The sequence below is a fragment of the Heterodontus francisci genome, chromosome 9 (assembly GCF_036365525.1).
Source record: "Heterodontus francisci isolate sHetFra1 chromosome 9, sHetFra1.hap1, whole genome shotgun sequence".
Lineage (NCBI taxonomy): Eukaryota > Metazoa > Chordata > Chondrichthyes > Heterodontiformes > Heterodontidae > Heterodontus > Heterodontus francisci.
The window spans coordinates 86,296,208-87,373,608 of record NC_090379.1 but is presented as its reverse complement, the minus strand read 5'-3'; the positions used below and the strand labels follow the sequence as shown (position 1 = coordinate 87,373,608).

Genomic DNA, 1,077,401 nt, shown 5'->3' with positions numbered 1-1,077,401 from the left:
CCCTCACAGTTTCTCTGCCCTCTTGAGTTCCTTTGACTCTGCAGGTGCGTGTAAATGCTGTTAGCAGCTTGCTGGGGTGCTTCTAGTGTCTGCGTTTATATAGGAGGATGTGGGGTCTAAGTTTTTAAACATTTTGGGGTTGGCTGACCGGACAGTAGGGGTTTTCACCGGGCATTCTTTCTGGACTTACTTTAACCTGCCCTCCTGGTCCTTTTCCCCCGTTCCTTTCTAACCTGTTGCCAGCCTTGTGCCTGCCTGTCCCCTTTTGTTCTCGGCAGGGGTCCCTTACAGTTCGCCAGCTCTCTGTTGGAGGGTCCTCCAAACACCAATACAAGACTTAGGGGTGACGATTCACTGTAGGTTGGTGTTGGTTAGATGGTTTCACAGGTCGGCGCAACATCGAGGGCCGAAGGGCCTGTACTGCGCTGTAATGTTCTATGTTCTATGTTCTATATGCGCACTTTGGCACAGCCTGATGACGTCAGTGGCCGGCTGCGTTGTCAGGAATCACTTTGTTTCTAAAATGTAACTATAACCTCCTGTCTGTGGTGGCGCTGTAGCCCATGTGTTATTTGGTCTCCCAACTCTCAGGCTGTCCTGCGGAGAAACTCTTGTTCTTCAGTCAACTCGACTTCTCTGCTTCCCAAATTGTCATATGTTTTGCTGTCTAACCATAAATAATATAGCATGCTTATCCGAGAGTGACCCTTCGATAAAGTGGTGAGCAGAAATTGAAAGAGTGACACTGAAGTGATGTCAGTGGCACCACAGAGTCAAAACTTAGGGAAAATCAAAGTAACATCACTGTGAGCGTGGAGGAAGAACTCTGAGAGTGAGTAAATCAGGTGAGTAAACGGTAAGTAATTTTTTTTAAACAAAAGCTGTCTACCTGATTTTAGTTCAGGCCATGAATTAACAAGTAAATAAAAAAGACTTTAAAGAGTACCATAGAGAGTAGTCAACAGTAATGCATGAGATGTAATATATAAGGATTTCCAAAAGGTCTTTGATAAGGTACCACATAATATACTAACGAATAAGGTCAGAGTCAGGGACAATTAGCAGAATGGATAGCTAGCTAGCTGAAAGACAGAAAGCAGAGTGTGGGATTAAAGGGTAGTTATTCAGATTGGCAGAAGGTGGAAAGTAGGATTCCACAGGCATCAGTGCTGGGACCATTGTTGTTCACAATTTATATTAATGATTTAGGTTTGGGAATCAAAAGCACAGGGCTGAATTGTACCAGCTTGCTGTCGATCTCAGCACCAAGCTTCAAAGATGGCAGCGCGCATGAGAGGGATATACTCTGTGGAGCCGCCGCAAGATTAAATGCGGTGGCTCATTTACATGGCTGGGGCAGACCACCTCCACCACCTCCCCCCCCCACCGATGGAGGGGGTGTGCGCTCCGTCCCCGGCAACGGCGTCCAGCGCCACTGTGTAGCTGCTGGCGCCATTTTTAAAGGGCTTCTAGCCCTTACACTGAATTAAAATTTTTAAAGGAATAGAGACATACTTTATTGAAAAAAAATGTAATAAACGTTTCAAGCCCCCTCCCACCACCCCCCCAAGACCAAACACTTAATACTTTGCCCTGCCCCCCAAAATACCTATCTTGTGCACCTGACCTTCCAACCACAAAAGTTCACAAATTTTAATTTTTATCCCTTCACACCAACCCCTAGATCAATGAAAATAGTTTGGCCCCACTCCCGCCCCCGTCCCGCACTGAGGAACGTACCTGCTCCCCCCTCCACACCTGTGTTCCGCCATATATCACTGTTTGGAGATCGGAGAGTGCAGGAGTGCCGGCTGCCGACTGCAATATTGGAGCGGGACGGCTGGCGGGACTAGGTAAGTCATTAATGTGTTCATTTACATTAATTAACATATTAAAATGGTGGTCTCGTCGCTGAGCGGCGGGCGGGCGGTTGGGGGGCTGCCACGAGGCCTCGCTGCCACCGGCAATATGGAGCTGGGTCTTCCCAGTGTTGAGGCCCATGATGGGCCTCTCCCAGAGGCATTTTGTGCCCCCCCCCCCCACCTGACACGACCCCCAACGTCGGGGGCTCGGTAAAATTCCGCCCACAATTTCTAAATTTTCAGCTGACACCAAATTGGGAGGGATAGCCAACACTGAAGAGTACTGCAACAAATTTATCAGAAGACAGTAATAAACTTGATGAATGGATGTATAATTGGGAAACGAATTTCAACATAGATGAGTGTGAAGTATTACATTTTGGTAAGAAAAGTAAGAAGGTTGCATGTTACTTCGAAAATAGGAATCTAAATGGGGTAGAAGAGCAAAGGGATTTAGATTAGATTAGAGATACAGCACTGAAACAGGCCCTTCGGCCCACCGAGTCTGTGCCGAACATCAACCACCCATTTATACTAATCCTACACTAATCCCATATTCCTACCAAACATCCCCACCTGTCCCTATATTTCCCTACCACCTACCTATACTAGTGACAATTTATAATGGCCAATTTACCTATCAACCTGCAAGTCTTTTGGCTTGTGGGAGGAAACTGGAGCACCCGGAGAAAACCCACGCAGACACAGGGAGAACTTGCAAACTCCACACAGGCAGTACCCGGAATCGAACCCGGGTCCCTGGAGCTGTGAGGCTGCGGTGCTAACCACTGCGCCACTGTGCCGCCCACTGGGATTAATTCAAATCACTAAGGGTCTCCAGTTGATGCGATGCATCAAGTGTGTTAGGGTAGTGGGTGGTGCATAGTGGTTAGTCTGCTTGTCACCTCTTGCTATCAACTCTCACCACTGGCTAGCAGTACAAGTACAAGTATTGCAAAAAAGAGAGCTGAATGTGTAAGCCTCTCCCTGCCAGTACATAGCCACTTCAACAGCAAGCCCTATGTAGTGCCTCCTCATGCCGACATACATAAACTATGTACCCCGCGGTCCCAAGCTAAACTACAGGGGACTCGGAGGAGGCCTGCCCCCAGATGCGTGACGTGCAGGCCCACCGGTGTGTGCCCATGAACCAGGCCTTCAGCTGTGGGTAAATAGCCTCATTGCCTTGTTGGTTTCTCAGGAGAGAGGAAGGTAAAGGGAGAAAACCCTGACAGAAAATCCAGAGTGGAGTTCTGCAGGCAGAGCTGGTACCAAACAGTACTGTTATTTTCCTTTCCTTTAGACAATACTAGCGATGCCAAGAAGGGGGGTGTCCTGATGCTTCGGCAACTCAGGGTCTCTATACTATTTGCCCAGGCCTGCACCCTGAAGAAGACACTCCAGCTTCATGTTGCCACTCAGGAGTTGGCCTCTACAGCCACAACGGACGATGTCCAATCCAGAATTGACATACACCCAGGCACAGTACAGCATCTCCTGAGGTGGACGGGTGCCATCATCATTAAAAGTTGCAATGCAGGTCAATAAGGACATAACAAAAGCAAACCAAGCACTAGGATTTATTTTCAGTGGGACAGAATTAAAAGGTAGAAAAATTACGCTTAACTTGTATCGAACCTTGGTTAGACCACAGGTGTATTCTATGTAAAAAAGATATAGAGGCACTGGAGAGGGTGCAAAAAATATTTACAAGGATGATACTGGAACTGCAAGGTTATACCTATAAGGAAAGGGTGAACAGGTTGGCTGTCTTTTCTCTTGAAAAGGGAAGCCTGGAGGTAACCTAACAGAGGTCTTTAAAAATTATACAAAGTTTTGTACAAAGTCACAGAGAGAGTGGTTCCACTTGTGAGAAAGAGCAAAGCCAGATGCCATCAATGTGAGATAGTCACCAAGAAATCAAACAGGGAATTCAGAAGAAACTTCTTTCCCCAAAGAGCGGTGAGAATGTGAAACTTACTACCACAGGGAGTGGTTGAGGCGAATAGTAATGATGTGTTTAAGGGGAAGCTGTTTAAGCGTATGAAGAAGGGAGTTGACATTTCCTGCCAACACTCTCCATGCCTGTTGACTGATTTGTCTTGGCATTGCCACCCATTGGAGAGGGAGCCGACCTCCTACCTGCTTCTCATTGAATCATTTAGCACATGTACTGCTGCACCAGAGAATCTGGGGTCCTTGTCAAAGTCATCTTGCTGTCCACTATCCACCATTATACAAAGCACCCCCCCCCGCCCCCCACCTTTATGGCGGTGCAGGATGTCTTTAAGCAGAAGGCGGATTGTCAGATTTCTTGCCCTCCCAATTGGTGAGCTGTCTATGGGGAGTGCGTTTTATGCTGGCTGCTTGTCAATTTGATTTATGTGCCATTTTCTACACAGATTAGGCTCGTGTGGAGCATAAAGACTGGCATAGACCAGTTGGGCCGAATGGCCTGTTTTTCAGTGCTGTAGTCTCTATTCCTTTGGGTAGATACAGCATACACCCTGCTCACGGACCACCAGATATGTGCTCATAATGAATATCAACCCCTTGCTCTTGACTCCTCGTCTGCAACGCCACAGGAAGTCAAGTAGTATATTATGAAAATAGTGAAATAACAAAGACATAGGAGTCGTTTTGAAACTATAATTTCAGGTTTCTGCTGGTAGTTCTGAAACTAATCAGACTTTACCGTCATTGTTTATAAGACTATGAAAGTCCAGGATGAAAAAGGCCATCATGAGCTTTTATACTCCAGTTGTCTATTTATAATATTCCAAGTCTTTTTGAATATCCCAATGTTTTGCCTCTATTACCTGACTAAGCAGGTTGTTCCAAAAGGAATGTAGTTTTTGAGTGAATAAACTCTTCTTAATATCTGTTTGAAATTATTCATTGGTTTAAATTAATGTTTTCTGTTCCTGCTTTCCTTACTTATTTTAAACGCTCCCCCGCAGGAGTGGTATGGTGGCCAAGGGTTCGTAAAATTGAGTGGGAAGCGGGATGTGCCATTCCTGACATCTTCGCACCCCCGCTGAAAATTTATGAGAGGCAGTGGGGTCGAGAAATGGCCCGCCCGCCCCAAGCCAATCAAAGTCCTTAGGTGGCCAATTAACTGCCACTTAAAGGCCTCCTCCCACCACCGCTGGTATTTTACCAGCAGCTGGTGGGCAGCCGATGTCCCCGAACACACTGCCATGTAAAACCTGGCGGCCTCCTTACGGGCTTGGGAGGAGCGCTCCTGATTGGGCACCCTATGCCCCATAGTGGGCACCCCCCATGGCCCAACCGCCCTCATTACACACTCCCACATAACCTTGCCAACCGACCCACCCTGCCTCACTGGGGCCCAGCCGATTGTTCCCAGTGAGACCCCACTAACCTACCTCTTTTCCGGGGCCAGCATCCCTCTTGCTGCTGAGGCTGGGAGCAGTCCCAGCAGTGGCCACCGCTTCCGGTGACGTTGCTGGGACTGAAAGCTACTGGCCCGCTGACTGGTCGGCAGCTCTTAGAGGCAGGACGTCCTGCCTCAGAGGGGCGGAGGTCCTGCCCAAGGCCAATTAAGGGCCTGGGGAATGTAAAATCTGGCGGAGGTGGACTCGCCCCGACTTTTTGGCTGGTGGGCGGGGCCTCCCACCCAATGTAAAATTCTGGCCGTAATATTCAGAGTTTATATTGGTAACCTAAATTTCATGAGTCCAGCCAAGGGTGAGATAATTTGCTCACAGCCTTTCTTCGAAATCCTACTTTGAAGAAGAGCAGGGTCATTCTCCTGGTGTCCTGGCAATGTTTATCTCAATTAATATCACTAAAATCGATTATCTAGTCATTATCTCATTGTTGTATGTGGGATCTTGCTGTGTTCAACATGGCTGCCAAGTTTCCTATTTAACGACAGTGACCACTTTGTCATGCTGGGCTCCACTGCCAAGAATGAGGCATATTAATTTCGCCATATGGATATTAAATTGCAAATTGTTGCTGGGAAGAAGAGAAGGCCTGTTACAAGGGCTGCCAGACACTTGGCTGGCATACGTTTGCATACCAACAGGGACAAGAGAGGTTACTTCCCTTTATCCACCTATCCTAAAATGGACTTTGATTACCAGGTATTGTGTGTAAGAGGAGACATTCAAAGGTCTGCTAGGACAAGAGAATCCACAAACACAGAAGTGGTTGCACCAGTTGGTCACATGACTAACCTGCTGGCCAACTTGGGGAGTTTTTTGAATTGAACAGACAGTTTGAACTGAGAGCGACTGTTTGCTACTGGACTGAGAAGATCTCTCCTGTCTGCTCCCATCTCTTTCTCACAAGCCTCTGGATCCACTGAAGACACGTGAACTTCAAGAGAGAAAAGCCTCCTGCATCGAACAAGGTTTAAGAAGAATACGGGGATCCAAGGAAAAGTAAGACCTATCTACAATCAAGGACTCTACAACAAGCTCGAAGAACAGTAACCAAAACCATCTTCAGATATTGCCTCAAATGTTTCCACTTTATTTCTTCTGCTCTTTTCTGTCTTTATCTGCATGTGTGTATCACGTATGCATGCTAGCGTGGGTCTGTCATGTTTCCGTAGGTGTTAATCGAATTAGAGTTTAAGTTTAATAAAGTTCAACGTTTCTTCTTTAAACCTAAGAAAGCCTGTTTGTGCTGGTTTCTTTGCCTTACAATTGTAAAACAGTGAACAAGGATTCACCAAGGGAAAGCTAAAAACACAGTGTGTTTAAAAATAAAACGCTGTTACAGTAAGACCAGGTGAAGGCTGAGAGGGCCCCCTAGACCCCTTTCTCACCTGGTCGTAACAACTTCAGTAAAGTACCTCATAGTTTTGGGATGTTATGAGGTTGTGAAAGGCACTATATAAATGCCTGTTCCTTCTTTCTTTAACCAGCAAATATCATTGAAGTCAATGGATGGAAAATCAATATGGGCTGGTGGCAGATTAAGTACTTCATTGCTGGGCCAGACTCTGCAAATTTACCTCTAAATCTATGCAATTTAACATCTCAGTGAGATTTTCTCTTAACATTCCCTCCAAATTAAGATACTTTAATCTTTTCTCATAGCTCTTCTGCTTTGCACCCAGCATCAGGCTTCTGCTGTTCTCTCCAGTGCTTGCGTCTGTTCCTGTAGCACAGTCACAAGAACTATATACAGTGTGAATGTAGTCTGACCAGTGCATTGTAAATGAGGTAAAATTACAGTGTTGCCTGACCACTCTCAGTCACATTACTGCCTTGTAAACTCTCTTGGATTTTCATTATTCTTGGTTCTTTTATTTGATGTTAATCAGAAAGAAAAAATAATGAATATTTCTTCAGGTTTTTTTGCAGCTGAATAACAGTTAGCTTAAGCTGCATTGTGCTGTTGCTTTGCCATTCTGAAATTTCCCATAAAGATTAACTGAAATGGGAGACTGAATAATTACCCGAGCACTCACTACATTGCTCGCTTTTCAACAGGAACAGGCAGACTGGCCATATGAAAAGTCAGGAGATTTTCTGAGTGCTTCTCTGAATGGTTCTTTAGAACTGTATAGTTGATGCCCCCTACTTCCATGAGAATCCTGCATCCTTTCTGGGGAGTTAATCCACTCCAGATTTTCAACCATGCAAGTGCCCGTCATTCTATTCTGACAGCCACAGTTCTGATTGATGGAGTTCTGTAAGTAGAGTGCATGTAAACAGCCACAAATTTCTCCACTGAAAGGCAAAATCACCTAGAAACCCGCACAATTGTTAGCTATCACAGAGCAGCACAGATGGTGGTCCTTGAGGAGTTCCCTGCCTTTTCTTCCCCTTGAAGAAGAATGGGTGATACAAGGACGCAATAACAAATATGGTCAAATGGCTTCTCCATAAAGATTAACGATTTTGACTCCATTGTTGTATGAGCCTTTGCATACAGAATTTGTTCTACTGTTTCCACAATAACTGCTTTCCTTCTTTCTTGTTTGTTTGCCCTTGTTTGAAAGTAAAGAAAGATTTGCATTTATATAGCATCTTTCACAACCACCAGATCTTTCAAATTGCTTTTACAGCCTATGAAGTACTTGTGAAATGTAATCACTGTTGTAATGTAGGAAAGGTGGCAGCTAATTTGCACACAAGCTCCTACAAGCAGCAATGGGATAATGACCAAGTATTCTGTTTTTGTAATGTTTATTGAGTCATAAACATTGACCAGGACACTGGAGGTAACTGCCCTGCTTTTCTTCGAAATAGGACCATGCGATCTTTTACACCCATCTGAGTTGGTTTAGTGTCTCAGCCAAAAGACGGCACTTCCAACAGTGCAGCACTCCCTCAGTACGGCACTGGAGTGTCAACCTAGATTCTTGTGCTCAACTCTCTGGAGTGGAACTTGAACCTACACCTTTGTGACTTAGAAGCAAGAGTGCTACCAACTGAACAAGAGCTGACACTTACAAAAATAAGAAAATTAACAATGGGTGACACAACTCCCTTAGCAAATAGTGTGTCTGTCTTCACTCCAGAAAGAATGAACAAATGTGTGTTTTAATATTATTTTGATCACATCATTTAGGAGATCCCGAAGTGTTTCACATTCACTGAATTTTCTTAAGGTACAGTCATAGTTGCTTTGTTGGAGAATGTGGAGATTGTGTGCACAGTGTTACGAGGGGTCACAAGGCTCCCCTCTTGTCCTTCCTCTTATCTGACTGCAACAGGGTTTATTCCTTTTCAAACAGTGGATATGCGTACTTCAGTGAGTGTTTTACCTTTGTTGTGATCATAAAAGAACCAATTGGACAGGCTTTCTTGAGTTTAAACAAGAAAGAGGTGAGTTTATTATACTTAAAAATCTAAACCCGATCTAAATAAGATAATAAAATTACTCAATAGAGCAAGCCGTTGTTTTGATTACAGGATCATCAGGCATGTGTCTCTTCTTTGAGGCCTTGGAATGTGTCAGTTGTTCAAATGCAAATTGTGGTGGCCATCTTGACTGCCAGCTCTTTTAAAAAGTTAACTGTGCAATTCCAGCTCTTGTGGTTCATTACAAGTTTAATGTAGGTTTCCAATCGATGAATTAAAAAATCCTCCTTTGGCATAGCAGGTTTTTCTTGATAACAAGAGTCCACAAACAGAAAGTGAGATGCACAGCCAGCTAATCTGTTTATGCTGGTGGCGAATGAGGGACAACTGTTAACCTGCAGAACTGGAGATGCTGCCAGACCTGCTGAGTATTTCCAGCATTTCTTGTTTTTGTTACACCAGCAGAACTCCCCATTCTTCTTCAAATTGCACTGTGGAATCTTTAGCAACTTCCAGGTGACTTAATTTTAACATCTATCCCATTTACAGACCTCTGACAGTGCAGCACTCCCTCCATACTACACTGAAGTATCAGCCTAAATTATGCACATATACTGAATGGGATTTGAACCCATAAACTTCCAACCCCGAAGTGGGAATGCCATCAATGGAGTCAAGCTGACATTATAGCCTACAATTTGCAAAGTCATTGCAGCTTCAGATTTATTCCATCTGTGTAGTGAGCTTAATGTTGTAAAGTCACCCAAAGCACAAAAGCAAAAGATGTGGAACCATCTTGAGACCTTCGTCTCATGGTGCTTTGCATGAGGTTTACACCCACATAGTTATAGGCTAGTGGGAGCTTTAAATTTTAAAAGTTCACAGGTGCTACCTTTTGAACTGCATTTTAATGTTAGCTGAAAGTCCTGTTGTCACATAAAAATGTAACTACAGTGAGCAGGGTTCTGCATGTTCGTGAACATACATGTAGACAGCATCAAGGTTCTTGGGCACAGAATAATAAGCGTGAAGGAATCAGGCCATTATAAGGAGTTATAAGGTTAAAATTGTTATTTTCCTCTGAATTGGGGATTCAAAAATTAAAAGCAGGATGTTTCTGTCTGGAAGGTTATAAAAAGTTTCATAAGCATGCCTGTAACATGTCCCTGTAGTCAAGGACTCTAACACCCTGTGCTCAAGGATGCAGCATAATTGGCTCTTTCTAAGAACACAATGGCAGGTTCTGAAAAACAGGAACTCGCTTCTGAAAGGCAGACACATATTTACTTCAGAAAAGTACTGACAATACAAGTCTTATAAATAATCATTGAAACTTAGAAACATATAAAATAGGAGCAGGAGTAGGCCATTCGGCCCTTCAAGCCTGCTGCGCCATTCATTATGATCAGGGCTGATCATCCAACTCAGTAACCTGTTCCCGCTTTCGCCCCAGACCCTTTGATCCCTTTAGATTAGAGATACAGCACTGAAACAGGCCCTTCGGCCCACCGAGTCTGTGCCGAACATCAACCACCCATTTATACTAATCCTACACTAATCCCATATTCCTACCAAACATCCCCACCTGTCCCTATATTTCCCTACCACCTACCTATACTAGTGACAATTTATAATAGCCAATTTCCCTATCAACCTGCAAGTCTTTTGGCTTGTGGGAGGAAACCGGAGCACCCGGAGAAAACCCACGCAGACACAGGGAGAACTTGCAAACTCCACACAGGCAGTACCTGGAATCGAACCCGGGTCCCTGGAGCTGTGAGGCTGCGGTGCTAACCACTGCGCCACTGTGCCCAAGAGATATATCTAACTCCTTGAAAACAAACAATGTTTTGGCCTCAACTGCTATGCCACCAGCCTATCAATAGATGACATTATTTTCTATGGACGCAGTTAACTTACCTGTCAAATGAATCCGGGAAACTGAGTTATAATCTGAAACACTATAGTGTGGTTAGGAAACGCATCAGTAAGGGCAACCTTCACTATCCTGTCAACTTTAGAGACCAACATCATAAATAATGCAGATTTCAACTGGAAATTGACAGTTATACAGCCTTATTTGGGATATAGAAGGGGACGAACCTCCTTGCAAGAGAAGTAACACACTCATATGTAAAACAAAACTCGTTATGCAGCTTAGAAATATTATAAATATTGGAACCACAGAGCGGATCTTTAGAATCGTTGGATTCATTCCAGCCTTTCTCACAGTAAAAGTACGAGCTACCTGGTGCAGCAACGATCGTTCTCCCTTTAATTGGGATAGAGGTATCTCGTTAAACTCTGCAGCTTTCTACTCAGGGATTTAAAGTAAATGCTTCTTTAAATATTATTGGATATCTTAAATATTTTACTGTAACATTATTTAGACTTAAAACTTAGATTCTCTACTAGGAACAAGATTATCTTTCTTTTCCTAAAACTATTAATGTTGCAATTGTTTTACCCATCAAAGTGTGAATTGCATGTTTGGTTCTTTAATAAATTTTTATATAATTTAGAAAATATATTGTCTCAGATAGTCTTCTGTATCTTAACTCAAGAACCCATCTCTGTACACTCCTTAGTGGAGGGATTTTCTTTGAGGAGAGATTCCCAGACCTTTATAATAGCTGGGTTGTTATAATCTGACTAAAACTTGTTAAAAAGGCTATCTGGAGGACAGTAATATTCTCAGCTGCTTCCTTTCCTTCAGGGAGAGTTATATCAGTCCTTCAGACCCATTCAAGTGTCTGTGAGATCTGTCTTTCTCAGCCTTAAGTCAGAGTGAACATCTGGGGAGTACACCTGACCTGGGATGGTTCAAAAAAGGGGCTTCATAAGAACATAAGAAATAGGAGCCGAAGCAGACCCTCGAGACTGCTCTGTCATTTCATGTGATCATGGGTGATCTTCTACCTCAACTGCACTTCCCTGCTCGCTCCCCATATCCCTTGATTCTCTGAGAGATCAGGAATCTATCAATCTCAGTCTTGAATATAGTCAACGATGGAGCATCCACAACCCTCTAGGGTAGACAATTCCAAAGATTCCCAACCCTCTGAGTGAATAAATTTCTCCTCATCTCAGTCCTAAATGATCGACCCTCAACTTGAGGCTGTGCCCCCACGTTCTAGATTCCCCAGCCAGGAGAAACAATCTCTCAGTGTCTACCCTGTCAAGCCGCTTCAGAATCTTTTAAGTTTCAATGAGATCACCTCTCATTCTTCTGAACTCCAGAGAATATCGACCCAATTTACTCAGTCTCTCATCATTGGACAACCCTCTCATCCCATGAACCCAATCTAGCAGCCAGAAGTACTGCACAAAGAACAGCTAGGCGTTGCGCAAACGACTACTGGCAACACCTATGCAGTCATATTCAGCTGGCCTCAGACACCGGAAACATCAGAGGAATGTATGATGGCATGAAGAGAGCTCTTGGGCCAACCATCAAGAAGATCACCCCCCTCAAATCTAAATCGGGGGACATAATCACTGACCAACGCAAACAGATGGACCGCTGGGTTGAGCACTACCTAGAACTGTACTCCAGGGAGAATGCTGTCACTGAGACTGCCCTCAATGCAGCCCAGCCTTTACCAGTCATGGATGAGCTGGACATACAGCCAACCAAATCGGAACTCAGTGATGCCATTGATTCCCTAGCCAGCGGAAAAGCCCCTGGGAAGGACAGCATTACCCCTGAAATAATCAAGAGTGCCAAGCCTGCTATACTCTCAGCACTACATGAACTGCTATGCCTGTGCTGGGACGAGGGAGCAGTACCCCAGGACATGCGCGATGCCAATATCATCACCCTCTATAAAAACAAAGGTGACCGCGGTGACTGCAACAACTACCGTGGAATCTCCCTGATCAGCATAGTGGGGAAAGTCTTTGCTCGAGTCGCTCTTAACAGGCTCCAGAAGCTGGCCGAGCGCATCTACCCTGAGGCACAGTGTGGCTTTCGTGCAGAGAGATCGACCATTGACATGCTGTTCTCCCTTCATCAGATACAGGAGAAATGCCGTGAACAACAGATGCCCCTCTACATTGCTTTCATTGATCTCACCAAAGCCTTTGACCTCGTCAGCAGACGTGGTCTCTTCAGACTACTAGAAAAGATCGGATGTCCACCAAAGCTACTAAGTATCATCACCTCATTCCATGACAATATGAAAGGCACAATTCAACATGGTGGCTCCTCATCAGAGCCCTTTCCTATCCTGAGTGGTGTGAAACAGGGCTGTGTTCTCGCACCCACACTTTTTGGGATTTTCTTCTCCCTGCTGCTTTCACATGCGTTCAAATCCTCTGAAGAAGGAATTTTCTTCCACACAAGATCAGGGGGCAGGTTGTTGAACCTTGCCCGTCTAAGAGCGAAGTCCAAAGTACGGAAAGTCCTCATCAGAGAACTCCTCTTTGCTGACGATGCTGCTTTAACATCTCACACTGAAGAGTGCCTGCAGAGTCTCATCGACAGGTTTGCGGCTGCCTACAATGAACTTGGCCTCACCATCAGCCTCAAGAAAACGAACATCATGGGGCAGGACGTCAGAAATGCTCCATCCATCAATATTGGCGACCATGCTCTGGAAGTGGTTCAAGAGTTCACCTACCTAGGCTCAACTATCACCAGTAACCTGTCTCTAGATGCAGAAGTCAACAAGCGCATGGGTAAGGCTTCCACTGCTATGTCCAGACTGGCCAAGAGAGTGTGGGAAAATGGCGCACTGACACGGAACACAAAAGTCCGAGTGTATCAGGCCTGTGTCCTCAGTACCTTGCTCTATGGCAGCGAGGCCTGGACAACGTATGCCAGCCAAGAGCGACGTCTCAATTCATTCCATCTTCGCTGCCTTCGGAGAATACTTGGCATCAGGTGGCAGGACTATATCTCCAACACAGAAGTCCTTGAAGCGGCCAACACCCCCAGCTTATACACACTACTGAGTCAGCGGCGCTTGAGATGGCTTGGCCATGTGAGCCGCATGGAAGATGGCAGGATCCCCAAAGACACATTGTACAGCGAGCTCGCCACTGGTATCAGACCCACCGGCCGTCCATGTCTCCGCTATAAAGACGTCTGCAAACGCGACATGAAATCGTGTGACATTGATCACAAGTCGTGGGAGTCAGTTGCCAGCATTCGCCAGAGCTGGCGGGCAGCCATAAAGACAGGGCTAAATTGTGGCGAGTCGAAGAGACTTAGTAGTTGGCAGGAAAAAAGACAGAGGCGCAAGGGGAGAGCCAACTGTGCAACAGCCCCGACAAACAAATTTCTCTGCAGCACCTGTGGAAGAGCCTGTCACTCCAGAATTGGCCTTTCTAGCCACTCCAGGCGCTGCTTCACAAACAAACCACTGACCACCTCCAGGCGCGTATCCATTGTCTCTCGAGATAAGGAGGCCCAAAAGAAAAAGAAAAAAAAAAAAGAATCTAGTGAACCTCCGCTGTACCACCTGCAAGGCAAGTATATCGTACCTTAGATACAGAGACCAAAACTGCACACAATACTCCAGGTGTCGTCTCATCAAAGCCTGATACATTTGCAGCAAGACTCCAATCTCGTTGCAATAACGGCCCACATGCTGTTTGCCTTCCTAATTGCTTGCTGTATCTGCATGCTAACTTTCTGTGTTCCTTGTACTAAGACACCCAAGTCTCTCTGAACATCAGCATTTATTAAAGAATATTCTGCTTGTCTATTCTTACTACCAAAGTGAATAACCTCACACCATCCCACATTATATTCCACCTGCCACCTTGTTGTCCACTAAATCTCTTTGCAGCTTCTTTGGGTCCTCCTCACAGCTTATATTCATTCCCACCTATCTTTGCATTGTCAGTTCAGCAAACTTAGATACATTACTCTCAGTCTCCTTGTTTAAGTCATTAATATAGATATAAAAAAGACTTGCATTTATATAGCATTTTTCATGACCGCCAGATATCGCAAATTGCTTTACAGACAATGAAATACTTTTGAAGTGCAGTCACTGGGCTTGATAATCTACATCCCAGAGTTTGCATCTTTTAGAGAGGTGCAGGATCAGAATGTTGTGACCAAAAGTGTATAGAGTAAGGGGAACCCAGTTGAGATGGACAGCGATGGTGTACAGAAACTGATCTCAGTCAAAACGCATAATGCACTTGCTAGCTGTGAGGCTAAGAATGAAGACTTTTGGAAGGATGGCCAGATTGCTGTCCATAGTAGCTAGGAGCAGGAGGCTGTTCAAGATGGGGTGAGGAGTAGGGGAAGCGTATTGTGGTAGTTGTAGGGAATTCAGTAATAATTAGGGGAACAGAAACATCCTTTGTAAACAGGATTGAGAGTCCCGCATGGTATGTTGCCTACCTAGTGTCAGAGTGAAGGACATCTTGAACCAGCTTGAAAGGAAATTGGAGGCATGGTGATCCAGTCATTGGTTCCAACATGGATTACAACACTCTAGGAAAGAGTAGACAAAAAGTCTTGTTGGCGAGTACCAGCAGCTGGGAATTGAATTCCCAAGAATACTATCTCACGGATTATAGTATGTGAATTATTACCTCAGCCACAAGCAAATTGGAATACATATAAACAGATTAAGGAAGTGAACATGTGGTTGTGGGCAAGAGAGGTTCCATTTCATGGGACACTGGCACCAGTTTTGGGACAGGAAGAAATTCTACCTTTGGTATGGTCTCCACCTGAACCGGGCTGGAACCAGGGTTCTAGCAGAAAGAATTAAATAGGGTGGTCACAAGGACTTTAAACTGGTAAATGGCATGGGCGGGAGAATACTCAAGTGGAAAGGGTAGTATAAGTAATGGTTCTAAAACAGGTGAAAGGGAAGAGAGTAGAGTCAGAGTCAGAAATTATGCTTTAGGCACTACAGGTAAAAGGAAAACCGAAGGATGCAAAGTAATTAAACCAGGAGAGAAAGATGAGAAATTTGTGAGTAAAGGTTAGAGCAGGAGGACTGGGAGGGTCTGTGGCCCAAATAAGTGTTATTTATACAATACATGGCATATAGGGAACAAATTGAGTTGCAAGTGCAAATTCAACTTGAATTGTATGACATGGTAGCCATTACTGAGTCGTGGCTGCAAGATGGTCAGTGCTGGGTGCTATATATACCAGGCTACAGGAAAGATGGGAGAATGGGACATAGCTTCAAGTTGAGGGGTGATAGATATAGGACAGATGTGAGAGGTAGTTTCTTTACTCAGAGAGTAGTAAGGGCGTGGAATGCCCTGCCTGCAGCAGTAGTAGATTCGCCAACTTTAAGGGCATTTAAGTGGACATTGGATAGACACATGGATGAAAATGGAATAGTGTAGGTCAGATGGTTTCACAGCTCGGCGCAACATCGAGGGCCGAAGGGCCTGTACTGCGCTGTAATATTCTAATTCTAATTCTAAAAAAAGTACTTAAGGAAGTGGCCCTTGAAATAGTAGATGCATTGCTGGTCATTTTTCAAAATTCTATAGACTCTGGAACAGTTCCAACGGATTGGAGGGTAGCTAATGTAACCCCACTATTTAAAAAAGGAGGCAGAGAGAAAACAGGGAATTATAGACCAGTTAACCTGACATCAGTAGTGGGGAAAATGCTAGAGTCCATCATAAAAGATGTAATGGCAGAGCACTTGGAAAACAATGACATGATCCAACAAAGTCAACATGGATTTACGAAAGGGAAATCATGCTTGACAAATCTATTGGAATTTTTTGAGGATGTAACTCGTAGAATAGATAAGGGAGAACCAGTGGATGTGGTGTGTTTGGACTTTCAGAAGGCTTTCGATAAGTTCCCACATAAGAGATTAGCGTGCAAAATTAAAGCATATGGGATTGGGGGAAAGGTACTGACATGGATAGAGAACTGGTTGGCAGACAGGAAACAAAGAGTAGGAATAAACGGGTCTTTTTCCGAGTGGCAGGCAATGACTAGTGGGGTACCGCAGGGATCAGTGCTAGGACCCCAGCTATTCACAATATATATTAATGATATAAATGAGGGAATTAAATGTAATATATCCAAGTTTGCAGATGACACAAAGCTGGGTGGGAGTGTGAGCTGTGAGGAGGATGCGGAGAAACTCCAATGTGATTTGGACAGGTTGGGTGAGTGGGCAAATACATAGCAGATGCAGTATAATGTGGATAAATGTGAGGTTATCCACTTTGGTGGCAAAAACAGAAAGGCAGATTATTATCTGAACGGCGATAGATTGGGAAAGGGGGGAGGTGCAGCGAGACCTGGGTGTCATGGTGCACCAGTCTGAAAGTAAGCATGCAGGTGCAGCAGGCAGTTAAGAAGGTAAATGGTATGTTAGCCTTCATAGCGAGAGGATTCGAGTACAGGAGCAAGGATGTCTTGCTGCAATTATACAAGGCCTTGGTGAGACCCCATCTGGAGTATTGTGTGCAGTTTTGGTCTCCTTATCTGAGGAAAGATGTTCTTGCTATTGAGGGAGTGCAGCGAAGGTTCACCAGACTGATTCCTGGGATGGCAGGACTGACGTATGAAGAGAGATTGGGTTGATTAGGCTTGTATTCGCTGGAGTTAAGAAGAAAGAGGGGATCTCATAGAAACCTACAAAATTCTAACAGGACTGGACAGACTAGATGCAGGAAGGATGTTCCCAATGGCAGGGGAGTCCAGGACCAGGGCTCACAGTCTAAGGATAAGGGGTAAGCCATTTAGGACTGAGATGAGGAGGGATTTCTTCATCCAGAGAGTGGAATTCTCTACCACAGAAAGCAGTTGAGGCCAAATCATTAAATATATTCAAGAAAGATTTAGATATAGTTCTTAGGGCCAAAGGAATCAAGGGATATGGGGAGAAAGCGGGAACAGGGTACTGAGTTTGGACGATCAGTCACGATTGTATTGAATGGCGGTGCAGGCTCGAAGGGCCGAATGGCCTACTCCTGCTCCTATTTTCTATATTTCTATGTTGTAGTTTAGGAAACACAGCAGGCAATTTGTGCACAGCAACCTCCCACAAACAGTAATGTGATAATGAACAGATAAACTGGTTTTGTGATGTTGATTGAGGGATAAATATTGGCCAGGACCCCGGCGATAACTCTCCAGCTCTTCTTCGAAATAGTACCATGGGACCTTTTACACCCACTTGAGAGAGCAAATGGGGCCTCAGTTTAACATTTCATCTGAAAAATGCCACCTCTAACAGTGCAGCACTGCCTCAATACTGCACTGGAGGGTCAGACTTGATTTTTGTGCTTAAATCCTGGAGTGGGACTTGAACAGGAACCTTGTGACTTAGAGGTGAGAGTGATACCAACTAAACCACATTGAACCAATGTAACATAGATTGTAAATAGCTGAGGCCCAGCACTGATCTTTGTGGCATTCCACTAGTTACAGCCTGCCAACTTGAAAATGCCCTGTTTACCCCTACTTTCTGCTTCCTGTCCATGGACCAATCCTCTATCCATGCTAATATATTACCCCCAACTCCATGAACCCTTGTTTTGTGTATTTATTATTATTACACCTTTTGTGTGGCATCTTATCAAATACCTTTTGAAAATTCAAGTGTACATCTACTCTACCTTTATCTACCCTATCAGTTACATCCTCAAAAAACTCTAATAAATTAGTCAAAAACTATTTCCCTTTCGTAAAACCATGTTGACTCTGTCTGATCATACTATGATATTGTATGTGCATTGATAAGACTTCCTTCATAATAGATTCCAGCATTTTCCCGATGACTGATGTCAGGCTAATTAACTGGCCTGTAGTTTCCTGTTTTCTTTCTCCCTCCTTTCTTGAGTAGTGGTGTTACGTTTGTTAACTCCCAATCCGCTGGACTGTTCTAGAATCTAGGGAATTTTGGAAAATCATAACCAGTGCATCTACTATCTCTGCAGCTAACTTTTTTAGAACCCTTAGGTCATTAGGTCCTGGGGATTTGTTGGATTTTAGTCCTTTAAGTTTCTCCAATACTTTTTCTCTGCGATATTAATTACCTTAAGTTCCTCACTCTTATTAGCTCCTTGGTTACCTGCTATTTCTGATCTGCAATTTGTGTCTTCTACTGTGATGAACCAGGAAATATAACTCTAGCTTGCTGGCTCTGCCTCACTATAAAGCAGTGTCATGCTGGAAACCATGGTTGGAATAACTATTTTATTAACAGGATTGTGACAGGATTTCTTACAGTAAGCAGGATTTGTTCTTTGGCATTGAATGTATGTCTATTTGTTTTCATGTCCACAACTGTTTGATTTGAAACAATTGCAGTACTTTAATCCTACAGCTGCTCACAACATTGTTGCTCCTCTTTATCAGGAGGCTAATATCAGGTTCTGCGTTTTCTTTGAAAGCGGCAAACAAAGCAACTCAAACTAGGCCGCTCCCACAGTTAAATTAAGCAACATTATTTTATTTATAAACTGTAATCAAATCCAAGAGGTTCAATATTGCTTGAAGAGCAGCCGTTTTGGCCCACGCAATTACATAATCAGCACAGGAGTCCTTTGATGAATTCTAATTATTGTTTGCTAGTGCTTGAAGGAAATGTCAATGATGAATTTATCCTTTGCCTTTGTGGAGTGACGCTTACCACTGTGCTATAGAGTGGTCCACAATTATTTATTCTGAAGGAGAATCGGTCACACAAAGATATCATGCCAAATGTTTCTTGCTTTGAGTGTTTCAGCTTTTAGCAATTGGAGAAATGCTTTCGGCATCATTACTTATTGCAATTGTTATTAAGAGACAGGCTGCAAGTTGGGCTCTGTAGCATCGGCCCCAAACTGGAAAAAGTCACTCAGGATGCTTCGGGCCACTTCTGGTGTGGCCCACATGGTGTGCCTTGACTGTCAGGACACTAGTGCAGACGTACCATGCGTGTGCTGGAAGCATGCAGAGTGAAAGGATCATGACATTGAACAGTCTCTAATGCTGATTTGATGTGCAGTCTGCCATTTTGGACCGTGAAGGTCCAGTTAACATCCTCTCTTAATCAAACAATGGACCCCCCACTAGCACTATTTAAAGGTGTAACCATTCAGTTTCCAGGTGAGGTACTTTTGACTTACTTTTACTATGCAGAGTTAGTGTAGGTACTGTGTTGTGTTATCGGAGGAGTTTTGCTAACTTTTTGGATTTACAAGGGAAGAATGCTGGATCTTGACGAGGAAGTCAGAGGAGTTGATTGGCTTGTCAGAAGAAAGCCTGCTTCAGTAATGAGGGCTATATTTGCAGTTCCTCGTGGGCTGCAGCATGACTTGGAGATGGAGCACAGGCAGCAGAGAGGAGAAGCAGTGTGCCGAGGGAAGAGAAGGGAGAAGGGCTCTCTGTGAAAGGCCCTACCCACCAAGGGTCTCTAGGAATCACTTTCCCTACCTCCACCAGCCCCTTCTCAAGGGCATTTAGGGATGGGCAATAAATGCTGGTCTAGCCAGTGACGCCCACATCCCACGAACAAATAAAATAAAACCTAAGCCAGGAGTAGTGTCTGAGGTGCCTGCATTTCACCAGGGATTGACTGCATGTGTTGTGGCCTATGGGCCCCACATTTTAACGGGGACGTGATATGTAACAGCAAGGGCTATCACCCGATCAGTGTCCTGCTGGTGTGCGACCATGACCAGAGATCCTCTCTGTGAATGTTCACTATCCTGGCAGCAACTACAACGCCTTCATCATGTGACAGTCAGCCGTACCCGCCACAAAGAACCGGAGGCGACTGCTGGGTGACGAGCAATACCTGCTATATGCCTGGATCATGAGTCGCCTTAACTACCTGACTGCATTAGGACGATGCACTTATAATGAGAGCCATGCAGCAACAAGGAACGCCATGGAGCAGACCATTGGCGTCCTGAATCAACGGTTCCACTGCCTGGAATACTCGGGAGGGTTGGGGGTGGGGCAGCCTCCAGTACTCACCAGGGTGAGGGTGAGTGTCCAAGTTCGTCAAGGTCCACAACCTCGCTATCATGAGGGTGCAGCCCCTGCCACCAGGCATTCGGAAACCACCTCGGGAGGAGGATGCGCAAGAATAGGAGCAAGAGGCAGGGAGGAGGCATCTGGGAAACTATCACTAATGGACAGGTTGTCTGTGAATGGCTAATCAGACTCTGTTTCCCCAGAAAACATCCCCGCATCACCATTGGTCCACAATGCCACACCTGCAGTGGCTGGCCAAGTGGCAGTTCTTGGGTATCTGAAAGCAGAAATGCAGAAGTGGTGAGTTGGGGTTAGGGTTAGGGTGAAAAGCAAGAGGTTCATGCTCACATCATCTGCAGCTTGCACTTTGTGTCAATGAGCAGGATCGGGATGAGGTGGAATTTAGAAGGGGCATAATGCAGGGACATAGCGATATCCTGAATGTTATTGGCAACACTGGATACTATGGGCTGTGTCACAGCTGACTCCATGATGTGGAGCACCCTCTCCAGAGGACTCAGCTGATGCTGGTGCTCCTGTCCCTCTCCTGTTATGGGCCCCTCCTGTCCTGCAAGACAGAGGGAAGAATGCCAGTGAGTGTGTTGCAAATTATTTTATGTGATGCCTCTGCCATAGCTGAATAGCTTGAGACACATGAAAGCAGTGAGAGGTGGGTGTGAGACTGGTAGCATTGGTAGGCGTGTGAGGGTGGGGTGGAGTATCTGAATGTTAGGTGTGAGTCCTGATTGCTACAGATTGCTGATGGGGCTGTGGTGCATTGAGCAGCATGAGAAGCTGGGGGTCCGGTGGATATGAGATGTCATGTGAAGATTCATTCACTGACCTTGATCATCCTTGGGAGATCATTGAACTTCTTCCGGCACTGCTGCCAGGTCCTCGGGGCCAGACTCCGGGCATTGCTCTCACTGGCCACTTGTTACCATTCCCTTTTCAGGGTGTGCTTTGAAGGCCACCGGGCCCCCTGCGGAAACATTGCGTCGCTCCTCCTTTCAACCTCCTGTACTAATGCCATCAGCGCCGCATTGGAAACCTTGCAGCCCTCTCTCTTGCCTGTTGCTCAATTTTCTGTGCTTTTGCTTCTCTCCAAGCCTTCCACAGACAGTCTACAGCAACTTCTATACAATGAGTGCAGCTCCCCTTTAAGAGGTGTAGGCTAGACATGCATCATGCTAGCCATACTCTGCTGGGGACCCTTTAGAGCATGCAGCTAGTCAGCAGCGCATTACATGCTGGGCTGCACGCTGAAACCATTTGGATGAGGAGTTTGAGTGCTGTGTGCCTCGGCAGGACCAGGCGTGGGTGATTGTGCATTGTGACCCCCAGCCAGAAAACGGGCCGAAACAAGGTTTTCCCCCATGTTATCCAACATTTTCCAAATCTGAAGCTCTTTACTCCAAATGCTTAGCAGGCAAAAGCTACTGAATCGTCACAGATTTTCATGGTTGAAATACTGTCATTTCCAGGTGGGGACCTGTGTTCCAGCAGAAGTATCCTTTTTTATTGAGGCCCATTGGTTAGGCCACAATTAGAGTGTTTATCTTTGGACACCATGCTAGAGAAAAGTACTGTAGCCATAGAAAAGGTTTGATGCCAATTCACTGGGATGATACCGGGTTTAGAGAATTTAGCAGATAACACTTGAAGAATCTGGGACAGTACTTACTGGAGCAGAGAAGGTTAAAGGAGAATCTAATTGGGAGCATTCAGAATTATAAAAGGTTTAAAGATTATTTCCACTGATCGGTGAACCAGTAATAAGGATGTAAGTATTCAGGATTAGTACTTGACACAAAGGGGAAGGTTAGAAGAAAACTTCATGCGAAGTTATTAGAGCAGGAATGCATTAACGCAAGTGGTTATTGAAGTTGGGCCAATTACAACCATTCAATAGAGATTGGATAAATACTTGAAGAGGAACATAATTTAGAAGATACAGGGAATGAGTACAGATTGGGATTACAGTTACATTGCTGTGATGTGGAGTACACACCAAAATGGTCACAATGGGCTGAAATTGCTATGATTCCAAATTGTATTTTTTGTGAGTAATTTTGAGTTTTTTCCTGCTGTTCAGAATTCAAAAATAACAAAACAAAAAAGATGCATTGATATTTAAAAACAAACTAGTAGATCCATTATTCACAGGTAGTCTGATGGCTGGAATGCAAATTCTCTTTCTTACAGCAGCCTAAAGACAATGGCATATACCCATCGCTTGTAATGCAGCAAATCTACTGAAGTAATTTATCATGATTGGCATGAGATTAAAACATTGCACACATTACCACTACTAAATTATGCAGGTCTTATGCAAAATATATTTGTGATCCTATGTACTTACTGCTTTAGAAAAGGTGCATGAGATCAAAGTAACTGATTCACAGTTTGAACAAAGAAATGAGTTATATGGTATTAGATAGTAACATAGTATTTACAGCACAGAAACAAGGCATTTAGCCTAACAGCTCTGTCCTGGTGTTTATCCTCCACATGAACCTCCTTCCTCCTCACTTCATCGTATATCAACATATCCTTCTATTCCTTTCTCCCTCATGTACATTACTTAGCTTCCCCTTAGATCTATCTATCCAAGTCACCTCAAATACTCCCTGTGGTAGCAAGTTCCACATTCACATCCCTCTCTGGCTAAAGGAGTTTGTCCCGAATTCATTATTGAATTTATTGGTGACTACCTTTTATTTATGGCTCCTAGTTTTGGAATTCCTGACAAATGGAAACATCTTTTCCATACCTACCCTACTTAACCCCTTCATAATTTTAAAGACCTCTTTCAAGTCACCTCTCAACCTTCTGTTTTCTAGAGAAAAAAGCCCCAGCCTGTTCAGTCTCTCCTGAAAGTTATGACGTCTCAGTTTTTATATCACCCTTGTTAATCTTTTTGTACCTCTCCAATGCCTCTATATGCTTTTTGTAATATGGAGACACAATACTCTAAATGTGTTTTAACTAATGTTCTATATAAGTTTAACATAATTTCTCTGCTTTTGAATTCTATAAAAGTAGGGTTGTCAGAATTGCTTACAATGCCATCTTTTTAGTCTGTCGTCCAATCCTCCTTCAAATTTCATCCCAGAAAACTCCTTTGTGTTCATATGCATGGTGCATGAGGAATTCTATTGCAACAATTCCTTCAGATTGTAGAGCTTTGTTAGAAAATTTCTTACATGATTTTCAATCTACCTTACTTTTAAAAAATGTTTTGCTTCCATCACTTAGGTGTTTGGAGCCGTATCCTTTCCATCACCAGGACTGCTGGCTTCCACCTCTGTAATATCACGAATCTCCAACCCTGTCTCATCCCATCGGCTGCTGTGGCTCTCATCCATGCCTTTGTTACCTCCAGATTTGACCATTCCAATACTTTCTTGACCAATCTCCCACCTTGCATCCTGCGGAAACATCCAAAACCCTACTGTCTGTATCCTAACTCACATCGAGTCCTTTTCACCCATCATCCTGTGCTCGCTAACCTAATTATTTCCTGGTTGGCAATGCCTCAATTTTAAAGTTTTCATCTTTGTCTTCAAATCCTTCACTCCTCCTCCAGCTACACAATCCTCTGAGATCTCTGCATTCCTCCAATCCTGTGTATCCCCGATTTCAATTGCCCCACACATTGGTGGCAGTTCTTTCAGCTGCCAAGGCCCTAAGCTCTGGAATTTCCTCCCTAAAACTCTCCATCTCACACCTCTCTTCATTTAGGACATTTCTAAAAGCCTACTTCTGTGACCAGCTTTTGGCCACCTGTCGTAATATGTCCTTATGTGGCTTGGTATCAAATTCTGTGTGATAACGCTCCAGGAAAATGCCTTGGTACATTTATACTACCTTAAAGGCGCTATATAAATGCAGGTTGTTCTTGTTGAGCCTTTGTGGCAATTTTGGTTCAGCCATTTCTTCTCAATAGATACAATAGTGCCACAATGGATGCCCCATGGTAATTCCCCAGTTCTGTTTTCTGGAGAGTGAAGTGGAGGATAAATAGAGCAATGCAAGATAGATGAGACAGCACCAGATCAGTGGTACCCTCAAACCCATGTTTACAGGCTGAGATCCACATTCTGTTGAAAGAGCAACACTTCTGCAGGCTGTGATTCACACAAAGGAGGCTTTGAAAAAGTTGTAGCGCTTGCAGCCAAACAAATCCACAAATAAAGCACTTACTGTGGCTGTGAAGATCACAGCAGCATTTAACTGCTACACCTTTGGGTAATTCCAAGGTGGAATGAACCACATTAGTCAACCCATGGTACATAGATTTATGAAGTGTGTGATAGATGCCATGTTTGATTAAACAACCTATTTATTTTCTTCTCTTTGGACAACTGGCAGTTGCATGAAAAGCATTTGGAATTGTACCGAATGGCAGATTTTCCAAAGATCTGGCAATTATAGATTGTTCCAGTATTGCCCTACTTGCTCTATTGCATAATGACGCTACCAACATGAACTAGACAGGATTTCACACTGAATGTTCAACTCGTTTCTAATCACCATCACTGCATTATGCACATCATGGCTTCATTTCCTGGCAGTGAGCACCATGCCTTCAAATATTTGACCCACAAAGGCAAGTCAGGGTTGGTTTTCGATGATTAAGGACATCATCTAGAGCCATGGCTCATGTGATCTGGGTGGTATCTCAGAATATTAACTGAACAAAGGTATAGTGAGGTTCTGGCATCTACTTGAGCAGTTATTGAATGCAACTTTGGCATTTTGAAGCAATGCTTCAGTTGCGTGGATAGTTCTGAGTGTCTTGCAATACAGCCTGGCTTAGATTTCAATGGTCAATGTAGTGTGCTACAAGCTGCAGAACGTCACCATACAAAAAGGCATCATCAAGGAGGAAGACCTCCAAAAAGAGCTGGGTGGTGAGGTGGCAGCAGCAAGGCAAGCAGAAGACCTGGTGCCACCTGTGTGAATCATTCAGCAAGCTCTCCCACAGGGCACCTTCTCTTATCTTTGTAATGTGCCACTGCATTAATAGTCCTATCTGGAATTTCCCTTGCCCCTCATAACTGTGCCTTTGCCTCCCCTGCTTTAAGTCACCACATATTCCACAAACATAGTGTGCCTGCCATCTGATGAAACTTGTTTGTAAACTTTAGAAGAAATGTTTGCACACACACAACTTAGAATCATACAGCAGAGATGGAGGCCATTTGGCACATCATGCCTTTTTTAAAGAAAGACTTATACAGCGCATTTCATGGCCACCGGCCACAGCCAATTAAGTACTTTTGAAGTGTAGTCACTGTTGTAATATAGAAAACGCAGCAGCTAATTTGCACACCGCAAACTCCCACAAACAGCAATGTAATAATGATCACATAATCTGTTTTTATGATGTTGACTGAGGGCTAAAATATTGGCCAAGATACCAGGGATAACTCACCTGCTCTTTTTCAAAACAGTGCCATGAGATCTTTTATATCCACTCAAGCAGGCAGCTGGGGCCTTGGTTTAACATTTCATCCGAAAGATGACACCTCTGACAGTGCAGCATTCCCTCACTATCAAGGGTCAGCCTTGATTTTTGTGTTCAAGCCCTGGCGTGGGACTTAAACCCAGAACGTTGTGACTCAGAGATGAGAGTGCTGAGCCATGGCTGCCACCTGAGGAGCTTTTTTGAGTGAATTGGGAGAAACTGAAAGAGTTATCTAGTTAGTCCCACTTCCCCACTCTTTCCCCATATCCCAGCAATTTTTCCCCTTCAAATATTGGTCCAATTTCCTTTTGTAAGTCACTATTGAATATTAAGTCACTTGCAAGGCCAGCATTTATTGCCCAACCCTAATTACCCTTGAGAATATGGTGGTAAATCACCTTCTTGAACCCCTGTAGTCCACGTGATATAGATACACCTAGTGTGCTGTTGGGGAGGGAGTTCCAGGATTTTTACACAGTGGCAATGAAGGAGTGGTGATATATTTCCAAATCATGATGATGTGTAAGTTGGAGAGGATCCTGTTCCCATGTGTCTACTGCCCTTGTTCTTCTAGGTGGTAGAGGTCGCAGGTTTGGGAGGCACTTTTGACAAAGCCTTGGCAAGTTGCTGCAGTGCAGGAGGGAGTGAATGTTTAAGGAATTGGATGGGGTGCCAATCAAATGGGTTCTTTGTCCTGGATAGTGTCGAGCTTCTTGAGTGTTGTTGGAACTGTATTCATCCAGGCAAGTGGAGCGTATTGCATCACACTCCTGACTTGTGCCCTTTAGATGATGGACAGGCTTTGGGGAGTCAGAATGTGAGTTACTCATTGGCCTCACCTTCCCAAGTAGCCACAGTATTTATGTGGCTGGCCCAGTTATGTTTCTGATCAATGGTGATACCCACCTTCGGATGTTAATAGTGGGGGATTCAGTGATGGTAATGCCATTGAATGTCAAGGGGAGATGGTTAGATTCTCTCTTGTTGGAGATGATCATTGCCTGGTACTTGTGTGGCGTGAACGTTACTTATCACTTATCAGCCCAAGCTTGAATGTTGTCCAGGTCTTGCTGCATAAGAGTATGGACTGCTGTTTTATCTGAGGAGTTATGAATGGTACTGAAAATTGTGCAGTCATCAGCAAACATCCGCACTTCTGATCTTCTGATGGAGGGAAGGTCATTGAGGAAGCGGCTGAAGATGATTGGGCCTAGGGTGCTGCCCTGAGGAACTCCTGCAGTGATGTCCTGGGCCTGAGATTATTGGCAGATGAAATGCAATGCAGAGATGTGTGAAGTGTTCCATTTTGGTAGGAAGAATGAAGAGAGGCAATTTAAAATAAAGGGTACAATTCTAAAAATGGGTGCAGGAAAAGAGAGATATGGGGGTGTATGCGCACAAATCATTGAAGGTGGCGGGTTGAGAAAGTGGTTAAAAAGACATATAGGTTCCTGGATTTTATAAATGGAAGTGTATGGAATACAAAAGCAAGGAAGTTATGATAAACCTTTATAAAACACTAGTTCGACCTCAACTGGAGTTTTGTAACCAGTTCTGGGCACTACCACTATAGGAAGGCTTTAGAGATGGTGCAGAAATGATGTACGAGAATGGATCCAGGGATAAGGGACTTCAGTTACGTGGATAGATTGGAGAAGCTGGGGTTGTTCTCCTTAGAGCAGAGAAGGTCAAGAGGAGATTTGATAGAGGTGTTCAAAATTATGAGGGATCGAGACAGAGTAGATAGAGACAAACTGTTCCCATTGGCGAAAGGGTCTAGAACCAGAGATCACTGATTTGAGGTGAATGGCAAAATAACCATTGGTGACAGGAGAAAAAACTTTTGTAAGCAGCGACTTGTTAGGCTCTGGAATGCACTGCCTGAGAGTATGGTGGAGGTAGATACAATTGCGACTTTCAGAAGGGAATTAGATAAGCACCTGAAGAAAAAAGATTTGCAGGGCTACAGGGAAAGGGCTGGGAAGTGGAACGAGCTGAATTACTCTTGCAGAGAGCCTGCATTGACACGACAGGCTGAATGGCCTCTTTCTGTGCTGTAACCATTCTATAATTCTATGATAAAGTGCTTCAGTATATGATTTTTTGCCAGTTAATGAATGATAAAATTAGAGTGAAAGAAGAGGGCAATAGAAAGTATTTAGCACAATACTTGGGCTACTCTCCTACTTCCCTTCTTTCAATGCTGTCTATCTCCAGCAACTGCCGGGCTTTTTCCTCTTGTCAGATGATCGCTAGGGTATCCACCTCCTGTGTGTATTCTTTCTTTGTTGTTATGAATTGTCTTCTGCGAGCACAGCAGAAGTGACCAGCTGCAATTGTCTTGATGGCAGTGATACCCAAATGTCGGCATGTAACCCACAGTGGGTGTGATGTCATTTACCTGCATCATGCAGCTACATTAAAAGGGACTATTAGTTCAGCCTGAATGTCTGCAATGACGCGTGATGGGACATTTCTAGGAAAAGGCTGCTAATTGCACACTGTGCCTAATGGGCATTCACAGCAAGCATTGAAAGTAATTTAAGACAGTGTGAGGGAAGATAATTGTAAGTGTTGTTGGTGCTCAGAATGCTGAATTAATGGAGTATGTCAGGCAAGCCCCCCACCTGCCAAGACTGAGGGACACATTATTTCACCACATGAGCATTAAAACTTAAAATTGTGGCTGGGAAGAAAAGAGGGCCTATCACAAGCAATTGCCAGACCCCTGACTGCATGCTAGCAGACAGTGTTGGAACAAGGGACCCAGTACTTGCTTCCCCAAGACACAGAAGAAGTGGACAGACCAGTTTAGTCACATGGCTGGCTGTTGGTTCTTTGAATTTGAACTGGCCGCAGAATTTTGAACTCAGAAAGCTGTTTTGCTCCCGGACTGAGAATACCTCTCTCCTGTCTGCTCCCATCTCTTTCTCACGGAATGGAAGACCCATTGAAGACATGTGAACTCAAAAAGAGAAAAGTCTCCTACATGAACAAGGTTTAAGAAGAATACTGGACCCCAACGAAAAGTAAGAGCTGTCTACAATCAAAGACTCTACAGTGAGCTGGAAACACAGAAACAGTAACAAGAAACCCCCTTCAGAGACTGCCTCAAATCTCTCGCATGTGTGTATCGCGTGTGCATGCTGGCATGGGCGCGTCATATATCTGAATTAGAGTTTAAGTAAGTTTAATAAATTTCACTTTTCTTCTTTAAACCTAAGAAAGCCTGTTTATGCTAATTTCTTTGCCTTATAATTGGCAAGTGGTGAACAAGGGTTCACCAAGGGAGAGCTCAAAACACAGTGGGCTGAATTTTACTGGCCCCTCGATGCCGCGGGTCGTGACGCAGGGTCCGGTAAAATGCTGCGGGGACAGGCCTGCCACGACCTGCAACGTTGAGAAGGGCCCGCCGCATATTACCGGTGGCGGCGGGACATGGGTGCGGCCCCCCCGCCGCATGGCGGCAGCACCACAATTAGCATATGGTAAAGAGTACTTACCTTTGCTGATTATGCAGCCCACTACCTCTCCACTGACACTTCCGGATTTTCCGCTGAACGGGCGGCTGTTACGTGCCGTCCCGTTCACAATTTGAAAAGCCGGCGGGTCCTCAGAGGCAGAAGTTGTCGCCAGCAAAGATAAGTTCTGTTATTCAGGGGTCTCACTCTGCATTATGGAAGGAAGGAGGGAGGGGGGGATATTCAGGGGTCTCATTCTGCATTACGGAAGTAAGGAGGGAGGGGGGGATATTCAGGGGTCTAACTCTGCATTCTTAAAGGGAGGAGGGGGGGGAATACACAGGGTCTCACTCTGCATGCTGAAAGGGAGGGGGTCTGGGATCACTGGAGGGAAAGCTGTGCTGGCATGAAGGGAGGTACTGTGTACCAAGCCTCCGTTAGCAGTGTACACTCTGTGTTTGTGAGGGGACAATGGCACACTAGGCACTCTTTGTGTGGGGAGGGTGCCAGAAAGGGCAGGAAAATTAAGGTTATATGCATGGTGGGGGCAATCGATTCGGCTGGTAGGATCTTGATGCGGTCATGCTGTGCCACTCTGAGTGTTGGCCAAGATGGGCAGTGCCATGGCACGCCACATAGTTGATCCAGGAAAGCAGTTGATGTACCCGTCAACACCAATCCCTGCCCTGTTAGAAACCTTCGAATACATGCAGGGTTCAACTTTATCTATCACATAGAAATAGGTATGGCTCATCGTACATTATATGATCCTCTGCGTGTGAGGATACATGTACGCCAGAGGCAATATCAACAGGCAGGTGTGATCCACGTAGAGAACCCTGGTCGTGAGCAGCATCCCCCAAGGGGAGCTCGCCAGTACATTTGCCATGCATCTAGAGGCCCCACATGACATGTCAGAGCTCCAGTATCAGAGGAGATTGCACATATAGAGATGGTGGTGACACGTCTCTGTGCCCTGCTCATGGATAACCTGCAGCCCATGGGATCCGGTGGACATCTCATGCCTTTGTTCCTCATAGTGGTAGCAGTTTTCAAGCCTGATGCCTCTGCATCCTTTTAGGGGCCCACCAGAGACCTTTCTGGGGTCACACAGTCAGCAGTACACTGGGAGGTCACCAATGCCCTGCACTGGAGGGCCAGTGAGGATGTCCATTTCAGGATAGACTCTCACAGCCAGGCCCAGAGGGCCATTGTTTCTGGCACCATTGCCGGAGAACCATAGGTTGTAATGTTCATAGACTGCACTCCTGTGGCCATCAGGCCTCCCGCCAGGCTACCACCTGCAGACATCACCATTAAAGCAACCCTCTGGTGTGGTGAAGCTGGTATGTGATCACCACAGATGCTTGCTGCGAATGTGTGACCGCTTCTCAGGCAGCTGCCATGACACCTGGGTCTTGCGCCAGTCCCGGCTGCCACCGCTATTCACTGACCTGGCTCAAATGGAGGGATGGCTTCTTGGAGATAAGGGCTATCCTTTGCAGACATGGCTCCTGACACCAGTGAGAGACCCCACCACTGCTGCAGAGGAGAGATAGAACGCCAGTCACTGAGCTACATGAGCCACCATTGAGCAGGAGATCGGCATGCTGAAAGAGCACCTCCAATGCCTGTATGGATAGGGTGATGCCCTGTACTACGGGCTGAAAAGGCCAGCTCCTTTCTTTGCTGCTGTGCACAACTACGCACCCAATAGAGGCCTGGCCTGGCATGATAAGGAGAGACGTCAACAGGATTCCTCCTTGGACTATGAGGACGCTGAGGACCTACAACATGAAAGACTCATGGGAGGGCACATGGCACCCAAGCTCTGCTCGCAGGGCTAGCAGTGAGCTGGGAATGTACTGAAGTGGCATTTCAGACAAAGGCTGCCTGCTCCATAGGAACTGACATGAGCTCTGCAAGCCACACATCACCCTCGCTCACCTGCTGTGCACCAGTCCACATCTGCAGCATCCCTGTGTAAACCATCAGAGGCAGCAGCTGACTGAGCCAATGTCCATGTCACTGCATCCGTGGAAACGCTCATGAGTAATGGTGGCAAAGCAATGAATTAATATCGCGGGGGCTCAGCGGCGGCCGGCGAATGCGAGCACGCTGCCAAGTTCAAAGGGCAGTGCTGCAGAACGCGGCGCCCCAATAAAATTCAGCCCAGTGTGTTTAAAAATCAAACCCTGTTACAATAAGACCAAGTGAAGACAGTAAAAGACCCCTAGATATATTTCTCATCTGGTCGTAACAAGTGGAATTAAGTTCTCTTATTTGGCTGTCCTGGTAAAGTAATTAAACTTCTCCCTGCATTGCATACAGATGTACAGATCTCCCTAGAGACTTGTGCCTTGAAGATAGTGGAGAGGCATTGGGGAGACAGGAGGTGAGTTACTCACTGCAGAATTCCTAACCTCTGACCTGCTCTTGTAGCCACAGTATTTATGTGGCTGGTCCAGTTCAGTTTCTGATCAATGGTAACCCCCAGGATGTTGATAGTGGGGGATTCAGCGATGGTAATGCCATTGAACATCAAGGGGAGATGGTTAGATTCTCTCTTGCTTGAGATAGTCATTGCCTGGCACTTGTGTTACATGAATGTTATTTGCCACTTATCAGCACAAGACTGAATGTTGTCCAGGTCTTGCTACATATGGACACGGGCTTCTTCAGTATCTGAAGAGTCGCGAATGATGCTGAACATTGTGCAATCATTAGCGAACATCCCCACTTCTGATCTTATGATTGAAGCAACGTCATTGATGAAGCAGCTGAAAATCATTGGGCCCAGGACACTACCCTGAGGAACTCCTGCAGTGATGTCCTGGGACTGAGATGATTGACCTCCAAGAAGCACAACTATCTTCCTTTGTGCTATGACTCCAACCAGTGGAGAGTTTTCACCCTGATTCCCATTGACTCCAGTTTTGCTGGGGCTCCTTGATGCTATATTCAGTCAAATGCTGCCTTAATGACAAGGACAGCCACTCTCACGTCAACTCTGGAGTTCAGCTCTTTTGTCCATGTTTGGACCAAGTCTGTAATGAGATCAGGAGCTGAGTGGCCCTGGCAGAACCCAAACTGAGCATCAGTGGGCAGGTTATTGCTGAGCTTGGTGGACTTTTTAAAAATTCATTCATGGGATGTGGGCGTCGCTGGCCAAGCCAGCATTTATTGCCCATCCCTAATTGCCCTTGAGAAGGTGGTGGTGAGCTGTCTTCTTGAACCCCTGCAGTCCATCTGGGGTAGGTACACCCACAGTGCTGTTAGGAAGGGAGTTCCAGGATTTTGACCCAGCGACAGTGAAGGAACGGCGATATAGTTCCAAGTCAGGATGGTGTGTGACTTGGAGGGGAACTTGCAGATGGTGGTGTTCCCATTTATGTGCTGCCCTTGTCCTTCTAGTTGGTAGAGGTCGCGGGTTTGAAAGGTGCTGTCTAAGGAACCTTGGTGCATTGCTGCAATGCATCTTGCAGATGGTACACATTGCTGCCACTGTGCGTCGGTGGTGGAGGGAGTGAATGTTTGTAGATGGGGTGCCAATCAAGTGGGCTTCTTTGTCCTGGATGGTGTCGAGCTTCTTGAGTGTTGTTGGAGCTGCACCCATCCAAGCAAGTGGAGAGTATTCCATCACACTCCTGACTTGTGCCTTGTAGATGGTGGACAGGCTTTGGGGAGTCAGGAGGTGAGTTACTCGCCGCAGGATTCCTAGCTTCTGACCTGCTCTTGTAGCCATGGTATTTATATGGCTACTCCAGTTCAGTTTCTGATCAATGGTAGCCCCTAGGATGTTGATAGTGGGCGATTCAGCGATGGTAATGCCATTGAATGTCAAGGGGAGATGGTTAGATTCTCTCTTGTTGGAGATGGTCATTGCCTGGCACTTGTGTGGCGCGAATGTTACTTGCCACATATCAGCCCAAGACTGGATATTGTCCAGGTCTTGCTGCATTTCTACACTGACTGCTTCAGTATCTGAGGAGTCGCGAATGGTGCTGAACATTGTGCAATCATCAGCGAACATCCCCACTTCTGACCTTATGATTGAAGGAAGGTCATTGATGAAGCAGCTGAAGATGGTTGGGCCTAGGACACTACCCTGAGGAACTCCTGCAGTGATGTCCTGGAGCTCAGGTGATTGACCAGCAACAACCACAACCATCTTCCTTTGCGCTCGGTATGCCTCCAGCCAGTGGAGGGTTTTCCCCCTGATTCCCATTGACCTCAGTTTTGCTGGGGCTCCTTGATGCCATACTCGATCAAATGCTGCCTTGATGTCAAGGGCAGTCATTCTCACCTCACCTCTTAAGTTCAGCTCTTTTGTCCATGTTTGAACCAAGGCTGTAATGAGGTCAGGAGCTGAGTGGCCCTGGCGGAACCCAAACTGAGCGTCACTGAGCAGGTTATTGCTAAGCAAGTGCCGCGTGATGGCACTATCAATGACACCTTCCATCACTTTACTGATGATTGAGAGTAGGCTGATGGGGCGGTAGATGGCCAGGTTGGACTTGTCCTGCTTTTTGTGTACAGGACATACCTGGGCAATTTTCCACATTGCAGGGTAGATGCCAGTGTTGTAGCTGTACTGGAACAGCTTGGCTAGGGGCGCGGCAAGTTCTGGAGCACAGGTCTTCAGTACTGTTGCCGGAATATTGTCAGGGCCCATAGCTTTTGCAGTATCCAGTGCCTTCAGTCGTTTCTTGATATCACGCGGAGTGAATCGAATTGGCTGAAGTCTGGCATCTGTGATGCTGGGGACTTCAGGACGAGGCCGAAATGGATCATCAACTCGGCACTTCTGGCTGAAGATTGTTGCAAATGCTTCAGCTTTATCTTTCTTAAGATTGCTTAAAAGGAAACTATGTTTAAAAGGTCGACATTGTAACGCAAGTATCCTTTTGGTTTGTCGATACAAAAGGGGTGACGCATACACCGATCTTATGAGCCCCAATTTTAACCAAGCATGCCTGCTGCAGGAACTTAAAATGGCAGTGCTGACTTGTTCCCTCCCACTGCCATTTTAACCAAGGATATTTCAGGTATCGGAGAGTCAAAGCACAAGGCGGGCAGAGGCTGGCTTAACATGCTGAAATCACAAGCTGATGATGTCATCAGCACTGCAACAAGAGTTTTACTTATAATTGCAGGAGGCCTGCTCGTGCCACACCTATTGGTGAAACGTGGTGGGAGGAAGTGGCCAGAAGAGGCCATGGTAAGAATCCTTCAAAAAAACATATTGTGATGATTCCTTGTGAAAGGAATACTTGGGCCTCCCCAGCCTTGGCCTTTCCGCTGCCTCACGTCAACAGCAACACTTTGGAGATTCTCCTCCTAGCACTGACCTTCTCCCTGTTCCCTTGGACTATGGAGCTTGTAACAGGAATTCACACATGATTTTAAAAATAAACAAGTCCTCAGGATATGGGCCTCATTGGCAAGCCCAATATTTGTTGCTCACTCCTGGTTCAGTATGATACAACTAGGCCATTTCAGAGGACAGCTGAGACAACTGCACTGGTGTGGGACTAGAGTCACATAGAGGCCAGACCAGGTGAAGATAGCAGGTTTCCCTTCCTTAAAAGACATTAGTGAACCAGTTGGGATTTTATGACAATCTGATAGTTTATGGTCAAATTTACTGATACCAGCTTGTTTTATTTCCAGCTTTTTGAAACTGAATTGAAATTCTTAAATGTGCCATGGTGGGATTTGAAATCACGTTCGCTGGATTCTCAGTTTCGTCCTCTGCATTACTAGTCCAGTAGGATGTCCACTACAGTACCATATCCCACGATAGGGTGCAACCTGCTTGCTTTTACCTTTTGAGTTAAAAAGGTATGGGTGGAAGGCATCTGTTTTTCAATAGTTAATTTGTGGATGCTGGCTGACACATATGGACAAGCCCCGGAGGCCTTTCCATTGCTTCTATATCAGGGAGGGTCTTGAGAACGATAACTGGAAGCTCGGCACAAAGTAACCAGCAATTTATGTTGGGAGGTTGCTGGAAAATGCTGTGGCTGCTGCTGCTGCTTCTCTTAATGATGCTTTGGTTTGTGGCCTGTATGTGAGTAATCACATCAATGGCACATGTCAGAAGGTGAAGCAGCATCTGCAGAGCAACATGGCTGTTCATTCAGTGCAGAGACTCGGGGCAGACCTTTGTCCCATTGCCTTCAACAGCTGCTGAGAAGAGTGCATCCGCAATTCTTATGCAATGATACTTGGTAAAACGTCTGTGACATAATAATTTAGCTGGAGGAAAAGAACTGACAGGTGCATTCCCTTAAATCATACAGGCTAATTGCCTTCAAATAACTCGTTCCATTTTTGACCCCTTTAGTAAATCTGCAAATGCTGTTCAGATTAGAAGCACGTTTGTTATTTTGTGGGGAATCATAGAATCGTGGAATGGTTACAGCACCGAACGAGGCCTATCGGCCCGCTGTGTCTATGCCGGCTTTTTGCACTCCCCCACCCTTTCCCCATAGCGAACGAATGTTTTCTCTTCAGGCGCTTATTCAATTCCCTTTTGAAAGTCATGATTGTATCTGCCTTCACCATTCTCAGGCAGTACATTCCAGATCCTAAGCACTCACTGCGTATAAAACGGTTTTTCCTCATGGTTCTTTTGTCAACCACCTTAAATCGGTATCCTCTGGTTCTAGGTCCTTACCCCAGAGGGAACAGTCTCTCTCTATTATAATATAAAAACAAGAAATGCTGGAAATACTCAGCAGGTCTGGCAGCATCTGTGGAGAGAGAAGCAGAGTTGCACAGATGCTGCCCGGGCCTGCTGAGTATTTCCAGCATTTCTAGTTTTGATTTCAGATTTCCAGCATCTGCAGTATTTTGCTTTTATTTTTAGTTTCTTCCTATTGATTCTGTCTAGATTTTGAACACCTCTCTCAAATCTCCCCTCAGGTTTCTCTAAGGAGCAAAAAAATAAATTTGGTAAACTTGTTTTATTCATTGTATTCTAGATACTGCAGCCAACTCTATGTTTGCTGAAAGTAAAGGCCTGCTACCCGACGGGACCCGACGACGTGTCAGGTTCGGGTCGGGTCGCTCTTCCGGGTCCGGATTTCGGGGCCGGGTCGGGTTGGACACACACAGTAAAAATTGCATTTTACTCTGCTGGTAAGTGTCAAAAGTTGAAAAGCCTACCTGAGCTGGGAGTCTGGGACGTCAAGGAGGGAAACTCTGAGTCTGTGCAGTGAGCGAGTGAGCGTCTCTATGACGCCATCATGCTCATGCTGCAGACTCGGGATGGGAAGGTAGGTAAAGTGAACATTCCGGTGATCGGGGCGGGCTCGGGTCGGGTCGGGCGCGGGAAACAATGGAGGGACTTGGGCCGGGTCAGGCTCGGGTCCGATGTGGTTCTGTCAGATTCGGGTCGGGTTTTTTTTTTGTGACCTGAGCAAGCCTTTATCAGGCCCATCATGTATCCAACTCCTGTATTATAGCAGCAACTTGTAGCACATCATAAATCTTTAAAAAAAAAATAGTTTTGTATAATCCAGATCTTCGGTTAGAGCCAAGTAGTAACTTGTTTTTGCACAATTAAGTCATGCTGTATTCTAAAGCTACAAGTTTGCTTTCTTTGTTATCTCCATGCGCTAATTATCTTTCAACTGTTTTTGAAAACAGTTTGGATTTTGAAATAAAGCAATAAACACAATGGAGACCATGAGATACGCATTAGATGGTGGGTTATTATTTTTGGAAGGAGGCTTATCCACTTCCTAGAGGTCAGATAGAGGCCAAAACTTACAAAGGTGATCTTGTCTTCCAGGAATGCTGAATTTATCCTTAAGTATTTGATAAGTGAAATCAGGAATGTTCTTTAGTTTACTATATTGGCTTAGAAAGGGGAAAAAAAGCCTTTCCAAAACACTGAAAGAAATTTATCTCAAATCAAGCAAAATGTTTGAATCTTCACATGCTTAGCTGCTGGAAATCCAAAGGAAAATTAAACTGATAAATCACATATTGTTTAGAAAGATTAGTGTACAATTAAACCACTGGGGGACATGGGCACAATCTCCTCTGCATAATGAGTGTAATCAGGGTGTGTGAACCAGAAATTGGAGTTTTGGTGCCTGGTTATGACTCCCTGACCTTAACCGAGTAATCATTGCCTCCCTTCCTTCACATTTCACTCCACTGTGAATGATTCTTTTAAGGAAGCCGACCTATTGAAAACAAGCCAATTATTCAAATATTTTATAAACCCCTCAGGCCCACTTTTATAGAGAATTACAGACAATTTACAGCACAGAATCATGCCATTCGGCCCAACAGGTCTTTTTTTTAGAATTAGAATTAGAACATTACAGCGCAGTACAGGCCCTTCAGCCCTCGATGTTGCGCCGACCTGTGAAACCATCTGACCTACACTATTCCATTTTCATCCATATGTCTATCCAATGACCACTTAAATGCCCTTAAAGTTGGCGAGTCTACTACTGCTGCAGGCAGGGCGTTCCACACCCCTACTACTCTCTGAGTAAAGAAACTACCTCTGACATCTGTCCTATATCTATCACCCCTCAACTTAAAGCTATGTCCCCTCGTGTTTGCCATCACCATCCGAGGAAAAAGACTCTCACTATCCACCCTATCTAACCCTCTGATTATCTTATATGTCTCTATTAAGTCACCTCCTCCTCCTTCTCTCCAACGAAAACAACCTCAAGTCCCTCAGCCTTTCCTCGTAAGACCTTCCCTCCATACCAGGCAACATCCTAGTAAACCTCCTCTGCACCCTTTCCAAAGCTTCCACATCCTTCCTATAATGCGGTGACCAGAACTGCACGCAATACTCCAGGTGCGGTCTCACCAGAGTTTTGTACAGCTGCAGCATGACCTCATGGCTCCGAAACTCGATCCCCCTACTAATAAAAGCTAACACACCATATGCCTTCTTAACAGCCCTATTAACCTGGGTAGCAACATTAGAACATTACAGCGCAGTACAGGCCCTTCGGCCCTCGATGTTGCGCCGACCATCTGACCTACACTATTCCATTTTCATCCATATGTCTATCCAATGACCACTTAAATGCCCTTAAAGTTGGCGAGTCTACTACTGTTGCAGGCAGGGCGTTCCACGCCCCTACTACTCTCTGAGTAAAGAAACTACCTCTGACATCTGTCCTATATCTTTCACCCCTCAACTTAAAGCTATGTCCCCTCGTGTTTGCCATCATCATCTGAGGAAAAAGACTCTCACTATCCACCCTATCTAACCCTCTGATTATCTTGTATGTCTCTATTAAGTCACCTCTTCTCCTCCTTCTCTCTAACGAAAACAACCCCAAGTCCCTCAGCCTTTCCTCGTAAGACCTTCCCTCCATACCAGGCAACATCCTAGTAAATCTCCTCTGCACCCTTTCCAAAGCTTCCACATCCTTCCTATAATGCGGTGACCAGAACTGCACGCAACCTTCAGGGATTTATGTACCTGTACACCAAGATCTCTCTGTTCATCTACACTACCAAGAATCTTCCCATTAGCTCAGTACTCTGCATTGCTGTTACTCCTTCCAAAGTGAATCACCTCGCACTTTTCCGCATTAAACTCCATTTGCCATCTCTCAGCCCAGCTCTGCAGCCTATCTATGTTCCTCTGTACCCTACAACATCCTTCGGCACTATCCACAACTCTACCGACCTTAGTATCATCCGCAAATTTACTAACCCACCCTTCTACACCCTCTTCCAGGTCATTTATAAAAATGACAAACTTTTTTAAGGTCTATGCTGGTGTTCCAGTTGCATCTGAGCCTCCTTACACCTTACTTCATTTAACCCTATGAATATATCCGTCTTTTTCTTTATCCCTCATGTGCTTATCTAGTTTCCTTAAATGCATCTATAGTATTCACCTCAACCACTCCATGTGGTAGCTGGCTCCGCATTCCCTCCTCTCTTTGTTATGGCTTGCAGTGATACTCCACCTGTGACACCTCAACCCGCCCTGCCCCCCCCCCCCCTCCCCACCTGAGGTGGGCGCCTTAACTGCATCATAAATATATTTAAATGTCCATGACGTAGAAAGAGGGGCAGCGCCGGGGCACAAGTATTGGACAGATGGAAGCTCAACACTGCTGTACTTCTGGTGGGGAGTGGGGCTAGAACTAATTAGGGTAGTGATTTTTATACAATGTTTTAAAGTTGAGGTACTAACCTTAAATGTGTTTCAAATTATGGATTCTGCTGCCTTTGGTGAGAATTCTACTGAGGTCCAACAAGAAGTGCAGATAGGATTGTCAAACAGTATTTTTTTATAGAGATGCCTTAGAAAGAGAATTTGTCTCGTACATGCTAGTTTCTTATTTGGACCCTCACTTAAGTGATGATGACCAGTAAAGAACTATTTGAAACGTATTTGCTGTTCTTCGATCCATGTGCAATTTTTTCTATATTTTATTTGTCCACTCATGGTAAGCCAGAGGACAATCTACTTTGAATACACTGGAGTGTTATATAATGTTGTTCAGGGGCAACTGTATGTAACCGGCCTCTCCCTTTAAGACCAAAGTATCTAATTGCTGTATCCTGAGGCTAATTGCTTTTGATAACATCTGAAGTTAGTTAGAAGGTACTTTCTGTTGCTGAGGAAATTTCTCCATAGACTGGAATAATTGGCTTTGTTTAACAGTTGTGCCTTGAAACTTATATGTGATTCTCCATTTTTAGTTACACATAGAGAATGAAAACCTGCACTGACTTAGAGGGCTGAATCTTATCTCCCAAAAATAGGTGGGTTGGGGTTGTGTCAGGTGTTAAAACACAAAAAAATCTGGAATAGGAACTGAACATGCCTCAAACCTCTCTACTTGTGGTTGTAACAGAGGTGGGATGAGGGGAAGACAACCATTCCTTGTGAAAAGGAAGAACTGAAAGAAATTAGTATTAATAGAGAGGTAGTATTTGAAAAATTGACTGGAGTGAAGGTTGATAAATCCCCTGGACCAGATGAACTACATCCCAGAGTGTTGAAGGAGATGCCTATAGAGATAGTGGATGCATTTTTGGTTATCTTTCAAAATTCTATAGATTCTAGAAAGGTTCCTGCAGACTGGAAAGTAGCAAATGTAACCCCACTATTTAAGAAAGGAAGGAGAGAGAAAACAGGGAACTACAGACATGTCAGCAGTAGGGAAAATGTTAGAATCTAAGGTAAAGGATGTGATAGCTAGACACTTAGAAAATAATGATATGATTTGGCAGAATCAACATGGATTTATAGAAGGGAAATCATATTTGACAAACCTGTTGGAGTTTTTTGAGGATGTTACTTATAGCATAGGTAAAGGAGTCCCAATGGATGTGGTTTATTTGTACTTTCAGAAGGCTTTTGCTAAGGTCCCATACGGGAGGTTAGTAAACAAAATTAGAGCACATGGGATTGGGGGGTAATATACTGCAATGCATTGAGAATTGGTTAACAGATAGAAAACAGAGAGTAGGAATAAATGGGTCATTCTCAGGATGGCAGGCTGTTACGAGTGGAGCACCGTAAGGATCAGTGCTGGGGCCACAGCTGTTCACAATCTATATAAATGATTTGGATATGGGGACCAATTGTAATATTTCCAAATTTGCCGAAGACACAATATGAGGTGGGAATGTAAGTTGTGAGGAGGATGCAAAGAGGCTTCAAGGGGACCTGAACAGGCTAAGTGAATGGGCAAGTATATGGTAGATGGAATACAATGTGAATAAGTGTGAAGTTATCCACTTTAGTAGGAAAAACAGGAAGACGGAGCTATTTCTTAAATGGTGAGAGGTTGGGAAATGTTGATGTTCAAAGGGACCTGGATGTCCTTGTTCATGAATCACTAAAAGCTAGCATGCAGGTGCGGCAAACAATTAAAACAAATGGTATGTTGACCTTCATTGCAAGGGTTTTGTGTTTTTTAAATTCATTCAGGGATGTGGGCGTCGCTAGCTAGGCCAGCATTTATTGCCTATCCTTAATTGCCCTTGAGAAAGTGGTGGTGGTGAGCTGCCTACTTGAACTGATGTAGTCCATGTGGGTTAGGTACGTCCACAGTGCTGTTAGGAAGGGAGTTCCAGGATTTTGACCCAGCCACAGTGAAGGAACGGCAATATAGTTCCAAATCAGGATGGTGTGTGGCTTGGAGGGGAACTTGCAGGTGGTGTTGTTCCCATGCATCTGTTGCCTTTGTCCTTCTAGGTGGTAGAGGTTATGGGTTTGGATGGTGCTGTCTAAGGAGCCTTGGTGCGTGTACAGGAGTAACGAAGTCTTGCTGCAATTGGATAGAGCCTTGGTGAGATAGTACCTGGAGTATTGTGTACAGTTTTGGTCTCTTTATCTAAGGAATGATATACTTGCCATAGAGGGAGTGCAAAGGAGGTTCACCAGACTAATCCCTGGGATGGTGAGATTGTCTTTTGAGGAGAGGTTGAGGAAACTGGGCCTGTATTCTCTAGAGTTTCGAAGAATGAGAGGTGATCTCATTGAAACATACAAAATTCTTTCAGGGTGTGATAGGGTGGATGTTGATAGGATGTTTCTCCTGGCTGGTGAGTCTAGAATCAGGGGACATAATCTCAGAATAAGGGGTAGGTCATTTAGGACTGCGATGAGGAGGAATTTCTTCACTCAGAGGGTGGTGAATCTTTGGAATTCTCTACCCCAGAGGGCTGTGGAAGCTCAATTATTGAGCATGTTAAAGACAAAAATCGCTATATATCTGGGTACTAATGACATCAAGGGATATGGGGGATAGCGCGGGAAAGTGGCGTTGAGGTAGATGATCAGCCATGATCTAATTGAATGGCGGAGCAGGCTCGACGGGCTGAATGGCCTACTCCTGCTCCTATGTTCCTAATCCACCTGCAGGAAGTGGGTTGGTTATTTAAATATTACAATGACCCTGCCTGCTTTTATTTTAACAGTCATTCTATTTTTAACCACAGGTGACCAGGTTTCCTATCCTTGGGAACCTCATCAATTTAAAGGAGGTAAGTGCATTTACAGCACTGCTTATTGGCCAGGAAGTGCAGAAGTGCTTAATCCAGGCTCAACAAGCTACCCAGTAAAGCACCAGTGTGATCCGTCTGCTCTCCCCACCCACCATCAGATCCACCAACCACCATTGGACCCCCAGACCACCATCGGACCCCACACTCCACTGTTCCCATTGGCGGTAGGATCGAGAACTAGAGGACACAGATTTAAAGTGATTGGCAAAAAGAACAAAGGTGATATGAGGAAAAACTTTTTTACTCAGCAAGTGGTTAACAATCTGGAATGCACTACCTGAAAAGCTGGTGGAGGCAGGTTTAGTCGTCACTTTCAAAAGGGAATTGGATAAGCACCTGAAGGGAAAAAAATTGCAGGGCTACGGGGAAAGGGCTAGGAGTGGGACTAGCTCAATTGTTCTTGCAGAGAGCCGGTATGGTTTTAATGGGCAGAATGGCCTCCTGTGCTGTAACCATTCTATGATTCTATATTGGCCTTGGTTAGAGTGCAGTGCAGATTCACCAGAATGTTACCAGTGTTCCAAGTGTTAGATTATGAGGAGGGATTACATAAACTAGGCTTGTATTCTCAAGGACAGTTAGGGATGGACAATGAATGCTGGCCTTGCCAGTGCCGTTCACATCCCATGAACAAAGTTTTAAAAATTGCCTGCGCTATAGAGGGTTGGGGGAGGGGGTGATTAGATTGAAGTTTTTGAGATTTTGAAAGGAATTGATAGGGTAGATAGAGAGGATTTCTTTCTGCTGGTGGGATAGTCTTGACCAAGGGAACATAGCCTTAAAATCAGAGCCAGGCCATTTAGGAGAGTAGTTAGGAAACACTTCTTTATGCAAAGGGTGTGCGAAGTGTCGAACACTCTCTGACGAAAAGTGGTGAATGCTAGCTCATTAATAATATCACATCTGAGGTTGCTAGATTTTTGCTAAATAAGAGTATAAAAGGAGATGGAGTCAAGACAGCTGGATGTAAAGATACCGATCTGCCACAATCTCATTGAATGGAGGAACAGGTTTGAGGGGCTGAATGACCCATTCCTGTTCCATGCATGTGAGTCATGTAACAAATAATTTCTCAAACTTTCAGCCAATGAGTTCAAAGACCAGGTTCAATTGTTTATTTTCACATAGAACACAATTTTCAGATATTATTTTACCTGAAAGAGATCAACTTGTTGGGCGGGATTTCAATTCTGGGGTGAGAACCCTGACGTCGCAATGACTTCCAAGTCCTGACCCGACATTGCTGCAGCAATGGACATGTGTTGCAAGTTTAATTTGCAAATTACTTAATTAGCCCAGAGTCCCATTCATTGCCCAATTAGTGGCAGTGGGCGTGGGAAGGAAGCCGGACTCAGGCAACAGTGAGTCCGATTTAAAGCACAGGCAGCAACCATTACTGACGTTGCTGTTTGTCCAAAAAAATGGAAGGAGGAGTTGAGCAGAGGGCAGTAGGTAAGTAGGGCCTCCATGCCAGGGTAGCATGCCCCCCGACAGTTTTTCTGAAACCTCACTGGAGATGCTGCTGGAGGTGCTGACTGAATGCCATAACCCTCTTCCTTGCCAGTTGGAACAGAAAGCCTGCAAGGCTCACCAAGAGAGCCTGGATGGAGGTGGCTCACGAGGTCAGCAGCAGAGGTGTGGTGAGGAGGAACTGGGTGCAGTGCAGGAAATGTTTCAATTACCTTTTCAGGTCTGGAAATGTGAGGCCAAAGATAGACCCAGGTGGCATGCCTCCTGGTCAGCAGTCACCAGTGTGCAAAAGAGAGGGGCATCCTGAGCATGCATAGAGCTCTTTTGAGCATGGGAGAGATGCGTGCTCGGCATCATTGATGACCCATAACCATAGGTCAGAACCCTCGTGCTGTTGGACAGGAGGCTGTACTGTAGACTGCAGCAGCAGATGTGAATGGAAAGTTGCAACAGGTGAGGGACAGAGGCATGGTACTAACAGCATTATTCTTCATCTTGCAGGCCAAATGGGAGTTGAACACCAGCGGGAACGAGAGGACACACCTGGATGGCAGGGTGCCACAGCTCGTGTCACTGACGCACTTTGAGCAGCTGGTTCTTGATGTGGCCGGAAGAGTCCGCCATAGACAGGGTGAAAACATCTCAACATCTTCAGGTCCAGGGGATACAATGCAATGTTCCCAGTGCAACGGGCTGTCAATGCATAAGAGGTCATCTCATTTTAAGCAGCAGAAGCATCTGTTGACTGTCCTGATCTCTCTTCACCATCTCCTCCTATGTCTTCCACAGGACCAGCTGCAGAGGTGCAGGAGTCCACACTAAGAAAACAAGTTCACCAGGAGTCAGAGGAGAAAGACCCTTAGGAGCTGTACTGTCATATTTCACTTGCACACCCTCCACCAGTGCAGATACTCGCACCTCAGTGGGTCCTTGCTTCTTATTAGAGTGGGTGGCACAGAGTGAAGTGCACCTCATGTCAGAGCTGGAGAACTCGGGGGAGGCAGAGTTGGCTGTGGCCAGTCCCTCTCAGAGGATGGAGAATAGGTTCAGCCAGGCTCAGCAGGGGAGAGATGCAGAGCCTAGGAAGTCACGAAGCAGGCAGCTCTACCTGGAGAATTAGTGTGAGATGTGTGCCCACGTCAGAGTTACTTGAGGCACTGTGGAGCCATGGGGTGAGAGTGGAGGAGTCCATTCATCTCATGTGCTCCACAATGTCTCAGTGCTTTAAGTGCGTGAGCTCCTCCATTGAGAGAGTGGTCAACCTCATGGAGAGCCCTATGTAGCATCACTCAGAGTGAATGCAGGTACAGCGCTCTGATTTGCACAGGTTGCATGCCAGACTCAGCAGCACAGGCCAGTCAGTGGCACAAATGGAGCAGACATCGAGTGGATGCCAGTTCTGCTCCAGCTGGCCGTCTCCTCCAGTGATCTAGGGTGCCATAAAAGGGCTGAGGAGATGTCAGATGGTGATGAGGGGCCAACCCCGAAGGGGCTCCGTCACCATCATCCATTCCCATTGCCCCACCGACGGACAAAGCATCTGTAGAATCACACCCTGCGACAGAGGCTGTCCCCGCAACGTTGGCAGTGCAGCAGCCTTTGGAGCTTCCCCCGGCCATCTCCAGGCCACGGCCAACTGCCACGGGCATCTCAGTCCCAGGAAGGCACGAGAGAATAGTCTGACTCCAACTCATCCTCAGCCACAGGGGGAGCACCTCGTAGTAGTGGCCGTCAAAGGAGTCCATCAGATTGGCAATGTCACTTTGTGGGTCACTTAGGTGTTTCTGATGCGAATAATAGTGAAATGTTAAAGCACTGGGACAGTTGTTGCACTAAGACTGACTTGTGTGTTTCCATTTCATATTGGTGAAACGCAGGAGAAAGGGAAGTGAGGGTTGGCAGAGTGATGGAGTGTGCTGGTGAAGATTATGACTCACAAGATCTTGTTTTGCACAAATCTTCAGGCATTATCTCATCTTTGGCAAGCATTAGCCGTTTAGCCACCTGGACAGAAGTCCAGGTTTGTTTACAATAACCGCTGTTCGTTCCCCTATATCTGTTGCTCGTTTATCTAATGTTGTTCAACAGTCTAGTCTGATGGTCACATATCTCAAACCACAAGCTTCGACATGTCTGTTAGATTACTTCAGCAGGTTCTGCGCTTATCTTTAGCTGCCTTAGAACATGCTTCGTATAAAGCGTTACTTGACCAACCTTTTAGGGCCTACAGTTCCCCTTTGATCCTTATATATTTTCTAATTTATCATGGATCACATTAGTCATTCTTCTAAATTGCGCCCTTGCACAGTCATAATTTCATTTCTAAAGGAAAAGCATACATAACGCAATGTTAAAGAAAGTACAATTTCAGCATCACTATCACATAAACAATCACTTGTGCCAACATAATACAAGTATCCACTCATAGGTTATACAATTATGCTTGTGTTACATAATCAATTGTCTACCTTTTTATAGAGCAAGTTCGAGTACTGATTGCCTTTAAGGTAGCTGTCCAACCTGTGTTCACACATCCTCTCACATTCCTTAATTGATTTTTTAAGTTTCCAAATTAAGTGTGTCACATATAACACCAGGATACCCAAAAACACTACCAGGACATGGGAGATAATTCTAAACCAGGGGTGTTGCTGCTCATTTGACCCCCAGTTCCATAAGTCCTCCCACCAAGTATAATCGTTTATCTCATCAATCTCATCTTGTAGCTTCTTCGACTGTTGTTCCATTTTTTAGTACACTTCACCAATGGCTTTTAGCTGCTGTCTCTCTTTACCCAAGCACGTGGGCAATGGCTGAAATGTATATTTGTATTCCCGGAGGTAATGTATCAAGTCCTCCTTAATACGTTCTGTCACAGTTATTGTTTCTGTCTTCCGTTTATGTATGCCTACTAACTCCATCTTCCCTACTCTAGTTGGTATTTGTGGGTTGAAACAAAATGTACTGTTGCTCACTGGGCAAGTTTGGTTATGTCCATACTGGTATTCCTTCGCCGTGGTGGTTAAGCAATATCTCCCCTTTCCCATATAGGCCACGTGGGTTAGCCCTGACAGTACTTTCCTCATCTCTATGGTGCAATTTACAGTGGCATTAAATCCACATTTTGACTCTGCTGTTTTGTATATAGGATGAGGACATATGACCACCTGGTATTCCAGACTACACTTAGACAATGTTGTCCCAATTATCTCTCTCCCAATTTCCACAGCAAAGGGTAATATATCATAGTATTTTATGTAATTTCTTTCCCTTATATTTTCTACTTCGTATAATTGCATCCCTAACTTATCCCTGGGAATTGCAGGTATTCCCAATACTGCTCCAATACTCATAGATCCTGTATTTACACACTCCTGACCTTTCCATACATTAACAAGTTTTCTGAGTTGGCACCTGGTAATTTTATTCTTTGTGTGACTAGCTAAGTACTCCAACTGGGTGTCATTTATCCAAACTGGCACCTGTCCCACACCAATTTGCCTCAGATTTTCCCAAGTTTGTTCTAACATCCATGAACCATGTGTACTACAAACGCTTTCATTATTTGAAATGTCATGGCCCTCCTTCACCTTTTCTATTATATCATTAATAGTATGAGCACTCTCACCAGTCCTGTCACTGTGTTTGTCAGATCCTGTCCTATTTTAGCTACACCACTCTGTCCCTTTTGTTCCTTCTTCAAAATATCCTTTACTAGCTGGCTGAGAGTTCTAACTTTCTGGTCCACACTTTCCAAATCTATGGTATTGACAATTGAAGTTCCTGTATTAAAGATCGTAGCTGCATCATTCACTAAACTACGTTTACGTCTCTTTTTCTTTATTATTCCCTCATCACTGAATTCCTGTTCCAACATTTGTTATATTAATACCCTATACAACCCTCGTGTCTTCTCAGGGCACCAGTCAGGTAGCTGGATATCTGAGATATTCCATATTACTGGTACCAACTTATGCTGCACGTCATATACAATTTTATTAGTTTTTATGATCGCAAGTCAGTTTCCTGGTCCTGCAGTTAAGGAAGGGCAAGGGAGATCAGCCACTTGTGGCTGCTAGGTTGATGATTCGGATGTGGGGGTAACCTGGGTGGTTGATGCTTCTTGCCCCAGACACCCACAGTACAGAGCCAAGGGGCATCAACGTCATCTTTTGCAACACAATAGAGCTAAGAGCCCCCAATGTTGAGTGGTTCACACATGTTGACCGGTTTCTACAGTCTTTATCATTGCACTGCCATACGGGGAACGCAGGGCCCCAATCTTTGCCAACTCATCGGCCCTCCTATCTCCTTCAGGGGTCTCGGTTAAACTGTTTCACACGTACATACTGTCAGAATATATATATCAACCGGTGGGGGAAACGCGTGGTTGTGTCACCACAAAAACGACCGCAGCTAATTCTGTACCCTGCACATTTAGACTCGCAGGTAGCTGTAAGGCAAGGTCTTTAATAGATTTTCCACGATGATCCTGTACATGTAATCCACACCCTGTCTCTCTAATCCTATTCTCCACTGTAGAGGAACCGTCGACAAAATTTTTAGTGCTGGTTTGATTGCTGGCTCCTTCCCTTGTACACACCCCCTAATGATTTTGACACAAGAGGTCCCTTGAGGGCCTTTGCTGTCAAAACCAGACACTCATGGGGTTCGCCCTGGTAGATTAAATTGTCCACCAAGCACGTAGTAGTTCTTTTTCAGGAAATCATATAAAGGGGCTGCCTTTAAGGCAAATCCATCAATATGGTTCCTGCAATACTCAACAAAGCCTAAAATGATCTCATAGCCTTAATATCTTGCAGTAGGGGGAGTTCGAGGATTATCTGTACTCGCATTTTCTCTATATCATGTTTTCACCGTGTTATTACTATTCCCAAATAGGAAACCTTTTCTTTCAGTGTCTGTTCCTTTTTAGGGTTAACTTTCACTCCGACCTCCCAGAGGAGTCGAAGGAGCTCCTCCTTACTCTGTGCCAACCGCTGGTGGAATGTCTACAGACTATTATGAAATCCTTGGGGGAGACACGTCCAGGTGTATTGTTGTCCCTGGAATGTAAATGCAAATTTATATTGACACTCTTGTGTCAGTGGTATGGACCAGAAGCCATTGCTAATGTCCAACACAGTAAAACACTTAGACTGTTATTTTTGTGCTTTCTAAAACTTTGTCCTCTTAAATGTCAGATAGATTTCCCTTTGAGTGCTTTAAATAACCACTCATATCAGTTAAATTTAGTTTATCAGTTGCAATTTCATATGCCCAGACTTGGTGGTACTGCATTTTTTTTACATTAAAGACAGAAGTGCTTGCAACGATCTCTCCTTCTCCAGCACTTTGTCTCAGAGATAACAGATGCTGTGACATCAGAATCCATTGTGGCTCTGCCCCAAGGTCCAATGGGTTAATTTTACTCTCAGCAATGCAAAAATTGTGTGGTGGATTAAATGGAAAAACAATAGCTGCAGTGGGGTTAATTTTTTTTGCTTGTCTCCAAGGGGGTGGAGCAAAAGATTCTCAGCTGGGTCACTTTACGCAACCTTTTTTTCTGATCAAAAAGAACTACACTCCATTTTAAACTGCATTTTTCAATTATTTTTGTATCCTTAAGGTTTGAAAACAACAAAATCATTAGTAACATTATCAACTTCAAAGGAAAGCATCTCCATCAGGAAAGACAGCATTTTAGATTCAAGTCCAATTGTTACCAAACTTTTAACATCTTTTGTAAAAGGTTTCTAATCCAAGGATTTTTTTTTTATAAAACAAAGATAATTCCAAATTCCAATTCATGGCAATAAACAATTAAAAATCAAAACTGTCAAAGTTATATGAGCGAATCTGGAATTAAAAACTCCCCCAAAACTTGATATAATAAACTTGAAAGTTCATTGTGGCCACAAATGAAATTTCCAGTTTTCTCAACTTAACAGGTCAGTTAACCTTAATAGTATAAACATAACTCAGACTCATTAACTACACACAGAACAGAATAGCAGGTGCTTATTTTTAAAGATAGGTAAATTACGTCATTTTTCTTGTTCTTCCTTCAGGCGCCTTTTCAAATGACTGTAATAAAACCAAAGACTAAAGAAAAATTCATTTAACATTCTTAAAACAGAAGATTTAACACCAGCTTCTTAAACAAACTTTAAATAGACAGAATCTTTCCCATATCTCCTTTGTTTATCCTTCTCTTCCTTGAACCAATATCCAATTCCTGACATTTGCTACTTATAACAGTCAGTAAAGCATGTCTTTAATTTAAACTCCAAAAATAAAACAAGAACAGATTTTAAACTGGAACTCCAATTAAAGCAGTGTTTTAAACTTCAAAGTGGATTTCTGCCAGACATCTTCAGACCTTCAAGGCTGAAGCTTATCTCTTAGAAAATTGTTCATTGTATTTTCACAGTTGCAAAACCAACTTTTAAAATAAAAATAAAAACTTTAATTTAAAATATAATTCAATTTTATACCCCGCTCCTGGGTGCACAATCTTAAATTGAAATGGACACACTCAATGCTCACTTTTCACACTCATTTAATTCCAGACAACTTAGAAAATTGATTCCGTAATGATGAATTCAAAGTACCAAAATCTGTGTCAAATTCCCTGTCCGGATTGAAATGAACACACGCAAGTTCAACGAGCTCACAACCAAAATATGTCTCAAGGTTCCCATAAAATAAACACGTGTAAAAATAGAACAAGTAACAGACTCATGCTTTCATCGTTAAGACCAGACAACAAAGAGTTAACGACTGTCAGTTCGACAGAACAGAAGCTGCACATTCCAAGGACGTTCATTGCATTCATGGAAGCTTCCAACATTCACACATTCGACTCAAAGGACGCAGTAACTTGTTTTTACTTACTGAAAGTTTCACTAAAACATAGTCTTTTTATGTTACTCTGCCATAAACTTTGTCATAGAGCCCTCTGGCCCATGAGGATTCCCTGAATCCTTAACTAACAGTCTCTATCTCTCTTTCACATAATTCGCTCATGCAACTAGCTATTGCAGTGGCCACTTGACGTTCAGATACGCACTTTACCTGGCTTAGCTGGGCATCTTCCCAATGTTTCTGTCCAAAGGGTCCCAGACCCTCTAACGCCCTCTCGGCATATGCGACCCATTCGGGCCACTTAGGGTTCAAGTACGCTCTGAGCACTGTTTCCCATTCCGGCCGGTTATTTGTCATTTCCTACTCTCACAATTTAGTCAAAAGGCACGGGAGGTGACCGGGATTGGGGTCTGGCGGTGGCGCTCTACGGAAGGGAGGTGAATTATTGCCTCTTAAACCTTCCGTGGCGGTCTGTTGCTCACTAAATTTCCGTCTGGTCCCTCCGTGTCAAGGCTCAGGAGGTATGCGGAACACCCCTCAAGGCTGATCTTCAGAGTTTACCCTTGCCTATCAACTGGTTAACTTTAACTCCCTACTGTTATGATTTTGTCCGTAACGTCTGTGATTCGTACACGGTGTGAATTTAAAGCAATCACTTAACCATGCCCACTCAGGGAGGCCAAAATGTTGACCCTTTTTCTCTGTAGGGTATCAACTGACGTAACAGACAAAGATGCACTAAAACCAAAGTCTCGCATAACTTCACTTTATTAATACTAAAATCACTTAAAGCATACAAATGCTTACAACAGTTTTATTTAGACACCAAATAAGTACAAGTCTCACTTCTTGTACAAGATACTACCCGTCAACACAGAGGTGATCAGTCTCTTGTCATGGTTGATCACTGAGCCTCCAGACTCAGGGTCCTGCCTTCAAAAGTTGTTCCCGGGTTCTTGCCAAGAATACCCTCCAGTGCTAACCTTTATATATTCTTTGAAAGCTCCTCGCTCAACCCATGACTCACATGATCTTGTTTTGCACAAATCTTCAAGCATTATCTCATCTTTGGCAAGCGTTAGCTGTTTAGCCACCTGGACAGAAGTCCAGGCTTGTTTACAATAACCACTGTTCGTTCCCCTATATCTGTTCCTCTTTTATCTATTGTTGTTCAACAGTCTAGTCTAATGGTCACATATCCCTAACCACAAGCTTTGACATGTCTGTTAGCTTACTTCAGGAAGTTCTGCGCTTTAGCTGTCTTAGAGCATGCTGGGTATAAAGCATTACTTGACCAACCTTTCAGAGCCTACAGGTTCCATTCACAAGAACACAAGAAATAGGAGCAGGAGTAGACCATATGGCCCATTGAGCCTACTCCGCCATTCAATACGATCATGGCTGATCTTAGTATTCAACTCCACTTTCCCACCTGCTTGCAATGCCACTTGATTCCTTGAGAGACCAAAAATCTGTCTATCCCAGCCTTAAATGTATTCAATGATGTGCATCCACAATCCTGTGGAGTAGAGAATTCCAAAGATTCACAACAAGTAATTTTTCCTCAACTCAGTCCTAAATGATCGACCCCTTATCCTGAGATTGTGCCCCCGTGTTTTAGATTCCCCAAACAGTGGAAATAATCTCTCAGTGTCTACCCTATCCAGCCATTTTAGAATATTATATGTTTCAATGAGATCACCTCTCATTCTTCTAAACTCCAGAGAATACAGGCCCAAGTTACTTAGTCTCTCATCATAAGATAACCCTCTCATTCCAGGGACCAATCTAGTGAACCTTCACTGCACTGCCTCCAATGCAAGTATATCCTTTCTCAAATGTGGAGACCAAAACTGCACACACTGTTCCAGATGTGGTCTCACCAAAACCCTGCACAATTGTAGCAATACTTCCTTATTCCTGTACTCCAATCCTCTTGCAACAAAGGCCAACATGCCATTTGCCTTCCTAATTGCATGTTGTACCTGCATGTTAACTTTATGCGTTCCTTGTACAAACACACCCAAGTCTCCTTGAACATCGACACTTGCAAGTTGCACACCTTTGAAAAAATATTCTGCTTTTCTATTCTTATGACCAAAGTGTATAACTTCACACTTCCCTACATTATACTCCATCTGCCCTCTTGTTGCCCACTCACTTAACCTGTCTATATTTCTTTGCAGCCTCTCGGTGTCCTCCCCACAGCATACCTTTCCACCTACCTTTGTATCATCAGCAAACTTAGATACATTACTCTCTGTCTCTTCATCTAAGTCATTAATATAGATTGTAAATAGCTGAGGCCCCAGCACTGATCCTTGCGGCACTCCACTATTTACTGCCTGCCAACTTGAAAATGCCCTGTTTATGCCCACTCCTTGCTTCTTGTCTGTTAACCAATCATCTCTCCATGCTAATATATTACCCCTAACTCCATGAGTTCTTATTGTGCCAATTAACCTATGTGCCTTTTGGAAATCCAGGTATACTACATCTACTGATTCCCCTTTATCTACCCTACTAGTTACATCCTCAAAAACTCTAATAAATTTGTCAAACAGGATTTCCCTTTTGGAAAATCATGTTGACTTGTTCTAATCATACTGTGCTTTTCTAAGTGCATTGTTAAGACTTCCTTAATAATAGATTCCAGCATTTTCCCAACAACTTATGTTAGGCTAACTGGCCTGTAGTTCCCTGTTTTCTGTCTCCCTCCTGTCTTGAAAAGTGGTGTAACATTTGCAAAATTCCAATCTGATGGGACCATTCCAAAATCTAACGAATTTTGGAAAACCATAGCTAGCGCATCCACTATCTCTGCAGCTATCTCTTTTAGAACCCTAGGATGTAAGCCTTCAGTTCCTGGATATTTGTCAGATTTTAGTCCCTTAAATTTCTCTAATACTTTTTCTCTGCTGAAATGAATTTACTTAATTTCCTTACTCTTTTTAGCCCCTAGGTTACTGTCTATTTCTGGTATGGAACTTGTGTCTTCCACTGTGAAGACCTACACAAAATATTTGTTCAATACCTCTGCCATTTCCTCATTCCCATGATAATTCCTCCTGTCTCTGCTTCAAAGGGACTAATGCTTACTTTAGCTACTCTCTTCCTTTTGATATACCAATAAAAGCTCTTATAATCTGTTTTTATGTTACTGGCTACTTTACTCTCATTCTATTTTTTCTTTTTTTATTAACTTTTTGGTGGCCCTTTGCTGGTTTCTAAAACACTCCCAATCCTCAGACTTGTTACTCTTTTTTGCAACATTGTAAGCCTTTTCTTTTAATCTAATACCATCCTTATCTTCTTGAGTGAGCCATGGATGGGTCTTTCTGGCTGAGTTTTTGTTTTTCAAAGGAATGTATTTTTGTTGAACATTTTGAATCGTTTCTTTAAAGGTTTCCCATTGTTCATTTATTGCCATTCCTTTTAGTCTATTCACCCATTTATCTTAGCCAGTTCTCCCCTCATGCCTATGTAGTTGGCTTTGTTTAAGTTTAAGATTCTTACTTGTGATTGGAGCATGTCACTTTTAAACTTAACATGGAATTCAATGGTATTATGATCACTGTTTCCCAGTGGATCTTTTACTATGACATTGTTTATTAATCCTGCTTCATTACACAATTCTGTTCTGTCAAAAAACCAAGAACTGACAGATGTGATTTGGAGAGCCAGCTTGCGACTAAATCATATGGCACAAATCAGCCAATTAGAACTTATAACATAGTGCAGCACCACGGAGCTCAGAGCTGGAAGGATTCAATCACAGCTCAGTGTAATAAATAGAAAAAATATCAAGGTAAATAGTATATAGTATGATGGAAAATCATGATATAGGAACTGTTACAAGAAGTAAATTTTAACATTCAAGAAATGCTACAGGCTTCTGAAGTGTGGCAAGACTTTTATTGTGCATAGATATGAAGAGAGCGAGGGAGAGAGATTTGTGCATTCATTGATTGTTTTTTCTAATTACAGGTATTACTCTGTCTTGTATCCTTTAGAAAGGAAGATCTCTGATACAAAATCCAGGGACTTGGTGATCTACATCTGGATTCATGCAATTTTAGCAAGCGTTCCAGTTTTCGCAGTGACCAATGTTTCAGACGTCTATGCCATGTCTACCTGCAGTAGTTCATGGAGCTATTCTTTTGGACACTTGGCTTATGTAATTGCATACAACATCACCACAGTGATTTTGCCTATTGCCGTGGTATTTTTGTTCATGATTCTGATCCGTAGAGCTCTCAGTGCCAGCCAGAAGAAGAAAGTAATCATTGCTGCATTACGAACTCCACAGAACACAATTTCTATTCCATATGTTTCCCAGCGGGAAGCTGAACTGCATGCCATGCTACTGTCCATGGTGCTGATCTTTATTGTTTGTAGTGTTCCTTATATGGTTTTTGTGATTTATCGAACCATTCTTAACATCACAGACATCTCTGTCTTTTTAATACTGACGGCAATTTGGTTGCCTAAGGTTTCTCTGCTCACTAACCCATTACTTTTTCTGACTGTTAACAAGTCTATTCGGAAATGTTTGGTGGGGACCGTAGTTCAGCTCCATCGCAGGTACAGTAGACGCAACATCGTAAGCTCTGGTGGTCTTGCTGATGCCACACTTGAGCCTGGGGTCCGTTCAGGTAGTCAGTTACTTGAAATGTTTCACATCGGACAGCAGCAGATTTTCAAACCCTCCGAGGAGGAGGAGGATGAAAATGAAATTAAGTCTTTTGCATCTAATGAGTGCCGGCAGAAGGAAATAGCCACCACCAGCTTAGAAGTGGAGCAGACTTTAGTGGAAAAATTGACTGCACATACTAACAATGACTCTTCTGTAGTGCCAGGAGCAGCAGCAGCAGCACTTCCAGATTCAGATGCAATCTCTGACAAGTATGCAATGCAGTTTGGCTTTGGCCCATTCGAACTGCCTCCGCAGTGGCTTTCTGAGACGCGCAATAGCAAGAAAAGACTGTTGCCTCCCTTGGGCAACACACCAGAAGAACTGATTCAAACTACTGAAAAGCAACCAAAGTTCAAAACAGAGCGGAAGATAAGTAGGAACAATAAAGTCAGCATCTTTCCTAAAGTGGACTCTTAGTTCTTGGGATTAGTCTAACAAGAGTGGATTGTATTTTGGAAACACAGCCCCATGGATCTTTATAGCACAGCATGACATAGCACTGCTTGTATTGTGATGTGTCAAACTATTTATAAAACAAATGAAGTACAAACTACCTAGCAGATGCTTCTTTGAATAGAAAATTGTATTCCTGTAAGTTCTGATCAGAAGGTTTGGCATCCAAGGCTGTTGTTCACCTTCAACTGAAGAACGCTTTTCACCGTATCTTCAGAATTGTGCACACAGTTCATATTTTTTGATGTAAAAGAATGAGTGGGCGGTACTTTTGTTAAAACGGTTAAATTTCAAAAGTGTACGACCTACGAACTGTTTGAAAATTATTTATTTTCTTATACAATTTATATAGGATTGCTTAAACATTTTTTTAAACTGGTATTTGGTCTTGTTTATTGTGACAGTGAGGGGGAAAATAGCAACTTTTCTGGATGCTGTATAATTTGCATGTGAAACTTACTTTGTTAGCTGCCCTATCCCTTTCCTGTTAACTTCATAATGTGGTCTTAAACTCACTCACAATTGCACAGAAGACCCAGTTTATAATCATTTAAAATAGATATTAAAAGTTCATAGTAGGGCAATAGTTGTGATTCTTCCAACAGTTTGTCAATCCTTCACAACAGTTTTTAACATTTATTCTTTGAAGGTGGGCATTGCTGGCACTTATTCCCAAGAAGATGGTGATGGACATTCTTCTTGAGAGTTTTGCTACAGCTGAATGGCTTGCTGGGACACATCAGAGGACAGTTCAGAGTCAATCATGTTGGTGTGGGACTGGAATCTCATATAGGTCTGACTGGGATGGCAGTTTTCCTTCCTGAAAAGACATTAGTGAACTTGTTAGGATTTTTTGACAATCCAACAGCTTCATAATCACTTTTACTGACACCACTTCTTTATTTCTAGCTTTTTTTGAAACTGAATTCAAATTTTTAAATTGCCATGGTGGGTTTTGAACTCAGTACAAGCTACATTATTAGACCAGGCCTCTGGATTTCTGGTCCAGTAACGCAACGAATACACTACTGTACCACATTTTTTTCCTTCAATTAGTAGTCTCATTGGTGCACTGTGAAAGCAACAACCTCCTATTTTCTGACACCATTTCTGGAAGCTCAACCTGACCATAAAATGGGCTGTAAAGTGAGATTTCAGTCTGGTATGTGATCTTTTATGAAACCAAAGAAAGGATACATGTTGAATTGTCTTGACCAGCTGAATTCTTTCAATCATTTTTCAACACTATTAATACTGAAGAGATATGTTTTTAGTGTGTTACATATTTGGTATGACTGACTCCACAATGTATAAACACTGCCATTATGTTATGTGGCCAGTACTTATTACAAAATAATGTAAAACAAAAATTTGTTCTCTACATTTGAAGTTGTTAGTAGTTTTATTGTGTTTCTAATGTAGAGGCATTTTATTCTTTTTTTATTGGCCTGAAACAGTTGACCTGCACAGTTTTAACTGGTTTATAAGCAGCTTGAATGTGTATGTTTATGACCTTTTGTGTATTTACATTCAGCATTGCCATTACAGGCGCACTGCCCTCACTGAAAGCCTCGTGGACGTATTGAAATAAATTATTGACCTGATGTTGTATCTGTTTGAGTTGCACCTCCCAATCAAATCAATGAACATTATTTTATGTTAAAACCATTTTATAGTTTGAATTTTAGAGCATTATTAAGGTTTGTGGATAGTTTCAGAGGATAATGAAAAATGACCAAAAGCAGTGCAGCCAAGCAACCACAGTGGATACATGTACTGTTTAATTGCCGGTCCTGGCTCTAGCTCATACCTTGCACCAAGTCCCCATTCACACATCACTCCTGTGCTCACTGAATTCTCATCCTTGTGTTCAATATCGGGGTAGGAGGAAAGGAATTGGAAGGGGAGAGTTCCTTTGTGAACTGGAGCTGGAGATGGATAACTGAAATGTCTCTATGGGCTGTGGGGAAATTGCAGTGGGAAGGGGCTTGAGGAAAAGAACACCAACTGTTAGGGGAAAATGACGATTGAGGTGCTTTTTAGGGAATGCTTAATGTGGAAAAAAACTTAAATATTACTTTAAATAGTATGTATAATTAACCAGCATACCTTTATTGTAAAAATTCAATATCTTCCAGGAAAATTTTACAGACCTCCCTAGAAATGAACCACTAATGGCTGTGGGAAGGTGGAGGGGCAACATTTGGCAAGCACAATTTAAAATTTGTTTGTTAAATCACTGTCCACAAGAAATTCTTTTGAATTTTAATGCAACACTTGTCTGTTGCAGTTTGTCCTTCAAATATTCCTTGTGTGACAGTTGGCATTGATGACAAGAATATCCCACCTATGTTCCAATTAAATATAGTGTGCTTAGGTGAAACTATGTTTATTTCTGTTAAAGTAGATCTGTTTAAAGAGGTTTGACTTCTGTTAATAGGAATTTATCACTACAATGTCACATTTTCAAATTGTTTTATTGTGGAGCAAGGTGTTTTTTGATTCTTATTCAGTATGCAGCAAGTCACAACAAGGTCAAAGATTAGTGTCTCAAAAGAATGGGTGCAAATAACTGAAGTCAAGGCAAATATTAACAAAAGTTTCAAGAACAAAAACTGCTTGTAAATAAAATGGAGTCCTATCAAAGAAACTGGTTGGCATTTTAGACTGGACCTATCATTTTGGGTTTCAACTTTGTCGCTTTAAGATCATGTCATAGAGTCATTACGGCACAGAAGGAGGTAATTTGGCCCATCGAGTCAATGCCTCTGTACAGCAATCCAGTCAGTTCCATGCCCCCTCGCTATTCCCATAGCCCTGCATGTTCATTTCCTTCAAGTGCCCATCCAATTTCCTTTTGAAATCATTTATCATCTCTGCTTCCAGCACTCTTGTAGGCAGCGAGTTCCGGGTCATTGCTACACGCTGCATAAAAAAAGTTATTCTTCACATTCCCCCTCTGTCTCTTGTCCAAAACCTTAAATTTGTGTCCCCTAGTCCTTGTACCATCAGCTAATGGCAACGCCTTTTCTTTGTCTACCTTATCTACACCTGTCATAATCTTGTACACCTCTTTCAAATCTCCCCTCAATCTCCTTTGCTCCAAGGAGAATAACCCCAGCTTCTCCAACCTAAACGTGTATCTAATATTCCTCATCACTGGAGACATTTTGGTAAATCTCCTCTGCACCTCTCAAAGGCCCTCCCATCCCTTCCTAAAGTGTGGTAACCAGAAACAATAGTCTAGTTGTGGCCTAACCAGGGCTTTATAAAGATTCAGCATAGCTTCCCTGCTTTTGTACTCAATTCCTCTATTTATGAAGCCCAAGATGTCTTTGATGTCCAAGGAGCTTAACTACTCTCTCAATGTGTCCTGCCACCTTCCAAGAGCTATGCACATGAATCCCCAGGTCCCTCTGTTCCTGTGCCAATTAGTCTATTTGCCTCTCCCTATCCCTTCTGCCAAAATGCATCACCTCACATTTCTCGGCGTCAAGTTCCATCTGCCACTTACATGCCCATTCTGCTATCCTATCTATGTCCTGTTGCAGTTGATTGGTATCATCCTCACTGTGTGCCACACCTCCAAGTTCAACAGCAAATTTTGAAATTTTATTCTGTTTTCCAATATCCAAGTCATTTATATATATCAAACAAGCAGTGATCGTAGCACTGAACGTTGGGGAACACCACTATCTACCCTCCTCCAGTCTGAAAAACAACCATTTACCATGACTATAATAAAAGCAAAATACTGCGGATGCTGGAAATCTGAAACAAAAACAAGAAATGCTGGATTCACTCAGCAGGTCTGGCAGCATCTGTGGAAAGAGAAGCAGAGTTAACGTTTCGGGTCAGTGGCCCTTCTTCCGAAGAAGGGTCACTGACCCGAAACGTTAACTCTGCTTCTCTTTCCACAGATGCTGCCAGACCTGCTGAGTGAATCCAGCATTTCTTGTTTTTGTTTCATTTACCATGACTGTTTGTTTTCTGTCTTTAAGCCAATTTTTTATCCAAGCTGCCACTGACCCTCCTATTCCATGAGCTCAGTTTTGTTTACCGGTCTTTTATGTGGTACTTTGTCAAAGGCTTTCTTAAAATCCATATAGACAACATCCATTGCTTTCCCTTCATCAACCTTCTCTATTACATCATCAAAAAATTCAATTCCATTAGTCAAACACCATCTGCCTTTTACTGCTAAGATTTATGTTTAAAGTCCCATTCATGTTCACATCTGTGTTTTTTAAAGCAGTTTGTTTTCTTACCTGATTGATTTTTTATTGGAGTCATTATTTTTTGACAAAGAATAAACTAATCTCATTATATTTAGTAGCAATTGTAGAAGATCAGAATGATGGGCAATGTATCCTGAGTCTTTTCCTAGTAGGATATTTGTGTTTTAATACGAGCTTGTGAAACGTATTGTTACAAATCAGTGTGTCATAAAAAAGTGACAGACTGGCTTACTGAACCTCCCAGATACAAATAGTTTTCATTAATATTTATTATGAGTAATTTATTTTCTGAAACATGTGTTACTGTTATTTATCTGGAGTGTTACACTGGAGTATAAAAGTGAAAGTGTAGTCCACCTAAAGCTGCAACTGATCAGACCTTTATGCAGTTATCTGCAAGTTATATTTTGGAGAAAGTTTAGAAAGTGATACCTTTGTATTTTCACTCAGATGATGCACATATTGCCAAACTTTTTATATGCTTATGAACATGTAGCAGATTTACTTCTTGTAAATAAAGTATTCACAAGAACAGTGAATATGTTGCTCTGCCAGAATATCTTGATCTCTCTCTTTTCATGTCATGAAGTCAGCAGGCACAAAGATAGCAGTTCATGACTGCGTGCAGCTTGATACAGAGTGTGAGCTTGGGAATTTGGTAAGTGTGGGAATTTAAAGGGTTAATTTGTAAGGGTTAATCTCTTTCTAAAAGCTAGTCAAGTTTGCATTTAGCATTTAACTACAATTTGCTGATAAGTTTCTTTCAGTCTTAGTCAGGGATAAACAAGCTCCCTGCTGGAGAGGCAACTACAGTTAGTTAATTATATAACTACTTACAACTGGTTTCTCTAGCCAGCTGTACATGACTCAACTCTCTAGAGTTTCAGCTAGTATAAATATAGGTGCTCTTTATAAGTGCACAAAGTAAGCCGGCACAAAGGTCGCAGCTTGTGACTGAGTGCAGCTTGAGACATAGTGTGAGCTTGGGAGTTTGATAGGTGTGGGAATTCGGTGTGATGAGGGAGGAGCTGCTGTTCTGACCTTTTACACAAAAGGAGTGCTCTGAGAAAGAGAGCCGAAGACCAGCAGCAAGATATGAGAGCTGACGCCCGGAAGCATTAATTAGGTGAGTGGTTGGTGAGTTTTAAGCTTCTTTTCTGTAAATGGGGGCAGTAGTTTAACTGGTACTGGGAAGATATACGTATTGCATTAAATTTATAGTTTAACTAGTTAAACCAATTGATATAAGTACGGATAATCGTTGAATGATATTTCTAACCCCAATTTGTTAAATAAAACACAGTAAAAATGGCAGGGCAAATGATGTGTTGCAGCTGTAGCATGTGAGAGCTGGCAGACACCAGTGTGATCCACAGCAACCACATCTGCAGTAAGTGTCTGCAGCTCGAGGAACTTCAGCTCAGAGCTGATGAGCTGGAGCCTGAGCTTCGGACATTGTGATGCATCAGGGAGGGGCAAGTTACCTGGATGCATAGTTCTAGGAGGCAATCACACCCCTTAGGCTAGGTACCTCAGATTTGGTCTGCGGTCAGGGACAGGATGATGTGACAACAAGAGAGGCAGGTATGGGGATCCAGAAGGTAGCACTGGAGGAGCCTCAGCCCTTTCATTTGTCCAACAGGTTTGATGTTCTTGCAGCTTGTATGGATGAGAGCAGAACTGCAGGGAGGATGAGCAAACTGACCACGACACCATGATAAAGAAGGCTATTCAAGTGGGTGGAGTTAAAAGTAATGTAGGGGACAGTATAGTTAAGGGGATATATACGGTTCTCTGCAGCCGAGAGCATGAGTCGCGAAGGCTATGTTGTCTGCCCAGTGCCAAGGTTGAGGAAATCTCCTTGGCACTGGAGAGGAACTTGGAGTGGGAGGGGAAGGATCCAGTTGTCATGGTCCACGTGGGTACCAATGACATAGGTAGGATGAAGAAAGAGGTTCTGCTGAGGGAGTACGAGCAGCTAGGGGCTAAATTCAAAAGCAGAACCACAAAGGTAATAATATCTAGATTAATCTCTAGATCTGACTGCCTGAGCCACAAGCAAATTGGCATAGGGTAAATATGATCAGACAGTTGAATGAATGGCTCAAAGATTGGTGTGGGAGAAGTAGGAATTGGAGAGAGTACGGAAAAGATTCACAAGAATGGTTCCAGAAATGAGGAACTTTAGTTATGAAGATAGATTGGAGAAGTTAGGACTGTTTTTCTTAAAGAGAAGGCCGAGAGGTCATTTGACAGAGGTATCCAAAGTCATCAGGGATCAGGACAGAATAGGTAGGATAACATGTTCCCAATTGTGAAAGGATCGAGAACGAGAGGGCACAGGTTTAAACTAATGGCAAAAGAAGCTAAAGCGAATGAGGAAAATCTTTTTCATGCAGCGAATGGTTAAGGTCTGGAATGCACTGTCTGAAAGTGTGCTGCAGGCAAGTTCAATGGAGACATTAAAAAGGTAATTAGACTGTTATCTGAAATTGAAGAATGTGCAGGGTTTCAGGGAGAAGGCAGGGAAATAGCACTAGGTGAATTGCTCATTCAGTGAGCCAGTGCAGACATGATGGGCTGAAAGGACTCCCTCTGTGCTGTAAAAATTCTGAAATTCTGTGAAGTGGCTTTTGATTCATTGGGCACTGGCACCAATGCTGGGGAAAGAGGAAGATGTACCGTTGGGATGACCTTCACCAGAACTGCGCTGTAAACAGTGTCCTGGCGAATCATATAACTAGGGTGATAGAGAAGACTTTAAACTAAATAGTGGTTGGGGGTGGGGGGGGGGGGGGGGGAGTGGGTGGTGTGGGTGCGGGGGTTAGTGTTCACATGAGAGGAGATTTGGAAAGTTGAAAAGAATGGACAAGTAAACAGTGCAAGGTAATGATACCAGTTATGAGAGCCAGAGTATGACAGGAAGAGACAGAGCATACAAACATAAGAGTGCACCAGCAATTAATGTCAGAGTAGGGAAAAATGGTAAGAAGACAGATTTAAAGGCTCTTTAACTGAATGCTCCCTGTATTGATAACAAGATGGATGAATTGATAGCACAAATAGAAATAAATGAGTATATGATAGCCATTATAGAGACATGGTTGCAAGGTGACCAAGGCTGGGACCTGAATATTCAAGGGTATTTGACATTTTGAAAGGAAAGGAGGAAAGGAAGAGGTTAATAATGGATGAGATCAGTACAATAATGAGAAATGATCTTGGTTCAGAAGATCAAGATGTAGAATCATTATGGGTGGAGATAAGAAATAACAAAGGAAATAAGTCATTGGTGGGAGTAGTTTGTAGGCCCCCTAACAGTAGCTACAAAGTAGGACAGAGTATACATCAAGAAATAATGGGGCCTTGCAAGAAAGGTACTGCAATAACCATGGATAATTTTAATCTGCACATCTATTTTGGATCTGCTAATGTGTAATGGGACAGGATTAATTAAAGACCATCCTCTCTGCATGAGTGATCATAACATGATAGAATTCAGTTTGAAGGTGAGAAATATGGGTCCGTAACTAGTGTCTTAAACTCAAATAAAGGCAATTATAAGTGTTTGAAAACTGAGTTGGCTAAAGTGGACTGGGAAAATAGGTTAAAAGATAAGAGGTAGCGAGACAGTGGCAGACATTTAAGGGGATATTTCATAGCTCTCAACAAAGACATACTCCATTGAGGAAGAAAGACTCTACCAGATGGGTGCATCATCCATGGCTAATTAAGGAAGTTAAGGGTGGTATCAAATTGAAAGAAATGCTGCAAAGATTAGTGGTAGGCCAGAAGATTGGGAAAATTGTGGAAACCAGCAAAGGATGACTAAAAAAATTAAAGAGGGAGAAATTGGAGTATGAGAGAAAACTAGCAAGAACTATAAAAAAAACATTAAAAGCTTCTAGAAATATATAAAAAGGAAAAGAGTAGCTAAAGTGAGCATTGGTCTCTTAGTGGGTTAGACTGGGGAATTAATAAAAGGTAACGAGGAAATGGCAGAGGCTTTGAACAAGTATTTTGTATCTGGTACAGTAGAATACATGAAAAGCATCCCAAGAATAGTGGAAAAGGGGAGAGGAACTTAAAGCAATCACTATCACGCAAGAAAAAGTAATGGGAATATCATTCGGACTAAAGGCTGACAAGTCCCCTGGACCTGATGACCTGCATCCGTGGGTCTTAAAGGAAGTGGCTGCAGAGATAGTGGATGCATTGGTTGTAAACTTCCAAAATTCCCTAGGTTCTGGAAAGGTCCCAGCAGATTGGAAAACCACAAATGTAACACCTCTGTTCAGGAATGGAGGGAGACAGAAAAAAGGAAACTATGGGTCAGTTAGCCTAACGTCTATTATTGGGAAAATGCTAGAATCCATTATTAAAGAGGTAGAGCAGGACATCTAGAAAATCACAATACAATCAGGCAGAGTCAACACAGTTTTTTGAAAGGGAAGTCGTGTTTGACAAATTTATTAGAGTTCTTTGAGGATGTAACGAGCAGGGTGGATGAAGGAGAACCAGTAGGTGTAGTGTATTTGGATTTCCAAGAGGCATTCGATAGAGTGCCACATAAAAGGTTACTACACAAGATAGGAGCTCATGGTGTTGGGGTAATATATTAGCATGGATAGAGAATTGGCTAGCTAACAGGAATCAGAGAGTCAGGATAAATGCTCTTTTTCAGGATGACAAACTGTAAAAGGGATTAGTGCGGCAGCCTCAAATATTTCCAATCTATATTAATGATTTGGATGAAGGGACCGGCTGTGTTGTAGCCAAATTTGCTGACGATATGAAGTAAGGTAGGAAAGCAAGTTGTGAGGAGGATACAAAGAGTCTGCAAAGGTATATAGAGAGGTTAAGTGAGTGCACAAAAATTTGGCAGATGGAGTATAATGTGGGAAAATGTGAGGTTATCCACTTTGGCAGGAAGAATAGAAAAGCAGAATATTATTTAAATGGAGAAAGATTGCAGAATGCTATGGTACAGAGGGACCCAGGTGGCCTTGTACATGAATCACAAAAAGTCATCATGCAGGTACAGCAAGTAATTGGGAAGGCAAATGGAATGTTGGCATTTACTGCAAGGGGAATGGAGTATAAAAGTAGGGACGTCTTGCTACAACTGTACAGGGCATTTGTGAGCCCATACCTGGAGTACTGTGTACAGTTTTGATCACCTTATTTAAGGAGAGACACACTTGCATTAGAAGCAGTTCAGAGACAGTTCACTAGGCTGATTCCTGGGATGAGGGTTTGTCTTATGAGGAAAGGTTGAGCAGGTTGGGCCTACACTCACTGGAGTTTAGAAGAATGAGAGGTGATCTTATTGAAACATAAAGGAGTCTGAGGGGGCTTGACAGGTTAGATGCTGAGAGGATGTTTCCCCTCATGGGGGAATCTGGAACTAGGGGACACAGTTTCAAATTAAGGGGTCTTCTATTTAAGATGGAGATGAGAAGGAATTTCTTCTCTCAGAGGGTTGTTAGTGTTCAGAATTCTCTTCCCCAGTGAGCAGTGGAGGCTGGGTCATTGAATAAATTCAACGGTAAGTTAGACAGATTTTTGATTTACAAGGGAATCAATGGTTATAGGGGGCAGGCAGGAAAGTGGAATTAAGGCCACAATCAGATCAGCCATGATCTTATTGAATGGCGGAGCAGGCTGCAGGGGCCAAATGAACTACTCATTCTCCTATTTCTTATGTTCTTATTAGTTTATATAAATTGCAAAATCCTATTTAAGCTTTTGAAGTTGTACTGAAGGCCCTTTCCTTTATGTTGTGCTGCATTTTGGAAACTTTTTTAAACTTATGATGTCTTTCTCTGATTATGTTATATTGGGTTTATTATATATGCAGCTGGACTTCAAGAAAGACAACTCTAATTAAAACATTTTTTATTCAAAAAAAATACAATGCGTTTTTATGTCATAAAAACATCCACACTTGTTAATTATGTTTGTGAAATTTTTGGTTTTATTATTGCACAAAAGCTACTGGATTGTGTAAATCTAAAAACTTCACGGAGAACCAATGGGTCTGTTTTTCATTGTCTTTAGCCTCAGGAATCACAGAGGAAAAAAATGCTTGAGGGAAATGAAGAGACTTATCAACATCTGCAGTATAGGAAAATTTCTACTTCTGTTATTGTTTCCTAGCCCTTTAGTAGCATCTACAGTGCACTCCATATTTCTGATCAAGGTGACTATTGGAGATACTGGAGCATCGCTGGAGAGACCCAGTGAGTATAAAAGCAGGGCTCATGAAACTGGGCAGGGAGAGAATGGAGTGGGAGAGACCCAATGAGTATAAAAGGAAAACAACAATATAAAGGACAAGGAGGGGATGGAATTCCTGAACTTACAAGAGAACTTTATTCATCAGTGTGTTTCCAGTTCAATGAGGAAGGAAACCGTGCTGGATCTAGTTCCAGGGAATGGAGTGGGACCAGTGGAGCACGTTTCAATGAGAGAGCACTTGAAAAACGGTGGTCAAAAAATCATTATGTTTAGAGTAGTTAATGGAAAGGGGAGAAGAGCAATAAAAGTTGAAGATGCTCACCTGGAAGAGGGCTAATTTCAGTGAGTTGCAAAGGGATCTGCCCCCGATGGATAGTTAAAGGATTGATGAAGGTCGTGCAGATAATTTTGTGTAGATGGTCGTTAAGAAGATGTTTGACAAATTGTCATATAATAGACTTGTAAGCTAAATTAAACCCCAGGGGATTAAAGGGACAGTGGCACCTTGGATACAAAATTGTTTCAAGGGCAGAAAGCAGACTGTAATGGTGAATGGCTGTTTTTCAGACTGGAGGGAAGTGTACAGTGGTGTTCCCAGGGCCAGTATTGGGACCACTGCACTTTTTGTTATATATTAAAGATCTGGACTTGTGCAAGATTTCAAAGTTTGCAGATTACACAAAACCTGGAAAAGTAATGAATAGTGAGTAACAGACTTCAGAAGGATATCAACAGGAGAAATGGACAAACACATGGCAGATGAAACTTAATGCAGAGAAGTGTGAAGTGATTCATTTTGGCAGGAAGAATGCAAAGAGGCAATATAAACAAAATGGTACAATTTTAAACTGAGTGCTGGAGAAAAAGAAACCTCGGGATGAATTTATTCAGCCCTCTAGGGATGGACAGAATGGTGGGTGTAGTATAATGTACATAAGCTGGTGCTGGTTAGATTATGTACATCAATCTTAAGCATTATCACATGATGTGATGTTATGAGTCTGAACCTCGTGCTGCTCAATGTTCATGTAGATACCTTAGAGATAAGACCCCTGTAAATAAACTCCTGTTACTTTGACCCACAGTCTACTATCCTCATTCAATACTAGCAGCACACTGACAATATAGTACATGGTGGCAGCGGTAAAAATGACTTTTGTAACGTAAAAAATGAAAGAGATCGAAAACTTCTAAGATAAACATGGAAAAGTCGGTACCTTTTCCAGAGAGCTTTGAGTGAGCAGCAGGTCCCAACCAGGCCGAAGCGTGGCCGAGATGGATTTGAAGATTCGACAGGTACCGTTCTGCATTGGGTTTAAGGCACGCAAGACAGAGAACAGGTCAGTGGTTTGCTTTATGCCATTGGAGACAGTGCAGACGACATTTTGACTACCCTGGGGATCAATGAAAAAAAAAACTCTTATGGCAAAGTATTTAAAGTGGAGGGATACTTTCAGATCAGAAAGAATGTAATCATGGAAAGGGCTAAGTTCAACAAACGCACCCAAAAAGTTGGAGAAAGTATGGATTCATTTATTAATGATCTGTATGAAGTAGCTGAGGATTGTGGCTATTGGAGTTTGTGAGAGGAATAGGTTTGGGACTGAATAGTAGTCAGGGTTATAGACAAAGTGCTGCCAGACCAGCTTCAGTCAAAAGAGGACTTGACTTTGAAAAAAGTGTCATGCTAGGTCCCCAACTGCCAAGAATGAGGCACATTAATTTGTCATGAACATTGATTTTAAACTGTTACTGGAGTGAAGAAAGGACTTGTTAAACAGATCAGCCGTGGCTGGAAAATATATTTGCATATTAACAGACAGAAGGACAAAGGACCATTCCCTGACACATGCAACCCACAATGGACCTTGATCACCAGGTATTGTGTGTAAGAGGAGCATTCCAGAAACTGCTAAGGTGATACAATCCAAGACATGGTCAGACCAGTTAGTCACATGACTAACCTGCTTGGCAACCTGGGTTTTTCTGAATTGTATAAACAGTTTGAACTCAAAAGTGTCTGTTTGCTCCTGGACTGAGAAGATCTCTTCTGTCTGCTCCCACCTCCTTCTCACAAGCCTCTGAGTCCACTGATGACACCTGAACCCCAAGAGAGAAAAGTCTCCTACAGCGAAAAAGGTTTAAGAAGAATACTGGGCCCCAACGAAAAGCAAGATCTACCTACAATCAAGGACTCTACAGTGAGCTTGAAGAGCCGTAACAAAAACTCTGCAGATGTTGCCTCAAACCTTTCCACTGTATTTTTCTTCTACCCTTTTCTGTCTCTATTTGCAAGTGTGTATCGCGTATGCATGCCAGAGTGGGCGCGTCGTGTATCTGTAGGTGTTAATTGAATTAGAGTTTAAGTTTTATAAATTTCAACTTTTCTTCTTTAAACCTAAGAAAACCTGTTTGTTCTGGTTTCTTTGCCTTATAATTGAAAAGCGGTGAACAAGGATTCACCAAGGGGGAGCTAAAATACAGTGTGTTTAAAAATAAAACCCTGTTACGGTAAGACCAGGTGAAGGCTGAAAGGGAACCCTAGACCTCTTTCTCACCTGCTCGTAACAAATGCCGTTCTATTGAGCAGGTAGGCAGAAGTCCGAAAACGTAGTCGACTACAGTTTGGGGGCGCCGGGGGTGTCCAGCCTCGAAAATTCTGGATTCAGTTGAGCCTGTTGAGAAGACAGAGAATAATGGCACCAGAAAACTCGAGAGACGGGAAAGACACCTACAGGCAGCAACACTGAATTGCAGTAGGTGTGGCTGAGAGCAGCACCAATGGGAAAATTGCCCAACCCAGAAAGCTGAATGTTTCGGGTGCAAGAAACGAGGACACTTTTAGCAGGTCTGTTGCAGCAGAAAACAAATGCTGCAGACTAGTAAAAAGATAAAGGAAATAAAAGAAGAACAAATAATCAATACTCCCTTTCTTGGGGAATTGCAAGAGTAAAACAAAGATTGCAGGGAAGCAGAAATCCTAGTGGGAGACGATAAAACCAATTTCAAGTTAGGTAGAGCAGCACCAGTTCCTATCCTGTCTGACCAAACCCCTTGGCTGAGGAAGGAAAGGCTTAGGAAAACCAATAAAAAATTATACACGGCAGGAGGGATTCAGTTGAAGGTAATAGGAGAACCGCAGACAACTTTAACATACTGAAATAACACCATTCCAGAAACCCAAGCCTGTTCACAACTCAGTAAGAAAACTCGTTTAGCCTTATAGCTGTTATGCAGGATGGAAGAGATCAACAGACAGGAGAAACAGCTCAGCGATTTTAGAGCTGAATTCCCCAAATTATTTGCAGGTTTAAAGAAATTAAAAACGGATTGTCATATTACTCTCAACAAAGAGGCAGAACCAGTATGTTTGTTTATACCGAGAAAGGCCCTACACCCTCTCCTAGAAAAGGTGAAGAAGGAAATTGATGCCATGCTTATCCAAGGAGTTATATCTGCAGTGACTAACCCCACTAGGTGGTGCTCTGGGATAGGTCCAGTAAGGAAACCAAAGGGATCTATTAGGATTTATGTGGACCTTACTCAGCTCAATAAAGCAGTAGAGAGAGAAATTCACCCTCTGGTGTCAGTTGACAACAGCATTGCCAAATTGGGAAAAAGCTGCATATTCACCAAGTTGGATGCAAATAGTGGCTTCTGGCAGTTGCCTTTAGATGAGGAGTCTAAATTGTTAACCACCTTTATCACACCCTTCGGCACATTCTGCTTCAACAGGTTGCCATTCAGTATTGCGTCAGCACCAGAGATATTCCAGGGGACAATGTCAACAATCCGAGACTGCTTGGAGGGAATCATCTGTCACTTGGATGATGTTCTGATTCATGGAGCAAACCAAGAAGAGCACGACACAAGGGTAAGAGCAGTATTACACAGATTACAAGAGGCAGGGCTCACATCAAATGACAAGTGTGTTGACAGTGAGGTTCCTTGGCCACCTAATTGATGGATCTGGAATCATGATAGATCCACAGAAGACAAAGGCAATAAAAGATTTCCAAGAGCCATGGAATATAACAGATCTACAGCGATTCATGGGTATGGTTAACCGGGTAGGGAAACTCCTACCAAATCTAGCAACTATTAACGAGACTCTATTACAACTGCTAAAGAACAGCAATGCCTGGTGCTGGGGAGATTGCCAGAAAAAATCTTTTGAGAAGATCAAGGAAATGTTGACTGCACTAGACATTTTGGCACATTATGATCCAGAAATAGTGACCATTATTGCAGCAGACGCATCGTCAACAGGATTCGGTGCAGTCCTGTCCCAGATTCAAAAAGATGGACGATGCAGGTCGGTGTACTTTGCCTCTCGTTTGCTGTCAGAGACAGAACGAAGGTGCACAGTGATTGAAAAGAAAGCATTAGCAGCAACATGGGCCTACAAAAAAATTTTGGACTACGTACTGGGCCTCAAAGTCAAGATCGAAACTGACCACAAGCCACTAGTAATGTTGCTTAATTCCAATGACCCAGTTGTTAGGAATGTACAACTTGAAAAGGTGGTAGAAGCTGATTCAATAGTAACCTTCAAAAGGGAATTGGGACTTGAAAATTAGAAATTTGCAGAACTGTGAAGGAAGAGCAGGGGAGTGGGACTGATTGGAAGCTCTTTCACAATAGTGGCACAGACATGATGGACCAACTGACCTCCTGTTGTGCAGTATGATTCTATGATTAACCCAAGATCAGGAGAAATAGAAATTTGAGGGCAGTGGTCCAACATGGCTGTCTGGAGGTAGTAGGAAATGAAAGTTGAGAAGGAAGCAATGCTGCTCTTTAGGTACAAGGTGACTGAAAATGAGCTTGCAGCATATGGCACAGTTTTGCAACTGGCTCTGTGCTGATCCAGAATCTGCAGAGCCATTTCCTGATGGCCATTCCCAGTTAGTATAATGGTGAGCAATCTGACTCTGGTGCTCACTGATTTCCCTGTGTTATGATCCTCCTGGAGAACACTAACAATCAAAAAGAATCAAATCCACTGACTGACTCCAATTTAGGAAACCAAACAGACAAGATTTCACTTTTATAAATTTAAATTTTACAGTAACACTCAAACCAAAAGCAACATAAATTAAAAATAAATTAATTGTTAAATATCAGTTGATATATAGATATATATATATAAAATATATAGATATGTTTCATGTTAATTAGTAGATACAACAAAGATGGATATTATGGGTCTTCAGAATAGTCTTATCAGCAAGGTGGTGCTGAACAGTCCCACAGTACAACAAAATCAGGAACTTCTTCCTCAGGTAGTTCTACAGGTTCTATCCTCCATAATGTAAATAAGGAAGTAGTAAGGTCCCGTTGATAGTGAATGATGCAATCTTCCCTTTAATGGTGTGGTCTTACCACCTTGGCCTTGCCCACTACTGTCCTGATGGCATGGTATTACTGATAACCTTTCAGTCACCAAAGACAACTGCCATAAGTCATTTAAGCAAAATACTGCAGATGCTGGAAATCCGAAATAAAAACAAGAAATGCTGGAAATACTCAGCAGGTCTGGCAGTATCTGTGGAGAGATGAAGGGTCATTGACCTGAAACATTAACTCTGCTTCTTTCTCCACAGATACTGCCAGACCTGCTGAGTATTTCCAGCATTTCTTGTTTTTATGCCATAAGTCATTCACCAATGGTTAGCCCTCAGTCCAGGCTTCTTTGCTGGCAGCCAAACTGTTTCAACCAGCTGCTTTGTAGTCTTGTTCTCTAGAAGCCCAGAAACTTGCAGCTCTCAGCCTGTCTCCTGAAAACAATCTGACTGATTTCCCATCCACTGCAGAGTCCTTCTCAACTCTTCAAAAGTCTTATGTGTACAAAACACAAAGCAGCCTTGCAGCTGTCCTCCACCTTTTCAAAAAACTTCTGGTCAAACAACACACCCAGCTCTTCTTTTAGCTGATTTAACACACGGTAGAGTGTTCTTGACAACCTGAAGTTAAAACCTCCAGTCACATATCCTTGGTAAAAAAAAAACCTGCTCGTTTGTTCTCTATAACAGAACTGTTTGTTTTTCTAACCTGGACTTGACTCCCCAGAACTTGGAATTTTTGCTTTAATTATTTGTTCATGGGATGTAGGTGTCGCTGGCTAGGCCAGCATTTATTGCCCATCTCTAATTGCCCTTGAGAAGGTGGTGGTGAGCTGCCTTCTTAAACTGCTGCGGTCCATGTGTGGTAGGTACACCCACAGTGCTTTTAGGAAGGGAGTTCCAGGATTTTGATGCAGTGACAGTGAAGGAACGGCGATATAGTTCCAAGTCAGGATGGTGTGTGGCTTGAAGGGGAACTTGTAGGTGGTGGTGTTCCCATGCATCTGCTGCCCTTGTCCTTGGTAGAGGTCGTGGAGTTACAATTTCAATGAGGGACTGTCTCAAGAAAACAAACACAAGCTGTACTGCATCAGACCTGACAGGCCTTCTTTCATTTTAAGCTATGCCAGCCATTAAAATCCTGTAATTGGAGTGTAAAAGAGTAAAACTCAAACCTTTTAACAAAATTGGTGACAACTTCTCAATAAAAATTCAATCAGCATTGAATAACAGAAGCCTGAACTAAAAATGTGTTGCAAAACACTAAGAATGGCTAAAAAGCCTCCGACGCATTGGGGTGAATTTTCAGAGGTGAGGAAGCTAGACCGGATATGGACGTGCCTCTTTAATGTTCTAATGTTCCCCCCTCCCCCCACCCCCACAGCTGCGATTGCCACAGCTGTGGCCACAGGCCATCCTGTAAATAGGCTCCCCTTCCACAATGATGGTCTGGCAGCTGTGGCCATATTTCATTTTTAAATATTGAAAAGTCTTCAGAGGGTGCCTCAATCTTGGCGTCCTCACTGTCGCCCACCTACTTCAGTACTGCCGATCTTCCAGTGCTGGACGACCTCCTGTGGATCATCCAGATTCGGGAGCCTGCCCACCATCCTTACTTGGATGGGGATCCCAGAGGCAGCCTCCTCCAAAATCTCCCTCTGTGTCCTGCCGCTGACATTGTGGATTCACGACCCGCATTTTGTTCTGGCGGAGGGATCAGGACCCAGGAAGAAAAATCCTGCCACTCCCCTCAGGCCTGTTCCAAATAGGCACAGTGATCACGAAGCAAAATTGGCTTTACTTCAAAGAATATTAACATTTAAATAAAACTATAGCTCATTTTGATAGGAAAATGGCACAGCTTCAGATTTTTGAGTATCTTTCAGCCTGTTCTGTTCCTGTGCCACTGGTCTTAACGCCAAAAAATCTACCCTTGCAGCACTTTCCTGATCAGTGCTAAAACTAATTGAAATTTTTTTTAAAATCTGTATATAAATAAAATGATGGTTTTTATCATCAGTGTCAGTAGACATTGTCATTCATTATTTGAAGCATTTGTTTTTTTTCGCACTCAATATTGATATAAATGACCAAATCTGCATTGCATGAGTATTCATCTTTTCCTTCTGTTTATCTGCATTGAAGCTTTTACCAAAATATATAGATCCTTTTGTTTCTCTGCAAATGCAGATGCCATAGGAATAAAAGAAGTGCAATGACAAGAGATCATTTGGCACAACAAACCCATTGATTTCCACATACCATGTATAAACACCATGTTATAGACTCTACCAAACATTTATTTGTCTTCGGTAAAGGTTCTGCAAAGTTTCAATCTGGAAATCAGTCAAAATGCCAGACTATCCAATCTAATATTCTATCTTGTCCATTCTTGACCTATTGTCTTCCTTAGCATACAGATAGTTCAGACAGCATCATGTTCTACACTGCATGTACTTGTATCTTTTCTTATAAATCTCAATCTTGTTCCTAACCAGATATTTGTCCAGTTTTCTGGTGTCAATATTCAGGTAATTACCTGCTTTAACAGGGTAACATATCCCAGCACTCTGTGGGAGGGAAATTTTTTACTAAACCCCAAATCTTGCTCAATGTTTATTAATTTTGTGCTTCTGTCTTTTAATCCATAGTTTGCGTCCAAAGTGATTAACCTGCTTGATCTGTATTATTCATTTCACTTAGCATTTTAAAGAACCTGGATCTGCACCACAAACTGCAATGAAATGCAATTCAACAAAATAAATTGAGGAATAAATATTCCAATGAACCCGAAATTACACCCCTGCAACCCCCTTTCGATCAAATGGATTGGATGGTGTTGAGCTTCTTGAGTGTTATTGCAGCTGAACCCATTCAGGCAAGTGGAGAGTACTCCAACACACTTCTGGCTTGTGCCTTGTAAGTGGTGACTTTTAAGACTGCCAAAAAACTCTCATACTTTGTGCCGCCACCTATGATTCTGACTAGTGCCAAAGATAATAGAATTCACAGGAGTCACAAAATTCCAAGTTATTTTTCAATGGATTCTGTCTCAAGCCCACCATCTTAAGTTTTGGCATTGCTGAAATTACCCTTTTGCCTATTTTAGCACTGTATCAAGCAATCCTTCTTTATCTTCCTGATGAAAGGATTTTTGCTTGGTCCAATGCCAAATTACCCTTTCCATCATATCTGTAATGTATGTGACAAGACCAAAAATGTTTCATTAGAATTTATAGTCCCTTTTGACTTGCCTATCATTTTCAAACCTAACTTGAAATCCTGGGGATTTTTCTTTCATTTAATGGGGATCCCTTGGGCGATGAAAATTCTCAGCTCCTATTTCTTTAATCAGATACTCTCAATCCAGAAACCATTTGTTTTCGAACAAAACTCCAAGCAATTTCAGCAGTATGTAAGATGGAATATCTGGGGACTAATTAATAAAGTACATTAACTGAATGGATATTTAGCTGAATGAAAACTCCAAATTTCTCTTTCATTAATAATGAAAGAAAGGAAATCACAGTCATTGGAATCAAAAAATACTTTTCATTTCATAGCTCATGAAATCTCCCATGTTGTGCTTATAATAGCAACTGATTAATAACCTGCCAGTGTGTTTTAATGTAATATCAACTGAGTAATTTTCTAAAATGATATTGAAGTCAATTAGGGTTAATTTAATCTAGAAACATTTTGTATAAGTAATTCTGTTTTTAATGTGTACCTTCAATGCTATTTACTAAAAGACAAAGCTGTCCCACTATTTATTAGATGCAAAATGAATACCTAAGCATGCAGTATGGCAGGCGGCATGTATTTACTCATTCTGCACTACACGCCATATTGGATCATGCTGCTCAACAGGCATTCAAGTTGCACAGTGGAAGTATGTTAAACAATGATTAAAACATTTAAATAAGGACTGTATGCTTATTGTAGGACCCTTTTCTGATATTGACACCCCAGAACCTCACTTGCCATCTGATAAACTCATTCAACAACTCGTGGTACTAATGGCAGGAAGGACCCTTCAGCAGTGATATTTAAAGGGCTTATCCACTACATACAAGTCAGTTGCAGGATTAGGAGACAGAGAGTAGGGATAATAGGTATGTACTCCAAATGGCAGAATGTGATTAGTGGTGTCCCCCAGTGGTTTGTACTTGAGCCACAGCTTTTCACTATATATATAAATGACTAAAGACAGGGCTAAATTGTGGCGAGTCGAAGAGACTTAGTAGTTGGCAGGAAAAAAGACAGAGGCGCAAGGGGAGAGCCAACTGTGCAACAGCCCCAACAAACAAATTTCTCTGCAGCACCTGTGGAAGAGCCTGTCACTCCAGAATTGGCCTTTATAGCCACTCCAGGCGCTGCTTCACAAACCACTGACCACCTCCAGGCGCGTATCCATTGTCTCTCGAGATAAGGAGGCCCAAAAGAATAAATGACTTAGATGAAGGAATAGTGATGACACTACGTTAGGTGGTACAGGAAATATTGTAGATGAGGGCATAAGGTTGCAAAGGGACATTGGGAGATTAAGTGAATGGACAAATCAGTGGCTGATGAAATTCAATGTGAAAAGTGTGAGGCCATTCAATTGGGACCGAAGAAAGATAGATCAGAGTATTTTTCAAATGACGAGAAGCTAGGAACTGTAGATGAGTAGAGAGATTTAGGGATCCAAGTACAGAAATCATTAAAAGCTGGTGGACAGGTACAAAATAAATTAAAAATGCTCATGAAATGTTGGCCTTTATTTCAAGAGGTCTGGAATACAAAGGGTTGGAAGCTATGTTACAGATGTACAGGGCTCTGGTTAGACCCCATCTGGAATGTTGCATTCAGTTTTGGACACCACACCTCAGGAAGCATATATGAGTCTCAGAGGGTGTGCACCGCAGAATCACTAGAATGATACCGGAGCTAAGGGTGTTAAATTATGAAGACAGGTTACATAGACTAGCCTTGTATTCCTTTGAATACAGAAGATTAGATGGAAACAAAAACAAGAAATGCTGGATTCACTCAGCAGGTCTGGCAGCATCTGTGGAAAGAGAAGCAGAGTTAACGTTTCGGGTCAGTGACCCTTCTTCGGATTTCCAGCATCCGCAGTATTTTGCTTTTAGATTAGATGGAAATCTGATTGAGATGTGTAAGTTGATTTGAGGATTTGATAGGGTAGGTAGGGAGAAACTACTTCCTCCCGTGTAAAAGTCCAGAATAAAGGGCCATAATCTCAAAATTAGAGCTAGGCTGTTCAGGAGAAATGTCAGAAAATACTTCTTCATACAAAAGGTAGTGAAAACCTGGAACTCTCTCCTCCAAAATGCTGTTGGGGCTACATCAATTGAAAATTTCAAAACGGATTGATGGATTTTGCACAGCAAGGGAATCAAGGGTTATGGAACCAAGCCGGGTAGATGGAGTTAAGATACCAATCATCCATGATTTAATTGACTAGCAGATCAGGGTCGAGGAGCCGAATGGTTTAATCCTGTTCCTATTATACAACGAGTTACCTAGGTTTTTCAAGTTTGTATGATTTATATGTTGGTCGAAGACTTAAATTAAAAATAATTTCCTGTTCTCACATACCCTTCCTATCTCTTCCTGGAATAAATTGTCTTCCTTGTTATGTTGTCTTGGTGGTTGATAGCATGCCCTGCTGTTAGCTTGTATTGTTCACATTATAAATTGTCAATCAAAGTGCTTCAGTTCGCAGCATTCTACCTCGCTTAGGATGAACATCTTTTAATGTCACAATACCCCTGTCATATACAGACACCATCTTACTTTTTGTCCACCCTATTTCTTCTGAACCTGTCCGATCCTGGGAGATTCTTCACTTTGTAGGAACACTGATTTTAATTTTTTATAAAAGCTGTTTTTAACCACATGTTTTGCAACCCTAATTATTTGACAGAATGCAGGACCAGAAAAATGGTGAAAGAAAGCACCCTGCCATAAATGTGTGTTTTTCAGAACAACGGCTAATAAAGGCTTGTTTCATTGTCCATCCATCAGTCCTGCACATTTATCATTGTGGTCATTATCCTGTGATCATGATCCCGTTACTTTCCCAGAATAAACTGCATACAAAATTAAAATAATTTAGAATTGTGCATTGATTATTTTTGCTTCCCTCAGCAAACTACATCTATTGCCAAATAATCAGGGATTTGAAATAATAAGCAAATAAGGAAGGGCTTAGAAACTGCAGAATTTTATTTCTGATGGAAAAATGGGGAGAGTCCTGTTAAAATGGAAGGATTAACAGGATATGCCTGAAAACAATATAACTGTTTTACATGTGAAATTAAGTTCATAATAACAGTGCAGCAAAGTACCTAGCACTTGATTGTTCTGTGTAAATAGCACCCTGATTATAGGTGCATTGTTAGCAACCCAGTGATTACAGGATTAAAATGTCAAGCAAAAATGTCTATTAGTATACATGCATGCATTTCAATCTATGCTACAATGTTCTGAGAAACTTATTTAACTGCTATAAACTGCCAAATGATAATTTGTAAAAAGTAAAATTAAAATGGCAGATTCAATGCAGTGGTGATAAACATTTTCTTTCATTTGATGCACAATATTTTGGTGAGAATATCTTGCATTCCCTGTCATGAAGGGAAACAATTTATTCTGAACAATTATTCCTTAAATCTTGTTTGTTTGAATAACCAGTTTCTGCTAGTTCTCGTGGTGTAGTGTTTTATCCAGTTGATTTACTGTGCTGTGGATAGGGTTGCCAACTCTGGTTGAATGCATCCCTGATCACATGACCTCCTGATTCCAACCATTCAGCCCACTTCCCTGTCATTGGTTACCCAGCATGCCCAACCTAACGGCACACCATCTTCCCACGCCAAATGGAAAGCGAACAGATTTCTTGTTAGCTGATTAACAATCATGAAGCATCCAATCAAATAACCTTTGCTTATCTCCAAAATTTCTCAAAGCATATGAAAATCAACTCAGTTATTTTAATGCCCCTGTTATTTTTCTTCCAGGTTGGTCACAGCTGTGTCCTGGAGATTATTTTTTAATTCCTGTAGAATCCTGGAGAGTTGGCAATCCTAACTATGGAGTACTAGAACATAGGCTTTTGCACCATGATTCCCCATTCAGAGGGTAAGGCACATTTGGGTGCATTTACACTACAAGTTTATCATCAGTGTGAAGTGGTTCAAATTGACACTAAACCTGCAGTGTAAATCAGTTAGTTGTATGATTTGGTTTGGGAGTCAAAAATTACCGAAAAAGTAGTGGGGGGGGGTGTAGAAGTAATAGGTGGTTTTCGAACATAAGAACTAGGAGCAGGAGTAGGCAATTCAGCCCCTTGAGCCTGATCTCATCTCGGCCTCAACTCCACTTTTCTGCTCGTTCTCCATAACGCTTCAACCCATTACTAATTAAAAATCTGTCTATCTGCTCCTTAAATTTACTCAATGTCCCGGCATCCACCGCACTCTGGGGTAGTGAATTCCACAGAGTCACGACACTTTGAGAGAAGTAATTTCTCCTCATCTCTGTTTTAAATCTGCTATCCATTGTCCTAAAACTATGACCTCTCGTTCTAGATTGCTCCACAAGAGGAAACATCCTCTCTACGTCTACTTTGTCAATCCCCTTAATCATCTTATATACCTCAATTAGATCTCCTCTCATTCTTCTAAAATCTTGAGAGTAAAGGCCTAAACTGATCAATCTCTCTTCATAAGACAAACCCCTCATCTCTGGAATCAGTCTTGTGAACCTCCTCTGAACTGCCTCCAATGCAACTACATCCCTCCTCAAGTAAGGGGACCAAAACTGTACGCAATACTCCAGGTGCGGTCTCACTAATGCCTTGTACAGTTGCAGCAACACTTCCCTACTTTTATACTCTATCCCTTTAGCAGTAAATGCCAAAATTCAATTTGCCTTCCTTATTACCTGCTGCAGCTGCATACTAGTTTCCTGTGATTCATGCACGAGGACAACCAGATCCCTCTGCACCGAAGCACTCTGAAGTTTCTCTCCATTTAGATAAAAATTTGCCTTTCTATTCTTCCGACCAAAATGGATAACCTCACACTTATCCACGTTAAACGCCATCTGCCAAATTTTGGCCCATTCATCTAACCTATCCATATCCATTTGTAAATTTTAAAGTAGTTTATTAAGAAGCAGCAATTTAAATATAATTATGCATAAGCTAAATAGAAGCAAAGACATATGACCGTAACAGGTTGAACAGTTTACCAATCCCAGATCGTATGACAGAATGGAGGTGGCAGTTTCCCCGATGGATGAGGCAAGCGAAGTGTTGATCTTTTTTTGGTCCTCAGCCTTCTTGAGCTAACCAAAGTGTTAGGCAGAAGCCAGCATAGGGTCCACTTCGGAAAACAAGAACAAAGAACAAAGAACAGTACAGCACAGGAACAGGCCATTCGGCTCTCCAAGCCTGCACCGATCTTGATGCCTGCCTAAACTAACAGCTTCTGCACTACTGGGGTCCATATCCCTCTATTCCCTTCCTATTCATGTATTTGTCAAGATGTCTCTTAAATGTCGCTATCGTATCTGCTTCCACCACCTGCTCTGGCAGCAAGTTCCAGGCACTCACCACCCTCTGTGTAAAGAACTTGCCTCGCACATCCCTCTAAACTTTGCCCCTCGCACCTTAAACCTATGTCCCCTAGTAACTGACTTTTCCACCCTGGGGAAAAAGCTTCTGACTATCCACTCTGTCCATGCCGCTCATAACTTTGTAAACCTCTATCATGTTGCCCCTCCACCTTCGTCATTCCAGTGAAAACAATCGAAGTTTTTCCAACCTCTCCTCATAGCTAATGCCCTCCAGACCAGGCAACATCCTGGTAAACCTCCTCTGTACCCTCTCCAAAGCCTCCATGTCCTTCTGGTAGTGTGGCAACCAGAATTGCATGCAATATTTTAAGTGTGGCCTAACTAAGGTTCTGTACAGCTGCAACATGACTTGCCAATTTTTATACTCTATGCCCTGACCGATGAAGGCAGGCATGCCGTATGCCTTCTTGACTACCTTATCCACCTGCGTTGCCACTTTCAGTGACTTCTCTCTGAAGAAGACAGAAAATTTCCCTCCCATGCACCTGGTTATATACTTTATTTCTAGGGGCTGGTGGATATCCCATGTCAATCACTTGTTTGATTCCAATTGCCCAATCACCAAGGGACAGTAAAACCCTCCTCTGCCCATCACCCTGCCCCTGAAGTCACCTTGTGCCTTATCGCTTGCGAGGTACTGTTCATAAACTTCTGCCAGACACTGTCTAGAGAGGGTACGAGGCTCCACCTTATCAGCTTTAAAAATATCTTGTTTCAGAGCCTGTGCTCGAGTCATCTCCTTGTCAGAAGTAAACAGGCCTACATTGTCCTGTGGCTGTCAGCCCGGCAGACTGCTATAGATCTTTCTTAATGAGAGAGAGAGCTATTTCTATAATATTCAATTAATTTTCTTCAGATTTGATAAGGTTATTAGACAGCCATTTCTTACATTGCTGACTTACTGAAATAAAGCAGAGTGAAAATGTATCATCCAGGTATTCTCACTGTTCTAATCCAGTTTTAAATGAAGCTTTCCATCCAGATTTATACTTTAACTGCATCATTGGTACAAAGTGAAACCACTTCATATTGACATTACAGTGAATGGATCCTGAATGAGCAGTGTGGCTACAGGAAGTGGCATGGAATAAGTCCTCTCTGTAATAATTTACAATAACAATGATCAAATTTAAGTTTAACATGGGAAGAAAAAAATATAAATGATGAGAGTTATTGCTGAGATGAAAGATTGAGTTATTGAATGGAACATGTTCCTCTTGCTGGTGCTCCCGCCATTATTTTCAATGGGGAATTCCAGGATATGGAGCCAGTGATAATGAAGTTTGGTGTGTGACTGGGAGTGATACCTGGAGCTGATGATGCTCTCATGATATTGCTGCGCTTGTCCAGATATCACAGGCTGGGAGATGTTTTTGAAATAAGCTTGATGAGTTATTGCAGGATGATGAGGAGAACTTTTTTCTCTCAGAGGGTTGTGCAACTTTGGAACTGTCTGTCTCAGAAGGTGGTGGAGGCGGGGACATTGAATATTTTTAAGGCGATGGCAGATAGATTCTTGTTAGGCAAGGGAGTCAAGGGTTATCGGGGGTAAATGGGAGTGTGGAATTTGAAACACAAACAGATCAGCCATGATCTTATTGAATGGCATAGCAGCCTCGAGGGGCCGAATGGCCTACTTCTGCTCCTAATTCGGATGTTCGTATGTATGTTTGTACATCCTGTAGATAATTACATACTGCAGCCACAGTATGCCTTTATTGGGTGGATATTGAATACAGTGACAGCATGATGCTGAGTTTCTTGAGTGCAAGTGGGTGAGTGAAAATATCCATCATACTCTTAAATTGAGTTGTTTTGATGGTGGTTTTGAAGATCAGGAGGTGAGCCACATGTTGCTGAGTACCCACTGTTCTATTTCAGAAAGCTACTTATTGAAGGATCATGCTGGAGCCAATCTTTATTCTTTTATTATACAGAGTAAGATTACAAACATGTAGCTCCTTACTCAAACCTCCATTCTTTTCAGTAAGTGTCTCCTTATATGTGCTCAAGTAAGACCCTCCACTTGCATATAATTAAACACAGTTTTTGTACGATTAACAGATTCCCTTCTTTCTCTTTAAATAAAACTTAGAATTTAACATGCACAAACATTTCAAAACAGATCAAAATAAAGTCCATATTCTGTACAAAGCCCATCCTCCATGACTCCTAACAATTTATTTCTATAAGCATTTCTATATTACCCAGTCACTCTTCAAAACACCTAGCAACTAGCCTTGCTTTAGCCTTACAAGTCCCATCTGCAAGGACTTTTTCAGTATAAATCCATCTATGTGACAAGGCTTGTTGCCTCCGACTTGGTAGCTCAGAATAAACTCAAAATTCTCTCTAACTATCAAATTCCTTTCATTTTGCCTCTCATTAGTACATCCTCAAGTTTATTGGGAGCCTCCAAAACTTCACGGTCATGAGGACTTCTACTTCCAGTTCTATTGTGAGACTGTTCTTTAGCTCTCATTTAATTGTGTTATCTATTTAAGCTATGGCCTCGACTTGCACTTTGATGTCTTTTGGGACTACTATTGTAAGATCTACCTCTCGTACTATTGGAGGCTCTTCCTCCAGTACGTGATCATTTCCTGATGCAACAGTCTGTTCCAGACCCAATATTAGAACATTCTTTCATCCCATTCTGCCAGTCCATGCACGTCGCTTTTTGGTCATCATCCTGAACATTCAACTAATATTTAAACATGCCAATACATTTTCCTGCACAGCACATATTGTCACATCCCTCCATTTATTAGGCCCCTATGGAATATATGTCACCCGAGTACTTACTTGGGGCAATTGGCCTTTGGATGCAATAGCTCTGTCCTTTGCATCATGATTGCTCACATTACCACTATCCAACCCTTGATCTACCGTACTCTGTTCCTCAGGACTGTCATCACAAAACACATGAGCATTTGAGGCAAGAGGTACTTTGTTTCCTTCTATCAGCTGCTCAGGTTCTGAGATTTTGTAAGCAATCCCAATTAATCATGAGGAATGAACCTTAGTAGTTCGGTAGCTACTGTCTTACTATCACGACCTATTACCTTACCAGGGTATTTCCATTCCATATGACCCTCCCTTTTATAATATACTAAATCTCTTGAACTAAATACTGTCTCGAATGGTCTTATACAATGCATCATGTTATGATCTGGTGAGGAGGTGTCACAAGGCACCCCTCTTGTCCTTCTCCTTGCTTGACTGCAGCAGGGTTTATTCCTTTTTAAACCTTGGATGTGCTTACCAATTCAGTGAGTGTTTAATCCTTTACTTTTGTTGTGATCATAAAGAAAACAATTGGTTTTCTGGAGTTTAAACAAGAAAGATGTTAGTTTATTGTATTTAAAATCTAAACCCAATCTAGATAAAATAATAAACTATGCTACACTTTCACTCACACACACGCATGAATCACACACACAAATAGATTACAGAGTGGAGAGGAATAGTTTGGGTTGGATTAGAGTCCAGAACAAATAAAAATAATACAATAAAAATAAAGATAATGGTGTCTGTTAATTCAGTTGTCTCCTGTCTGAGTCTGGAGTCCTGACATTCTTTTTTTTTAGGGAGATACAGCACTGAAACAGGCCCTTCGGCCCACCAAGCCTGTGCTGACCAACGACCACCCATTTATACTAATCCTACATTAATCCCATATTCCTTACCCCATCCCCAATCTTGGTTGGTCGATGTTCTTGGATACGATGGAGCAGGTAGTCTTCTTCCTGGGGGTCTTTGTCTTGGATCTTTTCCAGCCAGTAGTCAAGCTTTGAATGCCCAAGGTCACCTGGAGAGAGAGAGAGGGAGAGAGATATAGAGAGACACCCACTATTGGTTTTGCACCGTCAAAGTCTCAGGAGCTTGTCCTTTTGCAAAACCAGATGGGAAGGTGGTCACATGATTGTCCAGTGCCCTCGTTTGCAATTTAATTAGATTGAAGTCGAGGAATTCTCAATCTCTCTCAGGTTTCATTGTTTCAATGTTTACTCTCTGGAGGTACATCTCCACTAATGATGGCTTTTATGTCCCACTAATGAGGGCGATACTGGATAATCTACTCAGTTATCCAAGCCATTGGCCTGGATGGGAGCCTTGTTAGACATGTATCTCCAATTTGATGTCCCGGAATGTGAGGTATTTCAATGCAAACTGTGGTGGCCATCTTGGCTGCCAGCTTTTTAAAAGTTAAATGTAGGATCCCAGCTTTTCTTTTTAAAAGTTTAGTGTAGGTTTCCAACCAATTAAAAGTCCTCATTCAACATAGCATGTTTTCTTGACACTCAGTACTCTCTGAATTTTCTCCGAGACCTCAGCCTTGATGAAAGCTCATCTCCCTGCATGTAAAGCATTCAAATGTGCTGGAAAAATGGAACTAATTGGAGTACCTTCGAGAGTAGGAGGACTATTGCACAGCACAGAAGGCAGTTTGGGATTTCGCCCATAGACCAACTGATAGTGGCAATATCCCCCAATCATCTGAAGCAAATTCTTTGCATAAATTGCTCATGTTAGGGTGGTTGTCAACTTTCAGTTTGGTTGATAAGCTAAGATTTTATGTAGCTTTTCATCAATCACTGTGTGATTCCTTTCACAGAGCCCATTGCTGAAAGGAATTTCAGCTGAAGCATTCATGACCATAATGTTCATGTTGTCACACATGTCTCTGAACTCATCATTGGCAAATTCCCTCCAGTATCAGTCAGAAACTTAACTGGTGCCCCAAGTCCAGTCCCTATCCATTTCTCCATGATTTTATCCATAATCACCCTTTTGTTCCTGCTATGTATTATTGTAGAAAGACTAAATCTAGTTGCCAGGTCTATAAAATGTAGAATGAAAATATTTATGTCTCTGTCCCATACCTTTAGATCCATATCAACTACCTTGTTAAAGTCACGTGCCAATGGAAGGCTTACAATAGAATGTGACGGTGTCCTCCAGTACTTTTTACAGATTCCACACTCCTCATCAATCTCTTCTATTATCCTTGTATACTCTCTTCAGTCACACCTGCATCCTTCAGCAGGGTTTTTAACCTTTGACAGGGGTGATCAAATTAAGACAATTTGCTTTTTTTCTCTGAGTCTTATCATGTGATGCCATTAATACTTCTCTAACACTCCGACTAGAAGCATCAGGTTTTATTAAGGGGATACAATAATGCAAATCCACTGACTTTCCAAAAACATTGCCTTATCATGCTCCATATCAAGTTTCATTTGTGCCTTTTTCATAGAAATTTACTCAACGGTAAAGGTATCTCAGTGGACACTACACCAGTACTGATAAAGTGGCTTACACCAGCTATTTTACATGGAATTGCAACTCTCTTTAGTGATCTCAATGTATTGTCATAACCATACCTAAAGCAAATATTACCCTTATATTTCTTAACCTTGCATCGATCCGGCAATCATTGAGTCCTCCAAATTTTGTTTCATCGCAGAATGTCCTGTTTTTCTACCAAAGTGGCAGGAAATGATTGTTTCCCCAGGAATTTCTTGAAGGCAGCAGACATCTGATCCAACAGGGAGTCTTTTTCCAAAAACCAAACCCCAATTAGAACCAGGAGCCTGTCCTGGTTATCCAGGACATATGCGACACCCTAGCACAATCTAGCAGTATAATGCTAGCACTGAACCAAGGATCTCTAAATTGAACTTCCTCAATCTTCTATACAGTCTGTTAAAGTCCATGATATATTCCTCCATTGAATAACCATCTGTTTTCTGAAATCTATCAAAGTCTGACCATGACTCATAGGCATTTAATAGATCATCTTTCTTGTACGTTTCATCCAAGAATTCTAACAGAAGATCCAACCCTTCATCAGTATCCAACTGACGAGCATCCATCTCACAAAATACTTTACTTCTGATTGTACTTTTGGTAGGAAGTGACGATGCCAAGACCATACCTTGTTTCCTCTTTGGTAGAGATGTAATCCATGTCAACATGGATTTGGTACTGGGTAATGAACCCGGCCAGGTGTTCGATTTAGATGTAGGTGAGCACTTTGGCGATAGTGATCACAATTCGGTTAGGTTTACCTTAGCGATGGGCAGGGACAGGTATATACCGCAGGGCAAGAATTATAGCTGGGGGAAAGGAAATTATGACGTGATTAGGCAAGATTTAGGATGTGTAGGATGGGGAAGGAAACTGCAGGGGATGGGCACAAACGAAATGTGGAGCTTATTCAAGGAGCAGCTAATGCGTGTCCTTGATAAGTATGTACCTGTCAGGCAGGGAGAAAGTTGTCGAGCGAGGGAGCCGTGGTTTACTCAAGAAGTTGAAGCGCTTGTCAAGAGGAAGAGGGCGGCTTATGTTAGGATGAGACGTGAAGGCTCAGTTAGGGCGCTTGAGAGTTACAAGCTAGCCAGGAAGGATCTAAAGGGAGGGCGAAGAAGAGCAAGGAGAGGGCACGAGAAGTCATTGGCGGATAGGATCAAAGAAAACCCTAAGGCTTTCTATAGGTATATCAGGAATAAAAGAATGATAAGAGTTAGAACAGGGCCAATCAAGGATAGTAGTGGGAAGTTGTGTGCGGAATCAGAGGAGATAGGGGAAGCGTTAAATGAATATTTTTCGTCAGTATTTACAGTAGAGAAAGAAAATGTTGTCGAGGAGATTACTGAGATACAGCCTACTAGGCTAGATGGGATTGAGATTCACAAGGAGGAGGTGTTAGCAATTTTGGAAAGAGTGAAAATAGATAAGTCCCCTGGGCCAGATGGGATTTATCCTAGGATTCTCTGGGAAGCCAGGGAGGAGATTGCAGAGCCGTTGTTGTTGATCTTTATGTCGTTATTGTCGACAGGAGTAGTGCCGGAAGACTGGAGGATAGCAAATGTTGTCCCCTTGTTCAAGAAGGGGAGTAGAGACAGCCCTGGTAATTATAGACCTGTGAGCCTTATTTCGGTTGTGGGTAAAATGTTGGAGAAGGTTATAAGAGATAGGATTTATAATCATCTTGAAAAGAATAAGTTCATTTGCGATAGTCAGCACGGTTTTGTGAAAGGTAGGTCGTGCCTCACAAATCTTATTGAGTTTTTCGAGAAGGTGACCAAACAGGTGGACGAGGGTAAAGCCGTGGATGTGGTGTATATGGATTTCAGTAAGGCGTTTGATAAGGTTCCCCACGGTAGGCTATTGCAGAAAATACAGAAGTATGGGGTTGAAGGTGATTTAGAGCTTTGGATCAGAAATTGGCTAGCTGAAAGAAGACAGAGGGTGGTGGTTGATGGCAAATGTTCATCCTGGAGTTTAGTTACTAGTGGTGTACCGCAAGGTTCTGTTTTGGGGCCACTGCTGTTTGTCATTTTTATAAATGACCTGGATGAGGGTGTAGAAGGGTGGGTTAGTAAATTTGCGGATGACACGAAGGTCGGTGGAGTTGTGGATAGTGTTGAAGGGTGTTGTAGGGTACAGAGGGACATAGATAGGCTGCAGAGCTGGGCTGAGAGATGGCAAATGGAGTTTAATGCGGAGAAGTGTGAGGTGATTCACTTTGGAAGGAGTAACAGCAATGCAGAGTACTGGGCTAATGGGAAGATTCTTGGTAGTGTAGATGAGCAGAGAGATCTTGGTGTCCAGGTACATAAATCCCTGAAAGTTGCTACCCAGGTTAATAGGGCTGTTAAGAAGGCATATGGTGTGTTAGCTTTTATTAGTAGGGGGATCGAGTTTCGGAGCCACGAGGTCATGATGCAGCTATACAAAACTCTGGTGAGGCCGCACCTTGAGTATTGCGTGCAGTTCTGGTCACCACATTATAGGAAGGATGTGGAAGCTTTGGAAAGGGTGCAGAGGAGATTTACTAGGATGTTGCCTGGTATGGAGGGAAGGTCTTACGAGGAAAGGCTGAGGGACTTGGGGTTGTTTTCGTTAGAGAGAAGGAGGACGAGAGGTGACTTAATAGAGACATACAAGATAATCAGAGGGTTAGATAGGGTGGATAGTGAGAGTCTTTTTCCTCGGATGATGATGGCAAACACGAGGGGACATAGCTTTAGGTTGAGGGGTGAAAGATATAGGACAGATGTCAGAGGTAGTTTCTTTACGCAGAGAGTAGTAGGGGCGTGGAACGCCCTGCCTGCAACAGTAGTAGACTCGCCAACTTTAAGGGCATTTAAGTGGTCATTGGATAGACATATGGATGAAAATGGAATAGTTTAGGTCAGATGGTCGGCGCAACATCGAGGGCCGAAGGGCCTGTACTGCGCTGTAATGTTCTAGTTCTAATTCTAATTCTAATTCTAACATATCCACTTCATTCTCCCACTAGTCATATGGTTCAGACTCAGAGAACATCAGAGGGTAATCATACCCTGACAATTTACACATGCTTTCTGCCACTTTGCACAATAGCCACTGGGAAATTAGTTTTCCGTGTGTTTTTTTTCTTAGTTTCCAACCTTCCACTTTAGGCAACCATTCTCTGCTATCATGCTCTATTCCAGAAAGCTTGTTGTTGAAGGATGATGCTGGAGCCAATCTATACTGAGTCTTACATATAGTTTTAAAAAATGATACCAACATGTAGCTCCGTACTCAAATCGCCATTCTTTTCTGTAAGTGCCACTTTATATGTGCTCAAGTAAGACCCTAATTAACACCCTCCGTCTGCATATAATTAAACACAATTGACATACAATTAACACCCATTCTTTGCCTTGATCTTGTCGCCATATTGCTGATATTGCTGGTCCAATTCAGTTACTGGTCCATAGTGATGAACGTTGTTGCTGGGAGATTTTGTGATGGTGGTGCCATTGAGGAGCAGAGGAAGGTAGTTGGACATCTTGTTGGTACTTCAGTTACTGTCACTTGCCAGTCAAAACCCAGATGATGTCCGGGCCTCATGTAGGCTTGCATGAACTTCTCCACTTTCAAAGGTGCTATGAATGGAGCTCAACACTGTGAAGCCATCAGTGAAGAGCCCATTCCGATGGAGGAAACATTATTGATGAAGCAGATGAAGACGGTTGCCATGAGAAGTGTCTACAGTGGTGTCCCAGGGCTATGATAATTCACCTCTAACATCCATGACCAACTTTAGATATCTGTAATCAATATATACAATGCACAGATACCTCAATGCCAGAATAGTTGGTCATCCTGTTTATAGTGAGCAGATGTGTTTTCTTTGTTTACATTCTTGATGATGCTGAGTTCTCCATCAAGCGTTGCTGCAGCAGTTTCAGGAACAGGGTGGTGTGGTGAGTTAGTGATTGCATCTGTGTGACCTAGGTTTGAGTACAGATCAGATTGTTGGGATAGTCTCTTCTCTCTCTGATAGCTGCATGGGGTCTAAGTGAAATGAATGTAGACTACACCTCAGAGAGATGTAAAAACTCACTTGTATATGAAGTTGAAAAAGGGTGCGGTTTGGGATTAAGGTGAAATCCTGAGGTTAATTTGAATATTTATCTCAAGTTGCTGAAGCTCATGTATTTTGTCATTCTGAATTAACATTATCCATCGATGAGACAATACTGAATCCAGCCCTTTCCAAACCTCCAGGCTCACAAAATTCAAACAAGGATAAATCAGCCACTAAGAAATTCTGGCATTGCACATGGTAAGACCAGATGATGGGCCCTGTTCAGGTGAAGCAGAGTTGGAAGGTAGGGGATAATTAGACCTTGGCCAGTGTAATGCTGGAGGTGAGAGAGGGAAGGTAGAACATGGCAGGGAGGGAGGAGGAAAGTTGAGTGAGGGAGAAGCAAGTTGGAAAAGGTATAAGAGGGTTAGAAGCTGATAGCAATAGATTTTTATTCGATAAACATATTAAGAGAGATGGACCAAAGCAGGTAAATGGAGTTAATGTACAGATCAGCTACAATCTAATTGAATGGCAGAACAGGTGCGAGGGGCTGAATGTACTACTCCTGTTTCCAAGCTTCTAAATAACTTGCACAGAGACTCAATCGGTTATGTTGGGTTATGATTTTATGGGCCTGTTTGAGACAGCAACGGAGGCGGAGAGGGGGCATAAAATTGGGACGGAAGACGTCAGACCTCCTCGTGATGCCCCTGCCAGATTTTTCTGGTAGCGGCCGACATGGAGTACGGGCCTTACACATTCACGAGGCGAGAAGCCAATTAAGGTCATTAACAAGCCAACATGCAGAAATTCTCAGTTTTGAATTTTCCTCATGGTGCACAGGAACCATGGGGCTTCAGGGCCTCACCTGGTGCAAGGAGGTAGGAGTTCGGTGTTGGCTTCACTGAGATGCCATCGGTTGAGTTAGTGTCGCTTGGCAGGAAGGGTGGAGGAAGGGGAACATCAGGGAACACTGTCAGGAGTGGGTGTCGGCACTGCGGGGCACCCACACCAGGGTGGATGGGGACAGTGCCACCTCCTTGAAGGGAACAAGTTGGGTGTGGGGAGGGAGTGGGTGCGGTGTGGGAAGATCTTTTTGGATTGGAGGCCTTGCACTCAGGGAGAAGTAACCTCTCATGGGCCTCATTCACCCTGGTTTCGATCCCCCATGGAGGAGGAGGCACAGAGAGAGAGGATTTTCAGGGACGGGCAGGGGAGTGGCTGCATATTGGGGGCCCACATGAGGACCTCCAGGCACAGGCGGTTGGAGAAGGCTATAGAGAAACACAGCAACAATCCCCAGTGCACAGAAGAAGCTACCGTGCAGATAGCGTTTACCAGCCGCATCCTAGCTACCTGTAGATGTCCGGGCGGCAGTGCCTCCGAAGATTGCAACTCCCCAAGTGTTTGGGGCTTGCTACCAGCCCAAGGAGGCTGTCAAGATGCAGGATGAGCTGAGGCCCTTGGGACTTGGTGGACACCCAATGCCAGTGGCGTTGAAAGTCACCATGGCTCTGAACTTCTACGCCACTGGAACATTTCAGGGTTCCAATGGAGATATGTACGAAATCTCCCAGTCCACAGCACATTGCTGCATCAAGGAGGTCTCCAATGCAACTATGCACACAGTTGTACGCAGGCAACTATGTACACTTTCACACCAATTCAAACAGTCAAGCTGAGAGGTCTTTAGGATTCAGGACCGTTGCTAAATTCCCCCAAGTGCAGTGGATGATTGACTGCATGCATGTGGCCATCAAGGCACCCACGAACCAGCCTGCTGCCTTCATTAATGAGAAGGACGTTCACTCCCTCAATGTGCAGCTAGTCTGTGACCACTGCAAACAGATCTTACAGGTGTGTGCATGATTCCCGGGAAGTAACCATGACGCATACACACTAAGTCAGTCCCAGGTGCTTGACCTTTTCCGTGTCCCTGCGCGCCTTCAGGGATGGAAAGTGGGAGACAAGGGCTACCCCCTGAGGACATGGCTACTGACGCCTGTGAGGAACCCACACACAGAAGAAGAGGAGCGGTACAACACTTGCCATGGGTTAACCTGAGCAACCATCGAGCAGGCCATTGGTCTACTCAAGTTGAGATTTGGGTACCTAGATCGATCTGGTGGAGCCTTGCAGTATAACCCAGAGAGGGTTTCATGTATGGTGGTGGTCTGCTGTGCACTACACAACCTGCTGCTGACCAGTGAGGATATCGTGGAGTGAGATGCCTCCTCTGATAATGAGGATGTGGAGGAAGATGCTGCCCAGGCTGTGCCAGATGAAGGACCCCAGGCACAGCATGAGAAATGCCATGAGATAGGCACGAGATGCCTTCATACATGTACATTTCCTTTGAGCCTTATCACCTTCCAGAACTGCACAAATAAAGCCTTACCTTTGTTCAGCCCTGTTGTCGCATCCTAACTTCTGTACTGCAGCACCCAGGTGCAGATTGCAAATGGCAAATCTGAAGATTTGAGTGCTTGGGGCTTGCTAGCAGCCCCTTATGAGGAAGGTTTGCAACAAACTCTCAAAAGGAATGAACAACAGAAAGGAGACGTGGTGAGTAAACACTATAGTTTATTGACATGTTACAATCATCGCATCAACTTCCTTTTCTGCAGCATTATCACCTGTGTTCCAATATGTGCATCTATGTGCTTTTCTTAACTCCTTTGCGGGTGCTCCTACATGGTACTCCCCCTGTGCTGTCAGCTGATGCAGAGGCAGGCTCCTGACCTTGCTGCCCTCCCTGGCTTGGGATGATCTTGGCGACTGTTCTCTGCCTGCTTGAGGTCTAGTGTGCCCTGGAAAGCAGCAGAGACAGCCTCAGTGGGTGGGGATGATGAAGGCACTGGCGTCACTGGCAGAGGGGTTTTGGAGCCACTGTCTGCACCAGGAGCACCCTGAGAGGAATCCCCGATGCGGCAGCCAGCCAGTCCTCCCCCCCTCCTTTTAAGGCACACTTGTACCTCCCTGCTGACCTGTGAGGGACGTGGACCTGGTGGAGACTCCAGGTGCCTCGTCCCCCTCTCGCCTTGCCACTACTGCATGGAGCTCATAGACAAAGCGATGGAGTGTAAGTCTGTGCGCATCTCTGGCAGCCACTGATGTGTCTGCTGGATGTGGCTCTCCATGAGACTCGCTAGGAAGCCAGATATGCAATTGGCAAAGACAGTGCAGCACTCAAGGCCTGGATGGACTCCTCCATCATTCACACTTGGGTATGCAAAGCCTCTGGCATCTCTGCCAGATGATGCATGACCTCTCACTGCAGCTGCAGCATTTCCTGTGTTGATGCCGACACCAGAGGCACGTCATCAGCCTGGCTTGCCATAGTCCTCCGACTGTCAGTGGCTTCGGCTGTCGCAGCCTCCGTCGGCTGTTCTGGCATTTCTGTTCTGTGTTCACCAGATTGTATGCCCATCTCTAAATGTGTACCCACCAATGTGGGACTATCTGCACTGGTGGAGGGTGTAGGGGAATGATGTGACATGGACTCTCTGAGGCTGCCTCCTGCTCCTCAGAGGTTACAACTGTTCCCCCACCTCTAAATCTCATCTATCTTCTCGGTCACCTTGACCTGCATGAGAATTCATTTAAATAGAGGGCATACTGTCTGCACATCATCTCATTCATACCACCCCAAATGTACCACTTCATTGATGCCATGTAGAACATATGTGCTACATGGCACTTGGCCACTAGAAACACCCTTGTGCCCTGTGAGATGCTCACTCATTCTCTTGGGTGGGTGCCCCTGTTTCACCAGCTACTATGGCATGGCTGCCTTGTTACCCTGCCAGTTCCATAGCCTCTTCTTCCATTGGTGTTAACACATGCAAGTATGGGATGCCGCCTCCGGTCTTGAATCGCTCCCTCCTCTTATGGGCAGTCTTCTCCTGCAGACACAATGAGGGACAAGGTTAGTCTGCCAGTGGTGATAACTCACATGCCTCAGATAATGACAGCGCATTGAACCATGATGGGGTATACATATGCCTCCTGCATGCAGACATTCTCGAGGAACTATTTAGGGGAATGCATGGACAGACGGGCACCTATAATGGTGGTGTGGCCGTGCCTCATACCCTATTGGCAACTCAAATACCCCATTTCCATGGCTGGGTGATCCCTCCCTCCTCGACAAACTAAATGCCTCACTCCGACAGAAGCTGGATGCAAAGGATTTGAATGGAATGGAACATGCACATTGGCAGGCTGGATGAGGTCATTAACGCTTTTCCAGCACTGAATCCAGGTCCTTGTGGTGCTCCCATGGCTACTGACCTCCTCCGCAGTCTCCATCCAGGCTTGTTTGGTTAGGTGGGCAAGTCTCTTCCTCCCATCCCTTGTGTTAATTGTGTATCAATTGTTTAGTTATATCCAGGTGGATCCCTTCGTGCCTCGCCACCTTGACGTGGTGTAGAGGCTTGTGTGCTCCGACGATCCCTTGAGTGAGGCCGTTGGGAGCTCCTTGCTCCTGATGGGGCCACCCATGGCTGGCAAGGTTGGGGGAGGTGCCAGACAAAGTCCGGTCCAAAAAGTCATCAACAGCAGAACAGGTGAAGGAAGACTGTGCATTTCATCGGCTGCAAAGGCGGAAGAAGGCTGCAGCAGCAAGGTGGTTCCGGTCATTGTGGTTCGACACGTCACCAAAATCTGACCACTAATCCGTCAAGATTGTGTGAACAATGACGCCGCCCCAAGGTCACCATGTTAAACAAAGTCATGTGCAGGCATCTACCAGGGTCCATCTGCCAAGTCCTGTGGCAATGGAGGATTGGCGATGGGACAGGGCTGTGAACCTGGGAGTCCCTAGTCAAGAATCTGCACACAGGCGACAGATGCATGAAGGTTGTTGGACACCTGTGTTGGGACAGAGGTGTCTTTGGGCAGCAGCGTCTGTGACTGAGCAGTCCTCTCCAGGATACCCTCTGCTCAGCCCAAATGAGGAGGGGGCTAGAAAAGGTGATCTACAAATAGGCTGTCCCACATTCTCCTGCCTGGGGAACCGCACTCTGCGGGATCACCATTTTCAAGGTCAAAGTAAGAAAATTTTAAATTTGCAATCTTAATGTCAGAACACCCATGGGTAATCTCAAGATTGACTGTCCAGAAAGAAGAACTACAATCGTATCATGTGAGCTACCAAGACTCCAAATTGACATCCTCACTCACAGTGAGATCTGCCTTCCTGGGGAGGGGCAGCTGAAGGAACAAGCAGGGGGATACACCTTCTACTGGAAAGGAAAAGCTGATGGCAACTCTGCTGTTCACTGAGTTGGTTTTGCCATCTGAAATAGGATCTTGGATGCACTTCCAGAACTGCCCAACTGCATAAATGAAAGACTCATGATACTTCACCTACAGCTCAGCCGTAATCAATATGCCATCATCATCAGAGCTTATGCCCTGACCCTTGACTCCAATGGAGATGTTAAGGAAAAGTTCTATTTTGACCTCGATGAAGTCTTCACTGCCATCCCAAAAGGAGAGAAGATCATCCTTCTGGAGGACTTTAATGCCAGGGTTGGCCGTGACTCCGATGTCTGGAGAGGAGCCTTTGGAAAAATTGGGGTGGGAAAAGCCAATGCAAATAGTGTCCTCCTGCTGACAAAGTGCATTCAGCATGGCCTCATTATAACAAACACCCTCTTCCACCAGAAGGACAAATCAAAATCACATGGAGGCATCCTAGATCAAAGCACTGGCACCTCCTGTATTATTTCATTGTTTGAATCAAAGATCTGTATCTGATGTCTGTATCACTCGATCCATGCGGGGAACTGATGCCTACTAGACAGATCATCGATTTGATGATCATTCACCTAGCACCAAGGCATCGCAAGACTCAAAAGTCCAAGAGGAAGAAGATCAATGTCTCAACCCTAAAGCAGCCTGACCGAAGAGAGGAATTCCAAGGGCAGCTCACAACCAATCTAAAAAATCTTCACGCATCCAACTCAATTTCAGAACAGTGGGAACAAATAAAGTCAGCTGTACGAGACTCCTGTGTCCAGACCATTGGGTTCAAGCATTGTCGCCACCAGGACTTGTTTGGCGAAAATGATGCAGAAATATGTGACCTCCTGGAACAAAAATGAGCAGCCTTCATTGCCTGGCAGACCAGCCTAAGGTCACAAGTCAAGAAGGCAGCATACCAACAGCTCAAGGCTGACACCCAAAGACCAATCCAAAAGATAAAGGACAAATGGTGGGAAGAGAAAGCCAGAGAGATCTAACAATGTGCCAACCATCATGACATGCAAAACGCTTTTGAAGCCACCAGGGCCATCTATAGACCAAAATCAAATGGACAAAATCCCCTTTGCTCACAGGATGGTGTCTCTCTTCTTAAGGATGACAGTGGCATCTGTCAATGATGGAAAGAACATTTTCAACAATTCCTCAACTGTGAATGCACAGTGGCAGCTGATACTCTTCAGGCTATCCCCAGTGTCCTGCAAATGAATCCCAGGAATACACAAGGAACAGTTAATAGGTTTTTCAGGTGTGACTCAAAGTATCATTATAAAATGAACTGTCCAAAGTGGAGGGGCAGAGTTCTTGAAATAACGCAGAAGAGGAAGATACTGATGAATCTGAAAGAATTTTACTTGTCACAAGGAGTTTTAGTCCTGTGATGAATTATTCGTTCAACTGTGCTGTATTAGATAGTGCTTCACATTAACAGTATGCGGAACAGATTGGTTACAATGTTATCTAGATTCACCTTTGGGGCTGTCACATTATAATAGAGAGCATCTCATTATTTTCGCATGGTCATGTAACGTTGTGCTTACAGTGCCACCTCCTTGTGCACTAGTTTGGAATCTTGAGGCCAATCATAATTTTTAATCTGTTAAAGCTAATGTGTAAAAAAGACTGTGTTGCTTAGGTCATGTTGCCAGAGCATGTGGCCCACAAATGACTTTAGGGGAGCAAGTTAGACATAATTGAGCTAAAGTACATTCCTGAGGCATCTTTTAACTTATATTCATCTAGTTCCATATAGAAGAGTAACACCAACATCCACCAAGGACAAAAGATCAATGTTTCCATCTTCTAGTTTCAGAGTTGAGTTCAGGTTAATGTAGTTATGTGCTAAAATACATTTGTCACGAGCTTTAGTTAGAAGCAGAACAGCAACAACAATTTGTTTATATATAGTGCCTCTAATGTAAAAAAAAAATGCCTCAAGGCCCAAGAATAGATATAATGAAAGTGATGCTAGCCAGCAAGGGAGAAATTAAGAAGGGTGAGCAAAAGCTTGGTTGATAAGGTGTGTTTTGAGAAGGTAGTTGAAGGTGGAGAGGTTTGGAGAAGGAATTCCAGAAAAAGATGAGGCAACCAAAAGCTCTGCCAGCGATGGTGAGGTGAATGGAAGAGGAGATGCACTGAAGGCCAAAGTCAGAGGAATGGAGTGTTCAGGAGGGGTTATAAGTCTGGAGAATATTGTAGAGATTAGGTGGGCAAAGGCCCTGGATGAAGTTATAGAAGAGGAAGAGGATTGTATATTTGGTGCACTCTGGGACAGGGAGCCCATGCGAGTCACGGAGGATTAGGATGACAGGAGCTTTGTGTAGGACAGGATACATGTAACAAAGTTTCGGGCAAATTTTAATGTATGGATGATAGAGGTTGGGGGAGCCAATGAAGTGGATGTTAGAGTAATCAGTCTGGAAGTGACGAAGGTATGTCTAAGAGTCTCAGCAACTGTGAATGAGCTAGGAGCAGAGCCAGACAGTGTTGAGGAGGTAAATACAGGTTTGAATGAGTTTCTTATTAAATGACCTATTATTTAATATTTAAAAACATTTAAAATGTGCTTACTAGTGCCTTTACACCTAAAACACAAGCTTAATTTGAAGAGCCTCCTTGAACGGCTGTAAACAAGCACAATTGGCAGAAACTCACCATACTCATTATTTCAGTCTGGTGGCATGGCCAAACTTGTGGGTGGACCAGCTTTCAGGCAATGTTTTTTAAAGATTGCAGAAACCTGACATAAGTTGCCCTTAAAATTCCTTGAAATAAAAAACAGAAAGTGCTGGAAATACTCAGCAGGTCAGACAGCATGTATGGAGAGAGAAGCAGATTTAATCTAACCTTTGCCAGTTCTGATGAAAGGTCACAGACCTGAAATGTTAACTCTGCTTCTCTCTCCACAGATGCTGCCTGACCTGCTGAGTATTTCCAGCACTTTCTGTTTTTATTTCATATTTCCAGCATCTGCAACATTTTGCTTTTATTTTAAAATTCCTTGACTTTTTTAATGCTGTTCTGGTGGATTTCAGGTGAATTGCACTGGCTACTAGTAGAAACTCTAAGTCATGCACATTTGCTGATATAGGAATGAAGTTGCAAAGTTGGCGCAGCCTGAGAGAGTGCCAGGGTAGAAAGGGCTATCACCAGGGGGCATAATTTTAAGGTGATTGGAGGAAGGTTTCGGGGAGATGTCAGAGGTAGGTTCTTTACACAGAGAGTGGTGGGTGCGTGGAATGCGCTGCCAGCGGTGGTAGTAGAAGCAGATACATTAGGGGCATTTAAGCGACTCTTGGATTGGTACATGGATGATAGTAGAATGAAGGGTAGGTAGTTAGTTTGATCTTAGAGTAGGTTAAAGGTTCAGCACAACATCGTGGGCCGAAGGGCCTGTACTGTGCTGTACTGTTCTATGTTCTATGTTCAAACCAGAAAACAATGTCAGAATAGATTGGCAACACTAATTTATTTAAAAACTTTTCACCACTCAGTTCCTGACCTCATTACAGCATTGGTTCAAACATGGACAAAAGAGCTGAACTCAAGAGATGAAGTGAGAGTGACTGCCCTTTACATCAAGGCAGCATTTGACCGAGTATGGCATCAAGGAGCCCTAGCAAAACTGGAGTCAATGGGAATTGGGGAAAACTCTCCTCTGGTTGGAGTCACACCAAGCGCAAAGGAAGATAGTTGTGGTTGTTGGAGGTCAATCATCTCAGCTCCAGGACATCACTGCAGGAGTTCCTCAGGGTAGTGTCCTAGGCCCAACCATCTTCAGTTGCTTCATCAATGACCTTCCACCCAACATAAGGTGAGAAGTGGGGATGTTTGCTGATGATAGCACAATGTTCAGCATCATTCGCAACTCCTCAAATACTGAAGCAGTCCGTATGGAAATGCAGCAAGACCTGGACAATATCTAGGCTTGGGCTGCTAAGTGGCAAGTAACATTCATGCCACACAAGTGCCAGGCATTGACTATCTCAAACAAGAGAGAATCTAACCATCTCCCCTTAACATTCAAGGGCATTACGATCGCTGAATCCCCCACTATCAACATCCTGGGGATTACCATTGACCAGAAACTGAACTGGAGTAGCCATATAAATACCATGGCTACAAGAGCAGGTCAGAGGCTAGGAATCCTGCGGGAAGTAACTCACCTCCTAACTCCCCTAAGCCTGTCCACCATTTACAAGGCACAAGTCAGGAGTGTGATGGAATACTCTCCACTTGCCTGGATGGGTGCAGCTCCAACAGCACTCAAGAAGCTTGACACCATTCAGGACAAAGCAGCCCACTTGATTGGCACCCCATCTACAAACATTCACTCCCTCCACCACCAACGCACAGTGGCAGCAGTGTGCACCATCTACAAGATGCACTGCAGCAATGCACCAAGTCTCCTTCGACAGCACCTTCCAAACCCGCGACCTCTGCCAACTAGAGGGACAAGGGCAGCAGATGCATGGAAACACTACCACCTGCATGTTCCCCTCCAAGACACACACCATCCTGACTTGGAACTACATTGCCGTCCCTTCACTGTCACTGGGTCAAAATCCTGGAACTCCCTTCCTAACAGCATTGTGGGTGTACCTACCCCATATGGACAGCAGCAGTTCATGAAAGTGGCTCACCATCACCTTCTCAACGGCAATTAGGGATGGGCAATAAATGCTGGCCTAGCCAGCGACGCCCACATCCCATGAATGAATAAAAAAAAATGTACACCTGCAGGAAGGTAATTAATATATGTGTTACAATATGGTGATGAAAGCAGAATAGATTGTTGGTAAGCACAGCTTGTCTTGAATACTCAAGCTACAAACACAACTGCTTTTGCAGAACATGATTAAGGATTTTTAGGGGCAGTTGCCAAGTCTGCATCAGTGAAAGATTAGGCATCAAAGAAGATGATCTTTGACATATATGTCTCCTCAGAGATAAGGAATAACATCACAGACTTCCACTGCGTCAGAGCTATCTTCCAGCTTCGAGAATCACCAGCAGCATAAGCCTGCTCTTGGTTTACAAATAACTGTCCTGAATTAATTCAACATCATATTTACGGAACTCAACTTGGCCATACATTTTTGCCTCTATTGATGAGACTTAGTTTCTTCACAGTGTCATGAAAAACTACATGCCAAATGGGAAAATATTATTTTCATTGGTTGTAACCTTGCCTTAGACTTTTGCTGGAAATCCTTACAAATAACTTCTTTTAAAAAGAGTATCCTGGTAGCCAAGGTGGCCACGGCAATTTGCATATGAAACAGCTTGTCAAACCAAGTCGACAGACCACCACATCCAACAACTGGAGGGACAAGGACTCCTCTTCTGTCTTCTGGAGCCTGAGAAGAAAGCCCACACCGTGCATGTGGCCCTGCAAGGACTTCAGGACTACAATTTCAACTAAGGGCTCTGGGACTGATGAACTGTATTTAAATTCCATTTATTTCAGCCTCTACTCCAACCATCCAACTTTATTTTTCCCTCTGTAATCTATTTGTGTGTTTGTGTGACTCTCGTGTGATGTGGACATGGATGTGTAGCATATTTTAGGAATATTTAACCGATTTAGAGTGTTAAGAGTAATAACCTTACATCTTTCTTGTTTAAATTCAAGAAAACCTGTCTGATTGGCTCTTTGGCAATTATATTAGAGGAACAGGAGCAAGTGCTCACTGAGGTGGTAATTTCAATCACTGTGTTAAAAAAGGATAAATCCTGTTGCGGTCAAACCAGAGAAGGGGCGAAAGGGGTGCCTGAGACCCCCCTCCTCACCTGGCCATAATAACAGTCTATAAAACAGCATGAATTACATTGTCAGTCCTGCGCATGGGGTATAATTGATAAAAACATACTATTCAGTAGCCATGCTGCATCCTGCCATCTTTGTGGATTCATCCCTCCCAAGACTTAAAGACAATGCCTGTAACGAATGGATGTTCAGCTCCGATAGACTTGCTCCAAAGGAAAAGAATAGCTACAATACTCAAAAAGTATGGACAATTTTAGCCTTCTGTTACCCAAAAATAGGAAGATATGAAAATGAAAGTGAAGAAAAAAATGTTTTTGAAGCATGCACAACTATTGCAGCCATAATAACTGGCTCACAATGATCACACGCTGATTTAGCAGCTGGTGTACTGTATATATAAAAATAAACAATTGTTTAATGTAAAAAAAAATCACAGACCACATTAAAAGTCAGATCATCTTACAATCAGTCAGAATACTGTCGGCAGAAAAGATCATAGCAGCATTTTTAAGTCCTGTTGTCAGAGTCCAGGAAGAATTGCTACTTAAAAGCTTTCTATTCCAATGCTTTTTTCATTTTATCAGCAGGATCTTCCAATAAGGCACTAAAAACATGTTGTAGCACAGTATGTAGAAAATACTGCTGAAATAACAGAAGAACAATTTTCTACAGTGGCTTTTTTTTATTCATTCATGGGATGTGAGCATTGCTGACAATGCCAGCATTTATTGTTCATCTTTAATTGCCCTTGAGAGGGTGGTGGTGAAACTGAGTCCCATTAATAGAAGCAAAAATATTCTTGAACCACTGCAGACTATGCGCATGTGGGTACACCCAGAGTGCTGTTAGGTAGGGCGTTCCAGGATTTTCACCCAGTGACAGTTAAGGAATGGCGATGTAATTCCAAGTCAGGATGGTGTGTGGCTTGGAGGGGAACTTACAAGTACTGCTGCCCTTGTCAATCTGGGTGGTAGAGGTTGTGGGTTTGGAAGGTGCTGCCTAAGGAGGTGTGTGGTGAGTTGCTGCAGGACATCTTGTATATGGTACACACTGTTGCCACTGTGCACTGGTGGTGGAGAGAGTGAACGTTTAACATGGTGGGTGGGGTGCCGATCAAGGGGGCTGCTTTGTCATGGATGGTATTGAGCTTCTCGAGTGTTGTTGAAGCTGCACTCATCCAGGCAGGTGGAGAATATTCCATCACACTTCTGACTTGTGCTTTAGATGGTGGAGAGACTTTGAGGAGTCTGGAGGTGAGTTATTTGCCCCAGAATTTCCAGTCTGACCTGCTCTTGTAGTCACAGTATTTATATGGCTGGTCCAGTGAAGTTTCTGGTCAATGATAACCACCAGGATGTTGATGGTGGGGGATTCAGCCATGGTAATGCCATTGAATGTTAAGGAGAGATGGTTAGATTCTCTTTTATTTGAGATGGTCATTGCCTGGCACATGTGTGGCAGAATGTTACTTCCCACTTAGCAGCCCAAGCCTGGATGTTGTCCAGATCTTGCTGCATGTGGGTATGGACTGCTTCATTATGAGGAGTTGCAAATTGTACTGAACACTCTGCAATCATCAGTGAACATCCCTACTTCTGACCTTATGATGGGCAGAAGGTCATTGATGAAGCAGCTGAAGATGGTTGGGCCTAGGGCACTACATTGAGGAACGTCTTCAGTGATGTCCTGGGACTGAGATGATTGACCTCCAACAACCATAACCATTTTCCTTTGCCCATGGTATGATCCAACCAGCAAAGCGTTTTCCCTCTGATTTCCACTGACTTCAATTTTGCTCGGGCTCTTTGATGCCATACTCAGTCAAATGCTGCCTTGTTGTCAAGGCAGTCACTTTCACTTCATCAGTTATGCATATAAACATATAGTAACTGCACAAAAACAGACTGTCTCTGGGAATAATAACGAGAGGTTAAACTGAACCAACCCCTAGACGCTCCATAAGAAATAATTTAAAGGCAAAGTCAGAGTGCAAAATGCACTCTTATTTTATACATTATATATTAAACCTCTTACATTTTGACAAATTACAAAGCTCTACATTCAATTTTTTACGAAAAGTTATATTATTCCATTCAAATTAAAGGAAGGATAAAAATAAGTCATCTAATTGATACAATTGTTTGGGGAAAAGGGTAATTTTCCAAGTGCACACTGGTCCAGGATGCTGCCTCCACAATCCTCTGAAACGTGCTGCATGTTGGCAAGAATGCCCAGTGCAAGTGTGCTGTCAAAGTATTACTCCGTAGTGTGTGACGCTTGTGTTTTTTGTATGCCATTGTCCCAGTTGTAATTCTGATGTAAATCTAATATTACCAGTATTTCCTATATTACCAGTACAGCATAACATAACTTCATGACACCCAGCTCTACCTTTCCATCATATTTCTAAAGTTCTTGTGCTTGTCCGACATCACACCTCGGATAAATAATATCCTCTTGCAATATTGTAAAGATCAAAGGCATTGGGCTGAATCTTAATGCCCAAAAATGTATGAGTTGGGGTCAGGTGAGGTGTTAAAACGTGCAAAATCTCAAAGCCAACCCCAACCTGCCTCCAACCCGCCCATTTCCATGTTAAATGGAGCTGGGAAAGGGTGCGGGCAGCTAACCTGTTCCCATGAGGAGAGTTGGCCAATTAAATATTTTAGTGAGGCTGGCAGTCTCAGATTTAACCTGCTTTGCATGTTTAACCCTGGACAGTTGCGTTTCCCAGGCCGTGAGAAAGCCAGCAGCTGAAGAAAGGCGAGGACAGCTTCAGGGAGATGTAAGTGCCTTTACTTGTAGGCCAGGAGGAACAAGAGTGCTTCCCCCTTGCCCACAAAGCTTCCCCCAGCATCAACTCCCCCAATAAAGATGCCCCCTCTGAGGGTTTGGGACTGGACACCTGGGGTAGACATCAGACACCCCTGACGTTTGGGATCAGACTGCCAGTGATTCTATGCTCCTCCAGAGGGTGCACTGTTGATGTTCACCAAACCCCCCCCACCCCCCCTCCCCATAGTGTAATCCTTAAACTCGCGGTTGGAAAACCATGAAAAAGTTGCACCTTGTTGAATGAGGTGTAACTGAATTTTTAATGGTGTACTAAGTTCATAATTACTACCAAACGCTCTCACTAGCTCTGAAAAGCTAACTTTATATTTGTGGAATGGCAAATTTCTCCAGGATAAAAAAATTCACAACTTCAAAATAATTTTTTTAAAGTTGGTTTATGATATTTTAGCTTCTACCTTAATCCAATCATAATCATTTATTTTGCTACCTGAAAATTTAAGTTAAGATTCAAGAATAATCAATGCTTTTAACTTCCTGGTTTGCTATCGGTGAGAACATTTCATTGCAATTGGCTGGTTACTCTGCTCGCTGAAACCACTGCTAATGGATGCCTGGAGATCCCCTTGACTTGGCGCCAGATCTAAACTGCCATCAGGAAAGTGAAAGGCCACAACAGTGATCGCTAGATCTTTGTGGGCAACTTTCTTTTAGTTCAGTTGTTGCTTCGCCACTGACCACAAAATCCTGCCCATTTCTCCCACCATAAATTCCACTCCCTTTTTTTTGTTTCCATTTGCCTCTGTAGCCACGTATTCAGCTGCACTCGCTCCCTGTTTATAGCCTCACTAGCACATGGCACTGGTAACAATCCTGAGATTACTACTCTGCTCGTCCTTCCTTTCAGCTTCCAACCTAACTCCCTATATTCGCTTTTCAGGTCCTCACCCCTTTTCATAGCTATGTCATTGGTACCGATATGTACCACGACCTCTGGCTGCTCCCCCTCCCCCTTAAGAATCCTGTGGACTCGATCCGACACATCCCTGACCCTGGCACCCGGGAGGCAACATACCATCCGGGAGTCTCATTCGCGACCACAGAATTAGCAAAGAAATGCGAGGAACCAAATCTCCACATTGTCAGGGCTCCTAAAGAATCTAACTTAGGCCTGATTTACCACTTATCACTTCTTTCTATTAAAAAGACTCGGAAATAAAATACTAGATTTAATTTTTGATAATGTGTGCACAACCCCAAACAAAACTTGACTGACCAAGACGTAATTTAGGTCGACATGTTAACAGTTATGGTTAGAATAGACATTCCGTTAAGTTGTCTTTTGGAGTAGGGAATGGAGAGCTGAATAAAGCAACCGATTTCTTTAATCAGCTCAAAGCCCTCAGTCTAGTATCAAATATGTTGGAGTTTGCATTACAACTATTAGTTGGCAGGACAAAAGCAAACAGAACCTATGGGGCTTGTCTAAGAACTTGCATTGTATTGCTTCTGATCTGCGAGGAACATGGGCTTATCATTCATTGATACTCACTGCTTTAGTCAACCAGATCACTTTTATCTAATAATCTGTCTATTAATCCCTGGCACAGGTTTATGGAGAGAAAAGTAATCTTTTTTCCATTTACAAACAAAACCAGAACAGAAAAGTAACATCCAAAACAACAAAGTCAATGTTAATTACCAACACACAAATAGTGAGGCAAAATTGTTTGCCTAATATGCAAGTGTTGAAACCTGAATTATCCACTTATTGCTACAGAGAATGGCCCAGCAAATTCTCTTGCCTCACTGACTCCTCCATTCTCTTAACACCAACTATAATCATTCATTAACCTCTACTTAAAAATCAAATAACTTGCAAAATAACTGGACAACATGCTTCAATAAGCATATTCGTAACCACGTCAAAAACAAAGTCAACATCATTGATGAACGATTCACAAAAAAGTTATATTTCCTCAGCAAACTCTTTCAGATTTATTAGCAACAGCAAATTTGCATCTGATCTTTCAATGGACTCAAAGTCCCATTGATCTTAGATTTCCATTGGATCACAGAACTTCAGTGCTGACTAACAATGAGCCAAAGAAAACAAAATCAAAACTGAAGAGCCCTTCCCAACATAAATGAGTATCAAAAGTCTTTCCCAATCATCTACAAATAAGAGACTATGAAGTATATTTATGGTTTTACACCAGTTAAAAATAATCTGATTACTTTAAGACTATATAATGTGCAGGATTTCCTTTCTGAAATTAAGTTCCTAAAACATTTCCTAAAATTGTACAGAAAGCAAGTACCCTTATTTGTTCAAATAATTCCTCTTTTAAAAAACATATTGATATGTGGCTATGAAGTTTCATAAAGTATTAGCACATTAAAATACAGAAGGATTGCAGAACTGCATATCTAAATTAATAAGTATTATGATCCATTGGAATATGTCACCTTAAAAACTATTTTCCTTCGCAAACAGATCGAAGTTGGAACTAGTTTGCATTGATATTTCTAGAATTGCCTGACCTGTGCAAAGGTTTTCATCTTTTGAACTATCTGATAATTCCTTTCCAGACATTGATAGGAAAGAAACCCTCTGGAATGAAAATAAACACACCTACATAAGTGACTGGTGCCACTGAAGCCACGAAGGTAGATATGGCAGTGCTGAATTTGTCATAAACTTTCATATATAGCACAGTTGCAGTAGGTATATTGTATAAATGTGCATTGCTTCAAAATAGTGTGGAATATGAGGATTATCTCACAGTGAGTGTTCATGAGTTTCTATTGCTGTTTTGACTCATTTATCGAAGCTGGTGAGATACCTGTGACCAGTAGTTGGACATTTCACACCTTTCTTCAATTAACTTAGTGAATGAGATCTACCTCTAACTGCCTTAATTGGTGTTTCAATCAATGTCCACTATTAAAGCTAAATTTATTATGTGGACAATATGTGGGTTAATAAATGGACTAAATAAAAGTCAGAATGGCTTTGTTAAAGGCTAACAATGAGTTAAAGAAAAGAGAGTCAAAGCTGAAGAGCCTTTCCCAACATAAATGAGTATCAAAAAGGTGTATGACTAACTTGATTCAGTTCTTTGATGAAGTAACGGAGAGGGTGGATGAGGGTAGAGTGGTTAATGTTGTGCATGTGGACTTTCAAAAGGCATTTGCTAAAGTACCACTAAAGTGCAGTGGTGTTCCCCAGAGGTCGATATTGGGACCACTGCTCTTTTTGAAATCTATTAATGATTTGCACGTGGTTATACAGGGCATAATTTAAAAGGTTGCAGATTTACAAGGAGGTGACAGTATAGTAGTAATGTCACCGGTCCCGTAATCCAGAAGTTTATGCTTTGGAGACATGGGTTCAAATCCTGCGTCCGGGTTCCCCAACTAATCAGAAGGGTGGGTGGGATGATGCATTGAATCTGTTAAAGGAAGGATTTCTAATTAAAGGATCCCTGACATGGGTTACAAGGGCTGGCCAGCACTTGGACTTTTGAGGCTGCAGAAACCACAAGAATGGAGAGGAGACCTTGGAAGGCTGTTCCCCGGGTCTCTCACTCTTGTCTGGAGGTCCCGATGTAAAATCTGAGGACTGTGGTGAGGTAATCTTTCCCAACTCCAGGAAGATGAGGTCAGCTCTCCAACCAAGCAGGGGTGCATGGAAGTGGCTGAGGAAGTCCGCTGCAGATGTGTGGTGTCTCCAATCTTGAGACAGTGCTTTTATTTGTGTGAGCCTTGATGGTGAATGTCAGTGCGATAGTTGACCATGTGAATACCTCAATGGTGCTCAATCCTGTCCTCATTTGCTGCCCATACACTCTTTCTAGTAAAGTCAGTGCGTTATGATTAGGAGCAGAAACCCAGCTCAATCTTTTTTTCTTAACCATCCCTCTTACTTTAAGTTGGGGGCACTAAGGCCAATTGTTATGACCATTTTGCTGCCCTCAATAAGATCAACTCCCTCAACATGGACTGGTGATCAAATTCAATATCTTCTTGATTTATATGGCTCAGATACTGACTGGATCACCTGGCTGGGCCACTGCATGAGCTCACATTCTGTACATTAAACAGTTTCAGCACTTGCTAGTCTGCCCCTTCAAGTAGGACTCTAATTCGTATTATACTAATTGGCGTAGGTGGATGGGAGTTGCTAAAAGATTTTTGTTGCAATCCAAATATGTGACCACGAACAATGAATCAGGTGTGAATTGTTGTAGGCAACTCCACTGACTTGCAGTATATGAAATAGAATTCTATTTCGTTGGCACTACTATCACTTTTATTAATTATTATTTGATGAGAGACAACTTTAAGCGCAGAAGAATACATGGTGATTTGTTAAGACTAGGAGTGACCTGATTGCATAACTAGAAACCATGGAATAATTCATGGACATTGTTTTTGAAATGCAGCTCAGTTCTCAGAACTGGGAATTTTTCACCTTTCTATGCAAATAATGGGTAGAAAGTTAAATATACATTTTGATACCAATCTACTCTGCCTACTTAAAAGGTATTTACTGTTTGTTAGTAATAAGCATTTTATAATCAACATAATCTGCATGTATAATTTGGGCCTACTTAATTTAAATCATCCATATTCTGCTTCACAACAGAACAAATTAGCCTTCAAAATTTTATTTAAACTGAATGACTGTGGTTGAGTGATTGGAGGATATCAATTAAGATATTCATGGAAGCAATGCACATAAGGTAGCATAACTGAGTAATATATCAACTATTAATATAATAAATATTCAGTCCAAGTGTGGAGGACAATTCTGAGTCATCAAAGGGACTACTCTACGAAGGCTCACAGAAAGTCTAATTGTGAATCAAATCCTGAATCCAACCACATTGGTTTCTTGATTATACCTGTAAATGTGCAGCTATCAGTCTTTGAAATTAAAGTGTTTTTCCTCCCAACAGCTAAACTTCACTCCTAACCTGGTTTCCTTGCAATTAATTGTTGTAGTTGCATGGTTGGCTGGGTCAATATTTCAGATAAAATATGTATACAGTCAATCCCCAGATGAATGTCCCAATTAATCTGTTTTGGTGATGCTGGTTGAGAGATGAATGCTACGGTTCTGGAAGTGGGTCAAAGGGCAAACCTGAGGTTGAGAGGAACGAGGACTGTTTGCAGGAAATTGTGAAGATATTGATTACAGGAGTAAGCTTTTTCTCTGACTTTTTTTTGAAGAGTTTTCCCCATATTGTGCTTGAGTATAAAGGATTTTTTGGTGTACAGCAGGTACAGTAAAATTGGGTAGGAATGAAGGCACCTTAATTTTCACGCATTTATTCTAAGGCTGCATATAGTGACATCCCATATCCCGGTCAGAATGGAGATGCTTGGGCAATTGCCCTGTCAATCAATATTGTATGTGACAGGGATTGATTTTAGGCACATAATTTGCATTATGTAGCTTTCCTCCATTCTTTTAATTGTGCTAGAGAAATAATCCTGCTTATATCAGGAGACTTTGCTGTAATTGCAGTCATAAGTTCTGTTTGCTGTAGTTGTAGAGACTGTGTGTAAATAGACTGTTTGCTGAGTGCAACTTATTGACTGGTAAGTGCTGTCAATATTCACTGTGTTATTTTAAATAGATGGAAAAGTGGACAGGCTTCATTATGTGCATATCATCCTCCCTGCCTGAGTTAATTTCTGTGTGCTGTGCTCAGGCATTCCTTTCACCCCAGTGCAACAAAAAGAAAACCAGCCCCTTTATGTTTATTTTGTTATAAATTTTATTTTTGGTGATAATATACTGCTAAAATGGCTTGATGTTGGGGAAGGGGTAGAGGAATTTTTAAAGATTTAATTAGCAGCAGGCTTGCCATATTTCTTGCCTTCCAAAACTAATAAGTAATTTGGTTAACACTGGCACCTCATTCCCAGCATTCAAATGAGGTCCGACTATGAAATTTGATTAGACCTCCCACTGATGTCAATGGGTGGGTGGAGAGTAAGTCTGCCCCACCAGTTGCTTGACAGGAGATAAAATTGACCCTACTGTGTTTTATCACTTCAGATTTCATACTTGCTAATAAAACAACCCATCAGCATGCATTGTACTTTGGCTACATCAGACACTTTCCCATACCCTTCAGTTACAAATGTGCATATTTAAAAAAAAACTTATGTAGGTTTTTAGGAAGATTTTATTTTTAATGTTTTATTTCTTGAGATTTCCTGGGATTTTTCTGTTTTTTGTTTTCTCAGAGATATGCACTTATGTAGTGGTGAACTTACCATCTACCCTCTGCATTTGTTCCAGTTTTTTCAGCAAAAAGTGGCTGATGACGCTAGTGTGCAACGCATGTGCACATGCATAACATGCATACAATGAAAGCCATGCTGTCACACAAAAATAAGAATCACGGTGCGGGTAACAGCACTCACCGTTATAACTGAGTGAATTGGACATCAACTTCTGGTCTCTGCACATGCGCAATTAAAAGTGGAAATTCGGAAGTTGATGTCAGAGATAACCCACTCCTCCGCAGGGTATGATGTTACAGTCCTCACCGATAGACCCAGCATTGAAATGACTGCAACAGCGTGAACTCTGGGTACTTTCCCACTAGTTCTGCACTGAAAATAGCTGAAAAGATTTGGACTGGTGCATTCAGATAGATGTAAGTGGCTTGATAAGTCATAATTATAAGTTCTGATGAAAGGCTATCAACCTGAAACATTAACTCTGCTTCTCCACAGATGCTGCCAGACCCGCTAAGCACTTCCAGCATATTCTGTTTTTATTTCTGATTTTCAGCATCCACAGTATTTTGCTTTTGCTTCATCACTTCTGTCAGCCATGTGTCAAGTACACAGAATGAATTGCGTTGATAAACAGGCATTGTTGCCATGCTGGTGAATAAGGCAGCTACTTTGCATACAGCAATATTCCACACACCACAATGAGCAATTAAATAAACGACCGGTTGATCTGTTTTTGTTGGTGTTGATTGAATAAAGCATCTTGGCCTGGACAATAGGAGAATTCACTCTGCTGTTTGTCAGTTGTGCCATGGGATTTAATACCCATTTGAACAGATGGTGCCTTTGCATTACCTCTTCCCTGAAAGATGGCACCTCTGACAATGCAGCAATCCCTCAGTACTCTACTGGAATGTCAGCCTAAATACATGCTGAGTCCCAATTTAATATTAATAGTTTACACTGGAAGTAACTTAGAAATTACTACTATATTTAAATGTTATTATGTTTTGCTACTCTATAAGTATCTACATACTAAAAAAAATGCCCATGACATTACCCACTGTCAGTTGATGAATATGATTTTTTAAAATTGGAGTGTCATGCATGTGTGTAGGGCTAACACCAAGCAAGCAATATTATGATTACAGAATTAAATACTACTAAGTGGGAAAGTGAGCTAGGGCTTACAGTACATGTGTCTCAAAAGGCGCACAACAAATTCCATAGGCTATTCCACAGGCAAATAGAGCACTAGGATGTAAAGCAAGAACCATCCAGTATAAAAAAAGAACCATAGTACCCTAGTACCAGGCCCTGTTTCGGCCTCATTTGGAATACTGTTTTCAGTTTCTGCCCTCTCAGATGTTGGGTTAGAGGGCTGGATTTTGTGCTGGAGGCGGGGTTCCTGGTACCGGGCCGAAAAGCCAGATGAAAGCCCACCTCTGCCTTTTAAAAGCGGTGGCTACTGCCGGTACTGCAGAGGCCTTGGACTCAGGCCCAGCGCTGGAATCCTGGTCCTCAGGTAAGTGAGATAGAGTCGCCAGGACCAGTCCAGAAGGCCCCGGAGAGGGGGTAGTGGGGGGTGGTCATGCAGTCCAGGGGTAGGGATGTCCCGGGGTAAAGTGGTTCCCGGTGGGTGTCCTCCATGGACCACAGATTGCCCACAGAGGAGGGATCCCTTCCCCCCAAGCCTGCAGGGAATGCGCTTTGTGTTACAAGGCGCTCTCCCTGCGTGGCTGGGCCCCCGCCCGCTGCTGGTAAGATCCCAGCGGCGGCAGGAAGAGGCCCTTAATTGGCCGTTAATAGGCCACTTAAGGGCCACAATTGGACTCTGGGCGGGAAGGCTGTCATTGGCCTATCCTGGCCCCGGGAAGATTGCCTGGCCGCGGGCCCTCCGCCCCCATCGTGATACTCCATGCTCTTCGCACTTCTGACCCTGCCTCAGGGAGGCCCATAAAATCCCGGCCAGAGGTTCTGGCAAAGGTACAAAGAAGGGACACTTAGAATGCTGCCTAGTTTAAAAGGCCTTTAAACTTTAGGATTAGAGAGCAGTGTCTCTTTATACTCGAAAAGCACAGATGTCGGAGTGATTTAAAGTCTTTAGAATGATAATGAGCCTAAACTGTGTCTACATGGACAGAAATTTTGAACTAGGTAGGTTAGCGAAAGTGAATGGTCATGCACATAAGCTACATAAGCATAAAGCTAGGTTAGATGTCAGTTTTTTTATGCAGATAATTATTGACACTTGGAATAAGTTACCAGCTCATGTGGTGAGTGTATATTTGCTGCACCAGTTCAAATAGAAGCTGGATGAGTTCCTTGCTGTGGCAATATCACTGCGTATAAAAAGTAGGTGGGATGTTGGGTCTGATCAGGTAATCCATGCCCAGGCCTATGGCTCTGCTTTCCTATTCCAGCTTCTCTCATTATCAAGTATAATATTCAGCTAGAAGTCAATCTGCAACAATTTTTATATGTTGAATGTCTGATGTAAGATGGTGATGTTTATTGTAGGATCAAAATGATGTATAATATGCTTAATCTTCTCAATGTATCTCAGAATTAATGAAATTATTGTTAATCATTTGAGATCAATATTGTGGAACAATAACAATAATTTATATGGCATTTTTAAAGGTGTAAATGTCCCTTGGCACTTTACATAGGGACAAGAAAAAAGAAATTAAAAAGGTAAAGGACTAGGTGCTGAGATATGGTGGGAGAGTTAGAAATAGTGACAGAAAGGAATGGACCTCATGAGGCAAGTCCCACAGACCTCAACAATGCAGGAGAGGCAACAGGAGAAGATGATGCATTAGATACTATGGAGAGATTGAGGAGAACAAAGAGGATAACACATCACAGTCATAGTCCTGGATGCCATTTGTGCTTCTATCCAAGGCAGACTTGCTGCTGTGAACAGGAAAGAAGCTAGACAAAAGGAATTCAAGTCGGGAGTTTTGGGAGAAATAGGCACCTGACGGGTGACAATATTGTTATGACCAGGTGAGAAAGGGATCTGGGGTCCTTTTTAACCTTCACCTGGTCTTAATGTAACAGGGCTTAATTTTAAACACACCGTGTTTTAGCTCCCCCTTGGTGAATCCTTGTTCATCGCTTTCCAATTATAAGGCAAAGAAATGAGCACAAACAGGCTTTTTTAGGTTTAAAGAAGAAAAGTGAAATTTATTAAAGCTTAAACTGAAACTCTAATTTGGTTAACGCCTACGGATACACGCTGCGCCCTGCTAGCATGCATACGCGATACGTACATGCAAATAGAGACAGAAAAGAGCATAAGAAAAAATAGAGAGGTGTGAGGCAATCTCTGAAGAGGGGTTTGCGTTACTGTGCTTTGAGCTCGCTGTAGTCCTTGCTTGTAGGTAGATCTTGCTTTTCTTTGGGGCCCAGTATTCTTCTTAAACTTTGTTCACTGCAGGAGACTTTTCTCTCTTGAGGTTCATATGTCTTCAATGGTTTCCGAAGCTGGTGAGAGAGATGAGAGCAGACACGAAAGAGGTGACAGCAAGCCAGCCATGAGAGATCTTTTCCAGTCCAGGAGTAAACAGCTTTCTGCTAATTTAAAACTCTGTGGCAAGTTCAAAATTCAAAAAAACTCCAACAGCCGATTAGTCATGTGATGAAACTGGTCTCAGCACGTCTGTCTGTGTATTCAGCGATCTTAGCAGTTAGCCTGGAATGCGAGCTCCTCCGCCCTCAACGTCTGGTAATCAAAAGTCCATTGTGGCATAAATTGGAGCAGGGAGTGGCCCCTTTGTCCTTTTCAAGTACTGCCGGTTACTATGCAAATGTCTTTCCAGTCAAGGATCTGGTGCTTTTTTTCAAAAAAAACAAGATTTTTCTTTACTCCAGTAACAGTTTAAAAATCAGTATTCATGTGGCGAAATTAATGTGCCTCATTCTTGGTAGGTGGGGGCCTGCATGACAATATGTTTGTAGATAATAGAACAGGGAGGCCAGAGAAGGGTTGATAGTTGGAGAGGAAGGAATTACTTGAACATTGCAAGGTGGTATTCCTATGGCTCTGTTAATGAACTCTGGCAGAGTTATTTCCCAACCCACCTGTGTTTTTTCAGCTCAGCTTCCTAGTCCACTTTCCTTCTCAGCCCCGGCAGCCATTTTCTATCTTGCTTGCTCATGCTATTAAAGTTCCATCACAAGAGAGAGGACTCCCATCTCTCTTCTAAGCATAGGCTCCACCCCTTCACTTGGCCTTGCCTAACCGCCTAATTCCACTCCCCCGACGCTTTTGATAACCTGCCTTCCAGCCCCAGATCCCAGACCCTTGCTTACTCTCTCTCTTACCCATGCAAATCCACCCAGTATTGGTTGGGGTTGCAATTCTGAACCAAGTACAACGGACAGAAGTGCATCCCTGCCAATGCTTCCAACCCCAATGATCCTTGTTGAGACTCGAATGCTTGTTTCAATCTTGCTTCCTTTTTGTATTATGGGAAAGTTTGTGTCGGTTTGCCTTATTTGGAGGCACTCTTACCTCTGAACCACATGATTCAGCACCATGACAGAACCACAATACATAATTTGCGCTGGCATTTAGGGAGTATTGCATTGTCAGAGATGACGTCTTCCTATTAAAGTAGATGCTAAAAGCTGTAAAGGACCTTTACATCTGCAATGAGATCTTCATTGGCAATCGGAGGAAAAGCAGAGACTGAGAGATGTACAGATAGAGAAATATATAGAAACAAAGTGCACATGAGACGCATACATAGTATAGAGATAAAGAGGAGCTGGAGGGTAGGAGACAGTAACAGAAAGAGTGCGAGAGTAAGTGTATGAAAGCCAAACAGTGAAAGGAAAACAGGAAGAACAGAATACAATGGTAGACAGTTGCTGAAAGAAACATTTTTTAAGAATTGTGTTGTCATTATTTCTGTCACTGTCTGTTTCTAACCCTGAAAATTTGTTGCACATATCTGTCTCCGAATCTCTCTTTCTCATTCTGTTGCTTTGAAGCTCAATGCCCCTCTTTCTTCTGTCTGATCTGCAGCAGACAAATGGCTTACACTGCACGTCATTTACAACTCAGATCCTCCAACTGCATTGAGGGGTATTTGAGTGCCCTCTATTGGAGGATACTGAGTTTCTTTTTTTTTGAGGAGACCAGGATCTGAAAGCACTGGGAATTGGCCAACATTCAGAGCAGATGACTAAGTTGGTAGAAGAATGTAAACAACAACCTGGATTTTTAGAGCACCTTTAATGTAGCAAAATGTCCCAAGGCACCTGACAGGAGCACAATCAGACAAAAAAGTTGACACCAATCCAAAGAAGGACAAATTCGGACAAGTGACAAAAAACTTGGTCAAATAGTAAGGTTTTAAGGAGCATCTTAAAGGAGGAGGGAGGTAAAGAGGTGGAATAGAATGGCACTGGCAGCAAATGGTGGCTAATGTGACAGATGGTCCTGCTTCTCCAAAGAGAAGCTTTTCAAGCTTAAACAGATGACCAGCTACATGTGATAAACCAGGCAACCAACATCAGGAGGACACTAAGGAGCAGACTTCATCATTTCAATAGAAGTCTAATCAATGTTTCTAATGAGTGCAGGGTCCTGCCAGAAAAAAAAAACAAAACAAAATTGAAGAACTTAAAACCACTAATTGTCTAATAATTGAGAAAATCTTTGCGCAATTGTTCAGTCTTTGGCTGCACTACTTACTGGCTCGAGCCTGATAGGAGCAGATTACGATGTACAGTCCATAGTTAGACTGTTAGCTGTGCACCGCTGGGTTTCAGCAGTCGCTCAGCCAGTAGAATGCCACTCCTTGATGTTTGAACATTTAGATATGTTGCTTTAAATGTTAATGCTTCTATGAAGCAACTAGTTAAATCTAGACTGGAAAGATCAGTGCATTTGTAATCCAGCCATGAGATATTGCAAATAAAACTGTTTTTATCCTGAATAAATCTACTTCTTGTTTTCTTCTTCACTCATACTGGATTATTAGGAATCCAAAAATAACACATTGGAGCAACATTTATTAATTCTTGGGGTACGGGTGTTGTTAAGAAGGCCAGCAATTTATTGCTCATTCCTAGCTGCCCTTGAGAAGGTGATGGTGGTCTTTCTTCTTGAACCACTGCAGTCCAAGTGGTGAAGGTACTCCCACAAATCTAGGATTTTGACTCAGCGACGATGAAGAAACAATGATATATATCCAAGTGGGGATGTTGTATGACTTGGAGGGGAACTTGGACGTGATGGTGTTCCAAAGTGTCTGCTGCCCTTATCCTTCCAGATGATGGAGGGTGCGGGTTTGGGAGGTACTGTAAGCTGGGGTATTAAACATGAGATAAAAATTTGCATAGTTTGTATGAGAAGTGGAAGTCACCTCCACAGGTTTGTACTGAGCTAAATTGCTTTAAAACAGTGATGTTTATGTAAACTTTTCTCAATTAAAAAAAATGATTTAAGTGGACAACCCAATGGGTAAATGTAGCGAGGGGGGACATGATTGAGGTATACAAAATTATGAGGTGCATTGATAGGTCAGATAGGAAGAAACTTTTTCCCTTAGAGGAGGGGTCAATAGCGAGGTGGCGTAAATTTAAGGTAAGGGGCAGGAGGATTAGAGGAAAACAAATTTCACCCAGAGGGTGGTTGGAATCTGCCTGAAGAGGTGGTAGAGGCAGGAACCCTCACAACGTTTAAGAAGTATTGAGATGAGCACTTGAAACGTCATAGCATACAGGGCTATGGGCCAAGTGCTGGGAAATGGGATTCGAATAGTTAGGTGCTTGCTGGCTGGCACAGACACGATTGGCCGAAGGGCTTGTTTCTGTGCTGTATAACTCTATGACTCTGAATCTATGGAACAGCTACATAAATGCTTTTGCTACTAATGCAGGTCAGAGACTGGGTATTCTGCAGCGAGTAGCCGATTTGCTGATTACCTCAGTCTCTCCATTGTCAGCTTGCATTTATATGGCACCTTAATGTAGCAAAATGCCCCAAGGCACTTCACAAGAGTGTTATCAATAAAAAATGTTGATTGAGCCACAGAAGGTGACCAAAGGTTGGGTCAAATAGGTAGGTTTTAAGAAGCATCTTAAAGGAAGAGAGAGTGGTAGCGAGGTGAAATGGCTTAGGGAGGCAATTCCAGACCTTAGGGCCAAGGCAGTTGAAAGCAAGATCACCAATGGTGCAGTGATTAAAATCGAGGGCCAGAACTTTACGCCCACCCGTGGGATGGGGCCTAAGGCGAGGGGTGGGGGGGGGCGTAAAATTGTGTCAGAGGCAGGGGGATGCCGGTCCCAACGCCTTCCTGCCCCCACTACAATTTTATTAGCAGCAGGAGAGGTGACAAACAGCCCACCCGCTCCAGGCCAATTGAGGCTCTTAAGTGGCCAATTAGTTGCCAATTAAGTGCCTCCTCCCCCCCCGACATTGGTATTTTACCAGTGTTGGCCTGGAACTTCAGCACCTGCGGAGGCTGCCCGGTAAATCTTGGCGGCCTCCTTGCGGGGCCCGGGGGTGTGGGGGTGGGGGGGAGGTTTGGGTGGGGCCCCTCTTGATCAGGCACTCATTGCCCCACAGAGGGCCCACCCAGCAGCACAAGCTGCCCCTGTTGGAGCAGCTCCCACTGCCCTCCTGCCCTCACCAGGGCGCTGCCGATTATCCCCTACACCCCATTCACCTTTATGGAGACCTACGTCCACGGCCCTCTTCTGGCTGGGTGCAGTCACAGCAGTGGCCACCGCTCCCAGTGGTACTGCTGGGACTAAGGAGCTGCCAGCCTGCTGAATGGCCAGCAAGTCTTGGAGGCAGGACTTCTTGCCTCAGAGGGGCATGAGACTGCCCAGGGCTAATTAAGGGTCTGGGCCACGTAAAATTATGGCATGGCTACCAGGCCTGGCAGAGGTGGGCCCGCCCCCGAATTTTTGGCCAGTGGGCAGGGTCTTCACCCTGACGTAAAATTCCAGCCGGGGATGCACAGGATGTCAGAATTGGAGGAGCAAATGTCTTGTAGGGCAGGAGGAGGTTACAGAAATAGAGGAGCGAGGCCATTTGAAAACAAGGACGTGGGTTTAAAATTCAGGTGTTGTGAGACTGGGAGCCAGTGTAGGTCAGCAAGTGACCTCCAGCAGTTTGAAGAACAACTGAAGAATGTGCATGGGAACAGCATCGTCTACAGGTTTCCCTCTAAGTTATACACCATCCTAACTTTGACCGTTCTCGCTGTTACTAGTACAAGAGACAGCTTGTGGTCTTTCACTTCATTGAGCTACAACAACTAATATACACCATTAACACAGAAAATATCTAAAAAAAAAATTTACAGTCAGCCTGAGAAAGAATGCTTAGCTTTTGAAGGAAACATTAAGAGGGGTGTTCAAAAACTCGGTTGAAAAGTTGGATTTTGAGAAGTTTTTTCAAAAATGGAGAGATGGAGAGATCAAAGAATTTGGGAAGGGAATTCCCTGGAGTAGGGCCATGGAAGTTCTGCATCAATGTTCTGCCATCAATGGGAAAGCAAAGGAAAAGGCGATGGATAAAAGGTGGGGGACTGCAGGCTGCCAAAAGGGATATAAAAGTGTTAGAGATTGTAATGATAGGTTGGGGGAGGCATGTCTTTGTAAACATGCTATACAAGACAACATGGTTTATTGAGAACAGGAAATTTATGGAGAAAAAACGGAATTAGAATTTCAGCAGCTGGCAAGTTATTTTTAGTCAGTGATCAATATTGGGAACAGATTTGAGCGACATTGACCTCAAAAGAGGTTTATATTCAGAAACCCATTGAAAAGTGAAAGTCTGTTTATTCTTGACAGTCAAGTATATCAAAATCACAGGGATTTTTAAATCAGAAAGAAAGAAACGAGATGAACATGTTTAAAGGTGCAGCCAGTGACGATACTGACAGCAGTAGGCAGTGTTAAGCCCCCTCTGCACCAACACAAATAAAGTTGCCTTTGTTTTGAATAGCAACCACATCCGGGAGCTGAGCGTCGTTAGCAGCCAGGTTTCACTCCGACGCTGCGTGGCCGCACGGGACAGGATTTTGTTCAGAATCCGCCGGTGAGGTTGTGTCCGCCGCCATAAAGGTTTCAGATATTTGCAGATAAGGCTCCGTGTGCGAGTCAGCACCGGACCCTGACCCAACTGTCCCGGACCCCCTGACCCCGAACCCTGACCCAACTGTCCCGGACCCTGACCCTACTGTCCCTGATCCCCAGTGCCCCGAACCCTGATCCAACTGTGCCGGACCCCCTGACCCCCAGTGCCCCGAACCCTGACCCAACTGTCCCTGATCCCCAGTGCCCCGAACCCTGATCCAACTGTCCCGGACCCTGACCCTACTGTCCCGGACCCCGACCCCAGTGCCCCGAACCCTGACCCAACTGTCCCTGATCCCCAGTGCCCCGAACCCTGATCCAACTGTCCCAGACCCTGACCCTACTGTCCCGGACCCCCTGACCCCCAGTGCCCCGAACCCTGATCCAACTGTCCCGGACCCTGACCCTACTGTCCCGGACCCCCTGACCCCCAGTGCCCCGGACCCTGACCCTACTGTCCCGGACCCCCTGACCTCCAGTGCCCCGGACCCTGACCCCCACTGCCCCTTACCCCGACCCCCACTGCCACGAACCCTGACCCCACTGCCCTGAACCCTGACCCTACTGTCCCGGACTCCCTGACCCCCAGTGCCCCGGACCCTGACCCCCACTGCCCCGAACCACGGACCCCCGGATTCCGACCCCTACTGCCCCGGACCCCCGGATTCCGACCCCTACTGCCCCGGACCCCCGGATTCCGACCCCTACTGCCCCGAACCCCCGGATTCCGGCCCCTACTCCCCCGGACACTGACCCCCCCCGCTGCCCCGGACTCCCGGACACCCCACTGCCCGGACCCCGGGATGCTGACGCCCCCCACTGTCCCGGACCCCGAACCCCCCCCCCCCCCACTGTCCGAACCTCCCCCCCCACTGTCCGAACCCCCCCCCACTGTCCGAACCCCCCCCCCCACTGTCCGAACCCCCCCCACTGTCCGACCCCCCCCCACTGCCCAAACACCCCCCCACAGCCCGAACACCCCCCCCACTGCCCGAACACCCCCCCCCACTGCCCGAACACCCCCTCCACTGCCCGAACACCCCCTCCACTGCCCGAACACTCCCCCCCACTGCCCGAACACCCCCCCCCCACTGCCCGAACACCCCCCCCCCACTGCCCGAACACCCCCCCCCCACTGCCCGAACACCCCCCCCCCCACTGCCCGAACACCCCCCCCCCCACTGCCCGAACACCCCCCCCCCCACTGCCCGAACACCACCCCCCCCCACTGCCCGAACACCCCCCCCCCACTGTCCGAACACCCCCCTCCCCTCACTGTCCGAACCCCCCCCCCCAACTGCCCGGGACCCCCGACTCCCCAGACACCGAACCCCACCACCGCAGTCCCAGCAGCACCCGCCTCCCCAGGGGCTGTTGTCATGGGAGCACTGGCGGGTGTGAACTCTTGCTGTGGGCCATACTTAAACCGCATCAACTTATTTTGGTGTTCATATTAGATTTGAGAGCGAACCTGTCATTTTGATTCTCTTTACGCAGACCTAATAAGTGTTAATCTTTCGAGATTAATCAGTGGGCAGGTTTTAACATTCTGCCCAATTTTAGTAAGGATGAGGAAGCTAGTAGTGCATGGGGATGAAATTCCGTGAATCTTTCGGGGTGCCTTTGTTTTTCATTAGTTCATGGGATGTTGGCATTGCTGTCTATGCTGTCGAAGGAGGCTTAACCAGTTGTTACAGTGTATCTTGTACACGCTGTTACCAATGTGTGCTGGTGGTAGAGGGAGTGAAAGTTTAGGGTGGTGGATGGGATGAAAATCAAGTGGGCTGCTTTGACCTGAATGGTGTTGAGCTTTGTACTCATCCAGGCCTTGTAGCTGGTGGAAAGGCTTTGAGGAGTCAGGATGTGAGTTATGCGCTGTAGAATACTTAGTCTCTGACCTGCTCTTGTAGTCACTGGCTGAATTTTACACGGCCCCAGTGGGGCAGATGGTGGCGTGGGGTCGGAATAAAATTGAGCGGGAGGCCTACCCGCCTCGCTCCTGCCTCCGGTCAACTTTACAGCGGTTGGGGGTGGGGGGGAGGAAAACGACCTGCCCTCCCGAGGCCAATCAAAGCCCTTAAGTGGCCACATAAGGGCCCTTGCCCGTCTCCACGGGTATTTTACCTGTGGCAAGCAGGTGTGCTGGGGACATGAAAGGTCGCCCAGCAATAGCTGCCGGCCTTTCCGTGTGCGGGGTGGGGGCCAGTCGGGCACAGGGTGCCCGATTGAGGGCCTCCCCTGCCTCCCAACCCACTCCAGGGATGCAAGACACTCCCTCCCCCGCCAACGATCACCCTGGCCTCACCAGGGCATGACCGATCTCCCTGGTGAGGCATGCCCAACTTACCTTTCCTCCTGGCTCCATGTCGTCAGCTGGGCTGCAGTCCCAGTAGTGGTCACCGCTCCCGGTGGCGCTGCTGGGATTAAGAGCTGACGGCCCACTGATTGGCCAGCAGCTCAATGAGGCAGGACTTGCTCCCTCAAACGGGTGAAAGTCCTGCCTCGGGACAGTTAAAGCCCGGGGGCCCATAAAATGAGGGGCGAATCCCCGGGCTAGGCGGAAGCGGGTTCGTCACTGACTTTTACATCAGTGGCGAATTCCCGTCCACCTAAGGAAAAATCCAGCCCACTGTATTTATGTGGCTGCTCCAGTTAAATTTCTGCTCAATCGTGACGCCTCAAGATGTTGAAGGTGGGGGGGATTTCAACAAAGATAATACCATTGAATTTCATGGAGAGGTGGTTAGATTTTCTCTTGTTGCAGATGGTCACTGCCTGGCATTTGTGTGGCACGAATGTTACTTGCCACTTATTAGCCCAAGCATTGACGTTGTCCAGGTCTTGCTGCATAATGGGTACTGACTGCTTCATCACCATGTCAAAATTGCCATGATAATGTCACTTTTTTCACTAAGTTGTTGAACCATTTCAAGTAATTAGATTAACAATTGCAGAAAAAGCTTGCATTGATGTAGTCCCTTCAATGTAGAAACAAATGCTAAGGCATTTCATGGAGGTGTAAAGGAAAGAAAAACACAGCAATTTTATACGAATTTGCTAAGTTTGTGGGTGTGAAATTGAGTAACGTAGCACCACTTCTGGCAGTGTAACACAGGCCTACTGTAGGCTTCCATTTGGCGTGTGAGTGGCCCATGTGGCATTACTGAATTCAAGTGGTGCATGCCTTGGATTGACGCTACCAGGACTTAAGTGACCCCAACAGTCCGATGCAATTTCAGGAGCCCAAATTTGGTCAATGCATGTGCAGGCGGCATCTTTACTAATCACTCCTGAAACAACAAGTGATATGAAGCAAGATGGGCCCTGTTCAGGGCCTACTTAAAGGGCCACTCGACAGGTTTTAGGTGAAATGTGTTACGCAATGTGTTTTGTTGAAAATTTTCTTTGGTCCACTGATTGGAGATCTGACTTTATATTATTTTGAAGAAATTTAAAAAGAACATTTTTAAAAAGACAAGGTGCCAGATAAGTTATCCTTTCAGCCTAAGTTGATCACCTAGTTTGCAACACTATCCTACATTGCAAAGGACTGTGAGGAAAGAGACAAAATGTCTGCAATATCCAACCAAGACCCAGGAAGTTTAAAGGAACTACCTGTTCTCTCAGCAAGCAGAGAAATACTGCCAAATGCTATGTTTGAATGATTGAGTGACTGTCAAGTAAAGGCCTGCTACCCGACCCGAACTCAACGGGGCCTGATGACGTGTCGGGTTCGGGTCGGATCGCACTTCCGGGTCCGGCATTTGGGCTCGGGTCGGGCCAGATCAGACGCGCTCTATCACCACCTCAGGTAAGTGAATCTAATGTTAGTTTACTTTTTGGACTTTAAAGGTGGTTTTGTTACAGTTATTTTAAGCTTGTGCAGGTAAGGAACAAAGTGAAAAATTGAAGGTAAGTTAACTGGTGGTCGGGTCGGGCACAGGAAAAAATGGAAGGACTCAGGCTGGGTTGGGCGTGGGCTCAGATGGGGGTTCTGTCAGGTTCGGGTCTCATTTGCAGACCCGAGCAGGCCTTTACTGTCAAGAGACATGCCCCACCCCATCTGTGGTTTTAAGCTGGTATTTTCTCTGCAGCAGAGAGGAGCTTTTGGATTCTGACATGTGCAGATCCTGGGGGTCCCTTTCTCTCTCTCTCTCTGTATTCCAGCTTGAAAGCTTTCAAATCCTGCTTGTTGATTGACCACCATTGCATACTCCGGCTACAATCAGAAATCCTGTTGGAGGAAATCATCCACATCGCTATCTCCAAGAGACTCACTGGACCAGTCATCTACCTCTTCAAACTAAATGCCTCAGGACCACTGAATTCAACTAGAAGCCAGCTGAATCACCAAACTTCATAGACTGTATACCATTTTTATAGACTCTAACTCAACCAATCTACCTTTCCCCACTCTGTAAGCTATTTGTGTGAGAGTGTGAAAGTTGGCGCGTTGTTTATTGTTTTATTAGTTCAGTTTAGGTATAATAAAGTTAATCTCTTTCCTTGTTAACTCAAGAAAACCTGTCCGATTGGTTCTCGTGATGATCATAGCAAGTAAGTAATCAAACACGTACTGAATTGGCCAGTTTATTCACTTTAAGAACAAATTAAACCTGTTGTGGTCAAACAAGGAGAGGGAAAAGAAGAAAGCCCTTCAACCCCTCCTCACTTGACCGTAACAGAAATCTGGGGGCTTGTCTGGGATCAAACCCAAAGACAAATGGGGAATTGGAAGTGGGAAACCAAATTGATCCCTGGCAATAATTTAAAAGCTTCAATGCAAGTTTTCTTGTGATTGTCAGTGCTAGAGTACTAAAATGTCCACATTCGAGGCCAGTATTTTCCTAGAACAGAGTGAACTAACTTGGGCCAGGTTAAAAGCCCTATCTGTTGAAGAGTTGAGATATGTAGCTGGGCAGTTAGAGATTACTATCCGTCCAAAAACTAGGAAGACTGAAATCCTAAAGCTTGTGGCCAGCCATTTTAAAATTAACACTGAAGAACTAGAGATGGGCATAGAATTTGAAACAGACAAAGTAACATTAGCTAAGATACAAATAGAACAGAGGAGACGGGAATTAGAATTTCAGAAGGAGAAAGAGCAGAGAGTTCCAGGGAGGGGAGAAAGACATATTTTCAAAAGGAGAAGGAAGAAAGGGAGTTAAGGCAGCTCGAACCAACTAGGGGAAGACCCAATAAAACCAATGAAGGCACCACTAATGAGGGAGTTACCCCTAGCTCAGGACTGGGTGCTGAGCTTTTAAAGTTCTCCCAGTTGATACCAAAGTTCAATGAGGGGGATGCGGAAGCATTTTTCATCTGTTTTGAAAAGCTTGCAAAACAGTTGAAGTGGCCAGTAGGCAGCTGGACACTGTGATTGCAAAGCAGAGTAACAGGAAAAGCCCATGAGTTTTATTCACTATTGGCTGATGAGAGTTCATTAAATTATGAGATGAGTAAAAATGCTATCCTGAGTGCATATGAGCTAGTATTAGAGGCATACTGCCAAAAATTCCAAAGTTTCTGAAAGCAGCTGGATCAACATTGAATTCGAAAAGGTTAAGCAAGTTGCTTTTGACTGATGGATATGGGCACTTAAGATAGAATCCACCTATGAAAACCTTCGAAAGGTGATCCTCTTCGAGGAGTTCAAAAACTCACTTCCCCTTTCCATAAGAAACCACGTGAAAGAACAAAAGGTTTCAAGAGCCAGGCAGGCAGCAATCTTGGCTGATGATTATACACTTATTCACAAGCCCTTGCTCCAAGGGAAACCCTTCCCAAATCATCTGTAAAACCTGAAATGGATAGAAGGTGGGAGGGTGAGAAGAGGATGAACAGCTATGAGTGAGATGGGTGAGCTGGAAACACAAGGGGCCCTCCTCAGGCCAATAAGAAAAGTGTTAAGAACAGGAGTGACCCCCGAAAGCCTGTATGTTTCCATTGTAACAAGGCAGGTCATCTTCAAGCTGACTTCTGGAAGTTGAGGGGAAAACCCCATGGTTTAGTCAGGGTACACCAGACCATTGTAGGAAAAAGGGCCCTGATGGAAAGGGCAGAGGACCAGGCTGTGGCTTTAACTGCTGCAGTAAACCTACCAGTGAGAGTGCAGGAAAACTTAACAAAATCCCTGAGAGTTACCAGGATTTTGTGTTCAGAGGAAAAGTGACCCAAACCCCTTGAGTGAGGCGAGTAAGCCCATAGTCATACTTAGGGATACAGGGGCCACCCAATTCCTTCTGCTGGGAAAAGGCATAACCTTTCCCCCAGAGAGTGCATTGAATGCTAGAGTGCTAGTAAACGGGATTGGAGGAAAATATATGCCCATACCTTTATACCAGGTGCACCTGGAGTGCGACCCTTTTTCAGGACTGGTAACTGGGGATTTTCCCTAGTTTATCTGTGGACGGGGTTAACCTGCTCCTAGGTAATGATCTGGCAGGGGCAAAGGTGGTAGCTTCCCCAGTAGTTTTCGAAAGACTGAAAGAGGTCAGGGAGACAGAGCAGTTACAGGAAAAGGTCCGTGGCATTTTTCCTGACTGTGTGGTGACCTGGTCCATGGCCAAACAAGCTGTCAGAGGAGATTGTACTGACACTGCAGACAGATGATCCTACTGTCTGATTGTCTGAAACCATCTAAGTTAGAGGACCCAAAGAATGTGTTAAACAGGTCTTCCTTCATCGAGGCTCAGCAAGCCGTCCCAGGGTTAAAAAAGTTAACACAGGCTGCCCAAACTGTAGCTGAAGCAGAGGGCATTCCAGAGTGTTACTATTTAAAAGGATGAGGTGCTGATGAGGAAGTGGAGACCTCCTCACAGACCTGAGGATGAAGAGTGGACAGTGGTTCACCAGGTAGTGGTGCTGCCGAGGTACTGTAGGGAAATATTGAGAATAGCCCATGAAATCCCAATGGCTGGACATGTTGGTATCAGAAAAACCCCAGCCTGTATCAGACAGCAGTTTCATTGGTCACAACTCCACAAGGATGCAGTGGAGTTCTGTAAGACTTGCCACACTTGCCAGGTTGTGGGGAAGCCTCAACCTGCAATAAAACCTGCACCCCTAATTCCCATACCTACTTTTGGGGAACTGTTCAGCGGAGAGCTGGTCAATTGTGTGGGGCCCACCAGTATCTTCTCACCATTATGAATGTGGCTATTAGATTTCCAGAGGCTATCCCTCTAAGAACTATCTCTGCCAAGGTAGTGGTAGTGTGTTTAACTCAATTCTTCACCCAATATGGGCTGCCTAATGAAGTACAGTTGGATCAGGGCACAAATTTAATGTCCAGTATTTTTCAAAAGATCATGGGTAATCTGGGCATAACCCAGCTAAAGTCCTCAGCCTATCACCCACAGTCACAAGGGGCTTTGGAGCAGTACCCTAAAGACAATGATCAGGGCACACTGCTATGAGTACCCGCATGACTAGGTCAAAGGGCTGGGATTTCTTCTGTTTTTTTACCAGAGACTCACCTAATGAGTCCACTGGCTTTAGTCCTCTTGAATTAGTTTATGGACACGAGGTGAGAGATCTTCTAAACCTAATCGAGAGGTTTTTGGGACCCTGGGACAAGTCTTCCTTGTTAGACTACATATCCGTGTTCCGGGAAGGCTCACGGGAGCCTGTGCAGTGGCTCAGGGATGCCTTAAAACCTCCCAGACAGCTACGAAAAGGCAGGTGGATAAACATGCCAAGGCCAGAACATTTCAGCCTGGAGACGATGTGTTAGCGCTATTACCAATATAGGGAGAACCATTGAAAGCCTGGTTCAGTGGCCCGTGCAGAGTAGTAAAGAGAATTAGCAAGGTGAATTATATAATTGACACCCCAGATTGTAGGTAAAAGCAAAGGCTGTGCCACATCTATATGTTAGAACGGTATCACAGCCTGGAAGGGGACAAACAAGCACAAAGCTGTCAGGCAGTTAGGAAAGAAGAAGGCGCAAGGGACAGTGAGGACGAATTGGAGGAAGGCTGGGAGGATTCCCAAATTGAACCCCCTACCGTCCGGTTAGCTAACACTGAAATGTTAGGGAAATTAGACACTACTCTCCTACTTAAACCCAGAACAGAGAAGAGACCTAACAAGTCTGCTCACACCATTTAAAGGGATCTGCAGGGATAAATCAGGGTGCACAACCGTAACCCTACACTATGTGGATGTAGGAGAGACCCCTCCCATAAAACAAAATCCCTATCACCTAAGTGCCAGAAAACTGACCCAGGTTCGGGAGGAAATTCAGACTGAAGATCTAGAAGTTAAAGATTTAAATTCTGAAGGGAGACACAGAAAAGCTCATAAGCCAAAGGAAAACCCTAAGCCCAAAAAAGTTTTCATGCAAATTGGGAGAGTGGCGATGGTGGTGGTGACTGCAAGCCAGTTATCCTAACTGAGGAGGAATTGTGAAGCAGGCTGGATGAGCACAGAAAAAAAAATGTACAAAAAGCACGATGATTTTCACAAAGTTATGAACTTTGCAGGGCACCATCAACTGCATGCATTTGGCTCTGTGGGCACCCTATGTCAATGGGGAGCAATACAGGAGCTGCAACGATTACCACTTTCTCTGACTGTGCAGTTGGTGGGAGACCACACTTAGAAGTTCATTTTTGTGAATGTCTGCTACCCTGGCAGCACCCACAGTGCATTTATCCTACGCCGGTTTGGGTACACTATACCTAGCATCTTCGGGCCTCCAAGATGCACTGAAGGTTGGCTGCTCAGTGACAACAGAAACCCCCTCTACACGTGGCTGATAATCCCCTTCTGGCATTCCACCATACAAGGTTAGAGCACCTTTAATGAGAGCCATGGAGTGACTCACAATGCCTTGGAGAAAGTCGTCGTCCTCCTCGAGCAACAGTTTCGCTGGCTAGATCGCTCGGGGGGATCTCTCTAGTACTTGCCCAAGGATGTGTCCATATTTGTGGTGGTGTGATGCATCCTCCACAATCTCGCCAGGGGTCCAGCCACTACCTCCCGGGATCTGAAGGCCGCCTCAGTAGGAGGAGGCAATGGAGGGAGACCACATCCATCACGTGTAACTGGATGCAGCCAAATAGACTGTATTGTGAGAATTTGCTTCAGTTAAAGGGGACTTCCCACCCCAACATGGACTCACCATTTCCCAACTGTACATCCATATCAGACTCCCCATCACAAAGTTCCCTTGGTCAACATCAGTCAATGAATACCAACAGCAAAACCTTCCCTTAACAACTTTATGGAGTAACACACCTATAATATAGAACAAACAGAACTAATCACCCTTGTGAATTCCTTTGGTACCTGTCTTGTGGGTATCCTTGCCTGGCCTATTGCTCCTATACAATGCTACTCCTGTGGCTGTAGCATAGCTGGTGGATGGCTGCTGATTTAGACTAGGGGAGACTGCAGATGGCTTTGCAAGATGACCTTGAGCAGCTCTCGGCCTTCAGGGCTTGACTTTGGACTGCACCACCTTGGCATGGGTGGCAGCAGTCTGGGCTGGTTGGCTGAGAGGCAACAGCAAGGGCACTGATGGAGTGGCAATGGTGGGAGCACGAATGCAATTGTCCTGAGAGAGGACAGCAGGTTCTATTCAAGGGCACGGAGGGGTTGCATGCTTGCTGATTCTCTGCCAGTCCTCTGGAGTTCCCACCTGTTGTGCCACTTTCTCCTGCAAGAGAGGGGGCAGAATGTCAGTGACTGTATACCAACATGCTTGAGTGATGTGCCTGCCATAGCTAAATAGCTGTAGGTTTGGGGAGACCTGGAGAGGTGTGCATGGCTGGCATGATTGGAGGATATGTGTGGGTGCAGTGCAATATAAGGATGTTAGAGGTGAGTTCTTAGTGCCAGTGTGTGCTGCTGGGTGAAAGATGGGGCTATGGTGCATTGAGCAGTGAAGGACGTGATGATGTGATGTGCAGATGCTACTGGATACATCAAACGCTATGGGGCCTGATAACATCCCATATATAATACTGAAGACTTGTGCTCCAGAACTAGCCGTGCCCTGAGCCAAGCTGTTTCAGTACAGCTACAACACTGGCATCTACCCTCCAATGTAGAAAATTGCCCAGGTATATCCTGTCCACAAAAAGCTGTACAAATCCAATCTGGTCAATTACCAGCCATCAGATTATTCTCGATCATCAGCAAAGTACCATTGACAGTGCTATCAAGCAGCACTTACTGAGCAAAAACCTGCTCACTGATGTTCAGTTTGGGTTCTGCCAGGGGCATTCAGCCTCAGTCCTCATTACAGCCTTGGTCCAAACAGAGGTGAGCAACAAGGCAGCATTTGACCGAGTGTGGCATCAAGGAGCCCTGGCAAAGTTGAAGTCTCTGGGAATAGGGGGAAAACTCTCCACTGGTTGGAGTCATACCTAGCACAAAAGAAGATGGTTGTGGTTGTTGGAGACGGATCATCTCAGCTCCAGGACATCACTACAGGAATTCCTCAGGGTAGTGTCCGAGGCCCAACTATCTTCAGTTGCTTTATCAATGACCTTCCCTCCAACTTAAGGTCAGAAGTGGGGATGTTCGCTGATGATTGCACAATGTTCAATACTATTCGCATCTCTTCAGGTACTGAAGCAGTCCATGTCCATATGCAGCAAGACTTGGACAGCATTCAGGCTTGGGTTGATAAGTGGCAAGTAACATTTGCGCTATGCAAGTGCCAGACAATGACCTTCTCCAACAAGAGAGAATCTGACCATCTCCCCTTTAATGTTCAATGGCATTGCTGAATCCTCCACCATCAACATCCTGGGGCTTACCATTGACCAGAAACTTGACTGGATCAGCCATATAAATACTGTGGATGCAAGAGCAGGTCAGAGGCTTGGAATTCTGTGGCGAGTAACTCACGTCCTGACTCCCCAAAACCTGTCCACCATCTACAAGGCGCAAGTCAGAAGTGTGATGGAATACTCTCCACTTGTCTGGATGAGTGCAGCTCCAACAACACTCAAGAAGCTCAACACTGTCCAGGACAAAGCAACTCGCTTGATCGGTATCCCATCTGCTACCTTAAACATTCATTTCCTCCACCCCAGTGCAAAGTGACAGCAACGTGTACCATACACAAGATGCACTGCAGCAATTCGCCAAGCCTCCTTCGATAGCACCTTCCAAATCAGTCACCTCTATCACCTAGAAGGACAAGAGCAGCAGATGCATAGGAGCACCACCACCTGCAAGTTCCCCTCCAATCCACACACCATCCTGACTTGGACTATATTGCCATTCCTTTGCTGTGGCTGGGTCAAAAACCTGGAACTCCCTTCCTACAGTACATCGACTGGAGCGGTCTAAGAAGGTGGCTTACCACCACCTTCTCAGGGTAAATTAGGGATGGGCAACAAATGCTGGCCTAGCCAGCGATACATCAATTCAACAAAAAAAATTTTTAAAACTGCATACACTCACCTTGACCACCTGAGTGAGGCCATTCAACTTTTTCTGCATGGCTGCTGTCCTTGGAAGGGTGCTCTGGCATTAACCACCCTTGACACCTTCTCCCTTTCTCTTGTAAGGTTCTGCCTTGAAGGCTTCTTGCCCCCTGGCATAAACACTGGCCTTCATTTGTCTCATCAGTGCCTCCAGGGTGGCATCACTGAAGTGGGAGGCCTTTTCCCTGGTGTGGTGTGACATCCAGGTGTTCCAAGGTGATTATTCAGTAGCCTGCAGTGCATTGTTGCAACTTCCCTTTTATAGGGACTTTGTCTTTTAAAATGGGAGGCTGCCTGGAGCCCATGGTTTGTTCAAACGTTACCTGGCTCCCTCTGGTGCACAGAAGCCACCAGTAGCACTACCAGGAGGTGTGCAGTGCAGGATCTGCACAGGGCCCTGTTTCAATCATGGAAATGAGGTGGGTGCACTAACTTTACATGCTGCCCACCTTGCTCGGAAGCGGTGCGGGCACGCTGTGAATCACAATCCCTGCGCCCAAAAGCACACCAATTTTTAGCTTTATGTATTTATTAAATAGATTTGAAATCTATTTTGTTCTTGCAGGCCAAAATTTTAATTCCCAACATGGTTGGCGATTCTTTTGAATTCTGTATTGTCAGCTCTGTAAATATTGCATAATGTAATCGATTAGGGCTGCCAATTCTAGGTGGTTGGTGTTGCCAATCCCATTGTAAACTTATTAGAATTTTTTAAAGTCTCGAATCAAACAAACTGCAAGATCAATGCATTAAGTCTTAAATAAGTTATATTTAGTACAAATTTAGTGACAACGTGGTTCAGTGGCAGTGCTCTTGCCTCTTAAGTCAGAAGGTTGTGGGTTTAAATCCCATTCTAGAGACTTGAGCACAGAATACAGGATGGCGCTTCAGTGGAGTACTGAGGAATGCTGCACTGTCGGAGGTGCTGTCGTTCGGATGAGACGTTAAACTGAGGCCCCATTTGCCCTCTCATATGGACGTAAAAGATCCCATGGCACTATTTTGAAGAAGAGCAGGGGAGTTCACCCCAGTGCATGGCAAATATTTATCCCTCAACCAACATCTTAAACAGATTATCTTGTCATTATTGCTGTGTGCGTATTGGCTGCCACGTTTCTTACATTACAACAGTGACTACACTTAATGAAAACTAATTTAATTAAAACCTTGCCTTTTTTTAGATGATAATGGACATTGTCAGAGGTCAGCTTGACGGGATTTCACGCCCAGCATCTGGTTCTCGAACCCGCCCTGGGAGCCGGGTGGCAAGTGGTGGTTCATCAGACAGGCGAAGATTGAGTGTGAACTCATCAGGAGCTATGGTGGTTTTAACTCCTGAACCAATTTTACCCCAGGTGAAATGTATGCTGCTTGAAAATCAACTTATTTTTCCTCTTTCCGAATTGTTTTTTTCAGGCAATCTCATAATCTGAATTTGTAAACATTCAACGAATAGTTTGATCATTGCTTTGACTATTGTTTTCAAAAGTGGAATAGAAAGAGAATGTAGTGGCAATGGAGTGGGGGGGGTGGTGAGGGGTGGAGGAGCGAGCTCTCGTTCCAAGTTGGAAGGTCTGCTGGAGCTGCAAGACACCACCTTTGATTTACTAGGGTTTCTCAGGCCTCCTGGTAGTGAATTCAGCATTTTTCAAATATTGGGTGCATTTGTTTTTTTTTAAGAAGTAATTTAGCCTTCATAACTTCTCTAAGTATTTGCTGAAATTGTCGGTATATGTTTGGGTGTTAGACATACATGGATAAGCAGAATTTCTTTTATTAGAAAACTCTCATAGTAATAAACACTTCTCTTTGTCTTACTGTAAACTCAGACTTTAGTTCAATAAACTGATTAAACTATTTTAATAGCCCCTCGCAAGATTATAATAATGAAAGCTGACTCTATTTGGGTCCCAAGTTTGAAGTCCCATAATTTAAAAAAATCAAAATAAAATACATAATCACATGAGTAACAGTGGCTTGTTTGTTTTAAAAAAAAATGTTGAACAGAATTCAAAATTTTAACACTATTTGAACCGATGAAGATTTACATCAAGCAGTATTCTTGTCTGCTAGAAAACTGGTAAATGTTTTCTCTCTTGACAAACGTAAGATGCGAAAACACAGTTCACATCATGACAATATTATCCTATTTTGGAAATCATTGTATTTCTTGCCTGTGATGCTGTCAGGACAGTAATGATGCTCTTTACAAAGGAGTGGTGATTATCCCTTTATATCATTATAATAACTCACATTTTTATAGTATTTTCACATGCTGAACATGTTTTTAATCAGGAAAGGAATACTTGGCTCAGTGGTAGTACTCTCACCTTTGATTCAGAAGACTTGAGCACATAACTGAGGCTGACACTTTAGTGCAGTAGCTAGGGAGTACTACACTGTCAGAGGTCTTGTCTTTTGGATGAGATGTCAAAGCCGCCCCATTGGCTTAAAGGAGCGACAGAAGGGAAATTGCAGAGAGTAAAACGATTACTGGAGGGAGATGCAAGTTTGGAAAAAATGAAGGTCGCCACAATGTGGATGGCCTTGATTTTGGACACACAAAGTTCTGATGTTCCTCAATACAAAAGCAAAATACTACAAATGCTGGAAATCTGAAATAAAAACTGAAAATGCTTTAAATACTTAGCAGGTCTGACAGCATCTGTCGAGACAGAAACAGAGTTAATGCTTCAGGTTGACAATCTTCCATTTAAAAACGAGTCAGACTAATTTTTCTGAATGACTTTTCATTAACAACATCAGAACTTAATTCCGCCTTCTGCCCTGCCCTATTTTTTCCATTTTTCATATTTTAGACTAGGTCATTCTAAAAGTGATGAGTCTTGGATTCACAGATAAATTGAAATGATTCCCAGTGTATCACTTTGCTAATGAATGGCTTTGCAATTAAAGTATTACGTTTATGTGGCAGAATAGAAAAAAATCAATTTGGGTAAATCAAAGCCACTCATTTGAAGAAATGTGTTCTGATAGCATCTTTTTTTGAATGCAGGAAAGATCTGATCCTTTGGATAATCATATTAACTCAATGGGTTCTGCAACAAATTCTTGCTTTGAGAATTTGGACGGTGAACATGAAATCGTTAGTGAGCAAAATGGAGTGAACAAAATGGAGTATGAATCTCAAGTATCACCACAGGAACATATTGATTCCATTATACAGGAACTGCAGATTTCAGACAAATCAGGTATCATAACTACAATGCAGTGATATTTTAGAATTTTAACAATTTTTATTGATTTTTTTCTTACAACTGCAGTCTACTTTGTTTCCTTAATTTTAATGCAGGTAAGGATCAGGAAGAAATGTCAGAATTATTTTCACCTGTGGCTATTTGGCTCCCACGTGAATTGGTTATGGAGATTCCATGATTGTGCACATTGTATCTTGCAGATTGAGGGAACAAGCAATCTTTTTTCTTCAAACTTTCATATTTATTCTATATAATTGTACAAGATCAGTGAATTGGAGGATGCACTGCTTTATAGGTATACTGGTGTTCTATCATCTTCTAATACAGAAGGTACTATTTTATATTATGATATAGAGGGTGCTTATAGACCAATACATTAATATAGTCATTTCGTAGTACGGAACTTGAGTATTGCTGAAAATAGAGACATTGTCATTAAAGCTTTTCGTCTTGCACTCATCCGGACAATCGCAAGAATAACCAATGTAAGGGAAAATAACAACTTGTACTGCATGACAAGAGAGTGCTGATTGGTTGGCAAGTAAACTCAGATTGGTAGAGGTGTTGCTATGGCCAATGCGCCAGTTTATGGTGACTGACAGTTCACCAATTTGTTTAAAATTTAAACCAGGCAGCTTGACTCTGGTCAAGGCATTGCCCTGAGGAATGAATCAGCGAATGGCTGTCACTTATTTTGTTCAGGTGAAACAGGCGCAATGTTTGTACATATTCTTTCTGTCTGCAAAGAATAGGGCCCTGTGTATTAATATATGTAGCTTCCAGTACATGCAAATGTGCCACACTGCAAGCCCTACTGACCATCTCAAATTGGTTGTTAGCGTAATTCTTAGCACACTGTGATTATTTAGCAAATGTTGTCTAATTGCGGAATCACATCTAATGTTGGACACTGTTTTGAGTTTTGCAAGCACAGGATGGTTGGCTACGGCATGTACCATGCCTGTTGCGAACAGCAGAAGGGACATGTTTGATACGATCCGCCAGTCTTTGGGACGTACGGCCTGTGTACCTAGCGTCACGCTGGCATTGAAATTCATATATCACATTACTCATTTGTGTGATAGTCAGGACTTCCTTTGGCTTGATGGCAGCATCCTGTTAGTCGCGAACACCACACTTGTTGCTACTGCATAGTAGCAGCATGAAACAGCTATCTATACCTGTTGCTCAAATTTTTGGGATACATTACCCTTCCAGGGTAACTTGAGGTAGACTGGGCACTTTTCAGAGCCGAAAAAGACAGCCTCAGGCCCATTCATAAGTTTGCGCAACATACAGTGAGAAATGATCTGATCAGGGTAGCCATTGTCACGCAGGATGTCTTTGATTCGCCCTATTTCAGCATCAAGCTTGCATGGTGAGCAAATGGCTCGGGCCCTATTTATGAGGTTGCCGATAAGGCCAATCTTCTAGTGCGTGGAACTTTAAGAATCCCAACGCATGTATTGACCAGTGAAGGTAGGTTTGCGGTAGACCGTGGTAGAGAACTCCTTAATAGATTTCTCAACTAGTATGTCAAGGAAAGGGAGCTCATTTGACTGCTCCATTTCAAAGGTGAATTTGAGTGCAGGTTGGAGCCCATTAAGATGTGTAAGGAAATTATTGCATGCAGATGCGGATTCAAATATAGCAAACGTATCATCTACATATTGGAAACACGCAAGAGGTAGGAGGTTGGTGTCATTCCATCAAAGCCATGTTTCTCATGGAACCCAACCAAGATATTTGCGAGAGCTGGGCCTAGAGGGGATCCCATGGCAACACCATCTATTTGGGCATAAAACTGAAGTCAACTGTGTGAGTTGCCGAGTTCATAAGTTCAATGAATACTGATTCACGCAATGGTGGTGGGTCTAGATATTTGCAGTGCAGTGCAAATATCTAAGGCTTCCTTAAGTGGTACAGTGGTGAATAGGCTAGTAATGTCAAATGGGCACATGGACACGGCATTGCTATCGATATGCAAGTCCTGTATGGTCTTCACAAATGTGAAGGAATCCTTCACTGTGTATGTGGAGAACCTGCTCAAAACTGGTTGTAACAATTCGCCCAACCATTTGGCCAATTCATCTCATGCAGAACCAATCATAGATAAGATAGGGCGTAGAGGGATATCACTTTTGTGTGTCTTGGGCATCCCATGCATACATGGATGCAGGGAGCTGTGAGTACGAACCCTGTCATGTATATCACCAGGCAGCTTGATTTTCTTACACAGTCCAGCAAGTGTTTTTTTTAAGCATACTTTTGAGCAAGGCTGTCCGGTCATGTTGAGCAGCAGGTCCAATGGATACGAATTTGGACCCGTCATTAAGAATGGCGTGCATTTTGTTGATATTGTTGATTTTGTTGACATTTGTTAAGGATAACTATTCCCATCCCTTTGCTAGGTTTACTGATGTGTATGTCCGTGTTGGTCTTAAGGCCTTGCAACGCTGTCAAGACAGTCATGTTGCATGTGGAAATCAGACATGTCGTTTGGAATCCCACAATATGCATGCGCTAGATCAGCAAGGTGCGCTTTCAAGGATTCAGCGTCTTCCGTGGACGCTGGTTGGTGGCGGGAAATTTGGGAGAAGAGGAGTTCTAACTCAGCAAATACCTCTTCCCGTTTAATTTGCGATGAAGGCACACCAAAATTGAAACCATGCACAAGAACAAATTCCTCACTTTCTGAGAGTATGTGGTCAGAGAAATTTGTTACATGTTTAGTGGCGTTGTTAATTGCATTGCCAAACCGCTTCTGCTTAGCTGAGTTTACGGTGCGGGTGTGTTTCAAGCATGTACTGTATATGGTGCGGTCATCTATTGAAGCAATATAGCGGTATAAATGGATCAAATCGAAAAATGAAAGAAATTTGCGCACATCAGACCAAGGTACGGTGTAAATTAGTAACCCTATTACCAATCTGTTCAATCTCATCTCACATAAATGCTGGCTCAATTGTGGGACTGTGTCTCACTTTAGCATTATCGATACGTTTGGAAATGAAAACTGGCACGACCTTAGGTTTAATACACTCTTGGAGAGATTCGATAGACAGCTTACCTGTTCTTAACTTACCTGTAAGTTGAACTATGTTGTAATATCCCGAATTTGGTCTTTGTCTCAGATATACAAATAGTCGTTAGTAGTACAGAACTTGAGTATTGCTGAAAATAGAGACATGCTGGTGCATTCGCCATGGCAATGCCTCTACCAATCAGAGTTCACTTGCTAACCAATCAGCACTCTCTTCTCATGCAGTGTAAGTTGTTGTTTTCCCTTACATTGTTTATTCCTGCAATTGTCCTGATGAGTGCAAGGCGAAAAGCTTCGACAACATGTCTCTATTTTCAATAAATATATTATAAGTTGTTCTCTGATGGTATATATAGGTCACGGAGAGAAAGCATTCTCTCTTCTGCCTTAAATCACAGTTTCTTTTTCACTGTCCAATACTTTTCTGTTCCTCTTTCTGTTCCTTTTCTCTCTTTTCCTTGACTCTTCCTTTGTTTTATTTTACATTCCATTGTTTTTTCATCCTGTGCATAGCTCTTTCTATTTGTGGTGGCTATTTCTGTCTGTTTTATCCCATACTCTTTGAGCTGTAGTGTCTCTCTCTTTTCTGCCTACTTTCTCTTCTGAATGTCTCCCAATAACTTTGTATGATTTATTTACAGATGAACTGGATTTCTTTGTTTTGTTTTATTTGACTCTAAAAATGAGCTCCTGACCCCATATCCTCTCCACCATCAAGGCCACCTATTTCCATCTCTGTAACATTGCCTGTCTCCACCCATCTGCTGCTGAAACTCTCGTTTGTGCTTCATTGCCTTCAGAATTGACTTTCAATGCTGCTTTGGTCAGCCTGCCATCCTCCATGCTCTGTAAACTTCAGGCCTTCTGAAACTCTGCTGCCCAAGTCCTGCTCACCCATTAACCCTGCTCACTGATCTACATTTGCTCTCAGTCCCTCAATGCCTCAAGTTCAAAATTTTCATCCTTGTGTTTAATTGGCATCATGGCCTCACCCCTCACTATTGTTATAATCTCCTCCAACCTGGCGAGCCCCCTTTCAGAACTCTTTGTTCCTCTGACCTTTTGTATATCCCCCTCCCCTCCCCGCTCTGCTCCAAAACAGTGGATCTGGCTGCAACAATTGTTTTTCTTTTGATTCTCAGCTGGTTCAGAGCTCTTTGCTCTTCTATCCATGGTCTTCTGCAGGACAGCACAATTCTGTTTTGTCTCATCCCACATTTGTGGTAATGAAAGGTGACTTTTTAAATGCCAACTTTGGCCAGCTGTAACATGTTCTTCTACCTTTGATCTCAAGATTGGGATGCAGTTCAGATGATTGCTTTAGAATCCAGATCAAATGTTACAGCTTCTCATAGACTAAAAGTTAAGCAAAAATTTCAAGAGAATTATGGTAGAATTAGCGGAGAGGCTTTAGTGCAATTCATAGGAAAATATTGTTTATTGTGAGAGTCAGTTTCCCTGCCCAAGTATGTTCATGATGAAAAGTTACAAACACTTGATGAAACTGAAAAGGTGCTATCTTTCAAGCAAAATTCATGCTAATGTAACAAAAAGGGTAGGTACTCTCTGCTCAGACTTCAAAAGTCAGTGAAAAACACCAACGGCTTTTATTCAGCCAGAAATAATTTTATCCAACCAAGATGGTGAGCCACTCATTTTCTTTTGGTTTGTTCTCGTCAGGGTAAAGGATGTCAACATCAGTGAATTAAGTAATCTTTTATTTCATGTACTCCGTGTTGGCATTGAAGGCTAACATATCAAGCATAGTATGACTAGCTATAGCCAACAACTCTCTACTTAATTTTATTTATTTTTTATTTTATTTAGAGATACAGCACTGAAACAGGCCCTTCGGCCCACTGAGTCTGCCGACCATCAACCACCCATTTATACTAATCCTACACTAATCCCATATTCCTACCACATCCCCACCTGTCTCTATATTTCCCTACCACCTACCTATACTAGGGGCAATTTATAATAGCCAATTTACCTACCAACCTGCAAGTCTTTTGGCTGTGGGAGGAAACCGGAGCACCCGGAGAAAACCCACGCAGACACAGGGAGAACTTGCAAACTCCACACAGGCAGTACCCAGAATTGAACCCGGGTCGCTGGAGCTGTGAGGCTGCGGTGCTAACCACTGCGCCGCCCATTTTATAAGACTATCTTTCCCCTGCCGTACTGGTGTCAATTTTTCCCATTTTCCACCCAGCATCTTTTGAGGTCTCTGAGTGACAGAGACAATGTAATGCCGAGATAGTGCAATTTAGTGCTGTAAGCCCGCACCCAATCTAACCTGCCTACGAGATACGTCTCTTCACTCTGCTGTATGCAAAACCGTCAATGCCAATTAATTTCATATAGGTTTCATGCAGTCATGGACAGAGTGATCACAGCAGTTTGTGTTGGAATTCTTGAGATAAAAGGGTACAATGCTAAGCCAATGCTCAATCCAATCTCTAGAATATAATACAATGAAGTTCTTTCCTGACCCGAATAAAAGTTGTGTTATAGTTCCCACAGGAGCTTAGCTTCAGATACAGTGAACCCCTTGTTAAAAAGAAATACCTTGCTGGTTGCCATGACTTTGTAAAAGTTCAGTTAGACTGTAACTTGTATCTAAATAGTATTGTAGCCCAGAGTTTGAGTTCATAGACTGTGTGTCTGATTTGAGTTAGTGAAGATGACAGTTGTTAAGTGTCTGCCAGAAACTTTACAATGGAACTGTTTTGAAAGAATTTCAGAAGCTGTTTTGTTAAAAATATAATCTGCTTTATAGAAGTCACAAAATAAAATAAAAAAATTGACTTGGATTTCAATCGTATTACTGATTAAACTGAATGGACACTGTTACTTTAATCACAGCTAAGGCTGCTTAAAGTTGTGCAATGTCTTCATTCTTTGTTGGACAGCTTTTAAGGAAAATGTGTGTTTCTGGAAAATTGTCTTTTAAATGGAAGGGTAAGGAAAGCACTTGCAGTTATGTTGTGCCTTACTGTATCCTCAGGAAGTCTGAAAATATTTCATGTCCAATGAAATTTTTATTGAAGTGTAGTCAATGTTGTATTGGTAGCCAATTTGCATGCAGCAAGGTCCTACAAAGGGTAACTGAGATGAACGACCAGTTAAATTGTTTTAGTGGGATTGGTTGAACATTCATTGTTGGCTTGGACACTAGATGACCTCATTGCTTTCCTTTGAATAGTGCATGGAATCTTTTACATCCAACTGAACAGGCAAGCAGAGCCTCTGTATAATGTCTCTTGCGAAAAATTGCATTTCTGAAATGTAGCTGTACTGAAGTGTCAGCCGAAGTGATATGTTCAAGTCCTGGAGAACAACTGTGTAAATCAACTCCATGAAAATAGACATTACATAGCTTTAATAATTATACATGATGCTGCTTTCTCGAATCTTCTGAAAAAAAGTGAAATACGTGACTTTTCAATTGCACAAGAATGGGTGAACAATGTATCACATGAGAATGGGAGGGTTTCTCGTCTGAAAAACTTTGTGGTAACATGGGCAAAGTCCTTGCATGCAGTTCAGTTCAGTTTTTGGAACCTTTTGTTTATCTGATCTGCATCCTAAACTGCTATTGTGAAGAATATAGGACATATTGAAAGAGTGGTTAGCAAAAGAATATGGGATCTTGGGCTTCACAGAGTAATAATGTACAAAAGCATGAAAGTTATGCTGAACCTGCTCTGGTTAGGCCCCAACTAGAGTATTGAGTCCAGTTCTGGTCACCACACTTTAGGAAGGATGTGAGGGTCCTTGAGAGGCTGTGGAGGAGATTTACCAGAATGGTTCCAGGGATGGGGGATTTTAGTTCCAAGGTTAAGTTGGAAAAGCTGGGTTTGTTTGCCCTGGAGCAAAGGAGATTGAGGGGGGATATGATACAGGGGTACAAGATTATGACAGGCTTAGATAAGTTAGCCAAGGAAAAACTGTTTCCATTAACAAATGGTGCAAGGACTAGGGGACACAGATTGAAGGTTTTGGGCAAGAGATGCAGGGGGAATGTGAGGAAGAACTTTTTTTACACAGCGAGTGGTAATGACCTGGAACTCGCTGCCCACGAGGGTGGTGGAAGCAGAGGTAATCAATGATTTCAAAAGGAAATTGGATGGGCACATGAAGGAAATAAATTTGTAGGGTGACGGGGATTGAGTGGGGGAATGGGACCGACTGGATTGCTCTGCAGAGAATAGGCTGAATGGTCTCCTCCTACACTATAAATTACTCTATGACTATGACTTCATGTCATGGCAGTAGAGAATTGGAATTTTCACATTTTGGCCCTCTTTTTAGGACAGGGCTTTGCCTCATGCAAAAATAATCACTACTTGCTCAAACCCCACAATAATTCCACAGATTAATTTATAAATATGAATCAGTTTTCCCCTCCCTTACCTTCCCATAGATCTTTACATATTTGGAATGCAGGCAAGTGCTGTCTACATTGAGTCTGCCCCATGATTGGTAACAGTAGATTGGATTTTACCAGCTCTCTGGGATGGGCTGGAAGGCAGGGCGGTCTGTAAAATAGCGAGGGAAGGCCAGTGGCGGGGTAGGCGGCAGATGGCTCTCCCACCCAGAGGCCAATTGAGGCACTTAAGTGCCCAATTAAGGGCCTCTTCATGCCTTCGCTTGCATTTTACCAGCGTTGGTGGTGTAGGGGGTGGCGGAGGGAGGGCCCCTCTGCTGGGTTAACCTTGGTGGCCTCCCAGTGGGCTGCCCATGGAGGTGTCCCCGTGGCAATGGCACCACCTGCCTTCACCAACCTCCCACCCCCTTTCTGCCAACACCATTCCCAGACCCAATTATCTGGTTGGGAGGCACTGTCCTTTCATGGTATCCTCCTCTTCCAGGTGTAGTCCCAGCAGTGGTCACTGCTGCTGGTGGCACTGCTGAGCTGCCAGCCCTCCGATTGGCTGGCAGCTCCTGGGGGCGGGCAGCCATCCTTAATAGGGACTGCAGCCCCGATGACAACCAATCAGTTGCCTGCCCCCTTAAAATGCAGCTGCGGATCCTGCAGAATGCTGAAGTGGGGTTGCTCCACTCCACTATCATGTCTGTTGGCAGGACCCCTGCCATTAGAATGAAATTCCAGCCTCTTTGTGTGAGAGACTGACTATCTCTTTTTTATATGAAACAAAACACATTGTTACCGGTCAGCTTTTTAAATTGTCTATCTGATGCGGAATTAATAGTTTACTGTTGCAATCTGTGCGCTTATTTTCCTTAAATAGATGATTACCAGAAACACGGAAGCCATTGATGCTCAAAAATCTCTGCCATCATAATTTGTCCTCTGCCAGTTCTTGCAATTGTCTGCTCAATTCCTTGCTTCTACTCGGATCTTCCTATGCGCAGTCTTTACTGGGCTGAATTTTCCAGCCCCGTGATGGTGGACATAGAGGTGGGGTTGGGGGGTTGGTGGGGGGAACCAGGAAAATAGGGACAGCAACTTTGGGACACCCTGATGCATTCCCGCAGCTGGGGAAGCTTCCCATGGGCAGGCACGGACCCGGATTGGCTGCCCGCACCACAGAGGTGGGCAGCCACTTAAGATGATAATGGACTCAATTAGGTCTGAATTTACCGGCATGCCGGCATTTTGTCATTGGCGGAGCAGACCCCACCCCTGCCGCATGCGGAGGCCACCATCTCAATGGCGGCGTCTCCCTGCGGCAGGCTGGGAATCCATTGGAGCTCAAGCCTTCATACCCCAAAAAGGGGTGGTTGGCATCCTTCCATCTGCGAAAGATGTTGGACATGCAGCAAACAATCCATTTAGGTGGGGTGTCTTCTCTTGGTGCACCTTTACTGATGGCTGTGAAGGCCAATCGTTGAGAGGCAGGTTCTGCCACAAGTGCTGCACATGAAGTTGCCAATTGATGCTGTGGGTTGTTGTTTTTGACATTGGCACCTGTTGCCAAGCTGTGGTAGCAACTGTTTGTCTTGGTAGTGCACACCAGTCCACAGGATGTGTCACCATTTCCATCTTTCATCAGGTAGTGACTCCCAGTGCGCTAGCCCAAATGATGCACCTGGAGGAGTTTCTCCTCTGCTTCGAGCTTCTCCTCCGCTATTTTTCCCTAATAATTTTAAGTTGAGACACCCTTGTGGTTACCAGCCTGCCTCAGCAGTGCCCACCTCTCCTGGTGGGGCTGCAGAGGCTCCAGAGCTGCCAGCCCTCTGGGTAGCATCTTGAGCCTGCTGTGTGGGGAGGCGTCCAATTAGGAATCCGCCTCTGAAGGATTGTGTCGTTGGGTGCGCTGCCGGTAAGTGCGGAGTGCTGAGCCATTTGATTCCAACATTGGGATTCTGTAGCCCATTGGAAAATCCAGCCCACTGTCTCAGCTGTGACATTTCAGATGGTCTTATTGCTAGTTCTGTTACCATTTAACATATATGGGGTTAAAAAAATGTAATGCCTATGTTATGGTATTCTGCCACCTTCTGAAGAGGAGAAGGATCATGTTATTAAATCAGTAACTGAATTAAGCTCTGTTTATTCCTGAGCACACTGTGAACTTAATTGGACATCTAGGCAAGCTGAAACACTTTTCTTTTTCTGGGATCTGGGGAGCCAGCGCTCAACTGTAAGTGTAATCTGAAACATGGAATCCAAAAATATATCTCTTATAATTATCAGTACTGTGTTTTACAATAATAGAAGAAAATACAATTAAGATCCCCCACATTGCCTTTATGCCTCTTCTCTTTCTCCCAGGAATTCCTTCTACTTCAGATTGCGAAGAGGACTCAGAAAATCACTTGTCTGTTCCAGATCAGATCAAACCACTGAAGAGAGAGTCTGGTAGGAATATTTTTTTAACACTGGAAATTGAACATAATTTAATCCATTTACTGGTGTTTGACTCATTTTATCTATGTTGTAAAGAAACTTAATATAGGTTGATATCCACCCTGAGCTGCTAAAAATGTTCTGCATGAAATTACTTCAAGTAGTCTAAAATCAATTTGTGGGGCTGAATTTTATCAGCCCCCGACATTGGGGGTCGTGATGGGGCGGTTCGGGGGGAAGGGAGGGCCTGGAAAATACTTCTGGGAGAGGCCCGTCAGGGGCCTCGATGCTGGGAAGGCACAACCCCATGTTACAGGTGGCAGTAAGGCCTCGGGTGGCCCCCCCCGCCGCTTGGCAGTGGAGCCTTCATTTAAATAAATGTTAATCAATGCATAAAATCTTACCTTGTCCTAACGGCTTCCCATGCCGATATTCCGGCCGATGGCTGGAAATCCTGTGCCTTTGGATCTCCATTTGGATATCCAATGCGTGACACTGGCAGGGAGGGGGAGGGGGGAAGAAGTGAATTTTTCAGGGTGAATGGGGGGCGGGGGGTGGGGGACGGTGGTGGTGGTGGGGGGGAGCAGCAAAAACGAACGCGATTGGTTGAGGGGATGATGGGATTGGGTTGAAGGGTAAAGGAAAGAAAATTCGGTGCTGGGTGGAAGGTAGTGATCGAAAGCTTACTTCTTTTGGGGGTATAGGACAAATAAATGGATTATTCCTTTTGGTGGTGGGGGGGGGGTGGGAGAGGGGATTGAAAGTGTGAATAAAATTTTATTTTAATTTAATGGAAAACCTGTTACTTTAAAAAATTTAAATGTAACTGAAGACCTTGAAATCCTTTAAAAATAGCACCTGCATTATGACGCCGGATGCTGGTGCCAGGGATGAAGTGGCTGCCCCCTCTATGTAAATGAGCTGTCGCGCAAAATATCATGGCAGTGCACAAGTCGCGTGTGCGCGCGCCTTTTTTGAAGCTTGCCCTTTCAAAATTCAGGTCGTGGTGTATTTACAAAGCTTACACTTGACCTAGGTTTCTCCAAATAACTGGTAAGAAAATAGAGAAATTCACAGTGTGCATGCATGTGTCCAACTGAAGTTTCCAGTTATTTAGAGAGTGTGGCACTTCATGAAAAACTAAAGCTCCCACTGTGATCCTGTTAACATAGTAATAATACATAAATGTTTGCTTGACAATTGCAATGTGAAACTGCTCTATGTTACTATCAAAATCCACATAAAGTACCACAGATAGGAGCTTTTACATTGTGACCAGTTGCAGAACCTCAAAAAATATGAGGAAATAATTGCAAATACATCTGCTTATCCCCCATCCTCTCATTTGAAGTCTTCAGGCTTTTTATATTCAGAGAATTATAGTTCTAACAGTAGATCTGGGACCCACGATGAAATGTGCTATTAGAACTTGGTAAATCATAGATTATCGTCGGAAGCATGTTGGCAGTCTTTGGTACCACAGTAATGTAAAAGTGCCTCAAGTGTAAATCACATTTTTCACTAATTATATATTACATGAAAACATCTACAATTCTGGAACCAAAAGAATGGCTTCTGAACATCTATGTGATGATTATCTGAAGGAACGCATCAGGTTTCTGCACAGAGAGCATTATTAACGAGCTGAATAATCTTACTGCTAACAAATAAAAATGATTTGTTCTCTTCAGTGAAGTATTTCTAGCAAAACTTCAGCAGGCATAAAAATACATGAAACATGCTTATTAATTGCTTTTCTTGTGATCAGTAAACTTTGTCATGGATGTGAGTGGAACTGCAAAAACAGGCACTGTCTGTTTATGGTCCCTTGTGTTACATCAGCATTAAAACTTTATAGAAACCAATTTTTAAAATTGTGTTCAGATTGAATTTTTAATGTTTCAAATACAATGGCCTTGATATTAATTGCTCCTCCCACTCCCCCAACGACAGTTGGGAGGAGGTTAGGGGTGTGTGTTTAAATCCTAAAAAACATAACCCCAGCTTGCTGCATACACACCAGCCACAATTTTAAATGTGGTTGTTAGCATGGTGTGTGATTGCCCATCTTTAAGAGGCAGAATACTTTATTAACATGGAGTCATAGAGAGATACAGCACTGAAACAGGCCCTTCGGCCCACCGAGTCTGTGCCGACTAACAGCCACTCATTTATACTAATCCTACATTAATCCCATATTCTCTACTACATCCCCACCTTCCCTCAATTCTCCTACCTACACTAGGGGCAATTCACCATGGCCAATTTACCTATCAACCTGCAAGTCTTTGGCTGTGGGAGGAAACCAGAGCACCCGCCGGAAACTCACGCGGTCACAGGGAGAACTTGCAAACTCCGCACAGGCAGTACCCAGAACTGAACCCGGGTCGCTGGAGCTGTGAGGCTGCGGTGCTAACCATTGCGCCGCCCATATTTAAATCAGGCCCCCGAAGTGCAATTTAAAAGTGCATTTGCTGTTGCATGGTTTTCCCAGGATTCGGGAAACCCAGCAGCGAAATGGAGGCAGGAGCTGCAGGTTTGAGAACACAAGTGCCTTTTACAGTACTCCTTGTGGGCCAGGAGGAAAGCTTTTGGCCTTATTTCTGTGGATCGCGACTTCTGTCTAGCCACTGTTGTGATTGCCAACTCTACCCCACTCCCAGGCCTCGGTCTGCATAATGTAGAGAAGCAGAAAGCAAAATGACAAAACTCCCCCATGGATGTTAAACTCCAGAAAACTTGTTATGGAAGGATAATACTGGAGCCTATCTTTACTCAGTTTCACATTTATTGTACAGAGTAAAAGAATTACAAACATGTCGCTCCTCACTCAAAACCCTCCAACAGTCTCAGTAAGTGTTCAAGTGAGATGCTAATTAACACCTTCCACCTGCGTATAATCAAACAATTGATACACAATTAACAGATTAACAATGGAATGGGTATCCCCATTATGAACATTTGTTGTATGTTCCACAACTATGCACTTTCTATCTCTATTGACTTTGAAAGGGATTTTTATAGATTTAAAAAAAAATCCGACTTGATAATCTGGTGGTTTACTGATAGTAAATGGTGTACAATAAACTCTCTCTATAGACCTGATTACATTTTTTTTGTCTATACGATATGTTTATACCATACGCTTAAAGACTTTTGCTTTAATTGACAATTGTTATTAAAATAAATAGATGTTGCACTGAGAGTAGATAAGATTCCATTAACTTTAAGTCCTAAGAAATGATACTGTGACATAAAGATTATTCTTTAATAAATACTAGATAGTTATAAACAAGAAGATTTGGATCATAAAGCTGAAGACCCACAACTTGAAGAAGCAATAGTGAAAATGAAAAGACTGGATAAGATTTTGGTTATGAAGCAGGAAAAAGAAAGGCAAGTGAAGAAACAAGGAGAAGAGCTAAGGAAAAAGCTTTGGGAGGAACTTGAGGTAAAACAGCATCAAGAAATGCTTGTAAAATTTCTGGTCCTCTTTAACCTGTTCACTTAATGTCAAGTATTAAATAATGGGTGCAATATACTAATGCAATTTAAGTTTTGAATGGAGTGGTTTTTTAAAATTATGTAGTCGTCTTTGGTTGGTTGAATCCCTCAAACGGTTGCTTTGACAAATGAAAAGCAATTATTGCTGTCTCTTCTGTCATGGTAATTCTCACATATTTATTGCAAATCTCATTTTGTTAATTTTTAGCTGTTTGCTAACAGGCATACGCTGCATTGAAGCTACTATCTACATATTCATACTTTCTAGAGGGATTTCTAAATGTAACCATTTCTGAAGTTGAAAGAAAAGTGAACACTGGTCATTGAGATTAAAGTTCACAAAAGTTGCATACTGAAATTTCACGCTTAATGCCTTTGAATTCTGTGGTAGGTGCTGATGATTTTGTATGTGGAGTTGATGATGAAAACTAAGACTCGAGGATTAAAGCTTCCCTTAATTTCTAGATCATTAAATAATTAAGCAGTGGGTACTTTGTTTTTGGCTTTGAAGCAGTCATTTTAAGAACCAATAGCTATCCTGTGTGTTTACTGATTGCTAATTTCTTGTTCTTGGGATGTGGGCTATGATGACAAAGAGCATTTATTGTCCATCCTTGCTTGTCTTGAGAAAGTTGTGTTGGCTTTCTTGTTGAACTGCAGTAATCCTTGTAGTGCTGATGCTACTCTGATAGTGCTAGTTAGGGAATTGCAAGATTTTCACCCTGGGACAATGAAGGAATGGTTGCATATGTCTAAGTTGGAATGGCATGTGATTTGATGGTGATGGTGTTCCTATGATATTCTTTTTATTTGGTGTTAGATGGTTCTTGAAACTATTGTAGGTATTTCAGCAGAAGTAACAAAACCTAGGGGTCTCATTGTTTTAAAATAAGAATTGGGGCTGCAGTATTGTAGCTGTATCTTTTTAATCTATGGTGCTTTTGAGTGCTGTTTCCCCGCTGCAATTGTGTAACTGAAGCTCATGCTTTACTACCCAGATAGTAATGTCTTCACTCTATTTTTATAGATTGTAGACTCAGTTTTATCATTATTGCTCCATATTCCCCATGATCCAATCCCTACACTTTTTAATCTCTATTTCCCTTGTCTAAATTTGACCCCTCAATTATTGTGTGTGCCTATTCTCTCTATTGTGTTTACACCTAGGTTATAAGAATTTGCATTTTGAAATGGAAGTTAAGACAAAATCAGTGATTTTCCTCAATAGGAGAAATTGTTTGGTTGGTAAATTTGAGACAGCTGATGTGAGGTGATATTGAGAGTGAATAATGAGGGCATTGGAGAATTAAAAGGAAAGTTTCAACATAGATTTGGAAAATCTGGGCAATAACTTTATACAAGAAGGAAATGGGACTGAAAGGATAGAAAAATGTATTAAACAAGAAAAGTTATGAGATAAGCTTGGAAAAAGACAAGAACTGGCATATGAAACTGAAGTAACTGAGAAAAAAAATTGAAGTTGAATTGAGAAGAAACAAAAAGTAGAAATAAATGAGCAAAATTGAAACCAAGAAAAGGAAGAAATTAATAAGGGTATGGAAACTAAATGCAAATGTGAAAATTAAGGAACAAAATGTATCAAAGCCTTGGATAGTAATGAGGAGCAGTACACTAAATGAAAGAAATATAAATCAAGAAAATAAATTTTTGTCTTGACTACCTGGGCAGTAGTTTGCCAGATTGAATCATCTTCCTGTTGTATAACCTGCCCAATTTTCATTCCATTATGGGTTCTACAATGGGTGGGCAGTTTGCTCTGGCAGCCCATGTAGTAGAATTAAGGAAAAAAGTGATGATAAAACAATCAGAGAGGAAAAAGTGAAGAAAAATAGGAAAGCAGGAATATGTGAAGGAACTGAAAACCCCCCAAAGTAAATAGGAGTAAAGTCGGGATATGTTGGACTGCTATCTTGTTCAAATTTGTCTTGTTGTCTTAAACAGCAGATTGCACATATGTATGCAGTTGTAACAATGCATGTTCTGGTCTTTGAGAGACCATACTCATGATTCCCGTATGAGTGTTACCATAGTAATTCACTCATACTTATAGACCATCTTTACCTTTGATCATAACATTCTATGCACATTATAAATAAATCATAGTGAAGTAAAGGTACAAGCAGGTGACTGCAGAATAACAAAGATGGACCCAGCAAGATGACTTAGGCCTTCTTAATCTCTTCTGATAATCTTGTTACCATGTTTAAGTTGCTGTCTTGAATTCAGTCCCATTTCCCATAAGCACATGTATTCCAGATCATCACAGACATGGTTGAGTGACTTTCACACATTCCATCACCCTCCTTATCTGTAGAGAAACATTTGCCTTAAACCCCTTTGCACAATACATAGTTTACATTTCCATGCTCAGCAGAAAGCTGTTTTACCTCACCTTACGCTGATCCCACAGACTGCCAAAGACATTGAGGTACTCAGGTAGTGTGACTTCTCATTCCCACATGATAGATAGAATAAATTGTAGTGTAATGTGAAGTTTGTTCATTTAGTACAGATTATGAAAATGTATAGTACTCTTTTACTAAGCAATAAGTCCTGATCATTTGGTAGGAGAAGAGTGAAAAAGAAACTCAGAAGAAAGCAAGCAGCAGGAATGTGAACACTAGAATCTCTGTTGCCGAAAAAGTAAGTTCTGAGGAAATGATTTCATGTAAAGTTTTTATTGCTTTGCTAAATATATATAATGCACAATTATAAAGATAGGAAATATAGTATTATTTAAACTTTAATTCTTCACTTGTTCAACCTTGAGATACAAATAGGATATCATCATTATGCGTTGAAGATGGTAGGGTAAGGAAAGTGGCCTTTTAAGAAGGTTGTACCATGGTATTACAATCCTAATTAGTAGATCTTTCTTCCTTCTGTTGTATAAGAAAACTCATTCTGAACTGCACCTTAGACCATTTTTCTGCTGCCTTTGGTATTAGCTCTGCTATTCACCACATAGTCCAAATAAGTGTTAGGCCTTCTTTCCCCTTTGCTGTAAATCAGTGCTATTTTGTTCACAGTTCTAAAAATAGTCTTGTGATACTTTCTGAAAAATTAAGGAACTATTACCAAGTATTTTACTGTTGCTTTGTCATCAACACCATTTTCTTCAGCTGATAGATTTTGTGGCTGGGAATTGGCACATTGGGCTACCAAATAAAATTGCACATTTCATAATGAAATTTAATTGCAATTTGTAAGCTGATTTCTTCTCATAGTTACTGTTACATTATAGTGTTGGTAGTCCTTCAATAACGTTTGCATGATTTGGGCTGAGTGGTTTTTCACAACAAGCTTTAATATATTAACTAATTGTTCTTGTACAACTGTTCTCAAGGTGAGCAGGCGTGACATCTGTGAACTGCGTTCCAGCGCAAAATGGGCTGTTTTATATAGTGTCTGACCTCCATCTCGGTGTCTCAAGCTGTTATTGTTCTCTTGGAATGTGTAGGCTCTCCCTTTCTATGTATAGGCCTCCCTATAATTCTGACTTCCATAGCAACCTTCCAATGCTATCAGGTACTGTGGTATTTTGGTATCTGATCAACTGTACCCCTTATCTAGATGCCTGATTCTTATGGCCAAGTTTGTTTGGTTCACGCAGTGATTGCACTCCACCCCAGCCAGCATCTGCTCTCTTGCTAAAATACTTGGAGCTATAGAAGATGGGATACTTAATTATATTCCTAAAATATTCCTGGTTACCTTTCTGCCTTGCCTAATTCCAATAGTTGATCCAAATGAGACACGAGTTCTTCCTCTGATATAAACCATCAGCCTAAAAGAGCTCTGATGGAGAGTATGCTAGGAGTTAAATTTCATAGAATTATAGAGAAATAATAGAAGGTACAACAAAGAAACGGGTCATTCAGCTCAACCAGTCTGTGTTGACATTTACCTTGTAAGGAAATAGGTCCAATCACATTTACCCACCCTGTTTTCATTTGCCTTCAACTCCTTTTCCTTTATCCACTTATCCAATCTGATTTATTCTAACAGGAAAATTTTTCAAATCTATCGTCATATTTATATTTCCTCATATCAGATAGCATCTGTGAATCTGTGCTGTGCCCTCTAAATTCCCTCAACATTCTTAATAAAGTGTGGAGACTAAAACTGCACACACTACTACAGTTATGGCCTAAAAACGTTTTATGTAGATTTACCATTGCTTTTCAGTTTTTGTATCCTATACGTGTTGCTGTAAAACCCAGTGTTCCATTAGCCCTTTATAAGGTCTTGAAGTGTTGCTTTTAATGTCTTGTGAACTTGAACTCATGAATTAGAATGTGTTCTGCCATGAGAACACATTTTCAAAAAATAAGGTAGTTATAATCATCCTTTATGTCATATTCCTTGGGGTGATTTTTGAATATTGGGGCCGCAAAATTCGCCTCGATAGCTACGGGTGCCGTTTAGCCTCCAAAATGGAGTCTGGCATGCTAGCCACGCTGGATGGTATTTTGGTAAGGACGTTCGTGCACGTGCAGTGAACATCCGCCATATATATGCAGAGTTGGCAGATATGACATCAGTCAGCCAGTGGTGCCATTTTGGAGCTCAATGCTGCAACTAATGGCGCAGTGGTTAGCACTGCAGCCTCACAGCTCCAGGGGCCTGGGTTCGATTCTGGGTACTGCCTGTGCGGAGTTTGCAAGTTCTCCCTGTGACCGCGTGGGTTTTCGCCGGGTGTTCCTGTTTCCTCCCACAGCCAAAGACTTGCAGATTGATAGGTAAATTGGCCATTGTAAATTGCCCCTAGTGTAGGTAGGTGATAGGGAATATGGGATTACTGCAGGGTTAGTATAAATGGGTGGTTGTTGATCGTCACAGACTCGGTTGGCCGAAGGGCCTGTTTCAGTGCTGTATCTCTAAATAAAAAAAATAAAAATAAATAATGCCCTCTCTTAACCACCTACATCTAAACACATATTCAGCAGGAAGGACCCCCAACCAGCGCTGTTTAAAGGGATGATCATCCACTTTCATGTTAGTTGCTGATTGATTTCTACTGGCTCTTGCTGCGATTGTAGGAGTGGTGGTTTTCAGACTTATGCAAAGTTGAAGTCAACAGGACATGGTGTGGTAGGTGCTGATGAACTTCATCCTGACTTCAAGGATTCTGCACAAACCACTTGCTCCCAGACATGGGTGCAGTAGTGTGCATTCCCCTTGGACTACAGCACGACAGCGAGAATGAGCAGAGGGCACACAGGGCAGGACAAGCTGCTGGAAATAGGAGGACGAAGAGGGGGGAGAAGAATTCTCAGCAGAAAACCATATCTATTGAGTATTCAGGGAGCAATTCTCCTACCTGAACCTCAGTGAGGAAAAGTGTGTGAGACCTCTGTACTTCAGTAAGAATGTCCTAACTGAAATCCAGCACCTGCAGCAGCCACTCTGCAACCTCAGAGCTGGGCAAGGACCACATTGATTCGTGGCTGTGACGTTGACAGTGCTGGAGGTGGAGCAGGTGATATTTACAACATCTCCCAGTTTGCAATTCACTGTTGCATATTAGAGACACTGAGGCTCTCTATTCTAAGAGAGCTGAATACAATTCATTCTCTCTTTCCAGAGATGCAGGTGTAGTGAGCACATGGCTTTGTTTTCATTGCAGGCTTCTCAATGGTGCAGGGTACCATTGACTGCCCACGTGTGATTTTGGGGGTGCCGCATGTCAAATCTAAGATGTAGCTCAACATCCAGCTTGGTGTGTGACTACATGCAGTGTATCATGCAGGTCACTGCACTGTATCTTGGTAGCAGCTATGATGCCTTCATTCTGTCATAGTCTACTGTACAATTAGCATTTGCGTCACCACAGCAAACCAAAAGGTGGTACTGGATTACAAGGGCTATCTGCAGACAACATGGCTCATGACTCTGTACGCAACCCATGAACATGTGGCAAGCATACATTTAGTGAACACTATACTGCCATACGAAATGTGATCGAGCAGTCCATTGGGGTGCTTAAACAAAGCTTCCGCTGGCTGGACCACTCTGGAGGAGCCCTGTAGTAATCAGCAGAGCGGGTGTCATGATTTGCGGTGGTCTGCTGCATACAACACAACCTTGCCATCCTGAGGGCACAGCCCTTGCTACCAGCTATACGGCGAGCAGCTGAGGAGGGGGAGGAGGTGGCAGCTAATACAGCCCATTGTCATTGGGCTGTGCATGATTGACTCATCTGGCTGCTGTACCAGTCAATGCAACCCCAATTCCCCATTCACAGTCCCACACCTCACCTTCCCTCTGTCACTGACCGTCATAGTGTCCTCTTGGCCACAGTGCTAAAATAAATGCCACCACAAAACCAAAACTCCAAACCAAATTTATAAATCAAACCAGCCCATGTTGCATACACATGACAACTAATCACCCTTGTGTATTCCTTTAGTTGCCTGTATTTTGTGTGTCTTTGCCTGTCCTAGTCCTCCTCCTCAGTGCTATCCCAGTGGCTGCAGCATGATTAGTGCAAGACTGCTGGCTTTCAGTGGGGGAGACTGCAGGTGGCCTTGCAGGATGCCCTCGAACAGCTCTGGCCTTAGAAGGCAAACCTTTGGACTATACCACCTTGACATGGGTGGAAGCAGTCTCTGCTGGCAGGCTGACAGGCAACAAGGGCACGAGCAGTGACAGTGGTGGAAGGATGAATGCTGCCATCCTGAGAGAGAACAGCAGGTTCGAGCTCTATGGTGCCCCAGATGACACCTCAGCGATCCTAGCAATGTGTTGGAGGACAGATTGCTGGACTGTTGTGACATCCTCCAAGCCCCTTTAAACACTGTCTGCAGCTATGATGACAGCATGTATGAGCCATTGTGGCAGCAAGCTGAGCTTGCAAGACTTCAGCCTGAGCTTCCACCGCAACATCGAAACGGGTGGTTTCTGTTTGTGCTGCAGTGGAAGCTGAGACATTAACGATAAGATGCTGCATTGTTAATAGGTTAATTATGTTGTTAAAGATACACAGGTGAAGGCATTGTTTAATTAAGGACAGAGCAGATATAAAGAGGGCCTGCTGGGTCACGGGTGGAAAAGCAGGAGACAGGTATGTAATGGTGCATTCTATGAATAAGCCGACTATCAATAAATGGATCGGTGTCTAGCTTCATTCTTTGCTATTTGGCTTGGATCTGTTTAACATGCATCATGGATGAATCTGCAGGTGTTCTCATGGAATTGGCCTCAACTTCATTGCTGGAGAGGATGCATTCCAAGCTCTGTGCCAGGTCGGTACCGAACTCCTCCATGCTCCTTGACATTGACCACAGGCTTTCTGTCAGGCCTGCCTAAGGGACCTAATGCCCATCAGTGTTCATCTGTATGCTGCCACATCAAAGCTTTGATCTGAGTCCTTTGTAGCAGAACTTATGCATGACCTTGCCCTCTGGCGAGCTGGCACCCTGTGGTACCCTTATCCCCTGCCCTGGCTGCAGTCCGCTCATGCCTGGTGATTCACCATGTGCAGATCCCGCCAGTAATCTATCCTATAAAATATGAGCAGTGTCAGTATCTGAGCTGGTGGCTGTGAGTGTGAGAGCGAGTGATGGTCTTTCTTCTTCATCACAGTCTTCCTGCTCTTCCACCTCTTGCTGTTGCACCATGGTCTGGTCAGGTTGTAGTTCTTGGGTATCTGAAAGAAGAAAGGCACCAAAGTAAGATTGCAGGAAAGCAAGAGGTGCATGCTGATGCAATCTACAGCTCGTAAATTGGGATGTGAGAAGGAGGATTAGGTATGAGCATACCGTCATCTTCTGTGGTTTTAGCCCCACCGCTGGCCACGGTCTCCGTCATGTCCTTTCCAAAGATGGCGAGCACCATCTCATCCATGGGGGTAGGTTCATGCATCTGTGCCTGTGTCTGTGGTTAGGTGGTGTTGCTTGTTGTTAAGTGCCACCCTGTCCTGCAAGAGAGAGGACTGTGTCAGTGAGTGTGGTGCAATGTTTTTGGGTGGTGTGGCTGTCATGGTTGAATAGCTGCCAGTATGTGCAAGCTGAGAGATGTAGGAGTGAGGCTTGCAGCAGTGCTAAATGTGTAAGGGTGAGGGAAGGCCCTGAATGTTAGGTATGAGTTGTAATTGATAGAGATTATTGGTAGGTGAGTGATGGGGATGTGATGCATTGAGCACTGTGAAACTAGTGGTGCAATTGGTGGGATATGGCATTTAAAGATGCATTCACTGACTTGACTACTTGTGTAAGATTATTCAACATTTTGTGGCACTGCATCCAGGTAGTTTGTGTTGGACTCCTGGCATTGACCGCCATGACTATCTGGTCCTATTACCTTCTCAATGTTTATCTGGAGGGCTTCCTGACTCCCTGTGGATGGATGACATCTCGCCTGCCCTCCACCTCCTGCATCAAGGTCTTCAGTGCACTGTCGGAAAATTTTGGAGCACACGCTGTGCCATATTGTGCCATTTTTATGTCTTTCCCAGGTCAAACTCACTTTTACAATGACTTGTAGTACTTGCACCAGTCAAAATACACCTTCCCTTTAAGAGGTGCTGGCAGGCTTTGAGGGGAGATGGTAGCATAGTGGTAATGTAATTGAACTAGTAATCCAGAGGCCTAGGCTAATGCTAATGGCAGCTGGTAGAATTTAAATTCAATTAAATAGTAAAAATCTGGAATTGAAATCTCATCTCAGTAATAGTGTCATGAAACTATCATTGATTGTCATAAAAATCCATCTGCTTCAATAATGACCTTACCTAGTCTGGCCCACATGTAACTCCAGACCCACAGCAATCTGTCCCTCTGAAACAGCCTAGCAAGCCACTCAGTTGTCAAGGGCAATTAGGGATGGGCAACAAATGCTGGCCTTGCCAGCGATGCCTACATCCCATGAAATTTTTTTTTAAAGTGTAAGGTAGCTTCAACTCGTGCCAGTCTCTTTGATATAGCTCCTCTTGTTCAGGCATGCAGCCACTCAATGCTAAGTCTGTCTGCATTGGAAGCAAAGGGCAAGGCTTAACCATGCATTGTGATCCCCGTGGCCTGGAGCTGTTAATTTTAAATTAGTTAGAATAGTTACCTCAGTAGAAATGGTTGTGGGGTGTTTCAATATCAATTGTATGTGATAATTAAAATCATTCAAACTGTCTTTAAAATCCCTTAAACTCCATAAACCTCACCTTTTTGATCAAGCTTTTGGTTACACTTCTGAATATCTCCTCCTTTTGCTCAGTGTTCATTTTTGTCTGATGATGCCTCTGTAAAATGTCTTGGGACCTTTTTCCACATTGAAGGTCTTGTATGCATGCGAATTGTTGTTGTCAAACTTGGTGGTTCTTTCAATGCAGTATTATCAATGATGCCAGTATTGAAACAAGAATACTAGAGGTGATTATAGTCTTTGTAACTGTCTCTGATTTTGGAAGGGATACTCTTTGAGGATCTGTGATCAGAGGAGAAGAACAGTAGAATTTTGTTGAAAGAAATAAGAACCATGATTGATAAAACGGATATGAGAACACTTCACTTACATTTAGAATTGCATAATGTCTTGTTTAACAGTGAAATTGTATGTTAAAATCAGAATTCCAGTCGGTGAAAAATTAAGTATCATTTTCTTTGTTTCAGAGTGAGGAATTGGTGGAGTGCCCTGAGGTGGTAGAAAATACAAAAAGATTTCTAGCTTTAACACCAGCTGGAAATGGTGAGTGGGAAGAAAATCTGATGCTAGTTAATTGTATAAAATAATGTGAAGAAACTAATGGAATTATTGTAACTATGCTGCATTCTACCGCCAAGTCTTTGACATTAAAGCACGGGTTAAGTAGGGATGCCATACATTGGAAAATATTTGATGCTTTTTCATGTTTAGAACAACTTAGCATCTAATGACAAATTGACATAACCCTTACCCCCTGCCCTGGCTGCAGTCCACTCATGCCGGGGGTGGGGGGGGGTGGGTGGGCAGTAAGTTCAAAATGAATCTTCAGAAACCATATTTTCATTAGCGAGTGGTCAATCTATGGAACATGCTCTCTGGGGTGGAAGCAGTTAGTACTGATTTGAGCTCTTCCTCGCATCATGACTAGATTTGTTGTAGAGTAATTGTTGGAGATTGATTTCTATGATCAGTCAATAACTCCATTATCATTGTATCACGCAAGTACCAGGATGGTAGAAAGTGAATTAGATGGATTTTAATCATTTTTAATCTTTCAGTTCCTACATATGTTACATTCAACAAAAGCTGCTGGATGGTAATCATATGTTGGAACCCTGGCCTTTCTTCTCTCCATCCTTCTGCCATCTGCTTTCAATCAAAGGTATTGGAACCAACTGAAGCATCTCTATTGTTGCCCTGACTGATATCTGCTAATTCAACATAAAACAGTCATCAAAACTTGCTTCTCCATCGGGGATGAGATATTTTTAATTGTTTAACATAAATAAAGTTGAAACTGTAGTTTGAAGCAAACTTGTAATCTGAAAATCTTTACAGGAGTCACTGTAGCACAGTGAAACACTGTCCTTTAGTTCAGCAAATTGGGGTTGCCTGTGCTCATGAACTCACACATAGAAGAACACAAAAATACCATCCAGTCCATCTAGGCTTCCCAACCAAACATGGTACAGCCATGTACAAATTGACCATCCCTTAGCAATGCAATCTTCTGGGAGAGGGAAGAAACCTGAAGCCAGTTTTTGCAAAATTCTGGGAAATTCATGTCTGACTACCAGGCAGTTAAGCAAAACTCAAACTGCCAAAAAAATATATGGGAGCCCTGGCTTTATAATTAGAGGAATATATTACAAAAGCAAGGAAGTTATGCGAAATCTTTATAAATCACTGGTTAGACCTCCGATAGACTATTGCATCCAATTCTGGGCACCAGACTTTAGAAAGGACATCAAGCCCTTGGAGAATATACCGAGGAGATTTACTAGAGTGGTACTAGGAATGTGTGGTTTCAGTTATCTGGAAAGACTAGAGAAGATGGGATTTTTCTCCTTTAGAACAGAGATGATTAAGGGAAAAATTAATAGAGATATTTAAAATTATGAGGTATTTTGACAGAGTTCATGGGGAGAAACTGTTTCTATTGGCAGGAGGGTCAGTAACCAGAAGACACATTTAAAATAATTGGCAAAAAACCTTGGTGGGGGTGGGGGTGGAGAGAGATGAGAATTTTTTTCACTCAGTGAGTTGCTATGATTTGGAATGCATTCTCTGGAAGGTTGGTGAACACAGATTCAATAATAATTTTTAAAAGGAAATTGGATCTCTTATTGAAAAGAAAAATTTGCCTCACTATGGGGAAAGAGCAGCAGATTAGTACTAATTGGTAGCTCTTTCTGAGAGTTGGCACAGACTGTATGATTCTATGAATGATTTCCATTCTCTGTTCCTTCACTGTCATCTATATGCTGGTACTAGGTAATATCATCTGCAAGCCTCGGATCATTTCCGTATATATGCTGGTGATGTAGAACTCATATCCATGTGCGTTTATGGGAGAGAAGCAGCGGGAGAAGGGAGGATTTAAAAAGCACACAAAAAGCTTGGAGATTTGGAGAGAAGCAGTGGGAGAAGAGAGAATTTAAAAAGCGCACCACAACCTGGTGACTCGGAGAGAAGTAGCAGGCGAGGAGATGATTTAAAAAGTGTGCCCAAAGCTCAGATTTGGAGAGAAGAAGTGGGAGAGGAGAGGATTTAGAGTGTGACTTGAACAGAGTGCTGGGAGTTCAGGGAAGAAGCTAGCTGTTAAGTGAGTATCTGGTAAGTGGTTAAGGTCTATTCTATTCCTAAGGTTTAAAATAGTACAGGAACTGGTGGTAAGGTTAATTAAATATATTAAAAAGGAAAACAGATAATTAAATAAAATAATTAAGGTAGCAAATTAAAACACAAGGTTGGCAGGACAGGTGATTTGTCATGGCTGCAGCATGTGGGAGCTCCTGGATGCCAGTGTGATCCAGGGCGCATGCATTGCAGTAAGTGTTTGAGGCTCGCGGAGCTTCGGCTCAGAGTCATTGAGCTGGAGGCTAAGTTGCAGACATTGCGACACATCAGGAGGGGGGAAAGTTACCTGGATACTTTGTGCCAGGAGGTGGTCACATCCCTTAGGATCGGGTCATCTGATTTGATCAGAGAAAGGAGAGTGTGGCTGCAGCTGAGGCAGGTAAGGGGACCCAGAGGGCAGGAGTGCAGGAGCCTCAGCCTTTGTGATTGTCCAACAGGTTTGAGGTTTTGTCAGCTTGTTTGAGTGAGAGTGGTGGCTGTGGGATGGGTGAACTAACTGACCATAGCACTGTGGTACAGGAAGCCATTCAAGTGGAGGAAGCAAACAGGAATGTAATGGTAGTAGGGGACAGTATCATGAGGGGGATTGACACTGTTCTCTGCAGCAAAGAGCGAAAGTCAGAAGGCTGTGTTGCCTGCCCGGTGCCAGAGTTCGGGACATCGGCTCAGGGCTGGAGAGGAACTTACAGTGGAAGGGGGAGAATCCAATTGTCATAGTCCATGTAGGTACCAACAACATAGGCAGGACAAGGAAGGAGGTTCTGCATAGTCAGTGTGAGGAGCTAGGCACCAAATTAAGAAGCAGACCCTCAAAGGTAATAATTATTATCTGAGCCATGGGCAAATTGGCGTAGAGCAAATAAGATTATAGAAATTAATGCATGGCTCAAAGACTGGTGTGGTCGAAGTGGGTTTTAGTTCATGGGACACTGACAGCAGTACTGGGGAAAGTGGGGCTGTACCATTGGGATTGTCTACACCTGAACCGTGCTGGGGCTGGTGTTCTAGCAAGCCGCATAACTAGAGAAGTAGAGAGGATTTTAAACTAAGTAGTGGGGGCAAGGGATCAAATTTGGGAAGATGTGGTAAATCAAAGGGTAGAGACAAGGCAAGAGAGAAAGGTTTTAATGTAGGAAAAGATAAACAGATCATGACAGGAAGGGATAGAGAGTACAAATCTAAGAGTAAGTCAGCAGTCAAGGCTAGACATTACAAAAATAATGAAAGGACAAAACTAAAGGCACTGTATCTGAATGCACGTAGGATTCAAAATAAAACAGATGAACTGATAGCACAAATAGAAATAAATAAGTACGATCCGATAGCCATTACAGAAACATGGCTGCAGGATGACATAGATTGGGACCTGAATATTAAAGAGTACATGACATTTAGGAAGGACAGGAAGCTAGGAAAAGGTGGAGTGGTGGCTCTGTTAATTAATGATGGTATTAACACATTAGAGAGGGATGACCTAAATTCAGGAAACCAGGATGTAGAAGCAATTTGGGTAGAGATGAGAAATGATAAAGGCAAGAAGTCACTCGTGGGAGTGGTGTACAGGCCTCCTAATAGTAACCACACAGTAGGACAGAGTATCAAGGAAGAAATAATGGGAGCTTGTCAGAAAGGTACAGTGAGAATCATAGGGGATTTTAATCTACATATAGACTGGAAAAATCAGATGGGCAAAGGTAGCCTAGATCAGTTCACAATGTTTTTGGGATAGTTTCTTAGAACAGCAGGTTCTGGAGCCAACCAGAAAGCAGGATATATTAGACCTGTTATTGTGCAACAAGATAGAATTAATTGATGACCTCCTCGCGAAGATGCCCCGAGGTAGCAGCGATCATAATATGATTGAATTTTACATTTAGTTTGAGGGAGAGAAAAGTGGGTCTAAGACTAGTATTTTAAACTAAAATAGGGGCAATTATGAGGGCATGAAAGCAGAGCTAGCTAAAGTGAACTGGCAAATTAGGTTAAGGGATAGGTCGATAGAGATGCAGTGGCAGACATTTGAGGGGATATTTCAGAATATGCAGAATAGATACATTCCAACGAGAAAGAAAAATTCCATGGGAAGGACCCACTATCCGGGGTTAACTAAAAAAGTTAAAGGTAGTATCAAACTTAAAGAAAAAGCATATAATTGCACAAAGATGGGTGGAAGGTCAGATGATTGGACAGAATATAAATAATAGCAAAGAATGACTGAAAGATTGATCAGGATGGTAAAATTAGAGTACGAGAGAAAGCTAGCTAGAAATGTAAAAACAAATAGTAAGAGTTTCTATAGATATTTTTAAAAGAAAAGAGTTAACAAAGTGAGCATTGGTCGTTTTGAAAGTGAGTCTGGGGAATTAATAAGGAAAATAAAGAGATGGCAGATGAATTGAACAGGCATTTTGAAACGGTCTTCACAATAGAGGATACAAGTAACATTCCAGAAGTAGCTGTAAATCAGGAAGTGGAAGGGAGGGAGGAACTCAGGAAAATTACAATCATCAGGGATGTGCTATTGAACAAATTGTTGGAGCTGTGGGCTGACAAGTCCCTGGGTCCTAATGGACTTCATCCTCGGGTCCGAAAAGAGGTAGCTAGTGAGATAGTTGATGCGTTGGTTTTAATTTTCCAAAATTCCTTAGATTTGGGGAATGTTCCATTAGATTGCAAAATAACCAGTGTAACTCCTTTATTCAAAAAGGGAGGGAGACAGAAAGCAGGAAACTACAGGCCAGTTAACTTCGCATCTGTAATAGAGAAAATGTTAGAAGCTATTATTAAAGACATTGGCCGGAATTTTACGCTGCCCCAAGAAGCCGGATGGTGGCCGGGGGTGGGGTGTGCCATGAAATGGAGTGGGAGGTTCTGGGAGACTTTCACAACCTGCTCCCGCCTCCGCCCCCACCCCCCCTTTAAGTAGGGCGGTGGGGGGGGAATGGCCCGTCCACCCCAGGCCAGTCAAGGCCCTTAAGTGGCTACTTAAGGGCCTTCGCCCGCCTCCACGTGGATTTTACGCGTGACAAGCGGGTGTCCTGGAGCCGGGGAAAGCCACCTGGGAAAAGCAGGCGGCTTCCGATCGTCTTGGGGGTCGGGTCCTGCTTATCGGGCAGAGGGTGCCCGATATGGAGGGCTGCCCCTGCTACCCCAACCACCCCCAAGACCCAACATGTCCCCCTCCCCCCGCCCCCAAATTGCCACCCTTGCCTCGCTGGGACCTGACCAATTACCCCCGGCGAGGCAACCAAAACTGACCTGCCTTCCTGGCTCCCAGGCATCTTCTGTGCAGGCTGGGCTGCAGTCCCAGCAGTGGCCACCGCTCCCGGTGGCGCTGCTGGGACTAAGAGCTGCCAGCCTGCTGATTGGCTGGCAGCTCAATGAGGCGGGACTTCCTCCCTCAAGCAGGTGGAAGTCCCACCTCGGAACAATTAAAACCTGGGAACCAGAAAAAATATGGAACAGATCCCCAGGTGAGGTGGAAGAGGGTTCACCACCGACTTTTACATCAGAGGCCAGCTCCCGTCCGTCCACCATAAAATTCCGGCCATTATAGCAAGGCACTTAGAAAAATGCAAGGTAATCAGGCAGAGTCAGCATGGTTCTGTGAAAGGGAAATCATATCTAATCAATTTATTGGAGTTCTTTGAAGAAGTAACATGTGCTGTGAATAAAGGGGAACCGGTGGATGTACTGTACTTAGGTTTCCAGATAAGGATTAGAATGATAAGGTGCCACCTCAAAGGTTATTGTGGAAAATAAAAGCTCATAGTGAACAGAGTAACATATTGGCATGGAAAGAAGATTAGCTAGCTAACAGGAAACACAATAGGCATAAATGGGTCATTTTCAGGTTGGCAAGATGTAACGAGTGGTGTGCCGCTGGGCTCAGTGCTGGGCTCTCAACTAATTACAATTTATATAAGGCTGTGTTTGCTGACAACGCCACCACTAGGTGGCGCTGCAAAGGCACATGCACAAATGCAGCCTGTGCCACTAAAACGCCACAGTCTGCGACATCAGGCAGCTGCCAGGATTAAAGATGGCGCTGCTCAAATAATCACACGATGGCAACCTAAACACATGGCAGCACACACTGGCCGGAGGGGGGGGAGGGAGCGGGCAGGCTGGGGAGGGGAGGGAGCAAGCGGGAGGGGAGGGAGCGGGGAGGGAGGGGGCCCGGGAGGGGATGGAGTGGGATCCCACCCCCCCCTCTCCCCAGACCCCCTCTCTCCGCCTCCTCTCTCCGACTGGGATCTCCCCACCATCTGCCCGCGTTGCGATGACATCATCTGCACATGCGCCAACCCCATCTGCCCGCGTTACGCAATGACATCATCTGCGCATGCGCTGTGTTCTGCAGTGCCAGGACTGGTTGGCGCATGTGCAGAGGGTAGGAACCAATCTGTGCATGTGCACAGGTTGGCGCAGTTGGATGACTTAAGCTGCCAGCTGCGTTGTCAGTAATCACTTTGTTTATATCAATGACTTGGATGACTGGACCAGTTGCTAAATTTGCTGGTGAAACAAAGATTGTTCGGAAAGTAAGTTGTGAAGAGGACATAAGGAGGCTACAGAGGGATATAGATAGATTAAGTGAGTGGGCAAAGATCTGGCAAATTGAGTATAATGTGGGGAAATGTGAAATTCTCCATTTTGGCAGGAAGAATAAAAAAGAAGCATATTATCTAAATGGTGAGAGATTGCAGGGCTGTGAGATACAGAGGGATCTGGGTGCCCTCGTGTAAGAATTGCAAAAGGTTAGTATGCAGGTTCAGTAAGTAATTAGGAAAGCTAATAGAATGTTATTGTTTATTGTGAGGGGAATTGTAGGGAGGTTATGCTTCAGTTATGCAGGACATTGGTGATACCACATCTGGAGTACTGTGTGCAGTTTTGGTCTCCTGTTTAAGGAAGGATATAAATGCGCTGGAAGCAGTTCAGAAAAGGTTTATTGGACTAATATCTGGAATGAGCGGGTTGTCTTATGAGGAAAGTTAGACAGGCTAGGCTTGTATTCATTGGAGTTTAGGAGAGTAAGAGGCGACTTGATTGAGACATATAAGATCCTGAGGGGTCTTGACAGGTGTATGTGGAAAGGATGTTTCCCTTTGCATGAGAATCTAGAACTAGGGGTCACTATTTAAAAATAAGGAGTCTCCTGTTTAAGACAGAGATGAGGAGAATTTTTTTCTGTCAGAGGTTTGTGAGTCTTTGGAACTCTTCCTCAAAAGGCAGTGGAAGCAGAGTCTTTAAATATTTTTAAGGCAGAGGTAGATAGATTCTTGATGAGCAAGGAGGTGAAAGGTTACCAGTGGTGGGCGGGAATGTGGAGTCGAGGTTACAGTCAGATCAGCCATGACCTTACTGAATGGTGGAGCAGACTCGAGGGGCCGAGTGGCCTACTCTTGCTCCTAATTCGTATGTTTGTATATGCTGTCAGACTATTTATCTGACATCATTAAAAATGTGTCGCACCTTCCCACAACTGAACATCAATAAGATTTAATGCATCATTATTACCCTCAGCCACAAACTTCATTCTCTTGCTACTGACTCCAGTTGCTTTCCTGGTTAGTTGCTTAGGCTGTATCAGACCATGTGAAACATTGGTTTCTTGTTTACCTCAGAGCTAAGTTTCAAACAGTACATTCTGTTAATCAGTAAGACTCCTTATTTTCAATTCCAAGACATTCCCTTCCTCCAACTCTATCTCAGTCACCATGCCATTGAAGCTCTCATCTATCTGTCTACCTCTATCTACCTACATCTACATCTATTTACCTCTGCCTCTTACACTGTTACATCTACTCTCAATTATTGCCGTCCTTGCCAGCCTCCCTTTCTCTATTCTCCATAAACTCTAAATTTGCCTAAAACTCATTCATACCCTGTCCCACACTAAACCCTACTTGCCGATTAACCTGTCCTTGCTTGATCCAAAGTTCCCTGTGCATGAAATTTCAAGACCTCGTCTCCAACTCTCTCCATGGCCTGATCTTACACTTTCTTTGTAATCTCCTCCAGCCTTCTACCCCATTCTGCACCCATTGGTTCTCTGAAACTTTGAGGATTCGCCCTTCTTCCCACCAGTGATGGCAGAGCCTTAAGCAGCCTTGGTACTCTACACCGGAATTCTGCCTTTCCATTTCTTATTGTACGTTTTTAAAAAGACACTCAAAATCCATCTTTTTTTTGATCTCCTAATCTCTTCCTCTATAATCCGGCATCCATTTTCCCTAACCATCTTCATTGTGAAGTTCCATTGGCACTGTCTAAATACATAATGTTTTGTTCTTGTAATTCTCTAGTTTCTGATTTTGTTTCCAGATTTTTCTCTCTTTTTCCAGTTTATGATCATGAAGATTTTTTTGTACAAAAGCAAAATACTGTGGATCCTGGAAATCTGAAACAAAAGCAGAAAATGCTGGAAATGTTGTCACCTGAAACATTAACTCTGTTTTTCTCTCCTCAGATGCTGCCTGACCTGCTGAATATTTCAAGCATTTTCTGTTTCTGTTTTTGTAGTTTTCCTTTATACCTGATTTTAATTTCCTGGGGAAGGTGGCCATCTCCATAAATCTGAATAGTATTACTTTCCTGACCATAACGTGAAGGACAGGATACGTGCTGCTTTGATGGTTAGAAGCAGGCCTCGCTCAAGCTATAATCGCAGAGTTCTGATGGACCTGGACTCACCTTCCTCAGTCTTGGCCCATCTCTACTAAAGGAACAGAACTGGCATCAGAACCATAACACTGAGAACCGTTAAAAGAGCAGGGAGCCATCTCACCTGACAGTGGAGAGCCATGGAAGGGAGTGAATGGGAGAGTTGGAACAATCAGAATCTGACAACAGAGGGTGGAAAGGAATGGAGGCATTATTGTGCTCATGTCTTTGATCTGCTGCACGTACATTTTCCCTCGTGATGCTGAGCTGGAGTTGTCCTGGTATACAGAGCCATGAATTGGTCAACTAGCAGGGAAGGGTGTGCCTGGAGCAAGGCAATTGCCTTTGCATGAGTGTGGTGATTAGCAGAAGAGTTGGAAGCTGGGAAGTGGGAGTTTATGGATGAGTTAATTTTTTTCCCCCAGTTGCCAAAAGTAATGTGTGTTGATTCCGTGCTAGTTTGTATTTGGATATAAAGTGGGACAGGTGAGAAAATGTCGTAGCAGCTGTATGCCACAGCATTTTCTTAATGTAATATGATTGGTCCAGTCCAATCAGGCATGATGCTACAGTACTTGTTTAAATACAGGCACATTTCACCAAACATTTTACTTTAAACTTTACATTGCAGAAACGTTCCATTTGGCCCAACAGGTCCATGCCAGTGTTTATGCTACTTGTTCTTTGACAACATATAATTATGTTACAATTTTTGGGAACATGCAATTTGTGATAAGTGTTTGTTTTTCTTCAAATATTTCAGAATTTTTGATGGTGGTTTAAACATGATTAAAGCAGATCCATTGCATCTGTATTCTGCCAGAATGGATTAGTAGTTGGAAAGATTATGAACAGTGATCTTTTGGCTCATGATTGCTTTGTAGTTGAAATGCAGAACACAAAATGCAACCCGTAACAAAGTGAATCCACACTGGTGTATTACTATATAATTTCTAAAATTATATTCTAAAATATTCAGCTCCGACCATGCTCACCTGACCTTTCATTTTGCTTTACCTACATCAGGTGAAGATCTGGTGGTGACATCTATATTCCACACCCAGCTTCCTATGGAGGAATATGAAAGAAATAACAATGAAAGCGATCAAGGTAAGAATTTGGCAATTGTACAAAACCTTCTTATGATATGGGACCCTTTCAACATTAACTCTTATGTTCGATGACAAATGTGAATATAACCAAAATCTATCTGTGATTTTAATAAAGGTAAAAAAGCAACAACCTCAAGTTACCATAAATGGGTAGGCTTTTTATTGCTAATAACTTGCTCAATTTTTAGCAAAGAATATATTTATATTTTGATTATGTTTCAGCATCATTGAAATCTGGGTCCTTTTTGGTTTATCCCTGATCCATTTCTACTCTGCTGCTAAGCCTTCTCTCTCCTTGCCCACTTCATACACTCAGCTGCCATGCTTTCTCCAACTACACACCCACACTTCCAACCCTGGACTCCACTTTTGCTCAGTTCTCAGTTGGTAGCACTCTCTGCTTTGACTCAGGAAGTAGTTGGTTCAGAAGTGCATAAGTTCTCTTGGGGATACTACCATCTTCAAGACAGTAATGCAGCATTTTAAGATGCAAGCAGTCACTGCATCAGTGCAGTGGAGAATCAGAATTGCACAAGTTGAAGATAATGATGTATTGTTTTGATGCTGAAAAGATCAAGTCCACAACTTTTTCAGAAGTTTGAAAATGTGTAACCTTGTGAAGGCTTGTCACATTGGCAAGATAATGGGAGGACTTTTATGTTCTCTCCAGTGGTAACGTTGGAGGTAGGGAGAGCATATAATTGGGTGGGATGGGCCCCCACCACCCGCTAAGTGAAAAAAGTTTTCCTCATCTCCCCTTTAATCCTTCTACCAATCACTTTAAATCTATGCCCCCGAGTCACTGACACCTCTGCTAAGTGAAATAGGTCCTTCACATGCACTCTATTCAGGCCCCTCACAACCCTGTACACCTCAATCAAATCTCCCCTCAGCCTCCTCTGTTCCAAGGAAAACAACCCCAATCTTTCCTCATAGCTGCAATTTTCCAGTCTTGGCAATATCCTCGTCAATCTTTTCTGTACCCTCTCCAGTGCAATTACTTCCTTTCTGTAATGAGGTGACCAGAACTGCACGCAGTACTCAAGTTGTGGCCTAATGAGTGTTTTATATAGCTCCAGCATGACCTCCTTGCTCTTATATTCTATGCCTCAGCTAATAAAGGAAAATATTCCATATACCTCCTCAACCACCTTATCGACTTGTCCTGCTACCTTCAGGGATCTGTGGACATTTTTAAAAAATTCATTCATGGGATGTGGGCGTCGCTGGCTAGGCCAGCATTTATTGCCCATCCCTCATTGTCCTTGAGAAGGTGGTGGTGAGCTGCCTTCTTGAACCACTGCTGTCCATGTGAGGTAGGTACACCCACAGTACTGTTAGGAAGGGAGCTCCAGGATTTTGACCCAGCAATAGTGAAGGAACGGCGATATAGTTCCAAATCAGGATGGTGTGTGACTTGGAGGGGAACTTGCAGGTGGTGGTGATCCCATGCATTTGCTGCTCTTGTCCTTCTAGTTGGTAGAGGTCGTGGGTTTTGAAGTTGCTCTCTCAGGAGCCTTGGTACGTTGCTGCAGTGCAGCTTGTAGATGGTTCACACTGCTGCCACTGTGCGTCAGTGGTGGAGGGAGTGAATGTTTGTGAATGGGGTGACAATCAAGCTGGCTGCTTTGTCCTGGATGGTGTCGAGCTTCTTGAGTGGCTTGCTAGGCCATTTCAGAAGGCATGTAAGAGTCAACCACATTGTTGTGGTTCTGGAGTCACATGTAGGCCAGACCAGGTAAGGACAGCAGATTTCCTTCCCTAAAGGACATTAGTGAATCAGAAATAAAAACAAGAAATGCTGGAACAATCAGATGGGTTTTTACAATAATTGACATTGGTTTCATAGCCATCATTAGACTAGCTTTTAATTCCAGATTTATTAATTGAATTCAAATTCCACCTTCTGCTGTGGTGGGATTTGAACCCATGTCCCCAGAGCAGTACCCTGGGTCTCTGGGTTACTAGTCCAGTGACAATACCACTATGCCACTGCCTCCCCACATACACCTCAAGGTCCCTCATTTCCTCTCCACCTCTCGGTATCCTCCCATTTATTGTGAATTCCTTTGTCTTGTTTGACCTCCCCAAATGCATCACCGTGAACTTTTCTGGGTTGAATTCCATTTGCCACTTTCCTGACCAGTCCATTGATATCTTCCTGCAGTCTACAGCTTCCCTCCTCATTATCAACCACGCGACCAATTTTTGTGTCATTTGCAAACTTTTTGATCATTTCCCTACATTTAAGTCCAAAGCATTAATATATACCACAAAAAACAGGGGACCTAGCACTGAACCCTGCGGAACCCCACTGGAAACAGCCTTCCAGTCGCAAAAACACCCATCAACCATTACCCTTTGTTTCCTGTCACTGAGCCAATTTTGTATCCAGTTTGCTATATTCCCCCGGATCCTATCTGCTTTTATTTTTTTAACCAGTCTGCCACGTGTGATCTTGTGAAAAGCCTTGCTAAAATCTATGTAGACCACATCAACTGCACTACCCACATCAATTCCCCTGGTTACCTCCTCAGAAATCTCAATCAGGTTGGTCAGACACGCTCTTCCCTTAACAAATCCATGCTGACTGTCCTTGATTTTACTCTGTGCCTTTTTAAATGACAGTTTATCCTGTCTCTCAGGATTGATTCCAATAATTTACCCACTACTGGAGTTAGACTGATTGGCCTGTAATTAATTGGTCTATCCCCTGCTCCCTTTTTGAACAAAGGTACAGCTTTAGCAGACCTCCAATCCTCTGACACCACACCTGTATTCAGTGGGGATTGGAAAATGATGGTCAGAGCATCCGGTATTTCTTCCCTGGCTTCTTCTAATAGCCTGGGGTACATTTCGTCTGGCCCTGGTGATTTATCCACTTTCAAAGATGCTAATCCCCTTAATAGTTCCTCTCTCCCTATGTTTATCACATGCAATATTTCACACTCTTCCTCATTAACTATGATGCCTGCATCGTCCTCTTTTGTGAAGGTAGATACAATATTTATTTATTTTTATTTATTTAGAGATACAGCACTGAAACAGGCCCTTCGGCCCACCGAGTCTGTGCCGACCAACAACCACCCATTTATACTAACCCTACAGTAATCCCATATTCCCTATCACCTACCTACACTAGGGACAATTTACAACGGCCAATTTACCTATCACCTGCAAGTCTTTGGCTGTGGGAGGAAATCAGAGCACCCGGCGAAAACCCACGCGGTCACAGGGAGAACTTGCAAATTCCGCACAGGCAGTACCCAGAATCGAACCCGGGTCGCTGGAGCTGTGAGGCTGCGGTGCTAACCACTGCGCCACTGTGCATTCATTAAGAACCATATCCACATCTTCTGTCTCTACACATAGGTTTCCTTTTTGGTCTTTTATGGGCCCTGCTCTTTCCTTAGTTATCCTCTTACTCTTAATGTATTGATAAAACATCTTTGGGTTCTCCTTGGTTTTACTTGCCAATACTCTTTCATGCCCTTTCTTTGTTTTCCTAATTTCTTTTTTGATTTCACCCCTGCACTTTCTATAATCCTCTCTGCTTTCTGCAGTATTGAGTTCTCGATGTCTGACATAAGCTTTCCTTTTCTGCCTTGTCTCACCCTGTATGCTCCTTGACATCCAGAGGGCTCGGGATTTGGCCGTCCCACCCTTTATCTTTGTAGGAACATGTTTACTCTCAACCCCTTGAATCTCCCCTTTGAATGCTTCCCACTGCTTTAACACTGATTTACCTTCAAGTAGCTATTTCCAGTCCACTTTTGCTAAATCACTCCTCAGCTTAGTAAAATTGGCCTTACCCCAATTTAGAACTTTCACTTCCTATTCTATCTTTGTCCTTTTCCATAATTACTGTATTCATTCAGAACATTCAGTGTAGGTCTTGTATTGCTGCTTTGCGCATGAAAGTCTGGCTTTGTGCTTGCAATTTATGTCAAGTGCTGCAATCATAATGCTGCAACAGATTGATAGTCTTGACTCTCTGGGGTGCAATGAGCTGTACTAATGAGGTTCACTAGTCTGCACAACTTTTAGATAATAATGATTAAGGTCAAACAAATAATTTTTCCCTGTAGCTTAGAATAGAGGGATGATATTCTATATTGTGCACACATGTTCTGTATAGGATAGAAATAATACAAGAAATACTTTTTTCTAGTGCTTGTACTTTCAAAAAGTGGCGAATTCTATACACTGTAGATGTATTTCCCAGTTACTCCTTAAAGTCATATTGCCTATATCTTGAGACTTTTGCTTTTATTCTTCAGTAGCACAAGCCCATATAATCAGTACTTTCTTTATCTTTATCATGTTTGAGCTGCTCCTGTGATTTTTTTTTTTACTTTTCATTTTGTGGGATGTGAGCATCGCTGGTAAGGCATTTGTTCCCCATGCCTAATAGCATTGAGAAGGTGGTGGTGAGCCACCTCTTTGGACTGCTGTGGTCAGTGTGGTATAGGTACCCAGAGTGCTGTTGGTGAGGGAGTTCCAGATCTTTGATCCAGCAATAGTAAGGAATAGCGAAGTCAGGATGGGGTGTGGCTTGGAGGGGAACGTTTAGGTGGTGGTGTTCCCATGCATCTGCTGCCCTTGTCCTTCTAGGTGGTGGAGGTTGTGGGTTTGAAAGGTGTTGTCGAAGGAGGCTTGGCAAGTTACTGCAGTGCATCTTGTAGATGGTACACAGAGCTGCCATTGTGCGCTGGTGGTGGAGGGAGTGAATGTTTAAGGTTGTATCTGGGGTGCCAATCGAGCAGGCTGCTTTGTTCTGGATGGTGTCGAGCTTCTTGAGTGTTGTTAGAACTGCGCTTATCTAGGCAAATGGAGAGCATTCTATCAGAGCCCTGACTTGTGCTTTGTAGATGGTATACATGTTTTGGGGTGTCAGGAGGTGAGTTACTCACCACAATTCCCAGCTTCTGACCTGCTCTTGTAGCCACAGCAATTATATGGCTGGTCCAGTTAAGTTTCTGGTCAATGGTGACCGCCAGGACGTTGATGGTGGGAGATTTGGCAATAGTAATGCTGCTGAAAGTCATGGGGAGATGGTTGGATTCTCTCTTGTTTGAAATGGTCATTTCCTGGCACTAGTTTGGCGTGAATGTTACTTTCCACTTATCAGCCCAAGCCTAAATGTTGTTCAGCTCTTGCTGCATGTGGCCACGGACTGCTTCAGTATCTGAGGAGTTGCGAATGGAAATGAACACTGTGCAATCATCAGCGAACAGTCCCACTTCTGACCTTATGATGGCGGGAAGGTTATTGATGAAGCAGCTGAAGATGGTTGGGCCTAGGATGCTGCCCTGAGGAACTCCTGCAGCGATGTCCTAGGGCTGAGATGATTGGCCTGCAACAATCACAACCATCTTCCTTTGTACTAGGCATGACTCTAACCGGTGAAGAGTTTTCCGTCTGATTCCCATTGACTCCAGTTTTGTTAGGGCTCCTTGATGCCACACTCGGTCAAATACTGCCTTGATATCAACGGCAGTCACTCTCTCCTCGCCTCTTGAACTGACTCTTTTGCCCATATTTGGACCAAGACTGTAATGAGGTTTGGAGCTGAGTGTTCCTGGCAGAACCCAAATTAAGCATCGGTGAGCAGGTTATTGCTGAGTAAGTGCCGCTTGATAGTACTGTCACTGACATCTTCCATCACTTTGCTGATGTTTGAGAGTAGACTATTGAAGTGGCAATTGATCAGATTGTATTTGTCCTGCTTTTTGTGGACAGGTCATACCTGAGAAATTTTCCACACTCTTGGGTAGATGCCAGTGTTGTAACAGTACTGGTACAGCTTGGCAAAGGGCACAGCTAGTTCTGGAGCACAAGTCTTCAGTACTACAGCCAGGGTGTTCTAAAGGCCCATAGCCTTTGCTGTATCCAGTGCCTTCAACCATTTCTTGATATCACGTGAAGTCAATCAAATTGGCTGAAGACTGGCATCTGTGATGCTGGGGACCTCACACCTCCGGCTGAAGATGGTTGAGAAGGCTTCAGCCTTGTCTTTTTGCACTGATGTGCTGGGCTCTTCGTCATTGAGAATGGGGATGTTTGTGGAGCCTCCTCCTCCGGCGGGTTGTTTCATTGTCCACTACCATTCATCACTGGATTTGGCAAGACTGCAGAGTTTTGATCTGATCTGTTGGTTATGGGATTGCTTTGCTCTAACGCATGCTGCTCCCTCTGTTTAGCATGCATGTAGTCCTATTGGCACCTCATTTTTAGGTATGCCTGGTGCTGCTCCTGGCATGCTGTCCTGCACTCCTTATTGAACCAGCATTGACCCCTGGCTTGATGGTAATGATCGAGGAGGGATATACTGGGCCATGAGATTATACATTGTGGTTGAATACAATTCTGCTACTGCTGATGGTCCACAGCGCCTCGTGAATACCCAATTTTAAGCTGCTTGTTCTTTTCTGAATCTATCCCATTTAGCACGGCGGTAGTGCCATGCAACGCGATGGAGGGTATCGTCAGTGTGAAGACAGGACTTTGTCTCCACAAAGACTGTGTTGTGGTCATTCCCACCAATACTGTCTTGGACAGATGCAGCTGCGACAGGTACATTGGTGAAGTCGAGGTTAAGTAGGTTTTTCCCTCTTGTTGGTTCCCTCACCACCTGCCGCAGGTCCAGTCTAGCAGATACGTCCCCCAGGACTCGGCCAGCTCAGTCAGTAGTGGTGCTACCAAGCCAAGTGGGCAGAAAAGTGGCCAATGGAATTCAACCTGGAGAAGTGCAAGGTGATGCATTTGGTGAGGCCAAACAAGACAAAGGAATACGCAATAAATGGGTGGATACTGAGAGGTGTAGAGGAAGTGAAGGACCTTGGAGGGAATGTCCACAGATCCCTGTAGGTAGCAGAACAGGTCGATAAGGTGGTTAAGAAGGCATATGAAATCCTTTCCTTTATTAGCTGAGGCATAGAATATAAGAACTGGGAGTTTATGCTGGCACTATATAAAACATTAGTTCGGCCACAGCTTGAGTACTGTGTGCAGTTCTGGTCGCCTCATTACAGAAAGGATGTAATTACACTAGAAAGGGTATGGGAGATTTACGAGGATATTGCCAGGACTGGAAAATTGCAGCTACGAGGAAAGATTGGATAGACTGGGTTTTCCTTGGAACAGAGGAGGTTGAGGGGAGATTTGATTGAGATGTACAAACTTGTGGGGCCTGGATGGAGTGTCATAGAGTTATACAGCACAGGAACAGGCCCTTCGGCCCGTGTGTCTGTGCTGGCCGTCAAGCACCTATCTATTCTAATCCCTTTTTCCAGCACTTGGCCCGTAGCCTTGTATGCTATGGCGTTTCAAGTGCTCATCTAAATACTTCTTAAATGTTGTGAGGGTTCCTGCCTCTATCACCCTTTCAGGTAGTGTGTTCCAGATTCCAACCACCCTCTGGGTGAAAAGATTTTTTCCTCAAATCCCCTCTAAACTTCCTGCCTCTTACCTTAAATTTATGCCTCCTGGTTATTGATCCCTCCGCTAAGGGAAAAAGTTTCTTCCTATCTATACCCCTCATAATTTTGTATACCTCAATCAGGTCCCCCCTCAGCCTTCTCTGCTCTAAGGAAAACAACCCTAGCCTATCCAGTCTCTCTTCATAGCTGAAATGCTGCAGCCCAGATGGGAAGGGCCTATTTACCATAGCAGAGAGGTCAGTGACTGGGGGGCATTGATTTAAAGTGATTGGTATAAGGATTAGAGAGGAGATGAGGAATTTCTTTTTTCACCCAGATGATGGTGGGGGTCTGGAACTCACTGTCTGGTAGAGGCAGAAAACCTCATCTCATTTAAAAGGTGTCTGGATGTGCATCTGAAGTGCTGTAACCTACAGGACTATGGACCAGATGCTGGAAGGTGGCTCCTTTTTTAATTCAGCTGGTGCAGACACGATGGGCCAAGTGGCCTCTATCTGTGTCATAAACTTTCTATGATTCACTAGTCGCCATGCCCTGCCATTCAAAGTGATTGTGACCTTGAACTTCTTCACTTCTGGCCCTTTCAAGGATCAGCTGCAGACCTTGGTGGCATCTTGCAAACTGCTGCACACCACTGCATCTTGCAGGCCACTGTTGCCCTCTTTGCCAGAGCTGGAGAATGCATTCAATTCCAGAGAGACACGACAGAATACAACAATCACCAATCACTTCGCAGACACATAGGGCTGTGCGTTTTGTCACCATCGCTGGATTCCCCCAGGTGTAGGGCATCATTAATGGCACCCACTGACTGGCCAGTCAGGTTCATCAACAGAAGGGGCTGCACTCTCTCAATGTTCAGCTGGTCTGCGACCACAACGAGAGTTTCCTCCATGTGTGCACTTGCTTTCCTGGCAGCTGTCATGACTCCTTCATCCTCCGACAGTCCAGGATACTGCAGCTCTTCACTCCAAACCCCAAACTCAGTGGATGGATTCCAGGGGTTAGGGATATCGCTTGAAGACATGGCTATTTACCCTTCAGAGTCCCAAACAGAGACACGGAGGTGATACAATGAGAGCCATCTGCTCTCTAGGACCACTATTGAGCAGGCCATTGGGCTTTTAAAGAAGTGGTTCTGGTGCCTGGACTGGACAGGTGGCACCCTGCAATACACACCTTTACGGGGCTTGCTCATTGTGGTGGTCTGTTGTGCTCACCTCCAGAGAGGTGTGGACCTTGAGGATGGTGAGGCCCTAGAAGGGAACAGCTCATCAGAGGGAGAGGAGGAGTAGGACATGGAAGAGGAGGCGGAGGGGGAAGATGCAGATCACCGAGGTGCCCCAGTGGCACAGGGAAGTGGCCGGGCCCTGCACGGGGTTCGAAGGTCTCGTCAGTGTGAGGGATCATCTGATTCAGGAACGTTTCAACTGAGCCCCTCTGTTCCAGGAGGAATGGCATGGTCTGGAATTCACTCAGCTGACTGTGCTAACACTTCCATTGAAGACATAGCCTGGAACGTGTAAACTCTTACCATCAATGAAGGAGGCACATCTACCCAGAGGTTTCACCATCACTGTTGATGAGCCCTTGCCATTATCACATCATACCTCTTTTCCTGTACTGCCATTAATAAATGGAGGCTCACTTGTTTGTCTTATTATTTGCATTGTGCTCATAAAGGAAAACCATGCATAAGAGGACACCCCAGCAACCCACTCAGTGCTCTGTGCCTCTTCACGGTGGCCTCTTCAATGTGGTGCTCCCTTTGTGGCCTTGGAGGAGGTGGAGGCAACCTGCTAACTTGTCTCTGCCTATGGCTGAGATGCGTGTGGTGGTCGTCGTAGAGGTGCCGGTGGGAGCTTTCCAGAGGCTGCTGCACCTGAATCATTGTGAGGGCAGCCTCCATCGCTGGGCTTTACTGCACAGATGCTCCCTCTATCAGAGGGGCCAAGGAGGTCAAAGATGATGATGGTGCCCCATGAGTGGTGCCACCCTCATCCTCCTCGGTGATATCCTAGGTACTTGGCTGGATCTCTGGATGGCTGGAGGGGAGCAACTGCCATCCCCTCCTGATATCCCTGCATCATCAGTGCCACTGACCAGTCCATGCTATATAGTGCAGCATGCATCCTTTGAACATCAGTGCGCAGTTCCTGCATGCAGTCTGAGTGCTGCTGCATATGGTTCTCCATGAGTTGGCCACTCAATGGAGGAACTCATGAACTTAAAGCCCTGAGCCATGGTGGGGCACATGAGCTGGATGAACTCTTCCATTCTTTGCCCATGACCCCATACTTCCTCAGGAAGCTCTGATATGCTGCTCCTTTGCAGTGACTCTTGAGGCCCTGCCTATGTGCCCATCTGAGCAGGGCTGTGTCTTTCCTCCCTCCACTGAGGGGAACTGCTCACAGTTTTCTCTGCCTCTGGCACTTCCTCCTGCACACTAGTGCTGTGCTCCTCAACGAGTGCCACCCAATTTATCCGTGTGTGAGGGCCTATCAAGGTGATTGTATCTGCGCTGGAAAAGAGTGTTCTTGTAAGGTGTGACGGTGCTTCTTCGCAGCTTGGCTGCTGTTGCACTTGGCCTGATGACGGTGAGGGAGATCACCTCCTTGGTTTAACATCTGAACCTGTGGGATACGCAAGAATTCATGAGAACTAGCCTTAGAGAACAGAAGCCTCGCAGTGCTGATGCTTCCCAGTTCAACTGAGTTTTCGGTATGCTGTCAGTCAAGGTGGAATGAAAGGCTCCGTTTTAACAAGCGCATTGTCCACTATAATCACCATCTCTACCTTGAGTGTCTTGCCATGGCCAACTTCCTCATGGTCCACGATCCTGGCTATTTCCATGGCTCCCTTCTCCATGATTGTGATCAATTGAAGGTAGGGCACCCCTCCACCAGTCGAGGCCCTCTTCTATGCATTATGAGCCTGTTTCTCCTGCAAGGACAAAAGAGAGTGTAATAAGGCACTGCTGACCTCTTTTACCAGTGACAACTGCTCCTATTCTTTAGAAGCTGATTGTTTCTGTCCTCAGCAGCACTGTGGCTCTGAACCAATCTGAGGGGCGAGTAGGTGCCCTGGACACACACTCCTCCCATGTTCAGGAGCAGTATGTGCCTTGAGGCACCTCAGCTGGTGTGCCTGCTGGAGGGTGAATAACCAGAGGCCTGTCCTGAGGGTTGGGAGTTTCACTCAACTTGCTAGGGTGTATCAGGTCATTGAACCTCTTCCAACGCTGGATCCAACTTATGCACACCGCATTCCTTCTGCTGACTGTGTCAGCTGTCTCCATTCATGCCTGCTAATTCTGGGTGGATGGTCTTCTCCTGCCACCCTCCAGGGATATGACCTCCCTCCTCTCTCTGACAGCTTCCTAGAGGACCTCCAGATCTACATCAGACAATAGAGGGGCTGCCCTGCCCTGGTTTCCAGATCTCTGCCTCTCCTGAGACATTCTTGAATTCAAAGCATCTATGTTCTTCCAATCTGAAGTTACAGCAGTGAAATGGGGCCATAGTAAAGGCTGCTGATCTGTTTAAATCGGGGGTGCACTTGAGTGGTCCTGCCTCTGTTCCCACCCCGGCAGCTGCCATTTGGCTGCAGAACTCATCTCTATGGCAATTAAGGGACGCCCCCTCCAGTGAAACTCTGGGCTGGTGACTGCTTCCCCCGGCAGTAGGTTTGGGACCTGGAAGCAGTCCCAACTTCCGTTTCCTGCCCCCATAGCTAAAAATCCAGCCCCTGGAATTTCCTACTTGTCACCATTCTGGAAACATCATCATTAGCAAGGGTAACAAAAATGACCTAGCCAGCAATTACCACATTATATGAACAAATATAAATAAAATTTGATAACTCTTTGCTCTCCAGTAGGTTTATATTGTGTTTTATCTTAAAATGGTGTCATGAAGACCCCCCACCTGCCAAGAATAAGGCACATTAATTTCATCATATGAACATCAATTTTAAACTGTTGCTGGAGTAAAGAGTCACAGAGTTATACAGCACATAAACTGGCCCTTCGGCCCATCGTGTCTGTGCCAGCCATCAAGCACCGAACTATTCTATTCCCATATTCCTGCACTTGACCCGTAGCTTTGTACGCTATGGCGTTTCAAGTGCTCATCTAAATACTTCTTAAACGTTGTGAGGGTTCCTGCCTCCACCACCTCTTCAGGCAGTGTGTTCCAGATTCCAACCACTCGCTGGGTGAAAAGATTTTTCCTCAAATCCCCCCTAAACCTATTGCCCCTTACCTTAAATCTATGGTCCCTGGTTCTTGACCCTTCCGCTAAGGGATATAGTTTCTTCCTATCTAACCTATCAATGCCCCTCATAATCTTATACATCTCAATCATGTCCGCCCTCAGCCTTCTCTGCTCCAAGGAAAACAACCATGGCCTTTTCAGTCTCTCTTCGTAGCTGAAATGCTCTAGCCCAGGCAATATCCTGGTGAATCTCCTCTGCACCCTCTCCACATCCTTCCTATTGTGTGGTGACCAGAACTGTACACAGTATTCCAACTGTGGCCTAACTAGCGTTTTACACAGCTCCATCATAACCTCCCTTCTCTTATATTCTATGCCTCAGTTAATAAAGGCAAGTATCCCATATGCCTTCCTAAGCACCTTATCTACCTGTGCTGCTGCCCTCAGTGATCTATGGACAAGTACACCAAGGTCCCTCTGGCCTTCTGTACTTCCTCGGGACCTGCCATCCATTGTATATTCACTTGCCTTGTTAGTCCTCCCAAAATGCATCACCTCACACTTTTCAGGATTAAATTCCATTTGCCACTGCTCCACCCATCTTACCAGCCCATCTATATCTCGCTGTAATCTAAGGATTTCCTCCTCACTGTTTACAACACCATCAATTTTCATGTCATCTGAGAACTTACTGATCATACCTCCTATATTTATGTCTAAATCATTAATGTACACTACAAACAGCAAGGGTCCCAGCACCGATCCCTGTAGTACACCACTGGCCACAGGCTTCCAATTGCAAAAATAGCCCTCGACTATCACCCTCTGCCTCCTGCCACTAAGCCAATTCTGGATCCAATTTCCCATGTGGGACCTTATCAAAAGCCTTACTGAAATCCATGTAGACTACATCAACTGTTTTACCCTCATCGACACATCGAGTCACTTCCTCAAAAAATTGAATCAAGTCAATTAGACATGACCTCCCCCTGACAAAGCCATGCTGACTATCCCTGATTAATCCTTGCCTCTCCAAGTGGAGATTAATCCTGTCCCTCAGAATTTTTTCCAATATTTTCCCAACCACTGATGTTAGACTCACCGGCCCGTAATTACCTGGTTTATCCCTGCTACCCTTCTTGAATAATGGTACCACATTCAGAGGATTTGAAAATTTATGTCAAAGCCCCTGCTATCTCCTCCCTAGGATTAGGTCCAGTACTGCCTCTTGTAGGACGTTCTACGTACTGGCTCACAAAGCTCTCCTGTATGCATTTTAAGAATTCTGCCCCCTTTAAGCCTTTTGCATGAAGACTATCCCAGTTAATATAGGGGAAGTTGAAATCCCCTACTATTATTACTCTATTATTTTTGCACCTCTCTTGTTTAAAGAGATCAGTAGTGGCTGAAAGAACATTTGCATACTAAGAGACAATGCTTGGAGGGGCAAAAGAATTGCTCATTGATTTAATTAACAGAGATTGGTCTGGGCAATGGTGATCCACATCTTGTCGGTGTAAGAGAGTTTTGGAATCCACAAACGCAAGAGTTTGTTGAAAATATTTAGTCACATGACTAACCTGCTGGCCAACTTGGAGGTTTGAATTGTGCTCACAAGACAGTTTTGAACACAGACTGCAGATTGCAACTGAAATTGGAACAGGACAGCCTGTCTCCTGGCTGTCTCTCTCTCGCTTTCTCACAAGCCTCCGGACTCACTGAAGACACGTAAACCTCAAGAGAGAAAAAACTCCTACATCGAAACAAGTTAAAGCGTGCACTGGGCCCCAACGAACAGCAAGACTTACCGGCAACCAAAGACTCCACATTGAACACAAAGGACCATAAATAACTACTAGATATTGCCTCAAACTTTTCCCCTTTATTCTTTCTACTTTTTCCGTCTCTATCTGCACGTATGCATGCTAGTGTGGTCGTGTCGCATATTCATTGTCGTTATCGGAATTAGAGTCTAAGATTAATAAACTCCCACCTTTTTAAATCCAACAAAACCCGTTTCATTGATTTCTTTGCCTTACAATTAGAAAGCAGTGAACAAGGATTCACTCGGGGAGCTAAAACACTGTGTTTTTAGAATTAAACTCTGTTACGGTTAAACCAGGCAAAGGCTGAGTGGGAACCCTAAGACCCCTTCTCACCCGGTTGTAAGAATGCTGTAATCTATTTCTTCATTGCATCATGATATCTAGAATTGATCAAATAACAAGTGTTGTCTCAATCAAAGGAATGCTGTACCTTTTATCCTTAACAACAGATGGCAGTAGAGCACTGTTTTTCCCCTCCCTCGTTGTTTACTGGAAGAATTACTAATTGCTCCTTTCAAAATTCACTTTAGAAAGGTCTCATAATAAAGTTGTAAGTTGATATAATTAGTAATTATGCTAATTAACCTGGAATTGATATCAGAGGCCAAATCAAACCAAGTGACTTTTTTAAAAAGAAGTTTTCACTACTTTTGTTAGTTTGCAGAATTAGAAATTCTTTATTTCAGTAGTAGTGGAAAATTAAATTACAGAACGATTGAGCACTGTTTCTGTTTCTCCTAGACAAATCTTAATTTTCTTCAGATTACAGAATCACAGCATTGTTACATTGCAGAAGGAGGCCATTCGGCCCATCGTATCTGCACCGGCTGTCCGAAAGATAAATCCAAAAAGTAGTCATGATCATTGGACCAATACGTTAATTGTTCTTCGAGCACTGAAATTATGCATTAATTTACGAGATAAGGCAATTAGTTCTTAACTCCCAACCTGATGGACATAGATTCATATTCTTGTGTTGCCTATTACCCAGACTTGCCTTTGGTGAATTTTATTAATTTACTCAAATAGCATAATGGGAAGAAAAGGGAATTGGGGCAGTATCCATGATTGGAAAAACAGAAGTTAAATGTTTCATATTTTATATTTTTAATAATTCTAATTGGAATCATTGTTTAGCTTTTTTTTTATTCATTCATGGGAGGTGGGCGTCGCTGGCCAGGCCAGCATTTATTGCTCATCCCTAATTGCCCTTGAGAAGGTGGTGGTGAGCTGCCTTCTTGAACCGCTGCAGTCCATTTGGGGTAGGTATATCCACAGTGCTGTTAGGAAGGGAGTTCCAGGATTTTGACCCAGCAACAGTGAAGGAATGGCGATATAGTTCCAAGTCAGAATGGTGTGTGACTTGGAGGGGAACTTGCAGGTGGTGGTGTTCCCATGCATTTGCTGCCCTTGTCCTTCTAGTTGGTAGAGGTCGCGGGTTTGGAAGGTGCTGTCTAAGGAGCTTTGGTGCATTGCTGCAGTGCATCTTGTAGACGGTACACACTGCTGCCACTGTGCGTCGGTGGTGGAGGGAGTGAATGTTTGTAGATGGTGTGCCAAACAAGCGGGATGCTTTGTCCTGGATGGTGTTGAGCTTCTGAAGTGTTGTTGGAGCTGCACCCATCCAGGCAAGTGGAGAGTATTCCATCACACTCCTGACTTGTGCCTTGTAGATGGTGGACAGGCTTTGGGGAGTCAGGAGGTGAGTTTCTCACCTCAGGATTCCTAGTCTCTGACCTGTTCTTGTAGCCATGGTATTTATATGGCTACTCCAGTTCAGTTTCTGGTCAATGGTAGCCCCGAGGATGTTGATAGTGGGGGATTCAGCAATGGTAATGCCATTGAATGTCAAGGGGAGATGGTTAGATTCTCTCTTGTTGGAGATGGTCATTGCCTGGCACTTGTGTGGCGCGAATGTTACTTGCCACTTATCAGCCCAAGCCTGGATATTGTCCCGGTCTTGTTGCATTTCTACACGGACTGCTTCAGTATCTGAGGAGTCACGAATGGTGCTGAACATTGTGCAATCATCAGCGAACATCCCCACTTCTGACCTTATGATTAAAGGAAGGTCATTGATGAAGCAGCTGAAGATGGTTGGGCCTAGGAGGCTTAGGCCCTGAGGAACTCTTGCAGTGATGTCCTGGAGCTCAGATGATTGACCTCCAACAACCACAACCATCTTCCTTTGCGCTAGGTATGACTCCAGCCAGCGGAGGGTTTTCCCCCTGATTCCCATTGACCTCAGTTTTGCTAGGGCTCCTTGATGCCATACTCAGTCAAATGCTGCCTTGATGTCAAGGGCAGTCACTCTTGCCTCACCTCTTGAGTTCAGCTCTTTTGTCCATGTTTGAACCAAGGCTGTAATGACGTCAGGAGCTGAGTGGCCCTGGCGGGACCCAAACTGAGCAGATTATTGCTAAGTAAGTGCCGCTTGATGGCACTGTTAATGACACCTTCCATCACTTTACTGATGGTTGAGAGTAGGCTGATGGGGTGGTAATTGGCCAGGTTGCACTTGTCCTGCTTTTTGTGTACAGGACATACCTGGGCAATTTTCCACATTGCAGGGTAGATGCCAGTATTGTAGCTGTATTGGAACAGCTTGGCTAGGGGCGCAGCAAGTTCTGGAGCACAGGTCTTCAGTACTATTGCCGGAATATTGTCAGGGCCCATAGCCTTTGCAGTATCCAGTGCCTTCAGTCGTTTCTTGATATCACGCAGAGTGAATCTAATTGGCTGAAGTCTGGCATCTATGATGCTGGGGACTTCAGGAGGAGGCCGAGATGGATCATCAACTCGGCACTTCTGGCTGAAGATTGTTGCAAATGCTTCGGCCTGATCTTTCGCACTGATGTGCTGGGCTCCACCATCATTGAGGATGGGGATATTTGTGAAGCCACCTCCTCCAGTTAGTTGTCTAATTGTCCATCACCATTCATGGTTGGATGTGGCAGGACTGCAGAGCTTAGATCTGATCCGTTGTTTATGGGATCGCTTAGCTCTGTCTATCGCATGCTGCTTACGCAGTTTGGCACGCAGATAGTCCTGTGTTGTAGCTTCACCAGGTTGACACCTCATTTTGAGGTACCCCTGGTGCTGCTCCTGGCATGTCCTCCTGCACTCTTCATTGAACCAGGGTTGGTCTCCTAGCTTGATGGTAATGGTAGAGTGGGGTATATGCCGGGCCATGAGGTTACAGATTGTGGTTGGGTTCAATTCTGCTGCTGCTGATGGCCCACAGCGCCTCATGGATGCCCATTTTTGCATTGCTAGATCTAGAACATAGAACATAGAACAGTACAGCACAGTACAGGCCCTTCGGCTCACGATGTTGTGCCGACCCTTTAACCTACTCTAAGATCAAACTACCTACATACCCTTCATTCTACTATCATCCATGTACCTATCCAAGAGTCACTTAAATGTCCCTAATGTATCTGCTTCTACTACCACCGCTGGCAGTGCATTCCATGCACCCACCACTCTCTGTGTAAAGAACCTACCTCTGACATCTCCCCTAAACTTTCCTCCAATCACCTTAAAATTATGCTCCCTGGTGATAGCCCTATCCGCCCTGGGAAAAAGTCTCTGGCTATCCACTCTACCTATGCCTCTCATCATCTTGTACACCTCTAACAAGTCACCTCTCATCCTTCTTCGCTCCAATGAGAAAAGTCCTAGCTCCCTCAACCTTTCTTCATAAGACATGCCCTCCAGTCCAGGCAGCATCCTGGTAAATCTCCTCTGCATCCTCTCTAAAGCTTCCACATCCTTCCTATGATGAGGCGACCAGAACTGAACACAATATTCCAAGAGTGTTCTAACCAGGGCTTTATAGAGCTGCAGCATAACCTCGCGGCTCTTAAACTCAATCCCCCTGTTAATGAAATCAACACCCCATACCCCTTCTTAACAACCCTATCAACTTGGGTGGCAACTTTGAGGGATCTAAGGACGTGGACCCCAAGATCCCTCTGTTCCTCCACACTGCCAAGAATCCTGTCTTTAAGCCTGTATTCTGCATTCAAATTCGACCTTCCAAAATGAATCACTTCACACTTTTCCAGGTTGAACTCCATCTGCCACTTCTCAGCCCAGCTCTGCATCCTGTCAATGTCCCGTTGCAACCTACAACAGCCCTCCACACTATCCACAACTCCAGCAACCTTTGTGTCATCGGCAAATTTACTAACCCAGCCTTCCACTTCCTCATCCAAGTCATTTATAAAAATCACAAAGAGCAGAGGTCCCAGAACAGATCCCTACGGAACACCACTGGTCACCGAGCTCCAGGCTGAATACTTTCCATCTACTACCACCCTCTGTCTTCTATGGGCCATCCAATTCTGTATCCAGACAGCCAACTTTCCCTGTATCCCATGCCTCCTTACTTTCTGAATGAGCCTACCATGGGGAACCTTATCAAACGCCTTGCTAAAATCCATATACACCACATCCACTGCTCTTCCTTCATCAATGTGTTTTGTCACATCCTCAAAGAATTCAATAAGGCTTGTGAGGCATGACCTGCCCCTCACAAAGCCATGCTGACTATCTCTAATCAAACTATGCTTTTCCAAATAATCATAAATCCTGTCTCTCAGAATCCTCTCCAATAATTTGCCCACCACCGACGTAAGACTGACTGGTCTGTAATTCCCAGGGTTATCCCTATTCCCTTTCTTGAACAAGGGAATAACATTTGCCAACCTCCAATCATCTGGTACTACTCCAGTGGACAGTGAGGACGCAATGATCATCGCCAAAGGCGTGGCAATCTCTTCCCTCGCTTCCCGTAATATCCTTGGGTATATCCCGTCTGGCCCCGGGGACTTATCTATCCTCGTCTTTCAAAATTTCCAGCACATCCTCCTTCTTAACATAAACCTGTTGAAGCATATCAGCCTGTTTCACGCTGTCCTCACAAACGTCGAGGTCCCTCTCACTAGTGAATACTGAAGCAAAGTACTCATTAAGGACCTCCCCTACCTCCTCCGACTCCAGGCACAAGTTCCCTCCACTATCCCTGATCGGCCCTACCCTCACTCTGGCCATCCTCTTGTTCCTCACATAAGTGTAGAACGCCTTGGGATTTTCCTTAATCCTACCCGCCAAGACTTTTTCATGTCCCCTTCTAGCTCTCCTAAGTCCATTCTTCAGTTCTTTCCTGGCTACCTTGTAACCCTCTAGAGCCCTGTGTGATCCTTGCTTCCTCAACCTTAAGTAAGCTTCCTTCTTCCTCTTGACTAGCTGTTCCACATCTCTTGTCATCCAAGGTTCCTTCACCCTACCATCCCTTCCCTGCCTCATCGGGACAAACCTATCCAGCAGTCGCAGCAAGTGCTCCCTCAACAACCTCCACATTTCTGTCATGCATTTCCCTGAGAACATCTGTTCCCAATTTAAGCTCCCCAGTTCCTGCCTAATAGCATTGTAATTCCCCCTCCCCCAATTAAATATTTTCCCATCCCGTCTGCTCCTGTCCCTCTCCATAACTATAGTAAAGGTCAGGGAGTTGTGATCACTATCACCGAAATGCTCTCCCACAGAGAGATCTACCACCTGGCCTGGTTCGTTGCCAAGCACCAAATCCAATATAGCCTCCCCTGTAGTCGGCCTATCTACATATTGAGTCAGGAAACCTTCCTGGACACACCTGACAAAAACTGCTCCATCCAAACTATTTGCACTAAGGAGGTTCCAATCAATATTAGGGAAGTTGAAGTCACCCATGACAACAACCCTGTTACTTCTGCACCTTTCCAAAATCTGCCTCCCAATCTGTTCCTCCGTATCTCTGTTGCTATTGGGGAGTCTATAGAAAAGTACTAATAAAGTGACTGCTCCTTTCCTGTTTCTGACTTTCACCCATACTGACTCAGTAGACAAACCCTCCACGACGACCTCCCTTTCTGCAGCTGTGATACTATCCCTGATTAGCAATGCCACTCCCATACCTCTTTTACCTCCCTCCCTATTCCTTTTGAAACTTCTAAACCTCGGAACATCCAACATCCATTCCTGCCCCTGTGATATCCAAGTCTCCGTAATGGCCACAACATCGTAGCTCCAAGTACTGATCCATGCTCTACGTTCATCACCCTTATTCCTGACACTTCTTGCGTTAAAATAGACAAACTTCAACCCATCATACTGGCTGCAACGTTGCCCTGTCAACTGTCTAACCTTCCTCGCAGACTCTCTGCACTCTGTATCTGCCTGCTCAACAGCTACCCCATCCACTGATCCATAGCTCTGGTTCCCATCCCCCTGCCAAACTAGTTTAAACCCTCCTGAAGAGCTCTAGCAAACCTCCCGCCCAGGATATTGGTGCCCCTTCAGTTCAGATCCAGTTCTTGTACAGGTCCCACCTTCCCCAGAAGATATCCCAATGATCCACATATCTGAAGCCCTCCCTCCTACACCAGCTCTGTAGCCACGTATTCAGCTGCACTCGCTCTCTGTTTCTAGCCTCACTAGCACGTGGCACCGGTATCAATCCTGAGATTACTACTCTGCTCGTCCTGCCTTTTAGCTTCCAACCTAACTCCCTATATTCGCTTTTCAGGTCCTCATCCCTTTTCCTAGCTATGTCATTGGTACCAATGTGTATCACGACTTCTGGCTGCTTCCCCTCCCCCTTAAGAATCCCGTAGACTCGATCCGAGACATCCCTGAACCTGGCACCCGGGAGGCAACATACCATCCGGGAGTCTCGTTCGTGACCACAGAATCTCCTGTCTGTTCCTCTCACCATTGAATCTCCTATCACTATCGCTCTCCTATTCTCCTCCCTTCCCTTCTGAGCCACAGAGCCAGGCTCAGTGCCAGAGACCTGGCCGCTGTGGCTTTCCCCTGGTAGGTCCCCCCCCCCCCAACCGTATCCAAAACGGTATACTTATTATTGAGGGGAATGGCCACAGGGGATCCCTGCACTGTGTGCCTAATCCCTTTCCTTCCCCTGACGGTCACCCAGCTACCTTTATCCTGTAACTTTGGTGTCAGTACTTCCCTATAACTGCTCTCTATCACCTCCTCAGCCTCCTGAATGATCCGAAGTTCATCCAGCTCCAGTTCCCGAACGCGGTCTGTGAGGAGCTGGAGTTGGGTGCATTTCTCACAGGTGAAGTCAGCAGGGACACAAGTGGTGACCCTTACCTCCCACATCCTGCAAGAGGAGCATGCAACTGCTCTAGCTTCCATCCCCTCTGCACTAAATTGACAACAGAGAATAAAAAAAAAATAATGGAAAACCTTACCTTACCAAACCCTCCGCACAAGAGTCCTTTTTTTTTGGTTAGAGGAGGAGGAGGATGGGTGGGAAACACTACACGTGTAGTGTTTCGGGTTTAGCCACTGCCCGAATATGTAAGTTCGAAATCTATCCCATTTAGCACGGTGGTAGTGCCACACAACACAATGGAGGGTATCCTCAATGTGAAGGCGGGACTTCGTCTCCACAAGGACTGTGCGGTGGTCATTCGTACCAATACTATAATTGACAGATGCATCTGCGGCAGGCAGATTGGTGAGGACAAGGTCAAGTATGTTTTCCCCTCTTGTCGGTTCCCTCACCACCTGCCGCATACCCAGTCTAGCAGATATGATCTTTAGGACTCGGCCAGCTTGGTCAGTAGTGGTGCTACCAAGCCACTCTTGGTGATGGACATTGAAATCCCCCACCCAGAGTACATTTTGTGCCCTCGCCACCCTCTGCTTCCTCCCAAGTGCTGTTCAACATGGAGGAGTACTGACTCATCAGCTGAGGGAGGGCGGTAGGTGGTAATCAGCAGGAGGTTTCCTTGTCCATGTTTGATCTGATGCCATGAGACTTCATGGGGTCCAGCGTCGATGTTGAGGACTCCCAGGGCAACTCCCTCCCTATTGTATGCCACTGCCTCTGGTGGGTCTGTCCTGCCGGTGGGACAGGACACACCCGGGGATGGTGATGGCAGTGTCTGGGACATTGCCTGTAAGGCATGATTCCGTGAGTATGACTATGTCAGGCTGTTGCTTGACTAGTCTGTGGGACAGTTCTCCCAACTTTGGCACAAGCCCCCAGATGTAAGTAAGGAGGACTTTGCAGGGTCGACAGGGCTGGGTTTGCCATTGTCGTTTCCAGTACCTCGGTCGATGCCGGGTGGTCCGTCCGGTTTCATTCCTTTTTATTGACTTCGTAGCGGTTAGATACAACTGACTGGCTTGCTAGGCCATTTCAGAGGGCATGTAAGAGTCAGCCACATTGCTGTGGGTCTGGAGTCACATGTAGGCCAGACCAGGTAAGGACAGCAGATTTCCTTCCCTGAAGGACATTAGTGAATGGGTTTTTACAACAATCGACAGTGGTTTTATGGCCATCATTAGACTAGATTTATTAATTGAATTCAAATTCCACCTTCCGCTGTGGTGGGATTCGAATCCATGTCCCCAGAGCAATACCGTGGGTCTCTGGGTTACTAGTCCAGTGACAATACCACTACGCCACCGCCTCCCCTTATGAGCTCTTGGGGTGGAGATTAAGATGGTAGCTCTCAACAGTCTTCAGCAAGAGGGTTTGTTCGAGGATGTAACTAGTAAAGTTGATGAGGGGGAGCCAGTAGATGTGGTTTATTTGGACTTTCAGAAGGCTTTTGACAAAGTCCCACATAAGAGATTAGTGTGTAAAATTAAAGCACATGGGCTTGTGGGTAGTGTATTACGATGGATAGAAAATTGGTTGGCAGGCAGGAAACAAAGAGTAGGGCTAAATGGGTCTATTTCCGAATGGCAGGCAGGGATCGGTGCTTGGACCCCAGCTATTCACAATATATATTAATGATTTCGATGAGGGCACCAAATGTAATATCTCCAAATTTGCAGATGACACAAAACTGGGTGGGAGGGTAAGTTGTGAGGAGGATGCAGAGTGGCTTCAGGGTGATTTGGACAGGTTGAGTGATTGGGCAAATGCATGGCAGATGCAGTATAATGTGGATAAATGTGAGGTTATCCACTTTGGTAGCAAAAACAGGAAGGCAGATTATTATCTGAACAGGTATAAACTGAGAGTGGGGAATATACAACGAGACCTGGGTGTTCTCATACACCAGTTGCTGAAGGTAAGCATGCAGGTCCAACAGGCGATAAAAAAGGCAAATGGTATGTTGGCCTTCATAGCGAAAGGATTCAAGTGCAGGAGCAGGGATGCAATTGTACAAGGCCTTGGTGAGGCCACACTTGGAATATTGTGTGCAATTTTGGTCTCCTTATCTGAGGAAGGATGCTCTTGCTATAGAAGGAGTGCAGCGAAAGTTTACCAGACTGATTCCTGGGATGGTGGGACTGACGTATGAGGAGAGATTGAGTTGGTTAGGATTATATTCGCTGGATTTCAGAAGAGTGAGGGGGGGATCTCATAGAAACCTATAAAATTCTAACAGGACTTGACAGGGTAGATGCAGGAAGGATGTTCCCGATGGTGGGGGAGTCCAGAACCAGGGGTCATAGTCTCAGGATACGGGGTAAATTTTTCAGGACTGAGATGAGAAATTTCTTCACCCAGAGAGTGGTGAGCTTGTGGAATTAGCTACCACAGAAAGCAGTTGAGGCCAAAACATTGTATGTTTTCAAGAAGGAGTCAGTTATAGCTCTTGGGTTTAAAGGGATCAAAGAATATCGGGCAAAAGCGGGAACAGGTTACTGAGTTGGATGATCAGCCATGATCATAATGAATGGCAGAGCAGGCTCGAAGGGCCGAATGGCCCACTCCTGCTCCTATTTTTTATGTTTCTGTGATGAGGGTTGACTGCCCACTGAGTTGCTGATGGCATCGTGCTGATCTCTTCCTCTACTCTAAACACTGATGCAAATTAATTATTCAGCATGTCTGCCTTTTTGTTATTTTAATTGACAGTATCTCCATAATCAGTTTTCAAGGAGCTCACATTGCTCCTGACCCCCCCCCCCCCCCGCCCTTTTCCTTTACAATAAAATTGTAAATTCTTTTATGTTGAATTGATATCCCTTGCAAGTTTCCTTTCGTACTTTCTTTTACTAGCTCTTCACAGAATTGTTACAGCACAGAAGAAGGCCATTCGGCCCATCATGTTTACACTGGCTCTCCGAAAGAGCAATTTACCTCATGCCAGTCTCCCGCCTACTCCCCATAGCCCTGCATATTCTTCCTTTTCAGATAAAAATCCAATTCCCTCTTGAATGCCTCGATTGAACCTGCCTCCACCACACTCTTGCAGGTAGTGCATTCAGATTCTAACCACTCACTGTGTGAAAAAGCTTTTCCTCGTGTCGCCATTGCCTCTTTTGCCAGTTACCTTAAACCTGTGCCCTCATGTTCTCGATCCTTCCACTAATGGGAACAGTTTTTCACCATTTACTCTGTCCAGACCCCTCATGATTTTGAACACCTCTATCAAATCTCCTCTCAACCTTCTCTTCTCCAAGGACAACTGTACCAACTTCTGAAATCTATTCCCTTACCCGATGACGCTCTTTGCTGTTCTTTGTATCTTTTCCATTCTCCAGGATCTGTACTATTTCTTGCATTTATGTATGCTTTTTCTTTTAGTTTTATGTTGTTTCTTACCTCTTTTGTTGTCCATGGCTGTCTTTTTTAGCAAGTAGAGCTCTTGCTCTTTAGGGGTACAAACTGGTTCTGTATCGCATAACCTCTATTTTGAACACCTCCCAATGATCTGCTGCCATTTTACCCATTAACAGATTTGCTCAGTTTACTGTGGACTGTCTCTGTCTCATCCCATTGAAGTCAGCCTTAACTAAATCTAGAATCTTCATTGCTGTTTCACGTTTCTCCCTTTCAAACACTATGTTGAACTTGAATATATTATGATGCTATTAGATAAATGTTTATGCACCGTTAGTCTGTTAACTAAGTCTGGCTCATTACTCATTACTAAGCTCTACTCACCCATCATTCTTGTCTTTAGTTTCAGATCCCCCACTGTCCCATTATTATGTTTAAATCACTTCATGGTCTTGCCACTCCCTGTCTTTATAACCTTCTCCAGCTCCCCACCTTCTCCTCCAAACTCATTGTTCCTCTGATTCTGGCCTCCTTTGCAATCTCTCTCCCTTCGTTCATCCATTGGCAGTGTGCCTCCAGCTGTCTAGACTTCATACTCTGAAATTCCCTCCCTAAATCCTGCCACCTCTCTGCCCTCGCTTCTTTAAAGCCCTCCTTAATAGCCACCGCTTTGATCAAATTTTCAGTCACCAATATCTCCATCTTTGTCTGAGTCCTTTTCTTTCAAATTATACCTCTGTCAAATGCCTTGAGAAATTTTTCTACATTAAAGGCACTTCGTAACGTTGTTATTGTATTTAATGTAAGTAAGGAATTCCATTTACTAATATAGCAATCCACTTTGTATGGAGTTTCTGACCCAAATATTAAAAAAAAAAGGAAATATAAAATTTTGATCTGTTTTAAATGTAGTTATTTTTTTATTGATCATCAAAGACGTATGTTCTGTTCCCAAATTTCAGAGATTATTTTGCATTAATAAAGGCCAAATATAATTTGTATAAATTATGTTTGAAGTGACTTTTTTGTGAAGAAAGTCATTTTTTATTTTTAAGTGGCTTGTGGATCTGCTGTTTTCTTGCTGTTTATGGCAATCCTGATTCAGAACCTGAAATTTATTGGCTAAATGGTTCCAAATCTATCAGGGTTGGAGCAGGATGTGGTGTACTATTTTGTGCATTGTGTTGAAGCAGCTCATCATGTGACAGGAATTTGTCCAATAAATGGCAACATGCTGTTTGTTTTCTTGTCAGACTACCAAGACAGTGGTGAAGGAGTTAATTTGCCTTCAGAAGTCAGCTCTAAAAATGTCCAAATTAATGAGACAAGCAATCAAATGTACCCTCAAAATAAGATTAAAGTTAAAGATTTTGTTAAGAAGAACATTGAGGTATGTGAAATTATTTTAATCTCGCCACAATCTGACGTGGAATTGTTGTTGACTTCAACAGTACCTCATTGTCTGGATGTATATTGGTGTTGAATCAATTGTTGTTGGTCCATTGTATGTGTCCAATTTCACTTTCATTACACACACAGTTGTTTTTGGCTTACCTATTGTTTTTAAAACAGGTTGAAATTGATGGTGGATTTTTCTATCATGAACCTAAGTTGTTAATAACTAATTATTAATGTTTGCAGTTGGCAAAAGAAGCAAAGAACCCAGTGCTGCTGACTGATGATGAGAAAAAAAGACTAGCAGAACTATTGAAGAATGTTGATGTTGAGACATTGAACAATGAAGTAAGACCACCTGTTCAATGCATTGAGTTTTGTATTCCTCTATAGCAAAGATAATCTTGATTGCTTTTTGTGAAATGGTTCAGTAGGTGCGTTTTGTCTTCTGGTACCTCAACAAAATAATCATTCTTTATGTGTGAGCATCAACAATGATTTTTAGCTGGGTTCATAACCATTGGAGGGCATCATAGCCAAGTCCAATTCTGTCTTCACTGAAAACTTCCCACAGTATCGGTCTTTTTGATAGCAATCAGAAGTGGAAGCACATGCCAATTTTCACTTCTTCAATTCATGGGTGCTGAGGCTAATTGTAGTTCACTTAATGCTGCTGAGATCAGCTGAGTACAGACTGACATTTGAACCTGAGACATTCCAGGTCTCGGGTAGAAATTAGTGTGAGCCTGTTTTTGGGGCCCCGAATTGGCATAGTGCTGGCAGCACCCTCCTTTGGTCGGCTGCCAGCAGTAGCCCCACTGTTGGGGGCCCTGATGATATTTAAAAGGCAGCCTGCACCTCTTAAAGGGGTGGTGCATTTTGACTGCAGGTAATCAGAAGGCACTTCAGAATCTTGCATGCCGAGGAAATGTTTTTAGGATCTCAGATGCAACATTTGAAGTCCTGGTGGAGGAGTTCAGCAGGAGGAGGTGTGTCATAATTCCAGGAGGAAGGGGTCATGGAAGTGTCATTTTTTTTCTGTTCAAAACAGTGTGCCTTTAAGACTCTGGTTAAAAACAGTGTTTCTTTATAAACCAAGGGGGCACAATGTGCCAGCTGCACCTGTTTCCTAGGCCACAGCAAGAGAGAGAGGTCACATGGTATACTGTAACTTTTGACTGTGTGTAAAACTGGCTAAAACCAGTTTGAACAGGAGACAAGCAAAGCATGCTGTACACTGAAAAGAAGCTGTCTATATCTCAGCAGAGAAAATCTACTTTGAGCTCAGACTGTGTTTGCTTAAGGAGGAAAAAAACCCTGAAAAAGAACAATTTGCATTGTTGGAGGTAGTAAATTCTACTTTACTTCGAAACTCTAAGAAGTTTGTTACAGAAGTAACTCACTCTATTGCCTATTTGTGTTTGCTGGAATTCTCAGTAGAATCTTTTACCAAAAGACTGCCGATTTTAAAATCCAAGTAGACCTATTGCCATGCTTCTCTTTGAAAGAACTGTGTGATGCCTGCTGTAGCTGAAATTCTTTGAATGCCTATCTGTTAAAATCGGTGTTGCTGAATTCGCCTGGAGACATCGAGTGGCATCTGATTACTCTACTCTGGGATACCTCATCAACCAGGAACGTAACTCACCAGAACTTACAACCCAGCTACTTATTTTATTCCTAAGAAACCCCTTTTTTCTTTTTAGAACCGGTTAACCATTGTTAGTTTTTGATTGTATGTATCGGGGTGGGGGGCTTAGGATAAATAAGAAGTTATAAGGTCTTTAGATATAGGTTTATCTTAATAGTGTTAAGATTTAGTTTCTTAATAAATAGTTAATTTGTTGTTGTCTACAGATACCTGGTTTGGTGTATTTTATTCTGGGGATTAATAAAGTGCTAAATCTGGCTGATTTCCAGTTAGGTGGGAAAACTTTAATAATATGCTGCGACCTGTGGGGTATTGGGACTGAATTGACAGTGCATTGCATCCGCTTCGGTCGTAATAAAGGTATCCAGCTAAGCTGCTCCACAGCAGTATATACAGGTTGTGTCACAGCAAGAGCATCTCCCTTAGAACAGGGCTGCAATGCAGGTAGAGATTCAATGACCTTACCAGAGTTTCTAAGGTAAGAATCTTAACTGTTCTCTCACACACTCTCTGCATAATCTGGCACTACCTAAAGTCCCAGAATTCACAACCCTCCCTTTGAGTATCAGCACTCTCCATTTGTTGTACTATTCACACCCCTTCCTTCTGCTTCTAACACTACATTCTGCACCTTCAACTATCCTCACTATTACTGCCACCTCTGACCCCAGCTCCACACATCAGCATCATTATTCGACCTTGGCATGCACATCCTCAAAGCATCTCACTAATCTACCTTCAAACACTCTTGCTGGTAAAGCTGGAGAACTATAATAGAGAGGAGGCAAGGACAGGAATAGGAAGAACATCCATTCGGGTTCCCTCTCTTATCAAAGGAGAAGTGTTGCAGATCATGGGAATGGGTCAGGTCAGGAGCATGGTGAGACTGGAGGATGAATCCTGCATAGTTCTTGGCTATCTGAAAATTTCCTTTTCACACACTTTGCATGATAAAATATAGGTGCTTTCTGCAGCCACTTAACTGCCTGCTTGACCTTCAAACTAAATACTAATCCTTGTCTCCCTCATCCCTTTTAGGTAAAGAAAATAAAAAGTGTCCAGATGCTGAGGAGCTGGCAAAAAGCATCACCCAAAATGCTATGGTAGCACTTGACCTCACTTTAACAAGCAGCTGCTCAGACTCGCACAATATGTGTTGTAGAGGATAGGCTAGAGTGGTCTGCCCTGTGAGACTTACCAAGCACTAGTATGATGGTTTTTTGCCAGGGGGATAAGACGGCCCAGGCAGCTTCTCAAAGAGAGAACTTGCATCCTAGCTCTGGTACAGTAGATGCAAAGGAGGATCTCAAGGGCACAAATGAAGATCTCAGGCAGCCAAAAGGTTGGGGGTAAGCCCGCCTCCGCTGTGCCTGGGGAGCCATGCCGGGATTTTACACTCCCCTGGCCCTTAATTGGTCTTGGGCAGGTCGTCCACCTCCTTGATGCAGGAAGTCTCACCTAGTGGAGCTGCCGGCCAATGAGCGGGCTGACAGCTCTCAGTCCCAGCAGTGCCACCAGGGAGCGGTAGCAAGAGGGATGCTGGCCTGGAAAACAGGGGCCTTGCCGGGGACAATCGGCCAGATCCCAGTGAGGCAAGGGGGATCAGTTGGTGGGGGGGATCTTTCTTTCAATGGGGGCGAATGGGGATTCGGAGACAGCCTTTCATGGGGCACAGGGTGCCCCATCAGGAGGGCCCCCCACCTCCCAGCCCGCAAGCCTGGCAGCCTACTGGGGACCTGAGCCGCCTGCCTGCTGTTGGTAACATACCAGTGGCAGTGGGAGGAGGCCCTTAAGTGGCAGTTAATTGGCCACTTTAGGACCTTGATTGGCCTGGGGCAGGCGGGCCGTTTTTCACCATCACCGCCCCTTGTAAAATTGTAGCGGGGCAGGAAGATATCAGAAACGGCACCCCCCACCCACCCCTGCCTCCCACTCAAATTTATGGCCCCTCCGCCACCACCAGCCCGCTTCTGTGTGGGGGTGTAAAATTCCGGCCCAGGACGTTTTAAGTGCATTGGACAACTTGCCACAAGCTTCTGCATAATAATAGCGAGCGTGAACGATCCCAGCTCTAGCTCGTGTGGGATTGTCCAGTGGGGCATTGAAATGATATAGTCAACCATGGAACAAGTTGCCAGCTCTATGAACGCTGCAGTGGGCCCCACAATGTTGGAGCCTCTGGTAACAGCTCTGACAGCTTTGCTGGGAGCACAGACATCTGCCCTAATGGCTTTGGGGCCTAGCATTGCCTTGGATTGAAATGTGGAGAGCGTGAATAGGAGCTTGCCGAGCATCACTAAACTCCTATACTCAGTTCATATGCACATCAAAAGGAGTGTCAGTGCGTGGCCTCAAGGCCCAGTGGTGGAGCCTTAAAGTATAAAATGTGTGTCGTGTCGCCTATCCTATTATTCTGAAGTGAATGTGATGATGTATTATGAAATTGTTTAGTCTAGCAAGCAAATTATTGAAAATAAGTAAAAGTTAATCCTGCTTTTGTGCAACTCTAGAACCACAGATTTTTGATAAGGTATGACCCCTGGATCGTAGAGAGATGAGGCTTACTTATGGGGACTATTATTTGAAATTGCAACAGTGCTGCAAAACTGTACATTATAGAAATACAATGCATTAATTTTCTGGTCACAACAGATAAAAACATTTATGTGATGGATACCTTTCTGGTTGTTTGAAAATGAGAGAAAATATAGATGAAAGCTGACTTTGTTGTGAGATCTGTTGGGAGATCCTGATTGAAGTTTGTCCTTATCTGCATGTTTTCCCAGATTCTCTTCAAAAGCTTCTTCAACTTGGCTGTATGAGAGCTGATACCATTCTGATAAAGTAGTAGCTTTTGAAATAGGCAGCTGAAAAGACTCTTTTATGCATAATTATATTTTTATGTATAATCGAAATAATCTAGTTCGAAACTTTTCTCACTTAGAAATCCCCATACATTTTTACACAGCAAGTAATAATATTAAAGAAAGTGAATCCAAAGTTAGAACACCCTATATAGCTAAAGATATGGAGATTAAAATGAAATAGAAAAAGGAGCTTATGATAAATGTTGGGTTCATAATTCAGTAGAGAAGCAAGTTGCATTCAAAATGTATGAGGGAGAACTGAAAAAGGACATGAGGGGCAAAAAGAGTGTATGAGAATAGATTACATAAACGGGAATCCAAAAAATCTTTTATAAACATGTAAATAGTAAAAGGGTAGTCAAAGGAAAGGTAGGGCTAATTAAGGACTAAAAAGATCATCTTGTTGAGGCAAAGGGCATGGCTGAGGTACTAAATGAGGACTTTGCATCTTTCTTAACTAAAAGAGAGGATGCTACCAATATCACAGTAAACGACAAGGTAGTAGGGAAATTGGATAGGATTAAAAATAGATGAGATATGAAAAGGTTGGCAACGCTCGAAGTAGAAAAGCCACCTGGTCCAGATGAGATGCATTCGAGGTTGCTAAGGCTCTGGCCACAATCTTCCAATCGTCCTTGCATATGGGGATTACAAATGTTACATCTCTGTTCAAAAAAGAGGAGAGGGACAAACTCAGCAACTATAAGCCTATCTTTCTAATGCACACCTATATGAACCACTTTTTGTGGATGCACACCAGCTGCAGGCTGATGAAGGAATATCTCTTGTGCTTTATAAAAACTCCTGGTTGCTGTGGTGGTGCTTGGATTGCTGCTTGTGCGCATCTCCTGTGTGAGTCAAGCCAGAGAGGTGAATCAGAGTGCCTACTCATTCTAGTTATTGTCATCACAGGGTAGGTTTACATGACTACCAGCCCTGCCAAACAATCTATCCATCACCTGCCTTATGCATTTATGTTCAGCAAACTGTGAGATAGTCGAGATGTCTCCGTCATACCCCGGAAGGAACCAGAGGCAAAAAAATTGAGGGCTGGTGTGACTTTTGTAGCCACTGGTAATGCATGGCTGCCAGGTCCAGCAGGTAACAGGTCTTCTAGGAGGCTGCCAAAACCAGACATAACAACCTGTGAAGGCACTGCTTTTCTGAGAGGTCAAGGAAGCTGAGCCTCTGTTTACAAACCCTGTTAAGTGCGTGGTGTCTCCTGTGACCTTGGCGCCCCCTCCCCCCGTGTGCCTCCATGGCATGCCATTGCTGCCGTAGACGATGATGGTCTTCTCTTCAAACATATTCAACAGATAAATACTTGAAGTGGAAATATTGAGGAAAGAGCAGGAGAGTCAGACTGATTGGATATCTCTTTCAAAGAGGCGGCACAGGCACAATGGGCTGAATAGCCTCTTTTTGCGCTGTATCATTCTATAATTCTATGAGAATGTAAGATTGGAAAATAAATTGGATTATAAAAATAGGAAATGGAGAGGAGGCTATAGTATCAAACTAATGAAGATGCTTAGTGGTGTACTGCATGGATCATTTCTTGGGCTGTGTTTCTTATCTACATAAGTTACCTGAATGCAGCAACCATTTTTACACTTGTTAAATTTGTGGTTTATCTTAAGATAGGAAATTCAGCCAATACTGAAGATGCAGTCACAATTTTTTACAAGTATTTAGCTTTGTGATGGAACTGGTTAGGTAAATTGCAAATGGTACATAATAGCAACAAAGACACCATATTGCATATTGAAAAATTGATCAAAGTAGTTTCACAGTTAAGGGAATAGAATCAACTCAGGGAAACCTTTATGCAGCTTGACATCACAGGTCTCCTCATAACAAAAAATTGTTATATCCTTAAGTCATATCTAGGTTTTCCATTGGACTCACAGATCCAACTGCATTAAACGGCTTGATTTGACCAGATCCAGTGAAATTTTCTTCTTGCTTATTTCTTTAATAACAACTCATTTTATTATCCTAAAAGATGCAGAAAATGTCCCAAGGCATTACACATACAAAAATAGGGACATTGAATATTAGTGGGACAGTAAGGAGAAGTGATTGAAAACATGATTGAAAAGAAAGTTTTACTAAGGCTTTTAAAGGTGGGTAAGAAGTAGCAAGGCAGTGAAGTTGTATAGTGTAGGAGTGTGAGACATGGAGGGAGGAGGGGACGCGCAAGAGATCAGAATCAGAGGGCTGAAGGGCATGGCATGGGATCATTAAACTGACTAAGGTTAAACAGGTAAGTAGTCAATTCTAAGAATTGATTTATAGATGAAGAAACTTTTGAATTTCATGTGTTAAAAAACAGCGAGCCACTGGAGGTTGCAGGATGTTAGGGCACCGAATGTGGGCAGAGGGATTGTGAAGAAGTTGTTTTTTTGAAGGATTTTAATGGCAGTGGGGTGAAAGTAGGTAATGTTGTGAAGGTGAATGTATGTAGTCTTGGGGATGGATAAATTATGGGCTTTGGGTCAAATTTTCATTAGCCTGGGAAGGGGTTGGAATAGGTAGCGATGGTTAGGAATTATTGTGTACTGCTCCCACCCTACCTTGACTCAGGGTAAAAACCTACAATGTACAGAGATATAAATAGCATGAGTTGCAACTGGGAAATGACTATACATCACAACCATTCTGTTGTTAAAACATATAAGATCAAAGTATGTTGGTTTTATATATTTAACAAAAGGAGTAGCTTAAAAATGAAGCACGTAAAAATATCTTTCAACGTCACAGCAACATCAGTTTTTTCTGGCAATTTAACAAAAACGATATTTCATGTGAGTTATTTAGTTATCCTTATAAACTCTTTCCTGTATACCACTATTGTAACATTTCATAAAGAAAATGTGCAGGCTGGCTTATGGTGGGACAGAAGGTTAAATCCATTATTTTATCTAAAATATTATCCATCTAATGCTGATTTTGGTTCTTATCATCTAAGGCTTATGACTGCTGAGTATTAGTAAAAATTAGTAGGTCAAATTTTCCATTCTTTCTAAAATATGCCACAATAGGTTGGTAAGTTTTCAATTCTAAGTTAAATGGTATAGTGACAGCAACATGAGTGACAGTAACTTTTTGTTGGTTCACAGGCTGTCTTAATAGCAGGAATAATTTAAACTTGCACTGTGTTTGTGATGGTTCAGGCTTACTTGGGCATCACTGTGTTGCAGCAGGAAGGAAGTTGGCCTCCTGACTTCCTGGTGGTGCTCTCACTCCCTTGGAATGTGAACATTTGGAGAATTTCACTTTTACATTATTTAGTATTAATGAACACAGATTAGATTGTTATCTGACTTTCATTTCAAATTACATTATTTGTAATTCTATTAACACTGCAAAATACCCTTTAATGGAAATGGACAAGTGAAATTGGCTTACTTGGCAGCAGTGAAGAACCCATTGTGGTAAATGCCATATCTCAATGCATTGTGCCTGTTTACGCAGAACAAGTAATGGGTAATAGTGGGATTACCTGTATTTGTAGCAGAGAAATTATTCCACCACTGTTGAGTTCATGCCCATTTCTGTCCACTCCCGTTTGATCTCCTGCAGGACTGGCACTGGCATACGAAGGATGGTGCATTTCCTGCTGACTTGCAGCCTGCACATTTTCTTTATGAAATGTTTAATGATCTTGAACTGTTACAATAGTGGTATACAGGAAAGAGTTTATAAGGATAACTAAAGAACTCACATGAAATATCGTTTTTGTTAAATTGCCAGAACAAACTGATGTTGCTGTGACGTTGAAAGATATTTTTACGTACTTCATTTGTTGTTATATTTTTATATTTTAATATTTATTTTTAATTTCTGGACATAAATAAATGAGCAGCATTGTAAATTGTATGTATTCATTGTGCTTTAAAAGTCTGCAATGATAAAGATGTGCTTTAAACATATCTATTACTTGAAGGATTTACTGGCACTTTTGTTTCCAGATTTTGTGGTTCTTGTTCCTTTGAATATTGAATTTCCTTTCCGCTTTTCACACTAGCACATTTTCTTTAAGTTAAGAAATTTGACATTTGTTCATTTTGTTTGTCAGGGCATTAGTACTTAGTAGCAATCCAAAAGGTTAACACAGAATGCCAATGCCACCGTTTCTCCTACCCTTGAAACCCACTCTTGAGATATTGTCATTGATGCTCCCTGATTACTCTAGTCTTATTAATCTGTTGACTCCCCCATATGATTAATTACCATCTTACCAACTTTTATATGCTTCTGTATACCTTTTCCAATCCCATCTGCTTTCGTACTTTTTGTGTCAGATTTTGTAATATCATTGCTGCATAGAATAGATTTTATTGCCATCTGGTTGCTGCTTGTGCTCTGGTTTTCAGTTGTACAAATGAGTTTTCATCCTGCTCACAAGTTTACAATGAAGTTTTTTTTTTGTCTCTAGAACTCTTCAGTTCCTTGGGCATTATCTGTGGCAGAAAGAGATGGATATACTCCAGAACCCGTGGACCAACAACAGTTGGCTGAGATAGATGCCAAGCTGCAGGTTTTCATTTTGGCTGAGGATTTCCCTATGATTACGAGCTCGTGGTCCAGTATACAAACCCAGAATTATCAGGTAAGTGAGACCAGGCAATAAAAAAATAGATGATTGGTATTTATTTTGGAAAGTAGATAATTCACTTGTCTGGAAAAGAATATAAAAAAGGTTCTATAAAAATACAATAACTCAATTATAATGTATTTTTATCAGTGAAGTAATTATGAATTTAGTTGGCTAATAAAGGATCTTTATTGCAGTAGATAATAGAGCAAAAAGAAGCTTACATCACTCCAGCTGTAAAGGAGAATAAACTAGTTTCATATCATTTGTTAGGATTTTTTTCCTGCAGTGTGTTGGAGAAACTAACATTTACTTACAAAGGATTTGTTATTTCAGCTAACTGCAAAAATAATTATTAGCTTTTATCAATAAATGTGTACAATATTTGGTCTATGTAATGCTCTTAATTTAGTAAGTTTTGTGTTGATTTCGCATCGTTCTCAGTTGTGACCTTTCCAGTGAACCCTTTCGAAGGTGGTTGTCTTGCATTAGACTGGTCTGTTGGCTCCATGTACTGTGAGGCACTGATGTGATGCCCTTTAAGCATTGAATGTTGCAAGTTGTAATGTCATGGCACGCATCAATGACACTTAACAATTACTAGCACAAGTTCAACTGCTTGAATTAGGAGACAAACTGTTATTAAGAAAATGTAACTTCTGATCAGGTCGTACTCGATGTTCCAGCTTTTTGGAAACTTAAGAGTGCAAGTGTGCATATGCAGGCCAGTGTGCTCTATAGCAAGAAGAATTAGTCTACCATCAACACCTTTGGCGGCTACATTTGAAATCTGCACCACATCTATTGAAATGTCATTCTGTTTTCCAGTTCTGGTGGTCCTAACTTAAGAGTTCAATGCTGTATCTTTTTTGTCAATATCTCGTGTTCCATTCATGTTCACCCATTTTGCATCAGATGTGTCCATTACACAATTCCTAAAAATCTGCATTAATATCAATAACTCAACTGTGTGTACAATTCAATGAGAAGTGTTCCCTGCTAAGAATGTGTATTTATGCTGGAATTTTAGTTTCGTCGGACGGGAGCCGTCGACCGACTGAAAAGTCAGTGGCAATCCCGCTTCTGCCTGGGCTGGGGATCTGGACCACATTTTATGGTTCCCAGACCCTTAATTGATCTGAGGCGGGACTGCCACCTCATTGAGGCAGGAAGTCCCACCTAATGGAGATGCCAGCCAATCAGTGGGCTGGTAGCTCATAGTCTCAACAGCGCCACCGGGTGTGGTGGCTACCGCTGGGATTGCAACCCAGCTGAAGACTGAATAGGAAGGACGGCCCTCGGAGAAGCTAAGTTTTTGGTGCCTTGTCAGGGGTGATCAGTTGTGTCCCGGCGAGGCAAGGGTGGTTGATTGGGGGTACGGGACGGTGTGTTGGGGGTGGATGGGGGCTTACATCAGGCGGTTTTTCTCAGGCCTGGACAGCCCGACTGGACAAGGGTAAAATCCCCGTGGTGGTGGGTGGGGGGACCTTAATTGGCCACTCAAGGGCCTTGATTGGCCTGGGGCGGGTGGGCCAGTTTTTACTACTGCCGCCCCCAAACCTCCCACTCTATTTTGCGTTTGTCCCTCCGCCCTGGCCACCAACCTCTTTTGGGAGGGGTGGGGGGGGTGGGGGGAGGTGAAATTCTGTCCTTAGTGTTTTACAATGCATTTACACTATGTTATGAGAGTGTTTTCATTTTTTTATATTTTGTGAGATCGTGTGTTTTAAAATTGTGGAAATGGGTTCCTTTGGAGGATTGGAGAGATTACATAGATGCTAGAATTTTTTTTTAAAAAGGTCACTGGAAGGACTTTGGGACTTGGTTTAGAAACACATTTACTGGAAGTCACATATCTTCAGCTAAATAAACAACAGGAGCTTTGGTGACTAGGGGGAGTTGTTTACAGAGAAGTGACATTTCAAGATTTATGGTGGTCAAGAGTGGGTTTTGTTTTGGATTGTCTTGAGTCAGTTGGGATTGCAGCCTGCTGAGAGAACCACCCAGCTCATCCTTTCTCCACCTCTCTGAGAAACCTGAGAATCCAATCTATGATAGCTGAAACCCCTGATGCCACATTTCTCCTGGAAAGCCTGCCAGACTACCCCTTGAGTCGCCTGAGGAGAACTGCTCCAAAATGATCCCAGCAACAGCCATCTATGTGTATTTGGGACGCCAGAATAAAGGATATCATTCTGTATCTTCTCCTTTTCCTTCAAGAATTAACAAGAATTTGGCCAACGTATTTTTTGTCTTTTTTGTAAAGAGATCTCTGCAGAGAAAACTTCTTTATTTTTTCTTTAACTTGTGTGTGTGTGTGTGTGTCTGTCTGTGTTTTGGGCTAATTTAAGGGAGCTTTCATACTTCAATCTGTGTGTTCATACTTTGCATCTTTACTGAATAAGTCTTGTTTTATAATAAATTGATAATTTTGTTTAGTATTAAAAAAACCTGGTTGGTGGATTTTATTCTGAAATAAAACAAAGTATATAATTGGCCATTACCCAACTGGGTAAACATTTAAATATATGTTTTGACCCATGGAGAAGTGGAACTAGGGAAAGATAGTGCACTCTTCCCACCTCGGTCGTAACAACTACAAATGTACAATCCGTGCAAGAAGCACGGAGTTGCATTCTGCTGTGTTCTTGAGTCAGGTCAGGCCTTAAATCCAAATTTATGCTACACAGGTTTAGCATTGCTGTGAAGGAAAAAACTGCTTTGATGATACTGGGAGTACTGTGTACAGTTTTGGTTTCCTTAAATACTTGCCTTAGAGGAAATGCAACAAAGGTTCACTAGACTTATTCCTGGGATGAGGGGATTGTCCTATGAGGACAGATTGAGTAGATTAGACCTGTATTTCCTGGAGTTTAGAAGAATTCGATGTGAACTCATTGAAATGTATAAAACTCTTCATGGGCTTGACAGGGTAGATGCTGGGGAGTCTGTAATTAGGGGTCACAGTCTCAGAATAAGGGCTTGACCATTTAGGACTGGGAGGAGAAGTACTTTATTCACTCACAGGGTTGTGAATCTTTGGAATTCTCAACCCCAGAAGGCCACGGATGTTCAGTCGTCGAGTATATTCCAGATAGAGATTGACAGATTTTTGAATACTAAGGGATATGGAGATATGCAGGAAGGTGGAGTTGAGGTAGAAGATTGGCTATGATCTTATGGAATGTCCAAACAGGCTTGTAGGGGCAAATGGTCTCTTCCTGCTTCTAGTTGTTAAAGCATGTATTTTTAGACGCTTTATAAAACACTTTTTGCTCCACTCTGTTACGACTGAGGTGGGAGCAATGCACTGTCAATTCAGTCCCATTATTCCACAGAATAAAACAGACCAAACCAGGTATCTTTAAACAACAACAAATTAACTATTTATTAATAAACTAAATCTTAAACACTATTGAGATAAACCTATGTCTAAAAGACTTTATAACTTCTAATCTTCTAACCTTCATGCACACACACAGACATTCAAAACCAATGGTTAACCGGTTTCAATAAAATTAGAGTTGTTTCTTAGGAATAAATAAATCATTGGGTTGTAAGTCTTTGTTGGTTACGTTGCCGGTTCGGTGAGGTGTCCCAGAGCTGAACAGTCAGATGCCACTCAAAGTCTCCAGGCAAATTCGACCAACAGTCTTTAATGGATAGGCGTTCAAAGCACTTCAGTTACAGCAGGCGTCACACAATTCTTTCGACAAGGAGTATAGCAACAGGTCTATTTGCATTTTGAAATTGGTAGTCTTTCAGTAGAAACTTTATTGAGAATTCCAGCAAACACAAACAGTCAACAGGGAGTCAATCCTGAAGCAAAGACTTCTTAGAGTTTGGAAGGAAAAAAGGAATTTGCTACCTCCAACAATACAAATGTTCTTTTCCGGATTTTTTTTTCTTCTTAGGCAATAATGCAGCTTGTAGTTCAATGTAGTTTTTCTGCTAAGACAGGCAAAATTCTTCCTTCAGTGTAGAGCATGCTTTGTCGATCTCCAGTTCAAACTGGTTCTAGCCAGTCTCTACACACAGTCAAAAGTTACAATACAACATGTGACCTCCTTCGCTCTTGCTGTTGCCTAGGAAACAGGTGCAGCTGCTGGCACATCGTGCCCCTTCGTTTTTAAAGGCACACTGTTTTTAAACAGAGGAGAAAAAAGTGGTTCCATGACAACTCCTAAAGGCTTTGAATTTTTGCTGTGGTACAGAACCAGCACAAGCTGTCAATGTCTTATCCAACTGGCCATTCTGCTTGTCTGTTTGCTCAGGCAATGGGTATTGATGCAACAGTTGAGCATGATCTTGTGTTCGTCTGGCTATCCTTTGACTTCTTGCTGGAAAGTTTGCATATATTATCCATATATGTGCACTGTCCAGCAAGAAGTCAAAGGATAACATTAGTAACACAAACTCTAGCTGAATTTTCCCTTTCCTTCCTCCTCAGCATAGGTGTGCAGAGGCCATATGCAGCAGTCTAAAGCTGTCCAAGCTGAGATCAGCTATCTTAGCACAGACCTGGAGATTTGAACCTGAGACCATCTGATCTGTATATTTGAATATCATTATATGGTGTGTTTGTTCACTAAACCATGGAGGAGTTAGGTACTTAAAAAAAAAAAATTATATTGTTCAGCTGAAAAAGTATTCATGACTCATCACATTTGAGAAAAATAATTAACTGTTAGTAATTAATTGCAGCTTTCAGGCTATGAAGTAAACTATTATGATTAACATTATGGAATTGCTCAACAATTGTCTGATAATTTTAGTTGTATAAATACTCTTCTCAAGCAATTCAGTGGTTTATTGCAGTTCTGTGTTGTAATGGTCAGTATATTTTTAATGACCTGTAAGCTTTTACTTTCAAAATAATTGGTAAGCTCATATCATTGAACTGTTACAGTTGGAACATGGTATTCTTGTAGAGCTCAGATACCTTTATGTCTTTATTTCATATGTGTTTTAGTTTATTTTATTGAATAAAGATGAAATACCTTAACATATGAAGATTACAATCTAACTACAGCTTGCCCTACAAATATTAAGAGCTAGAAAATCCGAAAATTAGATGGAAATATGCCATGAATTTCAATGAAATGAAATGATTTGGCACTTAAAAATTAATCATAACTCAGTTATTAATTATTTAACTATATACAAACATTTGAAGTGCTTTCATGATTTTTGTCATGGGACCTCTTTATGGGAAAGTGGTTTGAACTGGCACATCTTGAGTTCAATTAGCGGCTAACCACTGTTGCCAGTTGAAGCCTGCTGGCTTCTCTCCTTGGTAGGAGGCTAAGTTATGAATGGGTTTGAAAAAAAAAGGAAATTAATGTGCTGAAGTTTTCTGGAAGAATGCGGCACATTAATGGGCAAATCATCCAACAAGCACAGGGAATTAAGAGATACACTGTGAGTTGCAAATCTCCTGAACTCGCTCCGCCGTTTGCTTCACACAAATGGCATCTCATCCTTAGCTTCCCTGTTATCTTTAAGAACTTGCTGGATTTGCACATACATTGCCCATTAAACTTGCAGCACAAAGTTAGGGCTGGTGATTAAGAGCCTACGTACCCTTTTAGCAACATGGTAATGTTATTGCAGTTCTAATCAAGCTCTCTGGTCGGCAAGGGAGCAATTTAAACTGCTCAACTCATTCCTACATGTCGTAAATTCTTCGTAGAGAGTTAAAAAAATTTCAAATTATAACTGTTTCAATTTTTTCTTACTTTTCCTTTCTGACTCTTAATCCAATCTTCCTTTCCCTCTCTTTATTTCTCTTTCTGTACCAGATTTGACTAATCTGCCCTTCTCTATTGTTCTCGTTCTCAATCCATAAATCTCATTGGTTAAGGAAATAGACTGGTTGATCCTGTCGTTCACCAAGGTCCCAGATACCCTGTTGCCCTGTAATGCCACTATCAGCCCCATCTCTATATACAGACAGGACCTCGGTTCAATGTCTCTTCTGAAGGACAATACTTTTCATGGTGCAGCAATCTCTCATTACTATACTGCCCTGTCAACTCAAATGAATCCACAACTTTCTATCTCAACCTTCTATCAATTGAGCCAAGCAGATGCAATGGAGTTAAAGCAAGCCAGTTAGTTTTGAGGCTTGACCAAAATTAGCCAACTGGTTGAGATTTGCTCGCACATTTATAATCTTAGGAAGACTTGCCGATTTCAACTCTGTGTTCACTGTTCATTAAGCTATATGGCCTAATGAAGTTTTAGCATCAGTTATACACTTAACTGATGCAATTTATTTAGTGAGTGAAGTCACTGATCTGATGGCACAAAAATAATCTACAAGTGTTTTGAGTGTCTTAAAGATTATCGTCTTCACAATTTTAAGTAGTAAACTTTAATTGCCATTTGGACATTCATGAGTAGAGCTCTGCACCTGGGCATGCTGTGCCGAGCTCCATTTGTCTAACCACATACTTTTAGTTATTTCATGAAGTGATTGTACATTTTGCTTATATGGTACTTGCAGGAGAAGTAAATCTGAACATGTCTTTTGATGCCCAAATGGTCCATCAAAGACTATTTTCACTGAGTTATATTTCATTTTGTGCTTTACACATCACAATTTGGTTGGATGAATCCAGCATGAGTCCTGTATTATTCTTCTGTATATATTTTAAAACTGAATTAGAAGAAAATCAGTACACTTGCAAAAATTAGCGCACAATGCTCAGAAGCATCTTTATCGCTTTTGACTGTTGTAGTCTTAAAAAAAATTAAAGGAAAAATTAGTTAAATTTTATATATTTTCCTACAATGGTTGAGCAGTATGTGAGTATGAACAAAGCTTCCTGCAAACAGTATATTGTATAACCAAGTTGGATATGACTTGTATTTATTTAATATTTGTTTATCAATACATTTTTCAAAATATTATTTTCCTGATGAAACCAAATGTTCTTCATTTGACAAATTTGACAGTTTGTGTGAAGGAGTGTGGAAAAATTCCTTTAAGTTCTGGAGTGTTAAACAATTACTTCAGATTGCTACAGGAACAGTTAGACTGCTTCAGGGGCACTGAAATTTAATAAATAGCGAAGTCTTTGTCAGTTGGGGTTATCCCTAAATGACAGGGCAAAACATTGGCTCCCCCAATGAAGGCAGGGACTACACCCCCAACATTGGGGGTGTGTGGTGGGGGCCCTCATGAGCAGGCACCCTGTGCCCGACGGAGGGCTGCCCCCGCTGCTCCAACCACCCCCAGCATCCAATGTGCCCCCCGTCCCCTCAATCGACCACCCTTGCCTTGACAGAGCTCAACCGATCACCCCTGGCGAGGCAGCAAAAACGTACCTTGGTTCTGGGCTCCCTGACAGCTTCTTTGTAGTAGCAGTTCCACCACTGGCCATCACTCTCAGTGGGGCTGCTGGGACAGAGAGCTGCCACCCCTCTGATTGGTCAGCAGCTCCATGAGGTGGGACTTGCCGCCTCAATGAGGTGGAAGTCCCGCCTCAGACCAATTGAAGACCTGGGGACAGCAAAATGCGGCGTGGATCCCCAGGCCAGGCGGAGGCATGTTTGTCACTAATTTTGCAGTTGGATGGCTCACGCTCACCAAGGGTAAAATTCCGGCCATTATCTCATTATTGCTTTATTCATATCACTAGCTAAAATAAAATAGTGCAAATATGTTTCATCGAATATGGTTTTCATTAAAGTCAATAAATTCATTTGTCTGTGAAGCTTTGAATGTTACTTGTTCAGAATGCAATGAGGTCAACTGCAGCAAGCACAAAATCTTTTCATAGGAGACATTAACAGTACTTTAAGAGATACATGGGTCTGTTCTTCTAGATCCCTTTGACATTTGAAGCATTTGTAACATTTTTGCAAACAGAAGGGACTAGTTAACCCTCCGAATGCACAATTTCTGCTGTACAACTTTGAATCTTCATGCCCTGTGAAGGTTCACAGAAAAAACATTTCTAAAAGGCTTTGCTGGAGAATAATAGAATTGAAGAAATTAATAGAATAATGGCAATTCATATTAACTGGGATCTGTAGCTATCTCTTCAAGGGGTTTCCCTTTACTCCTTGGATCCATCTGGACTGTCTGAGGATGAACGAGTCACTGCAGCTGCCAGGAAAGCGAGTGCGCACATGGAGGAAGCTCTTGTTGTGGTTGCAGCCCAGTTGGATGTTGAGGGAGTGGAAACCCCTCCTGTTGATGGATCTCACTGGTCGGTCACTGGGTGCCTTGATGATGATGCCCCATGCCCAGGGGAATCCAGCGATGGACGTGAAACCCAGTGCCCTCTATGCCTGTGCAGGCCCATCTGTTTCAAAGTGGGTGTAGTCCCTGCCTTCATGAAAAGGACATCAGTGACTTGCCTGACAGCTTAATGAGATGCTGACTATGAGATGCCATCTAGGTCCATAGCTGATCCCTGGAATGACCCAGTTGCATAGAGGTTCAGGGCGATGGAGACCTTGACGGCTGCAGGTAGGGGACTGACATGGGGGCCTCAAGGCCTCAGGTCATTGTCGATCAGAGCACACTGGTCCGTGACCATCTGCCTGGATAAGCACAGCCTCCTATGGCACTGGCTGATTCTTGGGCTGTGTACCCAATGTCGGGGGTAGTGCCTTTGTCCCCTTGAAGTCTCCTACTGTCCAGGAGGTTGCATCTGCTGAAGCTTATCCTGCTATTCTGTCCAATATCAGAGTATCCTGTTCCCATTTGAACTCCCTCAGCTGGGCTTTGTTTGTTCACCAGCCCTTCCCCGGCCAATCCCAGCTGCGGTGTGCTGCCAACGTCCTTTTAAAAATGACGTGCGTTCTGGAGGCGGCGGGTCCCAGTGCCGACCTCCAAGAATGCAATGTTCAAATTGCACTTGCCTTCGTTCCTGCACTTGGCGCGCTTTGAAAATCTGGAACTTGGTGTCACTGGAAATGAGCAAATCATCAGCCTAAAGGAAAGCTCAAGGCACTCAACTTGAGTCCAAAAACTTAAAAAAGAAAAAAAAACATCCTCGTAAAGCATGATTTCTTTGCATTTAGCACTTAGATTTTCCAGCAGTAAATATATTAAATTATCTTTGAAATAAAGGGCAGACAATGCCAGTCACGTCAACAGGAGTTTCAGACGTGCTGTGTGCAAGCAAATTTAAAGCACTGCAGTGAGATGTAAAGTTCCAATTGATTTAGAATCATAGAATGATACAGCACAGAAGGAGGCCATTCGGTCATCGTACCTGTGTTGGAGCTATCGCTTCCTGGCTCTTTCCCAATAGCTCTGCATATATTTTTCCTTCAAGCATTTATCCAATTTACATTTGACTGTCATTATCAAATCTGCTTCCACTACCATTTCAGGCAATGAATTCCAAATCACAACAACTTGCTGCGTAAAAAGAAATGTCTCCTCTCGTCACCTCTGGCTCTTTGGCCAATCACCTTAAATCTGTGTCCTCTGGTTACAGATCTTCCGCCACTGGAAAGGTTCTCATTTATTCTATCAAAACAGTTTTTGGTTCCATATCAACCCCCTCTTCCTTTGACTACTCTTACTATTTATGTGTTAAAAGAAGACTTTTGGATTCCCATTTCTGTAAACTGCTATCTATTTTCATACTCTCTCTTTGCCCCTGTTAGAACTATAGAACAATTACGGCACAGAAGGAGGCCATTGTGTCTGCACGACCGAAAAAAACTAGCTGCCCAATCTAATCCCACCTTCCAGCACCTGTTCCGTAGCTTTGCAGGTTACAGCGTTTCAGGTGCATGTCTAGGTACCTTTTAAATGAGTTGAGGATTTCTACCTCCACCATCATTCCTGGCAGTGAATTCCAGACACCCACCACCCTCTGGGTGAAAAAGTTTTTCCTCATATCCCCTGTAATCTTTCTACCGCTCAACTAAAATCTATGCCCCCTGGTAATTGACCTCTCCACGAGGGGAAACAGGTCCTTCTTGTCTACTCATTCTTGGCTCCTCATAATTTTTCATACCCTTATTCCCTTTTTAGATTGCCTTTATACTTTGGCTGGAATTTTTTACTTGTCAGACGGGAGCCACCAGCCGACTGAAAAGTCGGCGGCGATCTTGCCTCCACAGGGCCTGGGGATTCAGACTGGATTTTTACAGTTCACAGGCCCTTAATTGGTCTTAGGTGGGAGTTCCACCTCATTGAGGCAGGAAGTCCCATCTAATGGAGCTACCAGCCAATCAGCGGGCTAGCAGCTCTTAGTCCCAGCAGCGCCACTGGGAGCAGTGTCCACTGCTGGGACTACACCCAGCTTCAAGATGATGAGGAAGGATGGCCTGGGAAAGAGGTAGATTTTTGGGGCCTTGCTGGGGGTGATCTGTCGGGCCCTGGCGAGGCAAGAGGGGTCGATTGGGGTGGGGGGGGGGGGGCGTGTTGGGCATTAGGAGTGGTTGGGGTATCAGGAGCAGCCATCTGTCGGGCACAGGATGCCCGATCAGGAGGGCCCCCCCCCCCCCCCCCCCCCACAGGCCGTCAGAAGACCGCCTACATTTGTCAGGCGGTTTTTCTCTAAATGACAGGGCACAACATTGGCCGGAGTTTTACGCTCCCCCAAAGAGTGGGAAGGTGAGGGGGGTGGGGGGAGATGCACGTATAATGGAGCAGGAGGCTCGGGGGCCCTTCTCGACCTGCTCCCGCCTCCGTCGCCACTTTAGGCAGGGCGGCGGCAGCAAAGAATGGCTCACCCACCCCAGGCCAATCAAGGCCCTTAAGTGGCAACTTAATGGCCACTTAAGGGCCTCTGCCTCCCACCACGGGGATTTTACCCGTGGTCGGTTGGGTGGCCCAGGCTCAAGAGAAGCCGCCTGACTAAAGTAGACAGCTCTTTGACGGCTGGTTGGGGTGGGGGGGTGTGGTGGGGCCCTCATGTTCAAGAAAGTTCTCTTGTGGGGGCCCTCATGTTCAAGAAAGTTCTCTTGTACACATTTCAGGAATTTTAAATTCAACTACATAAAACAGTACCTAATCCTTCAACTGTACATTTATAATTCTACAGACTCTCTACAGATATGTAGACAGATTTTGGAAAGATGTAAAGGTAACAGGGTTGTACTGGTGGGTGATTTTAACTTCCCCTATATTGACTGGGACACACTTAGTGCTAGGGGCTTGGATGGGGCAGACTTTGTGAGGAGCATCCAGGAGGGCTTCTTGAAACAGTGTGTAGATAGTCCAACTAAGGAAGGGGCCGTACTGGACCTGGTATTGGGGAATGAGCCCGGCCAGGTGGTCGAAGTCTCAGTAGGGGAGCATTTCGGGAACAGTGACCATAATTTCAGGAACAGTGACCATAATTCCGTAAGTTTTAAGGTACTTGTGGATAAGGATAAGAGTAATCCTGGGGTGAAGGTGCTAAATTGGGGGAAGGCTAATTATAACAATATTAGGCAGTAACTGAAGAATTTAGATTGGGGGCGGCTGTTTGAGGGTAAATCAACATCTGACATGTGGGAGTCCTTCAAACGTCAGTTGATTAGAATCCAGGACCGGCATGTTCCTGTGAGGAAGAAGGATAACTTTGGCATGTTTCGGGAACCTTGGATAATGTAGGATATTGTGAGCCTAGTCAAAAAGAAAAAGGAAGCATTCGTAAGGGCTAGAAGGCTGGGAACAGTCGAAGCCCTTGAGGAATATAAAGAAAGTAAGAAGGAACTTAAGCAAGGAGTCAGGGGGGCTAAAAGGGGTCATGAAAAGTCATTGGCAAACAGGATTAAGGAGAATCCCAAGGCTTTTTATACATATGTAAAGAGCAATAGGGTAGCCGGGGAAAGGGTTGGCCCACTCAAGGACAGAGGAGGGAATTTATGCGTGGAGCCAGAGGAAATGGGCGAGGTACTAAATGAGTACTTTGCATCAGTATTCACCAAAGAGAAGGACTTGGTGGATGACGAGTCTAGGGAAGGGAGTGTAGATAGTCTGGGTCATGTAGTTATCATAAAGGAGGTGGTGTTGGGCGTCTTGCAAAGCATTAAGGTAGATAAGTCCCCAGGGCCTGATGGGATCTACCCAGAATACTGAGGGAGGCAAGGGAGGAAATTGCTGGGGCCTTGACAGAAATCTTTGCATCCTCATTGGCTACAGGTGAGGTCCCAGAGGACTGGAGAATAGCCAATGTTGTTCCTTTGTTTAAGAAGGGTAGCAAGGATAATCCAGGAAATTATAGGCCGGTGAGCCTTACGTCAGTGGTAGGGAAATTATTAGAGAGGATTCTTAGGGACAGGATTTACTCCCATTTGGAAACAAATGAATTCATTAGTGAGAGGCAGCATGGTTCTGTAAAGGGGAGGTCGTGTCTCACTAACTTGGTTGAGTTTTTTGAGGTAGTGATGAAGATGATTGATGAAGGAAGGGCAGTGGATGTTGTCTACATGGACTTCAGTAAATCCTTTGACAAGGTCCCTCATGGCATACTGGTACAAAAGGTGAAGTCACATGGGATCAGAGGTGAGCTGGCAAGTTGTATACAGAACTGGCTCGGTCATAGAAGACAGAGGGCTTTTCTGAATGGAAGGCTGTGACTAGTGGTGTTCCGCAGGGATCAGTGCTGGGACCTTTGCTATTTGTAGTATATATAAATGATTTGGAGGAAAATGTATCTGGTCTGATTAGTAATTTTGCGGACGACACAAAGGTTGGTGGAGTTGCAGATAGTGATGAGGATTGTCAGAGGATACAGCAGGATATAGATCGGTTGGAGACTTGGGCAGAGAAATGGCAGATGGAGTTTAATCTGGACAAATGTGAGGAAATGCATTTTGGAAGATCTAATACAGGTGGGATGTATGCAGTAAATGGCAGAACCTTTAGGAGTATTGACAGGCAGAGAGATCTGGGCATACAGGTCCACAGGTCACTGAAAGTGGCAATGCAGTTGGATAACGTAGTCAAGAAGGCATATAGCATGCTTGCCTTCATCGGTTGGGGCACAGAGTATAAAAATTGGCAAGTCATGCTGCAGCTGTACAGAACCTTAGTTAGGCCACACTTGGAATATTGCATGCAATTCTGGTCGCCACACTACCAGAAGGACGTGGAGGCTTTGGAGAGGGTACAGAAGAGGTTTGCCAGGATGTTGCCTGGTCTGGAGGGTATTAGCTATGAGGAGAGGTTGGATAAACTCGGATTGTTTTCATTGGAACGACGGAGGTAGAGGGGCGACATGATAGAGGTTTACAAAGTTATGAGTGGCATGGACAGAGTGGATAGTCAGAAGCTTTTTCCCAGGGTGGAAGAGTCAGTTAAACATAGGTTTAAGGTGCGAGGGGCAAAGTTTAGAGGGGATGTGCGAGGCACGTTCTTTACACAGAGGGTGGTGAGTGCCTGGAACCTGCTGCTGGGGGAGGTGGTGGAAGCAGGTACGATAGCGACGTTTAAGAGGCATCTTGACAAATCCATGAATAGGATGGGAATAGAGGGATATGGACCCAGAAGTGCAGAAGATTTTAGTTTAGACAGGCATCAAGATCGGCGCAGGCTTGGAGGGCCGAATGGCCAGTTCCTGTGCTGTACTGTTCTTTGTTCTCTCTATTCTTTTCTTTTAAACTCTTGTGCACTTTATCCTGGTATGCGTCCTGTGAACTTGTAAAACCTGTGCAATCAATTTAATGTGAAATGAACTTGCACAAGATTATGAAGTGCATATGAATTCTGCCACATAAACTTCAGCCTAAGTGGATCTGGGCTGCTTATATTTAACTTATAATCATAGAAACATACATCACAGAAGGAAGCCATTTGGCACAATGTCTTACTACAACTATATAAAAGAGGAAGAGTAGCTAAAGGGAGCACTGGTTCCTTAGAGGATGAGACTGGGGAATTAATAATAGAAAACAAGGAAATGGCAGAGGCTTTGAACAAGTATTTTGTATCCGTCTTCACAGTAGAAGATACAAAAATCATCGCAGGAATAGTAGAAAATCAGGAGGCAGAAGGGAGGGAGGAACTTAAAACAATCACTATCACTCGAGAAAAAATAATGGGAATACTAATGGGATAAAGGCTGGTAAGTCCCCTGGACCTGATGGCTTGCATCTGAAGGTTATAAAGGAAGTAGCTGCAGAGATAGTGGATGCACTGGTTATAATCTTCAAAAATTCCATAGATTCTGGAAAGGTTCCAGCGGATTAGAAAACTGCAAATGTAACACCTTCGTTCAAGAAAGGAGGGAGATCGAAAGCAGGAAAATATAGGCCAAGTAGCTTAACGTCTGTCGTTGGGAAAATGCTAGAATCCATTATTGAAGAGGTGGTAGCAGTTATATCGAGAAAATCAGAATACAGGGTCAACATGGTTTTGTAAAAGGGAAATTATGTTTGACAAATTTATTAGAGTTCTTTTGAGGATATAACATGCAGGGTGCAAAAAGGGGAGCCAGTAGATGTTGTGTATTTGGATTTCCAAAGGCATTTGATAAGGTGCCACATGAAAGGTTACTACACAAGATAAGAGTGCATGGTATTGGGGGTGATATATTAGCATGGATAGAGGTTTGGCTAACTAACAGGAAACAAAGAGTTGCGGTAAATGGGTCATTTTCAGGATGGCAAACTGTAACTAGTGGGGTGCCACAGGGATTAGTGCTGGAGCCTCAACTATTCACGATTTATATTAATGACTTGGATGAAGGGACCAAGTGTATTGTAGCCAAATTTGCTGAAGATACAAAGATAGGTAGGAAAGCAAATTCTGAGGAGGATGCAAAGAGTCTGTAAAGCAACATAGATAGGTTAAGTAAGTGGACAAAAATTTGGCAGATGGAATATAATGTGGGAAATGTGAGGTTGTCCAGTTTGGCGTAAAGAATAGAAAAGCAGAATATTATTTAAATGGAGAGAGATGCAGAATGCTACATTACATCGGGACCTGGGTGTCCTTGTCAGCAAAATGTCAGCATGCAGATACAGCAAGTAATTAGGAAGGCAAATGAAATGTTGGCCTTAATTGCAAGGGTGATGGAGTATAAAAGTAGGGCAGTCTTGCTACAAATGTACAGGGCATTGGTGAGAGTGCACCTCAAGTAATGCGTACAGTTTTGGCCACCTTAATTAAGGAGGGCCATACATGCATTGGAAGCAGTTCAGAGTAGGTTCACTAGGCTGATTCCTGGGATGAGGGGTTTGTCTTATGAGGAAAGGTTGAGCAGGTCGGGCCTGTACTCATTAGAGTTTAGAAGATCGAGAGGTGATCTCATGAAACATATAAGATTCTGAAGGGGTTTGACAGGGTAGATGCTGAGAGGAAGTTCTTTTCTAAGGAGGACCTCAAGATTTCTAACCCATTACTGGGTACCAATGTTGGAGACTTTGTGCTGTAAGTGAGCAATGAATTCCATTTTTTTTAGGTATTACCTATAAATCTTAAATTTGGGAGGCGGGGTAGAGAAAGAGTAAAAGATTTCCCCAAAAAGATCTTCTTGATGCTTCAGTCTGTAAATGAGATTATAAGACAACAAAATACAAAGAATGCGATATCTGTCCTTTCCAGTTTATTGCTTGTGAATAAGAACTGGGGCAGTAGTATTAAGCACAGGCTGTGGGAATCAACAAAGTTAACCTTTGCACAAGCACCTTATCCAAAATCTTAATTGTAGCAACATAACCCAAAATCAAATTGCAGTACATATAGATTGTAATTTGTGAAATATTAACAATTAAAGCAAAATAAATATAATGCAAACTTTAATTAAATTGATTAATCCAAAATTAAATGAGACAAATAGAATTTGTATCCCAAAATTCATGTGTAGCCATAAAGGTTTGGATGGGAAGAAGGGGTTGTATCTTTATTTCTTAAAGGTGTACTGTGAGTAACCGCCTCTGTATTCCATATTTCTGGTGTGCGGTGATTCCAAAAAGGTAGCAATGCCTCCTGATACTTTCACAGAAAATTTATCAAGAAATAATCTACAGTTAATATGTTAAAGCACTGAAGATAATGGGCAGAATTTTCATTTGACTGTGGAGATGGAACCCAGCTAGGCGGGCCTGCAATTTCCTGTTACCTTCTGGCATGCCGGTTTGCAAGCAGCGGGTAGCCATTTAAACCAATTAAGACCAGGGCCTCCTGCTGAGGCTGACACCTGGCTGATGAATGGAGGCTGTCCTGAGCAGACCAGGGTCGGGGGGTGGGTGGGTGGCGGTGGCGGCAGGGTGGGTGCAGTGCTCCATCATTAAAGTCAAACCTCTCACCCCACAGACGCAATAACCATACAGCCACAGCTGCAGGCTCAGGCTGACCTATGAAGAGGTCTGGCAGCGGTGGCCACTTTCTATTTTAACAATTTGAAGATTCTTCAGAAGGCGTCTCCATCTTGAGACAGCTTCTCTTTCTCCTACCTACATAGTCCATGCCCACCTCTGGTGGGGCTGCTGATCTTTCAGTGCTGGAGCGCCTCCTATTGGCCCTCCAGCTTTGGGAGACTGCCTGCCATCCTTAATTGGACGATCAACAAGCCATCTGGCTACTAATTGTCCATCATCTTGAATATTGCGTAGGCCATCAGGCACTGGTGTCGTGTGGAGTCGGGACCGGAAGTGCTCTCGACATCTTGATCCCAACCCGAAATTGAAAATTCAGCAAAATATGGATCAAACAGGCTGAGGTTTTCCAGCAAGGGAAATAATCATAAATAGTGCTTTTTGTTTATAAGTAATTCTAAGTGTTGAGCTTCTTTCGGGCGTCTCCGATCTTCAAATTTTTAATCTTTTGAATTTTGTAATGAATGCTATTTTAATAGTGGAGAACATTGGAGCAAACTGGCTACTGTTGTGTATGGATTTGTGCAGCACCTAGAATTCTTGCAAAAATAGATGTGACCGAGACCGATATTGAGAAAAGAATTGTTAGCTTAAACTGACTATGGAATAATTGTATTTCAGTTCAATTGGCAATGGAAAGTAGCTTGTAACTATTTCTGGATTCCATCAGTTAGATTCCATTAAACCGAAACAGTGGTAGAGTTCAGTTAAACACAATTGTAATCAAATACATCTGTCTTTGATGTTATCCATATGGATCATAAAAAAAAAAAATCACAACCTTTTGAGCCAATAGCTATTAAGGACACTGGGGCTTTAGGATTCAATTTCTATTGCCTAATGAGTTAGACAGTAGCAATGTCTGAATTGTTTCAACTTTACATTTTTATGATTGTGTCCAAATGTAGTTTTGTCATGTAGCAAAGGCACTGTCTCCTGGTCTATCACTGAACTTGGGATTGCCAAGTGCCTACAAATCTAAAACTTAATTGTAAAGCCTTGGTACGAACATAAGAAATAGGAGCAGGAGTAGATCATACAGCCCATCGAACCTGCTCCACCATTCAATATGATCATGGCTGATCTTTGGCTTCAACTCTACTTTTTCACCTGCTTCCCATATCCCTTGACTCCCTGAGAAACCAAAAATCTATCTCAGCCTTAAATGTATTCAACGATGGAGTATCCAGAACCCTCTGGGGTAGAAAATTTCAAAGATTCACAACCCTTTGAGTGAAGAAATTTCTCCCTATCCCAGTCCAAAATGATCAGCCCCTTATCCTAAGACTGTGCCCCCTTGTTCTAGATTCCCTAGCCAGAGGAAATACCTCTGTGTCTAGTCTGTCAAGCCCCCTCAGAATCTTGATGTTGCAATGTGATCACCTCTCATTCTTCTAAACTCCAGAGAGTATAGACCCAATTTACTTAGCCTCTCTTCATAGGAGAACCCTCTCATTCCAGGGACCAATCTAGTGAACTTGAGTTGTACCGCCTCCAATGCAAGTATATCCTTCCTTAAATACGGAGACCAAAACTATGCACAGTACTGCAGGTGTGGTCTCACCAAAGCCCTGGCAAAGTTCTGATGAAAGGTCACAGACCTGAATCATTACCTCTGCTTCTCTCTCCACAGATGCTGCCTGACCTGCTGAGTATTTCCAGCACTTTTATATTTTTATTTTAGATTTTCAGCATCTGCAGTATTTTGCTTAAATTTAGTTATACATGGCTTATGCAAATCATATGAGCCAACATTATAATTTCCTCTGTTGTTATTCTGCAAATCCCTGCGTCAACATTTATCAGTATGCATGTTGATAAATGCATACTAAACAAATGTAATAAAGAGTATTTAAACCTTTGTGATTTACATTTGCGTCTTAATTTGGTGTGTAAGCTTATCTTCAAAGAAATCAAAACCTTTTGACGAGTTTTCTTGAACTCTGAATGTTTTGTGCATTCCAGTACAAAAGTTACATTTTAACATTAAAGCAGGATGATAATTCTAGTTTTGTGCTGAATCAGTAGTGATTACTGGTTTAAAACATAGCTGATCCCTGGTTTTACAGACCTCCATGTAATTTAACAAAGTCTTAATTGGGATTTTAATACCAGAGACAACATCATTTGGTCAATTACTAACATTTAATGAAGAGTCACTGTATGTGGTCATCGTTAAAGCACTAGTCATAATGTTTGCTAAAGGTTCTTGCCTTAACTGCATTCCTAATGTCTTTTTCATTAATTTTCTTGCTTCTCCTGAAAGCGTTAACTCTGACTGGGCTATATTTGCACAGATCCTGGTGGCACTCTGGTATCTCACATACGTGACCATTATTCATGTTTACTTGAAATAAAACAGATGCTGACAGACCTGCTGAGTATTTCCAGCACTTTCTGTTTTTATTTCAGATTTCCAGCATCCGCTATATTTTGCTTTTATATTATTCAGTGCAATTAACTATGGAGGGGAGATATTACAGCCATGCACAATCCTATTTCCACTCAGTGTTCACACAGACAATGTTTTAATTTGCTGGATAATGCTTAGGTAGATGAATCTGCACTCCCACTCCCAGCCTAGGGTGCGAAGAGTAATTGCAATGCCCCAAATGCACACCAGCAGTAACTCAACACAGACAATGGTTTAATTTGAAATTTTGTGGATTGCAGATTGCGTCGTTTAGTACTACACCAGGAACAGCGGCACAGTGGCGCAGTGGTTAGCACCGCAGCCTCACAACTCCAGGGACCCGGGTTCAATTCTGGGTACTGCCTGTGTGGAGTTTGCAAGTTCTCCCTGTGACTGCGTGGGTTTTCGCCGGGTGCTTTGGTTCCCTCCCACAGCCAAAGACTTGCAGGTGATAGGTAAATTGGCCATTGTAAATTGCCCCTAGTGTAGGCAGGTGGTAGGGAATATAGGATTACTGTTCTTGTTCTTCTTTGGGCCTCCTTATCTCGAGAGACAATGGATATGCGCCTGGAGGTGGTCAGTGGTTTGTGAAGCAGCGCCTGGAGTGGCTATAAAGGCCAATTCTAGAGTGACAGGCTCTTCCACAGGTGCTGCAGAGAAATTTGTTTGTCGGGGCTGTTGCACAGTTGGCTCTCCCCTTGCGCCTCTGTCTTTTTTCCTGCCAACTACTAAGTCTCTTCGACTCGCCACATTTTAGCCCTGTCTTTATGGCTGCCCACCAGCTCTGGCGAACGCTGGCAACTGACTCCCACGACTTTTTTTTAGATTAGAGATACAGCACTGAAACAGGCCCTTCGGCCCACCGAGTCTGTGCCGAACATCAACCACCCATTTATACTAATCCTACACTAATCCCATATTCCTACCAAACATCCCCACCTGTCCCTATATTTCCCTACCACCTACCTATACTAGTGACAATTTATAATGGCCAATTTACCTATCAACCTGCAAGTCTTTTGGCTTGTGGGAGGAAACCGGAGCACCCGGAGAAAACCCACGCAGACACAGGGAGAACTTGCAAACTCCACACAGGCAGTACCCGGAATCGAACCCAGGTCCCTGGAGCTGTGAGGCTGCAGTGCTAACCACTGCGCCACTGTGCCGACTTGTGATCACTGTCACAGGATTTCATGTCGCGTTTGCAGACGTCTTTAAAGCGGAGACATGGACGGCCGGTGGGTCTGATACCAGTGGCGAGCTCGCTGTACAATGTGTCTTTGGGGATCCTGCCATCTTCCATGCGGCTCGCATGGCCAAGGTTAGTATAAATGGCTGGTTGTTGTTCGGCACAGACTCAGTGGGCCGAAGGGCCTGTTTCAGTGCTGTATCTCTATTTTTAAAAATACCTTTTACTCGTTTTGCTTTTGGAAGTTCATGTTTGCCTACCTTATTGAATTTCCCTTGTTTGTTTCCTCTGCAGAGGCATGAAATAGTTATGTTAAGCAAACAATAGTCATAATGGCGTTGATTTCAATCAAGAGCTTATTCTTGCTTTATAAATATAATTGGAGATAATGTGCAAAACTATCCCCATTACCAAACAAGCACGGCTGTCATCATATAGATACATAGAATCATAGAGGCTTTATGGCATAGGAGGCCGTTCAGCCCATCGAGTCCATGCCAGCTCTCTGTAGAACAATCCATTCAGTCCCATTCCCCGGCTGTATCCTCGTAGCCCTGCAAGTTTATTTCACTCAAGTTTCCAGCCAATTTCTTTGAGAAAACATTCATTGTCTCGGTTTCCGCCACCGTTGAAGATAGCGAATTCCAGCTCATTACCAGTCGCTGCGTAAAAAAGTTCTTCCTCAAATCCCCCTGCATCTAGGTCCAAAACCTTAAATCTGTGTCCCTGAGTCCATGTACCATCATTTAATAGGATCAGCTTTTTTTTTGTCTACCTTATCTAAACCTGTCATAATCTTGTACACCTCTTTCAAATCTCCCGACAATTTCCTTTGCTCCAAGGAAAACAAGCCCAACTTCTCCAACCTAACCTTGTAGCTAAAATCCCTCATCCCTGAAACTATTCTAGTAAATCTCTGCACCTTCTCAAAGACCTTCATATTCTTCCTAAAGTGTGGTGACCAGAATTGGACTCAATACACTAGTTGTGGCCTAACGAGAGCTTTCAACAGGTTCAACATAACTTTCCTGCTTTTGTACTCAATATCTCTATTCAGGAAGTCCAAAATCCCATATCCTTTGCTAACTACTCTCTCAATGTGTCCTGCCACCTTCAAAGATTAATATATATGAACCCCCAGATCCCTCTGTCCCTGTACACTCTTTAGAACTGTGCCATTTAGTCTATATGTCCTCTCCTTATCCCTTCTGCCAAAATGCATCATTTCACACTTCTCTATTAAATTTCATCTGCCATTTGCCTGCCCATTCTATGCCTATCTATGTCCTTTTGCAGTTGATTGGTATCATCCTCACAGTCTGCCACGCTTCCAAGTTTGATATCATTGGCAGTTTTTGAAATTTTACTCTGTAGTCCAACATCCAAGTCATAAAATAAAATATATATTAAATATATCTCAAAAAAATAGTGATCCTAGCATTGAAGCTTGGGAACACCACTGTCTACCATCCTCCAGTGTGAAAAGCAATCAAAAGACTTGCTGTTTTCTGTCCTTAAGCCAATTTTTTTTAATCCAAGCTGACACTGATCTTCCTATTCCATGAGCTTTAATTTTGTTAACCAGCCTTTTGTGTCGTGCTTTGTCAAACGTTTTCTTAAAATCCATATAAACAACATTCATTGCTTTCCCTTTATCACTCTTCTCTCTTAACTTCACCAAAAAGTTCAATTAGGTTAGTCAAGCACAATCTGCCTTTTACAAATATGTGCTGGCTCTCTTTAATTAACTCTTCAAATGTCTGTTGTTCTTTTTTTGTTCCTGATTATTGTTTCTAAAACCTTACCCACCATTGATGTTAAACTGACCGGCCTGCAGTTACTGGAAATGTCCTTACACCCTTTCTTGAATGAATGTGTCACATTTGCCACTCTCCAATCCTCTGGCACCTTCTTTGTATCTAGGGAAGATTGCAAGATTATGGCAAGCACTTCCACTATCTCCACTTTCACTTCCTTTAGCAACCTGGGATCCGGACCAGGTGACTTATCTACCCTAAGCATAGCCAGCCTTTCCAGTGCATCCTTCCTATCAATTTTCACTCCACTCATTACCTCTACCATCCCCGCTTCTACTGATATTTTGTCAGCATCCTCTTCCTTAGTAAACACTGAAATAAAGTCCTCATTAAGTATTCTAGCCTTGCCCCTGCACCTCTAAGCAGATATCCCCCTGTTTGTCCTTAATAAGGCCCACCCCGCTTCTTGCCACCTGCTTATTACTTATGTGCTGATAGAAGATTTTTGGGTTCCCTTTTATGTTAACTGCCATTTTATTGTCAGATATTCTCTTTGCCGATCTTATTTTCCTCTTCACTTCCCCTCTCAACTTATTGTATTTGGCCTGGTTCTCACTTGAAGAAATCACCTGTGATGTATCATACACCCTCTTTGTTTTGTTTCCTCCTATTCTCTATCTCCCTCATCATCCAAGGCACCCTGGTTTTGGTTCCCTTATTTTGCCCTCTTGTTGGAATGTACCAAACCTTTATCTGAATTATCTCCTCCTTAAATATTACCCATTGTTCAGTTACAGTTTTTACTGTCAATCTTTGTCTCCATTTTGCCCTGGCTAGATTCCCCCTCATTCCATTGATGTTAGCACTCCTCCAATTTAGAAGTTCTGCTTTACATTGTCTGTTGCTCTTTTGCATTGCTAATCTAAACCTTATCATATGATGATCACTCTTACTCAAGTATTCTCCCACAGACATTTGGTCCACTTGGCTCACCTCATTCCCTAGCACCGGATCCAGCAATGCTTCCTTCCTAGTTGGACCGAGAACCTACTGGTCAAGGAAGTTCTCCTGAACATATTTCAGATATTCCACCCCCTCTTTTCCCTTTAACATTATCTCAATTGATATTTGGGTAATTGAAGTCCCCCAATATTACCACCCTGTAGTTCTTTGCTCCTCTGCATCTCTCTCATTCTTTGGAGGCCTAGAGAATGCCCCTAGTAGAGTGGACATAACCTTTTTGCTTCTCAACTATAACCAAATGGATTCTGTCTTTGCCCCCTCAAGGGCATCCTGCCTTTCCAAAACTACAATGTCTTCCCTAATCAGTACTGCCACCCCATCTCCTTTTTTCCCTTCTCTATCTTTTCTGAACACTGTGTGTCATTGGATATTAAGTGCCCAGTCGTCATCATTTTTAAACCTCGTTTCCGTTATTGCCACAACATCATATTCCCATATGGCTATTTGTGCTTGTAGCTCAGCAGCCTTATTCACCACACTTTGTGAATTTACATGCATGCATTCTAAAACCTGCCTTCATATTCCTCGTAGTCCTTCTTAAATCTTCTCCTATCTAATATGGCACTACTATATTCTTTAGTACTATCCAACACTCTTATTCCTTTATGTGCTTTATTTCTCTTATCTACTTCTATATGCTGGTGCCCACCCCCTGCCAATTTAATTTAAATCCTCTCCAGCCATATTAGTGATCCTCCCCATGAACACATTGTTTGAAGGTGGCAAGATAAGTTGTTAAAAAGCTGGAAATACTCAGCAGGTCTGGCAGCATTTGTGGAGAGAGAAACAGAGCTAATGGGCCAAAATTTATGGTCCTGCTGCCATAATCGGCGGCAGTGAAAACAACGGCGGGTCGCATGTCGCGCAGCCGCTGCGATATTAAGAGTGGCAGCTCATTTAAGTAGCCAGGGCGGACCACCCACCCCGATGATGTGGAGGGTCAGCTGGCAATGGCGTCAGCCACCTTTGCGCAAACGCTGACACCATTTTTAAAGGGCTTCAAGTCTTACATTTCAATTTGAATATTTAAAGCTAGATTGATTTTTAAAAAATTAAATACATTGATCTTGACTCTCTCCCACCCCTCCCAATAACCATAACATTAATTCCTTGCCCCCTCCCCTCAAACACTTACCTTGTGCACCCGACCTTCCCCCCCACCCAAAGTTCATAAACTTTGCACTGTAACCCTTCCCACCATTCCTACACCAATGAGATGAGTTTGACCCCGCTCCCCCCGCCGCCCCCCCCCCCCCCGCACTGAAAAAATTACCTGCTCCCCCTCCCCACCAGGAGATCCGAAGATGTGGGAGTGCTGGCCACCGGCAGCAATATCGCACCAGGACAGATAGCGGGAGCACAACCATAATTAATTCATTTATTTAGATTAATTTACATATTTAAATTTGGCTCCCGTCAGTGAGTGGCCGGGGAGGGTGTGGGGTGGGGGGTGGGGGGGCCCGCCATGCGGCCTCTCTGCCACCGGCAATATGGGACCTGGCCTTCCTGGCGTCGAAGTCCATCGCGGACCTCTACTGGAGACCTGGCAGCCTCCTAGCGGGCTAGGGGAGTATCACCTCTGGGGCCATTCCATTTTCTCATGGCGGGAACCCTCGATAGCAATGGCTGCCCCCGCGGCAAAGACCCCACCTCCCTATCCCCTCGCCGGGGCCTTCCTGACTGGCCTCAGCGACCCCGACCCCACTTACCTGGATCCCGGGGTCTCCTCCATATTTGCCACTGCAGGTCTCCTGCAGTACCAGTAGTGACCACTGCTCCCAATGGAACTATTGGTACTGCTGAACTATCAGCCCTCCGATTGGCCAGCAGCTCTGGAGGCAAGAACCTATCCCTTTTAAATGGATGGTGTCCTCAATGGCGGGCAGGGAAGCTGTGGAATCCAGCTGAGGACTGAGGCGGGGACGCCTTCCAACTTTTGGCCCGCCATTGGGACCTCGTCGCCGGGTTAAAATTCCAGCCGTCAACTGTTTCTCTTTCTACAAATGCTGCCAGAACTGCTGAGTATTTACAGCACTTCCTGTTTTTATTTCAGTTTCCAGCATCGACAGTATTTTGCTCAAGTACTTTTGAATTGTATTCACTGTTGTAATGTAGGAATCACAGTAACCAATATGCTCACAGCAAGGTCGCGCCAACAGTAATGTGATAATTTGCTTTAGTGATGTTGGTTAAGGGATAAATATTGGCCAGGACACGAGTGGAACTCCCCTGCTCTTTCAAAATAATGCCATCGGATCTGTTAAGACCACCTGAAAGGGAAGGTTGGGTCTCAGTTTATCACCTCATCTGAAAGATGGCATTTCCAATGGTGTAGTACTCCCTCAGGACTGCAATGAAGTATCAGCCTAAATTATGTGCTCAAGTCTCTGGAATGGGACTTGAACCCATAATCTTCCGAGGTGAGAATGCTACCAACTGATGCATGGCTGCTTAAGGAGAAGGTTTTGGGTACTGCCTGTGTGGAGTTTGCAAGTTCCCCCTGTGACCGCGTGGGTTTCCTCCGGGTGCTCCGGTTTCCACCCACATGCCAAAGACTTGTGGGTTGATGGGTAAATTGGCCATTGTAAAAATTTGCCCCGAGTGTAGGTAGGTGTTAGGAGAATTGAGGGAAGGTGGGGATGTGAGCAGGAAAATAGGATTAATATAGGATTAGTATAAATGGGTGGTTGATGGTCGGCGCGGACTCGGTGGGCCGAAGGGCCGGTTTCAGTGCTGTATCTCTCTATGACTTTAAAGAGAAATTATTTCCGCTGGCAGGAGGGTCAGTAACCAGAGGATACAGAGTTAAAATAATTAGCAAAAGAATCTGCTGGTAGATGAGAAGAGCTTTTTCATGCGAGTTGTTATGATCTGGAAAGCCCTGCCAGAAATGCTATTGGAAACAGATTCAGTAACTTTCAAAAGGATATTGAATTTGTATTTGAAAAAGAATCATTTGCAGGGCTATGGGGACAAAGTGGGGAAGTGGAACTAATTGGATAGCTTTTTCAAAGAGCCAGCACAGGCATGATGGACTGCATGGCCACCTTCTGTACTGTAAGATTTTATGATTCTGTAGCTCTGAAGTAAAAGCTATAATTGACAGGTTTAATTCAGTATGAACTGAAATTGAATTCTTGGCAGTGTAATGCTGGGAAGTAGATGGATTGTATATTTAGTTGAGGAAGAAATTCTCTCTCTATGTTGTTTTCTCCCCTTTCCCTTTCTTAGATCTACCTACATCAAGTGCTACAAAGCTGAGAAAGTTGACTCCCAGTTACACTATGAAACTGTCATTAGGAGGTAGGAGTGTGACTCAGGTTGGTGTTGAATCAGACTTTTCCTTCTCTGTGACAATCCACCTGGGCTCTACTTGTCACATGCTCACACTGATGAGGGGCTGAAAGCAGGAATACATGCTGCACAAATCTAAAAATATGAATACATTTCCTTACACTAATTGACAGTGTATTGGCATCCTTAACATGTTATATCACTTTTCCAATGTAACTTGAGCAATTTTATTTGTGCTGCAGGTAGTTTTACTCTGGGTTAGTTCGTTTCTCATGGTAAAGGGACTAGACATCTTGGCAATTTCTTGTGTTTGCGTTTTTCAGAGTTCAGAGAAATATATTGGCTCAGATTTGCCGAAAAATAGCGGCGTGTGAACGACGCACAGCATATTAATGTACAAATCAGTCAGAAATTTATGGCAAGGAAGAGATACACCGTGAATTGCAAATCGTCACAAGTTGCTGGCCAATTTGTGCCAGTCTGCTGTTAGCTTTGTAGTTTTTATGTAGTTAATGCATTTGCACATTATTTGCTCATTAAACTTGCGACAGAAAGTTTAGTAACGAACAGTGTAAGTATCCTTTTATTGACATAAGAGATATTTATGACTGCTATCAACCTCTCTTGCCTAGAAAATGATCAATTAAAAGTTTTATAACTTAAATGTGAACAAAAATGTCTAACTAATGGGATATGCTGCAGAAAATCTTAGTCAATGCTACATGCCAAAGTACAACTTTCTGCTTAATTTAAAATTTTCTGAATTGGTTTATAATGCATCCAAGGGAACTGTTGTGATCAAAGGATTTGTTTTGTGTCCATCCTATCTTCAGGAAAAGAATACTTTGTAGTGTTGCTTTTGGTCAGTTTGTCAGGAAATACCTTTGATTGGTATGCAAAGGGGCTCCAGGGTTGATTGGCTCCTACGGATGATTAGAAATACTAATCCTGTGTTCTAGGGAAATGAGAGAAAGGATGTGTCTTGATGGGGATTTAATATTGGATGGCCAGATTGGGTAGGCAATATGATTATCGCTCAACAATGATTTTAGAGATATCTTCAACTAATGTCTATCCTTTAAGAGCTCAAATTATTTATTATATCTTACTTAAAAAATTTTAGTTTAGAAGAGTTCTAGAGTTGCCTAGCTATTGCATTGCTAGTTCCCATGCCATCTATGTTTTGCATTGAGTTTGTGTAAACAATAATGTATGATGGGACAGGTGGATCTTTGCAGGGTGGTATACTTAAATTGTCTGATACTCTCATAATGTAGTAATGGTTTTTTATTTGTAACTTTCTTAAAATAGCAATTTACCAACATTCCTGAAAACTATGCTCAAATGGAGTAATTTTGTCTTAAAGGCTAATTTTGTTTTCCAGTTTAGGGAGAATAATAATGAGAAAGATCAAAACTTTACTTCAGCTGTCTATAGGCTGGATTTTTGTTTCTGGTTCCAATCCCTCCGTCAGGATGAAATGCGTGAGTAAGAGGTCACCTCCGGGAGCCCTGTCCAATTATGGACGGCAGATGGGCTCCGCAGTTAGGACAGCCAATTGGAGTGCTCGAGGCTCTGGGTGGCTGGCAGCCCCACTGGGAGGCATAGGCGCTGCCGACGTAGATGGGAGAATGAGAGGGTGCCTCAAGATGGGGCACCCTCTGAAGATTTTAGAAAGTTTTAAAATAAACAGTGGCTATAGCTTCAAGGCTGTCATTGTGGAGGGGGAGCCTCTCTCCAGGATGGCCTGAGGCCGCAGGTATGATCCTCTGGCAATCACAGCTTAGATTGGGAATTAAATAAGGCATTGCTGCCCCCCTCCACCCCGCTCCCCTTGGTCTGCTTTCTGGAGGCTGACTCCATCCATTGACAAGGCTTCAGCAGGGGCCCACCTGCCATCTGGAAAATTCCAGGGTATCTGATGAGTTCCCTCCATAGGCATTTAAATTGGCCTAATTTGCTATCCACCTCTGGCTGACACCCCTCTGAAGCAGCCTCCATGAAAATACGCCAGAGGCGGGATCATCCTACCACACTGGTATGTTGGTTGGTAGCATGAAATTGCCAGCAAGCCCGTCTCCGGCCCCGCCTCCTCAGCCGAATGAAAATTCAGCTCTGTATGTCTGAATGATAATAATTGCTCAAAAACAACTTTCATGCTACTTTTGAATGCATATTCTTGCTGTTTTTGCTTTTTAATGATCTCGCAAACTTTTTATAGCATATAGCTTGAAATAAGAACTAATGTTTCTTGTACGTTCTGAAATGCAATCTATTAAAAAACCAGAAACAAAAATACTTCACACCCTTGTAGCAATTATAAAGAATCTTTTGAATAGCATCTACTCTCTATGTGAAGTTAATTGGTACATTGCCTACTTTTGTTCGCATGTGGCTCTTTGTATGGTGAATAGGGCATTGGGTTGCCAGCTTTAAATTGTAGAAATCCATTATGTGTTTGTGCAGCAGCAAGGGGAAATGCCAGCCTTTTTAGGCGTGAATGGTAAAAGCTGTGAGACAAAACATATTGGCCAACATAAATATTTAAATCAAAGCTAGCTAAATTCCATTTTTGAGTCATTGGCCTGCAATGTGGTTGTGAATTTGGAGGAAATTATGTCCGTTGGCAGGATTACACATAAAATGAATAAACTGTAGAGAAGTGATATAACTATAACTCTGCCACTGTTAAAATATGTTGGCACCTAGAATTTAAGATGGTTCCCAAATCAATTTCAATTTATTGTCCAAACAGAAATTAATTTCAGGTATTAATATTATTAATATATTACAGATGAATAATAAAAAAAATTACCTTATCACAGTCTAACTTGATTAAAATATATATGTTGAAACTAATTCCAGTGCATTAAAATAATCAGTGAGTCCCATCATGAGTGCATATCCTCATCCATTCATCAAGCTCCTGTTAAAAGCTCCTACAAAGAAGGCTGTGTTTGCTGACAATGCAACCACTAGGTGGCGCAGTACTTGCACCTGCGCAAATGCAGCCTCATGCACTGAAACGTCACCATCTGTCACGTTTTTGGCAGCTGCCAGTAGTAAAGATGGCATTGCCCAATTTATCACAAAAACAAATGAAACCCAAATGCCCACAGTGGCTGTGATCACCGCCTCCATCCCACCCCCAACAGTACCCTGCTCCACCCTGCCATCGCGCTTCTTTTCGTCGCTGCCTCCTATGCCCGTCTGCTTGCTGCTTGCTCCCCGCCTTGCCACTCGCTCCCCACTTCACCACTCCCCTCCCCCATCACCACCTGAGGGCCACTTGCTCCCGGCCTCACCACTTCCTCCCCTCTGCTTTGCCTCTGCTCCCCGCTTCGTCCCGCTCACAGTCTCCCTCCCCTGGCTATTTTGTCACTCTCTCACTCTCTTCCCCATGTGGGGAAGAAAGGCGGCGATCGCAGGAGGGAGGGGGAAGCAGAAGCTGGAGGAAGTGGGGAACCGAAGTAGGATGGAGTGGGGAAGTAGTGCCAGAGCAGATGGAAGGATGCAACGAGGCTGGGAACGAGTGGCCCACAGACAGGTGGGGTGCGGTGAAGTGGGGAGCAAGCGGCGAGCGGACGCTGCACCACGCGATGACGTTTTCGCGCACATGAGCGAATTAGTCCTGGCAAGCCGGGTGCTGACATGGGCAGCGCATGAGCAGCACCTTACTGACAGCAAGGGTCCATTCTGCGTATGCAAAGCTGGGAGCACTTTGATGATGGTGCTGGGCTGCGTTGTCAGGAGTCACTTTGTATAGAGAAAGGCACAAACAAGTTCAAGAACCGATTAGTCCACCATCTAAGGGATTGTAGCCTTTTCCCTTAACGCATCCAACAGTAATACTGAGACGAGGTGATTTTCACTGTACATAACGCTCCTTACTTTCATCAAAATTCTTCAAGAGTAGATTTAGTCATGAAAGATCTGCTCACCAAACACCCTTCTTGCCTGGTTCAACAATGTCTGCACCCTTAAAGAATCCCCATTCCTAAGACAAGAGTACCAGAAAAGACATCCGAAAAGGATAGAACTCTCAACTATAGCTGTGTAGAAGAGTTTCATAATTGTGGGATCTGCTCAAATGAATTTTAATTTTCTGAGTTAGTATAATTGTGTATGTCCCTTGGTCACCACATCTCTACACTGTTCTCTCCCATTTCAACTTATCTACTTTAATATCTGGATACTTGTGGCTGGTGACTATTTCAGTGTCCAAATCATGAATCCTCATGGGCACACTATAATTCACTGACTTTTTCATGATGTCGATAACTAGTTCTTTCATCTTGTTTTTGTTCAATTTAAGAGAATTGTCATTGCACCATTTTACAAACCTTTCCACCGAGCCCCTATAGTTTACTCCGTTACTCCTGATGAGACCCATGAGTTCTGAATCATCACCATACTTCAGAATCGTTATCTCGTCATATTCTGATCGACAGTCATTCATGTGGAGGATGAAAAGCAAAGGCGAAAGTACACAGTCCTAGGGAGATCCAGTATTCATTAACATGGACTCCAATAAATCCCGGAGACTATACCCATGGTCCTGTTGTGCAGAAAATCACTGATTAATATCAAGGTCTTTCAGTTTCTCAATAAGCTTGAATGGTTGCATGATATTAAAAGCTGAAGAGAAATCAACAAAGTTGGCATGAGTATAGTTGTCCAATCTGTCCATTTGCTGTTGGATCAAATGTCAGAACAACATCGACCATTGACTTATGAGGTTGGTAAGCAAATTGTAGCTGATTGATATGTGGAACAAGGGGATGTAAAAGACACTTTGACACAATGCGCTCGAAATACTTCATGAGTTTGGATGTAAGAGCAACCAGCCAGTCATCACTCAGATCAACAGGCCGCGACTTCTTAGCAACCGGAATGACGATGACTGATTTCCAACTGTGTGGAACAGTATGCATGTCAGACGATCTCTGAAAGACCAGAGAAAAAGGAACTGCCAACTCATGAGCTCATTCCTTAAGAATTTTTTTGCTGACCTGATCTGGGCTGCATGCTTTCCATGGATTCACTTGCTTGAATTGCTTCTCTACCTCCCACTTGTTGATAATATCACAAGATCCTTCTAATTCACAAAGTGAAGCCTGCTACAAAATCACATGTTCCTCAAATTCATCATTTTCAAACTGGCTAAAAAATCCGTTCAATTCATTCACAACATCACGATAATTATCAGCGGACAAAAATAGGTAATTCTGGCTTTTTATCTTTTGCAGTGTCTACTTCTGCTCAATATTTTGAGAGACTTATCTTATAATATATAGTTGGCTGTTTGCATCAGTGAGGTTTTCATTAATTGTGGAAAAAGGCCATTTATATTTGCCTTCAACAGGTAATACAATTTTATTAGACTTTTACTTTGAGTCTCTTACATTGTATTTTTAATTTAGAGTAGTAACACATGCCTTGATATTCAAAATGAGCACTGATCTGTTACCACCTTTTGTTGATTACTGAATAAGTTGTCTGAAGATAAAAACTAAAATTGCTGGAAATACTCAGCAGGTTAGGCAGCATCTATGGAGAGAGAAACAGAGTTAACATTTAAGGTCAATGATCTTTCATCAGAACTGGAAAAAACTGGAGCTGTGTGATGGAATCCTCATGTGCAGACTGCGTTCTGCGCAACTGACCTGTTGAGTGCTATGACTTTGGATTCAAATCATGTTATTTTGAAACAGACCCTGATTTGAAAAATGAAACTATAAGCCTCAATTTTCTGGGAGGTCAGAAACAAAAAGTTTTTTTTAAATACCAGAGCCATGTGATTGGAGCTTAGGTTTCAGATTTACAAGAAGAGCTCTGCAGTGGAACAAAGTTGGTGTTTAAAAAGACAAGCAAACTCTGAATTGGAACCTGTTTTCTGGTAGCTGACCTTTGGAAAATATAAGTTGCTACCATTGTTTAAGGGGCCTCAGAGAGTTACTTGGCATTTGCAACTTGGGAGACATGATCTGGAGATCGACTTGAAAGGTTCAAAAAGCTGAAGAACTTTATGATGGTTCAGCAACATGCTGCTGACAGGACTGCCAAAGGACTTGTGAGATACACCCATGTTGCATCTGATGGTTAATGTTTAACCTTTAAGATATATCGATCATGATTTAGCTGTTCATGTTTAATTTATGTTGGTTTTGGCTTTGAATGTTAAAATAAAATGAATAAAAATTAAATCCTGTCTGTTTTGTTTCCTAAATTGGGGTCAGCCAGTGGACTTGATTCTTTTGGTTTGTTGGTGGTCTCCATGGGGATCATAACAGATGTAACAGGTTTTAAGCAAGTACAGAGGCAGAGAAAAGAGGGAGGGGCCAAGAATAAAAGTGAAGATCTATGATAGATTGGATGATGGTCCCTTTTGTCATTTAATCTCTTCTGTCTTCTACCCTGTCACAGACTTTCCCTTTTGTACTTCCTCTGCCATATTCCCTTTCCCTGCCTTTATACTTGCTTAACACCTGTAATATCTCAAACTTTTTCCAATTCTGATGAAAGGTCATCAACCTGAAACATAATGCTTCTCTCACACAGATACTGCCTGACCTGCTGAGTATTTCTAACATTTTCTGTTTTTATTCCTGATTTCTAGCATCTGCAATATTTTGCTTTTCTAAGTTGTCCATAGAGTTCCCTAAATTTGGTTTGTAGTCCATATTTCAATGAAACGGTTTTTAAAAATACTTGCTATTTTGTCTACAAGAATCTAGTCCCTTCTTCCATATTCTTCATTTGAACATTAATATGTGTCCCATCAACCCAAACATCTGCTGACAGCTCATATCTTCTGAAAATCTGTCCTTGTTGATTTTTGTTGCCACTTGCTATTTTATACATGAACAAAATAATTAATGTTAATAACATGCAAACTGTTATCTGCTGCTGTAGACAGCCGATGATTTTTGTTTTGGTTCCCGATTCTTTCTCCTTTTCCTCTTATCCTTTTCTTCAGGTATCTCAGTTGAACCTGATCTTGTCCTTTGCTGATGCCCACACATGTTCACACTCTGGCAAGAGTTACTGGTTAGTTATCAAGAAGTGTACCTTTGCTGATTTTCCCCACCACCCTCCAGCCCAGGGACACTGAATCAGTACAGTATTGAACAGTTGGCCTAATTTTTATGAGATCTATAATGTTCACCTGAACTACTGCGATAAGCTGATGGAACTTTGGTTTAATACCTCAGCTAAAGGATGACATCTCTGATAATGGGGCACTCCCTCATTACTGCACTGGAGTGTCAGCATAGATTACATGCCAACTCCTGGAATGGAATTTCAAAACTGATTGCAGGTTATTTTTTGATTTACAAAATCTTGAGTCTTAAAAACTTTAATTACTTGAGAAAACTGACTTGGATAATAGGTTATTGCTTCTAATGTTGTCTTTTTGGTGCTCCAGTTTCTGATTAATGCAGCATGAATGAGCTTTTAAACATTTAGGTATCTTCATCTGTAACCAAATAAAAAAACTTTTAGTTTCTTTCCCTATATAGCTTCTAAACAGTAAACTCGGCCCATATGGAAGACATGAATAAGAATCTATGGAATTAATAATTTACCTTTAATTTTTTTATTTATTGAGAGATGCAACACTGAAACAGGCCCTTCGGTCCACCCAGTCTGTGCCGACCAACAACCACCCATTTATACTAACCCTGCAGTAATCCCATATTCCCTATCACCTACCTACACTAGGGGAAATTTACAATGGCCAATTTACCTATCAACCTGCAAGTCTTTGGCTGTGGGAGGAAACAGAGCACCCGGCGAAAACCCACGCGGTCACAGGGAGAACTTGCAAACTCCGCACAGACAGTACCCAGAATCGAACCTGGGTCCCTGGAGCTGTGAGGTTGCAGTCCTCGCCACTGTGCCGCCCCAAAAATTGTTTTGCTAATTTACACATGTTTCTTAATTTTAGCTCTGTTAATTATTATTCATTTCTTTTTTGAAAATTCAGAGAAAATGAATTCAGATCATTACTTTCACTTTATAGCAATTTTCTTTGCTCATGATATGGCTGATATATCTTCTGCAGAATCTTTCACAAATTATTTAACTTTATGCATTCGTTTAAGATGGGAAAATGAGAAGGATTTAATTTGTCAGTTTTTTAACTAATAACGCATGAAAACAGGTTGCTAGCACTGATAGCTTTGCTGTCTGAAAAGCATTGATGAATAGTATCGATATTTGGATGATATTTTTAAAGTAGAAAGCAGGTATTTATGGTAGTATTTATTATACATCCGATAAACTTTGTAAAGGAATGTTGTTTTTAATAAACAGAACATTGTGTGAACATCATGTCCCAAAATTCATATGGAGATTATTAAGACTGTTTGTTTTTTAAGCTACTGGTTTTCTTGGCAAAGTGCATTGTTATTCTGGTTAAATGATTGTGCTTGCTATAAATATCAGTAATAAATGTCAATATATTAAGACAATCTGCAGGCATTAACCAGTAGTTTTAGGAATACAATAAGGACTTTGAAAAAATGTTTGCAAATATTAATATATCTTGCTGTTTTGCTTAAAGAAAAAACAATCTTTTTTGTGTTAAACAAAGGAAAATGTGTTTTGGAGAGAAATCCTGTTCTTTGTGAGGGATTTTGTCATTTGTATTTTGTTTTAGTATCATTAGGGTTGGGATATGTTGAGTGCTTCCTTGTCATCCCCTTCAAATTTATATAAAATTAATGTTGCAGTATACTTATGAGAGGTCATTGCCACCACTTACTGAGTGAGAATCAACACACAACTGATTGCTTATAGGAAGATAGTTCTGCTCAGGTGAATTTCATATTCAACATATGTGAGGGAACAATCCTGCAGTAAATTATGTTTTACGCCATAGTACTTTAAGGTATGCAAATATTACGTACAGGTAGATAGGGGTGTGGGTGGTTCCCAGTTCACCTCCCAACTGACCACAATCATGTTTTGTTAAAAGTGATGCGTTAGCCCCGAATGTCTTTTGGGTCAAATAGCAGATAAATGCCAGGTTTTTTCATAGTTTAAAAAAGAATAACTATTTTTACACAATCCTGAAATGGTCACAACCTCATCCACGCACATATTCACTCACACATACATACACAAGAATAAAAAGATAGAGAGAAAAGGGTAGGTAGTTTAAAGTCCAAAGTGAAGTAAGTGTTTGTGATTTACAGTAAACCTGTTGCGTCTTCTCAGGAGGACTGTTTCTTTTAAAGGTGCAGGCCTGGGTGTTTATGGTCTTTAACTTGTTGAGGTGTTGTAGAGTTCGAGTAGTTATGATTCAGGTACAAAGCTAGTGGTGTGTATTTTATTACCTTCACAAATGGAGAGTCATAAAGTCACTTTGTGATGTCTCTGCTGTAGTGGTTGTTCAGTTATTGTTCAGCAGAGTTCTTCTTGCTTGGCTGGATCTCTTGCACAGCCTCTGACTAGACTGCTTTCTGAAGATGTTTGCTTGATTTCCCCTCTCTCTCCAGAGGGCTACCTTTTTAAGATAAAAATCTAACACCTTAAGGTCTATGTTAGGAGGCACATGGCGCTCTCCCCTGGTATGATCACACAATGGGCTGAGGTATGATAACCATGACTATCGATTGATGTTTGAATGGGGATCATTCTGGTAACACGGTGCTACTTCATACCTATTCATTTTGATTTGAGCTGTGTGTCAATCTGTCTCCTGAATCCTTTGTTAGTTCATTCATGTTGATAAGAATCATTAAGATGTGGTAGTGCTATTTTCAAGTTCAAAGGGGTTCTCCCCAGAGCTATTTCTGACGAGGTTTATGAGTTCCGTCCTTGTAGATAGGTTTATTGATTTCCAGTACAGGAGGCTCACTTGACCACTACTCAATTTTGACTGTGGTACAAGTGTCTATGTTCTTGTTTGTGATTGACTTTTTAAATTCGTAATTCTTCCATTTCATTGTTTATTTCATCACACTCCTTATGTGCATGACACAAGAAATAGTACAACGGTAAGGCTTTAGTCCTACTATTGGGTCCCATATTACTCATGAGCTATTTTATAACGTGAGTGAGCTCTCTAAGTGCCAAGGAACCAATCATTCTGCTCCTAATTGATAAACAGATAAAAGTACTTGAGTTTATATTGTACCTTATCGCATCTTTCAGAACCATCCCAAAGAACTTCATGTTCCATTAATAATTTTGAAATTCATTGGCTGTGATAATGAGGTTAGTTTTACCCAAAAATGAACAACCATAGCAAGATGAATGGCAGAGTCACAGAATGCCCAGTTAATCTGTTTTGACGGTATTGGTTTAAGGAGGAATGTTAGGCAGGACCCAGGAAAAACTATTATGTTTCAAATAATGTCAATTACAAGGATGCCTTTTATAATATATTAAGTAAACCAACTATTTTGGGCAGTTCATTAAGTACTTAGCCTGTACTTAAATATTCAAACCTGTGTTTAAATCTTTTTGGTTTTGCTGTTCACCGTGTAAAGCAGGCAAATTGCGTTAATGCCAACATGCAGCAATGATATCTAAGCGATATCTAAGATCAGTTGAAGTGATATGAGTCCTAGTTCACATCAATGACATTCTATGGTTGGAAACTAGCATTTTTCAGTATCTGGATAAAGTTTAGTTGCTACGTAAAAATAAATGCAAGTAAGTGAGGGAGCATCATGCATTGCTGATGTAAGCGTAGTGTCATGGTCCTTTATTTTTATTTTTTCGGAATATGCAGTTTGCCTTTAAGGCTTGCAAGGGATCCGTATTGCTTTAAGAACCAGCAAGCCTTGGGAGTTATAGGAAGGTGCATTTTCGTTGCCTTAGAAACAGCCATTTGGAGACTGTGATTCAAAGGGTGCAATCTCGATACCACGGAAACGGCCACTGGGAGTGAGTCGCATGGGGTACATTTGTTACAATTCAGTTTTGAACTGGCTTAGTGGTGGAAGACAATTTGATCTAACAGACAGAGATAGAAGACACCGCAGTGGTGTTCAGACACCTGAAAACGAGCTCTCAACCATTTAAACTGAAGGAATAGGATTTTAGTCTGTTTAATTATTATCTCTCAAAATTCTAAAACATCAAGCCAAAACTCAGATCTCTGGTAATGAAGAAAGGGAAATTAGACTGTGCCAATCTTTTATCCCTCAAAAACTCTAAAGTCAGATTGATTCTTTTGAAAGTGTTTGTAAGTCATTAATAGTTGAAATTCGCTGGAGAAGGAAAGCAACATTCTGTGAGGACTTTGAACAACATCCTGTGAGGACTTTGAACAACATCCTGTGAGGACTTTGAACAACATCCTGTGAGGACTTTGAACAACATCCTGTGAGGACTTTGAACAACATCCTGTGAGGACTTTGAACAACATCCTGTGAGGACTTTGAACAACATCCTGTGAGGACTTTGAACAACATCCTGTGAGGACTTTGAACAACATCCTGTGAGGACTTTGAGCAACATCCTGTGAGGACTTTGAGCAACATCCTGTGAGGACTTTGAGCAACATCCTGTGAGGACTTTGAGCAACATCCTGTGAGGACTTTGAGCAACATCCTGTGAGGACTTTGAGCAACATCCTGTGAGGACTTTGAGCAACATCCTGTGAGGACTTTGAGCAACATCCTGTGAGGACTTCGAGCAACATTGAACTGTAAATTTGCAAGGACTCTAATATTTTCTATTTTAAATGTTGTCTATGTCTTCATAGTGTTTAAGAATTTAGTTGTTCTAATTAAAGAGTTTATTGATTTACAGACACATGGTTTGGTTAGCCTCATTCGGGGGTTAATAGATGGTACAATTTAGCTGGGTCTTTCTTTAATTTGGAAAGTTTTAAATGATATGTTCGGCGATCTGTGGAGCGACGGGATTGAATTATCAGTGCATCTCTCCCACCGCAATCAGAATTGTCTATTTTGATTGGGGGCTTTGACTGGAGCGGTCGGTCGTAACAGTAGGATGATGTTTAATAATTAGATGCAAATTATAGTGTAAAATTTCAAGATTTGTTTTACCATTTTTGACAGACTTTGGAAAAATAATTGCCCCTCGTCTTTCTCGACTTATTTGCAGCCTTCAACACAGTTGACCACATCATCGTACTCCAATTTGTCTTTCCTCTGTCATTCAGCTGGATGGAAGTGCCCTTGCCTGGTTCCATTCTTACAACCATTGAAGTACTTCTGAAATGTAGTCACTGTTGTAGTCTAGAAAATGCTGCAGCCAATTTGCACACAGCAAGCTTCCACAAACAGTAATGTGATAATGACCTGTTTTTTAGTAATATTGATGGAGGGATAAATATTTATTAGGACACTGGGGCTAACTCCCCTGTTCTTTGTAATAGTGCCATGAGATCTTTTACGTTCACCTGAGAGAGCAGATGGGGCCTTGGTTTAACATCTTATTGGAAAGACAACACCTCTGACAGTGCAGCACTCCTTCTAGCCTAGATTGCTGTGCTCAGGTCTATGGAGTTAACCCATAGCTTTTTGACTCAGGTGAGAGTGCTACCAACTGAGCCATGGTGACCCAAAGATGACCGCTTGTGGATGATGTGTTGAAAATAAATTATTTGTACATAAAAATAAACTGTAAAAATTGAACTAATTAATCTGATCATGGGCGTTGCCTATTGCTCTGTATGTTCACCACTGTAAAATAAAGCAGCTTAAGGATTCAACTCACCAATTGTTTATGCACTGCTCTTCAGAGAGATTGAAGATGTGGGAAAATCAGCCTGGGATATTTTAATTCCCTTTCTTGAGAAGTTTAGTGGCTACACTTCAAAAGTACTTCATTGGTTATAAATTGCTTTGGGACGTCCTGAGGTCGTGAAAGGTTCTATATATAGGTGCAAGTCTTTCTTTTTGCTTTCAGCTTAGAAATTTATTAGTTATTTGATTGTTTGAAATGTCTCTAGACTGAAGTAACACTCAATGTTGCATTAAAAACCCCAAAGATCAATTGACATAGTTTAAATGTTGTTCTGAAAATTAGTTGAAAATGTACAAAGCTCCATTTTCCCCTTTTTTGTGTTAGCCAATAGCCAATTTAACCTTTCTTGACCAAAAAGGGTTAACTGATCATAGAACTGAAAATTGTTCTTAGTTCTTAATTAATTATCCAGTTATCATTTACACATCTAGTTATGAGTTTGACCTTCTTTTGTACTAACTTGGCACTTAAATCTTTCCTACTGCCACTAAATTGTTTGACTTGTATAAAAGGTTTAAGTTGAGTTGTGCTCCACAGCTGCTGAAAATCTTTTTCCTCTGGAATGTTGGCATAATCATAGGGCACCCTAGGTAGTCCTGGATTTTTTGCCCCTGGAATACTATGACCACAAAAGTGGCAATTTTTTATAACTTTTGTGAAGTATAGTAGTTATAGGAAACATGTGTTTTTCTAATTTTTTTTAGTTTAAAAAAAAATTCCCTTGTATTTGCTCTTGAATACAATTTAATGCTGAATTCCTAGCATCTTTAGAACAGCTTCTGATAAACATAAGAACATTAGAAATAGGAACAGGAGTAGGCCACAATTTCTGATTCAGAAATGTTCATGGCATAACTTCTGGAAAGTGGCGCCACTGCGGAATGTTGGCCCTTTTGCCTTCCTGAAATGTATGTTTTCGAAGCACAACAGACTGGTGGGAGCAGTCTGTTAACAGTAGCTCCCTCCTGATTTAATCAGCCTCATACCATACGCTAACTTGACCCATTGTGGTCAATATAATTGATACCAATGTCAACAAAATTCAGACCTGGTGTCACAGCATGTTTACTGTTAATTGAAGATCACATCCTGTTTATTGCAATATTTGAGTTGCGTGAAGCAAATGATAAATTTACTTTTTCTCAGAAATGTAGCTGATAGCGTTCTCTGTCTTTGAGTAAAGAGGCAATATTTGCTGACTGATGGTTGAATCTATCACTCACATAGAAGTCTAAGTTAACCAGGTAGTGGGATTCACGCTGCTGAATCTGGAGCAGCAACTACTTGAGAAAGTGCATCAGTAATGGAAATTATGTCAAGATCTTGTTCTGATCATCATGATATGATTGTTACATTTATTTTATTGACAGCAACACCAGATACTTGCAACAACTCACACCCTAGAATCCTTGCTGTTACTCAGTCTGCTTTTATCTGGCAACCTTACTGAGTCGTTTGTAATTTTGTTGCATGCTCATCCAATCCTGGTCCCAGGCCCCACTGCATCCTTCAGGCAGTCTTAACCCATCATTACAAGTGTCTTAATTTCTCAACCCTGCAAAAAGGGATCTGGAGGAAGATCATTCGTTTTCTAGTGCACATATGACAGTAATTAGTAATAAAATGACAGGATCAGACAGTCGCTGACAGTATGTTTTTCTGGGGTGGAACAGCTCCAGCATTTAGGTCTAGCATTGGTCTGAGGTCACAATCACCATTGTGTTCAATGGAATTGCCTCATCGCAAAATAGTCAGAGGTGAGAGGACCCAGCATGCTGGGTATTGCACAGGGAAAGATCTGACTTAGAAGCATCTATATATTTCATGAAATTATGGAATATTTCAAATATAAAGTGCATACCCAAACTTTCCTGCACTTATAAATAGAGTATGATGGTTCTAAATTCAGAAGATGTAAACATCTGGCAAGGAACCTGAGAATTTATGGTTTGTGGCTGAAAATATTTCAGAATGCCATCGATTTGAAGTGATGGTAGGCCACAGCATTTGAAAATAGACAAATTTCACCCACTCAAAAGAAGACTTTGGCAGGTACTTTTTGCTTCAAGGAGAAGTTTAATGTTCTGTGGCTTATGTCATATATTGGCCTTGGAAGGAGTGCAGTGCAGAATCACCAGAATGCTCCCAAGGCTTCAAGAGTTAGATTATGAGGAGAGATTACATAAATGAGTCTTGTATTCCCTGGAATATAGAAGATTAAGGGGTGATTGGATTGAGGTTTTTAGGATTTTTGAAGGAATTGATAGGGTAGATACAATTTCTTTCTGCTTATAGGGGAGTCTAGGACAAGAGGACATAACCTTAAAAATCAGAGCAAGGCTATTCAGGAGTGATTAGGAACCACTTCTTCATTCATAGGGTGAAAGAAGTGTGGAGCTCTCTTCCACAAAAAATATTAGATGCTAGCTCAATTAATAATAAATCTGTGATAGATTTTTGCTAGCCAAACGTACTGAGGGATATGAAGCCAAGGTGGGTGGAGGGAGTTAGGATATAGAACAACCATGATATCATTGAATGGGTGGAATAGACTCCAGATTCTGAATAGTCTACTCCTGTTCCTATGTTCCTGTGCTTGTTGAAAATTAGCTTAGCAGTCTTTGTAGCCCCAGTGGCCAATGATTCCCTTATAATGATTGTCAGTGCTTTACAAATCCTCTTTCTTTGTGTCTTTATCATGGAATAAATACCACCCATTCCTGGAGGTTAATTTGTTTGGGCTCTGAATAGTTGAGCATTTCATCTTACTTATTACAAAGTCATCAATATTCTTGATATCTTTATTTGGAGAGGGCAAGTTTCCTTGATGTCTGCCATCAGTACGGATCAATATCACTAAGCCATGCCATTTAGAAAAATTGCACAATAAAGCTATTTTCGAGAGCTAGGATCTCATAAATTAATAAGGTTTTGATTAAAGTAGTAGTTGTATTCAGAGATTTGCTGATAGTTTTGAAACTTTATGTTTTTTTTTAACTATTTACTCCCTAAAAATGAATTATTAGATGCAATTTATTTTCTTGTGATTCAGAATTTTCTCACTGTGCTTATAATTTTGAAACTTGCACTCTAGCTTTTCTGAGATTTTGCTATTATTTCATGGAGGCATCTTTGAACTTTGTACTTCCACATAGATATGCTTTAGACATTGTTAAAATCAGGTGAGGGAGGGTCGAAGGGCTTCCCTCTTTTCATTCTCCTTGTTTGACTGCAACAGGTTTATTTCTTTTTAAATAAAAACAAGAAATGCTGGAAATACTCAGCAGGTCTGGCAGCATCTGTGGAGAGAGAAGCAGAGTTATCGTTTCAGGTCAGTGACCCTTCTTCAGAACTGGCAAATATTAGAAATGTAAAAGGTTATGTAAAATGTAAAATGTTGATTCGGTGGTTCAACTGGAGACAGCAGTGTGGCTGATTTCCTTCAAGGAGTCTCTGTCTGCAGCAGGGGTATCCCTGGGGTGGTCACAGTCAGCAGGCAAGCTGGCAAAGTGGATTGAAGAGAGAGAAAGGAAGGAGGAAGCCCACTCGGGTCTTCTCTTGTCAGTGTCCAGCTTGTCTCTTTGCTGTAGAGAAAACACCAGCTTAAGCACATGGAAAGTGGGCCTGTCACATGACCATCACCCAGTGATTCAAGCATGGTAGTTACTATTGTGTATTCCCTCTTGCAACTTAATCAGTCCACGTCCAGGAATTTCCTTCTCACAGCTGGGCCCATTGTTCAAGTGATTAGGTTTGAGAGGCTCATCTCCACCAGTTGAATATTCAGGTAATGGCGTTGATGCCTTGCTAATGGGAACAGGATAGGTGGTTCACTCAAATTCTCCAGGTTGTTGTCTTTGATGGGTCTGTGCAGACATGCTGTCTCCATCTCAATACACTGGAATGTGGAAAGTACAGTGATGCAAATTGGATTGGCAATCTTTAGCTGCCAGCATTGAGTCACCTTTTATCTGTTTTTGAAAAAAATTCAATTCAGGTTTCCAGCCTGCGAATTAAAAATCATCATTTGAGATAGCACGTTATCATGACAACATATTGGGGCAGATTTACAACTTGCTGTCTGGATGTAAAACTGGTGTTGCAGATGGACCACACATTATAAAAACTAGCCAATTTACATTTCCTGGGTGAAAATTTACCACGTCAATAATAAACGATTGTGGGGTATACATTTAATCATCGAAGGTTCAATTTATGTTGTTCAATATGTTTAAGTATCAGCTATGTTACGACCAGGCGAGAAAAGGTGTCTATGGGGCCCTTTCAGCCTTCACCTGGTCTTACTGTAACAGGGTTTAATTTTTAAACACACTGTTTTGACCTCCCCCTTGGTGAATCCTTGTTCACTATTTTCCAATTGTAAGGCAAAGAAATGAGCACAAACAGGCTTTCTTAGGCTTAAAGAAGAAAAGTGAAATTTATTAAAACTTGAGCTTAAACGCTAATTTGGTTAACGCCTACGGTTACACGGCGCGCCCACGCTAGCATGCACACGCGATACACATATGCAAATAGGGACAGAAAAAAGCCGAAGAAAAATAAAGTGAAAAGTTTGAGGCAATCTCGGAAGGGGGTTTGTTACTGTGCTTCGAGCTCGCTGTAGAGTCCTTGATTGTAGGTAATCTTGCTTTTCATTGGGGCCCAGTATTCTTCTTAAACCTTGTTCACTGTAGGAGACTTTTCTCTCTTGGTGTTCATAGGTCTTCAGTTCCATGAGAAAGAGTTGGGAGCAGGCAGGAGATGGCAAAATTAATATGCCTCATTCTAGGCAGGTGGGGGCCTGCATGTCAACTAATTTGCTCACCTGTCACTCAATCAACCGTTCTATTATGTTGCCTTGTAGGCTTTGTAACGGATAAAATTACTGGCTGCAAACTGTGCTCATTATGCTTAATCAAAAACATACCTCTAATAATCAGCCAACCTAGCATGTGCTTGTGTTTTCCTTGCAACTGTTGCTTAGCTAGAATTAGAGGTGTTGTATACTTCATGAATCTATGGGTGTTAAATTAGACAGCCCCCCAAAATGTGCACGGGGATTGAGATCTGCTGTTAACCCACACGTTGATTGAAATGCAGGTAACATCCAAACTTTGTGCTGCCTGCTTATTAGAATAATTTCTGTGTGCAGCCAATGCTAGCTGGGCTGTTCATTGGATGGATGCATGAACAGGGGACCCAAAATTGTAACTTGCATTGTGGCTGGAGCAGGTGCTGGGAGGCCGCAGGAAGCAAATGGCACAACATGGAAGAGAGTGGGGTCCACTGGATGCCTTGTTGGAGGAGGTGGAGAGTAGGAGAAATCCTGTATCTGCAGGAGGTCCTTCAGACACACAGCCAAAAGGCAATGGGAGCAGATAGCTATGGAGGTCAATGCCAGGAGTCAAGCACCGAGTACCTGGATGCAGTACCAGAAGTTTAGTGACCTTGCACGAGTGGTCAAGGTCAGTGAATTCATTTGCAATTGCTATGCACCACTAGCCTCAGCCAGTGCTCAATTTACCATACTCCCCCACCCCATCACTCACCTATCAACAATTCCGATCAATCAGGACTCATAACTAACATTCAAATGCTTCACCTCATCTTCACACACTTAGCATTGCTGCAAGCCTCATACCCACATCACCCAGCTTGCGCACACTGCCAGCTATTTTTATTTATTATTTTATTTAGAGATACAGCACTGAAACAGGCCCTTCGGCCCACTGAGTCTGTGCCGACCAGCAACCACCCATTTATACTAACCCTACAGTAATCCCATATTCCCTATCACCTCCCTACACTATGGCAATTTACAACAGCCAATTTACCTATCACCTGCAAGTCTTTTGGATGTGGGAGAAAACCGGAAGACCCGGCGAAAACCCACGCAGACACAGGGAGAACTTGCAAACTCCGCACAGGCAGTACCCAGAATCGAACCCGGGTCCCTGGAGCTGTGAGGCTGCGGTGCTAACCACTGCGCCACTGTGCCGCTATGACAGCCACATCACACAAACATATGGCACCCTCGCACTTTCCTTTCTCTTACAGGCCAAGGTGGTTCACAACCGGAGGCCAGCCTGTATGTCCTGACCCCTATGGAGGAGACGGTGCTGACCATTGCTGAGGCAATGGCTAGCAAGGGGGCTGAAACCATCAAAGTTGACTGTATCCTTACACCTAAACCTCCTTCTGTAGGCCTGAGACTCCGCAGGGGACTCTCGTGCCCTACACTTCTCGTGTGCCACTTCCCCTTCATCCCACAATCTCTTCTGATTTACAATTTACAGATGGTTTAAGAATGCATCGCTTACTTTCCCCCCCCTCATCACTACAATCTTGCCCTTGTGCCTTTTTCCTTTTAGATACCCAAGAAGTGCAACATAGCCATAAGTGAAGGAACACCATCAAGAAAGCGATGATAAAGACACTACTGTTAATTGACTTTGTACTTGCAAACATCAACTTAGATACTACCACTCTGCATAATTTAAAGGATAGAGGCAGGATCTGCACGTGGTAAGGCACCAGGCACATGTGCCCTGCAGCCAGAGCAGGGGACAAGAATAGTGCAAGTGCTAGCTTGCTAGTGGGTGAGGTGGCTGACAGGACCCACTGCAGAGGACTCAAATGAGAACTTAGATGGGGCAGCATGCAGAAGAAAGCTGATGGGCACACACAACTCAATGCACCAAGCATTTCAAAGCCTGCAAGCCAGTGTTCAGTGTCAAGGAGAAGTCCAGTACCAGTCTGGCATAGGGCTTGGTGTAGAGCTTGGAGCCCTATGCCGCACTGATACTGGACTTTCTAGCATGGCAGTGGTGGCCAACTTCATCAACGCACTCGTGAACCCAACCATGATGCAACATATGATGACTGATGTCGCAACTTCCATTGCTGATGCGCTGCAGTAGAAGTCAGATTGATGTCATGGAAGTTTAACTTGCTGCCATGCAAGCTCAGATTGCTGCTGTTATGTCTGTGGAGTACAGTGTTCAAAAGGGCTTGTAGGGTATCATAGCAGTCCAAACATCTGCCCTCCAATTGATGACTAGGATTGTGGAGGCCATGCCACGGGGGAGCGACAGCTGTTCCAGGGAGCTTGAAACTGCTGTCCTCTCTCAGGATGGTAGCATTCATCCTCCCAGCACTACCATCCACCAGTGCTCTTTCTATTGCCTGTCAGCCAGCCCAGACTGCTGCCACCCATCCTGGGTGGTGCAGACCCCAGCTGGGCCTTATAGGCCCAGAGCTGCCCGAGATTGTCCTCCAAGGCCATCTGCAGTTTCCTCCAATGCCTACTCTGCATACGTCTGGCGGATGTTAGCTGCGCACGTGCTAACGCCCTCATCAAGTTAACATCTGGTGCGACCGGCACCCATAATGCCCAAACAACAGGTGCTACCAAGCTCAAATCCGCACCCTATGTGTTTAGTCTATAAATAACGTACAATTTGAACTGTGATTTGCTTGCTAGTACAAATAATGTCTGCATGAAGTATAGTTAAAAATGTTTCTATGACTTTTCAGTTGTGTAAGTTGGAAAGAAAATATATATACCTTAATGAAAGAAAAATATGATCTGTAAGGTTTAAAATCTGAAACCCTTGCAGCATGGAGCTAGAGCTTATGTTGGCTGGAGTTTGTGAAAGAAGGTCTGTTTTTGAGCTAAGCAAAATAAAATGCTATTTCATTACACAAGCGCAAGTTTAGACTTGAGCCAACGAGACATTGCATGTATGTTTGCTCAGAAATGGAATGCACTTATTAAGAAATATACAGTGGGGGTGTGCTAGTTGAAGGGGAGAAATAGCTCGAGTAAGAGAAGAAAATCAGCTTACAAAAATTTCAGTTCTCACATGTCTCCTTTCACTAAATTGAAGATATAAGTCGTGTTTCTTCAATTTTTAGCAGAAGTATTAATGAAATTATTGTACTGTGTGAAACTAACAGCAATTTCTGGCATCTACACATGCGCAGTTAAACATGGAAATCCAGAGGTTGCAGTCAGTGAGTTCCCTGCTCCTGAATGGGGTATGATGTTGAGGTCCTCACAGATGGAAATCTTTAGAAATCACTTGACATGAACTTGCATTTTTTACACTTACTCTCACGATAATAATGCTTGAAAAAAGTTATTCCTTGTTGAATAAATAATGAGATTATGAAATTGTCAGCTAAATGCTTGATTATTGCAAGAAAGGTGAATGAAGTACAGTACTGGGATACATTAGCAGAACAATAGTGTAGAAATAGAGGTTATATGGTGCTGTGTATAACCTTGCTCAAACTCCATCTTGACTACAGTGTGTAGTTCTTGTCACTGAATGGGTTGGTCATTGATATTTCTTGAAAGGAGAAATAAGATCCTAGTACTGAGAATCTATCTTATGAGTAAAGGAAAAGAGGAGACTTCGAGTTAAGCTATTTAGCCATGGCTCAGTTGGTAGCAATCTTGCCTCTGAGTTACAAGATTCTGGGTTCAAGTCCCATTTCAGGGCTGGAGCACAAAAATCAGGACTGACACTCCAGTGTAATATTGAGGGAATGCTGCACTATCAAAGGTGCTATCTTTTGGACGAGACGTTAAACTGAGACCCACTTGCTTGCTCGGGTGGATGTAAGAGATCCCATGGCACTATTTTGATATATTTATCCCTCAATTAACATCACAAAAGAACAGATTATCTGGTCATTATCACCATTGCCATTTGTGGGTGTTTGCTGTGTGCTTTTCCGATATTATGACAGTAATTACACTTCAAAAGTACTTGATTGTCTGTAAACTGCTTTGAGATGTCCAGTAGTTGTGAAAAGCACTATATAAATGCAAGCCTTTCTTTATTTTCTTTCTATTTACAGTTTTTTAAAGATTACAAAGGTCAGAATTTTCCTGTGGGTTTCGGGAGCCCGACGTCGGGACCAAATGGGGGCCCCACGCCCACACTTGCCGGCAGCGAGGACTGCGCACAGTCTTCCCAAAGGCAGCCTCTTAATTGACCGCCTCCACACTCGCCATCTGCAGGCACTCAATGTTGCTGACTCAATCAGGGGGCCGGCAGCTCTTGAGCCATGGCATCCCTGCTGGGAGTGATGGGCACTGCTGATGCAGGTGGAGGACAGCGAGGGCTCTTCAACACGGAGGCACCCTTATTGGCTTGCATATCAGTAATTAAATAATCAGGCTGTAGACTGACGTTGCGGGGTGGAGGGGAAACCCTTGTGCTGATTCAGTATGGGTTGCATCGGTAGCCTTTCGTTAATGCAGCCCCCTCTTTGTAGCTTTGAGGCTTATCTCCGATGGTTCCCTTGCCTGCCGCAGGAAGGCTGCCTCCATTGTGCTGGTGGTCTCTGTACGCGACAGTGTGATGCATGGGGGCTGCTCCACCACTGGCAAAATGGCGGAGAGGCTATAAAATCACTCCCAATTGGGGCGTTAACTATGCAAATTGGCTGCCCACCACCATTCAGGAGGTAGCAGGAATGCTTTGGGGAGCCATCCCAATATGGCTCTCTGCTATTTTCTGCCCCCCTCACCCCCTCCACCACCAAGGGGCTTGGGGAAATTCAGCCCAAAGTACGTGACGAAGGTGATCAGGGTTAAGACAAAGTTATGTAAGCAATTCAAATGCCAGGTAGCACCAGAGACTGGGTGTAATTTTTTTCTAGATGAAGAGTAATAGATTGTGTGGTATGGAAATGGAATGTAATTGAAGTGACTTAACTTCCTGTATTTGCAAAGTCAGCAGTCCCATAAAAAAATTAGCACAAAAATAACTAGTTTTACAGCATTTGTCATTTTTTTAAAAAAGTTTTATAATGGTTCAAGCAATGACTGGCTGCTTCTGGAGAGAGAAGGGATTGTGGCACACATTGAAAAAGCCAGGTAGGTCAGTTTGAGATAACCCAAGAAATGACAAGTTTGTTCTTGAACGTTTTTAAGCTCCTTTCAGATAATGTCTGAGATCCAAACAAACTTGGAGCTGAGCTGTTCACTGGCTGCAAGCCGCAGATGCACTGGCTTCACTCCTGATCCTCATTTCTTTAAAAGCATGACCCACATTTATTTCCCTTTTGTGACATACAATAACAAGCTCTTATTTTTGTACATGACGTTTTCTGTTTGTTACCTTGGATGTTGAATAGAGGTGACTTAATATTAACTTAAAATAGTTTCCTGAAAGGAAAAAAATCAGAATGCTGGTCTGCACATATATCGATATCTTGTTGAAACTATTTCCAACTTTTGTTTTAAGGTAATCTTTCTTCAGCTAGTTCAACTATGGTAATCGATGCGTTGCAGAGCAAGTTGGGTATGAAAAGTCATGTGCACTATTTGTGCCACACCTGTGATCTCCAAAATGTTGCCATAGATTGATTTTCAGCACATGCAGATGCAAGGATAACAATTTCATAAGTACATTCCTTTCCATGCTGTGAATATAGTCTGCTTGAGATGATATTTCAGCAAAGACTACGCCCAATCCTGGAAGGTTCAGTTCAGTTGTCCAAGTCCTGTAGTGTACTGAGTTTGTCAAGTGGAATTACACTGTTGTAGTATGAGAATACTCAAAACATTCTGTATGACTGGTGTGTTTCAGTGACAATGTGCTTCATTAATACATAATATTCCCCAGCTTCAGATCTGTTCTATAAACAAAGGGTGGCAATTGCATTCGTACATACCACATGGTATAAAAATACATTTTAGTGTTGTCTATATTTTTTGTGTATGTCAGTTCACATATGGATAAAGTTTATTATCAATATTTATGCATCATTAATTTAAAGGAAAACTGGATAAAAGTACCACTTACATTTTAACAGCAAAGTGGCCACCCCTGCCAGTGGCAAAAGGTGTATTTTACATTTAGAGTAAGCTAAATCTCCATCATAAGGTCAGAATTGGGGACGTTTGCAGATGATTGCACAGTATTCAGTACAATTCGCAACTCCTCAGATACTGAAGCAGTCTGAGCCCACCTGCAGCAAGACCTGGACAGCATTCAGGCTTGGGTTGATAGGTGGCAAATAACATACATGTTGCATAAGTGCCAGGCAATGACCATCTCTAACAAGAGAGAATCTAACCACCTCCCCATGATGTTCAACGTCATTACCATCGCTGAATCCCCCACCATCAACATCCTGGGGGTTACCATTGTCCAGAAACTTAACTGGACCAGCCATATAAATGCTGTGGCTTCAAGATCAGGTCAGAGACTCGGAATTCTCTGCCGAGTAATTCACCTCCTGACTCCCAAAAGCCTGTTCACCATCTACAAAACACAAGTCAGGAATGTGTTGGGATATGCTCCACTTGCCTGAATGAGTGCAGCTCCAACAGCACTCAAGAAGCTCAACACTATCCAGGACAAAGCATTCTGCTTGATCAGCACCCCATCCACCAGCTTAAACATTGTCTCCCTGCACCACCAGTGCATAGTGGCAGCGGTGTGTACCATCTATAAGATGCATCACAGCAACTTGCCAAGGCTCCTTCGACAGCATCTTCCAAACCTGCAACCCAAACCACCTAGATGAACAAGGGCAGCAGACACATGGGAATATCACCATCTGCAAGTTCCCCTCCAAGCCACTTGGAACTATATCACCGTTCCTTCACTGTCGCTGGATCAAAATCCTGGAGCTCCCTTCCTAACAGCACTGTGGGTGTACCTACACCACACAGACTGCAGCAGTTCAAGAAGGTGGTTCAGCACCATCAGGAATGCTGGTCTTGCCAGCAATGTTCGCATCCCATGAAAAGAATAAATTTAAAAAAAAAGCAAATTCCTGACTAGTTACTTTACAGTTCCATGCTTAACACCAAGTGTACTAGGTCTGCAGGCAAAGACGTTCAACGTGATGTCAGCCATTATTCATACTGAAGTCTCCCTCAAAACTCACTGGCAGTTAATGAATGTGTACACACAGCTGTGAGAGCTTCCTTTATAAGACCAGGGCAATTTTGACCAGAAGCTCAGGAAAATGTACTGTCAGTCTTGCCAGGGTATATTGAATCGAAGTTAGACAGCAATGAATTGAAACAGCTGATTTAAGAGACAACGGGGAAGAATGGAGAATTTTCAAAGTCTTTCCTTGTTTCCCCATTTGATACTAACATTTTCTCTAATTGCCAGATGCATTTTCTAGTGACTGAAAATGGTAGTCATTTGTAACCTGCACTTCCATATAAACAAACTTCATCAATACAAAAGCAAATTACTGATGAAAGATCACAGACCTGAAACATTGACTCTGCTTTGCTCTTCACAGATGCTGCCAGACCTACTGAGTGTACCAGCATTTTCTGTTTTTATTTTACATTAAACAAACTTCATGCCTTCCTTTTCCTTTTACAAGCATTAATTTCTGTACTTCTGATTTGCTTTTGCCATGTCTCTGAAATTTTAATTTAAAACAGAAATTTTGAAGATTCCCTTTATTTTTATTGAAATATTTTTATTACAGTATTTAATTCTACTTTGTGTTTTTATTTTAAGTATGCTTTTATTAATCTGACTGAGTTTAAAATAGTTTTACAGAACTGTATCCGTTTCATGTACTCAAAAGGTTGGAAATCTTAATGTGAGGTTGCAGCCTCTCAAAGACATTTAAAAAATGCTGCCTAAGGTTTTTCTAGGGAACACCATTAAAATTACAAGAAAGTGAGGCATCCTTGACATATGTTGAATTGACATAATATACTTTTCCACAGAGTGGCAAATTGAAAAGTGGTGGATCAAGTTTCTTTGGATGGTGAATTCCTGATTGTAGTTCAACTATTTCTGCTTGGTACAAAATGAACCAAGTTGCTTTTTGCTAGTAAGCAGAGAAAATTATAAGCTGAATCCTCTACCCCTCCACACCTCCTAAAACCTGGGAGCAGATTCTCTGCAGAGGGTCACCAAAATGTGGTGCAGTGTCTCATCTGTGTGCACTAGTGAAATCTCAAACTCTTTTAGGGAGGGGACAAAGGAGAATGAGGAAGGAGGTCTAAATTTAAGAAATTGGTATTGAGCTAACTTGACCAGTTAACTTGCATTCATTTAGAAAATAAAGGAAACCTCTTCTTTCCTGAACTGTGTAGATTATCAAAATGGAAACAAAGCATAAGATTTGTCTGTTATAGAAAAAGGAAATACTAGATAGCTGATATGATCTTCAATAAATTAATAGTGTTTTGGCCTTTATATTAATATGTTAATATTTTGTTCAACTTAAAGTCCAACTAAGTTTTAGCAGTTTACATTATGTCTCTTTGAAATCAAAAGATTGACAGCAATATTTAAATTTAAATTTTCCAATTTAATTTGAGAATAAATCAATTTAGCAATCACCCAAATGATTCTCAAGTATCTAATTGAATATTTTATAGAAAAATTTGCAGAACAGTGGTGAAGTTACAATCTTCGTACTCTGTGTATTTGTTTAATGTTAAAGTCAGGTGATGAGTTGGCATTTGTTTACACCTGTCAGAATACTTTTTATATTCAAAGTGAGCAGTCAATGCCATTATAAACCAAATGTATAAAAGTGTTCAAGACATAAATTTTAAAAATATAAGATTACAGATTACACAAAATCAGTCCAATTCTGAGCCATTGTATGGCATGTCCATTAGACATCCTTGCAATTATTGGGAAAGAGTTTTATAAGGCCATTATGTATGTTGTGATTTCAATAGAAGATTAATCAATTAAACAGTCTTCAATCTGTTTTGAGCCATTGTATTATCATAGTTGGGGTACTTTGTCATTTTGTTCTCTTGAAGAGTAAAGTGGCAATGTGATAAACAGTGGGCAGAATTTAATTCCACCCCCCCACCCCCCCCACTCCGGGAGCGAGCTGGGAGGCCATGGGGGGGCGGGTGGAGGTGCTGTATAATTGAGTGCGAAGGAACAGAGTGGAGAGCCCGTTGCCTTCCCGACTCTCTCTGCCCTCTGCCACCACTCCCCCAATTATGTCAGAGGTGGAAACAGTCGAGAATGGCCTTCCCACCCAGAGGCCAATTGAGGCCCTTAAGTGGGCTATTAAGTGGCCATTTAAGGAACTCATCCTGCCACTGCTGGTAAAATACCAGCAGTGGAGGGGTGCCATATGCCATGTGGGGAGGCTGCCAGGTATACCCTTGTGGTCCCTCTGTGGGCTTGGGGTGAGGCCTTCATAATTGGGCATCCTGTGGCCCATGGAGGGCTCCCTCAGCAACAAGGGCTGCCCCCACTGAAAGAGCCTCTCCTCTGCCCTCCACAATGACCACTCCCCTCTCCCCTACCATCAGGGCCTGCCTGCCTAGCCCCGATGAGCCTGTCCCACTCATCTGTCTTCTGGGGCCTCTTCATGGCTGCTGCTCTGGGGCCGGCTGCAGTCTTAGCAGTAGCCATGTGCAAACTGGCTGCCACGTTTCCTACATGATAAAAGTAACTACACTTCAAAAGTACTTGATTGGCTTTATAGTGCTTTGGGATGTCTGGTAGTCATGAAAGGTGCTATATAAATGCAAGTCTATTTTTTTTTGGTGTGGTCCGAGAAATGGATAGTAATAATATTAAAATGGTCAAATGCTAGAAATCGACATCCCTGAATTGTTGTTTAGGAAAACGCTTTGTCCTTATTATTTATTTGAAGTTATTGACTGTTGAAGAGGGTTTAAGTCTCATTACGTGTGCTGTACAGCCACTTTTGTTGATTTTGACAAAAAGTGAATCTTAGTTTATTTGCTGCATTTTTCTTAAAGAACAAACATTGTAATCTGGCAAGCCAGACAGTTAGCATGGTACTTGTTCTAGTCATTGGTAAGTTGTTAAGTAAAGTGAAAATGTCACATCAGCCAACAATATTGAAAGACAATTAGAATAATTGCAGTAAATGTTAATGAAAATTATTTTCAAACACTTATCCACAACACTTGTCATTCGAAGTAAATGCCTTTTTTGTCCTTTTCATTTGGGTGGTCCTATGCAGATGGTTTGCTCGCCATATTCAGAGTAATTTCTCCTTCAAATTCTCCTCGTTCCTTTCTCTAGTGGTGGAAATATAAATATGGTGGTTTGTACAAAATTGATAGCTATTTTCTTTTTTGAATGTGGCATGGCACAGTCTCCTTTAATTAAGCTGGATAGTACCTAGTAGTTTGTTTGTCTTTTTGTCATTTCAAACTGTGGCCACTTATTTGGCTTAAATTTTTCATTTTCTCTAGGAAACAGAGGGCTGAAAATCCTTGGTACTGTTCTGCAGGCAGAAGCATAGTTGACTGGGCTCCGGTGACCATGAAAAGAAAGAACAATGCTGCTGTTTTAAAGGGTTCAGGCCAGGAGCCAGGCATGGACCCTCTGGTTCATTTGTACCACTGAACAGCTCTGTATATTCTGTTCATCAAGGCTCCCAGCACGCTTAGCAGTCAAGGAGGCTGGGACTGAGGAAAATCCCCATGTGGGGATTTAATCCTGCTGATATTTGGGGTGGATGGAAGAGGCACTCCCATACCCTTTGTAAACTTGCAGTCTCTGGGAATCTGAGTGGAGACTGTAGGAAGTTCTCGTTCTCGCTCATAGACACCCTCCCTACACTTGCGTTTGTGACACCAGAATTACAAATGTATGACTTGAACAGAATAACCAGCGAGACAAGTTTCTTATAGCTAACAATCACTTTCTTGAATTACCCACAATTCTTAGAGAAGTGTTACACTCGGAAATCACAAGTTACAGTTGCAACTACAATTACATTACCCAAGACCCTATCCTGCTAAAAAGATAAACCCCCTATTCCTAACTTAATTTCCTAACTTAATACTTACAGTCACGCCTTGGTTGGTCTGCCAATGGTGCTCGTAGGTTCCTCGGTGAAGTTGACCAAGCTTTACCGTCTTCCTTGACTGCCTGCAGGAACAGTAATGTACCCCGATCTCCATTTGCATTTATACCATTTTCTTGCTGCTGGCTTGGCCATCTCGTATTCAAATTTGGCAATGCTCCAAACCTTTCGTTCTGATTGGCAACTTATGTCCTAATTCTTGATATTAGTTTTTTTTTAGAAAAGGTCTACTGTGAAAGACACAATCACCTATTTCCTGCTAATAATCGATTTCAGGAAGGCCAGTCGTTCACGCTTTTTCAGTCCTTAGATTTACACAGTACTTCAGCCCATCTCCTTCCATTGTCTGGTTCTTAAGGTCATCAGGTGCTAATCTCTTCTTCCATTGTGGTTGCAAGACACATATGCTTATTGCGTTCTTAAATCTTGACTGGGCTATGTGACTGCCTGCTTCCACTAAAACTTCAGCAGAATCTCAAACAAGGAGTTAATCCCCTGTTCTTCAGAGAATTGCACTGCAGAAATGCAGTCAATGACTTTTAGCCCTTAAATCTCTTCTGTTTCCAGCCCTTTTCCATAAATGTCCTTTTGTCTCATTTTTGTGACTTGCACTCACATTTCAGATGTTTTTTGTTTGCCTGGTGAAATATTACTATTGACCTCAAATTGTGTTTTAGACCATAGCTAATGACAGTGAATACAGCATTAATAATAAATGGGTGGGAACCAATTATTTTATTTTGCCTGTCTTCATGGTGAGCTGTCGTCTGAATTGTGCTTGCACATATGGAAAGCAAATGTATTATCTTAAGGAGGATTAAAATGACAACTGATCAGTCTCGTTGAAAAATTTATTGTGCTTTTGAGAACTGTGAGAATGCGATAGAGACTATTAGTCATAACACATATTGATGATGGAGACATTTTTATACCGAGGTACTTATAATTAGTATTATGTTGCACTCTGTTTTTCATAACTGTGGTAAACACTGGTTCCCAACTAGACATTTAGTTTTCTCCCTTTTCAGTTAACTAAAAGGTTTGTTTATTTTCTCAATTTGAAAAAACATTGACTAGTTTGACCTCTTTCATTGACGAAGTTGTCAAATTTTTAAGTTAACTTTATTTTTGAAGCCACTATAAAGTAGATTTTCCAAAAGCACTGTTTAGAGATGTCCCGTGCTGCATCCTCTGTTTGTCAAGATCAAAATTGTAATACTTTTTCAAATTGGGTCTTGAGGAGCCAGGCAAAGAAAAGAAACATGTTACACCACAATTTCTAACTCACCCCAATAGAACTCAGTTGTTGGCTTCTCTCACAAGTGTATGACTGTGCCTCCTCTGTGTGACTTTCATTTTAAATACCAGCTTCTCCTATCCTGCTTAAAGTTCTCTTAGAATATTGTTTTCATTTAAATGTGGGAGAATATTTTCTAATCTAGGTTCTATTAATTTTTTAATTGAAGTCTTTGCAAAGGCATACAGAAAGAACAAAAACAAAACAAGCAGCCATGAAACAGATACCAACAACTATCCTGTCTGCTATTGAAAAAGTAAAAACAAGAGCTGGATTCTGTAAACGCAAGACGAGGCTTGCCCATTCAGTTAGGACAGGAACATTCCAGGACTTCATTCCATACAGAAACAGTCTTTATGGCCAAAGTACATAATAATGGGTGCAAGGGTAGCTAGTGTCAAGAAACCTTAGCATTAATGTGTGCTGATAATTGGTTTAATTGAAATTTGCTAAGTACTTGACTCCCTTCCACCCCTCCACTTTGGTCAGGGACAGACTGACTCTCCAAAGGGGTGTGGAATTTCTTGAGATTCTCATGGAAAAAGGTTAATTATTATACAGCCCCATGGAACCATATATAGGGCACTTAGGAATCTCTGATTTTCTCATATGGACAGTCTGCCCCTGCCTTTGGTCCCATTTTAGCTGCGTTGGACTCAGCTTTTGACCAAACCTGTAATCTAAGATTCTTTAAGTACTTGGCTATATTTGCTTAATACAGTTAAAAAGCATTGCATTAACTTTTCATAAAATAATCTGTATAGGTGTTGCAATATACATACTTGTCTACAGTGCTTCGCACAGCCATCTTCTCTGCTTTCCTATCTAGCTTCCACTCCTCCTCTACCCACCACAGGGCCCTGAGTTGCAATCCTCCCTCCCATAACATGCCCGTGCCATGTCTCGTCTTCGCTGCTTGCATTACTTGCTTGTCCTGACCTCCTCCACCTGACTGCACATAGCTGCAGTATCCAGCCTCTGCTCCCATTGTTGATCACACATAGCAGCACACCTCAAGTCTTTATCTCTCGTGCTGTTCATGCTGATTCACAGTGTCTTTCCAGATATTATTTACATATTGTTAGGTGCACCAGAATCCTTGAGCACAGAAGGCAAATAACCAAATTCATGAAAAATATTAATTTAATTTATATTACTATATAAAAATTATATGAAAACAAGCCTTTTGGTAAATGCCAAGTTTCTAATCATTTTCAGTCTCTATATGCAATTTATTTTATTTTACATGAATTAATTTACTTTCAAGTAGCCTTTACTTGATTTCAAAGCAGCAAAAACATTGCAGCACAACAATACATTGCGCATTCCACACTAACACTCCTTTTTTATTATTTGTTCACGGAATGTGTGTGTTGCTGGCAAGGCCCACATTTATTGCCCATGCCTAAATGCCCTTGAGAAGGTGATGGTGAGCTGCTTTGTTGAACCGTTGCATTCCATGTGGTGAAGGTACTCCCACAGTGCTGTTAGGCAAGGAGGCCCAGGATTTTTGACCCAGCAACAATGAAGGAACTATAACCTATTTCCAAGTCAGGGCGTTGTGTGACTTTGCGGATGTTCTTATAAAACAGCGTATCCTCTGGCTTACCATGAGCAACACTACGGGGAAATCCACCTGTTTATAAAAGTTTCCTCATGAAATGCTTGTAAGCCATTGAAGCTAATTAATATTTTCTTTCAGTTGACAATTCAAGTCCTTTTTGATATTTAACAACGTGGTTTGATACCAGCTCAATGGCAAGAGGGAGCTGCCATGGCAGAATGGCCAAAGTACTGGAGAGGAAACAGAGACAATAACAAGGGTGACTTCAAGGACAATGTCAAGAAATGCACTGGCCCCATAATTGATTCCTCCTTTGCCCCAGTGAATTAATCTAGGATGGAGTTTTCTCCCTAACTCTCCACTGCAAATAAACCCTTCCCTTCAACAAAATAGCAATTCTATGAAATAAATGCACTTTAATTCCAAGCTAGGTCCAATCTGTACCCCGAAGACTAAACTTAATCTAGCCCTTTGTTCTCAGCTCAAATCCTAGCCTAACTGTAGCCCATCAATAATGAAAGTAGCTTTATATTGAACTCCATGATACCCCCTGAAGCAGACAAACACAGCATAGCCCAGAGGCAGGACTCCTATCAATTTTGAAAAATCCAAGCAGTTCATATTTTTAGCAGCATTGATCCTGACAAAACAGCTGCCTTTTCTTGCCTTCAGACCAGTTTACTGCAGGAATTACTTTTACAAGAATGGCTATGAATCCCACTGAAATATTAAGAATTATAAGTCTAATGTCCTCCGCTGTGTTTGCTGTTCCCAATATCTATTTACTTTAGGATTTATTTCACCTCATCAATAAGTTTTGATCTTTCCTTTTCCCAACCAGCAAGGGCCAGCCAGGCAATTGCCGAAGCCAATTTAGATGAAAAGAAAAAATGGAAATCTGATATTTACAAAAAGGACATTCTGGAAATGCAAGCAAATGTGTCAGTGCCTGAAAAGAGAAAAGATAGGTTAACATTTTGGAAGCAGAAAGGTTCACAACTGAAATCTTAACCATTCATGACCTCAATGTCCCAAAGGCACTTCATAGCCAATGATGTGTTATGAAGTGTAATCTTTGTTGCAATGTAGGGAACTATGGCAGCCAGTTTGCACACAATGCAATAAATGACCTGATAATCTGTTTCTCTTTGAGAGGGCAGAACAGATCTCTGTTAAAAGTCTCACCTGAAGATCGCACCTCAAGTAATGCAGCACTTCCTCAGTACTGTACTGAACTGCCAGTCAGAATTATGTGCTCAAGTCTCTGGAATGAGGTTTGAATGCACAACCTTTTGACTGAGGTGCAAATAACACTAATGAGTCAAGCTTGACACCTATGTTTTCTCGGCAGGTGTCCTCGGACCTGTTGTGTATTTTCATCATTATTTATTTTTTATTTGGTATTACTGGTGGTGGTGGACCTTTGAGAGTAAATTTAGCAGCTAACTTAAAAGGGAATCCACAGGCTTCTATAGGCATGCAACTAGTGGATGGCAGTAAGAGGAGAGGTGGGGCCGCTTAAGGAGATCTATGCACGGAGGCAGAAGAAATGACTGAGGTACTAAAGGAGTACCTTGCATCTGTCTTTACCAAGGAAGAAGATATTGCCAAAGTCACAGGGCTGAGTTTTACTCGGGTGCCGTGCTCTGCAGCTGCGCAATTTGAACTCTGAGAGGTGCTCGCATTTAGCGGCCACCGAGCAGCCCCCGTGATATTTTGCGTGGGGGCTCATCTAAACAGTGGACGTGGAATGTCTGCCTCTGACGTGTAGGGGTGGCCTCTGCGTCCCCGGCAATGGCGTATGGCGCCACCGCCATTTTTAAAAGGCTTTAAGCCCGTACAAGTAATTTCAATTTTTAAAGTGAAAACATAAGTGATTTGTATTAAATAGAAAGGTGGCAAGACTGTATCTCCAACACAGAAGTCCTCGAGGCAGCCAACATCCCCAGAATATACACCCTACTGAGCCAACGGCACTTGAGATGGCTTGGCCATGTGATGCCGCATGGAAGATGGCAGGATCCCCAAGGACACATTGTGCAGCGAGCTCATCACTGGTATCAGACCCACCGGCCGTCCATGTCTCAGCTTTGAAGACATCTGCAAACGTGACATGAAGTTCTGTGACATTGATCACAAGTCGTGGGAGTCAGTTGCCAGTGATCGCCAGAGCTGGTAGGCAGCCATAAAGGCAGGGCTAAAGTGTGGCGAGTCGAAGAGACTTAGCAGTTGGCAGGAAAAAAGACAGAAGCGCAAGGGGAGAGCCAACTGTGTAACAGCCCCAACAACCAATTTTATCTGCAGCACCTGTGGAAGAGTCTGTCACTCCAGAATTGGCCTTTATAGCCACTCCAGGCGCTGCTTCACAAACCACTGACCACCTCCAGGTGCTTACCCATTGTCTCTCGAGACAAGAAGGCCAGAGAAGAAGAAGAGAAGAAAGGTAAGTAATGGAGGCCCTTTCCCAACCTCCGTCAATGGTCTTTTTATTGCCTGAAATAACCATCTATTGATTTCTCACATACCCGACCTTCCCCCTCCCCTGCCCCCCCCCACCCTCCCCCCCCCCCCCCCCCCCACCTTCTAACATTTGGTCTCTAACCCCTTCCCACCATTCACACAACCAATTATATTTGTTTTTACTGCTTCCCCACCCCTCCCACCCTGTAGTTTTTATCGCTGCCCCCTCCCCACCAGGTTCTTGCCTCATAACTCCATGCAGAATTCCGAAGGCTGAACGCAGGCCGTAAATCCATGTGGGACGGCAGGTAAGTTATTTTGCAATATTTAGTGCCGATCTGTATATGGAGATGAAGGACCCGTCGCCAGGCGGGGGGTGGGAGGGGAGCACACTGTGGTCCCCCCTCGGCTGGTAATATGCGGCGGGCCTTCTCTACGTTGCAGGTCGAGGCGAGCCTCTCCCCGCAGCATTTTACTGGCCCCTACGCCATGGCCCATGGCATCAAAGGGCCAGTAAAATTCAGCCCACAATAAAAGAGGAGGTAGTTGAGATACTGGATGGGCTAAACATTGATAAAGAGGAGGTACTGAAAGTACATAAGTCTCCAGGACTGGATGGGATATGTTTGAGGTTGCTGACGGAAGCAAGTGTGAAAATTGCAGAGGTACAGGCTATAATCTTCCAGTTCTCCTTAGATATGGGGGTGGTGCCAGAGGGCTGGAGACTTGCAAATGTTACACCCTTGTTTAAAAAAAAAAGGGTGCAAGGATAAACCCAGTAACTACAGGCCAGTCAGTTTAACCTCGGTGCCGGGGAAGCTTGTATAAATGATAATCCAGGACAAAATTAACAGTCACAAGTTTGGATTAATTAACGAAAGCCAGAGTGAGTTTGTTAAAGGTAAATTTTGTTCATGAAACTTGAGTGAGTTTTTTGATGAGGTAGCAGAGAGGGTTGATTAGGGCATTGCCATTGATGTGGACTTTGATAAAGTGCCACATATTAGGCTTGTCAGCAAAGTTGGAGCCCATGGAATAAAAGAGGCAGCATGGATACAAAGTGGCTAAAGGGCAGGAAACAGGGAATAGTGATGAATGGTTGTTTTTCGAATTGGAGAAAGATATACAGTGGGGTTCCCCAGGGGTCAGTACTAAGACTACTGTTTTTCATGCTACATATTAATGACTTCTACTTGGGTGTACAGGACATCATTTCAAAATCTTCAGATCATGCAAAACTTGGAAGTTTAGTGAATAGTGGGGAGGACAGTGATAGACAACAAGAGCACTTAGGCTAGTGGAATGAGTGGACAAGTGGCAGATGAAATTTAATGCAAAGAAGTGCAAAGTGATGCATTTTGGTAGGAAAAAAAGAGGAGAGGCAATATAAATTAAAGGGTACAAATCTAAAGGGGTGTACAGGAACGGAGAGACCTAGGAGCATATGTGTACAAATCTTTGAAGGTGGCAGGCGAGTTGAGAAAGTGGTTAAAATGGCATACGGGATCCTGGGCTTTATAAATAGAGGCATAGACTACAAAAATAAGGAAGTTATGATGAACCTTAATAAAACACGGACTTGGCCACAACTGGGGTATTGTGTCCAATTCAGGGCACCGTGCTAGAGGAAATATGTGACGGCCTTTGAGAGGGTGAAGAAAAGATTTACTGGGATGGGTCCAGGGATGAGGGACTTCAGTTACGTGGATAGATTGGAGAAGCTGGGGTTGTTCTCCTTCGAGCAGCATGTGAGAGGAGATGTGATAGAGGTGTTCAAAATCATGACAGATCTAGACAAAGTAGATGGAGAGAAATTGTTCCCGTTTGTGAGAACCAGAGGACACTGATTTAAGATGATTGGCAAAAGAACCAAAGGTGACATGAGGAAAAGCTTTTTTACGCAGCGAGTGGTTATGATCTAGAATGCACTGCCTGAAATAATGGTGGAGGCAGATTTAATTTTTCAAAAGGGACTTAAATAAGTACTTGAATGGAAAAAAAATTGCAGGGCTATGGGGAAAGGGCAGGGGAGTGTGACTAGCTGGATAGCTCTTAAAGAGAGCTGACATGGACTTGATGGGCCGAATGATCTCTTTCTGTGCTGTAACAATTCTGATTCTATGCTATGTTCAACTGAGTCATTTGCTAGGCCACTTCTTAAGGCATATGAGAGCCAGTTACATTGGAAAGGGGCTAGAGTCATATCTAGGCCAGATTGGGTAACGATAGGAGGTTTCCATCCCTTAAGGACAAGACTAAGCCATATGAGTTTTTATTACAATCCCACAGTTTCATGATCACTTTGTGTTGCCAGCTTTTTATACCCAGGTTTTATTTAAACTTAATTCAAATTTTCAAACTACCATAGTGATATTTGAAACCACATTGTCTGGATTACTATGTCATGCCATAAATAAAGAAATAATTTATACTGAGGTACAAAGCCTTTTCAACGGTAAACATTTTCCTTGAATAAAGCTAATTGGGAAGGACTTTTTTTCCTTATTTTCCTTTGGACTCCTAGCAAACACTTATGTAACCATATTAATTTACTTGCTTCAGAATTCTGAAAGGGAAATCAGCAGAGATATTGTGGTTAACTTTCCCAAGTCTTTCAAATCAGCATCCCTCTTAGCGTCTTCTTGACTGGATATGATTCCACCTTCATCGATCATTTTCTTGTAACATAAGCACTGGTGTCAGCATCATTTTCATGTTATTCTTGACATCATGCACATAGCTGAAAGCATTGACTCCAGTGTTGCTCAACTATGTTTTTTGGGTTATTAATGTGCAGATCTAAAAAATCTTTGTTCAACAAAGAAGACAGGCATGACTTTTTGGATTGGCTATCAGTAAACTCTGTGTATGGCACCATGGCCACAGCAAGTTTGTCTGGATGCCATTCAGCTCAAGATCTTCTTTCTGTCTGAGATTGTTTTCTTTTCGTATTAGAATTATTAGTGATTTTATATGACGTGTTCTGCACAAAATCTCTCAGCAGAAATTACTGCAGATATTGGATCTGCCAGAGATGACGATGGGGTAAATGTGCCAATCCTGTGCTCCCAGTGGGGGAGCCATGCTCAAAGAGAGCATTAATCGGAGAAATGGTGATTTAGTGATGCACTCCAACCCTACGTTCCCTTCAAGAATGATTCCCTGCTGAAAGCATACAATGTGAATTTATATTTATATATATTTAAACAAATTGCGGCATATAATTCATAATCATTCTAATTATGTAATTGTATCTTTTTAGACTATTTTAAATTGGTGGCATATTAGGAACCAGCATATGTTTTCATGTCAACCATGGACAGCTGCAAATTGGAGTACTCTTTCCATTGTGCAACATTGTGCCCATCCATTTTTAAAATCACACTACTAAAGTTGTAAGATATTTTCACTTGCCTTAGGTTCTTGGATGCTACTAATACCTGCTAAAATTCATAGCGCTTTAGTGTTGCAGTCATGTCTTAGAGTTAAATTCCATTAGTGTAAATCAGTTTCACTGAGAACACTTAACAGATATAATAGATGAGACTCGCTCCTCCTGCTAAATTTGAAGCTGGGTTCCAAAGATGAAACAGCAATGAGTCTTTATGGGCTCATTTTAGAGCTAATGGGTTAAAAGCTCCTCCCCTAAAACTCCAACTCCCTTTAAGTTCTCCCTTAAAACACATCTTTTTAACCAAGCTTTTGGTCATCCTGCCTAATCTCTGCCAAAGTCTTTGGATTTCTTTCTCTGATATGTCTCAGGGAAGCACTTGGGATGAAATTCTACGTTAAAGGCACCATATTATGGGTGGTGTCCTGTTGCATTACACTTAGCAGGAAAAGGAGAATTTTATCCATCAATTTGGCTTCGATTCACATCCAGTTCCCAGAGATAAAAAAAAAACCGGCAGTATCATAAACCCACTGTACCATGTAGTCCCCTTGTTCCTCATCACAATCCAAAGAAAGTATCACATGTAATTTGCACAGATTTTATAATTCTTACTTTGTTTCTGCAGGTTTGAAATTGATTTCCTTGATTTTCGTTTCAAACCAACATTTTAAAAAATATACGCAGCGATTTGAATTATTTATTATGTTTTGTTATCTTTTGCTTTTAAATATTATTAAAAATGACATGCTTATTTGGAACCATCTGCAATATGACTAATCATTTAAAATTTTGTCTGTGCAGAAAACACTGTTGCATTCTTATGTTTTGAGTGCAACGTTCTTTTGGTGAACTGTCTCGGAAAGACTAAATTGTTTAGTGATGTGCCAAGCCATCTCATTGCTGCTCATCCTTCACAGAACATTTCTGTGCTGGCATATCATGAGGCATTATAAATTTTCATTAAAAGTTTGTAACATATATGTCTCAGATCTGTCTTAGTCATCTGATGGTTCCAGGTTGATGAAGGTTTAGTTTGTACTGGCACCTTCTTGGGTTAGTACAATGTAAATACTTCAGTTGAACTGAGCACCTGTAACAAAACACTCGACTTAAATACAATTGTTATCATACAGAATTCCATCATAATTAATGATGGACTTTGATGTAAACTTTCTTGGATCATTAAGTTCAATTTTAGACAGCAAACCTGAAGATTTTTATGTTTGTAATGTTGTATCAGAAGCTTTGTGGGAAAGCCAATCACATTTTAGCGACAGGTATGGATGACTCTCCCTAAAATAACAGAAATGACGTATCAATTTGTTGAATGAAGAAGTCTTAGGATTAATTTTGATACTGGTAAAATGTAATCTAAAATTAATCAAGCTGCATATTAGTGTTCATTTTGGAGCTGAAGTCAGGGATTGCCTGCTGAATGAGTTTTCTTGATCTTTTGCCATGAAAAGAAACTACTTGAGATTTGCACCATTGACAGCTTTATGACTTTAAATTATTTTGGTTTTTGGATTCAGCAATTGCTTGCAGAATGTAAAAGTTACTTTGGAACTTGGAGAGATAATGCACTCACTGCAAGAACACCAAGTAATAAAATCCAAACTTCAGAACTGCACAGAAAATGATCTGACATATACTTGCCATCCTAACTAAATCCTAACCCTTTCCTCTTATTCCCTAGGTTTAACAAATGACTTCAGTCTGATAGATTATTGAGACTTGGAGACAAGGGAGAGAAATGAGGAAACCTTCCACAAAATGCACCATCACTCGTTCTTACACTGCCAAGTACCAGCTTAGAAATATTCTCTGCACAAGATGTAGATAGTGACCTAGAGCGGAGTATTTTTGTATTCATTTCATGGGATGTGGGTGTTGCTGGCATGGCCAGCATTTGTTGCCCATCCCTAATTGCCTTCGAGAAGGTGGTGGTGAGCTGCCTTCTTGAACCGCTGCAATGCATCTGGTGTAGGTACACCCACAGTCCGGTTAGGGATGGAGTTCCAGGGTTTTGATCCAGTGACAGTGAAGGAATGGTGATGTATTTCAAGTCAGGATGATGTGTGGCTTGGAGGGGAACTTGCATCTGCTGCCCTTGTCCTTCTATGTGGTAGAGGTTGTGGATTTGGAAGGTGCTGTCAAAGGAGGTGTGGTGAGTTGCTGCAGTGGATCTTATATATAGTATACACTGCTGCCACTGTGCATCAGTGGGGGAGGGAGTGAATGTTTAAGCTGGTGGATAGGGTACTGATCAAGTGGGCTGCTTTGTCCTGGATGGCGTCAAGCTTCCTGAGTCTTGTTAGAGCCACACTCATCCAGGTAAGTGGCAGTATTCCATTACACTCCTGACTTGTGACTTGTAGATGTTGGGCAGGCTTTGGGGAGGTCAGGAGGTGAGTTACTCGCTGCCGAATTCCCAGTCTATGACCTGCTCTTGTAGCCACAGTATTTATGTGGCTGCTCCAGTTCAGTTTTTGATCAATGGTAACCTTCAGGGTGTTGATAGTGGGGGATTCGGTGATGGCAATGCCATTAAATGTCAAGGGGAGATAGTTAGATTCTCTCTTTTTGGAGCTGGTCATTGCCTGGCACTTGTGTGGCGTGGCTGTTACTTGCCAGTTATCAGTCCAAGCCTGAACGTTGTCCAGGTCATGCAGCATATGGACATAGACTGCTTCAGTATCTGCGGAGCTGCGAATCATCTGCGAACATCCCCACTTATGACCTTATGATGGAGGGAAGGCCATTGATGAAGCAGCTGAAGATGATTGGGTCTAGGACACTACCCTGAGGAACTCCTGCAGTGAGGTCCTGGGATTGAGATGATTGACCTCCAACAACCTCAACCATCTTCCTTTGTGCTAGGTATGACTCCAACCAGAGAAGAGTTTCCCCCTTGATTCTCATTGACTTCAATTTGGCTAGGGCTCCTTGATGCCACACTTGGTCAAATGCTACCTTGATATCAAGGGCAGTCACTTTCACCTCCCTTCTTGAGTTTAGTTCTTTTGTCCATGTTTGGACCAGGGCTGTAAGGAAGTCAAGAGCCAAGTGGCCCTGCTGGGACCCAAACTGATCACCAGTGAGCAAGTTGTTGCTTTTAAGTGGTGTTTGCTAGCACTGTCGACGACCCCTTCCATCACTTTACTGATGATCGAGAGGAAACTGATGGGCTGGTAATTGGCCAGATTGGATTTGTCCTGTTTTTTGTGGACAGGACATCTGGGCAATTTTCCACATTGTCGGGTAGACGCCAATGGACCAGCTTGGCTAGGGGCGCAACTAGTTTTGCAGCACAAGACTTCAGTACTACAGCCAGGATGTTGTCAGGACCTTTAGCCTTTGCAGTATCCTGTGCCTTCAACTGTTTCTTGATATCGCATGGCATGCCATCTGTGATGTTGGGGACCTCAGGAAGAAGCCGAGATGGATCATCCACTTGGCACTTGTGGCTGAAGGTGGTTGCAAATTCTTCAGCCTTTTAATTTGCACTGATGTGCTGGGCTCCTCCATCATTAAGGGTGGGGACTTTTGTGGAGCCTTCTCCTCCTGTTAGTTGTTTAATTGTCCATCACCATTCACAACTGGATGTGGCAGGACTGCAGAGCTTTTGTTGTGGGATCAGTTAACTCTGTCTATTGTATGCTTCCTCCGCAGTTTGTAGCTGCGCCAAGTTGACACCTCATTTTTAGGTATGCGTGGTGCTACTCCTGGCATGCCCTCCTGCATTCTTTATTGAACCAGGGTTGATCTTGTGGCTTGATGGTAATAGTAGAGTGGGGGATATGCCGGGTCATGAGGTTACAGATTGAGGTTGAATACAATTCTACTGCTGCTGATGGTCCACAGTGCCTTGTGCATAATCACTTTTGAGCTACCGGAACTGTTCTGAATTTACCCATTTAGTATGGTGGTAATGCGACACAACCACGATGGAGGGTATCCTCGGTATGAAGATGGGACTTCGTTTTCATAAAGTGGTCACTCCTACCAAACTGTCATGGACAGATGCATCTGCAACAGGTAGATTGGTGAGGACAAGGTCTAGTAGGTTTTGCCCTGTTGTTGGTTCCCTCACCACTTGCCGCAGGCCCATTCTGGCAGATATGGCCTTTTGGACTCGGCCAGTTCGTTCAGAAGTGATGCTACTGAGCCACTCTTGGTGATGGACATTGAAGTCCCCACCCAGAGTACATTCTGTGCCCTTGCCACTCTCAGTGCTTCTTCCAATTGATGTTCACCATGGAGGACTACTGACTCATCAGCTGAGAGAGGGCAGTAGATGGTAATCAGCAGGAGGTTTCATGTTTGACCTGATGCCATGAGACTTCATGGGGTCTGGAGGCAATGTCGAGGACTCCCAGAGCAACTCCTTCCTGGCTGTATACCACTGTGTCGCCATCTCTGGTGGGTCAGGGCATACCCAGGAATGGTGGTGGTGGTGGTGTCTGGGACATTGGACGCAAGGTATGTTTCCATGAGTATGACTATGTCAGGTTGTTGCATGACTAGTCTGTGGGACAGCTCTCCCAATTTTGGCACAAGCCCCAGATGTTAGTAAGGAGGGCTTTGCAGGGTCAACAGGACTGGGTTTGCCATTGTCATTTCCAGTGCCTAGGTCGATACCATATGGTCCGTCCAGTTTCATTCCTTTTCAACTTTTGTGTAGCAATTTTGTAGAATTGAATGGCTTGCTAGGCCATTTCAGAGGGCAGTTAAGAGTCAACCACATTCCTGTGGGTCTAGAGTCACATGTCGGCCAGACCAGGTTAAAATAGCAGATTTCATTCCTAAAGGACATTAGTGAACCAAATGATTTTAACGACAATCGTTGGTAGTTTTGTGGTCACCAATACTGACACTTGCTTTCAATTCCAGATTTTTACTAATTAATTTAATTTATTAATAAATTTCATTTTAAATTCCACCAGCTGCCTAGTGGGATTTGAACCTGTGTCCCCAGAGTATTAACCTGGGTCTCTGGATTACCAGTCTTTGCCAGTTCTGATGAAAGATTACAGACCTGATATGTTGACTCTGTTTCTCTTTGTACATTGCTGCTAGACCTGCTGAGTATTTCCAGTACTTTCTGTTTTTATTTCAGATTTCCAGCATCACAGTTTTTTTTAGTGCATTCCAGCCCTTAACCACTCGCTGTGGGAAAAAGTTTTTCCTCATGTTGCTTTTGCTTCTTTTACCAATTACTTTAAATCTGTGCCCTCGCGTTCTTGATCCTTTCACAAGTGAAAACAGTTTCTCCCTGTCTACTCTGTCCAGACTGCTCATGATTTTGAATATCTGTTATTAAGTCTCCTCTCAGCTTTCTTTTCTGCAAGGAAAACAGTCCTAACTTCTTCAATCTCTCTTCAGAACTAAAGTTCCTCATCCCTGGCACCATTCTCATGAATCTTTTCTGCACTCTCTCCATTGCCTTTACATCCTTCCTGAAGTGCGGTACCCAGAACTAGACGCAATACTCCAGCTGAGGCTGAACTAGTGTCTTATACAAGTTTAACATAACCTCCTTGCTATTGTACTGTATGCCCCTATTAATATAGCCCAGAATAGTGTAAGCTTTATTAACCACTTCCAAGTTTTGTATCATTTGCAAACTTTGAAATTGTGCCCTGTACACCAAGGTCCAAGTCATTAATATACATCAGGAAAAGCAAGGGCCCCAACACTGACTCCTGGGGAACTCCATTACAAACCTTGTTCCAGCCTGAAAAACATCCATTAGCCACGACTCTTTGTTTTCTGTCACTCAGCCAGTTCTGTATCCATGTTGCTACAGTCCCTTTTATTCCATGAGCTATAACTTTGCTCACAAGTCTGTTGTGCGGCACTATCAAACGCCTTTTGGAAGTCCATGCAGACAACATAACTCCATCGCCCTCATCAAACCTCTCTGTTACCTCTTCAAAAAACTCACAAGTTAGTTAAACATGATTTTCCCTTAAGAAATCCATGCTGGCTTTCTTTAATCAATCTGCATTTGTCCATGTGACTATTAATTTTGTCCTGAATTGTTCTTTCTAGAATTTTGCCCATCACTGAAGTTAAACTGACTGGCCTGTAATTTCTGGGCTTATCTTTACACCCTTTTTTGAACAAGGATGTATCTCCGGTCCTCTGGCAGCACCCCCGAGTCTAAGGAAGACTGAAAAATTATGGTCAGTGCTTTCGCAATTTCCACTCTCACCTCCCTCAGTATCTTTGAATACATCTTATCCGTCCTGATATCTTATCAACTTTAAGACATCCTATCCATCTCCTTAGCAATTTTAAACCCTTCTCGTGTCTGAATTATCTCCCCTTTCACCATTGCCTGGGTTGCATCTTCTTCCTTGGTAAAGACAGATGCAAAGTATTCATTTAATACCTCAGCTATGCCCCCTGCCTGCATGCATAAATCCAGTTTTGGTCCCTAATCAGCCCCACTCCTCCTTTTACAACCCTTTTACTATTTATGTGTCTATAGAAGACTTTGGGATTCCGTTTTATGTTAGCTGCCAGTCTCTTTTCATACTCTCTCGACCCCTCTGGGGCACCCTCTTTCTCCAGCACTGCAATGCTCTTCTTTAACAATATTGCTACCCCTCCCCCTATTTTCCCTTTCCTGTCTTTCCTGAACATCTTGTATCCAGGAATCTTTAACACCCAGTCCTGCCCTTCTTTGATCCAGACCTCTGTTATAGACAAAACATCGTATTTCCTCATGGCAATCTGCACCTGTAACTCATTGATCTTTTTTACCATGCTCCATGCATTCACATACATGCACAGTAACCCTGATTGAGACTTTATTTCCTTCTCCCTTATTCTGACCCCACTTATTAAATTACTATTCTTTATTCCAGTACTATCCATCGCTCCCAGTATTCTTTGTGCCTTGGTATTCCTCTCTGATATTATCTCTTGGTTCCCACACCCCTGCCAAATTGTTTTAAACCCTCCCCAATAACACTAGCAAAACGCCCCACAAGGAGCTCAGTCCAAGCTCTATTTTAGGTGCAACCTGTCCGGCCTGTACGGCTCCCCCAGAGCCGGTCCCAATGTCCCAAGAATCTAAAGCCCTCCCTCCTGCACCATCGTTCCAGCCATGCATTCATCTGTTTTATCCTTCTGTTTCTATACTCACTTGTGAGTGGTACTGGAGGTAATCCGGAGATTACTACTTTTGAGGTCCTGCTTGCTAATTTCTTACCTAGCTCCCTGAATTCTGACTACAGGACCACATCACTCTTTCTGCCTATGTCGTTCATACCAATGTTTACCATGACTGCTGGCTGTTCACCTTCCGCCCTCAGCGTGCTCTGCAGTGCTCAGTGTCATCCTTGACCGTGGCACCAGGGAGGCAACATGCCATCCTGGATTCACCGAAATGCCACAGAAATGCCCATCTCTTCCCCTAAACTATTGAATCATCTGTCACTATTGCTCTTTCAGTCTTCCTTGTACCCCCCCTTGAGTTTGCTATCCCATGAATCAGTGGATGTGTTGAGCCCAACAGAGGGTAGGTGTCCACTGAGCACAGATGTTGTTGCTATTTCCAGATGGCAACGCATGCCCATAGGGCCAGTCAGTTGGCACCTGCACAGGTGACAGAAAGCTTGCTAGGCTAGACTGTCCTGGGAGCTGGCGAAATGACCAGTCAGCAGCTGGCCCTCTTGGGTCCCATTCATAGAGGTTTTCAGCCAAACAGTTTCTCGGAGTCTTTGACTGAGACTCAGTCACCCACCAACTACGAGCATATAAACATATGAATTAGGAGCAGGGGTAGGCCATTCGGCCCCTTTGTGCCTGCTCTGCCATTTAATAAGATCATGGCTGATCTGATTGTGGCCTCAACTCCACTTTTCCACCTGCCCCCAATACCCTTTGACTCCCTTGTTAGTAAAGAATTTATCTACCTCTGCCTTAAAAACATTGAATGACCCTGCCTCCACCGCTCTCTGGGCAAGAGAGTTCCAAAGACTCTCAACCCTCTGAGAGAAAAGGGTTCTCTTCATCTCCGTCTTAAATGGGCGACTCCTTATTTTTAAACTGTGTTCCCTAGTTCAGGTCTCTCCCACAAGGGGGAACATCCTCTCAGCATCCACCCTGTCAAGTCCCCTCGGGATCTTATATGTTCCCACAAGATCACCTCTCATTCTTCTAAACTCCAATGGATACAGACCCAACCTGTTCAACCTTTCCTCGTAAGATAACACAACCAGCCCCCCCCCCACCCCCCCACCCCCCCACCCCAATCCCAGGTATCAGTCAAGTGAATCTTCTCTGAACTGCCGCTAACACATTTATATCCTTTCTTAAATAAAGAGACCAAAACTGTACACAGTACTCCATATGTGGTCTCACCAATACCCTATACAACTGTAGAAAAACATCCCTACTTTTATATTCCTTCCCCTTGCAATAAATGACAACATCCCATTTGCCTTCCTAATCACTTGCTGTATTTGCATACTAACCTTATGTTATTTATGTACCAGGGCACCCAGATCCCTCTGTACCTCAGAGTTCTGCAATCTCTCTCCATTTAAATAATATGCTGCTTTAATATTCTTCTTGCCAAAGTGGATAACTTCATATCTTTCCACATTATACTCCATTTGCCAAATTTTGTCCCACTCACTTAACCTATCTGTATCCCTTTACAGACTCCTTTGGCTGCATTTTATATTTTGGCGGCAGACATAAACAATGGCGGTCTGCCCGTGCAGACTGCACATCGCGGAGCCGCCATGATATTAAACACAGCAGCTCATTAAATGGCCACGGTGGACCCACCCCCACCCCCACCCCCCCTCCCCAACCCCTGGATGACGTGGAGGGTCCGTCCCCATCAATGGCATCAGCTGCCGTTGCGCAGGCACTGACGTTATTTTAAAGGGCTTCAAGCGCTACAATGCAATTTAAATGTTTAAAGAGAAAATGATATTAAAAAATAAATTGATCCTGACCCTCTCCCACCACCTCCATAACCATAGAATTAATTACCTGCCCTCTCTTCTCTTTCCCCCCCCCCCCGCCAAAGTTCATAAACTTTAAACATTACCCCTTCCCACCATCCCCTACATCAAGGAAATGGGTCTGATGCTGCTGCCCCCCCAATCCTGCACTGAAAAACTTAGCTGCTCCCCCTGGTAGCTGGTGGGGGGGGGGGGGGGGCGCCGCGAGATATATATATTTTATAATATATAATATAATATATTTTATAAATAATATGACATAAATTGTAAATAGTTGAGGGTCCAGCACTGATCCCTGTGGCCCTCCACCAGTTACAGCTTGCCAACCCGAAAAAGACCCATTTATTCCTACTCTCTGCTTCCTGTGAGCCAACCATTCCTTGGAGACACAAAAACCCAACAGGAAAGGTGAATCAACTGTGGCTAACAAAAGAACTTATGGATTGCATTAGGTCAAAGGAATGGCTTATAAGGTCACCACAAAAAGTGGCAAGCCCGAGGATTAGGAGCGATTTGGAATCCAACAAAGGAGAACCAAGAAACAGAAAAAAGATTATGAATGTAAGCTCGCTAGAAACATGAAGGTGGACTGTAAAAGCTTCTTTAGGTATGTGAAAAGGAAATTATTAGCAAGGACAAATGTGGATCCAGTGCAGGCGGAGACAGGAGAGTTTGTGGTGAATGAGAAAATGGCAGAGAGACTAAACAATTACTTTGTGTCTGTCTTCGTGGAGGAAGACACAGAAAATCTCCCAGAAATACTAGGGAACCAAGGGACTTGTTAAAATGAGGAACTGAATGTAATTAGTATCAATAAAGAGGTAGTACTCGAAAAATTAATTGAATTGAAATTTGATAAATTCTGTGGACTAGGTGAGCTACATCCCAGAAGGAGGTGGCTATAGAGATAATGGATAGATTGGTGGTTATCGTTCAAAGTTCTATAAATTTTGGAAGGGTTCCAGCAGACTAGAAAGTAGCAAATGTAATCCCACTATCTAAGAAGGGAGCAAGAGAGAAAATGGAGAACTACAGAGCTGTTAGTTTGACGTCAGTAGCAGGGAAAATGTTAGAATCTATTATCAAGCTTGAGATAATTGGACACTTGGAAAATAATTATGTGATTAGGCAGAGACAACATGGATTTGTGAAAGGGAAATCGTGTTTGGCAAACCTGTTGGAGTTTTTTGAGCATGCTACTTGTAGCATAGATAAAAGGAGAACCAGTGGATGTGGTGTGTTTGAATTTTCAGAAGGCTTTTGATAAGGTCCCACACAGGAGATTAGTAAACAAAATTAGAGCACATGGGATTGAGGGTAATTTACGGCAATGGATTGAGAATTGGTTAACAGATAGAAAGTAGAGAGTGGGGATAAATGGGTCATTCTCAGGATGGCAGGCTGTTACTAGTGGGGTACCGCAAAGATCAGTGCTGGGGTCACAGCTGTTTACAATCTATATAAATGGTTGGATATGGGGACCAATTGTAATATTTCCAAATTTGTGGATGACACAAAACTAGGAGGGAATGTAATTTGTGAGGAGGATGCCAGGAGTTTCAAGGGGATTTGGACAGGCTAAGTGAATGGACAAGAACATGGCAGATGGAATAAGTGTGAAGTGATCCACTTTGGTACAAAAAGACAGAAGGGCAGAGTATATCTTAAATGGTGAGAGGCTGGGAAGTGTTAATGTCCAAAAAGAGACCTGGTGTCTTTGTTCATGAATCACTAAAAGCTAGAATGCAGGTGCAGAAAGTAATTAAGAAGGTATGTTGGCCTTCATTGCAAGGGGATTTGAGTACAGGAGTAAAGATGTATTGCTGCAATTGTATAAAACCTTGGTGAGACTGCACCTGGAGTATTGTGTACGGTTTTGGTCTCCTTATCTAAGTAAGGATATACTTGCCATACAGGGAGTGCAGCAGCGGTTCACCAGACTAATCCCTGGGATGGCAGGATTGTTTTATGAGGAGAGATTGCAGAAACTGGGCCTGTATTCTCTAGAGTTTCAAAGAATGAGAGGTGATCTCATTGAAACTTACAAAATTCTTACAGGGTGTGACAAGGTAGCTTTGGATAGAATGTCTCTCCTGGCTGGTGTGTCTAGAGCAAGGGGACACAGTCTCGGGACACAGTCTCAGAATAAGGGGGAGGCCATTTAAGACTGAGGTGAGGAGGGATTGCTTTACTCAGAGAGTGGTGGATCTGTGGAATTCTCTACCCCAGAGGGCTGTGGAAGCTCAATCATTGAACATGTTAAAGGCAGAAATCGATAGACATCACGGGATATGGAGATAGTGGGGAAAATGGCGTAGAGGTAGATGATCAGCCATGATCTGTTTGAATGGCGGAGCAAGCTCGACGGGCTGAATGGCTTACTCCTGTTTCTATTTCCTATGATCCTACGAACCAATCCTTTATCCATGCTAATATGTCACCCCTACATCATGAGCTCTTATTTTGCTTTGTAACCTTTGATGTGGCACTTTGTCAAATGCCCTCTGGAAATCCAGGTACATCACATCCACAGGTTCCCCTTTATCTATGTTGTTTGTTACTTTGTGAAAGAACACCAATAAATTAGTCAAACATGATTTCCTTTTCATAAAACCATGTTGACTCTGCCTGATTACGTTGAGATTTTCTAAGTGCTCTGCTATAACCTCCTCAATAATAGATTCCAGCATTTTCCCTGTTACAGATGTTAAGCTAACTGGCCTGTAGTTTCCTGCTTTCTGTCTCCCTCCTTTCTTGAATAGAGGAGTCACATTCATTATTTTCTAATCTGATGGGACCTTTCCGGAATCTAGGGAATTTTGGAAGATTAAAACCAATGCATCTACTATCTCAGCAGCCACTTCTTTGAAGACCCTAGGATGAAGTCCATCAGGACCTGGGGACTTGTCAGCTTTTAGAACCAATAATAAATATCTGTTCAATTCATCTGCCATCTCCTTATTTTCCATTATTAATTCCCCAGACTCACTCTAGAGGACCAACGTTCACTTTACTTACTCTTTTCCTTTCTAAATACCTGTAGAAACTCTTACTATCTTCTAATATTTCTAGCTAGCTTTCTCTCGTACTCTAATTTCTCCCTCCCTATTAACCTTTTAGTCATTCTTTGCTGTTCTTTATATTCTGCCCAATCTTCTGACCTGCCACTCATTTTGGTGGAATTTTCTGCTTTTTCTTTTAATTTGATACCTCCCCTTTTGGAATTACCAGAGTAGATACTGAATGATTGCAGTCTGGCACTGGCACCAAGGGTAGATATTGAGGTAGAAGAAGAGTGGGGTATCTCTGTAGAGCAATAAAGTAAGTTGCCACTCAACCTGCATTGTGTACAGAAAGTGTTCCTACAGTGGTGCTGTTGATTGGAATTTTAAGTGAGATAAAAGGGTGTGTTGAGTGTTGTGCAGTAGGGATGAGTGTACATGTGAGTTGTCCTGCTTGTCCACCCTAACATTTTGGAGGAAGAGCCGTAGAAACTTTGGAAAAACAGTGGATGAAAGGAGAATCCTCTTGGAATTACATCTTCTAGATGTTACTTGTGTTGTGGAGAGTGCACATTTGAGAGACTGAGGAAGGTGCTTGGCAGGATTGTTAATCTAGGAGGGCTGATTAATCAGATCTTGCTGGACAGTTCTGTAGCTAGCAACTGTTATTTTGCAACCTCACCCTCACCCTCTTCGATATTTTGAGTCGTCTTCCTCATGGGTGTGTACCCTCCTCCCTGAGGAACTCCATGTTCTTATAACACACCATGATTGTGCAAGCAGAAATCAAAGAGAATGCATGACACACCAGCTGGGTAGGGGTGCCAACTCTGGGTGGACGTGTTCCAGGAGGATTCATCACATGACCTGCCTCCAACTGCCTCACCCCCACCATTGGATGCCCTACATGTGGACTGCCTTCTTATCCTCAATGGAAAGTGAACAAAGTCTTTGTTACCTGATTGGATGACTTTTGTTAGTCAAATAGCCTTCTTTTCCCTATCTCCAAAATTTTTATAACTACTAATTGAAAGTGTTCAAAGCAAATGAAAAAAGGTATGCCATTTTTAATGTCTTTATGAATTTTCTTCTGGGTTGCTTGCAATAGTGTCTTGAAGATTGATCTTTAATTTCAAGAGACTCCAGGACAATCCTGGAGGGTTGGCAACCATACAGCTGGGCTGTGATGGAAAAAGCACTCCAGACCTGTCCAGCCATTTCAAGCTTCCTGTGGTATGCATGATGATGGCATTCATAGAAGAATTATTTCATTGTAACTATGTTCGGTAAGTGAATGAATGCCTCCAAGGAGCAATCTTATTGCATGGGGTCAAACAGCGCGGGAATGGATGACAGCCTTAAGATAAAGTCATTCTGCAAGACTATGGGGAAAGAGCAGGGGAATGGAACAATTGAATAGCTCTTTTCAAAGTGCTGGCACAGGCACAATGGGCTGAATGGAATCCTGTGCTGTGTCATTCTATGATTCTGTACTCAGTCTTGTTAGTAGAATTTGTATATTGTCTGCATTAAAATATTTTGTAAGAATTAAATCTAGAAATTTAACTAATACAAACTTTACTTGAAAACCTAATAATGGTGTTACGGACAGGTGAGAAATGATAATGGTTGTTTCCACTTTTCATCTCTCAACTGACTGAAGGCAGTGTGTTTTATTAGAATTGTGTTTTAATCCTTGAGCGTTTAATTGTCAATAAACAGACAAATGACAGATTTTCTCGTACGTTTAAAGACAGATAAATGTTTATTAAACAATATCCGAAAATATTCGGAACGTCACCCACTCGCACGCGCGCACACACACGAAAAGATAGAAATTAAAAGATAGCATGCATTTAGGTCTGATAGTGTTAACAAAGAGTTTGTTGTGAAACCTTGATTGTTTCCCTGGAAGGAAGATTTTAAATTGGTGTAGGCATGTCTTTCCTTTTTCCTGGTTCACTGATGTCAAACTTTGGAAATTTTGAGTTGGACGAATGCTTTGCTGCAGACTTCTTTGGTTAAATCTGAGTTGAAATTCAATGGCAGAAATCCTGTTAAAATTTCTCAGGTAGGGAATTTCAAGGTCACCTTTTGTCGCTGCCTTTAGGTAATTTAAAGATGATATTGTGGCAGGGCCCTCCTTCTTGCTGGGATGGGTCTCTCTCTCTTCTGGCTTCTGGATTTTCACAAAAAAGGTCTCTTCTTAAAAACTCCTTATCAGAGACTTGGATTCTGTCAGGTGACCCAGTTTTCTCTCCCATTGTGCTTTCATAAATGGTGTTTGCTGGTGTTGCCATTGTTAGACAATGGGTTTGGATCTCTATGCCATCTTGATAAAGTGTTTTTCCACACCCATTATCCTGAGTTTGAGTCTGGAGTCTCTATGTCTGCAAAGTCTTTGTTAGCCCAACTTGTTGAAGAGGGTTTGCCATTAACATTGAATGGGCCATTTACATTCCTAATGCTTTCTTCAATACTTGACCAAACATGACAATTTGTTCAGGGTTCTAGCAGTTACCATATGTACCGCAGTACAGGCGAGGTCACTTGACCTCTTACTCCATTTTGTTTTGCAGCAAAAGGTGTCAGTTTTGAGTTCAATTCATCAATTCATTTTATAGTTAATAATTTCTCCTTGTGTGCGTGACAATGGTTTATACCACATCAATATTTTAGGGGAGGAAAACACAAATCACAGACTGTTACTTATATTCTTTTTCTTTGGCCTCCTTGTCTCGAGAGACAATGGATAAGTGCCTGGAGGTGGTCAGTGGTTTGTGAAGCAATGCCTGGAGTGGCTATAAAGGTCGACTCTAGAGTGACAGACTCTTCCACAGGCACTGCAGATAAAATTGGTTGTTGGGGCTGTTACACAGTTGGCTCTCTTCATGCGTTTCTGTCTTTTTTCCTGCCAACAGCTAAGTCTCTTTGACTCTCCACTCTTATTTGTGGAATACCAAATTTCTCCATTATAAAAAATCGCATGTATTTTTAATTTTTTTTAAAGTTTGTTCATTTTTTTAGTTACTATCTTAATCCAATCATGAACATTTTACATTATTCACTAAAACAGTATTGTGACTGTGTGGTGTTACTCAACATCATTTCAGAAGTAATAGATCAATCTTCATGAATGTATTATGATTCTTTGAGGAGTTATTTCAATTAGTGGAATAGTGCCATGCAGTTGCAGATCTTCCATGTCATTGCTCATGGTAAGTCGGAAGATTTGCAATATATACCATTAAATTTTAAAACTATTTAAATGTATGATTTAAAATGCTCGTGTTCTGCCCCTCTTAACCTGCCTGAGATTGAAGGAAATCTCTGGCTGTTTTTTGTAACATTTTTGAGGCTTGGAGTCCAGGGACAGCAATGAGGAAAATGCTCTTTAAAATGCAGCAATGAGAGACCATATCAACACTTAAGAATGGGTTAGATAGATAATTGAAAGAAAGGAAGGTAAAGGGATATTTAGGAAAATTGTCCGGTCAGTTGCCTGGGACTTATGCTCAAAATGGAGTCAGTGGTTAAATTGAATGTTGGGAAAGCATAGGAGATTAAAACGAATTAAAACGATGAAGGCTTATGTAAACAAAACATTCCTTACCAGTGATAGAAGACCAGAGATGGCCCGTAATGAGATATAAAAATGCCACGCCTTATCTGGGCATGTGTAAAGCCTTTTATTAGAGAAGCTAAGGTGTAGAATATTATCTGGGATGCCAAGGTGGCTAACTTGGAGGTCTTCAAGGGCACTTATATGGATGCTTGAAGTGACTGTAAACAAAAGAAAAGAATCCCTCTAACATCTGCATCACTCTGATTCCAATTGAATGGAAAGGTGTTTCTGTTTGAAATTTAAGGGCCCGGATTTTGCAGCCAGTAGCGAAACAACAATGCTCGCTGCTGACGCCGAAGAAAGCTGGCTGCAAATAACAATTTTTGTTTATAATGCACATTAATGACTTAAAAATGAATATAGGAGGTATATCAGTAAGGTTGCAGATGACACGAAAACTGGTGGTGTCGTAAATAGTGAGGAGGGAAGCCTTAGATTACAGGACGATATAGATCGGCTGATAAGATGGGCAGAGCAGTGGCAAATGGAATTTAATCCTGAGAAGTAAGAGGTGATGCATTTTGGGAGGACTAACAAGGCAAGGGAATATACAATGGATGGTAGGACCCTAGGAAGTACAGAGGGTCAGAGGGACCTTGGTGTACTTGTCCATAGATCCCTGAAGGCAGCAGCACAGGTAGATAAGGTGGTTAGGAAGGCATATTGGATACTTGCCTTTATTAGCCGAGGCATAGAATATAACAGCAGGGAGGTTATGATGGAGCTGTATAAAATGCTAGTTAGGCCACAGCTGGAGTACTGTGTACAGTTCTGATCGCCACACTATAGGAGAGGGTGCAGAGGAGGTTCATCAGGATGTTGCCTGGGCTGGCGATTTCAGCTATGAAGAGAGACTGGATAGGCTAGGGTTGTTTTCCTTAGAACAGAGAAGGCTGAGGGGGGACATGATTGAGGTATACAAAATTATGAGGGGCATAGATAGGGTAGATCAGAAGTAACTTTTTCACTTGGCAGAGGTGTCCTAACCAGGGGGCATAGATTTAAGGTAAGGGACAGGAGGTTTAGAGGGGATTTGAGGGAAAAAAAATTTCATCCAGAGGGTGGTTGGAATCTGGAACATACTGCCTGAAGGGGTGGTAGAGGCAGGAACTCTCACAATATTTAAGAAGTATTTAGATGAGCACTTGAAATGCCATAGCATACAAGGCTATGGGCCAGGTGCTGGAAAATGGGATTAGAATAGATAGGCTTGTTGGCTGGCATGGTGGGCTGAAGGGCCTGTTCTGTGCTGTATGACTCTATGATTCCAATTTTTGTGCTGTGGTTTCCCCTTTCCTGATGGCATGTTAAATCTGGTGTCAAATCAAGGGGGTCTCTTGGTGTGCAGTAGCAGTAATATCAGCAAGCAGGTAAGCCACCAATCACATAGAAGCATTTTCACAGACAGCAAACCAGAAAGTTGAAAGAACTTAATATCCTTCACTTTTAATTTAAATTTTCATATCGTAAAATAAATTATGATTCGATTAAGATAGAAATAAAGATGAACAAACTTTAAAAAATACATGCAAATTTTTTATCATTATGGGGAAATTTGATATTCCACAGATATAAAATTAGTTTCTCAGGACTAGCGAGGCTGTTTAACAGTAATTATGAAGTTAGTACCCCATTTAAAAATCCAGTTACACCTCATTCAACAAGGTGTAACTTTTTCAAGGATTTTTACGGTGAGACGAATAGTGTAAGATTGGAAGTTCTCATCAATTCAATTGACTGCAGTCTAGGGGTGCCTCAACAGCACACCCTCTGGAGAAATGTAGAATCAAAGATAGCAACTTCACAGAATCATTACAGCGCAAAAAGAGGCCATTCGGCCCGTCGTGTCCACACTGGCTCTCTGAAAGAGCAGTTTCCTAAGTTCCATTCCCCCGCCTTCTCCCTGTAACCCTGCACATTATTCCTTTTCATATAACTGTCTAATTCCCTTCTGAGTGCTTCCACTGAACCTGCCTCCACCACGTTCTCTGGCAGTGCATTCCAGAGCTTAACCACTCGCTGCGTGAAAAAGTTTTTCCTCATGTCACTTTTGCTTCTCTTACCAAATACTTTAAATCTGTGCCCTCTCGTTCTGCATCCTTTCACGAGTGGGAACAGTTTCTCTCTATCTACTCTGTCCAGACCCCTCATGATTTTGAATACCTCTATCAAATCACCTCTCAGCCTTCTCTTCTCCAAAGAAAACAGTCCCAACTTGTCCAATATATCTTCATAACTGAAATTCCTCATCCCAGAACCATTCTCGTGAATCTTTTCTGTACTCTCTCCAATGCCCTCGCGTCTTTCCTGAAGTGTGGCGCCCAGAACTGGACTCAATACTCCAGCTGAGGCCAAACTAGTTTCTCATACAAGGTCAACATAACTTCTTTGTTCTTGTATTCTGTGCCCGTATAAATAAAGCCCAGGATACTGTATGCTTTATTAACCGCTCTCTCGACCTGTCCTGCCACCTTCAATGACTTATGCACATATACAACTAGGTCCTTCTGCACTCCCTTTAGAATTGTACCTTTTATTTTATATTGTCTCTCCATGTTCTTCCTACCAAAATTAATCACTTCAAATTTTTCTGCGTTGAACTTCATCTGCCATCTGTCTGCCCATTCCACCACTTGTCTAAGTCCTTTTGAAGTTCTACACTGTCCTCCTCACAGTTCACAATGCTTCCAAGTTTTGTATCATCTGCAAACTTTGAAATTGTGCCCTCTACACCAAGGTCTAGGTCACTAATATATATCAGGAAAAACGAGGGTCCCAACACTGATCCCTAGGGAACTCCACTACAAACCTTCCTCCAGCTCAAAAAACATCGAAGAACCACTACTCTTTGTTTCCTGTCACTCAGCCAATTCCGTATCCATGTTGCTACCGTCCCTTTTATTCCATCAGCTACAAGTTTGCTCACAAGTCTGTTGTGTGGCACTGTATCAAACGCCTTTTGAAAGTCCATGTACACCACATCAACAGCATTGCCCTCATCAACCCTCTCTTTTGCCACCTCAAAAAACTCCAGATCAAATTATCAATCAAAAATCTGTCTAACTCAGCCTTGAGTATATCTAGTGACCTCGGCCAGAATCTTACATCCCTGAAACATGCAGTCTGGTGGTGGTGGGAGAGCGTAAAACTGAGTGGGTGGGGGTGGGGGAGGGTGGTGGGGGAGGGCCGTTCCTGACACCCTCCTGCCTCCGCTGTAATTTTACACAGGGCGGTGGTGGCAAGAAAGGGCCCTCCCGCCCCAGGACCGTCAAGGCCCTTAAGTGGTCAATTAACTGGCACTTAAGAGCCACAGTGGGTATTTTACCCTTGGCTGGCGGGCGGCTGAGGCCTCAAAAAGCCCGTCTGTTGAAACCAGGCAGCCTTCTTGCGGGCTGGTCGGGGGGTGGGGCACCCCTGATCAGGCACCCTGTGCTCCACAAAGTGCTGCCCCTGAAGCCCCAACCACCCCCAATGCACAATACTCCCTCCGGCTTCCTAACTGCACCCCCCCCCCCCCCCCCCCCTACCTCCTTTACCGGTTCGTCCTTCTTCCTCCTGTAGCTGGGTGTAGTCCGAGCAGTGGCCACCACTGCCAGTTATTCTGCACATGTACGGACTCTAGAAGTTGCTGTCAGTTTCAGTGGAGCAATGATGACGAACGCTGACAGTTTCACCGTCATTACCACCACAAAATGTGGGCCATTATATACGAAAGGTTGTTTGACACACCAGACCATCCATGAATTTACATTACTAGGCTAACTCTTGGTGTAAGTAGGAGCTGGAGATATTGAGAGTGAGAAATAATGCACTGAATTGAAGCCACCTTACAAGAATAAAAGAAAACATGGGATACGGAAAGACTATTCAGACTATAAGGCCTGGTTCTTGTATAGACCAGATACTATCTCTCCTCCTATCATGGATTCTACATCATCCTTTTGACTTCTGAGGTAAAGTTCTTCAACTGTCCACCCTCATACCTTCACTGCTCGAAGCTGGTCAACTGTCCCCCCACAAATACTAACACTCAGAAGATGGAAATAATGATTTTCCACTCTTTTTTTCAATATTACATGTGTGGGAAGTTTGTTATCTTGAAAATATTGTCCCAAGCTTTCATCCTATGTGAATCTCTGTGCTTCATTTGTGGAGAAAAAATAATTGCTACTGTAAAATGATTTCTTTCCATCCTGAGAGAATTTGAAAGGATTATATTCTTTTCAGTGGTAGTGACTATACCTAAAACTATTGAGTTAATAGAGCTTTTTCATGTGACACTTGCCATCTTTCCCATAACTTAACTCCATACAGTGTGGCTAAATCTGCATTTATTGCAAATTGTACTGTTGGCAATCCTAATCATTTGGTTGGAGACAGAATAATACTCTGATTTTGCTGATGTTTAGTTTAATATAATTATTCAAGCCTTTGTGTCATATTTTTTAATGGCATCATTACCACCCAGTTGACTAATTCCTTATGCCTTCACCCCAAATTAGCTTTTATACTGATTTCTGAAAATCTGCAATTTTTCACCACTACATAGGTGATAATAGGAACTGCAGGAAGATATTCATGAGGAGGCCATTTTGTTTGCTGTTCCCAAAAGTTGGTGTCATTTTGTCTGCATATCAATTTCTTTAGTACTCTGAGGTTCCATCAGAACTCTTGCTATTAGCTTCACTCCTCGCTGCTCAAAGTACTGATTTGTTTTGGGGACATGAATTTTACAGATCGGATATCCGATAATTGTACTATGAAGAGGATGAGGGTACAAAAAAGTCGAGATTTGAGGAGCTGAGTGTCAGTCTTCACAGAATGTTTCCCCAATGTATTCAAGCCCACTCACCAGGGTCTACAGGCCAAGAAGGCCTTACTTAAACCTCTCCGACTGGCAGTACCACAGAAGGCTATGCTACCTCGGCAAGTTTACTAGCGGAATACTTAAAACTGCTGGCTGAAGACCAGCAATCGACTTCAACCAGGACAACAGCATTGTCTGTACCAGTCAAGGTTAGCAATGCCTTGAATTTCTTTGCATTTGGATCTTTCTAGGTAGTATCAGGTGACAATTGCCTTATGAATCAGGCAGCTGTTCACCATTATATCAAGAAGCTCACTGATTTTATATTCAGGAGATCAGCACAATTCATATCCTTCCTAATCAAAGCAGACAGCTGAGAGACAGAATGTCGGGTTCTACAGACTAGCCGGGTTCACAAAGATGTATGGAAATATTAATGCAACATGTGTGGCACTCAAAGCCCCAGATGACAACCTCTTCAATTTTAAGAATAGAAAAATGGTTTCCTTCTAATAATATACAGCTAGTATGTGATGCCATTCAACTTATCCTGTATGCCAATGCTCCATACTGGGGAAGTTGCAATGACACTTCAATCACATAACAATGCACCTTGCCAACTCTCATGAATCACAGCTATGTGTCAAATAAGCAGGATATCCCCTGCAGTCATGGCTTATGATTCCAGTAAGCTTTATGCAGATACAGGAGGATAAGGGATATGCTGAGGCCCATGGTGTAGCAATAAGTATCATAGCTTTCCCAGGAAGCCAGTCTGTGGTGGCCCATCTGTTGCAAGCCAGCTTCATGTATAGTCATTGGAGGGGACCTTAAGACAGTATGCTTGGTGCAATTCATTAGAGAGAATTGACAATCCTTATAGTTACAAGTGCTGGGCACAGGCTCAGAGGAGTTACAGGTTGATGTCATTACAGACATTCCTCCCACATGCCAAAGACTTGCTGGTTGATAGGTTAATTGGCCTTTATAAATTGCCCCTAGTATAGGTAGGTGGTAGGGAAATGTAGGGACAGGTGGGGATGTGGTAGTAATGTGGAATTAGTGTAGGATTAGTATAAAATGGGTGGTTGATGGTCGGCACAGACTCGGTGGGCCGAAGGGCCTGTTTCAGTGCTGTATCTCTAAACTAAACTAAACTAAAGACCAAATGGCCTCAACCAGCTCTTGGAAGCCCTGTGAAAGTGTCCTGTTCAAAGCATCTAAGACAGTGTAGTTGCCTGCCACTCTGGTGGCTGTTCCTGGCATCATGATGCCACAGAAATCTCTCAGCTCTGCATGTCTTGGAAAATTCCTGCAATATGTTGCATGTGCAGTTAGCGGAATCTTCTTTTGTTCATTATTTCAGCTATAAGCATAGAAACTGTCTCTACTGCTTCCACATGAGATTGATGCTTCATAATTATAGCTGTTCTAAAGACTGAGTCCCTAAGATCCACGTTTCTAGGCTGCTCAGCTAATCGTGGTCATTTGTTCATACTTCACAGAAGATCAGCGTCTTCCTCTTTTTTATCCCAGACCTTCCTTCTCACTCACATGCACTGCTTCACCCAGGGATTAGCTTTCTGACTCATTTGCTGCTGCTTCCTGAGTGGGTGTTTCTGTGCTGGTGCTTGCGCAAGTAAGATGCCATGACACAGTTGCTGAGGAAGTGACAGCAGTTCAAGCTGTCACCAGTGGAAGTGCCAGGGTGGTCATCGTCATGGCCAGTCTCCTCCTACAAGCTACTCTGTACGACATGAAACACAGAACGGTTGCACATACAATGATATCCCTTCATGAAGAAATGGTTGCTGAGTGTAAGGACATTACAGTATTTTAAGAATGCACATAAGGCTGTGACTTCCTGTATTGAGTATTTCCCAGATTGTCTGTTGCTATGTTGCCTGCAACCTTGCCCTCTCTCACAGGTTTTCCTGTCTGCCTGACAAGGATTTGCAGCAGATCTCCCTCATATGCACTTTCAACACTGCTGCTCCTCCCCCACTTGTAGTTCTGTGGGGCTGCTTGTAGGCCACCTTATCTGAATAAAAATCTCACCGAGACATGATGGAATGATAATTCGTAAGTGATAGCTTGGCTGAAACTACATGGGCCCAATTTTACTATCAGGTGCAAGATGAGTGGGTTAGTTAAAATTGTCCCCTATACGATTGTGTTATGGGCATTTGTAAATAAACATTGTAGAAAAGTGTGACTTCTTTCTTTGGCCTCCTTGTCTCAAAAGACAATGGGTAAGCGCCGTGAAGTGGTCAGTGATTTGTGGAGCAGCGCCTGAAGTGGCTATAAAGGCCAATTCTAGAGTGACAGACTCTTCCACAGGCACTGCAGATAAAATTGGTTGTCAGGGCTGTTACACAGTTGGCTCTCTCCTTGCACTTCTGTCTTTTTTCCTGCCAACTGCTAAGTCTCTTTGACTCGCCACTCTTTAGCCCCGCCTTTAAGGCTGTCCGCCAGCTCTGTGGTCAATGTCACAGGACTTCATGTCGCATTTGCAGACGTCTTTATAGCAGAGACATGGATGGCCGGTGGGCCTGATACCAGTGACGAGCTCGCTGTACAATGTGTCCTTGGGGATCCTGCCATCTTCCATGTGGCTCACATGGCCAAGCCATCTCCAGCGCCGCTGGCTCAGTCAGGTGTATATGCTGGGGATGTTGGCCACCTCGAGGACTTCTGTGTTGGAGATACGGTCCTGCCACCTGATGCCGAGGATTCTCCGGAGGCAGCGAAGATGGTATGAGTTGAGACGTCGCTTTTGGCTGACATACGTTGTCCAGGTCTCGCTGCCATAGAGCAAGGTAATGAGGTCACAGGCATGAAACACACTGACTTTTGTGTTCCGTGTCAGTGCGCCATTTTCCCACACCCTCTTGGCCAGTCTTGACATAGCAGCATACGCCTTTCCCATGCGCTTGTTGATTTCTGCATCGAGAGATAGGTTACTGGTGATAGTTGAGCCTAGGTAGGTGAACTCTTGAACCACTTCCAGAGCGTGGTCGCTGATATTGATGGATGGAGTATTTTTGACGTCCTGTCCCATGATGTTCGTTTTCTTGAGGCTGATGGTTAGGCCAAATTTGTCGCAGGCAGCTTCTTAAGGTATGCTTTATTTCTGAGAATTTATTCTTCACTGGTCATGTTCAGACTTTTTTTGCATTTGCCTGGTTACGTTTCCACTTGTCAAAAAGTCACTGGAATGAACAACTTGTTGAGTTGTGTTTTGTATTTATCTTGCTGGAAAGTACCTTCCGCTATGGTAGTTGGCAAGTAGAATTTTCCAGCCCTGGCTGTGTACTATTGTTTTCGTAAAATTCAAAAAGCCATAAAAATTTAAGCTAAACAGAACCATTTTGTTTTGTAGTAGTGAAATGGAGGCTGAAGTGTAAAATTTTCAGAACAGCCTAATCTCTAGTGAAGAAATAAGGAAGCACTTAAAACATTTTCCTTATAGAGCCAAAAGTGCTGTTTAAAATTGTCTTGAAAATCGGTGTGGTTTTGAGGAATCCAGCAAGGAGGTGATTGTCATCAGGGAAAAGATTGGTTGCAGTTTTTCTTCTCAATAGGAGATCTTGAAGGAGTGCAGCTCCTAATTTACGAAGCCCATGGCATCAGAAAGTGGGGCTTTGGAAGACAAGTTTGGCTGCTTTCAATTTATTTATGCTAATAAAGCCATGCTAGATCACTCTGTTTATCCTTTCACAAAAGCAAAACACTGCAGATGCTGAAAATCTGAAATAAAAACAGAAAATTCCAGAGATACTCAGCAGGTCAGGCACCACCTGTGGACCGAGAAACAGAGCTAACATTTTGATCAATGACCTTTCATCAGTTCTGTTCATCCTTTGTCAAACAAGTTTTGTAGCATCTTCATTTCTTACAATAGCTAAAGCTGTTGGAACTTGGTAGCGTACAATTACAAAATCTAACAAACAGCAATTACTGTGGTCCTTCTGAAAAACGTGAAGAAATTCCTACAGTATAACATTTACTAACTCACCTTTCTCATCAGAAGAAAATCCATTGTTCAAAGTTTCCAGGACCAACCCAGAACAATGAGATGAAAATGTCCTCCATCTGCTAAATGTGTTTTTGGCATTCTTAACTCAGGGAGCCTGCAGCACAAAACTGTCGACAGTTCAACATAAAAGCTAAATTTACATTTCCTTTCATAGAGGCTATGAATAAAAGCTAGTTTGAGAAATGACAAAAATTCACATTGGGTCAGTCAGTTGTTCCGTTCTTGGATTGATGTTTAAGTTTATTGCTGCAAAGCAGTTCATATTCTAGCCCATATCTGACAGTGCTATACCTGACATAGGGGTGTTTCATGCTGTGACTGGGTGCCCAAAGTAGAAATTTGTTTTATTCTCCAGCAGTTACATGGCATCACAAAATATCACCACAAGAAAAATTAACTCCCTGTACAGGAATGTACACGAATGATATTCTTAAAGTTGTTGGTTCTATTTAAAACAGAGAAAAATAGAATCCCAGCACCAGTAGTTTTCAGTGACATTTTCTAAATAGTTTAAGGTCATCTGCTGCTGATGCATAATTATTTCCACAATTCCATGGTTGCATTGGCTTCATTAATGTCATAATTCTTTATGTTAACTCTGTATATTCCTTGGGTGTTGTTCAATTGAGTTTCAAAAGAGAAAAACAAGACCATGCAAGCAAGAATGGATGGAATTAGCAGCTAAATCATAGACTCATTGTTTTAGACAACCTGTGCATGAAAGGGATAGGACTTGGAGCTGTTTAGTTTTAAAGTGAAAGAGGTATATTGTAGAAATTTGTCCTGTGTTTAATCTTGTGGCACAGCCAAATCTATGAGGAGGATGATCTGCATAAAAAGCATTGGGTTGAGATACTAGACAGATTGCAAAAAGTTATTTGTTTAAAAACAATCTTGAACTTCAGACAATTATTACCAATAGAAATATGAGATATTGCAATAATTTGAATTTCTATTTTTGTCACCTTTTGGTTTTCCTTTTTATCATTGAATTAAAATTGTAATAAATTTTCCTTGTCAAGTATTTATCTTTTGTTGCTGCCACTTGACATAGACTTCTGTAGCATTTATTTTGAAACACATCATTATTACAAGAAGTACTATGTAAACACAAGTCTGAGCCAAACTCAAAATTTTGTTTAGTATGTTGGTGTACTTGGAATGATTGCAGGGTATAAACGTTAGAATGGTGATTTTGCATGCTGGAGTAACTCCCACCGTATAGGCTCAATCATATGGGGGCAGCATATTTTGGGACAAGGACCTTTCCATAATTAAGCTGTTGCCACTCCATGAGCTGCCAACAGACAGAGCAAGAAGTCCACAGTGTGTTGGTGTTACTGTAATGACTGAGAGAAATACATTTGGGTTAAAATGCCAAGGGAGGTAATTAATGCAGGAATAGCTTTCATCTTTTTCTGTGGACCTAGTAAGATATGGATGATTATTTTTAGACCAGCAAACTGCTGAAGTAATGAGCTCAAATACAAAAGTTTATATCTGGGCTCTTTGAAATTTTAAATATTTTAAATCATTATTTCGAAATAAGTTCAAAATTAACACTTAATTGCAGCACCAAAAACAAATAACATCAACAATCATCAAACAACAGCAGGACCTGCAATTAAGTTCATGATTTGTGTCCCATTATGAAAATAGTATCACGAAGGCAAAGGCTTCATCACTTAGTCATAGAAATATGTGGAAGTTGCAACGTAGAAAAAGGCAATTTGGCCCAAACATGGTGTTTTCCTTCCATGTGAGCAGTTTGATTTACTAAGAGTTATAGTGGACGAATGAGAGTAATGAGAGTTATCAATGAAAGTAAATGAGAATTTTCTTGGAGTTAACCTGAGATTGGATGTAACTAAAATTGACATGATACACATATCTGTCAGGTCACTGAATTTATTGATGTAATGATTTTGGAGGATATTAGTACACTCAATTTTAATTTCTGTAATTTGTCGCATGTTTTCAAATATTATTTGCTAGTCAATGTCTTGTGGTGTTGCACCTGTGGAATCAAGACCAACTGTAGTCTTGGAACTTTTTTATTATGTTGAAGGTGCAATATAAATATAAGTTGTTCAGGTGAAGTGGAGTTAGAAGGTATGGGATAATTGGATCAGGGCTCGCAGATCTAATTTAGCTTCTGTTTTAAGGTTCCATATTCTGCCCATTTTATATTATGCCTTGATTTTATATTATAGTTAAAACAAAATTTGCTGCAACTTAGCAGAGAAACAGAGTTGGTTGGAGATTCGGAGGGGGGAGATAAATTCAATTGCACTGTTTTCTGGTACGAAGTGAGCGGCACATTCAGAATGCGCACTTGTATCGGTCTGAGGCCGGACAGGTGGAAAAAACCTCTGTACATGGAGGGAGAACAACCAGAAGTTTTGATACACATTGGAACCAGTGTTACAGATAGGAGTATGTTTAAGGAGAAAAAGAACCTCGAAACAATCTCTAGATTGTTTCCAGTGCCATGCACTGGTAGATTAAGGAGAAGAAATTTAGGAAAATCAGTGTTTGATTGTGGAGCTGGTGTGCAACAGAGCGTTCACATCCATGAACTATTGGAGCAAATGCTGGAATAAGGGAAGCCTGTACCAAAGGAAAAACCTTTGCATGAACTGAAATAACACCAATGTCATCATGGAGAGATCTAATAGAGTAGTTGGAGAGGATTTAAAATAATATGGCAGGCGTTGAAGAAAATCAAGGTGAGAGATTAGAGAGCGAGAACAGGATAAATAAAACTGCTGGAACAGAAGCAAAAAGTTTAGTAGAAATAAATAGTAAAAAAGTTACTATCTGAAGCGAAAGGAACGGAAAGGCTTTGAAATGGTAAGAGATAAAGGAATGCTGTATAAATATCAAAATATCAAAAAATGTCGTATCAAAAAATTAAATGAGAAAACCCGGAAAAGGAATAAAGGTAAATATTTCCAAAAAATTTGAGTCACGATAGAATGCTATGTATGTGAATGTACAAAGCATTTAATACAAAATTAGAAACTTGAAGCCATTAGTACCTATGGAAGGATATGATATATACAGGGATGGGTTAGCTTTGAAGAGGACTGGGAACATAATATTACTGTTAATAACATTTGTGAAAGACATAATAAGGAAAAAGATCCAGTGCCCAGCAAACTTAATTCACTTCATTTGGCATTAAGAAGCAGCTGAATGCACTGGACACAGTAGAGGCTATGGGCCCTGACACTATCCCAGCTATAGTGCCAAAGAACTGTGTAACAGAACTAGCCTCACCACTCAAAGTGTTCAAGTAAAGCTATGAGATTAGCAACCAGATAACAATTTGGAAGATTGCTCAGGTATATCCTGTCCACAAACCCCAAGACCTAAGGAATGGTGAGAATCGAGCTTGATAGATATTGGAGAAGGCAGGAGTTGAACCTGTTGTCAAAAAGTATTCTACCCAGTTTTTGTAGCCAGAGTGTTGATATGGTTCATCTGGTTAAAGCTTCTGGCCAATAGTGACTCCAAGATTTTGATGCTCTGGGATTCAGCAATGATGGTGCTATTGTAGGTATTCAACTGAGTATGGCACAAAAGAGCATAGCAAAACTGAGGCCAGTAGGGTGAAAGGGAAACCCTTTGAGTCATACCTAATGCAAAGGAAATGGTTCTGGTTGTCAAACATCAATCATTGCAGCCCCAGGACTTACCTGCAGGATTTCATCCGGGAAGCATCCTTGGCCCAACCCTCTTCAGCTGATTCATCAATAATCTTCCCTTTGACATCAGGTTAAGAGGAGGGTTGTTTGCTGACAGATCTGCAGTGTTCAGTTCCATTTACAACTTCTCAAATATTGAAGCAGCCCACAGCAGGAAATAGATAAAATCCAGGTTCAGGTTGACAAATGGCAGGTAACATCTGTGCCACATAAGTGTTAGGTAATGAGCCCTTCCCTCAATAACACCATCACTGCTGAGTCCTGCATCATCAACATCTTGGCGTTTAAAAAAAAATATGTATTTTCATGGGATGTGAGCGTTGCTGGCAAAGCCAGAATTTGTTGCCCATCCCTAATTGTCCTTGAGTAGGTGCTGGTGAGATGCCTTGTTGAACTACTGCTGTCCACCTGGTGGTAGGTACATATATAGTGCTGTTAGGAAGCGAATACCAGGTTTTTGACCCAGTGAAGGAACGATATAGTTCCAATTCAAGATGGTGTGTGGCTTGGAGGAGAACCTGCAGGTGATGGTGTTCCCAGGCATCTGCTGCCTTTGTCCTTCTAGGTGGTACCGGTCGCGGGTTTGGAAGGTGCTGTCAAAGGAGCCTTGGCAAGTTGCTGCAGTGCATCTTGTAGATGGTACACACTGCTGCCACTGGGCACTGGTGGTGGACAGAGTGAATGTTTAAGGTGGTGAATGGGGTGCCGATCAAGCAGGTTGCTTTGTCATGGATGGTGTTGAGCTTCTTTCGTGTTGTTGGAGCTGCAATCATCCAGGCAAGTGGACAGTATTCCGTCACACTCCTGACTTGTGCCTTGTAGATGCTAGGCAGGTATTGGGGATTCAGGAGGTGAGTTACACACCACAGAATTCCCAACCTCTGACTTGCTCTTGTAGCCAAATATTTATATGGCTGGTCCAGTTAAGTTCCTGGTCATGGTAACTTCTAGGATGTAAGGGTGGGGGATTCAATGATAGTAATGACATTGAATGTCAAGGGGAGATGGTTAAATTCTCTCTTGTTGGAGATGGTCATTGCCTGGCACTTGTATGGCGTGAAAGTTACTTGCCACTTATCAGGCCAAGCTTGAATGTTGTCCAGGTCTTGCTGCATGTGGACACTGACTGCTTCAGTATGTGAGGAGTGGTGAATGGTACTGTATTCTGTGTAATCATCAGCGAACATTCCGACTTCTGACCTCATGATGGAGGGAAGGTCATTGATGAAGCAGCTGAAGATGGCTGGGTCTAGAATACTACCCTGAGGAACTCCTGCAGTGACATCATAGTGCTTAGAATTTTGGCGTTCAACAACCACAACCATTTATCTTCCTTTGTGCTAGGTATGACTCTACCCAGTGGAGAGTTTTTCCCTGCTTCCCATTTACCAGTTTTGCAAGGGCTCCTTGATGCCACACTCAGTCAAATGCTGGTTTGATGTCTAAGGCAGTCACTTTCACCTCACCTCTGGAATTGATCTCTTTTATCCGTGTTTGGGCCAAGGCTGTATTGAGGTCTGAAGCCAAATGGTCCTGGCGGAGCAGAGTATTGGTGAGTAGATTATTGTTGTGTAACTGCCTCTTGATAGTGCTGTTGACAACACCTTCCATCACTTCCTGATTGACAGTGGACTGATGGGGCAGTAATTGGCTGGGTTGGATTTATCCTGCTTTTTGTGGACAGGTCATACCTGGGCAATTCCCCACATTGTCAGGTAGATGCCAGTGTAGTAGCTGCATTGGAACAGCTTGGCTAGAGGGATGGCTAATTCTGCAGCACAAGTCTTCAGTACTACAGCCGGGATGTTGTCAGGGCCCGTAGCCTTTGTTGTATCCGATGCCTTCAGCTGTTTCTTGATATTACGTGGAGTGAATCGAATTGGCTGAAGACTGCCATCTATGATGTTGGGTACCTCAGGAGGAGGCCAAGATAGATTATCTATTCAGCACTTCTAACTGAAGATGTTTGCAAATGCTTCAGCCTTGTTATTTGCACTGACATGCTGGGCTCCCCCGTCACTGATGTTTGTGGAGCCTCCTCCTCTAGTTAATTGTTTAATTGTCCACCACATTCAGGGCTGCAGGGCTTATATCTGATACGTTGGTTGTGGGATTGCTTAGCTCAGTCTATTTCATGCTGCTTCCGCTGTTTAGCATGCATGTAGTCCTGTGTTGTAGCTTCACCAGGTTGGTACCTTATTTTTATGTTTACCTGTTGCTGCTCCTTGCATGCTCTCCTGCACTCCTTATTGAACAAGGGTTGATCCCCTAGCTTGATGGTAATGGTAGAGTGAGGGATATGTTGGGTCATGAGATTACAGATTGTGGTTGAATATAATTCCGCTGCTGATGGTGACCCACAGCACCTCCTGGATGCACAGTTTCGAGCTGCTAGATCTGTTCTGAGTTTATCCCATTTAGCACGGTGGTAATGCCACACAACACAATGGACTGTATCCTCAGTGCGAAGTCAGGACTTTGTCTTCACAAGAACTGTGTGGTGGTCGCTCCTCCCAAACTGTCATGGACAGATGCATCTGCAACAGTTAGATTGGTGAGGGTGAGGTCAAGCAGGTTTTTCCCTCTCATTGTCACCCTCACAACCAGCCGCGGGCCCAGGCTGGCAGCTATGTATTTCAGGACTCTGCAATTTCTGTCAGTAGTGGTGCTACTGAGCCACTCTTGGTGATGGGCATTGAAGTCTCCCACCCAGAGTACATTCTGTGTCCATACTGATTCAATAGATGAGGGAGGGCAGTCGGTGGTAATCAGCGGGAGGTTTCCTTGCCTATGTTTGACATGCATGGGGTCGGAGTCAATGTTGAGGATTCCCAGAGCCACTCCCACCCGACTGTATACCATTGTGCCACCACCTCTGGTGGGTCTGTCCTGCCAGTGGGACAGAATATTCCTAGGAATGGTGATGGAGGAGTCTAGGACATTGGCTGTATGGAATGATTTGGTGCGTGTGACTATTTCAGGCTGGTGATTGACTAGTTTGTGGGACAGTTCTCCCAATTTTTGCACAAGTCCCCAGATGTTAGTAAGGAGGACTTTGCAGGGTGTGGCTTTGTCTTTTTTGGTGCCTAAGTCAATGTTGAGAGGTCCCTCCGGTTTTACCTTTTTCAGCTTTGCTGTAGTGGTTTGGTACAACTGAGTGGCTTGCTAGGCCATTTCAGAGGGTAGTTCAGAGTCAACCACATTGCTGTGGGTTTGGATCCACATGCAGGCTGGATAGGGCAAGCACAGCAGATTTCATTGGATTTTTATGACATTCCAGTAGTTTCATGGTCACCATTACTGAGACTAGCTTTTAATTCCAGATTTTATTAATTAATTGAATTTAAATTCCACCAGCTGCCTTAGTGGGATTTGAACTCTGTTCAGAGCGCTAGTCAGGGCCTCTGTATTACTAGTCCCGTAGCATTACTACAACGCTACAGTCCCCTATAGTAACAGGCCATCAAAGTTACTTTGACAGCACCTCTCTCCATAACGAACATGGAGTAATGTTGTGTGAATACCTTCACCTTCCCAAATTCCTGTACTAGTCACACATCATCCTGACTTGAATATTTATCGCTGTACTTTCACCATTGCTGGGTCAATATCTTGGAATTTCCTACCGAATAACATTGGTACCACCATCACAAGGACTGCAGTGGTTCATCACCCACATCTGGAGAGCAGATTTTTAAGAATTTTTTTCTTGTCTTTTATCTTTTTCACCTTAATTTATTCCCCATGGTCCCTCTTCAATACTTATATTTTAATATTACTTTTACAAACTAATATAATCAATCCACACCTATTTTAACTTTTTCCTCATTTTTAATTCTGAATTACCTTTATTGGCCTGTATTCTTTAAGCTAGAGGTATTTCTTTCTTAATTTAATTAACATTTTTTTGCTGTGCGTAAATTTTCTGAACAGTGAGAGCATGATTGTACATTTTGTCTTGGGTAGGAGGAGCCTTCTACTTCTGGGTAATTAAGTCTCATGAGAGAAATGCAAGTGTCCTGGATGGTATTAGTTGGAAATATAAATATGGACTTGCTATCTGGCTTTCAGTCAACTGGCCATGATGTGCTGCAACAACAAACAATAACTTGTATTTATATAGCGTCTTTAACATAAAACATCTTAAGGCACTTCACAGGAGCATTAAGAAGCAAAACTGGACACTGAGCCACATAAGATTTTCAAGCAGATGCCCAAAAGCTTGGTCAAGATAATAGGTTTTAAGGAGCATCTTAAAGGAGGAAGGAAAGATAGAGAGGTGTAGAGCTTTAGAGAGAGAATTTTATAGCTTTAGGGCCTTGGCAGCTGAAGCCGCGGCCACCAATGGTGGAGCAATTAAAATCAGGGATGCTCATGCGGCCAGAATTAGAGGAGTATAGAAATCTTGGAGGGCTTTGGGGCTGGAGGAGATTATAGAGATAGGGAGGAGTAAGGGCATGGAGGGGTTTGAAAACAAGGATGAGAATTTTAAACTCAACATGTTGCTTAACCAGGAGCCAGTGTAGGTCAGCGAGCAGAGGGGTGACAGGGGAATGGGATTTGATGCGAGTAAAGACAGCGTATCAGAGCTTTGGATGATTTTGGAGGGTAGAATGTGAGAGACTGGCCAGGAGTGCATTGGAATATTCAAAGTCTGGAGGTAACAAAGGCATGCCTGAGAGTTTCACCAGCAGATGAGCTGAGGTGGAGCACAGTCTGGCAACTTTACAGAAGTGGAAATAGACGGTTTTAGTGATGCTGTGGATATGTGGTCAGAAGCTCATCTCGGGGCCAAATATAACACCAAGGTTGTAAACAGGCTGGTTCAGCCTCACAGTTTCCAGGGAGAGGGATGGAGTCAGTAGCTAGGGATCAAAGTTCCTAGTGGGGACCAAAGATAATGGCTTCCGTCTTCGCAATATTTAATTTGGAAGAAATTTCTGCATGTCAGACAAGCAGTCTGATAATTGAGAGACAGAGGAGTCAGAGGTTGTGGTGAGGTAGAGCTAAGTGTCATCAGTGTAAATGTAAAACTGACACTGTGTTTTCGGATGATGTTGCCGTGGGGAAGCATGTAGATGAGAAATTAGAGGGGACCAAGCATAGATCCTTGGGGGACACCAGAGATAACAGTGTGGAGCAGGAAGAGCAGCAGTGCAGGTGATTCTCTGACTGCAATTTACCTAAGAATGGATCCAGCTGAGAGCAGTCCCAGCCAGCTGGATGACAGTGCAGAGGATGTTTGGAGGAGGATGGTGTGGTCAATAATGTCAAAAGCTGCAGACAGGGCAAGGAGGGATAGTTTACCTTTGTCACAGTCACATAGGTTGTCATTTGTGACTTTGATCAGAGCCATATTGGTATTGTGGCAGTGGCGGAAACCAGATTGGAGAAATTCATAAATGGAGTTGCGGGTAAGATAAGAACATAAGAAATAGGAGCAGGAGTAGACCATATGGTGCCTCAAGCCTGCTGTGCCATTCGATACAATCATGGCTGATCTTCTGCCTCAGCTCCACTTTCCTGCCTGCTTCCCATATTCTTTAATTCCCTCAGAGACCAAAATTCTAGGGAATTTTAGTATCAATAAGTAGATTCATGTATCTTCCACGCTTATCACGAACATCCTCATGTATTGGGAAAATGGAGCTAATAAATAGCCAATACCAAAAAATACAATTAAAAAGGCACCGCTTATAATGCTTTAAGCGCTGCGGCTATTCAGGTAGTTCAGTAACTACTTACCCCGTACTTACAAATTTGAAAGGCTGTGCTGATTTGAGCCAAAGCTGGGACTTCAGATGTTCGCACCTCATTATTTCAGCAGCCTACTTTCTGCATGATTTAAAGTCACGCTGACTGACTGCTTTCAAACCTCCAGTTGGAAGCAGCTTTTCAAGTTCACATAACTGGCTGATTCAGAAATCTGTTTGGCTTCTTCATGTTCCCCATCCCACTCCCTGAAGTCTGCCCATGTAGCAGTTCTAATATTGTAGGAGAAGAGGAAAAGAAACTATCAATGAATCAAAAGGGAGTGATGAGGGGAAGTCGGAAAGTGAAAAGTCAAAGGAGAGAATAAAACAAGTGAAGTAAGGGAGAATTCTAAAGCGCAAGACATGTGAGGGAGGAGGAAGAGGTAGATAAACATGAGGGAGGGAGATAGAAACAGAAGTGAAGGAGATGACAGTGAGAAATGAAAGAGTGAGGCCTTTTTTTGGCAGACACATCACTCCCAGATTCCATAGCAAGAAATGTTAAGAGTGACAAAATGCTTAAACAAGCCTTGAAAGAAATCCCTTTGGCAGGTAATGTGAGTGGGACTTTGGTGATCTTAACATCATCTGGTCAGTGGCTGCACTTACAGCTGAACTTTTAAAGGCTGTTGCTACAATTAGCACATGGAATGGAGATGGAAGACAAAATTGAAAGATAACATTTTATTGAAGCATAACTATTTATTTTAGTCAACAGTTCAAGTATTTCATAGATGATTTTAATCTTTTGGCTTGAACTTTATACTGCAAATTGCAAATGTTAAATCACGAAGATTTGCTGTATTTGTAGTACGCAAACTTTCCTTATTGAATGATGAACATTTGAAGAAATTCAGATTGGTCAAGAAGACCAAAATATGTTTATTAAAGCTTTCTCTTTCTAAGTAATTACAGACTTTTGTTCCATTTTAATTAACTTTTTCCAAAAAATTCTGCGGCTTTTCAGGCACTTGATGTTTTTCTAGAAAAAATGTGTGATGCAAATTCTGATAAAAGCAGCAACCTAGAGAATGATATGAAGAAAATATGCTGTTATGTTTATTTCATGCAATTATTAGCAACAATTCTTTTTGTACTTTAAATTCCTCTAGAAATTTCTCTCACTTTCGGAATTATCTTTGTAGTCATGGAATCTTGCCTTCATATTCTTTGTAAACTATAAAAGAAATGCGAACATACGAATTAGGAGTAGGCCGTTCGGCCCCTCCATGTCTGCTCGGCCATTTAATAAGATCACGGCTGATCTGACTGTGGCCTCAACCCCACTATTCTGCCTACCCCCGATGCCCTTTGACTTTTGCTGTGGATGTTTTCTATTTTTATTGTATTTTGGAGCTGTTTGTAACTTACAAAACATTACAGCAACAATCCTTTTTCAGAAAATGTTTTGCCAGTGTGCCTTCAAATGTGGTGGTTAATATTATCGTTCAGATTCAGGGGGCCTACAGGAGAACGTTGATGGTTATGCACACAGAGGTGCTTGATGCATTGGCAGGCTTGTCAGACAGCCTGTTGTCACTGCCAACGGAGCATGGAGGAATCCGGCTCCAATTTAGCACAAGGCTTCATGCAAGAACTCGAAGCCCATCCTTTCCAGCGTGGAAATGGTGGCCAACTCTATGACAGCATTTGTGGACCCAGTCATGATGCAGCGTCTGGCACCCGATGTCTCAGCTTTCATTGTAGCACGGATGGAAGCGACCCAACATCTCAGTGCTGGAGTGGAAGCTCAGACTGAAGTCATGAGATCTCTGCTGGGTGCCATGCAGGTTCAGACTGCTTCCCACATGGCTGTGGATACCTGTGCTCAAACAGCCATGCAGGCTCTCACAGCCATCCAGCAAACTGTCCTCGAACAGATTATTAGGATTTCTGAGGCACTGTCCTCAGGGGAATCTGCTTTCTTCTCTCAGGCTGACAGCATTTGTCCACCTACCACAGCCATTCTGCCAGTGCCCTTGCTGTTGCCTTTCAGCCAGCGAGTCCAGACTGCTGCTGTCTATGTCGAGGTGGTACAGCCTGAAGCTGGGCCCTCAAGTCCCAGAGTTGCTTGAGATCATCCAGCAAGTCCATCTGAAGGCTCCCCCAGTGAAACTCAGCAGCCTTCCAGCAGCCATGCTGCAGCCACAGGGGTTGCACTGCGTAGGAGAACTAGGACAGGACAAGGCATTGTCAGACAGATACTAAGGGAATGCACAAGGGTGAATAGTTCAGATTTGTATGTATTATTAGAAGTGTTGTTGGATAAAGTTATTATGGAATTCTTTTTTTGTTGGTGGCTTTTATGTCAGGGCTTTGGGCAAGAGGATGCTGTGATGGTGCATAGCAGATGGATTGAAAGTTGTGGATTTGTGGAGCAACTGTGATGTTAGGATGACATCTTAGGGGAACCAGAGTCTCCGTATCCTCTCACGGATAGCTCGTCTGAAGCAATGGTGCCCCAGATGCCTCCTCCTCCTTCCCCTGCGCACTGCTTCCCCTCTGTTCTGCCTGTGCTCAATTTCCAAATCAAGCTACAGTTCAAGAGGGACTGCAAGTAAAGCTCCTAATACTGAAGCAGGCTTTCTCCTGACAGGCTAACCAACTCCTCATGATCCAGCACTACTCCTTTGAAAATCCAAAAAGCTTGCAAACCTTCTCCAACAACAATCAACACAGTGCTTCAACTAACTCTGCACCAGCAAAAGTAAGTCAAAAGCACCTCACCTGGAAACTGGATGGTTGCCATTTTAAATAACGCTAGTGGGTGTGTCTCGTGCAGCTGGGAGTGTTTAAGAAAGGGTGTTAACTGGACTTTTATAGTCCAAATCGGTAGATTGCATATCAAATCAGTGTTACAAGCTGTTTGATATCATGGTCTGCCCACTCTGCATGTATCCACCGCATGTAAGGCACGCCCGTGCTAGTGCCCTGTCAGGCAGAGCGCACTGCGTGGGCCATGCCGGAAGTGTTCCGGCCCCCTTTATTTCACTTTGAGGCTTCCATAGTGCCAGCAGCAATGGTGCTAAAGAACCTAATTTCAGAGTCCAAATCTCAGATTTAATCATCTCATTGCCAATTGTTGCATGTCAATTGATGTCCTTATTCATTGTTATTGAATCACTTGATAGCATAAGGTTATTTCTTTGTAGGTCCTTGACTAGTCCACTGCATGCTGTACAATTCAATAATTTTGTATTCAGAATTAATTTATAATTTCAGAACAAAAAGGGTAAGCCTTCAAATTTCAAAGTTAAATCTGATTATGGTAACCAGGATACAAATAGTATGCAGAACAGTTATGTATATCTTTTTTTTAGATTAGAGATACAGCACTGAAACAGGCCCTTCGGCCCACCGAGTCTGTGCCGAACATCAACCACCCATTTATACTAATCCTACACTAATCGCATATTCCTACCAAACATCCCCACCTGTCCCTACATTTCCCTACCACCTACCTATACTAGTGACAATTTATAATGGCCAATTTACCTATCAACCTGCAAGTCTTTTGGCTTGTGGGAGGAAACCGGAGCACCCGGAGAAAACCCACGCAGACACAGGGAGAACTTGCAAACTCCACACAGGCAGTACCCGGAATCGAACCCGGGTCCCTGGAGCTGTGAGGCTGCGGTGCTAACCACTGCGCCACTATGCCGCCCTATATCTTGGGTGGATACCACAGCCGGTTGATGTGAAATATTTAGAGTCATAGGGTTGAATTTTACCAACCCCCTGACGTCGTGGGTCATGGTGGGGGGGCCCAGAAAATACTTCCAGGAGAGGCCCGCTACTAGTCTTGACGTCGGGAAGGCACCGCCCCGCCCCGCCCCATTTTACCGAAGGTGGCGAGGCCTCGGGGTGGCCCCTTCGCTGCTCAGTCAAAAAATTCATTAACATATTTAAATAAATGCTAATAAAGGAATAATTGCCTACCTTTCCACGACGGCTATCCCACGCCGATATTCCAGCCACTTGCCGGAAGTCCTGTGCCTTTGGATCTCAGTTTGGAGATCAAAGGCGGAACACTGGTGGGGAGGGGGGAGGAGTGAAATTTTCTGGGCAGTGGGTGGGGGGGAGCGGGGAAAACTTATTATTGTCTGAGGGGATTGGCGGGAAGGGGTTGAAGGGCAAAGGTATCTGCATTTGGGGGTGAAAGGTCGGGACTGGGAAAACAGTTTTTTCGGCGGGGAGAGCGAAATAAAAAACCTGTTAGGTCATTGCGGGGGTGGAGGAGGGGCTTCGTTCTTTTATTGAATGTGAAAACTTGAAACACATTTGCATTTCTCTTTAAAAATTTATATGTCTTGTAAGGGCTTGAAGGCCTTCAAAAATGGCGCTGGCGCCTGCGCGGCGGCGCTGGATGGCGTTGTCAGGGACAGAGCACCCGCCCCCTCCATGCTAAATGAGTCACTGTGCGAAATGTTGTGGCGGCTCCACGGTGTACTTGTGTGTGCACTGCGCACTTTTTGAAGGTGGCAAGCTATGAAAATTCACCAATAGAGTGAAATATAGCATAGAAGGAGGTTATTTGGACTATGAAGTCCAGACTGGCTCTCCGCAGAGCACTCAAGACAGTCCTACTCCCTTGCTTGATCCCCGTAGTCCTGCAAGTTTATTTCCTTGAAGTGCCCATCCAATTTCCTGTTGAAATCATTGATTGTTTCCACTTCCACCACCCTCGTGGGCAGCAAGTTCCAGGTCATTACCACTCTCTCTAAAAAAAAAAAGTTCTTCCTCACATTACATTCCCCCTGCATCCCTTGCCCAAAACCTTCAATCTGTGTCCCCTAATCCTTGTACCATCAGTTAATGGGGACAGTTTTTCCTTGTCTAACTTATCTAATCCTATAATAATCTTGTACATCTCAAACAAATCTCTCCTCAACCTCCTTTGCTCCAAGGAGAACAACCCAGCTTTCCAACCTAACATTGTAACTAAAATCCCCCGTCCCTGGAACCATTAGGATAAATTTCCTCCACACACTCTCAAGGACCGTCACACCCGGTTGGGAGAGCTGTCCCACAGACTAGTCAAGCAACAGCCTGACATAGTCATACTCGCGGAACTTTACCTTACAGACAATGTCCCAGACACTGCCATCACCATCCCCGGGTATGACCTGTCCCACCAGCAGGACAGACCCACCAGAGGTGGTGGCACAGTGGTATACAATAGGGAGGGAGTTGCCCTGGGAGTCCTCAACATCGACTCTGGACCCCATGAAGTCTCATGGCATCAGGTCAAACATGGGCAAGGTAACCTCCTACTGATTACCACCTACCGCCCTCCCTCAGCTGATGACTCAGTACTCCTCCATGTTGAACACCACTTGGAGGAAGCACTGAGGGTGGCAAGGGCACAAAATGTACCCTGGGTGGGGGACTTCAATGTCCATTGCCAAGAATGGCTCGGCAGCACCACTACTGACCGAACTGGCCGAGTCCTAAAGGAAATAGCTGCCAGACTGGGTCTGCGGCAGGTGGTGGGGGAGCCAACATGAGGGAAAAACATACTTGACCTCGTCCTCACCAATCTGCCTGCCGCAGATGCTTCTGTCCATGACAGTATTGGTCGGAGTGACCACCGCACATTCCTTGTGGAGACGAAGTCCCGCCTTCACATTGAGGATACCATCCATCGTGTTGTATGGCACTATCACCATGCTGAATGGGATAGATTTCGAACAGATCTAGCAATGCAAAACTGGGTGTCCATGAGGCGCTGTGGGCCATCAGCAGCAGCAGAATTGTACTCAACCACAATCTGTAACATCATGGCCCGGCATATCCCCCACTCTACCATTACCATCAAGCCAGGAGACCAACCCTGGTTCAATGAAGAGTGCAGGAGGGCATGCCAGGAGCAGCACCAGGCATACATCAAAATGAGGTGTCAACCTGGTGAAGCTACAACCCAGGACTACTTGCATGCCAAACTGCGTAAGCAGCATGCGTGAGACAGAGCTAAGTGATCCCATAACCAGCGGATCAGATCTAAGCTCTGCAGTCCTGTCACATCCAGCCGTGAATGGTGGTGGACAATTAAACAACTAACTGGAGGAGGTGGCTCCACAAATATCCCCATCCTCAATGATGGGGGAGCCCAGCCCATCAGTGCAAAAGATAAGGCTGAAGCATTTGCAACAATCTTCAGCCAGAAGTGCCAAGTTGATGATCCATCTCGGCCTCCTCCTGAAGTCCCCAGCATCACAGATGCCAGACTTCAGCCAATTCGATTCACTCCGCGTGATATCAAGAAACGACTGAAGGCACTGGATACTGCAAAAGCTATGGGCCCTGACAATATTCCGGCAATAGTACTGAAGACCTGTGCTCCAGAACTTGCTGCGCCCCTAGCCAAGCTGTTCCAATACAGCTACAATACTGGCATCTACCCTGCAATGTGGAAAATTGCCCATGTATGTCCTGTACACAAAAAGCAGGACAAGTCCAACCCGGCCAAATACCGCCTCATCAGCCTACTCGCAATCATCAGTAAAGTGATGGAAGGTGTCATCAACAGTGTCATCAAGCGGCACTTGCTTAGCAATAACCTGCTCAGTGACGCTCAGTCTGGGTTCCGTCATGGCCACTCAGCTCCTGACCTCATTACAGCCTTGGTTCAAACATGGACAAAAGAGCTGAACTCAAGAGGTGAGGTGAGAGTGACTGCCCTTGGGGCTACCATTGACCAGAAACTGAACTGGAGTAGCCATATAAATACCGTGGCTACAAGAGCAGGTCAGAGGCTAGGAATCCTGAGGCGAGTAACTCACCTCCTGACTTCCCAAAGCCTGTCCACCATCTACAAGGTACAAGTCAGGAGTGTGATGGAATACTCTCCACTTGCCTGGATGGGTGCAGCTCCAACAACACTCGAGAAGCTCGACACCATCCACGACAAAGCAGCCCGCTTGATTGGCACCCCATCTACAAACATTCACTCCCTCCACCACTGACGCACAGTGGCAGCAGTGTGTACCATCTGCAAGATGCACTGTAGCAACGGACCAACACTCCTTAGACAGCACCTTCCAAACCCGCGACCTCTACCAACTAGAAGGACAAGGGCAGCAAATACATGGGGACACCACCACCTGCAAGTTCCCCTCCAAGTCACACACCATCCTGACTTGGAACTATATCGCCGTTCCCTCACTGTCGCTGCGTCAAAATCCTGGAACTCCCTTCCTAACAGCACTGTGGGTATACCTACCCAATATGAACTGCAGTGGTTAAGAAGGCAGCTCACCACCACCTTCTCAAGGGCAATTAGGGATGGGCAATAAATGCTGGCCTGGCCAGCGACGCCTACATCCCATGAATGAATAAAAAAAAACCTTCTGAAAATGTGGTGACCAGAACTGGACGCAATGTTCTAGTTGGGGCCTAACGAGAGATTTGTAAAAGTTCAGCATAACCTCCCTGCTTTTGTACTCTGTGCCTCTATTTATGAAGCCCAAGATCCCATATGCTTTGCCAACCACTCTCTTCATATATCCTGCCACCTTCAAAAATCAATGCACATGCAGCCCCAGGCCCCTCTGTTCCTGAATACTCTTTAGAACTGCATCAATAAGTCTGAATTGCCTCACCCTATCCCTTCTGCCAAAATGAATCACCTCACACTTGTCTGTGTTAAATTCCATCTACTACTTGTCTGCCCATTCTGCTAGCATATCCATGTCCTGTTGCAGGCGGTTCGTGTTGTCCTCACTGTTTGCCACTCCTCCAAGTTTGGTGTCATCAGCAAATTTTGAAATTCTGCTCTGTATTCCAATATCCAAGTCATTTATATATAGCCAAACAAAAAGTGGTCCTTGCACTGACCCTTGGGGAACTCCCCTGTCTGAAAAATAACCATTTACTATAATTCGCTGTTTTCTATCCTTAAGCCAATTTTTTATCCAATTGGACACTGACCCTCCTAATCCATGAGCCTCAATTTTAACCATCCTTTTATGTGGTACTTTATCAAACACTTTCTTAAAATCCATATGGACAACATCCACTACATTCCCTTTATCAACATTCTCTGTTACTTTCTCAAAAAATTCAATTAGATTAGTCAAGCATGATCTGCCTTTTACAAATCCATGCTGGCTATCCTTAATTAACTCAAACCTCTCCAAGTGCTTGTTGATTTTTTTTCCTGATTATTGTTTCTAAAACCTTACCCCACCACTGATGTTAAACTAACTGGCCTGTAGTTGCTAGGGCAATCATTATACCCTTTCATGAATGAAGGTGTCACATTTGCCGCTCTCCAATCCTCTGGCACCCTCACTGTATCTAGAGAAGATTGGAAGATTATGGCAAGCCCTTCCACTATCTCCACCCCTACTTCCTTTAGCAAACTTGGTTGCAAGCCATCCGGTCCAGGTGACTTATCTACGCTAAGCATAGCCAGCTTTTCCAGTAACTCTTCTCTCTCAATTTTTACTCCATTCATTGCTTCTACTCTCGCCGCTTCTACCGATATTTTGTCAAGTTCCTCTTCCTTAGAAAACACCAAAATTAGTTTTGTCAATTTTTTTTCTAGTAACAACACTTTAAAGTTATACCAATTTCAGAAGATGCTGCCAATGTCACAGTAAATGAGTGGTAACGATATTGGATAGGATAAAAATAGATAGGAGGCAGTGCTCAGAGTAGAAAAGTCACCTTGTCTGAATGGGTTGCATCCTAGATTGCTGAGGGAAATAAGGGTGGCAATAGTGGACGCTCTGGCCACAATCTTCCAATCCTTCTAGGATCTGGGAGTGGTGCCAGCGGACTGGAGGGTTGCAAATGTTATACCCCTGTTCAAAAAAGAGGAGGGATAAACTTGGAAACTACAGGATGGACAGCTTATTATCAATGGTGGGTAAGCTTATCTGCGACAAATGGAAAAATAAAGGTTAATAATTGACAGGCATCATGGATTTATTAAAGACAAATCATGTTTGACAAACTTGTTTGAGTTGCTCAATTAAATAATGGAGCTAGTTGATGAAGGTAATGCAGTAAATGTTTTGTATCGGGACTTTCAAAAGACATTTGAAAACACAACATCAGGTTCCACAAGTTTGCTGATCATACTCATCTCTACCTCACCACCACTTCTCTTGACCCCTCCACTGTCTTTGCCTTGTTACACCACTTGTCTGACATTCAGTATTAGATGTGCAGAAATTTCCTACAGCTAAATATTGGGAAGACCAAAACCTTTGGTCCCTGCCACAAATTCTGTTCCCTAACTGCCCTTTTCATCCCTCTCCCTGGCAGCTGAGGCTGAGCCAGACCATTCACAACCATGGTGTTGTGTTTAACTCCAAGATGAGCTTCCGACTACATATCGCTCCTTCATCAAGACTGCCGACTTCCACCTCTGTAATATCTCCGCTCATGCGCTGCATCAGCTTATCTGCTGCTAAAACCCTCATCCATGCCTTTATTACCTCTAGACTTGACTGTTCCAATGCTCTCCTGGCCGGCCTCCTGTCTTCTCCTTACATAAGCTCGTGCTCATTGACAACTTTGCTGCCCTTATCTTAACTCGCACCAAGCCCCAGTCACCCATCACCCCTGTGCTTGCTGACCTACATTTGTTCTGGGTCAGACAATGCCTAAATTTTGAAGTCTTCATCCTTGTTTCCAAATGCCTCCATGGCTGTTACCCGTCCTATTTCTGTAACCTCCTCCAGCCCTACAAGCCTTCAAGAGTTCTGCAATCCTCCAATTCTGGCATCTTGCAGATCTCCAATTTTAACTGCTCCACCATAAGTGGCCATGCTTTCAGCTGCCTTGGCCTTAAGCTCTGGAATTTCCTCCCTAAACCTTTCCCCCTCTCTCTATCTTTCCCCTCCTCTAAGATACTTAATACTTACATCTGACCAAGCTTTTAGTAATCTGTCCTGATATCTCCTTTTGTGGTTTGGTGTCAACATTTTTTATTGTTCATGCTCATGTAAAGTGCCTTGGGATGTTTTGCGATATTATATAAATGCAAGTTGTTTTTGCTATTTGCTAAAGTTTTGTTTTTGATATATATTAATGCCCTGGACTTAGGAGGCATAGTCTCAAAGTTTGCAGAAAGCACAAACTTGGAAATGCAATAAACAGTGAGGAGGGTCGTAGCAGACTTCAAAAAGTCATAGACTGATGAAATGGATAGCCTCATGGCAGATGGAATTTATTGCAACAAAGTGTGAAGGGATGTATTTTGATCATTACAATGAGGAGAGGCTATAAATGCTAAATGGTACAATTTTAAAGGTGGTGCAGGAACAGAGAGACCAGGGATCTTTGAAGGTGGCAGGACAAGTTAAGAAGGCTGTTTAAAAAAAAAAAGCTTGCTGAATCCATGATGAGCCAGAGAGTATCAAAGCAAAGAAGTTATGCTAAACCTTTATAAATTACTAATTAGGCTTAGCTGGAATATTGTATCCAGTTCTGGGTACCACACTTTAGGAAGGATGATGAGGTCTTGGAGAGCATGCAGTTAAGATTAACTAGAATGCTACCAGGGCTGGAGGGCTTCAGTTATGTGGAGATACTAGAGAAACTGAAGGCAGAATTTTACCGGCCCCTTGGTGACGGGGAAAGAGGTGGGGGGTGGGGCCCGTAAAATGCCGGGAGAGTTTCCCAGCAATTGGGAATGACAGGGCTTGGCTGCCCACTGGATGGAGGTGGGCAGCCCATTTGAATGATTAATGCCCAAATAAGGTTGATTTTCTCAGGCTGCTGGCATTTTGCCAGTGGCAGAGTGGACCCCTGTCGTGTGGGGAGACTGCCAGCTGCATGGAGGCTATCTTAAATGTTAAATCTACAGCTGTACCAAGGACCTTCACCCCTAACTCCCTAAGCTTGGCCATAAAACGCTCCAGCCAAGTGTTTATGGATCTTACTCAGCAAGCCTGGCAGCATTTGTGGAGAGAGAAACAGATTAATGTTTCAGGTCTCTGGCCTTTCACCAGATGACAAGAGGTTACAGATCTGAAATGGTAACTCTTTCTCTCTCCACAGATGCTGCCAGACCTGCTGAGTATTTCCAGCATTGCAGAAGAGGGCCTAATGCACCAAGGCTCCTTAGACAGCACCTTCCAAACCCGCGACCTCTACCACCTAGAAGGACAGGGGCAGCAAATGCATGGGAACACCACCACCTGCAAGCTCCCCTCCAAGCCACACACCTTCCTGACTTGAAACTATATCACCGTTCCTTCACTGTCGCTGGGTCAAAATCCTGGAACTCCCTTCCTAACAGCACTGTGAGTGTACCTACCCCAAATGGACTGCAGCAGTTCAAGAAGGCAGCTCACCACCACCTTCTCAAGGGCAATTAGGGATGGGCAATAAATGCTGGCCTGGCCAGCGTTGCCCACATCCCATGAATGAATAAAAAAAAAATTGGATAGCTCATTCAAAGAGTTAGTAAAGGGACAATAGGCCCCCTTCTATGCTGTATGACTCTGCTATGTCCATAAAAATAAGAGCTATAAACAGAAAAGCAAAATACTGCAGATACTGGAAATCTGACATAAAATGATGGAAACGTTTTGTTTATTCTTTCATGGTATGTGGGCATCGTTGGCATGGCCAGCATTTGTCGCTGATCCGTAATCGCCCTTGACAGGTGAGTGGCTTACTAGGCCATTTCAGAGGGCAATTCAGAGTCAACCACATTGCTGTGGGTCTGGAGTCACATGTAGGCCAGACTAGGTAAGGGCAGCAGATTTCCTTCCTGAAAGGACATTAGTGAATCAGGTGGGTTTTTACAACAATTTATAGTTTCATGGCACCATTACTGAGATGAGCCTTCAATTCCAGATTTTCTTTCTGAATTAATTTGAATTTAAATTTTACCAGCTGCCGTGGTGGGATTTGAGCCCATGTCCCCAGGTCATTAGCCTGGACCTCTGGATTGTTAGTTCGGTGACATTACCAGTACCTCACTGTCTCCCCTTAATGGATTTTCATTGTCTTGTGGTATTGATTTGCTTATGGCTTTCTGGAAGTCCATATAGATAACATCCATAGACCGTCCCTTATTCAGGACTGTGGGGTAAAAGCAGGGGAATGGGACTAATTGGATAGCTCTTTCATAGAGCTGGCACAGGCACGATGGGCTAAATAGCCGCTTTCTATAAGATTCTATAGTTCTATATTAGTGACAGCTTCAAAAAATTTGACCAGAATAGTCAGATATGGGCGGCGCAGTGGTTAGCACCGCAGCCTCACAGCTCCAGCGACCCGGGTTCAATTCTGGGTACTGCCTGTGTGGAGTTTGCAAGTTCTCCCTGTGTCTGCGTGGGTTTTCTCCGGGTGCTCCGGTTTCCTCCCACAGCCAAAAGACTTGCAGGTTGATAGGTAAATTGGCCATTATAAATTGCCCCTAGTATAGGTAGGTGGTAGGGAAATATAGGGACGGGTGGGGATGTGGTCGGAATATGGGATTAATGTAGGATTAGTATAAATGAGTGGTTGATGGTCGGCACAGACTCGGTGGGCCGAAGGGCCTGTTTCAGTGCTGTATCTCTAAATAAAAAAATAAAAACTAAAAATAAAATAAATAATTTACCTTTCACATATCTATGCTGTTTTTTCTGATCAGCTCATATTTGTCTAGTGCTTAATCACTCTGTCCCGAATGAAAGATTCTAGTAATTTCCCTGCAACTGAATATGGACTGAATATTATCTAATGGAGTGCTTTTGAAATTTTCCAATGGCACACATGCCAAATAAAGGGAGCATTGCAAGATGATGACTAAAGCATCAGCAATTTCCTCACCTACTTATTTTAATACCCGGGATGAAAACCATCAGGTCCTGGAGATTTGTCGTCTTAAATCCCATTATTTTCTCCATTGGCAATTATTTTATTTTTATTAAATTCAGAAGATCCTCCCCTTATTTTTAGTTTCTCTCATACTATACTCTAGTATTTTCCTCTATTGTGAAGGGATGTAAATTAGATTAACAAATTTTTCATTTTGTTATTGGTTACAATATCACCTGCTTTTATCTTTAATAGGCTCTCACTTGCCTTAGCTACTCCCTTTCTCTTAATATATTTATAACAACTTTTATCATTCCCATCCAATGACCTCTTATGTCTTTAATCTTGCCACCGCCATTTCTTTCTACTTATTGAAAATATTAAACTTTTCTGTCTCCATATTTATGTATTTAAAGTTAAAATGTTAATCCATTTTACAGTCTGTTTAAAATGTCACCTGACAACAGATGCATGCAAAGTTGTTCCTTATTACAGATAGTGTGAAATTTTTGTAATCACTTTTTTGGAGAATTTGTTGTCACAGGAAATTTCATATCTAATTTGGGGGTGTTTGTACACAAATCCTTTAAGGTGGCAGGTTAAGAAAGCGATTAATACAGCATATGGGATCCTGTGCTTTATAAATAGAGGCAAAGAGTAAATAAGCCAGGAATTTAGGCTAAACCTATATAGAACTCCCTGGCTGGAGTACTGTGTCCAATTCTGGGCACCACACTTTAGGAAGGACAAGAAGGCTTTGGAGAGGGTAAAGAAGAAATTTACTAGTGTGGTTCTGGGGATGATGGATTAAAGTTACTTGCATAGATTGAAAAAGCTGGGGTTGTTCTGCTTAAAGCAGAGAAGGCTAAGAGGAGATTGGATAGAGGTGTTTAAAATCTTTTATGGGTTAGATAGAGTAAATACAGAGAAACTGTTTTCAATAGCTAAAGGGTCAGCAGCAAGAGGGCACAAATTTAAGGTGATTTGAAAAAAAAACAAAGGCGACAAGAGGAATATCTTTTTTACACAATGGGCTGAATTTTACCAGCCCCCTGACTTTTTCTTTTCCAAAATATACTTTATTCATAAAAATCTGTAAAAAAAAAATACATTACCAAACAGTTTCAAACAGCACCAAGTCAAAAATTACAAACAGTGCAAAGGAGGGCCGTTTGCTTCAATACAATCAAGAGTTGCCTCACAACCCTTCCATTTCACATTTGTCATGCCAGATACATTTTTACATTTTACAGGAGACAAAATTTTCCCGATACAGTTCGAGGGGTTTCCCATGGATCCAGCCCCTCAGTTCAGCTTAGTGGGGGGACCTTACACAGTGGTCTTTCCCCAATGAGTCTTTGCTGCGGCTGCCCCAAGCTTTAGTGCGTCCCTCAGCACGTAGTCCTGGACCTTGGAATGAGCCAGTCTGCAACATTTGGTCATGGACAACTCTTTGCGCTGGAAGACCAGCACGTTTTGGGCAGACCAAAGGGCGTCTTTCACCGAATTGATAGTCCTCCAGCAGCAGTTGATGTTTATCTCAGTGTGCGTCCCTGGGAACAGCCCGTAGAGCACACACTCCTGTGTTACCGAGCTGCTTGGGATGAACCTCGACAAAAACCACTGCATCTCTTTCCACACCTGCTTTGCAAAGACACATTCCAGAAGGAGGTAGGCAACTGTCTCTTCCCCACCACAGCTACCGCGGGGGCATTGTGCGGAGGGGGTGAGACTTCGGGCGTGCAGGAAGGATCTATCGGGGAGGGCTCTTCTCACCACCAGCCAAGCTACATCTTGGTGCTTGTTTGAAAGTTCTGGTGATGAGGCATTCCTCCAAATGACTTTGGCGGTCTGTTCGGGGAACCATCCGACAGGATCCACCGTCTCCTTTTCCCTTAAGGCCTTGAGGACATTCCGTGCAGACCACTGCCTGATGGATCGGTGGTCAAAGGTGTTTTCCCGCAAAAACTGCTCCACGAAGGATAGGTGGTACGGCATGGTCCAACTGGATGGAGCGTTCCGCGGCAATGTGACCAGGCCCATCCTTTGCAACACCGGGGACAGATAGGACCTCAGCACGTAGTGACACTTGGAGTTTGCGTACTGGAGGTCTACACACAGTTGGATGCCAGCCGCACACGAAGGTGGTCATCAGGATGAGGGCCACGTTGGGTACATTTTTCCCGCCCTTATCCAGAGGTTGGAACATCATGTCCCTCAGGACCCGGTTCATTTTAGATTCCCAGATGAAGCGGAAAATGGCTCGGGTGACTGCCACGGCGCAGGAGTGGGGTATGGGCCAGACCTGCGCCACGTAGAGCAACAACGTGAGCGCCTCGCACCTGATGACCAGGTTCTTACCCACAATGGAGAGAGATCGCTGCCCCCACATGCTCAGCTTGTGTTGGACCTTGGCTACTCGTTCCTCCCAGGTTTTGGTGCACGCCCCAGTCCTTCCGAACCATATCTCCAGCACCTTCAGGTAATCTGACCTGACGGTGAAGGGGACAAAGGATCGGTCAGCCCAGTTCACAAAGAACATGGCCTCGCTCTTGCCGTGGTTAACTTTGGCTCCCGAGGCCAGTTCGAACTGGTTGCAGCTGCTCATCAGTCTGCACGTGGACAGCGGATCCGAACAGAAGATGGCGACGTCATCCATGTACAGGGAGGTTTTAACCTGAGTGTCTCTACTGCCTGGGATTGTCACCCCTCTTATGCTCGCATCCTTCCTAATAGACTCAGCAAAGGGTTCAATACAGCAAACAAACAAGACCGGGGACAGAGGACAGCCCTGTCTGACTCCAGATTGGATCGGGAAACTTTCCGATTCCCACCCATTGATTGAGACTGCGCTACTGATGTTTGTGTAGAGCAGTTTGATCCAATTGCAGATTCCCTCCCCAAACCCCATTTTGGAGAGCACATCCATCACGTCGGTGTGCGATATCCTGTCAAACGCCTCCTCCTGGTCCAGGCTGATGAGGCAGGTGTCCACCCTCCTGTCCCGCACATAGGCGATCGTATCCCTGAGTAGCGCGAGACTATCGGAGATCTTCCTGCTGGGTACAGTTGCAGGTCTGATCAGGGTGGATCACCGACTCCAGAGCAGACTTGACTCGACTGGCTATGACTTTGGACAGAATCTTGTAGTTAACATTAAGCAGTGAGATGGGCCGCCAATTTCTGATTTCTGCCCTCACCCCCTTCCGCTTGTAGATGAGGGTGATGATGCCTTTCCTCATGGATTCTGACATGCTGCCGGCCAGGAGCATACTCTCATATACTTCCAGCAGGTCCGGGCCGACCCAGTCCCACAGGGCCGAGTACAACTCAACCGGTAAGCCGTCGCTTCCGGGAGTTTTACTCGTCTTGAAGGACTCGACGGCCTTTGTCAGCTCGTCCAGAGTTTGCGGCTTGTCCAGTCTCTCCCACGTGCTGTCATCTAAGACCTCTGTGATAGATGACAAGAAGGACTGGGAGGCTCTGCTGTCAGTGGGCTTTGCGTCATACAGCCCAGCATAAAAGGATTTGCTAATCTTTAGTATGTCAGACTGCTAAGATGTTACGGAGCCATCCTCTTCCTTCAGGCTGCTGTTCACAGAACTTTCAGTGTGTACCTTTTGGAAGAAGAAACACGAGCACGTCTCATCCTGCTCAATGGAGCGGACTCTGGACCGGAAGATGATCTTGGAGGCCTCCGTGGCAAAGAGCGAGGTCGACTGGCTCTTCGCCTCTTGGAGGTCCTCCTTGACCTCGATCCCCATCGACTGCAGCCGAAACAGATTTTGCATAATTTTCTGGAGTCGGGACATTTCCCTCTGTCTCCCTCTCGCCCACTTAACCCCTTTGTGAATGAAGAACCTCTTGATGTTCTCCTTGATAGCTTCCCACCAGTGATCTGGAGACTCAAAGAGGGGTTTCACGGTCCTCCAACCTTTGTAATCCCTTTTGAGTTCCTCAACGCTCTCTGGGGTTAGCAGTGTAGCATTGAGCTTCCACGTCCCCCTGCCAACTCGCTGGTATTCCTGTAAGTGACAGTCGGCTAGTAAGAGGCAGTGGTCGGAGAAGAACACCGGCTTGATGTCGGTGGATCCGACCATGACAGCGCAGGACACAAACAGGAAGTCAATCCTGGAACGGACAGACCCGTCCGATCTTGACCACGCGTATCTGCGCTGCGCTCCGTCTGCAGGTTTGCTGACGACGTCGTGCAGTTTTGCATCTTTAACTGTTTCTATTAGGAATCTGGACGTAGCGTCCAGTTTGCTGTCGTCTCTGCCGGATCGTCCAGCTGCATCGATGATGCAGTTGAAGTCACCGCCTAGGATGACCGGCCTGGACGTCGCCAGCAGCAGTGGGAGCTGCTGGAAGACGGTCAGCCACTCGCTGCATTGAACCGGGGCGTACACGTTGATCAACCGGAGCGGAGCGTTGTTGTACATTACGTCTGCGACGAGGAGGCGACCGCCCACCACCTCCTTAACTTTGGAGATGGTGAAGTTACCTCCCTGCAGCAGAATACCCAGGCCGGAGGAACGGCAATCATTACCCCCTGACCAGATCGATGGCTCGTGGGACCACCATCGCGACCGCTGCCTGTAGGCGCTGAGGTGTGGTATTCCACACTCCTGCAGAAACAGTAGGTCGGCTTTGACCTTGGCGAGGTAATCCAAGGTGTACAAAATCATGAGAGGTATAGACAGGGTGGATAGCAAGAAGCATTTTCCCAGAGTGGGGGATTCAATTACTAGGGGTCACGAGTTCAAAGTGAGAGGGGAAAAGTTTAGGGGGTATATGTGTGGAAAGTTCTTAACGCAGAGGGTGGTGGGTGCCTGGAACGCGTTGCCAGCGGAGGTGGTAGACGCGGGCACGATAGTGTCTTTTAAGATGTATCTAGACAGATACATGAATGGGCAGGAAGCAAAGAGATACAGACCCTTAGAAAATAGGCGACATGTTTAGATAGAGGATCTGGATCGGCGCAGGCTTGGAGGGCCGAAGGGCCTGTTCCTGTGCTGTAATTTTCTTTGTTCTTTGTTGAAACACATCGCGTAGTGGATTTAATGCTACGCACATTAATGGAAGCAATCCTTATACCCATTTTTTAAAAAGTTAGTTGTTGCTTCCTATACCATTTATCCTTGCTAGTCCCAGTCCTTCGGGATGTTGCTGCATACCCATAGTGTGTGCAAGCTGTTTCCAGCCCTCTGACGTCAGGGATCGTGGCCGGGGGGGTGGTCGGAATATTCTAGCGGGAGAAGCCCACCATGACTGCCGATGGCATATATGTCCCACCCCATTTTACTGGTGGCGGCAGGACCTCGGTGCGGCCCCCCCGCCACTTGGCGGTGGAACCCTAATTTAAATATGTTGGCTGATAATGCATCCCACTGCTCATCGCTCCTCAGTTCTTGATTTTTCACTGAATGGGTGGCTGTTACATGCCGCCCCATTCATAAATGAGAGAAGCCAGCAGGACAGCAGAAGAGGGAGCAATCGCAGACAGTGCAGGTAAGTCTCTGTAAACCAGGGTCTCAACTCTGCATACTTGAAGGGAGATGGGAGGGGGAGATGACATTACTGGGGGCACAGCTCTGCATAGTTGAAGGGAGCGGGGATGGGATTATAGGGGTCTCAACTCTGCATAGTTGAAGGGAGGTGGGAGGTGGGTTGGCGTTATTGGGGACACAGCTCTGCATAGTTGAAGGGAGCGGGGATGGGATTATAGGGGTCTCAACTCTGCATACTTGAAGGGAGGTGGGAGGTGGGTTGGCGTTATTGGGGACACAGCTCTGCATAGTTGAAGAGAGGTGGGAGGGGGGATGTGATTACTGGGGGCAAAGCTCTGCAGGCATGAAGGGAGGTACTGCGTACCCTCCCTCTGTAAACGGTATCCACTCTGCGCCATTGTTCCTTCATGTGAATGAAGGAGCAATGGCACTCCAATCAACCTGTGTGTGGGGAGAGTGCCAGAAACGGTAGGACTGTAAAGTTATCTGGCTGGTGGCGGCAGTTGATGCAGCTGGTAGAATCTTTATGTGGTCATGCTGTGCCACTCTTAGTGTGAATTAAGATGGGCAATGCCATGCCATGCCACATGGTTGATCCATGAAAGCATCTGATGTACTCGTCAACAACAATGCCTGCCCTGTTAGGAACCTTCCAATAAGTAAAGGATACAACTTTATTTGTCACATGGAGATGGGTACGGCTCATCCTAGATTGTGTGATCCGCATCTCCTGAGGATCCATATGCACTGCAGGCAAAATCAACAGGCAAGTGCAGCCCATGTAGAGGCCCCCAGTTGTGAGCAGCAGCCCCCAAGGGGAGCTCGCCACTATAGAACACCGTGCATCTACAGGTCCCACATGACATACCAGCGGATATCAAAGCGTCAGTGGCAGAGGTGACTGCGGATGTAGAGGGAAGTGGTGACACATCTCTGTGCCCTGCTCAATGATGACCTGCAGCCCATGGGCTTTGGTGGACATCCTATGTCTGTGGTCCTCATTGTGACAGCGGCTCTTAACCTTTACGCCTATGAATCATTTCAGGGGCCCACCGGAGACCTTTGTGGGAGTCACACAGTCAGCAGTGCACCACTGCATCAGGGAGGTCACCAGTACCCTGTACCGGAGGGCCAGTGAGTATGTCCGCTTCAGGGTGGATCCTAACAGCCAGGCCCAGAGGGCCATTGGTTTCGGCACCATTGCTGGATAAGCAAAGGTGCAAGGGGGTCATAGACTGCACACATGTGGCCTTCAGGCCTCCCACCAAACTAACAGCTGCAGATATTACCATTAAGGGATTCCTCTCAATCTAGTATATGTGATCACCAGAGACGCTTCATGTAAATCTGTGCCCGCTTCTCAGGCAGCTTCCATGATGCCTGATGCCCAGCTGCCACTGCTGTTCACTGAACTGCCTCAGATGGAGCGGTGGCTTCTTGGAGACATGGGGTACCCCTTGCAGACATGACTCCTGACATCAGTGAGTGACCTCACCACTGCTGCAGGGGAGAGGTGCAATGCCAGCCATGGAGCTATAAGAGTCACCATTGAACAGGCGATCGGCATTCTGAAAATGCACTCCCACTGCCTGGATAGATTGGTTGGTGCCCTGAACTACAAGTTGTAAAGGGCAACTCCTTTCTTTGATGCCCGCTGTGCTCTGCACAATTACGCACCCAATAGGGTGCAGGTCTGGCATGATCAAGAGAGACGTTGGCAGGAATCCTGCTCGGACTATGAGGACGCTGAGGACTTACAACAGGAAAGGCGCATGGGAGGGTAGAGGGCACCCAGGCTCCACTTTCAGGGCAAGCAGCAAGCTAGCGATGCATGGCAGCGGCTTATCAGATGAAGGGTTTCTGCTCCATAGGAACCACATTGAGTTCTGCAAGCCATATAGCACCAAGATCACAGACCTGAAACTTAACTCTGCTTCTCCCTATACAGATGCTGCCTGACCTGCTGAGTTTCTCCAGAACTTTCTGCTTTGCTGCCAGATTGACAGCATCCCCACTCTTCAGTAGTGAGGTAAGCATTTATTTGGCAGCTGTCAGGAAGCAGGTGCTGGGGCGCTTTAAATAGGGCCCCAACACCTACTGCACAGCTAAGCCAATGTTCATCATGGCGCTGGATGTCCCGCCTCTCCCCACGTAATATGCCGGGGGTAGGGGGGGCACATAGCGTGCTAGTAAAATCCAGCCCAGTGAGTGGTTAGGATTTCGAATGCACTGCCTGTTAAGGTGGTGGATTCAATAGTAGCCTTTAAAAGGGAATTGGATAAATACTTGAAAAGAAAATATTGCAGAGATATGGGGAAAGAGCAGGGGAGTGGGACTAACTGGATTGTTCTTCAAAAGAGCTGGTGCATACTTGATGGACCAAATGGCCTCCTTCTGTTCTGTACTATTTTATGAGAAGGCCAAAAGAGAATACCAAACCTCTAAATAAATCTGATATTTCCAGTAATTTGTCAAGGAATAAAACCATCATGAAATCTGTAGTTGAGTAAATTGGCTCTAAATTCTAATACTTTGGCTTTACATAAAGGTCATTATCATTCTCTTTGACTTGGAATACAGCTGGATTTCAAATGATTTTGTTGTTCAACATTATCAAAATTGGTAACAGCTAGTTTTGTGGAAACAAATTTGTACATCATTTGTGTGACATTTCTTTCTTCTTTATCCAAACTTTACATCATTTGTTTTTCTGATTTGCCTTTATATTTTAAAGCATATTGGGTGGAATCTTAACAGTTTTGAAAATTTTCTACCATTGGGACCAAATGTGGATTCCAACCATGCTGATGTCAGCTGGTTGCATGGAGCACAATCTCTTGGGAGACAGCCAATTAAGAGGCCACCTCCGCTTTACGGCCAATTAAGGACAGCAGGTGGGTTTATGAGGTTGGAGGCCCAATCAGAGGGCCTGAAGCTCAGGACAGCCAGCAGCGCCACCAGGAGAGATGGACCCTGCTGAGGCAATAGGGGACCACAAGGGCACCTCAAAATGGAGGCGCTCTCTGAAGCCTTCAAACAACTTACACTTAAACAATGGCCACAACTGCCATGCCATCATTGTGGAGGGGGAGCCCATTCACAGGGTTGCTTGTGGCCGTGGCTGGGGTCTTCTCTTCCCAGTGGCTCTGTGATGGGGCGATTGAGAGGAGGTGTCGATGGCACCCCTGTTCTGCCACCGGAGACCACCTCCAGGACCCATCTGGTTAACTAAAGAAGTTAAGGAAAGCATCAAACTTAAGGAAAAGGCATATAATTGCGCAAAGATAAGTGGCAGTTCAGATGATTGGTCAGAATGTCAAGAATGGCAGAGAATGACTAAAAGGTTAATCAGGAGAAAGAAATTAGAGTATGGGAGGAAGCTAGCTAGAAATGTAAAAATGGATAGCAAGAGTTTCTACAGGTATTTAAAAAGGAAAAGAGTAAGTAAAGTGAGTGTTGGTTCTCTCGAGAGTGAGAATGGGGAGCTAATAGTAGATAATAAGGAAATGGCGGATGCAATGAACAAATATTTTGTTTCTGTCTTCACTAAAGAGGATACAAAAAACATTCCAGTAATAGCTGTAAATCAGGAGGTGGAAGGAAGAGAGGAACTTGGTGAAATTACAATCACCAAGGAAGCGGTACTGACCAAACTGATGGAGCTGCGGGCTGACAAATTCCCGGATGCTGATGGACTTCATCCTAGGGTCTTAAAAGAGGTGGCTAATGAGGTAGTAGATGTGCTGATGTTAATTTTTCAGAATTCGCTAGATTCTGGTAAGGTTCCATCAGACTGGAAAGTAGCAAATATCACCCCTCTATTCGAGAAGTGGGTGGACGCAGAAAACAGGTAGCTATAGGCCAGTTAGCTTGACGTCTGTCGTGGGAAAGGTATTAGAATTGATCATGAAGGAGGCTGAAACTGGGCACTTAGAAAAACTCAAGGTAGTCAGGAATAGTCAGCATGGTTTGTGAAAGGGGAATCACATTTAACCAATTTGTTGGAGTTCTTCGAAGGAGTGACATGTGCTGTGGAAAAGGGAAGCTCGTTGACGTACTGTACTTGGATTTCCAGAAGGCATTTGGCAAGGTGCCACATAAAAGTTTATTGTGCCAATTAGGAACTTATGGTATAGGAGGTAACATATTAGCATGGATAGAAGATTGGCTAGCTGACAGAAAACAGAGTATGCATAAATGGATCCTTTTCTGATTGGCAGGATGTGACGAGTGAAGACCCTCAGGGGTCTGTGTTGCAGCCTCAACTTTTACAATTTATATCAATGACTTAGATGAGGGGAGCAATGGCATGGTAGCTAAATTTGCCGATGAGACAAAGTTAGGTAGGTGCGTATGTTGTGAAGAGAACATAAGGAGGTTGCAGACTGATATAGATAGGTTGAGTGAGTGGGCAAAAATCTGGCAGATGGAGTATAATGTGGGAAAACGTGAAGTTGTTCACTTTGGCAGGAAGAATAAAAAAGCAGAGTATTACTTAAACGGAGAATGACTGCAGAATTCTGAAATGCAGAGGGATCTAGGTGTTTTAGTGTAGGAGTCACAAAAAGTTAGTATGCAGGTACAGCAAGTAATAAAGAAGGCGAATAGAATGCTATCCTTTATTACGAGAGGAATTGAAAATAAAAGTAAGGATCTTATACTTCAGTTATATAGGGCATTGGTGGGACCACATCTCGAATACTATGTGCAGTTTTGGTCTCTTTATTTAAGGAAGGATGTGAATGCGTTGGAGGCGGTTCAGAGGAGGTTTACTTGATTGCAACCTGGAATGAGTGGGTTGTCTTATGAGGAAAGGTTGGACAGACTGGGCTTGTTTTCACTGGAGTTTAGAAGAGTGAGGGGAGACTTGATTGTTTATAAGATCCTGAACTGTCTTGACAAGGTGGATGTGGAGAGGATGTTTCCTCTTGTGGGTGAGTCCAGAACTAGGGGGCACTGTTTTAAAATTAGGGGTCACCCTTTTAGGACAGAGATGAGGAGAAATTTTTTTCTCTCAGGGTTGTGCAACTTTGGAACTCTCTGCCTCAGAAGGTGGCGGAGACAGACTCATTGAATATTTTTAAGGTGGAGGTAGATAGATTCTTGTCAGGCAAGGGAATCAAGGGTTATCGGGGGTAGATGGGAATGTGGAATTTGAAACACAAACAAATGAGCCATGATCTTATTGAATGGCGGAGCAGGCTATGGGGGCCGAATGGCCTACTTCTGTTCCTAATTCGTATGAAATCGGGAAGATCCCGGATTTGTCATGAATTGCCCCAGTTGGGCCCATAATGGCTCTAATTGGCTACCTCCTTGCTGCCAGGTGGGTAGCTACTGTCACATTGCTCCCATCGCTCGGCAGCAGGAACGTTTCGCAGAGCCGACTCGATGCACTATTTCCTAATTTTGCTCCTAGTCCCGCCTCCAACTCTGCCTCCATGTGACCAGGAAGAGTCTGCTAATTCTTTTACAATTACTCAAAGTAAAGAAATTGATTTTATTTAGGTTGTAATGGTCTTAATAAAGGTTCAAATTACAGTTTAAAAATTCTGGCAATTGATATTGTACTGAATATTTTGATGCAACCAAATGTCTACTACATTTAAACCTTTTATTGTTTACACAAATGCAATCTGATTAAATGAAAATAGCAGATTTTCTAAGATACTAGACCATCCTAAATTCAATGTATGATATGACATAGCTGCATTATTTAGTTCCTTAGCTTCCATCAAGTGAAGTGAATCTTTAAAAAAATTTTATTTTTTATTTTTTTATTTCCAAAATATACTTTCGTCATAAAAACCTGTAAAAAAAAAATACATTACCAGTTTCAAACAGCACCAAGTCAAAAATTACAAACAGTGCAAAGGAGGTCCGTTTGCTTCAATACAATCATGAGTTGCCTCACAACCCTTCCATTTCATATTTGTCGTGCCAGATACATTTTTACATTTTACAGGAGACAAAATTTTCCCGATACAGTTCAAGGGGTTTCCCATGGATCCAGCCCCTCAGTTCAGCTTGGTGGGGGGGGACCTTACACAGTGGTCTTTCCCCATTGAGCCTTTGCTGCGGCTGCCCCAAGCTTTAGTGCGTCCCTCAGCATGTAGTCCTGGACCTTGGAATGTGCCAGTCTGCAACATTCGGTCGTGGACAACTCTTTGCGCTGGAAGACCAGCAAGTTTTGGGCAGACCAAACGGCGTCTTTCACTGAATTGATAGTCCTCCAGCAGCAGTTGATGTTTATCTCAGTGTGCATCCCTGGGAACAGACTGTAGAGTACACACTCCTGTGTTACCGAGCTGCTTGGGATGAACCTCGACAAAAACCACTGCATCTCTTTCCACACCTGCTTTGCAAAGACACATTCCAGAAGGAGGTGGGCAACCGTCTCTTCCCCACCACAGCCACCGCGGCGGCATTGTGCAGAGGGGGTGAGACTTCGGGCGTGTAGGAAGGATCTGACGAGGAGGGCTCTTCTCACCACCAGCCAAGCTACGTCTTGGTGCTTGTTTGAAAGTTCTGGTGATGAGGCATTCCGCCAAATGACTTTGGCGGTCTGCTCGGGGAACCATCCGACAGGATCCACCGTCTCCTTTTCCTGTAGGGCCTTGAGGACATTCCGTGCAGACCACTGCCTGATGGATCGGTGGTCAAAGGTATTTTCCCGCAGAAACTGCACCATGAAGGATAGGTGGTACAGCACGGTCCAACTGGATGGAGCGTTCCGCGGCAATGTGACCAGGCCCATCCTTCGCAATACCGGGAACAGATAGAACTTCAGCGTGTAGTGACACTTGGAGTTTGCGTACTGGAGGTCTACACACAGTTGGATGCCAGCCGCACACGAAGGTGGTCATCAGGATGAGGGCCACGTTGGGTACATTTTTCCTGCCCTTATCCAGAGGTTGGAACATCATGTCCCTCCGGACCCGGTTCATTTTAGATTCCCAGATGAAGCGGAAAATGGCTCGGGTGACCGCCACAGCGCAGGAGTGGGGTATGGGCCAGACCTGCGCCACGTACAGCAACAACGTGAGCGCCTCGCACCTGATGACCAGGTTCTCATCCACAATGGAGAGAGATCGCTGCTCCCACATGCTCAGCTTGTGTTGTACCTTGGCTACTCGTTCCTCCCAGGTTTTGGTGCACGCCCCAGTCCTTCCGAACCATATCCCCAGCACCTTCAGGTAGTCTGACCTGACGGTGAAGGGGACAAAGGATCGGTCAGCCCAGTTCACAAAGAACATGGCCTCGCTCTTGCCGTGGTTAACTTTGGCACCCGAGGCCAGTTCGAACTGGTTGCAGCTGCTCATCAGTCTGCACGTGGACAGCGGATCCGAACAGAAGACGGCGACGTCATCCATGTACAGGGAGGTTTTAACCTGAGTGTCTCTACTGCCTGGGATTGTCACCCCTCTTATGCTCGCATCCTTCCTAATAGACTCAGCAAAGGGTTCAATACAGCAAACAAACAAGACCGGGGAGAGAGGACAGCCCTGTCTGACTCCAGATTGGATCGGGAAACTTTCCAATTCCCACCCATTGATTGAGACTGCGCTACTGATGTTTGTGTAGAGCAGTTTGATCCAATTGCAGATTCCCTCCCCAAACTTAAAAAAAATATTGTTTGTACAGTTCCTTTTATAAAAGCAATTTCCATCCCCCAATTTGTATTATACAGGAGGGAGTTTTGAGTTGATCTCACCTCTCTATCATCATTGGAGGTTCTTGTGTTAATAAAGTGAACACAGTCCTCATCTCGTAATTCAGTCATTTTATGCTAAAAGATTCTAATTATTCAGTAATTTGAATTAAGCAATTGATTCAACAGCATCATTAAGTTTTTCTTGAAGCAATACATAGATTCAAATTACCCAGCAATTTAAATGAAGCAGCTTTGAGCAAATGAGCAGACTGCATATCTGATATCAAAACTAATCGTCAAAGAACCTAAGGGATTAAATTGGGCCAAGTAACACATGTTTTTCAGATGCTACATGGCCTTCTAAGGCTCCAAAATGGTGGGCACGAACCCCACATGCACAGATATTTGGATTCAGAGGTGCGCCAACTGCTATATTCAGTAAGGGCAAACAAGAGACATCCTTTACTGACACCTGAAGCTGCCATTAATCCATTTGCATATGCAAATAAGGTGCTAACACCTGCTTCAGGTCCCAGCTCTAGTAATGGCTTTCCACTCAAAAGCCATTCCTAAAGAAATTGCTTGCATAAATAAAAAGGTAGTTTACTTACCACAATCACCACCCTGAATGATGTTGCTGCTGGACTGAAGATACCTGACCTCTTACCTTCAGGGCCTGGCACTGCCCTCCCCTTGACATCCAGGCTCCCTGACTCCTGATTTCTCCTGAGACAGAGAATTAAAATGACAAGCAACTGGAAGCTCAAGGTCACATTTGTAGACTGAACTAAGGAGTTCAATAAAGTGATCACCCAATCTCTGCTTGGTCTTCTCAATGTAGAGGAGACCACAACATGAGCAGCAAATGCAGCATACTAAATTGAAACAAGTACAAGTAAATCTATGTTTGGGGCCCTGGAAGATGGAAAGAAAGGAGGTGAAAGGGCAGATGTTACATTGCTTGCGCTTGCATGGGAAGATACTGGGGGTAGGGTTTGGGGATATTGAAGAGTGGGCTAGGGTGTTGCGGAGGGAACAGTCTCTTTGGAAAGCTGAAATGGGAGGAGAGGGGAAGAAATATTTGGTAGTGGCATCTCGCTGGAAGTGGTGGAAATGATGGAGGCTGGTGGGGTGGTAGGTGAGGACAAGGGGGACCCTATTGTGCTTCTGGGAAGATGGGGAAGATGTGAGGTTAGAAGTGTGAGAAATGGGACAGACGTGGTCGACGGGCCTGTCAACACAGTGGGCGTAATTCTCAGTTGAGAAAAAAGGAAGACCTCCCAGAAGCACTGGTGTGGGAGTTTGCATCAGCAGAACAGATGCCGAGGCGCAGAGAACTGGGAGAATGAAGTAGCATCCTTACAGGAAGAGAGGTGAGAGGAAGTGTAATCAATGTACCTGAATGAGTCAGTGGGCTAGTAATATATATAGTTTGTTTCTCAGAAATGGAGATCGAGAAATTGAGGAAAGGAAGGGAAGAGTTAGAGATGGAACATGTGAAGGCAAGGGAGGGGTAGAAATTGGAAGCAAAGTTGATGAATTTTTCCAGTTTGAACAAATATTGTTTGTCAAATTATTGTGGCTAATTCCTGCATACAATGTTGGAGTTCACATCAGCAGCATATGGTGTTAGCAGTCTGGAGCTAATTTTGATTCTTTGCAATCATAAATGGAAAAATATTTCGATTATTATTTCATTCTGTTTTGCAAGTTGCACTTTGTTTCCAATGCTGGCTTGACCTTAATTTTTTTTAATTTAAAACAAACTCCGGATGATTTTAATTGAAAGTCAGGAAGTAAATTATTCATTTTGGTTTATGATATTACAGATATGCTGGATTTTACTTCTGTTTCAACTATGCAGTTCAATTAACACATGATATTGAAATACCTCAGGGATGTGTTGGAACACAGTAACAGAACAATCCTTTGACTGTAAATTTATGAAAATTTGAGGATTGTCACACAAAAACTTCACTACCCTGAAACATAAAACTTTATAGAATCATGAAGCAATAGGTGTAAGATGAAAGGATACAAATAGTTGGAGATTTATTTCCTTATTAAAAAAAAAATGCTGTAGTGTTCAGATTTTCTTAATAAAAAAAAAACTCATACCATATATGATATTCTTGTAAGACTTCCAGATGCGATGTTCCTAAGCAGTAATCAATACTTATTTGGTTGATGCAAACAATCAAGAAGATGAAATATACCCTGTATATGAATTTATAATCTGTTCTAATGAAAATCATTTGCTTTTTAAAACTACAGGCAAAAATTATACATAAAACTGAGCTGTTATGTTTTACTCTTTCACTCCTATTTTTCAAGTATAGAATACTTAACTGCTATGAATCATTTGTGCAGAACAATCTTTTAGATTACACCACTGTAAAACACCTTGGGTCATTTATCTACATTCATGACACTATATAAATGCAAGTTGCTATTGTAAATGTGTACTCTGAAGAACAGCGCTGTGTTTTACATAACTGCTATGATTTAAGCTAATACCTTCGAAACAAACTATTATATTTTACTGTATATTTAGAGTGAATATCTGTTTCTTGGTAGTGCCTTGCTTTTGAAGTTTTAAGTTTTTGGAAGACCATACATGTGGTGTTGAGAGTGCTTGACTGGATGCATTGAAGTTTGTTCTGGAATGTAGTGTACAGCTGGAATCACTTTAGCAGCATAGTTTGGGGCTACTTCTGCATATGTTTAATGCAAGAAGCTAGTGTGTGAACTATTTTTATTTGAAAAGTTAAGCAGATAATTCACTGTCAAAACATACTTTAATGTGAATGCAGGACAGATTAATTTAACTATACTTTCTCAAGAACATGGTGGTTGTGGAAAAGCAGGCCGATTGGAGTGTTGGGTGCAATTATGACTGCTTGTATAATTTTTCACTTCTTGCATAACAATCATGACAATTTTTTATAAAGCGTTTTATAAAAGATTACAGAGCATGTGCTGCAGCACCTCATCATACTGAAATAATCCAGAAAAGAACTCATTTGGCAGGGTGGAAATATGGTTGCTTCAGAAATACAAATTGGATCTTCACTGTACTGAGCACTAGCCTACTGAAGTCCTGGATTTACCAAAACATACAATCTCAAAAACAAAGTACTACCAAGAAACAGCTATTCACAATAGAGATACAATAAAATATATTACTCTTTGTTTAGAAAGCATTAGTTAAAATGGCTGGTCATTGACAAGTATCTAGGTTTAAGCAAATTTGTTATCTTGCAATGTTTGATAATAAACTATTCTGGCTTGATTAAACAGTGGAAAATACATCATTTTTCAGAGTTCTGAATGTGATTCCAACTTGGAAACCTCCGGGATTGACAAAGTAGGAGGCTAAACCCCCAACCGCACAGTTTTATAGGGGTTAGCTCTATTTATCACTTGCTACCTCAAACAGAATGGGTAATTGAACTTAAGCAGTTTGTCGCAGAAAATGTGGGCCAGTTAGCCTTGGAGTAGGTAGCTTGAAAATGGACCTATGCATAACGCACCAGTTAGGTTGTCTTTTGTCATTTTTCATGCCGGGACAACATAGGAAATTGATGAGACTCCTTGTGAAAACTGTATTCTATTCATTACTGTATTTTATACAAACTAATTATTTTTATTAGGAATCATGCCCTCTCTTGATGAAATGCTTTTCAGTCTACCTTTGAAAATGAAATCACCAGCATGACAAGGCGTGTGATATTATAGTAGCTGGTATATGCAACTATAGTTTTATGTTACGACCCAACAGTCAAGTTATTGTTTACCTGGATATTGGGCAGTAACAGGTGCACTCTTCATTGTAGGGGCTGAGATTCACTAATATGAGTGACTGGTAACACTGAACCTAAAAGAATATCTAGTGCAAAACTGAATATTATGTCAGAGGTTCTTGATAAATAACTGTGTTATAATTCTAAAAAGCTAGTCTTAATACATTGTAATAGATTAATCGATGTTATTATACAGTGGTGCTCTGCATTAGGTCTCAGTGCTATAATAGAAAATGCTGAACTTGTAACATTGGTTTAGAGATCAGCTAATACCTCCTTTATGCTTTAACTTTTGGAGGTAGTATTTTGTTGTAATATTGCTAATATTGGCTCAAATATTCTAATATAAGTCTGCTTTTACCTGCTAATCCTTACTTTAATAATACTAGTAAGAGCATCTGCATATGGTCCTGTTTTCCTTTGTGGTGAATTAAGTAGAACCATAACTCGCATTATACCCAAGCAATTAAATATGTTTTTGAAAATCTTATGCTGCGTTAAACACTGCCTTTCAGTTTTCCAATGATTCAAAGGTACATCCTCGGGTCAAAAGAGATGACAGGATAGAAAAGTAGTATTGGATACTTGATAAATGTGAGTCTGGTCATGCTTGTTTGTGTGTGTGCATGTATGTTTGGACATAGACATGCAGAGCACTGTCATTTCCACCAAAAGTAGTGTATGGAGCTCGTATAATTCTGGATTTGCTTGCATTGCTACACGAAAGGAGCGAGCACTGTACTGATAGGCCTGGCAATAAAGTGCCTAGTTCAGTTGGACTGTCGCAACTAGATATATATCATGTGGAGAAAAGAAGGACTGCTTGAATATTATATATATTATGTTCTAATGAAGTTAATATTGCCAAGACAAGAAACCAGTTGTTGCTCTTTCCAAAATGACAAAGTTCTCTCACACCTAATTTAGGCTGAGCAAGTTCTATTATAAGTGTACACCTGTCAGTGGAAATTAACATCTACTTGGACACCAAATATTCCCCATGCAGGCAAATAGGAAAATTCCTTCTTCTGAAGACTTGAACGCATGTGAAAGCAGCAGGGAGAAGAAAATCCCAAAAAGTATGGGTGCGAGAACACAGCCCTGTTTCACGCCACTCAGGATAGGAAAGGGCTCTGATGAGCCACCATGTTGAATTGTGCCTTTCATATTGTCATGGAATGAGGTGATGATATTTAGTAGCTTTGGTGGGCATCCGATCTTTTCTAGTGGTCTGAAGAGACCACATCTGCTGACGAGGTCAAAGGCTTTGGTTAGATCAATGAAAGCAATGTAGAGGGGCATCTGTTGTTCACGGCATTTCTCCTGTATCTGACGAAGGGAGAACAGCATGTCAACGGTCGATCTCTCTGCACGAAAGCCACACTGTGCCTCAGGGTAGACGCGCTCGGCCAGCTTCTGGAGCCTGTTCAGAGCTCCACACAAGATCAGGGGGCAGGTTGTTCAACCTTGCCCATCTAAGAGCGAAGTCCAAAGTATGGAAAGTCCTCATCAGGGAACTCCTCTTTGCTGACGATGCTGCTTTAACATCTCACGCTGAAGAGTGCCTGCAGAGTCTCATCGACAGGTTTGCGGCTGCCTGCAATGAATTTGGCCTAACCATCAGCCTCAAGAAAACGAACATCATGGGGCAGGATGTCAGAAATGCTCCATCCATCAATATTGGCGATCACGCTCTGGAAGTGGTTCAAGAGTTCACCTACCTAGGCTCAACTATCACCAGTAACCTGTCTCTAGATGCAGAAATCAACAAGCGCATGGGAAAGGCTTCCACTGCTATGTCCAGACTGGCCAAGAGAGTGTGGGAAAATGGCGCACTGACACGGAACACAAAAGTCCGAGTGTATCAGGCCTGTGTCCTCAGTACCTTGCTCTATGGCAGCGAGGCCTGGAATACATATGTCAGCCAAGAGCGACGTCTCAATTCATTCCATCTTCGCTGCCTCCGGAGAATACTTGGCATCAAGTGGCAGGACCGTATCTCCAACACAGAAGTCCTCGAGGCGGCCAACATCCCCAGCTTGTACACACTACTGAGTCAGCGGCGCTTGAGATGGCTATGCCATGTGAGCCGCATGGAAGATGGCAGGATCCCCAAAGACACATTGTACAGCGAGCTCGCCACTGGTATCAGACCCACCGGCCGTCCATGTCTCCGCTTGAAAGACGTCTGCAAACGCGACATGAAATCCTGTGACATTGATCACAATTCGTGGTAGTCAGTTGCCAGCGTTCGCCAGAGCTGGCGGGCAGCCATAAAGACAGGGCTAAAGTGTGGCAAGTCGAAGAGACTTAGTAGTTGGCTGGAAAAAAGACAGAGGCGGAAGGGGAGAGCCAACTGTGCAACAGCCCCGACAAACAAATTTCTCTGCAGCACCTGTGGAAGAGCCTGTCACTCTAGAATTGGCCTTTATAGCGACTCCAGGCGCTGCTTCACAAACCACTGACCACCTCCAGGCGCGTATCCATTGTCTCTCGAGATAAGGAGGCCCAAAGAAAAGAGGCATATAGGAAAAAGCTATTGGTTTATTGGTATACCTTTGGCAGGCTTTGTTATATCAAGATCGTATTCCTGTTTTCTTCTTCAATGCTTTATATTTGATTACTCATTTGATTCAAAGATGTTGGTTGCTTAAAATTACACATGGTAGGTTCCATTTTCATGTACTAGAGTTGTCTAACTTTATAACCCTTCATGAAGAGCTCTGGTTATTGTTCTATGAACTGATAAATTATAGCTGTTACAATTGTTTGATGAGTCTCTTATGCAACCTGTTAAATATTGTGAAGACAGAAGCTATTGTTTTCAGTCCCCATTCCAAACTGGGTTCGCTAGCTACTGACTCCATCACTGTCCCTGATAACAGTCTGAGATTAAACCTTGTTCGCAACCTTGGTATCACATTTGACCCAGAATGAGTTTATGACCTCATATTCGTGCCATCACCAAGACTGCCCATTTCCACCTCTGTAATATCGTCCAACTTCACCCCTGTCTCAGCTTATCTGCTGCTGAGATCCTCATTCATGTCTACATTACCTCGAGACTTGACTATTCCAATGCAATCCTAGCTGGTCTCCCACATTCTACCCTCCGTAAACTTAAGGTCATCCAAAACTCTGATGCCTGTGTCCTAACTCAAGTCCATACCCCCACCACCCCTGTACTCGCTGACCTACATTGGCTCCAGTCAAGCGATATTTTGATTTTAAAATTCTCATCCTTGTTTTCAAATCCCTCCATGGCCTCGCCCCTCCCAATCTCTGTTATCTCCTCCAGTCCTACAATCCTCTGAGATATCTGCAGCTAGAATTTAACCGTTAATGGTGTGGTCGTGGAGGTGGAAGTGGAAGCAGGTGGCGAAGGCCCTCCCACTCCAACCTCTGCTCCCATTACAATCGCGCGCTGGCTGGCCAATTAGCGGCCAGCAAGCGGGGTTGCTAATTAATCCACAACCGGGAGAGGGAGGTAAAGTGGCAGCCGCGCTGTCCCATGACCTGAAAGAAGGTGCTGACAGCATGCTTAAAGGACCGTCAGTACCCGATGCCTGTATGTAGATGTCTTGAGGAGGAAGCCTGGAGTCTCATAGAACCCCTCATCTGGATGAAACCCCAATTAGTCACTAAAGAACAACCCTCATCTGACTGCTGCCACTCTTCATCTACCTCACCACAAGGAAACCCCTTCTACCTGACACCAGCCAAGCAAGCCAACCCAAAAGCCTATGGACGCTGCTTGAGGGCATGGCGGAAGCAAGAACCAAGTGACCCCACAGTTCAGTGATGGCTCCCTGCATGTCCTCCTCCAGGCTGCTTGGGCAAGGTGGGAGGTTCTCTTCCCTAGAGACTGAGGGAGGGGACCTCCACACCAAACCAAACAAGCCTGGATGGAGTTTGCAGAGGAGGTCATCAGCCGTGGTGTCATCTGGAAAACATGGATCCAGTGTCGCAAGTAAGTCAACATCATTCTCCGCTCTGCCAGGGTGAGTGCCATACTTCATTCGTCTTCAGGGGCCACGAGACTGGCATTGCCAATCCACACAAGGTCGTTCCTGAGTGGCTGAGTAACACATGCATACCACTGGCCACAGAAGCTGCAGCAAGCTTGCAAAGCACTTCGGCATTGTGTTTGCTGCAGTCTGGCCAGTGATAGCATTCTCATGTGTCCATGCAGGAGAAGTGGGCGCAGAATACAAGGTTGAGGGAACAGTCTGGTGGCGGCATCCCACTCCTCGTGATACTGACCCTGACGGAGGAGGAGGCTCTAGATCTGGCTGGATACCAGCACAACCACTCCATCATGGACAGCTACCTGATCATTCTGTTTTCTCACGCAGGTCAACTGCTGGACCAGACAGATGCCATCTCTCGGGGACATCTGGCCACCTCTGAGGAGGAGGAAGGGACCCCAGATGGTGCAGCATCACATCTTTGCCCCGCACCCTCCACCAGCTCAGATACTGTCACTTTGGTGGGTATGCGTGTGGTAATAGATCTGGAGTCACAAGCTGGGGAGAGCAGCACACAAGCACCAGACGAGCTGTCGGAAGCTGTGACAACCGAGGCCTCTAATACATGCTGAGTTCCAGACTGATGACGTGCCTTTGGAGATGTCTGTAAGGTGGGAAATGCTAGAAGTTGAGTGTGAGGTATGTGAAGATCTGGCAGAGATTCCAGAGGGTATGCTCACCCTGGCTCAGACAGACCATGAGTGCTGCAATCTCCCTCTCGTCTGCATGCATGGCCCCCTCCATCGAGAGATTGGCGACTCTTCTGGAGAGCCACATCCAGCAGACCGGTTGGTGACTACTGGAGATGTGTGCAGACCTGCATGCCATTGCCGTGACCCTGAGCTCTATGCAGCAGTGGCAAGGTGAGAGAGGAACAAGGCACCTGGAGTTACCACCAGGTCTTCGTCCTTTCCAGGTCAGTAGGGAGCCACAAGCATGCCTCGCGAGGGAGGAGGGGCAGCTGCCTTACGCATCTGAGGGCTCCTCTTCGGGCATTCCTGATGTCAGCATCGCTTCCTCAGCCTCTCTGTCAGTGACACCAGCTCCTCAGGTAGCTGTGATGACAGAGGAGGCTCTGGCATTTGTGCAGAAGCCCCTGAGCATGGGCTTCACCAGGCCTCAGGCAGCTAGAGGACAGCCGCCAAGGTCATTCCAGGTCACAGGGCAGCAAGGTCAGCAGCCTGTCTCCATCTCAGCTGGCAGCGAAGGGTGAGCACCATGTCGGAGCACACTGAAGAGATTTAAGAAGACACTTTAGATGCACTTGGGCTTCACAGGCGGTAGTTAAAGTTATGATTAATTGCCAACATGCAAGTGTCAATGTAATAAGTGTTAAATGTTTCTTTTGACTGACCCAATGCAGTGATGGTGGTCATCCAGAAGTTCAAGGGTGGGAAATATTGACCCAGTGGCTGGCTGGGGTTGACTATGGATGTGTTCTCATCATCTGCACATGGCAGAAGCAACAGATGCCAGTGGACAAGGGGGTCTGGGCTTCCAGCAGAGATGAGTGCATTTTGTGTGTTTGGAATTTTGGATGGCTGAAGTGGTAAGGGTCAGGAGAAATGCGTGAGGATAAGTGCCTCCCTTGCATCTAGATCTTGGCTCCTTCCAAGCACCTCCTCATGATGTCAGCATGCTGCGGCTCCTCTTCGGCTTCCTCATTGTTCACCTCTACTGAGTATGCCTCACGCTCCACTATGTCTTTGGCAGCCGGGGCCTCACCCCTCTTCAGCGCCAGGTTGTGCAAAGCACAGCAAACCACCATTATTCGGAAACCCTTGCTAGGACATACTGAAGAGCACCACCCGATCAGTTCAGGAACCGTATCTTGAGCAGACAATCGTCACTCCGGTCGTAGCATGGTTTGCATTATAGCATTCCCTTGCCATAGTCCTTGGTTTCCTTACCAGTAGCATCAGTCATCTCTCCGGTGGGTAACCCTTGTTGGCAAGTAGCCATCCTAGCAGGCAGACTGTGGGCGGTGGAGAAATGTTGTGACACCTGGGAGTGCCAGAGAATGTAAGTGTCGGGACTGCTCCCAGGGTTACGAGCACACACCTGCAGGATCTGCTGGCGGTGGTCACAGACTAGTTGGACATTGAGGGAGTGAAATCCCTTCCAGTTGATGAAGGCTGGTCTGTGGGAGCCTTGATGGCCACATGTGTGCAGTCCATGAGACCTTGCACCTTGGGGAGTCCAGCCATACGCTGAAGTTTCTGGCTCTCTTGGCCTGACTGTCCGAACCAGTTCTGAACTTGGTGTACTGGTTGGCCCACCTGAAGACAGCATCTGTCACTACCTTGATGCAGTGCTGTGTTGCTGATTGGGAGATGCCACACATGTCTCCAGTGGGCCCCTCGAATAAGCCTGAGGCATAGAAACTCAGGGCCACTGTGACCTTGAGAGCCACTGGCATCAGATGTTATAATCCAGAAAGGCAGTTGGTGAAGGATGATACTGGAGCCAATCTTTACTTAGTCTTATATTTATTTACAGAGTGAAACATTACAAGTCATCTTCTTCTTTGGCCTCCTTGTCTCAAGAGACAATGGGTAAGCGCCTGGAGGTGGTCAGTGGTTTGTTAAGCAGCGCCTGGAGTGGCTATAAAGGCCAATTCTAGAGTGACAGACTCTTCCACAGGTGCTGCAGATAAAATTGGTTTTTGGGGCTGTTACACAGTTGGCTCTCCCCTTGCGCTTCTGTCTTTTTTCCTGCCAACAGCTAAGTCTCTTTGACTCGCCACACTTTAGCCCCGGCTTTATGGCTGCCCGCCATCTCTGGCGATCACTGGCAACTGACTCCCATAACTTGTGATCAATGTCACAGGACTTCATGTCGCGTTTGCAGACATCTTTAAAGCAGAGACATGGACGGCCGGTGGGTCTGATACCAGTGACGAGCTCGCTGTACAATGTGTCCTTGGGCAACCTGCCATCTTCCATGCGGCTCACATGGCCAAGCCATCTCAAGCACCGCTGGCTCAGTAGGGTGTATATGCTGGGGATGTTGGCCGCCTCGAGGACTTCTGTGTTGGAGATACGGTCCTGCCACCTGATGCCAAGGATTCTCCGGAGGCAGCGAAGATGGAATGAATTGAGACATCGCTCTTGGCTGACATACGTTGTCCGGGCCTCGCTGCTGTAGAGCAAGGTACTGAGGACACAGGCTTGATACACTCTGACTTTTGTGTTCCGTGTCAGTGTGCCATTTTCCCACACTCTCTTGGCCAGTCTGGACATAGCAGTAGAAGCCTTTCCCATGTGCTTGTTGATTTCTGCATCGAGAGACACGATACTGGTGGTAGTTGAGCCTAGGTAGGTGAACTCTTGAACCACTTCCAGAGTGTGGTCACCGATATTGATGGATGGAGCATTTCTGACGTCCTGTCCCATGATGTTTGTTTTCTTGAGGCTGATGGTTAGGCCAAATTCGTTGCCGGCAGCCGCAATCCTGTTGATGAGTCTCTGCAGACACTCTTCAGTGTGAGATGTTAAAGCAGCATCATCAGCAAAGAGGAGTTCCCTGATGAGGACTTTCCGTACTTTGGTCTTTGCTCTAAAACGGGCAAGGTTGAACAACCTGCCACCTGATCTTGTGTGGAGGAAAATTCCTTCTTCTGAAGACTTGAACGCATGTGAGAGCAGCAGGGAGAAGAAGATCCCAAACAGTGTAGGTGTGTGAACACAGCCCTGTTTCACACCACTCAGGATAGGAAAGGGATCTGATGAGGCGCCGCTATGCTGAATTGTGCCTTTCATATTGTCATGGAATGAGGTGATGATACTGAGTAGCTTTGGTGGGCATCCAATCTTTTCTAGTAGTCTGAAGAGACCACGTCTGCTGACGAGGTCAAAGGCTTTGGTGAGATCAATGAAAGCAACGTAGAGGGGCATCTGTTGTTCATGGCAATTCTCCTGTAGCTGACAAAGGGAGAACAGCATGTCAATGGTGGATCTCTCTGCTCGAAAGCCACACTGTGCCTCAGGGTAGACACGCTCAGCCAGCTTCTGGAGCCTGTTTAAAGCGACTCAAGCGAAGACCTTCCCCACTATGCTGAGCAGAGAGATTCCACGGTAGTTGTTGCAGTTACCACGGTCACCCTTGTTCTTATAGAGGGTGATGATATTGGCATCGCACATGTCCTGTGGTACTGCTCCCTCATCCCAGCACAGGAAAAGCAGTTTGTAGAGTGCTGAAAGTACAGCAGGCTTGGCACTCTTGATTATTTCAGGGGTAATGCCGTCCTTCCCAGGGGCTTTTCCACTGGCTAGAGAATTAATGGCATCACTGAGTTCCGATTTTGTTGGCTGTACGTCCAGCTCATCCATGACTGGCAGAGACTGGGCTGCATTGAGGGCGGTCTCAGTGACAAAATTTTCCCTGGAGTACAGTTCTAGGTAGTGCTCCACCCAGTGGTCCATTTGCTTGCGTTGGTCAGTGATTGTGTCCCCTGATTTAGATTTGAGGGCGGCGATCTTCTTGATGGTTGGCCCAAAAGCGCTCTTAATGCCATCAAACATTCCTTTGATGTTTCCGGTGTCGGAGGCCAGCTGAATATGACTGCATAGGTGTTGCCATTAGTCATTTGCGCAGCACCTGGCTGTTCTTTGTGTCGCACTTCTGGCTGCTTTATACGTCCTAACTCAACCCCCAAATAATTTCAATAAATATCTCTTAATATGTGCTCAAATAAGACCCCAATTAATGCTCTCCAGCTGTTTATAATTAAAGATAATTGATGTAGAATTAACAGATTCCCTTCTTTCTCTTTAAATAGAACTTAGTCAATATGCACAAATAACATTTCAAAACCAGTCAAAAAAGTCCATATTCTGTACAAAGCATTACATTGCGAGGCACCCCTCCTCCACGACCTCTAAAAAGTTCTTTGGTTTACAAAAAGACATGCTTGTATGAGCAGACTGTCGATGACTTACACGTACCCACTTAATTTTAGAGATTTCCTTTCTCTCCGGCATTTGTTTCAAGCCAGCAAGGTTAATCCGTAACCTTTTCTCACTCACCATTTTCGTAGAGTGTACATTATCCCACAAGGAACGATTATCTACATAACATTCAAAGGGTATATTATCTTCAGCATGCCCCTTGTATAGAATGTCACTTAAAATATTTGTCAAATGAAACCCCATATCCACTGCCTCCAAAAGACCCAGTGTTTCCGCAGCTAAAATACTTTTCACAACCCTTTTCATTTTCTTAGCTTCCCAAGCCAAAGGACAACACTTCCCATTTTCACCCATCAGAAATTTTGTGAAACCAGCTGCGCTCGAATACCCATCAGGAAGATTAGCATGTGAAGCATTGCTAAAAATGACTGGTTTCATGTTCTTTGGGTCACCCAAAGGATGGGAACTTAAGTACACATTTCTCCAGATTTAATTCTTTTCAAAGTTTTATTTGCCCTTAAAACATTTTCTACTTTAGGCAATTCATCATAGTACTTAACTCCAACACATCAAAACTAACATCTGGTCTAGTTTGAGTACAGAACCAGTTCAATTGACCAATCAAGCTTCGCAATTGCTCTGTCTGTTCTTTAGGTATAACATCATCTTTTTGTTTTGACCTAGCACAATTAACTGGGAATGGGAGTAACACACTCATAATAGGTTTGTTGATTTAAAGTTATTCCAGACCTACTCTGCTTAATATCTAAACCAATATATTTAACAAAGTGATTCCTGACAACGCTGGCCAGCGCCGACGTCATCAGGCTGCGCCGCGGTTCGCACATGCGCAGACAGTCTCCTGCTCTCTGCGCATGCGCTGCGTTCCGGCTTGCCAGGACCCGTTTGCGCATGCGCTGGTGACGTCATCGCGTTACGTCGTCCTCCTCGGGCAACGTGCCAGGTTGGCCTCTGCGCATGCGCTTCATGCAACGCCACTGGATATTCAATCTTCCGATATTGACGCATGCGTCAAAGCTTCGGCGCGAGTTTTTGAAAGTGGAAGGAGGAGAGGTTTCGTCGGGCATTTTCTCGCATTTTATCTCAATTATTTAGTCGTTTTTTAGATTTGCTTCATTTTTATTAGACAGAGGAGATTGTTCCAAGGTAAGTTGCTCTGAAAACATTTCCATTGTCTGGGGCACTGCATGTGCTGCAGTCCAGCGAACAACCTTCCATCTAAACAGTCACTTTCGTTTTTGTAACGTTTCAATGGAGTGCATTCTGTATTTCTTATCTCATCTCATGTATCCTGTGTGGTCCCTTAATAGCCTTCCTGAACTTCCTAAACATATGCCTACCTGTTCAAAGCTCCACTTCCCCCACCTGCGGTACCCTCTCCTTGCTGTTCAGTTACACAGCCACCTGTTCCTGCACCCATCCGAGCAGTGCACATGGACACACAGCCGCCTCATGCTGTGTCCAGTGGTCGCACAAATGTGAATGCTCTTACTGCGTACACAACTGGTGAGGTGGGAGTGCAGCCACACCATTCTCCATCCTCAGTGTTGCTTTAAGGCAAAGGTAGGTAAGAGTGAAAGAAATGGAAGATGATGCTGATAGTAGTAGGCAGGATTAAATGGGAGCGTATGGGAAGGCGCAGGAGTAGCATAACCACTAGCAGGGAACAGCTGGGCTAAATGGCCTGCTTTATGTTCATAGTCCAAAAGAAATGTGCTTCTTTTTCCAGCACCCTCACATCATTCATGTTTTCCCTGAGAGCAGCATTGAATCATCACGAGATAGGGGCAGTTACATCATCCTGACTCCTACAGCTGAGGTGGGTACTAAGTGATTCATTGGCGGTGTTATCAGTACATGCCTTTACCGCAGAACACAAAGCATGCTCAACAGTAATTTCATTGGAGGGAGGGAAGCTCTGACACTCCTGTTCTTTCCTTATTTCTTTTCATGTAAAACGTGCCCTTGAGAAAACAATCCTTGAGACTTAAGGACGGCATTCAAGCAAAGGAGGCAGTGCAGGAGAGGACGCAAGGATGTGCTGATTCCTGCATCTGAGGTGGGTAATAAGTGCTTCATTGGCGACGTTATCAATTGGTGCCTTCACTGCAGAACTTAAAAAGGTGTGCACAACAGTAATTTCAGTGGATGGAGGGAGGCAAGCTCTGACTCTGATTTGCTTTATTTCTTTTCATGTAAAACATGCTGTCGAGAAAACAATCCTTGAGACTTAAGGTCAGCATTCAAGCAACGAAGGCAACTGGATCATGCTGCGGAGCTCGTCACGATGTGGAAAGGAACATTGCATTTATGGATGAATTGGGAATGCACATTGGGATGCGCTTGGGGAACATTCACCAAGAATAGACTTGAGCTCAGACTCTTGTGACTTTGCCTTCTTCACATGGACAATACAGTAGTGGAATAGAGAGCCAAGCGTTCATTCACCACAAGGCTCTCCAGGAACAATCTCTTCAGCTGTGCATAGCAGAGACTCGGCCTGTCTGTCTCACGGGAATGCTGGACACAACACTCATGTATCCATGCACAGCAGTTCCTCGGATGCTTAATGAACTTAATAAAACTTCTCAATAACTAACCCCAGAATTGTTGAGGTTTTGTTTTGGATGCTATTTCCCCGACTTTGCAACTGCACTTCAGATATTCAACTGTGGTGGAGGGGTGGAGGTAGGGGGGTAGAGGGAGGGGTGGAGGTAGGGGGGTAGAGGGAGGGGTGGAGGTAGGGGGGTAGAGGGAGGGGTGGGTGAAGAGGGGGAGGGAGGGGTGGGTGAAGAGGGAGAGGGTGGGGTGGGTGAAGAGGGTGAGGGAGGGGTGGGTGAAGAGGGGGAGGTGAAGAGGGAGAGGGGGGAGGGGTGGGGAGAGGGAGCATGCAAAAGGCAGGGACCAGACAGTTGCAATGCCTGAAGTACTGTTGAGAAGTAGGGGAGAAAGCAACTGGGTAGGGGAGAAAGCAACTGGATTGGGCATCCGCAGCTGGAGGGAAAGGCTGAATGGAGAGGGCCGAAAGCGAGAGGCCGTAGAGAGCCACGGGGAGTGAGCGGCCGAAGACCTTGGTGTCGCCGGGTGCAGGGACTGGCCGGTAAGTCTTTTGCTGTTGTGTTTATGGCGCATGCACAGAAAAAGGCACTCCTTTTCCGCTCTCCCACCGCCGCCCTCCCCCCCCCCACCACTCTCACCCACCGCCGCCCTCCCCCCCCACTCTCTCCCCTCCCTCCCTCTCTCTCCCCCCTCCCTCCCTCCCTCTCTCTCCCCCCTCCCTCTCTCTCCCCCCTCCTTCCCTCTCTCTCCCCCCTCCTTCCCTCTCTCTCCCCCCTCCCTCCCTCTCTCTCCCCTCCCTCTCTCTCTCCCCTCCCCCCCTCCCTCTCTATTTCCCCCCCATCCCTCCTTCAGCTCTTCCCCCCCCCCCCCGCCTTCAGCTCTCCCCCCCCCCCCCCCCCCTCAGCTCCCCCCGACCCACCCCCCGCCCCGGCTGTCGTCACCCGCCGCTACCGGTCTCCCCGCCCCCCGCGCTGCTCGCCCCGGCCAGCTCCACTCTCTCACTCCGGCCATTGTATGCTGCCACGTGCTTGTTAGGTTGCCTCTGTGTGATTCTTTGACCAGCGCCATCTTTAGTCCTGGCAGCCGCTACAGTCGCAAGCTGTGATGTTTTAGTGGCACATGCTATATTTGCGCATGTGCCAAAACAGCGCCACCTACCGATAGCGTTGTCAACAAATGCAGTCTATATTTAAAAACCCCAGAAGCCTGGCTCCTAATCTTAAATTCTACTTTAATCTTATTAATAACACATTTCTCAAATTCCACAGTACCACCCCATAAGAAATAATCAACGTGCATCATGAAGATGCCTGAAAGTTTCCTTATATGATACCAATCAAACATTGTGGGATCTGCTTTTAGTTGAACACAGCCTATTTTCAGCAAAACAGATCTCACCAAGAAATACCACACCCTGAAGACATCATTCAGGCCATCGAGGCAGTTGTTTGGTTTCCATAGTTTCCCTTCTGCATCTGCTGCCTTTTTGGGCGGTTTCAGAAACATTTCTCTCTGAAAAGTATCGATTTGCAGAAATGTGGCTTTTATGTCAATTGACCTACAGTCCCATGAATATGTGGCCAAAAGAGCTAAAAAAAAATTTCAAGATTACTTTTCCAGCTGTGGGAGAGTCCACTCTAACAGCTGCATCACCCAGTTGCTTTTCAAAATCCCTAGCAACTAGCCTCACTTTAGCTTTATAAGTCCCATCTGCAAGGACTTTTTTAGTACAAATCCATCTATATGACAAGGCTAGCTGTCCCTTATCTGTTCCCTCAGAATAAACAAACTCCCTCCAATTATCTAATTCCTTTTGTTTTGCTTTTATTAGTTTATCCTCAAGTTTATTGACAGCCAAAACTTCATGGTCATGAGAACTTCTGCTTCTGGCTCTATTGTGAGACTGTTCTTTAGTTCTCATTTCATTGTGTTATCTATTCAAGCCATGGGCTGTACTTGCACTTTGATGTCTTTCGGGATTACTACTGTAAAATCTCCTCACACTACCGGAGGTTCTTTTCTGACGCAAGAGTCACTTCCAGACCCACTATTAGAACTGGCACTGCGCTTTCTTACTCTCTTTCACCCCATTCTGCCAGTCCATGGACCTTGCCTCTTGGCCATCATCCTGAACATTCAACTAATATTTAAATTTTCCAGTAGAGTTTCCTGCACGTCACTCAATTGTTGCATCCCTCCATTCATTCGGCATTGTAGAATATGTCACCAGAGTATCCACTCTGGCAATTGGCCTTTGGATGCAGTAGCTCTGTCATGCATGTCATGATTGTTCACATTACTACTGTCTAACCATTGATCTGTCATATTCTCTTTCTCAGGACCTTCATCACAAAACACATGAGCATGTGAGGTACAAGGTGTCTCGTTTCATTCTAGCAGCGCTCAAATTCTAAGCTTTTGTAATTAATCCCAATTAACTATGAGGAATTAACCTTAACAGTTTGATTGCCATGTTTGATAACTACTCTCTTACCGTCATGACCTTATCGGGGCCTTTCCATTTCCTATGACCCCCTCTTTTATAATATACCAAAACACCTGAATTAAATTTTATCTCAGATAATCTTATACGATGCCTCAGAGCTCTCTGAATTTTCTCTGAAACCTCAGCCTTGATGAAAGCCCATCTCCCTTCATGTAAAGCATTCAAATGTGCAGAAAAAGTGGAACTAATTGTAGTACCTTCTAGCTCAGGAGGAGTGTCGCACAGCACAGAGGCAATTTGGGATTTTGCCCATAGACCAATTGATAGAGACTATACACTCCAACTATCTGAAGCAAATTTTTTGCATGAACTTCCTATGCCAGGGCAGTTGTCAACTTGCAGTTTGGTTGATCAGCTAAGATTTTGTGCAGCATTTTATCGATCATCACCTGATTCCTTTCACAGAGCCCATTGCTGAAAGGATTGCTGTGGTTTTCATGACCATAATGTTCATGTTTTCACACATGTCTCTAAACCTGTCATTGGCAAATTCCCCTCTATTATCTGTCAGAAACCTAGCTGGTGTCCCAAGTCCAGTCCCTATCTTTTTCACCATGAGTTTGTCAATAATTACTCCTTTGTCCTTGCTATGTATTGTAGAAAGTCTAAATCTGGTTGCCAGGTCTATAAGATGTAGAATGAAAATATTTCTGTCTTTATCCAATATCTCTGATCCATGGCAACTACCTCCGATACTTTTTACAGATTTCACACTTCTGACTAATCTCTTCTATTATTCTTGTATACTTTTCATCAACCACACCTGCATCCTTTAGCAGGGTTTTTAATCTTTGACAAGAAGGATGATCCAATTGTCTGTGTATCCTTAAGACAATTTACATTTTTCTCTCTGATTCTTATCACTTGATGCCATTAATACTTCTGTAACACTCTGATGAGAAACATCAGATTTTGTTAAGGGGATACAATAATGCCCTGATTAGGTAAATTGCAGATCTACTGACTTTCTAAAAACAATTGCCTTATCATGCTCCATGTCAAGTTTCATTTGTGCCTTTTTCATAGGTTTATTCAACAGCAAAGGTATCTCACTAGAGATACATCAGTGCTGATAAAGTGGCTTAATGCAGCTATTTTACATGGAGTTACAACTCTCTTTAGTGATCTCAATGTGTTGTCATCACCAAACCTAAAGCAAGTAGTACTTTTATACTCCTTAACCTTGCATCAATCCTCACTACTCAGTGAATCTAGATAACATTTTAACCATTCTGTTCCAAATACTGTCGAATTCCAAGCACTATCTAGGTCAGCACAGTTGAATGAATGTGCACCTAGCACATTCATCAGAGGACTAAAATTCTTTGTGACTTGTACAATTTGTTCAGGTTCATCATTATCTTCATCTTCTGCCTCAGAATTCTCTGTGTCATGTGTAATTTCTAGGACCCTGCCTGTCCGCTTTCGGCATGTTCATTGTATGATGATACTTTGAAGCATGTGTTAACTGTTCCTTGGACATTCCTGGGATTCATTCGCCTATTATTGCTGTTGCAATTCTGTCATCTGCCGGAATAGCCAGATCTGCTAAAGGTGCTTTCATCCTCATTCCGCCTGTCTGTAACTCTTCCATTGTACCGATGCCTGCATCTAGTACCTGGACCATTTTGAAATCTGGCAATTATGGAGTCCTGCAATCTTTGTGTCACCACAGAATGTCCCATTTGTTCCATCAAAGCTGCAGGAAATGATTGTTTCCCCAGGAATTTTGTCAAGGCAGCCGGGAGTCTCTCTTTGAGAACTGAACCTCAGTTTGAACCAGGGGCCTGTCCATATGCGACACCTCAGCAAGTTCAGCAATTTAAAAGCTAGCACTGAACCGGGGATCTCTAAATTCAACCTCCTCAATCTTTTATACAGTCGTTTAAGGTCCATGGTCTCTTTCTCCATTGAAGAACCCTCTGTTTTCCGAAATCTATCAAAGTCTGACCATGCCTCACATGTATCCAATAGATCATCTTTCTTGTAAATTTCTTCCAAGAACTTTAATAGAAGATCCACATCTTCAACATATTTCCAGTTGATGAGTGCCCAGCTCACAAAATACTTTATTTCTGGCTTTACTTCTTTCAGATAGCGAAAATGCCAAGGCCATACCTTGTTTCCTCTTTGGTAAGGATGTAAACCGTGTCAACGTATCCACTTCATTTTTTCACTGGTCATATGATTCAGACTCTGAGCATATTGGTGGGTAATCATTCCCCAACAATTTACACTTGCTTTCTGCCATTTCTCACAATGGTTACTAAGATTGTAGTCTTCTGTCTGGAATTTTGTTTTCACTTCCAACCTTCACCTTAGGCAACAATCCTCTGCTACCATGTTATAATCCAGAAAGTCAGTTGGTGAAGGATGATACGGGAGCCAATCTTTACTCAGTCTTATATTTATTTACAGAATGAAACATTACAAGCATATACCGCCTAGCTTAACCCCCCACACAGTTTCAGTTAGTGTCTCTTGATATTTGCTCAAGTAAGATCCCAATTGATGCCCTCCATCTGCATAAACTTAAACACAATTGATATACAATTAACTTCGGATGCCCATCAAAGCATTTGGAGCTCACCTCTGCTGACATCATGGCGCACAGATCAGTCAAGGCCTCTCGGTATAGGCATAGTCTTTGAGAACGCTGCTGCTCTGACATCTGGAGGTAGCTCATCTGTTGTCTGTACACGCTGGCCACTTGGGTACCCTTATTTCCGCGCTGGTCCCCTCTATGGCCTTCTGCTGCTTCCCCATCGTGAGACTGCCCTTACAGGTGGCCAGCAAGTTGCTGATGTCCGTCTCCATTTGCCAGCCCCTCCCTCCCCGTCAGGTTGTTCTTCTCGCTGGAGGAGCCTCCTCCAGAATGCACGGTCCCCATGTCACCTGGGCAATTCTGCTTTAAGGGGGTGACCCTTTCCTTTGTTGCAGAAAGGCCAACCAGTCCTTCCCCCACCTTAGGCTCCTCTCCAATGAGCCCACTGCCAGGAGGACTAACTGCTCAATGGGACCGCAAGCCAGTGCAAATATTTGCCACTCTCCTCTTGTGCTAATAAATCAAAAAGCCTCAGTGAACATCTGCCAAGTGCAGCAGACCCCCATAGTTATCACCCTTTAAATGCTGCTGAGGCTCTGACCATATCCACGCACCCCCACCATGTGGCCCATGAGTGGCTCATAAAATTCTGAGGAGCATGTAATATTGGTGTCAGTTGCCCCTCAACTATCTTTATTGGCCTTAAATGGCTTGTTTACAGATGGTGAGCCGAGTCGCCACTCGCTCGCTGTCCGTCCTTGGTAAAAATTGCATTCTGTTGTCGTGACCTCAGAGACCTGACTTGACAACATCATCTCGCGCTATTTTATGTTTCCACCACGTCCCCTCACCAGCTGTTTTGAACAGTTAAAATTATGGCCTATGCTGCTCCAATTCTGGTCTCTTGAGCATTGCTGATTGTAATTGCTCCATCATTGGCGGCCGTGACTTCAGTTGCCTGGGCCCTGGGAAAGTTATAGACCCAGAGTTCTTTATCTTTGTTGTTCTTATTTTCACTTTTGCATGTTTTTCATAACTTGCTTTATTTTGTTCACAATTTTTTTCATCTCCCTTTTTTGCATGTATGTCTTGTTCTTTCCTCATCTCTTTTTACTTGTCTCCTAACTTTGTGTGCTTTTCCTTTTTCTCTTTTTCCAAATATTCCTATTTCATTCAATATCTTTTGCTTTTCCATATTTCTTGCTTTTATTTGATTCTTTGGTATTTATTGAGGGTTTTCTTTAAGTAGTTTCTTAGTTTCCATTTATTTTCTATCTTACTCCTTTCCAGTGCTCTTAATGTTGTTTACCCCAGTAAAAATCTGATTTTTATTGGGTCTTCAGGCACAAATCAATTCAAAAATAGAAAAGCAGTATAGAAGCATAGGTCCACCAATGAAATCTAGCCATTTTGAATATCTTAATGATTTGAACTTCTCTCAGGACCTTCATGGGAAGAGAACATTCTGGCCACTAGTAACTATTGCTGCAAAATTTAAATACTTTCTAGTCTCATTTGTGGCCATTTTCTGGAGGTTTAAGGCCTCCAGTTCTACTATCAACGTTGATCTCTACTGGTTCTACAGATAATTTTTAATTATTCTGAGATGCAGTTGACTGCCCAGTCCGTGGTGTCCACACAGGCACACTGTCCAGTTATGTCACTGGATTAAGATCACTAGGAGGAATTCTAGATTTTATTTAACCCTCTAGGCTAGGGATGTTGAAACCAATTTTATCACCCCACCAGTGCCCAGGTTTGATTATTCAGCATTGAATAGAGACTAAATCAATGGCCGTTCTGACCTGTAAAACTTATTTCTTCATTGACTTAGATTTATATTTTGATGGAGTCATTGATGAAGGCTACTAGAACATTTTCTATGCAGTAACTTGAGGTTTCTGATGCTGAGTCTCTTGACGTGGTGCTCTGATTTTCAGGTAGAAGATAAATATTCTCATTTACAAAAACAAAATACTACGGATGCTGGAAATCTGAAATAACAGCAGCATCTGTAGAGAGAGAAACAGAGTTAATGGGCAGGATTTTCCCCGACGTCAGGAACAAATGAGGATCCCGAGCTCACACTTGCCGGGAGCCAGACTGGGGGAGCTATTTTCCGGGAGGTGGCCTGCTAATTGGCTGCCTCCACATTTGCCATTCATTTAAGAATGGCAGGCGGGCTCTCGATGCTGCCGGCCCAATCACAGGGCTGGCAGCTGTATAACCTCGGCAGCCCCACTGGGAGAGGTGGGTGCTGCTGAGACTAGTAGGAGAACACAAAGGTGTCTCAAAAAGGAGATACCGTAGAAGGCAAAGAAATAAATAATTATTTTATAAGGGCCAAGCAGGAAGGCCCCTCAGATCAGAGCGTTTGCTGGGGCATGAAACCTCTCGATCAGATGGCCCCCCTCACCCCAGTCTGCCACAGGGAGGCCACCTCCATTGAGGTGGCGGCCTCCGCATGTGGCAGGGGGTGGCCACTCTGCCACCGGCAGTATGCCAGCGGCCCTCTAAATTGTCCCTAATTGGGGCCTTAGTTATTAAAATTGGCTGCCCGCCTCCGTCCAGCGGGCAGCTAACCTGCATCCAGCCCACGTCTGGGAAACTTCCCTGGCAGTGGGAATGCATCAGGCAGTCATCTTGACGCAGCTCCACACTAATTTTCTGCCCCCACCCCCCCCAATCCCTGCCGCTCCCCCGCCACCAGGCTTGCCACTCTGGGGCTGGGAACATTTCAGATCGATGATGTGTAGAAAATCTTCATGTATATTCTATTTTTGTCTAATAAACAAAAAATACATTGTTGCAATCAAATGAACTTGCTCAAGGATCCTTACAACATGGCTTTCAAAAGATAAAATCCAACTGATCTGGTTTGTTCTAGTTTTTCCTAATAAAACAAAGTAAATATTATTACCTTCACTGTTCTGGAATAAACATTTCTGCATGGTTTATAAAGAGACTGCAGTGGGATTACTTGGCCTTTCTAACACTATTCATAGTGTGCATGTCACTTGTTCAGCAGCCTCTCAGTCAAGTAAAATTGGTAACAGATGCAGGTGCTAGAATTTAGGACAGAGTAGTTACGCTTCATTTAATTATTTATCTGAGCCAGATTTGTGGTTTTTACTTGTGTAATTTGAGTGATGCCTTTTACCATATGTTGGCATACACATTTCTGACTAGCTGAGCAGAATTATCCCTTCAGGAAAATAAGCAACAACCTCAAAATAATATTGATGTGTCTGCATGCGTATGGTAAAATCAGTTATTTACTGAAAAATATTCATTAGACAGGTCAGGGCTATGGGAAAGAGCAGAGGAGTGGAGACTAATTGGTTAGCTTTTTCAACAAGCTGGCACAGGTACGAAGGGCCAAATGGGCTCCTCCTACATTTTTATATCAATCTTCTTTGGCCTCCTTGTCTCGAGAGACAATGGGTAAGCATCTAGAGGTGATCAGTGGTTTGTGGAGCAGCGCCTAGAGTGGCTATAAAGGCCAATTCTAGAGTGACAGACTCTTCCACAGGCGCTGCAGATAAAATTGGTTGTTGGGGCTGTTACACAGTTAGCTCTCTCCTTACACTTCTGTCTTTTTTCCTGCCAACTGCTAAGTCTCTTCGACTTGCCACTCTTTAGCCCCTGACTGTCCGCCAGCTCTGGTGATCACTGACAACTGACTCCCACGACTTGTGATCAATGTCATGGGACTTCATGTCGCGTTTGCAGACGTCTTTAAAGCGGAGACATGGACGGCCGGTGGATCTGATACCAGTGACGAGTTCGCTGTACAATGTGTCCTTGGACATCCTGCCAACTTGCATGCGGCTCACATGGCCAAGCCATCTCAAGTGCCGCTGGCTCAGTAGGGTGTATATGCTGGGGGTGTTGGCTGCCTCGAGGACTTCTGCATTGGAGATACGGTCCTGCCACCTGATGCCAAGGATTCTCCGGAGGCAGCGAAGATGGAATGAATTGAGACGGGGCTCTTGGCTGACATGCATTATCCAGGCCTCGCTGCCGTAGAGCAAGGTACTGAGGGCACAGGCTTCAAACACTCGGATTTTTGTGTTCCGTGTCAGTGCGCCATTTTCCCACACCCTCTTGGCCAGTCTGGACATAGCAGCAGACGCCTTTCCCATGCGCTTGTTGATTTCTGCATCGAGAGACAGGTTACTGGTGATAGTTGAGCCTAGGTAGGTGAACTCTTGAACCACTTCCAGAGCGTGGTCGCCGATATTGATGGATGGAGCATTTCTGACGTCCTGTCCCATGATGTTCGTTTTCTTGAGGCTGATGGTTAGGCCAAAGTCATTGCAGGCAGCCGCAATCCTGTCGATGAGTCTCTGCAGGCACTCTTCTGCGTGGGATGTTAATGCAGCATCGTCAGCAAAGAGGAGTTCCCTGATGAGGACTTTCTGTACTTTGGTCTTCGCTCTAAGACGGGCAAGGTTGAACAACCTTCCATCTGATCTTGTGTGAAGGAAAATTCCTTCTTCTGAAGACTTGAACACATGTGAGAGCAGCAGTGAGAAGAAGATCCCAAACAGTGTAGGTGCGAGAACACAGCCCTGTTTCACGCCACTCAGGATAGGAAAGGGGTCTGATGAGGCACCATTATGCTGAATTGTGCCTTTCATATTGTCATGGAATGAGGTGATGATACTTAGTAGCTTTGGTGGACATCCAATCTTTGCTATAATAAAAACAAGAAATGCTGGAACCACTCAGCAGGTCTGGCAGCATCTGTGAAAAGAGAAGCAGAGTTAACGTTTCGGGTCAGTGACCCTTCTTCGGAACTGACAAATATTAGAAAAGTCACAGGTTATAAGCAAGTGAGGTGGGGGTGGGGCAAGAGATAACAAAGGAGGTCCAAATTGGACCAGGCCACATAGCTGACCAAAAGGTCACGGAGCAAAGGCAAACAATATGTTAATGGTATGTTGAAAGACAAAGCATTAGTACAGATTAGGTGTTAATACACTGAACAGCAGCAAGTGCAAACCTGAAAAAAAACAGTGGGTAAGCAAACTGAACAAACTAAGATGAAATGAAATAAATGCAAAAAAAAGATTGTAAAAAATGTAAAAAAGAATGTTTAAAAAAAAGGAAGAAAAAATAACTAAAAATGAAAGTAAAATGGGGGGCTGTCATGCTCTGAAATTATTGAACTCAATGTTCAGTCCGGTAGGCTGTAGTGTGCCTAATCGGTAGATGAGATGCTGTTCCTCGAGCTTGCGTTGATGTTCACTGGAACACTGCAGCAATCCCAGGACAGAGATGTGAGCATGAGAGCTGGGGGGAGTATTGAAATGGCAAGCAACCGGAAGCTCAGGGTCCTGCTTGCGGACTGAGCGGAGATGTTCCGCAAAGCGGTCACCCAGTCTGCGCTTGGTCTCCCCAATGTAGAGGAGACCACACTGTGAGCAGTGAATACAGTATACTACATTGAAAGAAGTACAAGTAAATCGCTGCTTCACCTGAAAGGAGTGTTTGGGGCCTGGGATAGTGAGGAGAGAGGAGGTAAATGGGCAGGTATTACACCTCCTGCGATTGCAGGGGAAGGTGCCATGGGACGGGGACGAGGTGGTGGGGGTGATGGAGGAGTGGACCAGGGTGTCGCAGAGGGAACGATCCCTTCGGAATGCTGACAGGGGAAGGGAGGGGAAGATGCGACTGGTAGTGGCATCATGCTGGAGGTGGCGGAAATGGCGGAGGATGATCCTTTGGATATGGAGGCTGATGGGGTGAAAAGTGAGGACGAGGGGACCCCTGTCACGGTTCTGGGAGTGAGGGGAAGGGGTGAGGGTAGAGGTGCGGGGAATGGGCCGGACACGGTTGAGGGCCCTGTCGACCACAGTGGGGGGAAATCCTCGGTTGAGGAAAAAGGAGGTCATATCAGAAGCACCGTCATGGAAGGTAGCATCATCAGAGCAGATGCGCCGGAGATGGAGAATGGAATGGAGTCCTTACAGGAGGTAGGGTGTGAAGAAGTGTAGTCGAGGTAGCTGTGGGAGTCGGTGGGCTTATAATCTTTGCTTATAGTCTGAAGAGACCACGTCTGCTGACTAGGTCAAAGGCTTTGGTGAGATCTATGAAGGCAACGTAGAGGAGCATCAGTTGTTCGCGGCATTTCTCCTGTAGCTGGCGAAGGGAGAACAGCATGTCACTGGTGGATCTCTCTGCTTGAAAGCCGCACTGTGCCTCAGGGTAGACACGCTCAGCCAGCTTCTGGAGTCTGTTTAAAATGACTCGAGCGAAGACTTTCCCCACTATGTTGAGCAGGGAGATTCTACGGTAGTTGTTGCAGTCACCACGGTCACCCTTGTTCTTATAGAGGGTGATGATATTGGCATCACGAATGTCCTGTGGTACTGCTCCCTCTGCCCAGCACAGGCAAAGCATTTCACGGAGTGCTGAAAGTATAGCAGGCTTGGCACTCTTGATTATTTCAGGGGTAATGCCGTCCTTTCCGGGGCTTTTCCACTGGCTAGAGAATCAATGGCATCACTGAGTTCTGATTTTGCTGGCTGTTCTCCAGCTCATCCATGACTGGCAGAGACTGGGCTGCATTGAGGGCGGTATCAGTGACAAAATTTTCCCTGGAGTACAGTTGTAGGTAGTGCTCAACCCAGTGGTCCATTTGCTTGCGTTGGTCAGTGATTGTGTCCCCTGATTTAGACTTGCGAGGGGGGGGGCGATCTTCTTGCTGGTTGGCCCAAAAGCTCTCTTAATGCCATCATACATTCCTCTGATGTTTCCGGTGTCAGAGGCCAGCTGAATACGACTGCACAGGTGTTGCCAGTAGTCATTTGCACAGCGCCTGGCTGTTCTTTGTGCAGTGCTTCTGGCTACTTTAAGTGCTTGGGATGTTAACTTGCTGGGGGCTTTCTTGTAGTTCAACAGTGCAGTGCGCTTAGCGGCTATGACTGGTTCCAGCTCTTCAAAGTGAGATTGAAACCAGTCTGCATTCTGCTTCTCACGTTTGCCAAAGGTGGTCATTGCTGAATCATAGATGGCGTCTCCGATGTAGGCCCACTTGGTCTCTGCATCCCCTGCAGGAGTGTTTAAAAGGGCATTTTCAAGTGAATTTAGAAACTTATGTCACAGCTGTGGATAAGAAATTCTGTTCATGTGGATGCGCGGGCGGCTTTTCTGCTTGGAGTGATGTAGCTTCTTTGGTTTGAGTCTAACTTTGCTGCACACCAGGGATTGGTCACTGTCGCAGTCCACACTGTCTGCGTGTGATTTGGACACTGTTCATAGAGGCTCGCCTTGTGACAATGAGGTCCAGCTGGCGCCAACGACGTGGTCTTGGGTGACAGGGTTTCGTATGAAAGAACGAGTTGGTGATGCAGAGATTGTGATAGGTACACAACTCCAGCAATCTCTGTCCATTCTCATTCATCCTTCCAATGCCATAGCACACAAGGCAGGAGGGCCATGAGTCATGGTCGGCCCCAACCCTGCCGTTAAAGTCCCCCAGCAGGAAGAAATGTTCGGTATTAGAAATGCTACTGATGATATTATGGAGTTCCTCGTAGAACAGGTCTTTAACTTCGGGTGGGGAGCAGCGTGTTGGAGCATAGATGCTGAGTATGTGTACTGGGCCAGAGGCAGTGAGCAGTTGGATGGACAGTATGCGTTCCGAGCCATTGCAGGTGGCTCTATTATGCTGAGTAAAGAGTTTCTGATGGTGAAGACCACTCCATGCTGTCTTGATTCTTTATGATCCCTACCCTGCCAGTAGAAGGTGTAGTCTTGCTCTCTTCGAGATCCGCTCGTAGGGAGGCGTGTCTCCTGATGTGCTGCAATGTCTACATTGAGTCTACTGAGCTCGTTGTTAATGATGGCGGTCTTCCGAGAGTCGTTGATTTGTGTAAGGTCTTCTGACAGGCCAGGGAACATAGTTCTGATGTTCCAGCATTGCAAAATGAAGGGCTGGTACCTTCTTTCCTTTTTTTGTCGTGCTGTTTGGTGTGGTATTACAATCCACTTGTCGGGCAATGACCCTGAGCTCCAAGCACCCATTGAAGCAGGTGGACAGAACCTTTCTGACCGGGGGCTGCCCGGTTTGAGGCAGGTGGTAGCTGTCCATTGAGATGCGATGACCTCTCCCACTGACAAAGGCAACCCGTGGCGCCCAATCTCTACGCCAGTTGAGCTGGGCTTATAACCTGTAACTGCTGCCTTCCGTGTTGTTTTGGTCGCTGTGAGGCGACTATGGAGTGACCTCTCCATGGCGCATGCCTGGGTGGAATGTATGGAGGTTGTGAGTTGCCCAAGTATCAAATCCCCCCTCTCGACCTTCCTAATGGGGTCCAAAGGAGTGCAGAGCACGATGTTTGGCACCGGTATGGCTGCAGGAACTGCCGGAAACATGCCAAAGGGTTCCGCTCCGGATTTTCTGTTAGGGATTACTCCCTTAGCCTTGGTCTCTCCCGAGATGCCCACAAGGCAGTGGGGTTGTTAGCTCCTATCCCTGAGCAGGGTCCCTAACAAGTACATATTGTGCCTATAATGTAGTAAAACCTCCAAAGTCACTTCACAGGAGCATTATCAAACTAAATTTGACACCGAGCTCCATCAGGAGATATTAGGTCAGGTGACCAAAAGCTTGGTCAAAGGGGTAAGTTATAAGGAGGAGAGAGAGGTACAGAGGTGGAGAGGTTTAGGGAGGGAATTTCAGAGTTTAGGCAGCTGAAGGTGCAGCCATCAAAGGTGGAATGATTAAATTGGGGATGCTGTGTTAATGGTAGGTTAATTATATTGTTAAAGATACACAAGAGAAGGGCATTGTTTAATGAAGGACTTAGAGTGGATATAAAGAGAGCATGCTGGGACACTGGGGTCAACAGGAGGCAGATATATGTAATGTGAATAAGCAGACTATCAAGAAAAGGATCTGTGTCTTGCTTCATTATTCACCATTTGGCATCACACTTCAGGAAAGATGTAAAGACATTAGAAAGGGTACTGAGGAGGTTTACCAGGATGCTACCAGGAATTAGGGATTCAGTTATGAGGAGAGATTGGAAGAGGCAGGTTCTGCTGAAAAATCATAAAACGTTGGGCTGAATTTTATTCTCACGATGGGGCTCCCAGCGGTGGGCTGGAAGGTGGAGGGGACATTCTGCCTCAGCCCTCTGTCGGACTCCCATTGCGATTCCATGGTGGGCAGGCAATTAGCTGCCTGCTGACGGGAAGCCATCCCTTCATGGGACGGGCTCCCTCCTCCAAGAGCTGCTGGCCAATCGGGGGATCAATAGCTCTGCAGTACCAGCAGCGAGCCTGGGAGAGATGAGTGGAGTCAGAATCGCCGGGTCGTTCAGGCAGGCCCCTGCGATGGGGTTGGTGAGGGGGGGGGGTGGGGTGGCGATTGTCCCCTGGGGGCCCTGGATTGTCCCCAAAGGGCGGGCACCTCCCCCCCAACCCCACATGGTGGCGGGCCTCTCCGTCATCCATTAATTTGAAGTGGAGGCGGGAGGAGGCCCTTAAGTGGCCATTTAAAGGTCTCAATTGGCCTGGGGCAGGAAGGCCGTTTTCGGCCTTTCCCACCCCGGACTAAATTGGAAAGCGTCAGGCACTCCATGCCCACCGCCCCCAGCCCCACCACCACCTTTCCACGCAATTTTATGGCAGCCCCCCCACCCACTGCTTCCATTCCCCTCCCTAGGGGGGGCCATAAAATTCAATTCAATTTCTCAGTGCACAGATACTGCTAGACCTGCTGAGTAATTCCAGCATTTTCTGTTTTTATTACGGATTTCCAGCATCCACAGTATTTTGCTTTTGGAAAAGGTAGGACTGTTCTCATTAGAACGGAGAAGGTTAAGAGATGACCTAATAAAGGTTTTCAAGATTGGTTTTGATAAGAGCAAATAGGGGGGATAAAATTCTCTCTGGTGAGCGAGTCAATAATTAGAGGTCATAGATTCAAAACCATTGGCAAAAGATCTAGAAGGGAGATGAGAATTTATTTTTTTATTCAGAGTTATCAGGATCTAGAAGGCTCCACCAGAAAAGGTGGTGGAAGCTGAATCCATAAATAATTTTAGAAGGGATTTGGGACAGGTACTTGAGGACGAGCAGCTTATAGGGTTCCAGCCAAAAAGCGGGGATAGCTGCTCTTTGACCTCCTCATTATAATCAATGCATCTAATATATTTGTTAATATACTACAGGAAAGATAATCCGCTCAGCTGAGAATCTTGTTGGAAATCGAGCCCATTTATGAGTTTTCAGGCAGTCATCCTCTCTTCTATCATCTCCTGTGTCATATGATTTTGATTTTAGATTTTGATTTAGAGATACAGCACTGAAACAAGCCCTTTGGCCCACCGAGTCTGTGCTGACCATTAACCACCCATTTATACTAATCCTACACTATTCCCATATTCCTAGCTGTCCCTATATTCCCCTACCACCTACCTATACTAGGGGCAATTTATAATGGCCAATTTACCTATCAACCTGCAAGTCTTTTGGCTGTGGGTGGAAACCGGAGCACCCGGAGAAAACCCACGCAGACACAGGGAGAACTTGCAAACTCCACACAGGCAGTACCCAGAATTGAACCCGGGTCGCTGGAGCTGTGCGGCTGCGGTGCGAGCCACTGCGCCACTGCGCCGCATTTATTGGTAGTGTTTGAGTGTAACTCAAATTTGTTCTTTTCCCACACTTATAGGGCTGGATTTTAAGAGCTGCCGCCAATTTTGGCGGTGATCTCAAACTGATGCAACCTCCAGCGCGACGGCTCATTTAAATAGCCGGGGCGGCCCACCAACCACCCCCCCCCCCCCCCCCCCCACCCCAATCTCATGGAGAAGGCGGGCTGTCCGTCCCCGGCAATGGCGTCAGCTGCCTGTGTGCAGGTGCTGATGCTATTTTTAAAGGGCAGCCAGCCTGCCGGCATATATAGATTTTTAAAGAACTATCCCCCCAAAATTAAATTAATAAATTTCTAATGCCCCTTTCCCAATAACAATTACAATAGCTAATTGCCCTTTTCCCCCCAAAACACTTACCTTTTAAATGTGACCTTTTTCCCCCCCCTCCCCCCCACCACCTCAAGACTGCACAAAGTTTGAACTTAAACCCTTCCTACCATTCCCTATACCCACTACATGTATATGACCCCATTCCCTGTCCCCCCACACTGAAAATCTTACCTCCTCCCCCCTCTCCACCAATGTCACACCGCCTTACCCTGAATGGGGAATGGAAGGTGCGGGAGCGCCGGCCACCACGCTGAAGATCACAGCGGGCCCTCAAGATTGCAGGTGAGTGTATTGTAATTTATTCGTTCACTTGATTAACATGTGTTAAGTAGTTTCCCGTCGCCCCGCAGCGGGGGGGGGGGGCTGCCACAGAACCTTGCTACCGCCAGGAGGATCAGGCTGGGCCCTGTCAGCTTCGAGATCCATGGCGTTCCTCATCCAGAGCCATCTTCAGGCCCCCCTGCCACGGATCACAGCCTCGAGGTCTTGTTAAAATCCAGCCCTATTGTGCAACACTTAATTGAATTTAAAATCTTTTATATTTATTTCAAACTTTGCTCTCAGTGGAAGTCTCCTTTTCCTGGCATCACTGCTTAAACACAGTTTCTCTGGTGCCTTCATTATGACCCATTATTTCACTTCATATGAATTTTGTAAAACCGTTTCCAAGCCAGACTAAAATGAAAAGGTTATAGAAGTTATGTTTCCTTATTCAATTGGAAGTGACGCATGCTTGAACAGAAAACTGTTTTCAAATCAATGTGAAAAATGAAGAAATAGTCAAGTGACAGGCAAGTTTCCCACAGTTTCAGCTGCTGAAAGTTAGAAAACGATCTAAATTCAGTTTTGTACCTTTCTTCTCAGGATAAACTACACAAAATTGTCAGACAAGTCTGAGACTGAGGATTGCCCAACTCCCAAGGATCAGATGTTGCTTGAGGGTAAACTTCCTCCCTGCCACTTTGATGTCAACATTGTCATTTTCTTAATGACAAGATAAATTTGAATTTTCCAGGAGAATATCACCTTGGAAAATTCAGTTCCCAAACTCATGAGTCAGCTGTTATGACATAGAACCTGAAGCCATTCAAACTCTTGCTGATCAAATTTCACAGCTCTTGCTGATTTAATACTACCAATAGTGGTGAACTCCCATCAGTATTAGCACGGATCATACTTGTCTGCACCATAATTTAACTAGTGGATGAGAAAATAATTGTGCTGATAACAACTGGTGGCAGGAACGGATGCCTCAGCAGTGCCATGGAGACATTTGCCAAAATATAACCCTCTGAGTGCCATTTATCGGTACAGGAGATCAGAGTCGTTGTCAGCATTTCACAGTGGAGCCAGAAGCCTTAACATGAAAACAAAAGCAGCAAATCTGGATAATACTCAGCAGATCTCTTTACAGCATCTGTAAACAGAAAAGGCAGGTATAACCTTCCATTAGCTTGTACCAGGAGTGATGTTAAGTTCGATTTTATTGATAAAATAGGAAGTTTATTGAGCTTTATTTCCACTTAGGTGCTGCCAAAAGATTTTTTTCCCCATTTCTTTGTAATGGTTTGAGAAAATAATTGATTTAGATCTTGGAGATCATGAGTTAGGCTTAGACAAACTACCCTTGGTAATTTAGGATACATGGCTTATCTTGTCAATTTAGTCAAGATCCACACCATTCTAAAGCCAGATTGGTTGTCCTTTATTAGGCTATTTTCAAGCAGATATGTTTCCATTTTGCTTTTGATTTGGTTTCATTAGTCTTCCAGATACTTGAGGATAACCTAATGGGCTGTAGTTGCCAGGTGTGGCTTTGCTGCGTTTCTTGAACAATGGAACTACATTTGCTTGAATAAGGTAAAGATGAGGTCATTTCAGTAATGTCTCCTAATAGGTTTCACTCAAATTTTATAAATTAATTGTTGCCATCACATTCTGCATTCCTTTCTTAAACAGTCATGCTGGGCACAACATCAAAAAGTAGAAATATTTTTAAGGTTTTTTTGGTATAGTAAACAAGACTCTCTTCATTTACCAGAGGCACAGTAAAATGTTTCATGTTTGCATTAGTTATTTCATTAGACTCCCATCTTCAAGGTGATCTATTCTGTTATGAGCTTATGAAATACTGTAATACTCTGCAAATGACTCATTGTGATCACAAACAATTATTTACGTTATTTTATTAAGTGTCAAATATGTGCCTGCTACAGAAGTATTGTAGCTATTATAAATGTCCACAAATAATTTCCAGTTTGAGATTTTGCTCATATGTTTTTCATTATGGCAAAACTCCAGATTGAATTATTCACTGTTGCTCAGTGTAAAAGCTTACGGGTGCAAAATTCTGATGGGTAGCGCCCATTTTTATAGATGAAACGAGTGCCCTTTGAGGTCCAAAATTGCATCTGAGGTGCATGTGCACATTTCTGGTGTGAATCATCCTGGCCACCATTATTGGCGAGGGCAACATTGTGAGTGCGGTGAGCGTCTGCCAGAGATAATGCAGAGTAGGAAGATCATGATGTCAATCAGTGTATTATGCTTATTTGCTGCCTGCACTGACACTTTTGGAGCTCAATGCTCCAGCTGACACCCTCCTTTAAGCTCATACAGCTAAACAGGCATTCAGGAACCCCCACTATGACTATTTAAAGGGATCATCAATTACTTTCAGGTTAGTTGGTGATTGATTTCTACTGGCTGTTGCTATGATTGTACAAGTGTTTGGTTCTTTCTAGAGTTCTTTAAAGTAGCTGAAGTTTACAGACAGTGGTGTGGCAGGTTCTGAAGAACATTGTCCTGACTTCAAGACATCCGAACAAACCAGTTGCTCCAAGTCATGGTGCAGTGGTCGGCATTCCCCTTGGACTACAGCATGATAGGGAGAATAAGCAGAAGTGACGCAGAGCAGGACAAGCTACTAAAAGAGGGAGGAGGGGGAGAAGGCTTTCAGCAGGTGGCCATAACCATCCAAATATTCAGGGAGCAATTCTCCTACATGGACCTCAGCGAGAAATGGTGTGTAAGACTTCTATGCTTCAGTAAGGACGTTGTTATTAAAATCTGTCATGTGTTATGGCTGCAGCTGCAACCTCAGAATAGGGGAGGATGGCATTGCCAGTGGCTGTGAAGGTCACCGTGGCCATGAACTTTTATGTGTGGGCCTCCTTCCAGGCTGGTGCTGGAGATATTTGCAAATGTCACAATTTGCCATTCACTGTTGCATAAGGGATGCCACTGAGGCTCCATATTCCAAGAGAGCTGACTACATTTCATTCTTTCTTGCAAGAGAACAGCAGGTGGAGTAGCCGTATGGCTTTGCTACGATTGCAAGCTTCCCTATGATGCAGGGCGCCATTGGCTGCACAGGCATTGCTTTATGGGTGCCGGATGTCAACTCTGAAATGTACAGCAATTGAAAGGAATTCCACTCCCTCAACATCCAACTGGTGTGCGACCATAGACGGCAAATTATGCAGGTCAATGCCCGGTATCCTGGCTGCAGTCATGCTGCCTTTATTCTGTTGTAGTCTGCTGTGCCAGCTGCATGTGAGTTGCCATGGCAAACCAAAGGATGGTGACTGGATGACTAGGACTATCTGCTGACCACATGGCTGATGACTCCATTGTGCAAGCCATGCACAGGTGGGCAGCATGCATACAACGAAAGTCATGCTGCTGCATGAAATGTGATAGAGCAGACCATTGGCATACTGAAACAATGCTTCTGCTGCCTGGACCGCTCTGGAGGAGCCCTGCAGTACTTGGCAAAGCGGGTGTCAAGATTTGTGATCATCTGCTGCATACATCATGAGGGGACAACTCTTGCCACCAGTTATATGGCGAGCAGTAGGTGGAGGAGGAGAAGCAGGAAGAGGAAGGGAGGAGGAAACCTAGTCAGCCCCTTTCTAGCTAGACTGTCCGTGCGATGACTGCAATGCCAGTAATCACATCTTAATTTGCAAACAGTCCCCCACTTTACCTTCCTTCTGTCACTGACCATTACAGGACTGGATTTTACCAGCCTCCCGAAGTCGGTGGGTGTGGCTGGAGGCCCGGAAAATATCTCCGGGAGAGACCCGCCATGGGCTTTGTGCCGGGAAGGCCCCACCCATATTACCAGCAGCGGCGAGGCCTCGTGGCAGCCTACCACCTTCCCCTCACAACCCCGGGCGGGAGCCTAATTAAAATATTATAATTTATTTAAATAAAGGAATAAACACTTACCTCGTCACGGCTGCCATCCCACTGCGATATTCTGGCCGGTTGCTGGAACTCCTGCACCTTCGAATCACCGTTCGGAGATCCGAGGCTGAACACTGATTGGGAGAGGGGAGCAGCTAATTTTTCAGGGCAGGGGCAGGAACAGGGAAAACTAAAGTGATTAGTGGAGGGGTTGGTGGGAAGGGGTTGAAAGTTAAAGGTTTTAAACTTTGAGGGGGAATGGTCGGGATCGCGAGATTAGATTTTTGGGGGGAGAGGGCAATTAATAAATTGATTAGTCATTAGGGGGTTGGGAGAGGGGATTGAAACTTTGAATACATTTTTAACTTTAATTTTCTCTCCCCTATGACTTTAAAAATGTAAATGATTCTGAAGGGCCTGAAGCCCTTTAAAAATTGCGCCAGCGCCTGTGCGGTGGTGCTGGACGCCGTTGCTGGGGACAGAGCGCCCACCCCCTGTACAACATCGGGGGGGTGGGGGGGGGTGGGTGCGGTCCGACCCGGACATGTAAATGTGCCGACCTGCTAACTATCGTGATGGCTCCACAGGGCAAATCCCCACGTGCGCCCTGCCATCTTTGAAATTCGCCGCCAAAAAATTCGGGCCCCAGTATCCACTTGGCCACAATGCAAAATTAAAAGTCACCACAAAATAAACATTCCAAACCAAATTTATAAATCAAATCATACCTTATTGCATGCAAACATAAACTAATTACCCTTGCGCATTCTCTCAGTACTTGATTACTGTGTGCCTTTGCCTGCCCTAATGTTTTTATGCAGTGCTATCCCAGTGGCTGCAGCATGGCTGGTGGAAGGCTGCTGACTTTCAGTTGGGGAGACTGCAGGTGGCCCTAAAGGACAATCTGATGCAGCTTTGGGTCTAGAAGGCCCGACTTCAGACTGTACTATTTCTGCATAGGCGGCAGCAATCTGGTTTGGCTGGCTGAGAGGCAACAACAAGGGCAGGGTAGCGGTGGTGGAGTTGTGAAGAGGACATAAGGAGGCTACAAAGATTGGTTGTGACTGGACAAAGATCTGGCAAATGGAGTATAATATGGGAAAATGTGAAATTGTCCATTTTGGCAGGAAGAATAAAAAAAAGCAGCTAAATGCCGAGAGATTGCAGAGGGTTCTGGGTGTCCTAGTGCATGAATTGCAAAAGGTTTTAATGCGAGGGGTATTGAATACAAAATTAGGGAGGTTATGCTACAGTTATACAAGGCATTGGTGAAACCACATCTGGAGTACTGTGTCCAGTATTGGTCTCCTTATTTAAGAAAGGATGTAAATGCATTGGAAGCAGTTCAGAGTAGGTTTACTAGACTTAATAACTGGAATGGGCGGGTTGTCTTATTAGGAAAGGTTGGACAGGCTAGGCTTGTATCTGCTGGAGTTTAGAAGAGTAAGAGGCGACTTAATTGAAACATATAAGATCCTGAGGGTACTTGACAGGGTCGATGTGGAAAGGATCTTTTCTCTTGTGGGAGAATCTAGAACTAGGGGTCACTTTAAAAATAAGGGGTCACCCATTTAAGACAGAGATGAGGAGAATTTTTTTCTCTCAGAGGGTCGTGAGTCTTTGGAACTCTTCCTCACAAGGCGGTGGAAGTAGAGAAACTTTGAATATTTTTAAGGCAGAGGTAGATAGATTCTTGGTAAGCAACGGGGTGAAAGGTTATCAGGGCTAGGCGGGAATGTGGAGTTGAGGTTGCAATCAGATCAGCCATGATCTTATTGAATGGTGGAGCAGACTCGACAGGCTGAGTAGCCTACTCCTGCTCCTAATTCATATGTTTGTATGTTCATACATTCATAATGCAAATGCTGTCATCCTGAAAGAGGACAGCAGGTTGTGCTGCATGGAGCCACTGCCACTCCCTGGGACGGCACTTCAGCAACCCTAGTAATCTGTTGGAGGACAGATTGCTGAACTGCTTTGACATCCTGTAACCCCCTTTGAGGCACTGATATCTGCAGCTATGATGGTCATATGCTGAGCTTCCATTGCAGCACCCAGACGTCAGGTGGCTTCTACTTGTGCTGCAACACAAAGACTGAAGCTGGGATATCGGCCATCAGATGCTGCATCATGATTGGGTCCACAAGTATGCTAATAGCGTTGGCCACCACTTTCATGCCTTGTGCAAAGTTGGTGTCAGACTCCTCTAGACTCCTTGGCTTTGCACAGAGGCTTTTTGACAGGCCTGCCAAGATACTAAGCATTGCATTGTGCATACCCATCAGCCACCTTCTGTAGTCTGCCCAATCTGTGTTTCTCTTAGTTTTCTGCAGCAGAACTTGTAGATGCGAGCGTGCAATTGCATGCAGGTGTTTCTTCAATATCAGTGTCTTGTTGCTCTTCCACTTTTGCTCTTCCATCTGGCAATGTTGCAGCTCTTGGGTATCCGATTGAATAAGGGCATCAGTGTAGGGTTGTGGTGCTTGTACTGTCTGCAACTTGTAAATCAGAAGTGATTGTGGGATGAGGGGGAAATGGGATGTGAGGAGGAGGATTAATTATGAAGATATCAACATAATTGATGATTTTAGCCCTGCCACTGACCACAGCCTCAGCCATGCTGCTCCAATGATGGTAAGCATCGCGGCCTCCATTGAAGTAAGAACATGCAGGCATGCCTCCCCTTTCTAGTTAGCTCTTGCTGGCTCCATTTGTATTCAACGTAATCCTGCAATTGTGCCAGTGAGTGTGGAACAATCAGCTTGGGATTGTTGGCAGGAGTTAACCAAGATTTTTTTTTCTTGGGAGCAACAGGATTGTCAACTATATGGGGCTTGCCTCTACTTGCTGATGTGAGTTTTGATAGTTTGTATAACTACATTATTTCTTACCTCAAACTGGTGTTTATACTAATTTTTTTACAGTTTCTCACTCTTTAAAAATGGGATCACTGAAAAATTACACCAGAGGCGAGTTATTGAATAGTCTCCATACCATTGTTGATGAGATAATTTCACACTTGCTAACTTGTTACTTTAAATTAATCATAAATAGGAACATTTATATTTGCTCATTACGATCCAACTAGTATTTTATTCCCAAGTTAAAAAGATTTTTTCCTTTATTATTAAGACAGAAAATTTTAATGAGCATCTTTAATTGGTGCTTTTTTATGCATGCAAAGTTAATAGTTGGGTTGGTGATAAAATCTCCCAGTTTGAGATTTAACACATTTCTACTCATTGTTGTTAGACATTAGCCTAAATTCCCCCTGTAAGTACTGGTGCCAAGAAAGTTTGCTAACTCCTGGCGCATTTCAGAAATTTTACTTTCAACTCAGTATGACAAGTGATGATTTCTGCGGGGGTTTTACTGTCTAAGTTGTAACATAAAATGATATGTTAAATATTTGTTTGCTGCTCATTAGGCATATCGGTCTTGGATTAAAGCATACATTGGTTGACATATTTCCCCTTCCCTCAGCTTTATTGTTCAATCTGAAGATGCCAAGATTCATTCAGTATTCTGGGAATAAATTACACATAATAAATTACTTTCAACATGAAACATGCAATGTACAAAAATATTGCTAACCCACACTGCTAGGATACTTATTAATGGATTATTTGTCAGCAATGAGAACCGTGAGTTGTAACTGAGATTATCTATAAAGGTAAATGTTACCACTGGAAGACCCTTGCACATAATGGTTGCAAATCTTGGGTGCCTGACTTCATGCACCTGATCTATAAGGTGTTTGATTTTTATATTTTTGATTTTTTACTGGCTTTGACTTCATACCTTACAAGGAGATGAGGATGGCTATTCCTTTGTGGGTTCTGAAAGTGCTATATAATGGAGATGAGAAAGACGTGTTTGTGAAGAGGCAACAAACACTGTTTCCATATTTGTTAAGGTGTTTGGGCTACACTCGTAACTATCTTGAGACCTGTGAAAAGACATACATTCATAGGAAATGAGCCAATTTGCGCACAGCAAGCTCCAACAAACAGCAATGCAATAATGACCAGATAATCTATTTCTTTGGTGTTGAATAAGGTAAAATATTAGCCAGGACACTGGGGATAACTTCCCAACTCTTCTTTGAAATAGTGTCATGGGATCTTTTATGTCTACCTGTGAGGGCAGTTGGGGCCTCGGTTTAAAGCCTCATCCATCAGTTGTCAGCTCCAACAAAGTAACTTTCCCAGGCATAATTAGGTTAGCATCCAAAGACCCAAATACCTGTCTTGCAAAATTGGGGCAATAGTCTTTTTTGGATCATCTTGGGACAAGATGGCAATTTCTTCGCACGTCAAGTTATAACATTATGACATGCAGTAATTCTCATTAACCATATGTTAGCAATATAAAAATTACATGTAAATTAGTCTTGTGCTAGAAATTTAAATTAGTCCATTTCTCTGCTGTGCTCATTTTTAGGTTTATTTCCACCATTCAACACAGGAGCTATTGCAGAGAAATCAGTTGCTTGGCTGTATAGCAGAGATCATTTAATAAAATACAGTAAAAACCTGACATTTTCTACCAGTCCTTTCTTGTAATGTGCTCTTGTTTAGATGAAAAACAGTTACAAACATATTTTTTAAAAAAAGACTACAGGACAAAAGTAATCATGAGGGTGTAGCTAAGAGAGCATGGAAAATCCATTCAGCTTCCAGGTAGAATGACCATCACATGAATACTAGTACCCTAACTGCTTTCCACATTGTATTCCAACTCCTTAATTTATACAGACACAAAAAACCTCCCTGATTTGTAGTGCCAAAAAGAAACATCAATTAGAATCACTCACCATGAACATTCTACGTCATTAAACTGGAAAGTTAGAAAGAAGTAAACCAAAATGATATGTTTGGATCTTCAGCTGCTGGAAGGTCCCCATTATGTTTGTTCATTATTTCCACAATATATCTCGGTTCCAACATGCCCTGTCTCGAAACCTAAACCATTTTAATTTGTAAAAAGTTAATTTCAGTTGCAAAAAATAAAACTAAATACTTTATATTGATAAAATATTTTGAAAAGGATTGATCCAGGCTGTTATTTGCTGGAAAGGCAGTATTAGACTTTTTGAGGTAAAATGCAAAAAAAATTCTTGATTTTTATTGCTTAATCCATGATTGAAAAGGATGATGCAGCAGATTCCTCATATTAACGAAGAAAAATGTTCTTTAATATCTGAGCCATGAAGGTTACCCATTTATTGCTGTTTAATGGGGAAAATCCAAACTGTCAAAACGCAGATTTCTGAACCTGGCACAGGGAGGAGTGAAAAGGTGATTACATTTTTCTTGGCTGTTTTGTTATTTGATATCAATACTGTTTTAAAAGCATAATGTTTCCATCACTGAGGGACATTTGTGGTAACTTTATTGACTTGGATTGACAGTGATTGAGTTATTTTACTTGAGAAGTAAAATTTTGTATTGGAACAAAAAGGATTATGCAGTATTATTAATGACAATGTTATAACAAGGAGAATTGCTGTGAACAAAGTGAAATGAGGAATTATAATAGAATGACTAGAAGTGATTTTTAAAATCTAGGCATCTGAAATCGCCTTGGAGATCAGAAAAAAGTAGAATGATTGTTATATCTGATCACATTACTGGGCTGGATTTTATAGAGCCTTCGATGTCGGGATCCGTGGGGGGGGAGGGTGCTTGAAGATGGCCCCGGATGAGGCCCGCCACAGACCTAGGCGCCGGCAGGGCCCAGCCCGATATTGCTGGTGGCAGCAAAGCCTTGTGGCGGCCCCCTGCCGCTTGGCGATGGGGTTGAAATTTAAATATCTAAATAAATTAAAATACCTGCTTTAATTACTCTCCTGTCATCTCCTGAAGTTCCGTGGCGACCTTCACCCAGGTGGCCGGCACTGCCGCCCTTCGGATCCCTATCAGGGGAAACAAGGCGCAATACTGGTGGAGGGAGGGAGGAGGTAAGTTTCTCAGTGTGGGGGGGGTGGGAGGGCACTTGGTCAAATTAATGTCATGGGTGTAGGGGATGGTGAGAAGGGTTACAGTTTAAGGTTTGTGCAGTTGGCAGGATGGAGGGCAGGCCAGATGGTAAATGTTAATGTCTTTGTGGGGGGGGGGGGGGAAGGGAAAATAATTAATTTATTTGTTATTGGGTGGGGGTGGGGGGGTGGTGGGAGAGGGGCCAAAGAGAGGTATTTATGTATTTTAATGCCATTTAACTATTAATATTTAAATTTGCCAGTAGGTCTAACAGCCCTTTAAAAATGACATCAGCGCCTGCGCACAGGCAGCTGATGCCATTGACGGGGATAGAGAGCCCACCCACTCCACGTGATGGTGGGGGGGGGGCCACTCTGGGTATTTAAATGAGCCGCAACACTTGGAATCGGGGCAGCTCTTTGCCAGGCCGCCATTTTCTTCACCCGCCGCCGATTTCGGCAGCGGGCTGATAGAAGTCAGCCCATTATCTTTGTCTTTCATGCAGTAAACCAGGCACTCCAGGGCACTTTTTTTAAAAAAAAGAGTTACATTTATATAGTGGTTTTCATGATCTCAGGACGTCCCAAAGCGCTTTACAGACAATGGGCTCTATTTTACATTTCCGCCGCACATCGTGGAGCCCCTGCAATATTAAACGTGGCGCCTCATTTAAATGGCCGAGGTGAACTGCCCCCCTCCCCCAATGACGTGGCGAGGGCGAGCAGTCCATCCCTGGCAATGGCGTCAGCAGCCTTTGCGCAGGCGCTGACGCCATTTTTAAAGGGCTCTGAGCCCTTCCATTTAACTTAAATTTTTAAAGAGAAATGTTGCGAAAAATTTTAAGAACATTTAATTTATCCCTCTCCCACCTCCCCCAATAACCATTCAATCCATTACTTGCTCTCTCTCTCCCCCCTGAAAAAAAATACTTGTCCTTGCCACCTGACCTACTCCCTCCCTCCCCAAAGTTCATAAAGTATAAACTTTGCCCCTTCTCCACCCCACCCCCCCCATCCCCTGCACCGATGAAACTACTTTGATGTCGCCTTCACCCCTCACAGCACTGAAAAACTTACCTGCTACCCACTTCCCACCAGTGTTCTGCTTTAGATCCCCGCACAGGGACCCGAAGGCGCGGGAGTGCCAGCCACCGGCACCAATATCGCAGAGGAACGGAATGCGGAGGCGAGAGGTAATTAATGCCTTTATTTAAATTTATTTAAAGATGCAAATATTTCTTCCGTGGCTGAGCGGTGCAGGTCCACCACAAGGCCTCGCTGCCACCGGCAATATCGTGCTGGGCCTTCCCAGCGTTGAGGCCCATGGAGGGCTTCTGCCGGAGGCATTTTCTGGACCCCCCCCACCCCCACCATCCATGCCCCTCAAAGTCAGGGGGGTGGGGTGCTGTAAAATTCAGCCCAATTAATTACTTTTGAAATGTGGTCACTGCTGTATTGTCGGGAAACTCAGTAGCCAAATTCTGCATAGCAAAGCCCCACAATAGCAATGAGATAATTGAAGAATTAAACTGTTTTGTGATGTTTGTTGGTGGATAAAAATTGTTCAAGGCACCAGGAGAACTCCCCTGCTTTTCTTTGAATAGTGCCATGGAATCATTTGAGAGGACCAAGTCCCATTTCCCTATTATCCCTGTGCTCGCTGACCTACATTGGCTCCTGGTCAAGCAGCGTTTTAATTTTAAAATCTCATCCTTGTTTTCAAATCCCTCCATAATCCCGACCCTCCCTATCTCTGTAATCTCCAGCCCCACAACCTTCCAAGATAATTGCGCTTCTCTAATTCTGGCCTCTTGTGCATCCCTGATTTTAATTGTTCCACCATTGGTGGCTATGCCTTCAGTTGCCTTGGCCCCAAGCTCTGGAATACCCTCCCTACACTTCTCCACCTCTCCACCTCACTTTCCTCCTTTAAGACACTCCTTAAAACCTACCTCTTTGACCGAACTTTTGGTCGTCTGACCTAATATCTCCTTTTGTGTCTTGGTGTCATACATTGTTTTATAATGCTCCTGTAAAGCGCCTTGAGACATTTTATTACATATAGCTGCTATATAAATACAAGTTGTTGTAGGGCAGATGGGACCCTGGTTTACCATCTCATTTGAACGTTGGCAACAACGACAGTGGAGAACTCATGCCCTTGTGACTCGGACAAGAGTGTTACCACTGTTCCAGGGCCTGCACCTTTTCACTGCTGAGAAGCTGAAAAGATTGAAGATGATTTGTTTCTGCAACAGTACATTGCTACTTACTGTTTTATTCGGCTCTATGAACTTGAGAGGGAACTGCTCATGTATGACTTTAAGCAAACCAAAATGCACCAAATGGAACAGGTTTCTTTACCTTGATCTTTTTATTGTTGAACGTCAGGCAGTCCCAGAAGAGGTGCAGTAGTTTATTTTTTAAAAAAATCCTCAGCTGAAAGAACATACCTTTTAAGGTTCAAATGTTAGAATTCTTGTTTATTTTAAATAGATTGGTCCAAAAGCTAATTAACATTGAAATGGTAATGGTAAGGTTCTTGCAGAATGAAGAGTCTGATAATTTGGAAACAAAAATATTCTGATAAATGTTCTAGAAAATTTATGTTCATACAGTTTTAATCTGTTTTTATTCATATACTGAGGTAGAGTTTTCACTTTGAGCACAATCGGCGATCCAGGCACACGTTGCACCCACACTTTCACCTGTTTAGGTAAGTATTTGTTTCTCTCGCGTTTCCACTTAAACTAATTCATATATCACCGAACACTAAAACTGCCATGAGCAAGTGCAGTTGCACAGTGCTTTAAAACGTAATTTAGAAAAAAATATACATTTTTCTGTTGAATCTATCAAGGAGTGGCAACTTGATGCAGTTTGATTAAGACAGCGCTTAAAATTCTGCAATCTTCTGTGTCGCCTACCCTGATTTTGGGTGAATTGTGCTGAAAAACCAGCGCAACTGAGCAGAAACACTACCCCGATCTATTTAACTATTCAACTTTATTTCCAAAAGGTGCAAATTGTTTGCAGATGAATCTTCTATAATTTAAATCAGACTCTTTATTCAGTTGCTTACTTGCTCTGGCAGCCTGTTGGTTTATCTTGATCGTGTACCAGAAATCACTCTGTATCCTGGGATGCTGAGTTGTCTACATCAATTCTGTGGTGGCGAAGTGCTGTAATTATTGTCATTTACACCACAGGCAGAAAGTCAAAGGTGAAAACAGATTTAATTCAAAAATTAAAGCCTGCAAATCTGCATCAAAAACTTTATTTTCCTTAAGTTTGCTGTATGTGTTCAAGTGACAGTTGAAATCATGTGACAGATTATTTTAAGATAATGCATTCTTACAATCAAAGTATGTTTATGGGAAATTTTATTGTGATCTGAGTTATGCTCATTCAGAACTAGGAGTTCCGAAGAAGGGCCACTGACCCGAAACGTTAACTCTGCTTCTCTTTCCACAGATGCTGCCAGACCTGCTGAGTGGTTCCAGCATTTCTTGTTTTTGATTCAGAACTAGTTTGATCAGAACTTTCTCCACATTTTTACTCAACCACAAATTTGAAGAATTTATCATTACACATTCATGATTAATTCTACTGACAAAGTGCAATATTTAAAATTACGCTTCTGAGAATAGTGAATTTCAACTTCGGTTGAAGAACTATTTTTTAACTCTGATTAGTTGTCCTTTGTCACTAATCAGTTAAAAATCGACACGGAAGTTTTACTTGATACATATATGAATTAGTGTTCATTGTCTTATTTGTTGCTGAATTAGTGCAGCTATATACTCATAAATGAAATAAAAAAATCTTGCAGTTAAATACTTAGGATATTCCAAAACATTTCACAACTGATGAATTGCTTTGCAAAGTCCTGTCACCATTGTTATTTCAGCCCAAATGGTGGCCAATTTGTGAACAGTAAGTCCCACAAACAGTAATGTGATGAATAAACAGTCAATCTCTTTTGCTGCACTAGAAAAATTCCTTCACTTGTCTTCAAATGATGCCTTTATGCCTAAGTTTAACATCTCATCTGAAAGACTGCACCTCCCATAATGGACCGCCCCCTTATTTTTAAATTGAGGTTATATGTTTTACTCTTGCTGTGGGGTGCAATCTCACAAACATCTAATTTGAGGTGACAGTGTACCAAGCCATTGTCCCTAGTTCGTATCTGATTGCTACAACACATTTAGCACCAAGGCTGCTTAGACAGCACCTTCCAAACCCGTAACCTCTACCACCTAGAAGGACAAGGGCAGCAGATACATGGGAACACCACCACCTGCAAGTTCCCCTCCAAGCCACACATCATCCTGACTTGGAACTATATTGTCGTTCCTTCACTGTCGCTAGGTCAAAATCCTGAAACTCCTTTCCTAACAGCACTGTTGGTCTACCTACCCCACATGGACTGCAGCGGTTCACGAAGGCAGCTCACCACCACCTTCTCAAGGGCAATTAGGGATGGGCAATAAATGCTGGCCTAGCCAGTGATGCCCACATCCCATGAACAAATAAAATGTCATAACTAATTTGCTTTCAACAGATAGTACAATGAAAACTCATGAGAAAACTCTTAACACATGTGTGACTTTGACTTTCAGAGAATAGGTTCTGCATTCCCATGCTTCTCATTAAGTTTCTGAATATTGCATTTAGTATTGGATTACTATGACAATTTTCTGTAATACCTGAAACTACATCATTACATGAACTGGATTTAAGTGTTTATTTGCAGCCACTACATTGCCTCTATGCACGTTTATTTTCATTTAGTGTGGAAGCTTCTGCTGAGCTATTTGAGTTAGTTCTGTCATTTTTAAGATAAAACCATGAAGAGCATTAGGATTGAAAGGCTCATATATTAAGCTGAAAGAAACATATTGAAATTAAATGTGCAATTCAACTACCAAAAAGATTATTTTGCACACATTTTTAGATACAATGCTTGGCATTGTGCCGCATTAAAATTAAGTTGGATGACTATATGACAACTGTAGTTGTACTCCAAAGGAATTCTTGTAAGTACGGTGTATTTAATATTTTCGGATCTTTACAGCAAATTATTGCTGTTATCCAGATTGTAAAACATAGTAATCTTTAACTTTCTTTCTTTTTTTCTTTTGGGCCTCCTTATCTCGAGAGACAATGGATACGCGCCTGGAGGTGGTCAGTGGTTTGTGAAGCAGCGCCTGGAGTGGCTATAAAGGCCAATTCTGGAGTGACAGGCTCTTCCACAGGTGCTGCAGAGAAATTTGTTTGTTGGGGCTGTTGCACAGTTGGCTCTCCCCTTGCGCCTCTGTCTTTTTTCCTGCCAACTACTAAGTCTAAATCTTTAACTACATGTGTAAAAATGGTAACTTAGTAACTACTGCATTACTTATTGCCAGCTAAAGTTAAGCTTTTCTATTAAGCTGTGAATTATTAGGTAGAAAAGGAAAAATTAAGCAAAAAATGTGATTAATTGTAAATTTGCAAAAAATTGCCAACTGTGTAGTGTTCCATGTATAATAGGCATTATGATACAGCGGAGCTAATTAGGGAATGCAGTTGTAATGTAACTTGGTCTTGGGATAATAATGCCCCAACATCCTCTCAGACAATGCCGTGCAAGCAGCACATTTAGTGCACAAGTACAGGATATCAATGAACATAATCTATGTACGAAAGGTGTACATGAGTACGGGTATATGCTTGTTTTTGTTCTTCTGAATTTTCTCTTTTGTTTAGATTTTTGAATCCCTTCAGAGGCTTAAAAACCTTGCACTGCAGTTTAATCCAACAGATTACTGTAAACAGTGCTAAATGGAAATTCATATTGTGAAATGTTAAAAATAATTTCTGGGATACTACAAACATGGTAGCAGTTTATAACCTAAATAGAATAGTGGTTTTGAATTCCACAAAACTATGTTTTAAGAGACATTTCAGTTGCATTGAACGCATCCAGGTTTCAGTATATGAGAGTTATGGCTTTTAAATTGTTACTGAAATAATATATTATCATTCTAAAAAAAAAGTGGGATTACATTACAAGTTATAATACTTGGTGTAAAAGCAATGTCATGAGGCCAAGTAAACACCATGGGAGAAGTTATAACATGGGTGAGCAGATGGAATTGGGTGTGGGTGGCGGGGTTAAATGGGCAAAAATTCTAAGCATGGCGGGAATCCAGCTCTAATGTGCCGACTTCTGGGTTTTATTGAGGCGGCACAGGGTCGGGTAGCCAACCTGCTTCGAGGAGGCGGGTAGCCATTTTCAGTATGATATAGAGCCTGGAAGCCAAACAGGTTCCCAGGGCTTCTGGATACTCATCAACCACAGTGAGGTAAGGGCAGCTTCAGTGGGAAGTCTTCACAGGATTCCTTGTGGGCCTGGCAGAGCAGGAGTGCTTCCTTCTTGTCCCCAGACGCCCCAACTATCAGACCTCACCCAACCCCTCCCCACCGCCTCCGGGGTTGGGGGATCAGATCCCCGCCACAGGTCGGACCACCTCTGATGTCGGGAATCAAATCTCCCTCCGGGAAAATCCCGCACCCCCCCCCCCCCCCCGCCCAACCCCGCAATACCCAGGTTCAGGTTCGGACCTCCCTGGCTGAAATTCAGGCTGACATCCACCAAAAGTTGCACGCTATAGAGTTAAAACTCCACAGCATGCAGAGACATCCAGACATGCGGATTTCCCACATGCTCCTCTACCCTCCCTACCCCCAACGTGTCGGCAAGTAAAAATTCCCCCCATGTTCTTTTCTAAATGGTGTATTCTGTATAAAGATTTTCAGCCTTACTTTTCATCCCAGTTTAACTGAGAATAATTAGCTTTCATTTCCAATTTAAATCACGCTTGCAAAATAAATTGTACAAGGAAGTAACTGTGCTTTTAATAATTTGTACATTTATATTCCTAATGATATATTGCAAATATTTGTCTGCATACACATAGAAGTGAAATGTTACCTAACTATATAAAGAAATAAATATGAAAGATTTGCATTTACATAGTATCTTTTATGACCTCAGAACGCCCCAAAGTGTTTCACAGCCAACAATATACTTCTGAAGTGTAGTCATTGTTATATTTTAGGAATTGCTGAAGCCAATTTGCGCACAGCTGGTTTCACAGATAGTAATGAGGTAAATGATCAGATTCTCTTTTAGGTGTTAATTGAGGGATAAATGTTTGCCAGGACACCCACAATGAACCCCCCTGTTCTTTGAATAGTACCGTGAGGTCTTTACATCCATCTGAGGTAGCAGATGGGGCCTTGGCTTAATGTCCCATCCAAAGGACAGTGCAGTGCTCCCTCAGGAGGAAGCGCTCCTCCTCCTGATCCACAAGTGGTGCTCTAAAAGCACATAAGTACTTGATCCGGTTGCTCCTGCCTCTCTGTAGCTGCCAGGTTTCCCGAGCCGTGGTCAGTGTTAAATTCAAATGGCTGCCAAAATCTGAGGGACAGAGTCTCATTGACATACTATAATCGCCCCTCCAGACCACTTGCTTGGACGCAAAACTGGATGGAGGCACATTCATCACGGGTTTGTGATGGTTTCACATGTGTACAGATTTAACTCTCCTGCTGTCATGGGGGGATTAAAACTCCACCCCGCCCATGGATTTAATCTTTATTCTGTGATTCCACATTTCCAAAACACTTGTGAAGCTTTTGCACCTTCCATGTATTTGTGTAACTATTCAGTTTTATGTATTGATGAATAAGATACATAGGAATGCACGTTTCCTATTACTAACCCAGAAGCAGCAGAATAGATAAGTTGCAACTTGGCAGCTTACGATCATTTCAGATAAGAATTTTGATAACAAAGTGATGATCCCTGACATCAATGGTGATCTGATCCCTGACTTGTAGATAAGCAAATAGTCTTGCAACATCTCTTGAATTTAGGACATTCAGTTTCTGGTAGATTTCCTGTTGCTTTATGGTATTCGGCAATATATATTTGGTTTTAGTTCCACAAATTGTAAAAGCAATATAGACAAATACGTGGGGTGATCAGTCGGTTCCCAGAAATAAGCCATGTAGCCATTCAAGGTCAGATTGGAAAGAAAAAATTATTTTGCACTCCAGGTCCAAACATTTTGTTTCTGGAATCAAACCATAAATGCTAGAACATTAAAAGATGAGAGCATTTCAAAATACATTTTTTTTGTTTTTCAAGCTGTATGTAGAAAAGACTTCTTTAATGGAACTATATTTTTTGGTAAGTCTTCCAAATCTATCACCAAGATCACTGGCTAGATTAAAAATTGTTACCCAAAATATAGGATTATCATTTTGTGTTGGCTTGAAAACATTGAATAAAACTATTCTTCGGGATTTCATGAACTATATAGAGAATAACTATAAATTATTAGTTCACCAAGAACTAGTAAACATGTACATCAAAAAGAATGGAAACCATTTAGTGGATTATATTAAAAAATCTAGTTTATGAAGGTGAAGTTTGAGCATTTTATCTTGGTTATTATAACCAGAGATTGAATGTAATGAGTATTATCAGTTATTAAATAGAAGACATGGTAGTTGTTCAAAATTTTCCTGATTTTTGTGATGACCTGCTTACATTTCCATTAGGTCTTTTTAAGATTTGTAATGTCAGACTATGAAGTAATGTCAGTTCCATGATGGAAAGGTATTACATTTATGACTGAGAACTTGTAGTATTGCTAATCTATTGTTTGTGATCCGACTACTTTCATATGAGGGGAAAAGCTGATAATAGGTTGTCCAGTTTGGAGATCTATTGATGGTTTCCTAAGATGCTGAGTGGAGAAATGAGGTCCTTCCTGCAACAGATCTTAGTGGGCAGGTTGATGTGACGTGTTGCATGGTCGAGGACCCATGGCCACAATTGCGCTTCAGATCGTCCCTCATCTTGCACTTATGGAGCAGGTGGCCTCATCGTTCTTGCCAGATTGGAATCGGTTGAGTGCTGTCCATTGTCTTGGAGGGAGGTCAAGGTGAGGTGTTAGTTCTTTATGTTGCATGTGTTCCATGGTTTGTGATGAATTATGGGCAATATTTTCTGGCTTACGTAAGTGTTCACAGGAGTGTTACGTGTGCAAAGTGGAGTGTACAGTTTCTTAGCTGATTACACTTCTCTTGGATGGGGGCAGTGGATTAACACACCATGCTTTCATCGCTGATAGTTAAAAGAATCATATGTGAAATACTTGGGGGCAGTTCAAAGTTAGTTGCCAGATGCCTCAAATTTCAGCACAAATTAGCATAAGATTGGCAGTCTTACTCAGAGGGAATGGGGAAGATTATTGCAGAAAGGGGAAGAAAAATATTTATTTACAAAAAGAGATTGTGGCAAAACCTTGTTATCGGGGCAGTGCAAAGAGATCTTTGATGTGTTGTGTGATTGCCTGTGTATATGGTGATAGTACAAAAGGAATCATCATAAATTATTGATTTTAACAAGAAATTATTCTCTTTGGCCTCCTTATCTCGAGAGACAATGGGTAAGTGCCTGGAGGTGGTCAGTGGTGTGTGGAGCAGCGCCTGGAGTGGCTATAAAGGCCAATTCTAGAGTGACAGGCTCTTCCACAGGTGCTGCAGAAAAATTTGTTTGTCGGGGCTGTTACACAGTTGGCTCTCCCCTTGCGCTTTTGTCTTTTTTCCTGCCAACTGCTAAGTCTCCTCGACTTGCCACACTTTAGCCCCGCCTTTATGGCTGCCTGCCAGCTCTGGCGATCACTGGCAACTGACTCCCACGACTTGTGATCAATGTCACAGGATTTCATGTCGCGTTTGCAGACGTCTTTAAAGCGGAGACATGGACGGCCGGTGGGTCTGATACCAGTGGCGAACTCGCTGTACAATGTGTCTTTGGGGATCCTGCCATCTTCCATGCGGCTCACATGGCCAAGCCATCTCAAGCGCCACTGACTCAGTAGTGTGTATAAGCTGGGGATGTTGGCTGCCTCGAGGACTTCTGTGTTGGAGATACGGTCCTGCCACCTGATGCCAAGTATTCTCCAGAGGCAGTGAAGATGGAATGAATTGAGACGTCGCTCTTGGCTGACATACGTTGTCCAGGCCTCGCTGCCATAGAGCAAGGTACTGAGGAAACAGGCTTGATACACTCGGACTTTTGTGTTCCGTGTCAGTGCGCCATTTTCCCACACTCTCTTGGCCAGTCTGGACATAGCAGTGGAAGCCTTTCCCATGCGCTTGTTGATTTCTGCATCCAGCGACAGGTTACTGGTGATAGTTGAGCCGAGGTAGGTGAACTCTTGAACCACTTCCAGAGCGTGGTCGCCAATATTGATGGATGGAGCATTTCTGACGTCCTGCCCCATGATGTTCATTTTCTCGAGGCTGATGGTTTGGCCAAAGTCATTGCAGGTAGCCGCAAACCTGTCGATGAGACTCTGCAGACGCTCTTCAGTGTGAGATGTTGAAGCAGCATCGTCAGCAAAGAGGAGTTCCCTGATGAGGACTTTGCGTACTTTGGTCTTCGCTCTTAGATGGGCAAGGTTGAACAACCTGCCCCCTGATCTTATGTGGAGGAAAATTCCTTCTTCAGAGGACTTGAATGCATGTAAAAGCAGCAGGGAGAAGAAAATCCCAAAAGGTGTGGATGCGAGAACACAGCCCTGTTTCACGCCACTCAGGATAGGAAAGGGGTCTGATGAGGTGCCGCCATGTTGAATTGTGCCTTTCATATTGTTATGGAATGAGGTGATGATACTTAGTAGCTTTGGTGAACATCCAATCTTTTCTAGTAGTCTGAAGAGACCACGTCTGCTGACGAGGTCAAAGGCTTTGGTGAGATCAATGAAAGCAATGTAGAGGGGCATCTGTTGTTCACGGCATTTCTCCTGTATCTGACAAAGGGAGAACAGCATGTCAACGGTCGCTCTCTCTGCACGAAAGCCACACTGTGCCTCAGGGTAGACGCGCTCGGCCAGTTTCTGGAGCCTGTTTAGAGTGACTTGAGCAAAGACTTTCCCCACTATGCTGAGCAGGGAGATTCCGCGGTAGTTGTTGCAGTCACCGTGGTCACCTTTGATTTTATAGAGGGTGATGATATTGGCATCGTGCATGTCCTGAGGTACTGCTCCCTCGTCCCAGCACAGGCATAGCAGTTCATGTAGTGCTGAGAGTATAGCAGGCTTGGCACTCTTGATTATTTCAGGGGTAATGCTGTCCTTCCCAAGGGCTTTTCCGCTGGCTAGAGAATCAATGGCATCACTGAGTTCTGATTTTGTTGGCTGTCTGTCCAGCTCATCCATGACTGGTAGAGGCTGGGCTGCATTGAGGGCAGTCTCAGTGACAACATTCTCCCTGGAGTACAGTTCTAGGTAGTGCTCAACCCAGCGGTCCATTTGTTTGCGTTGGTCAGTGATTATGTCCCCTGATTTAGATTTGAGGGGGTGCGATCTTCTTGATGGTTGGCCCAAAAGCTCTCTTAATGCCATCATACATTCCTCTGATGTTTCCGGTGTCTGATGCCAGCTGAATATGACTGCATAGGTGTTGCCATTAGTCATTTGCGCAGCGCCTGGCTGTTCTTTGTGCAGTGCTTCTGGCTGCTTTAAGTGCTTTGGATGTTATCTTGCTGGGGGCTTTCTTGTAGTTCAACAATGCAATGCGCTTAGCGGCTATGACTGGTTCCAGCTCTTCATTATGAGATTGAAACCAGTCTGCATTTCTCTCCGCACGTTTGCCGTAGGTGGCAAATCAATGATTCTCGGAAGACCGCCATCATTAACAACGAGCTCAGTAGACTCAATGTAGACATTGCAGAACTTCAGGAGACACGCCTCCCCGCGAGTGGATCTCTAGCAGAGCAAGACTACACCTTCTTCTGGCAGGGCAGGGATCCTGAAGAGCCAAGACAGCATGGAGTGGGCTTCGCCATCAGAAACTCCTTGCTCAGCATGATAGAGCTTTCCTCAACTGGCTCGGAACGCATACTGTCCATCTGACTGCTCACCACCTCTGGTCCAGTACACCTACTCAGCATCTATGCTCCAACACTCTGCTCCTCACCTGAAGCTAAAGACCAGTTCTACGAGGAACTCCATAACATCATTAGCAGCATCCTCAACACCGAACACCTGTTCCTGCTGGGGGACTTTAATGCCAGGGTTGGTGCCGACCATGACTCATGGCCCTCCTGCCTTGGGCGCTATGGCGTTGGAAGGATGAATGAGAACGGGCAGAGACTGCTTGAGATGTGTACCTATCATAACCTCTGCATCACCAACTCGTTCTTTCACACTAAACCCTGTCACCAGGTTTCATGGAGGCAACCAAGATCGCGTCGTTGGCACCAGCTGGACCTCATTGTCACAAGGCGAGCCGCCTTAAACAGTGTTCAAATCACACGCAGCTTCCACAGTGCGGACTGCGACACCGACCACCCGCGCATCAACACGAGCAGAATTTCTCATCCACGGCTGTTATAGAAATTTCTAAATTCACTTGTAACAGCCCTTCAAAACACTCCCACAGGGGATGCTGAGACCAAGTGGGCCCACATCAGAGATGCCATCTATGAGCCAGCTTTAACCACCTATGGCAAACATGCGAAGAGAAATGCAGACTGGTTTCAATCTCATAATGAAGAGCTGGAACCTGTCATAGCCGCTAAGCGCATTGCACTGTTAAACTACAAGAAAGCCCCCAGCGAGTTAACATCCATAGCACTTAAAGCAGCACTGCACTGCACAAAGAACAAGAAATTATATAATTTATAAAAGGTCTGGGAGCATGTTGAATGTTCTAACACACTCTGAGATTAGGTGACAATATGGCTGTTGAACTTCATGTTCTAAGATTACAATGTCCCCTTTCAAGGCTAAGAGAAAAATGGGACTGCGACTGAGCAGTAACAGGTAGGTGATATGAACAAAAAAATTAAATCAATGGTAAAGTCAGCATAATCAACAGAATGTTGGTGTTCAAGGATTACCTGGGCACAAATTATAGCTCGAAACATGGGCAAGAGTTGGGGGAATCTTCCCAGAAGTTTTATCTGTGGATGCTATACTTGGCCGGGCTCAAAAATACACGTGGTTCTATGTACTATTCATCCTGCTCGCTTGGTGACAGAAAATAAATGGTTACGAGAGATGTAATCCAAAATTTAATGTCATCCACCTCAATTAATGGAAGAGAGGCTGCTGTCTCTGGCATTGCAGGTAGGAGCAGGGACTCCACCAATATTTTTCAGACGAAGTCTGGTCTAGTTAAACTGATTTTTAAACAGTTTGTTCTAATCAAATAGGTTAGGGAGGACCAGAAGTCACAATTATAAGTCGTATCAGGCCAGATCTGGGTTAGATGTCAGAAGTGGTTCTTTTCCCTAGAAAAGTGGGCCTCTGGAGCTGGTAGATGCCAGTTTGCTTTAAATGGGAGCTGGACCTGGTCCTGACTGGGGCAGAGATCATCTATTACAAAAGGTAGTTACTGCATAGAATTATCAGGGCCAGACTGATCTCCTGGACCAGTTTTGACTGTCTAAATCGCTCAGAGAGGAATTTCCCAGATTTTATTCCTCCCAAATAACATGAGATTTTATCTGTTTTTTGGCCTTGTGATTACATGGTTTTGTGGGGGGAGGAAAGTGTATAAATAGTGATGTACATGGTATCTCAATTGTGTTGGATAGGCTGGATGGACCAGAGGATCTTTGCTGTTCATCGTTGTTCGTGCATTTGTGTCTGTGCTGGACCGGTAGGTGGTGGACTTGATCAAGCCCAGGAGCAAACCCACCAGGAAGACATAGGAACACAGGAATTGCTAGATGAAAAAAAAGACAAAATCCATCTACTTTTCCTTCTATTTACCTGTTAGTCACATGATGCAACAATAATGAAGTTGACTCATCAAGGCAAACAATCTCTATCATTTCTACAATAGAGCTAGACATGAGGTGGGAAACTGCTCAGTGGTGGAAAGCTTTGGGAACTATAGATTCAAAGTCACCTGTTGCCCCCTGCCTCCTCCCTCTCTCCTTCTCCCAATCCTGCCCCCCCCCCCCGCCACCAATCCTGCTACACATCCAATAGTTCAAGTATCAAATTAATCATATTCTGTATCTCTAATTATCATTTTCTGGAAGAAATCTAACTTATTTTCACCAGTCTACCAATCTCCTTTGTTAACTGGGTGACAGAAAATAAGGATGGTTGGGCAAAATTAATTTAAGTGTTTACGAGCAAATTTTCAATGAATGAAGGTTTGAAGGGGTAGGGGTGCGGGTGGAGCTGGGCACTATTGGGTGGTTACAGCCTCTAATATGGAACATACAGATTAATCACGAAAGGGTTGCATTCAGGTACAGCAAGTAATTAAGAAAAATGGAATTTTGGCTTTTATTGCAAGTAAAATGGAGTATAAAAGTAGGGAAGTCTTGCTACAGCTGTACAGGGTGTTGGTGAGACCACACCTGGAGTATTGCGTGCAGTTTTGGTCGTCTTATTTAAGGTTATATACTTGCATTGGAGACAGTTCAGAGAACGTTCACTAGGCTGATTCCTGGGATGATTGGGCTTTATTATGAGGAACGGCTGAGCAGGTTGGGCCTATACTCATTGGAGTTTAGAAGAATGAGGGTGATCTTATTGAAACATATAGGAGTCTGAGGGGGCTTGACAGGTTAGATGCTGAGAGGATGATTCCCCTCGTGTGGGAATGTAGAACTAGAGGGCACAGTTTCAGAATTAGGGATCTCCCATTTAAGATGAAGCTGAGGAGGAATTTCTTCTCTCTGAGGATTGTTAATGTTTGGAATTCTCTACCCCAGAGAGCAGTAGAGGCTGAGTCATTGAATATATTGTTGGCTGAATTGGACAGATTTTGGATCTACAAGGAAGTCGAGGGTTAGGGTGGGTGGTGGGGGGTGGTGCAGCAGGAAAATGGAGTTGAGGCCATAACCAGATCAGCCATGATATTGAATGGCAGAGCAGGCTCAAGGGGCCAAATGGTCTACTCCTGCTCTTATGTCTTGTAATGTTCTTATGCTGTTAATGAATCAGGATTTCTCATCTCCATGAAACGGGCAGTCAGGAAGAGTCAAATAAAATGGCTCAGCTGCTTGGTGCAGGTCACGCCATGTGAGCAGGTATTCTCTGTCAAAGGTGGAAAATGAAAGTGATTTAGGTGCCATTGAATGTTTTCAGTTAATAGTTAATTAGTTTGAGGCTGTGAACAGCATACATGAAGGAAAATGTGTAATGCAAAACGCAATGTAATGGCCCTACGTTTATAGAGAGTTGAGTGAAAGAAACCACAACCAAGAGAAGACAGATCACATACGATTTGTTCATATGAGAATTGTGGACTGGAGGCCATATGTGATCACTTGTTTTAAATAACATAAACAACATAAATTTTGCAGAAATAAATGCTATTCTGTCATGCAAAGTAATGAGTTCCCAAAAAGTTAGGTGTGATTTTGTGGACTTGTGGACTGCAAGTCAGAAGCTGAGATTGAGGTCCATTTTAAGTGCCATGAGAAATGGTCAGAAACCAGGTAGCAAACAAGAATAGCAGATTCTAGGAGAATGAGACTATTTCATTTGTGTGTTAACTGTTGACTAGGAAGTTGTATGTGCTTCACATTTAATTTTAGGTGTAATCAGCAAAAAATGAGTAGCAAAATCCACTTGAAGTAATACCTGCAGGAAAAGATTCAGGATGGATATTTATGTACCCCAAAGAGTGGGGAGGCGGCTGGCGGGGTGGGGGGAACATAAAATGGAGTGGGGGGGACCTTCCCGACCCGCTCCCGCCTCCGCCGCCACTTTACGTAGGGCAGCTGCGGCAAAAAATGGCTCGCCCTCCCCAGGCCAATCAAGGCCCTTAAGCGGCCACTTAAGAGCTTCTGTCTGCTGCCATGGGGATTTTACCTGTGTGGTGGCCCAGGCCCGAGAAAAGCTGTCTGTTAAAAGCAGGCAGCTCTCAGACGGAGTGGAGGGTCCCCGCATGAACGGGAACCCTGTGCCCGAGGGAGGGCTGACCCCGTTGCTCCAACCTCCCCCAGCACCCAACATGCTTTCTGTCCCCCCAGTCGACCAACCCTTGCCTTGCCAGGGCCCAACCGATCACCCCCGGCAAGGCAACAAAAACTTATCTGCGTTCCGGGATTCCATGACATCTTCCTCACGAAGCTAGGCTGCAGTCCCAGCAGTTATCACCGCTCCCGGTGGCGCTGCTGGGACAGAGAGCTGCCGGCCCGCTGATTGGCCAGCTGCTCTATTAGGCGGGACTTCCTGCTGCAAGCAAGTGGCAATCCCACTTCAGAACCCTTAAAGACTGGGGACCTGCAAAATGCGGCTCGTATTGCCAGGCCAGGCAGAAGAGGGCTCGCCACTAACTTTTCAGTTGGTAGACGGCCCCTGGCCGCCAGGGGTAAAATCCCAGCCTCAAACTTCAACCAGACACATCAGAAGGATCGGCCTCATTGTAAAGCTATTTACAATACTGCAGAAGCAGCTGTATTTTTTGTGAATATTTTGTTTTTTGTTATCTTACATGTTTAATTTTAAGCATGAATTGCCAGATCAGGAAGAAACCAAGATGGCCACCAAAATCATTTTGAAAAATTCATTGAAGTGGTTTCACTGGCTGCTTTTGAGAAGAGTGGCAAGATTGATTCTGGAACTTAAATATAAATTGAAGCTTATGCAATTATACTTGCTTTCCTTGACAGAAAGAAAATTGGAAGTGGGTATGATACTGGTACTGTATAATTTAGATGTAAACATGCTATAAATATGTTTGCAGAACTGGAAGGGTACAACTACAAGTTTAATAAGCCTCAAGTGAGACCAATGTTGCTAAGGATCTTTCTTTTGCTTCAAGGTAATAATTGTATGGAAGAATGTAATTAAATGCAGTTGATGCTATGTTGATTAATATCTTGTTCAACATAGAATTGAGAAATTTAAGAGAGGGAAATACCATTTGTGAAATGCAACTGCTCAAGGTTAAAGGATGTAAGTCAATATCCTAGAGTCTTTACTTGATTATCTTTTCTTTAATTCATTCTCAAGATGTAGATGTCGATGGCAAGGCTGATATTTATTGCCCATTCCTCATTGCTGTGGATACAATAGGCTAAGGCACTTCATAGGGCTGTTAAGAGTCAACCATTTTGGTGATGGACTGGAGTCACATGTAAGCCAGACAGCAGGTTTCATTCCCTAAGGGACATTAGTGAACTGGTTGGATTTTTATGACAATCTGCGAGCTGCATGGTCATTTTTAATGCCAGCTTTGTTTTTAAAACTGAATTTGAAATCTTAGACTACCATGGTGGGATGTGAACTCATGTTCTCTAGATTACTAATCTAGACCTCTGGATAACTAGTTCAGTAACATAACCACTACATTACTCTGCTCACATCGCTGGCTGTTAGGCAATTATTTCCCAGTGCTTTACCTTCTAAGCTTTACCTATCATTTATTAGACTTTCTCAGGGGTTGGGTGACATCTATACTAATGAAAATTGTACTTTTTCTGTTAGAGTAGCTAATGAATAAGCTTTTCACAATCCCAAGTCGTCTTCTTTGGCCTCCTTGTCTCGAGAGACAATGGGTAAGCGCCTAGAGGTGGTCAGTGGTTTGTGAAGCATCACCTGGAGTGGCTATAAAGGCCATTTTTAGAGTGACAGACTCTTCCACAGGCGCTGCAGATAAAATTGGTTGTCGGGGCTGTTACACAGTTGTCTCTCTCCTTGCGCTTCTGTCTTTTCTCCTGCCAACTGCTAAGTCTCTTCGACTCGCCACTCTTTAGCCCCGCCTTTATGACTGTCCGCCAACTCTGGCGATCACTGGCAGCTGACTCCCACGATTTGTGGTCAATGTCACAGGACTTCATGTCGCTTTTGCAGACGTCTTTAAAGCGGAGACATGGACGACCGGTGGGTCTGATACTAGTCACGAGCTCACTGATCAATGGGTCCTTGGGGATCCTGCTATCTTCCATGCAGCTCACATGGCCAAGCCATCTCAAGTGCCGCTTAGTAGGGTGTATATGCTGGGGATGTTGCCCCCCTCAAGGACTTCTGCGATGGAGATACGGTCCTGCCACCTGATGCCAAGGATTCTCCGGATGCAGCGAAGATGGAATGAGTTGAGACGTCACTCTTGGCCGACATACGTTGTCCAGTGTACTCAAGTGAGACCCTAATTAACACCCTCTACCTGCATATGATTAAACACAATTAACAAGTACCTCCCATAATTTCCTCCCTTACTTCCCGCGGCATCCTCCGTTGCATCCCAACCTGTCCTTATCAACTTTAAGTACAGCCAGCCTATCTAATACCTCCTCTTTTTCAATTTTTAGCCTATCCAGTATCTCAGTTACTTCCTCTTTCACTATGACTTGGGCAGCATCTTCTTCCTTGGTAAAGCCAGGTGCAAAGTAATTTTGTACCTCAGCTATGCCCCTGGCCTCCATGCATAGAACCTGAGTGAAAGGGAAAGCAACAGTGTATCTCAGTAACCAATCCGATTGAAGCATTGAGAAATAGCAGAAGGAAGTGTAAATTAGAGGAGGTGAATTCTATGTCAAATCAGATCCGGAAAGAAAAATAAAGAGAAGGGCAGAAAGATTAGATTAAGAGAGCGAGGAAAAAAAGAGCCAGAAAGAAAAGTAAAAAAAAAGTTAAATGAACATTTAAAAAATCTCCAACAATTAATACTTGAAGGAATGAGTCCACACTTGTAATAGTTAATTTTCAATGCCAGAGAGATTGATTGGCAATAATTAGCAATAATCATGTCGTTAAAAGGATACTTATGCTTGAAATGACAAGACATAACTTTCTGTGGGGAGTTTAGAGTTTAGTTCATATTTACCATGCAAATACAACAACTTCCCCTCACTCGATACATCACCCGTGAGGCAAACACCACGATGTCATTTGTGTGAAGCTCATGGCCGAACAATGGAACTCAGACAGCAACTTTTAGATATTGACATTGCACTGCATATCTGTCCCTCACTTGAAGTTGCTGTACCTTTAACACATAAATAATGGTGAGTGCCATTAGCCTCACTGTTATTTTGGCAGCAAAATCTGGCCTGTTATCTATCTTGCCATGCAAGACCAAAAGACAAGAAAATATGTATTTGCGTTTTTTTTTCATTCTTTTTACCAAATGTAAGTGCAATTGATTCGTTAAATGTAAAACAGAGCAGCCAAAAAAATTATAAATATATTTAAATTGTTAATTCTGTTAAACATCACATCATCTGTTTCACATTCTCAATCTGCAGGACATGGCCAGCACCACTTTCAGTCTTCTTTCAAAATTATGATCATAAAAGTAGGCCCTGATATATATTTGGATTTTATAGGTTATGGACCAGGGGAGAAATGATAAATGGGAATATTATGTGTGCCAATTGCATGAAATTATAGGAATATGTAAAGGACTACAGTTATTTCTAAAATATAGGTTATAAAATCACATTGCAGAATGGTAAAACTGGTCTGTTGCAATAGCCTGCTATAAATATCTAGTTCTGCAGTATATGGTAAAGTGGTATCCAAGTATTGTTCAGAAACATTTGATTTGGACATTATTTGATGGAAGAAAGATTCTAATATGTGGAAACACTTTTAGAAAATCAACATAGATGTATTCTTAGGTACTATTTTCATCCTGTGGGTTTGTGGGGAAGATGGAAAGGAAAACCATAAGGTGGCTTGTGTATTTTTTATATTAATATAGCCATTTGGAAGATTCTTTTCAACAGGAAAATCAATAAAACTTTACCTAGCAACAGTAACATATTTGGCTGGCACTTTGATTAGTCTAATATTGACTTTGGTTAGTGTCATGAATTTGGAATTTTGCTTTGTTTCTCTTTTCACATAATAAGTATGTATTCATGAAATTGCGTTGCTAATTTAAATTATTATGGCTACTTATCGAGTCATACAGCACTGAAACAGGCCCTTCGGCCAACCGAGTCTGTGCTGACCATCAACCACCCATTTATACTAATCTTACATTAATCCCATATTCCCTACCACATCCCTTCCTACATTAATCCCATATTCCCTACCATTCTCCTACCTACACTATGGGTAATTTACAATGGCCAATTTACCTATCAAACTGGTGGTGGGAGGAAACCGGAGCACCCGGCAGTAACCCACGCGGTCACAGGGAGAACTTGCAAACTCCACACAGAACTCTACCCAGAACTGAACCCGGGTCGCTGGAGCTGTGAAGCTGCGGTGCTAACCACTGTGCCACTGTGCCACCCCAGATAAAAAGCAGAGATTTCCTGTAAGCTAGTTAAACTAGATAATTGTGTGTCCATTTTGAATGTCTGCGTACACCTTAGCTCACAGACCTTTGTCTTTGGAAACCTGTGATTATATTTTAGAAAATCATAAGTAAACTTTATTGACTCAAATATATTTTTCTTGCAGATTACATTCATTATGTGTATTCTGTTTGGCTTCATACTTGAATTGTATATCTGAACATGGTCTCAAAAGGTTTATCTTGTTATGATTGTACTTCTATATTTTTTGTTAAGTTTTTTTTGAGGACTCATGTATTTCAGAATTATGGACCTTGTTTTATTTGGGGAAATTGTAAAGGATTCCATGGATTTTTTTTCACTGGAATCATTAAAAGGACACCGAGAGGTCTTGTTTGAAAACAACATTTACTGGAAGTCACTTATCTTCAAACAAATACCCAGTTGGGGCTTTTTGACTTGGGAGACATGTTTACAGAGAAGTGACAGGTCAAGATTTATGGGGGTCAGGAGGCTTGACTCTTGAGATACTGTGTTTGGTTTCACTTTGGACAGTGAGTTGGAGTGTGAACTGTTTTGAAGACAATTGGAGAAGAACTTCCTGAGAATCAAGTGTAAGAAATAGAGAAACTAATGCTGCATTCCTCCTGAAAGGCCTGCCAGAAACTGCTATTGCCGCATTTCTGCTGAAAAATTTGCCAAACTGATCGTCAACGTCGCCTGAAAAGAACTGTTCTAAAAAGTTCCCAGTGATAGCTGTCTATGCATATTTGGGACGCCAGAATAAAGGGACAACTGACATCTTTCCACATCTCTTTTTTTTCTTCAAGAATTAGCAAGTATTTGGCCAAAGTATTCTTTTTTTTGTCTGTTTTTTTTGTAACAGGGCTCTAAAGAGAAAATTTCTTTTTCGGTTGACCGGTGTGTGTGTGGGGCTAAGGCAAAAGGAAACTTTCATATTTCAGTCTGTGTGTTGCTGCTTTGATTCATTACTGGTTAAGTCTTGTTTTATAATAAATATATAACTTTGTTGTTTATTAAAGAAACCTGGTTGGTGTATGTTATTTTGAGATAAAGAGTAGAGTATATGATTGACCGCATTGGTAACTGGGTAAACGTTTAAATATATGTTGTGATCTGTGTAGATGTGGAATTAGAAAAGACAGTGCACTCCTCTCACCTCGGTCGTAACAATCTGAAAATCGTGACTTCAAACTAATGTGGGGTGAATATCTAAAATAGAATTCAAGCATGTTGGTAATTGATTCAGATTGTGACTCATTTTCTATTGCTTACATGTATGATGCAATGGTATAAAGATTTTATGAGAAGTCTGAACTGATTAAATTTGTACTGCCAATAACCAAGGATTTGCCATTATAAGAGCTGAGAGAATTTTGGTTATGTATTTATGAAGAGTAATTAACCCCTCCGGTAGCATAGCATGGGATTTTGTTTAATCCAGTAAAGAGATTACTACAGAATAGGGAAAGTTTTAGTGTTTAGGTCATTTAACCCTGCAAGTGTAAAATACTGAAACGTTGATAGCTTCTGGATCATAGGAATAAGGTTTGCTTATGCGAATTAATGTTAAAAGAAATATTGCAACCCAAAATTGCTGGCATCATAGAATGTCACATACCTGGAAATAAGCCATTTGTTTCATTAAATCCACAGTAGCTGCCTAGTCTAATCCTGCTCTGCTGCTCTTTCCACCTTTTTTTTTCAAGCAAATATCTAATTCTATTTTAAATGAATTTATGGACTCTGCTTCAACAACAGGAGGAGTAATGCACATTTAACCATCATGTACAAAGACATTTTTACTAACCTCCCCTTTAATTCTTTTATTACCTTGGTGCATTCACACTATAACCATAATGTCAATCCAAAGCAGTTTTGTTTTGCACGAATGGCAGAATTATAGAGTAAATGTAGCTGCAATCTGGAGTTGGGGTTTAACCTGACCTGAGAGTGATGGAGGAGTGAGAGTCTTTAGAGGATATGACCTCACTGTACTTTGCTTTGGAGTTAGTTTGGGCCTTGACGTGCAATTTACATTCCACAAGTTTAGTGTATGTACAAACCCAAAATTGGCATTGCACTAATAGAACATTACAGCGCAGTACAGGCCCTTCGGCCCTCGATGTTGCGCCGACCTGTGAAACCATCTGACCTACACTATTCCATTTTCATCCATATGTCTATCCAATGACCACTTAAATGCCCTTAAAGTTGGCGAGTCTACTACTGTTGCAGGCAGGGCGTTCCACGCCCCTACTGCTCTCTGAGTAAAGAAACTACCTCTGACATCTGTCCTATATCTATCACCCCTCAACTTAAAGCTATGTCCCCTCGTGTTTGCCATCACCATCCGAGGAAAAAGACTCTCACTATCCACCCTATCTAACCCTCTGATTATCTTATATGTCTCTATTAAGTCACCTCTCCTCCTCCTTCTCTCTAACGAAAACAACCTCAAGTCCCTCAGCCTTTCCTCGTAAGACCTTCCCTCCATACCAGGCAACATCCTAGTAAATCTCCTCTGCACCCTTTCCAAAGCTTCCACATCCTTCCTATAATGCGGTGACCAGAACTGCACGCAATACTCCAGGTGCGGTCGCACCAGAGTTTTGTACAGCTGCAGCATGACCTCGTGGCTCCGAAACTCGATCCCCCTACTAATAAAAGCTAACACACCATATGCCTTCTTAACAGCTCTATTAACCTGGGTGGCAACTTTCAGGGATTTATGTACCTGGACATCAAGATCTCTCTGCTCATCTACACTACCAAGAATCTTCCCATTAGCCCAGTACTCTGCATTCCTGTTACTCCTTCCAAAGTGAATCACCTCACACTTTTTCGCATTAAACTCCATTTGCCATCTCTCAGCCCAGCTTTGCAGCCTATCTATGTCCCTCTGTAACCTACAACATCCTTCGGCACTATCCACAACTCCACCGACCTTCGTGTCATCCGCAAATTTACTAACCCACCCTTCTACACCCTCCTCCAGGTCATTTATAAAAATGACAAACAGCAGTGGCCCCAAAACAGATCCTTGCGGTACACCACTAGTAAATAAACTCCAGGATGAACATTTGCCATCAACCACCACCCTCTGTCTTCTTTCAGCTAGCCAATTTCTGATCCAAAGCACTAAATCACCTTCAATCCCATACTTCCGTATTTTCTGCAATAGCCTACCGTGGGGAACCTTATCAAACGCCTTACTGAAATCCATATACACCACATCCACTGCTTTACCCTCATCCACCTGTTTGGTCACCTTCTCAATAAACTCAATAAGGTTTGTGAGGCACGACCTACCCTTCGCAAAACCGTGCTGACTATCGCTAATGAACTTATTCTTTTCAAGATGTTTATAAGTCCTATCTCTTATAACCTTTTCCAACATTTTACCCACAACCGAAGTAAGGCTCACAGGTCTATAATTACCAGGGCTGTCTCTACTCCCCTTCTTGAACAAGGGGACAACATTTGCTATCCTCCAGTCTTCCGGCACTATTCCTGTCGACAATGACGACATAAAGATCAAGGACAAAGGCTCTGCAATCTCCTCCCTGGCTTCCCAGAGAATCCTAGGATAAATCCCATCTGGCCCAGGGGACTTATCTATTTTCACACTTTCCAAAATTGCTAACACCTCCTCCTTGTGAACCTCAATCCCATCTAGCCTAGTAGTCTTATGCTAAACTTGGCATGTGAATGTGCCTTTAAACTTCAACCAATTTATCATTCTTTATCTTTACATAACCTTCATAGTCCTGAAGACCTGTATCAAGTTACTGCTTATCCTTCCTGATTCGAGAGAAAAAGAGCTTTAACTTCTCAAATCTTACTTCATAACTGTAAGCCTTCATCTCTGGTAAAACCCCAGTGAATCTCTGCTGTACCTTTTCCGTTGTTTTCATATCGAGAGCTAGAGATGATTGGATAGAAATTGAGTTCAGGAGAAGAGGATCTATCCAATATTTTAGACTAGAGACACTCAGGTCAAAATGCACAATGAAAAAATATTTGACTATGTGACACAATGTCTGTACAATCTAAATTAAAGTGATTTATGGCCTACTAAGATCACAAAATGGTGAGCAGGAAGTGCATGTTGGAAGTGCAGTGATTGCCACATCTGGTCAAGCCAAATAAAATATCTTTTTTATCCGTATCTGAAGCAGGTGTTGGGACTTGTGCATATGCAAATAAGGGTCCTAACACCTGTTTGCGGTCCCTGCTCCAACATTGATTTGCCCTGAGGCAGCTAGTATCTGCCAACCAAGAAGGTAAGTAACTTACCTGAATGTGGAGCCGGGAGGAGCAGCAGCGCTCACATTCAGCTAAGTTATTTACCACCTTTGTATGATGCTATGGTATAAACATTTTATTAGAAGGCTGTACTAATCGAACTTGCAATACCAGCACCAGTACCAATAACCAAGAATTTAAGAGTTGAGAGATTTTTGGTTATCTTTTGATGAAGAATAATCAACCAAATGCAGACTTTCCAAATTACTTCATACAATTCATAGATTAGACTTTGGGTATTTGTCTCTCATTTCTATTTAATTATGAATAAATATGTTCATTGTTTTAGCCTGTAAAATTTGGCTTCACCTTACTTTCTGCCATTCTGCAGTGAGTATGGTAACATAACATGGGATCTTGTTTTGCTTCGAAATCAGATACCTACAAATGGGGCAATTCTTAGTCTTTGGGTCATTTAAACCTGCAAGAATCACAAGATTCTAGGCACCGTGACAATGATCACAGATTCCAGGCCTGACACTCAATCACAGGCTCCAACCCAATCCCCGGCCCCGACTCCCTGAGCCACTTAGCTGAGGACCACTATGATGCTTTTAAGGGCCTAATCTTTCTTCAGTCCTCTCCTCTGTTTGCCAGCAGGCTGCAGCCCCAAACCAGCTATATAACAATAAGATCCAATGCCCAATGTCAGGGGCACCTCTGACTTCACCATTCTGGTGCAGGGTAGTTTCCCTGGGCCCTCCAAGGAGGTGCTCCCACAATTCTATACCTATGTTTTGCCCAAGCCCTATTAGAAATGAGTGGTGAAACTCAATGTAAGCTTGAGAAACAGCACCTCGTCTTTTGATTAGGCATTTTACAGCCTTCCAGACTCAACATTGAGTTCAACAAGTTCAGATTATAACCTCTGCCCCCATTTTTCAGATAGCAGCTGTTGGTAATGATTCTGCTAATGTCATTTAAACCTCCTCCATACTCATCTTTTGTTTCTTTACTTGTCCCATTACCACCTCCTTTTGCCTTGCACTATCATCTCTTTTATTATTTACTCTCTCCTAGCTTCCACCCTATCATAGACCTGACCTTTTGTTCTACCCCCTCTCCCCTTTCCCTGCCTCTGTACTTGCTTAAGATTTGTAACATCTCTAACTTTTTCCAGTTCTGACAGAAGATCATTTATGTTATACTCGTTGGAGCAAAGGTGATCGAGGGGAGATTTGATGAAGGTGTACAAGACTATGATTAAAATTATGGCCTCTGTTTGTGCCGTAATGACTCTATAACCAGAAAAGTTAACTCTTTTCTATCTCCACAGATGCTGCATGACCTGCTGAGTAGTTTCAGCATTTTCTGTTTTTATTTGATTTTCAGCATCCACAGTATTTTGCTTTTGTTGTAAAATCCCAGCTGGTTCACTTAATGTGCTTAATGGAAGGAAACCTCCCATCCCAGTCTGACCTATATGTGACTCCAGACCCATAGAAATATGCCCTCTGAAATGGCCTAGCAAGCTACACAATTGTATCAAAACCGCTACAAATAAGTATAATGAGAAAAAAAACTACTTGGCTTTGACTTAGGCATCAGACTTGGATATGACAAAGGCACACACTACCCAGTCCACGGTGCAACATTCTCCTCACTAATATGTGGGAACTTGTGCCAAATTTGGGAGGGTTGTCCCACAGACTAGTCAAGCAACAGCCTGCCCTAATCATACTCATAGAATCATACCTATGAGCCAACATACCAGACTCCTCCGTCACCATCCCCATGAAAGGCTTTGCGATATTATGACACAATGGCCTGGAGTTTCCTCTGCATGTGTACCCAGACACACCTGTAATCTGGGCACAAACACATTACATGGCTTAAAAGCTCACGGAGTTTCAGCCGCAAGTGAGTTAGGTACACAACTGCAATAATCCTCAGTCTCCTCCATTTTTACGTCTGTCCATCAAACCCACCACTAAATTGGACATGTTCCCAAATCTCAAATGTGAATATTCTCCAATTGCGCATGTCCAAGAGTCTCGCAACATTGCCACTAGATATTCAGGCACAGTAGGAAACAAGTCATTTTTCTGTTTTTTAAATTGAAATTTTATATGTTTTTAAAAAAAAAATTATCATCACTCTGACTTGCTGTATAATTGTTTTTCTTTTAATGCATTTAATGCCATTCATATAAGTCACATTAAAAATTTAAAAGCTTCCCCGATTGGAGATTCCTAAAGTTGCAGTTCCAGGTGTGCATGAATGATGGTGAAATGAGTTGAAACTTAAATTTTAAGACCCAAAGAAGAAATATGTGGTGTGGGTGGATACTTGGGTGTAGTTTGACATTGGCAAAATAAGCACAATTTAAGACATAGTTTTGGGTGCAACTTCTGATTTGTGACCACTGGGGAACTCCAGGACAATGAGGTGTTATATAAATGCAAGAATTATTCATAATATTTTATTATAAGTAGGGTGATTAGTAGTAAACTGAATTTTTTCATTTTCATTTTTCTAGTGTACTTTAACTTCCACTTTCAGAATAACTAAGTTCTGTTACTAGCCCCTATCTGTGTACAGTTTTGAAAATTATTAGCTTGAATTGCTTGCTTTGTTTTTGCTACATTTATTTCAAGGCCAGGATTTTACAGGGCCTCAAGGAGTGAGCTGGGAGGTGGAGGTCGGGAAGGTGCAAACAATTGGGAAGGAGGGCAGGGAGATGGCGGACAGCCCTCCCGCTCAAAGGTCAATTCAGCCCCTTAAGTGGCCAATAAAGGGCCTCTACCCACCGCTACTGGCATTTTACCAGCGGCGGATGAGCCCTCTGCCACATAGGGAGACTGCCTAGTAAAATCTGGTAGTCTCCCTGCGGGCTCGGGGAGGGGGTTCCTTCCAATTGGGCACTCTGTGGCCCATGGAGGGCCCCCACCGGTGGCAACACCTACCATGCTCTCATCAACCACACACTCCCCTGCTCTGGGGCCTACTTGACTTCTCCAGTGACCCCGACCCCACTTACCTTTGTCCGAAGGTGGCGTCCATGCTGCTTCTCTGGGATGGGTGCAGTCCCAGCAGTGACCACCGCTCCCAGTGGCACTGCTGAGATTGAAGAGCTGCTGGCCCTTCGATTGGCTATTTGCTCTTGGAGGTGGGCTGTCATTTTTTAAAGGGAAGGGAGCCCCGGTGCCATGCAGTTAATTGAGTGCCAAAAAATGCAGCTGGGGTCCCCTAAATGGCCTCTTTCCGTTCACCTCCCCAAAGCCACCCCCTTCTGCATAGGATGAATTATTCTGCATTTTGGAAATAATTGAAGTGAGAGCTGAAAGATAACACTAAATATAGCTTGACATATAAATCAAAAGATTGCCATTGCATTTTAAATCATCATATCATTACTCTCAGATTTTCTATACCTTTGTTGTAATAATGGATAGGTGGTAATGATTATGAGGCAACAATCTTAGCAGCTGATTTGTGACTTTATCACAAGAATGAACCTCAAATGGTTTACAACTATTATCTGAATTCAGAGATGAGATTACGATGTTCAAGTTACTTCTGTGCACCATTTTGTCCCCCCAGTGAGCACAGTGTAGCACATGAGGATAGTTATATTGATTTGCAGTTTTTATTTTAAAGCCAGCAATGGCAGTTTTAGTGCATACTTACTGGGGCATTGCATGTAATTTATACTTGATCCCATCTGTAAACATTTAATATCCAGTTGAATACTGCAAAGTGACACAATCAGCTTTTTTCAATGCCTATTTTTTGGGGCACCTGTGAGTGCCCTTTGGGCACCAAAATGTCATCCACAGTGCCCACGCAGATTTGTGATGTGAAACGCACCGGCTATCATCTTGGTTAGGGAGTAGTCTATGCGTAGTTCATGTTCACTGAAAGTATGCAGAGCAGGAAGATTGTGATGTCAGTCAGCATACAATGTTGATTTGACGCCAGCACTGTCATTTTGGAGCTCAGTGCTCTGGCCGATGTCCTTTCTTAACCTTGCACAGCGGAACATGTTAAGCAGCAGGAAGAGTCCTCCACCAGTCCTATTTAAAGGGATCATCAACTACTTACAGGATAGTTGCTACAGTTCTACACGATTTTGGTGCTTTCCACAGTTATTTCCAGTTTCAGAAGTCTACAAAGAGTGATTTGGCAGGACTTCAAGTACTTTTTGCTGATTTCAAGACTCCTGCACAAGTTGCTGCTAGACCTGGCTGCACGAGTAGGCTTTCCTCTTGGAATAGAGTATGACAGGGAGAATGACCAGTGGCCACATAAGGCAGGACAAGCTGCAAAAAGAGGGAGGAGGAGGGGGAAATGGGCTCTCAGCAGGTGATCATGCAGGATGTTGAGGGAGTATTTCTCCTACCTGAATCTCAGCGAGTCTCAGTATGTGTGATATCTGCACGTCACTAAAGAGGTCCTCACTGAAATCTACCACCTGCTGCAGCTACGACTCCAATTCAGAGCAGAACAAGGATCACATTGCCAGTGGCTATGAAGGTAGCCATGTTATGAACTTTCATGTGTCACATTCCTTCCAGGCTGCTGCTGGAGACCTTCGCAACATCTTGCAGTTTGCTGTCCACTGTTGCATAAGGAGGTCACTGAGAGATCGTAACTTCATTCCCATTGCCAGAGACAAGTAGTTGGAGCGAGCACAAGGGTTTGCATGATTCCCCATTGTGCAGGGTGCACATTGATTTGCTGGTGCCACATATCAACTTTGCCCTGTACCAGAACTGAAAAGGATACCACTCCCTCAAAGTCCAGCTGGTGTGTGACCATAGGCAGCAAATCATGCAGGTCAATGCCTGTTTATTTTTATTCGTTCATGGGATGTGGGCATCACTGGCCAGGCCAACATTTATTGCCCATCCTTAATTGCCCTTGAGAAGTGGGTGGTGAACTGCTGCAGCCGGTGTGGTGGAAGTATCCACAGTGCTATTAGATAGGGAGTTCCAGGATTTTGACCTGGCACAGATGAAGGAATGGTGTTATAGTTCCAAGTCAGTATGGTGTGTAACCTGAAAGGAAACTTTCAGGTGGTGATATTCCCACATGCCTGTTGCCCTCATCCTTCTAGATGGTAGAGGTTGTTGGTTTAGGTGTTGTCCAAGAAGCCTTGGTGAGTTGCTGCATCTTTGTAGATGGTACACACTGTTGCCACTGTGCATTGGTGGTGGAGGGAGTGAACACTTAAGGTGGTGAATGGGATGCCAGTCAAGTGAGCTTCTTTGTCCTGGATGGTTTCGAGCTTGTGTTGTTGGAGCTGCACTCATCCAGGCAAGTGGAGAGTATTCCATCACACTCCTGACTTGTAGCCACAGTATTTATGTGGCTGGTCTAATTAAATTTCCAATCAATGGTGACTTCCAGGATGTTGTTGGTGGGGGAATTCAGCGATGGTAATGCCGTTGAATGTCAAGGAGAGGTAGTTAGACTCTCTCTTGTTGGAGATGGTCATTTCCTTAAGTGGCACCAATGTTACTTGCACTTATTAGCCCACATCTGAATGTTGCCCAGACCTTGTTGCATGCGGACACAGAGTGTTTCATTATCTGAGGAGTTACGAATGGAACTGAACACTGTGCAATCATCAACGAACAACCCCATATCTGGCCTTCCAATGGAAGGAACGTCATTGTTGAAGCAGCTGAAAATCATTGGGCTTCAGGAACTCCTGCAGCGATGTCCTGTGGCAGAGATGATTGGCTTCCAACAATTACAACCATCTTCCTTTGTATGACTCCAGGCAGTGGACAGTTTCCTTCTGATTTCCATTGACTTCAATTTTACTAGGGCAACTGAATGCCATACTTAGTCAAATACTGACTTGATGTCATGGGAGGACATTCTCCCCTCTGGAATTCAACTGTTTTGTCCACGTTTGGACCAAGGCTGTAATGGAGTCTGGATCTGAGTAGTCCTGGTGGAATCCAAACTGAGCATCGGGGAGCAGGTTATTGGTGAGTAAGTGCTGCTTGATAGCACTGTTGACAACACCTCCCCTCACTTTGCTGATGATGGAGAATAGCCTAATGAGGTAGTAACTGACTGGATGGTTTTGTCCTACTTTTTGTGGACAGGACATACCTGAGTAATTTTCCACATTGTCGTGTCGGGTAGATATCAATGTTGTGGCTGTACTGGAACTGCTTGGCTAGAGGCATAGCTAGTTCTGGAGCCCCAGTCTTCAGCACTACAGCCGGAGGTTGTCGGAGCCCATAGCCTTTACTGTATCCAATGTATTCAGCTGTTTCTTGATTTCGCATGGAGTGAAGACAGGCATCTGTGATGTTGGGGACCTCAGGAGGAAGCCGAGATGGATCATCTACTATGTATTTCTATCTGAAGACAGTTGCAAATGCTTCAGCCTTGTCTTTTGCACATCATTGAGGATGGTGATGTTCATGGAGCCTTCTCCTCCTGTTAGTTAATTGTCCACCACCATTCACAACTGGATGTGGCTGGACTGCAGAGTTTTGATCTGATCTGTTGCTTGTGGGATTGCTTAGCTCTGTCTTTAGAATGCTGCTTCTGTCGTTTAGCATGCTGTTCCACATTCCTCCTTGAACCAGAGTTTGGTGGTAATGGTCGAGTGAGGGATATACCAAACCCTGAGGTTACAAATTGAGGTGGAATACAGTTCTGCAGATGCTGATGGCCCACAACACCTTACAGATGCCCAGTTTTGAGCTGCTAGGTCTGTTTTGAATCTATCCCATTAATTACAGTGAAGGTGCCACACAACACAGTGGAGGATGTCCTCAGTGTGAAGACGGGACTTCATCGCCACATGGACTGTGTGATGGTCATTGCTACTGATTCTGTCATGGATAGATGCATCTGCAACAGGTAGATTGGTGAGGATAAGGTCAAGTAGGTTTTTCCCTCGCCTTGGTGTTTTCACCACCTGCTGTAAGCCCAGTCATGCATGTGTGTCCTTCAGAACTCAGCCAGCTCAGTCAGTAGTGGTGCTATTGAGCCACTCTTGCTGACAGACATTGAAATCCCCCACCCAGAGTTTATTCTGTGCTCTTGCTACCTACCCTCAGTGGTGTTTCTTCAAGTAGTGTTCAATATGGAGAAGTACTGATTCATGAGCTGAAGGAGGAAGGTATGTGACAATCAGCAGGAGGTTCCTTCCAATGTTTCATAATGCTGAGCATGAAAACCTTGCTGTGAACATTTTATACAATTTCCACAAGGGCAACTGTTGATTATGTTGACCGTAAAGGTTCTGTTAAAATTTAATTCATTTTTTTTGTGCTTAGGAAGAACCTGGTGACCTGTTCTCAGTCAATGAAACAGCACATGTGAACTGTCATGAGAATTTACGGATGGGTGAGCTTATAATTTGAGGCCAATTTGATGTGGTACAAAGATGGTTTCAATCTTTTTCCATAAAAAAAACAAATATAATTTAGAGGTTATACTTATCCATTATAAGTGGCCCATTGCAGCAAGTGAAATGTTTGTTTTCTCACACAAATGGATAAAAGAATTTACTTTCTCAGTAGCTGAAGGCAGTCCCAAAGAAAAATCTTGTGCTCACCCTTATCAGTGAACAGTAAGTGTAACTGCAACAAATTCCTCACCCTGATTGCTCTAAACATTTTGGATGTTCGACGGCACAGGAAAAAATAATCACTGATTCAGTATAACTGATCCACAAGAGAAATTAATGAATCAACATGATGTATATAGAATGGAATCAACCACAACTCCTTCCAAGGTTACACAGACTTCCACTGAATGATATTGTGAGCAATGCAATGACCACACAATGCACCAAAAAAGCTACCATATCCAGCTCATTTATTTTAAGCTACACCATACAATTATTGAACATGAGAATTGCTTAAATAAACCACTGCACTTGAAGTTGCTGAATGGCATGGGTTTATTCCAGTCATGAAGGAAACCAGCTGCACATGTATAAAAAAAATCATTAGAAAAGGGAATAATGCCAGAGTACAGGAGGACAACTGATATGATTCCTGCATATAAAAAGGGAGATAGAACAAGTCTAGGGAACTATAGTCCCATTTGCTTAACCTGTTTGGTAGGAAAGATAATGAAATCCTTAATCAAAGCTTAGAAAATAGAAAAAGATCTAGAAACTGAAAATATAATAGAGTAGTCAGTATGGATTCCAAAAGGGAAGGTCAAGCTTAACCAACCTTACTGAATTCTTTGAAGAAGTCATAAAAAAGTGTAGATAAGAGTAATGTAGAAGGCATAATGGCCACAAACTTCAACTTCATAGTGCCCTTTGGTTCAGCATTATTGGTGCTGATTTGGTACCAAAGTGGCATCCTCACTATGTACATACAAGCCATTTTGGTGACGATGTTAGCACAGGCATTTGGAGCCTCCACTGTAAGCAGAGTAAGCAGATTGTGATGGAAGTCAGTATGTAACGTACACCCCAGTGGCTGCAGCATGACTGGTGGAAGGCTGCTGACATTCAGTGGGGGTGACTGCAAATAGCATTGAGCAGCTCTGACCCTAGAAGTCTGGGCTTTGGTCTGCACCATCTTGGCATGGGTGGCAGCAGTCTGGGCTTGCTGGCAGACAGGCAACAGCAAGGGGATTGGCAGAGTGGCTGTGGTGGGAGAACGAATGCTGTCATCCTGAGAGAGGACAAGAGGTTTGCGACCGACAGAGCCACTGCCTGTCCTTTGGGCAGCGCCTCATCAATCCTATTAATCTGTTGGAGGACAGATTGCTGGACTCTGTGAGACCCTTCAAGCCCCCTTGAGCATTGATATCTGCAGCCATGATGGTGGGAGTTTGCGCTGGTGTGGCAACAAGCTAAATTGTATAAGCTCAATCCGAGCTTCCCCTCCAGCACTCGGATGCTGGGTAGCTTCTGCTGGTGCACCAGTGGAAGTTAAAACATCGGTTAACAGATGCTGCATCATGGTTGGATCTCTGTGTGTTCTCATGGAATTGGCCATCACTTCCATACTGGAAAGGATGGGCTCTGAGGTCTGTGCAAAGCCCTGCGTTAAATTGGTGCTGGACTCCTCCATGCTCCTTGTTAGTAACAGCAAGCTTTCTGGCAGGGCTGCCAATGCACCAAGCATTTCATTGTGCATGCCTATCAGCCTTTGCCTGTATGCCGTCCCATCAAAGTCCTCATCTGAGTCTTCTGCAACAGAACCCGTGCGACCCTTTCACCTGCCCCAATTACAGGCCACTCGTGCCTGATTACCCATCACGTGCAGATCCCGCCTCTATGCTGTGCTCTAAAGAATGTGCGGTGCCAGTTTGAGTGTGAGATCAAGAACAATATTTCATTATGATCGGTCTCCTGTTCATCTTGGATTTTACGCCCCCGTGCCACTGCTGAGCCAGGTGGCAGTTCTTGGGTATCTGAAAGCAGAAGGACACAAGGTTAGGGCTGTGGTGAAGGAGGGGGATTGGGGGAATAGTAAGAGGTGTAAATCTGAAGGGACTGTGGGATGACAGGTACATTGGATGTGAGGAGGACTTGATATGAGGATAAAGCCATCTTCAATGGGTTCAAAGCTGTCACTGGCCACGGTCACAGTCATGGCCACTCCAGTGATGGCCAGTGCCATGGTGAGGGTGAGGACATGCAGCTCCCTGTCAATTAGGTGTTGCTGCTTGCAATTGTGTCCATCTTATCCTGCAAGAGAGAGGGAAGTGTGTCAGTGTATGTGGTGCAATGTGTTTGGGTAATGTGCCTGTCATTGTTAAACAGCTGGCAGTGTGTGCAATCTGAGAGATTTGAGTGTGGGGCTTGCAGTACTACTAATTGTGTGAGGGTGAGATGAAGCTATGAACGTAAGGTATGAGTTGTGCTTAATAGACATTGTTTGCAGGTGAATGAAGCGGGTATAGTGAATTGAGCAGTGTGTGAGGCTGGTGTTTCATTCATTATGATAGGGCATTTGATGCATTCACTGACCTTGACCACTTGTATGAGGTCATTTAACTTCTGCCTGTACAGCTTATAGCTCCTTGCGGCTAGATGGCTTGCATCAACAGTGATGGCTATCTGCTTCCATTGCCCTCCACTGCCCTCTCAGTGTATGGCTAGAGGACCTCGTGGCTCCCGGTGAGTTAAAGAAGGAGAAAATGACGGTGTGTCAGGAACCCAACAATACCTGGCAACTTCTGCATTTAACTAGTATGTGGGAAACCCCCATGGGACAGACATGTTGGCGATTTGAATAAGCAGAAAGGTAATTGTCTGAAGATTTAACCCTGTATTCTGGCTTTAGCTGCTAGCCCAATGGTTTCCTGAGTGATCTGAATTGCACCAGAGTCAACTAGGCAAAAGCACAGTGTGGATTGACAGACTGTGAAATTGACTGGCTGGAAAGCCTTGAAATACTGAACCATGACAGCTGCCTCTTTGCCTGAGTGAAAGGCTTTTACACATTGGATTTGTTCTGAGACTGTACTTTCACTGCTTTGGTGGTGATTTCCAAGACCTTGGAGGCCATTTCTGTTACCTTGAATTTTTTTGACTTTGATCTGCGCTTCTCAGCTGTCAGCTTTCTTAGCAGCATGGTAACAACTTATGCAGCTCTCCATTGGACCTCTGGTGAGGAAAGAGAAAAGAAGCACCATGAGGCGTCTGCTAAAGACTGTCCCACCTGCACCACTGCAGGGGCAGACCCGGCCATCTGGACAGGAGTCAGTATGTGGGGTTCTAACTGAAGTGAGGGGGGGAGGAGTGGGAGTGGTTTGAGCAGAGTCCTCAATTCCATGCGCCCTTTCTCCATCTTTCCTTTCATAGCTCACATGCATTTCCCTGCTAGCTAAGAGCTAGACGGCACTTTTCTATATTTCAGTAAGGTACTGACTGGCCAAAGTGAGGCGGTCCTCCATCCTATTTAAACTGGCAAACTGAATATGCAGGCCATTGGTTATGGCCAACATGCACTCGGTTGCTTGCTGTGCCTGATGCTCCATGCAGGTGGCCACTCTTTCCATTAGGTGGACATCAGTGCAAAGGCCTGAGACATCATGGCATTCATGGAGGAGACTCCTCCAATCTCTCTCCAAGGGTCTGAAAATGCTGACAGAACCTCTCACATTTTTTGCTGATGCTGCAGATTAGTCCTCTTCATCTATGACCCCCAAGGCTCTGCATCTGCGTCTAGCTGAGCAAAGTTTGGAGGGTTCTGCTCCCTTCAACAGCAGTTCTTCACAGCTGTGCCTGTCTCAAGCACCTGCTACACTCATTTGTGATGAGTGAGACACCATGTGACAAACCAGCTACCTGCCTTTATGGTCCCACTTCGTGTGTGTTTCTGAGCTGGTGGCGGGTGCACATGAGCTTTGTAATTGCGCGCTCTGAGGAAGCACCATTTTTTCTGAGGACTTCTCGCCTTCCTCACCATCTCCATCTGCAGAATCACACTTGAAGGACCTGTGGGGGATGAAAGACATGATTTCGAACTGACAAGGGAAAAGGGTTCAAAGTCATCATTGTTCAGATGGTCATATTTCAGTTACATGTGACACCACATCAACATGAGTGATTGTTGTGTGCCTTTGGGCTGTGTGATATCTAATTCCAGGTATCTGGGAGACCCCCATCTCTCCATCTTCAATGGCCATGCACTCCAGTAGTTTACTGATTACTATTGCCTCGTCTTCCACAGTGATCAGGGTGGCTATTACTGGAGGGCTATCCCCTATTCTTTGTCTCTTCCTGGAGTTCTGCGCTATCTTCTGCATGGAGAGAAAGGAGAGAGTTATGAATATGAGAAATGGATTGTGATGAAAGAATGGAGGGCCAATATCTGTGGAGGGTGGTGACTGTGAAGGATGGGTGTGAGATGGCACAAAGATGAGAGCGAATGTGTCAGTGATGGCTGTTCAGATGAGGATGTGAGGAGGTGCCATGAGAGAGAGAGGAATGGGTAGAGCAGCAAGTTTTATTGGTCTGAGGAGTGCTGTACAGGACAAGATTGATAAAGTCAGAGTGGGGGTGGGGGGTGGTGGGGGTTGTTTCACTTGAATATGGCATGGAACTCGCATTTCCTACCCTGATGAGGTTGTTGAACCTCTTTCAACATTGTATCCACATGTGAGATATCACACTGCTGCTGCTCACCTCATTCACATTCATTCTCTCCTGCTTTGATTCAGAGGCTGGCCTCTTCCTCCTGTTATCTGAGCAGAGTATCTCTGCCTTTACAGCCAGCAGCATTACCTCCTGGGATACCTCCAATAACTGGGGGGGGGCAGCCTTCTCATACTGTTAATTGTATATTAGCTGTGTTTATTTGTATGCATGTGATGGGCATTAATTGGGGATTCACTTGTGCTCCTATAAATAGGAACAGTCTGAAACTGTGCTGGCTAGGTTAGGAGTTGCAAGTTTTTATTTATTTTATTTTTTTATTTAGAGATACAGCACTGAAACAGGCCCTTTGGCCCACCGAGTCTGTGCCAACCATCAACCACCCGTTTATACTAATCCCATTACCCTCTTACATCCCCACCTTCTCTCAATTCCCCTACCACCTACCTATACTAGGGCCAATTTACAATGACCAATTTACCTGTCAACCTGCAAGTCTTTGGCTGTGGGAGGAAACTGAAGCACCCGGCGAAAACCCACGCGGTCACAGGGAGAACTTGCAAACTCCGCACAGGCAGTACCCAGAATCGAACCCGGGTCGCTGGAGCTGTGAGGCCTGCGGTGCTAACCACTGCGCCACTGTGCCGCTCAACTGTGCTACTGTGCCGCCCAATGTATATCTCTGTAAATAAAGCTTATACAGGTGTGGAAAGATTGGCTCCAGTTCTATCCTTTGCTACCTGGCTTTCTGAAATAGAACATCCATCATTTAAGTTGCTGTCAGCATCCTAACAGTATGAACATGCATTCCCTCTTATTGCTGCTGGAGTCCCTTTAGATAGTGAGGCTTGAACAGTCAGGTGTGGGTCGTGATCACGTCCACCTGCTCTGTTTGGTTGGAAATCTGGAAGCGGGTACTAATACTGTGGCTGAGTTAAACAGCCACAGCAAAGCCTGCTCCACTAACCTTCAGGTTCCCAATCCGTTGCTGGCCTCCTCTGCTGCGTGTGGGTTCCTCTGTTAAAATTCTGCCCTTAGTGTCTAAATGGGGTAGAAGAACAGGGGGAATCTTTGAGTACAGATGCACAGATCGCTAAATGCAGATTAATAAGACCATAAAAAGCAAACAAAGCACTGGGGTTCATTTCTAGATGGATGAAAAGCAGAGAAGTTATGTTAAACTTGGCTGGAACCTTGGTGAGTCCACATTTAGAGTACTGTGAACAGGTCTGGTCTCCAAATAATGAAAAGGATATAGAGACACTGGAAAAGGTACAAAAATATTTACCCGAATAATAGCAGGATTGAGAGTTTATACCTATCAGTGGGCGGCGCAGTGCCGCAGTGGTTAGCACCGCAGCCTCACAGCTCCAGCGACCCGGGTTCAATTCTGGGTACTGCCTGTGCGGAGTTTGCAAGTTCTCCCTGTGACCGCGTGGTTTTAGCCGGGTGCTCCGGTTTCCTCCCACAGCCAAAGACTTGCAGGTGATAGGTAAATTGGCCGTTGTAAATTGTCCCAAGTGTAGGTAGGTGGTAGGGAATATTACTGTAGGCTTAGTATAAATGGGTGGCTGTTGGTCGGTACAGACTCGGTGGGCCGAAGGGCCTGTTTCAGTGCTGTATCTCTAAAATAAAATTTAAAAAAAATAAAAGATTGAACAGCCTGGGTCTCTTTTCTCTTTAAACTGGAAATAGAGAAACGCAGATATCTCTGAGGTTGTAGGGCTGTAGGAGTTTACAAGAGGCTGTGGAGGAGTTAGAACACAAGGTGTTGCTGGACCTAGGAGCTACCGTAGGTTAGCAAGCATAGGGATAATCTGTAAACAGGGCTGGGAGAGAGTTAGTATATGAAGTGTTACAGCCACATGGTGAGGGGTGTAGGTGGTTCCCACTGTTTAACTCCCACCTGACCGCAACAAGTGTTTTTGGTTTAGGATTTTAACTCCTTTGTGTTTTATTCGTCAAATAAACAGACAGCGATGATTTTTCTTGTAGGTTTAAAATAAAAGATTAATTATTTATTGAGTAATATGCCTTATCCCAAAATTGTTGCAACTGCACCCACTCATGCATTCACTTGCACGCACGCGCGCACACACACACACACACACACACACACACAAGAAGAGACAGATAGAGAGAGAAATAGGTAAGTGGCTTGAAGTGAGGTTGGGATTTGGGGTTCATGGTAAACCTGTTGAATTCTCTCAGAGGTCAAGTTCTCTTTAGGTGCAGCCTTGAGGTTTTTGTGGATTTCTCTTGGTTGAAAGTTCAGTTTGAAGACAGAGGATCACTTCCAGTGCTGCACATGTTGAAATGTAGAATTCACTGCAGGGTGCCTTTCCTTTTGTATCTTGGATTTTCTCCCAGCTCTCAGCTAGACAAGCTTTGGTGATGCTTCTTCCTGGGTCTCTCTCTCTCTCTCTCTCTCTCGCGCTCCACAGAGATACTTTTAAAGCTAAAAGTTTCTCACATCTTGCCTCTGTTGGGAGACAGAGATTTTCCTCCCTGTGGTGACCAACAATGGCCCAGGATGTAGTTACTTTATACCACCTTTGTTTTAGAAGAACTCATTCAATTCAAAAATGTCTCTTGATATGTTCATGTTGGGTGTAATTGACACCTCTAAGCTTTGGAATGTATCCTTCTCGAATTGCCAATCAATTTGTCTTTGGACCTTTGACAGTCATTTTTTGAGCACATTGTCCACTTTTGTTTAGAAAGAAAAGTCAATTTTTATAACTCTTCAGGTTGAGTCATTGTAGTTTCAATTGCTGCAATTTGTGTGAGCGTCACACCTTCCCGCAAAAGAGAAAGAATGAAATTCCTTGGATTTCTTTTTTATGTTGTTTTTTTTTGGTTTAGGAAGAAAGGAAGTAAGTAATGTTTCGGAGTCACACCACTGCACACATGGCACCCACACCTCAACCTCACAACTGCTACAGCTGGCATTGTCTGTAACAGCCATTTCATTTTACATCATTGTTTCTTTGGATGAGACACAATTGTAATTGAATTTTCCTTTTTTGGTGTTGAAGTTTGTCCAGGAAAGTTGCAGTTTAGGACGTTTGGTGTTTTCTTTTATCCATTTCCCACTTTTTTTGTTCCTAGGCTTACGATATGCAAATTTCCGTTACTGCCTTGTTCTTGGTGTTTTGCAAATCCCACTGCTTACATAGTACTTAACCCCTTAACTGCTGCTTCCACAACACATGGGATTAATAGTTTAGGCTCTGGCACATTGATAATTTTTATCTCTAAGGTGATAGTGGGTGTCAAATTATTTTTTAGCCTCTGTGAAGCATTGGGGTTCTCCTGCACTTTTTCCTGAGTGAGTTGTGAATCTGTTTGGTTGGGTTTGGTTAGCTCTGGATTTAGAACCTGACCCTTTGATTTTTCAGTGGGCACGTCCACACTGACCTCACTTTTAGTTTTCTGGTGGCTTTCACAAGTGTTGTTTAGGGTATTTCATTTCATTTTTCTTTTTACTTCAGGGATGGGTTTTTCCCTATTCAACCCCATGTCCTCTGGGACACTACTGCTCACAGGTGGTCGTCCAGCTTCCGCTGTACTCCCCTGTGGCACTTCAGCTAGGTGAGGCATTTCCCTCGCTCTTGGCTTGTCTGTTTGGGAACTTTCCTTCTCCTATTTCAATCTTTAAAGAAGGTCTTGGCTAACTATATCTCTGGTGCATTTCCTTCAATTTTTGCTGCTTTTATCTCAGCTCCTTTTCAATTCTTTTGGCTCTATCTTGGCCTTTTTAAATTCTATTGGCTTTTCTTTAGCCTCTTTAATCTTTACTGGGCCTATTGGTCCCTGTGGGATTTTTGGGACTTCCACAGCCCTCTGCAGCTGTGCAGAGTTTTGTTTGTTCCCCTCAGTTTCCCCAGTCTCCGAGGGCTGCTCTGAGCCCTCTGGGTGCAATACTTTGCTTCCTGCTAAGTCATCGCCCAGCAATAGGTTGACCCCCTGCATTGGTAAGCTCAGAATGATCCTGACTGTCACTACCCTGATGACCAACTTATTCTGTAGGTAAACTTTACCTAAGAAAACCTTTAAGCATTTGCCAGTAAGCCCTTTTACCAATACTGTGGTATTTGTTCTGCTTTCAGGTGGCATTTCTGTAAACTTGGTTGGCAGTAGGGTTTGAAAACAACCCGTATCCCTGAGAATGGTTATATCTTTGCCTGGTGCCTGGGATACAAAAGGTGTTATTTTTCCTTTATGTAAAAAGTTTTGGTATGTGCTTTGTTCTTGAGTTATGTTGCAACACATGCTTGCCACTTTCATGCTACGGACACTGGCTTGACTGCAGAGTCCCCTGTTGTATTTTTGGAATACAAACAATTAGCCTGAACATGCCCAGATCTCCCACAATGGAAGTACATCGGGCAGGCCCCTACTGGTTTATCACATGGGTTCTTATTTTAAAAGTTGGAGACTGCTCTGGTTTCTTGCCCAACTCTCCTTTTCTCTTAGCTCGCTTCTGCTTCATCTGCATTCCTTAAGAGTTACTAGTCCCAAATTTATTCTGATTTAGGGATTTGTGTACTAACTCATAATCATAGGTCATTTCTGCTGCTTCTCTTGCCCGTATAACTCTTTGTTCTTCAATGTGGGTTCTTATACTAACCGGAATGCTATTTTTAAATTCTTCCAACAACATCACTTCTCTCAAATTTTCATATAAGCTTGAGAGATCAAAATCAGCGATTGAAAACCATTTGTATAATTCTTTCAAATTCAATGCAAGTCTCTGCGGGTCTTTTCCTAGTCTGCCTGAATTTCTGTTGCTTTGCTTCAGGTACTAACTCTCATGCATTTAGAATTGCAGTTTTAGTTTGTTCATAGAGGAACTCTCTTCTGATAACAGAGAAAAAGCTTCATGAGCCCTACACACGAACTTGCCATGTAAGAGGACAGTCCAAAATTCTTTCGTCCATTTTAGCCTGGTAGCTATTTTCTCAAATGAGATAAAATATGACTCAACTTCCTCCTCATTAAATTTTGGCACTAGTCTTGAGTGTCTCAGTACATCAATGTTTTGCTCTGTATTGGGGATAAGGTTTGAGTGACTGGTGGCATTTTCATTTTGGTTTTGCAGCCTTGCTTACTGAAACTGTTTCGCCTCTCTTTCCTGTTTCTCCTTCTGAAACTCCCTTTCTTCTCTTCCTTTTGAAACTCTCTTAATTTTCCTTCTGAAATTGCATCTTCTCTCTCTTCAACTGCAACTGTATTTCTTCCCTTTTGAGCTGCAACTGGATTGTAGCTAGAATTATTTTTTTAGACTCTGATTCCGAGCTTTCTTCTTCTAGTTCAGGGGTAAGTTTAAAATGGTTAGCTGGACTTTGCACCAGTTCAGGTTTCTTTGATTTTTGTGTGAAAGTGATTCCCACCTCTGTAGCTATGTTTTTTAAATCTTCACTGCTTAATTTATTTAACTTATCATGGGATATGTCTTGCTCCACTACAAAATCCTAAGCATTAAATGTGGCCATCTCTTTTGTTTCTAGCGCTGTAGGGAAAAATAGAAGAATACAAGAAAGCCTGTTTGTTTACTTTTCCACAGTTGCAGAGGTCAATTTTCCTCCTGTTTTCAAATCTCCCATTTGTCTGGCGGTTCAGATCCTGGCTTCAAGCCCCCAATTTGTTACAGCCATGTGGTGAAGGGTGTGGGTGATTCCCACTGTTTGACTCCCACCTGACTGCAGCAAATATTTGTGTTATTAGTGTTTTCACCTCTTTGTGTTTTATTTGTCAAATAAACAGACAGCAACAGGTTTTCTTGTAGGTTTAAAACAAAAGATTAATTATTTATTGAGCAAAAATGCCTTATCCCAAAATTGTCACAACTGCACCCACTCGCGCACGCACACCCACACCCAGCCCCACACATGCACAAGAAGAGACAGATAGAGAGGAAAAGAGGTAGTGGTTAGGGTGAAGTAGGGTTTCAGGATTCACGATAAACCCATTCAATTCTCTCGGAGGTCAAGTTCTCTTTATTTGCAGGGCTGAGGAGTTTGTAGATGTCTCTGTTGGTTGAAAGTTCAGTTTGAAGACAGGGAATCACTTCCAGTTCACTGCTGCACATGTTGAAAATGTTGAATTCACAGCAGGGTGCCTTCCTTTTTGCTTGTTGGATTTTCTCAGCTGGACAAGCTTTGGTGATGCTTCATCCTGGATCTCTCTCTCTCTCTCTCTTCAGAGAGCTACCTTTAAAGCTAAAAGTTTCTCACATCTTGCCTCTGTTGGGAGACAGAGATTTTCCTCCCTGTGGTGACCAACAATGGCTCAGGATGTGGCTACTTTACACCTTCTTTATTTCAGAAGAACCATTCAATTCAAAGACGTCTCGATGGGTTCAGGATGGATGTAGTTGACACCTCTTAGCTTTGAATGTATTCTTTTGTCCTTGCCAGTCCATTTGAATATACAAAGGCAAGGTCCTTGGACCTTTGGTGGCCACTTTTAAAGCACATTGTCCACTTTTTTAAAAGTAAAGTCCATTTTTACAATTCTTCATGTTGAGTGTTTGTAGCTTCAATCACAACACTTTATGTGAGTGTCACAGAAGACAGAGTTTTGGATGAGCTGAAGTTTACAGGGCAATTTTATGCTGTCTGCCACAGCAGATTTGGATAAAATTAGGCGGGAGGTGATTTTTCAGATTTATGACAGTGGGATAATTTAGAGGAATTATGTTGGTGTAGGATTGTGACATTCCGGGGTTCCCCCTGCATGGTGGTGGATTGCAGCTTTGCATTCATTTAAATAACATGAATACCCATTACCATATGCATAGATACAACTTATTCCTATCTGCCAGATTATGTGAGCTATTCCTATGCCACCCAGTTCACAAATGTTTCAACATGGCGTGCAGCAGTCAGATTTGTGCAGTTGAGTCTTAGGTCTGTGCTCTTCTCTCTTTAACTCATCCGCTAAACTAACGTCAGCATTGGAATGGATGTTTGCCTCCAGGTTTGGCACCAGCAAGGGTGAATCATTTAAGGAGATGGCGGCGAAGGCGTCCAGATTGTTGAATGGTTGATGTTGATGGTGAAGATGCATGTTTTCGGCTGGGGATTGGTGGGTGGATTAGATCAGTACAGTGCAAAGTTATTTGGCAAGGTCCTACAGGGAGGGATGAGTGCTGTCGACGTTTGGGAGTTGTGGGGCAAATTGAGGTTACTCTCTGCGTTGTGTTTCATTTTGGCTGCAGGCAAAATAAATAATGTGAAGTTGGTGGTGACCTTTACAAAATAAGGGAGGCAAAAACATTTTAAGTAAAAGCTTCAATTTAAGTTAGTCTGAAGATACTTACATGAAAGGAAGGCTGCTGATTCTTGAGGCTGCAAGCACAGAATGTTTTATATTTGTGGCGATCATGGTGCTTGGGGCAGTGACGATGGGTTCCACCAATGAAAGGCCGCCCCCGCCACATGATCCTATGCATCCCCCATGCCCGTTACTGCATGTCTAATTTAATACAAAATTGCGTGGGGAACGGGATTTACGGCAAAAGCGGAAGTTACAACAACTTCCGATCCTGCTGTTGGGATCGCGGTAACACTCCTAAGAGTCCACCCAATGTATGGTGGAAGATGGACGATTGGCCGGAGAGTATTGGAGCAGTTGAATCTGGAGGTAACAAATGCATGACTAAGGGTTTCAACAGTAGATGGGCTGAAGCAGGTGTTATGGCCAGGTGGGTGATGGCGTGGCTGGTTTCCACTGTTTGCCTCCCAACTGACCACAGCAACTGTTTTTGTTACCAGTGTTTTAAACCCTTGTGTTTTATTTGCCCAAATAAACAGACCATGACAGGTTTTCTTGTAGGTTTAAAAGAGTAGATTAAATATGTACTGAACAATATTTATTCCCTGAAAATGTTCACAACACCACTCATGCATGCATTCACTCTCACATGCACTCTCAAGAGAAGATAGATAGAAATATACAGGGTAAGAGGTGTTCAGAGTTCAGTTTGTAAAAGACTGTTGTTTCAGGAATAATCTGTGGGATTGCCTTGGGGGGTGAATTTTATAGTTGCAGGCTTGTTTGCTGGTTGTCTGGTAACCATCGAGCTGTTGCAGTCTCCTGGCAGTTCACTTTGGGTTGAAGATGGTGCTGATGTCTTAGGTCGATTCTCACCAGCAGAAGAGTCGTTTTTACAAAGGCACTTTTTTGTCTCTGCTGTAGCTAGCTTCCAACTTGTCTCAGCAGGATTCAATTGTATTGGCTGGAACTGATCTCTCTGTTAATTCTTGCTGGAATTCAAGGTGGCTTTCTGTTGCACTATGTGGCTGAGGACAGTTCTGTCCTGAAAAGATTTCCCCCCTTTGTCCCTCAAAATGATTACCTTTCAAGGTGAATTTTACAAGGTTTGGTTCTGCCCCTGTGGCTTCAGGTTTCACTCGTAGCTGGGCTGAATAATGGCCTTTATGATGGCCTTCTCCTGAGGAGATGAGGGTCGTTCACACTCCATTGTAATGGTGATTATTCAGAGACAACAAGTCTGAGAAAGGTCTTGTCTCATTGTGTTTGAATATAGGTCACATCCAGCTGTGATTATATGTCGCATTTCCATGCAGACGGAGCTTAATTGGTTTTCAGTCTTAATAGGCATGATGTGGATTTGAGAGCAAGAGATGCTGAGGGTCATGTGTCTTGTCCTCCATTTTCTTGACAGCGCATGTATCAGTCTTTGAAAATTGTTCCAATTTTTCATAACTCTTTAGTTTGGTTCTGTATTTTCATCGCTGCACTTCTCGTGAGTGTGACATGGGTTGAGATAGCTGATATTTCGGTGGTAGGTGGATATAGGCAGTCTTGGTGATAGAAAGGATAAAGGATCAGAAGCACAGTTTAGAATTAAATTGGATGTCAATCTTTTCTGTGTTAAGTACAAAATTCCTCTTTTAAGCAAATGTCAATATGTTTTCTTTGATTAGTAAATTTTCAGTGCTATTGACCATGAGCAGTAGGTGAATACTGGTTTATTTTATATACAAGATAGTAGCACACTTCACAGAATCACAGAATCATTACAGCACAGAAGGAGGCCATTCAGCCCATCGTGTCCACACCAGCTCTCTGAAAGAGCAACTCCCTCAGTTCCATTCCCCTACTTTCTCCCCATAATCCTGCACATTCTTCCTTTTCATATAATAGTCTAATTCCCTTTTGAATGCTTCAATTAAACCTGCCTTCACCACGTTCTCAGGCAGCACATTCCAGACCTTAATCACCTACTGGGTGAAAAAGCTTTTCCTCGTGTCACTTTTGCTTCTGTTACCAATTGGGCGGCACAGTGGCGCAGTGGTTAGCACTGCAGCCTCACAGCTGCAGGGACCCGGGTTCGATTCTGGGTACTGCCTGTGTGGAGTTTGCAAGTTCTCCCTGTGTCTGCGTGGGTTTTCTCCGGGTGCTCCGATTTCCTCCCACAAGCCAAAAGACTTGCAGGTCGGTAGGTAAATTGGCCATTATAAATTGTCACTAGTATAGGTAGGTGGTAGGGAAATATAGGGACAGGTGGGGATGTTTGGTAGGAATATGGGATTAGTGTAGGATTAGTATAAATGGGTGGTTGATGGTCGGCACAGACTCGGTGGGCCGAAGGGCCTGTTTCAGTGCTGTATCTCTAATCTAATCTAATCTAATCTACTTCAAATATGTTTTCTCTTGTTCTTGATCCTTTCATGAGTGGGAACAGTTTCTCTCTATCTCCTGTGTCCAGACCCCTCCTGATTTTGAATTCCTCTATCAAATCACCTCTCAGCCTTCTCTTCAAGGAAAACTGTCCTAACTTTTCCAATCTATCTTCATAACTGAAATTCCTCACCCCGGAACCATTCTCGTGAATCTTTTCTGTACTCTCTCCAATGCCCTCACGTCTTTCCTCAAGTGCAGTGCCCAAAATTGGATGCAATACTCCAGCTGAGGCAGAACTAGTGTCTTATACAAGTTCAACATAACTTCCTTGCTCTTGTACTCTATGCCCCTATTAATAAAGCCCAGGATACTGTATGCTTTATTCACCGCTCTCTCAACCTGTCTTGCCATCTTCAGTGACTTATGCACATATATAGTTATAGAGCGATGTCTCAATTCATTCCATCTTCGCTGCCTCCGGAGAATCCTTGGCATCAGGTGGCAGGACCGTATCTCCAACACAGAAATCCTCAAGGCGGCCAACATCCCCAGCTTATACACCCTACTGAGCCAGCGGCGCTTGAGATGGCTTGGCCATGTGAGCCGCATGGAAGATGGCAGGATCACCAAGGACACTTTGTACAGCGAGCTCGTCACTGGTATCAGACCCACCGGCCGTCCATGTCTCAGCTTTGAAGACATCTGCAAGCATGACATGAAGTCCTGTGACATTGATCACAAGTTGTGGGAGTCAGTTGCCAGTGATCACCAGAGCTGGCGGGCAGCCATAAAGGCGGGGCTAAAGTGTGGCGAGTCAAAGAGACTTAGCAGTTGGCAGGAAAAAGACAGAATCACAAGGGGAGAGCCAACTGTATAACAGCCCCAACAACCAATTTTATCTGTAACACCTGTGGAAGAGTCTGTCACTCTAGAATTGGCCTTTATAGCCACTCCAGGCGCTGCTTCACAAACCACTGACCACCTCCAGGCGCTTACCCATTGTCTCTCGAGACAAGGAGGCCAAAGAAAGATAATTAGGTACCTCTGCTCCTGCACCCCCTTTAGAATTGTACCCTTTATTCTATATTGCCTCTCCACGTTCTTCCTACCAAAATGAATCACTTCACATGTCTCTGCATTGAACTTCATCTGCCATCTATCTGCCCATTCCACCAACTTGTCTGTGTCCTTCTGAAGTTCTACACTATCCTCCTCACAGTTCACAATACTTCCAAGTTTCGTATCTCTGCAAACTTTGAAATTGTTCCCTGTACACCAAGGTCTAGGTCATTAATATATATCAGGTAAAGCAAGAGTCCCAACACTGACCCCTGCACAGTGGCGCAGTGGTTAGCACCGCAGCCTCACAACTCCAGCGACCCGGGTTCAATTCTGGGTACTGCCTGTGTGGAGTTTGCAGGTTCTCCCTGTGTCTGCGTGGGTTTCCTCCGGGTGCTCCGGTTTCCTCCCACATGCCAAAGACTTGCAGGTTGATAGGTAAATTGGCCATTAGCAATTGCCCCTAGTATAGGTAGGTGGTAGGGAAATATTGGGACAGGTGGGGATGTGGTAGGAATATGGAATTAGTGTAGGATTAGTATAAATGGGTGGTTGATGGTCGGCACAGACTCGGTGGGCCGAAGGGCCCGTTTCAGTGCTGTATCACTAAACTAAATACCTTCCTCCAGCCCGAAAAATATGCATTAACCACTACTCTTTGTTTCCTGTCACTCAGCCAATTTTGTAACCATATTGCTACCGTCCCTTTTATTCCATGAGCTACAAGTTTGCTCACAAGTTTGTTGTGTGGCACTGTATCAAATGCCTTTTGAAAGTCCACGTACACCACATCAACAGCATTGTCCTCATCGCCCCTCTCTGGTACCGCCTCAAAAAACTCCAGCAAGTTAGTTAAACATGATTTTCCCTTAAGAAATCCATGCTAGCTTTCCTTAATTAATTCGCATTTGCCCATGTGACTATTGATTTTGTCACAAATTTTTTTTTCGAGACTTTTTCCCACCACTGAAGTTAAACCGACTGGCCTGGAGTTGTTGGGTTTATTTTTACATCCTTTTTTGAGCACGGGTGTAACGTTTGTAATTCTCCAGTCTGCTGGCACCATCCCCAAGTCTAAGGAAGACTGAAAAATTATGGCCAGTGCCTCTGTGATTTCCACCCTCACTTCCCTCAGTTTCCTTGGATGCATCTCATCCAGCCCTGGTGTCTTATCCATTTTGAGTACAGACAGCCTATCTAATACTTCCTCTAGTGTCTGACTTATCTCCTCTTTCAACATTGCCTGGGTTGCAGCTTCTTCCTTGGTAATGACAGATGCAAAGTATTCATTTAATACCTCAGCCGTGCCCTCTGCCCCCATGTGTAAATCCCCTTTCTGGTCCCTAATTGGCCTCACACCTCCTTTTTACCATTTATATGCCTATAGAAAACTTGGTAGAGAGTCTTAGAAACTCACTGCATAACTTCATCTACAATTCGAGTCTGTGACTGTGTGTTACATGTAATTGATTACCTCCTTTTGTTAGTATAATACAGCTTTGAAAGGTGCTTCAGTGGCATGATGTGCTGTATGGATGAGCTGTGCCGTTGAGTGGAATGTCTTCTGTCTGTGTATCTAAATACTTTACCAATCCTGAGCGCAATGTTCGGAGCAATAAGAAGTAGAGTCAAGGGGCTAGAAATTAGTCTGGGATGGACTTTACGAGCAAACATTCATTGGTGCTTAAACAATCCTGGAATTGGACTTGATGGTTCCATTTCTTTTGCTTGTCTAAGACTGCTGTTAATTGATCAAATAATTCAGTTTCATTCCTCCCTTACCATCAAGTATAAATTGTGCCTCTTAATAAGGAGTTACATACTTGCAAGCAAGTTTCCAAGCTCTGCAAAACTGGAAATCAGCAGATATTTGACTTGGTTCAAAGAAACCCATTTACCAAAAGACCCATAATATCCACTAGTTTCAGACTTCATTTGGCATGCTGCATCTGCTGACTGTAAGCTTTTTGTAGGAGTTGCTGGCATACTGCGTTTACAGTGTTTTATGGAAATATTATGTCAGGTGGCACTTTGCAATTATATTTCATCTAGGAAAATCTAATCCAACAAAACTGCATTGTGTTAAAGCAACCAGTGGTCAACCTACATATTTAGAGTTCAACAGAATCATTTTAGTTCGATGTGTGTATTTTACTATGCAGTTTTGCCATCTTTACTGATGCATAGTAATTTTGGAATGTTGCTCCACAGATGTTTTAATCCCTTTTATTTAAAGAAAAAGGTGGACAGCTCTTTGCGTGATGGACTAAATGGCCTGAGCTGTAACATTATTACTGTGATTCTAAGTTACATGATAGCTTTAAGATTTTTCTTCTGCAGTCATCACTATTTCCATATGAACTCAAATGCTTAGAGACTTAACAGAAGAAAAATATTTGGTATTCTGGCCTTGTAAATTTTTATCATCATCAGTTATAAAGAACATTCTTCAGTCATTTTTATTCACCAGTTTGGTACAAAGGAATAAGCAAGACTTATAGACAGCACAATTTTGAGTCTAGCAGAAATAAATTGATCAGAAACAGATTGACAAAGTGCTCCAGCATACAATGCATGGCATAAAGCCATCAGTGTCTGGCACACTACAGAAAACTGACTTAGTTGAGTTGTTCTATTGAGATTACCACAAATATTGATTGATAACGCACCTATGAAGAGCCTTGGAACATTTTGCTACGTTAAAAGAGCTATATATATTTCTTTTTCTTTTCTTTTGGGCCTCCTTATCTCGAGAGACAATGCATACGTGCCTGGAGGTGGTCAGTGGTTTGTGAAGCAGCGCCTGGAGTGGCTATAAAGGCCAATTCTGGAGTGACAGGCTCTTCCACAGGTGCTGCAGAGAAATTTGTTTGTCGGGGCTGTTGCACAGTTGGCTCTCCCCTTGCGCCTCTGTCTTTTTTCCTGCCAACTACTAAGTCTCTTCGACTCGCCACAAGTTAGCCCTGTCTTTATGGCTGCCCGCCAGCTCTGGCGAATGCTGGCAACTGACTCCCACGACTTGTGATCAATGTCACACGATTTCATGTCGCGTTTGCAGACATCTTTAAAGCGGAGACATGGACAGCCGGTGGGTCTGATACCAGTGGCGAGCTCGCTGTACAATGTGTCTTTGGGGATCCTGCCATCTTCCATGCGGCTCACATGGCCAAGCCATCTCAAGCGCCGCTGACTCAGTAGTGTGTATAAGCTGGGGGTGTTGGCCGCTTCAAGGACTTCTGTGTTGGAGATATAGTCCTGCCACCTGATGCCAAGTATTCTACGAAGGCAGCGAAGATGGAACAATTGAGACGTCTCTCTTGGCTGGCATACGTTGTCCAGGCCTCACTGCCGTAGAGCAAGGTACTGAGGACACATGCCTGATACACTCGGACTTTTGTGTTCCGTGTCAGTGCGCCATTTTCCCACACTCTCTTGGCCAGTCTGGACATAGCAGTGGAAGCCTTTCCCATGCGCTGGTTGATTTCTGCATCTAGAGACAGGTTACTGGTGATAGTTGAGCCTAGGTAGGTGAACTCTTGAACCACTTCCAGAGCGTGGTCGCCAATATTGATGGATGGAGCATTTCTGACGTCCTGCCCCATGATGTTCGTTTTCTTGAGGCTGATGGTTAGGCCAAATTCATTGCAGGCAGCCGCAAACCTGTCGATGAGACTCTGCAGGCACTCTTCAGTGTGAGATGTTAAAGCAGCATCATCAGCAAAGAGGCGTTCTCTGATGAGGACTTTCCGTACTTTGGACTTCGCTCTTAGACGGGCAAGGTTGAACAACCTGCCCCCTGATCTTGTGTAGAGGAAAATTCCTTCTTCAGAGGATTTGAACGCATGTGAAAGCAGCAGGGAGAAGAAAATCCCAAAAAGTGTGGGTGCGAGAACACAGCCCTGTTTCACACCACTCAGGATAGGAAAGGGCTCTTTCCTATCTATACAAGTTGTGTATAAAACCATACATAATTCAGTAAACCACCCATAAAATATAAAGCTATGCTTGTAAAGTTATATGAAATTTCTGAAATTTGACATTATTGCCTATGCTCTTAATGACATTGGTAAGTATTTGAGGTGCGGGACAATTTGGATTTCTAAACTCATTTCCACAGCCTTTTGGCAACTTAGAGGTCGGTTTTTATCTTTACCACCTGGGCGAAGAGCAGAGAACATTTGTTGTGTGGGAATCACACACCAGCGGCAGAATTTAATGGGCCCCCTGCACACGGGCTAGGAGGTGGTGGATCTCATACAACTTATCGCACTGAGAGCAAGTCAGTGGTGGGAAAGGCTGATGACGGCCTTTCCGCCCAGAGGCCAATTGAGGCACTTAAGTGGCCAATCAGTAGCCACTTAAGGGCCCCTTCCTGCCGCCGTGGAATTAAACCAGTGGCGGGGGAGCCTTTGCCACGTGGGCAGGTCGCCCAGTAAAACAAGGTAGCATCCCTGCGGGTTTGCGGTTAGGAGGGGTTGGGACCTCCTCCATGGGTAATCTTTGGCCCACGGAGGGCCCCAGCGGCAAAGGCCGCCTCTCCGATAACATCCCCCATCGCCGGGGCCTGCTGGACTGGCCCCGATGACCCTGTCTCACTTACCTTTGGTCCTGGGCTCCAGCGCTGGGCCTAGTATCAGGCATCCTGCAGTACCAACAATGGCCACCACTTCTGGTGGCCCTGCCAATACTACTGAGCTGATTGGCTGGCAGCTCTTGGAGGCAGGATTTCTGTCCTTAAAAGGATCGAGATCCCGGCGACAGACACTTAAGTGCCTGAGCGCCATTGAATTGCACAGGGGAGGCTCCAACAGGCTGAGGCAGGTATCCCTCGCCTTTTCAGCTCGGTGCTGGGATCTCCACTGGCACATCTAAATTCAGCCCCAGGTAACATAGCCCACCTGAATTTCCTTCCATTTACAAACATACATACGAGTTAGGAGCAGGAGTAGGCCATTCAGCCTCAGCCTGCTCCGCCATTTGATAAGATCATGGCTGATCTGATTGTGACCTCAACTCTACTTTCCTGTTTACCCCCTGTACCCTTTGACTCCCTTGTCAATCAAGAATCTAGCTAACTCAGCCTTAAAAATATTCAATGACCCTGCCTCCACTGCTCTCTGGGGAAGAGAATTCCACAGACTAATGACTCTCTGAGAGAAGAAATGTCTCCTTATCTCTGTATTAAACTCTTATTTTTAAACGATGTTCCCTAGTTCTAGTCTCTCCGACAAGGGGAAACATCCTCTCAGCATCCACCCTGTCAAGTCCCCTCAGGATTTTACAATTTATTTTTATTCATTCATCGGATGTGGGTGTCGCTGGCCAGGCCAGCATTTATTGCCCATCCCTAATTGCCGTTCAGAAGGTAGTGATGAGCTGCCTTCTTGAACCACTGCAGTCCATGTGAGGTAGGTACACCCACAGTGCTGTTAGGAAGGGAGTTCCAGGATTTTGACCCAGCGACAGCGAAGGAACAGCAATATAGTTCTAAATCAGGATGGTGTGTGACTTGGAGGGGATCTTGCAGGTGGTGGTGTTCCCATGTATGTTGCCCTTGTCCTTCTCTTTGGTAGAGATCGCGGGTTCGGAAGGTGCTGTCTAAGGAGCCTTGGTGTGTTGTTGCAGTGCATCTTGTAGTTGGTGCACACTGCTGCCACTGTGTGTTGGTGGTGAAGGGAGTGAATGTTTGTGGATGAGCTGCCTGTCAAGCGGGCTGCTTTTGTCCTGGATGGTTTTGAGCTTCTTGAGTGTTGTTGGAGCTGCACTCATCCAGTCAAGTGGAGAGTATTCCATCACACTCCTGACTTGTGCTTTGTAGATGTTGGACAGACTTTTGGAAGTCAGGAGGTGAGTTACTCGCTGCAGGATTCCTAGTCTCTGACCTGCCCTTGTAGCCATGGTATTTATATGGCTACTCCAGTTCAGTTTCTGGTCAATGGTAACCCCTAGGATGTTGATAGTGGGGCATTCAGCGATTGTAATGCCATTGAATGTTTCGATAAGGTCACTCTCATTCTTCTGAACCTGTCTGCTGTTTCCTCATAAGATAAACCCTTCGTCCCTGGAATCAGTTGAGAAAACCTTCTCTGAACTTCATCCGATGCAATTATATCCTTTCTTAAGTAAGGAGACCAAAACTGTACACAGTACTCCAGATGTGGTCTCACCAACACCCAGGACAACTGTAGCAAAACTTCCCTACTTTTATACTCCATTTCCCTTGCAATAAATGACAACATTCCATTTGTCTTCCTAATTACTTGCTGTACCTGCATACTAACTTTTTGTGATTCATGTACCAGGACACCCAGATTCCTCTGTTCTGCAGAGTTCTGCAATTTCTCTCCATTTGAGTAATATACTACTTTTATATTCTTCATGCCAAAGTGGACAAGTTCACATTTTCCCATATTATATTGCATCTGCCAAATGTGTGTCCACTCACTTAACCTTTCTATATCTCTTTGCAGACTCCTTGGGGAAATTTTATGCTGGCGTGTCTTATCATCGGGGGAAACTGATGCCAAGATCCCCGCATCGCCTCTTTTCTGGAAGGCCTGCTGAATTTAGTGCCAGCCAGGCACTCAAGTGGACAGCGGCAGGTCTTCCATAGGATTTAGAACCCCGTTCCTGTAGCTGTAGCACCATCATAGAGGCAGTGGCTGCTGCTGAAGCCGCACCTACCAGAGGCTGAGGAATGCCACAGGAGCCAGGCCTCAGTTAGGTCAGGGTGGGAGGAGTCTCGCGGGGCAGGGGTCATGGGGGAGGGGGGTCGGCAACAAGGGCAGGGGGTTGACCCTCAGCGGGGCCCCCTTCCCGTTGCCAAGTCTCTCGTTCAGCGTTCAGGCTCGAACTACTTTTAACGAGGGACCACCACCATCACCACCAACACCCCCTGTCCAGAGCCGGGAGGCAGCCTGCACAGTTTCTTCTGCTGTGCTTCCAGTGCAGTGACAGGGCAGCCCGCCGCACAAGTGCTAGCGGCTGCTGCGGGAAGAGTCCCTTAATTGGGGTTAATTGCCCAGTTAAAGGCTTCAATTGGCAGTAGGGCAGGAAGGTTGTTCACAGGCCTTCCTGCCCCGGGCTAAATTTCGGCAGAGATGAGATGGTGACAGCAACTTCCCCCGCCACCAGATTTTATGCTTTCCCTGCCTCCAAACCTGCCGCGGTGGAGAGCATAAAATGCCACCCCTTGTATCATCTTCATAACTTACTATCTTTGTGGCATCTGAAAATTTATCAACCATACATTCTGTCCTTTCATCCAAGTCATTGATATAGATTCCAAATAGTTGAGGCCCTGATCCCTGTGGCACTCCACTAGTTACAGCTTGCCAACCTGAAAATGACCCATTTATCCCTACTGTCTGCTTCCTGTTAGCTAACTAATCCTCTATCCATACTAATATGTAACCCCCTACACCATGAGCTCTTATTTTGTGTAGTAACCTTTGATGTGGCACCTTATCAAGTGCCTTTTGGAAATCCAAGTACACCACGTCTACGGGCTCCCCTTTATACATCTTGCTTGTTACTTCCTCAAGGAACTCTAATAAATTAGTAAAACAGGATTTCCCTCTCACAAAGCCATGTTGACTCTGTCTGATTCCATGAAGATTTTCTACATGCCCTGCTAAACCTCCATTTGCTATTTTCCAATCTGATGGGACCTTTCCAGAATCTAGGGAATTTTGGAAAAATACAACCAATGTATCTACTATCTCAGCAACCGCTTTTTGTTAAGACCCTAGGATGCAGGCCATCAGGTCCTGAGGACTTGTCAACCTCTAGTTCTGATAGTTTTCTCAGTACCCTTTCCCTGGTGATTGGAATTATTTTAAGTTCCTCCTTCTCACCTCATGATTTACAGGTATTTCTGGGATGTTGTTTGGGTCTTCTACAGTGAAGGCAGGCACAAAATATCTGTTCAACAATTCCGCCATTTCCTTATTTCCTATTATTAATTCACCAATCTCACTCTCTAAGGGACCAATGTTCACTTTAGTTACTCTTTTCCTTTTTAAATACATGTAGAAACTCTTACTATTTGTTTTTATATTTCTAGTTAGCTTTCTCTCATACTCTAATTTCTCCCTCCTCATTTTATTTTAGTCATTCTTTGCTGGTTTTTCAATTCTGTCCAGTCTTCTGACCTGCCACTAATCTTTGCAGAATTGTACGCTTTTTCTTTCAATTTGATACTACCTTTAACTTCCTTAGTTAGCCACAGATGGTGCATCCTTCTCCTGGAGTCTTTCTTTCTCACTGGAATGGATCCTTTTTGAGTGTTATGAAATATCTCCTTAACTGCATCTCTACTGTCCTACCCTTTAACCTAATTTCCCAGTTCACTTTAGCCAGCTCTGTCTTCATACCCTTGTAATTGCCTTTATTCAAATTTAAATGGAAAGAAAATCAGCAGGCTTACCAAACAATCTCCCCTGCCTGATTTTCTGTCTGCTTTTTCTGATGCTTAATGTCTAGATGGTATAGATGAAAATCTACCACTTGACTGAAACTCACCCATGGAGTCACTCAGCTGAGTGATTATGAACTTCTTCAGCTCAGAAGTTTCAATAACGTCAAAATTCAGTGTTGAACAAGCACTCCTTCACACTTGATAATTAATTTGCTTTTTAAATATTGTGTTCATTCACAAGACACGGAGGAGTGCGAGGAAACGTAGTGCGAGGAAATGTAGTATCTCTTCAAATTCTGTCACTTTGTTGGAACAAAGAACTTACAGGTCAATCATAGCAGACAGGCATTCTTGCAGGCAAGATTGGCTACAGAACATTGTGAACAGAAATTTGTCCACCTTTTGTTCATTTTAACCCAAAATATGGGGAAAACAAGGTTGAATTTCTCCCTATAATGTCAGTCTTTAAACTTAAGATATCACCGACAACCTGAATTTTTATAGTGCCTTTAATGTAGTAAAATAATCCAGGGCACATCACAGGAGAGTTATCAATCAAGATTATACACCGGGCCACCTAGGTTTAGGGAGGGGATTCCAGAATTTAGGGCCTAAGCAGCTGAAAGCACAGCCACCAGTGGTGGGTGTTGTAAATCAAGGATATTCAAAATGCTGGAATTAGAGATGTGCAGGGTTCTTGAAGGATTGTAGTACCAGAGGAAGTTACAGAGATTGGGAGGGGAGAGGCCTCAGAGTGGTTTGAAAACAAGGATGAGAATTTTAAACTTGAGATGTTGCCAGACTGGAAGCCAATGTAGGTGCATTATATTGGTGTTAAATGTCAAATTTGAAATGTATGTTTGTTTTTAAATATTACTGGAAATTTAATGTCTCTGCACTCATTTTTCAGGCAAACAACTGGTGCCTAAGCATCCAAAATGGTGAGCACACATATTACATGCTAGAACTGCATACATAACTTCAACATACCATCAAAATACTTGGTCTTGAACAATAAGGATCAGTCAGCAAACTATATGGTTTATCAATTAAGAGGTTCAAGCAAACATTACATTTAAACTTTTTGTTCCAAATTTGTACATTATCATTAGCTCAGTGGGTGCCTATTGGAATTCCATTAATTTAGCTTAAAACTAAAGCCAAGGTAATTAACTGAAAATATATTATTCTGACAGTCAGAATAGTTAGATCGAATGCCTGTTCTCATAAAAGTGAGTTGAGATAATTTTTTTCTGGTTCAGCTTATTTAATAGGAAGAAACCAAAATGCAATTATTTTATTAATGAAATTTTCAGATAAAGGCCCGATTTGTACATTAAAAATGAAGCAATAAAAAGTAAACCCTCATTTACAATGCAGCTATAAATTTGCCATTTCCCTATCTGGGTTGACTTTTTTACTCTATACCTTGTGAATCTATCAGCTCACTATTCCCATCTTTTGTCATTTTCTTTCCTATTTTACAGAATCAAAATTTCCATCGTGTATTTACAGTTAATAGTCATTTAGAATAGTTCACTGTGAATTGTTTTCCTCAGTGGCAGTCTCTTTCATTGCAATTTGAGAAATGAACCAGTTTTTACTAATGTAGAAAGCCTACCTCCAGAACTCCTACCTCAGGATGATATCATATCTAGTACAGACAGGTGGGAGATGATGTGGATGGTTTCCTCTTTTTCACCTCTCAACTGACCAACGACAACATGATTTTTTTTAAAAGGTGTTTTTTTTATCCCCTAAGTGCTTTAATTATCAAGAACGCACAAATGACAAGTTTTCTCATAAGTTTAAAAGACAAATGATTATTATGTTACACCCGAAAATATACACAGCTTCATCCAGTCTCTCACGTATACAGATACACACACACAAGAAAAAATATAGATTAAAAGATGCATTCAGGTCTGATGGTTTTAAAAAGAGTTCACTGTAAAACTTCCTTTTTCCATGGGGTGAAGACTTGAAGCGGTGCAGGCCTGTAATCTTTTCCCTTGTTCACTGAAGAAAGACTTGGGAGGTTCAAGAGGACGGATACGTTGTTATATCTTAGTCACAGTTCAATGGCAAAAACCTGGTTCGATTTCTCAGGGAGTTCAAGGCTAACTCCAGTCTTTGCCGACATGTAGTTTAAAATTTTCAGGGCCTTTCCTCTTCGCTGGAATAGATGGAATTCTCACTTTTGAACTAATAACTAAATTAAAACTGACATTGATTCAGCTCCAATTGTTCGAGAACACACTGTAGTCATCAGTCACAATCCTTTCTCCTGGTTGGTCAGTTTGAATCAGAGCCGCTTTGGCGCATCTCAAATCTGTTTGGATTTGTTTCGTAAATTTGTTATATAGTTCAAAATTTCTCCTTGCATGAGAGTGACACTTATCTCAAAGAGTTTTTAACAGTTCAATTCTGCACCTTGAGATGGATCTTTATGCCTTTCTTCTAGAATGGGAACTTCAATACTGCCAGCTCAATAGATTCCAGGAAATTGACCTTGTTCCTCGTAAAAACAAAAATTCTTAATTTTCATGGTAGTCTGGTAGAAAAGTCTCAATCCTTCACTGAATTTGAAATGAATCACAAATTCCATTTTCTGGATTCTGTTCCCTCCCACTTCCATTCACTGTGGGGGGTGAGGGAGAACATAGCCTTAAAATGTCCATAGATCTCTCAGGGCTTAAAGATTCCTGTTAAGCATTCATTTGAATCTCCAGATTCTAGCTCAGCGATGTCATCAAAAAGCTTTGTCCTGACAGATGAGATTTAAAAGAAGTGATTTACAATATAATTGATCACTTGAGATCCAATAACTGTAGTTTATTCTTAATGACTGCAATTAACAATAAATATACCTATTGTTATTGTAGTTCATCTGCTAAACACTTAAAGTGCAGCTGTCTTAATTGAACCTTTCTAAATGTCTTCATTATAAATAAGAACCGTTTATATTATTTTCAGCTTGCCCTATTCTGGAACCATTGGCTTTTTAAAAAAAATATATACTTATTTAGCTCCACATAGAACCTTAACATTATACTCAGTGATTTCTTCTTGACTTTGTTGTTCCTGTTAAAACGTTGCAGCATTTCACAATCAATAGTGCTTTACGAAATCAAGTCACTTAAATTAATACTAATTATTTAAGGCCAATTTTGTATTAAAAATCTTCATTAATCAAAGAATACTGATAACATCCCAGACAGACTGATTTACTTCAGTTATAATAGTCAGCATGAAGGTTCTGAATTAAAAATGAAATGACATTGAAATGACAAGCTTGCTGTAGCAGCCTAGGTGACTGATGTTAGATTGTAATCTGAGGCGCTCTCAAATGCAATGCTCAGTAATTCCTCTCCGTTCAGTTTTCTAATGGTGTTATGATTTATTGTTTAAATTATCAACAAAAAAGGGATGTCATAAAGGAACAATAATTTCCTTTTATAAATGAATATATATACTGATAACATCCCCCTCAAGATTATTTTTCAAATTTATGTCCAACTTTGGCCATATTTTATATTTTCAAAGGATCGCTCAAGCAAGCATCCTTGACCCCACTGACTGATTTTAATGAATTAAGTCATTCTCTTACAAACATCAAAAAACGTAAGGATATGATTTTTTGCACAAATTTGAAGTAGTATGTTTCATATGCAAGCATTAGACTTAAATAAAAGATCAATTAACTTTTGTTAGTGGAAGTACCACATGAAATTTCTGGCAATGCCTTAAACATTTTCTATTTTGCTTCATACCCTGCTAAGTCAGTCATTCCTTACATTGCAAATTATTTACATATGACTTCAAATCCTTTTAATCAATCTGAGAGACCATAAGACTTTGCAGTTTGGAAAATGGAAGAATCGCACAGCTGCTACATGATTGCTATTGGGATTTCTGTGTACCACAGTACAATTCCCTGTGTGCGTAAAGTTCACAAAATATTTTTGACTGAATTGCCATTAGAAACCTGTAACTGTATAGAAAAAAATTCTATCTTTGCACACAGAAATAAATGGTACTTTAATGACAAATACTGTAGAGGAAACTCTTGTATATAAATTGTAAAAAGGAGAAGTGGGGCTGACTAGGAACCTAAAAGGGGATTTACGCATGGAGGCAATGGGCAAGGCTGAGGTACTGAATAAGTACTTTGCATTTGTCTTTACCAAGGAAGAAGCTGCTGCTCAAGTCATAGTGAAAGAAGAGGTAGTTGAGACATTGGATGGGCTAAAAATTGATAAAGAGGAGGCATTAAATAGGCTGGCTGTACTTAAAGTTGATAAGTCACCAGGACTGGATGAAGCGCATCTAAGGCTACTGAGGGAATCAGGGGTGGAACTTGCAGAGGCACTGGCCATAATCTTCCAAACCTCCTTAGATACAAGGGTGGTGCTAGAGGACTGGAGAATTGCAAATGTTACACCCTTGCTGAAGCAACTACAGGCCAGTGAGTTCAATCTCGGTGATAGGAAAGCTTTTAGAAACGCTAATTCGGGACAAAATTAACTGTCACTTGGACAAGTGTGGATTAATTAAGGAAACCCAGCATGGATTTGTTAAAGGAAAATTGTGTTAAACTAACTTGCTTAAGTTTTTTGATGAAGTAACAGAGAGGGTCAATGAGGATAATGTGGGTGATATGGTGTACAATAATTGAAAAGAGAGCTAGAAATAATGGGTTAGTGCTGCTTGGAATTTGGTTTATTAAATCCTTTATATAGTCCTGTTTGATAAAGTGCCACATAACAGGCTTGTCAGCAAAAGTAGAGTCCATGGAATAAAAGGGACAGTGGCAGCATGAATGCGAAATTGGCTGAGTGACAAGAAACAGAGAGTAGTGGTGAATGGTTGTTTTCAGACTGGAGGAAGGTATATAGTGGGGTTCCCCAGAGGTCATTGTTAGGACAGCTGCTTTGCCTGATCTATATAAATGACTTGAGCCTGGTGTACAGGGCACAATTTCAAAATTTGCGAATGACACAAAACTTGGGAATTTGTGAATTCATAGAGTCATAGAGAGATACAGCACTGAAACAGGCCCTTCGGCCCACCGAGTCTATGCCGACCATCAATCACCCATTTATACTAATCCTGCATTAATCCCATGTCCACTACCACATCCCCACCTTACCTTAATTCTCCTACCACCTACCTACACTAGGGGCAATTTACAATGGCCAATTTACCTATCAACCTGCAAGTCTTTGGCTGTGGGAGGAAACCGGAGCACCCGGCGGAAACCCACGCAGTCACAGGGAGAACTTGCAAACTCCGCACAGGCAGTACCCAGAACTGAACCCAGGTCGCTGGAGCTGTGAGGCTGCGGTGCTAACCACTGCACCACTGTGCCGCCCAAAAATTGTGAGGATGATGGTGATAAACTTCAAGAGGACATAGACAGGCTGGTGGAATGAGCGAACTAGTGGCAGATTAAATTTAATGCAGAAAAGTGCGAGGTGATTTATTTTGGGAGGAAGAACAAGGAGAGGCATTCAAAAATAAAAGGGGAGAATTCTAAAGGGTGCAGAAGCGCAAGGACCTGGGGTATACATGTACAAATCATTGCAGGCGGCGGGGGCAGGTTGAGAAAGCAGTTAATAAAGCATACAGGATCCTGGGCTTTATAAGTAGAGGCATAAGAGTACAAAAGCAAGGAAGTTATGATAAACCTGAATAAAACATTAGTTCAGCCTCTTTTGGAGTATTGTGTCCAGTTCTGGACAGCACATTTCAGGGACGATGTGAAGGCATTAGGAAGGGTACAGAAAAGATTCACGAGATGGTTCCAGGGATGAGGAACTTCAGTTATGTGGATAGATAGGGAAGCTGGGGCTTTTCTCATTGGAGAAGAAAAGATTAAGAGGAGATTTGAGAGAGGTGTTCAAAATCATGAGGGCTCTGGACAGAGTAGATAGGGAGAAACTGTTCCCATTGGTGGGAAGGATCGCGAAGCAGAGGACACTAATTTAAGGTGAATGGCAAAAGAATCAACGACAACAGGAGGAAAATCCTTTTTTACGCAGCGAGTGGTTAGGATCTGGATTGCATTGCCGAAGAGTGTGTTGGAGACAGATTCAATCGTGGCTTTCAAAAGGGAAATGGGTAATTATCTGAAGAGAAAAAAAAAATGACAGGGTTCTGGGATAAAGGCAGGGGCGTGGGACGAGGTCAGTTGCTCTTGCAGAGAGCCAGCATGACGTGACGGGCTGAATGGCCATTCTATGATTCTATGTCACAGTCTGCAAAAAAAACCTCCCATTCCCCAAAACTATCAGCTTTCTTTTCCAAACATGTGCATGAGAGAGGGTAGATCTAAATTATTTTGTTATAATGGTGGAATATTGATAGCTACAAGTCATTTTATATAAAATAAAGAAGACATTGTCCTAAGTTTTTTAATCATAATGCTCAGAAATTAGTTTGATTTTATTTCACATTCTGTATATTTGCTTAGCTTGCTTTAGCTGATGGCAATGGACATATCATTTATACTGGAACAGGACTATGTACAGGATTTAATAAACCAAATTCCAAGCAGCACTAACCTATTAGTTCTAGCTCCCTTTTCAGTCCAAGACTAAAGCCTTAAAGTTAGGCGCAGTTCAATTGATATTTTAGGGATTGATCAACTATCAGCAACTGGACAAAGAGCAACATTTTGGGAGAACTTCACCCACACCTTGTATTGTTCTGACACAATCTATTATATATTTTTTTTATTCATTCATGGGATGTGGGCATCGCTGGCCAGGCCAGCAATTATTGTCCATCCTTAATTGCCCTTGAGAAGGTGGTGGTGAGCTGCCTTCTTGAACCGCTGCAGTCCATCTGGGGTAGGTACACCCACAGTGCTGTTAGGAAGGGAGTTCCAGGATTTTGACACAGCAACAGTGAAGGAACGGCGATATAGTTCCATGTCAGGATGTTGTGTGACTTGGAGGGGAACTTGAAGGTGGTGGTGTTCCAATGCATTTGCTGCCCTTGTCCTTCTAGTTGGTAGAGGTCACGGGTTTGGAAGGTGCTGTCTAAGAAGCCTTGGTGCCTTGCTGCAGTGCATCTTGTAGATGGTACACACTGCTGCCACTGTGCGTCAGTGATGGAGGGAGTGAATGTTTGCAGATGGGGTGCCAATCAAGTGGGCTGCTTTGTCTTGGATGGTGTTGAGCTTCTTGAGTGTTGTTGGAGCTGCACCCATCCAGGCGTGCAGAGTATTCCATCACACTCCTGACTTGTGCCTTGTAGATGGTGGACAGGCTTTGGGGAGTCAGCAGGTGAGTTACTCACCTCAGGATTCCTAGCCTCTGACTGCTGTTGTAGCCACAGTATTTATATGGCTACCCCAGTTCAGTTTCTGGTCAATGGTAACCCCTAGAATGTTGATAGTGGGGGATTCAGCGATGGTAATGCCATTGAATGTCAAGGGGAGGTGGTTAGATTCTCTCTTGTTGGAGATGGTCATTGCCTGGCACTTGTGTAGTGCGAATGTTACTTGCCACTTATCAGCCCAAGCCTGGATATTGTCCAGGTCTTGCTGCATTTCTACACGGACTGCTTCAGTATCTGAAGACTCACGAATGGTGCTGAACATTGTGCAATCATCAGCGAACATCCCCACTTCTGACCTTATGATTGAAGGAAGGTCATTGATGAAGCAGCTGAAGATGGTTAAGCCTAGGACACTACCCTGAGGAACTCCTGCAGTGATGTCCTGGGACTCAGATGATTGACCTCCAACAACCACAGCCATCTTCCTTTGCGCTAGGTATGACTGCAGCCAACGGAGGGTTTTCCCCATGATTCTCATTGACTTCAGTTTTGCGAGGGCTCCTTGATGCCATACTCTGTCAAATGCTGTTTTGATGTCAAGGGCAGTCACAATCACCTCACCTCTTGAGTTAAGCTCTTTTGTCTATGTTTGGACCAAGGCTGTAATGAGGTCAGGAGCTGAGTGACCCTGGCGGAACCCAAACTGAGCATCACTCAGCAGGTTATTGCTAAACCAGTGCTGCTTGATGGTACTATCAATGACACCTTCCATCACTTTACTGCTGATTGAGAGTAGGCTGATGGGGCGGTAATTGGCTGGGTTGGAATTGTCCTGCTTTTTGTGTACAGGACATACCTGGGCAATTTTCCACATTGCAGGGTAGATGCCAGTATTGTAGCTGTACTGCAACAGCTTGGCAAGGGGCGCGGCAAGTTCTGGAGCACAGGTCTTCAGTACTATTGCCGGAATATTATCAGGGTCCATAGCCTTTGCAGTGTCCAGTGGTTTCAGTCGTTTCTTGATATCACGCGGAGTGAATCGAATTGGCTGAAGTCTGGCATCTATGATGCTGGGGACTTCAGGAGGAGGCTGAGATGGATCATCAACTCGGTACTTCTGGCTGAAGATTGTTGCAAATGCTTCAGCCTTATCTTTCGCACTGATGTGCTGGGCTCTCCCATCATTGAGGATGGGGATATTTGTGGAGCCACCTCCTCCAGTTAGTTGTTTAATTGTCCACCACCATTCACAGTTGGATGTGGCAGGACTGCAGAGCTTAGATCTGATGGGTTATGGGATCGCTTAACTCTGTCTATCGCATGCTGCTTACGCAGTTTGGCACGCAGATAGTCCTGTGTTGTAGCTTCACCAGGTTGACACCTAATTTTGAGGTATGCCTTGTGCTGCTCCTGGCATGCCCTCCTGCACTATTCATTGAACCAGGGTTGGTCGCCTGGCTTGATGGTAATGGTAGAGTGGGGGCTATGCCAGGCCATGAGGTTACAGATTGTGGTTGAGTACAATTCTGCTGCTGCTGATGGCCCACAGCGCCTCATGGATGCCCAGTTTTGCATTGCTAGATCTGTTCGAAATCTATCCCATTTAGCACGGTGGTAGTGCCACACAACACGATGGAGGGTATCCTCAATGTAAAGGCATGACTTCATCTCTACAAGGACTGTGCGGTGGTCACTCCTACCAATACTGTCATGGACAGATGCATCTGTGGCAGGCAGATTGGTGAAGACGAGGTCAAGTATGTTTTTCCCTCTTGTTGCTTCCCTCACCACCTGCCGCATACCCAGTCTAGCAGATATGTCCTTTAGGGCTCAGTCAGTAATGGTGCTACCGAGCCACTCTTGGTGATGGACATTGAAGTCCCCCACCCAGAGTACATTTTGTGCCCTCGCCACCCTCAGTGCTTCCTCCAAGTGCTGTTCAACATGGAGCAGTACTGACTCATCAGCTGAGGGAGGGCAGTAGGTGGTAATCAGCAGGAGGTTTCCTTGTCCATGTTTGATCTGATGCCATGAGACTTCATGGGGTCCAGAGTCGATGTTGAGAACTCCCAGGGCAACTCCCTCCCTACTGTATACCACTGTGCCACCACCTCTGGTGGGACAGGACATACCCGGGGATGGTGATGGCAGTGTCTAGGACATTGCCTGTCAGGTATGATTCATTGAGTATGACTATGTCAGGCTGTTGCCTGACTCGTCTGTGGGACAGCTCTCCCAACTTTGGCACAAGCCCCCAGATGTTAGTAAGGAGGACTTTGCAGGGTTGACAGGGCTGGGTTTGCCATTGTCGTTTCCGGTGTCTAGGTCGATGCCGGGTGGTCCGTTCGGTTTCATTCCTTTTTATTGACTTCAAAGCGGTTAGATCCAACTGAGTGGCTTGCTAGGCCATTTCAGAGGGCATGTAAGAGTCATTGCTGTGGGTCTGGAGTCACATGTAGGCCAGACCAGGTAAGGACAGCAGATTTCCTTCCCTAAAGGACATTACAGCAATTGACAATGGTTTCATGGCCATCATTAGACTAGCTTTTAATTCCAGATTTATTAATTGAATTCAAATTCCACCTTCTGCTGTGGTGGGATTTGAACCCATGTCCCCAGAGCAATACCCTGGGTCTCTGGGTTACTAGTCCAGTGACAATACCAGTACGCCACCGCCTTCCCATGTTTTGTACTGTTATGATATGCAGTACATCGTATTAATCCATCTTTATTTTAACATTTTATTTCAAAATAGCAATGTTTTTGCTCAAGATATGCAGTGAGCTGAAAGAAATACATAGAATTTGACTTGTTTGGATAGGGGGTCAAAAAGAAGCCAGCAGCCAACTCATCAGCTCAACTCTGATTAAAATAAATAAAATTTTTCTGAAACTGTAGAAATGAAGAGCTTGTGTCTAAAGAGGGGGCTGTTAGTCATGTAATAAGCACATGATGCAAAATGGGTGTGCACATTGGATTTTCATGAAAAAAGTGCCACGTATTAGGTTGGTCATTTATATCTATAATGGGATTTCTGGGAATTCTATAGTTTATTTTGGTGCGGATCGAATAAATAACTTGGAACAAAGTTGAATTGGCTAACGTCTGTGTTTTTTTATATTTTTAAACATTATTATGCCCCTCAAGTTGTGAGATATTTGCTGAATAGAAAACTTACCATTTATGACACATAGTGTTTCCCCCACAGGACACCCTGGTCTGGGGTAGCTTGGGACAGGTACAGAGTGAAGTTCCTCTTCCTCTGCTGAACAATGTCCCTCCATCCAACCTCAGAGTAGCATCTCCTATTGTACCAATACGACTTTCTCTTCAATTTCCTACACCAGCTATCATTAACAATCTTCTAAGTGAGAACATGGATTTGTGTCGAATAATAATCAGTTTTATGCTGTAGACTCATGCTCACTCGTAGCTGGTTAATATTTTACATAGGTCAAGGGCACGTAGAGAAGACTGTTCTCATAATACTGTAAGGATTTTGAACCAATATTCCAGTGCAGTGTGCTAAACCACTCAGCCACCCAGCTCCTATTAACTTCAGGGTCATTATAAAGCTGTACAATTTGTTGATAGCTTAAGGTTTTGGCAGTAGATGTACCACTTACAAATACTATTACATACTATAATGTTGAATCAGTGTTTTTATAACAGTTTATATAACAATATATTTGTATTATTGATTTGCATATTAGGATAAGTTTTTACAGGTTGCAGGTGTTTTTTAGATTGTATGTACATTTCTGTTTAAAAGATGTTTGTGTTTGTACAATAATTTGTTAACTTGCCACAAATCGTTTGGAAGGATTAAGGAAATAATAAGTAATTATTTTTAGAAAAGTGGCCAACCTGCCACTAACCACCTTTCATGGTAAGATTGGCAACAGTTAAAAGAAAATATGAGAGAAAAATTGGTAAAGCCAGTAATCGGGCATGGGAATTGTAATGCGCTATTAACCTGCATCTGTTTGTTGTGATGCAGGCAGCATGCAAACTTCGTGGTGTGCAGTCCATTGCAAAGCCTGCTGTTGAATGACTGCATGCCTTAGCAGGAGGCCTAACTTCATCCAAGGCTAGCACTGCTTAAAGCCAGACTGTACCTCTTATAGGCGATATGCATTCTGGCTGCAACAGGTGTTGGAAGTGGCTTGAGAAAAGTTATAAGCAGAAGGCAGAGTAAAAATGGAGAGTACTCCAATGCTCTCTGATGTAGCACTGGGGGCTTTGGTGCAGGGCATGCACAGGAGGAGCGAGTTCCTCGACTCTCAGGGGTCAGGAGCCCCTCCAGACAGACACTATGGAGCTTATGGGAGTAGATAGCCATCAAGGCCAATGTCAGCAGTCTAGCTTCGAGGATCTGGATGCAGTGCCGCAAGTTTAATGACCTCATATGAGTGGTCAAGGTCAGTGAATGTAACTTCAAATGCCACATCCTTACAATTGAACCACTAGCATCACACTGCTCAATGCATCACACCCCCATCATTCAACAACCAACAGACTTTATTGAGCACAACTCATACCCAGCATTCATAGCCTCAACTCACCCTTACAGCTTACATGCACACTGCCAGCTATTCGACTGTGACAGGCTTATCACCAAAACATATTGCACCAGATTCACTGGTATACTTCCCCCTCTCTTGCAGGCAAAGTGGGCCATAATCAGAGGCAGCAGCACCTAACCAGCAGGGGGCAGGCACAGCTGTGTTCTCTCACCCTCAGAGATTGTGCTGTCAATCATTGGTGCGGCCATAAATGAAGGGCTGGATTTTACAGCCCCTCCCACCCCAAGGTGGGGTCAGAGGCGGGGGACACGGAGTATCATAGATGTGGTGGGGTGGGGGAGGGTGTAGAGGCCCTGTCACCTCCCCATCACCCAACGATCATCTCGGGGGCAAGAATCGCCAATTAAGGGCATCTTCCCGCCGCTGCTGGGATCTTACCGCGGGGGGAGTATGCCTTGTAAAACGAGGCACCCTCCCTGCAGGCTTGTGGCGGAGATGGGGTTCCTCCTTCGTGGGCAATTTTTGGCCCACGGAGGACCCCACTGGGAACCAGTTCACCCCCCAGGACCACTCGATCCCTGGACTGCAAGACCAGCAACCCCCCCCTCACCAGGGTCTTCCAGATTGGCCCTGGTGATCCACCTCACTTACCGTGGGTTAGGGGTTCCACCCTCGACCTGTGTCTGAGGCCTCTGCAGTACCGGCAGTGGCCACTGCTCCTGGTGGCGCTGCCAATACTGTTGAGCTGCTGGCCCTCTGATTGGAAAGGGATAGGGATCCCACCTCCTGAAATTAATATTTAGAATCACTGGACGATCGCTCCAGGGGGGGCTGCGAAAATGCAGAGCCGGGGATCCCCCCTGTCTTTTCAGCTCGGTGTCAGGGATCCACCTCTTACACAAAATCCAGCCAGACTTGGCTAATGGCAGGGCTGAAATCAGAGATAATGACAGTGTGTTCCTACCTTCTCAAATCCCACTTCCCCTTCATTCCACAATCTCTTTTGATATACAAGCTGCAGATGATGTAAGCATGCACCGCTTGTCGTCTTCGCCTTCCCTCACCCCAACATTACTCTTGTGCCTTTATCCTTTCAGATACCCATGAACTGGCACTTGGTCAGGAACTGATGCTGGAGCCTTAAATCCAAGAGGAACAAGAGAGTGATGAACAAGAAACATGTCATTCGATCTCACACTTGCAGCCACTAGCTCAGACACTGGCATTGTGTGAACTTTCGAGGGTAGCATAGAGGTGGGATCTGCATGAGTGGGCTGCAACCAGGACAGGGGAAAAGATAGTGTGGATTCTAGCTCCCCAGAGGGCAGGGACTCAGATGAGGACTTCAATAAGGTGGCATACAGCACACAGAAATGCTTGGTGCATTGGCAGGCCTGCCAGAAAGCCTGCAGTCACTGTCAAGGCGCGTGGAGGATTCGGCACTAGCTTTGCACAGGGTTTCACACAGAGCTTAGAGACTGCCCTTTCTAGTGTGAAAGTGGTGTCCAACTCTATGAGAACACGTGGGGACCTTACCATGATGCAGCTTGCAATAGCAGTTGTCTCAGCTTCCATTGCAGCGCAAGCAGAAGTCGCCCAATGTCTGATCACTGCAGTGGATTCAGACTGGGGTCATGAAATCTCAGCTTGCTGCTGTGCAAGCCCAGCTTGGTGTTAATAATGGCTGCAGTGCTCAAAGGGGCTTGAAGGGTCTCAAAGCAGTCCAGCAATCTGTGCTCATGTAGATTACTTGAATTGCTGTGGCCCCACCCTGGGAAATTGGCAGTGGCTACTGCCCTCTCTTAGGATGACAGCATTCATCCTCCCACCACTGCAAGTACCTCTGCTGTTGCCTGTCAGCCAGCCAGCCCAGACTGCCGCCAGCCATGCCAAGGTGTGCATTGAATCTGGGTCTTCTGAGGCCAGAGCTGCTCAAGGCTGACCTGCAAGGTCATCTGCAGTTTCTCCCATTGCCTTTCACCGGTCATACTGCAGTCACTCGGGTAGCATTGCATAGGAGCACTAGGCCAGGCAAAGGCACCAACAAGTCAGGTACTAAAGGAATGCACAAGGATGATTAGTTGACTTTTAACTGAATATTGAATTGTTTGTTGGATAAAGTTGGTTTGGAATGGTTGTTTTGTAGTGGCTTTTATTTCAGCATTGAAACCAAGGGGATGTTGTGATGGTCATAACAGAAGGATGGTAAGGTGTGGGACTGCTGTACAATGGGTATTTAAAATTATGTTCAGTGAGTTATAGTCGAATGAGGCATTCACAGACAGCCCAGCTGGAAAGGGGATGTGCTGGTGCCTCCTCCTTTCCTCCTCCTTCTGCTCCTTCTCTTCCTCCTCCTTGAGTTGCATGCCATATCTCTGCTGGCAAGGGCTGTGCCCTCATGATGGCCAGGTTGTGGAGGATACAGCAGTCCACCATGAATAGGACCAGTTGCTCTGGTGGGTATTGGAGGGCTCCTGCAGTGTGGCCCAGTCAGCAGAATTGTTGCTTCAGCACCCCAATGGTCTGCTCTACGATATTTTGTTTGGCAGCATGACTCACATTGTACACATGCTAGCCTCATGTGGTTGGGCTGTGGAGGGGAGTCATGAACCAGGTCTAAAGAAGATTGCCCTTGTTGCCCAGCAGCCACCTTCTGGTCTAACAGGGTGGCTCAAATACTAACGGAACAGGATAGCAGACTGGCACAGAATGAAAGCATGATGACTGTTCCCAAGATAGCAGGCATTCACCAACACAATGCACTGAGCATGTCCATGAGCAAACTGCACATTCAGTGAGTGGTAACCTTTGTAGTTGTCGTCCATATCAGCATTAAAATGTGGCACAGGCAAAGCCACATGTGTGTAGTTGATGACACGTTGCACCATGGGGAAGCCCGCTATCCTGACAAAGCCAAGTACACACTGCACTTGCTTCTCTGGTCAGAGAGAACACAAGCTCCCCTCTCCTAGCATAAAGAGTATTTGTCACCTCTCTGATACAGCAATGGATGGTGAACTGGGAGAGGTTCCCTATGTGACCTGATGCAGCCTGGAAGGAGTTCAACGCAAAGAAATTCAGGGTCATGTTCAGCTTCACAGCTACTGGCAGCGTAGTTCTTGCCCTGCTGTGAGGTTAAGATCTGGTTGCAAAAGGTGGCAGAGTTCTGTGAGCACCTCCTTCGTAAAGCACAATGCACACACTGCTCCTGGATGAGGTGGGGGTAAGAGAGTTGCTCCCAGAAGTCCCTCAGTGGATAAAGTCGCCTGCTGAGAGGCCTTCTCCCCTTCTGCCTCCTCCCTCTATGAGCAGCTTGTCCACTTCTTTGCTTCCTCTGCTCCATTTCCCTGTCATGCTGCAGCTGAATGGGGAATTGCAACTATATCAAGCATGTTTGGGAGCAAATGGTCTGACCAAAGCTCTTGAAGTCACAACCAAGGCTTTCTCCATGTACAGCACCACTTCCTGCAGACTTTATCATAGGAACTTAGGAAATAGGAGCAGTAGTAGGCCATTTGGCCCCTCAAGCCTGCTCTACCATTCAACTAGATCCTGGCTGATCTTCTACCTCAACGCTATTTTGCAACATTATCCCTTGATATGTTTAATATCTAGAAATTTATCAATCTCTATCTTGAATATCCTCAATGACTGAGCCTCCACAGCACTCTGGAGTCGAGAATTCCAAAGATTCACCACCCTCTTGAGTGAAGAAATTCTTCCTCATCTCAGTCCTAAATGGCCTGCCTGTTATTCTGAGACTGTGTCCCCTGGTTCTAGACTCCCAGACCCAACTTTAACTAACTCTTCAATCTGCCAAACACTTCCAGAAACGCAAACAGAACCAGTAGAAATTAATCAGAAACCAACTTGCAAGTTGTTGATGATCCCTTTAAATAGCACTGGGGGGGGTGGGGTGAAGTCTCTCCTACCGCTGAAAGTATGCCCAGCTGTGCGTCTTTAAGAGAAGCCATTAGCTGGAGCGGTGAGGTTGGAAATGGCATCATATCAGTGATGCATGCATAATCTGCCAACTCTGCATACTTCCTGTGCTCCTAATACTCACCATGACCCCCTCGCCAAGAAGTGTGCACACATGACGCAGTTGCCATTTTAGTACCAAAATGACACCCATAGCGCTGAAACTATGGGCACTACAGAGTCTAAATTTGCAGCCTGTGTGTATATCCTTTAGGGGGAGAATCTATTTAGAGGTGAAGCTCTGTAAAAATGGCACAGACTCGAGCACAGAAGAAGGAAGTTGAACAGACATTTTATCTTCAGCTGCTCCTCACTGAGGGTGGGGTTTGTGTGGAACAATCTGTCCAGAGAGACAGTGGAGGTGGGCAATGTTGAATTCAAGAGGGAGCTGAGGTCTTTTTTGGAAAAAGAAACAATTGAGGGACAGACGATGTTATGGCATCTTTTGTATGTCCAGACCAATCATGAGGTCTGCAATTGCTTTTTCTAGTTCGTGTGCATTTCAATGACCCAGATTTTCCAGTCATTAAACAGTGAAACTGTCAGCGTTCACAATTGAGAAACTGACAGCAACTTCTGGCATCCACACATGTGCAATTAAATGTGGAAATCCAGAAGTTGCTGTTGGTGATTCCCTGCTCCTCCACAAGGTGCGCTGTTGAAGTCCACTCAGATGGAAATCTTTAGAACTTGCTTGGTTTTGATGTGAACTATATTAGTCTTGTTGTTATAACCCTTGAAAAAGTTGCATCTTGTTGAATGAGGTGTATCTGGGTTTTTAATTGCGTAATAATTACTGGTGAACAACCTCGCTGGCCCTGAAAACCAAATTTTAATTTTGTGGAATTCTAATTTCTCCATTATGATAAAAACTCCATAGGTTTTAATATAATTTTTTTTAAAGTTTGTTTATGATATTTCAGATTCTACCTTTTGCCAATGTGTATGACCAATCTTTATTTTGCTTTCTGTAAAATGATTAAGAAGTGAAGTGCATTTTCTCGCTCAGTTTGTTGTCTGTGAGAATTCAGCAGTGTCATTGGTTGCTTAGTCTGCTTGATGACATTACTGTTGCTGGACACTGGAGATCACCTATTGGTGCCAGAAAAATGAAATCCAGGCCACAGAGGCCGTTAGATCTTTGTGGGCAGTGTTCTTTGAGGTCCGTGGTGAGCGCCATCACTTTGCTGATGACTGCAAAATTTAGCTTATGATTCTTTATAGAGCCCGACAGTGGATACAGTCGGTAGACTTTGGGAACCACACAACCTTGGACCATAATTGTATCCACTTTGATTCAGTACAATCAGGAACTTTAGAGGAGAATTTGTTGAAGCTATGGTTAGACAACTCAAGAAAATCCAATATCTTTACATTTTAACAGACCAAATATTTGGGGTTTGTAGCATAGTGGTAATGTTACTGGACTAACAATCCAGAGGACTTGACTAATGATCTGGGGACATAAGTTCAAATCCTGCCACGGCAGCTGGGGGAATTTATATTCAATTAATTGAATAAATCTTGAATAAAAAGCTAGTTTCAGTAAAGGTGACCACAAAACTACTGGATTGTAGTAAAAACCTATCTAGTTTACTAATGTCCTTTAGGAAAGGAAATCTACTGTCCTTACCCGGTCTGGCCTATATGTAACTCCAGACCCACAGCAATGTGGTTGGCTCTTAACTGTCCTCTGAAATGGCCTAGCAAGCCACTCAGTTGTATTCAAGAAGGTGCAATTAGGAATGGGAAATAAATGCCAGCCTTGCCAGTGATGCCCACATTCCGTGAATAAATTTAAAAAAAAATAATTTCTCAAGTTGTCTTCCAAGTCTTTCTCAACATTTTCTCAAGTGTTGTGGAAGTCCAATGCCCAGTGATTTTTTTCCTTTAAACTCGCAATAGAAGGATCAAGATACTGGGCCTGGTAAGGTTTGGTAGTAGTTTTAGCCCATTGGGCAGTGATTAAATCTACTGTGGAACCACGAAACAACAGCGTACATCAGCTGGGGTCACATAACTGAAATAAAGCACAGAAAATGTTTTAAGTTCAAACTAGGGCTTTTTTGCTCATTTTTTGATGATTAATTAAGCTTGTAATGCACTTCCACAGATCAATGGATATTTTTCCCGTTTGCTAGCCATAGCTCTGATGGGAATCTAGTAATGAAATACTAATGACGTTCTTGGCTAATATTTTAATGGCTGTGCTCCCACCCCTAGCACACAACAACTGCAGCATGTGTTTATATGGTGCCATTAGCAGAAAACAACCCAAGTTGCTTTGCAGGAGCATTATCAAATAAAATTTGATACCAAGCCACATAAGGAGATACTAGCATAGATGACCAAAAGCTTGGTCAAAGAGCTAGATTTTAAGGAAGCTAATATATTTACCATTATTATTATATTGTGACCAGCTGTTCTTTCAGCAGACTTGATTTAAATCTGAAGACTAATATACTTTATATATTACATTTGTGATTCTGTCTAGCTTTGTCGTGGATTGAAGAGAGATTTGATCTGGCTACTCGTTCGTGTTCAAGTGTGTCACTTAAAATTGAGGCCATCTACTGCTCATACTCATTTGGAGATTAAATGCACAGTTGCAGGAGCTTCTTCTAGTGTTTCAGTTCCGTCTATAGAGATTCCTCGCCTCCGATGTCTATTTAAATTGGTCTCCATTCCCACAAACTTAAGCTCCATCATTCACATATTTTCTTTGGTGATGTTTCAAAGTTATATCAAACTCTTGGGTACATGAGATAATGGGAAAAGATGACTTGTTAAATTAATCTCCTGTAGTGTGTTCTATGCATCTTTGTACAAATTAATGGATGTTTCCTTGACCCATTTCAATTTCTATCATACATTCAGATGGAACAAAACTGGGTGGGAATCTGGCTTGGGGGTTAAATTTCCTTGAGGATTTCCCTGAACATCTTCTGTGACATCTGTGAAAACTCCAAAGAAATGGCATAAATAACATTGACATAATTTCTCCAGTTTCCATAGATCTTCTGTGAAGTTATGGTGGACAATCAGCAGAACCCCTGCAAAGGATAGTGATGAAGATCTCCAAAATGTTCTCATTGATGATGCCCACTTTATTCTGGAGAATGGGGCATTACTGATACTTTATCCTGATACCTGATTTCATGATTTGCAGTATTAGTATTCTGCAAAAGTTGAAAGCAGAAGTTCCAAAAAGAAGGCCAAGTATTCAGTCACAGGTGGATCTGAATTTAAGACTTCATTGATATTATCAGGAAAGAAGGATATCTTAAGATATGATATAAAGACAAGTTCTTAGCACATTCTTAAGACATCATGAAGTGCTTCACATCCAATTAACTGCTCTTGAAGTTGTCACTGTTGTTATGTAGGCAAATGTAGCAATCAATTTCATTAATATGCCTCACAGCTGCAGGGACCCGGGTTCGATTCTGGGTACTGCCTGTGTGGAGTTTGCAAGTTCTTCCTGTGTCTGCGTGGGTTTTCTCCGGGTGCTCCGGTTTCCTCCCACAAGCCAAAAGACTTGCAGGTTGGTAGGTAAATTGGCCATTATAAATTGTCACTAGTATAGGTAGGTGGTAGGGAAATATAGGGACAGGTGAGGATGTTTGGTAGGAATATGGGATTAGTGTAGGATTAGTATAAATGGGACGAGGGAGCAGTACCCCAGGACATGCGCGATGCCAACATCATCACCCTCTATAAAAACAAAGGTGACCGCGGTGACTGCAACAACTACCGTGGAATCTCCCTGCTCAGCATAGTGGGGAAAGTCTTTGCTCGAGTCGCTCTGAACAGGCTCCAGAAGCTGGCCGAGCGCGTCTACCCTGAGGCACAGTGTGGCTTTCGTGCAGAGAGATCGACTATTGACATGCTGTTCTCCCTTCGTCAGATACAGGAGAAATGCCGTGAACAACAGATGCCCCTCTACATTGCTTTCATTGATCTCACCAAAGCCTTTGACCTCGTCAGCAGACGTGGTCTCTTCAGACTACTAGAAAAGATCGGATGTCCACCAAAGCTACTAAGTATCATCACCTCATTCCATGACAATATGAAAGGCACAATTCAACATGGTGGCTCCTCATCAGAGCCCTTTCCTATCCTGAGTGGTGTGAAACAGGGCTGTGTTCTCGCACCCACACTTTTTGGGATTTTCTTCTCCCTGCTGCTTTCACATGCGTTCAAATCCTCTGAAGAAGGAATTTTCCTCCACACAAGATCAGGGGGCAGGTTGTTCAACCTTGCCCGTCTAAGAGCGAAGTCCAAAGTACGGAAAGTCCTCATCAGAGAACTCCTCTTTGCTGACGATGCTGCTTTAACATCTCACACTGAAGAATGCCTGCAGAGTCTCATCGACAGGTTTGCGTCTGCCTGCAATGAATTTGGCCTAACCATCAGCCTCAAGAAAACGAACATCATGGGGCAGGATGTCAGAAATGCTCCATCCATCAATATTGGCGACCACGCTCTGGAAGTGGTTCAAGAGTTCACCTACCTGGGCTCAACTATCACCAGTAACCTGTCTCTAGATGCAGAAATCAACAAGCGCATGGGTAAGGCTTCCACTGCTATGTTCAGACTGGCCAAGAGAGTGTGGGAAAATGGCGCACTGACACGGAACACAAAAGTCCGAGTGTATCAGGCCTGTGTCCTCAGTACCTTGCTCTACGGCAGCGAGGCCTGGACAACGTATGCCAGCCAAGAGCGACGTCTCAATTCATTCCATCTTCGCTGCCTTCAGAGAATACTTGGCATCAGGTGGCAGGACTATATCTCCAACACAGAAGTCCTTGAAGCGGCCAACACCCCCAGCTTATACACACTACTGAGTCAGCGGCGCTTGAGATGGCTTGGCCATGTGAGCCGCATGGAAGATGGCAGGATCCCCAAAGACACATTGTACAGCGAGCTCGCCACTGGTATCAGACCCACCGGCCGTCCATGTCTCCGTTATAAAGACGTCTGCAAACGCGACATGAAATCGTGTGACATTGATCACAAGTCGTGGGAGTCAGTTGCCAGCATTCGCCAGAGCTGGCGGGCAGCCATAAAGACAGGGCTAAATTGTGGCGAGTCGAAGAGACTTAGTAGTTGGCAGGAAAAAAGACAGAGGCGCAAGGGGAGAGCCAACTGTGCAACAGCCCCAACAAACAAATTTCTCTGCAGCACCTGTGGAAGAGCCTGTCACTCCAGAATTGGCCTTTATAGCCACTCCAGGCGCTGCTTCACAAACCACTGACCACCTCCAGGCGCGTATCCATTGTCTCTCGAGATAAGGAGGCCCAAAAGAAGTATAAATGGGTGGTTGATGGTCGGCACAGACTCGGTGGGCCGAAGGGCCTGTTTCAGTGCTGTATCTCTAATCTAATATATATTAAAAAGAGCAGTGATTCTAATACATACATACCAAAGTATATTTCCCTCCAGCCTGAAAAACAACTGTTCGCCAGTACGTTTTGCTTTCTGTCCTTTAGCCAAATTTATGTCCAGGCTGTCACTGTTCCTTTAATCCCATGGGCTTTAAACTTGCTAACAGGTTTGTTATGAAGTACTTTATCAAACACCTTTTGAAAGACCATATACATAACATCAATTGCACGACTCTCATCAACCCACTCCATTACTTCATCAAAGAACTCAATCAAGTTAGTCAGAACATGATGTGCCTTTAAACATTTTGTGCTAACTTTCATTTATTAGTCCTTACTTTTTCAAATGCCAATTAATTTTGTCTGGATCACTGTCTCTGAAAGTTTCCCCACCACCGATGTTACACTGACTGACCTGCAGTTACTGGTTTATCCCTGTCCCCCTTTTTAAACAGGGGTGTAACATTTGCAGTCCTCCAGTCTGCTGACACCATCCTGATATCCAAAAAAGATTGGATGATTGTGGCCAGAGGCTCAGAAATTTCCGCTCTACTTCCTTCGGTAACCTAGGATGCATTCCATCTGATCCAGGTGACTTTTCTACTTTGAGTACTGCAAATCTTTTAAGTACATCCTCTTTATCCTATCCAATATCGCTACTGCCTCCTTTTCTTCTACATTAGCAGCATCCTCTTCTCTAGTAAAGACAGAGGCAAAGTACTTATTTAGTACCTCAGCCATGCCCTTGTCTCCAAAAGAAGATCTCCTTTTTGGTCCCTAATCAACCCTACCCTTCCTTGACGACCTTTTCACTATTTATGTGCTCATAAAAAAAAAGTTGGCATACAGTTGGCCATCGAACCTAAAGAAACCATTAAAATCTCATGAACATTTAACAGAAGTATGCATCTCAGTTAGTTCCAGAGTTATCTAATGGTGAATTACCAATCTAACTTCCTTAAATTTTCCACAGTGACAATACATCAATCCTAATACGATGTCTAAGAACGAAGTCCAAAGTACGGAAAGTCCTCATCAGAGAACTCCTCTTTGCTGACGATGCTGCTTTAACATCTCACACTGAAGAATGCCTGCAGAGTCTCATCGACAGGTTTGCGTCTGCCTGCAATGAATTTGGCCTAACCATCAGCCTCAAGAAAACGAACATCATGGGGCAGGATGTCAGAAATGCTCCATCCATCAATATTGGCGACCACGCTCTGGAAGTGGTTCAAGAGTTCACCTACCTAGGCTCAACTATCACCAGTAACCTGTCTCTAGATGCAGAAATCAACAAGCGCATGGGTAAGGCTTCCACTGCTATGTCCAGACTGGCCAAGAGAGTGTGGGAAAATGGCGCACTGACACGGAACACAAAAGTCCGAGTGTATCAGGCCTGTGTCCTCAGTACCTTGCTCTACGGCAGCGAGGCCTGGACAACGTATGCCAGCCAAGAGCGACGTCTCAATTCATTCCATCTTCGCTGCCTTCGGAGAATACTTGGCATCAGGTGGCAGGACTATATCTCCAACACAGAAGTCCTTGAAGCGGCCAACACCCCCAGCTTATACACACTACTGAGTCAGCGGCGCTTGAGATGGCTTGGCCATGTGAGCCGCATGGAAGATGGCAGGATCCCCAAAGACACATTGTACAGCGAGCTCGCCACTGGTATCAGACCCACCGGCCGTCCATGTCTCCGTTATAAAGACGTCTGCAAACGCGACATGAAATCGTGTGACATTGATCACAAGTCGTGGGAGTCAGTTGCCAGCATTCGCCAGAGCTGGCGGGCAGCCATAAAGACAGGGCTAAATTGTGGCGAGTCGAAGAGACTTAGTAGTTGGCAGGAAAAAAGACAGAGGCGCAAGGGGAGAGCCAACTGTGCAACAGCCCCAACAAACAAATTTCTCTGCAGCACCTGTGGAAGAGCCTGTCACTCCAGAATTGGCCTTTATAGCCACTCCAGGCGCTGCTTCACAAACCACTGACCACCTCCAGGCGCGTATCCATTGTCTCTCGAGACAAGGAGGCCCAAAAGAATACGATGTAAACCACAAATGGTTAGGCATGTTATTAGCTTAATTTTATGATGAAATCATGTACATAATGGATGCCAGTTTGGCATTAAACAATTTAAAAAGTTTACTGAGGAATATGGATTCCTCAGGCAAATGGAATGTCTGAAAAGGCTGTGCTGACAGACTTGAAGAAAGCTGGAAATCCTTATCTAATTCTACTGGACTACCACAATAATGCTATTGATGGCACAGGACTGACAATTCAATTACAATTCTATGAACATGCAAAAACATTCTTGCCTATGCCATCAAACTACTAAACCAAGGCTGGTTAGTGATGCCAAAGACAAAATATCAGTCAAAAACAGAAATAATACTTGGCAAGCTGTCGCATAATGTAACTGTGTTGAAGGAAGAATATTCTGCAAGTATCAAAACAGATAAAAATTAAAAACCAGCTGTGTGAAAAGACATTTACCACAAGGTTATGCTTATTGAATTTTGGATAATATACATGTAGAAGAAGACACACATGGCACTTTAGTTGTTGGTCACCCTTTTATCATGCCTTTTTTTGCGTGGTGTCCCTGAAATGAAAGCATGACATACTGTGACCAAGGTGCTTCCAAGGAAATATCAAACAGTACAGTTAGCTAGGCATTGGGTCTTCTGTCCCAGATTCTTTTGATAAGAGCACCCTCCACTTGTACATGTCCACCAAGCAAAACCTCTTCCAATGGATACAGTTGTGACGGTACCACCAGGTGTGCACAGAACATCTCTCATGCCACTTGGTATCCCTTTATAAGTCACCCTTCTCTTCTTCTAAACACTTCTGATGAGTATTCCCTTTTGGAAATGCATTATGCCAGTAATGGTGTTTGGGGGTGGGTGGGAGGGAAGAAATTGAACATTTGGCACAAAGGCTCGTGACAGCCTAATTGCTAGCAAAAGGAAAACAAAAAGTCCCCAAAATGTTTAAAAAGGAAATACAATAAGATTGAAGCTACTTGGCCCTTTAAATTGGCTACTTTGACAACTAATTTCCTAGCAGCTCTTTGGAATTTATGTTCTGTATGCCCGAATATGAGCAAATGCTGTGCAGGATGTGCCCGTCCCCTAATGCATATTTAAGTGTAGCCTGTTTTAGATGCCGCTCCCCACCTCCTGAAAAACAATGCCTGTTCTGTGTTGTACTTGCATATTGTGTAACTGAGCACTGGAGGTCTTCTGATAGGAGCAAGCATACTGCAACAACTACACTCCAGGGTCTCCTTTTATATAGTTCATTATATCTTTGAAAGAATATTCCAGGAAGTCTGAAATAAAAGGTAATTACATTGCCACATCAGCTTGAGTGTTCATTTGGACATGACAATGCCAAAGTTGCCAGAGTTGTCGTAACTTGTAACTCCAATCCATTTTCAGCTCTCTGATTAATGGGTGTTCTGGCCCAGTGGAAAACCTGGGCTTTGGGTTTTTCAAGCACTGTATACTAACAGAAAATTGGTAAGTACATGGATACCCTTGCAGAACAGCTAATCAAACTGGTGATGAAAACATCCAAGCAGATAGCAATTATAATGAATTGACAAGTTGGATGTGCCAGCCTCCATTGATCATTTGGCCTTGTTTCAGTAAGAAATTTGCTTATGTGTATCTCATTATAAGTAATTACATATTTCAACGATGTAAGTCTTTAAATAAAGTGAATATGATTAGGTTGTATAATGCAGCAGGATATTCATACCAACCAATAATATAGGCTTGAGTACAAAGTTCTCATTAGAAGCACCGGGTCTGTACTGAGGGAAATGGCCATAAAGTAACTAAAATCACAAATGACATCCTCTGAAGTGTGACCATGGAGTATTATCCTCTCAATCCCTTCTCACCATCCCTGCATCCTTTTGGATGGCCAACCACATCTTTATTTTCCTCCAACACTTCTCCTCTGTTGTTCAGCTGAATGAGGCTGCCCTTGCTTGGTTCCACTCTTACCTATCTGATGTTGGCCAGAGAATTTCCAGCAATTCTTCTTCCTGTCCCACACACCATTAAGGAATGAATTCCAGAACTGCTGATCTAAAGCCAATGTTTGATTCTTCAGTTTTTATCTCTTTCTCTCATGTTGACAGTTCTGTGGCTGCTGACAACCCTCTGATACTTCACCCAGGTGACTTTCCTTAGGGGATGAGCTGAGACAATGAGGCTGAGAGCTTCTGTATCAATGCTCCTGGTGCAGCACTTCTGGCCTAAGTGTCAGCTGGCTATCTGATGATGGGGAAGGGTGATCACAAGTGATCCTAGTTTAGTCGAACACACTTTCCAACAGGAAGCTTGATTGATTTTTTTTCGCCCCACTTTTAAGTACAGCGATGTTAAGCCCAATTGTAACTCCACCACTATTGTCCCAACGGGGAGCAGCTAAATGTGTTCAAGCATTTCAGACAATTTTCCAAGTTTTGTTTTTCAACATTATGTTAACTTTATGTTTTCTGGGGCTTGCTGGGCAACAGTATACTGTAAATTATTTTTGTTGATATCTTTGGTCTGTTTTATTCTTAGTTCCTGAAAGAAAAACTAAAGTTGATATCCAGCAGTCTGTTCATTTTATTTTGGTAAGGTCCTTAATAATTATTCTGGCAGTTGAGAAACATTTTTCCGTGGTAGAAGTTTATGTAAGGACATCATGTAGACATCCATACCCTTTAACTATAGTTACAATCTCTGTGGGTGGATTGAATTCATCTGCCAGGCCACTGACAGTTCGTCATTGGCCCTTGGAAGAGTTACTTTTTTAATTCATCATCTGTTAACCCTTTGTTTATGTGACAATCCTTTATAGGTTTAAAAGCATACTTCTATTTTGCTGTTCAGTTTTTGAAATATTTCTAAGGCTGATTGCAGTAAGAAGCTAAAACTGTTGAAACCATGCTCTTCAATATCTCTAACGAAGCTAACAAATTGTAGGATAGCATTTTCTATACTGTGTCATTCTATACATGTACCGTTATAGAGCTCAAAGGGTAAAAAAGTTTTTTTTTAAAAATATGCCATAGTTGAAGTAACAAGATCCTCTGGAGCAAATTTTTATTTTAAGTAATATGAGCACATTTGATTTTTAAATTACAGTTTTCAGGAGTCACTGGAGTAGTGAGAAAGCCTGGCCACAGTTCAATATGGTTTATTTTTGTTCTTTTTAAATTATTTGTTCTTATTATGTGGGGGGACACTGGCAAGGCTGCATTTATTGCCCATCTTGAGAAGGCTCTGAGAAGGGCCCACTCCCTGAACCACTTGTGATGATAGTGCTTCCACAATGGTGTTATGTAGGGATTACAGGATATTGACCCAGCAATAATGAGGAATTGCAATGTCTGTCCAACTCAGGATGGTGTATGACTCAGAGGTGATGGTGTTACCATAACATAACTGTTCTTGTCCTTGATGGTGAATGTCACAGGGGAGGGAGATGTTGTCAATAACCTAGGTAACTTGCTGCAGTACGTCCTGAAGAGGGTATATTCTGCAGCCATAGCCTGCCAGTGATAGAGGAGGGGTCAACATTGCGTCCAGTGTGAAGGGACACCAGTTAAGTGAACTGCTCCGTGCTGGATGTTGTCAAGCTTCATGAATGTTTTTGCAGCTCTACTCATCCAGGTGAATGGTGAATATTTCATTGCACCCTGAACCTTGTAGATGTTGGTAAGGCTTCAAGGGTTCAGAAGGTGAGTCGTTCTTGCAGAGCCATCACAGCATCTCATGAATGCCCAGTTTTGGACAGCTAGATCAGTTCTTAGTCTGTCTCATTTAGTTTGGTGGTGCTACTGCATTATATAATGGAGGATTCCTTCATGTTTGAGATGAGACTTTATCTTCATGAGAGTTGTGCTGTGGTCACATCTACCTATCGTGGACAGATATGTCTGATAGGTTGGTTGGGATAAGGTTAAGCAGGTTACTTGGCTCCCTCACCACTTAATGATCTCCACCCTGACATGACTCAGCCAGCTCTGTCAGTGGTGGGGCTACTGCACCAACTCGATGGTGAACATTGAAGTACTCCACCCAGGGTACATTCTATGCCTTTGCTTTCCTCAGATCTCCCTTTGTGATGCTCAACATAGAAGAGTACTGAATTGTCAGTTGGGGGAGAGAGTATTAGGTGGTGATTAGCATGAGGTTTCCTTGATCTTATTTGACCTGAAGCCATGAGACTTCATTGTGTCCTGAATCAATGTTGAAGGCTCCCAGGGTCACTCCCACCCAGCTGCATATCACTGTTCCTGACTTTGATTCATCTATCCTGCCAGTGGGACAGGATGATGATGGAGGAGTCAGGGACATTAATTTGTAAATACAACTGTGTTAGCCTTAATTAGCCTGCGAGACAACTCTCCTACTTGGGCACAGAATAAAATTGCATTCCTTTGACTTGAATCAAATTGAAGTAATATGTGAAATGACACAATAAATAAAGTTTGAACTTTATATCTGGAAATAGCATGCAATTTGTGTATTAGAAAGCAATAATGTATATTTTTATATTCTGGTGAGGCGTTATTTTTAGGAATAGTGAGCCCCGCTCCATAAACCTTTTGATTGATGGAGGTTGACTGGTAGCTTGCAATGCATATATAATTTTGTTAGCACAAAGAAATGTCGAAATTATGTTTCAAATGTGAGACAGGTTTTTGTGAACTATGCATATCAATTCCTGATGTGCATAATTGTCAGCCCAAAACCACTATCTTTGCTGTCCCTTATTACAAGGCCCTAACTCTAGAAAGATTTGCACTAATTTTTTTCAGTGTTCTCCCATTTGAGAAAGGTAGAACTTCTTGGAGCTTCAAGGCACATTTCACAATGTTTATAATTAGTCCAGAGTGCTGACAATCCTCCACTTTGGATATTGTTTTACACTGCCTCATGAAATGGCACAAATGTTACAGGATGGGCAGATTTTTAAAAAATCATGTTATTTGTATGGTTACAATATGAGCAATTTTTGTTTTATAAAAAGGGATGAGGGTGGGGTCAATGGATGTAGGTGAAATTGAAGGGGAGAGTTGGAATGTTGTCACCCAACGTAAGCAATTCTGATGCTGTAAATTACTGTGCTGAGGTCATTGAGGACAGGTCTGTCCCATGCAGTTTAAAGGAGACCCAAACAGCTATTGTTATGCTGCAGTAGGTAGCATTTGTTTTTTTTAAAGTTTAAATGATCCGTCCAGCATAATTTCAGGGAAAATACAAGGGGATACATTTTTCTCTGTACAATATTTAACACAATTATTTTAATGCACTGCCATAATAAACCGATGACATTTTAGTAAAGTATTTTTTCTTTTATTTTACTCAGAGAGAAATGTGCATCAATGTGTGATTGCTTAACCACTGACAGATTTATTAGTCTGTTGAACACAGGCCAATTAGAACTATGCAGCAGTTCCACACAGTTGTCTTGAATGTCAGAACTCCAAAAATGAAAAATCCATAGACATAGATATACATTTCAGTTCTCAACACAGAATATATGAAGGGAGACAGGCTTGCCCTATCCACAAGACCCTATGCACCAACCAGTAGCAAGGCTAACTCCTCGGAGAGACAAAAACACAGAGGAAAAAGCCTGCAGCCAATTTCAAGAAAAACTGAGAAATTCCTTCCAGACTCTGTAAGGCAATCGAACACGCTCCAAGAAACTAACATTACTGGTGACACATGACTGGGCAACCTTAGCTAATCCACATACTCCATATGCTTTATTATTCTCTTCACTCAGGAACTTGTGAAATCCCTTCATAATGGAGTGTTATGTAATCATACTTAACACTATGTTTACAGCTTGTTTTAGAGGCATAAATCACTATTCATTTTGAATATCTTATGCAAATCCACACCTTCAATCTTTTATGACTAAAACAAATTCACTCTTGTCTGCCCATATCGTCCATTACTCCAAAGTGAATAGCCTAATTTCCCAAGCCAATCTTTGTGGCTAAGAGGGTTTATGTATCATTTGTAGAGCCTTGTGAGCCATCACATTTGGGAACTTCAAGTGCAGATATTTTTTTTTTTATTTTCCAAAATATACTTTATTCATAAAAATCTGTAAAAATTACATTGCCAAACAGTTTCCAAACAGCACCAAAAAATACAAACATTGCAAGGGAGATCAGTTTCCTTCAATACTGTCATGAGTTTCTTCCCAACCCTTCCGTTTCACAATTGTCATGTCAATTACAGTTTTACATTTACAGCAATTGAGAATATTAACGATCCAGTTCGAGGGGTTTCCCATGGATCCAGCCCCTCAGTCCAGCTTGGTGGGGGTCCTTACACTGTGGTCTTTCCCCATTGAGCCTTTGCTGCGGCTGCCCCAAGCTTTAGTGCGTCCCTCAGCACGTAGTCCTGGACCTTGGAATGTGCCAGTCTGCAACATTCGGTGGTGGACAACTCTTTGCGCTGGAAGACCAGCAAGTTTCGGGCAGACCAAAGGGCGTCTTTCACCGAATTGATAGTCCTCCAGCAGCAGTTGATGTTTGTCTCGGTGTGCGTCCCTGGGAACAGCCCGTAGAGCACAGACTCCTGTGTTACAGAGCTGCTTGGGATGAACCTTGACAAAAACCACTGCATCTCTTTCCACACCTGCTTTGCAAAGGCACATTCCAGGAGGAGGTGGGCGACCGTCTCTTCCCCACCACAGCCAACGCGGGGGCACTGTGCGGAGGGGGCGAGACTTCGGGTGTGCATGAAGGATCTGACGGGGAGGGCCCTTCTCACCACCAGCCAAGCTACGTCTTGGTGCTTGTTTGAAAGTTCTGGTGATGAGGCATTCCGCCAAATGACTTTGACGGTCTGCTCGGGGAACCATCCGACAGGATCCACCGTTTCCTTTTCCCGTAGGGCCTTGAGGACATTCCGTGCAGACCACTGCCTGATGGACCGGTAGTCAAAGGTGTTTTCCCGCAGAAACTGCTCCACGAAGGATAGGTGGTACGGCACCGCCCAACTGCATGGAGCGTTCCGCGGCAATGTGACCAGGCCCATCCTTCGCAAAACCGGGGACAGATAGAACCTCAGCACGTAGTGACACTTGGAGTTTGTGTACTGGGGATCTACACACAGCTTGATGCAGCCGCACACGAAGGTGGTCATCAGGATGAGGGCCACGTTGGGTACATTTTTCCCGCCCTTGTCCAGAGATTTGAACATTGTGTCCCTCCGGACCCGGTCCATTTTAGATCCCCAGACGAAGCGGAAAATGGCTCGGGTGACTGCCACAGCGCAGGAGTGGGGTATGGGCCAGACCTGCGCCACGTAGAGCAACAACGTGAGCGCCTCGCGCCTCGCGCCTCGCGCCTGATGACCAGGTTCTTACCCACAATGGAGAGAGATCGCTGCCCCCACATGCCCAACTTTTGTCGTACCTTGGCTACTCGCTCCTCCCATGTTTTGGTGCACGCCCCGGCCCTTCCGAACCATATCCCCAGCACCTTCAGGTAATCTGACCTGACGGTGAAGGGGACAAAGGATCGGTCAGCCCAGTTGCCAAAGAACATGGTCTCGCTCTTGCCGTGGTTAACTTTGGCTCCCGAGGCCAGTTCGAACTGGTCGCAGATGCTCATCAGTCTGCGCACGGACAGCGGATCCGAGCAGAAAACGGCGACGTCATCCATGTACAGGGAGGTTTTGACCTGAGTGCCTCCGCTGCCTGGGATTGTCACCCCTCCTATGCTCGCATCCTTCCTAATAGACTCAGCAAAGGGTTCAATACAGCAAACAAACAAGACCGGGGACAGAGGACAGCCCTGTCTGACTCCAGATTGGATCGGGAAACTTTCCGATTCCCACCCGTTGATTGAGACTGCGCTACTGATGTTTGTGTAGAGCAGTTGGATCCAATTGCAGATTCCCTCCCCAAACCCCATTTTGGAAAGCACGTCCATCATGTAGGTGTGCGATATCCTGTCAAAAGCCTTCTCCTGGTCCAGGCTGATGAGGCAGGTGTCCACCCTCCTGTCCCGTACGTAGGCGATAGTCTCGCGCTACTCAGGGATACGATCAGAGATCTTCCTGCCGGGTACAGTACAGGTCTGATCGGGGTGAATCACCAGCTCCAGAGCAGTCTTGACTCAACTGGCTATGACTTTGGACAGAATCTTGTAATCAACATTAAGCAGTGAGATGGGCCGCCAATTTCTGATTTCTGCCCTCTCCCCCTTCTGCTTGTAAATGAGGGTGATGATGCCTTTTCTCATGGATTCTGACATGCTGCCGGCCAGGAGCATACTCTCGTATACTTCCAGCAGGTCCGGGCCGACCCAGTCCCACAGGGACGAGTACAACTCGACCGGTAAGCCGTCGCTCCCGGGGGTTTTACTCGTCTCGAAAGACTCGACGGCCTTTGTCAGCTCGTCCAGAGTTAGCGGCTTGTCCAGTCTCTCCCTCCTGCTGTCATCTAAGACCTCTGTGATAGATGACAGGAAGGGCTGGGAGGCTCTGCTGTCTGTGGGCTTCGCGTCATGCAACCCAGCATAAAAGGATTTGCTGATCCTTAGTATGTTGGACTGCGAAGACGTTACCGAGCCATCTTCTTCCTTCAGGCTGCTGATAACAGAGCTCTCTGTGTGTACCTTTTGGAAGAAGTAACGCGAGCACGTCTCATCCTGCTCGATGGAGCGGACTCTGGACCGGAAGATGATCTTGGAGGCCTCCTTGGCAAAGAGCGAGGCCTGCTGGCTCTTCACCTCTTGGAGGTCCTCCTTGACCTCGACCCCCATTGACTGCAACCAGAGTAGATTTTGCATAATTTTCTGGAGTCGGGACAGTTCCCTCTGTCTCTCTCTCGCCTTCTGAACACCTTTGTGGATGAAGAACCTCTTGATGTTCTCCTTAATTGCTTCCCACCAGTGAACTGGAGACTCAAAGAGGGGTTTCACAGTCCTCCAACCTTTGTAATCCCTTTTGAGTTCCTCAACGTTCTCTGGGGTCAGCAGTGTCGCATTGAGCTTCCACGTCCCTCTGCCAACCCGCTGGTCGTCCTGTAAGTGACAGTCGGCCAGTAAGAGGCAGTGGTCGGAGAAGAACACCGGCTTGACGTCGGTGGATCCGACCGGGACAGCACGGGACACAAACAGGAAGTCAATCCTGGAACGGGCAGACCCGTCCGATCTTGACCATGTGTATCTGCGCTGCGCTCCGTCTGCAGGTTTGCTGAAGACGTCGTGCAGTTTGGCATCCTTAACTGTTTCTATTAGGAATCTGGACGTAGCGTCCAGTTTGCTGTCATCACTGCCGGATCGTCCAGCCGCATCGATGATGCAGTTGAAGTCACCGACTAGGATGACCGGCCTGGACGTCGCCAGCAGCGGGGGAGCTGCTGGAAGACGGTCAGCCGCTCGCTGCGTTGTACCGGGGCGTACACGTTGATCAACCGGAGCGGAGCGTTGTTGTACATCACGTCTGCTACGAGGAGGCGGCCGCCCACCACCTCCTTAACTTCGGAGATGGTGAAGTTACCTCCCCGCAGCAGAATACCCAGGCCGGAGGAACGGCAGTCATTACCCCCCGACCAGATCGATGGCCCGTGGGACCACCATCGCGACCACTGCCTGTAGGTGCTGAGGTGTGGTATTCCACACTCCTGCAGAAACAGTAGGTCAGCTTTGACCTTGGCAAGGTAATCCAAGGTTGAAACACATCGCGTAGTAGATTTAATGCTACGCACATTAATGGAAGCAATTCTTACAACCATTTTTTACTAAAAATTAGTTGTTGCTTCCCATACCATTTGTCCTCGCTAGTCCCAGTCCTTCCCCTTCGGGATGTTCCTGCATACCCATCGTATGCGCAAGCAGTTTCACGTTGGTTGGGCTCAGAAACCCCTCCTGATTTTTCATGCAGGGTTTGTGCCGCTCGGGTGACATCGGGGGGGTCTTGTAGCATCACAGCTCCCGGTGTCCCGGAGCTGAGATGCGTTGGCCACGTCGTTACGTGTGGGGCATTGGGGTTGGGGCACGCCGGGCCCATCACAGCTTCCAGTGCCCGGGGGCTGGGATGCTTTATCATCCATTTCGGAATTCTGCCGCCTCTTTTGAAGGGGCTGTCGCTCCAGCATTTCCCCGTCCAGTGAAGAGGAGTTGTTGCAGTCTGATTCAGAAGAGAGCCTCCTCTTGCCACTGGTTTGGGTGGTGGCTTTGGGATGTTTTTTCTTTGTGGTTTTCCTCTGGACCACTTGCCACTGACCTGTTTGTCCATCTGCTGCCTCCTCCTCCATTGATTCTGTCTGTGGAGGAGGGGTTTCCGGGCGCTGGATAGGTGCTGGGTCGTTGGTTTCAGCTGCCTCCCCTTCCTTCTCAGGTTGAAGTTCCTCGCTGCGGAGAAGGTTGCTGGTCTCCTTTCGAACAGCGGACGCCTTCGTCGAACCTTCTCCCGGCCTTTCCTTGGACCTTGCCGCCTGAGCATAGCTGAGGCAACGTTTGGGGCAGGTCTTGTAGAGATGGCCTGCCGCACCGCACAAGTTGCAACACTTAGTCTGCTTACAGTCCTTGGTCTGATGGCCTTCCTCCTTGCAGTTCTTGCAAACAACCGTGCTGCAGTTGGCTGCCATGTGACCAGATTTGCCACAGGTGCGGCAAACTCTGGGCTGCCCAGCGTAGACCAAGAAGCCTCGACTTCCCCCGATAGCGAAGCTGGAGGGAGGGTGGATGATGGCTCCACTGGGATCTACCTTCAAGGTCACCTTGACCTGCCGCTTGCTGGTCCAGATCCCAAAGGGGTCCTTGACATCAGTGCTGCTGCCGGCCACCTCGACGTACCTGGCGAGAAAGGTGAGTACATCCACCACCGGAACATGGGGGTTGTAGAGGTGAATCGTCACCACCCGGTCCCGTTGAGACGGAAGCGTGAAGAGCGGCTCCGCTGTGAGGATCGACAGTGGCGCCCGGTCCCCTTTCTCCTTGAACGCCTTCAGGAACTTGATGCATCCCGCCACGTTCCGGAACGTCACGTCGAAGTATCCACTGCTGGGGAAATCCTGCAGGCAGAAGACGTCCGTCGCTTGAAATCCGCAGCAATCGAAGAGAATTTTCTTGATGAAGAAGGTGCGATCGACCGGTGCATCTCCTTCCTTGTCCCTCACGACCACCCGAACAGTGTTGCGCACTCCCTGGCCCGAAACTCGAAAATTGGTTATAGCCATTTTACTCAACGCTTCCCCAGGATCAAAAGGCAATGATCATGGTCTCTTCTCAATCAAATAAGCACTGATAAGAGCAGATACTACACTTGATCTTAGCCAAAAGGCCGAGAAGCGATGCAGATTTTTTTTTTTTTATTTCCAAAATATACTTTATTCATAAAAATCTGTAAAAATTACATTGCCAAACAGTTTCCAAACAGCACCAAAAAATACAAACATTGCAAAAGAGATCAGTTTCTTTCAATAATGTCATGAGTTTCTTCCCAACCCTTCCGTTTCACAATTGTCATGTCAATTACAGTTTTACATTTACAGCAATTGAGAATATTAACGATACAGTTCGAGGGGCTTCCCATGGTTCCAGCCCCTCAGTCCAGCTTGGTGGGGGAACCTTACACTGTGGTCTTTCCCCATTGAGCCTTTGCTGCGGCTGCCCCAAGCTTTAGTGCGTCCCTCAGCACGTAGTCCTGGACCTTGGAATGTGCCAGTCTGCAACATTCGGTGGTGGACAACTCTTTGCGCTGGAAGACCAGCAAGTTTCGGGCAGACCAAAGGGCGTCTTTCACCGAATTGATAGTCCTCCAGCAGCAGTTGATGTTTGTCTCGGTGTGCGTCCCTGGGAACAGCCCGTAGAGCACAGACTCCTGTGTTACAGAGCTGCTTGGGATGAACCTTGACAAAAACCACTGCATCTCTTTCCACACCTGCTTTGCAAAGGCACATTCCAGGAGGAGGTGGGCGACCGTCTCTTCCCCACCACAGCCAACGCGGGGGCACTGTGCGGAGGGGGCGAGACTTCGGGTGTGCATGAAGGATCTGACGGGGAGGGCCCTTCTCACCACCAGCCAAGCTACGTCTTGGTGCTTGTTTGAAAGTTCTGGTGATGAGGCATTCCGCCAAATGACTTTGACGGTCTGCTCGGGGAACCATCCGACAGGATCCACCGTTTCCTTTTCCCGTAGGGCCTTGAGGACATTCCGTGCAGACCACTGCCTGATGGACCGGTGGTCAAAGGTGTTTTCCCGCAGAAACTGCTCCACGAAGGATAGGTGGTACGGCGCCGCCCAACTGCATGGTGCGTTCCGCGGCAATGTGACCAGGCCCATCCTTCGCAACACCGGGGACAGATAGAACCTCAGCACGTAGTGACACTTGGAGTTTGTGTACTGGGGATCTACACACAGCTTGATGCAGCCGCACACGAAGGTGGTCATCAGGATGAGGGCCACGTTGGGTACATTTTTCCCGCCCATGTCCAGAGATTTGAACATCGTGTCCCTCCGGACCCGGTCCATTTTAGATCCCCAGACGAAGCGGAAAATGGCTCGGGTGACTGCCACGGCGCAGGAGTGGGGTATGGGCCAGACCTGCGCCACGTAGAGCAACAACGTGAGCGCCTCGCACCTGATGACCAGGTTCTTACCCACAATGGAGAGAGATCGCTGCCCCCACATGCCCAACTTTTGTCGTACCTTGGCTACTCGCTCCTCCCATGTTTTGGTGCACGCCCCGGCACTTCCGAACCATATCAGCAGCACCTTCAGGTAATCTGACCTGACGGTGAAGGGGACAAAGGATCGGTCAGCCCAGTTCCCAAAGAACATGGCCTCGCTCTTGCCGTGGTTAACTTTGGCTCCCGAGGCCAGTTCGAACTGGTCGCAGATGCTCATCAGTCTGCGCACGGACAGCGGATCCGAGCAGAAGACGGCGACGTCATCCATGTACAGGGAGGTTTTGACCTGAGTGCCTCTGCTGCCTGGGATTGTCACCCCTCTTATGCTCGCATCCTTCCTAATAGACTCAGCAAAGGGTTCAATACAGCAAACAAACAAGACCGGGGACAGAGGACAGCCCTGTCTGACTCCAGATTTGATCGGGAAACTTTCAGATTCCCACCCGTTGATTGACACTGCGCTACTGATGTTTGTGTAGAGCAGTTGGATCCAATTGCAGATTCCCTCCCCAAACCCCATTTTGGAAAGCACGTCCATCATGTAGGTGTGCGATATCCTGTCAAAAGCCTTCTCCTGGTCCAGGCTGATGAGGCAGGTGTCCACCCTCCTGTCCCGTACGTAGGCGATCGTATCCCTGAGTAGCGCGAGACTATCAGAGATCTTCCTGCCGGGTACAGTACAGGTCTGATCGGGGTGAATCACCAACTCCAGAGCAGACTTGACTCGACTGGCTATGACTTTGGACAGAATCTTGTAATCAACATTAAGCAGTGAGATGGGCCGCCAATTTCTGATTTCTGCCCTCTCCCCCTTCTGCTTGTAAATGAGGGTGATGATGCCTTTTGTCATGGTCTCTGACATGCTGCCGGCCAGGAGCATACTCTCGTATACTTCCAGCAGGTCCGGGCCGACCCAGTCCCACAGGGCCGAGTACAACTCGACCGGTAAGCCGTCGCTCCCGGGGGTTTTACTCGTCTCGAAAGACTCGACGGCCTTTGTCAGCTCGTCCAGAGTTAGCGGCTTGTCCAGTCTCTCCCTCCTGCTGTCATCTAGGACCTCTGTGATAGATGACAGAGAGGACTGGGAGGCTCTGCTGTCTGTGGGCTTCGCGTCATACAACCCAGCATAAAAGGATTTGCTGATCCTTAGTATGTCGGACTGCGAAGACGTTACCGAGCCATCTTCTTCCTTCAGGCTGCTGATAACAGAGCTCGCTCTGTGTACCTTTTGGAAGAAGTAACGCGAGCACGTCTCATCCTGCTCGATGGAGCGGACTCTGGACCGGAAGATGATCTTGGAGGCCTCCTTGGCAAAGAGCGAGGCCTGCTGGCTCTTCACCTCTTGGAGGTCCTCCTTGACCTCGACCCCCATTGACTGCAACCAGAGTAGATTTTGCTTAATTTTCTGGAGTCGGGACAGTTCCCTCTGTCTCTCTCTCGCCTTCTGAACACCTTTGTGGATGAAGAACCTCTTGATGTTCTCCTTAATTGCTTCCCACCAGTGAACTGGAGACTCAAAGAGGGGTTTCACGGTCCTCCAACCTTTGTAATCCCTTTTGAGTTCCTCAACGTTCTCTGGGGTCAGCAGTGTCGCATTGAGCTTCCACGTCCCTCTGCCAACCCGCTGGTCGTCCTGTAAGTGACAGTCGGCCAGTAAGAGGCAGTGGTCGGAGAAGAACACCGGCTTGACGTCGGTGGATCCGACCGTGACAGCACGGGACACAAACAGGAAGTCAATCCTGGAACGGGCAGACCAGTCCGATCTTGACCATGTGTATCTGCGCTGCGCTCCGTCTGCAGGTTTGCTGAAGACGTCGTGCAGTTTGGCATCCTTAACTGTTTCTACTAGGAATCTGGACGTAGCGTCCAGTTTGCTGTCGTCACTGCCGGATCGTCCAGCCGCATCGATGATGCAGTTGAAGTCACCGCCTAGGATGACCGGCCTGGACGTCGCCAGCAGCAGTGGGAGCTGCTGGAAGACGGTCAGCCGCTCGCTGCGTTGTACCGGGGCATACACGTTGATCAACCGGAGCGGAGCGTTGTTGTACATCACGTCTGCTACGAGGAGGCGGCCGCCCACCACCTCCTTAACTTCGGAGATGGTGAAGTTACCTCCCCGCAGCAGAATACCCAGGCCGGAGGAACGGCAGTCATTACCCCCCGACCAGATCGATGGCCCGTGGGACCACCATCGCGACCACTGCCTGTAGGTGCTGAGGTGTGGTATTCCACACTCCTGCAGAAACAGTAGGTCAGCTTTGACCTTGGCAAGGTAATCCAAGGTTGAAACACATCGCGTAGTAGATTTAATGCTACGCACATTAATGGAAGCAATTCTTACACCCATTTTTTACTAAAAATTAGTTGTTGCTTCCCATACCATTTGTCCTCGCTAGTCCCAGTCCTTCCCCTTCGGGATGTTCCTGCATACCCATCGTATGCGCAAGCAGTTTCACGTTGGTTGGGCTCAGAAACCCCTCCTGATTTTTCATGCAGGGTTTGTGCCGCTCGGGTGACATCGGGGGGGTCTTGTAGGCAGAGAGGATTGGGTTGTCCTCAGCTGCTTCCATCTGTTCCTCCTCGAAAACATCACAGCTCCCGGTCTCCCGGAGCTCAGGTGCGCCAGACGTGTCTTTGCTCCCGGTGTCGCAGAGCTGAGATGCGTTGGCCACTTCGTTACGTGTGGGGCATTGGGGTTGGGGCACGCTGGGCCCATCACAGCTTCCAGTGCCCGGGGGCTGGGATGCTTTATCATCCATCTCGGAGTTCTGCCGCCTCTTTTGAAGGGGCTGTCGTTCCAGCATTTCCCCGTCCAGTGAAGCGATGCAGATATGCCAAAGATATTTATAGAACAAGCAGAGTGCTCTTAATGTTGTACTTTATTGGCCTACCAATACTTCCAAGAATCCACATGCCTTTCAGTGACCACTCCCATGACCTTTTTCAACTGCATATTCATGGATGGATAGATACCCTTGAGCCATAGTCCCATTTGTGTAATGCAACATTTTTCTCCATTAGGTAACGTCTTCCCCTTATGACCCTATTCACTCGACTTATAAGCTATTTCTTTTACAGCTCTTGCATACATTAATACAGCTATCAACATTGGCTCAGTGGAAGCACTCTCGCTTCAGTCAGAAGGTTGTGCATTCAAGACACTTGAGTACATAATCTTGACTGTTCAGTGCAGTACTGAGGGGATGTTGCACTGTCAGAGGTGCCGTCTTTCAAGTGAGATGGTAAACTGAGAACCCGAGCTGGATTGTGTGTCGGAGGCGGGCCTCCCGGTGCTGGGCTGAAAAGGTGGGGGAACCCTGCCTCTGCATTTTTACAGCGCTCCAGAGTGAACCACCAGTCTTTTTCAATTAAAGACTCATGAGCCAGGATCCCGCCTCCATGAGATGCCGACCAATCAGGACCAGCAGCTTAGCAGTATTGGCAACATCAGTGGGAGCGGTGGCCACTGCCGGTACAGCAGAGGCATTGGACCCAGGCCCAGCACTGGAACCACAGACAAGAGGTAGGTGAGGCGGGATCACCAGGGTCAGTCCAACAGCCCCTGGCGAGGGGAGATGGGGTTGGTCGTGAAGTCCAGAGGGAAGGTGGCGTCCTGGGGGCTAACGTTGTCCCCAATGGGGGTCCTCCATGGGCCACAAATTACCCATGGAGGAGTGCCTCACCCCACCCCCTCAAGCCCGCAGGGGGTCACCTCATGTTGTAAGGCAGGATCCCCGAGTGGTGGAGGCTGCCCTGTTGCTGGTAAGATCCCAGCGGTCTCAGGACCAGACCCTTAATTGGCCATTTCTAGGCCATGGTCTTGATTGGCCTCTGGGCAGGGAGGCCGTTTTCGGCCTATCCCGCCTCCGGGAAGATCGCTTGGCGATGGGGAGGCAACGGGCCCTCTGCCCTGCCGCCCTCCCTCAAGCCGTTGTGATACTCCGTGCCCCAACCCCCCTGCCTCAGGGGAGCCCATAAAATCCCAGCCCCATCTGCTCTCTCGCATGGATGTAAATAATTCCACGGTGCTCTTGGAGAATGCCAAGGGAGTTTTCTGAGTTTCCTGGGCAATATTTATCTCTCAACCAACATATCTAAAAACAGATTATATGAACATCTATCACATTGCTGTTTGTGGGACCTTGCTGTTTGTAAATTGGCTGCCACATTTTCTAGATTGTAACAGTGAATACTGTTCAAAAGTACTTAATCGGTTGTCAAGTGCTTTACGACATCCTATGGTCATGAAGGTGCTTTATAAATGCAAATTCTTTCCTTTTATTCTCATTGCATCTGTGAATTTATTGAAAGTTCTATTTATACCTATTTAAGATCATTAGTAAATGTAATGGTTCAGTAAAAGATCCTTGCACAATGCACAGATTAGCTCAGTTCACCAGACCCCAATATGAACTCTTCCAGTTGCATTAATTCCACTCTTCTCTGCCTCATTACTGATCTTACTTTTTACATGAATCGTTGTATTTTTTGTATAATATTTATTGAGCCTCTTTGCTTCTTTTAAATCGCTTTTGATCTCTTTTTGCTTTTTGTTTCATGGTCTGCTGCTATTTTTTGTTATCTGTTACTTGCATTCTTTTCATTTCTTGAGCTCTCATTGAGGCACTGCTTTGTGTATTAAGTTATTGGTTTCAGTGAACCAAACAAGCAGGGTAATAAAGGCAACTATTGCCTTACTTTGCACACAATAATTTTAATATTGGCTATACTTACCAAAATATGCTCCTATATTCTGTCTTATTACTACTTCACATCTTACCTGTATACTGTAAAGAAGTGTGCCAATCCATAGAATCTATGACTTGGAGCATTCTACAATATAATAGCAAATTGGAATCATTTTGGATTTTAAATTCCAGTTGAGCATTGCAAAAACCAAAAATGTCAGAAAAATAGGAAAATAAATCTGTATATTCTGATAGACAAAATAGCCCGTGAATTTTGTTCAGTTTGCTGTTAAGTGTACTTATCAGAAAATTTGTGTGAATTCAATGGGTCACTGTTAACTACTTTACTGTGAATGAATGTTAGGTCAGAAGAGCCAATCAGAAAGTGATAGATAAATGTAGAGTGCTTCAAAATCTCCATAGCCTCGCTGCAGTGTCCCCCAGCTCTCCAACCTGGTCTCCACCCTCTGCTGCACTCAATTTAGCTTACTTTGTGTCCTCCTCCTCTTCCAGAACTTCCAGCCACTATAACCCTGTACATTGGAATTCTCTAAACCAGGTGTGTCCAACCTTTTCATGTGAGAAGCCACATTACAAATTTTGTTGGTGAGCAAATTTCAGAAGGATCAAGGCATTAGAAATTTATTTTAATATTAATCAAAACAACAAAAAATGTGCATTTTTGTCAACAAGCTTTAACCAAAAGGACTAATTTATTAATTTACTATGTTGAACACTGATTTAGTGAGATACCTGGCGTTGTTTTTCATTGCACAAGTAGACTGTCTGCCTGCACACTTGATGTAGTGATGCAGAGCATTCCAGATAGAAGTCCATAGGTCAGGAGTGATTGTGATCGATCTCTCTCTCTCTCCTCTCTGTGTCTGTCTCTCTCTCTCCCCCTGTCTGTCTGTTTCTCTCTCTCTCCCCCCCCCACCATCTGTGTCTCCCTCTCTCTCTTTGCCTCTGTGTTTCCCTCTCCCCATCTCATTCCTCCCACCGGGCCTGGGCTGCAAACCTCAGGCTCGCCTTTGTACTGTGTTCCTTTGTGTTTGATACAATATAAATGAAATGCGTGGAGTCCAGTCAGCTGAAGATTTCAAACAGATGTATTACAGCTAAATATACAGTACAGAGCAAACTATTTACAGAACCATACACTGGGTATTACAGTTGCAGAGTGATGCTGGCTCTGAGTCACATGACTACATCCTGGTACTTGAATCATTAGCATACTAAGATCTTAAAGGGACATCACTCTTAAAGGGACATCACTCTTAAAGGCAATAAAACAACATCCCCCTTCTTTCCAAAGATAAGTCTTGTATGCTAAAAGTAAAACACACAAAATTAGATAACATCAAAATCATTTACACAGGTATAGAGATTATGAATGTTACACGTGCAGAAGCTTAATAGTCCACATATTGCTTCAGTGGTTTGACAACTCCAGATCTGATTATGGTATAACCTTCTGGGGATGTCATCCTTGGTTGTTTTTGGCTTGCAGGCATGTTGTCAATGTGTTGGTTGTTGTCCCGTCACACCCTCATCATCGGAGTGCGTTCTTTCAAGTCTGCTGTGCGCAGTTGGTGTATTGCACACTTCTCTTAGTTGGCTATGGTTCCTTCTCAACACAGCTCCACTAGATGTTGTAATTTCGTAAGGCCTAGGCTCATTGCAAATTTTGGATACCTCTGCGGGTAGCCATGTTCTCATTGTGGGGAGTATGACTCTGACCTTTTGTCCTATGTGTAGCTGAGGTAGTTCCGCCCGTGTGTCGGTCATGCACCATTTTCATTCTCTCCTGTTTTTCAGGCGTCTCGGAAAATTTGGACAGATAGTGGCTTGGTAGAGTCGTCCACGCTTATCTGCCAAACATGATCTCTGCTGGTGACGATAGGGCCCATATCCATAGGTGTAGCTTTGAAGTGGAGCATGGCAACACGAAAATCTTGTTTTGTTGTCCTGCACTTTAGGATAAGTGGCTTGACTGTGTAAAACATTCGCTCGGCAAGGCCGTTAGATCTAGGGTAATGTGGTGAGGACCTCACATAGTTTACGTCCCATTTGGCACACATTTCCCTGAAAGGTTTGCCTGTATACTGTGGCCCATTGTCTGAAATGATTTCTTCAGGTGCACCAAATAGACTGAATATGGCACTCAATGGGCTGTATTTTGCCAGCAAACCCCCCCCCCCCCCACCACCCCCCCCCACACTCCCAGACGTCGGGGATCATGGTAGGGGTGGCCTGGAAAATACCTCCAGGAAGGCCTGCCATGGACCTCAACACTGGGAAGGCCCCGTCCACATTACCATCAGCAGCGAGGCCTCGTGGCAATACCACCCCCCGCCCTCCCACACTGGTCAGCGATGGGAGCCTAATTAAAATATGTTAATTTATTTAAATAAAGAAATAAATATTTACCTTGTTGCAACGGCCGTTCCGTTGCTGGAATTCCCGCGCCTTCGGATCTCCTTTCAGAGATCCGAGGCGGAACACTGTTTGGGAGGGGGGAGCACCTACATTTTCAGGGTGGAAGTGGGGGAAGCACGGGGAAAACCAAAAGCGATTGGTGGAGGGGATGTTGGGAAGTGGGTGAAGGTTAAATGTTTCAAACTTTGGGGGTGGGGGGGTCGGGATCGTGAGATTTTTGGGGGGAGAGTGCAATTAATGAATTGATTAGTCATTGGGGGGGGGGTGGTGGGAGAGGGGATTGAAACTTTGAATAAATTTTTAACTTTAATTTTCTCTCCCCACAACTTTAAAAATTGAAATGATTCAGAAGCGCCTGAAGCCTTTAAAAAATGGCGCCAGCGCCTGCACAGTGGCGCCAGATGCTGTTGCCAGGGATGAAGTCCCCACCCCTCTGCGTCATTGGGGGTGGGCCAATGGCCCCAGCCATGTAAATGAGCCGCTGCGCCAAATATCGTAGCGGCTTTGCAGAGCACTTCTCTCTCATGTGCCGGCTGTTTATGATGGTGGCGAGCTGGAAAAATTCCGCCCAATGTGGCTGTGATGACCGCACTTGAAGTGTTTTTTACCTGTCTGACAAATGGAAATTTGGAGAAATAATCAGTGACTAAGATAAAGTTGGCTCCATTAATGGAAAACAAGTCAGTGGCAATTTGGGACCTGGGGACTGTTGGAATCTCATGTGGGTGTAGAGGTTCATTATGTTGTTGTGGCTGGTAGCTCTGGCATGCCTGGCACATCCTCAATAACCTTTCAATGTCACTGTTGATCCCTGGCCAATAGACAGTGTCTCGTGCCAGTCATCTGTTTGCTCTATGCCCATATGGCCTTGGTGAAGTTGTGACAAGATGTCCTGTCAGAGATCTTTGGGCAGAATCACCTGTTTTCCCTTGAAGGTGATGCCTTTTGAGATATCGAGTTCACCTTTGTAAGGCCAAAAGCATCTGAGGGTTTCTGGCACCTCTTTTACCGTGTCACGTGAACCTTCTATGATGACTCTCCACAGTGCCTTCGGTTGTGGGTCATTTGCTGTTTCTGATTGTAGTTGGTTACGGTTGTGCTCACCAAATTGCAATAAATCAGTTTTGAGTACATCTTCCACCTCGATGTCCATGCTGTCGACTTGTAGATCCAGTGGAACTTCTTCATTCTTGATCAGTTTGGCAATCTGCTCAGATTATCCGAGGTGACCATTTTGGTACCTGGTTTGTAGCAGACAGCGAAGTTGTACCCTTGTTGTTTCACTAAGAGCCGCTGTAGTCGAGGTGGTTCACTTGTCAATGGTTTACGCCAGATCATTCCAGTGGTTTGTGCTCAGTTTCCACCGTGAACGGCTTAACGAACAGGTAGGTGTGGAACCTTGTGATCCCAAACACCAGAGCAAGTGTTTCACACTCTGTTTGAGTAATTGGACTGTGCTGAGGATAAACATTTGGACCCGAATGCAATTGGTTTGCCGTCCTGTAGGATGCACGCTCCTAGCCCTTTCTGTGAGGTGTCGACTTCCAGGATTGTCTTTGTGCTTGGGTCATAGTACTGCAGGGTACAGCTTTCTGCTGACAATGCTTGTTTGAGATACTCAAGCACATGCTGATGGTCCTCCTGCCAAACAAATGGTACGTCTTTCTTTAGGAGCTCTCTCAGCGATGATGCGTTGTCAAAAAAAAATTGGAATGTATGGTGCCAAAAAGTTGAAAGATGCAAAACATCTCTGGAGGTCTTCCTTGTCTTGTGGGGTTATTCATATGCCTTACATCTTCGACTTTGCCTGGGTCAGGACGGATTCTGCGCCTTGAATAGATGGATCCAAAAAAATGGATTTGACTCGCATTCACCTGGCACTTCTTGGTGTTAAAAACGAACCCTTTGCGACGAGCTACTGCAACAGTGAATGGAGATTTCGATCATGTTCTCCTTTGGTTTTGCCTTTTACTGCTTACGACCTGGTGAAAAAGGTGCCTAGGGGTCCCTCTCAGCCTTCACCTAGTCTTGCCGTAACAGGGTTTAATTTTAAACACACCATGTTTTTAATTCCCCCTTGGTGAATCCTTGTTCACCGCTTTCTAATTATAAGACTAGCACAAACAGGTTTTCTTAGGTTTAGAGAAGAAAAGTTTAAATTTATTAAACTTGAACTTAAACTCTAATTTGTTTGATGCCTACGGATACACGTTCGTCCACGCTAGCATGCATATGCGATACACACATGCAAATAAAGACAGGAAAGAGCAGAAGAAAAATAAAGTGGAAAAGTTTGAGGCAATATCTGAAGGGTTTTGTTACGGTTCTTCGAACTCAGTAGAGTCCTTGATTGTAGGTAGATCTTGCTTTTCGTTGGGGCTCAGTATTCTTCTTAGGCCTTGTTTGCTATAGGAGAGTTTTCTCTCTTGGGGTTCATGTGTCTTCAGTGGATTCAGAAGCTTGTGAGAAAGAGATAGGAGCAAACAGGAGAAATCGTCTCAGTTCAGGAGCAAACCCTCTTTCTGAGTTCAAACTCTCCATGGCTAGTTCAAAAGACTGGAACAGACAGTTAGTCATGTGACCAGGTAGTCTAACCAGTCCTGGCCCCTGTGGTTGCATCACCCCAGCAGGCCCTGGAATGTGCTTGCCCAGCCCCTTCATGGGTTGAATGTGTCAGGGAATGGTCCTTTGTCCTTCCAAGTACTGTCTGTTAATATGCAAATATCTTTTCCAGCCACGGCTGATCTGTTTAACAAGTCATTTCCTCGCTCCAGTAACAGTTTAAAATCAATGTTCATGGCAAAATTAATGTGCCTCATTCTTGGCAGGTGGGGGCCTAGCATGACACTGCAACGTCATTATCAATCCTTATGCAGCCAGGCACGTTTTCTAGAATTCTGTCCATATGCTGCTGAAACAGATTTTGACTGACAGACAAGCTGAAGGGTAGCAGTATCTTCCAAATGGTGTCCTGAGGGCGGTGACTTCTTGAGATTGCTTTGCTAGGTGTACTGACCAATATCCATGTTCAGCATCCAACTTGGAGAAGAATTTGGTTCCTGTGAACTTGGGATTCAATTCCTCTAATGTCGGGATCTTGTGGGGACATCCCTTTAGGGAGAGGGTTAGACACTTCAGATCTAGACATACCCTGATTGCTCCATCCTTCTTCAGTACACATGTGATTGAGCTGTACCAGTCTGTGTGATAATGCACACGACGGATGATGCCTTTGCATTCCATGTCACCGAACTTGCACTTAAGCTTTTCTTGTATGTGCACGCTACACTTTCTAGGGAGGGGGTCGATTGACGGAATTGCATCCTCTCTAAGGTGCAGTATGGCTTCGCCTTTGAAATCTCCTATGGCCTCGAACCTGTCTGGCTACATTTGTTGTAGGTCGTGGACTGACTCAAAGCGGTTACCCTTGGTCTCTTCTGTTGTAATAGGTACCTAGGTGACCTTGTGGTTGGTTACAATGTTGAGGTCCTTACACACTGGTATTCTTGCCACTGCTGGTCCACTCGTGTCTACAAGGTAGAATGTTTGTAGTTTCCATGTTGACTTCCTGTAGCTGCATTGCTTTGTTAGTGTGGCACTGAAAGCAATGGGTGACCCATTGTATGCAGATAACTTGGCAATTGTCTGTTGTATCATTGATTTCCAACGACTCTGGTACATATCTTTGAGGATTCGGAAATGGTAGGATATTTGCACTAGCGCCGGTGTCAATCTTGACCATGAGTGTATATTTGCCAGCTTTCTTTGAGAACATGATGTTAATAGTGGCAAAAGTTTCCAGTTGTTTGACTGCATCAACGTAATGTGCCAGGTTCACAATGTGGAATGCTTGTTTGTCTTCTGGCTGAGAATTGCTCCTCATTGAGTTTTGTCTCAAGTCTGTTTCACTGTGGACTTTGTGTATCAACTTGCGTTTATGCAGGTCTCTGGCACTCTCCTTGCTGCTGTGCCCTGTTGCTGTGCCGGTCTTCTGTTTGTCTGTGTCCTGCTGCGGCTTCTGGCCACATCTTTGGAGCCAGATCTCTTGCAAAGGTGGGCCCAGTGTCCTTTGGCTTGGCACACCTTGCACAGGTCATGAAATGCAGGGCAATTTCACATTGAGTGGGACAGACTGCACTTAACTCACAGCTTGCTTGCTATTTTCGGCCTGTAGGACATCAATTCCAGGCAGTGAATCCTAAAATTCACTTGTGGAATCCAGTTGTTTGAGACCTCTAACAGGTTTATTACAGCTAAATATTATACAGTACCGAGCAAACTGTTTACAGGACCTTACTCTTCAGCAGAACTGGACTGCACGCATCTCATTTCTGTTGCATCAGACAACATAAAAGAACACATTATATGGTGGCAGCTGTGGAAAGAAGACAAAGTCTGAGGTTGAAGACCACGGGTAGAACAGCTCTGGAAAAAGACCAATTCTACAGCCACTGGAGAGAAAGTTTTTTAAAAATGGCTCAAACAGTAAAAAAAGAACTTACCTCAAGCTGTAGAAGACAGAGCACTGAACTACAGGCTGCAAGTAAATCGGGTGAGTCGAGGGGCTGAATGGCCTACTCCTGATCCTACTTGTGTTCTTGTGCCATTGTGCGGACAGTCGAGGGATGCTGCTTTAAAAAAAAAGCTTTGAAGTCCTTCAAAAGATCTTTTTTTTCAAAAGCTCCATGTAATAAAATGGGGAAGACCTGACTCCTTTTCCTGGCTTCATGAATGGAAGCTGTTATTCACATTTGAGTAGTTTAATTTTTTTTAACTTTGGCTGCGTGGATGTAGGCTCTGCAGTGACCTGGGTTTTCCTGCATTTTTTCTAACGGATGCATCCTGTTATGTTGCATCAGACAATATTATGTTATTTTATGTTGTCTGATGCAAAATAAATGAGATGCATGAAGTCCAGTTATGCTGAAGATCTCTAACAGGTTTATTACAGCTAAACTATTATACAGTACAGAGCTAACTATTTGCAGAACCTGCCTCAAAGCGTTACAGTTGCAGAGTGACTCTGGCTCTGAGACACATGACTGTGTCCTGGTACTTGGCTCATTAGCATGCTAAGATCTTAAAGGGGCATCACTCTTAAAGGCAATCATACAACAACCTTCACTTTAATCAGTATGTTGATGGTTCCTCAGGCTGACCGCAACTACTGTCTCCGTCGTGATCTGCTCTGCTTATTAACCTCTGGGGTCGCGCCACCAGGCCACAGCCAATCACCACGCAGGGCAAGTAGTGCTCTCTGGGTGTTGTCGTCTCAGATTATGATTTTGTCCATAGGGACCGGGGAGCAGGGGGACTACATTTCCCAGCAGGGGCAGTTGATTGTAATAGAAATCTTTGGCGGGCTGGAAAAAATTTCACATCCATGAAACTGAAAGCAAACGGCCGAGGGAAAAAAACACGCAACAAGGAGGAGGAACGGTCGAGTACAGTTTTCATCCCCAACCCAGATGGAAAACTTCAGCGGGCCGTATGTTGGACAACCCTGCTCTAAACTTCTTTACTGCACTGATATTTTTCTGCCCACTTCCAACAGCTTCCTTAAATATTATCTCTTGGCTTTGTTTTCAGACACCTCCTTCCTAGTCACCCCTCCCACAGAACACATTTTGTTTACATTGAAGGCACGGTATAAATGTAAATTGCTATTGCTTGACCTGATTTTAAACCACAAGAAACTGATCACCTGAATTTCTGATTTTTTGAGTGCACACTCAACCCTGCAAATCCCTTCACATATATCTCCCCTTCATTCCTTGAGACACACCCATCCTGTTTGTGTAACCCCAGCATTGGCATCCCTTGTAGCCCACAGGCATCCTCAGACCTGTTTGCTGTAATCTCCCCAAACTTGCCTCCAAGCTGTTTTGCCGTGCTGGGTTTAGTCTTAAAACATGTCATTGTCTGGATCCCTTTTCTACTCCAATCCAAAACCTCAATCACCTAACAGTTTTGTCGTCTTATTATTCCTGATCAGCATACTTTATGACTGTACCGTTTAATTCAAGCTTCCCTTTGTGTCTCATGATCCACATTAGCTATTTTTCATTTATCCATATCCACACCTTCTACCTACTAGAAATTTCTTAAAGGGCATGAGTCTAACTTAATTTGCTTGAGTTAAAGCCTCTTTTTCTTGGCTGTTAGGATCCTTTCTGCAATTAGTTTGAACAGTACCAACCAGTTCTATGTCAGAAAGGGTGGACAGCATAAAACTACCTTCAGTCTGTTATGTAATTAGCAATCTTGGAGAGACTGTAATGATGAATAGTGTGGGAAATTAAATTAATTCATACAATAGTGGATGTTCTTTTGAGTTTGGGTCTAAGGTACATTCATTCAGCAGTAAAGATACTAGGATATATTATCCTCAATAGTGCTTCCATACCCCAATGATGTGTATGTCAGCAGCACATTTCAGGAATGTACAGGAAATTGTGGAAGTTTTATTTCCTAATTCCCAATATCTGTTCCCAATGTGTGAAGCTTTGCACCAAGACTGTTGCATCTGAACTTTTATGCAATATTTTAAGTATGCTCCTTATGCAACTTACATGTCGACTACCAGTTTTTTTAAGATGACACCAGCATTTATTTCAGCCCATGTCTCAGCTAATCAGCATATCAGAGGAAAAATCTACTTTTTCACTGGAATTGAAGGCTGTCAGTATGAACTTACTCAGTTGGAAGGCAGGACTAAAAGTTGTTTGAACCAATGAATGAGGCGTTATTTTATCCAACTGTTGTTGCAAGCAAGTTTGAGACAAATGAGTTTGAAGATGGGTTGATGTTTTCCAAGAGATACAGTTACAATGTGCACTTGCAAGCATAACATTGGCTACACTTCAAAAGTACTCCAGTTCACTGGTGGGAAGCGATTAAGGAGAACATCAAGAGGTTCTTCATCCACAAAGGTGTTCAGAAGGCGAGAGAGAGACAGAGGGAACTGTCCCGACTCCAGAAAATTATGCAAAATCTACTCCGGTTGCAGTCAATGGGGGTCGAGGTCAAGGAGGACCTCCAAGAGGTGAAGAGCCAGCAGGCCTCGCTCTTTGCCAAGGAGGCCTCCAAGATCATCTTCCGGTCCAGAGTCCGCTCCGTCGAGCAGGATGAGACGTGCTCGCGTTACTTCTTCCAAAAGGTACACAGAGCGAGCTCTGTTATCAGCAGCCTGAAGGAAGAAGATGGCTCGGTAACGTCTTCGCAGTCCGACATACTAAGGATCAGCAAATCCTTTTATGCTGGGCTGTATGACGCGAAGCCCACAGACAGCAGAGCCTCCCAGTCCTTCCTGTCATCTATCACAGAGGTCCTAGATGACAGCAGGAGGGAGAGACTGGACAAGCCGCTAACTCTGGACGAGCTGACAAAGGCCGTCGAGTCTTTCGAGACGAGTAAAACCCCCGGGAGCGACGGCTTACCGGTCGAGTTGTACTCGGCCCTGTGGGACTGGGTCGGCCCGGACCTGCTGGAAGTATACGAGAGTATGCTCCTGGCCGGCAGCATGTCAGAATCCATGAGAAAAGGCATCATCACCCTCATTTACAAGCAGAAGGGGGAGAGGGCAGAAATCAGAAATTGGCGGCCCATCTCACTGCTTAATGTTGATTACAAGATTCTGTCCAAAGTCATAGCCAGTCGAGTCAAGTCTGCTCTGGAGTTGGTGATTCACCCCGATCAGACCTGTACTGTACCCGGCAGGAAGATCTCTGATAGTCTCGCGCTACTCAGGGATACGATCGCCTACGTACGGGACAGGAGGGTGGACACCTGCCTCATCAGCCTGGACCAGGAGAAGGCTTTTGACAGGATATCGCACACCTACATGATGGACGTGCTTTCCAAAATGGGGTTTGGGGAGGGAATCTGCAATTGGATCCAACTGCTCTACACAAACATCAGTAGCGCAGTCTCAATCAACAGGTGGGAATCGGAAAGTTTCCCGATCAAATCTGGAGTCAGACAGGGCTGTCCTCTGTCCCCGGTCTTGTTTGTTTGCTGTATTGAACCCTTTGCTGAGTCTATTAGGAAGGATGCGAGCATAAGAGGGGTGACAATCCCAGGCAGCGGAGGCACTCGGGTCAAAACCTCCCTGTACATGGATGACGTCGCCGTCTTCTGCTCGGATCCGCTGTCCGTGCGCAGACTGATGAGCATCTGCGACCAGTTCGAACTGGCCTCGGGAGCCAAAGTTAACCACGGCAAGAGCGAGGCCATGTTCTTTGGGAACTGGGCTGACCGATCCTTTGTCCCCTTCACCGTCAGGTCAGATTACCTGAAGGTGCTGGGGATATGGTTCGGAAGTGCCGGGGCGTGCACCAAAACATGGGAGGAGCGAGTAGCCAAGGTACGACAAAAGTTGGGCATGTGGGGGCAGCGATCTCTCTCCATTGTGGGTAAGAACCTGGTCATCAGGTGCGAGGCGCTCACGTTGTTGCTCTACGTGGCGCAGGTCTGGCCCATACCCCACTCCTGCGCCGTGGCAGTCACCCGAGCCATTTTCCGCTTCGTCTGGGGATCTAAAATGGACCGGGTCCGGAGGGACACGATGTTCAAATCTCTGGACAAGGGCGGGAAAAATGTACCCAACGTGGCCCTCATCCTGATGACCACCTTCGTGTGCGGCTGCATCAAGCTGTGTGTAGATCCCCAGTACGCAAACTCCAAGTGTCACTACGTGCTGAGGTTCTATCTGTCCCCGGTGTTGCGAAGGATGGGCCTGGTCACATTGCCGCGGAACGCTGCATACAGTTGGGCCGTGCCGTACCACCTATCCTTCGTGGAGCAGTTTCTGCGGGAAAACACCTTTGACCACCGGTCCATCAGGCAGTGGTCTGCACGGAATGTCCTCAAGGCCCTACGGGAAAAGGAAACGGTGGATCCTGTCGGATGGTTCCCCGAGCAGACCGTCAAAGTCATTTGGCGGAATGCCTCATCACCGGAACTTTCAAACAAGCACCAAGACGTAGCTTGGCTGGTGGTGAGAAGGGCCCTCCCCGTCAGATCCTTCATGCACACCCGAAGTCTCGCCCCCTCCGCACAGTGCCCCCGCGTTGGCTGTGGTGGGGAAGAGACGGTCGCACACCTCCTCCTGGAATGTGCCTTTGCAAAGCAGGTGTGGAAAGAGATGCAGTGGTTTTTGTCAAGGTTCATCCCAAGCAGCTCTGTAACACAGGAGTCTGTGCTCTCCGGGCTGTTCCCAGGGACGCACACCGAGACAAACATCAACTGCTGCTGGAGGACTATCAATTCGGTGAAAGGCACCCTTTGGTCTGCCCGAAACGTGCTGGTCTTCCAGCGCAAAGAGTTGTCCACCACCGAATGTTGCAGACTGGCACATTCCAAGGTCCAGGACTACGTGCTGAGGGACGCACTAAAGCTTGGGGCAGCCGCAGCAAAGGCTCAATGGGGAAAGAGCACAGTGTAAGGTTCCCCCACCAAGCTTGACTGAGGGGCTGGATCCATGGGAAACCCCTCGAACTGTATCGTTAATATTCTCAATTGCTGTAAATGTAAAACTGTAATTGACATGACAATTGTGAAACAGAAGGGTTGGGAAGAAACTCATGACAGTATTGAAGGAAACTGATCTCCCTTGCAATGTTTGTATTTTTTGGTGCTGTTTGGAAACTGTTTGGCAATGTAATTTTTACAGATTTTTATGAATAAAGTATATTTTGAAAATAAAAAAAAACTTCATTGGCTGTAAAGCACTTTGAGGTGTCCGGTGTTCATGAAAAGTGGTATATAAATGCAAGTCTTTCAAGTCTTTCTTTCATATCTCCCCAAAGAAGTTACATATAATGAGCTTCCACCAAGAAATTTTCTGGGGCATGTTTGGCTGTTTCTTATTTGGCGATTTGATTTCTTCAGAATTACTTGCAGCCATTTTTTGAAATAAGGAGGATGTTCCTTGGTGTGAATGCATTAACTGGTTTTAATTTAGCAGTCCTGTCATCCCACTCTTAGAATTGTCATGGATTGTAACTGAAACAGGGAGTGGAATTGGAGTGACAATAGCCTGAATTTGTTGCCACTGACCTCAAAACAAGCTGCCCACAAAGATGTAGTGACATCTGTAGCATGGTTTTCCCCTTTCCTGATGGCATTTTAAATATGGCACCAACTCATGGGGATGGGCTGAATTTTAATAGCCCGCCACATCGAGGGGGCCCAAAGAAATTCCTCCAGGAAAGGCCCGCCACGACTCCCGACACCGAGGACGCTCCGTCGCATTTTACTGGCGGCGGCAAGGCCTTGGTGCCACGCCCCTTGACATACAGTGGTGGGGCCTTCATTTTAATATTAAAATTAATTGAAACATATGCAAATAAACTTATCTTGTCCTGGTGGCTGTACCACGCTCATATTCTAGCCGTTCGGAGTTTCAAGGCATGGCATTGGTGGGGAGGGGGGAGAAGTGAAATTATCAGGGCCTGGGAGCGGTGGGGGTGCAGGGTTAAACACTTTGTATTGGCTGAGGGGATGGTGGGAATGGGTTGAAGGGCAAAGGTAACGAGGTTGGTGGGGGGAGGGCAAGTTCGGGTTGGGAATAAAGTTAATTTTGGTTCCATAAGCCCAAAAACAAGCATTGGGGGTGGGGGGGGGGGTGGGGAGGGGAGAGGGTGGGAAAGAGCCTCCAGATTTTACTTAATTTTTTGAAGACAATATAAAATAATGTTACTTTAAAAATTCAAATTTCTTCTAAAGGCTTGAAGCCTTTGAAAAATGGCCCCAGCTCCTGCGCAGTGGCATTGGATGCCATTGCTGGGGACGGAGTGGCTGCCGCCCCCTCCATTTAAATGAGTCCTCGCGTGAAATATCGCGGGGGCTCAGCGGCGGCCGCTCCACGAGGGCGAACTGCCGACTTCAAAACACGCCGCCGCAATTTGCGGTGCGCTAGTAAATTTCAGGCCGATGTCTTGGTGTGCAGCAGTAGTGATGTTAACAAGCAAGCAAGCAAGTCAGTATGTAGCCAATCACATGGAAGTATTTACACACGGGAAGCAAAGAAGTTAAAAACATTTAATGTCCTGCACTTATAAACTTGCAGAAAATAAATTAAATTATATAATTGGATTAAGATGGAAGCTAAAATAAAGATAAACTTTTTTTAAAAATATGTGGAATTTTTTTTATCATTATGGAGAAATTTGCCATTGCACAAATATAAATTTAGCTTTACAGGGCCAGTGAAGCCGTTTCGCAGTAATTATAAATGTAGTATGCATTCAACAAGGTGTAACTTTTTCAAGGGTTTTTACAGTGGAAATAATAGTGTAAGAGTGGAAGTTCTCATCAATTCAATTGATTTCCATTGATTGCAGTCTGGGGGTGCCTTAACAGCATACCTTTTGGAGAAAAGGCGAATCACTGACAGCAGCGTCTAGATTTCTGTGGTTAACTGCGCCTGTGTGGACTCCAGAAGTTGCTGTCAATTTCCCTGGAGTAATGACGGAAAAAGTTGACAGTTTTGAGTTTCACTTTTTAAAAAATACAGATTTCCATATTTATGGTTTTACCCAGTGTGCTGTTAGCCTGTTTGCCTTCTGAGTTGTAGTGTCTGATTATCTTTAGTAAGTTCGAAAGCTGTTTTCAGTTTGTTTGCACATGCATGGTGGAGGTCCCTTTGTTAATGTGCAGAAACTGAAAGAGAGTCTGCACCATCTGTGTAAGCGCACAGGGAAATGTGATGGGTGAGGTTAATACTGATAATTCCTAGACTCTAGATATGTTGTGATACAGACTGTAAAACAACAAAATATTTTGCATAAATTACTTTATTTTGTTGCACATTGTGGCATTTAAAACCACTTTCTGTTACATTCTTGAATAACATGAGGATTTTTGTATTCTAGTTTCCATGTAACTTTATGATTTTGGTGATTTTATTCCTATTATCACTGTTTTGAGTAAAAACTCTGTCTTATATACCCCTAGAAGTAGGATTAAATGAGCTGTCACAGCTTCTGGTAAATGATTGGCTGAATAGGGTTAAATATGCAAGATGTAAATAACCTCACAAAGAGGTAGATTTTCTAAGTGTAAAAGTAAATGCAGTGGAAAGTAGTTTGCTTAGTATAAGGATGTAAAGGGTTAATGCCAAAGACAGTGAGAGCAACTGTAAGAGTGATGATATAGTTACATGAGGTTAGGCTGGAGAGAAGGGAGAGCAACATTAAGTTTGCTAGTTGAGGAGGCTTGAAGAGAGTGTATATAGTATTATGTAAATAAATAAACAGTTCTTGGTTGACCTTATCCTGAGTCTGAGACTTTCCCAGAACGTCTCTGTTACGCTACTAAATACAACAACACACTACATTTTGTTTGAGGTGTGAATCAAGGCTCAGGCCATGTGAAGGTGAAAGAGTAAAGAAAACAAAAAAATGGAATTATGAGGATTATCTAAAAGATACGAAATATTTGCAGCACAAATTAATACCATCATGCCACTCATAAGAATACAAACAGGCTATAATGAGGACCTTGGGAGAGAGAGAGACTGGGAAATGAGGAGTTAAGACTTGCACTGCTAATAAGGCTGACATGCTTGAAAGTTGAGGTGGTAGGCAAAATGAGTAATTTCAGCATGAAGTGAGTAAGTTTTTTCCTTCTTTGGATTCTTGACTCTGCCGCCCTTTTGTTCCTCGTTAACATTCAACTTGGATCATTTATCTGCAACACGTCGGTTGGGACAAAAAGAAAGCACTTCAGAAAATTTTCAACAAGAACTCAGTATAGGAGTTGTGAAATAGTATTTAATTTCTTTTAATTGCGAGTAGCATTCACAACTTAACCACTAAATCCTATTTGATTATCTGCAGAAAAGACAGTTGATTCTGTATTGAAAGGAAGAGCATAATTATTTCAAAAGCAAAATACTGCGGATGCTAGAAATCTGAAGTAAAAACAGAAAACGTTGGAAATACTCAGTGGGTCTGCATAATACTCGGTTGGGCTCAGAACTGGAGGCTTTACCGAGGAATATGCAAAGTAATATGTAATAGGACACAGTGGTTCCTGTTAGGAAGGGACAGTTGTAAGAAATTGTCCGTGAAAGGCAGGTTGAAATAGAAATGTGTGGCATGCAGAGTTTCACTTTATTGGGCCACAACGGTAGACCTGCCTTTGCACATTTAGGTTTTTAATTTTTTTGCATGGCCAGTTGCTGAATGTGTGAACTGATTACACGCAGGGATGGAAACAGGGCATCTGGGACCTGTTATGTAGCTCCTTGACCAAGCAGATTGAAGGATTGTGAAATAAACAGTACATGGGCTGAAAGGAAGAGTAGAATCGAGTGGGTGAATTCAATGTCAAATCAGGTACAGAAAGAAATAAAAAGAGGGCAAGAAATATTGGATTAAGAGAAAGGGAAAAAAGACAGGAAGGAAAACTAAAGAAAGTTTGCATTTTAAATTTGACATTTTTAAAACCTCCAACAACAATTACTACCTGAAGGACTGAGATTCCACACTTGTAATAGTTCATTTTCAGTGCCAGAGGTTGATTGGCAGTATTTAGCACTTGTCATGTCATTAAAAAGTTGCTTAGACTTGAAATGAGAACTTTTTGAGCTGAGTTCAGTTCATAACGATTGTGAAAATAAGCAACTTCACGCGACTCAATGCATTTTAGCAGTAAGCCAAACAGTGAGTTGCTGTTTTTGCATTGCTAACGGTGGAGCAATGCAAGACATACAGAAAAGTTTGGATATTCGTGTTTAACCATGCATCTACCCCTCTTCTGAAGTAGCTGTACAACTCACACACAAATAGCACAGAGTGCCATTAGCCTAACCATTACTTTGACAGCAAAGTCTGGCCCATTATCTTTGGAGGTAAGTGGCTATGTTTAGGACTTTTTAATCAGGAAAAGAAATAGATGGTTAGATTTTACATGTTTTCTGGAGGGAGTGTGGCCTAAGGCCTGCTCGGGTCTGCAAATGAGACCCGACCCAAGCCCGACAGAACCCCATCCAACCCCGAGCCCGACCCGGCCTGAATCCTTCCACTTTTTCCCGCGCCCGACCCAACTTTCGTTTTTCACTTTGTTCCTTACCTGCACAAGCTTAAAATAACTATAACAAAACCACCTTTAAAGTCCAAAAAGTAAATTAACATTAAAGTCACTTGCCCGACCTGACCCGACCCGGAAGTGCGACCCGATCCGAACCCGACACATGTCGTCGGGTTCGGGTCGGGTAGCAGGCCTTTAGTGTGGCCCTGATGTGCTGAATGGTTTTCATTTGTTTCTTATATTCTTACATTGAGATCAGGTCAGGCAACAACTTAGTTCCCTTTAGCTGGATTTGTACCACACTCTTTTAGAAAGCTTGCGTTTGTTTGAACTTAGGTTTCAGTTTTGGCTCAGTGGTAACACTTCTGTTTTTAAGTCAGGAGATCATGGGTTCAAGTCCTGCTCCAGATACTTGAGCACATAATGCAGTCTGACACTTCAGTGCAGTAATGAGGTGCACTGCTGGAAGTGTTCTCCTGGACAATATTTATTTCTCAACCAACATCACTTTTAAAAAAAAGCAGACTATCTGGTCATAGTCTCATTGCTGTCTATGGGAGCATGTAATGTGCAAGTTGGCTGCTGCACTTCCTACATTATAACACTTCATTGGTTGTAAAGCGCTTCAGGACATCCTGAAGTCATTTACTTTTATTCTCATCTGTGAATTTAATTAAACTTCTATTAATAAATGTAATGATCCAGTAAAAGATCCCAAACAAAGCACAGATTATCTTTTTTTTTTCTGATCAACAAAATTTAAACTTTGCCACCTGTCAGTTCTCATTTCTGACTTAAAACACAGGAAGTGCTGGAAATACTCAGCTGTCTGGCAGCATGTGTGGAGAGAGAAAAAGAGAGTTAAACATTAACTCTCTTTTTCTCTCTCCACAGATGCTGCCAGATCTGCTGAGTATTTCCAGCACTTTCTGTTTTTACTTCAGATTTCCAGAATCCGCAGTATTTTACTCTTATTTCTGACTTCCTCAGTTGATAAATTTGTTGAAGATAAAGAAGTATTTTTTCAGTCACCTATAGAGATAACTAACTTTTATTTATTTTTAAGAGTTTGCCTGGGATGCTTGCAAGAAATGTAGTTTTATAACATCTTCTATACAAAAAAATGTAGCCGCCTGGTTTAATGAAAGGGGTGAGATAAAATTAGTGAGCATTTAGAAGTGCATGATTTAATCAAGACCAACCAGCACAAATTTGTTAAAAACAAGTCATGCTTGATAAATTTGAGGTTTTTTTTGAAGAAATGGCTTGCTGGTTAGATAAAAGAAATGCAACAAATATATAGTAAATGGACTTTCAGAAGGTATTTAATAAAGTGTCTCACAAGAAACTTGTTAGAAAAATTCAGACCAATGGTATAAGAAGAAATATAATAATATGGACAGAAAGTTGGTTGTCTGGCAGGAAACTGGGCTCAATGCTGGGTAGTGGTCGACAGCGATTGTTATTCTTATGGTACATATTGATGATTTGGATGGATTTAGCAACATGACCCTACAATTTTATTAGGGAACTCATAGGTGACTGCATGTGGCTCGTCAACAAAGAGGAACGGAAGATGTGACGCCAGCAGCAGCCCTCAGGTACGTGGTTAAAGGGAACTGAGAAAGGGGGCGATCAGGTCGAGACAGCAGGAGTGGCCAGGAGGTGTTCAGCAGTGATCGGAGATGGTGAGTGGGGGTGGAGGAGGGGAATTCGCGGTGGCAATAATGTGGGGATTGAAGTGATGGCTGACAACGGCCCATGCACTTTTAATGTGGGTTTGGGAGGAGCCAATAGGGTGGTTAGTCCTATATGGCAGGAGGTTTTTATGGATTCCCACAACACATTTAATGAGCAACCCATATGCACTGGACTCGAGTATTCTGCTGGATGTCAACCAGAACTCAGAATTGGAGCTCTGGTACGGAAGCAGAAACTATACCACTATGCTAAAGGCTTGCTCCCTCTAGTATATTAATAGAACTAGACAGCACCACCCTTCAGGCAAGTTTTTCATTCCATAAGAGCTGGGTCAATTATTCCCAAAACAGTAGTTTACGAAGTGATTATTTGAAAGCATTTCCTTATGCTCTGCAGTTTGCGCAGGCAATGAGAATCTTGCCAAACCGAGTTAGGTCAAGAGTGGCCTCACGAGTACATTTGTAGGCAGGTCCCTGAATTTAAATTTATCAAGCTTCTTCGTGAAGTAATGTTTGCACTTTACAGAAAACCGCAGAGTAAACAGCATAATAGCAAAGGAATTCAAACATGTGGCTCTGTCTTCTGTTTTACTCTTCCAAAAATGCAGCACTTGGTTTGTGGGCAGACCTGAAGATGGGTGCACAGTGCAGCTTAACTAGTTTCTCATTCTCACAGGGCACAATTCGCGTACTGTGGGCTTATGGAGATGTCTTGAGATCCAGTAATTAAGGGAAAATGCCAAGAATTGTAGCCATTATATTGTGAACAGAAGTCTGCATAAAGCTCAATCTCCCCTATGGTTTACAGATCACTGGAGCTACATTGCCTAGTTTTGGAGAAGTTGCAGTGGACCAATCAAGTGCTGATAAAGCCAATCATATCGTGTATAAGGCATCATAACAACACTTGTATATTTAGTATGTGGGGACAGAACAATGGGGACAGACCTAAGACATCTAATCAATTAATTATGGACTACAAACAAACTAACTTCAGGGCTGCAGAGACAGCTTATCAGCAGAAACAGACTAACAAGCAGAAACTAATGGGACAGCTGCGGACTGCTTAATAGTAGCCTATTGTGGAACAATCAGCCTAATGGTCTAAGGAGATGGGGGTGTGAAACTGCTGGTGTAAGAAGGTGAAACAAATTGATAAGGCAGTACACCAATCAAGCTCCGACACCAAGAAACTGCAGATGTTTGTAGACCAATTGGGAACAAAGAGGGGGTGTCACTGATTTGTATGAAGGACTATAAGAAAGGCTTAATTTGGCACGCAGGTGTGTTCACTGTGTGTGTGTGTTCGCTTTGCTGATGATGTAACCATTACCTACTGCAATAACGTTTCTAAATATTACGGTCGGACTTCGTCTCTCTTTGTAATTGATGGGATCCAACAACTTGGCGTAGTTGGCAGGATCGCCAGAGGATCAAAGACCGATGCCCTGGTCATCGGACCTATATCGGCCCCTGGAGGTAAGGACACCTCTTTACTTAAAAAGTCCTCGGCTGTTGTCTAGTTTCGGTACTCCACCACGCGATCCCGAACTTTTCCGTGAATCGAGACCCCCTATACAGGCGCCTGACTTGGCGGTATTTGATGACATATACCAACCCGGCTATAAAGCCCCACGGCATCTGCGAAAGAAGCTCCGGCTCGAGACCCTCCACACAAAATCAATACAATGACTGACGAAGGCAACCGACAGTTACCAACCACCGTCAAAGGCGGGCAGGCCCCACCTGACGTTCCCGAAGATGAAATTCTTCGACAGTTAAAAGAATATATAGAACAACAGTTTAATTTGGCTAAAACGTGGACCGAAATTGAACAAAAATATGGTGCCTCCAAGGGACAGTGGTCCTTGGAAGATATAAAGAGAGTTTGGGGAAAACCGACCCGTTTAAAGGATAAAGAATGGACCCAATGGTTCTTAGTTGTAATGGGCCAGATCCGACAGCGTAATGCAATTATCCAACTAGCTCAATGCGACCGCGACCTGACTGATGCGAAGGACCAACTGAAGGCAGTTTGCGAACAATTAAGAAAGGAAAAGCTTAAATTAGAAAAACTACAAACTGAAAAAGCAAGGTTGGAAACCGAAAATAAAGAACTTAAAAAACAATTACGAGAAGAACGGGCAACGCAACCAAAGGGACTGGGGCCGCCCTGCGGACACCACACGTTCCGCCTGTACCCGGACCTGGAGTCGCTACTAAAAGAACTACAAAAAACGCAACTGCGTCAAGACGGTCCAGAGGAAGCTGAGTCCTCCAGTGAAGAAAGTGATACTGATAATGAGCTCCCTTTTGCACGGTCCGCACCCCCCCAAAAAGAAACACATTAAGGTCAAGCAGGAAAAGAAGACTAGACGGTAACGAGGTGATCACGTCTGAGCACCAGACGCACTGGGTACATGTCCCGGTGGATCCTGAGAAAATTGATAAATGGTCTGACGAATTGCCTGACCCGAAAAAGGGGGGCCAGAAGACATGGGAACAGTTGGAACGTCTGAAGAGAATTTACCACCTCCACCCGTGGGACGGGGTACAGATTCTGACCGTAATGGTGCCCGGGCGTGCGGGTCGGAAGCTAAGGAGGGAGGTCCAAACTGCTTTGGGTGAGGGCGAACAACAACTAGACGCCGGGTGGGTTGCGATTAGCCAGTGGTTGCGAGCGTTTTGTCCCGCAAAAACGGACTGGAGCAAAATTACAGCCTGTCAGCAGAAAGGTTCCGAGGAGGTGCGGGAGTATGAAGAGAGGTTTAGATCTGCCTGGTTGGAACACTCGGGGATAATAGACATTGCTGCAGAGGATCTGGACGATACCCGTTTTGGACCTTTAAAATCGGCCTTTGTTACGGGACTAAAGTCGGAATTGTCTAAAATGCTGAAGGTCACCCTACCTGATTGGGACGGCCCAAGAGTAACCTACGCTGAGTTAATTAACAGATGCAATCAGCTGGACAGGGACATGGGAGCAAAGCTCCGAGCCCTGCAGGCGAGTTAGGCACCTAAAGACCCTGATAGGGCGCAAGATAGGCGACCCGGAGCGTGCCACTACTGCGGGAAGGAAGGCCATTGGGCTAAGATGTGTAGTGCGAAGGGACGGGGCAGAAGACGGCAAGGATACAATCCGGCACCAAGACCAGGTCCCTCCCCTGAGGACAATGACCTAGAAAAATTCACCCCAGCAATGGAAGGAGATACTGGTGTTACTTGGTGCGGCAAAAAACTAGCGGAGCCCTCCCTCGCCCTTTCGGTGCCCCTCCTGGCACTAATCGAACAACGAAGAGATGGCTTGTATATAATCGCGAGGGTGGGCGATCAAGACATAGACTGCCTATTGGATACTGGGGCCGAATTGACGTGTCTTCCTCAACGATACGAGAACTGTATACCGATAGACGATAACGTTAAAACTGCCCACGGAGCTGGTTGCCATGGGTTGGTGATCAAGAAAACTCAGCCCATACGCATTGGTCTTGGTCCACACGAATTGATAACATCAGTCTGGATGGGTCCGGTGGACCAGGCCCTACTGGGTATGGACCTTCTTACTCAGCTGAACTCTTCGTTGCATTTTGAAGGTGGCCAGGTAACTTGGTCTATCAGAAGTTTGAAGAAAGAGGAGCTGAGGGAGCACCCAATATGGGCCTGGGATAAGAACGATTGTGGGCTACTTCAAATGGAACAGGCAATGTTTACGGGATCCGCTCCACCATGTACCAAGCAATACCCCATTAGCCCAACCTCCATTGCAGGAATCTTACCGTAATTAGACAGCTAGAGGAGCGAGGCGTGCTGGTTAAAACACACAGTACCTCAAACAGCCCTGTGTGGCCAGTACGGAAACCAAACGGGACCTGGCGGCTTACTGTCGACTATAGGAAGGCTAACCAGTGTAATAATCAAAAGGCCCCTCTGGTAGCTGACCCCTCTACGGTATTTAATGCCCTGAAGCCGGAACACGAATGGTTCTCTGTTATCGATATGGCCAATGGATTTTGGTCGGCGCTGCTGGCACCCAAGGTCCAAACGTGGTTCGCTTTTACCGTACAACAACAACAGTACACCTGGACACGGCTATCGCAGGGTTTTCACAATAGGCCTACGGTATTTCATATGGCACTACAAAACCATTTGAGGGAGTTACCTTCCATGTACTCCACAGTCATTCAGTATGTGGACGACATTCTGTTAGCCTCTGAGACAGAAGAACAGCACGAACAAGATCTGCGTACCCTGCTGGACCACCTTCATCAGAGAGGACACAAAGTCAGTATCGACAAAGCGCAGATAGCAGAAGGAGAGGTTGTGTACCTGGGACAAAAGATTTCAAAAGGAAAAAGGGAACTAACCCAGGACAGGACTGCCGCCATTCGAGCTGCCAAACTGCCCACCACTATCCAGGAGCTTAGGTCCTTTTTGGGTTTGTGTAACTTCAACAGAAACTGGATCGACTCCTACACACAGCTGGCTCAACCATTAACCGATCTTTCGAAGGGAAAGCGGGCCTCCAAAGAATCAGTTACCCTAACCGAAGGACAACAAGAGGCTTTCGAAAGCTTAAAGAGGGCCTTGTGTTCGGCGCCAGACCTGGGAATCCCCGACAACGGGAAATCATTCACCCTGTTTGTACACAAAAAAGAGGGATATATGACTGCCAAACTGATGCAGGAGCACGGGGACAAACAGAGACCTTTTTTTTGTTTAGAGATACAGCACTGAAACAGGCCCTTCGGCCCACCGAGTCTGTGCCGACCATCAACCACCCACTTATACTAATCCTACACTAATCCCATATTCCTACCACATCCCCACCTGTCCCTATATATTTCCCTACCACCTACCTATACTAGGGGCAATTTATAATGGCCAATTAACCCATCAACCTGCAAGTCTTTGGCATGTGGGAGGAAACCGGAGCACCCGGAGGAAACCCACACAGACACAGGGAGAACTTGCAAACTCCGCACAGGCAGTACCCAGAATCGAACCCGGGTCCCTGGAGCTGTGAGGCTGCAGTGCTAACAACTGCGCCACTGTGCCGCCCTATTGGATACTATTCGAAAAGACTGGACATCGTAGCCCTAGGATGGGGCAGTTGCCTAAGAGCCATGGAAGGTATATGTCAAGCGGTAATGGCTACTGCAGGTCTGGTATTGGATCAAAAGTTAACCGTTAAGTGTCCGCACACAGTCCACACATTGCTATCCATGAACTGAATATCCCAAGTGACCGCAGCCAGATGGACAACAGTCCTAGAGACCCCCAATCTCCACATCGTCCGGGCCAGCCTGGTAAATCCGGCGACTATGCTCCCGTGGCCTGAAGAGATGGGGGAAGAAAAGCATGAATGCGTGGAGGTTATGAGCGAGACAGAGGAGGTAACCCTAGTGGCGGAGGAAGCATTGCTCAATCCAGATTTGATCCTATTCACAGACGGATCCTCCTTTGTTGACAACGGTATACGGAAAGCAGGATGGGCAGTTACAACCCTACATGAAGTTGTGGAAGTGGGATGCCTGCCTTCAGGGATATCGGCCCAACAAGCCAAACTGCGAGCTATGTTGGAAGCATGTCGAATAGCAGAGGGGAAGATAGATAATATTTACACAGACTCACGGTATGCTTTTGGAGTTGCTCACGTCTTTGGTCAGCTGTGACGCAAAAGAGGATTTCTCACTGCTGCTGGTACACCTATTCGAAATGGGAAAGAGGTTCGAGACTTACCAGAGGCCATGCAATTGCCACAAAAGGTATTCATCTTGAAATGTAAAGCCCATATGAAAGACAACACCATAGAGGCGAAGGGGAATGCCCTGGCCGACCAGGCAGCCAAGGAAGCTGCCTCGCAGGGTGCTCCCCCGGAAGCACAGATGCAAGTATGTAAACTGAATGCATCCCATCTGACACAAGACCTACAAGTGATGCAGAGCGAATGCTCCAAGGATGAAAAATGGACCTGGATAGAAGCAGGGATCAAGTTATGTGAAGACGGCATCTGGAGGCAAAGGGACACTGAGAGACCAGTCGCGCCACAGGCGCTGATGCCCTTTTTAGCCCAACAAATTCACTCCTGGGCACACCTGGCCCCGCAACAGACAGCATGGTTCCAGAAAAGCTGGTGGGGTCGGGGGGTTCAAAAAACACGCCCAGTTGGTAGCTGACCGCTGTGTTGTCTGTCAGAAAAACAATCCAGGACCCACTACAATAATGCCTCAACTAAGAGCCCCTGCTCCAGCCGGCCCATTCTAGTGCTTACAAATCGACTATATCACTCTCCCACCTTGCCAGGGATACACCGGCATTTTAGTCATTGTCGACAAATTTTCCAGATGGGTAAAGGCCATTCCAGCCAGAAAAGCCACGGCCAATCACACCGCTAAGGTCCTGTGTAAGGATTACATCCCCAGAGGGGGAGTACCGGTCAGCATTGACTCTGATCAAGGGACTCATTTCACAGGCGCGGTCTGTCAGCATGTCTGTCGACTACTAAACATCACGTGGGATTTACACTGTCCTCATCATCCCCAGTCATCGGGCCAAGTGGAACCAATGAATCAGACTCTCAAACAGTGACTATCCAAGTATCACCAGGAAGGAATACAGTGGCCTCGGGCGTTGCCAATAGTTCTGTGTAGTATCAGAGCGACTCCGAACAGAACTACGGGCCTGAGCCCATTTGAAGTAATAACAGGGAGACCCATGCCTTTGCCGGGAACAATTGATCTGCGAAAAGCTGATTGTCACTTGATGAGCGACGCCTTACTAGAATATTGCCAGAACCTAACAAATGCTATCAGTTCTGCTTCCTCGCAGGTATCGGCAGCTTGGGGTGACCCACCAGAAGGAGGGCACGACATCGTCCCGGGAGTCTGGGTCTTCGTGAAGAAAATACATAAAGAACCTTTGGGTGCCAAGTGGGAGGGACCTTTCCAGGTGCTACTGACCACACAGTCAGCAGTTAAGGTGGAAGGGAAGAAAGCCTGGATACACGCCTCTCACATAAAACGAGCGACCCGTAATTAAACACCGACCTGCTATCAGGACATTTATCAGTTGCTAATATGTTCAGAATTTTTATTATCTTCTTTGCATGTATTTTAAGTACCTGCTCACTTTTGACCAACCAAACCTGTCCACTGTGGGGAACTAATCGAGTGTCCAGGGAACTACATGTCAACTCTTTCCTTTATATGTCCTACACATATGCCAAAGGAGCTAACCTCTCTAGCTGTTGGGTTTGTGCCCACGCACCTATCCACTCAAGGGGAGGCATCCCTTTACGACCCATCCCCTTCAATGCTTCAGAGACGGCTGAATGGTATACCTTCCAAAATACGTCCCGTTCGTCCTCGTCCCGTGAGGGGACGGCAGCGAGCAGAGGGGGGAACTACCTCATCGACGTGACGAGTGACATCAAGAAATGGCAATCAGCGGGCTACTTCTTGAACGCCTTCGCTGGGTGAAAACTGCCCGATTACAGTCAGGCCCGGGAGCCCCCATTTTTGGTCCGCACTAACACCTCAGGTGTGGGAAGACTGCTGGGGTTCGTATGCATGGTTAGAAACCAAAGCGGAGGACAAGAAGTGGGGCGCAGTAACTGCTCCCACTATTTTAATGTAACCCAGAACGCCGACTCCACCCTCCTCACAGGACTTATGAACATCACTCGGGGGGAACACCTTCTCCGAGCGCTGGTACCCCGAGGCGGTTGCTCGCTTCACCTCCTATAATGCGCTTACTTCATTTGCGGCCATGAGGCCTATCCCTGGTTACCGAAACTTTGGATTTGTTATTTGAGTTATGTTACACCTTATATCTGTCACTTGACCTCCCTGCCTGTGCCACCTTGCTGGCAAAGGATGAGGCGAGCTATCACGGAGACGGAGAGATTCTTTGCGATCTTGTTTCCCTGGTATGGGACAGCTAAGCTGGCCAGGGAGTCTATTAACATGGCCTCTGTCCTATAGAAGGTGGCCAATGACACTGCCGAAGCCCTGAATAAAATAAATGCAGAAATGGTGGCTATCCGGACAGCGAACCTTCAGAACCGAATTGCCCTAGATTCTATCCTTGCAGAAAAGGGGGGTACTCGCGCCTTGATCGGGCCCGAATGCTGCACCTACATTCCAGACAGCTCCGAAGAGATCTCTAATCTGTCGGAGCACATCCAAAAGGAGATGGAAAAACTTAAACAACCCCCAACTCCCACCTTATGGAGTTGGGCGACCAATTGGTCGGGCTCAATAATGACCTCAATGGTACAGGGTTTGATCTCCTTTTTAGTTATAATTGTAATTTTGTATTTGACATTTTTGCTTATTCAGTGTTGTTGTAAACAAGTAACTGAAGCCCCTGCAAAGCTTATGCCCTTACAGAGCTCCCGCGGGCCCCTCTTGTGGCTCAAGCAGGCAATGTATTGAGCGCGACCCCTCCGGGTGTTGAAGGCTGTTTCTAGACAAATAGAGACTGTCAAAGACACTTGGGTGGGATTGAGGGAATGATTCTTAAAAGTGTTTGAAGAATCAAAGGGGGGACTGTGGGGACAGAACAATGGGGACAGACCTAAGACAGCTAATCAATTAATTATGGACTTCTAACAAACTAACCTGGGAGCTGCAGAGACAGCTTATCGGAAATAATAAACTAACTTCAGGGCTGCAGAGACAGCTTATCAGCAGAAACAGACTAACAAGCAGAAACTAACGGGACAGCTGCGGACTGCTTAATAGTAGCCTATTGTGTAACAATCAGCCTAATGGTCCAAGGAGATGGGGGTGTGAAACTGCTGGAGTAAGAAGGTGAAACAAATTGATAAGGCAGTACACCAACCAAGCTCCGACACCAAGAAACTGCAGAAGTTTGTAGACCAATTGGGAACAAAGAGGGGGGTGTCACTGATTTGTATGAAGGACTATAAGAAAGGCTTAATTTGGCACGCAGGTATGTTCACTGTGTGTGTATGTTCGCTTTGCTGATAATATAACCATTACCTACTGCAATAACGTTTTTTAAAGTTACAGTTGGACTTCGTCTCTTTGTGCAACTAATGAGATCCAACAAGTATCACATCAAAACGTCTCAAAGATGTTCATATAATTATTACTTTTGAAGTGCAAATTTTACATAGACAAATGCATTTTGCACCAGCACTTTTCCCCACACATCAGTGAGATGAATGACCAGTTAATGTGTTTTTTTTGCTGGTGTTATCAGTTGGCCAAGACAATGGGAGAATTCCCTCTTTCTCAGATGATGCATGTCCTAAGGATAGGCAGGAACCTCAGTTTAATGTCTCATCTGAAGATAGCATCTATGACAATGCAGCACTCAGATACTGTATAGGTGTGTCAGCCTGGACTCTGGTTTGGTGCTGGAACTTATAATAGTCTCACTCAGAGGTAAAATGCTACCCATAGAACCAACCATGTTGACACATCATCAGAATCACATGCCACTCATGCAAGTATTAGAGTGTAAAGGCACTTACTTATACTTCCTCAGTCTATGGGTTGACAGTTATCTATAACTATTACGGTCAAATGGAGGGGTCGAAGGGCTTCCCTCTTTTCCCTCTCCTTGTTTGACCACAACAGGTTTAATTCTTTCTTATAGTGGATGTACTGGCCAATTCAGTAGGTGTTTGGTTCTTGTTATGATCATAGCAAGTAAGTAATCAATCGGATAAGTTTTCTTGAGTTAACAAAGAAAAAGGTTAAAGTTATTGTACCTAAACCCAACAATAAAATAATAAACATGTTAACTTTCACTGACACACACACTCTGGAGGTTTACACAAACACAAATTGATTACAGAGTGGGGAAAGGTAGATTGTTTGAGTTAGAGTCCATAAAAAAATATATACAGCCTGTGGAGATTGGTAATTTGGCTGGCTTCTAGCTGAATTCAGTGGTCCTGAGGCTTTTAGTTTGAAGAGGTAGATGACTGGTTCGGTGAGTCTTGGAGATAGTGATGCAGATGATTTCCTCCAATGGTGTTTTTGGTTGCAGCCAGAGTATGCAAAGATGGTCAATCAACAAACGGGATTTGAAAGCTTTCAAGCTGGAATGGAAAGAGAGAGAGCGAGGAACAGCCACTTAGGGTCAGCTCATGTCAGAGTCCAGTTGCTTCTCCTCAGCTGCAGAGGAAAACACCAGCTTAAAAACCATAAATGGGGAGGGGTTTGTCACATGACAGTCACTCAGTGATTCAAACATAGCAGTTAGTAGTATTTCTTCTTGCTGAGAGAACAGGAAGTTCCTTTAAACCTCCTGGGTCTTGATTCTTGCTGGGATATTAGCAGACATTTCGTCTCTCTCCTCTCAAGCTTTGCAGTGTAGGATACAGTGTTGCAAATTAGGTGATCATCTTAAACTGAAAGGATGACTTTGCTGGTAGCTTGTCTTTTTAAAAATGTCTTTTTACAAAATACAAATTCAGATCTTCAGCCAGTGCACCAAAGAAAATTATCATTCAACAAAACACATTGGTGTAACAATAACACTGAAGCATAAATCTGTGCTGCAAGAGGATGATGTCTGCCAAGGTCCATGATTTGCGTGTCCTTAGGTGATCAGCAGGCCAATCCTAGAGCCACAGGTCTTTGTGCAGAGCGGACAAGTGTTGCCCTGAGGAAGGGGGTTCTCGAGCCAGGGTCCTGCTCTCTGTCCTTCCGCTTTCGACGTTTCTCTGCAACAGAATTTATGCAGTCAGTTTCCGACTCTGTTATGGTTTGTGGATGAGGCATCGCCACATGGCACGGTTAGCGGCAAGCTCCACCCACGCACTGATGTCAATTTGTCCCCTTTTCAATGAGACCTTCAGAGTGTCCTGAAAACATTTTCTCTGTCCTTCTTGAGATCAGGTGCCAATCTTAAGTTGCGAAAAGAGGATCTGCTTCGGAAGCCAATTATTTGGCATGCCGATGCAGTGCCTAGACCAGCGGAGTTGATTTTGTCTGATCGTGGTTGCGATGCTGGAGGAATTGGCTTCAGTGAGGATGCTGGAGTTTGTTTGCCAGTCTTCTGCAGTATCCTGCAGAGCACTGCTGGTGGAAATTCTCCAGTGACTGGAGGTCGCTTTGGTAGGTGACGCAAGTCTCACTGCCATATAGAAGAGTGGTAACAACAACAGCATTGTAGACTAAAGCTTTGTCCACTTATGGAGATCTCTGTGTCAAAGATACAGTTACGCATATTTTGGAAGGCTGCGCTGGCACTGCAGATTCTGTGCTGGATCTCCACTCTCATGGTGACTTTTTGAGAAAGGTAGCTGCTAAGATGTGGGAAGTGTTCAATGACTTCTAAAGTTTCCCCGTCAATAACAATAACTGGAGATGTAGGGGTTTGTCCCAGGGAGGACTGGTGGAGGATTTTGGTCTTACTGATTGAGAGACCAAGTTGAAGAGGTTGAGGGTGGTCTGAATGTCACTTGCACTGTGGGCCACAACTGCACAATCATCAGCATATTGCAGGTTGTGAATGTGCTGGAGAGTCACTTTTTAGACTTGCCTCTCAGCCTGTTAAGGTTGTAAAGCTTCCGGTAGAGTCAAAACTTAATCGTGACCTCTTGTGGAAGTTGGTCACGAATGATCTCCGTGACCAGGCTGAGGTAAATCGTGAAGAGAGTAGGTGCAATTACAGAGCCTTGCTTGATGCCCATTCGGATACAAAAGGGCTCGGTCTGCAATCCATTGCAAAGGATGATTGCTGTCATACCATCATGCAACAGTCAAGGATAGTAACATATTTTGCTGAACATCAAAGACTCTGGAACACTTTCCAAACAGCTGCTTGGTTGATGGGAATCAAAGGCCTTTGACAGATCAATAAAGGCCATGTAGAGCTCTTTGCATTTTTCCAGGCACTTTTCTTGGGTTTGTTGAGCGACAAAGATGTTGTTCTCCTGGATGGCTGGAAACCACATTGGGTCTCTGGAAGTATGTCTTCGCTGACAAGTAGCAGGCAGTTCAGGAGGATTCGTGTGAGAATCTTCCCCACTGTAGACAGAAGGGATATACCATTATAGTTCCCACAAATTGATTTATCACTCTTCTTAAAAAGTGAAACAATGATGGGTTTGCGGAAGTCAGAAGGTCGTAGTACCTCTTCTTCCCAGATTTTTGCAAAAAAGGTCTGAGAGTTTGAGCAAGAATTCATGACCACCAGCTTTATAGATCTCTGCAGGAATGTTGTCCTGACCACATGCCTTGTTATTCTTCATCGTTTGAATTGCCTTTTGTATCTCAAATACCCTAATATGATCTCTCAGGCTGTTCTAACACTAATTTATTACATTAAGGTTTCATCAAACTTAATAAGTGACTTCTCTCATTAAACTCTGGGGTCCCTTTTGAAAATGATCTTGATAGGAACTATCAGTGAATTCACTTACATGTCCCATGCTCTTCAAGTATTTTATTTTATTTCAAACAAAGTTAGTAGATGCCTTTTTTGTTAGATTCCAATGTCCCTTTTTTATTTTTGAACATTAGTAACAGTGGTGAACATTAGTTGCTCTTTAATAGTATGAAAATATGTTCAATTGGCTTGTTCTTAGCAAATATTCTGTGCATTTCTGAAATAGGAGTTTAGTTTAGAGATACAGCACTGAAACAGGCCCTTCGGCCCACCGAGTCTGTGCCGACCATCAACCACCCATTTATACTAATCCTACACTAATCCCATATTCCTACCACATCCCCACCTGTCCCTATATTTCCCTACCACCTACCTATACTAGGGGCAATTTATAATGGCCAATTTACCTATCAACCTGCAAGTCTTTTGGCATGTGGGAGGAAACCGGAGCACCCGGAGAAAACCCACGCAGACACAGGGAGAACTTGCAAACTCCACACAGGCAGTCCCCAGAATTGAACCCGGGTCGCTGGAGCTGTGAGGCTACAGTGCTAACCACTGTGCCACTGTGCTAGTAGCCACCTTTGGTTACTGATACCACTATGGTTCATGTTCCACTGATCCTTCCGATCTTGTTCTTCCTAAACTGCAAATATTCCAGTCCACGCACACTTGCTCATCACTTTGTTGAAATCAAAGTTCATCACAATATCTCCTATTCTAAATTGTTCTACCCCAGGGCCTCAAAACTACAACATGTTTGGCCTCCCTCAGCCTTTGCTTCCTCCTTAAAATTGGAATAAGAACATCACTGGCTGGAATTTTACCAGCCCTTCTGAGATGGGCTGGGAGGCGGGAGGGCTGGAAAAATTGTAGCGGAATGTGTCAGGAAGGAAACCTGATGTCTTCATGCCACTTGAGGATATTACAAGAGGTGGCTGGGTTGGCAGGAGGAAGTTGCGCTTCCACATGGTGGGAAGGTAATTAAGCCTGTTAAACAGGCAATTAATTCCAATTTTACAAGTGTTTGACATTTTATGAGGGGTGCATGGGAACTACAGAACTTCAGAGGCTTGCCAGCTATAACAAGGTGGAAGCTCAATGGAAGGCCAGTCATGGCTGCAGTTGGCAGCCATTGTGAGTGGTAGCGTGTCTTGGTAAGGTGGGTTATACTGGGTGCACAGTGGCAGTACCAGTTTGATGGCCAGATACACTTGGCTGGCACAGTGGATGCATTCTGGTTGTGTCCTCACTGACTTGGCATTTGTATGTGCAGAGTAAGGGTTGAGTGGGTGGCCCTTAAAAGCTAGTTCAGCTACTTGCTACAGGCCTCATTTAGTCAGGCTTTGAGACCACCACTGAGGGGAGCATCAGAGAGGGGGAAGCTGCAGCCACCTGGAGTGGGCCTTCCACACCCAGAGGGCATCAGTGGCATGAACCTGGAAGGGGGCATGGATGAGGATACAGAAGGGCATGCAACCAGCCTATTGTGCGCAGGAGGCCACCCACCAGAGAGAGGGTCTACCATCAGAGGCTCAACTTTCTGCAAATTTTGGAGCAGCAGAGTCGCCGAAGAGTGCGCCTCTCCATGAAGACAGACACTGGGCTGTACACCATGATGGAGGACAAGCTAAACCTCATGGGAAGTGGTGAGCACCCAATGCCTGTGGCACTGAAGGTCATCGTGGTGCTGAATCTTTACACCTCAGAACATCCTTGGAATGATCCTGGAGATATCTGTGGGATCCCCCAGTCTGCGGCTCATTGCTGCATCATGATGGTGACCACTGTCAAGTTCTAGAGGGCCACCAGTACGTGTGCTTTCACACCGTTCTGGACAGTCAGGCTGAGAGGGCTAGAGGATTTGGGGACAGCACTGAATTCTCCCAGGTGCAGGGTGTCATCGACTACATGCATGTGGCCATCACGGCTCCCACAGACCAAGTGCAACCACATCAACAGGAAGGGCTTCCACTTGCTCAATGTGCAACTAGTCTGCTACTGCCACAAACAGATTCTTTAGGTCTGTGCAAGGTTCCTAGGAAGCTCTTACGATGCCTACATACTACGTTGCCCGACCTTTTCAGTCCCCCTTCTCGCCTTCAAGGATGGATACTGGCTGACTAGGGTTACCCACTGAAGACATGGCTACTTATGCTCGTACAGAACCCAAGCACAGATGCAGAGAAGAGATACAACAGCTGTCAAGGGACAACTTGAATGACCATTGAGCCGTCGATAGGGCTTCTGAAATGCAGTTTAGATGCCTGGATAGATCTGGGGAAGCCCTTCAATATGCCCTTGCAAGGGTTTCGCATATCATTGTGGTGTGCCATGCTCTGCACAACCTGGCGTTACAGAGGGGAGAGGCTTTGAACAATGAGGACATCCTGGAGCCTAATGTCTCTTAGGATGAGGATATGGAGGGGGTTGCTGACCAGGTGCAACATGAAGAAGACTTCGAGGGACTACAGGCAAGGCACCTTGGAATACACACAGGGGAGGCTCGCAACATGCTAATACAGGCATGTTTTAGATGAGCCTTACTAACAGATCCATTCAATCTAATCCATCTTACCTGCCATGGTTCCTCATAGCTAAGTTGATTGACTTATGATAGAGTACAATGATGCTAGTTCCATTGACAGCTAAAATTATTCTCAACACCTTGGAGATAAAGAGTGGAATTTTAATATAACAGACCTGCTCGTTGCAGGGAATGGGAGAGGGGGGTATTGTGAGGGGGATTAGGGGGGTGGTGGTGTGGACGGGGAGTCTGGCCGGCAGGAACCAGTTTGTCAGAAAAGAGGGCTTTGCCATGGGTCTTTAACTCAGCATTAGCATCCCACTTCTGGGTTTCCCAAACAATCACAGTGTGTGGGCATGATGATGACAAGCAGAAGGATTTCTAGTCATAGGGACACTGACAGGGTCAGAGTGGCTGAATTCTACATTGCTTCCTGAGGCTTCAGCAACCACAGGATTGGAAAGGAAATGTGGGAAGGCTGCTCTGCCCCGCATCCCCCCAGTTCTCTGACTGTTCCTGCTTTTGCTGGAGCTGCTCCTCTTGTTCCTCATCTGAGATCCAAGATAGAACTGCAGAAGCAGTGAAGGCTGACAGCAGGGAAGTGCAGATAGGTGAAATGACTTCCAAAAACTTGGAAATCACCTGTGAGGCAGTGACAGCACACTGTCAGAACAAGTGCTGTGAGCACAAGCCTTTTACATTGGTAGCCTGGCATCTATGTAGTTTCACTATTTAAAGGCTTTCAAGCCTGTCAGTTTCATGGATGAATGATTCTCAGCTGCGTTCTCACCTTTTTGACCCTGGCAAATTGTACAGACCTCAGGAAACCTGTTTGCTGGTTGTTAAAGCCAGAATTCAGGGTTAAAGACTCAATTAATTGATTATTTAAATATTTAAATGATTGAACTAACAGCCCCACAAGGATTTCCCGCTCACCTCGGAATGTGGCCCTGTGAAATCCAGAGGTAGGCGGGATCATGTTGGGTTTGCTACCTGCTGGCATTTTTCAAGGATTTAGCCCCCTGCCCCTACCCAAATCCACCCCACATTGGCATTTAAAATTCTTCCCAAAAATACAGCCAGTAAAAGACATTGTGTATTGCTGTGGTGGTATGGCCTGGGGATGTAGAGGAAATTGAACGTAACAGTTTCAATGGCAGGCTGGCATTATTTCATCACTTGTTTAGTTCTATTCTGATGGACTTGCGACTGGCTTATATATAGTTTACATTTGTTGTTGGCTGTATGCAGTATTAGAACTGAGAGATACTGATAAGTGCACAGATGCCTTCCATTATAATCATGACAATTATCTAATTACATGTTTCCCTTCGACAACTTGGCAGGCTGCTTAGTTTAAGAATATAAGAACTAGGAGCAGGAGTAGGCAATTCAGCCCCTCGAGCCTGCTCCGCCATTCAGTATGATCATAGCTGATCTCATCTTGGCCTCAACTCCACTTTCCTGCCCATTCTCCATAACCCTTCAATCCATTACTAATTAAAAATCTGTCTATCTCCTCCTTAAATTTACTCAATGTCCTGGCATCCACCGCACTCTGGGTTAGTGAATTCTACAGACTCATGACCCTTTGAGAGAAGTAATTTCTCCTCATCTCTGTTTAAAATCTACTACCCCTTATCCTAAAACTATGACCTTTCATTCTAGATTGCCCACCAGAGGAAACATCCTCACTACATCTACTTTGTCAATCCCCTTAATCATCTTATATACCTCAATTAGATCTCCTCTCATTCTTCTAAACTCTAGAGAGTAAAAGCCTAAACTGCTCAACCTCTCTTCATAAGACAAACCCCTCATTTCTGGAATCAATCCAGTGAACCTCCTCTGAACTGCCTCCAATGCAACTACATCCCTCCTCAAGTATGGGGACCAAAACTGTATGCAGTGCTCCAGGTGCGGTCTCACTAATGCCTTGTACAGTTGCAACAACACTTCCCTACTTTTATATTCTATTCCTTTAGCAATAAATGCCAAAATTCCATTTTCCTTCCTTATTACCTACTGTACCCGCATGCTATTTTTCTGCGATTCATGCACGAGGACACCCAGATCTCTCTGCACCGAAGCATTCTGAAGTTTCTCTCCATTTAGATAATTTGCCTTTCTATTCTTCCAACCAAAATGGATAACCTCACACTTATCCACGTTAAACTCCATCTGCCATATTTTGGCCCATTCACCCAACCTATTATATCCATTTGTAAATATCTTATTTCTTTATTGCAACTTACCATCCCACCTATTTTAGTGTCATCTGCAAATTTGGCTATAGTACCTTCTATCCCTGCATCCAAGTCATTAATATAGATTGTAAATAGTTGGAGCCCGAGGACCGAACCCTGTGGCACCCCACTAGTTACATCTTGCCAACCAGAAAAGGACCCATTTATCCAGACTCTCTGTTTTCTGTTGGTTAGCCAATCCTCTATCCAAGCTAATAAATTGCCCCTAACCCCATGTGATCTTACCATGTGCATTAACCTTTTGTGCGGCACCTTATCAAATGCCTTCTGGAAGTCCGGATATACTACTTCTACAGGATTCCCATTATCCACTTTACCTGTTACATCTTCGAAGAACTCTAGCAAATTAGTCAAACACGATTTACCCTTCATAAAACCATGCTGACTCTGATGGATTGTGTTTTGACTTTCTAAATATTTACCATTTTTCCAATCCACTGGAACCTTACCCGCATCCAAGGAATTTTGGAATTAAATAACCAATGGATCCACTATCTCCGCTGCCACTTCCTTTAAGACCCTAGGATGTAGGCCATCAGGCCCTGGGGACTTGTCTGCCTTTAATCCCAATAGTTTGCTCAGTACTTTTTCCCTAGTGATGATTGTTCTGAGTACCTCCCTTTCTATAACCTCTGCATTACCTCTTACTATTGGGAGGGTACTAGTGTCATCCACCATGAAAACTGAGGCAAAATACTGATTTAGTGTCTCCGCCATTTCTGTGTTCCCCACTATTAACTCCCCAGTCACATCCTCCAAGGGACCAACATTCACTTTACCTACTCTCTTCCCTTTTATATACATGTTCATATTATATATGCATACTCTCAAGATCACTGGAATACATGTTTATCCATCATAAATAATGCTTGGATTTACATCGTGATCAAATTGAAACATCTGGGAGCAAAGAGTTACTTTGAAGTTCAGTGACTGTTATGTATGACTTATATTGTCTCTATCCAGCTTTCTCTTTAATGTATTAATGTATTTGTAGGCACTATGGTGCAAAAATTAGTCATGATTTAAAAAAAAAATGATAACCCCTTATTGAAAGCTCTAGTGTAAATTATTATATATGTAAATAATACAAGAGCACATATCTACCATTGTTTTCCCCAAGGATACCTTAAAGAAGGTACATTTGAATCTGAATGATTCTGAAAAAGTTGAACTATATGTTTTGTTCTTTGCAAAGCCAACATGCATTTCTACAAATAAATCCTCTGAAAATGTTGTGTCAGAAGGGATGAACTAACTACAATTATGGATTGGACAAAATTATCTTTTATTTAGCAGTGGGGCACCAAATAATGAGACTCCATGCAGGTGTGCTGTGGGAAATTGTTACAAACGTAACTTTTTTTTATATAGATTTTTCCTGAAGATTATTTTTGGCTGCATCCAGTTGTAAGATTGGTCTAAATTGCACATCAGTTAAGCATAGTTAAAGGACATCTCGCCATCAGGCTCTGTGCTGAAAAAGGTTTTAAAATATTTGTATTTAACATAGGAATTTACCCTGCTTGGCATTTTTTTAAAGATAGTTTTGTCTAAAATGTATATCCTGAGATTACTGGGGGAGGCGGTGACGTAGTGGTATTGTCACTGAACTAATAACCCAGAGACCCAGGGTATTCCTCAGGGAACATCCATTCAAATTCCACCATGGCATAAGGTGGAATTTGAATTCAATTAATTAAAAAAATCTGGAATTAAATGAGGGCCGTGAAACATTGTCGACTATCGCAAAAACCCATCTGGTTCACTAAAGTCCTTTAGGGAAGGAAATCTGCCATCCTTACCTGGTCTGGCCTACACGTGACTCCAGACCCACAACAATGTGGTTGACTTTTAAATGCCCTCTGAAATGGCCTAGCAGGCCACTCAGTTGTACCTAACCACTTAAAAAAAAAGTCAATAAGGAATGAAACTAGACAGACCACACGGTATCAACCTAGGCACTGGCAATGACAACAGCTAATCAGCCCCGTTGACCCTGCAAAGTCCTCCTTATTAACATCTGGGGGCTTGTGCCAGTTGGGAGAGCTGTCCCACAGACTAGTCAAGCAACAGCCTGACATAGTCATACTCACCAAATCATACCTTACAGACAATGTCCCAGACGCGACCATCACCATCCCCAGTATGTCCTGTCCCACCGGCAGGACAGACCCACTAGAGGTGGTGGCACAGTGGTATACAGTCAGGAGGGAGTTGCCCTGGGAGTCCTCGACATTGACTCTGGACCCCATGAAGTCTCATGGCATCAGGTCAAACATGGGCAAGGAAACCCCCTGCTGATTACCACCTACAGCCCCCCCCTCAGCTGATTAATCAATATTCCTCCATGTTGAACACCACTTGGGGGAAGCACTGAGGATGGCAAGGGCACAAAATGCACTCTGGGCGGGGGACTTCAATGTCCATCATCAAGAGTGGTTCGGTAGCACCACTACTGACCTAGATGGCCGAGTCCTAAAGGGCGTAGCTGCTAGACTGGGTCTGCGGCAGGTGGTGAGGGAACCAACAAGAGGGAAAAACATACTTGGCCTCATCCTCACCAATCTGCCTGCTGCAGATGCACCTGTCCATGACAGTATTGGTCGGAGTGACCACCCAACAGTCCTTGTGGAGACCCTCCATCGTGTTGTGTGGCACTACCACTGTGCTAAATGGGATAGATTTCAAACCAATCTAGCAGTGCAAAACTGGGAATCCATGAGGCCCTGTGGACCATCAGCAGCAGCAGAATTGTACTCCACCACAAATTGTCCAGGTATGTCGTGTACACAAAAGGCAGGACAAATCCAACCCGGCCAATTACCGCCCCATCAGTCTACTCTCGATCGTCAGTATAGTGGTGTCATTGACAGAGCTATCAATTGGCACTTGCTTAGTAATAACCTGCTCACTAACATTCAGTTTGGGTTCCACCAGGGCCACTCAGCTCCTGACCTCATTACAGTCTTTGGTTCAAATATGGACAAAAGAGCAGAACTCAGGAGGTGAGGTGAGAGTGACTGCCATTCACAATTCACAACTCCTCAGATACTAAAGCAGTCCATGTAGAAATGCAGAAAGACCTGGACAATATCCAGGCTTGGGCTGATAAGTGGCAAGTAACATTCGCGCCACACAAGTGCCAGGCAATGACCATCTTCAACAAGAGAGAATCTAACCGTCTCCCCTTGACATTCACTGGCATTACCATCGCTGAATCCCCCACTATCATTACCCTGGGGGTTACCATTGACCAGAAACTGAACTGGAGTAGCCATATAAAAACCGTGGCAACAACAGCAGGTCGGGGACTAGGAATCCTGCGGCGAGTAGCTCACCTCATGACTCCCCAAAGCCTGTCCACCATCTACAAGGCATAAGTCAGGAGAGTGATGGTACTCTACTTGCCTGGATGGGTGCAGCTCCAACAGGGCGGCACAGTGGCGTAGTGGTTCGCACCGCAGCCTCACAGTTCCAGCAGCCCAGATTCAATTCTGGGTACTGCCTGTGTGGAGTTTGCAAGTTCTCCCTGTGTCTGCGTGGGTTTTCTCCGGGTGCTCTGGTTTCCTCCCACATGCCAAAGACTTGCTGGTTGATAGGTTAATTGACCATTATAAATTGCCCCTAGTATAGGTAGGTGGTAGGGAAATATAGGGACAGGTGGGGATGTGGTAGGAATTTGGAATTAGTGTAGGATTAGTATAAATGGGTGGTTGATGGTTGGCACAGACTCGGTGGGCCGAAGGGCCTGTTTCAGTGCTGTATCACTAAAACTAAAACACTCAAGAAGCTCAACACCATCCAGGACAAAGGAGCCGCTTGATTGGCACCCTATCTACAAACATTCACTCCCTCCACCACCGACACACAGTGGCAGCAGTGTGTACCATCTACAAACTGCACTGCAGCAACTCACCAAGGCTACTCCAGGCAACCCCTTCCAAACCTGTGGCCTCAATCACCTAGAAGGACAAGGGCAGCTAATGTGTGGGAATACCACCACCTGCAAGTTCCCCTCCAAGCCACACACCATCCTGACTTGGAAGTATATCGCCGTTCCTTCACTGTCGTTGGGTCAATTCCTGGAACTCCCTTCCTATTCGCCCACATGGACTGCAGTAGTTCAAGAAGGCAGCTCACCACCAACTTCTCATGGGTAATTAGGGATGGGCAATAAATGCTGCCCCAGCCAGCATGCTCACATCCCATGAAACGAATGAAAATATTGGAAACATCTTCAAGCAGTGAGGAATCTGAATTAATATCAGTGATTTTAAAGACAGTCTAAACTGTCTTAATCTTTTCAATCTCAATTCCATCAGACCGTCTGACTTAGCAACTCCTGATGATATTATCAGAATTCAATGACATTGAAATCATACTGCAATATTAGCAACAGATACATTAACCGCTTTAAATAAATATGTTAACTTCTTTGTTAAAAGAAAGAACAAATAAATTTAGTAGCCGTTTACTATCGGGGATAGGTGGAAATGTGGAGTAATTAATTCAGCCATGAACTTATTGAATGGCGGAGTAGGCTCAAGGGGCCAAATGGCCTACTCCTGCTCCTAATTCGTATGTTCGTATGTACCTGGCATATCTTGAAGAAAGAATTCCATTAAATATAGACTTGTGACAGATCTTATTACAATTGTGATTATTTTGAAATGTCAACCAACTTTGTTAATATTGTTATGACCAGGTAAGAAAGGGGTCTAGGGGTCCCTCTTGGCCTTCACTTAGTCTTACCATAACGAGGTTTAATTTTTAAACACACTCAGGCGGACGGGAGGAAGTCCCACCTCATTGAGCTGCTGGGAGCGGTGGCCACTGCTGGGACTGCAGCCCAGCTGAGGACATCAAGCCAGGAGTCCGGGTAAGTTGGGGTTTGCCTCGCCAGGCTAACCGGTTGCGCCCCGGCGAGGCAAGGATTGTCATTTTGGGGGAAGTGGGTGGTTGGGGAAGTGGGGGCGGCACTCAATCGGGCACCATGTGCCCGTTTGTCCGGGGCTCCCCCCGCTCCGGTGCGCTGAAAGGCTGCCAGGTTTCAGTGGGCAGCCTTTCATGTCTTCTGGATGCCCACTTGCCACGGGTAAAATCCCCGTGGTGATAGGCGAAGGCCGTTAAATGGCCACTTAAGAGCCATGATTGGCCTGGGACGGGTGTCCCATTTGTCACCCCCCACCCCGGCCCACGTAATGTGAGGCGGGGGCGGGTCGGGAAGGCCTCCCGGAACCTCCCACTCAATTTTACGCCATTCACCTCCCCCCCTCCCGGCCACCATCCGGCTCGCTGGGGTGGCGTAAAATTCCGGCCACTGTTTTTAGCTCCCCCTTGGTGAATCCTTGTTCACTGCTTTCCAATTATAAGGCAAAGAAACCAGCCAAACAGGTTTCCTTAGGTTTAAAGAGCAAAGGTTGAAATTTATTCAACTTAAACTCTAATTTGGTTAACGCTTATGGATACACGACGAGCCCACGCTAGCATGCATACGCGATACACACATGCAGATAGAGACAGAAAGGAGCAGAAGAAATAAAGTGGAAAAGTTTGAGGCAATATCTGAAGATGGTTTTGGTTACTGTTCATCGAGCTCGCTGTAGAGTCATTGATTGTAGGTAGGTCTTGCTTTTCGTTGGGACCCAGTATTCCTCTTAAACCTTGTTCGATGTCGGAGACCTTTCTCTCTTGAGGTTCACGTGAGAAAGAGATGGGAGCAGACAGGAGAGGTCTTCTCAGTCCAGGAGCAAACAGTCTTTCAGAGTTCAAACTCTCTGTGGTGGATTGTATCACCTTCGCAATCTCTGGAATGCTTTTCCTTACACCTTCAATGTCTGTGATCAAAATCTATTGTGGGTTAAGTGGACCAGGGAATAGCCTTTTGTCTCCGCAAGCACTGTCTATTAGTATGCAAATATCCTTCCAATCAGGTGTCTGGTGATTTTTTTTAACAAGTCCTTTCTTCACTCCAGCAACAGTTTAAAATCAATGCTCATATGACAAAATTAATATGCCTCATTCTCGGAGCTGCATGACAATATTTTGGCATAAATTGCATCCCAGTATCATCCTACATATTACTACCTTAATACAATTCACTGTACCATCACTGCTTAGATTTGCAGTAAGTGACGTTCTGATTGAAGATTAGTGTTTCATTGGCTCCACTGCAATTTGAAAAAACAGCACACTGCCCAGAAATCCATGTCTTAGGTGAAACTGATGTTGTGGTGATAAAGTTAACGGAACATTGTTTAATGTGCTTCACGCTGTATAACAACGTATAATATATAATAAGTTAACATTACGCCAATTCAAAAAAAAGACAAGTATGAAACTTATTGTAGGTTAGACTCACAAATCTTCTAAATATCATCTTAATTACATTGTAGTTCTAAATGTTTTAATCACTACTTATTTTCAGGGCTCTGTGAATACTCGTGCAGAGATTGGGCCAGGTGAAGAGGTCCTCGTACAACTACGGGATGAACGGGAGAATCACTTGCGAATGGAAGAGATAGAACAACAGCTGAAAAGCCTGGAGATAGCCTTCAGCGAGCCTGCTGTAAGTAAAGATACACATGGAAAACTTTGTAACTGAAAATGTTTGAAGGAATGGGCGGGGGAGAGGTAGAGATAATGAGCTGAGGCTGAAACGCTTGCTTTTCTTTGAGCAAATTATTCATCTTCCTTTATATTTTCAATTGCTCTTCATTTTATCAATGCAACACTTAACCTTGATCTAAACGGATAAATCAAATTGACCAACATTTTGTGAAATTTTAGGCTTTATTGGTGCACATTTCATAGTTTATCAACATTCTCTTCATCTTGTAAAGGAGTACTCCCCTTAGAAACCACCCTGGGCCTCTGCAAAGGTCTTGGTAATCCAAATAAAGTTTGATTTTACTTGCTTTGTGGACTTCAGTTGCATACATCATGCAGTCTTTACTAACTTTCCAATAAACTTGTGGTTGGAGGAAGGCCCATTATAGCCAATACAAGAATTTAAACAGCTTTAAGATGAAGCCCCGTTCAGAAGACCTACCTTTTGTCCCCCATGAATTTGAAATACTGAAGTTCACTGTATTTTTGATTTGCTTTTCAAAATGGAATGAATGAAAACTTCAGCACCATGCTTTACTGCCATCTTTTCTCCATTACGATAAAAAAGTACCTAATTAGACAGTAATTCACCGAGCATGACTATGGAAACTAACCACAAAGTGTGACTTCATGAAAAGTTCAAATGGCTTAATTGGGGGGCAGGCGGTTGTGGGTAGGTGGAAATTTTGATATTTTATAGTAAATTAGGAAAGGATGGTATCTCTGAAACTTTAGAATCAATTTAGTTGAAGGTTACAGAATTTCATTGTAAAATTACTCCATAAAGTCTGACGCCAGGAATGAAAACATTATTGCTTGAAAGTCTATGAAAATAATCTCTACACAATACATTGCTTTTGTTCCATATCCGAAAGATACTGTTGAATTGCAATGAACATCTGAATTTCTGCTTTAAAAAGATATATGCTTGCAGATGACTGTATAATTTCTTAAATAACATGATTTTGGATAAATTCAGAACATAAGTAATGTCCATTAGTACATACAAACATATGAATTAGGAGCAGGAGTAGGCCACTCGGCCCTTCGAGCCTGCTCCGCCATTCAGTAAGTTCATGAATGAACTGATTACTCCACATTTCCACCTATGCCCGATAACCTTCCACCCCCTTGCCTATCAAGTATCTTCGCACAAAAAAATTATTCTTTCAGTTAAGAAACCAGAATTCAGCATTTCAATGTTCAAGTGTTTTAAGCACAACTTGTAAAATTTTTCAGAGCAATTGAAGCTGGAATCATAAGAACATGGATTAATAGAACTTTCAGTGATAAGAACTTGCATTTGTTTGGCAACTTTCTAAGCTTAGAATATGCCAAAGTGCTTCACAGTCATTGAAGTACTTTTTGAAGTGCAGTCAATATTGTAATTTAGGGAAATGCGGGAGCCAAATAGCATACAAATAGCAATGAGATAAGTGACCAATCAAATTGTTTTAGTATTTTTATTTGAGGGATAAATGTTGTCCTGGACCTCTGGTGTCCCCCAAAGATCTATCCTTGGCCCCCTCCTATTTCTTGTCTGCATGCTGCCCTTCAGCAACATCATCTGAAAGCAGTGTTAGTTTTCACATGTATGCTGATGACACTCAGTTCTACCTCACCACCACTTCTCTTGACTCCTGCATTGTTGCTAAACTATCAGACTGACATCCAGTACTAGATGAGCGGGAATTTCCTCCAGTTAAATATTGGAAAGACTAAAGCCTTTGTTTTCGGTCCCCGCTCCAAACCCTAGCTACCGACTCCATTCCTCTCCCTGACAACAGTCTGAGATTAAGCCAATCTGATTGCAACCTTGGCATCACAATTGACCCCGAGATGAGCTTCCAATTTCATATTCGTGCCATCACTAAGACTGTCTATTTCCACCTCTGTAACATTGCCCCACTTCACAGCTTCTCAGCCCATCTGCTGCTGAAATCCTCATTCATGCCTTCGTTACCTCTAATTCTGGCCTCTTGTACATCCCTGATTTTAATCACTGTGCCATTGCTGGTTGTGCCTTCAGTTGCCTAGGCCCTATGCCTCTCCGCCTCTCCACCTTGCTTTCCTCCTTTAAGACACGGCTTAAAACCAACCTCTTTGACCAAACTTTTGGTCACTTGACCTAATGACTGAAATTTTACACCCTTCACCCCCCCACCCCACCCCCACCCCCAGGAGAAGGCTGGAGGCGGGTTAGGAAATAAAATTGGGTGGGAGGCTGGGGTGCTGTTCCCGTCGCCTACTCTCCCCCGCTGCAATTTTACCAGTGGCGGGAGAGGTGGCAAACGACCTGCCCATCCCAGGCCAATTAAGGCCCTTAAGTGGCTAATTGCCACTTAAGGTCTTTCTCCCAGCACTGCTAGTATCGGCGGCCAGGCACCTCGCCACCTGGAGTGGCTGCCCAGTTAAACCTGCTGGCCTCCTTGAGGGCTGAGGGGGCCCTCCTGATTGGGCACGCTGTGCCCCATGGAGAGCCCCACTGCAGCATAAGCTGCCCTTGCTGGACCACCTTCCCCCGTCCTCTCGAGTGACCCCCACAGTCCTCTCTGGGGCCCAGCCGATTGTCCCCAGTGAGGCCCCACCCATTTACCTCTATTTTGGGGCCTCTGCCGTCTTGCCGGTTCTGGCGAGATGCAATCACTGCAGTGGCCACCACTCCCAGTGGTGCTGTTGGGACTGAGGAGCTGACAGCCTGCTGATTGGCCGGCAGCTCAGAAGCGGAACTTCCTGCCTCAGGGGCGGAAGGCTTGACCTCTTCCAATTAAGGGTATGGGCCACGCACAATCGCTACGTGGCTTCCAGGCCTGGCAGAGACGGGCTCGTCCCTGATATTTTTGCCAGTTGGGAGGGGCCTTCGCCACAAGGTAAAATTCTGGCCAATATCTCCTTTTGTGGCTCGGTGTCATACTTTGTTTTATAATGCTCCTGGTATGTTTTATTACATTAAAGATGCTATATAAATGTAAGTTGTTGGACACTGGGAGAACGTCCCTCCTGTTCTTTGAATTGTGCCTTGTGATCTTTTACATCCATTTGAGAGGGCAGAAGAGACCTTGTTTTAACGTCATCAAAGACAGCACCTCCAACAGTGCACCAATCCCTCAGTGCTGCACTCATCAAATTATTAAATATTTTTCTGAAGATATTCTAAATTCTAAGGAGCCACATTCAGAGAAAGAAATTATGAAACCATTCCAGATTTCTAGGCTCATGCTTTATCATTTTTCTACAAGGTTGTTCAAACTATCAATATTTGTGTATTTATCTCTGGACAGTCTGATGGGAAAGGTGTTGTAGGCATTTTAGGTGTTTCGAGCGTTACAGCTTTAATGCATTGTCCAGTACTTGGCACATCAATTGAAATGGAAATAACTCAAATTCATACAGATGGATTTCATGGTCAAAAACCTGTTCTACTGTCTAGGAGTGGTTTGTCATTGCATGAAACTGGAATGCACAAAACCTTTTTGTCCAAGGATGTAATTTAATTTTGCTCCCATGCTATTTTTGCCAAAGATATATTTTATATTCAGTAGTCTGGGACAGCTGCTCATTTTGGTTTAGTAAGACATCCTGTAATGTTTCCATGCGTCACTATGCCGTGCTTCAAAAACAGAATGCGGTATCTGATTAAAATACATTGTCAGACTAAGTCAAAATTCAATTTCTTCCATTTATTTTTCAAATCCATAAGATTTCAATTCCAATCATAGATTTGTAAGACACCATTCAAAGTAAGGTAATATTTTAATGAAAGCACACTGATACATAGAATAATTGATACCTGGTAGTGAAGTATGTTAGTCATACAGTACAGGAAATACTATAAACCACGCCAAAGCAAGTTGCGTTTCACTGGTGGTTTGGTAAATTAATTGAGGTGTTGTTGAAATGTATTAAATCTTATATGGCAGTTTCAGTCAGGAGACCATTTGTCATGGTACTGCCGTTGTTGGCCAGATTTTGCTGGACTGTGGCATCAAGTGGTGTGCCCCAGTAGTTAGACTTTCTGATGAAAGGTCACTGACCTGAAGCATTAACTCTGCTTCTCTCTCCACTGATGCTGCCAGACCTGCTGAATATTTCCAGCATTTCTTGTTTTTATTTCAGATTTACAGCAGTATTTTGCTTTTATTTGAACTAAAATGAAGTCAGGTGCAGAAAGAAAGAGAGGTAAAGAAAGAATGGATCAAGAGAGTGGGAAAAAGAGACAGAAAGGAAGAGTAAGAAAATATATAAAATTAAAAAGTTCAAATTTTCTAAATTTATAAGAAGAATTGACTACATGTAGAAAAGAAACTGACCAGTATAAGTTGTTTCTTTCTTCTCTGAAATGCAGAGGTTGATTGGCATTGTTAACAGTTATCATTTAGTCTATTAGCTGCGAGTCCTAACTTTCTGCAGTGAGTTTAATTCTATTTTAATGTGCAAACCCGGAAATTTCTTAAAAATAACAGGGAGTTGAGGGCAAGGTTTTGCTTTCCCAGCGCCAACAGTGGAACAGAGCAAACCATACGGCAACTTGTGGCAATCACAAGTCTCTTTCTTGGCAAAAGTTGCTGGAAGAGTGCTTTTAAACTCATCATTATTTTATCAGCAAATTCTGAACCAAACAATATTTTTACAAACATATATTTTGTGATCTATTTCTTTTGTCTAACTCTGATTATTTTTGTATATTTCCCCTTTTATTTACATTCCAATTTACTACGGTCTGACCTAATTATAATTTTAGGAGGCAAGTTTCCCTGATTCTTTTGTTGGATCCCGATACTGTTGATTGGTTAAAGATGGGAAATATTACCTGTGTAAACCCTGATCCTTCTGTTCAATTATACATGGGAATGATTCCTCTGAGCAGGTACTACATGTCCCACTTGGAGTCTATTTATGGGAACAGGAGGATTATGATTAAGAAAATTGTGTACTTATAAAGACCTTTATGTGAACTGTACACAAGTATGTACATCATGTCTGAAATGCATTTGTTTTGAACTCATGAAATGCTTTAATATATTAATTCATAGCTATCTGCTGACAGCAACTAGTAACTGTTGATTAATAACCCAGAGACATAGGGCAGGATTTTGACTGCATGCTTCAGGACACTGCCATCAGGCTCAAAAGGGGGTCAGAAGCTGCACTGTGTGGGGAGCAGTCACTCACCTGTGATTTTCCAATTGGCCAAATAGTGGACAGAGGGTGTGTTTACTATCCAATTAAGGACAGCGGGCGGACTCTCGAAGCTGGAGGGCCAATAGTGGGGTGGAGCCCCTCCACAGGGCAGATTGTGGCTGCAACTAAAATGAGGCAGACAGGGAGTGCCTCTAAGCCTCAAAATAAAAGCAAAATACTGCAGATGCTGGAAATCTGAAATAAAAACAAGAAATGCTGGAAATGCTCAGCAGGTCTGGCATCTGTGGAGAGAGAAGCAGAGTTAACATTTCAGATCAGTGACCCTTCGTTAACATTTCAGGTCAGTGAAGGGTCACTGACCTGAAACGTTAACTCTGCTTCTCTCTCCACAGATGCTGCCAGACCCATTGAGTATTTCCAGCATCTCTTGTTTTTATTTCAGGGCCTCTAAGCCTGCCTGGAGTGCTGGCCCTCCTGGTTTGCAGCTGGGAAGCCACCTCCAGGCAGCTGCCATGTTCCCTGCTGCCTGCAGAGATCTGGAGGCTGACTGCCAAATCTCAGTTGGCCTCCGGTAATAGGCCTTAATAGACCTTTACTTAATTTAATTGGTTACCTGCCATTGGCAGGTTGTTCGTCCTGCCGCTCCCCCATCCCTCCTCCAGAAAAATGACCGTGAGGCGGGATGGAGCCTGGGAACCAGCACGCTGGCCGGCGGTGTGAAAATCTGCTCTCACCCGTCTTCGTGCCCGACCCCATCAGGGGCTAGAAATTCAGCCCCTTAACTAAGCCATCTGTGGGTGCAAATTGAAGTGACCTAAACAGCTCATTAGAATAATTTTTCTTAGTACCTTGTTTAAGTCCTATTTGGACCACTTGAAAAATACAGCCAAATCTAAATTTTATTTGAAATAAGTTGGCTGTTAGCAATGCCATATGATGCCAATGGTTACATATATAATAGTGCAGCTCACTGGCACTCAATGCCCCACCAAAAGAATCCTTTCATGGTGCCAGATATCTGCTTGAAGCTATCAATACAAAGATCAATGGTCCTTTTCATTTTTTTATGGTGGTGGATTAGTCAGGAATTACTGATTCCACAGACTGGAGGAAGAAACTTCTGAACGCTGACTGGTGGATTATGTGACAATGTGAGTTTTAAAAAATTCGAGGCCACATTTCATCCAGGTGACAGGGGTCTTGACCACTAGCAGAAACGCTGGCGAGAGCCCCGCATCACCTCGTCTGGGGAAGGCCTGCCGCATTTTGTGCCAATTAGGCACTTAAGTGGACAGCAGTGGGCCTTTTCGGGATCATGGACCCCGGCGACAGAAGTCCCAACTGTTGAGAGCTGCCAGCCAATCGGAGGCCTGCAACTCTTTTACTGAGCAGCACAACCACGGAGGCAGTGGCTGTTGCTGGTACTGGACTCATTGGTAGCTGTGGATTGCTGAGGGACCTCGGCACAGGTGAATCACGTTGGGAGGGGTTTCATGGGCTGGGAATCGCGGGGGAAGGGGGTGTAAGAGGGTCAGCAAAAAGGGCGGGGTGTGGTTCTCAGTGGGTTCTCACCATCTTCCCGATGCCAGGTCTCTTGATCAGGCAGTAGTTCCTTTTAAAGACGGACCCCCCCTCCCCCGCCCCACCTCCCCGAGAGCCGGCAAGCAAGCCACACAGTTTTTCTTGGCGTGCTCCCCATGCAGCGACAGGCCCGCCTCCCATTAGGCTTCTTCCAGCCGGGGTGGGATGAGGCCCTTAATTGGGCATTGATTGCACACTTAAGGGCCTCAATTGATGGGATGGGATTTAATAGTAGAGGCAGGAAAGTGGCGGGGATTCCCCCCTCCCACCCCCAGCTATCATGCCGCCTGATTAAATGCTTTCCCCGCCTCCAAACCTGCGGTGAGGGTGAGCATAAAATTCCCCCGCCTCGTGTTTTAATTGGGAGTCCCTCGGTTCATTTCCATCTATAATCTCTGGTGGTGCAAGGATTTGGTGATGGAAGAATGGTAGCATATTTCTTGGATTTTGGGGAAAGCTGCTGGTTGAGATTTTCAAGGAAAATCATAGATGTAATTACAGTGAACTGTAAAGCACTAATTCTGCTCAGCAGCGACTCAAGGGAAACGAACTGAAATAATTTCTAATTTTATTAATGCTACTGCATTACACTGATCAATGTGTATGGTAGACAAGCCACATTCATGTGAACACATCTGCTCTAAGCCATAAGGAACGCAGGGAGCTTCTGACCTGCATTTTGAAATCTACAACCACTTTTCAATCTGCAGAGTTTCCTGACAAACAATTAGATTCTGATTAAGCCTGCATTTAATTAACAATAATTAGATCTTGTGGCCTAACTCCATTTTAGGAGCAGAATAATACATTGTGCATTAGATAGTATAACATGCCACCCGCTGGCTTCCCACTCCATCTTGCCAGTCTTCACGCCTCCCTGCCTGTCCCCAAAGGGCTGGTAAAATCCAGCTATGTGATTTCAAACCCTAATACAGACGGACATAAAGGATGAGATTTTAACTCATTCAAAACCCATCCACTTGCACAGAGTTAAAATCAGGTCTATAAACTAGGCTGACATTCTAGGACAATACTGAGGGAATATTGCATTGTGGATATAAAAGGTCCTATGGCACTGTTTGAATAAACAGGTGTCCCTGCCAACATTCATCCAACAACTAATTTCAACAAATTATCTGGTCATCGCCGTTTGTGTGCAAATTATATGCAAAGCAGCAATAACTATGGAAAGTTTTGGGATGTCCTGAATATGTGAAAGGTACTCTATGAATTTAAAGGCTGGATTTTATGATTGGTGGCAAGCTCACGCCAAAGAGCTGCCGCAATCTCAAGCGCGGTGGCTCATTTAAATAGCCGCAGCAGGCCGCCCACCCCCCCCCCCACCCCCCCAATCGGGGTGGTGGGGGACTGTCCATCCCCGGCAGTGGTGTCAGCTGCCTGTGCGTGGTTGCTGATGCCATTTTAAAAGGGCAGTCAGCCCTACTGGCTTATTTAAATATTGTTACAACCAGGTGAAGAAGAGGTCTCGGGGTCCCTTTCAGCCTTTAGCTGGTGTTACTGTCACAGGGTTTTTTTTTAAACACACTGTTTTTAGCTCCACCTTGGTGAATCCTTGTCACTGCTTTCCTAATATAAGGTACTGAAACGAGCACAAACAGGCTTTCTTAGGTTTAAAGAAGAAAGATGAAATTTTATTAAACTTAAACTTAAAAACTCTAATTCGGTTAACGCCTACAGATACACGCCACGCCCCACACTAGCATGCATATGCAATACTCACATGCAAATAGAGACAGAAAAGAACAGAAGAAAAATTAAAGTGGAAATGTTTGAGGCAATATCTGAAAAGTTGTCATGGTTCTTCGAGCTCACTGTAGGGTCCTTTTGTAGATAGATCTTGCTTTTCGTTGGGGCCCAGTATTCTTGTTAAACCTTGTTGACTCTAGGAGACTTTTCTCTCTTGGGATTCATGTATCTTCAGATATTTTTTGGAGTTCTGTGGGAAAGAGATGGGAGCAGACAGGAGAGGAGGCTGCCTCAGTCCAGGAGCAAATAGCTTTCTCCCAGTTCAAACACTGTCTCTACAATTTAAAACTCTCAGTTCAAACTCTGCAATAGCCAGTTAGCTATGTGGGTAACTGGTCTGACCACGTGTGTTTCTAGATTGAATTGGAGCAGGGAGTGGCTCCTTTGTCTACAAGCCTGTCTGTTAATATGCAAAAATGTCTTTCCAGTCAAGGAGCCTGGAAACCCCTTGTCACAGGCCTTCTCTTCTTCCCAGCAACAATTTGAAATTTAATGTCCATGTGCTGAAATTAATATGCCTCATTCTTGGCAGGTGGGGGCCTGCATGACACCTCTGCATGATAACTGCATTGTAAAGCTGTGGGATGTAGAATGTGACTTCAGACTGTCCAGGTGGTTATTGAGCTCCCAGTGTCACATGGGTTGTCAATGAAAGCATTTGAGTGAAATTCAAGTGATTTCTTATTAAATGGAAGGAAGGTAGGAGGATTAGCCAATCCAATTTCAACTTGTTTCCCATCCAGCTTATTATACTATTAAAGGATGCATTAGAAGACTTATGGATAATGCACATGATGAAGGGGGTGCACCACATGTATTAGTTAGTCTTGTGATTAAAGCCATGTTATTTCTTTCCTGTAATGTGATTTTGTTTATTTTATTCTAAAAATGGTTTAAACAGGTTAAATGTATTGTCTTAGAAGTAGTTGTCTTTTACGTTGTGTCAAGAACTATTTGAAGTACAGTTGCATTCATGAGGCAGCCACACGCTATAGGTTTCCATTTAATTCAACGGAAATTAGGCAGATTGTACACTGAATACCTCCCAAGCAGGGAAGGTGAAAATTACTCTCATGGGACTGAAAAGATATCGGACTGATCTTGAAATTGAAAAGCTCAAAGAAGGTAAAATAAATAGTGAGAAGTTATTATGCATGGTGACATGAACTTGACCAGTCTCATTCATCCAAAAGATCTTAATTTTATCACACTGGAGCAAGTTATAGACCTTGTTAACAAATAACAGCATTTTGTGAATGGGTGAATAATGGTTTTGTGGATTTGTTGCGAATTTCCAGGAATTCTGGGGAACTTTGCCATGAATTCGTCCCAGCATATGATTTCTAAGCCAAGAAGCTGGACATCGAATGGCGGGGCAGGCTTGAGGGGCCGAATGACCTACTCCTGCTCCTATTTCTTATGTTCTTATCTGCGTTGAGAAGTCCTTGATCTCCATACAAGAGGAAGTCAATGGGCAACATTGTGGTCTAACTTTCTTGATTAGAGCTATTAACTTTGTCTTTTGTCACTTTGGTCTTTACAGTGTCATCTTAAATTTAATTTTGTACATCAAAAGGCTTTATTGCAGGATGTAATTCTCTCTTTGTTTTAACACCTCACCATCACCAGAAAAAAAGAGTTGAAAACACAAAATAACTATACTAAGATATATAAAAAATTCTCTGCAGGAGTTAGTAAGGAGTATTACTCTGTTAATCAGATTGTGAATGACAGGCTTTGACTTTTTTAAAAAACTGATGAAAGGTAATATATGCATTTAATATGGATCAAATACAAGCCTTATAATCAAGTCACAAAAAAGGAATATGAGGACAGCAATAAATGTTAATAGTTGTAATTCTTTCTGTGAAAGTTTTATGCGGCATCCTATTTAGCTTTTGGTTTATTTGACCATGAATTTTCAGATCCCCTTGAGATGGTGTTTCATCTGGTTCCGTCTGTGCCCTGCAGTTACATATTGCTCACTGTGATCAAAGCCAGGGTGATTCTTCTCTACATTCCTTTCACTTCTGAGCCCCTGGAAACCATTCAGTCCTACCTCATTTAGTATACTTCAGTAATGGTACAATTAAAAATATATTCAGATTTTAATAGCATGGTTGCTAAGTGTTAAGTGAAGGAATCCTTTGGACAAAAGATGACAAATTTGTTGTTTCATTCTCGATGGACATTTGTGACTTTAATTCGCTGATTGTGATGGGATATAATGGCTGGTAGTCAAAGTACTGAATTCCAGAATTTTGCTGCGTCATTGTTTAAACTGCATCCATTAACACATTTGGACAAAGAGACCTGATTAAATATACATTTTCCCTTCTTTTATATCCAACTTTTCAATGCCATTTAGAATATATTATAAAACTCTAGTTTCACAATTGTTAAAGCTTTTCTTTGCAGAGTTTAGCCATATTATCAGTCCCAGTTTTCTCACAGTAGCAGGAGTTGACTTGTATCAACTTTCATGATTGTACAACTTTGACAACGAAAGCAAATCATTTCTGAGATGATGGAGTACAGCATGTCGCACTGAATTGTTTCAGAATTTGTAACGTCAAAGCAGCAAAGAACAATTGCACTGAATGTGATGAGGGTCGAAAATATATTCTGTGACCATTCTTTTTCAATACGGACTGGCTTCAGCCACTACCAATTTCCCTTGCAAACATCCAAAGAAAATGGAAAACTATTTCAAAAGCAAATTTGCTTTTGAAGAAAGTTTCCAAGGCGGGTGTTTATCAGCTCCTCTGATTATAACACTTTGAAAGCAATCTGGTGAAAAATACAGTCTATGTGTGTAGCAGAATTTTTTATTTATGATGATCACAAAACATGATTCAAAATGAAGAATTGTAATTTTTCACAGAAAAAAAACTGCGTAGCAAATGAAGGGATTTGGGGAAGCTCTGATATTGGGGCCCCTTGTACTCCAACATTTTTGTGTCTCATGGAATAATTGAGATGCAGAGTTCGATATAAAGCAGATTAAAGCTGGTATTTTTCTTCTCTGACAGCCTTCTAGTCATCAAAGTGTTCCCCGCTGGTACTTTATATAAATATGCCAGCAAATATTTTCTTTTCAGATGTGCAGGTGCATTCCATTCTTTTCTGTCTTCCCCCCATTACAGATACTGCAGATATTCATATGACTGAAAGTGCTGTACTGAAGCTTAAATACAAGGTTTACAACAATGTAGCTCTTTATTTTATAATTATATATCTAAAACAGTACAATGGAACTTATCAAAATGAATCAAGCTTAAGATCAACTCATTTCATTGTAGAAATCAGTTTTGTGTTCAATGCAGTACAAAATATTATGGTTAAGCCTAGTCTCATATCAACATTTCCAAAGCAGCAAGAGTTATGTTTTCTTGCTGGAATTTACCACTAACTTTAATTTGTATGTTTATGTTTAACTTCTTCCCATAGCACTTGGAAAGTTCCAGAACCTTCCCTCCGCATCTTTTACAGCAGCAGGGAGAGTTGTGAGGGTTGTAGACATTTCTGTTTGATCCATAGTTTAGTCCATGTTCATTTTTTGGCCGTTGTTTTTTTATTAATGAGAAATATTAATGAGAAACCAGACAGGAGTAAGACCCTTAGTGCAGTGCACCAAAATGAATAGGAGAAGATTAGGTTAAACAGGAAGCAATGATTAGATATTTTCAATTATATGGTAACCTGTAGATTATTGGAGGAAGGGAAGACTGCAGAAGCAAGGCAAGCAGTTCTTTTGCTTTGAGGTTCTGGTAAAATAATGATTAGATTTGGAGACGAGCCAATTTTTATTGGAAATCCCGACGTCAGGACCGGAAGCGGGTGCCACTGCTGTGAGGGCGGGGGCGTAATTGTGCATGGAATTTTCTCAGAGCTGGCCGATTAACGGCTGGAAGGCGGGGGAGCCATCCTGGCCTAGTCAATGCTGGTGCCATATTTAAATGGCAGCCTGGAGTAGAAGTAAAGGCAGCATCTCCAGAGAGGAAACCCAGGCAACCGAGACATGGCCGGAGATGGCAGAAGAGAAAGCAATGTTGGCCCTACAGTTCACGGATGCCTCCCTACAGGTGCTCCTCTAGGCTGCTCGGGCTAGGCTGCAACTCTGGATTGCATTATGTATAGTGATCTTGCCTGCATATGTCCAGTGGTGCTCATGTGATTCTTGGAAAGTTCGAGCCCCATATTCTATGAGCAGTTTAATCTGATTATGCACATTCTTGCCAGCAGATAGATTTAGATTTTGAAGGATTTGGATTTGTACTGGTAGATATTTATTTATTTACACTGTGTTTAGTATATATCATCCATTATTAATATATTATGTACATTTGATTGGGAAGTATGTTGGTTGATGTATACAAGAGATTATGGGGAGAATTTTATGCTCTTCTCCTGCTGCGGGTTTGGAGGTGGGGAGAGCATAAAATCAGGTGGGATGGGGGTGGGGGGGGGGGTGGATTCCTGCCACTTTCCTGCCTCTGCTAAAATTTAGTCCAGTCCAGGAAAGCTTGTGAACGGCCTTCCCACCCTGCTGCCAATTAAGGCCCTTAACTGGGCAATTAATATCCAATCTTCCCGCTGCAGCCATAATTAGCCGGGTGACAGGCAGCCCAATCACCACACGAGAAGCACAGCATGCAAAACCGTGTGGGCTGCATCCCTGCTCTGGGGGAGTGGGGGGGTGGTGGAGGGGGGGTCCCTCGTTAAAAGGCACAGTGCCTAAACGAGGGACCCGGCATCAAAGGTGGAGACTTGCTGAGGGCCACCCCCCTGCCCTTGCTGGTCCCCGCCTTCCCCGTGACCCCCGCCCTTTCCCTGTCTCTGCGGTGACGCTGCAGCTGCCGGCCTCTGATTGACCAGCAGCTCTGCAAGGGCGGGTCTTCCAACACCGGGGTCCTTGATCCCATGGAAGGCCCGCTGCTGTACAGTTAAGTACCTGATTGGCACTAAATTCGGATGGCCTTCTGTAGAAGAGGCAACACAGGGATCTCAACGTTGGTTTCTCTGGATGTTGAGACTCCCACCGCCAGGATAAAGGTCCCCCCATGTGTTTTTTTTCTCTAGTGCCAGATGAGCACTCAAGTCTTTGTGAAGGTACTGTATTCTAAGCTGATTTACATTCATATGCCTCTATTTTTGATTTTTCATGCTAGATTTAGCCACTCATTAATGTATTGTGTGAAAATCTTTCTATAACCAGACACTAGATGGAGCCTTTCTTTCCCACATTCCATCTACCTGCAAGGACTTGCGAATGCAGTGGATTGATATACCATCCTCTGCTTCTGGGATCTATCATCGAGTCTAATTCCAGACTGATAAAAGACCCTTTGCTTCCTGTAATTATCCTGTAAGTGAAATTAATTTAGGTGTTCCCAACCCAGTTTCGAGTAGCCGTAAGCTGATGTTACAAGAGTACTTATAATTAGAATGCTCACTGATATTCTTTTCATCTTCCTAAGTCATGGATGAAATTCTGAGTCTGCAAACTTCTAAAAGCGGAAGAAGAAACAATGAAAGGGCTGAATTTTATTCCGACAATGGGCGTCCCAGTGGAGGGCCAGAAGGTGAGGGGAGACCCTGCCTCGGCCCTCTTTCGGAGCCCCATTACTACCTTATGGTGGGCAGCCAAATAACTGCCTGCCATCGGGGACATAGTTTCTTTAAGGGACAAGCTCCTGTATCCCTCGATTGCCCGCAGAGGAGGGAGCCCCCGACTTCACATCTCCACATGGCGGCAGGCCCTCTGCATTCCGTTAAATTGAGGTGGAGGCAAGAAGAGGCCCTTAAGTGATTATTAATTGTTCACTTAAGGGTCTCAATTGGCCTGGGATGGAAAGGCTGTCTTCGGCCTTTCCTGCCCCGGATTAAAATGGAAGGCGTCAGTGAGGTGATGGGCACTCCCCATTCACCCCCACCCCCCCACTACCTCCGCTTTCCTACGCAATTTTATGGGCCGCCCGCCTCCCTTCCCATCCCTAGGGGGCCCAGAAAATTCAGCCCCATGCATCAGTCACTGACATCAACATGAAACTGCCAGAAAAGCCATACAAAGCTGCGCACGATGCAACATTCATTCATTCTGTGTAATTGCGTGTGTGTCTGTGAGTGTGTGGGCTGAATCTTCTGTGCTCGCTGCAACGTTCACAGCACGGGCCACATGTGATGGAGCCGCCGCAATTTTCCATTCCAGCCGGGGCGAGCCCCCGCCGATCACATGGAGAGAGTTGGCTGTCCGTCCCCGGCAATGGCGTCAGCTGCCTGTGCGCAGGTGCAGATGCCATTTTAAAAGGACTTTGAGCCACTACCGGCGAATTTCAATATTTAAAGGTATAGTAAATAAAAAGAAATAGAGACATTGCCTCTGCCCCTCTCCCACCCCTCCAATAACAATAAAATTAATTATTTGCCCTCCCCGCTAGAACACTTACCTTGTCCATCTGACCTTCCCCCCACAAACTGCACAAACCTTAACCTCCAATGCTTCTCACCATCCCCTATACCCATGACATGACTTTAACACCATTTCCCCCCACCCACCCTCGCACTGATAAACCTACCTCCTCCCCCGTCCCCACCAGTGTGATGCCTCATTTCCCCGGATGGGGATCCAAAGGCACGGGAGTACTGGGAACCAGGCCGAAGATTGCAGCGGGACATCAGATGGCGACGTGAGTATCATTCTTTTAATTTATTTAAATATTCAAATGGCGGTTCTGTCGCTGAGCGCAGGGGGGCCGCCACAAGTCCTTGTCACCTCCGATAATATCAGCCGGGCCCTCCCGGCATTGGGGTGCCTGGCGGCCCTCTCCCGGAGGCATCTTCAGGCCCGCCCCGCCATGGAACCTGATGCCTGGGGTAGAACAAAGTCCAGCCCTGTGTGTGAAAAACTATTCTGATCAGCAATTAGGGATGAGATTAGAATTTGTTTGGCAATGTCCAAAATTCAGACTCTTCATATCTGATAGCCATGTGGGGAGTCAGCAGCATACCTGAGCTGATGGGTTTTATATCGCCACCAATGTGTCAGATCTTTGCTTCCTGCTAGATAACCAGGAATTGTGTAGATTCACACCTGCATTTCCACACTACCACGAATTCCAAGCTGCCAGGTGTTGAGCTGATACATAGCCAAGGCTCCTTAGACGGCACTTTCCAAACCCGTGACCTCTACCACCTAGAAGGACAAGGGCAGCAGATGCATGGAAATACCACCACCTGCAAATTCCCCTCCAAGCCACACACCATCCTGACTTGGAACTTTATCACCTTCACTGTCACCGGGTCAAAATCCTGGAACTCCCTTCCTAACAGCACTGTGGGTGTACCTACAAACTGACAAAGGGACACGCAGCACCCAGGAGTTTCCACACCCTGGACACTCAGTTATCAGGGATATCATTGGCAGTAGTACGTCTGGTGAGAATTAGGGTAAACTAGTATTGCTCAGATTGGACAAGTGGTGTAACCCAGGGGTCATGTTGGATTCATTTTTATTCTCAACGCATATGGATGATATGGTCTTGGGTATAGAAGCACAATCCTAAACTTTTATAATACAATAATAGGATGTTAGATGAACAGTGAGAAGGATTGTTAGAGACTTTCGGAAGGCATAAACAGATTAATGAGAATAAGTATGAGATAATATGTTTTGGGGCAAAAAACAAGGAATGGAAGTATACCTGCCTTCACCTGCCTCCGTACATGCCCCGAAATGGGGGGCGAAAATCCTGTACCTGGAGATTAAGTACACTATTCCATTTAATGTTCAAGTGCAGGCAGATAAAGCCATTTTGGGTTTTATAAATAGGGCCATAGTGTACAAGAATAAATAAGTAACTTGGACAGGGCATGAGTGAGGCCACAGTTAAAATGCTACACGTAGAGCAGGGTACTGGGATTAGTTTTGGATTGCTCTAGTAAAGAGCCCGGCTTTCTTCTGTGCTTTAAACTTCTATGATATGAAATATCTAAGGTCCTCACAGTCAACCAACTAAATTGCTCCCCATTTTACTTCCATTGATTTAAGCTAATTGTTAGTCATTGTTTTCTTGTCAGGTTTTGATTTTTTTCCCACTCTTTTGGCCAAGGCTTCACAAATACTAATTACCGCAAAAGTGTTGATACAACTGTACATGTAACTCTGTCTGATAATGTTTCTCTTCATATTCTTTTGCACTAAATCTGTATTGTTTCATATTTCCACATTAAAGATCCTCATCTGCTAGGTACCTCATGTAAAATGTATCAATCTTCTCAAGAACCTATGACAGTCTCTATGTCTGGGATTTTACGGAACCCGGTGAGAAAGGGAAGGTGGTAGTGAAGCGGGTGGCGAAGGTCCTCCTGCTCTGACTCCTATTCCTGTAGTGATCTCGCGCTGGCTAGCCAATTAACAGCTGGCAGGCGGGGTGGCCGACCACTCAGCAGCTGGAAGTGGGCGTTGAGGGGGCGGCCGCGTCGTCACCTGCCACAGAAGGACATGCTGGCGCTATATGTAAAGAGTCGCCAGCATCGGAGCCCTGTTGCAGAAGCCCTTTGCTGTGGCACTCATCCCTGCAACCATCCTCTGAACATTCAGGTCTACAAACATCCTCTGAACATTGAATTATCCCTTATCCTCTGAACATTGAACCCTCCAGCGTCCTCGGAAGAAATCTCCTCCTCCCTGGAGGACCCTCCTTCTGAATGAATGATGTCCATGGCACTTGAGCATTGCCATTCTGACTGGCCCACCCTGCCATAGCTGTGGCAATGTGGCTCACCCCACCCCCTCTCAGGCCCCTCTCAAATGATCGCCCTGCCAGGACCACAGTGGCATCAAGGAGGGCTCAAGTCCAGTTCATTGGCTTCCCAACACCTTCCTACCTACGAATGAAAAATGCCTCATTCCATGGCTGCCGTGTGCAACAATGACAACAGCTGCCACTCTGTTGCCACCCTTTAAAAACCTGCTAAGGCTCCAACACTCTGTCTCCCCTGTGCACTTACTGTTACATGTGGATGGGCCTATAAAATTGCGGTCTATTGGCTTGTTAACTATCTTAAATGGCTGTCAATTGCTCATTTTGAAAACACGAGTGGTGTCCCCATGCGGCTTCCCGTCCGTCGCTCGTAAAATTCAGGCATGGCGAGATGGCATCGGGGAGCCCAAGCCAACACCATCCCGTGCAATTTTACAACACTCCCCACCCCCCCATTGCCGTCCGTTTTTGCAGCGTAAAATCCCAGCATATGCATTGCTATTTTGCAAGTGCATTTAGTTGTTTAGGGTGATATTTCCAGCGTCCCATGTATTCTGCAGCTGATTCGAAGAACAGTCTTTAATAATAACCACACATATCATCTCTTTTGCAGTTGATTCTTAATTTCATTTGTACCACTACAGAAACTGAACTGATCTCTACATTTTAAGGATCCCAACCATTGCCATACTTTGAGCATTCTCCCATTCTTTATCAATTTTTCTTCACTTTATGATTATGGTTGATGGTATCTGTCAGAATGGGATTTTGTAACTAAGATCAGTTTTGTCATTCATATTATTAATTAACATAATTTTTTACAATTATTTGACTCTGAAAAACATTTAACATAATACGCTAGATTTGAGAACTGTTTCAAAAGGGATCTTCACTTTGTGACCCTCTTGGCTATAATGCGTGATCTGGTTTTGTAAAGTTTTTTTAGTTCCTGGTGACAAATTAAAGGCTCCCATCATTACAAACTCCTTCCGAAGAAGGGTCACTGACCCGAAACGTTAACTCTGCTTCTCTTTTCACAGATGCTGCCAGACCTGCTGAGTGGTTCCAGCATTTCTTGTTTTTATTTCAGATTTCCAGCATCCGCAGTATTTTGCTTTTATTACAAACTCCTTATTGTTAATCATTTTAATGTCTTTTATCAGGGTTTCTACATTCAAAGGGTATGTATCCAATGAATTTACCTTAATATATCAGTATTTTGTGAGGTCAGATTGAAAATTCGTCATACAATCATTCAAAGGTTGTACTACGTTACATCATCGACCAAACATGAGTGCTCAATGAAAAGAAGCTGTATAAGTAGTCTAGTGAAGACTTTATAAGAAATAAAGCTTGAGATGCTTGCTCTGCATGTTGTAAGTAATTCAGATTAAATTAAAATTTGAAAGCCATCTCCTTCATTACACACGACAACCAGAAAAATCAAAAGTAACAATGAACCCAGTTGTTGGAAATTTGTATGTATATGTGTAAGTGAGCTATATCGTGCTTGTTCTGAATATGCCAAATGCATCGATAGTCATGTGAGCATAGCAGTTTGGATTTCGACTTGTGCTTTTCCCCACTGGCACAAATTTAACTCTTAACTTGCCATTTTTTGGTACAACACAAAATTGATATTTATTTTTTTACACATTGTAACACAAAAAGGTGTATTGTAAACAAGGTGTTCATACAGTACAAGAGTTTGTACAAAAGCAAAATACTGATGATGCTGGGAATACTCAGCAGGTTATGCAGCATCTGTGGAGAGAAAAACAGAGTTAACATTTCAGGCTGATAACCTTTCATCAGGTTATTGATCTGAAAAGTTAACTCTGTTTCCCTCTCCACAGATGCTGCCATCAGCAGTTTATAGTTTAATATGATATGTTCAGAGCCATTACTCTGGTATTAACTTGGGCTTAATTTCTTAAATGAATTGCATGCAGGCATCATTCTTCTTCTTTGCGAGATAGAATCCTTCTGTTACTGTTTTCTTATTGTGGGATTGATGGGCACATGGTTCACATTATAGTGGGGCCACCCACTCATAAAGCTAAGCTATTTAGTTCAAATCAGAATAGGTGCCAACCCTACTCTGTTATATATATGTAAATGAGGCCTGTAATGCAAATATAACTATTTTTCTTTGGATCAGAGGTTACGTAATCTGATAAAAAAAAGTCAAAATAACCCTACAAGGGATTGATTAAGAAGGGGAAAATAGAGTACTAGAGCAAGCTTGCAGTGAACATAAAAACTGACTGTAAAAGTTTCTATAGGTATTTGAAGAGAAAAAGATTGGTAAAGACAAATGTCGGTCCCTTACAGTCAGAAACAGGGGAATTTATTATGGGGAATAAAGAAATGGCTGATCAACTAAATGCATACTTTGGTTCTGTCTTCACAAAGGAAGCCACAAATATCATACCAGAAATGTTGGGGAACACAGCGTTTAGTGAAAGAGAGGAACTGAAAGAAATCAGTATTAGTAGAGAAATGGTGTTGGGGAAATTGATGGGTTTGAAGGCCGATAAATCCCCAGGGCCTGATGGTATGCAACCCAGAGTACTTAAGGGAGTGGCCCTAGAAATAGTGGATGCATTGATGGTCATCTTCCAAGATTCATTAGACTCTGGAACAGTTCCTACAGATTGGAGGGTAGCTGATATAACCCCACTATTTAAAAAGGAAGGGAGAGAGAAAGCAGGGAATTACAGACCATTCAGCCTGACTTCAGTAGTGGGGAAATTTCTAGAGTCCAGTATCAAAGATTTTATAGCAGAGCACTTAGAGAACAATGGTAGAATCAGGCAGAGTCAGCATGAATTTACGAAAGGGAAATCATGCTCGACAAATCTACAAGAATTCTTCGAGGATGTAATGAGTAGAGTTGATGAGGGGGAGCCAGTGGATGTGGTTTATTTGGACTTTCAGAAGGCTTTCGACAAAGTCCCACATAAGAGATTAGCATGTAAAATTAAAGCGCATGGAATTGGGGGTAGCGTATTGTGATGGATAGAAAATTGGTTGGTGGACAGGAAACAAAGAGTAGGGATAAATGGGCCTTTTTCCGAATGGCAGGCAGTGACTAGTGGGGTACCACAGGGATCGGCGCTAGGACCCCAGCTATTCACAATATACATTAATGATTTAGATGAGGGAACTTTAGATGTAATATCTCCAAATTTGCAGATGACACAAAACTGGGTGGGAGGGTGAGTTGTGAGGAGGATGCAGAGAGGCTTCAGGGTGATTTGGACAAGTTGAGTGAGTGGGCTAATGCATGGCAGATGCAGTATAATGTGGATAAATGTGAGGTTATCCACTTTGGTAGCAAAGACAGGAAGGCAGATTATTATCTGAATGGCTATAAACGGAGAGAGGGGAATATGCAGCGAGACCTGGGTGTTCTCGTACACCAGTCGCTGAAGGTAAGCATGCAGTAAAAAAGGCAAATGGTATGTTGCTTTCATAGCGAGAGGATTCGAGTACAGGAGCAGGGATGTCTTGCTGCAATTATACAGGGCCTTGGTGAGGCCACACCTGGAATATTGTGTGTAATTCTAGTCTCCTTATCTGAGGAAGGATGCTCTTGCTATAGAAGGAGTGCAACAAAGGTTTACCAGACTGATTCCTGGGATGGTGGGACTAACGTATGAGGAGAGATTGAGTCAGTTAGGATTATATTCGCTGGAGTTCAGAAGAGTGAAGGGGATCTCATAGAAACCTATAAAATTGTAACAGAACTTGACAGGGGATGCAGGAAGGATGTTCCCGATGGTGGGGGAGTCCAGAACCAGGGGTCATTGTCTAAGAATAGAGGGTAAACCTTTCAGGACTGAGATGAGGAGAAATTTCTTCACCCAGAGAGTGGTGAGCTTGTGGAATTTGCTACCACAGAAAGCAGTTGAGGCCAAAACATTGTATGTTTTCAAGAAGGAGTTGGATATAGCTCTTGGGTCTAAAGGGATCAAAGGGTATGGGGCGAAAGCGGGAAGAGACTACTGAGTTGGATGATCAGCCATGATCATAATGAATGGCCTACTCCTGCTCTTATTTTTCTTTGTTTCTATTTTTAAGCAATCGTTATGAAATTAAAGTTGATTTGCTGCTAGAAGGTGCAGCAATGGAACAACATGTGTCCTGCACATCATGAAAGTTTGATGGTGAAGCCCTGCTGTTTACAAGGATGGAATTTTAAGAGGCGGCAAAAATGAGGAGCAGTGTATTAAAACTTGTTAGTTTGCTGAAGATTCATTTTTACGGACTCAACCATAATTACTATAACAATACATAGAAACATGACATGGTCAGTTTTTGTTTGTTTCTAGTGGTGCAATGTCGTTGGACCTTTGCATTGTATTGCACTATCTACCTAGAATCTATTTAAAAGTATTGTGTCAAATATGCACTTCCTGTTGGTTGCACTTACTTCCTGTTGTCACACTTTTGCCACCAATTTGTTCATGGGTCTAAAGTAAATCAGCAGCAAATCAGAAATGAAGAGGTCGGCAAAGTATGACTGAAAAATAGACATTTAATTAGAAAATTGCCAGTGAAAAACTGCTAAAGACTTATGAAAACAACTAATCTTGATTGATCAGTCAGGATAATCTACCAATAATTCTTCTTCTTCTTCTTTGGCCTCCTTGTCTCGGGAGACAATGGGTAAGCGCCTGGAGGTGGTCAGTGGTTTGTGGAGCAGCGCCTGGAGTGGCTATAAAGGCCAATACTAGAGTGACAGACTCTTCCACAGGTGCTGCAGAAAAAATTGGTTGTCGGGGCTGTTACACAGTTGGCTCTCCCCTTGCGCTTCTGTCTTTTTTCCTGCCAACTGCTAAGTCTCTTCGACTCGCAACACTTTAGCCCCGCCTTTATGGCTGCCCGCCAGCTCTGGCGATCTCTGGCAACTGACTCCCATGACTTGTGATCAATGTCACAGGACTTCATGTCACGTTTGCAGACGTCTTCAAAGCGGAGACATGGGCGGCCAGTAGGTCTGAAACCAGTGGCGAGCTCGCTGTACAATGGGTGGGGATCCTGCCATCTTCCATGCGGCTCACATGGCCAAGCCATCTCAAGCGCCGCTGACTCAGTAGTGTGTATAAGCTGGGGATGTTGGCCGCCTTGAGGACTTCTGTGTTGGAGATGCGGTCCTGCCACCTGATGCCAAGGATTCTCCCGAGGCAGCGAAGATGGAATGAATTGAGACGTCGCTTTTGACTGACATACGTTGTCCAGGCCTCGCTGCCGTAGAGCAAGATACTGAGGACACAGGCTTGAAACACTCGGACTTTTGTGTTGCGTGTCAGTTCGCCATTTTCCCACACTCTCTTGGCCAGTCTGGACATAGCAGTGGAAGCATTTCCCATGCGCTTGTTGATTTCTGCATCGAGAGACAGGTTACTGGTGATAGTTGAGCCTAGGTAGGTGAACTCTTGAACCACTTCCAGAGCGTGGTTGCCGATATTGATGGATGGAGCATTTCTGACGTCCTGTCCCATGATGTTCGTTTTCTTGCTTAGGCCAAATTCGTTGCAGGCAGCCGCAAACCTGTCGATGAGACTCTGCAGACACTCTTCAGTGTGAGATGTTAATGCAGCATCGCCAGCAAAGAGGAGTTCCCTGATGAGGACTTTCCGTACTTTGGTCTTCGCTCTTAGACGGGCAAGGTTGAACAACCTGCCACCTGATCTTGTGCGGAGGAAAATTCCTTCTTCTGAAGACTTGAACGCATGTGAGAGCAGCAGGGAGATTGGAATGGAGGAGGGGCACAAACATGTCTGTGGTAGGCCGAAGTATTTTTATGCAGCCAGGAGGAAATTTCAACTAAACTTTTAAAGACCTATTCATCTTTTCCTTCAGAAAATGTATCAAGCTGAGAGAGATAAAGAAAGGCAGAGAGAAAAAGAATGTTAGTAGACCAGCTTGAGACTGTAAACATTCTAATTAGTGCAGCTGTGGGAGAGAAAGGGCGAAGGAGACTTGGAGAGAGGAAAATTAGAACCAATTGCAAAACATGGCATTCAATGTTTGCACAGGTCTTTCGGAAACTTACAAATGTATGCTACCAGGTCAGTGCCATCCCCTTCTCTTCACTGCTGACAGAGGCCAGGAATCCATCAGTGAGACAAAAATGCAATACATCCACTTCTACCATTTTTGCCAAACCTCAGTGTTTCCACTTTACCAGTGCTGCCAAACTCCAAAAGCAACCACCACCCCACCAAATCCCAGTTCTACCAAATCCCAGTGTTATCTCCCATGTGCTACTAAAGCCCACGATTGTGTTTGTACTACCAAAGCACAGGTGCTCCCAGTACAGCTAAACCCCACCATATTCCCACTGTTACTAAATCCCAGGCATATACTTTGAACTTGTACATCTTTCATGCAATCTTACTGTATGTTATCAACTTTCAAAATGCGAAGGGAGAAAAATTAAATGTAAAGGAACATAAATATATAAAAGATCCACTCATTTGCAGCTCCCACAGAAAACTGGACAATTGTGGAATTCAATCCTAAAGTATCAGTAAAAGTTCCAGGATACCACGTAATAAATATGGCAGATTATTCAGCCAGTGAAATTAGTACACCTGACTTTATGTCGTACCTGGCCCTAATATCCTGATGATAGTTATGAAGCAGTGTATCCCGAGTTCATGTTGAGAAAGGGATTGGGCGATCTGACAGCAACATGCCATGTTGGTTTCTTTGTTGAAGTAGCTGGGTATAGCGTCTATCTAAGAATTTTCTGTGTACTGGATACTGAAATCCACTTATGGAAATCTACTGACTGTACCTTTTATCTCTGCAGAGACTTTTTCTTTTCAGAAACACTTCTCTAACTTTAAACTATATAAGCTTAATGTTAATCCACTAGCTAACAGCATTCTGAAAATATTTAGCTGATGGGTTTCTTAGTAAAAGCTAGAACACCTGAAATTTTACTTTCAATCTCCTATTTCTTCCCTTTCTGTATGAAATGTTTTACTAAATCATGTCATGAGTTGAAGGGACAATGTAAGAGGGATTGTTGAAATATGACTGGTGACCTTATTAGTGAAACAGTTTATTGTTCAGGGAAACCAGTCAAAAATTGATAAACTTTTGAAAAATGTGGAATTTATAATACACTTATTCCATTATTTTGAGAATTAGTGCATCCATAGTGTGATCTTTGGATTGACACTTTTTTCGAGCTACATATGTGCTTTAGTCTTTTCCTGGAATGAGTGGGTTGTCTTATGAGGAAAAGTTAGATAGACTGGGCTTGTTTTCACTGGAGTTTAGAAGAGTGAGGGGAGAGTTGATTGAAGTATATAAGATCCTGAACGGTCTAGACAAGGTAGATGTGGAAAGCATGTTTCCTCTTGTTGGTGAGTCCAGAACTAGGGGGCACTGTTTTAAAATTAGGGGTCGCCCTTTTAGGACCGAGATGAGAAATGTTTTCTCTGAGGGTTGTGCGACTTTGGAATTCTCTGCCTCAGAAGGTGGTGGAGGTGGGGTCATTGAATAATTTTAAGGTGGGGGTAGATAGATTCTTGTTAGGTAAGGGAATCAAAGGTTATCGGGGTAGATGGGAGTGTGGAATTTGAGACACAAACAGATCGGCCATGATCTTATTGAAGGCTAAAGGGGCCGAATGGCCTACTTCTGCTCCTAATTCGTATGTTCGTATCCTGACCTCACCAAAGCCTAACTGAATTCTCATCAATTTCCATGACATGCTAAAAATTCCAAATTGTGAACTGCTGAATAAAAACACATTAATTAACACTATAGATAATTAGATTTTTCTTAAGATTGACAGAGTTTCAGTTATTCTGTTATTAAAAAGCATGTTATTCTTGTAGATTCTGGGTTATAGTTAAAATTCTGTGAAGCACAGTTCTCAATATGTAACTGACCTGTGGTCCAGATTTTGTTTGTAAAATTTCCTATTGGAGCTGTAAAGTGTGATGTTATGAACAACTTTGTGCCAATTTTTTAGCAAGAGTATGCAAGTGTCTGTCACTATTATTATTCAGTCTGAGGAATAATCACAATCCCATTATCTGCAGACAAATGAAAACTAGCAGTTTACTAGCTGCACAAAATATAAACCATGCAACATTTTCTTGTTGCCTTTTTTCCACTTCAGGATAATTAAGAATTTCCATTTTCTCTCATCCTTTCTGAAAGTGTGCATCAAGTTCATGGTGTATGAGAGAGGCTACAATTCACCCCTGTCCAATAATGTTTGAAATCCTGATACGGCTTACACAATAATTGTGAAAACATACTGCAACAAAGCCTAAGGTCAAAGTCTTTTTTTATGTGGAATATCCTGTCTCTTCCTCCCCTCCCCAATACTGGGTATGCTTATAATTTTATAAATCTGCCTTGTTCGGTACAGTGGTGATTATTTCATGGATCTTGGGAAATTAGCCTTTGGACGTTTTTGTTGCATATTAAATCTTTGTTGTTGCTTCAGTCCACTGGGTTATACAGATTGTAGTTGTCATTGGGGCACATCAGTAGAAGAAACAAGGTCAGCAAAAATAGGCAGTGCACAAAGCATTTTGTGTCCTTGCCAAGCATAATGAAAGGAAAGGCACCAAAGAGAAAAATAAATTCTCCATCTTTTTAATACTTTGTGTGTTCTAAGTTACTAGGTGAGAACTCAGTTAGATGGCATCACAGGGGAGTCTGTATGTCTGATCTTGTTGCTAAGCTCATAATTTCATAATTCAAGTCACTGACTGAATCTAAAGTGCTTAACGTTTCAACAAAAAATGCAGCAAGACTATCCTGAGCTGTGCCATGTTATATATGTTTGATCCGAATAAATAGATGTATTTAGCTTGTGTGGCTTTACTGAAACATGCTAATTGCCTAGCTGTGACGATTATGCATGCCATCGCCTCTTATGGCCTGCGTTCATTATTTAGCAAAGTGTAAAGTGGCGACAACTATAGAGTTTTTCTTCTCTAAAAATGAATTGGCTCAGCATACGTATTCTGTGTTTTTCAGTTGTTGAAAAGTCGCATAACACTTACAACCATGAAATTTAATTTGACTTGAGACAGCTCATAACAAATGCATTTATTGATAAAGCTGTGTACCAAGTACTACAATGACTGGGTGAAAAAATTCTCTTGTGTTATAAATTATTGCAGTTTCACATTTAGTGAAATAAGCTTACTAAATGACTTGGAAAAGTGTGAATGATATTCTTAGAACTCTCAAGGGACAGACAGAACACTTCAAACACATGAATTAGCTTTGTTATTGAGCAAAGAAAACTTTTAACCAGAAAGAGGTTTTTATAATTTTATTTTTGTTTCAGCTTAATAATGACCAATACCTTCACTCCAATCCCTAAGGCTTGTGTATCTATTGTAGCAGTTTGGAGAATAGTATCTCTCACCTGTAATGCATCTTTTCAAAACATACTTTCTTTATAAACTTACAGATATATTAAAGACGAAGGTACATTTTATTGCAAACTATTATCTATAACAAGATTTAAAGTCTTACATTTACAGTGTTTTTGTCTTGCAAATTCTTCACGCCTTAGTTTTATTGCAAATTTATTATTCAAAGGATTGGTCTCCAGGAAGGAGAGGCATTCAGTAGCGCAATTGCACAACTTTCTTAAAATAGACACTTTGTTCTCCAAACTATACATTTTCAGAGGCAATAACTGGCAACAAGAATGTGAAATCTGGATTAGACACGCATGCTTTGCATCAAGCCTACAAATCCCTGAAAGCTTTATTTAAACCTGGTTCTTGCAGTTGGTGAAGTATCTATGTCTTGAGAATTGCGACTGTATTGCATAACAGCATTGGAGGAAAAACGCTGATTTTTCATAGGTTAGTGCCATAAAATCTCTGAAGTTTCAAGCAGGTATTCATCTGGTAGAAGTTATGTTTTTCATATTACATTTCACATCTAGCATTTTATCTACTGTTAAAGGGCAAGGACCTGCAGAAGAAATTGTAAACTTAAGAAAATTCTTTGGATTGATTCCCATTACAGTTGTGATTTATTTATTTTATTTAGAGATACAGCACTGAAACAGGCCCTTCGGCCCACCGAGTCTGTGCCAACCATCAACCACCCATTTAGGTTAAAGGTTCGGCACAACATCGTGGGCCGAAGGGCCTGTACTGTGCTGTACTGTTCTATGTTCTATACTAATCCTACATTAATCCCATATTCCTACCACATCCCCACCTGTCTCTATATTCCCCTACCACCTACCTATACTAGGGCCAATTTATAATGGCCAATTTACCTATCAACCTGCAAGTCTTTGGCTGTGGGAGGAAACCGGAGCACCCGGCGAAAACCCACACAGACACAGGGAGAACTTGCAAACTCCACACAGGCAGTACCCAGAATTGAATCCGGGTCGCTGGAGCTGTGAGGCTGCAGTGCTAACCACTGCACCACTGTGCCGCCCAATTTATATTTATATTTCCTGATGCTCAAACCCAGCTCCTGGTCCCCAGTAATCATGCCTTACATGTATGATTGCCTTTAAGAGTGATATCCGTTTAAGATCTTACTATGCTAATGAGCTAAGTACCAGGACATAGTCACGTGACTTGAAGCCAGAGTCACTCTGCAACTGTAACACCTAGAGGAAGGTTCTGTAAATAGTTTGCTCTGTACTGTTCATACTGGTTTAGCTGTAATAAACTTGTTTGAGATCGTCATATGGGACTCCATGCATCTCATCTATGTTGCATCAGACAACATAAAGAATTCATTACATGGTGGCAGCTGTGGTGAAAAGAAAAAAGTCTAAGATTGAAGACCACAGGTAAAACAGCTTTGAAAATGACCCTTCCTACAGCCAAAAGAGGGAAAGTTCCACGGAAGTACTCGCCCAAAAAGTTAAAATAAAAAAGAACTTACCTCAAGCTGTAGAAGACAGAGCACAGAATAACAAGCTGCAAGTAAATCAGGTGAATCGTTGTGCCGATGTTCGAGCGATGCTGGTTTAAAAAAAAAAAGAACCTTGAGGTGCTCAAAAGACTGATTTTCTGTAAAGACTCTAGATAAAAAACGGAGAAGACCCGACTCCCCTCCCAGGTTGATCGCGGTCGATGCCATTACAGGAGGAGTACGATTGCAAAAAGCGTGGGAAAACCCCAATCACTGCAGAGCCTCATCCACGCATCCAAAGTTACAAAACTAATTAAATCACTTGAGCATGAAGAAGAGCAGCCACAACCATAAAAATACCATTTAGCTACTCGAGTGTGAAGAACATGAACAATTTTTTTAAAGCAATTGAATTGCCTAGTGAACAGCTGTGTAAACAGACAAACATAAGTGCTGCAAGGAAGATAAACACAGAACACTATCAAACACCTGCTCCTCTCAATCTAAACAGCTAGTCTAAACAACAGAGTTTCTTAAAGGGGTAAAAGTGCAGAGTCATCGAACAAGTCTTAAAGCAACTTCTAAGCAAATGAGCAGCTGGAAGATGGATACCAAATTTCCCAGCATGAACTGGAAGGCCATGGATATCCTATCCAAGTTCCAACTTTTCAAACAAAGAATGCAGTTATGCTTCACAGACCAAGTGATTGCAAAAGCAGAAAACAGGCTGTAAAATACTAATAGTCACTGGAAATCAATGATGCAACTGACAACTTCCAAGTTATCTGCATACAATAGGTCACTCATCCCTTGAAGTGGCCCACAAACAGTGCAATGCAGCTATGGCAAGTCGGCATGGACACTACAAATATTTTACCTGGTAGACTCGAATGGACCAGCAGTGGCAGGACTACCAGCGTGCAAGGACCTCAACATTGTGACTATCCACGAGATCACCGAGGCACCCATTACAGCAGAAGAGACCAAGGGTACCTGCATTGGGTCAGTCCACGACCTACAACAAATGTACCTGGACAGGTTCAACTCCAAAGGAAATTTCAAAGGTGATACCGTAATGCACCTCAGAGAGGAGGCAATTCTCTCAATTGACCCTCCCAGAAAGTGCAGCATGCACATCCAAGAAAAGCCTAAGCGCGGGTTAGGTGACCTGGATTGCAATGGCATCATCTGTCATGTGCATCATCACACAGACTGGGCAGGTCAATTATACGCGTACTGAAGAAGGATGGAGAAATCAGAGTATGTCTAGATCCGAGGCATCTAAACCGCTCCCTAAAGAGATGTCCCCACAAGATTCCAACATGAGAGGAATTGAATCCCAAGTTCACAGGAGACAAATTCTTCTCCAAATTGGATGCTAAACATGGATATTGATCAGTACACTTAGCTAAGGAATCTCAAGACCTCACCACCTTTGGGACACCATTTGGAAGTTACTGCTTCCAGAGACTACCCTTCGGCTTGTCTGTCAGTCAAGATCTGTTTCAGCAGCATATGGACAGAATTATAGAAAATGTGCCTGGCTGCTACGCATTGCTGATAACATTACGGTAATGGGCAAAAGCAAAGACGATATATAATTGAAATCTTCATTCACTGATGGCGAGAGCTCGTCACGAAGGGCTTGTTTTTAACAGCAAAAATTGCCAGGTGAATGTGACTCAGATCAATTTCTTTGGGTCCATCTACTCCGGTTGCGGAATCGTCCTGACCCAGGCAAAATCGAAGATGTAAGGCATATGCCTACCCCACAAGACAAAGATGATCTGCAGAGATGTCTTGGATTTTTCAACTTTTTGGCACCAAATTTTTCTGACAAAGCGTCATTGCTGAGAGAGCTTCCAAAGAATAACGTACCAGTTGTATGGCAGGAGGACCATCAGCATATGTTTGAATCTCTCAAACAAGCATTGTCAGCAGAAACCTGTACCCTGCAGTACTACAATCCAAGGAAGACAATCCTGGAAGTCAGTGCTTCACAGAAAGGGCTAGGAGCGTGCATCCTGCAGGATGGTAAAACATTGCATTCGGGTCCAAATGTTTCTCCCCAGCACAATCCAATTTCAAACATAGAGCATGAAACACTTGCTCTGGTGTTTGGGATCACAATGTTCCACATCTACCTGTTTGGCAGCAGTGCACGGTGGAAACTGAGCACAAACCACTGGAGATGATCTGGCGCAAACCATTGACAAGCGAACCACCTCGACTACAGCGGCTCTTAGTGAAAGTACAGGCGTACGACTTCAACATCTACTACAAACTGAGTACCAAAATGGCCACCTCGGATAATATGAGCAGATTGCCAAACCCGAGCAAGAATGAAGAAATTCCACTGGATCTACATGTAGACAGCATGAACATCGATGTGGAAGGTATGCTCAAAATTGATTTATTGCATTTTGGTCAGCACAAATATGACCAGCTGCAATCAGAAACCATCAATGACCCACAACTGAAGGCACTGTGGAGAGTCATCATAAAAGGCTGGCCTGACATGGTAAAAGAGGTGCCAGAAACCCTCTGATGCTTTTGGCCCTATAAAGATGAATTCGGTATCTTGAGAGGCGTCACCTTCAAAGGAAAACAAGTGATTGTGCCCAAAGCTCTCCAGCAAGAGATCCTGTTACAACTTCACCAAGGCCATATGGGCATAGAGCGAACAAGACGACTGGCACACGACACTGTTTATTGGCCAGGGATCAAAAATGACATCGAAACGTTAGTGAGGATGTCAGGCATGCCAGAGCCACCAGCCACAACAATGCAAAGAACCTCTACACCTTCACGAGATTCCGTTAGTCCCTTTGTCCAAAATTGCCACTGATCTATTTACTGTTAATGGAGATGACTTCACCTTAGTCACTGATTATTTCTCCAAATTTCCAATTATCAGACAGGTAAAAGACACTTCATGTGTGGTCATCGCAGACACATTGAGTGCCATATTCAGTCCATTCAGTGCACCTGAAGAAATCATTTCTGACAATGGGCCACAGTATACGGGCAAACCTTTCATGAATGTGTGTGCCAAATGGGGTGTAAACCATGTGACATCCTCACCACATTACCCTAGATCTAATGGTCTCACCAAGCAAATGGTTCGCACAGTCAAATCTCTTATCCTGAAGTGTAGGACAACGAAACAAAATTTTTGCATTGCCATGCTCCACCTCAGAGCTACACCTATGGATATGGGCTTACTGTCACCAGCAGAGATCGTGTTTGGCAGACATGTGTGGTTGACTCTGTCAAGCCATCATCTGTCCAAATTCTCTGAGATGCAGGAGACTTTGCTCAATAAACAGGGAGGAATGAAGATGGTGCATGACCAACACACAGGGGCGGAACTACCTCAGCTACACTTAGGACAATAGTTCAGCGTCATACACCCCATAGTGAGAGCATGGTTACCCACAGAGGTATCCAAAGTATGCAGTGAGCCTAGGTCCTACATGATTACAACATTTAGCGGAGCGGTGTTGAGAAGGAACTGAAACCAACTAAGAGAAGTGTGCAATGCTCCATTGTGCACAGCGGACTCGAATGAACACACTCCAATGTTGTAGGTGTGATGGAACAACAGGACAACAACCAACACATTGTCAACATGTCTAGAAACCAAAAACAGCCAAGGGTGAAATCCACATCCCCAGAATGTTATACCATAACCAGATCTGGAAGAGTTGTCAAACCACCAAAACGATATATGGACTATTAAGCTTCTATACTTGTAAATTTTATAATCTATATCCCATATAACTAGCATTGATACCTAATTTTATTTATTTTTACTTGTAGCATGCGAGACTTATCTTTGGAAAGAAAGCGAATGTTGTATGATTGCCTTTAAGAGTGATAGCCCTTTAAGATCTTAGTATGCTAATGGGCTAAGTAGCAGACATAGTCATGTGACTCAAAGCCAGTGTCACTCCAACACCGAGAGGAAGGTTCTGTAAATAGTTTGCTCTGTAATGTACATATTAGTTTCGCTGGACTGAACCTGTTTGAGATCTTCAGCCTAACTGGACTCCACGTATCTCATTTATGTTGCATCAGACAACATAAAGAACTCATTACAGATACAAAAGCTAAATACTGACGATGCTGGAAATCTGAAACAAAAACAGAAAATCCTGAAAATAGTCAGCTGATCAGACTGCATCTATCTGTTTCCCTCCCCACAGACATATGCCTGACCTGCTGAGTATTTCCAGCATTTTCCGTTTTTGTCTTGCATAGTTAATGATGTTTAGAATAGGATGGCTGGTGGCCAATGTTTGATTATGGGATTTAGTTCATTCATAACAGAATAAACCTACAAACGTAATGGCAAAATCAGATGTAAAACTGTGATAATAAGATATGTCCTACATGCATTGAAGCATTTAATAAACAGTTGGATGCTGTGAGGCAGGGTCTTTCCAGATATAGGGGGAAATTTTGATTAGGCCTGTTACTGGGCGCAGGGATTTTGATGCGCAATTACTCTGTGCCCAGTCAAGTTGAGATGGACAGCATGCGAACTTTGTGCTGCCTGCTCATCAATGTGATTGTAATGACTGTATGCTTAGCAGGGGTCCATGAGCATGCTTGGCTAGTATGATTTACACTTCTTAATGAAGACAGCCTGTGCTTCTTAAAGAGGAGGTGCATTCAGGCCACAGCAGCTGGTAGAACAGCTTCAAAAATTTTTCGAATGAAGGAAGAAGACTACAAATGGAGCAACAGACAAGGGAGCAGGCTCCCAGGTCTCTGATGCGGCATCAGAGGCCTTAGTCTAGGAGGTCGAAAGAAGGAGAGAGGCCAGGCTTCCACATGGGACCAGGAGCCCTCAAGGCATACCCTGTGAAGGGCATGGAGCAGGTGGCCAGGGAGGTGAATTCCTGGAGTCTGGCCTTGTGGACCTGGCTACAGTGCTAGAAAAAAGTTCAATGACCTTGCATGAGTGATCAAGATCAGTGAATGCATCTTCATATGACATTTCCTACCAACCACACCACCAAACTTTCAATGTACCACAGCCCCATCACTCACTTCAGCAATCAGGGCAAATACTTACCAGCTTCACAACTACCACTCACAGCATCCACGTACTTCCAACTGTTCAGCTTTGGCAGGCACATCATCCAAGCAACACACTCACTGACATTCTTCCCTCTCTCGGAGCACAAGGTTGCACGTGACCACAAACAGCAGCAGAGAACCGGAGGGGTATAGGCATGCCAGCAGCTTCTGAACGGAAACAGTGCTCTGCCCTATAGTAACGGCAATGACTGAGGCTGTTGTATCTGGCGTTGCCGTGAAATAATCTGGGTGATGTATGTTCCTGCCTTATGCACTTCTGAAATCCCAGTTCAACCTCATTCTGCTATCTGGCATATAATGCAAGCTACAGATGGTATGAACACGGGCTTCATGCTTTCTGCCCCACCCCAACACTTCCCGTCTGCATTTTTGCTTTCAGATAACCAAAATTTGCTGCCTGATCAGCCAGTACAGCCTCACCATGAAGAGCAGGAGCAGCACCAGACCTCTGATGAAGAAGCACCGTCAGTTGATCCGACGCTTACAGCTGCCAGCTCAGATACTGGCACTGCGCGTATGCTTGAGGATATTATAGATTTGGGATCAGCACATGTTGAGTCACTGGGTATGAGTGGGCTGTAGCCAGGCCAAGTGGGGGAAGGATTACTGGTGTGCTCACCTGACAGCAAGGTCATACAAGAGTTCTGCTGCAGAGGATTCACATGGCTTGGATGAGGCTGCATACAGGAGAATGCTTGGTGCATTGTTTGGCCTGCCACAGAACCTGTTGTCACTGTCAAGGAGCATGAAGGAGTCCGCCTCCAACTTGGCATGGGTCCGTGCAGAGCTTGGAGCACATCCTTTCCAGCGTGGAAGTGGTGGCCAACTCTGTCACAGAACTTGTGGAATCTGTCATGTTGCAGTGTCTGGGGTCTGATGTCTCAGCTTCCATTGCAGCACAAGCTGAAGCCACCCAAAGTCTCAGTGTGCAATGGCAGCTCAGACTGAGGTGCATACTGTTGTCATGCAATTCCAGCTTGGTGCCTTGCAGGCTCTCACCTCAATCCAGCAATGTGTACTCCAGCAGATTACTAGGATTGCTGAAGATTGCTTATAGACTGCAAAAATCAGATAGTCAGAGGTAGCCTAGATGAGGAGTACATAGAATATTTTCGGGTTAATTTCTTGGAACAATACGTTCTGGAGCCAACCAGAGAGCAGGTTATACTAGACCTGGTATTGTGCAACGAGATAGGATTAATTAATGACCTCATAGTTAAGGCGCCCCTAGCGAGCAGCGATCATAATATGATTGAATTTTACATTCAAGTTGAGTGGGAGAAGAGTGGGTCCAAGACTAGTATTTTAAACTTAAATAAGGGCAATTATGAGGGCATGAAAGCAGAGCTAGCTAAAGTGAACTGGCATATCAGGTTAAGGAATAGGTCAATAGAGATGCAGTGGCAGACATTTAAGGGGATATTTCAGAATACACAGAATAGATACATTTCAACAAGAAAGAAAGATTCCAAGGTTGGGACCCAGTTAAAGATAGTATCAAACTTAAAGAAAAAGCCTATAATTGCGCAAAGATGGGAGGCAGGTCAGAAGATTGGATAGAATATGAAAAACAGCAAAGAATGACTAAAAGATTGATAAAGAAGGTATAATTAGAGAGAAAGTGAGCTAGAAATATAAAGACAGATAGGAAGAGTTTCTATAGGTTATTAAAAAAGAAAAGTTAACAAAGTGAGCGTTAGTCCTATAGAAAGTGAGTCTGGGAAATTAATAATGGATAATAAGGAGATGGCAGCTGAATTGAACAGATATTTTGCATTGGTCTTCACTATTGAGGATACATATAACATCCCAGTATTAGCTGTAAGTCAGGAAATGGAAGGGAGGGAAGAACTCAAGAAAATTGCAGTCACCAGGGAAGTGGTACTGAACAAATTGTTGGAGCTGCGGGCTGACAAGTCCGCGGGTCCTGATGGACTTCATCCTAGGGTGTTAAAAGAAGTGGCTAGTGAGATAGTTGATGAGTTAGTTTTTAATTTTCCAAAATTCCCTAGATTTGGGGAAGGTTCCATTAGATTGGAAAATAGCAAATGTAACTCCTTTATTCAAAAAGGGAGGGAGACATAAAGCAGGAAATTGCAGGCCTGTTAGCTTAACATCTGTCTTGGGGAAAAAGTTAGAAGCTATTATTCAAGATGTTATAGCAGGGCATTTAGAAAAATACAAGGTAATCAGGCAGTCAACATAGTTTTGTGAAAGGGAAATCATGTTTAGGGTGTAACATATTGGCATGGATAGAAGATTGGCTAGCTAACAGGAAAGAGAGAGTCAGCCTAAATGGGTCATTTTCTGGTTGGCAAGATGTAACGAGTAGTGTGCCACAGGGATCTGTGCTGGGCCCTGAATTTTTTACAATTTATTTAAATGACTTAGATGAGGGGACCGAAAGTATGGTGGCTAAATTTACTGATGACACAAAGATAGTAGGAAAGTAACTTGTGAAGAGGACATAAGAGGGCTACAAAGGGATATAGATAGGTTAAGTGAGTTAGCGAAAACCTGGCAAATGAAGTATAAAGCAGGAAAGTGTGAAATTGTCCATTTTGGCAGGGAGAATAAAAAAGAAGCAGATTATGTCAATGGTGAGAGATTGCAGAGCTCTGAGATGCAGAGGGATCTGGGTGTCCTAGTGCAAGAATCGCAAAAGGTTAGTATGCAGGTACAGCACATCATTAGGAAAGCTAATAGAATGTTATTGTTTATTGCGAGGGGGATTGAATACAAAAGTAGGGAGGTTCTGCTTCAGCTATACAGGGCTAGACCACATCTGGAGTACTGTGTACAGTACTGGTCTCATTATTTAAGGAAGGATGTAAATGCGTTGGAGGCAGTACAGAGAAGGTTTACTAGACTAATACCTGGAATGGGCGGGCTGTCTTATGAGGAAAGATTGGACAGGCTAGGCTTGTATCTGCTGGAATTTAGAAGAATAAGAAGTGACTTGATTGAAAGATGTAAGATCCTGAGGGTTCTTGACAGGGTGAATGTGGAAGGGATGTTTCCCCTTGTGGCAGAATCTCAAACTCGGGATCACTGTTTAAAAATAAGGGTCGCCCATTTAAGACAGAGATGAGAAATTGTTTTTCTCAGAGGGTTGTGAGTCTTTGGAATTCTTTTCCTCAAAAGGCAGTGGAAGCAGAGTCTTTGAATATTTTCAAGGCAGAGGTGGATAGATTCTTGATAAGAAAGGGGGTGGCAAGTTATCGAGGATAGGTGAAAATGTGGAGTAATCAGTTCAGCCATGAACTTATTGAATGGCGGAGCAGGCTTGAGGGGCTGAGTAGCCTACTCCTGCTCCTAATTCATATGTTCATAGGTGCTTCCCTGGGGGAGTGATAGTGGCTCCGTGCTGCATTCATGTTCCTACCACTGCCACTCCTCCAATGCCCTAGCTTTTGCCTTGTTCATGTCTTCCTGTGCCTGTGTATCGCTATATAATTGCAAATTGTTTTTGCTGTTGTAATCTGAACATTGTGGAGAATACATGATGAAAGTGTAAACCTAGCTCTGCAACGCTGGAAGAAGCTAAACCATTTGTAAAATGTCTTCCACAATTAGGCTAGCTCAAACCATCTATTATGTGGTATTAAGGTGAATTCCTCAACTTTCAAGTTACCAATGCTCCACTGATCTGACCTCAACATGCAAGCTCTTGCAACTCTTTGTTTATGTTGAGATTATCTTTCTCATCCTTGAGGTGTCCTGAGGTATTAGGTGTCCTTCTAGGGTTGCTGCATTATCTGTGGAAGAAAGTGGAGAATAAAGATGTGGCTTTTACTGCCTTCTCCATTTACAGGTAAAACAGTGGCTGTGTGTGAGACATGCCCATTCCTTTGGAAACGGGAGATGACTCTCCAGACTATGCACCATCACAAACTCAGAAGGAGCAGTACCCTGTGCTGTTCTTGCAATGTTATGTCTTACTTCCTTCCTCTAGATAGGATATCGGAAAATATGACAATTTTGTTTGAAAGGGCTGTTATTGCCCTGAGAAGTTGTTCTTGCAAGGTGTCCTCAAATTTATCAACACGTATTGCTATTAAATCATTTACATTGGCAATCTTTGAGTTTGCAGATTACATTATTATAACAAAGAGATGATGCATTGTTCGCCTCTGCCCTTTTACTTCACAAAATAAAATTGCCCCTCTGAGTATTTATTCTTGATTCTGTATATAATATATAATTTGACATGAAAGGCCAACTGTATTATAATGGGCATTTTAATAGCTTTAGTCAGACCCCAAGGGGAGGAACTAAAGGCTGATTCATTTTGATTGGTAGCCTTGAATGCTTTTTCTAGTGAGTAGGGGATCAGGTTGTACTTTATGGTTAGGTTTGGATCCTTTTGGATTAAATACAAGAATATCCAAAATGTCTCTGGAGTGCTCAGAAACACATCACGTTTTGGTCTTGGCAAATTGACAGTTCATTTTGTTGTGTGTCCAAATAGCATACAGTACTACTTTGATAAGGATGCTACCTCAAGACAGTGATGGATGCCAATTAATGAACACTCCATGGAGGTAACTCTCTTTTTTCATAATTCTAATCTCTACCCTTAGTCATACAGCAGCTGTCAATAGTTACAGCTATGATGAACTTAAGAGTAAAGTATTACAATTACCTGGTTCATGGTTTGTATTAATTTTCTAGAGGTAGCTTTTAATTTGGAAATTGAATTTTGTTTGAATGTAAGACAAATGAAAACACCTGGTTTGAGAAGCTGACAAACAAACCTAGGGTGGTTACAAAGCAAAGGGTGGCCCATGTTTATTTAGTAAGGTCATATTTGGAAGTGTAAAGACCCTACATGATGAGAACCCCTCTTAACATGTTCATGGAGACCATGTGTCTGCAGCTACCTCAGTTGGGGTTTAAATTATTCAAATGATTTCCCAGAACAAAGAGAGGATTTGGAGTTAGAAATAATTAGTTTAAATTGCTAACTGGGACATCCCATATGTACCATAATGCTATGGAGATAGATGATACAGGGGGTGCCTGTTAGGTTTTTGATCTGTGTGCTTGCAAACACAGTCAGTCAGTTGGCTTTCAGACAAGGAATTGGCTTTTGGAAAAGTAGGTTGGCTTTTGAAAAGCTGTTGGCTTTTGTGAGTTAGTTGGACTCAGGAGCACAGAGACTATCAGGAACCTGCTTTGAAGCAGGCCTGTGCTCAAGCTGGGAAGTCCAGATTCAGGAGGTGATCTCATACCTCAGAAGACAACTGAGAAACTAAGGAAATAGAAGTGAATTCCTAAGAGCTGTGGTACACTTTGGATTGGTTCCAGGAAATTAACAAACCACCAAGATTCTGTAGTGAACAGGGAAATTCTTGGGGTAGAAATAACAGTTGAATAGGAGTGTTCCACTGAGATTTAGAGTTTGAAGTGTATGTCTTCATGTTCTGTTAAGAGTTTAAGTTTAAAATATGAGTTTCCAAATTTTAGTGTTAAGTGAGTAGTGTTTTGCTTTGTTTAACTCTTGTACAGTAAGGTTCTTTGTTTAAAATGTGAAATTTTGTGGCATAATTCCTTCAGTAATATCTGGGAATTTGACTTTCTCTTTTTAAAAGTTAACAGTCCCTAATAGGATAGTAACAACAGTCAGTAGTGGTGCTTATTCTTTCAGTCTGGAATGATTTTAAGCAGCAAAATCCTTCTTAAAAAAATGAATAGGGTTTTTAAAGAAAGTCTCATTTAAATATGTCCTCAGGCAGCAAACTATGTCCTCTTATTGGAGTAATTACCTTGAAAGAAGTAGTCAAAACAATTCCCTAGATCTTACAAGTTTATGTTTTGTGACATTACACATCAAGTTGCAGATTTTTTGCAATTACAGATGGCACAAGAAACCCAATAATTTATTTCTTATTCTTTTTTGCATAATGATATTCCTTCACCCTGCCTTTGTCACCACTAGACTCAGTTTCTTCAATGCCTTTTATGCTGTCTTTAAGACTTCACCCTTTCCATAAACTCTTTAACAATCCCAAACGCTGCTGTCTGCATCCTGACCTGCACTAAGTTCCCTTTTGAATCACACCATCCTAGCTCCCTGGCCCCTAATATATCATATTTAAAACCTTTGTCGTCCTCTGCCTGTGTTTACAGCTTCCTCCAGCTTTGCACCCCTCCCATACTCACTAACGCTCTGATTCTGGCCTCCTCTGCACTGCCGCCTCCGTTTGTTTCGTTATTGGTGACAAATCCCTTAGGTAGCCTGACCTTACTCTCTGTCTTCTCTTTCTGAACTCACCCACCTCATCTCTTTCTGCCTTTAAAAGCTTTCTCAAGCATATTGCTCTGACCAAACCTTTGGTCCCATTTTCACACTCTCGCAAAGGCTCAGTATTTATTTTTTTTCCATCTCTGAGAAGTGCCTTATAACATTTTTGTACATTAAAGATGTTGTATTAATGCAAGTTTTTTTTTATCTTCTGAAACTGCATCCTTATTTCGAGGACTTGTGCTTAAAACTGAAAAGATTCCAAGGATGATTTTTTTTTTACAAGGGTCACCAAGAGGTCTTGTTTGAAAACAACCTTTACTGGAAGTCACATGCCATAAGCTCAATCAACAACAGAAACCTTGGTGACTTGGGGAAGATCTTTACAAGAGAAATGACATGTCAAGATTTATGATGGTCAGGAGGTCGCTTTTGGGATATTGTTTTGAGTTTCTGGTTGTGTTGTGGACTGTTTTGAGTTAGTTGGAGATCAACTTGCCAAGAGAGAAGCACCCAGATTGCTTCCTTCCTCTTGTCTCTGTGAAACATTGCATATTGAGTGTGTGGGAGCTAAAACCCCTGATTCCGTGTTTCTCCCGAGGAACCCCTGAAAAGTTTGTTAAATTAATTCTCGATGCCGTCTGAAAAGAGCTACTTCAGAAAATATCCCAGTGACCCATCTACATATACTCGGATGCCAGACTGTATGTCATTTTTGGACACAACATATCTCATCCATTTTCTTCAAGAATTAACGAGTATTTGACCAAAGTATTCTTTTTTCGTCTTTTATTTTGTAAAAGAGCTCTGCAGAGAAAATTTTCTTATTTTTGTTCTCTTTAACCAGAGAGGGTATGTGTGTGTGTTTGGGGGGGGGGGGGGTATTTAAAAAGGGAACTTTCATATTTCAATCTGTGTGTTAATGCTTAGCTTGATTACTCGATAAGTCTTGTTTTATAATAAACTGATAATTGTGTTGTTTAGTAAAGAAACCTGGTTGGTGTAATTTTATTCTGGAATAAAGAGTAGAGTATATGATTGACTATATCAGTAACTGGGTAAACATTTAAATCCGTGTTGTGACCTGTGGAGAAGTGGAACTAGAGAAAGACAGAGCACTGCTCCTGCCTCGCCCGTAACAATCTCCAATTTGCATATGGATTTCTTTCTGTGCCCTCTCTATGATAATGAACTAGAAATAAGATTTTTGCTGATCTATTATGCAATAAACATAAAAGTTGTAATTTGGAAATTATGATCTGCTCTATATTTGGAAACAGAACTATAAGATATACCAAAATTAATTCAGTTATATGGACTTCAGTTTGCAGCTGTGGGAGGAATGGATGGAGGGTCAGTGGGAGCTGAGGCTAGAAAAGAAAATGCCATAATTCATCACCTAGGTCAGGCAATAGTGCTGTCTTCTTCACAGAAATACTTGTGGATAAGGCTATTGTAGAGCCATATCTTGGAACAATCTTCCAACATTATTACAGTTACCAGTAGGCACACCTTCTGGCCAGTGATGAGGAGCATGGAGCTTCCTAATCTGCCCAAATTTTTTGAGCCTGGATTATGTTTCACTTTTCCTCCCTCTGCCTCCACTTAAAATTTTGAAATTGCCTCTAATCTTTCCCTCCCTCCAGTGCCTATATGTTGTTCCACCTCTGCAGTATTGTCCTTTTATGGTGCTCTTTCTACAGCAATTCTAAGATAATCTGTAACTGTGGTTGGATGTTTTAAAAGATGTACTGATTTTAACAACAGAAAAAATTGCTTAGATCATTGCTTAGATTATGGGCGGCACAGTGGTGCAGTGGTTAGCACCGCAGCCTCACAGCTCCAGCGACCCGTGTTCGGTTCTGGGTACTGCCTGTGCGGAGTTTGCAAGTTCTCCCTGTGACCGCATAGATTCCCTCTGGGTCCTCCAGTTTCCTCCCACATGCCAAAGACTTGCAGGTTGATAGGTAAATTGGCCATTGTAAAAATTGCCCCTAGTGTAGGTAGGTGGTAGGAGAATTGAGGGAAGGTGGGGATGTGAGAGGGAAAATGGCATTAATGTAGGATTAGTATAAAATGGGTGGTTGATGGTCGGCGCTGACTCCGTGGGCCAAAGGGCCTGTTTCAGTGCTGTATCACTCTATGACTCTACCAGAATAAATTTACTTTAAAGAAGTTCAGGAGAGATGTATAATGGGCAGCTGGTCTACTCTTGGCTGTTTTATACTATTTAAAATCAGAATTATCCCCCCCTCCTGCCAATGTGTGCAGTGGCCAACATAACGTGGAACTTCAGGAGCAGAGTTTGATTGATTTTGGCTTTGTTTGCAACTTCAGATGCAGCCGGTCAAGGACAGGCTGTAAGATGCATTCAGCGTGCAACAGCTGTAACTGTCTATGTACCGCATTACTGATTGGCTCACCACGCAAATGGAGAGGAATTGGACCAAGACTACTCTACTTTTATTTGGATCTGCATAGGCAGGGTCAGATAAAAAAAAATACTTTGACACAGCTCCATAAATTTATCTTGTAATGCTTGACAAGCCTGAAATAGGGCAGTCAGAAATAGTTCTTTGTTTACTAATGTTTTGTTAATATGACTACATTTATTTAAAAAGTCTAATATTGTACAATACCTATCTTATGTAACAATCAACACAAGATACATGAATGAAAATGGAAAATACTAAATATACAGAATAGGCCAAAATATGATCTTGGATTACTAAGGCAATTGCTCGAATATTAATGTACATACTTTTAGGAAGAAAGGAAAGGCAGATGTGAAATAATTGTGTTTGAACTGTAGAAGCCTGACAGTTTTTTTTTCTAATCACGCTTGTAGGGGCAGTGTCCTGTAAGTTACCGAAGGTTTTTTTTTAGCGGAAATACGCTGTTAAACGGCCTGAAATGTGTCTAAGTTGGAGTTCAGCTTGAAAGCTGCCCGCTTAAGATGTAGTTCAGAACCGAATTCTGGGATGCAGATCAATTCAAAATATCACCTAGACTTAACCATGAAAGTTCCCAGCTAATCAAGTCATAAAATCTCTAAGTTAACGACACCAGGAAGATTTTCGTACATACAAGGCATTCCGTAATAATGTCATAAAACCATTTGGGGGAAAAAAACTATTTGGACTGGCACCTAATGGGACATTAATTAATTAGATATTTCAAGTCTCCCCATTTGTTGGTAAAATTCTCGAGAAATTGAAGATTGATCAATGGAGGTAGGTGGTAAAACCACATATCCTGCTCCAAGGACAGCCCTGCTGCAGTGACTCAGTGATAGCCACAGCTCTTCACATTGAACGGCTTTGGATGAACAGAATGGGGAGAGACCTAGCACATGCCAGATATACAGTAGAGAACTTTTCCACCCCTCCAGAGTAGACAATCTTTGGCAATTAGTAGTGGATAGTCTGTAGCAATCATTTTCTGAAGTAGTTCAGTTGTAGAGGGGCAAGCTGCCTTTTTGGTTGTCCTTCGAAATTGGTATTTCCTCTCTCTAATAGTTCTTCTAAATTCTCTTTGTTATGTAAGAACCTTTCCTCAGCAATTGCAGAAACATGCCTTTACAGGTTTTTTTTTTTTTTCTTTTTTTTTCTTTGGCCTCCTTGTCTCGAGAGACAATGGGTAAGCACCTGGAGGTGGTCAGTGGTGTGTGGAGCAGCGCCTGGAGTGGCTATAAAGGCCAATTCGAGAGTGACAGGCTCTTCCACAGGTGCTGCAGAAAAATTTGTTTATCGGGGCTGTTACACAGTTGGCTCTCCCCTTGTGCTTTTGTCTTTTTTCCTGCCAACTGCTAAGTCTCTTCGACTCGCCACACTTTAGCCCCGCCTTTATGGCTGCCCGCCAGCTCTGGCAAACACTGGCAACTGACTCCCACGACTTGTGATCAATATCACAGGACTTCATGTCGCGTTTGCAGACGCCTTTAAAGCGGAGACATGGACGGCCGGTGGGTCTGATACCAGTGGCGAGCTCGCTGTACAATGTGTCTTTGGGGATCCTGCCATCGTCCATGCAGCTCACATGGCCAAGCCATCTCAAGCGCCGCTGACTCAGTAGTGTGTATAAGCTGGGAGAGAGTAAAATAACAAGCTAGCTTGTGAGGCTATACCAGTCAATTACAGGCAGGGAAAAGTGCCATTTAACTTTATAAATGTCCCAAATCAGAGAAAGGCGTGAATGAAGCTAGCTCGCTGCTCATGCATAAGGTAGGTTCAGCCAGAACCAAAGATCCAATTGGAAAAGATAATCCCACTGCTGAAAGGAGGCTAATCAACTTAGCGCTTCAGAAGCTAACACCTGCGTCCGAAGGAAAAAAGGAGATTGAATCAGCCATACCACTCATAAAGATGAGATCTTGTGAGCCCTGAAACATTGCTAAGCAACAGTATCTAAACTATCTGTCCCATATTTACATATGTAAATCTGTTAATTTGTCAGCTATCCAGAAATATAACCTTTAAACAACCTCACCAACTGTAATAATCTCAGACTCTGATTACTGCTGTAATTAGTCCTTCGTATCCATTATTGCTGATTTATAGTGAAATACCAATTGCCTCTGCAGCTTCAGTTGTTCACTTTGGAAGGAACTTTTCCATTATAACTTACTATTCAAATTGCGAGTTAACTCAGAAAGCATCTATTCATAGCTATTTCGTGTAATCAAGTTGAAAGGCACAATTCAGCATAGCGGCACCTCATCAGACCCCTTTCCTATCCTGAGTGGCGTGAAACAGGGCTGTGTTCTCGCACCTACACTGTTTGGGATCTTCTTCTCCCTGCTGCTCTCACATGCATTCAAGTCTTCAGAAGAAGGAATTTTCCTCCGCACAAGATCAGGTGGCAGGTTGTTCAACCTTGCCCGTCTAAGAGCGAAGTCCAAAGTACGGAAAGTCCTCATCAGGGAACTCCTCTTTGCTGACGATGCTGCATTAACATCTCACACTGAAGAGTGTCTGCAGAGTCTCATCGATAGGATTGCGGCTGCCTTCAATGAATTTGGCCTAACCATCAGCCTCAAGAAAACGAACATCATGGGACAGGACGTCAGAAATGCTCCATCCATCAATATCGGCGACCACGCTCTGGAAGTGGTTCAAGAGTTCACCTACCTAGGCTCAACTATCACCAGTAACCTGTCTCTCGATGCAGAAATCAACAAGCGCATGGGAAAGGCGTCCGCTGCTATGTCCAGACTGGCCAAGAGAGTGTGGGAAAATGGCGCACTGACACGGAACACAAAAGTCCGAGTGTATCAAGCCTGTGTCCTCAGTACCTTGCTTTACGGCAGCGAGGCCTGGACAACGTATGTCAGCCAAGAGCGACGTCTCAATTCATTCCATCTTCGCTGCCTCCGGAGAATCCTTGGCATCAGGTGGCAGGACCGTATCTCCAACACAGAAGTCCTCGAGGTGGCCAACATCCCCAGCATATACACCCTACTGAGCCAGCGGCGCTTGAGATGGCTTGGCCATGTGAGCCGCATGGAAGATGGCAGGATCCCCAAGGACGCACTGTACAGCGAGCTTGTCACTGGTATCAGACCCACTGGCTGTCCATGTCTCCTCTTTAAAGATGTCTGCAAACGCGACATGAAGTCCTGTGACATTGAACACAAGTCGTGGGAGTCAGTTGCCAGTGATTGCAAGAGCTGGTGGGCAGCCATAAAGGCGGGGCTAAAGTGTGGTTAGTTGAAGAGACTTAGCAATTGGCAGGAAAAAAGACAGAAGCGCAAGGTGAGAGCCAACTGTGTAACAGCCCCAACAACCAATTTTATCTGCAGCACCTGTGGAAGAGTCTGTCACTCTAGAATTGGCCTTTATAGCCACTCCAGGCGCTGCTTCACAAACCACTGACCACCTCCAGACGCTTACCCATTGTCTGTCGACAAAAGGAGGCCAAAGAAGAAGAATCAAGTTTACCCTTAAGTTGTGATTTTGTAACCAGTAGTTTATAGTGCATGACTGGTTGCCTGATTTCTTCCTTGAAAATTCGGGAAAGAAAAGGGTAATTCATTCACTTGGAACGTTGCAGTTTTCCTAATTAAGTGTTGAAATAGATCTTAAAATGTAGGGCATTTCAGCAAGCTGACATAGGTATCGCTTACTCCTAAATCTACATGTCTATTATGGTGTACAATAGAATGGTTAAAATTCTGCCATGCCTACGTGGCAATAACATTTTTAATGTATTGCAATTATAGAGTCATAGGGCTGGATTTTATTCCGGCAATAGAGGTCCTGGAGCCGGGCCAGAAAGTGGGGGAGATCCTGCCTCGGCCCTCCGTCGGATTCCCATTGCTATTCCACGGTGGGCAGCCAATTAACTGCCTGCCATCAGGGATGCCATCCATTTAAAGTATGAGCTCCCACCTCCAGAGCTGCCATCAATTAGAAGGCCAGCAGCTCTGCAGTACTGGCAGCGACAGCGGTGGCCACTGCTGGTATTGCAGGAGAACCTGGAAGATCAAAAACTGGAGGAGACCTTGAGAGAGGTAAGTGAGATAAAAGCAAAATACTGCGGATGCTGGAAATCTGAAATAAGAACAAGAAATGCTGGAAATACACAGCAGGTCTGGCAGCATCTGTGGAGAGAGAAGCAGAGTTAACGTTTCAGGTCAGTGACCCTTTTTCTGAAATGGAAAATATTAGAAATGTAAAAGGTTATAAAACAGACAAACGAAAATCCCGCCGGAGAGAAAAGCAGAACAAGTGAGGTCAGGGTCGCCGGGGCCATTCAGGCAGGCTCTGGCGATGGGATTCGGGGGTAGAGATGGGTGGGGTTTTCTCGGGAGCCACTTAGGGGCCTCAATTGGCCAGGGGCAGAAAGGCCGTCCTCGGGCCGTCGGGGCCTGAGTGCTTTGGGAATTGCACCTCCTGCCATTTTTCTTTCCCACCCCCCCCCCCCCCTCACCTTGCCTCCATGCCCGTCTCCAAGGGTAGAATAAAATCCTGCCCATAGCATCATTACAGCACTGAAGGAAGCCATTCGGCACATTGAGTCCAACCCAGCTCTTTGTAGAGCAATCTAGTTAGTACCATTCCCCTGTTCTAACCCCGTAGCCCTGCAAATTTATTTCCAACAAGTGCCCATCCAATTTCCTTGTGAAATCATTCATCATTTCTGCTTCCACCACCCTTGTAGGCTGCAAGTTCCAGGTCATCAACACTTGCTGCTTAAAAAAATTCTTCCTCAGCTCCCTCCTGCATCTCTTGCCCAAAACCTTAAAACTGTATAACCCTAATATCCAAAGAAACATGAACGGATTACAACTTTTGATTCTGAGAAAAAGGAAAGAGAATGTGAGCAAGTCACAAGATGAGTCAGTGTGCTGTGAGGGTGCAGAAGTCACATATGGCAGAGGACCAGAATTTGGGTGCAGTTGTGGGAGATTACATAAGGAAATGGTCATATGGCAACAGACCTTGCCATAAAGTGAGAATAAAGATTGTTTTAAATCGATAATATACAGGGAAATAGAATTAACTGGCTGCTAATTCAAATTTGTTGCTGATTGGGAGAATTTGGCATGTGTTAATGCATCTGTCAGCAGTATTGTGCCTCTCAACGCCTTGTCCTGCTCCCCAATGCTGTATGCAGGTAGCCGTTTAAGGACATGGAGGTATACAAAATCAAGTTAGTTACTAATACTGTACAATTTTGTGAATCTTACAATTATAATTAAATAGTCTCCTTCAGCATTTTGAAGTTTCACCATTAAAGCAAACAATGTATATTAATGGAAATCCCTGATCTAATGTAATGAAATCAGCCTTTTTTTTGTTTTGTTTGCTGTGGAAGCTAACATCACAAAGAAAAACTACTAGAGCTATGCATCATCTCAGTATAATTGTGGGTAAAGCCCAATGTAATCTGATGCAATTTTGTTTGTAATCATTTTAGCTTTTCTGACAAACATTTGCATTGTTGTCCACGTCACATTGTTAATATGTGAACCACTGATTGTACTGTGCTTGTCTAATAAGCACTTCTCTCTCAACTTACCATTTAATTATACTTGTGAGCTCTCTCTTTGGTGCAGTATCTTAATTATTATATGTGATAACTTAAGTGTGACACTGGTCAGTACAAGAATGCTGCCGTAATACTTTAAGTATTACTGAAATAACTGAGTTAGCAGTCTGGTTTTGCCGAGCTTCTGGATTTCAGTATCCCTTCAAAACTTTCATTTTGGCAGTAACTCCACATTCTGACATCAGAGCTCTTAATTTTCGCACAGAAATCAGCCCAGCACAGTATGATCTCTCTATGTCGTAACCAGGTAGCAAGTACTGCAGTGAGAAATAGGCATAAATCAAGCTGATTAAGTTCAGGAGACTGTACTTGGGCTACTAGTCTTGCTTTATTCCAATTGATTTAAACTAAAATGAATCTGAACAGCTGCAGTGTGAACAGAAGGATCATTCTAGCTGGATGGGACATTCTACATAATTACGTTCTGGGAAGCAGTTCAATCCACCTAGGTCTAATTTACCATGACTGAATGAATTTCAAAATGGATCTGTTTGCACCGAATCAAATTAGATTTGTCTTTATTTTAATCAATTGAAATGGAGTTTCTTTCTAAAGGCCTGAACTTCACTTTATTGTGTCAATATCATTATCTGAAAGAAGTGGTTGACTTCTTGAAATCAGTGCTGTTAAGATAAGCATTAAACAAAAGGATGATGGATGAGTCTTTTGCCATAGACTAATGTGTGTTATTCCTAATGCCGTAAACAGCAGCTGTTTAAATTTAGTTTATGACATTAAAAAACTTGCTTGCTAAAAGTTTTAATTTAATCGGGACAACTGGAAAGTTTTAAGTAAATCAAGCTAAACTTAATGACTCCAAGAGAAACATGTTCCCACAAAAGGTTACATACATACTCACATACTGCCCTAGAAGACCACAATGATAAGTCAACTGAGATGTTTAAAAAGGAGGTAGATACTTAGCAAGTCAGGGTATTGAAGGATAAGAAGGACATGCCATAGCTAAAATAACATAGTAGTGCCGAATGAATGGGCTACTCCTGCTGTTACATTTCTATGACAGTCCAATTATTCACTTGAAGCTCAAGTCCTGGTTGCAGAAGGATGGCTCCTGATAATCTTACTTTGTTCTTACATAAAAGTGTATTCCAAACGGTTCTCATCAGAGTAAATGATTTGAAAACTGTTTATAATGCTCATGTACTCAGTCACTGGTCTACTAAAGTAATCAGGTGGGGTACCAGGATAATGGGGGTCTTTACAATTTTCTCCTTTTTCCTCTGATTATAAAAACATTGCTGACTTTTTTTCTAGCAATATCACTACCCTAGCCTGATGATCTTGGAATACAGTGCACAATGTCCTTCACCTCATTGGAGAACTGTGATCACAAATCACATTGTTCAAAATTAACTGGTCTTTTGCACCAACCACTTTATTTCATAGACCTGGAATTTTAGCAATGTGCACAATGTAAAAATAAACTTCAGATCTGCCAGTAGCCTCTGGAGGAAGACACACACAAGTTTCCTTGGTCTTATTTGTATATCCATCAGTACAGTATGAAACAGGAGTAAGCAGCTGAGCTGCAAGGAAACCTTTGTGCAGCCTTTAAAAAGATAGTTCAGCCTGCACTCTTCAGATTGGGGGACAAAGGTAAGAGAAGAACAGTATTTGGCTGCTTCACTTCATTCTCTGAGAACTTCAATGTATGTCTTATGAATATTTTTATTACACACGTACAGAATCATGAAGCACCATTTGTTATGAGAGTGTAGCAGGGCATGACACCAAGCCAGACACGAAGAACGCACACCCTCACTTATCCAGATCTCTAACACTCCTCAGGAGGCACTGAAGTCAGGATGAACAGACTCCTAGGTGCGGGTGTCATCGAGTCACCCAGAATTATCACTCAGGCACCTGGAGGGACGTGGCAATGGTATTAAGTGCCACCTACCTTACCCCCAGGACTGCAGAACAATAGTGCAAAAGGTCCCACATCTTCAGTAGGGCAGGCAATGTAACACAATGCACATCTCTCCCATTTTTTTCTTTTCCACTCTGGGCACCAGCATACTCTTCACCATTTAAAGCAGCACTTCAACAGTTCACAATACTTTTTGATGAAGCGGGGGTGGAGGGAGGCTGTAGCTCAACATCCTGTACGACAGCTACTTGGCTCTCTTCACAGCAATTTCTTGCATGCACAATCCTAAAATCACTTTATCACTCTCATACCCCCACATCTCTCACTTCACACTTCCCATGTTAGTTGGTGTATGCTCCTCAGCTGCTAGCCTAATCCTCATTCGCTCTAACGTGCAGGATAATGCCCGTCATAGGTAGGCTACGAGAGAAAACTTCCTCAAATTGAAATATTTCACCCACTTTAAGGAGAAGGCCATGCAGCTTTAGGGAAGCACTTAGTTCTTGCTGCACGAGATAGTGTGATCAATTGTATCTTGCTGGTGCCAAGTTACTGATTGAGTACAAGCACTGTCCTCTTGCCATTTCTCTGTCTCCTTAATCCCAAGGGGATGATGCTCATCCTCTCTTGACTTCTTTCCTGCAGATCCACCACAGGCAAAGGCAGCACAGGAAGATGGTGGTGATGGTGAAGATGGTAATGAGGACCAAGCCACCCAGGAGTTGTTGTTACATGATACTGCTGTCGCTCAGGACAGCAATACATATCAGGCCTGCAACCATCACACTTGCAGCACTGCACCAGCAAAAATGGGAGATGACCACATGCTCCCAAGGAGCAAGTGGCCAAGCAGACCAACTCAATTCCATGGACCTTTTGTTGAGCATGAGCTGCCAGATACCTCCCATAATCCTGGTCCTCAAATGTGCCGTTGATGAAGCGTGAGAATAAGTTTTATGGAAAAAAAGACGCGTGTATGCACCCAGGAGAAGCATGGTGGGAAGAAAAAGTAGGTTGATTGTGTGTACTTTGGAATTTTCTGCAATAAAATAGAATATACACTTACCTGATGGAGATTAGAGTCAAACAGGAAAGGGTGCACTTATGTGGTGCTGATATCTTCATTGATGGGCTGTCTAATGGCATGGTCATGTAGGGTGTATTAATTCATTTATTATAATTTTGGCAAGGTAATTAGTGCTCCAATAATATTAGAACTATCTACGTAAGTGACAATCCTCATTTTGTTTTCTGCTGTTGTCCGGTTCATTTATACCTTATTGTATATCCCTGCCTGAGAAGCTTTTTCACCAAAGCTTTATTGCATACTATTTATGACCTATTGAGCTACAACTTTATTTCAGTATCTGCAAGTTTGCGTTTCCTGTGATCTAATTTTGCACCAGGTCTGAGTTTTAAATTCCACCTCGAGACTATTTGCAGTGACTGAAGTGTATTACAGCCTACATTTATGAAGTGTTATCAAAACTTTGGAATCCAATTAACTATCGGTTACAATATAAAGAAACAGTTTTCAAATATATTGCTTTTTATAATTTTTGTGTGAGGGATGGCCCTGAAAAGTTTAGAACATAACTATGTTCAAAGAAAACTATTGACTACCCTTTTACTTATAGTTCTTAAGTCATGAATGAAGATTATTAAAGTTTTGTAGATTGAGATTATGTTACATATTTGAACTATTAGTAACTTTCTCCAGTTGTGGAATTTAAAAAAATTCTTTCTTGGGATTTGGGCATCGCTGACAAGGACAGCATTTGTTGCCTATCCCTAATTACCCCTGACAAGTGAGTAGCTTGTTAGGCCATTTCAGAGGGCAGTTAAGAGTCAATCACATTGCTGTGGGTCTGGAGTCACATGTAGGCCAGACCAGGTAAGGACGGCAGATTTCCTTCCCTGAAGGACATTAGTGAGCCAGATGGGTTTTTACAACATTCGACAATGGTTTCATAGTCACCATTAGACTAGCTTTTAATTCTAGATTTATTAAAATTTTGTTATGAATCTAAGGCTTTTTTATATTTTAAATTCATTTTTAGGGCTTTATTGTGGGCTGATAGCTCAAGTTGAAGATAGAATGTGCGGGACTATATACATACAAATGTGTCTTCAGATCTTGGAAATGGTCAGAGGTTGGGCATAGTGATCTGTGGCTTCAAGTTTAAATACTGTTAGTTGATGTTGAACATGGTTATGGTTGGAGTATTATTCAGGGCCAGGGAACAGTTGACAGCAGGTCAAGAGCTGTCATTAAACTTGAATAGAAGCCTTGAGTGATAGTCTGGTACTGTACTTGGGATAACAGGCAATCATTTTGTATTATTGTTTTTCAAGTCCCTTACTACTTCAAGAGCAGAGAGATCGACCGTTGACATGCTGTTCTCCCTTTGTCAGATACAGGAGAAATGCCGCGAACAACAGATGCCCCTCTACGTTGCTTTCATTGATCTCACCAAAGCCTTTGACCTCGTCAGCAGACATGGTCTCTTCAGACTATTAGAAAAGATAGAATGTCCACCAAAGCTACTAAGTATCATCACCTCATTCCATGACAATATAAAAGGCACAATTCAGCATAGCGGCACCTCATCAGACCCCTTTCCTATCCTGAGTGGCGTGAAACAGGGCTGTGTTCTCGCACCCACACTGTTTGGGATCTTCTTCTCCCTGCTGCTCTCTCATGCATTCAAGTCTTCAGAAGAAGGAATTTTTCTCCACGAAAGATCAGGGGGCAGGTTGTTCAACCTTGCCCGTCTAAGAGCGAAGTCCAAAGTACGGAAAGTCCTCATCAGGGAACTCCTCTTTGCTGACGATGCTGCTTTAATATCTCACACTGAAGAGTGTCTGCAGAGTCTCATCGACAGGTTTGCGGCTGCCTGCAACGAATTTGACCTAACCATCAAGAAAACGAACATCATGGGGCAGGACGTCAGAAATGCTCCATCCATCAATATCGGCGACCACGCTCTGGAAGTGGTTCAAGAGTTCACCTACCTAGGCTCAACTATCACCAGTAACCTGTCTCTCGATGCAGAAATCAACAAGCGCATGGGAAAGGCTTCCACTGCTATGTCCAGACTGGCCAAGAGAGTGTGGGAAAATGGCACACTGACACGGAACACAAAAGTCCGAGTGTGTCAAGCCTGTGTCCTCAGTACCTTGCTCTACGACAGCGAGGCCTGGACAACGTATGTCAGCCAAGAGCGACGTCTCAATTCATTCCATCTTCGCTGCCTCCGGAAAATACTTGGCATCAGGTGGCAGGACCGTATCTCCAACACAGAAGTCCTCGAGGCGGCCAACATCCCCAGCTTATACACACTACTGAGTCAGCGGCGCTTGAGATGGCTTGGCCATGTGAGCCGCATGGAAGATGGCAGGATCCCCAAAGACACATTGTACAGCGAGCTCGCCACTGGTATCAGACCCACCGGCTGTCCATGTCTCCGCTTTAAAGATGTCTGCAAACGCGACATGAAGTCCTGTGACATTGATCACAAGTGGTGGGAGTCAGTTGCCAGTGATTGCAAGAGCTGGTGGGCAGCCATAAAGGCGGGGCTAAAGTGTGGTTAGTTGAAGAGACTTAGCAATTGGCAGGAAAAAAGACAGAAGCGCAAGGTGAGAGCCAACTGTGTAACAGCCCCAACAACCAATTTTATCTGCAGCACCTGTGGAAGAGTCTGTCACTCTAGAATTGGCCTTTATAGCCACTCTAGGCACTACTTCACAAACCACTGATCACCTCCAGGCGCTTACCCATTGTCTCTCGAGATAAGGAGGCCAAAGAAGAAGACTTCTTCAAGAGCAATCATCTTTAGATTTATATAATTAACACAATCATAATGTGTGTCAGCTAAATATTCAATGTAGTATGCCCTGGTTTTGCCTTTGTTTTGAAATGAACCAGTTTGAGCCATTTAATTTAAATGATGCCAGTATGTTTTCCCATTAGATATTGAAACAAAAAAGAAAAAGGGAAATTCAGCTGCAAAATCGAACATCACTTTCAGAGATTGTGTTGCTCTGAATTTCAATCTGCTCAGGGTATTAAAGTATTTACTGCTATTTGCGACTTGAATGCTGTGTAATGTAAAGAAAGTAAAGTCAAATATTATTTGGCAAATTCAAAGGTCAGTAACCCATTCAATTATTTATTTTTATCACACTGAGATCTCAATGAACAAATGTGCACAGTAAAAATGTGCTGAAGTATTCAATTTCCGCTCCTTAAAGAATTAAGTGGAATTTCATCAACACAGCAATGAACTTGAATTACATTTTGCTATGTGGTACATATTGTTGATTTATGAAATGCAGAAAAGAACTTGAGTGAATTTTTTTAGGATTCAGTAGGTTAACAAACAACCAACTGAAAATTAAAGCTTCCCACAGTCAATGGGCTGGATTTTATCACTTGTCTCGAAACCGCCGTGCTATTCAATGAGGCGGCACATTTAAATGGCCGGGGTGGACCATCCCGCCCCCACCTCCCAGCCCTTACGTTTTGTTTAAATATTTAAAGGAATATGCATTTTAGATTTCATTGAAAAACTTAAAGAAATGTTTCTATCCCCTCTCCCACCCACCCCCCCCTAATATCCATTCAGTTATTTCCTTGCCCTCTCACTCCTCCAAAGTACTTTACTTGTGTACCTGATCTCTCCCCCACCCCACCAAAGTTCATTAAGTTTTAACTTTAATCCCTTCCCACCATCCCCTCCTCCAATCAGAATAGTTTGACCCCGTTCCCCCCCTTACCGCACTGAAATACTTACCTGCTCCCCCTTCCCCACCACTGTCCTGCATTGGATTTCCAAATGGAAATCTGAAGGCGTGGCAGTGCCGGCCGCTGCCACCACTATGGCACTGGAATGCACGGAGGGAGCAGGTAATTCAGTCATTTGCATTTTTTTGACTATGTAAATACTGCTCCCATCGCCAAATAGCGGGGGTTGGGGGGCCTCGCCACTGCCAGCAATATCGGGCCGGGTCTCACCCAGAGACATTTTCCAGTCACCCCCACCTCGCCACTACTCCCAACATCAGAGGGGCTGTAAAATTCAGCCTAATATAATTAGTGAAATGTTGAATTTTATTTTTTCGGTAACCAGCGACTGAACTTTCATTTGGCTGTGGAGGCAGGACTGGAGGCGGGTGAGGCCACAATTTCACTTCGCTGAGTGGCGCGCTGGTTTGTTGGCATGTTCCCATCTCTGGACCATTTTAGAACAGGTAGGATTGGAGGGGAGGGTGTTGGCAACCCGCCTGTAAGTGTTGGGTAGCCAATTAGACCAGCTAAAGGGCCTATTAAGGCCACTCTGCCAACGCCAACTGGATATTTTGCAGTTGGCATGCAGGCCCCCTGTTGAGGCCAAAACAATGTTGCGAGATGGAGGCGGCATCTCCACAATAGACAAGGGGCCATGCTCCATCCTGCAAGGAAACAAGGGCCTCAATTGACCCTCCAGCCTTGGGATCCCAACTGCTGTTTTTAATTGGAAAGGGTTAAGAGCCTTGTTTCGGGAAGTTAAAGGAGGCTGACTGGGATTTTCCAGTCAGCCTCCAGTTTCCTGACACAATGGGGGCAGTTTAACTGCCTGGAGGTTGGCACTCAGCGGCAGTCTGGTGGGCCAGCACTCCAGGCAGGCCTACAGGCTCTCCCTGCCTTCCTGAGTGCACATGCAGCCAAAGGCCACCCTGTAGAGGGAATACCACCCCCTCCCCCTCCACCCCCAACAGTGATGGCCTGGCTGCTTTTCCTATATTTTCTTAGAATTTTTAAAAAAGTTGGTGAGATGGTACTTTCATGTTGAAGCACTCTCTCACTTCTCTCAAGCTGGAAGGCTGCCAGCTTTGAGACCCCACCTACCATCCCTAATTGGGCATAGAACCTGGTCAAAATCCTAAAAAGTGACTGTTTCTCCCTGGAGGTCATTTCGGGACCCGTAAACAGTCACGGCTTCTGCTTCCCACCCCTTCTCACAACTTGCTTTCCCACCTATCTTTGTATCATCAGCAAATTTGCCTGCAACTCGGTCGGTCCCTTCTTCCAAGTCATTAATATGGATTGCAAATAGCTGAGGCCCCAGCACTGATCCCTGTGGTACCCTACTAGTTACAGTTTGCCAAACTGAAAATGCCCCATTTATCCCAAATCTCCAGGCTGAATTTTATTTTCTCGGTTGGGGTGGGTTCGGTGGCATGGGGGGATGGAGAATCTCCATGGAACCGTCTGCCATGAAACCCGGCACCGTACTGCAGCATGCCTTTAATGTCAGAGGTGGGGAAGTACCGTGGCGGTACTGATGCCCCAAAGGGACGGCATTTTAATTTAAATGCCTGAAATGCTGTTTTAAATAAATTTGAATCTAACTCACTGCAATTCAACGAATCCCTCTCAATTTTGTGGATGACGTGCAGCAATCACGTGCCTTCAGTTTCACAACCCTGAAAAACTGGCGGCACCGAGTCAAAGGGAAAGTAATCTAACCATAGTAGCATAGAGGAAGTTGGGGTTACAGCGGCCATTGCTGCTATGCTGAGTATCCAAGGGGGTCATGTGTGTTGGAGGAACTCTGCAAGGGGTCACGTGTGAATGGAGGGGACTCTGCAAGTGCATAGGTTGTGTGTACTGGGAGGCCATAAGGGGGCCCAGGGAAATTGCCATGGATCTCATTCACCCTGTGTTTCTGGATCTCCTTAGCATGTTGAGGTGCCTCCGGTAGAGGCGGGCCCAAGCGACAGCTGTGGTTCAGCCAGAAGCTCCAAGACACGAGCAGCAGCAGCCGGCCAGGCCAAGAAGGACACAAGCACGCCAGAGAGTCTACAGGACTTTCATAACCTACCTGTAGATGTCCGAGCGACACTGTCAATGAAGGCTACAGCTGTCCAGGGAGGCCGTCACAGACCTATGCAGCCTTCTGCACGACGATTTGCGGTTAATGGAGGGCCTGCGGCCCTCAAGATCACTGCGACACTCAACTTTTATGCATCGGGATCATTGCACGGATCCACTGGGGACATGCGTGGGATCTCCCAGGCCACAGCGCACCGCTGCATCAAGACGGTGACCAAAGCCCTGTTCAAGAGGGTCAGCGAGTATGTGCGCTACCGGACTGACCCTGACAGTCAGGCCTAGAGGGCCATCGGATTTGGGGCGATAGCTGGATTCCAGCAAGATGTAATTGATTGTACGCTTGTGGCCATCAAGGCTCCAACGGACCAACCAGCCACCTTCATCAACAGGAGGGGTTCCATTCAATCAACGTTCAGCTGGTCTGCAACCACTGAAGTGTGTTCCCGCTTCCTGGGAAGCAGTCACTGCGTAAAAAGGTCTACATACTTTGACAGTCCCAGGTTCCACAGCTTTTCCCTCCCCATGTTCGCCTTCAAGGATGGATTCTCGGGGACAAGGGCTACCCCTTGAAGACATGGCTTCTGACGCCTGTGAGGAACCCGGGCAATGATGCGGAGTAGAGGTACAACGCTCGCTCTGCCCGAGCGACCATCGAGCAGGCTATTTGGCTACTAAAGATGAGGTTCCGCTGCCTTGATAGATCTGGTGGAGCCCTGCAGAGAGGGTGTAAGGATTGTGCGTATCATGGTGGTCTGATGTGCTCTACATAATCTTGCACTTCAGAGGGGTGGGGGGGGGAGGAGGCTTTACATGAGGAAGACTACATGAGCAACAGACTTCCTCCGATGAAGAGGACATGGAGGGGAGACATGGCCAAGCGGCTATGGAAGAGCACAACACGGCGATGGTGAGCAATGCACAAGGGAGGCAAGGGATAACCTCCTAATGACCCAATTTCATCAAGCCTGATCTCTACTCAGTAACAAATCAATATATACTGACCATCATGCATATCACCTTCCGCCTCTGTACCGTCTGTCTCACCTGAATGAAGGCCACCTACAATGTGAGCTATGGGAGAGCATTTGTGGATTATTTCTTCACTCGCATTGCCATGATAATGATGTCTGTTGTCAAATTTGCACTACTCTAAGGATTATGTTCAAATTCAGAGACTCACAATTAAGGCATGTTGGAATCTGATTTACAGACAATGAAGGCTAATGATTGGCAAAAAGAGCACTTAATTAAAGTCAACGTGACATAGTTGTGTCACCTGTGAATACCTGCGTCTAGGTGTTTTTTTAATGCACATCCAGGTGCTCCTTTGTGGCGTAACCCCTGGACTAGCAGCTGTGCTGGAGGCAGGCTGCTGATCAGGGCGCCCCTTGGTCTGAGATGACTTCGACAGACGTCCTCTGGGTGTCTGAGGCCTGGAGGGCCCTGGGGATGCATTGGTGCAGGAATGTCCTCAGGCATCCAGCTGCTGGAGCTGGACTCACTGGGCGAGGGGCTGAGGAGCTGGTATCCACACTCGAAGCGCCCTGAGGGTAGACCCCAGATGTGGAGTGCATCCTCTCCTCCTCCCTCCCCTTAAGGCTCACTTGAACTTCCCTGCTCACCAGAGAAGAACTAGGAGCAGGAAAGTTCTCCAGGCTCCTGTTCCTTCTCTTGCTCTGCCAATGCTGATCTGAACTCGTGGCCAAGGCGAGGGTTTGCAGGTCATGGTGCATCTGTGGAATGTGGCTCAACTTCTCGATGGAGGAAGTCATGTGCTCGTATGCCTGGGACATGGCAGCAGTCATGGCATGGATGGACTCCCCTACCGTCCGCTCAAGGCGACACATGTCCATCACACTCCTGACTTGTGCCTCTGGCATCGCCGCCAAATGTTGTCTTAACTCTCCCTGCAACTCTGGCATGCCTTGTGATGTCGACACCAGAGGCTCATCAGCCTGGGGCTTAGAATGGGCCTGGCCACCCACCAGTAAATGGTGTCATGAGTCATAGAGTGATGAAATCATTATTACGGCACAGACGTAGGCCATTCGGCTGATTGAGTCCATACCTGCTCGCTGTAGAGCAGCCAATCAGTCCCATTCTCCTGCTGTATTCCCATAGCCCTGCCAATTTATTTCCCTCCAGGGCCAATTTCTTTTTGAACCTTTTGAAATTGTCATTTCAATTTTATTGTCTCCGCTTCCACCACCCTCCAAGTCAGTGAGTTCCAGGTCATTACCAGTCATTGCGTAAAAAAGATTCTTCCTCACATCCCCTCTGCATCTCTTGCGCAAAACACTAGTCCTTGTACCATTAGCTAATGGGAACAGCTTTTCTTTGTCTACCTTATCTAAACCTGTGATAATCTTGTACACCTCGATCAAATCACCCCTCAATCTCCTTTGCTCCAAGGAGAACAAGCCCAATTTCTCCAACCTAACATTGTAGCTAAAATCCCTCATCCCTGAAACCATTCTGGATAATCTCATCTGTACCGTCTCAAGGATCCTCGCAACTTTCCTAAAGTGTGGTGACGTGAACTGGATGTAATACTCTAGTTATGGCTTAACCAGAGCTTTATAAAGGTTTAGCATATCCTCCCTGCTTTTGTACTCAATGCCTCTATTTATGAAGCTCAAGATCCCATATGCTTTTCTAACTACTTTCTCAATATGTCCTCCCACCTTCAAAGATCGATGCACATGAAGCCTCCAGGTTTCTCTGTCCCTGTACACTCTTTAGAACTCTGCCACTAAGTCTATATTGAACATATTTCAGAGATCCCACCCCTCCTTAACCTTTACTCGAACATTATCCCGATCAATATTTGGGTAATTAAAGTCCCCCAATATCACCACTCTGGAGTTCTTGCACATCTCTGTGATTTCCATACAGATTTGCTCCTGCATCTCTTTCTCTCATTATTTGGAGGCCTATAGAATATCCTCAATAGTGTGATCATCCCCTTTTTGCTTCTCAACTCTAACCAAATGGATTCTGTCTTTGCCCCCTCAAGGACATCTTCTCCTTTCAACACCGCAATATTTTCCCTAATCAGTACTGTCACCCCACATCCCTTTCTTCCTTCCATATCTTTTCTGAAAAACTTGTATCCCTGAATATTAAGTGCCCAGTCCTCACCATTTTAAGCCATATTTCTGTTATTGCCTCTACATCATATTCCCACATGGCTATTTTTGCTTGTAGCTCACTAATCTTAGTCACCAGACTTTATGCCTTTACATACATGCATTCTAAACCTGTCTTTGTATTCCTCATAGTCCTTCTTAGTCTTCTCCTATCTAATCTGACACTACTTCCTTCTCTAGTGCGAGGCATTATTCTCACTCCTTCATGCACCTTATTCCTATTTTCTACTTCTATTAACTGGTGCCCACCCCTGCCAATTTAATTTAAGCCCTCCTCAACTAGTGAACCTCCCCCCTCCCTGAACATTGGTCTCAGTCTTGTTAAGGTGCAAGCCGTTCCTTTTGAATAGGTGCCTCCTGCCGCAGAATTGGTCCCAGATGCAATTAAGGGAAATCTAGATAAGGGCATGAGGGAAAAAGGAATAGAGGATATGGTGATAGGGTTAGATGAAGCAGGGTGGAGAAGGCTCGTGTGGAGCATAACTGCTAACATAGACCAGTTGGGCCAAATGGTCTGTTTCTGTACTGTAACTTCCACGTAATTCTACATTCTGCCTTCTCCAGAGTGGAAGGACATACACGGCATTGTATTGTTGGCAGACATCCCAACTACCCTAATGTTTTAAATGTCCACGTACCAAGCTAATTCATCACCAACTACTTATTCCAGGTGATAAAGAAATGTGCCTGCTACGAGGCTGACTCCCCTACAAGGGTACTAAATGACAGATCAGTGTATGCTAAAGCCTGCAAATGTTTCTCATTTTTCAGTCCACTTCAGAGCTTTGTCTTCAAACCCACAGAATGCCTAGGATATCAGAACTATGAAGGATGGCTTTAATGTGTGCTATGGGCCATAATTTTAACCTGAATTGGGACTTTTCAGTCATTTTGGAAAGGCCCAGGTAATCTTTTACCTTTCATTCAACATAAGCATGTAAAACCACAATGCCACAATTGAGAGTACCCACTGCAACCCAATTTTTAGCTCATTGTTCAAAATTTGTAACTGGAGTACACTAGCTCCCCAGGTGAGTTGTCTGCAACCTGACATCAAAAATGAGTGCTGTAGTTCTTCCAGAAATGTGTGGAACAGACACTCTGGGGATAATTTTAACCCGAGAAAACCAGTGTGTTGGGGCTGAGGGGGATGTTAATTTTTTTTTTTAAATGTCAAACCTGACTCAGCCCATCTCCAACTGGGGTTCTGGGTTTAACAGAGGCATGTGGGCAACCAATCCACTCCCAGGAGGCAGTTTGGTGGTTTAAATGTTAGTGAGGCTGCATGCATCATAGTTAACCTGTCTTCCAGGTTTAATCTTGGCTGGCCAAGTTTCCTGAGCCTCAGGAAACCCAGCAACTGAAGGGAGGCGAGAAGTGCCTCGTGGACTGTGGGTACAATCTCAGGATAAGGGGTCGGCTATTTTGGACTGTGATGAGAAGTTTCTTCACTTAGAGGGTGGTGGATCTTTGAAATTCTCTACCCCAGCCAGCTATGGATGCTCAGTCATTGGAGTATATTCAAGGCTGAGAGTGTTAGATTTTTGGGGCGAACTTTTAACTCGCTCAAAACCCATCCACATGCACAGAGTTAAAATTGGGCCCTTGGACTCTGAGAATCAAGGGATATGGCTATTGGGTGGGAAAGTGGAGTTGAGGACGAAGATCTGCTATGACCTTATTGAATAGTGGTTCAGACTCGCGAGGTCGTTTGTCCTACTCCTGCTTCTATTTCTCATGTTCTAGATTCATATGTGTCTGCCTTTATAGCACAGCTTGTGGGCCAAGAGGAACAGGACAACTTCCTCCCTGTAACCTAGCTTACCACCTTCTTTGCCAGGCATCAGACCCTCCAATCCAGTCATCAGATTCCACCTCCCCCCACCCCCCCCCTCCCCCCACCTAATCCAAAGATTCCCAATATTGGATCTCCACTCCCTGGATCAAGAATCTGCCTTCCCCCAAAGATTTGGGACCCACCTCTTCCCTCCCCCACCCTGCTCAAAGATCTGGATCTTTCTGTCCCATGTTAACACTAACCCAGCTGCAGGCATCCTACCTGCCCTGGGGCTGCGGCCTCCTCCAGAGCATGTCCCTGCCCAATGGAGCCACTCCTGTCAATTAGGCTGGCTTCTGGGTGGGAAATCTGCTAGGAAAGAAAGACACATACTGTGGAGTTAAAATTCCATAGCATCCAGGAAACCTAGACTTCCAGAACTAAAGTCCTCCCTCCTTCAATATCCCAACCGCTAACAGAATCCGTCCAAGTAAATATCAGGCAGCAGAGTCCATCCTTTATGATGCCATCAAAGCCTTATTGACAAAGATATAAAAGGGTCCGTAAATAGTGAGCCATCTTGTCTCACTTCCCTTTTATCTAGAGTAGATTGTGGTAGTGAGCAAGCTTTACTGAATGGCTGGGTTTGTGGACGATCCTGGAGGCTGCTTCTAGGCACTGGTATGAACTGCTGTGCTTTACTGTTGTATCAGTGCCTGATGGGTTTATCATCAAGGCTTTGAGAGTTATCCTAAGTAACCCACATAAAGCTAGCTCAAAGTTCTTGGTGTGCAATTTAGGGAGTGACTGCTCTGAAGAGAAATAATTTCTCCTTATTTTAGCAAAACCCTTCATAATTTTGAAAACAGCTACCAAATTTCCCCTTTAACCCTCTCTGCTGTAAGAACACTCCCAGCTTCTCTCGTCTCTCCACATAACAGAAGTCCGTCATCCCTGGTATCCTTCTAGTAAATCATTTCTGCACCCTCTCCAAGGCCTTGACATCTTTCCAGAATTGAATACAGTATTCCAACTGAGGCCTGACAAGTGATGTATAAAGTTTTAGCATAACATCTTTGCTTTTGTACTCATGCCTCTATTTAGAAAGCCAAAGATCTCATATGCTTTTTTAGCAGCTTTATCAACTTGTCCTGCCACTTTCAAAAATTTGTGTCCGTGAAGCCCCCAGGTCTCTGTTAGTTGTGTAAGTCTTTTTCTTTAATTTGTAGAATGTTAGCTTGCAGAATCATTGGGATGATAAAATATATGATAATGAATTTTAATTTTACATGTATGCTCCTATTTAGTAGATCTATTTATTAGTTCTCCCAACTCTTTAGAAAGTTTTACCAGAGTGTTCTAGTGAGTTGTGATATCTACCTTAGGTTCTGGTCATTAGGAAGATGAAAAGTAATAAATGCCGTAACGTTTTGAACAATTTTTTGCCGGTTTTCTTGCCCATATTTGCCAAATATCATATTCACGTAAAAGCATTTTCTGTTGGATCAATAGAAAGTGTTCTTGAATAAATATGCTAATTAGTAGGAGACTTTCGACTAGAAATGTTAAACTTATATGAATGAAGTGAGCTGTTTTAAAGAAGAGTTTTGTGCCAGATAGATTTTTCTTTATAACTGGTTACAGCATTTTCATATAGGACAGCTCTAGAGTGAGAAACATAACAAAGCTAATTGTACATCTGTTTCTGCTGCCAAAGGCAGTGCCTGGCAACAGACTGAAAGACTGCTGCAAAGGAATTAAAGCTTGACCATTCCCATGCTGAGCACAAGAGGAAGGGACAGAATAACCCCCTGCCTGTCCGTGGTGTCTCATGGGCCACTGATCATGAAGTAGTTGGAGACTTAGGGAGTGGAACATTTTGATGATGATTCTAAGTATGTGTACATTCACATGCATAACAAAATGTGTTTGTGTGAAAGAGTAAGGAGGGGACTGCAGGTGCTAATTCTATAGCCTAACACTTTCCCTCTTTTCACGATTAGAGATTTCATGGAAAGGCAGCGCCTTCGTTGTATACGAGTGATTATGCAAGCACAAGTGCAGAATTGCTTTCCAAATGTGATTTTTTTTTCCACCATGCTGGAAGTTTCTTTCTTTGCAGAAGTAATTTGAGCATCCAAATGTTTCACACTATAGTGGCAATCAATGCTGCTGATTAATAACAAGACATGTTTAGCTGAGATTTAGACTTTAACCAGAACAAACACCAGGAAAGAGACCGATTCCTTTCAGTGCTGATAAATGAATGAGTCCACATTTTTTTCTTTAACAATCCATTATAGGTACCAAGCCCTTTCTGCACCAGCAGTGAGCTTCCAGAAGCTTTAGAATTTCAATCTATGTTTTGAATTGTGACGTGCCTGTGCTGCCCAATGTGAATATCACGCTTGTAAAGAATAAAAATTCAGCGGTACACATTATGTGAAGCTGATAACCACAGAAAAATGACAAGATTTCTTTTTATATGCATTTTAATTCCTGTTACATGATGCAAAAATGTGTTGGATTTCCAAAAAAATGTAACTAACAACCATGGCTATTAATTTAGCATTGTTTGTTGAGGATAAATGTTGTTTCAACTTCTAACATATAAAGAGGTTTTTCAGACTTTTTGTGATCTTAACTTCACCTTAGTAGCATTAAGCTATCATGGAACTCAAAGTTTGGACTTGGATTCAACTAAATTCAATGATAAAGCTACACACTAATTGCTCGTCTCTCATATTAAAAGTTATAAATGTTCTCAAGAGTGCATATGTATTCCACCATGTATTAAATATATTAAATTTTTTAATGGTGGGCAAAGTAGCAAGTGTGTGCGGATTTATACTCAATGGGCATAAACTGAAAGACACAGGGAATATGAAGAATACTGAGGAAAGAAGTAAAATAAAAATCAATTTGAAAAGGAAAGCGGAACCACGAAATTAAATTATCAAGGGATGCAAAAAGAAATAATAAAGTATTCTACAGAGACACAAATAACAAAAGGACAATCAGTTCAGTGATCAGACCACTAAAGAATGCACAAGCTAAACTCACAGGTAATGATAGCAAAATGGCAGAAATATGAAATAGTTACTTTGTCTCAGTATTTACCAAGGAGACTAACAAGGTGGCCATGACATCAGAAGAAGAGATCAAAAAAGATATCAAGATTTTGAGATCGAAAGGAGGAGATAATTGATAATCAAATCAAACTTAATAAAAGATAAAATCCATGGTCTGGATGGATTGCATTTGCACATATTAAAAGTTAGGGAAGCAATTGCAGAGGCTCTGTTAAAGGAAAAAGGTATTAGTGCCAGAAGACTGGTGGAGAGCTGATGTTCTTCCTATAGTTAAAAAGAGGAGAACAAGTCCAGGGAACTATAGACCAGTTAGCTTAACTTCAGTGGTAGGAAAGATAATGGAATCTTTACTCAAAGATGTAATGGAAAAACACCTCAAAACCAAAAATATAATACAGGGTAGTCAGCATGGATTTCAAAAGGGAAGTCGTGCTTGATCAACCTTATGAACTCTTTGAAGAAGTAACAAAGAGTAGACCAGGGTAATGCTGTAGATGTAATATAATTGGATTTTTAAAAGGCCTTTAATAAGGTACCATAGAGTAGGTTCATAACTAAAGTCAGAACACATGGAGTCAGAGAACAGGTAAAAGAATGGACAGTAGAACCATAGAAAAGTTACAGCACAGAAGGAGACCATTCAGCCCATCGTGTTTGTGCCGGCTGAATAAACTGTCCACCCAAACTAATCACACCTTCCAGCACCTCAGGTACATGTCCAGGTACCTTTTAAAAGAATGCCTCCACCACCATTCCTGGCAGCAAATTCCAGACACCTGCCACCCTCTGGGTGAAAAAATTTCCCCTCAAGTCCCCTCTAATCCTTCTACCAATGACCTTAAATCTGTGTCCCCTAGTAACTGACCTCCCCGCCAGGGGAAACAGGTCCTTCCTGTCCACTCTATCTTGGCCCCTCATAATTTTGTACACCTCAATCAAGGCACTCCTCAGCCTCCTCATTTCCAGGGAAAACAACCCTAGCCTAGCCAATCTTTCCTCATAGCTGCAACCTTCAAGCCCTGGCAATGTCCTTGTAAATCTCCTCTGCACTCTCTCCAGAGCAATTATGTCCTTTCTGTAATGTGGTGACCAGAACTGCCAGCAGTACTCCAGCTGTGGCCTAACCAACGCCCTATACAGTTCCGCCATCACATCCCTGCTTTTGTACTCTATACCTCAGCCAATAAAGGAAAGCAATCCATATGCCTTCTTCACCACTCTATCCACATGTCTTGCCACCTTCAGGGACCTGTGGACATGCACTCAAAGCTCTCTCACTTCTTCTCCCCTCTCAATATCTTCTCATTTATTATATATTCCCTAGCTTTATTTGCCCACCATAAATGCAATACCTCACACTTCTCTGGATTGAATTCCATTTGCCACTTTTCCACCCACTCAACCAAAACATTGATATCATTCTGGACTCCATGGTTTTCCTCCTCACTATTAACTACATTGCTAATTTTTGTGTTATCAGCAAATTTCCCAATCATACCACCCACATTTAAGTCCAAATCAGCAAGGGACCTAACATTGAGCCCTGCGGAGCACCACTGCAAACGGCTTTCCATTCACAAAAAACATCCATCAACTACTACCCTTTGTTTCCTGTCACTGAGCCAATTATGGATCCAACCTGTCACCTTCCCCTGTATCCCATGGGCTTTCATTTTACTGACCAGTCTGCCATGCGGGACCTTGTCAAATGCTTTACTATAATCCATGTAAACCACATCCACTGCACTACCCTCATCAATCCTCCTTGTCACTTCCTCAAAAACCTCAATCAAGTTAGTAAGACATGACCTTCCCCTAAAAAATCCATGCTGACTATTTCTGATTAATCCATGCCTTTCTAAGTGACAGTTTATCCTGTCCCTCAGAATAGATTCTAACAATTTACCCACCACGGAGATCAGACTGACTGACCTATAATTACCTGGCTTATCCTTCGCACCTTTTTTAAACAATGGTACAAAGTTCGCAGACCTCCAATCATCTGGTACCTTGTGAGGATTTGAGGATGATCCTCAGCGCATCTGCTATTTCCTCCCTGGCTTTTTAACAATCAGGGATACAGTTTGTGACAAAATGCAAGGACATTAATAAACTTGCAAAATGGATGTTTAATTGACAAACAAATTTCCCTATAGATAAGTGTGAAGTGCATTTTTGCTGAAGAATAAGGAGGCCACATATTGCATGGACAATAATAGTCTAAATGGGATAGATGAGCAAAGGAATTTAGGGGTGCAGTTACACAAATAACTAAAGATAGCAATGCAGGGTAATAAGGCCACTAAAAAACAGACCAAACATTGAAGTTTATTTCTAGAGGTGTAGAATTGAACACCCAGGGAAGTCATGTTAAACATGTATAGAATCTTAGTTAGGCCATACTTGGAGTGCTATGCACAGTTCCAGCTCCATATTATAAGAAGGATACAGAGGCATTTATAGATGGTGCAAAAAAGATTTACAAGGATGATATCAGAACTGAGAGGTTATAACGATCAGGAAATACTGAATATGCTGGAGCCCCTATCTTTAAAGGTGAAGTCTGAGAGGTGACCTGATAGAGGCCTTTCGAGTGATGAAGAAGTTTGATAGGTTAGATGTTGAGAAGATGTTCCCACTTCTAGAGGATTCAAAAACTAGGGGCCAGAAATATAAAATAGTCACTATTAATTCAGTAGGGGATTCAGGAGAAACTTATTTATCCTCAGCTACACACTTGGAACTTGCTACCACAAAGAATAGATGAGTCAAATAGATAAGTCAAATGTGGTAACATTATTCAAGAAGGGTAGCAGGGATAAACCAGGATTACAGGCCCGTGAGTCTAATATCAGTGGTAGGGAAACTATTGGAAAAAATTCTGAGGGACAGAATTAATCTCCACTTGGAGAGGCAGGGATTAATCAAGGATAGTCAGCATGGCTAACAAATTTGATTGAATATTTTTGAGGAGGTGACTAGGTGTGTAGTCTACATGGACTTCAGTAAGGCTTTTGATAAGGTCCCGCATGGGAGATTGGTCATGAAGGTAAGAGCCCATGGGATCCAGGGCACTTTGGCAAATTGGATCCAAAATTGGCTTAGTGGCAGGAGGCAGAGGGTGATGGTCGAGGGTTGTTTTTGCAATTGGCAGCGTGTGACCAGTGGTGTACCACAGGGATCGGTGCTGGGACATTTGCTGTTTGTAGTGTACATTAATGATTTAGAAGTGAATATAGGAGGTATGATCAGTAAGTTCGCAGATGACACGAAAATCGATGGTGTTGTAAATAGTGAGGAGGAAAGCCTTAGATTACAGGACAATATAGATGGGCTGGTAAGATGGGCAGAGCAGTGGCAAATGGAATTTAATCCTGAGAAGTGTGAGGTGATGCATTTTGGGAGGATTAACAAGGCAAGGGAATATACAATGGATGGTAGGACCCTAGGAAGTACAGAAGGTCAGAGTGTACTTGTCCATAGATCACCGAAGGCAGCAGCTCAGGTTCCGAAGAAGGGTCACTGACCCGAAATGTTAACTCTGCTTCTCTTTCCACAGATGCTGCCAGACCTGCTGAGTGGTTCCAGCATTTCTTGTTTTTATTTCAGATTTCCAGCATCCGCAGTATTTTGCTTTTATTTTAGCACAGGTAGATAAAGTGGTTAAGAAGGCATATGGGATACTTGCCTTTATTAGCCAAGGCACAGAATATAAGGGCAGGGAGTTATGATGGAGCTGTATAAAATGCTAGTTAGGCCACAGCTGGGGTACAGTGTACAGTTCTGGTCGCCACACTATAGGAAGGATGTGATTGCACTGGAGAGGGTGCAGAGGAAGTTCACCAGGATGTTGCCTGGGCTGGGGCATTTCAGCTATGAAGAGAGACTGGATAGGCTGCGATAATTTTCCTTAGAGCAGAGAAGGCTGAGGGGGACCTGATTGAGGCATTCAAAATTATGAGGGGCATAGAAAGGGCAGATAGGGAGAAACGTTTTCCCTTAGCAGAGGTGTCAGTAACCAGGTGGCATAGATTTAAGGATGGGGCAGGAGGTTTAGAGGGGATTTGAGGAAAAATGTTTTCACCCAGAGGGTGGTTGAAACCTGGAACACACTGCCTGAAGGGGTGGTAGAGGCAGGAACCCTCACAACATTTAAGAAGTATTTAGATGAGCATTTGAAATGCTATAGCATACAAGGCTATGTGCCAAATGCTCGAAAATGGGATTAGAACAGATAGGTGCTTGACGGCCGGCACAGACATGTTGGGCCGAAGGGCCTGTTTCTGTGCTGTAAAGCTCTATGACTCTAAATATCATAAATGCATTTAAGGGGAAGCTAGATAAGGACATGAGAGAGAAAGAAATAGAAGGGTATGCTGATTGGGTTAGATGAAGAGGGCTGGGAGGAGGCTCGTGTGGACCATGAACTCCAGCATAGACCAGTTAGGCTTAGTAACCTGTTTCTGTGCTGTAGGCTCGATGTAACAAATGATGTCTGAACTGCTAGGACCTTCTTCGTTACATGAACTGTGTTCTGCTTGACTAACTATGCCGAGGAACGTTTCAGACTTGACTTGATCTACCTGCTTAAATGTGAAACTATCAGTATTTCCTGTGAGCCAGTCTGTAGGAAATGCCAGAAACTTGTTCTGTGGGAGATACCGGACAAACAGTGGCTTTTGGAACATGAGTTGAAATTTGTCTGAAGTTAGAATAGTGGTTGCAATGTCCTGTCCACAGTAGCTTCAAGTGCCAGATTTCCTTTTGGGCACGCAGCAGCGGTTGGGTCTGGTTGCATCTCCATAGTTGAGGTAACTAAAAATACCAATAACACTTTTTGTGTATGTCTCTCAATGTCTGTGGAGAAGTTCTCGCTTTGAAAAAATCACTTATTTTTCTGTTACTTTAAAAAAAAATCCCACATTTATGTTCTTTAAAGGAAACATTTTTCAACAAAAGAGAGGAAAAGGAAACTGAGACACATTACATTAAGTCTCTACTTTGGAATTGCTGGGACTTTTCTTGTGGTGGAGTGTGGCAGGTGGTGCAGGGAGTATTGTGCTAGTAACTTCAATGGCTGCAGGTTCCCTTGGAAACATGATAGAAGAAGGAGTTCCCAGTGCTCTAGCCTTCTCTCCTTGCAACAAAAAGGTGCTCATTTCAGGGTTTCTTGAAAAAGCTGATGGTAGCCCTGGTGGATGTTGGAGAGCCCGAGGGGGCCAACAGCAAGAAAATGGAGGCTGGAAAAATAGAGGCCTTCTGTTCTCCAAGCCTGTGTTATCATCTCGATTTCATGATATTTCTTGGGCGAACTCTGCTGGAGATGCGATCAGACCACACTAATGATCTGGCACGCCAAATTCAGACATTCTACAAGAACGTAAGAACATAAGAAATATGATCAGGAGTAGGCCATATGGCCCCTCGAACCTGCTTGCCATTTACTAAGATTATGGCTGATCCTCAACCTCAAATTCACTTTCCCATCTGATCCCCATAGCTCTTGATTTCCTTAAAGTCTAAAACTCTATTGATCTCAGCCTTGAATATACTCAGTGACTGAACATCCACTCTGGGTTAGAGACTTCCAAATATTCACAACCCGCTGAGTGAAGAAATTTCTCCTCATCTCAGTTTGAAAAGGCCATCCCCTTATCCTGAGACTATGCCCCCTAGTTCTAGACTCTCCAGCTGGGGAATACTGCCTGTTAGCATCTACCCTGTCAGGCCCTCTGTGTTTCAATGTGATGACCTCTCATTCTTCTAAATTCCAGAGAGTGCAGGCCCATTCTACTTGATCTCGTCTGGTCTGAACAGTCAGGGGATGTGGGTATTGCTGGGAATCCCTAGTTGCCCTTGACTGGCTTGCTAGGCCCTTTAGTCAGCAGTTAAGCATTGGCATGGGACTGGAGTCACATATAGGCAGGTTTCCTTCCCTGCAGGATATTAGTGAATCAGTTGTGTTTTTACAGCAATCAATCACCTTCGTGGTCACTATTACTAGTGCTTTATTTCCAGATTTTTAAAAACTGAATTCAAATTCTCAAACTGGTTTGGTTGGATTTCAAAACATGTTCTCTGGATTATTAATCCAGGCCTTTAGATTACTAGTCCAATAACATTGCTGCGCTACTGCGCTGCTTATTCAAGTATGCTGTGCCAGTTCAGTATGCAGGGAAAGAGAGTGGAGAATATCTGGATGAATGTTTATTGCAAATTTGTTATTGAAAAGGGAAGGGCAATGGGCATAATCTGTTTGCATTATTAAATTTTCCTGAACTAATTAATAAATATACAACAATAATACTAATGGTATTTGGGACCTTTTTTCTGTGTTCCTGTGCCATCAGTACATATGAGGTTTATGAGGTACCATGAGCACATGGTAGTGATTATGGATAAAATCTTCAATCGTAAATTTATATTTTCACTGCAGTGAGGTACCAGTAGTCGGTACAAAAAAATCAATAGCAGATGTATGCAAAAGTATTGCATCCAATCAAAATCTATATATAGGCCACAGAATTCGACTGGTCCCGAAAACAGGCATGGGATTATGATGCAGGATTACCCTGTTACTGTTGCGTATGATGCAGGTGGTATGAAAACTTCGTGCTGCCTGCTAATTTAAATAATTGTAACATGCAGCAAGTGGAGTGGCTGCACACCTGATCACGAGGTGCAAAAATGTGAGGGGCTGGCAAGAGTTCAAGCTAGCCTGCACTACTTTAAAACCAGCCTGCACCTCTTAAAGGGGAGGGGCATTCTGGCTGGAGCAGGCACTGGCAGTCACTCTACGACTGATTCCCACTGGAGAAAGGCAGAAGAATGGTACAACATGGCAGAGAGCAGATTGCAAGATTTTTTAACACTACGCTGGAGGTCTTGCAGCAAGAGGCAGAGAGAAGGAGTGACATCCTTTATCCACCGGGGCTTGGCAGGAGGCCTCCAGACAAACTTTGCAAAGGCAGTGGGACTGGATAGCCATAGCAGTCAATGCCAGGAGTCTAGCCCGAGGACCTGGATACAATGCCGCAAGAAGATCAATGACCTCATATGACTGGTCAAGGTCAGTGAAAGTATCTTTAAATGCCATATCCCAGCAACTGCACCACTAGCCTGACACACTGCTCAATGCACTATATCCCCATCACTCACCTACCACGAATCACTATCAATTGCAACGAATACCTAACGTTCATAGCTTTCTTCACCCTCACACACTTAGAAATGCTGGAAACCTGACACACACATCTCACAACTTGCACACACTGCCAGCTATTTGATCATGACATCACCCAATCACATTACACTACACTCCCTGACATAATACCTTCTCTCTTGCAGCCCAAGGTGGTGCATATTATGAGCAAACAGCAGCTAACCAGCAGGGGACTGCATATGTTTACCTGAATGGAGGAGATGGTGGCACCATCATTGGAGCGGCCATGACTGAAATCATTGAAGTTGGCAGTATACTTATATCTAATCCTCCCTCTCACATCCCAGTTCCCCCTCATCTCACAATCTCTTCTGATTTACAAGCTGCAAATGGTGTAAGCATGCCCCTCTGAGTTTCCCACCATCTCTAACCCCCACCACCACTCCCCCCACCTCACCATAACCCTAGCCTTGTGCTTTTCTGCTTTTCGATGTCCAAGAATTGCAACTTGGCCTGGCAGTGGTGGAAGAGAAAGAGATGGAAGAGCAAAAAGACAGTGATGAAGAAGGAACACTGCCATTTGTTCTCATACTTGCAGCCACCAGCTCAGATATTGACACTGTGTGTGTACTTTAGACTGCAGTTTAGAGGCGGAATCTGGGCGAGGTTGCACAGGAATTCTGCTGCACAGTACTCAGATAGGGACTTCAATGGGTCAGACAACTGAGGAAATGCTTGGTGCGTTGGCAAGCCTGCCAGAAAGCATGCAGTCAGTGCCAAGGAGCATGGAGGAGTCTGGCATCAACTTGGCACAGGAAATGGTGGCCAGCTTCATTAGCAGACCTAACCATGATGCAGTGTGATGACCAATATCTCAGCTTCCATTGCAGCACAAGCAATGTCTGGATGCTACAGTGAAAGCTCAAACTGCTCTCATGTAAGCTCAGCTTGCTACCACGCAAACTCAGACTGCTGCCATCACAGCTGTGGATACCAGTGTTCAAAGGGCCATGCAGGCTGTCACTGTAGTCTAGCAATCTGTCCTCCAAGACATGGATCCAGATTTCGGGATCAACGGGCAAGCGACTTGCTCGCTGCTGACCTCCAAGAAAGCTGCTCACAAAGATCTAGCGAACTCTGTGCCGTGGATTTCCCCTTTCCTAATGTCAGTTTGAATCTGTTTCTGTCAAGGAGGTCTCCAGATGTCCAGCAACAGTAACGTCATCAAGGAGGTAAGCAGCCAATTGAATTATTTTCACAGACAGCAGACAAGGTAGTAAAATGCACCGATTATCTTGCGCTTTTACGGAGAGCAAAATAAATGATTGGGACATACACATGGGATTAAGATAGAAACTGAAATATCATAAACAAACTTCAAAAATAAATTTAAAAGTGTTTGGATTTTTTTTATCATAGTGGAGAAATTTGACATTACAGAAATATAAAATTAGTTTTCCAGTGACAGGTTTTTCAGCAGTAATTATGAACATAGTGTATTGTTAAAGATGCAGTTACACTTCATTCAACAAGGTATAACTTTTTCAAGGATTCTTACAATGAGACTAATAGCATAAAAATGCAAGATCTCCTCAACTCAGTAATTTTCTTAGTGAAGTGGAGAAATCTGACAAACTGTTCCTCCCTGAGCACTCTGGGTGGATACGACCTCCCGCTGACAGCCCTTCTTCCCCTCCTCCTCCTCTCTCTTCCAGCAGCTTGTCCTGCTCTGTGACATCTCTGTTCATTCTTCCTGTCATGCTGTACTCCAAGGGGAATGCTTGCTACTTCCTCCATGTCTGGGAGCAAGTGGTTTGTTCAGAATCCTTGAAATCAGGACAAAGTCCTACAACACGTGTCACACTACTCCTTGTAGACTTTAACAACTTTAATCAACTCTGGAAACCACCAAATGCTTTTACAATTGCAGCCACAGCTAGTCAAAATCAGTCAGCAACTAACCTATGCGTAGTTGATGATACCTTTATATAGCACTGGTTGGGGGCTCCTTTCTGCAAATGAATGTGTTATCAGCTGAGTGAGGTTAAGTGAGCTGGAGTCCAAAATGGTAGCGCTGGTATCAAATCATCGTTACATACAGACTGAAATCACGATCTGCCTACTCTGCATACTGCATACTCCCTGAACACACGTTAATGCCCTCACCAAAATGGCATACACTGTGGCGAGCACCAGAGGTTTGCACTCGTGCCATGGTGCCATTTTGGAGGCAGAATGGCAATCGAAGCAGCAAAAAAAAGATACTAAGGAGCTGAATTTTGCAGCCATAGGGTCCTAGTGATCCCACCCAAGATGAGGAACTTTTGGGGAGTGAGGACCACCACTGCGTCATTGTCCCCAGCCTTCACAGTGACTGCTACTTGCTGCTTCTTCCCCATCTGCCACATGCAAGTGGAGGCAGGCCCTAGTTCCCAGTAGATTTTCCTTGTTCCACCCCAATTACTATCACTTCCATTCCACCATGTGGAATGTGGTGGTTGACCTCAGGAAATGTCTGTAACAGCCTTGAGGCCAGGGACTTGTGGAAGCCTCCTCTCCCTTCAACTTGAACTCAGCACTTACTTGCTGCAGGCCTTGTTCTCAGCCAAGGGAACCAGTCGAAGCTTTGATGCAATCTTCAGGATACTTCTGTCCTCTTAAGGTTCCTCACTGCCTGCCCACTGCAGCATCATTGGGATTCTTGGCTTCCCACTAGGAGTTCAATGTGGACAGCGAATGACCCGAACAATGTATTGTGAGGTTGGAACCATCAAATGTCCTGGCCTACTGACTTTTGCTGTGAAGAGCAGAATACTTTTTTTCATCAATTCACGGGGTGTGTTCATCGCTGACAAGGCCAGAATTTATTGCCCATCCCTAATTGCCCTTCAGAAGGTAGTGGTGAGCTACCTTCTTGAACCACTGCAGTCTGTGTGTTGTTCGTGCATTCACAATGCTCTTAGGTAAGGAGTTATAGGATTTTGACACAGCGACAATAAAAAGGACAATGATATAGGTCCAAGTTATGTTGGTGTATGACTTCTAGGCGTTTTGCAGGTGGTGATGTTCCCATGCATCTGCTGCTCTTGTCATTCTAGGTGATAGAGGTCATGGGTTTGGAGGTGCTATCGAAGGAATCTTGGCAAGATGCTGTAAATTTAAGGTTACCATAATTCTCTATCAGTTTGTAACTGAACATAATGGATGGGTAGTACTCTCTGTTAGAGAGTAAATTGAACACACATGTGCAGTTACACACAGAAATCAGGAAATTACTGTCCAGGTTGCCCTGTTGCGAAATTTGACTGGTATCTCACCAAGAAAATTGCCATTGAGACACATGAATGATGTGAAGTTGCAGTACCTACCCACTAGATGCCCACTCAATATACCAGAAAAATTAGGACTTGTTTACTCAAGTGTAAGTGAATTTTTAACTGCGTAATAAATCTTAATTACTGCCAAAAAAACCAAGAGCAGAATTTAATGGGTCTCCGGAGATGGGCTATGGGATAGTGGGGGCCTTCGAAGTGCGATGGAAGGCGTGGAGGGGGGTGGTGGAGGGCCCGTCGCCTTCCTGTCGCACCACGATAAAGTCTGGCACCAGAAAGACTGGACAGCCTTCCCGTCCAGGGGCCAATTGTGGCCCTTAAGTGGCCAATCAGTAGCACTTAAGGGCCGCTTTGGAATTAAGCCAGCGGCGGGAGTGGGAGGGGGGGCCTCCGCCATGTGGGGAGGTCACCCAATAAAACAAGGTGGCCTCCCTGCAGGCTTGGGGTTGGGGGTCTCCTCCGTGAGTAATCTGTGGCCCACGGACAGTCCCCGGCCCTATCTGCTAACACCTCCCCCCCCCTCTACCTTCAACGCCCACCCTTTCCCCTCCCTACCCCATTGCTACGGCCTACTTTGGTCTGGGGTTCCAGCACTGGGCCTTGTTCCAGGCCACCTATAGTACTGGCAGTGGCCACCGCTCCTGGTGGCGCTGCTGGTGCTACTGAGACAGCTCTTGAAGGCAGGATGTCAATGTAATGAATGTTGAATGCCATTTGTTTACTGCTGACCGTAAAATTTGTGCCAGTACAAATAATGTTTGGAAGTGAAAGCAATAGCAATTCAGGTTAAAATGTAGCAAATATTGTTGGACCATTTTGAAAATAATACTGATTGATGAGAAAAGTTTATGGATTCTTGGTAAGTTAAGATAACTTGAGCAGTAATTTATTTACTATTTTTCCCAAAGGTTAGTAAGTGCAGAGCAGCCAGTTACATATTATAAATCTCCAACCAGCTCACATGAGCTTGTGTGTAAATGTCGGAAACCTTGTTATTCACTTGAAACCCAACTTTATATAGGTGTCTCCCTGCTTCGTTTAACTGCTAATCTAACAACAATATCTTACAGTCCAAATGAACCATCATAATCTTTCCTCGATATTATGGGCCGAATTTTCCGGTTCAAGTTGCGAGCCCGACATTGCGCTGATTTCTGGTTCGCAAATCCAGACATGCAAGTGGCAGGACATAGGGTGCGATCTTCCCAAAGGAGGCCAATTTAATAGCTGCCCTCGGGACTGCCGTCCAATTAGGCACGGTGGGCAGCCTGAAGACATGGAAGGGCTGATCAAGGCGCTGAAGTGAAGGACGGCCAGAGGGCCCACTGTGAATGCTATGTGCTGCTGAAGTGAATGGAGAAGGAGAGGGTGGTACAAGATGGAGCCTAGCAGCCAATGCCTCACGCCCTGATAGATCCACCTGCAGGTGACAAGCGAATAATTGCAAGCATTTTCCTGCAGATATCCTGAGGATTGTCAATTTTATCCTTTGATGTGACCATTCCATATGAATGTCATGGCGTTCTGAGCTCCCGCTCTGCTCTCGCCTTCTGTGAGTAGACAAGCTACAGACACAGCGGGGGTCCCATGCCCCACCGACAAAATTCCATAACTTTCCAAAACTACCTACGAATTGCCTCCATAATTATCTTAATTGGTTTCCCGCCACTGCTCTGAAGCCACCTCTGCTAAAGGTGCGAGGAGGTGGGAACACGTTGGGGAGCTGACCTGATGCATTTTTTTGCCATTTGCCTGGCTGCACCACCCCCCCCCCACCCCTCCCCCCACCCGCTATCCCCAACCTCCAAACCCGCTTCCAAAGTGCTGGGAAAATTCACATATACTCACAAACAGCAGTATTCTGTGCTTCCAATGATGGGATGCCTGTTGACATTGATGTGTTAAAAGGCATGTTTAACAAAGTGTTTTTAAAGAGAACAGTGCATAATTAGAAGTTATGGAATGGTCATGAAAATTATGGCTAATAAAAAATACAGCATGACGTAAGACAAAATTTTAAAGAAAACTATTTAAACTGCCCAATTGTCACTTTAGAGTAACAGGGCCTTGTCCTTCTAGATAGTAGAGGTCATGGGTTTGGGAGGTGCTGCCAAAGAACCCTTGGCGTGTTACTACTGTGCATCGTGCATTTGGTACACACTGCTGTCACTGTGCTAGTGGTGGAGCGAGTGAATGTTTAAGGTGGTGGATGGATGGTGATGAATGGGGCTGCTTTGTCCTGGATGCTGCCAAGCTACTTGAGTATTGTTGGAGCCTTACTAATCCAGGCAAATAGAGAGTATTCCAGTACATTCCTGACTTGTGCTTTGTAGGTGGAGGAAACACTCTGGGGAGTCAGGAGGTGAGTTACTTGCTGAAGAATATCCAACCTCTGACCTGCTCTTGTTGCCACAGTATTTATTATGGCTGGTCCAGTTAGGTCTCTGGTCAATGTTGATGCTCAGGATGTTGATGGCATGGAATTTGGTGATGGTAACACCATTGCGTATCAAGGGGAGGTAGTTAGAGGCATGATGGTCATTGTCTGGTGTGTTTTCGAAATTCTATTCCAAATGTATTTAATTAACTGAATTCAAAATCACAAACTGCAATGGCATGATTCAAACTCATGTCTCTGGATTATTAGTCCAGGTCTCTGAATTACTATTCCAGTAACATAACCACTATGCTTCCATCCCCACCTATCTGGCCTTTATCCCATTGCTGTTTGTGGAAATATGTTGTGCACAAATTGGCTGCCATATTTCTTACATGACAACAGTACTTCATTTGCTGTTATGCGTTTTGGGATGGCCTGAGATCATGAAAGGCATTAAATGCAAGTCTTTCTTGTTGAGAGAAACGCCATCGGTGATTTATGTCTTTCCACCTTTTCCTTTATACAAACGGTGCCTCGCCATTAGCCTCCCCGTTACTTCTAAGAACTTAATGGATTTGCATTTGAATTTACCATTAAACTTGCCATAGAATGTTAGGGCTAGTGTTTAAAGGCGTAATGACCCTTTTAACAATGGGATAATTGGTAGTGCAATATCAAATTGTTCTTACAGATTTTACTAATGTCAAATTTTAAATATTTTTCTTACCTTTACTTTCTGTCCCTTTTTACTCTCTCTCAAACCAATCTTTCTTTCTCTTTCTTCATTTCTCTTTCTGAACCTGATTTGACTCTAATTAACCCTATTTCCTTCTCAATTGTCCTCTGTACCTTTCTTAGCCCTTGAATTGCATTGGTTGAGGAGATGCACTGTTAGTCCCACCATTCACTAAGAGTTCAACTGCCTTATTGTCCTCGCTACACCGTTAGCAACACACACTTCCAGTAAGATAAGGCACAAAAACTTTCAAGCTCACAGGTGCAGATGGCACATGCTGCAACGTGCCCTGTTCCAGCAAGATTTGACACATTGTACACATGTAAATTAAAGGCTAGTCATTGCTGAATATAGGAATAATCAAGGTCACTGATTTACTGTTTTCATGGAAAAATGAGTCCTGGAAATTAATCTTCAAAGCATGTTAAAAATTCAGAATGTCTCATAATAAAAATAAAATTTGTCAGCAGCCCTGATACCACTTTTGTTGCTAATTTACAGAACACCCCTATTGTTACAAAACAGTATATCGTTGAAATCACTCTGAACAATGTCACGGGAGATCTGCTGGTAATTAATTCAAAGCAGTATGTAAGCACATTTAGACATCACACTCCAGACATCGGAGTCCAACCCTTACACTTTGTTACAGCTGGAAAACAATCATAAAATTCCAAGTGCTTCTGAATGGCAACTTGAATCAGACAAGCACATGGCAATTGGCAATGGTGCCCGTCCAAGCAGCAATTAAACTACAACCTCAGGCTATGTTTGCTCAGAACAATTTGACTTTCTGCCCTTAAAAGCACAGTCTTAACAAATATAACCCCAACTTAGCAACAGAAAAATACATTGTTCATTATATGGTACAATACTGCTCTCACTAAAAATTTATTGGGAACAGTGTCACAGTGAACAACAATAAATCTTATTTATATCACGCCTTTAACATAATAAAACATCCCAAGGTGCTTCACAGGAGTGTTATAAAGCAAAATTTGACACTGAGCCACATAGGAGATGTTAGGGCAGATGGCCAAATGTTAGTCAAACAGCTAGGTTTAAGAAGCATCTTATAGGAGGAAAGAGAGGTGGAGAGATTTAAGGAGGGAATTTCAGAGGGCCTAGGCAACTGAAGGCACAGCCACCACTGGTGGAGCAATTAAAACCAGGATCAGAGGCCAGAATTGGATGAACAAGATATCATGGAGGATTGTGGGGCTGGAGAAGACTACAGAGGTCATGGAGAGATTTGAAAACAAGGATGAGAATTTTAAGGTTGGGATGTTGTTTGTACAGGGAGCCAATATATGCCAGTGAGCACAGTGGTGATGGGTGAACGGGACTTAGTATGAGTAAGGACACAGGCAGGAGAGTTTTTTGATGACGCCAAGTTTATGGAGGGCAGGATGTGGGAGGGCGAGCATGAGTGCACTGGAATAGTCAAATCTAGAGTTAACAGAGGCATGGATAAGGGTTTCAGCAGCAGATGAGCTGAGGTAGGACAGGGTTGGATGATACAGAGTTGCAAATAGGTGGTGTTAATGATGGTGCAGATATGTGTTGGAAGCTCACCTTAGGTTAAATATGACACCAAGGTTGCGAACTGTCTGATTCAGCTTCAGACAGTTGCCAGTGAAATGGATGGAGTTAGTAGCTAGGGAATTGAGTTTGTAGTGGGGACCAAAGACAATGGTCTTTCCAATATTTAATTGGAGGAAATTTCTGCTCATCCAGTACTGGATGTCAGACAAGCAGTCTGATCATTTAGCAACAGTGGAGGAGTTGAGAGAGGTGGTGGTGAGGTAGAGTTGGGTGTCATCAGCAGAGATGTGAAAACTAATATAAGCGCAAAATACTGCACATGCTGGAACTCTGAAATGAGAACAGAAAATGTTGGAAATACTCAGCAGGTCTGGCAGCATCTGTGTAGAGAGAAACAGAGCTAATGTTTCAGGTCTGTGACCCTTCATCAGAACATGACAGACATGTTTCACATTTCAGGAGCGTTGAAGAGGCCTTAGAAAGGCTATAGAGGAGGTTTACTAAGATGTTATCAGAGATGATGGTAGTCAGTTATGACGAGAGATTGAAAGGAGAACAGTCCTTTCTCCATGGAACACAGTAACTGAAGAAATTACCTAATAGAAGTTTTTAAGATGATGAGAGGTTTTGATAGAGTAGATAGAGAAAAAGTATTCCTTCTGGTGAGTGGGTCATAGATTTAAAATGATTGGCAAAGATCTAGAGGGAAGATGAGGAGAACTGTTTTCACTCAGAGTTGTTGGGTTTTGGAATGATGTACCTGATTCCTTAAATAATTTTAAAGGGAGTTGGACAGGTACTTGTAGATGAGCCTGCTACTGTGCTGCAAGTTTCTATGATTCGATGATACTAATTGACCTCATGAGTGTATCATCAGCTACAATACCCTGGTCTATTTGAACCACTTCCACATGAACAGAACTTGAACAATGAAGAGACAGGCCAGATAACAGTTAAACATCATAACCAATATACAGAATCCAGACTACCTCTGAGTAAAAATACGAGCAATCCACTTATAATTAAACATGTAAAGTTAGATCAATTAAATATAAAACTAGAAGTACAATTCTTACCTTGCCTTCTCTGGCTGCACCTAGATTACTTTACCCTATTTTAATCCACTCACTTGATGGGGAGTATTGAAGCCCTGCAAAAAGGGGAGGACCATGTAGTATAAGAGTCTGAAAGGATTAATGTTTGGGACAGTGAAAGTAGCACCTCCCACTGTGATGATGATGTAAGAGATCACGTGTGTAGCAGAATTGGGGGAGAAGCAAGAAGCATTGTGCGGAGTAAGAGCTGGACAGGCTTATGGAAAGTATATATAGTCCGTGCAAATATAATTAATGAATTACTGTTTAGATTTACAATGACTACAAGATCTCTATAAACGAAGTTCAACCTAGCATCTGACATACAAGCAACAATATACAACATGGTAGCAATGCTGAACACACCCAGAAGATTTTAAGAAGACTAACCTGGTACAGTAACGCCAAAAGACTGCAGATCTCATGGAGAGGCTGCAAAGAGCTCCAGAGCTGCTCCATAGATGATGAAAAGACTTTGGTGAGTCAGCTGTGCAAGCATTCAGGCTGCACCACAGATGCATGATGGTCTATGAGTAAAATCCAAGTCCAGTGATCGCAGGCATCAAGTCACAGAACCAAGTGAGGATCGGGGATCAGGTGAGCAACCTTTAGAAAAGGATAAAAACTTTGTCCAATGGCGCAATGTACAGGCAAAGCAGGAAAAAGCCGAATCCTCACAAAGGGTGGATCCAAAGTCGGCAGCTATTACCCGAGCAGACCGCGAAGGAAAAGCGCAGGAAAACTCCGAAAAGTGCGGAAAACCTCTGAAAAACATAGGAACACTTCAATAGCAAGAACGAACATTCATCAAAGAAAGAAAACTATCTACGGAGTTTAGGAAGTATATAGATCCAAAATATACGATGCCTGAAAGGTTTGAGAAGTTGGAAGGACTTAACCAGATTCAGAATTGGTCTCTGTCGAGGAGGAGATTTTTAAGATACAGAATAGCTTCCCAGCTGCACAGCAAGTCTGAAACGGAACAAGTTAACACTTTGCTGTACTCAATAGGTACAATTGCTGATGATGTAATCACAAGGCAGGTCATCAATGAGGCTTCCGATAAGTTTGATGATGTTTTACAGACGTTAGATAAATACTTTAATTTAATAAGTAATAAGATCTTAGAAAGGGCCAAGTTTAATAGAAGGGTCTAGAAACTGGGTGGATACATTCATTAATGATTTGTACAGACTGGCCTAAGGATGTGAGTATGGAGACCTGAAGACAGAATTGATAAGAGGCCGCATAGGGTGTGGGCATTGTGGATGAACTTTTGACTGTAATAAATCCTATAAAGGATGACCTCACCCTGGAGAAGATGAGACAGATTGTCAGACAGAGGTCCGTAGGCAGAACAGAGCGATCCTGAGAGAGGAAGAGAAACCTTGGGTCATAAAAACTCAGATGACCATACAGTTCCTGAAGTCCAGTACTGAAAATCAATCTCCAGACAAGAAGGTACACTCGGGGGTGGGTGGTGGAGAGGGGGGGTAGTGGGGTGGGAAATGGGCAAGACGTGATGAAACCCTGCCAGCACTGTGGCACCAAAAAGATCCACAGGTGCAAACAGTGTCCAGCAAATAAAACGGAATCCTTTAACTGTGAGAAGGTGGGCAATTTTGGAAAAATGTGTCAAAGCAAGACCTCTACTTACAAAGATTCCAAACAAAAGGTCTTCCCGCAAAGAATAGTCAATGCAGTGGAACAAGCTCCATTGAAGAATAAATCAAGAATTTTCCTTGGAGAGATCAATGACCCTAACCATGCATTCTGGACAGCAGATATTTATGTCAATGGACAAAATACCAATTTTAAATTAGACACTGGAGTAAGCATCACAGTTTTGTCAGAGAACGAACCGTGGCTATCAACACATTGCTTGCAACAACAGCTGCTCAGTTACTTGGTCCAGCAGGGATTGAATTGAAAAATCAAGGGAAAGCTACAGGCAACACTGTAGTACAAGGGAAAGCAGATATTGGAAACACTGTATGTTTTACAGAATCAAGAATTTTCTCTTTTGAGCAGAAGAGCATGTTTAGATCTTCATCTTATCAAAACAATGGATGAGATCAAACAACAAGAATCTAAAAGCCACTTTCAAGCAGACTTTCCAAAACTATTTTTGGGTCTAGGAAGACTGATGACTAAATACAGCATTACATTGAGAGAAGATGCTAAAATGATTTTGTATCTTTATGCCTAGCAAGATGCCACAACCATTGCTGAAGCAAGTCCAAATACAGCTAGAAGAAATGATCAGGACGGGAGTCATTTCTCCTGTCATGAAACCAACAGAGTGGTGTTCGGGAATGGTTTCAGTTCCTAAACCAAATGGTACTCTTCGTGTTTGTGTAGACCTAACTCAGCATAATAAGGCTGTCGCAAGGGAAATTCATCTAATGTCCTCAGTAGACTAAAGCTTGGCAGAGCTATCCAAAAGTGTTATGCTTGCAAAATTCAACGCGAATAGTGGCTATTGGCAAGTTCCATTGGACGAGAAGGCAAGATTACTGACAACCTCCATTACTCCATTTGGAAGATTTTGTTTTAATCATTTACCATTCAGTATGACATCTGCACCTGAAATATTCCAAAGGACTATGTCAACCATTTTACCGGGCCTTAAAGGAGTAATATGCCATGTGGACGCCATCTTAGTCCATGGTGAATCCATCAAAGAACATCATCTGAGGGTTAGAGAAGTTTTGACTCATTTACAGGAAGAAGGCCTGACACCTAATGAAAAGTGTGAATGCTCAAGAACGTCTGTTCATTTCTTAGGACACATTGTTCGTAGCAAGGGCAGAATGGCAGACCTGCAAAAGGCGAGAGCCATTAGTGAATTCCCAATTCTTATTTCTGTCCAAGATCTTCAACGATTCCTTGGAATGGTTTATCAGTTGGCAAAATTTTTGCCCAATCTAGCGCAAGTTACTGATCCCTTAAGACAACTCTTAAAGAAAGATTAAGTATGGTGTTGAAATACACAGCAAGAACAGGCATTTCGAAGGATCAAGGAAATGCTGGTTTTGCCAGAGATCTTAGCACATTATAACCCTTCACTTCCAACCACAGTTGTAGCAGATTTCTCATCTACAGGGCTATGGGCAGTCCTTTTTCAAGAACAGTCAGATGGATGTGGAACACTGATCTACTATGCATCACGGAGACTGTCTGAGACTGAGGCAAAGTACAGGAGATCTTCGCAAGCATGGCATTCCTGACCAAGTTAAAACAGATACCGGATACTACAAACCTCAATGAAGGCCATGCAAGTCAAGAAACAAGAGTTCAGAGAAAGATTACTGATCTTCCGAGTCCAGCAAGAACATGATCAGGGAGAGTCGTGAAGCCTCCTGACAGATTGAATCAGTGATGTCAGAGACTTGCGGGGGAGATGTAGTATAAGGGTCTGAAAGGGTTAATGTTTGGGACAGTGAGAGTAACACCTCCCACTGTGATGATGATGTAAGAGATTACATGTGTAACGGGTTTGGCGAGAAGCAAGAAATATCATAGAGTTAGAGCTAGACAGGCTAATAGAAAGTGTGTACAGTCCATGTAAATAGAATAAATTAGTTACTGTTTAGATTTAGGACTCCGAAATCTCTGTAAATTAAGCTCGACCTAGCATCTGAAATGATAGCAACAATATACAACAGGCCACTTGATTGATATCAGGATAGACGTAGAAAGCTAGAGGTTTTCTATTCTGGAAAAGCATAGTCTTCAAGGGGATATGATTAATATCTTTAACAGAATGAAGGGATTAGATACTGTTCAAGAGGACAGGTTATTGAGCCTGATAGGCAATGGAGGACTAGAGGGCATTGGTACAAGTAACAAAAACATAGAATTTGATTTGATGCCAGGACTTAGTTCTTTTCACAGAGAGTTGTTGACTGCTGGAATATGTTCCCAGTACATATGGTGAATGTGCATTTATTGCATGCTTTCAAAAGGGAACCTGCCGAGTTCCTGGGAGTGATGAACATCTTGAGTTATAGAAGATAAGTGGGCAGCTTGGATGAGTGATAACTATTGCTACAGACTCCTGGAATGTTTTTAATTGCCTTTGTGAGGTGGTGGAGAATAATTTCTCAGTCGTTTCCTAAATTGATCCTGTGCTTTTTTGCTTTTCGCAGTAGATTTTGCAGGTAAGGGGTTGAAGGATTTGATGGTGCTTCTACATTGCACCAAGTCAGGATGGGATAGCTTGTTTTTTTCCTGTTCTTCTTTGTATATTCAGATGTTCATAATTTAGTAATATCCAAGATGCTACTTCATTTGTACATCTGAACGTTTGTATCAAACAGGGAAACTAGGCGTGGACAATAAGTGGCAGCCTTGCCAGTGACGGTCACACCTGCAGAATGAATCATAATTTTTTAATACTTATAGCTGGCTATTCTCAACTTATTTTATGAGAATTGCTGATGTGGCACTGTTCTAGAATGAGCAGGTGTAAATCAAATTAATATGCTAATAATTTAATTCTCACAGAGTTGCCTGAAAAGTTTATGCAAAAGTTTCTATAAAATCCTCTAAATAAACTGCACAATGTAACTATGCTGTAAAGGTGGCTTTTAAGATTTCAGTTGAAAGTACTGTTGGTTTTGAGAGATGCTTTGCAATTTAAAAAAGAAAATCATTTACCCACCACTCTCCTGGGGTTAAATCCATGGAAAAACTGGAGCTATAATAAGTGTGCACTAATCGAGTTCTTTTTAACTTTCTAGTTAAATTATTTACAGTGGAGTATGCATTAGTGTTGGAAAACAAATATATGCTTAAAATACACTTTAAAATATCAGTTGAGTGTGGTGGTTTTAAGTAAATACTCTTACCTTTCACTTTTTGGGATTTGTTAAATTATTGACTTGATCCTAGGCAACCCTAGACTCACGTAGTTATGATACCATCTATATAAGCCTCACACAATCCATCACACAATGTTACTTCTGCACAAGTCATCGGGAATGTACGAGGCTTACGCCATAGTCTTAACTCTTTATTGTTGGGAGCATTGTGAGCTAGGAACATAGTTATTATTCTCAGAATGAATATAACTGCAGGTATCAGGTTGGCAGTGAGATCAGGAAGTAAGTAATTTACTGCTGTCTCTTCATTTAATGTCAGCATGAATCTGGGAGTTGGATTTGAGCTGGGCATCTTTACCCCGGACAAATAGGGTGTGAGACTCCAGGGGAGGAAAATTCTTCTTATCTGACATCAGTCTGAGGTATTGTACAGAGTGCTTAGCAAAAAAAAAAATGGCAATTTTCCAACTAGCCAATAGCAGTGTAACTTTAACATCTCTTATTAACAGATTCAAGTGTAAGTTGTGTGTGGATGATTCACTCAAAGGATTTTATGGTATCTGTCAAAAAAAACTTCAGACAGTTTAAACATTAATTAGTATTAGTTTGGTTCAGAAGAACTGAAATTCCTCTGAGAGTCTGGGAAACTATAGTGTTGTGTAAATTTAATCTCCGCAGATTTATTGTAGTTTTGAACCAATGTTGTTAGCTTTCCAAGCATATGAATTGCTAGGGCCATTGACTAACTCTATTGGCAAGTATAAAGCATATGAAAGAGGTACAGTGGTCCTGACTATTTAGAACAGCAAGCTATAAACTGGGGAGGATTATAACTTGAGAAAACAGTTAATTAAGGTATACCAAATACAGCATAAAACATTCTGAAGTTTTGTTAACTATTTCAATACCTGGTTGTTTGTTTTACAAGGTAAGCTGTACCTAACATTGCTTGTGCTACTGAAAGGCATTGCACCATTCTGGTTATCTGGATTATGAAGAAAATATAGTCAAACTTTACCTGAGTAAAAGTTCTGAGCGCGTATGATCTTAACACTAAATGTTGCTGATAAGAAAATGTCAATTTTTAAAAATAATTACTGCACTTTTAAAGAATATTCTTAATTTCATGAAAGGATTAATAGTATTTTATTTGTGGCTATTGTTATGAACAATGGACTTTGTAGCATGATTATGTTTTTAAAAACGGTGATTTTTAATGTAGTGTAAGATGGACTCGGAGAAGTCATGTGACTGCACATTACTTCTGCTTAAATACAAGACAGGAATCTTGGTTACCAGAGCAACAAAGAACCCAGATCAAAGATCCTTTTGAAAAACAGAAGGCAAGGTTGTAACACCTGAAGAACAATGGATTTTACCCTCCCGGACTTTCAGATCGTAAACAAGGAGTCAGTGACTCTGAAAATGTAAATATGAATTGCAATTGCTAACACCTGGAAACAAAGAAAAGCCTCAGTGGCTCTGCTGTAGGTGGGCTCTGCATATTGGAAAAAGAAAATGATTATTGACCTTTTGATTCTGGATAAGTTCTGCAGGCTGCAAGGAAGACAACAACCAGCGGTAGCAGCCTCGAGAGAGAGAGAGAGGAACACCTGCTCTCAGAACACTGATTCAGCAAAACGCTGTGAAGACTTGAACCTAATTTGAAAGTTGAGGTTTGTGGAGAAGGAAAAGACCAACAGGATAACCAGAGATCGCCTTATTCATGGAAGTCCAGATCAAAAATTCTCGGGAACTGAGCAAAGAGGACATTAACTATGAGAAAGTCTGGGAGATCCAACCCATTGCAACTGGGAGGAGTTTGGGACTTTTGGCTGTAAAGACTGTGCTTCAAGGATGACTGTGTAACCTATAAATGTGGAGTGAGGTTTCCAAGTGTTTTAATAAGGAAAGAAAATACCTTTCTCTGTAATTTGTAGTATTAGCTACTTGCAAAGTGCTGCTTAATTAATGGTGATTTTTAGTTTTCTTTTATTCGTTCATGGAACGTGGGCATTTCTGGCTAGGCCAGCAGTTATTTCCCATCCCTAATTGCCCTTGAGAAGGCAGTGGTGAGCTGTCTTCTTGATCCGCTGCAGTCCTTAACGTGCTGTTAGGAAGGAAGTTCCAGGAATTTGACCCAGCGACAGTGAAGGAACGGTGATATAATTCCAAGTCAGGATGGTGTGCAGCTTGCAGGTGATGGTGTTCCCATGCATCTGCTGCCCTTGTCCTTCTAGGTGGTAGAGGCCGTGGGTTTGGAAGGTGCTGTCGAAGGAGTCTTGGTGAGTCGCTGCTGTGCATCTTGTAAATGGTACATAATGCTGCCACTGTGGGTCGGTGGTGAAGGGAGTGAATGTTTAAGGTGGTGGATGGGGTGCCAATCAAGCAGGCTGCTTTGTCTTGGATGGTGTCGAGCTTCTTGAGTGTTGTAGGAGCTGCACTCATCCAGACAAGTGCAGAGTATTCCATCACACTCCTGACTTGTGCCTTGTAAATAGTGGACAGGCATTGAGGAGTCAGGAGGTGAGTTACTCGCCGCAGAATTTGCAGCCTGTGACCTGCTGTTGTAGCCACAGTATTTATCTGGCTGGTCTAGTTCAGTTTCTGGTCAATGGTAACCCCAGGATGTTGATAGTGGGGGATTCAGCGATGGTAATGCCATTGAACATTAAAGGGAGATAGTTAGATTCTCTCTTGTTTAAGATGGTCATTGCCTGGCACTTGAGTGGCGTAAATATTACCTGCCACTTATCAGCCCAAGCCTGGATGTTGTCCAGGTCTTACTGCATCTGGACACGGGCTGCTTCATTTCCTGAGAAGTCACAAATGGTGCTGAACATTGTGCAATCATCAACGAACATCCCTACTTCTGACCTTATACAGGGAAGGTCATTGATGAAGCAACTGAAGATGGTTGGGCCTAGGACAGTACCCTGAGGAACTCCTGCAATGATTTTTTTTTTATTCATTCAGGGATGTGGGCGTCGCTGGCTAGCCAGCATTTATTGCCCATCCCTAATTGCCCTTGAGAAGGTGGTGGTGAGCTGCCTTCTTGAACCGCTGCAGTTCATTTGGGGTAGGTACACCCACAGTGCTGTTAGGAAGGGAGTTCCAGGATTTTGACCCAGCAACAGTGAAGGAACAGCATTATAGTTCCAAGTCAGGATGGTGTGTGGGATGTTGTCCTGGGACTGAGATGAGTATAGTTATAATAAAAGTCTTAAAACCTGAAATCTTGTGTAATTCGTTAAATTGGTCTGGGGAGTTCATAACTCATGTTTTAACATAACAGCCTCACTGAGGACCTATCACTGTCTTTAGGTAAGTATGAAATAAGAGTGGGCCGACAGATAGGAGGTGATGTGATTTAAAATAATGAAGATAATTGAGAGAGTAGATTACAATGAATCTTCTTACTAATAGGTGAATCCAGAATAAGATAACAGAATCTTCAATTTAAAACTAAGCTGGTAAGAAATTAATCCCAAAAATTGTCATCACACAAAAGATTTAGTGTGTGGAATGCACTCCCCCCACAGCAACCCCCCCCCCCCCCCCCACCTCGCAAAAGAAAGTCACAGAAGCAGTATGAGTTGAGGTCTTTCAAAGAAGGTTATATATTTGGAAGACGAAAGTGTTAAGGGACCTGAGAAATGTTGAGAAATTTACATTAAAATATATGAAGTTGCCAAGGATAACAAAACGGCAGAACAGGCAATATGGGCCAAATGGTTTACTCCAGTTCCTAAGTTCACCTGCATATTTCTTTCAGAAATTGCAGAACAGTAAAGATTTTGCTACACCATCTCCTCTGGGAACAACTGTCAGTATTTGTTCAGACACTGCTTTTGGTACTACAATCAGCTTCTATTTTCACTAGCCATAAGGTAATATGCCTTTGAAAACCCTCAGACTAAATAAGTATTCTATTTTAGCCATTAGACTTGAGCAAAGTAATTTTATATTGGAGTCTCTACAGACTTGGATATGAGAATAATAAGTGCTAAAGTGGAAGCTCTGAAAATAAAGGAAAACAAAAGCTACATTAGGGTGACATCACTTCCTCCATTACGGGTTGGATTGTCCACTGAAGCAAGGTACATCTACCCTGAGGTTTCTGACACAGTTTTAGATGATTTTCTTAGCTTCCTTAAAGGCATCACAAGGCTCAAATTTCACTTTTTTTTTAAGAGTCCTGTGGATGGGAAGAACGTTTGATCTAATTGGACAAAATATTTGCACATGTCCGATTAGTTATGCGCAAGGAAGTGAAAATGCCCTCTTCACCACACTAGGGATTATCTAAAATGTAGGTAAGAAAAGGGTACTTCATGTAAGCCAGTTCAGCAACTACCCAATGACCTCCATTTTATTTGAAAAGAGACAACACGTTTGCTGAGCTGACAGCCTCAACTGCCTGAAGCCATGCCTGCTTGGTGAGGCTAGTTGAGTTCCTCCTGCTGTCCTCAGGGAAGAGGACTTCTCTCCGTGCCCTCACTGCTCGAATCATCACCTCCAGGGACTGGTCTGTGAACTGCCGGGCAGCCTTTTCTCATCTTCCATCTGTGCCACAGGTCATTCCCCTACACACTGGATTGTTTCCTGCAAACATTGCTGCCACCCTGCTGGAGTCCCTTTAAGTAGAGATCCTTCATTGTTGCTTTAGTCACGTTATTCCGCCCGCCCGCCCTGATTGTTCAGGGAACCTGGATGTGAGATGATAATTAGTTTGCTCTGGGAAAGAGCAATAGAAAGGTGCACAAATCAACGAGTCATGTTCCCAACACAAAAATTTTCCCACTGTTCTGGCAGGGACTAAGGTGAGACGATTCAACCCATATTTCTTGGTTTATACTCTGCATGGCTCAGTAAGTATTCTTCAATCTGATTTTTGAAGACAAGCTGTTGCTTGCCCTGTTCACAAAGGTCCCAGGCCTGCTACAGAGGATGCCATGCTGAAAAGGCTGTCTAATTACCATAAGTTGCTGCACAAAAGCACATAGAAACCACACCATTATTCCTCGTGCAAATTCTTGGCCAGTATCTCAGCTGTGGTTTTGCTGTCTTTTTCACAACTTAGTTATTACACTAGTATTAAACATGCAGTTTTTACACTGCTGGAACAGAGCCAAACCCTTCTGTTTGTTGACTAGAATTCAATTTTTTTATTAAGTGTATGTGTTGAAACAGACTGCTCGTCACTTTTGAGGATACAGTCATCATAAGTTTTACACTTTAATTATTTCTAATTACTAGTATGTATTTTACTATGGAAAGTGCAAACCCGCTTCAACATCAACTATCACGAAAATCTGAACTTCAGAATAGTACATAGCAATTTTTAAAATTTGTTCCTGGGATGACATTGGCATGCATTGTCCAGACCTTATTTCCTTGAGCAGGTGATGGGTTGTCTTCTTGATCTGCTGCTGCAGGTTTTTACAACTGAGTGCATTTCTTAATACCTTAGAGGATATTTAAAGCCAACTGTGTTGTACCGATGAGAGACAATCCAGAAACTTTGATATTTTCCCTGATGCTGGCTTATAAACTAACAACTGTATTGAATTCAGTTTCACCAGTTGTCATGCTGGAATTAGTAGCTAGTCCAGTACCATAACATCAAAATCCCTGAACTGCTGTGCCCAGAAGAAATGAAAATGAAGCTGGTAAGTTGTCACATGAATAAGATGTATTACTGAACAGGACAGATCAACTGATCCAGACCTGCATTTTGTTTCCTTTTTTTCCTCATTGAATGCCACTTAGACAGAGTACTGGAGTGCTACATGTACTTGTGGAAACACAATCTAGAAATCACGAGAGAAGGGAACAAAATGGGAGAAAAGTAGGAAGAATTCTAGATCTTTTTCAGTGTGCCGAAGCTCTGAGTGTGTCTGTTCTGCTGAGTGATATGTCTCATTCACAGCTATCAACTGTACAAGATAACTTGACGTTGTGGGGTAAACAGGTAATGTTTCATACATTATTTAGCTTCTTTAGTAGAGTAAATTTGTATTTAATTTTTATTAGCACAGGTACTTGAGAAAAAGAGATCTTGGTAATATGGAACAAAGACGTTACATCTGAACAGGAAGTCTAATAAGGAGTCAGCATATTCTTGCCTTTCCCATTAGTATAGTGTTTTTTCAATAAATATGAGAACTACCCATGTGTTTCATCAAGTATGAGACATATCTACCACTATACTGTGATAATTTCATTGCAGCAATTTCTTCCTAAAATTGTTGAAATATTTGCTGATTTCATCTTAGAATCCAGTGTAAAAATATGTTATCTAGTCTGTGCCGATGTTGCTGATAAAGTAATATGATTAAAAAACAACTTTAAAATTGACAGTAGTTCACAGGGCAAAGTTGCCTAGGTTTCTTTGTTGGTTATGCTCACCAGCTGCCCTATGTGGAATGAAAGCTGGCCGTCAGCCCAGATATCAGCAGCGTTGACAGAGTTTAACTGCTACTGGCAGCTGGATGGCAGGGCAATTAGGGAAATGTATTGGCCAATGTTTACCATTGTACAGTAGAAAGCTTAACACTGATTTTTTTTTATGCATTCGTGGGATGTGGGTGTCACTGGCTAGGCCAGCATTTATTGCCTCTTTCTAATTGCCTTTGAGAACATAACGAACATACAAATTAGGAGCAGGAGTAGGTGGTGGTGGTGAGCTGACTTCTTGAACCGCTGTAGTCCTTTGGATGTAGGTACATCAATAGTACTATTAGGAAGGGAGTTCTGATGCTTTTAGTTTTACATTACAGGGTTAGTAATATTGTAAAGTTTAGTCTCACTTTAATTAATATTGATTTGGGCTTAATCATTCTAATTTTGTCACCTTTGAAAAATGTCTGATAATTACCAAGAATTTCATAGAAACCTACAAAATTCTAACAGGACTGGCCAAACTAGATGCAGGAAGGATGTTCCCAATGGCAGGGGAGTCCAGGACCAGGGGTCGCAGTCTAAGGATAAGGGGTAAGCCATTTAGGACTGAGATGAGGAGGGATTTCTTCACTGAGAGAGTGGTGAACCTGTGGAATTCTCTACCACAGAAAGCAGTTGAGGCCAAATCATTAAATATATTCAAGAAAGAGTTAGATATAGTTCTTAGGGCTAATGGGATCAAGGGATACGGGGAGAAAGCAGGAACAGGTTACTGAGTTTGGATATCAGCCATGATCGTATTGAATGGTGGAGCAGGCGCGAAGGGCCGAATGGCCTACTGCTGCTCCTATTTTTCTATGTGAGTCAGACACTTCATTCTGCTTATGGTTTGCAGTGGTACAATGTGAGCCATTGTTATAATTTTGGATCTTTATACAACCGGTTTCTCGTGATTGCCTAACAGCAATTCCCATAAGCGTACTTTGTCGTTTACAAACCAAAGTTGTACCTTTTCTGTAATCTGTCTGCTCAGATGTGTGTACCCCGAGGATTAACAATCATGCTGCTTGTAGGGGCTCATATTAACTTTTATCACAGATGAGAAACAGGCTGTAGTAAATCGGCCACCCATTTACACCTGGCCCAACTTTCTTTTTCTTTGATTTCAATGGCAAAGTAATTCAGGCAGGGTGTAAAACAGATTGTCAATTTGCTTTCAAAATTTCCCCCATAGTGATCTGTTTACTAGATTAAACATGGAATGGCAGATATGAAGCTCTGACCCAGATTTCGAGGAAACTAACACTGCATACTTATTTATTATTATTAAATAGGCACTTGGTGAGGGGTTGGGAATAAATTTCCACAAGGGTTTCTCCTGCTCATCCTCCATAACTTTGGTGGAATAGCCACGGAAACCCTGGAAGAAGACACCACTTTCTTGGGGTTTCCATGGCTCTTCTGCTGCATTACAGTGGACGAATTGGAGAATCCTTGTGGTAACTCACCCCCTATTAAAGCACAGAAGTTAGACAAATACTCAAAGTACAATATTTAGATGTACAGCAAAGAAAGTCCACAACAGTGAGTTATTCTTTGCAAGAACCTTTTAAGCTGGGGCTTTTGCTGGGAACTTTGGTTCTAAAAACAAAGTATTGCTTGCAGGCATGGCAAATTCAAACCATTCATCTTCTCATGTGGCTTTCGGTATTAGGGTGTCATTATGCAATTTAATGCATCGTAACTGACACGGAGGGAAGGAAATAGAGTAATTTATCTGACATAATACTGGAATTCTATAGAACTACTAAACTTTAACCAAATCCAGCTTTCAATGGTGGGGGTGTGGTTGGGTATGGGGAAATGCTGCCCATTATTTATTGCAAAATTATACACATATGAAAATAACCATTTAAGGATTCCTTATAACTATTGGAAATCTTCCATCCCTAATTCTTTTGAAGTAGAATTTTCAGACAGAATAATTGATATTGCATACAAATATAAAATGGAAAATACAAGTAACTACTTTATGTGGAGCCTAACAAAATTCATACAATTCAATAAGAGCATTACACAAACTTGCTCACAGAGAGGTATTCACCATTAATAATTCCATCAATTAATCAGTGCAAAAAAGCACAATAATCTTTTGACAAAAACTGTTCTTTAGTTAAATGGAACACAAAATAAGCAAGTGCACACATTTGCATCATCGTTTACAACACACAGTGATGTTCAACTTTTGTATGGCAACTCTGAGAGAAGATCTGTTTTAAAGCAGTTGTGATACTGCAGGGGTATCTGGAAATATTTTGTTACAAAAGGGATTTATAACTGCAATAAAAACAAAAATGCTGGAAATACTGAGCAGATCAGGCAGCATCTGTGGATAACGAAATGCAGTTAATGCTTCTGGCTGATGACCTTTCATCAGACCTGAAAACATTAGAGAGATAACAGGTTTTAGCAAGCACAGAGGCAGAGAGTGGGGACGGGGGGATGTTGGCGGAGGAGGAGGGAAAGAAAGAACAAAAGACAAGGTCTGTGATGAGGTGGAAGGCAGAAGTAATAAATCACAAAAGGAGTAGGATACAAGGCAAAAGGAGATCGCAATGGGACAGTAAAGAAACAAAAGATGGGTCTAGAGAAATAAAAGCAAAATACTGAAATAAAAACAAAGTGTTGAAAATAGCAGGTCTGGCAGCATCTGTGGATAGAGAAACAGAGTTAACATTTCAGGTCGATAACCTTTCATCAGAATTCAAGATGATGGGTCTAGAGAAGCTGTAAATGAGAATAGCACAATCATTACCAACAGCTGCTGACTGAAAAATGCAAATTGTGGTTATGATCTGAAATTGTTGAACTCAATGTCGAGTCCGAAAGCCTGTAAAGTGCCCAATTGAAAGCTGAGGTGCCATTCCTCAAGCTTACATCGAACGCCAGAGGAACAGTATAGGAGGTCAAGGACAGAGAATCCACAGTGGGAGTGGGGCAGAGAATTAAAATAACAGGCAACTGGAAACTCGGGGTCATGATTGTAGGCTGAATAGACGGCTTTCCAAAGTAGTCACTCAATTTGTTTGGTCTCCACAGTGTAGAGGAGTCTGCATCGTGAGCAGCAAATACAGTATATTAAATTAAAAGAAGGACAAGTAAGTTCCTGCTTCACCTGGAGGGAGTGTTTGGGGCCCTGGATGGTTGGAAAGAAGGAAGTAAAAAGACAGGTGTTGCATTTCCTGTGCTTGTATGGGGAGGTGCCATGGGGAGGGGAGAGGGTGTTGATGGTGATTGAGAATTGGACCAGGGTGTTGCAGACAGCGATATATTTTCAAAATGCAAGGTTCCTTATGACTTTTTCAGAGAATGAATAAAATGTGAAAATATTTGACATTGCAGGTGTTTTAGAAAAAAAGAGTTCCTTGCATCTTGCACCACTTAGCCTTATTTGAACTACTGCCAATATAAAGACAATTCTGTGAGTGAAGGATCTGTAGGATAAAGAGTCAGTGGGCAGTGAAATAGTAAAACCTCGTTTTACGTCGTGTTCAGATACAGCCCATACCGATTGGATGAAAGCTTCTTTGCTGGTTGCAGATGTCCCAATTAAACAAATTAGATCAGTTTCAAGCCAACCACAAGCAAATCCAAGTCTACAGATGTAAATAAACACTATCAGTAAGGTCACAAGGGATGGCTCGTGCAAGAATTATCACATTGGTTTAGTATGGGGTGTTGTTCAGGGTGTATAAATTGTTGGGAAGAACAATGAATTAATTTGTATCTGCTTCATCTCATGAGCATGCTTGAGAGTATTCAAAGTATAATAAGCAAATCGAGTGTGAATTTCTCCCAAGTTCAGTCAGATTTTGTAGACCTAATTCATAGACAACTCCAAAACCTGATCTGACTTAATTGGATTTAATGCAATCTAAATCTTATAGAAATCAAAACAACATAAGCAACATATGCTCTCGTCCGCAGTGGGTTTAGAGGTGGGCAGAGCATAAAATCAGGTGGGATGGTGGTGGTGGTGGGGAGGGGTTCACGCCACCATCCCACCTCCGCCACGCTGTGTCTGCGTGGGTTTCCTCCGGGTGCTCCGGTTTCCTCCCACATGCCAAAGACTTGCAGGTTGATAGGTCAATTGGCCATTAGCAATTGCCCCTAGTATAGGTAGATGGTAGGGAAATATTGGAACAGGTGGGGATGTGGTAGGAATATGGAATTAATGTAGGATTAGTATAAATGGGTGGTTGATGGTCGGCACAGACTCGGTGGGCCGAAGGGCCTGTTTCAGTGCTGTATCTCTAAACTAAACTAAAAAAAAACTAAAATTTAGTCTGGGCCAGGAAGGCCTGTGAACAGCCTTCCCACTACGCCACCAATTAAGGCTCTTAACTGGGCAATTAATCCCCAATTAAGGGCTTCTTCTCACCCCAGCCACAATTAGCAGTGCGGTGGGTGGCCCTGTTGCCGCACGGGAAGCAAGCATGAAAAACTGCGTGGGCTGCTTCCCGGCTCTGGGGGTGGGGGTGGGTGTAGGGGAGGGTGGGACTGGGGCCCCTTGTTAAAATTGACTGCTGAGAGCCAACCCCGCCCTTGCTGCCGAACCCCCTTCCCACCCGGATCTACCTGAGGCCTGGGTCCAGCAATGCTCCACGGCCTCTGAAAAGTGCTCTTCCAGCAGAAGCCACTGCCTCCCCAGTAGCACTGCAGCTTCTGTTCTCTGATTGGCCAGCAGCTCTCCAAGGGCAGGACTTCAAGAGACGGGGTCCTTGAACCTGTGGAAGGCCCACCACTGTCCACTTAAGTGCCTGATTGTCACTGATTCGGTCGGCCCTCCGGAGAAGAGGTGATGCGGAGAACTTGGCATCGCTTTTTCTAGACGTTGAGACCCCTGCTCCCATAATAAAATTCCCCCCAAAATATTTCTGCACCAGTGTCATAAAACCAAAGACAATAGCCTGATATTTAATGCTATGTTGTCAATGATAGAATTTTATATAGCATTTTTTATGTCCTCAAGTGCATCATACCCGATAAATTACATTTGTCGTTTATGTAAGCAACTGCCGTAGTCAATTTGTGCATAACAAAGAAATAAATACTCAGTTAATCTCTTTTTTTAATGGTGTTGGTTGAGAAATAAACATTGGACAGAACATAGGGAGAACTTGCCTGCTCTACTTCGAACAAGATCTTTTATTTCTGCCTGAATATTGCAGACAGGGCCTCAGTTTGAGATTCACATCTGAAAGGCAGAATTCTGATAAAATAGTACTCCTGCAGTATTGCACTGAATGTACTGAACTCTTGGTGTGGGGCTTGAAACCACAACTTTCTGGCACAGAGTCAAAACTGTTACTGCTGAGCCAAGCTGCTTACAAAATGATAAAATCATAGGCAAGCACAGCACAGCACGGAAAGTAGCCATTGGGCCCATCGAATCTGTGCCAGCTGTTTCGAAGAGCTATCTAGTTAGTCCCACTCCCCCGCTTTTTCCTCACATCTCTGCAATATTTTCTCCTTCAAATATTTATCCAATTCCCCCTTGCAGGCTACTACTGAATCTGTATCCACCACCCTGTCAGGCAGTGCATTCCAAATCCGAACCACTCATTGCATAAAAAAGTTTTTCCTCATGTTGCCTCTGGTTCTTTTGCCTGTCGCCTTGAATCTGTACCCTCTGATTATCGATCTGTCAAACTTTAGAAACAGTATGTCTTTATTTAGCCTATCTAAAACCTTCATGATTTTAAACACCTCGATCAAATCTCCTCTTATCCTTCTCTGCTCGGAGGAGAACAACCCCAGCTTCTCCAGTCTATTTATGTAACTGTAATCCCTCATCCCTGGAACCATTCTAGTAAATCTCTTTTGTACCCTCTCCAAAGCCTTCACATCCTTCCTAAAGTGTGGTGATCAGAATTGGACACAATACTGCAGCTGGGGCCAAACCTGTCTTTTATATAGGTTTAGCATAATCTCCTGGCTTTTGTACTTTATGCCTCTATTTATAAAGCCCAGGATCCCATATGCTTTATTAACTGATTTGTTAACCTGTCCTTCCAGCTTCAAACATTTGTGCACAAATATTCCCAAGTCCACGTCATTAATGTATATCTAAAACAACAGCGGTTCTAGTACTGAACTGTGGGGAACGCCACTGTATACCTCCCTCAGTCCAAAAAAGCAACCATTCGCCACAACTCTCCAGTTTCTATCCCTTAGCCAATTTGGTATCCATGCTGCTACTATCCCTTTTATCTCACGCGCTTCAATTTTGCCAACAAGCTTAATATGTGGTACTTTATCAAATGCCTTTTGAAAGTCCATATACATAACAGCAATTGCATTTCCGTCATCCATCTTCTTTGTTACCTCAACAGAAAACTCAAGCAAGTTCGTCAAAAACGATTTGCCCTTAAATTGGTGCTGGTTCTCTTTTATTAGTTCATGCTTGTCCAAATGGCTATTAATTTTCTCCTGGATAATTGTTTCTAAAAGTTTCCCCAGTACTGACGTTAAACTGACTGTAATTGCCAGGTTTATCCTTCTCCCTGTTTTTGAACAAGGATGTAACATTTGCAATCCTCCAGTCCTCTGGCACCATCCCTTATAACAGTTCATTGACACTTCACAAACGTGGTGTTGGTGTGAAGGCACAACTGCTTTGCACTGATGCTAAATGTGCAATGTAAATTTACTGTGAAGACTCTAACTGGCTTTGAAGTGAAGTGAAATGAGACCCTCTCACCTAGAGACTATCACTCCACTTTGTTCCAGTGTTATGGTTGGACTCTGATACCAGATTCAAGCTGCAACTACGCTATAACTGCACAGGTGCAATAGAACACTCTGTGCAATGCACTAATCCATCGAGAAACACTTCCATACTTAAGCCTATGTTTGCTGGATAGTCCAGTGGAGTGGATCTTTTTGAAAGTAAGAATTTTCATGCTGACGGGCAGTTCCTTTTGTAACTTGGAGACCATTTAAAACTTTTCTGATGGTGTAGTGCCTAGCTCTGGGCAACTATGCAATTTGCATTTAATCTGCACTGAGTAATACCACTTTGACTTCAGCTTCACCCCACATGTTCTAATTTAAAAAAGATGCTACTGAATTTTGAAATTATGAAAAGTTGGATCCATTGTGCAGATAGTCATATTGAATTTGGCCCATTTTGTTGTCCAAACCTATAAATAGATTTTCTTTAATACACAGTAATATGACAATTCCTTTTATAATGGAAATAAAACAGGAAAAAGAAAATAGTAGACTACAAATATTAGGCTGTATATCAAGTATAGTATACACACAGTAACTGGATATAAAGTAAATGCTATTAATCTACGTCATGGAAGTGTATCATAAGCAGCTGTGAGGTCCAGTAGCATTATGCCTGTCTTCAGGTTCTTTTGAAAGCCATCTTCAATGTAGGTGATGAGTGCCAGAACTTGCTCACATGTGCTTCACCCCTTACGCAGTCCAGCTTGGTTGACATTAAGAATGGTCTCTACTTCCAGAGATATGCGCTGCAGGATAAGATATTCAAAGATCTTAAGGCACACAGAAAGTAGTGAAATCGATCTTTTCTGGGTTTTGGAATGGCAATGATTTTTGCCATACTCCACACCTTTGGGAGTGAGTTTGAGCTGATGATTCTTGTGTAGAACTGAATCAACCAGACACGAGCACAGGGGCCAAATTGTTTCAAGAATTCTGGTGCAATGTTGTCATATCCCACTGCTTTTCCACATTTCAGGCCCCTAATGCTTTCTCCAGTTCTGTGATCTTGAAGGGGATGGGACTGCCTTGTTCTGCATGTTGCTGGCCTTGTTTTTTCAGTTCATTACACATGATCCATTTTGTTTTCTTTGCCAACGGTGTCCTCACGATATGGAGCAGATGACTAGCAACATGGTTTGGGGTGACTGATGGGTGATTTAGTACGGGTGATTTTTGGGCTACTTCAAGGTGGCGAATCGGGCTCCAGCACTTCCGACTGGATTGAGTGAAATCGAGTGCTGCCATATCCTTCTGTCAGGTGCAGTGTAGAGCATTGAGAGACTTGATGAGGTGGTCTGCTATATCAGGGTCACCAGATGATTCATATTCCTTTAGGAGTGCTGCGCTCTCTGTATGAAAGCTTGGGACATAGATAGGTATAGTGTCAAGAAAACCCTATATGCCAAATGGGAAATATTAATTTCATCAGCTGGAAATTTGCATTCGACTTTTAATGGAAAAATCCTACGAGTTAACTTTTAAAAAACTAGCAGCCAAGATGGCCACTGCAATTTACATTTGAAACACCAGGTGACTGAACTGGAGAGGAAAAGTCTAACCAAGCCCAGCCAGAACAATGACTTGCTCTAAGTGATTGAAATACCAAGAATAGCTTTATCAGCACAGTCATCAAGGCCATTCCCACCCATTGACTTTGAAAGAGGCAACCCTCTCCAAGTGTGGATGGACACCATGGGGCATGTAACACCTTGAATTTCATCAGAAGATTCCAGAAAAAACCTCATTAAAAACAAAGGGGTTTGAAAGGACCATATGACTGCTTGCACAGCTCTGAAGAAACTAAGTTTTGTCACACAGGCAGGCAGTAACTGAAAAGACAGCAATGAAGCAGACGGCGCTCTCTCTCTCTCCCGTCCAGAAAATATCAAGGGAAGACTCGGCTGTGATGGGGAACCCCCACCGCCCCACCCCCCCATCCCCCAAGCCTACAGACTGCTACAGCCAGCAACCAAAAGAAAAGAATCAACAATCCATTCTGCCTTCAGGAGCCCTGAGCAAAGCAAGCCAACCACCATGCATGTGGCCCAGCGAGGACTTCAAGACCACAACTTCAGCCGAGGACTATTGGACTTACATACTGTATTTAAGTTCCATTTATTCTGGACTTTAATCCAACAACCAAACCTGTTTCCCTCTGTAATAGAAACATAGAAAAATAGGAGCAGGAGTAGGCCATTCGGCCCTTCACGCCTGCTCTGCCATTCAATACGATCGTGGCTGATCGTCTAAACTCAGTAACCAGTTCCCACTTTCTCCCCGTATCCCTTGATCCCATTAGCCCTAAGAACTATATCTAACTCTTTTCTTGAATATATTTAATAATTTGGCCTCAACTGCTTTCCGTGGTAGAGAATTCCACAGGTTCACCACTCTCTGGGTGAAGAAATCTCTCCTCATCTCAGTCCTAAATGGCTTACCCCTTATCCTTAGACTGTGGCCCCTGATCCTGGACTCCCCCGCCATCGGGAACATCCTTCCTGCATCTAGTCTGTCCAGTCCTGTTCGTGTGTGTGTGATTCTCATGTGAATGCGTAGCGTATTTTTAGTATTTTAAATCAGGTTAGAGTGTTAAGTGTAATAAACTTTCCTATATCTTATTTAAACTCAAGAGAACCTGTCTGATTGGTTCTTTTGCAATTACATTAGAGGAACAAAGTTAAACAATCGCAGAGGTGTTAAGCATAACCACTGTTTTAAAAAAGGAATAAACCCTGTTGCAGTCAAACGAGAGGAAGGGCAAAAGGGGAGCCCGAGACCCCCTTCTCACCTGGCCAAAACAATAGTTACAATGATGAGGTCCAAGATCTCACTGTATTTTCGCCAATCTGCTTTACGAAAGTTCCATTGCATCTTCCTTGCACTGTTGATGATTGGAAGGCAAAGGCCAATGTAAATGAGTGATGGCCTGTGTTGACTATGTGGGAAGTTGTCCAGGACTAGGCGCTGTGCTGGTTGAAGGTGACCATCAAGGGAACTGATGCAGCATAGATCAGGTGAGTATTTCCAACCCCATCTGGCTGAATGGAACATTCCCCATTACTTGGGATCATGTATCAGGTTGACGTCGTTTCTAGAAGCCCACTGTGTAGGAGCTGTTCTCCATCTCTGTCTGGTACTGAATGACCCCAGTCAGTGTGGTGGCTGTTGAAGTCTCCCACGTAGGTGGTTGGGTGAGGCAGTATTGGCAGAACTTGCTGTTCCAAGCTGGCACTTGGAGGCTTGTACACGTTTGCAATATGGTAACTGCCGTTCAGAATTGCGTCACAGAATGTGGTTGATGACAGGGCTTCTGCATCGGCAATGTCGGGGAGGGGAATAGCACATTAGATCAAAGCCTGGGTCGGAATAGTTGTTGAAACACTCCTTCGCAACAGACGATTTAGAGTCCACCTTGGACAAGGGAGAAGTGCATGGAGAAGACTGGCCAAGGGACTACCACAGGATTCAGTGCTAGCCCCAACTCTGTTCAACATATATACAAATGACCTGCCAACAACCACGTCTCGCAAGTTCATCTATGCTGATGACATCTTTTGTGCCACCCAAGCTCCATCTTTCTGTTACCTGGTCCAGATCCGAAATGAAGACATTACAAAGTTGACGGACTACTGCAGCACATGGTATCTCACAGTGAATCCCTCTAAAACCATATCCAGTGTATTCCACCTCCACAATGCTAGTGCCACAAAAGAATTGCGTATCTACGTGGATGTCAGAGACTAAAGCATGATCCCAATGCAACATACTTGGGAGTGACTCTGGATAGGACTTTGTCCTTCCGGGAACATCTGAAGAAAACAGCAGCAAAGGTCAAAACCTATTAATCAAACTTGAGGGATTTACGTGGGGCGCTGCTGCCACAACACTCCGGATCTCGGCACTTGCCCTATCATACTCAGCAGCAGAGTGCTGTGCACTGTCTGGCATAGGTCTTCACATATACATCTTGTTGATACTCAATTGAATGCAACAATGCGCAGCATAACTGGAACCCTCCACTCAATACCCCTGCCCAGTTTCCTGTCCTTGCAAACATCACTCCCCCACACATATGCCAAAAACCCACAGGCTGGTTGAAACCATCAATGCTGCACCTCACTTACCACTCCATAATGACATGTTCAATCCACCTACTGCCTGCCTTCCATCTTGGCGCCCAATATGGAGTAACCTTTCTGAGCAAGATCTACCAGATCCTTTGGATCAAAGAATGGGAAACACAGGAAGTCACTAACAAGTTCCTTGTGACAAACCCCATCTGTCATATGGCAGGCTTTGAACTAACATGGCGAGAGTGGGTCCTTGCTAAACAGGTTCAGGACAAGCCAGGGCCTCTGCACAGCCAAGCTCCACTGTTGGGGCCTCAATACAAACCCCTTTTGGATTTGTGGAGAGATGCAAACAATGCTGTACACTACTAAGGAGTGTCTCCTCTACAGTCCAAGTGGCAGACTAATCACCTTAAACTCAGCAAATGAGGAGGCTATCGCTTGGCTCCGGGAATTTGCATACGCTAAATAAAATGGAAGTGTGAGGCATGCACAGCAAAAATAGGCAAGATGCAGTTTAAATGTATCTCTTGAGGTGTGAGATAGGAAATCAGAAGGAGTCATGTTCTCTGTAAGGTTAAAAAGAGGCTGTTGAAGAGTTTTCTCTCATCTTTGCTGCCTTGCGTTCTTTTTCTTTTGTTTTTTTATCAGTGTGATTTTTCAGGGAGAGTGATGAACTAGGTTAGGCAGTGATGTAGCTGTATTGGCATGAGGTGTGGATAGGATGCCAGAAATTCAAACATGAGCGGTGAAGTTCCTCTTAGAACAACTTTGGATTCCATAGCAGACACCAACATCACCATAAAGAATTTTGTCAAAATAAAATTTAAAAATGAATGAAAATGCAATAAAAAGTTTTAAAATATTCAATATTTCAATAAGTTCTTGAACACAGACAAGCCCCAAAAGATTGGATAATCTTGAAATGTCAAACTTAGATAATCCCTCCAGGTTTGTCCAAGAGTCTCCCAAAATTAAATATTAATCTTCTGGACGTTGCTGCTTGCACCCCAGGAGAAAAATCATTGAGGTATTTCAAAAAATGTTTTTTTCATTCTCTTTGAACACAAATGATGCTATAAAAATATTGGAGATTTGATAAAATCTGGACTGGTTGAGTGGGGCAGGGCAGGGTGAGATGGAGATCAAGTGATGAAACCCCCTGGAGTACAACCTAACTTCAGTGTTTGCTGAGGTCTTGTGAACAAGACAAGTGGAGGAAAATGTATGAAATTCCAGTTGGAAACAAGTTTGAGACTATAGTCTAAAATAGATATTTCTGAAGGGAAGACAGTCTAGAAACATCTTATTTGTGATATTTATTCATGCTTGGTGCTGGACTGTTCCCTCCTTACTTTGTTGTATTATGTATTAGTGTAGTGTTGTACTTAAGAGATCTTACCAACAATTGTTCAGTTGTGATGTTGAATACCATGCTACCTCATCTTCTATCTGTGTCGTAAAAATACCCTCAACCATTTAAATTATTTTGTTGCGTGTGCACATTTGTGTGGAGGTGGAGCAATACATGCTGTAGAATGCTGTTAAGTTCTAAGCAGCCTTAGATTCAAAAAAATTCCATCAGTCCTAAAGACAGTTGAATAAAATTTCCACAGAAAAAGTTGATGCCTTTTAATGGGTTGAAGAGATGTGGTGGAGAATGAAATTCTTGCAAAGTAATGGGACATAAATCTGTATTAGGGATTTCATTGAACCATAAAATCTTACAGCACAGAAGGAATCCATTTGCTCCATTGCACCTATGCTGCATCTCTGAAAGAGCTTAGTTCCATTGGCATTTGTTATATTAGATTAGGACAAGCATCGAAAAATTAACTGCTGCAAGGTAGCAGCACGTTTTGGCTTCTTCAACAGCACCTACTATCCTCCAGTCTGAAAAATAGCCATTTAGCACAACTCGCTATTTTCTGTCCTTTAAGCCAATTATTTAATCAAATTGGACACTCAATATTTTTAACTCGACTTTTATGTGGTATTTTATCAAACGCTTTCTTAAAAATCCATATAGACAACATCCACTGCATTCCCTTTTGTTACTTCATCAAAAAATTCAATTAGGTTAGTCAAGCATGGTCTGCCTTTTACAAATCTGTGCTGGCTATCCTTAATTAACTCAAACCTCTCCAAGTGCCTGTTGATTTTTTCCCCCTGATTATTGTTTTTAAAACTTTACCCATCACTGATGTTAAATTAACTGGCCTGTAGTTGCTAGGACTGTCCTTACACCCTTTCTTGAACAAGGGTGTCACATTTGCCACTCTCCAATCCTCTGGCATCTCCCCCATATCTGGGGAAGATTGGAAGATTATGGCAAGCCCTTCTGCTATCTCCACCCCCATTTCCTTTATCAACCTGGGATGCAAGCCATCCGGACCAGGTGACTTATCTACTCTAAGCATAGCCAGCTTTTCCAGAACCTCCTCCCTTTCAGTTTTTATCTTATTCATTGCCTCTACTCTCTCTGTTTCTACTGATATTTTGTCAGATTCCTCTTCCTTAGTAAACACCAATACAAAGTACTCATTTAGTATTCTAGCCTTGCCCTGTGCGTTTAAGCATATATTACCCTCTTTGTCCTCAATAGGCCCCACTCCACCTCTTACTAGCCTCTTACTATTTACATGTTAATGGAAGATTTTTGAGTACCCTTTTATGTTGACTGCCATTTTATTCTCATATTCTCTCTTTGCCAGTTTTATTTTCCTCTTCAGTTCCCCTCTCAACATATTGTATTTGGCCTGGTTCTCACTTAAAGAATTCATTTGACAAGCATCATACACCTTTTTTTTTGTTTCATTATAATCTCTACCTCTCATCATCCAAGGAGCCCTGTTTTTGGTTTCACTACCTTTCGCCCTTGTTGGATTGTACCTAGCCTGTACCTGAAGCATCCTTTGCTTAAAGATAACCCATTGTTCCATTACAATTTTTCCTTTCCAATTCAGTCTTTGGTTCCATTTTATCCTGGCTAGATCCCTTCTCGTTGTATGAAATTAGTGCTCTTCCAATCTAGCCGTTCTACCTTATATCATTCGTTGCTTTTCTGCATTACAAGTCTAAGCCGTATGATACGATAATCACTCTGACCCAAGTGCTCCCCCACAGACACTTGGTCCACTTGGCCCTTCTCTTTTCCCAGCACCAGATCCAGCAATGCTTCCCTTCTAGTTGGGCAAAGAACATACTGATCAAGGAAGTTCTCCTGAACACATTTCAGAAATTCTCTCCCCCCACCCTTTCCCTTTACTCTAACATTATCCCAATCGATATTTGGGTAATTAAAGTTCCCCAGTACCACCACTCTATAGTTCTTGCACATCTCTGTGATTTCCCTGCAGATTGCTCCTCTATCTCTCTCTCTCACTATATGGAGGACTACAGAGTACCCCTAGTAGCATGATCATACCCTTTTTGTTTCTCAGCTCGAACCAAATAGATTCTGTCCTTGTCCCCACAAGGATATCCCCTCTTTCCAACACTCCTATGTCTTCCCTAATTAGTGCATCCACCCCACCTCCCTTTTTTTCCCCTTCTCTATCTTTTCTGAACACTTTATGTCCTTGTATATTATGCGCCCAGTCCTCACCATTTTTAAGCCACGTTTCTGTTTTTCCCACTACATCATATTTCCATATTGCCATTTGTACTTGTAGTTCTCCATGAATAAATTTTAAAAAATTAAACTAAGAACTGCATCATAAATTGGTGATAAGGTTCATAATTTCTCCAAGAGAACACTAGATGGAGCTTCCCAGCTCGGGGAAATAATATTGAACTGTTTTCCAGGAAAATGAATGCATTTCCTGTAAATTAGGCCATCAAATAACTCTTATCTTGGAAGTGGCTGGGGAGTCTATAACTGGAATAAAAACAAGAAATGCTGGAAACACTCAGCAGGTCTGGCTGCATCTGTGGAGAGAGAAGCAGAGTTAACGTTTCAGGTCAGTGACCCTTTTTATTTCAGATTTCCAGCATCCGCAGTATTTTGCTTTTAATTTAGAGTCTATAACTGGCTTTGCTTGCAAGAGAGCTAGCATAAAAATGAGTCTATTGGAGCAGGGGGCACGTTGGGAAATAAAATACTTGCCACCTAAAATGAATAGGACTAATAATAGGGTTATACATAATAGAAAAAGTTCAGATTTAGTTTTGGGAGAGAATTGGCCTTTATAGCCACTCCAGGCGCTGCTTCACAAACCACTGACCACCTCCAGGCGCGTATCCATTGTCTTTCGAGATAAGGAGGCCAAAGAAGGAAAAGAAGGAGTTTTGTGATAAAAAGGCAAGAAATATATTTGGCATTTTGGCATTTACAGGGAGTCATGAATCTGTGGTCACTTATAGTCATTTCAAAATAAATTACTCTTCCTTACTTTATTCATCTCTCTGTCTGTTTCTTCTATAATGTTACTTTAAAAGACACTATGCAATCTTGCAAAAGGAGAATAAGTCAGCATAGTTTAAAATGCTTTACTTGTCATGCCTGAAGTCACTGAATGACCAGTATTAAATAACAATAGAGTTGGAACTGTTTGCAGCCAAATAAAATAATTTGCATCACAAGATTCGTCCACTGGCACACAATACTCTAGTGAACACAGAACAAAGAAACCAAATAGAATAGGGATCTCCCCCAAAATATACACCTGAAAGTTATAGCAGATGCTAAAAATATGTTTAAGGTGTCTCTGATGAAGGAGTAAAGAAGTCACAGTAAATAACACAGAAAATCTATGAACTGGAAAGACAGAGCACATACAAAGCCAGATGAGAAATTACATTAGGGGCATTCACACAAAACACTGAAGGAAATCTGTGTCAGCTTGCCTCACTTGGTAGAATGCTCACTGCTGGATCAGAAGATTGTGGATTTAAGCCCCATACCAGGGTTGGCAGATTGTTGCAAGTGCTTTCCTTGGATGATGAGTTGAACAATGGTTCAATCTGCTTTGTTTAGCTGGTTCAGGTGGCATTGTTTCAAGAGGAGCAATAGGTTCTCAGAGCCAACACTCCTCACTCTATCATTCATCACTAGTTAGTCTCACTGAAGTCTGTGTGAAGTTGCTGCCACAGAGTTTTCTGCTGCACTTGCTTCCATCAGAATACTTCAAAAGCCATTTCAGATATTCTGACATGATAAGACATAACATAATTGCGAGTTTTACTTATTTTAAAATATTATAAAATGTTGATGTGCTAGCAACAGTACTCCATCTCTCTACCTTGAATCAAATGACATACTTTGGGGATTGCTTAGAATTGTGTAACAAGCACAGAACAGATTTTGAACCCTCTACCTTACACATTCTGTTCTCATTTAATTGTGCCACTTCACATCTTAGAAGTAGCAATAAAATTCACAAAAGCTAGCAAATTAAAATCTAAATAGATAAATTTAACTAGGTGAAAGGGCAAAGAAAATAATGTTCGGTGAAACTGTGGAAGATTTTTTTTGATACAAATATACCCTTGAATATATGAATTAAAGAAAATGCTGGAAAGGAATTATATCTTTGCTGACATCAGAGACCATAAACCATGCTGTGCACATGCCAAGACCACAGAAAGGTAGTTAAAGTCAAAAAAACATGATATATACAAAATATTCATTATGTTAAAAACCACAATTGGCAACACACTTTAAAAAATGCTAAAATAACCAGTTCAATGCACAAACACTTCAATCAGAATAGTAATGAAAGCAACGTTCCACCCTTTTAAATACCAAAAATATATGACTGAAAATCAACTGAGAAAAAATTTCACTCAACTGACAACTATTGTCCTTGCCTCTATGAGTGCCAACTGTGTGGCTGTGGCTAATTAACAAATTCAACACCAAAACATCAGTCAAAATCATAATTTGTCAACTTGCTTGAATCACCCTATTCTTGTAAAGATGTTGTTTTATACATATCAACAATATTGCTGATTTGAAGCTGTACTGACAGCCGGAATTTATTGGCATCCAGAGCTTGGAATGTTAATATTTATCATAAGATCATAGAGAATTATGGGGGCAGGAGGTCTACCAGTTCATTTTACTTCATCCAGAAAGTCCTTGCAGTGCCCCCATTGCAGTATCCAATTGTTTCCTCAGTTGTTTGTAAGATTTTTGCCTCCACTGCTACATCCAGAAGTCTATTCCATCTGCTGATCATTCTTTGTATGAAGAAGAATGTCATAATATTAGTCCTAAATTTTCATTTTACCAATTTGAACATATCACTCTTGTCCTACTCATGCAATTGGGATTAAACTAATTTTCCATACCATTTGTTATCTTACAAGCCTCAATAAGGGCATCTCTTGGATGGCTCCCTTCAATGCTAAATGACAACAACTTGCATTTATACAGCACTTTTAATATAGTAAAGCATCCCACGGCGCTTCACAGGAATATTATCAAACAAAATTTGACACTGAACCAATAAGGAGATATAAGGACAGGGCAAAGAGGTAGGTTTTAAAGATCGTCTTAAAGGAGAAGCGAGTGGTAGAGGCAGAGAGGTTTAGGGAGGGAACGCCAGAGTTTACGGCCTAGGCAGCTAAAAGCATGGTCGCCAATGGTTGAGTGATGTAAATCGGGGATGCACAAAAAGCCAAAATTGGAAGAGCAGAGAGATAGAATCATAAAATCATAAAATGTTTACAGAACAGAAGGAGGCCATTTGGCCTGTCGTGTCCATGCCGGGTCTCTGCAAGAACAAATTAGCTAGTCCCACTCCCCAGCCTTTTCTCTGGAGCCTGAATTTTTTTTCTGTTCAGATAGTTATCCAATTCTCTTCTAAAAGCTATGATTCAATCTCCCTCCACCACAATCTCAGGTAATGCATTCCAAGTCCTAACCACTCGGTGTGTAAAAATGTTTTTCCTCATAATACCATTGCTTCTTTCGCTAATCCCTTTAAATTGGTGTCCTCTGGTTCTTGATCCTTCCACTAAAGGAACAGTTTCTTCCTGTCTACTCTGTCCAGACCCCTCATCGTTTCAACACCTCTATAAAATCTCCTTTTAATCTCTCTTCTCCAAGGAGAACTGCCCCAGCTTCTCCAGCTTCTGGCACCAGTAGTAGAGAAAGAGGGAGATGTACCATTGGGACGGTCTTCACATGAACCATGCTGGGACCAGTGTCCTGGCATGTCGTATAACTAGGGCTGTAGAGAGGGCTTTAAACTAACTAGTAGGGGGAGGGTTCACGTGAGGGGAGATTAGGAAAGTGAAAGAGAAAGGACAAGGCTATAATGCAGGGTAGTGATACGGGTAATGGTAACCAGAGTGTGACAGGAAGGGTGAGAGCATACAAACATAGGAGAGCACCAGCAAATATGGTCAGCGTAGGGAAAAATGGCTTTAAACTAACAGAGGGGGAGGAGGGTTTGGGTGAAGAGAAATTTAGAAATTCAAAGATAAAAGCTGAGGCAATAGAAAAGTATATTGCTGTGCATAAAGACAGGATGAGTGTGACAGGAAGGGACAGAAAATTTAACAGTAATACAGCATGAGAGAGTAAGCTCCATGCAGGGAATAGTAGTAAAAAAGAATTGAATTCACTTTATCTGAATGCATGGAGCATCCACAATAAGATAGATGAACTAGTGGCACAAATAGAGATAAATGATTTCAATCTAATCACCATTATAGAGTCATGGTTAGAAGGTGACCAAAGTTGAGAAATAAATATTCCAGTGTACACAATATTTCAAAAAGACAGGCAAAATGGAAAAGGAGGAGGGGTAGCCCTGATAATAAAGGATGAATAAGGACATTAGTGAGAAAGGATCTTGGATCAGAAATCAGGAAGTAGAATCAGTATGGGTGGAGGTTAGGAATGGTAAGAGTCAGAAAATGCAGGTGGGAGGAGTTTATAGGCCCCTTAACAGTAATTATACCATTGGACACAGCATTAGACAAGAAATTAATTGAAGCTTGTATGACAGGCAATGTAATAATTGTGGGGGGCTTTAATCTTCATATATACTGAACAAATCAAATTGGCAAAGTTAGTCTGGAAGATGTGTTTGTAGAATGCTTTCATGACAGTTTCCTGGAACCAACGAGGAATAAAGCTCTTTTAGATCTAGTATTGTGCAATGAGGCAGGGTTAATTAGTAATGTCATAATAAAAGATCCACTGGCAAATAGTGATCATAATACAATTGAATTCCACATTAAGTTTGAAAATGACATATTCCAATCACAAACAAGAATCTTAAACTTAAACAAAGCCAATTATGTAGGTCTGAGCAGAGAGCTGGCTAAGGTTGATTGGGTAAATAGACTAAAAGGTATGGCAGTAAATAAAGAGTGGGAAACATTTAAAGAAACAATTGAAAATGTTCAATAAAAATACATTCCATTGAAAAATAAAAACTCAGCAAGGAAGATCCAATCTGTGGCTTACTAAAGAGGGTGGGAATAGTATTAGATTAAAAGAAGAGACTATAATTTGCAAAAAATAGTAAGTTTTAGGATTGGGAGTGTTTTAGAAACCAGCACAGGGCCACCAAAGAATTGAAAAAAGGGAAAAAATAGAGTGAGAGTAAACTAGCCACGAATATAAAACCAGATTGTAAGAGCTTTTATAAGTCTCTAAAAAGGAGGAGAGTAGCTGAAGTAAACCTTGGTTCCTTAGAACCAAGCAGAGACAGAAGAAATTATCATGGGGAATGAGGAAATGGCAGAGACATTGAACAAATATTTTCTGCTGAATTTTGTTGGGGCGCCGCAGAAATCCGGCAGGTCAGGCAGCATCTGTGGAGAGAGAAACAGAGTTAACTTGTCCAAGTTCACAGACCTGAAAGTTAACTCTGCTTCTCTCTCCACAGCTGCTGAGTGACCCCAGCACTTTCCGCTTTGCCGCCACATACTGTGTCTCAGTGTCCTGTGAAGCTGTGATCCTCTTCTCCCACTCAAGTGCAACATTCCTTCTTGTAGACGTGCCACACCTGGGTGAATAATTGTATATTTGCACATTCCAGGACATGAGACTTAAATAGATCATAAAAGGTAATTCAGAGGTTTACAAAGAATGTCTTTCACTAAATGTTCCTCACCATGTTTTCTCTGTGGGAATGATGTGTGCCAGCATGTAGCACCAATGTCACATCCCTTTGGCCCTCAGGAAAGCCAACGTAGGCAATAACATCATTGCCATGCCCCATTATTCATGAGCGTGTCCACGGATGCAGTGACATGGACATGGGCTCAGCTGCTGCCTCTAATGGTTTACACAGAGATGCTGCAGATGTGGACTGGTGCATGGCAGGTGAGTAAGGGTGATGTATGGCTTGCAGATTTCATGTCGGTTCCTATGGAGCAGACAGCTTTTGTCTGATAAGCCACTTCCGTACATCCCTACCTCACTGCTAGCCCTGCCTGCAGAGCCTGGGTAGCATCTGCCCTCCCATGCGCCTTTCATGTTGTAGGTCCTCACCGTCCTCATAGTCCAAGAAGGAATCCTGTTGACACCTCTCCTCATCATGCCAGGCCTGGCCCCTATTGGGTGGGATAGTTGTGCAGAGCAGCCTGTAGTACAGGGTGTCACCCTATTCATCCAGGCATTGGAGGCGCTCTTTCAGCATGCTGATCTCCTGCTCAATAGTGGCTCATGTAGCTCAGTGGTTGGCATTGTATCTGTTCTCTGCAGCAGTGGTGGGGTCTCTCACTGGTGTCAGGAGCCATGTCTGCAGAGGATAGTCCTTATCTCCAAGAAGCCACCCCTCCATCTGAGCCAGTTCAGTGAACAGCAGTGGCAGTCGGGACTGGCGCAAGACCCAGGTGTCATGGCAGCTGCCTGAGAAGCGGTCACACATTCGCTGCAAGCGAATCACATACCAGCTTCATCTAGATTGAGAGGGCTCCTTTAATGGTGACGTCTGCAGGTGGTAGCCTGGCAGTAGGCCTAATGGCCACATGATTGCAGTCTATGAACATTACAACCTATGGTTCTCCGGCAATGGTGCCAGAACCAATGGCCCTCTGGGCCTGGCTGTGAGAGTCCATCCTGAAGCAGACATCCGCACTGGTCCTCCAGTGCAGGGCATTGGTGACCTCCCTGATGCAGCGGTGAACTGCTGACTGTGTGACCCCACAAAGGTCTCTGGTGGGCCCCTAAAAAGCAGCAGAGGCATCAGGCTTGAGAACCGCTGCCACTATGAGGAACAAAGGCATGGGATGTCCACCAGAGCCCATGGGCTGCAGGTCATCCTTGAGCAGGGCACTGAGACGTGTCACCACCCTCTACATGTGCAATCGCCTCTGACACTGGTGCTCTGACAGCTGATTTCATGTCATGTGGGGCCTGTAGATGCACGGCAAATGTAATGGCAAGCTCCCCTTGGGGGCTGCTGCTCACGACCGGGGGCCTCAACGTGGATCACACCTGCCTGTTGATTTTGCCTCTGGCGCATACGGATCCTCAGGAGCAGAGAATCACACAATGTAGGATGAGCCGAACCTGTTGCCATGTGATAAATAAAGTTGAACCCTGCATGTATTCGAAGGTTCCTAACAGGGCAGGGATTGATGTTGACGGGTACATCAGCTGCTTTCCTGGATCAACTATGTGGCGTGCCATGGCATTGCCCATCATGGCCGACACTCAGAGTGGCACAGCATAACCACATCAGGATCCTACCAGCTGAATTGATTGCCCCCACTATCCTTAATGCTCCTACCTTTCTGGAACCCTCCCCACACACAGGGTGCCTAGTGTGCCATTGCTCCCTCACAAACACGAACAAACACAGAGCATACGCTGTTAATGGAGGCATGGTACACAGTACCTCCCTTCATACCAGCAGAGCTTTCCCACCAGTAATCCCAGACTCCTTCCCTTTAAGAATGCAGAGTGAGACCCCTGTAATGCCCTCATTCCTTTAAGAATGCAGAGTGAGACCCCTGTAATGCCCTCATTCCTTTAAGAATGCAGAGTGAGACCCCTGTAATGCCCTCATTCCTTTAAGAGTACAGAGTGACACCCCTGTATATACCCCCCTCCCTCCTCCCTTCCAGTATGCAGAGTGAGACCCCTGTAATGCCCCCCTTGCTCCTCCCTGTAAGAATGCAGAGTGAGACCCCTGAAAAGAAACTTACCTTCTGCCACGAAACCTTTTGCCTCTGTGGACCCGCCGGCTTTTCTAATCGTGAACGGGACGGCACGTGACGGCCGCCCGTTCATCGAAAAATCAGGAAGTGTCAATCGAGAGGCGGCAGACTGCATAATCAGCAAAGGTAAGTACCGTTTACCATATGATAATTGTGGTGCCACCGCCGTGCGGCGGGGGGCCGCACCAAGGTCCCGCCGCTGCTGGTAATATGTGGTGGGCCCTTCTCGACGTCGCAGGTCGAGGCAGGCCTCCCCCCGCAGCATTTTACCGGCCCCCGTGCCACAACCCGCAGCGCGAGGGACCAGTAAAATTTAGCCCTTTGTGTCTGCCTTCACAGTAAAAGACACAAGTTCTATACCAGAAATAGTGGGTAACTAGGGGCTAATAAGAGTGAGGAAATTAAGGTCATTATTATCAACGGAGAAAAAGTACTCAAGGGACTAAAATGACAAATCCCCAGGACCTGATGGCCTACATCTTAGGGTTCTAACAGAGCTACAGACATAGTGGATGCACTGGCTATGATTTTCTAAAATTCCCCAAATTCTGGAATGGTCCCAGCAGATTGGAAGTAAGCAAATGTAACCCTGCTATTCTAGAAAGGAGGGAGAGAGAAAAGAGGGTACTACAGGCCTGTTAATCTGATATCAGTCATTGGAAAGAGCTGGAATCTATTGTTAACGAAGACTTAACAATGCACTTAGAAAAGCATAGTATGATTAGAACAAGTCAACATGATTTTACAAGAGTAAATCATAATTGACAAATTTATTAGAGTTTTTTGAGGATGTAACTAGTAGGGTAGGTAAAAGGGAACCTGTAGATGTAGTATAACCTAGATTTCCAAAAGGCATTCGATAAGGTGCCACACAAACGATTAATACACAAGATAAGGGCTCATGGAGTTGGGGGTGATATATTAGCATGGATAGAGGATTTGTTAAGGGACAGGAAGCGGAAAGTCAGGATAAATGGGACATTTTCAAGTTGACAGGCTGTGACTGGTGGAGTGCCGCAAGGATCAGTGCTGGGGCCTCAGCTATTTATAATTTTTATTAATGACTGAGACGACGAGACAGAGAGTAATTATCTAAGTTTGCTGATGATACAAGCTAGCTGGAAATGCAAGCTGTTGAGGAGGACACAGAGAGGCTGCAAAGAGATACACACAGGTTAAGCCAGTGGGCAACAAGGTGGCAGATGGAGTATAATGTGGGGAAATGTGAGGTTATTCACTTTGGTCGTAAGAATGGAAAAGCAGAATATTTTTTTAAAAGGTGTGAAACTTGTAAATGTTGATGTTCAAAGAGACTTGGGTGTACTCGTACAAGGAACACAAAAAGTTAGCATACAGGTACAGCAAGCCATTAGGAAGGCAAATGGCATGTTAGCCTTTATAGCAAGGGGATTGGGGTACAAGAATAAAGAAGTCTTGCTACAATTGTACAGGGCTTTAATGAGACCATACCTAGAATACTGTGTGCAATTTTGGTCTCCATATTTAAGGAAGGATATACTTGTATTGGAGGCAGTACAGTGAAGGTACACTGGATTGGTCCCTGGATGAGAGGGTGCTCCTATGATGAGAGGCTGAGTAAATTGGATCTATATTCTCTAGTTTAGAAGAATGAGAGGTGATCTCATTGAAACATTCAAGATTATGAATGGGCTTGACAGGGTAGATACTGAGACAGTGGGCTGAAATTTATACTTCTGCTGCCGTAATCATGTGTAGATCACCTTTTTGGTCCCTAATCGGCCCCACCTCTCCTTTTACTACATTTTTCTATTTATATGCCTAGAGAAGACTTTTGGATTCCCTTTTATGTTAGCTGCAGTCTCTTCTCATATTCTCTCTTTGCCTCTCTTCTTTCCTTTTTCACTTCACTCTGAACTTTCTATATTCAGCCTGGTTTTCACTTGTATTATCATCCTGACATGTGTCATTTTTCTGCTTCATCTTCCTCTCTATCTCTTTTGTCATCGGGGGAGCTCTGGCTTTGTTTTCCCTACCTTTCTTCCTCGCAGGAATGTACCTTGACTGTGCTCGAACCAGCTCCTCTTTAAAGGCAGCCCATTGTTTCTTTACAGTTTTGCCTGACAGCCTTTGACTCCATTTTACCTGCGACAGATCTATTTTCTCCCCATTGCAATTGGTCCTCCTCTAATTAAGTATTTTTGCTCTAGATTGCTGCTTGTCCTTTTCCATCGCTAACCTAAACTTTATGATAAAATGATCACTGTTCCCTAAATGTACCCCTGCTGACACATGAGGCACTCAATCCACCTCATTCCCCAGAGCCAGGTCCAGCAATGCCTCCTTCCTCATGAGCCAGAAACATACTGATCAAGAAAATTCTTCTGAACACACTTCAAAAACTCTTCCACCTCTCTGTTCTTTGCAGTATTAATATCTTTGCAGTATTAATATCTTGGTTTTTATTAGGATAATTAAAGTCCTCCATTGTCACTACTCTATAGTTTTTGCACCTCTCTGTAATTTCCCTGAAAATTTGCTCCTCTACATCTTTCCCACTAATTGGTGGCCTATAGGATATACCCATAAGTGTAATGGTACCTCTGTTGTTTCTTAACTCTGACCAAATAGATGCTGTTGTAGACTCCTCTAAGACATTCTCTCCAGCACTGTAATATTCTCCTTAATCAAACTGCCACCCTTCCTCCTTTCTTTCCTTCCCTATCTTTCCTGAACATCATGGCCAGGTTTTTAAGCCACAGAAATGGATGGCAATGGAGGTGGGGAGCCCGTAAAATTACATGGGATGGCATTGGCTCAGCCCCCCGACGTCATCACACCAGGCCCAAATTTTACAAGCAACAAACGGGAAGCCGTGTGGGGATGTTGCTCTCACCTTCAAAAGTAGCAATTGGCAGGCATTTAAGGAAGTTAATGAGACAATTGACTGTGATTTAACTGGCCCGTCCAGATGTGACGGCAGGCACACGGGGGACAAGGGGCGTCGGAACTTGGAAGCTTTGAAAGGGTGGCAATGGGGTGGGAGCTGTTGCCATTGCTGCACTTGTCAGGCATGGAGTAAGGCTTTAGTCTTTAGTTGGATAAAAGGCATTGTACAGCCATTGGTTTGGGGTCGAGGCCCCCATGATGAGATCGTGCACCTGGTAGGTGGCTCACTAGAGAGGGGCCAGAGAGTGGGAAGGGTTGAATAGCATTAGAACAGCAACTGTCAGACTGGCAGTGCGCAAGTGCCAGGGACATCGTTCATTCCAGAAGAAGGTCTTACAGCGAGGAGCAGAACCTGAGAGATGGGGAGGTACGGGCAAACGGATTAGAACAGCAGAATCCTACTGTCCATCTGCAAGGGCAGCCTCCTAATGGAAAAGTGACAAAAGGCTGTAGAGGGGACCGTGAAGAGGCATCAGCTTGGAGATGAAGGTACCCTGCAGCAAGAGTATACCGACAGAGGATGAGCTACTTCCAGATGTTGGAGAGGCAGTGTTGCTGAAGACTGCACCTCTCAGGAGAGGCCGTAACTGCTGTGTGTGCCATGATGATGGAGGAAATAAGCTCTTATTGTCGTGGGGGTCATCCAATGCCAGTGGCTGTCAAGGTCACTGTGGCTCTGAATTTCTGTGCCTCAGGTTCATTCCAGAGGCCCACTGGAGACATGTGCCATCTCCCAATCAGCTGCACATCACTACATCAAGGTGGTGACAGATGCCCTCTTCAGGAGAGCCAGCCAGTACATTCATTACTGAACTGATATGGACAGTCAGGTCGAGAGAGCCAGAGGATTCAGCACCATGGCAGGGTTTCTCCTGGTGCAAGGTGTGACAGACTGTATGCATGTGGCCATCAAGGCACCCACAGGCCAGCCTGAGGCCTTTCATTAACCATCAATGGAAACTGCAGGTGTGTGCACAGTACCCTGGGAGCAGCAACAATGCTTACATTCTCTGGTACTGCTCGGTGCCACAGCTTTTCACACCCTCTGCATACCTTCAAGGATGGATACTTGCTGACACAGGCTACCTATTGAAGAGATGGCTGCTGACACCCATGAGAAAACCTATGATGGAGTCTGAGGAATGCTACACCATGAGCCATGCAGCGACCTGCGTCACCATCGAGTAGAACCATCTGTCTCCTCAAAAGGAGATTCAGGTGCCAGGATTGTTCCAGTGGGGTACTTCAGTATGCCCCAGCAAGGGGCACCTGGATAGTGGTGGATTGTTGCGCTTTCCACAATCTGGCGCTGCAGAGGGGAGAAGCCTTGGCTGGGGAGGACTTAGTGAAGCACGAGGAGTCCTCAGGCAAGGAGGAAGATGAGGAAGCTGGTGATCAGCAGTAGTATTCTGAAAGACGTGAGGTGCCGCATAGAAGGTGCGATGACATTGGTGCAAAGGCGGCTCTTATATTACAGAAATCAACTCCAACATTTATTACCTGCTCAAACTTCATCACATTCTATTTCTGAATCTGTGGACTGAATTTTCCCATCCTACTGGGCGGGCTGTGAGGCAGGAGGGCTGGCAATATGGTGGGGGATGGCGTTGGGAGGGGAGCCCAAGATCTTCCCACCGCCATGACATATTGCCAGTGGTGGTGAGGGAGGGAGCTATCAGCAGCTTAGCCGCCTGCTGAGTGGCCAATTAAGTCACTTAAGTGGCCAAATAATGGCCACTCCCTTCCCACGAGCATTTTGTCCACACCGGGTCTGCTGCCATGTGGGACGACTGCCAGGTAATCTTTGGCGGCCTTTCAGTAGTTTTCCGGAGTGGGGCCCTCCTTTATAAACACTCCATGGCCCATGGAGGGGCCACCCCAGTGGCAACGGCTGCCCCCACGGCAATGGCACCATACCTACAACCACCCCGATCACTGGGGACTGCCTGCCAGGCCCCGGCTTCCCCAAACAACTGACCATCTCCATCATGGAGCTGCAGACTCAGCACTGGCCACTGCTTGCGGTGGTGCTGCTGAGCTGCCAGCCCTCTGATTGGGCTGGCAGTTCTTGGGGGCGGGCCACCATTCTGAATTGGGCAGCGGCCCCATCCGCGGCACTTAATTGGCTGTCACCAGCAAAGTACTGCCCCAGAGGCCTGCTGCCCACTAGAGCAGGGTTGCCTCCCACTTTTGGCCCCTTGGAGCAGGAGTTCAATGACCCCATAAGATTCAGCCCTATGTTTACTAGGTTATTACTGTGCAGATAATCCTCAAGTTTACTCCAGATAACTGATTTTTCTATTTTATATAGGATTGAAGACTAAAGAGTCTGTAGTTGCCTCTGTCTGTTTTGTGACCCTTTTTAACATGAGAACCATGTTAGTTTGTTTTTAATCTAGTGTTACCCTCTGAGAGCCCAGTGACTCACTCATAATGATTGTCAATGCTACATAAGTCTTCTCGCTGTGTGTTTTAGCACTTTGCAGTAAATGCCATCTATCAATGGGGATTGTCAATGTCCTCAGTACCTTGCTCTATGGCAGCGAGGCCTGGACAACGTATGTCAGCCAAGAGCGACGTCTCAATTCATTCCATCTTCGCTGCCTCCAGAGAATCCTTGGCATCAGGTGGCAGGACCGTATCTCCAACACAAAAGTCCTCGAGGCGGCCAACATCCCCAGCTTATACACACTACTGAGTCAGCGGCGCTTGAGATGGCTTAGCCATGTGAGCCGCATGGAAGATGGCAGGATCCCCAAAGACATATTGTACAGCGAGCTCGCCACTGGTATCAGACCCACCGGCCGTCCATGTCTCCGCTTTAAAAACGTCTGCAAACGCGACATGAAATCCTGTGACATTGATCACAAGTTGTGGGAGTCAGTTGCCAGCGTTCGCCAGAGCTGGCGGGCAGCCATAAAGACAGGGCTAAAGTGTGGCGAGTCGAAGAGACTTAGTAGTTGGCAGGAAAAAAGACAGAGGCGCAAGGGGAGAGCCAACTGTGTAACAGCCCCGACAAACAAATTTCTCTGCAGCACCTGTGGAAGAGCCTGTCACTCTAGAATTGGCCTTTATAGCCACTCCAGGCAGTGCTTCACACACCACTGACCACCTCCAGGCGCTTACCCATTGTCTCTCGAGATAAGGAGGCCAAAGAAAAAAAAATGGGGATTTAGTAGATAGGCCAGAAGAGTTCAAAACAAACAAATCCCCAGGAAGACTTCCTTCTCATTCATATCCAAGCCGTAATTCTGCTTAGGTTATCGCTGCTTAGAGAGGGCATGTCTGCCTTTGTGAATACATGGAATAGGGGCGGCACAGTGGCGCAGTGGTTAGCACCGCAGCCTCACAGCTCCAGCGACCCGGGTTCAATTCTGGGTACTGCCTGTGTGGAGTTTGCAAGTTCTCCCTGTGTCTGCATGGGTTTCCTCCGGGTGCTCCGGTTTCCTCCCACATGCCAAAGACTTGCAGGTTGATAGGTTAATTGGCCATTATAAATTGCCCCCAGTATAGGTAGGTGGGAGGGAAATATAGGGACAGGTGGGGATGTGGTAGGAATATGGGATTAGTGTAGGATTAGTATAAATGGGTGGTTGATGGTCGGCACAGACTCGTTGGGCCGAAGGGCCTGTTTCAGTGCTGTATCTCTAAACTAAACAAAACTAAACATGGAGGAAACAAGTGTTCAGGATATTAACTATCTCGTGTTCATCCTGTGTTTCTAGCCTGTTTGGATCTCTTCTGGTTCTCACCTCTTCTCTGATTAACCTTTACCTATGAAGCACTGTAAGAATCTCTTGCTGTTACACTTTTCATCTACAGCTGGGTTTTTTTCCAGGTTTTGCTTTGCTCTTCTGATCATCCTTTTAACAGGTTTCTGCATAATCCTAAAGTCATCTCAGTGAACCCATTCCCCTTCCTTCCTGCAGGGTTTGTATGTCTTGCTTTTCCTCTTTATTAATCAATTCAGTCCAGTACACAGATACCAAATACTAGACGTTTCGAGGTCTGCCTTATCAGTGATTGCTCTTGCTCTGACCACACTTTCAAGTAGTTCGTATCCAAGGACTCTCCATACAGTCTGATCTAAAGGCAACCATTATTAAAAAGAATGAATGAAAGTTGCTATTCCGCATGCTTCAGTCCTTTTATGCTGCTGCACTAGTAATACTTTTCAAAGGACCACAGCATGAATCAAATATCCTTTCTGGATAACCATTGATCAACCAGTTGAAATACTCTGATGTAGCACACCAGCACTCCATAGAGACTGGCACTGTACTCATTCACACGTCAGGTTGCCCTGCAGCAGGTCTGCTGCTGCCATATCACAGTGGCCCAGATTTTCTGGTAATAATGATCGTTCACTGTCATTACTCCCCTGAAACTGGCAGTAACTTCTGGTGTCCACAAGTGCACAGATAAATGCAGAAATCCAGACGTTGCTGTCATCAATTCTGTACTTCCCCATAGGGGTCACTGTTGGATTAGCCCTGACTTGCCCTTTTACGCTATTAGTCTTGCTGTAAAAATCCTTGAAAAATTAAGACCATGTTGAAAGAGGTGGAACTGGGTTTTTAATGGTGTTATCATGTTTATAATTATGGCTGAACATCCTCAATAGTCCTGAAAAACTAATTTTATATTTGTGGAATGTCAAATTTTTCCATTTTGATTTTTAAAAAAATCACATTTTTAAAATAATATTTTAAAAAAGATTTGTTTTTAATATTTCAGCTTCTACCTTAATACCATGAGTATGTCTCAATCATTTATTTCATTCCCTGTAAAATTTTAATTAAAATTGAAAAATTCAGTGCATTTTACTTCCGGGTTTGCTGTGAGTGAGAATACGCCAGTGTGTTTAGCTGCTTATCCTGCTTGGTGACATCACTGTTGCTGGATGTCTGGAGATCCCCTGGACTTGGTGCCAGATTCAACCTGACATCAGGAATGGGGACATCCGCACCACATGGATCACTCGATCTTTGTGGGCAGCTGTCTTTGAGATCAGCGACAGACACTGTCATTTGGCTGCTGACCGTGAAATCCAGGCCATAATATCATCAACTCTGCATCTATCTTTCTGTACAATAATTGCATTGGCATTAGTTAAAGCATTAACTTCCGAAACACTGAAACAAAATTTACCCAATAAAAATGGGCGGCACAGTGGCGCAGTGGTTAGCACTGCAGCCTCACAGCTCCAGCGACCCGGGTTCAATTCTGGGTACTGCCTGTGTGGAGTTTGCAAGTTCTCCCTGTGTCTGCGTGGGTTTCCTCCGGGTGCTCCGGTTTCCTCCCACAGCCAAAAGACTTGCAGGTTGATAGGTAAATTGGCCATTATAAATTGCCCCTAGTATAGGCAGGTGGTAGGGGAATATAGGGACAGGTGAGGATGTGGTAGAAATATGGGATTATTGTAGGATTAGTATAAATGGGTGGTTGATGGTCGGCACAGACTCGGTGGGCCGAAGGGCCTGTTTCAGTGCTGTATATCTAAAATATAAAATAAAATAAAAAATAGAACTGTGTTGGTTTCCTTCACCCGCCATATGCAACTTACAAATGTTAGGTCTTTGATTAGTTGTAAGTGACCTGTTTTCAATCTTAGAAATTTCTGTACTTAATTACATGATGAATCTCCTAGTATGATTACTTGTGTTCAGGTTGTTATTCATGTCATTCTTGGTGACAGGGAGGAGGAGGTAAGATGAACAGATGTGGCAAAAATTTCACTGATGAGGTCAAATTGATAAATTATGAAAATGTGTTGGATCATATTTTGAAGTTTGAGCAAGAACATTATTGCTCACTACTTGTTATCTTTGTGTTACTCATTTTATGGGCCAGATTCACCATTTTTGCTCTTCCAGGCCTATTGTTTTAACCTGGTAATTCAAATCATGTTGGTAGTTTCTTTATCAATTAATTTTGCCCTTGTGTTATTGATTATATAGTATGTGATTGTAAATGAATTGATTCTATGATGGGAGGAACCACAAAGAACAGCAGTTTAAGCAATTGAAACCACAAGAGGTCTTTTGGGCAAAGAAAAATGATACAGATGTGTTATGATGTGATTGAAAATGATTGTTTTTATTCTAATCTGTTTACAACCTGGCTTTGCACCTGAAGACTGGGTTTATCTTCCAACTTAATGCTTTCTTCTGGCAATTGCCAAAAAACACAGCTGTCAGCAACAAAACATTTTTCTGAAAAGCAGTAAGTTTCTTTGAGTTTAGGCTAGAGATAGAATGTGCTGTTTAACGTTTATTTTTCTGTAGTGCTCCATGTAATTGGGCTGGATTTTACTTTGTTGCTGCCAAAATCGGCGGCAGCCATAAATAATGGCTGCCCTCACGCGCAGGCTGTACTTCGTGGAGCCACCACAATTTTAAACGCGGTGGCTCATTTAAACGGCCAGGACGGACCGGCCCCTCCACCCCACCTCTCAATGACATGGAGGGGGCGGGTGGTCCGTCCCCAGCAATTGCGTCAGCAGCCTTTACGCAGGCACTGACGCCATTTTTAAAAGGATTCGAGCCGTACACTGCAATTACAATTTTTAAAGAAATACTGACTTTAAAAATTAAATAAAGCGATCCTGATCCTCTCCCACCCCCCTCAAAGGAGCATAAAATCCATTATTTGCCCTCTCTCCCCGCCCCTCCCCCGCAAAACACTTACCTTGTGCTGCTGACCTTCCTCCCCCCAAAGTTCATAAACTTTAAACTTTACCCTTTCCCATCATCCCCTACACCAATCAGATTAGTTTGACCCAACTCCTCCCCAACCTGCACTGAAAACCTACCTGCTCTCCCCTCCCCACCAGTGTTCGGCCTCGGATTCCCAGACGAGGATCCAAAGGCGCAGGAGTGCCAGCCACCAGCAACAGTATTGCATCAGGACGGACAGCGGGAGTGGGTAAGTAATCAATTCATCTATTTTAATAAATTAACATATGCAAATTTTGCTCCTGTTGCTGAGCGGCAGCAAGGGCTGCCACAAGGCCTCGCCGCCACCAGCAATATCGGGCCTAGCCTTCCTGGCGTCGAGGCCCGTGGTGGGCCTCTGCCGGAGGCATTTTCCAGCCCCCCACACCATGACCCCCGACGTCGGGGGAGCTGTAAAATTCAGCACACTATGATCACTACCTGCAAATAATAAATTAATATCGACTGACGCTGAAGCTGCCGTCTGTGAATGCTGCCAGGGCAGTAGTACTGAGATCTCTGACCATACACCAGGAGCTAGTTTACTTCACCTTCCACGATAGTTTTAAAAAAATATTTCCTTTGCAAAAGATTAATAATTGCTGTAATTTTGAACAACAGTTAGAACATAAGAAATAGGAGCAGGAGTAAGTCACATGGTCCCTCAAGCCTGCTTTGCCAATCAATAAGATCATGGTTGTCAACATGACAAGAGTTGTCTTGTTGAGGCCAAGAGACTTAATATGACTTGGAATACCAACTGTGTTCAGAAATGTGAAACCTCAACGGCGGAGGAAAATAGCACAAAAAGGATTTATACATTGGGAAGGGATACAAGCACCCAGTGCTATGACCTGTGATTGATACCCAGTGACTGGTGCTAGAAAGAGTGATTGTATTGCTTTGGATGAGAATGGGATTGGGCACGGCTATGATGCATCACCACATGGTTTAATTTTGAGCTGGTATGTAGCACAAAGTTTAAAGCAGTAGTGATGTCTGCACTGATTTATCATGCCCTGTTGATAAATTAATTTGTTATAAAACTCTTGCATATTTGCACATCATTACACAAGGTACTTAAAGGAAACAAAGTGCTCTGTGCACTCACAATTTTTCAATAAGATTCATCTGTAATTTTTTAAGAACTCGAAATTCTGTTTGGTATCCTATTTAGAACTGTTTTGCCCATCTGGTTGATCTTTTCACAATATTTTCTGATTTGCAATTCCACTTACTTTTAGCCATTTTATATTTGAGAATTCATACCAAGTTTAACCATGGCTACTGTAGTGGGATAATAATGTTTTGACAGCTTAAAATAAAAGCTCTTCTCAGGCATTCAGTCTCATATTGAAATAGCTATACTGCAAGGTTTTGTGACAGTGTAACTCTCTGACGTGCAATTAATGTTGCCTTTAGCCTTTCAGACGCCATACCAATTTTTTGTAAATCATTTTCAGGTATCCAATATTATTAGGCAGCACTGGGAAACCTTAGTGTTATATTCTGTTCATTTTGCTTGTTTTTGCTTTCGGATGATTTGTGAGTGAATTGGAGTGAATTGTGTGTGGCCAAACCGTGTGGCTGTAGGTAAAGACAGATCTCTATGCAATGTGTTCTGGATCATGAGTCATGTCTGGATAGCCTGCCAGATTCATTTCTTATCAATAGTGCCTGCTGTGAATTCTAGTGCAAGGAAAATAATTCATAATTTATTGGTCTGCTGCCCGCAGTGACTCCTACTTGAACTGCCTTGGGTGTCACTAGATGAGTATCCTTTAAACTGGCTTTGCCTATTCCCCACAGCTATGGATACCCAGTTATGCAGTAGGTTTACAACTGACTGCCCATGTGTGAAACCGACATTGCAGATAGCAATGGTGATCTGCCCAAAGGGGCAGGTTCTCTGCTCACTTCTCTGCGCTTCATGGTCTTGTGCTTTCCTCTTCAGTTGCTCATAACAGCCTCCCATTTTTTAACTTCCATAAGAAATGAGCAGCATGACGAGGGAAGGTTTCCCCTTGCTTTCCTCTTGTGTGCTTTAAAGGAAACGCTAGTCCTCGTCCCGAAGGATCCTCTGCTGTTGTCCCTCAAGATTCTAGCTCTTCCACTATCACTCCCATAAATTTGCTGATTCCGCCATTGGCCATGGCTCATAACCCTGAGCATGGGACCCTTACCTGGGCCTGGGGCAACTTGCAAAACAGCAGGGACAACCATCCCCACCACCCTCTGTGTAAAAACCTTGCCTCGCACATCCCCTGTAAACTTTGCCCCTTGCACCTTAAACCTATGTCCCCTAGTAACTGACTCTTCCACCCTGGGAAAAAGCTTCTGACTATCCACTCTGTCCATGCCGCTTATAACTTTGTAAACCTCTATCATGTCACCCCTCCACCTCCGTCGTTCCAGTGAAAACAATCCAAGTTTATCCAACCTCTCCTCATAGCTAATGCCCTCCAGACCAGGCAACATCCTGGTAAACCGCTTCTGTACCCTCTCCAAAGCCTCCACATCCTTCTAGTAGTGTGGCGACCAGAATTGCACGCAATATTCTAAGTGTGGCCTAACTAAAGTTCTGTACAGCTGCAGCATGACTTGCCAATTTTTATACTCTATGCCCCGACCGATGAAGGCAAGCATGCCGTATGCCTTCTTGACTACCTTATCCACCTGCGTTGCCACTTTCAGTGACCTGTGGACCTGTACGCCCAGATCTCTCTGCCTGTCAATACTCCTAAGGGTTCTGCCATTTACTGTATAGTTCCCACCTGCATTAGATCTTCCAAAATGCATTACCTCACATTTGTCCGGATTAAACTCCATCTGCCATTTCTCCGCCCAAGTCTTCAACCGATCTATATCCTGCTGTATCCTTTGACAATCCTCATCACTATCCGCCACTCCACCAACCTTTGTGTCGTCCACAAACTTACTAATCAGAGCAGCTACATTTTCCTCCAAATCATTTATATATACTACAAACAGCAAAGGTCCCAGCACTGATCCCTGCGGAACACCACTAGTCACATTCCTCCATTCAGAAAAGCACCCTTCCACTGCTACCCTCTGTCTTCTATGACAGAGCCAGTTCTGTATCCATCTTGCCAACTCACCTCTGATCCCGTGTGACTTCACCTTTTGTACCAGTCTGCCATGAGGACCTTGTCAAAGGCTTTACTAAAGTCCATATAGATAACATCCACTGCCCTTCCTTCATCAATCATCTTTGTCACTTCCTCAAAAAACTCAATCAAATTAGTGAGACACGACCTCCCCTTCACAAAACCATGCTGCCTCTCGCTAATAAGTTTGTTTGTTTCCAAATGGGAGTAAATCCTGTCCCGAAGAATCCTCTCCAATAATTTCCCTATCACTGATGTAAGGCTCACCGGCCTATAATTTCCTGGATTATCCTTGCTACCCTTCTTAAACAAAGAAACAACATTGGCTATTCTCCAGTCCTCTGGGACCTCACCTGTAGCCTTAATCCTGTTTGCCAATGACTTTTCATGACCCCTTTTAGCCCTCCTGACTCCTTGCTTAAGTTCCTTTCTACTGTCTTTATATTCCTCAAGGGATTTGTCTGTTCCTAGCCTTCCAGCCCTTACGAATGCTTCCTTTTTCTTTTTGACTAGGCTCACAATATCCCGCGTTATCCAAGGTTCCCGAAACTTGCCAAACTTATCCTTCTTCCTCACAGGAACATGCTGGTCCTGGATTCTAATCAACTGACATTTGAAAGACTCCCACATGTCAAATGTTGATTTACCCTCAAACAGCCGCCCCCAATCTAAATTCTTCAGTTCCTGCCTAATATTGTTATAATTAGCCTTCCTCCAATTTAGCACCTTCACCCGAGGACTACTCTTATCCTTATCCACAAGTACCTTAAAACTTATGGAATTATGGCCACTGTTCCCGAAATGCTCCCCTACTGAAACTTCGACCACCTGGCTGGGCTCATTCCCTAATACCAGGTCCAGTACGGCCCCATCCCTAGTTGGACTATCTACATATTGTTTCAAGAAGCCCTCTTGGATGCTCCTTACACCTAAGCCCCTAGCACTAAGTGAGTCCCAGTCAATATTGGGGAAGTTAAAATCACCCACCACTACAACCCTGTTACCTTTACATCTTTCCAAAATCTGTCTACATATCTGCTGCTCTACCTCCCGCTGGCTGTTGGGAGGCCTGTAGAAAACCCCCAACATCGTAACTGCACCCTTCCTATTCCTGAGCTCCACCCATATTGCCTCGCTGCACGACCCCTCTGAGGTGTCCTCCCGCAGTACATGTGTGATATTCTCCTTAACAAGTAATGCAACTCCCCCACCCCTTTTACATTCCCCTCTATCCCGCCTGAAGCTTCTAAATCCTGGAACATTTAGCTGCCAATCCTGTCCTTCCCTCAACCAAGTTTCTGTAATAGCAACAACATCATAGTTCCAAGTACTAATCCAAGCTCTAAGTTCATCTGCCTTACCTGTTATACTCGCATTGAAACAAATGCACTTCAGACCACCAGTCCCGCTGTGCTCCGCAACATCTCCCTGCCTGCTCTTCCTCTTAGTCTGACTGGCCTTATTTACTAGTTCCCCCTCATTTATTTCACTTGCTGTCCTACTGCTCTGGTTCCCACCCCCCTCCCACACTAGTTTAAACCCTCCCGAGTGATGCTCGCAAACCTCGCAGCCAGGATATTTGTGCCCCTCCAGTTTAGATGGAACCCGTCCTTCTTGTACAGGTCCCATCTGTCCCTGAAGAGATCCCAATGGTCCAGATATCTGAAACCCTCCCTTCTACACCAGCTGTTCAGCCACATGTTTAGCTGCACTATCTTCCTATTTCTAGCCTCACTGTAGTTTTAACATAAGAAGATGGCCACAAAGTTCCGATGTGCAGCGCCTGTATTTCGGCACTACTGGAGCTGTTTCAAAATGGTGACCGTGTATGTACACTTCTCGTGCAGGCTGCGTCGGACGCCAGTTTTTTGAGGTCATTAGCACATTCACTGAGAGGATTTCCCAGACGAATGCAGATTAGGCAGATCATGCCATCAATCAGCGTGTAATGCTGATTTGACTCTCACAGTGCCATTTTCAAACTCAATGCTCCAGCTAACGCCCTCACTTAACCTCACACAGCTGTACATGTGTTCAGCAGCAGGAAATACACCCACCAGTGCTATTTAAAGTAATCATCAACTACTTTCACTTTAGTTGCTGATTGATTTCTACTGGTTGTTGCTGAGTTAGTAGAAGTGTTTGGATGGTTTGTACTGTTATTTAAAGTTGGTGAAGTTTGCAGGAAGTGGCGTGGCAAGTGGCGGAGGCCTTGGTTCTCACCTCAAGAGTTCTGCTCAGACCATTTACTCCCAGATGGTGTGGGACCATATTCAGAGCATCATACAGGTCAATGCCCAATAGCCTGGCAGCAGTCATGATGCCTTTATTCTGTGCCAGCTCACTGCACTACAGCATTTGAGCCATGAGAGACCAAAGGGTGGCTACTGGGTGATGAGGGCTATCTGCTGACTACCTGGCTCATAACTGCAGTGTGCAACTCATATACATACGGGCAGCATGCATATAATGAGAGCCATGGTGCCATATGAAATGTCATCGAGCAGACCGTTGGGGTCCTTAAGCACCACTTCTGCTACCTGGACCTCACTGGAGAAGCTCTGCAATACTTTTCAAAGTGTGTGTCACCGTTTCGTGGTGGTCTGCTTCATCCTGCACAACCGTGCAATCGTGAGGGCACAGCCCTTGCCACCAGGTATACGGCAACCACCTGAGGAGGAGGAGAAGGAGCAAGAGGAAGGCAGGAGACAACCAACACATCCCCTTTCTGACCAGACTTTCTGTGATCAGCTCATCTGATTCCGGTACAGTAAACGCAACCCCAATTCCCCATTCAACAACATCTCACACCTTACCTCTGTTACGGACCATCACAGTGTCCTCTTGGCCACAATGTTCAAAGAAAATCCATCACAAAACAGACATTCCAAACGAATTCTATCAAATAAAGCATCCAATATTCCAAACAAAAGTCAACTGATCATCCTTGTGCATTCTTTTAGTGCCTGTCTTCCACTTGCTTTTGCCTGTCCTGGTGCTCCTACGCAATGCTACTCCAGTGGCTGTAGCATAGCTGGCAGAAGACTGCTGATATTTAGTGTAGGGAAACTGGAGTTGGACTAGCAGGACGACCTCTCACAGCTCTGGTCCTAGAAGGCCCAGCTTTGGACTGCAGCACCTCGGCATGAGTGGCAGCTAACTGGGCTCACGAGTTGACTGGAAACAGCAGGGGCACTGGCGGAGTTGCAGCAATGGGAGGACGAATGCTGTCATTCTTGGAGAGGACAGCAGGTTTGTGATCCGTGGAACCACTGCCGCTCCCCTAGGGCAGTACCTCAGTGATCCTAGTAATCTGCAGTGAGATCCTCTAAACCCCATTGAGCAACCAGCAATGTGCTGCAATGGAATCCGAGCCATCGGCCATCAGACGCTGTGTCGTGGTTAGGTCCACAAGTGTTGCCCATCACTTTCATGCCGGAAAGGATGGGCTGCAAACTCTGAGCAAAGCCTTGTGCAAGGTTGGTGCCGGACTCTTCCGTGCTCCTTGACATTGACTGGAAGCTTGCTGACAGGCCTGCCAATGCACCAAGCATTTCTGTGTGCATACCCATCAGCCTTTTTCTGTATCCCGCCCCACTGAAATCCTCATCTGAGTCCTCTGCATCAGAACTTATGTGCAACCTCATCCTCTGGGGAGCTGGCACCTGTGTTACCTCACTGCCCTGGCTGCAAGCCACTCATGCCCAGTGCCTCACCATGTGCAAATCCCACCTCTAAGCTACCCTGTACAGTACATGCAGTATGAATTTCTGAGGTAATCACTGCGAATGTGACAGCAAGTGATGTGTTTCATCATAATCACTCTATTTTCCTCTACCACCTCTTGCAATTTCACCACTGCCTGGCCAGGCTGTAGTTCTTGGGTATCTGAAAGGAGAAAGGCACAAGGGTAGGGTTGTGTGAGAGGCGGAGAGGACAGCAAGAGGTGTATCCTTAAGCTATCTGGAGCTTGTAACTCAGAAGAGATTGTGGGATGAGAAAGAAATGGGATTTGAGAAGAAGGATTCGGTATGAGCGTGCCTTTATCTTCGATTGTTTCAGCCTCTCACTGGCCATGGCCTTGGTTGTGGCCACTGCAATAATAGTGAGAATGTCTCCTCTTTGGGAATAAGGATAAGCACCCATGCTTGACCCCACCGGTTAGCTCCAGATGCCTGCGTTTATGCACCACCTTGTCCTGGAAGTGTGTCACTGAGCATAGTGCAATCTGTTTGGGTGATGTGGCTGTCATAGTTGAATAGCTGGCAGTGTGTGAAAGCTGTGAGATGTAGGTTTCAGACTTACAGTAGTGCTAAGTGTGAGAGGGTCAGGTGAAGCTGTGAATGTGGTGTATAAGTCATGATTGATTAAGATTGTTGGTAGGTGAGTGAAGGGGGGTGTGAATTGAGCAGTGTGTGAGGCTAACCAAAACAAGAAATGCTGGATTCACTCAGCAGGTCTGGCAGCATCTGTGGAAAGAGAAGCAGAGTTAACGTTTCGGGTCAGTGACCCTTCTTCGGAACTGGAGTGTGTGAGGCTAGTTGTTCAGGTATAAGCATATGGCATTTGAAGATGCAGTCACTGACCTTGATCACTCGTGTTAGGTCATTGAACTTCTTGCTGCACTGCCTCCAGGTTCTTGGAGCTACGTTGCTTGCACCGTGATGGATATCTGTTCCCGTTGCCTTCTGAGTGTTTGTCAGTAGGGCATCTAGTGCTACGTCTGAGAACTGTGGAGCACAGTTTCTCCCTGTTATGCCATTAGTCACTCTGCTTTCAAGTCAGACTCTCTTCCCCAGCCACTTTTAGCATCTGTTGCAGCCAGAATGAACCATGCCTTTAAGCAGTGCAGGCTGGCTTTATGTAGTGCAGGCGAACGTTAAGTGGGGCCCCCTGCTAAGGCATGCAGCCACTCAACAGTGCATGCAGCGATGGGCTGCCTTCTATAATCATGGTAATGAGCAGGAGCACAAAGTCTGTGTGCTTTCTTCATCGCGAGGAGCGGCCGCTGATTAATTGCACATTACAAACCACCATCCATTTTAGGCAGCTATCTAATTTTGTCCCCAACATGTTTAATCATTATTTTTTTATCATTGTCAAATGATATTATCATTACAATACTGTTCTTACTGATTTTAACACTGCAGTGTGGGACCCACTTTAGAATTTCTAACTGTCTTTGTGAAGAAAGCTATGAAATTCTAGAACATTACACATAGCTTTAATCCAATGTGGGAATAAGAATGGAATATCTGTTATCCATTTGTTCTGTCCAAGGCCAACATTTAGTCATATTAATAATATAATGCTCTTTTGCACTTTAATCAAGTTCCTCATTTGTCTTCTGTTCATCAAATACCAGACTCTTTTTTAAAAATATGGACACCTTTGACCTATTAGTACATCTGGAAAGTCTTTATTGCTTCACCAACCTTAAAACATGAGTGTTCTCCAGTTGATAGGGGACTTAGTCTCAAGAGTCTGCTTTTTTCAAAAATGGATGAACCTCAACTCACTTCTGCCCTTGGCTGGTATTCTAAGAAATAAAAATGAGAAATAATTGTTGTTTAGTGGTTTGGAATTTATTATTTTTTTTAATTTCGAGATACAGCACTGAAACAGGCCCTTCGGCCCACCAAGTCTATGCCGACCAACAACCACCCATTTATACTAACCCTACAGTAATCCCATATTCCCTACCACCTACCTACACTAGGGGCAATTTACAATGGCCAATTTACCTATCAACCTGCAAGTCTTTGGCTGTGGGAGGAAACCGGAGCACCCGGCGAAAACCCACACGGTCACGGGGAGAACTTGCAAACTCCACACAGGCAGTACCCAGAATCGATCCCGGGTCCCTGGAGCTGTGAGGCTGTGGTGCTAACCACTGCGCCACTGTGCCGCCCCATTATAGATTTCGATTATAGATAACCTCCCTAAAATTGTTTTATTTGATGATTCTTTCATGAATGACCTGAAATTTATGGACTCCGGACGGCAGTGTGTTATATCAGTCCTTTACATGAATGAAAGAACATAGCACTCTATTTAACCAAATCAGTTGAATTCTTTTCCAAGTGCACTTTTACATGTAACGTAGTTTCGGTCATGCGATTGTTACTTAAGTTCTTAGAACAATTAGCTCTGCCTAATTTTCTTGTACTAAATAAGGAAACAAAGCCAAGGGAAATGCCATTAGACCCATCAAGCACACACCATTCAGAACATATATAGGATTACTATGTTATGGATTCACCCGAGCAAACCCTGCTTTTAAAAAAAATTAAAGAAGTACTATTAATACCATTGTAAGCCTCAATCCCGCCTTTACAGGAATTGATCCAGCTCCCTTTGAATGGTGCTAATTCACTCCTATCCTTAGTCCAGTTTAGTGTGGAAAATGCTTTATTTCTAATCTCTAACCTAACCTGCCTTGTGTGTATTTCTCTTGATTTTACAGCATTACTTTTATTTATTTATTACACACAGGCTGACTAGAAACTTATGGTAAACCGAGGTATCTTGTTGATAACCCGTGTCTTTCTAATTAAAGCTGTGAGGTTTGACCTACAATATTGTCCATAAATCTATCTTATTTTAAAGGGTACAACCATCGTGTCACACCTTTTTGCAGAGGCATCCCACCTGAAAGTGTGGCATCATACCTCAAAAATGCCACACTCAATCATCATACCTCAAAATGACAATGGGATGAGAATTAGTGATTTCCCTCCACATAGCTGGCACTATGCTTTTTTTGGAGGCTGCCTTCAGCTCCAAATAGGGTCACATTCCTTGATGCAGCTTCTGCAGTAGGATCTCTAAATCTTTAGCATCATAGTGGTCAGTGTTACCCACAAGTTTCAGCTGTATCATTGTGGACAATCCATCCATTTTTCTTTGCTAACACCATCACTTCTCTCTTTGTGGCAAGATGCAGCCCTTTAAGACCTGCTGCCTCACCAGATTTTGAACTCCCTACTCAAACCGTCCACAGGCCAAACTTGCCGTGCAAGCTATTTCTATTAGTAGCTTATTCAAATTAAGGTAAAAAAAACTTCAATTAAAAAATATGATTTGAATCATCTCCTGAGGTGAATGGGCCAACTCAACCCCATTTTCACCTGAAATTGCAAAATAGGGGCTGATGTGTTTCTCAAGGTTGGAAGTTTATAGATGCTGACTAATTATTTATGGTGGTAGGTGCTATGAATGATAACACAAATATGCAGCATAAGTAACTTAGTTCAACGAAAAGATCGCCAAGAGAATTAACAGATTTTTAATTGCATAACTTTTTCATAAAATTCAGAAATCTCCATTTAAGTCTGTTTTTTCCTTTGCAAATTTTGAAGATAACATTTCATAAAGATAGGTCCATGGAGAAGTTATGAAACTGAAGCGACTGTGATGCATAGGGATACCTACCATACATTTCATTAAAAAAAATTCTGGCCTTGAAATTTGGCTGGCGTTCTCCTGGTCTTCTTCCATGACCTCAGTTGGAGACCAGTGAAAGCACCGCCCGACCCCCCACCCCCCCCCCCCCACCCCAAAAAATTAAATATTGGGAAGACCGAAGCCATTGTCTTTGGTACCCACCACAAACTCCATCGGCACCGATTCCATCCTGCTTCCCGACAAATATATGAGGCTGACCCAGCCTGTTTGCAAACTCGGTGTCGTATTTGGTTCTGAGGTGAATTTCTAACCATATATTTACACCATCACTAAGACTGCCTTTTTTCACCTCCATAACATCGCACAACTTCACACCTGCCTCATCTGCTGCTGAAACCCTCATGCCTTTGTTACCTCTACACGACTATTCCAGAGCACTCCTGGTTGGTCACCCTCATTGTACCCTCCGTTAACTTGAAGTCGTCCAAAACTCTGCTGCCCATGTCCTAACTCCAAGTCCCAAGACCTATATTGGCCCCTGGTCAAGCAATGTCTTGATTTTTAAATTCTCATCTTGTTTTCCAATCCCTCCATGGCCTTACCCCTCCCTATCTCTGTAATGCCCTCCAACTCTACAACCCTCCAAGATATCTGCGCTCATCTAATTCTGGCCTCTTGAGCATCAATTTTAGTCACCCCACCATTGTGGCCATGCCTTCCGTTGTGTAGGTCCTAAGCTCTGGACCTCTCCACCTCACTTACCTTCTTTAAGACACTCCTTCCAGGCTCCTTTCTTCCACCCTCCATAAACTTGAAGTCATCCAAAACTCTGCTACCCATGTCCTAACTCACACCAAGTCCCATTCGCCCGTCATCTGGTTTCTGGTTGAGCAACGCCTTGATTTTAAAATTCTCATCCTTATTTACAAATTCCTCCATGGCCTGCCCCACCCCCCATCTCTGAACCTACATCCAGCCCTACAACCCTCCGAGATATCTGTACTCCTCCAATTTTCGCCTCTTGCACATTTCCAATTTTAATTGCTGCTCAATTGGCAGCCATGCCTTCAGCTACCAAGGCTCTAAGCTCTGGAATTCCCTCCCTAAACCTCTCTGCCTCTCTACCTCACTTTCCTATGTTAAGACGCTCCTTAAAACTGCCTCTTTGACCAAACTTAGAGTCATTTGCCTTAATATATTCTTATGTGGCTAGGTGTCAAATGTTGTTTGATAACACTTCTGTGGAGCATTCTGGGATGTTTTACTATGTTATATAAATGCTGGTGGTGGTTTTGGGCTGAATCCAGATCTCTTGGCAGACATTTTGGGCCTTGTCTGGGGAATTCTCCAGCGTACCCAGGAATTATGGTCAGCTCACCCCTGTTAGATCCAATGGATCTCATGCCTACTGTGTGCAGGTATAAGTTCTGTTGTCAGACTCTCAAATCGCCAAAAGATGTTGAGAACGAAAGATGCTCAATTATAAACGGATTGATTACCATCAGAATGCCAGCCCACCTTTATCTTTACGAAAGTAAGCACTTTTTCTGTAATTTCAATGTTTGTCTCACAAAGTTTTTCAGGTTCCCCTCCCCTCCCCTCCACCTCCATTTTTTCCCCCAGAGCTGCAACCTGCTATTTCATGTTTTTAGCAACATATCAGTTCTATGCCTCTGTTCAACGTTTACAAATTTGACCACCACCCTAAATATGTAAAATGCACTGCCACTGCAGTTTCGGATAGGGTCAATGGCAGGATAAAACAGAAGGCAGAAGTTTTGCCCCACTGCACTTCCGCCCCCTTAAAAGCATTCATGGAATTGTAGGTGCTCTGTCATGAAGTGATATCTGCTGTGTTAAGCTTCTGCTGCTGTTTAGCCTTCACTTTCAATTACCTGATTCACACAGCCTGATGGAATGTTTATTTTTCCACTATCCAAAGATTTGGAGAACAGGACAAGGGTCAATTCCAGTGAGCAAACTGAAGTAAAAAGGATGTTCTGTTCGACCCTGGCCAATGCTACAGTACCACATACATTGCATATAAGCTTCAGTTTAATACTTCAGTTCAGTGGGTGTGAGGACTCACTTGTGAGCATGCTGTCTTATGAAGGCTATGAAATAAATATTTGGTGAAGTCTTTAAAATTATAGCAATGAAATTAATTTGCTGAAATTATCTTCTCTGCATCATTTCAGCAATTTCAAAAAAGGAAGCACAAAGAAAAAACTGCATGGACTAGAAATCTGAAAAAACAAAGAGGAAATACTCATCCCACAATTCCTGGAAAGAGAAAATTATAGTTTATTGTTTTGGGTATTGGCCCTTAGTCAGAATTGGAAACTGAACATACATTTTAATAAATATGGGAAAGGGGGAGAGGAAAGAAACAATAGATACTTCAATCACAAAGAGAAATAAAGGGTGAAATGACTTGCAAACTCCATGATCTTGAATCTGTTGTTGCAACTTCCTTATCTTTCCCTAGTCTAGAGAATTTCATTGACTGTACTTCCAACAAGAACTAGCATTTATATAGCATGTATAATATAGTGAAATGTTCCAAGCTGCTTCACAAGAGCATTGTCAAACGAAGTTTGACACCAAGCTGCATAAGGAGTTATTAGGATGGGTGACTAAAAGCGTGGTCAAAGAAATAAGTTTGAATCAGAATCTTAAAGGACAGTGAGGCAAAGAGGTTTAGGGAAGGAGTTCCAGAGCTGAGGCCTAGATGGTTGAAGGCACAGTAACAGCAGGGCGAAGGAAGTGGGGAATGTACAAGAGGCCAGAATTGGACAAACGCAGGGTTGTTGGAAGATTGTAGGGCTGGAGGAGGTTACAGTTGTAGGGAGGGATGAGACCATATAGGGATTTGAACCAAGGTGAGAATTTTAAAATCAAAGCATTGGTGGAATGTAATACAAATGTACATCAACAACCACATCAGTTCCAGTTCCCACCCATTTCTCATCTTTACATGGTCCAACTCTTTGTTTTCCTTCTAGGACTTCTCTCTCCATCTCCAGTAGTGTGGCTTACTACAACTACCTGGATTATGCTTCTTCCGACCTTGCTTCCTATAAACATTTCACCTCTTTCTTCCTGTCTCTCTGCTTGTATTCATATTCGATATGATAAAAACAATGAGGCAGGGAAAAACCCTCTGGTCCATCCAGCCTGTCCCATACAATTGTATATATTGTGTATCACAATATATACGCTCTCATTCCTACCTAAAAACTATGTAATCTCCTGGGAGAGGCAAAGACCAGGGCAATTTGGGGAACAAAATCTGGGAAATTCCTTTCCAAACACCCCCTCTCCCAACCCAATCCTCCAACAGGCAATCAAAACTGGTCCAGGAGATCACTCTCACCCTGTTAATTTTATGCGGTACTTACCTTTTGTAATAATGGCCTCCACCTCAGCCAGAATGAGGCTCAGCTCTTGCTTGAAGGAATTCAGCCAATTGGCATCTACTGCTTCAGCTGGCAGCCTGTGCCAGAAGCACTATTCTCTGTGAAAAGAACCACCTCCTGAAATCTAGCCTAGATCTAGCCTTATACAACTTAAAATTGTGACCTTTGATCTTAATTTTTCCCGTTTAATTGGAATATATCTGCTCTGATGGTTCAATGTTCTACAACAGAGCTTCTGAAATGCTTTTATCCTCAGCTGAGGTTTTCCCTCAACTGTGATTATTAGAATTGACTGCCCCTTTCCTGTGTTAGTCTCACCTCTCTCTTACATGACAATAGGATCCCATTTGTCCTGACCTTTCAATCACTGTATTCATCAAAACAACCTCTGCCATTCCCTCCATCTGCAACATGATCCACCCACCAAACATAGCTTCCCTCCCTAATATGGCGAGACAAGAGCTCTGTCTTTGAAAATAGTGCTGCTTTAGTCACTTCATTTTTATTTTTTGAACTTTTAGAAATAAAAAGCACTTTGGTCAAAGTCTTATGTCATCTTGTTGAATGATGAGAGAATCGCAGTGCTGGTAAATGGTTTAATATAACCCAATCTATCACTGCAGCCCTGGTATCTGCATGATCCCATCTCAGTTATAGGTAGCAGCAAATAACGTGTGCCTGATGCTACTTCATTTTTTAAAATTTATCTTGGCTCAGCTACTGAAGGGCTGTTTTAACATGATCTCCCTGTCTACTTACTTATTACTAAACCCTTTAGACTTTTGAACTCTAAACCTCAGAGGTCAAAACCAGCAGACAGTGCACCTGCACCTCAAGCCTCAGATCTTATTATGATAGGCATCATGCAAACTGGTCTAAACCTGACACTCATGCCCAGTGTTTTAATTTCCCACATTCCTCAGTAGTAGGGACATATGGAGGTGTCAGGCTTTCAACATCGCAAGTTGGCATTGCTTCAACTAATTTGGATCAAGTCAAATAAAGAAGGATCTCCCAGCATCGCTAATGTTCTTTTTGAAAATAAGATCGTATCAGAGAAATTCAAGTTGACTGTCCTCATTATTTTCCTTCACCACTTTCTTACTTTCAGAAATCCAAAACATTGTGTAGACTAAACATTTCACTGAATGAATTTGTATTGAAAACAGATTAACTGTGAACAAATTTAAGTTGATGCTCAGTATTATATTTGTACTAAAAATATCTCAGCATTATTTGGAAACACAATTAGGTAAAAGGTCCCTCCAAACTTTCCATCCATCTTCACATCCCTTGACACTCAGCCACTTTAGGTTCTTAAATTGACTGCCACCAAACTTAATGTGGAAGTGATTCTCTTCAGAATGTAATCATTCCAGGGATATCCATGGTGAGAGAAATTTGCACAGATTTTCACTGAATGCACTATGCTGATTTTACTCATTATTGAGTAAATTTCTGTCCAAGTTCCAGTCCAACAGTTCTAAGTTGCTCCAGGAAACTTTATTGTACTGCTGACTTGCTAGTTTATTATGTACTTCGAGTTTATGACCCAGCTCTGCATTTTCTATTGCTGATGTCCAGCTTCTTACAAATTTGTAGCTAGCACATTTCAGACTAAACTTAGTCTTGGTGTGTATCATATTTATTGATTGTGCAAGTTTTGTTTTATCATAGATAGTTGGCCAACTCCAACTATCTGCAAGGTGAATTAACAAGGCAATTGTTTCAATGCAGAAATGGGATAGATCTTAACCTTTTGTGTGAAAAGGTGAGTGAATTTGTGTCGAATGAAGTTGCATATTTTTATTAAATTGTATATCTAAATTCAAATGGATCACTTTCTGTTTATGCTTTTTGCCTATCTGATATTGCTGGAATAAAGTATCTGCTAGTTCACACTAGTTTTATCAGTGCAATTTGGATGAAATTGACCAAACCAATGCAACCGAATGCAGAAAATTAAACATAAATTACATCAAACATAAATCGAGTTTCTGCAATCTTTAATGCTGGTTTAAAAATCATTTTGCCTGAAACCAGTCCTGCCCACAAAACTGACCACACCCCTAGATTGAAATAAAGAGGATGGTGAGTTTCTGCCGATTGTGCTCATTTGCAGCCATTTGAGAAGGCTTTTCAAATTCAGCTTGTTTTCTTAAGCACACATTTTGCAAGCTTTTACATATTAAAAGCTGTTTAATTCACTAAGAAATTGACTAGTATGCACCAATGATACTAGTAAATGTTCAGTATAGTTTTTTTCAGTAATTTCAGTGATTTAAAATCGGGTTACTCACAGATAGAGGACTGGACACCCTTATGTTTACTTTTTTGTGATAAACCCATTTTTAGCTGTATTAATAAAACTGCACCAGGTTTCTTTAAACACATCCATGAATAAGAAAAAAAACCTAAACAATTACATTCTTTTACACTGACTAATTGCGCTGGTTCATGGAAGATTTTGCCTTTGAAATTATGACCAAAGCAGTAATTCTATCCCACTTAGTTTAAATAATTGAAACTCTTTCATATAAGAGAGAGAAAAATAGAACTTGTATTTATGTTGTTCTTTATCACATCTTTAAGAATTGTTGAGTTATTTTTTAAGTGCAGTCAGTTATGTAGGCAAATGTGACAGTCAATTTGCGTGCAACAAAGTCCCACAAACAGCAACAAGATAATCGGTGTTTTTTGGAGATATTAGTTGAGGGAGGAATGCTGGAATGCCTCTTGCTACTGTTCAAATAATGCCATGGGATCTTTTAAATTCACCTGGATAGAAATCTAATATTTCATCTGACTATGTAGTGCTCCCTCAATACTGCGCTGATGTATTAGCCTAGATTATGTGCTCAACAGTGTCGAATTGGCTCCCCCAAAAGGGCTCAAGGTTTTTAATGAGAAAAGGATTTGAACCTGGAAAATAATGATTTAAATATAAAATCCACATTTCCCCCCTCCCAACGCAAGATACATACCTGTAGGCAAAGAGTTATCATCAATGGTTGTGGATTGCTTGGGACCGGTTTCTAGTAATGTCTCACAGCAATTGGTGTTAAGACCTTTGCTTTTTAATGTCTTTATTAATAACAGATTTAGGTTTGGGAAAATGGTCTACAAGTTTGCAGATGATACTAAGATTTGTGCGCTAAGTGCCATTTCGCTATATACCTCCTAAAGAGAGATCCACTGGCTCCTGCCTGGTCAGAGATCCGATCATACAAAAGTAGGTGCCACATAGGATTCATGATGGGTAGGAACATTTGAATTATGATGCATTAGACATCACTATATGGTATAGAAACTGTTTGATCTAGTCTGTCTGACATTTTTGTATATTTTGTTGCAGGTGTTTTCTGGTAGAAGCTGCTTTTAAATTGGTCTTCAGCTAGTGGTTCACTTGGAGTGGGCCTCGTGCAGCCAACAGCAACATCAAGTTAAACCTACCCAATTTTCTAATACTTGTGGTCTAGAAGAATCATATTGTAGTCTTCCTGACTGCCATTAATCTTCTTCGGCCAGTAAAAAGAAGGCTGCATGACAGCAAATGTCTTCTTTTTGATGCCATGATGCATCATAATGTCATGGAAGTGTCATGACATCCCTCCCTCAGGCACATACACCAGCCAAAATGTCACTTCTAGTCTGCACATGTGTGGAATGGCACAAACAGTTTGTTGGAAGACCAGTTAATCTATCCACAACCAAATACAGAAAAGTTGCCTCTGTTAGCATCTGGACTGCATTGCAAAACATCTACAGGTCACATTGAAGTGCCAAGTTTGCTCATGTCAAGAGCATGCCTGCACCATCTGTGATGTTACAATATGGGTTATTTTTTTGGAAGTGAAGTACTTGAAGCTCTAATGCATTAATACAACCATTAGATGTTTTTATCAGTTTCTTACAGAGAAACAAAATTCCTTTCAGTCGATGAGAATAGACTACTTCTAGAGAGCAAGCTATAGTTTGCCAAAAACTAAGGAATGCAGGTTTAAATACTTTATTGAGGAATTTAATTTATGAAATTTATATCACTTGACGCTATGGCTAGAATAATCAAAAGCTACAAAACTGAGGCCAAAAGATTGCGTGAAGGAACACTTTGTAATGCAATTTTACCAATATATAGGGCTGGATTTTAAACTCCTCTGCTGTCGGGAACGTGGCGGGGGCGGGGAGGGGGGGGGGGCAATGAAGATCAGTGTGGCGAAAACCTGCCACCAACCCCAATGGCGGAAGGGCCAGTGCCGATCTCGGCAGCGGCGGCAAGGCCTCATGGCGGCCGCCCTGCCACTCGGCAACCGGACCCCCATTTCAATATGTAAACTAATTTACATACCTGATTTAATGAGGGTTCTGTTGCCTCCTTGATCACTGCACCGATCGTCATTCGGGCGGCTGACAATGCCGCGCCTTCGAATTCCCTTTCGGAGAAACGTGGTGCGACACCTGTGGGGAGGGGGGGGAAGGAGGAATTTTTCTCTGTGCGGTGGGGGGAGCTGGGTAACAACGACACGGATTGGTCGAGGGGGGTGATGGGGAGGGGTAAAGGGCAAAGTTGCCGAACTTTGGGCAGGGGGAAAGGTCAAATTCACAATATTCGAATTCCGGGGGGGAAAGGGCACAAACGTCTGGAAATGCCATTGAGGGGGGTGGTGGTAAAATGCATTTAATGATTATTTAATTGTGTTTTGTTGAAATCTAATTTACCTGGCCCTTTAATTTTAAAATCTCCATTGAGGTCTGTAAGCCCTTTACAAATGGTGCCTGCGCATTGGTGCCGGATGCCATTACTGACGACGGCTTGCCCGCCCCCTACATGTCATCACGGGGGGTGGGCACCGCGACCATGCAAATGAGTTGCCGCGTTTGAAATTGCAGCGGCTCCGTGACGCGGTGCCTGTGCGGATGGGTCACATTTTTCTCGTCCGCTGCTTACTTCAGCAGTAGACTGTTAAAATGCAACCCATAGTGTGTTTCTCTGAGATCATTACTTCAAGTATTTATGAAAAATCTAAAATTATTAAACTGCCAGTAAGTTTCAAAATGATTTATTAATTGACCATTTGACAGAAGAAAGTGATATTTGTAATGTTGAGGAATTTGTGACTCTTTGTTAAAGGTGCTGTGTAAATACAAGTTGTTGTTGTAGTTATCATGTTTATAATCCAAGTGCTGTAGAGTTAATAGAAGTTACTGTATTAACATGAGAAGATTTATGACTAATGGCTCAGTGGCAGTGATTCGCGATGAAAATAATCTATTTGAGTAGTTGAGATGACATCATAGGTTGTGAAGGCATATCTTCAGTAACTTAAGGCCAGACTTTAATGCAGAACACATTTGGAGAGAGTTGGGTTTTGGGCAGAAGGGAAATCCCTGTTGCTACGTAGGCATGAAGCCCAGGCCATTTCAACACCTGGGCCTCTTTTGAATGGTGGAGTACCATCTCCTACTTAAGACTGGTGGGAGTGACATCAGGGCCGTTGGGTGAGAGTGGGAAGAAGGGCATGAGGCTGACATCACCAGGGATCCAAGGGAATGGGGGGGGGGGGGGCAGGGTTTCAGAGGTGATGTCAGCACTGGGAGGGAGAGACAAAGCTGGAACTGGGAAGGCCTAGATACTCTTTGCGAAACCTGGAGGAACAGCAGTCCTACTCCTGCAGGCCCACAAGGAAACTTCAGAAAAGGTCATTAAAATACTTATTTTTGCTTCTTGTGGCTATTCTGCTGACCCCCATTAGGTCTGGCTTGTCAGGTTTGGCCCCATGTGAGCTTCCTAAGGTTTGGAGTCCCAAATATGTAGATCAGATTCAAATGATGTCACCGGGGCCTGATCTGCAATTTTAGCCTCAGCAGCAGAGCAGGGGTGGCTTCCCTGCTGGACCAAACTTGCTGAAAACTCGATCAAGGACGAGAAGAGGCCCATTAAGTTAAGTTCTTTAAAAAATATTCTGAAGTTTCCTTGTGGGCCAGGATGAGCAACCATGCTCCTCCAGGCCCCAGAAAGAAGTCATGAGCCTTACTTCCCCTGGCTTTCCTTCCACCCTCCCTCCTCTGATTGGGATTTCCCTCCCTGAGACATACTTGACTACCTGGGACCATTCCTGGCAGTAGCTTCCTGCTGCCCGAAATCGTGCTCCTGCACACCAATCAGATGTGATTCAGTGCAAGCCCTGACCAGAACAACAAAATCACAAGTACGCATTTGTAAAAACTGTACTTGTTTAAGATTGCATGTTCAGCTGCTTTAAAGTCTTGTTTGATTTATGATTGGCAAATCCACCCTGCTGTATAAACCGAATGGATTCAGCATCAAGTAAACTGACTCAATTAAATATAAAGATTACAAAACTGCCAAACTTGCCTACATTTGGTGGCTTGCAGTTATCAGTGTACATACCAGTAAAGTCTCACAGTACTGTAGTTTTTATAGGACCTTAGTTTTGAAACCTGATTCCGACATGACACACAATCTGTTTGATTGGAATGTTTCTCTCATCCTGCCTCTTGCCTGCTTTGAAAAAGTAATGTTTTGAATTTAATAGCAGACATGGTTGATATCTTTTTCAAAATTTAATTAACAACAAACATAACTACCTCAAACATTCTATTTGTGTGTTTTCTGATATTGTTGTGATTCTTTTGTTAAATGCTTGTTTAAATACTAAGTCTTGATGGTATCATGACACGAACTGGTGCTTGAAGGAGTTGCTGTTGTGTGTTAGGGAGGTTAAAAAAAATGTTGAAATAACAAAAAATGTAAAACGCAGAGGTTAATGGCAAGATCGCTGATGATAACCCATCTTTCTAATATAGGCAGATAAAACCATTACTTCCCTGTACAACCACCTCCCCCACTCCCCCAAAACCACCACCCCTGTTATTGATGAGGTCAAATTACACCATAAGCATTTTTTAAATGAACAGAAATAGGCACAGGGAAGTTGAGTTAGCCGAGTTCTTTTATGACTAATTTGAATTATTTTCAAACTTTTCATTTTATTTGATTAATAGTGCAGAAGGTGTTCAGAATCAATTACTAAGGTATAAGGAAGTGGCTTATAAAGTTGCCAGAAAAAATGGTAAGCCCAAGGATTGGAAGCAATTTAGAGTCCAATAAAGGAGGACCAAGAAAGTAATAAAGAAAGGGAAAAGGGATTATGAATGCAAGCTAGCTAGAAACATAAAGGCAGACTGTAAAAGCTTATTTAGGTTTGTGTAAAGAAAACGATTAACAAGGACGAATGTGGGTCCATTGCAGGTGCAGACAGATGAGTTTGTAGTCGAGAATGAGGAAATGGCACAATTACTTTGTGTCTGTCTTCATGGAGGAAGACACAGAAAATCTCCCAGAAATATTAGGGAACCAAGGGACTTTTAAAAATGACGAACTGAAAGTAATTAGTATCAATTAAGAGGTAATACTCGAAAAATTAATTGGATTGAAAGTTAATAAATCCCCTGGACCAGATGAGCTACATCCCAGAGTACTGAAGGAGGTGACTATAGAGTTAGTGGATGCATTGGTGGTTATCTTCCAAATTCTAGAGATTCTGGAAGGGTTCCTACAGACTGGAAAGTAGCAAATGTAACCCCACTATTTAAGAAGGATGCAAGAGAGAAAACTGAGAACTACAGACCTGTTAGTTTGATGTCAGTAGTAGGAAAAATGTTAGAATCTATTACAAAGGATGAAATAACTGGACACTTGGAAAATTATGATATGATATGATTGGGCAGAGTCAACATGGATGTGTGAAAGGGAAATCATGTTTGACAAACCTGTTGAACTTTTTTGAGGATGTTACTTGTAGCATAAATAAAGGAGAACCAGTGGATGTGGTGTATTTGGATTTTCAGAAGGCTTTTGATAAGGTCCCACACAGGAGGTTAGTTAACAAAATTAGAGCACAAGTGATTGGGGGGTAATATACTGCAATGGATTGAGAATTGGTCAACAGACAGAAAACAGAGAGTAGGAATAAATGGGTCATTCTCAGAATGGCAGGCTGTTACTAGTGGGGTACCACAAGGATCAGTGCTTGGGCCACAGCTGTTCACAATTGTTACGACCGACCGCTCCGGTCAAAGCCCCCAATCAAAATATACGATACTGATTGTGGTGGAAGAAATGCACCATTGAACCAGTCCCTTCCCTCCAGAGATCACCTAACATATCATTTTAAACTTTGCAAATTAAAGAAAGACCCAGCCAAATTGTACCATCAATTAACCCCTGAATGAGGCTAACCAAACCAGATGTCTTTAGATCAACAAATTAACTGCTAAATTAGAAAAATTAAATTCTTAGACACTAAGATATGAACAACATTTAAAATAGAAAAAATTAGAGTACATGCATATTTACGCTCCTGCCGAAGTGATATCTTCCAATGTGGAATAGTTCAAGTTTGCTTGAAGTACTCATAGCTATCTGATGGGGGGAAAAAAGTGTTCAACAGTAGGATAGTCAGTAGTCTAGTTCAGAAGTTGAAATCATTCTCTTCATCCAGCGATGAATTCAACAATGACAGTTCAGTAGTTTAAAAAATTGGTTCTTTTCTTTTAAGAAATTAATCTGGCTTGACATCAGAATTCTGGGAGTATAATAAATAGGGTTTAAATAAACCAAGGGAGAGCTCTCTTTTCCTTCAGTATATGCTGGCCCAGTTGTCTGTCTGTTTCTCTGTTAACTGTCTCACCAAAGTCAGTTTTTCAATTAGTTTCAAACGTCAATTGGCAACAATGCATCTCTCAATCCTCAGTCTGAGTTAAAGGCCTGCTACCCGACCTGAACCTGACGGGACACGACGATATGTGTTGGGTTTGTGTCGGGTCGGGTTGCACTTCCGGGTCGGGCCGGGTCACACATGCTCTATCACAGGTAAGTGGCTCCACTGTTAATTTAATTTTTGGACTAGAAAGGTGGTTTTGTTACAGTTATTTTAAGCTTGTGCAGATCAGCAACGAAGTGAAAAACAGAAAGTAAGTTAACTGATGGTTGGGTCGGGCGCGGGAAAAAATGGAAGGACTCGGGTCGGGTCGGGCTTGGGTCCGGGTCGGATGTGGTTCTGTCGGGCTTGGGTCGGGTTTTTTTTCGCAGACCCGAGCAAGCCTTTAGTCTGAGTGGCTGTATCCCGGGCAACGAGAATGCATTCTTTGACTCAGTCTCTGGAGCTTGTTGCCTTAAAGCAGTACTGCTCCTTTTCCAGCCTTAAAGGCACATCGCATTCTTCCCGGGAAAAAAAACTACAGATCATAACACAATATATATAAATGATTTGGATATGGGGACCAATTGTAATATTTCCAAATTTGCTGATGACACAAAACTGGGGAATGTAATTTGTAAGGAGGATGCAAGGAGGCTTCAAGGGGATTTGGACACGCTAAGTGAATGGGCAAGAACATGGCAGATGGAATATAATGTGAAGTGATCCACTTTGGTAGCAAAAACAGAAAGGTAGAGTATATCTTAAATGGTGAGAGGTTGGGAAGTGTTGATGACCAAAGAAACCTGGGTGTCCTTGTTCATGAGTTACTAAAAGCTATTATGCAGGTGCAGCAAGCAATTAAGAACGCAAATGGTAATTTGGCATTCATTGCAAGGGGATTTGAGTACAAGAGTAAAGATGTATTACTGCAATTGTATAAAGCCTTGGTGAGATCTCACCTAGAGTATTGCGTACAGTTTAGGTCTCCTTATCTAAGGAAGGATATACTTGCCATAGAGAGAGTGCAACAGAGGTTCGCCAGACTAATCCTTGGTATGGTGGGATTGTTTTATGAGGAGAAATTGCAGAAGCAGGGCTTGTATTCTCTAACGTTTCAAAGAATGAGGGGTGATCTCATTGAAACTTACTAAATTCTTACAGGGTATGACAGGGTGGATGTGGATAGGATGTTTCCTCAGGCTGGTGAGTCTGGAACCAGGGGACAGTCTCAGAATAAGGGGCAGGCCATTTAAGACTGAGATAAGGAGGAATTTCTTTACTCAGAAGTGGTGAATCTGTGGAATTCTCTACCTCAGAAGATTCTGGGAGCTCCATCATTGAGCATGTTCAAGACAGAAATCGATAGATTTCTGGATATTAATGACATCAAGGGATATGGGGATAGTGGGGAAAAATGGCTTAGCGGTAGATAATCAGCCATGATCGGTTTGAATGGTGGAGCAGGCTCAATGAGCGGAATGGTGTACTCCTGCTTCTATTTCCTATGATCCTATAATCCTGTGTAAATGGGGTATAATGCAACAGACTAGTGATATAGCAACTGTGCCTTTTGGATGCAATCCAATGAAACTCACTGAGTTAACAGTTTGTCTTATTCTGTTTCCTGTCGACTCACTCATCTAATTCAGGTATAGTAAAATTTACCAAGCATTTCTTTATCCTTGGTAGGAACTTTCATTTTCCTCTACCATTTTTCAAAATGTATGGCAGCTGGGGTGAGTCTATTCCTGAGCACCTACTGTCTTCTTTACCTCATTTTCCTTCCTCTTCTCCTGGAGATGCTGGCTCGTGCTGTACTAAGGTTTCGTACTTGTTGGCAAGAAAGAAAGACTTGCATTTATATAGTGTCTTCCACAACCTCAAGCCGTCTCAGTGCACTTTACAGCCAATGAAGTACTTTTGAGGTGTAGTTTCTGTTGTAATATAGGAAACGTGACAGCCAATTTGCACACAGTAAGCGCCCACAAATCGCAATGTGATAATGACCAGATAATCTGTTTTATCTGATGATATCTGTTTTATGTGTTGATTGAGGGATAAATATTAACCAGGACATGAGGGATAACTCCCCTGCTCTTTTCTGAAATAGTGCCATAGGATCTTTTATGTCCACCTGAAGGCAGATGAGGCCTTGGCTTAATTTCTCATCTGAAAGACAGCATCTCTGGCATTCCCTCAGTCAGCCTAGATTTTTGTGCTCAAGTCTGTGGAGTGGGACTTTGCTCAGAGGCACAAGTCCTTACCAGCTGAGCCATGGATGACACTGTGTTACCAGAAGCCTTGTGATACTTTGCCTAGTTCCAGTTCTTCATGCGAAAGCCTTGACTCTGAGTGTCAGCTGGCCACCTAACAGTGGAGGGCATCACAAGTGGACCTAATCCTAGCTATTCACAGTGGAGGGCACCACAACAGAGCCCAATCCTAGCTATTCACAGTGGAGGGCATCACAACTGAGCACGCAAGTGGGCCCAAACCTGGCTATTCACAGTAGAGGGCAGCATATGGGAGTCTTCCCCTCATAACATCTGCACATGAGCACTTTCCAGCAGAGTTCATTAGATGGTGATAAGGTCTGGAATGCGCTGCCTGAGAACGTGGTGGAGGTAGGTTCAATTGAAGCATTCAAAAGAGAATTAAACAGTTATATGAAAAGGAAGAATTGCAGGGTTATGGGGAGAAGGCAGGGGAATGGAACTGAGGGAGACGCTCTTTTGGAGAGCTGGTACAGACATGCTGGGCTGAATGGCCTCCTTCTGCGTTGTAACAATTCTATGATTAGGAGAGGGAATCCTGGCTTATTTTTTTCTCCTGGCTGATTTTTTTGTCCCTCACCCAAATCCACTGCCATGAATTGTAGCATCCAACTGCAGACCTTGCTAAGATTAGTTAAATCTAGTCAGCTTTGAGATCAAACCCGGTACCCTACTGCCTTTAGCCATTGGGCCATCAAAGAGACTGCTGTTTCATTTTATTTCCCTTCAGCACATTCTCTTGTCATTATCTATCATCAGGGCAAAAGTCTTGTTGATAATTGAATGGATTTTTTGGGGGATTTTGGCATTATTCAGAAGACTATCAACCACGTGTCTCTAATGGGTGAGTCTGTCTGTCGGCACCACAATTGCATACATTTTCAGTATGTGCAAAACAGGACTCCCATTAATTTGCTGAGAGGTGAGACACCAGGTATTACAACTGGCAAATTATTGAAGTGTCAACCTTGGGCTGAAGGTTGTGGTCTGCTCCAGAGACTTGAACACATAAACCAGGCTGACACTCCAGTGTAGTTCTAAGGGAGTGCTGCATTGTCAACGGTACCATCTTTCAGGTGAGACATTAAACTGAGGCCTCGCCTGTGCCCTCAGATGGATGTGAAAGATCCCATGGCACTATTTTGAAGAAGAGCAGTGGAGTTATCCCTGGTGTCCTGGCCCAACTGACATCACTAGAACAGATTATCTGGTAATTATCACATTTCTGTCTGTGGGAGCTTGCTATGCGCAAATTGACATTTCCTACATTACAACAGTGACTACGCATCAAAAGTGCTTCATACAATTTGGGATGTCCTGAGATCCTGAAAGGCGCTATATAAATGCAAGTTTGTTCTTTCTTGTGTCTTTGCCAGACAAAATCCAATATGGTTCAATGAACAAACACTGAAAGTATAAAATGTGTACAGCCCAGCTGATGCCCCCACATCTCCTTATCTATCTTGTTTCTGCTAGTGTTTTGCAATGCAGAAGCAGTTAATTTGTGATTGGCTAAAACCTTAAATGATAGAGATCAAGTTTGGGGGATGTATTCTTCTGGCCAAAGAGTCAACAAAGTTAAAAAGAGATGGGCCGAAATTTTACGGCCCCCCCAACAAGTGGGCTGGTGGCCAGGGTGGGGTGCGTAAAACTGAGTGAGAGGTGGGGGTGGCCGTTCACGACCCCCTGCTGCCCCCGCTGCAATTTTATGCGAGATGGCAGTGGTTAGAAACGGTCCGCCTGCCCTAGGCCAATCAAGGCCCTTAAGTGGCCAATTAACTGCCACTTAAGTGCCTCCTCCCGCCATCGCGGGTATTTTACTCGCGGTGGGCAGACGGCAAAGCCCCCAAGAACACTGCCATGTAAAAGCTGGCAGCCTTCTTGCGGGCTGGGGGGCCATCCTGATTGGGCACTCTGTGCCCCGTGGAGGGCTGCCCCCGAAGCCCCAACCGCCCCCACTGCACAACACTACACCACCACTCCCCACCCCCAACCAAACCCTCTTGCCTGGCCAGGGCCCGACTGATTGTCCCTGGCGAGGCCCCAAAAACTTACCTTTGTTCCGAGGCCGTCCTTCACCTTGCTTGCATTGGCTGGGTGTAGTCCCAGCAGTGGCCACCGCAGTCGGTGGCACTGCTGGGACTAAGCTACTGGCCCGCTGATTGGCCGGCAGCACCATTATGTGTGGCTTCCTGCCTCAAAGAGGTGAAAGTCCCGCCCAAGGCCAATTAAGGGCCTGGGGAGCGAAAACTGCCAGTATGGCTTTGCAGGTCTGGCGGAGGTGGGCTCGCCACTGACTTTTCGGCCAGTGGGTGGGGCCTCCCACCCACCCAACGTAAAATTCCGGCCATGTAGTGAGCAATCCACAGTGTTCTGACTGCACCTGAAAATTTCTCAAGTGGTTGTACTAATAAATAATATACTTTGGAAGCAAGTATTCATTTCAGAATTATTGAAAGGAATTGATAATATAAAATAGAAGCTGCAAATGCACAACAAGCCAGTAAGAGTACGTAAAAGAAAAAATGGATAAACTTTTTTGGGTGGGATCTTTCGTCAGAACTGATTGAGCTGCTGTTCATTGCCAGCATTTTCTGGTTTTATCACAGATTCCTGTCATTTCCGCTTTTGCTTTTCAACTGGGGAGCAAAGATGCACTACTATTAAATATTTATTTTCAATAAATAATGTTTTAGAATGGAACCTTAACAATAAGTAAGCATACATTTTTGTTAGACAAACTAGATTCAGCAGTGCAGTTCCTTTAAAAGCAGTGCATGTTGTCCAGTTAATAACCATCTGACTGTTGTATGAGGAATCTTATTTTGGAACAAGATGAATGAAATTGCAGTGTTCAAGACTACGTATTGTACAATATTCTAAGGGTATAAATTCAATGAAGTTATAGTTGTATAAATATCTCTAATACTATTTTATAATCAGCATTACAAATACTTTTTATTCTGTTTTGAGATGTGGGCGTCGCTGGTAAGGCCAGCATTTATTGCCCATCATTCATTGCCCTTGAGAAGGTCATGGTGAGCCGTAGCCTTGAATCTGACTGAGTGGCTTGCTAAGACATTTCAGAGCACAGTTCATTTACTTATTAGAGGGTGTGTGAATATGTGGCATGTTCTCCAATTTAGTCACAGCGAGCAGGCATATCCATGAGAATCAATAGAAAGGATTGGGTCTAGCCAGGGGAACTAACAGCAGGGGGTGGGATTGATCAGCAGAATTGTGCACACAAACTGAGCATGGCTGGAGGAACTGTAAGCAGGGAGAAATCATGACCAGGGAGCAAAGGCAGCTGGGACAGAGCCAGATTCAAAAATCTGGGTGACCAAAAGCAGGAATTGATTGTGGAACAGGAGGATGAAAATCAGGCAATGATTGTGTTCATGGATACCAAGAAAGGAAGAAAAGTGTCTCGAAAAAAAGCCAGAGGGGGGAATGAGAGTGGTCAGAAAAATAAAAATGGTATGAGTTAGATGGATGGAAGCATTGGGAGCAGGAGATGCAAGTAGGTGCAGTTTTCACCCCTGTATAGGGACGGGAACGGAGGCGGGCAGGTGCATAATTTCATGCCACTGGCCTGGGTGCCAGTCTGCCGGCACCATCCTCCCCCAAGCCATTTTGCTGGAGGTTGGATCAGGGGTGGAATGTCTACCCGCCCACAAGTGGCAGATAACTAGTTAAGCTAATGTAAAAACCAGTTGGCCTGTGGGCCCCCCATGGCATCCAGAGCAGGCCAGCTGCCTGGAGGCAGCCTTCTGGTGACAAACCGGGGGCCAGCGCTCCAGGATGTCTTTGAGGCCACACCTGCACCCCCACCACCTACATGGGCCCAGTTGCAGCCTCAACCCCCCACCCCCCCTGTAGAGGGGTTCCACAATGGTGGCCCAGCAGCTGTGGCCATTTAAACATTTTTTAATTTGTTAAAGTTGCTGAGGGAGTGTCTCAAGATGGAAGCACGCTGTCTCTCCCTTACCTGCAACAACAAACTGCAGCTCCTTCCATGCAGGAGGGCTTCCTAATGGCCCTCCAGCTTCGAGAGCCTGCCCACCATCCTTAATTGGACGGCAAGCATGCTTTCTGACCACTAATTGGCCAATTGAGGCAAAGTCAGTGTCTGGTGCCTGCTGCCTGACACAATGCGGTGTTGGGACCCCCATTTGCCCCTGATGTTGAGATCCCAACCCAAAAATGCAAATTCCTGCCCAAGGTTTCACAGTTCCAGTATGGGTGAGGGAACTTTCAGATTTGTGTCTCGACAGTATTGGAAAAAATTCTATAAGATTTCAACAGTGAGGCCATTCTGGTGAATTTAGTGATCAATTTTCAAAAATGTCCTTGAATGTTCAAATGAGAATGATTAAGAATTATCTCATGGGTTTCACTTCATCAGTCATTGATTTGGCACAAAAATCACTGGTGTTACTTAGACCCTAAGATGCAGTCTGTATCCTATTCACTGAAATATGAGTTAAAGTCACATTTTTTAAAATAAACATTTTTCAACTGTTTCAGGCTCTGAATACAGAATTATATTTAGTTATGTCACCTTGGCTAGAATCTTTATGTAAGATGTGGAGCACATGAATAACATTTTAAAATTTGAGTGACAAGACCTGGTTTTATTGTCATGAATATTCAAAAAATAAAACTCATATTTTCTTTATGAATTTTATTGATAAAACTCTGCTGTTTATTTCATTTTAGAGTTATTACTGCTTCCTCACACATACACAATGTGAAGTTTTAGAATACAAGGTTGTGTAATAAGGGAGATTACTATCTTTCATTTCTGAAACCTGAGTTAAATCCGGGCCAAACTAATAGGATGAAAGTCCCTGCTTGTGGTCAGGAGCATGCTGTGTGAAATGAGTTTCAGTGTCCTCATCCCAATCTTTTGCAACACCAAGCTACTCATAAATTAACACAAATTGGCAGTCTCGCTCAGCAAGGCCATCAAGAAAGTTAGTGTAATTATTGAAAATGCCACATTGGTACGGTGGAGGATGCTATTCTGAACTTAACATCATAACACAACCTTGGCAATTGCTCTAAAAAATTAGGCAGGTCTAGTATCTTGTACTGGTCAATAAGAAACTAATTGGAAAGCTAGTTTATTGTAGGTTTGAACCTAGGTACTGCTTCAATGTATTACTTAATCTTTCTCATCTGCAAGAAAATATCCAAGTGCTGCTTTTTCATCAGTTAAGAAAATGTAAACAATGTTGCATACAATTTTCACTGCTTTTGCACTGATTTAAAGTACAAAAGCTGCACTGTGTGGATGAAATGCAATACTACTTCAAACTGTGGCATGTAGCTTTACTTGAAAAAAGACAGACAAGCTGCCAGAAAATAAAATTCATTTTTTTTTGTTCCTACATTTGAGTTGATGAGTTGCTGTATCTAACTCATTACCTTTTTGTGATGAACACAGGTGACAGGAAATAACTTTATCCCCCATCCATGGTGGCTAAAGATCTTCAAGTTTCAGTAATTTGTACATTACTAATCTTTGATGCCTTGTAGAACACCTTTCTGTTACCTTGAGGCAATGTATCCAGTGTCATTATAGACGTGTTTGTGCCAAGCACTGATATAAAATCAGCATTTGCAGTTTTATTGCCCATGTAGAGACTGGACTGAGATAAAGTTGAGGGAATGGCAAATAAATTGGTGGAAGAGTTTCTCCTTGGGCACTGTGACACACTTCGGCTTGAAACTTTGTCCACCAAGATGAAGAATGGTTTGCAATTCCAAGCATCAGCATCTGCGTGCCCAATTCACAGTGTTCCACGTTTAGTTATTTGAAGCCATGCTTCTATACAGTGCAAGCCTCTTCATATCAAGAAAATGGTAACTGAACCCATGCAGAATTTCACAATTTAGGAAAGGCATTTTCCATAGTGCTGCTCACTCGTGTGAACCAGGAGATGGCTCTAAGGAGTTGGATTCTTAAAGGTGACTCGCACTTTTCCATGTTGGTTTGAAATTTTACTATGACTTATTAAGTAGCTTTATCTTTTTTTCCTTTGGTTTTTTACTTTTTATTTCAGTTTAAGTCTGTTTTTGTTTTATAGCATTTTATTTTATTTCCAGCTTCTTTTATTGCACTGGTATTGCTTTGAAATGCTGTTTTACTTGCAGCAAGGAAAGTGGACTAGGTGGGAATTAGTTTGAGGGTTCCAATGGGGCTTCCAGATTTGGAGAAGGAAGATCAATTCATGAGAGGACAAGAAAGGCAGGCACATTGCTGAAGGACCTTGCAGAAGAACCTGCATTGATAAGAACCAGATAGTCCTACCAGGGCATGTGAAATGAAAGGGTATCACAGAGCTGTGCACCTCATTGACACTAGCCTGCAGGTAACTTCTACCACAAGGCAGGTTCTTCCCATTGGCAATGAACTTCACCACGATAAACTTTTATACCAGTGGCGTGACGCAAATTAACTAGCTTTTCACAGATGCATCAGGTCCTTAAAAAAGATCCTATTTACAAGGGATAATATATTCATTGAATCAGGTGTAGGCCATTCAACCCCTCAAGCCTAATCATTTGTATTTCAACTCCATTTGCCTGCCCTACCTCCATATCCCTTGGTAGCCTTAAGTAACAAAAATCTATCGATCTTCAACACTCGTTCTCAGCTTCTTCCACCTGTCAGTTATTGGAATGGCTGAAATCTTGGCAATATTTTGAATCACCCATTAATCTTCTCTGCTGTAAGGAGCTCAATCCCAGCTTCTCCAATCTTTCCATAACTGAAGTTCCTCCTCCCTGTTATCATTGTGGTAAATCCTTTATACCCTCTGCAGGGCCTTGACATCCTTCTTAAAGTGTAGTATACACAATACTCCAGCTGAGGCTTAACTGGTGATTTATAAAGGTTTAGTGTGACTGCCTTGTTTTTGTATTCAATTTCTGAAAATTTAAACAGACTCCAACATTTTTTCTGTCCATAGGCAGCCACATTCCTTTAATTGGCCACATTTATTTAAATAACCTCATTTCTTTAATTGTGATCAGCAGATTTTAAATGCTGCATGTTCACCATTTTTTACACTCTTTCTCACCCACACCCTGATACACATAGCCACATTCCCTATTTGGGATACCAGCAGTGCAGGGATAAAAATCTTAATAATGAGTTGGATTTGTTCTATTTGACAAGCTTGGTTTCTCCATTGTTGAGAACAGCAGCTTGTGTAATACAGTTGTGTGGCTTTCAGAAAATAATTGATTATAGAAATATACCTCCCGTATTGAAACATGAATCTGAAATTCATGACATTTCCTATTTTAAAAAATATATTGTTATGTTCAATTTCAGGGAAGTCAAGCTAACATCCAGGCTGTCCTTCCCAAAAACAATGGGAACATGGCTGATTCAGCATATTTGCATGGTGTTGCTTTGCTATACTTCATGTTGAAAACTGTTCAAAAAGCTATATGAGCTGTGTTTGAGTTTGCAGCAAACTTTCACTTATGCGTCTGTTTCTGCAGAGAAAATTAACACCCATCATCTCTGTAAGACCAAAACCTTATAATACCAACTGCTATAAAAAGAAATGAGGAGAGAAAAAGCACTTTAATGATACTTTTTAAATGGTCTCCTTGAATTAGAAAAGCCATCTGGATGTTGGTTTATTTTTAATTATGCAAATGTCTATCATGAAGATTAAAATACTAAAACATCATTACAGCAGATCCTGTTACAAAATCATAAGAAATAGGAGCAGGAGTAGACCATTTGGCCCCTTGAGCCTCCTCCGTCATTCAGTAAGATCATGGCTGATTTGATTGTGTCCATAACTCCAGTAACAAGGACTAGAATCATACAGCACTGAAGGAGGCCAGATGCCCATTGTGGCTGTGGTAAAGCAGTCCAATTCATCCCACTCCCTTGGTCTTTCCCCATAACCATGTAAATATTTTCACTTCAAGTATTTATCCAATTCCCTTTAGAAAGTTACTTTTGAATCTGCTTCCCTTTTAGGCAGTGCATTCCAGATCGTAGCAACTCACTGCGTAATAAAATGGTCCCTCATGTCGCCACTGGCTCTTTTGCCCATCACCTTAAATCAGTGTCCTTTTGTTCCTCACCCTTCTGTCACTGGAAACTTTCTCCTTATTTATTCTATTGTTAAGAAGACTTCTCCTGCCAAGAATGAGGCATATTAATTTTGTCATATGAACATTAATTTTAAACTGTTGCTGGAATGAAGAAATGACTAATTTAAAGAGATCAGCAGAGCTGGAAAACATTTTCATCTAAGAGGCAGTGCCTGGAGACAATGGAACGGCTCCTCTGATCCAGTTAACCCAAATGGATTTTGATCAACAGACATTGAATGTGTAAGAAAGCCAGCATTTCAGGGTGTCTACTAAGATGGAGATTTCACAAATGTAGGAATTTATTAAAACAGCTAGTCACATGACTAACCTGCTGGCCCAGGTTTGGTTTGGAATGCTGACAGCACAGTTTGGGTCAGATTGCAACTGAACTTGGAAGAAGAGAGCCTTTCTCCTGGCTATCTCTCACACACGAATCTCCGGATCCACTGAAGTCACTTAAACCTCACAAGGGAAAAGACTCCTACATCAAAACAAGCTTTAAAGTGTGCACTGGGCCCCAACGAAACGGCAAGGCTTGCCTACAATCAAAGACTCCACATCGAACTCAAAGGACAGTAAATAAATCCCAGCTATTGCCTCAGACTTTTCCCCTTTATTCTTTCTACTTTTCTGTCTCTATCTGCGTGTGTTTATTGAGTATGCATGCTAGCATTGTCGCGTATTCGTAATCATTAGAGTTTAAGGTTAATAAACTTCCACCTTTCTTATTTAAATCTAAGAAAACCTGTCTGGTTGATTTCTTTGCCTGACAACTGGAGAGCAGTGAACAAGGATTCACTGAGGGGGACCTAAAACATGGTGTTTTAAAAATTAAACCCTGTTACGGCTAAACCAGGCAAAAGCTGAGAGGGAACCCCTAGACCCCTTTCTCACCTGGTTGTAACACTATCAAAGCCCTTAATGATTTTGAACACCTCTATCAAATCTCCTCTTAACCTTCTCTACTGTAAAGAGAGCAACCTCAGCTTCTCCAGTCTCTCCACAAAACTGAACTCCCTCAGCACTGGTGCAATTCGAGTCAATCTCTTCTGCATCCTCTCTAAGGCTTTGACATCCTTCCTAAAGTGTAGTGCCCAGAATTGAACACAATACCTCTGTTGAGTTAGGATGATTTAATTGAATGGTCATGATTTAATTGATTGGCAGAACAGGCTCAGGAAGCTGAATAGCCTGGTCCTGTTTCTGTGTTGCTATGAAACCAGTGTTTTATAAAGTTTGAGTATAACTTCCTTGTCTTTGTATTCTATGCCACTATTAATAAAGCCAAGAATCCAATATACCTTTTTAACAGCTTTCTCGACTTTTCCTGCCACCTTCAAAGATTTGTATACATACACCCCAGATCTCTCTGTTCCTACACCTGCTTTAAAATTGTACCAGTTAGTTTATATTGCCTCTCCTCATTCTTTGTACTGAAATGTATCACTTCACACTTCTCTGCATTAAATTTCATCTACCATGTGTCTATCCACTTCACCAGTCTGTCTATGTCTTCCTGAAGACTGTTACGATCCTCTTCATTGTTTACTGTGGCCCTGTTATTTCGTTGGTACCTGGAAGAGAGTGAGGGTGGGGGAGGATTTTCATACCGGAAATCTGGAAGTGAGGGTGCCCACATGTCCTAGTGAATTTAACGATAGGACATATTTATACATTTTTTAATAGGTTTCCCGCCCGACAGCCTACTGCTCGATCAAGAGGCTGGTTGGCGGGCGGGAAAACAGCTGGGGAGCAGATGTTAGATAAGGCTAACATTGCAGTGGTGAGGGTGGGGGAGGGTATCAGATTTTGCATGGGCCATGTCAGATATTGCATGGGGTACCAGACATCATGAGGAGGGTTGGTTAGCGTGGATGGTGGTTTGGGGTGGGAGGATCACAGAGTGCTGATCAGCTTGTTGGGCCTGGAGAAACACTCCAGCTCCTCCTGGTCCACAAGCAGTGTATTAAAGACAGTTACCTAATGGATCCACCCTTCTCGCCTCCTTTTACCTGCTGGAATTCCTGAGGCCCTGGAAACCCCAGCCTCTGTGTGTTAAAAATAAAAATTCCATTAAAGTAGAGGCACACAGCCTCCTTTGAAGATTTAGATGACTGAACTGCCTGCTGTCAGTGGGTTTGGCATCTCCCCACCTCCCCCCCCACCCACCCCGATCTGCCTCCTGACAGCGGATTGGTCACCTGCCCCTTGACCGTCTGTTAAAACCAGAAGTAAGCAGATTTGGGTCAGGTTTGAAAATTTAAAAAATGTTATCTTCTCACCCACCCCCAACTCACTCGTCCTTGAGGGTTAAAACTCCAACGTTCATCTCCGAGTTTTGTGTTATCTGCCAACTTTGAAATAATGTGCTGAATACCCAAGTCTAGGTCATCAATATATATCAAGATCATCAGTAATCCTAATACCGACCCATGGGGAACACTACTGTGCTTTTCCCTCCAGTTTGAAAAGCACTAATTTCTGCTTTCTGTCCCTTAGCCAATTTCATATCCATGCTGCCATTGTCCCTTTAAACCCGTGGACTGAACATTTGTTTTGGGATTGTTGTGTGCTGATTTTCCACTATTTCTCTTCATTCTTCCTGAAGATGTGTACACTTGCTGAGTAGTGCTGCACAACTGCAAGCAGCACTGTGGCATTTCCTCCAAGGGACCATTCTGCATGTGTGGCTATTCACAGTAGTAATTTGGCCATTTGACAAGTTGGTCCTTGTCTACCATTTACACGTGATCACTTTCAATGGTCAGTGGATAGCAATCAGAAGCACAAATTCAGGCTGATTTTTTTCTGACCTCCTTCACACAGGGGAATTGTTATAATTTTGAAATTTGTCCTAAAATATCTCTTTTTTGGAAAAAGGTTCTAGTAAAGATGAAGAAAATCAATCAGGTTATGTCTGATCTATGCCTGTCCATTGGACATATTATGTGTCTTTTCTTTAGATTCTTGACTGAATAAATTAATGTATGTGCAGCTCACTGGTACATAATCTTGAGATGGCCCTAGGTACAGATCCAGTCATTCTTCAGAGCTATGTTTCCAGTACCACTCAACCAGAACAAATCCTTCTCTATGTGGTTCCCCCTTTCTGCACCACTGCCATGAACAAGGGTGGAAGTTGTTCCAATAAATGATTTAAAAATTTGGGTGCCTATCTTAACACAGAATCAGAAAAAATATGATGACGTATTTCATTATTGTACCTCTTGCGATGCTGAATTAGGTGAGTAATTGTGACATGAAAAATTGAGCAATGGGAAATCCTCCCAGTCTGTTATCTAATTGTACACAAGCAACAGATCCAATGGGCCTTTGACCTTCAGTGATGTGTCTTTAATTTATAAAACCACTGGCTATGAGCAGAGTGCAAGTATTCAGGCAGCAATATAATTGCATTCAAATTTGAATTATTTTGATTGGATTGATGTCATTCAGTTAATCTCAGATACCCATTACTCTGTACTGGAGCTCTTTAAACTGAGATAGTTCATTGATTATTTTTACGCAGTTGGATCCTGCAGCCTAACCAGTTTAGAGCAATACCTTGCCTGGAATCATGAGAAGTGTCCCTGGACTGAATTTCTGAGGCCCACCTAAAGTTGCAGAGCAGGTTTGAGGGGCAAGACAATCTACTCCAAGTGCAGGCACTAATCACCAGTGTGGGGGAGGGCAGGACAGGACTCCTGCTCTCTTCCCAATTAAGGCCAATTAATACTGTTTAAAAGCTTGTTAAGAGCTTGTCAAGGGGTGAAGTTTAAATTTTTAAAGGGACACACGGGTTACCCACGCCTTCGGAAACTGATCAGCTGAATGTAGGTGGGTAAAGAGTGGGGAGTCAGTCATGGCTGCCCCAGGCCATCACTCCAGCCCCATAAGAGAGTCAGCAGGGCAAAGGGGGACTGGGCAGTTGGTAAGGGGATGCCCTTGACACTGCACGGGTGGCAATGAGAGAGGGCGCTCGGCACCCAGGCTTTGAACAAGGTTGCTATTCCCCCACCCATTGGCATTGTGGGGGCAGAAGAGCAGGGGTAAGGCTGCCAAGGATAATTGGGTGGTCACCTGCCCAGAAGGAAGGCTGCAGCTGGCAACGGAGGCACGACTTGTCAGATTTTGGGCTAATGGCGATGAGATGCAACATCCTCAGCAGGGAGGGCAGAATCCCAGGCACCAGAAGGGCACAGGAGAGAAAAGAGGGGAGGAAGGCAATGGAGGCCAAACCCTCAACTCAGGAACAACCACCGAAAACAGAGCTACCTGGGGATGACCAAGAACTAGTGCTTCAGGAGACTGCGACTCTCCAGGCAGATGGTCACAGACATCTGTGACCTCATCACCGAAGGTCTCACACCTCGCAGCACTGGTTGCCATGCCCTGCCAGTGGCCATCAAAGTCACTTCTTCGCTTGTGGCTCCTTTCAAGAATCAGCTGCTGACCTTAGTGACATCTCAAAAATGTCTACACACCACTGCATCTTGCTGGTCACTGATGCCCTCGTTGCCAGAGCTGGGCAGCACATTCATTTAACGACAGATACAGCCTTGCAGGGTCACAGGGCTTGGGTAGTGTGTCCATCGCTGGATTTCCCCAAGTGCAGGGCATCATTGACTGCACCCATGTGGCAATCAAGGCACCCAGTGACCAGCCAATGAGATCCATCAACAGGAAGGGCGTCCACTCGCTCAACATCCAACTGGTTTGCAACCACAACAAACGCTTCCTCCCTGTGTGCGCTCGCTTTCCTGGCAGCTGTCCTCACTTCTTCATCCTCTACCAGTCCAGGCTGCCTCAGATTTTCACTCCAACCCCCAAGGTTCTTGGGTGGATTCTAAGGGACAAGGAATACCCCTTGAAGAGATGTCTACTGACCCCTCTACAGGAGCCCCAGACAGAGGCACAGAGTCAATACAACCAATGTCACCTGCTCAGTGGGATAACCATTGAGCAGGCTATTGGACTTTTGAAGATGCCATTCCGGGGCCTGGACTGGTCATGTGGTGTCCTATATCCTCCTGCAAAGGGTTCAGTCATTGTGGGGGTCTGCTGTGCTCTCCATAACATGGCCCTCCAGAGAGGTGTGGACTTTGAGGATGGTGAGGTCCTGGAAGGACACAGCTCATCGGGGGAGGAACAGGAGAAGGAGGTGAGAGAGGGGGAGGAAGAGGAGGCGAGGCGGAGGGTGATGACACTGAACCGAGAGGTGCCCCTGCTGCATGATGAGGTGGCCTCCTCCTGCCATCCTGCAGGAAGAGGACTGTCCTCTTCTCCCTCATGGCCTCCAAGATTCGATTCAGGTCAGCATCGATGAAGTGAGGGACTGCCCTGTCCTGGGTGTCAGCCTCTGGCTCCCCTGTGACATCTGGCTTCCCTCTAGTGCAGTGGAAGACTTTGGCTGCAGATCTCTTCTTCAGGACAACCAGCAACCTCAGTGATGGCTGCCATGCGGAGTCTAAATGAGTCCCACACTTCATCTAACCTACCTCTGTTCCTGCCCCCACTGGCTCTCAGTGGGCAGGAACCTGTCTCTATACCAATTAAAAGGCTTCCCCATGCAAAACTCTTAATTTTAATCAGTTTCCCACCAGAAGCAGGTTTCTAACCTGAAAACAAACCCAGCTCCTCTTTCCTGCCTCCCAGGCCAAAATTCAGTCCCATGTGTTTTTCTGATCAAACTCTCTTTTTAAATAATGTGCAATACTCAATCAGCTTTCTCTCAAACAGGCAGGTGCATAAGTGCCTACTTTAAGAAACGTACAGGATCTGCAAAAGAAATAAAATCGTTTTTCTATTCTGTGCGTATTTATTTGAAGGTTTGATGACAGGGTGCAGCCAGTGACATCTGTAACAACAACGTGTCTTAGCTTACAAAACTGACCCTAGTAGTAGTGCAAAATGACTTGGAGAAATTGTACGAGGCACCAAATGGCAAATCACCTGTTTCCCATAACCAAAGATAGGATTCAGAAATGTCAGTTCAGAAAGAGACGTTAAATGCTGCAATTAGATTTCTGTGGAGTTCCAGGCAATGACACTGCTGGGGAAACAGTTCCAAAAGCTGGAGTTGGGTGGGATTTCGCGGGTTGGAAACCCGCATCGCAATGGCTTCCGGGTCCCGACCCAGCACCGACACGGAATCGCGCAGGCACTGCTATTTTGATTCGCAAATGACATAGTTGGCCAAAAGTCACGTTTGTCACCTAATTAGCAGCAGAGGATGCGGGAAGGAGTTGGGACTAAGCCAGCAGCGGGCCCGATTTAGAGGGTGCGTGGCAGCCAATGCTGAGGCTGCCGTTTGCCAGGAAAATAAAATCACTACCTGAGCAGTGGGCAGGGAGGGCCCGCATGCCAGGGCAGTGCTGCCCCCCCACCCCCTTGTTTCAGACAACTCACTAGAGGTCCTACTAGAGGCAGTAAGTGCACACTGGAACATTCTGTTCCCTGCCAGTAGCAACAGAAGGCCCGCAAGGCTCACCAAGAGGGCACGGCTGGAGGTGGCACACGAGGTCAGCAGCAGAGGAGTGGTGAGGAGGGACTAGTGCAGAAAACATTTCAATGATCTTAAGTCTGGCTGGATGAGTGCCAAAATTGCCAAGAGAGACTCTGATGGCATGTCTCCTAGTCAGCTGTCAGCAGAGTTCAAAAGAGAGGAACATCCTGAGGGTGCATAGAGTTCTCCTCACCATGGGAGAGGGGTGTGCTCAGGCACCTTGCTGACCCATACACATAGGTCAGAACCCACATGCGGCTGGTCAGGAGGCTGGAGCACAGACTATAATATTGCTTGTGAATGAGAAGCTGCAAGTGGAGAAGGAGGGAGGCATTGTTTTAATGGCATCGTTCTTTACTTTGCAGGCCAAAAAGGAGTTGAATACCTAGGAGAACAAGGGGGCACAGCTGGAAGGTGGGCTGTCCCAGCTCGCAGTGCTGATGCGATTTGAAGAGCAGGCCCTTGATGTGGCCAGAGTGTCCAGCCTCAGGGACGCTGGGGATGGAGAAGCGGGAGTCTGCTGCAGACAGGGTGAAGTCATCTCAACATCTGCAGGTTCAGGGGATGCATGGCAATGTTCCTATGCAACGAGCTATCAATGCATAAACTGTCAGCTCAGTATTTTAAGCAGCAGAAGCCTCTGTTGAATGTACTGATCTCACATCACCATCTTCTCTATTGTCTCCCAGAGGGCCAGCTGCAGAGCGAAAGAAGTCCACGCTTGGAGAACAAGTTCCTGAGGACTCAGAGGAGAAAGACACCTCGGCGCCTGCACCGTCACATCTTACCAGTGCACACTCTACCAGTGCAGAAATTCACACCCCGGTGGGTCCTCACGCGTTCTTAAAGATGGCGGCATGCAGTGATGCCCATGTCACTTCAGATCAGGAGGATTCAGGAGAGGCAGAGTCAGCTGTGGCCAGTCCCCCTGTGACTGACATTGCTCCTGCAACCTTACCGGTGCAGCAGCCTTTGGAGGTGTCTTCCCCCCCCACCTCCACCTCCAGCACCTCCACGAAGAGGATGACCACCACGTGCATCTCAGTCCCAGACAGGCACAAGCGAGCAGTCTTCCTCCACCGCATCCACAGCCACAGGGGGAGCATCTCATAGCAGTGGCCATCCGAGGAGGCCACTGTGTCAGTAATGTCACTTTATGGGTCACTTGAGTGTTTATGGTGTAAATAATAGTTCACTGTTAAGCCATAAAGCACTAGGAAAGTTGTTGCACTAAGGGTTGAAGTGATCACCACCCACAACCCTGCCCTCTCGAATAATCCCAAAATCCCACCCATAGTATGTGAAGCTTTACTACTGCAACTGAAGCACTGATTGTGGTCATGGCACAAATCTGGAGTTCAGGTTTCAGTACTAGTCACTCTTGTGGTAATCTTTCAACTATAATTATGCAGATGTCCGTATTGCTTTGAAGTTGCAGATGGTAGACATGATGCTGAATTTGGGTTTCTCTATCAATTTCACTGCATGGTTTTAAACTGTACTGCTGCCAGAAATAAAAGATGAATTTTCTCTTCATTCCTCCGGACATGGCTGCAGCATTCCTTTACCAGGCAGAGGTAGACTTTGTAGAACACTGAAGTAAATAATAGTGATAATTAAGGCAGAACGCCTGTGAGCTTTATTGCTCATCAAGCCAGTTTTCCAGTTAACCCCAGCAAAAATCAGATATAATTTCCAAACTGAGGAACTGAATGGCCGGAACCAAAGAGAGTTTGGAACCATCATTGCATTTAGATGCTTGGGCACATTATGGTCAATCTTTCCCAAAATAGTAATGAGTTTGGTCTTCCTGGAGATAATACAATTTGTATACCCATATTTTAATTCTGTGTGCACCTGTCTCTAATAACTTAGTCACCACTTGTCTTTCAGATGGGGAGTTAAGCACTCTGTTAGAGGGTGATGTTATCAGCAGAGAGCACAAGATGGCTGGAAATTTATGTTTGGGAGGAGGGCCTGCCCACCAGCCAAAAAGTTGGTGGCGAGCTCGCCTCCGCCGGGCCTGTGGAGCCACGCCGGGATTTTCCACTTCCCAGGCTCTTAAATGGCTTTGGGCGGGACTTGTTCTGCCTAATGGAGCTGCCGGCCAATCAGTGGGCTGGCAGCTCTTGGTCCCAGCAGCACCACCAGGAGCCATGGCCACTGCTAGGACTGCACCCAGCCAACAAAAGCAAGAGGGACGACGGCCCCGGAACCAAAGTATGTTTTTGGGGCTTCACTGGGGGCAAGCGGCCGGGTCCCGGGGAGGCAAAGGGGGTTGGTTAGGAGTGGTGGGCACGACTTTTGTCCAGTGGGGGCGGTTGGGCTGTGGGTGGGGAGGCTCTCCATGGTGCACAGGGTGCCCAATCAGGAGAGTCTCCCCACAGCCCACAAGAAGGGCAGCCAGGTTTTACCTGATGATTTTCTGGGGGCCTTTGCCGCCTGACCACCGCTGGTAAAATACCAGTGGCGGCGGGAGGAGGCCCTTAAGTGACAGTTTGGCCACTTAAGGGCCTTAATTGGTCTGGGGCCGGCAGGCCATTTCTCGCTGCCACCGCCGCTGTCAGCCCGCATAACATTAAAGCGGGACAGGGAGGTGGCAGGAACGGCAACCCCTGCCTCCCATTCAATTTTACAGCCCAGCACCAGCCCGCTTGTGTCGGGGGAACCGTAAGATTCTGGCCCATATGTTTGGTTGAAGAAGGCCCTTCAGATCATTTAATTCCATCCTTCCAAATTACCAACCCAGCCACCTCCATATTACAGCATTATTCTGTTTCTTAAATGAGTCCAATGACCAGACTTCAACAAACCTACCTGGCAACCTGCTCCAGTTGTTGATTACTATGTGTAAAGACATTCCCTGGTATTTGTACTGAACCTGCAGTCCACAAATCATAGAAGCATAGAAAGAGGCCATTTGGCCCATTAAGGCCATGCCAGCTCTCTGCAGGAGCAATCCAGCTAGTCCCACTGCCCAGTCCTCTCCCTGTAACCCTGCAAATTCTCTCTCTTCAGGTGCTTATCCAATTCCCTTTTGAAAACCACAACTAAATCTGCGTCAACCATCCTTTCAAGCAGTGCATTCCAGATTGTAACTACTTGCTGCGCAAAAAAGATTTTACTCATGTTGCCTTTAGGTCTTTTGCTAATTGCCTTAAATTGGTGTTCTCTGGCACTAGACCCTTATGCCAATGGGAACAGTCTCTCTATCTACTCTATCAAGACGCGTCATGATTTTGAACGCCTCTATCAAATGTCCTCTCAAACTCCTCTTCTCTGAGGAAAGGTGCTCCAGCTTCTCCAACCTATCCACAAAACTGAAGTACCTCATTTTCATTCTCGTAATTGTTTTCTGCGCACTCTCTAAAGACTTCATATCCTTTCTAAAGTGTGGTGCCCAGAATTGGTTAAGGTCAAACTCGTGTTTTATAAAGGTTCACCATAATTTCTTGGCTTTTGTAATCTATGCTTCAATTTATAAAGCCCAGGATCCTGTATGCCTTTTAACCACTTTCTCAACCTATCCTGCCACCTTCAGTGATTTGTGTACATATACCCCCAGGTGTCTCTGTTCCCGCACCCCCTTTAGAATTGTAACCTTTAGCACAATTTTATAACTTCACATTTCTCTGCAATAAATTTCATTTGTCACGTGTCTGCTCATTTCACCAGCCTGTCTATGTCCTTTGGAAATCTATCACTAACCTCCTCACAGTTCACTATACTTCCCAGTGTTGTGTTATCCACATATTTTGAAATTGTGCCCTGTACACCCAAGTCTAGGTCATTAATATATATCAGGAAAAGCAATGGTCCCAGTACCATCCCCTGGGGAACTCCGTTGTGTAGCTTTCACCAATCCGTAAAACAACCTTTCACCACTACTACCTGTTTCCTGCCACTCAATCAACTTCATTTCTATGCCGCCACATTCCCTTTTATTCCATGGGCTCCAGCTTTGCTGACAAGCCTGTCATGTAGCACTTCCTTTTGGAAGTCCATATAGACCTCATCAACCCTCCCTCTTGTTACGTCATCAAAAAACTCAATCATGTTCTTTCCTGGTTGGTCTTCATATGGGGTAGAAATTATACCTTGAACCTTGCACTGGCTCCTCATTTCTGAAAGACAATGTGGAGGAATAGGCAAAGAACCCATAGAATGTTATTGTTAAGGGATGTTATCATAGGTCCAGCATTATGAAGAAAGTTAAGGAAGCCTGCTATTTTGTGTATTTGAGGAGGAATAGATATGTTCTGTGGACTAATGTAATCTGCTATACAGCTTATTGCGTCTGCTTGTCTGTTATTTTCTAATAATCCTCTTCTGTAGTTTCTAGCGTAAGGCACAATCTGATGGTGTTTATTTTAAGGCTTTCTGAAGGGTAAGAGGTTAGGGGGGAGCTTGTGACAAATCCAGTAAGCAAAATACCATGATAAAGGTTTCTGTTTAACTCCTGAGCTTGCTACATTAACAAATATGGGATGTAAGAAGGTGCAATCTGGTTTGTAGGAAGTAAGGGCTTGCTGAAGGGAGTGGTCTTCAGCATTAAGCATGAGAAAAATATCTGACTAAAACCCAGTGAGTTATTATGGTTCCCGGGCAAATCTCAAAATGAATAGTAATTATTCTGAATTGAGAGATCGAAGATGGGGACTATTTATTTCATTCACCAAAAGTAACATTTCACTCCAAAAATGTAAATCTTCCAGCTTCCAGTTTGTCACCAATTATAATGTTGCAAATCTGAAATCTATAATTTAGGTAAGTTTTTGACATAAAACAGAACAGATGATAAAATATATATTTTTCCCTGATTGTCATGTCAAAATGTTCCGAATTAGTTGTCTAAGAAACAGTAATCTCAACTGCAGTTTGAAAACTAAAGGGGTGATTCCACAAACCTTTGCAGGGGCAGCAGGTCAGAGAGTTCGGCCTTCAGTACTGCAGCCAAATCTTCAATTCACGCTTCGTTGATTATAGCTCTGTGCTAGAATTACTGGTTATGGAATCACCCATTAATGACTTTGTCTCGTGGGGACAGTTCTACCTTTAATGATTGAATAGATCGGTCATCATATTTATTTTAAAATGTTGGCACAAGTTAAGAAAGTATATCTTGTTGTTTTTCTATCAATATGAAATAATATGTTGATATTCAAAAAGAAATTATTGTGGACTTGAGCAACAAGTTGCATTTATCTGACACATTTAATGTAGTAAAATGGCCATGGCACTTCACAAGAGTGTTATCAAACAAAGTTTGACACCGAACCACAAAAAAAACTTTCATATATGTAGCACATTTAACATAGTGAAACGTCTCAAAGTACTTATCAAGAGCAATATAAATGAAAAGGTTTTTGACACATGAGCCAAGTAAGGAGATATTAGGAGCGATGACTAAAAGCTTCATCAAAGGTAGGTTTTAAGGAGTGTCTTAAAGGGGAAAGAGAGGTAGAATGCAGAGAGATTTAGGGAGGGAATTCTAAAGTTTAGGGCCAAGACAGGTGAAAGCACAGCTGCCTGTGGTGGAACGATTAAAGTCAAGTATGCGCAAGATGCCAGAATTGGAGGAGCGCAGTTGTCTCATATGGCAGATTGTAACATCAGTCAGTGTGTAACGTTGATTCGACATCAGCACTGACATTCTGGAGCTCAACAGTCCAGCCAATGGCCTCTCTTAACCTCACATGCTGAATATGTATTCAGCAGCAAGAAGGATCCTCCACCAGTGCTATTTGAAGGGATCATTAACTACTGTCAGGTTAGTTGCTAATTGATTTCTACCTGCTATTGCTGCAATAGTAGAATTGTTTGGCAGTTTCCAGAGTTGTTTAAAGTTGCTGAAGTCTACAGGGAGTGGTGCGGCAGGTGCTGTAGGACTTGTTCTGACTTCAAGGATTCTACAGAACCCCTTGTTCTGAGACATGGGTGCAGTAGTATGCATCCCCCTTGACCTAGAACAGGACAGGGAGAATGGCGAGAACTGACACAGAGCCAGACAAGTTGCTGGAAGAAGGAGGAAGAGGGGGACAAGGGCTGTCATCAGGACATTTCCTCCCAGGGTGTTCAAGTAGCATCTCGGACTTGAACCTCAGTGACAAACAGTGTGTCAGACATCCCTGCTTCAGTAGAGGTCCTTACTGTAATCTGCCACCTGCTGCACCAACAACTGCAACCTCAGAGCATTGTGAGGGTGACCTGCCAATGGCTGTGAAGGTGATCGTGACCATGAACTTTTATAAATCTGAAACGTCTCACACAAAATGCGACCGAGCATTTTGTGGTGCTTCAACATTTCCACTGCAGAACTCGGCAGAGCACATGTGGTGGTCTGCTGCATGCTGCATAACTTCACCAGCCTAAGGGTACAGGCCTTGCCACCATCTATATAATGATCAGCTGAGGTGGAGGAACAAGAGGAGTAGGAAGAAGAGGAGAAGGAGGAGGAAGGGAGGAGGCAACCAACACAGTCCCTTTCTGGTCTGGCTGTCTGTGGTCGACTCAACTGACTGTGACACCAGTAAATGTGACCACAATTCTCGATTCACCAACAGTCCCCAACCTTGCTGTTCCTCTGTCATTGACCATCACAGTGTAAAGGCTTGCTACCCGACTTGAACCCGACGGGACCTGACGACATGTGTCGGGTTCGGGTCAAGTTGCATTTCCGGGTCTGGCATTTTGCATGCAAATTCCAAATAATCACCCTTGTGCATTCCCTTAGTGCCTGTCTTTACCTGTCTTAGTTCTCCTATGCAGTGCTACCCCAGTGGCTGTAAGTATGGCTGGTGAACTTTCAGTGGAGGAAACTGCAGATAGCCTTGCAGGACAACCTCAAGCAGCTCTGGCCCTAGATGTCCCGGCTTCGGAGTGTATCATCTCGGCATGGGCAGCAGCAATCTGGATTTGCCGGCTGACAGACAACAGCAGCGGCATTAGCAGAATGACAAGTGTTGGGAGCACAAATGTTGTCATCCTGAGAAAGGACAGCAGCTATATGCTGTCACTCTCCCACAGCAGCGCTTCAGCAATCCTAGCGGGAGGACAGATTGCTGGACTGCTGTGTCATCTTGCAAGTTGCTTTGAACAGTGGTATCCACAGCTATGATAGCAGCAGTCTGAGTTTACATGGCAGCAAGCTGATCTCGCATGAAAACAGTCTGAGCTTGCACCCTCTCTAATGCCTTCACATCCTTCCTAAAGGGTGGAGCCCAGAATTGGACACAATATCCAGGCCAAGCCAGTGTTTTATAAAGGTTCATCATAACTTCCTTGCTTTTGTACTCATTGCCTCTATTTAAAAAGCTCAGGATCCCACATGCCTTTTTAACCACTTTCTCAACCTACCACCTTCAATAATTTGTGCATATATATCCCCAGGTCTCTCTTTCTGCATCCCTGTTAAAATTATAACCTTTATTTTATCTTGCCTTTCCTTGTTCTTCCTACCAAAATGAATCACTTCACACTTCTCTGCACTAAATTTAATTTGCCACGTGTCTAGCCGTTCAACCAGCCTGTCTATATCCTCTTGAAGTCTGTCACTATCCTCCTTACAGTTCACTATACTTACAAGTTTTGTGTCTTGGCAGATTTTGAAATTGTGCCCTGTACAGCCAAGTTTGGGTCATCAAGAAAAAGCAGTGGTCCCAGTACTGACCCCTGGGGAACCCCACTGTACACCTTCTTCCAGTCTGAAAAACAACCATTCACCACTACTCTTTGTTTCCTATCACGCTGCCAACTTTGTATCCGTGCTGCCACTTTCCCTTTTATTCCATGGGATTCAACTTGGTTGGCAAACCTGTTATGTGGCACTTTATCAAACGCCTTTCAGAAGTCCATTTGACCACCTCAACCACATCAACCCTCTCTGTTACCTCACCAAAAAACTCAATCAAGTTAGTTAAACATTATTTACCTCTAACAGATCCGTGCTGGCTTTCCTTAATTAATCCACACTTGTCCAAGTGACTGATTAACCACCCCTACTTCAAAGGACTGGACAGACTTTATGCCTCTTAAGATCTTAGTGAGCAGTTCCTTTGGGAACCCAGCACCCTTTCTATCATATGCTACATTTCACCCAGAGTGTCTGAAGGTCAGGTATGTGAACTTTTGAGGTCTTTTCTGTCTTCTTCCAATGGAATGCTCACATGTTTGGATCTCTCCATCTGCTCTTGCAGTTGAAAACATTCTTTGAAAGTATCAGAAGGCCTTTGATGAGCCATTTATTATTAATTACTGATATTCACTTTGCTGTAGTAAAAAATTGAGTACTCAACCTGCTACTCCTTTTGCTTGCTGCTGTACTCATCCATAAATCCTGGTTTTTGAAGGCTACACTCGAAGTCTCCAAGGGCTCTACTCAGCGCAGTATTCCAACATTTTTGCTTAAGTAACATGTTTTAGAGTAGAGTCACTGCTGGAGAGAATCTTTGGGAAGTCCTGGCTGAGGAACATCGGAACAGCAGTAAACTGTTCAGCCCCTCAAACATGCTGCTTCATTCAGTTACAACTAAATTCCATTTATCGACCTTCGCTCCACATCCCTTGATACTCTTGCCTAACAAAAGTTTAGTAAACTCTGACTTAAAAGCTCTAATTGTCCCAGCACCCACAGGCTTTTGGGCAGAGAATTCCAGATTTCTACTAGCCTTTGTGTGTAAAAATGTTGCCTGATTTCCATCCTAATCTCCAGGGCAACTGTCACCATAGATTTTCAGGACCATAATATTAAAACTCAGCTATTGCAATATGCAGTCCTTGCCAAGAATGTAATTTTTCAATATAAGGTCTGGATGCGAGAGGTTGAGTTATTTTATGTACACACACAGTTATCATTCTTTTACTACGCAAGAACACTACCTTCTTTTTATTTTTGGCGAAGATAGTTTTAAATGGTTGGCACAAAAAATGCTCCTGTCTAATGTGAATTATGCTGTAGTGTTGCAAGGAAATGTAGCTTGTACTTGTTTATCTATTGCACACCAGATGGATGCCATATTCTTCTTCCTGTATTGCATTCTGGCTAAGATGGTGGCACTCTGGCCAACTTGTACTCTGTAGCAATACTCTCACAATTTTTTGTTTTTAAGTTGGAATCTCCTTTCTCTGTCAACTAAAAGTTAATAGAGTGTTATAGAGCAAAATTTATGTTGGGTGTCAAGTGAAAAGCCAACAAAACCACAATTACAGCTTAGATTCCTTTAACCTTTCCTAAACTTTACTGATATTCACAACAGAGCTCAATGGTTGTTTGTGTGTTGAGAACACTGTGAATGGCTGAAACTTGTAGCTTTCTCTGAGTCGGCATGTGATTGTTGAAATATTCAGCTTCATTGGAAAGCTTTGGTCACTCAGGGCATTTTTTAGGTATCTCATTTGCAGAGTTAATGGGCCATAATTTGCTGTAGCCAGTCATCCAACACTATCTGCCATTGGTTAGACTTGCTTTTGGTTTTAATTATTTTAATGTGGCAAGTTGCTGGAAGTGTGAGTTGATAAAGTCGCAGAGGGGGAAGCAGTACAACTGGGACCTAAGTGAACAGGGCAAGCAACTGTTTTTAAATTCTCCAACAACAATTAAAAACTTAAGGAATGAGACTCCACACTTATAACAGTTTATTTTTAGTGCCAGAGAGGTTGATTGGCAGTAATTAATACTAATCACACCGTTAAAAAGGTACTTAGACTGGAATGAATAAGACCAAACTTTTTGTGGCTAGTTTAGTTCATGTCTGCACCCAAGTACATCAATCTCGTGACATTCAATGCATTTTTATAGTGAGGCAGTCAGTATAACTTGGACAGCACCTTTTGAATATTTGAGTTTAACTGCATATCTGCCCCTTGCCTGAAGTTACTGTACCATTTATGCATAGATAACAGCAAATGTCATTAGCCTCACCGTTACTTTCTGTGCCATTATTCTAAATCAACAAAACGTTCTTTTGCTTGGGTTAGGGGTTTAATTTTTTAAAAAAGCATCACTTCCTGCGTTTGTAGAACAGGTCAGAGTGGAGCTTTTCCCCTGTAATTAGTGTGGTGGTATGACTCCCAAAGTTAACAAATAATTTACAGCATCTTGTCCCTGTTTTGCAAAAGACGAAAAAAAAGGGCTGGTAGCACACTTCAAAATGGAGACATCCATTTGGCCTAAGTTGTGCCATGGTAAGACAGAGTATAAAGGAAGAAATAATGGGAGCTAGTCAGAAAGGTGTAGCGATAATCATGGGCGATTTTAACCTACATATAGACTGGAAAAATCAGATGGGCAAAGCTGGCGTATGAGGAGTTTATAGAATGTTTTTGGGATAGTTTCTGAGAACAGCACATTCTGGAGCAGGCAATACTAGACCTGGTATTGTGCAACGAGACAGGATTAATTGATGACCTGATAGTGAAGGCACACCTAGGTAGCAGCTTTCATAATACGATTGAATTTTACATTCAGTTTGAGGGAAAGAAAAATAGGTCCAAGACTAGTATTTTAAACTTAATCAAGGGCAATTATGAGGGCATGAAAGCAGAACTAGCTAAAGTGAACTGGTAAATTATGGTAAGGAATAGATTGATAGAGATGCAGTGGCAGACATTTAAGGGGATATTTCAGAATACACAGAATAGATACATTCCAATGAGAAAGAAAAATTCCTAAGGGAGGACCAACCATCCCTGGTTAACTAAATAAGTTAAAGGTAGTATCAAAAATAAAGAAAAAAGCATATAATTGCACAAAGATGGGGGGAAAGTCAGAAGATTGGACAGTATATAAAAATCAGCAAAGAATGACGAAAAGATTGATAAGTAGGGAAAAATTAGAGTACCAGAGAAAGCTAGCTTGAAATACAAAAACAGATAGTAAGAGTTTCTATAGATATTTTAACAAGAAAAGAGTTAACAAAGTGAGCATCGGTCCTATAGAAAGTGAGTCTGGGGAATTAGTAAGGGAAAATAAGGACATGGCAGATGAATTGAACAGCTATTTTGCATCGGTCTTCACTATAGGGGATAAAAGTAACATCCCAGAAATAGCTGTAAATCATGAAATGGAAGGGACAGAGGAACTCAAGAAAATTACAATCACCAGGGAAGTGGTACTGAGCAAAATGTTGGAGCTGCGGGCTGACAAGTCCTCGGCTGCCGATGGACTTCATCCTAGGGTCCTAAAACAAATGGTTAGTGAGATAATTGATGCATTGGTATTAATTTTCCAAAATTCCCTAGATTCAGAGAAGGTTCAATTAGAGTGAAAAATAGCCAATGTAACTCCTTTATTCAAAAAGTGAGGGAGACAGAAAGCAGGAAATTACAGGCCAGTTAACTTAACATGTGTCATAGAGAAAATGTTAGGAGCTATTATTAAGGTCGTTACAGCAGGGCACTTGGAAAAGTTCAAGGTAATCAGACAGCGCAACATGGTTTTGTGAAAGGGAAATCATGTTTAACTAATTTATTGGAGAAGTAACATGTGCTATGGATAAAGGGGAACTGGTGAATGTACTGAACTTAGATTTCCAGAAGGCATTTGATAAAGTACTACATCAAAGTTTACTGCGGAAAATAAAATCTCATGGTGTAGGGGGTAACTTATTGGCATGGAAAAAAGATTGGTTAGCTAACAGGAAACAGAGTGTGGGCATGAATGGGTCATTTTCTGGTTGGCAAGATGTAACGAATGGTGTGCCGCAGGGATCAGTACTGGGGCTGCAACCTTTTACAATGTATATAAATGACTTAGATGAAGGGACTGAAGGTATGTTTGCTAAATTTGGTGATGTCAAAGATAGGTAGGAAAGTAAGATGTGAAGAGGACATAAGGAGGGTACAATGGGATATAGATAGGTTAAATGAGTGGGCAGAGAACTGGTAAATGGAGGATAATGTGAGAAAATGTGTAATTATCCATTTTGGCAGGAAGAATAAAAAAGAAGCATATTATCTAGATGGTTAGAGATTGCAGAGCTCTGAGATGCAGAGGGATATGGGTGTCCTGGTGCACGAATTGCAGAAGGTTAGAATGCAGGTTCAGCAAGTAATTAGGAAAGCTAATAGAATGTTATTGATTATTACAAGGAGAATTGAATACAAAAGTAGGGAGGTTATGCTTCACTTATACAGGGCATTGGTGAGACCACATCTGGAGTACTGTGTACAGTACTGGTCTCCTTATTGAAGGAAGGATGCAAATGGGTTGGAAGCAGTTCAGAGAAAGTTTACTAGACTAATACCTGGAATGGGCGGGTTGTCTTATGAGGAAAGGTTGGACAGGCTAACCTTGTATCCATTGGAGTTTAGAAGAGTAAGAGGCAGCTTGATTGAAACATATACGATCCTGAGGGTTCTTGACAGAGTGGATGTGGAAAGGATGTTTCCCCTTGTGTGAGAATCTAGAACTAGGGGTCACTATTTAAAAATAAGGAGTCGCCCATTTAAGACAGAGGTGAGGAAAAATTTCTTCTCTCAGAGGGTCATGAGTCTTTGGAGCTGTCTTCCTCAAAAGGCAGTGGAAGCAGAGTCTAAGGCTAGAATTTTACCGTTAAGAATCGGGTCCCGTTGGGGTCGTGCGAAGGGGAAAATGACGCGCGAAGACGTAGAGCCGGTCCCCGGCGTCATTATGTGCTGATGCAATTTAACCAGCGTGGGAAGTTGGGTGCGATTGAGTTTGCACTCGCCGCCCGAATAACATCAATTGAGAAGTACGTAAGGCAATTCAGAATCCAATTGACAGAGATTTTACGCTACGTATCTGATTTTACGGCCGTTAATCAGGTTGTGGGGCATGTTGGGAACTGGGCAGGTTCAAAAGGGCGGCAGGCCTTCATGAGGGAGTTGGAGGTAAAATTGAATTCATTGAACTTTGTTAATGCTGATGTTATTTGTGTGTCCTAACAAGAGTTGTAATTTGCAGGTTGTGCAGAAGGTTTAATCTGAATGTTATGCACTGCTGATAGGGATATTGCCTGAAGGAAGTACCTGAAGTGAGCCAGTCACAAAAGCTGGAAGTGGTCAAAGCATTTGTTCTGCTGTTCAACAATGGGAATTGTTCACTCTGGAGATGGATCATCAGATGAGGAGGACAGTGATTCAATGAGTGACAGAAGTACAAATGGTCAGGGGAACGTACAGCAAACTGCACCAGTGCATCCTTGTGCTGTTGGAGGGAGAGTAGTTCGCAGAGTCACCCGGGAGCGACCAAATGTCAGGAGATGTACCTACCCAGTAGTAAGGGCATACCGAACGCGTCTAAACTACCTGCAGCTGTCAGAATGCCAGTGCAGAAGAAGACTGTGGCTGTCACGGGAGACTGTCACATCTCTTTGTGAGATCCTGGCAGTGGATGTTGCCAGAATGTGGATTGTGGATCAAACTGTCTCGGTGGCCATCCAATACCAGTCGTTCTAAAGGTTACAATAGCTCTTAACATCTATGCATGTGGCTCCTTCCAAGCCTCAGCGGCAGACTTGTGCAGTGTCTCACACTCAGCAGCGCACCATTGCATAAAGGTTGTGACTGATGCATTGTTCCAACGTGCTGACCATTTCATCACGTTCAAGACGGACAACACTAGTCAGGCTGAGAGAGCCAGAGGCTTCAGCACTATATCTGGCTTCCCAATGGTACAGGGCGTGATAGACTGTACTCATGTGGCCCTTAGAGCCCCAGCAGGTCAGTCGGGGGCATTCATGAACCGCAAGGGATTCCATTCAATGAACATTCAGCTTGTCTGTGATCATCGGAAGCGAATCATGCAGGTGTGTGCACGTTACCCTGGTAGTTGTCATGATTCTTTCATTCTCCACAATTCACAGGTGCCCACAATTTTCAGTCCTCCGCACTGAATGGAGGGATGGATACTTGGTGACAGGGGTTATCCTCTGAAGACATGGCTCATGACACCAGTGAGGAATCCAAGGGGTGAGGCGGAGGAACGATACAACGGGAGCCATGCGGCCACCAGAGTGACAATCGAGCAAACTATAGGCCTCCTAAAGATGAGATTTAGGTGTCTTGACCGCTCTGGTGGATCACTGCAGTACGCACCGTCGAGGGTTTCAAGAATCATTGTCGTCTGCTGTGCCTTGCATAACCTGGCGATTGAACATGGAGATGCCCTAGAGGATGATGAATGCCAGCGCAATGTGTCATCAGATGATGATGACGTTTCTGATGAGGAAGATGGGCATCAGTCTAATGATGATCATGGACAGGAAGCTGAATGTAACTTGGCTCTAACTGCTAGAGAAACAAGGGAATCTCAAATAGGAACGTGTTTCAGTTGAAATGATATAAATCTTCACACAGTTCAATCTGCTTTATGACATTAATGATTGTGAGGATCTGACAGTGCAAAATCTCTAACCTTTAGGGGGTGAGACAAAGCGAATAACCAATCCATTACATCATGAGGGACGCGACCCAAGTGTGTGGCCTCACACTTGAGACAACTTGAGTTGACTATGTAATATCTGACTTCAGGAATGACATGTCCAATAGTAAAATCTCCAATTTAATCAAACACTTTTGTTTTACAAATCAAATAAATGTACAAGTCACCCAGTGCACCAGTAGTGAAATTAAAGTGTTTTCTTAATCCGTTTATGCGTGCTCTTTTGTCACCAAACTTACCAGAGGCAGGTGGCTGATCTTGTTGCCGCCCTGCTTTTGATGACTCGGGCGGACGTCCTCTGCATGCTCGCGGCCGTGAGGGCCCTGGCATCTCAGGGTTCTCATGACAAATATCATAAGCACCCTCTATCGCCCCGGGATTTAGCGGTTCACATGTCCCTGGCAGAGGGAGCAAGGAGCTGCAGGATGCATCAGAAGCGACGTGTGAGGAGCTCCCATATGTGATCTGCTGCCCCTGTGCCCTCGTGAGGCTCTGGTGGTCCTCGATGGTGGCATCAGAGCACTACTCTCTGGTGCTCTGGTCCAGGGAGGCCACACTCGCTCTGAGGTCCCAAATTGCATGAAGAACTGGTCCTTCCACTGCAGCCGTCAGTCTATCAATGGAGGAAGCCAGATGTTCAAATGCCTATGAGTTTGCTGAACTCATACTCTGGATGAATGTCTCCAGAGTATGAGTCATAGCGCGCAACGTCTCAGGCAACTCCGCCAGATTTCCATGGACCGCATTCTGCACCTGCAACATCGCCCGTCGAAAGGATGATCTCAGAGGCACATCATCAGCTTGTGGCTCTGCACTGGCCTGGCATCCCACTCTCCTCCGAGTGTGTGATGCATCGGCCGATTCTGCCTCTGGTCTCTGGCCCGGCAACTGTGCTGTGCTCACACCAGTATGTGACATTGATTCCCCAGACACAGTCATCCCAACCGAAGTGTCAGTATCTGCTGTGGTACTTGGTGTGTTGTGATGATGTGATGGTGCACCCTCTGAGGCGCCCTCCTCCACCTCAGAGGTGGATGGTCGGGCAACGGAAATGCTTCCTGGCACATGCTGCGTTTCACCTGTTGGGAAAAGCATTGTGATCAGTTTCAGCATCAATCCAGAATTAAGCACAAGATTGTGTCTCCAGCATGGTTACATCTGGGTGATGTTACAATTGAGGGCAACAGAATGAAGTGTTATATCACATTCTGGAGCACTCACTCTCGTAGCCAGGTCCACCGGCCTCGCCATCTGCCACGGTGCATCCTCCTTCCTCCCCTGCTATAATTAAGGCATCCTCCTCCATTCTGGTGATGAATGCCTGGGTGGCTACGTTGCCACCAGTACGTGACCTCTCCCGGGCATTGTGTGCCCTCTTTTCCTGAATAAACAAAGATACTTATTTTATACATAGTCAATGGTATGTGACGCTGTCACCCAAAGGGTTGGTGTTGCATTTCACTATTGTGACAGTGCTGGGCGCAACTTTACCACCACAGCATCAGCGTTCATCTCAGACTTGCCCATCATGCATCCCATTTCAAGGCAGCAGCCAGGCATTGATCATACAGGGCTTCCACATTGCATCATGGGTGCACCAAAAACCTCCCTTGGCACATAACCAATTAGATGAATGAGGAATGCCCCTTACCCGGGCAGAGTGAAGCAGGTCATTGAGGCGCTTGCGGCACTGGATCCATGTAGGCCTCACAACGCCACGGCTGCTGATCTCCTCTGCAACCTCCAGCCAGGCCCTCTTGGTCACTTCGGAGGGTCTCCTTCTCCCATCTGAGCTGAACAGAATGTCTCTCCTCTCCTCTCCTCAACGGCCTGGAGGAGGACCTGCAGTGAATCTTTTTTTTTATTTATCGGGGGACAGCGCGATTGCTTCTGCCCTCCATCACCTCTAACAGCAATATTGTTGTCTCCCAGTCTTTCTGTGTTTCAAGGTATGGAGCCTTTGAAATCTCCAGACCTGATGACAGCTGTATCTTCCTTTACATCAAATGGGGAACTCACTGCTCTGTTTAAAATCAGTAATCCTTTATGTAGGGCTTACAATCAGCCTTCCGCGTATGTGGTCCCGCTCCCAATGATGCTGAAGCTCCCACCTGCGCGTGCCATTTCTTTTCGGAGTTACGCCGCGGGCCCGCTGATTAGGTGATCAGCACGTGATGCTGGCGGCCAGGCGACGTGGAGCGGGATCGGGGGCTTGATCCGCTTCAGGCGCATCGGCCCCGGGGCCACCGGTAAGCAAAAAATTCTGGCCTAAATATTTTTAAGGCAGAGGTCGAAAGATTCTTGATAAGCAAGGGGGTGAAAGGTTATCGGGGGTAGGGAGAATGTAAAGTCGAGATTACAATCAGATCAGTCATGATCTTATTGAATGGCGGAGCAGGCTGATGGGGCCGAGTGGCCTACTCTGCTCCTAATTCATATGTTTGTATATTCATATGTTGAGAATTTATGTGATTGACTTGGTCTTGTATTTAAAGTTGAAACAGTTCTATAAACAACTGGGAACTGCTAACTGTTCAGATGTTTTTCTCTGAACAGAGGCATTAACAGTAATGGTGAGAAGTATATGAATGTGTCTCTTTCCTGCTACAGTAATATTAGGATAATCATAAATGTATTAACCTGCTAAGTTTTGCACAAATACAGGCTACATATAAGGCAATAAATTCGGTTTGTAAACCAATGAGTGAAGAAAGACAGAAAATGTGGTTTGGGCGGGTGGGGCTTTAACCATTAGACGAAACATTGGGGAAAGAATAAAATCATGTTCCTTTTATGAATGATTAATACTACAAAACCAAATACTTTGTGGTGCTGTTTAGTTTTTTTTAGAGGAAGAAGGGTAGAATGTGGGAACAGCTTAAACACTTTCTTGTTCATGCAAATAAATTCAAGTTGTTTTCCCCTCTGTGTTTCTCTACTTTTTTTTGGATGCAGTGAGGCATGTTATTATAAATCCAAACTTAGCTGCATATTGTATATTTTTCTAGCAGTAAAATATAGCAAATCCTGCATTTATTTCAGTACTGGACTGCTGAAGATTTTTGTCTCTTAAAAATACTTTAAATCACTGATCAGTTTACCATGATGAGGAAAGATTGTTAAACCACCAAAATGTGCGAGTTTATAGGTAATGGTTCCTCTATATGATTCATAATGATGGATGTGATAGGTTGAGGCAGATGAAAATGCTCGTAGATGCTACATGAGCAGTAAAGTGAGATGTGCCAAAAATTCGCATAGGTCAAGAGTATGAAGGTATTTGTTCTGATATCTGACCATATAGGCAATTCTGAAAAAACTTCCTGACAATGAACTGCTGTGAGTAAATGATCAAGTTGTGATGTTTACATAGGTTGCACTGCTGGATGAGGTGCTAGAGAGAAGGTTGGGTCTTTTTGGAACGGGCGGGCATTCTTGAATCTGCTGCAATAGGAAGCTGGATGAAGGTAGCAGAAACAATGCTGTCTCACCTATGCATTGATCCTGGGAGTAGGTGAGGAAGAGGTTTGTTGGTGTTAGCAAGGTTGTCAAAATAGGTGCTGCTTGCATTTTGCTTAGTTTTATTATTTTGTCTTACAACCACTTCACATTGTCGCGCATCATAGAAGGATCACACACTTCTCTCAACCAAGTATGCAGCTACCTTCCAAATGAAAAGTCATTCTCATGCTTTACCAGGACACTTTAGATTGCCTCCATCATGATGCATTTTTCCTGTGGCCTATAAAATGTGACAAATAGCAAACCTGCTGTCACAGAATTGTTAACACTGCAGAAAGAGGCCATTTGGTGTCTGCACCGGCTCTCCGAATGAGCAATTCACTTTGTGCCATTCCCCCGCCTTTCCCCGTAACCCTGCACATTCTTCCTTTTCAGATAACAGATTAATTCTCTTTTGAATGCTTCAATTGAACCTGCCTCCACCACACTCTCGGGCAGTGCATTCCAGACCTCATCCACTCGCTGCGTGAAAAAGTTTTTCCTCATGTCTCTTTTGCTTCTTTTACCAATTACTTTAGATCTATGCCTCTTGTTCTCGATCCTTTCACGAATGGGGACAGTGTATCTCTATCTATTCTGTCCAGACCCCTCATGATTTTGAATAATTTTATCAAATCTCCTCTCAGCCTTCTTTTCTTCAAGGGAAACAGTCCTAACTTCTCCAATCTATCTCCATAACTGAAGTTCCTCATCACTGGAACAATTCTCATGCATCTTTTCTGCACTCTCTCCAGTGTCTTCACATCCTTCCTAAAGTGCGGCACCCAGAACCGGACAAAATATTTCATTGTATGTTCACAGACCCACGTAAGGTGACTGCTTGTGTGGGCATTTAAGTGCCCTCATTTTCTCTCAGGTTTCTTACTATAAGACATGCCTCTTTTCTATTTGCTTGCAGGAGAAGGCTGCAGAGACAGGCAGTTTCAAATGTAGACAGGTGGGGGTGTTACCTAAGGAGAGGACCATAGAAATTCTGGCTGTGGAAACTATAAAGGATTGTAAGGCTTCCCCAAAGCTCATTGCTAGCGTCAGCCTTTTCATCATATATCATTCCCTTAAACTCTGGAATCAACTGTAACCCTTTCCCTTTTATAACCTTTCTGATAACTCTTGCTAATTGACCAGTTAGCACTTTAGGCAGGCCTTCTGTCTTCTTGCTGGGGTCATATTCTACTGCTGATTGCTGCTGCCTGCTCCGCAGCTCTGCTGCTTTGCAGGGAAAAATTATGCATAGATTCTTATCATTATGGCTTTCTAGGACAGTGTTATAAGGCACCCTGCACATTCAGGCCTTGACATCTCATAGGACTCAATTTTATATGAGCAGGGAGGCGGGACGGGGGATGGGGGTGGCGGGTGGGACAACAAAATAGGGAGGGAAGGCGGTGGTGGAATGCCCATTACCTTTCTGACACCATTGAATTTTGTCAGGGGCAGGGCAGGCCATGGTCAGCCTTCCTACACAGAGGCAATTGAGGCCAATAACTGGCCACTTAAGGGCCTCTTCCCTCCGCCGCTGCTGTTATTTTATCGTGGCTGCTGGGAGCCTTGCAACGTGGTGCTGTGAGCTGGTGGGGGTGGCCCTCCTGCTTAGGCAATCTGTGGCCCAACACATCCCCCACCCCGTTCCCTTGCTGGGGCCTGCTTATTTGCCCCAGCGAGCCCAACCCACTTACCTTCACTCCAGATCTGCAGCGCTGCTCCTGGTCCTGGGCTTACTGCATTTGCAGCAGTGGCCACCACTCCTGGTGGTGCTGCTGGGACTACTGAGTTGTTGTCCTTCTGATTGGCTGGCAGCTCATGGAGGCGGGATCCCCATCCTTAAAGGGACAGGGGCTCCAGAGCCAGGCAGTTAACTGCCTGAGCATCTTAAAATGCAGCTGGGGGCCCCCAAACGGCCGAGGAGGGCTTTACCTCACCTTTCTGGCCTGATGTCAGGACCCCTGTTGTCTGCATAAAATTCAACCATAATGTCTGATAGTGCAAATAGATGCATAACAGCTTTGTGGGTGCTGTATCACACATTCTCTGCCCATAGAGTCAATATGTTTAGTGCTCAGTGGTACATGTGGACACACACACAGGCAAAAAACATATATTTATGATTTGCCAAAGGCAATTCTGATGAATTATCAAATTGTCTATATTGTAATTGCAAAAGACTGACTATATTGTTTCTGTGTTCTAGTATTCTAAGATAATCAATTATGAGGTGGTGGAAGCAGATACGATAGCGACGTTTAAGAGACGTCTTGACAAATATATGAATAAGAAGGAAATAGAGGGATATGGGCCCCGGAAGTGCAGAAGGTGTTAGTTTAGGCAGGCATCAAGATCGGCGCAGGCTTGGAGGGCTGAATGGCCTGTTCCTGTGCTGTACTGTTCTTTGTTCTTTGTACTTAATTTGTCTGGCAGTTGCAATTAGTGGGCTGTATTTTTCCAGCCCTGGGGTGATGGGCTGGGAGATGGGAGGGCTGGCAATATGGTGGGGGAAGGCATCGGGAGGGGAGTCTTATGTCTTCCCGTTGCCATGGCATATTGCCAGCGGCAAGAACCTCAGCGGCACAGCCTCTGACTGGGTGGCCAATTGAGCCACTTAAGGACCCAATTAAGGATCACTTTCCACCTTGTGGCATTTGCCCATGTCGGGAGGGCCCGCCGCCATGTGGGTAGATAGCAGGGTAAACCTTGGCGGCCTACCAGCAGGTTCCCAGGGTGGGGGAGCCCTCCTTGATGGCATTCCGTGGCCCACAGAGGAGCCCCCCGGCAGCAGTGGCAGTGCTAGTAGTGGTGCTGCCAAGGCTGCTGAGCTGCCGGCTATCTGGTTGGGCCAGCAGCTGGTTGGTGGGGTGGGGGAGAGGGGTGGTGGGCAAACGTCTTCAATTGGACATTGGTAAAATGACGCTCACGGTCGTGTTGCCCGCTGGAGCGGGGTCAGCTCCCACTACGGCCCCGATGGCTTCATCCTCCTCTGAAAAATTCAGCCCTGTATGTCTCTTTTTACATGTGTACACTCAAGATATACCTCGCAGTGACTCACTTTCCCTATGTGGCAGAAGGAGTAGTTTAATAAGTTCCCTTGGGACACGTTTGTGCAGCTCCTTGCACCCGGGTCAGCAGTCGTGTTAGCAGAGTGCAGTAAGCTGCCTCTCTGGCAAGGAATAGGGTCATGAGTAAAAGCTGAAGATGGAAATCTTAAATTGAGGTGGACAACAACAAAATATATTCCACATGGACTGTTGCTACCAAAGAGAATTTAGGGAGTTTATAAATACAGACTTTGTAATCAAGCATACACAGATACATTTTATTGCAGTCTATCAAAATTGTTTCTTTTACATTTTGTTTCTCTACGCTTCACCAATCCTTCACAATTTGCTAGTAGCAAAGCTTCGCCTGCAGGCAAGGGCACACTCTGCCCATCTGCATTCAGTACATATTATAAATTCTTCTGTGCAGCAAGTTATATTGTTGAAAGAATATTTCAAAGTCAAGAGGCACAACCCAGTCAAGATGTGCAATTATGTAACTATAGGATGAGAATAAAGTCAGAGCTGAGAAGAATGTATAAATATTTAGTCCGCACACTGTGAAAGTTACTTTGAAGTAGAAAATGACTTTGAACCTGTGGGAAGAACTTTGATAAGTCTAGACACAAATGCATTTGAGGCTCTTCAGTAATTCATATTCTGTAGGTTTTAGTGAAATCCCACATGCCATCAACCAAGTTGGAGTACTGTGATTCAGATATCGCAACTCTCTAAATACCATTTCATGGTTATTTTGCCAGTCATCAACCTTTGTTTCGCCACTGCTTTACAAAATACTTCTTCCAACTTCAAATTCAGGGCCTGTGTAAAGCATTTTCTGTTGAGGATGATCTGGATCAGATATACCATTCTGTATTTGCAAATCAGGGTGCATATTGTGTATGGCGGACTTTAATTAGAGAGTGGTTCAGGATATAAGACTATTTAGGAACATTAGGAACCGAAGTTGGCCATTCAGCCCCTCGACCCTGCTCCAGCATTCAATTAGACCATGGCTGATTTGCACCTCAACTCTATATTGCTGTTTTTGCTCCATTTCCCTTGATAAAAATGGAAAACAAAAGATGCTGGAAATCGAAAATAAAAACAGAAAATGCTGGAAATCGTCAACAAGTCAGGCAGCATCTGTGGAGAGAGAAACATAGAATTAACATTTCAGGTTGATGACCATTCATGTGCACTCATGTTAAACATTAACTCTATCTCTTTCCACAGCTGCTGCCTGACCTGCTGAGCATTTCTTGCATTCTCTGTTCTAGCAGAAATCTATCTCTCAGCCTTGATAGTTCCAGTAGTCCTAGCATCTGTGGCCTTTTGGGCAGAGAGTTCCAATTTTCCAGCTCACTCTCTGAAAAGTGCTCATAATTTGCTCCCAAATGGGCTAGCTGTAATTTTAAGGTTATGTCCTCTTGTTCTCTATTTTCCTCCATCGGAGGAAATAGTTTCTCTGTAACTATCCTATCAAATCCTTTTAATATTTTTAACAGCTCAATCAGATCGCCCCTAAATCTCACATACTCAAGGGAATATAAGTCATATTTATGCACTCTGTCCTCCTAATTTAACCCTCTGAGTTCTGGTTATCCTGGGAAGCTTAGAGCTGATCCTGAAAACACAGACAATTTGAACTTGTGATTGAATGAATTAGACAGAGGTTGGTGCACACAGAATTAGCCTGTGAATTTCCAGCTTATCATTCAGCAGCAGTAATGACATTTATTTGGAAAGTTCAGAGTAGAAACTGTGGCAGCTGTATTGAGCTGGATATTCTTATCTAACAGGTGAGATGACTGAAAACCAAATAATGCACCTGTATACAAAGAGTCTGGGGGGCAGGGAGCAGAAGCCAAGCTAAATGTCTTGCCTCTCTTGGCAATTGTGCTGGAATTTTTCTCCGACACAAAAGCAGCAGCTTGAATTCATGCAGGTGACTTGACCTAGAAATAGTATACCAAGCTCCTGAAACAGAACTCAAAAGGTTTGCATCATAGGTACTGTCATCACGCTGAAACCAAAGGCCTACGCAAAAGAAAGGTTTGCATTGAAGATCATCCAAGGTGTCTGCCTCCATCCAGAACTGTTGGCACAGTTTGCTGCAAACAAGCTTTGGATTAATGTAGCTCAACAGAATTCTGCTTTTTACAAGGTAACAGAAATCTGGTCATTGAGGAAAGCTAGGAAAATCCTTTAAATCTGAAACTGATAACTCTTTGATTACAGGCAATTACAATAATCTAGAAGGTTAAGTGTTGATCTGATCAAAGTTTTCAAGATATTAAGGGGAACAGATAGGCTAGTTGGAGAGAAACTACTTCCATTGGTTGAAAAGTCTTGGAGCAGGATTTTCCCTGCGGGTTTCAAGAAACAAGGTTTCAAGGGTTTCATGCAGATACAACAAATGATTAGGAAGGAAAATGGCATGTTGGTCTTTATTGCAAAGGGATTGGAGTACAAGAATGAAGAAGTCTTGCTACAATTGTACAGGGCTTTGGTAGACCACACCTGGAATACTGTGCAGTTATGTCTCCATATTTAAAGAAGGATATACTTGCATTGGAGGTGCCATGGCAAAGGTTCATGATTAGTTCCTGGGATTAGAGGGTTCTCCTTTGATGAGAGGCTGAGTAAATTGGGTCTATACTCTCTGGAGTTTAGATGAATGAGAGCTGATCTCGTTGAAATATACAAGATTCTGAGGGACTTGACTAGGCAGACACTGAGAGGTTGTTTCCTCTGGCTGGGGAATCTAGAACACTGTCTCAGGATAAGGGGTCGATTATTTAGGACTGAAATGAGGAGAAATTTCTTCACTCAAAGGGTTGTAAACCTTTGGAATTCTCTACCCCAGAGGATTGTGAATGCTTCATCATTGAATACAGTTAAGGCTGCGATTGGCAGATTTTTGGGTTCTCAGAGAATCAAGAGACGTGGGGAGTAGGCGGGAAGGTGGAGTTGAGGCCAAGGATCAGCCATAATTATATTGAATGGTGGAGCTGTATGGTTTATCACTGCTCCTATTTCTTACGTTCTTAGCAGCCCACTGTCAGGCTCAAATGGGGGTCAGAAGCCCACACTTTGTGGGGAACAATCATTCACTGTGATTTTTCCTGAATTAGCCAGTTAGTAGCCATGGGCTTTCCCTCGAATAGAGGTTGACATCTACTCAGGGTCATGTGTTTCTACCATGGATCTTCATGTGACTGAGCAGGCTGATTTCTGACCCACAGATCTTTGGGCACATGGGGCAGGATGTTCCACAAGGTAGTGGGATCTGGAGTGCAGGATTTGCTTCCTTTTCTTTCCTTCTCTGCCATTGTTCTGACTCATTATTACGGTGTTGGGACACGAAGCATGATGTAGTTTGGTGAACAAGTTGTTGCCTTTCTGAATGATTGGTAGCAAGCTCCTCCCGGTTGTTAAGGTCAATGCAGCCGCGCTTCGAGGAAAACTTCAGATTGTCTTTAAAGCGTTTGCTTTGTCCTCTCCTAACATGTTGGCCATTTGAGAGTTTTGAGAACAGGATCTGCATGGGGAACACAGTGGCCAGTCCATCAGAGTTGATTTTGCAGGAATTTTGCTTGAATGCTTGTGGAGCTGGTTTTAAAAAGGACACTAGCATTTGTTCATCAGTCCTCCCATTGAATCCGGAGAATGCAGCAGAGGCATTGCTGATGGAATTTCTCTAGCACTCTTATGTGTTGCTGATTGTTACAACCGACCACTCAAGTCAAAGCCCCCAATCAAAATATATGATTCTGATTGTGATGGGAGAAATGCACTGTTGATTCAATCCCGTCACTCCGCTGATCACCTAACATATCATTTTTAAATTTTCCAAATTAAAGGAAGACCCAGCCAAATTGTATCATCTATTAACCCCCAAATGAGGCTAACCAAACCAGGGCTAGAATTTTACGCCACCCCAACGAGCCAGATGGTGGCTGGGGATGGTGTAAAATGGAGCGGGAGGATCTGGGAGGCCTTCCCGACCTGCTCCCGCCTCCGCTCCACTTTACGTAGGGCTGAGGGTGAAAAACGGGACGCCCACCCCAGGCCAATCAAGGCCCTTAAGTTGCCAATTAACGGCCACTTAAGGGTCTTCGCCCGCCTCCACGCAGATTTTATGCGTGGCAACCAGGCGTCCTGGAGCCGGGAAAGGCCGCCCAGTAAAAGCAGGCGGCCTTTCAGCACCCGGGGGTGGGCCCTGACAATCAGGCACAGGGTGCCCGATTGAGGGCCACCCCTGTTTCCCTAACCACCCCCAGGACCCAAGACGCCTTCCTTCCCCCCAAACGACCACCCTTGCCTCACCGGGGCCTGACCGATTACCCCTGGCGAGGCAACCCAAACTTACCTGAACCCCTGGCTCCATATCCTTGGCTGGGCTGCAGTCCCAGCAGTGACCACTGCTCCTGGTGGTGCTGCTGGGACTAAGAGTTGCCGGCCCACTGATTGGCCGGCAGCTCAATGAGATGGGACTTCCTCAAGCAGGTGGAAGTCCCCGCCTCGGAACAATTAAAGCCTGGGAACCCATAAAATGTGGGACGGATCCTCAGGCTAGGCGGAAGCAGGTTCGCCACCAACTTTTACGTCGGTGGCCGGCTTCTGTCCGCCCTAAGTAAAATCCAGCCCCAGGTGTCTTTTGCTCAACAAATTAACTGTTTAATTAAACTAAAATTCTTAAACTAAATTCTTAAACACTACGAAGATATAAACAACATTTAAAATAGAAACATTAGTGTCCATGCATATTTACGCTCCTGCAGAAATGAAATCTTCTAATGCAGAATCGTCCGTGGTTGCTTGAAATCCTCACAGCCGTCCGATGGGGGGAAAAAAAGGTTCTTCAATAGTAGAACAGTCTGTAATCTAATTCAGCAGTTGAAGAGATGCTTTCCTTCTCCAGCGATGAATTTCAACAATTACAGTTCAGTAGTTAAAGCAATTGGTTATTTTCTTTTAAGAAGTTAAGCTGGCTTGACATCAGAATTCTGAGACTATAATAAATAAACCAAGAGAGAGATCTCTTTTCCTTCAGTATATGCTGGTCCAGCTGTCTGTCTGTTTCTCTGTTAACTGTCTCACCAAAGCCAGTTTTTCAATTAGTTTCAAACGTCAATTGGCAACAATGTATCTCGTGTCCTTGTTCTCTGAATGGCTGTATCCCAGCAATGGGAATGTATTCTTTGACTCAATCTCTGGAGCTTGTTGCCTTAAAGCAGTACTGCTCCCTTTCTAGCCTTAAAGGCACATCGCATTCTTCCCGGAAAAAAAACTGCAGGATCATAACATGATACACAGTCCAGCTCTCGGTGCAGTACAGGAGTGTGGTGGCGACAACTGCTCAGTACACTAGGACTCTTGTTGGTTAGCGGAGGTCTTTGTTGTCAAACACTCGCTGCCGCAATTTGTAGAAGGCTGAGCTGGCGCAGTTGATTTGAATCTCCTTGTCAATGGTGACCTTTTGAGAAAGGTAACTGCCAAGGTATGAGAAGTGCTCAACATATTCCAAAGTGTCTCCTCCAACATATGTGGGTGGTGGAATATTTGGCTGACCAGGATTCAAGGACAGGCCGAGTTTCTTGTATGCAGAATTGAAGAGGTCGAGAGTGGTTTGCAATTCTGCCGCAGAGTGGGCAACAACACTGCTGTCATCCGCAAACTAGAGGTCGTGTATATACAGTTTAATTTTGGCACGGAGGTGACCGAGCTTAAAGAGCTTTCCAGCTAGATGGTATTTGATACTGACAACAGAGGGCAGTTGATCTTTGAAGTGAATAGCCCCTGTCAGGTAGATTGCGAATCAAATGGGGCTATCACAGAATCTCATTTGACACCAGTCCAGATTTTGAAGGCGTCTGTTTCAGATCTCCCCCTCAAAACAGTTGTAGTCATATAGTCATGAAACAGTTTTAGGATTGTGCTGAAGTTTCTTGGACATCCAAATCATTGCAGCACAATCTACATAGTCTCACAATTTACTGAGTCCAGTGCTTTGGTCAGGTCGATGAATGTTACGAAGAGTTCCTGATGTTGTGCTCGACATTTTTCTTGAATTTGTCTGGCAAAAAAGACCATGTCAGAGGTTCCTCTGGAAGTCCTAAAGCCACACTGTGGGGGAAGTTTTATATGCTGTCCCCGTGTTGAGTTTAGAGGTGGGGAGAGCATTAATCAGGTGGGATGCCCCACCACATTCCTGCCTCCACCCAAATTATGTTTGGGGCAGGAAGGCCTGTGAATGGCCTTCCTGCCCCAATGCCAATTGAGCCCCTTAAGTGGGCAATTAGTGCCCAATTAAGGGCTTCATCCCACCACTGTTGAAATTAGTCCACCCCCTGTCCTTGCTGCTGACCCCTCCCCCCCCTCAACACCCTGAACCCTCTGGACCCTCACCCTGCGAAACCCCTCCCAACCTGACTTGTCTATAGCCTAGGTCCAGCACTTCTGCTGAGTCCAGTAGTATCAGCAGCCATCTCCTCCACAGTGGCACTGCTCACTTAAAGAGCTGCCGACCTCTGATTGGCTGACAGCTCTCAGCAGGCAGAACATCCATTGCCAAGGTCCTTAATCCTGGGGAAGGCCCACCACTGTCCACTTAAGTGTCTAATTGGCACATAATCCGGCGGGCCTTTCCCAGAGGGGAAAATGCAGGGCTCTCGCTGTGCTTTATCTGGTGGTCACAACTCCCATCACCAAGATGAAATCCCGGCCCACATCTCTGGGTGGATTTCCTTAGCCAGGGGAAGTAGGTGATTCGGGAGAATGCATGTCAGGATTTCACTGCTATGGACAAGAGGAAAATACCTTGATAGTTTCCACAGCATGATTTATCTCCTTTCTTGAAGATAGGTACAATTGTCACAATCCTGAAGTCAGGTGGGGTTGGGTGGGTGGTGGGGAGTTCTTTTTCCTCCCAAATTAGTACCATGAGTGCATGGAGTCTTGATGTGAGTGAGACTGTGCCAGCTTTGAAGACCTCAGCTGGAATGCCATTGGAACTGCAGGCTTTTTTTTGTTTTTCATGTTTGATTGCTTGTTGTAGCTCTCCCATGGATGGTGGTTCACCCATGGATTCTCCTCCCACAGGGCACTGGGGATAGCCTGCAAGGTATCAGCTGCCACTGTGGATTCACAGTTGAGGAAATATTCTTTCCAGCATTTATGATAGCATTGTCATCTTTAAGAAGAGAAACACCATCCTGTGAATGAAGGGGATTTTGTCCACTTGACCTCGATTATAGATGGCCCCGATGGCTTAAACAGCATGTGATGATCAGCATACTGTTGGATCTTTCAGGCTTTCTCTTCCCACCACATGCCCTTTGTCTTCCGATTTGTCTTTGGGCATCAGCATTGAGCTGTTGGTATGCTGCCTTCTTGAGTTACAACATTGGGTTGTTCTAGCAGGCATTGAAGGCTGCTCTTTTTTGTTTCAGGAGGTCACATATTTAAGCATCATTTTCATTGAAACAATCTTGGTGACAATGATGTCCAAAACCAATGGTCTAGGCGCAAGAGTCTAGTATAGCTGACTATTTGATCCCACTGTTCTGGAATTGGGTTGGATGTGTCAAGTCTTTCCAGTTTGGTCATGAGCTGCACTTGGAATTCCTCTCTTCTGTTGGGCTTTTTTAGGGCTAAGACGTTGATCTTCTTCCTCTTGGGCTTTTGGCTGTTGCGATGCCTTGGTGCTAGGTGAATGTTCAGCACCAATCAAACAAGTCGATGATCTGTCCAGCAGGCATCAGTTCCCTGCATGGATCAAGTTATACAGACATCACTTAGATCTTTGACCCGCACAATGACATAATGCAGGAGGTGCCAATGCTTTGATCTAGGATGCCTTCGTGTGGTTTTATATTTGTCCTTCTGATGAAAGAGGGTGTTTGTTATAATGAGGTCATGCTGGACACTCTTTGTCAACAGGAGGACACCATTTGCATTGGCTTTTCCCACCCCATTTTTTCCAACAGTTCCTCTCCAGACTTCGGAGTCACAGCCAACCCTAGCTTTAAAGTTCCCCAGAAGGATGATTTTTTTTCTTATTCTAGGATGGCAGTAAGGACTTCATCAAGATCAGAGTAGAGCTTTTCCTTAACATCTTCATCAGAGTCAATAGTCAGGGCATAAGCTCTGATGACGGTGGCATATTGATTATGGCTGAGCTGTAGGTGAAGTCTCATGAGTCTTTCATTTATACAATTGGGGAGTTCTGATCGTGCATCCAAGATCTTATTCCAGTTGGCAAAGCCAACTCAGTGAACAGCAGGGTCACTGTCAGCCTTTCCTTTCCAGTAGAAGGTGTATCCCCCTGCTTGTTCCTTCATCTGCCCCTCCCCAGGAAGGCAGATCTCACTGAGGGCGGCAACGTCAATTTGGAGTTTTCATAGCTCGTGTGATATGAATGCAGTTCTTAGTTCTGGATGGTTGCGCTTGAGATTATCCATGAGTGTTCTTACATTCCAAGTTGCAAAATTTTTCTTTTTTTGACCCCAAAATTGGTGATCCCGCAGGGTGCAGTTCCCCATAAAGGTGACAGTGGGGCAACCTATTTGTCGGTCACCTTTTCTAGCTCCCTCTGCATTGGGCTGAACTGAGGGTATCCTGGAAAGGACTGCTCATTCACAGATGCTGCTGCTTAACGACACCTCAGAGGTGCTTAACGACACCTCAGAGGTGCCCAACGACCTCCATGCATCTGTCTCCTGTGTGCAAATTCTTGACTATGGACTCCCAGGTTCACAACCCTCGATCACCACAAGACTTGGCAGATGGACCCTGGTGACTTCGACTAGTGTGGGGACCTTGGGGATTGGGGACGCCATCATTGTCCATACGATCTTGACGGGTTGGTGGTCAGATTTCGGTGATGTGGCAAACCACAATGACTGGGATCTCCTTGCTGCTGCAGCCTTCCTCCACCATTACAGCTGGGGAGATGTATAGTCTTCCTTCGCCTATTCTGCTGTTGAGAACTTTTTCGACTGCAGTTTGTCTGGCATATCCCCCTGACCTCGCCACCTCTGGAAGCCCTTCCAGCAGCAAGGAGCTCCCGAAGGCATCGTTCAAGGGATCATCGGGTCGCACGAGCCTCTCTGCCACGTCAAGGTGGCGATCCACACAGAGGTGGCCAATTAATGGCCAGATGGTGGGCTCTTGAAGCCGGAGGGCCAATAAGGGGGCCACCTGCCGGCAGCTAAACTGTCCTCTGCCAGCTGCGGGGACCAGTTGGCCGGCTGGAAAATCCAAATCAGCCTCCGACAAATGGCCTCAACAGGCCTCTAACGAGCTCAATTGCAGGCAGGTAGCCCTGCTGTGCCTCCAATACCTCTGGAAAAAATGCCTGGGGCATGAAGGAGCCTGGGAACCAGCACTCAGGCCTGTGGAGCGAAATTCTGTGCCCTCCCACCTCCATTACCAACTGCAGCAGGGGCTAAATATCCAACCCAAAGACTAGGGGACCTTGTCTGAAAATGTGAGCTAGGCCTTTCAGAGTGAAATTCAGAGACACTTATACACACAAAGGGTGGTAGAGGTTTGCAGCTCTCTTCCGCAAATGGGAATTAATGCGAGATCAATTGTTAATATTTACACTGAGATTGATAGATTTTTGTTCACCAAAGGTATTCAGGAATATAGGGCAAAGGTGGGCATATGGAGTTAGGTCACAGATCAGCCATGATCTCACTGAATTTCAGAACAGGCTCAAGCGGCTAAGTGGCCTACTCCTGTTCCTATGTTCCAGTAGGTACCTATCCTGAATTCAGTTACGTGTCATGCAAGTTTCATCATTGCTACTTTAAGCGTTTGGCCTTTGTATTAGCATTAACTCATTTTTGGCTTTGAATTATACTCAATTCAAGCAGCATAAACCTCTCTGGTGTTATTTCCTCCTCCTTCAGCGATAAATCAATTTCACATCTGTATTGAATTCTTGGAATCAAATGCATATAAAATAGAGGGAAATCGGAATGTTGAGGTAAAACAGAATAACAAGTTACTCATCACGTCTGTATAAAAAGTCGAGTTCAATCATATGTTGAATGTATGGCCAAAAGCTGAAGCTGCAATGGGAGTCTTTCACCTCATCTGCACAAGCTGCAGTTGCCAGCCAAGGTCAGGCTGCTGCGGGGTGGCTTGTAATGAGACCTTTTGCTGTTATCCGGACTGAGCGCTTACAATTTTCTGGCAGATTACTGGAGCTGCCCTTTTTAGATTGCTAGGCAGCTCTGTATTTAACGATATGCAGCCGTTGTTTGAATGTAATGCACCAGTTTTCTGCTGTAGTGAAATTGGGACCATCTCCTGCATAGTGGGACTTCCATCTGCCACACAGATGCGCCCTGACCTCGGCTTACCTTCCGGCCTAAGAGACTGTTGCATATTTTTGCTAGCTGTTGCCTTCCTCTGTGGAGGCTGCTAGGAGTGGGTTGCAGAGATTTTCTGCAGCAACCATTGAAGGTGAACAATTACTTTCTAAATTTAAGTAATTAAATACCCCTACGCCACCACAGCAATGCCAGATGCCAGTGACGTTCAGGCATTTCTGACATTCCGTGTCATTTTGTCACAAGTGCTGGGAAATACTTTGAATGATACGGGATATTCAGTTGGTGGGGTGTGCAGGTCCTTGTATAATCTTCTGGCCCCCTCATGCTCAAGTTCCATCCTCTAGTCAATGGAGAGTAGAATATCCCATCATTTTCCCTCCGAATCACACAGTCAGTTGGCACTATCAGAGGGCAATAGCAGTATCTTTAGATCAGATTTATTCTTTCCCCATGAACCATAAAATGTTTTTCTGTGCTTGTAGGCCTGTTTTCCTGCATATACCTGGGTTAAGTTGCACCAAAGAGGTGAGCAGACTACATTGGAATGTTTCTTCCAATTTTTGGTAATAAGTAATTATTTGTACTTTTTTATTGGTTTTACTGGATGCAAACTGAAATCATGAGTGGGAGGCATTTTGCAGTGAATGATCTTGTGAAATACATTTCCATTAGTGAGAACAGAAGAAAAGTCACAAAATGCAATAGAAATAATGCTCATTTCAAACTTCTACTCTCACTCCAGACCCCTTCATTTAAGACTTTTTCCATCCTTGTTATTATAGTTTCTATCCTCTCCTAACTGCCACATTTACTCTCTCTGTAGGGACATTAGTGGTGTTTTAGGTCAGGTGAAGGCTGCCCCTGTCAAATAGCCTTTCCTTTTTGTAGAATTCACTCCAGTACCCCAAGAATATGAAACCTTCCCTTCTGCACCGGACCTGCAGCCTATGATGATTTTCCAGATCTTCATCCTCTTAACTTGTTCAGGACGTGCAAGAGAAAGCAATCCTGGGATTACGCCTTAAAGTCTTATTTTTCAGTGTGCTACCTAAATCTTTAAGCTCCTCTTTCAAGATCTCAAATATACTTTAGTTTTCTTTTGGCCATCTCCATTGAGTCACTGTCACTACTCCAACCCCCCCACCCCCCCAAACCCGCACTCCACTCTGGACTCTGCTAGCAGATCAATAATCAGCATCCCTCTCTGTATTTCCCTCCAGAATGTCCATTCACTCACAAGCAAAACCTTTACAATCCATGACCTTATTTTGGATGATTTTGCCTTTGACTAAACCTTGGTTCACTGGCAGTGACACCTTGCACCTTACTGAATTCTTCCTGCCTGGCTATAACTTTCTGCCATGGTGCTGCTGTGGTCCTTATCACCAGGTCACATCTTGATCTCCCATCCTACTTCTCTGGTACCTTCTCCTTCAAGCACCTCATCCTTTTCCACCTCTCTTATCTCTGCTTTAAAATCCTGATTGTCTACTGCCTCCACCTCCCAACTCCAACCAGACTTTCTACCAGGAGATATCCTTCCTCGGCCTCTGCACTAAGAGACTCCTTATCCTTCTGATGATATAAATTCCCTTTTTTGCAACTTTACCCCTTTAAGTTTAAGGAGTTCTGACTTGAGCATACCTGGCACACTACTGGTTTAGCCATCCATCACTGGATCTAGTTGCACCATATCACACTCCATCTCACCTCTAACAACAAATACGAAGAGCTCATAGACTTCTTTATCACTAAAATTAAGAACTTTCACTCAGTTGTTTCTGCTGCTTCCTCATCCACTTCCTCTCCCACACCAAACCAAACTTTCTCTGAAGTCCACCCCAATCTTTGCCCTGAACCCCACAACTCTGCCTCTATTCTCTCCCGTCTCCCTCCACACTCTGAGGTTATCTTGCTTCTGAGATCCACCTCCTGCTCTCTTGCTCCATAACATTAAATTGATGATCGCCACCTCCCACCACCCCTTCCCCCCCCCCCCCATCAACTTTATTTGCTGGGCCCCAAGCTAATTGACTTTGTAACTGGTTCTGTCCCCTCTGACGATGTACCCCTTCCTTTCAAAACTGCAATCATCACCCCATTCCTCGAAAAACCCACCTTTGATGCCTCTCTCCTTTAAACTACTACCCCGCCTCCAATTAAATATCCTTGAACTTGATGTTGTCTTCCAAATCCATATACATCTTTCCATAAACTCCCTTTTTGAGCCTCTATAATCAGGTTGCTACCCTCTCACAGCACCAAAACAGCCCAAACGAAGTCATGAATAACATTCTCTGTGACATGTAACTGTGGTATTCCTCTTTGTCCTCTTCAATTATTCTGCAGGCTCTGAAGCACTGACTGTAATCTTCCACAACTGACACTCAACTATTCTTGTCGTCTACCTGAATCTCAGCTCCTCTCCCCCAATAGCCCCTTGCTTCACAGTGTTGCTCAAAACTACCTCTTCTGATTTGTTGTCATTGTCCACCTCAATCTTGACCAACACTAAATGGTAGAATTCATCTGGACAGCACATGTCCAAACTGAAGGCCTGAGATAAGGACAGAATTTCACATACCTACTACCAGGTTAAGGTATTTCAGGATCCACTGAAGTACATAGATCTGTTTGATGGCACCACACACCAAACTGCAGCATTGAATAGTTCACTGATTTGTTTTTAACACTTGGTAAAATGTTTGCTGCCTTAGCTTTAATTAAAGGGTAGCTGAATTTTGGTATGTGCAAGTATTTCACAAATGACTCCACAGTGTCTAGGTGCTGAGAACTCAGCGCAAAGTTTGAGAGCTGCAGTTATTTGTTTTTGTTTCCTTCGTTTAACTACGTCTCTGTTTATTTAACTGTGATCCCTTTATTTCAACTGGCTAGGTTTATCCAAAAGCAGGTAATTGGAGATTTTAGGGTTCTGGTTGTGGAAATACTAACTCTCCAATATGTTAGCAGCCATTTGGCTATCAGGGCTGAAAGATGTCTTCTTGTTCATTGTTAAATCATTAGCAGGCTTATCACTGCAGACCAAGTGAGTTAAAGCCTCTTCTAGTATGGTCCTTTGTACTGTTCAATCACATTTATTTATCAATTTTCCAATACAGGAAGCATACTAAGATGCTACTGTGGCCAAAACTCTATCTTCTAGGTGTTTTATAATCTATATCAGAATGTTAATGATCACATTTATAGATATTTTAGGGTAGAAAATGACAGCACAATTTAGAAGAAAGAAGCTCAGAGTTAATGCTCGTGAAATTATGAGGAATAATTTGCTAAAAAGAGAGAATCTTAAAATTAATAATCATTTTAAAGACAGTTATCAACATAGTTTTTTTTTACCTTTTTGTTAATTGTTCTATTGGAATATTCTTACTTAAGCAATAAGCACCCCTGATCTTACTAAGGGAACTGGATGGGAGCAGTTACTGTCAGTTAGACAGTGTAATAGAAATTTCAACATACACAGATGAAATTACATATATCATTCAAGGCCCTTGGGTTAATTACCCCTCTATTGATGATCACTTCACTTCCACTGTCAGAATAAGTAATACATCCCAGATAGTTTCGTCATCAGCATTTAGGTGTCAACTTTGATGCAATTCGTAACAATCTCATCTTTGAGTCAGAATCATGGAATAATACAATACAGGAGCGCATTTGGCCCATTATGTCTGTGCTACCTCTTCAGTAGAGCAATCCAATCATTCCCACTCCCCTGTTCTTTCCCCATAGCCCTGTAATTGTTTTCCCTTCAAGTATTGAATCTGCTTCCAACACCCTTTCAGGCAATGGATTCCAGTTCATAGCAACTTGCTATCTAAAACAAAAGTTTCCTTAAGTCATTTCTGGTTCTTTTGCCAGTCATTTTAAATCTATGTCCTCTGATTACTGACCTTTCTGCCACTGGAAACAGTTTTATTTGAACACATCCACTTGCTCTTCTATGTTTGAGGGGAACAGCCCCAGCTTCTCTAGTCTCTCCACATAATTGAAGTTATTTATCCTTGGTACCATTTATTGTGTGATTGCCTTTAAGAGTAATGTACCTTTAAGATCTTCATATGCTAATAAGCTAAGTACCAGGATGTGGTCATGTGACTATGTGCCAGACTCACTCTGTAGCTGGAACACCAAGAGGCAAGTTCTGTAAATAGTTAATAAAAGCAAGAAATGCTGGAACCACTCAGCAGGTCTGGGAGCATCTGTGGAAAGAGAAGGAGTTAACTTTTCGGGTCAGTGACCCTTCTTCTGTAAATAGTTAGCTCTGCATTGTATATACTTGTTTGCTGTTAATAAACCTGTTTGAGATCTTCAATCAACTGAACTCCACACATCTCATTCATGTTACATTAGACAACATAAAAAGCTTCTTGTTACATGGTGGCAGCTGTGTTGAGAAGACAGAATCCAAGATTGAAGACCACAAAAAAACAGCTTTTAAAACTACCTACAGCTGAAAGAGAGAAAGTTAAACGAAACACTGGCCAAAACAGTGTAAAAAAGAAAAAAAATGCTCCTCCAGTTGTAGAAGATACAGCTGAATGGCGGGCTGCAAATCAATCACTGTAATTGGGTGAGTCAGTCTGCCGTTGATCCCAGTAAAAAAATAAGCTTGGAAGTACGTAGAAAATTGAGATTTTAACAAATGCACCATGGTTAAAAAAAAGGGGAGACCTGATTCCTCCCCAGGCTAATCAGGTCATCGCCATTACAGGAGGCATCTAACAGGAGAAAGTGCGAAACCTTCATTCACGCGGCTTGCAGCTAATGCTATTAAAAGAAATCATTAAATCACTTCAGCATGAAGGGCTTTCATTCACTCAACCAGAGTTTTAAAAACTCATAAAACCACTCAAGCGTGAAGAATTGCCTGTTGAATGGTTGTATAAACAAAATCTACCAGAGAAAAAAGAGCACTTGAAATGCCTATTGCACATCTGAAAAAAGAGACAGACTAGAGGCGGGAAGCTAGATAAACAGGCAAGCACTGCTGAACATCTGCTGCTATCAATCAAAGGAGCTAAGAGATTTTTTAAAAGGGAAAACAGTACAGTGTCACAGAACCAGGTCTTAAGGCATGTTTTAAATCAAACGAACAGCAGAAAAATGGATGCCATTTTTCCCAGCAAGAACTGGAAAGGCTTGGATACCCAATCCAAGTTCCAACTGTTCAAACAGAGAATACAGTTATGCGTTACAGACCAAATAATTACAAAACCAGAAAAATAGGTTGTAAAAATGATAGCAATTGAAAATGAGGGATTAAACAGAATCAATACCTCAGGCATATCTGAAGAGGGCCAGAATGAACCGACAAAGATATGGAAAGTGCTGGAAGATCAACTCAGAGTAGGAGTCAATTTTAGAATTCACCGCCTAGAATTGATGTCCTGCAGACAACAGCCACAGGAATCAATAAACCAGTTCATCAGTAGATGCCGTAGCAAGGGCAATGAGTGTGATTTTTCAGAGTTGAGCTGTTAGACCGAATAATTGAAGCATTTCAGAAAGACCTCTTGGGGAAAAGGAAAGGTCACAGCATGGACGTACTGCTGGAAGATGGCAGGAAATACAAAGCCATTATAGCTGTAACCACTAGGTGCAGCCAACAGTATCGGCACCGTAACCAGATCAAAAAGAGCAAACAAACTGCGTGATAAGTGCGGTCTGTCCTACTCACAGCGAAATTGTCCTGCACTTTGTGACCTGTGCAAGGCGTGTGGTGCCAAAGAACACTGGGCCCACCTATGCAGGAAATCTGGCTCCAAAGATGCAGCCAGAAGCTACGGTAGGGCACAAACTAACAGAAGACAGCACAACAATAGGGCAATATCAGCAAAGAAATTGCCATAGACCCGTGTAAATGCAAGCCGACACATGACGTCCACAGCCAAACAGACCTGAGACAAGACTCAGGTAGGAGCAAGTCTCAGTCAGAAGATGAGCAAGCATTCCACGTTGTGAACCTGACACATCATGTTGATGAAGTCAAATAATTGGAAACTTTCACCACTATCAACATCACGTGCCCAAAGAAAGCTGGCAAACATACACAAAAGGTTAGGATTGACACCGGCTAGTGCAAATATCCTACCAGTCCGAATCCTCAAAGATATGTAGCAAAGTCGTTGGAAGACTATGATACAACTGACAACTGCCAAGTTTTTGTATACAATGGGTCATCCATCCGTTGCAGGGGCACACTAACACTGCAATGCAGCTATGGCAAGTCGGCATGGAAACCACAAATGTTCTAGCTTGTAGACACGAACGGATCAGCAGTGGCAGGACTACCAGTGTGTTATTACCTCAGCATCATAACCATCCATGAGAGCAATGCCAAGGGGAAATCTCCAAGGACCAGAACCCACTCGCAGTCTCTGACCAACATCAAACAGTGCAGTCTGGAAGCCCAGCAACAGCACAGCTATGCTGCGCCTTCACTTCTGTTCTCTAGAGAACCGCCAGCACCACAACAGACCAGAATGGACAGGTACCTCCATGAGACCAAGTACTCCTCCCCCAACTAGTCCTCGACCCAAGCCTTCAGACACGGAGGATGAGGAGAAGTGAAGGACACTCAATGTCCTGAGGAGGCAAAGGAGGAATGAGTAGAACAATGTCTGTTGGATCTTCGAGATGAGGTGCCAGAACGTTCCAAGAATGACAAAACCTCAAAATCTGTTGTCTTGAGAAAAGCAACAAAGTATGTTAGCAAGCCAAAGACAGAGCAACAGAAATTGAATGCAGAGAGGGAGAAACTTCAGAAAGAACAGCAACAGATGAGATACAAATTCCCCGAGCAACAGTTGTCAAACCACCAAAACGATATATGGACTTTTGAGCCTCTATACTTGTAAAGTTTATAATCTTTATCCATGTGTAAATAATTTTGATATCTAATTTTATATGTTCTTTTAGCATATGTGACTTATCTTTGGAAAGAAGAGGAATGTTGTGCGATTGCCTTTAAGAGTAATGTACCTTTAAGATCTTAGTACGCTAATGAGCTAAGTACCAAGATGTGGTCATGTGACTGTGTGCCAGTCTCACTCTAACTGTAACACCAAGAGGCAAGTCCTGTAAATAGTTAGCTCTGCACTGTGTATACTTGTTAGCTGTTAATAAACCTGTTTGAGATCTTCAATCAACTGAACTCCATGCATCTCATTTATGTTGCATCAAACAACATAACAAGCTTCTCATTACACCATTCATGTAACTCTCTTCTGCACCCTTGCCTAGGCTTTGACATCCTTCCAAAAGTGTTGCCCAGAGTTGAACACAACACTTTAGCTGAGGCCTAACTAGTGGTCTCTAAAGGTTAAGCGCAACTTCCTTGCTTTTGCACTTTATTCCTCTATTAATAAAGCCAAGGATCCTATATGCTTTTTTAAACAACCTTCTCAACTTGTCGTGCTACCCTGAAAGATTTGTGTTCGTATACACCCAGGTCTCTCTGTTCCTGCACCTGGTTTAAAATTCTACTATTTAGTTCATATTGCCTCTCATTCTTGCTACCAAAATGTATCCCTTCACACTTCGCCTCTCATTCTTGCTACCAAAATGTATCCCTTCACACTTCTCTGCATTACCTTCACTTGCCATGTGTCTACCCATCTTACCAGTCTGTCTATGTCCTCCTGAATTCTGTTACTATCCTCCTCATTGTTTATTCCATTTCTGACTTCTGTGCCATCTGCAACTGTGAAATTATGTCCCTGTATATCCAAGTCATCAAAAAGAGCAGTGGTCCTAATACCGACCCCTGGGGAACACCAAAATATGCTTCCCTCCAGTCTGAAAAACAGCCATTCACCACAACTCGCTGCTTTCTGTCCCTCGTTTTGTATCCATGCTACCACTCTCCCTTTAAATGCATGGGCTTTAATTTTGCTAACAAGTCTGTTATGTGGTACGTTGTCAAATGTCTTTTGAAAGTCCATCTGCACAATATCAACCACACTACTCTCATCAACCTTCTTCATTGAAGAACTTGATTAAATTGTCAAATCCAAATTACTTGGAACAGTTCCATGCTGACTTTCATTTATTAACACATACTGCTCCAAATGCCAATTCATTTTGTTCCAGATTATTGTTTCTAAAGATTTCCCCCCCATCAACATTGGACTGACTGGCCTGTAGTTGTCAGGTTTATCCCTCCCTCCTTTTTTAAACTGCAATGAACGAGAAGACATTTTTCAGCCCTGACAGCCAGCCTTTTAAGTACATTCTCTTTATTTTTATCCTAGATAATATCGCCTCCTTCTTTACTGCCACCTTGGCAGAATCCTCTTCTCTGGTGAAGACAGTTGCAAGGTGCTAATTTAGTACCTTAGCCATGCTCTCTGCCTCTACAAGAAGATCTCCTTTCTGGTCCCTAATCAGCTCCACACATCCTTTGACTACCCTGTTACTATTTATTTGCTTATAAAAAATTTTTGTGTTCGCTTATTATTAGCCTTTTTGAAGATAAAGATTCCAAGCCTCAATCCAGAGACTTGAGCACATACTGAAAGAATGTTGCATTGTTGGAGGTGCAGTCTTTTGAATGAGACATGAATCTGCCCTTTTAGATAGTTATAAAAGACTCCTTGCCATTACTCGAAGAACAGCGAACAAGTTGTCCCCAATGTTCCATTCAATAGTCATCTCGCAACCAATTCCATTAACAGAGATGATCTGCCCATTTATCTCATTGCTGTTTGAGGGACCATGCTGTGCACAAATTAGCTGCCACATTTCCCTACATTACAACAGTGACCACAGTTCAAAAAAAATTGTTCGTTGTGAACCACTTTGGGATGTTCTAAGGCAATGGATGTGCCCAAGTTCTGCAAGTGCTTGACTGCACTTTTCAAACTCATTCTTGGCACATCGACACAGGACTACAGCCGCAGTCTATGTTATTACCAAGGTACTTTTCTTTAAAAATGCTGTATAAAAATTTCTGATGAGTTCTGATGAAAGGTCATCAATCTGAAACGTTAACTATATTTCTCTCTCCACAGACACTGCCTAACCTGCTTTTCTATTTTAATTTCAGATTTCCAGCACCAACAGTATTTTGCCTTTGCTACTTAATCCTTCTTTCTTCTTTACTGTTTTACCAAGATATTTTTAAAAAACACATTCATTAATAATAGCTCTTCATAACCATTTCATTTTTAAAGGTAGGTTTCCCTCTTTAGTTTATGCCTCAGGTAAATTATTCACAATTTCATTCCAGACTGCAACTCCAGGATCTTTGTAATCTCTGTAAAATCTCAGCCTGTATCTTGGAAATGGAGGTCTTATCAGGACCAATGGAAGGGTGCCAGTCAAAATTCAGATGAAATTAAGCTGAAGCATTCTCTGTAATGGTTGTTCCAGTTAATCACAATAATATGTAATAGTTGCATTTGTAAATGGGTAATTTTTAATGCAGAGGCTTTTTCAGTCTGTGTGGGAAATGCACCAGCAAGTATTTCCTTTAGTAACAGCACAAACATTTTTTGGCAATTCCCTTTCTATTTATGTAAACCATGGCCTTGCTTTCTTTTTCTGTTTAATTTAAGGGAATATTTTGTGCGTAAAGCAGGCCATTGCAAAACTTTATTTGGAAAGATATATTCAATATGGTGCTATTGAATCAGAGGGACAGAGGCTGCAACCAGAGATCAACAATTTATGAGTAAATGAGACCGATTCATGAACTCTCAAATGATGGATTGAAAACACACTGCACGTTATGTGGGTTATCACTTTTGTTAAAATAGCAAACAGAGGAATTGGACAGGAATGTGTTCATGCTTTAGTTATTAATATCACAGAGTGACGGTAACCTAAAGCCGGGATAATGACAAGCAAATTATGGCCAGCCTCTTCAATAGCGAGATTTATTAAATCGCACAAAAATATCTGTGAAGCTTTCAGTCAACACATGGTATTAAGTGTGTATTCTGCATCATTGCATATATTTGAGATATAATCATACAAACGTAAACCCCAACCCCAGAAATTCTGTTCACAGATGCAAATGTTTACTTTATGTTAGTCTTCATATATTGGGGTTGGGGCAGACCATGACTCATGGCCCTCCTGCCTTGGGTGCTATGGCGTTGGAAGGATGAATGAGAACAGGCAGAGACTGCTTGAGTTGTGTACCAATCATAACCTCTGCATCACCAACTCGTTCTTTCACACTAAACCCTGTCACCAGGTTTCATGGAGGCACCCAAGATCGCGTCATTGGCACCAGCTAGACCTCATTGTCACAAGGCGAGCCGCCTTAAACAGTGTTCAAATCACATGCAGCTTCCACAGTGCGGACTGCGACGCCGACCACTCCCTGGTGTGCAGCAAGGTTAGACTCAGACCAAAGAAGTTGCATCATTCCAAGCAGAAGGGCCACCTGCGCATCAACACGAGCAGAATTTCTCACCCACAGCTGTTACAAGAATTTCTAAATTCACTTGTGTCAGCCCTTCAAAACACTCCCACAGGGGATGCTGAGACCAAGTGGGCCCACATCAGAGACGCCATCTATGAGTCAGCTTTGACCACCTACGGCAAAGGTGCGAGGAGAAATGCAGACTGCTTTCAATCTCATAATGGAGAGCTGGAACCTGTCATAGCCGCTAAGCGCACTGCACTGTTGAACTACAAGAAAGCCCCCAGCGAGTTAACATCCGTAGCACTTAAAGCAGCCAGAAGCACTGCACAAAGAACAGCCTGGCACTGCGCAAACGACTACTGGCAACACCTATGCAGTCATATTCAGCTGGCCTCAGACATCGGAAACATCAGAGGAATGTATGATGGCATGAAGAGAGCTCTTGGGCCAATCATCAAGAAGATCGCCCCCCTCAAATCTAAATCGGGACATAATCACTGACCAACGCAAACAAATGGAGCGCTGGGTTGAGCACTACCTAGAACTGTACTCCAGGGAGAATGTTGTCACTGATACCGCCCTCAATGCAGCCCAGCCTCTACCAGTCATGTATGAGCTGGACATACAGCCAACCAAATCGGAACTCAGTGATGCCATTGATTCTCTAGCCAGCGGAAAAGCCCCTGGGAAGGACAGCATTACCCCTGAAATAATCAAGAGTGCCAAGCCTGCTATACTCTCAGCACTACATGAACTGCTTTGCCTGTGCTGGGACGAGGGAGCAGTACCTCAGGACATGCGCTATGCCAATATCATCACCCTCTATAAAAACAAAGGTGACCGAGGTGACTGCAACAACTACCGTGGAATCTCCCTGCTCAGCATAGTGAAGAAAATCTTTGCTCGAGTCGCTCTAAACAGGCTCCAGAAGCTGGCCGAGCGCGTCTACCCTGAGGCACAGTGTGGCTTTCGTGCAGAGAGATCAACCGTTGACATGCTGTTCTCCCTTCGTCAGATACAGGAGAAATGCCGTGAACAACAGATGCCCCTCTACATTGCTTTCATTGATCTCACCAAAGCCTTTGACCTCGTCAGCAGACGTGGTCTCTTCAGACTACTAGAAAAGATTGGATGCCCACCAAAGCTACTAAGTATCATCACCTCATTCCATGACAATATGAAAGGCACAATTCAACATGGTGGCTCCTCATCAGACCCCTTTCCTATCCTGAGTGGTGTGAAACAGGGCTGTGTTCTCGCACCCACACTTTTTGGGATTTTCTTCTTCCGACTGCTTTCACATGCGTTCAAGTCCTCGGAAGAAGGAATTTTCCTCCACACAAGATCAGGGGGCGGGTTGTTCAACCTTGCCCGTCTAAGAGCGAAGTCCAAAGTACGGAAATTCCTCATCAGGGAACTGCTCTTTGCTGACGATGCTGCTTTAACATCTCACACTGAAGAGTGCCTGCAGAGTCTCATCGAAAGGTTTGCGGCTGCCTGCAATGAATTTGGCCTCACCATCAGCCTCGAGAAAACGAACATCATGGGGCAGGACGTCAGAAATGCTCCATCCATCAATATTGGCGACCACGCTCTGGAAGTGGTTCAAGAGTTCACCTACCTAGGCTCAACTATGACCAGTAACCTGTCTCTAGATGCAGAAATCAACAAGCGCATGGGAAAGGCTTCCACAGCTATGTCCAGACTGGCCAAGAGAGTGTGGGAAAATGGCGCACTGATACGGAACACAAAAGTCCGAGTGTATCAAGACTGTGTCCTCAGTACCTTGCTCTCTGGCAGCGAGGCCTGGACAACGTATGTCAGCCAAGAGCAACGTCTCAATTCATTCCATCTTCGCTGCCTCCGGAGAATACTTGGCATCAGGTGGCAGGACCGTATCTCCAACACAGAAGTCCTCGAGGTGGCCAACATCCCCAGCTTATACACACTACTGAGTCAGCGGCGCTTGAGATGGCTTGGCCATGTGAGCCGCATGGAAGATGGCAGGATCCCCAAAGACACATTGTACAGCGAGCTCGCCACTGGTATCAGACCCATCGGCCGTCCATGTCTCCGCTTTAAAGACGTCTGCAAACGCGACATGAAATCCTGTGACATTGATCACAAGTCGTGGGAGTCAGTTGCCAGTGTTCGCCAGAGCTGGCAGACAGCCATAAAGGCGGGGCTAAAGTGTGGCGAGTCGAAGAGACTTAGCAGTTGGCAGGAAAAAAGACAGAGGCGCAAGGGAAAAGCCAACTGTGTAACAGCCCCGACAATCAAATTTTTCTGCAGCACCTGTGGAAGAGCCTGTCACTCTAGAATTGGCCTTTATAGCCACTCCAGGCGCTGCTCCACACACCACTGACCACCTCCAGGCGTTTACCCATTGTCTCTCAAGATAACGAGGCCAAAGATACATATATTAATAAGAGTTATATGAATGGAATTGATTAATAAAACCTCCTGAGTAAATGTTGTTTTGTTTACTTTTAATTTTGATTGCTTGTGTTTCTTCATGGGAAACTCTTACGGACAAATTAACAAACGATGCAAATGATGTGTTTGTACTATTTTCACATCACATCTTGGTGATTTGATTGTGAAGGGTTTCCCTAAATACCTTTGATATTTTAATATCTTTCAAAGCAATTTATACTGACAGACAGATATCAAATTATTTACAGGGAATATAAAAGCAGTACAATAATGATGCATAAACTGATGATTGAAAACTTTTCTTGAATTACTTTCTCTTCAATCCTTTGTTTCAAACCAAGATTTTATAGTTATGTTTATTCATGGCGGTTGTACAAAATATGCATATTACTCATGTTTTATTTCTGTAATTTTGAAGTAAGCCAAGTAATGTCTTAAAGAGGCAGTGTACTATGTTTTTCAGTCTGCAAGAGCAATTTAAGAAGATATAGGACAGTGACGATGGATTATAAGGCTGGAATGTTCAAACTATTTTGCACAATTTTATTAAAATAAGTGGCTGGAATTCTTAGACAGGTCCTTCCTGAATGTCTCAACTCTGAGCCAGGATTCACAGCAGGAATATACCAGACATTGATAACTCAGAATTTCAGCTGCATCCAGCTGAGATTTGAGATCTATCCTATAGTCCCATTTGGAATGTGGAATGCGGTTAAGAACAAAACCTTTGGAGGAAAGGGGGACAAAGGTCAATTGGTTCAGCAGGAAGCAGGGTGTGGGGGTATACCGATAACAACATGCATTGGATTCCTGCTGAAAGGTCAGTGCAGAGATGCAAGAAAGAGACTCTGAATTTGTTCTGAATAATACTTGCAGTGAGAGTTATGGTACTTGAGATTGAACTAGTTCCATCAACGTGCCATCAGAGTAATTACAGCCTCCTCTAAATGACAGGCTGCAGTGACACTGCCCACCTCACCTTTATATAGTCATTAAAGAGCTTTTATGGTCTTGTTTACCATTCTGAGGTCTGTCTGGAACGGCAAAATTGTTCCACCAACAGTTGTCAGCTGCCTCTTTTCAGCTTTTGAGCCTTCCTCAACAAACGAATCTGTGCTTAAGCAATCTTTTCATCTGATATTTTTTGACTTAAGTTAGTGCTGGCTCAAAACTGAAATGGAATGAACAATGTAGAATGACCCTATAGAACCGATGCTTACGGAGTGAGTGAATACAAATCATTGGCTGTCAACAGCTTTCTGAAAAGAATGCAATGCTAAATGGTCCAGTGTGATGTACTGAGGATGCTTCATAGGTTCCATTGGAATCCTATGCTGATCTCATCCTCATTAACAATAACCCTTTTAGTTGCATTTCTTTAACCAAAAAAAATAATCATTTATATATCAGGAGTATTTTTTAATTGAGACAATATATAGTTCTATAGGATTCTCAAATTGTGTTGAATATATCTAACATTTGAAATGTACTAAACAACTTTTCTAAAAACCCAGTGCACAGCTGAAAGTTTGGCTCATTCATTTGTTTGCTTATAAGTTGAACCCCAAAATTGAAATTCTTGAAGGAGAAGGAAATACATATGATTGGATCTGTGCTGTGTACCCAATCCAAGTACCCAGCAAGTAGATGCACATACAATTAGATGTGTGGTGTATGCATGTGCCATGTGCTCCATGATTCCGCTTTACAAACAACCACAAAGCATCTTAAAACAACCCTAGGCATCAGAAGAATATTTTTATGTTCATATTAAACAAAACACAGGGAAGCAGATGAACAAATGTTGAAATTTTGGATTTTCCAATTGTTCATTTAAAAAATGTACTGAATTGAATGGAGATTAGAAGACAATTAAGTTGAGAGAGATTTAAATGTTTAGGAGCATGAAGAAGCTTGGAAAGCACTAAACCAATATGACAGAACTTTTGTGAGGAATGCAGACATAATTGATACAATTGATTATGCCATAATAAAGCAAAAATAATAAATCACTGGCTCTGTAAAAGATCTGCCTTTATCCTTAGGAAAACTGTGGGGCTCCCATGCAATACATCAGATGTAAAAGGTTTGTTGACCCGATTGTGTAGCACATTGTGCTATTTACATAGTATTATTGCCGGTGGACAATGAAACACCAGTTGGAAGTGGTGTGGGAAACCAATGTGAGTTTGTGCTAAGCCAATAATGTCATTATAGGTCATTCCTGTTACTAAACTAGTGATAATGGGCTATTCTCTGTTGCTAAGATAATGTTACAAAAGCTCACTCTTTAAACGTGTTTATTTTCACTTAAATGCCATAATTGCCACAATATCTTCCGAGCGTATATACTATAAAAATTATATGTAATATTTAATTCCTCTAAAGTCATTGAAATCCATAAAACAATTCACTAAGTGCAATCCACATTAAGGCTGTTATTAAGACACAATACATACATACATTGAATGTCGGGTAGACTCAACAAAAAAAATCCTGTTATTTTTCTTGTAATAATAGAAAGGATGCTAATTTGAAAGCCGAAAGGTGCAGTATAATATAACAGTTTGATAAGGCTACCATTTGGAGCAGCATTTTGTTGCTTTCGGCAACTGTCTAGTACAACAGGAATAAATGTTAAAGAATGCACCAGCACACGTAGTGGATGTTGATGAGATACAGATTTTCATATACAAGTGTAGAGCCCAAGAACTCACTTGCTAGGAAATATATTTATTTATAGACTTGTTAATGTGACAAAATCATGAATTCATTGAGCATATTTTCTTTTTCTGTGTAGAAAACTGAGGTCATGGCAGAAAGAAGATAATATTTTGGTAATAACCAACAGGTTAGCCCATTCTGGGGCTTGCTTATCACCTTTGAAGGTTAGAATCTTATAGCACAAAAGGAAACCATTCAGCCCGTCATGGCAGCTCTGGCTGTTTGAAAAAGCTATCCAATTAGTCCCACTCCACTGCTCTTTCCCCATAGCCCTGCAACAATTTTCCTTTTCAAGTATATATCCAAATCCTTTTTGAAAGTTACTATTGAATTTGTTTCCGGCATCCTTTCAGGTAATACATTCAAGACTATAGCAACTTGCTGTATATAACATTTTTTCCTCGGCTCCCCCCTTGTTCTTTTGCCAGTTGTTTGAAATAATCTGCACTCTCTGATTACTGACTCTCCTGCTAGTCGCAACAGTTTCTCCTTATTTACTCCATCAAAGCCCTTCTTAAAGAGAACATTTTTGACAGAAGTTCCTAAGTTGTTTGCTTGATGGCCTTTTCTCATTCTGAGTATGTTACATCACGTAAGGAACAAAAGTTACCAGATCTCATAAATTAAAATCAGAAAATGCTGGAAATGCATAGTAGGTTGATCAGCGTTTCAAAAAGAGCCAATATTTCAGTGGTGACCAATTAATTAAAACTGAAAACGCTGTTTTTGGAAGTACAATGACGAAAGCAACACTTGAGCTGATTACTTTGTGTAGCATGACACAGCACAGAAGTAGCAGATATTAGATCCAAAACAAAAATATGCTTTTCCTTTTCTTTGAGTTTATAAACCCCATTAGGTATGTTTTTGTTGTACTTAAAGATAAAAATGGATGGCTGGTTTCAATTGTGGTTAATGATTCTCATATAATATGCAAATTCTTGAACAAATTGTGTGAGCCATTTTTGCCTTGCTGACCTTACACTCATGTTTGTGCTATAATATCATAAGGAGTTCCATGTAAGCATATTTTTGTTTTGTATCTAATATCTGACACGTCTGTGCTGTGTCATGCTGCACAAAATAATCAGCTCAAGTGTTGCTTTCGTCATTGTACTTCCAAGCACATTCTTTGTTATAAATAACTCAAAGTTTGTTCAAAATCTGTTAAAAATATCATAATTGGTGACGGACAAATCAGAAATTTCTTGCACTGCATTTGCTTTATTTTGCCTTACAAGCTGCAGTGTTTACATTTTGCACATTATTTTGTGAGTGGCTAAGTCTTGCCCAAATAAAGCCAATTGCACTGTTTATGTAAAAACTTAAAAAATGCCTGTTATAATCCCCTCCAGCTGTAAGCTGAAACCAGTGTAACTCATCTTCTCAGAAATAGTAATATTATTTTGTCTTTCATATTAAATACTTCTAAATATTTTTACAGAGGCCATCTAAACATTACAATAAGTAAGAGACACCTTTGGTGTCTTACAGGTTTCTTCATTGGTTGGTGTGCTTGTAATCTTTGCTCATGGCCTAGGACAATAAACTGTCTTTCAATATCAATGTTACTAACTCCCACTAGAATGAATTAGAAGAATATTCATTAACTGCATGGAAATGATAACTCTAAAGCTTGTTTACTGTATGTTTTTCAGTAGGTAAAATATGAATTATAAATGTACCTCTAAATCTGGAAATGCATTGTGTTAATTCCTTATGATTGTTTTATCTGCTAAGTTGCTATCTGGGATCTGCTTGAACTCTAACAAATTGCACAGGCACTTTTTCTTTTACCTTTTCTCATGACTAAGAGTTCAGCAACTGTCTGAACACCAGGGTAATACAGCCTCAACTCTCTGATTAAGCATCAAAAATAGAAGAACATAAGAAATAGGAGCAGGAATAGACCATTCGGCCCCTTGAGCCTACTCTGCCATTCAGTAAGATTATGGATAATCTTCTACCTGAACTCCACTTTTCCATCCTATCCCCAGATCCCTTGATTCCCTTAGTGCTCAAAAAATCCATTGATCGCAGTCTTGAATATACTCAACAACAAAGCATCCAGAGCACTTTGGGGTAGAGAATTCCAAAGATACACAACTTCCTGAGTGAAGAAATTTCTCCTCATTTCAGTCCTAAATGGCTGACCTCATATCCTGAGGTTATAACCCCTAGTTCTAGACACTCTAACCAGCGAAAACAGCCTCTCAGCAACAATCCTGTCAAGAACTTTAAAGGTTTCAACTAGATCACCTCTCATTCATCTATACTCCAGAGAACATCAGCCCAGTCTACTCAATCACTCCCCAAAGGGCTGTGCTCTTGTCACAGGAATCAATCTAGTGAACTTTCATTACACCCACCCACCCTCTAAGATAAGCATATTCCTCCCCAGATAAGGAGACCAAAACTGAATACACAACATGGCCCTATATAATTGTGTTGAGACTTCCTTACTCTGATACTTCGACCCCCTTGTATTAAATGGTGAACATGACATTTGCCTTCCAAATTGCTTGTTGTAACTGCATGTTAACTTTTCATGACTTGTGTATAATGGGGCCCCAAATTCCTCTGTACACCAGCATTTACTGGTCTTTCACTTTTTAACAAAATATTCTGCTCTTCCATTTTTTCCTAACAATACGGGATAATTTCACACTTCCCCACTTTATACTGTATCTGCCACCTTCTTGCTCACTCACTTAACCTATCTATAGCCCGTTGCAGCCTCTTTGCGTCCTCCTTCCAACTTACTTTCCCACCTAGCTTTGTACCTTCAAACTTGGATATATTACATTTGGTCCCCTCATCATTGATATAGATTGTAAACAGCTGAGGCCCTAACACTGATCCTTGCGGCACCCCATTAATTACACCCCACCATCCCGAATATGATCTGTTTATTCCTACTCACTGTTTTCTGTATGTTAAACAATCCTCAATCCATGGTCATATATTACCCCAATCCCATGAACCCTAACTTTGAGTAACAGTCTCTTGTGTGGAAGCTTACTGAATGCCTTCTGAAAATCTAACTATACCACATCCACTGGTTTCCCTTATCTATCCTGCTATTTACACCTTCAAAAAACTGTAATAGATTTGTCAAACACAATTTGCCTTTCATAAAACCCTATTGACTCTTCCTAATCATGTTGTGATTTTCCAAGTGACCTGTTACCCCTTCCTTAATAATAGATCTGACATTTTGCCTATTACTGTTGTCAGGTTAACTGGCCTATAGTTCCCTGTGTTCGCTCTCCCTCTTTTCTTGAAGAGCAGGGTTACATTTGCTCCCTTCCAATCCATGGGGACTTTTCTAGATGTAGATAATTCTGGAAGATCAAAGCCAATGCATCCACTAACTCTTATAAAGCCCTAGGTTATAGGCCATCAGGTCCAGGGGATTTATCAGCTTTTAGTCCCATTAATGTCTCCACTTAGCATTAGGGTAACACAGTTTCAAATGTCTGAGCATTAGAGTAATTTTTTTTTATTCATTCATGGGATGTGAGCATCGCTGGCCAGGCCAGTATTTATTGCCCATCCCTAATTGCCCTTGAGAAGGTGATGGTGAGCTGTGTTCTTGAAAGACTACAGTCCATGTGGTGTAGGTGCACACACACTGCTGTTAGGAAGGGAGTTCCAGGTTTTTGACCCAGCAACAGTAAAGGAATGGTGATATCGTTCCAAGTCAGGGTGGTGTGTGGCTTGGAGGAGAACTTGTATGTGGTGGTGTTCCCATGCATCTGCTACCCTTGTTCTTCTAGACAGTAGAGGTTGTGGGTTTGGAAGGTGCTGTTGAAGGAGGCTTGGCAGTTGCTGCATCTTGTGTGTGGTACACACTGCTGCCACTGTGCACTGGTGGTGGAGGGAGTGAATGCTGAAAATGGTGGATGGGGTGCCAATCAAACGGGCTACTTTGTCCTAGATGATGTTGAGCTTCTTGAGTGTTGATGGAGCTGCACTCATCCAGGCAAGTGGAGAGTATTCCATCACATTCCTGACTTGTGCCTTGTAGATGGTGGACAGGATTTGGGAAGTCAGGAGGTCAGTTACTCGCTGCAGAATTCCCAGCCTCTGACCTGCTCTTGTAGCCACAGTATTTATATAGCTGGTCCAGTTAAGTTTCTGGTCAGTGGTAACTTCCAGGTTGTTGATGGTTGGGGATTCAAAGATGGTCATGCTGTTGAATGTCAAGGGAAAATGTTTAGATTCTCTCTCATTGGAGATGGTCATTGCCCAGCACTTGCGTGGCGCAAATGTTACTAGCCACTTATCAGCCCAAGCTTGAATGTTGGCCAGGTCTTTCCGCATGTGGACATGCATTGCTTCAGTATCTGAGGAGTCGTGAATGGTGCTGAACATTGTGCAATCATCAGCGAACATCCCTACTTCTGACCATATGATAGAAGGAAGGTCATTGATGAAGCAGCTGAAGATAGTTGGATCTAGGACATTACCCTAAGGAACTCCTGCAGTGATGTCCTGGGGCTTAACTGTTTGGCTTTGAACAACCACAACCATCTTCCTTTATGACACCAACCAGTATAGAGTTTTCCCCTGATTCCCATTGACTTCAATTTTGCTAGGGCTCCTTGATACCACACTTGGTCAAATGATGCCTTGATGTCAAGGGCAGCCACTCTCACCTCACTGCTTGAATTCAGATCTTTTGTCCGTTTTTGGATCAAGGCTGTAATGAGGTCAGGAGCCAAGTAGCCCTGGCAGAACCCAAACTGAGCATTGTTGAGCAGGTTATTGCCGTGTAAATGCCACTTGATAACACTGTTGACAACACCTTCCATCACTTTGCTGATGATCGAGAGTAGACAAATGAGGCAGTAATTGGCCAGATTGGATTTGTCCTGCCTTTTGTGGACAGGACATAGCTGGACAATTTCCTACATAGTCGAGTAGATGCCAGTGTTGTGGCTGTACTGAAACAGTTTGACCAGGGGCATGGATAGTTCTGGAGTACAATTCTTCAGTACTACAGTTGGATGTTGTCAGGGCCCATAGCCTTTGCTGTATTCAGTGCCTTCAGCCGTTTCTTGATATTACATGGAGTGAATTGAATTGGCTGAAGACTGGCATCTGTGATGCTGGAGACCTTAGGAGGAGGCCGAGATGGATCATCCACTAGGCACCTCTGGCTGAAGATGGTTGCAAATGCTTCAGCTTCGTCCTTTGCACTGACGTGCTGGGCTCCCCCTCTTCCTCCAGTTAGTTGTTCATGACTGGATGTGGCAGGACTGCAGAGCTTTCATATGATCTGTTGCTGATGATACAAAAATAGTTGGGAAGGTATGTTATGATGAGGACACAAAGAATCTGCAAAGGCATATAGATAGGTTAAGTGAGTGGACAAAAACTTGGCAGATGGCGTTCAACGTGGGAAAGTGTGAGGTAATCCTCTTTGGTAGGAAGAATAAAAAGGCAGATTATTATTTAGATGAAGAAAGACTACAAAATACTGCGGTACAGAGGGATCTGGGTGTTCTTGTGCATGAAACACAAAAGGTTAGCATGCAGGTGCAGCAAGTAATTAGGAAGGCAAATGGAATTTTGGCCTTTATGACTAGGGGGTTAGAGTTTAAAAACAAGTAAGTCCTGTTGCAACATTACAGGGTGTTGGTGAGGCCACACCTGGAGTACTGCATACAGTTTTGGTCCCCGTTTTTAAAGAAGGATATACTGGCACTGGAGGCAGTTCAGAAAAGGTTCACTAGGCTGATTCCTTGGATGAAGGGGCTGTCTTATCAAGAACGGCTAAACAGGTTAGGCCTTTATTCATTGGAGTTTAGAAGAATGAGAGGTGATCATATTGAAACATATAAGATTTTAAGGGGGCTTGACAGGGTAGATGTTGAGAAGATGTTTCCACTAGTGGGGGAATCTCGAAATAGGGGACATAGTTTCAGAATAAGGGGGCACACATTTTAAACTGAGATGCAAAGGAATTTCTTCTCTGAGGGTGGTGAATCTCTGGAATTCTCTACCTCAGACAGTTGTGGAGGCTAGGTATTTAGGAGGAGGTAGATAGATTTTTGAAATCTCGGGGAGTCGAGAGTTAGGCAGAGCAGGCCTGAAAGAGAAGTTGAGGACTGGGACAGATCAGCCATGATCTTATTGAATGGCGGGGCAGGCTTGAGGGGCTGAAGGGCCTACTCCTATTTCTTATGTTCTTATGTTGGTTGTGAGATTACTTAGCTCTGTCTATCGCATGCTGCTTCCACTGTTTACTGTTGTGTGATAGTGCCACGATGGACAGTATCCTTAGTGTGAAGGTGGGACTTCATCTTCACAAGGACTGTGCGGTAGTCACTCCTACCAATACTGTCATGGACAGATGCATCTGCGACAGGTAGATTGGTGAGGGCAAGGTCAAGCAGGTTTTTCCCTCTTGTTGGTTCCCTCATCACCTGCCACGTGCCAAGTCCTGCAGCTGTGCCTGTCAGTACTTGGCCAGCTCGATCAGTACAGTCTCAACTACCTGTCTGACCATCAGCATAATATAGTCTCAATTCCTGAGCTTCAGAGTAATACCGTTTCAAATGCCCGTGTGCACATCAGGGTAATGCAGTCTCACCTGTTTGAGACTTTTTATCCTGAGACCTTATCCTGCGGTCTTTCCTCCTATGGTATGCATATTTACCAAACAAGTAAATTGCATAGTCAATGTAGAGGTTTTGGTTCACTTTTTTGAAAAAAAGTCATTTGGCTTCATGTCGCCATTTAAAAAAAAGTCAGTTCTAATCTGGTATAAAATAAGTTGCTGGGAAATAGCCAGAAAATTTTGACAAACTGAAAGATGGTGCAGTCATTCTTGTTGAGTTAACTACATAGAAAAAGTATCTGAATTACCTTTACATGACGCTGTTGTCTTAGCAGGGGCTATCCAATTATTTGTGTATATTCTATACTATACACTGTATGTGTTAAGAAAATATAAGCAGCTATATTGCATGATTGGGGGAATCTTAAAAAGAAAGTATCAGCTGATGTTTTGCCCACTTTATAGTGAGTTTCTTTATTTGAAGTCAAGTTATTGTGAAGGAATTTCTTTTTATGTTTCATTTGTGTTAAAGAAATAAATTTTGATGTTCAAAAGTTTGAAATAGATGCATGCAAATCAACAAAAAGAGAGGCTTTAATGTAGGTGGTTGGATTTACTGTTTACTCACTCAATCCTTTGATTACAGCCTGGTGGAGTGCCGTACATATCAAAAGACCAATTAACCTCCTTACTTGATGAATGTATCCGATGTCAAAGTTCAGGAAGAATATCTGAAAATAAAGCTTTGGATGCTGGTTCTTACCCTTCTGGCTCTTTGTGTTCTCCAAAGCTTCCATCGTCGACTGTCTATAACACACCACGTCTATCGGAATCTGTTCTTTCTCAGCTTTTGGAGGATGCGTTCAGCTCAGGCCTTTCTCCGGCTCCTAGTAGAGCTGAAGGAGGCAGCAAAAAATTAGCTGCTGATATCGAGCGTGAGGACCCGAATTACTATCGCAACAAAGTCATGGCTAACATCAGCAGGTTGGCAGAAAAGCAACTGGCAGTTTCAGTTGCAGAAGATGATAAATCAGAGAGTGAGGTGGGGAAGTGGATGCCGAGCAATAATGAAGAAGTCTACTTGACCAGGGCACTGCAGATTAAACAAGTGAAAAAACCCACTTTCCTGGATGAGCCAAGCCTTTACGAATCCATGGACAAGGAACTGTCAACAGATGACAACAGTCCCACCATTCCACAGTTACAACACAGAGGTACTATTATATGCCATTATCAGTTGAAATGATATCCTGACTAAAATGTTGAATCAGTAATAATATTTTCAATATTTGTATCCTGTACCATCCTACCATTTAATGAAGCCGAATGGAACTCAAAAAATAAGCCGGTACTTTTGAATGTTTATAGCAAGCAATTGAGTTGCAGTTCTCTCTACAACCTTGCTTTATTTTAGAAGTTTCAAAATAGGTTTTCTTTTTTTTTCTATATGAGGTTAGTGCTGATAGTGACATGCCAAGAACAGGCAGGAAAACACTGCTTAACCACCCAGCTCGACCAGAACCCAACAATATGAGTTTAAGCGATCAAGCATTTCAGTTTGCAAGATTCTTAACCTGTCTGGATCATGCATTCATTTATTTAAAACAAATGTGATTTGTTTTATTGTTCTGCATTTGTTTCAAAAAAGAATTTTTACTCATTGTTAACCTCCGAATATACAAATTATTACAGTCGTTGGTGTGGTGTTCATGTTCATTACCTATAGTCCCTTCAGTCATCCAGTCAACATGTTGTCATTCACTGCCAGCCATTTATCATTGGATATAGGAGGAAATGCAGAGGGAAGCTTACAGATATTATGCAAGCTATTAAGATTGGGGTTCTGTGATCAGCCTATATGCTGTCCTTAATGGCGTTGAGTTTGTAAGGTTCTTTGCAGCCGTCCTGCACATGTACATATTTACACAGAACCAATTTGGGGCCAACGATCTATCTATAATCCACATCTGACCATTATTTGATTTTTCATTTACATAATATCACAGTAGTCTTAGTAAATAATGTTATGTTACATTTTCAATTGTTAATTGTTAAGATCTTGGATCAATCCCAAATGCCACTGTGCCTTTGAGCTCACTATTTCGCTACTTGTCACTGTTCCAGGAATCATAAGAGTAAAACTATGTTTACCTGCATGGCAGTTTCAAACAAGTCTTGTTAATTAATTAAACTGTCCATGGTCTTGTGCGTTTTTCCCAGCATGTCTGCACAAGTAACATCTCAAAGTACAATTAAAACTGAATGTGCCAATCAAGAAAAATAAACAGTAGAAATTATGATCTTCATAAAAGAAGGAAAAATAATTTACGTTTATATAGTTACAATCTCAGTATACAACATTAGAGCAATTGATACTGGAATAAGCGGGTCAAAGAGAGAGTATGAGAATAGTGGATAAAATGAAAGGGAACGCAAGTCTTTTATAAACATATAAATAGAAAAAGGGGAGTCAAAGGAAGGGTGGGGCTGATTAGGAACCAAAAGGGAATATTCTTATGGAGGCAGAAGTCACAACTGAGATATTAAATGAGTACTTTATATCTGTTTTCACCAGAGAAGAGGATACTGCCAATGGCCATTCTTCATTTATGTGCTTAAAAATACCATGAATTTTACCAGCCCCTCTACACCACGGGTCACAGTGTGAGGGCCGGTAAAATTCTGCAGGGAGAGGCCCACCTCGACCCGCGACGTCGAGAAGGGCCTGCCTCATATTACCGGCGGCAGGGGGACCTCGGTGTGGCCCCCCCATCCTCCCAGGCCTTCTGGCGGTGGGTCCTTCATCGGCATATGCAAATTAACACTAAAGAGATGCAAATAAAAAAAGAAAAAAGCCAATTGTTGGTCATTTCGGGCAATGAACTGACCATTGGGGAGGTTGGGGAAGGGCCTCCACATCTTTATTATTTCTTAAGGGTAATTTTTTATTATGTACCTTTAAATATTGAAATTAATTGTAAGGGCTTAAAGTCCTTTAAAAATACTGCTGGCGCCTGCGCGGTGGTACTGGACATGTTGCCAGGGACGTGGTGGCTGCCCCCTCTACGTCATCGGGGGCGGTCGCTCCGCCCCCTCTGTTTAAATGAGCCCCCGTGCATAATATCGCGTGGCCTGCTCAGCGGCATTTCCCTGTCGGAAGGCTGCCAAGTTCAAAGCGCAGAGCGTGGCAAGCAATTAAAATTCATCTCCGTATGTCAGTAGGCTAACTGAGCTAAAGTTTTTCTTTACCCAACTTTCCAGCAGTGGTCACTGGAAATTATTAGCAATGGGAGCTCTGGCTGATTTTTCTCCTCCTAATCCAGGAATGCTGAGGCCAGTCGTAGCACCCACTATCTCAGAACATTTCTAGAACTAACCCTATGATCTTCCTGGTCTGCATATCTCAGTAAGAGAGCTCATTGCTTCAGTGTTTATTGAAGAATTCTAATGCTGGATATTTGATTCACACTGTTGAATATTGTTTTATTTTCCATAGATGATGACAATGTTGCTGACAGTGAGTTGGAACCGAAGTAGAAGAAACTTTATGACTGCAGTTTATGGGATCCGTACAATTTAATGGCAATTTGATGTCAGAAATTTATGTAGTAGTCTTTATTAAAGAATGACAAGTCTGCTCTGAAGAAAACATTGTTGGTGCCAATCACTCTGATATTCTGATTCTTTAGTATTAGAGTTGTCTGGTTTATTAGCCATAGCTGACTGATTCACAGAGATTGTACAAAGCAATTAATTTGAAAGAAATATGATTTTTATTTCATTTTGCAATTACTGTAATCTAGTTGTAGTTCCTCGCATTGAAACTTATTTTCATGAAGCAAGTTAAGATTTGGGCGGTCAAGGAGAAGAGTAGTCTGGTTAAATGGAGAATAAAAACCAAACTACTCTTCCTACAAATCCAGGCAAAGAAATCAAGAGGAGATGTTCATAGTTTGTCAAGGTTGACACAGTCTTATTGAGATTTGCTATTTTGGGTAGGTTGGCCGGAAAATACCTACTCAGATGGTGTACCTGACTAGGCACCGTCTGGTACTGAAATTCTGAGTTGTGTTTGAGCACTGGCAAGTCTGCAAGGCCTTCAAGGGGGTGCAGAAAGGATATCAGGATTTGGACAGAGTGCGGAGTAGATTCACAGGAAAGGTAACAGGGCTGAGGGATTTCAGTTATATCTGAAGACTACAGAAACTGGGGTTATTCTCCCTAGAGCAGAGAAAGTTCAGCTGTGATTTAGTAGAGGTGTTGAAAACTATGAGAGGTTTTGATAGAGTAAATAAATAAAAACTGTTTTCACGAATAGGAGAACATAGATTTAAGAGAAATAGCATAAGAAGCAAAGGAGGGATGACCAGAAATTATTTTATGCAGTGAGTTGTTCTGATTGAATGGTAACTTTCAAAAGGGCATCAGATATATTCTTGAAAAGGAACATTTTGCAGGACTATCGGGAAGGAGCAGGGGAGTGGAAGTAAATGACGAATGCTTTTTAAAGAGCTAGCACAGGCATGGGGATTGGCTGAATGGCATTGTTCTGTGCTGTATGATTTTATGATTCATGCTGATTCCCATTCACAATAATTGAACCTGAAATGAAATCAGGAAGAGGAGATACTGTTAGCAACTTTTCCACCTCAATATTTATGTCAGAAAATCTTTAAATTATTTCCAATCAGCGTTTCCCTTAATTATGGTATTTTGTGGAGATAAAAATTGGAACCTAAATGTTTACAATGCAGGCTGTTCTTATAATAAACCAATAAGTAAAGCTCAGGTTTTCAGTGAACTGTGTATAATATGGTGAGCCCTAATTGTGGTAACTGCTGTGTTTCAGTGTCTGGGTTTTGCTTGTTTTTTTGGTTACCTTTTTCCCCTAATGTATTTTCAAGAAAATAAATGCATGATTTTCATAGTTTTAATTCAAATGAATAGTTTGGTCTTTTAACTTTTTCAATAGTGCTATTTGGTCTGGGATTGTGTTATTTTGTTGCATTGTTATTTTGGACTCCTATTTAGACTGTAATGTTTCATTGATCTCTGCAGTTCTGCATTTTATTATTGCTGGTTTGTCTTTTGTGATTTTATCTGTGGACTATCTAAAAAGCAAAAGAATCTAGTGTAAGTAGAAAAGATCAAATGTAAATGAACCATGAAGAGTATTATATTACTTGTAAGCAATCGTGTGTCTTGGTTGTAAATATTCTGAGTGCTTTACAGATGTGGTACCTTATAAGGACAGTCCTACAAAATGCTTCATATTCCAAGCGCGTCTGTACCAACTTAGGCAGTGTTAAGGTCTAGGTAATATCCAACAAAATACTATGGGTGTACCTACTTACAGACCTATTAGGAAACATTGAACAGGCTGGGGTTGTTTCATCTAGAAAAGAGAAGATGAGGGAGTGACCTGATAGAAGTCGCTAAGATTATGAAAGAGTTTGACAGATGTAGAGAAGATATTTCCACTTGCTGGGTGACACCAGGACCAGGGCCTGTAAGTATAAGATAGTCACTAATGAATCCAATAGGGTATTCAGGAGAAACTACTTTAGCCAGAGAGTGGTTAGAATGTGGAACTTTCTACCACAATGCGTAATTGAGGTTAATAGCATAGATGCATTTAAGGGGAAACCAGATATACATGTGAGGGAGAAAGGAATAGAAGGATCTGTTGATGGGGTTGGATGAAGAAGGGTCGGGAGAGGCTTATGTGGAGTATTAACGCCGACATGGACCTGTTAGCTGAATGGCCTATTTCTCTGCAGTAAATACAATGGAAAAGATGAAGGTCATTACAAAGAACAACAAAGAACAAAGAACAAAGAAAATTACAGCACAGGAACAGGCCCTTCGGCCCTCCAAGCCTGCGCCGATCCAGATCCTCTATCTAAACCTATCGCCTATTTTCTAAGGGTTTGTATCTCTTTGCTTCCTGCCCATTCATGTATCTGTCTAGATACATCTTAAAAGACGCTATCGTGCCCGCGTCTACCAGCTCCGCTGGCAACGCGTTCCAGGCACCCACCACCCTCTGCATAAAGAACTTTCCACGCATATCCCCCCTAAACTTTTCCCCTCTCACTTTGAACTCGTGACCCCTAGTAATTGAATCCCCCACTCTGGGAAAAAGCTTCTTGCTATCCACCCTGTCTATACCTCTCATGATTTTGTACACCTCAATCAGGTCCCCCCTCAACCTCCGTCTTTCTAATGAAAATAATCCTAATCTTTTTAGATTAGATTAGAGATACAGCACTGAAACAGGCCCTTCGGCCCACCAAGTCTGTGCCGAACATCAACCACCCATTTATACTAATCCTACACTAATCCCATATTCCTACCAAACATCCCCACCTGTCCCTATATTTCCCTACCACCTACCTATACTAGTGACAATTTATAATGGCCAATTTACCTATCAACCTGCAAGTCTTTTGGCTTGTGGGAGGAAACCGGAGCACCCGGAGAAAACCCACGCAGACACAGGGAGAACTTGCAAACTCCACACAGGCAGTACCCGGAATCGAACCCGGGCCCCTGGAGCTGTGAGGCTGCGGTGCTAACCACTGCGCCACTGTGCCGCCCCATAATCTACTCAACCTCTCTTCATAGCTAACGCCCGCGATACCAGGCAACATCCTGGTGAACCTCCTCTGCACCCTCTCCAAAGCATCCACATCTATATGAAACATGTATAGACAGTCACTAATAGCTTCCTCCTGGACACTGGTACATTGTATAAAATTGGGTACAAATTGGCACACTCACTTACCTCAAATATTACTTGGATAGCTGGTGTGAGAAATGGAACCATTCACACTGCAGTGTACTGTAAAGTACAGTACTCACTAAGTTTCAGTTAAGCCCCATTGTTGACACAAGGTGAATACAGTTCCACTCTACATTTCACTTTGTCATACCTGAAAAGTGCTTGCTGCTGACTCTTCATGCCAAAAAAAACCTGTTCTATATCACTTTTGTGTCTGAACAAATGAATATAAAATTAATTGGAAAAAATATATAACTCAAATTGGTTGTATCTGAAGGAGGTCTTCCTCTTTGCTTTGTATTTATCTAAGGCTCACACTTCAATTGCGGACAATTGGGGGGCCTTTCAATGCTCTCATGGTCTAAGATTTATTGGACAAAACCTAAGGCCTTCCTGAGCTCCAAGATCTATTTTCCTCCAGTGCATCTTCTTTTCATGTTGTTCTATTGGCTGCAGGGGGTCAACCAATTGTACATATTATTGGAAAGATTCTTTCATTGTTCTTGGGGTTGTTGCTGATAGTTTCACTATTCTAAACTAATTGTGAAGTCTATGTAGTACATGAAAGCTACAGGTCTGTAAGAGATGGGAGTGATCATGTTTAGATAAATTACTTTTGGTAAATTTGTTTAGAAGTAAATAATAGTGCTGATCTGGCATAAAGAAGTGCTCAATGTTTATTTGTGAACTTGAGTAAAAAACACTTTATAACAAGTAATTTAAACACTTTGTGTTAATAAAACAAGTCTCTTAAATATCCAAACCACAAGTTTATTCAAAGAACAAATACAGTAATGCTGACCAAGTAAATATTTGGCAATATGAACACTTTACTCCATTCAGTGTACTGTTTTTCTGCATTGCATCTGTAGAGATAAAGCATTTGGTGTATGTCTTTCTGAGTAAATTTTGGGTCATTAAAGTTAATATATGTTACATGTGGAACTTTAGGTACTGAATTTCAAGTAAACATCAATTGTATGATTAGGTTTCAGAAAGCATTGTGGCTTTAAAGTGATTTATTTTTAAGAAAAATAAGGATCTCACCAAGCTTTAAGAATATCAATAATTGCACTTCTACATATTTCCTCTCAGTGCTGTATTTAGCAAGCCTTGGTGAGAGAGAAAGAGGTGTTGAAGTAGAAGTGTCATCTGTAATAGGTCATATAGATCATTAAAGATGATCATAAAGAGTAAAATCACAAGTATCCAATAATAAAGCATGTTAACTTCATCACAAATAATTTTTCAAAGAACTCAAACTTAAATGTCAGGTACACGCCCAATAATGCAATTCTATATTTTTTGCTTGAATCTGTTTCCATACATGCTGGAATGTGAATTTACTTCGATTCCGGGTACTGCCTGTGTGGAGTTTGCAAGTTCTCCCTGTGTCTGCGTGGGTTTTCTCCGGGTGCTCCGATTTCCTCCCACAAGCCAAAAGACTTGCAGGTTGGTAGGTAAATTGGCCATTATAAATTGTCACTAGTATAGGTAGGTGGTAGGGAAATATAGGGACAGGTGGGGATGTTTGGTAGGAATATGGGATTAGTGTAGGATTAGTATAAATGGGTGGTTGATGTTCGGCACAGACTCGGTGGGCCGAAGGGCCTGTTTCAGTGCTGTATCTCTAATCTAATCTAATCTAATCCTTTTGGTAATGTGGCGACCAGAACTGCACGCAGTATTCCAAATGTGGCCGAACCAAAGTCTTATACAACTGTAACATGACCTGCCAACTCTTGTACTCCATACCCCGTCCGATGAAGGAAAGCATGCCGTATGCCTTCTTGACCACTCTATTGACCTGCGTTGCCACCTTCAGGGAACAATGGACCTGAACACCCAAATCTCTCTGTACATCAATTTTCCCCAGGACTTTTCCACTTACTGTATAGTTCACTCTTGAATTGGATCTTCCAAAATGCATCCCCTCGCATTTGCCCTGATTGAACTCCATCTGCCATTTCTCTGCCCAACTCTCCAGTCTATCTATATTCTGCTGTATTCTCTGACAGTCCCCTTCACTATCTGCTACTCCACCAATCTTAGTGTCATCTGCAAACTTGCTGATCAGACCACCTATATTTTCCTCCAAATCATTTATGTATATCACAAACAACAATACTGACTAAGGCCAGATGTAGGATCTAGAAGAAAGCAGTCTTTAGATCTTCCTTATTCTTGTGTAATGAGATCTGAAGAACAGACTTTAAGTATTCTCAACTTTTAGATATTTCTGACAGATTCATTGGGTGCACCTTCTGAAATTAAAGAACTGATTTGCTTCCAAACTTTTCATGAATTTTTGGGAAGAGCCGGAAATGTACTGTGGGTTAGATTTTATACCAATTCATGGTCTAGCCTTTAATAGGGTTCAAACAGAAAGTCCACTAAGCACATTCTTACCTGTCAAATAAGACTGCCCTATAAAGATGATCAGGGTCATCCACTTATTTCATGATGGCATGATGGCCACTGTGATGCAGAATGGTTCCTTATCAGATACCATTCGTGTCACCATGGCATCAAAAAAGACTGTGTAATGGCTCCAGTTCTGTTTTCTGTCTACATTTCAGTTATGCTCTTGTATACACTCAAAGATCTTGACATAGGCGTACATTTTCAGTTCAGGACATGGATAGAGAACTGGTTGGCAGACAGGAAACAAAGGGTAGGAATAAATGGGTCTTTTTCCGAGTGGCAGACAGTGACTAGTGGGGTGCTGCAGGGATCAGTGCCAGGACCCCAGCTATTCACAATATATATTAATGACATAGATGAGGGAATTAAATGTAATATATCCAAGTTTGCAGACACCACAAAGCTGGGAGGGAGTGTGAGCTGTGAGGAGGATGCAGAGAAGCCTCAGTGTGATTTGGATAGGTAGAGCAAGGTACTGAGGACACAGGCTTGATACACTCGGACTTTTGTGTTCCGTGTCAGTGCGCCATTTTCTCTCACTCTCTTGGCCAGTCTGGACAAAGCAGTGGAAGCCTTTCCCATGCGCTTGTTGATTTCTGCATCTAGAGACAGGTTACTGGTGATAGTTGAGCCTAGGTAGGTGAACTCTTGAATCAATTCCAGAGCGTGGTCGCCGATATTGATGGATGGAGCATTTCTGACGTCCTGTCACATGATGTTCGTTTTCTTGAGGCTAATGGTTAGGCCAAATTCGTTGCAGGCAGCCGCAAACCTGTCGATGAGACTCTGCAGACACTCTTCAGTGCACTGAAGAGTGTCTGCAAAGATGCAGTATAATGTGGATAAATGTGAGGTTTTCCACTTTGGTGGCAAAAACAGAAAGGCAGATTATTATCTGAACGGCGATAGATTGGGAAAGGGGGAGGTGCAGCGAGACCTGGCTGTCCTTGTGCACCAGTCACTGAAAATAAGCATGCAGGTGCAGCAGGCAGTTAAGAAGGCAAATGGTGTGTTGGCCTTCATAACGAGAGGATTCGAGTGCAGGAGTAAGGATGTCTTGCTGCAATTATACAAGGCTTTGGTGAGACCACATCTGGAATTTTGTGTGCAGTTTTGGTCTCCTTATCTGAGGAAAGATGTTCTTGCTATGGAGGGAGTGCAGCGAAGGTACACCAGACTGATCCCTGGGATGGCAGAACTGACCTATGATGAGAGATTGGGTCAATTAGGCTTGTATTCACTAGTGTTTAGAAGAATGAGAGGGGATCGCATAGAATCCTGCAAAATTCTAACAGGACTGGACGGACTAGATGCAGGAAGGATGTTCCCAATGGCGGGGGAGTCCAGGACCAGGGGTCACAGTCCAAGGATAAGGGGTAAGCCATTTTGGACTATGAGGAGGGATTTCTTCACCCAGAGAGTGGTGAACCTGTGGAATTCTCTACCACAAAAAGCAGTTGAGGCCAAATCATTAAATATATTCAAGAAAGAGTTAGATATAGTTCTTAGGGCTAAAGGGATCAAGGGATACGGGGAGAAAGTGGGAACAGGGTACTGAGTTTGGATGATCAGCCATGATTGTATGGAATGGTGGCACAGGCTCGAAGGGCCGAATGGCCTACTCTTATTTTTCTATGTTTCTAGGACAAATGGCAACCTGTTCAATCTGCAAAGGCTCAAGGCTCACACAAAGATCAAAGAACAGCTGACCACTGTGCTCTCATAGCACACACTCCGGAGGACATCGAGTTGCTTTTTGACGTCTTTGCCCAAGCCTCAGAATGCTTCAGCCTTACAGTAAGTCTGAAAAAGACAGAGGTCTTCTACCAACCTGCCCCTGGCCACAAACTCTAGGACCCTCAGAGACGCAAACAACAATACACCCCTCAACTCAGTTCAGAAGTTCTGCCAGCTTGGGAGTATCTTCTCCAACAACATCACATTGGATGATGAAATCGCCCATCACCTAGCAAAAGAAAGTTCAGTATTTGGCAGGCTCCACCCACAGGCTTTGGAGTGAGCATGGAGTCTGTCTTAAAACAAGATCAAAGTCTACCAGGAACTGGTTCTCATGTCACTTCTCTATGGCTGTGAGGCATGGACAACCTGCCAGCAAAACATAAAGCAATTCGATACATTCCACCTTTGCTGCTTAAGATCGATCTGCAATAAGTGGCAGAACAAAATCCCTAACACCAAAGTTCTTGTAAGGTGCCACATAGCTAGTATCGAGAGCATGCTCATCAGAGCTCAGTTTCACTGGATCAGCCGTGTGGCTCGCATGGAGGATTGCCGCATGCCAAAGGCGGTATTCTGCAGCCAGCTGAGTGGGGGAATCTATACCATAGGGTGTCCCAAACTTAGATACAAAGATAGTCTAACAGCCAATCTCAGAGCCTATAAGTTGAACACTGCTACGTGGGAAAAACAACCATGGACAGATCCAAATGTAGAAGTGTCTGTCATCCAGCAATCTCAACATTTGAGGAGAACAGTGTCAGGCCCCTACAGGACAAGCAAGCTTGCCTGAAAGCCAGTACCTTCACCCATCCCTCCAACAGTGACTTCATATGTAATATTTGCAATTTGATTTGCAAATCAAGATTTGGTCTAACATCACACATGATTCGACACCGACCTAAACGGTGAGCAACCAGTCTCCTTGCTGAACACTCATCCGTCGATGTGACAGGAGAATCCATTCAATTCTCCTGTCTAGATTATTAAATAGGGAATAAATCATTCATCATGAATTCCAGCCAACCACCCCCCACTCCCACCCCCAGATATCTCCCTAAATAGCTCTGTACAAAGTAAAAATACAACTACCCAAATTGCCCATCAGGATGGAGCATTTGTACTCCATCCAAACATCCATTCTAGATTTCACTGCTTGTCTCCTTCCTCTCAAAATCTAACTTTTCAGACTCTTCTCCGATGTGAGTAAAATGAAAGGGCTACATTTTTGGTGTGCAAATGAAAGGGCTACATTTTTGGTGCGCAGGAGTCACACTTCGTGACTTGCGCGCATTGTTTCTGTTGTAGGTAGGCAGCATGTAAATTTGGTAGAATTGGGCCAAGCAGTTGCTGTGCTGTTGGGTCCCTCTGCATGCTTCTGGCCATGTCTGTGCTCTGCACAGAGCAAAGCAGCATTGTGATAATAGCACGTGTGCTGCCAGCCTTCTGTTTTTAAAGGCAGTCTGTCCCTCTTAAAGGGAAATTGCACTGAATTACATGAGGGTACTGCCGACTGTTATTGCTGCAAATCTAACCAAGGAAAATAGAAGCCCAGGGCAGAGAGCAGACTCCAGGGTCCTGGAAGTGGTGCTGGAGTCCTTCATGGTGGAGGTGGACAGGGGAAGAGACACCATGGTTCCACGGGGTAAGAAAATGGGCAGGATAGGAGGCCTTCAAGTACCACCCTCAAAAGGAATTGGGAGCAGGTGGCCAGGGAGGTCAATTCCTGACATCTGGACCAAGGCCCTGGCAGCCATGCCACAAGAAGTCTAATGACCTGTCGCAGGTGGTCAAGATCAGTGAATACACCTTCACATGACATCTCCTACCCACCACACCACCACCCTCTCACGGTGTTCAATGCATCGCACCCCCATCCCTCAACCATCAGCAGACTCTGGCAGTCAGGACTCATGCCTAACATCCAGAGATTCCACCTCATCCTCACACACTTACCAATGCTGACAGCTTCACACCCACCTCTCACTGCTGCCACACACCTCCAGCTTTAACTATGGCATGCATATCACCCAAACAGGGTGTAATAAAATCAGGCATTTGTCCTACTCTCTTGCAGAACAAGGTGGCACCCATTGGAAAGGAACAGAGCAGAACCAGCAGGGGACAAAGGGGTCTGCATCTTCTGAGCCCTATGGAGGAGATGGTTCTCCGCATCATAGGGCCAGCTCTGACAGAGCCTGTGGCATTCAGAATAATTGAGAACATTGATGATGATGGTATGTTTCTGCCTTATGCCCCTTCTCAACTTCCAGCTCACCCTCATCCTGCAATATGGCATGGTGAGCAAGCTGCTGATGGTGTCACCATGGACCACTTGCTCTCCACCCCATCCCCCTTCCCTCGCTGCAACCTTCTGCTTCTCATTTTCTGCTTTCAGACACCCAAGAACTGCAGCCTGTCTAGCCACAGCAGCCACAGGAGGATAAAGTAACAGCATGGCACTGATGAGGGGACCTGTCATTTGATCTGACGCACAACCACTAGCTCAGACACTAGCACTGCATTTAACGTACAGGCTAGTCTAGAGTTGGGATCTGCATGTGGTGAGTCACCAGGCATGTGGGCTGCAGCCAGGTCAGGGAGGGCAAGGTTGCAGATGAGTTCTGCTGCAGGGGGTTCAGATGAGGACCTAGATGGAGCAGCATACAGGAGATGGGTATGCACACTGTGATACTGGGTGTGTTGGTTGGCCTGCCAGACAGCCTCTTATCACTGTCAAAAGAGTATGGAGGAATCTAGCTCCAACTTGGCAAAGGGCATCGTGTAAAGCTTACCCTCTCTGCAGCATCTGCTCCATCTTCCTGTCGTCCTTCAGACTCAGAGGCACTGCAACTACAGCCCACATACATGCCTTTGTGTGGACAAATCATCTGCCCTTCCTATGAGAATGCAGCAACACTCCCTGACAAGTCCGAACTCACCACAACACCTTCTGAAGCACTCTAGGGTACTTCTTTGCAATAGCAAAGAATAGTAAAGTTCTTCAAATTCACCTTGCCTTCACGCTGAGTGCCTGGCCCTTTAATAACACTAGTGCTGAGCTCCTCATGCAAGAGAATGCTTGATCTTTGGTGAGTGATGTACAGTTTGTTGAATGGACCTGTCTGGTCCAAATTAGGGCAGTGGGCTGCTTGAACTCTGTGACATCAGGATAGCACAGTTTCAGTTACTTCTGGTGCATGCAGGGGACACCCGTACAAGGACCCTTCTCAAGAGGGCATGCTGTGCGGTCTGCGCTGGAAGCAACTGGTGACACAGTGGGCACCCCCAAGAGGGTGATTGACTTCTGTAGCGCCCTCTAAAGTGGCACTATGGACATGAATTTTGTGCTCAAAGACTCCAGACTATTTGACCGAACTTACTTTTATCCAAGCTATTAATAGTGAGTAACTGTCATGCCTATTTCTTTGCAGACCGACCCTCTATATGCATGTTGCATAGCTAATTGTAATCACACCTGTAGTCGACTGTATTAAATGTTGAGATGAGAATAAGATTTTGACCTTTATAGTCAAATATACTTGCACAATAAGTTACCAGGGGCCACCATTGAAACAGTCAGTACGAAGAAACAATTGGTGGCATTTCTAAAGAGAAAAGGGGATAGCTGGAGATGGACCTGTGGTGAATATGCATTTTTCATTATCGAAAAATTTCCTCTAAATTCTTATACATGGAGGACCTTATTTCATTCTCCATGATTGCACAAATAATTTTGCATTCATAATCCTCAAGGGAAGGGTTAAAGTGACAAACCGATTCGATCTCGAATGGGATATTATGCATGTTTTGAGATTAAGATACAATATTTGAATTATGCCAAGTGTGAGAGCTTTTGTATAATACTTCTAGGCACTAGTCTTGAAGTAGATTTTGCTAAAATGTCTTTCTGTGCAGAATCTGACATCTGGGGCTGAATTTTTGGGCCTTATTGTAATAAGTATTGGAGCCTTCACCATCAACATAACCAAATGAAGAGGATCAGTAAAATATCTACCTTTTCAGTTGAAGAACCATTTTAATATTTCGGAATATATATTCGATTTGTAAGGCAAGTGAGCAAGTTGGGATTGATGCCTAACGGTAATGCTGATGCTAATGCTGAGGTTCAGGAGTTGAGAGCGAGCTGTGTTGACAGACATTTAGATATCTAAAGACGTATCACTTAAAGAAAAATATTTTATTGATAGAACTTGAAACAGAAACACTATTGTCATGTGGTAGGCATTGCGGTCGGGGATTGGGAGGGAGGAAAGAAATTATACATAAATCTGAAAAGATGCAAGATTACTTTTGTCTCTTAAGAATTGTATTTTTCACCAGTTAGCGGTAGGACTGCAGCCATGCCTGTACCTTCCAACATGACAAAGCCAGATTGCGACTGGATTGCCTGGCTGATACATTTTGTGATGGCAGAAGAACTAGTCAGCGGGTTTAATATTTCTTCTCCTCTGCACCTCCTGGTTGTCAGCTCAAGTAGGACTGACTGAGGCCTGTGAGCAAGATGTTATTGTGGGGGGTGGGGGGGTATCGCTTTCGAGATGGGGAATACTAAGTGTTATGGGGGGGGGGGGGTGCAGTAAAGGGGTGGAAAGTGACTAAACATGGGATTTTAAAAATGTTTTGAAGCAATATATTTATACTGGAAGCTTTAACTAAAGAAATTAGCGTATCTATTTTAAAATCCATTACATGTGATCAATCTCATTAAGTAAATAGTTTGGTGCCAGATGAAAAATGTATTTTTAATTTACTAAAGGCATTGCGATAATTATGTTGAGTTCTGATGTGGTGGGAATTTGAATGTTGATCTGTGGATACATTCACTAAGTGCCTTCAGTCTTGAATGGTGTGTTGATCATTGCAGAAGAAATGGAAACGGAGGCAAGGTTGGAATAGGTTTCTATATGTTTTATTGTCATTTCATGTTTTGTCACAAGTAGCACTGTATGACTTGAACAGTTTTAAATGTAAAATGGTTAAAGAGGTGTACAAAAAGAAGCAACTGCTAATGATAAACAAAGTATGTAAAAAAAGCGACATCTTCAATTCAGTGTGCAAAAGGGTTCATACAGACAGAAACACTAACTCTAGGTAACATTTCCCGATAAATTACTTAAATAGCTTATCTACAAAATAATGAGATTTGTTTACCTGCTTAATGTTACAAGTTGCAACTGAGAAACTCAATAATTTATACAAACTTGTTTTTTTTAAAAAAGAGCAATGACGTACAAGAACTTTGGGGAGAAAAAAAAGACAACACCCACAGCATGAGAAAGTCTGTTGTTTTCAATGCTGTTTCTTACTGGGGTAATACATTTTTCTTCTGCAAAAATAAATTTTTGACTATGTACACAGCCTTTTTTTTTATACTACAGTAGCTTCGAGAGACTTTAGACACGTGAGCAAGGTTTTCTGCTGCTTGATCCAAAGGTTCTTATCGATCATACAACAATGAGGTAATATTTGTACATAGAGAAGTTTCACCTTTTTCACTTTTTGGAAAAGTTATAGATCCACGTGTACCAAGGGCACAAGTAGTGAAGGAAAAAAAACAGCTTCTAGGCTCTTCTAAAAGGGTGACTCTGTTGTTAAGCAGAATGAGTAGAACTGCATCCTAAGGCCCACTGGCCTACAAGAAAGACGCTGATTACAGACTCAGAGTCTCCCATTTTCAGCTTCACCATGGGCTGCCCTTCGCAAACAACAAATAGGACACAACTTTCAAACAAACAAAAAAAAATCCTAAACTATAGCTAGCATCAATATAGAACATTGTTAATAAATAATAGTTGTATTTACAATCTTACAACGCACACAAAGACTAGTGATAAACTCTCATGGATAGTCTGCCGCCTTTTTCTTTTTAAAGTGTCCTTCAACCTTATTTCATCCAGGATAAGAAAATAAATAATTTACGACATTAAAAATTGTATTTTTTTTTTTATCTACAGGCAGAACAACTTGCCACTTTGGCAAATATTAGTTCATGAGAAGAGCAGTCTCTTTCAACTGTCTGCTTGTGCCTTTTTTAAGCATAGTATTCAAAACGGATACCCCTTCCATGGAGGCCGGAATAGGTGCTGAAGAGAGTGCTCTCAGACTGCTTTTCTAACTTACTTGTTACTGTCGCACTAGTTTCACTTGGAATAAATGCACCAGTTGACAGCACTGCCATCCTATGGGAATCATGGCTTTGTGTGATCTTCCACCATTCTTCTTGGCAACAGGACCTCAAGATACATGTTCCAGCCTCTGGCTTACTTTGGCCATCACATATCTAGAGCACTGGCTTGTTTTGGGGGGAGGGGGGAAGGAATGGGAGAGAGGGTAGGTGGGATAGTTGTGTGGGGAAATTAGATTTTTACTTTACATGGAATCAACTAGCTAATGCTGCTAGTGTTTGCACTTTTGAGTGTAATATTAATTTATTGTCAAAGAAACAAATAAAAAGTACAAAAAAAAGTAACAGTTCCTCCATGGTTTCTTCCAGCTATTTTTCACATACAAGAAATATCCTACAGTTCTTCTCCCCACCCTTTTGTAATTTTTTTTTATGCTGTTCCTTTAAACCTCAGTTATCTTTTCACCAAATATGGCATTTAAAAAAAAAACAGTCCACAGCAGAGATAGTCTCATTAACAGTGTGCAATCTCCTTCCATGGGACCTCGAGCTATGAGATGTTGTAGGACTGGAATGACTAACGATTTGCTGAGTAAAGCTCTTTCCAGATGTAACAGAGGTATTTTATGTGATCGTGATTTGCATTTGTCAGAAGCAAAAACAAGTGACTACAGTCAGTTGTGATATAGGGAGCAATTTCCTTGCAGACTTGTTGTATTTTATATTGATAACATCCAGTGAGTATCAGCTGATGCAGGTCTTGTGCTTTTAATTCCACGAGTAAAGGGGAAAACAAGGAAGAAGAAAACAATGGTCCCAGGATTTGTTCCAAGAAAATAGAAAGGTGCAACACCGGCTTTTAAACATCCAGGAATGCTGACATTATGAATCTATGAAAAGACAGCAATATTAGTCAGTGTAACTCAAGAATCCCTGGCTCTAATGCAATACCATCATATTCTCAGGTCCACATGGCTCTCTAGCATTTACGGAATTTTATTGGAAAAAACAAAGTTCTCTTGTTAATAAAAAGGGATTTATTAATTTTAACTTTTACAAGAAATATATATTCCCAGTTAACCTTTGCCATGCTGAATTGCAAGGAACGTCACACATGATAAATACTATTAATCCTTAATGTGCTATGAATTCTGGCAGTGAGCTGGAATTTGTTTGTAAAAATGATAATAGTATGGTCCTTACCTCTACACTCATATTTCAGATCAGAGAAGTAAACCATTTCTTGAGAGAAAACAAAGAGACCCAATCGTCCACCAGCATAGGTTTTGTCGTAGATGGCCCCAGAGTCCGCCATAATCTTTTTCCCCTCATACATTACAACTCTGCAGTAAGAATAACAAATAATCAGCTATCTGATGTAAGAAAAACTTAACTGCAGAGATCGTCACAGTCCAAAGCAACAATCTACAATTTATTATGATTCAGTAGCCAATCTGTTCCCAAGTCCTTTATATGATTAAAGTAAAATTATCTATTGTCAATAATGTAGTTATTGAAAAGCATAAGCTGTGAGCTCATTACCTGATGAATCCAGTCTTGGGTCTGTGGGTTAACTGCCATCTGTAAGCAGCCCTGTCCTTCCAACCAATATTACGAGGATCATGCCACAAAGTTTGAACCTAACAGATGAAGACAATAAATTCAACACTTAATAGTTTCATTACAATGGTAAAAATACAAACAGCTGTGTGTGCAGAGGTTTAATATATCGTCAAATAGAAAATTGACAATCTCTGTTTAGGCTATTCCTAACTGCAAATATCAATGCATTTTACAAGTTTTTTTAGTGCTCGCTTAATCAATAACAAACATTATAGAAATGAACAGCACAGAATGGTAAATGCAGCATGCTTGGGAGGAAGAGGATGACTTTGCAGCTATGGATTCCAAAGCTCTCCACCACAGGGATTTCCCTCATGTCATTTCTGAGTCTGTTGTAAACTAATTGATAGAGATCGATTGCGATGATTAGTCAACAACTCCATGATCATTACATCATGAGACCATGACAATGGTAGAAAGTGAATTAGATGGACCAAAGTTTTTTCTTTGTTTAGCAATTCCATGATCTAATTGAATGGTAGAACAATCTGAATGGGCTGAACGGTCCATGTCTGTTCCTAACAAAATGTTTTGCCTACTCAGGTAAAAATAATTTATTCTGTATTGATACTTTGTAATAATTATTCTAATCCTTATCCTTTCATTATGTTACTTTTCCTTGCTGCAGTTTCAAAACAATCTCTTGGAAGGATTATTGATTTTCATGGTAGCCTTACTATAAGCTGTACCCATGATGTGTCACCCAAATGTCACTTCATCTGTCTGTAATGTGTGGTGCAAAACATGCATTTTGTGTCCGTATAACACTTATGCTGTGCACAGAAAGTTCTCGTACTTGTCCTGCTGTATTCCCAGTGTGCCAGAGTGCATTACGCAAGTGCTCTCCTGGACCAGTTGTAGAGTTCACCATTTTGATAGAAAGTCCAGCATATCCCTGTGCTTTGGTTGGTGAATCGTGCCAGTAGGTCTGTGTGATTTGCTTCCACATTACCACGTAGAAGCGACTGCTGGACTGGTACCCAAATACAAATCCAGCATAGTCGTCATCTCGTTCAGTATTGATGAAGAAAGTACCACTGAAGTCCACAGCATTGAATTCATCATATCCTATCAAAGAAAAAAAAAGGGTCTTTTTCAATAAATCATTTTCACTAGCAATCTGTATATGGTTAAGTTCATTCAGGAACAAATACTTCAAATTCTCAGTAATTACCTTAGCTAATATAGCACACAACCTCACTTTTTTTTAAAAAAAGTTTACAATATCAATCATCTACTTCAGGAATGTGAATACTGAATCCTATTGTGCGTGTGAATATTAATATACTTTTAGTAGGTAGATTTCACATCACTTCACTTTAATGTAGGCTAACATCTGTCCTAAAAGAATACTAAGCACTGATAAAGAGCAATACATAATTTTACACGAGGGCTGTTAAAACACTATAAATTACAGACTTCAATAGATATAGGTTGAAAATTTGACTGGCGCTATAAATAAGCAGTCAAGAATGATGGCAGTGACTTCACTGCCTTTTTTGAACTTTATTCCTATGTCAAAGTAAGCTGGCTGACTGCCATTCTTAGCAAGAGATAAAATATATAGAAGAAATTCAACTCGTGACGACCCATTTTGTCAAATGGGGGGGGGGGAGGGAGGGATGTTGGGGGTGGGGGAGGGGGCAACAGGAGATGGAACTCAGCTGCCATTTTTGATACCCATGTACCAACCTGATGCCATATTCAGGAAGGCCTGTAAATAATTGAACAGCCTGGCTGCCTGAAACAGATGCAAGGCTGCTTAAATATGCATATAGACATCCTATGCTAGTTGTAGGAATCGGACTGCAAAATGCAGGTACAAATTGGTGGAACTCTTGCCCTTCAAGCTCCATCCATCTGTACCATAGGTTGAGTGGCCGAAAGTGGTACTTAAAAAGGAAACCCCAATAAAGTTTTAATTTTAGTGGGACTCAGAGCCTGCAAAAAAAAAAAAAAAAAAAAAAAAAAACTTGCTCCTGCTCTTAATGCTTTTGTCACTTGCCTTCCCGCAAGCCTGAGCCAGATCTCCTGCCCCCCCCAGTTGTGACTTACCAACTGACTCCGAGAGAGCGCCAACTGATTTTCCATATTGTCCGATTACTAGTACTACAGTGGGTGTCACTTGGCAGCTGCAAAATGCTAGTGGCATTTAAATGAAATAAAAAAGCTAATTTGGCTTGGGCCTCAGGCTGGCATAGTTCAGTGCCTAGAGCAATTGTTCTGTTAAGTTGCACCTATTTTGGGCACAATTCAAATATCTCAGCCATAGTCTGATCATTTATATTTTGTTTTTTTACATTTATGTGTAGCATACACCCACTCACCTACAGCAATGCCAGGATCACAGTTAACAGTCTGTACCAACTCTTTGCCTTTATGTCTGACCACCCAGTTAGGGTCAATTTGGGACGTTCCTTTTGGATCCAGTGGTACCATCTGAAATTTGCGGAAGTCGGTCTCAGTGATTTCAAAGTTTTCTGGACAGACATCATAGATATCCAGGATATTGTCCCCATCAAAATCATCCTTACAAGCATCACCTCGGCCATCACCTGAATAAAAGAGAAGTGACTTGACTTCAGTCAAAGTAAAGTATCCTTAAAACTTAACTGAATATTTTTTCCATTAGTCTCAGGCATTATTTGTTATTTGGTTCCAGTTTATAATAAAAAAGCTAATAACCACATTACTATCATTGAATTCTTATTTTCTTACCATCAGAATCAATTTGGTCAGGGTTGGCTTTCAACCTACAGTTGTCCTTCTCATCAGGAATACCATCATTATCATCATCGTGATCACAGACATCGCCCTTCCCATCCTTGTCATGATCCGCCTGGTTGGAATTGGGGATGTAGGGACAATTATCTAGATTGTTCTGGTGACCATCTTCATCAATATCCTGGTTGTTGTCACATTTATCTCCCACAAGGTCAGAGTCTGAATCAGTCTGAAATTAGATAACATGAGCATATTAGTCCATATTTGACACTCTAGATTATGTACCAGTGTTCTGAATAATCAAATATAGATATTACCAAAGACAAGGATGAATTACATATTAAACATTCCTTATTACAAGCCCAAACTGAATCCATGTATATTTGGAACAGTACAGTGAGCGGCACAGCGGTGCAGTGGCTAGCACCGCAGCCTCACAGCTCCAGCGACCCGGGTTCAGTTCTGGGTACTGCCTGTGCGGAGTTTGCAAGTTCTCCCTGTGACCGTGGGGTTTCCTCCGGGCACTCCGGTTTCCTCACACATGCCAAAGACTTGCGGGTTGATAGGTAAATTGGCCATTGTAAATTGCCCCTAGTGTAGGTAGTAGGACAATTGTGGGGATGGGAGAGGAAATATGGGATTAATGTTAGTATAAATGGGTGCTTGATGGTCGTCACAGACTCGATGGGCTGAAGGGAGTGTTTCAGTGCTGTATCTCTCTATTACTATATTGGTACAGTTTTGTGCTGCTCTGATCTTGCTGCAACCCCTGTGCAGCTAGATACACAAAGTGTTAGGCTGACTAGTGACTCTACAAGCTGGTGTCACTATACTGTTACAATTACATTGACTGGAGCCCATTAGGTTCTGCCTTTTGTACTGCTCATATTCCTAGCAACATAATTATGCTGCAGAAATTGAAATGCCAACCATTTCTGCTTATTTTACAGTTCATATTATGTAACAATGTTGATTTCAGTATGGTATGCAGAGTTTTGGCTCTTTCATTATACTAAGTGGAGTGAAGCAGTAAATTATGGATTATTACAGTAGGCCAGATAAATGCACATTTAAACAGAAAACATTTGACTAATGCTCATTCCAGTCTAGTCTGCACTGTCACTAAAATGATTTTGTCTGTAGGTTAAACTCTGTTCAACGACTATCGCCATCCTTAACAGTATAACCTTAACTGCCGTAAAATGAATAGAGTTGCTTTTAAATCTCCCATATGCCACATCATAACTAGATTTCTATTAAATGGATCATGGGTGTTTAAAAAAAATCTTGAACTCTGCAACACTAAATATGAAGTACTAGTTTCACTGTAATCTGATGGAAGATGTAATTGATTGGAATGTAAAAGGCTAAACAATTTAAAACTCAGATTTGTGGTGGTTACATGGATGCAGTCCAAAACTTTACAGACAGACAGAGGCTGACATTACATTACAACTTAATCTTGTTGTCTCAGGGGTGGGATTCATTATCAAAAATATTCTTGCCATGTTTATCCACTATTAATTCAGACAGAGTTGAAATTAAACTAGCAACAGGGAGAACTACAATCATCTCTACAAAACCAAAGAGGTTAAATGACTTGAATTTAATAATTACATATCCACTGGCAATGCACATTGATTGAAAGCCTTTTTTTCTTACTTGCCACGAACAAAATTACTTAGACACCATCACTGATTGTAGGCAGAAATCATTAACCATAATGACTGCAGATTTCAGATATTCATTATTCACCATAATTTGTAGGCTTCCTCAGATATCAAAAGGTAATAACAAGCATTGTAGTGCAATTTTGAAAGTTAAAAAAAAAAACTTAATCTAATTTTACAGTGGTGTTTTTGTTCATGAGCATTATTTAAAAATGAAAAACTTACTTGATCTGGATTGTGTTCTAGTGGGCAGTTATCACACTGATCACCAATGCCATCTAAATCTGTGTCCCTCTGGTCAACATTGTACACATAAGGGCAGTTGTCTTTCTCATTTAGAATGCCTGGAAAGCAAAAACATTAGTAGGAATATTATTCAGAAAAAAGTGGAAGTTTAGAGTAAATCTCTTTTAACTGAGTTTCTGTTACATATTTAAAAAAAAGGTTTTCCTGAACCTTCCTGAGCATTACATTGACCCTCTAATTGTAAAATAATAAATTAGGTGATGAGATTAGAGAAACTGGGATTGTGCTTACAGCAGAGAAGGTCAAGGAGAAATTTAACAGAGCCATTAAAAATTTGAGGAGTTTTAACAGAGAGCAAATAAGGGAAAACTGTTTTCACAGATAGGAGGCTCAGTAACCAGAGGAGACAGATGCAAGATAATTTGCAAAAGAACCAGAGGAAAGATGAATTTTTTTTAGACCGAGTTTTGATTTGGAATGCACCACCTGGTGGTACCATATTCAGTAGTAACTTTCAAAAGGGAATTGGATAAATATTTGAAAAGGAAAAATTTGCAGGAGTAATGGGACTAATTGGATAGGTCTTTCAAAGAGCCAGCACAACCACAATGGGTCAAATGCCTCCTTCTATGCTATGATTCTAAGCCTTTACTACTGATGTCAAAATATGATAATTTGCAGTCTAACTTGCAAATAGAGCATTCTTACCATCTCCATCAATATCTATGGCACAGGCATCTCCTTCTCCATTTGCATCAGTGTCCGCCTGGTCAGGGTTATGGTTGTAAGGGCAGTTGTCACAGCGATCTCCAACATCATCCCGATCATAATCATATTGGCGAGGATTAAACAGGAATGGACAGTTGTCCTGAGGAAAATGTTGTCAGACAATTAGATCGAAATTTAAGTTTTAAATAAAAGAAAGGACAATGTTCACTTAAATTTATAAGTGGACTGTGTTTAATTTGGAAAGATGTTCTTTCAAAGTCCCCTATTATTCAACTGAAACCTAGAGGGATGGTTATGGACACCTAGGTGTCAAATTGCTGGAACAGAATCTCAGAAGCTAGTGTTTGCTTGCTGAAGCTCTTTCTGTCTCAGAATCTTTTTATGTGCATGTGGGCATGAAAACACAAAGGGTAGAGTCAGAGGAAAGCTTCCTTTGAATGTTATTGCACTCTGCAAGTAGGTTTCTCAGGTACCCGAGACAAGGCCCAGACAGTTTTGCCAGCTGCGTGCTATGTGTACAGGTTGCATAGCTCCCAATGAATCTCGCCTTCATTCTGCAGCAGAAATGTTTTTTCTCTCTGAATTAATGTCATAGGTCGGAATGTGCTTTTTGTTAGTATTGTCTACAATTGCAGAATGGCATGGAGTAGAATATCTTTCTCTCAACTTACCCTCTCATCTGGAATGCCATCATTATCATCATCATTATCACAGGCATCGCCAGTTCCATCTTTATCATGATCTTCTTGTCCAGAGTTGGGGAGGAATGGGCAGTTGTCCTGTAAATCAAAAGGGGAGGGATTGTATTGTAGCTGTATATTACACTGTTCAAAGACTTGTCAATGTAATGCCATAAAAAGAAGCTGCTGTAAGAACTTGTGCTTTGACATTTTCTCTGATTCCACTTCAAAAGCCAGCAGTACAACAAAAAAATTTGTGCTCACACATCCAAGCAAAAGTCATTTAGAACTAATGGTAATGACAGTCTGGCAGAAATTTCTTATACAATCTACACCCTGTCTTTTTCCTGTCATAATACAGATTTATTACACCATAAACTGATAAGTTAATTCCACATATGATATTTTACTGCTCAACTTACTGTTTGGAGTGCACATTCAGTACATCAATACACTATTTGTCCCAAGGGTATAAAAATGTTGTCTTTATTGTAAAGGCCCTGTGTTAGATGACAGAAACCCATCACCTTTTAACTAAAGCACCATAAGTAATCTAAGACTTGAAAATTGCTGAAAATAGAGACATGTTGTCGAAGCTTTTAGTCTTGCACTCATCAGGACAATACGAAAGAACAACCAATGTTAAGGGAAGACAATAACTTATACTGCATGAGGAGAGAGTGCCGATTAGTTGGCAAGTGAACTCTGATTCATTTGCTGGTTCATTCCTCAGGGCAATGCCTTGACCAGACTCAAGCTGCCTGGTTTAAATTTCAAACAAAGCTTGGCAGTTAACTGTCAGTCACCATAAGCTGGTGCATTCTCCATGGCAACACCTCTATCAAAGTTCACTTGCCAATCAGCACTCTCGTCTCATGCAGTGTAAGTTTTTGTTTCCCTTACATTGGTTATTCTTGCGTATTGTTCTGATGAGTGCAAAACGAAAAGCTTTGACAACATGTCTATTTTCAGCAATTCTCAAGTTCTGTACTATCAAGCGACTATTAATCTAAGACTACGCTCACTTGGTAATGAAATTGAGATGGTAAAAAATGTCAGGCAGCTCCTAATTTAGAAGCAATGAGAAATTACCTTTTTACAGTGGTAAGTAGCATTGACTACGCAGGTGAGATCTTTATTTGGCCAACCATCAAGGTCAGTATCTTCTCCACAAATGATGCCATTGCCAGCAAAACCAGGCCTGCAGTCACAGCGGAACATCTGGTCACTGAAGATACCAAGGTATATACATCTGGCATGCTTGTTGCAGTTGTGTGTCCCATCTTTGCAGGGGTTACGTGGCTCACAGACCTAGATCAAACAAAACAGATTGATTTGATCATTTGAATTTCTAGTAAACTACTATTCACAGCTTTACTATCCAATATTTCAGGCAACATCTTACCTTGCAGACAGACCTACATTGTAGGGTGACTTAACGGACTCAAAAAAGGGTCACCGACTAATTGCAATTAATTTTGCTTTGGGCAACAAGAGTGTGGCCCAGTTAATAATTTAACCTCACCTGCTTGTTCTTTGTAGCATCTTCAATGCCTCTGCCAAATGGTTGATTGCCAGTGTATCGTGGCGGGCAGGGCAGACAGTTGTAACCTGGATCGGTGTTTTTACACCGATGATCTCCATTGACTTGAAAACAGGTGTCAGGAACATCTGTGCACTGTAAGAGATTTAAAAATAATTGATGTATACAACTAAAATCTACAGTGTACAAAAATGTACAGTTCATTCCACAGACAGTGCATATTCACCTCATTAATGTCCTCACAATGAATTCCATCTCCTCTGTAACCACGAGGGCAGGGACCACACTTCCAGGAGCCATCTGGGAAGCTAGTACACTTGCTGTGAGCAAAGCATGGATTGGATAGACATCCGTCTGTAATACAGGTGATTTACACAGGTGACTTTATGTGGATTAAAGTGTTGTAGGACACACACCAGAGACACATAGTTGAAACAAGAAATAAACTGTTATTAAACTGCAGACACTATGAAAACATGCATGCTTACCAATTGGGCACTCCAGTTTGCTGCACAGCTGAGTCTCCCGTGATTCACCCAGACAGTTTTTGCCTTCATACCTAGGTGTTGGACTGTCACAAAGACGTGTACGTTTCTGTATTCCTCCTCCACAGGTGACGGTACAAGAGTTCCATGGTGACCAGACACCCCAGTTTCCATCAACTGAAAAATGAAATGAAATGCTTTGAGGATTTTGCATCAGTCGCATGTTTTATGACTTCATTTTCAGCTTTTGCTAGGAATACTGTTTGATAAATAAGTATGTACATGCAAGATTCTGCACCCTAAACAAATACTCACTTGGGCATGGGACCTGTTCACATTTTTCAGTTTCCCTCTTCTTTCCCACACACTCTTTGCCACCCATTTGTGGCATTGGTGAGTTACACAGACGGATTCGAGTGATCACTCCAGCTCCACAGCTCACTGAGCATGACGACCAAGGGGACCAATAACTCCAACCACCATCCTGCTTGACTGGAACAACAAGGAGAAAACATTAGGAACCACTGTTTTGTTGAACATCGGTGTAAAAGTAGCCTACTTGTCCAACATTCAATGGTAAGTGGACTAAACTCAAGAATTAAACCAGCAATTTAAGTAGGTGCAAGTTAAGCAAGCATAGAATGGTGTCACTATAATAATACTTAAACTGTCCATTTTATGTAGCAGTATATTGGTTTTGGTCATTTTTATTCCTGCTCTGAGATTGTCAGTTAGCATTTTGTACAATGGAGACCTGAATCTATTGGACTCAGTTTATTTTGTGTAACAGTAATTTCCCTGAACTAGCTCAGCTTGGTTAGCTGGGGTTCATGCTTTTGTATAAAATGGAAGAAATTTAACTATGCACCTACAAGGCCAGGTGTGCTTCTATTTAAAATTAAATGTCGCTATCCACTATCTTATTGGCACATGTAAGCAAAGTAGTAGCGGTGGCTAGGGAGGGAGGGAGTTGCAGTGCTAGTGGGGAGCAAAACTCACATCTCTTGTCACATTCTTCTAAATGGCAGCTGCGAGTCTGAACAGAGGTCCCGTGACAGTCACTATTAATCCGATCGCAGGAGCGGCCTCGCTGCTGGGTTCCAATTCCACAGGTGACAGAACAATGTGTCCATTCAGACCATGGAGACCAACCAGCCTCAGATTCATTTGGAATTGCTGTAGAAAATTAAGTGTATGTCAACAGCAGTCTCGAAATGAAAGATGCTTGTTGCACCTTATGCTATTGAACGTCCTCAGACAATGTTTAAAATATAACCTAACCATATTATTAAAGTCTGTACATGTTTTTCTGTCAAATGTACTTGCTCATAGCACCTGCTAACACCCACAGACGTCCTTAGATGACACCTGCTGTCTTTTTAACTCACATCTAGACTTTCAACCCTCATTGTCCTTAGATTATGACAAAACGAATCCACGTCAAGATGTCAAGCAACAGAAAATCTCTTATCACCTTGACTGGGTAAGTAGAGGATCATCCAGACTTAGTGAGATTCTGCAGAATGTGGATAATATTCCAAAAACACAAGTTATTTTGCTTTCTGTTGTTTCAAACCTCTGCCGCTTCTGTACCTGATTTCTATTGGGGTTTGCTGCAGATGCCGCTGTACAAATACTTATGGGCAACATTTCATAATTAGTTCCAAATACAATCTAATAAATTCCACAACAAAAAAACTAAGAGAACTTTAATTTACTGGGAATTTCAAGTGCTTGTTATTTGCAGCCTAGTCTGGCAGTTTATAGAATTCTTGTATTTTCTTTAAACTGTCTGCCTCCCCCATAAAGGGCCACTCCAACCACAGGATGCATAAGTTGACAATCTATTGCCTGAATGCCAACATTATTCACTCAATATTTTGCCTTTGAAGGTGCCTCTCCCTGTATCAGACCCCTCCCCCCCCACCGTTCCCCGTACTCATACCCATCAGCTCTTCAAGTATACATTTCTTATAATTTAAAATTAGTATCACTGGGACGTACATGGACATCGGGCACAGCATTCCCCATCTGGGACTACAGCATCAGCACAGGATACAGTAGGGCAGGAAATCCTTTGGCAAAAGGTGACTGAAGACTGAAAAGAGGAAGGGAAAAAAATAAAGTGAGTAAGCAACCTTAGGGCTAACGCGCGTTTGCAAACATACGCCTGACAGCAGTGCCAATTGCAGAGCAATCTGTCAAAACCAAATAATACCAGCTGATTAAACTAGGTATTTATTTTTCCAAATCTGTATGTTGGTTCACTTTGGCTTGCAGCTAGCAAATGATGGAGGCTGAATAATGTCATGTGATAGTGAGGAACCAGAAAACCCTTATTACTGCACTGGAAGTCTTTAAAAATGCAGAGTCAGGAAGTGAAGATCTTAGTAATAGATTGCTCAGAAAGCATCCGCCAGATTATGTGTCCATCCCACATATTTTGTTGATTTCCATCAGTATTGGGCAACACACAGGAACACTTCCATTATGGTCAAATTTACTCCCTGATAGAATTACAAAGATTATGGCTTTCACATTTTTTGGAAAAAGCTTTTAATATAGTTCCAAGCGGTTGATTCCTTAAATTTGGTCCAGCTCATATTTGGCACAGGCCTTCCCCCCCCCCCCAAGAATATTGACTGGACACTGTTTCACTAGAGATACTCAAATATTGCTCAAAAACTAACAGTCAACATACAAATAGTCCCAATACCCAGAGCTATGGATATTTTTGAACTGTTTTTGCAGCATTGGCAGGGGTTCTAGCTACTGCTTTGGAGCAACAATTTACTACTGCTAGTTCAGCAGATTTCAATCGGAATGCTGCCTCCCAACAATGTCTTTTTTTTTTTTTAAGTGATACAACTTTTCAAGTGGCTGTTACAATGTTACATCTCTGAAAATCTTTGTTATAGTTGTATTTCAAAGAGCAAATAAATTTTGGCTTGGATCAAGCGCTGCACACTTTTACCTGACAGGTGCAGTCTGTGCAGTTGTCCACTTTCCATTGATCCTTATCTTTGTAGGTCATGCCGTTGTGAACGCATCGTCCTATATGTTTGATTCCAATTGTTTTTGCAATCAATTCATTTTCTGCAGTCTAGAGGAGGAGGCAATGACAGAGGATTATAGCCCATGCAAAGTTAAAAAGCTAACCTACGGAATGCTTAATTGCTTTAGTTTCCTTACCACTTTTTGGACGTTGTCAACCAGCTGAGTGACCACAGTCCTGAGAGCTTGGAGTTCAGTAAACATGCTGGACAGTTCTTCGCAGGAGATGCCACAGACCATCTGAAGATCCTTGGTTTTGTGACCATAAAAATTGGTCCTGATCGCTGGGCTTTCAGAGCCCCCAATAGGTAAAGAGACGATCCCACGAGTGGCTGGAAAAGAGGAGCAGGTTCATAAAGGCACCACCCAATGCCACACATTCTCAAATGTTTCAGCAAGAGGGTGGGTAAGTAAACTGATTGGAGTTATATTTGCTTCAATGCATAGGGTTAATAGCTTTTAAAACTCTGTTAACAGTAAGCCTGGTAGGAAGAAAGCATCAGTCCTCCCCACCCAAAAAATACAGTAGCTGAACCTGTACTTCAGTCAGCCATGCAGTTTGACAGTGGATGTTGCTGGATCAGCTGTGGTGCAATCCCAAGAACAGCTTCCCACATAAAATACATGGCTGGCTATTCTGGAGGGTATTGCATGAGTTAAGTCCTCCTTGCAATCGCTGTTGTGTCATTAAGGGTCAGCCTTTAGCTGGAAAGTTGGGACCATCTTTGTGGCTCACTGACTTGCTGCTATAGCTTTTTTATTATATTTCTACAATACCCGTTCATGTTAAACAGTGCCACTGTAATTCAGTGTGTTACAAGAATATTGGCAGCACTTCTACAGGCGGCATTCATTGAAGATTCCCCTGGAGAGATTCGTATTAAATACTTACAGCTGTAGCAGCCCTTGTTCAACAGGATGGTTTCCATATTGGTTCCAAACACAAATCGCACATTCTGCAGAACCCCCTAATGGCAGAGAGAAGGAACAAACACCATTGGAGCCACTTCAAAGTCCCAGTCACAAATCGCCCTGGTTTTTCGACTGTATTCAGTTTTATTTAATATGTCAGTGTAAAATCCAGCAACTTAACGTCTTTATTTCGGTAAAAATGAGAACTCCCACCACCCTTAATGCTCCATCATTATATAAAGTTCTGTTCCTAATTCATGCAAAAGTGATTCAGGTAAACATTTTCAAACTATTCAGTGCTCTACAAGCAACGTGAAAGCTACTTTCATTCAGCCTTCCGTTGTTTCCATTCACTTTCTTTAACATGCAAACACCCTTTCAGATGCCATCTCTCTCGGTATGCGTCTCTCTGCCCGCCCCTCTAACTCTGATTCTGTTCCTCTCTGCGTTTGTCTTTGTCTGCTCCTCCCGCCGTCTATCTGTGTATGTGTGTCGCTGCTTCTGTCCATCTCTTTCCCTCCCTGCCTCTCACATACCTGGAAGTTATTCCTGAGACCCATTCCTCCTTTGGCCAGTCTCAGTTTGTAGTCGCCATGCTTCAGCACTTTGTGGATGGCTTCCTCCAGCTCCACCTGGTTGACCTTCTCACATCCCACATAGAGAGTGGCCACATCCTCCTGCACGAACAGGGTGAGGTTCTTCCAGTGGGCATTGGCGAGAGGGGCATCAGTGATGGACACCATGCTCTGTTTGCCCTCGATGGTGATGGTCAGGTCGAGCGTGTTTGCTTTGCCGTTGGACAGGATCTCGAAGATTCGTGCCCCTTCTGGAGTATCGATGGCCACCAAGGTCCCCCGGCTCCTCTTCATCTGGCGCAGCGTGGCCAGGAAGATGAATCCCTTTTCTTGCTGGATGTGGTCGATCAGGTCACTAAAGCTGTTCTCTGAAGCCGGGGCAATGATATCGGGGTTCAGGATTCTATACGCCGGGCTGCTGGGCTCGGGTCCTCTGACCATGTGCACGCCAACATTTTTGCGAGTAAGCCCAGTAATGTCGAACAGATCAAAAACCCCGTCCACTCCGGAGTCTGTAGGGTAGAGGAGAAGGGAAGGGAGAAGGGCACAAAGTTAATGCGCGCATCTCGATAGCAGGAGAGTTCCGAGGAGACACCTGCCTGCCGTTCCACCAACCACACAAATAACTGCAATAAGGAAACCTAACTCACCTTGGATCCGGTTGGGCGAGCAGGCAACGATCATTAAAAGTAGAAAGAGTCCTTGTAGTAGCTTCATTTTAGAAGAAGAACTTACAACCTGACATAAAAAAGATGAGGGAAAACGTTTTGTTATAGCTGCATATAGTTTGCAACAATAAAATCATTTTTAATTTTAAAAAAGAATTTGCTATTATTAGTCAGGAGAGGAAAGTAGACTTTCACTGACCGGTACCAGAAGCCTTTCAGTCTCCAAATGAACAGTGCAAGAGTGTTAGCTCCGCGTAAGGTAAAAGATGCCAGTGACAAATCCTAAATGCAGCGAGTCCTTGTACAGATCTGATTACTTGGTTTCCCAAAGACCCGAATCGTTACTTGCTTTTATTCCCCCGCCCAACTCCGTGAACAAGCAGCCCCTGAAACTATAAGTGCCGGAGATCGATACTACTGTGCAGCTGGAGTGCGGCTCCTTTAAATACCCTCTCACATTCCTCGCATTCAGCCTCTGCCAATCACCAGCGACCTGGGAGGAAGCAAGCTTGTGTTTATTCAGTAACCTCACAACAAGAGGGATACAGTTCCAAAGCAGTCAGATCGCAGCAAAGAAAGCAATTAGGCGGATTCCAGTGGACCTGAGCCAAAATACTCCAATAATATTACCGAGAGGTAGGAGCCAGGCTCACCCCCTGCTCACTGGATCCAGATTTTCGCCCTAACCCAGACAAGTCGTGTTCAGCACACACACACAAACTTTCATATAGTAAAATGATAGAAACGTGTTAAAATATATTTTAAGTTTCCTATAATAGGAATGTGATGGCGTGGTTTAAGAAAATTATTTTAAAAAGCATTTCGATGAAATTGTGAATCTCAAGTAAATGAAAGATGTGTTCAAGACTTCCAAGAATCTACTTTGCTCGCTGACATGTGTAGGTCCTGAGTTTGCGGGCTGTTAGCAAATTCTCCAGTAGGGGGAAGTGTGTCGTCTCATTTCGAGTGGAGCAGAGTGTGATTAGAGCCTCGACTCTACAGGGTCTCAACTTGGAGACAGAGTGCGAGCATTTCACACCGATTGTCCAAACCGCATTTCATCCTCACGGCAGAACTTGCCTTCGGAATACATATGCTCGATATATTTCAGTCGTGCAAAAACAAACATGTAACTTTCCTTTATTTAATGCGATGTAAAAGAGTCCAGAATGTATTTATTGCACTTCTTAATCACAAAATAAATTTATACTTATGGTAATTTTGCTTTAAAGGTGGCAGCACTGTATTTCAACAAAGTATGTAACAAAGCAACATATTGATATCTACTTATGTCGAATCATCTAAAAAGTCGATTTCTTTGTTATTCTACTTATTTGGGTTTCCACTAGCCCTTACGTCATTGGGCAAAATTCTGATTCCGGAAATATTTTTTGACGTCGGTGCATTTTTCCTTGGCTGTTGCAAGCGAGACTGAGTCGGTGATCTGCTCCATCAAGATTTTGTGGAATAGCATGAATGTTTGGCTATCTATGCCCCATACCCGAACATTCATCCCTGAATCTTCCGCACAGGCAAATCTTCCGACCAGCGTAATTTCTTCCTTTGTCAATTGGGCACATGCAAGTAGAATGTAATTATATCTGAGCACCGCTATGCAGTTGTAAGGATTAGCAAACAATGTACAATATTTACCAAAGCCAAACACATTTGCTGCACAGTTTGTGAAGTATCTTGTCCTACTTAACCTTGTCAAAAGGTTAAAAATCTCAATTGAAGCTCTGAGACTTTCTAGCCCAGCGTTAGTACGGCAGATTGCGGGGGCGGTGACAAGGTATAGGGCTGATAGTGAACAACACTGTTCGCAAGTAACCCCATTCTCAAATCTCTCCTCTCTGGATAGATGCATATTTCATACTACCCCTGGCCAGGGCTGAAGCCTACCCCTTCACATAAGTGCGTCCCTCAGCTCGTAGTCCTGGACCTTGGAATGTGCCAGTCTGCAACATTCAGTCGTGGACAGCTCTTTGCGCTGGAAGACCAGCAGGTTTCAGGCAGACCAAAGAGCGTTTTTCACCAAATTGATGGTCCTCCAGCAGCAGTTGATGTTTATCTTGGTGTGCATCCCTGAGAACAGCCCATAGAGCACAGACTCCTGTGTTAGAGCTGCTTGGGATGAACCTCGACAAAAACCACTGCATCTCTTTCCACACCTGCTTTGCAAAGACACATTCCAGAAGGAGGTGGGCAACCATCTCTTCCCCACCACAGCCACCTTGAGGGCGTTGTGCGGAGGGCATGAGACTCCGGGCATGCAGGAAGGATCTGACAGGGAGGGCCCTTCTCACCACCAGCCAAGCTATATCTTGCTGCTTGTTTGAAAGTTCTGGTGATGAGGCATTCTGCCAAATGACTTTAGCAGTCTGCTCGGGGAACCATCCGACAGGAGCTACCATCTCCTTTTCCCGTAGGGCCTTGATGACATTCCATGCAGACCACTGCCTGATGGATTGGTGGTCAAAGGTGTTTTTCCACAGAAACTTTTCCATGAAGGATAGGTGGTACGGCACAGTCCAACTGGATGGAGCGTTCCGCGGCAATGTGGCCAGACCCATGCTTCGCAACACCGGGGACAGATAGAACCTCAGCACGTAGTGACACTTGGTGTTTGCGTACTGGGGACCTACGCACAGCTTGATGCAGCCGCACACGAAGGTGGTCATCAGGATGAGGGCGACGTTGGGTACATTTTTCCCACCCTTATGTAGAGGTTTGAACATCGTGTCCCTCCGGACCCAGTCCATTTTGGATCCTCAGATGAAGCGGAAAATGGTTCGGGTGACTGCCACAGTACAGGAGTGGGGTATGGGCCAGACCTGCGCCACGTACAGCAACAACGTAAGCGCCTCGCACCTGATGACCAGGTTCTTACCCACAATGGAGAGAGATCGCTGCTCCCACATACTCAGCTTGTGTTGTACCTTGGCTACTCGCTCCTCCCAGGTTTTGGTGCACGCCCCAATCCTTCCGAACCATATCCCCAGCACCTTCAGGTAGTCTGACCTGACGGTGAAGGGGACAAAGGATCGGTCAGCCCAGTTCACAAAGAACATGGCCTCGCTCTTGCCGTGGTTAACTTTGGCTTCCGAGGCCAGTTCGAACTGGTCGCAGATGCTCATCGGCCTGCGAACGGACAGCAGATGCGAGCAGAAGACGGCGACGTCATCCATGTACAGAGAGATTTTAACCTGAGTGCCTCCACTGCCTGGGATTGTCATCCCTCTTATGCCCGCATCCTTCCTAATCGACTCAGCAAAGGGTTCAATACAGCAAACAAACAGCACAGGGGAGAGAGGACAGCCCTGCCTGACTCCAGATTGGATCAGGAAACTTACTGATTCCCACCCATTGATTGAGACTGCACTACTGATGTTTGTGTGTGCTGTCTTTAAATGTGTGCATCCCTGAACTGATCCTGCCCTGAAGTGAACAAGTTTGCTCCCTCTCAGCATGTGTATTTATAACTCTGGAAGGAACAACCTTGCCAAGGATCTCTGAGGTTTTGTTATGCAGCCTGTTATAGAAAATGATGGAAACGATACAAACAATTAGTCATGAGATACACGCATAGCATTGACCAGTGAAGGGTAACAGGTAGAGTGAGTGGGCCAGATAGACTCATTAGTGAGGTGGAACAGTTAATGACACACTAACTGCTCTCGTGGGGGTTAGTTAGCTCAATTGGCTGGATGGCTGGACAGTGATGCAGAAAAATGCCAACAGCACGGGTTCAATCTCTGTACCGGTTGTACTAACTCATGGAGTCCTGCCTCCTCGCCTTGCCCCATGCTTGAGGGGTGGTGCCCCTCAAGCTATACATTACCAACTGTCTCTCTCTAATAGAGAGCAATGCCTATAGCTTGAACAACAACTGCTGCAGTAGATGAAGTAGGGGACTATTATTTAAATGGAAAGAAAATTCGTATGTAAAATAAAAGTGATTTGGGTTTAGGGCTGATTGACAATAAATTGGAGTTATTGAAACAATGTTCAGTGGCAGTGAATAAACCAAATCTGATGTCGGGAGTGGGATGTATTGAAAGGTCAATATTGAAACTGGTATAGTGAGGTAAAACAGTCACTTTATAAATCACTAGTGTGATTCCACTGAAAATAATGTGTATAGTTCTGGTCTCAGCTGTACAAAAAGAATATTGCAGCTTTTGAAAGGTTACAGAAGAGGACAACCAACATGATTGAGGGGATGGAGAGATTGGATTATGAGGAGCAGTTATGTAAATTAGGCATTTTCTTACCGAGAAAGGTCTGAGAGGTGATAACGTTTGCTATTTTTAGCATTCTAAAGGGACTAGATAATCTATACCATGACAAGTAATTTCACCATATCCAGAACAGTAGAACCAGATGACATAACCTGCACTTGGAGGGGGATAAATTTTAACCTAAGCTGCAGGGCTATCATTTCAGTGAACGAGTGGTAAATCAATGGAACAGGCTGCCTAGGATAGAAGTAGAGAGCGTTGATTCATTCAAATGCAAATTTGATAGATTTCTTTCAAGAAATAATATCTTGGGATACAGCATCTGAGTAATTTGAGCCATGATATATGGTGCGTGTAGCCTCCTTGGAAGCAGCAGGTGACTTTAGACCTGTGGCTCCCAAAGCTCATCACTACTGGAGTTTTCTTCGCTGTGTATCTGGGTGTGTTTTAGACTAATTGATGGAGATTGATTGACAGGATTACTCAACAATTCCATTGTTGTTGCATCTTGTGACGATCAGGATGGTGGAAGGCAAAATAGATAGATCATGGTTCTTTCATCTAGCAATTCCTACGTTCATATGTAGGTAGAGACACATCTCTACCTCTTCCCTCACCACGACACTCTGAAAATGTGAATTTAGTTTTTTTTTAAATCTGCAAATAAAGAGTTGGTATTGGTAAAAGTGACCATTAAGCTGCCAGATTGTTTCCTACATTACGACAATGACTACACTTCAAAACGTAAGGCGCATTAAATGTTTTTTTTAATCTATATTAATTCTTGGGATGCGGGTGGTGTTGGCAAGGCTGCTATTTATTGCCCAGCCCTAGTTGCTCCATGAAGATGGTGATGGGCCACCTTCCCGAACTGCTGCATTTGGTAGTGGTTTGGAATAACTAAATGCCTTTTCAGCCCACTTCAGAGGGCAGTCAAGAGTCAAATGGTAACTGCACTTCACAATTACTTCATTGGCTTTAAAGTGCTTTGTGACATCTTGAGGTTGTGAAAGGTGCTATATAAATGCAAGTTTTTAAAGTCTTTTAGAAACCCAACTGGTTTAGTGGGAGACATAGGCCCACCATTAAGGGAGACCTCTCAACTTAGAGTAAGTGTTGGGAATGAGATTTGTGATTAGGAAGGGTGACAATAATGCTGAAAACCGGAACCCCAAGAACAGAAAATGCTAGAAATAGGTAGATTTATCAAGACCTCAATCAAGTCTCAATTCATTCCATCTTCGCTGCCTCCAGAGAATACTTGGCATCAGGTGGCAGGACCGTATCTCCAACACAGAAGTCCTCGAGGCGGCCAACATTCCCAGCTTACACACACTACTGAGTCAGCGGCGCTTGAGATGGCTTGGCCATGTGAGCCGCATGGAAGATGGCAGGATCCCCAAAGACACATTATACAGCGAGCTCGCCACTGGTATCAGACCCACCGGCCGTCCATGTCTCTGCTTTAAAGACGTCTGCAAACGCGACATGAAGTCCTGTGACATTGATCACAAGTCGTGGGAGTCAGTTGCCAGCGTCCGCCAGCGCTGGCGGGCAGCCATAAAGGTGGGGCTAAAGTGTGGCGAGTCGAAGAGACTTAGCAGTTGGCAGGAAGAAAGACAGAGGCGCAAGGGGAGAGCCAACTGTGTAACAGCCCCAACAAACAAATTTCTCTGCAGCACCTGTGGAAGAGCCTGTCACTCTAGAATTGGCCTTTATAGCCACTCCAGGCGCTGCTCCACACACCACTGACCACCTCCAGGCGCTTACCCATTGTCTCTCGAGATAAGGAGGCCAAAGAGATACGCTGTAAAGAAAAAAATAAATTAACATTTGTCAAGTGTTAATCCCTTTCACCAGAGCAGTTCAAAGCAGTTACATCCAAAATTTAACACAGCTTTTCTCTTTATAGATTTTGACCGACCTATTGTATACCTTCTATTATTTGTTTTACAAACTGTTGCTTTGTTAAAGGAAAATCCTGAAAATCTTATGCAGAATAACACAGGGTGGAAAAACTCAAAAAGGAAGAGTTTAAAGACAGCAGCACCCAATGACACTTCTTTACAACCCCTACCTGTCCCACCCCAGTGACTCGGATGGCTGTAGTGATTGGAATAGTGTATCCAATCATTTTAATCAACAAAACCGTACACTTCAAAAGGAAACCTTCACCCATTTGGTATTTAACCCCCCGACAAGTTCTAACCCACTGAGCCAATTTAAGAATTAGCCTTAAAATAAGTCATGTCCATCCATGGGGGGTTGACATGTGGAAGGTGGGCGAGGAAGCGTCAGTAAATTGACCTGTGCCCACCCTAGGAGTGAGACAGATTGATGTTCCAGCCTCTTTGTGCCCGGCCAGCACCACCACAGGGGGTAGTAGTGGAGCAGAGAGCGGCCCCCTCTTCATCTCTGTTGGCAGAGAAGCGACGCTGGGGAGAGGATTCCGGACATTCCTGTGAATGCGGCGAGTGTCTGGGATCCGGGAGAGACTATTGCATGTTCGGGTCTGTGTCTGTGTCGCGCCCAAAGACAGAGCAGGGTCTGTGCCTAGTTCCTATGGGTGGTTCTTCACCGCACGCACCGGGCTGATACACCGGCACTTTGAAACTACCTTATCTCGCTTCGGCCTCAGCTCCTGCTCCTTAGTTGATCCGGACGTATGCCACTACACCGATGCTGAAGCCTTAGTGCTTTAGTTAGACCATACCTTGCTCAACTCCCCCCTTTCCCCTTACCCCACTTTGTCCTCTACCTCAATCCCCCCTCCCTCCACCCTTACCTGCCTCTCCTTCCCTCTCCTATAATCTTAAATGTATTTGATGTTTCGGGAAGGGCACCGTCCTGCCCATATTCTGATAGTACTAAAAATTCGCCATGAGAGTGCAGTTTCGCACATGAATCCAAGTGCACATATGCAGATGCCTTGCTATGTAACACAAAGGAACAATTTCAAAACTTCCATCATACTTAACAAATAGTGTGAGATTGGCATCCTAAATAACTGTAGCAGGAGATAACAAAAGTCATGTCCAATCCATTCTGGATGGTCTAGTTCTGGCTAATTGCTGTAAAGTGCTTTTTTCTCTCAAAGGCAAAAGAGTTTCGCCTGCACGTTTGATAAAATGGGACAAAGGTCAGCTGGGGAACTTCATGCCGACTGAACCTTCACCGCCCCAGTCACTAATTACTTTGGCATGTGTAGGAGCAGGTTGTGTCTGAGCAGGAACATCACTGTCTGTGAATTGCAGGTCTGAGCACAGCCACTTTTACTTCACCTTTCTGCATTGCTAGCTTATTGTACTGAAACGTGCCATAGATAGCAAAAACATCACGCGATACTGAAGCAACTGTACAAATCCATCTTTCAGTCATTTTTGCAAGGCGCAGTCCCCCTTTTTCTCTGCGCTTCCACTGAAGGTAGTGACACACTGAAATATTGGTCATTCCCAGTACTTAGTCGGAGTGGCTATTCTTCACGAATGACCTTTTGACAGTGACAGCCTGCTTGACTATAACATAATATTATACCTCAAATAGATCTTTATTCACGCGGTGCTCACACATGAGCATTTTATAGCAGAGGCTGTTGATAGCGATCAGGAGTTAGGAACCCTGGCTGATTTTGTTTTTCACTACTTGGTGCAAGAATCAGATCAGCTACCTCAATAATGCAGTTCTGGAATAAAAATAAATATTTGTTCATAACAGTATTGCTGTCGTACGAGTGATTCTACCGATGCATTAGTTGATCAATACTGCATGACTCTCCTTTGTCTTCTCTGCCCTTCTGTCCCCACTCAACCTCACCCTGCATTTCAACTCCTCCACCCACACAAAGGTAACATCCTTGACCCTGCCAGATCCAAGGTCATGTACTGGTAAGGCAATCTGATCAATTCTGCTCCGTTCCCATCTATATCTCTCCGCCTGCTCCTCCTTCGCTATCTGGCCCTCAATAAAATGATTCTACAGTTCCCACTGTCACTCTCTGGAACTCCCAGCTGCCTTCCTTTGGTTATTCATCCACCATAACATCATTGCATCCGTTGGCCTGTGTTACTGCCAGGTGGTAAGGGGTGAGGGTGGGTCCCACTGTTCAACTCCCACCTGACCGCAGCGTGTTTTTTTGTTTTTAGGGTTTCATCACTTTGTGTTTATTTTGTCAAATAATCAGACAACATCAGGTTTTCTTGCTGAATTCTCTCAGAAGTCAAGTTCTTGTTGGTTGAAGGCCTGAGGTGTTGGTAGGTTTCTCGCTTGGTTGAAAGTTCAGTCGAAGATAGTGGATTACTTCTAATTCACTGCTGTATAAGTAAAGATGTAGAGTTCTACAGCAGAGCACATCCCTCCTAGCTTGCTGGATTTCTCCAAGCCCCTTAGCTGGAAAAGCTGTTTGACACTTCTTTTTGAGTGTCTCTCTCTCTCTCTCTCACTCTCACTCTCTAGGTCTGCCTTTTAAGGTAAAAGTTTGTTACATCTCGTCTCTGCTGAGAGACAGGGATTTCCCTTCCCATGGTGATCCATAATGGTCCAGTATGTGGCTATATCGCCACTTCTTTGTTTCAGAAGAACCCATTCAATTTGGCACTATTTCAGGATGGGTGTAGGATCGCTGCAATTAGCTGTTGGGTTTGAAGGTATTCCTTTGTCCATGTCAGACAGTTTGAATATGCAAAGGCCAGGTCTTTTACCTTTTGTAGCCATTTTGGAACACATTGTTCACTTTTTAAAAGAAAGGTCCATTTTATAAAAGTCAAAGTCAATTTTTATAACTCTTCAGTTTTTTCTATTGTCACACTTGGTGTAAGTATGACACCTGTTGAACAGTTTCCTTGTTTACACTTTCAGTGCCTTTATTTCCACCAAACTCTTCACCTCTGTCATTTTCTCTTACATCTTAGGGCGATAGGCTGAATGTACATGGCACATGATTGACCAAGACACCAACTGTCAAATCTGGTTCATGGCCTTAAGCAATATTGCATCTCCATCTCTGAGGTTCATTCTCAGAGAGCAACTGGGCAGGGATGGAATCAGCAATAGAAGATTCTAGCTTATACATGGTTTCATTTCAGGGAGGCAATCGACAACAGAACAACACATGGAGTTGAAGGTGGTTGTGAAGAAGTAAAGCTGGAATTTTTGCATCATATCAATGAAAACTGATCTCTTGCTAACAAATAATGTCACTGAGGCAGCATACTTCTGAGGAATAGGCGAGGATAAGGCCTTGAGGCAGGCTGGAGTTGACTTGGTTGGTTCCAGCAGTAGAAGCCATTTGACTAGATGTGCTAGCTATATTGCGACAGATAGAATTAGATCGAAGTTACAATGCTAAACAAGTTATTCTGCCCAATAGGTCTATGCCAGTGTGTATACTCCACACAAGTCTCCTCCCACCTTACCCCATGTAACCCAGAAGCATATCCTTCAAATCCTTTCTTCATTATGTATTTATCTTGCTTCCCCTTAAATGTATCAATGCTAATTGCTTCAACTACTCCTTGTGGTAGCAAGTTCCACTTAGGAACACAACCTTCAAAATATTGTGCCAGGGAGGTGGATGACGGAGGATGGGCTGATCATCTATATCAAAAGACACTGAGAGTTTAGGGAGAGATTATGTTTTGTGGTCATAGTCACACTGTATATTGCTGTGAACTTGACCAGAAGCATCTTGGATGAGAACAGTTTCAAATGAAAGAGGACAACACCTGAGGGATGGCACCAATGGATGTATGTGGAAAATGGTCTGAGACAAAGCAGTTGAGTGGCATTGCTGGATCTGGTTCTGGGGAATGAAGTGGGTCAATTGGATCAAGTGCCATTAGGGGAACATTTAGGGAACAGTGATCATACTATCACAAGGTTTAGGTTAGCTGTGGAGAAGGACAAGGAGCAATCTAGAATAAACATACTTAATTGGAGGAGGGTCAGTTTCAGTGGAATGAGAATGGATCTGTCCCAAATAAATTGGAATCAAAGATTGGCAGGTAAAACTGTAGCAGGTCAATGGCTGCCTTTAAAGAGGAGATGGTTCAGGTACAGTCAAAATACAGTCCTCAAGTGGGAAAGGTAGGGCAACCAAAGCCAGAGCGCCTTGAGATAGAGAGTAAGATGAAGTAGAAAAAGCGTGCTTATGACAGATGTCAAGTTGATGATACAAGTGAGAACCAGCCTGAATATAAAAAGTTCAGAGGGGAAGTGAAAAAAGAAATAAAAGAAGCAAAGAGAGAGTATGAGAAAAGACTGGCAGCCAACATAAAAGGGAATTCAAAAATGTTCTATAGGCATATAAATAGTAAAACAGTAGTAAGAGGGGGGATGGGGCTGATTAGGGACCAAAAAGGGATCTCAGCATGAAGGCCGAGGGCATGGCTGTGGTACTAAATGAGTACTTTACATCTGTCTTTACAAGGAAGAAGATGCTACCCAAGTCATAGTGAAAGAGGAGGTGTTTGAGATACTGGATAGGGTAAAATTTAGTAAAGAGAAGGTATTAGAAAGGCTGACTGTACTTAAAGTTGATAAATCACCAGGACTAGATGGGATGCATCTGAGGATGTGAAGGGAAGTAAGGGTGGAAATTGTGGAGGTACTCGCCACAGTCTTCCAATCCTTAGATACAGAGGTGATGCCAGAGGACTGGAGAATTGCAAATGTTACACCCGTGTTCAAAAAAGGTTCAAGGAAAAACCCAGCAACTACAGGGCAGTCAGTTTAACCTCAGTGGTGGGAAAACTTTTTGAAACAATAATCTGGGGCAAAATTAAGAGTCTTTTGGACAAATGTGGATGAATTAAGGAAAGCCAGCACAAATTTATTAAAGGCAAATTGTGTTTAACGAAGTTAATTGTGTTTTTTGATGAAGTAACAGAGAGGGTTGATGAGGGTACTGCAGTTGATGTAGTGTATATGGATTTGCAAAAGGCTGATATGGATAATAGGCTTGTCAGCAGAACAAAGAACAAAGAACAAAGAAAATTACAGCACAGGAACAGGCCCTTCGGCCCTCCAAGCCTGCGCCGATCCAGATCCTCTATCTAAACATGTCGCCTATTTTCTAAGGGTCTGTATCTCTTTGCTTCATGCCCATTCATGTATCTGTCTAGATACATCTTAAAAGACGCTATCGTGCCCGCGTCTACCACCTCCGCTGGCAATGCGTTCCAGGCACCCACCACCCTCTGCGTAAAGAACTTTCCACGCATATCCCCCCTAAACTTTTCCCTCTCACTTTGAACTCGTGACCCCGAGTAACTGAATCCCCCATTCTGGGAAAAAGCTTCTTGCTATCCACCCTGTCTATACCTCTCATGATTTTGTACACCTCAATCAGGTCCCCCCTCAACCTCTGTCTTTCTAATGAAAATAATCTTAATCTACTCAACCTCTCTTCATAGCTAGCACCCTCCATACCAGGCAACATCCTGGTGAACCTCCTCTGCACCCTCTCCAAAGCATCTACATCCTTTTGGTAATGTGGCGACCAGAACTGCACGCAGTATTCCAAATGTGGCCGAACCAAAGTCTTATACAACTGTAACATGACCTGCCAACCCTTGTACTCAATACCCCGTCCGATGAAGGAAAGCATGCCGTATGCCTTCTTGACCACTCTATTGACCTTTGTTGCCACCTTCAGGGAACAATGGACTTGAACACCCAAATCTCTGTACATCAATTTTCCCCAGGACTTTTCCATTTACTGTATAGTTCACTCCTAAAGTGGATCTTCCAAAATGCATCACCTCGCATTTTCCCTGATTGAACTCCATCTGCCATTTCTCTGCCCAACTCTCCAATCTATCTATATTCTGCTGTATTCTCTGACAGTCCCCTTCACTATCTGCTACTCCACCAATCTTAGTGTCGTCTGCAAACTTGCTAATCATGGAAATGAAGTTGGCTGAGTGACAGGAAACAGAGAGTAGTGGTGAACAGTTATTTTTTGGACTGGAGGAATGTATACGGTGAGGCTCCCCAGGGATTGATACTAGGGCCACTGCTTTTCTTGATATATATTAATGACCTAGACCTGTGTGTGCAGGGCACAATTCCAACATTTGCAGATGTTACAAAACTTGGAAGCATTGTGAACTGTGAGGAGGATGGTGATAGACTTCAAGAGGACCATAGACAGGCTGGTGGATTGGGCGGACATGTATGGCAGATGTAATTTGATGCAGAAAAGTGTGAAGTGATACATTTTGGTAGGAAGAACGAGGACAGACAATATAAAACAAAAGGGTACAGTTGTAATGGAGGTGCAAGAACAAAGAGACCTGGGATTATGTGCACAGGTTGTTGAAGGTGGCAGGATAGGTTGAGAAAGTGGTTAAAATATGCCATCCTGGGCTTTATAAATGGAGGCATAAAATTCAAAAGGAAGGAAGATATGATGAGCCTTTATAAAACACTAGTTCAGCCTCAACTGGAGTATTGTTTCCAATTCTGGACACGGCACTTTAGGAAGGATGTGAAGGCTTTAGAGATAGTGCAGATAAGTTTTACAAAAATGGTTCTAGGGATGAGGGACTTCAGTTAAGTGGATAGACTGGAGAAGCTGGGGTTGTTTTCCTTACAGCAAAGAGGAGATTTGATAGAGGTGTTTAAAATCATAAGAGGTCTAAACAGAGAAGATAGAGATAAACTCTTCCCATTAGCAGAAGAGTCAAGAACCAAAGGACACAGATTTATGGTGATTGGCAAAGGAACCAACAATGACATGAAGAAAATCTGTTCTATGCAGTGAGTGGTTAGGATCTGGAATGCACTGCCTGAGAATGTGATGCAGACAGATTCAATCGTGGTTTTCAAAAGGGAATTGGAGAAGCACCTGAAGAGCAACAAATTGCAGGGTTATAGGGGAAGGGCAGGGGAATGAGATTAGATGAATTGCTCTCGCAGAGAGCCGGCATGAACATGACAGGCTGAATGGCCTCCTTCTGTGCTGTGACTATTCTATGAGTCTGAATGGTTAGGAGCTGGGCCAGAAAGAGGTCAAGAGTATCACGGAGGAGGTGAGTTTGCTGAGAGCTGAGGGAATAGGAAATAAAGTGCAGCATATTCTGGGGCCTGAGATTGAGAAAAACTAAGTTGGAGGAGCATGGGTGGGGTCAACAGCGAACAAAATGGGACAGGTTGTAAAATAGGTTGCCAATTCCTTATCACTCACTGAAGACTATTTTCACCCCTGCTGAGTCTACACCAACTCCTGCATAGAAGATCTTTGGCACTGATACAAATGCATCAGAGTTAATTCTCGATACGGGGTAACTGGTCTATTCTATTCTGTGCAGACTGCCAGCACTGCTACCCGTTTGACTAGGGAACACAGCATTGCAGGAGCCAACATGTGGAATTTCATGGCACACAAGAGCAAAGACTGCCTCCAAAACACATGCACTAAAATATACAAAAGTGATTCAGTTTGACTGTGTTTTGCAACCTGTTATTCTCTTCTTCTGGAGAAAAAACAACTTTGCCTATGCAAGTGTTAATCTAACAGAAGAGTGCAAAAAAATTAAAAACAGGAATTGCAAACATGAGATCCATTATTATAAATCTGTCTTGTAGAAAATTATAGCAGACCATTGCAGAGGTGACGGAAGAACTGGACAAGGGGACTTTCAACCTTCTGACTTCCTGGCTGCAGCAGCTAATCTACTACTGGCAGCTGTTGCCCTTCAAGCTTTGTAACTGCTCCTCCTTGAAGCATATTGTCAGATCTCTATCCAAGACACCATTATGTAGCACGTGATGCACTATTGTAATTTTGGCAACCTTCTTGGGCATATTGTAATAGGGCAATGTGTTTTTTATATATTTGACATATATGACGGGATCGAGCACAGGACAGACTCATAAAATTAAAGCATGTGTAATTGTACATTTTCAGTATCCTTACATCCACTTGAACCAAATGTCCTAAGTCCCGAATCTATACCCTCAGCTTCATTTCTAAGAGGCAGGTTGCTCCTCTGTTTTTCTATCCAATATTCTAGCCGAGAATGTTATCAAAAGAATGAAAGAAAAGAACTTACATTTATATAGGGCCTTTCACAACCTGAGGACATCCTAAAGTGCTTTTGTACTTTTGAAATGTAGTCACTGTTGTAATATAGAAACTCTGGCAGCCAACTTGCACACAGCAAGCTCCCACAAACAGCAATGTAATAATAACCAGATAATCTGTTTTAGTGATATTAGATGAGAGATAAAGTTTGGCCTGGACACAGGACATTCGGTGGAACAGAAATAAAGAATACGGCTGTGTTTCAACCCATGACACAATCAGTGGGATAGAGAATTGAGAACAGGGACAGCAACATATGTTTGGCAATAAACCCGATATATTCAGAATTTGAAATGATGGAATATTTATGAATTTAATTGAAATCCAGAACTAGACTCTTCTGTTAGTAATTTTAGGTTAGAGATTTACTTTAAGTCTTGGCCAAACAAAGTGTTGCCTGACTGACTGGAATTTGCTTACATATTGTGAGGATTACTTAATCTAACAGATTTTAGTTAATCTAATTCAGGTGGAAAATTAAACATATAAAAATACCTAACTAAGAGGATCTTATGCATTAACTGAATATATGATCATTTAGTTAAATAATGCTGTCTCCCATGTTTCATCAAATATTTTTATAATCGTTTTGTAATCTTTCCTTTGCCTATAAGGAACAATCAAGTATGTTTATTTCTTGCCTTCTAGATTCTTCTCTGTGGTTATCTGTTTAACCAAAAAGCAAGAATGCATGGATGTAAACAGAGAATTCTTTTCTGTTTATGCAAAATATTTACTGGCATTCCATTATTAAAAGTTTTTTTAAAATCTAAGTATCAAAGATAATTGTCACCTATCACTAAAATACAGATTAGTTAAGCCTCATTATAGGTTGTTAAAGCAATTACAAAGTTAATGTTAGAATGCCATAATTTTCTCCTGAACTTTTTTCAGCAGTTGACAATAAACACAAGTAACAAAGTTTGATAGATCTTTTATAAATTGCATTATTACAAAGAAATAGAAAGTATACTGTATTTAACCAGTTAAAGAAAATTTTCTATTCTGGTACAACAAATGTGTGAGTAGTTCAAATTAGTTTTCACTTTTCACCTGGAGAATAGATCCTCAAGTAACTTAGCATTTTAGTTACATTTCAACAGGCGTGCCCATGCAGTCATGAGTCATTGCTTCATTTTGGATAATAGGCTAGACTTGATTGAGGTAAGATTGCATTCATTTATCACAGGCTAACATGTTCCGACACTTTATGTCGCAGTTTGAAAAAACAATTGTTTTGGTAAATCTTGCATTACTTTAGGAAGTATTTTTTTTATCCCTATAAGTAATCATTATAAATTGAACTATTCCCTTTGGGAAGGTGCTAGGCCCTTGGAGGAGACTATAGCAAAGGGAACTTCATAGTCAATTGTGTGACAGAGGTTTGTCACCCATGAGGTTTGCTGCATAACAGGCAGCTCACAAAGTCTGTGCAAGTTTTTAGCTGGCACACTACAGCAAATGTCTCAGCACACTTAGTTGGAACTAATAAAAAGACATTCAAAAGGGCTTCTGTGGAAATACCAACAGATACCCGGGGAGACTTGCATGGAAAAACGTCTCTTGCAACTACTACTACAGTTGTTAAAATAACAATTCAGTGGCTGACACCTACAGATTTTGACAGAGAGAGAGAGAAACAATATAAATCATCTCATGAATATCCTGGAGGGAATAATTCTCTATTTACATAGAAGTTATAACAGGGAAACCAGACAGTTGGACCAACTAGTCCATGCCAGTGTTTACCGTTCCACCCGAGCAATGTACTTATCCTTATTTCTTTAGTTAATTTCTGCTACTCAGTCAATAAAAACTTTGGTGCAGTTAGAGTCACATGGTACACTCACAAGTGTAAGGTATTCATGTATTGGGGCTTTTTGGCACATGCTACTCAGCTCTTACCTTGGATGTTTTTATCAGGCATTTTTAACTTTGCATATATACTTTACAAAGGATAACCAATACATCACAGTATGTTTCATGCTTTTTTTTTCAGGTGACATTGAGAAATCGCTGAAGCTTCACTCTTGTTTATGATGTCAGATAAACCCCTTCATGTGTTTAAAACCATTGAAAGCTGTCCCCCACTCCACTCATCCTCCCTATGATATACATAGTGAAATATAGAGGGGTAATGTTACACACCTGTGCAGCTGGCAGGAATCTCATATGCTGGCAGTGTGTATCAGCAATTTGGGAGTGTCTTGGCCACAATTTTTTTTAAATTTAGAGATACAGCACTGAACCAGGCCCTGCGGCCCACCGAGTCTGTGCTGACCAACAACCACCCATTTATACTAATCCTACGTTAATCCCATATTCCCTACCACATCCCCACTATTCTCCTACCACCTACCTACCTACACTAGGGGCAATTTACAATGGCCAATTTACCTATCAACCTGCAGGTCTTTGGCTGTGGGAGGAAACCGGAGCACCTGGCGGAAACCCACGCAGTCACAGGGAGAACTTGCAAACTCCGCACAGGCAGTACCCAGAACTGAACCTGGCTTGCTGGAACTGTGAGGCTGCAGTGCTAACCTGGGCAGTATGTCACTGAGTGCACAACAAGCACTTTCAGTGAGCAAGGCTATCTACTGGGAGTGTGAACTTGTAACCTCACTCCTTAGATTCCTAATGTGTGTGCATATGCGTAACTTGAGTGTCTGATTCATTTCTGGCTTTATACCTTGCAGGAATGCATCCAGTACATTCAGCCTCTGACTGTATTTCCAATAAACAGCCAGATTTTGGATCACCATTTTAAAATATTTGATGGCGCATCAGGTTTACTGAGTTCTAATTCCTGATGCATACCTTTGACAGCTGAGGCCTTGTTTCTTTATGCTTGAAAAAAATGTTGGCCATTATTTATCATTTGCAGACCACAAACAAAAACACAGACCAGGTGGCACACCTGAGTCACAGCCTTTCTGGTGAGCTGGAGATTCCTCATGCACGTCTTCATCTGCCACTCCCAGGTGGCTCACCTGGATGTGAGCCATTGCCTTGGTTAGTAACTGTGCAGGCCAGGAGCTTCTTATGCTGTCTCTGCCCCTGTACTTTCTTCTCGTCATTGGCAGGTAAATCACAGAGAGTTGACGATGGGCACTGCACCAATGCTGTCGGGCAGAAAGTTCCTCTTTACTTCTTTAATTACTGTGGTAACACTTTGAATGCCTGCTCTGACATATAGTAAATTATGCACTGTTCAATATTAGGAGATATGTTGGACTTTGGCAACAGTGTTAAACAAGGAATATTGGATCAGCCACCCATTATACATCCCCCGAGAGTGCCATTTCCATTGACGTCAAATAAAATGAAAATTGAGAGAGCTGTATAACAGACAGATGATCCAAAATCACAGGTTTACACTGTCACCCAAAGTGAACATTATCCCCTTATTGTGTAGGTGCAGAAAGCCTTAACAAACAACTAATTTTCATTCAATTTCATGAATTTTTTTTCCCAAAAATATATTTTATTCATAAAAATCTGTAAAAAAATACATTACAACACAGTTCAAAACAACACCAACTTGACATTCCAAAAAGTGCAAAGGAAATCAGTTTCCTTCAATACAGGAGTGAGTTGCCTCACAACCCTTCCATTCCATTTTACATGCCATGTACATTTTACAGCAAACTCATATTTTGTGGATACAGCCCGAGGGGTTACCCATGGATCCAGCCCCTCAGTTCACTATGGCGGAGGACCTTACACAGTGGTCTTTCCCCATTGAGCCTTTGCAGTGGCTGCCCCAAGCTTTAGTGCATCCCTCAGCATGTAGTCCTGGACCTTGGAATGTGCCAGTCTGCAACACTCGGTCCTGGACAACTCTTTGCGCTGGAAGACCAGCAAGTTTCAGGCAGACCAAAGAGAGTCTTTCACTGAATTGATGGTCCTCCAGCAGCAGTTGATGTTTATCTCGGTGTGCATCCCTGGGAACAGCCCGTAGAGCACAGACTCCTGTGTTACAGAGCTGCTTGGGATGAACCTCGATAAAAACCCCTGCATCTCTTTCCACACCTGCTTTGCAAAGACACATTCCAGAAGGAGGCGGGCAACTGTCTCTTCCCCACCACAGCCACCTTGAGGACAGCATACGGAGGGGGCAAGACTCTGGGCGTGCAGGAAAGATCTGACAGGGAGGGCCCTTCTCACCACCAGCCAAATGACTTTGGCAGTCTGTTCGGGGAACCATCTGACAGGATCCATCATCTCCTTTTCCCGTAGGGCCTGGAGGACATTCCATGCCAACCACTGCCTGATGGATTGGTGGTCAAAGGTGTTTTCTGCAGAAACTTTTCCACAAAGGATAGGTGGTACGGCACGGTCCAACTGGATGGAGTGTTCCGTGGCAATGTGGCCAGACCCATCCTTCACACCACCGGGGACAGATTGAACCTAGGCACATAGTGACACTTGGTGTTTGCGTACTGGGGCTCTACGCACAGCTTGATGCAGCCACACATGAAGGTGGTCACCAGGATGAAGGCGACATTGGGTACATTTTTCCCGCCCTTATCCAGAGGTTTGAACATCGTGTCCCTCCGGACCCGGTGCATTTTGGATCTCCAGATAAAGCGGAAAATGGCTCGGGTGACTGCCACGGCACAGACCTGTGCCACATACAGCAACAACGTGAGTGCCTCGCACCTGATGACCAGGTTCTTACCCACAATGGAGAGAGATTGCTGCTCCCACATGCTCAGTTTATGGTGTACCCTGGCTACTCGCTCCTTCTAGGTTTTGGCATAGGCCCCGGCCCTTCTGAACCATATGCCCAGCACCTTCAGGTAGTCTGACCTGATGGTGAAGGAAACAAAGGATCGGTCGGTCCAGTTCCCAAATAACATGGCCTCACTCTTTCCGTGGTTAACTTTGGCTCCCAAGGCCCGTTCGAATTGGTCGCAGATGCTCATCAGTCTGCGAACGGACAGCGGATCCGTGCAGAAGACGGTGACGTCATCCATGTACAGGGATGCTTTTACCTGAGTGCCTCCACTGCCTGGGATTTTCACCCTTCTTATGCTCGCATCCTTCCTAATGGACTCAGCAAAAGGTTCGATACAGCAAACAATATAGACAGGGGGGAGAGCAGAGTCCTGTCTGACTCCAGATTGGATCGGGAAACTTTTGATTCCCACCCATTGGTTGAGACTGCACTACTGATGTTTGTATAGAGCAGTTGGGTCCAATTGCAGATTCACTCCCCAAACCCCATTTTGTCGATCATGTCCATCATGTAGGTGTGCGATATCCTGTCAAAAGCCTTCTCCTGGTCCAAGCTGATGAGACAGGTGTCCACCCTCCTGTCCCGTACATAGACGATCGTATCCCTGAGTAGCGCGAGACTATCGGAGATCTTCCTATCGGGTACAGTACAGGTCTGATCAGGGTGAATCACCAACTCCAGAGCAGACATGACCTGACTGGCGATGACTTTGGACAGAATCTTGTAGTCTACATTAAGCAGTGAGATGGGCTGCCAATTTCTGATTTCTGCCCTCACCCCCTTCCGCTTGTAAATGAGGGTGATGATGCCTTTCCTCATGGATTCTGACATGCTGCCGGCCAGAAGCATACTCTTGTATACTTCCAGCAGGTCTGGGCCGATCCAGTCCCATAGAGCTGAATACAACTCAACCGGTAAGCCATCGCTTCCGGGAGTTTTACTCGTCTCGAAGGACCTGATGGTATTTGTCGCCTCATCCAGAGTTAGCGGTTTGTCCAATCTCCCCCTTATGCTGTCATCTAAGACCTCCGTGATAGATGACAGGAAAGACTGGGAAGCCGTGCTGTCCGTGGGCTTCATGTCGTAAAGCCCAGCATAAAAGGATTTGCTGATTCTTAGTATGTCGGACTGCCACAATGTTACCGAGCCATCCTCTTCCTTCAGGCTGCTGATCACAGAGCTCTCTCTCTGTGTACCTTTTAGAAGAAAAATGTGAGCACATCTCATCCTGCTCAATGGAGCGGACTCTGGACCAGAAGATGATCTTGGAGGCCTCCATGGCAAAGAGCAAGGCCTGCTGGCTCTTCACCTCTTGGAGATCCTCCTTGACCTCGACCCCCATCGACTGCAGCTGGAGCAGATTTTACATTCTTTTCTGGAGTCGGGACATTTCCCTCTGTCTCTCTCTTGCCCTCTGAACACCTTTGAAGATGAAGAACCTCTTGATGTTCTCCTTGATCGCTTCCCACCAGTGAACTGGAGGCTCAAAGAGGGGTTTCACGGTTCTCCAACCTTTGAAATCCCTTTTGACTTCCTCAACGTTCTCTCGGGTTAGCAGTGTAACATTGAGCTTCCATGTCTCCCTGCCAATCCACTGGTCATCCTGTAAGTGACAGTCAGCCAATAAGAGGCAGTGGTCAGAGAAGAACATTGGCTTGACGTCGGTGGATCTGACCGTGATAGCACGGGACACAAACAGGAAATCAATCCTGGAACGGGCAGACCGTCAGGTCTTGACCAGGTATATCTACACTGCACTCCATCTGCAGGGTAGCTTAAGAGGTTGTGCAGCTTGGCGTCTTTTACTGTTTCCATTAGGAATTTGGATGTAGCGTCCAGTTTGCTGTTGTGCCTGCCGGATCGTCCAGCTGCGTTAATGATGCAATTAAAGCCACTGCCTAGAATGAATGGTCTGAATGTTGCTAGCAGCAGTGGGAGTTGCTGGAGGACCGTCAGTTGCTCGCTGCGTTGAGCCGGGGCATACACGTTGACCAATCGGAGCGGAGCATTGCTGTACATTACATCTTCTATGAATTTGTTTTGGAAGGGGGATGAATCTCAGATGAGTACTAAACATCGACAAAGTTCTTTAGCACTTTCTCCTGACGTACGCATATTTTGGTCATGTCTGCTTCGTCACTATAATTAGGGAAGGGAAAAAAATATAGCTCCTGGCTGCATCGTTTGCCAATTGCAGGTCACCAGCCTTGAAACTGGTAATGAGATGTTCTGTCCAGGTCTTCTTGAGATTGATGCCTGTGGCTATTAGTTACAAATTAGATGTTGCTCATTCTTTTGAACAGGATCTCTTCAGAACAATGTTACTGCTTGTCATTTTAGCCCTTGGGATGCTGCAGGTGCTCAAAGAGACCCAGTACAAGAGAACAATCAATACTTAATTTGACAGTACATCCCAAACCCACAACCTCTGCCACCTAGAAGGACAAGGGCAGCAGGTGTATGGGAGCATCATCACCTCCAAGTTTTGCTCCAAGTCACTCACTAACCTGTCTTGGACATACATCGGCATTCCTTCATTGTTGCTCGATCCAAACCCTGGAAGCCCCTAATTAACAGCATTGTGGGAGTACCTTCACCACACAGTCTACAGTGGTTCAAGAAGACGGCCTACCATCACCTTCTCAAGGGCAATTGGGAAAGGGCAATAAATATTGTCCTTGCCAGAGATGCTTATATCCTGAGGATGAATTTTTAAAAAAATACACCTTTAAAATGAAAGTGTATTGTTTGCAGTCAGAGAAGTTTATTGTTAGATGAGAAGACTATAAAAGGTTAAAAACAATTTAAACCAGACTGCTTTTATTGTTTTATGGTTATAATCTGAATATAGGGCTCCCTTTTCATATGGCATGCACAGCAATGGCTGTTAATTGTGCTTTTAATAACGATAATGAAGTTTTGTGTTTGGTCTGTATTACATACCAGAGTGGTTATTCTTTTGGTTATAGCTTCTATGATGCTATTTTTTAAAATTCTGCTCAAAGGGGACACTGTTTACACCAGGGTGTGAAAAGAGTAATCATCATTTAATCATGATGACATTGTACACTGTTTGCAGATGAATTCAGAGCACAATGGTGTGTTACAATGCACATGATATCATTGCATTGTGTGTTTTCCAAACCAAAAGTCAAAGAATTTAACAAACACTTTTATGTGATTATCACTGGCTCCTTTAACAAGTTGTGTTCTGCAGGCTACTACCATTTTAGTCTTGTTGTTTGCGTTCATTTGGCGCATTATGGGTATATCCTAGCAGGACAAAATCACAAATGTGGCAGTCCTCTCAAAGGCAGAGCTCCCAACTGAGTTGACACTAATCAAACAGAGGTGGCTTCGGTGCATTAGAAGATGACCGCATACCCAAGGGCCTTCTGAATGGAGAGGTAGCCAGGGCCAGACGACCTGTGGGGCACCCAAAACCCCAGTTCGAGGATGCTTGCAAGCATGACATGTTAGTCCTAAATGTCGTCAATTGCACCGGGAGCCACTAGCTGGTGAAAGAGGGAAATGGCAATACATCCTGTGGACTGGTGTGCACTACCACGATGACCAGTTGCTACAGCAGCTTGGCAATAGGCGCCAATGTCAAAAAGAGCAATTCACAGTGACACTTGGCAGCTTGACGTGCAGTGCTTGTGGCAGAACCTGCCTCTCAAGGATTGGCCTTCACTACCATCAATAAAAGGTGCACCAAGAGAAGACACCCCACCTAAATGGATAGTCTGCTGCATGTTCATCATCTTTCATAGATGGAAGGATGTCAACCTATGGGTTCCTGATGGAGTCTGTGTTTTAAGTCTGTGTAAATGAGGCTTCAAATCAATTTTTGTATAGGTCATAGATAATTTGCAGTGCTTTGTAACAGACAAGACTGCTAAAAAAACTGACAAACATTTTGCATATCTGCCAGCAATTGTCTCAATTTAAGAAAATTTATCCTCATGTCACATTAACACATTGTCCCCAAAGTATTAAAATTAGACTCATTACAAATGAAGTGTCAAAGTTATTTCTTTCTAATCTGATGGCAGCTATATTTGACAAAGCAAGAACTTACAAATTGTGTTTATTTTTGTGGTAGATCCTTCATTAAATCTTGTCTAATAAATTGAAATAAATTTGGAAATGGCATTAACTCTAAGTATTACCCATAAAATTATGCTGTTTTAAATAGTTGCAATTAGCCCAATCCAAACAGTTTATAGACAGTATAAAGGGATAAAACATGGGAGGCCTGTTTTTTGGACATAAAATATGTGGAAAGCATACCAATTTAGCAGTGGGATGCCCCGCACCCAATCTACCCAGGCAATGGTCACACTGCTAAATTCATGGGGCCCCATTTTTAGGTGTTCCGGGGAAGTCACTTAAAATAGGGGTTTAGCCCCCTTCTCTATGTTGATTATGGGCCTAACATCTGTTGAAGGAATCCTTGCCGATGACGACAATATCAGGCACTAGGGCTGTGCTGCTTAGGATTCTTCAGCAACTATTACACCCACCAACCAAAGGTAAATTTCATGTGAAATCAGGAGGAGCGAGAGTGCTTTCCTGATCCAGCGGCATCATGATCCCCCCGCCCTCCCCCACCCTCCCTGTAACCTGCTCTAAACCTCTTCCCAGGACTTACCTAAGAGCTACTGCCAGTGAAGCCGATGACCTCACATTGAACGTCTTCCCCAGACGAGCTGCCAGTGAAGACGTGACAGCACCAGCAGCTCACCCCAAAGATGTTGCTAAGGATTCGGGACCAATTTCCATAGATTGTCAGGCCTCTTGGTTTAGGTGCGTTTTGCTTGCACAGCCCCTAGCCTGGGCTCACAAACAGGTGCAGGCAAATTTTAACCTCAACGAGCCTCAAACAAATATTACTGTCTTCTTAATGATTTCACAAATTGATCCACTGAGCAGTTGATGATAGTAACAATAACAATGGCAAGTTTGATCTCTGTGCTGAGTTAGCTGATTTAGTGATAGTGGCTTTAGATTTCTCAATGTTCCTGGGAAAATCATCCATGAATCTGCTCCTAACCTGTTTCAGTGACCTCTTCTGGAAGTGCCTATGTGTGGATGTCAGATCCTGGGGATAAGATTCAGCTCGAATGTGAATCCCAGCAGTTGAATATTCTACGGTAAAGGCTTATGTGAGGACTGGTCAGACATGAAAATTGTTGATGTACAGTCACACATGAAATCATACCCCAACAAGTGGAGGCTAGAAAATTCACAGAAGAAAAGGAAAACTGCAAAGGCTGTAAATCTGAAATAAAATAGAAAGCACTGGAAATACACAGCACCTAAAAGTGTAAAGACAGTTGCCATTTTGGAGTGGAAACCTTAATAAAATCTTAAGATGTTGAAAGGAATGCTCCACCTTTCAAGTGCTTTTCTGTTTTTATATATATTCTTACTCACACGCAGGGTTATTGTATTAGTGAAAAGAATCATTTTAATTTAGCTAAGTAAAACAGTATACATACAATAAATATGAAAAATACAAACATAATCCTCAATCCCATTGTGTCATCCATGCAATTCCTCATTATCAATAATTCTATGAAATGATTTATATTTTTAAAAAGCTCATATTATCGTTAAAGTGCCTCTTTGTTCTCTGTTGTGCCATTTACATGTTTGTTCCTTCCAGTAGCTTTTCCCAGCATATTTAACATGTGTGGCAGGAGATTTTCAGACATAAACCACCAGTGTTTTCCCACCATAAATGATGCAAAATTCTGTTGGTTTCTGGATAAGTGGTGATATTTTCCTGAAAATACATATCTTTGGACACAGAATGCATTTCATATCTGCTAAAGTGTCAATCACATCGTGCCAAGGGACAATTATTGAGTAATCCTATATCCTATGTAAAACTGGAATAATTACAGTGCAGATCCTACTCCTCTTTAGTAATGCCAGCAGCACTCCATAAACTACAGCTTCATGTGATACATAACAAGAGGGTGAGATGCTTGAGTAGGACCAGTGTAATGTTTTGAACTGTGTGAGCCTAAATTTCACAGCACATATTCAGCTGAACATCTCTCCATGTATCTACACTCAAATCCATTTCCATTTTCATGAGAAGAAATTAAATATCTTATTGAAGAATGTGTTCAGAGCTTCTCAAAGCATGTATTCATAATTTTTAATATGATTCTCATAACAAAAACAAGTATAACTTTCTTAGTAAGCAGACTGTATGTAGTATTTAGCTTTTGATCATGAATTTGTGCTTAAATGTTGTTTAAAATTCATTTAATCTCTCTTTCTCTTTCTCTCTATATATATTATATATATAGATGAAGGGGCATCTCACACTGAAGAGTGCCTGCAGAGTCTCATCGACAGGTTTGCGGCTGCCTGCAATGAATTTGGCCTCACCATCAGCCTCAAGAAAACGAACATCATGGGGCAGGACGTCAGAAATGCTCCATCCATCAATATTGGCGACCACGCTCTGGAAGTGGTTCAAGGGTTCACCTACCTAGGCTCAACTATCACCAGTAACCTGTCTCTAGATGCAGAAATCAACAAGCGCATGGGAAAGGCTTCCACTGCTATGTCCAGACTGGCCAAGAGAGTGTGGGAAAATGGCGCACTGACACGGAACACAAAAGTCCGAGTGTATCAGGCCTGTGTCCTCAGTACCTTGCTCTATGGCAGCGAGGCCTGAACAACATATGTCAGCCAAGAGTGACGTCTCAATTCATTCCATCTTCGCTGCCTCCAGAGAATACTTGGCATCAGGTGGCAGGACCGTATCTCCAACAGAGAAGTCCTCAAGGTGGCCAACATCCCCAGCTTATACACACTACTGAGTCAGCGGCGCTTGAGATGGCTTGGCCATGTGAGCCGCATGGAAGATGGCAGGATCCCCAAAGACACATTGTACAGCGAGCTCGCCACTGGTATCAGACCCACCGGCCATCCACGTCTCCGCTTTAAAGACGCCTGCAAACGCGACATGAAATCCTGTGACATTGATCACAAGTCGTGGGAGTCAGTTGCCAGCGTCCGCCAGAGCTGGCGGGCAGCCATAAAGGCGGGGCTAAAGTGTGGCGAGTCGAAGAGACTTAGTAGTTGGCAGGAAAAAAGACAGAGGCGCAAGGGGAGAGCCAACTGTGCAACAGCCCCGACAAACAAATTTCTCTGCAGCACCTGTGGATGAGCCTGTCACTCTAGAATTGGCCTTTATAGCCACTCCAGGGGCTGCTCCACAAACCACTGACCACCTCCAGGCGCTTATCCACTGTCTCTCGAGATAAGGAGGCCAAAGAAGAAGAAGAGATGAAGGGGCACGACAGAACAAATACTTCATATATGCATATAATAAATATTTATTGTGTAGTGCCCGGTATATTTTTGAGTGGGTGTATGTGCTGACATGCTCCAGTCTGAGGCTTGCATTCAATTGGTCAGAATGGATTGAATTTGCTAGAGAATATGGGGCAAATTTAACCCCACAGAAATGGGTGGGCTTGGGTCAGCTGGGAAGTAAAAATGTAAACAATCTCCACCCCCAACCCCAACCCACTCAAGTCCACCCACTTCTGGTTTAACATGGGTGGGACTGGGGGTGAGCAACCAACCCTTTGCCAGGAGGTGGGTGCCTCATTTAAATATTTTAAGGAGGCTGCGTGCTTCAGGGTTTTTTCCTCTGTTCTTTTCCAGTTTTAATGCTGGCTGGCTGATTTTCTGGCAGCTAAAGGGAACAGGTAAGTGCTTTTCCAGCATTGCTTTTGGGCCAGGAGGAGTGCGTCCCGCTAGCCCACCAAGCATTCCCCTGGCCCACCAAGGAAACCAGTTAACCTCCCTAGAGATTGGAAACCCCCACACCCCACATCCCCACACCCCCACAATCTGATGCTCTCCTAATGTTCTCCATGGCCTTCAGTGATTCTCTCCTGTCCTCCCCCAATCTCTCCCAATCCCCAGTGATCTCCCCTCCTCAACTGATCTCTCCTGGGACCCCATTGATGCTCCCGTGTGCCACAATCACTCCTGGCTCCCCCACCATCAATGGACCCCCCCACCCTAACCCCAATCTCTCCCCCCTGCTCCCTGGCTGCAGCCAGGAAATGAATTTCAAAAATGGTGATCAGATCCTGTTGTTAAATTTGGCAATACCTGAGGGAAACCCATTTTTCTAAGATTCACAACTACAAAAGTGGCCCTTCCACCACTCCCTCCCCACCTTCCATAAATATCAGGTCCTATGTTTGTTTTAAATGTACAGGGGGCAAAATTGGATAGCCCCTGAAATTGGATGCAGGGATCTCAATGCATGATTAATAGTTATTGCTTTTGGCCTAAGTCATTACATTTCTTCTGCTCTTTACCAAAGCTATTAACATAGTGACATTAGGAACAGGAGAAGGCCATTCAACCCCTCAAACCTGCTCTGCCATTCAACTGGATCATGGCACTTCAACTCCATTTTTCCACCTTTGCTCCATATCCCTTTGTACATTTACCTAACAGAAATCTATCTACCCCAGTCTTAAAAGCTCCAATTGTCCCAGCATCCAGACCCTTTTTGGGAAAGAGTTCCATATTTCGACTGCCCTTTGTGTGAAACAATACTTTCTGATTTCTCTCCTGAATGGCCTCGCTCTAATTTTAAGATTACAAGGGGCGGCCACGGTAAGAAGTGGACCACCTGCCCCAGGCCAATTAACTGCCACTTAAGGGCCTCCTCCCGCCGCTGCTGGTATTTTACCAGCAGCCTGTCGGCAGCTCAGGTCACCAGGAGGCCACCCAGTAAAACCTGGCAGCCTCCATGCAGGCAGGGGGGTGCCCTCCTGTTCAGTCACCCTGTGCCCCACAGAGAGCTTCCCCCAGAGACCCACCGTCCCCACTGAAATACATTCCCCTCCCCAGCTCCCAACCGACCCCCCCTTGCCTTGCCGGGGCCCGGCTGATTGTCCCTGGTGAGGCCCCACAAACTTACCTTTTTTTCCGGGGCCAGCGTCCCTCTTGCTCCACTCCCTGGCTGCAGTCCCAGCTGTGGCCACCGCTCGGGTGGCGCTGCTGGGACTGAGAGCTGCTGGCCCACTGATTGGCCGGCAGCTCTTGGAGGTGGGAGTTCCTGCCTCACAGGGGTGGAATTCCCGCCCAAGGCCAATTCAGGGCCCGAGCCAGGTAAAATCATAACTTGGCTCCCAGGCCAGGCAGAGGCAGGCTCGCCCCCCCAACCTTTTGGCTGGTGGGCCCCCCGCCTAAAGTAAAATTCTGGCCTATGTCCCCTTGCACTTGATTTCTCCCAAGAGATGAAATTATTTCTCTGTATCTACCTTATCAAATCCTTCTAAAGTTTTAAACACCTTGACGAGATTACCCCTTCATCTCCAGTGTATCTTCAATATGTTTTGCATGTACTCTAGTTAGTGATGCTTCTGATTTTATCACATTTGTCACTCTTTATGGATCAAATGAATCTGAATTATTGTGTAAGCAGGGTAGGGAGATACAGTCTAGTGTGAGAAGGGTTTCTTAAGACTGAAAATTTCTTTCGACCTTTGTTATTTTTATAGTCAACAGTGATGTTACAGACAGCCAGATAGCAGATTTAATTACTCTGTCACTTACAATATTCAAAGTATTTCAGGTGTTCAAATAATATTAAATCCTGTTATTTTGAGTCCTCTTGTTCTTTTGTTTCTTTAAAGTAAAATATTTCAAAAAAGCGCATTCATCAATTGAACAATATATTTTAAACCTATGGCCGTTAACTCGGATATGATTGATTCTGGATCAGTCAGTTCTTCACTACTTCAGATTGTGTTGCTATTCAGGCCCTCCTTAAAAATATATTCTTCGATTCATATAGTAGTTTATTGTATCTCTTAAATGTCCTAAACTCACTTTGCACACAAAGAATTACTTTTTAGAGTGCAGCAACTGTTGACTGCTCTTATTGTTAGCTGTGAATTTTCTGTTAAAGGCTTCTTTCATTTTTAAAATTCTGTAGTCAGTCCTTAAAATATGGACTGTAGATAATTGTGGCATCACAGCTAGTCTCCAAATAATGCCTAAAATTCACGTGGATCATTACTATTGAAATTCACGTCCAACACATCTGTTGACTGGTAAATCTGCATTGGATACAGAAAGAAACATCCTACTTCTCCTCTCCAGCAAAGTGGATAAATGCAGTTGTCGTAGGGGATCCAGTAGTCAGGGGGATAGACAGGCATTTCTGCAACTGCTGACATGAGTCTCATATTGTGTATTGCCTCTCTGGTACAAGGATAAAGGATATAATAGAATAGGCGCAGAACAACCAGAAGTCATGGTCCATATTTGTGCCAACAGTATAGGAAGGAAAAGGATTGATATCCTGCAGTCAGTGTTTCACGAGCTAGGGAGAAAGTTAAAGAGCAAGACTTCAAAGGTAGTAATCTTGTGCTCGTGAGTACAGGTGCAATAAGATAAAAAAGGTTAATGCGTGGCTGGAGAAATGCTACAGGAGGGAGGGCTTCAGATTTCTGGAGCATTGGAACCAGTTCTGGGGCAAGAGAGGCCTGTACAAGATGGACAAGTTGCGTATCAACAGTGCTATGACCAATGTCCGCATGGGGAGGTTAAATGGTGCTGTGGAGGAAGGGCTTAAACTAATTTGGCAAGGGGGAGGGCATCAGGATGAAACATTAGGAGAAACAAGATGCACAATGGACTGGAAGAGACAAACAGCACATTAAAATAAAGAGTAGTGCAGAAGTAGGAAGCATAAGAAAGGGGGGAATTGCAAGACAAACTAGGATGGGTTTGGAAAGCATGGGCTGGATTTTTACAAGCACCCTTGAGGCGGGATTGGAGGCGGGGGAGTGGGGCACGGAGTATCACGATGAGTGGCGGTGTGGGCGGTGGGACGGAGGGCGTGTCGCCTCCCCATTGCCCAGTGATCTTCCGGGGGTGGGATAGGCTGACGACGGCCTTCCCGCCCAGAGGCCAACTGAGGCCCTTAAGTGGCTTATTAATGGCAAATAAGGGGCCTCTTCCCGCTACCGCTGGGATCTCACCAGTGGAAGTGGGGGGCCTCTGCCACACGGGCAGGATGTCTTGTAAAATGAGCCACCCTCCCTGCGGGTTTGGGGGGGTTGGTGGCTCCCTGTCGTGGGCAATTTTTGACCCACGAAGGACCCCCACTGGGAACCAAGTCACCCCCTGGACTCCCCTCCCCCGGACCACAAGACCAGTCCCCAGCCCCCGCACACTGGGGCCTTCCAGACTGACCCCAGCGACCCCGCCTCACCTAGCTTTTTTCTGGGGTTCCACTGCTGGGCCTGGGTCCGAGGCCTCTGCAGTACTGGCAGTGGCCACTGTTCCTGATGACACTGCTGATACTGTTGAGCTGCTGGCCCTCTAATTGGACGGCAGCTCTTGGAGGTGGGATCCCCATCCCTTTTTAAAGGGATGGGAATCGCACCTCCTAAAGCTTTGACACAAAAAGACTGGAGGCTGAGAAAGTGCAGACCCCGTCTATTCGGCCCGGTGCCAGGAGCCCCACCTCCAGCACAAAATCCAGCCCATCATTCCCGGATACAAAGTATTCAGGAAAGATAGAGAAGGAGAATAAGCAGGGGTAGGTGTTGTATTGATCAAAGATATTGTTACACCACTGGAAATGTTTCATGTACTTGAGAGTCCAAAAAGAACACCTATTTGGTTAGAAATAAGGAAGAATAGAGGAGCTATTACACCTCTGGGTAAATACTACAGGCCACCAAATAGTGGGAAGGAATTAGAGGAGGAAATTTACAGGCATATTTCAGAAAGAAGCAAGAACTATAGAGCAGTGATAATGAGGGATTTCAATTATCCTATTATAGGCTTAAGTAGAAACATTGTAAAAGGAAAAGAGGCAGAGGAATTCCTGAAATGTACACAAGTCAACTTTTGTGATCAGTAAGTTTTCATGAGGAAGGTAGCAGTGCCAGATCTAGTTCTGGGGAATGAATTGGAACATGATTCAGTGTGACAGCATTTTGGAAACATAGATTCCAATATCACTAGCTTGGGACAAGTTATAGAAAGGGACAAGGAAAAATGAAATGTGAAAATATTCAACTGGAGGAGGGCTAATTTCAGTGAATTGAAAAGGGATCTGGCCCAGGTAGATTGGAACCAAATGAAGGGTCACTGACCCGAAACGTTAACTCTGCTTCTCTTTCCACAGATGCTGCCAGACCTGCTGAGTGGTTCCAGCATTTCTTGTTTTTATTTCAGATTTCCAGCATCCGCAGTATTTTGCTTTTATTTTATTAGATTGGAATCAAAGATTGGCAGGTAAATGAGAAATGGGAGGCCTTCAAAGAGTAGTTTGAGTACAGATGACACACAATCTTATGAGGGGGTAGGAAGGTAATCTAAAGCAAGAGCTTCCTGAATGACTAAAGATATAGAGGTCAAAATGTAACAGCAAAAGAAGGCTTATGATAAATGTCAGGCTCATGAACCAAGCTGAATTCAGAAAGAACAGAGAAGAACTGAAAAAGGAAATAAGGGAGCAAAAAGTGTATGAAAATAGATTAGTGAGTCACATAAAATGAAACCCAACAATCTTTTATAAACATATAAATAATACAAAAGTAATCAAAGGAAGGGTGGGGCTGATTAGGGATCAAAAAGATCATCTTGTGGCGACAGAGAGCATGACTGAGGTACTAAAGTACTTTGCATCTGTCTTCACTAAAGATGAAAACAGTGCCAATGTCACAATAAAAGAGGAAGTAGTAGAGAAATTGGATAGGATGAAAATAGATAAACAGAGGATAATTAACAGATGGCAGCTGTCGAAGTGGAAATATCTCTCCGTCCGAATGAGATGCATTCTAGGTTGCTAAGGGAAATAAAGATGCAGATAGCAAAGGCTCTGGCCACGGTCTTCCAATCATCCTTAGATTTGGGACCAGTGCCAAAGGACTGGAGGATTGAAAACATTAATTTCCTGTTCAAAACAGGAGAGAGGGATAAACCCAGTGAAAAAAGTGGAAACCTTTAGAGTGAATAATCCAAGTCAAATTAAATTGTCACTTGGAAAAATATGGGTTAATAAATGACAACCAGCAAGGATTTGCTAAAGGTACATCATGTTTGACTAATTTGACTGAGTTCTTTGATGAAGTAATGGATCAGTTTGATGAAGGTAAGGTGGTTGATATGGGTGGGTATGTGAACTTTCAAAAGGCGCTATGATAAAGTATCACATTTAAGACTTATTAGCAAAATTGAAGCCCATGTGATGAAAAGGGCTGTGGCAGTGTGCATACTAAATTAACTAAGGGATAGAAAGCAGAGAGTAGTGGTGAACTGTTGTTTTTCAGACTGGAGGGAAGTCTATTGTTGTATTCCTTAGGGATCACTATAAGAACCAGTGCTCTTTTTGATATATATTAATGACCTAGACTTGGATATAAAAGGAATTATTTCAAAGTTTGCAGATGGCACAAAACTCAGAAATGTAAACAGTGAGGTGGATTGTAACAGACTTCAGGAGAACATAGACGGATGAAATGAGCAGACACATAGAAAATTAAATTTAGTACAGAGAAGTGTGAAATGATGCATTTTGGTAAGAAGAATGAGGAGAGGCAGTATAAAATAAATAATAAAATTTTAAAAGGGGTGCAGGAACGGAGAGACTTGAGGGTTTATGTACATAAATCTCAGTGACAGGACAAGTGGCAAAGGCTGTAATAAAGGCATACGGGATCCTTGGCTCTATAAGTAAAGGCATGGGGGAATATTTGATAAGGCCCATTATTAGACATGGGGATTATGAAGTGTGATTACCCCATGTCCAGTCCTTTTCAGGCAGGCAGCACGTAAACTTCATGCTGCCTGCTCATTGACATAATTGTAACGTGCAGCCTAGTGGTAAATACACTGCTGACTGGCTGCACACTTCACAGTGGACTCAACAGTGTATGTGGCTAGCACAATGTACAGATAACCTGCACTTCTTAAACCCAGCATGCCTCTCTTAAGGTAAGCCACACTCAGGCTATAGCAACTGGTGCAACAGTCTCAGGAAGGCTTTGATGGAAGGAAGGAGACTGCAAATGGAGCAACAGCCAGAGAGAGGGCTCCCAGGGTCTCTGATGTGGCACTGGAGGCCTTGGAAGTTGAGAAAAGGAGACATGTTTCTCTGTCGTAGTCAAACAAGGAGAGTGACAAGAGGGGAGTCTTTTGACCCCTCATCACCTGATCATAACAGGTGCTATGCAAACAAAATTCTCCCTCAAAAAAACATAAGAAAGCAAATAGAACATAACATTTAAGGTGGGGTATCTCAGAGAAATAATGACAGGAAAATCTAAATCAAAGATACAGTCATCCTTCAAATTTGAACCACTTTTAATTTGAATTTCATTCAAAGGGCGGCACAGTGGCGCAGTGGTTAGCACCGCAGCCTCACAGCTCCAGCGACCCGGGTTCAATTCTGGGTACTGCCTGTGTGGAATTTGCAAGTTCTCCCTGTGTCTGCGTGGGTTTCCTCCAGGTGCTCCGGTTTCCTCCCACATGCCAAAGACTTGCAGGTTGATAGGTAAATTGGCCATTATAAATTTCCCCTAGTATAGGTAGGTGGTAGGGAAATATAGGGACAGGTGGGGATGTGGTAGGAATATGGGATTAGTGTAGGATTAGTATAAATGGGTGGTTGATGGTCGGCACAGACTCGGTGGGCCGAAGGGCCTGTTTCAGTGCTGTATCTCTAAAACTAAAACTAAAACTTTACTTGGAGACAGTGATGTAGGTGGTTTTCTCTCTGGCGTCTCTGTCTGTAGCAATGAAAGACTTAGATGTTCCGCAGTCACAGACAATTTCAAAAACTTGCAGTGTTATCTGGAGAGAGAGAGAGAGAGCAAGAGAGAGACAGCCCCACCGGAGTCTTGCACTGGTTATCTCTCAAAGCTTGTCTGCTGTGTGCAACAAAAAACTCCAAGTTCACACAGACTGGGGAGACTGTCACACGGTTCTCTCATACTCTTTTATTTCTTTGATGAGGTCCAAAGTCCAAGAATGCCAAATCTCTCTCAGGTTGTATTGTTTCAATGTTTATCCCCTGGAGGTACATCTCCACTAGTGAATGCTTCAAGATGGCTTTGAATGTCCTGCTAATGAGGGTGATACTGGATAATTTACTCAATGGTTCAAGCCATTGTCCTGGATGGGAGCTTTTTAGACATGTGTCTCCACTTCAATGTCCTGGAATGTGAGGTATTTCCACGTAAATTGTGGTGGCCATCTTGGCTGCCAGCTTTTCAAAAGTTAAATGTAGAATTCCAGCTTTCGTTTTCAAAGTTTAATGTAGGTTTCCAACTGTTGAATTAAAATTCCTCATTCAGCATAGCATGTTTTCTTGTCAGTACCATGCACGTCGATTCCCTGAGGACAGACAGTGCTGTGTGTCGCTACCTATGTGGCCTAAACAACATTCCCCATTGATATCAATGAAGAACGCCATGCAGGTCATGCAGTTGTGGCCTGTGTGCTGTCTGCGCCCATGGAATCGACATAGCCTGTGTAGCTGTGTAGTTGGTAGAAGTGGCATTACAGGATTGAATTTCTCCCCCTTTGTAACTCATTGCCCACACTAAATTATGCTCACACTACCAGAAGGACGTGGAGGCTTTGGAAAGGGTACAGAAGAGGTTTACCAGGATGTTGCCTGGTCTGGAGCGCATTAGCTATGAGGAGAGGTTGGATAAACTCGGATTGTTTTCACTGGAACGATGGAGGTGGAGGGGCGACATGATAGAGGTTTACAAAGTTATAAGCGGCATGGACAGAGTGTATAGTCAGAAGCTTTTTCCCAGGGTGGAAGAGTCAGTTACTAGGGGACATAGGTTTAAGGTGAGAGGGGCAAAGTTTAGAGGGGACGTGCGAGGCAAGTTCTTTACACAGAGGGTGGTGAGTGCCTGGAACTTGTTGCCGGGGGAGGTGGTGGAAGCAGGTACCATAGAGACATTTAAGAGGCATCTTGACAAATACATGAATAGGATGGGAATAGAGGGATATGGACCCTGGACGTGCAGAAGGTTTTAGTTTAGGCAGGCATCAAGATCGGCGCAGGCTTGGAGGGCCGAATGGCCTGTTCCTGTGCTGTACTGTTCTTTGTTCTTTGTTTTTTGTTCTTGTCATCACTGTCATTGCCAATCTCCCTATCTCCTTATGTATCATATTCAAGATCCTTGTTCTTGCTCCTAAAAATCTACCTTGTCATCAAGCATTTGGTCACCTTCCTGAATTCTTCTTCCAGGACTTCAGCACAAAGATCTCGGCTGACACTCCAGTGTAGTACCAAGGGAATGCTGAACTGTCGGTGATGCTGTCTTTTGGATGAGAAGTTAAACCAAGGCCTTATTTGCCCACTTAGATGGACGTGAACGATCCCATTGCAGTCTTTCGAAGAAGAGCAGGGGAGTGATCCCCGGTGTCCTGGCCAATATTTATCTCTCAATCAACATCACAAGAACTGATTATCTGGTCATAGTCACATTGCTATTGTAGTTTGCTGTGCACAAATTGGCTGCTGCATTTCCTACATTACAACAGTGACTACACTTCAAAAGTACTTAACTGGCTGTAAAGCACTTTGTGATGTCCGGTGGTCATGAAAGGCGCTATATTAATACAAGTCTTTCTTTCTTTTCTACTACCATCTAATCCATTCTCTCCTATGTGAAAAGCTGTGGGATGTTTAATTATATTAAGATGTAGACAAATGTTATTGTTTCTTCTATATGTTTGTATACATTCAGCAGGGAGATTAGATTTGCTTTCTCCCATTCCTTCCCACATTCTCCCAAAATGTATCCCTGCTTCTCCTTTGGTTCCTCCATTCCACAGTGAGGAAAGGAGTGTGATCTCATCTGTTTAAAAGCCTCTTGGAGATGCACCACAAAAGCCTGAGTTAACTTGGGTGCTACTTGTTTCCCGCCCTCTCTATCTCTGTGGAAATGCCTTTCCTCTGCTCAATGCTTTCTAAATGGCACAGTCAAGATTGGGAACTTGCTAGGATAAACTTTCATTGTCCCTGTGATCTTAAATAGAATTGTTTCATGACCCAATTTTCAGCAATGGACTTGGTAAATTTTCTGGGAGCCCACTATTGCAGGGGGAATAGGGTGAATAATAAATGCTGCTGTAGGTTTCCAATGCATAAAGGGCCAGGCAACATCTCCAACTGTGTAATTGAGGTGAATAGCATAGATGCATTTAAGGGGAAGCTAGATAAGTACATGAGGGAGAAAGGAATAGAAGGATCTATTGATAGGCTGAGATGAAGTAAGGTGGGAGGAGGTTGCGCTATAAATACTATGTAAATGGGAGTGAAATTAGGCAGTTTTCAGAGGAAACTCTTGTCTGCTGCATGAGGAAAATGACAGACACAGACCCTCGTCTCACAATGCATAGTAATGAACATCGGTGCAGAGCATCTTCATATAAGACTACATAAGATTACAATTATTTGTACAAACACTTTAAAAGGAAATACTGGTAAGTGGAGTTTCTTTCCAACCATCTGAAAGAAATTATTCAATCCGTGTATTGTTATAGTAACATAGTATGATGTTATTTTTCAAGAATCCATGTTCAGAATAACAATGAATTATTTCCCACTTAAATAATTAAATTAACCTTTCTATTGTCATTTACTAATATTGACAACTGAGAGAAATATCTGTGGACAAATATCTCCCAGAAGAATTGTGGTAAAGATGTCAAGGTTCAAAAATAAGCGGAGTAGAAAGAATGCAGGAATTCCTTTAATTGGGTAATAAATTACTGGGAGCCCATTTTCAAAAAGTCACAGGAGATGGTTCAAGAGTTTCTACATGACAGAAGGCCTTGTTTCCTATCAGTTGGGCACCTGATAAATCTCTGCTGGGGGTTTGTTTGCTCTTCTCCAGAATGAGTGCAGCTACCCTGTCACATGCAACAATGAGTTTCTGTTTAAATGTGAGTCAGCATCTGGTTACTGTGAAGTTGGTCCTCACTATCGTTCCATCATTTATGCACATACTTTGCCCCCCACTGAAGTAATGAGTCTTCCCAAGAAACAAGGAACTGGAAAGGAACCACTGCCTGTAATGCAAGAATAATTTATCATCCCTGAATATTTTCAATGCAACAAGCAATTATTTTGATAAAAGCAAAATACTGCAGATGCTGGAAATCTGAAATAAAAACAAGAAATGCTGGAAATACTCAGTAGGTCTGGCAGCATCTGTGGAGAGAGAAGCAGAGTTAACGTTTCAGGCCAGTGACCCTTCTTCAGAACTGGCAAATATTAGAAATGTAAAAGGTTATAAGCAAGTAAAGCGGGGGTGGGGCAAGAGATAACAAAGGAGAAGGTGTAGATAGGACAAGATCACAGAATAGCTGACCAGGAGGTCATGGAGCAAAGGCAAACAATATGTTAATGGTGTGTTGAAAGACAAAGCATTACTACAGATAGGGTGTTAACGGACTGAAAATTGAACAGCCGCAACAGTACAAACATGAAAAAACACAGTGGGTAAGCAAACTGAACAAACTAAGATGAAATAAAATAAAATAAACACAAAAAATATTTTAAAAGGGAAAAAAAAATAACTAAAAATAAAAGTAAAATGGAGCCCGTCATGCACTGAAATTATTGAACTCAATGTTCAGTCCGGCAGGATGTAGTGTGCCTATTCGGTAAATGAGATGCTGTTCCTCGAGCTTGCATTGATGTTCACTGGAACACTGCAGCAATCCCAGGACAGAGATATGAGCATGAGAGCAGGGGGGAGTGTTGAAATGGCAAGCAACCGGAAGCTCGGGGTCATACTTGCGGACTGAGCGGAGGTGTTCCTCAAAGCGGTCACCCAGTCTGCGTTTGGTCTCCCCAATGTAGAGGAGACTACATTGTGAGCTGCGAATACAGTATACTACATTGAAAGAAGTATATCGCTGCTTCACCTGAAAGTAGTGTTTGGGGCCCGGGATAGCGAGGAGAGAGGAGGTGAATGGGCAGGTATTACACCTCCTGCGATTGCAGGGGAAGGTGCCATGGGAAGGGGACGAGGTGGTGGGGGTAATGGAGGAGTGGAGCAGGGTGTCGCGGAGGGAACGTTCCCTTCGGAATGCTGACAGAGGAAGGGAGGGAAAGATGCGTTTTGTAGTGGCATCATGCTGGAGGTCGCAGAAATGGTGGAGGATGATCCTTTGGATATGGAGGCTGATGGGGTGGAAAGTGAGGACAAGGGGAACCCTGTCACGGTTCTGGGAGTGAGGGGAAGGGGTGAGGGTAGAGGTGCGGGAAATGGGCCGGACACGGTTGAGGGCCCTGTCAACCACAGTGGGGTGGGGGATCCTCGGTTGAGGACAAAGGAAGACATATCAGAAGCACTGTCATGGAAGGTAGCATCATCAGAGCAGATGCGTCAGAGACGGAGGAACTGAGAGAATGGAATGGAGTCCTTACAGGAGGCAGGGTGTGAAGAAGTGTAGTCGAGGTAGTTGTGGGAGTCGGTGGGCTTATAATGGATATTAGTAGACAGCCTATCCCCAGAGATGGAGATAGAGAGGTCGAGGAAGGGAAGCGAGGTGTCGGAGATGGACCATGTAAAGGTAAGAGAAGGGTGGAAATTAGAAGCAAAGTTGATAACATTTTCCAGTTCGGGGTGGGAGCAGGAAATGGCACCGATACAGTCATCAATGTACCAGTTATTTTTGTTTGTTATACAATATTTGTTCACTATTTTGCTTTCTAATTATCCTTTGGCCATCATAAATGCTACAATGTCAATCAATTACTTTTGTAGTTGCTGTTGTTTTGTTGGGGAATGCCAACTTGTTCACAATAAGGTCCCTTAAACGGCACAGTGGCGCAGTGGTTAGCACCGCAGCCTCACAGCTCCAGCGACCTGGGTTCAATTCTGGGTACTGCCTGTGTGGAGTTTGCAAGTTCTCCCTGTATCTGCGTGGGTTTCCTCCGGGTGTTCCGGTTTCCTCCCACATGCCAAAGACTTGCAGGTTGATAGGTAAATTGGCCACTATAAATTACCCCTAGGATAGGTAGAGAAATATAGGGACAGGTGGGGATGTGGTAGAAATATGGAATTAGTATAGAATTAGTATAAATGGGTGGTTGATGTTCGGCACAGACTCGGTGGGCCGAAGGGCCTGTTTCAGTGCTGTATCTCTAAAAAAAAAATGACCAGTCTATTTTGGCAGCATTGGTTTCTGGATGGATGTGGGCCAAAACTGCCTGCACTTCTTTGAATAGTGCCATGAGATCATTTACATCTACCTGAACAGTTAGGAGGGACCAGAATTTAACACCTCATTCAAAAAATGGTACTTCGAGCAATGCAACCTAAATATGTGCTTATGTCCTGTAGTGAAACTTAAATCCATGACCTTCTGACTCAGGTGTGAGAGTTCTACTACTAAACCAGGCTAACACCAGTGCAGCACTATTCTTTCTCCTGTATCTGTTATCTTTGGTCACACATATATACTGAAGTTAAATAAGATTCTCGTATTGTTAACGCTATGTATGGAATGGTGTTGCATGCCTGCGATTTGTTCATTGATGCTCTGATGAAATATGCTGTGGCTGAGATATTGGCGCCTGATGGTGAAATGGAGGGCAAGGAGCAATCTGGGGCTGAATTTTTCCAAGGAGCTGGAAGGCCTGCCGCCGAGGGTGAAAGTGGGAGCGGGCACCGTTCTGGCGGGTGGCGGGACCCTGGAGAGGCATTGTTCCAGCGGCCGCCAATTACTGGGACCACTGTAATATTGAGGATGGCGGGCCTCCCCCAAGAGCTCTGATCCAATCAGAGGGCCAGCAGCTTAGCAGCCTCAGCCATGCCACTGCGAGCGGTGGCCAGTGCTGAGGCTACAGCTCAATGCCAAGGCGCCCTCGAAGACATCTAAGTTTCTTTGGGGAAATCGGGGCCAGGCAGGCAGGGCCTGGGGATCGGGGGTGGGCGGTCTGTTATCATAGTGTGCCTTGGGTGCAGAGGTGGCCATTGCCACCTGTGTGACCTTCTGTGGGCCATGAAGCACCTATTAAGGAGGGACCCTCTGGGAACCTGGTGGGAGACCAGGGCCCTCCCGATCTGGGCAAAATGCCCGCCAGGGCAGGAAGTGGCTCTTAATTGGGTCATTGAGTAGCTCAATTGGTGGGCAGCCGTGCCAGTAAGGTTCCCACTGCCTGCAAAATGCCATGGTGGCAGGAGTCATCGGGCTTCCCTCCCACTGTCTTCACCCACCATATTGCCACCCTTCCCTCCTTGCAGTCTGTCTCCAAAGGTCTGGAGTCAGGGGAAAGGAGGGTACGAACTGGAGCATTCAGCGTGAAAAAATTGTGTTGATAAAGAGAACAAGGCCCTTGAAATCAAAATACTGAAGGAAGGGAAACCAGTGCAGCTCAGCAAGAGTAGGGGTGCTGGCTTGCAGGAAAGGACATGGGTAGCAGAGTTCTGGATCGACTGGAGCCTGTGAGGAGGGGAGACAAGGGAAGCCATCAAAAAATCAAGCAGTGAGGTGAAGAAGGTGTGGACTTGGGTTTCAGCAACAATGTTGTAAAGTGATTGAGAAAAGGGTACAGTTCTGTTTTGCAGAAGACCAAGGAATCCCATGTGCTGTATATAATGTATATGGCTTAACAGCTGACCAGAGGTGAAGACAGGCTCTTAGCCTAAGTGGGCACGCCATTAGCAGAGGCACAAGTTCATTTATATGGCTGAATCTGACACGGATCTGCAATTCATCCTCTGACCTGTTTTCATATATTTATCAAATATTTGGACTTTTTGCAGTGATTACAATTGTAATTTGACAGTGTGTCTGGATGATTACATCGGTAAGTCTGCTGTCATTCATCGAGGATAATGGATTTCTGACATCAGGTGTTACACTGGTGACAGAGAATAATTTATGAATGCTGATACATGCAGTTTACTGCAATTGATTGCATATTGTCACTCATCAGCAGTCCACTGCAGGTTGAATTCTAATCTTCTTGTGGGCCATCTTCAGGAGTAAGTCAGAAAGCTTGCACTTTGCACTTGGTGCAGTATAACAACAACTTAGTATTAACCCAAATTTAGGCAGTTGACATTAAAATATAACCAATATTCGGATGCTGGTGAGCAGAGCTCTGTGAATGTGTGGAACCATACATATGGAGAGTTATATAGTCCTTGAACATGGTAACTTTGGTCTGCTGTCTCACATCAATAAAAACAACAACTTGCACTTAACATAGTGAAATGTCTCAGAGGTGCTTCATAGAGTTTAATCAGAAAGAAATAACCACTGAGTTGAAGAAGGACATATTGTGATTAAAAACTTGGTTAAGAGATGGGTTTTAAGGAGTGTCTGAAAAGAGGAAAAGGAGGGGGAGAGGAAGGGAGGTGCAAGATGGTCTAGATGGCTGATGGTACGGGTACCAATGGGGTGGGGGGTGGGGGTGGAGAAAGTTAAACGGAGAATGCACAAGAGTCCAGAGTTTGTGGAACACAGATGTCTCAGAAGGTTGTAGGGCTGGAGAAGGTAACAATAATTGTGAGGGGTGAAGCCATAAAAAGGTTTTGAACACATGGGGTTGGAAGCTCAGTTCAAGATCGAATAGGACGCTGAGATTATGAACAGTATACTTCAATCTAAGACAGTGCCTGGGAAGGACAATGTAATGGCAAGAGTACAGAGTTTGTGACTCTGACAATTGAGGCAATTTTGATTTTGGATGATAGTGTAAAACAAGCAAAATCAGATCAGTCACCCAATGTACAACTCTCCTGGTTTTTATTTCTTTTGAAGTTGCTAGTGGAGAAAAAGAGGTCAGGGTTAGTTTTGCTTTCCGGGGTCATCCAGAGTAATAAATAGTTTTGGCAGATAAAAGCAAGTCCTAATAGTGCTTGATGTGATCCAACCAAGACTGGTGATGGATGGTTAAAGCGGTTGTGCATTAGATACACTAAAGTGTGCAATCTTGTGGTTTGAAGGAGCAAAGGTGAGGGCCATATTTGGGGATCAGGTGGGATGAGAGAGAGTAAGGATTTTAAAAGGGACAAGGGCATCAAAAGTTGAGGTGGAAGAGTGTTTGAGCAGATCAATAGCTGTATAAATATCACTGGGAGTCATTGGATACTATACAGTTGCTGGAGATGGAGATTGAAAGAAGAGGCGTACAATGCTGTGAAGATTAGTGGTAGACCAGAAGATTGGGAATTTTGTAGAAACCAGCGAAGGATGAATAAAAAAAGAGAGAAATTAAAATATGGGAAACTATCAAGAAATATAAAAACACACAGTAAGAGCTTCTACAAGTATATAAAAAGGAAGAGAGTAGCTAAAGTAAATGTTGGTCCCTTAAAGGTTGAGACTGGGGAATTAATAATGGGAAACAAGGAAATGGTAGATAATTTGAACAAGTATTTTGTATTTGTCTTCATGGAAGAAGGCACAAAAAAATCCCAAGTAGAAAATAAAGGGGCAAAAAGGAGGGAAGAACTTAAAGCAATCCATCATTAGAGAAAATGTACTAGGAAAACTAATGGGACTAAAGACTGACGAGTCCTCTGGACCTGATGGCCTGCATCCTAGGGTTTTAAATGAAGTGGCTGAAGAGATAGTGGATGCATTGGTTTTAATCTTACAGAATTCCCTAGATTCTGGAAAGGTCCCAGTGGATTGAAAAATTGCAAATGTAACACCTCTATTCAAGAAAGTAGGGAGACAGAAAGCAGGAAACTTTAGGCCAGTTAGCCTAACATCTGTCATGGGGAAAATGCTGGAATCCATTAGTAAGGAAGTAGTAGCAGGACATTTAGAAAATCATAATACAATAAAGCAGAGTCAGCATGGTTTTGCGAAAGGGAAATCGAGTTTGACAAATTTATTAGAGTTCTTAGAGGATGCAACAAGCATGGTGGATAAAGGGGAACCAGTAGGTTTAGTGTATTTGGATTTCCAAAAGGCATTTGATAAGGTACCACATAAAAGGTTACTACATAAAATAAGAGTTCATGGGGTTGGAGATAGTATATTAGCATGAATAGAGGATTGGCTAACTAACAGGAAACAGGGAGTTGGGTTAAATGGGCATTTTCAGGTTGGCAAATTGTAACAAGTGGTGTGCCACAGGGATCAGAGCTGGCGCCTCAACTATTTACAATTTATATTAATGACTTGGATGAAGGGACCAAGTGTATTCTAGCCAAATTTCCTGATGAAACAATTATACTTAGGAAAGCAAGTTGTGAGGAGTACACAAAGAGGTCTGGATTTGTTCCCAGCCTGACGTCGGGTTCCATGCCGGGGGGGGGGGCGGTGCGGTGGTGGGGCCAGAGAATCGGAGTGGCAGCGGCCCACCTCGGAACCCAATGCTGGGATTGCCAGGCCCAATTTTCTTGGCAGTGGGGAAGCTCTGTGGCAGCCCTTCCACCGTTCTGCAATGGGACCCGAGTTTGCATATTTAAATTACATCTTTGCATGAATTAAAACATAATCCACAGTGATCTTACCTTCAGTTCCCAAACCTCAGCATGATGTGTGCCACTCACGCACCTTCACATTCCTGTCCAGGGAAAGCTGGCACCACCGAGGTGAGGAAGGGGTCAACTCTGCATTCTGTTGTGTATAAGGAAAGGGTCAACTCTGCACTATGTACTGTACGGCGGGGTGGGGTCAACTCTGCATGATCTTGTGTAGGGGGAGGTGAAAGGGGTCAACTCTGCATTCTGTTTTGTATGGGGGGGAGGGGTGAACTCTGCACCCTGATGGGTGGGGGGGAAGGGGTGAACTCTGCGTTATGTTGTGCTGTTTGCAGGGCTGGCAGCCTTTTAAAAATGGCGCCAGCACCTGCTCCTTCATCAGGTGACGCCGTGAATGGCGTCGCCGAGGCCGCCCTGTCACACGATTGAGGGGGCGGCTGCCGGACGCAAGAATGCGGTGGTGTGGGGCCCATGCGTGGCAGCCACTATTTTCTTTACCTGTTGCTGCTCCCAGTGGCAGGAGAACAAGATCCAGCCCAGAGTCTGCAAAGGGATAGATAGGTTAAGTGAGAGGGCAAAAATTTGGCAGATGGAGTATAAAGTGGGAAAATATGAGGTTGTCCACTTTGGCAGGAAGAATAGAAAAACAGAATATTATTTAATGGAGAGAGACTGTAGAATGATGAGGTACAGAGGGACCTGGGTATCCTTGTACATGAATTACAAAAAGTCAGCATGCAGGTACAGAAGGTAATTAGGAAGGCAAATGGAAAGTTGGCCTTTATTGCAAGGGGGATACACTTGCTACAACTGTATAGGACATTGATGAGACCACACCTAGAGGACTGTGTGCAGTTTTGGTCTCCTTATTTAAAGAGGGATATTCTTGCATTGGAAGCTGTTCAGAGAAGGTTCACTAGGTTGCTTCTTGGGATGAAGGTGTTGTCTTATGAGGAAAAGTTGATCAGGTTGGGCCGAGACTCATTGGAGTTCAGAAGAATGAGGGTGATCTTATTGAAACGTATAAGATTCTGAGGGGACTTGACAGGGTAGAAGCTGAGAGGATGTTTCACCTTGTGGGGGAATCTAAAACTAGGGGGCACAGTTTCAGAATAATGGGTCTCCCATTTTAGACGGAGTTGAGGAGGAATTTCTTCTCTCAGAGGGTCATTAATCTTTGGAATTCTCTACTCCAGAAAGCAGGGGAGGCTGGGTCGCTGAATATATTCAAGGCTGAGCTAGACAGATTTTTGATTTACAAGGCAATATAGGGTTATGGGGGACAGGCAAGAAAGTGGAGTTAAGGCCAGAATCAGATCAGCCATGATTTTATTGAATGACAGAGCAGGCTTCAGGGGCCAAATGGCCTACTCCAGTTCCTATTTCTTATGTTCTTATTTTTGAGGCAATGGAAGTTGAGAGGCCACATGAGATGTCAAGGTAGAAAGGTAGCTGTGAATATGGGTAAACAACTTTAAATGGAGAGAGATGTTAAAAGAGAACAATGAAATCAGAGGAGAGAGGGATAAGTGAGTTGAGATAAAGGCTGAAATCAGTGAAGATAAGCATTCCCTCAGTGCAAAGGCCGAGAGAGGATGAAGGTGGATATCTTGGTGAGAAATGCAGGGTGTGGCTTGGAGAGGGGGAAGAAAACAAGGCTTTTAGAAGAAAGAGAAGAGAGTTGGTACAAGGTGATGGGCTCAAAAAAGGAGAAAGTGGCAGAGGAGTAGTGGGCGAGACCATGGTATGATTTGATGATAAGGCCACATTGCCACCACAAAAGTTTGGATGGGGTAAGTGATGGAAGGTATAGCCAGATGAGGAGACTTCAGTAAGGGCCAAGGTGTCACCACCCATGAGCCAAGTTTCCAGCAAAGCTCTGATGTCAGTGCAATCATCTACAATAATGACATGGATGGCAAAGGCATTGTTCTAGAGTGAATGAACATTCTGGAAGGAAAGTCAGAGAGGGGTGGTGATTGTTGATCTGCTGACAGAATCCAAGGGTCAGTAGTAGGTGGAGTGAGTGGAACAGATCGGAGGTTTACAAGCTTAACCCACTCACAGGCCTGCTGGGTGAGAAATCTGGTGAGAGAGGAAGATGAGGCATTGCTCTCTAATGATCTCAAACATGTCCCTGTAGTATAATAATGATCTCTTGCAGTCATTGCATCATGAATCTAATCATTTAGTGAGAATATTGTCACATAAACTGACTGACTTCTTTGTCCTCCATGGCAGGATGAGATAAAAGTTAAAAGTTAGTTCCAAACGTATACTATAAAAGTAATAGATGGGTGGAAATGAAAATAAAAGTCTAATTTATTTGAAAATGAAATGATCTGAAATGAGATCATTTTCTTGTGATCAATCCCAAGCAGCTGATAATTTTTATAACAATTTCAGAAAATACAGGATGACTATGTACCTTGTTTGTGCGCATTATATTTCCATTAAGTGACAAGAAACATAAGCCGGAATCAAAAAATCTCTTCCAGCATTTTTCACACAGAGCTGCTCTTCATTTTTGACTTTTAAAAGTAATTGTAGATATATAATGGATGAAGCATGGGAATCAATGGTCACTTTTAGTTTCTGCCATTCACTGCGTTGAGTTGTCAGACAAACAATCCTGAACACAATGCTTGCGGTATTGGACAGTTCTGTGGAATTCTTGTGGAAGAACATGCTAATTGACTAACTGAATGTTTGAAAAAGATGTTTCTCACCACATAGACATAGAATAAAATTACAGCTTCTGGACACATTGTGAGTTAAAGGGGCAAAACTTAAAGCTATGGTTACGTGTGTGTTCTTTCCAGCTAAAGTGGGAGTTTGACGTCAACCAGAGTAAAAAGAATGCTGGGGGTAAATAGGACAAAAGTTGCAAAGAAATAGAAAATGTGAAAAGTCATGCTTGAATAGCTTTTTGTGCGTTCTGATTTGATTATACAACTACTGTAAGGTCAGAAATAGCAAGGATCTGATTCTGGGGCTGATGCTGATCTCTGTAGCTTTCACTGAAAAGCATAAAGCTGAACTCTGGCAAAATACTGCTTGATCCAAACAAAATGAATAATTCAAGTCACTGGGCATCTTGTTTACTGCTTGGAATTGCAAAATTGCTTTGTGCGTTTCAGCTATTGACAAGTGAATGTTGGGACAAACAAGTGGGGTGGATATTTCTGCTTAATCCTGGTTCAGTGCATGGAACAGCTCCATGTGTGATTACAGATTCCTAAAATTGGCAGTTTGTGCAAGTTCAATTGTTTCTAAGGCAAAGAAATCAAATACTGTGGCCATTTTCAGACAATAATTTTGATTATGTATGCTGTCCATGATGCCAAGTTTTTTTTGGGTCTTCTTTTCATGGAGCATTGTGCATAGCACTTCGTATTGATAAGGATTTGGGTTTTATAAAGGTCAGAGCTGTATCCCTTTCTGTACGAAGAGACCAGGCACAGTCCTTCCATGAAGATAATATAATATAATTTAGTGTAGGTGTGGCTATTTCCTGCATAGTAACCACTGTATTAATTACAAAATGAGGCATTTTCAGATACATAGTTGGATCCATTGAAAGAAACTGGGACTTCAGGAAAAAAAGAAATGGGAATTAGCATCAGGTAACCAATGAGAAAATGACAGTCAGCCTAATTGACCATACTGTAGACTTAGCACTCTTGAGTTCTTGTGGCTGTTTTTAGGACATAACAATTTGCCCTGTGCTTAGGGGACTTAATCGCACTCCGTTTTATGGCCTCTTCTTATTGCACTGTGCAACAGCTGTTCGTATTGAAGTTACCGTCACTTGGTAACCACTTTTCCATCTGGAAAACAAAAAGCCAAGGAATCTCAGGGATTTCCAAAGAAGGTGCAAGCCCCCGATAATAAATATTTTCCTCATTGTAATTGAAAAGTATGTTATAGGCAAAAATTCAATATGACTATGATTGTTATAAAGATATACCCGAGTCAGAGGAAAAGGGAGAATACGACTGATTAGATCAGAAATCTAATTAACAGACATGTCAGACACTTTTTTAGGAAGAGAAGCATATATTATTTCAAATAAAAACAGAAAGTGCTGGAAATATTCAGCAGGTCTGGCAGGATTTGTTTTTATTTCAGATTTCAAGCATCTGCGGTATTTTGCTTTTATTTTAGCATGTATTTTATTGATTTCAGGTGTGTGTACATGGTAAGAAACTATCTCTACTATTGCATTGTCAAACTGGTGCTTGTTCTGGCTACAGCTAATTTTATTATGGGGAATGTTGTAATGCTTCTTTACCCCCACTTCATACATAACTTCTAACCTGTTTAAGATGCCTTTGCATTTACTGGCCTACCTCAGGATCCAATTTTTTATACATTTTCTGGTTCCAAAACTGTGCATAATCTTTGCTGATTGCATCAAGTGATATTCCTGTAGCTACTTCTTATTCACAATGCCCTTCACCAATCCAAGGACACTGACCTTTTTTTTGGCCTTCCTGATGTTTTACTTTTGTGTTTTAAATCTGATCCGAATTGCAGAATCCAACTATGGCAGGTCATTATTTTCCCCAGTACTAGTAAAACAGTTGAGCTCTGTTACTTGTTCCTGCCCCGACTGAGGTAAAACTGCTTTGAGGAACAAACTTTTTTCCCCACCCTGCAGATCATTTTCCCAGTATGAACCACCACGATCAATGCCCGTTCTGCCAGAGTCATGCCAACTGCATTTAACCTGATTTATGTTGCTGACAAACTAAAAGTTTGAGGATGAGATTTAAAGACCTGTTATAGACCAGCAATGAACCCTGATAAAATTGACCTGATTTTAACAAGATAAAGCTATGCTAATAATAGATTGGAGTATGTTCTGCTAATAAAAAAAAAATTGCATCTGCATTATGTGTTACAACCTGTGGGCCTGTTTTAGATATTCCAGCAGCACTGGTCATTCCCATAAGGGAGTGTCTCGTGTTGAGGAGTGTGCCCACACAACTCAATATCAAATGATACAGTAATGCAACCCTAGGAGTAGAACCATAGGACGGCCTTTTGATATGTACTGGATATTGTGTTTTTCACATATGCCCTCGTAAGCTTCTCCAAGCTTTCAATAGACAGATTGAAACACTTTAGTGAAATGAAACCAGATAATGCATGATAAATAACAAGCAACTTTCAGTGTAAAGAAAACATCTCCTGCCATTCTCAAAATGAACCGGGGAGCATTCTGACTTAATGGGGTGAGTCATAATATAGCTCTGCACAAGCAAATGCACATACGGCTGCCAACAAATTGGCAGTCTCAGTAGGAGAGGCCCTTAGTCTGGCTGTAAGAAATGGAAGTCGTCACATTAGTTCAGTTGGAAGTGCTGTTCTGTGACTTCTTTGAAGAATCATTAATAATTAAATTAAAATTAAACCAAAATTCCAATGTTAAGTTTCTCTGCAAAATTTATATCTTATCATTAAGTGCAGGTAGATAATTTAGTGATCATATATAGCTTGATCACACCACTAGATATGGTGGTGGCGGGTAGGGGTGTAAATTTGGATAGCCCCCGAAAATGGGTGCAGGGATTAAAGCTCGCCTACACTGCTCAAAGCTAGCCTGCATCTCCTAAAAAGTGGCTGGAGCAGATGCAGGCAATCATGCAGGAAGTGAATCTGTCTTGTGAAACATTGAACAATGGAATAACATGGGAGAGCATGGGCTCCAAGATTTTTGGACACTGCACTAGACATCTTGGTGGAGGAGGTGAAAAGGAGGAGAGATGTCCTGTATCAGCAGTGGTCAGGAGATCCTCCAGGCACAAAGGCAGTGGGATTAGATAGCCATTGAGACCATTGTCAGGAGTCTATTTTCGAGGAGCTGGATGCAGTGCTACAAGAAGTTCAATGGCCTCACATTAGGTCATAGTCAGAGAATGCATCTTCAAATGTCAAATCCCACCAACTGTACCACTAGCCACAGCCACTGCTTAATTCACCGAATCCCCATCACTCACCTACCAACAATCATTATTAATCAGGACTCATGCCTAATATTCATATGCTTCACCTCACACTCACACACTTAGCACTGTAGCAAGCCTCACACCCACCACTCACAGTTTACACAAACCAGCAGCTATTCAACTATGACGGCCACATCACCTAAACGAATTGTACGACACTCACTGACACACTTTCCTCTCACTTTCAAGATAAGATGGCAAACAAGCAGAGGCAGTAAAAGCTAATTGGAGGGAACAGGCTCATCTGTATGTCCTAACCCCCATGGATGAGACAGTGCTGGCCATTATTGGAACAGCCATTGCTGAGGCTGTGGCCAGTGGCGGGGCTGAAACCATTGAAGATGACAGTACCCTCAGACCTAATCCTTCTTCTCAGATCCCAGCTCCCTCTCATCACACAATCTCTCTGATTAACAAGCTGCAGACGGTGTAAATATGCACCTATATTTCCTCCCCCAACTCCCTACATCACATCCTCATCCTTGTGCTCTTTTTCTTTTAGTTTCCTAAGAGAGGCAATGAGGCCAGGGAGTGAAGGAACAGCAAAAAGGGAGAAATTATATCAGTGCCAGTTGTGGCTCAGTTGGTAGCATTCTCACCTCTGAGTCAGAAGGTTTTGTGTTGAAGTTCCACTCCAGGATTTGAACAGAAAATTCAAGGCTGGCACTCCAGTGCACTACTGAGGGAGTCCTGCATTGTTGGAGGTGCTGTCTTTTGGATGAGACATTAAACCGAAGCCCTGTTTACCCTCTCAGGCGGATGTAAAGGATCCCATGGCACTATTCAAAGAAGAGCTGGTGAGTTTTCCCTGGTGTCCTGACCAATATTTATCCCTCAATCAACATCACTAAAATGCAGATTAACTGGTCATTATCACATTGCTGTTTGTGGGAACCACCTATGCACATATTGGCTGCTGCGATTTCTACATTACAGTATTTCATTGGCTGTAGAGTGCTCCTGTGATTGTGAATCCCGAAGTGATTTACAGCCAGTGAAGTACTTGAAGTTTAGTCACTGTTGTAATGTACGAAATGTAGCAGCCAATTTGCGCACAGCAAGCTCCCACATCAGCAATGTGATAATGGCTATATAATTTGTTATTATAGATGTTTTTAGTGACAGCCTGAAGAAATCAACCAGCAACTAATCTACCAGTAAGTAGTTGATGATCCCTTTAAAGAGCTCTGTTGTGGGCTCAGCTGTGTGAAGTTAAGAGAGGGATTTGGCTGGAGTGTTGAGCTCCAAAAATGGTACTTTTGATATCAATTCAATATTGCATGCTGATTAACATCATGATCTGCCTGCTCTGCAAACGTCTGGTGGGCATTAGCTGCATGTGTGCTAACCTCCTCGCCAAGGTGGTGTCCAGTGCAATTCGCAGCAGAAGTGTGCATGGACACCACTTTGACCACTGAGTGGTACTCATAACACCCAAGCAACGGGCGCTGCCAAGCCCAATTTCATGCCCTGAGTCTTGGACTAAGACTTGATATTTTAGCTTTGATTCTCCAACTGGTTTCACTTGAAAACCAGATAACAGAGAAATTTGGGTGGCGAGCTGTCATGCCAGTTAGCTGCTTGTTTTGTACCGCACACTGTTTCCCAGCAATATTTCCTTCTGATTTAACTATTTCAATATGAAAATGACATATGAACATTTTTCACGCATTACCCACTGTTACTTGTGGGTTATAACCGAATCATCTACCTGTCCAGATAAATTACATGCAGGCTGCTACATTTGGGCTGTTGCCAATAGTGCTTTTAAAAAGAACAAGAAATGCTGGAAATACTCAGCAGGTCTGGAGCATCTGTGGAGAGAGAAGCAGAGTTAACGTTTCAGGTCCGTGACCCTTCTTCAGAACAGGGTTCTGATGCTGCCAGACCTGCTGAGTATTTCCAGCATTTCTTGTTTTTATTTCAGATTTCCAGCATCCGCAGTATTTTGCTTTTATCTTAGTGCTTTTAAAAAGCACTGTCTATAGACTGAAAGGATGGCCGGAATTTTACGTTGGGTGGAAGGCCCTGCCCACTGGCCAAAAAGTCGGGGGTGAGACCCCCTCCGCTGGTCCTGGGAACCATGCTTTGATTATTCATGGCCCAGGCCCTTAATTGACCTCATGGCAGGAAGTCCCGCCTCCAAGAGCTGCTGGCCAATCAGCGGGCTGGCAGCTCTCAGCCCAGGCAGCATCACCGGGAACAGTGGCCACTACTGGGACTGCACTCATCCAGAAGAACAAGAGGGCGCAGGTGAGACAAGGGTGGCGGGTTGATCACTTGGGGTGGGGGTGGGGGAATGTTATGCGGGGGGGTGGGGGGGGTGCGGCTTGTGCCATGGGGGGTCCAATCAGGAGGGCTCCTCAGTCCACAAGGAAGCTGCTAGGTTTTACTGAGCTGCCTGCCCACCACTGGTAATATACCAGCAGTGGCGGGAGGAGGCCCTTACGTGGCAGTTAATTGGCCAATTAAGGGCCTTAATTGGCCTGGGGTGGGCGGGCTGTTTCACGCCGCCGCTGCCCCTCACAAAATTGCAGCGGGGATGGGAAGGCATTGAGAACAGCAGCCCCCACCTTGTACTCAATTTTACGACTGCTCCTGCCTCTTGCCCGCTGCTACAGGTGGGGGAAGTGGGGAGTGGGGGAGGGGGGTAGGGACATAAATTTCCGACCAATAACTTCATTTTTTTTGTGTGTTCCTTCTTTTCACTTACTTTTTGAGGTACTTCAGAATAAAACAAGGCAGGTGAGAATGCACCAGTGATGCTCTTCACACCTTACAATTTTATTTACAGAGTGAGGTGCACATGTTTCAGTGTGTCATAGGAACTCTGCTTGCATTGGCTGCATTTTACAAGGGAGGCTTTGACTGAACTATGTTGCATGTTGTAAAGTGACCTGCAGCCAGGCTTTCCTACAGGCACAGCACTGCCAGTGGATGTGGTAGTCTTGATATAATGCAGGGTACACTTAACAATACCACTCTTCTTCTACAGCTGTTCCTTCAGTCACGCCTCGTACGCATTCAGCCAAAAATAATTCTCCCATGTAAAGTAGCTGCATGATGGTATGGGGAAATGGTGGCGTGGTGGTCATGTCACTGGACCAGTAATCCAGAGGCCCATGCTAATGCCCTGGGGACATGAGTTCAAATCCCACCATGGCAGCTGGTGGAATTTAAATTTAATTAATTAATGAAAATCTGGAAATGAAAGCTAGTCTCAGTAATGGTGCCATGAAACTGTCACTGATTGTTGTAAAAACACATCTGGTTCACTAATGTCCTTTAGGGAAGGAAATCTGCTGTCCTTACCTGGTCTGGCCGACATGTAACTGCAGACAATGTGGTTGACTCTTAACTGCCCTCTGAAATGGCCTGAGCAAGCTACTCAGTTGTCAAGGGCAATTAGGGATGGGCAACAGATACTGGCCTGGTGATCCCATGAAAGAACTAAAACAAAATGTCACATATCCATGTGGGCTGCATGCTGATGCTTGTGGATCACTGTTTATGATCAGGACAATTGTAATCTCTCACTTCTTTGGCTGTGTTTGCAAGAGAAGGTAGCTCAGAACATAGAAACATAGAAAATAGGAGCAGGAGTAGGCCATTCGGCCCTTTGAGCCTCCTCCGCCATTCACTATGATCATGGCTGATCATCCAACTCAGTAGCCTGTTCCTGCTTTCACCCCATATCCTTTGATCCATTTAGACCCAAGAGCTATGTCTAACTCCTTCTTGAAAACATACAAGGTTTTGGTCTCAACTGCTTTCTGTGGTAGCGAATTCCACAGGCTCACCACTCTCTGGGTGAAGAAATTTCTCCTCATCTCAGTCTTGAAAGGTTTACCCCGTATCCTTAGACTATGACCCCTGGTTCTGGACTCTCCCACCATCGGGAACATCCTTCCTGCATCTGCCCTGTCAAGTCCTGTTAGTATTTTATAGGTTTCTATGAGATCCCCTTCACTCTTCTGAACTCCAGTGAATATAATCCTAATCTCTCCTCATACGTCAGTCCAACCATCTCAGGAATCAGTCTGGTAAACCTTCGCTGCACTCCCTCTATAACAAGAACATCCTTCCTCAGATAAGGAGACCAAAACTGCACACAATATTCCTGGTGTGGCCTCACCAACGCCTTGTATAATTGCAGCAAGACATCCCTGCTCCTGTACTCGAATCCTCTCACTCTGAAGGCCAACATACCATTTGCCTTTTTTACTGCCTGTTGCACCTGCATGCTTACCTTCAGCGACTGGTGTACGAGAACACCCAGGTCTCGCTGCAGATTCCCCTCTCTCAGTTTATAGCCATTCAGATAATAATCTGCCTTGCTGTTTTTGCTACCAAAGTGATAACCTCACATTTATCCACATTATACTGCATCTGCCATGCATTAGCCCACTCACTCAATTTGTCCAAATCTCCTTGAAGCCTCTCTGTATCCTCCTCACAACTCACCCTCACACCCAGTTTTGTGTCATCTGCAAATTTGGAGATATTACATTTAGTTCCCTCAGGTAAATCATTAATATATATTGTGAATAGCTGGGGTCCTAGCACCGGCCCCTGCGGTACCCCACTAGTCACTGACTGCCATTCGGAAAAAGACCCATTTATTCCTACTCTTTGTTTCCTGTCCACCAACCAATTTTCTATCCATCGCAATACACTACCCCCAATCCCATGCGCTTTAATTTTACACGCTAATCTCGTATGTGGGACTTTGTTGAAAGCCTTCTGAAAGTCCAAATAAACCACATCCACTGGCTCCCCCTCATCAACTCTACTAGTTACATCCTCGAAGAATTCTAGTAGATTTGTCAAGCATGATTTCCCTTTCGTAAATCCATGCTGACTCTGCCTGATTCTACCACTGTTCTCTAAGTGCTCTGCTATAAAATCTTTGATAATGGACTCTAGAATTTTCCCTACTACCGAAGTCAGGCTGACTGGTCTATCATTCCCTGCTTTCTCTCTACCTCCCTTTTTAAATAGTGGGGTTATATTAGCTACCCTCCAATCTGTAGGAACTGTTCCAGAGTCTATTGAATCTTGGAAGATGATCACCAATGCATCCATTATTTTTAGGGCCACTTCCTTAAGTACTCTGGGATGCATACCATCAGGCCCTGGGGATTTATTGGCCTTCAATCCCATCAATTTCCCCAACACCATTTCTCTACTAATACTGATTTCTTTCAGTTCCTCTCTCTCACTACACCCTGTGTTCCCCAACATTTCTGGTATGATATTTGTGTCCTCTTTTGTGAAGACAGAACCAAAGTATGCATTTAGTTGGTCAGCCATTTCTTTATTCCCCATAATAAATTCCCCTGTTTCTGATTGTAAGGGACCTACATGTGTCTTCACCAATCTTTTTTTCTTCACATACCTATAGAAACTTTTACAGTCAATTTTTATGTTCCCTGCAAGCTTGCTCTCGTACTCTATTTTCCCCTTCTTAATCAATCCTCCTTTGCTGAATTCTAAACTGCTCCCAATCCTCAGGTCTGTTGTTTTTCCTGGCAAATTTATATGCGAGAGAACATACACAGGATCCTCTGTCATTTGTTTTCTATCCCTATATAAAGAGGAAGCCTTGCAACTCCTGAGTATTTTAAGACAGTGCGAAGGAGAAGCAACTGTAAGTCCTATGGATGTTTAACTTACTGAATTCATGGATAGTTACTCTTGGGCACTCCTACCTTTTCTGGTGTGGTACGGTGATTAGATGTCTTCTGGCATTGTCTCCAGGTCTGTAGTATGGTTGCTGTCATTCTCATGCATACACTTGTCATTCTCATGCAGCTTGCTTGGGGGTCCTGTGCTGATCCATCACAGAGAGCGCCCTCCTGCAACTTACTTTCTGCAGCGGAATTTCAAAGGTCCATCTGAAAAGTGGGATGACTTTTGTACAACTAAACTTCTTCCAAATGTTGGCAACCACCATAATAGCTAGATTCCTTGAAAAGGCACAAACCACAAAGAGTACCCCTTTGAGCTTCCACTTTACATTGCATTTTAATTAAAATATTGATGCATTTAATAACATCTCTAACTTGGATGATTGCTAGATTAAATATTTGGTCTTAATATTGCATTTGGCTTCTAGATCTTTCTAATGTTCTCATTCTTGTAAGGATGTATTTCCACATCTCAAGTATATCCAACCTAATGTACACTGACTTGTCTGCAATACCCTTTAGTGTAACCATGTCAGATTCTCTACCTTTCAACCTGCCCTATTCTGTAATTTACTCATTGTCCCATATTCCCATGGCATTATCTATGGAATAATAAATTGCTCTTATTAATCAACAAAAGCAACACATCTGAATGCTTGAGCTAATTCAACCAAAACAGGAGGTGCAGGTGACTTTTAAGTTTGGACAGTTTTTCAGTCCAGTACCCAATTCATAAGTAAAATGGAAACCCGGTTTCGCTTCCTGTGAGGTTGTTGCTGCTTTTACATGGATGACTATGTCAGTGTGAGCAATAAAAAATCTTCTCTTGTCTCTGCTGCTGTTATTTGATTTGTGCTTTCGAGTTACATCAGAGTCCCAAAAATGGGCAAATTTTGATTCATTTAGATTGCTCAGATCAATTTAGAGAAGACAGTCTGAATAATTCATTTAAGAGCTGCCTACTATTTTCATTAAATACAAAAGTTTGAGTTCAAAACAATAAGTGACCTAGTGTGCTAGTGAGTCAGCAGCTTGTTTGACATCTCTCCCAACTTCTCTTTCCATTGAATGTCAAATAATTGCACAAAGTCAAGAACTACCCCTAAATGTATTAAATAAACAAGCAACTACAAGATCACAACATAAAGTAAGATAACTCCAAACTCCTGACTCAGTTGTGTGGTCCCAAACAGTTACAGGTTTTTAGCACTGTTTAAATTGGGACCTTAGCTCTGTGCACTGAGTACAGCTCCCATTTTGTGCCTGAAAATGGACGTAAACTAATTCCTGCCCTGTAAACCCAGACACCACCATTAATTGTCTTTAATTAGATTTACCCAGTGAGTAAAATCCACTTGCCTGGATGGGTATAGCTCCAATAACACTCAAGGCGCTCGACACCATCCGGGACAAAGCAGCCTGTTTGATTGGCACCCCATCCACAACCTCAACATTCACTCCCTCCACCACTGATGCACAGTGGCAACAGTGTGTACCATCTACGAGATGTACTGCAGAAACGCACCAAGGCTCCTTCGATAACACCTTCCAAACCCGTGACCTCTACCACCTAGAAGGACAAAGGCAGCAAATGCATGGGAACACAACCACCTACAAGTTCCCCTCCAAGCCACACACCATCCTGACTTGGAACTATATAGTCATTCCTTCTCTGTCACTGGGTCAATATCCTGGAACTCCCTTCCTAACAGCACTGTGGGTGTACCTACACCACATGGACTGCTGTAGTTCAAGAAGGTGGCTCATCATTACCTTCTCAAGGGCAATTAGGGATGGGCAATAAATGCTGGCCTAGCCAGCAACAGACGCCCACATCCCATGAATGAATTTTAAAAAATTCTGTATCAACAAGACATCTGCCAAAATCACGCTACAATTTAAAATCCACAGTTAATTCCCAGCTATCAACAAACAATTTAGTAATAGAAAACTATCAAAAGTCCATAAATGTGTTATGATTACTTGCTTTTTATAAGTAATACAGTTCACTTTCCACTGAGTTCTGTCTAAGAATAGATGGCCTGGTCTTGTTGGTATAGTGCAGTTTAGCATTGCGCAACATTGCCATGGTAAAGCGATTGAGCGGTGAAAGACTGTGTTGGTGCTGGCCTGTATTTCTTCCCTTGAACAATTCTCGTAACCTAGCATTGGGCAGTAGGGCTTCAATAATTTAACAGTGAAGGTTTTCAGTACTACACTGTGTTTTGAGTTTAACTCATAAAATCGTCATACCATACGAAACGGGGAATTTGAACTTTCCCCTTTATTGAACTTAAGCTTATGAAGTATGTTCAAAAAGTAACATTCTCCACCCAATTAGTTAACCATTTTTATTTTGTTACAGAGGTGCAGATTGTTAAAATGCTGGATGCTCTTACAAAACAATAACCTCTTTTTATATGAAGGAGTCTTTAAGGGAAGCATGTCACATCAAGGATCATGTTATATAAACATTTTAAAATTCTTTCTGTATTAGCTTGGAAAATAGTGAGTGTGGGTTCTATTATAGTTTGGATCATATCAGAAAGAATTAATTGGAGGAGTTTCTATAATTAGATTGTTGACCATTTTTGTCATGTCCTCAATACTTTATTTACTGAGTATTCCCTTGGTATCAACAACAGGGCCTGCGGTTTTAGTATGAGGTGACTTGCAATTTTTTTAGCATGCTAATTCTTGGTTATTGGTCTGGGGAATTGTAAACAGGATGACCTTGTACATTTTATAGAGATCAATAAGGTTGATAAGTGCACTGTGTGAAGTGTGCCAAGTCTGTTGTTGGATCCTTTTTAGTGGTGTTTAATGCACAATTCATTTTGCAGTCGTGCAAACAGAAAATGCTGGAAAACACTCAGCAGGTCAGGCTGCGTCTGTGGAGAGCGAAAAAGAGTTGACTTATGAGATTGATGACCTTTCATTAGAACTGAAAATGCTAGAGATGAACGGCTTTTAAGCAAATACAGAGCCAGGGAAAGGTGGACAGGGAAAGAACAAAAAGGAGAGATCTGTGATCGGGTAGAGGGCAAGAGTGATTAAATAATAAAGGGGATGATGATGCAAGGCAAAAGGAAGTGATCGAAAATCTTTCCAGCCTTCCAGACTTAACACTGAGTTCAACAATTTCAGATCATAACCACTGTTACTATTTTTTTCAGACTGCAGCTGTTGGTAATGATTCTGCTGTTGCCGTTTACATGTCCTCTAAACCCACCTTTTGTTTTTGTCCCATCACATCCTTTTGCTTTGAACCATCATCCCTTTTGTCATTTAATCTCTTCTGCCTTCCATCCTATTACAGATCTTCCCTTTCGTTCTTTCCTCCCTCCCACCTTTCCTTGCCTCTGTCCTTGCTCAAAACCTGTTACATCTGTAACTCTTTCCAGTTCTGATGAAAGGTCATCAACCTGAAACGTTAACTCTGTTTCTCTCTCTACAGATGCTGCAGTATTATCAGCATTTTTTGTTTTTATAGAAACACGAGTCCAGAGGAGGTGTAAATGGTTACAGAATGTAGCCAGCCACTTACAGTATTTTGCTATAGGTTACATTATGGGTTATGAATGTGTGGTATCAGCACTGAAGCCACATATTCTAGAGCACAGTCTTCATTAGTATCAGCATTGGGATGAATATTAGATAGGACAACTTTATCTATTAACAGAGGACAGCTGAATAACAAATCAAACTAATTTTTCTTACAAAGTCCACAGTGCCTTCAAAGGTTTAGGAAGAGTGAGCAAGAAAGTGGGATCTTTTGCATCTGTTTTTTGGGGCTTTACGAGTGTCATTGAGCTCCAAAATTATGTCTCCATGAGCACATAATCCTTTAGGGCGAATTGAACTGGATGCCATATTGGTGATGGCATTCGTGCATGCAGTGAATGGCTACCAGATGTGGGTGTCAGGCTTGCAGCAATGGTAAGTGTGTCAGGATGTGGTGGAGCATATGAATGTTTGGTAGGAATCATGATTGATAGAGATTATTGGCAGGTGAGTGATGAGGGTGTGGTGCCTTGAGACGTGCCTGAGATTAGTGGTGGAGTAGGTATGATTGAAGCTGCATTCACTGACCTTGACTACTCGTGTGAGGTCATTGAACTTCTTTCTGCACTGCATCCAGGTTCCCGGGGTTTGGCTCCCGGTATTACCCTCCACAGCTTTCTGTTCACATTGCCTTCTGAGTGTGTGCTTGGAGGACTTCCTGACACCCTGTGGATATTGAACATCTCTCCTCCTTACCAGCTCCAGTGCAGCATACAAAAACCTAGGGGCCCACTTTCTCTCATATTAAGAACATAAGAACATAGGAAATAGGAGCAGGAGTACGCCACACGGCCCGTCGAGCCTGCTTCGCCATTTAATATGATCATGGCTGATCTTGGAGACCCCACCACCTTTCCGCCTCCACCAAAGTTAAGTCTGGGGTCGGGAAAGCCTATGAATGGCCTTCCTGCTCTGCTGCCAATTGAGGCCCTTAACTGGGCAATTAATGCCCAATGAACGGCCTCATCCCACCGCCGCAGCAATTAGCCATGCGGCGGGCGGCCCTGCTGCCGCACAGGCAGTATAGCACAAAAAACTGTGTCGGCTGCTTCCCAACTCCGGGATGGCGGTCCCTCGTTAAAAGGCACTTACTGCCTGAATGAGGGACCGGACATCGGGAAGGGGGCGGCCCGCTGAGAGCCACCACCCTGCCCTTGCCACTGACCCCCTGCACAGCCATCTCCCGCAACCCCCTCCTGCCCTGACCTACTTGTGGCCTGGGTCCAATGATGATCCTGGGCCTCGGGTAGGTGCTCCTCCAGCAGCAGCCACCGCCTCTGCGGTGGCGCTGCTCAGTGGAAGAGCTGCCAGCCTCTGATTGGCTGGCAGCTTTCCAAGGGCAGGACTTTTTTTTATTTGTTTATTCGTGGGCATCACTGGCTAGGCCAGCATTTATTCCTTAAAGACATTCGTGAACCAGATGGGTTTTTATAACAATCGACAATGGTTTCATGGTCACCATTAGACTAGCTTTTTAATTTTCAGATTAATTGAATTCAAATTTCACCATCTGCCATGGTGGGATTCAAACCCATGTCACCAGAACAGTAGCCTGATCTCTGGGGTGTTAGTCCAGTGACAATACCACTACACCACCACCTCCCCTATTGCCATGGTCCTTGAGCCTATGGAAGGCCCTCCACTGTCCACTTAAATACCTGATGGGCACTAGATATGGTAGGCCTTCCTCAGAAGAGGCGATGCGCGGTTCTTGCCGTTGTTTTTTCTGGATGACGAGACCCCCGTTGCCAGTATAAAATTCCAGCCAACGTTTCAGGTCGATGCTTTATCCCTAGTTGGTTCCACAATATATTACTCCAGCAAACTGTCACGAAAGCATTCCACAAACTCATCTTCTAGCCCACCCTTGCCAAATTGATTGGTCAAGTCTATATGAAGATTAAAGACCCAACCATTATTACTTTGCCTTTGTTACAAGCTCCAATAATTTCTTGTTTAATGCTTTGTCCAACAGTATAACAACCATTCGGGGGTCTATAACTACTCCCAACAGCGTTTTCTGACTCTTGCTAGTCCGAATCTCCACCCATACTGGGCTGGAGTTTATGGAGGAGGCAGGTCTCCCAGCACTGGGCTAAAAAGGCAGGGGAAACCCCACCTGTGCCTTTTTGTGCCCCCACCTCCCACCCTGGAGTGATCCTCTGGCATTTTGAACCCTAAGTGCCTGGCTCCAGGAACTCCGTCCCTTTAAAGACAGGGATCCTGCTTCCAAGAGCTGCTGGCAGCAGCGTCACTGGGAGTGGTGGCCACTGCCAGCACTGTGAGTGTTTGGACCCAGGTCCAGCACTGGAACCCCAGACCTCAGGTAGGTGAGGTGGGGACGCCAGGGCCGGTCAGGAAGGCCCAGGTGAGGTGGATTAGGAGGGTGGGAGTCAAGTCCAGGGGAGGGGGAGACATGGAATTGTAGGTTTTGCCGGCGGGGGTCCTCCGTGTCTCACAGCTCATGAAGGTGGGACCCTTCCACCCCACCCACTGCAGAGGCACCCGCTGGTCACTGCTGTTTGGGAGAGAAACGTAATACTGTACTTAAGTGCCTCCTGGCTTGCTGTAATCATGTGACCTCTACCATGGGGCACCCACTGCAGGCATCCATCAGAAGGAGTTCAATAAAGACACAGTACAAGCAAGACTGTTGTCCTGTCAGCTCATAACATGGTGTCAGAGTGGAGCTGAGATTGAGTATTGAAGAGCTGTATAGAAGCACAGCTTCTGAAAGAGGAACACAGGAATATTCAGAGCTGCTGAAAGCTGCTAAATCCCACAGGAAGTTACAGAAAAGGAACAAAGAAGTGCTGAAAGCACTGGGTAAGACACAATGGCTGCAAATCTTCCTCTTCTAGCACCGGTCAAAATGAAAGGTGATATGAAGCAGAACTGATGGTTTTTCCACTCTTAATAGCAAAATTATGAAATTGCGACAGATTTAATTAACAAACCAGAGCAGTTACGAGTAGCTACATTTTTATCACTGTTGGCAAGAGAATGTTAGAAAATGTATTCCACCCTAAAACTCTCTGAAGAACAAAACAAAACAGACAGCAGAAATTTTGAAAGCCTTGAAGGCATGCTTTGAACCCCAAGTGAACATAACTTATGAACGGTATGTGTTCAATATTAGGGTGCAAGGTGAAAAAGAGTCTATTGATCAATATGTGATTGCATTAACACGGCTCACAGAATCCTGCGATTTTGCACAATGAGAAGATGATCTAATTAAAGACAGGATTGTATTAGGCATAAGACATCCCGCAGTGAGAGCATGTCCACTGAGAGAAAAGAAACTTACTCTCAGGAAAGTGATTGACATGTGCAGAAGTGCTGAGGTTGTAATTCAGCAGTTAGACCATATTCATGGCAGAACAGCCCAGGCTTTGCATTATGCTGATAGACATTCCAGGCCAAAAGGGCAGAAAAATCATGGACAAAGGGCAGGTGCAAATACTGGGGAGGACATCACACAAAGGAAAAGAAGGCATGTCCAGCATAGGGAAAGCAATGTTCTCACTGCAAGAAGCCAAGTCATTTTGCATACAAGTGTTTGGCTAGAAGGAAACACAACAAGCAGGTACAGATAGCCACTGGAGAGGTATCAGCCGAAGATTCTGACAAATCACTATACAGCATACAACACATTGGTTCAATCAGGTTGATAGGTGATAGTTTGTGACTGTTGGAATGACGACTACAGAAGAGAACATCAATTCAACATAAAGTGTTGGATAGACACCGGTGAGTCATGCAATAGCATGACCTTCACAGACTTGCGAATTGGCTCAATATGGCGATCCAAAAATGAAGCGCTCGAAAGTCAGGTTGAGGCTACATAATGGCACTATACTAGTACTGAGAGGACAAATTACTCTGAGAGCCCAATGCAATGACAAGAACGAAGATCTGGAGTTCCAGATCATAGACGACAAGCAAAAGCCACTCATCTCAGCAACAGCAAGTCTAAAGTTTGGACTGGTAACCCTCAAAGTGCAAAAAGAGATTTGCAACGTGTCACAGCACACTAAACCATTGTGGAACAGATCCTGGAGGAGTACAACAATGCATTTACAGGTTTACGATGTCTTCCTGGAGGATATCATCTCAAAGTAGATGAGAGGGTAAGACCAGTGCAGCATCTGCTGAGGAAAGTTTCATCCGCCCTCAAGGCCGGCCTGAAAGACAAGATAGAAGAGCTGAAAAAGAGGAGATTAATCACGAAAGTGATAACTCCTACAGAATGGATTTGCAGCATGGTAGCAGCGAAACAACCTGGAAAGCTGAGAGTATGAATCGACCCAAAGGATCTAAATAAAGCTCTGAAGAGATCTCACTACTCCGTGCCAACCATTGAAGGATTTTTGCCACAACTTGCAAAAGCAAAAATCTTCACTACCCTAGATGCGACAGATGATTAGAATTAGAACTTTTTTTTTTAGAATTAGAACATTACAGCGCAGTACAGGCCCTTCGGCCCTCGATGTTGCGCCGACCTGTGAAACCATCTGACCTACACTATTCCATTTTCATCCATGTGTCTATCCAATGTCCACTTAAATGCCCTTAAAGTTGGCGAATCTACTACTGCTGCAGGCAGGGCGTTCCACGCCCTTACTACTCTCTGAGTAAAGAAACTACCTCTCACATCTGTCCTATATCTATCACCCCTCAACTTGAAGCTATGTCCCCTCGTGTTTGCCATCACCATCCGAGGAAAAAGACGCTCACTATCCACCCTATCTAACCCTCTGATTATCTTATATGTCTCTATTAAGTCACCTCTCCTCCTCCTCCTCTCCAACGAAAACAACCTCAAGTCCCTTAGCCTTTCCTCGTAAGACCTTCCCTCCATACCAGGCAACATCCTAGTAAATCTCCTCTGCACCCTTTCCATAGCTTCCACATCCTTCCTATAATGCGGTGACCAGAACTGCACGCAATACTCCAGGTGCGGTCTCACCAGAGTTTTGTACAGCTGCAGCATGACCTCGTGGCTCCGAAACTCGACCCCCCTACTAATAAAAGCTAACACACCATATGCCTTCTTAACAGCCCTATTAACCTGGTTAGCAACCTTCAGGGATTTATGCACCTGGACACCAAGATCTCTCTGTTCATCTACACTACCAAGAATCTTCCCATTAGCCCAGTACTCTGCATTCCTGTTACTCCTTCCAAAGTGAATCACCTCACACTTTTCCGCATTAAACTCCATTTGCCATCTCTCAGCCCAGCTCTGCAGCCTATCTATGTCTCTCTGTACCCTACAACATCCTTCGGCACTATCCACAACTCCACCGACCTTAGTGTCATCTGCAAATTTACTAACCCACCCTTCTACACCCTCTTCCAGGTCATTTATAAAAATGACAAACAGCAGTGGCCCCAAAACAGATCCTGACAAGTGAAACTGGATGAAAGCAGCAGCTTTCGAACTACATTCTGGATGCCGTTCGGGTGATACAGATGATTGCGCATGCCGTTTCGCATGGTTGTTTCCACGGCTCCATAGGAGTATCAATACAGACAGCATGAGATAGTTAGTGATCTTCCCAGAGTGAAAGCTATAGTAGATGATCTGCTAGTTTATGGATATGGAGACATAATGGAAGAAGCTATTGCTGACCCTGATCAAAATCTAGTGCGACTGCCAGACAGAGCTCGCCAGATGAACCTGAAGCTGAACAAGAAAAAATTGCAATTAAAGATGCCTCAAGTCAAGTACATAGGTCATGTACTGACAGCAAAAGGTCTTCGCCCAGATCCCGAAAAGGTGAGAGCAGTAGCAGCAATGCAGTGACCAACAGATGTAAAAGCATTGCAATGATTTGTTGGTTTTGTCAACTATTTAGCAAAATTCTTGCCCAATTTGTCGTCGGAGTGTGAACCATTACGTCAACTCACTACCAAGGACGTGCAGTGGTATTGGGGCACAGAACAAGAAGCAGCGTTCACTAAAATCAAGCAACCAGTGATGGCAATGCCAGTGCTGAAATACTATGACGTAAATGATGATGTCACCCTGCTGTGTGACGCCAGCAAGACAGGACTTGGAGCAACCCTAACGCAGCAAGAACAACATTTGCATCCAGGGCGTAAGTGGAACGACGCTAAGCACAGATTGAGAAAGAATGCCTGGCCATTGCCTTTGCTTGTGAACATTTTCATCAGTACCTACTTGGAAGAGACAAAGTGACAGTCGAGTCCAACCACAAGCCACTTCAAAGCATTTTCCTCAAGCCGCTACTAGCTGCTCTAAAGCGTCTGCAAAGAATGTTACTCTGGTTACAAAGATATTATCTGGACATGACATACAAGCAAGGGAAACAGGTGTACATCGCTGACATGCTGTCAAGAGCAGCACTCCCTATGAAGAAAGTAGAGGATACAAAATTGGCTCAGTGGCAGGAAACAAAGGGTAACTGTTGACAGGAAATACTCAGCAGGTCAGGCAGCATCTGTGGAGAGAGAAGCAGAGTTAACATTTTCGGTCTGTGACCTTTCATCAGAACTGGCAAAGCTTAGAAAAGAATTAGGTTTTAAGCAAGTGAAGGGACGGAGGGTGGGGGTGGGTGGTGTGGGGGGGTGGGTTGGATGGTGAGGAAGAGAACAAAAGGGGAGGTGTGCGATAGGGCAGAGGTTTGGAGAGATTAAATAACAAAGCTGTCCCGGGACAAAGGCAAAGGGTGTGTTAATGCTTGCAATGCCTGTATTGCAATCAATGTGCATGTGTTAATTGAGCATCCCAATCACTGCACCCATTTTGGGGAGCTATCAAATTTAGCCCTTTGTATTTGCATACAATATAGACAGTGCTTCAAGTCCATTGAAATATTGTATGAGAATGTTGACATTTACAGATGTAGCTAAGTTTCTTGCTGGATTAGGACCTATGAATCCTGGCAACTTTACCATGTCTCATGCAATGATGTCAATGTCAAGACAATGAGTGTTGACAGGCTATTTGACCATGCAGTGAAGCAGCAAGTTTCATCCTGCACTTGCCTGATCTGCACACGCGTACACATTCACACACTCATACACATATATTGACTCACTCTCTTATTTTCCAGCAGGGATGCTGAGTGCCAATTGTTTGCTGACTGAGATTAGCTTACCCAATTCAGGATGGGGAGTGGGTGCAGGAAGATTTCCTATGTTTGCTGTTCAAACAAAATTATGAATGCAGGTATAAAGAACGTATTTAAGATTTTGTCGCAAATAGTGAACAAAAGAAGTTCCTCCAGGAATTTAACCTGGGTCTTTCCTGATCCCATACAGCTCACACCCAAATCAAGCAGTGGTTTACCCAGGAGAACATTGGTGGACTTCACTACATAAACTTTTGTATTTGGGATATCGCACTAGATTTTTTTTTGGTGGGAAAGCAAAATACCTTTCCATAGCTACAGGAATTTGTACCACACATTAAACTGAGTATAATGCTTGTCAGCATTGCACTTTATGCAAATGTTTTGTTTCATTGAGAACATGAGAACACTTTCAAAGGGTTTAGAAAAACATTGACCGATGGGATTTTCACCTCAAACAATGGAACCCATGAACCTGTAGCTGGATGGTTGCTACAATCTTAACTTTAATCTTTGCTCCTTAATGTAAACTATGTATTTCATATACAATGGGAAATACAAATGTTAACAAGTGAAAAAAAAAAGTTGGTGAGGTAACATGATAGCATCTGCAAAGTTCAGACAAAAAGCCTGAGGTAATAAAGCAAATCAGCACTGGGTTGAACCTACACCCACTTATCTTGGAGACAGGTGCTCCACCGCCTGAGATACCAGGCCACCCAAAGAGGAACAGTTCTGTACTAAAGATGCATCAAATGTCACAGAACTGAACATATTTCAAAGAGTTTCATAGATACCCTGATGCTTAGTGGTCCAAGCCTGCCTCATGGTGTGATATTGCTTTAAACAGACCTGAAACAACCTGTGTTTGATCTCTGGCCTACAGTGAGTTATTGTTCTTGGGCAGAATGTTAGCGGAGCTCCTACAATTATTTTCAGTGTTCTTGGATTAGGGTAGCAAACATTGAGTATGGCTGCTGTTTCCTGATGATGATTCAGTCGTTCCTGCTAGGACATGTGGTTGTTGGAGGAGGACAAATTTGCTTTGATGTGTCACTGCCTCAAAGGTTGGTGGAAGCAGATTCAGTTGTATCTTTCTAAAGGGAATTGGATATATACTTGAAAAGGAAAAATTTGCAGAGCCCTGGGCAAAGAGCAGGGAAGTGAAATTGATTAGAAAGCTCTTAAAAAGTGATGGCACAGGCACAATGTGTTGCATGATTCTACGATTGGATTCAGCTGTGATGGCTCTCATGGTCACCTCACTTGCTAGTACTTGCTGCTCACGTTCCAACAAGAAGAATGGTCACTTGGGGGAAATGTTGGGCTGAATTATGTGCTTTGGTCGAAGGCAGGTCCGGTGGTGTGGGAGGGATGGATAATCACTGCGGAGCCAGTCGCCCTGAAATCCAGTGTCGTTCCATGGTGCTCCGATTTTGTCAGAGGCGGGGAAGTGCCATGGCAGTATTGACGCCCCGACGCAACGGGAACCTAATTTAAATTGGTGAAATTTGTTTAGCAATAATTTAAATGTAATTATTTCCATTTTAATGACTGGACCGTGATTTTGTAGATGGCATGCGGCACTCACGTGCCTTCAGATTTGCGACCGTTAAATGCTGACGGCTCCAAAATGAGACTCTCAGTGCCGTGACATGGAGGTATCCTGACCATTGTAGTGTAGGGGTAGTGGGGGAGGTTCTGTGGCCATTGCTGCTCTCCTGATTTAGGCTCTGCAAGGGGGCTGTGTGTACCAGGGGCTCCGCAAGGGGGCTGTGTGTACCAGGGGCTCCGCAAGGGGGCTGTGTGTACCAGGGGCTCTGCAAGGGGGCTGTGTGTATTGGGGGGGCCATTATATGGTATCATAAATTATGTTCTCATGTGTGTGATGTCTCACACAGCCTGAAAAGATGGTAGCCTTCAGTCTTGAGGTGCATCAGGCATTCAGATGAGCAAAGATTGATAAGCATAGTTGCCAAGGCAGGCTCGTCTCTGCAGCTGAAGCGATGCGAAGGCCTCAGGACACCTGCCATGGGTCTCATACACCCTGTGTTTTTGGATCTCCTTGGCGTTTTGAAACACCTCCGACAGAGGTGGGCCCAAGAGGCAGCTGCGCCTGACCTTGAGTTTCCACAATGAGAGCAGCAGCAGCCGGCCAGGCCAAGAAGGGTCCGCGTATGCTGATTTGAGTTCATGGCCAAGGCGATGGTGTGCAGGTCGTGGCACATCTGTGGAATCTGGCTGTCCATTAGGGTCGACAACCTCTTGATGAGGAAGCCATGTGCTCTTATGCCTGGGAGCTGGCAGCAGTCATGGCATGGATGGACTCCTCCATTGACCGCTCAAGGCTATGCATGGCCTCTGACATCTCCACCAGATGTTGCCTTACCTCTCCCTACAACTTTAGCATGCCCTGTGTTGTCAACAACAGAAGTTCATCATCAGCCTGGGCCTTAGTATGGGCCTGGCCACCCATAGTCCTCCGACTGTCAGTGGCCTTGGCTGTCTCAGCTTCAGCCACTGCTTGGGTGCTTGTGCGCAGCTGTCACTTGTGACTCTTGTTCTAATGCTGATCGATTACCCACTGAGGTGAGAGTATCTGCACTGGTGGAAGGTGCAGAAAAGTCATGGGAAGATGCATCCTCTGAGTGCTTCCCCTCCTCAGAGGTTGACAGATGTCCCCTCCTGTGGCTGCAGTCACCTGTGAATGCTGACCTGCATGAAAGAACAAAAACAATTGGGTTAGACTGTACATATCCTGTTAAGGCAAACATGCCTGTGGTGGCTCTCCATCATTCAAGAAGTTTTTGATGAACGGCAATAATCACTCTCTTGCGCAGGCACCCCGGTCTCCCCATCAGATACAGAGCATCTGCCTTGGCTCCCTTGGCTAGTTCTAAGGCCTCTTCTTGGGCACCGCTGAAAACACATATGTTTGGGACACTGCCACTGGTCCTGGCCACCTCCGTCCTGTTATGGGCTCTCTTCTTCTGCAAGAGGAAGAATGATGAAATTATAAATTGGCATACTTTTCACCATGCCTGTTCTGCTACCAGGGGACCCTCGTCACCAACTGGGGGATGTGCTGTATCTCATACTGACTCACACTGTCATGGGAATTACTTGGCTGAGTTATGAACGAGGGTGGCTCGTTTCCCAGATGCAGCCATGCATCTGTCATGATGCGGTTATAACCTCTCTGTCATCACACTGACAGTGACACCCTCACCATGTCGCACACCCTGTGGTTACATACAGACACCAAAAAGAACATTGGAATGTAGCACTCACCTTGGCCAAATACAGGAGGTTGTTGGCCCTCTTCCTTCACTGGACCCAGTTGTGCTGGGTGACCCCATGGCTGCTGACCTCGTCTGCTATCATCACCCAGGCTTGCTTGGTCAGGCAGGAGAACCTCTTCTTGCCATCGCTGGGGAAGAGAATCTCCCACCTTTCCCCTGCAGCCTGGAGGAGAATCTATAGGGAGGCATCACTGAAGCGTTGGACCATCCTTGGTCTGACCTCTGCCACTCTTCCTAGGGGGGACGTTTGTTAAAGTTAACAATGATGTGAATTTCTAACCCGAACAGATAAATGACCTCTGTAGACTGGAAGGAAGGAATGAATGCTGTGCTGGCAGGCTTTTAAAAAAGGCACTAGCACCGGATCCGATGTCAGCTCATGCTGTGATCGCCTGCCGCTCCCGCCATGTGATTGGGGAGTGACCGCCACCTCCATTATGTTAAATGGTTGCCTGCCGTGTAATCATGGAGGTGTGGCTGCACACCGGATGCATGGGAACGCCACCATTTCCCGCGCCCGCCGCCAGCTCATTAAATTCAGCCCGTCATCTCTTAGTCAGCATCAAATGCTAATACAACTCCCAATTCTACACATCTAATAATTGATCAAAAATTATCATGTCACATGAGGCCATAAGTGTAAATGCCTTTGAAAGGATGTGCTTAATAAATAATAAGAGGGCTGATTTTTTTTTACTTTGCCTTATTATATTTGATGTGTGGCCGAAATAAAATATTAATTTTGTTTCCCCATTTGTTTTATTGGATTTACACGAGAAATGCTTCCCAATTTCCCTGAATCTTTAAGCAAAGGGAATAAGAGTTGCTATTGCTTTCTTTTGTGTCTAATCACCAGACTTGACCCGTGGACTATGAAAGAGGCAAAAATATTATAATCTTATTGACAAGTAGCCAGCAGATTGTAAGAACATAAGGGAGAAGCAGTGTTCTGGTTACTTTGGGATGAATTTCCGCAGGGGTTCTCCTCCAGTGTTCCTTAGATGAAAGAGTCATGGAAGCTCTGGATTCTTTTGGGCCTCCTTATCTCGAGAGACAATGGATACGCGCCTGGAGGTGGTCAGTGGTTTGTGAAGCAGCGCCTGGAGTGGCTATAAAGGCCAATTCTGGAGTGACAGGCTCTTCCACAGGTGCTGCAGAGAAATTTGTTTGTTGGGGCTGTTGCACAGTTGGCTCTCCCCTTGCGCCTCTGTCTTTTTTCCTGCCAACTACTAAGTCTCTTCGACTCGCCACAATTTAGCCCTGTCTTTATGGCTGCCCGCCAGCTCTGGCGAATGCTGGCAACTGACTCCCACGACTTGTGATCAATGTCACACGATTTCATGTCGCGTTTGCAGACGTCTTTATAACGGAGACATGGACGGCCGGTGGGTCTGATACCAGTGGCGAGCTCGCTGTACAATGTGTCTTTGGGGATCCTGCCATCTTCCATGCGGCTCACATGGCCAAGCCATCTCAAGCGCCGCTGACTCAGTAGTGTGTATAAGCTGGGGATGTTGGCCGCTTCAAGGACTTCTGTGTTGGAGATATAGTCCTGCCACCTGATGCCAAGTATTCTCCGAAGGCAGCGAAGATGGAATGAATTGAGACGTCGCTCTTGGCTGGCATACGTTGTCCAGGCCTCGCTGCCGTAGAGCAAGGTACTGAGGACACAGGCCTGATACACTCGGACTTTTGTGTTCCGTGTCAGTGCGCCATTTTCCCACACTCTCTTGGCCAGTCTGAACATAGCAGTGGAAGCCTTACCCATGCGCTTGTTGATTTCTGCATCTAGAGACAGGTTACTGGTGATAGTTGAGCCTAGGTAGGTGAACTCTTGAACCACTTCCAGAGCGTGGTCGCCAATATTGATGGATGGAGCATTTCTGACATCCTGCCCCATGATGTTCGTTTTCTTGAGGCTGATGGTTAGGCCAAATTCATTGCAGGCAGACGCAAACCTGTCGATGAGACTCTGCAGGCATTCTTCAGTGTGAGATGTTAAAGCAGCATCGTCAGCAAAGAGGAGTTCTCTGATGAGGACTTTCCGTACTTTGGACTTCGCTCTTAGACGGGCAAGGTTGAACAACCTGCCCCCTGATCTTGTGTGGAGGAAAATTCCTTCTTCAGAGGATTTGAACGCATGTGAAAGCAGCAGGGAGAAGAAAATCCGAAAAAGTGTGGGTGCGAGAACACAGCCCTGTTTCACACCACTCAGGATAGGAAAGGGCTCTGATGAGGAGCCACCATGTTGAATTGTGCCTTTCATATTGTCATGGAATGAGGTGATGATACTTAGTAGCTTTGGTGGACATCCGATCTTTTCTAGTAGTCTGAAGAGACCACGTCTGCTGACGAGGTCAAAGGCTTTGGTGAGATCAATGAAAGCAATGTAGAGGGGCATCTGTTGTTCACGGCATTTCTCCTGTATCTGACGAAGGGAGAACAGCATGTCAATAGTCGATCTCTCTGCACGAAAGCCACACTGTGCCTCAGGGTAGACGCGCTCGGCCAGCTTCTGGAGCCTGTTCAGAGCGACTCGAGCAAAGACTTTCCCCACTATGCTGAGCAGGGAGATTCCACGGTAGTTGTTGCAGTCACCGCGGTCACCTTTGTTTTTATAGAGGGTGATGATGTTGGCATCGCGCATGTCCTGGGGTACTGCTCCCTCGTCCCAGCACAGGCATAGCAGTTCATGTAGTGCTGAGAGTATAGCAGGCTTGGCACTCTTGATTATTTCAGGGGTAATGCTGTCCTTCCCAGGGGCTTTTCCGCTGGCTAGGGAATCAATGGCATCACTGAGTTCCGATTTGGTTGGCTGTATGTCCAGCTCATCCATGACTGGTAGAGGCTGGGCTGCATTGAGGGCAGTCTCAGTGACAGCATTCTCCCTGGAGTACAGTTCTAGGTAGTGCTCAACCCAGCGGTCCATCTGTTTGCGTTTGTCAGTGATTATGTCCCCCGATTTAGATTTGAGGGGGGTGATCTTCTTGATGGTTGGCCCTCCAGTGTTCTCCTCCAGTGTTCCTTAGATGAAAGAGTCATGGAAGCTCTGGATAAGCAGTACCAAAGCCATTACATGAATGAGCTGGAGAACCCCTGCAGAAATTCACCTGCTATGTGTGGCAATGTTTTAAATTCGCTAAGAATGTGTTTATGATGTCGTATCACATTCTTCCCATTTATTAACTTCCCCATGCAGCGCTTTCTTGATAATTGGAGAAAATATATTTTAAACATAACTAATTCAAGATATAACTAGTTTAATAATATAACTAATACAAAATGTAACAAATGTTCTAGTTATCCTGTGTACTCTGATAGTAGATATCATTCAGTTTTATTTTACCAGTCCCTCTTCCATAAGTATTTTTGTAGATAAAAGAGAATTATAACTCTCTGTTATACTGGAGGAAGAGAAAACACTTCAGTTGGATTGCTGTCCTCTAGTTACCTTTTCCTGGGCAATACCAGTAGTGCCCTTTTGGTCAGTTTTAAAATCACTGGATTATCATTTTTGCTCCTTTTACAAATTGATGTCTGGGCTCCAAATGCTGTGAAGAATTTACCATTATCAAGCTGCGAGGTCTAATCTGATGGTCACTTGTTAGAGCATCTCCAATCATCCTTCAACAACATTAGGCCAGAATTTTTCAGTGGGCTGGTGGCGGGGTGTGTGGGGGGCATAAAATTGAGTAGGAGGCGGGGGGTGGGGGGAGGGCGTTCACAACCTGCTCCCACCCCTGCTGCAATTTTATGCGGGGTGGCAGCGAGAAACAGCCCAGCAGCCCCAGGCTAATCAAGGCCCTTAAGTGGCCAATTTATTTTACCCTTGGCTGGTGGGCGGCTGGGGCCTTCAAAAGCCCACCTTGTGAAAGTAGCCGGCCTTCTTGCGGGCTGGTGGGGAACTCTCCTGATTGGGCACCCTGTGCTCCACAGAGGGCCACCCCCAAAGCTCCAAAGGTCCCAAATGCACAACACTCCCCTTGCTCCCATAACTGACCCCCCTTGCCTTGCCTGGGCCCAACCAATTGTCCCCGGCGAGGTCCTAAAAATGTACCTCAGTTCTGGGGCCGTCCGTCATCTTGCTCTTATGGCTGGGTGTAGTCCAAGCAGTGACCACCGCTTGGCGTTGCCAAGACGAAGAGCTGCCAGCCCGCTGATTGGCCGGCAGCTCCATTAGGCAGGACTTCCTGCCTCAAGGAGGTGGAAGTCCTACCCAAGACCAACTGAAGGCCTGGAGAGCGAAAAATCCCGGTCTGGCTCCCTAGCCCTGGCAGAAGCGGGCTCGCCACCGACTTTTCAGCCAGTGGACGGGGCCTCCTGCCCAACAGAAAATTCCAGCATAGGTGTACACCAGAATGCTGCCTTTTTAAACTCGCTGACCATATTTAGGATAGTAGTTTGGGGTTGTGCAACACACCATTTAATCCTGAAGAAGCAGTCAATTCTTTTCTTTATCTCTCTCTCTCACATATTTAATTTCAATGATGTTTAGTTTCATTCTCAGGCCTCAGCCCCGAGGTTTGGAACATGTTGCAAAGGCATTTTTCACATTAAAATTTGGAATGCAAAATGTTATTTGAGAATGCTCAGTGATGACTATGTCTGGCTCTTGGGGCGAGCATAGTTTGCCTGAGGGTGTCTACAGCTTCAGTTGCTAAACAACTGACTTTGTCCTCCAGTGACCTGCATCCAGCAACTCTTTTTCTTGGTGTTGAACTCCTGCTGAGACAGCACAGCAACAATATGCACATTTTCAGTTTTGCGACCTTATTTTCTCCGTTCATTTCCCTGCGCTGCTGATAAAGTGTGTGAAAGAGAACTCAGGTGGTCCAACCTCTGATTCCTTTTAATGTCTTTTCTTGTAGTAACGGGCTTGTCAATTTGTTTGGCAACATGATGAGAAAAACAGCTTCAGCTCCCAGTCCCAGCAAACATGCTGCAGCCTTTAGGGTTTGGAACTCTGTGGAAACATTTAACACTGCACACTGCTCGTTGAATTATAGTTTAATTTACATATGAACATACAAAAAATAACAGACAGGAAAAGATTTATTGGTCCATTGACAACACCTCCCAAACCTGCAACTTCTACCACCTAGAAGCACAAGGGCAGCAGGTGTATGGGAACACCATCTCCAAGTCTGCAACACTGCCTGCTCTTGAGATCCTTGTGGGCCAGAAGGAGCAGGAGTGCTCCTCCCAGGCCTGACAAGGAAACCTTCGGCCTCCCTAGCTCCAATCACAACCTGGAGCCCCTTTATTCATTTATGAAGTGCTGGGACTGTCCCCACAGGTCCCTGGCTGTGGTCACTGACTAACTCTTCTGTATGCTGGCCAGGCAGTTAAACAGGCCAGCAGTTAGGCAGGAGTCTGCAGTGACTTATTTAAATGAGGCCCTGCCATTAAGATCAGCATGACCTCTATGCCCCTGGTCTTGCCTAATTCTTCACGTGGGACCAGGGTCCCCTGCACCCTTACCACCTCCCTATTAATATCAGGACTAACGAATTTTCTTCCTGTCTTACTGACATTTTCTACCCCACTGCCAGATAAATATCTTTACCATTTCATTCCTTAAGAGGTAGTTTTAATATTGCAGTTTTGTGCAAGAGATCTGTTTTAAGTCATGAATTTAACTTATTTGTATGAAATTGAACTTCTGGCAAATAACTTGAAAAGTATATATTTTACATTTTAAAAATGATATTTCAATTTGGGGTAAATGCAGTACATCTGTTTTTGAAGAGATTCTTGGCAAGTCAAGGAGAATGAAATGATCTATTGTTGCACATTTGATGCTATGGAGTTTTCAGGCCAAATTTTACTGAAAAAATAATAGTGTGTGAATGGCGCTTGCTGTTATTAATGCACAAATCAGTCAATAACTTTTAACAAGGAAGAGGTACCCTGTGAATTGTGAATTGCCACAAACTGCAGGATGATTTGTGTCACTCTGTCATTAGCTGTGAAAATAACAGCATCTTCCTATGAGGTTCATCTAGTTTGTGCATTTTCACATTAATTGTTCATGAACAATGTCATCGAAAGTTAATTCTAGCATTTATCAGCATAATTACCCTTTTAACAACGTGATAAATGTTAATGAGAGTCAATCAACCTCTCTTTCCCATAAAGTTAACACTTTTTGAGTCTAGAATGTCATTCATATAGATTTTGAGAGATTTTAAAACTGCAAATTTAAAATTTATTTTTCTTACTTTTCCTTTATTTTTCCTTTTTTTCTCTCAGTCCAATCTTTCCCTCTCTTGATTTCTCGTTTTGTACATGATTTGACATTGAATTCACCCACTCTAAGTCAGACTCCCTCCTTCTCAGGCTTCCTCTGTTTATTTCTCAATCCTTTAATCTCATTGGTTAAGGAGATATACTACTTGTCCTGTTGTTCATCGAAGGTCGCTAACGCTCTGTTGCCCTCATCGTGCTGCTATCAGCTAGCTCTTCCACAAACTTAATGTGCGATAGTAAGTCGAACTAATGGGGCATGCTGCAAAATGCCCCATTTCAGCAAAATCTGGCCCGTCATGTTCTTTGTTCTTTCACATATAACATCTCTACACTTTGCCACACATGTGAGATCCAGGTTTAGCAAAGTGACTGTGATAGCAAACTATCCATGATATTGCATTCCCAACTAAGATTCAATGAAATTTAATCCCAATAAATTGCTTCCAGGTAACACTAGCTGAGTGTTGAAGAATTACAGTCTTTTGACAGAGAGATTGGAGAAGTTCCAGAACAGACATTGGACCACATACAGTAAATTATATCCAATAATTGATTGTTTGGCTTGAGAAAGTTATATGAACAAGAGGAAAAGGGGAAACTTCTTTGAATAAATCCTGTTGTGGAAAAGACAGGAAAAAAAATTCAATAATGGCAGCTGAGTTCTATTAAACTATATTACAACAGCAACTACCTTTCAAAAGTACTTAATTGGCTGTAAAGTGCTTTGGGATGTCCTGGGGTCATACAATGCACTATATAAATGCAAGTCTTCATTTTTGTTTCTTGCAAGGACCTTGGCAAAACCTTAAAGTGGGAATTTAGTGGCCAACTTGTATGATTGTCAACTTGAAAGTTTTGCGATGATCCATTGTTTGGATATTAGCAACTTGCAATCAAAACTAATGGCAGGCTACTAGGCTTTACTTTTAGCCATAGGTTAAATATAATCATGACTTCAGAAGATCCATTGGCTGGAATTTTATGCCCCCCGCAAAGAGTGAGACAGTGGTGGGCGGTGGGGGTGTGTAAAATGGAGTGGGAGGTGTGGGGGGTGGGGGGTGGCTTTCCCGACCCCTTCCCGACCCCTTCCTGACCCCTTCCTGCCTCCGTTGCCATTTTATGCAGGGCGGTGCGGCGAGAACCGGCCTGCCTGCCCAGGCCATTTAAGGCCCTTAAGTGGCCAGTTAACAGCCACTTAAGGGCCTCCACCCGCCATCACGGGGACTTTACCGTTGGCAAGCGGGTGGCCCAGGCCCGAGAAAAGCTGCCTGTTAGAAGTAGCGGCTTTCCGACGGCCTGTGGGGGACCCTCATGAACAGGCGCCCTGTGCCCGACGGAGGGCCACCCCCAATGCCCCAACCACTCCCAACACCCAACATGTCCCCGTCCCCCCAATTGACCACCCTTGCTTCACCGGGGCCCGACCGATCACCCTCGGCGAGGCGCCAAAAACGTACCTTTTCCCGGGGCCGTCCTTCCTCTTCAGGCCTCAGCTGGGTTGCAGTCCCAGCAGTGGCCAACCCTCCCAGTGGCACTGCTGGGACTATGAGCTGCCAGCCCGCTGATCCATTAGGCAGGACTTGCTGTCTCAACGAGGAGGTGGAAGTCTTGCCTCAGACCAATTAAGGGCTTGGGGACCATAAAACCTGGACTGGATCCCCAGGACAGGCAGAGGCGGGATCGCCACGCCACTTTCTGGTCGGTGGACAGCTCCCGTCCAACAAGGGTAAAATTCCGGCCATTATTTTTAATTAATGGAATGTTGTGTTTAGTTTGTAAATCAATTTCATAATCTTTGGTTATGTTACTCAGGTTGTTACATGAGCTTTCTACCACTGCATTCTTTGGTTTATGCCTTACGAAGTAATGGTTGAGCTGGTTTGACTTTTATTTCGCCCTTTATAAATCGTTGAACAGCAGTAAATAGCCAGCAGCTATATTTTCCTCTGCAATCTTTTTTGTTATGGACAAGTAATTAAGAGTAAACAGCGGTGCAAGACTGGTTAAAAAGTGGAAGCAATGTCTCTTTACACTGTTACACTAAGTATTGCCCCTATTCAAAATGATCAGGGAAATTAACAGTAAAAATGCAATTTATGCTTGTTACAGGTCAGTCATGAGCAACCCATGCAGAATAAGATGGAGGTGAGGAATAAAAAAAAACAAGAATGTTGAATTCCTGTTTCTGATGCTTTCTATTAGCTCATTATTTGCTAGGTCATATTTTATAAGTAAAAGTTGGGTTAGGTTTACTTTTTGCCATACTTTGTGTGCCATTAACTTGCAGTAAATCTGAACTGCTCATTGAATGAATTTTAAATCTTTAAGAGATTAGAGTCATAAATGTTAAGTTAACAAGGCAGAATAATTTTAAGCAAGTTGACACTGTTATAAATACAAAAACCTTAATGGAATTTTTGCTTTCCTGTGGCATCATGTTGCTCATTTGCAGAAGTGCATCTTTGACAGTGAGTTTATTACCAAAAATAAAATGTAGTTTACATTGGACAGAAGACTCTAGATTTATATTTGCATAACGCATGTACAATAGATATGTACTGGACACTAAGGTTTGCAAAGGGCTTCAAATTTTAGTGAGAATGATTGATGGAGTATAAAGCATACACTTCTGAAATGAGCCCACAGGATAAGAGAATCACTGTCATGTAATATTCCTTTGACATATGCTTCATTTTAAATTGAATTAATCTGCCTAGATGTTAACCACTCTTTTGTGTCTCTTTGTAATTCATATTCTATACAGGGCTTTTTGGATTTATCAGGTTTTTCTGATTAGTTTTGTTGAGTTATTACATATATCTGTGCACTCTATAGTCAGATTACTGAACTTATCATCATTGATACAGGTAAAGTGATTATTTAGCTGCTTACAATTATTAAAGTTTCATTGGGGTGCATTGTAATCGACCAATTTTCTGTAATTTCAGCTCATGAAATCTAATCAGATTAAATCACTTTTTGCAAGATTGCACTTGCCTGCTGGTTTGTTTGCAGTTCATTAAAATCTACATTAAAAATATTTAACCCCTTTCCAAAGAAATGAGAAGATATGACAGAGATGTTCAAAAGATTTTCTAACTCTCTAATTTTGGAATCAATCTTTCACAATTGAGTTGATTCATGACACTCTTTTTGTCAAACACTTAGGGAGGCATTTTACTCTAATAAACAAGTGGGTTTGGGTCGGATGAATGGGGGGGGGTGGGGGGTGGGGGTGGTTTAAAGTCTTAAAAATGAGATTCCTGACTAAACCCATCTCTAATCCACCCACTTCCAGCATTAACTGAGGTGGGAAGTTGGGTGGGCAGCCAACTTGCTCCAAGGAGGAGAGTTGGTACTTTAACTATGATAATGAGTTGCAAGCCTCATTGTCATTTTGGTTTTCAGCTCTGGATGGCCGGGCTTCCCAAGTCTCAGGGAACCTGGCCACTATATCCAAGCCAGGATTTGGTGGATCCAGGAGCTGATTGCCTTTACTCCTGGATCCAGCATGTCTGCAAGAGGAACCCCTATGATTGTGCATCTCCCCCCACCCTTGACCTTACCCAAAAGGCATCAATCCCACCACCTCTCCCCACCCTCATGCCTACAATACCACCCCCCCCCCCCAACAGCACTCTGACCTGTCCCCCACCCCCTAGCCTCTGATCCCCTCCACCATGCCTCTGCAACCATGTCCACCCATCTCCAATCTCCCCAGCAGGCACCCGACCTCGTCCTGCCACCTCCCATGGGTCGTCAGGATCAACAGCCCATCCAATCAACATCCAGGAATGAAACCTCCTCTACCCACTGGGATCGACAACCCTCCCTCCCCTCCTCCCCCAAGTGAACACCTCCCCCTCCCTGGGATCAACGCCCCAATTGCTACCTTGCCATTATTGATCCTGTTCCCACCCCTGATTGACCCCTCCTCCCCGAGTGGCTCCCCTCCCTACTTCTGAGATCGCCCCTCCACCACACACCCCTCCCCCACTGGCATGGCTTTACCTGGCCCTCCTGCCTTTTCCAATTGGTTCCCCACTGAACTGGAAGCCAAATCTGTCAATCATTCCACAGCTTGCGGGGAAATCTTGCTCTCAGTGGGTCAGGTAAGTAAAATATCAGCCCTTAGTAAGTCATTTTCACTTTCACTGTTTGGATGGTTATTTAGTGGACTTCCCACTCACTATAGAATATGTCTTATTTTAATTGCATGGATTTCAATGGAAATGAGAACTGATTGGGTTCTATAATGGATGAAAGATCCAGTCTAGCAGTAAAGGTGAAAATTGGCCTCTTTATATTTACTATTTAGATTACCCTTCCAAGTTTTCCATCCACTTGCAATGTATCCAATCTGTTTTTTCATTTCAGTGCTCCTTGTAGCTAAAGGGATTTATTTGTTTAATTTAATTTTACAAAGACGTCTTGGAAGTTCTAGATCCTAATAATAAAAACATGTTTTTTTAAAAACTTAAGCTATCTAAACCTCATCTGCAAATCCTCTGTTGTGCATTCAATTGATGAAAAAACATAAATCCAAATGGTATCAAATGGTTTGGTCAGCTCTCATTTTTGTTTTTTTGGGGGATCACTGCAGAATTAAATCAATTATCTTTATCCCTGTACAGTGCGTTACCTTTTATACAGTGGTCTGTCTGCGGAAATAAGTGACATGGAGCTAACTCTGCTGTCTACTTGAGTGTAAATGTGATGGGAATGGCTCGGGGTGGGCGGTCCTGTATTCATGTGTCTGCTTCTCTTTATTACTTGGAATTGTTACTAAAATCTGTTCATTTGCTACATCTGACAGTGCTACCGTAAGATAGCAAAACTGGAAACACAATTGCTAATGGAAATCTATCTGTGCACTTGATATTTTCCCTCCCGTTTTCACCCAACTGCCTCCAACCATCTGGTTTCCTGGTCAAGTGACCATGATTTATCTATGAGCCTCCACTGTGACTCTTGGGTGGGTTGAGGGATGGAATGGGCCGTCATAACTGGTCGTGATCCTGTGAACATACACACGCTTCCAGTAATGATCACTGGAGAGTAGTTGGACAGGAACCCTAGCCAATTTTTCCTGTCTCTCGTCTGGAGAACGCAATAACAAATTATTGCTCCCATGCTGTTGCCTTGGCTGATATCAACTAACTCAGTCCTGCACAAGGATTGAACTCGGGACCTTTCTGGCTCTATTATCCTGTACTGCACCAGATGGTTCATTTATCCACTTACAATTTGTTTCTATTTTAAATCTGAAGGAATAAATGGATTTTGTTTGCCTTTTGGGAAGAAAATGTCATCACATTTCAAGGGTATATTAAATATTATAATAAACTTTAAAATATAGCTCATCAGCAGTAGGATTTTATTTGTAATAGTTTCATATAATCTATTCCTCTTGCTTAACTGTTACGATCAGGTGAAGAGGGGTCGAAAGGCTCCCCTCTTGTCCCTCTTCTTGTTTGACTGCAACAGGGTTTATTCTTTTTTTAAAACAGTGGATGTGCTTGCCATTCAGTGACTATTTAACCCTTTATGTGCTATTATCATAGAAGAACTAATCAGACAGGCTTTCTTGAGTTTAAATAAGAACGAGGTTAGTTTATTGTGCTTAAAATCAAATCCCAATCTAAGTGAAAATAATAAACTACACTCAAAATTTCACACTCACACACACACGAGAATCACACACACACAGATGGGACACAGAGTGATGAAGAAGTTTGGTTGGATTAGAGTCCAGAACAAATAAAAATAATATACAGTCTGTGGGGCCTGGTAATTCAGTTGTCTTTCTGCTGAATTCGTGATTCTGAAGTCTCTGGCTGGTAGAAGTGCACTTGCAGCTGGTCCACCTGGTTCAGGGTTTTCTTGGAGACAGTAGTGTAGATGGCTTTCTCCCCCCGGGGTCTCTGTCTGTAGCTTTGGTAGACTTGGATGTTCCGCAATCGCGGACAGATTTCGAAACTTGCGATGTTACCTGGAGAGAGAGAGAGAGACAGCCTCACTGGGGTCTTGCACTGGTTAGCTTTCAAAGCTTGTCTTCTGTGTGTAACAAAAATCTCCAAGTTTGCACAAACTGGGGAGACTGTCACGTGGATCTCTCAGTACCTTTTGTTTCTTTAATGAGGTCCAAAGTCTAAGAATCCCCAAATCTCTCTCAGGTTGTATTGTTTCAATGTGTTTACCGCCTGGAGGTACATATCCACTAGTGAATGCTCCATTATGACTTTGAACGTCCTGCTAACGAGGGTGATGCTGGATAATTTACTCAACTGTCCAAGCCATTGTACTAGATGGGAGTTTTGTAAACATTTGTCTCCACTTCAATGTCCTGCAATGTGGGGTATTTTCAATGCAAATTGTGGTGGCCATCTTAGCTGCCAGTTTTTTCTTTAAGTTGAATATAGGATTCCAGCTTTCCTTTTTAAAAGTTAATATAGGTTTCCAACCGATGAATTAAACATCCTCATTCAACACAGTATATTTTCTTGACACCTCCCCACTATGTGGAATGAAATATGATGACAGAAACATTTCATTGTAAGGTCATACGTAAAAAAGAACTGTCCACACACATTCATTCTCAAACACTCACTTCTCAAACTCACACTGCCATTGCTAGGCTCTGATTTAATGTTCATCAGGGATGATTCTGCGTTGAATTAGACTCCGACAACGCATCAGCTATTGCATTGTTTTTTCATGTAGTGTGGGTAATTTTTAAGTGGTAGGGTTGTAAAAGCAGGCTCCATCGAAATAGCCTTGCATTTTGATTTTTGAATTTCTCCACAAAGGTTAAGGGTTTTTGGTCGGTGTAGACTATAGTTTCTCTATATCCATTTTGGACTTAGACCTCAAAGTTCTGGAGAGCTAGCTGCATTACCAATGTTTCCTTTCCACAATGGAATACCTCTTTTGGTGTCAGTTTAATTTTTTGGAGAACTAACCAACTGATTTCTCAACGTCTGACACATCATCTTGGAGCAGGACGGTACCTACCTCTAAGTCACTAGCATCAACATGCCATTTTAAAGGGTTTATTAAAATTCGGAGCTGCGAGCACTGGTTCATTGGCTATAATGGCTTTTAGCCTCTCGACAACTGTTTGGCAGCTGTCTGACCACACTACCTTTGTTCTTTTCTGCAGTAAGTTTGTCAGTGGGGCAGGTATAGTGCTGAAGTTTGGAGCAAACCTGCCGTACATCCCCAAAAATCACATTATTTCTCATTTGGTCGTGGGGACGGGAAAATCTAACAGGGCCTGTACTTTTGCTGCACTGGGCAGCATTCGCTCCTGACCTACACATGCCTTAGGTAGGTTACTTGAGCTTTAGCAAACTCATTTTTTGCAAGGTTTACCACGAGGCCAGCTGACTGTAACCTTCAGAAAAGGACTTCTAATTGGTCAAGGTGGTTCCCCACCAGGTCTCAATGTACACTAACAGATCATCCAGGTACACTACACGGTTGGGTAGGCCAGCCATTACCTGGTTCATCAGCCTTTGGAAGATGGCTGGGACGTTCCTCAAACTAAAAGGCATCACTCAGCACTGGAATAGACGGTCTGGGGTGACAAAAGCTAAGATCTCTTTGGCTTGGGGTGTTAAAGGAACCTGCCAATCTCCTTTTAGCAAGTCTGTCTTGGTTATGTAGATGGCATTCCCTACTCTATCAATTCAGTCTTCCAGGTGGGGGCTTGGGTAGGAATCAGCTCTGGTCACTGCAATACCCTTCCTGTAATCAATGCTGAGCCTTGTTGAGCCATTGGGCTTGGTCACAAGCACAACTGGGGAACTCCAGCTGCTCTGGCTGGGCTCAGTCAACTTGTTTTCCAGCATATACTGAATTTCTTGCTGAACCTGGGTCAGGTTCCTGGAACCTAGGCGGTAGGGTTTCTATTTTTTGGGAGGGGTCTCTCCTATATCCACATTGTGTCAGGTTAGGGTTGTGCACCCTGGTTTGTCCGTGCAGATTTCTTTAAATGCTGTGAACAGCCTTAATAGGCCTTCTCTTTGCTCTGTATTTAAGTAGGAGAGTACAGTGTCTAATTTTCCTAACATTTCAGTGATGGCTAACTGGACAGAAGGGGGTTTGATTTGGGAACCCTCCAGGCCCTCCTCTAACTTGTCCTCATTGTCCTTTTTGTCCTCCTCTGTCCTAACTGCCTGACAGACCTGGGCTTGTTTGTCCCCTTCCTGGCTGTGATACTGTTTTAACATGTTGATGTGGCACAGCCTTTGTTTTTTCATACGGTCTGGGGTATCAATTAAATAGTTCACCCTGCCAATTCTCTTCACTACTCTGTAGGGGCCACTGAACCGGGCTTTCAGGGGTTCACCCTGTATTGGGAGTAACACATGGTCTGCAGGCCAAGATGTTCTGGCCTTGGCAGGTTTATCTGCCTGCCTTTTCATTGCTGTCTGGGAGGTTTTTAGATGCTCCTGAGCCACTGCATAGGCTCTCGTGAGCTGCTCCCGGACCATAGAGATGTAGTTGAACATGGAAGGCTCCTCCCTGTGTCCCAAAAACCTCTCCTTGATTAGTTTAAGAGGACATTTCATCTCGTGGCCATAAACTAATTCAAAGGGACTAAAGCCAGTGGACTCACTGGGTGAGTCCCTGATGGCAAACAGGAGAAATCCCAGCCCTTTGTCCCAGTCCTGGTGGTACTTGTAGCAGTATGTCCTGATCATTGCCTTTAGGGTCTGCTGGTACTATTCCAAAGCCCCTTGTGACTGTGGGTGGTAGGTTGAGGACCTTGGCTGGGTTATGCACAGATTACCCATGACTTTTTGAAAGATACCAGACATGAAATTCGTGCCCTGAACTGTCTGGATCTCGGCAGGCAGCCCATATCGAGTAAAGAATTGGGTTAACCCCTCCACCACTACCTTGGCAGAGATAGTTCTTAGGGGAATGGCCTCTGGGAATCGGGTAGCCACATCTATAATGGTGAGTAGATACTGGTAGGCCCCTTTTGTTTTTGGCAGAGGTCCCACACAATCCACCAGCACTCTGCTGGGTTCCCCAAAAGCCGGTATAGGAATTAGGGGTGCAGGTTTTATTGCTGGTTAAGGCTTCCCCACAACCTGGCATGTGTGGCAAGTTTCACAGAACTCCACCACATCTTTGTGGAGTTTTGGCGAGTCAAAATGCTGTCTTATGTGGGCTTGGGATTTTTGTATACCGACATGTCCAGCCATTGGATGTTCGAGGCCTATTCTGAATATTTCTCTACGGTATCTCAGTGGCACCACTATTTGGTGAACCACTATCCCCTCTGCGTCCGCAGGTCTGTGAGGAGGTCTCCACTTCCTCATCAGCACCTCATTCTTTAAATAGTAGCACTCTGGGACTCCCTCTGCTTTAGCTTCAGTTTGGGCAGTCTGTGCTAACTTTTTTACTACTGGGTCGGCTTGCTGAGCCTCAACCAAGGAAGACCTGTTTAACCCATCCTTTGGATCCTCTAACTTCCCAAAGAAGGTTTCAGATAATGAGACTGTAGGGTCATCTGTCTGCAGTGCCAGTTCAGCCTCCTCTGACGGAGCTTGTTTGGCCATGGACCGGATTACCATGCAGTCAGGGAAAATGCCAGGGACCTTTTCCTGTATCTGCTCTGTCTCCCTGACCTCTTTCAGTCTCTCTAAAACCACTGGGGAAGCTACCACCTTTGCCTCATCAGATCATTACCCAGGAACAGGTTGACCCCATCCACAGATAAACTAGGGACAAACCCCATGGTTACCGGTCCTGAAACAAGGTCACACTCCAGGTGCACCCAATATAAAGGTATGAGCATATACATTCATATACATCCAGAGCTCCCTGAACGACAAAAGAGGTAGATATTAAGATAAAGAAAAAGTGTGCTTACGACAGATGCCAGGTACAAAATACTCTTGAGAACCAGGCTGAATATAGAAGGTCCAGAGGGGAAGTGAAAAAGAAAATAAGAGAAGCAAAGAGGGAACATGAAAAGAGACTGGCAGCTAGCATTAAAGGAAATCCCAAAGTTTTCGATAGATATATGAATAGTAAAAAGCTGGTAAAAGGAGGAGTTAGGTTGATTAGGGACCATAAAGGGGATTTACGCATGGAGACAGAGGGCAAAACTGAGGTATTAAATGAATACTTTGCATCTGTCTTTACCAAGGATGAAGATAGAACACAGGGAATGGTGAAAGAGGAGTTAATTCAGAAACAATAAGGGATTAAAATTGATAAGAAGGATGTACTTAAATTACAAATAGGAAGGGTGTGGTAACAATGTTGGGGCTGTACTACAGGCCTCCCAACAGTGAGCGTGAGATAGAGGTACAAATATGTAAACAGGTTATGGAAAGATGTAGGAGCAACAGGGCGGTGGTGATAGGAGATTTTAATTTTCCCAACATTGACTGGGATTCACTTAGTGTTAGAGGTCTAGATGGAGCAGAATTTGTAAGGAGTATCCAGGAGGGTTTTCTAGAGCAGTATGTAAATAGTCCAACGCGGGAAGGGGCCATACTGGACCTGGTGTTGGGAAATGAGCCCGGCCAGGTGGTTGACGTTTCAGTAGGAGACTACTTTGGGAATAGTGATCACAATTCCGTAAGTTTTAGAATACTCATGGACAAAGACGAGAGTGGTCCTAAAGGAAGAGTGCTAAATTGGGGGAAGGCCAACTATACCAAAATTCGGCAGGAGCTGGGGAATGTAGATTGGGAGCAACTGTTTGAAGGTAAATCCACATTTGATATGTGGGAGGCTTTTAAAGAGAGGTTGATTAGCGTGCAGGAGAGACATCTTCCTGTGAAAATGAGGGATAGAAATGGCAAGATTAGGGAACCATGGATGACAGGTGAAATTGTGAAACTAGCTAAGAGGAAAAAGGAAGCATACATAAGGTCTAGGAGGCTGAAGAAAGACGAAGCTTTGAAAGAATATCGGGAATGTAGGACCAATCTGAAATGAGGAATTAAGAGGGCTAAAAGGGGTCATGAAATATCTTTAGCAGACAGGGTTAAGGAAAATCCCAAAGCCTTTTATTCATATATAAGGAGCAAGAGGGTAACTAGAGAAAGGATTGGCCCACTCAAGGACAAAGGAGGAAAGTTATGCGTGGAGTCAGAGAAAATGGGTGAGATTCTAAATGAGTACTTTGCATCGGTATTTACCGAGGAGAGGGACATGACGGATGTTGAGGTTAGGGACAGAAGTTTGATTACTCTAGGTCAAGTCGGCATAAGGAGGGAGGAAGTGTTGGAGGTTGAGTAGATTAGGATTATTTTCATTAGAAAGACAGAGGTTGAGGGGTATTCTAAAAGGCATTAAGGTGGACAAGTCCCCAGGTCCGGATGGGATCTATCCCAGGTTACTGAGGGAAGCGAGTGAGGAAATAGCTGGGGCCTTAACAGATATCTATGCAGCATCCTTAAACACGGGTGAGGTCCCGGAGGACTGGAGAATTGCTATTGTTGTCCCCTTGTTTAAGAAGGGTAGCAGGGAAAATCCAGGTAATTATAGACCGGTGAGCCTGACGTCAGTGGTAGGGAAGCTGCTGGAGAAGATACTGAGGGATAGGATCTATTCCCATTTGGAAGAAAATGGGCTTATCTGTGATAGGCAACATGGTTTTGTGCAGGGAAGGTCATGTCTTACCAACTTAATAGAATTCTTTGAGGAAGTGACAAAGTTGATTGATGAGGGAAGGGCTGTCGATGTCATATACATGGACTTCAGTAAGGCGTTTGATAAGGTTCCCCATGGTAGGCTGATGGAGAAAGTGAAGTCGCATGGGGTCCAGGGTGTACTAGCTAGATGGATAAAGAACTGGCTGGGCAACAGGAGACAGAGAGTAGCAGTGGAAGGGAGTTTCTCAAAATGGAGACGTGTGACCAGTAGTGTTCCACAGGGATCCGTGCTGGGACCACTGTTGTTTGTGATATACATAAATGATTTGGAGGAAAGTATAGGTGGTCTGATTAGCAAGTTTGCAGACGACACTAAGATTGGTGGAGTAGCAGATAGTGAAGGGGACTGTCAGAGAATACAGCAGAATATAGATAGATTGGAGAGTTGGGCAGAGAAATGGCAGATGGAGTTCAATCAGGGCAAATGTGAGGTGATGCATTTTGGAAGATCCAATTCAAGAGTGAACTATACAGTAAATGGAAAAGTCCTGGGGAAAATTGATGTACAGAGAGATTTGGGTGTTCAGGTCCATTGTTCCCTGAAGGTGGCAACGCAGGTCAATAGAGTGGTCAAGAAGGCATACGGCATGCTTTCCTTCATCGGACGGGGTATTGAGTACAAGGGTTGGCAGGTCATGTTACAGTTGTATAAGACTTTGGTTCGGCCACATTTGGAATACTGCATGCAGTTCTGGTCGCCACATTACCAAAAGGATGTAGATGCTTTGGAGAGGGTGTGGAGGAGGTTCACCAGGATGTTGCCTGGTATGGAGGGTGCTTGCTATGAAGAGAAGTTGAGTGGATTAGGATTATTTTCATTAGAAAGACGGAGGTTGAGGGGAGACCTGATTGAGGTGTACAAAATCATAAGAGGTATAGACAGGGTGGATAACAAGAAGCTTTTTCCCAGAGTGGGGGATTCAATTATTAGGGGTCACGAGGTCAAAGTGAGAGGGGAAATGTTTAGGGGGGATATGCGTGGAAAGTTCTTTACGCAGAGGGTGGTGGGTGCCTGGAACGCGTTGCCAGCAGAGGTGGTAGACGCGGGCACGATAGCGTCTTTTAAGATGTATCTAGACAGATACATGAATGGGCAGGAAGCAAAGAGATACAGACCCTTAGAAAATAGGCGACATGTTTAGATAGAGGATCTGGATTGGCGCAGGCTTGGAGGGCCGAAGGGCCTGTTCCTGTGCTGTAATTTTCTTTGTTCTTTTTGTTCTTTATTCCTCCGATACCATTCACTAATACTTTAGCATTCATGGCACTCTCTGGGGGAAAGGTTATGCCTTTTCCCAGCAGAGGGGATTAAGTGGCCCCTGTATCCCTAAGTATGACTATGGGCCTGCTTACCTCACTCGAGGGGTATGGGGTCACCTTTCCTTGGGTCACAATATCCTGGTAACTCTCAGGGACTTTGTTCAGTTTTCCCGCAGTCACACTGGGGGTTTACTGGGATTTACTGCCGCAGTTAAAGCCACAGCCTGGTCTCCTGTGCTTTTCACCAGGGCCCCTTTTCCTGCACTGGTCTGGTGTACCCTGCTTAATCCTATAGTTTTCCCCCGTAACTTCCAGCAGTCAGTTTGAAGGTGACCTACCTTGTTACAATGGCAACACACAGGTTTTTGGGCATTATTTCTGCTCTCAGCACTATCCTTTTTGGCCTGAGGAGGTTCCCCTGTATGTCCAGCTTTCCCTTCTTGCCCATGGCTGTTAGGGCTCATATCACCCTCCCACCTTTTATCTTTTTCATGTTTTTGGGGGTGACTAGGGAAGGGGTTCCCTTGGGGTAAGTGCTAGTGGAGAAGCCTAAATTCATCAGCCAGAATTGTGGCCTGTCTGGCTCTTGGAAACTTCTGTTCCTCTATGAGGGTTTTAATGGAAAGGGGGAGCAAGTTTTTGTAATCCTTGGTAAGGATCACCTCTCTGAGGTATTCATATGTGGGCTGTATCTTGACTACCTGTATCCATTGGTCAAAAGTGAGCTGCTTAACTCTTTCAAACCCGAGGTAAGTTTGTTCAGGCTGCTTTCGGAGGGTTTGGAATTTCTGGCGGTATGCCTCCGGTACTAGCTCATAAGTGCCCAGGATAGCATGTTTGGTCATCTCATAGTCTGATGAACTCTCATAAGGCAACAGTGAATAAACCTCATGGGCTATTCCTGTTAGTTTTCTTGGAAATAACAAGGTCCAGCTGTCTGCCAGCCTCTTGGAAATAACATGGTCCAGCTGTCTGCCAGCCTCTTGGAAATAACATGGTCCAGCTGTCTGCCAGCCACTTCAGCTGTTTTGCAAGCTTTTCAAAAGAGACGAAAAATGATTCCAGATCCCCCTTATTGAACTTTGGAATCAACTGGGAGAACTTTAAGAACTCAGCACTTGGTCCTGAGCTAGGGGTAGTTCCCTCACTAGTGGTGCCTTCACTGGGTGCATTGAATCTTCCCCTGGTTAGTTTGAGCTGCTTTAACTCCCTTTGGAAAGTTCTTTCTTTTCCTCTTTCCTGAAACTCTCTCTGCCCTTTCTTCATCTGGAATTCTAATTCTATTCTCCTCTGTTCTACCTGTGCCTTAGCTAATGTTACTTTGTCTGTTTCTGACTCTAACCAGTCTCTGATTCTTCAGTTTCAAGTGCAAAATGGTTGGCCACAAGTTTTAGGATTGCAGGCTTCTGAGCTTTTGGGTTGACAGTAATCCCCAACTGCCCAGCTACATTCCTCAACTCTTCAATAGATAGCGTGTTTAACCTGCTCCAAGTTACTTCACTCTAGTTTATGAAGGCCTCGAATATGGACATTTTAGTACTTGAGCAGTGAAAACCACAAGAAAACCTATATTGAAGTTGTTAAATTTTTGCTTGGGATCAATTTAGTTTCCCACTTCCAATTTCTTGTTTGTCTTTGGGTTTTGATCCCAGACCTGACCCCTCAAAATTCTGTTACGATCAGATGAGGAGGGGTCGAAATGCTCCCCTCTTGTTCCTCTCCTTGTTTGACCGCAACAGGGTTTATTCCTTTTTTAAAGCAGTGGATGTGCTTACCAATTCAGTGAGTGTTTAACCCTTTATGTGCTATGACCATAGAAGAACCATTTGGACAGCTTTTCTTGAGTTTAAGAAAGAGGTTAGTTTATTGTACTTAAAATCAAATCCTGATCTAACACACACACAAGAATCACACACCACAAACAGGTCATGGAGTGATGAAGAAGTTTCATTGGATTAGAGTCCAGAACAAATAAAAAAATATACAGTCTTGGGCGGGGTCTGCTAACGAGGGTGATACTGGATAATTTACTCAAATGTCCAAGCCATTGTCCTGGATGGGAGACTTTTAGACATGTGTCTCCACTTCGATGTTCTGGAATGAGAGATATTCCAATGCAAGTTGTGGTGGCCATCTTAGCTGCCTTTTTTAAAAGTTATTTGTAGAATTCCAGCTTTCCTTTATAAAAGTTTAATGTAGGTTTCCAACCGATGAATTAAAAATCCTCATTCCGCATTGCATGTTTTCTTGATATTAACATATATTTTAGGCTGCGCGATTAAAATTGTCATTTTACTTCAATTTCCCAAATAAATCTAATTTCAAATGTTAGTTATTCCAGATATTGACACTGATTTTATTGTAGGACCTTGGCTAGCCTGATTCAGTCGGATTTGAAGGGTAGCTGTGAGTTTTCTCTTCAGTTATGTGAGTTTTCCCAACCCATTGGGGTTGGGAGGGGTCCAAATACCGGGACGGAAGGCGTCAGGATGGAAGCCTGACATCTTCATGTCACAACTGGATATTCCGAGGGGTGGCCAGCATAGCGGGAGGACCTTGAGCTCACATGCGGTGGGAAGGTAATTAAGCCTGTTAAACAGGCAATTAATTTCAATTTTACCAGTGTTTTCAGATTTTTCCAATAGTGCACAGGAACCACAGGGCTTTAGAGCCTTGCCAGATACAAGGCAGCAGTGAGCGAGTGAGAGGTCAGTGCTGGCTTCAGGCGGCAGCCATCATGAATCCCCGTGTGACTTGGCAGGGAGGGTGGAAGAGCACGGGCATTGGCACTGCCAGTTGAGAGAAGGGGAAAAGTTGGCAGAACTACGGGGGCATACTGCCAGATTGCCTTCTCTGAGCTGGCACTTGTGAGTAAAGCTGAAGGTGGGGGGGATGTGGGGGGTAGGTGGAGGTAAGAGGCCCTGGAGACAGTGCATCTCCCTGCCATTGGCCTCCTTCACTCAGGCTTTGAGGCCTCCAGTGTGGAAAAACATCGGAAAGGGAGAGAGCTGCAGCCACAGGCGCAGCAGCAACTGGAGGGGCTGCAGACAGGGGTAGGCAACGTGGCTGTACAATGTCCGTGGTAATATATTTTGGGGTCCGTGACTTATAATTTCAGGGCTGAGAAATTTTTCATTGGCTTCTCCTTCCAAACCAGTCTGTTTTTTTTAAAAAATTGCAGCCGGCAGTTTCACAACTGACAGGTGCGCTGAGCAGGAACAGTGCTTCCAATTTGGACAAGTTTGGGCTTTTCTGGTGGGTTCCAATTTTTTTTAATAGCCTGCAAAAAACCACGAACTTGCGAACCTGTCCGAGATTTGGAAGCGCTGTTCCCATTCTAAGCACCTGTCAGCTATGAAACTGTCGGCTGCGATTATTTTTTAACAACTGACCAATCACAAAGTTGCTCTATTGAGAGTTCCCATGAGAGACAGAGAGAGAGAGAGGGAGGGACAGGGAGAGAGAGAAAGAGAGAGAGGCAGGGAGAGAGAGAGGGACAAAGAGGGAGACAGGACAGAGAGGGGACAAAGGGAGAGAGAGGGAGGGACAGGAAGACAGAGAGAGAGAGAGAGGGACAGAGAGAGAGAGAGGGGGACAGGGAGAGAGAGAGGGGGACAGGGAGAGAGAGAGGGACAGGGAGAGAGAGAGGGACAGAGAAAGAGAGGGGGACAGAGAGGGAGAGGGATAGAGGGAGAGAGGGGGGAACCGAGAGGGAGAGAGAGGGACAGAGGGAGAGAGAGGGACAGAGAGAAAGATAGGCACAGAAAGAGGGGGAGAGAGGGATAGAGAGAGAGGGGAGACAGAGAGAAAGAGAGAGGGGGGAACAGAGAGAGGGAGAAAGGGACAGAGAGAGAATGACGGGCGGGGAGAGAGAGGGAACAGAGAGAGAGAAAGGGACAGAGAGAGAGGGGACAGGAAGAGAGAGAGGGACAGGGAGAGAGAGAGGAACAGTGAGAGAGAGAGAGAGAGAGAGAGAGGGAGAGGGAGAGAGAGAAGGACAGAGAGAGTGGGACAGAGAGAAAGCGAGGGGGGGGGACAGAGAGGGAGGGAGTGCGAGCAGAAGGAAAGGCGATGGAGAAAAAGGGAGGGGGGAGGGAGAGAGAGAGAAAGGGACAGAGAGAGAGCAGGGTGGGGGGGGGAGAGAGAGAGGGGATGGAGAGAGAGGGAGGGGCAGGGAGAGAGAAAGGAGGGTAGAGAGTGAGAGGGGGGACAGATGACACAAAGGTAAGTAGAAATGTAAGATGACACAAAGATAGGTAGGAAAGTATGTTGTGAACAGAACATATGGAGGTTGCAGACCAAATAGATAAGTTGAGTGAGTGGGAAAAGATCTGGCAGATGGAGTATAATGTGGGAAAATGTGAAGTTGTTCACTTTAGCAGGAAGAATAAAATAGCCGAGTATTACTTAAACGGAGAACAACTGTAGAATTCCAGGGTGCAGAGGGATCTATCTAGATGTTCTAGTGCATGAGTCACAAAAAGTTAGTATGCAGATACAGCAAGTTATCAAGATGGCTAATGGAATGCTATCCTTTATTACGAGAGGAGTTGAAAATAAAAGGAAGGATGTTTTGCTTCAGTTATACAGGGCATTGGTGAGACCACATCTCGAATACCGTGTGCAGTTTTGGTCTCCTTATTTAAGGAAGGATGTGAATGCGTTGGAGGCGGTTCAGAGGAGGTTTACTAGATTGATACCTGGAATGAACGGGTTGTCTTAGGAGGAAAGGTTGGACAGACTGGGCTTGTTTTCACTGGAGTTTAGAAGAGTGAGGGGAGACTTGATTGAAGTATATAAAATCCCAAACAGTCTTGAGAAGGTGAATGTGGAAAAGATGTTTCCTCTTGTGGGTGAGTCCAGAACTAGGGGGCACTGTTTTAAAATTAGGTTCACCCTTTTAGGACAGAGATTAGAAGAAATGTTTTCTCTAAGAGGGTTGTGCAACTTTGGAACTCTGCCTCAGAAGGTGGTAGAGACAGGGTCATTAAATATTTTTAAGGCGGAGGTAGATAGATTCTTGTTAGGCAAGGGAATCAAAGGTTATCGGGGGTAAATGGGCGTGTGGAATTCGAAACAGAAACAGATCAGCCATTGAATGGCGGAGCAGGCTCGAGGGGTTGAATGACCCACTTCTACTCCTAATTCGTATGTTTGTAGAGAGGTGGGCAGAGAGAGAAAGAGAGGGGGCAGAGAGAGAGAGGGGGGCAGAGATAGAGAGGTGGGCAGAGAGGGAGAGAGAGAGGGGCAGAAAGAGAGGGAGATGACACAGAGGGGGGTGGACCACAGAAAGGGGGAAGCACAGAGAGGGGGAACACGGAGAGGGAGGGGGAGAGACAGAGACAGAGACACAGAGTGGAGGGAGAGAGCGCGATCAAGATCATTCATATCTTATGAACATAATGAATATTCTGCATCGCTACAAGAAGTTTGCGGGCAAATATTGACTAATTGCGCAAGCAAAAAATTGCCATGTATTTCACTAAACCAGTGTCCAACACGGTGAAGAGAAAGTAAGTCAATAAATTAGTCTTCTCATTTAAAGCCTCTTGACAAAAATGCACATTAGTTGTTGATTTGATTAATAGTAAGATAACTTTTTAATACCTTCATCTTTCTGAAATTGTCTCACTGGCCCCCGATGTATGACAAAAGTTGGAATGTGACCCTCACACGAAACAGTTGGACACCCCTGTTTCAAGCCTTTAACCTTGTATTTTAAAATAACCTAGCAGCTAGGTAGCAACTACCTAGCAGCTAAATATGACAAAGATCAGTAACTGCGATGTGCATCATTTACTATCCAGTTTGAAGGCAGATAACCTGAGTGGCCAATATAATTTGAAGGTTGTCTGTATCATATAAATACATTATGTTAAAAGTACACCATTGCTAACAGGTAATAGACTTGGCTTGGTCATAAATTGGTTCATCTGGAGTACAATCTTACAGATAAACATTTTGTAACTGAATAATGCATGCAGTAACAACTGCTCAACATTTTGCAGAAAAGCTATTTATTAATAATTATCTTGTTCGAGCTGAATTGGAATTGACAGTGATAAACTGAGATATCGACATAAGTGAATTTAAGATAATTGCTTTTTGGAAGAAGTGAATGGAGCTTTTTATTTGTAATTGTGTTTATCTAATTTTATCACTAGCTTTGGTGAGCAAATTACATTTTGTCCATGAGAAATCTTATTGTTTCTGTATTTTACAATCCAGGACCTGGTTTAACAGCCTGTCAATATGCATAAACTAGTCTTGGCTACCTACCATTAATCTCTCTGTCCCTTCCTGTCCCACTCTGCTTTTCTGTTTTACATGACTCTTCTGAAGTACTGTCTGCTCCATACTATAAAATTCTCCTGTTTTGGAGATCACTGCCCTTTTGTTGGCTGCCTTGTCTTTAGATACATATTACAAGCAGATGGAGCAGTTGCACAAACATTGACCATCGTGGGTTAAATTGTCTTGTGACAACAGCAGTATGATAAATGGTCCGTCTTCCTATTGCTAATTTTTCTACTGCCTAACCTCAATAACCACAATAACAATCCTCTCCTTGAGTTTCATGGTTTATTGGATGAACTTTCACTCCTGACACAGTGTGAATCCACAGAGGTCATCAAATAAGGTCCATCGATCACCCCATGACATGAGGTAGTTAGCTCTTATCCTGTCAACAAAAGTAATTCGCATTGCCATTGCACACTATTTTGCTTGCTAGCTAGCTAATACAGTTGTGCTGCTCTCCACTGATGTTTGTATGCTTAACTACTTTATTTATAGAGAGAAATGTCATTTGATGGATTAGATTGGCTACAGACTTTATATACAGCTTAATTGCCCCCATGTCCATGGCTGAGTCAATAATTTTGTCAAATGTCCGTGGTGCAACATGTCGGTGCCTATCCCTGGCTACAGGAGCACCAGCTTCGGGGTGGGGATGGAGGAGAAGAGCGCAGAGGGGCACACAACCGGCCTCCTGTGCGAAGAAGAGGTTACCGCCACAGAGGGTCTACCGACCAAGGTTCAGCTACCTTCAAACATCAGAGCAGCAGTGTTGCCTGCACCTCTCTAGGGAGGCCGTCATAAAGCTGTGTGCCATGATGGAGGACGAGCTGAGCCCAATGGGAAGTGGTGGCCAACCAATGCCAGTGGCGCTGAAGGTCACCGTGGTGAATTTCTGTGCCTCAGAATCATTCCAGGGATCCACTGGAGATATGTGTGCCGCTTGTTGCTACATTAAGATGGTCACCAATGCCATCTTCAAGAGGGCCAGCCAATATGTGCATTTTCACATTGATATGGAGAGTCAGGCTGGGAGGGCCATAGGGTTTGGGGTCATCTCTGGATTCCCCGAGGTGCGGAGTGCCATCTACTGCACACATGTGGCCATCAAGGCTCCCACTGACCAGGCAGCAGCCTCATCAACAGGAAGGGCTTCTACTTGCTCAATGGACAATTGTTCTGTGAACACCGAAAGTGCCTCCTGCAGGTGTGTTCACAGTTCCCATGTGCAGAAGCTTACGAGTCCTGATATCGTTTCAGTGGTTTGACAACTCTTCCAGATCTAGTTATGGTATGACCTTCTGGGGATGTGGATTTCACCCTTGGCTGTCCTGGGTTTATAGGCATACCGCACATTCCTGACATCTCTGCAGGCAACCATTGTGGGGTGTATGACCCTGACCTTTTGTCCTACATGTAGCTGAGGTAGTTCCACCCTGCATATTGGTTATGCACCATCTTCATACCCCCCTGTTTGTCGAGCAGTGTCTCCTGCACCTTGGAGAATTTGGACAGATGATGGTTTGACAGAGTTGTTCGCACTTGTCTGCCAAACATGATCTCTGCTGGTGACAGTAAACCCATATTCATAGGTGTAGCTCCGAGGTGGAACATGGCAACACAAAAATCTTGTTTTGTTGTCCTGCACTTCAGGATAAGAGATTTGACTGTGAACCATTCGCTCGGAAAGACCATTAGATCTAGGATAATGTGGTGAGGATGTCATATGGTTTACGCCCCATTTGGTGCACATATCCCTGAAAGGTTTGCCCATATACTGTGGCCCATTGTCAGAAATGATTTATTCACTTGCACTGAATAGACTGTATATAGCACAGCACTCAATGTATCTGCGACAACTGTGCTTGAAGTGCCTTTTACCTGGCTGACAATTGGAAATTTGGAGAAATAGTCAGTGACTAAGATGATGTCGTCTCCATTAATGGAAAATAGGTCAGTGGCAATTTTGGACCAACGGACTGATGGAATCTTGTAAGGATGTAGAGGTTCTTTGCTTGGTTGTGGCTGGTGGCTCTGGCATGTCTCTCACATCCTCACTAACCTTTCGATGTCAGTTTTGATTTCTGGCCAATAAACAGTCTCGTGTCAGTCGCCTTGTTCGTTCTATGCCCATATGGCCTTGGTGAAGTTGTGACAATATGTCCTGTCAAAGAGCTTTGGGCACAATCCCCTGTTTTCCCTTGAAGGTGATGCCTTTTGAGATACCGAGTTACATTTTGATATGACCAAAATCATCTGAGGGTTTCTGGCACCTCTTTTACCATGTCAGGCCAGCTTTCCATGATGACTCTCCACAGTGCCTTCAGTTGTGGGTCATTAGCTGTTTCTGATTGTAGTTGGTGACATTTGTGCTGACAAAAATGCAATAAATCGATTTTGAGCACATCTTCCACCTTGATGATGTCCATGCTGTCTACTTGTAGATCCATTGGAACTTCTTCATTCTTGCTCAGGTTTGGCAATATGCTCAGCATATCCGAGATGACCATTTTGGTAACAGGTTTGTAGCAGATGGCCAAGTTGTACCCCTGTACTTTTACTAAGAGCCGCTGTAGTCCAGGTAGGGCACTTGCACCAGATCATCTCCACTGGTTTGTGGTCGGTTTTCACCGTGAACTGCTTAACGAACAGGTAGGTGTGGATCCTTGTGACCCCGAACACCAGAGCAAGTGTTTCACACTGTATGTTTGAGTAATTGGACTGTGCTGAGGATAAACATTTGGACCTAAATGCAATTGGTTTGCCATCCTGTAGGATGCACACTCCTAGCCCTTTCTGTGAGGCATCGACTTCCAGGGTTGTTTTCTTCCTTGGGTCGTAGTGCTACAGGGTACAGGTTTCTGCTGACAATACTTGTTTGAGAGACTCAAACATACACTGATGGTCCTCCTGCCATACAAATAGTACGTCTTTCTTTAAGAGCTCTCTCAGCAATGATGCTTTGTCATAAAAATTTGGAATGTATGGTGCCAAGAAGCTGAAAAATCCAAGACATCTCTGGAGGTCGTCTTTGTCTTGTTGGGTAGGCATATGCCTTACAACTTCGATTTTGCCTGGGTCAGGACAGATTCCACAACCAGAATAAATAGAGCCAAAGAAATTGATCTGACTCACATTCACCTGGCACTTCTTGCTGTTAAAAACGAGCCCTTCGTGATGAGCTACTGCCATCAGTGAATTAAGATTTTGATCATGTCCTTCATTACCGCAATGAAGGTGGTGAGTTCTTGAGATTACTTAGCTAGGAGTACTGACCAATATCTATGTTTAGTTGAAGATCTCAAATAGGTTTATTTACAGCTAAACCACTAAACACAGTACAGAGCTAACTATTTACAGAACCTTACTCTGTGAGTTAAAGTTACAAAGTGCCTCAGGCTTGTAGTCACATGACTGCATCCTGGCACGTAGCTCATTGGCATACTAAGATCTTAAAGGGACATCACTCTTAAAGGCAATCATACAACAATGACCATCTTCTAAGTGTTATGACGATGCCTCTATATTTTTTGTTAACCTAAGTGTAAGCCTCGATAGTGAGTGAAACGTCAACATTTTTCCTCTTCACAGATGCTGCCTGGCTTGCTCAGTGTTTCTGGCATTTTCTGTTTTTGTTTCAGACTTTGGTAGTCTTGTGTTCATTTAAAAAATGGCCCAAAAACGGTTTGGATTTTTAATAGAAAGTGCATATTTATTGTTCTTGCATGGCTCTGCTTATATGTAATTTGGGCTCATAGACTTACAGTGTCCGTGAGGTACATTTGCATAATTTCTCTCGTTCTTCAAGTGGATAAGCACGCTTGTTTCAATCTCAGCCCAGTTGGCAACTGTAAATGGATAAACAAATGCTGAAGCTGGTTTAGATAGGTAAATCCTTGCCTTGTTTCAACATTTTCGGATGAGATGTTAAACCGAGCTCACATCTGTAATCGCAGATGGATGTAAAAGGCCCTATTTCGAAGAAGAGCAGTGGAGTTCCTCTAGTGTTCTGGTAATGTTCATCCCTCAACCAACATCAACGAAAAGAGATCATCCAGTCATTATCACGTTGCTGTTTGTGAAACCTTGCTGTGTATAAATTGGCTGCTGTGTTTCCTACATTACAACAGTGACTACACTTCAAAAGTATTTCATTGGCTGTAATGTACTTTGGGATGTCCTGAGATCATGAAAGATGCTATATAAATGCAAGCCTTTCATTCTTTGCTTGGAATGTAGAATTAAGCTCATGATGCTGAGGGGAAGAAATGCTTTTTGTGAGATTTATTCTGACCTCTGGCCAAACTTTCAAAGCACACCAGTACACTGTAATCAGTGAATCTTGCAATTACTTTGACTGCAGGTTGAGCCTGACATTTATGGGATGCCCTGAGTGAAAGCTGAGCATGAATTTCCTGAAACCAGTCGGAAAAGCCTATAATTGAACTCCACAGCTGAGACTCAGATCACTTGGCTACATTTCCCATCGTTAGAAGCCTGTGGAAATATTAAGAGGAATTTATTATTGAGTTGTAGAGGGATATACTGTTCAGTTTGAAATATTTCTGGGAAACAATTTAACCTTCAAGTATGAATATTTATTCATTCTTTCCTCCCATATTTCTAATCATCTCCACTTTTTCTTGGAACTGTTAACATTTGCTCTTGCTTTCTGGCACTGAGTTTCCTTGAAAACAGCTGGTATTTGTACAGAGGAACATTCCCACTTTGCACAGGACTAGCAGATACTCATGAAAATGAAGCCCCTTCAATGTCCAAAGGTTTTCAGGACAAGTTGTTCAACTGCTATGTCCATTTATTCTTTTTACAGGTTAAAGTTTTGGTTAATATTTGTTTTTATTTCAAAAAATTACAGTTTTAAATGCACATAGTACTTGCTACAGCTTTTAATGGCACTTAAGTGGTTAAATAAAAGGCACCATCTCGGTAACCAACTTAACCTCCACCTGGCATGAATTTGTAATGTCCAATCAGGAGAGTTAATGGTAGCACTGGCTCACCTGATTGGGACAAGTGTGACATTTTTATGAGCTCTAGCAGTGTAACTTAGCTTCCCCTGATGACATTTATGTGAGTGTGATAATCTGTGAATGAGGCAGATGAGAAGCAGATATATTTTACTAAAGATTGATGAAGAAACCAAGTGAACCAGATTTTCGTACATCTTGACAGCAGTGTTCACTGAGACGATTGAATTTCAAATTAACCTACTTTCCTAAGCTTTATTGCAATTCCCGTTGTATTGTTACAAAGCTGAATTTCTATTTCAATTGTTGAAGGAGCTGTCGCAAAGTTGCAAAGCAAGTGTAGCACTTTGGTTACCCAGTCATAGATAGGAAATTAATGAGCCCCCAAAATGAAATTCAGCCATGTTTCATTGCGCTGTGGTTGAATTAGAAGAACACAAGAGATCGGAAATAATGAGCGTCCAGAGTTATGGGAAGTCAGAGACCCTGGACAAGGAAGGCAAGAACTGACCTGCAGGGAAGTGATCTCATCAAAACCTGAAGATAATAGGAACACTTGAGGTGGCAACAGTCGCTGCATACTCTTTATGAGAATGGCAGTTACCTTCATTTTCTGAAGGTGCTCAAAGGCATGTGGACATGCAGTCTGTTATTTCCAGGAATTTGGAATAAACAGCAAAGTAAAAACCTCCTGTATGAATTGCACTTGACAGGACTGGCTTATCAAAAAGCTGATGATATGAGTTGTTCTCTTGCCATTGTGCCTTCTACCTGACTTACACTTTCTTTAAATTTAGTGTCTGCTATTCAAAGAAAGCTATTGACACAGAATAGGCAGCAGGTAATTTGCCGAATACAGTTGACACATTATGATATTCATAATGGAACACTTTACAGTTACTCAGAACTTCTCACACAGGTAAGCTATTGTGTGTAGCTCTGCACAATGTTAGGTCCCAGCCACTGGTGCACTGTGACTGCAGTGCACACCGTCTATAGTCGCAACTCGCCAAGTCTTCTTTGGCAGGACCTCCCAAACCCTTGAACTCCACCACCAAGGATGATGGCATTAGCTGCATGGGAACACCATCACCTCCAAGTTCCCCTCCAAGTCACACAACATCCTGACATGGACATTTATCACCGTTCCTTCATCATCATTGGGACAAACTCCTGGAACTACCAACCTAACAGCAGTGTGCGATTACCTTCATTCATCACTTGGACTGCGGTGATTCAAGAAGAACCATCACCACCTTCTCAAAGCCCACTTGGGATGGGCAATAAATGCCAGGCTTACCAGTTAACCCTGGGAATGAACATTAAAAAGTCCCTTATCACATCCTCAGGACATCCCAAGCTTTTCCCAGTGTCAAGGCAAAAGATAGGGTTATTCCAAGAGAGTGTTCGACACACTTATGGCAAATCACAGCCTCTGATTGGCATGCGGCTGAGCCGCTAATGTTCCCGCCTTTGGTAATATCCCCTGGTGGTGGGAACGGTTGGTCTTCCCTCCCGATGCTTTCCGCTGCCAGATTATAGCCCTTCCCACCTCCCCAGCCCGTTTCCAAAAGGCTGGCAGAATTCTGGACTATGTCATTTAGGTTAAAGCTATTGGTTGAATCTATTCACATGAATTATCATTACATGGAATCAAAAAGGAGAGAGCAGACTTTCAGGTATACAATGCTTGGCTTACATAATATTTTAAATTGGCTCAAAAATAATCAAGTATCTGAACTCCTAGAGTCCTTTTCAGAATCTTTAGACAAAAACTTTGAAGTGGATGGTACTTTGTTCTGTTGAGTCCCATCTTACCACGAAAACAGTGGAAGCACTTGGCAGAAGCTGGGGAACTGTAGAAAAGGACTTTATTAGGTAAGTAGATTTCAGAATTCCAGTATTCTGGCCAATTAATTGCCTTTGATATCCGATACATATAGCTTGACTGTCTTCAAATAAGTATAATATGAGACTTACATGACATTAACATCTCAAAAACAATAAGAGAACTGCTGATACAAGTAACTTAAATGTACAGGCAATCAACAGCTTTGTGTGGTTGGTTGCCTTCTCCATATACCCATAAATATCTCAAAACACATTTGTGTATTATTTCAATTCTTCAACACAAAGACAGAAAAATCCTTTCAGAAGGCAGGTAAATCCACTTTAATATGTTAATCTATCGAAGGTTTCATATGAAAGTTAAATTTCATAGTTGGAAGCAAGGAAGGCCTTTGTTTCCATCACAATTATATTTGTGAGACTCGTATCTTTCGTATCCATAAGATATGTAATTTGTTTTTAGCTTGAATCAGCCTGTTAAAGATTGCTTCAGTAAATATGTCGCATTGCAGTGAAAGATGATGCCTTGCCAAACAGAAGCTGCAACAGGGCTATGGCAAACATTAGAAATCATATTCTAGGCCCCAAACTAGCTGTGAGCAACACAATGAGAGCTTACGAGTCATTTACACATTTTGCTTCTATTGATTCTAGTGGTCTTTTCAATTTCCAAACAAAAGGGCAACCAGATGACCTATTCCCTCGTGTTTGCTTAGTCCATTCTGAACTGCCCAATAAAGATGTGTTGGAGTGACCTGCCTTGACTTATCCAACTTTTCCAGCCCTCGTTGTTTGGCATTTTGCACAGCACCTCCTGTTCTGTAGGTCAATTTGAGTCCAGGACTTCACTATGTGGGGAATGATAACAGTGAGCCCTCACTTTAATTATTTCACAGGACAGGGCAGCAACATGTCAACGACTAGGTCTATTATGCTTTTAACACCAGTGAATGTAATGAGCGTATTTGATCTTTGCGGCACACATATAAATGGTATACAGATGAACTCAACCCTTACACAACTGAACTCTAGGGCTGCTTGCTTCATACATAGCTCTGAAAGTGAAAACATTGGAGTTAGCTCTATGTTATATTATTTTAAAAAGGCACATAATATGCCAAAACTTTGTTACCATGCAAATGAAGACAGCCATTTGGTATATGTCTTATTCATGTAGGAGGCATCAGCTTTACTGTATTCATAAACAGTCTAATGTACAGTTAAGCATGCTACATCTGGAAACTAGCATTAATTCAGAGACTCAGCATCGGTTTGAAAAGGTTATAACTTCTTGCAGCAGAAATTTAGCAGAAGGATCTGTGTCATATTTTATTGTTATTAGTACACAAATTTAATAATTGAAGTTGACCCTTTAGTTTAAATTGAAATCAAAGCTTTAAGTTGATGGTGCAGAATCTTGATGAATTATTTATTTTAGTTAAACCCAATAATGAAAGTTAAGGTGCTAAATAGAGGATCTGTTAATTCTTGATGAGTCAAAACAAGATTTATTTGAACAAAGCAAAATACTACAGGTATTGGGGGCTAAAAGTATGCTTTGTGCTGTTTTTGTGGGCATGGAGGTCATAATCTGTGACCTGCTTGCACCTTGGTTGATGGTGTAGGCAACATGTGAATTTGCTGCTGCCTCCTTGTTCACCGGATTGTGGTAATGTTTGTCTGAGAGGGGTGTAAGCTGCTAGCTGCCTGAACACTCAGCAGCTGGTCGAGCAGCAGTGTGCTGACAGCATATGGTACAGCCAGTCCGCTTCTCTTAAATGCAGTCCGTCCCTCTTGAAAATGATCTGCACTCGCTCCTGTAAATCAGGAACTGGAAGGGAGGGAGGAACTCAAGAAAATTACAATCACCAGGGAAGTAGTACTGAGCAGGTTGTTGGAGCTGCGGGCTGACAAGTCCCAGGTCCTGATGAACTTCATCCTAGGGTTCTAAAAGAAGTGGCTAGTAAGATAGTTGATGCATTGATTTTAATTTTCCAAAAGTTCCTAGATTCGGGGAAGGTTCCATCAGATTGGAAAATAGCCAATGTAACTCCTTTATTCAAAAAGGGAAGGAGACAGAAAGCAAGAAACTACAGGCCAGTTAACTCAACATCTGTCATAGGGAAAATATTAGAGCCTATTATTAAAGATGTTATAGCAGGGCACTTAGACAAATTCAAAGAAATCAGGCAGAGTCAATCTGGTTATGTGACAGGGAAATCACGGGCTGCATTTTACATTCCGGCCACCGAAATTGGTGGTGGACGTAAACAATGGCGGTCAGCCCATGCGGCCCGCCGCGATATTAAACACAGTGGCTCATTTAAATGGCCGATAACGTGGAGGGAGCGGGCTGTCCGTCCCTGGCAATGACGTCAGCAGTCTTTGCGCAGGTGCTGACGCATTTTTTAAGCGCTTCGAGCCCTATTCAATTTAATTAAAGATACAGTGTTTTAAAAAAATAAAATAAATTGATCCTGACCCTCTCCCACCAACCCCCCCAATAGCCATAGAATTAATTACCTGCCCTCTCCCCCCACCAAAAACACTTACCTTGTGTACCTGACCTTCTCCCCCTCTAAAGTTCATAAACATTAAACTTTACCCCATCCCACCATCCCCTAGACCAATAAATGAGCCTGAGACTGCTCCCCCACCACACTAAAAACGTACCTGCTCCCTCCTCCCCACCAGTGTTCCGCCTCAGACCCCCAGGGATCCAAAGGCGTGGGAGTGCCGGCCACCGACACAAATATCACTCCGGGATGGATGGCGGGAGTGGAATGGTAATCAATTTGTTTATTTAAAGAAATTTATATATGTTAGTGGGTGTCCCGTCGCTGAGTGCTGGGGGTGCTGTGTTGAGGCCTTGCTGCCGGCAGAAATATCGGACCAGGCCTTCCTGGCATCAATGCCCGTGGCTGATATCTGCTGGAGGCATTTTCCAGCAATCACTGCCACGATCTCCTACATTGGGGGGGAGGGGGGTCTGAAAAATTCAACCCCATGTTTAACCAATTTATTGGAGTTCTTTGAACAAGATAGAAGGGAACCGGTGGATGTACTGTACTTAGATTTATAGAAGGCATTTCATAAGGTACCACATCAAAGGTCATTGCAGAAAATAAAAGCTCATGGTGTAGGTGGTAACATATTGGCATGAATAGAAGATTGGCTAGCGAACAAAAAACAGAGAGTCGGCATAAATTGGTCATTTTCTGGTCGGCATGATGTAACATGTGGTGTGCGCCAGGGATCACTGAAGGTTATGGTTGCTAAATTTGCTGATGACACAAAGATAGGTAGGAACGTAAATTGGGAGGAGGACATAAGGAGGGTACAAAGGGATATAGATGGGTTAAGTGAGTGGGAAAAGATTTGGCAAATGGAGTATAATGTGGGAAAATGTGAAATTATCCATTTTGGCAGCAAGAATAAAGAAGAAGCACATAATCCAAATGGTGAGAGATTGCAGAGCCCTGAGATGCAGAGGGATCCGTGTGTCCTTGTGTATGAATCGCAATAGGTTACTATGCAGGTACAGCATGTAACTGGGAAAGCTAATAGAATGTTTTCATTTATTGCAAGGGGAATTGAATTCAAAAGTAGGGAGGATATGCTTCAGATATACAAGGCATTGGTGAGACCACTTCTGGAATATTGTACACAGAATTGGTCTCCTTATTTAAGGAAGGACATAAATGCATTGGAAGCAGTTCAGCGAAGGTTTACTAGACTAATACTTGGAAGGGGCAGGTTGTCTTTTGAGGAAAGGTTGGACAGGCTCGGCTTGTATTTGCTGGAGTTTAGGAGAGTAAGAGGCGACTTGATTGAAACCTATAAGATCCTGAGGGGTCTTGACAGGGTGGATGTGGAAAGGATGTTTCCCCTTGTGGCAGAATCTAGAACTAGGGGTCACTGTTTAAAAATAAGGGGTCGCCCATTTAAGACAGAGATGAGGAGAAATGTTTTCTCTCAGAGGGTCATGAGTCTTTGGAACTTTCTTCCCCAGAAGGCATCGGAAGCAGAGTCCTTGAATATTTTGAAGGTAGAGGTAGATAGATTCTTGATAAGCAACGGGGTGAAAGGTTATCGGCGGCAGGCAGGAATGTGGAGTTGAGGTTACAATCAGATCAGCCATGAGCTTATTGAATGCCGGAACAGACTCGAGCGTCCGAGTGGCCTACTCCTGCTCCTAATTTGTATGTTTGTATGTTCAATGGAAGGGAGCTGCTGCTGGCTGCTTGTATTGACACTGGGTCCATGTAGTTGCTGTACAAATGGAGTATCAAGAAGAGGGAGTGTTCCTAGGTTCATGGATGCAGATGCCTTTGTGGTGGAGGTGGACAGGAGAAGAGAGGCCATAATTCTGCGGAGGGGGGAAATGGGGGGAAGAGGTGGGGTGCCAGGAGGCCCTCAAGGACTGGCTACAGAAGGGAATGGGAGCAGGGAGGTCAATTTCCAGACTGTGCCCCAAGGCCCTGGCAGCAGTGCCACAGGAAGTCTAATGACCTCACGTGGATGGCCAATGCCAAGATTGCATCTTCTCCCCACCACACCACCAACTCTCATGCTCATCAATGCACCATCCCAATCACTCAGCCATCAGCAGTCCCTGGCTCTCAAGACTCATGCCTAACATTCAGATGCTCCACCTCATCCTCACACACATTCCAGTGCTGCCACCCTCAAACCCAGTGCTTCCTGTTTCCACATACCTCCAGCTATTCAGCTTTGGCAGGCACACCATCCAACAGAGTGCAACACAGTCACTGACATTCTGCTCTCCCTCTTGCAGGACAAAGTTGCACATGTGAAAAGGGAGCAGAGAGGAACCAGTCGGGGACAAGGACACCTGCATCTCCTGAGCCCTCTGGAGGAAATGGCTCTTGGTACCATGGGGCTATGGTATCCAGCGTTGCTGAGGACATTGAGGATGACGGTATATTCTTGCCTTATACCTCTACTCAACTCCAAGCTCACCATCATCCTGCTACCTAGCAAGATGCATAAGCTGCAGATGGTGTGACCATGGACTCTTGCTTGCCACTGCACTCTCCTTTCTTTACCAACACATCCCCTTTCTGATTTCATGCTTTCAGGTACCGAAGAATTTTCTTGACCACAGTGCACCCAGGAGGAGATAGAGCAATAGCTGATGAAGAAGTACCATCACTTGACCTGACACTTTCAGGCACCAGTTCAGATACTAGCTCTGCATGTACCTTGGATGCTAGGATAGAGTTGGGAGCTGCACATAATGCGTCACCAGACACAAGTGGTCTGTAGAAAAACCAGGGGGAAAGGATAATTTGTGTGCTAGCTCACAGGAGGGTGAGGTCACAGAAGAGTTCTGCTACAGGAACCATTGGTGAGGATGCACACCGAGATGCTGGGTGCATTGGCTCACCTCCAGAGGGACCCCTGTCACTGTCAAGCAGCATAGAGGAGTCCAGCTCCAACTTGGCAGAGGGCATTATGCACAGCTTCCACCCTTCGCAGCCTATGCTCCATCTCCCTGTTGTCCTGCAGACCCAGAGGCATTGACAATGCTGCGCCCATACCTGTTGGAGCCTTTTGTACGGACAGGTCACCAAGTCCACTGCCCTCTGTATGAGGATGCAACAGCTCTCCCTGCCAAATCCAGGAACTCTGCAACATCTCCAAAAATACTTCACAGTACTTCCAGATACTTTGCAATAGGAGAAATTATTCTAAACTACCATACCTGCAGGTTGGGTGCCTGGCCCTTTAAATAAAGCTAGCGCTGGGCCCCTCTTGCAGCTGAATGCATGTTCTTTGGTGAGTGACAAGTGAATATGTTGAAAGGATCTGTGTGGTCCAAGTTTGTAAGGCTGTTTAACGTGATGACAGCACCAGTTGGGAGGTTTCTGACACAAGCAGGGCGCACCTGAGCAAGCACCTTCCCAGCATGGGACACAGCATGGAGGCACAGCGCACCCCACTCGGAGTGCCTCTGGCTTCTGTGGCGCCAGGTCCTGCAGCACTACAGATCTAGATTTTGCATCCTGGAAATCTGAAATAAAAAGAGAAAAAGTTTGAAACACTCAGGAAGCATCTATGCAGAGAGATTAACATTTCAGGTTAATGATTTTCAAATATTTATTTGAACGCTAGTTGCAACTGAGTAGTCAGAAGACAGCTTATTAATTGCCTGCATCTCAGATCCATTCAGCAACATGAGTACCAGAGGGAATGCATTGGTTCATTAACAAATACATAGGAACATAGGAGCTGGAGTAAGCCATTCAGCTCGTCGAGCCTGCTCTGCCATTCAGTTAGATCATGGCTGGTGATCTACCTCAATGTCACTTTCCCGCGTTATCCCTTTATGCCATTAGTATCTAGATATCTGTTGATTTCTGCCTTGAACATGCTCAATGATTGAGCTCCCACAACCCTCTGGGGGTAGAGAATTCCAAAGATTCACCACCCTCTGAGTGAAGAAATTCCTCTTCATCTCAGTCTAAAACGGCCTAACCCTTATTCTAAGATGGTGTCCCCTGGTTCTAGACTCACCAACCAGGGGAAACATCCTATCCACATCCAAGCTGTCATGTCCTGTAAGAATTTTGTATGTCTCAATGAGATCACCTCTCATTCTTTGAAAGTCTAGAGAATACAGGCCCAGTTTCCTCAATCTTTCCTCATAAGACAACCCCGCCATCCCAGGGATTAATCTGGTGAATCTCCGTTGCACTCTCTATGGCAAGTATATCCTTCCTTAGATGAGGAGACCGAGGCTGTACACAATACTCCAGGTGCAGTCTCACCAAGGCTCTACACAATTGCAGCAAGATTTCTTTACTCCCATACTCAAAACTCCTTGCGATGAAGGCCAACATACCATTTGCCTTCTGAATTGCTTGCTGCACATGCATGCTAGCTTTTATTGACTCAGGAAAAAGGGCACCCAGGTGCAGTAGAGTCATCTTGACAGACTCTTCTGGTGTGCTAAATGCAGGGAAAATTGTATTCTGATGATCCATTTAAATGTGTTCATAGAAAAAGAAACATTAACTCTACAGCAAGAAGTGAACTCTTGTATCTTAGCTTTCCCACCAACAAACCGTGATCTGATTTCCCGCAAATGTCCTCAACATTTGAATTATATGTTGGGGCCACTTGATTTTGAGCATCATTTATCGTGACTTGTTTATTTTCATTTGGTTTTTTTTGAATTAGCTTCTGAAGAGTGAAAAATTATCAACAAATTTCTTTCCAATTGCAACATCACTTTCTCTATGTCCAACTTTGCAACTTTTTTTTATACTTTCTTGGGATTTGGACCTCGCTGGCAAGGCCATCATTTATTGCCTATCACTAATTGCCATTCAGAAGGTTGTGGTGATACACCTTCTTGAACTCCTGCAGTCCATCTGATGCGGGTACTGCCACAGTGCTGTTAGGGAGGGAGTTCCAGGATTTTGATCCAGGGCAATATAGTTCCAAGTCAGGATGGTGTGTGGTTTGGAGGGGAACTTGTAGGTGGTGGTGTTCCCACATCCATTTGCTGCCCTTGTCCTTCTAGGTGGTGGAGATCACGGGTTTGGAAGGTGCTGTCCAAGGAGCCTTGGTGAGTTGCTGCAATGCAAATGCATCTTGTGTACGGTACACACTGCTGCCACTGTGTGTTGGTGGTGGAGAGAGTGACTGCTTAAGTTGGTGGATGGGTTGCCGATCAAACGGACAGCTTTGTGCTGGATGGTGTCAAGCTTCTTGAGTGTTGTTGGAGCCGCAATCACCCAGACAAGTGGAGAATATTCCATCACACTCCTGACTTGTGCCTTGTAGATGGTAGACAGGCTTTGGGGAGTCAGGAGGTGAGTTACTCGCAGCAGAATTCCCAGTCTCTGACTTGCTCTTTTAGCCACAGTATTTATGTGGCTGGTCCAGTTCAGTTTCTGGTCAATGGTAATCCCCAGGATGTTGATAGTGGGGGATTCAGCGATCGTAATGCCATTGAATGTCAAGGGGAGATGGTTAGATTCTCTCTTGTTGGAGATGGTCATTGCCTGGCACTTGTGTGGCTGACACTTATCAGCCCAAGCCTGAATGTTGTCCAGGTCTCGTTGCATATGGACTGCTTCAGTATGTGAGGAGTCACGAATGGTGCTGAACAGTGAACATCCCCACTTCTGACCTTATAATGGAAGGAAGATTATTGATGAAGCAGCTGAATATGGTTGGGCCTAGGACATTACCCTGAGGAACTCCTGCAGTGATGTCCTGGGACAGAGATGATTGACCTCCAATTATCCAACCATCCTCCTTTATGCTAGGTATGACTTCAACCGGTGGAGAGTTTTCCCCCGATTCCTATTGACTTCAATTTTGCTAGGATTCCTTGATGCCACACTTGATCAAATGCTGCCTTCATGTTAAGGACAGTCACTCTCACCTCATCTCTTGAGTTCAGCTCTTTTGTCCATGTTTGGACCAAGTCTGTAATGAGCTCAGGAGCCAAGTGGCCCTGGTGGAATCCAAACTGAGCTTCAGTAACCAGGCTTTTGCTAAGTGCCACTTGTCAAAGACACCTTCCATCACTTTGCAGATGATTGAGAGCAGGCTGATGGGGTGGTAATTGGCCTGATTGGATTTGTCCTGCTTTGTTAATAGGACACACCTGCCCAATTTTCCACATTGTCGGGTAGATGCCGGTGTTGTAGCTGTACTGGAACAACTTGGCTAGAGGTGCTGCTAGTTCTGGAGCACAAGTTTTCAGTACTATTGCTGGAATGTTGTCAGGGCCCACAGCCTTTGCAGTATCTAGTGCCTTCAGCCGTTTCTTGATATTGCATGGAGTGAATCGGATTGGCTGAAGACTGACATCTATGATGCTGGGGACCACAGCAGGAGACCGAGATGGATCATCCATCCAACACTTCTGGCTGAAGATGGTTGCAAATGCTTCAGCCTTGGCTTTTGCACTGATGTGTTGGGTTCTCCCATCATTGAGGATGGGGATATTTGTGGAGCCTCCTCTTCCTGTTAGTTGTTTAATTGTCCACCACCATTCATGACTGGATGTGGCAGGACTGCAGTGCTTGGTTCTGATCTGTTGGTTGTAGGGTTGCTTGTCTCTGTTTGTTCTCATTGAAATGCTTTGAACTACATTATGCAATTGCACATGTATCCAACAAGTGGAACTTACTTCCTGAGATAATACTATGATTAATTTGGCAAGACCTTAGCTGAAAGAAGAAGGACCAACAAGTAAGAATATGTACTGCTTAAATAGTGATATGAGCAGGAAAAAAGTTAGAAACAATAATCTTGCAAAGGACTGGTTCGTCTTCAGTGTTATCCAAAATAATTCCATGCATGTACAATGCTCATTATGTTAAAGTAGGCAAGTAATTGAGTACTACAATTGACCACGCAATTCAAATATTCTGCTCTTGCAGTCAGTAATCTTGTTTTTGTTGGTTGATGGAGTGAGATGTATTTAAATTAAAGATAGACATAAGCCATTAAAAAACAGGCAATTTGTATTCGATGCTTTTGAACAGCAGGAGCTTTCAAGAAGAGGAGTAAACTGAAACAAACTACCAGTTGACATAAATATTGTATAAATACAGTATGATAGGGTGAGGGGGTAATGAATGGTGAAACAAACATACCTTTTTCTGAAATAAAAACATAAAATGCTGGAAATATTCAACAGGTCAGGGAGCTCCTGTGAAGAGAGAGAGTTACTGTTTCAGGTTGATAACCTTCCATCAGAACCTTTTCCTGAATTCTTTAAGGGGAAGCATAATTACAACTCCTTTTTGTTTTTAATAAATTTGCTTGCCAAGTCAGCTCACATTCAGTGCAGAGGTCAATTATATAAGTTGAGCTGTTCTTCTCCCATCTTGTTACAGTTTTTAATTTCTTTATAAACATTTGAGATCCAGTGCATTAATTAATTGAGTGGTTAATATAGTTCTTAAGTTTTTAATTTTATGGGATGTTTAATGTACTTGAAAGCAGTTGTTTTTTCCCAAGCAGCAGCATCGAGACTTCCAATAACTAATTGTAACCCATTATTCTTTACCCTGGCACTTCAAACTGTGTGGGGTTCACTTCAATATCTTGCTCTAGGTTTTCTTCGATTCCTGCTGTTACCGGCTCACACCTGCAGCAAGTTACAATGTGTTGAAGAGCAAAGAAAAAGTGTCCAACAGTATATGCTACAGGATACCCCACTCCAGCAAGATTTGGCTCATTATGTATCAACTTCTTCCTGTAATTCTAGTGAAATTTATGATATTTATGAAAGAGATAAATTATAGACATTCTGATGTCTTGACTGAAGTATCTAAATTAGTCAAGACTCCCATTGGTACTATTTTAAATTATAACTTCCAAATTAAAAGCACTGACATTTTCATTCACTGAACTTGCCAAAACCAAACTGTGTTACGCAGTTCAGATTTCCATCTTCCTCATTCACATGAATAGAACTTGCAATATCTCGGGGCTAAAGCAAAAAATTGGCTTATCCCGTTTATCGGACGTGGTGGTTGCGATTCGCAACCTGCCTGTGCTAGTTCCGTTGGAGGTGGGAAGCATGTAAATTTGGTGCTCCCCTCTCATTGCCATGATTGTAGTGTAGGGTTGAGTCTCTCTCACTGCTGGCTGCCTCTGCACTCAGCAGGGCGACGATTAGCATTGTGCGGATAGCCATGTGGTTTAGTCAGCCTTCTCTTCTTAAAGGCAGTCTATCCCTCTTCAAGGGAAGCTGAACTGAATAATATTGCCAAGAGGGTATGGTTGGCGGTGGCACAGGAGGCCAACAGCAAAGGAGTGATGAGGAGAAATTGGATGCAGTGCCAGAAATGCTTCAAGGACCTTCTTAGGTCTGGCAAGGGAAGTGTCAGGAGAGACCCAGATAGCTTGCCTCCTGGTCAGCAGTCACCAGAATGCAAAAGAGAGGAGCATCCTGAGGGCGCCAAGAGTTCTCCTCACCATAGGAGAAGGGTGTGCTCCGGCGCCTTGCTCACCCATAAGCAAAGGTCAGAGCCCACTTGCCACTGGTCAGGAGGCTGGAGAACAGACTATAACATCGTTTGTGAATGAGAAGCTGCAAGTGGAGAAGGATGGAGGCATTGTCCTAATGGCATCATTCTTCACCTTGCAGGCCAAAAGGAGTTGAATGCTTTGGAGAATGAGGCAGCACAGCTGGAAGGTGGGCTGTCCCAGCTTGTGGTACTGATGTGATTCAAGGAGCAGGGTCTTGATGTGGCCAGAGTGTCCAGCCCCAGGGACACTGGGGATGGAGAAGTGGCAGTCCGCCACACACAGGGTGAAAATATTTCAACATCTCCATGTTCAGGGGTTGCATGGCAATGTTCCCTGTGCCACGAGCTGTCAATGCATAAACTGTTATCTTATATGTTAAGCAGCAGACGCATTTGCTGATTGTCCATAAACCTCATCACCGTCTTCTCTAATGTCTGTTACAGGGCTAACTGCAGGGGGAAAGGCGTTTACGCTCAGAGAACACTTTCATACGAACATACGAATTAGGAGCAGGAGTAGGCCACTCCGCCCTTTGAGCCTAATCCGCCATTCAATAAGCTCATGGCTGATCTGATTGTAACCTCGACTCCACTTTCCCGCCTACCCCCGATAACCTTTCACCCCTTGCCTATCAAGAATCTATTTACTTCTGCCTTAAAAATATTTAAAGACTCTGCTTCCACTGCATTTTGAGGAAGAGTTCCAAAGACTCACGACCCTCTGAGAGAAAACATTTCTCCTCATCTCTGTCTTAAATGGGTGACCCTTTATTTTTAAATAGTGAACCCTAGTACTAGATTCTCCCTCAAGGGGAAACATCCTTTCCACATTCACCCTGTCAAGACCCCTCAGGATTTTATATATTTCAGTCAAATCACCTCTGACTCTTCGAAACCCCAGCGGATAAAAGCCTAACCTGTCCAACCTCTCCTCATAAGACAACCAGACCATTCCAGGTATTAGTCTAGTAAACCTTCTCTGAGCTGCTTCCACTGCATTTACATCCTTCCTTAAATAAGGAGACCAATACTATACACAGTACTCCAGATATGGTCTCACCAATGCCCTGTATAGCTGAAGCATAACCTCCCTACTTTTGTATTCAATTACCCTCGCAATAATCTACAACATACTTGCTGAAGCTGTATGCTAACCTTTTGTGATTCATGCTCTAGGACACCCAGATCCCTCTGTATCTCAGAGCTCTGCAATCTCTCACCATTTAAATAATATGCTTTTTTATTCTTCCTGCCAAAATGTTTAATTTCACATTTTCCCACATTTTACTCCATTTGTCAGATCTTTGCACACTCACTTAACCCATCTATATCCCTTTGAAGCCTCCTTATGTCAGCCACAGGGGGGTGAACCTCATAGGGGAGGCTGTGAGCGCAGGCCACCGCTTTGGTAATACCACTTTATGTGTCACTTGGGTGTTTCTGATGCAAATAATAATGAAATGTTAAGCAATAAAGCACTGGGAAAGTTGTTGTACTAAGGCTGACTTGTGTTTCTATTTCATGTTGATGAAACACAGGAGAGTGGGAAGTGAGTGTTGACAGAGCGATGGAGTGTGCTGGTGAAGATTGTATTAGGTGCAAACTGTGAAGCCTTCCTGCCCCCTACTTCCTCACCACTGTGCCCCTGTTGCCCAGGGGTCTACCACTGTCCTAGCCAATGCTGCTCCTCATCACTGGTTTGACCAAGCTCGGAGAAGCTTGATCCCATTTCCTCGTGCTCTTCCTTCGTTGGCATTGGAGTCTGCCTCAACCTCCCCAACAAAAAAACCCTTGTTAAGAATGCAAAGATATGCATAATATTCCTTATCACTGAGCACAACGTCTTGCCTGTGAATAAGGGCCATGTCATAGCCTTTTCTCTTCAATGCTGCCTTTTGCCTCTGTCCTGCCATTCCAGATTGCTCCTTGTTATATTACTACCTCCTCCCTGTTGTGGTTCTGATGGCCCACCAAACCCACCCCTTAGAATCAAAATCCAAGTCTGACCATTAAATGAGCTGTCAACAAGCTCGCTGATATGCTTAATTGGCCAATTACACAGAGCAGGCTGGTTGCCTTTTCCAGCTCCTGTCGGCACCATTCAAAATCTGAGTGTGTTGGTTTTGCATCGGGCAAACCAGCATGCCAACTCAAGTGGTGGGTTTAAGCGACCACCTGCCCCCATTCCTGCCCTCCCTGATAATTTGAAATTCCACCCAGAGAAAGGGTTCCAGGATAATGGAAAAGCACTGGAGACATTAGTGGTGGAGCTGGACAGGAGAAGAGATGCTATGGTTCCAGGAGGCCCTCAAGGACAGATTGTCAAGGGGTCAATTGACAGCATCTGGACCCAAGGAGCTGACAGTAGTGCCATGGGTAGTCTAATGGCCTCACTTGGGTGGTCAACATCTGTGACTCCACCTTGACATGACATCTCCAACCAACCACATGACCAACTTCTCACGCTGCTCAATGCACGAAAATCCCATCGCTCATCCAGCAGCACTCCCTGGTACTCAGGACTTACGTCTAACATCCAGATACTCCACCTCACCCTCACACACTGACCTATCCCAGAAGCCTCATGCTCACCTTTTGCTGCTTCCATATACCTCCATCTATCCAGCTATTCCACAGCGGCAGGCATATCACCCAAACACAGTACTTCACAATCACTGACATTTTACCCTCTCTCTTGCAGGATAAGGTGGCACACAATAGAAGAGAGCAGATCAGAACAGGTAGGGGACAAGGACGCCTGCATCTCCTGAGCCCTACGGAGGAGATGACTCTCTGACTCTCAACATTATGGGCCAACTGCAACAGAGCCTGTGGCATCCGGCATTGCTGATAACATTGAGGATGACAGTATGATCCTGCCTTATGCCCCTTCTCAACTCCCAGCTCATCCTCATTATACTAACTGGCATGATGAGCAAGCTGCTGATGGTTTGACCAAGGACCCCTTGTTTCCCACCCCAAATCCCTTTCTTGACACCAACCTTCCCCTTCTGACTTCCTACATTCAGACACCCAAGAAATGCTGCCTGCCCAGTCACAGCAGCCCGAGGAGACGAGAGAGCAAAAGCACAGCACTGACAAAAAGATCTCAGCCAGGCTAGGAGTAACGAATGGTTCATTTGCTAGCTCACTAGAGGGCAAGGTGGCAGATGAGTTCTGCTGTAGACGACTCAAATGAGGACCTCAATTGGCAGAGAGCTTGCCCTCTCCCCAGCCTCAGCTCCATCTCCCTGTGGTAATGGAGAATTTCTGGGGAGTCAGGAGGTGAGCCATGCTGCACAAGGCTGGCCTCTGACCTGCTTCTGACATATAAAGAATATCAGATTTGTTCTAAATTAGAGAGTCTGTTTGAGGATCCAGTTTGTGAAGGGTTGATCGGTTTAAACCACTGCAAGAGAAATAAATCAGTTTGCTTTTCCAGGAAACAGTATAACCTATTTATTTCTTTGCAATGGTTTAAAAAAAAGTTGAAGAACAGTGTCATGCAGGCCCCCACCTGCCAAGCATGTGGCATATTAATTTTGCCACATGGACATTAAATTTCAAACTGTTGTTGAAGTGAAGAAAGGACGTGCTTTAAAAAATTGCCAGATCTTGGCTGGAAATACAGTTGCATATTAACAGACAGTGTTTGGAAGGACAAAGCAGCCATTCCCTGATACATTAAACCCACAATGGACCCTTGGCTGGAAAGATATTTGCATATTAACAGACAGTGCTTGGAAAGGACAAAGGACCATTCCCTGACACATTCAACCCACAATGGACTTTTGATCACCAGACGTTGAAAGTGGGGGAGCTCACATTCCAGGTTGACTGCTAAGATAGCTGAATACACAAATGGACATGGTCAAACCAGCCAGTCACATGACTAACCTGCTGGGCAACTTGAGTTTTTTGAATTTATACTAACAGTTTGGGCAGAAAGCAGAATGTTTCTGGACTGAGAAGATCTGTCCTGGCTGGCTCGCCACAGCCTCTCCTGTTTGCCTGCTCCCATCTCTTTCTCACAGGCCTCTGAATCCACTGAAGACACATGAACCCCAAGAGAGAAAAGTCTCCTATGGCGAAAAAGGTTTAAGAAGAATACTAGGCCCCAACGAAAAGCAAGATCTACCTATAATCAAGCACTCTACAGTGAGCTCGAAGAACTGTAAGAACAACTCTTCAGATATTGCCTCAGACTTTGCCACTTTACTTTTCTTCTGCTATTTTCTGTCTCTATTTGGATGTGTGTATCATGTATGCTTGCTCGCGTGGGTGTGTCGTGTATCCGTAGGCATTAACCGAATTAGAGTTTAAGTTCAAGTTTAATAAATTTCAACTTTTCTTCTTTAAACTTAAGAAAGCCTGTTTGTGCTGGTTTTTTGGCCTTATAATTGGAAAGCGGAGAACAAGGATTTACCAAAGGAGAGCTAATAACGCAGTGTGTTTAAAAATAAAACCCTGTTACGGTAAGACCAGGTGAAGGCTGAGAAGGACCCCTAGACACCTTTCTCACCGGGTCGTAACAACAGAATCACTGCTGAATATTTGTAAGTCAATTACAAAGGGTTGACTTAGATTGGCAATCTTTTTATAATTTTGTCTTTTCAAGTTAGTTAGAAGGATATCCACTGAAAATATTTAAATAGATATTTTGTGACTGTTACGTGCCTGTTAATTTTTATTATATATTTATTATTTAAAGTATGACCTGATATAATGCTATATCACATTCAAAGACAAGAAAGAGCTCTAATAGAGATATAATAATAATTAATTCATTGACCAGAAAAGGTTTGCTGTTCACTTTCTCAATATTGCTCAATATCAAAAGTTTATCTAGATTTCAAGGTACAGATGGACAATCTGAAAGATATGGAGAGTTGGGACTCACCTATGAAAGTGAGCTAAGATATAAGACCCAAGATGATTTATGAAAAGCTCCAAAACTGTAACAGTGCCACAAAATGTGATGTGGAGCAAGCTTTCTGCTTGGAAAAGGGCACTCGGTTAATTGGAATATATACTAAATTGCTGTATTATCTCCAGATAACCCATTGTGAAGGAATGTTTTCTTCTGAAGTTTAATGTCCCTCCAGGGAGTAACTAATAGTTGGCCTGGCTCAGTAACCTCTGATCTCTGACTGATGCTATTCTATTGAGGTGTAATTGGGTGGCACAATACAAAGGTAATTGTTCTATAAAGGATAGCTCCCACTGTAAACTATTTAAAGGAGACTGGTTTATTGATTTTGAAAAAATATATCGCATACCTTCAGCTTCTTCCTATCTTGGCTTCTTCTTGTTCACCTCTTGTCCTATATTTAATTATATTAAATGTAGGGGTTTGTTTCTGTTAATGCAATCACATTAGTCTCTTCTGTCTGTGTCTATTAGCTGTTGGTTAGGATCACAAGTGTCATCACTTCATAAAGGTAAGTGCAGATTTCACTGTATTGTGTTTGCCTTACAGAATAAAGTTGAGCACTTAGACATGTGACAAATTCTCACTGATCAGTATTAGTGAGTTAGTCGAGAACAGTAGCTGTAATCAAACTGCCGTAAGATTGTGATGAAGGCTGACATTGTATGTTTCCTTCAGCATCAATAAGAAAAAAGAATGAGCAGTGATGATAGAGGAATTTCATCAGAAAGAAACAAAGCCAAATACTGTACTTTTAGTCAAAGCTATGGCTGTTACACTATCTATCACATCTATGAAACTTTATTGTTGAATCATTAGGGATTGTGTTGCTGTGATCAATGAAAGTTTAACTGTAACCCACAGCAATACTGAAGAATATTCAAAAAATGATCCATTTATGGGGTTTTCACTCAATGAGCTTGGATCTGCTTTAGACCCTGCACTATTTGTAAGTCTAAATATGTTTTTGGGAAAAAATGTCAATAATGAGATAATCAATGTTTATTGAGTTGTGCTACTATTGATCTATTTCTTCTGACTGTGCTTTTAATCCTTTATTTTATGTTAATCCTGCTCTTTTTAACTCCAGTATAAACTGTGGTTGGTGTAAAGTGCATTCACCTATATCAAATTTTACTCCTTCCTCTTCACATGTTCTTGTTAACATAACCACTTTCATTGATTTCCAAATGTGTTTCTAACAGCTGTACTTTGTATGTTGTGAGACTCCACACTGAGATGCATGCTTCACTAATTAAAACAAAAATGTGGCTTGTTGAGCATAACAAGAATCATAGGCGGTTTAACTTGTGTGATACAAAAGTAATTAATGTTTGGACTGAAAATGGATCCTACATAAAGACAATAGCCCTTAATCTTAACCCTTAATCAGACTTCCAGGTTTACATAGTTGTTAGTTTGTGAACAATACAAATTACACAAATGCGTCATGTTAAAAGTATTTTTTCTAAGACTGCATTAGACTTGCAAATTTTTACTCCTCAAATAAAAAATCTACAAACTTCTGCTTACTTCAGTATTATGATAGAAATGGCAAAAATGTTAACATAATTGATTATTTCACCTAAATGAATGTAAGGAATTGAACTTAATATTGTTTATCTTTAAAAGTGGAATATAATCTTCATATGCATAACTACACTGTGTCTGTATCAATGAAAATCAAACTTGTAGCAGGGTAAAATCCTCACAGATTCTGAAGAACCTTAAGAGTATAAATATAGTTGTAAAAAAATTACATGTCAAAATTTCAATAAACCATCAGAATAAATTATACCTAAGCCTATTGCGTTACTTTATATCCTGACATTTTTCTGGTAATCCTGCAGATGTCAAGAACATATTTTGGAAATCTCATTTAACCAGAAGGCTTGGATAGTGTAGGAAGTAGGAAGGACACTGCTGTGGTTGGGAGTACTGTTTGAGAATGGAGGTGTGGGCGTGGCGATAATGAGACAGTAGCAGGGAGTAACTCCATAGCATTTGTGTGACACCTGACTCTGGAGGTTCTTGATGCCTCAATCTCTGAAGTGTTGAATTTCCAGCACTATTGCTGGAAACAGACAGAAGAGACTAATGTGTTTGTGTTAACAGAAAAAAACAAACCCCTACATTTAATATAATTAAATATAGGAGAAGAGGTGAACAAGAAGAAGCCAAGATAGGAAGAAGTTGAAGGTATGAGATATATTTTTTCAAAATCAATAAACCAGTCCCTTTTAAATAGTTTACGATGGGAGCTATCCTTTATAGAACAATCACCTTTGTATTGTGCCAACCAATTACACCTCAATAGAACAGCATCAGTCAGAGATCAGAGGTTACTGAGCCAGGCCAACTATTAGTTACTCCCTGGAGGGACATTAAACTTCAGAAGAAAGTATTCCTACACAATGGGTTATCTGGAGATAATACAGCAATTTAGTATATATTTCAATTAACCGAGTGCTCTTTTCCAAGCAGAAAGCTTGCTCCACTTCACATTTTGTGGCTTTTCTAACTGTCTTATCATGAATCATTTTGGCTCTTATATCTTAGCTCACTTTCATAGGTGAGTCCCAACTCTCCATATCTTTCAGATTGTCCATCTTTACCTTGAAATCTAGATAAACTTTTGATAATGAGCAATGGAAAGTGACAGCAAACCTTGTCTGGTTAATGCATTAGTTACCAAACCTATTTTATATCTCCATTAGAGCTCGGTCACGTCTTTGAATGTGATATCGCATTATATCAGGTCAAACTTTAAATAATAAATATATAACAAAAATGAACAGGCACGTAACAGTCACAAAATATCTATTTAAATATTTTCAGTGGATATCCTTCCAGCTAACATAAATAGACAAAAATAAAAAAATTGCCACTCTAAGCCAACACTTTGTAAATGACTTACAAATACCCAGCAGTTATTCTGTTGTTACGACCCCGTGAGAAAGGCGTCTAGGGGTCCTTCTCAGCCTTCACCTGGTCTCACCATAACAGGGTTTTATTTTTAAACACACTGTGTTTTTAGCTCCCCCTTGGTGAATCCTTGTTCACCGCTTTCCAATTATAAGGCAAAGAAACCAGTCACCTAGATAATAATAAAAAACTATTTAGTGATTTTAAGTAAATATGTAGAAAATGCTTTAGGTCTATACTGAAGGCTATGAAGATGTTGGAGCCATCAACAAATTAGTCTTGTTACTTTAAAAATATCAGTAAAGTGTTCTGTGAAGCTTGTATTAGAGCATAAAAATACACTTTAAGATGTAGATTCAATATTTCCTGCACCTAAAAATATACTTGAACATGCACTGATCAACTATAATGTTCCAAATATATATACATAATATATATTTAGATTTTATAAATACTTCTGGCTTATTGGATTAAGGCCTTTTTAACCATGTTTATTTTACTTTTGAGAACTGAAATATTGTACATGTTTCTTAGTCGCATACTCTAAATAACTAAAAGCCTTTAGTCTCTACATAATTGCAAGTGATTACTTGTATTTGCCTCCTGATGAACAAGGTCACTCTCTGCTTTGTAGTAATCACATGTCATATCTAATTACTACCAGGAAACTTGTGTGTTTTCATAAAAGTAGAATTCTCCCATTCCCATACCTCTTCCATTGCTCACAAATTTCTTTGGCTTTGTAGACCAGTGTTTGGGTTGAGGAACACCAAATGTGAATGATCTACCAGTAGATAAATCGTGTACTTAATGTTTTACCTCAAGGGAACTCTTCAAATAGTCATTCTGAAACTTTTGATAGTAATTCGATATTATCGCTGTGGAAAAAATATCTCAAATTGTACTGTTTTCATCTGGTTTTAAATCCACCAACATAACAGTAACCCTTTGTTAGTTAAGGGCTATATGATGTGATTAAATGCAAAGCAGTTTTAAGAATGAAAGGTCTGAATAAAAGATTGTAAAATGCTTTTTAATCTCTAATGAAAATATCTTCCTTCCCACGTATTTGTCGAAATTGGAAATCAGGCTTTTGAACAGATTTGAGTGCCACAGTTATGAATGTTTATAGATGTTAACTGGTAATTTTTGATCTAGTGTACAGTATAAGTGCAGTTTCTTGACTCAGCCCCTTTCAGGATTCATTCTTTTGGTGCAGGATTCAACACAGGCAGCTTTACCTTTTTGATTGCTTATAATAGAGAAGAGAGCTGCACTCATGGCAAAGATTCACCAAGAAAACTACTCCAAATCCCTCCTCCAAAATCATTCTAATTAAGTAAATAGTAATTGTAATTTATTTATTTTTTAAAAACTAGCTAATCAGCTTAGTTGTTTTATTCAACACATTGTGACAAGTGTTTTTTCCCCTAAAGAATTCATTTGAGTGTTATTTTCTCTTTCTTGTTTTGGCTTACTTAAAATAAACTAGTGATCTCACCCTTAATGGTTAACAATGATTACATAGCAACAGTAACAACTATTAGTGACAATAAGAATAAGTTTTTTTTTTAGGTCTTCAGCATACACTGGTAACTTGAAGCAAACATTCATTTCTGAGTGCGTAATCATTCTTGACACATACCTTTTGGAAGCCATACCCTGCGTCATCTCAGCTTTAGTTCTCCCGTTGTTGGCTGCAATTGTACATTTATCTGATTATTGCTTCCGAAAGTAGCAGGACAAATCCTCTGTCTTAGAAAATGTGCGTGTGTGTATACCAGAAACTACAGGTTGTGGAAGTGTGGAGCGATGTGTCGGCATCCTGTTTTGACTACATTTCATCCCCTCCTGTGCGGACGTTTGCAATCCAAATCTTTCCAGTCGAAACCCTCAATGTAACACAAGGAGGGATATATGCATTCTATCCTTGTCCCACTTGCTCTTGTATAGTACCTACATTCTACAAAAAAGACAAAATAAGCTGTTTAATAGATTGAACTTTAAATTTTGATATATGTTCCCAGAGTGAATGGTCTGATGAGGGGAATTGAAGGTAACTGACAAAGAACCAGAGGGGAGATGAAGAGAATGTTTTTACGCAGAGAGTTGCTGTGATTTGAAATGCACTGCCTAAAAGAGTGGTGGAGCAGATTCAATAGTAACTTTTAAAAGTGTATTGAACATATCCTTGGTAAGGAAAAGTATGCAGTGAACTATCAAAAAAAGGCAATGTTGTACTCAGAAACCCTTAGTCCACCAGCTTCCAGGTAAGCTGTTGCAAGAGCCAATGAGCTGCATTGACTATTTGGGTTGAACTGATTGACTAAATAAGCTTAAATTTTTAGATTTAAAAGAAATGGACATGCACATGAAGCTGGGGTAAATGTTGCTCAGTGCTTGCACATCAATGTTTTCTGATTCCTGGCATCTGCTTCTCACTGTCATTGCAAGTAGACATAAAGTTGCTATTTGTCACTGGAATCATTTCAACAGAACTGTTTGAAAACGTGTGCTTGGGGGAGGGGATTGATGTTGATGGCTTTTGCAAGCCATTGCTAACCTTAACTGATGGCATCCACCTCTGCTGTCTAATTTTGGTGGTGGGTCTCTATTTGATTCCTGCTTGTGAAGATGGATGGAGATATCAGGTTGGTTGTGCTGATAGCATTCTTCCTGCAGAATCTGAGTTTGTGACAGTTATGGATCCCATTTCACTATTTGAAGAAGAGCATTGTCCTTTTCAACATTGCTCCCTCAACCAGTCCCACAAAAAAAGATCTTTCAGCTTGTTGTAAATCATGCTGTGTTCAGTATGTCTGTCGTATTTGCCTACTCAATGACAGACACTGCATTTCAAGTGTCATTAATTGTTTGTAAAGTATCTTGAGAAATTTCTGTCAAATGTGTTCAGGTGCTTTATCAAGGCAAGTCTTTCCTTTTTCCTTTTTCCTTTTATATGGATCTATATTCCCCCCAAAATTAGTAGATGAATGCATTTATGTATTCTGTTTGGCTGGTAAGATGCATATGACCAGATAGATTAGTTTCCTTTTTTTTGCTACAGTGGCTATGAAAATTTGAAACAAACAGCCATCTTTGACTGGCAGGCACATCCACCAGTACCATCTAAATTGATGGGCAATTTCCTGAAATGCTGTAGGACTTTGTGGTGGAGAACACTGGTTTGTTCTTTTAAAATGGCTATTTATGTGGGAAAACTGCCGCTTTGAATGAAATGTATATAATAATACTTGATACCATATTTCCCTCCCCTTCTCCCCCTCCTTAAGACAATTTATGAGCAATATTTCTTTCAGCAGACTTCACTTTTCTTGAAAATCAATTTAGCAGCAATCGTTTGTATGGCCATCTGTGTGTCTAGAAATGCTGAATACAGTCTTGGAGAGTCTTGGAAGCCAAAGTTCAGGAGGCCACCTGCACTTTTTATTTGCTTGGCAATGATCTTGTTAATGACATTTTGGACTATTATATATAGGATTACATTACTCAATAATCCTTGTAGATTTACTTCTTGCTGGCACAAATACGCACTCAAATGAAAGAAGATTTAAACTATGTTATTTATGTATGTGTGTGTTTTAAGAAGATAGGAAGACTATATAACCTAATGATGTGATTTAAGTGACAAAACAAATTACTGAAGTGTAGTCATGTGGTTTCACATTTGAACCTACCGATTATGTTCTTATCCTATAATCACATAACCAGAAGTGTCGAGTGGATAATCCTTCGTGGCCTCCTTCTGGGTCCCCCACCATCACAAATGCCAGTTATCAGCCAATTTGATTCACTCCATGTGATATCAAGAAATGGCTGAGCACACTGCACGGAACGGGATGAATCTTATGGACCCCCTGAGACAGGGTTGGAGGTGGAGGGGCCCATAGAACTGCAACGGGAGGCAATTTTGTCAGGGCAGGATAGGCTAAAGATGGCCTTCCAACTTAGAGGCCAATTGATGTCCTTAAGTGACCTAATAACGGCCACTTAAGGGCCTCTTCTGGCTACCACTGGTATTTAACCAGTGGTGGGGGTGGCATCCGTTACGTGGGAATGTCGTCCAGTAAAATGAGGCGACCTCCCTGCTGGCTTGGGGGGGCCCTTTTCATTGGGAAATCTGTGGCCTATAGAGGGCCCCCACTAGGAAAAACTGCACCTCCCTGAACCACCCACCCTACACACTAGACGCCCACCCCCACCCACCTCGCCAGGGCCTGCTGGTCTGGCCCTGGAGACCCCGTCTCACTCACCTTGGATTTGGGTTCCAGCGCTGGGCCTCGGTTCAAGGCCTCTTGCAGTACCAGCAGTGACCACCACTATTGGTGGCACTGTCGATACTGCTGAGCTGCTAGCCCTCTCATTGGCCTGCAACTGTTGGATGTGCGATCCCTGTCTTTAACGTGAAGGGGATCCCACGCTAGGCTCTTAATTGGCCATGTGCCGTAGAATCACACCAGGGGGACTCCAGCTGGCTGAGGTGGGATTCTCCCAGCCTTTTCAGCCCAGCGCCGGGAGCCCTGCCTGGGCACAAAATTCTGTCCAACATAGGCTACAGGCCCTGTCTGAATTCCGGCTATAATACTGAAGACCAGTGAACTAAAACTAGCTGTGCCCCCATCCGTGGTCTTCCAGTTATAATACAGGTGTCTACTGACAATGTGGAAAATTTCCTAGGTGTGTCCTGTCCACAATGAGCAGGACAATCCAATCCAGTAAATTACTGCACTATCAACCTACTCACAATCATCAGGAAAATGATGGAAAGAAATGCCATCATTCTGGTGCATACCAATAACCTGCTCAGTTTGGGTTCAACTCCAAGCTATATTACAGCCTTAGTCAAAACATGGACATGAGCAGAACACCAGATGTGAGGTGAGATGAGAGTGACTGCACTGGCCACCAAGGAGCATTCGATCAAGCGTGCCACCAAGGTAACACTGAAGTCACTGTGGATCACAGGGAAACCTCTTCAGTGCCAGCCACAACCAGCACAAAGGAAAATTGATGTAGTTAATGGAAGCCAACCATCTTGTGCCAGGACATCATTGCAGATGTTCCTCAGGGCAGCATCCTAGGCTCAACTATCTGCAGGTTCTTCATCAATTAACTTTCCTCCATCATAAGGTCAGAAGTGAGGCTATTCATTGATAATTACACAATGCTCAGCTCCATTTGCAACTTCTCAGGTGATGAAGCAGTCCATGCCCACATGTAGCAAGACTTAGAGAACATCCTGGCTTGGGCTGATTAGTGGCAAGTAACATTAATGCCACATAGCTTCCAGGCAATGACTATATCCAATATAAGAGAGCTTAACTACCTCCCCTTGACACTCAATGGCATTATCATTGCCCTGGCCCCCCATCATCAACATCCTGGTGATCACCATTGACCGAAGCTCAACTAGATCATCCACATAAACACCATCACTACTAGAGCAGGTCAGAGGTTGGATATTCTCTGGCAATTGGATCACCTCCTGACTCCCCAAAGCCTGTCCACTATCTACAAGGCACAAGTCAGGAATGTGATGGAATCCTACCCACTTGCCTGGATAGTTGCAGCTGCAACAACATCAAAAAGCTCAACACTATCCACGACAAAGCAGTCCACTGATCAGCATCACATCCACTAGCCTTAACATCCACTTTCTCCATCATCAGTGCACTGTGGTTGTAGTGTGTGCCATCTACAAGGTGCACTGTAGCAACTTACCAAGGCTTCTTGAACAGCAGCTTCCAAATAAGAGACCTCCACCAGCTAGAAGGACAAGGGCAGCAGATGCATGGGAACATCACTACCTGCAAGTTCCCCTCCAAGTCACACACCATCCTGACTTGGAACTATATCGCCGTTCCTTCATTGTCACTGTGTCAAAATCCTGGAACTCTTCACCACATGACCTACAGCAATTCAAGATGGTGGCTCACCACCACTTTCTCTAGGGCAATCAGGGATGGGCAATAAATGCTGGCCATGTCAGCAATTCTCACATTGTGAGAATTAATATTAAAACAAAGCCTTGACACATTAGGCCATTCCAGTACGCTTGATCAGCACCATTTTCACTAGCCTAGACATTCACTCTCTCACATCGACTACCATGGCTGTAGTGTTTACTATCCTCCCAATACACTGCAACAATTCCCAAACCCAAGTCCTCCATCACTTCAAAGGATAAGGGCAGCAGGAATACCATCACCTCTAAGTTACATACCATCCTGATTTAAATATATAATTGGTAAACAATTAAAAGTTTTAACAACTAGTAGGTGATTTTGAACACAGAACACAATTGTATGCACTTCTCTTCATCACATATGCAGGCTGGTTTTACTTTGATTTCTAAAACAAACTTGTAATCTGGATTTTAATTCTATTTGTGTTTGCTGTGTCAATATGACGCTCCTCAAACTATCTTGCATTTAATGGCACTGTGAGAACTGGCGTGTGGGGGACAGGTATTCCCTAATTTTGATCTGAGCACTTGTGCAGAGTTGATGGTTAACTTACCTGTTTTGTCTCAATTGGGGCTGCTACAATTCCAATGAATAGTTGCTATGGAGATTGAGGCAAATAATGAGACTGTGTGTAAGGGTCTCCAGTTCACATAATCACCTCTTAATGTCACCATATGAGATTGCAGTGTGTTCCATGCCACTGATGGAACGGAGTTTCAACTTAAGAGTAAGACTTCCTTGCATCCTCCAAAGTTGCGATAAATCCTTGTGTGGCCAGAGGAGAATGTTCCCAACAATGGTAAATTGCATATGACAGTTAATGTAAGTCTTTCTTGTGTATTTTTTTAAAAGTGTGTGTTCAAGTGTTCTAAAGCTTGAGAATCTAAAGTGTAATTCTCCCAAAATACCTGTGTGTAAAGGTTTGTATCCCTGGGATTCAAATTCTTTTACAGAACAGCTGCTTTCTCATTTTCTCTCTTTTCCTTGTACTTAACTCTCAGGTTACAACAGACTTTTCTCATTATCTGTCGGAGCACCTGATCGAGTATTAGTGGAGCCATGTCTCAGAATACATCTTGCAGAGTGATGTGCAACATACGTCATGTGGACTATACCAGCAGATTATCTTGGGATGCATTCTCTATAAAATGTGAATTATTTTCTTGAATGATTTGCCGTGCTTAAATGAAAGTATCAGGCTGGGCTCAGTGGTAGCACTCTTGCCTCTGAGTCAAAAGTCACGGGTTCAAGCTCCACTCCAGAAACTTCCATTGTTGTTTGTTGGATCTTGGTCTGCACCAATTTACAGTTATGTTTCCCAACAGTGACTACACTTTCAAAACACTTAATTAACAGTAAAATGCTTTTACCCTGAGGTTAGGAAAGGTACTAATTAAATACAAATTTATTCATATGTTCTTAACATAAATTTAATTCCTACCATAAATATTGTCCTACACTGTGTCCGAATTCTTTTAATTTTGGATGAAGTAGGAGGGTATGGTGAAGGTAAAGGCTATGCATAAGATATGTTTTCCTGTATGGGAAATACTCACCTATAATTTCCGTCCAGATTTTGTGGTAGTTATAATGGAGAAACTGTCAGAGCTCGCTATCATTATTCCTCTGAAACTGACAGCAACTTCTTGAGTCCACGGATGTGCGGTTACACATGGAAATCTAGAAGTTGCTGTCAGTGATTCTACACTCTTCCAGAGGGCGTGATGTTGAGTTCCCCTCAGTCTGCAATCAATTGGAACTCACTGACCTCATGAGAACTTGTCCTTTTACACTATTTGTCTCACTGTAAAAGAGCTTGAAAAAGTTACACCTTGTTGAATGAGATGTAACTGGGTTTTTAACTAAGTACTAAGTTTATAACTAATGTTAAACAGCCTTGCTGGCCCTAATAATCTAATTATATATTTGTTGAATGTCAGAATTCTCCATAATAAATGTGCACTTTTGAAAATCTTTTAAAGTTTATTTGATATTTCATCTTCTGCCTTAATCCCATGTGTATGTCCCAATCATTTCTGTAAAATGTAATTAAAAATGAATAATAAGTGCAATTTAATTGAGGTGTATAAAATTATGAGGAGCCTAGATAGAATGTATATGATGTATCTTATTCCCTTAGTAGAGAGGTCAATAACCAGGGTGCATAGATTTAAAGTAATTGGTAGAAGGATGAGAGGTGAGTGAGAAGAAATCTTTGTGCTCAGAGGGTAAAGGGTCTGAAATCTTCTGCCTGAAAGGGTGGTAAGGCAGAAATCTTCATCACATTTAAAAAGTACTTGGATATGCACTTGAAGTGCCGTAACCTCCAGGGCTACGGACCAAGAGCTGGAAAGTGGGATTAGGCTAGATATCTCTTTTCTGACTGGCACAGAAGCAATGGGCTGAATGGCCTCCATTTGTGCTGTAAATTTTTATGATTATATAACTTTACTTCCTGGTTTGCAGTCTGTGAGAATATTTCAATGTAATTGGCTGCTCATCCTACTTGATGATATCACTGCTGCTGGACGCCTCGAGATCTCCTTGATTTGGTGCCAGATTCAGTCTGTTGTTGGGAAAGGTGAAATCCATGATGACAATAAGATTGCTAAATCTTTGTGGGCAGCTTTCTTTGAGGTTAGCAGCAAGGGCCAACATAATTAACTTTTTTTTCTGAAAACTATAGTCCAAACCCGACAGAAAATGGAGTAAGGCTATGAATCAAAGCTTGGATTCTGAAGTTTGTTTTGTTATTGATAAAAATTAGTATTACTAGAGCTTTGCACCCACAATAATTAATGCAACATCATCAGACATAAAAGTAAGTGGAGAAACTAAACAAATTTTGTTCTAATTTCCTCTTATTCTGACCTCTTGAGCATCCCTGATTATAATCACTCCACCAGCGAGGGTCACGCCTTAGGGCCTAAGCCCTAAGCTCTGGAATGTCCTCCTTACACCTCTCCACCTCTCTACCTCACTTTCCTCCTTTGCGGCGCGCCTTAAAACCTACCTCTCTGACCAATTTCTTTGGTCATCTGACCTAATATCTCCTTATGTGGCTCAGTGTCGTACTTGGTTTTATAATGCTCCTGTGAAGCACCTTGGGACGTTTTATTACGTTAAAGGCACTATAAATATAAGTTGTTGTTGTTGTTAAAAGTAGACCTTTTGGCATCCATCTCACTTTAACTCCCAGAAATTTCCATCAAAATACTCATGATCCTGACTGTCAACTCCAAAACCAGATGTGTGGCAAAACCATTTCAAGGATGCAGCTTTAATCATCTGAAAAAGTGTGACCAGCCTGACAATCCAGTGCTCTGACCTTCTCACCTCCTGAACCTAATGCATAAGTGATGATCGCCCAGACCAAAGTATCTCCCTACTTCAGTAGACAGTTCCACACTCTTTCATACTCAGCACTTGTTAACCTGATGCCAATATTCCTCTGTGAATATTTTGCATTAATCTTTGCTCACCATATTCGATATTCAGGTAGAAAACAATGCAGATCATTCCTTTCCATAATAACAATAATAAAAATACTGACAAGGAGCATATTGCTCTTACCTAAATTCCCTCAATGACTTTACCTGTAGAACGAATGTGTATCAGAGTTATACAGTCTAGAAAACCCCTAGGCTATAATCTTGGGCTATGTTGTGTTAGTTGATCTCTGCTATGGTGGAGAATGGGAATTACAAGGCCGATTTAGAGGGAGAAATTAGGCAGCGTGCCTTCTCCCAAGATATACAGTGATTCCCATAGGAAGTTGAAGTGTATTTAGACTGGATCGAACTTAGACATGGTTGTGGTTGAACAACACTCAACTCTCAAATGTTACATATGAACAATGGTCACTTGGATGATGTCAGCGAGTTGACAGCTGGTGGGGATGGGAAAAATATTTGTGAATCTTTTCAAAGTAATTGGCACGTACAAAGCCGGAAGGAGTTCTTCAGTGTGCAACTTTAATTAGTTCAATTAAACCTAGAATCATATCAGTCCCTCCTGATATCTCAAAGTTATTTCTTTTTAGTTGCAGTTCATCTTGTCCTACTTTTTTTTTGCAGTTCATTGTGAACAGTATTGGGTGCCGAGACATGGCAAGTTTTCTGCCTCTTTTTCTCCCAGTCTTCATGTTGGCCCTTTTTGCAGGGCAGGACTGACCTTTCCACAGTTTTAAGGATTAGTATGATTCAGTAAAGTTCCATCAACTATTCAGCAGTGGGGTATTAATCTTTACATCAACCTGAGATTAACTTACACCGGGTCAGATGTCATGGTATAAAATCCCACAACTGCATCATTAAAACTTCATGTAATGTGATAGAGACATATATATCTGGCCATTGACCTTATAGAGCAATTTATGTCCAGTATCAGACCATCACAGAGCTTTAGGGCTTTTCCTTCATTTCTGAGTTTGGCTACAACAGCATTAAAAGTCACTTGGAAGTACAACGTGCATTGTGGCCTTGTTGAGATGGGAAAGGATATTTAACCCAGAATGCATAGCCTATTTTAGTTACACACTAAAAGTTGTTCAGTTAGGATCTTTTTTTTAACAGCACGCTCATATTAAAGACATTCTGAGCCCAATGCGTCACATGCTGGACATAATGTCAAAATAATGGGTGTTTACAGATAAGTCCATCGTAAAGAGCCACAATGAGATTGCTCAGTCACTATCATGAATTTCTTTATCTAACACTCTTGTGTAGATGTTACCTGCCACTTGTCAGCCCAAGCCTGGGTCTTGTCCATGTCCTGCTGTAGGCTGGTGTGGTCTTTCATTAGCAGAGGAATTGTGATTGAAGACTATGGAATCATCAGCGATCAGTACTGCTCCTGACCTTATGACAAAGGGAAGGTGATTGATGAAGCAGTTGAAAATGGTTGAGCCAAGGATACTGCCCTGAGGAAATCCCTGAGGTTGTGATGATTGGCCTCGAATGTGCAAACCTATCTTCCTTTGTGTCAGGTATGACTCCAGCGAATGGAGGTTTTCCCTTTGACTCCATTCATCTTGGTTTTACTAGGGCAGTTTGGTGCCATAAGATTTCCAATGTTGATCTTGATTTCAAGGGCTGCTATTCTCATCTGTCCGCTTGTATTCAGTTCAAGTCTCTATGTCTGGATCAAGTCTGGTGTCAAGTGATTCAAGCAGAATTTGAGCTGAATGTAGGTGAACAGGTTATTTGTGAATATGTGTTGCTTGATGATGCTTTTACTGATAGCTATCTTAGCTTGCTTGTCTTGTTTAGACCATGGTTGGAATACCATGGACAATTATGGCCTTCATTTTATAAAAAATGATATAAATGTACTGGAGAAGGTACAAAAAAAGATTTACTAGGAGGATACCAGAACTGAGAGGTTAAATTTATTAGGGAAGTTTGAATACACTGGAGAATCTTTTCTCTACTGAGGGATGGTGCGAAAGAAGCCCTTAAGATTATGAAAGGGTTTGATAGGTTAGACGTAGAGAACATATTTCCATTTGCAGGGAAGATCAGAACTAGAAACCATAATTATATGATAGTTATTAATAAAACCAATAGGGAATTCAGGAGCATCTCCTTTACCTAGACAGTGGTTAGAATGTAGAACTCACGACTACAAGGAATTATTTGGATGACTAGCATAGATGCATTTAAGCGGAAGCTAGATAAACACTTGAGGGAGAAAGCAATAAAAGAATATATTGATGGGGTTAGATGAAAAAAGGTGGGAGGAGATTTGCATGGAGCATGAAACTATTGGACTGAATGGCCTATTTCTGTGCTGTAAATACTATATAAATGGGAATTTTAAGGTATCATGGTTGGATGGGGATTATGGCAGTGTTGGGAGTGTAATTCTGGTGTATAATCTTGATTTCTGGTACTTGAGAGCATTTGGAAGGGGTACCAGGGTCTGGTGGAGACTTAAGGAGTGCCTTCAGGCGGGATCATGGGGTGGGGGGTGGGGGGGGGGGGGGGGTTGGCATCATGAGGTGCAAGAGGAATGGTAAATATGGAAGCATTTGGAAGAGGGAGTACCAGGAGCATGCAGTGATGGCATAAAAAGATAACAGATTTGACACTTTTGAACACATTTTTAATAATCCTCTCTCTACCTTGGCAAAAAGCATTGACAAAACCTTTATAATAAAATCAAAATACTGCAGATGCTGGCAATCTGAAATAAAAACAAGAAATGCTGGAAATACTCAGCAGGTCTGGCAGCATCTGTGGAGAACTGATGAAGAGTCACTGACCTGAAACGTTAACTCTGCTACTCTCTCCACAGATGCTGCCAGACCTGCTGAGTATTTCCAGCATTTCTTGCTTTTATTGTCAAAACCTTTGTTGCATGGAAGCTGGCATTCAGTTAGGCTGCTGAATAACTACAAGCAGAAATTTGAGACTCGTGCCCACTTTGTTGATGTTACATTCAAGGGCCTGTGCAACCGATGACGATGTAGGTTTCCACTTGGCTGAGTTTATTCAAAAGGTTCCTGCTTTTTACATGCCTGACACCATTGCCTGCTTCTACCTGATCTCATTGAGATCTTACTGGGCTTCCTGTATCTGTTCTGGGATGTTAAGAGATCTCCTAGGCTGAGAAAGGATCAGCACACCAAACCAAACAAGAGCAGATTTGTTAAGAATGAAGGTAATGTTTTTTTTTACCAATACTGCTTTCTTATTGGTTAGTTTTCAGTGATTGAAGCATTGGCAACAATGTTTTACTTAGCAGACGGTGGTTTTAGATGTTTTTGTTTTTTATTGAATTGCATATTTGAGACAGTCAGGATGCTTCACACCATTTAAACTTGCATATATCCTACAGACACTTTCTATACTTATGGCCAGGTGCCAAACACAATGTAGATAAACAATTTTACATTGTTAATTTTCTGGGGTGGTCTAACTTGGATTGAGTTGATTCTGTGTGCCACTACCTGCTCAATTTGTGTGTGCTTCATGTCATGAGTGTGAGTTGACATTCACAGTGAATCATCATTGTGAAGAAATAATTTTTGTTGATTACCCCCAGTAGATGTTTTGGCCAATCTCCAATATGTTAGAGAAAAGGTATTGTCCCAACTTGAGGAAGCTTTCAGAAGTGTTCACCTTTTTTTGGTGGCTGTTGTCTTTGTGACAGACATCAGTCAGAACTAGCTATGCCTCTAAATACCATAGGGGCAATTTTGTCTTGGAAAATAAAATTGACCAGAGTGTATGATGAGCTGTTAATTATCTATTGCTCATTTTGTGCTGTCCCATACCCACTGGTGAAATTTCACCCCATAATGTCTATACTGAAGGATTAAGAAATATGACCAAACAACTGAAGATTTATGGGAGTGATAATACACAGTTTCTTATTCACGAAAACATTTTTGTTTCTCTTCGCTGCACACTTCGAGATAATGGCACTTAACATGCCAATCTGCCCAACTGAGCAACTTGTTTTCCCTTGCCATGATGCAGGCAATCATTCTTGGTCCTTCCCTAGATTCCTAATGAATTATTAACCTGATCTGAGGCGGGGGTGGGGGAGAAGCTGATTCGATGCTTAGTCCTGCAAAGCAGTGTGACTGAATTTACTGGAGGCAAGCCAAAGATTTCCAGCATCAGGAACTGCTCGATTTTGTACTCCTTTCACTCCCTTGACTAAACTGTTTCTTGACCTCACTGCTGATGCTTTGAATAAAAAGCCTTGATTACTACTTAGTATCTGTCTTGTCAGAACTTACTCACACTCTTACTCTTTCTCCTTTCTAAAACTTTTATTTTTAAAACTATTGTTCTTCCTGTTTGGTTACTCAAAAGAAAGATGAGAACCACTCGGGAATAATGGGGGTTTCATGGTGTAAAAGGACGATTATACAGGGGCTTGAAATAGTTTGTCCAATATCATAGTAGCAGGAACTTTCAATTGTGCATGAAATGTGCTAGAACTACTTGGTAAATAGTTTAAAATAAAGATTCACTATGCTGTATGTATTTCTTATTGATCTTGATTTTTAAACTTTGTAGGAAATGTGTTATAATTGGTGGTTCATGAATAATTTAGACACTGTTTCTACCGAGAAAAATATTTTGATATTTATCTGTAAGGACAATGCCCGGTTTGTGGTATTAAAACACTGGAGCAGAACAAAGTGAGGCATTACTGATATGGGTCTGATTTATTAAGTCCTTTTTGCATGTTTCAGGCATGCAGTAAAATGGATTAATCTGGGACGAGAAATGTTGAAGTTTCTGAATGATTGTTGAGCGCTGGAGGTCAGACAGAGAGCAAAAGAAATGTGCGTCACACAAATACTCAGCAGCACGTCAACAGCCCAAATGTGGGAGTTTCTGAGTACTCCACAATGTTCCATATATGGTCAAATAGTTTAGTGGCAGACAGGGATGTTCGTTTGGAGGAGTTTTATTTATTGATCAAAGTAACCCCACACCTCCGGCCCTGTAAGAATTTGTCAATTTTAGATTTTTGTATGGTTTTATCTAGATCGTAGAAGTGAAAATTTCCTTAACATAATATTCTCTTCTTTTCACCACCAACCCCCACCTCCCAAAGCAAATATAAATTTACTTTTGGGCCTGATGTTAACCTATTCAAAACCCATCCAATTAAATGGTGTTAAATTGTCATTTTAAAATTTGTAGCATTCTTATTCTGTATAGGACAACACCAAACTCATCAAATTTCCATTCAACCCAGAAAGTAGTTGCATCAATTAAATATGTACAAGGTGGAATTTTTTGGAAAGCTGAACCGAGTTGGGTGGTGGTGGGTGTGGGGGCATTGCCTGAAAGAAAATGAACTATTCAGTGTAGTTGGTACCATGAAGCAAGATCGTTGTGGTTGTTGCATATCAATCATCTCAGCCCTAGGACATTGCTGCAGAATTTCCATAGGGTAGTGTCCTAGGCCCAACAATCTTCAGCTGCTTCATCAATGACCTTTCCTCTATCATAAGGTCAGAAGTGGAAATGTTCACTGATGATTGCATAGTGTTCAGCACCATTTGCAACTCCTCAAATATTGAAGCAGTCTGTGCCCGCATGCAACAAGATCTGGACAATATTTAGGCTGATAAGTGGCAAGTGACATTCGTGCAACACAAGTGCCAAGCAATGACCATGGCGGGGGGAGGGGGGATGGTCTGTGTGTGTGGCTATGGTAAAAAGGAAACTTTCAGATTTAAATCTTTGTGTTGATGCTTTGCTTCATTACTGAAGAAGTCTTGTTTTATAATAGACTGAGAATTTTGTCGTTTATCAACTAAAGCTGGTTGGTGTATTTTGTTCGGGGATACAAAGAACAAAGAAAATTACAGCACAGGAACAGGCCCTTCAGCCCTCCAAGCCTACGCCGATCCAAATCCTCTATCTAAACCTGTCGCCTATTTTCTAAGGGTCTGTATCTCTTTACTTCCTGCCCATTCATGTATCTGTCTAGATACATCTTCAAAGACGCTATCGTGCCCGCGTCTACCACCTCCGCTGGCAATGCGTTCCATGCACCCACCACCCTCTGCGTAAAGAACTTTCCACGCATATCCCCCCTAAACTTTTCCCCTTTCACTTTGAACTCGTGTCCCCTTGTAATTGAATCCCCCACTCTGGGAAAAAGCTTCTTGCTATCCACTCTGTCTATACCTTCCTTGATTTTGTACACCTCAATCAGGTCCCCCCTCAACCTCCGTCTTTCTAATGAAAATAATCCTAATCTACTCAACCTCTCTTCATAGCAAGCGCCCTCCATACCAGGCAACATCCTGGTGAACCTCCTCTGCACCCTCTCCAAAGCATCCACATCCTTTTGGTAATGTGGCGACCAGAACTGCACGCAGTATTCCAAATGTGGCCGAACCAAAGTCCTATACAACTGTAACATGACCTGCCAACTCTTGTACTCAATACCCCGTCCGATGAAGGAAAGCATGCCGTATGCCTTCTTGACTACTCTATTGACCTGCGTTGCCACCTTCAGGGAACAATGGACCTGAACACCCAAATCTCTCTGTACATCAATTTTCCCCAGGACTTTTCCATTTACTGTATAGTTCATTCTTGAATTGGATCTTCCAAAATGCATCACCTCGCATTTGCCCTGATTGAACTCCATCTGCCATTTCTCTGCCCAACTCTCCAGTCTATCTATATTCTGCTGTATTCTCTGACAGTCCCCTTCACTATCTGCTACTCCACCAATCTTAGTGTCGTCTGCAAACTTGCTAATCAGACCACCTACACTTTCCTCCAAATCATTTATGTATATCACAAACAACAGTGGTCCCAGCACGGATCCCTGTGGAACACCACTGGTCACACGTCTCCATTTTGAGAAACTCCCTTCCACTGCTACTCTCTGTCTCCTGTTGCCCAGCCAGTTCTTTATCCATCTAGCTAGTACACCTTGGACCCCATGCGCCTTCACATTCTCCATCAGCCTACCATGGGGAACCTTATCAAACGCCTTACTGAAGTCCATGCATATGACATCTACAGCCCTTCCCTCATCAATCAACTTTGTCACTTCCTCAAAGAATTCTATTAAGTTGGTAAGACATGACCTTCCCTGCACAAAACCATGTTGCCTATCACTGATAAGACCATTTTCTTCCAGATGGGAATAGATCCTATCCCTCAGTATCTTCTCCAGCAGCTTCCCTACCACTGATGTCAGGCTCACCGGTCTATAATTACCTGGATTATCCCTGCTACCCTTCTTAAACAAGGGGACAACATTAGCAATTCTCCAGTCCTCCGAGACCTCACCCGTGTTTAAGGATGTTGCAAAGATATCTGTTAAGGCCCCAACTATTTCCGCTCTCGCTTCCCTCAGTAACCTGGGATAGATCCCATCCGGACCTGGGGACTTGTCCACCTTAATGCCTTTTAGAATACCCAACACTTCCTCCCTCCTTATGCCGACTTGACCTAGAGTAATCAAACATCTGTCCCTAACCTCAACATCCGTCATGTCCCTCTCCTCGGTGAATACCGATGCAAAGTGCTCGTTTAGAATCTCACCCATTTTCTCTGACTCCACGCATAACTTTCCTCCTTTGTCCTTGAGTGGGCCAATCCTTTCTCTAGTTACCCTCTTGCTCCTTATATATGAATAAAAGGCTTTGGGATTTTCCTTAACCCTGTTTGCTGAAGATATTTCATGACCCCTTTTAGCCCTCTTAATTCCTCGTTTCAGATTGTGCCTACAATCCTGATATTCTTTCAAAGCTTCGTCTTTCTTCAGCCGCCTAGACCTTATGTATGCTTCCTTTTTCCTCTTAGCTAGTCTCACAATTTCACCTGTCATCCATGGTTCCCTAATCTTGCCATTTCTACCCCTCATTTTCACAGGAACATGTCTCTCCTGCACGCTAATCAACCTCTCTTTAAAAGCCTCCCACATATCAAATGTGGATTTACCTTCAAACAGTTGCTCCCAATCTACATTCCCCAGCTCCTGCCGAATTTTGGTATAGTTGGTCTTCCCCCAATTTAGCACTCTTCCTTTAGGACCACTCTCGTCTTTGTCCATGAGTATTCTAAAACTTACGGAATTGTGATCACTATTCCCAAAGTAGTCTCCTACTGAAACGTCAACCACCTGGCCCGGCTCATTTCCCAACACCAGGTCCAGTATGGCCCCTTCCCGAGTTGGACTATTTACATACTGCTCTAGAAAACCCTCTTGGATGCTCCTTACAAATTCTGCTCCATCTAGACCTCTAACATTAAGTGAATCCCAGTCAATGTTGGGAAAATTAAAATCTCCTATCACCACCACCCTGTTGCTCCTACAGCTTTCCATAATCTGTTTACATATTTGTACCTCTATCTCATGCTCGCTGTTGGGAGGCCTGTAGTACAGCCCCAACATTGTTACCGCACCCTTCCTATTTCTGAGTTCTGCCCATATTGCCTCACAGCTCGAGTCCTCCATAGTGCCTTCCTTCAGCACAGCTGTGATATCCTCTTTGACCAGTAATGCAACTCCTCCACCCCTTTTACCTCCCTCTCTATCCCGCCTGAAGCATCGGTATCCTGGGATATTTAGTTGCCAATCATGCCCTTCCCTTAACCAAGTCTCAGTAATAGCAATAACATCATACTCCCAGGTACTAATCCAAGCCCTAAGTTCATCTGCCTTACCTACTACACTTCTTGCATTAAAACAAATACACCTCAGACCACCAGTCCCTTTGCTTTCATCATCTGCTCCCTGCCTACTCTTTCCCTTAGTCACGCTGACTTCATTATCTAGTTCCTTACAGGCTTTAGTTACTACATCCTTACTCTCCACTGACCTCATTTGGTTCCCATCCCCCTGCCACATTAGTTTAAACCCTCCCCAACAGCGTTAGCAAAAGCACCCCCAAGGATAAAGAGTAGAGTATATGATTGACTGGTTTAGAGGGGATTTGAGGAAAAGGTTTTTCACCCAGAGGGTGGTTGGAATCTGGAATGCACTTCCTGAAGTGGTGGTAGAGGCAGGAACCCTCACAACATTTAAGAAGTATTTAGATGAGCACTTGAAACGCCATAGCATACAAGGCTATGGGTCAAGTGCTGGAAAATGGGACTAGAATAGTTAGGTGTTTGATGGCCGGCACAGACATGATGGGCCGAAGGGCCTGTTTCTGTGCTGTATAACTCTATGACTGCATCGGTATCTGGGTAAACATTTAAATATATGTTGTGACCTGTGGAAAGGGGGAACTAGAAACGACAGTGCACTCCTCCCACCTTGGTCATAACAATCTGACTTGGAACTATACCGTCATTCCTTCACTGTTACTGGGTCAAAATCCTGGAACTCCCTTTCTAACAGCACTGCGGGTATACCTTCCCATAGGGACTGCAGTGGTTCAACACCACCTTCTCAAGGGCAATGAGGGATGGGCAATAAATGTTGGCATTGCCTGCAACACTCACATCCCAAGAATGAATAGAAAAAACTAGACTGCCCCCAGTTCTCAGAAAAATCTGAACATTTTGAAGCCATCATGCAATATTTCTTGAGCAGCAAAATCCCTTTTTCCTCTGCTGTATGTAATTTTACATCGAAATAAGCCCAATTCCATGGTTTTGATATTTGAAACTTTCACTGAAATGGGGTTCACAAGGTTTCAAACAAACGACTTTAACATCAAGGCTGTCATGTATAATTAATGAGTTGGCACACATTTGTTGTTTGCGTACCCTTGCTCATTTTTGGAATGCTTCGGATCTGCAACAGCTGTATATAAAGCAACAAGAATTGTTTTGGAGTTCTTCATGTCCTTCTGTTTATGCAGTTATGTATTAAAAGCAATCGTGTTGGTTGCTCTTTATCAGTTTTATCTGCAAAACATGGACTATCCTTATACTTTAAGAAACTTTTTTAGTTTGGTTTGACAGACCAGATGTTGGCACTTTCTAGACTGAATACTTCTGCAATTGTATAAAAGAGTCTTTTTTTTGAAATCGTCTTAACATGCGAACCTGCATTATTTCATTTTTACTAGTCTGACATTTTTAAGTTAGAGTTTTCAAATGAAAGAAAAGTACTTATTGCAAAAGTGAGTTTAAATATTGACCACCACTGACCACCTCCAGGTGCTTACCCATTGTGTCTCGAGATAAGAAGGCCAAAGAAGAAGAGTTTAAATATTGCCATTTATATTATACAGCATGAGTCAATTTAAAATTATGCTGCACTTTGGTATATTCCAATTTCATTCAGTATTTTTCATTTTTAATGGGCCACATCCCTCACACATCTGAGAAAATAGGGCAGATTCCTCACTCATAAGCCATTGCTGCTGTTGGATAGCTTCCAGAAGATAATCATAGTGCGGACTATCCTACCCATATCTGTATGTCTCCTGTCCTTTTCATACCACACCACGGCTGAGATTGAAAAATAGATTGAAGGATCGGAATTGACCAATCTGCCCCTGTTGCTTTGTTAAAACTCCACCAGTTTATTTCATTGATATATACTTGAAATAACAGTGTATTGAATTGAACTGAATGAAAAGCATCTGGGATGTCCTGAAAAAGTGGTAAAGAGTGAAATAAATGCAAACTCTTGAAGTACCATTATTAAATGTTCTTCCTTACTTAATTTTTTAAAATAGTTATCTAATAAATGGTGACATTTATTTTAAGTTTAGTTTGCATTCACCATCAGTAAGCTTTTGAACCAGTGATTTAAAAGCCTGTAATACTTTGATTTTGTGCATGTTTTTTGGAAGTTAGGGTGGGGAGAGTTTGAGGAAGTCTAACTCTCACAATGCGAACACAATAACTGATGAATTTCTGAAAATCAACTCAGATTGGCAGCAAAATTATTTGAAGATGTCGACTGTTGCTTTGATTTGCTACTAAGTCCATTGTTCTATCGGAATGCCTGCTCTACATATGCAACTGTGGTTTGGACCCAGTGCCAGCTGAAATGTCTGTCTGTACACTGAACTTGCGTGTATGTCTGAAGGGAAGGTCTGATGTGTTTTCTTTTACCAATTGCCATTCAAGTTGAGCATTCTCTGGTTATTTGGATTTGCATGAGACTGCCCCCGCACCACCCAACCACCACCCCTCCCCTCCCAAACCACCTTGCCCTGTGGTCTCCACGGTAAAAGGCCTAGATTTTTCTTAATGCTTTTTGACATCTTGTCTGAGATCAGAAACATGTATTAAGTATAAGTATGCAAACATATCTTCATTCATTGTATGCTGCAACGCATTAGTGCATTACATGCAACCAAGATTAAATGCCAGTGGACAAGTAAAGAGAGATGGCTTAGCACTTGGAAAATATGCTTACAGATAAATATAGCGGAATAATAAGAGAATGCGCCAAAGTGTCAGCTTAGATTACATGTTTATCTGCTATCTTTGCTTCTGTATATTTATCTAAGGGGAAATGCATTTGATTTGTTTTTGTCCTCAACAAATTTTAACCTCTTTCAATATCCAAAAAGTTATGGTTGAAATGGGAATTGATGTACATTTCGGTACACCAGATACTGCAGTTAGGATAAATTTTAGATATGGCCATTGTTATTTCTCCAAGTGAAGGGCACAGAACTCAGGCAATGAGTGAACACGAACCACTTGCGGAAACTATTATCGGACAATTTGAATACTAAAGTGGTGTTTGTAAATCTCCAAACTGTAATGAAAGCAATGGGAGAGATACAATAGAATTAAAGTAACAAAGCATTGCCTAATCTAAACATTGACAGAGATTATAACATCAGGGTTTTTATTTTATGGATGCCATAAACACAAAAAGGGAGGAAATGTATCACCATAGATGAAGAAAACAGTGTGTGAAAGAAAATGATATAAATATTTTAGCTGACACAACAGAAATAGTTTGGATTTAGGTTGGGTATAAAAAAAGAATGCTTGGGTGTTATAGTTGGCATGGATGAGGTCGAAAGGATGATCTTTAACAGATATGGGAATATTTGAAAAGGTCAAGGGCTGAATTTTACCGGCCCCTCGATGCTGTGGGTTGCGGTGCGGGGGCTGGAAAATGCTGTGGGGAAAGGCCCTCCTCGACCCGCGACGTCGAGATGGGCCCGCCGCATATTATGGGCGGCGGCAGGACCTTGGTACAGCCCCCCCGGCCACATGGCGGCAGCACCACAATTAGCATATAGTAATGCTTACTTACCTATGCTGATTATGCGGCCTGCCGCCTCTCCACTGACACTGCTGGATTTTGCGTTGAACGGGCGGCCGTCACGTGCCGTCCCGTTCACGATCTAAAAAGCTGACGGGTCCTCACTCTGCATTAGGGGAGGGAGGGTGGATACACAGGGGTCTAACTCTGCATTCTTAAAGGGAGACGGGAGGGGGGATATGCAGGCGACTAACTCTGCATTCTGGAAGGGAGGAGGGGGGGGATATGCTGGGGTCTAACTCTGTATTCTTAAAGGGGGGGGATATACAGGGGTTGCACTCTGCATTCTGAAAAGGCGGGGGTCTGGGATTACTGGAGGGAAAGCTGTGCTGGCATGAAGGGAGGTACCATGTACCATCCCTCCGTTAACAGTGTATGCTCTGTATTTGCGAGGGGGCAATGACACATGAGGCACCCTGTGTGTGGGGAGGGTACCAGAAAGGGCAGGAGCATTAAGGTGTTATGGATGTTGGGGGCAATCGATTCAGTTGGTAGGATCTTGATGTGGTCATGTTGTGCCACTCTGTTGATCAAGATGGGCAATGTTATGGCATGCCACGTTGATCCAGGAAAGCAGCTGATGTACCCATCAACACCAATCCATGCCCTGTTAGGAACCTTCGAATACATGAAGGGTTCAACTTTATTTATCACATGGAAATAGGTACGGCTCATGCTACATTGTGTGATCCTCTGCACGTGAGGATCCGTATGCACCAGAGGCAATATCAACAGGCAGGTGTGATGCACACAGAGGCCCCTTGTCATGAGCAGCATCTCCCAAGGGGAGCCCGCCATTACGGTTGCCGTGCATCTACAGGCCCCACATGACATGCCATCGGATGTGACAGCACCAGTGCCAGAGGAGATTGCACATATAGAGATGGTGGTGACACGTCTCTGTGCCCTGCTCAAGTATGACCTGCAGCCTATGGGCTCCGGTGGACATCCCATGCCTTTGTTCCTCATAGTGGTAGCGGTTCTCAAGCCTGACGCCTCTGCAGCCTTTTAGGGGCCCACCAGAGACCTTTGTGGGGTCACACAGTCAGCAGTACACCACTGTATCAGGGAGGTCATCAGTACCCTGCACCGGAGGGCCAGTGAGGATGTCTGCTTCAGGACAGACTCTCACAGCCAGGCCCGGAGGGCCATTGGTTCTGGCACCATTGCCGGAGAACCATAGGTTATAATGTTCATAGACTGCACTTATGTGGCCATCAGGCCTGCTGCCAGGCTACCACCTGCAGACGTCACCATTAAAGGAGCCCTCTCAATCTAGGTGAAGCTGGTATGTGATCACCGCAGATGCTTGCTGCGGATGTGTGACCGCTTCTCAGGCAGCTGCCATGACACCTGGGACTTGCGCCAGTCCCAGCTGTCACAGCTGTTCACTGAACTGGCCCAGATAGAGGGGTGGTTTCTTGGCTATAAGGGTTATCCTTTGCAGACATGGCTCCCTACACTGGTGAGAGACTCCACCACTGCTGCAGAGGAGAGATACTATGTCAGCACTGAGCTACATGAGCCACCATTGAGCAGGAGATCAGCATGCTGGAAGAGCACCTCCAATGCCTGTATGGATAGGGTGATGCTCTGTACTATGGGCCGAAAAGGCCAGCTCCTTTCTTTGCTGCTCTGCACAACTACGCACCCAATAGGCCTGGCATACTGAGAGACATCAACAGGATTCCTCCTCTGACTATGAGGACGCTGAGGACCTACAATATGAAAGATGGATGGGAGGGCAGATGGCACCCAGGCTCTGCATGCAGGGCTAGCAGTGAGCTAAGGATGTACGGCAGTGGCTTATCAGACAATGGCTGTCTGCTCGATAGGAACTGACATGAGTTCTGCAAGCCACACATCACCCTCGCTCACCTGCTGTGCACCAGTCCACATCTGCAGCATCCCTGTGCAAAGCATTAGAGGCAGCAGCTGACTGAACCAATGTTCATGTCACTGCATCCGTGGAGACACTCATGTTCAATGGTGGCATGGCAATTATGTTATTGCATACATTGGCTCTTCTGAAGGGCCAATGGTGCAAAGGGATGTGACATTGGCGCTACATGCTGGCACACATCATTCGCACAAAAGAAAGGACACAGATGTTGATGAGGAACATTTAGTGAAAGACGTATTTACATTGCCGTGACACCGTGCATTCACATTTGTGTCAGTGTGTTCTTTGTAAACCTCTAATACCTTTTATGGTCTACTTAAGTCTCATGTCCTGGAATGTGCAAAAGTAAGATTATTCACCCTGCTGCGGCACGCCAAGAAGGGATGTTGCACTTGAGTGGAAGAGGATCGCAACTTTACAGGACACTGGGACACAGCAGGGTAAGCATGTGGCAGCAAAGCAGAAAGTGCTGGAGAAACTCAGCAGGTCAGGCAGCATTTGTGGAGAGAGAAACAGAGTTAACTTTCAGGTCTGTGAACTTGGCTGCAAACCCAAGTGACTTCAAAACAGTTCACACTCCAACAGCAAGTCAAAACCTCCTGACCACCATAAATCTTGACATGTCACTTCTCTGTAAACAAGTCCCCTAGCCCCCAAGGTTCCAGTTTATTTAACTTAAGGCATGTGACATCCAGTAAAGCTTGTTTTTAAACACAAAGCTCAAGTGTCTTCCCAGTGACCCTTGTAAAAAAAAAATCCATAGAATCTTTTCAGTTTTGCAAATGAACAAATGTTCATAACTCTAAAATAAGAGTCCTAAAATAAAGTTAAAAATAGAAGCACTTTCATAACTCTCCTTACCTGGTTTGTTGAACAGCCAACCATCCTCAGAGACCCTTGGCTTATTTCCCATGAAGAGGTCCAGTGTGATACATCACGTCAAAGTTGGTTAAAAGCTAAGATCAGTAATATTGTCAGATTTGAAATGATAATCAGGGAAAGGGCAATAGACAGAAATATTGCACTTCAGAAGAGCAGACTTTGAAGGTTGACTAGCAGTGAAAAATACATAGGAAATCTCCAATGGTAAACAGTAAACCATTGGAGAGGCAAATATATAAATTAATACTGGTCAAATAATATTTAAAGGAGCAAAAAAAAACTTTGAATTTTAGAAAACACCTTGAATAACAATAAAGGGAAACAGACAAAATATAAAGGCAGGGACTTGAATACTTAAATAATAGCAAAGAACTGAAATCAGAAGAAAAGGAAATAACAGATTAATTGAAGCAACTTTGTATTTCTTGTAACAAGGGGGGGAGTAGTTATTTGCTTAAATCAAGATTTGGCTTTTGACAGATGACAGGGAAGGAGCTAAACAGTGTGCGATAATAACTGAAATAATGATAAAGACTAGATGTTAAAGTAAACAAAGCACCAATTCTAAATAATATACATCCATGAGTTCTAAAAGAAATGTGAATAGAAGTTAAAGTTTAGCTAATGCTTTCAAGAGTTTAGTAGATTAAAGTGAAGTCTGTAAGAATTAAGTAGTGACAAACATAATGCCATTATTTATAAAGAGGGAAGGATGCATATTTCGAAACTTTCAACCCATTGCTTACAATCAGTTTAATGAAAATCTTCAAAGGAATTTTTTAGGCTGTCGCAGGGATCACATGGAAAGGTGTAGCTCGACAAAGGACAGGCAACGTTGGTTCAGGGACTTGATGTAAGTAAAGTAAAATCAGAAAATGCTGGAAATAATCAGCAGATCTGGAAAAATCTGTGGAGAGTGAAACAGAACTAATGTTCCAGGTCTGGGACCTTTTATCAGAACTTGCTATAACCGTTGGAGTATTTTGAAGATGTCGCAGCCGCATTCGACAAGATAAATTAAGTGAATTTTATATACTCAGATTTCAGAAAGGATTTTTGTTCGGGTCAAGACTCATGAAACAGCTAGTAAAGTGACAAAATTGGAGGTACATCAAACAATAATATGCCATACACAAGTGTTGATTGGACATTAAGTTCATAGTTATTTCTTTTCACATGGGCTGGAATGTGTATCCCACTCCAATGTGGTCTCGACAATCCATGAAAAATACTAGTGTACATTGCCAAAACACAACTGAACAATGCCACGTAGGCTTGAGTGTGATTGAAAATTCTACATGTGCAATCCCCGAATTTGAAGTGGGGTTTTGGATTTCCTGAAAGAAAGGTAGCTGCAGAGGTGAGTAACTCCAGAATAACAATGTGCTTTTTTCTGTTGGACCACAAGTTATGGTTATTAAAGTAATCTCCTATTCAAAGATTGTTGCCCCAAGCATAATACCATTTCAGGAGAACAGCTGCAATTAGGGGCCAGCCATCAAATATATCAGCAAGTGTATTCACCAGGGAAAATAGAATTAGAGACCTAGAATTTCTGCATTTTCTGCGTGGTTGGTTGTATTGCTTTTACACAAATGGAAAATGATATGTGCCCGCTGGTGGTCTGGAGACAGGCTTGCATATGATTTTCCTAGGTCAGAAGAGTCTTTGGCTTAAACCCTATGTAAAAAAAAGTTGTAATCTGCTAGGCAGCATGGAAATTAGAGTGTAAGCTTTAAAAAAAATCAGTTCTGGCTGAATGATGCATTGGCAGACTGTGGGACAAGCAAGTAAGTCAGGGACTGTCCTTGGCCAGTTACTTGATCATCAAGCTTATTTCATTGCATGTCTCACCAATTATTTTATGCCACTTTTTAAGAATGCCTACTATTGTAGCTGCTGGCACACTCAGCCTAACAAGGCAGCAAGGAGAGAAGATGCTGAAATTTCATTGAATCTGATCACCAAATCCTTATCAAGGAAATTGATATCACATACAGATTGCTGGATGTCTGTAGCAGCAAACTTTCCAGAAATTTCAGTTGTGCCACATGGAGGGAAATGGCACCGAGTACCAACACTGTCATTCTCAGGGTTGCACACCAGTGCTGCAAGAAATTCAATGCCCTTATCAAAGCAGGTAAGGTAATACACCAGCCATACTCCCTTTTCTTCTCTGGCCAATCTGGGCAGCAGAACTCTCCCTCTTAAACAGCAGTTGTACAACCGAGTCTTCACAAGTAATCTGATTAATAGAAGTTCTAAAGTGGAATCTTGCACTTTAGCTGCCTATTTCTTCTCACAGAATTGCTTACACACAACCCTAAAAACATTTTAATAAGCTAATATCTCTATGTCTTTTATTTTGCTTTTATCTCTATGTCTAACTTCAGCTCTCTCATGCCACTTGGTACACAATCTTCAGCTGCTGGCCTTCCCCTCATTTACTCAATCTTGTTGCTGGAGTAATTGGTGCACAGTGCCCAAGAAAGGCAGGGTACCTTACTTTAACAACTTGTGTCCTATGATGAGAAGGCCATGGAGCTCATGGGGAGGTATATGTTCTTTCCATGGGGACATATGAGATTGGGGCCAGTGAGGTTAGGGATATATTACTGATGCCAGATCAGTGACAAACCACCAACATTGTTGGCCTTTTGTCCCTGTGACAAGCTGCCATTCACCCCTCCTGTGTCCTTAATTCCAATGGGGTAATGCTCACCCATTTTTAGTTTCTACCCTTTTCTGCAGATCCACCACAGCAATGAAGGGGGTACAGGAGGAGGAGGAAGAACAGAGAGACAACTACTTTCTTGTAACTATAATGAAGAAGAGGGAGAATTCCAAATATTCACCACCCTCTGAGTGAAGAAATTCCTCCTCCTCAATCCTAAATGGCCTACCTCTTATTCTGAGACTGTGTCAACTGGTTCTAGACTACCCCCAGGGGATTTCAGGGGAAACATCCTTCCTGCATCTACCCTGTTGAGCCCTATAAGAATTTTGTATGTTTCAATGAGATCACCTCTTATTCTTCTAAACTCTAGAGAATACAGGCCCAATCTCCTCAATCTCTCCTCATAGGACAATCCCACCATCCCAGGGATCAGACCTTTGTTGCACTCCCTCTATGCCAAATGTATCCTTACTTAGATAAGGAGACCAAAACTGTACACAATACTCCAGGTGCAGTCTTAGCAAGACTATACAATTGCAACTTCTTTATTCCTATACTCAAATCTTCTTGCAATAAAGGTCAACATACCATTTGCTGTCCTAACTGCTTGCTGTACCTGCATGTTAGCTTTCAGTGACTTATGAGCAAGGACACCCAGGTCCCAGGTCCTTTTGGACATAAACACTTCCCAATCTCTCACCATTTAAGAAATACTCTGCATTTCTGTTTTTCCTACCAAAGCGTTTTACTTCACATTTTTCCACATTATATTCTATCTGCTGTGTTCTTGCCCACTCACTTAGTTTGTCTAAATCCCCTTGAAGCCTCTTTGCATCCTTCTGACAACTCACATTCCCGCCTAGTTTTGTGTCACCAGCAAACTTGGAAATATTACATTTGGTTCCCACATCCAAATCATTGATAGATTGCGAACAGCTAGGGCCCAAGCACTGATCCTTGCAGTATCCCACTAGTCACAGCCTGCCAACCTGAGAATTACTGTTTATTCCTACTCTCTGTTTTCTGTCTGTTAACCAATTCTCAATCTATGCCAGTATATTATCCCCAATCCCATGTGCTCTAATTTTGCTTACTATCCTCTTATGTAAGACCTTATTGAAAGCCTTCTGAAAATCCAAATACATGAGATCCACTGGTCCCCCCTTATCTATCCTGCTGGTCACATCTTCAAAAACTCCAACAGGTTTGTCAAACATGATTTCCCTTTCATAAATTCATGTTGACTCTGCCCAATCCTACCATTCTTTTCTAAGTGTCCAGTTATCACATCCTTCATAACAGATTCTAGCATTTTCCCTAATACTGATGTCAGGCCATCAGGTCTGTATTCCGCGTTTTCTCTCTCCCTCCTTTCTTAAATAGTGGAGTTACATTTGCTACCTTCCAATCTTCAGGAACCATTCCAGAATCTATAGAATTTTGGAAGATGGTCACCATTGCATCCACTACCTCTATGGCCACCTCTTTCAACACTTTGGATGTAGATCAGGTCCAGGGGATTTATCAACTTTCAGTCCCATTATTTTCTCCAGGACTACTTTTTTAAAATACTAATTTCTTTCAGTTCCTCATCCTCGCCAGTCCCTTAGTTCTCTAGTATTTCTGGGAGTTTTATTATATCTTGCTCCATGAAGACAGATGCAAAGGGCCGAATTTTATTGAGGTCCTGACATTGGAATCCATAGCGGTGGTGGGGGGCGGGGGGGGACGCCAGAAGATTGTACCAGCAGTGGCCTGCCACAGAGCCAGACACTGGGAGTGCTGGGCCCAATCTTCCTGGCGGTGGTGAGGCTGCGTGGTGGTCCCCTGCAACAGAACGATGGGACCTGACTTTAAATATTTAAATTGTAAATGAATACATTTAAATAAAATTGACAGCGATCTTACTGGCTGTGCCATCTTCTGTGCAGTAGTCGGCACTCACACGCCTTCACTTTCTCGACCAGGGAAAGCTGGTGCCACCGAGATGGGGAAGTGGAGAACATAGGATTTTTAATGTAGTTGGGTGGGGGAAGATCGAGGTCAAATCTGCATTAATAGTATGGTGGGGGGCGGGGGGGGGTGGGGTGGAAGGGGTGACCTCTGCACTTTGTACAGTTTGTTGGGGAAAGGTCAAATCATCCATGTCAGTATTTTGGAGTGGGGAGAGGCCAACTATTATACGCGTGTTATTTGTAGGAGGGGAAGGAGCAATATTTATTTTTGTTGTGTAATGGGGGTGTATGGATTTAACTATTTCAATTTAGTGGCAGGTCTGGCTGCCTTTTAAAAATAGTGACAGGGCCTGTGCAGAGGCAGCTGATGCTGTTGCCGGCATCGCAGAGCCTGCCCTCACCATGTGATTGGGGGGGGGGGGGTGGGGGTGGGGTGGGGTCGACCTGACCAGCGTATTGTTATGAACCGCCATGCACTAGATTGCGGCAGCATGGTGGCGTGTGGCCCACATGTGCGGGCTGCCATTTTTTTTCTCCTGCCGCTGCTCCTGGCGGTGGGAACATTGAATCCATGCCAAAGCATTGGTTTACTTTCTCTGCCTTTTCCTTATTCCTCATTATAAGTCCCCCTGTCTCTCCCTGTAAAGGGCCCACATTTGACTTTGCTGATCATTTACATTTTACATACCTATAGAAGCTTTTACAGTTCTTTTTTATGTTTCTTGCTAGTTCACTTTCATAATCTATTTTCTCTTTATTAATCATTTCCTTGGTCCTCCTTTGCTGAATTCTACATTGCTCCCAATCTTTAGGCTTACTACTTTTTTGGCAACTTTATAAGCCTCTTCCTTTGATCTAATACAACCTTTAACTTCTCTTCTTAGCCACGGTCAGATCACTTTTCCTGCTGGGTTTTCGTACCTCAAAGAAATGTAAATTTGTTGTAAACCATGTATTAATTCTTTAAATGTTAGCCATTGCCTGTCTACCATCATAACTACTAATGTAGTTTCCCTATCTACCACAACCAACTTGCCCCTCATACGTTCGTAGTTTCATTTGCTTAGATTTAAGACCCTAGTTTCAGATTGAATTATATCATTTTGAAACTTAATGTAAAATTCTATCATATTATGGTCACTGTTCCCTAGAGGCTCCTTTACAATGAGATTATTAATTAGTCCTTTCTCATTGCACAATACCGATCTAAAATAGCCCTCCAGTTGGTTCCTCAACATACTGGCCTGAATTTTGAAAGCTCACAGCCGAGATCGGCAGCAAGTTTTAACAACGGTGCAGCACATGCACAAGATGTGAGCCCCGGAACCGCCGTGATATTTCACACGGCAGCTCATTAACATGGAGGGGGTGGAATGACTGCCCCCGATGACAGAGGGGGTGGATGCTCCACCCTGGCAATGGTGTCCGACGCCACCACGCAGGCGCCATTTTTAAAGGGCTTCAAGCCCTTCAAGTGAGATTGAAATTTTTAAAAGTCTCAGTCCAAAAAATAAAATTACACTTTTAATTGCACTTTAACTCCCCTCTCCCACCTCCACAATGAGTAATCAATATGTAAATTTCCCTCTCACCCTCTCCAAAAAAAACATTTTTTGCGATCCCAACATTCCCCCCCCCCGAACTTCATAAACTTTCACCCTCAAGCCCTTTCCACCATCTTTGTAACCAAAAGGAACAGTTTTCCCCACTCCCCCACCACCCTGAAAACTTAATTCCTCCGCACCAATGTTATGCCTTGGATTTCCGAGCAGAGATCCAAAGGAAAGGAGTTCCAGGATTTTGACTCAGCGACAGTGAAGGAACGGTGATATAGTTCCAAGTCAAGATGGTGTGTGGCTTGGAGGGGAACCTGCAGGTGATGGTGTTCCCATGCATTTGCTGCCTTTCTCCTTCTAGGTAGTAGAGGTCGCGGGTTTGGAAGGTGCTGTCTAAAGAGCCTTGGTGCGTTGCTGCAGTGTATCTTGTAGATGGTACATACTGCTGCCACTGTGCGTCGATGGTGGAGGGAGTGAAGGTTTGTGGATGGGGTGCCAATCAAGTGGGCTGCTTTGTCCTGGATGGTGTTGAGCTTCTTGAGTGTTGTTGGAGCTGCACCCATCCAGGCAAGTGGATCACACTCCTGACTTGTGCCTTGTAGATGGTGGACAGGCTTTGGGGAGTCAGGAGGTGAGTTACTCGCCACAGGATTCCTAGCCTCTGATCTGCTCTTGTAGCCACGGTATTTATATGGCTACTCCAGTTCAGTTTCTGGTCAATGGTAACCACTAGGATGTTGATAGTGGGTGATTCAGTGATTGTAATGCCATTGAATGTCAAGTGGAGTTGGGATATATTCACTGATGAAGCTTATAAGACATAACACAGCATGATCGATGAATCTGTTCATTTATGTAAATATATTCTTTTACCATCTGACAGTAAATGAATTCACTTCAATAGATGAGAATGTATTAAAGACTAAACAATGCGGTAAGCTGAGAAAAATGTTGACCTTGTTCTCCAGCTGTAAATACTTCATTAGAGTGGAGGCCAGCAAACTGGAGACAAGTGGGATTTTGGAGCAGGATGTTATCATGGAACAGCTCAGGCTATCCTGCTGCTTATTGCATTTCCATACATGGAAACTAACCAGATCATCTGTGATAGCTCCTCTGACCTGTATAGGCTGAATGAAGTCATTAGTAGCATGTCTGCAGTGTGCTGTAGACTGTGGGAATGATTTGGTGTAAAACCTAATGAACAGATCTTATTACAGAAATTCTTTCTAAACTGTGATTCAGTGTTTAATTCAAGTGCTAAATGTGTTTACTCCGTCCAGAAAGAAGCTCATATTTCCACCATTGACCTGCTGATAAAACCAAATGTTGCAGTTGAAAGTTACTTGTGGATCATGGAATATAAGCTGGGAAGGGTGGCCATGGTATTATCAATTCAGCACTTAGATTTCTTTATTGTGCATAGCGAGACCAGTAGCAGGGATATGTGCAGTTTGAGAACCTTATTGTCACCATGTTTAACTTTTTTTGTCTATTCATGTTCCTAATATAAAAGCAGCTTTAATAAGTAAACACCATCCTATGACTACAAGATACTGGGATTCTTATGTGGTGATACTGAATTTGTCAGTACTTGTGTGCTGACTTCTTGCATTTCGGTGTGATAAGAACCAGATAAACAGAAGCTGTGTTTATTTAAGAAAGTCATATCAATTTTTGTTTTTCCTGCTTGTCCCATACACCAGTCAAATCAAACTAAAATGGAAACCGATTAAAGAAGAATTCTGTGTAACTATGACTTGGGTTACCCCCTTCCTAACTATTGAGTAAGAGAACTTTGCAGGGTAGTCATAACTTACACCACAGGAAATGCCTGCAAACTCCAGCCTAGAGATAAAGAAAAGCAGCAATACTTGAGTCAGTTGTAGATTATTTAAGCATTTCCGACTGGTTAGTGCAATTATGTCGACCACCGACAAAAAGAGCTCTGTTCTAATTTTCGTAATTGTTGAACTTTGACTCTCTAGAACTATTGTAAGGAGTTGTCAGTATTTCTACAGATATTTATGTTGATTGACATTCAATTCTATCCATTAGGTGTACTTCTCAGTACCTGATACTGTTACTTTATAAGCCGCTTTGTGGCATTGAATCATTTTAATTCTGAGTGAGGGGACCTTTTGAGTGACTTGTACTTTAAGGGTCAATTATAATCCCTTTCTTGTAATTATTAGAAGTGTTTACAGGAATACTGAGAACTTATTGCCAGGGATTGGATTCACCCTCTTGTCCAAAATCAAATTTGATAACTTCCAGATAATAGCCAAGGAACTGAGTGCATGCACTGAGCGTAGACTGCTGAAGATTCAGTGGCCACCAACTGCCCACCAGAGATCGAATACCATCTGTGGGTAAACTGTGCTTGGCAATAAATGTTGTCTCATCTTTCAACAGAGAGGAATCTGAATTTTACTAAATTTGGATGTTTGTGATTGAAACCAAGGTGGGTCACTTTCGGTGTCTACTGATATGATGATTTACCTTGCTGCTATGAATTCTGCTGTTTCATAGTAAGCAGTGATTAGTAACCAGATTTCACAGGTTATGACTATATTGTCAGAAACTGAAAAATATGAGCACCAAGCCACTGCACACAGACTGATTTTGAATGTTAAAGTGTCAAGTATAATGTAATACCAATATAAGAAAGGACAAGAGCCATTTGGCTTGTCAAAATTTATCCCTCGGGTGCCTTAACTCTCGCATTGAATCATCCAGCTGTATTTTTAATGTCATAGAGCACAGAAGGAGGTCATTTGGCTTTGACAAATGTCCCTAATGATTTCACCTCTCTTACTTGACCTGGCAGAATCCTTTACTCATTTTCATTTTAGACTAAAGTCATTCCCACTAATATCTTTTTTAAATTTACTGTTCACAATTGAAGTTCTGGTCTTATTTTGTTAGCTTACTCTGAAATAATATTCTAGCGTCACTTTATCCTTATTAATTAATCTCAATGAGAGCACCTCCTTCAAACAACTTAAGTGTCTTCTTAAATAGTAGAACTTGAGTTTCTCCAATTTTTCCTCACGGCTCATTGTGTTTTCTTTGTTCTTTCCACACAAACCTTCACAATGAACACTCTTCTTTTCATGCATGTTTTTTGTATTGTGATGACCTGAATTGACAATATTTCAAGGTGTACATCTTCTATTCTCTCGGTAATTAGTCTTGAAATCAGACAAGCTGCTAAGAGGAGGTACCAAAATAAAAAGAGAAATTGCTGGAAATCACACAAGTCAGGCAGTATCTGTGGAGACAGAAAAAGAGTTAACATTTCAGGTCAATGACCATTCATCAGAACTGGAAAATATTAGAGATGTAACAGTTTATAAACAAGTACAGAGCCAGGGAAATAGGAGTTATGTGGAGGGGAGGTTGGTGTGCGGAAGAACAAAGGTGCCTGAGTGATTAATTGACAAAATGAATGATGGTGCAGCCACATGAGGAGGTACTGGTTGGCAGTCAGGAATTTCCCGAACAGAGGAAGAAAAGGAGAGATTCAGGGAAAAAAAGATTCTTTATTGGAACACACGGAGTTGGTCAAGAAATGGTATTGGCAAGGGCCTGAGACCAGACTGTTTGTTCTGCTCTCTTAGACATGGAAGGTACAAGCCTGGCTAGGTACCACTGAGGGAAAGAAATAGAATATATTCCCTCTAATGGAATAAAATGACATCTTTGATATTAAATTATTGTTCATCAAATATTTTCAAATTCTTTGGCATTTAATTAGCTTCATGTTGACCTAATTATAAATTAGGATTTTTGGCACAGTGGCTATTTTAACCATTGGAACTAATGACTGTCATAATAATTTAACCTCCTGCTGTGAATCCTGCAACCTTGTGAACTGCCAGCACCTATGTTATTGTCAGTACTCTATTGAAAATGTGGCTCTGGATGGTATCACGCCTGCGCAATGCTATAAGTGTGTGGGTGTATATGTCTTTTCGATGATGAGCAATTCTTGTTTTCTGTAGCCAAGTCAGTGGATACTTTAAATGTCAGAGACTGAGGGCAAGTTTGATTGCAATGGAGCTGTGTGCTATTGGTATTACTAAGTAGTCTGCAAACAGTTTTAGTATTGTTAAAAGTTAGTTATCTGGCAGAGGATGAGAAGTTTTGATTACATCTTCAACAAGAATTGCTTTCATTGAGTTCCTTTAACACAATGAAATGCCACAAGGCACTTTGCAGAGGGAACAAACAGATTGTATGCTGGTTGAAGATTTTACCGAATGCATGGTCAAAAAGTTAGGTCTTGAGATTTTTTCTAAAAGGGAGAGGGAAATATTGATGCAAGTGGTTTGGGGAGGGAGTTTCAAATAATAGAAAGCTTTGTCAACAAGTGAGGAATAAGCAAGTCCTTTTTTATTTTTGCTTCTAAATTTTTATACGAGCTCCTGCCATGTTGACACCTAGAAACACCTTCACAAAGGATGGCCTCCAGACAACCCTGGAGTGTTTCATAATACCGTACCCCCGCATGAATCTCTGCGTAATAGTACCCTGGTAAGAATTCCTGTGTAATGCTATCCTGGTGGGTATCCTGTGTAACTGGGCCCCATTATGAGTTAATACCTTCAGGAGAGGGGAGAAATAGAGAGAGGTTTGAATGAAAAATATCCTTACTTTATATGAAGGCTTTGAAAACTGTCACACATGTAATAGCTTTAAATTTGATTCTTTTTGGTTCTCAAAGACTTGATATTATCTAACATGGAACCACTCTGAGTATTTGTAAGTAACAATGAGAACCGTTTTGTATCTTGATGTGCATATCGTTTGCATTACTGTGCAGCCACTTTCAACATGAGTTGTGTCTTTGTTCAATTTCTTTACTAACCTATGGTTTTTCAGTTTTTATCACTCACTGCTAATTTCCTGTCCTATCACATTTCTTGCTCAGACACATGCATTATTATATGAACAGGTGATTAATGCATTTTGCATGTGAAAGTATTGCACCTTCCTTCTTGTTTGCATGAATGTGGCGAATTAACATACTTACTAACCTATGTGTTTGTGAATATAGGATTTTCAAACTCTTGACATATTGCTATTTACAGAAGCTCCATTTAGCAGGAGATATTGCAGTGAAATGGAGGTAGCTGTACCTTTTAACCTGTTTCTGACACAGTGAGGGTGGAGTGAGTACTGAAGTGAATTGGACCTTTGTAGGTTAATTTGTGAATACCTGAATTTTGCCCAATGGGGCAATCTTTGTTTCATAGGAATTGCAGCACCTCCACTCGCCCAAGAGAGTGGAGGTGGGATTGGGAAGGTGGACAGGACTGGACGATCCTTGCAACTCTAATGGCAGAGAATGCATGAGGGTTGAACCAAGCGAAGAAGGGTAGACATTGTATGAATCTGCTCTATGGTGCTTTAGGTGGGAGTTACTTTCCCTAGTTAGAGGACAAGATTTTATTAATCTCTGAGGGGAGTAATGAACTGACAGTATTGACTACTTGGGTTATCAAATTTAAAGACTCCAAAATGGAAGCCAGAATTTCCCTACCCATTTTCCTCAGAATCTCCACTCCTGTTCCATGTGCCATTATGGTCTTGTCTGTTACCAAGTTTATTTTGCACAGCTGCAGTAACGGTCTTCCTTGGAATAAGTGTCTGTTTGAGCTGATGCCCAACTTCAATAGTGAATGACTTAAGTCGGAGGAATATGGGAGACCAGCCAGGAGTGCATAGGAATCGTAAAGTCTAGACGTGAGAAATGCATGGATGAAGTTTTTGGCAGCAGATGAGCTGAGGCAGGAGCAGAGTCGGATGATGTGGAAAGGATATTTCCCCTTGTGGGAGAATCTAGAACCAGGGGTCACTGTTTGACAATAAGGGGTCGCCCATTTAAGACAGAGATGAGGAGAAATTTTTTTTCTCAGAGAGTCATGAGTCTTTGGAACTCTCTTCCTCAAAAGGCAGTGGAAGCAGAGACTTTGAATATTTTTAAGGCAGAGGTAGATAGATTCTTGATAAGCAAGGGGATGAAAGGCTATTGGGGGTAGGCGGGAATGTGGAGTAATCTGTTCAGCCATGAACTTATTGAATGGTGAAGTAGGCTCAGGGTGTGTTGTGTTACAGACAGGTGGTAAAGTACAGAGATGAGGAGAAATTTTTTCTCTGAGGGTTGTGCAACTTTGGAACACTGCATCAGAAGGTGATGGAGGTGGGGTCATTGAATATTTTTAAGGCGGAGGTAGATAGATTCTTGTTAGGCAAGGGAATCAAAGGTTATGGATGGGAGTGTGGAATTCGAGACACAAACAGATCAGCCATGATTTTATTGAATATCGGAGCAGGCTCGAGGAGCTGAATGGCCTACTTCTGCTCCTAATTCATATGGTCGTATGCACGTTCTCATCACTATGTTGGGCAGTGATTTAGTGAGTTACCTGGCATTGTTTTGCTTGCACAAGTAGTCAATGTTTGCCCGCACACATGTTGTAGTGGTGCGGAGTATTCCAGATAGATGTCCATCTTTCACGTGTGATCTTGATCACATTCTCTCCCTCTCCCTTTCTCTCTCTCTGACTCTCTCTCTCCCTGTGTTCCCCTTCTCTGTGTTGTTTCCCACTCTCTGTGTTGTTCCCCCCATGTCATCCTCGCTCTCTGTGTCCCCCCTCTTTCTCTCTCTGTTCCCACTCTTTCTTTCTCTTTCCCCCTTCTTTCTCTCTCTGTCCCTCTCTCTCTGTTCCCCCTCGCTCTGCTCTCTCTGACTCTCTCTTTCCCTGTGTTCCCCCTCTATATGTCATTCCCCACCCCCGTCGTCCTCACTCTCTGTATCCCCCTTTCTCTCTATGTCCCCCCTTTCTCTCTCTCCCCTCTATCTCCCTCTCTCTTTCTCTGCTCCCCTCTCTCTCTCTCTCTTCCTCTCTCTCTGTCCCCCCTTTCTCCCTCTGTTCCCCAAAGCCCACCTCTCTCTTTCTCTCGATAAGGCCCTGGTTCGACCACACTTGGAATATTGTGTTCAGTTCTGGTCGCCTCATTATCAGAAGGATGTGGAAGCTTTAGAGAGGGTGCAGAGGAGATTTACCAGGATGCTGCCTGGACTGGAGGGCATGTCTTACGAAGAAAGATTGAGGGAGCTAGGGCTTTTCTTATTGGAGCGAAGAAGGATGAGAGGTGACTTGATAGAGGGGTACAAGATGATGAGAGGCATAGATAGAGTGGATAGCCAGAGACTTTTTCCCAGGGTGGAAAGGGCTATCACCAGGGGGCATAATTTTAAGGTGATTGGAGGAAGGTTTCGGGGAGATGTCAGAGGTAGGTTCTTTACACAGAGAGTGGTCGGTGCGTGGAATGCGCTGCCAGCGGTGGTAGTCGAAGCAGATACATTAGGGACATTTAAGCGACTCTTGGATAGGTACATGGATGATAGTAGAATGAAGGGTAGGTAGTTAGTTTGATCTTAGAGTAGGTTAAAGGTTCGGCACAACATCGTGGGCCGAAGGGCTGTGCTGTACTGTTCTATGTTCTCTCCCAGACAGTTGCAGAGAGTGGGAGCACTCAGCACAGCAGTTTTGTGGTTGGCCAGTTTTTAAAAAAAATCATCCTGAGTTTCACAGCTGACAGGTGCTGACATCGGGAACAGCTGTTTCCGAACTTCAAACAGACTTGAGGTTTTCCAGCGGCCTCTTTAAAAAAAAGTCTGAAAACCCCAAATCTGTCCAAAGTTGGGAAATCGCTGTTACTGCTCTCATACAGCACCTGTCAGCTATGAAACTGACTTGCGATATTTTTTAAAAAGCCGGCCTGAAAGAAAAAAATAATGGAAAATTTCTCATCTGTGAAGTACATCCTTGGGCCGGATGGAAACTCTTAGTGGGCCAGATTCTGGCCCCTGGGCCGTATTTTGGACAACCCTGCTCTAATTCAACTAATCCAACTAAACCCCTCCAAGTCCCCAATCATGGTCATCCTTGTGCATGCTTTTCTTGACCAATCATGCTAACCTTACATAATTACAGAGTGCCCTATTAGTTCACCATTGTCCTATTTCCTCTTATCTCAAGGCTTCTGCAGCCCCTGGTCTCTTATCTTTAGCAGCCCCAGAACATTCTGTATTTTCAGCTTACCGAAGCAGTTTAAAGTATCTGCAAGGACTTTGTCTTTACGCTGACAAACTAATCAATGAGCAATTGTTCCCTGAAGGAAAGATGGCAACAACAGGGCTGCATAAAGGTAAGTCTTGATTGGTCAAAGTATAACTGGCTGTATGGATCAAAGGAAACATAAATGCGTCAGGGCATCATGAGCCTCCCATGGACATATCTCATGACGTCTCCCCAGTTGTCCCTGGGGTCCTTCATTTGTTGATGCTTGGCCAGCTTCCTCCTCCACATGAATAAAAGCAAAATACTGCAGATGCTGGAAATCTGAAATAAAAACAAGAAATGCTGGAAATACTCAGCAGGTCTGGCAGCATCTGTGGAGAGAGAAGCAGAGTTAATGTTTCAGGTCAGTGACCCTTCATCGGTTCTGACATAGGCGTCAGTAACCATGTCCTCAGTGGATGGCCGTTGTCTCCAAGGATCCATCCCTAAAGGTGCACGGGTGGCCAGAATAGTTCAGGAACCTGGGACTGCCTCAAAATTTAGGCATTGTGACAACTTCCCGGGAAACACGCACCGACTTGCAGGATTCATTTACAGTGGTTGCAGGCCAGTTGTACATTGAGGGATTGGAAGCCACTTGTTGATGAAGGCCACTGGCTGGTGTTCGGGAGCCTTGAGGACCACATGCGTGCAGTCGATAACACTCTGCCACTTGGATGAATCGAGCGATGGTCCTGAACCCGATGATCCTCTCAGCATGAGAGTTGGAATCCATGTGAAAGTGCACATAGTTGCCGGCCCTCCTGAAAAGGGCATTGGTGACCTCCTTGATGCACCAAGGGCTGTTGACTGTGAGATCCCACACATGTCCCCATTAGATCCCTGGAATGATCCAGATGCGAAGGAGTTCAGTTCCACCGTGACCTTCAGCGCCACTGGGGTTGGATTTCCATCAAGTCCCTTGGGGAACAGCTCGTCCTCCATCGTAGCTCATAGGACAGTGACAGCCTCCCTGTAGACGTGGAGTCTTCATTAGAACTGCCTCTCAGACATTTGAAGGTAGTTGAGTCTCAACAGTTAGATCCTCTCTGGAGGATTGCTTCTGTGCACAGGAGTGACCTGTCTTTCCCCTTTGCTACCTTCACCACCTATTGGAGGCCACTGGTGACCGTCCTGTGGCCTCACAACTTGTTGCGGCGCTGCTGCAGTTGCCTGGACCACCCTCCCGCTCTGTTGCTTCTCCTCTTCAATGGGGTCCCCGAAGCCTGGATGAATGAGGCCCATGATAAGTGGCTCTCCCTAAGTACAAGACCTTCACTCCCAACAGTTCCTTCTCCCCACTTATCACCTCCGACGAGGTGGCACTTTCCCATTGCCCCCTCTTGAATATCACCCTGCAGTTCTGGGACCTTTGCCCAGACTGCTGAGAGATGCCCAACTCCCTTCCTCTCCTCCCTACCTGGCAGGATGCTGCCTCTCCCGATGGCCTCCCTTTGCAGCCAGCAATGAGCTCCCACCTCCATGTCACCTTCCTCAACCACACGAGGTGAAGCCCCAAGAATCCCATGCGCTGTGAATATAATTTAAAACCAAGAATAAAATTTCTGTCAATAGGTCCCTTAAGTACCTTAATTACCTGCCCACTACATCGATGTCTGATCTCTGCCCTCCATATTTGTTGCCATGGACAAAATCGGGATGGGACACCATAATTTCCTGTCTGACAGGCTGGATTTTATGGGCCCCTGTGACACGTGGTCGGAGGCGGAGGGGCCCATAGAGTCATGATGGGTGATGGGCAAGGGGGGGAGGGCCAAGTGATTTTCCCACGAGCAGGATAGGCTGACGATGGCCTTCCCATTCAGTGGCCAATTGAGGCCCTTAGGTGACCTAGTAACGGCCACCTAAGGGCCTCTTCCCATCACAGCTGGGATTCTACCAGCAGTGGGAAGTGCCTCCTTGTAAAATGAGGCGCCCTCCCTGCAGGCTTTATGGGGGAGGGGGCGGGGGGTCTATCCTTCGTGGGCAATCTCTGACCCATGCTGGACCCCCCACTGGACCCCCACTGGGAACACTTTACCCCCCTGGACTCCCCTCCGCCTGGACTGCACGACCACAGCCCCGCACACCCCCCCCCCCCCCCCACCACCTCGCTGGGGCTTTCCGGCCTGGCCCTGATGACCCGACTCACTTACCTGAGGTCCAGGGTTACAGCGCTGGGCCTGTGTCCAAGGCCTCTGCTCTACTGGCAGTGGCCAACGCTTCTGGTGGCACTGCCAATGCTGCTGATCTGCTGGCCCTCTGATTGCCTTGCAGCTCTTGGAGGTGGTATCCCAGTCATTAAAGGGACAGAGATCCCGGCTTGTGAAACCTAGATGTAAAAAGACAGGAGGAGTGCTCCAGGGAGGGGACCAAAAAGGCCGGGGCAGAGTTCACCCCACCTTTTTAGCCCGGCGCCGGGAGCCCCAACATCTTCATAAGATCCAGCCTTGTGATGAAACATCAGTTTCATAATAGGCTTAATTGGGTAGAATTTAGATGTAAGTAATACATTATACCTTTTAGAATTGAAGATTCTAAAGAAAGGTCAGTTTTCAAGACTCAGTGAAATCCCCCTTTAAAGGCAAAAAATCGGTTCCAAGGTATTTCAAAATCTCTGCTACAATGGAATTAGAGGATGAAACACACTGAGACATCCTATGTGAGGTCAGTACTGATAACTATGAACGGAATTAGTTGATAGTGTTAGTGATATAGACAGACTGACTCAAGAGGATGGTACAAAGTACCATAAAAAGACAATTACAGATGATGTTACAAAATGAAATGGTACTTACAAAAACAGATGCCAGGTAAACCCAATTATAAACATTTTGACCAGAAGAAAGCTCACAACTTCAAGAGAAGGGAATTTCTAGCAAATACATTAAGTGGGAACGGTAGCTAATGATATCAAAAACAGGAAAAACACACACACACAAACGTAACACCTACATCTAAAAGATGAGATGATAGATTAGAAACAGTATAAACATGAGAGTTTTGAATTAGAAAAACAGAAGTATTGAATTCCTCATCAATGCTTCTCAACCTATGGCTGACTGCATGACAAAAGAATCCTGCTTTTAACTGAGAATATTTTGCCTTGTTAAGCAGGAAGGCTTACTCTGGGAATTTAAGTTTCTGTAACATTGTCAAGGTTAAACTTTGGGATTATATTTTAGAAATAAGATTATGTTTTACATCCCTTAGTAATCTTTAATGTTGTAGTATACTTAGCCATTTAATGTGTATTGCATGTTCAATTCTTTAATAAATATATAAAAGTTAATAAATCGTCTCATGTAGCATTCTATATACAACTACAAGAACCCCCTCTCTGTGTCTCCTTAAGTGGGGAAATACTTATTGAAGAGAGTTTCCCAGACCCTTGTAATATCTGGGATATTTATGACTTAGCTATAATTATTTTTAAAATAGGCTATCCGAAAGATAGTAATATTCTCTGTTAGTTTTCTTTCTTTGAGGGAAGACTAGTTCAGTTCTTCTGACCCAAACAAGTGTCTGTAGGAATCTGTCTAGTTTGAATTTAATTAGAGACTTATAGGGATGTATGCTTGATTTGGTTTAGTCATAAATCACTTCAGCCTGATGTCCCCAATCCTGATTTTATGCCCCACCAATTCTATTTCCATCCCTGAACTCAGCCCATAGAAACTTTATCCCCTCCACCATGATTTCAATCCTCATATACCACCAGAGAAAATTAGTAATTTTCTGAAAATTCAGTTTCTGTTAAAGAGAAAAGGACCATAAGAAAATAAAATTGTCTTTTTTCTTAGGCTATGGGCTCTTAACAAATATTCAGCAAGCTTTACTTTGTAAACTTTAAAAAATATACTATTAAAAAAGAATTGTCTATTGTAGTACTATTTGGCAATATTGTATTACCTTAGATATTTGAATAAGTACTGAAAAAATATTACGACTTAAATTTCCAAATTCAGCGTACTTGATAAGGATTCACGCATCCGACTGTCACGTCAGGAACAAAATGTAATTGGCATCAGGTACCATTGCACCAAAGGAGATTAGGTATTAAAAAATATGTTATATCCACTGAGGTACAGATAAATCTGAATCCTAGATATCTTGTCGTGTATTACACTCAGGATATAGGTGGAATTACATCCCTCTGATGATCTGTTGAAAGGGATTAAATCAAGTTCTTTTGTGGTGTAGTGTTTAACATGAACATAATCCCTCCAAATCCAGTAAAGATATAAGCTTGGCTTCAGATTTGGAATACCTACATTTTAACTCTGCAGAATCCAAATAAGCTTAGATTGTCAACACTTCTAGATGCAATAACTGAGCATTTTTAATAGGCAATAGTATCCTGGAGGTACTTGTAAAGCCTTTCAGTTGGCAGGGCCCTGTCTCGATAATTAATTTACATTAACAGCTCATAAATTGCATACTTGGAATGTTGGTTTGGAAAGTTACTCTGTTGGGATCAGTGCATTTGGAAGAATTTGTAGATTAAAGAATTGTTAACTCTCAGGGTGTGTGGTGTGGTCATAGTTATCACAATAAATTACTGGGTCACAATACCCTTCAGTATAAACCTTACCCCTGAATGGCTGAAAACTCAGTCATATGGTTAAAAAAATCTCTGGAATTTGACACTGGCACTCAGGCTGTTGTTTCCTGTCTGACTTCTCAGGTGATTTCCTGCTATGTGACAAAGCAGAAAGAAGAAACTACACAATTATTCAGCTAAATAGGTGAAAAAGTTGTTCTGATTTAACTTGATTTATATTTGTGACTTTGCATCTTCTTGATATACAAAACATATGGAGGGGAATTTTATGTCCCCCTGGGGGCGGAATGGAGGAGGGGGAGCGTAAAATCGAGTGGGAGGAGGAGGCGCTGATCCTGTCGTCTACCCACTGCCACTGCCATTTTACCAGCAGTGGGGGAGGAGGCAAATGCTTGCCCGGCCCAAGCCAATTGAGGCCCTTAAGTGTCCAATTAATTGCCACTTAAGAGCCTCCTCCCGCCACCGCTAGTATAATACTAGTGGCGAAGGGGAATTTCAGCACCTGAGGACGGTGTCTGGTAAAACCTAGTGGTCTCCTTGCGGGCTCAGGGGGTCCCTCCTGATCAGGCACCCTGTGCCTCACGGAGGGCCCTGCCCCCAACGCACAAGCTGCCCCTGCTGGAGTACCTTCCCCTGCCCTCCTAATTGACCCCCACCCCCCTCACTGGGGCCCAGCTGATTTTCCCTGGCGAGGCCCGAAACCCCAGTCATCTTTCGGTGCTGGCGTTCCTCTTGCTCTTCTTGTTGGGTGCAGTCCCAGCATTGGCCACCGCTCCTGGTGGCGCTGCTGAGAATGAGGAGCTGCCGGCCCGTTGATTGGCCAGCAGCTCCTGGAGGCAGAACTGCCTGCCACAGAGGGGCAGAATCCCTGACCGAGGCCAATTTAGGGCCTGGGCCATGCAAAATCTTCCAGGCCTGGCAGAGGCAAGCTTGACCCCGACTGTTCAGTCAGTGGACGGGGCCTCTTTTGCAATGTAAAATGCTGGCCATGATTCTGTTTCCTTTTTTGTGTTGTAGGGAAGGGGAGTGATTATAAAAGTCTGATTCAGTAGCATGATGAATGAGAATGCATCAGAAATTGGATGGGTTAGCCTGTTCCTGTTTGTCTATTTAACACAAACACCCAATAAGTGTCAGAAGTGGCTCAGTGATAGCATTTCCATCTGAGTCAGAAGGTTGTGGTTTCAAGTCCCACTCCAGGCATCTGAGCACATAATCTAGACTGACACTCAAGTACAGTACTGAGGAAGTTCTGCACAGTCAGAGGTGACTTATTTCTGATCATACATTAAACTGAGGACCTGTGTGTCCTCTCAGGTAGCCATAAAAATAAATCCCATGGCACTAGTTCAAAGAAGAGCAAGGGAATTGTCCCTTGTGCCCTTGGCAATATTATCCCTCAATCAACAGCACTAAAACAGATTATTTGGTCATTATCAGCTTGCTGTGTGTAAATTAGCTGCTGCATTTTCTACATTTCAACAGTGACTGCACTTCAAAAGCACTCAACTGGCCAGAAAGTGCTTTGTGACATCCTGAGGTCTTGAAAGGCACTATATAAATGCAACTCTTTCTTTAATGCTATACTTTTCTGGTTTCACACTTTATTTTGTATCTCTTGTAATTGTAAAAGATGATCTCTTGAGTATTAAAGATACATAAATCTCATGTAGTATGAATTTTTCTTTAAAACCCAAATACAGAATGCAGATATTGTAAGAAAGATCCAAACAGCATGAAACAAAAAACTATAAATGAATATATTTCTTCTATTATGGATAAAACTACATTGGTTAGAACTGATGAACAATAGAGATGCTATTACACCATTGGGTATATACTGTAAATTACCTTTAAATATTAAAATTAATGACAAAACATGCAAATCAAATTACCTGTGCCGGCGGCTGTCCCACGCCAATATTATGGCCGCTGACTGGAAGTCCTACACCTTCGGAACTCCATTCGGAGTTCTGAGGCCTGACACTGGTGGGGAGGGAGGTGGGGCAGTGAAATCTTCAGGTCAGGAGGTGTGTAGATGCAGGGAAAACTGCTCTGATTGGTTGTGGGGATGGTGGGAAGGGGTTGAGAGTCAAATATTCTGAAGGTGGGGTTTAAAGGTCATTATTTGAAAAATTGGTTTTCCCAGGGTATATGTAATTTGATTTATTGTGACTGCATTGGGCAAGGTGGGTGGGAGAGGGGATGCAAAGTTTGTATAAAATTTTATTTCAAATATTCGTGCGGCGACACCTTTAAACATTTAAATTTACATGAAGGGCTTGAAGCCCTTTAAAAATGGCAGTGGTGCCAGACGCCATTGCCGGGGATGGCGCGTCCACCCCCTCTACGTCATTGAGGGTGGCCATCCGCCGCCCCCCCCCCCATTAAAATGAGCCGCTGCACCTGAATACCGCTGATTTCAAAGCATGCCGCCGCGATTTGTGGCACGCTAATAAAATGCTGCCCATAGAGTGCAAAAGCAAGTATAACACTTATTGGGCCCCAGCTGAGTACTGTATTCAGTTCTAGGCATCACGTTAGGAAGGATGTCAAGGCCTTGGAGATGGTGAAGAAGGGATTTATTGGAACGGTATCAGGGACGAGGGACTTAACATATATGGACAGACTAGAGAAGCTGGTTTTGTTCTCCTTAGATCAGAGAAGGCTAAGAGGAGAATTGATAAAGGTGTTCAGAATCATGAATGTTTTTGATAGAGTAAGTAAGGAAGTGACAAAAAGATGAGGAACCAGTTGACACAGATTTAAGGCAAAAGAACCAAAGGCAACATGAGGGGAAAAAATAGGTAGCATGTTGTTATGATCTAAACTGCACTGCCTGAAAAGCTGGTGGATACAGACTCAATAGTAACTTTCAAAGGGGAACTGGATAATTACTCAAAGGGTAACATGTTACTAGGCTATAGGGAAAGAGCCAGGGGAGTGGAACTTATTGGATAGCTCTACCACAGAGCCGGCACAGGCACAACAGGCCATCTGGCCTCCTCTGTGCAGTATCATTCTACGATTTTAAACAAATATGAATTGGGAGGAGGAGCAAGAGTGCTGGGATTCAAAAAGGAGACTTTCATTTATATAACACCTTTTATTACCTCAGGATGTCCCAAGGGATTTTACAGCCAATTAAGTACTTTTGAAGTCTAGTTGTTGTTGTAATATAGGAAAACGTGGCAGCCAATTTGCACACAGCAAGCACCCACTAATGACCAAATAATCTAATTTTTTTTAGTGACATTTAGGAATAAATATTGGCCAGGAAACAGGGACTAACTCCCCTGCTCTTTTTCAACATAGTGCAATGAGACTTTTGAAGTCCATCTGAGAAAGCAAATGGAGCTTTGGTTTAACATCTTATCTGGAAAAAGTCACCTCCAACAGTGCACACTCCCTCAATACTGCGCTGGAGGGTCAGCCTCGATTTTTGTGCTCCTGTCTTTGGAGTAGGGTGTTGCAGAGACGACAATTGTATTGGTGGCTCCTGTGAATGCATTGTGCTACTCATGAAAGATGGTCTTACAGCAAAACAATACAAAAGAACAAAGAACAGCACAGGAACAGGTCATTCGGCCCTCCAAGCCTGCGCCGATCTTGATGCCTGCCTAAACTAACACCTTCTGCACTTCCGGGGCCCATATTCCTCTATTCCCTTCCTATTCATGTATTTGTCAAGATGTCTCGATAAATATGATTGGCCATGAAGCAGACACCTGGCTAACTTTCATGCTAAAATTGCCACTTGATGGGAAAAAAAAGCAATGGCTGGAGTCAAGCAAAGTCAAAGTTGACTAAAATTACTGCTCACAATAAACGTGCTGTATTCACAATCTTGTTAGATAAGACTGATCTTACTGACCAGTTTATGAATCACTTCTAAAATGCAGTTATAAAATCCAACATAAATTTAAATTGTAAGTGTTGTTACATTTTTAGGTTTTTTTTGTACATTCGACTACTTGTAACAGTGAATGTTACCATTCACTTAACTGTAAGGAGACTTGGTTAGCTTAAGGGGACCTGGAATTTTCATTTCTTCTCCCATTTTTCTCTCTGATGGTGCAGCTAGTAATTGGTTAATCACCTGCATGAGTCTATATATAACACAGATATTGTCAGTGTCTTTATTTTTGACTGTTATTGGAGATTGACTGGAGAGGAACATCCTGCTGATTCACTTGGGACATAGCACCCAGTCTGTTTAAAAATGGTAGCTACGTCCTCTTGAAAAAATAATTTTGCTATTTTATATGTAACCACATAGATATGTTAAATCGACAGCTGTCATAATACTCTCAGCTGTGTGGAAACCAACAGTTACAACTTAAGAGTGGGAGAATTGCTCTTGTTTATTGAATCACTTACTATGTAAGTTCACCATATGGTCCTCTCAGAATTATTGCATTGTGTTATATTTAAGCTTTTCTGTCACAGGTACAAATACATTGGAAAGAGCTAAACATAGATCCTCCGCAGGGAACTTAGGGTTGTTGGGAATGACGCTTCGATAGCAGTCACAATATTCATTCTTTCGTAATGTGTAGAATGTATTTCCTTTTTCCACTCATTTCTAGCAGTGCAGTGCATTCTTTCCACAAAACTCCATTTTCCACCAAAGGAATTGCCATGGATATGTTTTCCTTTACAATGAATAGGAGAGCATTCCTGTTAAACTATTGTATCTGGAAACCAGACCTATGTTCAGTCTGTCTAGATTCTGACATAAAGACCACTCATCTGTATCTGAGCCACATGCTGCTGGAACCAGGAAAAGTTAGCAATTCTGGTAAATACAAGAACGTCATGCCTTTTTAGGAATGTTTCCAAGCCTTATTATTAGATATTTCTTTAAAAAAATGTTCTTATTTTTGGCCCTTAGCAACCACATTGGGAAATGTAGGAAAGCAAAATACTGCAGATGCTGGTAATCTGAAATAAAACATCAAATGAAGGAAATACTTAGCAAGTCAGGCAGCATCTGTGAAGAGAGAAAGGGAATTAACTTTTCAGGTTGATGACCTGGTTCATTTTGAGGAACAATCATTGACCTGAAATGTTAACTCTGTTTCTCTCTCCACAGATGCTGCCTGACCTGCTGAGTATTTCAAGTATTTTATGTTTTTATTTGGGAAATGTGGGATTTGTTTTCGTAAGCACTGCAATAAAAGACAATAGTGCAGTAATAGTTATCACCGGTATAGTAGCTGCATGAAATTTTTTTGCTTAAAGAAAAGCAGTGTTATATGTTTTTAAGACAGATAAGAATTTTAAGCCTTGTAATAATTATAGTAAACATTTCAAAGTCAGCACTGATTATTGAAGTAGAAAATTCTGGTTCCATTCATGGCCTTATAGCATTGTCATGCTCAGAAGGAGTTATGATGAAATAAACAATGAATTGGAGGAATTATGAAAATAAAAAGTCAACTGTTAAACAGAACCACAAGAACATGGACACTTGTACCATAGACAAAATGGAGTAGCGGTCAAGTGACCCCTCCTGTACTGGAAATACACACCTCTGTCTGTTGAGGATGAAACTTGTTAATTTCATCTGAAATAGCTCTGGAGAAAACGCATTGAAATTAAAAGTAGCACCATTGCATATTGATGAGTCCTATCTACATGAATAAACTAGCAAAATGTTATGGAGACAGACTGACTCACAGCCAAAATCAAAATGAATTGGTGTGAAGTAGCACCATTATAACAGAATGCTCCCCATTCAGACATCAATAGATAGCCATGGTTTCTGTATCCTGGTCGATTGTGTGGTCACACCAGGGGAGAGAGCCATATATCACCTAACAGAAACTCAAATGCGATGGATTTTGATCTTAAAAGGTAACACTCTGGAGAGAGAGAGAGGGAGATCAAGCCGTCATCAAGAAGACGCAACAATATTCTGTAAGCCATGAACTCTTCTATCACCTTGGACTTTAAGTCACATCCTACGCTTTTGTCTCTATCTATTCTTGTGTATGTATGTGTAGATGAGAGGGTGAAGGTTGCAACCAATTTGGGAATTGTTTTAAAAATAAATAGTTATCTTCTATTTTAACCCATGAGAAAACCTGTAATTTGTCTGTTTATTTGATCCGAAAAGCACACAGGATCTAATGCACCATTTTAAACAAAATACTATTACAGTCAGTTGGCAGGTGAAAACTAGAAACAACCTCCACCACTTACCACCTGTCTGTAAAAGTATCAAAGAGCCAAACTGTTGGGTTTGTTAGTCCTTTGAGTGCCTTGATAGCATTTTGATGACTATGTCCAACTGAAAAAGCATATTCCCAGTGGACCAGACATTGACCAATATTCTTCCTTTCCTGTGTTGCTTTAATTCTACTACAAAGTAGTAATTTCAGAAAATTATTTTGCAGATGTCATGAGAAAGAAGAAAATATTTGAAAATGGAAAATGTCCCTCAGCACTCAAGGGGTTAAGCCAAACACTGTGCTATTGATGTCCAAAGAGAGAGAGAAAAAACACAGCGGGAGCAGAGCGAGGGGAAAAAAAAATCGAAAAGTGACATCAGAGTGATGTCACATTCAACAGTGACAGCTGGGAAACAGAAAGCAGCTGGGGTCAGTATTCAGGTAAGCTTTTAATTTAATTGAAATCAAATATAGAGTAAAACTTGATCGGTTTATAAGTATATAAACTAAAAACTAAAGCGGATTAAAAAACTAAAGACAGTCAGAAATTTAAAAAACAAATTAAAATCTAATTAGATAAAATACAGATGCAGGGCCAGGCGATGTGTTGTACCTGCATGATGTGGGAGCTGGTGGACCCCATTGTGGTTCCTAGTGACCACATCTGTAGCAAGTGTTGGTTGCTCGAGGAAGACTGGCTCAGAACTGATGAGCTGGTGTCTGCGTTTCAGACACTGCAATACATCAGCGAGGGGGATAGTTACCTGGACGCTGTGTTTCAGGAGGCAGTCACACCCCTTAGATTAACTACCTTGAATTCGGCCAGTGATCAGAGACAGGAGAATGTGACTTTGAGTGAGGCAGGTAGAGGGATCCAGGAGGTAGTGTTGCAGGAGCCTCAGCCCTTGTCCTTGTCCAACAGGTTCGAGATTCTTGCTCCCTATGTGGACGAGAGCAGGGACTGTAGGAAGGATGAGCAAACTGACCATAGCACCCTGGTACAGGGAGCCATTCAAGTGGGGGGAGAAAAGAGAAATGTAGTCGTAATCAGGGATAGTATAGTTAGGGGCATAGACACTGTTCTCTGTGGTCACGATCGCGAGTCCCAAAGGCTGTGTTGCCTACCTGGTGCCAGGGTTCAGGATATCTCATCTGTGCTGCAGAGGAACTTGGAGTGGGAGGTGAAAGATCCATTTTCCGTGGTCCACATAGCTACCAACGATATAGGTAGAACGAGGATAGAGGTTATGCTGATTACTACCTGAGCCACGAGCTAATTGGCACGGGGTCAATAAGATTAAAGAGGTAAATGCATGGCTCAAAGATTGGAGATCAAGATGTCGAATCAGTCTGGGTAGAAATAAGAAATAGCAAGGGAAAGAAGTCCCTGGTGGGAGTAATCTATAGGTCCCCAAACAGTAGTACCGCAGTGGGGCACAGGATAAACCAGGAAATACTGGGGGCTTGTAAGAAAGGTACGGCAACAATCATGGGTGATTTTAATATGCATATAGACTGGATTAATCAAATTGGCAAAGATAGCCTCGAGGGAGAGTTCATTGACTATATTAGAGATTGTTTTTGGAGCAATATGTTGTGGAACCAACCAGGGAGCAGGCTATTCTAGATTTGGTATTGTGTAATGAGGTGGGATTAATTAATGATCTCATTGTTAAGGATGCTCTAGGGAAAAGTAATCATAGCATGCTAGAATTTCAAATTCAGTTGTCGGGCGAGAAACTGGAGTCCTGCACTAGCGTTCTGCAGTTAAACAAAGGTAATTACATAGGCATGAGAACAGATTTGGCCCGAGTCGACTGAGTAGGAAGACTAAAAGGTAGGACAGCTGATGAGCAGTGGATGATGTTTAAGGAGATATTCAATTCCTCCCAACTAAAATATATTCCAGAGAGGAAGAAAGATTGTAAGAGGGGAAAAACATTCATGGCTAAGCAAGGAAGTTAAGGATAAAATAAAGACAAAAATTAAGGCATACCATATTGCAAAGGCCAGTGGCAGGCTGGAAGATTGGGAAACTTTTAAAGATCAACAAAGGGTTACTAAAAAAGTAATAAGAGCAAAAGTAAATTATGAAAGAAAACTAGCCCAAAATATAAAAACGGATAGCAAAAGCTTCGAAATGTATATAAAAGGGAAGAGAGTAGCTAAAGTGAATGTTGGTCCCTTGGAGGATGAGACTGGGGAGTTAATAGCAGGGAACACAGAAATGGCAGAGACACTAAATCAGTATTTTGCCTCAGTTTTCACAGTGGAGGATATTAGTACCATCCCAATAGTAACAAGTAACGCAGAGGTTGTAGAAAGGGAGGAACTTAGAACAATCATCTAGGAAAAAAGTACTGAACAAACTATTGGAATTGAAGGCAGACAAGTCCCCAGGGCCTGATGGCCTACATCCTAGGGTCTTAAAGGAAGTGGCAGCGGAGATAGTGGATCCAATGGTTATAATATTCCAAAATTCCCTGGATGCTGGAAAGGTTCCAGTGGATTAGAAAAATGCCAATATAATGCACTTATTCAAAAAGGGAGGGGGGCAGAAAGTAGGAAACTATCGACCAGTTAGTTTAACATCTGTCATTGGGAAATTGTTAGAACCCATTATTAAGGAAGTAATAACAGGACATTTAGAAAGTCAAAATGCAATCCATCAGTCAGTATGGTTTTATCAAGGGTAAATTGTGTTTGACTAATTTGCTAGAGCTCTTCGAAGATGTAACAAGCAAAGTGGATAATGGGGATCCTGTAGAAGTAGTATATCTGGACTTCCAGAAGGCATTTGATAAGGTGCCACACAAAAGGTTAATACACAAGGTAAGATCACATGGGGTTAGGGGCAGTTTATTAGCTTGGATAGAGAATTGGCTAACCAACAGAAAACAGAGAGTCAGGATAAATAGGACTTTTTCTGGTTGGCAAGATGTAACTAGTGGGGTGCCACAGGGTTCAGTCCTTGGGCCCCAATTATTTACAATTTATATTAATGACTTGGATGCAGGGATAGAAGGTACTATAGCCAAATTTGCAGATGACACTAAAATAGGTGGGATAGTAAGTTGCAATAAAGAAATAAGAAATTTACAAATGGATATGGATAGGTTAGGTGAATGGACCAAAATTTGGCAGATGGAGTTTAACGTGGATAAGTGTGAGCTTTTCCATTTTGGTCGGAAGAATGGAAAGGCAAATTATTATCTAAATGGAGAGAAACTTCAGAGTGCTTCAGTGCAGAGAGATCTGGGTGTCCTCGTGCATGAATCGCAGAAAACTAGAATGCAGGTATAGCAGTTAATAAGGAAGGCAAATGGAATTTTGGCATTTATTGCTAAAGGAATAGAGTATAAAAGTAGGGAAGTGCTGCTGCAACTGTACAAGGCATTAGTGAGACTGCACCTGGAGTATTGCGTACAGTTTTGGTCCCCTTACTTGAGGAGGGATGTAGTTGCACTGGAGACAGTTCAGAGGAGGTTCACTAGGTTGATTCCAGGGATGAGGGGTTTGTCTTATGAAGAGAGATTGAGCAGTTTAGGCCTTTACTCTCTCGAGTTTAGAAGAATGGGAGGAGATCTAATTGAGGTATATAAGATGATTAAAGGGATTGACAAAGTAGACATAGAGAGGATGTTTCCTCTTGTGGGGCAATCTAGAATGAGAGGTCATAGTTTTAGGATAAGGGGTAGCAGATTTAAAACAGCGATGAGGAGAAATTACTTCTCTCAAAGGTTTGTGAGTCTGTGGAATTCACTCCCCCAGAGTGCGGTGGATGCCGGGACATTGAGTAAATTTAAGGAGGAGATAGACAGATTTTTAATTAGTAATGGGTTGAAGGATTATGGAGACGGGCAGGAAAGTGGAGTTGAGGCTGAGGTGAGATCAGCCATGATCGTATTGAATGGTGGAGCAGGCTTGAGGGGCTCAATTGCCTACTTCTGCTCCTAGTTCTTATGTTCGTATGTTCTTATTGAAGTTGACCATGGGTATTGGGCATTTTAAAAAAAAACTTGACCATGAACATGTTTTCTGCTATGGAGCAAACACACTGTGCCATCAGCCATAATGGAAGGGTCACACCTGTCAATGCAGGGTTCCACACAAAGTCCACATAGCTTTGTTCAATGGCATCTGTCGAGCAAGACAAGGCAAGTGGGCTGGAACTGTCTTTTTTTAAACTGACAATGAGACTGACATCATTGAGGAAGTTGTGAAGTGGGAACTCCTACCTTCTAGGAATTCTTCAGAAAGGGCATAGTAAGATTGCTGGAAACATCAAAACAAATCTGTTTTCACCAAGGAAGATTTTGGAGTAAACATTTAAGGATGTGAAATAGTGCACAGAGTGATAGATTGATTTCACAGAAGCAGAGTTATGACCAGAACCACTGAAGGTATATGAAGTCCTTCTATATTGTTGCCACTAAACCAACTGACTGATGTTTCCAGAAGGATGCTCAATACATTGAGGACTTGGTGTAACTGATGGATGAGATGACTGTCATTGATAATCCTAATCCAACAACACCAAATTTCACCTTAATCTAGGGTTCCAGTTACAGCTGCTTGGATGTGAGAGATCTTCTTGAGGAAGAAAACATACAGGTAACACAACACAAAATAGGTTGTGATTATGCTACATTACCTATCTGGCTCTGATCAGGTGTCATCTGATCTTCGAAGAATGACATCTGCAGATTAAGGGTCCCTTTTTGAGTTTTTGTGGTGTAGTCAAGTCAATTTCAGAATAGAATTAAATGTGATCTGTTTTCTTAGATGTTTGGTTCTGTATTTTATATACAAGTCTGTTGTGATGCCAACTGGAATCTCATTCTTCATAAGCCTGGTTCTTCTAAAACACATTACAAGTGCTTCATGGGGCAGGTAAAAGATCATGCACAAACATTCTGGTTATAGTAGAACCATGAGAGTTCTTTCCAATCCCACTCTGGTCCGACTGCTACATCATTCCCAACAGCTCTGGACAGGAATCTTTCCTTTGACATGGTAATTAGGACCCAGAGTTAAACATAAAAAGATTCACAGCACAGTATGAGGCCATTCGGCCCATTGTCTCTGTGCCAAAAATGACCCGAGACTCCAGCTGGGAATAACATGGCCATTCCATGTGCTGGATTTTATGGACTCCCCTGAGGCAGGGTTGGAGGCAGTGGGGGCACAGAGAATTGCGACGGGTGGCAGGGTCGGAAGGCCTGTTGCCGCCCTGTTGCCAAGTGATTTTCCCGGGGCAGGAAAGGCTGACAATGGCCTTCCTTTTCCGAGGTCAACTGAGACCCTTAAGTGGCCTATTAACGGCCACTTCCCCCTTGCAGCTCGGATCTTACCAGTGGTGGGGGAGCAAGCCTCCGCCATGTGGGATGGACGTCTTGTAAAACGAGGCGCACTCTCTGCGGGCGTGGGTCGGGAGCCCTCCTCTGTGGGCATTCTGAGTCCCATGAGGGCCCCAACCAGGGAACAATGCACCTCCCAGGACCACCCACCCCCACCGCACTTTACAACCTCCACACCCCCCTCACCTCACCGCACCCCTACTCGCCAGGTCCTGGCAGCCTGGCCCTGGCTACCCCGGTGACACCGCCTCACTTACCTGAGGTCCAGGGTTCCAGTGCTGGGCCTGTGTCCGAGGCCTCTGCAGTACTGGCAGTGGCCACCCCTCCAGGTGGTGTTGCTGATACTGCTGAGCTGCCGGCTCTGTGATTGATCAGCAGCTCTTGGAGACGGGTTCCTCCTCTTTAAAGGAACAGGGATCCCGGCGCCAGAAACATCACCTCCGTAACAATGGAGGATTGTGCCAGAGATGCGCGAATAGGCCGAGGTGGTGATTCTCCCTGTCTTTTTGGCCCGACACTAGGAGCCCCATCTCCTCTACAAAATCCAGGTCCATGTTTCTGTCTCTGCTACCCCGCCCCCCTCCCCCCAACAATGTACTGTACACCACACTCATGCCCTGTGTTATAATGGAATCATAATGGCACAGAGGGAGGTAATTTGGCCCATCGAGTCCATGCTGGCTCTCTATAGGGCAATCCAATCAGTCCAATCCTCCTGCTCTATCCCTGCAGCCCTGCTAGTTAATTTCCTCCTTTTGAAATCATTAATCATCTCCACTTTCACTACCCTCCTCGGCTATGGTTCCAGGTCATTTCCACTCACTGTATAAAAAAGACACTGCGGGCTGTATGTCACCACAATGCCACAATCCTGAGCTCGGCAGCTCATTTTTAAATATCCAGGGCGGCCATCCACCCAGTCACGTAGTGGGGGCGCTATTTTTAAAGGGCTGCCAAACCCTGCTCAGAAAATGCAGAGTTGCCCCCGTTTCCCCTCCCCGCCACTACAGTAAAAATAAATGTTTTGCCTTTCCCCTCCCCCCAATACACTGAAATTGCAGAGTTAACTCCTCTCCCCACTACAACTGCATAAAGTGCTGAGTTGGCCCCTACCCCCTCCCCAACTGCACAAAGTGCAGACATCACCCCTTTCCCTCCCCCACACTAAAAATGCACAGTTGACACCACCACCCCCCCCACCCCATACCCCCGACGACTACACTAAAAATGCTCTAATACCCCTTCCCCACCTCAGTGGAGCCAGCTTTTCCTGGATGGGTAAGTGAAGGTGCGTGGGTGCCGCCCATTGCACTGAAGATCCAGATCCGACAGTAAGATCATGGGGAATCGGATTTAAATGTATGCATCAAGGTAATTTAAATATTTAAAATTGGGTCCGTTGCCGAACAGCAGGGGGCGCTGCCATGGAGCCTTGCCGCCGCTGGCAAGATCGGGCCTGGCAATCCCAGCTTCAGGCTCTGTGGCGGTCGCTGCTGCTGCGAACTTCTGGCCACCCACACCCCACCCTCCCCACCCCCGCCACGGGGCCTGCATCGGGAGCTCAACAAAATTCAGTCTGGCATATCTTGCCCAAAACCTTAAATCTATGTCCCCTGGACCTTGTATCATCAGTGAATAGGAAAGGCTTTTCCTTATCCAAACCAATCATAATCTTGTACACCTCTATCAAATCTCCCTTCAATCTCCTTTGCTCCAAGGAGAACAACCCCAGCTTCTCCAACCTAACCTTGTGGCTAAAATCCCTCATCCCTGGAAACATTCTGGTAAATCTCTTCTGCACCCTTTTAGGGACCCTCACATCCTTCCTAAAGTGTGGTGACCAGAAATGGATGTAATATTCTAGTGTGGTCTAACCAGAGCTTTTTAAAGTTTCAGCATAACTTTCCTGCTTTTGCACTCAATCCCTCCATTTAGGAAGCCCAAGATCCTATATCCTTTGCTAACTACTCTCTCAATATGTCCTGTCACCTTCAAAGATCTATGCACATGAACCATGAGGTCCCTCTGTCCCTGTACACTCTTTAGAACTGTGCCATTAAGTCTATATTTTCTTTCCCTATCCCTTCTGCCAAAATGCATCACCTCACACTTCTCTGTATTAAATTCCATCCATTACTTGTCTGCCCATTCTACTAGCCTATTTATGTCCTGTTGCTGTTGATTTATATCATCCTTACTGTCTGCCACACCTCCAAGTTTGGTATCATCAGCAAATTTTGAAATTTTACTCTTTATATCCAAATCATTTATATATATATATATATATATATATATATATATATAAATAAAAAGTAGTGGGCCTAGCACTGACAAACACCACTGTCTATCATTCTCCAGGCTGAAAAATAACAATTTACCATGACTCGCTGTTTTCTGTCCTTAAGCCAATTTTTTTAAATCCAAGCTGACACTGACCCTCTGAATCCTTGAGCCTCAACTTTATTAACGAGCATCAACTGGGGCTTATCTTTCAGAAGCCTCTATAATTGGACAAATGAAAAGCCTTTGAATTTGTACTTTATTTAAACTTCAGGAAATGCATGTGGCAAGTGTTCAACATGTAGGGTTGAATCTTTGGGCCCTGTCAGGAGCAGGAATGGAGAAGGATGGTGCCCAAAAATACCAGTCACCCAGCGTGCTGGTATTTTGCCACATTGCTGGTGCCAGCCTTTTTGCGGAGGTTGACTTGGAGCCAGCAGCGTTACCTGCCCCACGAGGTAGATAGCTGATTAGACTCATTAACGCCCTCATTGAGGCCAATTAAAGGAGGGCAACTTGGATTATCCAGTCAGCCTTCAGTGTTCAGCACCAGCAGGGGCCAATTTAGGTGCTTGGAGGTAGGTACTCAGCGGCATGCCTTATGGCTAGCACTTCAGGCAGGCCTAGAGGCCCTCCCCGTGTGCCTGGATGTGACAGCAGCCACAGGCTGCCCTGGAGAAGGATTCCCCTATCCCCCTCCCCACCCCCGACAGTGGTGGCCTGGCTGCAAGAACCACTTTTAATTAAAGTTTTCAAAATGTTTTTGAGAAGGCACCTTCATCTTGAAGCACCCTCTCCCTTACTTACCTTCTATTGCAGCCTGCTACTCCTCTCAAGTTGGAAGGCCTTTGATTGGTCCTCCAACTTCAAGGGCCTGCCCACCACCCTTAATTGGACAGAGAACCTGTCACCATGCCAATTAAGGGGGCGCCCCCGTGAAAATCCCAATAAGTGATGTTTCTCCCCACCCCCGGGGATGGATTCGAGACATGGAAACAGTCCCAACTTTTGTTTCCTGCCCCTGCAGAGAAAACACAGCCCATAGATTCTTTTAATAATCAATAGCGTATTAATAAGCTTCGAACCAGTGTTTAATCACATGCTGCACCATTAATTGCATTTTCCCCTTGTGGGGGAGGGCGAGAGAGAGGGAGCCTGAGAGGGGAAGTCAGACTAGAATACTGAAAGACATTTCTTTGCCTCTTTTTAATAGGATTTTGTTGGGGAAAAAACAGATTTCCTATTTGCATGGAACACAAGCAGTCTTGAGTCTCCGACGTGTGAATGTCTTTCTGAGATTTGGCAAGCCTCCCGTGCAAAATAAGATTATAAAATACCTGTAATGTTGTTGAGCAGTGTGTCACATTCTTGAGTGGTTCAGCAATGTCTTGACAGACCATACTTTGTTTAGTTGCGGTGCTATCAGTGATTGCCCTCCCGTCTGTGTACAATACAGCTTCTGTTGAAGTGAAAAGCTACCTGGTCAGCACATGTCTTAAAACAGACTAATGCGCAGATAGGCTGTAATTTCTGTAATAAGCATACACATTTTATAAAATATGTTATTATTGGTTTTAAGGACCAAGGATTAGTAGAAAAATGCTTCTTTTGTAACCAGGGACAAAAAATTATTCAGCCCAAATATTCAGTGGAACAGCATGGGTTCATATGAGCATTTTCAATCAAAAATTCAGATTCCCAATGGCCCATCCCCTTTGCAGAGGTTTTGTCAACATATTGAAAATTAAAAAAAAAAGTGTTTGTATTATTTCAGATAAATTACGGAATTCACTTTGGTCTTTTTATAAATTTGCAATGATTCCTTACATAACTTTCGAGTGAGGGGTTAGTGTGGGGCTAGGGGTGAGACTGGGGGTGGAGACTCCTGGAAGACTGGAGTTCTTACATGCCGATCATCAGTCAGGCCCCTTATGCGGTACCAGTACACCAAGTGTGACCAAATCCATCAGCTGATTGGCAGAACAAAAATAAGGCCCCACTAGGGTGACGTTTATGCCATAGGGTAGATTTGAGGAACCTCGATATCCACACGGTTGCCAGCTACAATGCTCTGCATTCAAGGGAACCGTGCCTTCTGCAGAAAGCTCTGTGGCCTGCACAGTTGGTCCCTCCTGTCTACAAGAATATTAATGGTTTTGTTACTTTCAAAGATACCGAGCAATTAAGTAACAAATAGCATCATGTATCATCTCAGACTGATAGGACAGATGGTCTCACTGGGGGCTTCACAGCATCCAGTAGAACAAGAACCTTATGCTGTGGTAACCATGTGTATGGAGGGGCATTCCTGTTCTAAATTTTGTTCTACAATTTTCAGTTCTATCAAAGCAAATTCCATTTTACTAGGTCTCAATTTCCCTCCTCAAAAAATGGGGGAAAAAATAACAAACTGTGTGCCCTACCCTTTTTTTGAGTTGACTTATTTGTTTTTGATATTACCTTTCTTTGTAGAGAACTCCCGACTGGAAGAAAAACTGTCCTCTTGCATTTTAACTTTAAACGCCAGCCCAGGCCTATGCTTCGCAGACTCCTGTTTTGAAACCTCACTGACTGTCCATATGTTCCCTTTTGTTTCTCCTATATGGTTGAGTATTCACAGGAAATTGAATGGCAGGGCTCCCAATGACTTCCCCATTCAGGGATTCACCAGTAGGCCTGTCAACCAAACCAACTACCCTCTCTCTCAAAAGTATATTCTCAGGAAACTAACACATGCTGGGCTCAAGTGAGTAGAAATACCCCAAACCTCAATAGGTGTGAACCTTCACTGGAAACTCTAAACTTACTTTAATTGCCTTAAACTCTTTGGTTCAGATGTTTTGACTGAATCCAAATCTACATTTTGCAGCTCTGCTTTTAAATGAAATCAACCCTTTGAGAGGTACATTTAACATAATAGTAGCACTTTTAACATATTATTACTCAATCCTCCTGTGACAACATAATAAGTAATCCCAAAATATGACAAAGACACTGTCGTAGACATATTTGTTGAGATGCGAACAAGATTGAACTGAAATTTGATACATTGCTTCATCTTTGTTATGTAAATTCACTTTCTAAATAGATGGGCGGTTAAGATTTGCTCCCCTATATTACATACCATGATTTACTTAAGTAACTATGGAAATTATTTATCTCCTTCAAAGGGTAAGGAAATACTGTTCATGGAAAATAAATGTTAGTGGCAAAGTTTCTTGCGAACTTCTTTTGAAATGCTTTGACTGTAGGTGTTCATTTCTCTTTTACTTCCACAATCTTACAACAATGTAATCTTGATTTGAGTAATGCCTTATGAGATCTGTATGCATACTGATCCCCCATAGCCAGATTAGCAGCTGAATGTCAAGACCATGCAGATATTCTGGTCCCGAGCATGATTGTGATGCTCAGCTGCTAACCTGACCTACCCCTTTAAAGCCCCTTTAAAGTGTCTTGGGTGTGATGTGCACACCAGACACTAGCCTTTTAGTTGCATAGTAGTGGATTTCCTATTGTCTGCTTCTGTTGGTCTGCTGATACACTGTCATATAAGGTCAGGAAGGTTGTATCATGTAATGTCCGATATGTTATTCTGCTGCTATGATGGATCTGCTTCCCTTTAAGGCCATAAAGTAAACACAGATCGACATCGATCTTGGTTTAATTACTGTTGGATGATGGAAGTTTGTAAATTGGAAGCTTGTTGCAAATGTCAGGCTGTAGGTTCAAATCCAGGAGGAAATAGTTTACTTTAAGTATGATTGCTAAAACCGGCCAGAGGCTACAAATATTTTGGATGATAATTTCAGACATTACTATGCCTGTTTTACAGGCAAAAAACAGGTACAACAAAGGCCAATTTCAGGGACAAATGTTCCGCCCCAAATTATACATGAGTGACATCTGACATAGTGGTTCTGATATTTGTGGGGAGGGAGCGAGGAACATGCTTATGGGATGGGGAAAGCCCTGAAATCCCAGGGATGTGGGCCTCAATATAATGGGCGGCACAGCTCCAGGGACCCGGGTTCGATTCTGGGTACTGCCTGTGCGGAGTTTGCAGGTTCTCCCTGTGTCTGCGTGGGTTTTCGCCGGGTGCTCCGGTTTCCTCCCACATCCAAAGACTTGCAGGTGATAGGTAAATTGGCCATTGTAAATTGCCCCTAGTGTAGGGAGGTGATAGGGAATATGGGATAACTGTAGGGTTAGTATAAATGGGTGGTTGTTGGTCGGCACAGAATCGGTGGGCCGAAGGGCCTGTTTCAGTGCTGTATCTCTAAAATAAAAAAAAATTTAAAAAAATAATTTATATATTCCGATTCCCATCTGGCAGACTGACAGGCTGGTCAACTGCTTGGTGGAAAATGAATGGCAGGTGGGTACAGCCAGTTGCCACTGGCGATTATCCCCGGCAAATGGGAAACATCGCAGAGCAGAAATGGGGGATTATCGGACTGGCAATCATGAGGGAGGGAGAGATCACAGGGCTGCAGGCTTGGGTTTGCAGATTCAGGGATCAGCAGATCATGTGAAGTAAGGCTCAGGATCAAGGGTTTGAATGGGGGGGGGTGGTCATTAGATCATGGTGAGGGAGACTTAGGATCATGGGGAGGGGAAAGGGGATTGACAGATCATGGGGAGGGAGGTTGGGGAATGCGGGTTTGGAGAGAAGTTGGCACATTGTTTTTAGTTTTAGTTTTTAGTTTTAGAGATACAGCACTGAAATAGGCCCTTCGGCCCACCGAGTCTGTGCCGACCATCAACCACCCATTTATACTAATCCTACACTAATTACATATTCCTACCACATCCCCACCTGTCCCTATATTTCCCTACCACCTACCTATATTAGGGGCAATTGCTAATGGCCAATTTACCTATCAACCTGCAAGTCTTTTGGCTGTGGGAGGAAATCGGAGCACCCGGAGGAAACCCACGCAGACACAGGGAGAACTTGCAAACTCCACATGTTTGGGAATGTGGGTTTGGAGTGGGGTCAACACACCACAGGGAGGGACACTCAGGAATGCAGGTTTGGAGATGGGGTTTTGGCAAATCATGGGGAGGGAGGCATGGGATTGCAATTGGCAGGGTGTGAGGGTTGACTGATCACGATCACGAGGAATGGTTGTGAATGGCAGAAGGTCTTCTTGAGAGGCCAGAGGGAGCACTTCTGCATCAAAGCAGAGCTCGAATAAAGTACTCACCTATTGCAACTAGCAGCTCTTGACTCCATTTCACTGCTGAGATCTAAGAAAGAATATAAATGTTTGAAGCCAGGTCTTTAATTATGTAGTAATGAGTATTTTCTAATTTCACTACTCAAGAATAAACATCCTCACTTGTTTCACTCCTGCGCTCACTGACCAGCAATGCCTCAATTTTAAAACTCTCATCCTTGTTTTCAAATTCCTCCATGACCTCATTCCACCCTATCTCTGTAATCTCCTCCAGCCCTACATCTGAGCGAGATCCCTGCGCTCCTCCAATTCTGACCTCTTGCACATCCCTGATTTTAATCACTCCAGCGTTGGATCTGGAATACACTCCCTACACTTCTCCGCCTCTCTACCTCGCTTTCCACCTTAAGCATGGTCCTTAAAACCTACCTCCTTGACCAACTATTTGGTCACCTGTCCTAATATCTCCTTATGTGGCTCAGTGTCAAATTTTATTTGATAACACTCCTAAGAAGCACCTTGGAACGTTTTATTGTGTTAAAGGTGCTATCTCAATGCAAGTTGTTGCTGCTGTTGTTTGTTATTTCTGGCTTTGAGCCACTTTGTTAGGACTCTAACCAATGAAAGTACTGGCATTCAAGCATTATTCTGGAAACAGTTTCCATTGCATATGTTTGAGATCATTGACTGCAGCATTATTAAAGCACCATATTGATCTGATTATGTTTGGTTATAGAGATGTCAAGACCATGTATAATGATCTGCAATCTATTTGCATTCATATTTCCACAATAATCATTGTATAGTTAAGATGTGCCCAGGTCAGGAAAATGGGACTGTGCACATTCCTAAAAGGAACATGTGCCAAGTTATCCAGTTAATTCTTTTGGTACAAATATGTAGATTCTGCTGCAAACAAGGGGGAGAATAGGTTAAAGAAAGTACTTGGCTATTGTTTTACGCTTTAATTATCCCTCTTGTCTCCATTCCTGCACAAATCTTTTGCATTCACACAATTCAATTATAATCATTTCATTGTGCTAACAAGTTTGCTACCAGCTGCTTCCTTTAGATCACATCTGAAATAATGGGCAAAGATAATGTTTGTCTGGGAAGTCAGTTCACAAAATTATTCATGGCCTTCCAACTGTTATCAGAAATCTACTATGTTGGCCATTCGCAGACTTGAGGGTACATAAATTTGTGCCAGATACGCGCAATTTCTTTCATCATATCAGCCGGTGGGGCTTTTATTGTTAACTTATATTTAACTCTGTCCAGATGAATGATTTTGAACTTTCTGGGTGTCTAAACCCAGATGTCAACAGCCTGAATCATTTGTGTTTGCAAAATATTCATTTTGTACTCCTTTGCTTAAAGAGTTTAGAATAAATTGGAAAGGAGCATCTTAGAATTTATTCATATACATTTTAAAATGGAGAAGATTGTGCTTTTAATTCACTTTTCCATTTATCGCTATCTTGGTTCTCACTTGAAAATATTTATTTGGTTCCTTTTTGAAGATGAGAATATATTGTGCATGAACAAGCAATCCTTTCACTCAGTGTATAGATTATATGCATTTGGATAAACACTCAAGTGCTGCAGAGTTTTTTGTTTCATGTCTCAGACTGTTGTCAGAATAGTGTCGCTAGAAAGAAAATAATGACCTTAATTCAAATTAAGCCATTATGTTTTAATTTAGGAGAATGTGAATGAAATATATAGAAGCATTATAGACATCCACTAAATGTTCCAATAGTCTATGAGAATTTCATTATTAGATTTTTTTTAAATAGCGTATTCTATTTTGTTTTAGCATATTTTCCCATCTATCAAATTTTGAGTATTATTTGGTTAGTCAGTGATGATATTTATAGGGGAATTTCTCCAGACAGCCAAATTTGAGGACAATGTTCCAGAATTCCTCCTGGTGACAGAGTCGAAGGCCTTTGTGAGGTCAAAGAAGGCCATGTATAAAGGTTGCTGCTGCTCCCTACATTTCCAGTATCAGTGTCCTCTCTCAGGCCAACATCCCCAGTATCGAGACACTGGTCATGGTTAGTCAGTTATGCTGGGCAGGCCACATCATCTGCATGCCTGACACAGGACTCCCGAAACAAGCTTTCTACTCCGAGCTCCATCACGGCAAGAGGCTTCCAGGAGGGCAGAGGAAACGCTACAAGGATGTCCTTAAAGCCTCCCTGAAAAAATGTGACATCTCCACTGATTCGTGGGAATCTCTTGCCCGAGACCACCCAAAATGGAGAAGAAGCATCCGCGAAGGTGCCAGCCAGTTCGAACAACATTGACATGCCCAGGCAGCAACCAAGTGCAAACAGCGGAAGGAGCATTCGGAGGTACGAGCATCCCATTCACTCGCCTCACCAAATACCACCTGCCCCACCTGTGGCAGAGTGTGTGGATCCAGAATTGGACTATTCAGTCACCTAAGGACCCACAATCATGGAGTGGAAGAAAGTCATCCTCGTTCCTGAGGGACTGTCTAAGACGAGAAGAAGATGATAGGGGAAAGATGGCTTTAAGAAATTACTAAGCCTGTGAACTAGCTTCCTTGCATTTGCATTTGTGTTGGAACCTAAACATAAAAGAAGAAAAGGTTGTTCAATCATTGTCGCCCATTCTTTTCATGAACCATGTGCAATTTGGTCCTGAATTCTATTGCATCTATTTAACCTATTGTGAGAAGGTACAGAAATAAAACCCCAAAATAGACAACATGGACCTCGACCCACCATTATCGCATCCCCTCCCCCCTCTCACCTCACTGCCCCCACCCACCACCTCTCAATTCCCTTCCCCTCAGCCTCAAAACCACAGAAACCATTCTCCAACTTCAGTCCCATTCCTAATTATATTTTAATCCTGTTCCTTTTTGAAGGAGGTATTTGGAGCAGTATTAAATATTTTTGCTGAAAACCTTTCCCATATGTGCTGTGAGAGAATTTTTTTTACATTTTCAAACCTCTCGTGCTGTTTGAGGCTTGTTAATTGTTAATCTGCATCCTCCAATTTTGTGCTTGTGATCCAAACCAAAACAGCTTGTTTATATCTGTTATCCATACTTTTTAACATTTTGGATCATCTACAGACAGTTCACATGGGTTACTTAAACAGAAAAAATGTGTTGATACTCTTTTCCTGTACTGTTAGGTTTAGTAACTTCTCCATTACTGAATCTCCAGATGATATCTACACTCACTGTTCAAACAAAAGTGTTCAAAAATCAGACCAATCATACATCCAAACATTATAAGCATTTTTCATAAATCATTTTTAAAGCTGTCTCAACAGAGCCAACTTCATTAATACTTCAGCTCAAATTTGATATCTTGCTGTCCTTTGACATATAAATATTTAAATATTTTGCGAAAGTTGAGAATAATGAATCTTTTGGCCCAATGCCAACAAAAATACAGCTAAAATACTGACGAATAGAAATTGTGGAACACATTAGAATGTAAAAGGTTAAAACTCAGCCAGTGCACCTCAGAAGACAGATTGTGGATTGAAAATGGACCACACAGTGTTTGTGTTTATATAGAGCCATTTACTCCTTTAGTGCTGCACTGAAGAGTCAGGCTGAATTATGTGCACAAGCCTCTGCAGTGAGCTTTCAGCTCTAATGATCTTCTGACTCAGACATCACTGAGCCAAGTCTGACACCAATATGGGCAGAAGCCCACACTGTACGATGCCATGATACAGTTGATTGGGCCTTTAACACACCATGAATATCAAACCATCTGCAAACTTTGGCTCTGATTTCAAATAGCAGAAATTATTTTGTTATCTCAATATGATAGGTTAATACTTTGTGGCTTTGACATCTGCCATCTCCCTTAAAACTGATAATGACACAGCACAAAGTTGATCATTTTCATATGCCTGGTCACTTGATAATATGGGAACTGAATGTACTGTATATTACGTCGCATTCTTTAGCATTTACAATGCATCCAACAATTTTATACAATTGTGCTTAGTTTACATATATTGTTACATTTGATAGAAGTTATCTACTAATACAGAAATCAGCCACTTGGTGAATGGATATATTTAGTTCTGTTGTATAGACATCTGGCAAAGCTTGTCTGACTGCAATGTTCTCCAGTGAATTTATTCATCTATTCTTAGTTTTTGGCAAAATGTAACTGAAAAGGAACAAAGCACCTATTAGAGTGCAGCTGAGTCACGTAACTAAAAGATTGTGAGGAGTGCCTCGGAAAGAAAATTGGGGCTGACATTTTTGACCACTCTCTATTTCCATAATCAAAGATCAAGGGCAGGATTTTCATCCTCATATGGAGGCGAATATAGAGGCTGGCAGGAGCAAAAATGCAACACCATTGGCCGGCGTGACAATTTGCCGGCACCATGCCACCCCCGGACCATTTTCCCAGAGGCATGATGGGGGCTAGCAGGACTACCTGCCCACATACGGCGGGTAGCCAATTAAAGTGGGTAAATGGCCTATTAAGGCCTATTGTCAGAACTTTCCAGTTGGCCTGCAGGGCCCCAAGGCATTGGGGACTCGGACAGCTGCATGGAGGCAGCCTCCTGGTGGCTGACTGGATTTAGGGCCCTTCCTGCCTGCCTGGCTACAGGATGCTCTATGGAAGGGGTTCCCCTCTACAATGGTGGCCCGGCTGCTGAGGACATTTTTCTAATTCTGTTTAAAAAGCTGGAGAAAGGGTGCCTCAAAAAGGAGGTGCCCTCTGTCTCTGTTACCTGAACTGAAGGCAGCTGCTTCTTCCGAGCTGGAGGGCCTCCTATTGACCCTCCAGCTTAGAAAGCCTGCCCACCATCCTTAATTGTATAGCGAGCCCGCCTTCGAGCCACTAATTGGCCAATTCATAGAAAATCACTGCTGGGTAACTGTTCCCCACACTGTGTGGTGTTGGGACCCTCCCCCCCCCTGCCCATTTGACCCCAACACCAGGGTCCCAACCCAAAACCCAAAACGTTGCCCATGTCTCTATTCATAGCTTTTTTTACTTCATGAATAATTTGTACATTTCAAACACTGATGAAACTAAAACGCTTTCTTAAAGGAGCAATTTCACAATAATTTCTTCAGGTATTTTGCTAATATAAAGTTTTCTTCCAAATAACACTCCAATGAGATTGCTGATATTGGAGAATGTTTGTTAGAAGCTATTGTCTTTTTAAACTAATGTGTTTGCATGTTTAAAAACATCAGCTATTCCCACGACATATCTGATAGTTTTCACCACGCTTACAAATCAAAACAAATATTAAAGTATGTTTTACTACAAATGCATAGACTGATTTACTGCTGTTGATCCTGGCACCACAGAACTTGTTGAAGCATGGAAGCAACAATGGAATTGGAAGGGGAGATTTGGCAGAGATGGGATGATGAGACAGAAACATTCAGAAGGGAGAGTAGGAAGTAGTGGGCAGCTTGGGTGCAAAGGTATAAAATTGATATTGGAATGAGATGAGCACGACAAATGCATTCCAGGCAGGAAGATGTGAAAGCGACCTCTGATATATGGGGAGAATGGTGAGGAGATCATCAAGGCAAGGAAATGAGATCTTGGAGACATCTCAGACAGATATTTAGTTGCTGCAATTTTTTCCTCGGTGATGTTGCAATATAAAGAAGAATGCGAATGATTGGGAATACTCATGATTTTGATTTTCAAGAAAGAGGAACATTTTCTACAATTTTTAATATTCTTACAGTGCTGATAACAGTGTTCAGGCATAATTCCTCTTTCAATGATGCCCTATAACAAAAAACAAAAATCTTTAGGCCTATTTTCAGCGAAATAGGGTAGGAATAGTATCCTCATTAATAACACATGTTAAAAACTTCAAAATAAGAGGTTACTTCTTTTGCAGCCTTTTTTGGCTACAAGTATTTTTCAATTAAGTATTCTAAATATTAAGATTAAGTGCAGTACAGAAACCAGATCAAATATACTTATGAAATCTCTGAGACTGAGGAAAAAGGATTCATTGTGAGTACAGCGTCTGTTGGCAGGTTCTGTTGCTTCCTGAAGGACACCTGTTTTTACCCACATCAGAGCCAAGAGCAAGAAAAGTACTGTTTGCAGTGGAAGTGGCAACAGAGTTCAATCTGAGAGGGTGCAGTCCATTTGAATATTTTTACGAAGCACTCTCTGAGAGAACAAACGTACAGAGGGACACAGTTATCCCTTCATCATTTACACAGGTGGAAAGATCTGTAGAATTCTAACTTTGCTGACTGAAATCTCAAAATGAGCATGAATAGCTGACTGGGAAAGGAAAGTTGACAGTTTATGTTTACAGGGTACAAATGTACACATTTTCAAATATTTCACTTCCAGGTGTAAAGCCCTTTCTACCTTTTATATCTCAGCAAATAAAAATACTTTGGCCTGATGGTCTAGACCAACTTTCTGTACTGAAAATGACATGGATTATGAACTCCTTTCCACCTTTATAACAGCTCACAACTCTGGACAGGAAAGTCTACTCTCTTTTCCCTCAAGAACGTAGCTTAAAACTACGTTACACATTGGAAGCCATTTTTTACATTTATGAAGATTATGAGGCAATTTGCTTTGACTTCAGACGATTTGGTTTATGCGGGAGAAAATAAGGAGACTGTTAACACATAATAAAGAAATAAAACTTAAAAGAAAACTGTTTGAAGATGTTGGTCACTGTGTTTATACATAAACTGGAATTTCCTGTGTTACGGACACCACTCAACCGACCGAAGACTTTTTTTAAGGAAAAGGTGTATTTTTAACCCAAGTGCTTTAATTATGAAGGGCAGACAAATGACAAGTTTTCTCATAAGTTTAAAAAAAAGTTTATTATTCAACAGCACCTTCTCTCAAACGCATACAAATACACATATACTCAAGAAAATATAGATTGTAAAGATAACATGTGTTAGGTATGATGATTTTAAAGAGTTCTCTGTTAAACTTGTTTATCCCCTGGGTGAAGACGTGAAATGGTGCAGGCTTGTAATCTTTTCCCTTGCTCACTGAAGAAAGACTTGGGAGGTTCAGGAAGACAGATGCACTGTTGCAGACTGTTCTTGTTATATTCCAGCCAAAGGTCAATGGTGAAGTCCTGGTACAATTTTGTAGGTAGGGAGTTCAAGGCCAAACTCTAGTTGCTGCCTACATGTAGTTCAAAGCTGGTAATCTTATGCAGGTCCCTTTCTCTTTGATGGCATAGATGGATCTCCCTTTGTCTGCCCAGAATATACCTTTATTAAAGCTCCTTGTCAGAAATCTAGTTTCTCTCATGTGACCATAGTTTCTCTTTCCATTGTCCTCATAAATAGTTTCTGTTGGTGAGGCCATTGTTAGATAATGGAGTCCGGGTGTCATTCATCCGCATCTCACCTTAATAAAAAGTAGGGCTTTTCACACTCATTCTTTGGACTTTGAGTTTGGAATGCAAAAGTCTGTGATGGTATTTTCAACCCAATCAATTGGAGAGAAGAAGCCATTATCAGAGAAAATGTCCTTTGCATTTTAACAATTTCTCAGAGATGTGTCCAGAAAGGTTGTTTGTATTTTAATTACTTCTCCAAGACTCATCCAGACATGAAAATTAGCTCAGGGTTCTTGTAGTTCTATATGTATTGGCAGGAAAGGAAAGGTCACCTGACCACTTACTCCATTTTGTTTAAAGAGAAATGTCTGTTTCGGGTTTACTTTGTAAGTTCATTTTATAGTTCATAAGTTTGAATTGAGTGGGCGTGACACCTTTGATAAATGTTCCTATTGGCTAAGTTTATTAGCTATCACTGTTTTGTTGACTTCCATCTAATTGTCCTAACTAAATAATTTTGTGGACAGCTCCATATTCTAACATCATCTAATAGTGACTCATATCTACCAATAACTCAGTACAGAAATCTATCTAATCTCAAGCAACAGTAACAGAATGGAAATGAGAGGCAAATGAGCTGATGAATTTAAACAAATTACAACCTTCCTTCCCATTCCAGTTGCCAAATTGATTTTCAAAAAGTATATAATGCAAACTTCTTAAACTAATATTTTGAAACCTGATCAACGTATTCTCACAAAATTGTAGAAATATTGGTAGAGCAGGCATTCATCCAGCCCATTGTGTCTGTGCCAGTTTCCCATTGTAGATATCTCTCCTATTTCTATTTCCTGCTCTTTTCCTGTACCTTTTAAAAGTGCTTAAATCCCTTTTAAATATCATGATTGACTTAGTTTTAGTTAGCCTTTGTGGTCAACTATTTCAGGTCCTAAAAAGCCTTTTGTACGAAAAAAAAAGGTCCTCTAATCTTCTGCTATTTATTCTCCGAAATCCTTTTGTATTTTTGAACACTTCAAGTAGACCCCCCAAACTTCTCTGCCAAGTTGAATATAGTCCTAGGTCCCAAAATTTGGTGTTATAGTGCCTGTCTTTTGGCGCTACAGGTGACTTTTTGGGGGCAAAATGCTGCCCAGGCCACTTGCGCACACTTGTGGTGCCAGCCAAACTGGACGCCATTTTGGTGAGGGTGTTAGGCGTGTGCTCTGTAAGTATGCGGAGTAGGCTGATTGTGATGTGAGTCAGTGTGCAACACTGATTTGATGCCAGCATTGCCATTTTCAACCTCAACACTCCAGCTAATGGTCTCTCTTTAACATGCATTCGGCAACAGGAAGGAATGCCACCAGCACTATTTTAAGTTAGCATCAACTACCTTCAGGTTAGTTGCTCGATTACTCGAAGTGCTTGGTGATTTGTACAGCTATTTAAAGTTGGTGAAGTCTACAGGAAGTGATGTTGCATGGGGGGAAGCCCTTGGTTCTCAGTTCAAGGATTCCATTCAGACCACTTGCTCTGTCATGTGTGCTATAGTTACTATTCACCTTTGCCTGAAGCACCACAGCAAGATTCAGCAGAGGCAACACAGAGTCGGGCAAACTGTTCAAAACAGGAGAAGGAGGAAGAGTGGTGGAGAAGGGCTCTCAGCAGGAGGCTATACCAGCCAGGGTCTTCAAGGAGCATTTCTCTTACCCCAACCTCAGCAAGGAACAGTGTGTGTGATGTTTTATGAAGGAGGTGCTCACTGAAATCTGCCACCTGTTGCAGCCATAACTGCAGCATCAGAACAAGGCAACAATAGCATTGCCAGTGGCTGCGAGGGTGACAGTGGCCTTGCACTTCTTTGCGTTGGGATTGTTCCAGGTTGGAGCAGGTGACAACTCTAACATCTCACAGTTAGTCATCCACTGCTCTATAAGGAAAGTGACTGACACTCTGTACACCAGGAGAGGTAAGTATATTGCATTCTGTCTTTCCAGAGAGAAGCAGGCAGAGCATACATGCGGCTTCACTACGGTAGCCGGTTTCCATAGCCATTGACTGCACATAAGTTGCTTTACAGATGCCGCATCTAAATGTAATGATGTACTGCAATGGTAAAAGGTTCCACTGCCTGAATGTGCAGTTGGTGTGCAACTATACTCAGCACATCATGCAGGTGAGTGCCCAGTAACCTGGCAGCGGTCATGATGTCTTTATTCTGTGTCAGTCTGCTGCTCCATCAATAATTGATCTATCACGAGAGACCAAAGTGGTGACAAAAGCTGTCTGCTGACCACCTTGTCAAGACTGGTGCGCAACTCATGCACATGTAGACAGCTTGTATGTAATGAGAGCCATGTTTCCACACCAAATGCCATCGAGCAGACCATTGGAGCACTGAGGCAATGCTTCAGTTCCCTGGGCTCCACTGGAGGAGCATTGCAGTACTCTCTAGAGTACGTCATGATTTGTCATGGTCTGCAGTATCCTGTACAACCTCGCCATCATAAGGGCACAGTCCTTGACACGAGGTATATGGCAAGCAGCTGAGGAGGAAGAGGAGGTAACCAACACATCCCTTTATTGACTGAGATATCCGTGTTCAGCTCATCCAACTATAGATCCAGTGAACATAACCCAAATTCCCCAAATCATCCAATATTCCATACACAAGCCAATTAATCACTCGGTGCATTCCCTTAGTGCCGGTCTTCTGGGTGCATTTGCCTGTCCTAGTGCTCCGATGCAGCAGTACTCCAAAGGCTGCAGCATGGCTGGTGGAAGGCTGATGATTTTCAGGGGGGGAGATTGCAGATGACCTTGCAGGACGACCTCTGGGTACTAGAAGGATCTGCTTCGGACAGCACCACCCTGGCATGGGCGGCAGCAGTTTGGGCTTGCCGGTTGAAAGGTAATACCAAAGGCACTGGTGGAGTGGCAGTGGTTCCTGAGAACTCCATGGAGTCACTGCCACTCCCCCAGGGAGGAGCCTCAGCAATCCTAGCCTTGTGTTGAGGACAGATTGCTGGACTGGTGTGAGATGTTGAGTGCCCCTTTGAGAACTGGTATCCACAGCCATGATGGCAACAGATTGAGCTTGCCTTCTACCAAGCTGGGATTGCATTACTTCAGTCTGAGCTTCCACTGCAGACACTGATGTTGGGTGGCTTCTGCTTGTGCTGCAATGGTAGCTGAGGCATCAGCCATCAAACACTGCATCGTGGATGGAATCCGCATGTGCTCACATGGATTTGGCCACCAATTCCATGCCGGAAAAGATGGGCTCCAAGCTTTGCACACAAGCCCTGTGCCAAGTTGTTGCCAGACTCCTCCATGCTCCTTGACAGTGATCACACATGTTCTGGCAAGCTTCCTAATGCACCAAGCATTTGTGTGTGCATATCCATCAGCCTTTTCCTATACGCCGTCCCATCGAAATCCTCATCTGAGTCCTCTGAAGTAGAACTCGTGCGACCTCGCCCTTCAGTGAGCTGGCCTATGCGTTACCTTTTACCCTGCCCTGGCTGCAAGCCACTCGTGCCTGGTGACTCACCAAATGAAGATCCCACCTCTATGGTATCCTCTAAAGTGTGTGCAGTGCTAGTATCTGAACTGGTAGCTGCGAATGTGAGATCATGTGATAGTGTTTCATCAAAACCAGTCTCTTTTTCCTCTTGGATGTTCCTGCACCACTGCCTGGCCATTTGGTATCTGAAAGGAGAAAGGTACAAGCATAGCATTGTGGCGAGATCAGGGAGTGAAAGCAAGAGGTGCATGCTCACACCACATGTAGCTTGGAAATCATAGAGAAATACAGCACTGAAACAGGCCCTTCGGCCCACCAAGTATGTGCCGATCAACAGCCACCCATTTATACTAATCCTACATTAACCCCATATTCCCTTCCACATCCCCACCATTCTCCTAACACCTACCTACACTAGGGCCAATTTACCTATCAACCTGCAAGTCTTTAGCTGTGGGAGGAAACCAGAGCACCCATCGGAAACCCACACGGTCACAGGGAGAACTTGCAAACTCTGCACAGGCAGTACCCAGAACCAAACCCGGGTCGCTGGAGCTGTGAGGCTGCGGTGCTAACCACTGTGCCACTGTGCTGCCCGGTTTTTGGATGAAGGGGAAGTGGAATGTGAGAAGGAGGTTCAGGTAGGAGTATACCTCATCTTCAATCCTTTCAGCCTTGCTGCTAGCCATGACCTCAGTCATGGCCACACCTGCTGCCTTCAACAGTGTATCACCTTGTCCTGCAAGAGAGAGGGGTGTGACAGTGAGTTTGGGTGACATGGGTGTCATGGTTGAATAGTGTGTGCGAGCTGTGACATGTGGGTGCAAGGCTTTCAGCAGTGCAAAGTTTAAGAGGGTGAGGTGAAGCTATGATTGTGAGGTATGAGTTGTAATTGCTGGAGATTGTTGGGTGAGAGACAGGAGTGTGGTGCAGTGAGCACTGTGTGAGGCTAGTGGAGCAGTTGGTGGAATATGGCATTTGACGATGGAATCACTGACCTTGACCACTGTACTCCTTTCAGCACTGCATCTAGGTCCTTGAATCTACACTGTTGGCATTTACCTGCATGGCTACGTGCTCCCATTGACTTCTCAGAGTTTGGCTGGCAGGCCTCCTGGTCCCCTGTGGATAGAGGACCTCTCTCCTCCTGTTGGCCTCCTGCACCAATGCCTCCAGTGCTATGTCAGAGAATCTTATCATGATGTGTTATTCCTGTGTCTTTCCCAGGTCAAAGCCACTTGTGCAACCAGTTCCAGTACCTGCTGCAGCCAGAATGCACCTCACTTTTAAAAGTTGCAGGCTTGCTTTAAGTAGCGCAAGCTAGGTTGATCTCATGCTAGCCTCCTGTGACTTTGCGTCCCCCTACTCAGACGTCCATCTATTCAGCCATATGCTTAGTGCTGTATGGATGCTGCAATCAATATAATGAACAGGCAACATGAAGTTTGCATGCTGCCTGCATCGGAAGGAATGGACGTGGGTTGATAATGCATCATGATCCCCATGTCCGGTTTTGGGCCTTATGCAATCTTTTCCCCTGCTAGTTATTTGTCTCTCTTCATAGCACTATCATCTCAACTCTGGTATCATCCTAGAAACTCTCTATTTCACTTTTTCTGCAATGGCAGTATCTTTTCTATAATGGGCTGCCCAAAGCTGTACATAATACTCAGAGTTCAACTGAAGTACTACATCTTACACAGATTCATCATCACCTGCTTGTTTTTGTGCTCAGTGCCTTTCTACTAAAATCCAGAATCCCATTTTCTCTTTTAATTGCCTTTTTGTGCTCACAATCCTTCTTTAAATTTTTATGTATCTGCATACTTAGATCTTTTTATTCTTCTACATCGTTGAAAATTTTACTATTTTTGATATATTCTCATCCTCTGATCTTCAAACTTCATATTTACCTGGATTAATCTTCATTTACCACAAATCTGTCCCTGAAAGTGTCCAAATTTCTTCTGCACAGTCCCTTAAAGTATGGCATCATCAGCGAATTATTGATATTACCTTCTATATCTATGTGCACATCATTTGTGAATATGGAGAACAAGACGAATCCAATTATTAATCCCTGAGGCATGCCTCTCAGTATATCCTGACAATACATTTATTCTTACTTAAATAAAAGCAGAAAATGCTGGAAATACTCAGCTGGTCAGGCAGCAATGATGGAATTAGAGGACCAGATTTTCCTGTCAAAATAACTTCAGGCGAGGAGGGACTGATGCATGGTTAACCTCAAATATCAAAATGTTGCTGTCTGCTGTTAGCTTTGCAAAAACTGCACCTCACTATTTGGTGCGCTATTGAACTGCATTGAACGACATGAAGTTGCTGTACTTGCATGCTAAATACAAACTAATCTTGTCACAGAAAATTAAGTCTTGTCCATTTCAGTCTAAGTGCCCTATTAATGGCATGATATGTATTAATTACTGCCACTCAACCTATTGGCACTGAAAATTAACTATTTCAAATGTGGATACTTCAGGCTTTCATTGTTGGAGATTTTTAAAATATCCAATTTAAAATTAAAATGTTTCTTTTACTTTTCCTTTCTGTCTCTTTTATCCTCTCTCTCAATCCACTCTTTCTTTCCCTCTCTTCTCTTTCTGTGTCTGATTTGACATTAAATTCACCCACTCTAATTTACATTTTCTCCTCAGTTCTTGTGCTGTTTATTTCACAATTCTCCAATCTGATTGGTTAAGGAAATACAAAGTTGCTTACCCTATTCACTCAAATCCCAGATGCCTTATTTCCCTCTCTGCGCCATTATCAGTTCGCAAAAAATGTAAAAGCATAAATGTACAAGGGCAAGTTTGACCAATGGCAGATCTTGTTGGATGCCTGGCTACAGCAAATTATGGCCCCAGAGTATAATTTCTGTCTGCTGACCTTTCATCAGAACTGGAAGATGTCACTTCCCCCCCATTGCCCCCCATCACCATTCCCCACAACCCTAAAGTCCCCTTTTCCCTGTCTGTGCACTTGCTTACAAGCTGTTCATCTCTAACATCTTCCAATTCTGATGAAAGGTCATTGACCTGAAACGTTAACTCTCGTTTCTCTCTCCACAGATGCTGCCTGATCTGTTGAGTATTTCTAGCATTTTCTGTTTTTATTTCAGATGTCCAGTACCCACAGTATTTTGCTTTCATTTACTCTTACTCTCTGATTTCTATCCAGCCAACCTCTATCCTTGCCATCATTTGACCTTTAACCACGGGATTGAATCTTTGCAGCCAATTTCTGGCGCCTTGTCAAATATTTTTTCAAAGGTCACATTTTCCATAACCATTTTGTTCCTGCAGTAATTTCCCTGAAGATTTTTAAATTAAATTTGTCAACCAAAATCTGACCCTGATTAGCTAATACCATTTAAGTGCCCACTAATGTTATCTTTTATTATGGTGTTTAGCGATGACTAAAAAAGGCTAGTTGGTCTAATATTACCTGAATCATCCCTTTCCCGCCTTTTTGAATTGGGGGTGTAGCATTTACTGACCTACAGTCCTTCAATATAGTTTCTGTTTCCAAAGAATTCTGGAAAGTTATGATTGGTACTTTTTTACTTTTCATCATTTACCTCTAAATCGTGGCATGTAGATATCTGGGCTTATGAATTATTAACTTTATTCTAGTGTGATCAGTGACTACAAGGTAAATCATGCTGTTTAATGCTGCAATTTCCCTGATCTGATCTTACTCCAAAATTTCCAGGAAAAGTAATCTGATTACATTGTAGCAAACACAATGTCTAATCAGGGATGTCAGAGTTAGTCTAGCCAAATGGCTGACCATTTGTATCAATTAAGCAGATCATTGAGTCATCGAATTCTGAATCTCAATTCCTTTCACTATGCTAAACTTGATCACTTGTAGAAAATTGTATGAGTTGTGGACCTTCAGCTGCTTTATTCATTTTTCAAAATATTCTAATTATAGTTTTTTTTCTATTTATTTAGAAGATCACATTAACAATTTAAGATGCCAAAAAAGTTTCAGATTAAACTAATGGGGCCAAAATTGGATTTTGTTATGCCCATTCTTGGGCTTGAAGTGGGGGCAAAAGGACCAATTTCAGGGATTATAGCCATTGAATTAACTGGGGTGGGGTATTTTAATCAATTTTGCACTGTTTCACTGAAGGTATTGGCAGACTCCTCCACTTTTGCTAAATTATCAAACTGTTTGTCTGACTTCCAGTACTGGATAAGCAATAATTTTCTGCAATTAAAAATTGAGACCAAAGTCATTTTCTTTGGTCCCCGCTACAAATTCCATTCCCTAGCTACCGACTCCATCCTGATCCCTGGCAACTGTCTGTGGCTGAATCAGTCTGTTTGTAACCTTGGTGTCATATCTGACCCCAAGATGAGCTTCCGACCACATATTTGCCACTAAGTCTGCCTATTTCTACCTCCATAACATCGCCTGGCTGTGCCCCTACCTCAGCTTATCTACTGCTGAAACTCTCATCCATGCCTTTGTTAACGAGAGACTTGACTTTTCCAATGCACTCCTGACAGGCCTCCCACGTTCTACTCTCTGCAAACTTGAGGTCATCCAAAACTCAGCTGCTTGTGTCCTTACTTGCGCCAAGTCTCAGTTGAACAATGTGTTGATTTTAACATTCTCATCCTTATTTTCAAGTCCCTCCATGGTCTCGGCCCTCCCTATCTCTGTAATCTCCTCCAACCTACAATCTTCTGAGATATCTGCGCTCCTCTAATCTTGGCCTCTTGAACATATTTGATTCGAATTGCTCCACCATTCGTGGCTGTGCCTTCAGCTGCCTAGGCCTGAAGCTCTGGAATTCCCTCGCTAAGCCTCTCCACCTCTCTACCTTTCTCTCTCTCTTGTTACGGACAGAATTGAAAGAGAACTGAAACCCATTTTTTTCTTCCCTTTACTGTCCATAATCAGTGTGTTTTTGGTAAGAAAGATGTGAGTGTACAGCCAATTTGAATTACAAGCAGCATGCTTTACGTGGGTTTAAATAAAGATTATTTTTATTCACACCCCACCCCGAAAGTCTAACGCTAGGTCATTCTCTCACCACTCAAACACACACATGCTCGAGAAAGAAGGCTGTGGTTGCTGACAATGCAATCACTAGGTGGTGCTGCAGTGGCACATGCGCAAATGCAGCCTGTGCCACTAAAACGTCACAGGCAGCGACATTAGACAGCTGCCAGGACTAAAGATGGCACTGCTCAAATAATCACTTGAAGGCAATCTAAACATATGGCAGCAGACAAAGGCCGGAGGGAGCGAGCGAGCAGGACGGGGAGGGAGCGAGCAAGTGCGCCAGTGTGACAGGGAGTGAAGGGGCCGGGGGGGTGGGGGCAGGGAGTGAGTGGGCCGGGGGGGAGGGTGCAGGGAGCGAGTTGGCCGGCGGGAGTGTGCAGGGAGCGAGTGAGTGGGCGGGGGAGTGGGGGGGCAGTGAGCGGGCCAGGGGGGCTGGGGGGAGAGAGGCAGCGAGTGAGCTGGGGAGGGGGTTGCAGAGAGCGAATGGGCCGGGGGAGGTGGGGGGGTGTGCAGGAAGCGAGCGGGCCGGGGTGGGGGGCATGGAGCAAGTGAGCAAGTGGGCCGGGGAGGGGGTTGATGGGCAGCGAACGGGCCGGGGACTGAGTGGGCAGGGGTGGGGGGGGGGGAGGAGGAGAGCGCACCCGCCACCACCAAGGTCTTTGGCTGCGCTCTCTCCGCTCCCCCCGCCCCCGCTCTCTGCCTGCATTGCGCGATGACGTCATCTGTGCATGCGCCAACCAGTCCTGGCAATGCAGAATGCAGCACATGCGCAGAGAGTAGGAGCTAATCTGTGCATATGTGCAGATTGACACAGTCTGATGACGTCAGCTGCCGGCTGCGTTGTCAATAATCACTTTGGAGAAAGAAAGCCATTAAAGAGGATAGTGCACTTTTACCAATTACAAACAAAGGATAAGTTCATAAGTCACGTGATTTTGTCTCGTCATGGGGGAAAGGCATGCGTTGTGGGCCTGGTTAAGAAGGCATTTTCACTTCTGAAGGATAGTTAGGTGGATTCAATAGCCAGAGTCGTATATTGAAGTCTTTACAGGATTCTCTCGAAGAGGGGATTTTCAGCTGGTTACGATGTTAGTTACGTGTAAACTTATTACTTGGAGGTCGGTTTTCTGCATGGGTGGGCTTGAAAAGGAACAGGCTTGGAGAGCTTAAGCTGTTGTAGTCTCCAGTTTTAAGGCATAGGTGTTCTGCCTTTGATGCTGTCTCTGCAGCTGTGGTTTGCAGACTCGCTTGTTTCTCGCCGGTGCTTGGAGTAATAAGATTCATTATTTGTGATGCGTTTCGGTCAGGTGGCCACCTGATCCATACTTCTATTGTCCACTCAGAATGACTTGAAGGTTGAAACCATTGCTACACAGTGGGGTGGATGGCGACCATTCACACCTACTTATGATTTAAATGTTTTCTTACAGCCCTCTTTAAGTTTTGAGCTCGAAGACAGTGAGTCTAGGAGTCCATAGATATTGAGTTTTGGGTCAGACCACAAACAATAGGAGGTGTGAATTCCCCAAATTGTTTGATCTTAGTATGTACATTCAAGGGAGGCACTCCACCCATGGGTTCATTCAATTAGGAACTTTCCAGAGGCTTGAGATACTTCTGAGCCTGGGCAGAAATTGCAAAAGTCACCTGACCCTCGGCTGCCATCTTATGTAGCCTTTTAATGTCCTTTGTGGTTCATTTAAAAACAAAGAAAATTGAGTTCCAGAGGATTCTATGCTGAATACAGTCCATGTTCTAACATGTTTAAAGTTATGAATAGGGAATGACATCCTTTAAGACATTTCTTCAAACCTGCCTGCCTCTTTAACCAAGCTTTTAGTTATCTGCCCTAATATTGCCTGATATGGCTCAGTGTCACATTTTGCTTTCCAATGCTCCTGTAAAGTGCCTTCGGACATTTTTTTTCATTAAAGGAGCTATATAAAAACAAGTTGTTGTTGGAGCCAAAGTCTCTAGAAATTATGGCATGGCATAACTATTGCAGAACTCACTATGCCATAATTTCCTGTAATGTTTAGTGTAAAATAAACCGAACACAGTGGATACGTCATTCCAATAGCACAAGTTGCCAGGAAATTCTGGAACAATTTATGTTTCCATTAACTTTTTAAATACTTTGTCATTTTAATATTTATATTTATTAATTGTTCATCTATGATTTTCTTTGGTTCTCTTATTACTATTTATTCAGCACCTCGCTGCCCATTCGCTATGCTTATAATATTCTTTATGCTGATTATTGGTTCCTGTGCAGACTGTTATCCCTTTACTAATGTTTTTTTGCTTCTCTTTTCACCCCTTTGGTATTTCTCCTTCTTTCCTTGTGGATTATTAGTTTGCATTTTATCTTTTTCCTCCTTGGACTCTATTTTTAAACTAATCCCCTGGAACTCCTTTTATTCTTGGTCAGGATATTTATTCACCTATACTCTACTCACCTCATATTAAATATTTCCCAGGCTGGCTCATATTGTTATTTTCTTTCATTCTATTTCAAACTATTCTTGCTCAGTGCTTTGACATGTTAAAGGCACTATATAATTTCAAGTTGTTGTTGCGAGGCCTCTTTTCACTCTTTTGCAATTTTGTGCTTTTCCATTTCAATACCATTGTTTTTCAGATTTATTTTCCATTAACTACCCTAACTGTAATTTCTAACTATTCCATTAGGACCATTAGAATGAAGACTGTCTTTTAGAGATTAAAAAATGGCAGGGACACTTAACAAATACTTGGAGATCAAGGTGAAGTATTTGGAAATAAAAAGCCAATACCAGTAAAAATGTTGTTAAAAAATTAACTGGTTCACTAATGTGCGCTATGGAAGGAAACCTGTCATCCTTATATGGTCTGAGCTATATGTGACTCCAGTCCCATATCAATGTGGTTGGCTCTTCGCTGCCCCCGAAATGGCCTGGCAGCAGTATCAAACCTAAACAACCAGGGATGGACAATTAATGCCAGCCTTGCCAGCAACACCCAGATCCTGAGACTTTTTTTGAATTGCATTGATTAATCTTGGTGATAGTTGACAAGGCAGACTGAATAGCAAGCAGTGGATGTGGCCCTGATCTCCGGCCACATGCAGCATTGTACTTTCATGATCGTCCAGAGCTAGAGGAGCAGATAAATCTGTGGAATGAGCCGCAGGACATAGGCTGCCTAAACATGAGGTAACAGAAGCCAAAAAGAATGCACTGGAGGGAAGGGGCCGAAACATTATTCTCAATTGGAAATGCAGGATGCAGCAGGAACAAATGGATTAGAATGAGCAGGTTTTGAATTCACAAAAAGATGGCTTAGCATTATCTCTCTGAAAGCAGGCAGAAAAAGAATGATGCTTTCAAATCTGACTGTTTTTGAGAACCAGTGGGGAAGAGCTGGAGGATGTGAATAAGCGTGCAGTACTTTAGAGAAAAAGATCAGAAAATTCTGTGCTGGTATGTGTGGCTTGGAGACTGAGGAAAGCTGCTGAGATGAATAACTGGCAGTCTTTCAAACCTGTGGGAAGCAGTGCTGAATACTTTCTAGAATGCGAAGACTGAGGTATGTGCAAAAATATGTTACGGAGGTGAAATGAAGTTGAGGCAATATGAGACACAAGAGAAAACCAAAAGGAAAGTTCTCCTCTCTTTTACAACTAAATGCACAATTTTCCTTCAGACCGAGGAATGTCTGTTGGACCCACTGTGGGTTCCTTCATGATCACAACCTGCTTCTGAATCATAGAATTTTACAGGATAGAAGGAGGCCATTGGGCCCATGGTGCCTATGCCAATTCTCTAAATGAGCTATCCTGTTAGTGCTACATCTCTGCTTTTCCCCCATAGTACTGCATTGTTTTTTAGTATATATCCAATTCCCTTTTGAAAATTACTATTGATTCTGCTTCCACCACCCTTTCAGGCAGTGCATTCCAGATCATAACTCTTACTGCATAGAAAACGTCTCCTCATTGTCCTTCTGGCTCTTTTTGCCAGTTACCTTCATTGCTTCCTTTTCTAACAATTGTCAGTGGGAATCAGAGTAGAATTTAATTGTACAGCTAGTTGTGTATAGTGGGTTGTGCAGTTAAGGATAACATTTTAATTTCCAAATCCATTTCCAATTTGTCTTAGTGTTTTTTCCCTTGCTTATAATGATCAGCAGACTTTTAGTTGTAAGGGTCAAATTAAAATTGATATTCTTCTATGCTCGCAGATAGAAAAGAATTTTCCACCTTGGTGGTGGGTAAAGAATTAGCAGCTTGTGGGAATGCCAATTAGAATTGGATTGATGCCTTGGCACTAATATTGGCCTTGCGGTTGTGCGTACAGTCTTTTCTTCTCTGCAGTTGAGCATAGTTTGGGCAGCATACCTGGTGGCATTTGTTCCATGTCCTCCTTGTGTAGGAAGTTGACATTTTGCAGAACATTGAGACAATGCCGAAAACGAACCAAAGACATCACTTGAAAATCCTGCAATTTGCACTGTCTAAAATAATAAAGAATTAAAATAAAATCATGAATCAGACCCCTAGAAATAGCACCTCAGTAAGCTACCAAGTGTAGATAAATACAGAAATTTAATGGCAGACAGACAAATATTGAAATTCTTATCAATCATTTAGGTTCTCACTTTGGGTTCCTTGAACCTTATGTTTCACTTTTTTTCACTGCCGAGGTGATTTATCCCTAATTTCTGCGCTGTTCCTATCTGCACCAGTGAATTTTCTACTTTCTTCACCAGGCACTCTTATGGACATTCTAAGCAAGGACCTAATCACTCTACAACTGCAGGCGTTTTACTTTATACCGATGTTGCAGTTATTGCGCTGAATTTTATTGGCGCGGCGCACTTTTAAGTCGGTAGCCTTCAGGCACGGATGCGCCGCCGTTGAGCCCCTGCGATATTTCGCACAGGGGGTCATTTAAATAGACGGGGTGGCCGCTTTGTCCCCGGCAGCGGCGTCTGGCAGCTCTAAGCAGGCGCGGTGCCATGTTTAAAGGGCTTCATGCCCTTAGAAGAGATTTTAATATTTACAGTTATATTGTGGTGCATTGTTTTGCAAAAATTTAAATAAATGCTGGAGGCCCTTTCCCACCCCCACCTCCCCCAATGTTTGTTTTCTGGGCAATATCAACAAAATTAAATTTATTCCCAACGCGAACTTTCCCCTCCAAACTCGTAACATTTGCCCTTCAACCCCTTCCCACCATCCCCACAGCCAATAAAAAGGTTTTCCTCGCACTCCCCACCCCCCCCCCGCCCTGATCATTTCACTCCTCCCCACTTCCCACCAGTGTCTCGCCTCAGAACTCCAGACGGAGTTTTGAAGGCAGGTGAGTTGCGCCCGGCAGCCATAAAATTGGTGTGGGATAGCCGCCAGGACAAGGTAAGTAATTAGCTTGTTTTTTTAAATTCATTTTAATATTTAAATGAAGGCCCTGCCGACCACACCGAGGCCTTGCCACCGCCGGTAAAATGCTGCGGGGCCTTCATGGCGTCTGGAGTTGTGGCGCGTCGCTCCCGCAAATAGTTTATGGGCCCCCCCTGGCACGACCCCCAATGTCGAGGGACTGATAAAATTCAGCCCATTGTGTAAGTGCATTGGAAAAAGGAATGCCATTCTGCTTTACTCTGCAGACAATGCGGGTTTTCACACCCAATTTTCAATTCAAGTTCAGCGTTGGTCTGATGTGTATTTGGTTTGATCGGAACACTAAATTTGTCGAATGCGAATGCATGGCTACATTCCCAGTTTTAGTTTTGAATTGTAGGCAGTTTGTTCCATGGGCCAAGCCTCAATAACAACTGTGTTTAAACTTAGGATCGTTGAAGTTAACATTCGTGCCACACAAGTGCCAGGCAATGACCATCTCCAACAACAGAGAATCTAACCATCTCCACTTGACATTCAATGGCTGAATCCCCCACTATCAACATCTTAGGGGCTACCATTGGCCAGAAACTGAACTGGAGTAGCCGTATAAATACCGTGGCTACAAGAGCAGGTCAGAGGCTAGGAATCCTGCGGTAAGTAACTCATCTCCTGACTCCCCAAAGCCTGTCCACCATCTACAAGGCACAAATCAGGAGTGTGATGGAATACTCTCCACTTACCTGGTAGTTGTTGTGAGTTTACTGAATCTTCAGAAAAGAAGACAGCTAAGATGTCACTGCAACTTAAATATTCTTTTGAAATCCTTGATGAACTGTAATGAAATGATTCCTGTAATTCATGAACAGTGCCATTGATTACCAGGATATTGTGGTGCAGTATGGGTGCCCTGTCTTGTTTCCCTCTTGAAAATAATGGAACTCTCAATGGTTTTAAATGATGCTTGTTTGAAGAAAAAGTGGCAAAGCACATGCTGGAAAAAAGCTACATGCAAGTTACTGTGGGCAAAATAATAAGAACGGCCAAGAACATGCATGTGGCTAGTAATATGCAGAGTGCTGTGATAATTTGATCCAGCTGTAAATAGGAGCATTAGAGAAATGTAAAATATGATTAAGGGGAATTGGACCTGACATTAGATAATGTATTATTTCTGTGTTGTTGGGCACCATGTTTTTCCAATGTATCAAAGATGGTGAGTTTTTCCATTTGACTTTGATGAAATTGCACCAGCCTAAACAACTTTACCTTTTAAATTCCATTTAATTTCCATGGTTTGGGACATGGAAAGTTCAGTGAGCAGAATTTAAAGTGATTGCTCATTTGTGTCAGTGTTGTTTGCTTGCTAGATTGTCAAGACATGATCTACGTTGCTTGCTTTCTAAATTGTCAAGAAATGCTCTCATTGCATGAAATGTTGATAGCAGTAATCTGAAGTGGTCTTAAGGAAGGAAAGCTGTTCTTTTGAAGTCGAGTACATAGAATAGGACTTCACTGATAAATGCTCCAATTGGCATTCAGTTCTATTGAAGTCATGGTGGCCATTCCGATACCTCCTGTTTCACGCTGCCTCCCAAGATGAATTTCTACCCCTTTAGCTTCATTCTGCACTCAGAATAAGTGGTTGTGGTGAAGCTTGTGTTTTGAAAAAAAAAACCCTGATGTCACAAATAATATGTTGAAAATGTTTTTAGCTGATTAAATTAATTGAAAATGTCAGATAACATTTTCCTATGTTTAATAGTCCAGGAAATAAAGTTGAGGGCATGCAGCTTTAAAAGAAATGAAAGATTTATGGCAGTTATTGTTTCCACTTGAACTTGTTATGGTTTAGGAAGGTTACCTAATTGTGTTGAGGGAGAAGAGAGAGAATGACTAAGTTGTTAAATCAGTTCCAAACTGAGCTGCTAGCAACAAAGCAGGAACACTGAATACCAAGTATTGTATTAGGGTTTATTGATGTGCAAGCCAAAGAATTGTTATAGGTCACTACTAACATATAACGAGGCCTAGGATTACAAATATGGTGATGTGGTCATATGTGAGCAAACACTTACTGAAATCTACCTACTGTTCAAATAGTTAACCAGAAACTCCATCAGATTTCTACACAAAGTTCTGATAAACTGGTTGGCCTCCCATAATTATCCACTTTTTTTTTGAAAGGTCAACTCATTCTCCCTTGTTGACACACTCCAAAAGAGGTCACTAAGACTTGTTCACCTGAGTTTCTAGTTGAGGGCATATTGAATGCATTGATCAGCTTTAATAGTACTCAGATCCAATTTTTAAAAAAAAGTCCTGAAATTCCATGAGTCATGGTGCGTCATTGCAAGTGGAGCAGAACACTGAGTCACCCATGGAGACGGTTCAGGGTCATTAGCATCTTTCAGATGGGTGGCTTGTGCCTGTAATGGCCTTTCAAAGGTGCTCACATCATTCCACTAGAAGGAAGTAAGACGGTTGCCATTTTGCTGCAGGAATGAAAGTCACATCTTGGAAAGGCTGAGGAGAAATTCTTTGCATCTTTGGTCTTACCCTTAAGGGTGCATGTGGGGCTTTTTTGAGTCCAGTCTGTGATCAATTACCATTCCTTAATGCAATTTGGAGACCTGTGTGGAACTCCCATCAACTCTCAGCTCCTGTACTGGAAGATTTTGTGCTGGTTATATGAGGCAGAATCCCAGTCAAACTGGGTTCCACCCTAAATTTCAGACCCCCCCCTCAACATGGCAGGGAATATGCTCAATCTCCACCCTCCCTGGGTCTCAGTATCCTGGTGCCAAAGACTCTTCAATATAAAAGATGAAAAAATACCACTTGACCAATCCAGCTCTTTGGTACTCCAGCACAACATCCAACTGCATTTTGAAAGCTCTTCATATCTTTGCCTCTATTACTCTATCTAGCAGATCATTCAACATGTTTATCACCTTTAAACAAAGAACTTCTTTTTCATATGTTTTAAATTTACTTTGACTAAACCGACGTCCTTTGATCTGATTTGCTTCACTTGCTTTGAAGTTATAAGTTTACCTTGCCTACATCATATAATATTTTATATACCTCCAGGGAGGTCCTTGTTTAACTTTTAATTTGGAGTCTGGTGCCTGAACTTCCTTTCTAGTTATGGTGGTAAATTAGCTCAATCTGTGCAGTCACATTTTAAAAATCTTTGGAAACCTTGGCTCAACATCATCGTCTGCATTGGCCAGGATTTTGCATTATGAATAATGGTGAAGCTAATATATCATTATTATGGAGTAAATTAGATAGCAAATTCCAGCAGCCACAGATGTGCAGTTAAGCATGGAAATCCAGAAGTTGCTGTCTGAGTTACTGTGCTTCTCTACAAGCTTCACTATGCTGGTACTTTACTGATAGTGGGTATCTACCCACTAAACATGCCAGAAAAAGTCAGGGCTGGTGCACTGAGGTGTAAGAGATTTTTTTTAATGGAGTGATAAACTTAATTACTGCCAAACAGCCTCTCTGTCCCTGAAAATTTAATTTTACAACTTTGGAGTCCAGAGGCGCATTCCTTTAGAATTTAATTATCGTTAGAGATTTATAGTATTTTTTAAAACTTTTTTTTGTTTATTTTCTCTCTCTTAGTCCAATTTTTCTTCTCCTACCTTTATTTTGTTTTCTGTACATTATTTGACAATGAATTAAGTATTCCAACTTACATTTCCTGCTTCAGACTCTGTAGCCCCAATCATTGACAGGGGCAGGTTGCATAGGCGGAGGTATTGAGCTTTGGTCAGGAAACCTCGAAGTTTAGGTTTCTCCGCATGATGTAGAGTTTTGACCCCAGAGTGTGTGGACTTTTTTTTTTAGCGAGGATCCCTGCCTGGAAGTCAGTCTGATTAAAAGTCTTGGCTTCTAGTCAGGCGGGGACCACTCCAGAGCAGGTTGCAGCCCCAGGTAGGGAGCCTCCAGCTACTACTGGGAGTGTGTAGGGCAGGGGGTTTCCAATTCCCAGCACAGTGAGTGTCCGATCCCTTTGTATGGGCGGGCTCTGATCCAAGGCAAGTAGCTAAGCTTTGGGGGCTGGGGGGAAGCACTCCTGCTCCTCCTGTTCCAGAAGCACTGCTGTAAAGGCATTTATCTTCTCCCTGAAGCTGTCCCCTCCTCCTATCAGCTGCTAGGTTTTCCTGCTAAGTTGGAAACCCGGCTAACCTGATTTAAACCTGCAAAGCACGTTAAATCTGAAGCAACCAGCCTCATTAAAATATTGAAAGGGAAAACCCATCTCCTGGGAGTGGATTGGCTGCCCACTCATTGTCCTACCTCCATTAATCCTGGAAGTGGGCAGGTTGGACATGGGTTGGGGTTGGCTTTGAGATTTTTAAAGTTTTAACATCTCACCCCACCTAACATCCCCTTTTGGGAGGGTTAGAACTTACCCCTGAGGATTTTTCAATCTGATTATAACAACCTGGATATTATAAGGGCGCAGGCATCTCTCCTTAATAATGTACCTCCCCACAGAAGAGTGTAAGGAGATGTGTTCTCGGGTTTGATTTACAGAAGACTATATGAGACAATATATTTTCTAAATTATATAAAAGTTTATTAAAGAACCAAACATGCAATTCACCTTTGAGGGGAAAGTTAATTGCAATGTTAATAGTTCTGGGAAGAGAACCAACAGATCAGATCTCGGCTCTGCAGTCCTGCCACATCCAGTCGTGAATGGTGGTGCAGAATTTAACAAGTGAGAGGGGGAGGAGGCTCCACAAATATCCCTATCCTCAATGATGGGGGAGCCTAGCACATTAGTGCAAAAGACAAGGCTGAAGTATTTGCATCTATCTTCAGCCAGAAGTACCAAGTGGTTGATCCATCTTGGCCTCCACCTGAGGTTCCCAGCATCACAGATGCCAGTCTTCAGCCAATCCAATTCACTCCATCCGGTATCAAGAAGCAGCTGAAGGCACTGGATACCACAAAGGCTATGGGCCCTGACAACATTCCAGCAATAGTGCTGAAGACTTGTGCTCCAGAACTAGCTGCACCCCCAGCCAAGCTATTCCAGTACAACTGCAACACTGGCATCTACTTGGCAATGTGGAAAATTTCCCAAGTATGTCCTGTCCACAAAAAGCAGGACAAATCCAACTGGCCAATTAATGCCCTATCAGTCTACTCTCGATCATCAGCAAAGTGATGTACGGTGTCGTCGACAATGCTATCAAGCGGCATTTGCTCATCAGTAACCTGCTCACTGACACTCAGTTTGGGTTCCGCCATGGCCACTCAGCTCCTGACCTCATTACAGCCTTGGTCCAAACATGGACAAAAGAGCTGAACTCCAGAGGTGAGGTGAGAGTGACTGTCCTTGACATCAAGGCAGCATTTGACTGAGTATGGCATCAAGGAGCTCTAGCAAAACTGGAGTCAATGGGAATCAGGGGGAAAACTGTCGGCTGGTTGGAGTCATACCTAGCACAAAAGAAGATGGCTGTGGTTGTTGGAGGTCAATCATCTCATTCCCAGGACATCACCGCAGGAGTTCCTCAGGGTAATGTCCTAGGCCCAACCATCTTCAGCTGCTTCATCAATGACCTTCCTTCAATCATAAGGTCAGAAGTGGGGATGTTCGCTGATGATTGCACAATATTCAGCACCATTCGTGACTCCTCAGATACTGAAGCAGCCCGTGTCCAGATGCAACAAGACCTGGATAACACTCAGGCTTGGGCTGATAAGTGGCAAGTAACATTTGCACCACACAAGTGCCAAGCAATGACCATCTCAAGCAAGAGAGAATCTAACCATCTTCCCTTGATGCTCAATGGCATTACCATCGCTGAGTCCCCCACTATGAACATCCTGGGAGTTACTATTGACCAGAAACTGAACTGGACCAGCCATGGTGGCTACAAGAGCAGGTCAGAGGCTGAAAGTTCTGCAGCAGGTAACTCACATCCTGACTAACCAAAGCCTGTCCACCATCTACAAGGCACAAGTCAGTAGGGTGATGGAATACTCTTCACTTGCCTGGATGAGTGCAGCTCAAATAACACTCAAGTAGCTTGACACCATCCAGGACAAAGCAGCCTGCTTGATTGGCACCCCATCCACCACATTCAACATTCACTCCCTCCACCATCAATGCACTGTGGCAGCAGTGTGTCCCATCTACAAGATGCACTGCAGCAACTTACCAAGGCTCCTTGAACAGCATCTTCCAAACCCGCGATTTCTACCACTTCAAAGAACAAGGAGAACAGATACATGTGAGAACACCACGAGCTGCAAGTTCCCCTCCAAGCCACACACCATCCTGACTTGGAACTATGTCGCCGTTCCTTCACTGTCACTGGGTCAAAATCCTGGAACTCTCTTCTTACAGCACTGTGGGTGTACCTACACCCCAAGGACTGGAGCAGTTCAAGAAGGTAGCCCATCACCACCTTCTCAAGGGCAATTAGGGATGGGCAACAAATGCTGTCCTAGCCAGCGACGCCCATATCCCCCGAACGAATAATAAAAAGTAAAAGCAAAATACTGCAGATTCTGGACATCTGAAATAAAAACAGAAAGTGCTGGAGAAACTCAGCAGGTCTGGCAGCAGCTGTGGAGATAGAAGCAGAGTTAACATTTCAGGTCAGTGACCTTTCATCAGAACTGCCAGTTCTAATGAAAGGTCACTGACCTGAAATGTGAACTCTGCTTCTATTTCCACAGATGCTGCCAGACCTACTGAGTTTCTCCAGCACTTTCTGTTTTTAATAAAAAAAACTAATCTTATTTCTAGTAGTGAATCCAAGTTTTACGTCTACATATTGTTACAGTAAAATATTTAAGATATCCATCAACAGTTAAAGTAACATTTACCTTAAATCCCTGAGTAGAAAGCTATAGACTTTAGCGAGCTACTTCTATCCCAATTAAGGGGAGAACTATCGTCGCTGTTCCAGAGTAACAATACATTAATATGAGAAATGCTGGAGTAAATCCGATGAATCTAAGGATCCACTGTGTGATTCCCATATTTGTACTGTTTCTAAGCTGTATAACTAGTTTTTTTATATATAGGGTTATTACCTCTTTGCAAGTAGGTTTTTTCCTTCTATTTCCAATATAAGGCTGTATAACTGTTAACTTCTAGTTGAAAACCACATTATTTAATTTCTAAGAAAAGGCTGAGCCAGCAGGATGCTGTGGGCACATGTTCTGTTCAACATCGTTAGAATCAGCAGGATGCTGGAAGTTGCAAATGGTGGGCTTCTGGAAATCCTCAAATGAACATATGGTAGATATGGAAACAGAAGTTAATGTTAACGAGCAGGAAGATCAAGAGTTGTACTCAGTATGAGACCAAGCAAAACAGAACATGGAAGTTGAGAGAAAAAGGGATGAAGATATAATTCCACAGTAAAAATGAAAATTGGAGAGTCACAACTTACTTTTGTAGTCGATACAGCTGCAGCAGTGTCTGTTATCTCAGATGGACAGTACAAGAAGTCCCAAAGTCACATTCCTTTATGAAAAACTGGTGTGAAATTGACTAGTCATTCCAAAAACAGTATTATAATATTAGGTGAAGTGAGTATTAAGGTGGAATACAATGATGCATCCTATTATTTGTCATTGGTACTAGTATGAGGGAACAAAGTCTCCCTGATGGAAAGAAATTGGCTTAACAAAAGACATTTAAACTGGGCCGAGTTATTTACAGTAGAGATCAGTAAAAGTACATCTAACATTGAGGAAATGAAGATTGATTCAATTTTAGCAAATGAGTTACCTATAAATTACTTTACATACACAAATGACATGCCAGTGTCTGCCAGAGCAATTTCTGAAGAAATTCACAAGGATGTAGTGCTCAGTAAAGTATTCAATTATGTTATGAATGACTGGTCTAAAGAGTGCAATGATGAGAAATTGCAAGAGTATTTCACATGTATAAATGAACTGTGTAGATCAAGGCTGTCTCCTATTGGGTTTAAGAGTCAATATTCCACCAAGGTTTAGAAAGAGAATTTTAGAGGAACTTCATCAAGGGCACACAGGGATAGTCTATATGAAAGCAGTAGCAAGAAGCTATTTTTGGTATCCAAAGGTAGATAGAGACATTGAAGTGCTGGTGAAAAGTTATGAAGTGTGTCTCAGAATGAGAAATGATCCAACCATGGTTCCTTTCATTCCATGGTCAAACACAAGAAAACAGTGGGAACGAGTGACTGTCAATTTCTTTGCAGTGGAAGGTAAAGTGTACTTTGTTTTGTTGATAGCTATAGCAAGTGGATAAATATTGTCTTTATGCCCAATACCATAAGTACCAAAACTACTGAGGTTTTGAGAAGTTGGTTTGCAATTTATGAGTTGTCAGAAGTGTTAGTGCTAGATAATGGTCCACAATTTACATCAGACAAATTTGAAAAGTAAGAATGGAGTCAAATATACTCGAATACCACCATATCACCCAGCATCAAATGGTACTGCAGAAAGGAGTGTACAAATTGTGAAGAGGTCTTTGCAGAAATATTTGCTAGGTTGTAATTTTCATTTTTCTCTTTGACACAGGCTAGACAATTTTCTGTTTTCTTACAGAATAAGCCCACAGTGTACAACAGGTTGCTCACCTTAAGAGTTAGTGTTTAAACATGCTCCTCAAAGTTTAGTTTGCTTAAGCCAGATGTCAATAGCAACGTAAGAGGAAAGCAAGAACAGAGTGAAGATGAGTCATAATACTCGAGGCATGAAACTTAGAGAGTTCTGTGCTGGTCGGAAGGTCATGGTGAAAAGCCATGAGGTGATTAGGAGAAGAATGTGTGTGGAGTGGTTGCAAAAATACTAATTGTATTCACATATCTAGTGAAGGTTGGAGAGAGACTCCATCAGTGTCATATTGATCTTGAAAGAGGAAATCTAACAAAGGGAGAGATGAGAAACCTCCTATAGTCCAAATTCCTGCAGTCTCAAGTGAAAGTCAGAATGAAAGTGACAGTCACAAAAAAACTGTAGGTTTGCTGGTATCACAGAATCCACCAGTAGAGCAAAGCGAGTCAGGGTGTTTGATTAAGACAAATCAATCAATTTCCCAACCATTAAGTGGACTTGGTAGTCAAAAGTCAAAGTTCAGGGTCGACACAGTCTAAGATGCTGGGAAAGCGAAGTCAAGCTAATGAAAATGGAAGAAGAGATCCAGACAGAAAGAGGAATTGTCATTGTATTCTGGGAAATTATACACAAGAACCATTTTACATTTACTGTATAAGTTGTTTTTTTAAGTGGGGAGTGTAGTATATTGTAATACCTTTTGTATACTGCCCTCTCTGTTGGGAGGTGTAAATAAAGTTTTCCAACATGGCTACCCCCAGTAAAGACCTTGTGTAGTTTTACTCTGAATACACAACATACACTGCTTGCTATTTTGGATGCTTTACAGACCATTTTACTCCATTTAATGCCTGTAAGTACAAAAAGTATAGAAACTTAAAGTGGATGCTCTTTGGTTGATGGAAATTATACATATTCTCACCATGTCTTGTGTCACGACTGCAGAATATTTGTATAACATAACTTCAAAATGTTAAAGCAGGTTTTCTATAAGACCATCTAAAATCTGACCTAAACCTAAATCAGACAGATTTTATTTTTAAATCTACTCAAACATTAAAATGTAATGGGACTGTATATTTCAGAACATTAACAGTGAATAAAGGCAGACAATTGTTTCTTTAAGACATTGATAAATGTAATTTGTGGTATATATATATATATACACACTGATTAAAACTGTGTGAATACACCTCATAACATCTGCTAGTACTCTGCAGTGTATTTATTTTGTGTAAGGATTAGAATCATAAGATCATACTGTAATAAAAGCAATTTTATGAATCTTGTGGGATGCAAATTTGAAATATTGCATCATCTGTTTATTCACAGTTTGACTAAAAATGCTGGCACATGCGTCTGTTAGCAGCGTCATTTTGAAAAAAAAACTCTCGTTCCGATCCAATTTATTGTTTTTTTAAAAAAAAAGATTCTCTTCAGTTTCCCACAGGGACCAAGTTCCAGGAAGGGATCACTTCAGAACTCCAGGGGAATGCCAGAGTTACTAGCTGATCACCCATGGCATTGCTCCGGGGAAGTCATAAAAATATATGAAATATGAGCAGGAGCAGACGATACGACCCCTCGAGCCTGCACTGCCATTCAGTAGGATCATGGCTGAACTTCTACATCACCTCTACTTTCCTGCCCTATCTCCATATCCCTTGATTGCTTTAGTGTCCAAAAATCCACCGCTTTCAGTCTTGAATACACTCATCGACTGAGCATCCATTGCTCTCTGGGGTAGAGAATTCCAAAGATTCACAACCCTTTGAGTGAAGAAATTTCTCCACATCTCACTGCTAAATGGCTGACCCCTTACCTTGAGACTGTGACCCCTAGTTCTAGACTCTCGAACCAGGAGAAACAGCTTCTCACCAGCTCCCCTTTCAAGCCCTCTCAGATTTTTATATGTTTCAATGATATCACCTCTCAAGCAAGAACAATTGCAGTAATCTGATCAGGTAGGGTTAAAGGACAGATAAATAGTGGTCCCAGGTGGGGAAGATGGACGAATGGGGAAATAGGAGAGGTACAATAGGAGCAGGGGCAGGTAGATGAGAAGGGAAAGTGATGGGGCAGTTGGGGGAAAGTAGAAAAAGGCAAACTCTTTTGGGTGGGTGAGGAGTAGTTATGACCCTTCACTCACCAAAGCTTGGATGATCCTGTTGATGTGGGGGAAGGTGATGGGGAGAAATGATGGTGGTGGCCTTCCATTCCCATTGTCCTGACTTTATGCTTTGTGGGGTCTGACTAAATTATCTTCTCAAGAAGGGAATTGTCACTTTAAGTTCCTCTCCAGTCAAGAATTCTTCCTCATTTGAGAGAAGGGTGAATGTATTTCCTCTACTCACAGGCCAGACTCAGTTGTGGTGGAGGAGAAGAATGGAAGGAGGTGAACATTCTTACCTGAGGGCTGAGTGTGACTCTGTGCTCTGTGGCAGGTGGGGAGGAAGGTTTTCACATCTGAGGCTTTAATTTGTACTCAGTGAGGGTGTGTCTGTGTGGAAGGCTTCACTGTAGTCCCAGCCATACTTTGTGCCGAGAGGAGGAAAGCATGAGTGAGTTCACTGCACTACATTGAGCTCGGTGTGGGGGAGGGGCATTGGGTGCAAGGGAGGTTTTTTGACATTGATGTCAGTCTATGTCCTTCCCTTTGGTTGCTTGGAATGGCTCCTGTTTGCTGAGTAAAGGTTCCACAGTCTGTGAGTTGCGCATTAGTGAACATATTATTGCAGGAGACAGCTTGAAATGAAATGCACTTTACTTGAATTATAGGAACATAGGAACAGAAGTAGGCCATTTAGCACCTCAAGACTGTTTTGCATTTAATGAGATCATGACTTATATGTGGACGATATTTGCACCATTGTTCCATATCCCGTCATACCTTTGGATAGCAAAAGATCTATCAATCTCAGTTTTAAAATTAACAATAGATATAGCATCAATTACTGTTTGTGGAAGACAGTTCCACACTTCTACCAAAGAACAAAGAACAGTACAGCGCAGGAACAGGCCATTCGGCCCTCCAAGCCTGCGCCGATCTTGATGCCTGCCTAAACTAACACCTTCTGCACTTCCGGGAACCGTATACCTCTATTCCCTCCTATTCATGTATTTGTCAAGATGCCTCTTAAACGTCGCTATCGTACCTGCTTCCACCACTTCCCCCGGCAGCAAGTTCCAGGCACTCACCACCCTCTGTGTAAAGAACGTGCCTCGCACATCCCCTCTAAACTTTGCCCCTCTCACCTTAAGCCTATGTCCCCGAGTAACTGACTCTTCCACCCTGGGAAAAAGCTTCTGACTATCCACTCTGTCCATGCCACTCATAACTTTGTAAACCTCTATCCTGTTGCCCCTCCACCTCCGTCGTTGCAGCGAAAACAATCCGGGTTTATCCAACCTCTCCTCATAGCTAATGCCCTCCAGACCAGGCAACATCCTGGTAAACCTCTTCTGTACCCTCTCCAAAGCCTCCACGTCCTTCTGGTAGTGTGGCGACCAGAATTGCACGCAATATTCTAAGTGTTGCCCAACTAAAGTTCTGTACAGCTGCAGCATGACTTGCCAATTTTTATACTCTATGCCATCCTTTGTGTGTAGAAATGTTTCCTTATTTCACTCCTGAAAGATCTGGCTCTAATTTTTAGACTTTACTCCCTCTAGTCCTAAACTCCCCAACTAGTGGAAATAGTTTTTCTCCATCTACCCTATCTGTTCCCCTTAATATCTTGAAAATGTTGATAAAATCATTCCTTAACCTTCTAAATTCCAGAGAATGCAGCCCTATTTAGTAACATTTCCTTGTAATTTGGAGTCGAGATATCATTCTGGTCAGTCTACACTGCACTCCCTTCCTGAGGAGTGATACCCAGAATGCTCACAGCATTTCAGGTGTGGTCTAACCAGGGCTTTGCATAGCTGTAGCATAACTTCTACTCTCTTGTATTCTAGTTCTCTAGATATAAAGGCCAACGTTCCATCAGTCTTTTTGATTATTTTCTGTCCCTGTTCATGACATTTTAACGATCTATGTACCTGGACCCCCAAGTCACTTTGAACCTCCACTATTTCTAGCTTTTTCCCATTTAGAAAGTACCCTGTTCTGTACTTTTTAGGTCCAAAGTGGATGACCTCACATTTTCCTACACTGAAATCCATTTGCCACAGTTTTGCCCATTCACTTAACCTATCAATATCTCTGTAATTTTATGCTTCTACCAATGCCACTCCTTTTTGTGTCATCAGCAAACTTGGATAGGTGGCTTTCTATTCCATCATCTAAATTGTTAATGAATTAATATTGTGGTCAGGTAGAACACCATGCAAAATTTTACGATGATAGGACAGTGTTCCAGGAAAAGTTCTACACCCATTGAAGCCCATTGTATTTCAGGAAAGGATCTTGTTCAGGCAGGTTACAATTCATAATGTAATTGCCAATCACAGCGCCATCTACAGGCATAACTGGTACTGGAAGCAATGCTGACATGTTTGTGATGTATTTTCCAGTTGGGGTCATATGATATAGGATTTTCCAATGATTTTAAAATGGAATGTTGTGACCCACTCAGTGTCTTTAATATTTAACTGTTTTGAAATCTAATCTTTGGAAGGTCAGTATGGTTACATGAAGTTGTTTCACAGAGCTCTCTAACACTGTCTCATTTGTTGAGACATTAAGATTGTTGTGACTTATCTGGTTTGTATTGTGGTAAATTCTCCATTTTGATTTGCCTGAATACTGTAATCATTAAAAAGTTAATATTCACTTAAGTTTATTGAGGATTTCTAGCAGTGAAAGTATGTTTTGCAAGTATTTTAATGACCCATCTGTTTATCAATCCAGATAATCAAACAAAAAAGGTTTGATTTAAAAAAACATCCTCCTTAATGTGCCAAACTTTATAGATGTGCATATGTTTATAAATATGCGTGTGTGAGAGAAATTATTTGTTATTGCGACTTTATAAAGCATACCCACTGCAGCAAACCTTAATAAGCACCACAGCACATGAATCTTAATCTTTTAGGCAAGGTTGATGAATTGTACAATGGCTTGGCTATAACACTCCATTCCACACAGCTAAATAGAAGTTAGAATAATAAAAATATCTGGGTCTGCTGTTCAATTTTGCTGCAAATGATGTCCTGCCAATCGCGTCTTTCCTTGCTGCTGGTGTGCGTCAAGGCATTTTCTGATGTTGACATGATGCTGTTTATTCTCAGCCTTATCCCTAGTCTTTCGTGACATTGCAACTTGGTGCTAAGAATTTTCCCAGGGTTACCAACAGTTCTCGTCCTAGCCAGCACCTTGATTGTACCGTCCGTTCCCATCCTGGATTTAACCTCTGCCATGTGAATCGAAAGCTGCTACTGCCTGTTTAACATTCTGGTCGCTACTGTTTACTTTTCCTCTTAACATTGTGCATTCTGAATTCAAATCAAATCTTGCAGTAAAGTCCAGGTTACAGTAGCTCAACACAGGGTGACAATGACATTACTTAACTCCAGGTGCAAAGATGGCCATGTGCAAATGTATGCATGTACAATTAAACAAAACTTAAGAGCATTGTGAAGAGTGTGTATACTAGACTTGTATCTTCTGGAAAGTATTTAAGCTTGCCTGCATTTAATTACATATATGAAACTACCAGTTTAGCCGTTGGCTCTTGCTTATTATTGTGGCTAAGTTAAAAGGTCATGTGCTATTATTTTTACTTGTGTCTGACTGGGCCAAGCTTCTGTGCCGTGGTGTTTATTAAGGGTAACAGAGTAATATTGTGCTTCCTTTTCCTTACCTTCGTGTAAACCTGCCCAGGAATATATTTTCTATGGAAGATGTCGCCATTTTATTGCACTCATTTCTATTGTTTAATAAATTATTATGGAATTTTGTTCATGTATCAAACCTCAAATATTGAAAAATAAAACAAGATTGATTTATTTTTGGACTAGAATTCCTAGAATATGATACAAAGGAAACTTGCTGAAGAAGTTTATGAAGCTGTGAGGAAAAATTATAAAATTATTCCCCACCTTTTATCCAGATCCACCCACCAATTTCTGACTTCCACAAGTTTGCTTGCCAGAGGAAAACATCTGGCCAAGCTAAAAATGTGGATGTCAGGTGAGCTTAATTCTTCTGAATCTGGTGGAATTCCCTTGTAATGCACCCCTTATTTTCAGTAGTTTCATGCTCCTGGCCTTTGCCAAATTTCTCCATGCTACTGTACAATCCAGACAAAATACAGCAGATCAGCCAATATCAATACATTCTTTCCTGGAGCTGAAGCAATATTCAGTTTGAGCTAGTAGAAAACACACGCATGATGATGATTACTGCGGTTATGTCGGCATTCTTAGTGTCAGAGTCATACGGAATGAACCAGAAGTCAGGCGATGTCACAGGGACATGATATATTCCATAAGTTTCCCCCATAATAAACAGTTATGTAATGAAGTATTCAGGAGATTCTGTGATTGTATTCCAAATTTCCATATTTTTCTTGATTTCCACCTCTTTTGAATATCGTAGGGATTCTGCCCTGTGAACTGAAGGTATTGGGGGTTAGCTTTCCTGTCATTCTTAAAAATGTATGCACTTTTTTATTCTTTCATCGGATGTGAACGTCCCAGCCAAAGTCAGAATTTATTGCCCATCCCTAATTGCCCTTGAGAAGATGGTGGTGAGCTGCCTTCTTGAACCGCTGCTGTCCATCTGATGTAGGTACAGCCACAGTGCTCTAAGGAAGGGAATTTCAGGATTTTGATCCAGCAACAGTGAAGGAACAGTGATATAGTTCCAAGTCAAGATGGTGTGTCGCTTGGAGGGAAACTTGCAGTTGGTGGTGTTCCCATGCATCTACTGCCCTAGTCCTTCTTGGTGGTAGAGGTCATGGGTTTGGAAGGTGCTATTGAAGGATCCTGGACGAGTTTCTGCAGTGCATCTTGTAGATGGTACACCCTACTGTGATTGTGCGCTGGTAGTGGTGGGAGTGAATGTTTAAGATGGTGGGTGAGTTGCCGATCAAATGGACTGCTTTTTCCTGGATGGTGTTGAGCCTCTTGAGTGTTATTGGAACTGCACTCATCCAGGCAAGTGGAGAGTATTCCATCACACTCCTGACTTGTAGATGCTGGACAGGTTTGGGGAGTCAGGAGATGAATCACTTGCTGCAAAATTCCCAGCCTCTGACCTGCTGTTGTAACTACAGTACATATATGGTTGGTCCAGTTAAGTTTCAGGTCAATGGTAACCCCCAAGATGTTGATGGTGGGAATTCAGCAATGGTAATGCTGTTGAATGTCAATTGGAGATGGTTAGATTCTCTCTTCTTGGAGATAGTCATTGCCTGGCATTCGTATGGCGGAAATTTAACTTGCCAGTTATCATCCCAAGCCTGAATGTTGTCCAGGTCTTGCTGCATGTGAGCATGGAATGCTACAGTTTCTGAGGAATTGCAAATGAACACTGTGCAATCATCAACGAACATTCCCACTTCTGACCTTATGATGGAGGATGAAGCAGCTGAAGATGGTTGGACCTAGGACACTACCCTGAGAAACTCCTGTAGCAATGTCCTAGGCTTCCAACAACCACAGCCATCTTCCTTTGTGCTAGGTATGACTCCAATCAGTGGAGAGTTTTCCCTCTGATTCCCATTGACTTCAATCTTGCTAGGGCTCCTTGATGCCACACCTGGTCAAAGGCTGCCTTGATGTCAAGGGCAGTCACTCTCACCTCAGGTCTGGAATTCAGCTCTTTTGTCCATGTTTGGGCTAAAGCTGTAATGAGGTCAGGAGCCGAGTGGCTCTCGTGGAACCCCAACTGAGCATTGGTGAGCAGGTTATTGCTGTGCAAGTGGCACTTGATAGCACTGTCGACGACCCCTTCCATCACTTTGCTGATGATCGAGAGTAGGTTGATGGGGCGATAATTGGCTGGAATGGATTTGTTCTGCTTTTAGTGTACAGGACATACCTGGGCAATTTTTCAAATATGTGCCAGTTTACAGGGCATATTGGCGCAATAAAAAGGATGGAGACCCACAATGCCCTGTTGCATAAGACATTTCATTGCAGTAGGAATAGCGCAGGCATGGGAAGCTCCCACCTGCCTGGGAATAACAAACTAATGATGCAGAAGTAATAAAACCTCTTGTGGCATTTTCTTGTGTTTGGTACACACCATTTCTAATTAACACTTTAACAAACTGAGCTTCAGAGTTGCCAGGCTGGGCCTTTCGTCTTTGTGAGTGTTCCAGTCAGATCTTCCAGTATTTTTTTAAAAATTTAGCGATACAGCACTGAAACAGGCCCTTTGGTCCACTGAGTCTGTGCTGACCAACAACCACCCATTTATACTAATCCTACATTAATCCCATATTCCCTCCCACATCCCCACCATTCTCCTACCACCTACCTACATTCGGGGCAATTTACCTATCAACCGGCAAGTCTTTCGCTGTGGGAGGAAACCGGAGCACCCGGCAGAAACCGACGCGGTCACAGGGAGAACTTGCAAACTCCGCACAGGCAGTACCCAGAACTGAGCCCGGGTCGCTGGAGCTGTGAGGCTGCGGTGCTAACCACTGCGCCGCCCTACTATGCCTTCTTTTAGCCAAGAAGGTGATGACAGAATTGTGCAACATGCTTCAGGATGACATCCAGCTCAACTCCAGGGTAGGTAGTGCTAGTAGATCTGAAAGCCTTTGTAGCCCTAAACTTCTTTTTTGCCTCAGGCTCTTTCCAAGCTGTCGCATTCGCATAGAGCAGAGAACTGGTGCTTTGTTTGCAACCGCAAGCCATCACATCATTTCTCCTATGGGCGACAGAGGAAGCAGCTCAACATTACAGAGATTTAAAAATCTTTGAAATGCAGGAATTCCTAAAGTTCAGGGTTTGATTGGTTGCATGCTTATTAACCAATGTACACGAGTGTGCTATACGTGACCCACAAGGACTTTTCAATCTATATGTAGTCTGTATGTGGCAACATGTCCAGGATTGTATAGGTGAATAAATATTTCTCCAACAGCAGTCATAACACCATTATTTTATGGTGGTGCACTTATATTATTTTTCACTATCATCCAGAAGGTATAGGTTTGGTTCCTTGGAGTACCCGCTACACTTCTGTCTCATGTGACCTCTCTGTAGCATCCACAGGTGGCAGTGAGGGATGGAAGCAATGAGTCCCATGCCTTCACTAAAGTCATCATTTAAGGCACCCTTTAACAGCGAATTTGATGCCTCAGTAGGTTAGTAGGCATACTCCAATACAGCCCATTGCCAGGATTATGATAAGCATTCTGCACAATTTCACCATTCAGTGAGGTATTCACATAGAGTAGATGGAGAAAGGGAAGGACATCTCTGAAAAGTGTTGCTGAGAAACTGGAGGATGTCGTAGCACAAGCACCTTTGCCAGCCAGGTACTCATGGAGAGCCCCTTTTTCTTAATACATCATTTTATTCTTTCCCCCAATCTTTCCACACCCAGCCTTGAGTTTTGCATAGCCAGCCCCTTCCTCTGAATTGCACATTTCTTGTGCATAGCCATAGAAATGAATTTGTCAGCATATGATCATAACTGCGGTGCCACCATATTTTATTACCTTTGATTCCATTGCTTCCCCATCCTGAAGTTTGTGTTGTACTTTGTGCTTCTTCTTGGTGCATTCTCTTGTGACTGAAGCCAGCGGGTTGGCTGGCAGTTGTTTCTGATCCATGAAAGTAAATCATTGTGTGCAAGATGTTGATATCGAATGCCGAAAGTATTTCTTCACCTTGACCAGTATTAAAAGTGCCCAAGAATGCAAATTAGAACTAATGATAGGAAGTACAAATAGACCTTGTCAGTATTTTATTAAATATGGGGGCAGGTTTTCCACTGTGCTGTGCTTGGAGAACTGGCATTCCCTTTTCACAGGGCAGCGGGTAAAGGGGCAGAGACCCATTGTGTCAGCTCGGTGCTCCATTGAGCTGCCCCAGGATTTTCTAAGGCTTTCCCACGAAGCCTTACCGGACCCTCTTTCTTTAATATGCACAAACTCAGCAAGAGTGAGGAGGGGTAGCTATTTTACTCAGGTGGTAAGAATCCTTCCTGCATCATTTCCAGAGGACTGCCTTAGGTTAGTGCCCCCTGCAAAAAGTGTCTTCCCCTGATATCCCATCGACATTTCTTCTAAAGTTGATTTAGATTCGGTGCACACGCTAAATTCTATGATTGCAGTGGAGTGAATGAAGGGGAGAGTAAGTGAGCCTAAACTGTTGACTCTGCACTAAAATTGCAATGTCCTTTGATCTTTTATATACCTTGGCCTACTCTTCACATGGCTGAGGGAACCTCTCCATATCTCATATACTCTGGTGGGTTGGAGGAGGACATTCCTGGCAGCACAATCTGACACTTAACCTAACACCAACGGCTGAATTTTCAGGGCACTCCAAAGTTGGGAATTGAACAGATGTTGGGGGGTGGCTGGTGGGAGGTGGTGGTGCAGGAGCCCCGAAAATTCTGGTTCCATGCAGCATGTCAATTTCAAGGCACCAATCCCAGTGTCAGCAGTAATTACCACGGTGGGGGGAGGGCGGGACACGAATCCCACTCTCCTCCCAATGGAGGGCAGTCAAACTAGTTAAAAATCTCATTAAGAGCTTGTTGAAGGGGAAGGTTGAAATATTTAAAGCAGCGAACGAGTTTTAGAAGTCATCAGTTTATGAACAGTTGAGGGGGAGACAGATGCACAGTGGGGACCCAGTCACGGTTGCAGCAGGGCATTATTCTGGCCCTGTAAGAGGATCAGCAGGGCAAAGAGGGACTCGACACTTGGTAAGTAGGTGCATTTGGCACTGCATAGGTGTCAGCGAGAGTGGACGCTCAGTGCTCGGGCATTGAACAGCGTCATCAAACCCCTGTAATCACAGGAGCAGGAAAGCAGGGGGAAAACTGCCTATCAGATTAGGATGGCCACCTGTCTAAAAGGAAGGCTGCAGCTGCCACTGGGGGCATGACTGTCAGATTTTGGGCCCAGTGGTGATGAGGGGCAATACCCTCCACAGGAAGGGCAGAACCCCGGGCATTAGGAGGGCATGAAAGAGGAAAGAGGGGCAGGAAGGCAACGGAGGCCATTCCCTTAACACAGGATCTACCACCGAAGATGGAGCTACCTGGAGATGTCCGAGACCCAGTGCAGCAGGAGACTGTTACTCTCCAGGCAGGTGGTCACAGACATCTGTGCCCTCATCACCGAAGGCCTTACACCTCACATGCCCTACCAGTGGTCGTCAAAGTCACTGTGGCCTTGAACTTCTTTGCTTCTGGCTCCTTTTAAGGATCAGCTGCGGACCTTTGTGTGATCTTGCAAACCGCTGCATCTCGCTTGTCACTGATGTCCACTTTGCCAGAGCTGGACAATACTTTCATTTGACAACAGACATGGCCACGTAGGCACAGAGGGCTTTGGGCTTTGCCTACATCACTGGATTCCCCTGTGGCCATCACCAGTGACTGGCAAGTGAGATCCATCAACAGGAAGGGCTTCCACTTCAATGTTCAACTAGTCTGAGACCAGAACAAGAGCTTCCTCCATGTGTGCACTTGCTTTCCTGACAGCTGCCATGACTCCTTCATTCTCCGCCAGTCTAAGCTGCCTCAGTATTTCACTCCAATCCCTGAAGTGGATCCGAGGGGACAAGGGAAATCCCTTGAAGAGATGGCTACTGACCCCTCTACGGGAGCCCCAGACAGAGGCACAGAGGCGATACAACCAATGCCACCTGCTCAGCAGGACAACCATTGAGCAGGCCATCGGGCTTCTGAAGATGCGATTCCGGGGCCCGAACCAGTTGGTTGGTGCTTTCCCATATCCTCCTACAAGGGTCTTAGTCATTGTGGTGGTCTGCTGTGCTCTCTATTACATGGCCCTCCAGAGAGGTGTGGACCTTGAGGACAATGAGTGTCTGGAAGGAGTCAGCTCAATGGGGGAGGAGCAGAAGCAGGAGGTGGGAGAGGAGGAGGAATTGAAGGCAGAGGGAGATAACTCTGAACAGAGAGGTGCCCCTGCTACATGATGTGGTGGCCTCCTCCTGCCAGGTAAAAGAGCTCCCTTCTCTCCCTCAGGCCTACAGCAATAGATCCAGGTTGGCATAGATGAAGTGACGGGCAGCCCTGCCCCGGGTGCCAGGCTTCCAACTCCTCTGTGACATCTTGCTTCTCTCTAGTGCAGTGGAAGGTTTTGGCACAAACCGCAGATCTCTTCCCTCAGCAACCAACAGCCTCAGTGATGGCTGCCATGGGGAGTCTAAATGCATCCTATACATTATCTGACCCACATCCATTGTCAATTCCACTGACTAAGTGGACAGGAATCCCGTTTCCATATCAGTTGGGGGCTTACCCATGTGAGAATCTTAACTTTAATCAGTTGTCCACTGAAGGTGGTTTTCTGACCTGAAAACGTTCCTGGTTCCTGTCTCTGTGGTGAAAATTCAGCCCCAAAGGGCTGCAAATTTCTGGCCTGTGTTTGTGTGTCCAAGCATGCACACAGTGAAGCCGAGAACAGGATGGAGGGTAAATAAATCAAATGGCTTTTATTAAATAAACAAAAGTTAAAGCATAACATCTTTAATGAGTTTCCATATGAAACACTCAATACTGAAATGCTGGGCTGGATTTTATCCAGCCGTAGGAGGTGGGCTTGGAGGCTGGGGTGGTTGCGGGTTGAGGGGCAGCCAAAATGGCATGGGGTGCCTGTCATTGTTCTGCCCCTTGATATTTTGTCTACAATGGGCACCATGGCAGATAGGAAGTCTGCTGGGAGGCCAGTTAAGTGGCACTTAGGGCTGCCTCCTGCCTCCACTGGCATTTAGCCAACATTGAAGGGCCAGTCACTGTGTGGACACATCATCATGTGAGACCCGGTGGCCTCCTAATGGGCTCAGAGGTGTCTTGTCTCTAGACATGGCAATCCATGGCCCACAAAGGGTCCCCTCTGGCAGCGATGCCCATCCCCGTGGCAAGACCTCCACCTACCACCTTCCCACCCCCTCTCCATGGCCTGCCTGACTAGCCCCAATGACACTGACCTCATTTGCCTTAGTCCCAGGGCCTCCTCTTATCTTTGCTGCTCTAGGCCCCCTGTTGTACCAGCAGTGACCACTGTTCCCATTGGTGCTGCTAGAACTGCTGAGCTGATTGGCTGGCAGCTCCTGGGGTGGGGTCTTGTCCCTTAACAGGAACGGCAGTTAATTACCTGCCTGCTGTTGAATTTGGCCAGGGTTCCAATAAAGGGCCCAGGCAGGGTCGTCTCCTGCCTACTGGCTGGGCACTGGGGCCCCTGTTGTGGAAATAAATTCCAGCCTGTTTACTCAAATATCAAAGAATTTTGCCATACTTTCATTTGCTACTACTTATATATGCACACCGTGGTATTTTAAATTCATATTCCATGGATTTATTATATCAGTCAATTATTCATCATATTTGTGAAAACATGCTTAAGTTATAAAACTGATAACTGGTTGTTTGTTGTCATTAGAGGGTTTGGGCTGAATTTTCCCCATGGAGGTGGGAAACAGGAGTCGGGACTATTTTTGAAGCCACCCTCCAGTGGGAAACTGATTAAAGTTGAGATGGTAACGTGGGTGAGCCTGTAATTGGCATGGAGACAGGTTTCATGTCCTGAAGGGTGTTGGGCGGGCTCTCAAAGCTGGAGAGCCAATCAGAGGCCTTTCAGCTTGAGCAGAGCACCTGGCTGCAGTACAAGTTAATTAACTGGGAGGGCGCCTCAACAAGAAGGTGCCCTCTCAGCCAGTTTTTAAAAAACACAAAAAGCACCGTTGGGGGTGTACCCCTCTACAGGGCAGCCTTTGGCTGTAACCCCCAACCAGGCAGGGAGGGCCTGTAGGCCTGTATGGAGCACTGACATCCCAGACTGCTGCTGGGTGCCTGCATCCAGGCAGTTGACCTGCACCACCCCCGCCCCATCACGTTGGGATACTGAAGGCCAACTGGAAAATCCCAGTTGACCTCCTTAATTTAACATTAACAAGGCTCTAAATGAGTCTAATTGCTTTCTCGCCTCATGGGGACAGGCAGCCTTCCCGGACACTGAACCTACGTCGGTCAAAATGGCTGACATTGGGAACTGAGTTGTGAAGCCTGCACACTGGCCGGCCTCATAATCTTCAGGCCCCATTCGCTTCTTTTTTGATGTCGGCAGGGCCTGACAATTCAGCCCTTCTGTCTGTTAAATAAACCTGTTTTTATGTCAGTTCTCATGATCAATGTCCATGTCATACACTGTCTTCAACTTTACCAATTGTGATGTTTATTAAGTTTATAATGTACCAGAAGTTTTTGTAGTTTTCTTTCTTACAATGTGGAAAATGAGTGTATAATTTAACTTTATAATGTAGTAATAATGAAGGGGCTTGTTTGGAAGAATTGGGTTGTTTTGATTATGATTTTCTATTGTTAAAGGAGCAAACCACAAAGATTTTCCATCTCTGACCATCAAAGCTTCAGAGTGGGAATAGAGGATTAAATTCTCATGTTTCCCTTTCATATATTAAGTAAATCAGCACAATAGTGAATAGTTGATAGAGTATATTAAAACATTTATTTACTTTGGATGAGCTTTGACATGATGTTTACTTGTAGTCTGACTGTAATTTTAGCTAAGACATAAAAAAAATTCTTTTGTAATTGAACATGTCAAATGAGTTGTGCGTGACTGTGGGTTGATTTCATTCGAGGGTAAACCTAGACTACGAAAACTAAGAGTATTCAAGGTAAAGAAGTATTAAGCTAGGTACAAAGAACAATACAGCACAGGAACAGGCCATTCGGCCCTCCAAGCCTGCGCTGATCTTGATGCCTGCCTAAACTAAAACCTTCTGCACTTCCGGGGTCCATATCCCTCTATTCTCATCCTATTCATGTATTTGTCAAGATGCCTCTTAAACGTCGTTATCGTACCTGCTTCCACCACCTCCCCCGGCAGCAGGTTCCAGGCACTCACCACCCTCTGTGTAAAGAATTTGCCTCGCACATCCCCTCTAAACTTTGCCCCTCTCACCTTAAACCTATGTCCCCCAGTAACTGACTCTTCCACCCTGGGAAAAAGCTTCTGACTATCCACACTCTCCATGCCTCTGTTAACTTTGTAAACCTCTATCATGTCACCCCTCCACCTCCGTCGTTCCAGCGAAAACAATCCGAGTTTATCCAACCTCTCCTCATAGCTAATGCCCTCCAGACCAGGCAACATCCTGGTAAACCTCTTCTGTACCCTCTCCAAAGCCTCCACGTCCTTCTGGTAGTGTGGTGACCAGAATTGCACGCAATATTCTAAGTGTGGCCTAACTAAGGTTCTGTACAGCTGCAGCATGACTTGACAATTTTTATACTCTATGCCCCGACCGATGAAGGCAAGCATGCCGTATGCCTTCTTGACTACCTTATCCACCTGTGTTGCCACTTTCAGTGACCTGTGGATCTGTACGCCCAGATCTCTCTGCCTGTCAATACTCCTAAGGGTTCTGCCATTTACTGTATACTTCCCACCTGTATTAGATCTTCCAAAATGCATTACCTCACATTTGTCCGGATTAAACTCCATCTGCCATTTCTCTGCCCAAGTCTCCAACCGATCTATATCCTGCTGTATCTTCTGACAATCCTCATCACTATCCGCAACTCCACCAACCTTTGTGTCGTCCACAAACTTACTAATCAGACCAGCTACATTTTCCTCCAAATCATTTATATATACTACAAAGAGCAAAGGTCCCAGCACTGATCCCTGCAGAACACCACTAGTCACATCCCTCCATTCAGAAAAGCACCCTTCCACTGCTACCCTCTGTCTTCTATGACTGAGCCAGTTCTGTATCCATCTTGCCAGCTCACCTCTGATCCCGTGTGACTTCACCTTTTGTACCAGTCTGCCATGAGGGACCTTTTCAAAGGCTTTACTGAAGTCCATATAGATAACATCCACTGCCCTTCCTTCATCAATCATCCTTTTAACTTCCTCAAAAACTCAATCAAATTAGTGAGACACGACTTCCCCTACACAAAACCATGCTGCCTCTCGCTAATAAGTTCGTTTGTTTCCAAATGGGAGTAAATCCTGTCCCGAAGAATCCTCTCTAATAATTTCCTTACCACTGACGTAAGGCTCACCGGCCTATAATTTCCTGGATTATCCTTGCTACCCTTCTTAAACAAAGGAACAACATTGGCTATTCTCCAGTCCTCTGGGACCTCACCTGTAGCCAATGAGGATGCAAAGATTTCTGTCAAGGCCCCAGCAATTTCTTCCCTTGCCTCCCTTAATATTCTGGGGTAGATCCCATCAGGCCCTGGGGACTTATCTACCTTAATGCTTTGCAAGACACCCAACACCTCCTCCTTTTTGATAATGAGATGACTGAGACTATCTACACTCCCTTCCCCAGGCTTATCATCCACCAAGTCCTTCTCTTTGGTGAATACTGATGCAAAGTACTCATTTAGTACCTCGCCCATTTCCTCTGGCTCCACACATAGATTCCCTCCTCTGTCCTTGAGTGGGCCAACCCTTTCCCTGGTTACCCTTTTGCTCTTTATATACGTATAAAAAGCCTTGGGATTCTCCTTAATCCTGTTGGCCAATGACTTTTCATGACCCCTTTTAGCCCTCCTGACTCCTTGCTTAAGTTAATTTGTAAAGGCTGAAAGCTGCCTACATTTTAAAATAAGCATATTAAGAAATAAAATCTGTGTTTTTAGAAAAGAAAGAGTGATGTCTTTAACTTCAAAATGAAATAAACACTGGAAACCAAATACTGAGAAATAAACACATCTCGCACATAATCTAGTCCAGTGCCATTTCCCCAGAGTGCTTTTGATTTATTTCTTTTTACTCCCTAAAGCTTATTCTTGTCTTCATTTTTGATTCTGTCCTCTCCAGATCAACATTCACCTCATTAGTTGGGACGATGATCTGGCGAGGCTTTCAGCCTTTACAAATGCTGCTTAGTTGAGTGATCAGTCAGATGCTTGCGCGATGCAAGATAGTGTCCATTCTTGAGTGATTGGCCACCACTCTGCCCTCTCCAAAGCATTGCAGGTAAGATAGGCAATTAACCTACAAGGTGGGGGTGAGTGGCTGGAGAAATGAGTGCAACCACTATTGAGAATTGAAGCCCCGTCCTCTGACACTACAGCTTCTGGACAACTATGATGTTTATCTTACTTGATGTGGGAAGTGTATAAAGTCGTATTCCAACATTTTTAAAAATAAAATAATCCTAGTACTGTACATGTGGGATTAATTTCTCTGGAAAAACCTTTGTTTCCTAATTTTGCGCTTTGATCATAATTAATCTCTTTAAAGTCATTAACCGTATTCAGTGTTGAAGTACTTTGGTTTTCTTGTATGTATCTTTTGGTTTTTATACAGTCTATATATTTATAGCAGAAATGCATAACTATTTAGTAATGTTATTCTAAGATAGTTAATGCACAGTGAGGATCAGCAAAATTGGCAGTTAATGTACCTCAGTGATTGAGAACTTCAACAGAGTAAAACTCAAATCCCTGTTATGTCTGGTTCAGTTATGTTATTGTGTTTGGGGAGATCTCTTATAGTGCACTGGATTTTAAATTAGCATGTGGGAAAAGAAGTTAACACAGATATCCAAGTGATTCCTTTAAAATGCTTAATAGTATTTACACTGAATTGTTGGAAACTTAGCAGAACAGAAAAAAAATGGTTTGGCTTTTGTAATTAAGAGCAGGGACTGGTCTGGCTACAACCCAGTTGTGCAGTCCTGAATTCATGCTTTAAGAGACAAAGCTAGGGTTTCATTGCCTGACTGATTGTAATATACATTGTTATATAAGTCGTCAAGAGATAGGAACTAATTGTCCTGTGTAAGCGTGTTCCAGGGGGCCACATTTCACGACTGAACTGGAGTCATGTGACGGGTGACAAGATACTGCTCTGAGCAGTTCCTTACCGGGCAGCATGGAAGCTGAATGAAATAAACAAAGAGCTCCAGAATTTCCAAGTCTAAAGTGTGATTATTTCTAATTTATGGGAACCAGAAGAAGTAATATGGTGGCAGCAGATCTCTGTGAGTAAACCTAAAATATTTTAAACAAATTTATTGCTGACTTAGATTGAAAACAATTGACCCATAATAGTGCCAGAGAGAGAAAAAAATTGACTGAATTATGCAAAATGAAATGGCCGCCACCACAGAAATGAATGCACAGCTACAGCCCATAATGAATTGGGAAGCTGATGATATCATAGAGGCATTTGAAAAGTTTAAACAAATGTGCAGATTGACATTCAGTGGTTTTCTAAAATGCTCTAGCGACGAAGAGGTCAGCTATAACCTTCTGTGAGCAGGAGATAAAGGATTAAATTTGTTGAATAGCTGGGAGCTGAATGAAGAGGACAGCAGAAACCCAGACAAAATCTTTGAAAGATTCAGCACCCATCTCCAGCCTAAAACAAATCATTGGATCTACCAATATGAATTTCAAGGCCTCAGACAGGAATTTGGCGAGCCTATTGACAATTTCGTAACAAGATTAAAAATGCAGCTAATTGGGGGTTCTGTACACCCGGAAGCACAAAAAGCTCCAATTGGAAAGGACTAGGTCACTATATTGCAGGCTGTAGACACTATCAGAGCACATGAAGCCATGAGCAGACAGGTGAGGACACTGAATATTCAAACGGCTAGCCTTCAGTTAAGCTGAGAGAAAGGCAGCAGGGTTGATGCAATGAAACAACAACAAAAGAATGTACATGAAACTGAAAGAAAGATGTGCAGGAGCTGAGGACAACCAGATGAATTCGCAGACAGAGGAAATGTCCTGCATATGGATCAATCTGCAGAGCTTGCAGAAAGGCCAATCACTGGAAAAAGATGTGCAGAACAAAGAAAGAAGGTGGTAAACGAGCCACTGGAGACAGAGCAGCAGGGTGAATGAGTAGGAAAAGAAATCAAAACATACATACCCTGGAAGACGATGATGAGTTTAAGAACAGGATAGACATAGGAACCATACAACTGTGTGAAGTGTCTGGATGTGACAGTTCCCAGAGAAAAATAAATTCACACAACCATTCAGATCAGGAAGAGGGTGGGAAATATGCCCACAATGATAAATCTGAAGGTAAAATCATCCCGCTTAGTCTATACCAGATCTTTCCTGAGAATTTTGAAGAAAATGGTTATCGAAGGAAAGGTGCTCTGAAACCGACAACTTCATGCTAATGGCATATGGAGGAACTGAGATTCGACAGGTAGGAACAACCCAAATCAGAGGGACACACAAAGGAAAAGACGTTAACTGCATGTCCTACGTCACTGAAACAGATGGTCCTGCTATCCTGGGATTGAGCAGTTGCGAAGAGCTGCAGATTATTTCAGTAAACCATGAGGTGAAGGAAGGAACACTGAGGGTTGAAGAACTTACACACATTGAAAAGCACCCTCCGATCAGAAGCAAAGAAGATCTAGATATAAAGGTTCAACACCCAGTGAATGTAACACCACTGATACTGAATCAAATTAGAGATGAGATCAGCAAAGACGAGGAATTACGGATGCTTTCTCAGTTTAGCAAGTGATCCAGAGATGGCCTGATAAGTTACAGCAAACACAGCCAGCAATACAGCAGTACTGGTCTATCAGAGATAACATCTCACTAGAAGATGGTGTTCTGTTGGCCAGATCCAGAATAATCATACCCAAAACAATGCAGGAAGAACTTCGCCAGAAGATACATGAAGGCCACATGGGAATGGAGAAGTGTAAATGCAGAACCAGATCAGCTGTGTACTGGATAGGCATATACAAAGACTTCAAAAATATGGTGTCTACACATAATGTATGCCAGAAGTACAGAAACACACAGCAGAAAGAGGAGATGATAGCTACTGAAGTACCACCCAGACCATGGCATACTGTAAGAGCTGATTTATTCCCACACAATCAAGAATGGTATCTCATAGTCGCAGACTACTACTCAAAGTTCCCTTTTATGAGAAAGTTGAAAGACTTGAGAACTACAACACTCATCTCAGCAGTACAGGTTCTGTTTGATGAGTAAGGGATTCCTGAAAGATTAATATGTGACAATGGCACCCAATTCACCTCCAGTGAATTTAAGGAATTCGCTGAACAGTAAGAGTTCAACACCATCAGCTCATTACCACATTACCCACGGGGACACGGGTTTATAGAAAGACACGTCCAGATGGTCAAAAGAACCCTTGCAAAAATGCCGAGAGATGATAGAAGACCTAAACCTTGCCTTATTGTCACTTCGATCCACATCTCTCAAGGCTGACATGGAATCACCTGCAAAACTGTTGAATGGAAGAAAGTATAAGACAACTCTGCTGAGCATAATACATCCTCCAAGCAACCAGGAGAATGTGAGACAACAATTCACTGAAGCACAGGTAGAAGGAGGTCAACACTTCAACAAGCAGGCTAAATCCCTACCTAAGCTGTTGAAAGGAGAAACTGTACATGTACAAGAGCCAATCATGACAACCTGGAGCCCAGCAAAAATTGTTGGTGTAGCTGAGACTCTAAGGTCATACATCATTGAGACCAAAACCGGTAAGCAAATGAGAAGCAACAGGGTCCATATTCGACCTACACTTGAGCTGGAAAAATGTAAAAGATCATCAACACTGGAAACATCGCTATCCAGCGAGACATCAACAACGTCACCAGCAAGTGACACAACATTAGCAACAGCAAGCACGACTCCGACAGCATCAGGAGCAACACGCACAACATTGCCTGTGCAGTGTGCCAACTCACCACTGACAGCAACGAATGCCCAAGTCTACAAGATGGAGGCAGAATATCTTTCCAGCTAAGCGATACCTGTGAATAATGCATTTAAAAAAGAAAACAAGCTATAAAAGACTCTAAAAGGGGTTCAGTTTGTTTATAAAAGTCGATTGTTAATCTTCTTTAAGTTAGAAGGAAAAGATTGGTACAATTATATAGATATAGAGGCATTGTGTTTTTTAACAAAAGAAGGATGTGATATATTGTTATATTAGTTGTGAAGAGCTAGGAACTAATTAGCTAGGATCTAATTGTCATGTGTAAGTGTGTTCCGGGGCCACATTTCACTGTCGCACTGGAGTCTTGTGACACATAACACTAGACCACTCTAAGCAGTTCCTTACCAGGCAGCATGGAAGCTGAATGAAATAAGCAAAAAGCTTCAGTATTTCCAAGTCTAAAGTGTGATTATTTCTAACTTGTGGGAACCAGAAGATTTTTTTTATTCGTTTATGGGGATGTGGGCATCGCTGGCCAGGCCAGCATTTATTGCCCATCTCTAATTGCCCATGAGAAGGTAATGGTGAGCTGCCTTCTTGAACCACTGCAGTCCATGTGGGGTAGGTACACCCACAGTGCTGTTAGGAAGGGAGTTCCAGAATTTTGACCCAGCGACAGTGAAGGAACGGCGATATAGTTCCAAGTCAGGATAGTGTGTGGCTTGGAGGGGAACTTGCAGGTGGTGGTGTTCCCATGCATCTGCTGCCCTTGTCCTTCTAGGTGGTAGAGGTCGTACAATTATAAAAGCAAAAATTTAAATCAAGGGTGTCGGCCACATGTTTGCTCAAATTGCCTGAAGGGTAACTACCAGTGGATTGATTGTGCTCTGAAATATCCTCTTTAATGAGATGAATCAAATGTCTATGCAGGATCAGGTTTTTATCTACAGTAGACAAAGCATCATTACTGTATTTTATCACTTGTAAGCAGTAAGTAATGAGACCTGTTCTTCAACATTTTCTTGCTCCATATCTGTGGCATAGGCCAACTTACTAGCATTCGACTGCAGTGATTCAGCAATATTATTGAAGCAATTAGACGGCATATGCATTACAGAAAGGCAGTAGTTAATATGTCCCTTTTGATCTTTAGGAGCCATGTGACAATTTGAGTATGTGACTTTTACGAGCAGGGATTAAGATTTTCACGGCTAAAGAGAAGAAAATCAGGGTGGAACAGATACAGCTCAAAATATGTCTGCTGTGGAGAGGTTCCTTGATGCAGGGGGATCCCACATTTTGCAATGGGATAATAAAATAGATTTGCATGGTACAGGTCACCATGAGAGGCTCTGAAACTGAGAAGGTTGTTATTGAACACAGTATCAAACGACCCAAAGTTTGGCCTATTATTCCATTTTGTAGAACTTGTCTGTGTTGCTGCAATTGAATGTCAGTTTAGGTTCTTAATGTAACTCTGTAAAACAATGTGGCTTTGTTTTTAAATTGGGTAAAATCTTTTTGAAACTGGATTAGGTATGTTGATTTAGTGTTTGATTCATTCAGCTGTGTCCATGAAGCACATGCCTGTGTCTTAGTTAGAGATGAACAAACTGGTGTACATTTTAATGGCTGCACTCAGTTCAAATTGAACCACCACAAACTCATTGAACTCAAACCCAGTACTGACTCAAACATACATCCTTTCTCAGGGTAAATACTATCTAAAAGTTTAATATTTCAACAGTTAATAGCACTAAGATTGATTCAAGACTGAAACTACTAAGCTCCTCTCTATATTGGTTTGGCCAACAATAAATCTCTGCCCAACCTGCTTTAGCAGCAATGACCTCCTCAATAACATTACCTTATTATAGATTCATAGAGTCATTTATGGCACAGAAGGAGGTAATTCGGCCCAGATCCGAATGTCAGATCCATGTCAGCTTTCCACTGAGCTCTGCAGTCAGTCCCATTCCTCGGCTTGATCCCTGTAGCCCTGCAAGTCTATTTCTCTCAGTTGGCCATCCAACTACCTTGTGATGTCACTGATCATCTCCGCCTCCACCGCCATTAACACACCATTAACATATTGTTTGCCTTTGCTCCATGACCTTTTGGTCAGCTATGTGGCCTTGTCCAATCTACACCTTCTCCTTTGTTATCTCTTGCCCCACCCCCACCTCACTTGCTTATAACCTATGACATTTCTTATATTTGCTAGTTCTGAAGAAGGGTCACTGACCCGAAACGTTAACTCTGCTTCTCTTTCCACAGATGCTGCCAGACCTGCTGAGTGGTTCCAGCATTACTTGTTTTTATTTCAGATTTCCAGCATCCGCAGTATTTTGCTTTTATTATGATGTCAGTGAGGGCTGCATGCAGATGAGAATTATGAAGGGGTCGAGGATAGATCCCTTGGGGCTCCAAAGTTAATAGTACAAGAGTGGGATGAGAAGTCGTTGCAGATGATTCTCGGGATATGGCTGAATTCATCGGAATAGAATCGGGCGAGGGCAGTCCCACCTAGCTAGACAACGGAGGAAAGGCGTTGAAGGAGAATGGTGAGGTCAACTGTGTTGAAGACTGTAGACAGGTTGAGAAGGATGAAGAGGGATTGTTTATCATGGTCACAGTCACATAGGGTGTCTTTTGTGACTTTCATGAGGGCTGTTTCAGTGCTGTGGAAGGGGGAAAACCTGGTTGGAGGGGTTCAATTATGAAGTTGCAGGAAAGTTGGGTGTGGACTCTTGATTCGGTCTCCCCTCACTGCATAACGAAGCCAAGTCTCAGAAGGTTTCCCAAACAAAGATACTTTCTTCACCTTTGCATGGCAACTGTGATGATGGGCTCCCAGACCCCATCTAATAACATCTCCTGGGATAACATCACCAAAGTTAGTAGCTCGGGTGTAGTAGAAAATAACAGATGCCATGAAGAGAAGGGGAGTGGAGAAAAGAATAGATCAAACATTATTATGGAAAGTAATTATAAGATTGGATCTGATCGGCACTAAAAATAGCCCCATCGGCCTGTGGGACAGTTCCCTGGCTCCATCCCGTCTCTGGGCCATTTTTGCGGAGGTGGGATGGGAGGCCAGCAGGTCTACCCACCCGCACTTGCCGAGTAGCCAATCAGGCTCATTAAGAGCTTAACTGAGGGCAATTAGAGGAGGTTCCTGGAGGTGTTGGGGACAGTATAACTCCTTGGATACAGGCACTCCATGGCAGACCGGGGTGGGGGGCAGGGCTAGAGGCCCTCCCTGCCTGCCTAGGTGCAACAGACAGTCACAGGCCACTCTATAGAGGGTTCTCCCCCTCCCCCCTGCCTTCCCCAACACTGTTTCCTCGTGGGAGTGGGCTCGGCACCTGGAAACAGTCCTAACCTCTGTTTCCTACCCCCGGAGGGAAAATCCAGCCAAATGAGTTAAGCATTAATCATATTTAAAGCCTTACTTTATATAAATGTATTACTCTGGTAAACCAATACACTAAGAAATGCAATAAGTTTTCAATCTCAGAATTTGGCAATCGCATTTTCATTTTTACCTTGTAGATTCCTAGATGTACAGGAAAAGGAATTGGATTTTTTAAACACCATTCATACCATTACTTCGGTGCCTTCTTTTTATCCTGAACTTTATTCAAATCTGATATGTTTGGCCAGGAGTTAACTTAATACAGTGAGCCTTTGTTGCTGAACTGAATCGAAGATTTAGAGTGTTGGACATCAGACAGTTCTGCAAAGAGATTAGAATTACTTTCTTCCTAGCACATGGATCTGTTGCAGATAGCTGTTCTAGCATTTAAATTTACGTGTGTATCTATGTCTGTGCATGTATGTTTCTGTTTGTGTGTGTATGTCTGCCGAATTGTGTGTGTGTGTGCGTGTGTATGTCTGTATGTCTTTACTATTTCTAGAAAGATGCAAGGGAAATGTCTTTGAACCATCTTCTGATGCAGAAAGCAGATGGTGTTTCAAGGGTTTGCGTCAGGTGAAAAAAGTGAAATGTGAGGTAATGCAATATTTGTATGGTGATGTTCAGGATATGCAACATTTAACATGGTGCATCATATTGGGCAAAATTTTTAGTAATTTTATTAACAGATGCAGTGCACCAGATTAGAATCAAAGTTGACTTAAAAGCGAAGTATTCAAGGAATATAAAACTAACTAGGTAAATTGTTTAGAAGTTCATGTAGTGTATAGGAGAACTTTATATTAGGGTGTGTCTGTGAAGCTGATAGTGAGTTCTGGTTAATGTTTATTTATTTTACACTTGCCAATGTATTAGACAATTGACCTGTCTCTGCTTATGAAAAAATATTTCCTAAAACCACAAAAAGCCAGTGCCCTTCACAGACCAGGTACCTTCATTTTTACTGGGGAGACATTTTGGAAATTTAAGAGTTACACAATTCTGAGTTCTATCTCCCAAGCATGGAATGGGTGGGGCCTCTCATTCACCAGGTGCTGCTGCCATGGTCAAATGCCCCCAAGGTGCTGAACAGACTCCCCAGGGAGGCAGTGGAGATGGATATTTTGGGCACATTAAAAGGGATAATTCTTTTGGCAGAAGAGAGACAGAAGAGGTAGAACATGATTTTCACTTTGAACTCGGCCACATGAATCAAATTGGTCTTTTCTGACCCTCTACTGCAGATTCTATGTAACCTCTTGTTTTGCCCTTCTTAAAGATCATCAATTTATTTCGAACAGCTAGAGAAACCAGTAAAATAAACTACAATTTCTGGCACTCAGTAGAAGCATTTAGGCACTTGTAGAAGTTTTTCTATTGCTTTACAATTTTACCAGTTTTATAAATGAATGCATGTTTAGTAATGAAACAGCAATGTGAGAAGAGTGGTGATAAGTACATGTTTCATTTTACTAATATCACAAAATAACATTGAGAACATTGCAATATGAAGATGGAGGACTATGAGCCTGTGTGTGATCTTTTAGGGTGAAAAATGCAGAAGCAAGAATCTAATCCAAACATTGCGGCCTTCAGTAATTTACATACTTGACGAAAAGTCCAACGAACCTCCTTAAACTTGTGGTTACATTGCTATGTGGGAAAGTTCTCACAAAAATGTCAAAAATCTTTTCTGAGAATGTTTGTATGAGTAAATAAAGGAAGCAGATTCATAGTGGCTGTTCGTAAACCAAAAATGAATACTGCATCAAAAAGAAATCAGTGCACAATCCAAAGATATTTCTTTAAAGAATAGCAGATACACAGAATCCCTTAAAAATATTGACTTTCTTCTAGGTTTGAAAGTGAGGTAGAGAGACGGGGTGGAGGGCTAATTAGTAACTAACTAGATAGAGGAGATTGATAAGTGGCCAGAGGGACAAGAGAAAAGAGAATGACCCTGTTTTGGAAGAGAAGAAAGAGATCTTGTGGGAGAAGAGATCAAGAGACACCCTGTTCCATGGAGGGAGACAGAGGTCAGGAGGGGTGGTGAAGAGAACAGAGAGATACACTTTTGGAAGTGGACGTTTTTTTAATTGATTCTCGGCATATGGGTGGCCCTGGCAAGGCTGACATTTAATGTCTATCCCTAATGAAACTGAATGATTTGCTAGACCATTTCAGAAGGCCGTTAAGAATCAATCACCTTGGTATAGGATTGACCAGGTAAGGACAGCAGGTTTCCTTGCGTCGGTCATGTCTGCGTCTGTTGTAGACTAACTAATAGAGATTGATAGTCATGATTATTCAAGGACTCCATTCTCATTGTGTCATGCGACATCCAGAAGAGTAGAAGATGAACTTGATGGATCTCAAGATTTGCTTGACATTAAAAAGACCTTGTTCAAATGAAATTCCGGATAAGGTCATGGTGTGATAGGGATAAGTGAAGTTTTGTGAAGTTTGATGAGGTAAGGCGATTAAATCTTCCTCTTCTATATCTATTTGTGAATTGTTTATTTCAGTGTTCAAATGATTAAATAAATGTTTTATAAAATTGTTCACTTATGATGAACAAATTTAAAGCATATATTGGGAAGAGCTGTCCTTGCTCAAAGCAAGCTTTTTTTATTCTATGAAATTGTCCTCCATATAATGAAATTATGTTTTTGTTTGCATGTCTTTGTACCTCAGCAACATTCTGAAGTGTTTTTGTAATTAGGGAATTAACTACAATCAGAAAGAGAGAATCTGCAATTATATAGCACCTCTTCACATCCTCAGTAATTCCCAAAGTGCATCATATCCATTTAATTACCTGTGAAGTGTAATCACTGTTCTATCGGCAAACAGAGCAGCCAATTTGTACACAGTAAGATCCCACAAACTATAAATGTGCTGAATGATCAGTTAAATTGTATTTGATGGTATTCGTAAAGGAGTGAACAATGGCCAGGGCACCAGTTCTTTGTTCTCTGTTCTTTTTCAAATAGCACCGGAGAGCTTTTTACATCCACATCTCATTTGAACATCAATACTTTGAACATGCAGCAGTCCCTCAATATAGTTCAATATGAAGTACAATAAATTGTCAACAATGGGGCCTTTGTGACATTGAACATTCCAGTGATTTCACGGGTGTAACATTGGATATGGGGCTGAACTTGCTTCAGGAACGTGTGGTTTTTAAACACAATTCCACAGGAGGGATGGTCATTTCCTGTTGTTGATTCTTCATCAACCTGTAAAATATCCATTCTCATTAGCTTGTCTGTCAGATGAAAAACTGGATCGCAGTCAAGATGTGGTTAAGCAAACCATTTTTACCTGATGACTTCCCTTCATCGCCCCTCTATAATAAATCTTTCTTTGTCACATTGAGCTGGAATTTCCTGCATCCTGAACATTTTATACTTTAAATGGTGATAGACGGCCATCTGATGAGATCATTGTATTCCCCAAGCTGAGAACTCAAACCTCCAATGGTGGAGGTCAAGCAGATTGATATGAGGGCTCACACTTTGTTTACTTATTGTTGCATGCACTCTCAGATGTAATACTGGGTGGAATTTAATGGACACCCGGGAGACAGACTGGGAGGAGGGTGGGGGGGGGTGGGGGTCATAGAATTGTGACGGAAGGCGGGTGGATGCCTTCCCTCCCAGAGGCCAATCAGTAGTCACTTCCCACTGCCGCTGGAATTAAGCCAGCAGGGCGGTGGGGGGGGGGGGGGGGGGGAGGGGGTGGGGGTGGGGTGGGTGGCCTCTGCCACACGGGGAGGTCACCCAGTAAAGCAAGGCGGCCTCTCTGCGGGCTGGGGGTGCCTCCTCAGTGGGCATTCTGTGGTATGCGGAGGGCCCCTGGCGGCAAAGGCCACCCCTCCGTGAACACCCTCCCCCGCTCTCAAAGACGACCCTCACCCCCAACTTGCCGGGACCTGCTTATCGGGCCCCGGCAAACCCTCCTCCCTTTCCTTGGGTCCAGAGCTCCAGCGCTGGACCTGGTCCCAGGCCTGGTGTAGTACTGGCAGTGGCCACCGCTCCCAGTGACGCTGTCAATACTTCTGAGCTGCTGGCCCTCTGATTGGCCGGAAGCTTTTGGAGGTGGAATCCCTGTCCTTAAAGGGATGGGGACCATGCGCTGGGCAGGTGTGAGAATGGGCGGGGGGAGAGAGGCGCGGGGACTGGGAGACATGGAGGGGAGAGAGATATGGGGGGACAGAGAGACCCCAGGGAGACAGTAAGACAAGGGGGAGAGAGAGGGGGAGAGAGATAGATGCAGAGCGTGGAGGGAGAGAGTGGGGAGAGAAACAGATCAGAATCACTCCTGACAGTTGGACATCTACTCCGCATAGCTACATCAAGTGTGCGGGCAGAAATTGAGTATTTGTGTAAGCAAAAACAATGCCAGGTTTTTTTGTTATTCATTCATGGGATGTGGGCATCACTGGGTAGGACAGCATTTATTGCAAATTCTTAATTGCCCTTGAGAAGGTGGCGGTGAGCTGCCTTATTGAACCACTGCAGTCTATGTAGGGTAGGTACACCCACAGTGCTGTTGGGAAGGGAGTTCCAGGATTTTGACACAACGACAGTGAAGGCACAGCAATATAGTTCCAAGTCAGGATGGTGTGCAACTTGGAGGGGAACTTGCAGGTGGTGGTGTTCCCAGGAAATTGCTGCCCTTGTCCTTCTAAGTGGTAGAGGTCGTGGTTTTGGAAGGTGCTGTCGAAGGACCTTGGCGAGTTGCCACAGTGCATCTTGTAGATGGTACATACTGCTGCCACTGTGCATTGGTGGTGGAGGGAGTGAATGTTTGTGGAAGGGGTGCCAATCAAGTGGGCTGCTTTGTCCTGGATGGTGTCCTGGAGAGTATTCCATTACACTCCTGACTTGTGCCTTGTAGATGGTGGACAGGCTTTGGGGAGTCAGGAGGTGAGTTACCTGTCGCAGGATTCCTAGCCTCTGAACTGTTCTTGTAGCCACAGTATTTAGATGACTACTGCAGTTCAGTTTCTGGTCAATGGTAACTCCCAGGACTTTGATAGTGGGGGATTCAGTGATCATAATGCCATTGAATGAAAAGGGGAGATGGTTAGATTCTCTCTTGTTGGAGATGGTCATTGCCTGGCACTTATGTGGTGCCAATGTTACTTGCCACTTATCAGCCGAAGCCTGGATATTATCCAGGTCTTGCTGCATTTCTACACGTACTGCTTCAGTATCTCAGGAGTTGCAAATAGTGCTGAATATTGTGCTATTGTGCAATGATCAGTGAACATCCCCATTTCTGACCTTATCATTGAAGGAAGGTCATTGATGCAGCAGCTGAATATGGTCAGGCCTAGTGATGTCCTGGAGCTAAGATGATTGACCTCCAACAACCACAACCATCTTCCTTTGAGCTAAGTATGATGCCAACCAGTGGAGTGTTTTCCCCCTGTGTCACAAGAGTTTCTTTTTTTTTTAAACTTATAGTCTGTGTGCCTTTAAGTCTGAGAAAAAAGGACTTTCTGTGAACACTGAATGCTGACTTGGTTTTTGAAGTGTGCAGGCTGTAAAACTTGTATCCAAGGAACAGGAAGATTTCTGACTGTCTTGTGACTTGAAACCTTTTAATTTCAGTTTTGCAGAGTGAAACAGATCAGGGAGCTGTGAGCAGCTAGCAGTGAGCTGGCACTGAGTGGTGTTTATAGAGAAAAGACCTACACTCTCTCTGAAAAATAAGCCTTGCATCTCTGAGAAAGAAAGACTACATTTAAGGGGTGGTTTTGACCTGCCTGAAGTGAGAGAAAAGACCCAGGAAAAGAGGAGTTGCAACACTATGTGGAGGAACACTGCTTTGGAGAAAGGAAGCCTTGTGTTTTGGGTGTGGCAGATTGCTGTTGCTTCCAGTCTCAAGAATCCCTGCCTTACGAGTGAGTCCTGTTGTCTTTTTGTGTTTTTGGGAGATCCTGAAATCTCAAGAAAGTTTCTACTGTTAGACTGCTACTTTAAAATTTAAGTAGAACTGTTGCTACACCTTTTGATGACAGATCTGTCTGATACCTGTTACAGATGAATTGCCTTGAATGGCTACCCATCACAGACTGTTCATTAATTTTACCTGGAGATACTTCTGGTGGCATCTGACTATTCAATTCTGGGGCACTTCACTGATCCGTAAATATCCTACCAGACTGTGACAACTAATGATTTTTATTATTCCTCAGAAGCTGTTCTAATTTAAAACATCCTTTTAAAACCAATTATCCATTGGTTTTTGAATGTATGTGTGTGCATGAGGGTCAGGAAGAATAAGAAGTTATAAAATCTTTTCATACATATAGATTTATTGCATTATTGTTTAAAACTTGGTTTATTAATAAATAGTTAATTGATGTTAAACCTGGTTTGGTGTGATTTATTCTGGGGGATAAATGAAGTGTTTAATTTGGCTATTTTCCGGTAGGTGGGAAACTTTACTAATATGCTGTGACCTGTGGAGTAATGGGAGTGAATTGACAGTGCATTACTCCCGCTTTGGTCGTAACACCTGATTCCCATTGACTCCAATTTTGCTAGAGCTCCTTGATGCCATACTCGTTCAAATGCTGCCTTGATATCAAGGGCAGTCACTCTTACCTCACCTCTTGAGTTCAGCTCTTTTGTCCATGTTTGAACCAAGGCTATAATGAGGTCAGGAGCTCAGGGGTGTTGACGGAACCCAAACTGAGCATCACTGAGCAGGTTATTGCTATGCACGTGTTACTTGATAGCACTGTCTACGACACCTTCCATCACTTTGCTGATGATCGAGATTAGGCTGATGGGACGGTAATTGGCCGGGTTGGATTTGCCCTGCTTTTTGTGGACAGGACATCCCTGAGCAATTTTCCACATTGCACGTAGATGCCAGTGTTGTAGCTGTACTGGAACAGCTTGGCTAGGGGCGCGGCAAGTCCTGGAGCACAGGTCTTCAGTACTATTGCCAGAATATTGTCAGGGCCCATACTTTGCAGTATCCAGTGTCTTCAGTCGGTTCTTGATATCATGCGGAGTGAATCGGATCGGCTGAAGACTGGCATCTGTGATGCTGGGGACTTCAGGAGGAGGCCGAGATGGATCTTCCACTCAGCACTTCTGGCTGAAGATTGTTGCAAATGCTTCAGCCTTATCTTTTGCACTGATGTGATGGGTTCCCCATCATTGAGGATGGGAATATTTGTGGAGCCACCTCCTCCAGTTAGTTGTTTCATTGTCCACCACCATTCATGACTGGATGTGGCAGTACTGCAGAGCTTAGATCTGATCCGTTGGTTGTGGGATCGCTTAGCTCTGTCTATCGCATGCTGCTTATGCTGTTTGGCAGGCAAGTAGTCCTGTGTTGTAGCTTCACCAGGTTGACACCTCATTTTGAGGTATGCCTGGTGCTGCTCCTGGCATGCCCCCCTGCACTCTTCATTTGGTTGATCCTCAGGCTTGATGTAATGGTAGAGTGGGGGATATGCCAGGCCATGAAGTTACAGATTGTGGTTGAGTACAATTCTGCTGCTGCTGCAGATGGCCCACAGTGCCTCAAGGATGCCCAGTTTTCGATCTGGATCTGTTCGAAGTATATCCCATTTAGCATGGTGGCAGTGCCATGCAACATGATGGAGGGTATCCTCAAATTGAAGACGGGACTTCATTTCCACAAGGATTGTGTGGTGGTCACTCCTACCAATACTGTCAAGGACAGATGCATCTGCGACAGGCAGATTGGTGAGAACAAGGTCAAGTATGTTTCTCCCTCTTGTTGATTCCCTCACCACCTGCTGCAGACCCAGTCTAGCAGTTATGTCCTTTAGGCCTGGGCCAACTCGGTCAGTAATGGTGCTACTGAGCCACTTTTGGTGATGAACATTGAAGCCCCCCACCCAGAGTACATTCTGCACCCTTGCCACCCTCAGTGCTTTCTCCAAGTGAGTACATCACTAAATCAGTGTTCATAGTGATGAGAAAGTAAGTCAATAAATTAATGTTCTAATTTAAAGCTTCTTCTCAAAAATGCATGTTTGTTGTTTTGATCAATGGTAAGATAAATTTTTAATGCCTTTATCTTTCAGAAATTTTCTCACCGGCCCCTATGTAGGACAAAAATTGTATTGTGGTCCTCATGCAAAAAGGTTGGACACCCCTGATTTAGACTGATTCAACCATCAATGGCACATTAGCTCTGTGTTAATTGTGGCTGAGTAATTTTTCTTGTCCAGTTAAACCTGTATTGCTTTATTATTGCTGTAATTTGTTCTTTAAGTTGTCTGATGCAACATAAATGAGATGCGTGGAGTCCAGTTGGTTGAAGATCTCAATGTGTCGCACTTGTTCGTCTTGTGGCTGAGAATTACTCTTCGTTGAGTCTTGTCTCAGATCTATTGCACTCTGGACTTTGTGTATCGGCTTGCATTTACGCAGCTCTCTGGCGCTCTTCTTGTTGCTGTTGCCCTTTTGCTGCACCTGTCTTCTGTTTGTCTGTGTCCTGCTGCGTCTTTGGAGCCAGATTTCTTGCATAGGCGGGACCAGTGTCCTTTTGCACTGCACACATTTCACAGGTCACGAAATGCAGGGCAATTTCGCCGTGAGTGGGACAGACCGCACTTACCACACAGTTTCCTTGCTCTTTTCGACCTGGTTATGGTGCCAATACTGTTGGCTGCAACTAATGCTTGCAGGTGCTGTTTTCCAGCTACAATGGTTTTGTATTTCCTGCCACCTTCCAGCAATGCATCAATGCTGTGACCTTTCTTTTTCCCCAAGAGGTCTTTCTGAAACGCTTTAATGGTTGTTGATACAATCACTAGCTCCATTATTCAGTCCAACAGCTCAGTTTCTGAGAAGTCGCATTTGTTGTCCTTACTATGACATCTATTGCTTCCTGTGGCTGTTGCCTGAAGGACATCAATTCCAGGTGGTGAATTCTAAAATTCACTCGTAATCGGAGCTGATTTAGATACAGCACTGAAACAGGCCCTTCGGCCCACCGAGTCTGTGCCGACCATCAATCACCCATTTATACTAATCCTACACCAATTCCACATTCCTACCACATCCCTACCTGTCCCTATATTTCCCTACCACCTACCCATACTAGGGACAATTGCCAGTGGCCAATTTACCTATCAACCTGCAAGTCTTTGGCATGTGGGAGGAAACCGGACCACCCGGAGGAAACCCATGCAGACACAGGGAGAACTTGCAAACTCCACACAGGCAGTACCCAGAATTGAACCCGGGTCGCTGGAGCTGTGAGGCTGCGATGCTAACCACTGCGCCACTGTGCCGCCCAGATCTCCAGACTTTCCATATCTTTGCGGGATCCTTCTGATCCTTGTCAGATAATCCAGAGATGTTAATTCTGTGTAATCCCTCATTTCCAACTACTATAAGTATTTTTAAAGCCTGTTTTTCTGGTTCTACAATTATTTGGTCTGTAAAGAATAACTGCATTCTTTTTTTGAACAGTTGGAACTCGGATAGGTTATCCAAGGCCTTCCGCTTCATTCTGGGAGATTTGCTATCCATATTTCTGCTGACCTTTTGCTTTAAAATTTGCTTTAAGACTTGTTCTATGCCTCTGAACTGTTTCCCCTTTAAGAGACTCTCTGTTATTTATACTAGCTGCTTTGATTGACAGGAGCAGGTATTTGCTGGTGCTGTGTGCTTATCTTGCTTCCAGCACTTTAAGCTGTTCTGTTTACACATCTGCTTACTGGCTGCTCGAGTTTGTTCATGCTCTTCATGGAAACTCTTACTTACGCTCAAGTGGTTTAATGTTTTTTTAAACCTTGGCTGCGTGGAAGAAGTTATGCAGAGATTGGAGTTTTCCTGCAATTCCTCTAACGGACGCCTCCTGTAATGGCGTCGCCCTTGATCATCTCGGGAAAGGAGTCAGTTCTTACCCGTTCTTTTTTCTACACAGAGCTTTTTTTAAAAAAAAACATTCTGCTAAAGAACTTTTTTTAAAGCAGTATCCCTCGCCCATCGGAAAAATACTGGCTCAAATAGTGAAAAAAGAAGAACTTACTTCAAGCTGTAGAAGACAGAGTACAGCCTGTCATGCCGTACTCTGTCTTCTACAGCTTGAAGTAAGTTCTTCTTTTTTCACTATTTGAGCCAGTATTTTTCTTGAACTTTCTGTCACGTGACTGGAGGAAAATTCGTTGTCAGAGCTGTTTTAACCGTAGTCTTCAAACTCAGACTTTGTCTTCTCACCACCGCTGCCACCATATAATGAGTTCTTTTATGTTGTCTGATGTAACATAAATGAGATGCGTTTAGTCCAGTTGGTTGAAGATCTCAAAAAGATTTATTACAGCTAAACTATTTTCCGGTAGAAAGCAAAATATTTACAGAACCTTACTCTGGGTGTTACAGCTGCAGAGTGACTCTGGCTCTGAGTCACATGACAGCATCCTGGTACTTAGGCATCAAGGAGCCCTCGCAAAACTGAGGTCAATGGGAATCAGGGGGAAAACCCTCCGCTGGCTGGAGTCATACCTAGCACAAAGGAAGATGGTTGTGGTTGTTGGAGGTCAATCATCTGAGCTTCAGGACATCACTGCACGGGTTCCTCAGGGTAGTGTCCTCGGCCCAACCATCTTCAGCTGCTTCATTAATGACCTTCCTTCAATCATAAGGTCAGAAGTGGGGATGTTCGCTGATGATTGCACAATGTTCAGCACCATTCGTGACTCCTCAGATACTGAAGCAGTCTGTGTAGAAATGCAGCAAGACTTGGACAATATCCAGGCTTGGGCTGATAAGTGGCAAGTAACATTCGCGCCACACAAGTGCCAGGCAATGACCATCTCCAACATATAAATACCGTGGCTTCAAGAGCAGGTCAGAGGCTAGGAATCCTGAGGCGAGTAACTCACCTCCTGACTCCCTAAAGCCTGTCCACCATCTACAAGGCACAAGTCAGGAGTGTGATGGAATACTCTCCACTTGCCTGGATGGGTGCAGCTCCAACAACACTCAAGAAGCTCAACACCATCCAGGACAAAGCAACCCGCTTGATTGGCACCCCATCTACAAACATTCACTCCTTCCACCACCGACGCACAGTGGCAGCAGTGTGTACCGTCTACAAGATACACTGCAGCAATGCACCAAGGCTCCTTAGACAGCACCTTCCAAACCCACGACCTCTACCAACTAGAAGGACAAGGGCAGCAAATACATGGGAACACCACCACCTGCAAGTTCCCCTCCAAGTCACACACCATCCTGACTTGGAACTATATTGTCGTTCCTTCACTGTCGCTGGGTCAAAATCCTGGAACTCCCTTCCTAACAGCACTGTGGGTATACCTACCCCACATGGACTGCAGCGGTTCAAGAAGGCAGCTCACCACCACCTTTTCAAGGGCAATTAGGAATGAGCAATAAATGCTGGCCTGGCCAGCCTCACCCACATCCCATGAATGAATAAAAAAAAGTCATTAGCATACTAAGATCTTAAAGGGACATCACTTTGTTATGACCAGGTGAGAGGGGTCTAGGGGTTCACTCTCAGCCTTTGCCTGGTTTAACCGTAACAGGGTTTAATTTTTAGAAAAAACACCGTGTTTTAACTCTTCCTTAGTGAATCCTAGTTCACCACTCCAATTGTAAGGCAAAGAAATCAATTCAGACAGGTTTTCTTAGATTTAAACAAGAAAGGTAGAAGTTTATCAATCTTAAACTCCAATCCAGTCAACGACTACAAATATGCGATACGGCCACGCTAGCATGCATATGCAATAAACACACATGCAGTGAGAGACAGACAAAGTAGAAGGAATAAAGGGGAAAAGTTTGAGGCAATATCAGGCAGTTACAGTCCTTTAAATTCAATGTGGAATCTTTGGTTGCAGGTAAGTCATGCAATTCGATGGGGCCCAATTCACGCTTCAACTTGTTCCAATGTAGGAGTCTTTTCTCTCTTGAGGTTTAAGTGTCTTCCGTGGGTCCAGTGGCTTGAGAGAAAGCGAGATAGAGAGAAAGAGGCTTCCTTGTTCCAGGTTCCAGTTTCAAACTGCCTTCTGCCTCTTTCTCTGAGGCACAGTTCAAAAAAACCCAGGTTGCCCATCAGGTTAGTAATGTGACTAGCTGGTTTGACCACTTCTCTTTGTGGATTCTGCCATCTTAGCAGTCTTTCTGGAATGTGAGCTTCCTCACCTTCAATGTCTGGTGATCACAGTCCATTTTGGGTTAAGTGGACCAGGGAATAGTCCTTTGTCTCTCCAAGCACTGTGTGTTAGTATGCAAATATCCTTCCAGCCAAGAGTCTGGTGATTTTTTTAACAAGTCCTTTCTTCACTCCAGCAGCAGTTTTAAATCAATGTTCATATGACAAAATTAATATGCCTCATTTTTGGCAGGTGGGGGTCTGCATGACAGCTGTCAAAGGCAATCATACAACAATTGCCACCAACACTAACCATCTAAACAGAAAACATTCTTGAATCCAATAAAAGTATTACGATTCTTTATTTGAAATTCTACATTGCAAAGGAAGCATGATGATGAAGCTCCCTGCAGCGGAGATTGTGTACATTTTAATATACATTTCCTCAGACTAGAAGCAGCTAAACTATAATGAGGAAATCACCTGTACTGCATTGGGAGGAAGTGGCCCTTCCATATTTCATAATTCATTGTGGTATGCAAACATCAGCAGTTAAGAGGTCTCTAAGCAGACTGTTTCTTAGAAAAAGGGATAACTGCTGCTTCTCATCAGACAGAAGTGCCCAACGATTGCACCACTGTGCAGCTCTTTGCCAGCCAGCATCCATAGACACAGGGTGATATAATTAAAACAAGAATAGCAGATGCCTGGACAGCGAAATGTTCAAATTGTGTCTTAAACAGCAAAGTAAAGCTTCAGCAGTTCAAAAGCACAACTAGAACCCGATGACGAGATTAATAACTCAGTAACATGTTAGTGCCATGGGGAGAAGTTCTATTCAGTTTTCATTGCTGACAGACGCCAAAAGATTCAAACAATTCAGTACCTAATATAATCACTTGCAACGTTAGAGAATTTGGATTCAGCCTATTGTTGGAAAATAACGCAATTTATGCATTGTATTGTTTACCTTTTTAATTTCGTGCGTTAAATCAGTTGATCATGTGCAACTTTTCCAGTCATTTAAAACCAAATTTTAACTTGTTTTACTACTCTTTGAATTCCTTTCTTTCTCCCTATCTATTTAGTTTTTCAATTCTGACTAATGCTACTTGCCCTGTAAATATTACAAAGGCACTCCAGGTATGTAGTTGTGTGAACACAATTGTTGCTGATGTCATTAATCAGTAAATGTTCCAGAGAAAACACAAGCAGCAGATGGTGGGTGAGTAACCTGCAGACAATACACATGAGGCACAATGGGTTAAGTGGACCTGAACCAAAGCACCAAATTAGCAGCTTTAGGTCTAACAATTATACAGATGGAGGTGGTTTTATTTTTATAGGCCAAATCATTTCAAGAGAAAATAAAGTCAAAAGCATTTACTGCCCATAGAGTATTCTTATACCTGATAATTCTCACTGCCACATAGCCACCAATAGACTTTTTTGGAAAGAGGGTTGCAATCGGGAGCGAGAGGGTGATCAGGAGGCAGGAGGCTGACAATGCGAGGGGGAAGCAAATGAGAGGAAGGAGGTCGATAAGGATAGGCAGTGGGCCGGGGGGGTGGGCGTGGGGTTTGGGAGGGGACGAAGTGATCAAGTGATCAGGAGATGGGAGGTGATCGTGAGGCGGGGGACAGTTGGGTTGTGACAATGTTCTTTGCCACTGCTGTGGAGCCTGGAGGAACATTCCTCCACCTCTGACACCATTCAGGCAAGTATACAAAGAAAAAACATATCTTAAAGGGACCACTGGCTAAGCTATATGTAGACCTGGCATCAGCTACATTCAGTGCATCCCAATTTTGCAAAGGGGCCCTCAAGTAGACGTTAAGCCCCCACAGGACTTAATGCCTGTTTCAATTGTGCGCCTTGGATGCCTCTTTTTCTGCCTTTACCAATGTGTCTGGGAGGTGCTTCCAGCGCAAAATGAGCACACACGCCCTCTACGACATGTAAGATGCTTAGGCACCTGTTTTGGGTCTGAAAAATGAGTGTGATACAACCAAATTTTGAGGCCACTTTCTTTCTGGAGTCTTACATTTATCTGAGCGTGGGCTGCTAAAGTGTTAACTTTGATTCCTGCTTGAGCTTGTAACTTTTTTACAGATCATCGTAAAATAATGACTTCTTTCACTTCTGTCACTCTAACCCCTCTTGAAAGAGGAGGAAGGGAAACAGGACAAGAAAATAAGTTCCTTAATAACACTATTTTTTTTAAATGACTCTCACGAAGAGTTACAGTATGGTTTACATTGAGTTTTTATTAAATCCATACAGCTAAATTAAGCATTGTCAAACTGCTTTGAACCAGATCCACAGCTCATCCAACCCACTTAACCATTTCATGGGATTTGATTGATATCCATTAATAAGCATTCCTGATAACGATTGAGTGAGGTACAGTCAGTGCAGTGTGGGATATGGATTACTTCCTATGTTTATACCACACTTGAGTAACAGACTATATTCTGGTGGTACTTGGCTGACAGTACACTGTGGGCTGGGATTCTCCGCCAGTGGCCGCATATATCAGAAAATCGTGTGTACTGCTGCTGCCAACGACCTGGCTTTCATTGATTTCAGATAGATGTTGCCCTGTGCACGGTGCCCAGCTGCCAAAGTGTTTCCAGAAATTGACCTGCTTTATGGTAAAAGAGAGATTGACACACGTGCTGCCGAGTGGCCCTGATGATGTCACAAGTAAATTATTTTTTCACAGTGTCATCTTTTCTCAATTATGACATTGCTGCTACCCCTTCCTTCCCCCCCATGAATCAAAAATCCTATTTCGCAGAGATATGTGACTGAGTGTGGCCCAATGAAACATTGCACTTCAGTTCTCTGCAATTCTGAAGCACTTCTAAAATAAATCTAACTGAAGGGCAGGGAGCATCCATGATCCCTTAATTACTGAGAGAGTGTTGGAAAACTCGTTTGATTTTGGAGGAAGAAAAAGCTCCTTTAGATTTTTTGATCAAAAGTCTGGTTACAATAAGCTAGGTGCAGACAGCAGCAATCTCTTCATAATCAAACAATTGATTGATATTTGTAATGACAAACAAAACAAATGTTGGATGACTATATTTCAGAGAATGTGAAGGACAATTTTTCTTCTCCCTTACTTCAGGAAGTGATTTAGATGGGAATGTATGTGGCATTTAAACTCCTAAGGTACAATTCCACCCTATTAATGTTCCAAACAGCTTACGCCTCTGTAAGAGTGAAGAATCATATCAAAAATTGTTGACAAGTCCACAATGTTGGCTAATGGTTCGATTGGCTGTTCTGCAAAGGAGCATCAAAGGGAAAAAGACAATTCAGCTCCTTAAGCCCACTTTTACAGACCCGGTCACAATCTAGCTCCTTGTATGAAATTTCCTTCTAGTGTTAGCTTGGCTATGTGGTAATGTTCTTGCTTCTGACACTGAACACTATTCCAGATTTGAGCACATAGTTCAGACTGCCATTTCAGTGCAGTACTGAGGAAATGCTACATTCTTGGAAGTGTCAACTTTTGGATGAGATGAATGTTGAAGATCCTGTGGCACTGTTTGAGAAAGAACAGGGAGTTCTCTCAACATTCATTCCTCCAAGCACCAAAATGAAAATAACTGGTCATTTATCTCCTTTGCTGTTTGTGGTTCTTTGTGCACATTTCTCTGGTCTGTTGCTAACAAAACAACAGTGACTGCACTTCATAACTAACTTGTTAGGTGCGAAGCACTTTGCAGCATCCTGAGGCTGTGAAAGGTGCTGCATATCTGCACAATCTAGAGGAGTTTTATGGAAATACTGCCTAGTCCTTCAAGATAATTATGCAGAAATCCATCCATCAATCCTCACATCAGCACTATGCAATCATTTCTCCATAGATAACATATGGTACATTTAGTGTGACAGGGACTATGCAAACTTTTGATGGAAAATGGCAGGTAACAATGGGACCACTGTTTCCAACTTGGGTGTTTTTCCACACCTTTCTCCTGCTCATGGATAAGGCACAGGACTGGATTTTGTGCCCATGGCAGGTCTCCTGGCACCAGGCCGAAATGGCAGGGGGAATCCCGTCTCGGCCAGCTGGAGCTCCCCTGGAGCGATTCTACAGCACCAAACCAATTAATATCCCAGAGCCGGGATCCTGCCTCCAAGAACTGCCAGCTAATCGCAGGGCTGGCAGTTCAGCAGTATCAGCAGCTCTATCAGGAGTGGTGGCCACTGCCAGTACTGCAAAGGCCTTGGACCCTGGACCAGCATTGGAGACTGGATCCAAGGTAAATCAGGTGCCAGGGTCAGTCCAGAAGACCCCAATGGGAGGGAGTGGGAGGGTGGTTGTTAAGTGCGGTGGGGGCAGGGGGCGTGTGGTGGTGCGGCGGTGGGTTTCAAGGAGTTGCAGGTTTTCCCAGCAGGGGCCCTCTGTGAGCCACAGATTTCCCATGGAAGAGGCTCCCCTGTAAGCCCACAGGAGTTTGTCTTGTTTTATTGGGCGACCTCCCCACGTGGCGAGCCCCAGCCACTGGTTAAATCCCAGCGGCGGCAGGAAGAGGCCCTTAAAATGGCCGTTAATAGGCCACTTAAGCACCTCTATTGAACACTGGGCAGGTAGGCTTATCCCACCCCCAACAAAATTGCATTACGATGGGCAGGCAACAGGCCCTCCCCCTGCTGCCACCCGTCGCAATTCTATGGGCCTCCCCCACCTCCGAACCCATCTCGGGACGCCCATACAATTTCAGACTATAATTTTCATTGTGCCCTCTTGTTCTGGTGTCCTTCACAGGAGGAAGTAGTTTCTCTGCAGCTACTCTATTGAATCTCTTTATCGTTCTAAGTACCTTGATTAGTTTATAAGCAACTTTCTAAACTCTGGGGAATACAAACCAAGGGGGGATTTTATGCTGTCCCCTGTGGCGAGTTTGGAGGCGGGGAGAGCATTTAATCAGGCGAGATGGTGGCCGGGGTGGGGGGATCCGCCAGCTACTCACCACCCCAGTTAAGTCCATTGTGGGATGGCCCATGGCCGGCCTTCCCACCATGCCGCCAATTGTGGCCCTTAAGTGGACAGTAAATACCCACTTAAGGGCCTTGTCCTGCCTCCGTCGCTATTAGCCCTGCAGTGGTTGGCCTGCCGCCACACTGGAGCATGCCAAGCAAATGCATGCGGGTTGCTTGCTGGCTCTGGTCGGGGGGCGCTGGGATGGGGTTCCTGGTTAAAAGGCACTTAGATCGAGGAACGTGGCTTCGGGAGGGGGGTGGGGGCCGTGCGGGGGCTTTCTGAGAGCCACCCCCTGCCCCTGTTGCCAACCACCCGACAACCCTCTCTCCCATGTCCCCCACCTGGCGAAACACCTCCCGCCATGAGTTACCTGTGACTTGGGTCCATCGATCGATGATCCTCAGCTACCAGTGGGTGCATTACTGACAGCAACCACCGCTTCCGTGGTGACGCTGCTCAGTAAAAAGGCTGCTGGCCTCTGATGGGCTGACAGCTCTTAGCAGGCGGGTCTTCTGTTGCCGGGGTCCTTGATCCCGGGGAATGCCTGTTGCTGTCCACTTAAGTGCATAATTGGCACATAATGCAGTGGGCCTACCCCAGAGGAGGCAACGTGGGGCTCTTGGCCTACATAAAATCTACCCCACCACCCCCCACCCCCACCCCAGTCTATGCAAGCTGACCTCATAATTTAACTCTAAGTCCCAACATCATTCTGTTGAAGCTGGGCTGTACCCCTTCCAAAAGCCAACATGTATTTCCTGAGGTGCAGTGCCTGAAACTGAACACAGCACTCCAAATGGGGTTTGACCAAGGCTCTATACAACTGGAGTATCACTTCTTGTATTTCAACCCCTTTGAGATAAAGGTCAACATTCTATTGGCCTTTTGATTACTTTTTGTACCTGGGGACATGGACACCTATAATCCTTTACTCTTGTACTTCTGGCAACACTCAGGCTAAGTGGCCTGATTCCATGCAGTTATGACATTGAACCTTTTTATTAAAGCATTAGGGCTGGATGATGATTACTTTTGTCGCACCTCCAACATGATTGAGTAACCCTGTTAACTCCAGAGCTGTTGGACCCTGTGGCCTATAACTCACTAGTATGCCTGGCAGCAGTCTCCATCCTAAGTGCTATTTCAAAAGTTCTAAAGGCCACGAGCTTATCTCCTACCAATCATTTCTTCTATACAATGCTTGTTTCAAACTGCAGACAAAGCAATCTCCTATTGTATCATTGAGAAACCACCAAAGATTAATGTTTTGAACATTTTCCTCAGCTCTGCTGCAAACTGGGAAACATTTTCATCATCCCTTTGCCTCCTCTGGTTAAACTTGAACCATTCCACAATAACGAGTGGCTTTGGGCTCAGGTGCTTTTGTTCTCTTGGACCGACTCCTTGTAAGTTTTGTCTTTAGGCTGGGCTGGAGAGATCAGATTCCAAATCAACGTCTATGTTGTAGGTCCTCAGTTAATAAAAAAATAAGATGGGCAGCACAGTGGCACAGTGGTTAGCACCACAGCATCACAGCTGCAGCAACCCGGGTTCGATTCTGGGTACTGCCTGTGCGGAGTTTGCAAGTTCTCCCTGTGACCGTGTGGGTTTTTGCTGGGTGCTCCGGTTTCCTCCCACAGCCAAAGATTTGCAGGTTAATAGGTAAATTGGCCATTATAAATTGCCCCTAGTATAGGTAGGTGGTAGGGGAATTGAGGGAAGGTCGGGATGTGAGAGGGGAATGGGACTAATGTAGGATGAGTATAAATGGGTGGTTGATGGTCGGCACAGACTTGGTGGGCCGAAGGGCCTAATTCAGTGCTGTATCTCTAAATAAAAACTGCTCTCTTTTTGACATCTATTGCATGTTTATTTGCCTCAGAATAAAAATTTAAAGTCTTTCCTTGAACCTGTTTGAGACTCTCCGAATTTTCCAATTTATGTCAATGTGTTTAAAGTTACTTTAGTGAGATGGTAGACCACTACCTAAGTATACCTAAGGTTCTGATTATTCAACCGTTTTGACAATCCACTGTGATTGTGTCAACTGTGATGTTTTCATGACTGGAGTGAAATTTAGCTGAGTTTAGTATTGGATATGAGGCAGAGATTGAGAAAGAAGCAGCAAGCTGTTGAACATAATGGAGTCTTCCTTATTCTGTTTTACTTTCACTTTCCTTTGATAGCATGTGTGTTCCACAGCAGCCTGAAGTGTACACAATGCACAATGCAATTGCAATTTCAAAACACTACAACACTACATCCCTCCTCTTCTTACTAAATGAGAGACATAGCATGTTTCAACGGTTTGTTTCCAAAAATGTAAACAATAAACTTAAATAAAAGAGCTCACTTCATCACACAGTCACTTAAGTATGGTGGGCATTTTCTCTCATGAGTAGGATATTGTCTGACAGCAGATATAGTCTTATTTGACTCATGTTCTTCATCTGAGATGTTGATGTCGGAATCGGATTCAATGCTTGTGAAAGGTGTTTTCTGTGCTTTGAGGAATGACATGTTTCTTGTGATGATTTGTGAACCGTGCTTAGCAGTGATTATTGATCCTTTTGTGTTGGTCACAACAAATGGTTGGATGTCATCAGGGGTTGTTTGTTTTCCACCATTACCATCATATTTCACAAGTACTTTATCTCCTGGCTTTAGTAGTGTAGCTCTAAATTTCATGTTTCGCTCTGCATTTACCTTCATTCAATCCTTCTGTTCTCGATTGCGTTCGCGTACAAGTTGATCATTAACTCTGCAGGCTAGCTCAGGAAAGATGAGTGTAGCTGGAGGTTTTCCAGTAGTCGAGTGAGGAGTCATTATGTAATCATGAAGAAAGTGATGTGCCTTTGCTTCCATGATTTGTTCTCAGCTGCAGCTGTATGTATCACTTCATTCAAGGTTTGCATCAATCTTTCCACTTCTCCATTAGCTTTTGGCCAATGGGGTGTGATTTTCCGATAAGTGAACCCTAGGTAGTTTGCAAATTTGCTGAACTCATCACTGTTGAATGGGGGTCCATTGTTACTTCTTACCATTTGAGGGATTCCAAACAAGACAATGATTTGGAAAAACTTTGGGATGACTACTTTCATTGAAGTTGACATAACTAATTAGGGGCGGCACAGTGGCACAGTGGTTAGCACCGCAGCCTCACAGCTCCAGTGACCTGGGTTCGATTCCGGGTACTGCCTGTGTGGAGTTTGCAAGTTCTCCCTGTGTCTGCGTGGCTTTTCTCCGGGTGCTCCGGTTTCCTCCCACAAGCCAAAAGACTTGCAGGTTGATAGGTAAATTGGCCATTATAAATTGTCACTAGTATAGGTAGGTGGTAGGGAAATATAGGGACAGGTGGGGATGTTTGGTAGGAATATGGGATTAGTGTAAGATTAGTATAAATGGGTGGTTGATGTTCGGCACAGACTCGGTGGGCCGAAGGGCCAGTTTCAGTGCTGTATCTCTAATCTAATTACACAATTGAAAATCTGCTGTAATCATCAGTGACAACGCTGACTTCAATCCATGGTCCTTTTTTTTTATTCGTTCATGGGATGTGGGCATCACTGGCTAGGACAGCATTTATTGCCCGTCCCTAATTGCCCTTGAGAAGATGGTGGTGAGCTGCCTTCTTGAACTACTGCAATCCTTGGGGTGTAGGACACGCACAGTGCTGTTAGGAAGGGAGTTCCAGGATTTTGACCCAGCGACAGTGAAGGAATGGCGATAAAGTTCCAAGTCAGGATGATGTGGGCTTGGAGGGGAACTTGCAGGTGGTGGTGTTCCCATGCAACTGCTGTCCTTGTCCTTCTAGGTACTCCAAGTCGCAGTTTTGGAAGGTGCTGTCGAAGGAGACTCAGTGCATTGTTGCATTGCATCTTGTAGATGATACACGCTGCTGCCACTGTGTGTCGGTAGTGGAGGGAGTGAATGTTTGTGGATGGGGTGCCAATCAAGCGGGCTGCTTTGACCTGGATAGTGTCAAGCTTCTTGAGTGTTGTTGGAGCTGCACCCATCCAGGCAAGTGGAGAGTATTCTATCACACTCCTGACTTGTGCCTTGTAGATGGTGAACAGGCTTTGGGGAGTCAGGAGGTGAGTTACCCACCATAGGATTCCTAGCCTCTGACCTGTTCTTGTAGCCATGGTATTTGTATGGCTACTCCAGTTCAGTTTCTGGTCAATGGTAACACCCAGGATATTGATAATGGGGGATTCAGCGATTGTAATGCCTTGAATGCCAAGGGGAGATGGTTAGATTCTCTCTTGTTGGAGATGATCATTGCCTGGCACTTGTATGGTGCAAATGTTACTTGACACTTATCAACACAAGCCTGGATATTGTCCAGGTCTTGCTGCATTGCTACACGGACTGCTTCAGGATCTGAGGAGTTGTGAATGGTGCTGAACATTGTGCAATCATCAGCGACATTCCCACTTCTTATTATGAAGAAAGGTCATTAATGAAGCAGCTGAAGATGGTTGGGCCTAGGACACTGCCCTGAGGAGCTCCTGCAGTGATGTCCTGAAGCTGAGATGACTGACCTCCAACAACCACAACCATCTTCCTTTGCGCTAGGTATGACTCCAACCAGCGGAGAGTTTTCCCCCTGATTCCCATTGACTCCAGTTTTGCTCAGGCTCCTTGATGCCATACTCGGTCAAATGCTGTCTTGATGTCAAGGGCAGTCACTCTCACCTCACCTCTGGAGTTCAGCTCTTTTGTCCATGTTTGAACCAAGGCTATAATGAGGTCAGGAGCTAAGGTAGTTCAGAGATCTTGAGAAGATCATGAAGATTTGATCTTGTGGTTACTTGACATGGCAAACACTGATTTTGTGTTCTACCATGTGGTCAATTCCTGGGAACCATACCTTTTCCCTAAGGAGTTGTTTGGTTTTGACTATTCCCTGGTGTCCTTCATGTGCTATATCAACAACACATTCCCTCAATGAGTGTAGAATGACAATACAGTTGTTGCTTAATACGAGATCAGATGTGGTAGTAACAATGAGCTCATTTTGAACATTGTGAAGACCTTGTAGTGCGTGAGCAATTTTGCTTGCAGATCACGTCTTTCCATTTTCGTGATTCCATAGCCTTCATACATACTTTCAAAGCTTCCTCTTGTTTTATTGCTGCTTTGATGCTGGCTAGTTTTAGCGACTTTAGCACCGCATTTATGTTTATGTAGTTAAGATGTCGTTCAGCAACTTTTTCCTCATGACTGACTGTCGGCAGCGGATGTCGTGAAGGATAGTCCACTGGATTGAGCTTGCCTGGCCTATACTCAACATGGACAAAGAACAAAGAACAGTACAGCACAGGAACATGCCATTCGGCCCTCCAAGCCTGCGCCGATCTTGATGCCTGTCTAAACTAAAACCTTCTGCACTTCCGGGGACCGTATCCCACTATTCCCATCCTATTCATGTAATTTGTCAAGATGCCTCTTAAACGTCGCTATCGTACCTGCTTCCACCACCTCCCCCGGCAGCAAGTTCCAGGTACTCACCACCCTCTGTGTAAAGAACGTGCCTCGCACATCCCCTCTAAACTTTGCCCCTCTCCCCTTAAACCTAAGTCCCCTAGTAGCTGATTCTTCCACCCTGGGAAAAAGCTTCTGACTATCCACTCTGTCCATGCCGCTCATAACTTTGTAAACCTCTATCATGTCGCCCCTCCACCTCCGTCGTTCCAGTGAAAACAATCCGAGTTTATCCAACCTCGCCTCATAGCTAATGCCCTCCAGACCAGGCAACATCCTGGTAAACCTCTTCTGTACCCTCTCCAAGGCCTCCACATCCTTCTGGTAGTGTGGCGACCAGAATTACACGCAATATTATAAGTGTGGCCTAACTAAAGTTCAGCTGCAGCATGACTTGCCAATTTTTATACTCTATGCCCCGACCGATGAAGGCAAGCATGCCGTATGCCTTCTTGACTACCTTATCCACCTGCATTGCCACTTTCAGTGACCTGTGGACCTGTACGCCCAGATCTCTCTGCCTGTCAATACTCCTAAGGGTTCTGCCATTTACTGTATACTTCCCACCTGTATTAGATCTTCCAAAATGCATTACCTCACACTTATCTGGATTAAACTCCATCTGCCATTTCTCCGCCCAAGTCTCCAATCGACCTATATCCTGCTGTATCCTCTGACAATCCTCATCACTATCCGCAACTCCACCAACCTTTGTGTCGTCCGCAAACTTACTAATCAGACCAGCTACATTTTCTTCCAAATCATTTATATATACTACAAACAGCAAAGGTCCCAGCACTGACCCCTGCAGAACACCACTAGTCACATCCCTCCATTCAGAAAAGCACCCTTCCACTGCTACCCTCTGTCTTCTATGACTGAGCCAGTTCCGTATCCATCTTGCCAGCTCACCTCTGATCCCATGTGACTTCACCTCTTGTACCAGTCTGCCATGAGGGACCTTGCCAAAGGCTTTCCTGAAGTCCATATAGACAACATCCATTGCCCTTCATCAGTCATCTTCGTCACTTCCTCAAAAAACTCAATCAAATTAGTGAGACACGACCTTCCCTTCACAAAACCATGCTGCCTCTCGCTAATAAGTTCATTTGTTTCCAAATGGGAGTAAATCCTGTCCCGAAGAATCCTCTCTAATAATTTCCTTACCACTGACATAAGGCTCACCAGCCTATAATTTCCTGGATTATCCTTGCTACCCTTCTTAAACAAAGGAACAACATTGGCTATTCTCCAGTCCTCTGGGACCTCACCTGTAGCCAATGAGGATACAAAGATTTCTGTCAAGGCCCCAGCAATTTCTTCCCTTGCCTCCCTCAGTATACTGGGGTAGATCCCATCAGGCCCTGGGGACTTATCTACCTTAATGCTTTGCAAGACACCCAGCACCTCCTCCTTTTTGATAACGACATGACCCAAACTATCTACACTCCCTTCCTTAGACTCATCATCCACTAAGTCCTTCTCTTTGGTGAATACTGATGCAAAGTACACATTTAGTACCTCGCCCATTTCCTCTGGCTCCACACATAGATTCCCTTCTCTATCCTTGAGTGGGCCAACCCTTTTCCTGGTTACCCTCTTGCTCTTTATATATGTATAAAAAGCCTTGGGATTCTCCTTAATCCTGTTTGCCAATGACTTTTCATGACCCCTTTTAGTCCTCCTGACTCCTTGCTTAAGTTCCTTCCTACTGTCTTTATATTCCTCAAGGGCTTTATCTGTTCTCGTACTCTTGTAGTTTGAGTGTCTAATATTCTGTTCGAGTGGCTGGTTTGCGATGTGGATTGTTGAACAAGCTCACTAGTGGTCTATGATCGGTTATTACTTTAAACTCTGTTCCAAAGTGAAAGTGTAAGGTGCACCAAGAGATTGAGAGTGCTTCTCATTTTGTTTGTGAATAATGTTGCTCTACAGACATTAATGATCTGTTTGCCATCGCAATGATTGATGCGTTATCTGTCTTGTTTTTCTGTACGAGAACCGCACCTAAGCCAACAGGGCTTGTATTCACAACTAGCTTGGTGGATTTCCCAGGTTTGAAATAGGCATTTGTGTAACTTGCTGACAAACATCATTTGATCTGGTGTACCACCTGTTTGTGGGATTTAGTCCATTCTCACTTGGTAGTCTCTTTTGTCAGATTGCATAGGGGGTCAGATAACGTAGCAAGTTCAGGAATGAAATGACTACAGTACATGGCGAGTCCTAGCAGACTTCAGACTTCCTGTACATTTGTAGGATCTGCAGTGTTTGCATTGGCTTCAACTTTCCCTGGATCTGGTGATACTCCTTCACCACTGACACATTGAAAAATTCAGTTCTGGTTTCATTGAACAAGATCTTGTCTTTGTTCAAGGTGAGGTTACATTCTCTGAGACATTGTAGGCATGCATGTAGGCATGTCTTGAGTTCCCTTTCAGTGAGGCCATAAAGGAGAATGTCACTGATGTTCAGCGTGCCTTCAAGCCCTTGAAGTACAGATTGAATCAAGTGCTGAAATACCTCAGCTGCTGAGTTGACTCCAAAATTGAGCCTCTTGTATCAGAAAAGTCCAATATGAGTAGAAAATACAGTAAGATATCTTGATTCTTCTGCAAGCTCAATTTGATGGTAGCCTGCATTGAGGTCAAGGTTAGCAAAGTGTTTAGCACCATTTATGTTCTCTATGATATTATCGATTGTTAGTGTCAAGTGTCTTTCTCGTTGTATGGCTTGGTTTGATGATCGCATATTAATGCAGATTCTAATCTGGTTCTCACTCGTGGGTTTCTTGACAACTTGTATGGGTGAGGACCAAGGGGTAGCTCATCCCCAACTTTCTCAATAATGTCAAGGTGAAGAAGACACTGAAGTTCCTTTTCTGTCTGTTTCCTGACATGAAATGGTATTCATCACCGTATGATTTAAAGGCACAAATAGAGATAAATTGGTATGATCTAATTGCCATTACGGAAACCTAGCTACAGGATGACCAAGACTGGGAACTGAATGTTCAAGGATATTCAACATTTAGGAAGGACAGCAAAAAGGAAAAGGAGGTGGTGTTGTACTGATAATAAGGGATGGGATCAGTACATTAGTAAGGGAGGATCTCAGATCGGAAGAGCAAAATGTGGAATCTAATTGGGTGGAGGTAAAAAAACAGCAAGGGGCAGCAAACATTGGTATGAGTTGTATATAGCCAAACAGTAATGGTAATGTGGGGCATGGTATTAATCAGGAGATTACAGAAGCATGTAGCATGGGTAATACAGTAATTATGGGAATGTCAATCTGCACATAGACTGGGTAAACCTAACGAGCACTAATGCTGTGGCGGACGACATTCTGGAATGTGTTAAGGGTGTGTTAAAGAGTAGTTTGTTGAGCAACCAACTAGAGAACAGGTTATTTTAGATTTAGTATTATGTAATGAGAAAGGGCTAATTATTAATTTTGTTGTAAAAGAACCTTTAGCAATGAGTGGCCATAATATGAAACAAATTTACATTATGTTTGAAAGCGAGGCAGTTCAATCTGAAGCCAGGGTGTTAAATTTGAACAAAGGAAATTTTGAAGATATGAGAGGCAAATTGGCTGTGGTGGATTGGGAAAATATATTAAAAGGTATGACAGTACATAGGCAATGGATAGCCTTCAAAGAATTATCACATAGTTTACAGCAACAATACATTTTTTCAAGGCACAGAAACCACAAAAGTAAAGTCAGTCAACTGTGGCTAACAAAGGAAGTTAAGAATTGTGTAAGATTAAAAGAAAAGGCTTATAAAGTTGCCAGAAATAGTAGTAAACCTGAGGATTAGGAGGATTTCAGGATACAACAAAGGAGGACCAAGAAACATTTATAGAAAGGGAGAATAGAATATGAATGTAAACTAGAAAAAGACATAAAATCAGACTGTAAAAGCTACTATAAGTACGTAAAACGGAAACGTTTGGCTAAGACAAATGTGGGTGCATTACAGGCAGAGACAGGAGAATTTAAATGGGGAATAGAGAAATGGCAGCGAAGCGAAATGATTACTTGGTGTCTGTCTTCACTAAGGAACATCCAAGAAATCTCCCAGAATTAGAGATCCAAGGGAGTAGGGAGAATGAGGAATTGAAGGAAATTAGTATGAGTAAGAAGGTTGTATTGGAGAGATTAATGGGGCTAAAGGTTGCTAACTCCCCAGGACCTGATATTCTACATCCCAGAGTGTTGAAAGAGGTAGCTATGGAAATAGTGGATGCACTATTTCATAGATTCTGGAATGGTTCCTGCAGATTAGAAGGTAGCAAATGTCACCCTACAATTTAAGAAGTGAAGGAGAGAGAAAACAGGGAACTGCAGACCTGTTGACCTTAAATCAGTAGTAGGGAAAATGTTAGAATCTATTCTAAAGAATGTGATAAATGGACACTTGGATAATAATGATCTGATTGGGAATAGTCAACATGGATTTATAAATGGGAAACCATATTTGACAAACATGTTGGAGTTGTTTGAAGATGTTACGGACAGAATTGATAAAGGGGAGTCAGTGGACGTAGTATACTTGGATTTTCAGAAGACTTTTGATAAAGTCCCTCACAGGAGGTTGGTTAGCAAAATTAAAGCACGTGGGATAGGAAATAATATACTGGCATGGATTAAGGATTGGTTAACAGGCAGAAAACAGAGAGTAGGAATAAACAGGTGATTCTCATGTTGGCAGGCTGTGACGAGTGGGGTACCGCAAGGATCAATACTTAGGCCCCTGCTGTTCACAATATATATCGATGGTGTGAACCAAATGTAATATTTCCAAGTTCGCGGATGACACAAAACTAGGTGGGAATGTGTGTTGTGAGGAAGATGCAAATTGGCTTCAAGAGGATTTGGACAGACTTAATGAGTGGGCAAGAATGTGGCAGATGGAATATAATGTGGAAAAATATGAGGTTATCCATTTTGGTAGGAGGAACAAATGTGCAAAGTATTTCTTAAATGGTAAGAGATTAGAAAGTGTAGATGTACAAAGGGGCCTGGGTGTCCTCGACAACAAGTCACTGAAAGCTAACCTGCAGGTGCAGCAAGCAATTAAAAAGAAGGCTAATGGTATGGTAGCCTTTATTGCAAGAGGATTTGAGTACAGGAGTAGTGAAGTCTTGCTTCAATTGTATAGAACCTTGGTGAGACCGCACCTGGAGTACTGTGTACAGTTTTGATTCCCTTACATTAGGAAGGATATTATTGCCATAAAGCGAGTGCAACAAAGGTTCACCAGACTTGTTCCTGGGATGGCAGGACTGTCCTATGAAGAGAGTTTGGGGAAACTGGGCCTGTATTCTCAGGAGTTTTGAAGAATGAGAGATGATTTTATTGAAACCTAAAAAAATAATTCAAGGGATAGACAGGGTAGATGCAGGTAACATGTTTCCCATGGTTGGGGAGTCTAGAACCAGGGGACACAATTTCAAAATAAGGGGGAAGCCACTTAGGACAGAGATGAGGAGAAATTTCTTTACTCAGATAGTTGTGAATCTTTGGAATTCTCTACCTCAGAGGGCTGCGAAAGCTCAGTCATTGTGTATGTTTAAAGCAGAGATTGACAGATTTCTAAATACCGATGACATAAAGGGGTATGGGGATTGTGTGGGGGAAAGGCTTTAATGTGGATGATCAGCCAAGATCATATTGAATGGCGGAGCAGACTCGATGGGCTGAATGGCCTTCTCCTGCTCTTATATTCTTGTGTTCCTATGATGCACAACTAGGGGCATATTAGGTCTACATGCAGTTTGAGAATGTTTTTGTTATGTGAAGAAATTGCATATGTGACTGCAATCATGTGCAGATCAGTTGCTGTATGGAAACTGATAATCGTGTCACATTCTCCAAATATGCTGTAGAATATAACATTCGTTCTAGTGCCTTTGAATGAGACTGGCATTTCAAAAGTTCTGAGGATTTTCAGCATTTTGTCACTATGTAAGGGAAAATGTTTGTATTCCCTGGGGCAATCCTTAAGTTGGTGCAATATTTTCTCTCCCATGACATTAATAGATACTCCTGTGTCTATGAGAGCATCTATGTCCGAGCAGTCGGTGGTCACTGTCACGTGTGGCGTGCTCAAAACTATGTTCAAAGTCATTCCCCTCTACATTCGCTCACCTTTTTGCTGCGGTACACATATGTGGCACCCTTTTGTTGGTATTGGTCTTAGTAGTTGATTTTGCTGATGAATGATAAACATGAGCAAAGTGGTTGGGTTTTCCACAGGCTTTACACTGTTTACCAGTAGCAGGACACTCTGTTTGGTGTGGGTAAGCACCGCCACAGTGGAAACATTCTTTGGATAAGTCGCAACTCTGTTTGTGAGATGGCTGTTGTTGCTTTGTAGGTGGTTTCCTGGCACATGAGCAATGAATAGTGTTCACAGGAGTTGAGATTGGAGTGTGGTAGGTACCGTTAACAGCCTGAACTTCACTAGCTGTGGACTCTGAGAGCAATAGTAATCTTGCTAACTCCAACAGCTCTGACAGCTTTCTTCATTCTCGAGTGATTTTTTTGGCATATTTGATTGGAGAGACAGCCTTCGATTATTTGTGTTTCGATTTCCCATTCAACATGTTCAACATCATCAAAGTCACAGTTGCTTGTTCAATTGCGTGCAATGTTAGTCAGTTGTCTGATTTGCTTCTTGATTAGTGCGTCGGAAGACAATGGTTTTGTATATCGTGTTTTTCTTGGTGTGAAGTAGGTTGTCAATGCATTATTTGCTGAGTTGTAATCATTTTGCTTAGGTGTAAGTGTCTCAAAGATATTTTCTAATTCTTCACCTCCATAGTATGGAAATAAGGCCTTTTTTCCTTGTGCCATCTTTGATTGTGAAACCTGCCATCGTGCCTTTGAACCATCGCAGCCACTTTTGCGAACATGGGAATACAGATGATGGCTCTGAATGCACATCAAAAAGTGGTAAGTGGGGCATAAACAACACCATATTGATCAGCAACAGTGATAGTGCATGATGAAGGATCCGGGATCATGTACCCTTCAGAGGAAATTTCTCTGCAATGATCTGAGATTAAAAGTTTTTTTTTGATTGGATGGTTATTTAGGAGCGATTAATAGACACTGTGCAAGCTTCCTGCATGTGTCTCTCTAACATAGTCTACAACTTAAAATGCTTTCTGTAAAAGCAGACAAAAACCTTCCAAAAATGTCATACCTGAAAGCAACGTTTCCGGTATTTCACCATCCTTTTTTTGTTTACTTCATTGTCGTTGTTATGTTCTCGGGACTGGAGTGAGGTTTAGCTTGAGTTTAGTATTGGATATGAGGCAGAGTTTGAGACAGAGGCAGCAAGCTGTTGAACATAATGGAGTCTTCTTTATTCTGTTTTACTTTCACTTCCTTTTGATAGCATGTGTGTTCTACAGCAGCCCCAAGTATACACAATGTACAATGCAATTGAAATTTCAAAACACTATAACACTGCATCAACATTATTGGGTCTGTTGTATATAATCAATTGCACGAGTTGCTTCTGAGGGATTTTAAAGTTGTTTTTTATATGTAAACTGATCAGTACTTGCCTACATCATTAAGTGACAAATTGAATCATATTATCAGGTAGTCAAAAAGTAATTTCTAAATAGCAAAAGAGTGCCTTTGTTAAACTTCCATCAAAGACTATCCAAACATTTATTGAGAGCGTTCTGATTTTACAATGCAAATAATCCCTGTTTACTTCTGTCCTTAGATCAGGAACAGAGTTCTGTGTTGTGGATTTCCCATCACTTACAGAATTTCTCTTGGATCTTTGTATCTTTAACCATGTTTAACATGAAAGAAATTCAGAGACTGGCCTAACGAAAGGAGCATCGTTTGGTTCTTATGCTGAAATGCTTTAACTGATGAGGTAAGGACTGTGTGGAATCCCAAAGTTGCCTGTATGTTTGTCTCTGCTCAGCAGTGCGGACATGAAAGAAAGCAAATGGAAAATTTGCCTATTTAATAAAATACTCTGAGTGAAAGATACAGCCATGACAGAGTCATCTGACATGGCTGACTGAAAACATACTACTTTTAACAAAGGTCCAGTCAGCTTCACATTATCTCAAACATTTAAGTCTGAAGATACAAATTGTTACAGAAACAAAATGATGGAATATAGCTGATATATGGCTGTCTGTAAAAAGGTAAAAGATTTGTGCTACATCAGTGGGCGATTCTTCGCAAATGATCTTTTTGAAGTTTGTCACTTTGGGGATTTGTCTCACACATGGAGCTACATGCCACATTGCGTCATTTTGAAATAGGACACAACCTCAGCGTTTATTCTATGGACACGTTGGAAGATTTTTTGTTGGAAGATTTTGCAGTTGATGACTGTTTAAACATTTTGTCAATAATGTGCCATGTTCCCCAAGTAAATAAATGCCACATGCTCTATCACGGAACTAAGGGAGATTTCTAATTCAATTTTTTCCTGCAACTGATTTATGCAATCTATTGCATATTAGTTCTATTTTATAATATAGGAACAGAAGTAGGCTGTTTAGCCACTCAAGCCTGTCCTATATAAAAGCAGCTATCTGATGATATCGCCAACAGTGAATCAGAGGTATGATGCGCTAAAGCATGACAGGAAGTATATGTGTCACTTACAGGAAGTGTAGCTATATGCAAGACTTTTAATTTATTACCAGCATATCTCCTCGTAACTCATGGTGAGTCGGAAAGTACCCAGTTTATAGCATTCAGGGAATGTGCCCTTTTGTGAATGTTGCATTTATCAGGATCACTTGATTTATGTTAACAAATTCAGTCAAATCCCATTTTCATTGTGTGTTATTTCCCTCCCAGGTGTACATGGCTCTCTGTGCCTTTTCATATTTCTCCCTGATCTCTCTTTGTCTCTCCCACACTTTCTGCCTGTCTCTCCTTGATCTCTCTCATTCTGTGTCGCTTCTTGATCTCGCCCTCTTTTCTCTAATCTTTGTCTCTTTCATTCTGAACGTTCTCTCTGCCTCCCCAATTTCTCTTTCCCTGTTCTGATCTCTACCGCACTGCCCTGTCTGTCTGTCTGTCTGTCTCTCCCTCCTCCCCACCCCCCGCTCCCTCTGGCTCCTTTCTCTGCCTGGAAATGGTGGCATGATTCATGACACACTTGTGGACCCAACCATGATGCAGCGTTTCATAGCCAATGTCTCAGCTTCCATTGCAGTTCAAGCAGCATCCACCCAATGTCTAAGTGCTGCAGTGGAAGCTCAGACTGCTGTCATCATGGCTCTGGATACTAGTGTGCAGAGAGGCTCCCAGGGTGTCACAGCACTTCTACAATCTGTCTCCAACAGAACTGCTGCCTAAAGACCCTCTGCAGATATGCCCTCCTGCAGAGAGCCCTTTTCCCCTTCCTCCTCCTCTTTTAGCAACTTGCCCTGCTCTGTGTGGCTCTGCTCATTCTCCCAGTCATGCACAATGCCAAGAGGAAGTCCCACTAGTGCACCCATATCTGGGAGCAACTGGTGTGAGCAGAAACCTTGAAGTCAGCAAAAGTTCTTTCAGCACCTGCCACACCACTCCCTGTCGTCATTTGGAACTTGAAACGATGATGGAAAACACCAACACTTGTAGAATTATGGCAACAGCCAGAAGAAATCGACTAGCAACTAACCTTGTAAGTAGCTGATGATGGGAGTGTGAAATACAGAGTGTGAAGCACCAGGTGATTCGGAAACAGAGTGCTTCATAAACTGATAGCTAAAGTTGGGAATTTAGTGCAAGTGGAAATTTGTTGCAGTGGGGGAAGGAGTTGCTGTTTTTTAATTCTTGTTGTTTTACCACCAGTAGTTGGTGAGTGTTCTTCTTTTGTCCCCAAGCTAGGAGACGGTAACCTGCTATAACTTTACTAAATTAGTAACTAGTTAACTAATCAAATATTTAAGATTAGACAGACATGGCAGGGCAGGTGGTGAGCTGTAGTTATTGAGCTGGAATCCCAGCTGCAGACATTGCAGGGCATCAGGGAGGGGAGAGTTATCTGGACTCTTTGTTCTGGAAGGTAGTCACACTCCTGAGGTTAGGTAGGACTTTAGAGTCGGGGTCAGTGACAGGTTGGGGTGACTGCAAGTCAGGCAGTTAAGGAATCCAGGGCAATGGAGGACCCTTGGCTCTTGACTTTGACCAACAGACACAAGGTACTTGCTACCTGTGTGAATGAGAACCAGGGCTGTAGGGTGTTTGGGCAAACTGACCATAGCACCATGGTACAGGAAGCCTTTCAAATGGAGGGAGAGAAAAGAAATGTGGTAGTGATAGGGAACAGTATGGTCGGGGGATAGATACTGTTCTCTGCAGCCATGGCGGGAGTTCCAAAGGTTGTGTTGTATGCCTGGTGCCAGGGTTAAGGCATCTCCTCATGGCTGGAGAATAACTTGGAGTAGGAAGGAAGGATCCAGTTGCCGTGGTCCACATAGGAACCAACAATATAGGTAGAACTAGGAATTATGTTCAGCTGAGAGAGTTTGAGGAGTTAGGGACCAAATTAAAAGCAGAGCCTCAAAGGTAATAATCCCTGATTGTTACCTGAGCCACGTACCAATTGGCTTTGGGTCAAGCAGATTAAAGAATTAAAAGCATGGCTCAAACAATAGTGTTGGAAGAAGGGGTTTTGATTCATGGGACACTGGCACAAGCACTGGGGAAAGAGGGAGTTGTTTCATTGTGATGGGCTCCATTTAAACTGGACTGGAATCAGTGTCCTGGCAAATTGTATAACTAAGGCAGTAGATAGGGCTTTAAACTAAAAGGAAGGGGGAGGGGTCAGATGAAAGGAGATTTAGGAATCTAAAGAGAAACATTGAGGCAATAGAGCAGTATAGCGATTTGGGTAAAGATAAGTAATGTGGGACATAAAGGGACAGAGAGTTTAATAGTAATAGTGAATCAGTGAATAAGGTCCATGAAAAGAATAGTAGTAGAATCATAGAATGTTTAAGGCACAGAAAGAGGCCGCGGCCCATCGTGTCCGTGCCAGCTGAAAAACAATCCACCTATTCTAATCCCACCTTCCAGCATTTGGTCCGTAGCCCTGCAGCTTATGGCACTTGAGGTGCATATCCAGACTAGTAAAAAATAAAAGGGTCTTTATCTGAATGCATGAAGCATTCATAATAAGGTTGATGAACTAGTGGCACAAATAGAGATAAATGGTTTGGATCTAATCACCATGACAGAGACATGGTTACAAGGTGACCAAGGTTGGGAAATAAATATTGCAGGGAATATAGCATTTTTGAAAAGACAGACAGAATGGAAAAGGAGGAGGAGAAGGCATTGGCTGGAGTGTGGAGCTTCAAAATGACAGCTCTGACATCTATTCAGCGTTGCATGCTGATTGACGTCTTAATCTGCCTGCTGTGCAGATGTACGATGGAAGTTAGCCACACACAGTAACATCTTCACCAAATGGCATCTGGTGCAATTCACAGCAGAAAGTGTGTGCATACAGCAGATGCCATTTTGGGCCCCGACCGACACCTGTGGCACCCAACAACGGCTGCTACTGTGCCTAATTTTGTGCCCAATATTTATGATCTATTGAGGTGGAATGTCCGGTGCTTTTTGTCCAACATTTGTTCATATAATTATCATTACAAAATGCACTTTGTGTCCATTTTGGGAGGTTTTCAATTGAGGGATTACATTTGTCCATGTACTATATTTTGTGTACTGGTTAGTGCATTTGCGTCCCATTTCCAGGTGTGCTATTTTAAAGAACTCATTAACCTATATAAAATAAACCGATTAATGGTTTTCTTAAAATAGTGAATACATGTATTGGCTGCAAACACATTCAGAATTGTGCAGAGGGATTTTAAGTCTGTGATGTCCGTTTTTGAACTCTTCATAGTGTAGATACTGAGACAGGCTTCATATTTATTTCCAGCCAATAAATCATATGTGGTGCCAGTCTCCACCAGTGATATTCTATACATTTATTGTTACTTTGTTAATGATGCATTCTTGTAAATTTACTTTGCAAACCATTTGGCTCTGCCTTACAAGGTCTGGTTAACCTGATTTTAATCGAGATTGATACATTGTTTTAACTCCATCTGATATTTCAACATTTGTGTGAACAAAGCCTGACTTTTATTAGTTACAATTTGTATGAAAGTTGCCACTTTTAGATTTAAATCTTTTTTTATGGAGCTACTTTGATGATTATTGTGAAACACGTGCAGCATTCTTCACTAAACCGCCATGCACAAGTTACCTTTTGACTCTTCAATCTGCAGCTGTAAATTGTTACCGATCAGTTTAGGACAGTTGAATCCCATGCATTTTTTCATTTACAAATGACGATTTCTGTCAAATCCTAAAGTGGGATACTCTGGGAACTTATTTGCCCAATTCCAAATATGACAAATTATATTCAGAAAAGTATTGGAAATATTTACTTTGGGGACTGCTGGTTGATGAATCATTGATTCTAGTGTGGGTGAATGTCTGTCAGAATGACTTTTAGTTGAGAAGTGTGGGAATGAACCTTTGCAAGACTGACATCCAAAGTTTAAATAATACTGGCAAATACTTGTAGAGGTGTGTGTTCAGTCTGAAAATTAACGGTAATTCTTCACACCAGGCACACATACGGTGTGCTTAGTTAACTGAAACAATCCATTACAGTAAATGTCACAGCTCTGTATTTCTAGTCTCTGCTGCTGCTGAGCTTTAACTTAGGAGGAGGGCTGATGAGGTATTTTCCCCCAAAAAGCATGATGAGGGTGACAGCAACACTGCAGTGCTGCTCTGTTGGTTTGATTTAAAGTGGAAAGTGAGGCACACCATGAATTTGCAGCTCTGATCAACTAAGTGACATTAACATTCTTGTCAGCTACAGCTCAGTTGGTAGCACTCATGCCTCTGAGTCTGAAGGTTCTGAGTTCTAAATCCAACCCCAGATTGAACACAAAATCCTAGGTTGACACTCCAGTGCAGTAGTGAGGGGGAGTGCTGCACTGTCAGAGGTGCTGCCTTTCAAATGAGACGTTAGACTAAGTCTCCATCTGCCCTCTCGGATTGATGTAAAAGATCCCATGGCACTATTCGAAGGAGATTAGGGGAATTTTCTATGGAGTCCTGGCCAATATTTATCCTTCAAATAACATTGCTAAAATATTATCTGGATACCTAGCACAAAGGAAGATGGTTGTGGTTGTTGGAGGCCAAACATCTCGGTCCAGGACATCATTGCAGGAGTTCCTCAGGGTACATCCTAGGCCCAAGCACCTTCAGCTGCTTTATCAATGACCTTGCCATCATCATAATGTCATAAGTAGGGATGTTCGCTGATGATTACACAATGTTCAGCACCATTCACGACTCCTCAGATACTGAAGCAGCCCATGTAAAAATGTGGTAAAACCTGGACAACCTCCAGGTTTGGGCTGATAAGTGGCAAGTAACATTTGTGCCACACAAGTGCCAAAGCAATGACCATCTCTAACAAGAGAGAATCTAACCATCTCCCCTTGATGTTCAATGGCATTACTATTGCTGAATCCCCCATTATCAACATCCTGGGGGTTACCATTGATCAGAAACTGAACTGGACCAGCCACATAAATACAGGACAGAGGTTGGGAATTGTGTGACGAGTAACTCACCTCCTGTCTCCCCAATGCCTGTCCACCAAGTCACAAGTCAGGAATTTGATGGAATACTTTCCACTTGCCTGGATGAGTGCAGCTCCAAAAACACTCAAGAAGCTTGAGGACAAAGGGACAAAGCAGCCCTCTTGATCAGCACCTCATCCACCACTGTATGCACTGCAGCAACTCACCAAGCTTCCTTCGACAGCATCTTCCAAACCTTTGATTTGTACCACCTAGAAGGACAACAGCTGCTGACGCATGGGAACACCACCACCTGCAAGTTGCTCTCCAAGCCACACACCATCCTGACTTCGACCTATATCTCCATTCCTTCACATTTGTTGTGTCAAAAACCTAGAACTCTCTCCCTAACAGTACTCTGGTGTACCTACACCAGATGAATTATAGCGGTTCAGGAAGGCGGCTCACCGCCATCTTCTCAAGGGCAATTAGTGATGGGCAACAAATGCTAGCAATGCTCACATCCCATGAAAGAAGAAAAAAAATCAAATTTTGGCTTGTGGAACATTGCTGTGGGTGAATTGGCTGCTTTATTTCCTACATTACAAAATGACTACATATCAAAAGTACTTCAATGGTTGTAAAGCACTTTAAGAAATCTTGAGGTTCTGAAAGATACTATATGAAAGTGAGTCTTTTTTCTAATACCAGAGACTTCAAAACATTTAGAAACCTTCTCGTTCCCATTACATAGATTTATATTTCCGAGAAAATATTCTCCTGTGACTCATAAAATTAGAACCTAACATGAATGGCATTGTGAAAATAAAACATTCCTTTGATATCAAAGCTGTTTTTTGGCCATGAGTCATGGAACTCAGAGGTTAAAGCATTGTTTGTTGTGGGCTAATTTTATACACCATCAACTGAATGGTAAGTCAGCCACTGTCTGCGTGCAGTCTGCTCTCCCACATTTCCTTAAGAAATGTGTTTATTCTGCCAATTACCTCTGACCCTAATGAATCCGGTTGCTTGGTGGGTGGGTGGGGGACATATTCCATAAACAAGTTTTGATATGCTTAATGGTGGGAAAGATAGCGTACCGGTTATGTTATTGGATTAGCAATCTGGAGGGCCAATGACTGACGATATGAGAGCAAACCCCACCACTACAGCTGGAGGATTTCAATTCCATTAGTTAAATAAAACTGAAATAAAAAGCCACTTTCAGCAATGGTGACAATGAAACTACAAGATTGTCATAAAAACTGATGTGGTTCACGAATGCCCTTTGGGGAAGGAAATCTGCCACCATTGCCGGCTTGTCCATATGTAACTTCAGATCCACAGCAATGTGGTCGGCCTTTAATTACCCAGAAATCCACTCTGTTGAAGTAAGTTACGACAAAAAACATAAAATAAGAATAAATGCAGACAGACCATTTGGCATCAACCCCGTCTCAGTACACTGTTTGGTGGGGAGGTACATTACTGAGGAGTGATTCCCGGACTCTTATAATATCCAGGTTATTAAATTATGGCTGAAATTTGTTAAAAAGGCTATCCGGAGGACGGTTCCTTTTCTTTGGGGAGAGTTAGATTGGTTCTTATGACCCATTCATGTGTCTGTGTGATCTGCCTATTTCAACCTTGAAATTGATCACCTGAGAAGTACACCTAATCCAGGGCTAGGATTATAATCCACCACAGCATGTGATACTGGGAGTAATCCAGAGATTACTACCTTTGAGGTCCTGATTGTTAGTTTCTTTCCTGACTCCCTTGACTCTGCCTGCAGAACCTCATCCCATTTTTTACCTCTGTCATTGGTACCAATATGGACCACGACCACTGGCTGTTCACCCTCCCCCCTCAGCGTGCTCCGGAGTTGCTCAGTGACATCCTTGACCCTCGTACCAGGAAGGCAACATACCATCCTGGATTAATTTCTGCAGCTGCAGAAACAACTGTCTGTTCCCCAAACTAACAAATCCTCTATCCTTATTGCTTTTCCAATCTTCCGCCAGTCCCCTCGGGTCAGGGGTAGGAGTGGGGGGTGGGGGGGGGGGGGGAGGGGTGGCGGGGGGTGTTGGTGGGGAGGTACAGCTGAGCCAGTGTGGTGCAATGGACTAAGCTCTGGCTTAGGAACCATTAACTTAACCAATATTCAGAACAGAATATTAGTTTGAGAGTGCAATGCACCCATGGAACTCCTGCACTACCTGCCTGGTCATTTTTGACTGCCTGGCGGTCGCCCATTCCCTCTCTGCCTATATACCCTTAAGCTGCGGGGTGGCCACATCTATAAACGTGCTACTCATGGAACTCTCAGCCTCGCGGATGCACTGCAGCGCTGCCAGTTGCTGCACAAGCTCTGAAACCTAGAGCACAAGCTGCTGCAGCTGATGACATTTCCTGTAGATACGGTTGTTCTGGAGTTCCCACATGGAGCAGGATGCGCATTCCATGGGACCAAGCTGCCCTGCCATGCCTCTATTTATTTGACTATTTATTTAAGTCATAACTTTTTAAAGACTCATCAGCCACTCAACTGCTTCTCTTGGGCTGATGTCATTTCTTATAGGGACGTTAACTGAACTGCTTTTACTTAACTCTTATTATCTAAATACCTTATATTTTAACTTACTGAAAAATTCAGAACCCTTCAGTGTTACTATCCCTTACTATTTAATTTTAACTTTATCTCCTACATTTGATGAATTAATTAATGAACACTGATTGTAAATGATCAAATTGGCCTTAGTTATATGCTAATTGATTAATTTAAATAAAAGTATATTGAAATAGAAATTAAAAGCTTGCCAGTGTACACACCCCACATGACTCCTTCTGTGACGCCACTTTGCAATATGTCTCCACCTCTTACTGCTGCTCCTCTCTCCCACTGTGTTTTGCTGCTCTGCTACTGCCGGTGTTCCCCACGCTGTTTTTAAAGGCTCCTCTCTCCTGCTGTGCTTTGCTGCCCCCTGACATACATTGGCTCCCTGTCCATCAATTCTCATTCAGTGTTTAAACCCCTCCATGGCCCTGCACCTCCCTCTCTTTGTAACCTCCTTCTGTCCTACAACATTCCAAGAACTCTGCGTTCCTCTGACTCTGGCCTCTTGTTCATCCCTCAAGTCCTTTGCCCTGTCATTGGTAACTGTTTCTTCAGCCATCTGGGCCTTAAACTCTACAATTCCCTTCCTAAACCTCTTTTCCTCTATGCATTTTGTCTACCTTTGAGACACCCCTTAAAAACTACCTGATATTGCCTGTTACACATGGTGAGCTCAATTTTGTGGCCATGGTGAGGCTCCTGGTGCTGGCTGAATATACGGAGGTAGTCTCGGCTTAGACAACTGGAGCCCCCACTGCCAAGATTACAGAAAACTTTTGATGTTGTGGATGCTGGTTCAAGTACATGCTAATGGAAGAATTAGCAAAATGTCACTGCGTATTGTTTTGTAATAGAAAATTATGATTTTTATGTTTTAACCAAGTGCTTGCAATGGTATAATTTCACCTTTTTAAAATAAGCCTGATTTGTAGATTTTACCATGGGCCAAATATTCTGTCAGTGATGATTCCTCTGTTGTCTGAGTGCCAAGAGGACACAAGAGGGGTCTTTCATTTCCAATGAGAAAATTACATTAACAATGGTGTTCTGGCCATTGCTGGATAATGTTGTACTGCCAAATATAATGTGTAAACAGTCACACTTTGGGTCATAGAGCACCATGACTCAAATATGGGAAGAGCTCTTGGCATCAAAAAGAAAAAGGACTTGCATTTTTGTAGTGCCTTTCACAACCTCAGGACATCCCAAAGGGCTTTGCAGCCAATTAAGTACTTTTTGAAATGTAATCATTGTTTTAATATAGGAAACACAATAGCTCATTTGCACACTGCAAGCTCCCACAAACAGCTATATGATACTGACCAGATAATCTGTTTTTTAGTGATGTTAGTTGAGGGATATATATTGGCCAGGATACCAGGGAGAATTCCCCTGTTCTTCTTTGAATAGTGCTCTGGGATCTTTTATGTCCATGTAAGAGAACAGACAGGGTCTCAGTTTAACATCCTATCCAAAAGACAGCACCTCTAACACTGCACCACTCTCTCAGTACTGAGTACTGCACTGGAATGTCAGTCTCTGGAATGGGAATTGAACCCACAACCTTTTATTTTATTCTTTCACGGGATGTGGCCGTCACTGTCTAGGCCAGCATTTATTGCCCACCCCCAATTGCTCTTGAGAAGGTGGTGGTAATCTGCCTTCTTGAACCATTGCAGTCCATGTGGTGTAGGTACACCCACAGGGCTGTTAGGAAGCGAGTTCCAGGATTTTGACCCAGTGACAGAAGGATATAGAAAGATATAGTTCCAAATCAGGATGGTGTGTGGTTTGGAGGTGAACCTGCAGGTGGTGGTGTTCCCATGCATCTGCTGCCTTTGTCCTTCTAGGAGGTAGAGGTCACGGGTTTGGAAGGTGCTGTCGAAGCAACCTTGGTGAGTTGTTGCAGTGCATCTTGTAGATAATATAAATGCTGCCACTGTGTGTCGGTGGTGGAAGGAATGAAGGTTGAAAGTGGTGGATTGGGTGCTAATCAAGTGCGCTGCTTTGTCCTGGATGGTGTTGAGCTACTTGAGTGTTGTTGGAGCTGCACTTATCCAGGCAAGTGGAGAGTATCCCATCACACTCTGGACTTCTGCCTTGTGGAGGTGGACAGGCTTTGGGGAGTCATGAGTTGAGTTACTTGCTGTAGAATTCCTAGCCTCTGATTCAGAGGCAAAAAGCTACCTGCTGAGCTGCAGCCAATGATCCAAAAAGTACTTGGTGTAGCCCGAAATCAAAGCACTGTTCTTTTCACTCAGTTTAGGCCATTATGTTTTCAACTTCTACAGTTGCAGATAGACAATGTTGGAGTTACGTCTTACTAAATAAAATTTGATACAGTGGGGAGATTGTTCCCAGGCAAGGGGAGACGGGTTTTGATCCTGACATCATCCCGTCCTCTCTGGCTTTCTCTGAGCTGGGTTCCAAGACGAGCAGGGATCTTGGATCTGTTGGAAAACCAAGTAAGATGCATAAAAATCTAATTAAGTCTGTCTTTAACTGCCAGCACACAAGTTCCACAATGTTTCTACATCTTGCCCTGTTGGAAGAAGTGAGTGTACAGCGAGAAGTTATTGGATGAAATTGACATGTTTGTAATAGTATAAAGGCTGCTGTCCTATTATCCTGTCTGGGTCTGTTACTACCAGGTGAGAAAGGGATCTAGGAGTTCCCTCTCAGCCTTTGCCTGGTTTAACCGTAACAGGGTTTAATTTTAAAAACACCATGTTTTAGCTCCCCCTCACTGAATCCTTGTTCACAGCTTTCCAATTGTAAGGCACAGAAATCAATCATTCAGGTTTTCCTAATTTAAACAAGAAAGGTGGAAGTTTATATTAATCTTAAACTCTAATCTGGTTAACAATTACGAATATGCGATGCGACCACTCTAGCATGCATACATGATAAACACACACACAGATAGAGACAGAAAAAGTAAAAAGAATAAAGTAGAAAAGTTTGAGGCAATATCTGGTAGTTATTTACGGTCCTTTGAGTTCAATGTGGAGTCTTTGGCTGCCGTTAAGTCTTGCTGTTTGTTGGGGCACAGTGCACTCTTTAACTTGTTGCGATGTAGGAGTCTTCTCTCTCTTGAGGTTTAAACGACTTCACTGGGTCCGGAGGTTTGTGTGAAAGCGAGAGAGTGCCAGCCAGGAGAGAGCCTCTCTTGTTCCAGGTTCAGTTGCACTCTGCAGTCTGACTTCAAACTGTCCTGAGGCCATAATTCAAAATTTCAAGTTGGCCAGCAGATTAGTCATGTAACTAACTGTTTAAAAACAAACTCCTGCATTTGTGAATTTCAAAGCTCTCGGTGGGGGAGGTGGGGCGGTTGTAGTGCTGTCTCTTACACTGACAAGATATGGATCATCATTGCCCAGACCAATATCTGTTAATTAATTCAGTGAGTAATTCTTTTGTCTCTTCAAGCATGGTCTCTTAGGATGCAAATGTTTTCCCAGTCACTGCTTATCACTTTAAACAAGTCATCTCTTCACTCCAGGAACAGTTTAAAATTGATGTTCATATGATGAAATTAATATGCCTCATTCTTGGTGGGGGTGGGGTGGGGGCCTTCATGACAGGGTCATATGAATCAGTTCTGTGAGAACAGTGTGAAACATATAGGAACATACAGCCCCTTGAGCCTGTTGTGCCATTCAATTAGGTCTGTACCTCAATATGTTGCATATGAATGAAGAACTGTTGTATTCATGCTGAAATTGACTCCACTTGACTCCACCTGTCATTTATAGATCCATTAAATATATTTAGAAAAAAAAATACCTTATGACAGTTGACTTAAACTCCAGATATCCTACAAAGCGTTATAGCTATTACCCTGTCAACCCCATTAATTCAGTAATGCAGAAAACACTTAGACTCTAAATGATCAAATGTTTCGTATTAAATTAGCTTCATAGTTAGTTGAATTTTGATGCAATCAGTAAAATACTTGGTGATGATGATGGGGCTCCCTCTGGCATGACTTGCTAGAGTTTATGCTGTGTTCCTTAGCTACAAATTAGATTGTTGTGCTCCCAGAAAGCAGATGAAACAGCAAATGAAGCAGGAATGTTGAATAGTCTGAGCATTTCCATAAGCAAGGGGAGTTGCACAGCTCAGAGCAGATTTACTGTAAATGGCTGTATGTGGGTTGCAAGCTGAGCATTATTTAGATGCTAATGTTATTCATCACTACCCTACATGGGATTTTAAGGAAATACTTCATTTTTTTAATTGCCTATTTTTGTAGTTTCCAGCTGGGGAGCATTCTTTTAAGGGATCAAAACTAAACATTGTATTATTATCTCTTTAATATAAATGCAGTAGCTCATTGAAGCTTTTTATTAAATCACCCACTGTTAAAAACAGAGGTTTATTACATTTGTAGGCTTTTTATTGTAAAACCGATTCCATTTTAAAGATGGAATTTTGAGTGGTTCTCACATATTGTAATTCTGATGTCAAAATTACGATTTTGAACAAGTAAAATCACCTTTTTTAAAAATGTGTTTTCTACTTCTATTAGATCTGTGCCAAAGCACTAGCTAAAAAGAAATAACCTGCATTTATACACTGTCTTTCAAAACTTTAGGATGTCCCAAAGTGCTTTACAGCCAATGAAGTACTTTTTTGAAGCAGAGTCACTGTTATAATGCTACTAAACTGGAACATATCCCTGTTGTGAGCTTAGTGTGTGTAAGTGGCCACATTGCTCCCTCCCAGCTACCATATTCTTGTTACCAAACTCCCATCCTGGCACCAGGCTGCATTAATGTCTAACATTGGAAATATATCTTACATCTCCAACACACAGTTTTAAAGTTTCTGCCAGACTGTCATTGAGTTGAGCCCAGGACATGAATTTAACAGATTTAAAAGCTATTCTGAACAGGATTGGAAGTTTATGGAAGAACTTACAATGTATTAATGTTAAAAATAGGAAGAACTCTTTGTAGAACAAAGCAGTCTACCATCTATTTACTTGTAATGGGCTGGAGAGGACTTTGATAACTTCATGCTGTAATTTGATTCTTGGGTAAGGAACTGCTTGTTTTAATAGATAAATTGATTAATTAATTAAATGTAAAGCCCTAGATATTATGGAGTTCAGTCAAAATGACTTGTTTGAAAGAGCATTAGGCCCAGAGATTCAATGTTCCTTTGTTTGACTTGTAAAATTGACGAGTTGCTCTAATCTTTGTTCATACCTTCAGTCAATGAAGCTCACTTTATGGACCAAGACCCCATTGCTCTTCATAACTACTTTGTTCAGAAAGTGTTTTGATTAGTGCCATTCATTTTGAATGTTAAGGGAATAATCAAGAAAAAATATCAAGACAGAAGGTGTCTTCAAATTTTTAAAGCCACATTTGTACATCCCATCAGTATGATGTACAACAAATATATTGACTGTCAAAGAAGTAGTTTCAGAAGATGCAACTGATCACCCTGGCTAATGTGCCAGATTCAACTAAAAAAGGCCAGTAGAATAAGATAGGTGGAAAGATAAAAGAACAGTCCAATGGAAAATGTTACTTGTCAGCTACTACAGCCAGCAGAACTAAATCAACATCACCATTTTGGACCAAAGTTCAGTTTGTGGCAGGTAAACCTTTTGGAAAGGCTTTCTCTCAACATAAACATATCCTGAAACAGATCCACAAGCCTGGAGTAAGGTACTAACTGCTGCACGCTGTGTTGGGGCAAACCTATGAGGAAGCATAGAATTCTGTTCATTTTAGGCCTTGCTCTCATCCCAAGCACAGGCTGGCACTTCTGTTTAGTTTCCGGTGAGTTTGGCTTTTGTGTTTTTGCATTCTTTGATATTTCTGTGGACCTAATGAAGCAGGACATGACATTACTGCACCCCACTGAACTTGATTCTCTGCTTCACCTTGACTCTGCCAATCTTGCTCATCAGTAAACCTCCGTTAAATGGAGCATAATTCTGAAAACAGAGCACCAATAAAATGCTGCATGGATCCAAAGAAAAGATCCAACTCATAATATGAGTAAGAAAGACAGACACACATGACAAGGGACAAAGGAGGATGTGAACAAACAGAAAATTTGATTTCTTTACCCGTTGTTGACATCATGCAAAGTCCTTCAAATGTCTTGTGTGTTGAAAAATGGCTTTGTCAGAAATACAATTTAAGTAGTGTATACTGCTTTGAATCTCATTGTACTTATATACTCCAAAAAAATGGTGCTACAGGTGACTTTGGCGAATGTTGGTAGACAGTTATAGAGTGAATAAAAACGTGCGTATGTGTTTGCACTTATAAAACTGATGCATCAAAATTGGCTGCACTTTTCAAGTGAAATAAGTGATTAGGTAATTTTTACCTGCACTACCAAAGCAGTAATTTGTGAGAGTGATCAGTGAATGAAAATCAGATGGGTTCTACAATGGGTCGGTGCTCTGCTATATTACTGCCCAGATGGTGAAGGTGAAAGTTGTGTTGCTCCCATTGTCATTGCTTGTGATTAACATTTGCTACATCAGAATAATCACTGATTTAAAGTATCTATTCTTCAGCTGCAAAGCACTGGTTAGGTCACAGTTGGACAACTTTTGTTTTGGATACCCCCTTATGGGAAGGACATTAAGGGCATAGAGTGTACAGCATAGATTCACCAGGTTGATGCCAGGTATGGGAAACTAGCTGTAAGTAGAGACTTGATATACTAGGGCTACTTCCACCTGAGCAGAGAACTTAAGAGGAGATTTTTAAAATTCTGTTGGGATTTCATACAGTGTAAATAGGAAAGACCATTTTTTCTTGCTGGGGAGTCAATGATGAGGGGTTGCCAGTTTAAAATTGTCACAAAGAGCATGAGGAAAGGGGTTAGGAGCTATTTCTTTACTTGGGTGGTTGAGGCTGAGACCATTGCATCATTTAACTGAAAACTGAATCAATATTTGAAGCAGAGAAAGATATTGAATTATTGGGAGAACGTGAAATATTGGGATTAGTTCTGGGTTGTTCTTGCAAAAAACTAGCACAGGCATGATGAGTTCAATGGCTTCTTTCTGTACTGAAAATTCCTATGGTCTACATCAGCCTTTTGGAAGCAGTGACACTAAGATTTAGTAATCATTGTGAAATAATCTTGGAAGGATTTCTGTAGACTGACATAATCATTCTTTAAAGGGCTTCATTTCCTCCGAGATAGACTATTAAACACTCCTTAAACTGTGCCCAGAAGAAATGATGTCATGAATTCTTTTGTAAAATTCCGGCTTCTTTTCTCCAATACCTCTGTTCTAACATATCCTTACTTTTGATTCAGGAAACTTTCATTTTAAACTTAGGAAAACTATTTCCATTCTTAACTGAAGACTACTGTCACAATTGTGAAGAAACTGAAGAGTAACCATATAAATGAATTATCCAGAACATTTTACATCACCGTATTGTTCACAATCTCTCCAGAAATGTTATTGTATTTCCATTTAGAAATTAGCTCTTTTCAGACTGGGATAGAAATATAATTAAGTTTCTACTTATCCCCAAAACAAGCAGCAGAAAAAGTGCTTATTGCATCCAAATTCTACCTGAGTCAAATGATTCAGTGAACAAAAATCCCCAAAATATCCAAAATTCACCCATTTCACCATGTAGTCATTGTCTACTGTCTACAAAATAGACTCAGCTTAGCTATTGAGTTACCCAATGTCTGTCCTGATAGTCAACTCCCCACTCAATCATTTATGTATTTCAATAGTTACCTCGACACCAGCTCATACTGTGATTATGCTGTTAGTCACTCATCAATTGCCTTCTCCTGAGTAGTCAATGCACTGCTTCACAATTTAGCTGCTACCATAACCCTACCCAGCCATGTTCTGAGCTCCATCCAGCACGTCTGCTTCTTACTGAATCAACTTCCTGTCCTCTCTAATGATACACTAATTTCAGTTGGTAACCACCACTATTGTACTTAGGAAGCTATTTGCTAATACACAGTATGGTATAATTTTAAAAATAAGGTTTTCCATTTTATTGATAGAACTTATTCACTGTTTTGAGATTTAATTACATTTTTAGCAGCCCAGTAGCAATGCTTTACATCGATCTAAAGTACATGAATTATGTTATATTATTTTTGTCTGATGCCCTCAATGCTTGCATTGGCACGTACAAGGCTGTGTCTTTGATGTGAAAAAGAGCTACTCAATATAACCTACATGTGGACTGGGTAAATCTTATTAGCACTATTGCTGTGCAGGATGAATTCCTGGAATGTATGCGAGATGGTTTTCTAGAACAGTACATTGAGGAACTAACTAGAGAACAAGCTACTTAGATCTAGTATTGTGCAATGAGAAAGGGCTAATTAATCTCTTTGTCAAGGAGCATCTGGGGAAGAGTGACCATAATATGATAGAATTTTACATTAAGTTTGAAAGTGATGTAGTTCAATCGAAACTAGGGTGTTAAATCTAAACAAAGGAAACTACGAAGGTAGGAGGTGCAAATTGGTTGTGGTAGATTGGTAAACTACATTAAAAGGTAGACAGGCAATGGTTAGCATTTAAAGAATCAATACATGGTTTACAACAAATTTGCATTCCTTTGAGGCACAAAAACCCAGCAGGAAAGGTGATCCAACCATGGCTAACAAGAAAAATTAAAGATTGTATTATATCAAAGGAAGAGGCTTATAAAGTTGCCAAAAAAAGTAGTAAACCTGAGGATTGGGAGCAATATAGAATTCAGCATAAAGAACCAAGAAACTGAAGAAAGAGACAATAGAATATGAAAGTAAACTAGCAAGAAACATAAAAACAGATTGTAAAAACTTCTATAGTTATGTAAAAATGAAAAAAAATTAGCAAGACAAATGGGTGCCCACTACAGGCAGAGACAGGAGAATTTATGAGGGTGAATAAGAAAATGGCAGAGAAACTAAACAAATACTTAGCATCTGTCTTCAAGAAGGAAGATGCAAAAAAACTCCCAGGAATACTAAAGAACCAAGGGACTTGCGAGAATGTGGAATGAAATAAACTAGTATTAGTAAAAAGGTAGTATTGGAGAAATTAATTGGACTGAAAGTTGATAAATTCCCTGGACCTGATGAACTACATCCCAGAGTTTTGGAAGAGGTGGCTGTAGAGAAAGTGGATGCTTTGGTGGTGATCTTCCAAAATTCTGTAGATTCTGGAATGGTTCCTGCAGATTGGAAAGTACCAAATGTAAGCCCACTATTTAAGAAAGGAGGGAACGAGAAAACGGGGAATACAGACCTGTTAGCCTGACATCAGTAGTAGGGAAAATGCTAGAATCTATTATAAAGGATGTGATAACTGGACACTTCGAAAATAATGGTAGAATTGGGCAGAGTCAACATGGATTTATGAAAGGGCAATCATGTTTGACAAACCTGTTAGAGTTTTTTGAGGATGTAACCAGCAAAATTAGATAAGGGGGAACCAGTAGATGTGGTGTATTTGGATTTTCAGAAGGCTTTCGATAAGGCCTCACACAGGTTAGTAAGCAAAATTAGAGCACATAGGATTGAGGGTAATACACTGGCATGGATTGAGAATTGGTTAACGGACAGAAAACAGAGAGTAGGAATAAAAGGGTCATTCTCAGGTTGGAAGGCTGTGACTAGTGAAGTACTGCAAGGATCAGTGCTTGGGTCCCAGCAATTCACAATCTATATCAATGATTTGGATGTGGGGCCAAATGTAATATTTCCAAATTTGCTGATGACACAAAACTAGGTGGGAATGTGTGTTGTGAGGAGGATGCAAAGAAGCTTCAAGGGGATTTAGATAGACTAAGTGAGTGGGCAAGAACATGGCAGATGGAATATAATGTGGAAAAATGTGAAGTTATCCACTTGGATAGGAAAAACAGAAATGCAGAGTATTTTTTAAATGGTAAGAGATTGGGAAGTGTTGCTGTCCAAGGGACCTGGGTGCCCTTGTTCATAAGTCACTGAAAGCTAACATGCAGATGCAGCAAGCAATTAGGAAGGCACATGGTATGTTGGCCTTTATTGCAAGAGGATTTGAGTACAGGAGTAAAGCAGTCTTGCTGCAATTGTATAGAGCCTTGGTGAGATCGCACCTGGAGTATTGTGTACAGTTTTGGTCTCCTTACCTAAGGAAGAATTTACTTGCCATAGAGGGAGTGCAATGAAGATTCACCAGACTGATCCCTTGGATGGCAGGATTATCCTATGAGGAGAGATGATGGAGACTGGGCCTGTATTCCTCAGAGTTTAGAAGAATGAGAGGTGATCTCATTGAAGCATACAAAATTCTTACAGGGCTCAACAGGGTAGATGCAGGAAGAATGTTTCCCCTGGCTGGGAGGTCTAGAACCAGGGGACACCATCTCAGAATAAGAGGCAGGCCATTTAGGACTGAGATGAGGAGGAACTTCTTCACTCAGAGGGTGTTGAATCTTTGGAATTCTCGACTTCAGAGTGCTGTGGAGGCTCAGCCATTGAGTATGTTCAAGACAGAGATTTCTAGATTGTGAAGATATCAAGGGATATGGGGATGGCGGGGAAATGGCATTGAGGTAGAAGATCAGCCATGATCTAGTTCAATGACATAACAGACTCGAGAGGCCGAATAGCCTACTCCTGCTCCTATTTCCTATAATTTACATCCCCTGAAAATGGTATTTGCCCTTAGGTAATTAAGACCACATGTTGAAACTGCAATGCAATCGCTGCTGCTACAATTTGCAATTTAAACAAAGAATCCTCTGGTCTGTCAGTACTATTTTTATACAGTTATATTGAAGTGGAACTGCTGGTTCCTCATTAGTTGGGCAAAAGAGATCTAAGGGGTGAAATTCTTGTTGCTAATTTTATTAAGATTTTGGCATGAACACAAAATTAGAAACTCTGCTTTCTACTCACTCAAACTTCTTTGCTAATTTATCAATGTGTCAGCCACCTGAGAATGGGAGCCAATTGATATCCTTCCCTCCCACAACTAGCACGTAGTAGTGGGGCTTGTCTGCTGCTCTGGACTTTAGGCGGGCAGTGCAGGTGCTCTGCCAACTTTATGCCAGTTTTGGTCAGAAATCGAAGCTGGCCTTGCTGTGTTTGGAAATTTTGACCAGAGCACAACACTGTATCTTCCTAAAATTGGTTGGCATCCTTCCATCTACGAAAAATGATGGACATGCAGCAAGCAATCCATTTAGGTGGGGTGTCTTCTCTTAGTGCACACTTTCTGCCACTAGTGCTGCAGGTGAAGCTGCCAAGTGACTTTGTGAGTTATGACTTTTGATGTTGGTGCCAGTTGCCAAACTGCTGTAGCAACTGGTCGTCATTGTCGTAATGTACACCAGTCCACAGGATGTGGCGCCATTTCCCTCTTTGGCAAGCTAGTGATCGTTGACATTTAGGGCTTTCAAGTCATGTTTGCAAGCATCCTTAAAGAGGGGCTTTGGGCTACCTCACCATACAGAAGATCCTTGTGTATGCGACCGTCTTCCATTCAGCCGACGTATCCAATCCACCAAAACCGCTTCTGTTTGATTAGTGCCAACACACTTGGGAGAACTACCACATTTGTGATTTTGTCTTGCCAGGATATACCCACAATATGCTGCAGACAGCAAAGATGGAAATTATTGAGCTTCTTTTCCTGGTAGCTGTAAGTCACCCATGTTTCACAGCCATACAGCAAGGTGCTGAGAACACAGGCCTTATAAAGGGTCAGCTTGGTGTTATGCCATACATGTTTCACGAGTTGGCCCAAGGTGGTAGCTTCTTCCCCTGTGCATGTATCCTGAAATATTTGAAATAAATTTGGTACATCACACTGGGAATACAGTTCAACATCTAAAATTCAGATCTCTGTTGAAATCTAAGATGAGAAGCAACCTAATTGAAAGCAGCCTCTTGATGTCTGACCACCCTTTCAAAGCAAGCCAATAGAAACAAATTTGTTTCCTTATAATGTTTGTTCCTAGTGCACTTGATGACATGTTATTGCAAGAGGCCTGGGGAGATCTACTTGGTTTGAGAGATTCTTGGGTTGAGAGATTCCTATCCATGATTAATGACTAGCTTCTATTAGTTCAGCAGGGGACTCATTTTACCACAAGCAAAGCAAAGCATAGGGGCACATTGGTATTCAAGATCAAAATGGCAAAATGAATGAAATTGTAACCTCGCTCCATTATTAACTTGAAAATCGACCCAATTAAGTTCCTATACACAACATTTTTTTGACCCTTCACTCATCAGACCTTTTCTGTGGTGGGGGGGGGGGGGGTGGGGGTGGGGTGGGCGGGGGTATGGGGGAGCAGGTGGAAGAGGAGATGTACATGACACTTTCAGTTATTTAGACATTTCTTCACATGCTGCTTCGATTGATGATCTCCGTTTTCTTCAGATATTTTCCAGGAAGGCCCTCACTTTGAAATGTCAGATACTGACTTCATGAAAGGTGTTATCCTTATTGTTTCTGTGCATTTAGTACCAGTAGCATTATAGCATATATATGGATAAAGGTAGAGTATCGCAACAAAGTGATGCTTATTGTAACCTATTGTGTTTTGACCAATATATCTTACAAGATAATATTCAGTTTGCTGATTTAGGTAGAAATATACACAGAGAAGAAGCATGTATGATTGTGGCATGTTAATACTGCAGGAATTTTAGTAATTTCAATATAAGATTGCTAATATTGATCTCATGATTATCATTGTTTTCAATATAATGGGACTGCTAGTCCAAGGCTCTGTCAATGGGGAAGGGAATTAGACTGTTATATGAAAAGGGAGAATGTGCAGGGTTACGAGGAGTGGCACTAGGTGGATTGCTCATTCGGAGAGCCGGTGCAGACACACTAGCCTAATGGCCTCCTCCTGTGCTGTAACAATTCTGTGATTCTGGGAGAGCGAGGCCTCACAGGCAGTGGGCAATGATCAGGAAGTTATTGCCTGACCACATGTGATAGATTCATGGAGCACCAGATTTTTTGCCTATCAATTTGAAAGTGATAAAGGAAGCAATATCTCCGGCATTTGTGGTCCTCATATAAATATTTAAATAAATTTCCAAAGTTTCATGCAAATTATTACCTCTTTAGGCATTACAACCTTAAAGTTTGAGTGTCAACCATAAATGCTTTCATGAAAAAGTTTTTTTTTGTATTTCATGTATCCTTTGCTACCTTTTGCTCCATGGTCCTGCATTAGTTAACTTTGCTGGGTACTCCTCCATTTTGGGCTTTTTCCCCCACTGGTACTTTGTTTCATTATTTTTGGAACCTGCTGACTTTAACATAACACTATGCAAAGAGTGTGTTTTCCTTTGGGGGTTTTGATTGCGTTCCAGAATCAAGATGAGGGAAAAGGAGTTCATTAGGGGTCAACAAATGTAGTTGCAACAATTCCTGAGGTGTTTTTCCACACCTCTAGTCCAGCATCTGAATTTACAATTGCCCTCCACACATACCTGGACAGGACCAAGGAGACCTAGGAGTTGTGCCATCTGCTGCACAAGGGGCTGCCCATAGCATCTGGACCAGGAACAACTTGTTATGTAAAGGTCAAATTACTACACCATACGTTTAGCACTACCAGATCCTTTCAAGCCATGCCAGGAGATAGCTATCTCATCAGACAGTCTGTAGTACACAAGGGTATCAAGCAATGACAACTACTACATTTGTAAGGAGGCAACATCTTCATTACTTTTTCTATGGGAAGCAGTACAGCTGAGTGGCAGGGATCAGTCAGTCTTCATGAACAGAACAAGTTTGGATTTAATTAACATTTTGGCCACAAAGACATTATGCATGTACAGGAAGTATGAAGTCTTCATTGTGTGGCGTTCCAATATGCCCACATTATTTGAAAGAGAAGAAATGCTAAGAACAGGGATATCCATGGTGGTTGAATTCATGAGCAACTTCCTAAATGCAGAGCCTCAGCATTTGTCAGTTGTTCCTTTGCTGCTATCTCTACCTTTCTAGAAAAGGGTGCTATACAACTTAGGTACAAAGAATGTGTGCAAAAGGGCAATGATCATGCACAGTGGCTCAAATTGTACCTCTCCGTGGAGTAGATGTTCACAATTTAGGTTTTGTGTCAGCCATGGTTCAGTTGGAGGCACTCTTGCCTCCGAGTCAGAAGCTTGTGGGTTCCAGTTCCACTCTGGAACTTAAGCACAACAATCCAGGCTGACACTCCAGCGCAGGACTGAGGGAGTGCTGTACTGTTGGAGATGCCGTCTTTCAGATGACCAAGGCCCTATCTGCCCTCTCAGGTGGAAGTAAAAGATCCCATTGCATTATTTTGAAAAAGAGAAGGGGAGTTATCCCTGGTGCTGTGGCCAATATTTATCCCTCAATAGACATCACAATAACAGATTATTTGGTCATTATTAGATTGTGTTTGTGGGAGTTTGCTATGTGCAAATTAGCTGCTGCGTTTCCTACATTACAACAGGGACGACACTTTAAAATTGATTTTAAAGTGCTTTGAGATATCCAGTGTTCACGAAAGGTGCTATATAAATAAATGAAAGCCTTTTTTTTTCTTGCTGTTGCTGTGGTTGATAGAGCCTAAAGAAAACATGAAAAATGGCGGAACATTCTTATTTTCTGATTAAAGGTCACCCAACCGAAGTGTTGGGCAGGATTTTCCTGAAGATCCATCCTGCTGCTGGGGCCGAAAGTGGGAGCCGACCCTTCTCCGGTGGGCGGCGTGAACACAGGGCAGCATTTTGCTGGCAGCAGTCAATTAACAGGCCACCACCAAGGCCACCATCCAGTTGAGGACAGCGGCCCAACCCCAGAGCTGCCGGCCTATTCAGAGAGCCGGCAGCTTGGCAGTGCCACCGCCAGTGGTGGCCAGTGCTGAGGCTGCATCAATGCTGAGGCAACCTCCAAGACGGGTAGGTTGTTTTGAGGAAGCCGTGTCCAAGCAAGTAGGCCCGGTGATCGGGGGTGGGGGGGCTTTATTCTGGTGGTGGTACCTTGGGTGTGTGGGTGGCCATTGCTAGTAGGGCCCCTCCTTGGCCATGGAGCACCCATCAAAGAAGGCCCTCCCCCTGGAACCTGTTGGCAGGCCACTAGGGCCCCTCCTGATGCCAGTGAAATGCCAGTGGAGGTGGAAAGTGGCCCTTAATTGGGCAATTAATTGCTTTAATTGGTCAACTAGCGGGCGGCTGCGCTGCTGAGGTTTACATGGCTGGCAATATTCCATGGTAGTGGGAAGATATTGAGCTCCCCTGCTGATGCATTCCCCCACCATATTGCCAGTCCTCCCGCCTCCCAGCCCATTTCAAAAAGGCTGGGAAAATTCAGTCCGTTAACTTTGTTTCTTTCTCCACAGATGCTGTAGAGCCTGCTGAGTATTTCTAGCATCTTTTTTTATTTCCGATTTCCAGCATCTGCAGTACATTTCTTTTGTATTCTTATTTTCACCTTAGTTTCGATACTAGCAAACTTCTGGCTGATTTGCAGTCAAGTATGAGGCACCTTAATGACTTTCCTTCATGCATGCTGCACATGTGCCTTTTGCTGAAGTGTGCTCTCGAGCCCTAGATAGAGCACCTTCCATTGATACACCTGCTGCAGACAGCGTTCCAACTATTGATCACCAAAATAGAGTATATTGTTCACATTTCCACTGGGCCATTGCGAACAATTAGTCCACATTTCTGCTACCACTGTAACTTCCTCTTTATGGTGAGCTAAAGGCATTTAAAAGCTGTGGGCCACGCAATTTGATAACTACCGAAAACAGACACGATTAATTGGTTCCCATTGCTTCCAATGCATTGCTGAGGCTGTGGCCAGAATTGGGGCTCAAACCAGCCACGATGATGATATCCTCATCCTCCTTCTCACATCCCCTCATCCCACAATCTCTTCTGATTTACAAACTACAGATGGTGAGAGCCTACACCTCTTACTTGCCCCCTCACTCTCACCACAACCCTACCCTCGTGCCTTTCTCCTTTCAGATACCCAAGAACTACAACCTGGCTAGGAAGTGGTGCAGCAGCAAGTGGTGGAAGAGCAGGCAGACAGTAATGAAGGAGAAACACCGTCACTCACTTCACACTTGTGGCCACCAGCTCAGGTACTGAGATTGTGTGTACTTCAGAGAGTAACATACAGGCGGGATCTGCATGTGGTAAGACACAGGCCATGAGTGGCCCGCAGCCAGGGCAGGGGACAAGGGTAGCACAGGTGCCAGCTTACCAGAGGGCAAGGTTTCATACACAAGTTCTGCTGCAGAAAACTCAGATAAGGGCCAGAATTTTCCCTGCTCAAATCGGGCATCCTATGAGACGGCTGAACCGAAAATTGGTGGGTGATGGCATCGGTTCGGGTCCCCAATGTTATCTTACGCAGGTTGGACGGCAGGAGAGATGGAGGCACCACTTGCTGTCCGATTTACATCAATTAACGGCCAATTGAAGTCGTTGAAAAGCCAATTGACAGCCATTTTACGTCGACCGTTAAATTTTACGTTTGGCAAATGGGTCAAAGGTGGGGCGGGGAGGTGGGGGGTTGGGAACCCGGCAGCTTTAAAAGAGCAGCAACCAGTGTGTCTGTGAAGAAGTTGGAGGTACTGGATTTTTCATTTCTGTCTGTTTGATTTCTGAGTTGATTTCAAGGTTGGGGCTGATATTGCTGGTTCTCCAGGGTTCAGCTGAGTGAGTTTAACCCCTGGTAGGGCCACAGCATCAATGATTTATTCTGTGTAGGGGAGGGGGGTTGTGAATGCCTGTCCTTGCAGCAGGCAGAAAATAGCTGTCCTCATTACATCTTTGGGAAACTGTTGCCATGGGCATTGTCCATTCTGGAGGAGGGTCCTCTGGTGAGGAAGAGAACGCCACAAGGAGGGACAGAAGGACAAGTGGCTGGGGAAATCAGCAACCTGCTGGCCAGCTGCAGCCTGGTAATGGGAGAGAGGCAGAAGACCACAGAGTGCTTGGAGCAAACACCTGTGAAGAGACGAGTCTACTAGACAGGATTTACTGGCAACGGTTGAGCTTTCTGCAGATGTTGGAGCGCCAGTGCTGTAGAAGACTGTGCATGTCCAGAGAGACTGTCACATCTGGCTGATGGCCATCCAATGCCAGTTGCACTAAAGGTTACAGTCGCTCTGAACTTCTTCGCATCAGGCTCCTTCCAGGCTTCCACCAGAGACATGTGCGGAATCTCTCAGTCATCAGCGCAGCACTGCATCAAGGTGGTAACTGATGCAATATTCAGGCATGCCAACTAGTTCATCAAGTTCCAGACAGACTCTGCCGTTCAGGCCAAGAGAGCCAGAGGCTTCAGCGCCATCACTGGGTTCCCCATGGTCCAAGATGTGATTGACTGCACACATGTGGCCATTAGAGCACCTGCAGTTCTATCAGTGGCCTTCATTAATCGAAAAGGGTTTCACTCAATGAATGTGCAACTTGTATGTGACCACCGTGAGTATATTGCAGGTGTGTGCTAGTTATCCAGGAAGCAATCATGATGCATTCATTCTCCGGGGCTATTCAGCCCCCCCAAGTACCTGCAAGGATGGATACTTGGCGACAGGGGTTACCTGCTGAAGACATAGTTGATGACACCTATGAGGAACCCATGGAATGAAGCAGAGGAACGGTACAATGCGAGCCAGGTGAATACCAGAGTCACAATTCAGCAGACCATAGGCCTTCTGAAGATGAGATTTAGGTGCCTGGATTGCTCAGGTGATGCCCTTCATAAGAACATAAGAACAAGGATTAGGAGCAGGCAATTCAGCCCCTCGAGCCTGCTCCACCATTCAATATGATCATGGCTGATCTCATCTCGGCCTCAACTCCACTTTCCTGCCCGTCTCCATAACCCTTCAACCCATTACTAATTAAAAATCTGTCTATCTCCTCCTTAAATTTACTCAATGTCCCAGCATCCACCGCACTCTGGGGGAGTGAATTCCACAGACTCACGACCCTTTGAGAGAAGTAATTTCACCTCATCTCTGTTTTAAATCTGCTACCCCTTATCCTAAAACTATGACCTCTCGTTCTAGATTGCCCCACAAGAGGAAACATCCTCTCTACGTCTACTTTGTCAATCCCCTTAATCATCTTATATACCTCAATTAGATCTCCTCTCATTCTTCTAAACTCTAGAGAGTAAAGACCTAAACTGCTCAATATCTCTTCATAAGACAAACCCCTCATCCCTGGAATCAATCTAGTGAACCTCCTCTGAACTGCCTCCAATGCAACTACATCCTTCCTCAAGTAAGGGGACCAAAACTGTACGAAATACTCCAGGTGCAGTCTCACTAATGTCTTGTACAGTTGCAGCAACACTTCCCTACTTTTATATTCCATTCCTTTAGCAATAAATGCCAAAATTCCATTTGCCTTCCTTATTACCTGCTGCACCTACGTACTAGTTTTCTGCGATTCATGCACGAGGACACCCAGATCCCTCTGCACTGAAGCACTCTGAAGTTTCTCTCCATTTAGATAATAATTTGCCTTTCTATTCTTCCGACCAAAATGGATAACCTCACACTTATCCACGTTAAACTCCATCTGCCAAATTTTGTCCCATTCACCTAACCTATCCATATCCATTGGTAAATTTCTTATTTCTTTATTGCAACTTACTGTCCCACCTATTTTAGTGTCATCTGCAAATTTGGCTATAGTACCTTCTATCCCTGCATCCAAGTCATTTATATAGATTGCAAATAGTTGGGGCCCAAGGACTGAACCCTGTGGCACCCCACTAGTTACATCTTGTCAACCAGAAAAAGATCCATGTATCCCGACTCTGTTTTCTGTTAGTTAGCCAATCCTCTATCCAAGCTAATAAATTGCCCCTAACCCCATGTGATCTTACCTTGTGTATTAACCTTTTGTGTGGCACCTTATTAAGTGCCTTCTGGAAGTCCAGATATACTACATCTGCAGGATCCCCATTATCCACTTTACTTGTTACATCTTCGAAGAACTCTAGCAAATTAGTCAAACATGATTTACCCTTCATAAAATCATGTTGACTCTGATGGATTGCGTTTTGACTTTCTAAATGTCCTGTTATTACTTCCTTAATAATGGATTCTAACAATTTCCCAACGACAGATGTTAAACTAACTGGTCTATAGTTTCCTACTTTCTGCCTCCCTCCCTTTTTGAGTAAGGGCATTTAGCATTTTTCCAATCCACTGGAACCTTTCCCACATCCAGGGAATTTCAGAATATTATAACCAATGGATCCATTATCTCCACTGCTACTTCCTTTAAGCCCCTCGGATGTAGGCCATCAGGCCCTGGGGACTTGTCTGCCTTCAATCCCAATAGCTTGCTCCATACTTTTACCCTAGTGATGATGATTGTGCTAAGTTCCTCCCTTTCTATAACCTCTGCATTACTTATTACTATTGGGATGGTATTCACCAGCAGGGGTATCTCGCATTATAGTTGTCTGCTGCGCCTTACATAACCTGGTAGAGGGGGGAGGCACTGGATGATGAGGATATTGTTCAGCACAAGACATCCTCAGACGAGGAGGATGAAAGGGTTGAGAAGGAAGAGGGGGCGCAGCCACCTGAATGTCGGGGGGTAGGAGTTGGAGGTTTGCAGGAGTCGAGTGCAAGGGGGCCGTGGGAGGCTGTAATACTCAGGTGTTTCTCCTGATCGGAGCCTCATGACCCATGTAGTATGCCAGCGACTGACATGCCAATCTAAATTCAGGCATTCACATCAGCTGGAAGTGCAAAGGCACTCACCTGCAGGCACTAATCTCCGCTGGAACAGTCCACCTTTCCCTCAAACACAACATGGCCCAATGTGGCACCTCCCCCAAGTCTCCATCTCATGCAGAACAAAAAGTTCACCTAAAACATCATCATTGACTTGAGACAGATAAAAAAGCCAAGTGAGAAATTTAATAAGTTTTGTGTGCAGTCGAACAGCAAATAAATAATTCAAAATCACACCAGTGACCCTAAGTGCAGTTTATGTGATTTCTTGAAATGTTTGCGAGTGCTCACGTATGTCGACGACCCCTCACTGCCAGCCACAGCAGAGGCAGGTGGCTGTTCAGGATGCCCCGTGGCTTGGGATGACCTTGCCAGGCGTCCTCTGACTGCCCGAGGCCATGAGGATCCAGGCATGTTGAGGTGACCCTGAGCAGTCTCAGGACCACCCTCTGTCACCTTGGGATTCTGAGGTGCTAATGTCACTGGCAGAGGGGACAAGGAGCCGCTGTACGCATCAGGAGCACCCCGAGAGGATCCCCCAGATGCATACTACTGTTGATCCTGTGTCCTCACGAGGCTCAGTTGGGCTTCCCTGATGACTGAGCAGCTGTTGGATATTGCAGGAGCCTCGTCGACAGCTCGCTGAGGCACTGCTGCGTAGAGCTCACTGTCTCTATGAAGGTTTGCAGGGCCTGCTGGATCAGGCCCTCCACTGCAGCCACCAATCTGTTAATGGAGGAGGTCAGTTGCAAAGATATCAGGGACTGTGCGGAACACATGACCTGGATGGAAACATCCATAGTCCAAGCCAGAGCACGCATCATCTCTGGTAACTCCGCCAAGTCTCCACACACCTCACACTGCACCTGCAGCATCTTCCACCGAATGGATGTCCTCAGAGGCTTATAATCAGCTTGGGACTCAGCACTGACCTGGCCTCCTACAGTCCCCCAAGTGTCAGAGACATCGGCCAATACTGTCTCTGGCTGCTGGTCCGGCACTTGTGTGGTGCTGGCGCCAGATGGTGACCACGAATCTGAAGACGCAACCAGCCCAACTGAGGTTACTGTTTCTGAGCTGGTGCGTGGTGCGGGGAAAGGATGTGACACTGCACCCTCTGAGGTCCCTTCCTCCTCCCTAGAGGTGGACGAATGTGCCCCGGAGACGTTGCCTGGCAGCTGCCTGGCCGCTGCTGTGTTTCACCTGCAGGGAAAAACAGAATGATCAGGTGTGAGCGACACTCCTGACTGAAGGACGTGTCATAGACTGCAGTGTGGCCACATGTGTGTGACTTTGAACTTATGAGCAACCTTCATTCCTTGAGCCAGCCCCGCCCGCGCTCTGGGGAGCTCCCCCTCCTGGGTCAAGTGTTTCGGCCTCACCATTGGAAACTGAGCGTCCTCCGTCCTCTCCAGCAAGCAACAATGCATCCTCCTCCACACTCGTGAGAATTGTGATATTGGCAACATCGCCACTAGCCTGTGCCCTCTCTCAGGCATTCTGGACCCTCTTCTCCTGTGGAAACACATGACAATCAGTTCAGTTACTTGACTTGAAGGGGCACCACCCATCCCTTGTGCTACATGCTGCCTCTGGGACCATTGCCATTGGAGTGTACAATGGAACATTGTGTATCTCAGATGTTATGGGCCCAGCATATGGCCCATGACAGGGCTGCAGCCATTCACTCCAGATGGATGGCTTCGACTTTGCAGCATCAATGCCTGGTAACCCTCCTGTATAAGTCCAAAGCAACAATGACTGAGACATGCCTCTTACCCTGGCAGAGCGGAGAGGGTCGTTGACCCGCTTGCGGCACTGGAGTCATGTCCTCCTCACAACCCCATGGCTGTTGACCTCCTCCGCAACCTCCAACTATCCTTCTTGGTTACCAGGGGAAGCCTTCTCCTTCTGTCTGCTGGGAAGAGGACCACCCGCCTTGCCTCAGCTGCCTGGAGGAGGACATACAGGGAGTCCTCTGTGAACCTTGGGGCCATGCGGTTGGCTCTGACATTGCTGCAAGTGGGTTCTGGTCCTCCCAGGTCTCCAGTAGATTTCTGGAAATTGACCAGGTCACCCCTTTAATTGAAATGACAACTCCTTTCCCCATCACTCAGGTGATATGCCTGGTGTTAAGCCCTTGCTCCTCCCACTGTCCTCAGTGATGAAAGCAGTCCTTTCAGAGCTACTGAAGACATTGAAAGCTCTTTTAAATGGATTTCAGCACCTTCTTCCGGCTCTTGCCCCACCCCTGCCAACGTTCACCCTCCTGCCTGCGTGCACTTTTTTCAAACAGTAATCTGCCGCCGAGATGTTATTTGGACAGTGACTTCAGCACCCGTATCTGCCTCCTGGACCGCAGACCTGCTGTGGCAGGTAAAATTCTGGCCAAGGACTTCGATGGGTAGCCTACAGAAGAAGGGTATGCACAATGAAATGCTTGGTGCATTGACAGGTCTTCCAGAAAGCCTGGGGTCAATGTCAAGGAGCACAGAGAAATCCGACATCAACCTTGCGCAGGGTTTTGTGAGGAGCTTGGAGTCCATCCTTTCTCGTGGTGGTCAACTCCATGAGAACACGTGTGGACCCAACCATGATTCAATTTCCGATGGCTGATGCCTCAGTTTCCATTGCAGCATGAGCAGAAGCCACCCAACCTCTGCAGTGGAAACACAGGCTGAAGTCAAGCAAGCTCACCTTGCTGCTGTGCAAACTCAAACTCCTGCTATCATATCTGCAAATACCAGTGTTCCAAAGGGGTTGCAGTTATAGCAGTCTAGAAACCTGTACTCCAACACATTGCTAGAATTGCTGAAGCACTGCATCAGGATGACAGCATTTGTCCTTTCACCACTGCCATGCTGCCGGTGCCCTTGTTGTTGCTTGTCGACCAGCTAGATGTTGAGAGAGTGGAATCCCTTTTGGTTCTGGTATAGGGCAGAGTTGACATCTGGCACCTTGCGCCACGTAGAAACCTGCAATCCTGGTGAAACCATGTGCTCCCTCTGCCTCTGGCAAGAGAGAATGAAATGTATTTAGCTCTCTTTGAATGGAGAGCCTCAGTGACCTTCCTTTTGCAACAGTGGACAGCAAACTCTGAGATGTTGCAAAAACCTCCAGCTTCAACTGGAAGGAGCAAGACACACCAAAGTTCATCACCTCCGTCATCCTGATAGCTAGTGGAAATGCAGTCCTTCCTCTGCTCTGAGTTGGGACGTGTCTGCAGCAGATGGTAGATTTCGGTAAGAACGTCTCACATACTATTCTTTGCTGAGGTTCAGGTGGAGAATTGCCCCCTGAACATCCTGGACACATATGGCCTCCTGCTGAGAGCCCTTATTCCTCATCTGCTCCTTCCTCTTCAAACAGCTTATCCCTCTCTGTGTGGCCTCTGCTCATTCTCCAAGTCAGGCTGTATTTCAAAGGGAATTCCTACTAGTGCACCCATGTCTGGGTGGAACGGGTTTTTGCAGAAGCCTTGAAGTCAGGTCAAAGTCCTATAGCACCTGCCTCGCTGCTCTTTGGAGATAGGCTCAGCCTTGCCACTGGCCACGGCCACAGCAATGGCCATCCCAATAATGGTCAGTGCTGTCTCCTCCATGGGGGATTGGAACATGCAGGCATGCCTGCCCCCTCTGGTTAGCTCCTGCTGCCTCCCATTGTGCCTCACCTTGTCCTGAAAGAGAGAGGGAAGTGTGTCAGTGAGATTGGTGCTGTATTTGGCTGATGTGGCTCTCATGGTTGAATAGCTGGCAGTGTGCAAGCTGTGAGATGTGGTTTGAGGCTTACAGCAATGTTAATTTTTTGAGGGTGAGGTGAATGTGACTGAAAGAAATTGTTGGTAGGTGAGCAATCGGGGTGAGTACTGGCTGAGACATTTGATGATGCATTCACTGATCTTGACCACTGACGTGAAGTTACTGAACTTCTTGTAGAACTGCATCTAGGTCCTCAGGGCTTGACCCCTGGCATTGGTCTCCATGGCTATCTGCTCTCACTGCCTTTTGACTATGGCTGGAGGGCCTGCAGATACAGGATATCTCTCCAACTTTCCACCTCTTCCACCAATGCTTCCAGTGCAGTGTTGGAAAACCTTGGATGTGCTGTCGGCCGTTGTACCAGGCCTCACTGTTTGCAGGTCAGATTCACTTACTGCAAGACCCCAGCAAGTGCTTCAGCCACAATACATCTCCCCTTTAAGAGGTGCAGCCGAGCTTTGAGCAGAGCAGTCTAGTTTTAAGCGGTGCTATCAAATTGCTATTTTGGAATCCCTGTTGATGCATGCAGCCAAAGAACTGTGTGGTTACCGCTAGCTGCACGCAGCAATCAACAAATGGACAGACAGCACAAAGTTGGCCTCCTGTCTGCATTATATTGAATGAGCTTGGGTTAATCGTGCACCACAATCCCTGTGCCTGTTTTTGGGGACTACTCAATTTATTTCCCCAGAAACTTTCTAAATAGCCCAGAGGCACCCAAAAAATCCTGGTGAATAGTAGAAGCTATGTTAAGGTTACAATGAGATTCAGTAAAAATCTCCATAAAGTCTATGAGAGGCTGACCACCACTGATCTGTGTTTAGGAGGGAATTGGGTTGGCAAAGCTGGCTGTATGATACAGAAGCATTTGGGTGCTGAATTTGGCTGAAGAGTTTGAAGGTACGAAAAAACTATTTTTGAATGTTGAACTACTGCTGACTGATGATCGAAGAAGAAAGGCCGAGTGCAGAACTTTGTTTCACAACAGCTGGGAAGCTGGATGTTGATTTAATGAATTATTTGGAAGATGATATTTTTGGCTGAGTTGTTGACTAGTACATTTGCAGGCAACATCAAGGGACTACAGTTTGCTGGAGATCAAGTTGGTTGTGTTGAAAATATCACATCATGAATTAAATTGAGGTCCTTCTGACATGATAAAGCTGGTAACAAAAACAGAAAAAAGCTGGAAATATTCAGCAGGTTAGGCAGCATGTGTGGAAAAAACAGGAGCCAGTCGGCATTTCAGTCCTTAAGACCCTTCCTTAGGACTTGAGGATGGGCCTTCAGGCCTGAAACATTGAGTGACTCCAGTTTTAGCACAGATGCTGCCTGACCTGTGGATTATTTCTAGCTTTTTCTGTTTTTGTTTTCGGATTTCCAGCATCTGCAATGTTTTTTTTAAATGATAAAAGCTGGTGTTTGTTCACCTTAGGCCGAATAGGAAACCATTACAGCCTATAATTGTGCATCTAGTCTGGCAAGAGTCCATATTTGGAAGTGAATAAAACTCCTGCTAGATGATTAACTGAAGGGAAACAAATATTGTACCTCTAAAGAGAGACAAAAATGGGACAAGCAGAAGTTGGTTCTTTTTCCCAATGGGTGTGAAAGCTGAACTAAGCATGGACAGTTTAATGACATCAATGAAAACTTGGACCAATTTGTTTTAAGTGTGAAACTGCTTAGGGTCTTACCAAGTGTTACCAATTATTTATGGCTTTTTGAAAGAACATCTAATTACCAATGATGAGGTTCTGGCAGATGTATTTAGTTTCATTGACCATCATGGATGCAGGCCAAGATACCTATGGAATGATTTAGTAGTTTGGAACTAAATAACAGTGAACATTTTTGCCAATAGAATTTAGCCAAGCACTTCTTAACAATGGGAATCACAGCTTTTCAGCAAATTATTTACAAATAACCATGTCAGTTCAAAGGATAGTTTCAATTGTGCACAGATGTTGAATACTATGTAAAAAAGTAACAATCAGTTTATTAAAGCTATTCAGAACCATTTACACCACAGCAGTATATTTGGATCATGCCTCAATTCTCTACATATTGTGCTTCATTGGTGTCATGTTCACTGTAAGTATTTGCATCTCTGCCATCTCTGGCTAATAGATATTTATATTGTTATTATGGGTGCATAAGCTAAATTCTTATAATCTTTTTGCAATTTTTTAAGGTAAGTATATTGCTTGTATTTTAGGATAAGTTATGTAGATAAATGAATTAATAGGCCAAATCTGAATTGAAGCAGATACTCAAGAGTGTAGATTAAAAACAGGGTGGAATTTTCCCAGCCCCCAGGTGGACTAGGAGGCGGGGGTTTGGGGGTGGGGGTGGGGTTGGGGATGCAGGAGCAGCTGGTAAAATGCTGGGGAGCCACTTAGGATTGTCTCCCTGATGCAGTCCCGCTGCCGGGAAAGTTGCCCAGCAGCCTGAACAGCGGTGGCTCGGCTGCCCTCCAAATGGAGGCAGGCGACCAACTTATGCAATTAAAGACCCAATTCAGGGCAGTTATCCCGGGCCGCTGGTATTTTGCTGTTGGTGGAGCTGCCCCCTGCTGTGTGTAGAGGCCATCAGCTGCAAGGACATGGCTTCCCGTGCGGAATGAGGTGGGGGCGGGAGTAGAGGTGGGAAATTGGAGACAGAGGCTCCACTGCCCATAGAAGGGGCGGCCAGCAGTAAAGGCTGCCCTCGCACCCCCAATGCTGCCACTGGAGCAGTTTCCCCTCTAATCGCCTGCCCTGACACAAAAATCAACTCTTTGCCACGTTAGTGAGGGTGCCTCAAAATGGAGGCACCCTCACCAACGTAGCAAAGAGTTGATTTTTTTTTTTGCTGCCTCAGCAGTGGCCACCCCTCTCAGTGCTGTTGCCAAGGCTGCAGAACTGCCACCCTCTGATTGGTCGGGCAGCGTGGAAGGCCCACCCGTCTTCCTTAATTGGCCACCTTCCCTGCCTACCGGCTCTTGATTGTCTCCCCCTGGCAATATCATGGGTGAAGTCCAACCTCGGTGCAGCTCCCCCGCCGCCTGGCAGCGGGCCCTTCATCAGCATATGTAAATGAGCATTTAAAATATGTCAATAAACTTACCTGCAGGCAGCGGCCGTTCCACTCCAATATTACAGGCGCTGTTCGTGCTTTGCGCGCCTTCGGAACTCTGTACGGAGTTCCAACTGAGAACCTGGTGGGGAGGGGGAAGGAATTAAATTTGCAGGATGGGAGGGATGGAGGAGCAGGGAAATCAATTTTTATTGGATATGGGGATGGTGGGAGGGGGTTGGAGGGCAAAATATCAAAGGTTGGGGGGGAAGGTTCGGGTATTTGCACAAACAATTGACGGTCATTTCATTACCTGAAATGACCGTTGCAGGGTTTGGGGAAGGGCCTCCATCACTTATTTTTATCTGTAATAAAAGTCATGTCTATTATCTGTTTAAAAGTTACACATATTGGTAAGGGCTTAAAGCCCTTTAAAAATGGCACTGGCATCTGCGCAGTGGCACCAGACGCCTTTGCCAGGGACGCGGAGGCTGCCCCCTTACGTCATCGGGGGCGGGCGCACCGCCCCCATTATTGAAATGAGCCCTGGCGTGAAATGTCGCGGGGGATCCTCGGCGTCCGCTGAATGCAGGCGCCGCGCTAAGTTTGAAGCGCGCCCCCGTGGAGTGTGGCGCCCGAATAAAATTCAGCCCACTGTGTCTGTACTAAATTAGTTATGTGGTAACTGGTACATCTATTTCAAATATAACACCACTGAGTATCTATCCAAATGACCAAATAGTTCTAGCTGAGGTGTAATTTGACTCAGATGTTTATAACAATGCATTAACTTTAAAATGTTCACCCAAAGGGTCATTTGAATTTTCCTGATTAAATACACCACATTTGCCCTGATTGCATAGCTACATTATACGAAAGGCTGCTGCCTTAATCTTTGGTCTATTTTTTCAGATGGCTACACTTCCATTGTGCAGATTTGTACAAAACCTCCTTGGATTTGATGTGGGGAATGGACAAAATCTCTGTTAAATCCCATAACTACTATGGTAATCGGGGAAATGCTACATTATAAACGTGTTTTAAAAGCAAAAACAATGCTTTTAGAGTTTTCTTGAAAAAGATTGTCATTTGGTGAGTAAGTTTTTCAGACAGCATGCTTGATTTGTAAACATATCAATGATGCGTCAACATGGCGGATTGGATCAGTTACTCGCTGTTTGGCAAGGTGAACTTTTGGTTTAAAACCCCATTTCAATTAATTTCGCAGTCAACAAACTGTAACTGATAAAAATGCGCAACAACAAATAAAATGTGGCTTTGCTATTAATGATGGGTGTTGGAATGGAAGGACGGGGGTGGGGAGGAACAGCGCTCCAATCGGCTACAACAGATTAGAGATGGAGGGAAAGAAAAAGTAGAGAAGCAAGCTAAGGGGAAACTCTCTTCAAGTACAAAAAACACAAAGGTTTTGCTTTGCTTTCCAGTTTTCGAGCATTACAAAATAGTTTAGCCTGGCAAGCTAGCAAAGGAGATAATTCAGCATTGCACAATGATGTGATTGTGCCACCTCTCACTCATCCTAGGTTGATTTTTCAGTACAGGTTTGAAAAAGAGTTACTGCAGTGAAAAGCATTCCAAGGAAGTACTGCAATGCACCAGAAACATTGTTTGCACAGTTTAAAATTAGGAGTGGAATTTCAGCAGTGGTATTTTGTGCGGGACATTGTTACCTTGAGGATTCAGGCTGTTTGAGAAATGGAGCCTATCTGTAATATTACCATTCATTTTCAAACTCTAAACGACTGTACCAACATACAACAGCAATGGGTTCAGGCAGGGGACCTTTGATCCATCTAGCCCACTGATACACAGAATTCCCTTGGTTCCTTTCTAAATAACCCTGGGTTCCATTTCTTGGCAAGAGCGTGTGTAGTTTCATCTTGAAATCCATCAAGGTTTCTTGTTCTCTAAGGTTAAGGTTGCCTGTGTTGGTAAACCTTTCCACCAATTTAGTAGAAAGATCCTCCTGCATTTCCCACTTACTTTTGTTGTCCTTAATTTGTAAATACGATGCCTTGTGCTTAAATTCTGTACACATTGAACTTTTATCCTTTCATTAAAAAAAGGTAGTCAATTTTCGCTCATATGTCATTCCTTTAAATTCTATGATCAATCGTGTAATCCTTCTCGAGAGCTGAATATCCTGTTTGAAATAGTGAGACCAACTCTGCCTGCAGTACTTCAGATGTGGGCTGATCAGGCCACATATAGCTTTAAAATGAGCTCACTGGATTCATATGTTTATATTTCTTATTATGTATCCCAACATTGTTTGCTTTTTTAATAGCCTGGGAACACTGTGCTGATGGTTTTTATGACCTGTGCACACTAAATGCCCAGGATCTCTCTTGTGCTCTAATACCCCAAGTACCGTCCCTCTTCACACATAATCCACATCAACCTTCTCTCTGCCTGATCACGTAGCCTTACCTTTCCTGGTAATAAATTGCATCTACTGTTTCTGTGCCCACAGATTGAATTTATCTTGATGTGTGCATTGATATTCATCATTTGGTATTGCTCCCACTACAATAGAAAAAGATTAATATATTAATTGTATTTGGTTGATCATCTGAACTAAGAAATGTCTGCTGGCTCTATAAATATTCCTTATTTAATTTCAGATACATTTAGTATTTGGTACTTTATGAATGACTCCAACTCAGTTTTCACAAACATCCTAAAATGGAAATGGCACACATATGGGGCTGGATTTTATTAGTACACTGCGCTCTGCGGGGGTGCACTGAGAGTGGTGGCATTCTGACATGGAAGTGCAGCCGCACAGCCGCTGCGATATTACGCATGGGGGCTGATTTAAAACAAGGGGGAAAAGTGGCCGCCCCCAATGACATACAGTGGGTGGCCGTCACGCCCCCGGCAATGGCGTCTGGTGCCACTGTGCTGGCACGGTGCCATTTTTAAAGGGCTTCAAACCCTGACAGCTGATTTAAAATTTTAAAGGGACCAGCAGTCTAAATGTCAATAAAAACATTAAATTCAACATAAAAGCACTACTTCCATCCCCCCACCAATAATCACAAAGTGAATTTATTTCCCTCTCCCGCCCCACCCCGAGAAACCATTTTTGACAGTCCTAACCTTTAAACCCCAAACTTTGCACTCTTTGCCCTTCAACCCTTTCCCACTATCCCCACAGCCAATAAATAGTTTTTTCCCCACTCGTCCACCCCTCCCGCCCTGAAAATTTTATTCCTCTGCCCCACCCCACCAGGTTCTCACCTCAGAACTCCATACAGTGCGCGAGCTGCATTCGGCGGCGGTAAAATCGGCGTGGGACAGCCGCCATCTGCAGGTAAGTTTAATTACATATCATTTAGGTTGATTTAAATAGGGGGAGGGGGGAGCGGGGGGGCTGCACCGAGGACCCCCTGCTGCCGGTAATATGTGACAGGCCCATCTCGACGTTGCGGGCCTCTCCCCGCAGAATTCTAGCGCCCCCCCCCGCCACGACCCACGGCGTCGAGGGGCTGGTAAAATTCAGCTCATGGTTTCAAAGACACAACTGTTGCACTAAATATCCTAGTGCAGATTACATGCAGCAACAGCTTCCATTTATATATGGTGCCTTTTGAGGAACAAAGGATCCCAGGGTGCATAGGTGGGGGAGCAGTAGACACTGAACATGAAGTAGGAATGTTTAGTTCGTTCTAGTTGCCTTTTTCTTGGAATGAAGTCTTGGAGACAGGGAGGGCAACGGCTCAATCCTTGTTATTTTTTGTGAATGAGTCAAGAACAAGGGAGCTAATTAAATATATATGTATTTTAAATGAAGGATTTGTAAAATATTGCTGTTTATCATTAACTGGTTAAAAGTGCATTGCGTACACACAGTAAAGGAAGTGACTAACAATTACATGGTCCACAGCATTCATTGCAAGCCGCCTGCCTTTAATCACCAACTTCCTCATCTTCCAAGTAAATATAAAAATCAAGCTGATGTAAGATAAATTACCAGGTATGTTTTTCCCTACCTGCAGGGCTTTGGTTTTAACTTCAATTATTCTGTATGTAAATGATTAAACTTCAAAAATTTGAAGTAGAAATAGTAGGGAGAGTAGTGTGAAGAAAAGAAAAACAGTTTGAGCTTACAAGTGAAAAATACCCATTTGTAAATATTGTAATTCCTTTTGATCACACAATGAATTAGCTGCTCTGCTGATTTAATTTTAACTGATTTGGAGAGATGGCTGCTTTTCTTCAAGGTCGCCCTGCTCCATGATTTTTACAAAGTAATGGGCCTATGTTTTATTTGTTTTTCAGTGTCACTGGACGGTCTTGCAGGAATCAAAATAGGAATGGTTGATTTAAGTTATTTTTCTGTAAAGGAATCCGAATTGGGAAAATGCTGACAGCTGATATTTTCAGTTGTCCAAGACATTGTGCAAGTGGTGATTTGGTATAACTTTATACTTGTGTATCAATCTGTACTTAATGGAAATAACGTACTTTCTTATTACAGTACTACTCATACATCCTTTGTAAACATTTTCTCTCCTTTCATTATTCTTGGGGGCCATTCAAAATCTGTTGATTTTCCTTGCAATATTCTCCCTGCCCCTACCCTGAAGACACTGACAGGAGCACAGGCCCAGATGCTCTAGTTTCCTTTTCATACCTCAACCATTATTCATAAATGATCTTTTATCGTGAATGACAGCAGATTATATAACCACAGGCTGGGAGAAGCCTTTCAAAACATGACACACATACAACGTACCTTCAGTATGGATTGATAGCAGGGATCAAGACAAGGGGATATGATTGACTTTCCACTTCATAATTCAAGGGCCATACGCACAATGATACTATCCTAGCACAGTTCCAGGTGGGATCAGAAAACACAGCAGAGACTTACAATTAAATCTAGGACCTTCCTAATCTGTATGGCTCAACTGTTCACTGTTTAAACCTACTGAGTTGTTGGCTGAGGAGGGGGGGCTATCAAAAGTTTAATCCTAAATAATTTCATTTTTCTGACTATATTATTAAATACCCTCAGAGGGGATTCTTTGAGAAAAAAGGTGAAGGCAACATTATAGAAAAGGAATGTAGTAGTGCTACTTCAGCCTAAGCCATCTGACATCTGGCTCTGAGTTGGCTAATTGAGTTATTTTGATAGTGACCATTGTCATGAGAGTTTTCTTTTTAAAAAAAAACCGTGAGGTCTGTGTGTCTTTAAGACTGAGAAAAAGGACTTTCTGTGACCATGAATGTTGACTTGGTGTTTGAAGTGTGCAAGCTGTAAAACGTGTATCCAAGCAACAGGAAAATTTATGACTGTCTTGTGACTTGGTTGTTGGAAAGGTTTTCAGTTTCAGTTTTGCAGATTGGAACAGACCGGGGAGCTGGGAGCAGCTAGCAGTGAACTGTACTGTGATTTGCTGAGAGACCAGAGAAAAAAAAACTTACTCTCTTTGAGAAATAAGCCTTGCACATTTTAGAAATAAATTCTACATTGATGGTGTGGTTTTGAGCAGCCTGAAGGGTGCGAAAGACCCAGGAAAAGAGGAGTTGCTACACTCTGTGAAGGAACACTGCTTTGGAGAAAGAAAGCCTTGTTTTTCAGATGTGGCTTATTGCTGTTGCCTCCAGTCTCGAGAATCCTTGACTCAAGAGTGAGTCCTGTTGCCTTTTGTGTTTTTGGAAGATCCTGAAATCTCAAGAAAGTTTCTAGTGTTAGATTGCTGCTTTAAAATTTAAGTGGACCTGTTGCTACAACCTTTTGCTGAAAGATCTATGTAATGCCTGCTGCAGGTGAATTGCCTTCAATGCCTACCCATCACAGACTATTCATTAATTTCACCTGAAGAGACTTCAAGTGACATCTGACTATTTGACTCTGGGACACCTCACCAATCCAGAAATATCCTACCAGACTGTGACAATTAATTATTTTATTATTCCTGAGAAATCATTGCAACTTAAAACAACCTTTCAAAAACTGGTTAACCGTTGGTTTTTGAATGTATGTGTGTGTGCATGAGGGTTAGGAAGAATAAGAAGTTATAAAATCTTTTGATACATGTAGTTTTATCTCATTATCATTTAAAACTTGGTTTATTAATAAATAGTTAATTTTGTTGCTGTTTAAAAAAAACCTGGTTTGGTATGCTTTATTCTGGGGGATAAATAAAGTGCTTAATTTGGCTAATTTTGGTAGGTGAGAAACTTTACTAATATGCTGTCACCTGTGGAGCTGTGGGACTGATGTAACAGTGCATTATTCCAGCCTTGGTCGTAACACCATCAATACTCGACATCTGTCCTGCTAATGAAATCTGAAACTGCAGGGATGCACAGTCATAGCTCCTTTAGAACAGTGGTTCTCAAACGGTTTGGTTGAACGATGCTTTTCAAATGGATAAGTAATCATGGACCCCCAATTTTATTTATAATACTATAAAATGCTCATCATACCTGGGCAAACTTGTATTTCCTTTCTTTGAGTTTAAGTACTGAAATTTTTTTTAAAAATCCCCTCTCTTGAATAAGGCTGAACTCACTTGGTGCCCGCCACCAGCCTCGGTAACCACAGGTCTATCTGGCAATCACCCTGTTGCTTTCTGCGCTCCTCCATACACAATCCCCTCTGAGGTGAGAGAGCCAGCCCATTTCCACACTGCACATGTGGCAGCCATACCCTACCTCTGTCTCCTGGCTCACATCAAGCCCCAACACCCAGGGGTCCGTGGATGCCAGTTTGAGAAACACTGCTTAGAGGTGAACTCCAAAAATGATTGCCCTGCCAGGAATAATCATCTGCTTATTGTACCTTGCTTTTAAAGGTAGCTGATGCGCACACCTACATAGATAATCAAGGCAATAATCTCAAAATTTGTAATGAGTCTCAAGATAAATTAGTGCCTTGTCGTCACTCCTAAGCATTTTTTTTTACAATATATATTTTGGAATTTGTGAAAATTGGTCATTAACTGTGACATAATCATTGCAAGTTTTGCAAAAGTGATTATCAATGGCTGATTACTATGAAAAAGGCATCATTATATATAGTATATCATATCTTTTAAGTTGATATTTTTTCATCATGTGTTTAAAGCTATCATGTGTTGGGAAAAATCTTGAACTAGATAAACTGTCCATTTGGCTTTTATGTCTATCATTGCCCTTAGAGAGGAACAGTAATAGGTGGAAATGTCTTCTTCCACAGCTGTCTTTCTCTTATATCTATATCTTCTTTGGCTTCCTTGTCTCGAGAGACAATGGATAAGCGCCTGGAGGTGGTCAGTGGTTTGTGGAGCAGCGCCTGGAGTGGCTATAAAGGCCAATTCTAGAGTGACAGACTCTTCCACAGCTGCTGCAGATAAAATTGGTTGTCGGGGCTGTTACACAGTTGGTTCTCTCCTTGCGCTTCTGTCTTTTTTCCTGCCAACTGCTAAGTCTCCCCACCAACAAAGGCAACCCGTGGCGCCCAATCTCTACGCCAATTGAGCTGGACATAACTCGTAACTGCTGCCTTCCGTGTTGATTTGGTCGCTGTGACCTCTCCCTGGCGCATGCCTGGGCGTATGTACGGAGGTTGTGAGTTGCCCAAGTGTCAAAACCCCCCTCTCGGCCTTCCTGGTGGGGTCTAAAGGAGTGCAGAGCACGACGTATGGCACCGGTATGGCTGCAGGAACTGCCGGAAACATGCCAAAGGTGACACATGACCGCCTACGGGGTTCCGCTCTGGATTTTCTGTTAGGGTTTACTACCTTAATCTTGGTCTCTCCCGAGATGCCCACAAGGCAGTGGTGTTGTTGGGGACCCTACACAAGGGAAGGTGGATGCCGGTGGGAGGAGGTGGGGGGAAGGGTGCGGGGGGTGGGGGTAGGGGGTGCGAGGAGGAGGAGTGCGGTGGGAAGGGGTGGAGGGAAGGGGGTACGTGAGGAGCTGGGAGGGGGGCTGCAGGGTGTGGGGAGAGGGGTGCAGGGGAAGGGGGTGTGTGGGGAAGATGGTGCAAGGGGGAAGGGGGTGCTGGGGGGTGGGGAGAAGGGGATGCGAGGTGGGTGGGGGGAAGGGGTGCAAGGGGGGTGGGGGGAAGGGGTGCGAGGTGGGTGGGGGGAAGGGCATGCGAGGGGGGTGAGCTGGGAGCGGGGGGGTGGGGAGGGGGTGCAGGTAATAAAACATTGCATCATCTCCCACCATTGTCCCTTTTACAATGGTGTACTACTACCGGGATCGGGATCCGGGAGCCGAGCCGGAGTTGTGGGGAAAGTTTGTGTGCAAACAGCGTGGAGTCGCCGAGTGAGCGGGAGCCGCTGCCGGGACCATGTGGCCGCTCTTCCTCCTGATCGCCGCCGTGGACGGGCTCCCCGTACACAGCCAAGTGGCCTTCCTGTCCAGTTGGCCAAGCTTGGCCACCACTGGCAGGGTCTTCATCAGCATTCCTTTCCCGGATTGCCAGCCGTTCACCCTCTCTCTGCGGTGAATTCCTCTCCCAGCCTTACGCGACCACCGTCCTGGACGCCGCCATCCTTTCCTAGAAATAAAGAGGGATATAGAAAGATAGAGAGATAGAAATAGAGAGAGATACACAGAGACAGAGACAGATAGGGAGAGATTTGTTTTATCACACTCAGAGTGAGCTGCCTTCTTTCACCATGCTTTGTTGTGCAGGGTAAGTATATAGTTGAAGAGATGTTCTTATCTGTGAGGACATGTTCTCGAGGTCAGAATGCGATTTAAAATTTCCACTTTCCTGCCTTCCAAAGGGCTTCAAGCCCTTAGAAACTATTGTTAATTTAAAAAAAATAATCAAAGCTGGCAGCCCTTTCCCACCGCCCCCACCCCCCCCCCCAACCCCAATGGCTATTTTATAGGCCAATATGACAAACATTAATTTTATTCCCACCCTGAACTTGCCCCCCAAACCCTGTCACATTTTCCCTTCAACCTCTTCCCTCCATCCCCAAAGCCAATAAAAAAGGTTTTCCCTGCTCCTCCCCCTCCCACCCTGATAATTTCAGTACTCCTCCTTCCCCAACAGTGTCTCACCTCAGAACTCCGTATGGAGATCTGAATGCGCGCGAGTTGCAGCTGTCGGCCTTAAAATCGGCATTGGATGGCTGCCGGGACAAGGTAGTTTATTTGCATCTTATCTGAATCAATTTTAATATTTAAATGAAGGGACCGCACCAAGGCCTTGCCGCCGCCGGTAAAATGCAACGGGCTCTTCTCGGCATTGTGGGGTCTGGTGGGCCGCTCCCACAAGAATTTTACAGGCCACCCAGCCATGACCCCCGATGTTGAGGGGCTGGTAAAATTCAACCCAATGTCTCAGGTCAATGACCTTGCGTCAGAAAAAGAAAAAAGTTATATGTGATTACAGTCAAAATAGTCTAGGAAATGAAAGTCAGCGAGAAGAGCAATTCTATGTGTTTCAATAAAATTCAGGACTGATTCATTTGTTTGGTTTGGCAAGAAGGTTTGCCATTTCTGCAGTCATTCCAAAAGTGTGGATATGAAACTATATCCAGTATGCTTATTGTTATGACCGAGGCGGGAGGAGTGCACTGTCTTTTCTAGTTCCACTTCTCCACAGGTCACAACATATATTTTTTTTAAATGTTTACCCAGTTACTGATGCAGTCAATCATATACTCTACTCTTTTATCCCAGAATAAAACACACCAACCAGGGGTTTCTTTAATAAACAGCAAAATTAACAGTTCATTATAAAACAAGACTTAACATGTAAAGAAGCAAATCATTAACACACAGATTGAAATATGAAGTTCCCCTTTTTAAATTCCCCACGCACACACTGAAAAAAAAAACAAAAAAAATTATACTTTGGCCAAATACTTGCTAATTCTTGTGGAAAAAAGAGAAGATATGGAAAGATGTCAGTTGTCCCTTTTTGGTCTGGCGTCCCAAATACGCATAGACAGCTGTCACTGGGATCTTCCTAGAGTAGTTCTTTTCAGGTGAAGTTGTGGAACAGTTTGGCAGGCTTTCCAGGAGAAATGCGGCATCGGGGGTTTCTGGCAGGCTTTCCAGGAGAAATGCAGCATCAGTTTCTCTATTTCTTACACTTGATTCTCAGGAAGTTTTCAAAGAGATGGAAGAGGGTGAGCTGATGGTGGCTGGTTTTCTCCAACTCTTCAAAACAGTTCATACCCCAACACACTGTCCAAAGTGAAACCAAAAACAATATCTCAAGAGTCAAGCCTCCTGACCCCTATAAATCTTGACCTGTCATTTCTCTGTAAACATCTTCCCCAGGTCACCAAGGTTTCTGTTGTTTACTGCTTAAAGCACATGACTTCCAGCAAGGCTGTTTTTAAACAATATCTCAATATCCTTTCAATGAACTGCCAACAACAAAGCAAAGTCCAGTTTTTCTGAAATCTTCAGCGTTCTAATCTTCACAATTTAAATATAAGTCCTTAAAAACATAAACTTAACAAAAAATATAGAAGCATTTTCATACCACTATGCTTCCAGCATTCCTGTACCTTACCCAGAGAGTAAACCATGCAAAGTGAAGAAGGATAGCTGGTAGTCATTGCAAATCTGGAGACATGGAATAAGTTGGAGTCCCATCAGTAGCACAATAACAGATTGTAATGATAGCAAAACTGGAACTTTACAGAGTACAAGATATAGGAGAGACAGAATATATACAACATCTTTGGGGATGCCCAGATTAGGAATTTTCAATACACTGTAGCAACTGTGGAAGTAGAGTTGCAAAGATAATGAGAGTGATTATAATCAGCATGAAGCATTATATTTGTTTTCACCATGCAGTGAAGTATGACCATCTGATAGATTTTATATTTTTCTTATGTGCTCTCACAGAGAGAACAATGCAAAAAACCCAATTCTGATGATAAATGAGCAAGAATCTATTGTGCAATTCACCCCAATATTTATGCAGATGAATATTTCAAGCAACTGCGGCAATCTCAGTATTAATATGCACTGCTGCTTTTTCAGAGAGCCAGTTGCCAGAACCTGAGGTGCCGCATGTGCTGAAGTGATTTCTTATGTAACAGATTCATGTCTGTTCAGGTTTAATTTTTATGAAACAGCTAAAATATTTTTAAATGTAGATAAATGAAGTGGCAGTCTGCTTTTCATCGATTTCTAGAGAATTCATCTTGAACATGCAACAAAAAACAAAGCGATGGAAAATAGTGCCAGTAAAATGGAAATAATGTGCTGTCAGATAGTGGAACTAAAGCCCAAGCAGTTAGTAAGCAATAGAAATTTGTTTTTACCAGCAGAAATGCAAAAATCCACTGAAAAATCAGATAAATTTTCATCCCATCTATTACCTCTATCATCTCTGCTTCCCCCGATAATTTGTCAGATTCCTCTTCCTTCGTAAACACCGATACAACGTACTCATTAAGTATTGTAGCCGTGCCCTGCACCTCTAAGCATATATCACCCTGCCCCAGAACTGGTCCCAGTATCCCAAAAATCTGAAACCCTCTCTCCTGCACCATGCCTCAAGCCATGCATTGATCGTCCCTATCTTCCTATTCCTACTCTTGCTAGCACATGACACTGGGACTTACACAGAGATAAATACCTTTGAGGTCCTACTTTTTAACTTCCTCCCTAGCTCCGAAAAATCTGACAGTAGGACCTCCCTGCCCTCTCTATGTCGTTGGTACCGACATGTACCACAACTTCCGGCTCACTCCCCCCTGCAGAATATTATGTACCTTCTCCATGATGTCCTTTACCCTGGCACCAGGGAGGCAACATGTGGAACTCATGATGATGTTTACAGAAATGCCTGTTTGTCCCCCTAACTATGGAATGTCGTATAACAGCTGCATTTCTACTCTTTGCTGTTCCCTCCAGTGCACTCCCTTGCCCATTGGTGCCATGGACTGCACTCATTCAAGGTGTCGTCGCTCCCAGCAGTCTCCAATGCTTAGTTTACTTTGCTTCATCCGTTGGAGATTGCAAAGGCTTCATATGTCAATCCTATATAATTTGAGTGTCCATGAGTTCTTATATCTGCGATTTGAGATACAACAAAGTTATATGGCTAAGCATTTGTTCTCCAATCTTGTGTCTTTTGCAAGAGTATCTCATCTCTGACACTGTCTGTTCTCAACAATGTGATAGGAAATAGGCAAGAAGGAGCTATTCAATGATCCCTTTACCCTTTCAAATGTTTTTACATTGGTCTGATGTAGGTACACAGCCCAAATATTGCAACCTATCTTTTCTCCAATAGCAGATTGCAATCGTGTAATTGAATAGTCTAAGAAGAGGTCGTCTCAATTGATTGGCAAAGTTGAAAATGCATACCATTAAAGCTAGTTGGAGTTCCCAGAGCTAACTGAGCATACAAGATATATTAAGAAAGTGTGCAGATTGAGTTTTTCTGGCAATAGAAACAGAAGGCAGGAGTGGCAGAACAGAATGCCTGTCAACTGAATGTTCAATAAATGAAAAAATTAAGGTTATTTTAAATTAGAGGTGATTTGAGTAAACCGGAGTCAAACACAGGCCTCCAAAACTTAACTTAAGAATAAATTATTTGCAGAATGTGTGCATCTCATGTGATGAAATTCTCAATGAGCTTTAAGTAGTATCCTGTCCCAGGAATTAGCTCCTGCCGTTACATCATCGTATGTGCCCAACCTATCACAATGGAGTGGGGTGTAACTTTGGATATTTGATATCAAGGAACCCTCTTTGGAGTTAGCTGACACCTGAAGAATAAAGTGGGTCTTTAAATGTTTGTTAGTTGTTTGAAGAATTGCATTGTAGTGTTTATCTTAATGACAGTCTATGTTGATGAGTGACAGTGTAAAGCATCAGCTGTGACTCAGTGGTAGTGCTCTTGTTTCTGAGTCAGCAGGTTGTGGGTTAAAGCTGTCCCCACTCCCCCAGTGACTTGAGCACAGAATCTGAGGGAGTGCTGCACTGTTGTGGGTGCTGTTAATGAGGCATTAAACCAAGAACCTCTAAGGTGGACTTAAAATATCCCATATTTTAAAGATGAACTGGGGAGTTATCCCTGGTGTCCTTATTCCTCAACCAACATCACTGAAACAATTTATCTGGTCATTATTGCATTGCTGTTTGTGGAACCTTGCTGTGTGAAACTAGCTGCTGTGTTTTCTACATCATGACAGTGACTACACTTCAATAGTAGTTCAGTGACTGTTAAAGCACTTTGAAAAATCCTGAGATTGTGAAAGGCAAGTCTTTCTTTTTAAATAGCACCCATTCCTTTGGGAAAATTCTGAGGCTGGTAAAGAGTTCTAACATTCCGCTTAAAGCCTTGTATTAACAAAATGCCTTGAGATTTTGTTTTATTGTTTACAGTAGTATATTTAAACTATTCCATGCCAGTATTACTCAGCAGCGTTAACAGAAGATGACCCGCGAGATGGATCAAGGCGTGGATTTTCCTGTGTGATAACACTTTTCATGAGAGCGGATCTAGACATTTTTTAATGGAGTGTCTCCTGACAACACGGCCAAGCGTCGACATCAGCATTGCGGTCCGAACTGTGTACGTGCACAGAATGCATTCATTCTTATGGAAACACAAAATGCACCCGAGCTTTGCCAGCTTGCCAGTATTAATGTGTGAAAATGTGCAAATACATTATCACGCAAAGGAACATCAGCCTCCAGTGCGAGTTTTGGAAAGCGTCCTCAATCGCCGCTTCTCTTTCCCGCTCCCTTCTGCAGTTGTGCGTCAGTGACCACTTCTCTTTCCTGCTCCCTCCCGCAATCAGCACCTCAATCGCTGCTTCTCTTCCCCACTCCCTCCCACCAGTCTTGCCCCCGCCCGTCTGCTCGCTGCTCCATTTTGCCGCTTCCAACTGGTCGCAGCTCACTTCCCGCCTCGCCGCTCGCACCCCACTCACTCCCCCTCCCCCACCAAACCGCTGCTTCTCCGGGCGGTGAGGCGGGGAGCGAGCGGTGGGAGGGAACGGCAACCAGTTGGGCGTGGGAGAGAACGGCGGGATGGAGCGGTGAGCAGTGTGAGGTGGCAGGAGGGAGCAGCGAGCAAGCGGGTGCGGGAGAGAACGGGGAATAGAAGTGGCGATCCGCAAGAGGGTACTATTGGGGGGAGATGGAGACAACGATCGCAGCCATTGAGGGGTGAGGGAGTTTGAGTTCAATTTTTTTTGTGTTAATTTGAGCAGCGCCATTTTTATTACTGGCAGCTGCCTGAGACGTCACAGACAGTGAGGTTTCAGTCGATGAGACTGCATTTGCACATGTGCCAGTACTGCACCACCTAGTGGTTGCGTTGTCAACAAACGCAGCCTTTTAAAAAAATAAAATATCTCCTTAAATTTGGTTGCCAGCTTCTCATGCTCTCTGAACTGTTCCCTTTCCACAGTTTAAATCTCTGGCCGCGAATTTGGGCTCCGTAGCATAGAGGGTGCTACAGAAGTCCCGAAGGCATAAAATGGCACAGATTGCGCTGCCAGCCACTTCCTGTTTGTCTTGCATGGCACCTCATGCTGGGCAGGTCAATAGTGCGGGTGCGCCAAACGTGTGTCAGTGATGTGTGAAGAGATCAGATAGTGACATCAATCAGCTGTTTCGGCTGATTTGACGCAAGTCTTTCAAACTTGGTCTGTGCAGGTCCATTGAAAGCCTGTGCTAATGACATGTTCAGCTGCACAAGGAATGTTGGCATGGATTGAGGATTGGCTGACACACAGAAGGCAGAGAGTCGGGACTAATGCGTCCTTTTCAGGTTGGAAAGCCGTAACTAGTGGAGTGCCACAAGGATCGGTCCTAGGGCCTCAACTATTTACTATCTATAATAATGACTTAGAGGAAGGGACAGAGTGTAGTGTATCCAAATTTACTGACGACACAAAAATAGATGGGAAAGCATGTTGTGATGAGGACACAAAGAATCTGCAAAGGGATATAGATAGATTAAGTGAGTGGGCAAAAACTTGGCAGATGGTGTTCAGTGTGGGAAAGTGTGAGGTAATCCTCTTTGGTAGGAAGAATAAAAAGGCAGATTATTATTTAGATGGAGAAAGACTACAAAATACTGCAGTACAGAGGGATCTGGGTGTTCTTGTGCATGAAACACAAAAGGTTAGCATGCAGGTGCAGCAAGTAATTAGGAAGGCAAATGGAATTTTGGCCTTTATTGCTAGGGGGTTAGAGTTTAAAAATAGGGAAGTCTTGTTACAACTGTACAGGGTGTAGGTGAGGCCACAGCTGGAGTACTGCATACAGTTTTGGTCCCCATATTTAAAGAAGGATATACTAGCATTGGAGGCAGTTCAGAAAAGGTTCACTAGGCTGAGTCCTGGGATGAAGGGGCTGTCTTATCAAGAACGGCTAAACAGGTTAGGCCTTTATTCATTGGAGTTTAGAAGAATGAGAGGTGATTTCATAGAAACATATAAGATTTTAAGGGGGCTTGACAGGGTAGATGTTGAGAAGATGTTTCCACTAGTGGGGGAAAATCGAACTAGGGGACATAGTTACAGAATAAGGGGTCACACATTTAAAACTGAGATGCGAAGGAATTTCTTCTCTGAGGGTGGTGAATCTCTGGAATTCTCTGCCTCAGAGAGTTGTGCAGGCCAGGACACTAAATGTATTTAAGGAGGAAGTAGATAGATTTTTGAAATCTCAGGGAGTTGAGGGTTAGGCAGAGCAGGCCCGAAGAGGAGTTGAGGCCTGGGACAGATCAGCCATGATCTTATTGAATTATGGGGCAGGCTTGAGGGGCTGAATGGCCTACTCCTGCTCCTATTTCTTATGTTCTTAATCAGGGAGAGCAGAGGATTTGGTCTGCAAGAGGTACAGGGATTGTAGTTGCAGTGCCTCTGGGTCTGCAACATGACCGAGAAATGGAACAGAGGTTGCAGAAAGGGGAAGATCTGTGAAGAAGGAGGAGAAAGAGGGCGCTCCACAGAAGGCTCTACCCAGCACAATTTTTCAGAGAATACTTCTGCTACGTCCACCGCACCCAGGAGCAATGCCTCAGATTCAACAAGGAGGTGGAGACTGAACTGTGTCACCTCCTTCAACAGCACAGGGCGGCACAGTGGCGCAGTGGTTAGCACCGCAGCCTCACAGCTCCAGGGACCCGGGTTCGATTCTGGGTACTGCCTGTGTGGAGTTTGCAAGTTCTCCCTGTGTCTGCGTGGGTTTTCTCCGGGTGCTCCGGTTTCCTCCCACAAGCCAAAAGACTTGCAGGTTGATAGGTAAATTGGCCATTATAAATTGTCACTAGTATAGGTAGGTGGTAGGGAAATATAGGGACAGGTGGGGATGTTTGGTGGGAATATGGGATTAGTGTAGGATTAGTCTAAATGGGTGGTTGATGTTCGGCACAGACTCGGTGGGCCGAAGGGCCTGTTTCAGTGCTGTATCTCTAATCTAATCTAATCTAAGCACCTGGAGCCTCAGAGAGGGCCTCCTTCTGTGTCATAAATGACTCTATGACTCTATCATGGCTCCACTAATCCGCACCCTACCATCCATCTGGGACACCCCATCACAGCATCCCCTTGGCTAAGATCTGGCAATATCCCAGTGCTCCTACACAGTGCCATCCCGGTGACTGCAGAATGGCTGATGGAAGGCTGCTGAATTTAATGGAAGAGACAGCAGCTGGCCTTGCAGGATGACCTCGAGCAGCTCTGGGCCTTAAGGGCCTGACTTCAGACTGCTCCACCTTGGCATAGGTGGCAGCTGTCTGGGCTCGCTGGATGAGAGGCTACAGTAAGGGCACTGGTGGAGTGGCAGTGATGGGTGCACAAATGCTATCATCCTGAGAAATAACAGCAGGTTCGTCCTCCATGGTGTCACTGCTACTACCACTGGGGCAGCACCTCACCAAGCCTAGTAATCTGCTGGAGCACAGATTGCTGGACTGCTGTGTTATGGCTATGTGTGGGTGGTTCCCACTGTTCAACTCCCACCTGACCGCAGCAAGTGCTTTTTGTAAAATTTGATAAGATGGAGTGTTTTATTCCCCCTTCTAAGGTGGGAGCAGACTTGGCAGCACAAAACTTGTTATGAATTGACTTTATTGAGATAAAGGTAAGGACAAGTTTGTTAAGTTTTCATATAAAACTCAGGCAGTAATTAACAGTCTAACGCAGATGCTACCCGTATTAGAGACTGGACGGTAGAGCGCACGACTCTTTTGCAGCTTTTTGTCTAAAAGTTTTTTGGTCGCTCTCTCTCGTCTTCTTCAAAATTCTCTGTCATACAGTATCAAAGACAGGTCTTCTTTTATCCTGGCAGCTTTCCAGTTAACCCTCCCCTCTCCCAATCAGTGATTAATCTTGTATTAAAGGATGCCTTTCTTAACCAACCAAGGATCATTTTGTACAGGCAAAATACTGCAGATCCTGGAAATCTGAAAGAAAAACAAAAAGTGCTGGAAATACTCAGCAGGTCTAGCAGCATCTGTGGTGAGAGAAGCAAAGTTAACGTTTCAGGCAAGTGACCTTTCATCAGAACTGGCAAACGTTAGAAATGTAATAGCTTTTAAGCAAATAAAGCGGGGGTGGGGGAATGAGAACAAGAGGGAAGGTGTTGATAGGTCAGAGAGATTAACTGACAAGGAGGTCATGGGGCAAAGGCAAAGAGTGTGCTAATGGTGTGGTGAAAGACAAAGCATTAGTGCAGAGAGGGTGTTAAATGACAGAATAATGAACAGCCCGAGCCAAAAGCAAAAACATGAAAAAACAATGGGCAGGCACAAATTTAAAAAAAATGAATCATGAAACAAACTAAAATTAAAATTAAAAGTAAAAAAGGGCCAGTCATGCTGTGATTTTGTGATGGTTGCTAACCTTTCAGATTTGCGCAAGTAGTTTCCTTTTGTGTTGACTACTTTATCTCAATGCTTTTACATTTCGAGGATGCCTTGCTCACTACGAGACAACTCTACGCAGAAGCTGTTTTCACTGTCTGCTCTCAAGGTCTCACCTTTTTGCTGCAAGTAAGCATTTAAAACTTGACATAATCTCCCAGAATCCCTCTGCCTTGACATCTTGTCCATACTGTGCCCTATTTCCTAAGTTTTCCACTTTACCATACTACAAAGAAGGGTTCTAATAAAGCTAAATGTTATGATAATTAGTTAGTTGTTAGTTTATAATAATTGAATTTTAACAATTAATACGTTGGTTAGTAACTTATAGTAACCTAATAATCTTACATTCTGTTATTAGGGTTTTAATCCCTTTGTGTTTTATTTGTCAAATAAACAGATGGTGATAGATTTTCTTGTAGGTTTAAACAGAAGATTAATTATTTATCGAACAATCCCGAAAGTGTCGCAACTGCACCCATTCATGCATTCACCCGTGCACATGCACAAAAGAGAGTTAGAGAGAAAAAAACGGTAAGTGGTTTTAAGTCAGGTGGGGTTTTAGGGTTCACGATCAAGCTATTAAATTCTCTCAGAGGTCAGGTTCTCATTGGTTGCAGGCCTGAGGTGTTTGTAGATTTCTTTGTTGGTTGAAAGTTTAGTTTAAAGACAGAGGATCACTTCCAATTCTCTGCTGCACCGGTTGAAAAGTTAGAATTCGTAGCAGTGTGCTTTCCTTTTTGGCTTGCTGGATTTTTCTCTCAGTTTTTAGCTGGACAAGCTTTTGGTGATGTTTTTTCCTGGTCTACCTCTCTCTCCAGAGAGCTACCTTTTAAGGTCAGATATGGTTTCACACCTTTGCCTCTGTTGGGAGACAGATTTTCCTGTAGTGACCGACAATGGCCCAGGAGTGGCTACTTTACACCTTCTTTATTTCAGAAGAACCCATTCAATTCAAAAATGTCTCTTGATGGGTTTAGTAGGGGTACAATTGACACCTCTTAGCTTTGAAAGTATTCTTTTGTCCTTGTCAGACAACAGACAGTTTGAATACACAAACCATGTCTTTTGATCTTTGGCAACCATTTAGAAACACATTGTCTACTGTTGTAAAAGAAAAATCTATTTTTATAACTCTTCAGGGTGAGTTCTTGGAGTTTCAATTGCTGCACTTTATGGGAGCATACAGCTGTGAGAGACTGCATGCCCCTTTGAGCACTGAGATCTATAGCAATGATAACAGCAGTCTGAGCCTGCATAGCAGCAAGCATGGATCTCATGACCTTCCACTGCAGCATTGAACTGTTGGATGACTTCCACTTGTGCTGCAATGGAAGCTGAGACAGAGGCCACCAGACATTGCATCACAGCTGGGTTCATAAGATCTTTCAGAGTTGGCCACCACTTCCGTGCTGGCTCTGAATTCTGCACAATGTCCTGTGCCACATTGGAACTGGACTCCTCCATGCTCCATGACACTAACAGAAGGTTCTATGGCAGGCCTGCTGATATACCAAGCATCTTGGTGTGCTTGTTCACCAGTGTTCTCCCGTATGCTTCCCCCATCAATGTCATCATCTGAATCCATGCAGCAGAACTTGTCTGCAATCTCATTGTCTGGTGAGCTGGCACACGTGCTATCCCCTGGCCTGGCTGCAGCCCACTTGTGCCTGCTAGCTTAACCATGTGCTGACTGTGACTCAGTTCTAAACTCAAGTTCATGCAGTGCCAGTATCTGAGCAAGTGACGATCCTTCTTCATCGGTGGTGTACTGCTGCTCTGTCTTCCTCCTGAGGCTGCTGTGGTTGGGCAGGCTGCAGTTCTTGGTTATCTGAAAGCAGAAAATCAGAAGGGGAGGGTTGGGGTGAGTGAAGGTGTGTGGCGTGGAAAACAAGAGGTCCATGGCTATACCATCTGCTGTTTGTACTTCATGCCCTACAGTAGGATGAGGGTGAGGTGGGAGTTAAGAAGGGGCATAAGACTGTAACATACCATCATCCTCAATTTTCTTGGCGATGTCAGATGCCATGAGCTCTGTTGCAGCCGGACCCATGATGCAGAGAACCATCTCCTCTGCAGGGCTCAGGAGATGCGGGCACCCTTGTCCTCCACTGCTTCTGTTCTGCTTCCTTCTATTGTGTACCATCTTGTCCTGCAAGACAAGAGGGAAGAATGTTTCTGATTGTGTTGCCCTGTGTTTGGATGGTGTGCCTGCCATGGATGAATAGCTGGAAGTATGTGGAGGCAGTGAAGAGTGCATGTAAGACTGGCATCACTGGAAGGTGGGTGAGGTGAAGTATCCGAATGTAAAGTCAGAGTACTGATTGCTAGGGACTGCTGAGGGACAAGTGATGGTGTGTTATATTGAGCAGTGTGAGAGATTGGTGGTATGGTTGGTATGAGATTTGCTTTGAAGATGCATTCATTGACCACCTGTGTGAAGTCATTGAACTATTTCAGGTCCTCTGCGCCAGACCCCTTGCATTGACCTCCATTACCACCTGCTCCCATTCCCTTTGGAGGGGATTGCTTGATGGCCTCCTATCCCCCATGGAATCATGGCCTCTCTTTTCCATGACAAAGGCCTCCAGTGCTGTGTCCTGGTGCTCCATTTCTTTGGTTCCAGTTGCAGTATTTGCTCTTAGCAGCAACTTCCTTTAGTGCAGTTCCCCTTTAAGAGGGATAGACTAGATTTAAAGAGTGGGAGACCCCCAGTTGAGTTTGCAGCCAGCCAGCAGTGTGGTTGTGCTCAACTGTACACTATAGTCATTTTACTAAGGAGGTAGCATGAAGTTTGTGTGCTGCCTGCCTCAACAGGACTGTGTGTGGGTGGCACATGACTCATGACACCCGCGCCCTAAATGGGAGCAGACCAGTTTTCAGCCCTCTATGAGCTAACTGGCTTTATTGCTTCTGTTATCTATTTCTAGCACCAATGCATTTTAGCTCCAATTTTGGGATGGCACTGTCTGCAGTGCGATAAATGTTTTTCATAGAATCCATCCTTTAAAGCATCCCTTGGTAAAATTATCAAGTAGTATAAAATTAGGGACACTTTTATTTGTGCACTCATGCACATTAAGGAACTCACCTAAGGCTACTCAAACTTATTTCAGTCAACAGACACAGGAAAATTGATAGATGTATTCAAAATCAGATAGGGAGAAACTCTTCTCATTCGTGAAAGGATCAAGAATGAGAGGGCACAGATTTAAAGTAATTGGTAAAAGAAGCAAAAGTGACGTGAGGAAAAACTTTTCCATGCAGTGTGTGGTTAAGGTCTGGAATGCACTGCCTGAGAGTGTGGTGGAGGCAGGTTCAATTGAAGCATTCAAAAGGGAATTTATATGAAAGGGAAGAATGTGCAGGGTTACGGGGAGAAGGCAGGGGATTGGCACTAGGTGAAATGCTCATTAGTAGAGCCGGTGCAGACATGATGGGCCGAATGGCCTCCTTCTGCACTGTTAACAGTTCTGTAATTCTGTGATTCCACGAATTTCATTCTGTTTGTGTGAGCTACAGTAAAATGCCAGTATACTTAACCCACTGGACCACACAGACCCCATTATTTTAGTTTGCAATGTGTTTTTTTTACCCCTTCTCGTTAGGAATGTGTAACTTATCCTCAGAGTGTACATTTTATTCTTCATTTATTTTTTGCTTTACTATTAATTAATTCAGAATTGGTTCCTAAACCCAAAATCTTTTCAATTAACAACCGCTGGCCAGACAGTCGGAATATTCAAGTTGAAGCCATTACATATTAATGTGGATGGTATGCTTATATAAAGAGGTATTTTCATGTAATACCAGCCAATAAAATCAAATATTTGTTCAAATAATTCTCAACCTCACGGGCTTGCTAGAATGTTACTACCTGCACGATCAATGGAACAGTGGGCACTTTCATTAGGCTGAAATGGCAGAATGAGGAGAAAGTTCTTAGTGTTTTGCAGCTATGGAGAATGTATTATATTTTGATAGCTTTCAAGCAAGGCAGTAGCAGAAGACATACTGAATAAGTAAATCCCTGGATAACAATCAGGAGTGAGAACCCTAACTTGATACTGGTGAGGATAAGGAGAAAGACATTGAGAAGGACAGCCAGAATATCCACCAAAGCAGCACGGAGCAAGAGGTTCTCCACGGGGAGGAGGTGCAGAGCAGAAAGGTTGAAGTTATCGGGGAAGGAAGGGGATAGATAATATTTGTAGTCATGATCGAGATTCCCAAAGAGCGAGTTGCCTACCCAGTGCCAGGGTAAGGGACAACTTGAAACAGCTGGAAAGGAATCTGGAAAGGGATTGGAGGATCCAGTTATTGTACTCCATGTTGCAAGCAAGAACATAGAAAAGATTAGGGAAGAGGGTCTGCTAAGGGAGCATCAGAAGTTCGGAGCTACATTGAAAAGCATGACCTCACAGGTAATAATCTAGGGATTAGGAAAGTCCACACGTGGCTAAAGGAGTGGTGTGGAAAGAAATGGTTTTATTTTGTGGGACACTGGCACTAGTACTGGACGGGAACCATTCGGATGGTCTGCACCTATCCTGGGCTTGGACAAAGATCCTAGCAGATAGGATAAGTAGGCCTGTAAA

The 1,077,401-nt window shown here is 43.5% G+C and overlaps 3 protein-coding genes and 1 pseudogene across 5 annotated transcripts in view; 2 read left to right on the top strand and 2 right to left on the bottom strand.

Moving 5' to 3' along the window:
- gpr176 (G protein-coupled receptor 176) overlaps nt 1–55,980 on the top strand; it is a 118,813-nt gene extending 62,833 nt beyond the window's left edge. The window contains exon 3 of the mRNA XM_068038164.1: nt 54,855–55,980. Coding sequence (XP_067894265.1) covers nt 54,855–55,980 — 1,126 coding nt within the window. The remainder of the gene's footprint in view (nt 1–54,854) is intronic.
- A 62,941-nt stretch (nt 55,981–118,921) lies between these two features.
- Nucleotides 118,922–726,841, top strand: fsip1 (fibrous sheath interacting protein 1). 3 transcript variants are annotated; one of them, XM_068039423.1, is made up of 14 exons: nt 118,922–119,005; nt 131,672–131,845; nt 133,507–133,702; nt 143,497–143,583; nt 146,853–147,022; nt 149,665–149,739; nt 156,702–156,777; nt 166,570–166,653; nt 191,934–192,070; nt 192,322–192,423; nt 201,035–201,208; nt 503,963–504,103; nt 721,274–721,841; nt 724,124–726,841. In XM_068039423.1, the coding sequence occupies exons 2-14, from the start codon at nt 131,672–131,674 to the stop codon at nt 724,162–724,164; spliced, it is 2,025 nt and encodes a 674-aa protein (XP_067895524.1). In that variant the 5' UTR covers nt 118,922–119,005; the 3' UTR covers nt 724,165–726,841. The 3 variants fall into 3 exon arrangements, with proteins under 3 accessions (XP_067895524.1, XP_067895525.1, XP_067895526.1); XM_068039424.1 differs by lacking the exon at nt 149,665–149,739; XM_068039425.1 differs by lacking the exon at nt 118,922–119,005 and having other exon boundaries at nt 131,764–131,852.
- LOC137374049 (U2 spliceosomal RNA) lies at nt 456,035–456,165 on the bottom strand (annotated as a pseudogene).
- Nucleotides 726,842–736,483: 9,642 nt separating the features above from the next.
- On the bottom strand, nt 736,484–753,053 carry thbs1b (thrombospondin 1b). The gene is made up of 22 exons (XM_068039422.1): nt 752,829–753,053; nt 752,612–752,699; nt 751,923–752,473; nt 751,367–751,442; nt 750,613–750,806; nt 750,395–750,523; nt 749,425–749,518; nt 748,420–748,596; nt 747,736–747,912; nt 747,424–747,597; nt 747,162–747,289; nt 746,918–747,070; nt 746,485–746,703; nt 745,384–745,491; nt 744,692–744,851; nt 743,963–744,081; nt 742,062–742,296; nt 741,671–741,898; nt 740,140–740,411; nt 739,263–739,360; nt 738,924–739,063; nt 736,484–738,610 (listed from the first exon to the last, which is right to left on the bottom strand). Exons 2-22 carry the CDS (start codon nt 752,676–752,678, stop codon nt 738,603–738,605), a joined length of 3,507 nt encoding a protein of 1,168 aa, XP_067895523.1. The 5' UTR covers nt 752,679–752,699; nt 752,829–753,053; the 3' UTR covers nt 736,484–738,602.
- Between the last annotated feature and the right edge of the window lie 324,348 nt (nt 753,054–1,077,401).

What these genes read in the sequence shown, in the direction of transcription:
- fsip1 (XM_068039423.1), top strand. Translation starts at nt 131,672, where the DNA reads ATGATAATGGACATTGTCAGAGGTCAGCTTGACGGGATTTCACGCCCA. An exon ending in ACCACTGAAGAGAGAGTCTG is followed by an intron (nt 143,584 to 146,852) that starts GTAGGAATATTT and finishes AATAAATACTAG; the next exon opens with ATAGTTATAAACAAGAAGAT. An exon ending in GAATCTCTGTTGCCGAAAAA is followed by an intron (nt 149,740 to 156,701) that starts GTAAGTTCTGAG and finishes TCTTTGTTTCAG; the next exon opens with AGTGAGGAATTGGTGGAGTG.
- thbs1b (XM_068039422.1), bottom strand. Translation starts at nt 752,678, where the DNA reads ATGAAGCTACTACAAGGACTCTTTCTACTTTTAATGATCGTTGCCTGC. An exon ending in TGACCAAATTGATTCTGATG is followed by an intron (nt 741,899 to 742,061) that starts GTAAGAAAATAA and finishes TCTTTTATTCAG; the next exon opens with GTGATGGCCGAGGTGATGCT. An exon ending in TGATCCTGGCATTGCTGTAG is followed by an intron (nt 740,412 to 741,670) that starts GTGAGTGGGTGT and finishes TTTCTTTGATAG; the next exon opens with GATATGATGAATTCAATGCT.